Source organism: Emys orbicularis, chromosome 7, assembly GCF_028017835.1.
Source record: "Emys orbicularis isolate rEmyOrb1 chromosome 7, rEmyOrb1.hap1, whole genome shotgun sequence".
NCBI lineage: Eukaryota > Metazoa > Chordata > Testudines > Emydidae > Emys > Emys orbicularis.
In genome coordinates this window covers 5,930,225-7,083,657 of record NC_088689.1, presented here as the reverse complement: position 1 = coordinate 7,083,657, position 1,153,433 = coordinate 5,930,225, and the positions used below count along the sequence as shown (strand labels likewise).

General features: G+C 46.2%; 6 protein-coding genes across 7 annotated transcripts; 2 read left to right on the top strand and 4 right to left on the bottom strand.

The window, feature by feature from the left end:
- Positions 1-225,023: 225,023 nt before the first annotated feature.
- On the bottom strand, positions 225,024-694,359 carry SORCS3 (sortilin related VPS10 domain containing receptor 3). Its single transcript, XM_065407380.1, has 27 exons — positions 693,526-694,359; positions 545,144-545,211; positions 465,627-465,726; positions 415,055-415,213; positions 375,839-375,912; positions 355,385-355,449; positions 339,320-339,438; positions 323,769-323,858; positions 319,824-320,003; positions 316,332-316,478; positions 315,467-315,569; positions 310,428-310,504; positions 310,225-310,316; positions 303,468-303,575; positions 279,329-279,446; positions 276,087-276,220; positions 271,535-271,648; positions 267,850-268,021; positions 258,780-258,966; positions 252,803-252,936; positions 247,780-247,903; positions 244,039-244,151; positions 239,855-239,986; positions 237,960-238,059; positions 233,010-233,115; positions 225,765-225,925; positions 225,024-225,088 (listed from the first exon to the last, which is right to left on the bottom strand). The coding sequence occupies exons 1-27, from the start codon at positions 694,357-694,359 to the stop codon at positions 225,024-225,026; spliced, it is 3,876 nt and encodes a 1,291-aa protein (XP_065263452.1).
- A 162,985-nt stretch (positions 694,360-857,344) lies between these two features.
- On the bottom strand, positions 857,345-969,838 carry CFAP58 (cilia and flagella associated protein 58). The gene is given in 20 exon segments (XM_065407107.1): positions 857,345-857,465; positions 866,148-866,281; positions 872,147-872,266; positions 907,831-907,935; positions 910,154-910,265; positions 912,324-912,415; positions 913,032-913,250; positions 913,619-913,759; positions 917,612-917,758; positions 921,864-922,025; positions 932,118-932,309; positions 934,585-934,667; positions 936,099-936,258; positions 938,367-938,504; positions 940,811-941,005; positions 943,336-943,492; positions 944,447-944,595; positions 950,078-950,359; positions 969,385-969,410; positions 969,413-969,838. Coding segments are annotated over 20 exon segments (2,802 nt in total). The 5' UTR covers positions 969,480-969,838.
- Positions 968,104-998,601, top strand: ITPRIP (inositol 1,4,5-trisphosphate receptor interacting protein). Of its 2 annotated transcripts, none has more exons than XM_065407110.1 (2): positions 968,104-968,617; positions 991,526-998,601. In XM_065407110.1, exon 2 carries the CDS (start codon positions 991,539-991,541, stop codon positions 993,189-993,191), a length of 1,653 nt encoding a protein of 550 aa, XP_065263182.1. In that variant the 5' UTR covers positions 968,104-968,617; positions 991,526-991,538; the 3' UTR covers positions 993,192-998,601. The 2 variants fall into 2 exon arrangements, with proteins under 2 accessions (XP_065263182.1, XP_065263181.1); XM_065407109.1 differs by lacking the exon at positions 968,104-968,617 and adding an exon at positions 986,741-986,780.
- A 26,089-nt stretch (positions 998,602-1,024,690) lies between these two features.
- LOC135880876 (glutathione S-transferase omega-1-like) lies at positions 1,024,691-1,042,041 on the bottom strand. The gene is made up of 6 exons (XM_065407255.1): positions 1,041,918-1,042,041; positions 1,041,227-1,041,335; positions 1,031,106-1,031,328; positions 1,029,657-1,029,758; positions 1,026,416-1,026,522; positions 1,024,691-1,025,212 (listed from the first exon to the last, which is right to left on the bottom strand). The coding sequence occupies exons 1-6, from the start codon at positions 1,041,949-1,041,951 to the stop codon at positions 1,025,059-1,025,061; spliced, it is 729 nt and encodes a 242-aa protein (XP_065263327.1). The 5' UTR covers positions 1,041,952-1,042,041; the 3' UTR covers positions 1,024,691-1,025,058.
- An 8,652-nt stretch (positions 1,042,042-1,050,693) lies between these two features.
- Positions 1,050,694-1,136,786, top strand: CFAP43 (cilia and flagella associated protein 43). Its single transcript, XM_065408052.1, has 39 exons — positions 1,050,694-1,050,770; positions 1,057,080-1,057,333; positions 1,059,160-1,059,256; positions 1,063,289-1,063,456; positions 1,066,638-1,066,788; positions 1,074,608-1,074,767; positions 1,076,243-1,076,305; positions 1,077,048-1,077,124; positions 1,077,928-1,078,059; positions 1,079,218-1,079,334; positions 1,080,572-1,080,652; positions 1,083,712-1,083,860; positions 1,085,351-1,085,454; positions 1,088,427-1,088,567; positions 1,090,682-1,090,851; positions 1,092,020-1,092,172; positions 1,092,698-1,092,828; positions 1,095,726-1,095,888; positions 1,096,570-1,096,680; positions 1,102,552-1,102,629; positions 1,103,641-1,103,766; positions 1,104,325-1,104,429; positions 1,105,899-1,106,015; positions 1,106,367-1,106,579; positions 1,113,505-1,113,711; positions 1,115,429-1,115,518; positions 1,123,799-1,123,876; positions 1,125,078-1,125,203; positions 1,126,564-1,126,683; positions 1,126,765-1,126,872; positions 1,127,963-1,128,049; positions 1,128,519-1,128,607; positions 1,129,069-1,129,276; positions 1,130,093-1,130,205; positions 1,130,878-1,131,040; positions 1,132,903-1,133,067; positions 1,135,482-1,135,562; positions 1,135,666-1,135,819; positions 1,136,379-1,136,786. The coding sequence occupies exons 1-39, from the start codon at positions 1,050,694-1,050,696 to the stop codon at positions 1,136,549-1,136,551; spliced, it is 5,100 nt and encodes a 1,699-aa protein (XP_065264124.1). The 3' UTR covers positions 1,136,552-1,136,786.
- Positions 1,136,787-1,138,771: 1,985 nt separating this feature from the next.
- SFR1 (SWI5 dependent homologous recombination repair protein 1) lies at positions 1,138,772-1,147,758 on the bottom strand. The gene is made up of 5 exons (XM_065408355.1): positions 1,147,734-1,147,758; positions 1,147,129-1,147,197; positions 1,144,640-1,144,755; positions 1,140,724-1,141,116; positions 1,138,772-1,139,497 (listed from the first exon to the last, which is right to left on the bottom strand). Exons 3-5 carry the CDS (start codon positions 1,144,733-1,144,735, stop codon positions 1,139,306-1,139,308), a joined length of 681 nt encoding a protein of 226 aa, XP_065264427.1. The 5' UTR covers positions 1,144,736-1,144,755; positions 1,147,129-1,147,197; positions 1,147,734-1,147,758; the 3' UTR covers positions 1,138,772-1,139,305.
- Positions 1,147,759-1,153,433: the final 5,675 nt, after the last annotated feature.

Genomic DNA, 1,153,433 nt, shown 5'->3' with positions numbered 1-1,153,433 from the left:
GAGCTGAAGAGTCTCTCTCTGCCTTCAGAGAGAGAAGGGCCTGGCTGCAGGGAGCTAGACAGGGTACCTATAGTGGAGCAGGGCTGGGGAAAGGCTGAGGAGCTGGGGAGCTCCAGCTTAGATAGCCCCAGGCTGCAGCCTGGTAATAGGCCAAGGGGTACTGGGGGTTGCAGAGGGCAGCCCAGGGCTAGGTCAAGGCAGCAGGTCCAAACCCAACCTTGCCAATGATGAGTGGCCTATACTGCAGTCTGCCCCAGAGAGTGGGGGCTAGCTGGTGACTGGCAGTGGCCTTATCCTGAGGTGAGGTGGGGTTAGTGGGTGGGGGTTCCCTTGGGAGGGGAGACCTAGCGTGTGTGTGGGTATTGCCAGGGGGCAGCACCCAGGGCAAGTGGCACCAGGGTCCTGGGAGGGACACGGGCCAGAGAAGAGGACAAGGTGGATCACCGGCCTGCAGAGGGCTCTCCAGAGGCTGATGAGCTAATTCCCTGGACGACCAGCAGGAGGCGCCGCTGGGGTGAGTCTGGACCTCTTACAGGGAGAAATAATTGCACTTCAATCCCCAGCTCCAAAACATCTGCTATGTTTTTTCCAAGTTGAATCCCAAACTGGAGAGGGACCATTTTCTTGATCTGATTTGCCATGAGGCCCAAATTGGCTAAAATCTCATGAGAACAGCTGATTTTGTAACACTTCAAGTATTTAAAAATGCCCATTGCAGTCAGTTTCTGACACAAACAGCTGGTGAAGTTGAATTCAGAAGTTGAGGTTGAATCTGAAAACTGAACCCCAGCCTTGATCTAATTGAGATCCAGAAAACTGCCTTTTCAATCTATCTTCATTACAAATATGTTGGGCCCAGGTCAGCCTTGGCTTAGACACAACTGTGTCCCTGGACAGTTATAGAACATTGCATGGATGTCAGTGAGGTAAAGATACGGTGGCACATTTGAAATTTATTTGGAGAATATGTGATCATCAACAAAACAACATTCACATTTCTCAATGAATTAGAAAACCAAGCATTCAACGTGCTCAACTGATGACTCAACTGGCTGAGAATACTGAAGGGCAGAATTTGGAAGGATTTCTAGATGGGCATTTTTTTACGTCAAAAATATATCAGGAATACGTTTTTTATATACTTGTATATTTAACCGATAACCTTTATTTAGATGACATTTCGAGTAAGAACATGCAAGCTGGATTTTGAGGAAATCTCAGCCATATTCCTGAAAAGAACCAATTCCAATCCAGAACATGGAGCTTTTTCCATCACATCAGGAGGGCACAAATATCTTAAAGTTATCTGCTGACCTGGGCTTGCAATGATTTCGTTGGGAGAGATTCAAACACGATTGGGATGGGCAAGATCAGTGTTCTTTTCCCAAATAATTCACCCACACATCATGCATCTCATTGTTTACATCTATATTTGTTCAAGAGCAACAGCGGTGTCTCAGAAACAATGTAGAAAGTGGGGGACAAATTCAGCTATGGTATAAGGGATTCATATTACATGAGAACTGAATTTTACCCACAGACTTTCACATCAAGGAAGTGGATCCAATTTTTTCTCCAGCTGTTATTGACCAAAAATTATTAAACTCTCACTTCAATAAAGCACTTAATCATGTGTTTAAGTGCTTTGCTGAATCAGGACCTATGATCCAATGCCTCTTCAATAATCTGCTTTATTTCGAATGAGTTGCTGGTTCCTAGTGGGAAAGTGTCTATCCCAAAACCACCATCTGGCTTACTGTCCTCTTGGCCACATTGCCTCCCTCTTAAGTATGGAAATTTATTCCACTGGGCTGTCCATCCAGCACCTTTCACCAGTGCTATATTACTTTGCTAAGAAATATCAGCTTGGACATGTAGGTATTTATCAGTGTGGGATACATTGCCATAAATGCCCATGCTTTCCCATATTGCTCTCTCTGACACAGTGGTGGATGGCATGCACACTGCAGAAGCAAATCATTCCCCCAAGGAGATATTCCTTGGTGACTTCCTGCTCCCTATTAACTGTCCCCAGGACAGCGTTGCCCTCTTTTTTTCCCCCCCAGCATGCCTTTCTGAGGCTGAACCTTTAAATATGGCAGATCCGTGAAGCTATAGCCCCCAGAAAGACCACTTCCAAGCTGCATTTCCCTCTCTTCCAGCTAATATGTTTCTCTCATCCTGATGTATTGATTTGTCCAAGCTCCTGCATGGTCTAGTCATATGGTTCCCCTTTCACCTCACCTACAATAACCTAGTCCTACCACCTAATCAATATATAATCTTCTGTATCTTCCCAAGTTCATGTCACCTAACAAAGCCATTCTGTAACTCTGGGATGATGCAACTGAAACCCGCTTCTTTCCCAATGGATGGAGGATATTCCTTTATAAAGCAGCCCAGTGTTTTCCATTTGAAAGTTAGTTGAACACATCGGCCGAATATACATCAATTGCTACATCTTGACACAGATGTGTGACATGCATTGCTAATATGTTCTGCCTACTGCTGAAAGAATAAAACGAAGAGTATCTGAATAGGAGGGGTTAGTTTTTGCACATGCAAAGGTGTGCATTTCCATTAGTGCTGTTGCTGCGTGTATTATGGTAACACTACATTGCAAGAAGAAACCTGCGGCATCGAGTCTCAGTCTGGATCAATTGATGCCTTCTCACAGGGCTTGGGCTGTGGCGCTGAAAATCGCAGTGTAGACATTTGGAGTATGTCTACACTGTAATTAAAAATCCACAGCTGGCCCATGCCAGCGGACTCAGGCTCATGGGGCTGGGGATCAGGGGCTGTTTAGTTGTGGTGTAGACGTTTGGGCTTGGGCTGGAGCCCAGGGTCTAGGTCTCTGCAAGGGGGGAGGGTCCCAAAGCTCAGGTTTCAGCCCAAGCCCGAATGTCTACACGGCAATTAAACCGCCCCTTAGCTCAAGCCCAAGTCAGTTGGCATGGGCCAGCCGCAGGTATCTAATCACAGTGTAGACATACTCTGGGATTTGGACTGAAGCCAGAATGTCTACACTGCTACTTTTAGCCTGTAAGCCTGAGACCCATGAGCCCAAATCAGCTGACCCAGGCCAGCCATGGCTGTGCCATGGATCTTTTATTGCAGTAGAGATATACCTTTAGAGACCCCAAGCAAGATCAGGGCTCCATTCTGCTAGGTACTGTACAAACACACTCTACCCTAGAAAGCTCACAGTTGAAAAGAGACAATAAGTGGGAGGGGAAACAGAGGCAAAAACGAATGGACATGAGTTGCCTGAGGTCCCAGAGCTGGTTTGTGGAAGAGACAGGAACAGAAAACAGTCTCCTGACTCTTAGTCCAGGGCCCTGTCCATTAGACTGCACTGCAGTAGAAAACAATTCCACCCACGAAACAAGCTCCTTTGCACATTCAGAAGGCAGGTGGGTGCACAGCTCCTTGGGCCTTGTGTTCAAAGGACCATTTTCCTGGTGAGTGTTGTTGCAAATGCAACAGGCATCCATTCATTTCCCAACCTCTGCCCCCTTGAAAACTTGGCCCAGCATGTCAGCATTAAGTGTCTGCTTTCGAAGACTCAATTTCACCCTTCGCTGGCGTCAGTCTAAGGAGGGTTGAGTTGTGCTTTCAGAGAAGGATTCGATTGGAGCTCTTGGGTCAGGTCTGGTGCATTTTGATATATTCCACCTAGTAAACAACTCTGTTATGAGAAGCACTGGGCAACGTCTGAGTTAGAGAAATAGAAGCATTTCTACTTAATTAGTCCTTTTAAAACCTTGCTGTTTGGTTGTCAAATAACTCTCAATGCAAGGAGCTTTTAGATACAGCCTCATTGGTTTCAATTCTCCTTTGCCCCTTGGAAGAACTAATTTTAAGAGACTGTTCTCTCTCCTTTTCTGATCTTCACATTGTGACTTGCTTTTGAGGCTCTTTTTGTGCGTATTATTTGGCTGTTTGAAAAGTTGCTCTTTTGCTAAACTGAGATTGCATTCAAGCTCAATAGCTTTGAACTAAAATGAACCTTTCTGCTTTGATGTTGGGGCTAATAGGCTCTGGGTAGGATTTTGAAACCTTTCAGGATGGTTCACCGCAGCATTATAGTGACAGACCCTGTGACATAAGACCTCCTAATCCATCAGGAAGTATATCTCAGAGCCTTTGCATGCCTGGTTGGACAGCTGGTCGGTTTACAGCACTATATCTCTGCTGCAGTCTACTCTTCTTCCCCGTATTCCAACCCCAGTGCCCTCCCCTGAATCATATACAGGTTCCTAATCATCCATGCAAGGAGAGGCAGATATACGTTTTCCTAATGTTCATCCGGACGATCCTCTTCTGATGGATTGGGACATGGATAGTGTCTGCTAAGCACTCAGAAGTCAGGTGTTTAAGGAAAGGAGGCACAGTAATTTATTAATTGCACAGGTATTCAGCTCAGCCTGAGTCTGCTCAGGCTTCTGCAAACATTTCATTCACGCTGGGCATTTTCAGAGGCTTACTGGACATTACCCTTGCAGTTCCCATTATGATGTTACATCCTTGCATTCCCATGTCACTCAGATACTTTTCCTTACAAGATGAGCTTGCCGCATGATATAAGGGTCGCTTCCTTAATCCTGAAAACAAGACAAAGCCAAGGAACTTTGGGCTTTAGTAGATGCTGTGCATACATGTGGGCACCACAATTCGCTTGGCACCTTCCCGTTCTGTCTTTTAAGGAATATCGCTTCTTTGGGGCCTGATCTCCTGTGATTCTGAACTACAAGGAGCCTGTAGGAAACACTTGATCCGATTAAAAGTAGTGTGCTTTCAAGCAGTAATCACACACAGGATCGTCTGTGTGATTTTGTACCTAGGTGGGTGCAGGGCCTTTAAAATTATGCTTTGTCCTGTATTTTCCATCCAGTTGATCTTTATCTTTCATACAGTTTTCTTTTAGGATGGGGTGGCCAACCTGAGCCTGAGAAGGAGCCAGAATTTAACAATGTACATAGCCAAAGAGCCACAGTAATACGTCAGCAGCCTCCCATCAGCTCCCCCGCCCCGGTCCCAGCACCTCCCGCCCACCGGCAGCTCTGCCGATCAGCACCTCCCCATCCCTCCCTGAACCTCCCAATCAACTGTTTTGTGGCATGCAGGAGGCTCTGGGGAGAGGGGGGAGGAGCGAGGGCACGGCAGGCTCAGGGGAGGGGATGGGAAGGGGTGGAGTGGGGGCAGGGCCTGTGGCAGAGCCAGGGGTTGAGCAGTGAGCATCCCCCGGCACATTGGAAAGTTGGCGCCTGTAGCTCCAGCCCCAGAGTTGGTCCCTATACAAGGAGGGATAGCTCAGGGGTTTGAGCATTGGCCTGTTAAACCCAGGGTTGTGAGTTCAATCCTTGAGGGGGCCATTTATGGAACTGGGGTTAAAAACTGTCTCGGGGTTGGACTAGATGATCTCCTGATGTCCCTTCTAACCCTGATATTCTATGATTCTAGCCGCATATTAACCTCTGAAGAGCCGCATGTGGCTCTGGAACCACAGGTTGGCCACCCCTGTTTTAGGATATCTACATAGCACATGGGTCACTGTCATAATCACTGCCCTCTATTGGCAGGAATGTGTCAGTCACAGTCAAGCTGTTTGTAACTGGCTCATCAACTAGGGGGTAGAGGTCTGAAAATGGGACATAAAATCCTATTCTATCAAACAGCGTCATTAAATTTGATACCCTTAAGTCACATTGAATAGCACCTCTCACCGCATAATCCCCATTCATTTGTGGAGTAATGTGCTACTTGATGTGAATAAGGGGACCAGATCCCCGATCCTCTGTTACAGTATGCAGCCCCAGTCACAGCTCACCTTTAGGGAATAGGCAGCTGCTATCAGAAAATGCCATGTGGGGTGAACTGGAGAGAAAATCCTGTCCTTTCCTCATGTTTTATCTGCTATCCAGTGGATTTGCTGTGAAGAAAGTAACCCTACCCTTGCAGAAATACAAGCCCACCTTGCATTCAGCCTGTGCCCATGTAGCACCAGAATAAGGAGCTCCCCCATTTGTATTCCAGTCAGGTTTAGAATGAGTAAAATGGACACCATGACCTCCATTCAGTTTCCAGCCATCTGGGAAGAAAATGTCAAAGTTGCTATGATACGTGTCTCCAATTCAAATACAGTGACCTACCTTTTTGTTCTGGGACCATTCATCGTCCACTCAGGCACTGTAGCTCCCGTGACTGTTGCCATGTTGCCATGTTCCCATTCTGGAGCAACCCAGCCAACAGGAGGCAAGACATTTGGGTGCAGGGGACTGTGAGCACCTATAGCTTTCAAATGGAGTTTTGTGGTGTTTAGCCCAGGGCATCTCAGATTGGGCACCAAAAATTAGGGGACACTTTTGAAAAACCTTAGCATGAGTGACTTGTCCAAGATCACACGGCAAGTCCATAGCAGAGCTGGTACCAGAACCCAGCAGATTTGGCTCACCTCTTCTAACCACTACATAATCTCAATATGCTTTAGAGGCCTGTCCAACATGGTGTCTCCTAGGCTCTCAAACCATACTGTATCCATGAGGGCTGACCTTCTGTTTGTCATTAGACTCCTCTCCCCAGACAAGTTTCAGAGGGGTAGCCGTGTTAGTCTGTTTCAGCAAAAACAACGAGGAGTCTTGTACATACATCTGAAGAAGTGGGTCGTAGCCCATGAAAGCTTATGCTCTTATTTAAATTTGTTGGTCTTTAAGGTGCCACAAGACTCCTTGTTGTTTCTCCCCAGACAGTAGCTTTCACAGACATAAGGAATCCCCTAGTGGCTCTCTGCAATGTTTACTCTCCGCAGAAGCTTTCACTGCATTGTCAGGTTAGGACCCTCATTTGGTAATGCTAGATATCACTTGTCTCTTGGGAGGCTTCTCTGGAGCTGCAAGCCAGAGGAAGCAGAAGGTGCAGCATCCATAAGAAGATTCGCACAGTTCTATGCCCAAAGCAATCAGAACTTTGGTCCAGTTCCCCAGCTGGTGTAAACCAGTATTGTTCCATTCACGTCAATGCAGCCATAGCAATTTATACCAGCTGAGGAGCTGACCCATATCTCTGAGTTTCCAGGTTTTTTCCAGTGGATTATCACAGGGAAAAGAGGGTGTGCTGCTCTTTGAGAGGAAAGATGGCACAGATAGAAACCGCCCCTCTCCCAGTCTTAGGTTATGTCTACACTTCAACTGGAGATGTGATTGCAGCACATGTAGACATACCTGAGCTAGCATAAATTTTTAACAATGAGAGTAAATAAGCACTGGAACAATTTACCAAGGGTCATGGTCAGGGGGTCTCAAAGTCCCGGCCCGCGGGCCATCTGTGGCCCAAGAACCTCCCCACTGCGGCCCGTGGAGGAGAGACGCATGCAAATACGCTGCCGGCAATGACTGCTGCAGGCACCGCCCCCACGCAGCTCCCATTGGCTGGGGGAGAGGGACAGAGATACCATCACTAGTCGCCGGGCAGAGTCAGCCAAGGAGGCAGCATCATTAGTTGCTGGGCAGAGTCAGCCTTGGAGGCAGCATCCCTTTTTTCCACAATGAATATAAACAAGTCAAAATACTGAACACAACTATCTGCTGCACACCTTGCTGCAATCCTGAAGGTTTCAACTGCTCAGCCACTGAGGCCAAACTTCAACAAACTGACAGAACAGGTGTCTGGCAAACACTAAAAACTCTCTGGCAGGCGAAGTTGTATGACAGTTTAATTATTTCTAAGAAATTCGAAATAAAAAATACAAGATACACGTTTTCTTTTCTGAACACCATCTTCAGTGACATTATTGGCCTGCTGGGAGGATTTGAGGACTGGCGCTGGCCCTAAGGTAAATTGACTTTGAGACCCCTGGTCTTGGTGGATTCTCCAACACGGACCATTTTAAAATGTTTTTCTAAAAGATCTGCTCTTGGAATTATTTGGGGGCAATTCTATATCTATATACAAGTGGCCAGATGACCACAGTGGTCCCTTCTGGCCTTGTACTCTGTGACCACCACAGTGGTCCCTTCTGGCTTTGGACTCTATGACTCAAGCTACAGGGTGCGGATAGTAGTGGAGCCTGTGCTGCTGGGATTTCAGTATGGGCCTCCTGGGTAGTTACCCAGCCTCTGGGCAGGTTTGCACAGCCCATGCTTCTGTGGCTTCCCTGCTGGCTGTACTCATGCTAGTCAGATTAAAGCTAGCTCGCGTGCATGTACATATGCTGCAATCACACCTGGGATTGCTGTGTGGACATATCCAGCGTCTGAGCTCCTAAGTCACTGTGCTTCTGTCATCTTGCTCTGTTTTCTCCACATTATAGCAATAGTTTGCACTTTACACGTTGGTGTGACAGGTTGCTGAGAGCAGTGGTTGATAGGAGGAAAATATTCTGCAGGCAGGAGCGAAATTATAACACCTGTGCTATAGAGGGTCCTGTGGCACCTTTAAGACTAACAGAAGTATTGGGAGCATAAGCTTTCGTGGGTAAGAACCTCACTTCTTCAGATGCAAGTAATGGAAATCTCCAGCTTATGCTCCCAATACTTCTGTTAGTCTTAAAGGTGCCATAGGACCCTCTGTTGCTTTTTACAGATTCAGACTAACACGGCTACCCCTCTGATACTTGACACCTGTGCTATAGTTTATAAATAAAAAGTGTCCCAAGTATCCTGCCCCTTTAAGACCCAAATGTAAATACAACAGAGCTTCCATCTGCTAAGTAAAAAAGGTTTTACGTATGACACCCAAAGCCAGCTTCCAGAGCAAAAGAGTCTTCTTTTTTGCACTGCCTTCCCTGTGAGTTTATCTCTCGTCCCCAGAAGCAGATATGAGCTGCCAGCGTCTAATCAGCTCATCAGGATATGTACTGTACATAAAAAGACACATTTGGGGAGCCGGTGCACATGGCAATTGGAGAACAATGGGGACTGGCCGCAGTTGCAGTTTTTGCCCTCTCTGAGTGCAACTGTGACTGACCCACTTGAGTCAGCAACAGCGTTTGAACTTGGAACCTTCAACGCTAAAAGCATGACATTCTGCTGAAGCCAAAGGACTGAAACCAGCAACAGCCTTATAAACCTCTTATGTGGATCAACCACTAGAGGAGAAAAAGACCTTCCCTAACGTGGGTCATACAAGGATTTTTTCCAGCTAGCAACACTGCATCCATCTATGCACACATCCCTACCTGCACTCCAGAAACATAGCCTCTGGGATCAGCTTTTAAACAGTCATAGAATCATAAAATCATAGAAGATCAGGGTTGGAAGGGACCTCAGGAGGTCATCTAGTCCAACCCCCTGCTCAAAGCAGGACCAACCCCAACTAAATCATCCCAGCCAGGGCTTTGTCAAGCCGGGCCTTAAAAACCTCTAAGGAAGGAGATTCCATCATCTCCCTAGGTGCACAGTTAAGAACATGAAACAGAAAGTCAAGATTCTTACCCAGCTAAAACTACAAGGGGACTTTACTGTTGATCAAACAAAATCCAGTTATCTGATTGGGATTTGGCCAGGACACCGCTAATTTCAAAAGCTGAGAAGTAGAAGGGCAAGAATATTTTTGGGGTTTCATGCTTTTCTGGCATCCCATTTACATAGGAGTTAGCCCTCCAGAAGCTCTGAGCCTCCTATGACAAATGTTATTTAATTCTTTTAAGGGGTATGCATTTGGATTTCTACAGCAGGTGTTCTCTCTGCTTCTGAAATAAGGATGCTGGAGCTTTTCCTCTCTTAAGATGTCCCTCAGAATTACTGTCATGCCATCGATCTGATATCAGAAATCTACTAATGCTGATGATCCAATGCTGGAGGAGATTGACTAACACCATGAGCAGATAGATTGTTAGATCTAGAATGTGTTCTGGATTACGTGGATTGTTGGCATTGGTAGGAGGGGCCCCATTGTCAGTAATTCTGATGTCCAGGGGAAACAGGAAGTCCACAAGACAGTATGGTGGCAAGGCAACATGGATGAGGGGCCAGTTATCGGCTTAGCTCTCACAAGACTTGGGTTCTGTTTCCCGATCATCTGCTGGGTGACCTGAGGTACTTCTGTTCTAGAATGTAACTCTTACTATGTGCATAATACTTAACACAACTGGTCCATGATCTAGGGGCTATTCAGTGCTACTATGGTATAAATAAAAAAGTAGGCAGCTTTATTCAGTGATAGGTGAACCAGTAGGTATAGGGCAATTGAGAGCTCAGATGTCTTGAAAAGCTTTTCGGAACTGGAAATATCTTAGCTGTTGGCTTATTCCTGATGCTTCTAATTGGGGAGGAGCCAAATTGCAGAATTTTTTCTTCCATTTCTTCCCCCTAATGTTTCACATTTTCCACAATTTCATTCCACCTGTTTTGGCAGCCCTTGAAATTTGACAGAACAAAATAATTGGGCAGGGCATGGCAGAATGGTATGGGGTTTTTGTTTTTTGTTTTTTTGGTTTTTTTTGAGAAAACTGATGTTGCTGAGAAATAGGCCTTATTCGTTGAAAACGTTCCAATTTCAGGAAAAGTGGGTGAGAGGTGGAGACGATTTCAAATTTGCAACGCAATGTGGAAATGATCAAATTTGGAGACGTTTCAGTTTCCTTGTGAATACTTTGCCCGTTGTTGTTACATGTCTGTTGCCTGCCCAGAACCGGGCCCGATATGGCAAACAGGGGTTCGTCGCCCGGTGTGCTTGGCACCAATAAAGACACCGAGGGGAGAAAGCAAGCCAAGTTTATTTCAGAGCTCTGAAATGGCACTAGGAGACCAGCATGTCTCAAATCCAGTGCAGCACATATAAATAAAATTTTCCCTTTTATATTCCAAGCTGTTTCTGTGTAAGCCTTTGTTCTGTTACTCCCTCTTACCCCTCCCACCCCTTCCTTCTCTAGCAGTTACAATTAGAAAAATTCCCATTCGTCTGCTTATCTTTTGGCCTTGCAAGGCCTGTTTACAGCAGTCTGAGCAAAACAGCAGCTGTATGCTAGAGAAAAGCTGACCCTTACATTTCAGCTTCAACATGTAAGCAGTTAGCATAGAAGTAGGTGAGAGTTCACAAGATGGAGTTTTGTGGTTCAGGTAGGCCCAGAGCAGAAGAGCTTCATAGGCTCTTTTGGCCTTCTACTCCCCTGAGTTACCTGGTAGCTATGCCTAGTGACACCAACATGTCTAAAGGCCCAAACCAAAAAGAGGCACGCATTGGGCCAGGCACTGTGTAGTCATAGAGTGAGAAACAATCCCTGCCCCCCAAAAGTTCACGGTCTATATAAACAAGACAGACAAATGATGGGAGAGGAAACAGAGGCATAGAAAGGTGAAGTGACTTCCCCAAGAACACCCAGCAGGTGAGTGGGAGAGCATGGATAGGAACCCAGGAGTCCTGAATAGAGCTGGGAGGGAAATGGGTTTCCCATCTCACAAATATGTTTTCCCATACTGAATTGGGATGAAATGTCAAAATCTTGAAATATTTGAGGCCCAAAACCCCACAATTTTTTGTTTGTTTGTTTTGGGTTGATCAAAACATTTCTGTAACCCTTGTGCCTAATACGGAGCTCTCTCTTTAAGGGACCAATTGCGGGGAGGTAGGAGTGAGTTGTCTCTGGGTCATTGTTGCTAGGCAGATTTAGCACTCCACATCCAGAAGCTTCTGGAATTGGGTGTGGTAGTGTTGGGTCTGCTCCAATAGGTTCCTTGTTGCTGGGGCAGACTCCATGAGGGCTAGGGGGGCCATGTGCTCTGTGTGAGTTGGGAGAAGCTGAGCCCAGGAGCATTTTGCAGCAGGTTAGTGATATTGTTAACTCTCTACCAGGGAAGCCTGGGTAATGCTAATGATAGCCAGGGGACATTGTGAGGGAAAAATAACCTCTATTTTAATTGTATGCTTTGAATGTGGTTTTGATTTTAGCCAAACTGTTCTAGTTAAATTGTCTCAACTGGTGCAATTCACCAACTTTCCTTTAAATGCAGTAAAGGGGAAAGAATCATTTCTATTTTGCTATTCTCAGTTTTGTATTTTCTTGTAACAGGGTTTTCTTTAAATCTATACACTTGTGACTTAACTGAGTGGTTGGTTAATCAGTCAGCTGACTGGCTAGCAGTCTGCGTGGATTCCAGCTGAAGATTCCTACAAGCAAGTGGAGGGAAGATGTTGTTTTAGACTCACCAGATTGTATAGATTTGCTGATCAAAGACTCTAACTGAGACTTAGGTGAACTCAACCTAAACTGTTGGGAACTCTCAGTTTCTTCTGACTGTATTTCTGTGGGGACTGAACTGTTCAGATTTTAATTTGTTTTCTTTATTTATGGTTTTATATAACTGTGAAGGTAATGTCTGTGGATTATAAAATAGCCATGTAATGCTGTAAAAATTAGATTATGACCTGTTTCTTTATCATAAGATTTTATAAAGTTATTTAATTAAATTCATTTCTTTACTTCCTTTAGTGAGGTTGACCCTGTGCAACCCTTGCTGAAAATCCTTAGAGACTGAAACTCTGAGTCTCCAGCTACTTTTCTATGGGAGTGGGAGTTTTTTTTAAAGCACTGGAGAAGGGTAATGAAGTAAACTCTAGCCCAGCCAAAGATTACATTTCCTTTTGATAAAGTTGGAAATGTTTTGACCTTTTTTCTTTATTTAACCTTTTCTTTCATCTAATCAGCTTATTTAAAAAAACAAAAAAAGTTTCGAACCAGAAATTTTTGTTTAGAAAATATTGAAATGAAACATTTCCACATTTTCTTTTTAATCTCAATATTTTTTCAAGTCGGGAAGTTTGTCCAAACTGACCCTGTTTTGTAAAGTTTCAGTTTTGATGAATCAGCATTTTTTTTAATGAAAAATCCATTTGTTAAAAATTTCCAACCAGCTTGTCCTGACTCCTACTCCAGGGCCCCATGTACTAGACCGTAACGTTTCCTGTTTCTGGCACCTCCTACTCCTCGTGGATGGGTAACGTGGGATCTGTGAGAGTAACATTTCTTGCTATATTCTAAGGGTTCCTCTTCCAATTCCATCCAGCACCAGAAAATAAATAGGCATGTGTCGCAGGAAGGCAGAAAGTTAGGCCACATTTTCAACCTCTAAGAAAGTTTTTGGTTGGAGATTTGGATGAAGGTTCAGGACAGTTCTTATTTTGTTAGAACCGGTTCACCCACCTCTTGTTTTATCCTCATGTTTGAACTGAGATGAGGGATTATCTAGCTACAATAGTTTTCCTTCTCACCCTTTTCTTATTCACTTTGCGTCAGTTAAATTGGCCCCAAACCAGAGTTCCACTACGGTGAACATTCAGAAGACTTGGAATGCTCAGGCATTCAAGTACTTTGGACGGGCTAAATTCTCCTAAGTTCTTCAGATGCTACGCTGACAGTATTTGGCTGGCTGGCTTTTCCCTGTCTGTGTGAATTACTCCATTCACAGTAAGCTACTCCACTGCCCTAGAAAGGGTTGCTTTGGTGTCAGGTGGTCAATTTTGCAGTAATATCATAAACCAAATGTACTCCAAATTTTGCGTATTAACAGTGTTCAGGCAACAACATATAACTTGGCAATGCTCCACAGAGCCACACTTCCCAACAACACTCTATACCAAAACCTGGAACAGCCACACATCCTTGTTTAACCACCTGTCTTCTCACCCTAGTGACTGGATTTTTATAGACATTATAACAGGTGCCCAATGTGTAGAATACCAGCATCCAGTTTGAGATTGGCTGTGTTGTGACAGCTCATTGCTGGCTGCCATTGTACATTCTGTGCAAAGGGACAAAGACGTTGGGACATTTTCCAGGAGCCTTTTTAGGAAAGAGTGTCACTAAATATTTCCAGTAATGACTATTGTTCCCCAGGCCAGGCCAGTAGCAGTAAATCCACGCACTCCTAGAGACTGCTAGTTATAGACAATAATCAGGTAGCAAGAGGATGGCGATTTCCCTTCTTATATTTTGGCGTGCCTGACTCTTCCCTCGCTCACCAGAGTCTACTGCATTCACTTCACTGGAGTTGCTCCTGATCTGTGCCGGTGCATGAGATCAGAACCAGGTGCTATCTCTTAAATGCCTAGTTGAATGCTGCAACCGTGGAAATATGCTACTGGAGACAGATTCGAGAGGCAAGGCAGACCAGGAATATTTCTGAGCATGAGGCAAATCCACAGCCTTCCTAGACACATTACTTCCCATCATGCTGTGTTCCACATGAATGTTACAATTAATATTAAGAGAGTGTTAATTTACATAGACACACCTTTGCAGGATTACAAAAAAGCCAGGGCAAATGGAATTAGTTTAGTTGTAGTCATGGAGGCCCAGGTCCTCCAAGGTATTTAGGCACCCAACTCCCACTGAAATCAATGTGAGTTAGGCATCTAGGTACCTTTGATTACCTGGGCTTGTGTATTAGCAGAATCATAATCACAGTTAACATAAGCACTTGCCATTAGAGCAGCGGCTTTTAGCGGCAGCTTCAGCAGAACCTTCGGGAAATTTCCCGTTTATGTTAAGATTGCGAAAAGTCAAAGGGCAGGACTGTCTAACTCTGTAGAGGAGTCAGGTCTTCAAAGGGTATATCTACACTCGGGGCGGCTCTATGTATTTTGCTGCCCCAAGCACGGCAGTCAGGCGGCTTTCAGCGGCGCGTCTGCGGGAGGTACCCACCGCCGAATTGCCGCTGAACCCGCGGGACCGGCGGACCTCCTGCAGGCATGCTGCCGAAGGCTCCCTGACTGCCGCCCCCACAGCGACCGGCAGGCTGCCCCCTGCGGCTTGCCGCCCCAGGCATGCGCTTGGTGCGCTAGTGCCTGGAGCAGCCCCTATCTACACTGCAAAGAACCCTCCTCTCCCAGAGGCAGTGCGTCTCAGAACCTGGGTCAACTGACTCCGACACATGAGGCTCATGCTAAAAAGCAGTGCAGACATTCCCACGTGAACTGGAGCCCGGGTTCTGAGACCCACCCCTGTTGCCAGCCCAAGTGGAAACGTCCACACTGCTATTCTTGGCTGCATAGTGCAAGCCCCTCAACCCAAGTCAATCGACCCAGGCTCCGAGACTTGCTGTCCTGGTTGTTTTTTGGCAGTGTTGTGTAGATGTACCCACAGATCACAGGTTTCAAGGCCAGAAGGGACTACTGGCTCACCTAACCTGACTTCTTGTTAGCTAGTCTGACCTCCTCAATGGGTTCGTTCGTTGAAGGCTTGCACAACCAGTCCTTTATCACTAGGAAATGGATGTGGACAGTGTATAGGAATAGGGTATTATACCTTTAGCGGCATGAACTGTGTTCTGTATTTCAGATGCAAGCCAGAGCAGCAGCATGTCTATGTAATGAGGCTTTGCATGTCAAGAGTATTCACTAAACTTGGTTATTTGGACCCCTCTGTGCCTATGTAGTCCCTTCATATTATGTTTGTTGTTTAAGGGGGTGGGGGGCGCACATAACAAGCACCAACTCATTTCACATAGAACATCTGTCAGAGAGTAGCTGGCTTTTTAAGAGGAGTTGGACCTAGCCCCATCTGTGACTTATCTGCTGCCTCCCAGCTGATGTTGTGAAGCTAGGGACTACGTGCTAGGGGGGAGGGATAGCTCAGTGGTTTGAGCATTGGTCTGCTAAACCCAGGGTTGTGAGTTCAATCCCTGAGGGGGCTACTTAGGGATCTGGGGCAAAATCAGTACTTGGTCCTGCTAGTGAAGGCAGGGGGCTGGAGTCAATGACCTTTCGGGGTCCCTTCCAGTTCTATGAGATAGGTGATAGCTTGAAGATCACCTGGTCCTCATAAGAGCCAGCAAATAGTTCAGTTGCTTGGGAAACAGCAGGTGTATGTCCCTGGGTCTGGGTAGAGAACCCAGTTTGTATATCATTCTCAGATGGATGGCCTGCAAGAGCAGGTTAGGAAAGAAAAGGGAGTGAAGGGGGTTGCCTTGACTCCCAGGCAGTTGGTGTGTGGAGTGTAATCTTGTACAGAGTACATAGGCCCCTGTAGGAGGGCCAGGCAGAATGGACATGACTGATGGATTGAATGTGAGTTATTTGAAGAAATAAAGCTGATGCCCTAAAGGGAAAGGAACTGTAATCCTGTGTCTGGAGAATTCTTTGGTGCACAGGCCAGTGAGTTAGCCCACTTACTTACACCACTAAACATCAGATGGAGAAATTATTGACCTGAGCTGGAATTCAACCAGCAACCTACACTGCTGCTTGGCGCTCAAATCGCCAGAGGAGAAAAATCTAGTGCATTAGCCCTACTGCGCTAGCAGGGCTCTTGTTCAAACGTTTTTGAATCTTTTATATCTTTAATATTAGGAAGAAAGGGAATTAAAAACAACACACTGCAGCTCTGTTGAACTGAAGGCTCTGTAGAAATCTCCTTTGATGCAGCACTTACTGCTTCTTGGCCAGAATCTTCCATGTGTAAAATGGATCACAAAATGCATTAGGAGATATTATGCCATACACTCCAATTAACATCAGTGCTATCCCGTTTTGGTAGCTGACTGTCCAAAAAATTAATTTTATTGCTTTCAAAACTTTGAACAAACTCAGATGATCTTTCAAGCAGATGTATGAGCCATTAAAAACCACAATTACATTACTTCAAAGCCATAATTAAAAAGTTTGGTACCAGTTCCAGTACTTAGCCATTGATTTCTAAGGGATATACATTTTAGTCGTGATGTAAATCCCAATAAATCACTAGGCTATGAGGGAAAAAATAAGTTTAGCTTTCCCCATAAAAAATATAATGCAGTTTTATTGTGAGGGGGGAAAAAAAAGAAGACTAAATCATTGTAAATTTGTATTGCTTTTTTATAACTGCTTGGATTTGAAGTCAAGTATAATTTGACATTTTATTGATATTTCCCATATTTAAAGCTGACAAGCAGTACATTAAATTTTACCATGTAAATCTGATATGACAATAAAAAGCCTTTCGCACTCTGCATTGGAACTGTTGCAGTAAAATAAAATAAGAAGTGTCATGCGGGAAATGATTTTTTCTTCTTCTGCCCAGTAATCCTTCTGAGCCCTGGATAGCATCTGCTCATACAGCATTCCTGGCCCCCTCTTCTTCATTGATCACTCCATTTATCTGCTATTATCAAAGGAGCATGCCAAAGACACCTCCGAATCTTTTCTTCAATGCTGCTATGACAGGCTTCTACCCTGATCAATAAGGCACTTCAAGGCTCCTATCAGTCTAGAACCTAGACCGTGGCTGTCTGCTCCCAGCTGCCACCCAGCAGCAGCTGTAACCTCCTTTTGCGCCATTTCTCATGACCTCTGTGGACACAGACCATGGGATGTTCCTCCTCAAGGGTTTGACAGAGAGCAGGCCCATGGCTCCTGATTGGCTCTCTGGGGTGGTCCGGGAAGTTTCTAGGCAATAGTATGGATGGTCTGTAGCTGCTATGACTGTTTCTTGCTCTTGAATCCTGGCTAGACCTTGGCTTGATTTGGACTTTGCCTCCTGACTTGGACTCTGACTCTTGCTGTCGACCCTGGCCTGGACCTGACTATGAAATCCTTGGCTACGCCTAGCCTCAGGTTTGCCCCTACTCTGACCCTTGGCCCTGACTGCCCTTATTTGGATCCTGGTGCCTACCTATAATCTCTTATATGCCACTGAGCCATTGCCCACCCGCCTCCATGCCTCCACTACCCCAGCAATGTCAGCCCATAACAACCCATGATATTATCTCCTTTCATGTACTATTACAAACCCCTCCTGAAAATGCACGTCTGCCTACACTATGCTGGACAATGGCTTGGCAGCAGTTAGACTCTGAGTGCTGCTTAGGTAATATTTCACTATTACCTTGTGCTATGCTGGTCCATTTGAGAATCCAGCTGTGTCAGCTTAGACTTATACTGTAACCTATTTGGTTATGTATGTTTGTGCAGCGCCTGGCACAATTGGGCCCCGATTCCTGAGTGAGGCCTCTAGGGGAAACCACAGTACCCCCTTTAGCATCCCTTGACAAAGGTGGTGAGAAAACCAAGGTTTAAAAAGCTCCTAAGCAGCCGGAAGGGCTGAGGAACTGTACAGCAAAGAGGGGATTTTTGCAAGTGAATGCAAGAGGCAGATACACCTAATCAACATACTCTAAATTTAGGCCAATAATCCCCTGCAACAAACAAACAAGAACCCTGCAAGGCTAAACATAATGCAGGCAGAAGGTCAGCAGCAGAGTGGGGGCTATCCAGTTTATTGCACTGAATGCACCATGCCTTGCGGGCACGTGGCGTATGTGTGCATTCAGTGCAAGGCACTCATGGCCCTCGGAGACCCAAGTGCAGGCTCTTGATACCACAGCGGATGAACTGGAGGAACTAAGGGAGATAGATACATAGAGGAGACTTTCAGGGACACAATAGAGCAGTCCCACCCCTAGTATGACAGCCTTTGTTCTGCTGAGGAGGATGAAAGTCTCAGGGAAGGAGAACATCAAGCTGGAGTGGAGGGAAATGATCCCATCGTTGGGACATTCCTTCCTGATGATCTCATGAGGATACCCCTCCGGGAAAGGGGACCCCTGTTGTTAGGAAGAGACAGGAATAGTAATGAGGGTTTTGTTTATTAGAAATATAGATAGTTTGGTTTGTGATGACTGGGAGAACCACATGGAGAATCCTCTTCTGCGTGAGACATCTAAATAGTCTTACGTGCAGTGCTGGAGAGGTGCTGTGGTCATGGTGCATGTAGGTACCAGTGATACAGGGAAATGCAGGAGAGATGTCCTGGAGGCCAAATTTAGGCTGCTGGGTAAAAGATTAAAGTCCAGGAATTCCATGGGATAATTCTCTGAAAAGCTTCCAGTTCCACATACCGTGCCAGTTAGACAGGAAAAACTGAGTCTCAATGTGTGGATGAAAAGATGGTGTTGGGAGGAGGGATTTAGGTTTATTAGCAACTGGGCAACCTTTTGGAAAAAGTGAGGTTTTTTACCCACGAAAGCTTATGCCCAAATAAATCTGTTAGTCTTTAAGGTGCCACCGGACTCCTTGTTGTTTTTGTGGATACAGACTAACACGGCTACCCCCTGATACTTTTGGAAAAGGAGGAGCCTATACAGAAGGATGGTCTCTACCTAAACCAAAATGGAACCAGACTTCTGGCATGTAAAATTAAAAGGTCATTAAACTAAGGGCTGGTAGAAAGTCAACAGGTACAGAGGAGCACAAGGTTTGGACAGAGACATCCCTTACAGGAGAATTTATTAAGGTGGATACTCTATATTCTAGTAAAGAGGAGATGATAGAAGTTGATAAAGTGCAGGTAGGAACTGAACAGAAACAAGTCAAATGAAAAAGAGTCCCATTCAATTACATCACGTGAAGGCAGACAGCTAAATATTGCCTACAAGCATTTGTAAAATTTGTCAAATTCAATAAGTCAAAATTCTAAAATGGGTGAACTAATGTGCCTGGTATTAAATGAGGATATTGATCTAACATACCTCACAGAAACTTGGTGCAACTATGATAATTAATGGTACATGGTAACACCAGGGTAAAAAATATATAGGAATGACAGAGTAGGTCACACTGGCGTGGGGACTCAGGGTGATTAGAGAGATTACAAAACCAGAAAGCCCAATAAATAATGGGGCATTTCAACTATCCCCTTATTGACTGGGTACATGTCAGAAGAGATGCAGAGATATTAATGGTGTCTAAAAATTTTGACTGCCTTTTGGAGCAGCTAGTCCTGAAACCTACGAGGCAAGAGGCAATTCTTGATTTTAGTCCTAAGTGGAGCACAGGATCTGGTTCAAGAGGTGAATATAGCTGCACTGCTTGGTAATAGCGACCATAAATAATGTAATTAAACTTAACATCATTGGGGGTGGGGGATTCCAAAGAATCCCACCACAGTAGTGTTTAACTTCAAAAAGGGGAACTGTAAGGGATCGGTCTCACCCCTCCGGCACCTCCTGCTGGTCGTCTGGGGAATCAGCTCGACCCAGCCTCTGGAGCGCCCTCTGCAGGCTGGTGATCCACCTTGTCCTCAGCTGGCTCCCGTGTCCCTTCCAGGACCCCGGTGCCCCTTGCTCTGGGTGCTGCCCCCTGGCAGTACCCACACACACTGGGTCTCCCCTCCCAGGGGAACCCCCACCCACTAACCCCACCTCGCCTCAGAATAAGGCTACTGCCAGTCACCATCTAGCCCCACTCCCTGGGGCAGACTGTTCCAAACCCCTCAGGGCAGGAGCGGGTGTCCACCCCACTACAGGAACTACAAAATAATGAGGAAGCTCGTTACATAGAAATTAAAAGGAAAAGTCACAAGGATGAAATGTCTGCAAGCTGCATGGAAACTATTAAAAAAACCACCTTAATAGAGGCTTAGACTTAATGTATACCTCAAATTATTAAAAAAAAAAAAACAGTAAGAGGACCAAAAAATGCCATCATGGCTAAACATAGTCCAATGGAGGCCATTAGAGACAAAAAAGCATCCTTTAAAAATTGGAAGTCAAATCCTACTAAGGAAAATAGAAAGGAGCATAAACTCTGGCAAGCCAAGTGTAAAAGTATTTGAAGAACAACTAGAAAGACACAAAAACTAACAGCAATTTTTAAAGTACATCAGAAGCAGGACACCTGCCAACAATCAATAGAGCCACTGGACAAAGGAGCGCTCCAGGAAGGCAAGGCCATTATAGAGAAGCTAAATGAATTCTTTGCATGATCTTCACTGCAAAGGATGTGAGGGAGATTCCCACACCTGCGCCATTCTCTGTAGGTGACAAATCTGAAGAACTGTCCCAGATTGAGATGTCAGGACCAGATGGGATTCACCCAAGAGTTCTGAAGGAACTCAAATGTGAAATTGCAGAACTACTAACTGTGGTAAGTAACCTAGTGCTTATATCAGACTCTGTAGCAGGTGGCTGGAGGTTAGCTAATATGACACCATTTTTTAAAAAGGCTCCAGAGGCAATCCCCACAGTTACAGGCCGGTAAGCATAACTTTAGTACCAGATACATTGGTTGAAACTATAGTAAAGAACAGAATTATCAGACACATAGGTAAACATATGTTGGGGAAGAGTCAACACAGCTTTTGTAAAGGGAAATCATGCCTCATTAATCTATTAGAATTCTTTGAGGGGGGTCAACAAGCATGTGGATAAGGGTGATCCAGCTGATATAGTGTACTTGGATTTTCAGACAGCTTTTGACACGGTCCTTCGCTCTTAAGCAAAGTAAGCTGTCATGGGATAACAGGGAAGGTCCTCTCCTGGATCAGGAACTGGTTAAAAGAGCAAAGAGCAGGAATAAATGGTCAGTTTTCACAACTGAAAGTGATAAATAGTGGGGTCCCCCAAGGATCTGTATTGGGATGCATACTGTTCAACATATTTGTAAATGATATGGAAAAGAGGATAAACAGTGAGGTGGCAAAGTTTGCAGATATACTAAATTACTCAAGATAGTTGAGTCCAAAGATGACTGCAAAGAGTCACTAAACTGCATGACTTGGCAACAAAATGGCAGATTAATTTCAATGTTGATAAATGCAAAGTAAATCACACAGGAAAACATAGGAGTATAGGATTAAAATTCAAACTGATCTGGACAAACTGGAGAAATGGTCTGAAGTAAATAGGTTGAAATTCAATAAGGACAAATGCAAAGTACTCCATTTAGGAAGAAACAATCATTTGCACACATACAAAATGTGAAATGACTGCCTAGGAAGGAGTACTGCAGAAAGGGATCTGGGGGTCATAGTGGACCACAAGCTAAATACAGGTCTGTCGCATCTTACGCGCATTTAACATGCGCGATTTCAGCTTTACGCTGTCAGCAAAAACAAAAAACAAAAACAAAAAAGAGAAAAATAACAATTTTAATACTGTACTTGTAGTGCGGGCGATTCCACCCGCCATTCAACTCAATGTAATTTTGACTATATGCTTTACGCGCTAACCGCGGAACGGAACCCCCGCGTAAGATGAGACTTGCCTGTATGAGTCAACAGTGTAACGCTTTTGCAAAAAAAGCAAACATCATTCTGGGATGTATTAGTAGGCAGACACTTAGGGACATTGCATTGACCTTTATGCAGATAGGGAAAGAGAGGGGTGTAGGACATGAGGGGTCTTCGTCTTTCCCTCAGTATGCAAAGCAATGCCAATCTCAGTCCCTGCCCCACAATTTGGCTCTTCCCAAATACAGAAACAGTGGCCATGAATAGGAGGTGAGAATTAGAAGTCACAAATCATGCACTGAGAGGAACTTCCTATTCCAGTCTCGGAAACACAAGGGAGTGTCAAGAAAGAGATTTGCTCCGATCATTGGGAATTGTCAGAGGCACCTCATCAAAAAGCCATGAGGAAGAACTGCAACTGACCCTAGGGGAGGGCAAAGATGGCACTGCACTAGCTAACCACCTGCCAGCAGCTCAGGAATGGATAAGGAATCACACCCAGTGTGTAGTCTTATCCTGGGTCCATCATGGACACCTGTCTCTTGTTTACACTTTGGCAGGGCTTGTGTAGCTTATCAAGCCAACAAAGTCTCATCGAATGGTACCGAATTGAATCCCAGTCTGAGGTAGTCTCTCCAGCATGGTGGTGAAGCTGTGCTCCTGCCCCCTAAGTAGAGCTGTGTCCTAAGGGGCACAATCTAGCCCCATGAGTGGTCCCATTTCATCCACCTATGCATGAATAAATACTGCCACTGAAATGAAGGGGAATCTTGCCCAGTGCCAAGGCTGAAGTGCGTAACACTTGGCCGTTGGTGCCTATGTTGTTTCAGCCAGTTTTCCAAGATGGTTTTTGCACATTTTGACCTTAGTCACTGTCTTTGTAAGATGGTCACGATATGTGAGAGTTCTATCCAACGTGATGCCTAGATAGACACGGTGTGAATCATGCTTTATTCGCTGACCATTGAGAACTATATTCAGCTTTCTGCCCACTTGTGCATGATGTAAGTGGAAGATATTTGACACACTCTTACTTCCGTTTGGTATCAGGCGGCACCGACAACAATAATCGGCCATAGCCTGCCATATCTGCGTTCAAAACGCTCTCAAGTATGTCAAAGGAGTGTGACTGAGTGCCGAGGCATATGTCGTCTGAATAATCAAACTTGCAAGACCCGGTACATGGTAGGTCATTCAAATATAAGTTGAATAACATTGGAGATAATACTGATCCTTGAGGGAGGCCATTCTTGTGGCTCCAAGCACTTGTTCTATCACCAATATGCACACGGAAATGATTTCTCAAAACCAGAGCCATTGCTCAACCAAACCAACTTGGCACAGTTCTAGACAATTTCACCAAAAGGCCCGTATGCCAGACTGTATCGTATGCCGTGGTCAGGTCAAGAAAATACTGAACCAGTCTTCAGCTTATGTTGGAATGCCTGAAAGCACCTATGTTTCCTTTGCTAAATTCCAGGTATCCCCATGCATGGATTTCTACTTCAGGAAGTTCAAGTGACTCTGATCCTGGGTGCAATGTCATTTTCGTCAGCAGATATGGGGTGGCTTTTTTTTTCTTCAGCGTGATGAATGGAACTGCAATGGGCACTCTTCCCAGCTCTGCCATTCTTTCCTTTGTGTGGCCTCAGGCACATCATTTAACCACTCAGTGCCTCCGTTTCCCCATCTGTAAAGTGAAGATAATGATACACATACCCTCTTTTTATAATGTGCTTTGGGATCGTCAGTATAGTTCCTCCTATTTCACCTCTCCGTGTCTTTAAAAGAAGCTAGTTTCCTGGAGGTATCTACCTTATAAATAGCATGTTTCCTAAGGGTTAAAAGAATAGCTCTGTTGACAACATTTTCCCTGTACTAGGTTTCAAAAAATCATATCTATGAAAATTCAGACAAGTCCTTTAGAAATGAATATCTGATGAAGGAATAAACTTGAAAGGAATCTAAACACCCAGCGGACCAAAAGGTCATATGCAACAGAAAATTGAACTGCTTAAAAGACTAAATCTGTTTAAATGAAGACATTTTCTCTCTAGCGTCATATCAAAATACATTTCATAAAACAGCAGAGCCCTTTTAAATGAAGTCCTGTTAAAGGAAATTGAGAAATAAACCAGGAACAAGTAGTATTGGCATGTCCATGAGAGAGGAAAAATGCTTATCTTAACATCCAATGATCTATCTGGGATAAACCTCCTGAGAGCAGGGTTCACAAGCAGAGATCAGAAAAATGCCCAGGCTTCACCACAGATTGCCTCTGTTCTTAACCCTCAATTCATCTGTGTTATCAGGCTCTTACGGGAATTACACATTGCTGCAACAAGGTAATCTGTTTAGTAGGTTTCCACTGAGTTAGGAAATCTCTGCTCTTTATTAGTTGTGCTGGAAAGCTCCTCAATGGTTGACAAATGCATCACCTCCTCATCTGGCCCATGCTGGAAAGGGACCGTCTTACAAGATCATTTGACTACTTTCACTCTTGGCATCGAGAGCCCAAGGGAAATGTCTGTCCAGAGGTTAGAGCACTAGCCTGGGACTCTGACACCTCTGATTTAGTTCTCTGCTTCATCACAGAGTTCTTCCGTGAGTTTGGGCAAATCACGTAGGCCCAGCTCTTCAAAGGTATTTAGGGTTCTAACTTGCATTGAAATCAATGAACATAAGTAGCCTACATACCTCTGAGAACGTGGGCCCAAGTCTCAGTTCTCCATCTGTACAATAGGGCTAATTGTACTTCACTACCTCCCAGGAGTGTTATGAGGATAAATGCCTTAAGAGTGTGAGGAGCTCAGATGCTATGGTAATGGAGCTCATATAAGTGTCTAATCTTGATGGATAAACAGGATCTTTTCTGGTGCTCAGCAAAGTATGCTGGCAAATATAGGATGACAGCTATGCAGTAGTAGTTGCAAATTTCAGCAGCACATCTGAAGTGCTACTTCCTTGCAACGAGAGCCTTACTGGGCTGGATCAGTACTCATGCTAGGGTGCTTCAGGAGGCAGGGGCAGTGCTGGGGGGAGCTTGCAGGGATGATAGCCACCCCAAAATGTACTTTAGCATCTCACTCTGCCCCTTAGCAGCCACCACTCTCCAGCCACCCAGCTCTGAAGGCAAACCACAGAGAGCAGCAGCGGCTGGCTGGCCAGGTGTCCAGATCTGAAGGCGTCAGCAGCAGCAACGCAGGAGTAAGCCCGGGCGGGGAGTGGGGAGCCTGAGAGCAGCCCCCAGCCCATGTCCCCGCCCACCAGAGCACGCCACCCAGGGCAGGTGGAGGGTCCAGGAGGCTCCCCACAGCTGTCTGGACTCACCCACTCCAGCCTGGGCTCCTGGGCCCCCCACCCACAGTTGCTGCTTCCCGAGGGCTCTGCCGGCCCCAGAGCTTGGGTCCCCCTGCCCTAGAGGCTGATACCAGCTGTGAGCAAAGGGCAGTGGGGAGCTGAGGAGCAGCAGCAACCCCGGCCAGGAGGTGGGGCCTCAGAGGAGGAGGCAGGGCTGGAACTTATCTGAGGTAGAGCAGGGGGCAGGGCCATGGAGAGGGGCGGGGTCTCGTGGTGAGAGGGGGAACAGCACACCCAATTTTCTGTCTAGTTCACCTCAGCCCCCCACCGGGAAGAGGCTGGCGGCACCGCTGGCAGGAGGTGGGACTGGTGACGCAGCAAATAGCAATTTTCCGCTCTCAGCGGAACATTCAGTAGGTGCTGCTGGGAGCTGCACCTTTCTCATGACCCACAAAACCAAAGTCCTGATTCTTAGCAGTAGTTTAAGATCCCATTGAACTGTCTTCGGGACAAGATGCAGTTAGTCCTGGAGTCCAGGCCAGATTCCCTCCCATTTAGATTTCTAAATACAAAGGTTATTTGCTCATTAGAAATTCATAGATAAATTCTCTCTGAAATCTCAACTGGAAAACAGAATTCTTCACTTTCTGTCCTAAACAGTAGTATGTAAGTGTTGCAGTTCATTGTTAAAGAATTATCCCATTCCACCCCAGAGATGGTTGCATTTCACTGGTGGGTGAAGCATATTGCATATTTTTGTCTAAGGGTGAGATTTTCAACTGTGCCCGCAGGAGTTAAGTGCCAAAATCCCATTGATTTTCAAGTCAGTCCCACCCTAAAGCATTTTAGGATCCTTGAGAATAAAAGGTGCTGCATATGTATATATGTAAGTAGCTCGTATTACCATGATTATTAAGCCCAAAACAATGATTGTATGAGGGAAAAAACAAGAACAGGCTTAGACTTGTGGCCATATTGAAGCTATGGAACTCCAAATATCATATCAGTCTTGCATGTAAAGTCAACAAAGGTAAAGCAAGCCTTGGAGAAATTTCAAGACCCAGCACCTTGCAGTATTTGCCTTTAGCTCGATTCAATGGCAGCTACTGGAGGGCATCAATTAGTGGTGCCTAAATGGGTCTGATTTTCAGAGGTTCTGCTCAGCCTGTGTCTGACTTCATCTCAAGTTAGGTTCTCAGCACCTTTGCAAATCAAGCCATCTTGTCTCAAGCTGGGTTCCCAGGAAACTGAGTACCTAAGTACTATGGCATTCATTCATTGAAGGGCTGGTCAAAAAGTTTCAAATGAAACATTTTCCCATTGGAACATGAGATTTTGTCAAAACTGAAATTTTCTGTGGGAAACGCTTGATTTCAGCCAAATTTTTCATTAGAGGAATTGAAACAAATTGAGCTATTTCCACGTTGAAATTTTTCATTCTGTATGAAGTTCAGCTATTCCTGACGAAATGTCAAAATATCAGAATTCCCCTCAGAATCGAAATTCCATTTTGTGTTTGGGTCTAATGAACAGGTTAGCGAAAAGAGACAGTTTTATTTATTGATTGTAGTATAATGAAAAGTGTAAAGTGAATATAAATGAGTGTATAAATCTAGTAAACACTGTCTCAATTGAGTGTCACTGTACTTACAGTACCAATAGAGTATGTGTTTGATTCACTTTTAATTTCCATAGAAGTCTTGTCCTCCAAAAGCAGCTATACATGGGAAAGTGCCTGGATGAAAACTAATTAAAATTTGGTGGTCTAATTAGTCATGCCATAGCCGAGGTCTATAGCCCTTGCTTGATCTCTGCCCTGTAGGGAACACTGCTCTACAGCCAAAATGCTTCTGAAATAAATGTAGTCAAACTTTACTAATTCTGGGTCACTGAGAACGAAAATGATGCTTAAAATTGTTGATTGGCTCTAGTTTTCAAGATATGCTATTGGGTCAGTATATACGACCCTTGACTTGGGAATGGCGGAGGATAAGTGAGTTATAAAGGGAAGGGATCTCAATTTAAACCAGAAATGACTAAAATACATCTTTGACTGGATCTATGAATAAATCTATGACTGGGTTTGGACAGTACTTGCTTTTTAGGCAAAACAATGAATGATGCAATCTGAAGCTGGTATTGCGTCATACATGATATGAATTGCATCATGTTATTCCTAGAAGTCATGGATGATGCAATCATAACGAAGCTTACATCACTCTGCTGAACAAATTGCCCTATATCAGCTCTAGAAATCATACAGTGTCGTGCTCTCTTATTTGTCAGTGTTTGATTTTGTAAAGGGACACATTTCTGTTTAGCCAAAGTGAGCAGAGATGCCTCGTACTTGTGTGACCAGTGCAGATAACTTCTGCTATGTTTGTGGTGAAGTGACTTTTGCATCACAAAAGCGCAGTATAACCACTATGGTTAAGAAAGCCTATCACCTTTATTTTGGCTGCAAAATTGGAGATCAGGACAAGAGGTGGGCCCCACACATATGCTGCAACACTTGTGCAACAAATCTTCGCCAGTGGTTGAACAGGAAAAGGAAATCTATGCCTTTTGCAGTGCCAATGATTTGGAGAGAGCCAACAGATCATACCAGCAATTGTTACTTCTGCATGGTGCCTCCAGTTGGGAAAGGTGTGTCAAAGAAGAAAAAGTGGACTGTGCATTATCCAAATATTCCATCAGCTATACGCCCAGTACCCCACGGAGAAGGACTGCCAGTTCCTGATGCACCAGAATCATTCTCACTTGAGTCAGACGAGGAAGAGGATGAAACTTCTGGTCCTGAACCATCAATGTCACAGGACCCACATTTTCTCCCATCCTCCTCCTCTGAACCACACCTCATAACACAAGGTGAACTGAATGACCTTGTCAGGGATTTGGAACTACCCAAGAGTAAGGCAGAGCTGTTGGGCTCCAGACTACAGCAGTGGAATCTCCTGGTAGGTGATGTTAGGGTTTCCATGTTCCGTGACCGTCAAAAGGATCTTGTCCCATTCTTCTTCATGGAAGGTGATCTTGTAGCCTGCAACAACATCGATGGTGTGATGGCAGCCCTCAACATCGTTCACGATCCAGATGAGTGGAGACTGTTCATTGATTCATCGAAGACGAGTCTTAAAGCTGTTTTACTGCATAATGGCAATGTTTTGCCATCAATTCCAGTTGGTCATGGAGTCCATATGAAGGAAACCTATGACAACATGAAACAACTTTTGAGGTGCATAAACTATGACCAACATCAGTGGCAGCTTTGTGGCGATTTGAAGGTTGTTGCTCTCTTGCTTGGTCTGCAGACTGGATACACAAAGTACTGCTGTTTTCTCTGCGAATGGGATAGTCGTGCAAGAGATTCCCACTACATCAAGAAAGATTGGCCACTCCGACAGTCATTGGAGCCTGGGAGGAAAAGTGTTCAGCATCCACCACTTGTTGAATCAAGGAAGATTTTGTTACCACCCTTACACATCAAGCTGGGTCTGATGAAGAACTTTGTCAAGGCCATTGACAAAACACAAGCAGCTTTCAAGTACCTCCGTGGAAAATTTTCAAGGTTAAGTGAAGCTAAGATAAAGGAAGGTGTCTTTGTTGGTCCTCAGATTCGTGAACTTCTTCGAGATGATGCATTTGACCATGCACTGCGTGGCAAGGAAAAGACGGCCTGGAAAGCCTTCCAGTTAGTGGCAATAAATTTTCTCGGAAACAACAAGGCAGACAACTACAGGTTGTTGGTGGAAAACCTCCTCAAGGCATACAAAAGCCTTGGTTGCAACATGTCACTAAAGATACATTTTTTGCACTCTCATCTAGATTTTTTTCCACCGAACTGCGGAGCAGTGAGCGACGAGCACGGCGAGCGATTTCACCAGGACATTGCAACAATGGAGAAACGCTATCAGGGCAAATAGAGCCCATCAGTGCTTGCAGACTGTTGCTGGACAGTGACAAGAGATGCTCCATTTAATGAATACAAGAGACAAGCCAAGAAGCGCCGAGTAGACACTGAATAGGACTAAACTATGTACATAATAGTTTTTTGCCTTTTGTTTCATAATAAATTTTATTTATATAACCCTTTTGCTGATTTTTAAAGTGTTACATAAACAGGACAGGTGAAATATTATCATGTAAAGCAACCATAAACACATGAAAAGACCTAGGTTTACAATTTATGATTAAAACTCTACTATCTACACAATATACATAGACATAAAATGTAAAAACTTAAATATCTTAGAAACAGTAGCCAATCAGTTGTTTTAATTGTCATATTTGAATTCAGCACATCAAAATACATAATAAATAGCACATTTTATCTCTGAAGCAGACGACTTCTCAAAAATTGTAGACCAGTGGAATTATATAAACAGAGCTTTGTGCTTTTCCATGTATAGTTAGATTTATAAAGTAACATTCACATCAGCTTTGCTAGGGGTGGCTTCTGTTTGATCATGGGCTACTACAACGCTCAGCAAACGGACTGCAAAATCAATTTGGAATGTCCCTCTTTGCTGGTAATGACGTTAGATGGAAAAGCCATCTTCAGATGGGGTAGACAGCAAATCTCCCCCAGATATTAAACAGACCAGACTCAGAAACTGCAGTACTTTTCATTACATGCCTGTTGTCTGTTTGGTTTATATTCAACAAATCAAGTCAAAATCCTACTGAGGCATACATAATGCTCTCGGTAACAGATGCAGACGAGTGCATTAATAAATCATGACCATCATTAGAATTCTTAAACCAATTTTCTGCAGTCAGGCATGCTGTTTATTACCAGCTTTGTATTGTTGGGGAGGGGGGATTATTATTTAGTTAGTTATAAGATTTTTTTTTCTTTTCATATTAAATTAATAAAATGGCAGGAGCAAATTCATTTACAAAGGTCACTAACAACACAATGAAGGTGTGGAGCAGACAGTCGACGCAGTGACATGCCAGATGAGTGTCAGGGCCCTGGAGCTGAAGATGATAAGGGTTACTGGTGAGATGCTGCCCATTGGCAGTTTAGTGTCAAGCGCAAACATAGACGGGGTCTAGGCTGAGATAGCCCTGGGAGGTCTGGCTGAAATGGGTAGGAAGAATGGAATTAGAGGAGAAATTGGTGTGCCTCGAAAGGTGACTTGGCTTCAATGTTCTACATTGAGCAACAGGGGCCAAAGATTTCTGTTCCTCTGCTGGTGTTTCTCCCATCCCTAAGTAGTCCCTCCCTGCTGACACAGGAGTCCTCCCTCCAGCCCAGCCTCCATCATGCAAACTGGCCTGAGGCCACCCTTTGCTGGATAAAATGATGGCAACAAAGGTACCTTGCATTGAGCGGTCACCACTGACCAACACGTGATTGGGGTTAGGAGGTGTAAATGGTGGGCTCCCGGGACTCAAGCCACGTGCGTTGTTGCCTGAGCAATTCTAGCATCCGTCGTTGTCTTGTCTCCTTGCAAGCCCCATTCAATGAGAGGAGGTTGGAAGTAGCCTTCACAGATAAATCACCACCAACAGTGGTCTTGGAAAGGCTTCCATTTGCCTGATCCCCAGCAGCAGAAGAATGGGCTTGAGGCATGGCCCTCATGGTCCAAGCCCATTCAAGTGGTAGAAAAAACAGGCCATCACCTCTCGCAGCTGTAGTAGAAAGAGAACCTGAGACAAGAGGCCTGGTATGAGGCCCTGTTCTTGCCCGGTTCTGTGAGCCTGCAATGAGGCAGAGCCTGGCATCTGCTCACAGCCTGACTTTTGCTAACTTTACTTTATATCAGCAAAACTTGCCCACTACTTTAGCTCAGGCCTCAAGCCTCATACCAGGCCTCTTCTCTCAGGCTCTCTTTCTACTACAACTGCCACCCCTATTAGTGATGGAGACGATGTGGAGGAGACAGCTGCCACTGACAGCACAGAGCATTCTGCCACAGCAAAGTTACAATCTACTATGTTTGAGGTCTATAAAACCATGACTGGTGTAGAGAAAGTAGATAAGGAAGTGTTGTTTACTACTTCTCCTAACACAAGAACTAGGGGTCACCAAATGAAATGAATAGGCAGCAGGTTTAAAACAAATAAAAGGAAGTATTTCTTCACACAACACACAGTCAACCTGTGGAACTCCTTGCCAGAGGATGTTGTGAAGGCCAAGACCATAACAGGGTTAAAAAAATAACTAGATAAATTCATGGAGAATAGGTCCATCAATGATTATTAGCCAGGATGGGCAGGAATAGTGTCCCTAGCCTCTGTTTGCCAGAAGCTGGGAATGAGCAACGGGGAATGGATCACTTGATGATTACCTCTTCTGTACATTCCCTCTGGGCACCTGGCACTGGCCACTGTCGGAAGACAGGATACTGGGCTAGATGTTCTCAGTGGTACCAGATGACAGAACAAGGAGTAATGGTCTCAAGTTGCAGTGGGGGAGGTTTAGGTTGGATATTAGGAAAAACATTTTCACTAGGAGGGTGGTGAAGCACTGGAATGGGTTACCTAGGGAGGTGGTGGAATCTCCTTCCTTAGAGATTTTTAAGGTCACGCTTGACAAAGCCCTGGCTGGGATGATTTAGTTGGGAATTGGTCCTGCTTTGAGCAGGGGGTTGGACTAGATGACCTCCTGAGGTCCCTTCCAACCCTGATATTCTATGATTCTATGAACTGTTGGTCTGACCCAGTAGGGCCATTCTTATGTTCTTATGTACGTAAGAATCAGTCATAGGTCTGCTCATGAGCTTGCACATGGAAGTGAGGGGGCACTGATGGTCAGTATGCCGGGGAAAGAAGCAGCACACCCACACACCCTAAGGGATCATGGTAGTGCCACAATCATACCTTGTTTTATTTACACTTTGATCTTGTATGAAACATGCCTTATAGTGATAGAGCCATCAAGTTTAAGGCCAGAAGGGAAGACCAGCTCATCTAGTCTGACCTCCTGGGTATCACACACCACTAAACATCAGCCAGCCACCCCCCCCCCCCACACACACACACACCAAGCCCAGCAACCAGACTCAAGGAGCTCAGTCTAAGTAGCTTAACAAAGAGAAGGTTCAGGGGAGACAGGGACACAGTCTATAAGTATCTACCTTAGGACCACACATTTGATAATACAGAGCTCTTCAATCTAGCAGACAAGAGTATAGCAAATTCCAATGGCTGGAAGATGACACTAAGCAAATTCAGACTGGAAATAAGGCATACATTTTTAACGGTGAGGGTAATTAACCATCAGAACAATTTATCAAGGGTTGCGGTACACTCCACCTCACTGTCAATTTTTAAATAAGAATAGGTGTTTTTGTAAAAAAAAACTGCTCTTGTTCAAGCAGGAGTTAATTTGGGAAAGTCCTATGGCCTGTGTTATAGAGAAGGTGAGACTAGGTGATCACAATGGTTCCTTCCAGCCTTAAAATCTGTTGAAACTCCACCCAAAGCTCCGAGTGCCTTGCAAATACTGGAACTCAGTAGAAGTTGACCAGCGCAGCCACACTTCTTCTTCCCCCCAACCTGGTAACAAGGCTTGCACCTCCTGGCAACTGTGAAAAGAGGATCGGTATTTCAAGTGCTGGTGTATTATCCCTACAGAAGAAGGCATGCTATAAATGGGCAAAACTAAAACACTTCCTGGAGCTCTCCCTGTTGTGCCTAGACATTGCTGCTGATCTGATCTTTACGGGATGCTGCATGGTAAAGCAGCAGAAGGGACGGGAAGATCCTTTCGCCCCCTGGATTAAGCATATATATGACATATTCCAGCAGTGCTTCCTCCTCATAATGCACATTTCTGAAATTACCTAAATATGCATATATCTGAGTAGGCTGGAAAGGCTCCATCTGGCTGGCGGAGACGCAGCTGAGGATTTCTTAGTAAATGTACATTTTTTTTTAACTGGTGGCCCTTATGGTCTGTCAAATAAATACATATTTTGACCAGCGTTGCAGCATGCATTATTTACTCCACTGACATTAACAGCTTTCTGGAGCTGCTCTGGGAGCTGCAACAAGGCACCAGCGTAATTTAGAGCAGTGGAAAAATTAGCAAATGGATCCTTGACGTGATACCTCATAACAGCTTCCTTGTGTCAACTCATGGTATGGAGTCAGGAGTGCATGGATAATAACGTGGGGATGCACGGAGCACTTGCCCCACTGTTGAAGATGATCAGAAGCTGCTGTTGTGTCGAGACTGAATAGCTAAATGGAGCATGTCCTAGAAATAATTCCTTTTGAAAAGCAAGCCTTGTTTGCTAGATTTTGAAATGCATAAGAGGCCAGATGTTCCAAAGGGCTCAGCACCAATCAGAACAACGCAACACATAAGGAACTGAACGCTTCTAAAAGCCTGACCTTAAATGAACTTAATTACAAGGATGGCTTTCTGAAACCTACGTCTGAGTCCATCAAGAGAGGAGTTCTCTAGCTAGTCTTTCCTGGCCTTTTCCATAGAGTTCAGTTTCTACTTCCAAGCAGCCACCCACTAGAATCCACAACCCATTGTGAGTGCTGAGCACTTCTGAAAACTCTGGCCCAATGCTTTTATTGGACAATACGATACACTATGAACTTCTCTGCACGGTAAAATGGTCCCAGGCTCATCCACAAGGCCCTCTGCTGTGCTGCCTCTGGGGAATCTGTATGTAAAATCCGTTTTGTTGTTTCCCCGTCCCTGACCTCTGTCTGCCTGTCCATCCATTCAATATGAGCTGCTCGAGGCAAGGACTTCTTGGGTGCCACTGCCAATAATAATAAATATAATAGATTGCTGAGGTTGGTGCAGTGTACAAGGTACACACTACACAGCTAAAAGTCCATGTGGTCTAGTGGATCGTCCCAGCCCAGTGCTCTTATGAGAAGTGTGGTTTAGTCCCAGTTCTCCTAGTGGCCTGCTGCGGGACCTTGGGCAAGTCACTTTAACTTCTCTGTGCTCAGTTTCCCCATCTGTAAAATAGGGATAATAATACCGCCCTCCTTTGTAGCGTGCTCTGCAATCTACTGATGACAAGTGCCGCGGAAGGGCTAGGGATTCTTCTCCAGATGTGTGGCAGTGGTCGCTCAGCATCAGGCTGAGCAGCTCCACTTGCAGAGCGATTCCATTGTAAAGGAGTCATCGCTCTGGTTTACTCTGCAAGCGACGCCCGGGGCCTTTGCCTTTTCATGGCATGACCCACAGCCAGGATCATCTGCAGAGCCGGCCGGCGGCTCGTGCTAAGGGGTGTTTCCGCAACCTACAAAGCCACATTTACATTGTAAAAGCGGGAAAAAACTATGCTGATTTTGTGCAGCATCTATTATTTTTAAGGCTAGATTGGCTCTGGCCCTTCAAGGATGGCCAAGAAGGGAGCACAAAAGTGTCCTCCCTTGCCCTTCCAGCAGGCACCACTGCACTCCCCAGAGTACAGACAGTGCTTTTTCCTAACCCGTGGGGGGCAGTAGCCACCTCAGTAGGGTTGAGGGGTAGTAATGAGGACTAGATACACGAGAGAGCACACCCTACTAATGGGTGATGTAGCATGTCAATTTCCAACTCCAAACACTGAAAAATGGTGAGTTGAGCCTCCTACCCAAAAAATCATAAGATTTGGCTTAAAATCTCAAAGGCTTTACAAAAAATAAGATTTAGGGGGGTTGTGGGTTTTTTTGTTTTTGCCATCAGGTATTGTAGCTCCCGGGGGGCGGGGGGTGTCAGATTTTCAAGCTTTTCCCTGAAACCACAAGTGCTAGAAACTTACCTTTAAAACAAAGATGACAGCCGAGAGTCTCATAACATCACATGACTCCAGGAGTTGGGGCTTTAAGAAAAGTAGGAAATATCACAAGACTCCCCATAAACTCGTGAGAGTTGGCATTGCTGATGCTTCCCTGCCTTTGTAAAACTGGACTGGACTAGAAAATACACCGTTAGACAACCCAGTCCTGCTTTGACCCCTCACAGGATGGACAAACTGATGTAACAGCAAAGACCCATTTCTAATGTCCTTGACTTTGTAAAGGAATGATGGCCCAGTAGTCAGCAGCCCTAGTCTAGGACATGGGTCCCTGTGCTAGGATAGACTTTCTGTGATATCTTTAGTTTCTCTGTGCCTCATTTTCTCCATCTATAAAATGGGGATAATAGCACTTCCCTACCCCAGATAGGGGTGTTATGAGGATAAATACATTAAAGATTGTGAGGTGCTTACATACTATGATGATGGAGGTCATACAGGGACCAAAGGTACTGGAAGGTTACATTCACTTAGGAATAAACTTGGCCTATCTACCCACAGGATAAGGAGTAAGAACCCTGCTTATATCCCCATGTGGGCTACCTAGACCTTGAATGCTGAACCATGCACCTGCTTGCTCCCTCAATGGAGAAGATGGGCAGCAATTGGGTGAGAGATAGTGGGGTATTGGCTCCACCCCCTCTCCTTGCTGGCTGGTCTGGGGGGAGTGGTAATTTCTGCGTGTCTGAGGTGGGGCTGCATCTGGAGTGGTGGTGTTTACGTATCATCCTTTGCTGAGGGCTGTGATTAACGTGACAATCAAGCCCTTACCCAGAAATCTGGAAAATGCCAGCGCACAAAGAGGGTTTGTTTCTTCTGCCGTAAATCAACACGACATTTTAGTTTCATTTTATTTAAAAAAAATTTTTTAAATGCTAGGCAAATTTGAACAGAAATGATTTGACTCAGGCTGCTTTAGATCTACCTTCCGTGGGTTCAAGAGAGAATGAATAAACCTTTCGTGTATGGGTGCAGTTGTCTCGTTGAACTGTGAATAATTTCACACAATCCAGTTTTGTCAAGAGCGGGGAGGAAAAAGGGAAGACATTTATATTGGCACCATGACGCCACATTTGTGCATCTCTTTGTACATTACCATATTTATAGCTTTAAAAATACTTAGAAGGCTGGAATTGATACCGATTGCCTTAAATTTCTACTTATTTTTGTGTCTTTATCCCAGCAAATCTCTCTCTCATTCATTTTAAGATTGGATGATGGTCAAAATCAGTGAATGGGGTGAGTTTAAGCTTAGACTGGTGTCACAGGCTGGCTCTTTAGGGGGAGATGGGTTCAGCCCCATGTCTGACATACTTTGCTCACCTGCCCAGGTGGAGAGAATGAGTAGTGTCATGGGACAGGTGGCTAAAATCAGGCCTCTGGAGTGTAGATAAGAGAGACCTCTGGAGAGTCAGGAGAGGTTCCAGGCTGGAAGTCCTGGGCGCTGTTGTTTGCTAGGGAGTGAAAGGGTGGCGTGAACACTTCTATACAAAGAATCATCTTAGACACAAGCGACAGGGCGTGGGGAGTGCAGAGAGCCAACACCTGCTAGAAAGGCAAGAGCGTAGGGAGCTGGTAGGCTGAAGGAAAACCCTCAGCTGGAAGTTTTGGTTTTTTTTCCTTTTGAACTTTACGTTAATACACCAGACCCCAAGCATGGATGTTATTGGACATGGGAAAGTCTTTTGTGAGTTATTGAGGAGCCCAAGAGGTGAAACTGAGGCAGCAGTGAGCTTGGACTCAGACCAGATAAGGCAACATGGTGACAGCTGGTTTGGATCCAAGTCCCACTTTATCTGACCTCCAAATGTTGTTGTTGTTTTTTAATGTGAGTAGGTTATTATTAATGATCTGCATGCCAGTAGTGCCTCCAACAAAAATCAGGGCCACGTTGTGTTAGGTGCTGTACAAACACGTAATAAGGGATAGTCTCTGCTCTGACAAGTTTACAATCTAAATAGACAAGACAGAGTAAAAGGCAGTTTGATTGTCTCCACTTTACATATGGGAAATACAGAAAGAGATAGGTTACATAAACTGCCCATGGTTATGCAGGAAGTCAGTGGCAGACGTGGGAACCGAACGGCAGACACATATGTCCCACTTCAGTGCATTAACCACAATACCACCCTTTTTTGTTAAGAGGAAGGATGGTTCAGTGGTTAGGACACTAATGGAGCCTTGTGAAATGAGGAGGGGGGGTGTCACTTCCTTTATCTGCCACAGACCTCCTGTGTGATCCTGGACAAGTCACTTTGGGCTTGTCTACATCGGGGCTGTGGGGGGTGTTAAACCAGATTGATTCCATGTGCATTATTTAACTTTTGGTACATAACCCTCAGTAACAGCATGCACACTGGATGTTGTTTCTTCTTTCAGTTCTCCTCGTTGTGTACGCATGGCAGCAACTCACTGCATACGAAGAGTGGGGCATTCCTGGAGGGTATCAATCGTCCTTTGCTTCGCTGCTCAGCAGAGTGCATTCTGGGGAAAAAAATTCACTTTGCATTTTGGGATGCACAGCAGAAGCCAGGCAGGGTGATTTTTTTTAAAATCCCATGGTTCCTTCCCAGGCATGCTAGCACCAGAGTCAAATTGTATCAGCCAGTATGGACCCAAGATTGCTGTGAATACGTAGGGGCTGCTTGGGCTGTATTTCAGCACTCAACATTGGAAGTATTCAGGGCGACAAAATATTCAGGATTTAGCTGGAGACAATAAAAGTGGCAATGTCATTTGGGTACTTCTTCCTGGTCCGGTCTGGTCAAGGCCACCGTAAAGGCACATTTGTCTCACTGGATTCTAGGGCGCCAGGGGATGGTGGGGGTGGCATCTGCCATGGTCACCCAGAACAGAAGCTAGCACAGCAGTAGAGCACAATAATAATAATTAGGGCTGTCAATTAATCGCAGTTAACTCGGGCAATTAACTCAAAAAAATTAATCGCGATTAGAAAAATTAATTGTAATTAATTGCACTGTTAAACAATAGAATACCAATTGAAATTTATTACATATTTTTGGATGTTTTTCTACATTTTCAAATATATCGATTTCAATTACAACACAGAATACAAAGTGTACAGTGCTCACTTAATATTATTTTTATTACAAACCTTTGCACTATAAAAATGATAAAAGAAGTAGTATTTTTCAATTCACCTCCTACAAGTACTGTAGTGCAATCTCATTATGATGAAATGCAACTTACAAATGCAGGTTTTTTTGTTACATAACTGCACTCAAAAACAAAACAATGTAAAACTTTAGAGCCTACAAGTCCACTCAGTCCTACTTCTTTTTCAGCCAATTGCTAAGACAAACAAGTTTGTTTACATTTACGGGAGTTAATGCTGCCCACTTTTGAATTACAATGTCATCTGAAAGTGAGAACAGGCGTTTGCATGGCACTTTTGTAGCTGGCATCGCAAGATATTTACGTGCCAGATGCGGTAAAGATTTGTATGCCTCTTCATGCTTCACCCTTCATTCCAGAAGACATGCTTCCATGCTGATGATGCTCATTTAAAAAAAAAAGTGTTAATTAAATTTGTGACTGAACTCCTTGCGGGAGAATTGTATGTCTCCTGCTCTGTTTTACCCGCATTCTGCCATATATTTCATGTTATAGTAATCTCAGATGATTACTCAGCACATGTTTGTTTTAAGAACACTTTCACTGCAAATTTGACAAAATGCAAAGAAGATACCAATGTGAAATTTCTAAAGATAATTACAGCACTTGACCCAAGATTTAAGAATCTGAAGTGCCTTCCAAAATCTGAGAGGGACGAGGTGTGGAGCATGCTTTCAGAAGTCTTAAAAGAGCAACACTAAGATGTGGAAACTACAGAACCCAAACCACCAAAAAAGAAAATCAACTTTCTGCTGATGGCATCTGACTCAGATGATGAAAATGAAAATGCGTCGGTCCACACTGCTTTGGATCATTATCAAGCAGACCCGTCATCAGCATGGACACATATCCTCTGGAATGGTGGTTGAAGCATCAAGGAACATATGAATCTTTAGTGTATCTGGCATGTAAATATCTTGCGATGTCGGCTACAACAATGCCATGCAAACGCCTGTTCTCACTTTCAGGTGACATTGTAAACAAGGAGCAGGCAGCATTATCTTCTGCAAATGTAAACAAACTTGTTTGTCTTAGTGATTGGCTGAACAAGAAGTAGGACTGAGTGGACCTGTAGGCGCTAAAGTTTTAGATTGTTTTATTTTTGAATGCAGAGGTTTTTTTGTAGATAATTCTACATTTGTAAGTTCAACTTTCATGATAAAGAGATTGCACTACAGTACTTGTATGAGGTGAATTGAAAAATACTATTTCTTTTGGTTTTTACAGTGCAAATATTTGTAATAAAAATAAATGTAAAGTGAGCACTGTACACTTTGTATTCTGTATTGTAATTGAAATTGATATATTTGAAAATGTGGAAAACATAAAAACAATATTTAAATAAATGGCATTCTATTATTGTTCAACAGCGCAATTAATCGTGATTAATTTTTTTAATCGCGTGACATCCTAATAATAATACTCAATTGTAAAGATAGATCCTTACATGCCAAAATCCCCTCAAGAGAATCTTCCTCCTCAGTCCCAGCCTGGGTTTCTGGCTGGGAATCAGGCTTGGCTGCTGCGTAGTGGGAATTGGGCTCACCTCCTATCTGGCTTTCTGGGGCCAACTCTTCACTCCTCGCGCTCATCCTCTGATTCTTGCTGGATGTCCTCAGGATTCTGTGAAATTCTGGCCCCATGCCAGTTCTTAAATGGGATAGGAGACATCCGGGCAACTTGACACGAGAGAAGTGGAGGACTCACAGGTAAACAGACAAGTCAGTAATGGTCGTCCACAAAGTAATATGGAATAGTAGCTAGAGGACCGACAAAGTAGCATACAGCCACATTACGAGCACTCGAAAAACAACCGAACTAACTCAGCTTGCAGCAAACTTAGTTCACTCTGAAAGCGGACTCCAGAGTTCACGATTAAATATGGAGTTAGTGCATGACAACAAATTTTGTTGTGTGTACATGAGTGTTTTCAAACCAGTTTCACTTCACTTAAGCTGGTGTAACCCTTCCCCTTCATCCCTGTGTAGACAAACCCTTAGTCTCTCTGTGCCTCAGTTTCCTGCCTGTAAAACGGAGCTAATAGCACTGCCCTACTTCACAGTGGTGTGAGGATGAATACATTAAAGGCTGCAAGGCGCTCAGATCCTATAGTGATGAGGGGGCCAGATCAGTACCTTAGATAGATGGAAGGGGAGTAGTTGGATGAAATGGTCTCACTTTTGGTCAATTTCTAACCCAGCCCTGGAGACCCAAGAACAGTATCTGCAAAGTTCAGCTGCTGTGCAGGCTTCCCTCAAGTTGCTTCCACCTTAGCCTGGAAGGTGAGGGACATGACATTTGAGCCTCCGTCCCAATCGCTGCTTAGATTCTTTACTAAGAATGAGACCTCAATGCAGTGACAAATGATTAACTTTCACTGTATCTTCAGTATTCTGTCCACACATTACAATGTAAGGAAGCACTCCCAGTATCCACAGAAACCTGAAGTGTGGTTAGCAATGATATTTCTGTAAGGCAATGCTTTCTCTGTGATTATGCATTAGATTAGTTCCTGTCCCCTGCTGAGAAAGGGTATTAAGTTTAGCATATGGAGAAACCAAATAGGGGGGCAAGTGCTAGCCTGAGGGTTAGAGGAGCTCTTAATTCCTTCCATTTCTTCCATTCTTATTTATACCCGAGTTGGTTAGGGTGCACATGGGAGAATTGGTATAGGATAAAGGGCGGCCAAAAGAACTGAACTTCTCAATTGCTGGATGGTGCAGTATTTCTATGTTTGTAGTATATTAAGAACAGCTATGCTGGGAGACACCAGTGGTCCTTCTAGCCTTGAATGGTCTATGCCCGCTGGGAAGGGGTTGAAAATGTTCAGCCATAGCATGAGCAGTAGCATGAGTCCTCTCCACGCTGCCCCACCAGCATTCCTCAGCCCTGATATGGAGGCACCATCTCTAGGAGTCAAAGGAAGTTCAATCCCAAAAGTCCATTTAGTCAACGTCCCTGCTACGCCTGCCATTAAGGGGCTGTGTTGCGTTTGGTGGTGCTGGTGACGTGGATGCTCGTACCTTAGCGAGCCCTATTATCTCTTCTTCTGTTACACTGTAACATCTCTTTCTCTCCTGCCCTTGTCTTGTGGCTCTTCCCAGCCTTACAGCTGTTCCACCTTGTGCTGTGATACTGCCAGACTGCAGGATTGGGCTGGGTTGAATAGCTGAATAGGAGACTATAGAAATGCAAAGTATCCTTAGTCCCTTGAATGCTACTTCCTGTTTTACTGAAGACCCTGGTTCAAGAGAGACCTTGTGGTCCAGTGCACAGGGTACTGGACATGGGGACCAGGGTTCTACTCCTGATTCTGCCATTGACCTGCTGCGTGTTGTTGGGTATATGACCTCCCCTCTTTGTGCCTCTGTTTCCTGTCCCACCCTTTGTCTGTTCTGTCCATTTAGGCAGGACAGGAGCTTTCTCTCGCAAGACATGTATTAGAATGCCTAGCGTAATGGAGTCCTCTACCCCTCTGTATTTTGTGTTTTGCAGCCAGACAGGCTTCGCCCGCATTCTAGATTGAAGAAACATAAATGAGGGGGAGCCTCAGATGAATGAGGCAAGTTAGCTTGTTTGCCTGGTTGCTTCAATGATGAAGGGTTGCAGACGGCTCACTACTGAGCCAGGTAATTATAATGCATAAAACAACCCAGCTATAACGCAGCCGGTGCCAAGAAGGAATCGACTTGCGGCTCCTGCGAGTATCTCCGCTGTGTTATTCCAGGCATTTGAGGAGGCGTCAGCTGTCGGGGAGTGTTTCTTAAAATGGTGATTGGAGGATCTTTCCTTTTGCAAATGGCCTCCGAATGCATCAGGACAGCTGCCTGGGATACACCTCATTTAGCTGCAATTGTCTCTGCTATGTTTATGACCCTCCCACTACCGTGCAAGATACAGCCATCACTTATAGTCTCATTTGCCTAACACGGTGTTAAGATGCCCTTCCGATGCTTTGCTGTATTTCCTTCCCCTTCCTCTTTGCTGTGGTTGTCATCATATCTGAGATGCTAAACCTATCTCTGAACAAGCTAAGCACCTGTGTCAAAGATTGCTTGCTGAAGGGTGCTCTGTCTGCTGTTTACCCAGCAGCTTCCCCATCCTATTTAATGACGCTGTTGGGGATACAGGGTGTAGTCTATAATGCCTGATTCATTATATTTAATAGCTGCACATTTTGGACTCTGGAAAACTGGCCAGGCATATGGAGCACATTAATTTGCTAGTGAGATCTGCCCTTCTTAAACCATGAACACCACAGTCTGCTCAGATTAAACCAAGGATCTGCAACCTTTGGCACGCGGCCTGTCAGGGAAATCCACTGTTGGGCCGGGTGCAGAGTCCACAGGTTCAGCCGATCGCGGCTCCCACTGGCCATGGTTCGCCGTTACAGGCCAATGGGGGCTGCAGAAAGCGGCGTGGGCCAAGGAATGTGCTGGCCACCGCTTTCTGCAGCCCCCATTGGTCTGGAACGGCGAACCGCAGCGATCGGCCGAACCGGTGGATGCTGCAGGTAAACAAACCATCGCGGCCTGCCAGCGGCTTTCCCTGATGGGCTGCATGCCAAAGGTTGCCGATCCCTGGATTAAATCATGGGAAGCCAGAGGTGTGTTCAAAGCCCTAATCCGGAGCTTAGTTTAGCAGCTGGGACTATCTCTGTAATGCATGCTGGGAGTCCCATGCCTGTGGTGCATCATGGGAGATGTAGGCTAGACAAGGAGTCCAGCCCCTAGGGGAGAATGGGAGCACAAAGCGCTTGAACTCCAACTCCCATGAGGCACTGCAGCAGCTCAGCTAGGCAGAGATGGATATTGAACAGACCTGAAATGAAATACTTTGATTCAATTTTCCTGTTTGCTCTCTTCATCTCTAATGACATCCACATATGACCACCTTAATGGTTTCAAATGAATTTCTCCTTGAGCCGCTGTGTCTTTGGGGTTCAAATGAACTCACCCTGAAGGGTTAAAAATCGATGTGAAGCAAGGAGACAAATTTTCATTGAGCACTGCAAATGGAGGACTCTGGAATATATATAACTCTAGAAATGGGCTGATCATATATGGGCTTGTCTTCACTACCCGCCGATCCGGCGGGTAGCAATCGGTCTATCGGGGATCGACTTACCGCGTCTAGTGAAGACGCGATAAAATCGATCCCTGATCGCTCTGCCGTCGACTCCAGAAATCCACCACGGCAAGAGGCGGCAGCGGAGTCGGCGGCAGCGCGGCAGCGGTCGACTTTCCCCCGTCCTCACAGCCAGGTAAGCCGACCTAAAATACGCAACTTCAGCTACGGTATTCACGTAGCTGAAGTTGCGTATCTTAGGTCGGACCCCCGCTGTAGTGTAGACCTAGCCTTAATTTCATGGTCTTAAAAGCTGTTTAAAGATTTTATTGTATTGTCATGGTTTGTGTTTTAATGAGTATGTTGATTATGTAGTTAGAGAAATCAGAGCTTTGAAAATAGGTTGGGGGCGCTTGGAGTGGGCCCATAAGCAGTTTTGGGTTGCTTTGCTGAGATCTGTCTGTACATGAATCATAGAATCATAGAATATCAGGGTTGGAAGGGACCTCAGGAGGTCATCTAGTCCAACACCCTGCTCAAAGCAGGACCTAATCCCAACTAAATCATCCCAGCCAGGGCTTTGTCACGCCTGACCTTAAAAACCTCTAAGGAAGGAGATTCCACCACCTCCCTAGGTAACCCATTCCAGTGCTTCACCACCCTCCTAGTGAAAAACTTTTTCCTAATATCCAATCTAAACCTCCCCCACTGCAACTTGAGACCATTACTCCTTGTTCTGTCATCTGGTACCACTGAGAACAGTCTAGATCCATCCTCTTTGGAACCCCCTTTCAAGTAGTTGAAAGCAGCTATCAAATCCCCCCTCATTCTTCTCTTCTGCAGACTAAACAATCCCAGTTCCCTCAGCCTCTCCTCATAAGTCATGTGCTCCAGACCCCTAATCATTTTTGTTGTCCTGCGCTGGACTCTTTCCAATTTTTCCGCATCCTTCTTGTAGTGTGGGGCCCAAAACTGGACACAGTACTCCAGGTGAGGCCTCACCAATGTCGAATAGAGGGGAACGATCACGTCCCTCGATCTGCTGGCAATGCCCCTACTTATACAGCCCAAAATGCCGTTAGCCTTCTTGGCAACAAGGGCACACTGTTGACTCATATCCAGCTTCTCGTCCACCGTAACCCCTAGGTCCTTTTCTGCAGAACTGCTGCCTAGCCACTCGGTCCCTAGTCTGTAACAGTGAATGGGATTCTTCCGTCCTAAGTGCAGGACTCTCCACTTCTCCTTGTTGAACCTCATCAGGTTTCTTTTGGCCCAATCCTCTAATTTGTCTAAGTCCCTCTGTATCTGATCCCTACCCTCCAGCGTATCTACCACTCCTCCCAGTTTAGTGTCATCTGCAAACTTGCTGAGAGTGCAGTCCACGCCATCCTACAGATCATTAATGAAGATATTGAACAAAACCGGCCCCAGGACCGACCCTTGGGGCACTCCGCTTGAAACCGGCTGCCAACTAGATATGGAGCCGTTGATCACTACCCGTTGAGCCCGACGATCTAGCCAGCGTTCTATCCACCTTATAGTCCATTCATCCAGCCCATACTTCTTTAACTTGCTAGCAAGAATACTGCGGGAGACCGTATCAAAAGCTTTGCTAAAGTCAAGGAATAACACATCCACTGCTTTCCCCTCATCCACAGACCCAGTTATCTCCTCATAAAAGGCAATTAGGTTAGTCAGGCATGACTTGCCCTTGGTGAATCCATGCTGACTGTTCCTGATCACTTTCCTCTCCTCTAAGTGCTTCAGAATTGATTCCTTGAGGACCTGCTCCATGATTTTTCCAGGGACTGAGGTGAGGCTGACTGGCCTGTAGTTCCCCGGATCCTCCTTCTTCCCTTTTTTAAAGATGGGCACTATATTAGCCTTTTTCCAGTCATCCGGGACCTCCCCCGATCGCCATGAGTTTTCAAAGATAATGGCCAATGGCTCTGCAATCTCATCCGCCAACTCCTTTAGCACCCTCGGATGCAGCGCATCCGGCCCCATGGACTTGTGCACGTCCAGTTTTTCTAAATAGTCCCGAACCACTTCTTTCTCCACAGAGGGCTGGTCACCTTGTCCCCATACTGTGCTGCCCAGTGCAGCAGTCTGGGAGCTGACCTTGTTTGTGAAGACAGAGGCAAAAAAATCATTGAGTACATTAGCTTTTTCCACATTTTCGGTCACTAGGTTGCCTCCCTCATTCAGTAAGGGGCCCAAACTTTCCTTGACTTTCTTCTTGTTGCTAACATACCTGAAGAAACGCTTCTTGTTACTCTTAACATCCCTTGCTAGCTGCAACTTCAAGTGTGATTTGGCCTTCCTGATTTCACTCCTGCATGCCTGAGCAATATTTTTATACTCCTCCCTGGTCATTTGTCCAATCTTCCACTTCTTGTAAGCTTCTTCTTTGCGTTTAAGATCAGCAAGGATTTCACTGTTTAGCCAAGCTGGTCGCCTGCCATATTTCCTATTCTTTCTACATGGCATTGGGTTCCTGAAAGAAGGGTGCAAACTGAAATGATAGCCCAGTTATCATCCAGGAAATGAAAGCCTGATTAGTGAAGCTGTAACACAGCCTGACACAGCTGAGCACCCCCTACCTCCCCAACCCTGATTTACAAACCCCTGAAAACAGACAGTTCACGTGGAAAGTGATGACAACCCCATCGATCTAGCTGGGAACCCTGCTACTCCTAAACACAAATCTCTTGTGGAAAGAGAAGCCTGCTTTGTTATCACAGAGCACAGCTGATAATTACTTTTAGATCAATAGCTGGTGGACCTGCCCGTAACTTCCACCTAGGCGGACAGACGTCATTCAATCTAGATCCTTTATTGAGGGATTGATGGCAACTATGCAACTAACACTTTTGCTCCTTGCTTTCAGCTACATTCAGCTACTGGCCCCACGCTGTAGGTAACATTTTGTTCCTGGGCAAATACACTTACAATAAATCACATTGTGGTATAGGAAAAGATACACTTGGAGGTTGTTACCTGCTATTTCTTTGTGTGTGTGCGAGAGAGTTTTGGGGTATTTTCATTACTTTGTGGTGCTGACAACAGACTTGAACCCACCCCTAAAGGACTTCAGTAGGATTTAGACACATATGCAGACTGGGCCACCAAGAGGTGCATACCATTCAATGCGTCTAAAGGGGAAGTTACGCTAGGCCCAGCTATACCCAAGAAGCAATCCGTCCAGGGAAGGGGAGCCATTTCTACAGGCTACATTCAGCAGGATTTTCTCAAGAGAAGGCTGCTGATTGCCAAAAGTCAAGCAGGCTCTTTCCAAAGAGGCCAAAGTAGAGCCATTATTTTTAAGTCTAGAGAAAAGGTATTAAAACATAACAATGCTTTTTGGGAGAGTCAGAGTGCACTTAAAGTATTGCACTGAAAGACGCAGGAAATGGAGGAGGAGGGAGGAGGGAGGAGGGAAAAGGAAGATATTAGCCCTTAAAAGGATGAGAAGGCTAAAGGGTAGATTTTCTCTGGTTAAGGAACAGAGAGGGGGCTGTTTAATCTCACAAAGAAGAAAAAGCTATAATCAGAGCCGGCGCCAGGCATAAGCAGACTAGGCAATTTCTTAGGGTCCCAAGCAGCCCCCTATTTGCTTTTTATTATGAGGACTTGCCTGTTTTCGTATTGGGGGAGCAAAAATATTCCTGCTTAGTGCCCCCAATGGGCTCGCACCGGCTCTGGATACTGAGAGAAAAGATGGACATTTTTAATATACACAAATAACTGACGATGAAAGAGTGGGAAGGAAGCAGGGATAGGAATCATAAAATCTGGGGGTTTGGTGAGACTTAGGGGCTAGATCCCCTGGGGTGATGCAGCTGCTCTGCTCTATTCTGCCAGTGTAATCTGGCTACAAACCTGATTTACCTGAACCTGGAGGATTGTCCCAGCGTAGGACTGATTTACCAGTGGTGCGGAACCGTGTAAGGGCTCTTGTACCACACATACTTCTTGCTGCTAGAGGAGCAGGGAAAAGGGGACATGTGTGGGTTTCCCCTGGTCCATGCTGAATATTGACCACAGTTTCAGCCCCTTTGTCCATGCTGAATGTTGACCACAGTTTCAGCCCCTTTGTCCATGCTGAATATTGACCACAGTTTCAGCCCCTTTGTCCATGCTGAATATTGACCACAGTTTCAGCCCCTTTGTCCATGCTGAATGTTGACCACAGTTTCAGCCCCTTTGTCCATGCTGAATGTAGACCACAGTTTCAGCCCCTTTGGGCTCTCCACAGCTGGTATCTATTAGAGCAGCACTCAGGCTGCTCTCTCATGTTATAGGATGGGATACGCCAATTTTACAAGCCTACAGTTTGGTGGGTTTGTCCACCGTAGTGGTGAGTCAGGGATTGGCTGACTTCAGCTGTCGCCCATTCTAAAGCACTAAGCGGTGAGAGCAGGGCTGGTCTTTTTTCTAGTTTTACATCCATCTGACCAACAGTCGTATTTGCCCCAGTGCATCAGCTGAATTTAGGGTGACCAGATAGCAAAGGCAAAAAATCAGGACGGGGGTAATGGGTGCCTAAAAAAGACAAAGCCTCAAATATTGGCACTGTCCTAACAATATCTAGATGTCTGATCACCCTAGCTGAATTATGTTTAACAAATTAATTTCAATTTTTGGATGTTTATCTATCCTGCTCCTGCAAACACTTAGGTACGTTTTGCTCAATGAGGACCAGTCGCATCCATGAAGATGCTCACATGAGTGTTTGCAGGCTCAGAGCCTGGGTTCTCCAAGCAGCACCCATCACCCTAGTATCTGAGCATCTCCTAAGAGTGATGACCATTAAAAGCCATTCAATAAATCGCTGAATAAAGAGATTGCTGTTAATGCCATTTTGCCAAACTCATCTTAGTTTCCTAGGCTTGTATACCCTCGCAATCTCACTTAGCCTTGATTACGACTTGGTAACCTAGAAGTTAGGTGAATCCAGGATTACGAATCCTACACGCATTTTAAAGTAATTTTAAAGAAAAAATAACTTTTTTTAAAAATCTGGGTGTTGTGCTGTGTGGTAATCCCAAAGTGTCACGTGAAGATGGTATCTGAAAGGCTCCCCAAGGCTTGCAATTCAGAATTTCAATGAAGCGGTGCAATCCACTTCATCTAATGGAAATCTTGTGCAAGCGAAAGTTCCCAGTTATCCTGCTTAAAAATGAATCCAATACTCTTAGGAAATTATCTTCCTAGGCAGTTATACATATGAGAGCACTGCTGAGCACAGCAGGGGCTGGTTTGATGGCTAGTACATTATACAGGAGAAAGAAGAGGAGAAGGAAAATAATGTATTTCGTCAATTGCCAGTTGCTGGGATTTCATACCCAGCAACTTAAGGATGCTTCCCTGGTTTCCCTCATTTTTACCTTCAGAACGGGTTCACCGTGCCTTAACAAAAGCCTGGTCAGTATTCAGGAAGCTACAGATTTAAATACACACCTCTGTCTCCAGGACTGATCTGTGCCCTATGAACTCATCTGGTATGAATTATTTATCTTTCAGTTTCAACTTTTCAGCATGACCCAGTGTTGGTTGGCTGTTCTCTTGTTTATCGTTTTTCCAGTTGTTTTTGGCTTGTGGCTGGGATGGCCCAAGCAACTGCACCAGCCTTTATCTTGGTCATCGCCTGAGATTCAACCCAGGATCTCTAGTGATAGGCCATGAGTGAAGGACTAGGAGCTGCAGCAGACGCTCACATCTTCAGTGGGTCAGACATAGGAGGAGAGTGTGCAATACAACCTGAACAGAGGGTTACAGAAGAGTCAGGTCTTCATTTATTGAGATACAAATTGTGACCTGAATAGCTTTAAGATGAACTGCAGATTTTACTGGACTCTCCTGTACAAGGTTTGTGCAGCAGTTAAGACCTCAAAATAGAAATGAAGTGGGGCTTAAGTGGCGGATAAGCCTTGTGCAGATTTTCAATACGTGGGTGAATTTCACCCTTGCCGAATATGGTTTGGGGAATTCCAAGAAATGGGGTGAAGAGAGTAAAATAATGTACCGCTTATCAAAGGTTTGCTGAAAGATGATACAGAGCCTTGATGCTGCAGTGACTTGAACTATATAGATACCTTGACCCTGCAGAGTCACACTTCTTGTAAAAGAAACTCTCTGTAATACAAACTCAACTCACATTGAGTTCAGGACTTGATCTAAAGCTCATTGGAGTCAATGGGAATTTTTCAATGGGCTTTGGATCAAGGTCTTACTGAAGTGCATGTTGTGGCAAAGACACAGTCTGAAACTTCTTGCTATATTACTAGGAGTTATAGTTGATATACCTGGAAAGAATCACTACAGCTCGGCTTAGCCCAGTACCATGAGCAGGTGCTTATATGCCCCCAATTCAGCAAAGCACTTAAGTGCATACTTTAGCATTAAGCATGTAAGTAATCCTATCCCCATTCAGCAAAGCATGTAGCCAAGTCAATGGGACTTAAACACAAGCACTTTGGTGAAGCAGGACTTTTATGAAGAATTTAGGCAACCGACTTCACCTGGTCTCAACTGAGAGGTTGCTACCAGAACCGACTTACGCTGTGGTTCCCACTGCTCCTCACACTGGTTCCATACTGCTGAGTACATACTTTCTTCCTCCCGTGACTATCCCTTTTATTCTTTCCTTCCTTTTCCCTACTCCCTGACCTCACTTCCCAATACCCATTACTCCACCTGTGTCCCATCACCATGCTTAAGAAAAACACCATCCGTGGCACTAAAAGCCACATGCCCTATCCTGCCCCAATCACTGTGTTTGTATGTGCAGCCCGTTCCCCCCTCTTCGGCTGCTTCAGACCATAAGCTCTTCCGGGCGGGGCCTGTGCTTTCCTCCATGCTTGGGAAGTGCACAAGGGGTGACATGATCACACCTGCTTGGGGAACAAATATTTGATAATGGGCACTGCAGTCTAGCAGACAAAGGTCTTAACCAGATCCAGCGGCTGGAAGTTGAAGCTAAATAAATTCAGAGTGGAAATAAGGCACAAACTTTTAATAGTGAGGGTCATTAACCCTTGGAGCCATCTGCCAAGAATCATGGTGGATTCCTCATCACTGAATTTTTAAATCACAATTAGATTGAAAAAATGCTCTAGTTCAAACAGGATTTATCTGGGGGAGGTTCTGTGGCCTGAGTTAAACAGGAGCTCAGACTAGATGATCATAGGGGACCTTCTGGCCTGGGACTCTATTAATCTATTTTGGGCTTTACTTCACTATAGAACAGGTGGGCAAACTTTTTGGCCCGAGGGCCACATCTGGGTGGGGAAATTGTATGCAGGGCCATGAATGTAGGGCTGGGGCGGGGAGTTGGGGTGCAGGAGGGAGTGCGGGGTGTGTGTGTGGGGGGGTGCTCTGTGCAGGAGGAGGCTCAGGGCAGAGGTGCAGGGTGTAGAAGGGGGCTCAGGGCAGGAGGTTGGGGTGCAGGAGGGGTGCAGGGTGTGGGAGGGTCTCAGGACAGGGGGTTGGGATGTATGGGGGTGCAGAGTGTGGGAGTTGGCTCAGGGCAGAGGGTTGAGGTGCAGAAGGGGTGCAGGGTGTGGGAGCGGGCTCAGGACAGGGGGTTGGGATGTATGGGGGTGCAGAGTGTGGGAGTTGGCTCAGGGCAGGGGGTTGAGGTGCAGAAGGGGTGCAGGGTGTGGGAGGGGGCTCAGGACAGGGGGTTGGGATGTATGGGGGTGCAGAGTGTGGGAGTTGGCTCAGGGCAGGGGGTTGAGGTGCAGAAGGGGTGCAGGGTGTGGGAGGGGGCTCAGGACAGGGGGTTGGGATGTATGGGGGTGCAGAGTGTGGGAGTTGGCTCAGGGCAGGGGGTTGAGGTGCAGAAGGGGTGCAGGGTGTGGGAGGGGGCTCAGGACAGGGGGTTGGGATGTATGGGGGTGCAGAGTGTGGGAGTTGGCTCAGGGCAGGGGGTTGAGGTGCAGAAGGGGTGCAGGGTGTGGGAGGGGGCTCAGGACAGGGGGTTGGGATGTATGGGGGTGCAGAGTGTGGGAGTTGGCTCAGGGCAGGGGGTTGAGGTGCAGAAGGGGTGCAGGGGGCTCAGGGCAGGGGTTCAGCATGAGGGCTCCAACCCGGCGCCACTTACCTCGAGCGGCTGCAGTGTGGCAGCAGTGCGCAGGGTGGCTAAGGCAGGCTCCCTGCCTGCCCTGGCCCCAAGCTGCTCCCAGAAGTGGCCAGCATGTCCGGCAGTGGCTCCTGGGGGTAGGGTGGGGCAGGCAGCTCCACCGCGTGCTGCCCTCGCCTGCGGGAACCACCCCCGACGCTCCCATTGGCCGTGGTTCCCCGTTCCCGGGAGCTTCCAGGAGCGGCACGGGGCAGGGCAGGCAGGGAGACTGCCTTAGCCCCGCTTTGCTATGGGCCGTAGTTTGCCCTCCCCTGCTACAGAAAATAATAACTAATAATAAAAGGTTCAGGGCTGGATACTTTTCAGCTTTGGCTAAAGATTCAAGCTGGTCCTTATTACACCCAAGCCAAGTCATCTGTCTCACCTCAAAACCCACCACCTCACCGCCCCCTGTGATCACCAAACAGAGACAGAATTCAAAGGGGGCCTCCCTGAGAATGAACACATGTATCTTTAAGAGCTTTTGCTAGGACAATGGCTCTTCCCCTTATTGGCAAACATCCCAGCCACCTTTTCACTTCTGCACAGACCCCAGGGCCTTTCCTGTCTATCTGCTGCGCCTAATGAGGTGCTTACCTGATGTCAATCATCATAACAGAGTCTTCTCTGTGACAGCTTGGGAGGCAGGCGGTACTGCAGCTACCTAGCAAGCAGCACTGCACACAAAAGCACTCTAAAATCAACGAACCAGGAGTAAAACACGAAACAACTTACAGTCAGACCTGAATGACATTCCTCAGCAAGGAACAATCATGCAGACATTAAACCACAGGCCCACATTGTCATGGTTACTGTTTTACTTTAAATGAGTTGTGGGGGCAAAGGAAAGCTTTAAAAATGTCTGCTGTTGTAATGGTGGGGACAGCAAGAAAGAAGGCTTATTTCGTGGAGGCGGTGAGAGTATTTAAAGAGACGCAGTTTGGTGATGTTAGAGAGCTAACGGGACCACTGGTGCACGCCATCAGCAATCAAGAGAAAAATGTTTTCATGGTCATTTTTGTGAGTCATTCATGAAATATTGACTCTAGAAATGGGGAAAGTCTGATTGAAATAAAATGCTTAAGTCTGTCTGTCTGAGTATGTATGGGTTTTCTATAGTGTCCTTTACTAAGCACATCCCAAGTAGATTAACTATGCATAGGGGGGGTCCCTGATGTGACTTCCTGTAGCTTTTTTTTTTGTCTGCTACTGGTTAGAGGAAGCTGTGCTTTCGGGGGAGAATTATAGTCAGTCAGGAAATGATTTTTATTCCTGCAAAATGTTTTGTTTTCAGGTTATCCTTGAAAAACCCAAACCAAAAATTAATTATTTTTTTTTGGCAACTGAAAACTGAAGTATCTTTGATTTTCAGGTGCGTGTTTGGACAAAAAAACATTCAGTAGTTCCTGCATCAAGCATAAACACTTTTGGTTGAACTAGAGCACATATTTTAGAAAGATGTCCGGTCTTGCTTTAAGGACTCCAAGTGGTGCAAATTTTGCCACCTCCCATGGCAATTAGTTCCAATAGTTAATTATTCCCCTTGTTAAAAATGTGTATCTTATTTCCCATTGGAACTTTTTTATTTCAGGGTCTAGCCATTGGATCTTTAAATGATTGAATATTATGCACATTCACCTGGACAAGTTGCAGGTAAATTTGCCTAGATGTTAGGAAAGGCATGTTTCTGAACACCCATTCACAGTTATCATGGTTCCACAAGCACACTGACTGTAACTGCAGGCCTAAGCAGTCAAAAATCTACCCTGCTAGGTTCTGGCCTGTACCAAGAGGCTATTACATTTTATTTGTAATACACTGACTTAGTGTGTGGGGTCATGTCTTCCTCTACTGACTGGCCTCAGTGACTTTACCAGTCTATTACTTATAGCTAATAAGCGGGGGGGGGGGGGGGGGGAGTTCAGATCAATCATTTGATAGGTGCTTTTAATGAAGGAAATCTTGGGTTTGATGCCTATCAGTGATGATAGTGTCTGTATGTATGAACCCATGGTTCATTACATAAAAAAAAAAGGATCAGAAATTTGCAATTAATTGTTTCTCTGCTTATACTGAAAGAAGATTATTTTTTTACTAGATTTGTTTTCCCATCATATGCATCTGGGGGCGTATAAGAATGTACTGTCTGCAAGGGATTGCCATAATTTCTACTGCACAGGAAGCAGCATTTCAGTTGCAATCTGCTAACTCTCAGCTAAGTATCACATTGTGCATAACAAATTCAACCAGGGCAGAAAAAGGGAAACAACACCATCAGAAATGCTCACCCCAATCTATTCTTCATGTTCAGTTCACTGTGGTACAGATAAATACAGGCTGAGGAGCGTGGCCTTTCCTAGTACATGGATTTGTATGGATAGGGTAGCCGTGGACTCATTCCCAGAGTCCAGGACTTCCCCTGGGTTGTCCCTGCCCCCACCTGCATGCCCCTGTCCCCAACAGTGTGCCCTCACACACACAGGGCGTGCAAGATCATGGTGCACAAAGGATACCATTTTGCAGAGTATGCCACCCTGTTCCCACTGGTATGACCTCACATGCTCCATGCGGGCAAAGTCTAACCGGCGGTGGGAGGGAGGGGGGAGGCAGCATGCTCTGCAAAATGATGTCCTTGGTGCATCCATGACAATACCAGATTAAACCATGTCCAGTTTTACATCAGTACCAGACAGGGACACACCTTACAAAACCAGGACTGCCCATCTTAAAACCAGACGAATGGCACCTAGGTATGGCAGAGCTTAATCTGGAAAAAACATAGACATTTCCTTTCTGGATCAGAACCCCATCTGGTCCAGTATCCTGTTTCTGACAATGGCCATTCCATGGAAAGTATAAACAACCCTACAACAGGCTCAGAGGGAGTTTCTGCCTAAATCCCATCTTAAACCCTGAATTGTGAAAGTTCATATCCCTTCCAAAACTCTTGGCCTAATTTAATACATACTATTGGAACTTTGGCTATTCTTTTTATCCATAGAAAGTTCCCCTCCGGTTTTGAATTCCGCCAAACTCTAAGAACAAAAACAAACATTTTGCTTTTCCCCCCAAACCATTAACAACATATTTTGTTTTTTGCCATTGAAGAAAGATTTTTTTTTTCACATCACTTTACAAGTCATGCAAAATAAAATCCATCAAAGACCACCCACATTTGTACAAAGACTCTGCCATTGCGATGCGTGCAGATCAAGAGCAGACATTTCATGCTGGAAAAAGTGCTTAACAAGTAAACGTGAATAATTCATGAACTGAGGTTAACAACAACAATAAAACTAACAATGCGGGCATCAAATAATGTCTGTTATTGTTCGTTTTATTATTATTTTTAACCCCAGTTCAGTTTCTGGGTTTAGTGTCAGGGTGTCTAGTTGTGTTGGTGGCCTGTGATACACAGGTGAGACTAGATGATCAGGTCTTAAATTCCATGACTCTTCTATGACTCTGTTTGCAGACATAAGTTTCTTCATATCATATCACACGCTAAAGACTGTGTGTCACCATAGTAGCCTGCACCAGGGAGATATTAGCCTTTTGGGCCTGGCCTATAGAACATGGTTAGGAATTTAGCTTTAAGCAGAGATGGATTAGATGTCAGATAATTAGCTCACCTGCCTTCCCAATGGCACCTCTAAAATACTTGCCTTTCTATAGTCACCATACACTGGGTATCTGAGGCTGTAATGTCACAGCTGGAAGTATCACCCTTAATAGTACTAGTTTCTGAGTGAGATGAGGTGGGTGAAGTAATTGAACCAACTTCTGTTGGTGAAAGAGGCAAGCACAGAGCTCTTCTTCGGGCCTGGAAAAGGTACTTGGAGTGTCAAAGCTAAATACAAGGTGGAACAGATTGTTAAGTGTAAGGAATTAACACATGTTGCAAGATACCATTCAAAATGAAGTGGGCAATTAGCACCTATGCAGTCATTGGAAAAAGGAGGGTTAGTGGGTTGCAAGTTGTTATAACGAGACATCAAACCAGTGTCTCTATTGAGCCCATGTTTTTGGTATTAAGGCAAGAGTTATGAATTTAAGCTCCCAGGCTCATCTTTTGAAGGGGTTGTGTGCAGGTTTCCTTTGAGGATGAGGACTGAGAGGTCAGATATAGATTGATACCTGTATGAAAAGTGGTCACCCACTGTTGATATGGTGGTTTTGTCTTTTATCATTTTTCTGTGCGAATTCATTTGAGGGCATAGTGATTGTCTGGTTTCATTCACATTATTGTTGGGACATTTGATGCACTAGATGAGGTACACCACATCTTATAATGATCACGTGTAGAACCGATGGATCTTGAAAAGTGTGTTGTGGGGGTGGGGGTATTGACCAATGTAACAGTGGAGATACATCTGCAGGTTTTGCATGTGTTGGGATGGCACGGTCTGTGCTGCTTTGAGTTGGTGTGTGATGAGTGACATTTATGTGCCTACCAGCAAATATATGGGACTTGTGGCCCCATATTTACAGTTGATTGAACTGCTTCAGTCCAGCTCTGCCATTAAATAGCTCCAGCCATGCCCCACTTCGCTGAAGGTCCAGGGAGTCATTCTTTAACCTTTAAGAGGGAAAGTTCCCACTGACTTCAGTGGAAGTCGGGAGGGGGGTCTATGCTGTTTGCTTTAGAAAATCCCACTCTTAGCCACATCAGCAAGTAGGTAATATCATCATCGCAGACCCAGGGGATCTTCATTTACCATTTCTCCTGGCTAACGATGTCCATCAACATATGTTCAGGTTTCAGATCTCTGCCCTGACAACCCCATCACCCTCCTTCATTAAAAAGAACTGGGGGCATCACCAACGGGGAACTGTTTTTTTCCAGATTGCTTCCATCTAAGGTGTTTCATTGAAACGCTCACCTGCAGAAGTCAATATCAGGACCTGATGACAGTTTATCTTTTAACAATGCATCTGGTAATGCAATCCTAATAATCACAAACACACAAAGAGAGAGATCACTTGCACAACCCCTGAATGATACGGTCTGCAGCAGACTAAGATAAAAGGATTATGCAGAGGTGAACGGACAGCAATATGGTGCAATCAATCCCCCGTAATATGCTTCAGAGATCCTGATGTGTCAAAGCATACCCTGTGTGATTTGTTGTGGCTGGGGCTGCTTTGTCAGAAATCCAGTGCAGAAAAGAAGCAAAGAAACCAAACAAATCGGTACACTTCAGAGAACCAGCATAGCTGGAAACTGGGTTATTTCCAATAGATTTCCTACCATGTGCTTGGTGAGTTCCCATGGTATTAACATTGCCTGTTCACTTACTTGCTACCTTGTGATTTAACAATAAAAATACCCCTCCAAGCTATCCTTTTATCGCTCAAACACAATTAAGAGTGTCCTTATCTAGCTTGTAACACACCACAGTTTCCAGCTTTCTTTATACATCTAGGGCATAGTGAACATGCTGAATCAGCCATGCATGCTGTACTTTCCCAGTCACCTGTTCATAGTCCCAATTCTCTCCCCAAACCAATGCACAACATTGTCAAAAGCTGAACTCCCAGCCTACTGCTCTCAGACACCGATTAATTTTAAAGGGATGCTAGCCAGAGTGATGGGTTCAAACATGCAATGCTGTCCATCACCAGATGTCCTGTTTCTTTTAATGCAAATGCACTTCTCATGGGAAAAGGAGACAATGGAGTATGAAGCTGTGGGTGCTTTAGCTGTGAGTTTCCATACTTGCAACTGTTTGGGTTTTTTGTGTGTTTTTTTTTCCAAGTTAGTCTTCACTCTCAGTTTCCTGGTTTCCTAATGCTGACCCTTTTTAATAGTTACAACATTCTTCCAAGGTTCCTTTTTTATGCTTCTGTTACTAAGATGTGTCCTCATCTTAACAAAGCTTTTTTGGGGGGGGGCAGGGGGATCTGGGAATTTCCTTTGTTTTTTTGTCTGTTTGTTTTTTAAATGTTGGAAATGTTTATGGTCCCAGGGCCCCAGGTGTGGAGCAGAGCAGGGTTTCTTCCCTGCCCTTCGACTCCTGCATGGGACCTGGGGAGCTACAGGATGTGTCAGGGAGAGTGGGGCAATGGGTTTGTAATTCCCAGGGAACCTATTCTCCTCCCACAATGTCAGCAAACCTTCTGGCTACTCAGCTACCCAATGAGCCTAACTAGGAACATCAGCTATTTATGCTCAACCAGCATCTGAGGAGCCCATGAAAAATTGTGTTGGAGGTGAGGGATAAGAAAGGCAGAGTCTCATGGGGATACGCAAGGGAAGTAGGGGAAGGAATCTTCTCTCCCCTGACATCCTCTATAGGGTCTTGGGGAGCAACTAGAAGAGGACAGGATGAGCAGAGAGAGTTTCTCTCACCATTCCCCATCTTCTCCTTCCCTTATGCCCCCCTACCCAGAGTTCCACTCTCCAGTCCCCTTTTCTTTTTCTGCCCCTGCCTCTCCGCAGATTCCCCTCTTTTGTTCCCCCTTGCTCAAACCTTCTGCTCTTCCACAGTGCCCCATCTCCAGTACCACCTCCTCCTCCTTCCACCTCAAGTCCTTCCCTTCAGTCTTCCCCTTCTCCCTATCACGTTCCCACACCCTACCTTCCCACCTCTCCCTCCTGGCGTCCCTTTCTCCAACACTCACTTTCCCCTCCCATCTCCAAGATCACCAAAACATATGCCAAATATCTGCCGGAGGTTTTCCAAATGGATCTGGCACGCATTAGGGCAGAAGTGAGGGAGGTGCTCAGAGGCTGTGGAGATGAGGGCCAGATAAGCACGGAGTTCATCGGATAGAAGTGAGAGATGGAGACACTTCTCCAACTATTGACAGAAAACCTGAAATAAGCAGGGATCCAACGGAGGTTGCTTTATTTGCTTTTTGTGACTGAAAAGGAGTCGTGACGAGATACAAAATATTGGCTGATTTAGAAGCAGTTGAAGCATGCGATAGTGTCTCTAATTCTGTGGTCATACAGACAGTGTCAGATAAGTTGAAAGAGTTGGGAAAATATTATTTACTTCTGTAAGGGCCTTGCGTCCTCTACAAAAAAAAACCTATTTGCTAAGACTTTTGAATCAAGCTAAACCAGGGCTTAAGATACTGCAATTTCCAAATCTGTGGCATTTGCTAGAATTACACTTAATAGTGTCCGTAATGTTCAAACACATGGTTGATTTCAAACATGCACTCATGGGGCATTATTCAAATAAGCAAGCAAATTAAAGCACATGTGCTTTGCTGTTCGCTGGGATCTAAATGAAATTCCAGAAGTGACTCCTACAGTGACTCAAAGTTGGTGGTGCTCAATTATCGAAGCAAATGATGGGTTTTTTTGGCTGTTCAATGCCCCCTTCAATATGTTGTTGCTGCACAAGAAACCTACTGGGGCAAATGGTAATCAGAGCAGAGAAAAAAATAACATGATTTATTCGTATTGCCAGCGGAAATTTATGGTGGATTTTTCTTTTTGGTCATGTTTTATACTAAGGTTCCATTTCTGAATAATCTATAAAGATTTAATAAATGATTAATGATTAATCAATTGTTATAGAGGCCAATATGTCCATAGGTTGCTCATAACCATGGCCTATTGTCATCTATAACACCTTCTACTGATGTGCTTATAACATAATGTGCAATATGCAAGCCTATAACATATCTATAACTAGAGCTAGTTGGAGTTGTGATTTCAGCTGCCTCATGCTACCATTCTTCTTTATAGGCCAGGTTTCCTGGTCAAACTACATGTCCCGTGATGCACCATGATCTCCCATCTTGGAAAGGGGAGAGAATGTATAATGGGAATCCCTGGCCATGGTGCATCAGGGGAGTTGTAGTCAAGGATAGGATCACAGACAATACAGGTGAGTGGAGATATGAGGCAAAGAAACTTCAACTCCCATAAAGCACTCTGGCAGCATATAAAAATCAAAATATTTTGCTTTTCTGGTGTTTGTCTTTTCAATGAAACATCTACATTTTTGTAGAAATTGTTATGAAAAATGTTTGTTGATAACCTGTTTTCCATCATAAAACAGGTTGGATGGAAAATTTACAACCAGGCCTGCTTATAAAAACTATGAATAATCTTTATAAACGGGTTATAAATGGAGCCTTAATATAAAGAGTGACCAAAAATAATCTCAGAAATTGATTAAATTAAATAAAATAAAAGAGTAGGAATCTGAAAAAGATCTGTATCCACCAGCTGATTTTGCCAAATAAGGAATGGACTTGAGCATATGCTTAAATGCTTTGCTTAATCGGGGCCTAGAAGACAAGTAGTAGCAGGCGGGTGAAGCAAACAAACAGATGGGTGATAACAGTAACAGGGGGAGGTTTTAGCATAGACTAGCTATGTGCACAATGTGCAGTCACTCAGAAGCAGCAACAATCACATAACTATCCCTTCCAGATGACGAAGAAGCACTGGTTGGCTTCAAAGGGGTATGCCACGCATATGCGTTTGATCTTCACCCACCGCCCCCTCTCTGCTCTAACTCCATATCCTCTCCTGGGGAGGAGGGGTTCTTTTAACTGCTGCTGTTCAGTGTTTCAGGAAGGAAAAAGTTCAGTTTCTCAAATGGTTTCACTGTTATGAATTTTGTATAAGAGCTAAAAGGGGTGCATTTTCAATAGCGAAAACCCAGAAGGGAGAAGCGGAAGTTTGTATTATGGCTCTGAACTATTTCTTTCTGCTTGGCCAAGAAACAGGCTCAGTGGAGCATGCAGGCTCTAAGTAGGATATTTCAATACTGGCCTCCCAAAGGACAGCTCTAAAATAAACTGTCTCTGGCCCGCACTGACAACAGGCTCTGGAGGGAGTGTTGAACTCTTCAGTCATCTCTGTGGATGGCGCCGGAGATTCTGAAGCCCGTGTTCTGTTGCCTTTCCCGTCAGAGCACTCATGACATGTTCTTTTGCCGGGAGGACGCACATACAAGTGATTGGAAGGAGAGCATGTGCTACAACCGCCATCAGGCCTTCTGTACAACCAGCGGTTTGATCTCAAGAGTGCTCACTGTGTTTTGTTGTGCAAAGTGTTGACACATCGGACAAGTCCGAGAATTGGTTTGAGATATTCAAGGAAATCGCTACGCTACCCGCGTTGCGTTTTTTCCTCATAAATGGTTAGATTCCTCTAGTGATGTTTCCAGGAATTTGCAGGATCTAGCCATTCTGTAAAACGCTCTTCACCCTCTGCTGAGCAGAGCTAAGTCCCAAATAAAAATAAATTCATTAAGCCAACCAAAACCACTGAGCGATTGGTTTGTATTTTTATCCCCATTTTACAGCTGGGGAATCTAGTCACATAGCAGTTAAGTGATTTTATTTGTGGTCGCAAAATAGATCAATGGCAGAACTAGATATAGAACCCAAGAGTCCTGACTTCCATTCATTATTCATGGTGTGTGATTGGTAGAATAATTAGTAGTTATGTTTTAAGTGTTGGATCTCAGCTCTGGTCCAATTGTTGGTTGATTTGTCCAGAGGCAGTTCCTTGACCACTGTGTCTGTGAGGCTTCCTCCCCCTTCTATAGGGCAAGGCTGTTCTTCCTGCTTCTCTTCCAGCAATCAAAATAGACAGGCCTCTGCCACACACACCAATTGTGGGTGCTAAGCACTTGAAAATCTGGCCCTAAATGCACTGCAATTTTTTAAGGTGGAAAAATAATTCTTCTAGAGAATCTTCAAGTTTCCTGGAGTAGGATTTCTCTGCAGATCATGGTTAACTGGTTGCTATTTATTGAGTCCTCGGTGCCTGTTGTGCAGAATCTCCGAGAGTGGCAAAGTCACGTATTAAAAAAAAAGAGAGAGACACACAAATTATGGCTCTCAGCAGATCAAGCAGCCTGGAGAACAGCTTACAGGAGGGCGACTGTCACTGAACGCCCAGCCGGTGTCATATCAATATTTTCCTTCATAGAGACACTGGTGGGAGTGTTTAAGGGGGAAAAAGGCAGTAAACAGGCTGTGCTAGTTTGTGTGGCTGCCCGTGAAGAGCTAAATCGCTCAGATACTGTAGCAGGGTCCCCTTCTTGACACGTGGCCTTTGGCAGCCCATTCAGCCTGTCTGTCTCCCTTCATCTGTCTGCCCGTCTCCTTCTCTGTGTATGGATATCAGGGGTGGCTCTAGCTTTTTTGCCACCCCAAGCACGGCAGGCAGGCTGCCTTTGGCGTGCCTGCGGGAGGTCCCCGGTCCCGCAGATTCGGCGGCATGCCTGCGGGAGGTCCCCGGTCCCGCAGATTCGGCGGCATGCCTGCGGGAGGTCCGCCGGTCCCGTGGCTTCGGCGTACCCGCCGCCGAATCCGCAGGACTGGCGGACCTCCCGCAGGCAAGCCGCTGAAGGCTGCCTGACTGCCGCCCTCACAGGGACCGGCAGGGCGCCCCCCGCAGCTTGCCGCCCCAGGCACGCGCTTGGAGCGCTGGTGCCTGGAGCCGCCGCGGGGATATGATAAGTTTTCATAAATGCAGTATTGCCAAGCGTAAGTGTACCAAAAATATGAGTCAGCCCCCACTTCCAAATCATGTGACTGGCTTAAAAATCATGCAATTTTTTTTTAATGATAACTTTTGAGTTCTTTTTGTCTTCTGTTTCATGACCCTTTAGGGTAGACTTGTTCTAGCTTTTCTCCACAGCCATCAAGGGGGTAAAAACTTACTTTTTTTCCCCAATGAAAGCTGAGAGATTCTCCAGGAACGTGAGACTCATGATACAACTGCAAGAGCTGGCAACACGGGATATGTATTTTATTGTTGAACATCAATAAATGACATCATTGATAGTTATTTGAGTAACAGTCTGCTTTGGAGTTTATTAGCAATCGTAACAGCCTCAGCATTTTGTTCTGTGATAGCAGAACAAAGACGTAAAGCAGCTGTAAAGGCTGCAAAAAGGGATCAAGACCCAATTTATAGATTTTAAAACCAATAGGATGCATTACGATTATCTAGTCTGACCCAATGTCTAACCCAGGCCATATAACTTCACCAGGGCCGGCTCTAACTTTTTTGCCGCCCCAAGCAAAAAAAAAAAGCCCCGCCGTAACAACCCCCCCCAATGCCGCCCTGCCGAAACAAAAACAAAAACAGCCCCTCCCAGCGCCGCCCTGTCGAAACGAAACCCCCCCCCAGCACCGCCCCGCCGAACCAAAAACAAAACAAAAAAACCCCCCAGCACTGCCCTGCCGAACCAAAACCAAAACAAACAAAAAAAACCAGCGCTGCCCCACCAAACCAAAAACAACCCCCCAGCCCCGCCCCACCGAACCAAAAACAAAGCAAAACAAAAAAAACCCAGCGCTGCCCCGCCGAACCAAAAACAACCACCCCTAGCACCGCCCTGCCCCGCTGAACCAAAAACAAACAAAAAAAACCCAGCGCTGCCCCGCCGAACCAAAACAACCCCCCCAAGCGCCGCCCCGCCGAAATGAAAACAAAAACAGCCCCCCCCAGCACTGCCCCGCCGAACCAAAAACAAAACAAAAAAAAAACCCAGCACTGCCCTGCCGAACCAAAACCAAAACAAAAAAAACCAATGCTGCCCCACCGAACCAAAAGCAACCCCCCCAGCGCCGCCCCACCGAACCAAAAACAAAACAAAAAAAACCCAGCGTTGGCCCGCCGAACCAAAAACAAAACAAAACAAAACAAAACCAGCGCCGCCCCGCCGAACCAAAAATAATCCCCCCCCAGCACCGCCCTGCCCCACCGAACCAAAAACAAACAAAAAAAAACGCAGCGCTGCCCCGCCGAACCAAAAATAACCCCCCCGAGCGCCGCCCCACTGAACCAAAAACAACCCCCCTGAGTGCCACCCCACTGAACCAAAAACAACAACAACAACAAAACCCCGAGCGCCGCCCCGCCGAACCAAAAAAAAAAAAAAAACCCCGAGCACCGCCCCGCCACCCCAAGATTGTCCGCCCCTTACAAGGTGCCGCCCCAAGCACATGCTTGGTCGGCTGGTGCCTGGAGCCGGCCCTGAACTTCACTGTGTTTCCTTCATCAAACCCAATGGCTCTTGGTTGAACTAGACCATTTATCTTTCGAGAAATATTTCTTGAGCTTTACTATTGTTAATAATTTGATGTATCAAACTTTTTTTTCCACTTTGCTATTTCTTGGTATTTGAGAAGAAAAACACCTAGTGCAATATGATGGTTAGATGGGTGGATGGAAGGAAAGATATGTATGGTAACAGATAGAATTGCACTTTCATTCTTTAAGGAGGATAAGAAGATAAAATACCACCTAAGGAGGGAAACGCAATCAAACCGAGTATTTCTGTTAATATCAGATTGCACATACTGTGTATTTTATTCCTAAAATTGTACCTGTGAAAAATCTTTCAGCGCCTTCCTCCCAAGGAGAGAACAGGATGTGTAAATGAAGGCAATATTTGCTTTCATTAGGGTTTATTTTACATTAGGCTTTGTTTCACATTATGCTTTTTTTGTCACACAACTTGTTAAAATGACATGGACAGTGTTGGGGTTTTTTTTCCCCTTAGCAGAAAATATTTTTACTGCCTGTGTTTCATAAAACTTGGCAGGGAAATGCAAGGTGCTATTTCTGCACTAATCAGAGTGCAGCTATGAAACTTAAAGTAAATTCCAGTAAGGATGTTTATTTTTCTTGATTTTAACCTATTAATCTAACAGGCATAAACAGGCCATACCAATCAAATCTAGCTCCTAAGCTGAATTACTGTCTGTCATGTGGCAATGGTAAAGTGTCGCTGTCTTCCAACACTGAACGGAGAACTTTATTATTCATTTCCCTAAAATAAGGAAACACTGTTATCCCTAAAGTTACTCTGTCTCTCTGCTTTCACTGCAGTGTCTGATCAGAACTTCCCAGCTCCCAAAATGTTCTCATTAAAAAAATTGTGTTTTTGCTTAATACCCAAAAACTAAGAGAGTCCTGTGCTAGACCAAGGTGAAATGCCATATATTTAAAGGGATCATATTTAAAAATTAAAAATAGGGAAATATTTGGGACATTTTTAGGGTAGAAAAATACACAAAAGATAAAAGTACACTCTTAAACTTCGTGGGTTGATGTTGCTACTGCCAGCTTTTGACTCGACATCAATACATAGATATTTTTCAGAGTGGGAGATTTTTTCCAGTAATTTAGTGTTCTGAATGAGTTTATCATGAAACACTGAACAAGTGCCCTTCGTGTTCATTTTGAGCAAAAAGAACAGCTTTGTTAGCATCAGCTCTGATTCAAATTTTCACTCCAAATGTGGTTCATTTCACTGAACCCTCCTTCTGCTAGAGTTCTTGGTTGTCTTGTTTTTGGTTAGACTGCTCAGAGCAATGGTAATCCACGCAGGGTAGATTAATCTAAACAGACTTTTTATGAACAAGACTTTTCCAGTACACACACTGCTCTCAGCAGCACAACTCAGCACAGAGCCAGAGTGAGGGAGAGAGGGAGACAGAGAGAGTATATCAGAATCACTTCCTCTCTTAAAAGGGCAAGTGCTCCAGCTACATATGTAACCATTCTGCCAGGTGGAGCCAGCACCAACAAGGGCCGGGTTCAGTATCTAGGGGTTCCTTTTCAACAATACAACACAAAACCGGCTCGAGCCCCAACCCAGTGACCTGGGACAATTACACACCACCCCCTGGGCGCCTCTAAGAGGCAATACTTCCCCTCTCGCAAGCACAGAGTCTGAATGTAGCAAACACTTTTAATAAAAGGAAGGAAGTAACTCAGCATTAATTTGGGAAAACACCACAAACAGGGTTCATAAACATAAACCATGAGCAAAAGACCCACCCCCAAGTCAGCTGGGCAGTGTCTTTTCCCCCTCCGGTTCTTAAGTCCAGCAACCCAAAAGTCCCTTTAATGTGCCCATGTCTTCTCTGCACCCCACTCACAGTTGCTGTCCTTGGCCAGTGCAGCCCCAGAGTTCAGAGGTTCATCTGCAGAGTCCACCTCCCACCCTGTGTGGATGGGGGGGTAACAAGGCACCTTACACGCTCCGCTGCTCAGGCACTCGCTTGTCGCCCCACCGGCCAATTGCAGCGCCTCTCTGTGGGGCTCCGCTCTGGCCCTCTCTGCCAGCCGCCCTGCTGGCAACTCACCGCGCCTCTCCGCCAGCCACCCTGCTGGCCACTCACCACACCTCTCTGCCAGCCTCCCTGCTGGCCACTCACCACACCTCTCCGCCAGCCTCCCTGCTGGCCACTCACCGCGCCTCTCCGCCAGCCTCCCTGCTGGCCACTCACCGCGCCTCTCCGCCAGCCGCCCTGCTGGCCACTCACCGCGCCTCTCCGCCAGCCTCCCTGCTGGCCACTCACCGCGCCTCTCCGCCAGCCGCCCTGCTGGCCACTCACCGCGCCTCTCCGCCAGCCGCCCTGCTGGCCACTCACCGCACCTCTCCGCCAGCCGCCCTGCTGGCCACTCACCGCGCCTCTCCGCCAGCCTCCCTGCTGGCCACTCACCACACCTCTCCTCCTGCTGGCCACTCACCGCGCCTCTCCGCCAGCCGCCCTGCTGGCCACTCACCACACCTCTCCGCCAGCCACCCTGCTGGCCACTCACCGCGCCTCTCCGCCAGCCGCCCTGCTGGCCACTCACCGCGCCTCTCCGCCAGCCGCCCTGCTGGCCACTCACCACACCTCTCCTCCTGCTGGCCACTCACCGCGCCTCTCTGCCAGCCTCCCTGCTGGCCACTCACCGCGCCTCTCCGCCAGCCACCCTGCTGGCCACTCACCGCGCCTCTCCGCCAGCCGCCCTGCTGGCCACTCACCACACCTCTCCTCCTGCTGGCCACTCACCGCGCCTCTCCGCCAGCCGCCCTGCTGGCCACTCACCACACCTCTCCTCCTGCTGGCCACTCACCGCGCCTCTCCGCCAGCCGCCCTGCTGGCCACTCACCACACCTCTTCTCCTGCTGGCCACTCACCGCGCCTCTCCGCCAGCCGCCCTGCTGGCCACTCACCACACCTCTCCTCCTGCTGGCCACTCACCGCGCCTCTCCGCCAGCCGCCCTGCTGGCCACTCACCGCGCCTCTCCTCCTGCTGGCCACTCACCACGCCTCTCCGCCAGCCTCCCTGCTGGCCACTCACCGCGCCTCTCCGCCAGCCGCCCTGCTGGCCACTCACCGCGCCTCTCCGCCAGCCGCCCTGCTGGCCACTCACCACACCTCTCCTCCTGCTGGCCACTCACCGCGCCTCTCCGCCAGCCGCCCTGCTGGCCACTCACCACACCTCTCCTCCTGCTGGCCACTCACCACACCTCTCCTCCTGCTGGCCACTCACCGCGCCTCTCCGCCAGCCGCCCTGCTGGCCACTCACCACACCTCTCCTCCTGCTGGCCACTCACCGCGCCTCTCCGCCAGCCGCCCTGCTGGCCACTCACCACACCTCTTCTCCTGCTGGCCACTCACCGCGCCTCTCCGCCAGCCGCCCTGCTGGCCACTCACCACACCTCTCCTCCTGCTGGCCACTCACCGCGCCTCTCCGCCAGCCGCCCTGCTGGCCACTCACCGCGCCTCTCCTCCTGCTGGCCACTCACCACGCCTCTCCGCCAGCCTCCCTGCTGGCCACTCACCGCGCCTCTCCGCCAGCCGCCCTGCTGGCCACTCACCGCGCCTCTCCGCCAGCCGCCCTGCTGGCCACTCACCACACCTCTCCTCCTGCTGGCCACTCACCGCGCCTCTCCGCCAGCCGCCCTGCTGGCCACTCACCACACCTCTCCTCCTGCTGGCCACTCACCACACCTCTCCTCCTGCTGGCCACTCACCGCGCCTCTCCGCCAGCCGCCCTGCTGGCCACTCACCACACCTCTCCTCCTGCTGGCCACTCACCGCGCCTCTCCGCCAGCCTCCCTGCTGGCCACTCACCGCGCCTCTCCTCCTGCTGGCCACTCACCGCACCTCTCTGCCAGCCTCCCTGCTGGCCACTCACCGCGCCTCTCCGCCAGCCGCCCTGCTGGCCACTCACCGTGCCTCTCTGCCAGCCGCCCTGCTGGCCACTCACCGCGCCTCTCCTCCTGCTGGCCACTCACCGCGCCTCTCCGCCAGCCGCCCTGCTGGCCACTCACCACACCTCTCCTCCTGCTGGCCACTCACCGCGCCTCTCCGCCAGCCTCCCTGCTGGCCACTCACCGCGCCTCTCCGCCAGCCGCCCTGCTGGCCACTCACCGCGCCTCTCCTCCTGCTGGCCACTCACCGCGCCTCTCCGCCAGCCGCCCTGCTGGCCACTCACCGCGCCTCTCCGCCAGCCTCCCTGCTGGCCACTCACCGCGCCTCTCCGCCAGCCACCCTGCTGGCCACTCACCGCGCCTCTCCGCCAGCCGCCCTGCTGGCCACTCACCGCGCCTCTCCGCCAGCCGCCCTGCTGGCCACTCACCGCGCCTCTCCGCCAGCCGCCCTGCTGGCCACTCACCACACCTCTCCGCCAGCCACCCTGCTGGCCACTCACCGTGCCTCTCCGCCAGCCGCCCTGCTGGCCACTCACCGCGCCTCTCCGCCAGCCGCCCTGCTGGCCACTCACCGCGCCTCTCCGCCAGCCGCCCTGCTGGCCACTCACCACACCTCTCCTCCTGCTGGCCACTCACCGCGCCTCTCCTCCTGCTGGCCACTCACCGCGCCTCTCCGCCAGCCGCCCTGCTGGCCACTCACCACACCTCTCCGCCAGCCGCCCTGCTGGCCACTCACCGCGCCTCTCCGCCAGCCGCCCTGCTGGCCACTCACCGCGCCTCTCCGCCAGCCGCCCTGCTGGCCACTCACCGCACCTCTCCACCAGCCGCCCTGCTGGCCACTCACCACACCTCTCCTCCTGCTGGCCGCTGGCCTCGCCTCTCCACCAGCCGCCCTGCTGGCCGCTGGCCACGCCTCTCCACCAGCCGCCTGGCTGGCCATTCGCCAAGATGTCTTCAGGGCCCCCCACTTAACCCAGCTCTCAGTGATCTCAGCTCTCAATGATTTCAGTTGTTAGTCGGAGAGCCTCACTGCTGGTGCACACTGGGCAGTCTCTTGCAATAGAGACATTGTCCCAAAGTAGGTCTAATACTTAGACCTAGGTATCAGTGATTTCAGGTCTTCAGCATGTAACAAGATTTTCAATTGAGTCTAAATTAGCTCCTTTATTATACCATGGAGAGAGGAAGGGTCAAATGGGGTCTAGGATCCTTAAACAGGGCCCACACCAGCAGGTGCAAGTACCTGTCCCCACCCTCTCTCAACTCATTGGGATTTGGAACTCATGCCTAGCGAGTGCCATTCAGTTGAAGGTGAGTCCCTCCATTGGGGTCTGGCAGGTACAGTTCTGCTGCCCTCCGTTCACACAACAAGGATAACGACCCTTTATTACTCCTGCCCCAATAACAAGGAGAGTGGGGATCTAACACCAACCACAAGTGATCATTTGGGCAAGCAATTATCTTTGATTAGAACATACAGAGCTGCTCTACCCATATGCTGTGTTATGTTCCTCCATGCACAAAAAGCAACCCCGTTCTTTCCGTCTTCTGTTTTCAATTAAGGGAAACAATAAGTCAAGAAAGGACAAAAGTAAAGTCTGCATGAGACAGCACAGCACGTACGTCTATTCTGTAACATGCTTTGCCTCACAAAATGGCAGCTGCCCCCATGGACAGAAAGCCTCCTTAGAAATTTAAAGATGCATTGCAGAGAAAACAACACCATAACAGTGACCTGGCTGAAGAAAAATGTCGCGGTGTGAAAATATTGCACAAGTAGGTCAATTACGGGGAGTGCCTGGGGCTGGTTATGCCTTCCTTGGAAGCATCTTGCCTGAAGCATTGCCAGAGAAAGGACTAAGTGGATCATTAGTGTGATCCTCTACAGAAATTCCTATGAGAACACAAAGTGAGCATGAGGCCCGCTGTGAACCGAGCTCTCCTTAACATCCAGCAGTGAAAGAGGGAGAGGGGAGGAGAGAGCCCCTAAAAGCAGCGGGGAGATCCCTCTCTCCCTGGCTTGAGAAAGCAGTTGTACCTCACAACCCCCCTCTTACTTGGTGAAGTCTGCCCCCTACTGTTTCCGGCTACTCTAAGCACCATTAACATATACATATGGGATTTGAGGCACATTGTTTTTTTCCAAGCTGGCCTTCCTTTTATGGAGGATTTGGGTCCCTTGGAAAGAACCTGGGGCTGATTCACAGTTATTCTACGAGGGAATGGCCCCCTGAGAATATTCCCCCCACCCATGCAGGAAGCCTCCCTGTAGAATTGCTCTACATTGGCTCTCAGCCCCTCAGCACAGGGCACTCCAGAATGGCTATTCAATGGTTCCCAGGGCCTCAGGCCGGAAACCATATGCTAGATTACACTAGGGGTTGGGTGGCCCTCCTGCACAGCCGCCTATGCAGGAAACAGAATGCTGTCTTAAAGCTACTTTTTACCTTCACCTCCTCCATCCTTGCCCCAAGCACACAAACAGAATAATGGAAAATCTGGCCCTATGAGTCTAATCCTCCTTCTTCCCCCATCCTCCACTCTGACTGGCTGCTCCTGATTATCTGGCTGTGTTTATCTTGCTCATTCATTAACATGGTCTGGGTGTAGCATTCATGTCTTACATTAGTTACTTTGCCTTCACTAGGATCATGGCCAAAGCTTCCTCCATTTTCTAGAGAGAGATACCCCATCTCCTGCATCCCCTTCAAGTGGTACAAAACATGCCCTCCCAAAGGATCACAAAGATTTAGATTCTTCCTCCCCTAGACACATTATTTGCCTTAACGATTCCCCAGAGCAAGCAAACATTTATATATATTTGTTTGCTTAATTTCTAATAACCCTTTCCACTGTGATTTTATTTTGTTAGTCTCTTTTTACATTTTATTTGGCTCTGGCCCAGCTGAAACGCTGCCCTGTTTATGCTTTTCAGCAAGTGGCTCTGGCTTTGAATGCTTAACATTTAATTCATGGTTATTTGTTCTTCCATTTAGTACACATCCAGCTTGTCTGCTGTGTAATTTCCTAATGAGAATATTAGAAATGCTGGGAGGCTCGTTAAATGTTGGGCTTTCCCCCCCCCTCCTCTTTCTCGCATTTGAATTAAAAGATGCATTTTTAATATTTAATATTTCATCCATTTGAGTCAATGAGTTACCCACACACATTATGGCTAATGAACTGCGAATATCTCCTCTCCATTAGGAGCTTGGTATAGGGGCGGAGGGGAGAGGGTGCAGGCTCTCCAAGGTCTGTCATTTTAAATAGAGGACTGGTATCGTCACAGGCACCCCTGGGCCTTTGCCAAGCTCCTCTCCAAAGAAAGGGACTCTACCACTCCAGCTGAGAAGCTGCAGCTCTCCAAGGACAGGATGTGCTGAATTAATTCACAGTGGGCCACAATAAGCTATGGACTTGTTGCAAGAAATGGAGCGACAGTCTATGGCCTATGTTATTCATTAGCTGAAACTAGATGGTCATGAAGGTCCCGTCTGTCGTCAGATTCCATTAATCTATGAAATCTGGCACCCTCGCTAACATGGAGTTGTACATGTCTCCACCAGGAGCTCCATTCAGGGACAACTCCAGGCACCAGCATTCCAAGCAGGTGCTTGGGGCGGCAATCTGCAAGGGGTGGCAGTCCGTGTGTTTTTGCCGCCCCAAGCAGCGCGCCGAATTGCCGCCGCGGACGGAGGGGGCAGTCCGTGTGCCGTTAGGGCAGCACACACGTTTCCTCCGCGACGGCAATTCGGCGGCAGCTTCTATGTTTAGCTGCCCACGGCGGCAATTCGGCGGCTTCTGTCTTCCGGCTGAAGACAGAAGCTGCCGCCGAATTGCCACCGCCGCGGAAACGCGCGTGCTGCCCTAACAGCACACTGACTGCCCCCGCGCTGCTTGGGGCGGCAAAAACAGTAGAGCCGGCCCTGGCTCCATTAGCTTCATTAAGGTACTAACCAACATGAGCAGCAGTGGAAGAACCAAGCCCAAGGTGTCAAGGATTTGATTCTGCTACCCTTTCTCACCGCGAGTAGGACTGTACTCTGAGAACATCCTCATTGTAATAGGAGAACTTGTAGAGTGGGGTGTTACTTGACGTAAGGGTGACAGATACCGGACATTACTTGGGTAATAAAGGAGTTGTTACTGGGGTAATTCAGAGAGTAAAAAATGTCTAACTGCTTTAGTTACCCAGCCCTTCCTTGGGTCAGTGAGGGGAAGATGTGGTAAAGAGCCACGTCTCCGCAGACAAATTGCCACCTAATGCTAAATCCTAGGAGTGCTGCTGAGGATGGTTGTGTATTTTTGTACCGTACGTTCTCAGGGATTAGATATATTAAGATCATCTCTCCCTTTGTATACAGCACTGGTGAGACTAATGCTGAAATACTGTGTACAGTGCTGGTGCCCGGATTTAAAAAGGATGTTAAAAAATTGGAGAGGCTGCCCACAAAAATGGGCTGGAGACAATGCCCTACAGTGAGAGATTTAAGCAGCTCAATCAGGTTCATTTATCAAAAAGTTCAATAGGCGACTTGATCATTCTGTGTAAGTATGAGGAAAAAACACCTGATTGGAGGGAAATGTTTCCTATAGAGCTTAGGAAAAAAACAACAACAGGAAAATAACGTCATAAACTTTCAAAATTGTTTCTATTTCCCAGGGTCCAAAATGGACCCATTTTAGGTGACGTTTCCCATAATATTTTTTACCCAAATGCCTATTGAAACCATTGTCAAAATCAGTATTGAAATGTTTGTTTTATTGAAAACTCAGTTTTTGGAAAGACAAAAATGGTGTCCATGACATGAAAAATTACAAGAAAATTTCCAAAATGATTTCAATAAATTCCTGAGACAGCTTGGTAAGAAACATAGGGGGAAATTTTGCAAAACCCGGAAAATTTCAATAAAGTTGACAATTTGTCAAGACCATTTTTGTTTTTCGAAAAAAGTCATTTTTCACTGAAAAACCTTGCTATGCAAAAGTCCCCTTCTTAGCCACCACCTTCCACACTTCCTCTCCTTCCTTGCTACTTCAAATAGGTGTAGACAGTCACCATTTCCCCTTTCGCCGCCGTGTAGCCAAGCCTCGGGAAACAAGGTCAGCCCTTTGAATCTTCCCTAAGGTCCATCATTCATGCCCCTTAATCATTTGTACTGATCACTTTTGAAGTCCGATATATGGGTCTGATCCTGCAAAAGAAGCAGTGTGGCTGGACGCTTATGCGGGAGGATACGGGGGGGACGTGTGGCAGGACTGGGGAGTACGGTAGCAATGCACTCTAGGATTGAGATGCTCGTTGCACAATACTCTAGGTGAATTCTCATCAGGTCCGTATAGGAAAAGAGGCACCAGCCTTCTGTTCTGTGATAGGATGTAGCTTAGCATGCAGTCCAATACTGCATTTGTCCACTGAGTTTTATCTGCGAGCTGTTGTCATGTCTTTGGAAGCTCTTTCACAGCTTCCTGAAAATCCACCTTGGAGGCACTGAGAAGTCTCCTGCAGTAGTTTTCTGCACTAATAAACCGGAAGGGTGTCTCTATTTTGACAGGAGAATCCATGGTTTTGACTTACTTTGTTAATTGCAAATAAATCAATACAAATATTAATTTTCTTATTGGGTAATCAACATGATGGACAGAGTTCACTAACTGTATCCTGCTGTTAGATCTCATGGTGCCTTTCACAAGAGCTGCTATCTGAGGTTACGTCTACATTTGGGCTGGGAGGTACGATTCCCAGCTCACATAAATATACCCATGCTAGATCTAGAGTACTAAAAACAGGGTATCCAGGGTAACATGGGCAAAGCTGCCTGAGTACCTACCCAGGGGGTCCAGGTGCACATGCTTTGGGCAGCTAGCCTGAGCTATTGCTCATGTTATCCTGGCTACACTGCTGTTTTTAGCACGTTAGTGCAGGTACCTCTATGTGACCTGGAAATCACACCCGCCAGCTCAAATGTAGGGGTACCCTGAGTCCTATTGTTCTGGGTCAATTTCATTTTGGGTAATTTATATTCTGCTTTCTTAAAATCCCTCTGCAATTAGAAATACCTCACTTTCCGTCCTAAACTGTCGTGTCCTGATATCAAAGTTTGCTGTTAACAGCTATCACTTTCCGACTTGTCCGCGGTTGCACTAGAAGTGGTCAGGAAATTGTTGATGAAACATTTTATCATAGAAAAATATCGCTTTGTCAAAACCAAAACTGTTGGCAAAACAGTTAGACAAATCTCCAGACTCCAAAAAATGTAAAAATGTAAAAAAAAAACCCAAGTTTTGAAATTGTAAGAATGTTGTGTTTTGACATTTTCATAACCAAAAAATTTCGGTTTTCTGATTTAAAATGACCTTTCATTTAGAAATGTAAGTTAATTAAAGTAAAAAAAAAGAATAAAAGAAATAAATGAAACATTTTGATGGGCCTATACTAATTTTTTTTTTTTTCAGTTCATGAATATTTTCAAGATTTTGACTTTTCCTCTCAATTTGAGTTGGGGGGAAATTTCAAACTCTTGAAAATAAGTAAGATGGGAAAACCATTTCCTGCACAGCTATAAGTTGCACATAAACAACATCTGAAATTCATTCTGAATCTACAGGCCATGTGAAGATTTTGCATTTGTTGTTTCTGGTTTTTCATAGATTTATAGATTCTAGGGCAGGAAGGGACCTCGAGAGGTCATCGAGTCCAGTCCCCTGCCCGCATGGCAGGACCAAATACTGTCTAGACCATCCCTGATAGACATTTATCTAACCTACTCTTAAATATCTCCAGAGATGGAGATTCCACAACCTCCCTAGGCAATTTATTCCAGTGTTTAACCACCCTGACGGTTAGGAACTTTTTCCTAATGTCCAACCTAAACCTCCCTTGCTGCAGTTTAAGCCCATTGCTTCTTGTTCTATCTTTAGAGACTAAAGTTTTGTAGGTTTCTGGAAACCTAAAGCTTTCATGATGTTGGGGCATATTGCCCTATTAGCTGAAGCAACATTATACAGGAAACAATTGTTTGCAGTGGGCAAATATGAGGACTCCAGGATACATATTGTAACCTAAAAGTCTTTTCCCATCTCAAATGTCTTTGGTCATTTAGAAATGTTGCTGTGAAAAGCAGAAGCTTTGCTCTGGTGTGTGACTTTGAAAGCCTTTTAAAAATTCACTGGAGTTGATTCAGTAGAGATTCCAAACATACCAGGTAATTCCTTTCAGGTCCAGTGGTAGCCACTTCGGTGCACAATGTCTAAACTCATAAAACTCTGGTGCTCCCTGTTCTTCAAACACCCGGTATAGAAACCAAGAGAATGAGCTTCCCATTACTAAACAGAGCTTGTTCCCCAGTTGTGCATTGAACATGCATCTTTTTTGCCCTGGACCCATGACATAGAAACTAAGCAGCAAAGAGGAGGTTTTCTAAAGTGATTGACAAATACATGGCACAATAAAGAGGCATTAAACAAAGATCTACAGGGTGGACATCTGTTTTGACTTGTCCGGCTGGGACCACTGCCCCAAAACAACTCTATATTCAATGCTTGGATGTGGTCTCTGGCCTGCTAATGCTCATGCCCATCTGCTTGGAGGGCAAGGTGCCCACTTGTAAGTTGCTCAGATGGTTGGCATGGCTCTTGGGCAGCTGAAGGTTTGTGAGGGCAGCCTACGCAGCCCAGTTAAATTGCATCTGTTCTGCCAGATGTCCCACCTCTGTTTCTATTGGCTATGCCAGCATGGCTGCCGCATATCTCTTATTTACATCACATCTGCTGACACTAACCTGCCAAGTCAACCCAACAACACTTAGATAGGCTCGGTGCCAGGAGGGGCAAACTAAACTGCAGCGCTGGGGAAGGCATCATGCTGAGTCCCCATGCACTGAGGCAGAGACAAAGACAAACTTGGCCTGCATATAGGGCAAAGGTAGCATGGGGACTCTAGACCTGAGGAAACCCTCCCAACCTCAGCTCAAAGCAGACTCAACCAGCATTGATGCTCATGCGGATTTGTAGGCCCTGCTGTTCTGGAAGGCTTAGGATGTTGGTTTCCAGTTCAAAGTGCTGGCTTTCATCTACAAAGACCTAAATGGTTTAGGACTTGGTTAACTGAGGGATCCTCCCTCTCCATTATATATGATCGAGATTGCAGTAGCACTTACGGGCCTGAACCCTGGACCGGGACCCCATTGGGGTAGGTGCTGTACATGCACAGAAGAAAATGACTGTGTGTTTTGTACCAGGCAGAGATGAGGACAAGGAACTTAAACTTGATGTGGATAAAGACAGAACACCACTGAATGCATTTGAAGAGGAGAGTAATGCAGTGTCAGAAGGGTGACAAAGGAAGATGACTTTGGTAACAGCATTTTGGATAGACTGGATGGAGAGCAAGAGATAGAGGCCCAATAAGAGGACACAGCAATTCCCTCCTGACCTCTGCCAGTGATGTTCTTATGCCCTGAAGCATGAGGATTTGGTAACCCTTGGTGAAAACAAAGCCCGCTAATTAACTTAATAATCATGAATTATCCCAAAATAGAGAAACCAATTAAGAAACAGGGAGAGGAAGAAAAAGACTCGGAACATGGATGAGCGTTGCCATCTAGAGAGATCTGTGACCATTTGCACAGAGAAGAACTCTTTGGAGTGGCTGAGCACACTATGGGGTTCCTCCAGCAGATAAAACACACTCTCTGATCCCTGCACAGATGTCGTGGGCCCCTGAGCCAGTCCCCTGTGTTTCTCGCTAGCAGAGCCATAAACAGATGTCTGAACTACTAAACTAAAAGAGAAGGGGGGAGAATCACAGACTTACCTGCAAAGCAGTTTTTCCCCTCATGTTTTACACCCTGCTGTATTTTCACCTCTGTTATTCTGTCAACCACTTTCCAATGTCTCTTTCCTGTCAACATGGCCAAGATATATTCAGCCTCCCAGCTTCTTATGACAAAACTAGTTTGGTAGTGAAGGAAAAAATAGCTCTTGTTTGTTTGTTTGTTTTGTTTATCCTCCCTCTGAACAATTTATCTTATGGATCTTACTCAAATTAGCCTCTAACTGCAATTTCATTTTCAGTGTTGACTTTGTTAGACAGGCCTTCGATTCCACCCACTGGACCAGGAAATGAAAGCCGGGACTCAGGACTGGAGTTGGCAGGCAGAGTTTGGCACAGACCCATTGCTCCTGCCAAATAGCAGCCATTTGCGAATGCTAAACTTTGCTTATGAGGAAAAGACTCACAACAGTCTAGCCTAAAGAAAATTACAATAAATGAAATAGACTGAAAAGTGTCTGGGGGGAGTTGGGACTTACTTTGCCGAGGTTCTGTCCGACTGTGGAGGGACTGATCTCCCATCATGTTATTGGTGGACACATTTCTTTTTCAGTCTCTTAGCAAGCTGTCTCTGTTGTTATTATCTGTATTAAAGTAGCACATAGAGGCCCACCTGAAATCAGGACATACACAACACACAGTGAGAGATAGTCCCTGACTCGAAGAGCTTACAATCCAAACAGACAAGGCAGCTCCCAGGTGGTGTGTGTACCTATGAATTCTCTAGTGACTGTGTGTCTCTTTGCCTGGAGCCCACTGATTCATTACAGTGATGGACTCTTTATTAATAATTCTCCAGGACATTAAGTCAATGGAGCAGCAGATGACTGGGAAGTTCTAGGCCCTTATTCCACCAGCTTTTACTGTGAATGGTGACATGGAAAGAACTGGAGAAGACCATTGTGGCATATATTAGTGTATCATGTGTAGCGTAGAGCTGGTCAAATTTTTTTGCCACTAATCATTTTTTTTTTGTTGAAAAATGTCAATTCATCAGTGCCCAAACTGTTCATGAAACAGGGTCAGTTGAATAGTCTGACTGGAAAAAAATGTAAATGGAAAAAAAAAAATTCAGATTCTGGAAACATTTCACGGGGACTGTTTCAAAATGAAAATGTTCCAATTTCCCTGTTCAAAATGACTTTGCGTTTTGAAATTTCAGCGAAAAAAATCGGTGAAAACAAGATCTGTGGAAACAAAATGTTTCAACTGAGCTGACCCAAAAAAATGTTTTGGTTTTTCAGTTCACTCAGAGTTTTACTTTTTTGTCTTGATTCAAGACAGGGAAAGAATTCAAACTCTCAAACCTATTTCGAATTTCCTGCCCAGCTCTAGTACTGTGATGGTGAGGTCTCTGGCATAGTAGAGCAAAATCCACTTAGACCCTCACAGCTCCGGCACTGCTTTCCAGAGCACTTACAGCCCACAGAAATGACACATTGAGCCGGAGAATCAGATCTGGGTTGCATGTAAGGCAATACAGAGTACTCTGAAGGCCTTGCTACCCTCAAACCCTTGCTAAAAGAATCCCAGCCAGGTCTAATACAGGGCAGTGGGGAGTACAACACAATCCCAATATAGCTCTTTGGCATTCTTCACAGCTGACCATTGTCTAAAAGTTTGCTTAAGATAGAAATTATAGATCTAGGAACAGCAGATAAAGAGACTGAGCCGACCAGGACCGTTAATAATTAGAGGACTGGGGTTTAAAACTGGATTTGAATGGGACAGTCTTGCTGAGACACCTGCCCAGTTCATAGAATATCAGGGTTGGAAGGGACCTCAGGAGGTATCTAGTCCAACCCCCTGCTCAAAGCAGGACCAATCCCCAACTAAATCCCCAAATGGCCCCCTCAAGGATTGAGCTCACAACCCTGGGTTTAGCAGGCCAATACTCAAACCACTGGTTTCAAAGGCCAGCGATGTCTGAATTGCACCAAGACCCTTTTTCTGCCAGGGAATGGGACTATTGCATTTTTCTGGCACATTTCCCCTGATGGTTAATATTCTGCACCAGAGGCTCCCCAGACATTCAGATTACAGCACCATCGCTTATTTATTTATTTTGTGTTCCATTTCCCTCTTCTCTTCCCCGCCCCTTCTTTGAATAATCTCATAAAGTTTGCACAATGCTCTGGGGGGAGAAAAAGAAATACCCAGAAGCATGCAAGCAACAAACACAGGCAGCATGAAAACAATCCAGACAAAGAGGACTTTTTTTTTTTAATTGTGGGGGAGGGAAATATATTGTATTAAGGTTTCCAGATAGGAATCCAAAAAAACAAGAAGAAATAATAATATTTTAAAAATGCAATTATGTTCTATTTTCCCAGGAACAGAGTAAGCAATTTCAGTCCTGCACAGATTAAATTGTCCCATGGGGTCCGTTAGAAATGTCAGAGATTTAGCTAAGGACACTGCTGGAAAAGTCCATTATAACACAGTGGGTGGCAGAGACTGTCTTTTGCATTTTTGCCCAATTTTTCTAAGGTTATTGTTATTAGATGAGAGGGAGTGTGTGCATAGGTGAAGATCGGAGCTGAGCAAAGGTAATTTATCCAGTGAAAGTTGACTCTTTTACTCTTTGATAATTTTCCACAAAAAGATTGCCGTTTTATTGGATTTATCCATCATTCAAAATTATCTGCCAATTGGTTTCTGTGAATAATTCATGGTCTGTAGATTGATCCCAAGCGGTTCATTGATAATAAGAATATTCAAAACGTGAACTGATTTGATTGGACACGTGAGTCATGTGGTTTGTTTCTGCTCTCTGCCTGGAGAAACATCAGTTCTCTAGAGAAAATACTGATAATAATAAATATGCGATTCTCTTTCTGGAAATATTCTGCAGTGTTTATTTAAAACTGGCTGGTTGGGTGCTCTTTTGAGATAGAAAAAACATTTGATGGAATATTAGCAGAAAGCTGGCACCATCATAAGAAGGACAAAGGGTCTCACAATCAGACCTCTGGCTTGGTGTGCAGGAGCTCTTGGTTTGATTCCCAGCTCTGTCACAAACCTCCTATGGCACTTAAAGTCAGATTTTTTAAATGAATTTAGGCACGCAATTCCCATTGAAATCAATGGCAGTTAGGTACCTAAATACCTTTAAAAATCTGGCCCTTAACTTCTTTGGGCCTCAGTTTTCCCATCTGTGAAATATGGGAAATAAGGTAATGAGTATGCTGTGATGACAACTTCATTATTGTGGGTGAGCTGCTTGTTATGTTAGCAATAGGTGATTTTCTCATGGAAAATTGAAACGTTGCCAAAAGTGACTTTTCCATTGGAAAATTATTCTGACATAAAATTCCCAACCAGCTCTAGTTATAAGACAAGAGGCTGTATTAAACATCCCGAGAGGCCAGTGTTACATGCTGAGGCTTTGCTGTTTGTACATCAGCAGCCAGCTACTGGCTTGCATTCTCGACTGTCTAGTCCTTCACCAATCTGGATCTCTCCTGAAACCTGATCGTCTTTCCATTCATCACACTAGTGATGCGGGGCCAATACAATAGGAGAGCAGACTCCAAGGGATACGAAATGGGAATGTGTGGATCTGTTTTATTTGACTGCTGTATTTACCCAGCTCTGGAGCAGATGAAGTCTCCAGCACTGTGCTTTTCATAATGGGTTTTGACTCTCAGATGTATGGGCTGTCAGGGCGGCAATAAGCAAAATGCTTTGATCATCTGTTTGATAAAACTGAGCAGCTCTAAGGTGCAGTTAAAATCACAAAGAAAGCATTGTCTAAATCACTGACAGTAAACAGAGATAGGCTGAGATTCTTGCTCTGGCCCATCCTCGCATCCTTTGTTTTAAATGAGCAAGTGTGGTAGGGCTTTTGCTGTACAGTTTCCACTCTGCTTGCATTCCCAGCAGCTTGCATTAAGCATTAGTTGGAAAGTGAATGTGGTCTAATGATTAGAGCGAGGCATAGGAGTCTGGATTTCTACAGCCTCTTCCCATTTCTGCTGCTCGCTCACTATCTGACATTGGACAAATTGCCTACCTTCACTGTTCATCAACATTCCCAAATAAAACCCGGCGTCTGACCCTCCCCCCCCAGATTCTGAAGGAGGAGGTTTGACTCAGAGCTGAATTTATTACTTGAGCACACCTGTCATACTGTATTAACCCACGTGAGACACAAGGAAAGCACACGGGATGGGTTGGAGGCAGGAGTGCAAGGGAAAGGGTTTGGGGTGCATCAGACACAGGGATACATGGGACTGTGCATGGGGTGCATCATAGACAGGGGTGTCCAGGAAAGTGCCTAAGGTGCATCGGAAATGGGGGTATGTGTATTATATCAGGCGTAGGAAAGAACATGAGACTTGGAGCCAGAAACCTCTGAGTTCCAAACCTGGCTCTCGTTCCCTCTGTGGCCTGGGGAAAGGCTGAGGGAACTGGGATTGTTTAGTCTGCAGAAGAGAAGAATGAGGGGGGATTTGATAGCAGCCTTCAACTACCTGAAAGGGGGTTCCAAAGAGGATGGATCTAGACTGTTCTCAGTGGTACCTGATGACAGAACAAGGAGTAATGGTTTCATGTTGCAGTGGGGGAGGTTTAGGTTGGATATTAGGAACAACTATTTCACTAGGAGGGTGGTGAAGCACTGGAATGGGTTACCTAGGGAGGTGGTGGAATCTCCTTCCTTAGAGGTTTTTAAGGTCAGACTTGACAAAGCCCTGGGTGGGATGATTTAGTTGGGGATTGGTCCTGCTTTGAGCAGGGGGTTGGACTAGATGACCTTCTGAGGTCCCTCCCAACCCTGAGATTCTATGAAAGCCAAATAACTAAAGATGGACCCGAGCTGTAAAACTTCCCCCAAATTTGTGTGCTGGGGATTGGACCTAAAGTTTTGCTTTGGTTCCAGCTCTACACTTAATCTCCCAGGATCTCAGTGTATGGGGCTAATAGTCTTTACCCACCTCACAGAGATGTTGAGAAGCTTAATGTGTGTAGTGTGCTTTAAAGGTAGAAGGTGCTACGAATTATTATCATTTGAAAGCATCAGGATTAGGATGTTATGGGAGTCTGGATACCATATTAGAAGGGCCATTGATCTTCTGTGACAGGACAGTTCCTCTGCTCCCAGGTACATGAAGATAAAAAACCCCACAAATGCATCCATGTTAGAGATATACCAGTTGACCCATATCTGTGTTGCTCTATGGCAAACTTAATAGCTTGTGAAAATGAGAAAGTGTCACCACCAAATGTTAAATGACGGTTGCTTAAGATATATATATAGGAACACAAAAACACTAATGATGTGTTGCAGGTCTCAAGCTGACTATTCAAATGCCAAGCACAGCTGAGTTAGTGCTGTACATGGAAACAAGACAAACATAACGCTGTATGGTGAGCAAAACAGAATAGCTGGGGGTGTTACTTCAGTGTCAGAGCTCACAATGAGAAATCAAAACCCCAAATGCCCTGTCTCATTATTATTTCCCAGGATGGACTAATGATGGAAGGGATTAGGAAAGCTGGGGGGGCATTCAGATTAGAAGCATTGTCGAAATCAAACTCTGCTTGTTTAAAACAATGCATGACAACTGTGAGTGATTTTTTCCCCACTTACAGGCTGCATGGATTTATTGACTATTTTCCTTTTGAATGTCAAGGCTATATTCAATTTTGCCAACAACAATGTATTGTGATTGGATTGAATTGAATTTTCTTTTCCATTCAAAAATGATTAGATGTGTACTGTAGAGCTGAATAAATAAGCAACTGGCCATAAATGTTACGCTCATGGTTATATTGTATCCTATGCCTTCAAGGTTACTATACATGGAAGATGACATATAAGAAATAAATTGTATTGACCCAAATGGTCATTTCTGATCAGTTGTATCAAATCCTACATCAATTCTGTGCTCCGAGACTAAAATTCCTTTTCTACTCCCTAATAAGAGTTTCTAAAGAGTAGAATGCTACTACTCACATTTGCAAAATGGATTAAGATTACACTGGGATTGGTCCCTGTACTGGGGTAGCTGTCCCACTCTGGCATGAAAGGGGTTAAAGCAAGCCAGAGAGGCTGCACAGAGCCAATCAAGTGGAGGCTTGAAAGCAGCCAGTCAGGGCCAGGCTGGGTCCTATAAGAAGGCTTCAGGCAGAGAGGAGGGCAGTCTCTCCCTGGAGGGTGAAGGGAAAAAAAATTGGCTCTTAGAGAAGCACCCAAAACAGAGCAGTGCTGGGCAGGGTCAGCTATGGTGACCAGATAGCAAGTGTGAAAAATTGGGACGGGGGTGGGGGGTAATAGGAGCCCATATAAACAAAAGCCCCAAATATTGGGACTGTCCCTATAAAATCGGGACATCTGGTCACCCTAGGGTCAGCAGAGGCTGGTAGAGCTCTAGGTTGACAACTGCCAGACTGGGGCCCTGACACAAAGAGGCAGAGAAGGTGCTGGGGCTATGGGGAAGTGGCCCAGGGAAGCAGGCAGTAGAGGAGAGTTGGAGGGCGGGGCCCAGAGTAGTGGTGGGCCTGGGCTCCCCTTTCCCCCCCACTTGCCAATGATGAAAGTGGCGAAGCCAGACTCTTCTTGGAGGAAGGGGCTAGACTGAGGACTGCAGTGAGCCACTGAGGCGAGTGGTAGAATCAGAAGCTGCCGATCCCCCAGAAGTGGGGGAGAGCCAGAAGAGTGGGCGCACCCGGAGGGCAGTGTCCAGAAGTGGACGCCGCGGTCCGGGAGTGACAGGGGTCTGACAGTGAGGACGGTGGAGACCGAGAAAGTAATGGAGGATGAGATACCACTAGCGAAGGGGTGCTGCTGAAAGAGCTAATTCCCTAACCAACCAGCAGGAGGCGCCGCTGTGGTGAGTCCGGCACCGTTACAGTCCCATCCCAATGCTCTAGTTCCCCAGCCCTACAAAGACATGGGTGGACATGTTCAAATGCAGGAGACCAACATTAAGCTCCAAAATCTATAGTTAGGCATGAAGGAACTGATTGGAAACTCGCTGAAGTCAATGGAAGTCTATTTATTGACGTTAGTGGGTTTTAGATTCAGTCCCTAAATGAGTGTCCTGATTTTCAAAGGCAGCAAGCACTTCTCAGCATCAGACCAGTGATTTCGGTGCTGAACTATAGACATCCAAATATGAACATCTTTGCCATAGCTCCCACCCCAGGCAGCCATTAGGGTGTGCCCAAAAAAGCTAGCATAGTCTATTTCTACATTGCTCTAGGACCTTGCAATGTGGGAAGGTCCCTGGAAGTCTACATTAAATTTAAATATCCCCTTAGCCCAAGCCCTGTGAGCCCAAGCCAGCTACTACAGGCCAGCCCCGGGTTCTAATTGCAGCGTAGACATACCCTGAGTTAGAGCCACATGATTGCCAGATGCTGCTGGTCTTCTTCCATCTTGTTATGGTGACAACCTAGCAAGAAGTGAGTATTCAGTGGGTATCTCCTCCTTCTTCAGTTACTGCTCAAGGAGCAGGTGGCCTTCCAGTAGCCATCAGCTGACCTACCTGCCGCTCACTGATTCACTGCTGCATTGTGCACCTCCTCTCAGTGTGAGGTTCTGATCCCAAGGATGTTGGCCTAACCTGCCCCTCACACGTAGAATCTCTCTGTGACCTAGGCACACTTAGGTCTCTGACACTTCTATGAGATTGGGCCCTTAGGTTTGGGTGATGGATGAAATCAGCTGATTTTCCCGTAGTGAACCTTAAATCAGCCATACGTTTTGATGGAGGAAAGTGCAAAATGTTCTATTGGTTCTCAGGGCTTCTGCACAGTTCTAAGGATTTTGGTACCATTCTCATTACAAAAGTGATAAAAAGAACCTAATCCCACTTAGCATGGCCAGAGCATGTTCCCTTAGCTAGCTAGGAGAAGTCAGTGTTTGACACCGATGGACCAGCTCCAGTCATGCATCTGGAACACAGGGACCATCTGCTTAGATCCAGCTGCAGGGTTGGGGCCAAAGTGTGTCACCATCTCTTAAAATGTTAGGATGCTCATCCTGCATCTGTGTGCAACGATGCACGTTCCAGAGCACTGCAAAGATAACCCTATGGAGCAAACCTGGGTCTGTGGGAACCTTTATATTATCATCTCTGGATATTTTGGTGTGTTTGTGCCATTACAGTCTCCACCTTGAAGTTTCATTGACATGATAGGGGGGTTAGGAGCTGCATTGACTGACATTTTACTTGGCTTTTAAAGTCGTAATATAACCCTGAGTCCAGTTAATTTTTTTCCCCGGTTCAAAGTAGTGCAGTAGCTATGCATCCAAGTGGTCTGGATTGGGATTAGGATCCAGAACTCCGCAGTTCTGTTTGCAGCCATGCCCCTGACTTGTTGCATAAGCTCAGGCAACTCACTTCATGTTTGTGCCTCAATTTCCCTGGCTGCAAAATGGGTATAGTAATATTTACTGATGTCACGGGGTGCTGTAAGGACTAATGCACTTAAACTTCTGTGCGCGCCTAAAGGGCTATATACATGCAAAATATTATAGTGCTCCCTAGATGGGAGAGGTTGAAATTCTCCCTAGAAGTGCAGTGAAACAATGTTATTCTTCATTTTGACTCTCCCTGCTGTCAAACTTCCTCTAAATCACCATGTAATCAGCCGGGAGCAGAGAAATACAACGGCCGTAAATCCGAGATGTTTGAAGAGGAAATGAGGCTGTTCACTTTATTATTCTTGATTAACAGCAAATTATTCCCCTAACATTTACTGTTCTTTTCATTTATTTGAAAGTGATTAGACACAACGAGTGGTTAAAAACATTGAGGTTTTTTAATAATAGTTTTATTTATGGTCGTAATTGCTTCTGTAGCTCCTCTGCAGTCAGACACACCTCCTCCTGACGTGCACGCACTTAAACAGACAGCCCCACCCTCTGTCTCACGCACACACTCACACAATACGTCTACATGGAAGCTGGAAAGGCAGACATACCTGCGGCGGCTAAAAATAGCGGTGTAGCCAGAGCGGCATGATCCTGTGCAAGACTCTAGGCCCATATTTGGGTGGCTAGCCTCTCCCACTGCTCGAGCACACTAGCTTGATCAGAATTAGCCAGGGGTATGCCTATATAAGCTGGAAATTACACCTCTGGCTCCAGGATAGTCATAGTCACAGTGTCATTAATATATGGAGATATAGAACTGGAAGGGACCCTGAAAGGTCATTGAGTCCAGCCCCCTGCCTTCACTAGCAGGACCAAGTACTGATTTTGCCTTAGATCCTTAAGTGGCCCCCTCAAAGACTGAACTCACAACTGTGGATTTAGCAGGCTACTGTTCAAACTACTGAGCTATCCCTCCCCTTCAGAAGACATGCTAAAGGGCAGCTCATGGACACACTGAAAGCAAGAGCAAACTACCCATTGACTTCCATAGGATCAGGATTGAACCCCTGACTCCAACTGGTGAGCAGTTACATAAGACTTAAAGTAAATGGGACGAGTCATGTGAGTAACTCAGTGTTCACCAATAGGAGTGGTATTTTTTACTCCACTCAGAGGCCCATTACGCTAGGTGCTGTACAATCATATATCTCTTAAGATCTTAGGGCCAGATTTGTAAAGGGATTTAGATGTTGGCTGAGCAGATCAATGCCTAACCCCGAGGTGACCCACCACCTACGGGGATTTTCAGCCCCGAGTTAGCCAGCTCCCTTCTGCGTAGGCTTCCTATAAAGTGCATAGGAATAACTATGTCTCTAAGGTGCCACAAGTACTTCTGTTCCTTTTGCTTACGCTCAGTCTCTCTCTCAGACTCATCCTGAATTTCCCTGTGCCCCGGACTGGTTTGCTGGGCGCGGTGCTGTGCTGTCCCTGCTCCTATCAGTGGCCTGCATCTGGCCCCATTGCTGTGGACTCTGGCAGGTGTTCGACCTACAAAAAGAGGCTGGATAGTCGTCTGCCTTGGACAGTTTAGACACAACAAATCCTGCCTCTTGCCAGGGGGTTAGACTAGGTCCCCGTGTTCCGTTTTAACCCTATGGTTCTAGGATTGTATACTCAGAGGACTCCTATGGGATTGCGCACTGCTGGTGAGGTAGGGCTTCCCAGAGACCCCGAAATGAAATTTTTGGCTTAAGCTAGGGCTTAGAGCATCTCATTACTAGTGGGGTGGGTGCAGGACTTAGGCAGGTTGGAACATGCTCACTGGTGGAAACTTGAGCATCTGAGGACTCAAGACTTTATGGGGTTAAGTGGCAGGCTTGGAAATGTCCATGGTGCCTGAGATTACATGAAGTGAAATAGATTCAGCAGGAGAGATTGAGCAAGCTGCTCCAGCGCACCCGACAGCCAGTGGTTTGAGGCCTCACCTGTGGGGGAGAATACCTCAGTTTCAGTCTCTGCTCTGAGTCAGGCAGAGTGGGGGCTTGAACCTGAAGTGGCAAAGTGTGCAGACAATACTAAACTGCTCAAGATAGTTAAGACCAAAGCAGACTGTGAAGAACTTCAAAAAGATGTCACAAAACTAAGTGATTGAGCAACAAAATGGCAAATGAAACTTAATGTGGATAAATGTAAAGCAATGCACATTGGAAAAAATAACCCCAGCTATACATACAATATGATGGGGGCTAATTTAGCTACAACTAATCAGGAAAGAGATCTTGGTGTCATCATGGATAGTTGTCTGAAGACGTCCACGCAGTGTGCAGCGGCAGTCAAAAAAGCAAACAGGATTTTAGGAATCATTCAAAAAGGGATAGAGAATAAGATGGAAAATATATTATTGCCCTTATATAAATCCATGGTACGCCCACATCTTGAATACTGTGTACAGATGTGGTTTCCTCATCTCAAAAAAGATATACTGGCATTAGAAAAGGTTCAGAGAAGGGCAACTAAAATGATTAGGGGTTTGGAACGGGTCCCATATGAGGAGAGATTAAAGAGGCCAGGACTTTTCAGCTTGGAAAAGAGGAGACTAAGGGGGGATATGATAGAGGTATATAAAATCATGAGTGATGTGGAGAAAGTAAATAAGGAAAAGTTATTTACTTGTTCCCATAATATAAGAACTAGGGGCACCAAATGAAATTAATGGGCAGCAGGTTTAAAACAAATAAAAGGAAGTTCTTCTTCACACAGCGCACAGTCAACTGGTGGAACTCCTTGCCTGAGGAGGTTGTGAAGGCTAGGACTATAACAGGGTTTAAAGGAGAACTAGATAAATTCATGGAGGTTAATTCCATTAATGGCTATTAGCCAGGATGGGTAAGGAATGGTGTCCCTAGCCTCTGTTTGTCAGAGGGTGGAGATGGATGGCAGGAAAGAGATCACTTGATCATTACCTGTTAGGTTCACTCCCTCTGGGACACCTGGCATTGGTCACTGTTGGTAGACAGGATACTGGGCTGGATGGACCTTTGGTCTAACCCAGTATGGCCGTTCTTATCTTCTTATGATGTCCCAGGCATGGGTGAGCGCTCTTATCGATTGAGCTACTGGGTATAAGGAGGCTACTGCCACCCCCCCCCTCCTTGTTGGCTGTGATTGCGGGGGTGGCAAGCAGGTCAATGTGGTCTTAGGTAGCCTCTGAGAACACCTACCAAATTGGGCCCCATAGGTAAAATAGGCCTAGTTTGAGAATCCTGCATGGGCTTGGGCGTTGAGCGTATCGGCGATGTCAGGACATGGGCAGCTGTGCACATGCCCACTAGCAGAAATGTAGATGCCCAGGGGACTTTACTGACAGAAACTTATGCACCTAGGGATGTATAGGTTCAGGTAGCAGCTGAGCAGGAGTTTTAAAGATCTAAATTTTGGTCTTAAATGCCTAAAGTTGCACATACGCTTCTAAATCCCTTTGCGGATTTTGTCCGAAGTGTCTATTATCTCTCAGATCAAATTTTGTTCCATGTAGAGTTTATTTTCTTCTAACTGCCAGGTCTGCAGATCTCCGGGGATATCAGGGTCTGTTTAGACTAGATAGGCCTCCAACCGAACTTTCCTTTCCTTTGCACAAGCAATGTGCACCCCCACACACACTTTCTCCTATTTATGCTTCTCTGGACATTGCTCAGTGCAAGTTCTCCCAGTTCCTTTCTGATGTAAATCTACATCAGCGGGAGCTTCATCAGCATAGTGGCCAGGTGGACCCCACCCACTTCCAGGGTAACACAACTGATACAAATGGTCCTTTTATTCTGGGAGTCGAACTGAGGATTTTCTGGCTTGTGCATCATTCCCAGAAAGGTTTTTGCAGCTGAAATTCTGCTCTGTGTGCACATCTGTGCAACCTGATGGTCTCCAAAGGTCTAAACTCGTTTAACAGTCCTATTGATGAAAAGGATTGAACTTACAAAGAGCAGTAAAAAGCAATGAAAACATCTTAAGCAAATGGTGGGCCTCTGAGGGTGCCCAGGGAGTAGATGTGTTCAATAAGAAGGTGCTAATTTTACAGTCACTTTCTCGTTTAGAGCCTTACTTTTAAACTAATTTAATTAAAATTCAGATCCAGTTATGGAGAGGTACAGTGCTCCCTTAACAAGCACAGCCTGGCTGGAGGCAGTGAATCTGTCTTTGTTGCTAATGATGTTTGGATTATTTTACTATAACAGATTTAAGAGATTTTGCCATACAGAACCAGACTACACGTTTTTGAAACCACTTCTTGTGGTCAGTTCTCTGCCAGGAATTCCAGCTGGCACGGACGTTTAGGCTATGTGCATTAAGAGTGCTAAAAAAACCATAAAACTTTAGGACAATGAAATCCTCCAGGTAAGGAGTCTGGGGAGTGTAACAAACTAGTCAATTATTTTAATAGCTGGAAAACGCAGTGTTTTACACTTCAGCTGCCGTAACCCAGGTTATTGTAAAAATAATGGTCTCTGGCAACCAGATTGTTAAGTAACCTGCATCTTTTCATTCTAATGAGTGACATACAGAAGGGTTGCTTTACCACACCCTCACTCGAGATATATGACTGTGAATTGCAAAGGTGACTGCAATGCTTTTAAAAGGGAAGGATTCATAAGAAAGGTCGAGATCCAGGCAGAGAGAGAGCACATGCATTGGGAAAACTTCCTCTATATGCAGCTCAAACAGTTCCTCTAAAGCCTTTCTTTTCTTTCAAGTGAATTAAGCCCCTGTCTAATATCCGAGATTAACAGCCTTTATCCACTGACCACTAAGGAGTAGAGACCATGTGAGCTTTTCCCCACAATGCTCTGCCAATAGGTCTCAACCCTGACCTAGGTGGACCATTTCCATAGGCGGCAACTTTCTCTGGCGCCGGTGGGTGCCCGCGCCCCCCGGCCCCTGACCCCGCCCCAACTCCACCCTTTCCCTGCCCCTGGCCCCGCCCCCATTCCAATCCCATTCCCCAAAGTCCCCGCCCTAACTCCGCCCCCTCCCTGCCCCTATTGGACCCCTTCCCCAAATCCCGGCCCCGGCCCCGCCTCTTTCCCCAGTGCGCCGCATTCCCCCTCCTCCCTCTTCCCTCCCTGCCCCGCGAATCAGCTGTTTCACGGCACAAGTGCTGGGAGGGAGGGGGCAGAAGCAGGACGTGGCGGTGCGATCGCAGAGGAGGCAAAGGCGGAGGTGAGCTGAGCAGGGGCGAGGCGGGGAGCTGCCAGTGCAGAGAACCAACAATTTTTTTCCATGGGTGCTCCAGCCCCAGACCACCCACGGAGTCGGCACCTATGACCATTTCTAGGGATGAATGAACCTTTTTGCCACCTATGATGCACACCAGTGAGGTGAGGCGGCTTCTTAGGAGACTATTGTACCTTGTCATTGTGACATAGTACAGGGATATTGCCTAATCAGCTATCCCCATCCTCTTGCCCTCATAATCAGGGGGATGGTTCTAAGGCTACGGCTTCACTACAGGGGGGGGTCGATTTAAGATACGCAAATTCAGCTACGCGAATAGCGTAGCTGAATTCGACGTATCGCAGCCGACTTACCCCGCTGTAGGGACGGTGGCAAAATCGACCTCTGCGGCTTCCTGTCGACGGCGCTTACTCCCACCTTCGCTGGTGGAGTAAGAGCGTCGATTCGGGGATCGATTGTCGCGTCCCAACGGGACGCGATAAATCGATCCCCGAGAGGTCGATTTCTACCCACCGATTCACTCCCAAGAGTGTCTGCTTGGGAGACAGAGTAGGGAGAGGAGGAATCCTAGGACTGGTCTGAACCCTGTGTTGAATGGAGGGCGTTCCACTTGCTTGCTGACTAAGCTTACTTGAGAGAAGGCCAGATTGTAAGCTCCTTACACTGGAGAGCAGCTACCCAAGTAGTCCCACAGGGCAGAACTGGGAATAGAACTCTGAACTCCCAGCTGCCCATGGGAACTTCAGTGGAACGACTTTCATGAGTATGTGCTCCCCGTCTGGCCCATAAACCCCAACCTTTAAGGAAAAGATCTTGCTGACTGAACCTGTGGTGTATTCACTGCTGAATAACTTCATCGGCTTCCTCTAATAAACATCACCATTAGGAAACCGGTCCAGATATCTAGCCTCAAAAGTCAATAGCTAGTGTTCCCAAGGTATCCTTTAGTCCACACCAGTGCTTAATTTGTGCCAGGGCTTGCCAGGCATAGCTCTGGCACCTCTGGGTTTGCCCCATCCATTATGAATGTAAAAAAAATTTGCTTGAGCCCCAGCCCCTCTTTCGTTACAAATTAAGCCGTGATCCACACGTGAATCGAGCCTTGCAGTATCAGTGCCTATGTTGGAAGAAACAATCTCATTTATCTTCAGAGAGGAAATTATTTCATCCTTTTAATCCCAAAGTCAAAATGTCACCATTATCACCTCCAAGACTAATCGCTTCATGTGCTCATGTATTAAAGTTTTGGAGGAATTAGTTTTTTGAAAATAGTGGAGGGGGAGAAAATAATAGGTCATAAGAGAAAAATGGAATTCTTGGCCTTTATACTTTCATTATCTGGCTCAGCCTTCTCGGCAGCTCAACTTCATAATATTTCATGTGTGCACATTTATGAGTTCCTACATAAACGGAGCGATTAATTAAGGTGATTATCTAAAACTTCCAGTACGGATGGGATTGAATTAGGGGATTGAATGGGAAAGAAGTGGAGGCGGGGGCGCTAACTCTTTCACAAGTGACTACTGAATTTGGGTGTCCTCATGGAGTTTGATTGTCAGAAACTGCTGATCACCCGCCCTCTGGAAATCAAGCCCATTTAAGGTGACTCATATTGGCATCCAACATCAGAAATCACAGGTGAAAATTTAAGCCAGAGTATCTGCTCCATTCGAAGGCTCTGAACCTGCAGCTGTGTGTGCACAACAGGCGATGAAGAATCCACCACTTCCCTTGGTAGTTTGTTCCAGGGATAAATCACCCTCGCTGTTAAAAATTTGAGTCTAATTTCCAATTTGAATTTTTCTGGCTACAGCTTCCACCCATTGGTTCCTGGTCTGCCTTTCTCTGCTAGATTAAAGAGCGCTTTAGTACCCGGTATTTTTTCCCTGTGAAGGTACTTAGACACTGTAATCAAGTCACCTCTCAGTCTTGTTTTTGATAAGCTAAACAGATTGAGCTGTGTAGGCCTTTCACTGTGCCATTTTCTCCAGCTCTTGAATCGCTTTTGGAGCTCTTTCTGAGCAATCTTCACTTTTTTAATGTCCTTTTTAAGAAGTGGACACCAGAGCTATACACAGCAATCTAGTAGCCATCCCACCAATACTGCATACAGAGCTTAGCTCGCCTCCAGACTTCACTGCTGCAGCTCGCTGTACTTGAGAATGAATCCACGGACCTATCCGTGTGTGCAAAGTGCTGCAACCCACCTGCAGAGTAAGAGATTTATAAGAGCACCTCACTTCAGAGCATGGATCACTGCACCCGTTAACTAGCCAACAAATACAGGGGCAACTTACTGTAGTGGCTTCGCTCTTCAAAGCTGTCAATGGGATGGGCCCCGCCTCTTTCCAGGGCTACAACTCCCACCACAACCGGAAGCTACTATGGTAGCTGTGGTCCTCAGTAATGAGGGACTTTTCAGTGAAACGAGTAGGAGCTAGAGCTGGAATTCTTTTGGCAGCTGATCCATAGCTGTGGAACGTCCTTCAGTTAAGAATGGCCATAATTTGGCTGGCAACAGGACAAAATGCAAGACCCATGTCTTTGCTACAGCTCCCCCAAACGACTTTCTCCTGCCCTTGGAAAGGAGGCAAGCAGAGAATACCTAAATCCCTGTATAACCCAGTGACTTGGGCCAATGTAAATTGGTAAGGGATTCATACACCGCAGCAGTGAGTGTGTTAGAAATGTCTGAGTCAATAGAGAGACGGACTGAATAATTTCATGACCTTTAGTAGCATTCATCTGGCTATGTCTTGCTGTCTTCTTTCACCAGTGAACTATAGAAGTTGATTCTCTATTGTGTAAAGAAATCTTTTTTGTATTGGTGCCCTCCTTTAAAATGTAGCGGTGAGAGGGGAGGGAATTACTCACAATAAAAACCAGAGGCAATATAGATTTGATAGATGGTCTTCTCTTGTGCTTCATGAAACATTAACTGATGGCGCAGTATGTAGTATTATCCCAGATCCCAGTGAATTTGAATGGCACAAATGCAGCTTTAATAGACAAATCTGATTTACCTTGTGGGAACCATTAGAGGGGTTTTCTGATCTATGCTCTGATTTCCTTTCCCAGCCAAAGGATGGGCTTGCGGTCCGCATGACATGGCTATCTGGATCCCATTCCTGGCTCTGTGTGACTGGCCAGTGTTTCATTAGCAGTAATTGATATGGCAGGCAGAGTTGTAAGAAAAAGATCGTTGTGGAGCATGCTGAGGCGCCAGGGTTACTTGCTGAGTAGAGGGTGTGAGGTAGCAAGCAGGCCCTGGCTTAAATTCCTGAGCCCCTAGTGCCACATCTAAATGGGTCCCTGCTGAAACCTGACCCTCTTTCTCCAGTTCCACTCATCACATGACGGCCAAGTCATTAACTCCGTCAGTAACTCACTTTTCCATCAGCATGACCAGTATAGTAAACTTTATCTACCTCTCAAGGATGGGAGGCTGAATTCATTATAACCCCCCTGTGTGGAAGGTACAATAGAGATGCATTGTATCGCTGGTGACAGATACATGCTGAGGTCTGGTCCCCAGGTTTCTGGTAATAGGTATGTATTAATTGGTTGGGAAGTCTTGCCTGCAGCCGGCCATTTCTCCATCTTTGTGTAGCATTGCTTTTTCCTGCTCTCTTAGGTACTCATATGCCCCCCACTACCGTAATATGCAAGTGCCTCACAGTCATTTGTGCACATGTCCTGTTTAGGGTAACCACCTTTGAAATGCAAAAAAAAAAAACCCCAGCGCACCCCCCACCACACACACACCTACACATAAGGCAAACCTGCTGCAACCCCAACCACAAGGCAACTCCGCAACCCCCCTGCCGCCCCCGAACAGCCACTTACAGTATCTAGAGAGAGAACACACATAGATAAGATTGATAACGTCATTAAAACAAACACCAGTTTGTTATCATCAGCACATTTTTCCAGCCAGTCTTTGTAGTCTCTTTTGTTTAGCCACTTGTCATTGAATGTGCAGTTTCTGATGCAAGCTTCCCCCCACCCCAGCAGTGTAGTAGGATCACTCACACCATCGCCCTGATCTGCCATTATTTAATATGCCACGCACAACTCCTCACTCTTGCATGACTCAAACCTTCTCTCACACACACGCGCGCGTGTGTTGGTGGGCAGACAGCTGCTGTATTTCCAATAGTTTTGATCTGTTATCACTTAAACTGCAGAGGTGGGAACACTGCAGCATCTTTAGCTGGACAGAGAAACTTTTGACATTCGATATCCAAGTGTATTGTGATAATCATGCAAATCTTTAGACCCATGTGGAAAAAAATGGCAGCTTAAATTATTTTTCTGGCAACTGGAAAATCTATAAAAAAAATCTAGCCACACCGGTCAAATACCAGCCAGGTGGTAACTCTAGTCCTGTTTGAAAGTGAAGTGTTCTTAGCCTCATTTAGCAGTTGGGGATTTGAGGCTAAGTGACTTGCCTTAGTTTGTGCAAGAAAATTGTGGCAGAGCAGGGAATCAAACCCAGGTCTTTACCCACAGGATCATGTGTATTGCTAGATGGGGGGGGGTCCACTCTCTGTCATGCCAGATCTGGCACAGTAATTCACTCTCTATTGTAATAGTTACTATATGTATCTTCCCCAAAGGTTTGAGTGCAGGTCACTGAGCAGTGTGTTAATGTAAATCAGCCATTAGACTTGTTCTGGGGCTGGGAGAGGCTCTATGAAGGGAGGGAGAGGTTAGAGGGATAATTTTAGGCTCACTCAGAAAGGAACCACAGCACCTCAGATTGTGGGACTGTCACATCTCATAAGTTAAACTGTTTTTCGTTTGGGGAGGACAGTCCCAAAAGAAAACCCACAGGGAGTGGCGTGCGCTGTTAATGCAATAAACAGCAGTGGTCCCTCTATGCTAGTGATGCAACGGTGCTGTATTTCACATAGGACGTAACCCTTCTGAACTCTTGTCCCTTTCATGTTTCATCCCTAGTGTCAGAGCCAAATTCCCCCTAGAGTAGCTCATTCTACCTATCAAAAATTCCTCTCTCTCTTTCAGCTAAAGCAGGTATCTCTCTTCACTTCCTGTCCTAAACTCTTGAGTTGTTTCTGTGCATTGTTCAACAGCTGCTGTGTTCTACTTCAGAGGCTGTTGCATGTTAGTGATGAGTTGGTGACACTTCTGACCTGAGACTGAGTATTGCCACATCAGGCTATGGAGCGATTGTCTCTCACACTGTTGCTGATGCTAGCTCTGACCTGCTTTGGCAGTCTCTCCTGGGCTGCTGGAGGGACAGACTAGGAGACCATGGTCATGATTATAGCCTTTCAATACCCATTACCAAGTGATGTTGCTGGGGAACGGATTAAGAAAGTGGAGAAAAATTTAAAGCCTTTTTTGCCATGGTCTGCCTGCTTTACCATTGACTTCAGTGGGGGACAAGATCAGGGCCTTCCAGTAGAAGTGATCCAGAAAGCTAGGCATGTGGCCGTCACTCTCTGGAGGAGGTTTGCCACACTCCCAGCCCCCCACAGAGAGCCATGCCCTCTCATGAACTCCAGCAGCAAAGAGCTGAGAGCTGCCATCTGGTAGACCACAGCTTGTGGTCCCCTGATCCCCACTGAGAGGAGGGGTGGCTGGAGCAATTGGTTTTTATTTTGGTTATAAAACCTGTTTTGTTTCATGGCCAGATGACAAAAGACACTTAAAACCTGGGATTTGTTGGGAAATGTTTCTCAGCAGACATGGATCTGCTAGGTTTAGACAATGGGCTGGCCGCCTGCTTGTACTTAACATCCTATAGAAATTAAAGAGCCAGTTCCAACCATCATGACTCTACTTTGGAACCTGAGAACTATGACAAATGGCTAATACGAAAAATGACCCGTGTCTTGTTCCATGAGCTATGCTGCAAGATGTGAGCAAGGAGAAAAGTGTAAAGCAACCCGGGATAAAGGAGCAAAGAAACTACCTGACTCATGAATTCTCCTAGCACTTATCGCACTTGAAACATTTTCCAGTCCATAAAGTTAGTAACAAATATATTACCCAGGAACAGCTTCAGCACTTGAGATAAAACTTCACAGCTTTGGAAAAGAAAAGAGGGAGGGGAAAAATTGGCTCTCACAGACCATTAATGTGTTTTTTGTTGCAATTTAAATAAATTGAACGTAACGAAATTTCTTCGTGTCAGAATCGCGAAGCCATTTGCAGTTCTGCCGCCCTGGGTGTGGGAATAAGGGGTCCCTGGTGCATTCGCAACTATCCCAGATTCTCCTTCCAAACAGGAAGCGTCAAATTGTCCCCCTTTGCTAGTCCTCACTGCAACAGTTAGCTGGAGTTACTCCACTCGAGCTCTGGGGAGAGTGGCCACGCTGCAAAACAACACTCCGGCTACGCAGAGTGATTGGATGAGCAGCCCATGACTTGTAACTTGAGCTGCTGCATCCCCTTGCATTACAAGATTGAGGGGATGTCTCGCTGTAATGACAGGTGTGACTGCAGCTTGAGCTGACGTTCCAGAGCTAGCGTGGGCCCCAGAGCATGAAGCGGCAGCAGCAGGCACTTCTGCATAGGTTAGCGGCTAGTAATTACCCAGGGTTCTAGGCAGGTATGCTGCTGCAGCTTCTCTACTCCAGTACTCAGGGTAGCTGAGGTGTGTCTGCTCCAGCTGCAATCACACACAGTGACTGACGTCTAGACATACCCTAGATGTCAGTAGCACTTGAGCTTCAGTCCCCCACACCCACACAGTGGGCTAGCTAGCTCCAGTTTAAATCACCACTTCAAGCTAGAGACTTTTGTGTGCGGAGGTGGGAGGGGGGGTCAGGTTCGGGGTAACACTTGAGGAGTAGTTTGAGCTCACACTGCAGTGAAGACAAGCCCTGGAGAGGTTTGCAGAGGGGTTTGAAATAACACCCCGAGCAGCTTTGGAGCCACACAGATGCATTCTTGATTTTTGCACAAGCCTGTTGTCTTCAGCGAGGCTCTGTGTAGGTATGGGGGTCCTCCCACAATGCATTCCTGCTCAAGCTGATGGGACGCCGGGTGCGCTCCTTGAGAGCGGGTTGCAGGATTAGAGCCCAGGTCTGGCTGGTCAACTGAGCTGGGCGAATAACAAGAATGATTTTTTTGTGGCTAACTACAAACCAAATTTCCATCCAACTGTGGTCACACCCTTTCATGATCGTCGTGGGGTGAGGTTCCCGCCTTGCGCAGAGAGCCAGCCCAAGCCCCATGCATCACCTGAATGTGATAAAAGAAAAGTCCTTTTAACTCTGATCCCATCCTATGCTATTACAAGTATTCATTCTTGTAGCCGAGGCCTCAAGCAAAACCGGCCTCAAATAAAACAACAAGGTTTAAGATCCAAATCCTCTAATTTTAGCTCCTTCTAAATCCAAAAGCTGCCCCCAATTTCACCCCAAGAAAATCAAAGAACATAGGGTCTTGATGATGCTTTTTATTGCAACTCCTCTGGAAGGAGATCCAATGCGGTGTGAGTAAGGTAACCAAGCACACCGCATAGTTAAAGCGTAGTGAATGCACATCACAAATCTCACTCTCGAACAATCAATGGACTGAAATTGATTTGCACTCAACATTCTTTGAATTATGACTTGCAGATTGATAGCACCCACAAATACTGCTGAGCTGGGTGGTGCACAAACACATGGTCCCTGGTCCAAAGAGCTTAAGAAAAAATGCAGTAAGTTACCGTGACTCAAGAACAGGAAGAGATGATGTTAACAGTAATAAGATCACAGTTACGTAGGATTGCAGTGATAAGAGTACACAGTTACATAGGATAGCAGGGCACATGATTGAAATAGTCTGTTTGGACGTGGTCAGCTATGAAAACTGTTCTGTTATTGTAGGTTCTTTATACTGTGCTGTATACACTAGTTTGCAGCATTGCTAATGAAATTTTTCCTCTTCGAAAAAACAAAAAGGGTGACTTTGTTTAAACAGACACAAATATTTATCTGGAGTTTAACAGATAGAGGATTAAAAAATAGATTAAATTTCCCAACCGACTGTCCCATTTTTTAATTGAATCCATATTGTATAGCTAGACTTTTTAATTACTTTCCCATTATTTAATGAGTGGCTGCAGTCCACAGCGAGCAGAGATTTCAGCTGAGATTGTTCCAGCTTCCCTACTGGTTATACTAGAAAGGCTGGCTCTAGCGTCTAACTCAAAGGCTGAGCATCAAACAACATAAAAGCCTATTCCTGACAATGAAGCTTGCCTTGGTGAAGGATATTCACGGCAGAAGCAAAGGGCTCGTATCATTACAGCTGGGGCTGGCCCAGCGTCACTTCCACAGGCTCAGCCTGCAGTCTGGTCAGAGGAAAAGAAGTCTCAGAGTATGCTGGAACTTCCAGGCCAGTGCTTGGCTGCAGGCTTCCTTCTCCCTGACCAGAGACTGATTCCTGTAAAAGGAAAATATTCTAAAGCTGGTTTGGCCAAGTCGTTCAGATGTGCTGCTTTCTACCCACTTATTGCTGTGACCTCCTTGCTACCAATGATGGCCAATGAGGAGCTTTGATGCTTCTCCCAATGACAAAACACCCGTGGATTTCAGTGGAAGTAGGATTGGGCCTTAAGAAGCCAGAGCCCTGTTTATACTAGGCCTCATCCTGCCAGGTGTGGAGCTTCTTCAAAGCAAATTGGCCTCATTGGGAGCATGATCGGGGTGTGAGATGCCAGAGCCCTTTCCAGGCAGGACCCACTGTGATGCACTCAACATAAGGATCTAGACGGAGATTTCAAACAGCCAGACTGTGTTGGTGGGCAGGGGAGAGGACATGTTCTGATTTAGTGGGTCCCACTAAAAAGATAAAGTCCAGCTGCACAATTCAAATGCTGGTTCAGATTTCAGAAAAGACTGAAATCAGGTTTGCTTGGAGTTTTTTTAATACAGGCTTTTTGTTGGCTCTCATCTCCATAGTATCTGAGCCCATTGCATACATTAATGAATTAACCCTTGGAGGTAGGGAAGGATTGATATCCATTTGATCTAGAGGGAACTGAGGCACAAGGCGATCCCTTGGGCAGAAGGGAAGTCTATGGCAGAGCCAGGAGTAGAACCCCCATCTCGACTCCTGCTCCAGAGCCTTCGTGAGAATCCAATCCAGGCTTTGGCCGGTCTTTTCCTTTGGCTATACACACGCACACGAAACGATGTCTTTAATACTCGACGCTGAGCTTTTGTCTGGAAATCTGACACAGCGGGAGCCCAAGTTTACCACTTGCTTGGTTTCACTTGTCATTTGCAGATGCAGAATATGCTATAACAATTGGCAAACATTGAAATTTCAAGTTTACTTACAGGCTCCATTAAGCTCTTCTTGTCTGTTTCTAGAACGATAAGGTAAAAACTATAAGACTTTTACATTTCTTTATTATGCCAAGATGCTTATTGCTACAGGACAGCCAACAAAATCCCACTTCTGAAATGCTTCTACTTCCGAAAAGCCCTCTGGCCTATTAGTTACATTAGAATTAGCCTGGCCATCTTAACTGTGAACCATTGCCAATTAATTCTTTTTAGCCTGTGTTTAGACAGTGCACCAGCCTTGGGAAATTAAATCCACCAGTAAAATTAAAATCAAAGCTGAGGCATCTGTACTCAGAATGGGAGAACAGAGGAGAAGAGGGGGAAATGAAAGGGGAAGAACTGGGGAGAGAGGTAGCAGCCCAGAAAATGAAAGAACTGTAGAAACCAGGACAAGAGCGAGAGTGCAAGACTAAAAGGCAGAAAGATAAATAAAACATGGAAGGATAAAAACAGAACGAGAGGTGCAGGTGGGAGAGACGGAGAGGAGCTCCGACGAAATATAGACACAAGAAACAACTGGTGGAAATAAGGATGGTAACAGGATGAAGTGTAAATAATGGATTTCAAATTACCCACTGGGCAAAGCAGGATCCTGTGTATTATGAACTCACTCCTGCCTTCCGTACTCAGTCCATTGACCTCAATAGGAGATTTGCTGAAGTGGAGATGAGGGCTCAGTGGTGGCCCTTCAGAGTTGCACCTTCCCAGCCGGAGATCTGAGAACCATTGTGGCTCAGGTAGCACAATGTGGCTCTTGTACTATTCTCAAGGATGCCTCAGTCACACCCTTCTGCCCTGGCCTTCCCTGCCTCCAGTGGGCTGTGAAACACGAGGACTCTGTCCAGCCAATACGCAGGAGGACAATGGATTGGGCAGGTTCCTTGCGTCCTCTAGCCCAGTAATAACCAAGCCCTGATCTAGGCTGCAGCGCCACAAATCACTGACCTTAAGCATGTCCTTCAGTTCCATTGAGGTCAATGGGACTTTAGCACTTCTTTCAAGTTAAGTGTGTGATTAAGTGCTTTCCTGAACCTGGGCCTAGGCGTTTTTATTTATGCCATACACTGGAAATGTTTGATGTCTCCAGAACTAATCAGGAGCCTAGACACAGGGAAAAGATCCAAACCGCTCTTAACCTGGCCACTGCTAAAATGTCAGCGGATATAATTCACGAGGTGGGAGAAATCACAAACTCCGTTGTCACTGGCTAAGGGGAACCTTTTATTAGTAATATTCTTATTTTATTGTTAAAGATGGAAATTTACCCACACAGCAGGAAATTCACTGCTCTAATACAGACACAGCCAGCATCTGAAAATAATCCTATTCCATTTACAATCTCCGCTCCTGCCGCTATTGCTCATATCACTCCATTTAACAAGATTAACAAACTAACAGCCATTTACATTTACTTTCCCCTCTCTTTTTAACATGTATGGAGGGGGCATTTCTCTTTCCTCTCTCTCTCTCCAAATTATGAAAGGGGTTTATGATCCTTTGTGTTTCAGAACCTTCTCTTCCAAAACTGTCTCACCAGGGGCCGCCGTTCTGTGTTCGTGGCATCACCACGACTCTGAGTAATCCTTCTGGAGATATTAGCTCCGATCATGATGTTTAAATCTGGACCCAAACTCCCTCCAGCTTCAGGGATGTGCAAAATCGGGGGGGGAAGGGTTGTTCCCAAGCACTCGATCACGTCAGCAGCAGTTCTCAGCCCGACTGCACCAGCGGCAAAGTTGTGGGTTGGGAGCGCTCCTGCGGTGCCCACAAGAAATGAGCCATCTCCTACTCCCTGCCCCAAGCCTTTCATTTCATGAAGGAAGGTTCATTGGTGCCTCGGCTTCTTGGGCACCATCTAGAGGTTGGGCTGAGGTGAACAGAGAAAACTGGGGTTACATAAGTAATCACGGAATCTTCTTAATGCCGCCTCATCCATCTCTACTGTTTGCTACCCCTGCTACTCCAAAGAGCTTGTAAGCTCTCCAGGACAGTGACCATATTTATGCTAATAAAGCATCCTGCACAATTTGAGGCTCTAATAATAATGTTCAGACATATGGTGCAGCCCAACCCCCCCCCCACCACCACCACCACCACTCCTCTACCCACTCCTAACATGTCTCTCTGGCCCTAGAATCTGATCTCTGCATTCTTAAAGTGCCCATCCCTGCAATTCTCTAGGCTCCAGGGAGCCAGTTTGGAATTGCATTAAAATGGCTGATTTGGGCATCAAAATCAGAGGTTCCAGTGAGCAGGGAGGAGAGTTTATATTTTCTGAACCAATTCAGCTGCATCAACTTTCATGAGCACAATTTTCTCTTCTCACTCAATTGAAATTTGCCAGCAGAAATCCACAATTAAAAAAAAAATCTCTTTTGCGGCGCATCTCTTACTGAGATTTCATTTACAGAACGGAAAGCCACATTTACAGCTTTAATGGGCAAACTCTCCTTCCAGCCATTGCGCCATGCGATCTCCCAGAAACAAAAGCAAGCACTCTTTGCTTCCATCCTTTCCAGAATGAAAAGGACAAGAGAATAAGCTTGAGGGTAGCTGGGCATGTCAGAGGCTGCTCGATTTCAGACAGCATACACTGGTAAGCGCTTCATTAGCTCATCTGTTCTGTTACTCATCAGATCTATACACTGTTTGGAGCAAAGAGCCAGCATTCCTGTCTCTTGGACACCAACATCAGCCTTGCAAATGCAATTAAACCGAGTTTTGACATGGTCTGTGCCATTACTACACTTTTCTGCAGCTGGAGCGTGAACTAAATCTACATCCTCTTGCAACAATTCTGTTTTTGACAACAGAAATCAGCTGTGGCCCATCAATAACAAACATTTAGCATGGGTCTATTCACAAGAGAAAGATGGTCTTCAGGCCAAATCACAGCTCTGCAATTCAGGTACTGTGTGTTCAAACCCTGGCTTTGCCATGGGCACATTCTGTAAGCGGGGACATGTCACTTAATCTTCTTGCCTCTGTTCCACCATCTGTAAAATGGCAACAACAGTCCTTGCCTATTGTCCTTATGTGTTGTGAGGCCGCACTGGTGTTTGCAAAATGCTTAGAGATCCTTGGATGAAAGTTGCTGTAGCTGTGCAAAATAGTGTTACCCTAACCAGAAAGATTTTCAAGATTTTTTTTTTTATTTGTTTAAGGAATAAAGAAAAGTTTAAAACAGAAAGTTGTTTCAAATAGAAAAATCAAAACATTTTGTTTAGAAAGTGACAATGTTTTGATTTTTGTTGTTGTTGCAAAATTGACCCCCAATTCACAAAAAGTTTTGTTTCCATCCAAATCTGCATTTTTAGCAAATCTGCTTAGCAGTCGAGATCTGATGTGTAGGGTGTGAGGAATATCGTCTTTCCAAGACCTCTCTTCTAAGAGGCTCTGCTGTGTTCGAATGGGATCCCTCGGACAGTCGGCTCTCTGAATACTTGACTACACCCACTCTCTCTTGCATGCAAACATTTCTATTTTATTTATTTTTTAGCAAAGGATCAGTGTCTCATTAAGCAGACGGTAATTGCAATTATTCACCAAGTATTGTGAATGGCAAGTGAGGATTGCAAAGTCAATTTGGAAACAATTTGTCTATAAATACACGGATTAGAAAGCCTAATGAAATCCGCCTTGCTTTAGAAACTTCCACCCTTGTTTTCATCAACGGTTCTGTAGCAGTACAAATCTTGATAAATTATCCCTGTCTCTGCAACATGGAGACAAAAGGAGCGCTGTACCATACCTAACAATGTTCCAATATCTGCTGAGGATTTATATTGTTGCTGTGGTGGTGGTGGGGGGGGGGGGGGTGTTATGTCTCCCTCAGTACACAAAACAGCTACCTCCTGCTTTTCTGGCACTTAATAATAAAATAATTTATGGAGATATCCTATCTCCTAGAACTGGAAGGGACCCTCAAAAGGTCATTGAGTCCAGCCCCCTGCCTTCACTAGCAGGACCAAGTACTGATTTTGCCCCAGATCCCTAAGTGGCCCCCTCAAGAATTGAACTCACAACCCTGGGTTTAGGAGGGGGCCAATGCTCAAACCACTGAGCTATCCCTCCCCTCACTTCAGAACTTCTCAGCCTGCATGCTTGATGCTACCATTCAAGTTAGGCTCTGAATGATTAAGAATTGGAGAATGAGCAGAAGAGGAACTGCAGGGGGAGGCATCTGCTAGGAACAAGAGCTTATCTTCCCTGGAAAAGCAAAGGAGTAAATCGTATTGATCCTGGTTTATCTTGCTCTGGTAGGTACGGTTTGGCATCATAGCATCGGATTCCCCTTTAACAGCCTCTTCTGCAGTTGTAACTCCACTGACTTGAACGAAGCTGCTCCTGATTTGCATCCATGTGAGATCAGCATCAGGCTGCTGGGGTCTGAGTCTCCCCTGCTTTGCATTTCATGTAGTCTGGCCCACTGGCGGGAGGGGACGTGGAATTCTGCAGTGGTAACATTTCACACAGGTATATGTGAGGACACCAGGTGCAGGGCAGTGGAGAATCTCACTTAGGCCCACTCAGCAGATCATGTGATTTTCATGGAGTCCTTGATGGGGAATGAACCTTAGAGATTCCATTTGGCTTGTGGGAATCACCCTCGCTAGCAGCAATCCTCCCATCTGTGTAAGGCCAGACCTGGGTATGTGCTGGAGGGGTGACCCAAACCCCATGCACATGCCCTGACAGCACACCCGACTCAACAACACCTACGTCCTCCCCCACCCTTTCTCTGCCCTGCTGGGTCCAACCCCCTGCCTCCCCCAGCCACAAGTACCTCAGTCTAGCCCTCTGTGGTGAATATGAAGCTGCTCTGTTATAACTTGTTAACACTATAGTTTGGCCTCACTCTGGCCTGGTGATTTCTGTATCAATATTTTGGTTTAAGTGTTTATCAGTAGAGGATTGTCTAAGATGGGACCTGTGGGAAAGAGGAGCTGGCTGAAGATGATCACCCATCATAAAACCTAAATCAAGGCTGAAAAATTTGGGCTCTTTTTAATCAAACTTTGAAAACTTTCAAGGAAAGTAGATGCTCTCGGGGGAAAATCTTCATTTTCTCAACAGCCCAATTTTCCGTTTGGGGAAAAAGATGTTTTGATGGAAAATTTTCGACCAGCCCTAGGACTTATTGTAGGTAGGCTGGTAAATGGGATTATTTGCTCGTGAGGGTTCTGTCAGGAGGAAAGGATCTATTCGGCCTACATATATTTGGTTTTTACAGTCAACATAAAGGATGTTTGCAAGCAGCAGCCATCGCCGCCTGGGCTGTCAACATTCATGTTCTTGATGCTACAGGAAACCTGTCTCAGCCTGAGGAGATGGTAGGAGGCAGAGCTTGGGGGGTATGGATCTATTCTGTAATGGCATCTAGCACCAGTACTAGCAGAGCCCATAGACATACAATAAGAACAGTTTTCGGGGGGTGGGGAGGAAAGGAAGAGGAATGGAAGCCCTAGTGTATATCTGAAGTCCATGGATCTACACAATGGGTTTGTGAGAGATGAAGACAAACTGTGGTCTACAAATAAGAATGCTCCATCTAATGATTGGATGATTTAGTTGGGGATTGGTCCTGCTTTGAGCAGGGGGTTGGACTAGATGACCTCCTGAGGTCCCTTCCAACCCTGAGATTCTATGATTCTATGAACGAGGGATGCAGTACATCGGTCCATTTCCTCTTCAGAATCAAACAGATGCTTTAAACTTCATTCTGAGACAGTCACTTGTGAGGGAGGTTAGCTCAGGGCGCTGGTAGTCAGGACTTCTAGGTTGTCTTCTCAGCTCTTCCCCTGCGTTGCTCTGTGAACTTGGGAAAATTGCTCAGCTTCCTTGCGTAGCAGTTTCCTTCTTTGCTCAATGGATGGAATTATATGCATGTGCCTCAATGGGGTGTTGTGAGGGGAGGTTTGCAGAGTGCTTGGAGATCTGTGGGTGCAAGGTGGTATGAAGTGTAAAGTCTTAACAAAAAAGCGAGCTCGTTAAATGGATCTTCAAATGACATTTGGGGGGGGGGATAGCTCACCTCAACTTCATTTAAAGGGATTTTTATGATGCTGGATGTAGGGAGTCTTATTCTTTCAAATGTGTGTGCATTTCTAATGCATAGAAATGAAGTTAAATGTGGTGCACTTTGCAACTGACGAGAAAATATTAAACATAAACTAGTTGCCTTGCGTCGGGAAGGAAAGCAAATCAGTGCTACTAACCGCAGGGTGGAACTGAAACGTGTGGCTCAAGATGCCGTTAATATGCTAGGAAGATGTAAAATATAGAGATGGGAATCAGTATGAGGTAAAAGATGCCATTAAACTATCAGAGAGAAAATGGGGATAGAGAGGCAGTGGAGGGGAAAACTACCTATGTCTCTTTGCTGGAAGTATTAGATGCACAATATCACCATTGAGCTACATGAGAGGATGGTGTTGCAGTGGCTACGGCGCTGAACTAGGAAACAGCAGACTTGGGTTTTAGTCCCTGACCTGCTGTGTGGCCTTGGACATGTCACTCATCTCTCTGACTCTGTTTCCCCTCACAGAATTTGTCTGTCTTCCCTAGTTAGATTATAAACTCCTTTGAGGCGGGGAATGTCTCTTGCCATGTGTCTATAAAGCACCTAGCACACCATGGCCCTAATCTCAGCTGGGACAGCTCTGTGCTACTGGAATCTAAATCATAATGACATAAAAGAACACCAAAATTGCAATCGCAAGCCCTGAACAGGTAGGAAATGCCAGAAGTAAGGTTGCCCCTAGTGCAGGAGCATTATGGTTAGAGTGGGGTGAATAACTGATTTTTTTGTTTGTTTGTTTGGCCAGCAAACCAATAAATCTGAAAAAAATATTTGGTTTGATTCTGAAAATGTTGAGAATTTGTCAGCCAATTAGAAAAGGCCAGATAAAACATTTCATTCTGGTCTGCTTAGGAAAGTGTCTGTCCCTTATAAGGTTGACCCCAGTGGTTAGGCCACTTGCCTGGGACATAGAAGACCAGGTTTGAATCTCCCCTCTGAAACAGGGCCGGAGCATGGATTTCAACTCAGATCCTTCCTAAGGGAGTGCTCTAATCCCCAGCCCATTCTAGGGTGGGTTACCCTCAATCTCTCCTGCTGAAGCCATTCCACTTTGTATAAATATTCAGTAGGCCAAAGAGCATGAAAGCAACTTTATAGCGTGGTGATCACCTGAGAGATAGGAGATGTGATTTCAAACTTTCCCTCTGCCTGATTCAGAGGAGCCTTAAAATTTAATCTGTTCTCATCTAATTCAAACAAAGTAGTAACACGGTCTGCGTGCACTCTGTGTTGTGAAGGCTTCTGTCAAACTTTTGTCTGGCTCATTTCATGGCACTTGTGCCAGGGCTCTGGCTGGAGGTTTAGGGAAACCCCTAATCCTTCTATTTCAAGCAGTTGCCAGTCCACTGCCGTCCAGGTGCATTGAAGACATGTAACTGCAATATATCATTACTATACTCATGGATACAAAGTAACTGCATGTAAAGATGCAGTCCTAGCGGCCAAAGATGCAGTATTGTGTTTCGTTCCATGCTGCTAGGGTCTTGCGAAGGGACTTAAGAGACCCGTTCCCCTTCTTCACTAGGCAATACCAACATCAGTGCAAATGTGTGTGTACAAGTCTCAACCTTGTCCTGGTAGGACCATCTTTAAGGGTATCCTGTCATTTTACTGTTCGTGGTCATCCAGTGCTTGGTCTTTCTGTTGAGACTGTCAGCAAGCGAGCCAATTGTGAAGGTTGGTTTTATGATGTGGATAAATTCAGCTGTGGTGTAAGCATGCATAACTTCATGGATTTGCCCCAGGGCTAGAGATTGGATCTGATGCTCATTCAAGCCAATGGAGAAACTGCTATCAACTTAAGTAGCCTTTGGATCAAGTCCTACGTTTGGTCTTGATGTCCACAAGGAACTGGAGCGAGACATCATCTTTCTCCCTAGGCAGTAGGCACCAGTCGTTATCGGAAGGTAATGGCTTTGGTCACTATGCGGTTCCTGACCCATTACCAATTGTGAGGCAAACCTGCAACCAGACCGGGGCTGTTCCCTCAGCCCCTAAGCCTCACCCCTCCAACAGAGCCTGCAGTGACCCAGCCCTCAGGCCTGCTGCAGCAGCCTGTCCTGTGGGCAGATGAACCCCGGGCACAGGTATTTCACTGACCCTGTCCGAGCTGCAGATTAGTCTGTGCAACAGCACTACGTAGCCAGGAACCCTCCTGCTGCCTAACAGTGTTACCAACTGCCTAGGCTCACAGCCTGCTCTTGATCCAGTTCCTGTTCTTGTCCCTCTTCAGTCTTCTCTGTGCCCTACCCTGACCCTGCTCCAGCTCTGCCACCTCCCTCCTGGGCCCCAGACCCTTGGGCTGACTCCAGCCCTGCTTCAGCCTGCTTCCTGACTCTGACTGCAGTCCTGATCTGGCTCGTCCATGGGCTCTGACCCAGGGCCTGTGTCCAGATCCCGGTTTCAGCGCTGCCCTCAGCCTGGGCCTGACCCTACATCTGGCTTCAATCACCACTCCAACCATCAGGCTTTTAAATTAAAATTAAATTAATGGAGATATCCTATCTCCTAGAACTGGAAAGGACCCTGAAAGATCATTGAGTCCAGCCCCCTGCCTTCACTAGCAGGACCAAGTACTGATTTTGCCCCAGATCACTAAGTGGCCCCCTCAAGGATTGAGCTCACAACCCTGGGTTTAGCTCAAACCACCGACCACCTACAATCCAGTACCTGACCCCAGTCCCCTTCCAATCTTCCAAGCACAGTGTCCTTTGGCAGGTGAATACTGCCAGGAGTGGGCTATCAGTGGGGCATCGGGCAGCGCTTCTGGGTCAGCCGAGAAACCCTCTGTTCATCACACACTGGTAGAATGTTAGAGAATTGCTGAGTTGGAAAATGTTAGCTTCATTTAGTGATTGTTTATAAACTCTCGCTGAGAGAGGAGACGGCTAGTTCACATTCCGGGCCTATTTTGGGAAACAATTAGCGATTAATTGGGCTGGTTTTGCTTTGAGCTCTCAGGGTTTCTCTCTTATGCCAACTGCCTTGGATCACCAAACAAGCAACTGAATCTCACGTGGAATCGCTGAGCCTGGCCTAACAATCTAGTGGTTATATAATGAACGACTGTGCGGGGTTGGGGGAACCTAGGGTCCGTTGTGAACATCCTGGCATGCTCAGCTCAGGCCTTAAGGCCAATTTTTCAAAAATGGCTACTGATTCCGTCTGCTGCTGTGTTTTGGCCTGTCCTGACGTGCTTTGGTCCTGACTTTTCAGAAGTGCTGACCACCCGCCACTCTCACGGAAGTCAGGGGGAGTGGTGGGTGCTCTGCACCTCTCAAAATCAGCCCCAAGATGGCTTAAGTTGGGGACCCCAAAAGCGCCCCTTCCCCAGGCTGACAGGTTGAGTGGCACTGATGGGAAGCTGGCCCCAGCTCTCCTTACCTGAAGGACGGGTTGCCTGAAAGGTGGTTTCCCTATAAATTCCCCAGGCAGCTTCAAAGGAAGAAGTTATTCCCCAGTCCCCCTCCTAAAAGCCCTGTCACATAACCCCAAGCAGGCCTGCAGATTATGATCATCTCTGTTAGGTGCTCAGCTATATTGAGGAGCATCATATAAATGCTTCTAGTTATCTATCAGTACAAAGACTCGAGAGAGGCAGTACTGCTGTTGCAGTCGTGGTTGCATTTTAGTATTGGGTATGTATTCTGATTCCCTGAAATGCTTTTGAATCCATCAGGGATTCAAACTATTAGCAACCAGGATGTCTCTCTCCATTCTGACTCAATATCTTCTCTAGCAGTAGTTCCCAAAGTGGGGTCCCTGCACCTCTGGGGTTTCGCTGTGGAGTACTGCAGTGGGGCCGGAACGCGCCCAAACAACATTCAAGCACTTTTGTGGCATGGAGGATGGCATTTTGTTCTCAAAATGGCCTCTCGTGCAGTGTGCAGGAGAGGTCACGCTGGCGAGGGCATTCCTATGCTGGCAAGAGCATTCCAGTAATTTCCCATCCAGGACTACACCACAGTTGGAGTTAAAGTGAAAATAAGGGTGATGTGATCATTTGTAGTAATTGCAGACTGTTTACTCTGGTTTCTTGGTGAGTCTTCTTTTTTAATAATAAACTAACTTAACTAACAGAATAATAATAACATGAAACGTAATTATAAAAAAATAAAAGGGATCCAGGAAATTTAATGAAATGCCAATGGGGTCCTTGGTGGAAAAAAGTTTGGGAACCAGGGTTCTATGGTATGGGACAGCCAACTATCGAAGGCATTTATATGGCCTCCATCACCATCATAACCGCACACCTCCTTATCTTAATGTATTTATCCTCGCTACACCACCATGAAGTCTGGAAATGCCATTATCCCCATTGAACAGATGGGGGATGGAGAGGCTAAGGACTTACGTAAGGTGACACAAGAAGTCTGTGGAAGAACAGGGAATTGAATCCATGTCTCCCAAGAGCTAGGATAGCCCCTAACCACAGGAGTATCCTTTCTCTCAAACCGTAAAAGAATCCTGCTCCATTCCATGACAAGAAGAACCGTTTTCAGGTTTGCTTAGCCACCCTCTGGTGTGGATAACCTGGCAGCACTGTGGCTGCAACGAATGTTAATTGATGCATGGTCTTCCCAAGTCAATTAAAAAGATAGGTCCTCTTCCCCCCCCCCCCCCCCCCCCAGGACTGTTTAAGTGCCCCAAGTCCTCCTGGAATCGAACTAGCCTCAAGGATACACTTCAACACGTGTGTTAATCTAGCAACCTCTTTTGAGAGAGATCACGTCCGCATTCCTAGCATCGGCTGTCGACTCCCTGATGCTGATTTGGCAGCATTTGGAAGTATCGCTATAAAGCGGGAGCCAGGGTCCACTCTACTGTTCCAGACCTATTCAAGGCTGTGGGAGGCGGAGGTGGCCAATCCTAGCTGGTATGGAATCTGCTTACTGTGACTCAAGTTTCTGACTATAAAAAATATCTTCTGGTTGCCAAAGGGCTTTCCAGAAATGTTTGGCTTCTGTTTTATGTAACTGCTATTGCCACTCACTTTAAGCTTTACCCAGTCTTGGGAACAGGGCTAATAGTGTATAAGGGGAGCAGAAAGCAGAACTCCTCCTCCGCTTTTGTCAAAGGAGTGCTTCCCTGACCTCTCTGGCTTGGATAAATGGCACTCCCCTGCACATCCCCCATCTCCTGGGCTGGTGAGACCTCACATTACTGTTTCAATCTCCTTAAACCACTGATGGAAAGGCTTGTAGTTTGACATGAATTGGAGACACAATTGAGAACACCTGCAGCTATTTTATAATGATGGAATGGCACATCCTATACCCAGTGTCTTTAAAGGAACCCCAGAGCCTCAGTATATTTCCCCCCACGATATCAGCATGTATACAACCACCAGAATTGCCAGGTGTGATCAGAGCATCTTGCCCAATATTCTGTCTATTGTAGTGGCCAGTGTTAGTGGATTCAAAGGAAGGTGTAAAGCCTTCATACTATACCTTATGTTGGGAACCTGGCAGATCTCAGAAGCTACATTCTATCTAAATCTGGATAGAGGAGTGTTGCAGGGTACGTACACCCCGTCATGGGGCATCAGGTCACGTGTGTCAAAAGACAGGGCAGAGGCGGTACCGCAGCCGGTTATGTCCTATCCTGATGCCCCTTACTATAAAAGGTGCACCCCATCACACGAAGTCAGAACAGAATTAGAACATGTAGCAAATTATGAACAGAATCTAGAGCATTGGATGCTGCTACGAGCACTAGACTGCACTTCCTCTGAGTTTTCCTCCCCAACAGAGATAGTGGAGCATTAATACAACCAGAGGACTACAACGAAATGGACCCAGGGGGAGAGGGGGTTCATTTGCCATGTTTTCTGAAAGAAACCTGTTACTTTAATTTCCCCCTACAATCAAGATCTTGGTTCTCCCTTAAAGATGTTTAGAGAGAGCAATCCCTTAGATTTTCCAGGAAAAAAAGTGAACCTTTTCAACAATGAAGTATGTAAATTGGCAACGTAGAAGAGCCTATTTCATAGATTGCTATCTGAAAAGCATCTTCTTGGCTAACAAGCTGAGATGTGTCTCTCTTCTCCCTCCGCCTGCCCCCCCGCCCCCGCTCCCACTACAATAGTGTGAAATATTGCCGTGTAGAAACTGAAAGCTCCCTGATGAGGACTGAAGAGATTTAAGAGCCATTAAATCATTATACTAATGGGTACTGCGAGTGGGTCTAGGGAAACAAATATACGACAAGAGGCAGGAGAACAGGAAAGCCGGCTGAATGAAGTTAGGTTAAAGTAGGAAATGTAGCCCTGGCAGAAATATAAGGTACTGGAAATAACAGGCACTGAGGGATTGTATGGCTCCAGAGAATATGGAGCCTTTCACCTCTAGGGGGCCTGAAGCTGATCTTACTTAATGGCGTAAAACGCAAATAACTGCACTGAGTTAGAACAGATACACCAGCATTTGGGCAGAATAATTGTTCTCAGATTCAGATCCTCAGCTGGTGTAAATCAATGTCGCTGCACTGAAATCAACAGGGTTACACAGATTTATACCAACCGAGGATCTGTCTCTGGATGTGTGTGTTATTTCCTAAAGGGTTTTACAACCTTATGTAGGTTTAGCATTTGTAGAGTGATTTGGTGGGATCAATGAGGTTCCTAGCAGAGAGGTGTCCTGAGGAGGGGGAGGGGGGATTTGTCTTCGCCAGCATGGGGCATGGGACTCGTGCAGGTTTAAGCTAGTGTAAATGGTGGATTCTTTGTAACTTGGCGTTTTTAAACCGTGATTTGAGGACGTCTGTAACTCAGCCAGAGGTCAGGGGTCTATTACAGGAGCGGGTGGGTGAGGTTCTGTGGCCTGCGATGTGCAGGAGTTCAGACTGGATGATCATGATGGTCCATGCTGGCCTTCAAGTCTGAGTCTGAAAGTCTATGAATCATCCTTTTGGTCCCCTTGTTCTCAGATTTATCGGAGATGTCAGTGAGCAGCTGGATTATGGAACTCAAACGTCTTTCTCATTGCTAAAAGAAGGAGGAGTACTTGTGGCACCTTAGAGAAGGTGCCACAAGTACTCCTTGTTCTTTTTGCTGACACAGCCTAACACGGCTACCACTCTGAAACCTTTCTCATTGCTAGGGAATGTTCTTGCATGTCAGAGATGATGCACAGCAGTGGGTTATAGATGGCTTGACCCCTCCCAGGGGGGTCTACCAACTGGCAACTTTCAACAGGAGAACATTCCCTCCAGATCTTAATCCTCATTGTTCACTTAATCTTGCCCATTTTCCCTTCCGGTTTGATACTGCACTGCAGTCATGCTGCCAGTGTTGGGACCATGTAACCATGACACTAGAGACAAGGACAATGACTTCACTACCTCCTCTGAAGCTCATACAGAAATTCCTTACTCTAGACAAGGGCGTAAAGAGTCTGATCATTTCCCACATTAACTGTGTACTTTGCCTACCCACTTCTGTTTTGTTCTCTCAGTCCATCCACACATTGGGTATTGGTGGTTTTTTACCATGTTTATCTGTGACCTGCCCTCAAGTGAAAGGGACCTGTTCCGTGCCCATACACCATTTGGAATTTAGCGAAAACATGAAGTCACACAGGGGAAGCACAGTACAGCTCACATAGTCTCAACACAGTTGGTCTTCATTTTTCTCTCCTGCTACATTTTATTTACATAAATTCTTTTTCCTTTTCCTCCCCCCAATACTTTTTCACCCTGAACCATTTAATGTTTGCCACTCACTTCAGTGGGAGCAGCTTGGGTTGGGATCTTTATTACTCCTAGTTGTTATTTCTCCAAGAAAGTGAAGAATGTTAAAAGCAATAAGATCAATCACACTTTCAGTGTTGCCAATTGTTGTGATTTTATCAGGAGTCTTGTGATATTTTTCTTGGGGTGTTTTTCCCTTAAAGCCCCAGCTCCTGGATTCATGTTATTATGAGAATCTATGCTTTGTAAATAACGTACGTTTCTAGTCCTCATGGTTGCTTGAAAATGTGAACCCTAATGGCTCAAAGCCAAAGATATATAGTGATGGAGCAAGGCCAGATGGCTATAGTAAAGTAGTGAGGAACAGGTATGTTAACCCCAGACTAAACAAATCCCTGGTACCATGGTAACCAAATGGCAGTTGCTCCAGGTTAATCAAGACACCTGGGGCCAATTAAGATCCTTCTAGAAAGCAGTGGGATAGCTAGGTTGATTGGGACACCTGAAGCCAATCAAGGGCTGGCTGGAGCTAGTTAAAAGCCTCCCAGTTAGTCAGTGAGGTGTGGGTATCAGGAGTTGTAGGAGGAAGCTGTGCTGTTGGAGGAACTAAGCAGTACAAATCCATATCAGGCGCAAGGAAGGAGGTCCTGAGGTAATGGTGAAGGAGATATTGAGTGGGGGCTGCTGTGGGGAAGTGGCCCATGTCCTATTTCCAAAAAGTCATCTACCATAGCTGCTACTATTAGGGTCCCTGGGCTGGAGCCTGGAGTAGAGGGTGGGCTTGGGCTCCCCCCGCCCCTCCCCGATTAATCACTGAGACTGGAAGACAACAGAGACTGTGCGAGGGAGGGTTGCTTCTCCTCACCTCCCTTGCTGGCTTATGCTGAAAATGGCTGAGTAAGCTGTGACCCTTGCCACTAGAGAGAGAAGGGCTACGTGGAGGGTCACAGTGAGCCTCTGAGGGTAGCGAAATCTGCCAGTAAACGCAGGACCCACGGAGACAAGGACAGAACTTTGTCACTATATATATATCTCTATATATAGATATAATGGCCAATCTCTTCATTTGGAGGGGTGGGGGTCCTGACTCATGTTTTTTGAGCATTTGGGATTAGCAATATCACTTTCATGTGCCACCAGCCCCCACTGGCAGAAAGCAGGTAGCTATAAAATACCTCTTCTGCCTGGAACTGGTTGAAATGCTCCAGATCTCTGTCAAAGGAGCTGCACAGAGACACTCTAGCATGGTGATAATCCATTTAGCAGGGATTTTATGCAACTTTTAAATATTGATATGAGAAGCCTCCTTACCTCCTTGAGCTAGCTTATGTCAGCAGATACTGAACACCTTGTTAGACATGCGATTACCAATAAGTAATGTGTAATTCCACTGCTCTTGAAAACCCCACAAGGCATGTTACATGACAAAACGGGATTTGATTTAACCCCTTCTCCGCCTCCTGCCCCTCCAATATGTGTAGGCAAACTTGTTTCTTATGCAAATCCCCTTCCTTTTCCTTTGAACTAGTTTCCCAAACTCTAACACATTTTATGGTGTATCACCAAAGAGAGAGAGGATGGCATCAGTATCTAGGAGGAGGAAGGGGTAGTGGGGACAGCTGATTTACGTCATTAGAGAGGTGCAAAGGATGTAGGTAGGATATCTCAGTGGTTTGAGCATTGGCCTGCTAAACCCAGGGTTGTGACTTCAATCCTTGAGGGGGCCATTTAGGGATCTGGGCAGTGCTTCTATATCATGATGCCAACTTTTCCCAACCTAGAGCTAAAAATTTCCCAAATCTGGTGAAAAATTCCCCGATAAAGTTTTTTACAGTGCTTCTATAACCTGGGAAATTTCCCCAAACCTGGGAATTTGTGAATAAAATGTTTCAACTTGGGAAATTGGGAATTTTCATTCAAACATTTTACTCAAAAATTCCCAGATTTGGGGAAATTTCCCAGGATATAGAAGAACTGGATCTGGGGCAACAATCTGACTGGGGATTGGTCCTGCTTTGAGCAGGGGGTTGGACTAGATGACCTCGTGAGGTCCCCTCCAACCCTGATATTCTAGGATTCTATGATAAGGCCTCTTGGCCACATTCACAGTTCATGTCAATGAGCACAACCCCATCAGTTCCAGTGGATCTACACCCAGCGACACCAGCTGAGGATCTTTTCTATTAAGTCAAATAGTCCATACCTCTACCGCAGAGTCAGTCTGTAACTCGCTGATGAATATGTTACAAGTCCCCCTCTGTGTCTGATTGGCAGAGAAGAGGAGTCTGCTACTGTTCTGCTAGGGGTCTTTCATTCAAGCTGGAGCAGCTCATGGTTTTATCGCTGGGGTTACCTGGTGTGTTGGCCAAGATGACCAGACCACCATCATAACTGCAGATATGCACCCATCATAACTACAGATGGTGGCTCATTGGGGTGGGAGAGCCCCTCGTTGAAAGACCTCGGATGATATCCCTCCTTCTGCTCCTGTTCCCTTCCTCTCTGGATGTTGCTAACTCACCCTTGCCAAAGGTGACTTATTAGAGGGCTCATAAAAATACCTCTAGAGAGCTTTTTTTTTTTTTTTTGGCCTTTGAAATGGACCGGAGTGCAAACTCATCCCCTTTGTATATTCCTTTCAGTGTGTCCGCAGCAACCTGATCCTGATTAGAGAGAGGTGCGTCATGTGACAATGCTATTGCAGAAAGAGCTGCTGTCTCCAACACTGACCCAGGAGCTTTATTAGAACGAAGGAGAACCGTATCATCCCTAGAGCGGCTCCATCTTTCTCTCTGCTCCAGTCTGCAATTTCCACTCAGCACCTTCCCCAGCCCTCTTCCTGTCTGGCTTTCTCGGACTAACTTAAAGGAACACCAAACTCCTCTTTAGAAGGTGACTCATTTTGCACAAAAGGGGACAATAGGAAACTCCTGCCACCCTCCAGTCTTTTCCAACATCTGAAGCAGACCTGAACTAAAGTGTTTTGGCAGGTTCAGAAATGTTTTGCTTTACCTTTCTCCTGCAGGATTTTTGTCATTCTGCACTTCCAGGTTTGGGCTGGAAGCACAACTGGTGAAGTACCACAATGAAGGCAGTTCTCAGGAGATTGCAGGATCGTTTGTGGCAACCAAATACAGCTGAGGACGGACTTGAACCCACAATCCTCTGTCCAAGGCGCAACCCACTGAGCGCAAACCTCATGGTCTGGAATTGGTGTCTGTGAAAGTAGGCACTGGTGATATATTATTGTTTTTATTAACTGTTCTCCAGAAGTGCCAAAGAGTCCCAGGTGCAGGTACAAACAAAACAAAAAGACCCCTGCCCCAAAGGCCTTACAATCTAAGTATAAGACTGGAGGCAACTGATGGATACGGACAGAGGGAGCTGTCAAGGCTGTATCCCTACTTTGAACTTTAGGGTACAAATGTAGGGGCCTGCATGAAAACTGCTAAGCTTATCTACCAGCTTAGCTCTGGTCCCGCTGCCACCATTCTCGATGGATTCCCTCCCTGGGAAGCCTTGAGAAACCTTTCACCAATTTCCTGGTGAATACAGATCCAAACTGCTTGGATCTTAAACAAGGAGAGATTGACCCTTCCCCCCTCCTTCCTTTCACCAACTCCTGGTGAATACAGATCCAAACCCCCCTTTGGATCTTAAAACAAGGAGAAATCAATCAGGTTCTTAAAAAGAAGGCTTTTAATTAAAGCAAAAGGTAAAAATCATCTCTGCAAAATCAGTATGGAAAATAACTTTACAGGGTAATCAAACTTAAAGAGCTCAGAGGAATCCCCTCTGTCTTAGGTTCAAAGTATAGCAAACAAGATAAGCACTCTGGTAAAAGGTACATTTACAAGTTGAGAAAACAAAGTAAATCTAAGACGCCTTGCCTGGCTTTTACTTACAATTTTGAAATAAGAGAGACTTGTTTAGAAAGATGGGGAGAACCTGGATTGATGTCTGGTCCCTCTCAGTCCCAAGAGCGAACAACCCCTTAAACAAAGGACACACACAAAAGCCTTTCCCCCCCCAAGATTTGAAAGTATCTTGTCCCCTTATTGGTCCTCTGGGTCAGGTGTCAGCCAGGTTACCCGAGCTTCTTAACCCTTTACAGGTAAAAGGATTTTAGAGTCTCTGACCAGGAGGGACTTTAGTACTGTACACAGTATGGCTGTCACCCTTCCCTTTATAGTTATGACAGGAGCCCAGAGAAACAGTGAGACAGTTCAGATCAGCATGTTGGGTTCTGGTCTCCACACACCAGCAGATTAACCACTGGATATGGGATTATATAAGCATCTGTGAATTAGGATTTCATCCACCTTTCCCTTAGAGTAGGGCAACAAGTGCTCTCTCGCCTGGGGGAACTGCAGGGTTAATGGGCGATGTCGCTGTGGGTCCTGTTTCTTGGATGTGACACGGAGAATGCAACATGTCTCGGCTTGTAACGGGAAAATTAAAATGCTCCGGCATTTTAATAAATACAGCGCACTCCGTGCTGTCAGTTCTCGGTGCAGCGACGAGAGATCTCTCTGGATGCCTTGATTAAAGATTGCACGGGCAGAAGCCCTTAATCAGACCCTGCTGCATGCTGCACTTCATTAACCTGGGCTGTGCAGAGCAGCTGGGAACAAGCAGCAACAAAACGAAAAGGGGAACAGTGTTCTGAATAATATGTTGCCCCACTTGTCCAGCCCTGCCACGTTCCAGGACGCTGTAGAGGCCAGTGGGAGAGACCGCAGTACAAAACAATGAGTATGGAAGTCCAGACTCCAGGCACAGAAAGTTGACAGGAATTAAAATTCTAATACAAACGTCTACTTTGGCACTGGAGGAGTGGGTCGCGAGGGTAAGGGTTTGTTTTCATTAAGTGAATGCAGAGCCAAGCCTCCCAGATGAAAACAACTGTGAGAACAGTGAGGCATCCAGGTTTTTACTTATTTAAGCAATATTGTAATGCAGGCTCTGCGGAATATGCAAGGCTCTGCTCAGGCATACATCTGTGCCTGCTCCAGTCATATTGAATACACATCACTGCCTGCTATTTATGGCAAAGCTCCATCCTCTTCCTCTCTCCTCCGACCAGATTCACAATTATTGTTTTAGGGATTATTTGGTCCTCACTTCAGCCGTGGTTGCTGGGGACACAATAAATTGCCACTTCCCATATTTCACTATTACCACAGCTCTGTCACCATTGCAGTGAGACCAAGAAGACCCAGCATGGAGATATTTTCCTGTGTCTGCAGCCATCAGAAAAGGCTTTTAATTTGCGATTGTGCTAGCCTGTATTGAGAGCTGTCAGTCTCCTAGGTAACTCTGTCCTTGATAAACCAGGGGGACTTACCGTTGCTCAGGAACACTGGAGTATAGAGGAGGCCAAGTTTGTGATATGGCATGCTTTGGGTTGACTAACTGGTTCAGACATGGTTACCTAACTGCTCCCTGACTTCATTCCTAAGGGGAAACTCAGTCCGTAAGATTAAATGAATCCTGGGCTTTGGAAAGGTCAAGCAGTTATACATGCAGCATGGGAGAGCCTTGTATCTAGTCTCTTTGAGTTGAAAACAAAATCTGAGTGAGAAATACATGCCTAACGATGGCTGGAGATTGAGCAAACAATGGAGTTAGAAGGCCTAAAACTTCCCTATGCGCTTAGGAATAGGGATGGTTTTCTCCAAGGAAGTGATTGCAGGAAAGAACACCCATTCTCCTAATCATCAGGTCTAATGCATCATGCTTATGTCCTATCTTTCATTTAAAAATAACAGGAGTACTTGTGGCACCTTAGAGACTAACAAATTTATTAGAGCATAAGCTTTCGTGGGCTACAATCCACTTCTTCGGATGCATATAGAGTGAACCATATATTGAGGAGATATATATACACACACATACAGAGAGCATGAACAGGTGGGAGTTGTCTTACCAACTCTGAGAGGCCAATTAAGTAAGAGGAAAAAAACTTTTGAAGTGATAATCAAGATGGCTCAGTACAGACAGTTTGATAAGAAGCAAGTGTGAAAATACTTACAAGGGGAGATAGATTCAATGTTTGTAATGGCTCAGCCATTCCCAATCCCTATTTAGCCCTGAGTTGATTGTGTCTAGTTTGCATATCAATTCCAGCTCAGCAGTCTCTCGTTGGAGTCTATCACTTCAAAAGTTTTTTTCCTCTTACTTAATTGGCCTCTCAGAGTTGGTAAGACAACTCCCACCTGTTCATGCTCTCTGTATGTGTGTGTATATATATCTCCTCAATATATGGTTCACTCTATATGCATCCGAAGAAGTGGGTTGTAGCCCACGAAAGCTTATGCTCTAATAAATTTGTTAGTCTCTAAGGTGCCACAAGTACTCCTAAAATAACAGGAGTACTTGTGGCACCACAAGTACTCCTGTTATTTTTGCGGATACAGACTAACACGGCTGCTACTCTGAAACAAGTACTCCTGTTATTTTTGCGGATACAGACTAACACGGCTGCTACTCTGAAACCTATCTTTCATTTAGACGACCAATTTCCAAAGGCCTTTATACATTGCAGGTCAGATTTTCAAGAAGTTCTTTGTTATTAAAGTATATTTAATCCTGCTTCAGTACTGGGGGACAGACTAGAAAAACTCTTGAGGTTGCTTCCAGCCCTACATTTCTATGATTCCTTGAGACCAGGATTAGAGCCCCATTGTGCAATGCTGTGGCCAACGGGGCTAATGCAATCCTTGGATGCATAAACAGGGGAATCTCAAGTAGGAATAGAGAGGTTATTTTACTGCTGTATTTGGCACTGGTGCGACCGCTGCTAGAATACTGCGTTCTGGTGTCCACAGTTCAAGAAGGATGTTGATAAATTGGAGAGGGTTCAGAGAAGAGCCCAATGATTCAAGGATTAGAAAACCTGCCTTATAGTGATAGACTCAAGGAGCTTACTCAGTTTAGCTTAACCAAGAGAAGGTTAAGCAGTGGCTATATTGCAGTCTATAAGTACCTACATGGGGAAGAAATATCTAATACTGGGCTCTTTGTTGTAGCAGCAAAAGACACAATCCAGTGGCTGGAAGTTGAAGCAAGACAATTCAGACTGGAAATAAAACGTTTTTAACAGTAATGTTAAATTGAGAGTAATTAGCCATTGGAACAATTTACCCAGGGTTGTGGTGGATTCTCCATCCCTGACCATTTTAAAATCAAGTTGGGATGTTTTTTCTAAAACCTCTGCTCTAGGAATTATTCTGGGGAAGTTCCATGGCCTGGAGGTCCGACTATGATCACAATGGTCCTTTCTGGCCTTCGAATCTATGAATTGATATACTAGGTGCTGTCCAAACACATAGTAAGAATCTCTGCCCCAAGGAGCTTCCAGTGTAGATACACAAAGGGCGGAAGGGGGAACAAGTGAAATGACTTGCCAGAGGTCATGCAGAAGGCCAGTGGTAGATCCAGGAGTAGGGCTAGGGCTGCCCAGAAAACAAGAATTCCGTTTCATGAAAAAATGTCAAGGTTTGGACATGTGTTGCCAGTCCAGTGTGGAACAGCACCAAGACCATTTGAAATTATTCACAAAAACAAAACAAACCATGAGAGAGAGCCCTGTTCGCTCACGGTAGACTGGCCAACAGCTTAGTGGTTATGGCACTGCTGTGGGAAATCCAGTTTCAAGTCCTTGCTCTGGCTAATTCAGAGTCACTCTGGCCCAATGAACTTTAAATTACTTACAGACAGTTGAACATCTCCAGAAGGAGAGATTGCATGATGGATACTGAGTCTATAGCAGGACCGTTAGGGCTCTCGGTGTGCACTCAAGTAGTAAGGAGGATCGTGGTTCCACAATTCATCCAAAGCAATGGCAGAATCTTTCCTAATGCTGTGCTGGCAATAACTCTGAGAGAAGAGCGGTATCACCTGATTCAACAAACCCATTCCTCCAGCTCTTGGGTCAGAGCCTCAGATGATGTGAACCAACATAGCTCCACTGACACCAATGGAGCCATGCTGATTTACACCCGATGGGGAGCTGTCTCCTTGAGTTTTCCTTGGGGACTTCTCTCTGACTGGACCTGATTAACATAGGAAGCATGATACGTCCACAGTCCAAGGTGTCATGGCTACAAGTTCTCCAGTTTGCTAGCACTCTATTATCATGCCATGCATAAATATTTTACTGCTACCTATCAAATTATATGGGTCTTTATCATATGCTTTGTAATAACTAAACTCATGCATGAAAGAGGCATTTAAATTGGTATAACAATATCTACCTCCTATAATCTACTTTATGGCGGCATGTTATGGCTTTATTTGCTAAGAATGTGTTAGCTTTTTTTAACAGGAGGATTTACAGTATAACACTTTAGCAACAGAAGCCACTTCCCAATCGGCTGGCAAACAGTTCTGTGGCAAGACAGTTAAGAACATAAGAACATAAGAAAGGCCGTACTGGGTCAGACCAAAGGTCCATCTAGCCCAGTATCTGTCTACCGACAGTGGCCAATGCCAGGTGCCCCAGAGGGAGTGAAACCTAACAGGCAATGATCAAGTGATCTCTCTCCTGCCATCCATCTCCATCCTCTGACGAACAGAGGCTAGGGACATCATTCTTACCCATCCTGGCTAATAGCCATTTATGGACTTAGCCACCATGAATTTATCCAGTCCCCTTTTAAACATTGTTATAGTCCTAGCCTTCACAACCTCCTCAGGTAAGGAGTTCCACAAGTTGACTGTGCGCTGCGTGAAGAAGAACTTCCTTTTAGGATATCCTGTAGGATATTCATCCCAAGGTCAAATCTTCCATCCAAGGGCAGCTATCAAAAGGAAGGGTGGTAGCCCCATTGGTCTGCAGGGGATTTTTAATGTTCTTTTAAGGAGAACAGCTTGGACCAAACAATAATAGACACTTTTGTGCTCTTTGGACTAAACTGTGCCGTGAAGTGCCTTGGTGGACTGGATGGGAAAGAGGGTGTGGTGTGTTCCTGAGCAGAAACCAAAATCTCTTCTGGAGCTGGATACAAACATTGTCACCTGTGTGCGTGTGCGTGTGTGTGTGTGTGTCTAATCAGGTCCATCTTTTTGTTCTGTGTTTATACAGCACCTAGCGCAATGAAGGCCTAGTCTGGCTAGAGCACCTAGGCACTGCCACAATACAAACACGACATAAAATAATGAATAACATGTTGGCAATGGGTCATATGCTCAGACCCCTACATTGGCTGAAAGCTTGGACAGCTAGAGTGAAGCAGAGAATTGACTGATTGCCCTTCTGGCTAGGGTTGCCAATTTTAGTTGGACGTATTCCTGGAGGTTTCATCAAAAGACATAATCTTTAATGGAATATCATTCTTTAATTCCTGGAGATTCCAGGACAATCCTGGAGGGTTGGTGACCCTGCTCCTGGCTGGTCGCATTGTGTCTTTTCTAAGGCTTCTAACATGCTTAGACACTACAGACAGAGGATCTTCAGAAAGACAGACAGACTGCCTAGTGTACACTGTGCTGCATGCCATTGATACTCAGAACTGCCTGGAGAAAGCAGGGACAGAGCGTAGAGCCTCTTGCTTCAAAACAATAAGCTCCTACCTTTTGAATCTCTGTTAGCAGTACAGGGTCTAAGACCCATAGTTGAGCAGTTCTAAACCTATCCAGCAGTGGGCAGCAGCATATATGTGTAGCTACATGTAGACATGGGATAACATTTTCAAACATACCTAAGTCACTAGGAACCTAAGTAGACTATGGGTACTCCTATGCTTCAAGCTGGGGTGTCTCCCTGCTCGAGGAGCCATACCTGTGCTAGCTCTGATCAAGCTACCAAGCTAGAAATGGAGCTGCCATAGTGTGACCGGCGGAAGCAGCTAGCTACCAAACATCTCAGATGGGATGCCAGGGTGGCTAGGCCCTCCTGATGCTTGCACCACTGTGGCTACACTGCTCTTTTAAGCTAGTGTTGGTATGTCTCCTCAAGCTGGACTTTACACCAAGGCCTGGTCTGCACTGGGGGGGGGGAGGGGATCGATCTAAGATACGCAACTTCAGCTACGAGAGTAGCGTAGCTGAAGTCGACGTATCTTAAATCGACTTAGAATCACTTACTTCGCGTCCTCGCGGTGCGGGATCGACGGCCGCGGCTCCCCCGTCGACTTTGCTTCCGCCTCTTGCCGAGCTGGAGTTCAGCAGTTGACGGGAGAGCGATCGGGGATCGATTTATTGCGTCTACACTACATGCGATAAATCGATCCCCGATAGATCGATCGCTACCCGCCGATCCAGTGGGTAGTGTAGACGTACCCCAAGTGTAGACATACTCTTAGGTTCCTGAGGGACTTAAATGGTGTTGAAAACTTTATCCACACACTCTCCAGTTCATTAGAGCATCTCTAGTCATACAGATATTTTCTTTGAAACTTGCTAAATTAATTTTAGCAGACAATGGAGCTGTGTACAATCAGTATTGAATACTTAGTAAAACACATTTATAAACAGATTTTTAGCTATCAAGTAGCTTTCTCTAGCTTCCCAAGCACACACCCGCAGTCCCATTCAAACATCCTTCACTGTTGGCTTTTCAAAATACTTTTGTTTGTATTTCTTTGAACGGGCCTTTTATTGAGATTAGAAATACTCCTCTGGGTTACTCCCGAAAGGCGGGCCCAGACACCTGAAAGAGTTTGTGTGAAGCCTTCAGTGATAGAAACCCTGACTCTTTTGTTACAGCAGTTTTGATTGTACTCTGCCCAGTTTCCAGAAGCTTTCGGAGAAGGCGCCTGCAGCAGATAAGAATGACAGAGGCACCAAACGCTGCCATGACAATTTCCACAGTTGCACATTGGGAGACGTGCCTTTTGGGTGATTTTTCCAGTGCATGTTTTTGTATGGAATGAAACAACAGTTAGGAAGGAGAGGGGGGAAATATACCAGGCATCATTCTTGCTTTATTAGACCGAAAGCCGGAGCAACACAAATTAATTAACAGTAACAACAACACACATCGGTGATATTCTGCCAACACAAAGGGTTTCCTCCAGGGCCGACGTGAGACATGTGTTTGGGATGATAAAAACGAATGCAAGCAGGTTGGCGCAATGATTGCTCTGTTGGGTTTGTAATTGGAAGTGGCCTTTCCATTCGGCGGGGGGGGGGGGGGAGGCACGTGCTAAATCGGAGCCAAACGAAAAGCATTTGATTTAGGTTTAAGAGGATGACTGTAGGTTAAATGGATGGAATAGGAAAGCAAACGTTTTGAGGCAGAAAGGGAAAGTGGCCCTGATAATACTCCTGGGCCTGATCCTCAACTGGTGTAAATCAGTGTAATTCCATTAACGTAAAGGGAGCTACGCCAGTTTTCAGCAGCTGGGGATCGGTACTTATTTCCCCAGGTGTTTTATTAAACCTGTTGTCATGGTTCAGGACTAACTATACCTCTGTCCTGCCTTCTAGTCCGGCTGAGTGCTCTCCTCCCTCACCCCCCACTTCCAGGTGTTAGGCCTCCTGGCGTCACCAGTCCCGGGGAGGGGAGGGATCCTATGATTCTCCCACTCTCAGCATACCTTTACATGGGAATTAAGGTCTGAGAGTAGTGCGGTTAGACATACCTGCTCTAGCTTTAACTTAATATGTGCCGAGGGATCCTGGCACGCTTGTATAGGGGTAACTAGCTCACGCTGAAGACCACTCAGCCACGTCTTCACTACTACTGTTGCCTGTACTCGCTAGATTAAAGATAGTGCAGGTATTCCTGCCTGTCCATGCCACCATTATACCTTAATTTCTGGTGTAGATTGGATCACCAGGCTACAGCCCCCTGGGTACCAACCATGACTGCTCAGCAGGTCTGCCTGTGATTCTTCCCTTCTCCAGCAGCGAGCACGGTGCCCCCAACCAGCCTTTCCCAAATGAAGCATTGTTCAAATGAACCGTAGAAACTGTACATAACAAATGTATTTGCACACAAGGACTCCTCGTTGTTTTTGCTGATACAAACTAACACGGCTACCACTCTGAAACCTGTACATAACAAGTGAGACGGGATTTTAACACAGAAAAGCTCTACACACCTATTTGTCTTACCTATAGCTCATGTAGGCCTTACTTTTCCTAGCTACCCCCACCTCTGGGGGCTAGGGACCAGTCTATTCCCCCACAGTCATCTCTGCCTCTCCCTCAGACTTCCCCCATTAGGGAGTGTGTTCATTTATAAAACCCACCAATTCCTTTGTCTTCTTCTTTGCCCCTGGAGTGTGTCCCCACAGGGTTGAGGATAGACTTCAAAGCAGCTGGTTTCCTGAATTGTCCCTTAAGTATTGATCTACAGTGTAGTCTAAAGCTGCTGTGTCTTCCTGTGAACCTGCAAATCATCCCCTACGGGAATGAGCCCTCACAGGTAATCATCTAGCAAATACCAACCATCAGGCAAACGGACACAACATGTAAACAGAAAAACTAACAGGCAGCTCCCACACCCTACACATACATGTTCATGTACTAAAACTGATTTCGCAGGCTTTTTGCATTTCCCTGTTGAAAATTAAACTAGAGAGTGCAGATTGTTGGCTGTTTCTAGTCACTTTCACATCCTGTTCTCCTGCCCTTCAGGGCCTGATCAATGGAAGGGGAAGCATCTTGTGTGCTTCCTTGACTCTTTGGCTCATGCCCCTTATGGTGGGAGACTCTTGTTTGCACTGACAACACAATCTGCGCCTGCAGGGTCACAGATTAACATCAGATTGATCCACAACAAAACATTTAGACATTTGCAAACAAACAAACAAAAATGTCAGAAAATCTGTTCTGTGAACAATATGAATCTCTTCGTCCTGGGTTGGGATGAAAAATTTTGGAATGTAGGGATTTCCTGCAGGATGGAAACTCCGACTTCCAACCAGCTCTAGTTTCCATGGACATCTAAGGAAAAATGTTGGAAAATATTTCTGTTCTTCCAAGATAAGGCAGGCCCTGTTTCTCTTTTTATTTATAGAATCTATATATATTTGATATCGGGGTTTTCCAAAACACCTAAGTCCCATTTTCAAAAGTCACTTAGGCACCTAGGTCTCATTGATTTTCAATTGAACTTAAGATCCCAAGTCTCTTAGGTCCAGATCATCAAAGGTATTTAGGCACCTGATTCCCATTGAAATCAATGGGTGTCAGGAACCTAAACATCTTTGAGGATCTGGGCTTTAGGTACTTTTGAAAGTGTTACCCCTAGACAGCTTGTCCCTTGTTATACACTAGCTAATTTGTAGATACCAAACCTCACTAAAGACATGTCTGGTAATTAGGTGCTATTTATTACCAGACGAAGGAGTTGGTCTCAAAAGGTGTGGAGCATTCCCTGATTCAGCAAAGCACTAGAAAATGTGCCTAACCTCAAGCACATCAACACTCCCAATGAAGACAACACTCATGTGCTAAAGTTAAGCATGTATGTCACTGCTGTCCTGCGTCAGAGGCAGAGTACTTTGCAGGACCGAGCTCTAATTTGCTTATGAAATTTTACCCTTTAGATTTAATAGTCCAGTTATTGTAATGCACCAGAATAAATATCTGACAGCTGGTCTTTAATTAGATGGGGCCAGATCGCTCCTTCTAGACCAGCATCTGGAGGGGAGAGACAGTGTTAAGCTTAAGGTCAGGGTGATGAGCATCATGTCCAGGCCACAGGTGGTAAATCTGTTAAAGTTATTCAGTTTCAGGGGGCATTAATCTTGTCACACCTGCAGGCAGGTGCGAGCTCTTGCCCAAGCTGCAGACATTAGCTAAGAACTGACAAACTCACAGCTGGAGACCAGACCAGTTCACTTGTGTGCTAGCGTTGCTCAAAATAGGTATTTGTCTTTGTCACCGTGGCTCAGTGGGTCACAGCGGAGAATGTCAGACTCAGGACAAACTGCTGAGAAATAGAGCAGACTCACCCCTCACTGGTGGTAATTCTGTCATTAGCGTTTACCAAGCCGGTAACAAAAGTAAACTTCTGTCTCGCCACACTGGTTACCAAGAAGTCAAAAATGCCGTCCCCTTAGGCATTCCAGCCCTTATCTCACTCCCAGACACTGGACTCTAGGATGAGTAGTTACTGAAATATAATATTTAGTCCTGCCATGAGTGCAGGGGACTGGACTAGATGACCTCTTGAGGTCCCTTCCAGGCCTATGATTCTATGAAAACCAATTTAATCAAATATAGGGCCCTTTCAATCTCAAGAGATCAGCCACTTAGCCAGGGCAAAATATAACTCAGATCTTACCCAATAATCAAGTTGTTGCCAATCCTTAGTAACTAAAATCTAAAGGTTTATTAATAAAAGAAAAGAAGAAGAGAGTTAAAATGGTTAATAGATCATATACATACAATAATTGCAGTGTCCTTATACCAGGTTTGTAGCGGTAATGTTATAGATGGCTGGCTTGTGGAGTCTCTCTGGTAACTTCCAAAAGATTGGAAGTTCTTCGGTCCATAGCTCAATATGCTCCTTTTAGTTGTAAATCTACAGTCCAGAGAATCAGGACAGGAAAGAGGCAAAATGGAGTCATTCCAGCAGTCTTTTATACCCTTTGCCATGTGCCTGGAAATTTTCTGTTTCAAACAAAGCTCAGAGTCCAGTTGGTTGAAAGTTACTGACCCAAGATGGAGTCCAGGGTCACATGAGCATATCACATGTCCTTACATGGTTTGATTACTCACAGGAGGTCACCATTGGCCCCTTGGAGCCTGAAGCATCCGCCGGAAGAGCTATCTGGGCAGAATGAGTTTATTTTATGGCCCATTGTGACAGCTAACTGTCTTTGATGGGCCATCAAGCTTGAAAAGTCCATACACAATGACTGGCTAGACTGGATATAAACTACCTTGTGGGTGTTACCCCAGGAGCAAACATATCTGAGATACAGAAACATAGCCAATATTCATATATTCACATGCAGTGATGGTACATGGATTTAAACAGGATAATCTTATTTAGCAAATCATAACTTTTCCATTGACACCTACATGACATACCTTGTGAAAGATTTGGTGCAATTGTCTAACAGTGGCAATATCAATAATATACATGGTCATATTTCAGTCATACAGCATCACAGTTTTATTAAAATGTATTTAGTGGTTAAACTATAGAAAGTTTGTAAGGTGCTGCATGCATTAGCCTTATTTGTAATATCTGCATTCCAGGCTATAAGGAAATATGTACATTTTGCTTTATAACTTTGAAAACGTTTGCTCTAAACTTGTGAACTCAGATGGTAAGAGCATTTCCCCCTGCTCATCCAAGAAGACTGTCAAAAATTCAGTGGACCATTATAAGACAAAAGCTTTGTTAATTGCCCCATCCATCCATGGAGAAGTACAGGCAGAAGGCCTCTTCCCATCTGTTTGAATGCTGGAAAAGGGAAATAAAAATAGTGGACATGAAGAGTGGGATCACTGTACAGCCACACTTTACCAACATGGAAAGATCTGCTTTGGCTTCATTTCTTAGCTTCCCGGTCTATGGAGGAGGCCACAGAGTCACACACAGATATGTTTGGGGGTGGCCTGTCAAGGTGAGGACCCCTCATACTTAGGCAGGAGGGGCATGGATGATATGAGTACACGAAGGTGGGCAACTTGGTCATAGGTGGGGAGATAGGATGAAGGGCCCCTGCACACAGTACCTTGCAGATCGTAGCATGCAAGCTCTAGTATCCATCCTGTTAGCACAGGTCTTCTGTGGAGGGAGGTGCAGACCTGTAATGGTTTGGTTTGGATAAGCTCTCGTATGTTCAGCTGCGTAATGTATAGAGTGATAGGGCTGAATTCAGAGGTGTGGGGGAATTAGACTCTATGTTGGATCCTCAGCTGGTGTAAATTGGCCTGGGGCCATTGATGCCAAGTGGGGTGTCACTTTGGGTCAAGTCACCTGGGCCAAACTTTTCAAAAGTGGCCTCTGATAGTGAGGGTCCCCGTTTCTGAGTGCCTAACTTGAGCCAGTCGAGACTCGATTTTCAGAGGTGCTGAGCACCCAGAGTTGCAACTGAAGTCAATGGGAGTTGCAGATGTTCGGCACCTCCAAAAACCCAGGCCCCAGGCATCCCATGTTCAGCACCCAAAACCAGAGGCCATTTCTTAAATGTTGGCTTTAACTTCTCTGAACCTAATTTCCCCATTTGCAAAATGAGGGTAATATTTAATTCAAAGGCTTTTACAAGGATTAATTCATGAATGTTTGCAAAATGTTTTGAGATAGTAAGATGGAAGATGCTCCTGGGTGCATATTATTATTGTATCATAATATTCTCTATGCTCTATGTGTCCACAATAGGCCTTTTCCCCTAAGATTTGTAGCCTTGTGTTCCTTTGGATTCTGCAAGCAAAAGCCTGCCTTGTGCTACTGCATTTCAGCACCTGTGCTTTCACTTTAGCAAGGAACTGCAGTAACGGGTGAAATTTCACAATAACCACACTTCTTTGAGCCTCCATACAGAATGAGAGCCAATTTCTCAGCTGAAGCCACAGAGATATTCACCAGTTTACATCAGCTGCAGATCTGACTCTCAGCAGGCGGATCTAGCTTTGAGTTCAAAGAAAGGCAACAGTTCGTGCATGAAAAACAGGGATGAGGGTGGTTGGTGGTGAGATGATGAGGGAATCTGATATCTTTTAAGCCACTGTGCCAGACTTTCAGCTGGTGGAAATCAGCGTAGCGTAAGGTTCACAAGGGTTCAGATTTTCAGCCAACGGGGCATGCTCCATCTCTGCGTCTCAGTTATTTTATTTCTTTAAGCCAGCCCCATGTATTCACACCAGTTCAAAGCTCAAAGCCTCAACGGGATCCATAGCTCTGAAGCCAAATTTTTGCTTTTAAAAATCCAGCCTTCTGTCTTCTTCCATTGTAGGTTTAAATCTAAGCCACTGGGGCAAAGACACAGAGAAACCCATTAGTTTAAAAAATAATCTACTGGGAAGAAACCAGTCTTCCACCCTCACTTAACCTCCCTTGTTAGACTCCATTATCCTCCCATGCTTTTCTTGACTCCAATCGCCCAGGCCCAAAAAGAGAAGGGGAGACAGCGGTGACCTTGCCATCTATTATAACCATCCGCTCTCGTGGTGGTTTTAATCATCAGCTGTTACTTGATGTCAAGATGAAAGAGATGTGACATGTGATTTTATGGGGTTATGAAGAATCCCTGAACAAAGCATCACCAATTAAACTGCAAATCACAACCCCGGCATGAAGCGTGATGAACTTGTGTTGCTCTCTGTGATCGGATTCGTAGCCATCACAGCTCTTCGGAGTGACTTGATTTGACATCAGTTAGTTGGTGTTCACAAGGGAAAGTCCCTTTTTACAGGTAGCCCACCCTCATCAATGGGATTTTCCTCCTGAAACACGACCAGGAGCACACATCTTGCTGCCTGTGTTGAAACTCATCGCTGTTGGCGTTTAGAATAGGGGGAGTGGTGGGGAGCAGAAAATCTTCACAGGAGAGGGTTGAAGGGCCAAAATTAGGCTTGCAAGCCCCACCTCCCATGCACCATTCTCCCATTTATCAAATTCCAATTGAAGTAATGAGAAATGTGTAAAGTGATTTTACTTCCCAAAAATTAACACTAAAATGAAAAACCCAATCCTGTCCTCCCAGGCTGTGTTGTTTCTCAGTGGGCTTGCCTGCCTTATTGTCATGCTATATGGAGTCAGAGTTCACCTTAAACAGGAGTTGTTCATTGGAAAAAGCAACTATGGGTACAGGCACAAGAAGGGCAGCATCCACAAAGCACAAGTCCCAGCTCTGTCTCCTTTGTTTACCATCCCCTGCCTTGAGTTCCGTACAGCACACAGAACCACCTAGTGGCTGTATAATAAAGTGCAGGTAAACATATCGCATTCAAGTATCAGAGGGGTAGCCGTGTTAGTCTGAATCTGTAAAAAGCAACAGAGGGTCCTGTGGCACCTTTAAGACTAACAGAAGTATTGGGAGCATAAGCTTTCGTGGGTAAGAACCTCACTTCTTCTTGCATCTGAAGAAGTGAGGTTCTTACCCACGAAAGCTTATGCTCCCAATACTTCTGTTAGTCTTAAAGGTGCCACAGGACCCTCTGTTGCTTCATATCGCATTCAAAACATTCTGGCTCAGGACACCAGGGTGATGCACTCCCAAGAAAGCAGACATGTGGGGGCAGATTAAGTCGCGAGGATGCCACCAATTTTGTTGGCCACCATGACATTTCTTGATACCACACACATTGCATCATCTTGTGCTGATAGGATGCAGCAAGGGGAAGAGAAATGTAGCCGAATGGTGAGCTTTCACCATCCCAGGAGTGGGGGAGCAGTGCTCCTGAAGCCAGGGAGAGGAAGGGGAGCTCTCATCCTGTTTTAGTAGAGGAGAATGAGCTGCACTGTCCCTTACCTCTGTTAGCATTGCCAATGATAGAGTGTCGTAGTTACAACAGTGGTCCCTATTTCTTAGCTGCAGCCTTAATAATAACACTTTGCACTCCAGTGGCACTCCCCTCGAGGTGTGTTGATCCACAGCCACCCTATGGCAGTATCATTATCCTCATCGTACGGATGGGTGAAGTGACCTGCCCAAGTCCACACAGCGATTCAGTGGCAGAGCAGGCACTAAGACCCCCGTGGTGATGGGCGCAATCTAAATACCTGGAAAGACTGGAAGAGCTGGGATTAGAAATCACATCTCACATTCAAGCCATTTGGAAAGACACGGGTGTCTAATAAACAAACCCAGGGTTGTTTTGAGGGCTGCTGCTGATGTAGTAATTTTTTTACCTGCAGCCTTCTCTGCAGAACGCTGGGTGCTACTGTATTTTTGACACCTTTCCTATATCCCACCCTCTGCAGCATTGCCTCAGTGATGTCGGAATACCGGCAACCCTAATTAGCTACTGCTTCTTAAAGGAAATACAGCTTGTAGGAGAAATGAAGTGGTTAACTCTGCAAGCCGGAGGTGTGTCCCTTTAGGTCTCTGTAACAGGCCATGTACACCCATGGTACTGCATAATGTACCAGCTCGGGCTGACTGAAGATTTTCCACCAAAGCTGTATTGTGATGGAAAAGCTAGTTTTCATGTGAAGTGTCTTCCTGTGGAAAATTATTATTTTTTCCGTTGAAAAGTGAAATATTTCAATTCTGAAATGCTGTAATGGTACCTCATGGGAATTGTAGTTCGGGTGCCTCTTGTCCAGGGGTTCTCAAACTGGGGGTCGTGACCCCTCAGGGGGTCGTGAGGTTATTATGTGGGGGGTCGTGAGCTGTCAGCCTCCACTCTCAACCCTGCTTCGCCTCCAGCATTTATAATAGTGTTAAATATTTTAAAATGTGGTTTTCATTTATAAGCAGGGCCCGATTTACATCTTACACGCCCGTAGGCACAGCATCTTCAGCACCCTCCCTGCCTACAGCTGACCTTCGTGTTTTCCATAAAAAACAAAACTTTTAACCCACTTTTAACTATTAGGTGCCCCTAGAATGCTGGTGCCCCATGGCACGTGCCTACTTTGCCTAATTGGAAATCCAGCCCTATTTATCAAGGGAGTTGCACTCAGAGATTTGCTGTGTGAAAGGGGTCATCAATACAAAAGTTTGAAAACTACTGCTCTTGCCTATGTGCCAGACTCCCCAGATGGACTGATCTCCTATAGAGCACTATGGTCATATGACTGCCAAGATGCCCCACCTCCCTTTTCTAAGAGGGGAGACCATGGTGCATCATGGGAGATGTAGTCGGACCAGGGAGCTCGGCCTATAGAGGAAAATGAGAACACGAGGCACTGGAACTGCAACTCCCATGAGGTACTGCTGTAACATTTCCAGATCATTTCCAAACATGTTTGTGCCGAAAACTCAAAATTTTCCACAGGATCACCCCACCCTCCCCCCCATTTTCAAACCAGCTATAGTAGCAAGCTGTTATTTTAGCTATTGGAGCAGAGGAGCATAAGTACTGTGATGTGCAATTGATATCTATGATATTGGGATACAGAAGAAAAGGAACTAAAGGATAAGCAGGGGCATTAAAGTAAATGAAATGTTTATGAATGCCATTTTTTTCATGGGGATTTATTCGGGCATTCAAGCTGGATCTTTATATACCGAAAGGGAAGCATTGCAAAGTACCGCCTTCTGGCTATAACATCAGTGTGTCTCATCAGCACCCTCACCCATCAGGAGTGTCTGGGGAACATACATGCAAGCCCCGGGAGGCAGAGAGTAATTTGATTTTGAATCCCTGTCTAGGAACCTGAATGACCCAGCTAAAGACTGCTTTAGGACTCCCTCGCCTTTGGCAATAGCATGCATGTCCACGGCCAATACAGAACATTTTAAATAGAGCTGGCTGGGAATTGTTCTCTGAAATGTTTTATATTTTGGAAAATGCCAATTCGTCCAAACCAAAACTATTCCTGGGAAAAGGTCAGTTTTGCCAATTTTTTTCAGTGTGAAAAACATTTTGAAAAAATATATATATATTTAGCAATAGTGGGACTGTTTCAACGTGCCATGCTTGAAATGGAAAATTCTGTTTTTCTGGCTTGAACCAATGTTTTCTTTAGCAACATAAGCTAATTATAGTACAAAAAGGCCCCATTTAAAATCCAGAAGATCAGAATTGAAATGAAATATTTTGAAATTATCGAAATGAAAGATTTTGATGAAGCTGAACGGAATTATTTTTTTTCAGATTTTTAGTTCACAAACATTTTCAAGAATTTAAATTTTCTTCCTGATTTAGGATGGGAAACATTTTCAGCAACTCAAAAATGGTCACGGGTCGGGAAAATCATTTCCTGCCCATGTCTAGTTTTAAAGGTGGGGAAGGAGAAGGTTACCATCTTGATGATGGACCATTTAATAGGCAAGCCTATTGAAACAAACCAAACCCTATGAGTAAAGGTGCAACCACCTATTGGCCTACCACTAATGGCCAATATGTTCTCAAAATGGTACCCAGGTATGCTCCACAAAGGTAAGAGGAAGCCATTGCTGCCCACGGGGTAGACAATTAATTGATTCTAAGGTCAGAAGGGACCACTCTGAACATCTAGTCTGACAGGCTACATAACATGGGCCCATAGAACATTCCCAGAATAATTCCTGTTGAATTAGAACATATCTACAGTGAGGACAATAGTCATGGGAAGAGGAGTTTGCTGTAGTCCAAGCGACAACTATCCATCCAATAAGATGAGGGTTGGGGCAGCAGGGTGCATATCTCCACCAGTGGGAGGTGTTGCGGCTTCCTGAACACCCAGTTTATCTGGAGAATTGTCCCGGGCAGGAAGATGTTTAATAGTGGCATGTGCCATATGAAGTTCAGATCTGGATCTAAAATTCACAGTGAGTCCCGGCAGCATTTCTATATTTTGGGCTGAGCCAAAGCCCCATCCCTGAACAGCAGGAAAGTTTGGATGAGGATCCGGATCTGAGCTGTCAATCACAGACCTATTTTTCAGCACCACCTGGAAGCAGAAGAGTTTCATGTGGTTGCGGGATCTGTAGTGATGATTTCACGTGTCTCTGTCTAATAGGTCTTTTCCGTCCCTAATGTCTGTGATTGGACTCTGCATATAAGTAATGTGCTAAGCATGTACTAGCAGTTAATAAAAATAGATCTATCGAAGCATTTTGCCTGGTGGTAAAGGTTTGACTGACTGGACAGGCCTGTACTGTGTGATCCCAACCTGGTATTTCTAAAGAGAAATAGCATCTCTTTGCTAATAATAAAGGAGCTGCAATATAAAGTAAATGATTGGAATGAGTTTCTTCTAATAACAGCGATTCAGTGAATGCACAAAAATATCCACTTTATTGTCTAGGCTGTACAGCCAACCCACGTCACACTGATAGGGACTATAGCAACAGAGTTTCTCTTGGTGCAGCGGCATACAGGTAGAATCTCTATATGAAAATGAGCCTGGATTGGATTCAGGTAATGACACACTCCACATACGGCACACTCCTAACCTCGATCAGTCAATTAACACACAGTGCATTGCGTGTAAGGCAATTTGTCAGGAGGCCACTCCATGATCGATAAATAAGGAAAAGATGGTTAATGTAAATTGCATTTCCAAAATCCATTCCGCCAAACGACATGCAGCCAGGCCCTTGAGATTGCAATCTAAAGACTGCAATGACAGCGGGGAAAGTTTGGGCCATTTTCCACTTTTCTTAACATTTTCTTCCTGGAAACACATTCAATGTGTCCTACTTACTCTTCTCGTTACCATTGCCAATGAAAAGCATTGTGGGAATTTGCCCACTGTATTCTGCGCCCACATTATTACTGGTAGATGATTCCCAATGAACCCCCGTAAGTATCCAATTTTGAATGCTGCCATTATAATGTTGCTGCCACCTGAGGTCTCAGCTTTTTCTGGTGATCCTTGGAGGAGTGGCATCGCACGGGTCAGTTTTCTAGTTCTAGAACATAATTCCCAGCTATCCCAATATTAAGAATATTTCCTGGAATCGTCTATCCATCCACCTTTGGGTTTTATACTGGCACTCAGCACCACGGTGTCGAACTTTAGAAGAAGAGCATACAATCTACATTGACCAAATGATATTGTTATTTCCATTTTACAGATGGACAACCAACAGACAGAGAGATTAAGTGATTTGCAGGGTCACACATTAAACCTGTGGCATAGCCCAGAGTCTTAACCACAAAACCATCCCTAGTCAGTTGGATTTTTGATGGGATCCTAACCACGGAGCGGGGGAACAGCAACATCAGCATTAACAAAAAAGGAAATTCAGTAGCAAGTCGTAAACCCTGGTGGTGCACCAGCAATAACATTAGCATGATACAGCTTTACAAGGTAAAAATACTGTCCCATCAAGAGGATAAACGGCCGAGTCTTATGCTTCATCTTGCCCACTCAGGGACTGGATGAGTGCCTTGCCTTAAAACGAAGCCACAGTCCCATCCCTTCAGGGTGGTTGTTGGGTTTTTTTGCCTAATGTAGTCATTCCTCTTAATAAATTCTCATTTATTGCATGTTATATCTGGAGTAGTCCTGGCTGCTTGATACTCTGCATGGTTTGTGGTGTACATCAAACAGGCAGAGGTGCTAAATAAACAAGTTCAGGACCGTCTTCTTCATTACCCCTGAAATTGTCACTGTCCTGACTTCGCTCTTTTTTTAATAGGGTGTTACCACTGGAGATTAATAATGGGCTTGGGACCTTTTACCACTGGCTCGTCTGTTCATGTGCCGCTTGATTGTTTATGACAATGAGCTTTGCCATGTGATGACTCTTTGATGGCCTGTATATTCACAGCCTCCATCCAGTTTCTAGGACCTGATCCAAAGGTCACTGAAGTCAATGGGAGCTTTTCCTCTGTGGGGTCTAGAGGAGGAGCTCAGCAAACAGGTGTATCCATCATCGGTATTGACATTAACTGGCCCCCTGGTGGGCAGTTTGGGCAGCACAGCCATACACAGCTTGAGACTGAGGTCCATCCAGGGCAGCTTTGCGATACGCTGCTTGGACAGTGTCAGGAAACGTTCACTGCCCGTGCTGTTCCTATTTTGGAGCTGTAGGGAGAAAGAGATGGAGCTCCACCAATTTACACCCGCTGAGGATTTGCCTCACAGTCCCACTAGTCCTATAGCAGCTATTAAGTAAAACATTCAAACAAGATAAAATCACTAGAAAACAACGGGGCACTTTTCAAATCTCATTTGCACTGATGTAAATCCAGAGTCACTCCAGTGCAGGCAGGGGCTGTACTGTTAATGTAGGATCAGCTACAACCATCCCCATTCCCTACACTGAAGAGCAGGAAGCCGGGGGCACATAGGAGCCACTACACATCCCTATAAACTTTGTGGATTTCCCTCCCCCGCGAGTGATAAGCATGAGTGGCTCCTGGACATACAGCAAGCAGGGAATGAAAGCCATGGGTCCTGACGCACTCCACAGCTCTGACCATTGGGCCACGCTCCCTCCAATGAAGCAAGCCTACCCTCAGCCCGGATGCTGTCGTTGCCCTCGGAGCTCTGCCTGTGGGAGAATAAAAGAGCCATCACCTTGCGTGTCAATTAAGAAAAGCAAATGAGACGCGCGTGCACTGCATCTCGCTCGACTCTTGCTGAATGTACTTTGGCTCAGGGGAAGCAGTTCCCACTTCAGTCCTCCCCCCTCCTCCGCCTCTTCCCACCCATCCTATTTGAACAGCAGCAGCTGGCTAATAAGAAAAAAGGCTTATTAGACTTTGTTCCTCCCATGTAACCCGTGTCTTGGAAATAATATTGAAGATTACAAGATGCCAACATGCTCTACAAATATTTGCATTTTATAATTGTTTCTCCAAAGAGTGGAGCAGGCAGGACTACCCTGGAGGGACTGTGACTTCCCATGCACCAGCCTGGGAGAGGCGGTGGAATTTTAACAAACATCACTTCCACTCCCTCGGCAGCTAATTTAGTACCTTGCTCTCTTTCTGCGTCTCTCCCAGCACATTGCCTGCTTACAAATAAGTGCTCAGAACACGCACCAGGAAATCACTGGAGGGAGGTGAATGCAAAGACGAGCAACGTAAATGGGAGGTGCACAGAAGGCAGGAGCTGAGAGGGCGAGTCTGCCCGGAGAAGGGGAAGGGTCTATGAATCTTCTCGCTGATGGGCCTGGACCAAAACAATGGATCTGCCCCGACACTTGGGGAAATTCACTTTCCAAGCTGAACTTTGGATCCCACTCAGCTGCACTTGGGGTAGAAGATGAGGGGAACCAATTCTGGAGCCAGCTGGGAACCACAATATAGAGCAACCTTGAGGCTGCTGTAAGCTGCAACAGTCCCCTAGAAATGTTATATCAGACAGGGAATACAGGATTGCAAGGCATTCTGGCCATGCCTGTGCAGTCCCCAGCCAGCCACCAACATGCTGCCTATGCCAGGTATGGGCCAGGAGTGGCTGGAGGAGAGGGAATCCCCAGGTGCCTCCTTAGAAGAACTTTATGGCTGCACTGTGCTGTCTGAGCAGTGCAAAGTAGCAGGAAGGAGGGATGGGGAGAAGAGGATCTGACCTGTCATGTCTCAGATAAACATCTGACCTGACCCACCACCTATAAAATACTATTGGAGGGCAAGTTTCAGGATCTCAGACTTTTCACTTCTCAGTGGCTCCCAGAGCAAAATGGCTCTGCTTTGCAAGCAAAAAGCAGATTGTGTTTCTAACTAACAGTAAAGCTGAAAATCAAGCTTGTTGCTTGTTAGCCTAGCAGTTGATATGTGTGTTGAATTCTCTGCCCAACTCCCTGTGCGACTTTGAGCAAGTCACTTAGCCGTCTTGTGCCTCAGTTTCCCCCAATGTACAATAGGGTTAACAGCACTACCCTGCCTCACAGAGGTGTTGTGAGGATGAAAACACTGAAGATTGTGAGGGGCTCAGGTATCACAGTAATGGGGGCCATATAAGTATCCACGATAGATTTGGTAATTAAACCTTGGCTGCCCACCGTGTTGGTGGCGTGATAGAATCCAGCTCTTTCCCTGAGCTGCGCTGGCTCCTCAGAGCTAACAGGACCCGTAGCATGTTTTCACTCAGTACCATGAGCAGATTTGTCTCCGAGACACACAGGGAGCAGAGTCGTTACGTAATCATTTGCCATTTTCAGACAGAGAATGGCAAGAGTCACATGACTGGGGATCACATGATTCAGCCAGTGATCAAGAGGCAGCAGATCTTAGCCGGAGGGTCTGCTTGGCCGGTTCTTCCACTGAGCGGAGGCATCGGCTGGAGGAACTTGCCAGAGTCTTCTCCATGGAGATGAGGCCTGAAAAGGGCCTGGCTAGAGAGGTCCAAGAGGAGATGGCCTGTGTAGGAAGTGGCCCAGGGAAGAGTGAAGCAGAGTGGGGATTTTAGTGAAAGGGGAAGGTACCTCACAGCTTTAGGGTGTCTGGGGTAGAGCAAGGCTCCTTCTCACCTCAGCTGCCCCTGTTAGAGGAGGGTTAAGCTGCTAATAGTAGCCAAGGGCTACTGAACTGCAGAGGACTGGGAAAGGAGGCGTGAGGCCAGAAAGGGAGCAGGAAGGCTGTTATTTAGTGGTCTGTTTGCCATAGGGGAGGACTCTTACTGATGTTTGGCCCAAGGGTTAACCCTCAAGTCACTGAATACCCATGGAACAGTGCGGAAACTGAGGCAGTGGATGACTTTCCATGATAGGGAGCGGTGAGCTGCTGTTTCAGGATCTCTCAGCACGATTGCACTACAAGATTCCCTGATCTCCAGCCCTGGGCACAGTTCACAGCTGCCCTCCATGAATGGGAGCTCAGAACTTTCATTTTAGACCTCCCTGGCTCAAGCCACCAAATTTGGGTCTGGATGCTGCTGATTGCATCCTACATCCTCTGCATTAATGATTACTCAAGGTGCCGGGCAGTGGAGAATCAAGCCATGAGGCACAAAAGGTGAATACCCAACAATCCTCCAGCTTCTATTTGGATCCCTTGTGCTGGCCTTCCAAAAGTTTTTTTTAAAAGGGTATCTTGGTGTATTTCAGAATTTCCCCCTGCGCTGCAGAAACTACACCTCTACCCCGATATAACAAGACCCAATATAACACAAATTCAGATATAACGCGGTAAAGCAGTGCTCCGGGGGGGGGGGGGGGGCGGGGCTGCGTACTCCAGTGGATCAAAGCAAGTTCGATATAACGTGGTTTCACCTATAATGCGGTAAGATTTTTTGGCTCCCAAGGACAGCATTATATCGAGGTAGAGGTGTTCTTTCCATGGATGGTGGGATCTAGTACACTGAACACAGGCAAATATAGGCTAAACAATATGAGAAATGTCCTCAGAGGGAAGTCTGTTACTATGGTGACAGAAACAACCCGAGCGCCACCCAGTTCTTCCCCTGACTGCTGGAGCTATGGGAATGGGAGTAGCAGGGGTGAGGTGTCATGTCATCTCAGAGGGAGACAGGGATGTAAATGGGCCAATGGAAGGACCTGCAGGGGGAGACCAAGACTCCCAGATCATATGTATGAAGGCTATTTACATAAGGAATTCTGGATTAACCAATCACATTGCTAGTAGGGAGAGCCAATCAGGATCCCTCTGAGGAGTATAAAAAGAGGCCACCACACAAAGATAAAGAATAGTAGCTGTGGAGGAGGGTGGTAATGGGGACTTTGTATTGGTTAGAAGAGAGCTGATGAGTGAGAAGCATCCAGAAGTGGCAAAGGTAGCCAGAGCTGGGCAGTCAGGTACAGCAGTTGCCATCTTGGACTGTTTGTGGGAAGAGTTACGGTAAGTGGTAGAAACTCAGACTTATTGTAGAGCGTTGCTTGGCTCTTGATCAGGGCCGGCTCTAGGCACCAGCAAACCAAGCTGGTGCTTGGGGCGGCACATTTTTAGGGGCGGCATGGCCGGCGCCAGAATGCCGCCCCTAAAAATGTGCCCCGGCCGCCCTAGCTCACCTCCGCTGCTGCTGCCGCTCGCGCGCCGCTACTCGCCCTCCCTCCCAGGCTCTCAAGCCTGGGAGGGAGGGGGAGCAGCGGCGCGTGAATCAGCCGTTTCGCGCGCCGCTGCCACTCGGAGTCTCCCCCTCCCTCCCAGGCTCTCAAACCTGGGAGGGAGGGGGAGATCCCGAGCGGCCGCGGCGCGCGAAACAGTTGTTTCGCGCGCCTCTGCTCCCCCTCCCTCCCAGGCTTGAGAGCCTGGGAGGGAGGGGGAGAAGCGGCGCCCGCGCCGCAGCCACTCGGGATCTCCCCCTCCCTCCCAGGTTTGAGAGCCTGGGGGGAGGAGGCAGGGAAGGGGCGGAGTTGAGGCGGGGCCGGGGGTGGGGTAATTAAAAAACGGGGCGGGGGGGCGGCCAAAATTGTTTTTGCCTTGGGCGGCAAAAATCCTAGAGCCGGCCCTGCTCTTGATTGCAGCTTTAAGTAGGAAACTGGGCCAAAATAGAGCCTGGATCCCTAAGTGGGAGATTCTGAGTCAGGGATAGAAAAATTCCTGTCTATACAACCTTGTGGACCGCAGACAGAGCATCTAAGAGAGCTAACCAACCAGCAGCCCTATGCTTAAAACCTAGATGCTCTCTAGGGAGTTTACAGTTCTCCATATATAGGGCGTTTCTGCACAGTGCTCATTCATTCTGGGCAACAGGTTGCAGCCTAAGGCTAAGAAGGACATTGCTACCAACAGAGATGCTACACCCGCAAGTGCTTTTCAGCATGCAAAGGCGACAGTAGCAACAAGGCGTATCCAGCTAACTGGAAAGCTGCCTCGCCCAGGTGCAGAAGGGAAATTGATTGTTTGGGTATGTCTACACTACAGGATTAATTCGAATTTATATAATTCGAATTTAGGAAACCGATTTTATAAATTCGAATGTATTCGGCCACACTAGGCACCATTAATTCGGTGGTGTGCGTCCAAGCTACCATAGTAGCATCGATTTCCAGAGCGTTGCATTGTGGGTAGCTTTTACATAGCTATCCCATAGTTCCCGCAGTCTCCACCCCCCTTGGAATTCTGGGTTGAGACCCCAGTGCATGATGGGGCAAAAAACATTGTCGCAGGTAGTTCTGGGTACAGCCTCCCCCTCCCTCCCTGAAAGCAACGGCAGACAACCATTTCGCGCCTTTTTTCCTGAGTGAACTCTGCAGACTCCATTCTGCATCAAGCATGGATCCCGTTGTGCTCCAGAACGCAGTCTTGAACATTATAAACACCTCGCGCTTTCTCGTGGAGTTTATGCTTACACAGGACCAGAAACAAGAGGCGAGGAGGAGGAGGAGGCGGCGATTGCAGCGCAGCGACCAGCGTGATGAGGACATGGACACGGACACAGAATTCTCTGAGACCGCGGGCCCCGGTGCTTTGGAGATTATGATGTTAATGGGCCAGGTTATAGGCTTTGAACGCCGATTCTGGGCCCGGGAAACAAGCACAGACTGGTGGGACCGCATAGTGTTGCAGGTGTGGGACGATTCCCAGTGGCTGCGAAACTTTCGCATGCGTAAGGGCACTTTCATGGAACTTTGTGACTTGCTTTCCCCTGCCCTGAAGCGCCAGAATACCAAGATGAGAGCAGCCCTCACAGTTGAGAAGCGAGTGGCGATAGCCCTGTGGAAGCTTGCAACGCCAGACAGCTACCGGTCAGTCGGGAATCAATTTGGAGTGGGCAAATCTACTGTGGGGGCTGCTGTGATGCAAGTAGCCAAAGCAATCACGGAGGTGCTGCTACGAAAGGTAGTGACTCTGGGAAATGTGCAGGTCATAGTGGATGGCTTTGCTGCAATGGGATTCCCTAACTGTGGTGGGGCAATAGATGGAACCCATATTCCTATCTTGGCACCGGAGCACCAGGGTACCCAGTACATAAACCGCAAGGGGTACTTCTCAATGGTGCTGCAAGCACTTGTGGATCACAAGGGACGTTTCACCAACATCCATGTGGGCTGGCCGGGAAGGGTTCATGACGCTCGCGTCTTCAGGAACACCAATCTGTTTAAACGGCTGCAGCAAGGGACTTACTTTCCGGACCAGAAAATAACCGTGGGGGATGTTGAAATGCCAATTGTTATTCTTGGGGACCCAGCCTACCCCTTAATGCCATGGCTCATGAAGCCATACACAGGCAGCCTGGACAGGAGTCAGGAGTTGTTCAACTACAGGCTGAGCAAGTGCAGAATGGTGGTAGAATGTGCATTTGGCCGTTTAAAAGGTCGCTGGCGATCCTTATTGACTCGCTCAGACCTCAGCCAAACCAATATCCCCATTGTTATTACTGCTTGCTGTGTGCTTCACAATCTCTGTGAGAGCAAGGGGGAGACCTTTATGGCAGGGTGGGAGGCTGAGGCAAATCGCCTGGCTGCTGATTACTCGCAGCCAGACACCAGGGCGATTAGAAGAGCACACGATGAAGCGCTGCGCATTAGGGAAGCTTTGAAAACCAGTTTCATGACTGGCCAGGCTACAGTGTGAAATTTATGTTTGTTTATCCTTCCTGAAAACCCGCCCCCTTTATTGACTCATTCTCTGTAAGGAACCCACCCTCCCCCTTCCCCCAGCTTGCTTTCAAAGGAAATAAAGTCACCATTGTTTAAAAATCATTTATTCTTTATGAATTGATTATAAAAAGAGGGAGAGAACCTGAGTGGGGTTTGGGAGGAGGATCAGCGGGAAGGAAAAGCCCAGTAAAAAAAGGTTAAGAAAATGGCAGCCTTTTGCTTGGGCTGTCCACTGGGGTGGAATGGGAGGGTGTACGGAGCCTCCCCCCCCCCGTGTTCTTACACATCTGGGTGTGGAGGCTATGGAAAATGGTGAGGAGGTAGGGGGGTTATACAGGGGCTGTAGCGGCACAGAACCTGAGTGGGGTTTGGGAGGAGGATCTGCGGGAAGGAAAAGCCCAGTAAAAAAAGGTTAAAAAAATGGCAGCCTTTTGCTTGGGCTGTCCACTGGGGTGGAATGGGAGGGTGTACGGAGCCTCCCCCCCCGTGTTCTTACACGTCTGGGTGTGGAGGCTATGGAACATGGTGAGGAGGTAGGGGGGTTATACAGGGGCTGTAGCGGCACTCGGTTCTCCAGCAGCCGTTCCTGAAGCTCCACCAGACGCCGGAGCATGTCTGTTTGCTCACGCAGCAGCCCCAGCGTTGCTTCCCGACTCCTCTGATCTTCCTGCCGCCACCTCTCATCTCGAGCGTCTCTCCTCTCCTCACGTTGGTCCCTCCTGTCCTCACGTTGGTCCCTCATGTCCTCACGTTGGTCCCTCCTGTCCTCACGGTCACTGGCTTCTTTCCTATACTTGCAAACCGTCTCCTTCCACTCATTCAGATGAGCTCTTTCATTCCTGGTGGATTGCATGATTTCGGAAAACATCTCTTCTCTCGTTTTTTTTTTACGACGCCTTATCTGGGATAGCCTTCGGGAAGGAGGAGGGAGGCTTGAAACATTTGCACCTGCTGGAGGGAGTGAAAAAAGGAGAGAATTTTTTTAAAAGATACATTTTTCAGAACAATGCTTATACTCTTTCACGGTGTATACTATTCACATTACATAGCACATGTGATTTCTGTGCAAGGTCGCATTTTGCCTCTTAATATTGAGTGCCTGTGGCTTTGCTGCTAGAGATCACAGACGCAGGTCGGGGAAACAGAATTCACCTTGCATGCTGCCATGGTAAGCCACTGTCTTTAGGCTTCTGCGCCCTGCTTTCCCACATACCAAGCAAAGCCCGTTGTGCTGCAGTTTTCCTGTTAGCTTGTTTTCTGCTGCTGAAGGTTAACACCCCCCCCCCATCCAATTCTCTGGGATGAGTGCTTTATCCCTCCCCCCACCGCCTGGCTGGTATCAGGGAAGATCCCTGCAGGAACCAAACTAACAAACCCCCCCCACCCGCCATGAATTCTCTGGGATGAGTGCTTTATCCCTCCCCCCACCGCGTGGCTGGTATCAGGGAAGATCCGTGCAGGAACCAAACTAACACCCCCCCCCCACCCGCCATGAATTCTCTGGGATGAGTGCTTTATCCCTCCCCCCACCGCGTGGCTGGTATCAGGGAAGATCCGTGCAGGAACCAAACTAACACCCCCCCCCCACCCGCCATGAATTCTCTGGGATGAGTGCTTTATCCCTCCCCCCACCGCCTGGCTGGTATCAGGGAAGATCCCTGCTAGCAAAACGCGAAAAGCTCTGGGCCAATCCTCCCCCCCCCCTTGCACTTGGCTAAATGCAGGGAAGGATTTCTTTTCAGCCACAGGCAAACAGCCCAGTAGGAACGGCCACCTCAGTCCCCTTAATTAAATTCCCTTATTTCAACCAGGTTACCCTAAGCGATATCACTCTCCTGAGGATTACACAGCAAGATAAAGAACGGATGTTGCTTGAATGCCAGCAAACACCGGGACCATACGCTGCCAGGCTCTGTCAGGCAATGATACCAGATTACTTGCTACTAGCATGGCGTGGTCAAGTGTCCTACCATGGAGGACGGAATAAGGCTGCACTGCCCAGAAACCTTGTGGCAAGGCTTTTGGAGTACCTCCAGGAGAGCTTCATGGAGATGTCCCTGGAGGATTTCCGCTCCATCCCCAGACATGTTAACAGACTTTTCCAGTAGCTGTACTGGCTGCGAATGCATCCCAAGTGCTCAGGGCAAATTAATCATTAAAAATGCTTGCTTTTAAACCATGTTTTCTATTTTAAAAGGTAAACTCACCTGAGGTCCCTTCCATGGGGTCATGGTCTTGGGTGCTGGCTTGGGAGGCTTGGGAGGGTACTTCAGTCAGGGTGAGAAACAGTTCCTGGCTGTTGGGGAGAACGGAGAGCTGGGTGCTCTCTGCCAGCTCGTCCTCCTCCTCCTCCTCCTCTTCCCCTTCCGCGGAATCATCAGGTGTCCCTGATGAGATTATCCCCAGCTCGGAATCCACAGTCAGAGGTGGGGTAGTGGTGGCGGCCCCCCCTAGAAATGCATTTAGCTCAGCGTAGAAGCGGCATGTCCGCGGCTCTGACCCGGAGCGACCGTTTGCCTCCTTTGCTTTTTGATAGGCTTGTCTGAGCTCCTTGACTTTCACGCGGCACTGATCTGTGTCCCTATTGTGGCCTCTCTCCATCATGCCCTTGGAAATTTTTTCATAAGTTTTGGCATTTCGTCTTTTCGAACGCAGTTCAGCTAGCACTGAATCCTCTCCCCATATAGAGATCAAATCCAGTACCTCCTGTACGGTCCATGCTGGTGCTCTTTTTCGATTATCAGCCTGCATGGTTACCTGTGCTGATGAGCTCTCTGTGGTCACCTGTGCTCTCCACGCTGTGCAAACAGGAAATGAAATTCAAATGTTCCCGGGGCTTTTCCTGTCCACCTGGCCAGTGCATGCGAGTTCAGATTGCTGGCCAGAGCGGTCACAATGGTGCACTGTGGGATAGCTCCTGGAGGCCAATAACATCGAATTGCGGCCACACTAACGCTAATTCGAATTGACAAATTCGATTTTGGCGCTACTCCGCTCGTCGGGGTGGAGTACAGAAATCGAATTAAAGGGCCCTTTAATTCGAATTAAATGGCTTCGTTGTGTGGACGGTTCCAGAGTTAATTCGAATTAAAGCCACTAAATCCGAATTAAAGGTGTAGTGTAGACCAGGCCTTTGAGAGTAGAATTGTTTTGGTGGTGGTTTAGCTCTTTAAGCAGGCAAAAAGACGACGAACGTTGCTTGGAGGAGTATCCTCAAACCTTTGGCACAAATACCACGAGTCGAGGGATTATCTGCGACGTCCCGTGGCTCTGACAGCAGAATTTGGCCATGTATGTTTTCATCTTTTCATCCCATAGCTTCCAGTTGTAAGTGCACGTTAAGGCCCCTGAAAAGCCTGACAGTGCCGAATGCAGAAGTCTTCTCTACCCACAGAAAAGGCGCAGCATGGGCAGTGACAGTGCAAGCTTCCTCCTTACTGCAAAGTGCATCTGCCCTAACCCAGAGGTAACACAAAGAGTCTGTTCTCTCTGTGGCCATCATGGGCTTGTCTGCACGGTGCGTGCGTTTGTACTACAAGGGTGTGAATTCTAGTGTGCACTAGCGTGTTTTGCACTAACTGGCCCATATGAACCCTGCTGGCGTGCGCTAAAAGTTTCCTAGTGCTCGTTAATGAAGCCCCATTTCAAACAGTACGACTTGAATGCGCGCTAGGGAACTCTGAGGGTGCACCAGCAGGGTCCCCTTGAGCCAGTTAGTGCACAACACACTAGCGTGCATGAGGATTTACACCCCTCTAGTGCAGACCAACATGCTGTGTAGACAAGCCCTCGGTCTCTGTCTTGATGGCAATTGTAGGACCTGAAGCTACTCTTAAACTCACACTCTGAAACTGACCAGTCTTCAGGTTCATGGTGTCCCTCTAAATTGCAGCGTATTTGTTTCATATGGCACCACAAGTAGGCAGGTTGTCTATATGGAATGCTGGAATCTCTCTCTCACACTCCACGTTGCCTCTTCCCTGCTCTAATTCTCTGGGCTGTAGGCTTACAACAAAAAGGAGTATCTTGAACTATGGACCGAGGACCTTCCAATCTTTTGGAAGTTAGTAGAGAGACTTTACAAGCCAGCAGTCTGTAGCATCACTGCTGCAAACCTGATATAAGGACTTTGCAATCATATGTATGTATATGAGCTATTAACCATTTATAACTCCCTTCTTGTCTTTTATTACTAAATCTTTAGTTGGTTTACTAAGGATTGCCTGACAGTGGGATATTTGGGTAAGATCTGAGACTCATATCGAGCTGGGGAAATGTGTCTGATCCTTTGGGATTAGAAAGAACCTCACATATGGTGAAATAGGTTTTCAGTAACCTCTCACTATATTACCCTTGGTTGTCTGGGTGGGAGTCAAGGGCTGGGATGCCTAAGGGGGACAGTGTTTGGTATCTGGTTAACCAGTGTGATACTGCAGAAGCTCTTTTGTTACTGCTTTGGTGGATTTAATTATAGAGTAAACCACCAGCTTTGTGTCTGCCCTATTTCTTGCAGCCTGCCCCGAGTGTGGCATTATCAGTGTGGTCTATCCCAGGCGCCTGGTCACACTGCTGATGTATCTACAAACCTACAAAGTCTCCCTGCCTCAAAGGGACCCAAAAGGTAAAGGATAGCAATAAGGAGGCTGGTTCTGGGTGGAGTGGGAGGATTTGATGTTACAACAGTGGAAGATCTCTAGATGGAAGATTGGGGTGCTCGTGGAAAGATCTTGCCTGTTTTACTCATGGGTAAAACTCACCCCTGTGGAGAAAGACAGCATAAAATGTATGCAGCTATTTAGTCCCTATGGGATTTGAGCTATGCACAAGCCATAAACTGATCCTCTGAACAGAGGTGAATTTCACCCTATGAGAACTGAGCAAATAAGTTGATGAACTTAGTCCCTTTTTCTGTTTGTGGAGATTTCCTCAGACGTATGTGTCATTCCAAACTCAGATGCTTTGGGGAATCGTTTTATGTGGTTGGATGGCAAAGAAATCTTGATGTTTGAGATGAAGTCAGTAGTTGTGATTGGTCGGACAATGTAAGTCACATGGTATAGCATCTGCTCCCTGACTGGATGAATGTGCAAGTGGTTCTGGTGCAAATGTTTGGTTTGTTTGTGTGAAACTTTCCTGCGAGAGAAACTCAAATGTTCATGGCAATTGGCCGAAAGAGGGGCAGGATGTGAATTCATTTAACACTACAGGTAAAGGTTTGCTGAGTTTTTCTTACAGTATTCACCTCGCAGTGCTCATTAATCCAATCTGTTTCCAACACACGTTGTTTCCTCAGACAAGTTTTGTCTTTTTTGCTACAAAGTATCTTTTAATCTGTCAAAAATCCTCATTTGTTACATAGCTCACACCATAAACTGCAGTCTAGTGAGGCAGCTCTGATTGTCCGATATATCAAAGCAACAGGATGATCCCAAAAGGACTTGTTTAGAGTGTGTGCAAAAGAGATTTATAATGAAGGGACGAGTGCAGAGGAGTGCTAGGATTCAGATTCTTCCTTGGGGAATGATGCCCGCAAATGAAATTGACCTTTGCGATGGATTATTAATTGCTGAAGAGCGCATTCTTGAGCATGATGCAGGTTAAATACATCACCTGGATCCATGCACAAATGGAAAGACGTTAGGGATTCGCTTGTAGATCCAGCGTGTTACATATACTGCAAAGGGACCAGAAGTAATTCAGCAGCTTTTCGCATTGTTTGCCTTTGGGATGTGGATTTAAGCCCAGTGCTCTGAGCCGCTCTTAAAGAGAAACAGCAGAACTAAAATTCATTTGCAAATTTAACACCATTAATCTGGGCTTGAATAGGGACTGGGAGTGGCTGGCTCATTACAGAAGCAACTTTGCCTCTCCTGGAATTGACACCTCCTCATCTATTATTGGGAGTGGACTACATCCACCCTGATTGAACTGGCCCTGTCAACACTGGTTCTCCACTTGCGAAGTAACTCCCTGCTCTCCATGTGTCAGTATAGAATGCCTGCATCTGTAACTTTCACTCTATGCATCTGAAGAAGTGAGGGTTTTACCCACGAAAGCTTATGCCCAAATAAATCGGTTAGTCTTTAAGGTGCCACCAGACTCCTTGTTGTTTTTCTTAAAATCCAGGCATGCTTGGACGTCTCAAACATTTCAGCCAGCTTGCCTGGATTTTAATTCTGTTGCAGTGAGAGCTCTAACCATTAGCTGATGCTAGCCCAGCCATCTCCTGAAGCCACCCAGCAAAAGCAGTGCACCATCTGGGCCAGCTGCTTCATCAAAGTGGGTTAAAATGATTTAGCATCAAGATATCATCTTAGTGAAGCTTTGCTCTAAGATTATTACACTGTGAACTGGTTGCTATAGCACTGCATTGAATGCACTAGACGGCTGTTAAGAAGTAAAGACCCTCAGGTTTTCTACCGAACAATAAAGCAACACTGGAAACTGCAAATGGAGCTCCTTTTGTCTTTCATTTGTGCGGGGCCATTCCTTCACTACTGTGGTACATCATATAACCATATCTTACATTTATAATAGAGCAGCTTCAGTCCCTAAGGTGTCTTTCCAAAGTACTTCACATATTCTGAGCCAGATCAAATCACGCAATCCCAGTGATCTTCACTGAAATTGTGAAAGGTATAAATAGAATATGGCACTTCCATGTTTATGGCTCTGTTATTTTCCGTACTATCACCACTGAAGGGCAGCCTAACTTGCGAGGAATATTCACCCCTTTTTACTGGCTCATATCAACACTAAGGAATAGTTTAAGATCAGAGCTGGCTTAAAAACTAGATTGCAATCTCTTTGAAGCAGGCACCACTCTTTGTTCTGTGTTTGTACAGCAGTTACCACCATGGCATTGTGGTCCATGATTTCATAGAATATCAGGGTTGGAAGGGACCTCAGGAGGTCATCTAGTCCAACCCCCTGCTCAAAGCAGGACCAATTCCCAACTAAATCATCCCAGCCAGGGCTTTGTCAAGCCGGGCCTTAAAAACCTCTAAGGAAGGAGACTCCACCACCTCCCTAGGTAACGCATTCCAGTGCTTCACCACCCTCCTAGTGAAATAGTGTTTCCTAATATCCAACCTAGACCTCCCCCACTGCAACTTGAGACCATTGCTCCTTGTTCTGTCATCTGCCGCCACTGAGAACAGCCGAGCTCCATCCTCTTTGGAACCCCCCCTCAGGTAGTTGAAAGCAGCTATCAAATCCCCCCTCATTCTTCTCTTCTGGGACTAAACAATCCCAGTTCCCTTAGCCTCTCCTCATAAGTCATGTGCTCCTAATCATTTTTGTTGCCCTCCGCTGGACTCTTTCCAATTTTTCCATATCCTTCTTGTAGTGTGGGGCCCAAAACTGGACACAGTACTCCAGATGAGGCCTCACCAATGTCGAATAAAGGGGAACGATCACGTTCCTCAATCTGCTGGCAATGCCCCTACTTATACTGCCCAAAATGCCATTAGCCTTCTTGGCAACAAGAGCACACTGTTGACTCATATCCAGCTTCTCGTCCACTGTGACCCCTAGGTCCTTTTCTGCAGAACTGCTACCTAGCCATTCGGTCCCTAGTCTGTAGCAGTGCATGGGATTCTTCCGTCCTAAGTGCAGGACTCTGCACTTGTCCTTGTTGAACCTCATCAGGTTTTTTTTGGCCCAATCCTCTAATTTGTCTAGGTCCCTCTGTATCCGATCCCTACCCTCTAGTGTATCTACCACGCCTCCCAGTTTAGTGTCATCTGCAAACTTGCTGAGAGCGCAGTCCACATAGAGTGACCAGACAGCAATTGTGAAAAATCGGGACAGGGGATGGGGGGTAATAGGAGCCTATATAAGAAAAAGACCCCAAAATTGGGACTGTCCCTATAAAATCGGGACATCTGGTCACCCTAAGTCCACACCATCCTCCAGATCATTAATAAAGATATTAAACAAAACCGGCCCCAGGACCGACCCTTGGGGCACTCCGCTTGAAACCGGCTGCCAACTAGACATGGAGCCATTGATCACTACCCGTTGAGCCCGACGATCTAGCCAGCTTTCTATCCACCTTACAGTCCATTCATCCAGCCCATACTTCTTTAACTTGGCGGCAAGAATACTGCGGGAGACCATATCAAAAGCTTTGCTAAAGTCAAGGAATAACACATCCACTGCTTTCCCCTCATCCACAGACCCAGTTATCTCCTCATAGAAGGCAATTAGGTTAGTCAGGCACGACTTCCCCTTGGTGAATCCATGCTGACTGTTCCTGATCACTTTCCTCTCCTATAAGTGTTTCATAATTGATTCCTTGAGGACCTGCTCCATGATTTTTCCAGGGACTGAGGTGAGGCTGACTGGCCTGTAGTTCCCTGGATCCTCCTTCTTCCCTTTTTTAAAGATGGGCACTACATTAGCCTTTTTCCAGTCATCCAGGAACTCCCCCGATCGCCATGAGTTTTCAAAAATAATGGCTAATGGCTCTGCAATCTCATCCGCCAGCTCCTTTAGCACCCTCGGATGCAGCACATCTGGCCCCATGGACTTGTGCACGTCCAGTTTTTCTAAATAGTCCCGAACCACTTCTTTCTCCACAGAGGGCTGGTCACCTTCTCCCCATACTGTGCTGCCCAATGCAGCAGTCTGGGAGCTGACCTTGTTCGTGAAGACAGAGGCAAAAAAATCATTGAGTACATTAGTTTTTTCCACATCCTCAGTCACTAGGTTGCCTCCCTCATTCAGTAAGGGGCCCACACTTTCCTTGACTTTCTTCTTGTTGCTAACATACCTGAAGAAACCCTTCTTGTTACTTTTAACATCTCTTGCTAGCTGCAACTCCAAGTGTGATTTGGCCTTCCTGATTTCACTCCTGCATGCCTGAGCAATATTTTTATACTCCTCCCTGGTCATTTGTCCAATCTTCCACTTCTTGTAAGCTTCTTTTTTGCATTTAAGATCAGCAAGGATTTCACTGTTTAGCCAAGTTGGTCGCCTGCCATATTTACTATTCTTTCTACACATCGGGATGGTTTGTTCCTGCAACCGCAATAAGGATTCTTTAAAATACAGCCAGCTCTCCTGGACCCCTTTGCCCTTCATGTTATTCTCCCAGGGGATCCTTTCCATCTGTTCCCTGAGGGAGTCAAAGTCTGCTTTTCTGAAGTCCAGGGTCTGTATTCTGCTGCTCTCCTTTCTTCCTTGTGTCAGGATCCTGAAATCGACCATCTCATGGTCACTGCCACCCAGGTTCCCATCCACTTTTGCTTCCCCTACTAATTCTTCCCTGTTTGTGAGCAGCAGGTCAAGAAAAGCTCTGCCCCTAGTTGGTTCCTCCAGCACTTGCACCAGGAAATTGTCCCCTACACTTTCCAAAAACGTCCTGGATTGACTGTGCACCGCTGTATTGCTCTCCCAGCAGATATCAGGGTGATTAAAGTCTCCCATGAGAACCAGGGCCTGTGATCTAGCAACTTCTGCTAGTTGCCAGAAGAAAGCCTCATCCACCTCATCCCCCTGGTCTGGTGGTCTATAGCAGACTCCGACCACGACATCACCCTTGTTGCTCACACTTCTCAACTTTATCCAGAGACTGTCAGGTTTTTCTGCAGTTTCATTCCGGAGCTCTGAGCAGTTTGGGGCATCCAGGCTCCCCTGCACTGCAAAGAAAAGTAATAAAAAGAGAAAATTTAAAAACTGTTTCCGTTTCACCTGGTTTGAAGTAGAACCCCTTCAGTTTTGGGGTTTGAAAACTATTTTTGATAAACATTTGGTTGTTGAAAATAATAAATATTTATCAAAAGCTGAGATTTTGGAAAATGGGAAATTTCACTTTTGATAAAAATGGTGCCCACATCAAAATTTTGAAAAAGTAAACAGTTGGGGGAGGAGGGAGGTGTTGTTCCACAAAGTGTCTTTTTAAAAGGTGGCTTTTCAATAGAAACCACTTCATTTAAAGAACTCTGAGCGGCCCTATTTAAGATGGGAAGAATATCTCTTTCAACTGAAATGACAAGGAGAATTTCAACTCAACCCAGCCTCTGGCATGAGAAATTAAAAATACAGTTGGCCATCGCGAGAGGTGATTTTTTTTTTGGGGGGGGGGGAGTGGGTTGCTTTTGTTTTAACACCATGGTGGGTCTGAGTGGTAACACAATTTAATGTCTCCCACGCTCCTGTGAACAGCATTATTTCCTGATGTTCTGTTAATTGCACGGAAGGACAGTATTGGAGTTGTGGGAATGGATATTTGTGTCTGCTTTTGTCAGGCACACTCAGCAGTACCTTGCTACATTGAAACCAGCAGGGCTTTTGGCAGGACAGGGCACTGCTCGGTGTGAGGCTGGAAGAATCAAGTCCACAATGAGTGAAAACTGTGGAGAGGGTCCTCTTCCCCCAACCCGCACCGAGGATTTTAAAATCCACTCAAGTGCAATGTTGCTAATTTCCAGAGAAATTTTTGCCAGCCTCTCTTTTGGTGGGAGGGAGACAGGAATTCTAGGAAAGCTTAATCCAACTATTTCCTGGGCAACTGTATCAAGTGTCATCAAAAAGTATATGAATTTGCAACAGGGAAAAATAGCGTCTCTCCACGCTGAAAAAACTTGTGATGCTGTTCCACCCCACAATCCCTGGACTCAGGACTCCTATCCCCTTCCTTCCAAAAAGTGGGGAAGAGAGGGGATGCTCCTAGCTGGGAGTCCTTGTGACATTGTGGGGTCCACCCAGACTGGTAGTGGGTTCTGTCACCACCTGCCCTGTAACTTTGGGGGCCTTTGTTCTGTGCAGCTATGGTACATTTCCCTGACACCAGTAGCCTGTCCACAATACGGTCTCCCCCTGGCTCTTACCAGCCTAGTTACACTTTGCAGGATGATGCCAAAGGCCCTTTCATTCCCAGGTCTCCCCAAATACATCTTCCCCAATTTCTGAAATACCAGACACTTGGACTGTTCCTCTCTGGTTCGTCACCCGCAAAGGCACGAAACCAGCTCCCCCTCCCCGTTACCACCTTACGTAGGTATACGCACGTCACAGTTTGCCCACCAGAGACTTGCTTGGGATAATGTTTATGTAATAGGAAAGCCACAGTCAGGGGAAACAAACATATGCAAGTTGCATAGAAAATAACCAAGACGACGCAACCTCAGGCTTTACACTTTCACATTAGCAAAAATCCTTTTTCTAAGAAGAGTTACCTATTGTCTTTTATAACACCTTCCCATCCGCCCCCCCACCCCGACTATGGGGGGATCCAGTGTTCCCAGACAGCCTCTTGTCTCTAGACTGTCTCCCAAGTTTTGAATGATATTCAGTTCAAACCCCTTCCATTTTAAAAGGGTTTGCAGGATATATTCCCCCTTTCAGTCCCCATAGATATTCCAAGTGAGGAAAACTCCCTTCTTTCTTAGTTTTAAAAGACGGGTTTTCTTGTCAGTTTCAAGCTGTTCCCATTTGCTTTGATTCGATTTCCTGGGCTGGATGACGGTTATGTGCCTGAAATCCGGCTCCTCTGATTGGGCAGGTCGCCCCTCCCTGCCTGATTGCTTCACTGCTCTGTTATGAGGTGATGCTGAAGTCAAACCACAGTACAATTCAATTTTCTAAAGCTATACATGCATCCATTTGACCTGTATACAGATCTCATAATAACTCCTGAGTTCAGTGTATTACAAGCTTTCATAATGTGTTGCTGGAAATATTCTTATGGTAAAATAACATAGTATTTAATCTGCTGGTTTAGGGTGTGTGTGTGTGTGTGTGTGTGTGTGTGTGTGTGTGTGTGTGTGTGTGTGTGTGTGTGTTAAACTTTCTGTTCTCCCCTTGGAGTGTCTGGATTCTTGTTGGCACAGTCTTTATGGGAGATCTGCTTCCCTCTGGCTGGAGACTCTTCTCAAGGAGGTGAATTTACAGGCTCCCTTTCCAAAGAGTTGTTCCACTTGTATTTTGCCATGTCAATTGGCATGATAGGCCCATGAAAGCTGAGAGCAATGGTCTTTCCTAACAGCTAGTCCTGTGCCCTGTTCTATCTCTCTGCCCTGCTTTGCAATGGTGGTGGTTCGGTTCCTTCTGAAAGTTAAGGTCTCAAGGGTACAAAGAAAAGGTTTTCCAGAGAAGGCTTTTGGAATCCAGGTCTAGTCACGACCTCCCCCTCTACAAATATTTGAAGGGGACACTCATCAAGAAGGGAGAGGGCTGAGGGTTTGACATCACTGCTGCATGGATCTTGGGGCGTGCTGAGTGTGTTGAACCCTGAGGAAGTATGCTCAGCACCTGTAGAGCAGCCTATGATCCTAAGCCCCTCCACGTACAGGGATCCACCCCAGGCAGCAGAGGATAGGCCCACACAGTGATGTAGCCGAGCAGCACAGGGCTTTTCAACAGTGCAGGGAGGGAGATTATTAGGGTTCACCTCTCACATTGGTTGAGGTGGGGCACCATGGGCTGGTGCCTTAACACGTGCCCCAGCTCCAGCAGGGCTGCCTGTCTTTGGGATCCTGGTGCCGCTGCCAGGTCCCTGAAGTTCATGGTCTGATCCCTGTCTGCAGGTGCACATGCATCGATTGCATCTCCGCAGGGGGTGTAGTGCCATGCCCTCCCTCCACTCCTGGCCCTGGCCTTTCTGCCTTCTGCACACTCCTGCAGAACTGGGTGCACACAGACTTCCTGTGTTATGTGGCACCCATGTCATGTAATAAGACCAGTCAACATTTTGTTGGTGTTGTTGTTGCAACTGTTTTTTTAATGGAAAACTTGGGTTTCCAACCAAACTTTTTTTTAAGTGTCTGTTCCCATGGAAACTGTTCCCTTAAATCTTGAAATTGTATTTGCGAGGGAAGCAACCCCACCACCATCACCACCACTTTCTGACCAGCCTTAATGCATCACTCTGTGTGTCAGCTGCAACCAAAGATCCACACCAGGAGGTTGCCATGATATACACTGTGAATCCTACCTGTGCAATAGTGCTAAACTTCATGCCTCTGGAAAGACACTGCGCTTATCTAAAATGGTGCAAGGAGGCTTAACTACAAGCAGGGCCGGCTCCAGGGTTTTGGCCGCCCCAAGCAGCCAAAAAAAAAAAAAAGCCGCAATCGCGATCTGCGGCGGCAATTCGGCGGGAGGTCCTTCGCTCTGAGTGGGAGTGAGGGACCGTCTGCCGAATTGCCGCCGAATAGCTGGACGTGCCGCCCCTCTCCGGAGCAGCCGCCCCAAGCACCTGCTTGCCAGGCTGATGCCTGGAGCCGGCCCTGACTACAAGAAGGACACTGAAACTTGGTGTCTTTAAATCACAAGGGAGTGCCTTTATGGAAGATATGCTGTAGTCAAGCACAAGTTATGGACTTTAATACTGGAGTAACTAGATGAAAGTTTACGGCCTGTGTTAGACAGGAGGTCAGATTAGAAGATCTAATGGTTCGTTCAGGCCTTAAAACCTGTGGATACAAGATCAGAAAATTAGGCTGAAATGAAGGGAAAGTTTCATAGTATGGACAGTGTGACAGTAGGTCCCAACGGAACTAATGGAGGTTGCAATTCATTAATCATCTATAAGTGGGCAAGTTATAGCCGTGGAGAACTTAGGGAGCAATCTTGCTGTGCTAGCGGGAAGGTCTAAAGTTGGGTTTGGGGGTGTTGTTTTTTCCCCCATCTTTGATTTCTAGAAGTCAGTCAATTCCCATCCACCACCTGTGGTAGGAAATGGACCTTTTTGACAGCTTTTGGTTGGAGAAAGCAACTGGGTACAGAGCTGGCCCGCCCTTTGACGAGTTAACATAACACATTGCATTAGAGTCCTCCACCTTTGCTAAAGCTGTGCTGTGCAAAATAAAAATAAAAAAACCAGAAGCCTGCAATAGAGAGAGCTGGAAACCTGGGGTATTTAAAGAAGGAAGGTATTGCCTTTGACAAAGCTGATTTGTAATGTATCATCCGCTACAGAATACTATTGAATAGAAGCACTTTAATGGGAGGCCAGGACTACTTAAGGCTATTTGCCAAGTCATCACTTGTTTAAAATCAAATGCTTCAATTATTTTGCAGAGAAGAAATAATGTACGTCCCAATGCTGATGAGCAACCCTACAACAGCTGCAGAGGTTCTTTCACCTGGGAACCAATGTCAGGAAGTTGCATGTCGTGCCACTCTTTCAAGTAGCTCTCTACAGCAGAGAACAATTCAATGCAAGCTGTTAATGACTTGCACTCTAATTGCCATCACCTTTTAATTTAAAGAGCTGTTTTAGCCAGTTTCCGAGAAAGTGAGAGAAGGGAGGAGGTACACGTTTCATAGGGTCTTTCTTTCACTTTGGGAAATATGATGATGTTTTGCAAGAATCATTGATCGGTTTGACTTTCTGACACCGTTATCCAGCCGTTTGTCTCTGCTGGTGAGCTGCGCTCGCCATGCCAATGGTTGCAGCTGTCTGGGAAGTGACTGTCTGTTGCTATGCAAAGCAGACAAAGGACATAAGGGTATGTAGACATTTGCTTCCCTTACGTTCCACCAGTGCCTGGGCAAAGCGATACCAAATGGCCAGGTTCTGGTTTGACTTGAGATGAGTGACTCCAGATTTGTGTCACTTTGACTCTAAGCTCTTTGGAGCAGGGACAGTGCTTTCTTTGTATATATGGAAAGTACCGAGCATATTGTAGAGAATACCAGAAATGAATAATCACTGACCTGACTGGGACAAGAGCCTGGCAAGTGGTGTGGTTTCCTCTGCCTACCCCATAAGAGTTAGACTTAACCATTATTTCACACAGTAATGAAATAGGCCAGAGGTAAAACACCTACTGCCCAGCCATGTCATCAATATCACATTTTGGTTCACACACAATGGCCCAGAGCTGGGGAGAGGTGAAAGGACTCGAAACTACCTTTAGTTTCCCACAGTCACTGGTTTTACCATGCCGCATCGCAACTGACTCAGGGGCGTTACTCCTGATTCACATTGATGTCAGTGAGGGCAGAGGAGATAAAAGGGAACCTTTGAAAAGAAAAGAGAAGTTCTTGAACTGTGCTATGGATAGATCTGGCTGGAAAAAAAAAATCTCTGGGTGAATCTTTTACTGAAATTTTGATGGAGGGAGAAGGGGAGGAGGGGTCCTTAAAAAAACAGCTCCCCAGTCAATGCTGCCTCCTCCCAACCCTCATGTTCTAGAGTTGAGCACAGAATCAACAGAAACAGCATCTTACTGCATCCTTAGGGCATTGCTTCTGCAATGGAATGCCCTATGGTGCTTCTCTGCGGCGACCTACTCCTGTATGATGGCGCTTGGCAGCCATCTGCGGAACCACCTATCCCTTTTTCATAACACTTAATGATAAAAACAGAGAGAGGGGGGATAACCTGGGGGTAAGAATCTGGCCTGAGATTCAGGTTACCAGGGTTCAAATCCTGGCTCTGCACAAACTTCCTATGTGACTTTGGACAAATCACATATACTGGGGCTCAGGGAGAATATTGATAAAATGGGGATGAGGCTTTCTTCCTGCCTTTGTCTATCTTGTCAGTTTAGACTGTAAGCTCTTTGAGGCAGGGACTTTCTCACCAGGGCCGGCTCCAGGCACCAGACGAGAGAGCACGTGCCTGGGGCGGCACATTGTAAGGGGCGGCATTCCGGCCAATCTTGGGGCGGCACATTCCGGCCGCCCTGCCGTGGTTCTTTTTTTTTTTTTTTTTTGGCTTAGGCAGCTCGGTCCGCAGCTCCGGAGCCCCCGGCTGGCTCCCCGCGCTCCGCCAGTCCCAGCCCAGCCCTGCAGGGGCACGGACCCCGGCCCAAGGGGGCAGGAACTAGCGTCCCCTCCGCTCACCGTGCCACTGGGCTCCCTGGGATGCGTCACTCCCCGCCGCCTGCACCGGCCTCTGCCTCCCATGCCGCTCTGAGCCTGGCCCGGCCGAGCCACCTTTAAAGGAGTAGCTGAGCCAGCACCTCCTGCAGCCCCCGGGGGCTCCGCCTGCCCGGCCAGGAGAGGCACCCCAAGGCCCGAGGGGGGAGCCCCTCTCACCCGGCTGCGAGCGGGCTGCAGCGCCTGACTGCCCACGGCTGAAGGGAGCAGGCGGGCGCCGCCCTTAACCCCCCTGCGAGCCCCGCCTTGACTGCCCTCCATGCGCTCCCTGCGGCTGCCGTTTTTTTTGTTTGTTTTTTTTTGCTTGGGGCAGCAAAAAAGCTAGAGCCGGCCCTGTTTCTCACTATATGTATCTACAATGCCTAGCACAATGGGGCCTCAACCACAGATGCTACCAAAATATCAGTAATGGTATATGAAGCCATAAGATGGCGCTGTTACAAATAGACTCACAAATTAGTTTTCTAATCCATGTGCAGTCCTTCAAGAAACACTGTCTTGTTTTGTGATGCAATTCCTTTTTCAGGGAGCTGGTGCAAACAGCAAGAATTGCTCCCTGCCTTAAATCTCTAATTAGAGAGTCAGTTCTCAGGGTAGAATTGCTCCCTGGGAACCAAGCATTGGTGTTTGGGTCGAGATTCCTGAAAGAGGAGATTGGCAAATAGGCCATTTGTGAACATCCCTGTTAAAGGATTAATGTAAATAAACAAGTTGCACTTCGAAAACACCCGAACTTCGTGTCATTGATTTTCTCTTTCAATCAGAAAATTACATGCAAGGCCCTGAAATCTGCCTCCATACAGCACTGGGGTGACACTAATTATAGAATGGGATAATGTGGTGGGTTTTTTGCTTTCTAGTTGCCTTTTATTCTGCCTGTATACTCAGCCTGGTAGGCTTTTTGAGAGAAGAAACAGGAATTGTGCCTAGCCATGGCTTCCTTTTCCCATCCACAAGTTCTCTCTGCTCAGATCAATGAAACTCTTGCAACTGACAGTATCGCATTTTCCATCTTTTCTTGTTCCTTTCCACTTCACTGCTTTCCATGGAAATTTCTTGATCCTCTTTTTATTTCCGCTGGGACTAATTCTACATACCAGTTCATTGCTATAATTATTGTAAATTACTACACTGGTTTATCTTTTGGATCCTTTAAATAAAGTACCATTTATTGCCATGGGATAAAACCATCATATCTGTATTTATGGCTGAAATTAATGAGTGTCTTTATTATAGACAGTGATAAAATGAAAGGTGAAAAAGAGGCATAATCCAGTTGGAAAGTGACAAAGGCAAATAAATCGTGGACCATTTAGAAATGTTCAAAGAAGTGTCAGTGGCTAAATGGATTGGGTGGCTCAAATTCCATGGGCTTTATATATAGGAAAAGATTTCCCCACCCACCCACCCAAAAAAAGCCCTCCTCACCCAAATTGCTTAGCACTCATGAAAATTCTAGCAGTCAGGCTTGATTCTTTCCTGTGCGTTAGGCCCTGAAACCAACACCTGGGGTTGAGGTGCGCTACAGGTGCTCAACATCACTGGAAAATCAGGCTCACCAATAATCATGAATTCAGTGAGGGATCAAAAGAAAAGGACAGATTTCTCTGTCTAAACCGACCAGTTTGTTTAGCATTTATTGCATTCTTCGTCAGTAAAGGTTCTTAGTTTAGGTATGTCTTTGGGGGTTTGGCAAGGAAAGGGTGTATGGGGATCTTGTATGTTACTGGCCCACCCCCTGTGGAGTTGCATTTCCTCTCCAGGGTTAAGCCCATATGAAGAATCCGCCCCGGATTCCTTTGTGTTACTCAGCCCCATTACTCAGGGCTGGTCTACACTAGGGGGGGGATCGATCCAAGATACGCAACTTCAGCTACGCGAATAGCGAAGCTAAAGTCCAAGTACCTTGGATCGAATTACCTGGGGTCCAGACAGCGCGGGATCGATGGCCGCGGCTCCCCCGTCGACTGCGCTACCGCCGCTCGCTCTGGTGGAGTTCCGGAGTCGACGGTGAGCGCGTTCGGGGATCAATATATCGTGTCTTAACGAGACGCGATATATCGATCCCGGATAAATCGATTGCTACCCGCCGATACGGCGGGTAGTGAAGACGTACCCTCAGTGTTTAGCTGTTGGGAGGGGTTTACCTGCCCAGGAAATGGCTGTCTCCTCCCCTTCATCAGGTGGTTCATTAGCATTTTCACTGACACCAGCCTGCTTGGAAAACCCCCCACCCTGCCTTAAAGAGACAGAGTTAGTTTTCACAAGTACAGCAGGAAAAACATTTTGCAAAAGTGGGACCAGGATTGGGGTACCCTCGGTCACCCCTCTCTCTGTTCCCAAGAGGTCAGCAGTATGGCTGCTCCCCTCCGGGGGGTCAGTTACACAGTTCCCCCTTAAAACCTGAGCCACGGGGGAGGTGCCTGGGATTACAGATGCAGATCCAGCAAATTTCTCCTGGGCAACCCCCCACCCTTGCCCCCCTGTAATCCGTGAGGAGACATTCCTGTACACCCCCACACACACATTTCTTCTTAACTTCCTTCTCTGGGCTGCCCTCTAGGGCACACATCCCTGTGCTCGCTAGAGTGGAATCTGTCCCCTGTTCAGCTGTGGGCTCACAACTAACAGCCAGACCAGACCCCTCCCTGGTAAGCACTGCCCACTTCTCCATCTTTGAATTGGGTTTGCCTCCAGTTACGCCATGGAATCCACACCCAGCGCAGGGGTCTCTAGGACTCCATCACTTTTCTCTGGGCTTTCCTCTAGGACACATTTTTCTATGCATTTTAGAGCGAGCTCTGTTCCTTGCTTAACTGCAACTTCCTGGCAGCCAGCAACCTGGACAGTCTTCCGACCCTCAGGCAAAACATTCCCCTTCCCCGAGGGAATATCCACCCGAAAGGAGCTGGTTTTACCCACCCCCGTCCCGGTAGCAAACTGCTTTGCAGGGCTGCAGAGGAATTAAAGAGATACTCTCCCATTTCCTGAGCAGTTTATGTACTTTGCTCTTTCCCACTGGGGCTTCAAAAGCAAACAGAAAATAACAAGCCAGTAACCATTTTGTCTGTTCTCTAGCCAATACACTTAAAACTCACTTAAAATCACCACCAGTGTCTCAGAGCAATAAGCTGTGCACATTATCCTGCTCAGCTATGCCACTGTGATGGGTTAGACCCCTCCTTCTGGGATGCTACCTCATGTACTGGGGTTTCACTGAGCTCCTCCTGCTCCACCAGCCTGGATTCCCGTTCCCTGTTTTGCTGAATTAGGTTCTCCGACCTCTTGAAGCACACACACAGGTAGGGCCACACCCAGCTGCAGACAGACTGAAGTCAGCTCTGTGTGAGAGGATTCACCCAGCACTCACGTTCACACACCCTTTGCAGAATAAACTCAAAATAATAATGTCTTGCGCTGTATAGAAAGATCTGCACAGCACACGCTCATAAAAATTCACCGTCTCCCTCAATGTGAAGAGAGATGCATAACTTCTTACCCCCCACATTTAGAAATTGCACAAACTGGGTTTAATAATAAACAAAACAAATTTATGAACTATAAAAGGCAGATTTTAAGTGATTATAACGGATAATAGCAAACAGAACAAAGCATATTACCAGGCAAATAAAACACCCATAATAAGCTTAAGATCTTAAAGAGACTGGTTTCAAGAAATAATTTCTCACCCTAAATGTTATTTTAGGCAAGTTGAGGAGTTTCTGTAGCTTAGAGTTCCAGTTATTTCTTCTTACAGACTGGACCCCTGTCTCAGTCTGGACTCACCCCTGCCTTTCCCCTCAGGTTAGTTCCTTTGTCCCTTCAGGTACTTTCAGCAGCCTTTCTTTTTGGGTAGGCAATGGAGGAGGGTCCAGATTAACCCCATCCGCAGCCTTAAAAAGGATTTACCTAAGGCAGGAAACCTTTGTTTGATCCCCATCCCCCTACAGAGGAAAAGTATCAGTAGGGTCCAAGGTGGTATTTTGTATCAGGTTATCTTATCACCTGACCTTGCAGTGTCAATGCAGCATCCTAGGAAGGTGGAAGATTAGTATATTCAGAGTTCTATTGTCCTTCTCAAATGACTCATTCAGGATGATTGCTTACTGTGTGGTGGGTGTTTCCCCAAGTACACACACAGTTGTAATTCTTACATAGTCAATATACCTAACTTCAGATACCGAAATGATACATGCATACAAATTGAATAATCACATTCAGTAAATCATAACCTTTCCAATGATATCTTACATGAGCCATGTTGCATAAAGTTTATCTTTGTTATGCCATATTAATATCATAACCATATTTCCATGAAGAATATGGGGTGTAACATCACACCTGAGTCATTAGTACTTTGAAGCATCTTTCCTCCCAAACTTCCACATTATTTACAAATGCATCTTTTCTAAACCCTGTCGCACCATTGCAATGGAAGTATTATAACCATGTACAGATTATTGAGACAGAGATGTTAAGTGACTTACCACAGTCACACAACCAGTTCATTTCATGGGTGAAAACAGAACCCAAGACTCTGCTGTCCAATTCCCTTGTTAAAATTCACCCACCCTGACTCAGTGAGTTGGTTTTAGAACATTTTCATAGCATTTAAGACCAGAAGCGCCCATCAGATCATCTAGTCTGACCGATATTTCACAGGTCACTAAATTTCACCCAGTTACCCCTGTATTGAGCTCAATAACTTGTGTTTGGCTAAAGCATCTCTTCCAGAAAGGCAGCCAGTCTTCATATGAGGACTTCAAGAGATGGAGAATCCACCACCTCCCTTGGTCCAATGCCTAGTCACCCTCATTGTTTCAAAACTTGCACCTTTATTTCCAACTTTGAATTTGTCTGGCTTCAACTTCCAGTCACTGATTCTTATTCTGCCTTTCTCAGCTAGATTTAAAGAGACCCTTAATACCTGGCATTTTCTCTCCATGAAGGTACTAATGTACTTTGTCATATGATACTAATGTCTTCAATGAATTCGGCGCCCTGGGCTGGGAGGTGGAGGTAGCTGATCATTAATGAAAACTTCTCTCCTGGAGCTCTGCTTTTGTACATCCAGATCCTTCTCTAGTGTAGTTTGTTCATTATACTCACTTATCATCCTGAGAGTTTCCTTGCAAACACCCTCACCTGAAAATACTACTTCACTTAATTTAAACACTTTCCTTCTTAAATGCACCATCTTTTACACCCTTCAAGGAAGCCTTAATTAATACTAACTTCTGGTCACTCCTAGCTAGAGGCTTTTTACTGAAGATATGGATTTTCCTTTTTAGTAGTCCAAACATAACCTCCTGCCTATTAATCTAGCCTATTCGCCTTGGGTGACATCTGCATCTTTGTTGACATTGCAGCGGATGCAGTGGTGTAAACAGAAAACATTTAGCGCTGGGCAACACATTGATAATTGATCTGAGGAATTTACCCCTCTTTTCTATTTGCAACCAGAGTTAGTTTTCTGAAATTAGTTTTAATTGTTTGATCTACCAACTAGATGCTGTGGATTGAGAGAACATTCTTCCAAGACTCTAGACACCAGCAGTTCTTCAGAATTGTCAAGCAGTACAACACTTTTTTTTTTTAATGAAGGGTCTTTTTGTTTTTGTGTTTTGTTTTTTTACTGCCTAGCTGCACAGGACTGGAACATTCACATACTATCTGCATACAAGTGATACATGTGATTTGCTGCTCACTTGTTCTTCTAGATTCATGGATTCCAAGGCCAAAAGGGACCATTATGATTATCTACTCTGACCTCCTGCATAACACAGAACTTCCCCAGAATAATTCCCAGAGCAGATCTTCTAGAAAAAACACCCAATCTTGATTTTTAAAATCATCAGAGATGGAGAATCCACCATAACCCTTGACAATTTTTTCCAATGGTTTATTACTCCCTGTTAAAAAATGATGCCTTATTTCTAGTCAGAATTTGTCTAGCTTCAACTTCCAGCCGTTGGATTGTGTTAGATCTTTCTCTGTCAGAGGATCCCATTATTAAATATTTGTTCCCCGTGTAGGTACTGAGACTGTGATCAAATCACCCTGAACCTTCTCTTTGTTGAGATAAATAGATTGAGCTCCTTGTGTCTATCACTATAGGGGATGTTGTTAATCCTTTAATTGTTCTCACAGCTCTTCTCTGAACACTCTCCAATTTTTCAACATCCTTCTTGATTTGTGGGCACCAGAACTGGACACAGGATTCCAGCAGTGGTCACACCAGTGCCAAATACAGAGATAAAATAACCTCTCTATTCCTGCTCGAAATTTCCCTGTTCATGCATCCCAGGATCACATTAGCTCTCTTGGCCACAGTGTCGCACTGGGAACTCATGTTCAGTTGACTATTCATCACAAACCTCAAATCTTTTTTTCACAGTGATCTGGACCTGCTGATTTTCAAAATGTCTATCTTCAGTAGCTCCTGTTAGCATGCTCCAGGGATACTAATGGAATGGAAAGAGTGTTTATTGGAAGTCTTGTTTCCCCCTAGGAGATGACAAATAAGAATCAAGTCACTCATTTCCAAAGAATAGAATAGCAGTGGTGAGCACTCCTTTTCATGCAAGAATGCCTTTGTCCCTGTGTGAATACAGACAGAAGCAACGTTACTTATACAGGTATTTGTCATCTGCCCATTTATGGAAAAAAAGTGGTACCAGGGCAGCCAAATGGTCCGATAGGAGTAGGTCCCAGCCAAGTAGGATAGCAGGCATATCTCATTGCTGTTACCTGTGTCTTGGAACAGTAATGAATCTAATGTCACTATGAGACTGAACTGTCTTGGTGAAGGGAGGTAGGCTGCCCATGATGGAAGGTGAGGCTAGTGTCGGTTTGTCTGGGTTTGGCTTGGCTCATCTGCATGGCTATCTCTTCCAAGATCTGCATTGCATTGCGTTGCATTAGTGAGAAGACCGTATCAAGCTGGTGTCATCTCTGCAGTGGTGACAATTGAGTCATGGAGGTTTAGAGCCTCTCCCAATGGCTCAATGTATCTGGAGGAGAAGTGTTGTGTACACATCCCTGAAGCCAGGAACTTTCACTTGTGATTCGATTCTGTTCTATACAGGGTCTGATACCAACTTCACGCTGTAGTATCTGTGTACCTTCCAGTAGGACATTAAACCACATGACCAACATTGGTTACATCTGGCTCTCTCTCATCTCTTCTCCAAGGGGAGAATTGTGTGTGTGTAGTGTAGTGTGATCTACAGCACTGAATGCAACATTTGCCTCCTCCAGGGTTCTCCTATTTCAAATATAGGCAGAAACTTCTCTTCATGCAAGAAAGAGAGATGGTGACCTTTGAAATTCTTACGATCCCCACTGCAGATACATTGCAAGTCTCAAACTGAAAGACACCAACGCATGGTAGCACTTTCAATTGGAGCTCAGATATACATTTCTTCTATGGCAGTTAAGGTGTCCAGGCAGGTGTCTATGCAGCACCCAGCAAGCTGGGGCTCTGATGCTGACTGGGGCCTTTGAATTATTATGATAGTGTCCATTCATAGTTCCTCTCCTCACTATGGGAGAGGAGCTGGTTTTGAGAGGGAAAAACTTTAGGAGTAACCCATTCTGTCATGCCAGTCTCCAAGACGCCCCATCCCCTCCCCAGCTGTGCTTTTCTCAAAGATTCAGGGTGTTGGCTTATTCCTGGTTTTCACCTGCCCATACAATGATGATGGTGTGGGATGCTAGTGATCTTGTTAGTGAAATGGCTTTGGGTTTGCAAGCAGAACTACAGGCTCTTAAACATGCACCTTCAACCACAATGCTGTCTCTTAACATTAATTATAAAGATCTATTATTTACAGAGCTTTGTGGGGTCAAAGAGAGATTCCTTGTGCAGTTACATCTGATCTCAAAAGGTCACTGGGACTGTATGTTTAATGAAGTGGGGCGGCTTTTGTGTCTTGCTGCTCATCAGAACCCTCTGGATGCTTGAAATGGAAACTGTTTCCCTACTGAATTGTATTTCCTCCATTGTGCCTGGAGTGGTTTGCTGTAGGGTTGCTCGCTGGGCCAGATTCCCAGCTGGTGTAAATAGACTCATAGACTCATAGACTTTAAGGTCAGAAGGGATCATTATGATAATCTAGTCTGACCTCCTGCACAACGCAGGCCACAGAATCTCACCCACAGCGGCGGCTCCAGGCACCAGCACTCCAAGCGCGTGCCTGGGGCGGCAAGCCGCGGGGGGCGCCCTGCCGGTCCCTGCGAGGGCGGCAGTGAGGCAGCCTTCGGTGGCATGCCTGCGGGAGGTCCGCCGGTCCCGTGGCTTTGGCTGTAATTCGGCGGCGGGGACGCCGAAGCCGCGGGGCCAGTGGACCTCCCGCAGGCAGGCCGCCAAAGGCAGCCTGCCTGCCGTGCTTGAGGCAGCAAAAAAGCTAGAGCCGCCCCTGCTCACCCACCCACTCCTGTAACAAACTCCTAACCTATGTCTCAGTTATTGAAGTCCTCAAATCATGGTTTAAAGACCTCAAGGTGCTGAGAATCCTCCAGCAAGTGACCCGTGCCCCACGCTGCAGAGGAAGGCGAAAAACCTCCAGGACCTCTGCCAATCTGCCCTGGAGGAAAATTCCTTCCCGACCCCAAATATGGAGATCAGCTAAACCCTGAGCATGTGGGCAAGACTCACCAGCCAGACACCCTGGAAAGAATTCTCTGTAGTAACTCAGATCCCACTCCATCTAACATCCCATCACAGGCCATTGGGCATATTTACCACTAATAATCTAAGATCACTTAATTGCCCAAATTAGGCTATCCCATCATACCATCCCCTCCATAAACTTATCAAGCTTAGTCTTGAAGCCAGATATGTCTTTTGCCCCCACTGCTCCCCTTGGAAGGCTGTTCCAGAACTTCACTCCTCTGATGGTTAGAAACCGTCATCTAATTTCAAGTCTAAACTCATTGTGGCTCCATTATGGAGCCATTCTGATCTCTGCCAGCGGAAAATCTGGCCCACTGCCTCATTGTAAATTTGCTCAGGTGAGGAACACTAGGGAAGTCCGCTCTATGCTGAGTTTTTGAGGAAGCCTCAGTTCCTATTTAAAATCAAAAGGTTTAACAGGTCTAATTGAAGACAGAATTTGGCCAAATTAATCTAATATCTCAGTTATAGATGGCTTCATACTACAAAGTATTTGGAGCTGAGTGTCTCAAAGGTTCTGCGATGTCTGGAAGTCTTGGTTCAGGCCCATCTCTGCTGTTAGTTGAAGGGTAGTGGCTAGGTCCCTTGCACCTAATATTAAATAGTATTCACAGGCTTTGCACATCAGGGACAGCATGCAGAAGCAGAGCAGGCACTTAGGATCTAGCTCTGTACAATCAATGTACGGTGTCAAATAGGCCTGGGCCTGTGAATGCTGGCTTGCGCACCAAGCCCCAGGTGCTTCAATTGCAAATTTTGTTTCTTGTTTTGAATTTATGTCTCCATCATCCCTGAGCTGTTTCATTGGTCGGGTTGCTCCTGTGTGCGTAGCTTGAGTCATGTGCCTGCAGAACTGCAAGCCTAGCTGTGTGTGTGTGTGTGTGTGTGTGTGTGTGTGTGTGTGTGTGTGTGTGTGTGTGTGTGTGTGTGTGTTAAATATCTGGCCCCCATTCTTCTTCTTCTTCAAGCCAATTGCAGGGCTCTTGCATCCCCGTGTGCATCACCACTTCTTCTAAGGCCGTTTATCGCCTGCAATCAGGCTGTTAGGAAACATGGCCACTGCTAGGCCTATCATAGAATAGCAGGGTTGGAAGGGACCTCCCCAAGTCATCTAGTCCAACTAGGGTGACCAGATATCCCAATTTTATAGGGACAGTCCTGATTTTGGGGTCTTTTTCTTATATAGGCTCCTATTAACCCCCACCCTGATTTTTCACACTTGCTGTCTGGTCACCCTAAGTCCAACCCCCTGCTCAAAGCAGGACCAATCCCCAGACAGATTTTTGCCCCAAATGGCCCCCTCAAGGATTGAACTCACAGCCCTGGGTTTAGCAGGCCAATGCTAAACCACTGAGTTATCCCTCCCCGTATATGATGAAATACAGATGTTCTGTCAGCCAACTATCCATATTGCAAGGGGAGGGAGAATACAATAAATAAATACATAAGCTGGGGATTTGTGCAGGGCCTTGTTTGGTGCCATTGAGGTCAATGGGAAGTTTGCTGCTGCCTTTAATAGGAAAAAAAATCCTGGTCCCATTGAAACTGAAAGGAGATTTGATAGTAATCTCAATGGGACCAGGATTTGGCTCTGCGGTGAATCTCACCGAGTAGCATTTAGAGATGCTTGAGCAAAAGATGTCTCTCACATGGCCCCCTTAGAACTCACATCCTAGCTAATATACTCTCAGACACATTTGTATCTGGTCCAGTGGTTAAGAGGGTAGCTTTAGGCTCCGGTGACCCTGGTTCAATTCTCAGCTTCACTAGTGTATATACACTAGTGTGTATAACCATAGGTAAGTCACATGGCCTCTCTGTGCTTTGGTTCTTCATTTGTAGAATGGGGACAATAGCCCTGCCTTATCTCATGGGTGTGTTGTGAGGCTAAGTACATTGACAACTAAAGATTGTGCAGTGTTCAGATAAGGTGGGGGTGTTGTAAGTACCCGCAATAGATATTTGTATCTATGCCTTGCTCAGCTTTCCACTCCCAAAAACATTGTTACAGTGCATGCCTTGCCCTCCTGCCAGCTCCATTGGGAATCTGCTCGCTGAAGGAATGATCCCACAGGTCACTGCATCTTCATTTATGAGGAGAAAAGCATGTCCTGATTTCAGCATCCTATGGCCAAAACATAAACATCAAATGATATAGATCAGAATTTTGCACTCTGGGCCCCATCTCTAATAGACTGATTTATTTTATTGGCCATTGCATCCAGTTCTCTTACACCGTTTAAAAAAAATATTGAAGTCAATTTCATCCAGGAAGTCTTACACTGAAAGAACATTTAAAGTAAAGAATCCTATCAAAACCAAGCCAAGCTTCAAGAGCATCCTCTACCTGCCAGAGAGAGATGCAGGGAGGTCTGTCCATAGATCATGTACACGGTGGGGGCAGCCTGACATTTTGCCTTTGCTCTGGCTGCATGTATTCGGGAGTTGGTGATACTCGTGTCACTCTGATAAACAAGTGAGAGCACCGTCCCTCGAGCGGCAGGAATGCTAACCTTTCTGCGCTGTCAGCTTGTTGCTTCTAGAGAGCCGGCACCACCTCCTTCCTCATCCCTGACCTTTCCTCAGTGTCTCTCCATTTCTTGCCGCTGTCCTTTTTAAAAAGCTCCTTATTGATGTTTTAAAGTAATGGGGGAACATAAACAAGTAATAAAGAAAGGTTAACAATACCGAATCAATACTGCGGAGAGAGATGGCAGCGAGGGGAGTGGGGGATAAAGCAAAAGGCCAAATTGAATCACAGTTCTATTGGCAATCAGATTGCATTTAGACTTTTTTTTTTCTTTTAAAGCAAGTACTAATAAAAGGCCTGTCTGGCATTGGACTGTTTTCTTAAGATGAAGCCTAATACCTGAATGGAAACTCCAGCAAATGTGGTCTCATGTCTTTTTTTAGAAAGAGTGGAATTAGATAGTCCAGATTCCTTTCTCTGAGTGGGGAAGGGAGGAGGTTGATGTTAAAGCAGGGGGATTGGGAGATCTGTCCTTGGATAAATCTCATTTGCACGGACTCACTGTGTCCTTGGGAAGGATGCTGCCTCAGTTTCCCAACCTGTAAAATGAGGATGGTATTTCCTTCCCTCATGGGGGTTTAGTATTTGGAGATCCCTGGCTGGCAGGTGCTGGGGAAGGGCAAAGGGTATTATGAAAGGTTTTAATTCAAAATCTGAGGCCATGATTTTCAAAAGTGACTTTTAATAAGTGTCCCAACTTGAGTCATTTTTAAAGGGTCCTGATTTGTATGTGTGCATGTGTGAGTGCTAGAATGTGACCCCCCTGAAAATCAGATCATTTTAAGACCTCTCAAGTTGGGGACCGAAGAGCTGAGGCTCTTTTTGAAAATCTTAGCCAGAAAAATCTCTCAATGTGGAGTTGGGGCATCTCTGCACCTGAGATTAATGTGGTGTCTGAGGAATCCATGCAGCTCCTTGACCTCAGATGTGTATCTCTCGGGCTTTGTGTGCGGTCCCATAGCGTGTTGTACCCCAGTGAAAGAAATGGGTGCCTAAATGCATTCACATCTGCAGCAAGGTGTTCAAATTGACAGATGGGTACATAAGAACATAAGAATGGCCATACTGGGTTAGACCAAAGGGCCATCTAGCCCAGTATCCTGTCTTCCGACAGTGCCCAATGCCAGGTGCCCCAGAGGGAATTAACAGGACTGGTAATCATCAAGTGATCCATCCTCTGTCAGCCATTCCCAGCTTCTGGCAAACAGAGGCTAGGAACACCATCCCTGCCCAGCCTGGCTAATAACCATGGTGGACCTATCCTCCATGAATTTATCTAGTTCTTTTTTGAATCCTGTTATAGTCTTGGCCTTCACAACATCCTCTGGCAAGTTGTTCCACAGGTTGACTGTGCATTGTGTGAAGAAATACTTCCTTATGTTTGTTTTAAACCTGCTGCCTAATAATTTCATTTGGTGACCCCTAGTTCTTGTGTTATGAGAAGGAGCAAATAACACTTCCTTATCTACTTTCTCCACACCAGTCGTGATTTTATAGACCTCTGTCATATCTCCCCTTAGTCGTCATCTTATTTCCAAGCTGAAAAGTCCCAGTCTTGTTAATTTCTCCTCATATGGCAGCCATTCCATACCCCTAATCATTCTTGTTGCCCTTTTCTGAACTTTTTCCAATTCCAATATATCTTTTTTGAGATGGGGCGATCACATCTGCACACAGTATTCAAGATGTGGGCGTACCATGGATTTATATAGAGGCATTATGATATTTTCTGTCTTATTATCTATTCCTTTCCCCAACATTCTGTTCGCTTTTTTGATTGCCACTGCACATTGAGTGGATGTTTTCAGAGCACTATCCACAATGACTCCAAGATCTTTCATGAGTGGTAACAGCTAATTTAGACCCCGTCATTTTATATGTATAGTTGGGATTATGTTTTCCAATGTGCTTTACTTTACATTTATCAACACTGAATTTCAACTGCCATTTTGTTGCCCAGTCACCCAGTTTTGTGAGATCCTCTTGTAACTCTTCACAGTCTGCTTGGGACTTAACTATCTTGGGTAGTTTTGTATCATCTGCAAATTTTGCCACTTCACTGTTTACCCCTTTTTTCCAGATCATTTATGAATATGTTGAATAGGACTGGTCCCAGAACAGACCCCTTGGGGACACCACTATTTACCTCTCTCCATTCTGAAAACTGGCCATTTATTCCTACCCTTTGTTTGACGAAGGGCTGGTCTATGGGGTGCTTTAGACTGCACCAGGGAGGTGTAAATTCTAATGCACATCAGTTTGTCCTGTGTGTGCGGAGTTTCCTGCTGTGCACTAAACATTCCCTAGTGTGCATTAGCATAGTCCCTTACAACAGTACTGAGTTAAAGTGCACTAAGACCCTTCAGCACGTCAGCAGGATCCACACTGGCTAGTTAGGATGCCACACGCTAGTGTAGACTAAAACTTTCAGCCTTGTGGTGTGGACTAAAGCACCATGTAAACAAACCCTTAAGGTATGTCTACACAACCAGAAAAACCTGTGGCTGCTGGCCTGTGCCAGCCAGATCAGGCTGCAGGGCTGTCTTATTGCTGTGTAACTTGGATGTGAAATTGTCACTCAGGGCATATCTATACAACCAAAAACAACCCCCTCGGCTGGCCCGTGCCAGCTGACTTGGGCTTGCAGGACCATTTCATTGTCAGGTGGGAGGAGCCTGGAAGTCTACAAGGCAATGAAACAGCCCTGCGAGCCCAAGTTAGCTGACATGGGTCAGGCGCAGGCTTTTCTTTGTTGTGAAGACAGACCTTGAGTGACCATTTCACATCCAAGTTGCTTAAGCATATACCTAAGTCTGCTAGTATTACCAACTCCAAGGCTTCCAAAATCATGAGTGAGGTCGCAAGAAATTACAGAATGGCTTAAAAATCATGAAACTTCAATTTGAGGGGTTCATGTTTTCAAGCTTTTCTCCATCGTCATGAGAACTAGACATTTTTATCTAATGAAAGCTGAGATTCTCATATAGTAGGCTGACTGCAGCTGGTGGGATTTCATGGAAAAACCCACCATCATTCACAAGACGTGTAGTAAAATCACGAGAGTTGGCATACCTGTTGTGTTCAATGGGACTAACCATGTGCTTGAAGTTGGGCTGGTGTAGCAATATCTTAATTAATCAGGGCTTAATGGTGGAATTCAGATCTCCTCTGAAAACTGAATGGCTTGAAGAGAAATTAGGGATGAATTTCACGCACGGTGTAAAAACTCCACACGAAACACAGCACGTAACTGGCAATACTTGGGAAGGTTGGCTTGGTCTTTATTCTTTATTTTAAATGTTCTTTCAGTGTAAGACTTCCTGGGTGAAATTTGACTTCATTTGTTTTCTAACAGTGTAAGAGAACTGGGCCTAGAGAGGATACAATGGCCAATAAAATAAATCAGTCTATTAGAGATGGGGCCCACACTGCAGAATTTGGATCTATATCATTTGGTGTTTTGGCCACAGCATTTTGGTTCAGGCCTTCCTCTGTGTCATATACCCATGCACAAATGCAATAAGAATCTTGTGTACTAGGCTGTGTACATAGACTGAAAGTGGGACCCTGGCCTCTTTTTTCATGGAGTAACGATTTGGCAGGCCTCTCTTCACAATGCCTGCTAGTTATATATGCACCATTCCTGTTTAAGGAAACACTGTTTCATACGATGGTTAATGTGACAGAAAATAACCCAAGGGTCACTGATCTCGCTTTCGCTTGTACCTTTCATCCCAAAAGATTCTATTCTACACAGGGCCTTACGCTGCCCTCATCACCAAAGTAGCTGAGTCTTCTAGTTGTGTATTAAGCAGCCCTGAAAAGCGATGAATTATTCTCTGACCACCAAAAGCCAATGCTGGCCTTACGAAATGCAAAGGAGGCATAGAACCACTTTTGAACCTCACCCCTTTGAAATCAGTGGCGTGGTTTTTAATGTCTCAGCTAAAGTGCTCTCTCATAGGAAGATCTTCCTTGGTAATCAATCTTTCCCTTGTCTTAAGAATGAAGAGCTGGGCTGACTGAGATGGGATTTAATCTGGTGGTAGTTTAAACCTATGGTTTAGGAAACAAAGTAATATGATGGTGTTTAAATTCATACCTGATATAGGGAATTTGGCTCTATCTGTACCAGCAGAGGGGATGGGTCTAGCCATCTGGCCGCTGTATCATGAAGTTTTGCCAATTTACACCAGCATATAGATGATACTCAGCTGGTGTAAATTGCCGTAACTTCATTCACCTCATTAGAGCTATGTTGCTTTACATCAGCTGAGAATCTTGTGTGTGTATCTGTAGAGTATTGTTATATCTGACATTTTGCTTCTGTTTTCAGCCATGCACTTGATTCAGGTTTCCAGCCATCCAGTTTAGATTTTGTTATTGTTGAGGGGCAGGGGTTTCTCTTGTTTGATTTTTTTTTATACTTTTTCACTGTCTTTGAAACATTGAGCCTGTTTCTCCTCCATCGTACATTTGTCTAGCTCCATTAAAGGCCATGGAGACACTTCTGACAACACTAATGTAAAGGGCACAATCCTCTACCAATTAAAACCAAAAGGAGTGCTGGCATTGGCTTCAGTGTGTACAGGATTGGGCCTTCAGTGAAAGCAGAATTGGGCCCATATGTCCTGGACTAACAAGATAACTTAGGCCCAGGTAACCTATATACTGCAACAATCCACGGTCTTCATTTCTTTAGCTAATTTTCCTTTCTGAACTGTTCCTTTCAGAACTGTTCCATTTTTATAATTAGATTTGCCCTCAGTTCAAATTTTCCCATGTTCTTTATTATTACCGGACTTAAATCCTTGCAGATACCAATCTCTGGTTCTAAAGGCAAGAGTGCACTGAATATCCTGTCTGTTCTTCTAATTCTTCCTCCTTAGCGTGAATATCTGTAGGGCTATAAATTCTACCTCCTTCCTTTCTACAGGACCAGCATTTGTCCCTTGTGTTAATACCACATTTCAGTAGGTGGCTTGGAGTCCACAAAAACTCTAATTAGAATCTTCTGCTGGTTCCACTTTGGTCTGAGATCAAGGGTAGCTCTTTGGTTACCTTTAGACTGTAGACAGTTGCCTTTTGGGGGGGGGGGGGAGCCAACTGCACACACAGGCCAACTTTCTGAATATTTTACCAATAGCTCGTTTAAAATCTTCTTGTTGTACTTACTTATTGTATTGCCACAATGCCTACGAGGCCTAGTCATGGACCTGGACCCCATGGTGCTAGGCGCTGTATGAAGTCAGACCAAAAAGACAGTCTCTTCCCCAAAGAGTATGCAATCTTCATATAAAAGGCCACACATGGATACAGACAGAGGAGTAAAAGGAAACAATGAGACAATATTGGTCAGCATGGCAGGCAGTGGGCTCGGCCCACCAGCAGTTCACAGTCACTTCCTTGGCCTTTCATTAGTGATTCTAACATGGCATCTGTGTGCAAGTGGGGGCGGGTTTGTTCTTGCTTTTTCCAACCTGCCTCCTTCACTAGTACAATTCAGCACCATGAAACTAGCCATGATACAAACATTCCACCGTCCTGAGTTGTCATGTGGCCCTTCATTCTGAAGTCCTTGGGAGAGTTGCGTTTTATTATCTGTGGGAGGAGAATCATGCCGGTGCACTGGGTTCTATCTAAGACAGCATTGTTGGTGATCACAACCAATTCCATGGTGCTTAATCATGTTGTTAGTCTCACTAAGGTCATGGGAAGCCACATGGAAAGCCACATGTGTGCAAGAACTGGCGTATCCTCTATGTCAGCAAGAATGAGTTGCTGGCAGCGTGTTCCTTTCATGGGTACACAATACCCTTATCCTTTTCTCCACCAGGATTCATTAACCTTTGCAGTATGCCTGGAAGACTCTCTCTCTCTTCTTCTCCAGCTTTTGAGGAGAGGGTGGGCGAAGGGTTGCAGGGCTTGGTGGATATGTTATGCATGGGCTGTGCTTCATGTGCTATTGTGTTGACATTTTAACAAACAGGATTGATGCCCTAGACATAGGTTGGGTTCCCCCAGATATTTGTATGAACCTGAAGAAGAAAGGAAATAATAAAGGAGCCTGTGACGGGTTGGATCACAGAAACCCCCCTGGGAGCTGCCAACTGATGTGCCAAGACTACCCCTGCTTCTGTTTTCCCTACCAGCTCAGGACTCCAGCACCCTGTCTTGCTGAGCCAGACACTCCCGTCTGCTCCAACAAAGACCCAGGGTCTGAATCACTCGCCCCAAAGCTGCAGGTTTACCTGAAAACAGCTCTCAGAAGTGTGCTTGTCTTTAGCACTCAGATGCCCAACTCCCAATGGGGTCTAAACCCAAATAAATCCATTTTACACTGTATAAAGCTTATACAGGGTAAACTCATAAATTGTTCGCCCTCTATAACACTGATAGAGAGATATGCACAGTTGTCTGCTCCCCCAGGTATGAATACATATTCTGAGTTAATTAATAAGTAAAAAGTGATTTTATTAAATACAGAAAGTAGGATTTAAGTGGTTCCAAGTAGTAACAGACAGAACAAAGTAAGTCACCAAGCAAAATAAAATAAAATGCGCAAATCTATGTCTAATCAAACTGAATACAGATAATCTCACCCTCAGAGATGCTTCAGTAAGTTTTTTCTCAGACTGGACACCTTCCAGGCCTGGGCACAATTCTTTCCCCTGGTACAGCTCTTGTTGCAGCTCAGGTGGTAGCTAGGGGATTCTTCATGATGGCTCCTCTCCTCTCTCTCCTTTGTTCTGTTCCACCCCTTTATACATCTTTTGCATAAGGTGGGAACCCTATGTCCCTCTGGTTTTCCAACCCCCCTCACTGGAAAAGCACCAGGTTAAAGATGGATTCCAGATCAGGTGACATGATCACATGTCACTGCAAGACTTCATTACCCACTTGCCAGCACACACGTATAAAGGAAGACTCACAGGTAAACACAGCCATCTGCAGACAATGGTCCTAGTTAATGGGAGTCATCAAGATTCCAAACCACCATTAATGGCCCACACTTTGCATAATTACAATAGGCCCTCAGAGTTATACTTCATATTTCTAGTTTTAGATACAAGAGTGGTACATTTATACAAATAGGATGATCACACTCAGTAGATTATAAGCTTTGTAATGATACCTTACAAGAGACCTTTTGCATGAAGCATATCCCAGTTACATTATATTCACTTATTATCATGTTTTTATAAAACCATATAGACTGCACAACGTCACAGAGCCAGCTTCCCAAAGCTTAACTAATCAAAAAAAGGCCAGTATCCACTAGTATTTGCGCAAAATTGTCCCAAAAAACCAAAGCTGTGCAAAATGGGGAGGGGGGTGGGGTTTGCTGGCTGAACCAAGAACAACAAAAAATTAAAAGAATACTGTTTGACCCAAAATGGGAATTTTTTTCCAGTGTTTTTCGTGGATCAAAAACTGGATAATGGAAGATTTTTATAAAAAGCAAAGGAAACTTGGAAATACCTTTTGTAAAACCACAAAGAAGGACGTGGTACCCCAGCCCTGCTGTACCCTATAGCCCCATGATTATAGTACTCATCCAGGGGATTGGAAAAACCCAGGTTCAAATCCCCACTCTTCTTGATTCAAACAGGGGTTTTAACGTGGGGCTGCCACGTGGCAGGGGAGTGCCCAAATTGTTAGGCTATTCTGAGCTGCATAACCTCTCCTATTAAAGTTGTTCCTTTGTGCATAATACTTAACCTTTCATTGGACCCCAGAGAATGACACAATAGCCTAGTGGTTAGGGGATTCACCTGGGAACTGGGCCACCATCCCAGGTGAATCCCCAAGCCATCGTGATGATCCAGAAACAGCTTCGAATTGGAGGTTATCAAGTTTGTTTTGTGGTGCGGTGCATTTTCCGGAGTTCCGCATGAAAGGCCCTGAATGTAAAAAGAACACTAGAGTCACAAAATATAAAACAAGTCAGATCTGACTTTTTAATAGCAAAACACTCTCTCATGTCTTCAGTCAGCTGGGACTGTCTTTTTAGAAGTGGGGAGAAAATCGCATGAAAATTGATGAGACTCGTTCTCTGGTTGCTGGCAGGGCAAACCAGTGTACAAGATTGTGCGATGTAATTGGACTTCCAGAGACGACCCGTGCCTGAGGAATGAGGGAGGAGGGGGGCAAAGTGAGGGCAGCTGACTTCAGCAGTGTTACTGAGCATGCTCAGTATAAGCCAAGCAGCAAATCGGGGGGGGGGGAGCACAGACCCCACATGCCCCCCCATGCATTGCTTCTGCATCCTGGGTATGTCACAGTGCCACTGCAGAAAGGCTGTTTGCAGGTTCCTTTATAACAGGGGTCGGCAACCTTTCAGAAGTGGTGTGCCGAGTCTTCATTTATTCACTTTAATTTAAGGTTTCGCATGCCGGTAATACATTTTAGAAGGTCTCTCTCTATAAGTCTATATATTATATAACTAAACTACTGTTGTATGTAAAGTAAACAAGGTTTTCAAAATGTTTAAGAAGCTTCATTTAAAATTAAATTAAAATGCTGATCTTACGCCGCCGGCCTGCTCAGCCTGCTGCTGGCCTGGGGTTCCATTCACCTAGGCTGGCAGTGGGCTGAGCGGGGCCTGTGGCTGGGACCCCGGCTGGCAAGGGGCCGGCAGCCAGAACCCCAGGCTGGCAGCGGGCTGAGCGGGGCTGGCGGCCGGGACCCCAGACCAGCAGCGGGCTGAGCGGGGCCAGCGGCGGCCGCAGCGTGCCATTAAAAATCGGCTCGCGTGCCGTCTTTGGCACGCGTGCCATAGGTTGCCGACCCCTGCTTTATAACCTGGCCATATAATTGGAAGGAGACCTCAGAGAACTCAGTACCGAAGTTATCACCTCTTTTAAATCCCTTTTTCTGCTGGTTGAAAAATTTGTATTGAAACTGGTTTTGCTGGAAAATGTCACTTCCACATCTCGAAATTGATTTTGGCAAAAATGTTATCACTTTGACAGAATTGCCTTTAAAGAACATCCCATTTCGATAACTTCAGAATAAAAAAGAAAAATTCTAAAATTTTCCATTTTAAAAGTAGCTTTTCATCTTGAAATGGACTTCATTTTATAGAGAAGGAAGGCTGAAATTGAAACAAAGTATTTTATTGGCAGAATTTCAATTCACAAACATTTTCAGAATTTGGGCTTTGTCTCAAATTGCACTTTTTTTTTCTTTTTAGTCTAGAATTTTTTTCACAGGATGGGACAATTCACTCTCCAGCCAGCTCGGGCTCATTCTGCTGCGGTCACTCAGTGCACTGATGTTACATAGGAATGGATGGAAGGTCAGGATGTGCTTGAAACATTGCCCAAAGCTTCTGACAGCCCTACCTGCTAAATCAGGTAGTGTGCCAGGCTCGTATATGGAGAGCCCTGCAAATCCGCGGGTCTCCGCTTTATATCCGTGGACCATTTTTACAGAGAGTAGCTCAGATGCGGATACAATTTTTGTATCTGGACAGGGCTCTGACCATAACAGACTCACCAGAATGGAGGGCTGCCCCCAGGCTTCTTCCACCTCAGCTCACTGAATTGCACAGTAGCGGGGCTAGCCCGCTGGGCGTTCTGGGAGTTGTAGTCCCCAGCTTGCTTGGACAGAGCGCCATTTTAAAAGAGATGCGGTGGGTCATTTAAAATAGCAGGCAGCAAGGGCCTGCGCTATGAGGGAGAGTAGTTATCACCGCTCTCTGCCTGGGCCGAGTCTCCATGCATTACTGCCCCCGCAGCTGCCTAGGGGTGTCCGAGCTCCTCCCCCTCCCCCCGGGAGGGTGGTGCGGCACTGCACACGTGGGCCCAGGAGTGTAGCCTTTCTACCAGGAGCGGGGAATGAGGTACGGCGGGGGCGGAGCAGGCGGTGGGGCAGGAGCTCTCTGCGGAGAAGTGGGGGGCAGTTGGGGATCAGGGGCTTGGCACAGCCCTGCATCACTGCCAAGGGTGCCAGGCAATTTTTGCGGCTTGTGGCTCGGATGTGGATAGAGCTGTTTGTATCCGCCCAGGGCTCTGTGTATATGGAGCTGTTTAATCCCTTCCCCCACTCTTCATGGCCTTCATTAGCAGCTGCAAAATCTAAGCTCTAATTTAAATAATAATAAAAAAAAAATCAGGTGAAGACTTTCAAAGCTGCCTATCCCGTGTGGATGCCTAACGCTCAATTATAATGGGAGCTTCCTAGTCCTTCTGGTTGTATAGAGACTCTTGCAAAACTGAAACCAAGGTAGAAAGTATTCTAGAGCAGGGATTGTCTCTGTTTGTATAGTACCTAGCAGCGTGGGACCTGCTCCAGGAGTGGGGCCCGTAGGTGCTGTGGTAATACAAATAAATAACAACCCCATGCTTGGCCACAGTCTGAGAGTTGGGTGACTCACATCCTTAGGCCCTTTGTGGTCCCAGCCCCACTGCAACATCCTAAATCAGCTGTTGACTATCCAGCCTCTCCGATGGACTTCGCTTCCTTTTCCTCTTCGCTCTTGAAAACCTGAAGGTTCTTGTAGTTACATCACTTAGGATAAAATTACAAAGGGCATTGATCCCCGCGCTTTAGAGCATAAGGTGATAGCCAGTTGGTTTAGGAAGACTTTTCCCACAGTGCCACCTGGGGGCTCCAGGATGTATAATGAGCGTCATGTATCGGTTACTATCTGAGAAAGGAGACCAGACCACTGGACCTGATGGATCACTGATTCAGAACAGATCACATCACCACTGAGCTTAAGCTAGAACTGAGAGCCGACATACGTTGCCAGTACTTTAGCAAAGCTTGGCTTTATAGGCACCACATTTGAGTCCTGGTGCATGCTACAACCGCTCTATTTCCTACCAGACTTGGGTAATCTACTAGGCATACATAGATCATAAACAAAATGCTACTGCTGTGTCTGATGCTGTTTTATGGCAAAGGAGGTGCTCACATACTCCACTGAGTACCTAGACAGTGGTAGGCAGGAGTGATGGTGGGGGAGGAGGCTCTTATGTTTGATCTGTTTCCAAAGGAAAATGTTCCATTCTCATGACAAGCATCAGCCTTCACCAACTCCTGCCTCTGTTACGGGGTAGCTGTATGCAACTCCTTTAAATATTTAATCACCATAATCCGTGCCATAATGACGCATTATTACTTTTTAACCACCATTAAAGTTTAAAAACGGAATAAAAGCTTTGCTTCGTGCCAGAAGCAATCGTCCTTCAGAGAGAGAAAGAAGAGAGAAACTGTGTATGACTTGTTTAAAAGAACCTTAAAAGAACTTGTTTAAAAGAACCTTAAAGGTTTAAAAGAACCTTTCACTTACTAAAAATAAGGCGAAGGCCCTCTTTGCAGGGTTCACTTTAATTTCAGATCAGGGCTTTTCTTTTAGCTTCGGAAATCTTTTCTCTCGTTTCTGCTGGTGGGTTTGGTTATTGATGGAGGGCTTGGACCAGCTGTCTGTGCAAGGAAGCAAAACTCCGCCCTCCCCCCCGACATACCTGTATGGGCTACTCCGACTCCTTGCCTGCTTGTTTGTGTCCCAGAGCAGGTGGCTGGAGCTCCATCTCCCGGCATGCTAGCCAATATAGCTGATCTGGTATGGTCAAGGGGTGGGGCAATCATTTCTCACTGGTATAGATCGCCAGCACTAAGGAAGAAGCAGGGCAGGTATTCTGACTGAGCAGAGTGTCTCTAAATCACAGTGTCTCCTGGGCCAGTGTTACTCAACACCGTATGATCAGGCCTGAGCCTAATGTCAGAATCTAGCCCTTGGGCTGGGACAGAATGAAGCTGCTTAGCCTGAAGTAGTGTGACTAATAATACAGTGTCTTTAGCTGGTCCTCTCAAGTGATCCCCAAATGCTTTATAAACTGAAAACAGATATGTCACCCGCCACTGCACTGCATCCAGTTCTGGGGTGGATTAAGGCAGATGTTTGTCTTAGAACAGTAACATTGCAAAACAATGTAGGGTAACACGAAGATTAGCATCGCCAAGTGAAACCGCAGGGGAAATGTCTCCAGGCAGAATATTGTTACTGCAGCTTGTTGAAAAGCAAAATAATCCCAACATGATGAAATTAGTTTAATAAATGACAGCACCAGGTTTGTTTTGCTTTGATCATGTTCACGAATATTCTGGGATCTGTAATCGGAGATTCACGAAAACATCTGCAAGTCACAAGATTCACCAACTGAAAGGCATGCTGTTTTGGTGGATAATTCATCCTGTAAATGTGCCGTTTGCTCCTTCTCGTTCTCCTGTGTCACCCAACTAAGGAGCCCCAATAAAGTCATGTGACTGACCACACACCATGAATGGTAAATTGAGAATCGGAAACTGCCAAAGCCAACAGTCCAGAGTGGTACATTACCCACCACTGGGGCTCCAATGCCACAGCTCCTTTCTCTTCAATAGCGCTATGCCAGTTCACACCAGCTGAAGACCTTGCCCGGGATTTGCAATGGACAGTTCAAACTCCTCTAATTACCCAAACAGGAATCTTGCTGGGCTACTGGGAATAAATCCCTTGGTCTTTAATATTCACAGTCTTTGGGTCAGAATCTGGGTTGTCTGGATGACAAAACCCGCAGCGAGCAGTATGTGAAACACACACCACCTCCTGCAGTGTGTGGGTTCTACCCACACAAGTATGTACTAAGCCCTCCTCTAATTTAGCTCATGAAATGGGATGAGATAATGATTCAAGCGCAATAATAAGGTCTTTTCCCCTTCATGTGAAAATTTTAAACGGTTTGAACATTTTTTTCTGAAGTGAAAAATAGAAATCTTGATCAAACTTCACAAACTGAAGAATTTTCTCCTCACACCCCGGCCCCCCAATCCCAGTTCAGGTCAAATGAAACCTTCAAATGAAACGAGAAGCCGGATATGAGTAAACAGTGTGCCCTTGTTGCCAAGAAGGCTAACAGCATTTTGGGCTGTATAAGTAGGGGCATTGCCAGCAGATCAAGGGACGTGATCATTCCCCTCTATTCGACATTGGTGAGGCCTCATCTGGAGTACTGTGTCCAGTTTTGGGCCCCACACAACAAGGATGTGGAAAAATTGGAAAGAGTCCAGCGGAGGGCAACAAAAATGATTAGGGGGCTGGAGCACATGACTTATGAGCAGGGCCGGCTCTGGCTTTTTGGCCACCCCAAGCAAAAAAAAAAAAAACGTGGTGGCCAGAACGGCAAAGCAAAAAAAAAAACCGCGGGTGCAGGGGGACCAGCTAGCGTGGGGGAGGGAGTGGGCGGGAGAGAGAGAGAAGGGGGGCGGCCAGGGGTACAGCGGGGCGCTGCCACGCGGCCCCTCCCGCTGCGCCGCGCCACCTGCCGCCTGCCGGGAGGGCTTCGCTCCGGTCGGCGGGGAGGGAAGGACGAGGACTGCCCTGCCGGGCTTGCTGCAGGGCGCTCCCGTCCTCCGCGCCACTGCCCCCTACAGGGCAGCCGGAGCAGAACAAAACAAAACAAAAAGCGGCCGTGCTGCCCTAGGATTGGGTGCAATGCCGCCTCGTTCAATCTGCTGCCCCAAGCACCAGCTTGCTCGGCTGGTGCCTGGAGCCAGCCCTGCTTATGAGGAGAGGCTGAGGGAACTGTGATTGTTTTGTCTGCAGAAGAGAAGAATGAGGGGGGATTTGATAGCTGCTTTCAACTACCTGAAAGGGGGTTCCAAAGAGGATGGATCTAGACTGTTCTCAGTGGTACCTGATGACAGAACAATGGTCTCAAGTTGCAGCGGGGGAGGTTTAGGTTGGATATTAGGAAAAACTTTTTCACTAGGAGGGTGGTGAAGCACTGGAATGGGTTACCTAGGGAGGTGGTGGAATCTCCTTCCTTAGAGGTTTTTAAGGTCAGGCTTGACAAAGCCCTGGCTGGGATGATTTAGTTGGGGATTGGTCCTGCTTTGAGCAGGAGGTTGGACTAGATGACCTCCTGAGGTCCCTTCCAACCCTGATATTCTATGATTTTATGATTCTGGTTTGATTTTTGACTCTTTTAACTTTTTTTTAGTCTAATGTGCTTAAATTTCTAAACCAAGTTGTTTCATGCAGTTTCAACTTTTTTTAAAATGTTTTTTCCCGTGTCAAAAACAAAACATCTTATAATTTTGAAACTTTTTTCGATACAGTTTTGAGGTGGAAGATTCAGCAAAGCACCCCTGTTTTGCAAACTGTTTTGGGTTTGACAAATGTTTTTGTCAATAGAAAAAATATTTTATCGAAAAATTTCCAACCCGGTCTAAGCATGACCCATAGTAGATAAATGTTGTCTAATAGTTGTCACTGGAGTCGTACTGCCCCAGATGGAGAAGCTCCTGTGGAAGTGGCATCTCCAACTTCATATTCAAAATCATTTGGATTTTGCCTATGCTCAGAGTGGCATTTTGTCTCTCCAGAGCTTTCTGCATTGCATGGTTGTCTCTCCACATCAGTACAAGGAGAGTGATTTCCAATGTGGATTCTGTTTATCTGATACCAACAGTGAAAGTAAGAATGGCTCATTTTAACTCAATTCTATGGAATAAGCTGACAGCGCTTGGCAATGTCACTGGCTAAAATAAACGGATCATTCAAATATGTTGTGGTCATTATCCAGATGTCATTGAGCTAGGGCATGTCTAGGGTTGGGATTTTTGTTTTGCATCATTTAAAAAAGTGTTTTTTTTATTGTAGCTGCCATTAAAATTTGAAACATTGTCCTAGTGTAAAAGAAAAGAAAGCAGCACCCACTAGTCCCAAGGCTAGATGTAATTCAACATGAAGGACCGTTTTACTGATGGCTTTTCACACTTCTGAGCTCCATAAGGTCTTGTGGAGTAGGGGAAAAAATGGAATTTCCCTACATTGAAATTTTGGATTCTTCAAAAAAAAATCTCATCACAGGTTGGAGAAGAGTTGAGCAACCCAGGGAACATGGGAACTTTCATTTCCTGATGGCAAATCAACATTGCCAACAAAATTGGAATTTTCCCACAGAAAATTTTAGTTTTGTGGAAACTTCACTTTTTGTTGTTTCTAATGGAAAACTCCTGATCAGTTCTTGTCTTGAGCAAATATCTAATCAGACACCAATCCAGGCATCATCCTTTGCTAAAGACCTTATTGCTCCTCTTGCTTCCAGTTCTTGGGTTTGTAATTTAACTGCCACAAAATTGTATCCTTTCTGCCCAGAAAATTAATCCTGATCTAATATCTAGCAGTCACTAAAGTCAAACATCTCACCAGGACTGGACCCACCAGGACTGGAAATAGATACTTTGCTAATTAAGGATTTGAGCATCCCCCACACAAGCAAAAGGTTGGCTTCAAATTTAAAAGCACATATTAGTGCATCTCTGGCTTGTGTCTGGATATGATCAAGGAGTCGATGGCCCACGTTCATAAAGGGAGATGGTGTGCTTTGATTGATACTCATTATAGGCATAACGAGTGGGGTTCCGCAGGGGTCTGTTATGGGACCGGCTCTGTTCAATATCTTCATTAACGACTTAGATATTGGCATAGAAAGTACGCTTATTAAGTTTGCGGATGATACCAAACTGGGAGGGATTGCAACTGCTTTGGAGGACAGGGTCATAATTCAAAATGATCTGGACAAATTGGAGAAATGGTCTGAGTTAAACAGGATGAAGTTTAACAAAGACAAATGCAAAGTGCTCCACTTAGGAAGAAAAAATCAGTTTCACACATACAGAATGGAAAGAAGCAACAGAGGGTCCTGTGGCACCTTTAAGAATAACAGAAGTATTGGGAGCATAAGCTTTCGTGGGTAAGAACCTCACTTCTTCAGATGCAAGACATGCATCTGAAGAAGTGAGGTTCTTACCCACGAAAGCTTATGCTCCCAATACTTCTGTTAGTCTTAAAGGTGCCACAGGACCCTCTGTTGCTTTTTACAGATTCAGACTAACACGGCTACCCCTCTGATACTTGACAGAATGGGAAGAGACTGTCTAGGAAGGAGTACGGCAGAAAGGGATCTAGGGGTTATAGTGGACCACAAGCTAAATATGAGTCAACAGTGTGATGCTGTTGCAAAAAAAGCAAACATGATTCTGGGATGTATTAACAGGTGTGTTGTGAGCAAGACACGAGAAGTCATTCTTCCGCTCTACTCTGCTCTGGTTAGGCCTCAGCTGGAGTATTGTGTCCAGTTCTGGGCACCGCATTTCAAGAAAGATGTGGAGAAATTGGAAAGGGTCCAGAGAAGAGCAACAAGAATGATGAAAGGTCTTGAGAACATGACCTATGAAGGAAGGCTGAAAGAATTGGGTTTGTTTAGTTTGGAAAAGAGAAGACTGAGAGGGGACATGATAGCAGTTTTCAGGTATCTAAAAGGGTGTCATAAGGAGGAGGGAGAAAACTTGTTCACCTTAGCCTCTAAGGATAGAACAAGAAGCAATGGGCTTAAACTGCAGCAAGGGAGGTCTAGGTTGGACATTAGGAAAAAGTTCCTAACTGTCAGGGTGGTTAAACACTGGAATAAATTGCCTAGGGAGGTTGTGGAATCTCCATCTCTGGAGATATTTAAGAGTAGGTTAGATAAATGTCTATCAGGGATGGTCTAGACAGTATTTGGTCCTGCCATGCGGGCAGGGGACTGGACTCGATGACCTCTCGAGGTCCCTTCCAGTCCTAGAATCTATGAATCTATGAATCTATACTACACTCAGGCATATCACCATTGCCTTGTCCTCTCCGATTTGTTACTATCCTTCACCTCTTACCTCTTCTCATATGCTTAGGACATCATTTCTTTATATGTGTGTATAACACCTACCACAACAGGGTCCTCATCCCTGAATGGGTCTTCTAGGCGCTGTTACAAAAGTAATAACTGGTATTTGTTTCTAGCTCTGGGGACACGTGCGATATCAGGTTACCCTGATGTAAAGGAATAGCTTGTAGATATCTAGTTTAAGAGGATTTTTAAATTATTCCAATAGTTCTGTCCTCTGAGGCCTCTGTGTATATAGGTTATAAAGGCAGAGCGAGACGGGCTATGAGAAATGGTCACAATAAAACGTTTCTGAAAAATGATCGGAAATAACATTTCTCTATAACACTGCTCTACAGCCAAAATGCTTCTGAAATAAACGTAGTCAAACTTTACTAATTCTGGGTCACTGAGAACGAAAATGATGCTTAAAATTGTTGATTGGCTCTAGTTTTCAAGATATGCTATTGGGTCAGTATATACAACCCTTGACTTGGGAATGGTGGAGGATAAGTGAGTTAAAAAGGGAAGGGATCTCAATTTAAACCAGAAATGACTAAAATACATCTTTGACTGGATCTATGAATAAATCTATGACTGGGTTTGGACAGTACTTGCTTTTTAGGCAAACAATGAATGATGCAATCTGAAGCTGGTGTTGCGTCATACATGATATGAATTGCATCATGTTATTCCTAGAAGTCATGGATGATGCAATCATAATGAAGCTTACATCACTCTGCTGAACAAATTGCCCTATATCAGCTCTAGAAATCATACAGTGTCGTACTCTCTTATTTGTCAGTGTTTGATTTTGCAAAGGGACACATTTCTGTTTCGCCAAAGTGAGCAGAGATGCCTCGTACTTGTGTGAACAGTGCAGATAACTTCTGCTATGTTTGTGGTGAAGTGACATTTGCATCACAAAAGCACAGTATAACCACTATAGTTAAGAAAGCCTATCACCTTTATTTTGGCTGCAAAATTGGAGATCAGGACAAGAGGTGGGCCCCACACATATGCTGCAACACTTGTGCAACAAATCTTCGCCAGTGGTTGAACAGGAAAAGGAAATCTATGCCTTTTGCAGTGCCAATGATTTGGAGAGAGCCAACAGATCATACCAGCAATTGTTACTTCTGCATGGTGCCTCCAGTTGGGAAAGGTGTGTCAAAGAAGAAAAAGTGGACTGTGCATTATCCAAACATTCATAAGAACATAAGAACATAAGAACATAAGAAAGGCCGTACTGGGTCAGACCAAAGGTCCATCTAGCCCAGTATCTGTCTACCGACAGTGGCCAATGCCAGGTGCCCCAGAGGGAGTGAACCTAACAGGCAATGATCAAGTGATCTCTCTCCTGCCATCCATCTCCATCCTCTGACGAACAGAGGCTAGGGACACCAATCTTACCCATCCTGGCTAATAGCCATTTATGGACTTAGCCACCATGAATTTATCCAGTCCCCTTTTAAACATTGTTATAGTCCTAGCCTTCACAACCTCCCCAGGTAAGGAGTTCCACAAGTTGACTGTGCGCTGCGTGAAGAAGAACTTCCTTTTATTTGTTTTAAACCTGCTGCCTATTAATTTCTTTTGGTGACCCCTAGTTCTTGTATTATGGGAATAAGTAAATAACTTTTCCTTATCCACTTTCTCAACATCACTCATGATTTTATATACCTCTATCATGTCCCCCCTTAGTCTTCTCTTTTCCAAACTGAAGAGTCCTAGCCTCTTTAATCTTTCCTCATATGGGACCCTCTCTAAACCCTTAATCATTTTAGTTGCTCTTTTCTGAACCTTTTCTAGTGCTAGAATATCTTTTTTGAGGTGAGGAGACCACATCTGTACACAGTATTCGAGATGTGGGCGAACCATGGATTTATATAAGGGCAATAATATATTCTCAGTCTTATTCTCTATCCCCTTTTTAATGATTCCTAACATCCTGTTTGCTTTTTTGACCGCCTCTGCACACTGCGTGGACATCTTTAGAGAACTATCCACGATGACGCCAAGATCTTTTTCCTGACTCGTTGTAGCTAAATTAGCCCCCATCATGTTGTATGTATAGTTGGGGTTATTTTTTCCAATGTGCATTACTTTACATTTATCCACATTAAATTTCATTTGCCATTTTGTTGCCCAATCACTTAGTTTTGTGAGATCTTTTTGAAGTTCTTCACAATCTGCTTTGGTCTTAACTATCTTGAGTAGTTTAGTATCATCTGCAAACTTTGCCACCTCACTGTTTACCCCTTTCTCCAGATCATTTATGAATAAATTGAATAGGATAGGTCCTAGGACTGACCCTTGGGGAACACCACTAGTTACCCCTCTCCATTCTGAGAATTTACCATTAATTCCTACCCTTTGTTCCCTGTCCTTTAACCAGTTCTCAATCCATGAAAGGACCTTCCCTTTTATCCCATGACAGCTTAATTTACGTAAGAGCCTTTGGTGAGGGACCTTGTCAAAGGCTTTCTGGAAATCTAAGTACACTATGTCCACCGGATCCCCCTTGTCCACATGTTTGTTGACCCCTTCAAAGAACTCTAATAGATTAGTAAGACACGATTTCCCTTTACAGAAACCATGTTGACTATTGCTCAAGAGTTTATGTTTTTCTATGTGTCTGACAATTTTGTTCTTTATTATTGTTTCAACTAATTTGCCCGGTACCGACGTTAGACTTACCGGTCTGTAATTGCCGGGATCACCCCTAGAGCCCTTTTTAAATATTGGCGTTACATTAGCTAACTTCCAGTCATTGGGTACCGAAGCCGATTTAAAGGACAGGTTACAAACCTTAGTTAATAGTTCCGCAACTTCACATTTGAGTTCTTTCAGAACTCTTGGGTGAATGCCATCTGGTCCCGGTGACTTGTTAATGTTGAGTTTATCAATTAATTCCAAAACCTCCTCTAGTGATACTTCAATCTGTGACAGTTCCTCAGATTTGTCACCTACAAAAGCCAGCTCAGGTTTGGGAATCTCCCTAACATCCTCAGCCGTGAAGACTGAAGCAAAGAATCCATTTAGTTTCTCCGCAATGACTTTATCATCTTTAAGCGCTCCTTTTGTATTTTCATCGTCAAGGGGCCCCACTGGTTGTTTAGCAGGCTTCCTGCTTCTGATGTACTTAAAAAACATTTTGTTATTACCTTTGGAGTTTTTGGCTAGCCGTTCTTCAAACTCCTCTTTGGCTTTTCTTATTACACTCTTGCACTTAAGTTGGCAGTGTTTGTGCTCCTTTCTATTTGCCTCACTAGGATTAGACTTCCACTTTTTAAAGGAAGTCTTTTTATCTCTCACTGCTTCTTTTACATGGTTGTTAAGCCACGGTGGCTCTTTTTTAGTTCTTTTACTGTTTTTCTTAATTTGGGGTATACATTGAAGTTGAGCCTCTATTATGGTGTCATTCCATCAGCTATACGCCCAGTACCCCACGGAGAAGGACTGCCGGTTCCTGATGCACCAGAATCATTCTCACTTGAGTCAGACGAGGAAGAGGAAGAGGATGAAACTTCTGGTCCTGAACCATCAATGTCACAGGACCCACATTTTCTCCCATCCTCCTCCTCTGAACCACACCTCATAACACAGGGTGAACTGAATGACCTTGTCAGGGATTTGGAACTACCCAAGAGTAAGGCAGAGCTGTTGGGCTCCAGACTACAGCAGTGGAATCTCCTGGCAGGTGATGTTAGGGTTTCCATGTTCCGTGACCGTCAAAAGGATCTTGTCCCATTCTTCTTCATGGAAGGTGATCTTGTAGCCTGCAACAACATTGATGGTGTGATGGCAGCCCTCAACATCGTTCACGATCCAGATGAGTGGAGACTGTTCATTGATTCATCGAAGACGAGTCTATAAGCTGTTTTACTGCATAATGGCAATGTTTTGCCATCAATTCCAGTTGGTCATGCAGTCCATATGAAGGAAACCTATGACAACATGAAACAACTTTTGAGGTGCATAAACTATGACCAACATCAGTGGCAGCTTTGTGGCGATTTTGAAGGTTGTTGCTTTCTTGCTTGGTCTGCAGACTGGATACACAAAGTACTGCTGTTTTCTCTGCGAATGGGATAGTCGTGCAAGAGATTCCCACTACATCAAGAAAGATTGGCCACTCCGACAGTCATTGGAGCCTGGGAGGAAAAGTATTCAGCATCCACCACTTGTTGAATCAAGGAAGATTTTGTTACCACCCTTACACATCAAGCTGGGTCTGATGAAGAACTTTGTCAAGGCCATTGACAAAACACAAGCAGCTTTCAAGTACCTCCGTGGAAAATTTCCAAGGTTAAGTGAAGCTAAGATAAAGGAAGGTGTCTTTGTTGGTCCTCAGATTCGTGAACTTCTTCGAGATGATGCATTTGACCATGCACTGCATGGCAAGGAAAAGACGGCATGGAAAGCCTTCCAGTTAGTGGCAATAAATTTTCTCGGAAACAACAAGGCAGACAACTACAGGTTGTTGGTGGAAAACCTCCTCAAGGCATACAAAAGCCTTGGTTGCAACATGTCACTAAAGATACATTTTTTGCACTCTCATCTAGATTTTTTTCCACCGAACTGCAGAGCAGTGAGCGGCGAGCGATTTCACCAGGACATTGCAACAATGGAGAAACGCTATCAGGGCAAATGAAGCCCATCAATGCTTGCAGACTATTGCTGGACAGTGACAAGAGATGCTCCATTTAATGAATACAAGAGACAAGCCAAGAAGCGCCGAGTAGACACTGAATAGGACTAAACTATGTACATAATAGTTTTTTGCCTTTTGTTTCATAATAAATTTTATTTATATAACCCTTTTGCTGATTTATAAAGTGTTACATAAACAGGACAGGTGAAATATTATCATGTAAAGCAACCATAAACACATGAAAAGACCTAGGTTTACAATTTATGATTAAAACTCTACTATCTACACAATATACATAGACATAAAATGTAAAAACTTAAATATCTTAGAAACAGTAGCCAATCAGTTGTTTTAATTGTCATATTTGAATTCAGCACATCAAAATACATAATGAATAGCACATTTTATCTCTGAAGCAGACGACTTCTCAAAAATTGTAGACCAGTGTAATGTGGCATCAGGAAAATACATGCTGCTGTGGCATAAAGATTTTATTGGCAGGCGTTTGGGATGAGCCGCATAACTCACTTATTATGTCACTGCCCATGAGTTATGCAACCTTCGCGAACGCCGGCACAGCCCAGCGTCAGAAATCCAAACCTTTCTCCTTGCAAAGGGGAACAGTCTCCTCTATCTTAGGAAAACAAACATGGACGTGTGGAAAAGGCACTGGGCTGGGACTCAGGAGACTGGGGTTTACTTCCCAGCTTGACTACAACCTTGCTATGTGAGTTCAGGCACATCACTTAATCTCTGTGCCTAGAGATTCTGCTAACTGTCTTGTCTATTTAGACTCTAAGCTCTTTGGCATAGGTCTTGTGTCTCACCGGGTGTATAACGTGCCTGGCACAATGGGACTGGATCTCAGCTGTGATACAAATAAACAATACCGGTGGTGCCCATCTGAACACTTCCCAGTGCCTATTCGGTAACCCTACACAGCTCCTCCTCATGCGAGGACTCTGATTATTCAGCACGGGTAAGGTGTATAGAATGTTGCAGGCTCATTTCAAATGTGAGTGATCACTTTTATTCTGCTGTAGCCAATGACAGCCTAGCAGCTTTTATCTTCCTCTACGGGTAATTAACCAGCAAGCAGATTTCCATGCGCTGTCCAAACTCCAATGGAGGATTTATGGTAGTGACGGAATAGGTGTAACAAATACACACTTGCGGTTTCCTATAGCTACTGTGTCAGTGTTAGCAGTATAATGGGAGAGTTGTAATTTCTGCAACAGAAACTTGTTTTCTTAAAACAACAACAACCCATTGTCGTGGAAAAAGTTACCCACGCATCATTTTGATCAGAGACTCAAGCCTGAGGCCTGTTTATTGCAATACATACCAACGCATTGGGGGTAGCAGTTAGAAAACCACTCCCCTGAATTGAGCATACAGAGTTACTTTTATAGTCGAAAACCACAAACATATTACACGTTACACGTCATTTATCAAAATAGGAGAGTTAGGGTCTTTCCGCCCTTCTCGGCACCCCTTGGGCAATTTTCTAGGAATGGGGTGCTAATTGAGTAGAGGGGTTTCGGGTGGTTTCCGATACTGGCATTATCTTGCCTCATTTGGGGTGCCTATTGTGCAAATGTTCCCGTCAGGGTGCAGTTTACGGGAAGGGAGTTCATGCACTTGGAGAAGGGGGGTTTAGGGCAGTCAAATGGAGAGATATGATTAGCTAGTTCAATTAGTTACAGTCTTGCTTATTGCCTCACACAAGCGGTTATTATATTTCGCCAGCCACACAAGCGGTTATTACATTTCACCAAGCGTAAATACACACACTATTATTATTGCTGCTGGGGCTTTTCGCTCTGTTTCTCCTCGGCCTCCCCCTCCCTCCTCTGGTCATAACCCTTGACCGATTCTGGCAGAAACCATGACATTTAGTCTGGTTCAGGCCTGCGGCCTGTAAGGCCCGTCTAGGCCGGAATCCTTCTCAGTGTCTGGTAGGCCCACCAGGCCTATCTTCCCACACCACCAACACAGGCATTCAAGCTGCCATTTGGATTATACACCTGACCTGACACAATACTGATGCTATAATTGTCCTGCAGTACAATAAAAATATGTTTATAGGAAACTGATTCGAATTGCCAGAGTAAATGAGGCTTTTAGAAAAATGGCTGGGACACCATCAGGCTTCAGATGAACAGCTGAGGTTTATTGCTTCTGGGGGCAAGGCAGGGTGGGAAATTGGAGATCACACAGCTTAGAGGAAGGATGTTGATATTTTCTCAGGAAACTAGAGCAGAGATATAGGCAAGGGAAGAGCTGGGCGGAGCTGGGACTATTGGACAGATTTTCAAGAGAGCTAAGCTGTTTAGACACTCAGAGTAAAGGTCTTGTCTGCATAGGCCGGGACTCAAGCACCCACCAGAAAAAAATAGGGGTGCTCAGCACCCACAAGCCACCGGTAGGTGGCAGGAGTATGTACATGGCGCACAGTGAAAGCGGAAGGCAGAAAGCACCCACCCGCAAAAACGCACGTCAGTGCATGTGCTTGTTTGCACGGAGACTTTGTGTGCAGCATGTTTGCGCACTGTGCGTTCGCGGCCTGGATTGCTGCACACGAAGTCGCCGCGTGGACCCTGCTCCTGCGCACTAAATGTTCCACAGAGCCCGTTGATCTGCTGCCGTTTGAAATGGGAGTACGTCGAAGAGCGCTGCGGAACGTCTCGGGCATGTCTTCACTGCATTCGATAACCCGTAGCAGCAAGTCTGAGCCCAGGTCTACAGACTTGGGCTCATAGTGCTCAGAACGGCTGTGTAGCCATTCAGGTTGAAGCCCGGGGCGGAGGGGTGTTCAGAACCCAAGTGACAAGGTCTGTGCTGCTGGTTTTGGTGCCGTAGCACATGCGAGCCCACGGCTGTAGAGCCGGGCTCAGACTTGCTGCTGCGGGTTATAAAGTGCAGCGTAGCCATATCCTTCGTGCGTGGCCATAGGGTCCGTACAGCGACGTTGTGTGCAGCAAGCGAATGCGCTGTCCGTTCACGGCCTGGCTTGCTGTGCACGAAGGCTCCATGTGGTCAAGCCCTCAGGCTGGCTTTTCAAAGGCTCCTGAGGGAGTTAGGCCTCGTGCTGTAAGTCTCTTCTAAAGTGTGTAGCCCAGAACTGCACACAGTACTGCAGCTGAGGCCTCATCAGTGCTGAGTAGAGCAGGCCAGTTACTGACCCTGGCTTCAGTACAACACGTCTGTTAACCAGGGCCGGTGCTACCATTAAGGCAAACTAGGCGGTTGCCTAGGGCGCCAAGATTTGGGGGCGCCAAAAAGCGGTGCCCCCAATTTTTTTTTACAGCGTTCCTACGCCCCCTCCCCAAGCGTGCGGTCGCCGCTCCACTTCTCCTGCCTCCCAGGCTTGCAGCGCCAATCAGCTGGGGCGGCGTACTCGGGGAGGAGGCGGAGCAGAGGTGAGCTGGGGTGGGGAGCTGCCGCATGGCTCCCCGGGGGGGAGAGCTGCCGCGGGGGGGGGGGGGGGGGGGGGAGAATGCCTCAGGGCGGAGGGGGGGGGGGTGGGGAGCTGCCGCAGGGCTGTGGGGGGAGGGGCGCAAGGTGGAAGTTTCGCCTAGGGCACGAAACTTCCTTGCACCGGCCCTGCTGTTAACGCACCCCAGAATGATATTAGCCTCCGTAGCATCTGCATCATTGTTGACCCATATAAGCCAGAGATCTTTTTCAGCAGTTTTCCCACCCAGCCAGTTTTCCCCATGGTATAGTTTGCACGTTTGATTTTTTTCCTTCCCAAATGAAGCACTTTGCACTTGAATTTCATCTTGTTGAATTCAGAGCAGTTCTCCAAAATTTGTCAAGGTCACTTTGACTGCTGATCCTGACCTTCAAAGCGCTTGCAATCCCTCCTGACTTGGTGTCATCTGGAAATGTTATACCCATACACTCCACGCCATTATCCAACTCATTAATGAAAATATTGAATGGCACCAGACCCAGGACTGACCCCTGCAGGACCCCACAAGCTACACCCTGCCAGTTTGACAGCGAACCATTGCTAACTATGCTTTGAGTACGGTCTTTCAACCAGTTGTGCACCCACCTTTTATAGTCATGTCATAGACCATAATTCCCTAGTTGGCTTATGAGAATGTCATGTGGGACTGTGTCACAAGCATGACTAAAATCAAGTTATATTCCATCTACAGTAAAAGCTGTTTTATCCGGCATGCTGCGGGAATGGGGGGTGCTGGTAGGTGAAAAATGCTGGTTAACTAAGACGGAGGGGGTTGCGGGGCGAGGGTGCTGGGAGGGAGTTTGGGTGTGGCAGGGGCTCAGGGTGCGGGAGGAGGTGCGGGGTGCCGGATCTGGGGGCACTCACCTCAGGCTGCTCCCTGCAAGAGGAGGTGCGGCAGGTGGCTCTGCACACTGCTTCCACCTGCAGGTGCCGCCTCCGCAGCTCCCATTGGCCTTGGTTCCCAGCCAATGGGAGCTGCATTGTTACTGCTCGGGGTGGGGGCGGAGGAAGCACGCAGAGCCGCCTGCCATGCCTCCGCCTAGGAGCAGCCGGGACAGGTCGCCACTTGCGGGGAGCCGCCCGAGATGAGTGACCCCCGGATCCAGCACCCCGGACCTCCTCCCACACCCCAAGTCCCCTTCTGCACCCAAACTCCCTCCTAGAGCCTGCGCTCCACACCTCCTCCTGTACCCCACTCCTGCCAGCCCTACGCCAACCAGACTATAAACTGGCATTTCAATGAAGTTCAGAAAGGCCAGTTTATAGAGCTTTCCAGTTGATGAAGTGCTGCATAAAACAGCTTTTACTACTCCTTTCCCCCTATCCATTAGGCCAGTGACCCTGTCAAAGAAGGAAGTTAGGATGGTTTGGCTTGATTTGTTCTTGAGAAAGCCATGCTGGCTATTCTTTATAACCCTATTGTCCTCCAGATGCTTACAAATTCATTGTTTAGTAGTTTGTTCCAGTAGCTTTCCTGGTACAAAAGTTAAGCTGACTGGTCTCTAGTTTCTTGGGTCCCCATTGCTAGGTACTATGGCTGATTAAAATGAAAATCCAGAAGAAATTCATTTAGAGTTGACTTGATCCAATTTTTTTTTTTTTTTTTCATTTTTGGTGGGGGTTGGTTCTGGAATATTTTTCTTTATTTTAACCGAAAAATCCATTATTCGCTCAGTCCTGGGGTGCACATGATGCTATGAATGCCCTCTAAACATGGCACCTAGAGTGCGTCTGTTGGACTAAATTGCCCATAATCCTTAGCACACAACTGGGTGTGCCTGTATATGGAAGGTGCAAAATAAAGCATGGGTAGATTGTCATCATCAGCCTCCGCTTCTCCTTCCAAACCCCAGTAACAGGGCCGTCCTTAGGGTTTATGGGGCCCTATGCAGTAATATTGATCTGGTGGCCCTATGCCCGACGGCTCACATGTGTATTTTAGATAAGGGTGGTCTTTTGAAGGATTTATTTAAAAAACTATACGGCTGACGACCCAAGCATTTAAGGCTAAAGATGACTACTCAGAATGTGCATCTAAAAATCTATGCAAGGATTTTTTAGAGATGTGATTATATAATCTTCAGCAACACACTAATGAAATATTTTTAAAGCAAATTTTAAACTAGGGTCCTGTAGAGTAACATGTTCTGAGTAAATATGACAGTCATGCACAACTGTTTGTGTCAGTAAGTTCAGAAACTGACAGTATATACCTGGGAGTTGGCAAATGCCGTTAAATGGCTTCATTACCCCTTGAATGACTCTTTAACAGTTTCAGTGTTGTGCTAATAGGTCTGGCAGGCTGGAAGCTTTTTCACTTTTAAGTTACTAGATCCCCTCCGGAGCCAGCTGTGGTGGGAGCCTGCAGGAAGGGTCAGAACAGGGCTAGGAACAGGCGGAAGGGTGGACACTAAGACCCAGGGGTGCCCCACATTTTCAGGTGCCCTACGCAGCTGCATATGCCTAAGGACGGTGCTGCCCAGTAACATCTCTTGTTAAAAAGCCAGCTCCTCTGGTATTTCACTTGCAACTATCTCTGCTATTAACACTGAGTACTGTTAGGAGATGCTTAGCCGGGAAGCCATGTGCAACTTTACTGGACAGTGTAACCCTGTGGTCTTTCTATTATCCATCTCCCTGTACAGGCGTGGTTTTCCCCCCCATAGCATTCCCAGAATCTATAAGAACAGGTGAATAGATAAAACAAAACGGAGAGAGAGAAAGCACATAAAGGAAAACAACAAAGCTTCACAGAACAAAATATTACCAGGCTAATGGGATGAAAATGTGGTCGATAATACCTACCTCCATAGACTGTTTCGATCTATTCTTTAATTTTAACATGTGTTTAACACCCAGCTATTAGCTACAGTAGCAAGTGAAGTCAATATTTTTGTCCTTAAAAGGAGCCACGTTGCTATTTAATTGCATGGGATGCTGTGTGCAAGTACCATCTAATTAACATTAGTTGAACAATGCTGCATTTTAAGTAGGTGAACCGGAGTCTAGACACCCAGAACACTTTTCATCAGTAGATTTCAAAGCTCTTTACAAAGGAGATTAATATCATTATCCCCATTTTAAAGACGGGGAAACTGAGGTATAAAGAGGCAGTGACTTGGCCACATACACCTGCAGGTCAGTGGTAGAGGTGGGAATAAATCCCAGGCCTCCTGAGCCACTGACCAGGGCCTGTATCCACTAGGTGACATACACTTGTCATTACAGGAAAGGCTCTCATGTAATGGTTTGTAGGTTACATCCTCACTCACTCCAAAGAGTGCAGTTTGTGGTGATCCGCTTGGCAAGAAAAAGGCCAAGCTCTTCAAATATGCAATGCGAATGCACCAGAGGGAAAAGGAGAAACAGGGGTTCCATTCCCGCTGTAGATCTTCCCATTAAACAGCCATTTCTAAGAACACGCCGCTCATGTGGAACCAGAGTCTCTGCATTCAGAGGGGAATGAGACCACGAGTCAACTTATAAAACAAGGGCAGCTGCTAAAGGACTTGTTCACTGTTGGCCTGGGATAAGTTGCTTTGAGACTCCAGGGGCCAGATTCACAGCTGGAGTAAATCTGTGCAACTCCATTAAAGTCAAAGGAGCTCCTGACTTACACCCGTGGTCGATCTGGCCCCGTTGTTGTAACTCAACAGATGACTTTTGCCACCCTTGGTTGCTGCCAGTGACCTTCCAAAATACATGCCCCCCTGAGTCATCAGGAGGGAAAGACCTAGCCCCATGTGCTGGCTGTTAGCCCCTTACGGCCTTCCATATCTCCTATAAGTTAAGTGGCTTACATTCTGAATTCTCCAGGCATTTACCATACCGTTCAAGGTCCCACTAACGCGCCTGGATTGTGCCTCAACCCCATTGTTGAGGACAGTGGTTCAGAAATTAGATGGACCTCAACCTTATTTACATTGGAGCCCAGGTCTGATAATCATAGAATAATAAAATTGGAAGGGCCCTCGAGAGGTCATCTAGTCCAGTCCCCTGCACTCATGGCAGGACTAAGTATTATCTAGACCAGTGGTCTCCAAACTTTTTTGATCACGCACTCCTACCAGTAAAAAATTTTTGAGCATGCACCCCCAATATATGAGGGAGGGAGTTAGGGTGCGGGAGGGTGCTCAGGGTAGGGGTGCGGGGTCTGGGAGGAAGTTAGGGTGTGGGAGGGCACTCAGGGTGGGGTGTGGGGGCTGGGAGGGAGTTAGGGTGCGGGAGGGCACTCAGGGTGGGGTGTGGGGGCTGGGAGGAAGTTAGGGGGCGGGAGGGCACTCAGGGTGGGGTGTGGGGGCTGGGAGGAAGTTAGGGGGCAGGAGGGCACTCAGGGTGGGGTGCTGGGTCTGGGAGGGAGTTAGGGTGTGGGAGGGCACTCAGGGTGGGGTGTGGGGGCTGGGAGGGAGTTAGGGTGCGGGAGGGTACTCAGGCTGGGGGTGCGAGAGGAGGCTCAGGGCTGGGGCAGGCAGGAGGTGCAGAGCACTTACCTGGGGCAGCTCCTGTTTGGTGCAGGGGGTGTGCAGGTGTCTCTGCGCAGCGTGGCACCGCCCCCATGGCCGCGATTCTGGGAGCCACGATTCTGGGAGCTGCCCCCCCCTCCCCTGGGCAGGCAGGGCCACCCGGAACGCAGGGGCTTTAGGGGCTGCAGGGCTCTGGGCTAAGGGGCCCCCGAGGCCCTGGCCTGCAGCTCTAAAGCCCCTTTCGGAATGCGGCCCTGAGTCCTCCGGCCCGTGGAGGAGCAGGGGCAGCCGCGCAGCCAGCAGCCGGAGAGAAGCGGCACTTTCCCCTTCAAAGCTGGCCAGAGAGAAGCAGCACTTTGAAGGGGAAAGCGCCGCTTCTCTCCGGCCGCTGGCTGCGCGGCTGCCCCTGCTCCTCCTGGGTCCTCCGGCCTGTGCTCGCACGGCCGCATTCCAAAAGGGACATTAGAGCTGCAGGCCAGGGCCCGGGGCCCCCTTAGCCCAGGGCCCTGCAGCCCCTAAAGCCCCCTGTGTTCCGGGTGGCCCTGCCTGCCCTGGGGGGGGGGGGGCAGCTTTCCCTCTCTCCCTCCCTCCCTCCCAGAAAGTCCTAAGCGCCGCCAAACAGCTGCGGGGGAAGCGCTGGGAGGGAGGGGGAGGAGGCGGAGAAGAGGAACTTGTGCAGTGCTCCCTTGTAAAGTCAGCGAAACGACGTTTTAAGGGAGCATTGCACGACTTTAAAGGAGGACGTTAAGTGAGGAGTTACTGTACCTTGCAGGGCCGGCTCCAGGCACCAGCGTAGGAAGCACGTGCCTGGGGCGGCATACTGTAAGGGGTGGCATTCCGGCCAATCTTAGGGCGGTGTTCCTCCGGCCGGCCTTTTTTTTTTTTTTTTCCTCCGGCGGCGCTCCTCCGGGCCGCCCTTTGCTCAGGCGACGCTCCTCCTGCCGTGCCCCCCCAATGGATCTTCTTGCGCACCCCCTGGGGTGCGTGCACCCCAATTTGGAGACCACTGATCTAGACCATCCCTGACAGGTGTTTGTCTAACCAGCTCTTAAAAACCTCCAGTGATGGAGATTCCACAACCTCCCTAGGCAATTTATTCCAGTGCTTACCCACCATGACAGTTAGGAAGTTGGTCTGTTTGCTGGATTCTACCATTTTCCCCCAATTAACTAGTCATCTGTCAGGTTTAGACCCACTGCAAAAATCAATCACAGAGCGACCCATTCCCCCGGCCCCCATGATTCTCACCAGAAAGCTGCCTTTTATGAACGGAGTTGGGGGCATCCAGTGGGCAGAGTGTTGCCGTCACAGAAACCATCATCACAGTTGTCTCCAGTTAACAGCTGAAACAGCCAATGGGGCTGGCTAAGCCAAGGACTGGATAGGCCATGTAGACTGAATTCTCTTTGTATCCTTGCAAGTGGCCCCTCGGGGTCAGAGTAGAGATGCGTTAGTGGGGATGAAAATCACTTTGTTCTTCAGCCGCCAGCTTTCACCAAGCAAACCAGGTCCCTGTTCTCACCATGGACGGGATCCTCTGAGTGTAAGGCACTGGATGTGTATTCTAATGAAGCCGCTACAAAGTGATCATATTAAGTATCCGGTGCACTGGGCAAAAGATCTCGGCTCAATCTGGTGTATGAGAAATCTGTCTTCTTTCCTTCCTGATGTGTGGTTATCTTCCAAAACAACTACCAATAGCTGGGCGCTGAAGCCAGACAAATGCAAATGGGGACTAAGGCTCACATGCTTTTAACAGTGAGGGTGATTAATAGGGTGACCAGATGTCGCGATTTTATAGGGACAGTCCCGATTTGTGGGTCTTTTTCTTATATAGGCTCCTATTACCCCCCACCCCCTGTCCTGATTTTTCACATTTGCTGTCTGGTCACCCTAGTGATTAACCAGTGGAGCACGTTACCGAAGAGAGTGGTGTATTCGCCCTCTCTTCCTGGCTTCAGATCAAAGCTGGATGCCTTTCTGGAAGAGATGCATTAGCCACACAAAAGTTACTGGGCTCCATCCACGCTTAACTGGGTGAAATAGAATGGCTTGTGTTGTACAGAAGGTCAGACCATCTGATCTAGTGGCCCCCTTCTGCCCTTAAACTCTATGAAGCGATAAAAAAAATTGAAAACACATTAGAAAAATCCTGCTGCAAATCTTAATCCAAGACACCATGATGGTAAACTTAACTTTAATATAAATGAAATGCAGGCATAGGTACGATATGCCATGGGTTTATAGCACCTCAGGGTGAAGAACACATCTTTTTTTTTATTGAGTCACTCAGTATCCCCTTGTTACCGATGGAGACCTGAGGCACAAACTTTGGCCCATCTTCTGGGGACGTTGAGAATAAATGCATTAAAAGATTGTGAGGTGCTCACATGGTATAGAAATGGTGGGCCATATAAGTAATAGATAGGTAGGCATATCTCTTCATTGGTCACTTGGTCCATTGGTAAAGCAGGGATAATGCTACCTGCCTTTGCGGTAAGATGTAAACCATTCACAATTTTGATGCCTTCAAACAGAAGGTGCAAAAAGACTGTAATAGTACCATACAACAGTGAGCTGAAAGTGGAAAAGACAGCCACCTCATTTAAAACTACAGGGACAAATTAATCAGGCAGAATATTACCACCAAACTATTGCAAACTACTGCCTCAACATGAGTAAAGAAAAGACTTGCATTGAACCAAAACAGATGACTATCAACAGCAAGAGCTAGTGCCTAAATCAGGTTTCTGCATTGAAGGGATGATTAGCAGCACATAGAAAAAGGGACAGCAAGCAAGGCTGCTGAGCAGTGGGGTGTCTGGCGCAGGACACGTGGAGTAATTTATGGCTGCCCAAACTACTTAAGGGACAACTCGATAAAACCTTGGGAGGACCAGCTCTTCTGCATGGAGCAGAGACATGGGAGCCCAAAGCGAGGCACTTGAGAAGACCTGAATTCATTGATAGATGTTTGAGGGCAGTGAGAGGGGAGACATTGCCAGAACACATGTGGAATGATTTCATCAGACGTGAGATGAAGGTCTGTGGCATCAGAGAGCAGCTGCAAGAGAGGAGGCCGCGGTGGTACGGGCTCGTACAAAGGAGGGAATTCTATTAGGAAGGCATGTGAGACTAGAGTTTGTGCATGGAGGACAAGAAGATGGGCAAGAAAACGGCGGATTGCTTACGGGACGACAGAGGGGATAAGGAGTGAACATTGGACCGACAAGCCCGGAAAAGACTGCTCCAGTGACCCAACTCCAGCTACCTGGAGAAAAGGGGAGGCGAATATTGCTACCCAAATGGGTCTGCACAGGACAACGAGCCATCAGGGTAAGATCGTCGGTTCATTTGAACTTGTATATCTCCATTGATTTCCCTCTTACTCGCTTTAGAGCTTTGAGGCCTGGATTTTAAAGCGCAGTTTCCCTTTTTGGACTTAAAAATAGATACAGGGGCAAATTTGCAGGCACGGTTGATTGTGGGCCTGGTTCTGTAATTCCTCATTTGCATTTGCAAGCATGTAACACAGGGGTCGGCAACGTTTGGCACGCGGCTCGCCAGGGTAAGCACCCTGGCGGGCCGGGCCAGTTTATTTACCTGCTGACGCGGCAGGTTTGGCCAATCGCAGCCCCCACTGGCCATGGTTCGCAATCCCGGGCCAATGGGGGCGGCGGGAAGCGGCGCGGGGGAGCGATGTGCTGGCCGCGGCTCCCAGCCGCCCCCATTGGCCCAGGACAACGAACCACGGCCAGTGGGGGCTGCGATCGGCTGAACCTGCCGCATCAGCAGGTAAATAAACTGGCCCGGCCTGCCAGGGTGCTTGCCCTGGGGAGCCGCGTGCCAAACGTTCCCGACCCCTGATGTAACATATGACTGGGTTAAGGCCCCTTTAAAAAAAACCCTCCAAAACAGAGTCCAATTCAAACAAAAATAACTTCAAATTTTGTTGGTCAGCCGGTGCTAACAAATTTTGTTAGCCAGCATGAATGAGTCTAACCAAGTGGGGTTTTATTCTGAGCACCTTGGGCTCGCCTCATTTCAGATTCATGCCACGTGGCCTTGGCAAGTCGTTGCTCAGCCCTGCTCAAATGTTTACGTCTCTGTTTTCCTATCAAACCCATGTTGCCACAGAGTGATGGACGCTCAGTGCTGACCATCTAACATGTCCCCTGTCCTGGAGTGAAAACCGGGCTGACGGGTGCCCCAAACGCCTGCCGTAATGCTGCGGAGAGCAATGCGCTTGTGGAGGGTTATTAATGACGCTGCTGTGACAACTGGGCGCAAGATACGAGGAAGTGCGCTTGAAAAATGGGTACGTTATAGCATTTGGTTTAAGTGATGTTGAACTAATCTCTATTAATCCCTTTGCACTCACAAAGCAGGCTATATCCATGGAGCTGAATGTACTTTACAAAGCTGGAGGAAAGGTATCCCTCTTGTTCGGAAAAAACAAAACAAAAAATCCCCACAGACTCATGGGCTGAGATGCTCTGCTGGGCCTCTAGGAGGTACAAGACTTGGAACTCAGCTCCTGGCAGCAAGGGCTAACTAAGGTGGCTGCTCCAGATCCCTCAGCATAATTTAGCCCTCAGAGCTTGTCTACATTCAGGCAGGCTCCCCAGAGCTGCCTTGTGGCCCTCAGCATTTCCTGGAATCTCTGCCGTGCCACATGCTGCCATTCCCAGCATCCTGGTAGGACACGGCTGGCAAAAAGGTTGTTGGAAGGTAGCCTTAAAGTGGTCTCTGAACATGCCTGCACTGGAAAAATCCTCCCCTAGTCGTTCTGGGGCTTTTAGGGCCTGTTTATACCAGTCTGGTCCTCTTATGCGTCTTAAAGGGATTGAAGTGGGCATGCAGGGCGGATGCAAGGATGTTTCGCGCCCTAGGCGAAACTTCCACCTTGTGCCCCCCCCGCCCCGAGCCCTATGGCAGCTCTCCGCCCGCCCCTCCGCCTTAAGGCGCCCCCCCGTGGCAGCTCCCCCCCTCCACCCTGAGGCGCCCCCCCCGCAACAGCTCCCCCCTCTGCCCTGAGGCGCTCCCCCCCCTCCCCCCGCGGCAGTTCCCCCGGCCCAGGGAGCCGTGCGGCAGCTCCCCACCCCAGCTCACCTCTGCTCCGCCTCCTCCCCGAGCACACCGTCGCCGCTCCACTTCTCCCGCCTCCCAGTCTTGCGGCGCCAATCAGCTGTTTGGTGCCGCAAGCCTGTGCGGGAGAGAAGCAGAGCGGGGCGGCGTGCTCAGGGGAGGAGGTGGAACAGAGGTGAGCTGCAGGCGGCCCTCCCCGCGTCCCCCTGCCCCAGCTCCCTCCGCATAAATGCTGCCACCGACCGGGGCGACCGAAGATCCGGCCACCGCGGTCCCTGCCGAAGAACCCGAAATGCCACCCCCCAAATGCTAGCGCCCTAGGCAACCGCCTAGGTCGCCTAATGGGTTGCACCGACCCTGTGGGCATGAAGATCTCATCCATGGATTTTAAGGTCAGAAGGGACCATTATGGTCATCTTGTCTGGCCTCCTGCATATCTCAGGCTGGAGTATTCCACCTACTGATTTCTGCACTGAGTCTAGAAATGGGTGGCTGAACTAGAGAAAAACGTCCAGTTTGATTGAGTGCCTAATCCACGTTCGCCCAGCATGCCAATGGAAGAGTCAGGAAGGCACCCCAGTTACAGCTCAGGGCTTCACGGTGCTAGGCGCTGCATGGAGCATTACAAGTGAATTTCTATTGTAGGCGTCAGACAGGAGTTGACAGGTGCAGGACACCGCTAAAGAGGGATTGGGAAGGGCTTGGGGCAGGGGTGGGCAAACCTTTTGGCCCGAGGGCCACATCGGGGTTCCAAGACTGTATAGAGGGCTGGGTAGGGAAGGCTGTGCCCCCCTAAACAGGCTGCCCTCTGCCCCCTATCCGCCCTCTCCCACTTCCCACCCTCCGACTGCCCCCCTCAGAACTCCTGACCCATCCAACCCCCCCACCCCGCTCCTTGTCCCATGACCGCCCCCTCCCGGGACCCCCTGCCCCTAACTGCCCCCCCTGGGACCCCCTTCAGCCCCTTTCGGAATGTGGCCCTGCGAACATGGGCAGAGGACTCAGGAGGAGCAGGGGCAGCCACGCAGCTGGAGAGAAGGGGCGGTTTCCCCTTCAAAGCGCCACTTCTCTCCGGCTGGCTGCACGGCCGCCCGATGCTCCTCCGACTGCATTCCCCTCGCTCCCGCCACCCACACCGCCCCCCTGGTCCCCTGCCCCCGCAGTGCAGCCCCTCCCCCCCCACAGGGGGTGTGCTGGTGCTGCACTGCCTGAGTGCCCGGCCCTGGGGCCCCCTCTTCTTGGGGGGGGGGGGCTGTGCCAGGGCACCCTGTGATCACCCCTGAGCCACACCGCCCGGCCGGAGCCAGCCGTGCTGCCGGCACAGCGAGCTGAGGCTGCGGGGAGGGGGGACAGCAGGGGAGGGACCGGGGCCAGCCAGGAGCTCAAGGGCTGGGCAGGATGGCCCCGCGGGCTGGATGTGGCCCACGGGCCATAGTTTGCCCACCTCTGGCTTGGGGGAATGAGGTAACAATTAAACAGTTTGGAAAAGCGCAAAAGTCTCCATTCCCCACTTGCCTAACCAGTGCCAAATGGGGGTGATGGGTAGCTTTCCTTAGCTGGTAAGCTCTATGAGGCAGGGACCACCTTTTTATTTGTACAGCACCTAGCGCATGGGGCCCCAGGCCATGACTGGGGTCCCCAGGTGCTGTGGTGGTTACATGATCATTTGTGAGCATCCCAGCAGAGCCAGGTTTTACAGAGAGCTTTGAGAAAGGCCAAGGCTCTGGCTTTAGAGCTCTAGCAATAGAAGCCAATTGTCCTGACACCCAATGACTGACTCAGTCCAGACCCGGCCCTATGGCACTGAGGACACCTGGCTTCTGTTTTCTGACATCTTTATTCTTGGCATCAATGAAGTTTCTAGCCATGGGTTGAATCATGGCCCCACTAGTGTGGCAGTGCAGGGCCCCAAGGCATCCCTTATGCCTGGCACCAGCTAAATGCACGAGCTGCAGCACCATTATATTACACGACTAATAGTGTAGTTCTGCACCTCCCCACACGCTCCGTTGCACAGCAGCACCAGTGCATTGTGTAGTGTCCATTGCACCAGGAATAGCCGGGTCATAGTCTACTCCCTCTCTGGAGTAGCAGAGAGATGGAGCGGGAGAGTAGACCTACTTCCTGTCACAAACACCACCACCCCTTGGCATTTACCAGCCCCTGGCATGCCAGGCTGAGCCTAGGGGGTCCTACCCAAGAGACGACAACTGTAATGGCTGCCAAAGCCCCCTGCCACCAGCATGCCTGGAATTAGGCGAGAAGACAGACTGGACTAGAAATGCCTCCTGAGGCCAATATGGAGGCTTCTGCGTGGGATGACCTGCTCAGCCCCGCCATGGGAGAGCACAGCCGGCCAGAGACAAGAGTTTGTTTCAGCTTTGAGTTTGGGAGCTGAGAGAGAAGCAGAGCGGCTCAGGGCGTCTCTGATTAATGACCCCTCCCTGCAATGGAGTCTTTGAACTGCTGTGTGGGGGGGTCTAGTGCATGGGTCAGGCAGTTCCTGCCCTTCAGAGAATGGCCTCCAGCGTTGCGGAGACGCCACCCAGTGCTGGCTACCAAGAGCCAGCCGAGACCGTGGCAGAACTCCAGACCAGGGAGCAGGCAAGCCTGGTAGGCTCCAGGAGAGGACCCTGCCACACCCAGGGGCGAAAGCCCAGTAAGGTGGCCAACATTCGCAGTGGTGCAGGACGCCGCATCCCGCCTGCCTGAAAAGGCGCTGGGGGTTGGGAAGAGTTGTCAGTGGAGAATTCGTTGATTTCTTCCTGTTTAGTCCTTATTAGTTAACCCTTTCCTTCCTCAGCTCCTCCCCCTGCATCCCCGTTATATTGTTGTTCTTGGGTGTCTCAGTCCATTGCTAGGATTTGTGCTGATTTGCTTTGTTTCTGGTGTACTAGGTTTTATACTCCTCACCCGTAGTAGCGTTACACCCTTGCGGCTCCGGCACAGTGAGGAGTCACCTTGGGTGGAGGCACCAGCCATCAGAAAAATAACCGCGGGCCCAAGCCATGCCAGGAGAGGGGAGAAGCTGCTCCAAGTAGGAAGCATCGGGAAGGAGGCATATGCCACACCTTGCGGGAGGAGCTACATTCCCAAGGTGCTGAGGGCAGCACAACACCAACCTGCCCCTTACACCGTGCAGATGTTATGCCTCTAACCTTCAGTCTATGCCTATAATGTGCGATTCGCTTCTCCCACGCAAGGCACTCAGTCACAGGCACTGGGGAAACGTTCTGGTTTTTTTTAGGGAGGAAAAAAGGGCTGCTGGAACTTTCACTCTCAAGTAGGTCTCTTAATCCCCATGGGTAATGTTCTCAAATGACAAAGCTGCTCTCTCTTTTCGGCAAAGGTCTTTTATCAAGTGATACAGCAGCACATTTTCAATCATCTCCATATCACAATGACGAGACAAACCCTGTTAGGGCTGTTCTCTGAAAATCATAAAATGCACTGGTTCAGTACACCTAGGGACAAGACGGGGCTTTGAGCGGCCATGAATCTTAGCAGCAGCGGGAGAAGTGTAATTCAATCTTTTTAACTTGGTGATATATATTCATGTCAGTGGCTTTAAGATAAGGAAAAGACTTTAGCTGAAGAATGAAACTTTTGATGAATAACCCAGAGTCCGATGAATAATGTACAAATATTCCTTTCCTCTCAGTCAAAATGATTTCAGATCCTTTCTCATTCTAATCCCTGTCGTATTCGTATTCTTCATTTTTTTTCCTTAAAGAAAGGAGGGGTAATATATTTATTTATTTATTTATTTATTTATTTTGTGAAGGGTGTTGCAGTCCAAATACAAGAAACCTGTTTTAAAAAAAAACTTCCCCCTAAACTCCTCAACCCTCAAAGACTGGTCTGATAACAACACTGCTAATGAGGGGCTAGCTCACAAAACCCTCAGCCTGTCTGTGTGACTTGTTATAAAGAAAATGAGGGATTCATCTGAGAAGAATTGTTACATTCAGCTGCAAGGCATTCCTCACTAAATACAAAATGAATCTGTATGGGGAGCGTCTATCTCCATCGCAATTTCATTCCTAATTCTGTCCTTGTAAAAGTGATTGGTGTGGGTGCTCGCTAAAGAGAGGCAACAAAAGAAACAGGTGTAAACATCAGGTTGTGTTTGTTTCCCGAGGGAGGGAGAGACAGCCTGAGTTAAATGAGAGCCCCGAAATATTAAAATGCAAGGAGGGTGGGGAGAGGTGTTGCAGAAGCATAGGCAGGAAATTGACATGCTTGATTAAATGATGTGGAGACATGTTTATCAGCCCACTTAGGATGGGGAGAGTCACCTTAAGAGGACAGTGATAGATACTGGTATCATGGATAATGTTAAAGCCAGACAAATTCAAATAAGAAATAAAACACACTGGTTTTTTTTAACAGTGAGGGTGATTGGAACACGCTAAGACAGGAAGTGGTGGGTTCTCCATCTGGTGATGGCTTCAGCTCAAGGCTAGATGCCTTTCTAGACGAAAGGCTTTAGCCAAAACACAAGTTGCAGGGCTCAATGCAGGGGCAACTACATGAAATTCTCTAATTGGAATTAATTAATTTGCAAACTGGACACCAACTAACTTTTAGTGGTAAATATGCCCAATGGCCTGTGATGGGATGTTAGATGGGGTGGGATCTGAGTTACTACAGAGAATTCTTTCCTGGGTGTCTGGCTGGTGAGTCTTGCCCACATGCTCAGGGTTTAGCTGATCGCCATATTTGGGGTCAGGAAGGAATTTTTCTCCAGGGCAGATTGGCAGAGGCCCTGGGGGTTTTTCGCCTTCCTCTGCAGCGTGGGGCACAGATCATTTGCTGAAAGATTCTCTGCATCTTGACAGGTTTCAGAGTAGCAGCCGTGTTAGTCTGTATCCGCAAAAATAACAGGAGTACTTGTGGCACCTTAGAGACTAACAAATTTATTAGAGCATAAGCTTTCGTGGGCTACAACCCACTTCTTAGTGGGTTGTAGCCCACGAAAGCTTATGCTCTAATAAATTTGTTAGTCTCTAAGGTGCCACAAGTACTCCTGTTATTTCTGCATCTTGAAGTCTTTAAACCATGATTTGAGGACTTCAATGGCTCAGACACAGGTTTGATACAGGAGTGGATGGGTGAGATTCTGTGGCCTGCGTTGTGCAGGAGGTCAGACTAGATGATCATAATGGTCCCTTCTGATCTTAAAGTCTATGATTAAATTAGGTTTGAATAAAGACTGGGAGTGGATGGGTCATAACACAAAGTAAAACCTATTTCCCCATGCTAATTTTTCCCCCTACTGTTACTCACCTTCTTGTCAACTGTTGGAAATGGGCCATCCTGATTAGCACTACAAAAGTTTTTTTTCTCCTGCTGATAATAGCCCACCTTAATTGATTACTCTCATTACAGTTGGTATGGCAACACCCATTTTTTCATGTTCTCTGTGTCTATATATTTTCCTACTATATCTTCCACTGCATGCATCTGATGAAGTGGGCTGTAGCCACGAAAGCTTATGCTCAAGTAAATGTGTTAGTCTCTAAGGTGCCACAAGTACTCCTGTTCTTTTTGCTGATACAGACGAACACGGCTACCCCTCTGAAACCTCTAGCCTGTGTTACACAGGAGGTCAGACTGGGGATCTAATGGTCCCTTCTGGCCATAAAATCTCCGAATACTCCGATTCAGTGCTGCTGGGTTACAAAATATGACCCTTCTCTGTGTTCCAGTAACATGTAGTGTCTCCCCTCCCGTCCTGTCAAATCACCAAGGGTGGATTTTATCTCTAGGCTGCAGCCAAACGCAAACACATTCCAGAAATGGAATATAAGAGGTGAATTTCAGCCTAAAAGTGCAACCAAGGGAAGTGGCTGCATTTTCAAGGTACATTGGAATAAATGAAACAGGTAGAAGGCAGAGCCATGGCTTAGGGTGACGGAAGGAAGAAAAGGGTGAGGTGGAGCAAAGGGATTTTTTTTTTTTTTTAGGCTGGAAATCAGGAAAAGCTGAGCTCTGTTACTATGGCAACGTGGCATCAGCCATTTAAAAAAATAATAATGCTAAAATACTGTCCTAGAGAACTCCCCTGAGGAGCGGTGCTTAGGAAAAGTGGTAGAAGGAAGTGCTGGCAGAGATAACACATGTGCCTTCGGCTTGACCTCAACTCAGCCTTCTTCCCCGTGGAGACTCAGGGTAACTGCAGATAGCTCAGTGTTGAGCTCACCGCGTCTTAGGCACAAACCCACCATAGAATCATAGAAGATTAGGGTTGGAAGAGACCTCAGGAGATCATCTAGTCCAATCCCCTGCTCAAAGCAGGACCAACGCCAACTAACTCACCCCAGCCATGAGGTGTCACGCAGCAGCTACACTAGAAAAAGGTTGAGTTTAGGTCTGGCTTAATTAGCACCTTAGCTTAGTGCCATCTAGATGCCAGCACTTTTCCTGGTCAAAACCAAGCCTGCAACATCTGAACCACATTGTTCAGGCCCTGCACTTTCCTAAAGCTCAGGCGTGTTGAATCAAATCCCTCTCTTGCCCGGATAAATCTCCTCTTTCTCTAACTTGGGTGGCTTGGTAGGGCAGCAGGATTATGGGGGCTGATAGATTAAGCAGAAAATGACCACCAGTAGAAGTGGTTACCATTCTGCTCTGGCATTAATGCTTCCACCCGGTGCAGGGCAATGGAGAAGCAGGGTGAAAGCGCATGTCCAAAATGAACTGGAGAGAGACGAGCAACATAGTTCACACAGACTCCGCAAAAGGTTTCAGAGAGTGAGGACATTCGGTCTCAACTGATCTGGGACGCACGCGCAGGTCTGGAGGTAAAAGGTGAATATCATAGAATCATAGGACTGGAAGGGATCTCGAGAGGTCATCTAGTCCAGTCCCCTGCACTCATGGCAGGACTAAGTATTATGCCTCATTGCCAATTGATTAAGCCATCCAATCTCCCTGGGAGGTTTCCAATTTAGCAGCACAATCACAGCAGAGGGAGTTTATCTTGTGATGCACACACTGGCTGGCGTCTCTCTGTTGCTGTCACAGGAGGCCTGGTGAGCAGCGGCTGCGTTCTCCTAAAGCGTGAAGGAGCTGAGGTGGACTGTCCAAAATGAGCAACGTGTCAAACAGAACTTTGCCCCTGACCGAGATCAATTTATTCCCCATCCCGCCCGCCCTTTTAATGAACGGTTCAGGCACAGCAGGGGAGAACCCAACCCATCCATAATAGAGCTGTGAGCGTTAGGAAGGGCACAGTGAGTAGTTAGTGCTTCAGTGAAAGGAGCGGGTGGTGTTTGCTGAGGAATTCACTGATTGTCCAGCTGAGGCAGCTGCAAGACAGGATAATTAGGAAGGAAAACTGGCCCACCACTCAGTGAGCCTCTTATGATCATGCTACATCCGCTCAACAGCGCTACCTGGCCCCAAACACCCTACAGCCACACGCATGTGTGAAGAGCACAGATTACTACTGTTACTGCATAAGGGCTGACAACAAGTTTGGGTATGAAACTAGCTCCTTCGAACTTGCGCACTAGCCGGCTGGGGTCAGGCTCCACAGGTCTCTGTCTGTGGTGCTATTCAGCGGGGTGGGATCGCTCTGGAAACGGGATTGCATAACTAAAAGGAGGTCGCAGGCCCAGCACCAGAGAAGTAGCGGCAGAGAAACTGTTGGTTGGGAGCGGGGACGCCAGAGATAACAGCATTCCACTGGTGCAGGGGGCGTAGCAATTGGCACCTGGCTGGCGATTGCCTTGGGGGGGGGGTGCTTTAGAAATACAGAGAGGGAGACAAGTCAGAGTATTGGGGTTCTCAGTGGCCCCCCAGCACCCCTGAAACTCAGGCCAAGGTTGTCTCTCAAGTTGGGCACCAAATGCAATGGCCAGGCTTGCAACTTTGTACCTTAAGCTCTCTGGGCAAGGTTCTCCTCTCATTTGCACCAGAGGGAGGAAGAGCAGGGCACATACATCGAGGTCTTTTCTAGCTGCTCTACCCCATTAGCACACAGGCTGAAGCAAACTTCTGGTGGGACATGTCCCCAGGAAGATCAGCACTCGAGGATGACAGTGCAACTGACTGAGTCCTTCTATCTCCATCCCGTTCAGGTCTAGGGTTGCCCATTTTGTATTCCTGGAGGTGTCATCCCATGACATCATCTTTCATTCCCAGAGACTCCAGGACAAACCCGGAGGGTTGGCAAGCCCTGTCCGGGTCATCAGGTGAGCAGTGACTGAACAAGCCGGCATCATTTAGGGAGCGGTGTGTGTCTGTTTAAAAGCGAGACAGAACAAGCCAGTCACAATTACATGGCCTTTCCCTTGAGCTCTATTTCATGCCACGCACCAGATAAAAAAGCGCAAGATGAGAAGAGGGTGATTGCGAAGCCTTCTAGCTGCCTGAAAAAGCGAAGCAAAGAGACATGGGTTTTAATTGGCTAATTTACTAGTCCACAATGGTCACGTTCCTCTTAATCGAGACTGAAAGACGAAGTGAGGCGGTGGCAGGGCAACAGAAGGAGTAAACATAAACTAGCAATCCGGGCCCTGTCACGGCACAGACGGTGGCTGAAACAAATGTTGAAATGCAGGAATTCTTTGGTTGCATCCCTAACAGTTCAGCAAAGCCGCATTGCAAGTTAAAGGTGAATGTGAGGGGGTGGGGCTTCTGGGCCAGCTGTGCTGAATACGTTAAAGCAGCATCGACTCCCACCTCTGTCTACACTGCTGAGCATCTTATATGTATAAGTCGATATGAGACCCTGCTATTGCCTCTCTCCCCAAGGGCAGGTCTACACTAACCCCCCAAGTCGAACTAAGGTACGCAACTTCAGCTACGTGAATAACGTAGCTGAAGTTCGAAGTACCTTAGTTCGAACTTACCTCGGTCCACACGCGGCAGGCAGGCTCCCCCGTCGACTCCGCGGTACTCCTCTCGCCAAGCAGGAGTACCGCAGTCGACGGCGAGCACTTCCGGGTTCGACTTATCGCGTCCAGACAAGACACGATAAGTCGAACCCAGAAGTTTGATCGCTCGCCGCCGAACTACCAGGTAAGTGTAGACCTACCCCAAGACTATGGGTCCCTGAAAGTAGATGAAGGGCTCATACAGCTGTGAATGGCTGTTCCAAGCATCTGACTGGGGCATGAGAAAACTTGTGGAGTGACAGGCAGGCCACAACATTCACACCCCTGCCAAAAATACAGCTGTTTCCCCGGGCGGTGGAATTGGAGGCGGGGTCGAAATAAGGAGTTTCTGCGGCTAGAACGATGTTTTTCTCTTTGCCACCAAAACAACAGAGCCATTGGGTTAGGGTAATTGTGACTTTGCACTGAGTAAGGTTAGCGTAGTGCATGCAGGCTCAGAGCAAGGATGAGGGCCCTGGGGTACTAGTGTAACACCGACAGACCCCAGTCATTAGGAAGCAGGATCAAACCTGGGGCCTCTGGAGCTTAATGCATGAGCCTCTACCGCATGAGCCTCATGCCAACTGGCTCTTAGCTACGGCTGTAGAGCAGGGGTGGGCAAACTTTTTGGGCCGAGGGCCACATCTGGGACTAGAACTTGTATGGCGGGCCATGAATACTCACGAAATTGGGGGTTGGGGTGTGGGAGGCAGTGAGGGCTCCGGCTACGGGTGCGGGCTCCAGGGCGGAGCCAGAAATGAGGAGTTCAGGGTACGGGAGGGGGGTATGGGCTGGGGCAGGGGGTTGGAGTGCAGGCTCTGGCTGGGGGTGCAGGCTGTGGGGCTGGGGATGAGAGGTTTGGGGTGTAGGAGGGTGCTCTGGGATGGGACTGAGGGGTTCAGAGGGCACGAGGGGGATCAGGGATGAGGTAGAGGTTTGGGGGGAGGCTCGGGGTGCAGGCTCCGGGTGGCGCTTACCTCAAGCGGCTCCCAGAAGAAGCGGCATGTCCCTTCTCCGGCTCCTATGTGGAGGTGCGGCCAGGTGGCTCTGCATGCTGCCCCATCCACAGGCACCGCCCCTGCAGCTCCCATTGGCCACGGTTCCTGGCCAATGGGAGCTGCGAGGGTGGCGCTTGGGGCGGGAGCAGTGTGCAGAGCAGAGCCCCCTGGCTGCCCCTACATGTAGGAGCTAGAGCGGGGTCATGCCGCTGCTTCCGGGAGCCACTTGTCCCTGCCCCCAAACAGCTGATGTGTTATATGAACAGGCTAGGAGGAGAAACTGAGGCACAGAGCGGTGACTTGCCCAAGTGGCAAAGTCGGGTTCCTGAGGACTCTGCAGTACCGGAAACCTTCCAAGACAACCTGCGTTCTGGCCCAGATGGAGCTGTTCAGATAACTACCCAAACTCCTTGCTGGTGGTTTGACCCAAACCTTTTCGCCTTTTGTTCTTCTTTGCAAGTCACGACTCTGCCCAGCTTTGGAAGGTGAGGGAGCAAGAAACCAATTAAGTGATCTGACTGGCTGACCAGCTGTCAAGCCTTAATAACCATTATAACTGCTGTTTCTGAGCAGTCATTAATTCTGATTAAAAACGAGAGCCAGGATAATACCAGAACGGCTAAGCCAAATCCGAGCCCTGGCTTGGCCTCAGTTCCAAACCCTGTCCTACCTGAAATCTGGCTCCTGGCCCACACACCCTGGCCTCATCCACCTCCATGCAGACGTCAGTGTTACCTTAGGTTCCAGCATGCTAGGATAGAAGTGAAAGGGCTGATGAGAGGTATGTAGGGGGGGAGGTGGCACTGCAATGATCTGAGCCCACAAGCCAGAGTCAGCCACTGACAAGCTGCTCAGGCCCCTACATTGTAATGCTGGCACTTTGGGCAAATCACTTAAGCCCAGCGCCTCAGAGGTATTTAGGCTCCTTACGCCCATTGATTTCAGTAGGAGTTTAGTCCCGATATACCCGTGAGGACCTAGGCTTTAATGGCTGATTCTGACTGCAATTAAAAATCTGCACTGGAGGAGTTAAGCTGTTGCTATACAGAATGTAACACTGTGCGTCAGATGCCCTACCATTAAAACTGGGACTAATACAATTTAGGATTAGTTGTATTATTCCCCAGGGAGTTTACCTTGCCCCCTGTAGGGTGCACAAAGGGTTAATTTGTCCTGTGCAATGTGCACTGAAAAAGATACGGGATAAAGAAGCCCTGAGGCCTGGCCCCTTAAAGGGATTTTGGTGCCTGACTCCCACTGAAATCACCAGGACGTAGCTGGCTAAATACCTTTAAGGATTTGAGCCCAAGTTACAAAAGCAACCTCCACTGATCCTGGCTATGAGCATTTAACTAAACCTCGATCCCAACCCCGTGTCTCAGGAAGCCAATGGGTGAGTAGGGCCAGGGCTGGCTGTAACATGGTGCTAATGAGGTGCCTGGCACTGACCCATTTGGCTCCATGTGCCGCGTTCGCACCCTCTGGCAGGGCAGCGTGTTGCAGTCCCAAATGCAGTGTTTTGCTGCAAGATTTGTGTCACGCCAGCCAACAATGGGGCCCAGTTAGCCACATCCCCCTGCGCGCATGTGATTGTGTAAGTAGCTGGTAGTCATGGGCTACAAAAATGCAAGCGGCACGTTAATGACTCGAAAGGTGGAGGGGGAAGCGGCTCCCCCTCCCCAAGAAATAGAACCACTACATTTTGATAACGGGAGCGTTTTCCACACATCCGCTTCTCAGCCATTGTCAACAGGCATAGGGCCATTGCCGTCAAGGGAGCTGCCCTGATTTATACGAACCGCAGGGCTGGCCCTGTGGCATCTATGTCCTCGGGAGTGAGCCCAGTGACCCCAGTCTGCTGCCTGAGGGAGAAGCCCATCCCCTAGGTAAGAACCAGAAGAAAAGGGAAATCCGCCTCACATGCCAAGGGTAGCATGTACCCACGCCATCATGGGCCTTTTAGTCCTGCCCCACAAGGTGTTCTGAGCCAGGCGACTCGCACCGTGCGCACAGCCCTGCTCTATGCATCAGTGTCTCGACTGGCTTAGTCCCATGCTCTTGCTCACGACTGGGATGTACTGTACGGCGGCAGCCATTTGCAGGGCATGGCACCCACAGGCTACGTGCGCTGTGTATTCATGAGGGCCACGTGCTGGCTTTTTATCTTTTAATGTACAATTTGTATGTGTGCAGCCATTGAGCACGCTCCCAACGCCTGCTAGTCAGTGGTATTATAATACTAATGCGCTCGTTCGCTTTATCCAGCGTGTGTCATCTGTAGAGTGCCAAGCTGGTGAGTAACATTAGTCCCCATTTTACAGATGGGGACACTGAGGCTCAGGGTAGTTCAGTGACTCACCCAGCAGCATAGTAGCAGAGCTAGGAACAGGACCCTCCCGGGTCCCAATCCAGTGCTATATCCACTAGGCCGTACTATGAGAGAAAAAGGAGGATCTCACTGGTGAGACTATGTGGGTTATAATACTGTTGGCACTTTACCAGCTGATCAGGTAACGCCTCATACCCCGGCTCTGCTCGCATGTAATTAAACAAACCCTATGCTTAAAGACAAACGCAGCACCAGCTATGAGCGACCATCCCCAAGTCTGGGGGTCAGCGGGAAAAAGTGCAGTTTCTATTTCATCCAAACCAGTGCACTCGGCCCTAATTGGATTAGTCCCTGTGGTTATTTAACATGTTGCTCACTGAAAGAGCTGCTTGAGATACATTCTCAGCTCCATCCCCACATCTATTAACACTCAGAGACTGACATAAATGCCCAGAATGCCCATTGCCCCTGAACTCATCCCTATGTGCTGCAATGCCTATGGATTTAACCCTGGCTAGCTTTGCGTTCGTGGATTCCAGCGAATATCTCGGGGCAGAGGGAGGTTGCATCCTTTTCATTATTTTTTTTAAATATCGGGACAAATCCTGCATTACACCCCCAAGTGGTGGGCAGGGAGAAGTGATGGTCAGAGCAGGAATTTGGCCCATAGTCAAGGAAGGGAAGCAAAGATGATGAAAGTCCCGCAACATCTTCGAATAGGGTTCAGAGCTGTTGGAACCAGTAGACGGTCAGTTATAGAGACACTATCAAGGTAAAGAATCAGGTAGTTAAAAATTGGCCTCACCTGTATTCCTAGCACTACCCAGGCTCATTGCAAGCGAAGGGAATAGTACTGAGACAGGGAGGCTGGGAAAGGCTCTCCATGCTGTGGGTGAAGTAGCCAGTAAAATGGGGCCCTCAAGGTGAATAATTGCTAATGATAAAGTGCTCGTTTCCTTTTCACCGGGCGTGCGGGGGAGTCACAGCACGTTGTGCCTTTTGCGCCGCATGCACCTGGTCCGGGTCACATTTTGGTTGCAAATCAATTTCGCTTTCTGGTTCCAGGGTGGCCTGAACAGGTTGCCGTTGTGGTTTTTGTGGCCAACACAGATTTATCATGACAGTTTTAAAAGGATGGGACGTGAAAATGTTTCTTGTCTTTTTCATAACCAGCCACCTCTGTCTTTCCCCCTCGCCCTGGTTTTTATTGGATTTAATTTGTTTGGTTACAAACTGCTCTAAATGTTGCCCCTCCAACGCCTTGACATGCCCAACTAGCACTAAAGGGGAGTGAGTCTTGCCTTGAAGTGGGAATGTAAACTACTCACAGGGGCGCTCATGCTGGTGTAAATCAGGGGTCACTTTCCCTGAAGTTGCACAAGTACAAGTGGCATAAGCAAGCAGCGAATCAGATCCTTTTGTATTTACTAAGGGCAACCCCCCCGCCCCCCGCCAACACCCTGCCCCTTCCCCTCTCTGATAGGCTCCTACACACTTTCATTTTCAAAACGTAGCTGGCCCTACACTCAATGAAGCATCTGAAATTGGGCAGGATTGTAATGGACACTGGCAAATCTCAGAGGAGCACTTTCACTGCCTCTCGCACATAAACACTGCACCTATAGTTGTGTGCCAAATAGCAGATGAACAAGCTTGAGTGAAGGGCTAACTCCCTTCCACCCCTACTCACGGGTTTCTGATGGAAACATCGGCAGCCCTGTTAATTATAACACCAGAGCCAACCTCGTACGTAAGCTAGATGTAAAGGCTTTGAAAGCTCAATGGCAGCTCTCCAGTGCTGCCTTCTTTGTGTTCCACCTGCCAAACCAACCTCTCTCCTTAAAGGAAAACTTCACCGCTGCAATCCCTCACTAGAACTTGGGTGCTTGTCAGCTGCCAGTCTGCTGATGTAGTACCATGGTACATGACAGGAGAATAGCACTCAGATGCTGTATTACAATAATATGTCAGCAGTGGAATGGGGCTTTGCTAGTGCTTAATAACTAGAGTCCTTCTGGTTTGAAAGGCAGATGGTGAACTGGATGGCGGGTCTGGGGGTTCCGCCTTTTCCAAATCAATGAGGCGCCTGGAAGTGACCAACACACGGCATTTCTATTACACAGGAACTATTTGGATATTTGGGTTTTGTCCCAAATTGGGATGAAATTTGAAATATCAAAATTTTTCACAAAAATGAAAGTTCTCAACAATTTGAGTTTGGGACTTGCAAAAGATTTACGGTCCACATCAATAGCTCTGTATGAGCAGCCAGGCTGCCTGATGAGAGTTGTATTTCTGGGTCTCTTCCCCCGCCTCCCCGCTATGGGCCCTGTTCTCTAGCCGGACTATCTCCCATGATGCCCTGTGGTCTCAGTTTGTGGCTGAACCACTGTAGTGGCTCATGGGAGTGGAAACCACAACTCCCAGGAGGCACCCATAAGCCAGAGATTAACATTAAGTTGATTTGGGTCACCCCCAAACAAAACATTTCATTTTGCTTTTTCCCCAATGGCCAAGTAGATGAACCGTGGAATCGTAGAAATGGAGGCCTGGAAGGGACCACGATAGGTCATCTAGTCCAGCCCCCTGCACTGAGGCAGAACTCGGTATTAGAAATTAATCTTTCCTCATGGAAAAATGTGATGGTAATACAGCGCTATTTTCCAAAGGGCAAATGTGTCATTTCAGATTTTTCAATCAGCTTTACCAGCGGCACAGACAGGATACCACAAACAGCCTTTGTCGGGGCAGTATGTTGCTTTATGGAGAGTTAGTGGGGTTGTAGCCCACGAAAGCTTATGCTCTAATAAATTTGTTAGTCTCTAAGGTGCCACAAGTACTCCTGTTATTTTTGCTAATGGTATAGCAGCAGCAAATACGGAAGGTAATTAGCAACAGCCAAGATTCAGCACCACTGGGGACGAAAGTTAGCTGCCTGGCCCCCAGCGTGGGCTGTTAAGCAGATCAGTAATTGGCAAGGAGGGCTCTTTTTGGGTGGCGTTCTGATCTGGTTCCTTGCCCCACTGTGGGAAGGATACTTTCTTTTTTTAATTCATATTTTTCCACCCTAACTGATTTAAAGGCCTCTTCTCCCAAGAGGGACACACAGCACTGCTCCCATGTGGCTTTACATGCCACGCTAGTACCCTGCTGATGTTACGGTTAACAAGTCAGATGCATATAAAGGGGCCTCATTCCAGTATGGTGCCATTCAACCAAAAACTAAGACTTGCACCCAACTGGATAGGTGAGAGGGTGCAGCTATGGGCTAGATTTTTTCCTTTGCTTTGGAGTGCAATGACATTTTCAATGCCTCATAACTTGCCCCCTTGCAGGGGTGACGACCGACCCATTTAGAAACTCTGGTCTAGGGCAAGCAAACCCTCCGGAGGCTCAGCAGAGGGATCAGAGCAGAAGCAGCCAGGGCTGCACTGGTGAATGACAAGGACGAGGACGGAAAGAGCAGCCGTGGGTAGCTCTGATGTACAAAAATACATTTATTTTCAACAATTTCAAAACCACGGCCTTTTTTACAGTAGAAATATTCAAATGGAACAAGAAAACCAAGAACAGTATTTATATATATGTATATATATATGACATGCATTTGTATTACCGTGTTTAATAGAAGTATTGCAATTGTCTGCCTCATTTAATCCTTGCAACATAAAAGGAGGGATTTTTTTTTAACTCTTCAAAAGAAACCGGAGTTTCTGACCTTGCTCCTCAAGGGTGATACAGGCAGGCGCCAAAGGGAAGCATGAGGCTTTGTGCCACCTTTGCCCTTCCCCAGTCCCCAGGACTAAGCAATGGCTGGTTGGGCTCCTGGAGCAATTTAGAGCTACCTCAGGGCTGCTTAACTGATGGTGGCTGCAACCAGGGATTACCGGCGTACAAGTGTGCTCTGGCCACACCCCTTACCGCAGCCACACCCCCTTCCGCAGCAGCTGTGAGGGAGGATGATATGGAGCTGCTAGTTTCAGCCAGCATTATGGCCCAGATGGGCCACAGGGCTTCAAATAGCTCAGTGCTCCTTGCCCATTGTTCTTTTATTTTAATAAAAAGCACTTGGGACGGGCTGAACCGAGGGCCCAATCCTGCGAGGGGGGCCAAGCCCCTCTAAGGCTATAACTACACCACAGCTAGGAGGTGAATCCCCAGATGTGCTAGCTCTGCCATCTAGGTGGCCAGCCTGAGCTGCCACGCCACCCTGCTGTGCCCACGCTGCTATATTTAGGAGCTAGCTTGAGCGTGTGCATGTCTATCCAAGCGGAGAACTACACCTCCCAGCGACTGGGTGATGGACGCTAAGAGAGGGACCGCGTGAGCATGCAGTCTCAGGGCCTGATCCAAAGCTCATTGAAGTCCGTGGAGAAACTCCCATTGGTTTCAGGAGGCTCTGGATCAACCCCCCTGGTTCCTACTAAGTCCCACGGAAGCTGAGGTTTGCTCAGGATTAGAGATGCTTGAAACATTCCCTCAACACAAACACGGCTTTGTGACCGATACGGCATTTTTGGTGCCAAATCTTTCATAGATTCATAGATTCTAGGACTGGAAGGGACCTCGAGAGGTCATCGAGTCCAGTCCCCTGCCCGCATGGCAGGACCAAATACTGTCTAGACCATCCCTGATAGACATTTATCTAACCTACTCTTAAATATCTCCAGAGATGGAGATTCCACAACCTCCCTAGGCAATTTATTCCAGTGTTTAACCACCCTGACAGTTAGAAACTTTTTCCTAATGTCCAACCTAGACCTCCCTTGCTGCAGTTTAAGCCCATTGCTTCTTGTTCTATCCTCAGAGGCTAAGGTGAACAAGTTTTCTCCCTCCTCCTTATGACACCTTTTTAGATACCTGAAAACTGCTATCATGTCCCCTCTCAGTCTTCTCTTTTCCAAACTAAACAAACCCAATTCTTTCAGCCTTCCTTCATAGGTCATGTTCTCAAGACCTTTAATCATTCTTGTTGCTCTTCTCTGGACCCTTTCCAATTTCTCCACATCTTTCTTGAAATGCGGTGCCCAGAACTGGACACAATACTCCAGCTGAGGCCTAACCAGAGCAGAGTAGAGTGGAAGAATGACTTCTCGTGTCTTGCTCACAACACACCTGTTAATACATCCCAGAATCACGTTTGCTTTTTTTGCAACAGCATCACACTGTTGACTCATATTTAGCTTGTGGTCCACTATAACCCCTAGATCCCTTTCTGCCGTACTCCTTCCTAGACAGTCTCTTCCCATTCTGTATGTGTGAAACTGATTTTTTCTTCCTAAGTGGAGCACTTTGCATTTGTCTTTGTTAAACTTCATCCTGTTTAACTCAGACCATTTCTCCAATTTGTCCAGATCATTTTGAATTATGACCCTGTCCTCCAAAGCAGTTGCAATCCCTCCCAGTTTGGTATCATCCGCAAACTTCATAAGCGTACTTTCTATGCCAATATCTAAGTCGTTAATGAAGATATTGAACAGAGCCGGTCCCAAAACAGACCCCTGCGGAACCCCACTCGTTTCAGCAGGATTGGGAACCATTAATAACAACTCTCTGAATACGGTTATCCAGCCAGTTATGCACCCACCTTATAGTAGCCCCATCTAAATTGTATTTGTCTAGTTTGTCGATAAGAATATCATGCGAGACCGTATCAAATGCCTTACTAAAGTCTAGGTATACCACATCCACAGCTTCTCCCTTATCCACAAGACTCGTTATCCTATCAAAGAAAGCTATCAGATTGGTTTGACATGATTTGTTCTTTACAAATCCATGCTGGCTGTTCCCTATCACCTTACTACCTTCCAAGTGTTTGCAGATGATTTCCTTAATTACTTGCTCCATTATCTTCCCTGGCACAGAAGTTAAACTAACTGGTCTGTAGTTTCCTGGGTTGTTTTTATTTCCCTTTTTATAGATGGGCACTATATTTGCCCTTTTCCAGTCTTCTGGAATCTCTCCCGTCTCCCATGATTTTCCAAAGATAATAGCTAGAGGCTCAGATACCTCCTCTATTAGCTCCTTGAGTATTCTAGGATGCATTTCATCAGGCCCTTTGTATCATTCAAAAATGGTCCTATTTTCCAGCACTCCCCAATACCAAAACTACTAATTTTTTGTGGGTTCCCCTCCCTTCTCATGATTCCCCGTCACCCCAATGTGCAGGGGGAAAAGGCAGAAAAAGGTGAAGGGGGGGAAAGGAACCCCACATGCATTTTTTTTTGTACTGAATCAATTCCAAATGAAAAATTTCATTTCACTGGGGAAAAAAACCTGTAAAATTCTCTGAAAATGTTCAAAGTGAAAATAATTTGGTACAATGGTTTGCCCATTGTTCTATTTCTCTGCTCAGCCGCTCACAAAAGCTCCGCCAAATGGCACACACACACACACCCTATTTGAAAATAATGGCCCTGCTGTGACAGTATTATCAGCAGATTGGCCCATTACTGTAAAACACTTTGGGGTTTCAGTCGCAAGGATACCGTAACAGAACCAGTGTATGCACATGTGATGGATGGAAACACAAGGTCAGAGAGGAAAGCACAGCCATCAGTCTCCTGTTTGTATCAGGAACTAGAGCAGAAATGACGGGGTGAGGGAAATTATTTTTAAACTGATGGAAAGGACCTCAAGCGTGTTAAGTGGCGGATTAGAATGGGAGCAGCGGTGGTTTGAGGTTGTTTTGCTTTAACGTTTCACACAATGCCATTTCCCTAAATTTGCCTGGTTTGATTGAATCTTGAAATAGCAGCTGCTTTTTTCGTTGCACGAGGCTCTTCCCAGCCTTTCTCCCCATAAAGATCTTTGAACCACCTTTCATCTGATGAGCAGAACCCCAAGCATGTGACGCTAGTAACACTTCCAGCGTGCTTTAAATCTTAGTCTCCTGCTCAGCTCTGCGGGTACGTTGGAGACGAACTGGAACGCTGTATCCAAACACCCCAACTTCAGGGAGGCTTGGAGCTGGAGTTGACTTAGAGCCCGTTTCTGCTTTCTATAATCCTGCAAGAGGCTGAGCATCTCCTAAAGGTGCCCCAGCCAGGCAGTCTCCTCCGCTCCCTTTGGGCCCTGGCAGGACTGGGCTCATTTTTAGCATCTTCCCCATTTCCTCCTGCTCGGAACGCTCTCCCAGTTCGGAACCGGAACCGAAGAGCTCAGAAGGCTCTAAAACCTGCAGAGAACTTCCCATCCTCTGATCCCGTTTTCATGCCGCCTTTCCGCATGCCATGTTTTGACCAGGCAGCACCAACCATCAAAAGTTGTTCATGCAGCATTTCCAGCCAGGCCTGCAAGCAGCTGCCCTGGAAGCCCGGTAAGGAAGCCTCTTTCTAGGCGAACCCCAGCTCAGTTTTGCAGTCTCAAGGGGTTTGGAGAAAATGTAGATTCAGCTTTGCACCAGGCTTGAGCCTGTAACCCTTATTCCCCCAAACAGTCCCTAATTCCACGCAGCATTGCGTCAGGCCACATTCCGATACCTTTACTCTCATGGAAGTGCTCTTTCCTCCGGAGCGTGACTTCAGAGAGACTACTCAAAGGTACTCCTCAGTGCGAATAAGGATATCAGAATCTGGCCCATTGCGAGCAGGGGTTGTAGGATCAGGCCCGGCTTTCGGAAGCCTGTTCAAACCCAACTACTTTGAGGTTTGCCCATCATTGAGATCAAGATCCTTTCTCCTCACTTCCGTCATGTTCTCGACCCAGTGACACCAGATTCTGCACTGGAAGTCTACGGGCAGTGGCTTAGCTCTAGAACTGGGGTGAAAACCCAACGCGCACTGTTAAGGGGTGTTATGAAATCCTCGTTCCCTCCTCTTAAAATCACCCCCCCTAAAAAAAATCCTTCCTGTTATGCAAAAAGAAACACCACCGTGTAACATAGAGAGAGCTGAAAGAGTTAAATACGACAGACAACTGGAATATATTCAGAACCCATGTGTCGTGCAAGAACTCACATGGGGTCCTTGGTGGGCTGGTTGGTGTGTTTGTGTGGGGGTGTGGGGTTTTTTGGAAAACTTTTCTTTTACTAAACATTAAATTATTTCCCAAGAAATAAAAAGTTATTTACACTGGAATTATCTACAGTATGCCATTGGTATCCTCGCTAGTCACATGCACAGGTTAGAGCCTCATTCATAAAGTTGTGCATCCCGCTCGCCAGCTTCAGAGCCCAAAGGGTTAACATCACTCGGTTTGTTTCCCCATCAAAGGACAAGGAGAGTCAACTGAGTGGGCCCGATCCGGCTAAGACCTGCAAGTCACTGGGAGCTGAGGGCACTCCGCATGTTGCAGAGTCAACACCCGTGTCTTAGGCTGTTCATTTACTGTGGGGTGTGGAGGCGGGAAGTGGATCGTTTGCCTGCAACAGTTCAGCTGAGGTGTTCAGATCCACCTAGGAGATTTAGACACATGATTCCCAGTCATTTTAACACAAACCGGGCACTCAAATCCCTTAGCCCTGTAGTCTCGGCCTACAATCGTTATGTTTAACCAATGGGAATTTTCCAAATGCTGAACATCTACCTGCTGTTTATGAATGTGGCCCTGGTAAACAAAACACCTCTCCCCAGCCCCGCCCCCAAATGATGATAATGATGCATCATTTTCTTTTTTTAATAATAATAATTATAACAATAATAATAATAATAATTACAAATAAAAAGCCAGAAATGCTGTAGACCAAGTGGATTCTCGCTATTAAACACTAGTGCAGTTGGGGATTTCCTTTGTGCTTTCGCTGTTAGCAATTGTCGAGATGCTTCCTGCGGAAGACAAGAGGGAGAAAAGGGTCAGGGTAGCTCAGGAAACAGCCCAGTCTGTCGCCTCTTGCCCACGGGCAATGGGTACAGATGAGCCACAGAGCAGCAGGACACAGTCCGAGCCTAGGGAGAGAATTCGGTGGGTGGGAGGGGGGACGTACCCCACACTTCTTGCAATAGTAGGAAACTGATCACATGGGATAAGCCTGCCTGAACCTAACCGGGCTTGCTCTAGGGTTCCCAGCCTTGGGCTGAATCCCCCACCCCAACATCATGGGAGTCAAGATCACACACATGTGGGAGGCTCACAACACCCCTCCCCACCAAGCCATCACACATTGCTAAATGGCAGTGGGGTCCCGGCTAGCTGGGAAGGGGGAATCCCAGTATGGAAAAGGTCGAGAACAGAGGAAAGTGCAACATAACCCAAGCTCCCCGCTCTGGAGGGGAAATTCTTCCTGACCCAAGATGTGGCCATCAGTTCAACTCTGTGCATGTGAATACGGATTCCCCCCACAGCGAGGTGTCCCATCCCATTCACACCCTGAGGTGCCTTTGCTACCCGGGCCATTGTCCATTTGCTTTCCTGAACCCTGGTGACCTGGATTCTGCAAGTATCTCCAGGGCCAGCGTGCTCTCTGGGTTGATCACTGCTCGCCGAGAGGCAGTCGTGCCTTACCTATAACCCGCGTATCCAGTTCTTTCTCCATTAGCTCCTCAGGGTCAGTGAACTCGGTCAGTGCGATCTTGGGGGCACTTTCGCTTTGGCTGACGGAACCGATCATCTCTTGTTCCTTGTCGTGTTGGACTTGAGCGTAGATGTTAACCCACGGGATTTTCCTGGCCGGGAAAGCAAAGCAAGAGGCCTTTTTCAGGCGGTGACCTTTGGCATAGCAGAACTGAGCTCATTAGAGCAATTAAACCTTAAGAACATAAGAACGGCCATACTGGGTCAGTCCAAAGGTCCATCTAGCCCGGTATCCTGTCTTCTGACAGTGGCCAGTGCCAGGTGCCCCAAAGAAAATGAACAGAACAGGGAATCATCAAGTGATCTATCCCCTGTCGCTCATTCCCAGCTTCTGGCAAACAGAGGCTAGGGACACCATCCCTGCCCAAACCAGGAATAGCCCCCACGGCGTGGTAACCAAGACACTGTGGCTACGAACTATTCTATGCATAGGGAAAGTATGCTGGAGTCATGGAGCCTGATCCTTCAAGGTGCCAAGGAAATGCCCACTGATTCCCATAGGAGTTAAATGCACCCAGCACCTCTCAGGGGTGTTTAGCACCTGGCAGGATGTGACGTAGTATGGAGAGTATGTTGGCTCTTTAGTGATTGACCAATGAATTATCATCCTTTGGATTCTGATAGCACGTGGAGGCTTCAACCAAGCTCCATTGCTAGGTGTTGCACATACGTATAGTAAGAAATGGTCCTTGTCCCAAAGAGCTACTAATCAGAATGGATAAGACAGGGAAAAGGCAGAAGAACGGTTTTATTATCCTCCTTTTGCAGGTGAGGAATGGGGAAGCATGGAGAAATAAGTGACCTGCCTGAAAAGTGGATGAGCCCTAGAAGAGCTGGCCATTTCAGAACAATAGGAACAGCGTTTGGATCCCAGAGCTTGTTAGTGGGGTTTGTGTGTAGTTCCCTCCCGGGAGCTGGCTTTTAGACAACCCACCCCTCTGAAACGACCCCATTTGTGCCACTCCAGGCATAAGGCAGAGCAACAGCCGATCGCTTCAAAGGAGGCTCTGTCAAGGGCCACCTCTGGATGTTAACTTCTTTGCTGCCAAATGTGCCAAAACGAGTCAGATCCTCTCGGGTGTAAACTGGCTCGGCCCTATTGACCTCACTAGATCTGTGCTGATTTACATCAGAGATTCTGACTCCAAATCTCCGGTGCTGTCATGTTAACTTGACATTTCTTTGTTATCAACAGACATCAGGATATATTTGTCATGTTCAGGAGAAGTGAAAAGTGTTAATGTTCTCCTCTTGAATTCCCACGCTCTCTCTCTCTCTCAGGGTATGTCTTCACTATGGAGATTTGGCATAGCCCTGCAGAGTAGACACAGCTTACACCAACAGGAGGGTTTCCATTAGTGGTACTCTTCTGTTGACGTAGCTGTGTCTACACTGGGGATCATGGCAGCAGAGCTAGGGCGGTCAGGAGTGTGGCTTTCTCACATGCCTCTAACTTTCAAGTGTTGACCAAGCCCCTCACACACTCTCTTTCCCCATCTCTTTTGGGAGAAAAAGAGCAACCTCTGCTAAGTGCAGCCGCTCTGCTCAGCCTGAGTACGCACTGATAAGGAACAGGGCTCACCGAACACCTGGCAGGGAAAGGTGAGCTTCGGCTCATGAGGCTATCTCTTAAAAATATAAAACGCGTCTCTATTCTACAGCAAAGTCCACACATTGCAGTTCTGTGATTGTTCACTGCATGCCTTGATCAGCAGCAAAAGAGTTAACGGTGCTTACAGGCCAATGCTCATCATGAGGCTTTGGTGTCCACCCCTTGCGGAGATGATTGGGAGGCTCACACCTGTGAGCTATTATTTTAGGCTGTCTGCAGACTCAGGTAAACAGCCCTGCATGGCTTACATTCCATTCGTATTCTGGAGGCTGCTTTCCCAACCAATACAGTCCAGAGATTCCCACCACCGCCACCAGTGACAGCTTCGGGTCTGGAGAATAAAACAACAGCCACCAACTATACCCAAGAATTTTTGCCAATAATAATGGACAAAGAATGTACCAAGCAGGGTAAATGGGCAGGGCAGGGGAAGAATAGAATAGACCCAACCAGGTATAAGGGTGCAAACAAGTCCAGCAAGGGATGAAGGGGAAGAGTACACTAGGAAGATGGTGCAAAACTCTCCAGCAATGGATAAGGGGTAGGAGAAGGCTCTATCCATCGGGTGAAGGGACCCAGACCCTGAAAGGGGCCTGAACAGTCCAATCAAGGTTTGAGAGTGAACAGGAAAACTCCAGTTAGGATCAAAGGGCCCAGATCACTCCAGATAAGCCTGTAGCTCCAGGGAACCTGAGCTCTGTTTTCAAAGGAAGCAGCAGTAGGAAAGTTACTGTCTTAAATCGTGAGCGGGGTGTGTGTGTGTGTGTGTGAAAAAGAGTTCTCGGCTGCCGCGTGCAACAAAGCCTCCAGCTGCCTCTGGGAACCAGGGAGAAAACAAATCCACACACACAAACAACCCCTCTGCATTATCCCATCACACATCTGCCCTCCGAGTCCCCCAAAGGTGCAAATATAGTGCCAATCTATAAGAAAAGGACAACCCAGGGAATCACAGACCAGTCAGCTTAACTTCAGTACCCAGAAAGATAATGGATCAAATAATGAAGCAATCGGTTTGCAAACACCTAGAAGATAATAAGGTGATAAGTAAGAGTCAGCATGGAATTGTCAAGAACAAATCATGTCAAACCAATCCGAGAGCTTTCTTTGTCAGGGAAACAAGCCTTGTGGATGGGAGGAAAGCAGTAGACGTGGTATATCTTGACTTTAGCAAAACTTTTGATACTGTCTCGCATGACCTTCTCATAAATAAACTAGGGAAATGCAACCTAGATGGAGCTACTATAAGGTGGGTGCATAACTGGTTGGAAAACCCTTCCCAGAGAGTAGTTATCAGTGGTTCACAGTCATGCTGGAAGGGCATAACGAGTTGGGTCCCACAGGGAGGGATCAGTTCTGGGTCTGTTCAATATCTTCATTAATGATTTAGATAATGGCATAGAGAGTACCTTTATAAAGTTTGCCGACAATACCAAGCTGGGAGGGTTGCAAGTGCTTTGGAGGATAGATTATAATTCAAAATGATCTGGACAAACTGGAGAAATGGTCTGATGTAAATAGGATGAAATTCAATAAGGACTAATGCAAAGTACTCCACTTAGGAAGGAACAATCAGTTGCACACATACAAAATGCGAAATGACTGCCTAGGAAGGAGTACTGTGGAAAGAGATCTGGGGCTTACCGTGGATCACAAGCTAAATTTGAGTCAACAGTGTAACACTGTTGCAAAAAAAGCAAACATCCTTCTGGGATATATTAGCAGGAGTGTTGTAAGCAAGACACGAGAAGTAATAATTATGCGCTGAAACAGCCTCAACTGGAGTATTGTGTCCAGTTCTGGGTGCCACATTTCAGGAAAGATGTGGACAAATTGGAGAAAGTCCAGAGAAGAGCAACAAAAATGATTAAAGGTCTAGAAAACATGACTTCTGAGGGAAGATTGAAAACATTGGGTTTGTTTAGTCTGGAGAAGAGAAGGCTGAGAGGGGCCATGATAACAGTTTTCACCTACATACAAGATTGTTTCAAGGAGGAGGGAGAAAAATTATTCCCCTTAACCTCTGAGGATAGGACAAGGAGCAATGGGCTTAAATTGCAGCAAGGGTGGTTTAGGTTGGACATTAGGAAAGACTTGCTAACTGTCAGGGGGGTTAAGCACTGGAATAAATTGCCTAGGGAGGTTTGGAATCTCCATCATTGGAAATTTTAAGAGCAGGTTAGACAAACACCTGTCAGGGATGGTCTAGATAATAATTAGTCCTGCCATGAGTGCAGGGGTCTAGACTAGATGATCTCTTGAGGTCCCTTCCAGTCCTATGATTCTCTGATCCCTATAATGGGTGAGCTCCACATACACACACTCCTTTCACAGCCAGGGTTCCAAGCTGGGAGAACAGGTAGCAGCAGGGATCTCTAACGTGTCTGCTGAGCCTATGACTTACGGACTCATAATAAGGAGGCTGCGTGGAAGCCAGCGGCGTGCCAATTCTATACATTTGCAGAATTAAAAATTCATGCTGCCACATGCTCCCCCCTTCTCTAAACAGAAGCTCGGTATTCAGACAGTGATTCTAGCTAATCAGAAAAGTACACACTGCCGACGGACTGACAGCTCGGAGGAAGTGGGAGATGAGCATTTACCTTACGCCCATTTCTCCGTCGACAGCTGCTGCATGCTTTAAATTCTAAGCCAAAGAGGCAACGGGCTTGGGGTTTGAGCGTGTTTTCTGCTCCGTGACCCGGCACTCGGGGTTCCGGATTTCACCCCAACCTTTGTCATTTGCAGTGGCGTGTGTTGGTTTGGACACAGCAGCTAATAACGTAGTCCTAGAACCCGTTTAACAAGCTCTGATTTAACCACCCACTATTTTTTTCCCATGGGTGCTCCAGCCCCCGAGTACTGACTCCTCTTTACTAGCCCGCTCCCCTTTTACAAAGCCCCAGACACAACTCGATCAGAAAGCCTCATGTGGGGCCACAGGCCAGGGAGGAAAGATTTGGGACTTTGCATCACTCCGAGGGGAAGGTTCGACAGAAGTCCAGCCTCTGGTCCCCACATTCCAGGACAGAGGTGTCATCTCACTGGGCCTCCTGTCCCTGGAATAGCATCCCATGCACAGGAGCAGGGCCGGCACTCCATTGGCAAGCTGCATTTCATCACAGCGCGGGAGCAGAGAGGAACAGCGAAGTGGCTTTGTGCTATCAACTTGACAAGCGTAGGAGGCTGAAACGCTGCATCTGAGCAGAGGAAAAACCTGGGCACTAAGGGCTTGATCCTACTCTCCTGAAATCAATGGAAGCTTTCCCACTCACTTCAATGGACGTAGGATCAGAGCACTGGATTCCCATTGACTTCAGTGGGCTTTGGATCAAGCCCTTAGGCAATGGTACCAGCCAATTTCAATTGAAAAAGCTCAGAAACGAGCGGCGTTTCCTTTTTATAAGTACAACGATATTGATTTCAATTTGGAGCGTGTAGTCCAGGCCCCTCTGAGTGACCGCTTTCCACTCTCGAGACCCCAGGCTGTCTACAACCCAATAATGCCTTATAAGGCACAGCCTTTCATGGTGCCGAAGAAGAGTGAGAGAGAAAGGCTCTGGTTTGGGAGTTAGAAGCTTAAAACGTGTTCATGCCTGGAATCAAAAAAATCAGATCTAATCTGTAGTTCCAGTACCGTACAGACAGCTACGGGGCTGGATCTGGGCATGCAGCACATTTAACACGGCAGGAACCTTACTGGGTGCAAAGATTACCCTAAGAAGCTCCAACGCATGTCCTGACTGCTGCTCGGGAACGGGGTGTTTATATTAAAGTCTGTTTCTGGCACCTTCGCACTTAACATGGAAGTATCTGTTCTCTGCGTGTCAGACACAGACAAGCTCCCTGTCGGGTCACGACAGCTGAGGGAGATGGTGGCAGGTTCCACGTTATGTACGGATACCATCCCTATTAGGCAGCCATTCAGCAAACAAATCACACTTGTCCCATAGTTAATAAATTAATTTAATGGAGATATCCCATCTCCTAGAACTGGAAGGGACCTTGAAAGGTCATCGAGTCCAGCCCCCTGCCTTCACTAGCAGGACCAAGTACTGATTTTGCCCCAGATCCCTAAGTGGCCCCCTCAAGGATTGAACTCACAACCCTGGGTTTAGGAGGCCAATGCTCAAACCACTGAGCTATCCCTCCTTTCTTTGATAACTTCAGACAGCAGAGTATAATGGACACAACGCATGTCCTGACTGCTGCTCGGGAACAGGGTGTTTATATTAAAGTCTGTTTCTGGCACCTTCGCACTTAACATGGAAGTATCTGTTCTCTGCATGTCAGACACAGACAAGCTCCCTGTCGGGTCACAACAGCTGTGGGAGATGGTGGCAGGTTCCACGTTATGTACGGATACCGAATGATCCGCTGAATTTGGATTTTGAACAGCCCCGGGCCCTCTACACTGAGGGCTGTTCAAACTCGGGTCCTGGTTCAAGCCCATCTCTAGCGCTGATGCAAGACACAACTTGATTTTTCAGGTCCCAATGAGCATTCACAGTGAGTTACGTGGAAAAAAAAATCATCTGTTGATTTGAGAGCAGGGCAGACGTGATGTGGAAGTAACAGAGGGTGATTAACACTGGCTCCCACAACATCATGTGTACACTGCTCAATGGAGGGCTTCTGCATTCTAATGCTAGCACTCAGCAGGGGAGGGACTACATTGCATTCAGGCTGAATACAGGGATTAACTGTGGTGAGCAACATGTGGAGACAAAGCTCATCTCCTGGGACCAGGCAGCAACAGGAAACAAATATCAAGGGCCTGATTCTCCTGTGCCTCCACCCGTGCAAAGCGGCTGTAAAACGCTACCCCCTTGGGAGATGCTTGCTTTACCCTTGCTTTTTGTAAGTGTGAACGCCAATGCAAAGTGCAAAGCAGTGCAGAACTGAGCTGGCAAAACCTCAGGTTATCCTTTGTCCTTCCACCCCCGTTATGTAAATCATTGTCCATCATCGCTAAGATAAGAAAACGCCACTAGGTCCCAGCTGTCCAATCACAGCAGAACACTGCAGGTCGGCAATCCTAATGGGCGGCCATATTTTGGATGTACTGTATGTGCACCTCGTACCTGGGTAAGTCATTGTCCACTTGGCAGTAGCTTTGACTGCCTGGCCTACTGGAAATGTGGCAGCAAGTCCAGCGTCTGTCACAGCCCTTGCAGACAAGCACATTTCAGCTTTTTGGCGAGGGGAGGGTAATTACATTACTGAGAATCCTAAATCAGTCTAAGCCAAGGGCTAGCTTCTCAGCTGGGGTAAACAGGTGGAGCACCACTGACTGCAGTGGATCACATACTCAGCTGACGTAAATCAGGGTAGCTGCACTGAAGCTAAGAGGCTGGATTTCTAGCTGATGGAAACTGACACAGCTCCACGGAAGACAAGGGAACTATACAGGTCAAAGGAGGTTCTGGCCCCAAATCCCATCTGTCATTCAATCCTAGACCCCCATACCAAGGAGCTCTCCTGCTCTAAACTCTGGATTTTCAGCATCCCTTTGCCAGGCTTCCTTGGAAACAGCTGCCTCCCTGGATAGCGTCTCAACATACCTTTTAAATTTGTAGATTAAAAAAACAGCCAAGCCGACAAAGACCACAGACAACAACATCAACATCGCCGAACTGCTGTGCCCGGTGCTGGAGTCCACGAGAGGCGCTGCAAAGAGAAAGGGCAGACAATTATATTGGGAAGTCATTAACCAGGGGGGTCTGGGCACCTGTGATAAATGAAGGGGGAGGGGTAGCTCCTTTTTATGGACACCGAGCCAGCCAGTTAGCTATGTAATCCCTGTTAGTAGCTGTTCTCTACTTGCTTTACCTGTAAAGGGTTAAACAGTCCACAGGTAAAGGAAGGGAGTGGGCACCTGACCAAAAGAGCCAATGGGAAGGCTAGAACTTTTTAAAACTGGGAAAAAACTTTCCCTTTGTGTCTGTTGTTGTTCTCCGGGGAAGAGGGAACAGGGCAGCAGTTATGTTGTGAGAAGCTGAAGGCCAGGTGTGAAAATCATCAGAATCATACCTAGAGATTGCTTATTTGGAAACCCAGATATGCAAGTAGATTAGAAAATGTGTAGGAAGACGCGATTCGGTTTATTTCTGTTTATTTCTTACGGCTAGTGGACTCCTCTGTGCTAACCCAAATGCTTTTGTTTTGCTTGTAACCTTTAAGCTGGACCTCAAGAAGGTTATTCTCGATATTTAAATTTTTTAAATTTAGTAAAAGTCTAAGAGCCAGATGTATTTTCTTTCTTTTTGTTTTTAATCAAATTTACCTTTTTTAAGAACAGGATTGGATTTTTGGTGTCCTAAGAGGTTTGTGCACATGTTTTTTAATTAGCTGGTGGTAACAGCTGATTTCTTTGTTTTCCTTTCTCAGCTTTTCCCTGGAGGGTGTGTGTGTGAAAGGGCTTGAGGGTACCCCATGTGCGCCTTCCTGAGTTCCAAAGGGTTTTGCATTTGGGTGTGGCAGCATCTACCCAGCCAAGGTCAGAGAAAAGCTGTAACCTTGGGAGTTTAATACAAGCCTGGAGTGGCCAGTATTAATTTTAGTGTCCTTGCGGGTCCCCACCTTCTGCACTCAAAGTGCCAGAATGGGGAATCAGCCTTGACAGCACCAGGCAGCCGAACCTGGTTCTCTCTTTGCAGCACGTGCTTTCCTATCTCTGCTGCGTGGGACATGCTGTTTGAGCAAATCCAGCTGGTATGAGATAAATCAATTCCCCTGCCTTCAAAAGAGAAGCTCCTATTTGAGCTGGCGCTGCCCTGTAACAGCTCCTGATAACAAGGCAGAAGCAGGCTGTGCTCAGACAAACTAACTGCTCCCATGTTAACTCTTCGGGCTGTCACGTTTGAAGCTTTCACTGGGGCTGGAGCAGAGGCATAAAGGTTTTGAAGGGTGATTCTATAAAACTGGTGCTGAGATGTTATTATTTTGTTAGCTTATGCTGGAGATGAGCCCAGAGCAAAACCCCTCCAACCAAACAGTCCCCTGTTGCTTTCCAAATTCCACAGCAGTTTGCAGCGCTGGCCCACCTCTATTGATAGGGTTTGGGCGGTTTATAATAGAGCAGTGCTTCTCAAAGCCGGTCCGCCGCTTGTGCAGGGAAAGCCCCTGGTGGTCCGGGCCGGTTCGTTTACCTGCAGCATCTGCAGGTTCGGCCGATCGTGCCACTTCCATGCGGGAAGTGGCACGGGCCGAGGGACGTGCTGGCCGCCCTTCCCGCAGCCCCCATTGGCCTGGAGCGGCAAACCGCAGCCAGTAGGAGCTGCGATCGGCCAAACCTGCGGATGCGGCAGGTAAATGAACCGGCCCAGACCACCAGGGGCTTTCCCTGAACAAGCGGCGGCCCGACTTTGAGAAACACTGTAATAGAGTGTACGTAGTGCCTTGTGTGGGTAGCTGCTCACACAGCTGGTCTGGGGCAGAATTCTCATGGCCTAGATGTCAGTGCGCAAGACTGGGACTGAGAACTCCTGAGTTTAATCCCAGCACTTAGCTTCTTGCAAATGATTTTAAGTAGCAGATGAACTTTCCTGGACCTGCAAAGAACATTTGATCCGGGTTCATTATTACAACTCTCCATTGCTTATATAGCACCGTAGACATGGAGGAGTCTACACCGACCAAGCCACTCATGATCCCTGCCCTGATTCTTACAATCGAAGGGGCTGATACTGCCGGCATCCTGTTCTCAGAACTCCCACTGACTTTCACGGAAGCACCCAGCCTGCGGAAAGCTCGGCTCAGACTCTCATTCCTGGAAAAGGGCTGGAGCTCCTGAATCTAAACACTGTAGAGGGAGGGATCTGAAGCAAAAGCTCAGACCCAAACAGCCCTAGATTGTGGGAGGCTGGAAGGCTGTCCACAATCTTCACCTGGAGCTGAATTTTTCAGTTGCAGTATTTATAACAAATACTGAATCCTGAACTTGGGGATCTGGGTACAGATTTGACACTTTAATTCTAACCGGCTGTCCACCCCTGACCATCAGGGTCTCCCCCAGAGGGAACAGTCTGAGAGGGGCTTTTTGTTGTTGTGGAGCCTTACGTTTATACCACCGAGAAGGAATTTGCTTCCTAATAAAAGCAATCTCAACGACTTAAATTAACCAGTGTCAGGCTGCCCACTGCCACCTATGGCCTGAGCAAAGGCAGTAGGTGGGAGAGAGGTCACAAGCCATGGTCTAAGCTAGTTCTTGGCTCTCTGAACATTTCATGAATGAGGAATGTGAATCCCATTATTCTATGGGACAAACTCAACGGGAACCAGAAACCCCATTTCCTTTAATGGGATCACTGAGATATTGCACGTCGGACCTGGCCAGGTACTTGCAAGGGATGGTCAGCAAGAGCAAAAGCTAAAAGCTCTCCGGCCTTTCATCTCTGGCTAAGAGCGCCACGGCAGAGTGGGCTGCAGGGCTGCCGAGGATTGGAGGGGACGCATGATGAAGTTGTGTGAAGATGGAGATCGATAACCAGTGCTTAATCTTAATGAGGGCTAATTTGTAGAGATGGGTCACTCTCAGGGCACGTGTTCCTCCGCCAGATGCCGAGATTTCCCTCTCCTGAGTTCCATGCTCACTGAAAGAGCAGCAGCTTCCTGTATAGGACTGTTATAGCGAGAATAGAACCGGCTGGGAATTTTGGGGGGCAATGTTTTCTTGTTGGAAAATGATGATTTATCGAAATCTAAACTTTTCACGTGACTGCATCAGCCTCCATGGAACTTCCATTGGGAAGGGGTCTCAGGTCCAACATGGAATTTCTGGACAAAGCCAAAGAGAGAGACTCCAGCTGTTGGAGCACTCAGCTGGGGCATGGGAGTCCCAGGTTGATGTCCCTGGTCTGAATCAAGCAGAGCAGGGACTGGAACCTGAATCTCTCACACCCTACGCGAATGCCCTTAACCACAGAGGCTATGGGCTATTCTTGAGTGGCTTGGTCTCTCTCCCCCTCCCCAATGCCCCCACGTCTAATTAGCAATAAGGGCTTCATCCTCACCCAGCTCTAATTTGCAATAGGGGCTTGATCCAATGCCCATGGAAGTCAATGTAAATGCTCCCTCTGATTTCCCTGGGCTCGGGATCAGGGCCTTATAAAAGATCTTTCATCTGAGTGTCTCAAAACACTTTACAGATATTAATGCATTAATTAACTAAGCCTCACAATGATGGTATTTTTATAAGTGGGTAAACTGAGGCACGGAGCAACTACCTCTAACATTTTAAAAAGCGGCAGCAGACTTTGCATGTCTCAGATTTTGGGTCCCCACCTGAAGATACTTTGGGGCTGATTTTCAGAAGCACAGAGCACCCCAACTCCCATTGGCTATGATTGAAGTTGTGGGTGTTGAGTGCTTCAGACCCGAAGGGTGTCCAGTTAGGGGTGCAAAAGTTTTGGCCAAGGTGACCTGCCCATGGTCATGCGGAGAGTCTGTGACAGAGCTAAGATTACAGCCCAGGAGGACCCCAGGCCTCTGTTCTATCCATTGGACTACAGTGTTTCCCTGACAGCTGTAAATGGTTCAGATGCTTCAAGAACTGAGGGTAGGCAGATGCTCTGTTGTCAGATTGGAAGGCAAGGGCCCGTGAACCACCTGCAGAAGGTTAAATTCAGGGTCTAACCACGAAGACCAGGGAACCATTCCTAGAGCCCCAGCAGCTTCTTATCACAGTGTGGGGTTTCTTCATGGAATGGAGCAAACGCCTGACCAAGCCATTTGCCTAATGCGAGGTTTAATCAGCTCTTTCTCTTCTTCAGCTGAGCTACCTAGAGTCACGGGAGAGGGTTGGGCTGGTGGAAGCAAGCTCTGAAGCTGATCCGGCACCTCTGAAGAACATCCCCCTTCCAACAGTTTATGCCTCTTCTTTAAACCGTCTCCCCCCTCAAAGGTTATGCGAACGCACTTCCGGCCAAGGAGGGAGAGTTTCGCTGATCTAGCCCCGCCTTGGCTGGGAGGGTATCAGCTTATCGTGGGAAGCTTTGAGGAAGGAAACAAGTTAAAGGAGGGGAAGTTCTTTGGAGGTTCTGATTAGACGTGGGCCTGAACCCGTGATCCCCCATCACAGCACCCCAAACTCTCTGACAATTCGAGTCCCAACCTGGAGCCAAACGGTGTGGATCTGGCCCTTCTCCAGTGCTGACTGGCTAGTGGAGGGTCCCGTGCGGGGAGGGAGAAGGCCAGGTAATGGGGAGCATACCCTTGCATTAGGAAACAGAGAACCTGGCTCAGCCAATCCACGTATCAAGCAGCAGTGCCAATGCCACCCAGTTTTGGTTGGGTTCTTTTGCGCACAGTGGGGGCTCCTCCTTAAATTCTGGGATGGAGCTCGGATGCAATTGCCAGCCTCTGTTCTTCCTCTGCCAGAGCCTGAATGACTGAGAAACTCTCCTCTTTTCCCAATGTCCATCTATTTATATGCCAGTAGCGTGCTGGTCTGTGTCCCTGCTCCTGTGAGAAGTAATGGGGGAAGCACAACTTACGTGGGACTCCACACTTACCTAATGTCAACTGAGTGACGTACGCAATGACTTCGACGCCAGGCTTCAGCTCAAACTGGACCAGGTTCTGGTTGAGAGCATTAAAGAGGAGTTCAACAACCTGGTGAACCAATCAGAGATATGTGGGGTCAAAATGGACAATAGTACCAGCACCACAGAACCTCTTGGGATGCATGCAGTCTCCGAAGGCTAAAACCTAACCCGTCCTGCAGCAGGGAGAGTGGCGGGGGGCATTTTCAGGAACTCAGTATTGTTCCATGTGATTCTCCCAGCAGGAAAGGTGGAATTTTAAGGTCCCAGGAGTGTGCTATGATGTTTTTACTGGAAGGGAAACCAAGAACCATAGAGTCCCAGAGTTTAAGACCAGAAGGGAACTCCAGATCATCTAATCTGCCCTCCTATATATCACAAGAAAGCTAGACTTGGGTAGGAAGAAAATCCTTTGGGATCCCCCTCATTTTCTCCCAATCAACACTCTTGGGGCCTGATCCAGTGCCCAATGGAGTCACTGGGAACCTTCTAATTGAGCTCAATGGAGGTTGGATCAGACCATGGGTCACTAGACCAGTGGGCCAGCCTGGAGCCTCTCCTTTCCCCCCTGTTTCCAGGCCTGCAGCTCCTGTTAAAGTAGGGGTGGGATCTAGTGCTGAAGGCTGTTTAACTCCCAACCCACTCCCTCTGCTCAAATGATGGGGGTCCCGTGGGCGGGCAGTCCAGCATGTGGCGGTGTCACAGCGCACAGATCATTGTGTTGCAATGGAAGCAGAACTCACAGAAACCTGAGATCTCTGCGGCACTGCACGTGGCCCTACCCTCTAGGATAAAATTCAACCGAAGTCAGGAGGATCCCCACACACAGCTTTCCAAACACGCCTTCGTGCATCCCTTAGGCACACTGAGCTACACACTTACGAGACCGACCTTGCTGGCTTTCAGTCGGCTAGTGTCATCTCACGGGGATGACTTTGCTCAGCAGGTAACAAGAGCTTCTAAAGATTCTCTGTGGTCCTCCAAGTTTCTTAATGCCTAGCTGCAGCAGAGCGCGCGAGCTGTGGGATGCCTCCCACGAAGCTTGTGCTGTATATCCCGTACACCAGTGGTGCACCGGAGAACACTAGCCAGAGCCAGGCTGGTTTCTGCTGCAGCATTTCACTCTGTGTGCTTTTGAAGAGCTGATTTAATCACTTAGTAATCCTGGCGTGAAAGCTTTCGCAGCCTGGTGCTGTTTCTAACTCTCCTCTTGCCTGAACATCGCGGTCCCTATTCATCACCGTAATTACCTATTTATCTAAATGGATGGCTATTGTAACTTCCAAATATAGTTGGCATGCGCTGATTGCTATTGCACAATAAAGAGGTCTCATAACAGAGATACGCAAGCAGAAGAGCCTGATTTATTTTTAGTGAGCCGCTCAGTATGTTATCTCATTGCTTTGCCCTCTCTCCTTCCATTACTGTCAGGGGTGTAGGGTATTGTCCTCAGGCCACAATGGAGAGGGTAGGACCCGGTGGGAGGCACTACGGTAACAGGGTCTCGCCACTGGGGGCGCTATGGACCATGGCATGAAAAAGGTTACGCAGCTCAGCTTCCTCTGCATCTCTCAACAAGCCATTGGGAAAGCCTATTTTTTCTTTTTAAAACGGCCTTGCTTAATGAGAAATGTATGGGTCTCCGTGCCCAGTTCCCCAAGCTCGCTCAAAGTGGTTTCCAATGCTGCATAGACTCGCCATCTGGGCGAGGGCCTATCTGAACGTGGGATAGGCTTCACGTCCAATAGCGGGAGCTGAACAGCAGCACTTCTTTTAGAGAAACGTCAAAGCCCCAGGAGTATTCTGCGTGCGGTGCGTGTCCATGCAAGGTGTTCTCTGAGCTTAGCTGCATTCTGTGCTGCTACCTGCTCCAGATCGCCTTCATGGCCTTTCCTCCTCTCCGTCGTGTTTTTGTGGGGGAGTATGAAGAGCTCAGCGGAGGTGGGCAGGCCAGGAAATACCGCCACCAAAATCTGCTCATCGAGGATACCGGTCACCTAGGAAGAAGAGTGAGCAGTGGCATTAGAAGGTCACTCGGTGCCTTTTGGTCCTGCCCTCCGTTCTTTCATCCTGTTTCCTTCAGAAGAGCTAATTAAGTGGGGAACAGCGAGCTCCTACCCATTGTCTGGGGGGCTCAGGTTCTCTTATAGGCGATGTAGCTCTAGTGAGCTGCTATGTCCACTTAGTAGGGCCTGTCACAGAAGCTCTTGTACAGAACCACTCCTCCTCCTTAACCTTTAGAGCTAAGGATGGGCCTGACCGTACCCAGGGATCCAAAGAACCCAACTTCTGCGAGGTTTAAATACAGACCAACAGTATATCAAGATTTTTTGCACATCTCCTATCTTTATAAAAGGCTGACTCAAAAACCCAGATCCAAGCAGCCCTGTTTCAGCACACCCACTGCTGCACACACAACTGATGGTACCTGAAAAGGAGGGTATGAACCCATTATGCACCTACAGATCAGGTTTCTGGTCACCCAGCTGCCTAATTTTCATGCACAGATGGCTGTCTAGTTGTGTCGGCTGGGTGCTCCCTCACGTTTGTAGTTGCATGAGCATAGCTCAGAGGTTGTAGCTGAATATTTGGTCCCAACAGGACACAGAGACAAGTATTCTTAGATTATGTCTATTTTGCTTTGCGCCTTCCGGTGTTTGCAATACCAGAAAAAAATCGGCCGGCCTCTTTTTGCAAAGCGACTCTGAATTTGGTAAAGGGGTAAAATGTTCCTGTTTCGTCAAATGAACCACGTTTTCTCACAGTGTGAAAATTAAATTGCTGAAATTCCATCAACTGCCAATTTTCCATATAGTTTTGCTGCCTGTGAGAAACGGCAAATAGGAATGTTAAAATGTAAAAAAAAAATCACTTTCTGTTTCCAAGAACAGCAGAAAATAAATGTGAAGGAAAAGTACATGACGTTTCTCTTGCTTCGAGCCCATTACAATCAGGAATTTTTGCTTTGATCCATCACCTGATGAGACATATAAACAGAGTCCCTGGCTGCCTGATAGCATTAATTATTCCATGCCACTTCTATTGTTTTTGCAAGAATTCATGTGTGTTCGCTCAGAATGTCCTGGTAAAATCCAAATGAGGGTTAGTTACCCTCTGTCTCAATAAAGTCCCTCCCCATCCTGCTGTCTTAATAGGATGAGATATTCTTCACTTCCTGTCTCAAACAGTTGTGTAGTGTTGATATGTGCTCCACTCCACAGGAGGCTAAATATCAGATGAAAAGACATCTCTCTCATTCCAATACAGATAGATAGATTAGATTAGATCTTCTGACCTAGCACTGATATGCAGCTTCCTATGGAGTGGAACACAACAGCACATAGCAACACTATACAACTGTGTGGGACTTGCTGGGATAGCCGGGCCTACCAATTTACCCTAATCATGAGCTCAGCTGTAAAAGTGAGTGTAAGTTCATAAAGTGTCACAAGAACCTATAACAACAGATGTTATGGGGAACAGGTGCAAAGGCAAGACAGACTGAATTAGTCCGAACTAAAAGGCCTACTCATGTAACCCAAGGATTGTGCTAAGATCATGCTTGGTAAACACGAAAAGTGTTCAGCCAGGAATCAATGAACCAACATTGGTATGTCAGAAATTAGGTCTAATAAGTGGAAAAAATAATGAGGGGATGCGACTATTCCACTCAGCACTTCCCTTTGGTGTCCTCAAAAATTGGCTACTGGAGCAAGCTTTGCCATCATGGCTGCCACCCCCACTGTCCCCTGGGACCGTGGGCCTTCATCATCCTGAGAGACGTCCTAACCAGACCAGGCCAGAGAGAGGGGCCCAGATGATCACCTCCACCTGCTCCAGCTGAATCCTAAACACCACCTAAAATGTGCCCCTACCTCCCCATGTGTCCTTTTCCTTGCCTACCTTATTTCTTCCCTTTCCTATCTCTCTCCTTCTTCCTTCTTGCTAATAAGAGTCTGGTTTAGCCCACCAAGAGTGCATATTTTGCAACACTGCTGTAAGCTTGTGACCAGAAAGAGGCAGCTAAAAGTCATGCCCTAAGCAGCCTGATGCTGGTACAAGTTTGCCAGGTCTCAGAGTGGCTGACAAGACCATGCGCTGGGCTTGTGTTTTTCCAGCAGAGAGCTTGCAAGTAAGAATCAACACCAGGGACAGAAGCTGCGTTTTCTATCTTTGGTAGGGTTACCATACATCCGTTTTTTCCCGGACATGTCCGGCTTTTCAGCAATCAAACCCCCGTCCGGGGGGAATTGCCAAAAAGCGGAACATGTCCGGGAAAAATACCGGCCGGGCACTTCCTCTCCCGCGGCTGCTCTGCTCCTCCCCTGACTCAGACTTCGGCTCTGTTTAAGAGCCAAGCTGCCCGAGCCAGCGCTACCGGCTTCGGGCAGCCCCCGTGCCTCTGGACCCCAGCCGCCGGCCGGGCACTTCTCCTCCCCGGCTCCAGCTGCTCTGCTCCTCCCCTGACTCAGACTTCGGCTCTGTTTAAGAGCCAAGCTGCCCGAGCCAGCGCTACGGGCTTCGGGCAGCCCCCGTGCCTCCGGACCCTGCGCCACCGGAGCAGAGCAGCTGGAGCCCGGGAAGGGAAGTGCCCGGCCGGCGGCTGGGGTCCGGAGGCACGGGGGCTGCCCGAAGCCCGTAGTGCTGGCTCGGGCAGCTTGGCTCTTAAACAGAGCCGAAGTCTGAGTCAGGGGAGGAGCAGAGCAGCTGGAGCCGGGGAGGAGAAGTGCCCGGCCGGCGGCTGGGGTCCGGAGGCACGGGGGCTGCCCGAAGCCCGTAGTGCTGGCTCGGGCAGCTTGGCTCTTAAACAGAGCCGAAGTCTGAGTCAGGGGAGGAGCAGAGCAGCTGGAGCCGGGGAGGAGAAGTGCCCGGCCGGCGGCTGGGGTCCGGAGGCACTGGGGCTGCCCGAAGCCCGAGCGCTACCGGCTTCACAGGTTTTCCGGGCAGCCTCCAGACCCTGCGCCCCCGGCTGGGCACTTCCCCTCCCGGGCTCCAGCTGCGCTGGGGAAGTGCCGGCCGGGGGCGCAGGGTCTGGGGGCTGCCCGGCAAACCGTGAAGCCGGTAGCGCTTGGGCAGCCCTTTTCGCGTGGCTGGGAGGGAGGAGGGGGAGTTAGGGCGGGACTTTGGGGAATGGGCGGGGAATGGGCGGAGTTGGGGCGGGGCTGGGGGTGGGAAAGGGGCGGGGCCAGGGCCCCGTGGAGTATCCTCTTTTTTTATTTTTTAAATATGGTAACCCTAATCTTTGGTGTTCTTTGCTCTCCCACTTTTGTGCGTTTGTCTTGTTTTATCTTCTAGAAACGGGATCGGACATTAACAACAACAGCTTCAGCCCATCTCAACTATCTTCTTTTTTCCTCCACAGGACAGCTACTACCCTCTTTAATACCATCTAAAAGACTGTCAGACATGGGTTTTTTTTCCCTTCTAAAGACTCTCTCCAACTAAAGGGAAAGAGAGCCAGGGACATTGTTAAAATAACAGCCTTATTTAATACTTCACGTTTCAAATGCTTTTAACTGTTTTTCCTTCTTTTCTGTATCTTCAATAAAAGGTGAAAGGGCTTTTTAATGGTGTGTTTGCCAAGCAGCTTGAGAGGTCTCTGTATGAGAAGCCCCAAACCTTGTTTAAAACCGTTTCATGGTGGACAGCGTCTGGGTTATGATAACATCTTTGATTCTTTGGGCCCATATATCCCACCTAAATTAATACAACAGACAGGAAATAAGGAATATCTTATTCTATTAGCCACTTTACAAATATACTGGGTTTGTAAACTGCTTTGGGATACTTAAGGTTGAAAAATGCTATAGAAACGTTAATAGTAGTAATTATGTTGAGTACAAATCCCCTAATGTGTTTTGTTTTACAATTGCTCAGCACATTAACAGGCTGCTGGTGACAACTCCAAAACGATAGCTTCATTATGGCTGTTCTTTCCCATCCTTTTCTCTTTTTTTTTTTTTTTTTTTTTGCTATTCCGCTATGAAACTCTCTGCATTTTAATTGCCTTTCCATTGTTTGGGAAGGAGAATGGGAACCAGGCACTCACCTGCACTAGAGCTCGCTTGATCACTTTGCTAATATCTTGTCTCCACTCGGGGATGTCAGGATTGTGGTAATCCAGATTAGGGGAAAACGACAAGAGCTGAGACTGGAAATACTCTGCGGATATAGAGAGAATAATAATAATACTTGGACAGTACATAGGGCCTGATCCTATGCCCATGGAAGTCAGTAAAAGACCCCCATTGTCATCCTGGCTTTGGATTAGAACCACAGTTCCTTTTGTCAAAGGATCTTAAAGCCAAAGAGACAGACCAACACACTGCAGGACACAGATAAACAGACAAAACAACACACTGCACTTATAAAGGGCCTTTCATTCCAGTAGCATGCCATGGCACTTTACAGAGGAAAGGGAAAAGGAAAGAAAGGAGAAAAGAAAGCAATACGAGAGGGGAGTACATGATCCCTTCATCGTGCTTTGGGTTTGCGGTTTGAACATCTAACCTTCTGGCCTGCCACTTGCAAAGCGGCCGCCTGGTAAGTAAAGCAGGGTCAGGATGAAATTTGGAGCCAGCGCCTCAAAATGGGTTTGTTCACTTGCACTGTGCTCCGCAGAGCAAACGCTGACGGTCAGGAATGCTTTTTTTCCAAAAGCAGCCATTATCTGTTTGTTCTCCTGGAACGTTGTCAGGAATGGTTAATACCCCAGTAAATCAGACACCAATAGTGCTAATGACACACAAATCCAGGGAAGGCTATTCATAAGACGCTCCAAAATTACTTCCTAATTAATTGATAGCTAGGGTGGGGGTGTCCCAGGCTGGTTTCAGTGACAATTTTTTTTTAAAGTACCCAAGCCCAGACAGGTCCTCTAGCCTGCACTGTAACACCCCCTCCGCCCCCGTTGGCACAAGCGCCTGCCTCTGGACCTGCCTCCCCGTATCTCTCTGACTCATCCTCTCTTTTCAAGTCTCATCTAATGTGTATTGCTCCTTCCTGGCCCACAACCCCCTAATGTCTCCCTCACTCTGCTGTCATGTGGCTCTGTAATTCTAATGCAGCACCACAAAGTCTAACAAGATGCAGTGGGATGTCTCAGCCTTTGAGGCCTTGAATTCGGCTTTCCACAGCCAACAGCAGAGCTCCCTCAGTTGCAGAATGTACTGATTCCTTATATGTGTTTGGACTTGGGGCCTTCATCATCACAGCCTAGATGTCTACCACTTGAGCTAAAGGGATAACTCCATTAGGTGGTAGCAGCAGTAGGTTGTTATCCTCTAGAGGACCAGCCACTGCTGGAGGACACAACACAAGCTCTTCCAGTATGTTAGGGAGTCAAATTTCCACCACACCTAGAGCTTGTGTCCGTGAGGGCCAGCGTTGGAGGATCCACTAGCCATGCTGCAAGGCATTCCTCAGTGTGAATTTTGAGTGGGCTATTTTGTTTTCTTTTGAGGTTTTGGTTTCCATGTTGGCTTGTTGACTCTGGGCATTTCAGACCAGAGTTCTTATGGAGGGTGGATGGATTTGAGCCATTATGATGTCTGGAGGTTTCAATAATTAGTATACAGAACCCAGGTGAAGCGCACAACATTAAACATAAACTCTTTCTGGAGCAGGGACTTCTGGGGCATTTTGTGATTCATGTGTGTACTGTGAGAGCACCATGGAGCCCTGAGCTCTGGTCAGCAACTCTAGGAACTGCCACAATACAAATAAATAATGTCAATCATAATTTCCCAGAGTGGTCTTGGGGCTCAGACATGAACTGGGACTTGGAAGACCTGCATTGTATTCCTTGCTCTGCCACTGGACTGCTGGGTGACCTTGGGCAAGTCACATCCCTGTTCTCTGCCTCAGTTTCCCCATTGGTAAAATGGGGACAATTATATTGACCTTCTCTGTAAAATGCTTTGAGATGTACAGATGCAAAGCCTATAAAAGAGCTAGGTATTATAATATGCAGATAAAATTTAACTTGACAATAGCATCAATGAGGAATGCCACAGATGTTGCCATAAAAACCACAGGTCTTGTCATGCTTTTAATGGCAAGTGCTGTCCTTTCTTTTTAGGTGCCGCAGCATTATTAAATAAAACACACACGATAGAAAAACTAAAAGGTAAACAAAGGTCAGGCCTGCACTACAAACCTCGGTATGACTACGTTGCACATGGGCGTGAAAAATCCACACCCCCAAGAGATGCAGTTATACCGACCTAAGCCCTGGTGTAGACAGTGCTCTGCCGACGGGAGGGCATCTCCTACTGACATAGCAGCATCTTCACTAAGGTGCTACAGCTGTGCCACTGCAGCTTTTTAAGTGTAGACCTGCCCAAAGTGAAACCGCCTTTTGTAAAGTGAACTCAACCCAGCCTCCAGTGCTTCACCCTTCACCAGTGCAAATAGTGTAGCATTTCCAACTGTCCATCCAAAACCAGACAGCAGGTGCATATATATCTTCCTCCTTGGCTCACACACCAGGGATCAAACTGGAGATCTCCAGCACTAAACGCATGAGCTAGGACAGCTTGACTTTAAGAGCTCCACTTTGCTAGATACTGCTCTCAAAGACTAAGATCCTTTGTGTCTTGGGCACAGAGGGGCACCTCTAACATTCTCCCCAGTGGGTTGCAGATACTCAGCACATATTCAAGCTCTGTTGGATTCGTCTCCTGAAGAAACTTATTTCCCAGTTCCAAAGACAATGATTTCCCAGAAATTTACAGTGCCTCTGACCACACTTGAAACGAGGCTGATTAAATACAGATTTACTTACATAGGCTAATAGTAACTGTGTGCTATTAAATCATGTTAGCAGATTATTAAAATCCACTGCATTTCCACAGCTCCACAGTTGATAAATACATATTTATCTGGTTGTTAAATCTCAACAGCTAGCTTTCTAGTAGCCACATGAGCATTTATTTAACACGTAATCACTGGAACGAGACAAACATTCAATGCAACCTCTATCATCTGACGTGCACATATTTCAAAACCTTGCTATCGGAGCAGGGCCCTGTTCCTGACGTTAGCTGGGGAGAACTGGATAATGAAAACAGAGGGTGGCACAGGGAGAGAAGGCTGTGATGTCCTGGGGGTATCCCCTCCATATTCCTGACCAGGACTCTGGAATGGCCCCGCTGTGAATCCAGTCCAGGATTTGTATTGTGCCCAGTGCAGGCAGGAACTGCGGAGGTTCATTAAGTGCTGTGTGGATACCCATGCAGTGCAGACATGAGCTATAAAGCTCATAGTTATGTATCTTACTGTGAAGTCCTAGGCCCAGATCCTCAACGGTATTAAGGTGCCTAACTCCCATTGATGTCAAATACCCCCTTGATTACAATGGGAGTTAGAGGATCTGGACCTCAGTGCCTTGATTTTTTGAAGTTCCCAGTAACCTGGGAAATAACAGAGTCCAGGGCGGAATCCCAGACTCAGAGAAAGGGGTACTGCAATTTAACTAAAGAGCTTTGCTAGATGGATTTTGTTAATGTGCTTTAGCCAAATCTCTCCCTCTTGGGATCCTCCCTCAATCAAACCTGCTCTCTGGTCTCCTCTGCAATTGGGGAGCTGGCCAACAGGCCCTGGAGTCAGAGGATCCTCCAAACACATCAAGCCCTGATAATCCGGGACCCTGTCCCTGGGGTAATCAGGCTTGTCCCGTACTGAGATTCAATAGGGAAGCCCCTGCCTGCGTTCTTCTGCTGGACTCTGGAAGGCCCTTGGGTTCCGCTTGCCCCCTGCTTGGGCTTTGCTTGCAGTCGGTGGAGCATACCATGCACGGCGATGTCCTTCGTGTCCTGCAGGAGGGCACTCCCAGCAGAGACCTGCACCGTGATGGTGTTCGTCCCCTCGGTGGCGAAGGTGTAGGAGACGCTGCTTTCTAGGGTGATGAGGGGCTGCAAAAGGCAAACACAAGCAATGATGACAGAACCCTGTTCTAGGACTGGGGTTACAGTATCTTCTCAGACTCACAGAAATGACAATGGAACTGCCCTATGGGGCCATTTTATCCATCCCACCACCAGCTAATACAGCACTGCTCCTCAGGGCTTTCTGCGTTTATACAGGACTCAAGTCACGGCCCTTCCCAAACTTCCCTTATGGAGACTCTCCCGCGGCCAGGTACGTCTCTGACTATTGCAAATGCTTCCTGACATTCAGCCTAAAAGGTTCCTTTTCCTGAACCGCATCCCCTTCCTCCTAGTTATACCCACGTAGAGCACAATGAGCAACTCCACGGTTGGAGTGACAATAGTTGCAGAATGCAGTATTCCTCCCTCCCGCCCCACAGCTCTTGGTTAGCCAAGCTATATACAGACATTGCCTTGAACGAGAGTTTGGAGCCAGGTTGGACCCCCCCCCCAACACCCCAATTTGGATGCCATACCTCCCCCAAAGTGTCCAGACCCAAGCTATGGCAATCATGCCTAACTCAAGCTAGATGTTTAACTCTGCCTATCTATCTCAGTAGCACTGTGGCCTTCGTCGCTGTCGTCTCTGAGGACTTGACATTAACACATGGATCATCACAGCATCCCTGCGAGGGAACCAGGGTGGTGCAGTGGATGGAGTGCGGTAGTGGGGCACAGGAGACCTGCATTCTACTCCCAGCTCTGCTAGTTGGTGACCTTGGGCAGGCTGCTTTGCCTCTGTGCCTCAGTTTCCCCAATCTGTAAAATGGGAATAATGACACTGACTCAGAGACCGAATGAGTGAACTTGTCTGGTCACACTAGCCCTATAGTGCTTATGCCTAGTGAGCTATACACTCACTACATAGATGCAGAAGAACAGGGTGCTTCTAAACCACAGGGAACATTAGCAATTGTCCTACATGTTACCGGCCATGATTCCATCCCAAAATAACAGCCAATGTTGTCTTCAAAACTGCCTTTTTCTTGTGTGTGCCTGTGCTGGATGTTGTATTATTAAGGCTGGTTTCACCTGCATCATGGAGTTTTAACATTCAGTCAATTCCTTCAATTTAATTCAAGCGTCAAGGCCTGGGAACTAACTCTAAATTAAATCAAGTCGTTTTAAGATTCATTTGCGCAACCGTATCAGACAGCCGGACACATTTATGAAACCGAACCTGTGTTAATCCAAGCAAACTGGCCTTTGGTCATAGTGCAAACGCAGCAGACCAGCAATTCACTAGTGTGTGTGTGTGTGGGGGGTGGGGCGCTGCGGAGGCAGAAATGGCTACACCTTCCCCTCTTCTCCGGTGGAAGGAGGCTCGGAATGGCAGGTGGCCCGAGCAGGGAAGGGATGTGTGAGTTCTCAGCTGCCTTTGTGAGCACAGGGGTGTCTCTGGACCTCTGGTGACGTCCAGGCGGAAGCCCTGGGTAGCGCGGCCTGTCCTTCCTTGGCTTTCAGCCCCAGCCCCCACAGGGAGCAGCTGGTATAAGGAGGTATAAATTACCCCCCTCTCTAAGACAGCCGGCGTGTATCCCAGGTGCAGCCCGCAGCTGTCCTTTGAGCCGATTTGTTCCTAAGAAAAGCAGCCTTTTTGCCTTGAATTGGTGGCGGATCCCTGACCCACAACAGTGCACATTAAACGAGGATTGGAGCAGGATCCCACTCGCCCCGTGACATGACTTAGTGTAACCCACACACCTCCTGGGTGTGGTGTTCTGTCCCATCTAGTGGCACCAAGACCACTTACAGAGAGAGAGAGAAAATGAGTCTGCTTAACAGCCAGTTGGCTGTTAGCTCACACAGTAAAAAAAAAATGGAGATATCCTATCTCCTAGAACTGGAAGGGACCCTGAAAGGTCATTGAGTCCAGCCCCCTGCCTTCATTAGCAGGACCAAGTACTGATTTTGCCCCAGATCCTTAAGTGGCCCCCTTAAGGATTGAGCTCACAACCCTGGCTTTAGCAGGCCAATGCTCAAACCACTGAGCTATCCCTCCCCCTGTAGAGGTTCATGCGCTAAGTTCGTGAGGTCCCAGGTTCGAGCCCGCCTGCCGACAACTGGGGTCTGTCGGCGTTACATTAGCATAACCCTGCAGTCAAACAAGCACTAATGAGACAGAGGCTGCAAAGCCTGCAGGCAGGAGGTGTTTTACCCAGAGAGTGCAGCAGGAGCTCGGAGCCAGCACGGCCGTGGTGCTGCAGCAGAGCCGAAGGGCTGCGCCATGCAGCGATTTCCATATCTGGGAGCCATATGGGCTCAGCAATGCAAAATGGCTTGTGCTGCCTTTGGCTGCCTCCCTCTTGGCAGTATCCACGAGAGGATCCAGAGAATGCTGCTCAAGCTTGAATATCCCCGGAGCTAGAAGGGGTTGGTGCTGCAGAGAGGAGCTAAACTCGATGCTCCTCTCCCTCCTGCACCCCTCGCCTGAGAGCCTCTTCCCATGCAAAGGTTGCTAAAGAGGTGGGGATACTGCTACAGAGGGGGCAGATTCCCCCTTCTGAAGAGAGGGGCCCCAAGCTCTGATCCCAGGAAGAAATGGATGGTAATAGGGCCAGCTGCCCCCCAGAACCTCCCGCCAGGAGTCTGTCCTGCTCCATAGGCCTGGTGGCTTCTCCCTGCTGACTCCGGCCCTGCAGGAGTCTTGCACGCCCCCTGCAGTCTCTCTACAATCTCCTGAGCTTCCCCTCTCCATCACATCCTCCTGGGGCTCTTTGTAGGGCCATCGCCCTGATCTCTGCTAGGTGTGCCTCATTCTGTCATCAGAATTGGCTAGCTCCAGCCCCTAATGGCCGAGCCACCCTGGTACAAGGACACAGAGAAAAAAAAATGAGTCATCCTTGTAAAACATTAACCATTTACATAGGAAGAATCAGAAAACGCATGATCCCTGAACGCAAAAATCCACTGTGCAACGATGATCAGTTGTTTGTTCTCCCCAGTAACACCCTATTATTACCTCTGTAGCTGTCCTCGCGCAAGACCTAAACAAACACCCAGGGGCTGTGCGAAGGCTGCAATTATCCGCGTCACCCCCCTGCATTCAGAGTGCCCTGCTAATTTACTATCCCACGCCCGAGTTTGGGAGAGAGAGTGGGTGCCCGTGCCGCATCTCTGTATTCCCTATGCCATCCGTAAGCCAAGTGCTGCGAAGCCACAGAACACATCTCTGGAGCATGGGTGTATTTGTAACACATCCTGCTTCCAGGGCAAGGACGTAGGCAACAACTGGTGCATGGCAATGGATTAAAGTCTACAGACAATTCTGGATCCCTGGGTCGACACAGGTGAAAGTGACACAAAACGACACCTTCTTCAGAAAGCCAACCCCAATGTCGTTAACAGAATCCGATGAGACTAGATAGATGACTAATCACCTTGCTGTATTACTAGCATTAACTATTTTTACTCCATGCATTTCTAACGCATCCCTCACCATGGCATCTATATCGGCCTATACTGTCCATGGGTTCGAGGTTACACTGAACGGCCCAGGATTCCACTGGAAACCAGTCACTTACAGATCTGAGACTCTGCAAACAAATTGCAGAACTGTTAGAGCTGAGAAGAGATCTGCAGCCACTTAACTCCACTTTCCCATCCTTATCTTATTTTTAAAGGCTCAAATGTTCATACCCCATTCTTAACATGACCTCCAGTTTTGCGGGCACAAATGACCGCAGGCACAATTTTCCACCTGCAATTTATACTGCTTTGATGTCTAAGGCTACGTCTTCCCAGCAAAAATAGATGTATTTTTACATCAAGATAGCTAACTTGAGCGCTTGCCTTGATGTAGTTAGTCAAGATCAACCCCAGTTGGGGAGGATAGCTATCTCAAAGTAAAAACCACACCTTTTTTGCTGTGAAAACACAGGCTTAGTTCATAGACTATCAGGGTTGGAGGTCATCTAGTCCAACCCCCTACTCAAAGCAGGACCAATCCCCAGACAGATTTTTGTCCCAGGTCCCTAAATGGCCCCCTCAAGGATTGAGCACACCCTTGGTTTAGCAGGCCTACGTTCAAACCACTGAGCTATCTCCCACCCCCCCACACTTCTTGTGAATTAGGGATGTAGACGTTGAACTGACCAAAAACACCCTCACAAAATTGCAACCACATTACTTCTCTTCGCAATTTACATCTGCGTAAATGGAGGGCAGTGTCTGAAACTGTAGCCCACAGGTCTCTCAAACAATGGAACCTGCATTAAAGAGCATCGCCAGTAGGCAGTCTCCTGACTTATTCCTTTAGAAACATCTCCAAAATCTCCAGTAGAATTCATTTCAACTTTTCATACAGAGATCCTTTGTAGTAGGCAACTGATTTTTGCCAATCCCTTTGCTTAAGAGAGGTTTCACTTTTATCTTTAATATGTGCTCATGGCCCTGAACAATAGGCATGGTCAGGCAGGAACAATTCATTGGGAGCCTTGCTTGAATTTCTAGACAGCGATAGTTATTTGAACACCAGCAGCTTTAAAGTACTGTGTTGGAATTGAGCATTATACACTGTATACTGGTATATAATGGAAACACCAATGGTTACTTGAACACCAGCAGCTGTTAAATGCTGTGTTGAAACCCAGCATTATCCAGTATATAGTGGTATATAATTTTGTTAAGTTGCAAGCAAACTCAGGTAATAACAATGGTCTGCCAAGCACAATAATAAGCAGCGGCAAAAATGTAATGACTCCTGCAACACCGCCACAAGGGGGAAAATAAATCACAATGGGCAAAGTTCAGATAACGAACAAACCTTTTTAGATCCAGGGAAAAAAAACTCAGCAAGAGCAGCGTGTTTTCATTGCTGCTCAAACAATATTCTGCCCTGCCAAGCCACTGAGGTAAGTACAATATGATAAAAAGGGACCGTACCTTGGTGCTGTTACCAAACCACCAGAAGTAGGTAAGGGTGCCCGATTGACTTGGCCATACCACCGCGGTAAGGTTGACTTCCTTATTCCTAATGGCAACGAAGGGTACGTTCAGATGGACATGCTCCACTGGACCTGCGGGAGGTGATCTCATCATTACAGGCATCTCGGTAAGTCCTCCCTGCACAACGTTCTACAATGACGTAAAGCAAAATTCTCTCCTTTTTGAAGTCAATGGAGTTCCACCAGCATGAATTTGGTGCAATGGAGGAGAGAATCAAACCCTTAGAAGTTTACTTAGTGATAGACGATGATACCAGATTAACAGCCCTGGAGACTCCAATTCTTTGTTGAGCTTTTATAGGGTTGCATCATAGGAGGCAGGTGCGCAAGCTTCCCCCATGCAGCCCAATCACTGTATCTCAGACTTGGAGCTGGGATGCACAAGCTGTTAGGGTTTTACAGGGTGATTTAGAGTCTCTGCCCATTCAAACCTTGGCCTGTTGGAACCAGCTGGAATGATGCTTTTTATAACGTGGACATCTGTCTGCTAGGAACCAAACTGAAACCCACCAACTCATTGCACAGGTCACCAAACAGCTCTCAGATAGCTATGGATTTCAATCTCACCAGCTAAGCTGGGTCCTCTAGGTGAAAGGGCCCATAACCCATTACCAACCCTCCAAGCCATGTTGGATGGACAAATTTCCCCCCTTGATTAAACAAACCTACATAGCAGGGATGGGCAAAATCAGTCCCGCTAGGGGTTTATATGGTTGTTCATCATCATTGTATCTGAGCACCAAGACACATCAGAAAGGACCCTCCAGCCACTCTTTAAACTGAAAACAGTCCTCTTTCTTCGTGATTTGAACCCAAAGCCCCAATCGTTTTCAATATTATTAATAATAGTATTCCAGTAGTACCCAATATCCACAGTTATGGTCCAACACCACATTGTGCTAGGCGCTGTACAAACAGAATAGAAAGATGGGCCCACCCCAAAGAGCTTACAATATAATACAAGACAAGAGGTAACAGGTGGCTACAGACAGGAGGACAAGGAAACTATGATACAGTACTGGTCATCGTGATAGGCAGTGGTCAGAGTTTTTTGTGGGCATCACAGCAAAGGATGGTTTTAAGGAGGGATTTGAAGGAAGAGAATGAGGTAGCTTTGCAGAGATCTATGGGGAGCTTTTCCCAAGTGCAAAGGGGCAGAAAGCACAAAGATGCTAATTTGAAAATGTAACTAGTGAGTGATTAATATTCATAATATGTGACAAGCCTCCGAACTTGGTATTAACTGCGTCATGAAGCAGAAATACCAAAACGCTCTAAGAACATTTATGTTTGAGGTATTCATGACCTGATCAAAGCCAGGTACTAATAAGAGTCTTCTGAGAGCACTTGGTCTCATGAGATTTCCAGAGCAAAGAAGTTTGAATAAGTCTGGGCAAGCATCTAAACTTCTTGCTCCTTTCTGATCTAGAGCTATACCTGGGAACTTTTGGGGGTCAGCTGTCAGTAGTAGTATTTTCTTCTCTACTTTTGGTAATTATGAGCCATCTTTATCTTTCTACAGTAAGAGTTCTGAGAAGAAGAGCGAACCGAGAGGTTAAACAGATAACCTCCCTTGCTTCTGGAATGGTCGAAAAGGTGACGATGCGGCAGGAAATCTTGTCGCAGCAGCAAATGGCCAGAAATAACTCTAGTGCTCACTCCCAGTGCATGACAATTGAGAATTCAGTTCCTCGCCACAGAAATAAAAAGAACAAGAGAAAAAAAAAACAGATGGAGAAAACGCTAACATTTTCGGTCGGAACTTCAGCTTTTTCTCCATCTGTTTTTCCCACCCCTCTTGCTTTATTTTATTGTGGGGAACTGAATTTAAATTGGTCATTGAGATGCACTAGGCATGCTAGCGTGTTGCTGATTATGTCTTATCGGTGCTGTTCAGATCTGGTAGTCAGATGGACCACTACTGTTAGAGAGGAAAGGTGGGTTTGTGGATAATGCTTGGCCTGGGGCTAAGTAGAGCCAGGTCTGATGCCCTGTTCTGCCACAGACTCCCTGTGTGACCCTGGGAAAATCACTAAATCTCTCTGCCTCAGTTTCTCCTCTCTACAACGGGAAAGTTAACCCTTCTTCTACCGGACTTGTAAACTCTTTGCAGGGCAGGGACTGACTCCTACTATGTGTATGTACAGCCCCTAACACAATGGGACCCCAGGCTTGGCTGAGGCCTTGGGTGCTGCAGTTATCTCCTTTTGACGGGGACAACAAGGCAGCCAGACACCAGACACGTGCACTAGCTTTCTAGGAGTGAAGGAGTTGCCCCAGTCTCTCAGATGCTCTGAGAACACGGGTTCCAGGCCTCAGTATACCCTGAGTGGGGGTGGAGTGAGGAGGCGAGCGGTGAGGTGAGCAGCAGGTGGGGGGTGAGGAGGCAGGAGGCGAGTGGAAGGTGGGGGAGTGAGGAGGGACACAGGAGGCGGGCGGGGGGTGAGGAGGTGAGTGGCAGGCGCATGGGCAGCGGGTAGAGCCCCCCTTTGGGGAGGCTAGCCCCCAACTCCACCCCTTCTGCCTGCGCTCCCCCACAGGCAGCTGGAGCCCCGAGACCCCCTGACGTATATGATAATAAGTTGAGATCATTAATATACTGACCTATAGGAGAAGGGCACCCGAACATTAGTAGGGTGAAGAAATACAAACGAGGAAGAGGGGAGAAATCGCTATTGAATATGCATTAGACATAGTGGCATCAGCGGAACAAGTTATAAAAAGTTCTATCCCAGCCTGCGGGCAGGAGGAAAGAGAGATTTAATCCTTGGGAGGTGCCAGAATGGTGCCCACTGGTGATGAGAAGGAAGGTGATGGTGATGGAGAAGATAATGGCTAACACTTCAGGTTGTTCTGCATGGGATGGCATGAGTATATGGATGTTCAAATGTACATTCTGTATTGTCTCTACCTACCTTGCGGGGCAAGAGTGTTTGTGACTTTGCTAAAGGTATTAATAAACTATTGTAAGTACAGAAGGGTTCCTAAAGTGTGAGGGTTGCAACTGTGCACATCAGGGTTCCCAATTGAACAGTAATTTTAATAATACTGGGCCTGATCTTGAGACAAGCACCTGTCAAACCTCAAAGTGATAACTGGGAATTCTTAAGTAATCAATATAATTAATACATAATCTTTAGATCAAGCTACAGGTCTAAAGGGACAGTGATGGGGTCTCAGAGGACAAGGGAGAAGAAGACAAAGAGGCTCAACAGGGCCATGTGAGTCCCCAGCTCTAGGATCTCAATATCGAACAGCAAATCCAACAATAAAATTAAATAATCCCTGAGCAATGGGTTGCTATTACTGGCTAACAACTACTTTTGTTAGCTAATGGCCCAAGGTGAAGCCAAGAGCAGTTAATGCTCCAATAACTGGATGTTAAATGCAGTTGTGATTGATTTTGAGGGAAGTACAAGCATGATACAAGATTCCAGGGACATTTTTACTCTTTCACGCACCTAGCTCGGAGTTTAAAACTGATCCTCTCCACTGGCTCTTGCCATTTGGAAACTTTAGACAAGTGTACCCCTCGGGGAGCGCAGCAAATGAAACGCAGAAGGGAGAGGTGGTGTATTTGCAGGCTGAGGGCGAAGATAGTTGAGCTTCATGAACTTCCGTCAGGAATTTGAATTAAAGGGTATAGCAGTGACTGCAACAGGAACTCTCAGACTAGGTGGTCTAATGGTCCAAGCACAGGAGAGAACGCTCTGATCTCCTGCATTCTTATCCTGGGTTCTACACTCATTCACTCTCTTCTGTGGCATTAAGAAAGTCACTTAACTACTCTGGATCTCAGCTTTCCAATGTATAAAATGGGGTTAATGATAGTTACCTCCTTCACTCGCATTTGTGAGGATAAAATAGCTAACGTTTGTCAAATACATTAAATATGAAAAGCACTATATAAGTACTCACATATTATTAATGCCCCAGAAAATGTTCCAGGCCTAACGGCTTTGCGATATTTAATCAGCATTGCCCACCCCAAACATTCAAAAATCACGAGTCACAGACCCCAAAATCAGGATAATAAAAAGGAATAATATATTTGGAGTTTGTTTTATTTTTCTTCTGATTTCTGAGCCTTTAGAATATGCTTGGATCTCATTTTCAAGCTTTTCTTGAAGCCATGAGGCCTAGCAACTTACTTGGTTTCAAAATGAAAGCTGAGATTTTAACATGGTCACATGACCTTAGGAACTGGGGCTTTCAGAAAAGAGGAAATATCAAGAGCAGAGATTCATCGAAATCAGGATTTCTGTCCCACTGAAAAGTCCAATATTTCTATATTCGTTTTTGTCCCATATTGAGACATACTAAAATAGCAAAACTTTTTCTAACATGAAAAGTTCCAAACAATTTTGATTCAGAAATGTTGAAATGTTTTGTTTTGAGTCAGTTCAACTTTAAACTGTATCTGCCTCTGTATCTGTTAAATCAGTTTTTAAACCAGTTCAGTTAAACTGTTGTGAACCCCTGTTAGTTTGGTCTCAGAAGGTATATTTTCACTGAACAGCTAACCCCAGTGATCCGCACCTGGGTGTGAGCAGCCAGGATAGCGTAGCTCAGGTGTGAGCATGCCCACAAGAAAGCCCTACTCATGTTACTGCATCCTCACTGTTTCTACACTCGCCCATGTGTGTCTGGGGGGGGGGGGGGGACACGTATCCCATGGTTCTTTGTGCTGAGAGGCTCTAGGATTTCTTCTCAGTCAACAGTGTCAGTTGTGGGAGAACTTGTGTGCCCTTTGGGAGGAATTGTGGGGAAGGGCATTGGAAGACTATCAGCATTCAATTCATTTTGCCTCATTCTTCCCTCAGTGCCAGGCACCCTGGGTGGACTACATAGCCCATGATGCACCACATGGCTCAATGAAGTGAGACTGAGGTGCATCATGGGAGATGCAGATCAGCCAAGGAGTCCACAGGAGAGAATGGAGGCACAAAGCACCCAAATTACAACTCCCAAAGGCACCACAACAGCTTATGTTGATGCAGTTAAATGTTGAATTGACTTGAAACCAAATGTTTTGGTGCAGTTTAACAAACTGAAAGGTTTCAACTCATGTTGAAGGAACGCATAACAATGTATTTCATTTTGAGTTGCCTGATGGAAATATCGAAAAATGTTGTCCACAGAACATTTTGAGTTTGTGGAAACCACATTTTCTGTCGAAAAATCATTCTGATGGAAAATTTCCAACCAGCTCTAATCATGAGATTTGCAATAAAGTCATGAGAGGTGGTAACATTATTTAATTTTTTCTTGCAGTGTATTTTTATGGATCTGTTTCATAACAGCAATAAGCCAAGCCAAGGCAGTGTGTGTTTCTGGGCATTTATATTGCTCCTCCAGAAGCTTGTCCGCATCTCTTTGGTCTAGAAACTGATGGGAAGACTGGTGAGACCAGGTTCACTTGGGAGCTATGTAGCATTTTCTGCTACGTTGGAGATACTGATGGAATAAACCAATCTTGTGGTGTTTTCTCTTTTTCAGAGCTATCTAGAACCACAAAGTGCGGCAGCACATGAGAATGAAATATAAACATCACAAACAGTAGCTAAAACTACCTGGAGTTTTTCAAACCCTAAGGAAAGGTTTGAGTTGTGTTTTGAGGGATTGATTCATGCGGTCTGAAGTATGTTCATCTATCCCCTGCATACAGAGCTGGCCCTTTAAAATCCCTCATTGCATGTGTGAAAGGAACATCTTCTTTTACGCAGTGAAATTCACCCTGCAGGTCAGGATGCTACTTAAAGGGCCGGGAGTGCATGTGCTCTGAGCCATGTATACAGGCCGGGATGAGACATTTCCTAGGGTGACTGGCCTCACTGAAGTAAATGGGAGTTTTTCCATTGGCCTCAATGAGGCCAGAATTTCATAACTAGAGTTTAGCGCCGACATCTACTTACAGACCACGTGCAGGAAGAGGACGGCAGTGTCGGAGCCCAGGCTGTTTTCCGCGTAGGCCGTCACCTGAAAGATCCCAGCGCTCTTATAAACATGCCTGATGCCCTCCTCTATGGGGCTGAAATTAGCATAGGACATGGCAATACCATCTCCGAAATCCAGCTGGATGTTTGTCCTCTGGAGATCGCCCTGCAACAGAGAGCACTGCGGTCAGGAAGTCGGCTGAGAAGGGTGATTGATGTTACACCCCATCCCGCTGCTCAGCGTCACTTTGTTAGTGCGAAGACAACCCCGGCACATGGCCAAATGCTGCAATGCCCCCAAACACAGCCAGAGCCAGCTCCAGCTCTTATTTTATATCTGTTACATATCAGCAATGCCCAGAACAACCTGGACATTAAGAGGTGTGAGCAGATGTTATCCTCCCACTCCTGATCCAGTGGTTCAAGGGTGCAGAACGCCACTACAGTGCTGCTTACGGGGCACCCGATATGTGTCTATATTGGGGGCAGTTGAGGTGGGAGGAGCTGCGTAGATGGCAGGTTACGTCTCTGCTGAAGGATTAGCTAGGAGCGCCTTCCAGGTGCTGCTGGAGTGCACTGCATACAAGAAGAGGGGGGAGTACAAATGAGTGAACAGCAGCAGACAAGAAATCCCAGAGTCTTAGGCCTTCTCTACTTGCAGAAGCTGCAATGGTTTCATTTAAATCAGTTTTTAAACCAGTTCAGGTAAACTGTTAGTTTGGTCTCAGAGGGTACGTTGTCCCTGAACAGCTAACCCAGGTGATCAGCACCTGGGTCTGAGAAGCCAGGTTAGCTTAACCCAGGCATGAGTGCAGTCACAGCAAAGCCCTTCCCATGTTACTGCATCCTCACTGTTTCTACACTCGCCCGGGTCGGTCTGGGGAGGCATATCCCATGGTTCTTTGTGCTGAGATACTCTAGGATTCTTTCCCAGTCAACTGTGTCAATTGTGGGAGAACTTGTCTGCCCTTTGGGGGGAATTGTGGGGAGGGCATTGGAGGACTGTCAGCACTTGAGTGACCTAGCTGGCATCCTCGCTGCAAAGTGGACAGGTTCCAGCCTCAGTTAAACCAGGGCCCGAGATCTAACCTATGCCCTTAACTGCGTGAGCTAGCCTGAAATTGGAGCACCTACAAACCCAGGTCAAAGGTTTTGCTGTGTGGATGGTAGGGAGGTTTGGGCTAAAACACCAGGTAAGCGCCCGAGTTAACTGCAGTGAAGACAGACCCAAAATGGTTTATTTTTAAATTTGTTTCCAATCGGTTAAATCAAAATAAGCCTGCTTTAAACCAAAATAAAAGCGTCCACATGGCGTTCTTCACCGATTTAACTAAGTCAGTTTAAAATCACCCCTTACATTAAATCTGTGTAGCTCTCTGTGCAGATAAGCATTCACGGCCCGAATCCTTTCTTTAAGGTGAAAAGGATTCCAATCGCATCCAGTTTGGATTGGGAAAGTCGGTAAAAGAGAGAGAATGTTTGAGTACATCCTTGGGATGCTCCACTCCAGAAATCAAACAGATTCTATCTCTATAGCTATTCAGAGAGAGGAGAGAGATTCCAGCTCAAGACCAACCACTGCTCCTGAGTTTAACTTGCTTTCGTGAGCTGCTGTGAACAGCCTGCTCCCACGCAAGTCAACAGCAAAACTCCCACGTGCTATAATGTGCAGGGTCAGGATCAAGGCTAATGATGTAGATCCACTACATGCTGGTCTAATTAGTGGAGGGAAACTATCATGCAGCTCAGACCCAGTTAATGCTTCTCCAACCTGCCTCCCTCCCTCGGACTTCACTGGAATAAACTACCATACTCGCAGGGCTGCATTAAACCCCAAAGAGGCCAGGTGATTAAAAGCACCATTTTGCATTTGCTGTGCAAAACAGGGATAGCTTCCCACAATAACAACCAGATTTAGGGGTAGATTCTCTGCTCTGGTCTGCTCTCTCTGCACAGGTCACGTGGCACGAAGGGAACAGAAGCCTTCCATAATTCCCTGCTTGGGATGCCCCCCAGTGTGATAGCATCCCCAACAGGCTTAAAGCTGAGAGGGCTGGCTCCCTCCCTGCAGCCCTCAGGGTGCATTGGGGGCAGAGAGGAGCATTGGCTGGAGGTGGTAGTGGTCCTTTGGAGACCATAACTACCTGAAGCAAACTAGAGCAGCTGTCAGGATGCGCTAACCTGCACTGAGTCTGGAGCAGAGAATCAGGGAGACAGCCAGTTCCCTAGTCCTCATCCACCAAAAAAGGTTTGATCCCTAACACCCCCTCTCTCCCCCCGATCCACTACAGAGGTCTGCAGAGGGAGCAGCCCGCCTGCCCTTCTGGCCAGATGAAAAGTCATCACAAATTTACAAGCCACAGCCAATCAACTGGAAAGTGGCTTAGGAAACACAACAAAAGGTGGACAAAGCCAATGACACAGCAGCATGACCACTCAGGCTCCTGGGACAAATCTTTCCCTACCGTTACAACGTCCTTCTATGTAGTGACGGTCAGAGCTGGACTGACAGCTGGGGAGTGGAATCTCCTCTTCCACAGCACAGAGAGTGACTGTGTTAGCGTCTTCCCTGCCAATGTAGCTCTGCCTTGAGCCATAGGGATTGTATCACTTAACCGCCAGGACCATTCCATCCATGGCCTCTCTGCTGGGACTAAGAGCCAGGGTGCTGTGCATGCATGTAGCTTTTGCAAGGACTACACTTGAGTGAAATCCTGGCCCCATTGAAATCAAAGGGGAGTTTTGCCATTGACTTCAATGGGGCTCGCATTTCACCTTTGTTCTCTTGGAACATGGAAAAGTCCTATTGAATTTGACAGGGAGGAAGCCAACAGGCTTCTGTAGAAATGTAACTGAGTGCTATAAAACCCAGAGGATTTAGTAGAGGGTGAATAAGACGCTTTTTAACCATCCTATAGAATTCTTTAGCAAGGACAGAATGCTAGGGTGACCAGACAGCAAATGTGAAAAATCAGGATGGGGTGGAGGGTAATAGGAGCCTATATAAGAAAAAGACCCAAAAATTGGGACATCTGGTCACCCTACAGAATGCTCTGTTGTACTCTCCAGGACCGTTCAAAAATTGGATAGAAAGGTTACTAAAGGAAGGTTTTGAATCAAGGTTGGATTTTTTTCTAAACGATCAGCTCTAGGAATTATTCTGGGGAAGTTCTCTGGCCTGTACTATACAGCGGGTCAGACTAGATCAGGGGTGGGCAAACTTTTTGGCCTGAGGGCCTCATTGGGGTCCTGAAACTGTATGGAGGGCTGGGTAGGGAAGGCTGTGCCTCCCCAAACAGCCTGGCCCCCGCCACCTCCTCCTCCCCTCCCCCTTCCCTCCCACTTCCCACCACCTGACTGCCCCTCTCAGAACTCCCGACCCATCCAACCGCCCCTGCTCCTTGTCCCCTGACCGCCCTCTCCTGGGACCCCCACCCCTAACTATGCCCCCCGGATCCCACCCCCTATCCAAACCCCCCTGCTCCCTGTCCCCTGACCCCTATCCACACCCCTGCCCCCGACAGGCGCCCCGGGACTCCCACGCCTATCCAACCGCCCCCTGCTCCCTGTCCCGACTGCCTCCTGGGACCCCCTGCCCCTTATCCAACCCTCCCACTCCCTGCCCTCTGCTCCCCGCCCATGCCGCTCAGAGCACCAGGACTGGCAGCCACACGGCTTGAGCCAGCCACGCTGCCACACTGCCCAGCAGGAGCTCGCAGCCCCGCCGTACAGAGCACTTGCGGCATGGCAAGCTGAGGCTGCGGGGGAGGGGGGACAGCAGGGGAGGGGCCGAGGGCTAATCTCCCTGGCCGGGAACTCAAGGGCCGGACAGGACGGTCCCGCGGGTTGGATGTGGCCCACAGGCCGTAGTTTGCCCACCTCTGACCTAGATGATTGCAGTGTCCCCTTCTGACCTGGGAATCTATGAATTCACTATGGCCCGTTAAATGCTACAGGACATTTCTGTGAGGGCCTGCACTGAGCCCACAAACTCATTTCATAGGGAGGCCACTGAACATATGGTAAAAAACAGAGCTGGTCTGGATTCCGTCCTGGTGACCTCTGGGTGAAAACTCCATCACCCATCTCTGGAGTCCCATGCTCGTCCATGTCATTTTCTTTTTGTTTTCCTCATTGCTTGGAGGCCGGGTTTTTGGTTTGTTTGTTGGTTTTTTCCCCCTCCCCTTCCTACAAAGGGAAAGTTTTGATGTGGAGATTAGGGAACAGATTTCTAATAGCTAAACAGTAGCAGATGATCCTTCCACCCAATTACTGGCCTCGCTCTTTAATGCAGAGCCAGTGATAGCGCTAATCTGCCTTTCCCCATTTCCTTAGCTGCGGACTGGTATTTGGAATATCGAAAGGTGGCCGCTTGCCCCACGTGCAAAGGGTTTATGAATATAAATTAAAGCGGAAATGAAGTGGAGGCATTACAAATGAATAAAAACATTGCTCTCCAGATATATTCAAGAGGCACTTTCTATAGCTTTGGTCCAGTACACAACTCAATGGGAATGTGGTAATGGCCTGCCGGAACACGTGCAACTCGGTCAATGGAATGCAAGGGGCAGCTGACGGGCAGCGGGAATCGGTGGAGATGGGTGTTCCCTATAAGATACCCTTGGCAGCTCTTCCCCATTGGAGCTCAGCTGGGAAAGTTTTCCAAACCGACGGCTGCTCTGGCAATTTGTCAGAAGCCCACAAGGGTGCAGAGAATGGGTGAAATCTTGGCCTCACTGAAATCAATACCAAACTCCCACTAATTTCAACTGGGCCAGGATTTCCACCCATACCTTTACAGATTTACATATTTTTACCAGCTAGGGATAAATATGCAGAGTCCTGAGATTTGCTCAGGCTTGTTCTTGTCTTTTCAGTTCGCTAGCAATAAAAACCTGCAGTTGAGCAGCTTGGTCCTCACCTTGCAGTACCAGAGCGAAGGCTGCAATGTTAGGGAGCTGATGTCAGTGGCGCAGCACCCACCTGGTGCAGAGTGGCAGGGGGAACCAGGGGCTCACTTACTCCATTCCCACCTACTTCAGCAAAACAATAAAGAGACTCAGACCTATGCTTACTTGTGTGTGCCCGGACCCTAGGTCCAGGGAGCTCATGTGGGAGTGTATTCTTATTCCTTCTTACTCCACTGCTTAAGTCACAATCCAGAACTAAATTAATTAAAATAGAACAAAGCTATATATACCTTCAATATATAAAACCCACCACCATGTGCTTATTGTAGGATTACCAGCATGGAGATCTTTTAACACCCCGCTACGCAATAGGGTGAAATCCAAGATCCACCATAAATCTAGGGGAAATTATCTTTCGGAAGAACATGTGGCACAACCTTCAGCTCCTAATGGATGAGCTTAGGTCCAGCCATTCATACTAGCATGTTCAGGACACCCAGAAATAGACACAATAAAAGTCACTGGTAACTGAGCACAGAGCCATTGGATCAGATCGTCGTCCTGTGTTGTCCACCAACTTGAACGGAGCTACACACTAATCCCATCTCAGGATCTGGCACACTGTTATAACACTATGAAGCCAAGCACATAACTAACACACGCACAACCACACACACACTCACACACACAGGTGCATTAGTATTTTTTAAAGCCCTGTCAAACGTACTTCTGGCACAAAAACTAGAGGGAAGCAGGGATTTTACTATATTTCCTCAAGTATTGTAATAATCAGAGCTGAGGAAAATGAAAATGTCTTTGTTTTCTCTGAAATTTTTTTCCTACGGTTTTCAGGTTTGTGTCAAACAAGCACGAAAACTGAATTTTTTTTGTTTAAAACTTTTTGATTTTACCTAAAAAAAAACTCCCACGGAAAATTCTCCATAACAGAATTTTTGTCATGAAAATTTACATTTAATTGAAAATCCATTTTTTATTAGTAAAATGTTTCAATGGATACATTTTGACCACCTCTAGTAACAATAGATAGCTCCAGTGCCCTGTGCCTAAAATGTTATCATCTGATCCCTTTTCAATATCTTAACCCTACCTATCTGTTTATTCACCAGATCCTTCAATCCCTGAAACCTTGTGCCAACACAACTCTTCAACTACCTTGCCTGCAACCTTATTCCTGTCTGTTTATCATTCTTTGTCTGCAGCTGTTCCGCTCGAGTTCCCTAATAAATTACTACTAGAGTCCTAATTTTTAGATTGTCTGTTCTTTTCTGAACTCCCACTCAATAATGTCTCTACAAATCTTTATACCTTGTCAAATCTAAACAGATAAAAGAATCAGCCAGGTAGACAAGAAATTCCCATTGTGCAGAAGCAGGAGGAATATGAATCTATGCAAAGAGACCCTGTCATCTCAGACTGGTTACAATGAACCATTTCATTGCATTATATTTTTTTTAATGAAAAATATGTGGATGCTTAAAAAAACCCATCAGGTTAGAAAAAAGTATTAGAAGACAGCATGATACCATAGCTAGGGCACTGAACTGGGAGACAGGGAAGATGGCTTCTGGTCCCAGATCTCATAGTGACACCATAGAATCATAGAATATCAGGGTTGGAAGGGACCTCAAGAGGTCATCTAGTCCAACCCCCTGCTCAAAGCAGGACCAACCCTCAACTAAATCAGGACCAATCCCCAACTAAACCAGTGACTTTGGGCAAATCATTTCACTTCCCTAATACTGTTTCCCTTCCTATCCCTCCTCTGTCTTTTCTGTGAAGACTGTGAACACTTTGGGGCTGGGGTGGTCTCTTTTTATGTGTTTGTCCAGCTCCTGGCTCAAGGGGTCCTAATCTTGGTTGGGGCGCCTTTAGAAGATACTGTAGTGCACATAATTCATAATCATGGTATTTAGGTTAAAAGACATCAATGACAAAAGTTTTACTTTTAAAAATATTTAAAAACCTAAACACACCTCCATTGAAATAGACCAGAAACAGACAGTGAAGCTGACCAACCTGTTTTTTTTGTCTGAGCTGAGTGAACTGCACAAAGATAAACAAACAGAACACAGAACGCCAAGTAAACCTGATTTCTCAAATTCTCTCTTTCTTTTTACCGAGGATGATTAACACTTATATTCTGATCCCATCTACACAATCTGCCCTGTCATTGTGACACGGGGAAGGCATTTGATAATTGCCCATGTTTCTTTCTTGCGTGCATATTCAATGTCTGCCGGGAGATTTTTAACCAGGAAATTATGTTTTATTAAAGGTATCCACAAAATGGCCGTGTCCAAAATGGATACAAGCTGGGATTTTTAAAGAAGCCTGATGGATTTAGGCCCCCAAATACCATTTCTGTGGGATTTGGGTGCCTAATGTCCTTACACATGCCTTTAAAAATCGTCCTGCGAGCGTGCCATGAATCGGTGACCTGTCAAGGCTTTGTGTCAATCCACTGCCTGGTGGTGAAGTTTTCTGGACAAACGCACCCCAACGAAGGCCTCCTTGCTGAATTCAGAGAGGTATTAGGGGGCAAGCCACAGCAATCGATTATCCCTGGGAGGTTGGCAAAGGGGATCAGAGCAAAGGTCTGTGATTTCCAAGAGATCCTGACAAATCATGTGCCAGAGTCTCATGGCAACATGGTGGTTCCAGATGCCACTCTGAGTGCCCTGGGGAATGGATCGCTCGGGCAGAATCCTCAGCCACATCAAGCTCCCCCTGGGTGCATCTGAATGAGGGAGGTGAAAGTGGTGCGAAGTCGCACATCAAGCTCTCCTGATCCCAAAGGCCAGCCCCTTAGGGGCTGTTATACTGATGGGGACTGGCTACGGGGCAGTGATCTCTGGCCCTGCCCCCTCTTACTCCCAGCCCTCTGCAGTCACGACCCCAAGCCCGGATGTGTTGGGGGCAGACTGGATGGCACACAGCCAGCTGCACTGGCTTTACCCCATACCAGAGCTTTACCCCAGCTGCCCCTGTGTAGCTGCCTGAGCAGTGTAACCACCCAGAAGCAAGGCAGTGAGCTGGCCCCTCTACTTAGCCACAGATCATGAGCAGTGGCAGTGAAACCCACCCAGACACAGATTTCTCCATTGCGTCCTCAACTCTGATCTCCAGGGAGCCCCTCTACGGGAGAGAGAATAGCTGAACCTCTTGTGCTCCATTCAGCCATTGCCCTCTAAGCTGAGACCATCAGATAGGGAACTAGGTAGTTGAAACCACAACGGGGATTTTTGCAACATGGTCAATTATATCTCTAGGATCCTCAATGGAGGCCATCAGGCAAAAGGTCCTTTTATTGCAACTGCTGTCAAGGCCCCAGGAAACGCCCTTATCCAGCGGATGTGGGGTTGGCCACAGAATCCACCACCCGCTGCAGAACTGAGTAGCACGACCTAAGCTAGCATTGTCCATTGCACAGCACCTAGAACCATGGTCCACGACTAAGGCTCCTGGGCACTACCGCAATACAATACATGGCCATCATCACTCCCTATAGTATCAGAGGGGAACAGCCGCTAGCCAGAGGTATACTTCCTTATTCAGGGCTTGTATCAATAGTGCAGGGGTCTAGGAGGGGAGTACCAGCATCACTCGGACCTGGGACTTCCTTATGACCGTGACAGACAGAAGTATTGTCTGGTGCCATCTGTACTAACCTCAAACTGGGCTAGTGTTTCAGAAGAAGGAAGAGAAGGGGAATGGTCTCAGCTGGATTTCTATGCCCATCGGAAACAGATGATGGCTGGATTTTCAAAGAGGTGTACAGAAGTAAGGAGCCCAATTCCCATTGAAAACCAATGAGATTCGGGCATCTCACTGCTCTTTGTGTCTCTGAAAATCTTCCCCTACGATTATGCCCTATCCTGGCGTGTCTTTCTACAGGCTTGGGCTAGACAGCCCCGAGGCTGCTCCAGCCAGCAGACACCTTTTCATGATAACTAGCAGAGCTTTGCAGCCCTCCCTGCATTGGGACGTTCGTCATTCCACCCACCTTCTGTGAAAGGCTTCAAGTTTGGCTACCTGAATGCCATTCTCCTAATGAAGCCAGTAAATGAAAGGAAGGGGGCAGCCCGCACTTCAGTGGTCCAACAAGCCCAGAGACCTACCTCTTCCATAAGGATGATGAAGGTGGTGTTGTGCCCTTGCAGGGCAAGCAGCTTGCCGTCGGTGGTGAGGACGTGCAGCCCACGCGGGGCTTTCCCGGGGCACTGCTTTGCTTTGGCCACGTATTTTTCCCGCAGCCCATCCGTGCAATTGTTAGACACAATCCTCCGATACCTGGGGAACATGGACAATTCAGGTGGGGCTCGGGAGAGTCGGTTTTATTTTTGTAACGTATGCATTTCAAAGAGCTGCCCCAGGCTGACAGCCCACATGCTCCCCTCAAATCAAAGAAACTCAAAGGCTTTATTAATCCGCAGAAGCCAAACAAATCACAATCCAGCCTTCACCGGTGAGAACAGTTTCATATTGTTGAGCCGATTCGCTACATACCACTCTGAAAGCTGGAGAAAGCCTATTCAGCTCCCTGTTCCGTCTCCCTGTCTCCTGCATTATGGCATTTCATTATGCTTTCGTTACACTGTGTCTGCTCCTATTCTGCTCCAAGGCACCCTGAATGATTTGGCAGGAGCTTTGTCCAGCTCAGTTTTAAATGATTCAAGGAGCAGGTTTCTCTTGGCTCCATTCAGAAGCAAAGCAAAGAGATTAGCTGCCTGTGAGGACACTTGGCAATTTGTTGCCTTGTTCCAGGAGATTAACCCTCCTAGTCATTGCGTCGCAGAACTGGGGAAGGTGAGCAGGACTTCAACGGCTCTTCCCCACTCCAGTGCAGCCCTGCTGTCAGGGGCTCCCCCGGCTGCAGCCAGACCACTTTAATGACAATCTTTCACCGTGGAGTGGTTTCCTAAGACCCGTGAACACGGCCTTACAGTAGCCCAACTTTCATTGGCAACCCTTCAGTAAACAGCCAGCATTTGTGAGCAAATTGGTGAGCAGGGCATGGCACTCATGAGCAACCCTACAACAGACCTCCAAGTAGACATCTTCTGAGGCACACAAAGAATGTTAAAATGACAAACCAGTGTCTGCAGCCCACTATTCCGGAGTGACCCTACCAAAACAAACTAGTGTCTGCAGCCCACTATTCCGGAATGACCCTACCAAAACAAACCAGCGTCTGCAGCCCAACGTTCTGGAACAACCCTACCAAAACAAACCAGCGTCTGCAGCCCAACGTTCTGGAACAACCCTACCAAAACAAACCAGCGTCTGCAGCCCAACGTTCCAGAACAACCCTACCAAAACAAACCAGCGTCTGCAGCCCAACGTTCCAGAACAACCCTACCAAAACAAACCAGCGTCTGCAGCCCAGTGTTCTGGAGCGACCCTACCAAAACAAACCAGTGTCTGCAGTACAGTGATCTGGAGTGAGCCTACCAAAACAAACCAGCATCTGCAGCCCAGCGTTCCACAGCAACCGTACCGAAACAAACCAGCCTCTGCAGCCCAGTGTTCTGTAACAACTCTACCAAAGCAAACCGGCGTCTGCAGCCCAACGTTCCAGAACAACCCTACCAAAACAAACCAGTGTCTGCAGCCCACTATTCCGGAGTGACCCTACCAAAACAAACTAGTGTCTGCAGCCCACTATTCCGGAATGACCCTACCAAAACAAACCAGCGTCTGCAGCCCAACGTTCCAGAACAACCCTACCAAAACAAACCAGCATCTGCAGCCCAACGTTCTGGAACAACCCTACCAAAACAAACCATCGTCTGCAGCCCAACGTTCCAGAACAACCCTACCAAAACAAACCAGCGTCTGCAGCCCAACATTCCGGAACAACCCTACCAAAACAAACCAGCGTCTGCAGCCCAGTGTTCTGGAGCGACCCTACCAAAACACACCAGTGTCTGCAGTACAGTGATCTGGAGTGAGCCTACCAAAACAAACCAGCGTCTGCAGCCCAGCGTTCCACAGCAACCCTACCAAAACAAACCAGCCTCTGCAGCCCAGTGTTCTGTAACAACTCTACCAAAACAAACCAGCGTCTGCAGCCCAACGTTCCGGAACAACCCTACCAAAACAAACCAGCGTCTGCAGCCCAACGTTCTGGAACAACCCTACCAAAACAAACCAGCGTCTGCAGCCCAACGTTCCAGAACAACCCTACCAAAACAAACCAGCGTCTGCAGCCCAACGTTCCAGAACAACCCTACCAAAACAAACCAGCGTCTGCAGCCCAGTGTTCTGGAGCGACCCTACCAAAACAAACCAGTGTCTGCAGTACAGTGATCTGGAGTGAGCCTACCAAAACAAACCAGCATCTGCAGCCCAGCGTTCCACAGCAACCCTACCGAAACAAACCAGCCTCTGCAGCCCAGTGTTCTGTAACAACTCTACCAAAGCAAACCGGCGTCTGCAGCCCAACGTTCCAGAACAACCCTACCAAAACAAACCAGTGTCTGCAGCCCACTATTCTGGAGTGACCCTACCAAAACAAACTAGTGTCTGCAGCCCACTATTCCGGAATGACCCTACCAAAACAAACCAGCGTCTGCAGCCCAACGTTCCAGAACAACCCTACCAAAACAAACCAGCATCTGCAGCCCAACGTTCTGGAACAACCCTACCAAAACAAACCATCGTCTGCAGCCCAACGTTCCAGAACAACCCTACCAAAACAAACCAGCGTCTGCAGCCCAACATTCCGGAACAACCCTACCAAAACAAACCAGCGTCTGCAGCCCAGTGTTCTGGAGCGACCCTACCAAAACACACCAGTGTCTGCAGTACAGTGATCTGGAGTGAGCCTACCAAAACAAACCAGCGTCTGCAGCCCAGCGTTCCACAGCAACCCTACCAAAACAAACCAGCCTCTGCAGCCCAGTGTTCTGTAACAACTCTACCAAAACAAACCAGCGTCTGCAGCCCAACGTTCTGGAACAACCCTACCAAAACAAACCAGCATCTGCAGCCCAACGTTCTGGAACAACCCTACCAAAAAAACCAGCATCTGCAGCCCAACGTTCCGGAACAACCCTACCAAAACAAACCAGCGTCTGCAGCCCAACGTTCTGGAACAACCCTACCAAAAAAACCAGCAGCAGCAGCCCAGCATTCCAGAGTAACCCTATCAAAACAAACCAGGGTTTGGAGCCCAACATTCCGGAGCCACCCTATCAAAACGAATCAGTGGGCAGAGCCTGGTACTCATGAGCAACCCTGCGTCAGCCCTCAAAGCACATGCAGCTTAAGAATATGAGGAATGTCACAGTAACAAACCAGTATGTGCAGACCCAGTGCTATGGGAACGCTACAATAACAAACTACTAAATACACAGGGTGAAGGCGGGAAAAACTGGGTAAGGACGCACAGCATAAACCCAAGCTTCCTAAAGAGTTGTTATAAATAAGAACAGTAAGAGAGAAACAAATTATACGAAAAATCACGGAAAATACCCTGAGCGTGTCCGTTTACATGTTCAGCAGCTGCTCAGATGGATATTTTGATTCGTACTTTAATTTTGCAGCAGTGGTGGCATGAAGTGTGGGCTCCCAGGATCATATATCACTTGAGAGCAATGCAATATCTACATGTCACTTATGTTAATGGACTTCTCTCAGTGTCTGAGGAATGAGGCACTAACATATAGACGAGGCTGCAAAAAAGCAACTTGCAAATAAGGCTGGAAACCCGCCAGGCAGAGTAGAGATAACGCTAATGGTCCAGACTTACCGTAAATACCACAAGGTCACCAAAAGCGAGAGCCAGCTGGACTTACTTACCCGGTGCTGTTCAGGTAGCTCTGGCCGAGACTGCAGTCTTTTGGCAAGGAGGACGGGTTGAACCAGAAAGCTGGCATGCACTGGTTGTTACTGTGTCTTTCATAGCCATAGTCACTATGGAAACAGAAAGGTAATGAGGAGCATCAGATCATAATAATTAAGCACTGGAACAGTTTATCTAAAGAGGCTGTGGAATCCCCAATATTGGTGGTTAAGAACAGGTCAGACAAGCACTTGTCCAGGATGGTCCAGGTATACTTAATTGTGCCCTAGTGCATTGGGATGGACTAGATGACCTCTTGAGGTCCCTTCCAGCCCTACAAGTTCTAAGATTCTATGTGCCATGGGTACCCACAATCTTCGGGAATCACCTATTTACTAGAGCTGGCTGGGAAATTTGAGCTAACTTCTTTTTCCTGAAAAATCAAGCTTTATTTTTAATGACGATAGTGGAAGAGAAAATGCAGGGGTTTTGACAAGCCATGCTACTTATGGGGGAAACAGGAGAAGGGCTGTTCTTTCTACTCATCCTGCCTTCTAGTCCATCAATAAGTATCCAAACCTGGACTCTTTGCTCGGATTTCACTGTGTCCATTCTTGATCAAAACTCCCAGGGTATCAGAAGGAGTCTTCACTCACGGCGAAGTAAAACCAGAGTAAATGATTCGGCAAAGCTCTTAAATATATGCTTAACTTTAAATGCATGCGTAAGTCCATCCAAATTCAGCAACACACACGCTTAAGCCCCAGTGACTTTGTTGGGCATTAAGAATATTGGAATGGATTTAAACACATGATTAAGTGCTTTGCTGAACGGGACCCCAGTGAGTGCCCAAATTAGGGAGACTAACACTATGCTAAGCAGCATTGAACACTGAAACTGGAAGGATGGGAGACCCATTCGATGGGCTATGCTACAGAATGGGGAAGAATGCTGCCCCAGAAAGTTTTGCCGAACAGCAAGCATTGCAGAACTTCGGAAGATTTTTTGTTTCATGTGGTGACAAGAGAGGAAGAAAATCTGATTCACTTCTAGCTTAACTAAACCTGGAGCCACTTAATTTTTTGCATTTCCTTTGGTTCCATGAACCAATCCACGTTCCGGGATCTCGCCACATTCGCGACAGGGAAGCGTCGCACAAAACACAAAGTGCCGGGAGCCGATCTTGAATGATTAGCAGAGGAATAAAGATGAACAGCATGCCTGAACAGTGACAGGGCTAACGAGCAAACAAGGACATGACTGATGCCTGTCCAAAAGAGCACTTACAATAAACAGTGGAACTGCCCTAGTAGTCTAATGGTTACACAACAGAAGGTATGTCTTCCCTGCAGCTGGGAGCGTACCACCAGAGCTCAGACTCCGGGGGTCGGGCGAGCTTCAACTCTGGTGACTGGCTTGAGAGCTGCCACATCCACACTGCTATTTTTACCATGCTACCTTGAGCCCTGCTACAGTGAATCTGTCTACCTGGGCTGGGAGGCTCACTCCCAGCTGCAGTGTAGACACACCTTTACTGTCATTTGGGGGAGAGGAATCCAGCTCACTGATCCTTCCCTGAACCTTTAGGGGATGGAAACACACCCAGCTCACACCCAGTTGTCCTCCCAGTGATGAAGTCACAAGGCTGATCAGAAGTGCAAAGAAGTCAACGGGAGTTTTTTCATTAGTTTTGGTGGGATCAAATCCTCTGAGCCTCCCTCTTTGGCTAGCTGGAGCTAACGTGGGGATTTATAGATAAAGAGGAGGAATAAAAAAAATGATCACTAAGTTCATCTCACAACAAGCCAACAAACGCCAACGCTATGGGAACCACAGACGTTACGAAAGCTCCACATGCCCTACGATGCTCTTGGTTTTATCCACGAGCATGCCGGAGTCTGAACGGAAAGCTTCAGAGAAGGGTTTCAGCAAGATGAATTCACTGTGCGGCCTCACTGTTGCCAGTATTCTTTGGAGGACAGAGATTTCCAAGCTGCATAAAAAGGTTCAGAAATTCCCTAATGCTCTTTGTCGCAACGTTCCATTTAATCATTCTCAGAGGGTCAGCCTGGCACAGTAAAGAATGCCTGGCAGTGACTGCGTAATTAAAAATGTTCAGGAGGAGCTGTTCTTTGCCCAAAAGAAGAAAAGAGCTGCATAAATATTTAATAAAATTAAAGACAACATTGCTGTATGCCCCAAAGGCTGTGGGCTCGTTCATTAACTTCTGGTAATTGTATATTAAAATCTCACATGCTGCCCACCATCCCTCTTGCAAGCCCCAGGGTTTGCATAAGTTAGGGAAATAATCAAGTCCAGCTGCTTCTCTGCCTTTCCTTTCTTGACAGAGTAAATAAAGTACGGGGGGGGGGGGGGGGAAATACCAGCACGTATTTTAATAACACTTCTCAGTTCCATTGCTTCTGCACAAGGCAAGAGTTTGATTTTAAAAATGATTATGTCCGAGTGTGTCTGCAAGTGTCGGTAGCCACAACTACGTCCTCATTGTATCTATCCACACGCTTCACACAGGGTTAGCGAACCCATGCGCTTTCATCTATAACTGTGATCTTGCCATGAATAGTGACTAGGTCATAAGGACAAGGTGGAGTTCCATGCGTCTTGCCCCGCAATGACTCCCAAGCAGATCTCTTTAGCTTACATGTAAAATATGGATTGGCCAAGATTTCCAAAACGGACTGGTGACTTTGGGTGCCCAACTTGAGATGTCTGGAAGGGCCATGTTTTTCAGAAAGTGAAAACCATGAAAACCAGGCCCCTTTAAAATATCTCCGGTTGGGCATCCAAAATGGAGGTGCCCCAATCACTAGTCACTGTTGAAACTCTTTGCTTCGTCCGTCCCCCCTCCCCCCCCCCCCCCCCCGGAACTGTCAGCCCTGCAAACTCAACCTAGGATTGGAATTTCAGCTGGTTCTTTCTAGCCCGTGCATCACTATCAATGAAGATTCAGCACTCAGAACCCAGTTAAGGATTCTGTTGAGGGTGAATCCAGCTGTCTCCGCTATAGTTGTGTTGGCTCTGCAGGGCTAACAGGAGAATAAGGCAGTAAAAGCTTATTTTAGTGTGTAAGGTAGGTGGAAATGATACTGAATAGCTACAGGAAGCGGGTCTATTGAGTAAGAAGGTGCCATTTTTACAGTCACTCTCCAAGGTACAACTGCATTTTAAGGCCAGTTAAACTAGAGTAGCTTTGCACTTCAGCCTTAAAAATACACCAGGCTGAACTCTGGAATGAGAAAGCAGGAACGCTTCAAAGCAGTAACCAACCAGACAAACACAAAAGCATCTGTGGAGATCAGTGAGAGGCTGAGCACAGTGGCAGAAGCAAATGATATGGTATGGGTAAACGGTGCAGGGAGGTTTGATGCTTATTGTAAAACGTTAGCTTTTCTCGTTAAGGGTGAGACCAGCATCCAAATGTGCCACAGCTCCTGGGATAATCCAGAAGAGTCTGAGATTTCATTGCTGCTCTAGGAATAAATGAACAATTGGTTCAGCAAAAATGAAAAAAAAATCTACCTGATGTCCCTGAACCTTTGCTCAGACCAACCACCACTGATATTCAGAAAAAAGCAGCTATCTTTCTTCACATTTTTTCTCATTTTGGTTGCACCTGGTGCATGTCCAGGTCCCAGCCAAGGCTGTATCAGGAAGTCTTGAAAAAAAACCTGTGGCTCAGCTCCTCAGCTAGTGTATATTGGCATCGCTCCACAGATGTCATGCAGGAGGCCTCAGTGGAATCCAGCCTAAGAAGGCATCAGTGAATTGAGGTGGATTTTCACCAGCTAAGGATTTGGTCCTGCCTACTTAAATGGAAGCAGGAAATGAAAACATCTTCCCAAGACAACCTCTTCTTGTTGCATTCCCAGCCCAGTTTAGCTGTCCAAGAGGTGCAGGTAGTTCAGGTATTCATCTGAACTGCTGGGTGTTTGTGCATGCCCCCCCCCAAACCTTGTGTGTACCTCCACCCTTTTGAGAATCAGCTGTTGTTAGTCACCCCTTAGCATCCTCCTGCAGAAATCCCAGACACGGACACTTTCCCCAAATGTAAGAGCAGCATCAGGGTTTATTAAAAAACCTCAGAGCAGTTTGGAATTTACGATGCCATTACCTCAAAACATCAGTATTTATGCAAATCAGCCTGTGACTTCTGACAGGCCCACACTGCATGGGGGTGGGGTGGGGGTGAAAGAAGCCGATCTGGCTTTTGCTGGTGACATTTCTTAATAAAGTCTTGCTGAAAAGCAATAACAGTTTCCCAGGCTAAAATGAAAATCATTGCCCTGGTTTGCACGATGCAGCCTCAAGAGGCTACAGAAGTCAAGTGAGGCTGAAATTCCTTCCCTATAGGGGCACCCTTTGGAGGGGAAACTCTCCCTTCAAGGTACAACTCTTGCAGTCCTTTGTTAGAATTAGCTGCAAAAAAAATGTCCCTTAGCCCTGTACAGCCCACCCTTGGAATTCCATATACATCGAGCCAGCTGGTTCGGAACAGGCACAGAACCAACAGCAGCAGGAACACTCGTTATAATGGGCCAGAATACTTACCACTCGAAGTCCCATTCGGCACAGACACAAGGTTCTGATACAACGGTTCTGGAGTAGTCTCGACCCAGGGCACACTGGGCTCCAGGCTTGCGTTTCTTATAGATCTTCCTCTCTCCCATGACGCAAGGCTCACCCTTCGGCAGCGGAACCATCGCGGATTAGAAAGAGGAGAAGAACATGGAGGATTTCTAGTCTTTGCCCAACCACTATTACTATACAGCAGGATATCAAAGCATCTTGGGGGATGATTTCCAAAGGCACAAAGGGCAGTTAAGCGCTCTTTGAAAGTCAGGAGGGGCTAGTGCTTAATTCCCATTTACACCTTTAAAAACCTCCTCTGTACAAACTTCAAATCAAGTCTCCCAGGTTCCTAACTCCCATTTACAGCTTCGTAAACCTCCCCCTACACTAACTTCATCAAACTCTCCCACCAACCGCCCCCTTGTGCCTTGCCCATTATTGAAACAGAACGATTATTTCTGTTTTGCAGATGGCAAAATTCATGCATCATCGAGTGCATCGTCTAAGGTCAAGCACAGAGTCAGCGACAAAGCTCAGGGTAGAACCCAGGAGTCCTGACTCCTCCTCTTCCCACTACCCCTTACTGCCTTGTAGCACTCGGTCATTTTCTTCAAGCGCTGTGTAGGGGATTAATACTGAGGTTTTCTAAAGCACTACAGGAGGAAGTTTGAAGGAAAGTTCGACCAGATACAGATTGTTTAGGTGAATTACCATCAATCGTCTTTTCTCTTAGGTTCTTAGGTTGAAATAATTTGTATGAGCCAAAAAAAAAAAAAAAAAAAACCAACCCCAAAACAAACCAACCCAAACCAAAATGCACAATTACATTCCTTATCTTTCTCATGATTACCGATTGCCAAGATGATCCCATGGTATGAAGAACAAGGGAGTTATATGCATTACTTTTTATACAGATCATGTTTTACCTGTTTGATATTATTCTGCCTGACTGCACAGAGTTAAATTAAAGGAAGCTGTTGCTGGAGATGAGGCTCAGGCAGAAAGATACAGAAACTGCAGCAAGCCAGCCATCTCTCCCAAGTCATGGAACTTACAAGAATTTGCATGGGAAGACTGCAGCGTAGGTCAGACCCACGCACTCTCTCTGGCTTCTCCCTTTGCACTGCATGCTATGTTCCTTTGGGTGAATACATAATGCTTTGTTTTGAAGAAGCTGGGTTTGAGACACTTTGATCAGATGCTGTCACAGGAACCCAGAGGAAAAGGGCTTCCAGGTACCAAACACAGTTGGCCCTGTCATGTTAAGGCGGCTGGTAAGAAGGCAAGGGGATGGGGGGCAGCCCAGAGATGCAGTCTAAGAAAGGTAGGGTGAAGAGAGTGAAACCTGAGGTGCACCTGAGAGGGACTAAAAGGGGTCCAAACAGTTTGCCCAGCTAGACGCTTTCCCCTTGCTTCATTTTACATTAGTTTTATTTGTTCTGTGTCATGGCTCTATCCACCTAATATATTCCAGGTTCCATGACGCTCTTTTCTAATGCATCTTCTCTTGCTGATTTCATTCAGTGACATCACAGTTTCAATGTTTGTAATGTCACTTCATCACCATGGAAAGGACTGTGACATCACAGTGTGGTTGTTTTGCCAAGGGCCCCAACCCTACAAACAACTCCCCGAAGGACAGGACTGCATTAACTCCCATTGGCTTCCCAAGGCCCCAAATGACCCTAATGTGATAATAAGCCAGGTGATTACAGAAGAGAAAGTTTATATACTGTGACAGACCCAGACCAGTGGGGTACAGGAGTCTGGTAGAGGGCAAATATACTGGTCACTGGATGAGTAGTTTTCTGTTCCCTGAGTGACCAGAGCAGGGGCTGCACTAGAGTAATCAGGAACCTGCTAGAACCAGTTAAGGCAGGCAGGCTAATTAGGACACCTGGAGCCAATTAAGAAGAAGCTGCTAGAATCAATTAAGGCAGGCTAATCAGGGCACCTGGGTTTTAAAAAGCAGCTCACTTCAGTTTGTGGTGGGCATGTGAGGAGCTGGGAGCAAGAGGTGCAAGGAGCTGAGAGTGAGAGGGTGTGCTGTGCTGCTGGAGGACTGAGGAGCACAAGCGTTATCAGACACCAGGAGGAAGGTCCTGTGGTGAGACTAAGGAAGGTGTTTGGAAGAGGCCATGGGGAAGTAGCCCAGGGAGTTGTAGCTCTCATGCAGCTGTTACAGGAGGCACTATAGACAGCTGCAGTCCACAGGGCCCTGGGCTGGAACCCGGAGTAGAGGGCGGGCCCGGGTTCCCCCCAAACCTCCCAATTGACCTGGACTGTGGGTTCTTCCAGAGGGGAAGGTCTCTGGGCTGTTCCCCAACCCACATGGTGAATCTCTGAGGCAAGAAAATCCGCCAGTAAGCGCAGGACCCACCGAGATAGAGGAGGAACTTTGTCACAATACATATATTAAAATAATAATTTGGTCTTCTCTGCCCTCTTCAAGCAAAGGGCTCCCGAGAGTTTTCCAAACTTCTGTGCGATAAGTAGATACTTTTATATCCATTTTACAGATGGGGAAACGGAGGCACAGAGACGGGAAATGACTTGCCTGAGTGAGTGGTGGAGCCAGAAATAGACTCCAGAACTCTTATGATTTAACTCCAAGACCTTACTTTAAATCAGCAGTGAGGAACAGCACATGCTAGTGGAATGGAATTTCTAAACACTGTTACACGTTTAAAAGTACACTGGCATGGGGCTGGAGTTCTTTACCCTTTTTCCTGGGTTCACAACTATCAGCTGACAGAATTCCCCTGTTGGTATCTCCCTAGTGACTGATCCAATGATTTTAGGTTAGTTTATCTAACTGGGCCAGATTCCTGTTTACACTAAGTCCCCTTTATACTTCTCTGGCCGTGTAAAGGGGCCTCTTAACATGGGAGTACATTACATTACAGGCCCCGATTATACTGCCGGAGTGGTGGAAAAGGACCTTAGTGCAAATAAGAACTTGGCTCAGTGCGTTTCACTGTGCTCTCCATGCATTCCAAGGCACAAGTTGAGTCTAACCGAGATTTAATGCCATTCTGGAAAAGCAGCAGGAGGAACTATTTAAAATATGTGATATCTATAGGTCAGAACCGCCTCACTGATTTGATGAATGCTAGATCCTTCCCTCTCTAAAGAACGTGATAGGCTCCTACCCACAAACACTCTGAGCTTGAAAGGCAGCGTTGTGCCCCATAAAAGACTGCGTAGGGAGTCAATAGTACCTGATTGTGCAGGTGCCAGGTCTGGTAGTCCTCTTTGTTGCACCTCCTGCTGAAGATGGATTTGTAGTCCACTTTGACCAGCTGCCATTCAGAGCGGAGACTGAAGTGGCCAAAAATTCTGAGCATTGGAAAAGAGAGAAAGGCATACACACAGTCAGCCATGGAAATACGGAGCCTCCATACAAAAGTGAACCAAGGGTGGAAACCAACACAGAATCCCAGAACGTATTACAAGAAAAGAACATAAGAATGGCCATACAGGGTCAGACCAAAGTTCCATCTAGCCCAGTATCCTGTCTTCCGACAGTGGCCAATGCCAGGTGCCCCAGAGGGAATGAACAGAACAAGTAATCATCAAGTGATCCATCCCCTGTCGCTCATTCATAGCTTCTGGCAAACAAAGGCTAGGGACACCATCCCTGCCCATCCTGGTTAATAGCCATTGATGGATCCATCCTCCGTGGATTTATCTAGTTCTTTTTTGAACACTGAGCCTTTACCTTCCTGTGCCTCAGCTTCCAATCACCTGCTTGTACATGGTATCCTGTTCTCTGTCCCTTTGTGTATCCTGCTTTATTAGACTGCAATGGATACACAATGGACATACTCCTGTATGTCTGTATAGCACCTGGCACAATGGGGTCCTGATGTTAGCTGTGGCTTTTAGACACTCCTGTCATACAAATTATTATAGTAAGGAGTAGCCCCATTAAAGCCAGTGGAATTACTCAGGTGAATACAGTTATACATGTATTTATAGGATCGGGTCCTTTCTGAGACGACATGTTCTCACTGGTGTTAAATATTCTGATTGTACAAAAAGGAGAGAGAACCCAAATGTTAAAAAAATCACTATGCAGCAAAGAATGAAATAAAAATAGAGACCAACATGATGGAGGTGCTTAGAACATAAGAAGGGCCATACTGGGTCAGACTAATGGTCCATCCAGCCCAGTATCCTGTCTTCCGACAGTGGCTATTGCCAGATGCTTCAAAGGGAATGAACAGAACAGGGAAAACATCAAGTGATCCATCCCCTGTCGCTCAGTCCCAGCTTCTGGCAGTCGGGCTTGGTAAACAGGATGCAAGATGAGGGCCTGCAAAGACTGCAAACTACCATCTCCTAATTAGTTCAACTTCTCTGGAGCGAGGTCATCTCAGGTGATAATCGTTTTCCACCGCAGGGCAGGAACTTCCTTTTTTGGCAATTCTTTGGAGCAGGCTGATCATTACCAATGATTCAGTGACCCACGTCTATGGCCGATCTGGCCAAGTAAGTACGGAGATGTCTCGTTCATGATGTGCCCCCAAGCTAGTGGACTTGTTGCTTGAGGCCCCAACCAACACTGGGGCCTGTTTGTGCCAGATGCTATGCAGGCCCAGGCACACAGTAGGAGCAGAAGAGCGTGCATTCTAGATAGACAGGACAGACAATGGGATACAGCACAGGATTGGGGACTGAGGCACAGAGACGTAAGAGCTGGGATTGTCAGGCAGGCCAATGAACATTAAACCCCAGACTAAGCGCTTTGCCCAAGGCAATACCAGACGTCTGTGGGCTGGCATCAGTTCAAAGCAGCACCTTCCCCACAGGACCATCCTTCCTCATACCCATTAAATCACGCACATGCCTAAGTGTTTCCAAGTTCAGGGCCAACGTGAGGCCAACCGTCTCGATGCTAAACATTCTGTGCTGCCCTCCTGTGTGATAAACACTAAGAGAGTTTACTTGGCAGAAGCTCACATCTTTTACAAAGAAACAACTCACAACAAAACCGCCTTTAATTAATAAATAACATCAGGTATCTACACAAAAGGCTCCATTCATCTGGAATCATTCAGCTAGCTCCAGGGAACCTGCTTTTCAATCAAGCAACTACTTCTTATTCCTCACGCCAACGGTTCTTTTCTCCATAAGAAGCGGCTTTTCAACCGGCTGGAGCCATATTTCCAACGGGGTGCGTGGTGCAGGGAGACGGGGGCCACAGACATCAGTTGACCACTTTAAAAGCCGTAAACAAAGCTACAGTCTCACAGAGGGGAGGGAAAAGAAAATGAAATAAAGGCGATGGAGCAAATCAACGCATCATCAGAACAAGCCAATACGAGCAGCTTGTTCTCCCCAAAGCTGAGAGTCTCAGATGAAGAAGGAAAAGATCTTAGAACTCAACAAAATAATTCTTTAACTGAGGTTTTTAAATACATATAGATATGATTTGTTAAACCTACATCATTTCCAACATTCAACTAGAAGCAGGTGTCACTGTATCACCTTAGCTAGAGGGTTGATAGGAAGGAGAGGGAAGTATTTTTCTAACACACCACACCCTTCACCAACCTAAAATTCAACCAGGCTATTCATGAGCTTAGGGGGCTTTAAAATTCTTTTATATACAAAAAAGAGGGGGAATTGCAAGATGATTTGCAAGTCTCACAGTGAGAGGGGAAGAAAAACAAAGATCAAGAGAATGCAACCCTCAAGACACAAACATTCCTAACCTATATAGCACTGTAACCTTATGGCTGTAACCCTCATCCCAACCTCTCCAGTGTTTGCCACCATCCCTTGCTCTGCCTCATCTTATCCTAGATTGTAAACTCCTAAAGGCTCATGGCTTTGCCTCTCCTCTGCCTGCAAGGTACTATGCAAGCTTACAGTGCTGTGGAAATGCAAATGTAGGGAGCAGTGGCACGGATGGTGAAGGGCCAGAGAGGGACGGAGACCCCTATTACAGGGAGTGAGGAGCTGCACTGCCCCGGGGGCAGCTTCGGAAGCGACTGCACCATTGGAGTTATACAATCCCTCCCCCAGTACCTCGACACGCAGGGCAAGTGTGTGTGCTGTACCTGCCCTTTGGATGGTGCATTCCTACTCCCACCTGCTCGGTTCTGCAGACTGGTGTGGACTCTCGAGGAACGTGGGGCAATGATCTCCCCTCATTCACATCCACTTTGGTGACGTGTGCTAGAGCCAGGCACAGCCTGAGCCCGAGGCAGGTGGGGGAGCCCCTTGGCTCTGGGGAACTCAAACCTTTCTGAGCTGACTGCTTTTTGGCACCCAGCGGGTTAGTTTTATTTCCCTGACTGGCTGCTGTAAAACCAGCTTCACGCCCATGCATGGCAACATCGGCCGCACACTCAGCAGCTCCGGCAGCAGCAGCTTCATATCCACCGGCTCTGCATTCAGTAACCGCGTTCTGTGTATGGGCTTAGCTAGTGGCTAAGTTATTCTACTGAATCCCTGTGTCGCTTTTCCTCTAAACCTGGTTCCTGCCGGATTCAATACGGGTGATTTAAATGAGGGCAAAGGAGGGTTAGATGATGGAAATGTCACTCCGTTTAGTGAGCCAGCCCCTCAGCTGGTATAACGAGGCCTAGTCCCATTGACTCCCACAAAGCGATGCTGATTTACACCAGCTGAGGGACTGGCCCGGGGTGTCTATTTCATTGAACTGTGCCCCCACCCCCAAAGGAGCTTACCTTGGATCCTGGGTCTCTGTGTGCTAGTAACTCAGGGAGCGGCACGCTGCCCCCAGGAGGAAGGGGGACCAAGGGCAGGCTCGGAGGCAGGGTGACCAGATGTCCCAATTTTATAGGGACAGTCCTGATATTTGGGGCTTTGTCTTATATAGATGCCAATTACCCTCCACCTCCTGTCCCGATTTTTCACCCTTGCTATCTGGTCACCCTACTCAGAGGCTGCTAGGCAACAAATGGGGGGAGAGAGAGGAGAGCCATTATTTCGAGTGCGAGGGCCCCCATAGCTCAGGGGCGTGACAGGAAGATGCCTGCTCAGAGGAGGAGCAGTGTCGGAGGGAAAGGAGGTGGTTAGAGTCAAGTGATTGACAAGCAAAAGCCCGAGAGCACTGTGAGAGGGAAAAAGCCATTCTGAAAAAAACAGGGCTGGAACACTCATGGGAAAAAAATTACTGGGGACTGGACTCAAGGAGATCGGGAGTTAGGATTTTCAGGATAGTTAGTATAATCTGCACCTGATCCCTGCATCTTGTGAAGAGGCGGGGCAGGGATGGTGGAGGAAGGGGTGGAGTGGGCCGGGGATGGGGGTGGAGTGGGGGCGGGAAGAGGCAGGGTGGGCGCAGGGCCTGAGGCAGAGCGGGGTTGAGCACCCCCGGGGGAAAATTAGAAGTCGGCACCTGTGAGGGCTTGCTGGGGGTGAGTCCCAGGCCTGCATGCAGGGTCTCCCTGAGAACTGGCCCCTGGGAACGTGGTAGCAATATCCCTAAACTTCTTCCTTTCCCTCTTCCAGGTAACTCCCAGTTTATAGAGTTTTGTTGGGAAAACTCCGTGCCCAGCCTGGCTGAGTTAGTCTTTCAGCTCCCTTGATAAAATCAGTTGCCACGAGGCATGTACTGCTCGTGCTGCTAGTCCAGGCCTGCCCACCTGCTGCGATTGGATCTGAGCTCTAGGGTAGGAGATCAGGAGTGAGGATTTTCAGAATAGTTAGTATAATCTCCACCTGATCCCTGCATCTTGAGAGGGGAAATCTTGGGAACAGAAGCCGCCTGCTTCCTGTGTGAAGAGGACATCTGCCAACTGCAACTGCCAGCCCCTGTGCAGTTGTGGAGGAGTCTGGATTCATCTCTGAACCTGTGGATCATTCGTGGAGCGGTGAGTGCACCATCTTTTAGTTAGACATTCAGGGAAACTGACTATTCCCTGAACTGTGTCCTCAAGCCAGGGAATAAGGGTTTGGTGATTTTATTACCTACTGCCTATTTAACCTGTAGAGGGACTTACCATCTTATCCAACATGCACGTCTTTTGGGCCGGATTGAACCCAGGCACCTGCTACAGGAGATACATTGTCAGAGGTCATCCAGGGCCACTACGAACCAGTATGACAGGACATTTGTCTCGTGCTAGATCAGGTCACGTGACTGGGGAATGTCATGGGTATTCTCAGCGTGGGCACTGATGACCCTGAACAGAGTGTTTTACCTTGTTCTGTTATATTTATTTACCATTTACTACAATTACTCTCTTGACTATATTGTGTGCTTGTGTTAGTTCTTGGGAGTCGCCAATCATCTGGCCCGTAAGTGGGAGTTGTCCTGTGCTTAGAATTTTCCTTCCAAGCTGCCCTGGTGACCCTGCCAGGAAGGAGCAAGGGAGGGGGAGCCACCGCCAAATAAATTCCTATGGGAAGAAAATAAGGACGTGACATGACACCCTGCTGAACTAGAGGCAGCTTCCAGATGAATCCAGGCCTGTCCCTCACAACCTGTAAGGAGATTGGCATGAAAGGAGGTAGTCGGGTGCATAGGATGCTACAACATCATCAACAGAGCAATAAACACTTGCTTGAACCCAACAGACAACACGGCTAGAGAAACCAAGAAATAGCGATCGGCCAGAACAGGGGCGTAAGAGCTGTCTCAAGATGAGCCACTGGGGTCTCCCTCTGCACTAACATTAGCGGACTACACAGCAGGGAAAGCAGAAGGCTGCGTTGACCTTTCATCAGCAACGAAACTCACCAGAGCCACTTGCTTTTTGAACAAAAAGAAAAACATTGAAATGCTTGCATGGTAATGACAATTAATGGAAAAAACAAGGTTTCCTAAGTGGAAGGGAATATATTAGCATTCCAAAAGCACAAAGCGTTAGCTACTCTTTAATTAAATGATTTCAAAGAAGATCTTTGTATATAATTGCTATAATTTAGAAGGAAACAATACTACACTAAATGTAATTAGAGCAATATGAACGGTAAGGGATGTTTCCCTCTGTGCTGCTGACATGGTTCTGGGTCACCTGATTTTTATAAGAAGTGTTTTGGGTTTTTTTAAGAAAAAGCTTCTTAATGCTGATAAACTATCATGATCCAGCCTTCGATGTGAAGCACTGCAAGTAGGCAAGAAAAGCTGTTGTATCTCCACTCTGGCAATACAGTCACCAATTATATGTCCCACCAAGATACTTATAGCCCTTTTCTGATGTACAAACCCATCAACATCGTGAAGGCTGCATTTCTAGGTACAAGTGGTCCTGCCTCAGCATGGGGGGATGGACTAGTTGACCTCTCGAAGTCCAGTCCAGCCCTACATTTCTGTGATTCATTTGAAGACAGAAGGTATGAACTACTTTTAGAGTAATTCAGGACAAGGAATGGTAGGAGACTATCAAAAGAATACATTCCCAAGGGAAATGGGGAAAGCCCCATCCAAATGGGACGTGTGAAAGTAGGCTCAAGAGAACATTGTAGGGAACTGTCTCTGCCCTGGCAGGGGATGCAGGGGGTGACCACCCCTACTAGATACTCTAGAGCATGAGGTTCTGTAGTGGGTTCATAAAATAGCTCAATTTGGGATCAGAAAGGCTAAGCATTTATTTTAAAGTGTGGTTATGGCCAGGAAAGCAACCACGGCACTGGGACAAGGTTTAAAGGTGCTCTGGTATGTAATGGGTTACCAGGTACCTGTCTATCATGTGGCTGATCTAAGTGGGGTTATGAAAGGAAGGTGGTCAGAGGTGAATGGGAGGTTATCATTAGGGAAGGGGCATGTCCTCTCCTCTCCCAGTTGTCTGACACTGGAAAGGCCCCAGTCGTTGGAATTGATTTGTCATTGTTCTGAGTTTGTATTTTTGGAAATAAAGCAAGGCCTGAGGAAAGGGATATGAAGAGACGTAGCTGGGGGGTTATTTTTCTGTCTCCAGCTTGGGAGTCTGTACACAGAGGGCACGTCTACACTACAAACTTAAGTCAACCTATGTTAGGTCGAATTACAGCCACCGCAGTTACTACGGTGGTTCATGTCCACACTACGCCTCTTTCTGTCAGCGGTGCACGTCCTCACCGAGAGCGTTTCTACCAACTCACGAGGAGCCGTGTGGGGGGCTGAAAGCCCGGGCTCTCAGCTCCACGCGCAGCTCCTGCTGGGAGCCTGGCTGCCCCCCCCAGCTCTCGGCTCCCCGCTGCCCCCTGGGTTCCTGGCAGGGAGTTTCACTGCTGGAGTCTGGGTGGCTGCCAGGTTCCCAGTGAGGAGGCTGGGCAGCAGCCCAGCTCTAGCTGAAGCCCCTACCCCGCTCCCGTCCCGGGATGACAGCCTTAGCTATGAGCCTGGCCTGGGGTTCACAGCAGGAAGCCTACCAGCCTTTCTTGTCAATTTCATGGCTCCAGCAGGGAGCCGTGAAATTGACAAGAATGACAACCAACAGCCAATGTAAGTAACACAGTGTCTACCTGGACATAAGCCCTATGCCTCTCGAGGGGGTGCAGTTATTACGTTGCTGTAGCTGTCCCACCCACTTACATTGGTGGGAGTAAGGCTGTGGTGTAGACACTGACATAATTAGGTTGACATAAGATGCCTTATGTCGTCCTAGTAGACAAGGCCTGAGTTACCTGCACCTTTCCATTCAACAGAGCAGCTCCATGAGTGTGTCTGTCTCGTATCTGGTTACTTTACTCACTAAATTAGGGAATTTGTTTTTTGTTTGTTTTTCCCCCCTAAATATTGCTAACTGTCTAGGGGCAATACAGATAAAGCAGAACAAGGTGAACTCTTCATTCTGTCTCACACATCCCCAATAACATTGTCAATCAGGATGTAACTGCAGCACCTTAATTGCTAGCTGTGCTGGAAGAAGATGAAAGATGAGCGCTTGGTTTTCAAGAGCCTACTTTGGAAAGTCAATATGAAAAGCCATCTTTAGATTTCCCATCTGAGCAGGTCTTATCTGGATGTCATTGAGAAGCAATAAATACGGGAGCCCAGATGGCATTCAGACAGAGGCACTTTTCTGACTAAGTACACTTTAATAAGTATTCTCCACTCTGGGCCATAAAACGATAATTTACTGTCCATAGACATGACAGATTTAGTTTTCCTTCCTCAAAGTAAACAGTTAAAATTCGTGTGGATTCCCAGCGAACACAAGAGGGTCGACTCAACCACCATCATTCTCAGCTCTCAATTAAGCGATTGCTAAGGAACCACAAATCCCATCCCAATCCCTTCTGTTACAGAAATTAGGTTATGCTTTTATTGCGGGGCTGAATGTCATTAATTTGCGAGCAAATTATTAGAAACCTAGAAAACAGTTCTGAAACGCCTGCAGATTTACGATGAAGTCATTTCGGAAAAGGTCAGTGGCAACACTGCTATAATTAAATCTTTCATTAATTTTTTAAATACACAACAACTTACAAATGCAGTATAAATTGACCAGACGACCTTGCAGGAAATTATTACAGCGCTCTTTCATGTTGTACAATAATCTAGCAGTCCGGAGAATTGCATTTCCTCTCCCTCCTTGTTTTAATTGACGATGGAGTTTCATGTGTGTTGCGTAGCAATAATTAGTAGTGGTGGATTGGGCCAGGGATTTGGATGGCTTGGGGGTTATGGAACACCAAGGTTTTGCCCTCCATCGATTCAAAGCCCACCCCAGCTTGGTAAGTGAGAAAAAGTTCTAACAACATCACAGCCAATGAGTTCCCTAGGCAAAAGGACTTAGTGGTAACAGTCTGGGTCCATTGCTGCTGGTGGCTGGGGATGGGACTCTAGCGGGGGAGGGCTCTGAGTTACAAAAGAGAATTCTTTCCCAGGTGTCTGGCTGGTGGGTCTTGCTCACGTGCTCAGGGTCTAACTGACTGCCATATTTGGGGTCGGGAAGGAATTTTCCTCTAGGTTAGACTGGCAGAGACGCTGGGGGGCTTTCGCCTTTCTCTGCAGCATGGGGCATGGGTCACTTGCAGGTTTAAACTAGTGTAAATGGCGAATTCTCTGTAACTTGAAGTCTTTAAACCATGGTTTGAGGACTTCAATAACTCAGCCAGAGGTTAGGGGTCGATTACAGGAGTGGGTGGGTGAGGACTTGTGGCCTGCAACGTGCAGGAGGTCAGATCATGATGGCTCCTTCTGATCTTAGTCTATGAGTTTAAAAAAAGCCAATGGCTACTGTAGCGGGGCGGTCACCCCGCTCTGGCCCGGAAGGGGTTAAAAGCAGCCCTGCAGAGGGCTGTGGCTAGACTGATTGGGGGAAGCAGCAACAGCTGGGGCCACGCCCCAATCAGGCCCCAGCTAGCCCTATAAGAGGGCTGAGGGCCAGAGGCTGAAGGACACACTCTCTCTAGCTCCCTAGAGAGAGAAGGACCTGGCTGCCTGGGAAGGGTATCTAGGGTGCAGCAGTGCTGGGGAAGGGTAGAGGGAGCTGGGGAGCTCCAGCCTGGCAGAGTTAAGGGCCCACAAGCGGGTACCAGGGTTGCAGAAGTGCAGCCCAGGAATAAGCAAAGGCAGCTGGTCCAAACCCCCCTTGCTGATGATGAGGGGTTTATAGACTGCAGTCCACCCCAGTGAGCGGGGGCTGGATAATGACAGGCAGTAGCCACTGAGGCAAGGGAGGGGAGACCCAGACTGAGGGGGTACTGTCAGGGGGCAAAACCCTAATCTAGAAGGGCACCAGGGTCCGGGAGGGACACGGGGGCCAGGGCAGGCGAGACACTGGCCTACAGAGGGCGCTCCAGAGGCCGGAGAGCTAATTCCCTGGACAACCAGCAGGAGGTGCCGCAGCAGTGAGTCGCCGCCTCGCCACAGCTACTCAGGCATGGAAATGCAAGTGCTTCCTCAGTCCTACATCAAGCCTCTTTATATCATGTTTGAAGTAACCTGACCGTGCAATATACAGGGCAAACCTGTGTGGCTGCTGTCTGTATTTGGTTGGACCTGTTCTCTGGATATATAAAGGCCTTTGATCTCCAGAGTTGCCCATTTAACTCATAATGGAAGCTGGAGCATTGGGGCATTTGCAATGCCTCATATTGTCGACTGAGTCTTACAGACCCCTCATTGATAATACAAGGTTTTACGGAGCATGAAGATGCCAAGTGGAAAGGGAGTGCTAAGAACATCGCGCAGAGGCCCTGACCTCCCAGTGACAGCAAGCATCTTCATTCATTCCGCAGATATTAGTACTTTCCTTCCATTGCTAACATCAAGGTTGGTGAGATAACAATTTGGCTCACTTTGTTTCTTGTACAGGCCACAACACAATCCCCTTTGAAGTTAGATGTTGTCAGGATTCGGCCCAATACAATATATGGTTTATTTACAAAATACTTTAAAGGTTTTTTTTTTTTTCCTTTTCTATAAATACATTAACTAATTAATTAAAATCCTAGCAATCTAGCCCCTTTGTAATGTACCCTGTGGCGTGACACTCCATATTCTTCATAGAAATATAGTTATGATATGAATATGGCCTAAGTAAGATATGTATTTATACAAGATGGGCCTTGAAAGGTACCATTGGACAGGTTATAATTTACTAATGTATCATTTCTGTATCTAAAGTAAGGAATATTGACTATGTAACAATTACAACTGGGTGCGTATTTGGGAGACACCCACAAGACAACCGGCCATCACAGCCTTGATGGGCCATTAGGAAGAAACACTAAGACTTTAAAGATACTAATCTCGCTCCTTCCTGAGAGGCGTAACACTACCAGGTCAGGTGGTCCTGTCACCTGGTACTAAGCACCATCTTGGACTTCTAGTAATTTTCCATTAAAAGGAGGGGGAGGTCAAGACTGGGAAACAAAAGATTCCTGCCTTATGTAAATCTTATTTAAAGCTGGGGAGGAAGGCAAACCGGACTTTCCTTCATTGTCTACCCAATAAGAAAGGTTGCTGAAAGTACCTGAAGGGACAAAGGAACTAACCTGGGGAGAAAGGCAGGGGTGAGTCCAGACTGAGACAGGGGTCCAGTCTGTAAGAAGAAAAAACTGGAACTCTAAGCTACAGAAACTCCTCAACTTGCCTAAAATAACATTTAGGGTGAGAAATTATTTCTTGAAACCAGTCTCTTTAAGATCTTAAGCTTATTATGGGTGTTTTATTTGCCTGGTAATATGCTTTGTTCTGTTTGCTATTATCCCTTATAATCACTTAAAATCTGCCTTTTATAGTTAATAAAGTTGTTTTGTTTATTATTAAACCCAATTTGTGCAATTTCTGCGTGGGGGGGAAGAAGTTGTGCATATCTCTTCACATTGAGGGAGAGGGCGAATTTTTATGAGCTTGCGCTGTGCAGATCTTTCTATACAGCGCAAGACATTATTACTTTGGGTTTATTCCGCAAAGGGGGTGTGCACGTGAGTGCTGGGTGAATCCTCTCACACAGAGCTGACTTCAGTCTGTGTCTGCAGCTGGGTGTGGCCCTACCTATGTGTGTGCTGCAAGAGGCTGGAGAGCCTAATTCAGCAAAACAGGGAATGGGAATCCAGGCTAGTGGAGCAGGCGGGCTCAGTGAAACCCCAGTACATCAGATGGCATCCCAGAAGGAGGGTCCAATCCATCACACACCCTACTCAAGCAATGTGAATTTGTCCACACAACACTGTGAGACATTTATCGATACGGGAACCTATTTTACCTTCAGGTTCCAAAGGTGGAAACACGATTATAAACAGCGAATATTAAATACATAAATACATACATAAATAAACAATGGATGAGTGACTCCATCTTAATTTGTAGAGTGGCGTTCACAAAGCCTTAGGCATGTCTCTGAAGCAATGCCTCCTACAACTTGGGTGGCCCAGCCACTGGTATTTAATGGAAGGGTCAGAGAGTATTGGTTTTGCAGCTTTGAAGAAAAACCTAGTGGCATGTGGACACATTCTCCCCTATTAGCAAAGAGTAAGGAGTGTCCTATGTCCTGTCGATCAAAATTCACTGGATGTAAAATCCACTGTAATTGTGTGAACATCAACTCAAATTTGACATAAAATAATAACAACGTTCACTTCTGCAGCATCGATTTCAAAGTTCTTCCTGAGAGTTAATTAAGCACTGCAGCATCCTTGTGAGTTACACAAGTATTATCGTTTCCATTTCCAAGATGGGTGAAATGGGGCAGAGAGGGGAAGAGGGTCAGTGCTACCCCAGGAGTCAGCAGCTTCACACGGGTTGGAACCAAGCAGTCGAAGTGTCTCCCAATCCGGTCTTCTAACAACTGCACTGCCAGTTCCAGCCCTTTCACTAAAGAGGTCTCTGTAGCATAGTCTCAACAGAAATATATGTGGATCCCCACCACCTATGGAAGGAGGTAGGAGATCCTCTGTAATGCGCAGATAGACTTTTAATAGATTTTAAGGCCAGAAGAGACCATTAGGTCACCTAGTCTGACCTCCTGCATAGCACATGCCAGAGAATTTCCCCCAGTTACCCCTGAAACGAGCCCAATGACTTCTGAGCAAATAAATCAAAACACCAACAACCGCACCCAGAATGCAATGTGTGTTCCTGCTACAAAATCTTGACCCGGTGTGCCTAAAAAGGCTGCAGCAAAGGGGCACTGGCTCCCGAACGCAGGCTTAGCATTTAGGGCTCAACACATGGAAGCAACGGCGGAACAATTGCAAACTGAGCCAGTGGGGTTAGCGGCTATGAATGGAGAGTCAAAGCCGAGCCGTTCCCCATGAATTAAACATAAATTATGACTTTGAAGACAAGCAAATGGGCTGTGTAACCTTCTGATTGTTTTTTATTAGGGTTTAGATGGAATTGGGGTGAAAGGAGGTCACCGGTTACATAGAAACTGGATGAAATGAGAGTGAGACAAAAGAACCAGAACCTAATTGAGAGAGACATAGACCAGCAATTAGGGAGAGTGGAAGAGGAGCCTGAGTGATATTATCTAATGATTGGCAAGATGATGCAGGCAGCGAGAGACTGGAAAGGAAATATAAAAGATGAAGGATGACAGTTTAAAGGAAGGCAATCGCCGATGAAAAACACTCTATAATTTTTCTCCAAACAATAAATAGGGTCTTTAAAAGCCACTTTGAAGCTTTTAATTCAGTTCATTTCACCTGACCGTTGGGTCAGAAACGGCTGCTTCAGGGCAACTGGATGACATAAGTCAAGGCTGCCTGCGCTTCTCTCTGCGGGTGGGAAAGGATGAGAAGAAATGGCAATCATCTTTGGGAAGGGGGAGACAAGATCTGGAAGGGGTAAGAAGACAGAAACCATTTTTTACCCAATCAAATATATGGTCCATTCAGAAAGGAATGGGGCCAGATCCTCTGCTGGAGTAGATCAGCACAGCTCCACCAGGTTCAATAAAGCTATCCCGATTTACTCCCGCTGTGGATCTGGCCCATGGTGTCAAGAACAGTCTGACAACTTAAACCCCGTTTTTATGGATATAAAATAGGTTGGTCAGCTCCATCTAATACTTTCTATTAGAGACTGCCCAGTGCCAGCCAATCTGGATTTCAGAACTATACAGATCTAGGGTTTTGGTTTAGCCCATTACAAAGGGTTGGCTACAAAAATCGGGACCTGGGTGCAGCTTCCAAACCCCACAAAACCCAGGGAAGGTGTTTGGATCGCGTTTGAATTTGGGCCCATCACTATACCCACGTGTGCTCTCTCTTAAAATGAGTTATTCAGCAGTTTGTCTTCACCAAAATGCTGTCATAAGCACCAAGCCTGGAATAACAAAGGAGGGAGGCAGAACCTGGGAGAAACTGGTCTCAGCATTATTTTTCCCGCAGTTATTGACACTAGAAGGAAATGAAATTAAAAGAGCACAAAATACCTTGCGATGTCCTTTTTACACAACACACCCACCCTCTGCTTAGACTTTGTAACTCTTCTGGACACAGGTAGTGGCAGCATAAGTTCTGGAATGTCAGTCATTAAAAGCTGTTGGCAAACATTGGGATTCACAGACTATATCACAAATAGACCCTTATTACAACTTGGCTGGGCTTGGGAGTAAGCCACCGGCCTAGCCCTAAGGAGCTCAAAGTTCAAATCTCAGCTCCACCCCAAACTCCCTGTGTCAAGCCACTTAATCCCCCAGTTTCTCACCTGTCAGAAGGGATACTATGCCTTCCTTTGGCTGTCTTATCTGTTTAGTTTGTACACTCGTTGGGGCAGTGACTATCCCTTAATATGTATAATTAGGGCCCTACCAAATTAACAGTCCATTTTGGTCAATTTCGTGGTCAGAGGATTTTAAAAGTCGTAAATTTCATTATTTCAGCTATTCAAATCTGAAATTTCACCATGTTGTAATTGTCGGAGTCCTGACCCAAAAAGGAGTTGTGGAGGCGGGGGGGTTGCAAGGGCATTGTAGTGGGGGCTGCGGTACTACTACTCTTACTTCTGTGCTGCTGCTGGCGAGAGGCTGCCTTCAGAACTGGGCACCTGGACAACAGCCGCCGCTCTCCGGCCGCCCAGCTCGGAAGGCAGCGCAGAAGTAAGGGTGGCAATACCATGATTCCCCTAAAATAACCTTATGACCCCCCTGCAACTCCCTTTTGGGTCCAGCCCCTCAATTTGAGAAACACTGATCTCCCCGGTGAAATCTGTACAGTCTAGGGTAAAAAAGACCAGATTTCACGGTCCGTGATGCGTTTTTCATGGCCGTGAATTTGGTAGGCCCCTATGTATAGTAAAGTCAGGCACTGATATTGGCTGGGGCCTTTAGGATCTGCCATTCCACAAATAACACGATGGCTTCCTTATTGGCAAGCTCCACAGACAGCGCTTGACCAAATGTTCTTGGAGGGGGACGCCACTACCCCTGGAAGTCAGAAGTGGGGTATGGTGGAGGTGATGGAGTGAGAGGGGAAGTCCCACCTTCCAATGCCATAGAGTTTCTGGGATGACAGAGAAGATCCATGCGCCCAATGCTGTCAGTATCTCCCCTTTCACCCATGCTATGGTCTTTAAAAAATAGCCACATATTTACTCATCCAGTGAATGGGCACGTTCTTTACAATGCTGGCATGAGAGCGGGAACCCTGCCAATTATACAGTGAGATGCGATCCTCGAGTTAGCGAGCGACGCCAAGTGCAATGAGCAAGTAATCTGCAGAACACAATGAGGTGGCTCTTCGGCTCAAGCTGGATTTATGGATTAGTCGCGCGGCTCCACATGCGAAAGGGGGGGGGGGGACAAAAAAAATTAAGCGGTATCAAAATACGAGTTTACTGAACAACAAAGCCAGGCTTTTGAAATCCGATTTTTAAAAAAAATATTTCTGATGTTTCCAAACTGCTTTACATGACAATTGCTTCAAAAGAGATCCCAGACACATGAAAGGGAGCGCGAGAAACAGGGAGTGTGAATTTTTAATGCTGGTTTTCAGAAGCACTTTCTTTCTTTTTTCCTTTGTGGCGCTCGTGAAAGGCAGCTGGCCTGACAGCTTTGAAGACCCAAGTCCCCTTTCTTCCCCAGAACAGGTACTGCATATACAGCAGCAGCGGGAGTTTCCCCATGCCACACCACAACTGGGTCTGCAGGCACTGTCCACCGGGGAAAGTAGTGCAACTCAATCTCTTTAGCCCACTCTTCCCTTATTGTCTCTTCAGTGACTCTCTGCCAGTATCATAGAATATCAGGGTTGGAAGGGACCTCAGGAGGTCATCTAGTCCAACCCCCTGCTCAAAGCTGGACCAATCCTCAACTAAATCCCTAAAACCCTAAGTGGCCCCCTCAAGGATTGAACTCACAACCCTGGGTTTAGCAGGCCAATGCTCAAACCACTGAACTATCCCTCCCCACACCTCTTGTGGGGGACGGCACTGGTCTGAGACCCTTCCACTATGCATCTCACACAGGCCATCGAACACGTATAAATCGTTATTATTATTTGTATTGCGGTAGTACCCAGGGGTTCCTATTAGGGATTAGGCCCTCTTCATGCTGCATCCTGTGCAACCTGCAAGAAAAAGATGGTGCCTGCCGCGGAGGGCTTGGGTACTGCCAGGGAGCGCTGCTGGGCAATGGACCGACTGCCAGCTGGCATGCACGGGGTGAACTTGTGCCCTGCAAAGCACTGCTGAGCACACTCCTCAGAGGGGCTCACACCCCACAAACGCTCAGCTGAGAGTTCGGGGCATACTGCACCCAGCGCTGCACAGGGACAGGCCCTGCTGAAGCAGACAGTGGACGCTGGTGGCCAGACCCACCAACTGGGGGGAAGTGAAATCATCCTCCTGACAACGTTCCAGTTCCTTTGCTTTTCTTTAGCCACTTGGAAACAATGATTGAGAACAACACAACTCAGAACTGTCTTTGCCGCCCCCGCAGGGCCTGGGCCTAGCTCCTCTTCACGAGGACTTCACAGCCCTCCTCCACTCAGGCCCCTTCCCCTCAGGCCTTCTTGCTTGACAGGTGCAGTGAGCTCCCCTTCCCTAAACCTCCCCAGTTTAATCCTGTGCCTAACGTGTCAGGAAGCCAAGTGTCTAAACACTAGCCTGGGATTCAGGTAGACCTGCGTTCTATTCCCAGCTCCGCCAGGGGCTGACCTTGGGCAAATCATTTCACAGCTCTGTGCCTCAGTTTCCCCACCTGTAAAATGGGGCTCATGCACCTCACCTCCTTTGTGAAGTGTTTTGAGATCTACCGATGACAAATGCAGTAGAAGAGGTAGGGATTATTATATATGATTTTCCTGCAGGGCACATGACTAGGAACAAACACATGACCTGCAACTACAGCTCCCACCCTTAAAGGGCCAGAACAGGTGCACTGGGACATGCTGCAGGGCCCAGGGCCCTCTGCTAGGGGGTTGTCAAGTTCTCAAGGAACTCGTGTAGGGTCACAGACACCCTCTTTCCTTCTCTCCTTTCCTGAGACACAATCAATAAATGCTTTATGGCTTGAGAATGGTCACTTCAGAAGCAGAGGTTGTGCTCACCTGATTAGCCTATTCAAACGATCTAGAAGGGCAGCATGCACCACTGGCATCATCATAAGAACATAAATAAGAACGGCCGTACTGGGTCAGACCAAAGGTCCATCCAGCCCAGTATCCTGTCTTCCGACAGCAGCCAATGCCAGGTGCCCCAGAGGGAGTGAACCTAACAGGTAATGATCAAGTGATCTCTCTCCTGCCATCCATCCCCACCCTCTGACAAACAGAGGCTAGGGACACCATTCCTTACCCATTGTGGTTAATAGCCATTAATGGACTTAACCTCCATGAATTTATCCAGTTCTCTTTTAAACCCTGTTATAGTCCTAGCCTTCACAACCTCCTCAGGCAAGGAGTTCCACAAGTTGACTGTGCACTATGTGAAGAAGAACTTCCTTTTATTTGTTTTAAACCTGCTGCCTATTAATTTCATTTGGTGACCCCTAGTTCTTGTATTATGGGAATAAGTAAATAACTTTCCCTTATCTACTTTCTCCACATCACTCATAATTTTATATACCTCTATCATATCCCCCCTTAGTCTCCTCTTTTCCAAGCTGAAAAGTCCTAGCCTCTTTAATCTCTCCTCATATGGAACCCTCTCCAAACCCCTAATCATTTTAGTTGCCCTTCTCTGAACCTTTTCTAGTGCCAGTATATCTTTTTTGAGATGAGGAGACCACATCTGTAGGCAGTATTCAAGATGTGGGCGTACCATGGATTTATATAAGGGCAATAATATATTCTCCGTCTTATTCTCTATCCCCTTTTTAATGATTCCTAAGAGTATCAATACAATGCTCTTTCAGTCTAACTAGCTGAATTCACGCAGCAAGCCACAGGCTTAACAATTATACAGCTGCTGGAGGAGAAAAAAGATGGGGGTAAGAAAGGATACTGGTTAAATTAATGACCATTAGTAACATTTGTGATCATGAAAGCTAAGAAAATGATACAGCCAATCAAATGTTATAGTTCCAGGTATAGGCTGACCAGGAACAGGGATAGAATAGGAATCCCCAGACACACACTCATTTTCTAGCATGGCATAAAATTGACAATCAGTATTAGTGGGATATAAGAACATAAGAAAGGCCGTACTGGGTCAGACCAAAGGTCCATCTAGCCCAGTATCTGTCTACCGACAGTGGCCAATGCCAGGTGCCCCAGAGGGAGTGAACCTAACAGGCAATGATCAAGTGATCTCTCTCCTGCCATCCATCTCCATCCTCTGACGAACAGAGGCTAGGGACACCATTCTTACCCATCCTGGCTAATAGCCATTTATGGACTTAGCCACCATGAATTTATCCAGTCCCCTTTTAAACATGCTCATTTTCCACTGAAGCCTCCAGTACAGGCTATTTCCAGAGGTGGTTTGAAACCAGATCAGATGAGCCGGTGGCTTGGCTCACTATGATAAAGGCTAATATCTCAAAAAAATCTTTGCTTCCCTCACTCAATATTCTTATTTTCGGTCTTTGTTCTCCAGCCAAGTTATATAATCTTGATGCAGGATTTTTTGTTTGTTGGTTTGTTTCCCTTTCTTTCATTCCAAGATGACTTCTCTGTTTTCTCGCGGCTCATTTTGATTCCTCATCAGCTAGCTCCAAATAAGATAGGAAGGAAAACTTCATGGCAGGATAAAACTAGTCCAAGGGGAAAAAAACCCAGAGCCGTTTTTGGATAACACCACTAGACAAGTTGGACAAACAAGATTTTGAGACAATCCACCAATCTATACAGTGTATTCTCCCCCCAGAATAATGGCATTTTTATGGGACTTGAGAGCTTATGGCAATCTGCCTGGTGGATCAGCTCTACCCCCACCCCACCCCGGGTGTAATAGCAGAGTTCCGAGTTCCCTAAGCCCGCAAGCCCACACACACATTTCCCCTTCACTAAGTTGTATGCTGGAAGCTGCCAACCTCATTTTCCCTTCTACAGATCTAGGATAGACCTCTAGAACCAGCGCTCCTTTCCCCTGGAGTCCTTCTTCCTTTTTAGTTCTCTCCTCGGCTTACTAGCAGCAATGGCTGAACATCTTCATAAGAGACAGAGCAGGTAGGTGAGGGAATATCTTTTATCGGACCAAAGGCTGTTGGTGAGAGTCATCCAATAAAAGATATTCCCTCACCCACCTGGTCTCTCTAACATCCTGGGACCAACATGGTTACAACACCACTGCCTACGTCTTCATAAAAGGCTTTTTCAGGACGTTGGGCTCAGATTCTCAACGGTATTTAGGCTCCTAACCTCCACTGCAATCAGGGCTGGAGCTCAGGCTCTCAAGCCCACCCGACCTCCTAGGGCCTGAGATGTTCTGCTATTTTTAGCATACTAGCTTGAGTCCCACCAGGATGGGTCGGCCTACCCAGCCTGGGAGGCTGGCTCCCAGCTGCAATGTAGACAGACCCTCGGGGGTATTTCCATCTCCATCACCCATTGAGATCCCATTTCCCATTCTGCAACAAGAGGGCCAATTAGCGTCAGCTGTGCTGGATTTGCGGCTGTGGGTTCTTGTCCACTAGGAAGCAACCAAGAGCAGCTACCCATTTCACATTGCTCACAGGGCAGGAACTATTCAGTATCACCTCCGAGCTTTCAGCCACCTGTGCTGGTTTCAGGTCTGGAAGTAGAGATGGCAGGCACCAATAGCCCCAAGCCATCCAGTACTCCGTGAATGGTCCCTTTATAGGCTTGATCTTCACCTGGGCCTCCATCACACCTTGCCACTGTTCTCTGCTATCTTCTCTCCCTCCATGACATTCTGGGATGTGCTGCTGAGATTTTAACCCGGGGTTCCTGCATAATATGCCTGCGTCACCCCAGATTTTCTGTGTGCGCTTGGAAAAAAAGATGATGGCATGGGATCTGTTCGTTGGTTTTCCCCTGTAAACAGAACCACCTTCTCATATCTCAGAGGGGTAGCCGTGTTAGTCTGAATCTGTAAAAAGCAACAGAGGGTCCTGTGGCACCTTTAAGACTAACAGAAGTATTGGGAGCATAAGCTTTCGTGGGTAAGAAAGCTTATGAAAGCTTGCATCTGAAGAAGTGAGGTTCTTACCCACGAAAGCTTATGCTCCCAATACTTCTGTTAGTCTTAAAGGTGCCACAGGACCCTCTGTTGCTTCTCATATCTGTAGCTAAGCAGGGAGGGAGCAGCAGTGTATTTGCTGGAAATGCTGGTACTTAATGCTCCTACAAAGCATGCTGAAGCCCAGTGCAACAGCATTCAAGAGCTGCAGTTTCAAAGGTGGACTCGGGTGAAGACCGTGTAGGGGCAAGTTTGCAGAATTCTTAGCCCAAGAAGTGAATGAGCAGCAATGACCATCATAATGCTAACAAGAAAAAAAACCTTCTCTGGTCCCGTGTGTGACCACTGTAGATTGGAAGCACTTTGGGGAAGGGACAGTCTTTCCTTTTGTGGACCTTTAAGCACACAAGGGCAAGGGAGGCAGTCTAGTGGAGAGGGACCTGGCTTAGCCCTCAGAAGATGTGGGTTCTATTCCCAGGTATGTGATCTTCAGCAAGTCACTTTATTACTCAGAGCCTCAGTTTCCCCATCTGGCTTATCAATACACAATTTTTGTCCTGCTATAACTATAGATTAGAAATTGATACAACCCTCTAGTGGAGTAGCATGAAGGTGCTTATACTGGTATGGTTTATTCCCATATTGTTATATCAGTATAACTGTGCACACTGGGGGTTTTACTGATTTGAATATATTGCCAGAAAAATCGAAACCCCAAGGAAATAATTAAATCCGTATAAAATCTGTGTATAGACTAGGCTTTACGTTGTAAATTCTCTGGGGGCAAGGACGGTCTACCTACATGTAGGAATTCAGCACAAAGGGGCCCCCAACTCAGAGGAGCCCTCAGGACACGATTGTAATACAAATAAATAATAATCGACAGCATACCAACAAATAATAAATAATGAATTCCCCCGGGAGATTAGGCTAGCAAGTAGCCAAGGCGCCGTGCAATCTGGTGCATTTCAATGGCAACAGGGTTACTTTTCCAAAGTCCTAGGCACTGGCTGTGATCTCTGGCAGGAATATTTTAGCCGTTTCCAGGAAGGGGCGGGGGACTCCAGAAAATCAACTCCACCCTTGTTTCTGTTTCATGGCATTTGAATACTGGGCTCATGGGAGCCCCTCCAGCTTACCACTGCGCCTGCCTGGCAGCCTCAGACTCCCCTGCAGCCCTACGTACCACTCCCGGTCCTGCAAGCTGTTCTTTGTTGGAAGATCCCTGAAATCAGTGGAAGCGCTGCATGGCCACACAGGTCCCACCAGCCTGCAGCACGTTGCAGGATTGAGCCCTAAGCTGGCTCAGATCACAGCCAACAGAGCTGCAGCCTCATGAAGGCATTTAGTTCTTCTGACTCGGAGCCCCCATGAGCCCAGAATGACCCGGCTCTGCCCTTATGGATCAGTTCTCTACAATTCATTTTCCGGGAAATACTTTGAAAAGCTGCATGAGAACCATTTTCTAGCTAGGTTATAAATGAGCCGTTTTACTATTCAGCACCTGGGAAAGTGTGGGTAGGAGTTTCTATGCACATTTCTGGCAAGCAAGGGGCAACATTTCTTTTACAGCTTTTATAAACTCCAATGAACATTATTATACTGGCCTCAATCATTTAAAAAAAAAAGCCTGTAAAGATTTCAAAAGGAAAACAAAGCAGTTCTCAGTAAAGTTGGCATCGAATGGCCAGCAGGCCTGGCTTCCTACATGCTCCATGGAAATACTGGAAGGATAAATAATAATAATCTTAGATTGGAAAGCATGTTTCATCTCAAAGGAAACCACACTGGACCTGGGCCGAATCCTTAGCTAGTGTAAACTGGGTTAGCTCCATTGACTGCAGTGGAGATACCGATGTACTGATTTACACAAGTGGAGGATCTGGCTGTCCATATGGGTTTGAGTGAATGCGACCGCGTCACCCATTACTGTATTTGGGAAACAGCAAATGCATAACAACAGTGCACAATATAACAATGCAGAGAAACCACTATAGTGACCAGGACCCATTGAGGAAAATGTGGTAACCAGAATTGGTTACCCAGAGGGAACAGCTTAGGATTCAGCCTTCACTCAGAGCTGCCAATGTACCGCCGACCCCCCCAAATGACATGTACCCCATCTTCATGAAATGTTAAGTATTTGCCCGCATTACTTCTTATTGCGTTTTACTCTTTTCAGGTAGTATTTGCACATGACAAACCAGCACACATGCACACGCTCCACAAAAGTGGGTTTCCCTGCAAAGATGGCAAAATGTTCCATAGATCAAAATTTCAAATTCTCATGGAAACTCACAAAAATCCCAGTTCTTGCCTATGAAGCAAAAAGCAAAAAAAAAAAAAAAAGGGGGAGTTCAGTGAAGGTGCGTCCTTGTTTCCAGTTGGAACATCACTATTTGATGGACAAACTACGAGACACCATCACCAACAATGTAATTCAGAGATTGAGCGATTATAAAGCTAGACGTGACCATCGTAATAAGCTAAACTGACCTCCTGGGTAACACAAGCCATAGGACTTCCCTGCCTTTATTCCTGTTTGAACGAGAAAAACATGCAACCTTGACTTAAAATAATAAGGAAGCTAAGTGCATTGCTCTCTCTCAAATGTGAAGTAGCCAAACCAGAATAAAGTTTCATGGATTCGCTCTTCTGGGCCAGATTCTGGAGCTGGGTTATGACTCTTTGCCCCAGCTAAGTGGCATGAAGGAGCCATCATCCAATTGCACATGCCTAGAAGAGAATGCCACTTGTGTAGGAGAACATTCTGCTGGTGCAGCTGTACTGTTGCTGGGCCTGGTGCCCCTCCCAGCATAGGGGGCATATGGGGAGGTCTGGCACACAGAGAATCAAGCCCCTTATTGAATACCCTGGGCTAGATCATCTCCTGCAATGAGTTCCCTTTGGCACAGGAGAATTGGAGGAAGGCCTGTCAGGGAGCCAGTGACACCTCCTCATTCTCAAGCTGCCAAGGCCCCAGCCCTGACACACCCCGTATGCCAAGACAGGAGGTGTGGTTGGCATAGAAGCTGGCTCCACTGACTTTCTGCCAGCTGAGAGATTCAGCCCCCTCCCTGGGAATTCTCGACTTGGCAGCTCCAGCTAGATTCCAGCCCCTTGTGTAAGAAATTAATAGGCTCTATGTACTAGAGAGATCTAATTCCTTGGGACCCGTACGGCTACCACAACACTGCATAGGCTCTCTATCCAACACTCTCCCTACAATACGGTTATTTCACTCTGCCTAAGATTGAGGCATCTGCATTATTTTTGGAAGAGGTACCATGGTGAATCACAAAATCCAATTCCAATGAAATCACATCCCAACTCCCAAAGCCCTTATCCGATTCCAAACTTTTCAAGAGATGGGTGGCGTTCCTGTCTAGTATTCCACTCCAGATTGATGATTAATAGTAACGCTACCTGTGAGCTACATGCCCCCCCCCCCTTCCTGAAATACAAGCATACAGGAATGATGGAGACTAGAGCAAAAGATAGTGGGCCCGACCCGCCTCCCTCTTGGAACGGGTGTAAATCAGGATAACCCCACTGCTCAGGGTGCAGTCACACTGGTGTCAAAGGGGCCAGCGACAGCAGAATCAGATCCCTTAGAAAGTGAAATTCGGAACAGCCAGGGCAGCAGGAGGCTTCTATGTTTGCAATGAAGTGTTACTGCAGCATAATCTCCTTCCTGTTGTGATTAATGGAGGGCACTTACTCACATCACAGGAACACTCCTGAAACAGCACTACACAGCTGCATCACAGTAAGTGTAGAGTGTTTGGCTAGTACACTCTTAACTGTACTGCTCTCTGGGAACCTGATCCCTTCCTCAGAGCCGGGCTTTCCTCTTGCGGCACCCAGCCCCCGGAGGAAGAGCAGATAATGAAACGGTCACTGGAAGCCACTACCTCTGTGTCTATGGGCAATTGTAACCCACTGGTGAGTGTGTTTCAAGCCACTCTCTGTGCCTGTCCAGAAGATATAAGTGGTTACAGCCAGCACCTATGAAGGATTGGCTCTTTAGCTCAAGCTGTAGCAATGCCTACATTTAGTTCGGAGGGTCCCTGGTTCAATCCCCAGTGTATCAGCCAAGAGGGTGCATATTGCTAAGTTCTTAACACCAGTAGCTTATTACAACATTCTACAGCCTGTTTATTCTCTAGCTGGTGTTATGCAGAGGGGCTAATGGTCCCTTCTGACCTTAAAATCTACAAATAATCCAAAAGCTCTGTAAATCCTAAAAGGTACCTGAGAACGGTCTGCTGTATTAGAGCTTCTCGGCAGCTCTACAGAGTAACATGTTCACACACAGTGGAGCGGGTCCGACGTTGCACCCGGCAGAGGGCTGAAGTGACTGACATACACCCACAGCGCCGTACGCTCGATCCCGACACAGCTCGTTTGGGACTTACGTCATTAGCTGCGTCTCTATGCCCGGCTCCACAAGGGACCCATCCACAAAAAGTGGTGTCGATGTGAAGGCATATTTACTCCAGGATCTTCCTTCATCGAAACTCACCCTGGAATTGAAATGGACAAAATAAATAAATGTCAACGCGTGGCTCCGTAACTATTACCCAGGCAATTAAACAACGTCTAAGGCTTGTGAGCCACAGCTGCTGGATTTATAAGCAAGCGTCAATCTTGGCCATCTCCCCATGTTATTAATTAATGTTCTCAGAGTGCCCTCAAGAAGCAAAGCAGCAAGTATTATTATCAAAGTCATTAAGGGCCTGCGTTAGGGTTGTCAACCCTCCAGGACTGTCCTGGAGCCTCCAGGAATTAAATATTAATCTTTAATTAAAGATTGTGTCTTGTGAGGAAACATCCAGGAATACAGCCAACTAAAATTGGCAACCCAGGCCTGTGTTTGCTATGTCAATCACCAGGTCAGACCCAAGACTGCAGGCAGTATTGATAACACCTAAGCCAGGACATGTAGTCCCTAGGTGCGTGTCTATGTTCACGACATTAATTTCAGCAGGGGAAAATACACAGCCTCAAATGTGGTGTAGCGCTTAGGGGGACTTGGAGTCAGGAGAGCTGGATTCTTTCCCCAGCTCTGCCACAGACCCATGGTGAGTCATAACCTTTCTGTGCCTCAGTTTCCCCCTCAATAAAATGAGGCTCTGAATACTTATCCCTCTCACGGGGCCTTTGTGGGGTTTAATTCATTAATATTAGCAATGTGCTTTGAGATGGGCAGACGAAGCGGGCTAAATGCTGAACCAAATTCTCTGCTACATCCTCGCAACTCCACTCACGTCCATGGGGCTGCATGGGAGTACCTGAGAGCAGAATCAGACCTTTATCCACTAGAAAATGGAACGTGCCCAACTAATTTCAGCCAACAGCCAGCATGGACAGCAATCACATTCAGTCACTGCTGCCGTGGGACGCTGCAGGTCAGTGGCTCTGTAGCCTATACCAAACTGCCGGAGCCACGGAGTGGCATGGGGTAGTGTGGTGATGTTCGGTTTACAAACAATTCAGGAAACGAGACAGTTTTCCTTTGCTCCTGGAGTCTTTACATAACTGTTCCAGGAGGATGTCTGCTTGGAGAGTTATCCCAGAATCCTGCCTGCAAAGAACAACAAACAGGGGAACACAAGGACTTACTGGCCCCTGAATGATCAGGTCCCGTTCCAGCTGGGGCATTTCAGAGCTCTCTCTTTGTAATTGTGGCAGGGTGCCTGAGCTGTGAAAGCTGACAAATAACCCCCCATGGGCACCGCCAAAGGTACAAATGAGGCACAATTTCTCCTCTGGTCAACAGGAAATGTTTCTCCCTTCAAAAGAGAAGAGAAACGTATTCTCTGGTCAGTGGGGGCTTGGGGCAGGGAGACATTGTTCTGCAGAACTCTGATTCCCGCAGGGCTGAGACAGCAGCATTTTAAGGGGTAAACTGATGCTTCTCAAGACAGGCAGATGTCACCAACTGGTCAGTGTGTGAGATTTGTGTCCCTTGGTGCCCAATCCATAGAGGAGAAGGGTCTCATCGACAGAGCCCGGCTTTTTAAGCTCCTGCTGTACAGACTGGAGCTCTTAGCAGAGGAGGTCACTGGTTTAAACCCCAGCGTCAGCAAAGAGGAGCAGCCATCACACCGATTATTTTGAAGGGGGATATAATATTTGAGATAGAGAAGGGGTGAAATGCTCCGTTTAGGTCTTTCAGTCCATAATGGACAGTGTCAAACCCCGTATTTCCCCGTCAACATCCAGCCAAACTCCCGCTGGAACCAGCGCATGATCTCCAACAGGTGAGGAAGGAGGATATGGACAGCCCCCAGCTCCTGCTCCGCCTGAGTTGCGGGGTTTGGTGGAAGGGGCTCGGCAGGGGTTAGACTCCTCCCCACCGAAGCTGGGAGGAGCAGGACAGATGATTAACGATTTGTACTTCAGTCGCTCCGAGGAGCCCAGTCACAGACCGGGATCCCATCATGGTAGGTGCCGTGCAGCAGCATTGACAGGCAGGACGGCAGTGGACTCAGGCCCAGGGCTGCTGAATCCCACCACATCCCAAATCCCTGCCCTGAAGATGGCCCATTGGGCCTGATCCAAAGGCAATGGGCCTTTCCATTGATTCCAAAAGGCTGGGGATGAGGCCTACAGGCAGCCCAGCCCTCCACCCCTGGGAACCATGCCTCACAGTATGCAGGGCTCCCCTCTTGAGCTCCTCAGCTCCTGCTTCCCATCGTGGAGCACACTGGTCCCAGTGAAACCAGGACCCTATGCAAACGCAGAGGAATGGACTGGATTTACCCCCATGAGGCGCATTACTGAGATCTTCCCCTTAGCACGGTGGCCCCCAAACTGTGGGGCGCAGCCCCATAGGGGAATGCGGAGGAATGTTCAGGGGGGGCATGGTGGACCCAGGACAGCCTCCACAGGAGGCAGGGAGGGAGCACCACCCAGCCCTGCTCCACCTCCCAGCTCTACTCTGGTCCCTCCCGCAGCCACAGCCCTGGCCCCGGTCCTGTCCCCAGCTGCGACTCCCAGCTGGAGCTTTGCTCCTGGCCCCAGCCCCAGCCTCAGCCCCAGACATGGCTCCATTCCCGGCCCCAGCCCCAGCCCTGCCCCCAGCTGCGACCCCAGCCTCAGACCCCTTACCCCTGTCCAAGGGGCATCCGTGTGCCCACTCCCAGCCCTGGCTCCGGGGGGGAGGGGCAGAGGCACGGACAGGAGTAAGGGGCGGGGGGCATGACCCTGAAAAGTTTGGGGACCACTGCCTTAGTGCTACAGATACACAAAACAGCATCTGGCACAGGAGAAAGCGTGCAGACCAAAGAGAAAATGCTGTCGGAGAATCGCATGCAAAGAGTTTATCCTTCAGAAATCTATTTATTTAAATGTATGTATCTCCCCATACCCCTTAGCATTTGTATGCTGTTCGGTCTGCATGCTTATCTAACTAACATTTCAATTTCAGGGGAACAGCAGGCTTCATTAAAGTTCTCTCAGCTTTTCAATTATCAAACCCTCTTTTCTCCGGGATGAAACTTATTGTACGCCATCCCAGCTTGAGAACTAACAGATTTCCACGTATACTTTAATCAAGATGGCTCTGCTCTTGCAGCAGGTGCCTATTGAGTCAAGATGATGCAAGTTCAAAAGCCCTAAAGGTATAATTTGGAAGGACCTGTTAGAGTTTGTCAGCGACAACTCTAAATACCTACGCAATAGAGTGGGCCAGACGTTCACAGGCACTTGCACGAGCGAAACAGCGTGTGCGCCAAACTCCCTTGATGAATCCGTGCACAAATCAAATCTTTGCCCACACACATAGCCATAGGAACGCAGGACTGGAAGGGACTTCCTGGGTCATCAGGTCCTGTCCCCTGCTATGGCATAGCATCCACGTCATGCAGGTATCACACTCCAGCTTAAAATTAGTGAGGTTGTTTCCACCACTCTTCCTGGTGGGAGGCTGTTCCAGAACCTCACTCCTCCAATGGTTAGAAACCGTCTTCTAATTTCCAGACGAAATTTATTCATGGCCAGTTCATCCCCATTTGCTCAGCATTGTCCCTTCGCCTCCACAGCTCTTCTCCCAGGAACCTAGGGCCAGAATCTGATAGCGTCTCTCTCACTGAGCGCTCGTGGAGTGAGGCGCCTTTCAGTTTGAGGGTTATGCTGTCTAGGAAGGGGTTAACGAATTTATAAGGGGTTAACAAATGATTGGCAAAAGCATAGGCTCGGGAACTTGGGCTGTGAGGCCAGGTTTTACATGAGGCTCCGCTCCTGGCCCCCCATGCGGGATCCTGGCTGCTGGACCAGCTCCTGGAGTCCCGGCTGTCGACCTCACACCCGGGGTGCCCACTGCTGGGGTCCCCGCTCCAAACCCCGTGCCAGGGGGCCCGGCTGCCAGCCCAGAATCCGGGACTCTGCTCCTGGCCCTGCCCCCAGCCTCAGCTCCTGGCCACTGCTCTGTTCCCGGCCCCGGACCCAGACCTGCCCCCAGCTTCAGCCCCCTTACCCCTGTCCGGGTCCCTTAGAACCATCTACTGGTGTCCTTAGAACCTTCTAGAACACAGGTTGCTCCTGCCGGTGGCTTGTAACGGCAATCGCTCACTTAGGAATCCTTTATAAACCACCCTTTATGGAAAGTGTGGCCAGTGTGAGCGAGCATGTCAGAATCTGGCCTCTAACTGGCCATGAGCACATGCAAATGCTCCGGCCCAAATCCTGCCATGAGCCCTGCGTCCACGTGGCACTCCACTGCCTTCACAGGGGTTCTGTTCAGGCCTTGCTGGCTGCAACCAGTTTTGTGCTGATGAGGTATTCCAGCCGCTTACAGCGCATTACAAAGGAGGGCGATGTTCAGCGTGCCCATTTCACAAATGGGAAAACCAAGGCACAACCAGGTCTAGTGACTCGCTCGTGGTCACACAATGAATCGGCGGCAAAACCTGGATTAGGACCCGGTTGGGGGGTTGATTTCGGCTTAACCCACAGGACCATCCTACTCCTTATGCTGACAAGATCTTAGAAAAATTCTAGCATCTTCAGAATATTTTGCTTGTTACTAGCCAGAAAGAAGAGAGAAAAAACGGAACTGAATCTGAGCCCATTGCATACTGTCTTCTCTGTGTGGCAGGAATGTAACTTGCTTGTAAAGTGTGTGTTGCATCCATCTCTTGTGGCTAACCCACAGAGACAATAACAGTCTGCTACTGCTGCAAAGCTAATGGAGTTACTCCTTTAATTCAAGCGGTAGAAGTGGGTGCTTTGATGGAGAAGGTTCAAACCCTACTAGAAACTCCTAGTGGAAGTTATTATAGAGCCCTTTGCCTGGTTGTGGCAAGGAAGGATGTAAGGCTTTGAGGTGAAGAGGCAACCATCAATGATCTTAGTAAGGTGCATCCCTGAAACATCATGGTGTGAAGGACAACGGCTTAGCTTGAGCCTTGAATCCCCTGGCTTCTGCCTGGATGTTACTTAACTGAAGGATTCTCTGTATTAATGAATCAAGTGGGAGAGACCTTAGCATCTCATTATTGCGGCCAAACACCGTTACTTTCTTCTTTTATTTGACCGAAAGCTCTATTTCCTCTTCTGCTTGTGCTGCGTCTGGAGACGAGAGTGCTTGTCAGCGATCAGAAGAGAGGGGTCTCATTCACAGAAGAATAGGAACCTCAGCTCTGAAGATAATTTCTGTAACAACTTCAGAAGTTGGGCAGGTCAGTCCATTAGCCATGCTCCGACGTCACCCAAGATACAAGACAGAAGGTGATGCTAATTTAGAAAGCAGCAATTCCACTCGTCTACTGCAGGCACTGAGCCTGCTGCCCCCACACATCCACAGAGCAAGTGCACTCTGTAACGTGTAATGCATGTAATTATTGTATGTTTGTTCAATTAAAAGTTCAGGAGGGCTCCAGCTTCAAAAGGAGACATTCAGGCTCATGGCTTGAAAATACATCAACCCTGACATCTCTTTGTCATGCACATCGCTTGGTTGAAAAATAGGGCGGCTTTAAAGTTCTGAACCATATCCCACTTACCCAAATTCTGGTGGAGGTTCTGCGCTAGGAGTCTGGTTTGCCTCCCTGTAGATTCCATGCACTGAGATGCTGAGCACCTTGAACGCCTGTTAATCTCAGCGGGAGCGGAGGAAGCTCAGCCTATTACAACGTCAAGTCCTGTAGTCATGAGGGCCAACTGTGAAGTTCAGACCTACATCGCAACTCCCCTGAAGTTCAATAGGTGGAGGAGATGGTTTGGGCGGTGTCTCTAGTGCACAGGCTTCTCAAACTTCTTCTGAGGGAGAACTACATCTTGAACAAAGCAATCTTCTCAAAACCCACCCTGAGTTCCCGATCCCATTTATGCTCACCAATCTCTCTCTCTGGCAACTGCAGCGGGATCTTTAATGGGGCTAGTAACATTAGCAAAGTATCTCTGTATTTCTGTCAGTCTTTCATGAGATGAATGTGTTGTCCTTTTTGCATCAAGTCAATCACACTGTCTCCTTCTGTTCTTCACTCCATCTCCTTGTCCCATCTGGTCCCTGCTCCCTTTGCTCCTCCACCATCTGGTAATCCTTCCTTCCCTCCCTTGCTCCCATACACATTTTATCCATCCTCTTGGTCTTCTTTATTATCACCCGCAAACCCCTCTTCCTGGCCCCAGTGCTGACACACACCCACACCAATAAAAAAGTATCCTTTTGAGTAATCCCCTGCAACTGCTGGCCAAATTATACATGGACATTGCAACCAACACCCATTGTAATCAACGAGGCTGTGCAGGATGTCACGCAGGGAAGAATGTTCATAAGAGCTCAGCTCCCTACATGATGTTTGTTTCTTTCTTTTTTTACATCTGGTCACTTACTTTGCTACCTAACGGAGAGCCAAACTTGTCAGAAAATCTGACCCGAAGTGTGTAACTCAGGAGGCCTCAAACTTAAACGCCCGTTGAAAGCAGCTAGTGACAAAATGAAGGACCAGAATCATGTGATTTCCCCAGCCTTCTGTGGGCCACCACAAAGTGCTCTGAGCAAGAGATTATTTGATCTGCTCCTTAGTGTTCTGGGTACCTATACTGCACAACCAGCAGAAGGATCCACTCCAGAACTGAGAGATCTTAATTATATTTTGGACAATTCCAGCTTAGCGCCCCCCCCTCTCCCCCCGAACATTCTCAAAGCAAGGGAAACAGCCTTACCACAAATGCCGGATAGGCATTGACGTGTGCTTCATGGCCACAAGTGCCCCACCCCAGTCGAGATACCACACACTGTATTCTTCCTCGAAGATCTGGAAACAAGGCAGGTATAGTGTGAGCTTTTCAAGCCATTTGAGGCCCAGAGAGCAGCTGGAAAGGTTTGCAAAAGGCACACAGCTCCCTTTCTTCACATATGACTGTACCTGTCTCCATGAGTTTCCGGCATCAGAAGATATGAACGTGCTGATATCGGTATATGAGAGTTCAGAGCCAACGTTGCCTGAAACACAAGTGGATTTCATAAATTCTTGTGTGGCAGGAGCAGGGAAATCACATTTTTGCAGGAAATCAGGGGTAACTGGTTTAACCAAAGTTTTTTGTTGTCTTAATTCCAGGATTATATAACAACACCATGGAAGGGAGGTGGAAGGATTAAGATAGAAGAACATTGCAAACAGTAAAATAGTAAAATGTTTTAAAGTAAATAGCGGAGAAAGACTGCTTCACTGGTTTGCTTTTACTCCAAGTGACACTCTGTGCATTTGCAACAACATGAGATACACATGTCTGGACTGCTCCATGTTGAGGCCTACATTTTCAGGAAAATACAAACACAACCGCATGTCTATTATGTTCCATGGTTGCAATCGTGACAACTGTGTATGCAAATCAGTCATTTTTCTGAAAATTTTGCACCAAAGCATGCCTCTGCATTCTCCTAGTGTTTGCAGTATTTTGACATGGAAACATTTAATTCTTCCCATCACCATTTCTCATGCAAATTCAAGCGAAAAGGCAAATGCACATGACCCAAATTGAATTATTCATACTGCCTTCACCTCATCAGAGCTGGAGTTCAAGGGTGAACTCCTGGTCCCATTGGAGTCAATGGTGAAACTCAGATTGCATCGCAGGATTCTTCCAAAAAACAAAGGGACCAATGTACTGATCTCAGAAGCAGGGCACCTAGCAAACAGCACCTCCTGCTGAGTTCACTAGTGGCTTGTGGTGAACCCTAACAGATGAGGCTTATGTTGAAATTACCAATATCTCCCTGTCAAGGGTTGGCCTGTTTCTGATATGAACTACATCTTGGTGGAGCTAGGGTGTAAAGTACGACCCAGGACCAAATGAGCTGGCAATAAAGATAATAATGATCAGACCACAGCAATGTCTTGGACAACGGTGACTGTTCTTCTTGATCAGAAACTGGGCACATTTTAGTGTGAGCAGAAATGGACAGGTTTTGCCTATGCGCATTTTTATTTTGTTAATTCAGTGCTGATGGAGATTACCACACTGATAGCCCTGGAGACTGAAGTCTTCTGCTTGTCCAAAGTAGCAGTGTGTAAGTTACCCTACTTTCCCATTACTTTGGAGGAGCCATCTTCCAGAATAAACTTTCTGTTCAGACTCCACGCAGTTAACTGGCTTTCCTGCCAAGAAGATTGCTAGTCTGTGCCCGTCGGGTTTCTGTAGCATGGGTGTCTGTACCCTACAAAGTAGACTGAGGGAACTAACTCTGTCACATATACCACTGAAAGGCCCTCAAATGGTAATGACTCACAGACAATATGAACACTGTTGGGGGTTGAACCAATGGATGAAAGACTCCACAGCACATTCCTTATCCACTGATCCATAAAATTCCCTCTCCCTACAGCGAAGATATTTTTAAACTAGGGTATAATTTTCCTGATTTTTTTTTTTCTAAAGGAGCTAATATTTTCCCACTAAAAACAGTAAGAAGGGAAGATTCACTCCTACACATCTGTAGACTCAATAGGAGCACAATAAAAACAGACTAATGAAAATGTTAATTGCGCTCCTGACATTTAATGATGGAACATGAGGAATTAAAGCCCAGATGCATCTTGACAAGCTCCCATCAGCATCAGAGACTATATAACTCGCCAAGTTGTTGTGACACTCCTGTTTCCAAAAATAAAACCTGAGGAACAGGGTTGCGCCCGATACGAGGTGATTCAAGAAAGGTTTTGGTATCAGTATTAGGAACACAGGAATTACGACACTCCCTTAGTCCTTTGGTCCATCTGCTCCAGGCGTTCTCAGACTTCATTGCTCTGTGACCCCCTTCTGACAACAAAAATTACTACACGACCCCAGCAGCGGGGATGGAAGCCAGAGCCCACCCAAGCCTTGCCAAAGCCCAAGCCCCACCACCTCGGGTGAGGGGGCAAAGCCAACGCCCAAGAGCTTCATCTCCAGGTGGGGGGGTCTGTAACCTGAGCCCCATCACCCAGGGTGGAAGCCGTGGGGCTTCGGCTTCAGCCCTGGGCAGTGGGGCTCAGGCTTCAGCTTCCGCCCCAGCAAGTCTAATGCCACCCCTGGTGAGCCCATTAAAACGGTGTCACAACCCAGTTTGAGAACCACTGATCTCCTCCACTGTCCTGTGACCACCAAGTGTGGCCAGTGCTAGCTGCTTCAGCTGAAAGTAGAAGAAACCCTGAAATAGGCAGTTTTGGGTTGACTTGCCCATAGGGAAAGTTTTCTCTTCACCCCCAAGAGTCAGAGGTTGGCTTATGCCCTGAAGCTTGACATTCAGACGCCTTCTTTATAGGAACTGCCATAGTGAATCACGTTTTGCTATTGCCATTTTCGTCTCTAAGCCTCAAGGTCTGGAAACCAACTGTCCAACTGGGGTTTATGGCTGGTAGCAAAGAGAAGCGAGTCCTTGCTTGCTGGAACTCCATCACTACCATTTCCAGATAGTTTTGTCTCTATAGCCCTGATTCATGAATCGCTTCCTTTCTCCCTTTTAGCCTCATTTGGACCACTGAAGTCAACTGAAAGACTTCCATTGATTTCAATACAATTTGGATCAGACCCTTGGTCCTGACAAGCGTGGAACGAGACGCTGATATGTGTCTCTTCTCTGTTAAAGAGTCAGACCAATGATCTTATATCCAGGCTAGCGCCCCCACCATTATTATTACTGGTGGAGCTGCCACACTGGTAGTGAAAGAGTGGGAGCTTTCCCAGGGAAGCAGAGCAAAGACAAGACCTATGAGGCTAAGTTTGTGATGGGTAATCTGGATTGTCTGTGCTGATACAATGCAGCTGTTGACCATGCTTAACAGAAACAGATGTGCCAATTCCCACCAGGTTAAGCCTTTTATTGCACAAGGCAGCAACACAGAAATGATGGCTCTGCCTTTTAAAGGTTAATTGTTATACAAGTGAAGCTTTCATCTCGTGCAGTGACAGCTTGAAAAGAAACTCATTGTCTAGTAATCTAGACCATTGCCTAGGACCTCATTCTCTTGCTGCCTCTGGCATCTTCTCTGCTTCCTAGAGAATTCAGTAGTCAAGAATAAAGGCCACTGTAAGAACTGTATCATGAGCCATGACCGTTTATACACACTCGCTGTGAGCTGCCAGCACCTGACAGTTTAGTTTGGATAAACTTTGCAAAGTTGGGATGTTTAACCCAAATAACCTGAACCTCTTCAATCTGGAACACTGAGCTAGAAATCTTGAGGAGAGGATCTTTTGCAAAACATGCAGTACCTTCCTTGCTAAAAGCCAGGCCATAAATACTGCAAGAGCATGCTCTCTCTCCGGATTTTGGTTCAATTTCCAGTGCTGGCTGGAATATAGAAGCACAGAAGTGCACGAGAATGGAAACAAACCGAAGCAAGAGAAGAAATGGATCTGAACCAGCATCCTGAAACTGAACTTCCTGGAACACTGGGGTGTTTAGATGAAATTCTGATTTTTATAGATTGACCCAATCTAACTAAAGGTCTGTTCAGTTTGAATTTGGACTAATGCTTGAGTACAATAGAGCTCTGATTTTATCCAACAGCTGGTGTACACATCCCTCGTCTGCCCCCAGCTCCCACCAACAGGGGGGTGAAGGGGAAACACCGGGGGTAAAACAAGAGCCCAGACACACTTCCTTGTATTACCATTAATAGGAAAAATATGCCCTTGATAGAAAGAGGTGGGGGCAAATTGTGAAAGCAGCCACCGACCTCCATGGTCTGTAGTGCCGGGGAGGGAGGGAGTAGGACACACTGCTTACCCCAGTGCAAATTCACACTGATGACGTGCTAAAATGAAACAACTGCAAGCTAAAGCTACAATTAACAGCATAAAACCTGCTCAGGGTGAAACAGCCAGAAACAACTAGGACTAAACTACATTATGGACAGAATGTTTAAGCTATTGCAATTCACTGTAGTATGACTGCTATGGGCCTTTACTCACTTACTCATCTGAGTAATCCCATCACAGGCAACAGGACTACTCAAGTGAGTAAGTATTAGCCAGCATGAGGGAGGGTTCCGCTATGGGTCCCTAGGTAAAAAAAAGTACATTAAACTGCTAGCATGTGTGTGAAATTACACAGCAGTTTTTTCTACTGCATTTGCAAGCTCTCCCCAGTGACTGTCATTCCGAAAGCGCTTTGTTACCCCCCAAACAGTTCCCACAGAGCTAAGCATTGTGGGAGCTTCAAGTCTTATGTCCATCCTGATTAGGCCGCCTACTGTGAGCAGGCAAATGAAAACAAAACAGGGCTGCGATGGTTGTCAGATGAATTACAATGGGTCGGCCAGTCTGTGGCATTCAAGATTCCAACAGGCTGTCATGAAAGCCTTGCAATCTGCCAAAGCACCAGCCCAGAGCAACCACACAGAATGCACCGTCCAGGGCCAAGGTGGTTCATTAAGTGCGCGGCACAGCTAGAAGGTCACTGCAAATCTCTAACTTCATAAAAATAGCCTCTCAGTTACACTGGGCCAGATCCTCTGCTGGGGCCAATCATTTATGCCAGCCAAAAATCTGGCCCAGCGTGCGAGCCTGATTCTCCTCTCGCTCACCTGGGCATAAATGAAGAATAACTCCTCTAAAGCCAATGGAGTGGCATCAGTGTAAATCTGGTGCAAATGAGAGACGCCTGAGGCCCGGTGTCATATCTACACACTCACACGAGCACAGATACACACCACACATGGACAGGCATATGCATGTCACATACAGGACGCCCATACCCACCTGAAAAACTTCACAGCTATGTGACAAAATACATTCCTCATGGTTCCTTGTCAGCCTCACCTTCCCTCGGCTCACTAATCCATACCCCCCACCCAGCCAAGATAACCTTTGACATTGCAAACCACTGAACAGCTAAAAGCAGCAGCAGTTTAGTAGCTCTCCTGAAGGAGTCTAGGTAAGGTATGGCTGAACAGGGGGAAAGCACAGACAAAATCGATACCTGTAGCCACCACAAGCCCGGGAGCCGTCTCCTTGCTGGAGATACTTCCTGATGTGTATGGATTCTCTGAGATTTGCAAATGCAGGTGCAAGGAACAAAAAGGCTGCCAAGGGGAGGAAGTGGAGAGAATAATCTTTAATACACAAAAACCAAGATCAGAGAAAGAGTGAGCGATCAGCTTCTGAGTGCTGGCTAGTTATGCCAATATGCTTCTAAAAACGGCCCCCTTAGCCACGAGAGGTCTCAGTCACACAGAAAAGTGTGTATGTTGTGTTATATATTTCCTCCCCCCTCCAAAAAAAATAAAAATGAATTGCATGAAAAAGAGGAACAGTTCTGTTGAATCACGGGAAGGGGAGTTCACGCTTGGGTTTTGTTGTTGTTGTTTTTTAAAATCAATATGGTGGTCTCATGCAGCTCCCTGTCAGATCTTTTCAAATTTCAAATTCTCCAGCCTGTGTGATCCAGAAGGTCAGACAACAGGATAACGATGATCCTGTCTGGCTTTACAATCCATGTATTTATGAGAACAGAAACGGACAACTTCCTCAGTACCCAGTCGTGCAAAACCAGACAGGAAACAAACAGGGAAACATTGGGACCCGATTCCTTTTAAATACGTTGGGCCAGATCCTCAGCTTGTGCAAATCGATGTGGGTTCACTGACCGCAGTGGAGCGACATCAGTTTACACCAGTTGAGGATCCAGCTGATAAACAGGGTTCCATTTCAGAGCATTTGATCCTGCAGTCCTCATGCCGGCCAGAATGCCACTGGCTTCAGTAGGGGCTTTGCCTGCATGGGGGCTAAAGGACGAAGCCCGGAATGGTTTGTCAATTCCACATTGGAAAAGTTCTGCCACTGACCAGCTGGCAGTGTAGAGGACCCCCTCTCAGATTGGTGTCAGGAGCCTGCAGCAAGCGCCAGTCTCTGCCCTTGTTGTAGGTGATGAAAGTCTTTATCTGGTCCTCTATCTTCTTATTAGCCAGGAATATGCCTTTGATCCCTGCTACCTAGGAAAAATGGAGAGAGATGGAAAACCACATCGGGCGAACAGGCAAGAATAAGGCTCCGTCCGGGACCCTCAGGAGGGCGAGCTCTCTGCAAAAAGGTCAGCTCAACCCATGCTACCACTAGAAGAACAGGGGGGAAAAAATCAATTGCGTTATTTCTAATGAGGGCAAGTCTGGAAGGTGTCGACATGGCCGCTAAGGGACTGTTGTAATCTCAGTATGCAACAGGAAGGCGGGGTGAGGGATGCTCAGGAGGTCCACGCCCCTTTCAAGCTGCCCACCTCTGTTGGATCTCCCTGCATGGCAGCAGAGAGGGTGGCACGATGGGCAGGCTACAGAGGAATATGAGCAGGCTTGGGGATCTGTGGATATGTCTGCAGATGTACTGGTGCGAGGGATGGAGCGAGGGGGAATACACCTCCCAGACCACACTACTAATGGCTGGGGGACCCTGCAGGGCCCCTTACACAGGATATGTCTACATGGCAAAAGCTGCACACCAACTAACGTAGCTGAGTTCAGCACATACCCAAGGGCCGTGCTGGGCTTACACTATCCACGCTGAAACCTGCTCTGTGTAGTCTTCACTGCTATTGTTACCAGGGCTAGCTGGAGTCAAGCCACCTTACCTACGCTAGCCCATACAGAGCATTAGGTATGTAGATGTGCCCTGTGAAAGGGGACACAATGGCTATTCCAGCCGCTAGTTCTGTGTCCTGGGAGCTGTCTTCCATTACTTTGCTTGTAAGCCCCTTGGGGGCAGGGACTGTCTTTGTTCTGTGTTTGTACAGCACCTAGCACAATGGGCTCGTGGTCCATTCCTGGGTCTCCTGGGTGCTCTGGCAATACAAATAATACACAAAAACAGCAGCACTCCACCCCCCGCGCACCAGCACCTGGCCAGGCTTTGGAATTCCCCTCCAATATAAAGGAAACAATTCTTCTGATAGACAGGCTTGGGAACGTATGTCCTCTCTGTATTCACAGGCCAGTTACGGCACAGGCAGCAGCGGTGCGAGATTCCCCGCACTGCGCTGCCAACGTGCCTCACAGTGATACTGACCATCGTGAGCAGGGAAAGGATCTTTGAGAGCGAGATTGGGACGTAGGCTCAGCCTTGCACAAGGTGCGGTGCGCAGGCTGCAAACAGGGCAAGGCTGTTTGGGGAGGACTTCTTAGAAAAACCTCTCTCCAGGAACTTTCTGCCAACAGGAATGCGAAGGTAGCCCAGCAATGTAATTTACACTGCAATCAGATGACTGCATTCCTTATAAACAGCCTCTCTTCGGTGAATGAGGAGGAGAAATCTCTCTCTCACAAGGTAAAAGATCTCAATGAAACCTACAAGAGCGACTGCCTGGCAGAGCGGCCGACATCATCTGATGAAAGATAGAGACCTGTTTTGAAAATCCACAGGGGAATTCAATACTATCCTATCAAATCCTATACAAAATTGCTGCTTGAAAGACTCCTCACTGGATTTTTATCTCATCTCCTGAGGAATTCTTCCTCAACAGATGAATGCAGGATCTGTTTTTTTAATGATAGTAATTTAAGAGCCTGAGATTTTGCCATTTTTGCTCATATGAGGTGGTCCCTTTCTCTAGCTCCAATTCAGGAAAGCATCCCTAGTCACAAGGGCGCTTAAGCACATCCTTAACTTTAAGGACATGCTTAAATCCCCTCAAAGTTGCAATGCTCAAATACGTGCTGAAGTGTTTTCCTGCACCATGGCTTCTGTGGGCAGTCCACAGGGATTACTCAAGAGAGTAAAGTTAGGCACATGTGCAAGCGTCTGAAGGATCAAGCCCTTGTCTTGCAGAGGACCAAGGGGAATTATTCTGATTGGAGCCTGTGGGCACCGCTGCAATCCTTTGTCGTGAGGCTTACCAACAACTTGACAATGGCCAGGCAGCTGGTGCATTGAGACACTGCTTAGCGTGCTGGCCAGCACTGCTGCATTGCTGCCTTATTCTCTCATAAGAATATAAGAACGGCCACACTGGGTCCGACCAAAGGTCCATCCAGCCCAATATCCCGTCTACCGACAGTGGCCAATGCCAGGTGCCCCAGAGGGAGTGAACCTAACAGCTACTGATCAAGTGATCTCTCTCCTGCCATCCATCTCCACCCTCTGACAAACAGAGGTTAGGGACACCATTCCTTACCCATCCTGGCTAATAGCCATTAATGGACTTAACCTCCATGGCTTTATCCAGTTCTCTTTTAAACCCTGTTAAACCCTCTGTCCTCTGTCTCTCATCTTCGCAATGCTGCCTTATGCTCTCAGTATCCACCTGCCGTCTCTCATCTTAGACTGCCAGCTTTTGGGGGCAGAGATCACCTTTTTGTTGTGTGTTTATACCTAGCACTAGGAGCAGCGGAAGTGCCCTAAAAGTGTGTGTGTGGGGCACAGGGGCTCGGACTGTGGCCCTGTCCCCGCGCTGCACCGCCCCCGAGGCTCCGCCCCCACCCCGCCCCTTCTCCCTGAGCCCCCGCCCTCACGCCACCCACTCCTCCAGAGGCCCCACCCTCGCACCGCCCCTTCCCCCAAGACCCCACCGCCTCTTCCCTGGAGACTCCACTCCCGTGTTGCCTCTTCCCCCCAAGACCCCGCCTCCCACTCGCTCCTCTCCGCCCCCTCTTCCAGTAAAAAGTGGGAGGGCCCCTGCCTCCTGGTCCCCGCTATTCCAGCGCCCCTGCCTAGCACCTAGCACAATGGGATCCTGGTCACAGACAATGCAGATAATAATAGAAATAACAGCTACAAATAACAATGTGTGATTTGACAAGATTAAAAGAAAAAGTGCCTCTTGCTGCCCAACCTGAGTTAAAGTCAGATTTCAGAACCTCTTGGGCAGGATTTCCCAAAATGCTCAGTGTTGGCCTAACTCTGCTCCCACTGTAGTCAAAGGGAGCTCAAGTTAGGCCAACGCTGAGCGCTTACGAAAATATAGCCTTTCATTTTTCATGATGAATCTGTGCTTGATGGGACAGAGAATCTGGGGGAAATATGAACCTTGTACTTCACATGAATAAACTGTTTTCTTCCTCATTTGCAACATAACATGATTGAGGAAGCAACAAACTCCCAAAATTCCCTGCCCACATCTATCCCAGCATGCATTTCATCTATCCCGGCATGCACTGGTCCAGCATAAAACGCTGAGTTCTTCAGGGACCAGCTCCATTTTAGTGCACAGGGAGGGCAGAACATGTGTTCATTCTGGGGGATATTCCCAAAATTCCTGGAAGGATGCTAAGAGGTTTATACACACATCTGTACTGGCAGATGACTCCTGTCTTATGCAGGGGTGGTCCTACAAGGTGATCTTGACTACATACCTCATAAAGGTCAATGATGATGTTTCCCTCCAGTCCCCGGCTGCTCTTCACATTCTCCAAGGCCAGCGTGAAGTAGACCCCTCGGGTGTCAGATATATAAAGGTTGTATGTATCATTCTGGTTCCACTCCTGCACGGCTGCAAACACCTGATTCTCATCCGTGCTAATAATATGCATGTCCTATTAGAGGAAGACAAAAGGTCTATTACCGTGGATCTCTATATTTCTTTGCCCTTTGGGACACATAGTAATTACTGTGACTTATGAAAGAGTTGAGAAGGAGCATGAGTTATAGAAGACGTTAAACAATTTTCCGTTAGACCAAGCCAATAAATTACCACCAACGTGACTTTGCTGGGGTTTTTTCAATGGCCACAGGGTGGGTTAAGGTTCTCTGCAGTCCTTGTTCTCAGTAGCTTCAAGGAGTTCCATCCAGCTTCATTTTTTATTTATGAATTTGAAAGTCAATTTTATCATGCCTGAAAGATTCATGAGCTGGAGCCTGAAATCCTATCTTTGTCCACTGAATAAGGTATAGCAAGAGTAGCAGCAGTACTAGCTTCCCCCACGCTACAAAAGCCAATAGGCCTGAGTCCTGAGCAGGAGGGGAACCACTTGCAGGAGGATGGAAAGAGATCAAATCTCCACCACGTCTCTCCTGAGACTGCCAACCTAGGTATCGCTTTGTGCTAACGGCCAGGGTGACTTTAGCAACCGGACACTTGTCTGTTGAGAATTGGATTGGGATCCACTAGCTCACTTCATGTGGGCCACCAAACAGCCACCCGTCAACCTGAGCTGGATTCCAGCTGGTGGCCAAGACCTGAACAGCTTCATGGCCCAACACCAATCTCCCTCTTTTAGTTTAATACTAAGAATTTTTCCAAACATCACTGATGTCGCTTAATATTCTCTTGGAGAGGGCTTGTTTCCACATTTCAGAGGGCAGATCAGGCTCTAGGCCCATTTAACCCTTGCCATCGCTGGTAACTCAGCCAAAGTTGGGATCACTCAGGGCTCATCTAAACAAACAGTGTGGGGCAAATCTACAGTGCATTAGTGTGCCATGCACCAATTGTCCCTGTGGACTCAGGTACCATGCACTACATTTTCCTAGTGCACACTGATCTACTCCCATTTCAAAGCAGGCAAATTAAAGTAAACCAGGGAAATTCTAGTGCATGGCAGCTGGGTCCACAGGGACAGATAGGGCATGGCACACTAGTGCGCTATAGGTTTACACCGCAGCTTGCCACAAACTCAACTGGTGGTCTAGACAAACCCTTAGCAGTGACGGTGTTTTTCGTGTTGCCAATGGCATTTTGGCAAAGTGGGGGATCCTAATGTATCTATTTTAAATCCCTGGGAAGTGAATTCCCCAAGATCCCAAGGAACCTCTATTAATTCCCTTTTCTACTTCTGCACCAAGGAACTTTTAATACCGGCTCATCCACAGATATTGTGGGACTTTATCTTTGTCCACAACACACTGTGTTTACCCAATGCCCAAAGAGGAGGGAGAGACTATGAGGTAATTTATCTGAGTGTATGTCTACACTGTAGTCAAATATGTGAGTGCAACGCGGGTCAGCTCACCTGTGCTAGCTTTAATCTAACTAGCACAGCGAAAAAGAGCAGGGAAGACGTAGCAGCATGGGTGTCAGTGAGGGGCTGGACAAATTCACCCGGAGCCCTGCCTATGGATTCACATTGATTTGCTCACACTGAGGACCGTGCTGCTGTATCTTCACTGCTAGCAGAGCTAGCTAGATTAAAACTAGCATGGATTTGCCTACCCACACTGCAATCACACCTGCAGCTGCAGTGTAGACACACCCTGAAAATGGGGTGACTGGGCAACTGAATCTTCTGTGCTATCCTACATGGATCCTTTAGGAAGATTAGATAGGGCTGTTACAGGGTAGCCTCAGGCAGCCCCTCAAGATGACATGAGGGGGGAAGCTTTCAGAGCCTCTGCCCCTAACAGGTCTGAGCTTGCGCCTGTGAAATTGATGGGAGCTTTGCCACTGACCTCAATGTGGGCAAGATCTGAATCAGGATGCCTGGTTCATATCAAACGTTTTAAAGTCCTTGAACCCTAAAAATGTATTAAATTCACTCCGGCAATGGACTGATGAAGCAATGTAAGAATAAAGCAAATCACCCCAGCAACTCAATCTATTTGACCAGTGGCAGTGGAGATGTTGCATTATCCATAACAGTAGCCTAACAAATATCCATCTCTGGCAGGATTCATTAATCAACAGCTGACAGAAGAGTTATTATTGCAAGAGATGATTGTACTGGCGACTAAAGGCAGAGTAAACAAGGCTCCTTTATGCTTCTAAAAAGACTTCGCTTTGACAACTTGCTTAAAAGCAGTTTCCATTTTTAAAATGACAAAAAGCAGTCATGGTTCTATACAGCATATCAGTTCAGAACTAGAGGGCTGCCCCACATCCCTTTCCATAGAGGCCAACAATCCATGATAACATCAGCCAATAAAGGACATTGATAGGGATGCAGCTACTGTCTCACACCTCCTGTCATATCAGCATGGGGCATCTTCTGACGGCAATCCATAAAGTGGCTGCGTAGACGCTGCTTCTCTAGGATATATAGCTGGATGGTTCCCAGTTTTTAATGGGGCATCCCAGTGATGTGACCAGGGGTGGCTCCACGCACCAGCACACCAAGCGTGTGCGTGGGGCAGCAAGCCGCGGGGGGGGGAGGGGGGGGGCTGTCGGTCGCCATGAGGGCGGCAGTCAGGCTGCCTTCGGCGGTATGCCTGCGGGAGGTCCGTCGGTCCCGCGGTTTCAGCGGCAATTCGGCTGCGGGTACGCCGAAGGTGCGGGACCGGCAGACTTCCCGCAGGCATGCCGCCGAAGGCTGCCTCACTGCCGTGCTTGGGGTGGCAAAATACATAGAGCTGCCACTGGATGTGAAAGCTGTTTCCAAAAACTGTTCCAATCTACTGAAGAACAGCCATGAGAAAATATTTTTGCATGGTGATGGTGGCCAAACACAGCGCCCCGTGGTTGGATCTAATGTGGAGTCCAGTGTGGGTTTGTTCCGATTCAGTATGCGGAAGACAAGGAGCTAATCCTCTGCTGCTGCTGAGATGAGGCACGTGCCCCTTCTGCCCCAGGACCAAGAGTGCATTTCCTAATCAGTTAGCCCGTCCCAGCAAATGGTGCACTGAAGAATCCGATTGCACCCTGAGGAGGCTATTCTCCTCTTTGTTGCTTTAGGAAATTTGTCCTAATATCTCACCTAAATCTCCCTTGCTGCAGATCAAGCTGATTACTTCTTGCCATACCTTCAGCGGACATGGAAAACAATTGATCACCATCCTCTTTATAACAACCTGTTACAAGTCTGAAACCTGTTATCCTGCTTCCCCTCAGACTTCTCTTTTCAAGACTAAATATACCCCATTCTCTCAACCTTTCCTCATGGGTCATGCTTTCTAAATGTCTTAGGTATGAAACACAGAGCTTCATAAGGCACGTGCGAGAGGCAAAATCTCCACCTTAGGGAGAACACAGCAAGACCTGTGAGAGGTGTTAGATGCAGGCAGATCAGGTTATAATTGGCTCTAACTTGCACTCACCACTAGCTGTAACATTCTCTGAGTGCAGGTGGGTGAATTCTTCCCTGCCTTTGTAAGTGTCACCGAAAGGCAAGAAAATGTTCCCAACCTGTTTCTTTTTCCCCAAAGCCCCATCGATTAATGTAAGTGAGGGGCAAACACACCAGCATGTACTTTTGGGGGACTAGCTTTTGGGTCGATCCTCAAAACCTGAGTGACCATAGCAAATGCCAATCAGCAGAAGTGGATTCCCTTGTAGCTCTGGTCCATGTCACAAACAAACCACAGCACCTCCGCTGTGCTTTTTAAGATGCTGCACATCTCAAGACTGTGTTGCTAACAGGTTCATTTACCTTTGGTAGTGAGTATTTGGGCAATTTAATTTGAGCGAAGGGTTCCCTTTTGTACGACACATAGTAATTTGCTCTTCCACCAGCCGTCACCTGTATAAAGACAAAAGACAGACACTGAATACGCCTTTGAATACACACCACGCTGATACTCCCCAGCAGGGCTCAGTCACTTGTCTTTCAGCTCAGAAATGCCTACTGGGGCTGCAAACATTGGTATAGCATGTCCAGACCCGGAAGGCCTGAGATCTGACTTATTAAAATCACGTTGTTCCAAATTTCATCTCGTTTCCCCACACTTCAGTTCTGACATGATTCTAACAACGGATATGCTGCCAGCCATGGACGAGGGGCAGGAGAGTTTGGTAGTGAAGGACTGGGCCCAAGGAGATAATCCAGGTTCTCTACCACGGACTCCCTGGGTGACCTTGGGCATATCACTTAATCTCTCTGTGCCTCAGTTCCCCTGGTAAAGTGGAGGTAGTAATACCGCCTGCTCTTGCCTATTTGCACGGTAAGCTCTTTGAGACATGGATTCTCTTCTAAGGCTACATGTACGCTACAAGTGCTACCGTGGTCCAAGTGCATCGAGGCGGCTGCACCAGGGGCGCGCTTCTGGTGAAGACGGTCTAAGTCTCCAGGAGAGAGCTCTCCTCTAGAGTTAATGACTCCACCTCCCATGAGAGGCGGTAGCTATGTCAGCAGGAGAAGCTCTCCCGCCGACATAGCGCTGTCTACACCAGCGTTTAGGTTGGTATAATTTACGTCGCTCAGGGGGGTGGATTATTCACCCCCCTGAGTGACGAAAGTTATACCAAAGTAAGTTCTAGTGTAGACAAGGTCTTATTATAGGCATGCCTACACTGTAATCAGGAGGTGTGATGGCAGCACATGGAGACCTAACTGAGCAAGTTTTAATCTAGGTAGAGCAAGTATGTACCCAGCGTCCTGGACAGGCAGGGCCAGCCCATGCAGCCACCCTCCTGCCACAGCTTCACTGCTCTTGTTACACAAGCTAGCTCAGGTATGTCTACTTGTGCTGTAGTCGCACCTCCAGGCGGCAGTGAAGCCATCCGGTGAGACTGTGCCGTGCCTAGCCGAATAGCTCCATGATCTTGGAGTGATCTGCAGTGCAGCCAGAGGGCACGACTATCATACAAATAATAAACAAGACACATCAATCCTTTTATCATCTGCAAACTGGGTTCAAAGCTCTCGGATGCTTTATATAGTGTGACAAAGTTCCTCCTCTATCTTGCTGGGTCCTGCACTTATTGGCGGATTTTCTTGCCTCAGAGATTCACCATGTGGGTTGGGGAACAGCCCAGAGACCTTCCCCTCTGGAAGAACCCACAATCCAGGTCAATTGGGAGGTTTTGGGGGGAACCAGGGCCCGCCCTCTACTCCGAGTTCCAGCCCAGGGCCCTGTGGACTGCAGCTATCTATAGTGCCTCCTGTAACAGCTGCATGACAGCTACAACTCCCTGGGCTACTTCCCCATGGCCTCCTCCAAACACCTTCCTTATTCTCACCACAGGACCTTCCTCCTGGTGTCTGATAACGCTTGTGCTCCTCAGTCCTCCAGCAGCATACCCTCTCACTCTCAGCTCCTTGCGCCTCTTGCTCCCAGCTCCTCACACTCGCACCACAAACTGAAGTGAGCTCCTTTTAAAACCCAGGTGCCCTGATTAGCCTGCCTTAATTGATTCTAGCAGATTCCTGATTACTCTAGTGCAGCCCCTGCTCTGGTCACTCAGGGAACAGAAAACTACTCATCCAGTGACCTGTATATTTGCCCTCAACCAGACTCCTGTACCCCACTGGTCTGGGTCTGTCACAATAGTTAAAATAGTGGTTTCTCGGAAATAACATTGCCTTTGAGATAAGGCGGTGGGGGGCGGGGGAGAGAGATGAAAGTAATCAGAATGATGTGATCTTATGGACTGAATGCTCACTACCTGTCAAGGCTACGTATAAATGCCATATACTGACGAGAAGCAAGATTCTCAGCTTTCCAATCATATGTTACATTCGTTCCTAGCCCCTGATCATTTGTGAGAGATTGGATTTTATACTGTCATTAATCCCTCAGTCTTCCGGGGAAGGTTCTTTTTGGCACTGGTCCAGGGCTGACGATGCCACATCTCAGAGCGGAGCAATTTCCATTCTCGGATGCTCTGGCAAGCGTACAGATTTTTAGATAATACAATAAACAACACTCCTTTTATTACACAAAACATGATTTACTGGCTTTTTAAGTTTCCAGTAAGCAAACAGAAAGGACATAGATTCTCCCACAAGTAATTTTTCTTCATATCTGGCAGTGATATTTCCGAATGGGCTTATATAGTATATTGCTATAGCATCAATTATAATCTCAGCAATGATATCATCTATAGACGGTGGCATTTTCCCCTAGAGGAGCTGCCACTCAAAGGTCCTGGTAATACTGGTTGCATGCATCATGAATTTGTTATCTGACGAGGACGAGGCTTTTCCATTGACAACTTAAGAGGAGAAAAGAAAAACCATTGGAAATACAGCAAAACACAGCCAAGTAGAATTCTCTCCTTTAAATGTTTGTTGTTATTATTAATAATAGCCTAGTACCTAAAGGCCCTAACCAAGACAAAAGAATGATCACTGTGCAAACACATAGTGAGAGACAAGACACAGACAAGATGGGAGGGTAAACACAGACACAGAGCAGTAAAGTGACGTGGGCATGGGTGCACCTTGATGGCACCTGTTCTCTGCCTCTAGCACTTAATAGTTTAATCTCCTGGGGATACGCTGGTCTAATTCTGGTTGTTGGGTTTGGTATGGGGGTGACTGGCTGGTGTTTAATGGCCTGGGAAATACAGAAGGCCAGACTAGACAGTCTTTGTCCCTTCTGGGTAAACTTTATGAATTCCCCAAGGTCACAAAGTCATTGGTAGATTCAGTAAGAGACACTGGTCATTCAAGATAAACTCAAGAGTGGCCAAGTAACATCTCCAGGCCACAACCTGCTGATGTGATGATGGTGCAAGCGCCATGAGGGTTATTTCAGGAGGACAACCTTGCTGCCTGGCCGTCACCCCATCACAACAAGGGTTACCCTGGAGAAAGCAGGGTGGGTGGCCACTCAACTCTCAATTTGTATTTTAAAACCAAAATTAAGACCTATACTAACTATAAGCTCCTCTTGTATCAACTACATAGAGCCAACCTAATACAGTCATTCTCATTATTCCTCAGGCCACACTAGACTTTCTCCTCCTATCCTTTCTCGTGCTGTTGCCTTCTATTGCATGAGCCAGATCCCCAGCTGGTGTAAATCAGCATAGTCCCACTGAAGTAAATCAAGTTACACCAGCTGAGGGTCTGGCCCAGGATTACACCACCAGCTAGTTACCATGGCGCACAGAACAAAGGGCATGAATGCACTCAAAGACAAGGGGATCACTAGTCAGGATTCCTGAGTTCAATTCCCAGCTCTTCTGAATAGCTGTAACACCATATAAGCAAGTAACTAAGGTGTTTTGAAATGAGGATAACAATATGTATGTACCTCACAGGGAGTTTGTGAGACTCAATCAGTGCTTGTGAGCACTTCAAGGTCTTCAGATCAATGCTATGCAGGTGCAAAATATAAAAATAATTATTGACTAGGGTGTCTGCCACAGTAACTGATGAACAGATGCAAAACTGGGGTTTGAACAACTAGGGTAGTTCCCTCTGCATTAGCTAGACTCCTTTTGAATTTTGTATCTGGTGCTTCACTTTGGCGAAAACTTGAACTAGGGCCTACTGTGGTCTGTAGGTAGCAGCCCTACAAAGCCAGCGAATGGGAAGTCTCCCGCTATCTCCACCAGCAAGAGCTATATAAAGCTTATCTCAGCTGGGACCTGATTTTTGCATGATTTATACCCATGCTAATAGAGTCCCCAAAAATTATCAGCATTCATGAAGTCTGGTAATCGCTGTGGTAGGGAATGAATTTAGGGAGGCCCCTTTTCATAGAATCATAGAATTGGAAGGGACCTTGAGAGGTCGTCTAGTTCAGGCCCCTGCACTTGTGGCAGGACTAAGTATTATCTAGACCATCCCTGACAGGTGTTTGTCCAACCTGTTCTTAAAAATCTCCAATGATAGAGATTCCACAACCTCCCTAGGCAATTTATTCCAGTGCTTAACCACTCTGACAGGAATTTTTTCCTAATGTCCAACCTAAACCTCCCTTGCTTAAGCCCATTGCTTCTTGTCCTATCCTCAGAGGTTAAGAAAAACAAATTGTCTTCCTCCTCCTTGTAACAACCTTTTAAATACTTGAAAACTGTTATTATGTCCCCTCTCAGTCTTCTCTTCTCCAGACTAAACAAACCCAATTTTTTCAATCTTCCCTCAGAGGTCATGTTTTCTAGACCTTTAATCATTTTTGTTGCTCTTCTCAGGACTCTCTCCAATTTCTCCACATCTTTCCTGAAATGTGGTGCCCAGAACTGGACCCATTACTCCAGTTGAGGCCTAATCAGCGCGGAGTAGAGCGGAAGAATTACTTCTCGTGTCTTGCTTACAATACTCCTGCTAATACATCCCAGAATGATGTTCACTTTTTCTGCAACAGCGTTACACTGTGGACTCATATTAAGCTTGTGATCCACTAGGACTCCCAGATCCCTTTCCGCAGTTCTCCTTCCTAGACAGTCATTTCCCATTTTGTATGTGTGCAACTGATTGTTCCTTCCTAAGTGGAGTACTTTGCATTTATCCTTATTGAATTTCATCCTATTTACTTCAGACCATTTCTCCAGTTTGTCCTGATCATTTTGAATTTTTAATCCTATCCTCCAAAGCACTTGCAACCCACCCAGCTTGGTATCGTCCGCAAACTTTATAAGTGTACTCTCTGCCATTATCTAAATCATTGATGAAAATATTGAACAGAACCGGACCCAGAACTGATCCCTGCGGGACTCCACTCGTTATGCCCTTCCAGCATGATTTATTTTAATTTATTTTGGTGAACTTTTCCTTTTCCTAGAAACAAACTTGCTGGCACTGTAAATCCAGGAGATTATTATAGCTGTTCCCGCCAACACTGCTTTTTATGATGAATGTCACCCAGTTATTTGCTCTATGCTCATCAGTCGTGCTCAGCACAGAATTAGCCGGGTTTGTCTTTTTTCCTTCTCCTTTGCTAATGACTGACTCATTAATCTAATTTTCTGGATTTCTATTTTACGGGTTTAATTGTGATGCTGGCCAGTGGAAAGGATTCCTTCGACAAAATGTGTTTGCTATTAAACACCTCAGTCTTTTCTGAGTTGTGTTCTCTCTTCCCCTTTCCAGGGCTGGCTCTAGCTCGTCTTCAAATCTGTTCTCACTTGTGTTTCCAGAGAAGGGTTGGTTTGATCTTGGTTTTATTTATTTTGGTAGCTGCATGAGAACATGGGAAACTTCCATAGAAAGAAGAAATTACATACGCTGGCCCATCACACATCATTACTCACTTGACAGTTCCATAGCCTCTATGACGCCTGGCAGGCTTTCAAGCAAGTAAACAGAATTATGCAATAATTACTGTGGAATCCAATCAGCTCTGAATTTTCTGTGGTGTGAAAAGAACAACGCTCGACTCCTGCACCCGAATGCTACATTGAAGGCAATGGTTTTTCATCTTTTTTTTTTTTTTTTTTTAAGCCTAAGGCAGAAGAAACTTTGCTTAACCAAAAATTACACAGGCCATTTGACAGGAGCAAAGGGACTGGAAAAAAAAATGCAGCTGCCTTTGGTTTTAATATAGAGGCCTGGTAGACAGGTCCCAGTATCCAAAGTTTCACTATGATCCAAGCAGCCAGAAGTGGCCCTCAAAGACTACAGATCCCAGCATGCAGTGCTCTATTTTGTTCTCAACAGCCTTGTTACTGGGAACGGTAGTCTTTAGTAGCCACCCCTCTTTGTGGTCACAAGTGGTGTTTTAGAACAACATGAGGTCCATAGCTCCAAGCTGGCTTGTAATCACTGTCCTAAAGAGGGTCTATCCTCTTCCTGATGCTCAGATAATTTGAAGAAATGCTGAAGGAACACACGTGCTAGTAGCCAAGCAGTGGTTGGAGCTGGGCATAGCACAGGCAAAGGAGAAGTCACACAGCTTTGCTAAGGCTGTTTCCTAAGCTTAGGGCATGTAAGAAGCTGGAGGATTAGATCCCAGGCCTGCAGGGCTCTAAATGACTGACGCTTCCACACGGCCAACCCGCAGCCACCGCAGACCTGCGATCCATCCCCTATAAACCCTGTGGGGGGGACGAAGCACCACAGGAAGCGCCAACCACAGACGATCCGATTGACAGCACCCCCCAAAAACTGTGATTGGCCCCAGCACACTATTTAAGCATGGAGGGAGTTCCAGGAAGCTATCTGGGCAACCTGGAAGTACTTGGCCTGTTACTGCAACAGACCCTGCACTCGTTCCCTGGCTCCGATTCCTGACTTGACTCCGCTTTGACCCGTGGCTTGTTTCCTGATCCCTGACTCGACTCCTGACTCCTACTTTGACCACTAGGCCTGACTCCTGGTCTTATCTGCTAAGCCAGGCCTCCCCCATCCCAGTCATGACAGGGCAGCCCCACTACTCTATACTGTGGCCTCCCCTCTGCACAAATCATGGAGCTGAATGGTTCATGATAATGGGGAAGGGACGTGTCTAGCAGAAAAGCGGGACTGAAGTGACCAACAGATGCTGTGTTCGGAAGGACAGAGAATCTAGTACAAACACGGCATTGGCATTGGCCAGTGGGCTAAGCAGGAGATCCTCAAAGGTATTTAGGATTTCACTGGGAGTTAGGCAATGAAATAGCTTTGAGGATTTGTGTCTAAGGTACTATTCCTCTGACTAAACATAAAACAAAACTACTATTTTACCAGCCAAAATGGGGTAGTTTCCTATGCCCCAACTTTTTCATCTTTCCTTTTTCTTCAGTGCAGTGAATGGGGACAACTACTATATTATAAAACTAAACTCCCAGCTTCCTTCTGTCAGTCATTCTTTGGATAGTAGTTCAGAATAAGGCACTAGACACCTGTTTACCAAGAATTATTGCCTTCAGCGGATCCCCTTGCTTTCTGATAACAGAGAGCCAGCTCTTCCCAGTAATGAAACTACACTATAATGAGAGGGCAGAAGCCCATAGCTCAGAAGCAGTGGGAAAATGCCACAGCATTCTCTGAATTATATTTGGGAATTTAGCATAGTAGGATCATGCCATATTAAGCCTACAGGCTGCTATGTTGACTGCTTTAGTATGGAATTGTGTTTTCATGGTATGTAGGCATTTATATATGCTATACGTTATCTATGTATCTATCTAGGATTTTAAGGCCCGGCTTCACAAAGCCCTGGCTGGGATGTGTTAGTTGGGGTTGGTCCTGCTTTGAGCAGGGGGTTGGACTAAATGACCTCCTGAGGTCTCTTCCAACCCTAATCTTCTATGATTCTATAGTGTAGACACATAAAGGCTTAATGCTGCTAGGTTCTGAGTACCCTCCTACTGAAGTCAGCAGTCAGTCAGGTAACTGAAATAGCACACAGTCATATTTCCCGAGATGCTGTCCTCTCTGCTTTGAATAAAATATACTGTGGTAGCTCAGATACAGCTATGCAGTAGAGAGAGGTGAAATACTTGACTTTTTTAATGACAACTCGTGTAGTAAACGTGCACAGTTACACCTAAGACAACAAACCGACAGCACAGGCAGCGTTACGCCTGGAAACCGTGCAATTTCCCTGCACAGAAACCGACTGGAAACGCACACGATTGTATGCATTAAATCTCCTTTTGAAGGATTTTCAGAGGAAACATTTTTCAGTCTGCCAAGGACTTTACATCTCCTGCTGCAAATGCAGTTGAGGTCTCAGACAACGTGTCGAGGGGAGAAAGAGAGAAATAAAAAACTATGGAATAAAAAGCCCCCTAGAAACAAAATAAAACCAAAAAAAAAAAAGAAAAAGTTAATCAATTTTTACCAACAGCTGTTGAGCTTTGAGTTCCAAATTCAATAATATTTGCCATGGTAAAGATGAAACAGTGCCAGGAACGGGGGAAGTAGACGTGTCAGCAAATAGGAAAGCACCTAACTACTCATTGCTCCTATTCCTTTATGGCACTGCCTTACAAAGGGTTTTAACTAGCACTCTCTCTCGTCTCTCGGGGTATGTCTACACTACCTGCCGGATCGGCGGGCAGCAATCAATCCAGCGGGGGTCGATTTATCGTGTCTAGTCTAGACGCGATAAATTGACCCCCGTGCGCTCTCCCGTCAACTCCTGTACTCCACCGCCGCGAGAGGCGCAGGCAGAGTCGACGGGGGAGCGGCAGCAGTCGACTCACCGCAGTAAAGACACCGCGGTGAGTAGGTCTAAGTACGTCGACTTCAGCTATGTTATTCACGTAGCTGAAGTTGCGTAACTTAGATCAACCACCCCCCCAGTGTAGACCAGGATTCTTGTCTCCCCCCATCAGAGCTTCGTTTTGTATTTTAAATGGGTGTAGCAGAAGATCAGCTCTGGCAAGCATTATTCACCAGTAAAACAGGTGTAATCATGTTCATCATTTAAAAGTCTTCATCCTATTAGTTTCACAATCAGTTTTTAATAATTTCTTCAATAGAAATCTCAAGGACCAGACCTGATAAGTCAAAGAGAACACCACTGTCCCACCAAGCCGCTCTCTCTGCCATTGATTGCGAAGATAAAAATCAATCCCAGCTAAGGAGGGAGAAGTTAAAAATAAATTGCGTGGATTGATTTCTGTTAAGATGTTTTGTCTCCCAGTTAAAAAAAAAATGGAGGAAAAAAGATATCTATTCGAACATGGTGTATTTAACTTCCATGAAAATAGAGAGAATGATCCAAGCTGGGGAAATCAAAAGTTTAACTCCCCACCCCATCTAGTTTCATTGCTGTGAGATTTCATGGTAAAAAAAATCCCTCTCTCTCCTAGGTGGAAGGCAAGTCCTGTTTGTCTTCAAGTGAATTTGTTGCTTGTTGAAGTTGTTACATTGACAGTCCTAGGAGATGACATCAAGTAGCCACATAACAGGTGCAGCCTGTGCCAATTGTACTGTGGGACCAACATCTGCTCACCTGATACCACTGGCTTAGATTCAGAAAAGCATGCCTATTCAGGAGAGTATTAAGCACATGCTTAACTTGAAGCACACGCTTAAGTCCTGTTGAAGTCATGTGATGAAGTGCTTTCCTGAATTGAAGTCACAGCCTGTAAGACACACCATGATATTAATAGGCCATTTTTATTAGTTATTTTTGAGATGTTAAATTTATAGAGCTAGTTGGGAAATAATCATTTTCCCCTCATGAAAAAGTTTCAACGTGCATTCTTTTTGTTTTTGTTGAAAGAGCGTCCACATTTTTTAGGTTTTCATTGTACACCTGACGAACAAAAATGTTTTGGTTTTCAATAGAAACCCCCAAATTTTGGACAAACATTGGAATTTTTCACTAAAATTTCCATTTAGTCAAACAAGCCCTTTTCCAGTGAAAAAACATTTCAACTGAAAGTTTGTGACCAGCTCTATTAATTTGATTCCTATGCTGGTAGTCATTAAAAAGCCAATATTTATGCTAGAAGGAGCTATCAGAGGTCCCACAATGCATGAGCCACATTCATTTGGGGGCAGGAATAATTCCGTGGAATTTCAGCTGTGGAATTTCTAGGGCTAACTGCTCTCACTGATACCAATGGAAGTAACCCCATGTATGTCAATGGAACTGCAACGATGTAAAACTATTTGAAGTGAGTCAGGCCTTTTGCATGCAAAATGAGTTCAGGTCTCAAAGCACTTCACAATCTTTTTTATCGGATTTATGCTTACAGTGCCTCAGAGAGAGACTAAGTGTCTTTCCCAAGGTCACACAGGAAGTATGGGCAGGGATGGTGTCCCTAGCCTGTTTGCCATAAGATGGGAATGGACGACAGGGGATGGATCACTTGATGATTATCTGTTCTGTTCATTCCCTCTGAAGCACCTGACATTGGCCACTCTCAGAAGACTTAGATACTGGGCTAGGTGGACCTTTGGTCTGACCCAGCATAGCTGTTCTTATGTGGCAGCAGCGGCGGCTCCAGGCACCAGCGCTCCAAGCACGTGCCTGGGGCGGCAAGCTACAGGGGGCGGCCTGCCGGTCCCTGCAAGGGTGGCAGTCAGGCCTTCGGCGGCTTGCCTGCGGGAGGTCCGCAGGTCCCGCGGATTCGGCAGCAATTCGGCGGCGGGTACGCCGAAGCCGTGGGACCAGCGGACCTCCCACAGGCATGCCGCTGAATCCACGGGACCAGGGACCTCCCGCAGGCACGCCGCCGAAGGCAGCCTGCCTGCCGTGCTTGGGGCGGCAAAAAAGCTAGAGCTGCCCCTGTATGGCAGAGCAGAGAAATGAACCCAGGTCTCTCAAATCCTAGGCTAGGACCCTAACCACCATCCTTCTAGACAAGTGACTGGTGGTGCAGACAGGGGAGGAGAATTTTGCCCTACATTTCCCACATTCCACCCAGAATCCAGTCCTCCAGAAGAACATCAGTTGACAGAGCAGTTTGCTCTCACAGCACCGTACCTCCAGGCTGCTAATGACAAAGCGACTGCTCCCTGATCGCACGTGATAATACCACAGACACGGTTTGAATCAGGAAGAATGCCAGCCATAGTCAAATTGCCACCCTGCCCCTAACATCTCTGTCTTAACTCCCTTATCATCATCATCTGCAACAAGAGCAGGCAATACAGCAGCGGTTCTCAAGTCGCGCTGCTGTCACAGCAACAGCGATTGATTGGAGGGAGTCGCTGAACACAGGTGCTCAGAGCAGCCACCGATCAGAGAATCACTTGATTTGGGGGAAACCAGAGTCGAGAGAGAAAAGCCCAGTTTTAAAGGTGCCCAGGAAACTGAACACCAAATGGAATGCAATAGAAGGTGGCCAGATATGAGGAGGAATGGCAAGAGAGACAGCGCGATAATATTAACAACGGTTGACTAGCCAGTGTCTGCGCACTTCGGGGCTAGCCACACAGCTCTCATTAGAATTACATCCTACATGCTCCTGAGCAGCTGAATAAATATGCCACATGGGCTGCAGGAGGAAAGGGAGTCTATAGTCCAGCTCTTTAAAAAGGCTGGGATAATGATTATTTATTACTCCCCATCATGTGTCCCTTTGGTTAATGGTGCAGGGAGCTTCCAATTTGAAGTGGAAATGAAGCAGATCCTGAGGCAAATAGCAATCCCTACTGATCGAAGATTGAGGCAGGAGGGTTGCTACCACATTCAGATCCAAGCTCTTCCCGCGGTGGAGGGTGTTCAGCTCCAAAGGGCTGGTTTGGTCCACTGGAGAGAACGGCCACCAGCCACGAAGTTCAAATAAGGAGCCAAGCTTCCCCAAGGTTCAGAGAGGGTTGGATCTGAGGATTTGGTATGGACTCATCTCTAGTTTCTAATCCAGAAAAACACCCACCAATTTCCTTACTCTGCGGCCCTGTAGAACCCTGTCTAAACCAGAGTTCAGACCAGGTTAACCTCCATTGTGTTTGGGGCTATCCAACCCACACCACGCCCTACCATCCTAAAACGACCCAATTAGCATGCAATTGCCTCGCCCCATCTCTGTCCTTCAATGTTCATGTATTATAGTTGGTTCAAAGAGAATGGCCAAGTTCTGGTCCAAAGTTCTAAATAGCCCCGCCCTCCCTCCGGACCCCTGCAGATATTGATAGATGTGGGAGCAGAGGGGTATTAACTAGATGATAAGCTAAACTAGCAGCACATCTGATACGCTAGGAGAACATCGTCAAAGAAAACTAGAATCTTCATGCTACACATCCCAGAGCACTTTATTATTATTGTTTTTATAGCTGGTAGGTAATTTTTCAATGAGGGTTTTTTGGGGGAGGGAGAAGAGGGGGCAAAAATGCCTCTTCAGCCAAGTGGAAATTGTCATGAGAAAAATCTCCATTTTAAAGTCTTTTCGGGCTTTGCTGAAAAAACAAACATGTTTCGGTTTTTGAAAACTTTGGTTCTTGATCACCTGAAAAAGTCTCTGAAAAATTGAGGGGAAAATGAATAGCTACCTTCAAAATGTTTCCCTGGAAAGAAAACACATTTCCAACCAGCTCTGTAATGTGGAAATCCCCAGAGTTCTGAAACAGGGATCAGGGCCCCATTCTGCTAGGCACCATGCACAGGTATAACAAAAAGACTGTCCCCGCCCAAAGAGTTTACAATGTAAGCTTTACCCAGGAGAATAGAGCAGCAGCTCAAGTAATTAACAGCAATCCAAATCTGATAGGCAGCTGTGGATCATCTCCAAGGCTGGATTCAGAAAGTGAAACCATTTTGGTCACAAGTAGACACAGGCAGGATGGGCAGTGCACTACAGCTACAGAGAAAACTATAGGCATTCTCTACTGGATGAAAATGTAGTGGAAAAAACGATTTTAATGGAGATATTGCAGCTGAATGACTCACAGACCCCCTTGAAAGTAGTTATTCGAAAGCATGTTAAAATAATATATTTTGGGGTTATTTTTGCAAATGGCTTTTTTTTTGCAAAGGACAATTTTTAGATGATGTTAGCAGCGATACAATACGAACCCTGTTCCGGCTTTGGCAACAGCACAGTAAACTCATTAATTTAAATGAGATTTGACAGGTGTAACCGAGGGTGGGATTTTGTCTTAAGTATATAACTTATGCATTATTGTCCAAGCTCAGATATGACTACGCTAGGCACCTTAGAAATAACAGATCATTCTGATAGCTATTCAATGTGTGATGAGTTTAATTCATAGAATCATAGGACTGGAAGGGACCTCGAGAGGTTATCTAGTCCAGTCCCCTGCACTCATGGTAGGTTTAAGTATTATGTAGTATTATCATTCATATGAATGACAACTGGAATGTGGCCACTCCTTCTTTAATTGAGTCCATCATAATATATGTTTACTGTGTCCTCTCTTATTCATCTTCTTGCCACGCTAAACAATCCCCATCATTTCAATCTCTCTTCATATTAAAATTTTCCAAACCTCTAATCATTCTCCCTTCTCTGCACCTCTTCTAATTCTGCAATATCTTTTTAAGGTGGTCACTACTGCACGCAGCATTCCAGAGGAGGGCAAGCCACTCATCATAATATTTTCCATATTATGCACCCTAACTTCTTGTTAGCTTTGTTTGGAGGTAAACTGAGCCACACAGCTTTACTCCTGCTGAGGATCTGACCTTGCTAGCCTAATGATGAACTCAGTTACACTGGATATACACTGGTGGATCTCTAGATAGCTGTATACACCAGCTGACATCTATATCTAGATCTCCTGATTCATTCTGGGCATAGAGTGAGATCAGAATCAAGGCCTGCGCACATATCTCTAATGCAGCTGTTAAAGCTCAACACGTTCTTAAATGGTAATTTGTAAGTTATTTAATGTTCAAAATAATATTTAAAAAAATCTGCCAATTAAGTCTAAATGAAATGCAGAGCGAAGTACATTTAAGACACCTCATTTAAAGTGTTGCCAAATATTTTTACTTGGAGTAATTAGTGACTATTAATTTGAGCCCCAAGCGCTCCATTTCCAGTGGTTGCCAATTTAAGGCAGACAAATGCTCACACCACGCAGGGTTCCCCATCACCCATACAAACAGTTCAACATCCCAGGCCTTGTTCTAGTGCGTTTGAGAGCTATGGAATGATAAATTCTTATCAGATGTGCTGTAAGCCCGAAAGGGACACAAGAGCCTGGGAACGCTCTAGACTGCCGAGATAAAAAGCCAGTTTAATGCGGGCTCTCTCAGAGGTCTGGTGTACAGTAGATGTTTACCAAAAGATCTATGGGTGTCTCCAATTGCAGACACATAGGTTATTAAGATTCGCTAGTATATTTTCTAGAGGCAGAAGTGCTAATTACATCAAAGGAGCTCTACCCTGCCCCCGGCACTGAGCTAGTGATCTCCCCAGTTAAACAATCACTTGGAAAAGCTAATTTTTTTTTTCCAATAGAAGAAGTGATTTTGCATAATTTTAAAGAAAACAAAAGAACAAAAAGCCCACCCGCTCTGCAAAAAGAGAGAGCTCTTGAAGGGCCAAGCCTGTTTCTTTGTTATCCTACTCCCATCCCCCCACCCGAAACATCAGCTTCATCTCTGTCAAAACTTGCTTGGATCATCTGGGCCCATCTCTCACGAAATCATTTCTCTGTCATTGCAGGGCTCTTGGGCGCTGGTGCACCTGGGTACCTCCTGTTCTCTGCTTGTGGCACATGATAGTTTAGCCTCCTGAGGGCTGTAGTACTATGGTCTAATTCTGGTTGGTGGTATGGGTGTGGGTGTGGCTGCGTGGCGATGAAGGCCTGCATTATACTAGAGATCAGCCAGATGATCTGGTCGTCCCTTTTGGCTTTGAACTCTGTGACTCTGAGGCTACGTCTTCACTACCCGCCTGAATCGGCGGGGAGAAATCGATCTCTCGGGGATCGAATTATCGCGTCTCGTCGGGATGCGACAATCGATCCCCGAATCGATGCTTGTACTCCACCAGCGCAGGTAGGAGTAAGCGCCGTCGACGGGGGAGCCGCAGAGGTCGATTTGCTGCCGTCCTCACAGCGGGGTAAGTCAGCTCGGATACGTCGAATTCAGCTACGCTAGTAGTGAGGACGTAGCCTAAGATCACCACCATCCTCAAGGTCTTCATTGCTCAATCCTCCCATTCACAAAAACCTGGATCCCGGGCTCCACCTGGATGAAACTTCCTCTGCAGCTGCTCTCTCATAGGGTGGCCATTCTCACACCCCCTCCCCCTTGGTTTGTCCCCAAGGGACATGCTGGGGAGCGGTTGGGCTGTTCCATCCAGCCCCTCGCCGTCTTGGGCAGTCTCCTCCTTCAGGTTCTCCCCTCCCCATCCACAGGGTGGGCATCCACCCCCCACCTCTCCCAACCTTCTTTCCCTTTGAGTCAGCCTTATACCTTCCTCTCTTCCCAAATCCCCCTGCCTTCCTCTCTAGTCACTTTGCCTTCCAAGCTGATCTCCTGTCTGACCCATTAGCTTTCTGCCTCCGTGTTTGACTGTCAAGCCTGGTCAACTCTTCTATTTGCCTCAATGGCTGCTCACTCAACATTGTCTTCACCGGACACTGCTTCTCTGCCCTCTCTATCAAGGCCACGGTTTGCTAACAGGTGCTCCGTGGCATCTTCCAGACAACCATAACAACAGTCTGCACCTTCCATTTGGGGAATTACAATCTGCCCTGTAAGGTGGGTAAGAATCATCGTATCAGATAAGGAAGCTAAAGCACTGAGAGGTCAGTCAACTTACCCAAGGCCATGCAGTAAATCTGTGGCAGTCAGGTATTGTTCCCACGCCTTCTGACTTCCAGTCCCATGCCTTACCTCTAAACCATCCTTCCTCCCTCCAGGAAGAAGAAAACATGCTGTATAGCGCAGGATCTACCTAGCCCCAGCCTGCCACACCACGCACCCACTCCCCTCAGATATTGTGTCAATGTACCTGAATAAAGACATATTCATCCTGGACAACAAGTGAGTTGGTGTCGATGGAGCGCAAAAACGGTCCGCTTCTGGTAGTCTCCGAGCACTCCTGGATCCGACAGGTTATATAGTGGGCGTCTGTAATAGGAGCATAGGCACACATGAGAAATTCCTGCCCAGGAGCTCATGGTCCAAAAACTTAATAAGCAGCTCAAAAGAAGGGCACAGAATGGAAATGTCAGCCTGGGCTACAGTATCCTGGATGTTAAAGTTAAATGTGTTTGCCATCCTCATGCTTCAGGGCATCAGATGATCACCTGATTAGGTCAGGAAAAAATTCCACCCCCCTATGTAAACCACTGCACCCACTTCTATCCAGGGTCTAAACTCTGTGTACTCCTTATAAACACATCAAAAATTCATTAGGCCCCCAAGGCATAGAAAAAGATTTCCCACCCACCCAGACTGCTCTCCTTCTATCCACTACATACGCCTATTCAAACTCACTCATAACCTCTCCCCAAATCATCCGAGCCCTGGGGAGATAGATGAGCCTTGCAGCGTACCCCCAATGTCAGCACATCTGGCCTGTGATGGCCGAGGAAGGAAATCAGTTCCAGGGTCTAGCCTCTCATACGAAATGCGCTGCCACCTTCTGTTCAACCCAGGAAGTCATTAGCTCAAGCCTCTTGGCTGACCCCAGCTTTTGTGGTATCCCACAGAGAGAGAGAAAGCCAGCAGCCAATCGATATCAGGTTTGGTCATGACAAATCTTACAACTTCCTCCAGAAGTTAATCGACAGCTAGCGCAGATCACAGAGCTCATGCAAGCCATGCTCTTGGCACGAAGCACCTTGGTATTCTACTCCAGCTGAAGTGTCCAAGGAGTTTTAAGACACAGCCCCTTGTGCACTGATGGCAGGGTTCTAATGCCAAGAGGACAAAGACATGGGAAACAATAGGACAAAACAAAAGGCTGCAATACCTTTTTGGCAAGGACACCTGATACAAAGCGCTACCTGGACATCCGGGAGTGGCTGGGGGGTCTAAGAAGACCCTCATGCTGCTGAATTCAAGGAGATCAATTAATTAAGTCCTTTGGGTGACTGTGTCCAAAGAACAAATGTATTTATGATTTGGGAAGTGCTGATGATTCATTTAGTGGTATACAGTCCATGCATATAGAGACAGTTCTTCCCCAGAGAGCTTACAGTCTAGAACAGCAGTCTCCAAAGTGGGGTGCACGCACCGCAGGGGGTGCGCAAGATGATCCATTGGGGGGCGTGGCAGGAGGAGTGCCGCCAGACGGGAAAAAAAAGGGGGGCAGCTAGAGGAGGGAGGGAGGGAGCGAGCGGGGAAGCTGCCCCCCACAGCAGGCAAGGCCACCCGGAACGCAGGGGCTTTAGTGTACTGGGAGATTTTGGCAAACCAGTAAAGTGCCTGAAACCCCTATGGCTTAGTGTTAAAGGCGGCCTAGTCAGCAAGCTGTAAATTGGCCATTCAGCAATCTCAGCTTGACCAAGGCAGGCGGGGAGGGGATTTTGGGTACCACAGAAAGGGCAGCTTGACCCCGCGTCCTTCCTGATAAGAATTGTGTTGAAGTTGCTGATACATGCATTTTAAAAGAGTAGGATATGCCCCAGGAATGTCTATTGGGGTCTCAAGGCTGCAAGCTCTGGAAAAACCCACACCTGGTTAATCAATAATCAGAAGGAGCCTCTTGCTTGCCCATTGGAACTGCTTGCTGACAAGTTTTCTTTAAGGGACATGTCATTCTAGTACTAATGTATAAATAAGGGGGGAAAGCTTGAGATAGTGGGACTCCTCTGGGGCACGCTTCGGGACTGGTCTCTCCCTCTGGATGCATCTTGTGTTCCCCACTGGCAGACGGTTGCTGCTGTGCCACTCGAGAGCCACACTCAGCTTTGGTAATTATCAAGGGTTGGGGGTGTTTTACTAATCTTGTTGCGGACGTGTGTAAGTGCTTGAGTCTAAGTAAAGTTTAGCTTTAAGTGAAAGCACTCTTGTGTTGTCCTGTTTGTGCCAGCCATCTATTGGTTGGACGGCCGTGTCTCTCCTGATTTATTTCCTGACACCTCCTCGCACAGAGTAAAAGTTACCAAGAGCTTTGGGTTGAAAGAACCCCGGGTAACAAGGGGCTGCAGGGCCCTGGGCTAAGGGGGCGCCGGGGCCCTGGCCTGCAGCTCTAAAGCCCCTTTCGGAATGCGGCCCTGAGTCCTCCGGCCCGTGGAGGAGCAGGGGCAGCCACGCAGCCAGCGGCCGGAGAGAAGCGGCGCTTTCCCCTTCAAAGTGCTGCTTCTCTCCGGCCGCTGGCTGTGTGGCTGCCCTAAAGCCCCTGCGTTCCGGGTGGCCCTGCCTGCCCGGGGGGGAGGGGGGAGGCAGCTCCCAGAATCGCAGGGTACTGCTATAGGTTGTTGTGCTTCTAGCTATTAGTTATGTGCTATTGTGTTATTATGTATAGTCTAAAAGAGAAATTGCGGCTGGGACAGAATGAGATTCTTCATCTGCGGAAGCATGTGGTTGAGAGGAAGGATGGTCTCATGTTGAAGTCACTAGACTGGGAGATGGGGGTTTTTCTTCAAGATTCTGACACAAGGGTACAGAGAAGGGCAACACATGTGATTAGGGGTATGGAACAACTTCCATACGAGGAGAGATTAAAAAGACTGGGACTGTTAGAAGAGAGATAGTTAAGGGAGGTCTACAAAATCATGAACAGCGTGGAGAAAGTGAAAGTGAGATTAGGGAAAGTGATTAGGGAAGTGTTATTTACCCCTTCACATAACCACAAGAACGAGGGGTCACCCAATGAAATTAATAGGCAGCAGGTTTAAAACAAACATAAGGAAGTCCTTCTCCACACAACACACAGTCAACCTGTGGTAACTCTTGCAATGGGATATTGTGAAGGCCAAAAGTAACACTTCAAAAAAGAACTAGATAAGTTCATGGAGGATAGATCCATCAATGGCTATTAGCAAAGATGGTCATGGATGCAACCCCGTGTCCCTAAACATCCACCTGCCAGAAGCTGGGACTGGACTACAGGGGATGGAGCAATCAGAATTGCCCTGTTCTGTTCATTCCCTCTGAAGCATCTGGCACTGGCCACTGTCAGAAGACAGGATACTGAGCTAGATGGACCATTCGTCTGACCCAGTATGGCTATTCTTATCTTTGTGTCACTTTGGGTAATTCACTTAACCTCTTTTTGCTTCCGTTTCTCAACATGTAAAAAAGTGGCCAAGCAGGGGGAGAGATGAGGCTGAATTCTTTAGTATGCTTTGAGATCCTTGGCTAGAAAGTGTCCTAGAAAGGCACAGTGTTATTTAGGTCATGTGTGTCTAAATGGGCATGTATCGGATAGGACAGAATGTGATTATACACAGCGTCCTTGTACTCGGAGCAGCACAGAGGGTTTTACAAAGCAAAAATTGCAACAACCATGTAAGTAAACTTGACAGTCACGTAGGGGTGCTGCCACACCCCCTGGCTTTACGTAGTAACAACAAACACCAAATACATGGTTTCCATCATCAGCACCCCCACGATAAAAAATAAATTTCAGCACCCCTGCCAGGGACCAAACCGGGAACACTGGCCTTTACACTGCTTTACAAAAATCCCAGTTGAGGGACCAAATGAAAACAGCACTGGGAGGACACCTGCCATGATGGCACATTTCTTCTAGACAGAGGAAGTTTTCTATGTCCTTGAGTGTCAAGTACTTGTAGACTTCTCTACAAAAAGCAAGGACACTTAAAATGGGAGAAAATAGAAAGTTTCCAAGAAGTGAGGTGAACAAGATGCCATGGTTTTGGTTCACACCACGTGAAGCCACTTCACAGCCCTTGAGATTCATTTGGAAAGTCAAGCTGCCTAGAACCCAAAATGGCAAAGGGGAAGCTCATATAAAACCATCACATCGGGTTAAGCTCCAAGTATTGCACATAGGATCTTTTGGCCCTGAAAGCCTGCTGCCAGCCTCGGAGTCTGGGCCTCTCCAGAGTCAGCCAAAGGTTTTGCTCTGTGTTTCGATGGAAGATTCTTGGGACCCCATTCATGTTTCTATTAAACGTAGCTAATTGTGTTTCCATACTTAAGCCCAAGGCTGGCCAGGTTTTGCAAAGTTGCAGGTTCTCTAGCACAGCTCCACTAGGGTGACCAGACAGCAAGTGTGAAAAATCAGGAGGGGGGGGGGAGGGGTAATAGGGGCCTATATAAGAAAAAGCCCCCCAAAATCGGGACATCTGGTCACCCTAGCTCTACTGAAAGCCTCTGGCAGGAAGGAGAGGAGTCCCTGGGAAAGGGAAGGGAGAATATAATGAGGTGTTGCCTACAAAAGATGAGAAATGGGCCCTGAAGTTAGCAGAGACTCCTCTAGTAGAGGTTCGTTCTGGCAAGCATCACTGGAGACTTCAGAGTAAGAGGCTCTAGCATGGGTTTGGGGCAGAGGTACTGAGAATTTCAAGGTGGCCGAGACTACAATGCTGGTTCTGAGCAGTTGTACCGGGAACTTAAGTGCAATGGAAAATGCACTGTTAGTTCTGGGCAGTGCCACTGATAAATAAAGGGTAACAGAAACTACCCCACTCACTCCAGTCCCAGCACTAAGAACTTCACAGTAATAAAGCATACAGCAGTACATTTCCACTCCAGCAATGTGTGCTTCCTCCTGTCTAGATCTGGAAAACTAGCTCTAGCAACATTACAAGCTCCCTTCTTTCAAGGTCCTCCAGATCTTCTTGTATGATGTACCTATCTCATAGAGCTGGAAAGGACCCTGAAAGGTCATCAAGTCCAGCCCCCTGCCTTCACTAGCAGGACCAAGTACTGATGTTGTTCCAGATCCCTAACTGGCCCCCTCAAGGATTGAACTCACAACCCTGGGTTTAGCAGGCCACTGATCAAACCACTGAGCTATCTCTAGTGTCTCTTTTGGTAATGTGCTTGTTTCTGGGTTTACCACAGAAGCCTCTACTCTACTCCCCATGGCTACGTCACCTCCTCTTAGTCTCTTGCTAGACCCCTTAAATCCAGGGCCGGATCTCAGGGCTTACTCTCCCGCTGGACTTCCTTCTTCTCCTTGATGACCTACGTTATCCCTGGTAGTGAGTACAGCCCCCTTTCGGCTTTCCGTCTCTTGGCTTTATAGCCCTTCCCCAGCTGGGCTTCATTCTTAATGAACCCTGGCCCTCCCACTCACAGGTGATGCCTGGTAATCTAAGTGGCCTCTCAGGCCCTCACGAACTCTAGCAGGACTGGAGTAGGGTGCACACCCCAGCACACACCCTCCAGCTCAAGACTGTCCCCCATGTGGGCATAGATGCCTTCCGCCCTGGAGTTGCTGGAGCTGGGCCTTCTCCAGGCTACCCAGCCTGAGCAACAGTCGGCCCTATTCTTCCATACCGACCCGGTTCTTCTCCCTCAGGAACTCTTGATCCTCTGCAGCTGCTCACAAGCCCAGTTCTGCAGCTACTTAGCGTCTCCTGAATTCTTTTTGCTTGCTCCAGCACATCCCACAGCATCCTTTCCATCAGGGTCTGTGCTTGTCCCTGTTTCTGTCTGGTTCTTCTCCCTCCTAATCTTTTAACCCTGTGCAACCCCCTACCAAGTGCGTGGATTCAATGTCTGCAGCGTCCACGGTCACCACCACCACTTCTACTTTGCCTGCCTCCTGCATAATCCAGATACAGGACACACACTCTTTTTCTACATCACTGGGGCCCACGCCTTCCCCTTTGCTACCCTACAATTTCCTGAGAGGGCAGTGTCTTTTTATACGGCCAGCTTCTCAACACCCACAACAAACCCTCACCCTTGCCTTGTCAGTAGGCTATGCTTCTGCATCCTTCTGTCTAGCCCCACCTCTCCCGGGATAACCTTCTCCTCACAGTTCATACAAGGGTATGCTCTTCTTATGTGCCCTTGTTGACCACAGGCAAAACATACCCTAGGTTGTGCCTCTGGTCTCCTGGCCCCTGTATACCTTTTCCTCCCCTGCTTCCTCTGACCCCTGGTGGTTTCCTTTCTCAGGATCTCTATGAGCTACCTCTGTTGCCTCACCAAGATCGCCAGCTGCCTTCTCAGCTCAGCTTGCTCCTCCGTCTGCCTTGATTGGGTCTCCAAACATTGCTGGAGGACTGCCTCCACAGCCTGAAGCTCCCCAGGGAACTCAGGTAACCACATCTGCCCCTCCACATGCCAGCTTGGGAGTATAGACCTGAAGGGTTCCACACACTGTGGTTCCATTTTGTTACCTGAACGACCCCATCTTCCCCTTGTGTCTTGGGGGGGGATAGTCTGCCCGCATTCCCCCACCAATTGTAACAAGGTCCCTGCTCTCTGCATGTGTCTCTTTTCTGGTAACATGCCTGTTTCTGGGTTTACCACAGAAGCCTACTCTACTCCCCATGGCTACTTCTCCCCGGCCTAGGCTCTTGCTAGACTCCTTACTCCAGGGCACAATCTCGGGGCTTACTCTCCCCCTGGACTTCCTCTTTGTCCCTGACAACCGCCCTCACCCCAGGGAACGACTGTAGCCTCCTTCTCCTGAAGCGCCCTTCTTGCTTTCAGCCTCCTGGCTTTATAGTGTTGGCCCAGGCCTTCCCAGCCGGGCTTCACTCTTAATGAACCTGGCCCTCCCTCTTGTAGTTGATGCCAGGTAACCTAATTGGCCTCTCAGGCCCTCGTTAACCCTATCAGGGCTGGTGTGCAGTGCACACCCCAACACAGGTGGATAAAAACAACCTTCTAAGATACATATAGTGTTATGTCACCCACAGATGGCAACATCCCAGCATGCATGGCACGACTCTCTGCAGATCTTTTCTGTACCGAGCACGGGAAGAGCAATGGGAATGCGTCTAGGGTGGTATTTTTAGAAGCCCTTTGCCACAGTACATTCACCCACACAGTCGGTTGGATATTCTTATCCCCCCACACACGGGGTTATTTGCTGATGGTAAGTCACAAAACAGAAGGAAGAGAGGGAGGAAAGCTCTAGTGTTGACATGACAACCAGCTTTCTGCCTACTGGGAAATGTGTCAGTTCGAGTGTGTTACACTAGTAATCAAATTTATACAAAGAAGGGCATCTGCTTAACATTCACAGAAAGGCAGGGTTCCCCCCCCCCCCGCCTATGTTCCGTTTTGTTTCTTATTTAGTTTTATTTAACGCAATGAAGTAGATGAAATAAAACAAATCTTCAAACCTGACAGACTCTGGATACAATAATGAGCTTGTCTCCCTTCCTGGGGCAGACAGTCTATCCCATGGTCTGACAGGAAATGAAAAGATAATTTACTAAATATTGAGGATTAAACATGACTGGCTATACTAAGAAATAGCCCCATTCAAGCAGGAGGTTAAATGATGGAATCCACTGCAATAAGGCAGGAAACAGGTATTTCACAATGCAAAAGGATCAGATTAAAGACACACCTGAATTAAAAGCTCAGATCTGAACATGCGCAGACTTTGGGGAAGTCCAGAATCCAAGAACTCCAAGGCCAGAAAGGACCATTATAATGGTGTAGGCTAACCTCCTGCCTACCACAAGCCAAAGAGTCCGGGAGCAGGACTCCAACCTGGGTATAACACCTAGCAGGGCAGAGCATGAACCACTAAGCTGTTGGGCAAAAGGAGGAGTCGGGAGCTATCTGAGGATGGTTTTGACCCTCTGATCTCTGGGTTTGGGGCCTGGGCACATGCCTGCTTTGCTCACCCCTCTATTTCTGGGGATATTTGCAGACTGGGCTCACCTCTGTATCAGAAAGCGCATGAAATGTAAATACAGTGGGACAGGGTTGGTGGAAGGTCAAATTGTAAACCTGGGGGTGAAAGGGTTCAAAAGGTTTCCAGCAGCTTGGGGACTCGGCGAGTCCCATCTCTAGTCTGAAAGAATACCTCTCCAAACTGACTCCATGCTGCCAGAAGGCCTGTCCATGCAACTGGTTCTCAACCCTCCCTCAAGGCAAGCTTGGGAGGCTTTCTGGGGGCAAGCAGGGAGAAAGGCAGCCTGGAGGGGGCCAGCCCTCCTGCCAGGGAGAAGGAAGGATCGTAAGTCAATGGAAGGTTGAATGGCTTGGGGAAGGTTTGCCACACTTTGCTCTGACACTGTGCTAAATCCTGCTGCCTGCTTGCAGCTGGTGCTTTCGTTGCAACCAGAGAGAGGAGGAGAACTGGCACAGATCACAGAGGTGGGTCCTGATCTGCAAAATCTGGCTCTGGACTTTGTCTAAGGGCATGTCAATACTGCAATCTCGGGGTATGACTGCAACTCGAGTAGATAGACCTGAGCTGGCTTGAATCCTGCTAGCTCAGGTCCCAGAACAGTACAGCCATGGCAACCGGGACGGTACAAGCTCACCTGGAACCCTGGGTAATCACTCGTGGCACTAGTTCCCACTGAAACCCACGCGGCTGCAGCTTCAGTGCTCCGGCACCCGAGCTAGCTCGAGCTGCAATCAGACCCCACACCGGCAGTGCAGACATCCCCTTAGTCTCTGCCGCTGTGGTTTGGATCGAGGCTTATCTCTAGCCGTTCATTTTAAACTAGGTTAATAAACAGGCTTGTGCGAGGGCTGCGACAAGAGCCAGAAAGGACAGTTGAGACACCGAACCTTTTCTTGTCCTGTGCTCTTGCAGCTCATGCAGAGTTGGCCATACAGTCTGGCCAGATGGATGAACACCCACTCGGGTACCAACAGGGCAAGATCATCAGCTGGGGTAAATCAGCATTGTTCTCAATGGAGAAATGCTGATTTACACCCGCTGAGGATCTGGCCCACTGATTACACAGCTTGCAAATCCGATAGAAGGGCTGAGGCCCTGAGAAAGGCTGGAGGTAGGAAATACACAAATCTCAGGAGATTTCCAGTCCAGTTTTGCAAAGCCAAGAGGCTAGGAGATATTTGGACACACATACGGGTGCTTGTGCCCAAACTATATCACAGAACCTTTAAAGATTCGGCCATCATTAGTTGTGATGTGCTTGTGTTAACAGGAGGTTAGCCCCTGGGGTCCGGTTTGGTTACGTTGTTGCTCTAGGGGACACATCTCATTACAAATGGAACACAAGAACTACAGCTGCAAATAACGTTGCAAAAAAATGTTTCACGCAGCCCCAACTGGAAGACTGAGCCAATCAAGGATTTGGGCTGTCTTAAAATGTATGTGGACTTTAGTGCTACTGTCTCAGCTCATTTGTGTGTGAAGCAACGTGGACACCTAGTGGCTTGGAGGGATTGCGACAGCCTTGCATTTTCTATTTTCATGATCTTGTGAAAAAATTCTCCTACCAACTTTCCCTACTTAGGATTCCAGAGGACCCATCCACCTTATGGGTACAGGATAGCAGGACTCCTTGTAAATGCCTGCTAATCATATGTAGCATCTTACAATGGAGGATCTCAAAGCACTTCACAGACATTAATTAACATGGCTTCAAAACACACTTGGGAAATGGGTATGTTTTCACCCCATTTGACAGAAGTGAAGCGATTTCCCCTGAGCCAGTGGCAGAGCTAGGGAAGGAGTCCTGCCTCACCGCTCCTTGCGCTGGCAGCCTAGAAGATGCTTAGAGGCTTGCAAGGGAAATAAACAGGAAGAGAGACACTGCAGATCTTTCTCCAGTAGGTGGGTCCCTCTCTGACGGGAGGGATGAGCAATCGAACCTGTCAATGCACAGAAAACTGAAAAGGTCAGACCCACATGGCAGGTGAACATCAGTCACGAGAGATACTTGACATCAAGGCTCCTAATGACTTCCACTGCAAATCGAAAGGAAAAGGGAAGAGAAGAGTCAGTCTTGCCCTTGCGAGAATAGGAAGTGAGAAAGAAAGCAGAGTCCTTCTCAAAAGGCCCCAGAGCTCCCCTCGGGTAGCTTTAGTTAGACACCCTGACGGCTCTGTTCAGAGACTTGTGAACCCAGTTTATCCCCAGTCCTGACACATTTTGGAAAAGCCCCATCAGCACCTTACTGTCTGCATCTATCTCAGGCCCCCACCCGCGCCAATCACTGTCTGCACCTTACTGGAAGGCAGCAGACTTGCTGCACTAAAGAAGATATTACCAGTCCAAAGCCAGCCCACCAGAAAGGGGAGCCCACAGGGGCAGCACTGAATAGTCTGTGTGGGGTCTACAAAGTGCCACCATGCACTGTACTCCTGCAGCTGGTTAGAAACCCTTATGCTATTGGGACAGCTGACTGGTCCCTGCTTTTTTGAATGTAGGCAATGCACCCACAATACATTTCCCCAGCAGGGCCCCATTGGCTCAGCAGGGCCATTGCCAGAATAATGGGCCAGACCCTGCAAAGCAAGGGCTGGACCCTCTCTCTCTCTCTCTATGCCTCTATTCAGGGGATAACTAGCATCCCAATGAAGATCTGAGTCCCTGCTCCCTCTGAGACTGAGTACTTCCTGAGGGAAGAGAGGGGCCTGGGGAGGTCAAGGATATGGCTCTCCCTAGGAGAGAGAAGACTTGGCTGGACACAGAGGGAAGTATACTGCATCCTCTTCAAGGCTGGTGCAGCAGACCTGCCCTTGTGTGCTGCCCGGTTGCCCCACTCGTGTTAATACACCCAGAATGATATTAGCCTTTTTTGCAACCGTATCATTGTAACAGGGGTCTCACTCTCTGCTAGTGCCCCACCTCGTGTCTAGGTCTGAAACCGTAGCTCTCGCTGCATCGGGTGCCCCTTGCTGCCTATTGCTTGCTCTGTGATATTCTTTCTTCTGGCCCCTTGGCCTCCAGCCAGGTCACCATTTAGCCCCACTGGACAAGCTGTCCGTATGCCATCTCAGGCAATCTTCAGTTCCAACTCCAGGTCCTGTGCCACCTTGCCAGTAGCTGCTAAGGGAACCCAGCCCCACCAGCTACTCCAGGTTCAACCCCAGGGACCCTATGGCCAGCAGCCTAGGTCTGCTCAGTCTCAGACCCTCTTGCTGTTTCTCTGAGCTTCTTCCTACCACACCCCTCTATCTCCTTGCCGATTTCTGGGTTTTACCACTGGAGCATCCTCTGCTCCCTGTGGCTACTTCACCCCTCTCCGCCTTTTGTAAGACTCCCTAGCTCAGGGCAGGACCCCAGGGCCCACTCTCCCCTTAGCTTTCCTCTTTGTCCCCGGCCAACGCTCTTTTTCTCTAGGGACTGACTGCAGACCCGCTCCCTGCAGCCTCTTCCTGCTCTCACTTCCTGTCTTATACTCCTACCCCAATTCTTCCCCCAGCTGGGCTTCATATGCCATTAGTATTTACCAATCCCTGGCTTCCCTCCAGGTGCCGCATATAAGGTTAATTGGCCCCTTCTGGCCCACATAAACCCGGTCAGGGCTTGTGTGGAGTGGACACCCCAGCACAATCGCATTGTTGACTCATATTCAGTTTGTGATCACCCATGCACTGCTACAGACTAGGGACCGAGTGGCTAGGCAGCAGTTCTGCAGAAAAGGACCTAGGGGTTACAGTGGACAAGAAGCTGGATATGAGTCAACAGTGTGCCCTTGTTGCCAAGAAGGCAAACGGCATTTTGGGCCGTATAAGTAGGAGCATTGCCAGCAGATCGAGGGACGTGATCATTCCCCTCTATTCAACATTAGTGAGGCCTCATCTGGAGTACTGTGTCCAGTTTTGGGCCCCACACTACAAGAAGGATGTGGAAAAATTGGAGACAGTCCACCGGAGGGCAACAAAGATGATTAGGGGGCTGGAGCACATCACTTATGAGGAGAGGCTGAGGGAACTGGGATTGTTTAGTCTGCAGAAGAGAAGAATGAGGGGGGATTTGATAGCTGCTTTCAAGTACCTGAAAGGGGGTTCCAAAGAGGATGGATCTAGACTGTTCTCAGTGGTGGCAGATGACAGAACAAGGAGTAATGGTCTCAAGTTGCAGTGGGGGAGGTTTAGGTTGGATATTAGGAAACTACTCTCTGAGCAGGGTCTTTCAACCACATCTGCACCCACCTCACAGTAATTTCATCTAGACCACATTTTCTTAGTTTGCTTATAAGAACGTCATGTGGGACTATGTGAAAAGCCTGAGTGAAATCAAGATATATCAAGTCCACTTCTTCCCCCTACCCACTAGACCAGTAGCTCGTGCCGAAGAAGAAAATTAGGATGCTTTGGCACGATTAGTTCTTGACAATTCCATGTTGGCTCTTATCTATAATCCTATTATCCTCGAGGTGCTTACAAATTGATTGTTTAATAATTTGTTCCAGTATCTTTCCTGGTACAAAGTTAGATGGGCTGGTCTATAATTCCCTGGGTCCTCTTTGTTCCCCCATTTTTAAGGATAGGTACCATGTTTGCCCTTCCCCAGTTCTCTGCGACCTCACCCGTCCTCCATGCTAATTGCTAATGGTTCTGAGATTGTTTCAGCTTGTTCCACACCTACCCTAGCATGAATTTCATCAGGCCCTGATTTCATCAAGGAGTCTGTCTAGCAGAACTGGGGTGCTCTACACAGAAGTACAGCAAGGAGATCTCACCAAAACTCATCCCCCCACCCTGCTTAAGTTTCTTGGGGCAGGCGCCTGGCACAAAGAGATCCTGATCCAGGACTTGGACGCCTGGGTACTATGGTAATACACATAACATCTCCTGTGGGTTTGTCTCTCAGAAGAGGATCCCTGACCCACTCTGCATCTACAAGAAGCTATACAATGTCCTCCCCAGAGAAAGCGTTCTTGCACGGTGCTCTAGAGGTGGAAAGGCTTGGAGTCAACCAGGCCCATCATTCACAGAACCTCATGAACATTTACAGAGACTGGACAATTCCTGTCTCACAGGTCTGACACTTTACATCAGAGGTGGGCAAACTACGGCCCACGGTCCACATCCAGCCCACGGGACTGTCCTGCCCGGCCCCCGAGCTCCTGGCCCGGGAGGCTAGCCCCCGGCCCCTCCCCTGCTTTCCGTGTCCCCTCCCGCCCCCCCCCCCCCCGCAGCCTCTGGGTGACGGGGCTGTGAGATCCTGGGGCAGCGCAGCTGCAGAGCCCGGCCTGACCCGGTGCTCTGTGCTGCGCGGCAGCGGCGTGGCCCGGCTCCAGCTAGGCGGCGTGGCTGTAGCGCCGCCAGCCACCGGTGCTCCAGGCAGCGCGGTAAGGGAGCAGGGAGCAGGGGGGGTTGGCTAGAGGGCAGGGGAGTTCGGGGTGGTGGTCAGGGGGCGGGGGTGCGGATGGTGGTCAGGGGAGAAACAGGGGGTTGAATGGGGGCAGGAGTCCCGGGGGGCAGTCAGGAAGGAGGGGGGGTTGGATGGGGCGGCAGGGGGCAGTCAGGGGCAGGGGATCCGGGGGGGCCATCAGGAATAAGAGGAGGGGTTGGATGGGGCGGCGGGGATCTGGGGGCAGTCAGGGGACAGGGAGCGGGGGTGTGTGGATGGGGCAGGGGTCCCAGAGGGGCTGTCAAGAAACAGGGGGGCTTGGGTGAGGCAGGAGTCCTGAGGGGAGGGGGGGGGCAGATAGGAGGTGGGGGCCGGGCCACGACCCCCACCCCTAACTGGCCCTCCATACAATTTATGAAACCCGATGCGGCCCTCGGGCCAAAAAGTTTGCCTGCCCCTGCTTTACATAGACAAGAGAGACAAAAGGTGGGAGGGGAAAGAGCAGGAAGATGTCTTGACCCAGGTCACACAGCAGATCAGTGGCAGAAACACAGACAGACCCTATATCTCTCATCTCCATCATAACACCGTCCTCAGCAGACGTCCCGTGTCTCATTTCCATGGGCAGAATGCAGGAGATCTTAGCCACGTTCCTAGAACCACTCCCGTCCACATTACACATTTAACCAGGCTGTAGCTGGGTCAGGACACAACTCTATTTTCACTCACTCGGTTGTAGCTCTAGCATCGGATCGGCACCTGGTGCAAATCAGTGTAGCTCCACTGTCTTCGCAGAAGGGAACACTGGGATCACCTAACCTGCCTTCTGCATCCGGCTGGATAGGGAATGCCACCCAGACATTCCAGGATAAGTGGAGCTAAGCCAGCTCACACCAGCAGAGGCTCTGCCATGTACTCCCTGGAGTGCCGTTACTGGGAAGTCAATGGCTATTCAACGCACAAGCGAACATTAAAAATCGCACTTATAACAACACATCTGCCTTTGTAACGGGCTCTGCTGGGGGACAACGCGGCTTTGGATAGCCTTACGCACCATCCCCCACTGGGACCCACGGGAAGAACTCCCATCATAACCCATTATCTCCTGATAACGCCTGCAATCCTTGGGGACTGCTGTTTGCATTTTGCTGGCTCTGCTGTTCAAGCCTGTCTCGCTGGAGAGTATTCGGTACCATCGACGGCCAAGCTCAAAATGCTGAATTTCTACAGTACAAATAAAGCAAGCAAGCAAGACCTGGAGGAAGAGCTCAGTCTACAACACAATGCAACAGAGACACGAGGACACCTACTTCCTCAACACGCGGTGTTCAAATAGCTGGGTGAGCAAGCTTAAAGTGAGTTTGAATCCAGGCTCCATCAGCAGTTTGATCCCCGCCCCAAACACACACTTCTATCTGTGTGTGCAATAGAAAATGCACAAAAGAGAACCTGGCTGCTTCACCAGCCTGCTGCCCCATTTTACTGTATTGTTGATGTGGAGCTTTTATTGCCTGGTGATTTATTCAGAAGGGGATGGTACCGATCTCCCTGCTGAAGGGCAGAGCGACGCCAGCAGAAGGTCTCAGAAGAAGTGGCGCTTAAAGGAAATCACACTGGATTTAAACAGCATGAGGCCCGTAGTGTAGCACATTCAAACGTAACAGGGTCTGCAGCCAACAAAATGTAACCCCCACTTCCCCCCCCAAAAACCTGCCCAAATCGACCACTTCCAGAGGAACCTTCTCTGAGTGAACCTCAGGGGCTGAATTCCGCATCCACCACCCCAGGGTAATTGCTGTAAAAGGTGTGTGCTGTCCCCACGTGCCCCCTTGTGGCTGGGTCACTGCTGGTATATCCATCGTCATTTCCCCAGTTGAGGTGTCAGTAAGTTGACTATAAAAGTATCTGGACCAGAGGAAGCCAAAACCAAACTAACAAAAAGTCTGTCCCCTTTAGCAAAGTGTCAGGAATGGAGCAACGTAACAAGAGTTCATGAAGCCCTCACTCAGGACTCTGATTCAGGGCTCCCAGACTTAAAGTCCACAAACAAAGTCTCGAAGCGTGGTCTGGCTAGTCTCTGGAGCCTGGGATAGCCCATTACAGCCTACACAGTGTCTAGTCCCCAGTCCAGCTTTCTGCTCCAGTTTAAACACGCCAGTCCTAGGGCACCGCATGGAGCCTCTTTGATTAAACCCAAGCTGTTTCGCTTGTGAGCTCCTGGCTGTCCCTAAAAGGGGTAGTACACTCCTTCCTATACAGTCTGCATTTCTATTACCCCCCACACACACCGCCAAAGGGACACAGCATTCTACTGTTGCATAGCATTGCACTGAGCTGTTAAGCAGCTGCCAAGCTCCACCCCAGAGGTGGTTGCATTGCAGCACTGTGATTCCTGTACATGATTTGTAAAGCATTTGGGAGATCCTTACGAAAGAAAAATGCTATGGAAACGGAACCGTACTTGTTTGCAAAACATCCTATCCACCTGGTTAGCAATTAATTCCTCATGAATCCAGTCCACTCCAGAAGTAGCTGGCTGCATTTCAATGACAGGGGTAAGTGATTATTGTTTTCCTATTTAAGTAAGAGTGCCAGCACTGCGCCTGCTGAGGCTGGGAAGGAAGTGCCCACCACCACCATGTACTGCATAAACAGGAAAGATACACTGTGTGTGTGTGTGTGTGTGCGCGCGCGCGTGCGGGGAAAGGGAGGAAGGTTCCTTTGTGAATTTATATGGGGATCCAGTTCTCAAAGACAAGTAGGATTATAAGCAATTTGTAACATGTTGTTATCCCTTATGAGCCAGATTTACCGACGCAGTCCAGCTGCTTTGTGGCACTCTGCAGAGGCAAAGAAGCCATCCAGCATGATGCCGGTGAATTTTCCCCTATGTTATTCATATACCGTAATTGATAATGACACTTATTATCAGCAGAGGGCTCAAGCACTCACGTCCATCAGCTGTCCGGGCTTCCATGTGCACAAGGTCAGGCTCCTTATCCAAACCCGTTACGGACCTGGGGAAGAGAAGGAAAGAGAAGGCGACCAGTGAGATTAAAAGCTGTGGAGAGCGTGGGTAATGCCAAGGCAGCTGCCATCGCCCCATTATAACAGGCCACCTTGGAGCACAAGTAGATTGAACACATGAAGACTCTACATAAGCAGCAAGCTGCAGTAACCACGCTGGGTCTGTCTGCACAGGAGCTGGAAGGCGTCGTTCCCAGCTTACGGAGACTCCCCCGCGCTAGCTCCGACTGAGCTACTCCGCTAAAAACAGAAGTGTAACAGCGATGGCACAAGGGTTGGGAGTCTAAGAAAAGGGTGATTATCTCTCATCCTTTGGAGTGTGCGCTGATCACCACAGAGGTCAGAGAGGACCTTCCTCTGGCATGCAAAGCACTCACAATTGGTTACGTGCCTTACCTTCCTCTGAGGCAGGAGGATGCTGGCTACCGCTGGAGGCCAGGGCACCCACCTGCATGGACCTTCATTCTGACCCATTATATCAAAGCTTATACTTCACACAGGGAAGGGCCCAAGACTCTAACGCCTCTAGACAACGAAGGGCCAGATCCTCAGCTGGTGTAAGGCTTTCGCATCTCCATTTACTTCAGCGGCGCTATGCTGAATTACAGTAGCTGAGGATCTGGCCCCAAGAGCGGACAATTGTGCTATATATCATTCAAGCGGTAATTTCACATCGATTTGCAATAACCTCTCAAATTTTATCTGGGGCATGGAGGTCAAAAGCTCCTGTAGCAGGAGTCAGTGAATGCAGCCCCCCATCACATGGCAGAGGGTAGCAAGCTTCTGTAACCCTTCTCTATGGCATGTCACTATGGCCAGGAAATAGAGATAATGCTCTTCCCAATATACCTGTGCATCACACCTTTACCCAAGGTGTTAGTGATTGTAGAAGCACTTACTTTATCTGGCATCAGGCCCTGCCTCTGTTTCCCCTTAATAATAGATCTTCCTTCAGGCTAACAATCCTTTATCAGAGCTTCTCACCCAACAGCTTCTTGCGCCCTGCGGGTCACTCTCCCTGGCCATCTGCCTGGGAGGTCTGGAGAGCTGTCACCTTCCTGCTTCCCAGCTGGCCTCCTCTCTGAACTCCAGCCTTCTTACCTGGCTGCTGCGTTCTCCAGGCCCTCTGCCTGAGAGCTAAGAACAGAGTCTCTGTTCACAGAGGCCTCCTACTCCTCTGAGACATTCCCTGAGTGAACTCAGGCTGCCCTCCCTTACTCCCAACAGGTTTGGTTCTGAGTCTCCAACTCCCACCACATGACTCATTCCCTTCACCTGGGGAGGTGGGCTAAGCCTGACCCAGGTGCAGCTGAGCCCCACCCCTTTAAAGGGCCAGCTAACCTATGACTCTGATCTCTATACAGAAAACAGAGGACTGATTTCTGCAGGCTCGCTAGAATGTTATGTATTTTAAAAGGATAAAACCTGAATTAGTAGAATCTGATCATTCCTAAAACGTAACACTGATGATACCCACAACAGCTGGGGAGCGCCCCGAGCGGATTGATAATGCACATTACACTTGCGCCGGAGAAGAACAAGTCTTCTGAAACATGCCAGTCTCCCCTGGATTTGCTATTGTATGGGATCTAGTTGTTTCCTTAATTAGCTTTGACATCTCTGATGGTTCTATTCAGAACAACAAAAAAGAGCAGTAGGTACCGCAGCTCCTAATTATGCATCCATTCCTTTAACGCCATGCTTCAAACTCAAACGCTCCCGAAGCAACGTCAGGCAACCCAGAAATTGTGAGACCCCTCCTGCCCAGTGTCTGCAAGAGGGTAACAAAAACTGAATAGGAAAGCCGCGCTCCCGTGGGAAATCCAGGCATACATCATCCTTATCCGCCCACCCCGAACCCAAGTCCTCCTCTTGCCTCAAAACCGCTGATGGCAGCAAAAGTTTACAGTCAATACCATTTCGCTGTTTTCCCTGTGTATGTTCCCAATGGCAAGACAGATGTTACAGCTCTGCAGTGCTGCCAGTTCATGAGTACTCGTATTTCCACAGAATGGACTCCACTCAGTTTTTGGAAAAGCTTTAAGCCAACAATATAACAAATTTGTCACAAACCCATGGACTCTTGAGCTCGGCAGTTGCCACCCATGCTGTGTAGCTTGGACACTCAGAATTCCACGGACACAGCAGGGACAGAACCCACATCCTCCGGCTCTGAAAATACTAGCTCCTGACAAGATGGGAATTGCCACGAGCGGAGAACAACGTAGTACCTATGACATACCACCAAGCAGTTCTAATTCCACCCAGTAGGGAGCAGTAAACTCTCTCTCACACACACACCCCCATACAACCCCCCACAAACACCCCTAGCCAGTTCATCACAACATTTTCCGTTGTTGGCATGTATAAAATGGCTCCCCCACTCCCCTCCCATGCCCTGGTCTGTCTGAAGGAGAGGATTTACTGTCACGGGTCTGGCAATGAAAGAAGTGCCACATCAACAGCATCTGCAAGCAGCTGTTTGTTTCTCTTATCGTCCATTTCTTTTCTCTCTAACTGTCATACTTGGGCTGGTGAACTAGAGCCAAGACAGTCTTGCATATCCCCTGACCTACCGTCTACCCGTGTAGTTCCATGGAACCTGGCATGACCCACAAGGCAGTGTTTCCAATGCTCTTGAGCCAATGGCCTTCTGCCTTTCAGATGTATACAGAGAGGAGGAGGAGGAGTTAATTAAACTCAAAAGCATGCGTCTGGCTTGGAAGAATTATAGTGCATCCCACCTTTGTATTCCTGGCAAGCGTTTCCACATCCTGCTCTAGGCATAGCTCCGGTCCATGCCTTGTGCACACAGAGAATTGGTGCCACAGGTGAAGAACCAGCAATGCCCGCACGCCCTATAACCCCAGAAGGGCACTTCCACCAGGGCCAGTCATCCTACACTGCTTTGCTCATTTATCGCAACCCATCTGAGAAAGAGCTGGGGAAAGAGGCGGCAGCCAGAAGTGATGGTAAAGGTCACATTCCTGAATGCTGCAGACGCAGGCTTCAGAACTGGGAGCCCACAGCTAGTATTGCAGCTGGCTCAGGATTATTAGCCAATTAATAACTCAAACTGACTTAAAATCCCATTAGAAGGGACATGGTGGTTGCTTTTTTTTCTTTTCAGCCCTGACAGCTCTTGGCTCTCCAGCGTCTTCACTCGCCTGCAGTTTCCTTTGGGTAATGAATTAAGTGTTCTTGACGGCTGAAGGACTGATAGTACCCAAAGCCATCTCCCTATCTGTATCTAGAGGGCAGAGCACTGTGCTTGGATGCACATTTACTAGGTTATTTGCTAACATTTCAACCCTGACCTGAAGGGACAGGGAGCGAGGGTGGGCCACGGCCATTAAACCTCTTCGTTTCACACTTTTCTCTAAACTTCTGCTCCCAAGAAGCTTCCAAATGAACCGTGCTCAGAGCACGTACAACATGGCTGAGACCAGAATGGGAAACGAGTCATACAGATGACACACGGAACAAAGAAACAGAGGACCAAATCCTCAACTGTGCCTGAGGAGAACTTGCCTTCTTGGCCTATATCTATTTAAAAGGCCACATGCCCATCAAGCAAAATGCCATGAAAGTGATTAATGTGGTATGTATCATTATACCCATTTTACAGACGTGAGGCACATGAGGGCTAAGGGACCTATCTAGAGTGATACAAGGAGTCAGAGTCAAGAACAGAACCCAAGACTCGTCAATTTCCAGTGCTACAGTGCAGCTGCTATATCGCTGGCCGTACTAATAAGATTTGGAGACATTTCGTTGAGCAACCACGCGCATAGCTAATACCTTCTGGACTCCAGAAAAGGACAGCATCTGCTAATAGTGGAGAATGAAGCAGGTGGGAAATCCAGTTCCTCATTGGTCTCCTACAGTTGCAGCACACAGAACACTGTTAGGTAGTCGGTGGGGTTGGGCTAGCCAGTCAGGTGAGCACACGACCACATTCTGAACCCAAAACTTTTCAAAGTTATTATTCTGCAGATGTGTCATGTCACAAAATGCCATGAGAGGGCCTTGTACGCAGGTGATCCACAGCACTCAGAGATGCTAAAGGATTTGTCACTAGCTGGCAAACTTTGGGTTTAGAAGCTCAAGGTGAATTTCTTTAAGGTCAACCTCCCATCGTCTTTATTTTGCCTGCTAGCTAACTGAAAAGGGTCACATCAGAGAATGTTTTCTCAGGTAGGAAGCCACAGAGGCAGCTAAAAGGTAGGTCACGCAGACAAATGGAAGGAGGAGGAAGAGAGATTGGAATGATGCCCTTTCCACTTTTGAATCCACAAGGAAAGATCTAACACAGAGCAGCACAAATTTCTCCACTTTCACTGGGCAGGGGTTTGCGTGAATATTTCCTCTGGCTGCAGTCTCTGGGAGTCCGCTCTGCCCTTAAGTTTCATTGGTATCTCAGGGTCAGCAGAAACTCATCAGGAGTCAAAAACAAACTTCACCTCGGTTTGCATCAGTTCCATAAATCAGGCCATGAGCGCTTGGAACTGGGGCCCTAGCCAGCAAACCTCAGTGACCCACCTGCTTAGGAATCAGGTGCCAGATGAGAGTTTTGCCAGTTCCCTTCCTGGTATCCGAACCATCGGGGTTCCTTGGCACAGCACTAGTCTAAAAAGAAATAAATTGTGAAAATGGGAATGAGACTTCAACAAGAGGCAGCCTTAGAAACCCAGCCATTGTAGGCTGAGATGTCAGAGTGGAGGAACTAATCACCGATAACACTGGTCTACAATTTTTGAGAAGTCGTCTGCTTCAGAGATAAAATGTGCTATTTATTATGTATTTTGATGTGCTGAATTCAAATATGACAATTAAAACAACTGATTGGCTACTGTTTCTAAGATATTTAAGTTTTTACATTTTATGTCTATGTATATTGTGTAGATAGTAGAGTTTTAATCATAAATTGTAAACCGAGGTCTTTTCATGTGTTTATGGTTGCTTTACATGATAATATTTCACCTGTCCTGTGTATGTAACACTTTAAAAATCAGCAAAAGGGTTATATAAATAAAATTGATTATGAAACAAAAGGCAAAAAACTATTATGTACATAGTTTAGTCCTATTCAGTGTCTACTCGGCGCTTCTTGGCTTGTCTCTTGTATTCATTAAATGGAGCATCTCTTGTCACTGCCAAGCAATAGTCTGCAAGCATTGATGGGCTCCATTTGCCCTGATAGTGTTTCTCCATTGTTGCAATGTCCTGGTGAAATCGCTCGCCGTGCTCGTCGCTCACTGCTCCGCAGTTTGGTGGAAAAAAATCTAGATGAGAGTGCAAAAAATGTATCTTTAGTGACATGTTGCAACCAAGGCTTTTGTATGCCTTGAGGAGGTTTTCCACCAACAACCTGTAGTTGTCTGCCTTGTTGTTTCCGAGAAAATTTATTGCCACTAACTGGAAGGCTTTCCATGCCGTCTTTTCCTTGCCACGCAGTGCATGGTCAAATGCATCATCTCGAAGAAGTTCACGAATCTGAGGACCAACAAAGACACCTTCCTTTATCTTAGCTTCACTTAACCTTGGAAATTTTCCACGAAGGTATTTGAAAGCTGCTTGTGTTTTGTCAATGGCCTTGACAAAGTTCTTCATCAGACCCAGCTTGATGTGTAAGGATGGTAACAAAATCTTCCTTGATTCAACAAGTGGTGGATGCTGAACACTTTTCCTCCCAGGCTCCAATGACTGTCGGAGTGGCCAATCTTTCTTGATGTAGTGGGAATCTCTTGTACGACTATCCCATTCACAGAGAAAACAGCAGTACTTTGTGTATCCAGTCTGCAGACCAAGCAAGAGAGCAACAACCTTCAAATGGCCACAAAGCTGCCACTGATGTTGGTCATAGTTTATGCACCTCAAAAGTTGTTTCATGTTGTCATAGGTTTCCAATTTGTTCAGCAGAGTGATGTAAGCTTCGTTATGATTGCATCATCCATGACCTCTAGGAATAACATGATGCAATTCATATCATGTATGACGCAATACCAGCTTCAGATTGCATCATTCATTGTTTTGCCTAAAAAGCAAGTACTGTCCAAACCCAGTCAAAGATGTCTTTTAGTCATTTCTGGTTTAAATTGAGATCCCTTCCCTTTATAACTCACTTATCCTCCGCCATTCCCAAGTCAAGGGTCGTATATACTGACCCAATAGCATATCTTGAAAACTAGAGCCAATCAACAATGTTAAGCATCATTTTCGTTCTCAGTGACCCAGAATTAGTAACGTTTGACGACATTTATTTCAGAAGCATTTTGGCTGTAGAGCAGTGTAATGGAAAGGGCCAGGAGGAATGGATGTGGACTACTCAGAAGGATGTTTTGCAGTAGATTAGGACTAGAAAGAAAAAGAAGAACGCACATTTATAGTGCAATAATGTGCAGGGGGGAGGGGAGAAACACATCCCATTTTTTTAGTCAATCCCAATCAAATTAATGGATGTTGGCAATTAGTTTGCTGAAATTTTAATAATATCCTGCCCCAGAAGTGAGTAAACACTCAGGTCTTTACAGGTGGTACAAGGCAGACAGCGTGTGTGTCTAATCCGACCAAGTTACGGACCAGACACACGGACACAGTCAGACATGGGGGAAGCAGCTCAGCACGCTGATCCGAACACTTCCTGCTATGTTAGACTAGACGGATCTTACTGCTGGCCAGCTGGTGAACTATCCATCCAACCCTAACGCAAACTGGGCCTCTTTCTCCACACCACCTTGTGTCGCCATTCACACATCTGCACAGTGGATGTACGGTGCCACCATTTTGATTTAGTAGCATGTTTTGCATAAGTGCAAATAACTTCATACGTGGCAAGGCAATGGCAAATTGGACCCTCTGTATGTTTTACTAGTATTAACTTCAGTCAGATCCATAACAGGATCTAGGCTATAGAAAATAGGACATTGCCTTCTGGGGCTGAATAACAGGAGACATTCTCTTAACAGTGTGAGACTGTGGTATGGTCTCCCAAAGGATATGGCAGAAGCCCCATTACTTGGCGCATTTCAAATCAAGCTTGAAAAAAAGCATAGGGGAACATGCTGTAAGGAACTATCTTGCATTCGTCTCCAGGGAATGGATTTATAGTTTTCTTCAAGCTCTAATTTCTAAGACTCTACAATTCTGGACATCTGCAGGAGTTATCACTAGGACGGTAAATCTGCAAGATAAGGCAGGAAGTTGTCAGGTGTCTACACTCAGCTAATTTTTTCACTTCTGAACAGATCCAACACAAGCTCGCTTGTTTAAAGCGTCTGAGGAATCTGGGTTTTTCTCTCCCCATAGCATTAATGAAAAAGGCACTGTACTTCACAGGAACTAAACAGCAATTTAAAGGACTGGAGACGATTCGAAGAAATCAGTGAGAAGTGTTCTTACCAAACAAATCTGCTGATGTGTTTTTCCTCAGTTTCCTAATTCGTTATTATTAGGGGACTAAGAAACCGCATGAAAATATTCATAATGATTTATCTGCTCCTGCTGCTTATTTCCCAACTGCAGTCATTGGGATAGATTACAGTCTTCACCCTTTCAAATTCCTCCTGCCCTACATTGCATTTATATTTCTTAACCTGCTGGGTGAATTTTGATGGATATCACTGAATTCTTGTAAAAAAGGAAGTGGAAAAATCCCTTCCTCCAACACAGGAAGTATTTTAAAGGACCAGGTTTGTAGATGTAGCCTCAGTTTCCCAGCTGTAGTACTGACTGAGATGATTGCAGGTGAGGAGTAAGAACTGCAAACACATGAGCATTTTAAAACTATGATGAGAGCTAATAAAAAGTCCACTAGGGACTTCGCTATTGCACTTCAATTTTGCATGGAAACCGCTAAGTCCAGATCCTCGAAGGCACCCGACTCCAATTGCTTTCATGGGGAGTTAGAAGCTTAAATACGTTTGAGGGCCTGGGCCTCTGACATTACAGTGATGGATGATAGTCACAGATAGATCAAGATTTTTGTGAAAAAACTGTCACTTTTTCCTTGAAAAAATTCTAAAAATCAAAGTTTTCTGACCACCTCTATATTTGGCCAAAAAATGGGCAATTTTTAACAAAGCTTTTTGTGAAAAATGTGACCCTTTTTGTCAAAAATGTTCATTTTTCAATGAGCTCTAGTGCTAAGGGAACATGGCAAACTCTTAATGGACAGATCTGCTTCCTGTGTGAATTCAGAATACTGCCGCTTACTTTATGGACAAGCTGATCTGTTCTTTCACTCCCATTTGGTCTGCTGCTCCTAGCTGTTGAGGGAGCGGTTGGACGGGGGTCATTTAAAAGCCAACCCAGATGGATTTATCCACTAGAACGAGGAAGCCTTAGACAGTTAGGGGGGAGGGCTAGCTCAGTGTTTTGAACATTGGCCTGTTAAACCCAGGGTTGTGAGTTCAATCCTTGAGGGGGCCACTTAGGGATCTGGGGCAAAATCAGTACTTGGTCCTGCTAGTGAAGGCAGGAGGCTGGACTCAATGACCTTTCAGGGTCCCTTCCAGTTCTAGGAGATAGGATATCTCCATTAATTTAATTGAAGGTATATCTACACTGCAATTAAAAACCCACGGCTGGCTCAGGCTAAGAGGATGTTTACATGGGGTGGAGACATTCAGGCTCAGGCTGGAGGAAGAAAAGGGGAATTTTTCAAGGAAATTTTTGTTTCCTTCTAAATTTTCAAGACATAAAAATGTTGGTTTCAGTTCAAGTTTTGAACAATGAAAATGAATGCTTTTCACTCTTCATTTCTCCTCCAGCCCCTTTTCTCTCCCTTTGGGGGAAAAACCCCAAACAACATAAACTGAGGGGGGGGGTTGGATTGCTGGAAACCAAAATGAAACAGACAAACAAACTAAACCATTTCAAAATTGAACAAAAATGTGTTTTATTTCATAGAAAAACTGGACATTTCCATGGAAAATTTCAAAGAAAACAGAAATATTTCATTTTTTTGGGGGGGGGAGAAAATACCATTTTTCAACCAACTTTACCTTGCAGTCACCAGCAGAGCTCCAGCCCAGATTTTTTGGATCTATTACCAGCCACAGCATGGATTTATTGAGGGACTGTAGCTGTAGGCCACCTCTCTGTGGCTCAGCTGGTCCATCACTAAAACGAGGATAATGCTTAATGTACTGTTATGAGGCCCAGTTAGTTAATGACTGTAAAGCTCTTGGGAATCCTCATTTGTAGAAATGGAATTGCTGTAGCATTACTACCCTGGCTATTCGGGAACCATAAGCAACCCTTGTTTCAGAACAGTTTAGAACACTGCAGCAAATGTTGTGTGCTCTAAGTACATAACTATAATTCCATCCGTCCTCACTCTACATTCAGGGATTCAACTCAGCCTCTAGTTTCTCTCCATGTAGGGTGACCAGACAGCAAGTGTGAAAATCGGGATGGGGGTGGGGGGTAATAGGAACCTATATAAGAAAAAGACCCAAAAATCAAGACTGTCCCTATAAAATCAGGACATCTGGTCACCCTATCTCCATGCAAAGGAATATTTGGAAAGCTCATTAACTACAACAGGGTTTGTAGCTTGGCCCGAAGCATTCCAAATTGGATCCACTGCACTTTAGACTACAGTCATCTAAAGATGCTCCCTTGCCTGTGTGTTTAATTCCCTTCATTTGTAGGAACATTTTCTGATTGCAAATAGGACATGGCTGATACGCTAAGGCTCAATGATCCAGCTACTAACAGAATCCAAGACAGAGCGGGGTGTCTCTGAAAAGCTTTAGAGTGGGAACATCATTTAATAAATTAGTGCCGTGGTATAGGAATAAAAATAAAGCTTAAATTGTCCAAAGAGGGGATGCCAGCATGCCACTTGGCACAGATGGAATGTATAGGATACGTTGCAAGATGAGCCGATAAAGCGTTGTACATTGTATTAATTAAGGAAGGAAGGCTTGCCACATTCCCTGGTGCAGAATATCACAAAGAATCACCCTGGGACAATGTCTAACTAGCTGGAAATTAATTCGCACTTCAATTTATGCATTTCAGAGCGAGGCAATGTGAAGCCAGATTTGTGACTCATCTCTTCTGGTGGCTGTTTCTTTGAGCTTCAGCCACTAACCTGAATTGAACAATAGATTATTTCATTGTTTAGACCTTTAACCAGCAACCAAGCGAAAGAGAGAGACTAAACTACTCTGCTGCAAGATGGGCCAGAAAGTGTAAATGCATCAATGTGTCTCCTTGCCCCAAATCACGCTCAATTACCAGTTTATGCCAAGTTAAGAGTGAGACACTCATTTGTCCTGACAGTCTTAAGAGGAAAGGCAAAGGAGTAGTAAACAAACAAAAAGGATTCTGGCAGTGAAGAGGGAGCAGCACAGACAGGGTCTCTTCCTAAGAACAGCTAATCAGTGCATCAGTGATGGGTAAAAGTAAATGTTACTAGAGGGAGTTGCAAAACATCACACATCCTACAGCAAGAAGGTTGATCAGTCAAGGCAGGAGATGAACCCCCAAATATCAGTGATGGACCTGGGATGGAAATATGCACAACCTCCCGTGAGCTATCTCTTCCTGAGATGGACAATGATGGGAGCAAGGAGCTTGCTGGAGGAGAGACGCAAGGCATAAATGCACCTGTGTACGTAGTTGCTGTGCAAGCGAGCGGTGAAAACGATATTGATTTAGGCTGTGTGAGGGGCCAGCTGGGAAGTCCAGCAGTCGGCAACCCACCATGCCCGAGGATCTGAGATCAAAGACACACTCCCCAGTTCTCCATGGCTGGCAGAGGCCGGCATTCTTTGGAGGCCAGCAGCTGCTTGGACAGAGAGCAGAGGGAAATCACCTGTCAGCATTCAGTAGTAACCTCACCTGCAGACTAGTTCAGGAGAAGTGTTACTAAGCCTACAAGCAAGCTTCATCCAGTGCGCCTCAAGCCAAGAGGGAGGACATCGCACTACAGCCTGGGTAGGTGTAAGGAGAGTAACAGATGACACACACCGGATTTGTGGGGCTGCAGAGCACCCTGGGCGGAGAGAGAAGCAGACTGGGGCTATGTCTACACTGCAATTAGACACCCGCCACTTGCCCGTGCCAGCTGACTCAGGGTTGTTTAACTGTGGAGTAGATATTTGGGCTCCAGCCTGAGCTCTGGGACCCTCCCAAGGGACTAGAGTCCAGGCTCTAGCCTGAATATGAATGTCTATACTGCAGTTAAACAGCCCCTTGGCCCAAACCCAGCTGGCATGGCCAGATGTGGGTTTTTAATTACAGTGTAGACTGTCCATTCTATCTAGGAGCTTACATGGCCCTCCTTAATGTAGGATCTCACAACCATTAACCGACTTTATCAACACAACACCCATGTGAAGTATTATCCCAGTCACATACAAATGGGGAACGGAAGCACAGCATAGATGAAAGGTCCGCTAAAGTCTAGGGGAGTTTTACCTTGCCCAAGGTCATACAAGGAGTCTACAGTTAAGCTAAGAGTTGAACCCAGGTCTGCTAGAGTCCTAGGCTAGTACCCTATCCACTAAGCCATCCTTCCCACCTCAGCAAGCCCCTGGCGTGTGAGTTGGGGAGCTCAGTGCCATGATTACAGCTTATCCAAACTGCCTACAAGCCTAGGCCATGAACCTTGTCAGAAGCAGGTCTTTGGTTCCATGCTACAGATTCCCTTAAACGCAGTTACACGCATTCAGCTTCACCTCTGAACATAACCCAAGCCATCCAGGGCACATGTCTGCCTACTGCCTATAAACCCATGGCTCATTATCTCCTACCCATACTACAGCTTCTATGGTATAATTAAATAGCTCTGATGATCCACCATCTGCTAATCCAATTACTGCTGTACAATCATGCAGGCACAATAGCAAAAGCCACTGGCTTCCCCACCTTGTTCTAAATAACAACCTGCTAAGGGGAATAATTGAAGGAAACTCATCTAACCTACATTACTTAAAGGAACCTGCAGTGTAGCTAATAGGATACTCCTTCCTCATCTTAAGTTTTCATGTAGTTTCATGCAGGCTACACTTAACGATGGCGGGATTAAACTAAGCTCATTCTATAGAGGAGGCTCTGGGGAATACCAAGGGAACGAAAGGATGGGAGTTTCAATTTCTTCTCTTGCAGAGAATGAATTCTGCCACATATCGCTTCTGATGAATTGTCATTTTAGAGAGTTTGTTAATTTCCAACGGGCAGAATTCATAAAGAAGGATCTCCTTATCTTTCATGGCTGTTACTGAGTGACACAAATGGATCACATCTAAATGAGTTTAGGAACATCTTGTCTGTTTGGCCCTGATAAGAGACTGCTTACTACACAGCATGGGTCTGACTCGGTCTGTTAAATAGAAGAACTGTTGTCTAACTTAGTGATGGGCAAACTTCCAAAGGCTTCAGTAAGTTCAGAAAAGCTAATCAAAATCTATCTGAACCTTCTTGGTCTAGAAATCTCACACGGGAAATGTCTCTCGTGATATTCTGGCTACTTCCTAGTTGTAGTCAAACTGGAAACACCGCAAGAAGAGCCATGGCTTGTGGTTATGACCGAGGCTTTCAACCTAAAATCACCTCTGGGAGTATTTACATATTCTGCTTATTAAGGGCCGATTCTCCATCGCCTTGCTTCTTGTGTAGTCATTTACACCAATGCAAAATGAGTGTAACAAAGCTATCAGGCCAGAACTTCTGCAAGGAAAAGAATTGCCAGGAGCACACCGAGAAGGGAATTTGTTTACAAATCTAAGCACATGTTCTGGGATGGGGTTGGCGGCGGCAATGTTTGCCCAGTTCCAGTGAAAAGTAAGCCAAGATTTCCAAAAACAGGAGCCTACCATTAGAACTCTAAATCCTTATTTTATGTTGGATGTTCAAAAGTTCTCGATAGCGGCCTAGATCTGCTCCCATTGAAATCGAGAGTTTTACCAATGGGGACAGTTGGAGCAACACTGGTCACTTATGAAAATTCTACCCCTAAAACAAATGAAAAGAGTTGAGCAGCCAGGAACTCCCCCAGAAGTCAACTGAAAGCTACAGGGTGTTCACCACTCATGAAAATCGGCCCACTCAGGGCTTGTCTACACAGTGCGTTTGTCTGCACTAGAGAGATTAAATTCTAGTGCTCGCCAGCACGTTGCATACTGACTCATGTGGACCTTGCTGGCGTGAATTAAAAGTTCCCCGGTGCGTGCTAATGGAGAACTGTTTGAAATGGGACTACATTAATATGCACTAGAGAACTTTTAATGTGCATCAGCAAGGTCTACATGCACCAGCTAGTGCACAACACACTACTGTGCACTAAAATCTACTCCCTTCTAGTGCAAAGGCACCGTGTAGACAAGCCCTTATTTAGGAGCTTAAAGGGGCATTTAGGAGACTCTCTTTAGACTCCATTTTTGAAAATCTTGGCCGTAAACCTACCACACAATGACACGTATGAGAAACACACCAAAGCCACTGCTTTGGGCCTGGTCTCCGTGGGGCCAGCTGGCCTGTGTGTTTCTAGATTGCCTCATGTCTCCTGCTCAGAATCCATGCTCCCAGGCGGCAGCTGATGTGTGTCCCCCTTTGCCTGTGCAGAGCCAAGCTCAATGAGGTCGTCCATCAAACAAGAGTAGTGGGATAAGCTTGGACCACTTGGACTCAGAAACAGAGCAATTAACGGAGTGCGGTGCAGAGTAAAGAAAAGCTAAATCAGACAAAACAAGGAATAAGCCTAGATCTTGCCACCCAATGGCAGGTGTGGACTCTGCTGCTGTAGACACTCCGTCAGAACGGCCTTTGGTTTGCTCTGTCAAGCTCTGATGATCCCCATCTGCCTGAGGCAGATGCATTAATCAATGTATTAATTAAAGAGGGTTGGCTCTCCATGCCGCCTACTACAAATATCACCAAAGATCACCCTGGGACCCTCCACAGCCAAATCGCTGTCTCTCATGTACAAGCTGCCTCCATGCCAATATTTACCTCTGACCCCACACTCTGTGGTCTACAGAGCTACCTAGGGGAAAGGATGGCAGGGGGAGGGGCATACATCAGCCTCCCACTGCTCCCGCATGGCTCCGGGCAGAAAGGCTCCCTCTAGGGCAGTGAGCTGCCTCTCCCCGTGCGGCAGCTGCAGACAGGAGAGTCCCTGGGGCTATTGGGCCTGCACTGCCTGATCTCTCCCAAGGAGAACCCCTTGGAGATTTCCTCCCCAGGATCTTCCCACAGGACAGGCTCATCAGGCCTTCTGTTTTCAGACACATGGGTGTCCACACAGAGAGGATCTTCTGTGGGTGAGCAGAGTTACTCTAGATTACCCCGGGGGTGAATCGGAGCAGAACCTGGCCCCAGGAGCATGAAGTCCCTTAACAGATATCAGAAGGTAGTGCATTTCTGGGACCGTAATTCTTAGCCAGGGTAGAACTTGGGTCCTTCAACTGAAGGCAGCAAATTTAAAACCAATAAAAGGAAATATTTCCCATCCCCACCCACCACACTGCAGACTATCAGCCTGTGGAACTCAATGCCATGATATACCTCAACCAAGAGTTTAGCCAAATTATAAACCAAGGATTGGATATCTATATGGATGAGACCATCCAGAGTTATGTTAGTATTGATTTAATAGAAGGGATATAAACGCTCATGCTTCAAGATATACGGGAGGATTTAGGAAGGAAATTTCCTTATAGGGAAGTTATTCCAAAATTGCCCACTTCAAGTTTTCTTGCATCTTCCTCTAAAGTAGCTGGCACTAGCCATTTTTGGAGACAGGATATTGGAGGAAATGGACCACAGGGCTGATACCATATTGTCATCCCTGTGTTCCTTTTAGGAATTACATATGATTTGTACCATGGAGACTTATTTAAATGTATTTCCCCTAGCAATCACACTTGTTTCTTGTGGCCATTCTGCTTTCTTTGATAAAACAGCTTTAAAACAAGAAACCTATAGTACTTCTGAAAACAGCGTGGAGTACATGAGACTTTGTGAAAAAAAGATCTAAATGGGATTTAAAACACACAATATTTATCCCAGAGACCTGGCATAATGCATTTAAGAAGAACATCATAAAACTACATATTCATGCAACAAAAGTCTTTAAGTACTTTTTCAGTGCATCAGCTGCTACTGAGAGCTTGAACTGTTAGCGACTAACTCACATACCAAATTCCTTTTATTCTTAGGTTCTTATGTTACTTTTATAAATTGAAGCTGTTATTCATCTGAGAGGATAAAAATGCACCAGAAACCAGCAAGCATCTTTGTTTTTGGCCCTTACATAAACTGCAAACAACTTTGGTGTATTATCCAACCAGTGTTGTTGAGTTGTTGTGGGTTGGTGGTTGGTTTTTGGTTTGTTTTGGGTGGAGGGAGGGAGGGAGGTTTTTTTGTTTTGTTTTGTTTTTTTGCAGGCTTCCCAGATGAAACTATTTCTGCCAAGATTCTGCCCTGGGCCAAATTGGTTATAAAACCCTGGATCACATTTGCAAAATGGGAAATGTAGCAAAGACATAATCTTAACTGAAACTGACAACTTGATGTTCATTTCCAAGCGGTCTCTCCATAGCAGCCCCTGGATGGTTTCTCAGACACAAAAAGTGAAGTTGTTTCCTTTTCAGAGAAGCTTCGAATTCTCCTGGGTGCTTTCTCCCTCAAGTGCTGATTCATCATTACAGCAGTCACATGCCCCGACAGTCTAGACCCTACGTAAACAGAAGGCAGCTCCTCAGCTGGTATAAACAGGCATAGCTGCATTGATGGAGCAATGCCAATTTACACCTTCTGGAGGATCTGCCCTATGGCTTCTACCCCATCCCAAGCTTTCCTAGAAAGAGTCTCTCTCTTCCTATGTTTGGCTATATGGCAGATGATTAATGCGGGCACGCCTCCCACCAATAAACGCAGATGTCCACCAATTCCCAGCATGCTCACATCGGACTCGGTAATATCAATGTTTGTAATCCTATCACACTTTACCACGAACAACCCTTACAAGTCGGGGGAGGGAGGGAGCAGGAGGAGGAAAATGTCAAGTCTGTGAAAAAATGTGTATGGCCAAAAGGAAATAGAAAATAAATCTCCCTCCAAGGTTACTCTTAATATGCCAGGCACCATCATAAACATCTGACCACAATAATGCAAGAGTATTGGCTATGCTGTCTATACTGTATATCATATAAACTAGAGACTGGGAGGCAAAGTTTGCTCTGTGATGACTACAGCAGAGCAAGAGAATTAACAGTCAGGATACATTGGTTTGATTCCCCGCCCCCCATCCTGAAGCAGGATTAAGTATACCTAGACCAGGAGTGGCCAACCTGTGGCTCCGGAGCCACATGCAGCTCTTCAGAGGTTAATATGCGGCTCCTTGCACAGGCACTGACTCCGGGGCTGGAGCTACAGACACCAACTTTCCAATGTGCCGGGGGGTGCTCACTGCTCAACCCCCGGCTCTGCCCCAAGCCCTGCCCCCACTCCACCCCTTCCCCCAATGCCTCCGTCCCTTCCCCCGAATGTGCTGTGCCCTCCTTCCTCCCCCCTACCCTCCCAGAGCCTCCTGCACATGCAAAACAGCTGATCACGGCAGGCGGCAGGCATGGGGGGAAGAAGGAGGTGCTGGGGGCTGGATGGGGGGAGCTGACGTATTACGGTGGCTCTTCGGCAATGTACATTGGTAAATTCTGGCTCCTTCTCAGGCTGGCCACCCCTGACCTAGACCATCCCTCTCAGTACATGCCAGGTGCTGTTAAGGAAACATCACAATAAATGCAGGGATGGAATTATTCCTTTTATCATGTAGCATGAGGACAAAGTTATTTTAACTCAGAAATTTCTAATGCAGGGTTATTTAATAGTCAATTGACATTTCTAAAACTATGTTTTCTTAACGCTAGAATTGGCTGTAAAAACTCAAGTGATGTTTTCCCAGCACTATATAATGACACCATCTGGTAGTTAGCGATTAGTGGGTTTGCAAGAGATACACAATTTTTAAATGATCATTTTATTGCTGGCTAACGGATCAGGCATGCCAAGTAAAGCTCACCTTTGGTATGTCCAATAGGCCCTCATTGGACGATAAAACTGACACAGTCCCAGGGCTGTCCTCATTGGAGCTGGGGCATTTCCACTCCCCATTGGCCACTACAGAGAGAACTGAGAAGTGATCCACAGACATTTGCTTATTTCTAGATCTGAACCCAGATCATAAATTTTAGAAGCATTCGCCCCGCTCAAGTTATCTTCCTTATTCATACAACTCAGTCAGCATCTTCCTGATGGACCCGGGATAGAAGCTCAGAAGTACGGCCAAAAGGGCCCTTGCCACTGTTTCTGCCTCACCACAAGCAAAACAAGGACTGAAAATCTCACAATAAAGCCAGTTCTCATGAGACCATCGGACAAGCATCCACACTCTTGGGCGTTTGTCTCAAACAACCATGAACTCCCAATCTCAGGTACCTCTGCACAGCCGCTGGCCAACCACAATTCACCACTTCTCACTCCCAAAGGCCATGTTAACACCACAGTGAACTGGCCTGTGTATTTGGGCACTTCTGCCCTCTGCTGGATGGGCTCAGAACTGCTCATCTGTGTGTCACAGACCCTACACTGCCCAGAGATTCTCCTTTAGCTCAAGTGGCAGGGGCCAGTTTCACCCCTGCTGTGGAGTTAAAAATGACTGTGGGGTGGGGTGTGTGAGCGACAACCACAAAGTTCCAAGGTGGCTAGTGATTTGTTTTAGTGCCACAGAAAGAAGAGAAAGTAAAATCTGACAGAGGGAGAATGAGCAAAACAGCTGGTGCCTTTAGCACCATTTGTTATAAATTCAATATCGTTTCCCCTACTGCTTGTTAAAAACAAAGCAAAATCTAAGATAAGGGAGATCTGAAACGTTGCTCTGCAAAGAGAGACGCGTGTCCTATTTTCCTCCTATCCCTCCCCCACTTCCCTGCTGGCGTTTTCCATTCAGCTCCTTTGTAATTAGTGTACACTTCAGTGTCCTTTACAGACTGGGCGCATTCCAGGTATTGACTTTCTCAGTGCTTCAAATCTCCCTGTATCCATCGGAAACGCTGCACATGCTAAATCCAATGCTAAATCCCCCCCCCCCCCTTTCTGGCTGTTCCTGGTTCCAATTTGACAGTTTCGCCCAAATTATTTGATGGCATCTCTTAAGACCGCACAACAGAGGGGGGGTGGCAAATGACTAAATATGACAGGTGAAAGGGGGGGAAGGGGATCCCCATCAACTGCCTCCTATTCCTTGCTGCTCCCCAAGGTGGACAGTGGTAGAAACAAATGGCTCCACAGGGGAAGCGAATGCTGGGGCAGTGCCGAGAAAGTTTGCTACTTCTGACATAGACTGTGCCTTCCGCAAAGAGCATTTATTGCTGTGTGTGTGCTCTGAAAACACAAACAGGCCCTCCAGAGACAGGTGGATGGGAAAACAATATGTAGCTGTTCAGCTGACCAGCCAGTAAATGCAGGATACCTTAAGGAATTCCCTCTTTTAGGGATTTACTTGCCAACAGGATGAAGGAATTTATAATCCACTGAAACTTCTCTTAACCCTTTACTGACTGGTTTGTTTTTAGTCTCTCTGATGTCCCAGTATGGCCCCATTATTGTAGTGTTTGAGCACCACATAACCTTTAATGAATTTTTATCTCGCAAAACCCCTGTGAGTCAGGGCAGAGCTGTTGGCCCCATTGTGCAGATGGAAAACGGAGGCCCAGAGAGGCTAAGTGACTTGCCCGAGGTCACACGGGAAGGCTGTGGTCATGCACAGACTTGAAGCCAGGTCTCCCAAGTCCTAGGCTAGTGGACAACCACTGGACAATCTGCCCTCGCCCCCTTTTTGGTACCAAGGCCCTAATTCAACATAGCACTTAAGCAGGCACTTGCTTTTAAGCACAGGTTTAAGTCCCATTGACTTGAAGTGCTTAGCTGATTAGGGATGGGATTACTTAGTACTGTATAAATCACATGTTTTACTGAAGAAACTATTTCCCCGACATTTTACAGTGTACAAAACATGATGTGGGAATGGTTTTTTTGTATCCCTCCACCTGGAAAGGCAGGTGCCTTCGTTACCATGAATTCAACTGAACAAGGCTTAGAAGAAGCCATGACAACTTATAAAACTGAACTCAAATAGTCTCTCTTTACCTAAAAGTGCCACAGATTTAAAGGTGATTATCTCGGGCTGCTCCAGGGATACGGCCACAATGGAATATGGGGAACTCTGCTTCCCATTGCTACCAGCTCCCATTTTTAGCCCCATTGGGGTCCTGAGACATTAAAGACTTTAAAGCCATAAGGACATATGGAGGTCATATGTGGATACCTTTCCTCATGCTGAGGACCACCTTCCTTCCCAAGTTGTGCTAATCAATTCAATGAGACAACACGTATGATAAATTGCTATTACATAAGTAAGGGTATCAAAATCTAGTCCTTTATAACGCAATAGGCCAGACTCTCTGGGTTAGGGTGATTCATTCTACAAAACGGCAGGTTATAGTACTGCAAATGTGCGGTGGCTCTGGACAGTTGAAAGTGCTGCTACAAGTCAAGTGGTATCTTGACAAAGCTGCTGAAGATTTCACCATTTGATGCAAGAGGCTTATCCGAGCCATTAATAAAAGATTCGGAGGAGCCCAAATTCGCAACTCCTTCTAAGGACTAATGTAGGCATCTCTTTGTTGCTGTTACTTCACGTCTCCTGGAAGCTTCAAGTAACACAATCTGATGACTCAGCTTTTTACGCCACGGTGGAACACAAAGAGCAGCAGCGTATGTTCCTCTGAAATTTACAAGATCCTATATATTCGTGTTCTACCCACTCCACGTAGTAATAAAAAAAAACCCGCAAGCTCCCCAAGTTTCAGTGTGTTCCTTTCATTTTTTTTCTTCCCCACACACAGCTTACAAGCTCAGAACAACAATCACAGCTTGCAGCATAATAAAAAAGAACTCCAACAGCCAAGAGGAGTTATTATATTGCAGGGTTTCAATATCCCTGACCCTGGCATTACAATAAGGTGGCTCAAATCTTGCCCACTGTGCGAACAACCTAATTTGTTCTCTTGGAAAGTTTATCATCACTGGGATACTGCTGCCTCTGAGTGGAAAAAAAGCTTTCTTGCCACTCTTTCCTTCCCCCATGCAAAGGCTATGAATTAAAAACTCCAAACTTTTTTTAAAGAAACTCCTAAATCAATCTCAGGATTTTGGGGACCAAACTCATGAATTTTGAGTACCTGGGTTTGGCAGAACAGCAATAATTCTAGATTCTGGGCCCCTCAGAGCCTTCTTTGGTGTGTGATGAACATAAACATGCCATATTGTCTGCACAACACAAGAGGAGCTTGATGGACCACTCACCAGTAAAACCTGTTTGGAGTGATCCGCTCATGCATTAGCTGCCAGCGTCTTCCAAAATCCATAGAGCTATACATCTGAAAGACAAAAAGAAATGAACAAGAGTATAAATAGCAGGAAAAGGGGAGTGACTGTTGCCCCAACAGGGATTAAAATCATCTCCGGGCTCCCCGAGGTCACAGTATAGCTAGATTGATAATGCAGGGCTACATCATTAACTAAGGAGTATTGCAGAAAAGGATCTGGGGTTTACAGTGGATCACAAACTAAATATGAGTCAACAATGTAATACAGTTGCAAACAAAAGAGAACATCATTCTGGGATGTATTAGCAGGAGCGTTGTTAGCAAGATACAAGATGTAATTCTTCCACTCTACTCAGTACTGATAAGGCCTCAACTGCAGTACTGTGTCCAGTCCTGGGCACCACACTTCAAGAAAGTGGACAAATTGGAGAGCAACAAAAATGATTGACGGTTTAGAAAACATGATCTACGAGAAAATATTGAAAAAAACGGTGTTTGTTTAGTCTGGAGAAGAGAAGCCTGATGGGAGACATGATAACAGTCTTCAAGTGCACAAAAGATTGTTATAAAAAGGAGGGTGATAAATTGTTCTCCTTAACCGCTGAGGACAGGACAAGAAGTAATGGGCTTAAATTGCAGCAAAGGCGATTTAGGTTAAACATTAGGAAAAACATCCTGACTGTCAGGGTAGTTAAGCCCTGGAACAAATTACCTAGGGAGGTTGCAGTTGTTGAAGGTTTCTCAGAGGGTCAGGCGGCGACCCGGAAGTATAAAAGCTCGCCCTCACAGCTCAGTCAGGCCCCAGCCACCGGAGAGACCAGACGTCTCCAGCATAGCTCGTGACTGGGAAGACCCCACAGCCCAAGGCAGCCGCCAGGACTGGCCGGGCCTGCCCTGCGCCCGCTATCCGGGGGAGCCGCCGGGCCTGCCCCCGCTATCCGGGGGAGCCGCCGGGCCTGCCCTGCGCCCGCTATCCGGGGGAGCCGCCGGGCCTGCCCTGCGCCCGCTATCCGGGGGAGCCGCCGGGCCTGCCCTGCGCCCGCTATCCGGGGGAGCCGCCGGGCCTGCCCTTGCGCCCGCTATCCGGGGGAGCCGCCGGGCCTGCCCTTGCGCCCGCTATCCAGGGGAGCCGCCGGGCCTGCCCTTGCGCCCGCTATCCAGGGGAGCCGCCGGGCCTGCCCTGCGCCCGCTATCCAGGGGAGCCGCCGGGCCTGCCCTGCGCCCGCTATCCAGGGGAGCCGCCGGGCCTGCCCTGCGCCCGCTATCCAGGGGAGCCGCCGGGCCTGCCCTTGCGCCCGCTATCCGGGGGAGCCGCCGGGCCGGCTGATCAATCCCTGCCCTGACGAACCCATGGTCTTGGATCCCCCAGAGACCGACACCAGGACCTAGGTAGGCCCCAAGGGGGAGTGTGGAAGTAGCCCGGTGGCAGTCGACCCCAGTCTGGCTGCAGCACTGCCAGAGCCTATGTCAGTGTGTTGCGGCCAGGATCCCCACTGACTAAGCAGCGGGCCTTCTGCCGCTGCTAGGGCCCCGGGCTGGGACGCAGTGGAGTGGGAGGGCCTGCGTCCCCCCTGCCCCCCAACCCGTGGGTGGCAATCTCCCCCTCCCCAGGCCTGTTGAGGCTTGGGGCCTACTATTGTTGCTCAGCCCTGACTGAGGGCCTGAGCTCCTGACTCAGCGTTTGTTGCCCCGCCCTGACCTAGGGCCTGGGCTAAACACTCTTGCTTGTGGCTCAGCCCTGACTGAGGGCCTGAGCTCCTGACACAGTCTTATTGCCCGCCCTGAGCAGGGCCGGGCTTACCGTGTTCTTCTAGCTACAGCAAGAGCTGCTGAGGGAGACCCACGGCCGGACAAGTTTCCCCAACTCACCGGTGTGTAGTGAGCCGGTGTGGCGCCCCGCCACCCCGGAGAGGGCCGAGCCCCGGCAAACTCTTGTACAGAGCAATATACTTTTTTTTTATACAGTCCGAAATACTATGGTGACTGATTACATATACATTCCTAAAATTAAATTAGATTAAAAATAGATTAGATAGCTCAACTATGGAGGCATAGGTAGCAACTATAGCTGAAGTCACATTGTGAGCTGCATATAGGTAGGAATTAAATCCTTTCCTTATGTATGCAATACAATGTGTAATAGCCCCATATCTACAACTCTTAGGGCAAGGCCTACATCTTCAGAAAAACTAGAAGTCAATCTATTCAGTAAAAAGCAACAGAGGGTCCTGTGGCACCTTTAAGACTAACAGAAGTATTGGGAGCATAAGCTTTCGTGGGTAAGAACCTCACTTCTTCAGATGGTTGTTACCCACGAAAGCTTATGCTCCCAATACTTCTGTTAGTCTTAAAGGTGCCACAGGACCCTCTGTTGCTTTTTACAGATTCAGACTAACACGGCTACCCCTCTGATACTTGAATCTATTCAGTAGTATAGGCAGCTAACAATGGATCCTTTTTTAAATTTAAACTTGCAGTCTAATGTTTCATAGAATATCAAGGTTGGAAGGGACATCAAAAGGTCATCTAGTCCAACCCCCTGCTCAAAGCAGGACCAATCCCTGACAGATTTTTGCCCCAGATCCCTAAGTAGCCCCCTCAAGGATTGAACTCACAACCCTGGGTTTAGTAGGCCAATGCTCAATCAACTGAGCTATCCTTCCCTTTAGTTCCCCCTAGCTAATAAATGGGGGAGTTGTAGTAAGTCCAAAGTTTCCATCTAGCTCTAGACTAAATGCCAGATGTAGGCTAGTTTTATAAATATCCTATCCATCATCACAATCTATTCCCTTTCTATACAAGTCTACAACCACCCACCATCCAATTACTTAAAACTTACAGAACACAGGCAAGCTTTACTCCAGCCTTAAATCACTCAGGTTTGTAGGAAATACATCTGATTTTAAGAACTATCTATTAGCTTTAGTGTAAAGTAGACACGTAAGAAATAGCAGACTGTTTTGAACAGGGAGAAAATAATAAATTCTGTTTGACTAGAACACAATTATGTTGAACTTTGATTATAGAGAATGTGTGCATGGATAAGAAGTGTTAGTGAACTGTTTGTATGACAGGCAGAAGAGGGAGATATTACAGAGATAGAGAGACTATATATTGGTAATTTGAAAATTGTAGATCCTTAATGGAAAAATTTTATGGTTAGAGTTAAGGTTTTGTTTGAGCTCTGTTTTTGAGTAATTGGATTTGTGGACCAGAGGCAGGTCCAGTGGAAGGAATTACATCCTGGTGATGCGTAGGACAGAATTGTTGATATGCATTGTTATGTATGACTGTGAAGATAAGTAATATGCAGGAGCGGCAGAAGGTCCCTAAAAGTGTGGGGGGGAGGCATTGGGGTGGGAAGAGGCAGGGTGGAGCAAGGGGGGGTTGAGGGAAGGCGTCGAGTGGGGACAGAGCCTGGGGCGGAATGTGAGTCGAGCACCGCCCAGGAACTCAGGAAGTTGGCACCTCTGGAGATTTGGAAAATGCATTGATTTCCTTGGAGTCTCTATTTTCCTTTTTGTCCACAAGCACTTCTTTTCTTTCACAGGTCCACAACAGCATGGCTATGGACAGCACAGTGGCAATAAGCACCTCTCATTTGAACTACTCATCTGCCCTACAGTGACTCATTCAAAGAGCTTCTTTCTGTCTATCAAGTCAAGAGCCACAGACCAGCTGCTGTGTACTTTTTTTCTCTCCTTTGAATTAGATCTCAGATTGACTGATGGTAGAAGGATTAAATTGAATTTGTAGCCTTTAGGCAGCTTCAGATAAGAGATAAGAAGGATACTATTCATTTGGGGCTCTTTGGTTTATTTATTTCTCTCTTTATGTTTAGGGTCCACCATGAATGTTAACCAAGAGTAAATCATTGAGACGAGGGACTGTCTAGTAGTGGAAGAGACACAGCAAGCCACCGAAAGGTCTCTTTGGCCCACTTCGCTTCCTCACAGCTTGTGTGCCATTATTTATTGACACAAATATAAAGGTTAATGTTGAATTACTGAATAAAACGCAATAAAATAAAGGTTTTTGCAAGCCTAAAAAAAATCATGCAGGCCTGTGTCTTCTGTTCACCTTGTTTTGGGAGATCAGAGGTGCACTTTAGAAGCGATGACAAATTAAGTGGCGACTACAATAGAGAATAATTTGCCCTGAGGTTTTATACAGGGTAAAGAAAGAAAATCAGGTCTGTTTGGTGCAAACTTATATATATATATATATATATATATATATAAATTCTCCCACATCCCTTTAACAACTAATATAGTTGGCACTTACACCTCCCCTTTCATCCAAAGAGCTCGGGTCATTTTACAGACAATGATTAAACCTCAAAGCATCGTGGCCCAGATGCCCAAAGCTATTTAGGCACCTACCTGCCACTGAGCCTCCATGCATCCAACCCTGTTCAAGCCCATGCTGAAATTTAAGTGCTTTGTTGAATAGGGATAGACTTGAGCACATGTCTACCTGGTTCTCTGAACTGGACCTTTGTGAGGTAGGGCAGTATCATTCTCCCAGTTTTACATACTGGTTTTGATCACCTGACACGGGTTCAGAGAGGTTAAATGACTTGACCAAGGTCCCACAGTGACTCAGGATGAGACCCTGAAACAGAAGGCAGGAGTCCTGACTCCCAGTCATGTGATCTAAGGCCCAGATTTTAAAAACAAACCAACTCAGCACCGAGCAGCCACCACTGGGGAACCTAAATGAAGTAGCCACATTTTCAGAGCAACTCAGCAGATCCCATTGAGAACAACAGGGGCTGAAGGGTGCTGAACACATTGGAAAAATCTGACCATTTCCTTTAGGTGCCTAAAATGGGAGCTGAATGTTAAAAAAATAAATAAATAAATAAAAATTGTTCCTCAACTCACAGTGTAGTCACACCTAGCAGGACCACACTTCACACTCAGAAATCCCAATACTGGACACGTCACACCTACGGACCCCGACTGTATGGTGCTGCATTTCATAAACAGCAGAGCAACCCAGCGTAGAATGCGACAAAGACTCCTGTGGCACCTTATAGACTAACAGACATATTGGAGCATAAGCTTTCGTGGGTGAATACTCACTTCATCAGCGAAGAATGAATCATAGAATATCAGGGTTGGAAGGGACCTCAGGAGGTCATCTAGTCCAACCCCCTGCTCAAAGCAGGACCAATGCCCAACTAAATCATCCCAGCAATTCTGTGCTAAATGTTCTGTGTCAAACAATGTGTCCCCTCAGCGGGCCACCTCCTCAGCTGGTGTCAATTTTACTCATCCGGTACCAATTCTGCTCAAGTAAGTATATTTGGTATACCAACAATTAGAGAGGTATTCTGCTCCCTGGGAAGAGGGAGGTTTGGCTGGCATACCCAGAGAAGGGGGAGAGCCAGAAAGGTAGGAAAGACTCAGGAGAAAAGCAGCAAGGGATAAGATAGGGCAGACCTTGGCTGCTGTGTAGAGGGTCCCTGAGCTGGAACCCAAGTAGAAGGTGGGCCCTGGTTCCCCTACCAGCCACTGGGGAAGTGGCACAGACCAGGCAGTGGAGAGCAGACTGCCCGGGACAGTTTGCCCTGAGAGACTATGATACCATGGAAAGGGAGGACCATAGTGGCCTGGTCGAAAGGCCAAGTCACAAAAAAGGAAGCTGAAACTCCTGGAGCAAGTGGGGCCGCAGGGCGAGACAGGACAGGTGAAGAGGCCACAAGAGGAGGGTGCAGGGGATAATTCCCAGAGCGGCCAGGAGGTGGCTTCACCTGCGGTGAGTGAACCCCACGACAAGGGGGCTTTATCCTCTGTGTTTTGGAGCACACGGTGCACGCTGGCAGTGCTCTGTAAATAACCATGTCAGCCGTTTCAAAGGAAGGAGGGATTGTTGTTTTCCTCCAGCCAAATTCCACATGAAAAATGTCACCATCACAATTTAACAAAGCAGAGTTTCAGGGCCCAAGTCGTTTCCTTTTTGTTTTGTCTCCCCCCCCTCCCCCATTAAATCATGCAAAATTACGAGAAGCTGATTTTGTTCATAATGTGCCCACCCGCTTCAGAGCGGAAGTGGGATGCTCAGACACTTTTGAAATTCTTCTCCTGGAGAGAGGGTGGGAGAGTGAATGATGAGAAGAAAAAAAAACGTTTACCTGCATACGTGCCTCCTTCCCATATAGACACATATGTTCTTTGTGTGCCGGGAGGAGGAGCAGGGCAGAATAGCAAAATGGAGGCTGCAGATGTAACTGAAGATGGAGGAAAGAAAAGCAAAGCAGCCATGGCTTGGATGCATTTTACCTTGTTTATCACAGTAAGAGGTGCATTGGAAATGCATGGATAGGAGTGGAGTTTTCAGCATCGTACTAAATACACAGGATGTGGGAATAAAGATCGCTATGGTATATGTAGGCATTCTTGCCCAAACACAAGGGTAGAATCAGGGCCAGAAACCCTAAGCAGGCGGGAAGAATACATTTCCAAATAAAATCAGATGTTCTTTCTTAGTAGGAAACCAGGTGATGAAGTGGCCAGCGCAAACATCTGGAGAGAATCCATTCAAAAGAGTTCTGACCAGCTGCCAACCCTGGAGCACAATCAGATCTGGCAAAGCCTGATATCAGATAAAGCATGCAAGAACAGCAGGACTACGTGCACTTAAAGTAATAATTTATGTATTATACACATAATTAGGCTTCCCACTAGATGTAAATACAATCAGCTGATTGCAGAAAGCTGAGTTCATATCAGTCCAGTGGGCTCTTTCTAGAAGGTGTCGGCTTTACAAATAACATCAGAGCAAGGGAAAGAGTAACGGAGGCTGGGGATAAAGATAGAAGAGGGGCACCTCTTTGCTGATAATGAAAAGACTGGAACAATTTTTTGCTGCTACTATTTTTGAACCTTATGCTGCTGTGGTGTTCCTACTGCAAGTGATGGTGCAGCGGGTCCCATTAAGATGCGGGTTTGAGTTCTCTAGCTTTGCTCGTGATAGCATTAGGGGCTGCCACTTTTCTGACTCTGTCCACCTCTGTCAAAGTAATTATGCCATAATGCGATGCCATTGGTATCATGATACTGAGACGGTGTAAAACAAATTTTGGACCATGTTTTAATAACTGAGGCCTAGAAGGCCTACTTTAATTGTTAGCCTAACTGGTAACAAAATGGGTAAAGGTTCATGGATTGTCACAAGGGTTTGTTATATAAAACTGCTTAAGAGAGGATATGAGGCGAGACAGAAAGACTGAATTAATTTGAATAGAAAGGTCATGAGCAGTAAATAAGAGAAGTAAAGAATCAGAAACCAAGTGAGCCGAAATTGGTATGTCAGAAATTAGGGCTAATTGGCAGACAAAATAACAGGAGGATGCATCCCATCAATAGCTCAGTGGTTTGAGCATTGGCCTGCTAAACCCAGGGTTGTGAGTTCAATCCTTGAGGGGGCCACTTAGGGATCTAGGGCAAAATCAGTACTTGGTCCTGCTAGTGAAGGCAGGGGGCTGGACTTGATGACCTTTCAAGGTCCCTTCCAGTTCTAGGAGATGGGATATCTCCAAGGGCTGGTCCACATTACCCGCCCAATTCGGCGGGTAGAGATCAATCTTCTGGGATCGATTTATCACGTCTCATCTGGACGCGATAGATCGATCCCAGAAGCGCTCCCCCGTTGACTGCGGAACTCCTGCTCGCCGAGAGGAGGAAGCGCTGTCGACGGGGGAGCCTGCCTGCGCCGTGTGGACCCGAAGTAAGTAAATTTAGTTCGATATAGGAAATGTCGACTTCAGCTACGCTATTCTCGTAGCTGAAGTTGCATTTCCTATATCGATGACCTGCCCCAAGTTAACCTTTTTGGGCCCCTTAAAAAAGAGACTTTGAAAAGAAAAAAAAAAAGTTTACCAGCACTGCGAGTGCAACAGAAGGATTGTTGCCGTGACACCAGAGTTTGATGCTCCAGTAGAGATGTAACCCACACACCGCCTGAGTGTGGTGTTTTGTCCCCTCAAGTGGCACTGAGACCACTGAGAGGGAGAGAGAGATATTAATGAGTTTGCTCTAACGCCTTAGCTAAGGGCCATATGGCTTTTAGCTCCTGCAGCAGAGGCTCATGCATTTAGCTCCAAAAGTCCCAGGTTTGATCCCGCTCACGGACCACCAGGGTCTGTCGCTGTTACAGAGACACTTGACCATCATCACTGCACCAGCAAGGACCCCAACATGACACCGGTGAAATCTTGCTCAGTCTTCCCTGCTATTCTCCTTCTCTCTCTCTCAGCTCTTCACCTAATCCTGAAATCAACTGTACTGCACATGGTGAGATGAGATGGCCCATCCAGCTCTGGCTAGCCTCAGAAGAATCAGTGAAGGAGAAGGAACCTGACCAGACCAACCAGATGATGTCTCTGGACCAGCGAGGTGAGCCAGGGTCCAGAGCAGCAGCTAGCGTGGCTGACTAGTCAGCACAAAGCATCCATCTGTGACTGACCAGTCACCCTTTGCCCGTGTCCTGAGAACATCAACAAAAGCCATATTTCCCCCATCTTTATTACCTCTCTTCTGTGCCTGTCTGTTTTGTCTAAAGCAGGAAAGTGACTATCATTCCCGATTCAGAATTGAACACCAGAACTAACCCTTTCCTCCCCACCGAGAAGGACTGTTTCACTGAATAAGAGACGTTAACCAATATTCACTGCATCCAAAAAGGGACTTTGATAACGCTTATTTTGCACAATCAATTTCAGTTTCAATGCTCTTTGCCTCATTTTGATTCTTTTCCTTTAATGTGTTTCAATCAATACATTTCTAACCTTTGGCATGAATTTTATAGTGTGTTTACCATGGTACTAAGCAGGCTGAGGACTCTGTATACCAGATCCCACACCTTGTTTAACACTGTTTCATGCTGGACAGTGACTGGGTTATGTTAACACCTTTAGCACATATATTCCATCTAAATTAATACAACTATACTTAATTTTCCTACAAATTAGGAGGTGAGACAGAGCAATGGAAAACAAGAGCCATAAATATGGAGTCATCTTAGATAGGGCGTACCAAGGGAGAATCCCTTGAGATTGATGCCTGGAGATGCACTTCTACAGTTCCCTTTCAACCAAATAGCATGAGATGAAGAGCGTCCCCAGCAAAGGACAACAGAGGCCAAAGTTCAGCATTTAGCAGTACTTTGCACTTCTATTCCATGTTCTATCCAAGAACTCTTAGTCCCCTACAGGGAACAGTACTACTATCCCCATTTACAGATAGTAATTATATGATTTCCCAAGTCTACATAATAATTCTGCGGATCTCACCAGTGTAGCATTCCGCCTCTTGATCGCCTAATGTCTCTTTTCAACAGACAAACACTGAAATTCAAGGAAATCTAGGCAAGTGAAAATACTTGTTTTCCACTGCAAATCTCCCCCATAATATCTGCATCAACCCAGGGGGTGCTGTCTGGATATAGTGGAGAAAATCTCAGAATAACACAAAAACAAACTAACTCATTCGTAGCCAGAACTGGTGGTGGTGGGGGGGAAATCAAAATGTAGGGGTTTGGTGTGGTTTTAGGTCAACATTTCCTTGGAGCTTTCCCTTGCCTTTCCTTGGAAACTTGCAAAAGTTTCACCTGTTTCTGTGTTAATAGCTAAAAGGATGAAGTTAGGAAAGGGGAGGGACTGAGGCTGTCTGCTAATGCACTGTAAAGTCCATCCCTGGAGAGCAGCTGAAAACCCAACTTTAATGAGAATCAAAAAATCACAAACACTTTTTAAGTGTGAGAACACAGAGTACAGACATCTGTGTAATGTAACTGCAGGAGGCAACATGGCGTCGGGGGAGGGAAAGGAGCATCGCATGATAAATTCAAATCGCAATGAAAAGGGTTCAGTAGATGACAGAGAGGAGCTTCCGCGAAAGGCAGATGTACCTGTTGGATACCACAACAGAAGCATTTTGCAGTGTCTTAGAACTCTATTCTAAATGGAAGTTCCCTGCTCTATCCACTGCAAAGGCAGAGTGATTTTTTTCCTCATAAAAACTAGACATAGAAAAGCTCTATTAAAGTCTCCATTAGGCAAGAAATTTAGGACTGGGTAAAACATAGCAAAATATACTGCAGGAAATAACTGTGCTCTAGTAGGTGAATGGATGTAATGAACCAACTGGGTTTCTTTTTCCATCTTTGATTTCTACCATGTGGTTATAACATAATATCTATCTCATCCCCTGCCAATGCAGGATTGCTTCCTAGAGACTGGTTTTCCTGTTCCCTGCAATTCCCCAGCCACTGAATCCACTGCTAGTTTACCATCCTTGTCAGCTTCCAAAGAAATCCTTTTCTCTCTTTCCTGCATTTCCGATACCAGCAGTGCTCCCCTCCCAGACAGAAGCTCCTGTGACCCAGGGACAGAAAGGACTAAGCAGAGAAGGGAAGAGGGAAGGAATTGAAACCCTGCTGCTCAGGGAGAGATCTGCTCGCACCTGAGAGGGCCAAGCGAGCTGTTTCTCTCTCACTGGGTCTTAATAAACTAGACCCTTAAGAGAGGGAATGTTACCCAAAGCACATGTATGTGTACATTCATTGGCGAGTCAGAAGGGACACTGAGGCCTGGATAGCATAGACCAACCTTCTTCCAAGCAGTAGCAGCTGATTATTGTCTCACAGACGAGCATATTGTCCAGGCCTGTTCCTTCCAGTCCCACTCATGGAAATATTTGTTCACGCTACCCTGCCTTGTTGATTCTAGATCTGAAATTTTAACATGCCTCCTGACCCGGTGAGGAGCAAGATGAAAGCTCCCAGCTTCGCTAATATCTTCTCTAGCCTCGTTGGCACTGGAAATTACTGTTTAGATAGAGCTTCTTCGACTGGCTTCCCTGCTTTAACAATAAACAAAGCCCATAAATAATCCTCCTTCCAAAGAATCCAAGCCAAGGGATTCTTGTGACAGCAGCTGGCAGAGCTGAGAGTTGAGAAAAAGCAAATCTACAGGTGTCCTACTTATGGTCTTTGTTTACATGGAATGATTAAAAAAAACTAGTAACTGTGATGAAAACAAGTGGACCAATTTCTCGCTCCACTTTGAATTGTTTTTCAGTTGATTAAGGACAATGTCAAGAGCCTTTGTTATAGCCAAAGTTCTCTCCCCTTATCACAGAGCAGCCAGCTTGCCTTAGGAAGGGACTTTCAAAGGAGAGAGAAGGTTTGTACAGACTAAATCATGTTGAATTGCCACCTACTTCCTGGGTTTGTTACATGCTTGAGAGTCAGAGTCTCTTTGTTGAAAAGGGTTTTACAAACTTTCTGAGCAGAGATAGGCACAGATGGAACAAGTGGATGAAATTCTATGTCCTGTGTTATACAGGAGGTCAGGCCTGATGATCTAATGGTCTCTTCTTGCCTTAAAAAGCAATGATTTGAATATCCCTAACTTGGGGGAGGACGTTTTGATCTAAATCCAGCTCAGAACTCAACAGCTCAGGCCCAATCTCTGTTAAAGCCTGAAGCCTTAGAACATCCCTGACACCCTGACCAGAACTTATGGGGAGTTTGTTCCATATTTAAACTGCAGGGATCAAACCCAGGTCGACTTTACAGGGAAAAGGGATTGGTTTAAGGTTATGCATTGAAGTCAAGTTTCTCTTGGGAGTTTTGGTTTGAAACAGGTGTGTGTGTGTGTGTGTGTGTGGTTGGTTTTGCTTTAGATTTGGAGTTTGTTTGAACCTGAAAATTCAAAGCAACACCTGGTCAGGAGGCAGGGGCAGGAAGAATGGATGGTGAACCTCATGTGGATTCAGGCTGGAGAGAAATGTTCATACAAATGCCTGCACACCTCAATATCTCCTAACACTAACTGGGACTGAGTATTACACCCAGCCAGAAATCTGCTGTGTTTCTCCTGACTCGATTGTAATGTCTTTGTCTTTCTACAAATGGATCCATTTTTGTTGGAATAAGAGATCTAGCCTCACCAAGCCCCTCGCTCTGTCTACAGTGATGTGTGCTATAGAAAATCCTATGTGGAGATGGATGGATAAACAGAGCATTCCCCCAGGTGACCCTTCGCAGTCTTTCCTTACACCAGCAGATTGGCCCAGGAACCTTCCATATAGCTGCTGTGTTCCATGCAGCCTTTCCCTACACCATCAGCTCTCACTGGACCCCTCACTGCCGCCCCCGAGGCTGAGAGTGTCATGAACAGGCCCAAGAGGTTGCAGGTGCAACCATTCTCCCTTGCGTTATAGCTGGACAGGAGTGGGGGTCCTGAACCTTTTTTTCTGGTGTAACATGGGGTGGGTAAGAATATGGAAAAGGTCAAGAACCACTGCAGCCCAGTTTAGCAGGGGTAGGTGTTTGCTCTGAAGCAATCACAAATTTAAGGGCGATACCGTCGTGTCCAATCGCATGAAAACCCGTATTTAACATCTCACCATCCCAATGAAAGTCAGGCTCTCCTGATTCCACAAGTCCGATCAATGTAAGTGCATTTGAGAGGGTCCTTCAGCTTCAGCAGACACGTTGTTATCCCCCTGCGGTACAGCACCGAAGGTGTATTCTGCAAGAATCAGACGGCCGCATAGCCTTCCACAAAGATTGGGGCTGCTGCTCCCATTCCCAAAGCAAAAAAACCCCAAAACTCTTTGTCGGATTCAGGGCACGTCTACACTGCAATCAGAGGTGGGACTGCAGCACATGTCACTAGAGCTAGCCACTCACGTACATACCCAGTGTCCCAGGAAGGCTTGTACAGTCTGTGCTGCTGCTGTTTCACTGCTACTGTTATAGATCAAAGCTAGTTCTTGTACATCTACAGGTGCTGTAGTCCCACCTCTGATTGCAGTGTAGACATTCCACTGACTCCCATCCAGGGAGAATTCACCATCAGCACCATCGCTGTGTGACAGAAAAGGATGATGTGTATCACATACGTACCCACACATACACACACTCACATAGGGTCAACAAAACTAGTCAAGGGAGAACCTTAAATATTTCAGTCGTTCTGTTCAGATGACAATCCAAACATCTGGACACTTCTCCAAAGCTTATCTGAGCCTTTTGGCATTGAAATTTGGACTGGAAATCGCTCAGGGTTTCCGGTATTTCTTGGTCCTGATCAAAGGGAGTTTACTAAAGAAAGGCAGAATGGTTCAGTGGTTAGGGCACTAGCATGGTACTCAGGCGATCTGGGTTCAACTCCGTGCTCTACTGCAAGTTTTCCATGTGATCTTGGGCAAGTCATTTAGCCTCTCTTGTGGCTTGGTTCCTCATCAATAAAGTGGATAATAGCAGTGCTCCCCCTCACAGGGGTGTTGTGACAATAAATACCTTAACAATTGAGGCGCTGTGGTAAAAGGGGCCACGTATATACCATTGAGAGAGACCACAAAACTAGCCTCTCTCAATGATATTTTGCTGCTTTTATTTCTGTTTGAAACCAGAGATTGCATGGAAACAAAACAACAACAAAGAACCCAGACCCATCAACAACCAAACGAATGTAGTTGAATTTTTAAGTTGTCATTATAAAAGCTTTGGGCCATTTTGAGTTGTGGGGAAAGCTTTAAATTAGACGCTGCTCCTACTTTACCATAATTGATATGCCCATACCTCACTGGCACTAACTGGTGCAAGACATTTCATACCACACACAAAACTTGTGCCTCTATATTTCTCCAGAATGACTCCCAGTCAATATAGCAGATTGCAGCATGGGAGATGGGTATGTTCATCCCATCTCATTCTTCAGGTCTTCAGTGACAGAAAGTACCAAATCCTTTACCTCCTCCAGCATCTGGAGACAACTGGATGCTGGGTATTCATAGCAGGATCATTACTGCATGACAATGTCTATAGAGGAAAAAGTGAACACATTTCAGCAGATGTTTATGGAGGCCCTGCCCCAGTTTCCAGGACAGGGTTGTTTGAGAGAGAAAAGAGCCTCACAAATTCCCTGATGACGGTGGCAAGACAAGGCCAACAAAGAACAAGAAAAGGTAAAGCAAGGTGATTTCCATGGCTGACGTGAGCAAAGCCCAGCAACACGGAGTAATTCCAGCTGCAGGCAACACCACACAGAGCTTCTCACATCCAGAACAGGTGTCAAACCAGCAAAGAGCTTCTGAGATCCAGAATCTAGAACAGAATGTCAGGGATTGAGAACAGTGAGGGGGCAGTGCACAGAACGTCAGGGATCCAGAATACAGAGAGAGATAGCAGGACGTGGAGCTTTCCAGATCAAGGATCCAGGAGAAAGGGAAGTAAAAACAATTGCTAGTAAAACTTCACCCTTTGACAGGCCAGAACTCCTGGAACAACACATCCAGTTACACCTAGCAAAGGGCTGTGTAATGCTGCTATCTCCCACAGCAACTGCTTCAGTTTCTCTTTCTCCATAATCAGCACGTCTTTGAAGGCTGCCAATTCTTCTCTCCCCAACCAGCTCTTCCCAGTTTAAACGATCAGCAGGCAGAGTTTGGGACAAGGGCTATGATAATCAGTTCCAGTGACTCAGAGGGTGTATCCGAATGGGCCACGCTGTTCATCAGCCTGCCAAAAAAACGCAAGCTCTCCAAGCCAGGCAGAAGGGCCCTAATATTTCCCTTTGGGATCTGCCCCCTCGCCTCCCTCCATTGCCCTCTCCTGTTTAAACATCCCAAAGTTTAACAAAGACAGGAAAGAAATAGAAACTATATATCTAATGGTAAGATTTTTCCATTTAAATGTGCTTTATTGTATGATGTATTCCTTTAATTAAAGTGTGAGCATCTGGGTGCATTGGTTACCATTATAGAGCCATTCCTCATGTTTATTGAGAGTAGGTCTGGATGGAGCAGAGCAGGGTGAGCTCACGCATTAGCCGGAGTGGGATGTAAAGCTACAGCAGCGTTGCTTGGGAATACCACACCATTTTTCACTCCGCTGGTGGGATCAGCAGCAGGGTAACCGCTGCTGGGCTGAGGTTCGCCTGGCCTGAACCGGCCCATGCGGACTGGAAAATGTAGGGGGGGGGGGGTGTTGTAGGGGCTCAAAGCCGTCAAAACCTCCCCTCTGCCAAGAAGCCTCCTTTGTGAGCAGCACAGCATGGAGACTGTGTATTGCTGGCCTGCAAGGGGTTGTGACCAAGGCCACCAGAGATTCCACATGTCCACTCCACAACGTCCATGGTGGGGATGCTATGGAGGGGTGTTCGGGTTCTAAGATGGGTTATTTAGGTGATGAACTGATCCAACTTAGCATGTGTATTGCACACTGGCAGAAGATGCAGCAGGGTCTGCCCTGCAGTTGGAGAAGCATCTTGCTTAAGAGGAGAATTTGGTTGGGATTGTATCAGACTTAGCTCTTGTCACCTCTTGAGTATGAGTGAGCAAGCAAAGGCATCCTCTTAGCAGGCTGTCTGAGAATGGGCTGCACCTTATACACAGGTGCACCGGTGAATTTGTACATTCCACGTACTTGCTGCTGTTTTGGGGAGCTTTGAGTACACATCGCATCCCCAACATACCCTGCTCCATACCCCGCCCCTCCCTGCATACACACACACACGCCTTTCTTGGTAGAAGAGACCTTTTCCATCTCTCATCATACACAGTACCAGAGAAAGCCATGAAAAACCTCCAGGACTTGGCTTTGCTCGGAGATGTTAGCAGGTCGTAGGCTGAGAGGTTTGAGAGCAAAAATGCATTCAGGAAAGGGTGACTGTAGCGATGCGGCGACTCACCGGCACGGCGCCTCCTGCTGGACGTCCAGGGAATTAGCTCGCCAGCCTCCAGAGCGCTCTCTGTCGGCCGGTGTCTCGCCTGTCGCTGGCCCCCGTGTCCCTCCTGGACCCCGGTGCCCCTTTTCCTTGGGAGCTGTCCCGTGGCCGTACCCCCCCAGTCTCTGGGTCTCCCCTCCCAGGGGAACCCCCAACCCCCTATCCCCACCTCGCCTCAGTATATGGCTACTGCCAGTCACTGTCTAGCCCCCACTCACTGGGGCAGACTGCAGTGTACACGCCATTCATCACTGGCAAAGGGGTGGTTGGGCCTGCTGCCTTTGCCTACCCTTGGCTACCCCTCTGTAGCCCCAGTACCTGTTCTGGCCTTGATCAAGGCCTTCAGCCTGGGGGTTCTCCAGGCTGGAGCTCCCCAGCTCCTCTAGCCTTTCCCCAGCCCTGCTCCACTCTAGGTACCTTTGTCAGCTCCCAAGCAGCCAGGCCCTTCTCCCTCAAGAGCTAGAGAGAGAGTCCTTCAGCTCCTGGCTTCCCTGGCCTTTATAAGGCCAGCTACAGTCCGATTGGGGCGTGGCCGCAGCTGTGACTGTTTCCCAAATCAGCCAAGGCTTGCTGCTTTCCCCAGCAGCAGCCCTCTCGCAGCCTCAGCTCTCTCCCAGGGCTGATTTCAAGCCCTTCAGGGCAGGAGCGGGTGACCACCCCGCTACAGTGACATTCCTCTTTCATTTGCACGGTTGACACTCAGTGGCAAGGGGAGGATGCGCACGTCTGTCAGGAATTCAGCTGCCTCCTGGCTCAGATGCCTTGCAAGCCAATGAGCTCAGCTGGGCCCAATACACCTGCACTATGTGACCGTGCTCCCTGGCTGGACAGACGGGCCAACTGATCACCTTGTCAGCCCTGTAGCCACAGGGGCTGCTCCATGCATTCCATGCCCGCTGCTGTGCCAGACCTGCTTCCTGTCCATCGCTTGCTCCACCCTTTACCTGCTCCGCTCCAGCCCTAGTCCCTGCCTGCCTCTGAGTCCTAACTCCTGCCTGTAACCACTGGCTTGTCTCCTGACCCCGACTCCGGCTCAAGCTCTGCTCTTCCGTTCTCTTCAAGCTCCTGCCCCCGACTCCAGCACCACCCTGGGGTTCTGTTCTGGCTCCTGACTCCTGGCCCTAACCCTTGGTTTGCCTCCTGACCAAGCCTCTGGTTCTTCCCTCTGATTCGACTCTAACCACTAGTGCAGACTCTTGCTCCCACCACCAGGTCACACTGCCTACCTTTGGGTGTCTGACAATGCCTAGAATGCAGTGCTGAGTTCTGGGCATCTCGGTGCCAGAGAGATTATGCCAATTTGGAGGCAATTCATAGAGACAATAAAAATGACCCAGGAAGAGAGAGTCTAAGTGCTGAATATCTAGCACTTGGCCCTGGAGAATTACAGGGAGCTACACGTCTCCAAGTATGTGACAGGTATAAACACCAAGGGAGGGGAAGAAGTGTTTAAGGTGCACAATTAGACGTAATGGGATACAATTAAGAGGAAGAAACTTTTTTGGCAAACACCAGGAAAATAATCCAAATGGTAAAATCTATTAGACTGCAGAGTCGTCTCCCCTGCCCGATTTTTGGAGCCAATTTAAACTGCCATTGACAACGCAGTGGAGACTGTGCCCCACAGAACAACGTTGCGCTGGTGAGAAAGTAGGGGCAAAGGGCCTTTCCCATCTCTACTTTCAATGACTGTTCAAGACTATCCAGGATAGGTGCGATTTTCATACGCATTTTGCAATTTCTCCATGATGTGCTCCCTGGGGACAAAAAGACAAATTCTCAGCTGTGCCTTCTAAGAGGTGCAATACAAAAGGAGCAACCCAGAAGGAGGGAGGGCAACGGCAGCTCTTGGCCACATTTAAATCACTCTGAATCTGCCTGCTGGGTAGATACACTTACTTATGGCAGCAGCTGCTTACGAGCCGTAACACTTAGTACTATGGCCAAACCCCCTCATACGTCTAACATCCCCTACACTGGGGGCTGATGGGGTGAGGGAGCAGCAGGGCCGGTGCTACCGTTAAGGCGAACTAGGCGGTTGCCTAGGGCGCCAAGTTTTGGGGGCGCCAAAAAGCAGTGCCCCCTAATTTTTTTTTTACAGCGTTCCTCCCTGAGCGCGCGGTCGCTGCTTCACTTCTCCCGCCTCCCAGGCTTGCGGCGCAAATCAGCTGTTTGACGCCACAAGCCTGGGAGGAGAATTAGAGGGGGCGGCGTGCTCAGGGAGGAGGCGGAGCAGAGGTGAGCTGGAGTGGGGAGGTGCCGCATGGCTCCCCGGGCCGGGGGGGTGGGGAGCTGCCGCGGGGGTGCCTCAGGGCGGGGGGGGGAGCTGCTGTGGAGGGGGCGCAAGGTGGAAGTTTCACCTAGGGCGCGAAACTTCCTTGCACCGGCCCTGGGGAGCAGTGTGAAGACATGTCCGCTGCACATCTCTTGCATTGGAAGGAATTCTTCTTGGGCTATTGTGACCCCTTATGGTTCCTGTTCGCAATCAGAATGGTGATTAGCATCTGAGGCAGAGGCCAGGAACTGAATCAGCAGTTTTAAGGACCAGATCCAAGGCCCCTTGATGTTAATGGGAGTCTTGTGCTAGCCAAGATAGACCAGGCGGATTTGCCAGGATGCAGTTTGTGCTAGTGAAATAACTTCGTTTGTACTTAGTGAAGATAGTAAAAAAAGGAATTAAGACCTTGGCTAATTAATCAACTATTTGGCTTCCCATGAAACTGATGAAAATGGGTCTTTATATCAGCTGCAGTGATCGTCTCTGAAAAAATAGCCCTGGCACCATCTTCTAAAATGCATTCCTTTAGCCTTTTATCTTAACCTTGCTACGACATCAGAGACGCTAAAGATTAGAGAGACCCCCTTTCCTCCCCAAAATCTGGATTCAATGGACAGGTCCACTCTCCAAAGCAAGCTGGCTTGTTCAGCTCAAATTCTCCCTTTGTCCCAGGATGAGTCCGGTCTCCAGCAGGGACTGTACAAACTGAAAGAGAGGTTCTCCAAAGCTCTCCTTATTACAGTCCTTATTTACCCTCCTAAGGGGGCAATTCAATCAGTAAACTCAGCCAAATATCCCCTTGGCAATCCATGCATTGATGATAGATGCCGACGGAAGGCAAACGCTCTTGTCTACATATAGTCTCTCATGCACACACACGTGCAAAGCCAGGCCAGAGCTCACATTTAGGATGGATATGCAGCTCTGGGAAAGCTAATGAAGATGTCGTTTCCTAAGCCCTGCCCACTGACTAGTATCCCGGAGAGCAAGAGTTGGTGTTATCCTCATACGTGTCGCACATTTTTATAACGATTCCGACTACCAGATACCAACTATGCACCGGAGATTGACACCGCCACCCCACCCCTTGTAAGCGGTGTTTACACAAGGAACCCAAATGAGCAGTGGAAGGCTGCAAGGGCCAGACACTATCAGAAACAATTTAGGTTGACAGCTGGAGCCGGAACTGTCACTGCACGGAGGCATCATCGCCAGAAAAATCACCAGCTGAGAAACTAGCTTCTTTCCAGGATCCCCTTGGGCTACCTCTATACACCATTTACACTGTCATCTTGGATTCATCCATCAGCAGTTCTCTGCGACCAAACAATGGGATGTCACACCTTCAAAGTCAATCTCGAACATGCAGATCGTGCAAGAAAAATGAGGTTCCTATCTAAGCTCGCACTGCGTCCCTCCAGGCATTTATTCTGTGCGCGTGACTGGGGTGTCTAAATTTAAACTGGTCTGCTCCATCAAATTCAATTTCTAACCCCAAACCCTACACAACGTCTATGGCAAGGACTATTATAGACTATGTCACCCAACCCAATATAATGTAACCCTCGCTGGCTAAAGTTAATCAGTGTCCATGTCGCTGCTATAGTATGTAGGTGTTAAAAGAGAAGGCAGCACAGAGAGAATAAGTAGGTCTGGTCATACTGCCAGGAGAGATCTTGTCTATTATGTTTCACAGGGAGTGCTGGGGCTAATTTGGGAGTGGTCAGTCTTTCAGGCTTGCCAAATTCTGCCTTTACATAGATATGTGCAACTCCCATGGACTTACGCATATATCTGAGCTATGGAACTGGTCCCATGCCAATGCCCTATTATGCCAGTTCAGAGGGAATTGAGAGAAAGACAAAAATGACTGAAAAAGAAAGATTCTAAGAGTTGAATGTATGTAGGACCAGAGTCCTGATCGTCTATAGAAACTTCTTGTGACACTGCTGTGATTCCACCAACTGGGAGAAGAGAGACATACTGGATGCAGTGTTACTAGAGGAGACCAGTGTTAGGATTCTTTACTGATGGTTGTCATCTATGCCTGTGCCCAGTATGTGTAAATACTACCAGATCAGGATAGGGCGGGATAGTCCTGAAATTTACATTTCAAGTTCCGGTCCCGGGGCTAATGACTCCAGGACAGCATTTGTCCCGGATTCCCTGCAGTACTGTTCTGCTCCTGCCTGAGGCTCAGGGTTGGTGCCAGCCTCTTCCCGGTGGGGGGCAGAAGTGGACCTTCCCCCCCCACCACCATGAGGCCCTGCCCCCTGTTCCTCTTCATCCCCCCAAGGCCCCACCCCTGTCCAGGCCAGAAGCCGGGCAGTAGTAAGAGCCACCAGGGAGCCTGGGCCACTGTGGAGTGCCCGGGCTGCTGTGGGGAGCCCCCAAGTCCTGGACCCTCCACCTGCCCTGGGCAGTACACCCTGGGAAGCAAGGACAAGGGACAGGGTCTGCTCTTGGGCACCCTGCTTCCCACCCAGGGCAGGTGTGGGGGTCCAGGGCTTCCCACAACAGCCCGAGTTCCCTGGGCAGCTCTTTCCACTGCCCAACTCTGGCTTCCAGCCTGGCCAGGGGGCAGGGCCTCAGGGAGAAGAGGAGGAGCAAGGGGCAGGGCCACAGAGGTGGGCGGGGCTGCTGCATGTGTCCTGTTTTTGCATTTTGAAAAGGTGCTCACCCTAGATCAGGATGGTGACATATTGTGCCCACCTTGTACAGCTGGAAATGACTGCACAAGGTACAGGACAGTGGAGAATCAGCTCCCCCAAAAGTCCCTCCCTTTGCTATAAAAAAAACATACGGATTTTACCGAGCACTCAAAGGAAGTTCTTAGCGATTTTTGAAAGTTGTCCCTGTTGTAAATAAGCTCTTCCCTCAGAATCACTGTGGCTTCTGCAGCTTCTCCTTTTCTGCATGCCCACGACCGTTCAGATGTGCTGAACGCTTACTACACCATGCCCTAACGTTCATCTTACAACTGTCCACAGTCCTATAAAAATCAGCTGAATGCAAACCCAGAGAATGTTATTGCACTGGAAGAACGTCTTTGATCTGCCACAAAAGTATTAACTGAGCTTTTACTCTGAACGACTGCATGGGAAATTTGGTGGCTTTAGGGCTGTAAACTCAGATGTCGTGTAACCCTCTGATTTACACACATCTTTCTTGGATGGGTAAATGTTTCCGTCACCCCAGCAGCAGGGTGCCTGGTGTAGGCAGCAGAGTGCTGCTTTATCAGGCCCTAATCCTACAAACAGGTGTATTAGCCCTGCCGAAGTAGAGCTAGTCAGGAATTATTCAACCAAACACGTTTTCATTGGAAAATGCTGATACATGAAAATCCTTTGGGGAGGAGGGGGAAGGGTTGGTTTTGACAAATTTTTCACTTGAATTTATTTAAAAAAAAAAAGATTCGAAGTCGTTATGTGTTGACATTTTCAAAACAAAAGATTGTGAAGTTCAGGTTTAAAATGACCTTTCATTTAGTATTTTAATTATACTGTTAACAAAATGAAAAAGACAGGTGGTCGGTCAAAACTGGAACAAAACATGCTGAGATTATCAAAACATAATATTCTGATGATCCCAAACTGATTTTTTTTTTCCAGATTTTTGGTTCACAAAAATTGTCAAGATTTCACCTTTTCATCCTGATTTTTAGACAGGAAAAATTATTGATATCTCAAAAAATTTCCACAGGAAGGGAAAACCATTTCCTGCTCTGCTCTAGCTCCATGTGCATTCCTATGGAAGAGATGAATCGGAATTAAAGCAGGATGGAGATTAATTTACATACAGTCTCATATAAAGGGGCAGGGTTCCATACAGATGCTGATATTAACATTCGTTTTCTGCAAGATGAAGCTACACCAATTTATACCAGCTGGACATCTGGCACCATGTGTCTTTTGTATATTAGCTTGGGTGTGCTGTTAGATTAGAACAAGGTTTATTGGGCTGCCATAACTTCCTTCATGGGAGCAAGGACCATTGGACATAGGAATTACCTGAATAGAACCCAAAAGAGCAAAAATAGACCTATTTGCATGCAAAGGTGGATTTGCAACACAAACACGCCAAATACCGGTTTTCAATGAAAAAATTCCATTTCACAAAATAACAAGATCTTGCAGCCACCTGCAACAAAAGTCACAGGAATTTCACAATGTTCCACATCCCTACAATATACACACATTGCGATTTTCTAACTGCAATATTCATCAATAGAACATATTCTGCATTAGAACCACAAGTGCAATTTCCATTGACCCCGGTGGAAGTTCCTTAAGCTGAACATACGAGATTGACAGAGTAGATGGCAAAGAAGTTTACTTGTGGCTGAAGATCCTGCAATATGGTGTGCACAAATGGACTTCTCGAAGGCAATATGGCCTAGTGGTTAGGAAACTATACTAGGAGTCTAGATATCTGAGTAAAATCCCAGGTTCTGCCAATAGCCTACTGTGCGACTTTGAGCAAATTATTTCTCCCCTCTGGGCCTCTATTTCCCTTATAGTTTCATAGGTTCCAATGCCAGAAGAGACCACTGTGGTTATCTAGTCTGACCTCCTGTATAACACAGGCCATGGAACTTCCCCTAGATCATATCTTTTAGAAAAAGTCCAAACTTGATTTAAAAATTGCCTGTGGTGTACAATTCACTACACCCCTTGGTAAATTGTCCCAGTGGTTAATTACTCTCACTCCTATCACACCCTTTGTTTGTCTTGTCTATTTAGACTGTAAGTTCTTTGGGGCATGGACTATGTATCATAGAAATAAAAAATGTAGGACTGAAAGGAACCTTCACAGGTCATCTAGTCCAGTCCCCTGCACTAAGGCAGGACTAAGTATTAGCTAGACCATCCCTGACAGGTGTTTGTCCAACCTGCTCTTAAAAACTTCCAATGACAGAGATTCCAAAACCTCCCTAGGCTATTTATTCCAATGCTTAACTTCCCTGACAGGAAGTTTTTCCTAATGTCTAACCTAACTCTTCCTTGCTGAAATATAAGCCCATTATTTCTTGTCCAGTCTTCAATGGATAAGGAGAACAATTTATCACACTCCTCTTTATAACATCCTTTTGCGTACTTGTAGACTGTTATCATGTTCCCTCTCAGTCTTCTCTTCACCAGATTAAACAAACCCAATTTTTTGGATCTTTCCTTGTAGGTCATGTTTTCTAGACCTTTCATCATTTTTGTTGCTCTCCTCTGGACTTTCTGCAATTTGTCCACATCTTTCCCAAAGTTTGGTGCCCAGAACTGGACACAGTACTCCAGTTGAGGCCTTATCAATGCTGAGTTGAGTGGAAGAATTGCTTCCCGTGTCTTGCTTACAACACTCCTGCTAACACATACCAGAATGATGTTCACTTTTTTTGCAACAGTATTACACTGTTGACTCATCTTTAATTTGTGATCCATTATAATCCCCAGATTCTTTTCTGCAGTACTCCTTCCTAGGCACTCATTTCCCATTTGTGCAGTTGATTATTCATGCCTAAGTGTAGTACTTTGCACTTATACTGCTCCTACCACAACTGGGCCTCTAGATGCTACTCGAATGATAATTGAGCCTCGCTGAAATCCATTTGCCTCCACATGGGCACAGGAGGTGGCCCATATGGATCCGATTGCAGGATTGTGGCAAAAGTCTGTAAAGTGCTTTGGCAGTCTTTGGGGTGGAAGAGTTATAGAAATGGTTATATGGAAACTACATATATTTAAAGATCTTTGCCATTTGTATTGCTGAATAGGCTTCATCTGACCCCTGGAAAATGCATTCTCTTAAGAAATATTTCTGCTCTACTGGATCTTGGGTGCTCAAGTGTGTTCCAGGTGTGCAAGTCATCCCTGCTAGCATTTTAATTTTTTTAAGGTGTTTGATTAACCACAAAACAATATAGCTAGGAAACTGCTTGGCTTCTTGTGGTTTAATGTGAGTGTGTGTGCGTGATATCTTTTCTCATTAATCTCTTTCAGGTGACGGTCTACCTTCCAGAAATGCCTGCATCAAAGCCACCGGTCTTCTATTCAATCATCTTTGATGGGATTAAGGCATTGCTGTATAGAACGGGCCTGCTGCCATATGCAGAATAAACGTGCAGTGCTCCTATACAGTAGGGTTTTAGATTTACAAAGTGAGCTGCAAATGTTAATTAACACCAGCCATTATTATTCAGGAAAGGTTGTCCCCATGGGGCAGATCTTCACAAGAGCTCAGCCCCCAGCAGCCCCCATCTGAATGATGCTGGCGGCTATGCCCTTTTGAAAACCTGGCCCTATGTGTTAGCAAAGCACAAGGCAATTTCTCAGCTGCATCCCTCCAAAAAGCTCTCTTGGACCAATTGAATTAAATGGGGCCTCCCTCTATTCCTGTATGTCCTTGGTTATAGCTTTCAGATGTCAGGGGGTACTTCTTCCCGCTGGCTGTGCCTAAAGCCTGATGCTTCAGAGAAAGAATCAAAAAAGCCTCCTATGGAACTCTCTAAAGCCCCAATCCTGAAAACTGTTCTGCACATGCTTTTCTCCCATTACACATGTGAGTAACGTGTTTGCAGGAGCAGGGCCTGGCAGTGGAATACTGTGAGTGGAGAGAGGAGGAAGAGGATAGGAGGGGAGGTTCTTTTCTGTCGTTTTTGTCCGTATTTGATCACTTTGCACCCTGAAGCACAGGACTGGATCCGTTTAATGCCCTGATTCAGCAGAGCACTTAAATTTGGGCTTAAAATTAAGCCTGTGCTTAACTGGTTAGCTGAATCAAGAGCAGGATTATCCCACCGATAGTGAATATTGTATTGTATAGGCAGGGCAATTTGATGACAAGTTTCTATGACAATGAATATGATTTTTAGTTACACATTTACTGTAACACTCTCCCTTTCTCCTGCCCCGGCCCTGCAGTGGCTGGTAAATTTGCAGGATTAATCCTGTTCTTTGTTCCATTTGGGCCAGTGATGATCAATCAGCAGATTTCTAAACCCTAACACCGAGTCAAGTCCGTTGAATGCCAGCAGCAAGGGCAAAAGCCTCTGAAACGCCGAGTGGTCAGCATCGATAGGCACCACAGAGCGGAGTCAGCAGCTGAACTGTGCTCTTCCTCACTGCAGTGAAGGTGACCGTGTGTGTAACATTGCACGGCGGGTTTCAGAGGACACAGTCAATGGTGCAATCAGACCAAGCAAGACTTAGTACAGAGCTTGGAATCCAATGAGCCGGCCAATGAAAAAGAAAATAAAACAAGAGGGGGCAGCAGACATTTGGGATTCATTTTGTAACCTGGAAGCAGCCTGGAAACTGACCCATCTGCTTAGGGGATGAATTCTGTTGGGGATTATAAACGTTCGTCTAACTCAGCAGAATCCTGCTTGCAAGGAACAAACAGACCATTACGGTAGTTGGAAAACATCACCGGGATGAGACATTTAACCCCGGTGATATTTATTCACACACAGCGGTTGAGCTGTTCACTAGAGTCGGGGATGGCTATCCCTCCAGGGCACTCTGACAGCAACCTGGGGCCTTTTGCGCCGTCTGTGTTGCGCTGATCACATTAGGACCAGCGCCCAGACGATCTGTTTTCCACAGCTCCAGACATCTGGGAACACTCCTGGAGCTCATCCCTTCCCTCCTTCTGTTGCTTTCTATCGTACTTGTAATATGCCCATCACCATCACATCTGGGCACCAAATAAACCAGCCACTGGGAATCATTTATTCCAGTCCATGAATAAACTGGTATCTCCACTCCAACCACTGGTGGAAAAGAACTTCGTGGAACATGTTTAACTAACTAATTAACTGTTAGTTAGTGGCTGAGGGTGATTAAGTCTTAAATGAGTTACACTGGATATACCTCTACGTTGCCCTTTACAGAACAAAAACCTGCTGATCAAGGTGCTACATTAATAAGCAGTAGGAAAGAAAGTATCTTCTATCTAATTCAAGTTTCACAGTCAGCTACTTTAGTTTTCAATCACAAACTATCACCCAGCCTGAACCTCACTATTTGCCAGGGCAAAATGCATCAGGGCACTTCTAAAGTTGAGTCAGTGTTGTGTAATTTAATTTCTCATCTCCTATTTGCACTGCCACCCTAACCGTAATCAGAAAGATAAATGCAGAGTCATCATTCTTCTTCCCAACATTAATATCCATCAGTGCTTCAAATGCAAACCATTGTGACATTCGACTTGATAAAAATTACCAGTGCACCAACTCTGTTTAATTAAACTATTTAAAAGTTGCTTTTGTTACACATAATGAATGATATATTAAACTGCAATGAAACATGCGGCAAGACAAATACTCCACAATGCTAACAATTAAGACTCACTTCACTTATGGCAATTGACAACACAAGTGCCTCACGCTTCATTCAGCTTGTGCATTCTAAATGAACTGGTTAGTGAGAAGGGTGCTTCTTTCCTAATGAGTTTTGTAATCAAGGCATCTATTTTAATTTCAAATTGGCTAGATTGGGGAAAATTGCTAGAGTAAATGACTGGTGCTAATTAGGATTATAAAAATATTCATCATGCCACAAAAGAAATGTAGGGTCTTGATTTCCCTATATTTGCATATGGCTTTAGTTTAAAGGGGGGGGACTCTTGATAAATTGTCTCCTTTTTAATGAATTGAACAAACACTATATATGTTTTACTCGTCCTTTCATTTAAAGGGCCTGATAGATATTCATGATTTGTAAATGAAGTTAGGTGATTTCAAATCCTCACTTGATTACTGTATTGAAGAAGAGGCTTTGGTAAATTGCCTTTAAATATTCTGGATCTCTGGGGTTTCTTCTTACACAACTAACAGTTTGGTTTGTCTGTTTTATTAACTCCGTGGGCTAAGCCCCGGAAGAGCTGTGGCAAGTAGCATGTGCAGTCAAGGACACACATTGTTGTCATAGAACATGATGTTCTCAGAAGAGTACAACGCATAGAGAGGAAGGATAGTCTTGCAGTTAAGGCAGAGGAATTCAACTCCTATCTGGGATCAATTCCTGGATTTAACACAGCTTTCCCCTGCAGCCTTGGGTAGATCACTTAATGTCTCTGTGCTTCCACACCTCATTTGTACTGCGGGGATGATACTTCTTTTTGTCCGTTTCGACTGTAAGCTCTCTGGGACCAGGGCTACTTCTTACTAGGTACAGCACCTAGAACAATGGGGCCCTGATCCTGGCTGGGGTCTCGAGGTGTTGTCATTTAAACCTCGAGCAGTTCTTACTGTTCCTCTTAGCAGTGAAATGTGCATATGTTATTTTACTCTAGACAGGATGGGGACTACAGGATTGATTAAGGAGGCTAAAAGTCAATACATCTCCTCCATTTTCCCCCTTGACAGCTAAAAATCTACTTTTCCCCCCTCATACATAAACGTAGAAACTCTAGCAGTGAGTTGTGTTTTCTCCCCTTACCCGACACACTCTTCCATACCATTTTCTTCATCTGCCAGACTTCCCAGAGGCCTGCAGAACTTTACAGATGACATGATTCTAATCCACTTCCCTACCTATCCGGGTGTTCTCCAAACACAAGCATCCAGCTGTGATGATCCTGTTTAAATACAAACCATCTGTCGCTGCCCACATTTTGTGAAGACCCCCCCTGGATAATCCGAGATAGGGCTGCACTCTTAAATTTCTCGTAAACTCATTAACTTTCCCTTTTAAGATGCCTTTAACTTAACTATGCCTTCCTATTGACATCAATGGGAGTTGGACTGGGCCCTAAATTTAGACACAAGGTATACCGTGTAGCAACATAGGGGAAAGCCACAAAAACAGGCGCAGAGAGAGAGGAGGAGATTGTCAACTTCCAGGGAAGCAATGGGTATGTAGCACCTTTAAAATTAGGCCATTTTTATATGGTTTTAAGTGCCTAATTCTAGGTACCCACATCTAAAAAATATTGGCCTTCAAGTGTTTAAAATGAAAGTTCGCAGACTGACACTGCAAAATATAATGGGGGCACCAGAGCAGGGCTGATAGTGCTCATTGGGCTGGCCTGACTCAATCTGACCCCGAATGGCTCTTTGTCTGAATGAAAGTGGTCACCATCAAAAGAAGCATGTGCTCCGTCCCTTCTGATGCCAGAGTTCTGGAGACAACTGATAGCCAAGGATTTAAAATAGAATCGACGGGGCCAGATCTTCAGCTGGAATAAACTGACTTAGCTCTGTGGAAGTAAGCGGAACTACACTGACTTGCACCAGTATTTCCTTCTCCGGAGGGAATGAAACACCAACCGCTTCCATTGACCCAACTGCCAAATGGCTCCAGCAATCGTTCACGAGGAAGGTACTACTGACAATGGATGCTACTGCCATCCTTGAGATTGGGAAGGGTGAGAAGAGTGCAGAGGATGTGGTTTATTTGTCTTCTCTGGATGGTGCTCAGATGCTATGGGTGATGGGTGTAGTATAAACCTTGGACTAGGCTAGACTAGACTATTTATCTGTAAGGCCAGGAAGCAAGAGTACAATGGTCCTGTGGATGTCAACGAACTATGATTAAAACGAGCCCGGGTGCATACCATCTCTCCACACACTACTTCCCACGGGACTCCAACATTATCGAGATGAATGACAAAAGAATCAACACTTGTTTCCCCATGAGTTCGCTCACCCCACCATACAATCAATGATTCCGCTGTTGGGATCCAGGCAGAGGCAGAGAGAGCTTCTTATCTTTCTCATTAACTAAACAACACGCACAACTAATTATGATGAAATGAGTTTGACTTCAGCTGCTACTTTGCCCCACAGGGCAGCCTTCTGTCTGTCTCCTGAACACCCCCAGGGCTGCACTGCTGACGTAAGGGGCTGGGGGGGGGGTCTTGTTCACACTCAGGTGACTTTGTGTGTAGCTTATTAAAAGTATTGCACTGTACCGCTGTCCTTTTAAATGAATTCAGCCCGGTCAGGAGCCAAGATCCTGACATACGCTGCATTAGACTTGTGGATCGTAGGTCCCTACTGCTCTGAGGTTATGGGGAACTCCTAACTGAGTTTGATATTGACTGCCAGGTGCATCTTGATGACACGGCAGTGTATTAGCTTGATCATCTAATTGAGCTGCTCGTACGTGATGATATGAAGATACCCACTTTGTTGTTTTGCTTCATGATGAAGATTAAGGCCTGTGGAAGCAGCAGCCCTTGATTACAGAGCTCTTTATTTATAGAATTCTCTCACATTAATAATGTGGTAGCAGGTGAATTTGAGATGGGCTGTTATTGAACCATTCTAACTACCTATTTATCATCTGCTTCTCCCTCCAGCTTTTCCTGTCAGGCTCATCACTGGGGTATGTGAGGACCTTCTATGTTTACAGTTTTGTTTTCTAACAATTATGATTTTAAATATTTTAAGTGTCTCTCCCTGCTTCCTTACAGGGCCGTGGGGAGAGGTTGGGGCTGCAAGCTCAGTGCTTCCCCCTCTCCACACAGGGGACATACATAGGGTCTTCCTACACTGTAGCTGGAGGTGTATTTTCCAGCATGCGGAACTTTGATCCAGTTAGCAAGCTAAAAACAGCGGTGTAGCCACAGCAGCCTAGGCTGGCTGCCAGCGTACAATCCCGTCTAAGCTAGTACTCAGTTGGCTAGCCCGTTCTGCCGCAGCTACCCTGCTATTTTCAGCGCTCTGCTCAATCCAAGCTAGCGCGTGGACGTCCCCCCACGCTGGACGTTACCCCTCCAGCTGCAGTGTCTATGTACTCTTAGACTGTACATTCTTTGGTGCCGGACTGTTTTTCTAGTCTGTGTTTGTACAGCGCCTTGTACCCTGGTGACCTCGGTGCTACAATAGAACAAAGAATTAATAAACACTAAATAGTAACGGTAGGTGCCTTGACTCAGCCCCACGTACTGCATTAGTCAGCACAGCTGAACCAGTGTGGCAGAGGGTAGCAATTGGCTATAGGTAGGGGCCAGTGGCAAACTGCAATGCCTTGGGAGCAAGCGGTGGGAGGGGGGGGGGTGGAAAGGAACCGTGCCTTCTTAAAGACACAATTACTTCCCTGGGCTCCTTGTACACTGCCCCTTACTCTGGGCTAGAAGGGATAATATAGCCCACAGACGGCTGGGGCCATTGGCCCAGTTCCTCAGATGTATTTAGATACCTATCTCATAGAACTGGAAGAGACCTTGAAAGGTCATCGAGTCCAGTCCCCTGCCTTCACAGCAGGACCAAGTACCATCCCTGACAGATTTTTGCCCCAGATCCCTAAATGGCCCCCTCAAGAATTCAACTCACAACCCTGGGTTTAGCAGGCCAATGCTCAAACCACTGAGCTATCCCTTCCCCCTATGTGTTAGCCAATACATATATGCTAGCCATAATATTAATATAAGTATTGGGAAGTTATGTTAACTGAATATACTATACTCTCCTGACAATTGTGTCCACCCATGTCAAATAGCTGAAGTAAGCTTTGGCTTAAGTAGTTAGGAAATCTGTTGAGATCAGGACATATGACTGCTTTACCATAGCAGTAGGTAGGGAGTTACTCTCACAGACTAATACTGGAATGTTCCAAAGGAAAAGGACAAGATATTTGAATGTTCTATCCTGGTACAAGCCTAGGCCCGACATGCCCCTTGGTACCTGGACTGCATGTGTTCAGACCAAAGATGAGAAGCACACCATGGTACCAGATAAGATAGAAAGCAGATTGGTTAAATCTAGTTTCAACTGACATGCACAGTACCTGGTGAACAGGTAGGGTGCAAAAAGATGGTTTTAGAGGTGTGACTTTGGGAACACACATTCTGCGTAAGGTGAACGTAACAATGCTGCATAAGATGGCTTCCCGGAGACTGGTATCATAGAACTGGAAGGGTCCTTGAGAGGTCATCTAGTCCACTCCCCTGCACTCAAGGCAGGACTAAGTATTATCTAGACCATTCCTGACAGGTGTTTGTCCAACCTGCTCTTAAAAATCTCCAATGATGGAGATTCCACAACCTCCCTGGGCAATTTATTCCAGTGCTTACCCACCCTGACAGTTAGGAACTTTTTCCTAATGTCCAACCTAAACCGCCCTTGCTGCAATTTAAGCCCATTGCTTCTTGTCCTATCCTCAGAGGTTAAGAAGAACCATTTTTCTCCCTCCTCCTTGTAACAACCTTTTATGTACTTGAAAACTGTTATCCTGTCCCCTCTCAGTCTTCTCTTCTCCAGACTAAACAAACCCAATTTTTTCAATCTTCCCTCAGAGGTCATGTTTTCTAGACCTTTAATCAATTTTGTTGCTCTTCTCTGGAGTTTCTCCAATTTGTCCACATCCTTCCTGAAATGTGGCACCCAGAACTGGACACAATACTCCAGTTGAGGCCTAATCAGCACAGTAGAGCGGAAGAATTACTTCTCGTGTCTTGCTTACAACTCTCCTGCTAATACATCCCAGAATGATGTTTGCTTTTTTTGCAACCGCGTTACACTGTTGACTCATAGCTTGTGATCCACTATGACCCCCAGATCCCTTTCCTCAGTACTCCTTCCTAGGCAGTCATTTCCCATTTTGTATGTATGTAGCTGATTGTTCCTTCCTAAGTGGAGTACTTTTTATTTGTCCTTATTGAATTTCATCCTATTTACTTCAGACCATTTCTCCAGTTTGTCCAGATCATTTTGAATTTTAATCCTATCCTCCAAAGCACTGACAACCCCTCCCAGCTTGGTATCATCTGCAAACTTTATCGTATTGAACCTTTTTCCTGAACTATATTATTATTGCCTTTTAGCAATAAACCTGACTGATATTGGTTATTAGGTTTCTTTCATAACAAACCAAAGAGTAGTCAGGCAACTGCATATACAATTTATCAACACGTGCTTAACTCCCATTGAAATCAAATCCCTTTGAAGACCTGGGTCACGATGCCTGTTGTTTCATCTGGTCCTTGGAGGGGGACTGAGATACAGACTGTCCTAAGGGGGTGTTAATATTGGATTGAAACTTCTGCTTGGTAGAGGGCTTAGATGATTGTACTACATTTTTGGATTTGTCACGGACTCATTTTCAGGGTTATAGAATCATAGACTTTAAGGTCAGAAGGGACCATTATGATCGTCTAGTCTGACCTCCTGCACAACGCAGGCCAAAGAATCTCACCCACCCACTCCTGTAACAAACCCCTAACCTATGTCTGAGCCATTGAAGTCCTCAAATGATGGTTTAAAGACTTCAAGGTGCAGAGAATCCTCCAGCAAGTGACCCGTGCCCCACACTGCAGAGGAAAGCGAAAACCCCCCAGGGCCTCTGCCAATCTGCCCTAGGGGAAAATTCCTTCCTGACCCCAAATATGGCCATCAGCTAAACCCTGAGCATGTGGGCAAGACTCACCAGCCAGCACCCTGGAAAGAATTCTCTGTAGTAACTCAGATCCCACCCCATCTAACATCCCATCACAGGCCATTGGGCATATTTACCACTAATAGTCAAAGATTCTCAGAGCCAGCGTCCAGCAGCTTGTTCTTATGCGAAGCCGAAAGAAAATTAATAAAATAAAATATTAATTTGAATGGGGTTTAAAAAAATCACAGTTGAAATGGAATTTGCAGACTCATTTACATGTGCCCAGTTCTAAGCGGTTGGATTAAATCTCCCCTTTCAGCTCCTGCTGCTGGGAGTCGGATTGCATGTATTGGGTTTGTTTTCCAATGACCATCTAATGCATCTTTAATCTGCCATTGATACGCAGTCATTGCAAATAAATCTGCAAAGGTCAAACACGCTTTGACAGCCTAGAGAGAGGGTTGAGGATTAAGGACTCAGACTGAGAGTGTAGGTTCCCCTGCCCCCCTTCATGTGCAACAGGCCACCCACTTCTTATCTGTGTCTTCCTTGTTTTATTAGCTACAGATGAATATTCACAGGAGGATGCATGTTAACAACAAGCTCACCAGTCCACCAGCCCTCATGCCTTTAAAGCAAAGGGCCCCTGGATAACTGTAAGAGATGAGCAACCAGAACAAAGGCCAGATGTTCAATACAGAACAAGCTCACCCAGGATCAGGTTGCGTATTTGAACCTGATAAACTGGTTTGTGATCATAGAATCATACAATCATAGAAGATTAGGGTTGGAAGAGATCTCAGGAGGTCATCTACTCCAACCCCCTGCTCAAAGCAGGACCAACACCAACTAAATCATCCCAGCCAGGGCTTTGTCAAGCCGGGCCTTAAAAACCTCTAAGGATGGAGATTTCACCACCGCCCCAGGTAACTCATTCCAATGCTTCACCACCCTCCTAGTGAAACAGTGTTTCCTAATATCCAACCTAAACCTCCCCCACAGCAACTTGAGACCATTACTCCTTGTTCTGTCATCTGCCACCACTGAGAACAGCCGAGCTCCATCCTCTATGGAACTACCCTTCAGGTACTTGACGGCTGCTATCAGACTGATCCTGCAGCACCCAGATGGAGGCCTTCGGGAAGGCACAAACCTCCTCACTTTCCTCACACACAGGAGGTGTTTGCAACTTGCACCCTCACTTGGCTACTCCCCAATGCATGCCTGGGCCACAAACCGGGCTAGTGCAGTGGGTCTGGTTAGCCATCGTCCCACCTCCTCCCTGGCTCTCTCAATGCAATTTACACCATGGGGGTGTAAGGAAGAGGCAGGGACTGAGTCCAGGCACTGTGATTGTTCCTGGTTATTGCATGGGATTTGCACTTAGAATCATAGAAACGAAGGGCTGGAAGGGATTTTGAGAGGTCATTTAGTCCATTCACCTGCGCTGAGGTAGGACCAAGTAAACCTAGACCATCTCTGGCTGGTGTTAGTCTAACCTGTTCTTAAAAATGGGGATTCCACAGCCTCCCTAAAGTAACCTGTTCCAGAGCTTCCCTATCCTGAGCATTAGAAAGTTGTTCCTAATACCCAACCTAAATCTCCCTTGCTCCAAACTAAGCCAATTCCTTCTTCTCCTATTCTCAGTGGACACAGAGAACAATTGATTACTATCCTCTTTATAACAACTTTTTACACATTTGAAGACCGTTAATATGTCCCTCCCCCAGCCTTCTCTTCTCTAGCCTAAAGGTGCCCTGTTCTTCCAACCTTTCCTCGTGGGCGGGAGGCTCCTTGCCCCCAGCACCTCCACACAAAGGTGTGGCAAAATCTGGCCCTAAAGAAGTCCAGATTCCTTGCCACCTGATTTGGGGCCCAGTCCTATTCCCGTTGCAGTCAACAGCTGAACGCCAATTTCCTTTCATTCTTTGGAAGATTTAGTGGGAAGCTTTCCCCACTTTGTTTCCAAAGCTGCTTGGAATGAGCCTCAGATATTTGTTGTTGTTTTATTTGTTGGGGCGGAGGAGGTTCCTTCCATCTTGGGGTTTTCCATAGCGTGCATCCCCATAGTATCCCATCAGTGTCTGTCCATTTGTATCGTCAATGATGTCAGCACTGGACACAGGTGTCTACACTGCAGTTAGACACCCGCAGCTGGCCCATGCCAGACGATTCAGTCTCAGGCTAAGGGTATGTCTTCACTACCGGCCAGATCGACGGGCAGTGATTGATCCAGGGGGGATCGATTTATCGTGTCTAGTCTAGACACGATAAATCGATCCCCAAGCGCTCTCCCGTCGACTCCTGTACTCCAGCTCGGCGAGAGGCGCAGGCAGAGTCGATGGGGGAGCGGCAGCAGTCGACTCACTGTAGTGAAGACACCGCGGTGAGTAGGTCTAAGTACGTCGTCATCTAATTGAGCTGCTCGTACGTGATGATATGAAGATACCCACTTTGTTGTTTTGCTTCATGATGAAGATTAAGGCCTGTGGAAGCAGCAGCCCTTGATCACGTAGCTGAAGTTGCATAACTTAGATCAATCCCCACCCCCTAGTGTAGACCAGGCCTAAGAGGCTGTTTAATTGCAATGTAGACATATGGGCAAGGGCTGCAGCCCGGGGTCTAGGACCCTGCAGGATGGGAGGGTCCCAGAACTTGGGCTGCAGGCTGAGTCTGAACATCTACACCGCAGTTAAACAACCTCTTAGCCCAAGATCCTCGAGCCCAAGTCAGCTGGCATGGGCCAGCCACAGGCGTCTACTTGCAGTATAGACATACCCTCAGAGTACGATCTGACTGTTTGCTGCTGCTGCACTGATGCCAGGGAGAGCACTGGAGAACTTGATGTTATTTTTCCCTATCGCTACCCAATTTGGGGCTCTTTTTAAATGTTTTTAAAACCAAGATGTGGTAGATTTCATAGTTACTGGAATATACGTGTTAAGAAATAAAGACATCTTAACTATTTCTCTCAAATAATCGGGGGAAAATTTCCCCAGCGGATAGTAATATATTTTAGGATAATCAAATCTCTGATTTTTAGTAACTTGAGAAATTCCCTTTAAATATCATAACAATGGGACCATCTGCAAATGCCCTTTGTTTTTAAGATTGCCATACGTCTATTTCATATACAGTGTGTGCTGTACATTCCATGAAAAGTAATCTTTGTTTCTCCCTGGGTGGTTAACTCCTCTCTTGGATTATATAACTGTATTTTCACTAAAGATGGGCCTGGACCAAATTCATAGAACCAAAATCATTAGTCTCAACCAAATGCATGATCCCACTCCCACAGCCCCCACTGCATGCAGAAATTAGAGGAAGTTCACATCCAAGGGATCGGATTCCGCCCCAAGTCTATGGCAGCTTCTGCCGATTTAGGGCCAATGCATTCAATCAGGGTCTTTCCACTGACTGTAACCGGAGTTGGATCAGGCCCACAGAGATTCGCAGCAGAAAAGCTGCTGCAGAGAGGTGGAGGCAGCAGACAGCAAGCGCAACCTCCCATCCACGGTGGAGCCCGTAAGAGGCAACCCTGGCCAAAATTTCAGGCATTGCTGGCCAGGAAGAAGGCAGGGCCAGGGCTGATGGGGAATGCACTGAGCAGAATCTGCCAGCCAGGCTCCCCTGGTGTCCTGACTGCAATTTAAAGCTACCTTTCCCCAGAAGAAAATTCTTATGCAGCAATACCAACCTGAGTCAACCATGGCCTAGGATGCAGGGGACCAAACTGGCTCAAGGAGGAGTAATGCACATGTCCCTGTGCCAACTTGGGAGAATCTGGCTTATGAAGTTTGCCAAGTCTACTTTGATCCACTTTCATTTTTCCTTAAAGAAAGGTAGTGCATGTTTGCTGGGTCAGCTCTTCAGCAGGTGTAAACTGGCACAGCTCCCCTGCTTTATCTGGCCCTCAGTCTTTACTCTGATTCCAACTATACAACCATCAACTGCCCAGATGAGTCTTGCATTTCAAACCTCGAACTGTATATATATATTGTTCTGTGCAAGTCAATCTTTACATATAAAGAGGTGAAAATGGTGCACATGGTAGCTGAAAATTCAGTTCTGGCCATTAGCAGCCTCCTTGGCGAGATGCCCGTACAAGGCTTAGTAGATTTGACAACTCTCCATCACCAGGCTAGTTTATGCCAAGTTGTCAACAAGAAAGAGCGCCGGGGAACAGTGCCTCCTCCAAAGATCTGCTTTCTGATTAAGAAAAGCCCTCGGTGCTCAGTGCTATAATTCCTATTGCTTTACACTAAGCAAAATGCCCCCAAGTGGAGCAGTATGCGGCGTATATCTTGCATATACACAGAGCCTGATTCTCAGTTACGCCTCTCCTGAATTTGGGGCAAGCTGGGAGGTCGGGGATGGAGGGAAGTGGCATTTAGTCAGCTTTACACTACTTGTATTCTGGGGCTGTGCAGAGATCTGCTCAGCCCCTGGGGTAAATTAGAGCAACCTCAGGAATGCTCTAACCCACATTCAGCTTCCAGTGGCTCCCGGTGGGGCCGTGGGAAGCAGAGAAAACTGTGGAGCTGTACACTCTGACCACACCACTTAAGGGAGGCGGTGAGAGCCGAGATGCCCGTATGCCAGTTCTACACCAGCTGGAAAAGCCCCATGCACAGAGCATATTCTAGGGGGCCTTTTTCACCTACTTTGAGCCCCTTTACCCTGCTAGTGCAGCACAAAGGGGCCCCCTGTGTGAACCAAGCAGCAAATGTTTCCCTGGTGTCATAGTTGAGCCTCCTTGAAGACACACGCCTGACACATTAAATTCAGTTTATCCCATCCCGCGTACCTCATCAGCTGTCTCTTTCTTACAGGGCTGTGTCTGTGCCAAAAAGAAGCGCCGTTTAAAAACCTTTACCTCCAGCTTAAAAGCGGCATCAAACCATTCAGCGACATCAAACGAGTCTATTGGTCTTTCAATCCAACTTCGACGTTTCTGGTTACGTTGAACATCTGAGCTCACAAGATATTTGACATTTGGCTAAGTCTACCAGACAATAACCCCCTGGTACGATGAAAGAAGTCTGTTTACAATGGCTTTGAGCCTGTAAATGTCACTCAGGCCAGTCACAAGAGTAACAACATACAACCTGGCAACTGCCATAGCATTCTGCTAACAGGGGGATATAAAGGTTATGTTCTAGTTACTGTTTGAAGGTGCTGCTGTGGTAGCGTATGTGACTTATTACAGGGTATACTAAATAGCTCCCAGGGCAAGCTGACCGGGAGGAAGAGACTAGAAAAAGCTGACGCACCAGTATTTGAAAAGAAGTGCTGCCGAATAGCTTGGGCCCAGTATCTAGGTAGTATTGCCCCATAACACAGGAACCCAGGACCTGACACAAACCAGCATAGTGAACTGCACAGCAGATGAGTGGATGGTAAAAATGAAACGCCATAAGGAGGGGAAAATAAAGTGGATCTTTAAAGTTCTTTCCATTTCAACAATCTCTCGTTAGACATTGACGGTAGCACAGGTAAAGGTTTTGTTTTCATTGTAGTTCCACTCTGAACACTGACTGTAAGAACGGCATAATGGGGTTTCAAGTGTGTTGCTGCTGAGTGATTGCCAGATCAAATGTGTTCGGTTTCCAAACAGAAAGAATCCCCCCCCCCAAAAAAAAAACAGCCCTTGCAAACGCAATTTGGGCTCCAAGTGCCAGATTTTCAGGAGAGCTCAGGAACCATTTAGGCCCCTAAATAAGTGGCTAGATCTTTAGCCCATCATATCAAATCTGGCTCTAGGATTCCTTCCATCTCTCTTATCGGCACCATTCATAAAGCTTCCACATGCCAAATTATGTTCTCAATAAGAACAGAGCAACACTGCTGCCTTTGCTGGGTTTGCATAGGAGTAACTGGCTGGAATTTAGCAAGCGATTCAGTTGCGGATGCCCGAGAAGGAACAGAATCCAACTTTGCTGCCTTTCTTTTGGCTCTGAAAGGCTAACGCAACAAAAACTGAACAATGTCACTGAAGTCAGCAGATCTGTCTCCGAATCAACCCAGAAAGCAGGTCTGCTGAGTTTAATGGTGCCACATAGTCACTGTAGCATAGCGAAGACTCACCGGTGCGGCGCCTCCTGCTGGTTATCCGGGGAATTAGCTCTTGTCCAGCCCGGAGCACCCTTGGCAGTCCAGTGCCTCGCCTGCCTTAGGGCCCCCGCGTCCCTCCCGGACCCCGGTGCCCCTTTTCCTCTGGGTTCTGCCCCCAGCAGTAACCCACAGTGTGGGTCTCCCCTCCCAGGGGAGCCCCCAACCCTCTCACCCATCTTGCCTCAGTGGCTACTGCCAGTCATCATCTAGCCCCCGCTCACTGGAGCAAACTGCAGTCCGTAAAAGGCCACTCATCATTGGCAAGGGGGTCGGACCAGCTGCCTCTGCCTAACCCTGGGCTGCACCTCTGCAACCCCAGTACCTGTTTTGGCCTTTTAGCAAGGCCCGCAGCCTGGGGATTTACCAGGCTGGAGCTCCCCAGCTCCTCTTGCCTTTCCCCAGCCCTGCTCCGTTCCCTGTACCCTGAGCTCCCAGGCAGCCAGGTCCTTCTCTCTCCACAGCAAGAGAGAGACTCTTCCTTCTCCTGGCTCGCAGCCCTTTTATAGGGCCAGCTGTGGCCTGATTGGGGCGTGGCCTCAGCTGTGGCTGCTTCCCCAATCAGCCTAGCCTATTGGCCCCCCGGGGCAGCCCTTTCCCAGGGCTGTTTTAACCCCTTCAGGGCCAGAGCGGGGTGACCGCCCCGCTACAGTCACTTTCTAAATATGTGGTTGTTCTTCTTGACAATGTCTCTGTCACCGGACTCTGGGAAATAATCACTTGAATCTGAAATGAGTTGGTCACCTTTTGATCGAGACTGTATGCCAGAATCCAGTCCTCCTGCTTGGGGTGGAACAGCAGGCTCTGGATGTAAAAGTTCAGCCGGTACTTTTGATACGTGGCCCCTTCGTCAGAGCTGATCAATATGCTGCTCTCAATCTCCGGGTCGCCCAGGAGCATTATCTAAAAGGACAATTGAGAGAGAGGGAGAAGGAAACAGAACAGAGTTAATGGGAAAGTCAGAATCCATGTCACCTGAAACATATTTATATAAGAATGAACTGGCAGCACTGCCTTAAATAAGATGAAATCAGTAACTGCTCAGCATTTCATTATCAGCCTTAGACTGCAAACAGCTCATCAAGATTCCCTAGGGTTTTTGTTAAAAAAAAAAAAATGGAAAATTTTGACCAAAATGAACATTTTTGTTTTGATCCAAAAGCCAATGTTGGTTGAATTTTTTTTCCCCAATGAAAATTTTTTGACCAGCTGTAGTTAATGTAACATATATGGCATATACAGAATATCTAATACTGAGATGGGCTATAAAAGATTCACTGGCACTCACTGGCGATGATCTGTATAGCTTACTTATAGCTTCATCACCTAGGACGACTCTGGTCATTTCAAACTCCAGCTGACAAGACCATTATACCACACACACACACACACACACACACACACACACACCAGGTATATAGAGAAAATAGAATAAATCACAGAACCATGGGACATATATAGTCTATAACAGTTTTGAAGTTTATCGTGGACTATTGACTCCCTCACCTGCTCTTTGCCCACTAATCCATCTCTAGAGGACTACTTCCAATATCCCAAACCTCTGAGTCGCTTCAAACAGCCACCAGGTTTATTTGTTTCCAACTTGCCAGAGAAGTGTCCCCCACTTTCTCCCCAAATGTCAAATTATCTCTTCAAATGTACAGTCTCAAGATACAAGATGGGCAGCATTTGGATCTAAGCGGTGAACAGCAGAGGCTAACAGAGGGAGTTTGCCTGGGAGCTGTCCGAGAGGAGGTACGCTAAGTGCTGCATTAGGGGGGCTGTGTTGGTGAGTATCTGAGTGTCTGTTGCTGGGACAGTTTGTCAGTTTGACCGTGTGCTTGATTGCTTGCTCGTTTGTTTGAAAAGTGTGAATTGGGAGTGCTTTGTTCCAGGTGGGCCTTGAGTGGGCCTGACTGGTATATAAGGGCAGTCAGCAGCGAACCAGCTGAGTGGCGAACAGCAGAGGCTAACAGAGGGAGTTTGCCTGGAGAGAGCTCACTGAGGCTTTCATCTGCAGGTTTCTCTGAGTAGTTCTTGCAACAGCAAGAAGAGGAAGCTCTTAAGAGGAAGGTGATATGGAAGGTGAGCGATCAGCTGTTGTAACCTGCACAGGTTGTGCCATGTTTGTCTTTCTTCCACAGGACAGAAGCGACTTTGTCTGTACAAAGTGCAAGCTGGTCTCCATACTGGAAGAGAAGATTCGAGGTCTGGAGAAACGAGTATCGACTCTGCGTTGCATAAGGGAAAATGAAGATTTCCTGGACAGACATCAGGAGATGCTTCTACGGCCACAATGTTCTGAAGATTCAGAGCAGGCGCAGCAGGGACAGACGGATGATGAAGAAGTTTGGCAGCATGTGACCTCCAGAAGGAGAAAGAGGAGCGTCCATGTACCAGCAATGGAGATACAGGTGAGCAATCGTTTCCATGTTCTCTCTACAGGTACTAATGCGGAGAGTGGAGTAGATGACCCATCTGAAGGAAGGGAGCAGAAGGAGACTCCACCGATTGGAAGGCAAAAGATGCACTGTCCTAGGGATGGGGTTCCACGACCACCACTCCCAAGAGGAGGAGGAGGGTGGTGGTGGTCGGGGACTCCCTCCTCAGGGGGACTGAGTCATCTATCTGCCGCCCCGACCGGGAAAACCGAGAGGTCTGCTGCTTGCCAGGAGCTAGGATACACGATGTGACGGAGAGACTGCCGAGACTCATCAAGCCCTCGGATCGCTACTCCTTCCTGCTTCTCCACGTGGGCACCAATGATACTGCCAAGAATGACCTTGAGCGGATCACTGCAGACTACGTGGCTCTGGGAAGAAGGATAAAGGAGTTTGAGGCGCAAGTGGTGTTCTCCTCCATCCTCCCTGTGCAAGGAAAAGGCCTGGGTAGAGACCGTCGAATCGTGGAAGTCAACGAATGGCTACGCAGGTGGTGTCGGAGAGAAGGCTTTGGATTCTTCGACCATGGGATGGTGTTCCAAGAAGGAGGAGAGCTGGGCAGGGACGGGCTCCACCTAACGAAGAGAGGGAAGAGCATCTTCGCCAGCAGGCTGGCTAACCTAGTGAGGAGGGCTTTAAACTAGGTTCACCGGGGGAAGGAGACCAAAGCCCTGAGGTAAGTGGGGAAATGGGATCCTGGGAGGAAGCACAAGCAGGAGAGCACAAGAGGGGAGGACTCCTGTCTCATACTGAGAAAGAGGGACGATCAGTGAGTTATCTTAAGTGCCTATACACAAATGCAAGAAGCCTGGGAAACAAGCAGGGAGAACTGGAAGTCCTGGCACAGTCAGGGAACTATGATGCGATTGGAATAACAGAGACTTGGTGGGATAACTCACATGACTGGAGTACTATCATGGATGGATATAAACTGTTCAGGAAGGACAGGCAGGGCAGAAAAGGTGGGGGAGTTGCGTTGTATGTAAGAGAGGAGTATGACTGCTCAGAGCTCCGGTATGAAACTGCAGAAAAACCTGAGTGTCTCTGGATAAAGTTGAGAAGTGTGAGCAACAAGGGTGATGTCGTGGTCGGAGTCTGCTATAGACCACCAGACCAGGGGGATGAGGTGGACGAGGCTTTCTTCTGGCAACTAGCAGAAGTTGCTAGATCGCAGGCCCTGGTTCTCATGGGAGACTTTAATCACCCTGATATCTGCTGGGAGAGCAATACAGCGGTGCACAGACAATTCAGGAAGTTTTTGGAAAGTGTAGGGGACAATTTCCTGGTGCAAGTGCTGGAGGAACCAACTAGGGGCAGAGCTTTTCTTGACCTGCTGCTCACAAACAGGGAAGAATTAGTAGGGGAAGCAAAAGTGGATGGGAACCTGGGAGGCAGTGACCATGAGATGGTCGAGTTCAGGATCCTGACACAAGGAAGAAAGGAGAGCAGCAGAATACGGACCCTGGACTTCAGAAAAGCAGACTTTGACTCCCTCAGGGAACAGATGGGCAGGATCCCCTGGGAGAATAACATGAAGGGCAAAGGGGTCCAGGAGAGCTGGCTGTATTTTAAAGAATCCTTATTGCGGTTGCAGGAACAAACCATCCCGATGTGTAGAAAGAATAGTAAATATGGCAGGCGACCAGCTTGGTTAAACTGTGAAATCCTTGCTGATCTTAAATGCAAAGAAGAAGCTTACAAGAAGTGGAAGATTGGACAAATGACCAGGGAGGAGTATAAAAATATTGCTCAGGCATGCAGGAGTGAAATCAGGAAGGCCAAATCACACTTGGAGTTGCAGCTAGCAAGAAATGTTAAGAGTAACAAGAAGGATTTCTTCAGGTATGTTAGCAACAAGAAGAAAGTCAAGGAAAGTGTGGGCCCCTTACTGAATGAGGGAGGTAACCTAGTGACTGAGGATGTGGAAAAAGCTAATGTACTCAATGATTTTTTTGCCTCTGTCTTCACAAACAAGGTCAGCTCCCAGACTGCTGCACTGGGCAGCACAATATGGGGAGAAGGTGACCAGCCCTCTGTGGAGAAAGAAGTGGTTCGGGACTATTTAGAAAAACTGGACGTGCACAAGTCCATGGGGCCGGATGCGCTGCATCCGAGGGTGCTAAAGGAGTTGGCGGATGAGATTGCAGAGCCATTAGCCATTATTTTTGAAAACTCATGGCGATCGGGGGAGGTCCCGGATGACTGGAAAAAGGCTAATGTAGTGCCCATCTTTAAAAAAGGGAAGAAGGAGGATCCGGGGAACTACAGGCCAGTCAGCCTCACCTCAGTCCCTGGAAAAATCATGGAGCAGGTCCTCAAGGAATCAATTATGAAACACTTAGAGGAGAAGAAAGTGATCAGGAACAGTCAGCATGGATTCACCAAGGGGAAGTCGTGCCTGACTAACCCAATTGCCTTCTATGATGAGATAACTGGCTCTGTGGATGAGGGGAAAGCAGTGGATGTGTTATTCCTTGACTTTAGCAAAGCTTTTGATACGGTCTCCCACAGTATTCTTGCTGCCAAGTTAAAGAAGTATGGGCTGGATGAATGGACTGTAAGGTGGATAGAAAGCTGGCTAGATCGTCGGGGTCAACGGGTAGTGATCAATGGCTCCATGTCTAGTTGGCAGCCAGTTTCAAGCGGAGTGCCCCAAGGGTCGGTCCTGGGGCCGGTTTTGTTTAATATCTTTATTAATGATCTGGAGGATGATGTGGACTGCACTCTCAGCAAGTTTGCCGATGACACTAAACTAGGAGGTGTGGTAGATACACTAGAGGGTAGGGATCGGATACAGAGGGACCTAGACAAATTAGAGGATTGGGCCAAAAGAAACCTGATGAGGTTCAACAAGGACAAGTGCAGAGTCCTGCACTTAGGACGGAAGAATCCCATGCACAGCTACAGACTAGGGACCGAATGGCTAGGTAGCAGTTCTGCAGAAAAGGACCTAGGGGTCACAGTGGACGAGAAGCTGGATATGAGTCAACAGTGTGCTCTTGTTGCCAAGAAGGCTAACGGCATTTTGGGCTGTATAAGTAGAGGCTTTGCCAGCAGATCGAGGGACGTGATCGTTCCCCTTTATTCGACATTGGTGAGGCCTCATCTGGAGTACTGTGTCCAGTTTTGGGCCCCACACTACAAGAAGGATGTGGAAAAATTGGAAAGAGTCCAGCGGAGGGCAACAAAAATGATTAGGGGTCTGGAGCGCATGACTTATGAGGAGAGGCTGAGGGAACTGGGATTGTTTAGTCTCCAGAAGAGAAGAATGAGGGGGGATTTGATAGCAGCCTTCAACTACCTGAAGGGGGGTTCCAAAGAGGATGGAACTCGGCTGTTCTCAATGGTGGCAGATGACAGAACAAGGAGCAATGGTCTCAAGTTGCAGTGGGGGAGGTCTAGGTTGGATATCAGGAAACACTATTTCACTAGGAGGGTGGTGAAGCACTGGAATGCGTTACCTAGGGAGGTGGTGGAGTCTCCTTCCTTGGAGGTTTTTAAGGCCCGGCTTGACAAAGCCCTGGCTGGGATGATTTCGTTGGGAATTGGTCCTGCTTTGAGCGGGGGGTTGGACTAGATGATCTCCTGAGGTCCCTTCCAACCCTGATATTCTATGATTCTATGATTCTATGATTAAGGTCTCATATCTTGCTACCTTGCTGAGCTAGAAGTGGAAGTTTTATGCCATTGGAAAGGGGAGATTTCCCAGCCTGGCTGTCTGTGTCAGCCGTGCGGTCAGAATTTAGGCACCAGTTTGTGCATGCGTCATACTTACCATCCATACTGCAGTGATTGGTCACATAACATTTAATGGAACCATTTTCCCCCAGTGCACGAAAATGAAATTGTTTAATTTTTGCAAGTAGGGAGATAATTCATGCCTCTGATTTTAATTAGAAAGTAAGACCAGTATCATAAAATGTCTTTCTTTTATATTATCTTTTACCATTCCCTATGTCAAAGTTACCAAGAAAACTCATTGGAAAACCTTAACTCAGCTTGCCATCTTATTAACATCTTGAGAAAAACAAATCACATTACAGCAAATGTCAATACAATGAAATAAAACAAACAGTAGGGACTTAAACTACAGATATGCTAAACATAGCAGGTTGTTGATACAGTAGCTGATTCAAACGAACACTACTTGCTTTTCCATTGGAAATAAAATTTAGGATCCACCTCTTAGCTGCAGACCTGAGATTCAATACAACTTTGTTCTGTATAAAAACAACAAGGAGTCTGGTGGCACCTTAAAGACTAACAGATTTATTTGGGCATAAGCTTTTGTGGGTAAAAACCACACTTCTTCAGATGCATGGAGTGAAAATTACAGATGCAGGCATTATATAATGGTCACTGTCACCAGTCACTATATATATATATAGTGGTCACTATATAATGCCTGCATCTGTAATTTTCACTCCATGCATCTGAAGAAGTGAGGTTTTTTACCCACAAAAGCTTATGCCCAAATAAATCTGTTAGTCTTTAAGGTGCCACCGGACTCCTTGTTGTTTTTGTGGATACAGACTAACACGGCTACCTCCTGATACTTGTTCTGTATAGTGTCTCCATATAAACATTGCTCTAGAAAGCTTTCCCAAGTTAAACAATACAAGACAATTTAGGGGCACAGACGAACACCTAACCAGCTACCATTTAATCATACAAGTTCCATTAGAAAGAATGGCAAGAATCCGCATTAGGCCCCAATCAAGCATAGAACTTGAGCAGGCCTTTAATTTTAAATACGCAATAAATCCCACCTGAAACATGAAGTGAAACTGACTCGAACTCAGAAGTGTAATTGCATAGCGTGCCTTTCCCTTGCACAGAGCTCAGTGAGATGCAGAAAGGGGGCCATCGGGAAAAATGATTACAATTAAACTATTTTTTAAAATTCATTCTGATTTAATTAACCAATTCTGATTAACAGAGGAAAGGACTTTTCTGTGGAAGGGTGATGGTTGTTTTTAAATAAGTATATGATTTTTAATCTGAAAGTTTCTATTTTAAAGGCAATTTTTAAATCCATCATCAACCAGCTTGAAGGGAAAACAAGTTCTCTGCAGAAAAGTCCCTTACCAAGCTCAGAAATCCACTATCCTGAGATGCTGTTGACCATTCATGGCACGTCTCTTTTGGTATCCACAGAAGAATATTCTACTTGCACAACATCATAAAGCAATCTTTACCTACTGGTACTTTGCTGGCAACAGAAGGGTATTTAGTACAGTAATCTGCTTGCCACCATGGGCAGCTGGCTAACAGAAGACATCAGTAAATTGGTAATGGAAGCTCAAGAACCTGAGGCCACCAACCAGGAAAAGGAACAGGTCAGACTCTTAATCTTGGATTTTTCCCCTTTCTAATCAAATTAAAACATATGCCTCATTTCCTCTGGACAAGAAAGGCTTTGTGTTTATTTCCCATTTTAAAAAAAGCTTTCGCTATCATGTATAGCTTCAGCTGGGAAGTTCTGTGCTCCCAGCTATATCTATTTGCATTCAAAGGGTATTGCATGTGTAAGAAAGACATTTGTAGTGTGCATTAGTAACATTTGCTTGCATCTGCAGAATGGTAAGAGAGTAAGATACTCCAGGTGGACCTTACATTTAAAGGCAGGATACTTGGGGAATAAAGAGATTTTCCACAATGATGTCACTAAAGGTTACCAAGCTAACAAAGCCATATATTAAAAGTTTACTAGCAAAGTCTTGTCCTGAGCTCTCTAGATAGAAAGCTCAGGGCAGCTAGATATTGTCCGGACCAGCTTTTTCAACATGGTAGACATGCAGCAGGATGCACAGGGGTCCTGATCCTGTTACTTATGTGTGCAGTCACAGTGATGTCAATGGGGCTATTCACGGGGGCCAGGGCTGCAGAACGGTATAATTTTGCATTTGATTTGCATGTGCCTTTGCCATGACTGCACATATAGCAACATTATCATAATGGCATAACCAGAATAGCCAAAGCCACAATGGAGATATTAAGACGGGCTTTGCCGTAGCATAAACCCCAAAGTTCTAGGGAGATCAGTGGGACTCTTTCTCCTGATATCAATGGACTTTGGATCAGGAAAACAGAATGTGGGAGGAACAAGGAAAAGAATTCTGTGCATCCACAAGCAACACCCCCGTCCTTCAAATTCACCCTCGGCTCAAGTCCTAGTTCCACTCTTTCCATTCCCGGCAGTTCGTAGGTAGCACCTGAACGCTGGGAACATACTGAAGGATTATTTGTGGCCTGTGTATTCCTTGCACCCCCTTTTCCCTACCCCATTGTGGAGTGTCTCAGGAGTGGTAACTCTACCCCTGGCTCACTGTGCTGGCTTGAGCAAGCTCCTTCATCTCCCTGCCACATCGAAGATAAAAATGAGACCATTGTCACTCATTGGCAGGTGACAAGATGACATTCCTTCCTTCCTTCCTCACAAAAACACCAGTGTTTGAGATTTTGTCTGGAGACAAATCAAATGCTGTCTCAAAACATGCACAATCTCAAACGCTCCTGTGTTTTCATGCAAACCACGTCATCTTAGAAAAAGGAAAATGTCTGGAGTGCAAAATGGCCCAGCACAAAATTACAAACCATGTCTCCCTAAGCACAGATGCTCTATAGTCATCAGGGGGGTTTAAACCTTGGACCTTCAATACAAAACACATAGCCTCCTACCACTTAAGCTGAAGGAGGCATGTTCAGTATGGGTAAGTACGGTCACTGGGACAGGTACTAGGGGAGACAAGATCATATCCACTACCCCACTGGGTCACACACCAAAAGCCCTCCTTATCCAATGCTTCACCAATCCAATGCCCACTGAAGTCAAAGACTCTTATCTTCAGTTTGTTTGGATGAGATCCCAAATCGCCACTGTCTCCACATTCCCATCCCATCTGAAGTCTCACTTCCTCCCACGAGAAGTGAACTATACACATAAACCATCCAAAGACTCTTCTCCTCTTCTGGGCTTCCCAGTGCACCCTGCCTACCCAGAGCCTCCTCCACTCCAAGCTCTTTGGGTCAGAGACCATCTCCATTTGTACAGCCCCAAGCACATTGCCAGCACTTAGTAGTCAGCAGGGGAGCAGAGACGGTTTGCTTACATTGAAGGGGGCACAAACCAATGCTCTGAGCACCCCGTGTCTTGCAACAGGGGCCGTTGTGTCAAATAACAAAGCCGCCCAAGTGTGGAAACTTAACCGGCAACCTTAGTGAGAAAGAGGAGGAAAATAAGAGCTGCAAGAGAGACTGCTGACAGCTGGCCTTGCTAAGGGCCGCTTTCTCCCCTCCTTCACCCTCCTGCTCCTGCAAAAGACGAGATCATCCTTTCTATCAAAAAGGGGTGGGGATCGCATGGAAGTATCAATATTACTACCCAGGGTATCGGCATTATAATCCATCATTCCGCGCAACACTGGCCGCAAACAGAGCAGCTCAGAAGACATAGGAAGTGTGAGAATGGTAGGAAATAAAAGGCCATTCTGTGTTTTTGCAGCTGGGGCCAGTTCAGTTTGGTGGTGCTTTAACTGGGGACGGGGGGCTGATAAGGAGGAAACAGCCAGTGGGTGATTTGGGGTTTATTTTATTACTATTTTTCCACTGCAAAAAAAAACCAAAAACCACCAAATAAAAACACTTTTGTTAGAGGGAAATCGCAGCACATTTGTCAAAGGGCAAAACTGCCACTTCTCATTATGGGGTCCTGACAAAGGATCCGCCCCACTAGCGATTTAGATTAATCGCTTTTCATTAAGAGCCAATAAACAAACTCCAGCCAGAAACGAGCGCCTCTGCCAGTTCCTGGGGTTGCCATTTATAATTGCGAGAAGGAACCGCCAAGGAGCACCAGCGAGTTGTCAAATGTAATTTATAGGTTTTTAAGATCTAATCATTTTCTCTAATACTAGATTAAATGGCAGCCTTTATTAAAGAGGAAATTACATTTCACCTTGCTGCATTCTGGAGTATATATTTGTGTGCCTTCTGTGGTTTGGAAATGGGACTGGATGGGGGGAGTTGATTACTGCGAAGGGGAAGTCCTTGAAAACGTACTTGAGCCGAGGACGGCTACGACATGGCATTCCTCCCGATGCTGCAGCTCCGAAGCTCATCTACGCCTGAACGGCGAAGACCTGGTCTAAACAGAAACCTGAATGAAGCTTGGGGCTGCAGCAGGAAGGCAGATGCAATAAGCATAGAGGTTATCGGTATGGAGGGTGTCCTCTCTTGTGAACCCCATCAGCTGGATGATCCTATATGGGTGAAATTCAAGACCCCACAGCATGCGAGTCCCATTCAGGGGTTAAGCCGGGCTTCAGATACTGTACAGGGTCCTGTGCTGGCCCTGGGCCCAGTGTGAATTTCACCCACGTAACACTCCGACAGATCTGGAAGACAGTCAAGTCCTAACTGCCTGGCTCATTTTGCATGGCAGTGCTTGTTTACAAGCCTGGAGAGCTCGTGAATAAAGCCAGCCAAAGCTGGAGCTGTGGGTGGGTGTGATTATTCTGTTCAGAGCATCTCTGCATAAACACCGGATGAGAAAGGCTGGGGCATTCAGAGCAGGAACCAGAGAACGGGGAGTCTCATCCGGGTCCACAGGATCCCTTCCAAGGGCAATGTTGGGCTCATGCCCCTGGGCTGAGATTTTCAGAGCCCATCAGGAGAGTTAGCCGCACCACTTCTACAGAAGTTAATGGGAGTCGTAGGGCTAAATCCTCAGGTCGGCAACAAAAACCCAACCCAGGGGCTATATTGTTGAAAGTAACCGCTGGCTTGGGTGGGAAGCAGGGAGGCACTCCACACCTGGCCTGGAGGATGGAGCAGGGCCAAATGCCTCCATGGGCAATGGGGGAAGCTACAGCTGCTGCACCTTTTAAAAGGGCGAGCCCGGGAATCTCCCTCCTGAGCCAGCGTGGGCTTGGAAGTGGGAAGCAGTCACATCATGTTACCAGGGCCACTGAAATATATTGAATGCCACTGATGACGCTAATGTAACAATACCCCTAGGCGGGACTGGAACCTACGGAGCTGAGGGTCTGAAAGCACGAGCCCCTAACACTTGAGCTAAAAGCCTCGCTGCAGTGGGAGACTCAAACTTCTTTACAAGCGCTACCCACTAGAGGGGGACAAAGTGTCACCCGGCATTAGTGCGGCTTTCACTAATACTCCACTACACCAAAGGAGTCCCCTTTGGCTGCCATCACCTTCCATGGTGCAGGATGGAACCCTCAGCGCATGGAAGCGCCAAACTGTGGCTCCCTTTCACCTGCCCTGCACATCAATCCAGCTCCGTATCTCTCTTAAACTGTATTATCTGTGTCACTAATCGCACAGCAGAGCATTCCAACGGAAAGCTTTATCATCCCTTCCTCACCTGGCTCTTCTTCCCCAGTAGAAGGCAATGAGTCTGCTTTGAACCTAGTGGAATCTTTGATTAAAATGGCTTTTGTCTGAAATTGAAACAACCTACCATAAAAGGCATTTTTATTAATATCAGGTTTCGTGAAACCCTTTTATTTTATTTCCCATCCAAACATACATTTTGATTGTAAATTACCAGACCACGTCTCTTTAAATGGGCACAGAGAAGTTTTACAGGTGCAATATCTCCAGCAATAGCACCACATTAGCAGGAAGCATCCTAGTAAATGAATAAAGAAGACATGCTCAAAATAAATGCCTTTTGTTCCCAGAAATAAATACATGGCGCTAAACTCTTATTGACAGCCTTCTGATTTTCCTGTTCACTTGTAATATGCTTTTCATGAACTGTGTCTATTTCAGAATCTCCAGCCTCACTTTTATTTCCCAACATAAAGTGTTGTTGAAAAAAAAAAAAAAAAAAAAAAAACTCAACAACCCTTCCAAACCTGCTGAGCTAAAGAAGAGCTCTGTTCCTTGGCATAATGTCAGTAACGTCATCATTAGCAGTACATTGCACTGGTTTGAGATTAAAAACGAGGTTTGTCTTGAGAAGTGACTGTAAAAATGGCACCCTGTTTATTGCCTCTGATATTTCCATATCAGATATGCTCATCTTACTAGTGAAAAGATGATTTTCTACCTGCTAGACCTTCAGGCTCAAAGTCAAGCCTGGCTCTTTCTGGAGTTGCTGGAATTTTTCATGCAGACAGTTTTCCTTCTGGAAAAAAAAAACGGTTTTATCTAAGGTGAAAATGGGGAAATGTCCATTCCAATTGAAAGTTTTGTTTAATTTTGGCTTAAAATGCAGTTTTGTTTCAGCTTCTCAGTTTAAAAAAAACAAGATCAAATGATGTTCGCGGGGCTTTTCCTGACTACCTGGACAGTGCATCTGAGTTGAGAGTGCTGTCCAGAGTGGTCACAATGGAGCACTCTGGGATAGCTCCCGGAGGCCAATACCGTCAAATTGCGTCCACACTACCCCAAATTTGACCCAGCAAGGTCGATTTCAGCGCTAATCCTCTCGTCGGGGAGGAGTACAGAAATCAATTTTAAGAGCCCTTTAAGTCGACAAAAATGGCTTCGTGTGGACGGGTGCAGGGTTAAATCGAACTAACGCTGCTAAATTCGACCTAAACTCGTAGTGTAGACCAGGGCTTAGTGTCAACACATTAATTCAAATCAAAGATTAGTTTCGTTGCAACATTAAAGATAATTTACGTTTATAGAAACCAAAACAAACCAGAATGAAACAACATTTTAAGTCAAAGCAATACAAAAAAATGTTGTTTTTCTTTCAAAATGTTGATTCAAACCAAAATTTGTAAGTTCTCATCACTTCAAAACCTCCCACAGGAAAACCAATATTTTTTAACCAAAACATTTCAAATGACGATTATTCTATTAAAAATGTTGGTTTTCCGACCAGTTCTTCCCTTCCTTTTCCTCCATCATCATCCATTCAGTTATACCGTAGCAACCTTACTGTCTTTGGATCATGTGATACCTCTGCAGCCCTACTGCCTTCAATAGGGTTTGCACAGATGTAACACATTGCAGCTAAGGTCGTATCTGTCCAAAATTTTTGAATCAGTTCTACTTAAAAACCAATTTGGTTAAAACATGTCTGTAAATGTACCAACACAAGCTACATCAATAGAAACCAGCTTTTTAAATTGAACTGAGAAAATCCACACAGGCTTTTTGCACCATTTAAAAGCACACCTTCACTCAAGCTGGTGCAACTTCCGTGTTGAGACCAGCCCTTAGTTAAAACATCTATTGAAGATATCCAAGAAGAAATAGACTCCTGCAGGAGTAATGGGAGAATAAAGGAGCAAAAGCTCACTTTCATCCCTAAAATCAGCAGATCTGATGCTGAATACACACAGTAAGAAAGCACCGTAGTGACAAGATCACTTTCCAAAGAAGACCCGCACGGTGCTTGTGAAAAAGGCTGCATTGCACCAAAGTGCTGTTTATCCCAGGTCAGGTAAAGGGCCAGTAAACCTTCTCTTGTACCCCTGGCAGTGTATCCCAATCCTGACTAGGAAAGGGTGAGAAGGTATTTTGGAAAATTCTGTTTCTATGTCCATTCAGTCTTTGCCTCTTCCCTGAGGAGAACAACCATAGCGATGTGTTCTGTGATGTGGACCCCTGTCTTCTGGGAAGTATACTGAGGCTCTCAAACCGATTTGACATAGGCCATCAACTAGGACAGCCTTCAGCTAGTAACAGCTACTAACCTGGGCTGGATTCCAAGCAGCAATCTAGAGGTAATAGAGTGGGGATTTTGCAAGTCGGAAGGGTAAACACCAGGGAGGGAGAAGAGCTAAAGCTAAAGGACTATGTTGGCACCGGAACAAATGAATATAAATTGGTTGTGAATAAATTTAGGCTGGAAATTAGGAGGTTTCTAACCATCGGAGGAATGAGGTTCTGGAGCAGCCTCCCAGCAGGAATAGTGGAGGCAAACAACCTAAATCATTGGAAGACGGAGCCTGATACATTTATGGATGGGATTATATGATGAGGTGGCCTTCAATAGTTTGGCACTAAACTCAGCGATCCAGGAAGTCTTTTCCAGTCCTATGTTCCTAGATGAAGCATTATTGAAATTTGTGATGCTATTTTCTTTAGCATGAGACAGCCCCAGCCCAATTTCTCGGGCTCAATATCCTCCTTAAAGTTGAGACAGGGATTTCCCCCAACAACTTGTGGACATCAATCTCCTGGTACAGATCTCCTGAGGTTTCCTGAGAGCTAATGATTCTGGACCTACGCTAGTCTAGCTTCTTAACTTCACTTCTTATGGCTTGAAAATTACCATTAATAACAGATTTAATTAATGAGAATAGCATCAGATCACTAGCTCTGAGAACTAGAACACTGTAACCTGAAAGGATGAAGTGCACTGCACTCACTTTATAAGGTTTTATGGAGCATGTGTTATAAAAGTACCTCAACCGTAAGGCTTTTATACCTTGGCACTCACTTCGATACAATCCCATAAAATCCAAGCAATCTTTAAGTGTTAAAGGTGACTTTCACCACTGTATTTATTACTGAATAATGAAAAATGGGACAGACACACGTACAAATTGAGCAATGAAACACAGTGTAACCAGTTTCCGATGCTTCAGCGAGGGGTCCACGCTATACGAACCATGAAGAAACAACCAAACAAGCCTCTCAAAACCCATTTGGGACTCCAGACGAACCTCTCACCAGAACCTCCTTTCCATGCAGACTTTTTGTTTTAATTACACACCAGCATATAAACCAGCAAACTCTGCAGGATCACACAGCTCTGGGGCTCAGTGCCCTACCCGAAGTGTATCTGCCCCAATGGGTCTCACACCACAGCCTAAGCTTGAAGCCCTTCACAATCGGGGGGCTTCAATAAGGGGCTTCGGGCAGAGCGCACGGCTCTCCTCCTATGCTAACGGCAAAAGGGAGCCGTACACACACCCACTCTCCTTTCCTTGGCTTGGGTAAGCAGTTCTATCCTGGGGGGAGTGGTGAGAGCAACCCCTGCTGTTCACACTCCTGGGGCAACTTCCTATTATCCGGTCTCCACATCTTCCCTGTGGCAATTAAGGTGCTTCAACATATGAGAGAGGGGAACACTGGCACAGTGCGATAGCCGTTGTGTGTCCGCCCCAGACCTCCCTGGTAAATGGGCATGCCTACCCTATAGGCACACCCTTGGTGCCAAACATGGCTCTGCAGAGACCTATCTCGGTTTCCCCTTCTCTCCCGGCACCCACACAGGCTTTCTCCAGGTTAACGCCACTTCATGCCCAGGGCTGGCTGAATAACAAACAGTTCAAAACAATCCTCAAAAGTCCCAAAGTAAATTCTGTCACCAAAGCATCCAAGTTCATACTCAGCTCTGGCATCCTCAGCCAGTCCTGGAGCACTTCTGTCCAGTCCGCTCTTTGCCCAACAGGCGCTCAGCCTCCTTCAGCTCTCTTGCTCTCGCTCTTGATGCAAACAAATCCCTTCTGCTGCTCTCCTAGCCCTGCTCCGGTTACTCAGGGACTCCTGCTCTCTGCAGCCTCTGCCACTGCTCCCACTACCAGCACCCTTACCTCCCTGAGTTGAGAGAGGTCAGTGGGTAGCCTTCCTTCCCCAGCGGCTGTCTCCCCCTTTATAAGGCCCAGGTGCCTTCCCTTAAGCCCAAGTGGGCACCGGGTAATCAATCACAGAAGCACTGGACTCTGCTCCCTCTTAAAGGGGCCAGTCACCCTGTGACACCCCCATTTGTCCTAAGGCCATAAACCTCTTATAAGGCCCAACCACTGGATAGGGACAAAGACCCATGTTCTCCTAGCATGTGTTACCCAGAGTTGGGTCGCATCTGAGACCATGGTAGCTCACTTTTCATTTGTTTTGTGCAGATATTCAATAGGATGGAGGAGTGGGCAGAGCCTTTTGGGATTCCATGGGTGAAAGGTTTGCTGGCAAAAGAGCCATCGCCCATCACTCTTCTGTGGGAACGGTTTCAGGAGAAGGAGTGATACCATCTCAATGCTTTCCCCCCTAATCCTGTTACTTGTCTGAGGAGAACTCAATCAAGGCTAGTCAAACAAAGATGGCTGCCTTCCCGTTATCCATGGCTAGGAGGCCATCCATCAGCACAACCATTGTTCCCATTCACATGTTGAATTAAGCCTTGCAATACCCCTGTAAAGTAGGTCACCATGGTGATCTCCATTTTCTTTCTGGTTATTTGTTTAGATGTGTACAGAACCAATAGGGCCTGTCTGAGGCGCCAGGCGCCCGTACCATAAATTAAAAAACGAATCAAAATTAAGCAGCCCACACAACACAAACCTCACACACCCAGCAGATCGAACACCTGGCAAAACCCCATTAAACCCAACCCTCTGCAGCAGCACAGGCACACAGATGCACCGTGTGGCATGCCCTGAAGATCAGCAAATCAAAGCTAGTTTGGACCAAGTGAGAAAGCTGGCCCCTCATGGAAGGCATGATACCTCCTTTATGCTGATGGGGAAACTGAGGCATTAGATTCAGTGGTTTATGTGAGATCGGAGGCAGGAATACACCCGAGGGATTCCAGGTCCCTCTTCCAACCTTTCCATGAAGCCAAATTCCACACTAGATCTAAATTGTACAATATAAACAATTGGAGAAAGGAGTCAAACTAGACATGCTGCAAACCAGAAACCTTTGGTATTGTTTTATTGTTAGGCAGGTCAGAACGACATGTCTCCCTGCTTTATCTTGTCTTCTTGGCACTGGACACGTGTACTTTTCCTGTTTAATTACAAGGCACAGCAAGCATTTGCTTGTTAAATTTCAGGTGCCGGTGGGGATGGAAGTCATCCAAGAAGCATGTATCTGACCTGGCAAAGAGTGACTTATTGGAGCCGGGCACGTGATTGGTTGTAAAACCTTTTTACTGCTAGCCACATAACAGATCCTACCCAACATGAATTGCTCTCATTTGATATTAATTAAAATTCCTTTCTATGATGTTCTATGAAAACATGGGGGAAATTCCTATTTGTCACTATTCATTTTCAGGTGGAGGGATGAAAATGAATAGTGACAAATAGGAATTTTCTCCATGTGTTCATAGAACATCATAGAAAGGAACTTTCATGCTACAACTTGATCTTTCTTCTCTTTTTTCTCCGACCATTAGTGGTCATACTGTTCTGGGGTGCTTAGAAATGGGAATCCTCCTTCTCCACAGACAAAGTCCCTTTTTACAATCCAGAAAGGCTGTACATGGTGACTGATTGTATTAGGCAGGTCCTCTCTAGAAACTGGTGCACTGGTTGCTGGGGATGACGGCCTGTTGCTGTAATGCAGGGGTAGGCAACCTATGGCACTCATGCCGAAGGCGGCATATGAGCTGATTTTCAGTGGCACTCACACTGCCCGGGTCCTGGCCACCGGTCTGGGGGGCTCTGCATTTTAAATGAAGCTTCTTAATCATATTAAAAACCTTATTTACTTTATATAAAGCAATAGTTTAGCTCTATATTATAGACTTATAGAAAGAGACCTTCTAAAAACGTTAAAATGTATTACTGCCATGCGCAACCTTAAATTAGAGTGAATAAATGAAGACTCGGCACACCACTTCAGAAAGGTTGCCGACCCCTGCTGTAGTGTATCTCAACAGCCCCTTCCATGACTGTGCTGAGGCCCGGTCAGGATATAGAGGGACACCCTGTGTGATGACATTATGCAGCACAGGTTATGTTTGGATGTGGGAGCTAGAGAGCCAGAGAGAATCACAGGGTCTGTTTGTGTCCAGCAGCCTCACTAAAGAATCCCTGAGTCCAGTTTCTTCTCCACTATAGCATGACCCAAAAGTTCAGAAATCCCTTCTGAGTGCAGAGTGAGAGACTGACTGGAAAGTGCAGATGTCAGAACTCAAAGATGTTCAGAGATTCCATTTAAATGAGCAACCTAACATCCCTAGCCCTCTAGTGTGTATGAAACTGGGCTGGAATTTCATGACATTAGCATCAGCCTCCAAATACCACACATACAGTCTAGATTATGGTATTTCAGCACTTCTGGTCTTTGCTGAACTAGGAAGAGCAGAGAAAATGAAAATCAATTCATCCAAAAGAAAAGAAAGAAAAGATTTAGTTCAAGTTTTGGGCAGACTTTGATGCTTGTTGTCTCCAAGCCGGGCCAGCTCTTGCATACAAATTAGCATGTGCACACCCTCATTCCTGCTCAGAGACCCCTTCTAATCAATGGGAAGCAGCCGTTAAGACAGACGGGGAGAGCTGAAAATCTAGAAAGAGCAATGCTAGACCGTTCTTTTTACTTTTCCATTTAGCATCAAATCATTTAGCGCTGAACTAGTGATACAGTAAAACCACTGCAGGAAGCGCTGTATAAAGACATACATTTACATTTACATTTTCCAAAAGTGGTTTCCAGGTGACACGTCTCCCCTGGTCCCAGCTCAGAGGATGAGCTTTTTCAAAAGCACTGTCATCCAGCCTATTCTTTTAGTTGCGAGATGTCTTGTGTCATTGAATGTGTCTCCTCTGAAAGCCCTGTGGATGACAGGTTTCCCCTGATCTTGACATTGAGATGCCCAGGAATGGCTAACGGAATGGGCTTGCGCTTTCGCAAGTGAGTGATACTTAAACAACCACGTGTGTTTACGTGTAACTGGGCACTAGCCAAAAGAAGAGGTTTGTAATGTTTCTCATCCATGTTTTGCCTTGATCTGTAGACTGGTGCTTTGCGCAAGCTAGATCAGCGGGGTTCTTTTGTCACTCTCTGTGCTTTTACGTGCAGAAGCCTTAATTGCTGTAAAATCCCAAATATGGTTTTGCATAATGCAGAATCACCAGCCTTCTATAACAGTAGCATTGTTTCCATGCTGTGTGTATAAGGGAATAGGTAGCATTTGTAGTTATAACATATATATTATTTGAATCAATGCACATTTGTGCTATTCTCCATAGAACACGAGAGCAATTGTTGCAGTAACTTACCAAGGTAAGCAGAGAAGATTGTAGAAAATAGTGCTATGGGGTAAGCAAAGCCTACGTGCACTAAAATTCACGGATGGGAAGGTACATTGAAAACACCATTTATATAACAAAACTTCTGTGGTTATAGGTCTGGATCTTGCAAACACTTACGCATGTGAATAACTTTACTCATGCTAGTTGCTCCATTAAAGTCAAAGCTATTTGTGTGAATAAAACTACTCCTGGGTGTAAGTGTCTGTAAGATGGGGCTCATATACAGTAGAGTATTTCATTTGAGGATTGCATAATGTTTCACAACCATTACATTGATATATTTTAAGATAATAAAAATTGCATTACGGGTCATCCCAGAGACTATTAAACCTGAATAAAGCTGTAAATACCTTCATGCTTTTCACTGTTTATTTCCTTTTTGCATTTTATTCCGTTTGGAGAGGGAACATAAACAGTAGTAAGAGACATCTATGGTCACCGATTATTAGAACCCATCTATCCTCGGGCACGTCTCCCAATACGGGCAGAGACACACGCTCATTCTGCTCAGGCTAAGAAGCGATAGAGTGACAAGGTCACAAAAAGAGTCAATGACCGCATTGGGAATAGGACATAAGAGACCTAACTTCGAGTCCATTACTGTAATCCCACCACATCTCTACCATATTCCAGTGTATTAACAAATTATATATTGGCTAGAGTCCAAAATCTACTGATTTTGGATGTGAAACCTTGAAAGCCAACCAGATACAATTCTGCCTATATGAATACATCACATGTTTTCTGTTTCTCCAATTCTTGCATTGTTTAATTAATAAGGGACACATGCACAGAAACAGAATTTTTGGATTTTGATAATGTTCCCTTTCCTCCATTAGTCACACCATTGTGGTGTCTTTATGTTTATTCTTCAACACTGAAGTAGGGGCTATGTTATAGAGCAACTTGGAAAATTATTTCATAAACATTTTCAAAACAGATTAGATTTCGCTAGACACACATTCCATTTTTTGTCAAATTTTGGGTGATAATTTGTAGTCACATTTTAATGGACATTGTTTCCCAATTGTTTTGTTTATTGAAAAGCAAATTTTCTTGCTGAAATTGGATTTTTGGTAAAGGAAAAATTTAGAAAAAGTGATTTAGACAAATTTCATTTTAAAAAGCATGGGAGAAAATTTCACAAACAAAGGAAAACTTAAATAGTGTCCACAATTTTTCACAAGAAGTTTTATTTCTGGCAAAAATACCTTTTTTTAAACCAAAAAACATCTTTTTCATGTGAAAATATTGACCAGTTCTGCCATGTTGTTATGACATACTCTTAGTGTTCCACATTTTCAGTTTTTACCGATTTTCACCGATAAATTACCAGTTTTTTTTTAAATTAAAGGAGTTCGATTTTTACTAATTTACACCCATTTACCAATCTACTCAATATTTTTTCAGGTACTTATTTTTGTTAAACTCAACACTTTACGCAATTGTTGTGTCCTGAAGCTCTGAGATTGAAGCAGTTGCATAGTGTAAAACACAGAACACACACCCGGCAGAGGTCAGAAAATCAAACAACATTAATATCTCACTATGATTGGCTCACAATGAGACGCTGCCCACCTATTTCTTTGCGTCTGTTTAGTGCTGTGCTGAAGTGAAACGATCAGTCCTCCATAGATAAAGATAAGGCAAACATGGGGCGAAAACGCAAATCTATGCCTGAATACCAGCAAGAAAATCAGTGCTTAGAAATTCTGAAGTAAAGTAAAGACGGGAGTGAAGAGGATGCATTGTGCTGCAAGTACTGCAGCATTGAGGTCAGCGCTCGCGCTGACAGAATAAAGGAGCATGTTGAAAGCAAATGACACAAGGAGCTTAAAGAAGAAAGTGAGCTTCAGGATATACAGTCAATATCAGGAGCTTTCACCAGGGCTTTAACCACAGAGATGACACAGTACAACCGTGTCAATGAATTTGTGTGTGCTCTTTGTTTCGCCGGACAATTGCTGTTAATTGCAGAGGGGCCTACTCGTGACTTTGTGCGACAATCCCGTCCAGCAGCAAAACCCCTTCCTAATTCAGACAGCCTCACTCGTAAGTATCTGGAAGTAAATGACGATGCTTTAGTATCTAAACTGACGGAACAAATTGATGGAAATGTGTTGTCTAGTCTGATTTTTGACAAGTCTTCTACTGCTTTGGACTGTCTGCTTCTTTTTCGTTTTTCAATTTTTGATTTCAAAGCAAATAAACCCGCATTGTTTTGTGCTGATGTGACATTCATCCCCTCTGCTGACAGCCCTTTCGTCGACGCAGCAATAACCGACATGTTTGAGATGTACCAACTCGCTTGGGAAGAGGTGGCCACAACTAACACAGATTCTGCTTCCTACTTGGCTAAGTTTGCACGGGAGAATCAGAAACTGGAGCGGCTACGTATTGCCTGTCCTGCTCATCTGATTAACATTGCACTGTCAGCAGCGACTGCTACGGAAGAAATGAAAGACGTGAAATCTTGCATCATTGGATTTGGGGCCGTTTTCAAGCATGCGAACAAGTTGCAGGCTTTGTCTCACACCGTGCAAAACAAGTGCAGAGCCGACTGCTGATTACCTAGCCCTGTCGTGCCACGTCGGTGGATAAGCTTGTACTCTGCTGCCTGTCATGTAAATCAGTGGTTCTCAACCAGGGATCCGCAGCCCCCTGGGGGTCTGCAAGCCCTTTCAGGGGGGCCATGGAGCCCTGCAGCTGAAACTCGGAGCCCCCAGCCTCCCCGCAGGGCTGAAGCTGGGAGTCCCAAGCCCTGGCGTCCCCCCACTCCCCGCTGAAGCCGAGAGCAGCGGTGCTGAAGCCCCAACACAGGCAGAAGCCCTGAGCCCATGAGCAGAGTTGAGGGGGAACAAGGGTGTTTCCCCCACAACTGCAGTGCCTTACCCAGAGTGGGGCAGCCATGGAGGCAGCTCCACCCCCACCTCCTCCTCTCCCCCAGCCCCCTCAGGCCCCACCCTTTGGCCAGGTCATAGACGAAGGGGAAGCCGGATCCAGGCAGTGCGGGGCAGCTGCTCCTCTGGCTGGTAATGCCATGGAGTGGGCAGCCGTGGCATTCCCCGTCTGCTGCTGGTGCCCGGGGTTGCAGCTGCTCCTCAGCTCCCAGCCCCCTTCGACAGCTCACGTAGCCAGTCTGAGCTGCCCGGCCAGGGACCCGGCTTTGGGGCCGGCAGAGCCCTCGGGGAGCAGCCACCGGAGGGAGAGCAGCCACCATAGGGAGAGCCCTCCCGACACACTGCCGCTAGCTACCCCTTTCCCTGCACCTTGAGCTCCCTCCTGCTCGGACACAGCCCCTAGTTACCCCCTCCCTGCACCCTGAGCAGTTTTCAGAATCCTCCCTTTCAGTTATATTTTCTGGTTGTCCCCCCGCACAACCCAGACAGGCTGGGTGGCCTGTTGAGGTCAGTCAGGGAGTGGACGTGGTGCTTCCTCTATGGACCCCGCCAGCCCTTGGCCCCCCAAAATAGAAGTCAAACTACACCTATGCCCAAGGGTCCCACCCCTGGCCCAGAGCCCCAAGTCCCTCCTCCCTGCCAGGCCCTAGAATGTGGAGAGGAGATCTCAGAAAGAAAAAAGTTGAGAACCCCCGATGTAAATAATGTGTGGACTGTGCTAATGCATCTCCGGGTTTGTTGGTTCTAAAGCAGAAACTCTCAAGAGACTGGCAAATAACCCAAATAACCGCCTGATTCTGCGCACCAAGGAAATGTCCATTGTTGAAAACTTGGAGTCACTGTGTGACCCACAGAAAACACTGGAGTTTTCTCCAGCTGCTGCCAACACGTTTGCCTATAGAGATGTTTACTGGACCCTGACACCCAAAATCTCTGCTGAACAGAGCACAAAAGCTGCAGGAGAAACATGTGGTGAGAAAACCCAGCTGTTTCCAAAAATCCTTCCGACCCCGGAACACGAGAGAATCAAAAGAGCATTCAAAACTTTCATCACAATGCTCAGCGAGGAATAGGAGACTACTGTGGCCTGTAATCGGAATCTCAAAATGTTTGGTGCCGAAGATTCTTTTTGGAATGTCATCCAGGCATGGCACCCTTCCTCAAGGTGATTGTTTCAGCAGACTACGACTGTTATGCCAGATTGTTTCAACCATTTGCCAGTAAAAATGAAATTTCAGATCCGAAAGGGGGATTTGCTATTTACATGAACACGCTTAACCCTGACAATTAGAGCCCTGCATGGATATAAATGTATATCCGCGGATGCGGATATCTATGGATAGAAATCTGTATCCATTGAACCACAGGGCTCTCCCGGGAACCACAGCAGCGAAAGGAGCAGAACGTGAGCCTGCCGCTCCAGGAGCCTGCGCCCCGTGCCGGCAGCTCCTCCCATGCGGCTGTACCGCCCTCAGCCCTCAGGGCCACCCAGAGGGGGGGGGGCAAGTGGGGCAATTTGCCCCAGGCCCCGGGCCCTGCAGGGGCCCCCATGAGAATATAGTATTCTATAGTATTGCAACTTTTTTTATGGAAGGGGCCCCCGAAATTGCTTTGCTAGGGTTACCATATTTCAGCAAGCAAAAAAGAGGACGGGAGGAGCCCCGCCCCCGTCCTGCCCTGGCCCCGCCCCATCCTGCCCTAGCCCCGCCCCTGCCCCTCCCACTTCCCCCCCTCAGAACCCCCAACCCTCCCCCCGCTCCTTGTCCCCTGACTGCCCCCTCCTGGGACCCCTGCCCCTAACTGCCCCCCAGGACTCCACCCCCTACCTAAGCCTCCCTGCCTCTTGTCCCCTGACTTCCCCCTCCTAAGACCCCCCCCCTAAATGCCCCCCAGGACCGTACCCCCTACCTGTACCCTGACTGCCCAAAACCTTCTCCACCCCCCCTCCAGAAAGCCCCCCCCGAACTCCCGACCTCCCCCCTCCAGAACCTCCCTGCCCCTTCTCCGACCCCCTGGCCCCCTTGTTGTTGGCCTTTGCCTAATGTCTCTGTGAACTTGCTCAGGAATGACCTGAGCCGTTTGTCCCGGCACGCTGGGCAGCAGTGGGGGAGGAGCTCCAGACTGCCGGAGGCGATCTGCGAATGCAGGGAGGGAGGGAGGGAGGGAGTGATCTCAGCTGCAGGGGAGAGGAGGAGGGGCTCTCTCTGGCTGTCGGAGCCCCATGTAAGTGGCACCATCCGGCCGGCTGCCCTGTTAGCCGCGCGCGCTCTGCATGGCGGGGGAAGTCCGGACATTTACAAATTCCCCCCGGACGCTATTTTTAGCTCAAAAAGCCGGACATGTCCGGGGGAATCCGGACGAATGGTAACCCTAGCTTTGCCCCAGGCCCCCTGAATCCTCTGTGCGGCCCTGCCAGCCCTGCCCCGGTTGCTCGTTATTGAAGATATCAGTGTTGAAAATGAGGGGCGTGGCCACGAGAAGGCTAGCTTGCATCAATGCTCTCGGCTTCTGAATTGGCTACAACCTGGCCCAATTCACACACCACAACCCCAGGGAGGCAACCAGCACTGTTTTACTTGCTGACTCTTCATGTAGTCATGCCACATGGAGTGGAAAATAAGTAGCTTTGCACTGACAAAAACCCAAGCCAACCATAAGATTGATGCCTTTCTTCATTTTATTTTTCTTTCACGGGGAAATGTGGCAGCCCCCAACTCCTGCTGTTTAACTGGAAATCCTATTTAGTAATTATTTACGTTACAGTAATGCCTAATATTCCCCAGTCAAGGATCAGGGCCCCATTATGGTAGGCCCTGTACACACAAGTAACATGAACAGGAGTACTTGTGGCACCTTAGAGACTAACAAATTTATTTGAGCATAAGCTTTCGTGGGCTACAGCCCACTTCATCGGATGCAACACGGATGCTATAGCCCACAAAAGCTTATGCTCAAATAAATTTGTTAGTTTCTAAGGTGCCACAAGTACTCCTGTTCCTTTTGCTGCTACTCTGAAACAAGTAACATGCCATCCCTAAGGCTAGGTCTACACTACAGCGGGGGTCCGACCTAAGATACGCAACTTCAGCTACGTGAATACCGTAGCTGAAGTTGCGTATTTTAGGTCGGCTTACCTGGCGGTGAGGACGCGGGAAAGTCGACCGCTGCCGCCGACTCCGCTGCCGCCTCTTGCCGAGGTGGATTTCCGGAGTCGACGGCAGAGCGATCAGGGATCGATTTTACCGCGTCTTCACTAGACGCGGTAAGTCGATCCCCGATAGACCGATTGCTACCCGCCGGATCGGCGGGTAGTGAAGACATAGCCTTAGTCAGAGAGCTCACGGTCTAAGCAGATAGAACTGATCAATGGGGTAGGGATGGATTAGCAGGAGAAGGTAACGACAGCAATAAAACAAAGAGAGGTTGGCAGAAAAGCAGACGTCCTAGGTCACCACTTGCCTGCCCGGAGCCGGAGGAGAGTGATCTGGAGGGATGACAGTAGAGAGAGGTCTGAAGGGAGGTGGTGTTTCCCCCCATGCAGAGGTGTAGCGGGGTGGTCACCCCGCTCCAGTCCAGAGGGGTTCAAAACAGCCCTGGAGGGGGCTGTGGCTGGAGAAAGCAGCTTTTTGGCTGGGCTGATGGGGGGAAGGGGCTGCAGCGGGGGCCACGCCCCAAACAGACTCAGCTGGCCCGATAAAGGCAGGGAAGCCAGGGGCAGACAGACAGTCTCCCTCTGCTTGTTGAGGGAGAAGGGCCTGGCTGCCTGGGAGCTGACAAAGGTACCTAGAGTGGAGCAGGGCTGGGGAAAGGCTAGAGGAGCTGGGGAGCTCCAGCCTGGAGAACCCCCAGGCTGAAGGCCTTGATAAAGGCCAGGACAGGTACTGGGGCTACAGAGGGGTAGCCAAGGGTAGGCCAAGGCAGCAGGTCCAAACCCAACCTTGCCAGTGATGAGTAGGCTGCTACTGCAGTCTGCCCCCGGGCGCGGGGCTAGACGATGACTGGCAGTAGCCTTATACTGAGGTGAGGTGGGGATAGTGGGTGGGGTTTCCCCGGGGAGGGGAGACCCTAAGACTGAGGGGTTACTGCCAGGGGGCAGCACCCCAGATAACGGGCACCAGGTCCGTGAGGGACACGGGGGGCCAAGTGGCAGGTGGATCACCGGCCTGCAGAGGGCGCTCCAGGCTGGAAATCGAGCTAATTCCCTGAGAGACCAGCAGGAGGCACCGCAGGGGTGAGTCCGACGCCCTACAAGAGGGGATGGCCTGGGGAAAGTGCCATGATGGTGGAAGGAGGACAAGACAGGCACAAAAACGGGACTGGCACTAGAACGGGTCAGGAAATATTTCCCGCCCTGTGAAAAATGTTGACGAAAATGAAAATGTCTTTGTTTTCCTCCATGTGAAAATCTCCATTTCGATGGAAAGCATCTGACCAGCTTTTGCTGGCCTCATTGGCAGAGTGAAGGGGAGGGGAGGGGAGTTAGATAGCTCGGTGGGTTAGCAGATCTGAGAGCCAGGTTAGGCAAAATGGTGAAGGCCTTCTAGGCAAAGACAAAAATGTGGTGGAGGAAGGAGAGCCTCTGGAGGCACATAAAGGGGCCAGGAGGGTCATGGGGTCAGAGTCCCTTAGCTCCCTCCATAAACACAACCCATTTCTGGAGATATTCCTCCCAGCTACTCCCAAGGGAACTGAGCCCACCTACCCTACCTGGTGTAGGGGCAGATTAGGGGTAGTGGGTCGGAAGGAGGGGGTCACAATGGATCCTGTAAAGCCTCAGTCCCAAGTGAATGGTTTTGCAGGAGGTCCCAGATGTGTGCGAACCAAGCCCTGGTGTGACATTCCCCTCTGCTGTTATCTGGACCGGTGATCTGCTAGGTCACTCCAATCCTTGAGTCTGGGAGCCAGCGTTACCCTGCTCTGCTGTGAGAACCCCCACTCCCGGGCTGTTCACGCACAGCCTCTGGCATGTAAGCTGCTCCTTGGATTGTGCAACCGAATGACACTAGCCAACATCTCCGGTCCCAGACACAACCCTAGGAACCTCCATCTTGCAGTGTCCAGTTATGCCCGCTGGACGCTGCAAGCTTATATCAGTCCGTCAATTTAACAAAGACATTGATATGTACCAGGCTTGTTCTCCCAAGGGGAATCTTTGACATGCTTCAAAACAAATGCACTGTTTCAGGTAGAATAAACAAATAAAATATATCTTTATAATTAATAAATCTAAGTGATTATAAGTCAAAGCATAAGTCAGATTTGGTCAAATGAAATAAAAGCAAAACGCATTTTAAGCTGAACTTACCACTTTCAATGCCCTTATAAACTTAGATGCTTCTCACCACAGGCTGGCTGGTTGCTCTTCAGCCAGGCTCTCCCCTTTGATCAGCACTTCAGTCACTTGGTATGGTGTCTGTAGATGTAGGTGGGAGAGAGAGAGAGAGCATGGCATACGTCTCTCCCTTTTATCGTGTCCTTTCTTCCCTCTTGGCTTTGCGGGCCCCCCCCCCACTTTCAGAGTCAGGTGAGCATTACCTCATCGCAGTCCCAAACTGACCAAGGGAAGGGGGGTGACTCCCTTGAGAATCCAACAGATTCTTTTGTTGCTGCCTAAGCCAGTGTCCTTTGTTCCTCTGAGGCTGGGCAAGGTTTGTCCCACACATGCCCTGATGAGGTGTGAACTGTCTCTCTGCTCTTAGAGAGTTTTTGCGAAGGCTTATTTTAAGCCAGGAGGATACATTTTCGGCCTCATAACTACATACATGAAATTATAACCTACAACATTACTATAACATCACTGTAACAACAATGCTCAAGGCAGCATGAGCCTTCCGAAGACACCTGACATGACAAACTTTGCGTTGGATACCACACCATCATTTCACAAGGATGAACATGGGGGTGCTGGGTGTTCCCCCGAGATACAGAGCGTCACACCTGGCCATTGCACTCTCTTCCGCCACTAATGAAGAACCCCAGCGGTATGTCTATGTTGCGGCATGGGCTGCAGCACAGGCTAGCCACCCACGTACAAGCCCACCCAAGGCACTGGTCCCCAAACTTTTCAGGGTCACGCCCACTCTTACCCCTGTCCACACACCCCTCCCGGGAGCCAGGGCTGGGAGTGGGGCCACTGATCCTAGGTGTGGGGGGGCATGGACAGAGGTAAGGAGACACAGCTGGGGGCGGGTCTGGGGACAGGGACGGGAACAGAACTGCGGCCAGGGGCCAAGGCTGGGGGTGGGCATGGGGCTGGGAGCTGGGGCAGAGCAAGGCTGGGAGGCGCTCCCTCCTGACCCCTCGTGGAGGCTGGCCTGGGCCCACCATACTCGCCCCCCCACACACAGAGGGGTGCTTGCCCCACTGCTTGGGGGCCACTGGTCTAGACACCCTGTAGCGTGTGCGTCTTTTTTGTTGTTTCCCCCAAACAAGGGCTCTTGCAAATGGAAGTGACGCTGCCTGTGCATCGTAAACACAAAGCTAGTGAGCTACCTGAACCTTTCAACCCCCTCCCAAATCCCCAGCTCTTCACCTCTCCTCATCCCCTCATTGTTTCCATCCATTCTTCAACTCCCACCACGCCAGCTCTCCGCGCTCAACTGCGTTGTCAGTTTGGGTGCCCTGCTTCGGCTGTTTCTCGGGTTCCCATTGGATGATCGCGGCCAGTGTCAGTAGCAGGAGCCAAAAATGGTTAGATACATTTTTTTTTGTCATAAAGGGGACAACTGAATCTGTGACGGTAACCATGACCGGGGTGTGAAACCCAGTGCAAATGGCAGCACCAATCTCCGCTCCGCCAGGGAGGAGCATGAAAGCTGGCAATAACGCTAATGCTACGGTTCAATCAGAAAATCAGAGCCACGTTTCTCCTGGCTTTATCCACGCATCGCTTGTAAACTAATCTTTATCCTCCTCTGGATGCAGTAATGTCTGTTTGTGTACAGAGGAGCGGGGCATTTCAAGATGGATGGTGCTCACGGAGCTCTGACAAGTGCAAAAAGAAACTGTGCAGGTTTCTAAGTCCTGGAAAGGTTCTTTTCTGAGATTCAAACCAGGACTTTGGAACAAAATCAAATAGAGCCTGCCCCCAACACATCCATCTCAGGTTTTCCAGGAGACCCTGTGCATGCTGGGACAGAGCATTTTCTAACATTAAAGGGCTGATAATAGCCGTGCTGATGTAAAAGGACTGCAGCTGCATCTTAAAAAGGTGGCAGGCGCACAGGTGAGGTGGTAGGGGAATAGCTTGTCAAGTGTGCATAAATTGCTCAGTGACAGCTCTTTAAGACACACTGCCCCTTTATTAATATTGCTCTTGCTAACAATTTAACTCTGAGAGGACCCTGCTGAGATCCAGGACCCACTGTGCTTGACTCTGTTTATACAAATAGTAAGAAACATTCCCTGCCCCGACATACAAAGCTCTGCCTGCATTTTAAAGAGGGGGAACTGAGGCACAGATAATAAGCAAATTGCTCAAATTCACACAGGAAGCCTGTGTCAGAGATGGGGGACATAGTCCAGACCTCCTGAATCCCAGCCCAATGCCTTATCCTCCCAGGCCATTCTCCTCCCTTATGCTGCAGTCTTTGCTACACTAAGCACTTTTAGTTACTTCAACAAGGACATCTAGCAAGAGTGAATGTGTTTCATTAAAGATGAGAATTTTCCATATGAACAGTGCTGAGTTTCTTTGGTTTATTGCATTGTTTCTGAAAAAGAATTAAATGGAAAGATAGTTTGGGGTTGGGTTTTTTTAAGAAACATAATTGTGCCCTAGTGTATTAATTTCAATCTCCAGAAATCTAGGGCACAACCGTGCTCAAATCCCCCAAGGACCGACATCCCTGTTCCTAGAGCCGCTCTCCATCCCGTCTATTATTTTTTTCCTCCTTTTTAATAACAGAACATGCTGACTCGTTATTATTGATTGATTATTCTGCTGACTGCAAAGCACCGCTTCCCCTCCTGGTTAATTCAAAACTACCTCATTTTTCATACTTCATAAATTAATATAGTATTGGAGCTGAAGCAGTAAAGGAGAAAGCTGCATTTCAGGGGGAAACAGGAGGGCTGGGGGAAGGAAATCTTCTAAACCTGCCTTGCATTAAGAATTTGCCTCTGAGTTAGACCCCACTGATGGGCTGGGTAATAAAGCACAGCCACACTGATATTTACTGGCATTTCAGCTTTGTCAATGTAACCATGATAACTCTTAAGCCTCAATCAAGGCAGCGCTGGCCCACCCCAAGCATCAAAGCAAGGGCCAGACTAAGCATCAAGTTGCTGCTTTCCTGATGCATGCAATGAATGTGGGAAGTTTCTCCAAGAGTTTTATGAACAATATGCCTCTGCCCATCACACTTTGTATTGTTATGCACCAGAGGCAGAGGGGTTAAAGTGTTTCTCCTGGAATAGAGCAGGAGCCATTAGGTGTGTATGGGTCAGGTAGCCATCTGGGGTGTGTTAATGAGACATCAAAAGCTGGGCTGGAATCAACACATTTGAATGGAAAACCCTACAGAGACAATGGGAACCCCAATGAACGAAGATTAACACCTAGGTGCAGATGGGAAAGAGAGCTCTGTGTGGCTTGAAAGCTTCTCTCTCTCCCTCACAGAAATGGTTCAATAAAAGATATCACCTCACCCGCCTTGTCTCTCTACCTAGCTGCAGAGGCAGCGGAACGGGTGGACGCAGCAAGGCTGCGCCTGGACAACAAGGATGGAAGATGTCGGGGGCTGCGTTAAGAACTGGACTCCCAGAACAGTCACTTGGGGCTCAGAGGCAAAGGGACAGAAAAAGAGAGAGCCAAGGATGGATTCTAGAGCAGACCAGCTTGGAGGAGTTCTGGCTTCGGCCACAATGAATGGTCTTAACCTTTGCTTCGCAGCGCTAAGGGCTTTCCAGTTGCCTATTGGTTTTTGGAAAGGCTGCTTGGTATCACTGCAGATATTTACTGACGAGCTCTGCACCTTGAAGGAGGGAAAAGGTCTCTTGAAAGAGTCTGGCTTGGCTGGACTAGCTGCAGGGAACCATGGACAGAGACAGGGCTGCTGAAGCCCAAAGGCCCAGTTTTGGAGTGGTGGAGGCCAGGGGTCTACCTTGCAGAACAGTGGGAATCCTTGGGGTCTAGCACAATGGGGTACTCCCTGGAGACTGGTAAAAGGCCGGGGCATAAACCAGACCAAGTCAATTGACCTAGGCTCTGAGAATATGCCAGGAATATGCAGTGCAATTGCCCCAGGCCCAATGGCTGCAACAGCTCCAAAATAAGAGAGAGAAACCCAGCGGACACAGGGCCCAGCGCAGCTCCGACGGCCAGTCCTGCATGGCAGCATGAAGGTGGGGGTCCTGAGGCCAGAGTGCAAGCCTTGCAGCCATCTTGGTCTGACCCGTCCATCTGGCCCTTCTGGGGGTTGGCCACTCCCAAGACTCCACCTGCTGCGACTACCACTGGCACGCTTGCCAGCGCAGGCTGCTTCCCAGCCCAGCTCTCGGCCTTTCAGTCCCAGCTGCCAAGCCTTTTCTCCACAGCCAGCTCTGAGCCAGGGGCCCTCTGATCTTTAGCAGTTCTTCTCTTGCCTGAGCTGGAGGGATTCTGGTGCCTTCGACTGGCTGGTAACACAGTGCTCAGCAACAAGCCGACGATTTGCTAACAATAAATACCTACCTCACAGGCGTGTTGAGAGGACGAAAATCCATGAATGACTATGAAGTGCTCCAATGCGACAGTCACAAATGCTGTATCATTGGCTATCTAGAACACAACAGCAAGAACCATCACACTCCTCTGCCTCTCCAACCGGGGGTGACCCATTTGTGGTTGGCTATCAAGAGTTGTCCCACTGACGTCAAGTTACTCAGGTGTGTAAGTGGTTGCAGGATTGGGCCCTAAACCAGGCCCCTCTGCGCTTGGGGCGAAATCCACCCCTGTGCACCACTCACACCCTCAAAATAGCTCATCAGGTATTTAATTTTTGCCGCTAAACTGGTGATTCTTTTGCAGCAAGAGCTCCTGGTGCGTTTCAGTGTCGCCTGCAACTTTGCCAATCTCTAGCACTTCCAAGATTTATTAAAAATGAATATCAGTAGGCCAGAAAAGTCCTCAGCCAGCTCTTTTAGGACCCTTGGTGCAAGTTATTTAGGCCTACTGATTTTAAAATGTTTATACATACCAGATTGTTTAACATCCTGCATGGTTACTATTGGACTGGAAAGTACTTCAACATTCTCATGTAATACAACCACATTATCCTACTCTTTTCCAAATATAAAACAGAAATATTTACTGAACACTTCTGCCTTTTCTGCATCGTTATTAAAAATTTTTACCATTTCCATCTAATAATGGGACTATACCTTTTCTAGAATTTCTTTTGCTTCTCATATACTTAAACTCCTCATTGTCCTTAGTCCTGCCAGCCATGGCGTTTTCCCTAAAGTCTTTAGCTTCCCTTATCAATTTTGTACACATCAAAGTCAGGGCTGTCTAGTAAATGTGGCTGCCTGTAGGATCCCCCGCCTCACTTGTTGCAGAAGTTTGAAAGCACATAGTGACTAAGACAGAGGATGGCAGGAAGAGAAAGGATGGTCTCCTGGTTAATGTAGTTGAATGCTACCCTGTGAAACTGGATTCTACCCCTGCCTTTGCCACAGAGTTCCCATGTGATTCTGGGCAAGTCACTTATACCAGGCTTTTCAGAGGTGGTTATTAATTTTGTGTTCCTCATTTTCTGGGTACCAAACTTGAACCTGCAGGACTCAGCACTCACAGCTGCAACTAGTCTGTTGTTGTGCAGCTGTGCTTTGAACCCAAAGTGGCATAAAATGCTACGTACTCCAAAAATTTAAACCAGGTCCTAGACACCTCAACTTGGGCACCCAAGATTAGAGGACACTTTTGAACAGAATCTCTCTGGGCATTTGTTCCTCATCTGTACAATGTGGATCATATCGTCTCATCTCAAAGGAGTGTTACACAAGTAACATCATTAAGGTCAGTAAAGCATTTGGATGCTAAAATAATGAATTCCACAGAAGTGCCTATGAAGAAATTAATAATTCTGTCTTCACAGCAGGGTTTGGGCTAGTGGGGCCACTGGATGATCGAGGTGCTAAAGGAGCACTCAAGGAAGATAACGCCATTGCAGAGAAACTAAATGAATTCTTTCTTTGCTTCAGTCTTCACTGCAGAGGATGGGAGGGAGATTCTCACACCTGAGACATTCTTTTTAGGTGAAAAATCTGATGAACTGTCCAAGACTGAGGTGTCATTGTAGGAGGTTTTGGAACAAATTGATAAATTAAACACTAATAAATTACCAGGAGCAGATGGGATTCACCCAAGAGTATTGAAGGAACTCACATGTGAAATTGCAGAACTACTAACTGTGGTATGTAACCTATCATTTAAATCAGCTTCTATACCAGATGATGGGAGGATAGCTAATATGACACCAATTTTTTAAAAAGGCTTCAGAGGTTATCCTGATAATTACAGGCCAGTAAGCATAACTTCAGTACCATGCAAATTGGTTGAAATTATAATAAAGAACAAAATTATCAGGCACATAGACAAACATGATTTGTTGAGGAAGAGTCAACATTTTTTTAAAGGGAAATCATGCCTCACCAATCTACTACAATTCTTTAAGGGGTCAACAAACATGTGGACAAGGGTGATCCAGTAGACATAATGTACTTAGACTTTCAGAAAGCCTTTGACAAGGTCCCTCATCAAAGTCTCTTGAGCAAAGTAAGCTATCATGGGATAAGAGGGAAGGTCCTCTCATGGGTCAGTAACTGGTTAAAAGACAAGAAACAAAGGGTAGGAATAAATGGTCAGTGTTTAGAATGGAGAGAGGTAAATAGTCCCCCAGTTATCTTTACTGGAACCAGAGTTGTTCAACATATCCAGAAATGATCTGGAAAAAAGGGTAAACAGTGAAGTGGCAACATTTGCAGACAATACAAAATTACTCAAGATAGTGAAGTCCGAAGCAGACTGTGAAGAGTTACAAAGGGATCTCACAAAACTAGGTGACTGGGCAAAAAAATGTCAGATGAAATTCAATGTTGATAAATGCAAAGCAGTGCACATTGGAAAACATAATCCCAACTATACATTCAAAATTATGGAGTCTAAATTAGCTGTTACCATTCAAGAAAGAGATCTTGGAGTCATTGTGGAGAGTTCTCTGAAAACATCCACTCAATGTGCAGCAGCAGTCAAAAAAGCGAACAGTGTTAGGAACCATTAGGAAAGGGATAGATAACAAGGGAGAAAGTATCATAATGCCTCTATATAAATCCATGGTACGGCCACTTCTTGAATACTGTGTGCCGATCTGGTCGCCCCATCTCAAAAAAAAGATATATTGGAATTGGAAAAGGTTCAGAAAAGGGAAACTAAAATGAGTAGGAGTATGGAACAGCTTCTATACGAGGACAGATTAAAAAGACTGAGATTTTTCATCGTGGAAAAGAAACAACTAAAAGGGGATGTGATAGAGGTCTATAAAATCATGACTGGTGTAGAGAAAGTGAATAAAGAAATATTTACTCCTTCACACAGGAACTAGGGGTCATCAAATGAAATTAATAGACAGCAGGTTTAAAACAAATAAAAGGAAATATTTCTTCACACAATGCACAGTCAACCTGTGGAACTCTTTGCCAAGGGATGTTGTGAAGGCCAAAACTATAACAGGGTTCAAAAAAGAACTAGATAAGTTCATGGAGGATAGGACCATCAATGGCTATTAGCCAGGATGGGCAAGGGTGCAACACCATGTGGACACATGTGGACTGAGGGCTTGTCTCCACTACCAGGGAGATCCAGCAGGGATCGATTTAGCGGGTCTAGTGAAGACCCACTAGATCGATGGCATAGCGCTCTCTGGTCGACCCCGGTACTCCAGCTCTCCAAGAAGAGTAAGGGAAGTCGACTGGAGAGCGTCTCCCATTGACTCAGCGTTGTGAAGACGCCGGGGTAAGTTGCCCATCCTAAGCTACATTGATTCCAGCTAAGTTATTCACATAGCTGGAGTAGAGTAACTTAGGTCGACTTATCGTGGTAATGAAAACAAGCCCTGAGTGTGCCTAGCATCTGTTTGCCAGAAGCTGGGAATGAGCGACAAGGGATGGATCACTTGATGATTGTCTGTTCTGTTCATTCCCTCTGAAGCACCTGGCATTGCCCACTGTCATCAGACAGGATACTGGGCTAAATGGACCATTGGTCTGACCCAGTATGGCCGTTCTTATGTTCTTGAATAGTGTACAGTAAATAAGGTCTGGAGCTAGGGTGACCAGATGTCCTGATTTTATAGGGACAGTCCCGATTTTTGGGTCTTTTTCTTATATAGGCTCCTATTACACCCCACCCACTGTCCAGATTTTTCACACTTGCTGTCTGGTCACCCTATCAGGGGCACACATTGAACAAAGTGGATAAGAAAAAAATATTGAATTGCTGCTCATTCAGTGAGCACCCCCATCCTGTGCACTGAATGAGGCAGGGGTCCTGTGGAAAAATAGTATGTGATCATGTAATTAAAGATTATCATAATGCACAAGGAGGCTGAATTAAGGTTGTACCAACAACCTTATTTCTGGCTTTTCCTAACTACTGAGGGCTTCACTTTGCAACCATAAAGTTCTTTTAATGTAATTCTGTGTATGTACCTGCAAACACACACTTCTTCTCTCTCTCTCTCTCTCTCTAAATACAAAATCTCTTGCTATATATATAGAGAGAGAGACAAAGTGTGTGTGTGTGTGTATATATACATACACACACACACACACACACACGGCACCATGTAAAAGAGGGAGCTGAAAAAGCATATATATATCTGCTTTTTCAACTCCCCCTTTTACAGGGTGCCATATGTGAGAGTTTTGTTAATTATGTTTAAAAATAAATACAAAAGAGATAAGTGACTGACTTTTTAAATATTGTTTGTTCTTTCAAAGTAAGATGCTACAAGAATCTGTGTTTTTCCATGTTTAACGTACTCCAAATAATACCTCACTCCAGCACCACTCACAGCTCTGGGGTTACAATGTGTCATTAGAAGAAGTTTTGGAACAAATTGATAAACTAAACAGTAATAAATCTCCAGGACCTGATGGTATTCACCCAAGAGTTCTGAAGGAACTCAAATGTGAAATTGCAGGACTACTAATTGCAGGTCATCTGTAACCTATGATTTAAATCAGCTTCTGTACCAAATGACTGGAGGATAGCTAATGTGACGCCAATTTTTAAAAAGGCTCTAGAGGTGACCCTGGCAACTACAGGACAGTAAGCCTCACTTCAGTACCAGGCAAACTGGTTGAAACTATCGTAAAGAACAAAATTGTCAGACACATAGATGAACATAATTTGTTGGGAAATAGTCAACATGGTTTTTGTAAAGGGAAATCATGCCTCACCAATCTACTAGAATTCTTTGAGGGGGTCAACAAGCTTGCGGACAAAGGAGATCCAGTGGATATAGTGTATTTAGATTTTCAGAAAGCCTTTGACAAGGTCCCTCACCAAAGGCTCTTAAGCAAAGTAAGCAGTCATGGGATAAGAGGGAAGATCCTCTCATGGACTGGTAACGGGTTAAAAGATAGGAAACAAAGGGTAGGAATAAGTGGTCAGTTTTCAGAATGGAGAGAGGTAAATAGTGGTGTCCCCAAGGGGTCTGTACTGGGACCAGTCCTATTTAACATATTCATAAACGATCTGGAAAAAGGAGTAAACAGTGAGGTGGCAAAATTTGCAGAGGATACAAAACTACTCAAGATAGTTAAGTCCCAGGAAGACTGTGAAGAGCTACAAAAGGATCTCACAAAACTGGGAGACCTGGCAACAAAATGGCAGATGAAATTTAATGTTGATAAATGCAAAGTAATGCACATTGGAAAACATAATCCTAATTATACATATACAATGATGGGGTCTAAATTAGCTGTTACCACTCAAGAAAAAGATCTTGGAGTCATTGTGGAGAGTTCTCTGAAATCATCTACTCAATGTGCAGCGGCAGTCAAAAAAGCGAACAGAATGTTGGGAATAATCAAGAAAGGAATAGATAATAAGACAGAAAATATCATATTGCCTCTACATAAATCCACGGTACGCCCACACCTTGAATACTGCGTGCAGATGTGGTCGCCCCATCTCAAAAAAGATATATTGGAGTTGGAAAAGGTTCAGAAACGGTTCAAAAATTATTAGGGGTATAGAACGGCTTCCGTATGAGGAGAGATTAATAAGACTGGGACTTTTCAGCTTGGAAAAGAGGTGACTAAGGGGGATAGGATAGAGGTCTATAAAATCATGAGTGGTATAGAGAAAGTAAATTAGGAAGTGTTATTTACTCCTTCTCATAATACAAGAACAAGAGGCCACCAAATGAAATTAATAGGTAGCAGGTTTAAAACAAACACAAGAAAGTATTTTTTCACGCAACGCACTGTCAACCTCTGGAACTCCTTACCAGAGGGTGTTGTGAAGGCCAATACTAGAACGGGGTTCAAAAGGGAGCTAGATAGATTCATGAAGGATAGGTCCATCAATGGTCAGTATGGGCAGGAATGGTGTCCCTAGCCTCAGTGTACCAGAAGCTGGGATTGGGTGACAGGGCATGGGTCACTTGATGATTCCCTGTTCTATTCATTCCCTTTGGGGTACCTGACATTGGCCACTGTCAGAGGACAGGATACTGGGCTTGATGGACCTTTGGTCCGACCCAATATGGCCGTTCTTATGTTCTTAATGACCAGTTTGGGGAGGATGGAAATTTGGGGTTAAGGTGTCACATTGACTTGGGTCCCAATCCTGCACTGAGAGCTGTGTGAATAGTGCCCAGGCGGGTGTATAGGATGATTGAAGCCAACGGGAGACCTCTCAGGGGCAGGGATCCACCTTCACAGTGCTCAGTGCAGGATAGGGAGTAAATGGCAACAAAATTAAAATCTGCCTTAGAGAGAGAAAGGATGCCAGAGACCACGAATTAAGAAGGTGCCCAGAAACCACAGTGATGGAATAAAATAGAACAGATGAGACAATAGAAAAACAGATGTTCTTTCAATAATAATAAACAATGCTTAGCATTTCTAAAATATTATTAGTACTTTTTTATTGGTTGTGTATGCCTTCCAGCCAAGGATCTCAAAAGAGCTTTACAACCATTAATGAATTTAATCTCCAAGGCTTAATTTACTATATATATATATATATATGATTAAAGCATTCATTAATATAACATAATAACAAAAACAAAGCGATTTAAGGCGTACTAAAAATATGTCCATATTTTAAGAGAGTTCTAATAAGGACTGCTTTGTCTTTACACAGCAGCTTGCATATGAGGATCTCAATGCATTTTACAAACTCTGAAGAATTAAGGCTACCAACATCCCGGTCAGAAAGAGACGTTATAGCTCCTGTTTCTAGAGGGTCAAACTGAGGCAGAGAGAGTGATGGCCCAGATCCAAAAGGGATTTAGGCACCTAACTTCCCTGTGAGGATCTGGGCTGAAAGTGACTTGCCCAAGCTCACAAAGCAAGAGGCTGAGACGAGAACTCAGGAGTCCTGGATTCCTTCCAGTTCCTTGCTCCAGCTACTACTTTACAATGACATTGCCAAAGAGCCTCAGGGCCTCGTTCCTCAAGCATATAAGACCAGGTTTACACTAAATCATTAGGTGAACTCAGCTACATCACTCAATGGTATGAAAAATCCACACCCCTGAGCGACATAGTTAAGCCAACCTTACCCCGGTGGACACAGTGCTAGGTTGCTGGAAAATTTTTTCCATCGACCTACCTAACGCCTCTCAGTTACATAGCCTATGTAACTCTTGTTAGGAAAGTAATTTCAAAGGGACCTACTCAGTAAAGCGAGTCGTATGCTTAAGTGTTTGCAGGGTTGGACCTTAAGAGACCAACACTTGAAGAAAGAAGGATGTTCTTGTGGTTAAGGCTCAACACACCTGAGTTTAATTCCCAGCTCTGCCACAGACTCCTTATGTGACCTGTGGCACGTCACTTCGTTTCTCTTTCCTCAGTTCCCCATCTATAAAGGGAGGGTAACACCGCTTCCTTCCTTCCCAACCTTGGGGCTTGTCTTAACAAAGAATTAGTGCGAGGCAAGCTGGGGTGTAAAACTACCTTGCACCAGCCTGTCATGCACTACCCGGCCAGGTGGACCTTGCTGCCGCGTATCAAAGCTTCCATGGTGTACTTTGATCCAACCTGCGTTGAGACGGGAGCAGGGCAATACGTACTGGGGAACTTTTAGTGCACGGCAACAGGGTCCATTCAGACAATGCACAAGGGGGCCCTGATCACAGTCAGGGCTTCTAGGAGCCAACATTATAACGATAAAGGAAGGTGTTGCACTCAGCTGACCGTATTAAAGCTACGATTTCAATCCTACAACCAAGGACAGACTCTCCCCATTGGAGGATCTTACTGGATACGCACTTTTTTCAGAGCACGGCCTCACAAAGGAACGTTCCAAGGAGAGTAATGGGTGCAGCGAACGAGTGCACAGAGGGAGGGCGACAACTCAATTTGGATCCCAGGTAATGTCACCTCCCTTCCGTGGTGGCTGCACAGCCACAGGCCATTCAGTAAATAGATTTCACTGAGCCAAAGGAAAAGATTAGAAATAAAAGACAGTGAAAGAAATGGTTCTATTATTCCTTCCCTGTGGCTCTAACTTACCCATTGCCTTGCTGTTATAAATACGTTCTCTTCAAGATCACAACAGCGCGTGTCAGTTCACGGCACACACAGGTTTATCACAGTGTCGATATAATAAGGAAAAAGGGTCCAAAGAAACCTTCCATCCGCCAAATGGCTTTAGGACTCTGCAGAGCTCAGCTCCCCACCAACTGCTCGGGAGGCAAATGTCAGAAAAACGAACAGATCATAAATGACTAACGGGCGCGCTGGCAAGGGATGGCAGCAAACTGCGGGTTGGGTTAGCGAGCACAGAGCCCGCGTTTGGAACCGCAGCCTTGGCATCCTAGGACGCTGGGGGCGGGGGGAGAGGAAATAAGGCAGCCCATGGAATTTCCATTGGGGACAGAGTGGGAGACCAAAGCCAAGATTCAGAAGCAAAAGTGTGATGTTATTGTTTATTATTTGTATGGCAGTCACACCTAGATGCTCCAGTCAGCGATCCGGAACCCCGCTGTGCTAGGGGCTGTACATGCACCAACAGAAAGACGGGGCCTGCTCCAAAGAGCTTATGATGTAAGAATGTAATGAGCAATAAAACTGAGGTCCAACTCTCTGTCATTTAAGGTCTCCTGCCATTGCTGAAAGAGGAGAGTTGTTAGCCCTGGACAAATCCCAGTTGGGTACCCATTTATTCCACCTCCTTAAATTTTTTTCTGAAGTTTTCATCACATACAGTAACAGTATTCTGCCTCACTGATTACCCTAAACTGCTGTGTGCTAGCTATTAAAAAACATACCTTATTCCACCCGAGAGGCTGCATTTCAGAGATGGGTTAAAAAAAATAGCCTACGGGCTTTTAGCCAGTGATAACTTTCTGGGCTTATGTCTTCCTAAATACAAATGAACATTTCGGGGTCTGATCGGATGCGGCTGTGGGACCCGACATTTACAGGGGCAGGAGAGAGGTTCTCTTTTCCTCTACTGCTCCAGTGCTGTGGGTTACTTTGCTAGATGGGCTTAATATCACTCTCTCTCACACTGGAGTTCTGTTATAAGGATCACTTTGGGACAACCCTCATTTTGATCTTCGCAGCTGAATAATTTCTGCAGGTGAAATTTCCCAGGGTGCAGAGTGCTGTGCAAGGCCCATGTGCCACTTCAATCCTCAGGACAAAGCCAAGAGCAACACTATGCAACAACTTCAGACAAGAGCTGTGTCCAATTGAAACTGCAAGGAGGCAGTGGAATCCAGCCAGAACACTAGGATTATCACTCCCACTTTTAGTAGGGTGCAGTGGAATATTAAATGGCCCCGAGTAATCAGGACCTCAGGTTTATTCACTTTTTATCTGAACAATATTTATGGTTGGTTTGTTTTTTACTTTTTCATTTCTCCCTCTATCCGATCTCAGCTGAAGTCCAAGGGTCACCGCTGGTGGAAAGTTTTCCACCTCAGCTTTTTCAGTGGAAAACTGGGTTTTCAACTAAGGGAAATCTCTCAGAACGGTCTGCTTTCCAGGGGAAATCGTATTTTGTTGAAAAAAGGAAAACTTGAAAACCCAAAGTATTTTGATTCAAAATGGCACCAGGGTGCCTTATGGGAGTTGTAGTTCAGGTACCCTAGGCTCCCACTCTCCCCTGTGTGCTGGGTTTTCTGGACAGACTATCTCCCATAATGCACCACAATGAGGAACTCCTCTGATGCACCCCAAGAGGGGCGAAATCCAAGAGCTGAATGATCGCTTCAGTGCCAATCAGTAAGGATGCCTATTAGGAGTTAAATTTCCACACAGCCCGGGGGATTCCCTAGCTACAACCCAAGCAATTTGTTGAAATGTTCCTTGCCATCCATCCCTCCTTCTATGCCCATCCACATAACAATGGAGTTTGAATCCCTCCATTCCTTCTTTGTGCGTGTTCTCGCTTACACATAAATGCGTCTCAATACTCAGCCTTACGACAGTCTCTAACACTAGCTGTAGATCCGCACACAAGGAAAATCCCTGCAAGCTGCCAAAAATGCCTGGCTAAAAAAAAAAAAAAAAAAAAAAAAAAAAGTCGAATTTTTACTTGGAAACATATCATTGAATTCTAAACTCCACAACAATTCTGCCCCAGCACAGACCAATTCATCTTGCTCCTCCCCATTCATTTCTACTTTCCAACAACAACTGCCCCAACCACAAACCCCCTGCACCCCAGCCCTTGATTCTGCCACACACATCCATGCACATAAAAGAGCGGCTGGCATCAGAGCTATTCCAGTTTACTCCAGTTAAGGGTCTGGCCCTGTCTCTGGCTCAGATGCAACAGCTGTAACACAACTAGCAATGCACAGGGAAAAAATTGTATTCAAAAGAGCAAACAACTGCAACTCCTGTTCCCACACTGCAGTAAGTATCAGCCTATAATAATGTGTAACTACAGCCCAGAATGCATCACACACAAAAAAGATCAACAGAAAACTGGCATTCCTGCTGTCCATCAGAGAATACCTGCAGAGCACCCAGCAACCTTTTGCCATATCCCTATGGATGGATCCATGGAACAGAAAATCCAAGGAAGGCAATGCCTATTTGAAGGAAAACCTTTGCTTTTTCACAGTGCTAGCCTGTTTTTCCTTTGAATCATATTCATCTGCAGCAAAGGCTTCTGTAAGATGATTCTCGAGTCTCTCGGAAAATTATCAGAGAGTCATAAGGCCCATTTCAACCTGTATGTAATTGATGCTGAGCCAGATGCCCCCTATTGTGGGCTCTCATGCAAATAACTGGGTGGGTGTATGTATTGGAGTGAAGGATGCGTCCTAGAATACGCTCTGCTAATTACAGCCTCTTAACGGGGGTGGAAATCTCACAGCAACAGGCACTTTGGCTTCCCATCATGATTGGAAATAATAATTATGTAAGAAAACCATAGCTACTGAGGACTTCATAGCTGTCCATGGGCCGCGCATCACGACCACCTGGAATTCCATGGTGACAAAAGGAACAGATCTCATTGCAAATGCACAGAACCCGACCACTTGAGCAAACGGAGAAATCGCCTGAGTTCCTACCATTGCAGGGACTATAATACAACAGTCAAGCAGTTCTGACTCCAGCCAGGAGAGGGCAGCGGTGCAGGCAGACCAGCCAATTGTTGATATCATTTCTCAGCTTCAAAGCACGATGAAAACATGTATCAATCCATCCCCACAACTCCTCTCTAAGCAGGATAAGTAGCAGTATTCCCACTTCATCAGTGAGGCAAAGAGAGCGTCATTGCTCAAGGTGGGATTAGAATTCAGTAGCTCCTGGCTTCCAGGCCTGTGCCCAGACCACTACCTCTATGCTCTCGTTTTATTTAACATGTGCTGCCTGCCCGTCTGTGACGTTACTAAGCAATCATAGGGTGTATTTTCCAAATACCCATTTCAGTTTCTAGAAAACGTCCCCCCAAAACACTGCCACATCCCACTCCTTTGAAGTATGAGACATAGCAGCAAGCAGCACTGTGGTCTAGTAGACAGAGCAGGGGACTCATGGATTCTAACCTGATTGCCAATGACTGAGTGTAGAGACTTGAGCAAGTCACTTAACCCCTCTGGTGCCTTCGATTACCGATCTGTAAAACAAGACTGTCCTAAATTTACAGATTGGAAAACTGAGGCAGTGTCTAATGTACACTTACCTGAGTGCGGCCAAGATCACACACTCAGGTGAGTGTACAATAGACAATGCTGTAAGGTGGCAGTGGATCCAGGGCCTTGGGAAAGCCACTTAACCTCTCTGTGCCTACGTTTAGGCATCTGTGAATACAATTTAGGTATACAACTGCAGAAGGCACCATTTAGAGATTAACAGCAACAGACAAATGAATATAGAGTATCTTCCTCTACTTAGAAACACCCTGATACAGCAATCACTGGAGAGCAGCAAATGTGGAGTGTTTAAACAGTTACGGACCATTGAGCAAACACCAGTAAGTTAATTCCCACACTCCTCCAGTAAATTAGGTACAGTAAGGATCACTATTCACCACTTTACCAATGAGGAAAACTGAGGAAGAGAAGCCAAGTCCTAATTCACAGTGACACCAGGAATTATTTATCACATTCTGAGCCAAGGGCTACTAGCCATTTAGTTGCTACATTTTGAGTCAATGACAGAGCCAGGAATAGGACTCAAGTGTTCTAAGATACATAACTGCTTGATCATTCTTCCTTCCACACTAGCTCCTGCTGGCACCATCTGTTGTACATTTAGGTGTCTAAATACCTTTGAGGATCATAGCCTAACTCCCACTGAAATCAATGGGAGTCAGATACCTTAATAGCTTTGAGGAATTGGGCCTTACCCACTTGTGACCTTGGGCAAGTCATTTCCCCTCTCTGTGCCTCAGTTTCCCTACCTAAAAAAGGGAAGAAGGAGGATCCGGGGAACTACAGGCCAGTCAGCCTCACCTCAGTCCCTGGAAAAATCATGGAGCAGGTCCTCAAGGAATCAATTATGAAACACTTAGAGGAGAGGAAAGTGATCAGGAACAGTCAGCATGGATTCACCAAGGGGAAGTCGTGCCTGACTAACCTAATTGCCTTCTATGATGAGATAACTGGCTCTGTGGATGAGGGGAAAGCAGTGGATGTGTTATTCCTTGACTTTAGCAAAGCTTTTGATACGGTCTCCCACAGTATTCTTGCTGCCAAGTTAAAGAAGTATGGGCTGGATGAATGGACTGTAAGGTGGATAGAAAGCTGGCTAGATCGTCGGGCTCAACGGGTAGTGATCAATGGCTCCATGTCTAGTTGGCAGCCAGTTTCAAGCGGAGTGCCCCAAGGGTCGGTCCTGGGGCCGGTTTTGTTTAATATCTTTATTAATGATCTGGAGGATAGAGTGGACTGCACTCTCAGCAAGTTCGCCGATGACACTAAACTAGGAGGCGTGGTAGATACACTAGAGGGTAGGGATCGGATACAGAGGGACCTAGACAAATTAGAGGATTGGGCCAAAAGAAACCTGATGAGGTTCAACAAGGACAAGTGCAGAGTCCTGCACTTAGGACGGAAGAATCCCATGCACAGCTACAGACTAGGGACCGAATGGCTAGGTAGCAGTTCTGTAGAAAAGGACCTAGGGGTCACAGTGGACGAGAAGCTGGATATGAGTCAACAGTGTGCTCTTGTTGCCAAGAAGGCTAACGGCATTTTGGGCTGTATAAGTAGGGGCTTTGCCAGCAGATCGAGGGACGTGATCGTTCCCCTTTATTCGACATTGGTGAGGCCTCATCTGGAGTACTGTGTCCAGTTTTGGGCCCCACACTACAAGAAGGATGTGGAAAAATTGGAAAGAGTCCAGCGGAGGGCAATAAAAATGATTAGGGGTCTGGAGCGCATGACTTATGAGGAGAGGCTGAGGGAACTGGGATTGTTTAGTCTCCAGAAGAGAAGAATGAGGGGGGATTTGATAGCAGCCTTCAACTACCTGAAGGGGGGTTCCAAAGAGGATGGAACTCGGCTGTTCTCAATGGTGGCAGATGACAGAACAAGGAGCAATGGTCTCAAGTTGCAGTGGGGGAGGTCTAGGTTGGATATTAGGAAACACTACTTCACTAGGAGGGTGGTGAAGCACTGGAATGCGTTACCTAGGGAGGTGGTGGAGTCTCCTTCCTTGGAGGTTTTTAAGTCCCGGCTTGACAAAGCCCTGGCTGGGATGATTTAGTTGGGAATTGGTCCTGCTTTGAGCAGGGGGTTGGACTAGATGACCTCCTGAAGTCCCTTCCAACCCTGATATTCTATGATTCTTATGATTCTATGATTCTACCTGCAAAATGGAGATAACGATATTTATATACCTTTGAGCTTTACGGATGAAAAATGCTACATGGCTGCAAAGCAGAGTTGGCTGAAATTATCTGAGAATTTGAAATTTCTATACACTTTTTTTTTTTTGTGGTGAAAAATATTCGCAATGGTTCAACCAGTTCTAGAAGAAAATGTTATTCTTGGACAATGCAGGTCGCAAAGCAGGTAAGAGCTTGAGACGAAGCATTCTCAGTCAGGGATCTCCCTATGGTATGAACTTGCAAAGGACAAGAGGCGAATCCAGAGTCTGACTGTCTTTAGGAAATACTGCAAAACCTTCCTCTTCAGAAAGGCCTTTCCAGCACAAGAATGATGCTCGCAACTTTGGCACTCCCCTCCACCCCAAAAAACCCAGTCAACCGAAAGCCCCTGAAATGAATCAATCTAAACAAAAGGAAATTAATAAATATATAAATAATTAAAAATTAAAACCAAAAATTCCTACCCCAAGCAGATGTTTTAGAAAAGGTTCAGAGAAGGGCAACTAAAATGATTAGGGGGTTGGAATGGGTCCCATATGAGGAGAGATTAAAGAGGCTAGGACTTTTCAGCTTGGAAAAGAGGAGACTAAGGGGGGTTATGATAGAGGTATATAAAATCATGAGTGATGTGAAGAAAGTAAATAAGGAAAAGTTATTTACTTGGTACCATAATATAAGAACTAGGGGCCACCAAATGAAATTAATGGGCAGCAGGTTTAAAACAAATAAAAGGAAGTTCTTCTTCACACAGCGCACAGTCAACTTGTGGAACTCCTTGCCTGAGGAGGTTGTGAAGGCTAGGACTATAACAGGGTTTAAAAGAGAACTGGATAAAGTCATGGAGGTTAAGTCCATTAATGGCTATTAGCCAGGATGGGTAAGGGATGGTGTCCCTAACCTCTGTTTGTCAGAGGGTGGAGATGGATGGCAGGAGAGAGATCACTTGATCATTACCTGTTGGGTTCACTCCCTTTGGGGCACCTGGCATTGCCACTGTCGGAAGACAGGATACTGGGCTGGATGGACCTTTGGTCTGACCCAGTATGGCCATTCTTATGTTCTTTACCCTGAAAGGAGAGAAGTGCCAAGGACTCCATGAAGTTCATTAGGGACTTTGCAATTGGTTTTACGTGGAAGGCGCTGAGATGTTATGGTGACGGGTGGCAGGATAAAATCCTAGGATAGATAGATAGATTTTTAAGGGCAGGAAAGACCGTTGCACCATCTGGTCTGATCGCCTGGATAGCACAGGCCAGAGAGTTCCATCCAAATACTCCCGTACTGAGCCCCATAACTTGTGTTTGACTAACGAAATGTTTCCCCACTCCACCCCAAAAAGGCATCCAATCCTAATGGATGGATGGATAGATAGAAAGCATAATTCATTATTGCATGTAAAACTCTGGGAGGTTAAAAGGTGCCATGTAGTTGCAAAGTATTGATAATATTAATCATTATTATGGGAGACAGGGGGCAGCCTGATATTAGGAGACCAGCACCTCCTAATGACCTGTCAACATAACAGCTCTAGACACTATGGAAGAATGCAACTGAATTCAATAACTTGCCATAATGCTCCCCAAAACTGGGGACAAGAGCTCTGCTTTAAAATAAAAAGGGGGGGGGGGTCAATCTTCTTGCCTTGTACTTTAGTTAAGCCCAGGGATACGTTGCCGATTCAGGTAAATGATGTTTATACACCTGGCATTCAGCTGAGTGCATAATTCCTATTTAGCCATTGAACAGAAGTATTTTTAGGCTTCAAAGGAATCTGACAGGTAATTCCCACTCCAGTTCTACAGGGCAGCTGAGAAGTGATTATCCTTCTCCCTAGTAAATCAATTAGGAATGGATGTATGTAGCAGGGTTCTCCTCCTCCAAGTAACTGTTAATCGTCTAAGCACTAATGAGTAGACAGCGTTAGCAGCAGTGTGCAAGCTAATCAATCGACAGAAAGTGTGAGCATCTCTGAGTCTGACCGACAACCTGGGAGGTTCAAGCTCAGGGAGAAACTGATACACACTGTAAAAACATTTCACCTGGGAATGGAGAGAGAGAGAGAGTTCATGTTGCCCTCTTGTGACAGGTAAACAAAGAGGTTGTAAGACTTACATCCAATGCACATGGGAAGTCACTGCCTATAGCTCAAATGGTTAAGGTTGTGTTTTCATATTGCAGTAGTGCCTAGTGGCTCCAGTCAGAGACAAGTTCGCCATTGTGCTAGGTATCGTATGAACATTTAACAACAGAAATGCTCCCTGCCCAGAAAAGTTTACAGTCTAAGTACGTGGGACCGCTTCCTGTAACATGCATTCATCTCTCTCTCATCCTTAGACAATGCAAAGGGGAGGGTGGCTCACGGTGACGTGATCCTGGGAAATGACAAATCCAAGACAGCAACGGAGATGCTCAAAGCACTTTACAAATTCTGCACATAGAAATCACTTTGTCTTCCACTGATGTGGAGCCAATTTGGGGTTGACACAACGCAGCGTTTAACCGTGTGCAGCAACAATGCGCGACCATTTAGGACTGGCTGCAGTTGAAGCGGCAAGGAGTGAGTACACATATTGGATGGTGGGGTAGAACTACCAGGGGTGGCCAACCCGTGGCTCCGGAGCTGCATGCGGCTCTTCAGAAGTTAGTATGCAGCTCTTTGTATAGGTGCTGACTCCAAAGTGGAGCTACAGATGCCAACTTTCCAATGTGCTGTGGGGTGCTCACTGCTCAACCCCCTGCTCTGCCCCAGGTCCTGCCACCGCTCCACCCCTTCCCCCAAGGCCCCTGCTCCTTCCCCTGAGCTTGCCATGCCCTTGCTTCTCCCCCTCCCCACCAGAGTCTCCTGCACACTGCAAAACAGCTGATTGTGGTGGGCGGAGGCATGGGGAGGGAGGGAGGGGGAGGCGCTGATTGGTGGGGCTGCCGATGGGCGGGAGGCACTGGGGGCCGGAGGGGGGTAGCGGATGGGGGGCTGCTGACATATTACTGTGGCTCTTTGGTAATGTTCATTGGTAAATTCTGGCTCCTTCTCAGGCTGGCCACTCCTGGACTAAGCTGTAAATCCAGAAGGGTTTCCGAAGTTGTTAGGAAACGGTGTATCCCAAGGCTGTGATTAGCCAAGGAGATAACTCTGATGATGTAATACAGTAGATTCTGCTTAATAGCAACCCCAGTATTAACAACTTTTGCTTACTAGCAACATTTTGCCGGCAAATGATCCTGTCCCATGGACTTTGATATTAATGGGATGTGGATCTTGGCAACAGGCACGCCAGGCTGCCTGTTAACTTTATTAGAAGACAGGTCCTACCTGTAATCAATTTGCTGGCTCCGAACCTGTGCCGACAAGTACTTCTGTGGCACATCGTGGCTTTCAAAAATGTTGAGCATCTCTCGCGGACAAAACTAGGGCTCTGGAGGCCCTACATGGACCAGGAGCTAAGCAAACGCGAGTAGCTGAGAAGTGGGGTGTCTCAAGATCCGTTGTTTGGTGCATTAAGAACAGTGTGACCGCTTCACAGGATCACGCGATCAGCACAACCCGGGACGACAAGCAGCAATGTGACGGCCAGGATGGCTTTTTATATACAAACACTATCGTCAAATTGTGCGCTGCTGCACTCCGTGTCCCACAGGCGGAGCGTCCACTCTAAGGACATACAGCACAGCAGGCTAAGATCTACATTTGCTCTGCTTGTTACAGTGCAACAATTATGGCACGTTTTGATCGTGCCTTTTTTTCATTTTATTTTTCAACATTGTATCAAGCAGAAATTGAATAAACAGTAGCTCAGCTTCTACAATTATCGTTGCTTTGTACGAGTACATGTATGCATGAACCTGAAAACAAAGCCATCGCTTCCTGGAAACTGCCAGATAATGGCACCATTTTGCTGGGAAACAAGTGGTTGCTAATAAGCAAAGTGTACTGTATCTGCAACCTGATATCTTGCTTCAGATCTTAGGTGGGTGAAGTTGCTCTGGAAACAGAATGAACTGGAATCAGCTCTCCAGCTTGCTTCATACAGCCATAGCTTTTAAGGCCAGAAGAGATCATTGTGATCCTCTAATCTGAGCTGCTGTATGGCACAAGCCAGAGAACTTCATCCAGCACCAAGAGACTGTCTCCATATCAATCCTGTGCACTAGATCTCACCAACCAGTTTTGAATCAACCCTATCTGATGCTTGTGTGGTTTCAATTACACTCAGTTGAATAAAGTCTCTTAATGAGGCCAGTTGTCATCTTTCTGACTTGCCTTTGGACTCTCAAAAAACCACTCCTCCGAGGACAACAGCTGGGACCTTGTGGGGGCAAGCAGTGACAAAATCTGTACAGCAAAATGCAAACAACTTTGTCCCATTTCACTCAGAACATTGACCAGGTGAAGACAATTTTCACGAGAATTCAGCCTCTGCTTTGAAAAAAATAAAAAAGCTGCCATATACATATGGGTACGGGTAGTTCTGGCTGATTGCTATAGAAATGTGCCCGCCATAAAGATTGCAGACAGAGAAATAAACATCAGTCCTGAAACCTCTGTGGCCTGACCGGTGATGGAAAAACAATAGTAAATAATAATAGCAGCAAAATACAACTCTGGAAAGCTATCTAGAGAGACATGAGATAGGCAGTTTGAAAATGATCAAACGTAACAGTCTCCGAGCCTGCCTAACGTGCAGTACTGATACAAGCATTTAGCTAGAGCAATCTTGGTCTGACTTCCAGGGGCAGCTGAAAGTGCCAGGGCTCTGCTAGGTCCTTGAACCACCACAATGATGACTTCAAATCAAAAAGCACTCAGTTGTCACGCTCGGTCTGTGTTCTGTGAGTCAGCTGCAGCTCTAATTGCATCATGTGGGAAGCCTGGGCAGAAGGCTTGAAAGCTATGACATCATGTTCTCTCCCACAAGTTCCACTCAAAGCTTGGGTCCCGGCCCACAGCTCCACACGCATGCATATCAGCCCTCTGACGTGAGGTAACCAGCCACAGGGGTCAGCTACAGCTTTTCCTCCAACTCTTTTGCTAAATTAAGGAAACATAAAAGGAAACAACGTCGAATGCAAGGAAGGGATGTCTTTTACCTGGTGTTTCCAATACTAAGTGGCTGATAATAAGGCAAGGAAAGGTGGATTAGTTGAAATCAGCAGAGGCAAGCGTCTCACAAACATTTGTGTGAATTCAGCTTATTTGGAGGTAGAACAGTCAGCAACAAGTCAATTTACCTCCCTCATTTCTCTAACAACAAACTAGACACTTTCTGTGTAAGATTAAGGGCTTGATTCTGATCTGTATTACTGCTGTGTGAATCAAGAGTAATTCCACTGAACTTCACGGAGTTACGCCAGTGTAAATTAGGCCACATTCACATCCTTGAGTGCCTCATGATTTACTGCTGGAGTTTGCATTCGGATCAGAATTCTTTTTTAAAATGAAGCGAGAATGGTAATTTTGTTTCTATGGCTACCAGATCAATGGCTCTCCCTTACCTTCCTCTTGTTCGTAGGACTGACATAAAGGTAACTCAGCACAGTCTTCAGTCCCACTTTGTCATTTAGCTTTTCATAGGTAGTGCCATAGTCCGTTGACCTGCAGGGAAGAAGAGACAAAAAGAAAATAGAAGGTTATTCAAACGTTGGGGAGGAAAATTAGCATATGAACAGATGCCTGAGGCTGCACATTCTTGTTCCTAAACCTGAGGTTTCATTCCAGGGAGAGGATGGAAAGGGGAGGAGAAAGACCTTGAGCCCTTTGGGACAGAGACTGTGTCTACATCTACTGCTCCCCATTCTGCACTGAGAATCACACGGGCAAACCCCTGTGCCCAGGCAGAGCCCCACTGATTCCAGGTGCACCCAGGTGGTTTTCAATGGAGGATCAGGGCTGTTTGTAGGCACCTAAGAATGATCCCTTGATCCCACGCAGCACCCCAGGCACTCCTGTATGACGTGTATTTAAAACAAATAGAACAGATGAGTCCACAACAAAAACCTTGAACACATTCCCCCCCGCACCCCACCCCACCCCACCCCAAGAGATCGGGATCAAAGTCCATATCCACATCGTAGCAACTGAGTTCATGTCTAAATCAAATGTTTCCATACTGCCATCTCTAAAACTCTGTCGCCCCCGTGCAGATCTGTGCCAGGGGTTTTATTTTTCTGCGTTAGGTAGAGAGATTCAGGCAGATCCCACAAGAGACAGCAGATGATCTGGGGGCGACGCTGCCCATTCATGACTGGCAAAAAGCACTGCTTCTGTCACAAAGGGGTTTCTGCAGCTTTCTCCTCCTCCTCTCTGGGGGCATTTAGAATCCGTTCCCCTTGTTTGTTGCTTCTCTGTGTTTTCACCCCTCCCCCCCCCCACACACAAAACTAATGTCCATGTAGTCTGCTATCCTGTCTTCAACAGTGGCCAATGCCAGATGCTTCAGGGGAGGATGTAAAATCCTCACTATGCACCTAACTGTGCAAAATTAATGGCCTGGGAAGAAATTGCTTCCTGACCCTTTATGGTCATCACTGCTCAGTTTATGCCCTGAAGCATGAGGATTGGTGGCCTTGGGATGTTCTCCTGTCCCTTTCCTCCCCCCTCTTTCCCTTCATCCTCCTCCTTATATATTTGAATAGAAAATATTTAGGAACGCAATGCACTTGCTAGATGTACGCTCCCTCTGATACCAGCTGTAGCACAGGTGTTCGTTATCATGATTTCAGTGTCACTGGTTCTGAAGTGTCAGGGGGTGCTGTGATCAGTACTCTGATCCCTACGCATCTGCTGCAGGAATGGGCCATGCACCTCTCCCAGTGCCAAAGTGAATAGCATTGCTCCCCTAAAGAGTATAATAGAGCTGCTACAGATCCCCTGCCAATTGACTGTAGAGTCTGATTGATTCCACAGTCTGTCCTCAGCCTGCCTTTTTTACTGCTTCTGTGTGGATAATGCTCCCCAGCATCACACTGAAAGAGTCCAATGTTGGTGTTGTCCACTGCAAAGCATCAAAACAAGATGTCTGGGGCCAGGCTCCAGAGCAAATCATTGGTGGAATCCATAAGGTGGGAAGCCCAGTTATTGTTACCAATGGGGCTAGGACATCTCATCATGCCTTTGTTCCCAATTTTTGTAGTTGGTCCCATCTTAAAATGAGCTAAACCAACCCCCATAACTTGAACACCCACAGATCATGAGATGTTTGGAAGCTTAATCAGATTCCAGTTTGTATGGCTTGAACTTATCTGTACTAAATCTATCTAGGTATCAATACCCAGATCATCACTGAAGTAGCTGGCTGACTTCTCCCTCTCAGAAAATGTTGAAACTAAAGTAGCCTGATGGATAAAACTGAATAATCCAAGAGCAATTAGCTCAGCTGTATGGGGCACCCAGTACATGCACATTCACTGGGGAAGGAATCTTCAACCTATGCTAAATGCTTTGTAATGGAAATAGAATGAACACTGATGTATCTCTTTGGTCTAGCCCCCACCGGCAGTGCTGAAGCTCTGAACAAGTCAGATCCATGATTATACAAGGGAAAGTCATGTATATCATGTAGTGAAAACCTGACAATGGAAGAAATCACTAATTTCAATCAGTGTTCAAATCAGTTTCAATCAGTGTTCAAATAGAATACAAATAGTAGTTTAATATTCCCACAGGGCCAGTTTGGTTTTGTTCCCATCATCACTTGCAGATCTCCCAAAACACTTTGCACTTGTAAAGATGTCCTAATGACCCTTTCTCATTAGCCCACTATCAGTCACTTGACTTGGCCTGTCAAAGAATAGGTAGAGAGGAAGTATGATCATTATTTCTTTAGCTTTCCTTGGGCTCTCTGTATTTCAGTGATGGCCAACAACGGCTTTGCAGAAAGTCTCAAAGGACATCACAGTAATACTCTGAACTTCCGTAACATCTTCTGTCAAGAGATCCTGAAGCATTTGACCAGAATTAATCCATTCAGACTCACAAAGTCCCAGTGGCTGCATCGGGAAACATTATCCCCATTTTACAGATGAAGAAACTGAGGCATTGGAGCGGTGAAGGCCAAATGTTTCAAACTAGGGTGTCTAAAGTTACACATCTAAATGCGTATCTAGCCACCTGAATAGGAGGCCTATATTGAGAGGTGCTGAATCCCTATAGCTACCAGCCTCCTTTCCTGGAAACCAACCCACTTATTTAGGGGACTAGAACGAGTAAGATGTCTAACGTTGGGCACCCAAGTCTAAACATTTTGGCCCAAATAACTCGCCCAAGATCACACAGCAAATGGTGAAGCTGGGAACAAAAGGAGAGCGCTGACTCCACCTTTAACCACTAGGCTGTACTCTCACAGTCACCTGTGCAGCCCCAGACTCCATAAGCAATTTAATGGGATTGCATGTGCTTATGCTCACTCAGGGTTAGCTTCACCAAGGAGGCCGATGAGCTGCTCACTCAGCATCGCAGTGAACGGATTTTATGAGCCCAGTGCCCTTGTAAAATTCACAGCCCTGAATTAGGCCCCCAGGCAACACATGGGAAAAGTTAGCAGCAGGAAACTGCCTTAATAACCCTTAATCCAGCCAGGGAACCCCCCTGGCATGTGGGAGAACCAGGTTCAATTCCCCACCCCCGATAGGGAGAAGGGATTTGAACTTGTACCTCCCAGGAGACTGCCCTAACCACTGCATTGAGGTGAAGTTTATCCAGAGGGCCAGCTCTTCCTTTTCCATGCAGGGTAGGTGTGCTCTGAGCATGCCTACCAGATCAGGAACCAAAGGCTACATAGGCACCTCCAGGGCTAAGACGCCTCAGTCCCTTCATGAATCTAGCCCTCAGTGGCTATACTATAATACCTCCATTTCCAACTTCCACGGTTCAAAGACCATCCAGTGCCCAGAGGTCCACATCCAGAGGTGCTTTTACTGTATACACGTCACAAGGAATAGCTGAGCTAATGACCAAAGACAGTCAAAATGGGATACATTCCATTGACTTCATTAATGCGTTGCCTTTAAAGGGCCACATGGCCGTTGATTTTGTTTACTCCAATTGTAGAAACAGGAGGTGGAGGAGATGGTGAATCTAGTGGCTCAAGCACAAGCTACTGAGAGTCAGGCTTCTTGGGTTCTCAACTCCTGTGACTCAGTTTACCGATCTGCAAATTGACTATAGCCACAACTAATAGCAATAATACTTAAATATTAGCAATAGCTACTTAAATATTATTGCATACGACCAAGAATTATATTCAGGATTAATTAGTTGATATGTGAACATAACTGTACTGCCATTGTGATAAAATAAATATGATGAATAACAATGATATGATTAGCAATGGTGGAAGTTGTGACGATGAGAGGAAAGACAGAGGCTTTCAGTAAAAGGTCAAAAAGCTCATTCTCCTGTACATTACCGCTCACTAATCTCACAACTAGAGCCGTGGGGAAAATTTCACACACTACTTTTTTTTTTTCCTGAGAAAAATTCTGATTCAGTGACATGGGAACGTTCAACAGATGTGTACATTTTGACACATTTTTCATTTTGAAAATAAAAAATGTCAAAAAAAATCAAAACAGACAGTTTCAACATTTTCAAAAGAAAATATTTTGATCTTTTTTTTGTTTGAATTGACTTTTTGTTTCAAAATTGCCTTTAATTTTATTTAAAAAAAAAAAAGAGTAAAAAGCTCCAAATCTAAAAGAAACATTTTGATTTCATCATAACAAAAGATTTGGTTTGACCTGAAATGCAATTTTTTTCAAATTTTCAATGTGATTAATTAAAAAAAAATCATTTTCATTTCAACCCAAAATTATTTTTGTTAGTAATTGTAAAATTGCCAAAGCCAGCTCTCCTCAGATCACAGTTTCCAACTTTCACGTGGTAAATAAGCACCCCGGCTTTCACAATAAGCCAAAACTCAAATGAATCCCATTTCAAAACAAGCCAAAACAAGCCAATCCCTGTGAACCCCAACACTCTATGTGACTAGATCCCCCCTGCAAGCAGTCTGGGACTGTGGTGGGCCCACTGTGCACCCCGACTCTCTCCCCCCCTTTACCCCCTTGACCGGAGCTGATAAAAAAAAGAAGCAACAAGCTACAAGCCCAACAAGCTACAACAGGGCCGTAGCAACAAAGAACGTGGCCCCCTCCGAACGGTGGCCCCCTCCGAACATATGTCCGGGCGGGGCCCCTTACAATGCAGAAACTGGAATGCGGTATTTATTTTGCCACTTTTAGGGGCCCCCTTCCTTGCGGGGCCCCCTCCGGTCGGAGGGTACGGAGGGCACTCGCTACGCCTCTGAGCTATGAACCAAAAACTAGCCAACGAACAACTCACAAGCTAATTAAGCCCAAAACAAACCCAATTTCTGCATTTTTTTCGCAGGTTTGGCATGTCTGCTCAGAACACCTCATCATCAGTTTGCTCCGCAGTGGCCAGTTTATCCTCTCTCAACACAAAGCTTTTGGGAGATCACCAGCGAAAAGCAAAACGGTGCACCAGGTAAGAGAGAAGAAAGATAAACAGGCCCTCGCACATCTGCATGCTACAGTTCTGGTTGGGATATGCTACCAAAGCAGAGCTTTATATAACCTCCAAAGAGGGAAAGGCCAGGGGGTCTCCATGGAGTCCATTAGGCTCTCATTAACCTATTTTATATGGAAGACACTCAGATACTACGATGACAAGCAGCAATACAAAACCCTAAGACAGACAGACTGTTCTGTGTGGAGTAGCTGTCATTGTCATATAAGGATGGGGAGAGGGGCCTGACGAGATCAAAGGTCAGCCTCCATTTTGGAAGATGGGGTCTGGCGTGCAGGGGGCAGCTCCAACAGACTCTCATTGCTGTATTATGGAAAGCCTATGTAACCCACACACCTTCTGGGTGTGGTGTTCTGTCCCATCTAGACCACTTAAAAGCGAGACAGATAAAATATGTCTGCTCTACAGCCTTCACTAAAAGCTAGTTGGCTTTTAGCTCAGGCGGTAGAGGTTCATGTACTAAGCTCCAGAAGTCCCAAGTTCGATTCTGCCTGCTGACTACCGGGGTCTGTTGGCGTTACACCTACATAAAAATAATTGACTTGTTCAATACAAACCCTTGTGTTGCTTTAATGCAAAGTACAATGTGTCCATTCACTAGGGTTACCATATTTGAACACTGAAAAAAGAGGACACTCCACAGGGGCCCCCAACTCCGCCCCCATGCCAACCCCTTCCCTGCCCCCACATTCCATCCCCTTCCCCAAATCCCCATCCCGGCCCCGCCTCCTCCCCTGAGTGCGCCACATTCCCCCTCCCTCCCAGCCACCCGAAGCAGCCGCCTCCTCCCTGGGCTCCAACTTTCCCGGCTCCCACCGCTCTCCAGCGCGTGCGCCCCCAGCCAGGCGCTTCCCCTGTGCAGCCGGAGCCGGGGGGGGGGGGGCGGGAAGTTGCTTCGGGCTCCGGGCCTGCCCCTGAGCTGGGCATCCCAGCCCCAACGCGCTCCCACCTGCGAGGCTGCATCCCAGCCGCAGGCTCCCTCTCTGGCCAGGCTAGAGCAGAGAAGTGCTGCAGCAGCTCAGGCCAGGCGGCTGTGGGAGGCGCTGCCGCGCACCGAGAAACTTTCCCCTGCGCTGGGACCCCCCCTGGGCAGCGGCTCAGCAGGGGAGGGGGAGGCAGGCCCAGCTGCACAGACCACTGACGGGGGGGCTCCTTGCACGGCCGGGGCGGAGTGGGGAGATTGAAGCTCTGCCAGAGCCACGGGGGATGCTTGGAGGAGGGGGAAGTGGCCGCGGGTCCCCCCCACCCGCAGCTGGCTGCAGAAACGTCACCGCTCCTAGCCGTGGGGTTGCAGCAGCACTGTGGGGGAGGGCGGGTTGCAATCCGCAGGCTGCAGCGAGCTGACACCCCAAGAGGAGAGAGAGGCAGTGGGTAGGGTTATCATATGTCCGTATTTTCCGGACATTTTTATATATTTAAAAAGTCCTCCCAGACAGCGATTAACAACTAAAAAGCTAGACATGTCCGGGAAAATACGGACATTTGGTAACCCTACATTCACCCTTGTATACACCATGCCCAATGCCACCTGTATAGCCGAAACAAATTACATTGAAGGAAGAATATCGACTGGTTTCTAGGGACAACGATTGCATCGATCCAGTCCAAGGGAGACATATGAGCCCTCTATTCAAATCAATCAACTTTCCTTGAAGCTACAATGGCACTGAAACCTGTTTACTCCCCCTGGAAAAAGCAGATTTATAAGGTAAGTCACTTATTTGGAGCTTGTGGATTCTCCTGTAACCCATATGGTAGTCAAAATGCAGGAGAGAAAATTACCTGCTTGATTCAACTGCCCTGACAAGCTATTAAGCATTTAAACCATGATGCACCTGCTCCCAAACTGTATTAGAGCAGGGCTTGTGGACCTAATATGGAGTGAGAAAGTTCCCTCTGGCAAGCCCAGTCGTAACTCAATGTAACGAGCACCTAAGGAAATCAATCCAATTCCCACATTTCTATGAGCGTGGGCTTCCTCACAAACCCTACAGACAAATGGGCCTGAGCCAGCACCTTCTAATATTGCAATAACAAGCACTCATCCTGGGGAAATGAAACGGAGGTGGCAAGAGAGAGCGGGAGAGCGAGGGAGAGAATATTGGAGCAGACAACGACCCACCTGGGACAGCCAGGAAGGAGCCTATCTTCAGAAAGGACAAGGTTACGCCAGTTGACTCTTGTCAGCAGAGCTGTCCCGTCAGCCCAGTCTCCCACCCTGCCCCGCCCATGCTCTGGCAGGGAGAGAAAAGGAAAATGGAGGGGTTTTGTTTGTTTGCATCTTGAACCATTTGGCTGAGGAAACAGGCAATAAAATATGGATCAGGCCCTTGGGGATGGAATTCCTGCAAACACTGCGACTTGTTTAGCTGGGAGTGTGTGTGTGTCTGAGTCTCCCTGTAAGCAGAGGTCTTCTCTCTCCCGCGGGGTGAGTCACAGTGCACGTGTGCATTTTCTGTCTCCCCTTCGCTTACTGTCCCCTCTGAATGTGCCTCTGTTTCTGTCGGAGATGAAAGAATGTCTGGGGACGTGGTGAAATGTGCGGCGATCCCTGCAGAGCTGGACACCGACACTCAGGGATAGCCCCAGTTCACCCATCAGTGGCCCTGCAATCCCTGTAGCTACACCACCATGGCCCCCTAAGCACGGAGAAGAGCAGGAGCAATGCAAACCCTGCTGTCTCTTGTCTGTACGCAGGGATCAGCAATGGTTTGCACCCATTGCTGGTCTTCAGTGGCTGAATCGGGGTTATACCAGAGCGTAGGCCAGGCCTTAATTTCAGAGAGCACGAGGGATGGAAACGCTTGCTCCAGATTTACAAGTCATAGAAACCCTCTGTGAGAGTCACCAGCTTCCCGCCCAGCTGGGGAGGCTGAGACGCGGAGGGCTGCATGTAACTGGCACTCATACCTGTGCATTTAAAATGAAGAGTAAACGCACAGAACCTGGCGCGTTAGACAGCTGACCCACTGCCCCATTTCACAATGCTGTTGTGTTCCCACCACCCCCTGTATGTCCCTCCTGCTCTCTCTCACAGCTTATTCCCACAGCGGCTGTGGGCTATTGGCACTCTATTTGTCCTACCCTGGTGATATTTCCCCCTGCCCTTGGGATCTGAGAGGTGCACATTCCTTGTGCTGCTTCACTGCCCAGAGGTGAATTTCACCCTCCACAATTCGGATATTGCACAGTTACCAGTGCTCAAGCCCTCTGGGTCACTGTTACTGCAGGGGAGAGAATTTGTTCAAAGTCCCAATCAATGCTCTGTGACTTGGCAGTCAACAGGACCCAGGCCACTCTGGGTTGCGGAGTGCAATGGTTCACTCCGCTTTGTCCTTGATGCCCCTTGTTTTGTTCCTCTGATGTTCCAATGTGTCCAGTGATGTGCTGCTGAGCATCCCTATGCAGGTTACACACAAATTGGGGGAGTGGTAAATAATCAAGAGAACATGTCACTGATTCAGGGCAGTCTGGATCGTTAGGGAAACTGGGCACAAGCAAACCCTTTTAATACAGCTAATTGTAAACGTATATATCTAGGAACAAAGAATGCAGGCCATACTTATGGGATGGAGGACTCTATCCTGGGAAGCAGTGATTTGGGGCTGTGGTGGATAATCAGCTGAACATGAGCTCCCAATGTGGCCAAAAGAGTTAATGCCATCCTAGGATGAACAAACAGGGGAATCTCAAGTATGAAAAGAGAGGTTATTTTACCTCTGTATTTGGCACTCGTCTGACCGCTGCTGGAATCCTGTGTCCAGTTCTGATGCCCACAATTCAAGAAGGATGTTGATAAATTGGAGAGGGGTCAGAGAAGAACCACAAGAATGATTAAAGCATTAGAAAACATGCCTTGCTGTCATAGATTCAAAGAGCTCAATCTATTTACCTTAACAAAGAGAAGGCACAGTCTACCCGTATCTCCAAGGGGAACAAACATTTAATAACGGGCTCTTCAATCTAGCAGAAAAAGATAAAACACGATCCAATGGCTGGAAGTTGAAGCTAGACAATTTCAGACTGGAAATAAGGTGTAAACTTTTAACAGCGAGAGTAATTAACTATTGGAACAGTTTACCTAGGGCTGTGGTGGATTCTCCATCACTGACAATTTTAAAATCAAGATTGGGTGGTTTTCTAAAAGCTCTGCTCTAGGAATTATCTTAGGGAAGTTCTATGGCCTGTGGTATGCAGGAGGTCAGAGTAGATGATCCCAATGGTCCCTTCTGGCCTTGGAACCTATGAATCCCCTGCACCCACTGGAGCCTGGGAGTTCTTTTCCCCACTTCAAAATATCAAGGATGCCACATGTTGCCTCTCCTCCTTCTGTTGGATGACTTCTTGGATGACCCAGTCATGTGTAATGGGAGCTTTTTCAGCTCTTAGCTGCAGCAGGTACATGGAGCCAACTCCCTAGCAGGGAGAGCTTTCCCCCAAAGCATTTTAGCTAAATAGGTGTTATCCGAAAAAAGTCAGCGAGTCTAACTGTCTGAATAAAACCAATTTCCCTCTCGATTCATCCGGTCTCACTTCCTTGGTATCTCGGATATCACAATTCTACCAGATCTCATAATACTTTCCAGGGTGGGCAAGACCTGAATTTCTAATGTCAAAAAACAAATAGGTCACCTTTAAGTCTTTTGGTGAGCTCTTATTTGTCCTCAATTCCGTTGATTTAATTTTTTCCACTTTAATGTGTATGGTCTCCAAACAAAACCCTGCAAAAGTTCCTCCTAAGGAACCGGCTCATGATACCAAAGCAATTTTTTCCCCTTAATGACAGCTTCAATCACCAAAGGTTTGCAAGACTTAAAGATGACCTGTGCTGATAAGCTTCAATTTATACAGCGCAGCGGAGATGGGCAAGGCAAAACTGGCTGTCATTGTGTATTAGTCATTATGATTCATAGTTCAAACTGAAGAAGATATGAGCCGTCTGGGAGCACTGGGTTTTTGTTTTGTTCTGGGGTTTGGTTTTTTTTGACAGCAAAGGTATCCTCTGTGCTCCTTCAGTCTGAATCTTTGCAAGGAGACTAGATGGCTCATGGGATTGGCAATAGGAACAGAGCCTTCTACCACTAGGCTAATGATTAAAGCCCTACCACAAACTAGCAGTGACCAACATTTGTTCTGTTTGATGGTTCTTCGGGGTCGGTTGTGACAACTGGGCCGACAAATGTACCCGAACTGCAAACTCAACTGTAAAAAGTATGTAAAAGTTCCAAAAAATGGCATAATAACCTATAACAACAAATGTTGATGGGAAAAGGTACAAAAGGGAGGTGGAATAACTCTAAATTAGTCTAAACAAAAAGGCCAAATATTTGATTCAAGGACTCTGTTGAAATTATGCTTGTTAAAAAACAGGATATGTGGAGCTGGAATTTAATGAGCCAAGATTGGTATGTCAGATATTAAGTCTAACTGATGGACAATTATTCAACCCATGTCTCCCTCTTTGGGTCCTGAAAGAATGAGATTTTGTGGGGAAATGAAAGAACAAAAAAGAAGAGCAGACAGAGGCTACTGGAGTGCTCTTCACCATCATGGCTGCCAGCCCCGCTCTTTGCTAGGACCCCGGCCTGCATTATCCCGATGCTGAGAGGTGACCTGATCAGAATGGGGCAGAGAGAGAAACCCAGATAACCTCACCACCACCATCCCCCACCACCTCTACCGGCTCCAGCTCCATCTGGAATGACAGTTATTACTGTCTTTGGTACCATCTAAGAGACTATCAAACAACTGGGCTTTTCCTAATAAGACTGGACTTTAAGACTGGACAATGTTCCCTCTCATTTTTTACATCCATGTGCGGAATGAATTTTGTTATGTGCACCAATATGGAGGTGCTTTGTGGCGGGGGTGGGGCCAAGGGATTCGGAGTGTGGGAGGGGGCTCAGGGTTGGGGCAGAGGGTTAGGGCGCAGGGGGGGGGGGTGAGGGCTCTGGCGGGGGTGTGGGCTCCGGGGTGGGGCCAGGGATGAGTGTTTTGGGGTGTGGAAGGGGGGCTCAGGGTTGGGGAAGAGGGTTGGGGTGCGGGAGGGGGTGAGGCCTCTGGCTCGGGGTGCAGGCTCTGGGGTGGGGCTGGGGATGAGGGGTTTGGGGTGTGGGAGGGGGCTCAGGGCTAGCACAGAGGGTTGGGATGTGGCCGGGGATGAGTGTTTTGGGGTGTGGGAGGGGAGCTCAGGGTTGGGGTGCGGGAGGGGGTGAGGGCTCTGGCTCGGGGAGCAGGCGCTGGGGATGAGGAGTTTGGGGTGTGGGAGGGGGCTCAGGGCTAGCGCAGAGGGTTGGGATGTGGCCGGGGATGAGGGGTTTGGGATGTGGGAGGGGGGCTCAGGGTTGGGGAAGAGGGTTGAGGTGCGGGAGGGGGTGAGGGCTCTGGCTCGGGGTGCAGGCTCTGGGGTGGGGCTGGGGATGAGGAGTTTGGGGTGTGGGAGGGGGCTCAGGGCTAGTGCAGAGGGTTGGGATGTGGCCGGGGATGAGGGGCTTGGGGTGTAGGAGGGGGCTCAGGGCTGGGGAAGAGGGTTGGGGGTGCAGGCTGCCCCGGGGTTGTGGCAGAGAGAGAAAGAGAGAGAGAGAAAACAGACTCCCTCCAGCCCTCTCTCGCCGCAGCAGCCCGGGGCTGGGGGAGAGGCGCTTCTCCCCGCCGCAGCCCTGCATGCCCCCTACCTCTCCCCTCTCCAGTCCAGGCCCCTGCGGCTGCGTGCCTGCGCGGCCCTTGATAGCCTGCTGTGCGGCCATGCAGCTTAGAGGGAACTTAGGACTTTAACAGCAGCAACGACATCTCCAGCCCATCATAACTAACTTATTCTCTTCTCCAAAAGGCCAGTTGTTATCATCTTTGATACCCTCTAAGAGACTGTCAAACAACGGGGGGGGAGGGGGGGGTTCCTTCTCAAAACTCTCTCTAGCTAAAGGGAAAGGGGATGAAGGATGTTGTTAAAATGGAAGCCTTACTTAATATTTTACATTTCAAATGCTTTAACTATTTTCCTTCTTTTCTGTATCTTTAATAGAAGGTTAAAAGGATTTTTAATGGTGTGTTTGCCCTGGTGCTAAGCAGTCTGACGTCTCTGCATACCAAGCCCCAGACCCTGTTAAACATTGGTTAATGCTGGACAGTGACAGTGGTATGTTAACACCTTTAGCCCATTTATTTCCCCTAAATTAATACAACAGGTCTCTGTGGTCACAATTCTGTTCCCTTTAGACAGCTGTCCACATCACAGCGGGCACTAATTGGCAACCTTCATTTGATCAACTTGGCAAGGAGTCTGACCCTGAGAAGCGGTCTCTACAGGCCAGGGTTGAGCAGTGTCGCTTGTACCAGCCCGTCTCTACTTGTCCTCTGGGAAAATAGGGGACCCTCTGGATAAATCCAGTGATTTGATTATTCAGAAGGTCCCTCAGCAATGGGCAGCCTGAATGGCTTTGGACCCACCCCCTGTAAGTGGCTCAGAAGCTGCGCTCAGCTATGTCCCAGAAAAGGAACTGCCACATTTCCCTCGTCCCATCTGAAGCGGAGATGGGCATGAACTGAAACGCCAGCTCTAAACGCATCCGATCTTGAGGAAAGTTTGAATCCGGACCTGGGTCTGAGCTGTGAAGCTTCAGCCTGGCTCCAGTAGTAAGTGTGGTTTAAACTTTTACAGAAGCTGTTGCTGATGCTTAAGAGCAAACCGTGACCACCTGGAGTCTGTGTATATCCTGCCAGAAGAATATCTCCAGGCTTTCATTCATCTGCAGTAAGCCAACATCTGGAAAATGACCCAAGCCGGAGGCAGCGAAGAATACAGGTGACGCTCTAGCTCTTCCTAAGAGTGTGATGCTGTTCACTGGTTGTGACCAAAGCAGGAGCTAGCGGAGACGTTTCTCTCCATTACACTCAGGTTTATCTCTGTGCCACCTACGGTCTACAGAACAGAGATAGGGATGTCAGAGAGGTCCATAGGAACGGAGTGGTGCCAGCTTTCCAAGTGATCTTTTTGGTAGAATTTTGCATGAAGGTATTTTTCTGATGTCACGGTTTTGCTCTATATATGCTACTTTGAGAAAATAAAGTCATGACAGTAAATACATACCCTTCCCATCCAAGGTTATCAATCCACTCTACAAACATAAATTAATTAAGCCTCATACCACCCCTGAGAGGTAGGTGATGGTATACACTCATTTTACACATGGGGAAACTGAGGCACGGAAAGATTAAGGGCTGGATTTAAAAAGATATTTAGGAGCCTAAGGTGAAAGATGGGTGCCTTGTGAGGTTTTGAAAATGCCTAGGTATGTAACTCCCATTGATCTCAATGCAGGTTAAGCAACTTTCTTCATCTTTAGGTGTGTAAATGCCTTTAAAAATCTGGCTCTAAGTGACTTACCCAAGGTTGCGCTGTGGTAAAGCGAGGCAGAGAAACTCAGGTCCCCTGACTCCCAGTGCTGAGTGTTAACACAAGATCGTCCTTCCTTGGAATTTCCTGATGCTCTAACGTCGGTAAATATGTTACACTTAAAATTGGTCTCCATGCCAAGCAATGTCCTGGAAGTGTGCTTGAATGCAAGAGATAAAGATGATCCCAATGCATTATTGTAGCATCTAGAGGCCACAACAGAGATCAGGACTCCATTGTGCTAGGCGCTGTACGCACACATGGTGAGAGACGGTCCTTACCCCCAAAGAGTTTAGGTGTAATCAAAGGCAGACAGAAGCGAAGTGATTCTCCTAGTGTCACACAACCGGTTAGTGACAGAATTTGGATTAGAGCTAAGGTCTCCAGACTCTCAATCCATCGCCATATCCACTAGGCCACACTGCCTCTCAGTACAGCGTACACATGAGATAGCCTGGGTTCTAAGCTCCTTTGACCTTCCACCCCTACGAAAGACTTCAACAGGAGGCACATGAAGTAACCAAGGTTGGGGTCGGGGGGGGGAATCAGTATGTCCCAGGAAAAACACCTCCAGCCAAGATGGCTACTAAAGAGAGAGCAACTTATTTTCCCTGCATTGTTCAGTAAACAGCGAGAGAACCCGCCAGGTTATAAAACTGAATTGATCTGACAGTGCTGAGAGTGTAAAACAAACCGGAAGGAAAGCTGGAGGTGGGGGATGGAAGGTAGAGTGCACAGAGGTTCATGGCAAACACCATGGAAATGGCTCGGTGCGTAAGCAGCAGGAGTAATTAAAAGAAGGAGACAATGGGGCCTTGAAGAGACGGCAAAGGAAATTTATTACTGGGGAGGGAGGCACCACAAAGGGATGAAATAAATTTGTCACCTTGATATGTTCACAGAGAAGAGGATAGAGAGCAGATGCTGAGGAGAGAGAGAAATTTCCCCAAGATTGAAGGGGGGCAGAAGAGGAGAAAATATGGGAAGAAAATCTGAGGCTCACACTCCAACACAGGCGAGTAGGAAACTAGAGCATTTCGGACAAGGACAGGGGCAGTGCTAGCTTCCCTCACTCTTCTCCTCCCAATGGACAATCAGAGCAGTACGAGCAACACGGTGCCCAATGTTAGAGCACAAGAGATTTGGCTTTGGCTTCTCTGCTGAGCCTGCCAGCGAGTGCTGGGTAGCACCATTTGGCACCATTAGGCTGTTCGATTAGGAGTTGGACTGAGACCTTATCCTCACTGGGCATTTGCCCCACGACAGCCATTGGTGACCAGCTGCAAATCCCTAGTGTGGCCAAGCAAGGCTGCCCCATGCATCAGTGGAGCTTACACCCTGCCTGAATCCTCTGCATGCCGCAGCTGTGCTCTCTCACAGCAGTCTGCTCTGACTACTCTAGGGCTTTGAGCCTGTGCAGCCCCATGGATAAGAACATAAGAATGGCCACACTGGGTCAGACCAATGGTCCATCTAGCCCAGTATCCTGTCTTCCAACAGTGGAGAATGCCAGGTGTTTCAGAGGGAATGAACAGAACAGGGAATCATGAAATGATCCATCCCTGGATGGCTGTAATCAGTGCAAATTCTCACTCAGACAACACCGGAGATATCTGCTCATTTCCCACTGGCCACAGAAACACTGCTAGATGGTAATGACTGTCATTCTCTTTAGACCGGTGGCATGGGGCATTTGAACCAAAAACCTAGAGCTAGGAAGTTCCAGATCCTATTGCTATTATGGTAGGATCCTCTCCTCCATTTTTTCTGGCCACTATTGTTATTACTCAGATATGAACGACAACAGTTCGTCATTACTCACTCCCTGTCTATTTGGTTTTAAAGGTTTGATATGTTTATGCTCCTTGCAATTTGGATGTGTTTTAATTTTTGAGGGCATGTGTCTACGCATCCTTGGCAGACAGCGTTAGTGACTTGATTCCAAACACACTATTGATTTCAGCACATAGGTGACCGGATGGCACACTCAGGATATTTGTTCTAGAGGATGCTTTATAATCGAATAACCCTGAAGGATAAAAGGAAATTTTCATGACAACCCTCTATTAATCAATCAGATATTAATTAGGTTATTAATTAGAAACAGTGTCCCTCCAAGGGCTTTTCCCCCCTCTTTTTATTACTATTTTTGAAAATGCTGCCCTAACGATTCCCTTAGCCAATTTACCATTTACATCTGAAATATTTTGGTGTGAGAGAATTGCTTTAAATGTGGTCATGGAAGGAGAATCTTTTGTAGCACTAATGAAAGGCCATCAGATAAAAGGTATCTAAATCCAAACTCCCTTAAAATGGGGCTGAGAAAGGAGTGATAGGGGCATAGCAGTAGGCATAACCTCGGGCATTCTGGAGGTTCAGAGCTGAGAAATAGCCAGACAAGGAAGTTTAGTGCTGGTGAAACATGATACAATCACCACCCTGGAAGGTAGAGACCTCCATTTATCCCCAGGACAGGTAGAGCCCAAGCAACAGCAGTGCAAGGTGCCCTGACAATGTGCTACAGACCTGAAGAGATCACCAGCTGGAGAAGATAGTTCATTCAAACCTTGGCTTCCGGGCTGAGGCTGCTAATGGGTGTCAATTAGTGTCCATGGCGGAAGTAGCTTTGATGAGGAGGATGCTAGAGACTTGTACCATGTGACTGTGGCTCATTGGGCATACAGCTTGGACCTGAGTTTCTTCTAGATGCTGTTGAGCTGCCTCTGCTGAACTGAATACCATGGAGATAGGAACATTAGAAATATCTGACATTAGATCAGGTTAGGTATTAGGGCCAGGTCCCAGGATGAGGGAAGGATGAGGTATTCTGTCACCCAAGTTTTTGATGCTCATCAGGAGACTGACACGGACATACGTATCACAGACTTTGGGCGAGTCTTTTCATCTCTCTGTACCTCAGTTCCCCATCTGTAAAATGGGGATCATAATCTATTTAGATTATTAGCTTTCTGGGGCAGGAACCCTCTTTTACTCCATTTATGTACATCTCCTAGCACAACTAGGCCCTGATCTCAGTTGAGGCCTCTATGATACAACTAACAATAAAGACCCAGCTCTCCAGTTGATTTAAGTCAGCGTAGCTCCACCGAATTCAAGGGACTGGCATCAGTGAAGCTATTGCAATTCAGGCCAGCTGAGTTTCTGTCCCATTACCCCTGGGGCAACACGAGTTTGCAGAGAGTCCTACATGCACAAGGGACAGTCAGGACTTTGTGAACGTTTTGAAAAACATATAAGACATTGCAGAAGTTTAAGCCGGCAAGTGAAGGGGGAGGCCCAACTTTTGAATCTGGAGCTGTGAACACCCATGGATACATCCCAGGCCAGGGGTAGTCCCGAGAAGGGTGCAATTCATCAATTTTTCACACAACGTTTTCCCAGTGAAACAGAGTCTCTGGCAAAAGACCTGTCTTGGTACGAAAAAACATATGTATAAAATTGGCCCATCTCTGAATCCCTCAGAGTCACCAGTTGCAATTACCGCTGAACAGCATGTGTCCATCTATCCTGTCATGGAAGCTTGGGGCCCAGTGTGTCTATCTACCCCGTCATGGGAGCTTGAGGCAGAGCTATCTTAGACTGAATTTCCCTCTTGTAAAGCTTTCCCTGTCATCTTTCACGCACAGCACTCGGAGACTCATCAAACACAAAATGCCTCAGCCGGGAGAATAAACCTGTTGGATTTTTTTCCCCCAGACAGAAGATCAATAAGCGGGAACAGCTTGAAAAGTCAGTCAGGCTTAGGAGGGTCCCCAAGGAGATAGCTGGAGACGTGTCATTGTAATGAAGGAATCACAAGAGGCACATAAGGATGTGTAGAGCCTATCCCTGCTCATTAGGGAGGGAAGCCGAGGCTTAGGGTACGTCTATACTTACCCGCTGGTTCGGCGGCAAGCAATCAATCTTCTGGGATCGATTTATCGCCTCTTGTCTAGACGTGATAAATCGATCCCGGAAGTGCTCGCCGTCGACGCTGGTACTCCTGCTCCGCGAGAGGAGTACGCGCAGTCAACGGGGGAGCCTGCCTGCCGCGTGTGGACCCGCGGTAACTACCTTGTATTTCGAACTAAGATACTTCGTTATTCACATAGCTGAAGTTGCGTATCTTAGTTCGAACTGGGAGGTTAGTGTGGACCAGCCCTTAGTAGCACCAGGACAGGAAATGCTAGACTGGAACAGCCTGATATCCTGTCTCCAGCAGTGGTCAATCCTGGGTACCGGAGGGGATGGTTTAAAACTCCCAGAATTGAGTTAACGACAATGATACACTATGGGGAGAAATGACTCCCTGTCACTCCCTGAAGCACGAGGGCTGATAACCCGGGAATTTTTTAGGCTAGCTAGTGTAACTACAAACAATTCCTCTTCTTAGTCATGCCCCAGCTCAGCAGAAGCTGGATCAATCTTCTTGAGGACACTCAGCACAAAATTGAGATGCCAAGAACAAAATTAATCAAGGAACCAAAAGGACTTGAAAAGAAGAAATTCTTTAACTGCCTATACACAAAGCTAGGAGCGTGGGTAAGAAACAAGAGGAGCTGGAATTGCTCATTATGAGCATAAATTTGATCAAGCTGGTATTACTGAAACCTGGGACGACATGACTCCCATGACTGGAATTTTAAAATCAATGGTGATAACCCATTTAAGAAGGCTCAAGTGGGTAAAAGAGGTAGCACTCTGTGTCAAAAATGCTATTACCTTTTTCTGAGCCTCAGACAATGCAGAAGAAAGTGATCTGGAATGCTTACAGATCAATGTCCTAACAGATAAAGCACAAGGTGGGGTATTAGTTGGGGTCTGCTATAGACCACCAACACCAGGGAAAAACCACAATCCCACAACCGAGAAAAAAGGCCATATTGGTTACAAAAAACTTTACCTGGTTTAGAGGGGAAGTGAAGGCAGCTACAAAAAACAAATAAATGGAAGAAAAGGGAAGTTGATAGTAATGTCTATATATCAAAAGCTTGTGATTGAAGAAAATTGATAAGTGAAGCAAAGGGACACAAGGAAAAATCTATGGCCAGCAGAGGTAAGGAAAAGAAGAATTTTTTTAAAGTATATTAGGAACAAAAAGATTCCATTACTAGATGGAAACCATAGCATTATCAATAATAATGCAGAAAAGGTAGAAATGTTTAATAAATATTTCTGTTCTGTATTTGGGAAAAACAGATGATAACATTTTTTCCATTTTAGCTTAGGATGATGTTAAACAGAATTCAAACTTTTTAAATGAGCAGGTCCAGATAACCTGCATCCAAAAGTTTTAAAAGAGTAGGCTGTAGAGCTCGCTGTACTATTAATGGTGAGTTTCAATAAGTCTTGGAACACGGAAGTTCCAGAAGACTGGAAGAAAACTAATGTAGTGCCAATATTTAAAAAGAGTAAACGGGATGACATAGATCCCAGGCAAGATAATGGAGTAACTAATATGGGACTTGATTAATAAAGAATTAAAGGAGTGTAATATAATCAATGCCAGTCAATATGGGTTTATGGAAAATAAATCCTAGCAAACTAACTTGATATCTTTTTTGACGATATGACAAGTTGGTTGATAAAGGTCATAGTGTTGATGTAATAGACTTCTGTAAGGCATTTGACTTGGTATTGCAAGACATTTTGATTAAAAAACTAGAAACATAAAATTAACATGGCACACCTTAAATGGGTTAAAAGGTGGCTAACTGATAGGTCTCAGAATTTAACTGTCAATAGGGAACCATCATGACAGGTGGGTTTCCAGTGGGGTCCACCGGGATCTGATCTTATCCCTACGCTATTGATCAATGACCTGGAAAAAACAAAGCCATCACTGATGAAATTGGCTGATGACACAAACATTGGGGGAGGAGTAAATAATGAAGAACACAGGTCACGGATTCATAGCTATCTGGATTGCTTGGTAAGCTGGACTCAAGCAAACAATATGTGTGGTAATACAGCTAAATGTAAATCTCTTACACAATGGGGGATGCTATGATTCTGAAATAGATTTTGGGGGGTGATGGATAATCAATCTGAACATGAGCTCCCAGTGTGGTGCTGTGGCTAAAAAGGCTAATGTGATCCTTTAATAATAGGGGAATCTCAAGTAGGAGTAGAGAGGTTATTTTATCTCTGTATTTGTCACTGGGGCGACCGTTGCTGGAATCCTGTATCCAGTTCTGGTGTCCACAATTCAAGAAGGATGTTGATAAATTGAAGAACAGAAGAGTCAGAGAAGAGTCACAAGAATGATTAAAGGATTAGAAGACCTGATGTATAGTGATAAGCTAAATAGACTGAGCTCTTTGAGTCTAACAAAGAGAAGATAGGTGGGTTACTTGAGTACAGTATATAAGGGTACGTCTACACTTACCTCTGGGTCCGACGGCAGGCAATCGATGTTCTGGGATCGATCCCGGAAGTGCTCGCCGTCGACGCCGGTACTCCAGCTCGGCGAGAGGAGTACGCGGCATCGACGGGGGAGCCTGCCTGCAGCGTCTGGACCCGCGGTAAGTTCGGACTAAGGTACTTCGAATTCAGCTACGTTATTAACGTAGCTGAATTTGCGTACCTTAGTCCGAAGTGGGGGGGTAGTGTGGACCAGGCCTAAGTATCTACATGGGAAACAAATATTCAATAATGGGCTCTTCAATCTTGCCGACAAAGGTATAACACTATCCAATGACTGCAAGCTGAAGCTAGACAGATTTAGACTAGAAATAAGGTGTAATTTTTTAGAGTGAGTGTAATTAATCATTGGAACAACTTACCAGAGGTCATGGTGGATTCTCCATCACTGACAATTTAAAATCAAGATTGGAAGTTTTTCGAAAAGATCTGCTGTAGGAATTATTTTGGAAATTCTATGGCCTCTGTCACAGAGGTCAGACTAGATGACCACAATGGTCCCTTCTGGAAATAGTATGAATCTATGAATGTGTAATACTATATGGAGTTTCCAGAAATCAATACCTGTGAGAAGCATATAGAGTCCATATTTACCTCTTCTTTAGGGAAGGGCAGTGTAGGGACAGTGGTTGGAACAGGTTGACTGTGATCCAAAATATCAGGGTATTCTTCCTAACTCTGCCACTGACTCCCTTTGTGATCTTGAACTAGTTATTCCATGCCTCAATTTACTCTCCTGTAAAACGTACCTTCCTCAACATGGCGATGGGGAGGGTTATTGAGAAAAGGAATGGTCTTGTATTTAAAATACGGGACCCAGGGACCTGGGTTAAATCCCTGGCTTTGCCACAGACTTCCTGTGTGTGACCTCTGGCAAATCCCTTAATCTACTTTATGCCTCAATTCCCCACCTGTACAATGGATGTAATCATTCTCCACTGCTCCAACCCTTTAGCCCCAGTGCTGCAAAGATTTACACATGTGCTTAATTTTCAGCATGTGAGTAGTACCATTCAGGCCAACAAGACTACTCAGGACTCTAGCTCAACCCTGAGGTATGGACAGGAATCCCTAGGGGAGATTCTCTGGCCACTTTTATGTTGGAGGTCAGACTACATGGTTATAATAGTCTTTTCCAGTCTTAAAACCTGAGAATCTTTGCACAAGTCGAGCCTTTGTCCACGTGGTCTCTTTAGATTGTAAGGCTTTTGGTGGAGGGTCTCTCTTACTAGGAGTGTGTACAACACCTAACTTAATCTCGCTTGGGACATCTGGGTGCTATTGAAATAGAATAATTAATAGTATCATTTGGTTGTGGCAGCACCCTCACTGGATAGCAAGTTTAAAAATTAGTACCTTTCCTGAAATAGCTGTTTAATCTTATTTCAACCCAGCATGATTCGGTCACAGCCTCTTGACAGGTTTAACACAGAGACAAGTCAAGTTCCCCCACTGATTTTACTCTGCGTGGAAAAAGAAGGAACATTTTAATTTACCCCACCCAGCCCAGTCCATCGTAAGCAATCAAGACGAGGAGACTGTATGAAGCGTCTTGCTACGCTCCCGCAGGGCGCCATTAAGAACCATGGAGTAGTGCCTGCATCAGGAGGTCGACCGACCGTCCCTTTGCAAGCGGGATAGCAATGGCCTTTGATTCATTAGGAAAAAGTGACAGCTCATCCATTTCCTTCTCCTCTTTACCTGCCTTACCAGAAGGTACGAGTCTCATTTTTTAAGTGAGCTTTCAAATGCAGGGAATGACTTTTCCTTCTTCTTCTGCAGGCTGGATTGCAGTGCAAGTAGATGAGCCTTGTGCCATGGCCTGGCGCCCTCTCTGTCACTCAATGCAAGGCGTGGTGCTGCAGGTTGCCTTGCTTTTCATGTGTTCACCCCGTGGGCTGGGTTGAGGACCGGGGAGAAAATGAAGGGCCGACATGCCAGAAGAGGGAAGGAATTGCACACTGCAATGCCTTCTAAGGAACCTACCTAGAGATGGAGGTGTTACTGATCAGAGGTAAGAGGAAGAGCGCGAGATGGGGGAAACTTTCTCAGCCCAATCCCACACCCACTCAGTGGATGTAGTAGGGACAAAAGATGCACAGGGAGGTCAACGCAATATAGACCACCTAGAGAGGGAGCATTGGGTTTCCATGGCTCAGCGCGGAGGGGGAGGGGAAAGCAGGGCTGCCCAATGGGTCCATGCACACAGCAGATCTACTGGCCCACAAATGGTGGGGGAGAGGGTGCAACAGGCAATGCATGTTCCTCTTCCTGGGTGGCTGGAACAGTGGCTGTAGGGCAGCTGCGTGGGCACCCAGAGGGTGAGGATCCCTGCATACTGGCCCTTTAAACCTGTGTTCTGTCCGCTATGCACTGCCCATGGCTTGTTCACACACCGTACTCCAGGAAGCCGATTTCACCTCCCTGAACCAGCAGGGTAACTGCACCAGCAGGCACATTGACCCTAAATGAAGGGCAGGCATCGCTCCCCTCCCCCAGGGGTTCTGCCACAGAAAAGCAGTGAGCCTCCCCTCCCCCTGCTGGTGACGTGGTGACAGCTGTGTTTCTGTATAGCTTCACAGAGAGCCCACCATTGCCCTGGCCCTTTTCTGGCTCCCAGATGACACTGCAAACTCTGGTCTAATTTGCTGCCTGCTACCAGCCCTAGGTCCATTCTCAAAGCCGAAGTCTTGTCTTCAGAAACTGCGGTGTCCTTTTTGCAGCCTGCACCCCAGTAAGGAAAGATTTCAGTTGCTTCTTTGAGCAACATATGGTATTTCTTCAGGTCGCTGGTCATCTAACGTTATTTCCGCCTGACAGCTGTCCGGTGGCTTTCACAAGACAAAGCATCCGTCTCAGTCCAGCGCCGTGTGGCCGTGTATCCACATCACAATAGCCAGCACAGCCCTGAGCCTTATTGTCAGCCTCTCCAGAGAAGCCCATGACTGAATGAGCCACGAAAAACACCATTCACCTCCTCAAAAACGCTGGCAGAGAGGTCTGGGTGGAGGAATCCTGATGCGCTCCCTGGAGAAAGCTTACATGGCTGCTGCTACCTTTGGGCCAGTTTGGTGGAATAACTGAGGCCTTCAAGGCTGCCAGTCGAGTACTAACGTCACTTTAGCTCCAGTTATTCAGGAAAAGCAAACAAAGCACAAGCAGTTTTGGTCACTGGGCTAGATCTTCAGCTTGTGTAAATCGGTGACACAAAAGAGCTCCATTAACTTAAACCAGCTGAGGTACCAACCCATGAAAATTGTAGAGAGTCTGTTGACAGTGTGACCTCTCAGCTTTTATAAATAAATAAAAGTTAATGGAGATATCCTATCTCCTAGAACTGGAAGGGACCCTGAAAGGTCATTGAGTCCAGCCCCCTGCCTTCACTAGCAGGACCAAGTATTGATTTTGCCCCCAATCCCTAAGTGGCCCCCTCAAGGATTGAACTCACAACCCTGGGTTTAGCAGGCCAATGCTCAAACTACTAAGCTATCCCTCCCCCTGATGGTCCCACTTCACCCTCCACCTCCAGCCCCTCTGGATTTCGTCTCTGTGGCTGATTTTAATCACCAAGTTAAATTTTCCACCGGGTCAATCAAACATCAGCCTTCCTATCACAAACTAGAGCTCCGTGCAATCAAAAGCGTCTTTCCCAGGAATGCTTTAAAAAGGTCCCTCTCCCGGAGGTGCGAGATTCAGACATCAAGGGGCACTTGCATATTAATGCGCTACAATTATTGATCAATAAAATAGGTATTGCAATCGAACTGCTGTGTGTACAGACAAAGAGAAAGGAGAAGAGATATTACGAAATGTTTACATGTATATTACACAGCCGCTAAACTTCAAACAACGTGTTTGTACTAATCAGCGTGGTGAAATAACAGCTGTCTTCTTAAGCGCACACTAAATGCGTGCTAGAGTGTTATCTGAAAAAGTTATTTCTTCTCTTGGGCTTGACTGCATAACTGACGTTGAAGACGGAGCAAATAAATAATGATGGGTTTTCATTACAAGTCATTCTTTTGCAGCGATTACACATTAATAACTCGAGCACACGGTATTTTCAAGAATTTCACGTATTAATCTCCCTTCCCCTCTTCCCCCCTGCATGAGGGCAAATGATAAACATGTTGCTTTTGTAATCCCATTGTGCCACCACTTATCGGCATCCCTGCAGCCAAAAAAAAAAAAAAAAAATGGATTGCTGGAAATGGGATCTCAACCTTAATGACACCATCAATAATTGCTGTCACTGCCTAATATCCATGTTGCAACCTTACAGGGAAGATAAAGAGGCAGAGTTCTCCATAATGTGGCTGCCAGACAGTCCCCCAAAGTGATTCCTTAACGTGCTCTTAAAGACTACCTGCATATCCCATTGATGGGGAGTGACTAAAAGCCATGAGAGCAGGCAAGGATCACTGGGCTGTGATTTCCCCCTGACCATCACAGGTAAACAGTGTCAGACGCAGACACCAGAATAGAAAGCTATAAATAAGAGAGCTCCCTGCAGCAGCTTACTCCGTTGGAATATTTCATTGAGCTACTGGGTTAGCCCAGATTGCTGCAGCTTCATGCATCAAATGGATCGAGTTATTCCCCTGACTCATCGATGCAAAACGTCCTGAGGTGTCTTTGGCCTTTCCCACGCCGAGGGTGTATTCTAAAACACCGCAGAATAGTTACCGTACATCTGAGACGGTCTAAACATTGTTAGCAGAATTTATACCTACAGCGTCTTCTAAAAAGAGTCCATGCTATGCATCTCCTTGGTCCTGACCCAATTTGTACCTGTGCCTGGATAATAATTCAGGATTTATAGTCCCCAAAACATAGTTGCATATTGTCTGGCAGGCTGGATGTGGCCAGGATCCTGGAAGAACTTGCTCCCATATTAATGAAGTGAAGTAACCTGTTGGACTCCAAGGTCCTGGGAACTTTTGACTGATCCCCTAAAAGCCAACTTAGCACCATCGGTATGTATTTGTACAAGACCAGCGGCGTGTTCAGAACTGTATAGCCAAGGCCCCTGCCCGTAAGAACTTCCAACCCAGACGAGTTCTGCCCTCATCTGTGCAGTGGGAGCAATGCCAGTCACAGTGGGTTCACTGAATGCATCCGCTCCTGGCATCTCATCACTAAAATGAACAAAAACTGCTCAAGTATTGTGTCTTACCATTTGTATTACAGCAAAGCCGACGGCTATGTCTCCACAGCCCAGAGCAACTAGCCTCCCAGCTCGGTCAACAGACTTGGGCTAGCACTGTAAAAATCACTGAGTAGACCAGGGGTCGGCAACCTTTCAGAAGTGGTGTGCCAAGTCTTCATTTATTCACTCTAATTTAAGGTTTCGCGTGCCAGTCATACATTTGAACGTTTTTAGAAGGTCTCTTTCTATAAGTCTATAATATATAACTAAACTATTGTTGTATGTAAAGTAAATAAGGTTTTTAAAATGTTTAAGAAGCTTCATTTAAAATTACATTAAAATGCAGAGCCCCCCGGACCGATGGCCAGGACCCGGGCAGCGTGAGTGCCACTGAAAATCAGCTCGCGTGCCGCCTTCAGCACGCGTGCCATAGGTTGCCTACCCCTGGTGTAGACAATGCTTTAAAGTTGTGGCTGGGACTCTGAAACCCACCCCCCACCCTAGGCTTCAGAGCCTGAGCTCCAGCCCGAGGTGCAGCTCCTAAGTGCTGTCTACAGAGTTATTTTCTGAGATCTAGCGTCTGTCGACCTGGGCTGCGAGGCTCACTGCTACAGGCTCTGTAGAATATACCTCCTCGGGCCTGGTCGAGATCGGAGCCCCACTGCACTGGGTGCTGGAAGTACGCAGAATAAGAGACCATCTCTGCCTGGAGGAAGCGAGGCGAAGGTGGAGGAAAGGAAGTATTATTAGCCCCATTTATTACAGGTAAGAAGTTGAGGCACAGAAAGGCTAAGGCCCAGATTTGGAAATGTATTTAGACATTGCTGTGTTCAGCGTCTCAAGGCCTATCTGATCTAGGAGCCTTAGTTTAATTTCCAAAAGGGATTAATCCTAAATCCCACTGACTATCAATAGGAGATAGGCGCCTAAGTGCCTAAATCTCTTTGGAAAAGGAGACTTCGGCTCCTGTCAAGGCTCCTTCCCCACTCTGAACTTTAGGGTACAGATGTGGGGGCCTGCATGAAAACTTCTAAGCTTAACTACCAGCTTAGATCTGGTCCGCTGCCACCACTCCCAATGTGCTAATTCCCTTCCCTGGGTAGCCTTGAGAGACTCTTCACCAATTCCCTGGTGAATACAGATCCAAACCCCTTGGATCTTAAAACAAGGAGAAATTAACCATCCCCCTCCTCTCTCCCACCAACTCCTGGTGGATCAAGATCCAACCCCCTTGGATCTAAAAAACAGGGAAAATCAATCAGGTTCTTAAGAAGAAGGCTTTTAATTAAAGAAAAAGGTAAAAATCATCTCTGTAAAATCAGGATGGAAAATAACATTACAGGGTAATCAAACTTAAAGAGCCCAGAGGACCCCCCTCTAGCCTTAGGTCCAAAGTTACAGCAAACAGAGGTAAACACCCTAGTAAAAGGTACATTTACAAGTTGAGAAAACAAAGATAAAACTACCACGCCTTGCCTGGCTGTACTCACAAGTTTGAAATATGAGAGACTTGTTCAGAAAGATTTGGAGAGCCTGGATTGATGTCTGGTCCCTCTTAGTCCCAAGAGCGAACAACCACCAAAACAAAGAGCACAAACAAAAGCCTTCCCCCCACCAAGATTTGAAAGTATCTTATCCCCTTATTGGTCCTTTGGGTCAGGTGTCCGCCAGGTTACCTGAGCTTCTTAACCCTTTACAGGTAAAAGGATTTTGGAGTCTCTGGCCAGGAGGGATTTTATAGTATTGTACACAGGAGGGCTGTTACCCTTCCCTTTATAGTTATGACAGCTCCTAAATCAGGTGTTGCTGCACTCAGCCTTGAAATAGCACTTCTGAATCAGGCACTGCAACACTGAGCACAGCAACACCTTAAACACCTTTAACAACCTGGGCCTAGATGACTTGCCCCGGGTCATACAGGGAGCCTATGGCGGACCTGGGAAATGAGCCCAGACCTCCTGAATGCCAGGCCAGTGCCCCACCCCTAAGACCATCCTCCTTCTCCAACCTGTAAGACAACGTTGAGGAGCAGTTGTATTGATTCCAAACTGCTGTCCCGTCCGTCTATGGACATAACCGCAAATGGGCTTTTGTTTGTATAGATGTTTAGAAAGCAGCTGCTCTTCCTACCACCCCCCGTATCCTCCTGAGAGCAAGCCGCTTTGCACACCAACCACAGAACCCACCAGTCACTATCCTCCTATTTAATGAGCATCGGCCCTGCCATCAGAGAGCAGAAACAACAGCAACTGCTAACATGTCTAGGGCTCTCGGGTGACAGCTCCATTGCCAGCTATTTCACAGGATCAGTACCTTGAGTTGTATTGAAGGCAACCAAGCAGCCTAGGGTAACTGACCACCCAATACTTCACTCAGATAAAGTAAAGGGTGTAAACTGTTCTCCTTTAATTTCGCATGTTCATGTTTCCAGAAAACAAATGTCTGAAAGGGAGGAAGTTCCCTGTTAAATTTCCTATACCAGCCTCTCACTTACCAAGCCCCTTTCCTGAAAGGAGCTGAAAGCACCTTACAGACATTAATTCACTAAGACTCCCAATCTGCCCGGGAGAGAGGCAAATATTATTACAGCTGGGAACAGAAGCCAGAAATCCTGACTCCCCGTGCCCTCCTCTAACCATTAGACCGCACCATCTCCTTCCACACACACTCTTGATTTTGCACCAGCACTGGATAAACTCTTGGGTGGGATAGCATGAAATGAGAGACCCTTTCTCAGAGCTGCAGATTGAGGCCTGGTCTACCCTGAAAAATTAGATCGACCTAGCTACATCGCTCAGGTCTGTGAAAAATTTGCACCCTGAATGCTGCGGTTAGGTAAACCTAACCCCCAGTGTAGGTACGGTTAGGTCAATGCAAGAATTCCTCCATTAACCTAGCTACCACCTCTCAGAGAGATGGCTTAACGACATCAACAGAAAACCCATTTCCGTCATTGTAGGAAGCATCTATATACTATGACGCTACAGCAGCTGTGCCACTGTGTCATCTGTAATGTAGACGTGCCCTCAAGAGTCACTCCTTTGGCGAATTGAGGTCTGAGGGTCCTGATGTGTCACCATGCACAGTTGTCACCGGTATCGCCCCATTCATCCAGATCACACTCAGCAAACACATTGCACCCTCAATGCACTGTCCTCTCCTGAGCCGCATGAGCAAGACCCATCTTCCCACTTACACAGGAAAAAGGGGAGGGGAAAAAAGCAGTCCAGATAAGCACGGCACACTTTCAAGGATTCCTTTGCTCGTGTACACACAAGGTAAAGCTTCCTACACAGTGTTAACCCCACCACGGCTGCGAATTTCTAATGCAAATCAGCCATCGAGCAATATTTGTATTACAATTACAACTTGGAAGAACTTGTTTCATATCAGAAGACTTAGTGAAGCAGATGAATAGCTTCAACACGATATCCATGGGATAGAAATTCAATTAAAAACTGCAAGCGGCACAGGAGTGGTAGTTATTGTTCAACAGATACCACGGGGCCTTTGCTGAAATACCGCCATTAGCGGCGCTGGTTGAAAAATTCTGTTTTCCTTTATGGCAATCTGTTAGCTTGTATAAAAGTTCAATTAATAAAAACACAGAGCTGTTCTCGCACTCAGGGAACATAATGAAGCCAAGGGCTAGTTGCATATTTTATAATTATGGATTGAGTGCGTGGTGCAGCGGAAATTAGAGAGATGCCACAATCATCATAAAAATGAAAGATCGCTCTTTGGTAAACGCTGAGGGCGCAACTACTGCATCCAAAACGCAGTGCCTGGACCACGCCTAGCCCTCATCACTGCTCTATGGGACGTTTAAAACTATTCTGAATGCTGTGAGCTAAATCCACCGGTGTAAGCCTTTGCTAGAGATGCACTGGCATGGAAAGGACACCAGGGGAAGAGGTTGCAGCAGCACGAAGCAGTCGTGACCTCTCTCTACGGCCATGGAGGTTGGTGCTGACCCAAGGGGGAAGGGGCCTGTCAGGGAGTGTGGGCGGGAGTGGAATAGGTTGATTTCATCACACCCGCCCTCAGCAGCTTCTGGAACTTTCCCTGGTGGAATCTCCCCAGAAGAAGCCCCAAGGGAGCATAGGCTTTTTGCACTGCCTGAACCTCCACCACCACCTACAGGACACAGGGCCAGAACCGGTTAATCTGGCCCTGTGTTTAGGTCTAATGGTGCATCAGGGATGCAGCAAAGCAGGATGAAATTTGCATATAGCTTGGGCCACCACTCAATGCCCTCCACCTCCCCAAGCACACACCACAGTTGCTAACACCAGTGGGAGCCAGTCAATCAGAGAGGTCCAGCTGCATGTGGACAAAAGGCTTGATGGCAAAGCAAAAATAAATAACCCTGCCAGCACATGGAGGCATATGCCAGCCTTCACCTCTGGCCTTCTCCCCATGGCACTGTTATTAACTGCTCCCTGGCCTTAGAGGGTATTTGCCAAATCGATCACCTGCAGGGGTCAGGAAGGCATTTGAATAAGTCACAGAAGCAAAAAGATGTCTGCCTTGGAAGAACCGGTGCTTCCCAGCCCCACACGTAGCCCTGGGCTCCATAGTTCTTTTCGGGATTTCTGGAGATCCCCAGGGATTTGGGATTGCTCCTGCTGCTGGGACTCAATTCACTGCTAGTAAGAGGAAGTTGAAATGGGGGTCAGTAGTGGGACAGAGCCTATTTGACTGCTCCTGGAGGTTGACAGTTCACATCCAGGCCAGAATAGTAGTGAACCAAAGCTTGTTCCCAGATAATGACTTTTGGTGGACAGTGGGAAACGAGCGGCTGGAACTTTGTCAAGTGGGACCTGGGCTTCGACAGAGTAGTTGTAGCCGTGTTGGTCCCAGGATATTAGACCCGAAGAAGAGCTCTGTGTGGCTCAAAAGCTCATCTCTCTCCCCAACAGAAGTTGGTCGAATAAAATAAAGACGAGCTTTCGAGCCAGACAGAGCTCTTCTTCAGGTCTAATATCCTGGGACCGACACAACTACAACTACTCTGTCTGCTCGGACCTGAGTGTTCTCCCATTGCATAGGCAGCCATCACAACCACCGCAATTCTCAGCCATGAGAAGCGTTGTCAATACTGTGGCACAGATGCCGAGAAAGCAGAACATCGTGATCCCCGCCAGCTACAGGAGAGAGTCTCTGGGATCTATTTGCCTTTTTAATTTCTAGTAGGCAGCAGGGGAACAGAGGAAATGTCAGAGTCTCTGGAGTAAACTTCAAACCGCAGGAAGTTACGACGTTTCCTCAGTCTTTATCAGCACCATTTCTGAAGTTTTTCAGAAGGACGATTTGGGTTTTTGTTTGTTTTACCTTAAGTATAAATGAGTGAAGTCGCCCATTTGGCAGTCTTATAACCAGAATCCATCAGATCCTTCTGCTTCAAGGACTGCCTGCAACTCCACCCCAGACAGAACCACAGTCTAAAGCACAACATTAGCCCAGAGGGGTTTTGCTGTACCTGTGGTGGGGACCCTAGATAAGAGATATGGACCCACTAGGTTGCCTTTTATACCTAGGACCACAAGCAAGTCATGGACTCTTTAGGGCTGAGTTTTTCTGAAAGAGGATTGATTGTTTTCAAATTTTTCAGGAAAGTTTGAGGAACGCCTTAATGTACCCACATCTATATAAATTAGCCCCCATTACCTGAGCACCTCACGCTCCTTTAATGTGTTTAGCTGCACATTACACTGTGAAACAAGGAAGAGCAGATAGCCATGAAACTGAGACACATAGATGCTAAGGATTTGCCCAGAGAGTCTGAGCAAGGAATTGAACTAGGGTCTTCAATATGCCAGGCTCGTACCCTAACCACCAGACCAGCCATACCTTGCTGCCATAGAGCAGCTGCCCCCCCCCCAGCTGCCCCAACCCACACCACAAGACCCCTCCTCAGTGGATGTCAGACCCATTCACTCCTCACCCTCTGTGCCGAGACTACCAGCAAGGGAAAATTGGCATTTAGGGCCAATTGCACTAGAGGTTTTTTGGGACAGGGACATCTTGGGAGTGGCAACTTGACGGAGATCCACCAACCCATCTCACATGTTGGGACAACACCTCGTCAGAGAGGCGAGGCTTGGCGCTTGGCTGGCTTCTCAGTGGGGCCCCATGTCAACTGTCACCATTTTGTAATGATCTGTATTTGTTCCTCTGTGCAGGGGTAGTGCAGACTGCAGGGAGTCCTGCACTGCTCAGTGCTGAGAATCGGTGCTCCATGAGGGACCCGTCTACCCCAGGGACTTAATGGTCAATATCTGTGCAGGGACAGGGGTGCGGCTAATGCAGGAATTACTACAGCTTTCCAAGGCTGGAGGGGAGGATTCCTCCACCATCATCACCCCAAGCTTCCCGTGCAGAGGCCATTCACATTTACTCAGGCCACACACATTTAACTCAACCGAGATTGAAGTGAACTGATGAGAGGTGCCCAGCTCACTACTCTGAGCCCCTCACCCCACCCCACCGCACCCCCACTCCCACCCCCCGACTCAACATAGCATAGGCAGCAGCAGTGGAAAAACTTTCCCACCCCATCCCACCATCGTGTCTTGGCCTTGTTCTGAATGGGGCCATCTCCATTTCAGTCTCTAGGACTTGGGGGAGGGATAGCTCAATGGTTTGAGCATTGGCCTGCTAAACCCAGGTTTGTGAATTCAATTCTTGAGGGGGACATTTAGGGCTCCGGGGGGGGGGACAGTACATGGTCCTGCTATGAAGGTAGGGGACTGGACTCAATGACCTTTCAAGGTCCCTTCCAGCTCTATGAGATAGGTATATCTCAATATTATTAAGTTTGGAATCTATGCAGAAGCTACTAGTACATGGAGGGTTTCATGAGATAGATCTCCCCAGGTCAAAGATAACATGACCTCCTTTTGAGCTCTGCCCCGCCAATGGCAAAACTCCCAATGGCAGCAAAATCACGCATTTTTACTCAATCCTTCCAATGTTGCATTGTGCTATGGATATCTACTAGGCCAACAGTCTCTCCCCTATGTTCCTGGCTTCATGACCATCCTCCTCCATCATGTCCAGCAAAGTTCAGGGGCAGATCTGCATCTTCCTTTCCTTTGCAGCTCAGAAAGCATCAACTGTTAATCTCCCTCTTTTCTTCACATAGTTGTGTGTGTGTGTGTGTGTGTGTGTGTGTGTGTGTGTGTGTGTGTGTGTGTGTGTGTGTGTGTGTGTGAGAGAGAGAGAGAGAGAGAGAGAGAGAGAGAGAGAGAGAGAGAGTTCAATTACGAAATTTCCGTCTGCAAATGGAATATAAGCCCTGGCAGCCATAACTTTTCATAGAATCATAGAACTGGAAGGGACCTCAAGAGGTCATCTAGTCCAGTCCCTGCACTCATGGCAGGACTAAGTATTATCTAGACCATTCCTGACAGGTGTTTGTCCAACCTGCTCTTAAAAATCTCCAATCATGGAGATTCCACAACCTCCCTAGGCAATTCATTCCAGTGCTTAACCACCCTGACAGTTAGAAAGTTTTTCCTAATGTCCAACCTAAATCTCCCTTGCTACAATTTAAGCCCATTGCTTCTTGTCCTACTCTCAGAGAACAATTCTTCTCCCTCCTCCTTGTAACAACCTTTTACATACTTGAAAACTGTTATGTCCCCTCTCAGTCTTCTCTTCTCCAGACTAAACAAACCCAATTTTTTCAATCTTCCCTCAGAGGTCATGTTTTCTAGAGCTTTAATTATTTTTGTTGCTCTTCTCTTTCCTGAAATGTGGCGCCCAGAACTGGACACAATACTCCAGTTGAGGCCTAATCAGCACGGAGTAGAGCGGAAGAATTACTTCTCGTGTCTTGCTTACAATACTCCTGCTAATACATCCCAGAACGATGTTCGCTATTTTTGCAACAGCGTTACACTGTTGACTCATATTCAGCTTGTGGTCCACTATGATCCCCAGATCCCTTTCCGCAGTACTCCTTCCTAGGCAGTCATTTCCCATTTTGTATGTGTCACGGATGGCAAAGAACCATCACAACACAATTTTCTCCCTGCCACATGTTGGGCATATTATGCCTCAAGGAAAAAATAAAAAAAATCTTCTCTGACCACCTTTGCAATATCATGTGGCAAGAATGACTGCCACCAACCTGGCCAGCAACAGAGACTGAACCTGGGACCTCCAGAGCTAAGCACATGAGTCTTTACAATGTAAGCTCACAGGCTGAGAGATATAACTGACTCTCACCTTCTGTGGATAAGTCTCCTCTTATTTTCTGAGCGGAGACAGTCTATGTCTACACTACAGTCTAGGGTTGTGTATATGTTCTCACACTAGTTTTCATCAAGCTAGCATGAGTATAAACAGCAATGAAAGCACAGTAGCACTGGCAGCAGCTGGGTAAACACCAGGGAGGAAGAAGAGCTATTTAAGCCAAAGGACACTGTAGGTACTAGAACAAATGGGGATAAACTGGTCATGAGTAAGGAGGTCCCTTCCAGTCCTCTGCTTTTAACTATCACACACTGACCAATGGGTCACCTGAATACAGGCAGCAGAAAATGATCAGCAGCTCTTCCTCTCGCATCAGCTCTGATCTTTAGGAGCCAGCTGCACTTGCAGATTATAATTGTTTGTTTTTTCTTCTTTGTTTTTTTCCCCACATTCAGCCTAGAAACTTGTCCAGATCGTGCCCAGGATCATGAAGTAGACAAGGAAGTGATAGGCCTTCTTCTCATAGGAGCAGCTGGAAATGAGTTCCCCCAGCACCCGGAGCGCTGGAGTCTAGTGCGGCTACTGCTGCTAGACTGCCCAGAGGGAGTAGCGAGGGGACACCCACCTGCCCTTCCAAGCAGACCAGCAGAGCTGACCCCACACCAAAGGGCGAGGGGGAAGTATATTGTTACAGGAGTGCTCTACAAAACAGATGTCTGTATCTCGTTAGTTAATAAACAGCGGGCCAGAAAATGGTGCTCAAGAACATGTAGCACAGCGCATAGGCAATGGAGGACCTATAAAGGTCATGGTGGTTGTGCCCTGCAAATGGCTCCGTTCATGCACACTGAGCCCAACCCCACAACGTTGTAGCAACTAAATGAACTCCCCTCCTCCTGCTTAGGTAGGTATTGTCCCTGGCTGGTGCTCTCGCCAGGGCTGGGCAGCAATTTCACCCTCAGCCTCTCCACTTCAGTCTCCCCATGTAACAAGAGGAGAGGACCTTCTTTGCAGAAACTGCTATACAGAATGATTCATATTTAATAAGATTCCCTTCTGGAGCAAAAGATAGGACAGAAATGTGTGTGTGGGGGGGGGAAGCACAAGAGACAGAGATGTGCAACTCAAGCGATTTCCCAAGACCGGGTCTCTACATGGAGCTTTGGTTGACATTCTCCCAGCTTCCAACGCTAGCAAGAGTGAGAGCGCGAGCCGAGATCAGCTGCCGACATTTTCACCCCCGTGTTGGCTAGACATGCTCAAGAGCAATGTGAATAAAGAATGATATCGTAACTGCTCTTGTCATCCTCTCCACTCACCAGCCACCCACACCCCTGAAGCCCTCCACGCAGGCTTGACAGCATCCTAACGGGGGGGGGGGAAAACAAAAAACCTTGAGCTCTGTTTCAATCGCCGGCCCATCTCTCCTTCAATCCCCAAACATTGATAGAAAGGATTAAAGAAAGGGTTGCTAAAATAAAATGAATCTAGGATTCAAAACCAATTACCAAAGCATAATCTTGCTCAGATGGGCATGCTAAGAATAATTACTATCCACAAGATGAATGCCTATTCTACACACATTACAGAAGACTGCATAATTAAATATAGCAACTGATCCTCATTTATCTCCCAAGCAATTCACATTTAAAGGTTCACCTGCATGGGCTGGCAAGACACAGCATTTGTGCAAAGCCACATGGGAATTTGGAGGCAGTGCAAAGTTTGTGCAATAGCAAAAAAAAAAAAAAAAAAAAAAAAATCAGCCTGTCGCTAGTGAAGGGGAAAAACACTGTTTTGAGCATTGTGTGTCCTTTAAAATAGTAATGTTCTTGAGAGAGGCAGAACGTGGCTTCAATGACAGCTTACACTTTGTCCAAATAAGGATTATTTCAAGGAAGAAAAACTGATGCTGAAGCAAAAAGGGATGCCTTGCCAGATCTGTCCGTGGAAATCTGCCATCCGCAGCGTCCAAAGTCAGGATGAAAACAGCTGTCGGGGGAAAAATTGGACCGGCGATTGCCACACGTCAGCGCCCCTTATTCCCTCTTAACAGCGTCGCCATATGGGCTTGACTGATCGTTGGCTGATACAGCGAGGACAATGAGACACCTTTGTTTCTGTGCACCTCCCTGCTAAACTCCTGAGAGCACCGCCTGTTTGCAGATATGGCAGCTATTTTGTTGTCAGAGGCTGTGCACACTGCCCTTTCTCATGGAGGCATTACTTTTGTTCTTTCTTCTTGTACTCTTCCTTAATCTAAATGTCCCATTGAAAATACCCGGGTGGCTTTTGTGACTGGAAAAGCATGACATGCAAACCCAGGCCACACATACCTACAGATTAGAGAGGCCGCCTGGATTTCAAGAAAACAAAAGACTACTCTGGCTTCTACATGCTACTCTGACAACACAAAGCATCCACAGAGCCAATTTAACCAGATCCCTGGAGAATCCCCGCATAGAAATCCCCTCTGTGGTAGCAGGTATGTAGCAGGTCCTATGTCTCCCCGTCCCCCTCTCCCCAGCTGGTAGCGGAGGAGCTGGCATGTCCAGCTGTGTATTGGCTGCTGGCACGGACCCATTGGTGCTATGGCAGCCAGCACATCATAGACCTCTAAGGGACACCAGCCAGGCAGCCCCACGACGGAGGAAGAGTAAAGCCAATCTTTGTGCCTTCCACACCTCGCAGAAGAGCTGGAGCTGAAGATTTGGACCATACATTTTATCTGAGCCAGTGCTACTCAGTAGCTCCATTTTGGGTGGGGCATTATATGCCAAATAAGGGACATCTCTTAAAATACAGGATAGGTGGTCACTCTGCCACAGGTCAAAGCATTTGCAACATGGCACGTCTATATGCCTGGCAAATACTGAAGGAGTTTTAGCAAGAGCAATTCTTGCCCTAATCCTTGAAGTCAATCAAGTTTTACAGAAGGGCGATCCCTCATCAGAGGTCTGGAGCCAAATGAATAGTGACAGAAATGATTTGCGAACATGCTTGTGAAATCCTTTGTTTCTGTTTTCTCCGGTGAGGCCCGTTCCAGTTGCCTTTCCGCAGACAGTTGTGAGACATTAGCGTGAACGTCTGCTTAGGAGCCTACATTTATGAGAACACAGATGTCTTGGTTTGCAAATGAGAATATTAGTGGGACAAGGGCTCACCTGGCCTCCTGTTATGTACACACAATTACAGGTGTGAATATGACAAGGGGAAATTGACTGCAAAATCTGCTAGATAGCCAATAACCCTGGTTTATATCTGTCTCTCTCAGTCAAGAAGGAACCCAGTTATTGTTTAATTTGGAGTCTATGTGTGTAGCTAAGTATAAAGCTCTTTCTTGTGCTAAAGAGGAAAGAAAAAGATTTAAAGGTTGAGATTTTCAAAGCCACCTAAGTAATTTGGATGCCCAATTAAATTTAATGGGAAGCAGGTCTCCAGCCTCCCTTCAGCTTTGAAAAAAATGCAATCAAACTGTCCTCAGATTTCCTACGCTTGTTTATCTCCTGAAACATCTCTCTTCTTAAAATGCACCTCCCCCACTCCAGGAGCGATTCAATGCCCCAACAGCACCTTTAAGCACGCCTCTTGAGCACTGAGGTTGTCCAAAAGCACACCATGTGACTAAAGTGACCGATCGTGCAGCTTGAGGGCAAATTCTGACTATCAATCACATTCAAAGGAGCACTCGCCATTGACAGTGCTGAAAAATCCCCAGGCTCTTTTGTGAAAACTCTTTGTTGTGCAATTGTATATTAAAAACAAAAACAAAACAAGTAGAAATCATGATCGGTTTGCGGACAATTCACAAATAGAATGAAGGCCTAGCCCAATTAATGAATTATTTGCAACAAAGACTTTTGACCAGCTCAATGTTTAAAGACTCTATCCAGAAAAACACGAGCACGGAGAAGTCTTGCTAATAACAGAGCTTTGATGCTTGAAGTAATAATATAGTACTTTGGCACTTACATAATACTTTGCGTATTATGATCAAACAGAGCTTTGCAAAGGCAAGTGAACATTATGATTGCTACGTTATCAATGAGAAAACCAAAGTATAGAAATCCTGGCTTGTATTTCTGGCTGTGCCGGTGACCTGCAAAGGCAAACAGCATATTTCTACTATAATGTGTGGACATTTAGGCTCAAATTTTAAAATGTCCACTCATTTTAGGTGCTTCAGACTTGATTGTCCAACTTTATAGATAGATGGAGACACCAAAATTTAAAGCAACCCAGAATTAGTGGAAAATTTTCAGAATCTGGGTCTTAACTTCTTTGGGTCTCAGTTTCCCAACCATATATAGAATAGAGGAAGAAACACGTATCTACCTCATGGGGTTAATTCAAAAGTGTGCATACAGGGCATCTGAGATCCATTGATGAATTGCCCTACGGAGACGCAGACTATTTTCATGATGGGCTTGCTCTTACAATCAATGGCAGACTCCACACCATTGGATCTTCAAACAGAAGCAGGATCTGGACTATTATAATATCACACAGAAATCAGTGACAGAGAAAAAGCACAGATCAGTGGGAACGTAGTCTACAGTTTCATAGATTTAAAAGGCCAGAAGGGACCACTGTGATAATCTAATCTGACCCCCTGTATAGCACAGGCCAGAGAATGTCCCCAAAATAATTCCTAGAGCACATCTTTTAGAAAAACATCCCATCTTGATTTAAAAATAGTCAATGATGGAGAATCCACCATGACCCTTGGTAAGTTGTTCCAATGGTTACTTACTCTTGTCGTGGAAAGAATCACCCACGCAGTGATTTTAGTTCACAGACTCAGAGCCTGAGGCCTTTATTGCAATACATACCAACGCGTTGGGGTGCAGTTTTTAAACTTGCACACCGGGCAACAGCTCGCAGGCTGCCTTTATTCCATTAAACCACAAGCAGGGTACAAACAATACGTCATGAATTAAATCATTGGGGGCAAATTACAAGCTGAGCAAGGGTTGAGCACGAGCTTTGGGGACAAATCACAAGCTGGGCAAGGGTTGAGCACGAGCTGATCACGAGCTAGGAAGCAGGGGTTGGGGTCAATCTTTTCACCCCCCTCCCTACCCTCTGATTTAATTTCCGAGGAGTGGGTGTTTGTTTGGGTAGAAGGGCGCTTGGTGGTTTCCGCAGGGGTGGTGCTCGGCCCTAGCTTGGGTACATTTCTCAAGACTTGGACTATGTCATTTTTCGGGGGATTTCAGCAAAGGCTTAAGGGGGGGGGGTTTCCAGGGGACGCTTAAAGGAGAGCTATTATTGGTTAAATTGCAAATAGCTGGACTTGAAAAATATTGCAAACAGTTATAGCAGCAAGAATAATTAACTCTCGGCAAAACAATTTACAAATCACAAGCATTTTACGTTATTTCCGTAGCTTCTTACGTTATTTCCGTAGCTTGCGGTTATTATATTTCATCAGTTATAAACATATTTCATTAGTACTGCTGCGGGGGGGGGGGGGGCTTATTCTCCCATTCCCTCCTCTGGACATGACCCTTGACCGAGTTTGGCAAAAAACTGTGCAGTTTAGTCTAGTTTAAGCTTTAGGCCTGCCCTACTCTGTGCAAAGGCCATCAGCATAACAGATCTCTGTTAGAGGGTTTATTTTGGGGCCCACAAATTCAAAGCTCTGGCTATCAAAAAGAAAGCCCCCCTCCTCTATTTCCCCACACTCTCACTGTAAAAATGTATGCCTTATTTCCAGTCTGAATTTGTCTAGCTTCAACTTCCAGCCAGTGGATTGTGTTATACCTTTCTCTGATAGATGGAAGAGCCCATTATTAAGTATTTGTTCCCCATGTAGGTACTGAATCTATCACCAATAGGCATGTTTTCTAATCCTTTAGTCATTCTCATGGCTCTTCTCTGAACCTTTTCCAATTTAGCAACTTCTTTCTTGAGTTGTAGGCACGAGAACTGGACACAGGATTCCAGCAGTGGTGACACCAGTGCCAAATACAGAGGTAAAATAATCTCTCTACTCCTACTTGAGATTCCCCTGTTTATGCTTCCCAGGATTGCATTAGCTGCAACGTCACACTGGGAGCTCATGTTCAGCTGATTACCCACCATGACCCCCAAATCTTATTCAGAGTCACTATTTCCAGTATAGAGTCCCCCTCCATCCTATAAGTATGGCCTACATTCATTGTTCCTGAATGTTTCAATAGACTGGTGGTAATATTTGGCAGGACACCTGTATCCTAACTAAAAAAATGAAATCAGAAGGGAGAAAAGCATGCTGGCAACTCAAATCTCCATTTAACCTTCTTTAAATACATTGTCAGAAACCATACAAGAACTGCTAATAGAATTACTTCTTTTCATGATGGATACAACCTCTCTTTGTGATGTAAGGTAGCAGAGGTCACCTACTTCCACAAGAGGCCCCCTCAAGATCTAGGTTATCAATTTTTTAGCACAAAGTAAATTGAAAACATTTAAGCCAGAATTTGTACCTTGGAAGTCTCTGCCACTCTACCCTTCGCTTAACAGGCAAGTTCTTAAGCAAGTAAATCTTAAAAGCAAATTGTATTTATATTTTATAGAGAGCCTCTTTAGTCGGCACTAGTGAAATCACATCTAGAAGACTGACTCTGATTCTGATCTTAGTTACATCAGGTTAGCAATCTGAAGTGACTTCAGTAGAGTTATTCCCAATTTACAGAGGGCCACCATGTTTAGTTCTCGGTACCTCTGTACCAGGAAGGTGTCAACAAGTTAGAGGGAAATTAAAGAACAGCACCAAAAATGATTATGCATTGGGAAGGAAGGGGGAATTTGTGTGGAAAAAGTAAAAGAACTGAGTGCATATTTGGCAAAAACAATGAGTAAAGAGATGGAATAATAGCCTACAGGTATATGAAAGGTCTAAGGTCTAGGGGTGTGATTCACTCCTACTGAGATCAGAAAGGCTCCGATTGGCCTCCACAGGAGATAAATCCAGGTACTGGAAAGTTTGATTGAACGTTGTGTCCACTTTAATACCTTGGAGGATTATTAGTAGAGCTGGTCAGAAAATGTCTGTCAAAATATTTTTTCCAATGGAAAATGTAGTTCCTACTAAATCACAAATTTCAACAAGAAAATTTAGATTTTAATGAATTATTTTTTTTATTTTCCATTGGGAAAATATATAAGAACATAAGAATGGCCCTACTGGGTCAGACCAAGGGTCCATCTAGCCCAGTATCCTGTCTTCTGACAGTGGCCAATGCCAGGTGCCCCAGAGGGAATGAACAGAACAGGTAATCATCAAGTGATCCATACCCTGTCGCTCATTCCCAGCTTCTGGCAAACAGAGGCTAGGGACACCACTCCTGCCCATCCTGGCTAATAGCCACTGATGGACCTATCCTCTATGAATTTATCTAGTTCTTTTTTGATCCCTGTTATTATCTTGGCCTTCACAACATCCTCTGGCAAGGAGTTCCACAGGTTGACTGTGCGTTGTGTGAAGAAATACTTCTTTTTGTAAGTTTTAAACCTGCTGCCTATTAATTTCATTTGGTGACCCCTAGTTCTTGTGTTATGAGAAGTAGTAAACGCTTCCTTATCTACTTTCTCTACACCAGTCATGATTTTATAGACCTCAATCATATCTCCCCTTATTTCATTTCAGGTCAGTGTGTCCCAAAGAGAAGATATTTTGGTTTGTCAAACTAAAACTAAACATTTCAGTTTGGATCAGTCTGACATTAATCCAGTTGAACTGCCACAATGACTCATGGGAGATAAGTTACTGTGCCTCAGGCCCCCATCCTTCTCTACCGGATGGGCTCCCTGGCTGGACTACATCTCCCAGGATGCATAGTGGTCTCCCCTCTGGTTGAACTATCATAATGTAAAATTATTTGAGGGTGTCAACAAATGTGGCCAAAGGTGATCCAGTGAATATAGTGTATTTGAACTTTCCCTCATCAAAGGCTGTTAAGCAAAGTAAGCAGTCACGGGATAAGAGGGAAGGTCCTTTCATGGATCAGTAACTGATTAAAAGATAGGAAGCAAAGTGTAGCAGTAAATGGTCAGTTTTCAGAATGGAGAGAGATAAATGGCTGGGTCCCCCACAGATCCGTACTGGGACCAATGCTGTTCAACGTATTCCTCAATGATCCGGAAAAAGGGGTAAACAGTGAGACGGCAAAGTTTGTAGATGATTCAAAATTACTCAAAATAGTTAAGTCCAAAGCAGACTGCAAGGAGTTACAAAAGGATCTTATAAAACTGGATGACTGGGCAAAAAAAAAAAAAAAAAAGGCAGATAAAATTCAGTGCTGATAAATACAAAGTAATGCACATTGGAAAACAAACCCAACTATACATACAAAATGATGGGGTCTAAATTAACTGTTACCACTCAAGAAAGAGACCTTGGAGTCATTGTGCACAGTTTTCTGAAAACATCTGCTCAATGTGCAGCAGCAGTCAAAAAAAGCTATCAGAAAGTTAGGAATCATTAGGAAAGGGATAGATAAGAAGACAGAAAATATCATAATGCCACTATATAGATCCACGGTACACCCACGCCTGCCCTGTTCTGGTCACTCCCTCTGAAGCAGCTGGCACTGGTCACTGTCAGGATTCTGGGGTAGATGGACCACTGGTCTGACCCAGTATGGCTGTTCTTACGTTCTTATCATGTCAGTTGTAGTCCAGCCAGGAAGCCCAATGACAGAGGAGAATGGGAGCAGGAGGCACCAAACCACAGCTCCCATGAGGCACTGCAAGAGCTCAGGGGGACACAAATTGATGTTGCATAGACCCAAAATGAAACTTTTAGATCCACCAATGTGAAAACAAAACATTCCAATTAAAGACACGGAACATTTCAACACTTCCAAAGCAAAACATTTTGAGAACGTTCCCTATTGTGAAAAAATTGTGGTATTTCAACTTGTTGTCATCATTCGGGATGAAAACGAGTTTTGAAATATCAGAATTTCCTGCAAGATGGAAATTCTGATTTTCAACTCACTCTGATGATTAGACCGTGGAATTCTCTCCCACGGGATGTGGTGGAAGCCCAATTACTTGAGTGAACCAGAACTGGACAAGACAAATTTGACTTTTTTTAGCACAAAGAGAGCAGGCATATGCAGGGAAAAGGCTATATTTATGTAGTAACTTGTCAAATTATAACCGTCTCTGGAACATCCCCTGATGTGCAACCTAGAGATGCTAACCCACAACATCAAAGCTAGCTCATGCGGCAGGAGCACTAACATACACTCATAATACCATAATTTCACCATTATTTCAATGAACTAAATGGAAATCAGTGGGTCAACAGTGTGCCCTTGTTGCCAAGAAGGCTAACGGCATTTTGAGCTGTATAAGTAGGAGCATTGACAACAGATCGAGGGATGTGATCATTCCCCTCTATTCAGCATTGGTGAGGCCTCATCTAGAGTACTGTGTCCAGTTTTGGGCTCCACACTACAAGAAGGATGTTGAAAAATTGGAAAGAGTCCAGCGCAAGGCAACAAAAATGATTAGGGGGCTGGAGCACATGACTTATGAGGAGAGGCTGAGGGAACTGGGATTGTTTAGTCTGCAGAAGAGAAGAATGAGGGGGGATTTGATAGCTGCTTTCAACTACCTGAAGGGGGGTTCCAAAGAGGATGGAGCTCGGCTGTTCTCAGTGGTGGCAGATGACAGAACAGGGAGCAATGGTCTCAAGTTGCAGTGGGGGAGGTCTAGGTTGGATATTAGGAAACACTATTTCACTAGGAGGGTGGTGAAGCACTGGAATGCGTTACCTAGGGAGGTGGTGGAATCTCCTTCCTTGGAGGTTTTTAAGGCCCGGCTTGACAAAGCCCTGGCTGGGATGATTTAGTTGGAGATTGGTCCTGCTTTGAGCAGGGGGTTGGACTAGATGACCTCCTGAGGTTCTTTCCAACCCTGATATTCTACGACCTCTTACATTTACTTAATAAAAAAGGCTTGTGCAGAATAGAGGTGTTTGCAGAATATAAACATATTTCATAGCACTAAGTCTTTCTTTTTATCACGTTGGGTAGCTTTTCCGTTCTAAAGGGAACTCTGAGGAAGGAGAACTAAAAGTTGCAAGAGTTACTACAGCTTTGGGTTTATGACAGCAGACCATTTTTTTAAACTACTTGCAGCAAAATGTTGCTAGGCAGACAGAAGCCAATAAAAACACTTGTAAATGCCCTACTGAGAGACCGAGACAGAAGGAGAGAGAGAGAGTCTGGTACTGGAAGTAATATATGGGAGTTGGATTTTAAAATCCCAAAAATGACATAACCAGTTTTTAACAGCGGTGAAGTAAAGGTGGTCTTTTCATCTTAATGCTTTGGGGCGGGGGGTTTACAATTCAGTACAAATACAATCCAAATACCTTATTGTGTATCGTGGGCAGCATTTTAGGGTACCAGCTGTACCCTAAAATGCATTACAGAAGCAAAATAAAACAGTTACAAAACTAAAATAAAATATAATACCTGGGAAAAAGACATTAAGACCTACAGACAAAGGGAGAAGAGAGCAGTTTTCAGAACTAATCAATAAGGTCAGGATACACATGCAGGCTGTTCCAGACAGTAGGAACAGCAAAGAAGGGTCTTGTGCCAAAAGCGGCAAGATTGGCCTTGAGCATGCATTTAAAATGTGGTATTTTGGTTCTTGGCTTATGCAGCTGCCTGGTCACTGCACAACAACTGTCTCCCATGTAAATCTATTGCTCTCAGCCGTTTGCAGACTCCCCGTTCACCCAAGGGTTGAGGGGCAAACACAAGAGGTTTGTGAATGTTGATTCTGCTCCCACTAAAGACAATGGGATTTTTTCCCATTAACATCACTGGGCCAGGATTAGGCAATGAAGGATGATTGTGGGCCATTCTGGTCACTGGATTTTAATGAACACTGCAGCGCCCCTAGGCCAGATCCTACCCCGCTGAAGTCAGTCGGAGATTTGCCATCCATTTCACCAGCAGCAAAAAAGCACCTTCTCATTGCTGCACTCATGCAACTCGCTGAGGATCTGGTTCTCGAGGTGATGAATTCCCTCAACTTCAGCAGACATCGACAGGAGCTGAGAGCACACAGCACAACTTCTGATTTCATAATAGCTCGCTCTTTCCTTGTGCCTGCCATAGGAGTGCTTTATAGACATTAAGGAATCATGTGTGGGGAAGCCACTGTGAAGTTGGTCAGTGTTGTTATCTACGATTTACAGATGGGGAAACAGATACAGAGCGGTTAAGTGTCTTCTATTGGTACTACTGGGACCTCAGATCCTCTTAAATACATAGACATGCAGACTAATGTCAGCCAAGAAATTTGTGGCAGAGGGAAGAAGAGGGATGGGGCCTCCTGATTCTCAGTCCTGTTGGACAATTTTGTGGGGTCCTTTAGAGAGGGAGAGAAGCCCAGAAAAAGAGACCCAGTCAAGATTTATTCCATCCCTCAACTCTGTGCTATCAGCTCCTTCCTTGACATTCTTTATGCAAATGTTTTTAATGCCATTGAGGGGAAAGAGATAAAATGGAGAGAGAAGAGAGTCTAGGCTTCCTTTTACAATCAGCTGAATTGCAGCTGCAATGAGAGACTTAGTGGGTGTTAGGGATTGTCTTGCAAGTTATCATGCACAGCTAGCGAACAGGGGCGTTTGGGAGGGAGTTGTAATATAGTCACTGTGATTAGGAAGGGGTGCATCGCCAGTGCCAGCGCTGCTTCTTTCTCCTCCACCTGCGCCTGTGTCCAGAGAGACAGCCTAACCATGGATGCCTCTGCCCAGATCCTGGTGTGGATTTGCAGGGACTGTGGCCTGCATTTCGCACTCACAGAAAGCCAGGCTGGGGGGGACCATCCAGTGTGAGAGGTGCCTGCTGGTGGAATCTCTCAGGAAGCAGGTGGGAGAGCTACAGGAGGAGGTAGCAAGGCTGAGGAGCATCCGTGCACATGAGGAATTCCTAGAGTATTCACATGGAGACATCCAAGGCTGAGGACGCTATCCAGCTACAGAGGACTGCTGTCTCACCACCGGGGGAGGAGGATCTGGCTCTGTCCCAGGGAGGACACTGGCTGCTGGTTACTTCTGGCAGCAGGCAGTGCTCCACCCCTACTAATACGCATGACTGAAATATTGGTATAGAAGGGTACAGCTTGTTGAGGAAGGATAGGCAGGGGGGAAAGGGAGGAGGTGTTGCCTTATATATTAAAAATGTATCCACTTGGACTGAGGTTGAGATGGAAATAGGAGACAGACTTGTTGAAACTCTCTGGGTAAGGATGAAAGGGGTAAAAAACAGGGGTGATGTCATGGTAGGGGTCTACTACAGACCACCTAACCAGGAAGAAGAGGTGGATGAGGCTTTTTTTAAACAGCTAACAAAATCATCCAAAGCACAGGACTTGGTGGTGATGGGGGACTTCAACTACACCAACATCTTTGGGGAAAATAACACAGCAGGGCACAGATTATCCAATAAATTCTTGGAATGTATTGGAGACAATTTTTTTATTTCAGAAGTTGGAGACGACTACTAGGGGAGAGGCTGTTCTAGATTTGATTTTGACAAATAGGGATGAACTGGTTGAGAATCTGAAAGTGGAAGGCAGCTTGGATGAAAGTGATCATGAAATGAGAGAGTTCATGATTCTAAGGAATGGTAGGAGGGAGAACAGCACAATAAAGACAATGGATTTCAAGAAGGCAGACTTTAGCAAACTCAGGGAGTTGGTAGGTAAGATCCCATGGGAAGGAAGTCTAAGGGGAAAAACAATAGAAGACAGTTGGCAGTTTTTCAAAGAGACATTATTAAGGGCACAAGAGCAAATTATCCCACTGCATAGGAAAGATAGGAAGTATGGCAAGAGACCACCCTGGCTCAACCAGGAAACCTTCAATGATCTAAAAATCAAAAAAGAGTCCTACAAAAAGTGGAAACTAGGTCAAATTACAAAGGATGACTATAAACAAATAATACAAATATGTAGGGAAAGGCCAAGGCACAAAACGAGATCAAACTAGCTAGAGACATAAAGAGTAACAAGAAAATATTCTACAAATACATTCGAAGTAAGAGGAAGACCAAGGACAGAGTAGGCCCATTACTCAATGATGGTGGGGAGAGAAATAATAACAGAAAATGTGGAAATGGCAGAAGTGCTTAATGACTTCTTTGTTTCTGTTTTCACCAAGAAGGTTGGTGGTGATCAGACATCTAACATAGTGAATGCCAGTAAAAATGAGGTAGGATCAGAAGAGGCTAAAATACGGAAAGAACAAGTTAAAAATTACTTGGACAAATTAGATGTCTTCAAGTCACCAGGGCCTGATGAAATGCATCCTAGAATACTCAAGGAGCTGACTGAGGAGATATCTGAGCCATTTGCGATTATCTTTGAGAAGTCATGGAAGACAGGAGAGATTCCAGAAGACTGGGAAAGGGCAAATATAGTGCCAATCTATAAAAAGGGAAATAAGGACAATCCAGGGAATTACAGACCAATCAGCTTAACTTCTGTACCTGGAAAGATAATGGAGCAAATAATTAAGCAATCAATTTGCAAACATCTAGAAGATAATAAGGTGATAAGTAACAGTCAGCATGGATTTGTCAAAAACAAATCGTGCCGAACCAACCTGATAGCTTTCTTTGACAGGGTAACCAGCCTTGTGGGTAGGGGGACAGGACGTGGTATATCTTGACTTCAGTAAAGCTTTTGATACTGTCTCATATGACCTTCTCATAAACAAACTAGGAAAATGCAACCTAGATGAAGCTACTATAAGGTGGGTGCAAAACTGGTTGGAAAACCGTTCCCAGAGAGTAGTTATCAGTGGTTAACAATCATGCTGGAAGGGCATAATGAGCGAGGTCCCGCAGGAATCAGTTCTGGGTCTGGTCCTGTTCAATATATTCATCAATGATTTAGATAATGGCATACAGAGTACACTTATAAAGTTTGCAGACGATACCAAGATGGGAGGGTTGCAAGTGCTTTGGAGGATAGGATTAAAATTCAAAATCATCTGGACAAAGTGGAGAAATGGTCTGAAGTAAATAGGATGAAATTCAATAAAGACTAATGCAAAGTACTCCACTTAGGAAGAAATGATCAGTTGCACACATACAAAATGGGAAATGACTGCCTAGGAAGGAACAGTGTGAAAAGGGATCTGGGGCTCATAGTGGATCACAAGCTAAATATGAGTCAACAGTGTAACGCTGTTTCAAAAAAAGCAAACATCCTTCTGGGATGTATTAGCAGGAGTGTTGTAAGCAAGACATGAGAAGTAATTTTTCCGCTCTACTCTGTGCTGATTAGGCCCCAACTGAAGTACTGTGTCCAGTTCTGGGCACCACATTTCAGGAAAGATATGGACAAATTGGAGAGAGTCCAGAGAAGAGCAACAAAAATGATTAAAGGTCTAGAAAACAGGACCTATGAGGGAAGATTGAAAAAAAATTCGGTTTGTTTAGTCTGGAGAAGAGAAGACTGAGAGGGGACATGATAACACTTTTCAAGTACATAAAAGGTTGTTACCAAGAGGATGGAGAAAAATTGTTCTTCTTACGCTCTGAGGATAGGACAAGAAGCAATGGGCTTTAAGTTGCAGAAAGGGAGGTTTAGATTGGACATTAGGAAAAACTTCCTAACTGTCAGGGTGGTTAAGTACTGGAATAAATTGCCTAGGGAGGTTGTAGAATCTCCATCATTGGAGATTTTTAAGAGCAAGTTAAACAAACACCAGTCAGGGATGGTCTGATAATACTTAGTCCTGCCTTGAGTGCAGGGGACTGGACTAGATGACCTTGTGAGGTCCCTTCCAGTCCTATGATTCTAGAGTACAAACCTGCTTGTACTCTAGCAATGTCGTATTCGGCTAATCCAGCCAAGAATTCCTCTGGTACATGGGTGATTTGAAAGATGAGTCAATTCTAGCAAAAATTGCTGACATTACCATCACTTGCACTCTTTAAGTCAGGATGGGATATCTTTATAAATGATATGCAGTAGTTCAAACAGATGTTCTGTGCTTGATGCAGAAATTACTGAGTGAGGCTCTCTGGTCTATGTTACATAGGAGGTCAGACTAGATGATCACAATGGTCCCTTCTGGCCTTTAAACAGGATGTTTAGAGGATTTAAACCTCTGTTCCTCTATTGCAAACAGGAACACAGGAATTGCCATTGTGGGATCAGTTCATTATTATTCAATGGCTCATCTACAGTTGCTTCTTGAACCAAATCCCGTGTGTTAACTAGGATTAAACTGAGAGTAGCCTCACTTCTTGGATTCTCTAAACCAGCTGTTCCAAAAAGCATTCCTGCAACAGGTGTCAAGAAACTGCTTCTCTAAACCTTGTCCCATTGTGGCATTTGCCTAGTTTACATGCAAGTACCTAAAGCCACACACATTTACCATTTTATTAGACTTAGTGGTTATAGACGTATTATATTCTAGTCAACCAGGACACCCCAAGTTTTCCCATTGCAGCATAACCCCTCCACCTCCCAACAACGTGGGCTAATTAAAACCACATTCTGGCCCCACACCATCCCCTCCCTTTTTCCATTCTGTTTATGCTTCACTGTCAAATATTTCATGGTCTATTGTTTCCATAAAAACACAGAGTTTTGGTTGGAGTTCTGATCTTAGCAGAGCTTTTTGCTTCCCAAAGAAACTAAACCCCAGAACGCCGAACTGCTCTGGACTGGCTAAGTTTCATACTCACCCTTGTTATCCCCAAGAGTGGCTCAGTTAACATGATGCTGGCCTTAAATCAGCAGCTCTGACATCAGCATGTTTCTTGCACTGTTCTGACATCAGCTGGCTTACTTCTGCCCTATGCAGTATCATAGTTAGCCCGGAAATAGGTCAGAAATGTCAGATGACCATATTTCACACGCTCAAGCCATTAGACTCATCCATTCTATCAAATGGAAAGCGCATTTCTGCAATACCAGATGTTTGCTGATGGGCTCTAAATGGAGCTAATACACTCTAGAGATTACATGAACCCAGTCTCAGGTTAACACTTGTTATGCTGCTGCACGCAGCACAATCAGTTACCAAGTTGGCTTCTACATCTCATTTGCATAATGTACTAACATGCATATACCAAAAAGATGTAAGACAGGGCCTCAACCAGCAAGGTAATGAGTATCCTCAATAGAGAGTATTCATTAACTCTCAGGAGGTGCTCAACTTCCACAATCAGCTTCAAACATGGAGACAGCTGTGCTGTCCCATCTTCAGCGTTCGGCTGGCCTGCTAGATGATAGGTAGGGCCCTTCGTTTTCAGTTTTTATTTCATTTAATTTTTCTCGGGAATTTATCAGTGTTTACTACTGCAACAACAAAAAGAGATGAAAATCCGTGCAAAACACTATTAATTTTTCTGGGTAAATATCAGGGTTTATTTTGGTGGCCGGAAAGACGTGGAAAAAAGTATTCAGTAAATTAATGGAATTCAATGAGGTTTGCTGCAGAACTAAATCAGAACTCAAAACACAATGCCACCTGGGTTTAAAATTATATATATATATAATATAAAACTTTTCATTTGAATAAACAGTTTACTGTTGTAGACTCAGAACTATTAGCCTATAAATATTTACATTTAATAGTAATTGCCAGCTATGGCCCATATGAGATGTCTCCAAGAAAATCACCCCCATCACCACATTTGGCCAGACCTCCTCAGACTCGTATACAACTCAATGGCATCCTCTCTCTCTTCTCCCTTCCAGGTTGCAACAATTTGCTGTGTGCGAGTCCCGTCAAGATCCTCTAAATAGCTTTGTTTGCCATGTCGAGCTCAGCTGTACCTTATCCAGCCTGCTCATTGGTGGGCATCAGATACTAGGGCATTAACCTTACAATATTCACCCAAGGGCCTGATCCAAAGCTCATGGAAGTCAACAAAAAGATTCTTTGGCTCAGCCCGCTGATGAACACGTACGAAAACGTGCACAATAGAGATCTGCAGTTCCAAAGGGATTAACATGAAAAATACATGCAGCCCTGTCTGCATTCCCACCACGCACCAGGAGGCTACATTGCTCAGAGTCGGGGTGTCCATTTGCAGCATCATGGGGCCTGGCTGCATGTGCTTTCACAGCTAAATTCCAGGGGAGCAGAGGAAAAAACTTCGGGCTTGTGCCTAAGCCTGGATCCCAGTGCATATAAGCTGCTCCTGTAGCCAGCTGCATTAGGGACAGGGAATGAAGGCAAGTACCTCTTTTAATGGAAACAGATCTACTGGCCCAAAGTTTTGCAAGGAGTTGGGGCCAAAGTTGACCTTATAACATTTCTTTTTCCTGGGATCCTCTCTGCTTGCAGATTCCAGCCAACAGCAGAGGTACAAACACGTGGACAGAAATACTATCAATGTATTTCTAGCTGCAGTCGGCAGAAAAAGTCTGCTCTCCATTGCACACAGGCAAAGACGCATTTGGAAGCATCCAGGTTTTGGGCTCCTTATCTGACCATTTTCAGCATAATACCCCCATCAGTAATTCGCTCCCAAAAATAAGCAGCAGGAAGGAAAACGAGATTTAAAAAAAGTAACAAAATAATCATGGTGCTTCATTCATCCTCATACTTGATGGTTGGAGACAGCAGGCCAAATTCTATAGGGATCTAAGAGGGGGCAATTCACAGTCTTCGGGTCCCTCCAATGGGTATAAACACAGACTTCCTTAGACTTTCTCACAGTCGTGTGGGCTGATGCTCACTTTTCAATGTGCAAGTGAAAACATTCCCATTCTCTCTCTCACACACACACACACACACACTCCTAACATATCATCTCTGAATTTGATTTTAAAGGAATTTATGGAGGCATGAACCGTTAACAGGCTAGAGGAGAGGACTGCAGCAGGAAAAGCAACTACCAGGCACGTGTAAGGTGTAAGTTACAATAGCCCCCACATTACACTAATTTACACCTTCTACCAGCTCCCAGATTCGTTAGCTATCCCAGCTCAGTCTCATTTTGAAAAGCAGGCATCAGTGGGTTTAAGGGCGTTCACTTGAGCATAAGAGACTCTAATCCTGATTCTCCGTTGAATCATAGAACATTAGGGTTGGAAGAGACCTCGAGAGGTCATCTAGTCCAACCCCCTGCTCAAAGCAGGACCAGCACCAACTAAGTAGCTTTGTGCCATCGTTGAAACAGCTGCAAAGGAAAATGCAGAGCAAACCAAAAGTTCCCCATCAGGAATAACAGGGATTTACACCCACTTTGCACTGCTGGGAATGTCCAAGGTTCAAGGCAGTGGAGAGTGATTGTATGAGATTCTAAAGTTAGTGGAAGCTACTCCATCACCACCACCTCCAGCGGTAACCCTCCATATCCATGACTTGCTTGTGGCTTGCTTACATTGTGAGTTGTTGATCTCTGATTCTATGCAAGGAATGAAAAATAAAATAAAATAAATGCCTACCCCTGCAGCTGTCCATTGGGAAGTATCAAACTGCCATATTAACTGGGATTCAATGGGGCCATTAAGTTAACGTGCTTCCCAAAGCCAGTCTTTGCCTTAGACGTTTCCTCATGTTTCAGTGACTGAGTGTGTCAATAAAACACCACAGAAGCTCGTTGTCAGATGAATTACAGCTGTGCGCCTGGGAGGAGCTATTCGTTCTGAAAAGGGGGACAGGGCTTTCAGTCAAGACCAATTTAAGTCCCTGCTTCAACAGCAATTTTGTAGCATCACATGTAGCATCCCTCCATTGTGATCAAGAGCTGGACTCTGGCTCCTGGAAACAATGGCCACCATTGTCTTCTCAAGCCTACCCTTGCAAAGGCACCTTATGCTAACTTTAGAGCAGCACTTTCTGAGCTCAGTGGTAATTGGCTGATTAAGTACGCCTAATGCTGCCAGAGTGTGAGCTGATTGCATAATGGGGCTAATTAGTAACTGCCAGAGCTCATTCCAGTTATCAGCCTTTATGAATGTCATTTATAAAGGTAAGAGGCCCCACCACTCCTTGCTGCAGTATTAGTAATGGCTTCCGTCACCCAGAGCAAGAAGCAACCAGCCTCCCACTAAGGCTGTGCAAAGGGTAGCACGAAGGAAGCCCCCAGTGGCAGAGACTTTTTCATCTTTCACTCCCTGCGCTGGTACAATGTCTCAGCTGGGGAGTGGTGTTGCTCACCGTGAGAGCTGAGTTATGCAGTGAGATTGCACCTAGTAATTCTGGAAGAGAAAGGAGCTCCAATAGCCCTTTCCGCCAATGCTGAAATGAAAGTGAGTATGTACCTCCAGCTGGGGGTCCTCTCACAATATACGCCCCCCCTCAGCCAGGCTCTGGAGCGGAACAGAGAAGAGGTCGACATATTCCAGACGGCTGAAGCATGGCATTGGGTAGCAGAGGGAGAGCGAAGTGCCCAATGTCCACTCTGACTCGGGCCTATTGTCACCTCAGTGACACGATGCATTTTTCAGACATATTCTCGCTCTTCTGAAGTTTACGATGGGGTGCACTGTTGCAGTACTTTGAGTCCAATCTGGCTATGTTTTCCATGCATGGCTCATTTGCACATAGCTGACACTGTGCATGCGGCGTGCACGAATGTGTGCAAGGCTGGCTTTGCTGTGTTAACTTTAGTTTGTATTCCCCGTAGGCATTACTTTTCATTTGCTGGCTATAGCCGATAGAACCAATAGTACAGGGGTGGCCAACCTGAGCCTGAGAAGGAGCCAGAATTTACCAATGTACATTGCCAAAGAGCCACAGTAATACGTCAGCAGCTCCCCCCTCCCCCATTAGCTTCCCCTCCCCAGCGCCTCCCGCCCACCGGCAGCCCCGCCGATCAGGGCCTCCCCTTCCCTCCCCACACCTCCCGATCAGCTGTTTCGTGGCATGCAGGAGGCCCTGGGGGGAGAGGGGGAGCAAGGGCATGGCAGGCTCAGGGGAGGGGGCAGGAAGGGGTGGAGTAGGGGGCAGGGCCTGTGGCAGAGCCAGGGGTTGAGCAGTGAGCACCCCCCATCACATTGGAAAGTTGGTGCCTGTAACTCCAGCCCCGGCGTCGGTGCCTGTACAAGGAGCCGCATATTAACTCCGGAGCCACACGTAGAGATACCACATTCAAAAAAGAGGACACTCCACGGGGGTTGGGGGGAACCTTCGCTGTTGCAGCTGCCCTCCTGGACGTTTTTAGATATTTAAATAGGGTTACCATACGTCTGTATTTTCCCGGGAGGAATTTTTAAAATTTAAAAATTTTAAATTTAAAAATTCCTCCCAGATGGCGATTTAAGAACCAAAAAGCCTGACATGTCCAGGAAAATACGGACGTATGTTAACCCTACCTAAAGTTCTTTTTTAAAAAGATGGGCCTGAACTAGAAATGAGCTCCGTTTCACATGTGTGGGTCCCAGCTGCTCCCTGCCCCCGTCATTGAAGCAGGTGTGCCAGGTTACTGCCCTGGGAACTGCAGGGCACCAGTGTGGACGTGGGGCTGGCTGCAGACAGGGGCATGGAGCAGGGCTAGCTGGAGGCAGGGGGTGCGGGGCTGGCTGAAGGCAGGGGGCATGGCAGGGGCTGGCTGAAGGCAGGGGCTGGCTGCGGGCAGGGGGTGTGGGACTGGCTGGAGGCAGGGGGTGCGGGACTGGCTGGAGGCAGGGCAGGGGGTGTGGGCATAGGCGCCGACTCCGTGGGTGCTCCAGAGCACCCACAGGGAAAAATTGGTGGGTGGAGAGCACCCACCAGCAGCTCCCCGCTGCGCCCTCCCCCACCCCAGCTCACCTCTGCTCTGCCTCCGCCTCCACCGCTGAGCGCACCGCCGCCACTCCGCTTCTCCCCCCTCCCTCCCAGGCTTGCCGCGGAAACAGCTGATTCGCGGCAAGCCTGGGAGGGAGGGGGATGGAGGGGAAATGCGGCACGCCTGGGGAAGGCGGCGGGGCCGGGGATTTGGGGAAGGGGTTGGAATGGGGGCGGGGCCGGAGACCGGGGGCGGGGGGCTTGAGCACCCACCGGCTAGGCTTACCATGCCTCCCTATTTTCCCCAGACACGTTCGGCTTTTTGGAAATTCCTCCCGGTCGGGGATTTGAGAACCAAAAAGCCGGACATGTCCGGGAAAATACGGACGTATGGTAACCCTAGCCACAGATTGGCCACCCCTGCGATAGTACGTTAATGTTTCCTGGGACATTTATTCTCTAGGCTACTGGAGGCATGCTGGATGATGTAACCTGGTCCACTGTAGCTTACTGTGTAGCTTTAACTACTGTATGGCAATAAACCATTGTAGCTTAAACATTACATTTCACTGGTAGAGCCTGTCTCACCTTAGCCATCCTGCAGCTGGAAGTATATGGAGGGAAAGACAACAAGCGCCAGTGCACGGTCCTCGCAGTGTACTATACAAGGCATTCTGGAAGTGTAGTGCTTGTAGAAAGAGAGCAGACTAGCATTTCTGAAATATTTGCTTGATGCCCATGTCACAGTTACCAGGCTAACTACACCTTCCTGGTCCCAAACCATCACCTTTCTTGGGGTGGAATCATGTGATTCTCCCACAGCAGACCCTCAGCTACAATCCCCTATATACCAACTGTGATCATATCAGCAGGCCTGCCTTAGGTTCAGTACCTTCTGGTCTCTTCCTTTTGGGAGCAAGGAGTCTCCAGAGACCAGATCATAGAATATCAGGGTAGGAAGGGACCTCAGGAGGTTATCTAGTCCAACCCCCTGCTCAAAGCAGGACCAATCCCCAGACAGATTTTTGCCCCAGATCCCTAAGTGGCCCCCTCAAGGATTGAACTCACAACCCTAGGTTTAGCAGGCCAATGCTCAAACCACTGAGCTATCCCTCCCCCAGCTTCATAGTCTTCATCAAGTAAACTTGCTTATTTAGAACTAAGGCATTTCCAAGAAAATGATCTTCAAACAATAAAACAGTCTATACACATTCAAATCTTTACCCTGAGACCTGGGGAAGGCCCTAACTGTTTAGACCTTTTCACACGACCCGTATCTGTGCCCCGCGTCAGTCTGGTCTTCCCCCAACCACCCCTGAGAGTTTTGGAACCATTCAGTGTCCCTTTGCTCTCCGGGTTCCTGGCCGTGGCTAAACAGCTGTCTGACTTCAGGCTGGAGCCTGGAAGTAGCATCCTCACCGGTAGCAGCTCGGCCACTATCTTGTAATCATCCCACATTTGGCGGGCTGTTTACCTAGAATCATTGTGTTGCCTTTCTCCTTGTTCTTCCAACAGTCCCGTATCAAGCTAGATAGTCATACGGAAAGTCTAATAACCCAGTACAGCTATATAGTGACTATCTCCCCAACCACAGAACATGCAGTATTCATACAATTATTCTAATTCCTTATTCTTCCGTTATTACTTAGCAGCTTTATATCTACGACTGCCCAATCCTGTAGGGTACGCAGGACTCTCAACTTCTGCTGGAATCACTCGGCAGCATTCAGGCCCGAGGGCTGTAAACATCAGGAATGTTTGGGTGATAATAACTGTTCACATATACAGACGCTGTTCTGCAAAGTAATTGGTCATCAAAGGCCCAGAAACAAGCTGTGATAGCCTGCCTTTAAAAGAGCTGCTCTAATCTTTACAATCTTTATACACAAGCAGGCATCCTGAACGTAAAAATGTATTATCCTCCTATTATCTGGGCATTTTATGAGAGGTAGCTTGCTTCTTTTTTTCCCCTCTTAGTTAGGAACACACTCAAAAAGGACAGCCCGCCGTATTTTGCAGAGGGGAATATCTGGCAGATAAATAAATCAAGGGCTACCTTCAAAGCTGGGGGAATACAAGCTGTCTGTAAATATTATTTGGAGAAGTGACCATTTGAAGTTCTTCAGTTATTAACTTCATTAGGAGCGCTAATGAACGTACTGCAGAGAAAATGACAGAGAGACCAGGATGAGAGAAAGATGGAAGGATTTTAAAAAATTTCTCCATTCTCCATATTATTTATGGCCATTATAAAATGGCAGTGCACTTCAGGAAAAAAATAACCACAACGTAATAAAACACAAATGTAAGCAGACATAATCCATGTTAAAGCCCTAGATTCTACTGAACAAAGCAACAAAGTTTTACAATTTCAGGCCCAGCCTAATTGGGAGGGAGGAGGGGAAAAAAAGGATTGTCTCTCTCTCAAAAAAAATAATCATATAGTCTATGAGCCATAGTCCTGGTCAGGGCCCCTGGTTATTCTATGGAATTTTCCATAGAATTCCCCTGTTGTCACAGAATTGTGCACCAGAATCTCCACTTTGACTCATTTTTAAAAATACCTTTCTAAATCTTATGGCAGTGTAAACCAATAAGGGGCTGAGTGCCTGAATCTGCAGACAGCCCGAAATAATAGCACACCATTCATCTCAATTAGCCCCTCCCTTAGATGGCTGTAGAATAGGGCATTTTTCTGCAGCTCAGTGTGGAATTTTGTTTTCAGCATCCTACACTGTAAAGTCAATATCAGGAGACTGAAGGACCAGGGAGTGGAGCCAGCCCATCCAGACAGCAAAACAAAAAAACAAAAAAACAAAAATCCTCAAAAATTAATGGATTTATAGATTATAGAGCCAGAAGGGACCATTCTGATAATCTAGTCTGACCCCCTGTACAACACAGGCCATAGGACTTCGTATTAATTCCTGTTTGAACTAGAGAATATATTTCAGAAAAACATCTAATCTTGATTTTAAAGTGTCCAGTGATGTAGAATCTACCACACTCCTTGTCAAATTGTTCCAGTGGTTAATTACACTGACATTTAAAAATGTGGACCTTATTTCCAGTCTGAATTTGTCTAGCTTCAACTTCCAGCCATTGGATCAGGTTGCACCTTTGTCTGCTGGATTGAAGAGCCCTCTATTATCAAATTTCTGTTCCCCCATGTAGGTACTTTTAGACTCTGACCAACTCCTTCCTTACCCTTCTCTTTGATAAGCTAAATAGATTGAGCTTCTTGCGTCTCTGCTCTGAGGCATTCCAATCCTTTAATCATTCTCATGGCTCTTTTCTGTATCCCACCCCAATTTATCTTTCTTGAATTGCAGATATCAGAACTGGACACAGTATTTCAGCAATGGTCACACCAGTGTCAAAAACAGAGGTAAAATAACCGCTCTACTCCTACCTGAGATTCCCCAGTTTACACATCGGAGAATCCTATTAGCCCTTTAGGCCACAGTGTTACACTATAAGCTCATGTTCAGCTGATTAATCACCATGACCCCCAACTCATGTTCAGGGTCACTGTTTCCCAGCATAGAGCCCCCCAGCCTGTAAGTATGGCCTTCATCTTTTTGCCTATAACTTTACATTTGGCTGTATTAAAATCACATATTGTTTGCTTGCAACCAGTCATCAAAGATCTGTCCTCTTCATTATTTAACACTCCCCCAACATTTGTATGATCCACATATTGAATCAGTAATGATTTTATGTTTTCTTCCAGGTCATTGATAAAAATATTAAATAGCGTAAGGCCAAGACTCAAACCCTTAAGGACCTCACTAGAAACACTCACTCGATGGAGATTCCCCTTTTAACAATTACATTTTGAGACCTATCAGTTAGCCAGTTTTGAATCCATAAAAAGTGTCACATCGATTTTTATAATTCTAGCCTCTTAATCAAAATGTAGTGTGGTACAAAGTCAAATGCCTTACAAATCCCTATGTTCCTGTTTGTAATATGGGAACAGATATCTAAATATTTTCATAGGCGCACCTCACTGAAAGTTCATAGACTCATAGATCTGAAGAACAGAATAAACCACCATGGTCATAGAATTATAGGATCAGAAGGCACCGCAAGGGTCATCTGGTTCCACTCCTTGCCAAGATGCAGGATTTGTTGTGTCTAAACCATCCAAGACAGATGGCTATCCAACCTCCTTTTGAAAACCTCCAGTGAAGAAGCTTTCACAACCTCCCTAGGCAGTCTGTTCCATTGTCCTACTATTCTTACAGTTAAGAAGTTTTTCTTAAGATTTAATCTAAATCTGCTATGCTGCAGTTTGAACCCATTGCCTCTTGTCCTGCCCTCTGTGGCAAAAGAGAACAACTTTTTTCCATCTTTTTATACCAGTCTTTCAAGTATCTGAAGACTACTATCATATCCTCCCCCTTTAGTCTCCCCTTTTCCAAACTAAACATACCCAGTTTCTTCAGCCTTTGCTCATACGGCTTGCATTCCATCCCTTTGGTCAGCTTTGTAGCTCACCTCTGGATCCTTTCCAGTTTTTCTACATCCTTTCTATACATTGGTGACCAAAATTGGACACAGTACTCCAATTGAGGCCTAACCAGCTCTGAGTAGAGCAATACTATCATCTCCTCTGACCAGCATGGCATGCCTCTGTTAACGCAACCTAAAATTGCATTTGCTCTTTTTGCAACAGCAGCACATTGCTGACTCATGTTGAGGCTGTGGTACACCACAACTCCCAGTTTTCCCCCCATTCTGTATTTGTGCATATGGTTTTTCTTCCCTAAATTTAATACCTTAAATTTGTCTTTGCTGAATTTCATTTTGTTGTCTATAACCCAGTTCTCCAATTTATCAAAAGCCCTCTGAATTTTAGCTCTATCCTCTAAAGTATTGGCAACCCCCTTAGCTTTGTGTCATCTGCAAACTTGATCAGTAGGCTCTCTCTACCTTCATCCAGGTCATTAATAAAGATGTTAAACACCATAGGAACCAGAACAGATCCCTGTGGAACTCCACTTGAGACCTCCCTCCAATCTGACATCATTACATTAATAGTTATTCTTTGTTTAGGCTTGTTTAACCAATTATGGTAGTTCCACCGAGCCGGCATTTCTCCAGCTTATCAGAATGTCATGTGGGACTGTGTCAAAAGCCTTGCTGAAGTCCAGGTATATTCTGTTAAAATTCCCCATTAATACTAGCTCATGTGTGTTAGCTAATCTTGTTACCTACCTGTAGAATGACTCATCCACTTCCTTTTCCTGATTTGGATTTGCTGATTTCCCTCGCCATAACATTGCTATTGTTCTTTTCCTTTGGTATCCTCACCCAGAAACTCTCAGTAGGTCTGTTGCTCACTTCCTCTTGGACCTCGGAGCAAGTGTATACACTCTTGATATACATACAGCCCAACACCTCCTCCTTTTTCCCCAAACCTATCCTTTCAGAACAAGCTATATCCCTCAATGCTGGTACTCCAATCATGGCAGTTGTCCCACCAAGTCTCTATGTTGCCAATTAAGTCATAATTTTCTTCATCTACCATGACTTCCAGTTCATCCTGCTTGTTTCCCATATTCCTTGCATTTGTATACAGGCATGGAAGATATTTTGCAGACTGCCCCATTGCTTTTCTTCTTGCCTTTTTAATGAAGTTGTGATTTCTAGACCCTTCTCAAGAAATGAGCCCCTTTTCCCTTGCCTTCGTTATTTGAGCCTAGATGCGCATTGGCCAGATTTTTGTCACCATCCCCCACAGGACCTACTTTAAAACTCTCCTTATCAGGTTAGCCAGACTATGTCCAAAGATGCTCTGCCCAATATTTGGTAGATGGAGCCCATCCCAGCACAGTAATCCTCTTTCCTGGAACATCAGCTCATTGTTGAAGATGCCAAAGCCCTCTCACTGATACCACCTGCACAGAGTTGCATTTACTTCCATGACTTGATGATCCCTGTCCGGACCATTTCCTTCAACAGGGAGGATGGACGAGAACCCCACTGGCACCCCAAACTCTTTTATCCTTCTTCCCAGAGACACCATCTGCAGTGATCCGCTCAAGTTCATTCTTGACAGTATCGTTGGTGCCCATGTGGATAAGTAGGGAGGGGTAGTGCTCTGAGAGCTTGATGAGTCTTGACAGACTCTCAGTCATGTCTTGAATTCTAGCTCCAGGCAAGCACACTTCTTGGGATTTCCAGTCTGGATGGCAGATGTATGACTCTGCCTCCTCAGAGGTAGTCCCCGACCACCACCACCCTTCTCCTTCTCTTGGGACTGGTGGTCGAGGTACCCCCATCCCTAGGACAATGCATGCCATGCTTTCCGGTCAATGGGGTCTCCTTCTGATCCCTTCCCTCAGATGACCCTTCCAAGGTATTCTCAGCAGTAGTACTTGTGCAGAGAGCCTGAAAGTGGTTGCTTGCCTCCATCTGTGTTGGGGGTATATTGGTTCTCCTCCTCCTCGAGGAGGCATGCTGCCAAATTTCTTCCGTGTTTTCAGTCCCCCCTGCACTTCCCTCTCCAATTCTTAGGCATGCTGTGCCCTCAGTACCAAATCCTGACTTCTATCCAGGAAGTCTTCATTTTCTCTGATGCAATGCAGGGTTGTTACTTGGGGCTCTAGTCCTTTAACCTTTTCTTCCAGTATAGAGACCAGCTTGCACTTGGTACAGAAAAAGTTGCTTCTATCCTCTGGGAGAAAGACAAACATGGCACATCCTATGTAGGTCACAACAGATGATCCTTCACTATCTATATGCACTATCCATATTATCCCTCACTATCATCTATCTGACCTCTTGCATAACATAGGCCAGAGAACCTCATTTAGTTTTTGCATCAAGCCCATAAAATCTGTGTGAGCTATTTCACAGCTTTTAGGAAGATATCCAGTCTTGACCACAAGTGATGGTAATGTCAGCACATGTGTGTCACCCCTAGAACCAACTCACCTTTCCCCTTGCTCATGTAGCAAACAGAGGGATTCTTGGCTGGATTGCCCAAATACGACATTGCTAGAGTACAGGCAGGTTTGCTGCCTGCATGATAACTTACAAGGCAATCCCCAACACCCATTAAGCCTCTAATTGTAGCTGCAATTCAGCTGATTACAAAAGGAAACTTAGAATCTCTTCTCTCTCTTTCCCCTCAATGGCATTAAAAGGATTTGCATAAAGACTGTCAAGGAAGGAGTTGATAGCACAGAGTTGAGCAATGGAATAAATCTTGACTGAATCACCAGTGTGTGTGTGTGTCTCTCTCTCTCTCAAGGACTCTATAAGAGAGGGAGAACTGTCCAAAAGGACAGAGAATCAGGTGGCCTCGTCTCTCTTCTTAACTCTGCTGACCTTAATCTGACTACCTATGTACTTGGCTGACCTTAATCTGACTGCCTATGTACTTAAATTGGCCTCCATCATCACCATAGTATCCGAGAACCTCCGTAGCATCTTACAGAAGATACTTAACCCCTCTGTGTCTGTTTCCCCTTCTGTAAAATCAGAGATAACACTGACCAACTCCACAGTGGCTTCCCCACACACAGGTTCATTAATGCCTGTAAAGCACTCCAATGGAAAGCACTAGGGAAGAGCGCGCTATGACACAGTCAGGAGCCGCGTTGAGTGCTCTCAGCTCCTCTCGATGCCAGCTGCAGTTGAGGGCCCTTAGCACCTTGAGGACCAGGTCCTCAGCAAATTGCACGAGCGCAGCAAAGAAAATATCCAATCTTGCCGCTTCTGAAATGGATGGCAAATCTCCAGCTGACTTCAACAGGGCAAGATCAGATCCAAAATAAGGAGCCACAGCGCTCATGAAAATCCAGTGACCAAAACATCCTGCCTCCCGTCTTCATTGCCTAATCCTGCCCCACTGAAGTTAATGGCAAAAATTCTATTGTCTTCAGTGGGAATAGGATCAAAAGTCGCAAACCTCATGTGTTTGCCCCTCAACATTTGCGTGAACGGGGAGTCTGAAAGCTGCTGAGAGTAATAGATTTATATAGGAGTCGGTTGTTTTTTCTGGGAGTGCAGGGACCTGGCAAGAGGAAAGTGAGCAGCTTTATAAGCCAAGAACCAAAATGCCGCATTTTAAATGCATGCTTAAGGCCAATTTTTGGCATAAGATCCTTCTCCTCTGCTCCCCCTATTGTCTGGAACATTGTGCTTGGATCTCCCCACCATACTGATTAGTTCTGAAAACGGCTCCCTTTTCCCTTTGCCTGTACGTCTTAATGTCTCTTCCACTGCTATTATATTTTATTTTAGCTTTGTAACTGTTTTATTTACTTCTGTAATACATTTTAGGGTGCCCACTATACACAATAAGGCCTTGAATTGTATTTGTACTGGATTTCAGAGCCCCATGCATTAACATTAAAAGATCTTCTTAGATTCCCCGCTATTAAAATCTAGCTATGTCATTTCTAGGTGGTTAAAATCCTAACAGGCAGTTTTTAATTTATATAATATTTAATTTATTTAATATGTGGCATGCTGAATTTATATATGTCTAGTTTCTTAAGCAATATGTTGTGTGATACCAAGTCAAATGTGTTTAGGGTGACCAGACATCCCGATAAAATCGGGACCGTCCCGATATTTAGGCATTTGTCCCGCGTCCCGATCGATCTTCGGTCGGGACGCTGCACTCCGCTTTTTTTTTTTTTCTTTCTTTTTTCTCCGCCGGCAGCACTCGGCTGTTCTCGGCTTTTTTTTTTTTTTTTATTTGTCTCCTCTGACTGCCGGCAGCACTCAGCTGTTCTCGGTTGGTTTTTTTCCCCCCCTCTCCTGAAAACCAGAGGCTGAAGGTATGCATAGCTAAGGGAGGGTGCATAATCTCCTCTGACTGCCCGCAGCACTGGGCTGTTCTCGGCTTCCCCCTCCCCCCCCAACCCCCCGACTGCCGGCAGCACTGGGTCACAGTAGGGAATTGGGAGAGGGAGCTGTTTGTGTCGTTACACCGGCAGCACTCGGTTTTTGGGTTTTTTTGCTCCGCCGGTGACCCCCCCCCTTGTGTCCCGATATTTTCTTCCTGTCATTTGGTCACCCTAAATGCGTTACAGAAGTTGAGGTATATCATATTGAGACCAGATTTGGGGTTAGGGAGGAATTTTCCCCAGGTCAGATTAGCAGGACCCTCCTCCTTCCTCTGCAGTATGGGGTGTAGATGGCCTTCTGGGACCATCCAGACATATCTAATCAATTACCTACCATTGCAGGGGCTCCAGACTCTGATCATCTCAGTCTCTCCCATTATCTGCCTGTGGCACATAAAAGTTTAGACTCCTGAAGATTGAACTGCTTTAATTTATCTCAATACAGAGGTAGCTGGGTGAAATTTAATGGCCTGTGTTATACTAGATGATCTAATGGTTCCTTCTCTCCCTAAACTCTATGAAACTATGAAGCAGTTTATCAACGAGGCTTGTAATCTCATTAAAAAAATAGATATCAAGGAGGTTGACAAGATCCATTTTTCATAACCCCCTGTTGATTGGCATTAATTTTATTACCCTAATCCTGGTTCATGAATTTTATGTCAATTCTCATTTCCAGCAACAAGCCATATAGGTATGTGTTTGTGAGGGGATAGAAGGATGAGAAAGAAGGCTATTTTATAAGTGAGTGAAGATAATTAACCACTGGAACAGAGTACCACGGGACACAGGAAATTCTCTATCATTCAGTCTTTAAATCACGATTGGACGTCTTCCTAACTGACACCATAAGTTGAACAGTTTGATGCGGCTGGCAGTGGCTCTCAACCTTTCCAGACTACTGTCCCCCTTTCAGGAGTCTGATTTGTCTTGCGTACCCCCAACTTTCACCTCACTTAACTTATTGCTTACAAAATCAGACATAAAAATTTTAAAAAGTGTCACAGCGCACTATTACTGAAAAATTGCTGACTTTCTCACGGTTACCATAGAATTATAAAATAAATCAATTGGAATATAATATTGTACTTACGTTTCAGTGTATAGTATATAGAGCAGTATAAACAAGTCATTGTCTGTATGAAATTTTAGCTTGCACTGACTTCGCTAGTGCTTATGATGTAGCCTTTTGTAAAATTAGGCCAACATCTAGAGGAGTTGATGTACCTCCTGGAAGACTTCTGTGTACAGTGACGCATTCGGTCCTTAAAATGGACACCGTAGAATTAAGTTTAACACTGCCATGGAATTTCGTGCTTGTTGCCATGGTATTTGGTGCCCTAGGTAGTATATAGAGTCTTGGTCTATCTGCACATACAGTCTGGTGATGGGTGTCAGAAGAAAACCCTGCCCAGATAGAGTAACCAAACCAGACAAATAAGAAGCCACATGAGGAAATGCAATAACATGTTTTTAAAGAGCAGTGTTATTTACAAATCTGTCTCCAGTATACTGGCTTAGCATGTGTGGTCTATTCTAGGCTATAGAACTTTGTGTACCACCCTCATTACCATAGCATCTGAGAGGCTCCCAGTTGTACACTGAGCAACGTGACTGATCTCGGTCATGTGTGGCTAATTCTCTGCCTTTGAGCCTTTTTCCCAGGGGAAGCAGTGTGTTCTCAGTAGCGTTTCGTTTTGGTAAGGGTTTGTTCATGTACACAGTGTATATCTCATTAGAGAAGGAAGAGTCAGGAAGTGCACTTTGAGCGGAAGGTACTGGGTTTTGTGATGACTCCTGAGTTCCTGAGGGAGTTTGTTCCACAGTCTCAGCCCAGCCCCAGAGAAAGCTGTCTCCTGCACAGACGAGCTTTAGCCTTCCAGTAAACAGCTCCATTATGCCTGAGGAGCAGAACTGTTGATCACAGTCCTCACAACAGTCCTTTAGACTCCTTTAAGATACCATTAGTGCAGACTATTGAGCCCCTTGAAGATAAGGACAGAGGCCTTTTCCATGACTCAATATCCTATGGGAAGCCAGTGGTGGGAGTAGACAACAGGTAGGATGTGTTGCCAGTAGCCTGTGCTGCTGAGGAGAAATGCTAGTGTTGTGTACTAACTAGAGTTTCCCCAAGAGCTGATGGCTTCATGGCCATGTATGCTGCATTGTTATAAGCCAAATGGGAGGTTACCAAAATATGTATAACCAAGACCAGGTCATCATCCATGAGGATGGGATGGAGTCGCCTGTCTGACCAGAGATGGCAGAAAGTGTTATTTGCAGATGCTGCTATGTGAGAGCTTACAGCCAGTGAGAAATTCAGGAACACTCCTCAAGTACGGACTGAATTGACCAAGTGTGGGTGTGTACCTCAAACCGAAGGACAGGGCACCGTAGATGCAAACTCTTCAAAGTACTTTCCCCTGCCCATCAGCATAACCTATATTTTTCCAGTGACTGAGCCAAGTGAGGATAAGAACCTGCTACTTACACACACCTAATGGAGTTACTGCCATAGCTCCATTACATGTGACACTCCTGTATTCAGACAACTATGGTATCTGTACATATGTAACCACAATTTGTGATGCATTTATACACAACAGTTCTACCAGTCCATGCATAAATGCTTTCTGAGAACATGTATTTATTCTGCCTCTCTAAATTCCTCTTGCTGTTTCAGTTGGATACAATAGTTTTCCTCCTAGGAATTCTTTACTCCCCATTCTAAGTTGCACAGCATTGCTGTGTGCTGTTAAGAAGTCACTTTCCACCCCAGATGTGGCTCCAGTAACTAAAGATTCACTGATCAAGCTGTCTTTAGTTGGGATTGTTCAGATAAGTCACATATTATTTACACTCTGCATGCACTCCCTTCCTGGACATTTGTGTATGTGAATTTAACATGGGGTTTGCATAACTACTTGTACATACACCTTTGCCATGCACTCTCTGCAAACACTAATGCTGGTGAAACTCCACTGCACACAAAGGACATCAGCATGGTCAAAACAAATTCATCTTAAAATGTGTCTATTTGCAGAAAGTTTTGCAGTCTCTATTCAGCTCTAATTATCGTGTAAGATGAGACAACTCGAAGCAGAGCGCTCTAAAGGCAGCAATGGAATTACCGTTCCAAAGGATTAAAAAAAAAAAGAGATGGGCTAGCCAATTCCTGTGAACAGATGCAGCTCTGCTGAAACAGCAACAGTAGCAACACCCAAAGGATCTGCAACAGCAGGTTCTTGGCTGCAAATTCCCTTCTGAATGCCATCTTGCTGCTTCTTTTCAGAAACAAGCAGACAAAGCACTACACACATGCTGTACCTGAGATATCTGGCAAGGGAAATTCAGAGGGGATGGGATGCCTCAAAATACACCATCTTTTACCAAAATGTTGGGAAGTTCTGGGGACCAAGTCGCAATTTAGATATCCACAAGGGGCTCTCAGTGACCTCTTTGGGAGTTGTGAAGTTATAACCAAGAGCACCTATGCTAGAGTCGATTAACAAATACAGAACACTGCATTAAATATAGCACATTTCATAGCATGATTTAAAAGCTCTGGCCTTCCGCTTTCCTAGCAGTAAAACAGGGATAACAATGCCATTCTGGACCTTTAAAATAGAGCTTAGTGAATAACTGATTTTCCAGTTCAGCCCCCAACTCACTACATCTGGGGGGGAAATTGATTAGTTTCAAACCAAACTGATTTTTTTTCCAGTTTTTTTTCCTCCAAATGAATAATAAAAAAACAAATTAATTTAGGATCCAAATAATCCCAAAATGAAAGGGAAAAAAATCAAAACAAAGATGAACTGTTTCAGGCTTTTGTTTCATTTCACTTTGGGGTGTATTTTGATGCAAAGTGAATTTTTTCCATTTTTTGGTTTCATTTGTGGGTGTTTTGAACCTTTTAAAATAAATATAGCTGAATTTCTAAATTGCTACATGTGTGTTACTGAAATATGTTGTGAAGTTGGAAACACCCACAACAAGCATTTGAGGTACAACAATGGAGAGGCCAGACAGTGTTGATGGCCCATTAAGGGGAATATACACACTCACAAGGATCACCCCAGGATAGGGTTACCATACGTCCGGTTTTTCCCGGACATGTCCGGCTTTTCGGCAATCAAACCCCCGTCCGGGGGGAATTTCCAAAAAGCCGAACATGTCCGGGAAAAATACCGTCCGGGCACGTCCCCTCCCGCGGCTGCTCTGCTCCTCCCCTCTCAGACTTCGGCTCTGTTTAAGAGCCAAGCTGCCCGAGCCAGCGCTACCAGCTTCGGGCAGCCCCCCTTGCCTCCGGACCCCAGCCGCCGGCCGGGCACTTCTCCTCCCCGGCTCCAGCTGCCTCTGTTCCTCCCCTCTCAGACTTCGGCTCTGTTTAAGAGCCAAGCTGCCCGAGCCAGCGCTACCAGCTTCGGGCAGCCCCCCTTGCCTCCGGACCCCAGCCGCCGGCCAGGCATTTCTCCTCCCCGGCTCCAGCTGCTCTGCTCCGGCGGCTGGGGTCCGGAAGCAAGGGGGGCTGCCCGAAGCTGGTAGCGCTGGCTCGGGCAGCTTGGCTCTTAAACAGAGCCGAAGTCTGAGAGGGGAGGAACAGAGGCAGCTGGAGCCGGGGAGGAGAAGTGCCCGGCCGGCGGCTGGGGTCCGGAGGCAAGGGGGGCTGCCCGAAGCCAGTAGCGCTGGCTCGGGCAGCTTGGCTCTTAAACAGAGCCGAAGTCTGAGTCAGGGGAGGAGCAGAGGCAGCTGGAGCCTGGGAGGGGAAGTGCCCGGCCGGCGGCTGGGGTCCGGAGGCATGGGGGCTGCCCGAAGCCTGAGCGCTACCGGCTTCACAGGTTTGCCGGGCAGCCTCCAGACCCTGCGCCCCCGGCTGGGCGCTTCCCCTCCCGGGCTCCAGCTGCGCTGGGGAAGCACTGGCTGGGGGCACAGGGTCTGGGGGCTGCCCGGCAAACCGTGAAGCCGGTAGCGCTTGGGCAGCCCTTTTCGCGTGGCTGGGAGGGAGGAGGGGGAGTTAGGGCGGGGACTTTGGGGAATGGGCGGAGTTGGGGCGGGGGTGGGAAAGGGGCGGGGCCAGGGCCCCGTGGAGTGTCCTCTTTTTTTATTTTTTAAATATGGTAACCCTACCCCAGGAACCGTGTACAATGGAAACCTCTCAGAGAGAGCACATGCACAATGGAGACTGTTTGACTCACATCACAGCAAAAGATCTTTCTAGCAAGCTGGAAGAAGCTATTGAAGAGGGAAGTGACATCATCATTTGGCCTCACTCCCTTCACAACTCAACACCTGGAAGCACGTTCGGAGGACAAAGACTGAACTGGGGAGGTGGTCCCTGGCGGAAGGGATTTCTAGCTTATGTATGGAAGATCTGGGACCTGCCTGTATTGTCTAGCAGGGGGAGACGCCGCTTAATCCACATCCTGTCTAGTCTGTGGAACTCAGATTGCGATTTTACTTTTTATTTCTTAGGTAACCAACTTTGATCTGTACGCTTACTACTTATAATCACTTAAAATCTATCTTTCTGCAGTTAATAAATCTGTTATATATTTTTTAACCTAAAACAATGTGTTGCTTGAAGTACAAGGGACATCTGCTCAGGAACAAGGGGTGGTGCATGTGCTCTCCACACTGAGGGAGGGTTGGACTGGGTGATAAACTTACTCTGGTGAGGGTTCTGACCAGAGCAAGACGGAACAGCTCTGGCGTTCTAGGCTGGGGAAGTGGGGGGAATTGCTGCAGCCTCTCTATCGTTGGTTCATGCGTGGCTGGCGAAAGCATTCATGTAATCAGCTGGGTGTGTCCCTGTCTGTGGATGGCTGTGTGAGCGCAGGACCCGGAGGGGTTTGCAGCTTGTCACAGCATCACAGTGTGAGAGGGAGCCCGGGTTAATATGTCAGCGGTATCCCAGTTCCAGGTTGCACCCCGGGGAACCCACCACACATACCCTTACTATATTGAGATTCTGATGCAGAACTTGCTTTCAGCCCAGACCCACCAGAGACTAACAGATACGAAAAAAAGCAGAGTGAATAGGAGCGGAAAGCTTTTAATTAACAGCCTAGCTAAAATGCCATTACAATACGCAGTTTTGTTTTTATTAATTCGCTTGGATTCAGCAGGAATTCCACCAAGGAATAGAGATGAGCAGATGCAAAGGGAAGCACATTAATAAATCATGAGTGTCATTAAAATTTGTAAACTAATATCTTCTGGGAAGTCTCGGCAATTAGTCTCGGGGCTTTCTTGGCAAACAAAACATTAATAAATCCAAAAGGTCCATGTTTTATAAAACCCCCATCCTGTGGAAAGGTCATTGATCGAACAATTAGGCGACAAAACAAATGGACCAGCCGGCCGCCTGACTTGTGGAAGACAAACGAGTTTCCTGGAACAGGACGGCTGAGGCAGCCTAAGAGAGGAAGGCGGCCAGTGCTGGAATGCGGGTCTGTGCGCCAGCCTTTTACAACATGCAGATAGGAATGAGCTAATTAGCATGTCCACTGGGTCACCTTTTCTTGAGTGATAAAACAACTGCTGAGTTTGCACTGTGTCATGGTGCCCCTCCATCCAGCCATGACACAACATTAGCCTTATTGCTTGCTGAAAGAAGGAAGCTCCAGAGAGGATCGGGTATGAGCCTGCCTGTTCCCTTACAGAATGTCATAGGGCGGGAACCAATAGAATTCCATAGACATCTTTCTTAATCTTAGAGAATACAACCGAAAATGCAATTTTTATTATTATTACTTGTATTTCAGTATCATCTAGAGCAGTGCTTCGCAAAGCCGGTCCGCTGCTTGTTCAGGGAAAGCCCCTGGCGGGCCGGGCCGCTTTGTTTACCTGCCGCGTCTGCAGGTTCGGCCGATCGCGGCGCCCATTGGTCGCGGTTCGCCGCTCCAGGCCAATGGGGGTTGCGGGAAGGGCGGCCAGCAAATCCCTCGGCCCGCGCCGCTTCCCACAGCCCCCATTGGCCTGTAACGGTGAACCATGGCCAGTGGGAGCCGCGATTGGCTGAACCTGCGGACGCGGCAGGTAAACAAACCAGCCCGGCCCGCCAAGGGCTTTCCCTGCACAAGCGGCAGACCGGCTTTGAGAAGCATTGCTCTAGAGGCCCCAACACAAAATTGGGCCCCCTTGTGCTAGATGCTGTACGCACAAATAGTCTGAGCTGGGCCCTGCCCCCAAAAGTATGCAAACTAAATAGGCAAGACAGACGAACGGTGAGAGGGAAACAGAGGCATGCAGGAAGAAACTGACTTTCCCAAGTGACAGCAGTGGCAGAGCTGGGAATAGAATCCAGCTTTCCTGGCTCCTAGCTGAATGAATGATCTATCCACTAGCCCATGCTACTTTTCTATAGACATTTTTAACCATCCTTTAGAATTTTACAGTAGCAATAGAATTCCCTATTACATTTAATAGGATGGTTCCAAAAACCCATAGAAAGGTTTCCTATTAAATTTGGTCACACTTTATATTAAGGTTCCATTTATACACAGCATACAAAGGGTTAATACATGATTCATAGATAATATAAGCATGTTATAGGCAGGACTGGTATATGTTATGGATAGTTATAAGCAACCTATTGACCTGTTGGACTCTATAATAATCGATTAACCATTTAGTAAAATATCTATTCATCACTTATTAACCCTTTATAAACAGAACCTTAATATAAAGCATGACTTTATGTATGATAGGATTTTTCCATAGCATTGACTTACAAGGAAACAGCAAAAGAGCTAAATACATGCAGCATGGGTAGAAGATGGGGATACAAAGTGGGGTATGAGTACATCCTTCAAAGCTTCCCAGGATGTTAACACCAAGGAGGTAGAGGAAATATTTGGCATGGCACATAACAGGGGGTATGTTGTAAGTAGGAGTAATAGTACAAAATGGAGAAAATAAATATTGAGGCTGAATGCCAGGAGAGTGGGATGTGCTATGTAGCCTGTGGCATAGTCTGCCTAGAAAAGTGGTAGAACTTCCATCTCTTGAGACAAACTAGACTGGCGAAAGCATGAGAAATTGTCTTGTAGAGAACCATCCTGCCCTGACAAGGAGATGGATTGGGTGGTCTAATAGATCTTTGCTCTGGCATAAGCCTGTGAACTCATAAGACATAGCACTAGACTTCTTGGGTCAATAGCTCTCAGCCAAAGATTGCCAGTCAGATGAGGAAAGAGAGATCTCAGAAGAAGCTGAGAGTCAAATTACTTTACAAGTATGCAATCTTTACCCAGATGTGAGAGGTTAGCACTACGGTTTAGAAAGGTGATGGGGGCTTTGAAGGGAGACAGCAGTGATCAAGTCCTCACAGTCCTCCAAATGCCCATCCTCTTGGTTAGAGCTTTCACCCAGCTGGTCTGTTCCCTAGTGTGATACTCAGCACCCATCTCTCCAATCTTTGCTGGTGCAGCTGGCCCCTTCCGCTCCATCTTCTTGACGAGGAATCAAATTTCTGATGCATACTGTAACAAATCCATGGTCGAATAAACACAGATGCTAACGGTCATCACCTAAAAACTGCCCACACGTAGCATGGGGAATAGAACTTGACGCTTTGTTCCAAAACCAGGTTTTGAACTACTAGAACTACAAGAGGACCCCAGTTGGCTAGTAGCAGTATTAGAACTCTTTGATGAACTGGCTGCCAGAAGGCAACTCATAGACTTTAAAACCAGAAGGGACCATCATGATCATCTAGTCTGACCTCCTGCACATTGCAGGCCATAGACCCTCACTCTTGTACTAGGCCCCTAACTTCTGGCTGAGTTACTAAAGTCCTCAAATCTTGATTTAAAACTGCAAGTTACAGAGAATCCACCATTTACTCTAATTCAAACCAGCAAGTGACCCATGCCCCATGCTGCAGAGGAAGGCAAAAAAATTCTAGGGTCCCTGCCAGTCTGACCTGGGGAAAATTACTTCTGATCCCAAATATGGCGATGAGTTAGACCCTGAGCATGTGGATGACACCCACCAGCCAGACGCCATGGAAAGAATTCTCTGAAGTCACTCAAAACCCTCTCCATCTAGTTTTCCATCTCCGGCTGTTGGAGATATTTGATAACAGAGTCACGGATGGGCCATATGCCATTGTAGAAAATTTCATCATACCATCCCCTCCATAAACTAATCAAGCTCAGTCTTAAAACAGGTTAGGTTTTTTGCCCCCACTACTCCCTTTGGAGCGCTGTTCCACAACTTCGTTCCTCTGATTGTTAATTTAATTTCAAGCCTAGATGTATCGATGGCTGATTTATATCCATTTGCTCTGGTGCCAACATTGACCCTTAACTTAAATATCTCTTCTCCCTTCCTGGTATTTATCCCACTGAAGTATTTATAGAGAGAAACCATATCTCCCCTCATCCATGGTTCTGTTAGGCTAAACAAGCCAAGCTCCTTAAGTCTCCTCTTGTGCGGTAGGCTCTCCAGTCCGCTGATCATCCTAGTGGCGCTTTTCTGCATCTGTTCCAGTCTGAGTTCATCGTTCTTAAACATGGATGAAGCCGCATTATTTGATGCATGAATATAATCCTCTGGAAAACAGTGTGTGTTGGAAAGTGACAACGTAATATACATTATGAGTTTGATAATAAAAAAGTATAACACATTACATCCCCTGGCGTTATTATAATCTTGTCATGACTGCAGTCCACAAGTTTCATTTCAATACAGCAAATTAAAGCAAAACTGAAATATTGTAGTCAGAAATATGTACGCTTTATGTGCTATACTTCATAGCCCAAAAGAGGGAGAGAGATTAAGATCCATCTTTTTCTGCAGTTTATATTAAGGCCCAATTCTGCCATCGTTACACGAGCTACGTAGCACCTTACTGCCACAAGGACAGCTGGCCCTTTAAGGGAGTTGGGGGCTCAGCCTCACCTGGGTCAAGTTTAATCTACCTCTCAGATAATAGGGATGAAAATCCAGGGATTAGGTGGCAATCACGTGATCAGCCTCCCGATCCCTGGACTCTTATTCCCAATGTGCCAGCTCGCTTTAGGACCCCTTGCAATCAGTCCTACCGAAATCAAGCTGTGTGTTTACTGTACTTATTAATGATCTGGAAAAGGGTGTGAGCAGTGAGGTGGCAACATTTGCAGAAGAAACAAAATTACTCTTATTCTGAAAGGACCTAATGGCTGCCATTCACAGGGAGGCCCCTGTGAGTCAAAGGCAATCACAGATCTTGCTAAAAACCAATGAATGTGCCATGCACTCTCTTTTAGACTCAATGGAAGGAACAGTTAAGCCTAGGGTGACCAGATGAGAGGAAGAAAATATCGGGACACATGGGGGGGGGGGTGACACTACCATGGCTACACTAGTATTTATATTCATGCTAGCTCAAGGAGAGCCAGGGCGAGTATGTATACACAGGCAGGGGAATCACACCCCTAGCTCATGGCCTGTAAGTGATAGAAACCCCCAGGCTTCAGGACATCAGCCAACCACTAACTTAGTGGTTGGCCACACTTGAAATCATAGGCGCCAACTCCGTGGGTGCTCTGGGGCTGGAGCACCCATGGGGGAAAAAAATGGTGGGTGCTCAGCCCCTCATCAGCTCCCCCCCAACACCCCAGCGCCTCCCATCCACCGGCGGGCCCCACCAATCAACGCCTCCCTCTCCCTTCCCACGCCTCCCGCCTGCCGCAATCAGCTGTTTCGCGGCGTGCAGGAGGTTGGAAGGGAGGGGAGAGGAGCGAGGACGCGGCGTGCTCAGGGGAGGGGTGGGAAGAGGCGGGGCGGGGGTGGAGTCGGGGAAGGAAGAGGCAGGGCAGGGGTGGGGCCTTGGAGGAAGGGGTGAAGTGGGGGCAGAGTTGGCAGTCAAGCACCCCCCAGCACTTTAGAAAGTCCGCGCCTGTGCTTGAAACGCTGCTGTCGTGTTTCAGTGTGGACACTACCTATGCCAATGGGAGGGGTTCTCAACGTAAGTTATCCACCTCTCCAAGAGGCAGTGGCTATGTCAAAGGAAGAATTCTCCTATCAACCTAGCCTATCTACATGGGGACTTCGCTGGCTTAACGGTGTTCCTCAGGGGGTGGATTTTTCACACCCTTCAGCAACATTGCTGCGTCGATCTAATTTTCTAATGTAGACCAGTCCTGAAAGGGTTAGGGTTCATGGTGGTGTTTTCTTGTACCTTCCTCTGAAGTAACTGGTACTGGCCAAAGAACCAGATATCGGAGTAGGGGACCCCTAGACCAATCTGTTACAAGCAAGGCCAAGAGCCCTGTGTTTTTCACAAATACAATATAATACACCGTAAAACCAGAAACAACATATAAAACAACATTTTAAAAAACCCTCACCTTGCAGCAGCAGCGCCGGTGGCTTCTGTCCCACGCGGCTAGGCCCGGCTCCTCACTCTGGGTGGTACAGCCTAGCACACAGGGGCACCGTGTTGCTCAGGTTTGGCCATCTCTCCGTCATGATGTGGGGAGGGGGTAGGAATGACCAGGCCAAATCTGAGTTAGTGGCATTGTAAACTGGCATACAGGGTAGGATTACCATATGTCCGGATTTTCCCGGACATGTCCGGCTTTTTGGGCTCCAAATCCCCATCCGGGGGGAAATCCCAAAAAGCCGGACATGTCCGGGAAAATCGGGACATGCAGGGCCGGCGGTGCTGGGCCGGGGGCCGGGCCGGGGGCCGGCGGTGCCGAGCCGGGGCCGGGGGCCGGCGGTGCCGAGCCGGGGACCGGGCCGGCGGCGCGGTGCCGGGCTGGGGGCCGGGCCGGCAGTGCTGAGCTGGGGGCCGGGCCGGCGATGCCGAGCTGGGGGCCGGGCCGGGGACCGGGCCGGCGGTGCCGAGCCGGGGGCCGGGGCCGGGGGCTGCTGAGCCGGGGGCCGGGCCGGGGACCGGCAGTGCTGGGCGGGCCGGGGGTGCTCGGCCGGGGACCCGGGGGCCGGGCCAGGGACCGGCAGTGCTGGGCGGGCCGGGGGTGCTCGGCCGGGGACTGGCCCGGGGCCGGCACCCCAGAGCCCGAGCCGACCCAGGCTGGAGACGCCGGGGGGGCCAGACTGGGCCGCGCCTCCTCCCCCCACACTCCCCTTACCTGCTTCAGGCTTCCCGCGAATCAAATGTTCGCGGGAAGCAGGGGAGGGGGCGGAGTTGGGGCGGGGACTTTGGGGAAGGGGCGGAGTTGGGGCGGGGCTGGGGGCGGGGCCGGGGGCCGTGGAGTGTCCTCCTTTTGGAGGCTCAAAATATGGTAACCCTAATACAGGGTCACAGTACCACTCACTCAAATTTGGCCTCGCGCCCATATGTCATCATGATGGGGAAGCAGCCAGGCCAAAGCTCAGTGGTGCTGCAACCCCACGTGCTAGATCACAACAACTAGAGCAGGGGCCTGGGCCCAGGCCTGGCCTCGTGGGACAGGATCAGCCATTGCAGGGTGAATGAGGAGCATCACACCACCCCCAGCACAGTCCTCCAAGGACCTGACCTGACCCCTTTCATCTCCCTTTTCCATTGCTAAAATGGATAAAACTTAACAAGAAAAAAAAAAAGCCACACCACCATATTCCCAAAATAAAATGAAAAATTATATATAAAAATAAAAACATTTACAAGGCTTCAGCAATGCCTCTATTCCTTCATTTGAATGCTGAGTAGCATTTGCTCTGACTTAACTGACATCAGACAGTTAGCAGAGCAGCATCCAAATGGACTGTTAATTCTTTCTTCTTTTTTTTTAATTACACTCAGGACATTTTCCTATTGATTTACTTGTCTTTGTATTTAGATTCAGGGTTTAGAATAGCTTTTCTATTGCAGTGCAGTTTTTCCCTTAAAAGCAGCCTCTCGTTTTAGATTCCCAAGGACCAAGAGGGAATTCGGTGGCAGTTTCTGATGCATGAAGGATGAAGCCCATATTGGGAGACAATATTGCATGGCTTCCTATTCTCACCTCCTCTGAAGCTTTAGTACATGGTCTACTGCTGTCTGCCATAAGAGTCCTTCTGGAAACCGACCTGTTTGCTGACTATTCAGAGCCAGGATCAAGAAGTGCTATTGTTTAGGAGAGCAGAACTATTGTGTAGTTGCAAGAACATGCCTTAACCCCAGAAAACAGAAAAAAACAGGAGTCCCTGTACATTCTTGTGATGATTATTTTAAACTCGTAGGAGTTCAGATGTCATGATGTATGAGAGTATTTCTCAGCTTATTCTTACTATTGAATATGCAATTATTAATAAAGATTATGCATTTCTGTAACACCTTCCATGAGAGGAACTCAAAACACTTTACAAGCCTTAATGAAACCTTTTTATTCTGCATTTTTCAGATGAGAAAACTGAGGCACAGGGGCTTACCCAAGATCATCAGGCAAATCAACTGGGATTAGAATCCAGGAGTCTTGACTCCGTCCCCTGCTCTAACCACTAGAGTTCACTCCTGACCAGAACTTGGAACAGAACCCAGGAGTCCTGACTCCTAATCCCTTGATCTAGCCCAGGGATGGGCAAACTATGGCCTGCAGGCCACATCCGGCCCGCCAGCCAATTTAATCTGCCCCTCGAGCTGAGTGGGGTCGGGGGCCACACCCGCTCTGCACGCGAGTGCCACAGCTCCCGGAAGCAGCAGTATGTCCCCCCACCAACTCCAATGTTTAGGAACAACCAGGGGCTCAGCGCGCTGCCCCTGCCCCAAGCGCCTCCCCCACAGCTCCCATTGGCTGGGAACTGTGGCCAATGGGAGCTCCAGGGTGGCGCCTGCAGATGGGGCAGCGTGCAGAACCACCTGGCCGCACCTCCGTGTAGGAGCCGGAGGGGGGGACATGCCGCTGCTTCCAGAAGCTGCTTGAGGTAAGCGCCGCCTGGCACCTGCACTCCTGACCCCATCCTGTGCCCCAACCCCCTGCCCCATCCCTGATCCCCCTACTGCCCTCTGAACCCCTCGGTCCCAGACTTGAGCACCCTCTTACACCCCAAATCCCTCATCACCAGCCCCACCCCAGAGCCCGCACCTCCAGCCGGAACCCTCACCCCCCTCCGCCCCCTGCACCCCAACCCCCAGACTGGAGCCCCCTACCACACCTTGAACTCCTCATTTCTGGCCCCACCCTAGAGCCTGCACCCCCAGACAGAGCCCTCACCCCCCTTCTTCACTCCAACCCCAATTTTGTGAGCATTCATGGCTCGTCATATAATTTCCATACCCAGATGTGGCCCTCGGGCCAAAAAGTTTGCCCAACCCTGATCTAGCCACAAGAACCCACTCCATGTCATAATTTAACCACTCTGTAATCTCTGCCACAAACTAGACGGACTGTCCAGGACAATACTAAAATGGGTTTCACAAAGCAGTCTACGTTGTTAGCATATCTTCTTTATGAGCTGTAAGACCTACTTGGAAACATTTAGTTTGAGCTGATGGCTAATCCCCACCTTCCTCTCTGAAAAAAACAAAATCAAAAACAAAAAAACCCGCCAAGAGGAATGTCACTATCACCTTTTCACACAGCTCCAAGGCGGCTGCAATTGCTTGGCATTAAGACAGGATTTGCTGCCTCGTTACATTATTTATGCAGAGCAGATTGCGTGGTAATTATGCTTAAAGTATAATTACTGTGTCATTTGTACTTGTTAGGTGCAAGGCAAAAGTTTTCAAGGCTTAAAGACCCTGAAAAGTACGAGGTAAGTGAAAACGGCTGTGTTCCCTCTTAGTTTCATGATTATTTATATATCTGCAGATTACCATGGTATAGTGCAATTAGGCTTTAGAGTGCCAGGCAAGTCAAGAAGTTTCAAGAGCTATTATGAACAATTAACTCCTAATGCATTAACTGACTCTGCCGCACGGTTAGCCCCCATCCGGTAATGCTCCTGAAACCGTCTTGCAAAAGTGACTTTAAAGTTAATAGGAGAACAAAGACGTCAAAAAGGCTGGGTGGAAAGAAGGGCAACAGAGCCTGCGCAGAAGTGACACATCCAGTAACAGAGAGTTACCATGGACTGACTGGTAGCGTTACTAATAATTCTTGTTGCAAGTTAACAATAAACGCACTAAACTAGGTATAACAGTGAAGTATAGTCCCGGCCCTTGAAAATTTATTTTGCCCTGTATGGTGCATACCATTGAAAAACCACTTAGCTCGGTTTAAAACTCTTCCATTCTGCAGGACAGGTGGAAATACAAAGGTCAAGATCCCCAGCTGGTGTAAATTGTCTTGAATTGAGCTAAGCTAATTTACACAAGCTAAGGATACGGCCCACGTATTTATATGCTGTCTGTAAGCCTGTGTGTGTGTGTGTATATATATATATATATATATATATATATTATTAACACACACTTATAATTGTGTGTGACACATACACACCCACCCACCCACCCCGATTTGTACATGGCATATATATAAAACATCCAAGTTGTAGTTCCATGAGCCGAAATATATTGTGTGCCTATTTAAATCCCCCTGTAATTTCGTAGCAGGATTGTAGCCCAGTCTCTGCAATTTGAATCTGTTGAGAAAAGAGAATTCAAATGCTTGCATAAAACACGGTCATTAAATGGCCATAGAAGAAACAAAGCACAACCAAAGGCAGTAAACTCACTGTATATTGGCTAATGTATCCAAGTCAGTAATGGAACAACACATGGGAGGTGTGAGCTGAGCCTGGAACTCCTGATTCGAATTCCGGTTCGGATACCGATTCCCGTGTGTGACTTCAGACACACCTCTGCTCACCTCCACCTATGTGCCGAATTGTGATACCACCTACCTGCCTGGCAGAGGGGCTCAAAGGTGGAAGAGAGGATTGGTTGGGATGGTTAGTTAGCGGTTTGTACTGTAAACATGCTTTGCAAATAAAAGTTCTCCAGCTGTAACAAGTATTCCTGAGCCAAATCCTAGTCCTGATGGACTCAATGGAAGTTTTGCTGTAAGTATCCGTGGGTCCAGGATTTGGGCCACTATATGAGAAATACAGGATAGGATTGGATGCAAGGGGAAAGCTCGTTGGGTCAGGGACCACCTTTTCGTTTTGTGTCTGTACAGTTCCTAGCACAGTGCGGCCCGGATCCATGTCTAGGGCTCCTATGGTAAGACAAATAATAATACAACAGCTGTATGCAGGAGTTAGGTGGGGTCTCTCACTTAGCCAAGACCAGTCTGCCTGCCATCAAATTTTTAATAGTCTGAGTTGGGTTTTCTTTTTTTTTTTTTTTTTTTTTTTTAAATGTCATTCCCCAATGTCCTCTCTCTAACAGACTTTTCTTCTGGGCATCTTTATTATTTGCATTACAGCAGTGCCTAGAGTTCCTAGCTCAGATCAGCCCCCATTGTGCTAGGCACTGTACACACGGAGTAAGAGACAATCCCTGCCCTGAAGAGTTAGTGATCTAAATAAGGTAACGCAGCCAAAAAAAGGGGGGGGGATTATTGTCCCCATTTAACAGATGGGTAACTGAGGTTCAGCCACGTGTGTGAAGGCCCCTGGTGAACGTATGGCAGAGGTAGGACCGACATCCAGATCTCTTAGGTCCCAGTCAGGTATCTTAACCGGAACACCACCTGTCCATCCACCTCTTACTGGCGTAGAATTAGTGAGCTCACAAACAGACTGTTTTACCAGAGCAGCTCACAAGCTTATTCTGATTTCTCCCACCTTTCCCAGATCAACCAGTTCAGGTTCAACATGAGGCCTAGCAAACCGCTCCCTGCCATTCACTGTGATTTCTATAATCCACTTACCTCCACAGCGAGCTTTCAGTAACGCTCCCCAAGTTGAAGTCATAGAGCTTTGTTAGAATGAGAATCACCTGCAGGGAAGAAAGAAAGAAAAGAATCTTCCTTTAAGATTTTGTAACTATGTATATAATGCATCTGAAATCACCCAAAGGAGAGCTTAGCATTTATCCATTAAAGTTGGGGTATTATAGGATCAAGTAGGTAAAAAGAAAATCATTAGCTCAATGTATCCATGTAACTAGTAACATTTATTTTAATCCTTGGGATGTTGTTCATTTGAAATAAAACATGCCAACAGGAATTCCTTTAACATTGTTAGCTGGCTTCTCTACAGCTGTAGTTATTCAAGGTCAGGGATGGAACGAGATGGGCCTTGTTATCTAAGTAGCCCAACCAGAAACCACACTCAACTATTCCTCTCTTTATTCCCCAAAGTACTTGACAATGAAAGTCCTCAGACTCAGCGAAGATAAATGGAGAGAGGATTCATGCCCAGGCCCTGAACCAGTCTGCGCACCCATGCTGAGCTCCATTATTTTTTATGAGACTTTCCCAAGGCGTAAGAGTTCACACTCCCAACTAGGATCAGACTGCTGGACTGGGGTCAAAATTTGCCTTGCTCGCATACAAAGGGCTTCACAATCAATGATGGGCAAAACTTCAGCGTTTCAGGTAAAGAAACGTTACCTGAACCATTCATAAAAGAAACATAGCCAAAGCTTTATTCCAACCATTGGGAAAATGGGACGGCCATAACCCCGAGCAATTTCCAGGACTATTTACCTTTAGCAGACATGTGTTCAAAGCACAAAATGCAGATTCAGATTTTGAACATGCCAAAATTCAAGCTAAGATTTTGTTTCACTCCCTTTTATAGTCAGTACGCAAGTCCCATTAAAGTCAATGGGACTTGCATAGAATCATAGGACTGGAAGGGACCTTGAGAGGTCATCTAGTCCAGTCCCCTGCACTCATGGCAGGACTAAGTATTATCCAACCATCCCTGACAGGTGTTTGTCTAACCTGCTCTTAAAAATCTCCGGTGATGGAGATTCCACAACCTTCCTAGGCAATTTATTCCAGTGACAGATAGAAAGTTTTTCCTAATGTCCAACCTAAACCTCCCTTGCTGCAATTTAAGCCCATTGCTTCTTGTCCTATCCTCAGAGGTTAAGAACAACAATTTTTCTCCCCCCTCCTTGTAACAACCTTTTACGTACTTGAGAACTGTTATCATGTCCCCTCTCAATCTTCTCTTCTCCAGACTGAACAAACCCAATTTTTTCAATCTTCCCTCATAGGTCATGTTTTCTAGACCTTTAATCATTTTTGTTGCTCTTCTCTAGAAGAGAAGCATGCTTAAAGTTAAGCACATGCTTAAGTACCTGGCTGAATCATGGCCTTGGTCAGCTGTGCTGGAAGTTAAAAGGTATAACGGGGTTGCTGGTGAGCTCAAACCCCTTAGCACACCTAGAGATATTATGCCAGGTGTACCCGCGCCCCTCCCATAAGACCTCCACATAACATTACTCACAGAGTGCCAATAACTACTCTTTCTCCCACTTCTTTCCCTCCACACGTAGCTCTACAGATAGGACACTTCTGCCAACACTAGATTATGAAAGGTATCTAGGCATTGCTTGGATCACCATGGCAACACTTAACTAATTTAAAAGGCAACGCTGTATAGTCCAGGTAGAGATGGTAGCCATGTTGACAGAAGAATTTTTCCGCCAACCAGAGGCTTCTACCCTGGAGTTTACGCTGGCTTAACTACGTCTCAGGAGGGTGATATGTTCACATCCCTGGGTGACATAGCTATGCCGTCCTAAGTTTTAGGTGTAGACCGAGTCTTAGGCTCCTAAGTCTTGTAGGTGTTAAAGCTGAGCAGAGCAATGCCTAAATACCTTTACAAATCTAGGCTTTGCGGCCTAACACAGTGGTTACCATGGGATTCATCCAACTGAAGTTAATGGGACCCCTCAGGGGCAAGTCTACAGTACAGAGCTACATCGGCGCAGCTGTCCCGCTGTAGCGCAGCTGGTAAAGACGCTCTGTGCCGACAGGAGAGCGTGCTCCCATCGGCATAATTACTCCACCTTAATGAGAGGTGGAAGCTATGTCAGCGGGAGAGCATCTCCCACCGATAAAGTGCCCATGTGGATTGCCCAAAATGTGCGTCGCTTAGGGGAGGGGGCTTTTTCACTCCCCTGAGCGACATAAGTCAGATTGACTGAAGTGACAGTGTAGACCCTACTGATTTTTTTTTTTTTCCAATTTTGCAAAATTTTGAAATCTCACCCTTGTTTCCACATTTTCCAGGGCTCAAAATAGGCCCTTTTCCAAATAGTTTTGGCAATTTTTTAAAAAATGAAAATATTTAGGTTTCTGGCAAATGAAAAAAAATTTCTAGATAAAATGTCGAGCAAAATTCAGAGAAACGGTCAACCTATTGCATTTTCATTTTCAAAAGAGAGACCATTTTTTCCCTAATAAAAAGGCTTTTCATTGGAAAAATGTTGCCCAGCTCTGCTCACAGTAGCAAGCACTACACTCCATGGCATTTGCAGGGCCAGGCCCTTAATTTGGCCTTACCCTGCTTAACAGCCACCTGGGGCAAGGAGTTGAAGGCTGAAGAGAAAAGTGCAAATGTGTTAATCACTGTCACAAACCCCAGGTTGCAGTACCGTCTTATTGACAGCATATCACAGGGAAGAGATCTATGGGAACTATAAAAGACCCTGGGGCACATGCTTCTGCCTAGGTTAATGGATGGGATGTCTGTTTCAAGCATTCATTCATCTTTATACCGTGGTTACTGTTCTCTCTCTTGCTCTTGTTTGGCTCCATTATTTCCTCCAGGGTAGAACTCAAGGGGTGGGGGGGGGAGACAGAAGTTAAGCAGCTTCTAGCGGGGAATGTGAAGGAGCAGTTGCTGGACAGATTTGAGTCAGGTTAGGTCACTCCATAAATCAATGTGACGCAGTAGGGAAATAAGAAAAATACCTTCATGCTATAAATTAAAAGCTTCTACACAGCTTTCCGCACAAGGTGAGGAACTATCAGCAAGAAATGGCGACCCCGTCACCTGGCTGCTGCACAAGTTTGCCTTTCCTGATTAACATCCCACTATCCATCATTACATGCTGGGTGATGGATGCAACGGGGTTGGATTCCCACTTTCTCAAGGATACCCTGGTTTGAGTGGCTTATTTTTATAATGCTTCCTATTGTTCTGGGGCAATGCTCTTGTCAGATCTGAGAAGCAGCACCTCAGGTACTTAGATGAGAGCCCTTAAAGGGTAGTGCCATTAGTCACACAGGAGATGGCGCTCTTCCCTCTGACTCCTGAATCAATGCCCCACACAGAGCTAGGGGGCACTGTGGTACTGGAAGGGCGATCTTTCTCCTGGGACGTAAAGCCACTCGAAGGTTTGATTTTTCTTATAGTGACATGGTACTTGTTTTCCAATTTAGGAACCCAATCCAGCTTCCACTGAAGTCAATGGGAGCTGGATCAGATCTTAGATGTATGAGATATATTGAGCCCCAGCATCCTGGACAGATTCCAACAGGGTAATTACATTCTGCCCATTTAATTTCCCCTGTAATTTCAAATGGATGCTGTGTTCATACTCTCTCTGTAAGGACTCGGTTCCTTACCCAGCTCTTGCTGGGTTTTATGCTTATTGTAATTGTACCTTACAGTATGTAATTTATCATTAGCAAAACTTGCAAATACTAGGCCAATGCTGGCTATGCACTAATGGGCTAAATCCAGCTCTGCCATCCTGGTTTAAATCTGGAGTAAAGCCATCAACTTTGGTGGAGCTATTCTGGATTGACACCAGCGTAACAAAGCAGAATCCAGCCCTACTACTGCCGTTACTGTCTGGAAACCATACTGAAAATGAGAGCAAAGCAGAAATGTAAGCATCCCTTAGCAGTTAAACCTCACATAGGGTCCTAGAAAATAACAGGAGTTGCTTGAGGCATTAGTGATATACAACAGAGTCCCTACGACATATCACACATACAAATCACAAACGCGCGCACTCACAATGCTGGAGGCACGCTCGTATTACAACCGCAAACGGAGTGGCTTCTGCCAGCACAAAATGCAGCTCTCGCTTATGAAACAAGCCATTTCAGAGTCAATATGTGTAACACGTACAATAGGTTGGGGAGTTTAAAAACCAGGGAGGATCGCAGGGAGTCTTAACATACAAACCATTGTGAATAAAGCTGTGAAAGTCCCTTTCTTCATGACACTGCCTTGTGATACTAAGGGAGCAAATGTAACTACCAAAGCAATGTCATATATACAGCCAAGACATACATCACAGACTGAAAGAAACAGTCAAGGTACAAGTTTGTTTTCAGACAGGCTTTTAAACGGCATGGTACTTAGCAGTTATCTACAAGAGACTTCAGGGCCAGTTTAAGACTTTGCACAGCCACCACCCTCCTAGGCAAAGAGGGTTGGACAACACATTTCTGAAATTACTCGTCTGCCAGGAAAGTTACCATAAGAACAGCCATACTGGGTCAGACCAAAGGTCCATCTAGCCCAGTATCCTGTCTTCTGACAGTGGCCACTACCAGGTGCCCCAGAGGGAATTTACAGAACAGGTAATCACCAAGTGATCCAGCCCCTGTCGCCCATTCCCAGCTTCTGGCAAACAGAGGCTAGGGACACCATCCCTGCCAATAGCCATTGATGGACCTATCCTCCATGAACTTACCTAGTGCTTTTTTTGAACGCTGTTATAGGCTTGGCCTTCACAACATCCTCTGGCAAGGAGTTCCACAGGTTGACTGTGCATTATGTGAAAAAATACTTCCTTTTGTTTGTTTTAAACCTGATGCCTGTTAATTTCATTTGGTGACCCCCTAGTTCTTGTGTTAGGAGAAGGAGTAAATAATACTTCCTTATTTACTTTCTCGATATCAAGCATGATTTTAGAGACCTCTATCACATCCCCCCTTAGTCATCGCTTTTCCAAGCTGAAAAGTTACCGTTTGGCAACAAGGCATTTCCAACCCTGCTTTGGGAGGGATTCCATGTACTACCCCAACACCAGGCTCAACAGTCCCCAACAACCTGAGAAGCAGAAGGCAACGGAGCGAATTTCCACCAGGGTCTCCAGCACAGTGGTGCAGCCCACAGTTACCAGGCTGCCTCCATCCTTCCCCATCTGAAGAGCACAGTGACCAAAGGATGTTTGGTGCCCTATGCAAGATGGAGTTGGCACACTCAATCCATTCGCTACTGGGTAAGTGTTGGAGCTGAGCGAAAATGGGAATTTCCATCCTGCGCAAAGTGTTGATATTGAAATTATTATTTTTTTGGATGAAAAGTTGAAATAGCAAAATGGTTCACCAAACACAATTCTCCAAGTATTATTGGGTCGGAAATGGTGAGACGTTTCATTCTGGCATTTTCAATCAAAATGAAAAATTTTTATATGCCTGAATTGAAAGGTTTCATTTCTGTTTATTGAACTGGGTGTTGCGGATCATTTACTTGATGCCCCTATTCTCCCCTGGGGGATGAGCTCTGTGGCCAAAGTAATTTCCCATGATGCCCCCTAGTCATGTGACTCCCATGAGGCACCATGCAGCTCATTCAGAGGGGAGACCACACTGCATCATAGGAGATTGTAGTCCAGCCAGGGAGCCCAGCCTATAGGACAGAACAGGGACACGAGACAGCCAAACTACAATTCCCATGAGGCAATGCAACCTCATGTGAAAATGCTGTTTAGCGTTGAATTGACTCAAAATTAAATGATCTGAAGTGAAATAGTTCATTTTGGTGTTCCTAATGGAAAAATTGAAAAAAATCCAGCAAAATCAATTTTTTCCCAGAAACTGCATTATCTGTTGAAAAATCATTTTTGAAGAAAAATTCCCAGCCTGCTCTAGCAACCACCCACATCACAAAAACCTCCTACCACTATTGTTAATTATCTGTAGTACAGTAGCATCTAGTAGCCCCAGCCATGGACCAGGACCCCATTGTGCAAACCCAGAACAAAAGGACAGTTCCTGATCCGAAGAGTTTTTCCATCAATGCAGTTAATCTACCTCTCTGAGAGGTGATAGCTTGGTTGACGGAAGAATTCTTCCATCAACCTAGCTGCATCTCCAGTAGGGATTATGTCGACCTAACTACAGAGCTCAGGTCACAAAATTTTTCACAGCCCTGGGAGACATAGCTAGGTCAACCTAACTTTTAAGTGTAGACCAGGCCTAAGAATCAGCCCCCTCTGTTGACAGTCCCAACAGACAAGCCAAGCAATAGGGACTGAAATCCTCTTTTGTTCACTAGAGGTGGCTCCTCTGGGTCAGGGTGAAAGCATGAGGACAGCAGGGACAGCATGAGGAAGCTTGCACTGCTGCATACATGGCAAGCATAATGTACCTTCTCCTCAAGATAGAGGCTTTCAGTCTCCAAGACTAGTCGATCTGGTAGCTTTTACTTTGACCAAAAAGGAAAAGAACCCAGAGAGAAAGAACCTGGAAATGGACCTAGATCTGCCACAGCTGCCTCAGTTTTGGTCCATATGGAAAACACCAAGCACAGGGGAATTCCTATTGTATGGAAGAAATATTAGGAATCCTTGAAAACATATTACGGAAGGGCTCACGAGCCCCTGAGCACCTTCAGGGGCGTAAGAACCTCTCCTGGCCATCAAATTTTACTATGAAGGAAAATTACTTTAGTTCATTAAACCTTCCACCAGATCTTGCCACCTCTAAATTGCTGAAGTGCTTTGCATATACCCCCACATAGATGCTCTTTGGTTCCAACGAATTACAGTGTAAATGCATTTGATTCCTACAGCGGCTTGATAAAGAACTTCAGAACAACTGAGAAGTGTCAAGTCAAAGGCAGTTACTCTCATGTATCAAGGAGACATCCTCATTAGAGAGATGTGTGATCACTTTAGGTAAAGAAGCTGAGAAGTCAGCCTTGATCCGCAGCATGCAATTCATCCCTATCCTCAGCAATCGGCTTTATCAGCAGAGAGATTAACATAGCTCATCAGTAGCCCTGTCCACATATTTGCAGAGTGTAATTAATAAGGAGCAAAGGAAGGCGTGTTGTGCAGGCAATGCCTTGTTCTAAAAAAAGAGAGAGCAGGGATAGCTTTAGCTATGAAAAATGAGAGCTCTCCCTCTCACACTCTTAAATGCTGGGGTACATTTTTTTCATTTCCAAGCTAAATACTCGTTTTCCATAACATTTGTAACCTTTACCCTCAATGCTAGGCAAGGAAAGCTTGTCCACTATTGTAATTTGCATTTCCCGGACTCTGATGAAAGCAGCTGCACTGATGGGTAAGCACAAGGGGCTGATGAAAACATGGGCCAACAGGCAGTGCTCTCCGTCGATCTTCTGCAATTGAGGGGAGACCAGTGCTGGTGTTTCTGAGAGCTAACGAAAATGGACCGATGCAGTCCCAGGCTGTTTGATTGCTTGCACTATAGTCTTAAATTAAAAAAAAAAAAGCCAAGCCAATGTATCCACTGACTTCAATGTAGTTTCAGTGGGGATTAATTTGGTCATTAAGTCAGTCTCTACCATCAATAGAAAGCTGCACGGTATATCCTATCTCCTAGAACTGGAAGGGACCTTGAAAGGTCACTGAGTCCAGCCCCCTGCCTTCACTAGCAGGACCAACTACTCATTTTGCCCCGCATCCCTAAGTGGCCCCCTCAAGGATTGAATTCACAACCCTGGGTTTAGCAGGCCAATGCTCAAACCACTGAGCTATCGCTCCACCCCTTGAGCCACAGACTGATCTAGCAAGACACATAAACATCTGCTTAACTTTAGTCCCATTGATGTCAATTACTTCAATGGGACTCCTCACACATTCAAAGTTAAGGTTGTGCATACATTTTGCTAGATCAAAGCCCTAGCATGGAGAAAAGCACTCAGAGTCCAACCCCACACCACATAAATTTCATCCATTGTTGGGTCACGTAACAGACTCCAAATTAAGGGCTGGGGAGCTTTGAAATGAATTTGGTCTCATTTTATGAGTTTGCATCACAATCAGGGGATGGAGGGGGCCGGGTTATGCAAAAACAGCTGAAATGGGGAGGCTCCTGCTGAGGTTTGATTTGCGATTATTTTTTCTTCCTTCCTCAAAAATAATGTTCACACAACCCCCTCTAGACAGGACCCGTGACATTCCTCCTAACCCCACACATATCCCCAGTCATAGACACCTGCCATATGCAATGACACTGCACTCGCTTATCCTGGCTGCTTGGGTGTAGTGGTTAACATCTGCACAATACAATTTCCTCCTGGGAAGAGAGGACAGAGGTGCTAAGTATTCTGATGGAACCTTCCATCTGAGGAATTCAAAACACTCTGCACAGACATTAATTGAGGCATAGCCAGTACCACCACTGTAAGACAGACAAGAAATAGCCTTGTTTTACTGATGAGGAAAACTGAGGCGAAGAAAGATTAAGTCACAATTTGCTCCGCAGGCCGAGTGATATGGAGGAGCTTTCTCATGGTACTCTTCTGTCTAGGAGAAATTGAAAGGGTTTATGCTCTTTAGCAGCAAGATATTAGTAGCAGAAAAAGACCCCCAAATGGTTGCATAGCTTCCACAAACCTAGCCATGGTATCGGAACCGGAGTAAACAGGAAAGCCAGAGACATCTTGCTAAGGAGGCAACAAAGCCAGCTATCACGCTCTGCTCATGCTGTAATGAACCAGATACTGTGCACCTCTAGTCTGGGCTAGGGAGAATCACAGCGGTTTTCACTGTGTGAATGACTCCGTGTACTGCTAACAGAGTAACATAAGGGACCTGTGCTTCTGAAGCAGGAGAATCTGACTTCTCTGCCCATACTGTGGTGAATTTCTAAGGGCCTATGACATCCAGCCATCAGGACCACTGTCAGGTCCCCAAGGCGTGAGTAATGGTTTCATAATTATTATTATTTAACATTTTATATTGCATTAGAGCCTAAAGGCCACAACCAGGTCATGGCCCACTTGTGCTAGGCATGGGACAGACACCTAATAAATGACGGTCCCAAAGAGCATACAGAATGAAAGGCGACAGAGCATTTCACCTCTGGGTCACCAGCCCTGGTCAAAAGTGACTGCAGTTATGACTATTGGGGTGTTTAGCCTATAGGACAAGAGCAAATAGGTCAGTGAAGTGGAGACGGTCCACATCAGAGTTGCGCTAGCTAATACCTTTGTTGTCCGCATACAGGGCCTGGATGGATGGGCCTGGATGGATAGGCCTGACAAATGCCCTCTGGTGCCCTAGAGGTGGGAATAGATGTGTGAAAACCTTGCTGTGCACCTCTATCTAATAAGGTTTTTAAAATGTTTAAGAAGCTTCATTTAAAATTAAATTAAAATGCAGAGCCCCCCAGACCGGTGGCCAGGACCCGGGCAGTGAGAGTGCCACTGAAAATCAGCTTGCGTGCCATAGGTTGCCTACCCCTGTTCTAGTCATTAAAGGGTCCATAGCATTATTTGCGAGAAGAATTAATTAATTAATCCTGGTATCCTGATCAAATTTCAGAAGTATATCCTGCCTACCGCCCTGTAGCTTCAAATCGCTGCTGTTGCCCACCATTAATGAGCTGCTGCGTTAATACCCCAGAGGCTGGGCTGGATCCCTGAGCATAGCTGGTAGGTTGGTTTGTAAAGCATTTTGGCGTCCCTCTTGATGAAAAGCACTCCATAAAAGCTAAATATTATTCTAATTGTTGGGCATGAGTCAGGATAAGCTTGGCTTTGGGGAAGACACAGTGTATTAATCAGTCTTTTAAAGCTAGCGGCAAAACATGGGGGACAGTTGAGAAGGATCCCAAGCCAATATAAACAAACACACTGGGGGGGGAAGAAAACACAACAGCTCACAAGTAGCACAAATCACAGAAGTCAGAGATGGAAAAGACCTATTAGGTTATCTAAGCCATTCCTCTGACAAGGCATGATTTTTCCCCATAGTATCTTCACTTCTAGATGGCCCTACTGCGAGCAAACAAGCATTCCCACAAGAAAAGACATCCAGACGGCTTAAAATAACCGAAGCCCGCACTTTATCTTTGTGTAACTCAGTTAAACATAAATACATTCTCTACTGCCGGGTGGAGATATGATTTAAGGGTCCTCTGTCATGTATTATAGGAGGCGATGGCAAAGAACTCATAATTTATTTTTATTGATTCAACAACCCACACTGGATCATATCTCCCAATCCTTCCCCTCTGCTAAGATATTATGGCCAAAGTCTTGAGCAACTTAATTCTTTTTTTTTTTTTTTTTTTTACTTCTTTTTCTTCTTCCTAAAGCTGTGATATGTATCTCACTCCCTAAGTTCAAGCAGGAAACCTGACAGGAAAAGAAAAAGGGCCCTCATTCCAATTATCTTTCAATACCCTCTGCGAGCAGGCAGAGCTTGTGCCGCAGTTTAACTCTGTGGAACCACATCCCAGCTCGAAGGGTAATTTAACGGTTCCCAGCGCTAGGACCTGAGCCGGGAGACGTGCTGAACTCAAAGTTTGGGGGCATAAGCTTCAGAGTAGTGCTCTCATTAAAAAGAAAATTGGTTGATACAAGGCAAGAGAGTGAGCGGCACTTGAGATGTACATGCATCCGACAAAAGCTTATGCTCCAATACATCTGTTAGTCTTAAAGGTGCCACAGGACTCTCTGTTGCTTTTTACAGATCCAGACTAACACGGCTACCCCTCTGATACGTGAGAGGTGATGAACTGCCAGGGCAAGTAAGTGTCTGAAGACCAGCCTCATTTCAGAGCAGTAACTAAAACTTGTTGGGAATTTTCCATCTAAGTGATTTTTCGATGAAAATATGCAGTTTCTGCTAAATTGATTTTTCAAAAAATTGCTTTCTGGCAGGAAAATCTAAGCAAAATATTTTGTTCTGGATAGTTTAGAACTGAATTGAAATATTTCATTATGTTCAACTAAACAAAGATTTTGTTTCAAATCAGTTCAACATTAAATAGTATTTGCCTATGGTGCCACAATGCTTCATGGAAATTGTAGTTTGAATGTTTCATACCCCCATCCTCTCCATGGGCGGGCTCCTTAATTGGACTACATCTCCCATGATCCACTGTGGTCTCCCCTTTGACTGAGCTACATGATACATCATGGGAGATGTAGTCTGGTCAGGGAGCCTGTCCCATACAGAGGAATGAGGGCATGAGCAGCTGAACTAAAATTCCCAGGAGGTACCATGGCATCATAAATATATGCAGTGCAATGTGAAACTAATTCAAAGCAAAATGTTTCAATTCACTTCAGCGAATCAAAACAAAAAGTGTTTTGACATTGCTGAATAGAAATTTTTTCTGAACTTTTCATGATGCAAAAATGATTTGGTGTTTCAACTTTTCATCCCAATTCGAGATGAAAACAAATGTCTAAATATCAGAACTTCCAGTGAGATAGAAATACTGAGTTTGGCTCAGCTCTAGCAGTAAGTCCTAATTGTCCTGATCTGATTTAAGTCAGTTTAGGTCTTTTAAAAAAAGAAGAAAAAAATCTGCTTCACTAGAACCACCAAGGAAGCCAGTGCCCTCTTCCTAGCTGAGTTGTTGAGTTTATACTCCATCCTCTTCCTCTCCTGTGCCTTCCATCACCCACTAGTCATTCTCCCTTCTTCAACATCTTCTTCCTCCGATGGTTTTCTTTCTGTCTTTTTGGCTGCTCTTTCAGCATTTCCCTCAATAGTTCTTTCTGCGGCCTTTGCTATCTGCAGGAATCTCACAGAGCTCAGTCCTTGGTCTCCTCTTCCATCTTTGCATTAGAGCTGGTCAGGCAATGCTTTTGGTTCCCATGAAAAATACATATGAAAACAGAAAAGTTGGGTGTCGTCAAAAAAGAAAACCCTTCCCCCCCCCCTCATATTTTTGGCAACTGAGAACCTAAACATTTCAGCCAAACACAGAACATGTTTTTCATTTGTTCAATGGATGAAAACCCAAATTTCTTTTTCTCAAAATTGGACATGGCCCATGGAAATCTCCATTTTGAGGCAAAAGCCATTTTTTGTCAAAAAATGTTTTAAATGAAAAATTTACACTAGCTCTATACTTTCTCTTTGGTGGCCTCATGCATTTTTGTGGCTTCAGTTACCATCTCTGCACTGACTACTCAAAACTCAAGTACTTCTCCACACCCGGCCTATTGTATTTCTGACAGCTCTTTTTGAGTGCCTCACAATCAACTCAAGCTCAACATGCTCAAAACTTTCAACTACCCCTGTCCTTCACCGTCATCATATTCCCTGTCATCCATACTCTCAACCCAAGAGTCATCCTTGTATTCCTCTCTCTTTGGGTTCTCACATCCAGAGACTTATCAGATTTTATGGTCCCCTCCTCCTCAACATCTCCAAAATGTGGCCTTTCCTCAGAAAGAGTGAGTGAAAGAGAAAGGGGAAAGAATGGGGCTCTCTGTTTTTCACAACAGCATCACTTCGAACCTGTTCTGTCCCCACACACTGAAGTATGGAACCAAATCCTGGCATCCTTACTCAGACAAAATTCTCGTCAATTTAAATGGGAATGTAACAGATTGTTAGGTGCTAGGACCCTGCATAAAATTTACACATTCTTGCACTTATTCATGCCAGCAGCCAGAACAGACATGCTCTGTTAACTCCAGTTCAGTACTTGAATGGGTTTGAGTGTTTCCATCTGGAGCAGAAGGAACTAGGGGCAGGATCAGAGGGTTCCTGCACACAGCAGCAACCCAAAAACAGGCAAACTCTGGCAGCAAGTTGATGTTTGTTGTTGTTTAAGTTAACAATAAAGGAAACCCCAGGAAGGGGACAAGTTTGGATCCCTACTTTGGGTGGGTGGGTGGCAGGACTCTGTTAGGAGCAACATTGGATGCCACCTGCTCACGGGGAGGTTAGCCAGAGTAAGGACTACTTCAAGCTCCAGTTTTGAATAATGTGGCAGCTTTGTTCAAATGTCCCAGTGTTTATCCCCTGATCTGTCCCAAACACCTTGGGGGAAACAGGCCCCGTGTATTTCTAAGCAGCTCTTTACCTCAACAGCAAAACTCATCTGTGGAAAAGCTGGGATCAGCACAGAAAACACATACTTCATGCAATTTGAGGGTGAAGTATCTGGATTAGGGGCCTATTTACAGCTCTCTGGAGGCTCAAATTAACATCAGCCACAGTCTGCAGGCACCAGCTGTGCTGCACAATGCCATTCAGTTTTATTTTTTCATAACATCTATTATAAAGAAGTCTCCCAAAATGCTTTTACAATGTTACTATAAATAACACAATTACCGAGTTAAATAATGAACAGCAGCAGAGAGAGGTAGAGGCGGCAGAAAGAAAGGCCGTTCTCAGATGAGATTGGACGTGAAATGGAGAGCTGATGAGGCAGAGACACACAAGAAGGCTCCTGAAGCCTCGGACTGCCAGGCGCTGGGACCAGACAACAGGAGATGGATCACTTGATAATTGCCCTGTTCTGTTCATTCCCTTTGAAGCATCTGGCACCAGCCACTGATGGAAGACAGGATACGGAGCTAGATGGACCATTGGTCTGATCCAGTGTGACCCTTCTTATGTTCAGAGAATATTCTGCCACTTACAGTGACTGCACTGTGTGAAGCCACGGAGAAGAGACCAGTGCTAGGTAAGCAGAGGTAGTGGAAGCAGAAGGAAAGGTCAGATGTGTGATGTAGGCTGGAGCAAGTCCATGGAGGGACTGAAAACCAAAGAGGGCAATTTGGAAACATATTCTGAGATATGGCTGATGAGATTGGGCAACTTACCCCCATATGGGTCATCAGCCTGGTGGGAAACCTGGGTCTTTAGCACTAAAGGGCCTGACTCCAAGTCCACTGAAGTCAATGCAAAGACTTCCATTGATTTGACTGGGTATTGGTTCAGACCCTACAAGCAGGGGCATTTACAGATTGAACTAAAAAAACAAAGTCTGGATTTTCAAAGATATTTAGATGCCTAAAGATGCAGATAGACATCTAGTGGGGATTTATAAATGCATCTAAGCAGGCCAAGCATTTCTCTCCCACTGACTGATTGATTTTGTAAATTCCACTGAATGCCTGTCCACATCTCTAGGAGCCTAACAACCTTTAAAAATCTGCACCTAACACTATTAGCAACTAGCAGTAGTAGGTTGTTATCCTCTAATTGATCGGCCACTAGAGCAGGACAACACACAATTTTCCAGGATGTTATATATTGCCCCTGTTAGAAGGTGCTCATTCTGAGTGCCCGAGTTCTAATGTTATGTTGGGTGCCACTTTTACAATGACCTCCTGCAAGGGTTATCAGCAAGGTTTGAGCCCAGGACCTTCAGCTCTGAAAGCACTTGAGCTATAAGGAGCAACTCCATTAGCTGACAGCAAAAGTAGGCTATTACCTAATAGGCCAGCCACTAGAGGGGGACACTACACACACTTTGTCAGTTGTACTTCTCTATACATGAGAGAGATGCAGAGAGTCTGATTGGGCACATTCTAGCACTTTGACAGCTGGGACTTGAAGCCACAAAGAAAGATGTTGCAATACTCAACTCACACATCTCTATCAAATTGGATGGAGATAGCCATTGGGCCACTGGTGTACAACTGACATCATAACTCAGATTTTAAAAGAAGACCTCTGTATTACATAACAGAGAATGGCCATATTGGGTCAGACCAATGTGTCGGTCCCAAGGGGGGGGGGGGGGGCTTGGATACACTCAGTGAAGCCACACCAGGTGCATAAGTATTTCTTGCCAAAGTATAATAAGCCTCCAAGCCTTCATGCATTACTAAATACATACTCTCCAGCAACCAACCAACCAGGCAAGCAAGAATCAATGTATGCCCCTTCTGCTACGGACAGTCCCGGACCCTCCTGCCTTGTCCTTGAGGGCTCATAGCAGGCGCTGCTCCAGCATGGGGAATTCCTGGGCATCCACAAGGCCAGGGTCCGCAGGTGAGACTGTTCGTCTAAAGCAATTCTCATGGCGGCTTTTAATCATCACCTCCTTCTAAGGGGGGGGCATATTCACCCACAAGCAGGCTCTGGCAGGAAACACGGCTGTTTTCTATCCCCATACTTCACAGTCTCAGGCCTTACTTATCTCTTCACTTGTTTATCCAGCCAAGTGGCTACAAGCCAGCTCGGCCGGTCAAAGCCAGTTCACTACTAGCTCCCCCAAAACCATTCAGTAACATCAGCCCAAGGTAACTTGTGGTCAGCCCCAACACAATGGTCCATCTAGTCCAGGATCCTATCTTCAGACAGTGGCCAGTGCCAGATGCTTCAGAAGGAATGAACAGTGATCAATTTTCAAGTGATCCATCCCCCGTCATCCAGTCCCAGCAACTGGTAGTCAGAGTCTTAGGGACACCCAGAGCATGGGGTTGCATTTCTGACCATCTTGACTAAAAGCCATTGATGGACCTGTCATCCAGGAACTTATCTAATTCTTTTTTAGAATTTATCTAATTCGGTTATATTTTTGGCCTTCACAACATCCCATGGCGACGAGTTTCACAGGTTGACAGTGTATTGTGTGTAGAAGTACTTCCTTATGTTTGTATTAAACCCGCTGCCTATTAATTTAATTGGGTGACCCTGGGTTCTTGTGTTCCATGAAGGGGTAAATAACACTTTCCTATTCACTTTCTCCACACCAGTCATGATTTTATAGATCTCTATCATTACCCTTCCCCGCCTTAGTGGTCTCTTTTCTACGTTGACCAGTCCCAATCATTTTAATCTCTCCTCATATGAAAGTTGTTCCATATCCTTAATAATTTTTGCTGTCCTTCTCAGTACTTTGTATGGTTGCTAGCATCTGAGCAGATCTCAGTTAGATATCACAACTGAGGAGAGCTGTTTAATTTAAAAGAACTGTTCCTACTCACCACTGAATCATCTCCAGCAGTAGGACCAAATGAGAGGCAGGGATAGGACAGTAATAATTTTAGGCCTGATTCATTTAAGTAACTTCGGTGACTCAGCCAACGCCAAAGTCTTTGGACCAAAAAAACATCCTGCTACAAAAAAATCAAGTACCACATATATGATTTCAGCTGCTTTTTGCTTGGTTGCTCCCTTGCCTCATCCAACAGAAAAGGTGCTTACACAATCGGGGGTTAAATTAAACAGCGAATGCCTCGGGTACTCCCACACCAACTCCAAGCGATGACGATCGTCACAGACGAAAATGTGAATGTAACCTGAAAGCCAGAGATTGAAATCCAGCTCTCAGGGGGGTTTGTTAATGCTCCAGTCACTGTCAAGCATGAAATGAGAAGCCTATTTATATTTTAAAAAGTCATTGTGCTTCTCCAGTCGCTCTCTGGTTAACTGCTCAAGCCAGTGGCAGTGAGTAGAGCGTGTACAAATGGCGTCCCCGCATTGTCCGGGGCTTCGCTTTGTCCAGGTAGCACTGTATCACTGCTACCCCGATAGGACAGAGCAGAATAACTGCATTGTAATTCATCATCCAAAAAGACGTGAAACTCATCTTTATTATCCTCCCCCGAAAGCAGAGTCCTGCATTTAATGGCAAGAAGTGCAATGTGAGATATGGAGGAGTCACATTTTTCAGAAAAGCAATCTGGGTAAACGTCTGACAACTAGAGTAGAGGCGTGGGAATTGGGGCTCCTGGCTTCTATTACCTGCTGTGACACAGACTCACTGTGTGCCTCAGTTTACACACCCACAGGGATATTAATTCATGTTTGTGAAGACCTATAAAAGCAAAATGTTATTCTAAGGAAGTATCATTATCCCTCCGCCAGAGCCAGTCAGAGTTGGGAATTCAGAGGTTATGAAGAAAGAAGAGATGTACCTGTTGGAAATAAGCAGTTGCTTTGACTGCCTGGTTAAACATATCTCAGTTTCCACTCTCAGTGGTATCTATACGGCCCCATTGCCATAGTATTGAGTGCCTTAGTCTTTAATGTATTTTTCCTCACAACACACCATTGTGAAGTAGGCATTATCTCCCTTTTACAGATGGGGATCTAAGGCACAGAAAGACTAAGGCCATGTCTACACTTGGAGCCGGGGGTGCGATTCTCAACTCGAGTGACATACTAGCACATTCAAGCAAATGTGCTAAAAAAAGTAGAATCATAGAATATCAGGGTTGGAAGAGTCCAACCCCCTGCTCAAAGCAGGGCCAACACCAACTAAATCATCCCAACCAGGGCTTTGTCAAGCTGGCCCTTAAAAACCTCTAAGGAAGGAGATTCCACCACCTCCCTAGGTAACCCATTCCAGTGCTTTACCACCCTCCTACTGAAAGTGTTTCCTAATATCCAACCTAAACCTTCCCCACTGCAACTTGAGACCATTGCTCCTTGTTCTGTCATCTGCCACCACTGAGAACAGCCGAGCTCCATCCTCTTTGGAACCCCCCTTCAGGTAGTTGAAGGCTGCTATCAAATCCCCCCTCCCGATTCTCTTCTGCAGACTAAATAACCCCAGTTCCCTCAGCCTCTCCTCATAAGTCATATGCTCCAGCCCCCTAATCATTTTTGTTGCCCTCTGCTGGACTCTCTCCAATTTGTTCACATCCCTTCTGTAGTCAGGGGACCAAAACTGGATGCAATACTCCAGGTGTGGCCTCACCAGTGCCAAATAGAGGGGAATAATCACTTCCCTCGATCTCCTGGGAATGCTCCTACTAATACAGCCCAATATGCTGTTGGCCTTCTTGGCAACAAGGGCACACTGCTGACTCATATCCAGCTTCTTGTCCACTGTAATCCCCAGGTCCTTTTCTGCAGAACTGCTGCTTAGCCAGTCGGTCCCCAGCCTGTAGCAGTGCATGGGATTCTTCCTTCCTAAGTGCAGAACTCTGCACTTGTCCTGTTGAACCTCATCAGATTTCTTTTGGCCCAATCCTCCAATTTGTCTAGGTCACTCTGGACCCTATCCCTACCCTCCATCATATCTACCTCTACCCCCAGCTTAGTGTCATCTGCAAACTTGCTGAGGGTGCAATCAATCCCATCATCCAGATCATTAATAAAGATGTTGAACAAAACCGGCCCCAAGGCTGACCCCTGGGGCACTCCGCTTGATACCGGCTGCCAACTAGACATCGAGACATTGATTGCTACCCACTGAGCCTGACAATCTAGCCAGCTTTCTATCCACCTTACAGTCCATTCATCCAATCCATACTTTTTTAACTTGCTGGCAAGGATACTGTGAGAGACCGTATCAAAAGCTTTGCTAAAGTCAAGATAAATTACATCCACTGCTTTCCCCATATCCAGAGCCAGTTATCTCATCATAGAAGGCAATCAGGTTGGTCAGGCATGATTTGCCCTTGGTGAATCCATGTTGACTGTTCCTGATCACTGTCCTCTCCTCCAAGTGCTTCAAAATGGATTCCTTGAGGACCTGCACCATGCTTTTGCCAGGGACTGAAGTGAGGCTGACCAGTCTGTAGTTCCCCGGGTTCTCTTTTATCCCTTTTTTAGTATGGGTACTATATTTGCCTTTTTTTCCAATCGTCCAGGACCTCCCCCAATCGCCACAAATTTTCAAAGATGATGGCCAATGGCTCTGCAATCACATCAGCCAACTCCCTCAGCACCCTTGGATGCATTAGATCTGGACCCATGGACTTGTGCATGTCCAGCTTTTCTAAATAGTCGTTAACATGTTCTTTCACCACTGAGGGCTGCTCACCTACTCCCCATGCTGTGTTGCCCAGCTCAGCAGTCTGGGAGCTGCTCTTGTCTGTGAAGACCGAGGCAAAAAAAAGCATTGAGTACTTCTGCTTTTTCCACATCATCTGTCCCTATGTTGCATCCCCCAGTCAGTAAGGGTCCCACGCTTTCCCTGACCACCTTCTTGTTGCTAACATACATGCAGAAACCCTTCTTGTTACCCTTCACATCTCTTGCTAGCTGCAACTCCAATTGTGCCTTGGCCTTCCTGATTACACCCCTGCATGTTCTAGCAATATTTTTATACTCCTCCCTAGTCATCTGTCCAAATTTCCACTTTTTGTAAGCTTCCTTTTTGAGTTTAAGCTCAAAGATTTCACTGTTAAGCCAAGCTGGTCACCGGCCATATTTGCTATTCTTTCTGCACATCAGGATGGTTTGTTCCTGTGCCCTAAATAAGCCTTCTTTAAAATACAGCCAGCTCTCCTGGACTCCTTGCCCCCTCATAGTTTAGCTACGGTAGCACAGGCAGTGGCAGTTCAGGCTAGTTGCCCCGAGTATATTCCCACGGGATCCAGAGAATTTGTACTCACGGCAGCTAGCTCATGACGCTGATCTCCATTGCCCATGCCACCATGACTACACTACTCACTGAGCTAGTGTAAGCCACATACCTCCTAGGTGTGGTGCTCTGTCCCAGCTAGTGGCACTGAGATCACTTAAAGAGAGATGAAGGAGTCTGCGACAGCCTTAGCTAATGGCCATATGACTTTTAGCTCATGCAGTAGAGGCTCATGCATTTAGCTCCAGAAGTCCCAGGTTTGATCCCGCCCGCCGACGACCGGGGTCGGTTGGTGTTACACCAGCTCCAAGTGTCGACATTACCCAAGTGACTTGACCAGAGTCTCAGTGGTTGACCACAGAACTGAATGTGGGTCTCCTCAAGTGCCAGACTAGCATCCAAACTAGTACCCCATCTTTCCTCTCCTCTCTAAAGCATCCAATTACCAGTTCCTCAGGGGACAAGCAAGCGGTGCTTATGGAAGAAGGACAGAGACAGTACAGTTTACTGGCAGAGGTTCCGGCTGGATGTTGTCTGCCAGAAATTACTAGACACTGTACAGAACGACCAATTTTTTACTTGAGTACTTGCTAAAGGAAAGGGAGGGGGGGAAAAAGATACTTGCATAACTACATGCAAATCTGACCTTGCGTGAAAGACATGCTTTCATAAATTTGTCCTCAAAAGGAAATACACCATTTTCTCAGGAAAAATGACATTTTTTTTGCAACAAAACGATAGATTTTGGTCTCAGCCCAAAGTTGCATTTTGGGTGGGGAGGGGGTAAATTTGAGCAAAATTCATTCATCAGTTTCTAAGCTCAGTAAGAAGAAACATACATTTTTCCCCACTTTGAAAATATCTTGTGTTAATGTCTATGCCGGGAGATGTGGAGCAGCACAGTTAAAGCTGTCAAGGGCAATTTTTCTTACAGACTTAAGTATGCTGTTACTTAAAAAAAAATGGTGAGAAAAACAGAGGCAGTTGGATTCCAATCTGCATTAATGCAACATTATGGCTGAGACTTTCAAAGTCGTAAAAGTCAGGAAATTCAGAAGTACAGGCTCCCACGCTACGCACGCGGATTACAGAAAGGGACACTGGAGAAGCAACATCACTGGATAAAGTCAAATGACGGGGGGCCAGATTCACCGCTGTCCTACAGCCTTATAGTCCCAGCTAGGCTGGTTCAAAGGAGCAGTAGGGTCATAGGAACATAGGAGTGGATGGGACCTCCTGAATCATTGAGACCAGTCCCTGGGTGCAACATGCAAACACATCGTATAATTCCATTCATAAACTTAACAAGCTCCATCTTCGAACTAGTTAGATTGTTTGCCCCCCCATTATGCCTGTTGGGAGGCTGTGCCAGAACCTCACTCCTCTGATGGTTAGAAGCCTTCTTCTAGTTTCCAGCCTGATTTCATTCATCACCAGTTTATCCCTATTCGATCTTATGTCAACATTGTTCTTCAGCTTAAATAGCTCTTCTCCCTCCCTGGTGTTTACCTCCCCCTCCCAGGAGCAATCAGATCCCCTCTCAATGCTCATTTTACTAAGCTAACCAAGCCAAGCTCTTTTAGTCTCCTCTCTAGGGTAGGCTCTCTGTTTCCCTGATCACCCCAGTAGCCCTTTTCAGCACCTGCTCCAGGTTGAATTAATTTTTATCCTTTCCCAGTTATAAACGAAGCCCTCGCCCCATTATTGCAGACCTGCTCAAGCCTGAAAGCACCAGAGACAGGTGTGAAAGTCAGACAGTACGTGCCGGTACGGCATACCAGTAAGAAGCCAGTACCGGTCCATACGCAGCCAACGTTAAAGCGCTGCAGCAGCGCTTTAACATCACTGCCCCTTTTGCACCACCCCCCGTCGGCAGCCCTGCTGGTAGGGTCACCGACAGGGGAGGCAGTGGGGGGAAGAGGGCAGCTTCCACAGGGCCAGCGATTTAAAAGAACCCGGGGTTGCCGGCCGCCACCGTTGTGCCACAGCAGCGGCCGGAGCCCCGGGCCCTTTTAAATTGCCACCGGAGCCCCAGCAAGCACTGGCCAGACAGCCCAGATGGGCTGGCTGGGGGAGGCTGACCGCCAGCCCCGCCCCTTCCGCCCGAGGCCCTGCCCCTTCTGGGGTCCCGGAGTCGGGCCCCCACACCGGTAAGTGTTTAATATTACTTTCACCCAGACCTAATAGACCCTGAACTTGCAAAGCAATTAATTGGTGCAATTCAGCAAAGAGCATAAGCACAGGCTTAACTTTAAGCAAGTGCCTAAGTCCATCCTCATTCAGCAAAGCACTCAAGCATGTACTTAACTTTAAGAATGGGCCTAAGTCCCACTGGGACTCAAACACATGCTGAACCTAAAAGCAGGTGCTGAATAAAGATGGGCGTAGGCACCTGCTGAAGTGTTTTGCTGTGCCAGGACCTACGTGGATGGCCTCTTTCATCCACTGGCATGGACAGGACTCCACACAGATGTAAGGATTTGGCCATACAGTTCACACTGCAAGAGAAAGTCCAATGGTCTGGATGAGCCAATTGGCATGGAGTGGTCTGGGGGAAGATGATGCCTGCTCTCCGGAGAAGGGCAGGTTTTCAGTCCCCAGGGATGGCAAGCTGGCTCCACTGAACAATCCCACTTAGAAAATAGGCTAGTACCTTTCACCATAACCAAACTGCCTTTAAAAAAATAGAGTCATGGGTTTAAGGCCAGGAGGTACCGTTAGCTCATCTATTCTGCCCACTTGTATAACACAGGCCATAGAATTTCACCCAATGACCCTTGTACTGAGCCTGGCAGCTTGTCCCGCACTGAAGCATATCTTCCAGGCAGGCATCCAGGCTGGATTTGAAGACTAAGGTCACGAAGTGAGGCACTGAGACGAAGATCACATGAACTCCTTGATCTCCGGTGCTGCAGGACCACTGCCCACTCCCCAGGTGATAGGATTTGCAGATCCTCAGGGATGACCAGATTCCACGGGACATTTAAAAAACACGAATGTTTATATTTTAGAGACAAGAACCCATTATCTCCTAGAAGTACTTGACACTTGCGTAGTCTTCCATCCACACATTCTATAGAACTTTATGAAATGAGGGAACTGTCATCACCCCCAGTTTACAGAGTAGAAGATGAAGGAAGAGAGCAAATCACCAGCAGGCAGGACTAGAACCCAGGTCTCCTCATTAGCAAGCCTCAGCTTAACCCACTAGAGCCCAGCTAGCCCTCCCTGAAAGCCAGCTGTTAGGATGCATCTGAAATTTGCTAGCAATTAGCAGCTCAGTTCTCCATGGTAAACATACAGTAGTGAGGGCAGACACAGGGCACTGTCTTGTCTCATTATCTCGAATGGAAACCTGCACTGACAGCTAAATCAGCAAACTCCATGCATACCAACAACGCTTTTTGCATCGAAAAGGGAGAGGATGGCCAGCTCAGAGCTGTCAGGGGTCCAGAATCAAAGCAGCTACTCTCCAGGCAGACAGGTGGAAGCTGTCTATAAAGTGAACAATCCATCTCCCCTTTAACCCTTTTACTGCCGGCCCTCCCTCACGTCTGCTCCAACGCCGTTGCCATCGCCTAGGCACAAGGCGGCGAAATGATGAATGGTGGTGGTGTCTGTGGGCCCTTCGGCAGCAAGGAAGGAGCACGTTTCCTGGACATACCTGGAACACTCAATGGTGCAGCAGCACCTAGTACATTCGCAGGACTGCAGGTACGTACCACACGGGCTGAGCAGCAGCGGCAAAGACAGAAAGCCCAAAAGGCATCTGACGTACTTTGAGGAAATGGCCAGCAGCCTGCAGCCATAGGTGAAATGACCTGGGCAGTGAAAAGGGACCTGCAGAATTGCTTTCGCACCCGGTGGATCTCGCCTTTGTCCTTCAAAAAGCAAAGGCAGTAGCCCCCTTATGCATGGGGCCACCTAGACGCTCACCTGTCCATGTTACGCTATGGAACAGCAATGTGTTGTTGGCAAAGGAGGTAGTGTAGTCTAGGGGTTAAAGAGCGTGGTGGGGATTCAGGACTCCTGGGTTCCATTTCTGGCTCTACCAGTAGACCAGCTGCCTGACTTTCACCTCTCTGCTTCCCAAGCTGTAACACTGGGATACCACCTACCTCCTGGATTCAATCAAGGCTTATAAAGTTCTTGAGGATGAAAGGCCCTTGTGATGTGCAAAACCCAGTCCAGTCCCTGCTTCAGCCTCACAGTGTCCCTTCCTAGAGAAATAAACGAGCTAGCTCCCACCATTTAAACTTTTACCCCAAGTGTAGGGTGACCATACATCCCATTTTGGCCAGGACAGTCCCTTTTTTAAGCCCTGTCCTGGCCATGCCAACTTTTTTGGCAAAAGTGGGTATTTGTCCCATTTGGTCCTGCCAATTTGATTAGATGGCAAGAACAAAGGGGACAAATGCCCACTTTTGTCAAAGAAGTGGGGTGCGGTACAGAGGGGGCGAGCTGCAGTGCTAGCCTCTTGCAGAGAGGGAGGCAAGGCTCAGGCAGGGGGCAGGCAGGGATCCAGAGACCAGCGACCCCAGCCTCACAGTGGAGTGGGGACTCGGGCGAGTGGCCCTGTGCAGGGGTGCGGGAGGACTCAGGCCAGCCCCACATGGTGTCCCGTTTTCCCTTTCGAAATACGGTCACCCAGAGTACCATCTGGATCACTCACCATGGGGCCTTTTCTCCTTCCCTCCCATGCCTACCCTCAGATAACCCCACCATGGCCTTGGGCACACTAGCCTTCAAACATGAAGCGCGGGTGGAGTTGGTTAAGTCCTGGCACCATATGGATTCCCCAGCTCCAGGAGCTTCTCCATCACAGCTGTGAGATACACACCGGTGCCATTAACAGGAGACCTGCCAAGGGGGTGCCAGATTTGAAGCAAGAAATCAGCCAGGGCACATCAGAGACCCTGGAGATGCACTAGACAAACGATTCGCTATCAAAGGTGCGTAAACCCGGATGGGACAGGGTTGTCGGTGAGGGGGTCTGGCTGGGAATAAGTCACACGGTTTTATTTAAGGGCCTAATTTTGGCACTTTGGATGCACAATCTGGCAGGGGAACTCATTCCCACAATGTACCTCTGAGGCCAAGGTCTTAGCCAGACGCCAAACAAGTGTGCGCATTTAGATGATCAATGAGACTATCCAGAGTTCTAATAGCAAAAAAACAAACAAAAGCCTTTGGAAGCAATATAAACCCTCAGGCCTCAGGGCTTAAACCAACCTCTAACTATTGGGAGACCCCCTTAGAAGGGCATATTAGCCCACATCTGCCTGCAGTGTGGTTTCTTGCATCTTCCTCTAAAGCATTTGATGCTGTTTGCTGCTGGAGACGGGATACAGGATGAGATTGACCACGTTGACCCGCTCCGGCAACTCTTATGTTCCAGACAGAATCCCCCAAACCATTAGCTTTCTCTAGATAGCACACAAGGGAATGGATGTGCAGCAAGACGTGCTGCGGGGAAGCATACTGGCTAAGCAGAGTCTTACCTGCTTCCTATTAAAACTGATAGAAGCCCTCATAGCTTCACCCGTCTCCTGCCCATTAGCAGCGTGGGTAATGAACAGTGGGCACAAGGGATGCTGCTAATAGCCATAAGTTGCAGTTCACAGGCAGGCGTCTTGGAGACACCGACATAAAAAGGCAGCAACCTCCCTGACCAGGATAACAATGCTGATGAAGTATCAGAGGGGTCGCCGTGTTAGTCTGAATCTGTAAAAAGCAATGCTCCCAATACTTCTGTTAGTCTTAAAGGTGCCACAGGACCCTCTGTTGCTTAATGCTGATGAAAATAGCTGTGAGAGCGAGAGGCAGGAATCAAACTCAGAGGAGGCTACGGGCATTTGTTATGGATGGCTGTAAGCACCGTTTCCAAGCCATGGATATATCCATATACCTTGCCCAGATCTGTAGATAAAGTTGCAATCAAAAGACAACATCCCCTCACTATTGTAGCTCACCTAATCTGGCATTTCTAAGGCACCATACAGGCTCGCACAAAGGGTTACTGCAATTGTTGTTCTAGATTCCAGTGGAAATAGCGAGCAGCGGGCGAAGGGTCTAAGGGAGGGTGTGTCTGAGGCCTATAAAATCACAAATGGTGTGGAATAAAGTATTATTTACCCTTCCACACAATGCAAAAAACAGGGGTTACCCAATGAAATGAATAGGCAGCAGGTTAATACAAACAAAAGGGAGTACTTGTTCATAGACACACAATTAGCTGTGGAACTCATTGCCCTGGGATGGTCAAAAGTATAACTGGGTTCAAACAAGAATTGGATAAGCTCTTGGAAGATAGATCCATCAATGGCTATTAGCCAAGAGGGTCAGGGATGCCACCCTATGCTTGGGGCAACCCTAAACCTCTGACTGCCAGGAGTCAGGACTGGCGTAGCCAGGTTTTAAGAGCAGGGGGAGCAAACATAAAAAAAGGCGCCCCCCTTGGCTCCTCCTCTGGCCACGCCCCCCTTGGCTCCTCCTCCGGCTGCTCCGCGCCCACCCAGCTCCTCTCGCACGCCCCCCCCCCATCTCATCCCTCCTGCCATTGTCCCTGGCCAGCCCTTCCCCCGCCCCTCTGCTGCCGGTGCCCGGTGCCCGCCGGGCCGGGGCTCGCAGCTCGGCAGCTGAGCAGCAAGCGGCCACCCGCCTGCCCGAGCCCGGCTGCGTGCCTCGCCCCAGCTCCGGCAGCCGGACTGTTACCACACTGAGCCCAGCCAAACGGAGCCTTTCCCTCAAGGCTGCTGCCAAGGCACCCAGCCTCCTCCCCCCTCGCCGCTTCTCCCGCCAGCCCGGCCCCCCTATTGCCGGGCGGCACGCACCCAGCCCAGCCCAGCCCCGCTGCCGCACATGCTCCCCCCGGCCCAGCCCGAGCGCTCCGGACCCGAACGGGCCCAGCAGCGCAGCGTGTCCCCGCTTCTCCCCCCGGCCGCCGGCCCCCCTATTTCCGGGCGGCACGTGCCCAGCCCAGCCCCGCCGCCGCACATGCTCCCCCCGGCCCGAGCGCTCCGGACCCAAACGGGCCCAGCAGTGCAGCCCGTCCCCTGCTCTCTACCTGGCCGCCTGGCGTGCTCCTCTGGACGCGCCCGTCGCCCCCCCCCCCCATGGCTCCTCCGGCCATGCTGCCCTTCAGAGAGGAGCAGGCCCTACCCGCTGGTGCCATATAAGGTAACCCCTAAGGCGCCGCTTTTCAAAAATGTGCTGGGGGAAGCGGCTGCTTCCCCTGCACCCCACTAGCTACGCTACGGGTCAGGAGTGGATCACTCCATAATTGCCATTCTGTACATGCTCCCTAAAGCTCTGGTACACTGTCAAAGACAGGATAAACCACAATAAACCACTGTCTGATCCCATATGGCAACTCTCACGTTCTTATTTCTAATACGGAGCATCTTGAAGCACAACCCTTTCCCCAGACCAAACAGATTCTTTCTTTGGCTGAATTTCACCCTCCCACCAACTTTTTGATAAAACAACCACAGGCTAGTCACTGCTCCAGGTTCTCTATAGGACCCAAACTAGTTTATCACCCTACGCCTTACACTAAAGGGGTGAGTAGTCTACAAGGCTGAGTTTGCAAAGGGAACCCTGCGGTCTGTTTTCTGAAGGGCTTGTGATGGACACAAACTTCCAAGGATGAAATCTCCTTTCCCCAATCACCAGCCACCACAGCAGGGCTCTCCATCCACTTCAGCCACCACCAGCAAGTCTCTGGAGCAGGTACTTTATTGCCTAATATAATCCAGTGCAATACAGACTTCCTAGCTTCTGGGAGTTCTCCATCAAAGCTGCACAATGCACGGTGAGGTGTCATGAGTGGGGAAGCATAAGGGTGGCACTGGATTTGAAATGAAAATCTAGTCTGTGTATCTGCTGGGTCTGCAATTCTTGTTCAAAGGCGCCTGGACTGGATAGAAAGAGTGGTTATCTCCAGGTCAGTCCAGATGGCTGTAGGAACAGACCTAGGTTACAAGACTTGTCTGGCAATGAGGGTTCAATACAACTTCTCACATCACGTCGTGTGAGCAGAAAAATTCCAGGTGCTTAAGCAGAGAACCAGAAAACGGTCTCCTAGTGGGAAGTTCCTTGCTTTACTAAGGCCATGTCTACACACCCCTAAGCGACATAAATTTCCCCAGCATAAGTGCTAGCATGCCCAGCGCTATGTCGGTGTGAGAGCTACCACTGCTCCTTGGGTGCGGTTTAATTACGTCAATTAATTATGTCCCATTGGCATAGAGCGACTACATGGCAGATTGTTCAGCGGCACAGCTGCATCAGGACAGCTATGGTGCTGTGAGGTCTCTAGTGTAGACATAGCCTTAGTTCCTCCTACAGCATATCTCGGTGCCCTCTGGGAACTGAACGACCAAGAAGGCTGAGTTCCAACTCAACTCCACCAGGGGCCATTCAGTCTACAAGTTGGAGTTTATTGAACCGCCAAAGCTTTTGATGTCTGGCTATCAGTAGGAATAACCCCGCCTCTCATGAAAGCTCCCAGGAGATCGGTCTCTTATTGTGTCGGAGGGATTTTTTAAGTGTAACGACAGCTTCCGCAAGAGCCACCTGTGACTAGAGAAAGCTTTTCCAAATGTCAGTGTCTCAGTTTCCAGTAGCGAAGGCCTCATCAAAAGAAGAACATCTCTCTGGCCTGTATTTGCACTGAAGCATCAGGATGTGGTTGATCAACTAAACTCCACCTAGATGCACATGTATTTGTGACTCCCTGTCTCATAAATGCGGTACCGTGGTCAGTCTGGTCCACACTGAGCCGCTGGATATAAATGGAGAGATCCATCTCAGCCAGAGTTAAGTGGAGCCAAAAATTAAAAGTCAACTCTGGATATAACATACTCCTGCTCTAAGAGGGAACCCTGCTTTCTTGGTACCTTTGTTTCCAGGGAGCAAATCAGGAAGGGCCAAACAGGTGAGTTTGGAGGTGGTTACTAGGCAGAGAAGACCACAGCTGGGCTAGGCTTTGAGTAAGCCTATAACTTCAGTGAGCCCCCAACAACTCCATGACAGATAAGAGTCTCCCTTTGAATGCAGTGCTTACACAACACCTGAATCTTAGGAGAGTAAGGTGTCCAAGAAACCCAATCAACACTGAATCTGCAAGTAGCCAATAGTTTGTCTCTCTCATCTGAGGTATCAGCTATTCATCACAGGCAGAATGGAAAGGTTGGCAAGGCGTAGAAGGGGAGTTGAGGCCCGTGGGAGTGGAGGATCTGTCCCATTGATTGGTGCCACAATGGGACCATTACACATTTTATATTGTTTTGTGCTTTAAAAATAAAACAGTCGGGTCAGTCTTTTAAATGCCATCATAGAGCTAAATGTACCCAAATGGCCCAAAAAGAACAGAACCGTCCCTAACGAAGCAGAGATGCCAGGGTGTGTCAGAGAAGCCAGCAATGAAAAACTGCTCCGTTCCCACAGACCCTTTGAAACTGAAGCATTAAGATGCAGCTCGTGGAAGCAGGCTGATTCCGCGCTCATTGACTTTCATTCGGCTCGAGACAGAGACAAACAGAACTAGAGGCAATGAGCAGTAATACATTTAGCCTTTGTTTCTATGGCATCCCACAGTGACACCATCCCGAGCGTGCCCCCCAGGGACAATGTTTCCAAGCCCAGCCTATGTTGTTAAACACCCTTGATACACAGCATGCCAGACACAGCTTGGGATGCCAAGCTATGTTTAGTTTGTTTATTAAAACTCCACTCGCTGCATTAGCCCCTTGGAGCTGCTGAAATCAGCTTGCGTGCAAGGAGAGCTCATATATGTGTGCAGAGGGAGGAAAGGGACTGGGAGATTTGCAGGCACGTGCCAGACACATATAGAGGGAAACAATGAAACCCACAATAAGAGCAAGATTCCAGGACAGGTGTATGTACAGCTCCTAGCACAATGGGGCCCAGTTCTCTAGGTGCTGTCCCTTGGTGCTACCGCTGTAAATAATAATCAGAAGAACAATAGCTTCCTCTTGTGCCATGCTTTTCATCACTAGATCTCTAACTGCTTTACAAACAAGATCAGTATGATCGTCTTCATTTCACAGATGTGGAAACTGAGGCACAGAGAGGGGAAGTGACTTATCAGGCTAGTGACAGAGCCAGGAATGGAACACATCTCCTGAGTCCCAGTCCAGTGCACTATCCAGTAAGCAATTACAACTGTTTATAGCAGCTATATTGGCAACCTTTAGCACTCAGAGGAATGCCACAAATGTTAGCTAATACATCTGTAGCACATACCTATTGGGTCAGTAAATAGGGTTACCCACATTTTATAAGTGGGGAAACAGAGGCAGGGAGAGGTAAAGCAACTTCTTAAAACGCCACACATCCAGTGAGTTAGACCTGGGATTAGAACTCAGGAAAGCCCGGCTGCCAGACCTAACCACCAAACAACACCCTCTTGCCAGTTGCGAATGGATCCTGATTTCTACTAATGTCTCCAACATGCGTAAGTATTTGCCAAATAGTTACGTGAACAGACTTTCAGACAATCATTTACTGACATACTGCTCACTTCAGCTATGCATTATTCAGAGTGTGTGAGAAAAATCATATGGTATTGTTTCTGTTCCGTGGCTAGACGGGATTTTTTTTTAAATAGGAGAAAGAATGCTAAACACATTTTCTAATATGAATTTTCATGCTATAGTCTGAAAATTTGGGATTTTGTGAACTTTTTCATGTATAAGCTACAGGCATCCAAATACACACAACAAATAAGGAGACCCTGTGAACAACAGCCAAACTAACTGTGCTCCACCCCAGAAGTGACTTCACTTCCAGGATGCTACTCTATCCAGTATGGGTCTATAAGATTCCCTTTGGAAGAAAAATTACTATATAGAAGTGAGAGATTATTTTGCTACTAGAAAGACCATGAAGAAAGTTCTTTTTGACCTGACTCCTTTCCTTCTGGGAAAGACGAACCACCAATAAACTACGGAGGAAATTCTTTGGGGGCAGTAGCAGGAAAAGACATTAGAGATGACAACTGCCATGTCAGGGGCACTACACTGCAGGGAAAAGGAAGAATGGCCAGATAATGAAATTACAGAGCATTGAAAATGTCAAAGAATGACAGCACACGGCCATCATTCACCGATTATATGAGGCATTAACATGCTGATATCCCATTCCAATGACAAAGATGGCAACAAGAACAGTAAATAGTCCAAAATGAATCTGTGCCTGAGACCAGGAGCTTAATGAAACTGGCAGAAAATTAACCCCCCTCACTGTGCAAGCTTAAAACCGAAAACTGCTGGGCCCTTTGCAGGGATACAAATTGCTTAGGTTCTTTATTTCACCTCCCTTTGCGGTGATATGCTACAGATATGTCCTGTAATGGCAAAAGGCCATTTTGAGCATAGCCATCATTATGTAATCTCATAACCACCACCAAGGAGCACATTTTTCATCCAGCAACAAAGGGGCGAGAATAATGACTAATGGCAAAGCCACACAAGGGATAAAGCTGATCATAACATGATCCACTTGACCTGTTTCTCCCTTGACAGGTGTTTGTCCAACCAGCCTATTCCCGAGCTTAACCACCCTAAGAGAGAGAAAGTTTCTCATAATACCTAACCTAAGTCTGCCTTGCTGAAGATTTAGCCCTCTTCTTGTTCTACCATCAGTGGACATGGAGAACAATTGGCCAACACTTTAAACTCCACATGGAGACCAATGGGCAGGCAGTGCAGATCCTGAAGCTCCTCTTTGTTCCCAAAGCCCCACCACCTTGGTAGAATGAATCGATGATAGACAGCTGGTCTGAAGCCGCAGCCCATGTTCCCAATTAAGTCTGAGGGGCTTCCTTTGTCAGGATCAGAGAGGGGCCGAGATTGTGCTTCCCTACCAAAACACACACATTAACTGGCACACAGGCTCGACACCTCAGTGCAATTACATGTTTAAAATATCTCCCCCCCTCTACCACAGACCGGGGAACTGCCTCTGTCTCTAGAAACAGAACACACTGATTTGTGTGCGTGTTGTTTTTGCAGAGGACATGGACAGATTAACCTGACTGAATAATGCATGGGGAACAGGATCTTCATCAGGGTGGAATAAACTAAATTACTTAGCTTTCGAGAGCCAAATCAAGCCCATTCCATCAGTCTGTATGTAAATAATCAGAGCTGCACAGTGCTTAGCTGCCCCTCTTGCTCTGGTGCGGTCTCTTTGGGAATGCAACATCTGGCACTGAAGAGCTTGCAGTTTTCAAATGTTTGCATAAAAAGAAGGGAATGGAATAGAGGGTGGCCATTCATGTAGCTCACACAGCTCCAACATTACAAGTGGGGGCACGAAGTCAGCTGTGCCACAAGACCCAACCCGAGCTCCCAATACGATGGGCATGCCATGCGGGATCGCCTTTGAAGTGGAAAGGTGGGGTATTAACAGGGCTCTTCTGTTAACTCACACTGTTAGTAGATGCAAGAATCCTGAACAAAGCTGCTGACTACATTTGGTTGACTTGTGTCAGGTGCGGCTTGTTAACACGGTTTCCATTCTATTCATATTTCAGGAGGATGTTAAAAAGCAGCCACTAAAGGTAGGTATTGTTAAATCTGCAGGTCTGGATAACTTGTATCCAAGAGTTTTAAAAGAGCAGGCTGACCATTAATGTTGATTTTCAGTAAGTCTTGGAACACTGGGGAAGTTCCAGAAGACTGGAAGAAAGCTAATATTGTGCCAATATTTTAAAAGGGCAAATGTAATGACCCAAGTAATTATAGGCCTGTCAGTCTAACATCAATCCCAGGCAAGATAATGGAGTGGCTGATATGGAACTTTATTAATAAAGGAGGGTACTATTATTAATGTCAATCAACATGGGTTTATGGAAAATGGATACCATCTCTAACCGTGCCTCCATGGGCCATTACTGAGAATGCCAAACTCAGGACAAACTGCTGAGAAACAGGGCAAACACAACCCAAAACTGGTGGTTATTCTTCCATAAGAGATACCAAACCAGCAACAAAAGTAATCTTCTGTTTCACCACACTGCCTAACAAAAAAAGTCATAAAAACTGTTTCCTTGTGGGCATTACCCCAGGAGCAAACATTTGAAAGCCAGGTACAGAGCCATTATTCATAACTTCAAATACCAAATATGATATATGCATACAGATAGCATAATCATAACCAATCATAACCTTTTCATAGACATCTTACATGCCACATTTTGTACAAGATTTGTTGCAAATATATAACAGGGGTTGCAACAATGATCTATATGGTCATATTTTAATCAGATAACGTCACACCATCATACTAACTTGACATCTTTTTTCATGAGATTACAAGTTTGGTTAGTAAAGGTAATAGTGTTGATGTAATATATGGAGACTTCTGTAAGGCATTGAATTGGTACCGCATGACATTTTGATTAGAAATTTACAACAGTACAAAATTAACATGGCCCACATAAAATGAATTAAAAGGCTGATAGGTCTCAATCTAATTGTAAATGGGGAATCATCAAACAGATGTTTCTAGTGGGTCCCACAGGGATTGATTCTACGCTATTTAACATTTTTCTCAATGACCTGGAAGAAAACATATAATTATCACTGATTGTTTTCATATTACACAAAAATTGGGGAAGTGGTAAATAATTAAGACAGGTCACTGATTCATAGCAATGTGGATTGCTTGGTAAACTGGGCACGAGCAAACAATATGTGTTTTAATATAGCTAAAGGTAAACATATACATCTAGGAACAAAGAATGCAGGCCATACTTATAGGATGGGGGATCTACCCTGGGAAGCAGTGACTCTGAAAAAGATTTGGGGGTCGTGGTGGATAATCAGCTGAACATGGCAATGCTGTGGCCAAAAGGGTGAATGCAATCCTTGTAGACATAAATAGGGGTATCTTGAGTAGGAGTAGAGAGGTTATTTTACCTCTGTATTTGGCATTGATGCAACTGATGCTGGAATACCGTGTCCAGTTCTGGTGTCCCCAATTCAAGAAAGATGCTGATACATTGGAGAGGGTTCAGAGAAGAGCCAAGAGAATAATTAAAAGGATTAGAAAATGTGCCTTATAGTGATAAGCTAAATAAATTGAGCTCCTTCAGTTTAACAAAGAAGGTAAAGGGGTGACTTGAGCACTGTCTACAAGTACCTACATGGGAAACAAATATTTGATAATGGAGAGCTCTTCAATCTAGCAAAGAAAGGTATAAATGGTTGGAAGTTGAAGCTAGACAAATTCAAACTGGAAATAAGGCGTACATTTTTCACAGTGAGTGTAATTAGCCATTGGAATCATTTACCATGGGTTGTGGTAGATTCTCCATCACGGATAATTTTTAAATCAAGATTGGATGTTTTTCTCAAAGTTATATTCTAGGAATTATTCTGGGGAAGTTCTCTGGCCTGCATTATATAGGAGGTCAGACCAGATGATCACAATGGCCCCTTCTGGCCTTGGAATCTATGAACCTCACCAGGATATAAGGGAGATGGGAACTAGGGTCTAGAATAGAGAGGGCTTTTCAGGGAAACCTTGGGAACACCAGTCTGGGCAGAAAGCTGAGGCTATTAGATTGTGTTATTGTTATTTCAACTTCCGCTAAAACTAAACCCCAGAAGAGAGCTACGGCCCAGATCCCTGACAGTATTAGGCACCTGACTCCCACTGATTTCAATAGACGGCAGGTGCCTACATACCTTTGAGGATCTGGGCCTAAATTTGGACTGTACGCTGACTGAGCATATTGTGGCGAGAGCAGGGTGGGAACCCCAGCTGCTCACCTTTGGGGTTATAGGAATTATCCTGCTCCAAAAGGAACTAACCACCAGTACAGCGAGGTTGCTGTGTGAGATATCACAATCCCATCTGGCCTCATCCCTCAGATCTCTGCTCAGAGCGAGTGTTGTGGTCCGTTTATTGTCACTGAACAACCGGCTTCCCCTTGGGCTCTGCTCCACAGCTCAGCCCTGCCCATCAGAAATAAAGGGAGCTCTTCCATTTCTGCACGCTGGTGTAGCCTTACCCTGCAGCCTTACACAATAGCGATTCCTGGCTCCCCACGCCCTTGGAGAAGGGACCCTTGTTCCAATTTGCACTGCTGCTCTCCCTGCTCAGCCCACCTGAGCCTGTTTTCCTCCTCATTCTTCCCAGAGTTTGAAGTACAGATGTAATCACTGTCATCTCTGTTATCCTCTAGAAATTAACTTTGTCATGGAAAGAAGTGTAAAAAATACAATCATCAACGTTAGCGACACTGATTTAGAGGTGCCCAGTCGCGAAAGAGATTTGTATATTCCGGGGAAAGGCTGAGAACATGCACCTATAAATATGTATGGCTCTGTGAAAGCGGCGGGGTTGTTACTTAAAGAAAAGCCGTGAAATGGAGAGCAGCGCTTATCTGCCAGAACTATACGGCACGTCTGTCTCTAAAGCCTACATGCCTGTGTGTCAGAAATAAGTCACAAATGACCACACAGACTCCTGTTACTTGATCAAGCGTGAAGGGAAGGATTGAAGGAATCATGAGCTGACACCCACATGCGTAGTGCCGCAAATCGGGATGCCACTGGCATATTTGAGCAAATGCACCTGGCATTGGAAAAAAACCCATGATTAGTGCAACCAGCAATGGGTGAACATCAACAGGTTTGGAGGTTCATCTTGGTTTGGAATAGGCCCCTGGGGATTTGCTTGTCTGAAGCCCTCTGCACCTACAAAACCCATCGTCCCCAATGCACAAGGGAGGTTATTAAGAAAGAGCAGGGACGTGCTGAAGGACAGCGCAATGGGAGTGAAAGAGGAAATTTCTGGAGCAGAGATTCATTAAGAGTTAGTGCACAGAGCTCTTCCTGGAGGTCTGCACAACACAACACAGGGGTTTTGCGGTGCTGGGAAACAAGGTGGTTCCCTGAAAGGATCTCTTACAATGTGGTTCCTAGAGTGAATGTGTGGGGAGGGGGCGCAGAGAACCTCTGAGTTAAGACAAAAGAATACACCACTGGAGTCAGGGGCAGAAAAAGAAAAATCCACCTCAAACGGGAAGTGAGCACCACGGTAGCTCACTGAACTGGGCCCAATTCTGCTGTAAGTTACACAGGTGTCAATCAGGAATAACTCCACCAGCTGCATCCCATATGAAGCTGCTATAAGGAAGGGGGAAATTAAGCCCACTGAGACTATAATGCAGAGGGGCCAAGCCACACGTTACAGTGCAGGTGCCAAACTTCCCTCGTGCTCAGGGCTCTTAGGATCGGAGGTTCTGCTTCTGACCCATCCCTAATACAGAGAGGCTGGACTGATGCCGGTCCTGAGTTTAATCCAAAGAAATGAGCCACAGTCTGTTCTCAGTTTTTTAAATCCAGAGCAACACCACTCAATGGAGGGCTGTTACTACTGGGTTTGCATTGGGGTGGCTGAGAGCAGAGCTGAGCCCCACATTTCTCCCCTCACCTCTGCCCAGGAGCATATTCTTGTCCTCAAGACAGTAATTAGCTAGATCTTAGTGAGCAGTAAATAGGTTTGTGGGTGACATGAACTGGGCATTCTGATAGTGTGGGGTGGAGGGTGGGAATCACAGCTACCAGTGTCGGATGCTCTTACAGAGCAGAAGAGAGGACAATGCAAGGGGACCAGCAGCAGGAGACAAAAGGTTGAAAGTTGGCCAAAAAACACCCCTGTAAGAATGGGGCTGGGGCCCACGAGAGGGTGAGCAAGGCAATGAACAGAGAAGAAAGTGAAACTGTGGTCCAATGAGCCATGTCCGCTTCACATCTAGGATTGGGTTGAGGCAATTCTGTCATTAGCAGAGAAGTCAGGGCTTTCTGATATACAGCACCTAACAAATTGGTGGGGAATAAATGCAATTTATGGGGATCATAATATAGTCAATTTATCCCCATAAATGAAGGAGACACAGTAACTCACCAGACAGGTTCTGGTTCTTACTGTCATTTGCCATGATAAATTCAATGATATAGCACAAGTTCCTGTACATGACTTTTCATTTCTGGGTAGCTTAGGCTAGTCAGACGCAAGCTACAATGCAAAAGTCTCCTTGGTGATCCAGAAATGACACATCTCCAACCACTTCTATTTTTATTGCTGCTATTCTTCATTTTTCTGTGTTTGTACGTGGAGCACATGAAAAGTAAACGGCTGACAACCATAGAGATTGAACCGTCTGGTTGCCATCAGAACACATGCACGCAACGCGTGGGCAACTTACCTCAACATCCGGCCCTGCCAATATGCATCATCCCAGCCTAGAGGGACCTATCACCAGGGGGTAGAGCATAATTCACTCGTGCCAACTATGGGGATGTGTTCTGCCATATGTATACCTATCCTCTGGGAAATGATCTAAGACCATCCAACTCAACTGCTCTAAGGTTGCCTCAAATTTGGTTTTCCACAAAAACTCTCCTGTAGAGCTGGCATTTGCTCCTCCTGCGTGGGGGCTCTCTGTCACACCTTAGGCCCAATGGTTGGGATAATCCAAGGCACACGAGGGAGGTAGGCACCCAACTCCTATTTTATTTCAATGACATTTGGACATCTAGCTCCCTTAGGCTCATTTGAAAAACCCAACCTACTTATCTTGGAATTCTGGATGCCTCTTTTGGGCACGGTCCAGCTCCCGCGGAGGTTGGAAGAAATGCACGCAGTGACTTGAATGAAAACTTGATCCTTCCTGCCCTGTCCAGTTTCTATTGCTCCCCCTATGTCTGGGGCATCTCTTCTCAACTCCCACCTGCCAAACCTCCTCCCTCAAGTACCTTATTCATAATGAAGTTACCCGAGAAAATGCTTTGGCATTATCAAAACCCAGGTGGCTTAGCAAATAAATTCAAATAAAACGAACAAGAAAACCAGGTTTTGTTCCCGTGCAGACATATGTATTAGCCTCCCTTCAACTTTGCTTCCCTGTGTGCCATGTCCCCTTGTTGTCTCTGCAGTCCCTAAATAATCAAAACTCCCTCTGACTTCCAAAGGGCCTGATTCCATGCCCACCAAAGCCATGAGGTGACATCCTAACCCCACCGAAGCCAACGGGTGCCTTGTCATTGACGTCAGTGGGGCCAGGATTTTATTCAATGGAGTGTCTTTCCCTGGACTCCAGTGGGCACGGAATCAGACCCTTGGACTCTAAGTATCTGCCTTTGGGGAAGACAATCCAGTGTAATCAGGCACTTTAGGATTCATCTGTATGGAAGAAGCTGCATCACAACAGTTGCATTGTGTTGCATTTTCTGGACTAGCTATCCATTCGCACACGCCCCTGGGCTGACAAGCCCTGGCCATGGAGAGGAAAGTCATGCTGATGGAATTACAGAATCTGCGAGAAGGGGGCAGAAAAAAAATTAAGACGTCAAAAGGAGTAGTTTGCAGTTATCTTTTTCCAGGATACGGGTGGCATTAAAGTCTTGACAAAAGGTACTACTTTTCACGAAAAAGGTTATAATGAACCTAGGAAATGGCATCATATAAATCAATAATTGTGACAAACCTGAAAAAAATGCAACCTGTTCTCATTACATATGCAAGAGTAATTCTGTGATTTCTCTCTCTTTTTCTTCCTTGTGTTGTATCTTCCCCAGAGGCACAGGATGGAGGAAGAGATGGTCTAGCAACCACTTCTGCCTCTGATCAGCCAGCTTGCTTTTACCTTGTACAGAGTCCTTTTTAAAGTTAAAGACGGACCTTATCAGAGCTGAAAACACAGGCAAGATCCTCAGCTAGCACAAATCAAATGCACTGTTATCTATCACTTGTATTACATCTAAAGGACCCAATTGAGATGGGGAGCCCATTGTGTTAAGAGCTGTATGCACAAGCAGTGAAAGACAGTCCGTGCCTCCCATCTAAATAGATAAGACTGACAAAAGCTGAGAAGATAAACAATTTGCCCAAGTTTATATTGGTGGTCAGAGCTCAGAAGAGAACCCACATCTCCTGATTCCCAGTCCAATGCCCATTTCATTAAACCACACATTTTCCATTGGGCTCCATGGACCACATGTATTTATACCAGCTGAAGATCTCATCCATGTTATATAAAGGTGAACGGGGACAGGAGATAAGGCAAGAAATAGAAGATGTGGATGGGTTAGTGAAGTGGGTCATTTAAGACGATAAGGTAAGTGAAGTAATATCTTTTATTACACCAACTTCTGTTGGTGGAAGGGACACCAAAAGAAGTTGGTCCAATAAAAACTATTACCTTATCTAACCGGTCTGTCTCATATCCTGGGACAAAACACGTCTACACCACTACAAACATTTACAATAGACTCTTTACTTATCGACTCTTCCTTTTCCTTCATAGATAAAGGGCTACATTCTGCTCTCTGATACATCAGAGTAAATCTGAAGGAACTCCACTGCTTTCATTTAAGTCTTTCCAAGAATGGAGGCTTAAATCTTTACTCCCATTAGACCTTGATAGCCATAGAAAACCAAGATAGCCATAGAAAAGCAAACTGGATCCTATTCTCCTTTGTGCATCATCAACAGAATTTGTTTCGTTGCAGAATCTTTATTCCTGGGGATGATGTAAAGTAATGGGCAGGAAGAACACAACTTTCTGATCAGATCAAAGATTGATTTTGTAGTCCTGACTACTAGGGAGAAAATGTTTGGTTTAGTGCATCAGATTGGATGTGTCAAATTTAATGGATGTCACTAAGTAACTGCTTGTTTAGTTTGTGGTAGTGCTCCTTGTCTGTATGTGAAACACCTAGCACACAAGAAGGGACAACCCTTGTCCTAGGGAGATTGCAATCTAAGGACGGGTGGAGGTTGGGAGAGATGTAGAACATACAAGGCGGTACTTGGCCATACATTGACCAGATAAGATCATCTACATTCACAAAGTCAGCACAGCAAAAGAGGGTCTTGGGGAAAGGGTACAGGTTTTGTGGATGAGCTCAGGGAGGTCATAGCATGCTGCAGGGATAGCACAGAACCATGGAGACAATCATGGGAGAAGCTGACCACTGGATGGATGTGGCTGGTAGTATTAATGGAGTCAGTGAGGTGGCAGGCAAGACCAGGACAAGACAAGTATGGCGATGCAGAGCTATGTAGGGCATTGAAAGTAGTGAAAAGCAGCATGAATGTGATGCCATAGGAGAGCCAGTGGATCATTTCAGAGCGATGGCGAGATGATTGGAGTGATAGGCAAGGAGAATAGTGTTCGTACAGACTGGAGCAGGATGGAGGGAGATGATGTGAGGCCAGGAAGAGGAAGTTGCAGCAGCTGAGCCAGGCACCAATGAGGGATGGAAAGAAAACAGACAGCTGCTAGATGTTGTGCAGGAAGAAATGGCAAAACTTGGACACGGTTTGAGTGCGTGAGTCAAGGGCAAGGAAGGAGTCTAGGTTAACCCCAGATCACAGTCCAGAGTGAGGAAGGATGACAGCATTGTCAGCTGCAATAGGGAAAGGCGGGAAAGGAGAAGGCTGGGGAGGGAAAATAAGAAGTTGGGTTTTGGCTACGCTAACTTAAGTTGATGGTGGGTCCAGAGAGATGGGTGTCTGGTAGAGAGATGACAAGCAGGATGGGATTTTTACAGTCACATTCGAGAATGCAGCCACTCTTTATAACAGACACACAGACGGAGTGAGAATAGGTGAGGCTGCCACATTTTCCTTCCTTGCTGGATAGTTTGACAGGAAAAGCACAGCTGAATCTTTCGCATGTAACAAAAGACCTGACATTCTCCAATTTCATTTACTGCAAGAGTCCATGGGGAAGTGTAGACTAGTGGATCGGCCAGTAGAAATGGGAGTCAGAGACCTGGGGTTATTTGCCCAGTTCTGCCACTGACCCACTACGTGACCTTGGGCAAATCACTTTCTATGCCTCTGGAAAATTGAGATGATGATATATCGTCTGTCTTTTCTATTTAGACTGTAAGCTCTTCAAAGCAAGGATGGTCTCTCACTATGTGTCTGTGCAGCTCCTAGGACTGGGGCCCAGAGCAACAATAAACACAAATAACTGGAACTAGCGCTGAGCAAATAATGGATTTTTTCGCTTCGCTGCCAATTCTGGAAAAACAATAAATACAATTGTTTCAGGTCAAACCAAAACACACATGTTTTGGCAAATCAAAAAGAAAAAAATAATTTGGGGTTGACAAACTTTTGTTTCGGGTTGAACACAAACATGCTGGTTTGATTTTGAGTGCTTTTAATCTTAAAAAAAATTGATGGACATTTCAAAAGGAAAAGTTGTTTCGAATTGGAAAAACAAAATGTTTCATTCTGAAAATGTTGAAATAAAAACCATTTCAATTTTTTCAGATTTTTTTTTTCCTGCAAGCAAAACAAAATGGCAAAAAATGACAGGTATCCATAAAATGCTTCTGTATGCAGAATCTGCATTTTTTGCCAGGAAAAGTTTCAGTCAAAAAATTTTGCCCAGTTTTAGTAACTACTACAAATCTAATATGTAAGGCATGGTGTGTCGGTAGCCACTTGGATTTGTACTTAGTCTAAATGACAGTAATCAAGTCTCAGCCCAGGTGGGGGCTGAGGGTGCATTGGACTGTATTAGTAAATACAGGCCCCAAGACATCAATATTTTGATATCACGTGAATGTGCTAAATTCAATGTGTGAGACACTGCTTCGCTGTCCTGGCTGATTGGAAAAAGCTTGTAACAGAAAAGGAGCTCCTCTGAATCCTTCCTGGTTTATAAACGTCTTTGCTTAATAGGCAGCAGGTTTAAAACAAACAAAAGGCAGTACTTCTTCACACAACGCACAGTCAACCCGTGGAACTCATCGCCACAGGATGTTGTGAAGGCCAAAGAATAACTGGGTTCAAAAAGAATTAGATAAGTTCATGGAGGATGGGTCCATCAATGGCTATTAGCAAAGATGGTCAGGGATGCAACCCCATGCTCTGGGTGACCCCACAGAGTATGTCTACACTGCAATTAAAAATCCATAGCTGGCCTGTGCCAACTGACTTGGGCTCACAGGGCTCAGACTGCGGGGCTTTTTAGCTGCAATGTAGGTGGCCGGGCTTGGGCTCGAGCTTGGGCTCTAGGCTGCAAAGCGGGAGGGTCCCAGAGCTTGGGCTAAAGCCTGAGCCTGAACATTTACACCAGCGATTCTCAACCTGTGGTCTGTAGACCCCTGGGGGCCTGCAGACTGTGTCTAAGGGGCCTGCGAAAGGTGGTTGTTCCCATAGTAGAGTGGTTGGTGGACCCCTAGGGGAAGACTTCCAAAAGGGCCACACCTCCATTCAAAATTCTTTAAAGGTCCATAAATGAAAAAGAGGTTAAGAACCACTGATCTACACCACAATTAAACAGCCCCACAGCCCAGGCAAACACAAGCCAACCACAGATGTCTAACTGCAGTGTAGACATATCCAATCCCAGCTTCTGGCAGTCAGAGGATTAGGGTGACAGGGGATGGATCACTTGATAATTGCTCTGTTCTGTTCATTCCCTCTGAAGTACCTGACACTGGTCACTGTTGGAAGACAGACCAGTGGCCCGTCTAGCCCAGTAGCCTAACCCAGTATGGCCGTTCTTAAGTTCTTGCTTCACTTTATGGAAAGGGAGAAATCACAATGAGTTTAAGAACCAGAGTCCCTGGGAAAGCGCCTGGCTTTTGACAGCAAGAGCAGTTTTTGGAGCAGAGCCGTGGCTGGCAGGGTATACCACAATGCCTGTGCAGCAGGAATACCAGGCAGTAGGTTCAAGAAATAAATCAAGGTGGCTTCTCTGCATGCCATCCTTAACTCTTGCCCCCTCTCCCGTCACGAGGTCTGTCCTGCCAACCCTCTTCCCTGGCTTGCCCCCAACATCCACACCCCTCCTCTCACTCCACCGTCTCAGGCTGATTCCCTCCACTACAAATTTGTTCTCTCCTCCTTCCGTTCTGCCAGCTTCCTTCCCCCATTTAATGAATCCCAAGCCCACAAATCCCAGCTGTCTTTTCAGCACTTCTGATTCACTTCTCAAAGCCCCTCCCTGCACCTGCTTCCACTGTGCCCTGTCTTCACAGGATCTTGCTAATTTCTTCCAAAAGAAAAAAAAATGACAGACCACAACGGGACTTTCTGCAGCCACTCAGCTTGGGTTCCCTTTCCTCTCTGTAACTCCCGCCTCCTTCTCCCCAGCCATAGACAGAAGGTTCTCGTCTCCTCTCCTCCTCTTACCCCTCCATTTGCCCCGGTGGCCCTGTCCCATCTCCTCGTCTGCCTCCTGTCCATTCTCATGCCCCTCCATTACTCTTCTCCTTAACCACTCGCTCTCCTCTGGCTCTTTTCCCTCATGATAAAAGCATGCTCTGATCTGAAACAATCCATGCTTCCCTCTCCAGCTACTGCGCCATCTCCCCTCCCATTTTCCTAGCCCGTCATTTCGACCTCTCTCTTTGCATCCCTCCACTGGCCCCCACCTCTGCACTGCATCAAATATAAGCTGCTTGCCTTCACTTTCAAGGCCCTGCCTGGCCTCTCTTTCATTCACTGATCACTATCAAAACGTCAACTCCCACCTCTGATCAGCCAATCACTCCAGTCTCCAACCGCCCACTCGTTACATTTTCAGACAAGCGCCTTCACACTGTCTCCCATTCTGTCCCTCACACTTAGGAGGCGCTCCCCATAAATAGCCACAAAACCAACTAATTGCTCTACTTCAAATCCTACCTTAAAACTCCCCTTTGCCATGATCCCTACCAAAAAACTGAGAACAATTAAACCGCTGGTGCACCGAGATCACTGCCTGTCATGTTGACCAGTATTATTTCTTTGTTTCCTTATACTCCCCTGTCTGTCTGAGTCTATTTGCTGTCTTGTCTTACACGGAGATCGTAAGCTCTTTGAGGCAGGAACCATCTTTTTGTTCTGTGTCTGTACAGTGCCTAGCACAGTGGGATCCTAGGTGCGATGGGAATACAAATAATATACAAGTCATATCCATCACAGGACTCTAGAACCCATGTGATGACAAAACAGGGAGAAGCTGATGAGGAACCAATTGCTACAATAAATCTCAGGGCTTTTTCTTTGAAGGGGAAGCTCGTTGTTAGCCAAATGGGTGCATTACTGAGATTGAGCCTAACGGGGCAGATAGCCCGTTGCCTCTGAGTGGTTTATATGCTGCACCTTCACTTAGAATCATAGAATATCAGGGTTGGAAGGAACCTCAGGAGGTCATCTACTCCAACCCTCTGCTCAAAGCAGAACCAATCCCCAACTAAATCAGAAACTTAGGGAACTTTAGAACCATCGGCCCATGACAATCATACCACCTCTCACATAGGGCTTTCTGTCCATACATCAAAAAGTGCCTTGCAAAGGAACTCAGCATCATCCCCATTTCACAGGTGAGGAAACTGAGACACAGGGAGGTGAGGTAACCTGCCCAAGGTCACAGAGTCCTCACCACCACTTTGAAGCTACTTTAGGCAGGTAGCGACCATTAACCTAGCAATCCAAGCAATGGCAGATTCCCCTTCTACAGGAAACGTTGGGGCCAACTTCTTCCCAGTCCCCAGCACAGTGATATGGCCAGAGAGCCATTGCATAGACAAAAGCAAGCCACCCAGACCTTTGCAACAACACTGTTAACTCCTGGTTCTGTTGGAGTCCATGGCAAATCTCCCACGGACTTAAATGGGGCCAGGATTTCACCAGGAGTGTGTACAATTAGCACACTGCGTGCGACACTCCTCAGCAGCCAGGACAGTGATGACAAAGGATCGTAACAGAAAATGAGCTCATCTGAAACCTTCCTGATTTATGAGCATCTGCGCATGCTTCACTTTATGGAGAGAAAGAAAGAATAAGAAGTTTAAGAACCAGGTTGCCCAGGAAAGCTCCTGGCTTTTCACAGCAAGAGAGTTTGTGCAACTCCAGGGCTGGCAAGGTAACAAGCAGAATTGTGGCAATGCCTGCTCGTGAAGAATACAGTGCAGTAGATTAAGGAAATAAAGGCAGATTTTCTGCCTATTATGGAATTTAACCAGCATCGGAATCTTCAGATCCAGATTATGAAATGGAGAAATGTCAATGGTTCAAAGGGCTACTGGCCCCAGCTGTCCTACAGCCTCCTGACTGGAATTGCACTGAGAGTGGAGGTGCAGGGACTGAATGCTGAGGACTCTGCCACGGTCTTCACAATTAGCTGGATTCTGAAGGCATTTCTGAGGCTCAGCTCTTACTTCTGGGTTGGTTTGTTTTCCCCCCTAGATAAAGTGGGGGCTCCTGGTTAACAGGTGTGTCAGTCTTCATCTCACTGTCCTTCCCTCTGTCTCTTAAAGCAGAAAGGAAAAATAAAGCCCTTTTCTTCCAGACGGCTGCCTCTACTAGACTAACTCCCCTCCATTCCTCTGTAAAGGATACATATAATATATTCCACCTTAATACGTTTCAGGGATTTGGAGAGCATTAGTTTCCTTGACTGAAGTGTTCAGCCGTACTCAAGACATCTGATTGTCTTGGGTCAGCAGTTTAAAATTTGCCCAGAATGAGGAAAGATTTTCTGGCGAGTCCTACTCAGACTCTAGGGCTCCCATTTGTTTCTAGCATTAGTGATCTGTATTACAGTCCTTCCATTTGTTAAACATGTCTCTTTCCCTTTCCGTATTCCTCACACACTCAGCATCTTGGCAACTCAACATTCCTTCTAGCAGTTAAAATAATCCATCTTTGGAAAAGCTTTAGGCTTTACTGGCATTGGTACATGAACATGGATTTACAGTGCTGCCAACTCTTGAAATTTTATCAGGGGTGTTGTAATATCTGGGGAGGGGGTAGCAAAGCCCCAGCTCCTGGACTCATGTGATCATGTAAGAATTGGGGGGGGGGTTGTTTTTTTGTTTTATTTTTTATTAAAAGGAGGTTTCCAGACTTCATGGCTGCAAAGAAGAACCCAGGAGGTTAAAAATCCAGCAAGTAAATAAAGAGAACCCCATATTTATAAGTATTTTTAAAATCTCATTACTTAAGCCAATCTTATTATTTTTGAATGCTCCAGGTTGGCAATATTAGATCCAGGAGAGATCAGACATGCAGATTATTTAAAGCAACAGCACACTTTGCAAGCAAGAACCCCCATATATTCTGGAGCAAGATAGACCAAATTCTATGGCGAGGCCCCTGGATTCTGTGGCAGCTTCATTTAATTATATATGTAACTGAGCAATACAATCCATGCAGTAGAAACCCATGTGATATTTATTTTGATTGCACATTACATTTGTTTTACTCTTCAGCCACATTTTCTAGTTTCCATATCCTACAGATTTTTGTATTGATGTAGAGGTTGATGGGAGAAGCTGGAACTTTGGGTAGCTGGGAAGGCATGAGAGGCAGTTTGGGATAAGCAAATTAGTGGGGCATTTCCACAAAAACAATCAGCAGTGAAACAGTTAACCTTGTTGATGTTTAAATCGTCATCTATAGGTTTCAGGGTTAACAGCTTATTGAAATGAATGGAGCAGATCAGACATCTTGTAACTAATATTTCAGGCTGCCTGTATTCTCAGACAGAGTTTATTCTCAGTTCACATTCTGAAGTTAAATTATAGCCCTTATTCATGGTGAAGGTATTTTATTTTATTTTATTTTATTTTTAAAGAGACGAAGCTTGGATTCTGGAACACCAATTCTGTGGCAAGGGATTCTGTGGATCCAGTGGAATGGATAGATACATGAGGCCTTGATTATTACGTCAACTTTGTACCTAGGGCAAAGCATTTCTTGTCCATCATTCCCCCTAAATAAAGTCTACCACCACCCTGACGCATGCCCTATAGAAGTACCTGCTGTTACTACAAAGGCCATACACAACACACAGGGGACCCGATTGTTGTGCTCCAGTCATTCTGCCAAGTGCCTTCGGAGAGCCTCATACTGAATACGTTCTGCAAGACACACGCACGCACACACACACAGACACCAGCCATTCCGATGCCAGCCTCCCCGAATGGATGACAAGGGCAGCGTTGTATTGTCAATCTGTACCATGTAGCGACTCTAGCATTTCCTCTTCCATGTGCAGAAAGCCTGACCAGATCATGTTCAGCCCAGGCCTGCAGCATTAACCAGTCCACTGCACTTCTGGGTCTGATCGGAAGTTCTTCAGGCACCTCCTGTTGCTGTTGTATGGAAGTGCATAGTATGGATTTTTCCCATCCTTCTTCCCCTCCTCCAGGTTTTTTATTCCCTTTTGCAGTTGAGCTTCTTGGGAAAAGCCAGTTCCCATCTCTCCCAGAGAACGTCACCACCTTCAAAGCAGACAGCCGCCACAAACCATCAGGGATGATCAAGGAGGTTGGTCAGGATGTTATATCTCAAAGGAAAAGGGGCTTGCTGGTTCCTGACAGAGGCCCCTTTGGAAACGGGAGGAGGAATGAAATAGTTCCATTCCAACGTTAGAGACGACGGCAGAAAGATCATACTGTCATCAGGAGGGATACTACTTAAAAGGCTTTTCTTCTGGAGACAGAACATCCACGCTCACCCGCTCTACAGACAAGAGGAAGGATGGTCCAGTGAGTAAGGCAGCAGGGGTGGGTCAATACCCAGCTCTGCCACTTGTGACCTTGGGCAAGTCACTCGGGACCAGATGTTCACAAGGTATTCAGGCGCCTGAATTCAAGATGTCTACTGGGATTTGTTTCAAAATCACCGAATACCCACTGATTTCAATTGCAGCTAGGTACCTAACCCACAGAGACTGGTGTCCAAACCCCCTAGGGCCCAGATCCCCAAAGGTATTTAGGCACCTAACTTTCTAAATACCTTTGAGGCTCTGGGCCTAGGTGCCTGTAGGCACCTAAATACCTTTAAAAATCTGGGCTTTCATCCTCGCTGTGCCTTAGTTCCCCATCTGTACAATGGGGATAATAGCACTGGCCTGCCTCACAGCGGTGCTGCAGATAAATCTATTAAGGACCGTGAGGTACCCAGACACTATGGTGATGGGGGCCATATAAAGAGATGTCTAGAAAAGAAAAGCATTTACGTGACACAATGAGACCAGGGTAAACCCCAATGCTGACCGTCCCCACTGGTGGCCTGCAGTGCTTATGAAAAGGCACCTTGTTCCAAAGCCTTTATCCTCATGGTGGGGATGGGGATGGTGGATTCATAGCACATCTTATGTCCATTCAGCAGGACTCCTCAACGAGGTTGCACGCACTAAGTAATAAGAGCCTGGATTGTTCAGCAATGCTGAGCCATGCAGCTCTTGTCGACTTCAAGCTCATGTTGATGGCTGCTCAGCTCCTCTAGAAATCAGACCTTGGTATTTATCATAAGAACCACCCCCCAGCCAAACTGCACATCGGAGGCAGATGTCTAATAATTAGACAGAGACCAAACACTCCATGGTTGGAGCTCTGCATTTACGACAGTCATAACCAGGTTTGTTTGGAGAAGAAAATGTAGTTCTAGTGAAGTAAAGGGCAGGGTGGGGAGAGAGGTATCTAATTTATCATCCTCCTACCTTGCTTCTCCTTCCTTCCTCTTTCTGCTTCTGTAGATCTCGGGACACCCTCTGAAAACTGAGACTGTTTCAGGAACATTTGTAACAATAAACAGGCTTGCTCACAAATCCTCCGGATGCCCTTCCTCTGCCTTCTTGGTTCAGCATGCGTGCCACTCATCCTACAATTACTCCAGTGCCAAGTTCTCCTGTGCTGCTCCTAGCTTTGTTCAGTTCCAAGCCTGTTTTCCCTAAGCAAAGCCCGTCAATTCCCCGATCGCTTGCCTCTGTCCCCAAGCCTTCCTCCACCCGGCAGCAAACAGCAGCATGACTGAGGTTAACACTCCCGTCAAACTCGACCGTGATGAATGACATGTTAATGATGTGCCTGTCTTTTTAAATCATTCATAATTCTAATAGTGATGTGCCTCAGCGCTTGCCCTAACTGCATTAGCCAGCACGGAGAGAACTCGGCATTCCTGGAGTCACTCTTGTATAGGTCACACTCGCTCTAATCAGATGCCAAAAGAGAAGAGGAGCTTAGACCCAGCCAGTGCTAAGAAAGTAAAGAAGATGGCTGAGCTCTGGCTCTTTCCACGCTTGGGCTGCGATCAGACGAGGTGTACTGAGGCTGTTGTTCCCTCAAGAGAGATCAGGGAGTCACGTTACTGGGATCTCGCGCACGTGTGAAAACGAGACCTCAGGCTGATAGGCATCACCTCAAATGTTGGGCCAGATCCTCAGCCGGCGTGAATCAGCACAGCTCCTCCACTGACTCCAAAGGAGACGCACTGAGTTACGCCCACTGCAGACCAGTTCCTACTACAGTTCCAAAGACATTCGGCACGAAGGAGCAAGCTAGCATCCCACATCCCGGAAGGTCTAAATATTCTTCACTTCTGGGTGGGGACCTAACTAGCTGCTTCTCCCTCCGACCCATAGCGTGCTCAGCTCCGGGAGAAGCACCTCTGTGGAGATGGCTGCTTCCCCCACAGCTGTGGCAGTCATTTGAATTTATTTGATGGCTGTTTCGTGCCACCCAATTTCAGCCTCCGTGCTGCTCACGAACTGCAGGTTGTGAATATTCAAACAACATGCAGGGTCTCCTCAAGCCATATGGTGGTGTTTCTATTTCCTGACTGGATGACTGCGAATGTTATAAACCGGGTGATGGCCCAGACAAGTCACTGTGCTTAGATTTGCTCTAGGAGATCAGTATGTGCTGGGAATTTTATACCTTATCTTTCCACAAGGGCATTATATTCTGGCTCCATGCGTGGACTCCTACGGCCTCCTACCACAGTCACTTATACATTCCTCTCTCTCTAAGTTACGTGTGTAACTTTAGCGCCCTCGTGGCAAAGATGGAGTCTGCTCTGCAGGCAGCTCTGGCCAAGAGAAGGCGCGCACAGGAACGCAGCAGGAAAAATCCCTTCCACCCCAGGGGCACCTGTTCCAAACCCCACAGAGTGAACACCCACACCCACAGGAGATGTACAATGGATATAAGAAAGGGAAATATTTATTTACAGAGGGATGAGAGGAGAAATACAACAAGGGGAAATATAGGGGGAGCAGTAAAACTGGGTTGCATCCAAACCAACGCCCCACAGGCCCAGTGGTAGCACTGTCTGGAAGGGCAGACACTGAGCAATGTGTCTGCACACAGAGTTCAGGAGTCCTGAGCAAAGTTCCAGGCCAGTGGTGAGTCTTGGGTGCTCCTGGTCGTCTTCAGCGCCAGTGAACTTTCCCCAACAAACCCCTCTGGGGCCCTCTTCTGCCGCTCTCTGCAAAGCCACACAGAGCGACCACCTCCCCACTTAACTAGCCACAGCCTCCCTCCTTGTTCCCAGTGCAAAGTCACTAGCCCCAGTACTCACAGCCCCATGCAGCTCTGGGCAGCCGTGATACTGGGTCCAGCTCCGGCCTGTCCTTCTGGGGCAATTCCTCCCTGGCACAGTGCTCCTCCTGGCTCCTGTCCTGGGGTGTCCCCGATCGGCCCTGTCTGTCTCAGGCCTCGGGCAGGTTCTCTGCTGCTTCACTTTGTGAGGGCCTGCGGGCTGCAGCCCTTCTCCCTGGTTCTCCAGAGCCACACCCTCCTTTCTCACTGCTCCCCCTCCCCGCTTAGGAAAGAGAATTAAAGGGGCCATGCTCTCTAAACCCCAAAGGGGTTACACGTGCATGGACACCATTGCCATCGTATCTGAGCATCTCACAATCTTTAGTGTATTCATCCTCACAACACCCCTGTGAGGCAGGGCAGTGCTGTTATCCCCATTGTAAAGATGGGGAACTATGGCACAGAAGGGCTAAGTGACTTGCCCGGGAAAGTCTGTGGCAGAACAGGGAATGGAACCCACATCTCCGAGGTCACAAGCTTTGTCCTAACCACTCAAGGAGAGGACTTTAACATAACTTCATAAGCACTTCTTTTAGCACTAAAACAGGTCTCAGTGTAAACAGGAGCTTCCCCCCACCCTGAACATCCATGTGAACAAAACCTCAATGACATGAAAGGTCACTGACAGGAGTTTCACCCAGTTCAATCAGATTTGATACAGAATTCAATGCAATTCCCTCTGAACTCATTTTCCCACCACTCTTCACCCAACTCACCTCAGTCTCTAGCAACCACTACGTACTGCACAAGGCTGCTAAAAACCCTTCCCCTTGGGGCAGGAGTGAGGGAGGCATCTGCGGATGCCAACTAAAACTCAGGCAGGTCATGAAGCTGATCCATCCAGGTATTTCTAATGAAGCTTCACGTTGGCGTCTGAGCACCTGTCCCCAGCAGGAGGATGTTTTCTGGAAGATCAGCATAGGTCCTTCTTGGGTGGAACATATTATGATGGAGGACCAAGGAACTATGAAGCGCGTCTACCAAGGAATGCCACTGCAGTCAGTGTTCACATGGGCACCAAAAACTTAAGTGGCACAATAAGACTGCCAGTGATGGACACAGGCTAAACATCCAGCCAGACCACCTTAAGGCCCCAGCTAGATATCAGTCACTCACTCAATCTGCAAGGAGACTACATCCCTTTGGGATTTGCCTTGACAATGATAAAGATGATTGGCCTCACCTGACCAAAGGAAACTCATAAGTTCATCGGGGGCTTCCAAATGGAACCCGCTGGGGTAGTGTTGGCAGGATGGGAAAAATATATATATATATTTTTCAGGCTCTTCTAAACCATCGTTGGCTCCTTTCACATTGAGACGCAGATCAGGAATGCCCTCATTATCCGTTTCTACTTAGGAAGAAGTCTGGGTTTACTCCTACTTGGACCCCACCATAATGACTAGCCTTCAGTTGTATCAGGACACGGATGAAAAGTTATCCTTCAGAACGGTCACGTTTCTCTGCTGCAATCAAAGCAAGCCTATCAGGCCAAAGGGCACAGTGCTTGTGAGCTCTGAAGTTGTTTGCTCCCATTGCAAGGGAGCTCTCGGGTCTTGATTTCGCGGTGTCGCAAAGGCCCTAAAACGGTTTTCACCATGGATTTATGACATGAGTTATTATGGTGGCGGGTTTCAGAAGGTTTACATTGCTGCCTTACAGGGATTGCGGCAAATGGAACAACAGCAATGCATGTAAGTGCTCGGGGAATGGCATTATTGATTCAGTGTGGCAACAGTAGATAGGCAGATCTGACAGACAGAAACAGGGGCCTTTCAAAGCTATTCTGTTATCATGGCCCTTCACAATCCTATTTTATACTGCCATATCCTGCAGTACGTTCTAGGATCTGACTCATTCTGAAACAAATAAAGTTAGCTTTGTTCCATTAATTGGTGCAATGAATCCTCTCAGCAGACAGTCAACAGTTTTTAGACATTAACCATTATTGACCACTTAGCCCATAGCTGCTAAATACACCATCCTGATTCCTGTTTATGGTCCTCTAGCCAGAGAATATGCAGCATCAGTGCAACCTGTCTTTCTGCCTCAATGTATCTCAACCCTGACCTGGAGGCAACATATCTAGACCTAGATCCCTTATCAGTTCATAGATGGTAGTTCAATTTCCACAGTCCCTGCGTTCTGCTGAGAGTGGCATCAAGGGTGCCAATTACATGACATGGTGCTGATGATTTGGGTGTTATGGATGCCTAGGAACATGAGAGGTTCAACCACCTGTTCTCTACATCCCGAACATTCCACCCATAGACACATTTTGCCCTAGAGTTTGAAGCCTGCTGTTTAATGCTGCCGTGTAACAGCTGTCACATTCCACCCTAGAGACCGCTGCATTTTAAAAAGTTGTGCTAATGCAGCAACTCCCCTCCCAAGGGACGAATCAAACTCAGACCCTAGCAGAGATGGTCTCCAAAGGTCAAAAAGTAATAACGACTTCATTACTAATTCATAAAGATAAGAGTCACATTGCAGTGGAAGTGAGAGGCATCCGTTAAAGTCCTTGCTTTGCACAGGGGAGCTGGGTCAGAACTGGTTGCTAGCACCGCCTTCTCTGCATGAAGTCGCTAAAGCATTTTTTCAGATCCAGCTGGAAGGATCATCCTCCCACCCTCACTCAGCCCTGTGCAGAGAGCCAGTACAAGGTCTCAGTCCCACTTAAGTCCTAAAGATAGGGCTTAAGCCGCGTGTCAGGCCTTGGGGCTAGCCATCTGCACTCGGAGGACTTTCACCCAAGAGTAGTTGAACTGATTTCAGTAGAACACCTTGCAGGAGTAATTGCAATGGCCACCATCTAAGCGGATGCCTCAGAGATTGAGCCAGGGACCTCCAGAGCCAATGGCATTAGCTGCTACAGCATGAGCTAAACCTCTAGGAGAACGCTGCAACAAGTCCTATCCCCGAGGAATCAAGCACACAGAGGAGTGCCACTAAGGGTATGTCTACACTACCCGCCGGATTGGCGGGCAACAATCGATCCAGCGGGGATTGATTTATCGTGTCTAGTTTAGACGCGATAAATTGACCCCCCGAGCGCTCTCCCGTCGACTCCTGTACTCCAGCGCCGCGAGAGGCGCAGGCAGAGTCGACGGGGGAGCGGCAGCAGTCGACTCACCGCGGTGAAGAGACCACGGTAAGTCAATCTAAGTACGTCGACGTCAGCTACGTTATTCACATAGCTGAAGCTGCGTAACTTCTACTCTATGTAACCTGCTGAGCAGGGACGGCTCCAGCATTTTTGCCGCCCCAAGCAGCGGGAAAAAAATAATAATAAAAAAAAAAAAAAAAAGCTGCGATCAGAGGCACTTCGGCTCTACAGCCGCCGCTTCATTCTTCGGCGGCAATTCGGCAGCAGGTCCTTCCCTCTGAGAGGGACTGAGGGACCTGCCGCCGAATTGCCGCCGAACAGCCGGATGTGCCACCCCTTTCCGTTGGCCGCCCCAAGCACCTACTTGCTGCGCTGGTGCCTGGAGCCGCCCCTGCTGCTGAGTGTGAGCAGGATTTAGTTCTAAATTTACTACTCCATTCGGAATACTAAATGATTTGGTTCAGAGCAAAAACAAAGATCATTTTTTTTTATTTATTTATTTTAAAGTGAGCATCTCCCCAAGCTCCCCTGGCAAACTCCACCCTCCCAAATCAGGGGCAGCAGCAGCCAAGCGACTGGCATGTTTGTGATATACCGAGCCGGGTCCTCATGTGCCGTGAGCTACGTAAGAGTTGCTTTTTCATGTAACCTTACAAGGAAGAACCAGGAGAAGGGTTGAGTGCTGAATAAAGAAGATAAAAAAAGAACCACTGCCTTCATTTCAAGGCTCATCCAGAAAGGTTTCTCCAGCCCTGAGTCATGAGGATATTGAGATCACCTCCTACACTACAAGTTTTGAGAGATGACCTTGCAGGTGATTCAGCCCTCCCCCACTTTGCCAGCATAAGGACAGTGAGGGGGTCGTGTAGGCAAAGGTGCCTGTTCATGTGGGCTTTTAAAAGCAATTCTTAGTAACTTGGCAAGCAAGTAAACTGAGCTGACGACAAATGCAGGAAGCACCAAGCTCCAGTTTAATGTCACATGAAACTGACTATTGTGAATTATATGGCAAGAATGTCAAGCAAAACCCGGGGGGGGGGGGAAATCACGTGATTTTCAGGCTTGTGATGCTGAAATCTTTATTGACACTATGGGTCATGATGTCAAAAATTGGCACCTACCCTGGCGTCCATAATACACATGCTTGTGCAAAAAAGTAACTGGGCAAGCCAGTACTTTGTTCGCACGCATGTGCAATTCCGTTTGTGCATGAACATGCTTCACGGGGGGCTGGTTATCACACACTCATGGCTGAGAAAGTGCAGCTATTTCCAAGTATAGGATGACGGTGTGATCTCTCAGATAGTATCTATCGAGGCACGTGTCCCATCCCCATTCACCATCACCTCTGACCCCTGCCACGTTTGTATGCACTTATCCTCACAAGAGCCCTGGGAAGTATTAGAGTCCCTGTTTTACAGATAGTCCTTCTGTGCTTCAGTTTCCCACCACCGGCATTATCAAAGGAGCCTATGGGGTTTAGGTGCCCAACTCCTTCTGAATGTTGATTGCATGAGTGCCTAGCTCCCTTAGGCCCCTTTGAACATCCTGGCCAAGTGAATTTTCCAAGGAGACCCAGGAAGTCAGTGGCAGAGCAGGGAGGCCTTTGGGCCCTGGTCCCACTGAGCGGTAACGGTTGGTAAATGCTTTTTTAAACATGGCGGCCACTAACTCAGGTGCTACTTTCTGGAATTAGTTAGACAGCCAGGTATGTCAGTCCATTTCCAGTCCGGACACTTCGCGGCACCATCACCTGACGGACCTCGCCTCATTATGCCGCACTGAACAACGGACATCACTGGGCCCGGCGCCCGTAGCAGTGCAGAACGTCAGGCCCTTGTGAGCAAGGCAAGAGAAACGTTTTAGGTCGGAGCTCGTTCAATCTCCCCCTCTGTGGAGGGTCCAAGCCTGCAAGATGCCCAGGCAGTAGATGGAAGTTGGGGAATGCTCAGCCCCGAACCACCAACCGAATCCATGTTGCTTCATGTGCTGCATTCCCAGGAACTCAAATGTGAAGTTGCGGAACTATTAACTAAGGTTTGTAACCTGTCCTTTAAATCGGCTTCGGTACCCAATGACTGGAAGTTAGCTAATGTAACGCCAATATTTAAAAAGGGCTCTAGGGGTGATCCCGGCAATTACAGACCGGTAAGTCTAACGTCGGTACCGGGCAAATTAGTTGAAACAATAGTAAAGAACAAAATTGTCAGACACATAGAAAAACATAAACTCTTGAGCAATAGTCAACATGGTTTCTGTAAAGGGAAATCGTGTCTTACTAATCTATTAGAGTTCTTTGAAGGGGTCAACAAACATGTGGACAAGGGGGATCCGGTGGACATAGTGTACTTAGATTTCCAGAAAGCCTTTGACAAGGTCCCTCACCAAAGGCTCTTACGTAAATTAAGCTGTCATGGGATAAAAGGGAAGGTCCTTTCATGGATTGAGAACTGGTTAAAGGACAGGGAACAAAGGGTAGGAATTAATGGTAAATTCTCAGAATGGAGAGGGGTAACTAGTGGTGTTCCCCAAGGGTCAGTCCTAGGACCTATCCTATTCAATTTATTCATAAATGATCTGGAGAAAGGGGTAAACAGTGAGGTGGCAAAGTTTGCAGATGATACTAAACTACTCAAGATAGTTAAGACCAAAGCAGATTGTGAAGAACTTCAAAAAGATCTCACAAAACTAAGTGATTGGGCAACAAAATGGCAAATGAAATTTAATGTGGATAAATGTAAAGTAATGCACATTGGAAAAAATAACCCCAACTATACATACAACATGATGGGGGCTAATTTAGCTACAACGAGTCAGGAAAAAGATCTTGGCGTCATCGTGGATAGTTCTCTAAAGATGTCCACGCAGTGTGCAGAGGCGGTCAAAAAAGCAAACAGGATGTTAGGAATCATTAAAAAGGGGATAGAGAATAAGACTGAGAATATATTATTGCCCTTATATAAATCCATGGTTCGCCCACATCTCGAATACTGTGTACAGATGTCTCCTCACCTCAAAAAAGATATTCTAGCACTAGAAAAGGTTCAGAAAAGAGCAACTAAAATGATTAAGGGTTTAGAGAGGGTCCCATATGAGGAAAGATTAAAGAGGCTAGGACTCTTCAGTTTGGAAAAGAGAAGACTAAGGGGGGACATGATAGAGGTATATAAAATCATGAGTGATGTTGAGAAAGTGGATAAGGAAAAGTTATTTACTTATTCCCATAATACAAGAACTAGGGGTCACCAAAAGAAATTAATAGGCAGCAGGTTTAAAACAAATAAAAGGAAGTTCTTCTTCACGCAGCGCACAGTCAACTTGTGGAACTCCTTACCTGAGGAGGTTGTGAAGGCTAGGACTATAACAATGTTTAAAAGGGGACTGGATAAATTCATGGTGGCTAAGTCCATAAATGGCTATTAGCCAGGATGGGTAAGAATGGTGTCCCTAGCCTCTGTTCGTCAGAGGATGGAGATGGATGGCAGGAGAGAGATCACTTGATCATTGCCTGTTAGGTTCACTCCCTCTGGGGCACCTGGCATTGGCCACTGTCAGTAGACAGATACTGGGCTAGATGGACCTTTGGTCTGACCCAGTACGGCCTTTCTTATGTTCTTATGTTCTTAACCTTACTCCGTAAGAGTCGGCAGCTTGCAGGTCCTTGCACAGCATTGCAAATGCAGCTCTTGCTTCCTGCTAGCAAAGAAAGACCCAGAGTTGAAGACTGTGAGCCTCAGTTGCTATTTGGTCTCCAGTGCTGGCTTTAATTGAGTCCGGTAAGCCATCCCCTCAGAAAGCACAATGCAAGGAAAAACACGTTGCCAGTATTGGCAGATCAATTGCACAATTTTTGCAGAGGAGCAATAGATAGGTAGCTGCGAGGGATTCTCAGAAACTTTAATTTTCTTCCTGTTCCCTTTTGGATATTAAGTTGAAAAGACGCTTGTGGTTTCTGGGCCTTTTTATTTGCACAATTTTTTTTTTTAAACAAACACCGGCCTTAACTAGAGAAAGCCCGTGTACGGTCGCTCTGCTATACACTGGGAAGGACTAGAGCACGTTCTTGTTATTGCCCCTTCAGTGGCTCGGACTGACCCCTATTGCTACAGCCCAGCAGTTAGAGCAGGGACGCTGGAGTTTATTGTTATTATTTGCCTTGTTGCAATAGCAGCTCAAGGCCTCAGCCAAGTTCAAGACCTCCCTGGGCTAGGTCCTATAGAAACACATAGCAAGACCCTGCCCTGAAGAGCTTACAATGTAAACAGAAAAGATAAGACAACGGGAGCTTCGTTATTCCCATTTGGGAGGTGGGATTTTAAGGCACAGAAAGAGACTGAGGAGAAATTGACCAGCATAGCTATTCTGGAATAACTCCCGATGTGGACACTTGTATTCTGCGATAGCTCTAGCACTTTAAATCCACACCCTATCTTATTCCAGAGTAACTTCCCCATGTAGACATGCCCTAAGGGACTAGCCCACAGTTACACGGGAAGTCTGTAGCAGGGCCAGAAACTGAACTCAGATCTCTCATAACCCAGTCCAGTGCCTTAACCAAAAGACCCTTCTTCTCTGTGGCTTGCATTTGCATTTCCTTGCTAAATCTTTACACTGGAATCCAGGCCTGGACAGTTTGCATCCCCCATGGATGTGCAAAGCAACCCTTGACTGAAAAGAAAGTTAATTAACTTTTGGTAACAATGTGATATCGACATATCTTTCATCCTGAGCATTTTATAAACTCAAATTGATGCGCAAACGATACACGGGGGTTCAATTCATCCACCACTGAAACGCAGCCATCTCTAGGGTGAAATGTGGCAGCTGTATAACAGAGCACAGCATTCCTACAAAACAGTTTAAAACAGGGAGTGAAAAATACTACACCCAATTGAGACTGTAGAGGCAATTTAGACAGGCCCATGTTGGAATCTGGCCAGAACACCAGCGCTAAGAGCCCCACTAGTCAATGCCAGAGTCTCTTTAATGATCGCCTGTCTAGCTAGGTTTTCATGCAGCACTCTTCACATTTGCACCTGGGTGCCCCTAAGGAAAACACACAAAGATTTATTCAGCTTTCTCTTCCCTAGAGTCAGCAGGGTCTGGACCTTGTTTATTTCTTAGTTCCTTCAGTTTTTCTGTGATGGGAAGGCGTGACTGAAGAATGGATTTTACACAAGTGGTCAGGGCCTCAGTTTAAAGTCAAACCCAAAAGATGCAGGCCAGCAGCACCCTTCACTGCTGACTCAGAAAGGTATCTGTGTGACGGACCAACAATATCCTATACAGGGCTTTTGGGATTAAGATGAACATTGTGGAGTTACCTTTCGTGTCTTTGGGGTCCATTGTATTAAAAATGCAACTGGATGGGTTTTGTGGAAGTGTTTGCATGTACCTTCTCTAGGAGACTGACTGACCTGCCATTTTGGGATGGTCAATTAACTTTTTGGAGCAATACCTGTGAAATGGATGTCCTAGGTCAGGGGTCGGCAACTTTTCAGAAGTGGTGTGCCGAGTTTTCATTTATTCACTCTAATATAAGGTTTTGCATGCCAGTAATATATTTTAACATTGTTAGAAGGTCTCTTTCTATAGATCTATAATATATAACTAAACTATTGTTGTATGTAAAGTAAATAAGGTTTATAAAATGTTTAAGAAGCTTCATTTAAAATTAAATTAAAATGCAGAGCCCCCCCCAGACCAGTGGCCAGGACCCGGGCAGTGTGAGTGCCACTGAAAATCAGCTCGTGTGCTGCCTTCGGCACGCGTGCCATAGGTTACCTACCCCTGTCCTAGGTAGTACCTGGGGAATGCAAATGACCCACTTGGAATCCACCCTTTCAAAGCTATGCTCTGGGGAGGAAAACCTATTGTCTACCAATTACTTGCTCCTGGAAACTCCAGATCAAAGACCCCTGAACTGTATAAAGGATGGACTAAAACATGGTGCTTGTTGTGAACTGAAGCTGTGATGAATGTGTGACCACAAGGAACCCCCCCTTGGGTGAGGATTTGAAGGACTGCTCCTGCCAGCGCCCATGAGGGAGAGGGGTTAATTCTGGCAAGCTTCTTAGCGTGTGTGTAGGTTCTTTGATTGTTTTTAATAGGCTCTCTCTCTCTCTCATGCTTTTTACCTTAGGAACAAACTAAGTTTGCACAGGAAGCGCACCAGGGTACCTTATAACCATTGACAATCACTCTTATCAGTCTCTGAAGAGAAAACTAGCAGGAGTCTTTGGGCAACCTGGCTGTGCTGGGAAAGGCAGGGACCAGTGCAGCCTGGAAATAATCCACTCAGCACAAGTCTGAGGGGAATATGGATGCAGCTGCCCTGAACTATGACAGTCCCACCTACTAAAACACCAGCACCTCTTCCTATCACACCCTTGGATTTCCTCAGTATCCTCCCATGCAAGAATTAGCCTGACCCTCCTTAATTGGTGGAATCCACTGGTAACTGATTTCCAGAAGGCTGTTGCTCCAACTGGTGAGAGATTTGAAGGGCCTGATTTTCAAAGCTGCGTGCACGTGTGTGCTTAATTTGTGCATGCCATGACTATGGCTTCGTGCACAAGCAAGGCAACTGCATGTGAAAATGGCTAGGTAGGCATCTAACTGGTCCTTTGTGCATACAAGTGCCCACTTTTGCACACACAACCATGGCAACTGCTCATGCAGCTTAGGTGCTCAGTAGTGCAAAGTTTTGAAATTCAAACTCAGCTTGCTATCACAAGCATAGATTTGCTACTGAACATTCTAATGGCAATAGAACAGTCCCTCCTTTTGATGGGGTCATGGAACAAAATGACCCCATGAAATTAATGGCTGGTAAATTTATAACAAGAGGAGGCTTTAAAAAGAGCTGGTTAATTTTATTGCCAATAAATATTTGCAGTTGCTAAGATAAGGGTAATCAAATCTCATGCTTCAGGGTGTGAGCTAATTTCCACAAGAGGCAGAAAAGTCTCTACCCCTTCCCACCAGGAACAGCACTACACAACCAGTAAAGGGGATTACTGGGTTAAAGTTACACCATCTCGGTTGATCAGTGCCACAGGCAGGATACTGGATTTCAAGGACCAGTATAATGAACTAGTATAGCTAATGCTCTGTCCCTAGCCCTTTTTTTTAATGTATTTCCATTATTTCTTTCTCCCCCACTTCCTTATAGCCTGATTTTGCTCCTCAGAAGGTCAAGTTTTGTTTTCCTAGCTGTAATCCAACAAAGTTGCACTGAATTACCTAAGGGCACTTCAAACACACTTTGATAATTTTGCTTTTAATTAGCCTGGCTATCTATTATCAATGCTAATGCTGAGAGACTATTGAAAGCTACAGCTAAAATGTTGATTTAGCTGCTATACAGGCCCTTAATTCCCTAGGAATAGCCAGGAGAGCAGAAATTTCCTTTAAACCCAACCTCCCCGCTGTGCCCTGAAGCAACAGTGGAGCCAGGCAAGGGGAAATTAAGCAATTAATTGGCTCTTTTTAAAAAATAAAATTGTGAGTAAATTATTTAATCCATGTGCAAATTAATCACCCCAACTAGAGACCAGCAGAGGGTACGCGGTGTCTGCTTCTTCATGCAGCTCTCTAGCGCTCCCTGCTGTTCCACTCCAGGGCTGCCCATACCGCTTCAGATTTCTGTCCCCATCCTGTTTTAGTCCAGAGCCCCCCCCCACACACACATTGGTCTTCCATAGTAGCGCAGTCCTGACTCTTGACATCAACTCCCCCATTGGGAGCACCGGATTACCAGTCTTGCTGAAACTGGCCAGTGTTTTTGTCAGGTTTGCATTATGTGCTCAAAAAGAAAAAAGAAAAAACACCAAACTCTTGGACACGTAGGAACTTAGCCAGGTTTGAGCTCCTGACATAAGAGGTTTCCTCTGAAATTAATGCCCAAAGGAGGAAGGATGGGCCACTGGTTAGGATGCTAGTTTCGGACTCAGGAGACCTGAGCTGACAGCAAGTGACCAGACTTAATGACCTAGGTGATCCCATCCCGTTGTATGTTCTTATACCCTTAATTCCTTGCTCTGTCACAGGCTCTCTGTGAATATGGACAAGTCATCCAGCCTCTCCGGGTACGTCTACACTGCAAAATACCTCACGTCAGCGAGGCTCAGAGCCAGGTCTATAGACTCGAGTTTGCAGGGCTCATGCTATGGCACTGAAAATAGCTCTGTAGAACTTCCCATTCGGGCTGGAGCTGGGACTTTGAAACCAATTCCCCTTCCCAGGCTTCAGTGCCCGAGCATCTACATAGCAATTTTTAGCTCCATAGCATGAGCCCAAGTCTGTAAACCCAGGCTCTGAGACTCGCTGCTGTGGGGGAGGCGGGGGGGGTTTCGCCACGTAGACAATCTCTGTGCCTCAGTTCCCCCATCTGTACAATGGGGCTAAGAGCACTGCCCTGCCTCATAGGGGCATTGTGGTGATAAATTCGTTAAAGATTACGCGGTGCTAGGATACAATAGGGTCTATATACAGGACCTAAGAGATATAAACTCTGCCCCACTTCATATCCAGAAATCAGGGATGTGATAATCCCACTCTGTATTGGGCAGATGCCAAATACTAACGACATTTTCCCTTTGGATACAGAGTCAGTGAAGTCCTGGTGTCAGATTAGCCAGTAACGGCAGAGCATAAAGTCTCCTTCCAGCCACAGAGGTGTCAGAGTACAGGGGTCAACTCAACCAGCTGGATGGCCCCTAGCATCTCCAAGACTCTCCCGGGCCTTAGAATGGCAGAGGTAGAACGCTCCGCCCCATTTGAACACATTAAACCAATGCTGAACATTACTACACTATCAGCTCCGCTCTGCTATTGCGGGGCAGCTTGCTCTGCCCAGACCAATAGACCAGGCTGAGTGATCTGGGATCTACTTCCATTCTGCCACTGACCCACTGGGCATCTGTTAACTGCTCTGCTCCCAGGGGCAGCTCCAGGCACCAGCGCAGCAAGCACGTGCCTGGGGCGGCAAGCCCCGGGGGGCGGCCTGCCGGTCACTGTGAGGGCGGCAGACAGGCGGCTTTCGGCGGCGTGCCTGCGGGAGGTCCGCCGGTCCCGCGGTTTCGGCGTCAATTCGGCGGCGGGGACGCCGATGGCGCGGCACTGGCAGACCTCCCACAGGCACGCCGCCGAATCCGCGTGACCAGCGGACCGCCCGCAGGTGTGCTGCCAAAAGCCGCCTGCCTGCCGTGCTTGGGGCGGCAAGAAAACATAGAGCCGCCCCTGTCTGCTCCACAGCTTTCCCAGCTGTAATATGGGCAGAACGACCTAGGCCAGCTCTTGTCAAGAGCTTTGAGATCTACGGATGGAAGGCGCTAGATGAGAGAATTGCTACTATGGTAATAGTGTGAGCGGCTGCAGTTTTCCCTGGCCGGGCCAGAGGCAGGAGGAAGGTTGGTAGGGGATAGGACACTGGCCTTGTGAGTCATGAGAGACCAGTGTTCAGTGGCAGCTCAGGTTCCGTGTGACCTGAAGCAAGTTGCTTACATTACCCTGTCCCTAGGGCCCCCACCTATAAAATGGGGATAGTACATGCTGGCCTCAGAGGTGTTGTGAGGGTAAAACCCATTCATGATGGACTGTGGTGATGTGGGCGCCATCTAGAGACAGAACAAGATTGAACAGATATTAACAGGTGTGTTGTGAGCAAGACACGAGAAGTCATTCTTCCGCTCTACTCTGCTCTGGTTAGGCCTCAGCTGGAGTATTGTGTCCAGTTCTGGGCACCGCATTTCAAGAAAGATGTGGAGAAATTGGAAAGGGTCCAGAGAAGAGCAACAAGAATGATTAAAGGTCTTGAGAACATGACCTATGAAGGAAGGCTGAAAGAATTGGGTTTGTTTAGTTTGGAAAAGAGAAGACTGAGAGGGGACATGATAGCAGTTTTCAGGTATCTAAAAGGGTGTCATAAGGAGGAGGGAGAAAACTTGTTCACCTTAGCCTCTGAGGATGGAACAAGAAGCAATGGGCTTAAACTGCAGCAAGGGAGGTCTAGGTTGGACATTAGGAAAAAGTTCCTAACTGTCAGGGTGGTTAAACACTAGAATAAATTGCCTAGGGAGGTTGTGGAATGTCCATCTCTGGAGATATTTAAGAGTAGGTTAGATAAATGTCTATCAGGGATGGTCTAGAGAGTATTTGGTCCTGCCATGCGGGCAGGGGACTGGACTCGATGACCTCTCGAGGTCCCTTCCAGTCCTAGAATCTAATCTATGAAATTCAAGTCCATAGAGAGCTCATGAGGCTGCAAGCCAAACATGCCAAGCTAAGAACCTGACCGTGGAGAGCATTCTCCAGCCCTATCTAAAGGAGTATCCAAGCCAGCAAGCTGGCTAACCTCTGGTTTCATACACCATTAACTCAACAGACTGAGCTCCAATTGCAAATACTACCCACCTCCACCAAGACAGCCAGGTCAGGATCTCTTGCTGGATGCCGGCTCTCACTCCCTGCTAAGAGTGTAGGCAGTAATAAAAAATGTTAGGGAGGGGAAGAGAATGAAGAAATCAAACTAGCTGTCATGATTTACCCTGAAAGATGGCACAGCAAGACTGCTCTCACCTTATTAAATCACTCCGGATTCTGTTTGCACAGTCGCTAAAACCATCACCTACCCACATTACGTGGCATGACCTTCCCCGAGCAGCACGCACCCACCCTCCCACAAACTGTGTACGCCTTCCCAGGTTGGATCGGCTAGAGAGCCAATTATAACGCTGAGTGTTTCCAGTTAGACAAAGACAACAGACCCCTTTTGCACTCCAATTCCTCTTGGAAGAGGCCGAGGCACATACTTGAATTACGGTCGACTCCAACATTTCTTATGAATGGCAAATTCCTTTCACCTCCTGGAATGTACTTGAATGGATAAGAAGGGGATGGAGGAACAACTAGCTTCTTACCCTCTCCATTAGAATTTAACTCATCAGCCACAGAAAGAAGGTTCTTAGGGCTTTACAGAAGCTCTCCAATTCAGGCTGCCAGAACCTATGTGGATGGGCTGGAACCGGACTCCTAGTGAAGGGTACATGTGTGTGTGGGGGGGGGTGTCACGAAATTGGGAGGCAGTTAAAGATTGCAACACTTTCTCAGATCTCTGCTGGGAAATCTAATTCTCCTCTAGAGAAGGAGAGATCGTCAGCTAGGGCTCCCTAGCTTCTATTCCTGGCCACTGGCTTCCTATGGGAGGACCTTGGCCAAAAAAATTTAAAAGTGAGAGCCTGATGCTAGGCTCTTGGATCCATATTTATACGCCTTTGCCTGATTTTTCAGAAGTGCCGAGCACCCAGGAGATCCCACTGGAGCCAACGCTTGGAAGATAGGGGCTACAGAACAAGACTTTTGTTTTAAATCTGCACACGCTCCTTACGGTGTACACAAGTTTCCCCAACTCTCGGTTCTGCCAATGCCCATTAGTCTTGGCCTGCTGCGGCTCCTGCTGCGCCAGTTGGTGATGTGCGATATAGGAAGATGCCCATCTGGAGGGATGAGAACATCAGATTCATTCACCCTCTTGGCCTCTCGTCAAGCTTGGCACCAAGGCGGTGGGAGAGGACTGCTCTAATCCCATCACAGGTTTTCCCCTGGGCACTCGCAATGGGACTGCGGGAATGCTACAAGCCACTTCTCCCACCACTGGAGTCGATGCTTTGTGGCTGAGATGACGCACGGCATGCCAGAGGCAAGCTCTGGTGGCAGGAGCGAATTCTTCCTCCAGTCACTGCTGCAGACGGCTCATCCACGTCACCCACCCACCCAGAGTAATGTTAATGTTCTGAACAACAGAAGTGCAACTTTGAATGCATCCTCTTGCAGCTTGTTAATTCTTAAAACAGAACCAGATCCCTTCTAAAAAAATAAAGGGCACTGACTCCGCTCAGCGACTTCTGACATGATCTGCTCGGCATCTCTGTCGCTGCTTTATTGCTGGACCTAGAGTCAGCCTGGTGTGATTTACTGCCCTGCTTTCCTTTGTACAATGCGCTTGTCTGCGCCCCATCACCCACCCCCACGATTGCCCACCAACAAGGAAAGTGATCACTGTAATTACACACACTTAACCAAACTTCAGACCTGTCAGGCACAATCCTAATGAACTGTGCTCATCACAAAGGAATACTATTTAAGCTAATGAAAAGTGAGCTCCCTCCCCCCCGTGCCTCCTTCACACTACTATGAAAATCACTAACAGGCAATGGTTTACTTTGAAACATGAGTAACAGCACGCAGAGTGCAAAAACACACATTCCGAGGGATGGCAATCTTGTCAGAGGATTAATGACTCATGTCTGGATAATCAGATTCTGTAACAATAAAGCACCAGAGAGTCTTCAATACAAGCAAAATAGCCGCTACTTCTGATTCACGCAGTCAATCGCTGCATTCAGTTACTTTGCTTTTTCCTGGAGCGGAACCATGCATGAAATTAAAGAAACCACCAGAAATTGAGAGAGTGTGAGGAATGCATTCCTTGAAAGTTACAATTCATCCCCCCACCCCGTTGCTCTATAGTATGTCAAATTCTGCTGTTAGTAAATCCATTGCAAATCTTGAATAGTTCTATCAACTTCAGTCAAATTACTCTGGTTTAATATCAGTGGTCCTCACAGCAGAATTTGGTCAGGTGGGTTCAAACACAGAGAACTGTGTCTGTTGGGAGTTCAAGTCCTAGGGTGACCAGATGGCTTAGAAGATGAATTATGGAGTCATTGACTAGGTCACTAAATAAAAGACCTGGTAAAAAAAAAAAATCCAATGTGATTGCTGCAAAAAATATTTGATTAAAAGAATTCCGTTTGAAATTTCACAGAAAAAATTATTAAAGTTTCTAAAAAAAAATTTTTTGCAGAGTTGTAGCCATGTTGGCCCCTGGCTCTGAGACACATAAGGTGGGTGAAGTAGTATCTTTTATTGGACCAACTTCACTTGGTGGAAGAGAAGTTATCTAGCTATACAGAGCTCTTCTTCAGGTCTGGAAAAAACCCTGAAAAAGAGCTGTGTAGCTCAAATACTTGTCTCTTCCACCAAACAGAAGTTGATTAAATAAGTTTTCATTTGAAAACCAAACACAAAAAAAACCCTTTCTTTACATTTCATTTCAAATGGAAATTTGTGTTTCAAATATTTTTCATTGGGAAAAAAAATCAAAGTCAAGTTGTCTTTGAGAAACATTTAATGTTTGCTGAAACTGCATTTTTCTACTAAAAGAATTTCAGATGAACAATTTCAACCAGCTCACCTGGTAGAAGTCTGGGATGGAAGAGACCGAATACTGTAGATAGGGCCCTACATTCACTGTCCATTTTGGTCAATTTCACGGTCATAGGATTTTTTAAAAATTGTAAATTTCATGATTTCAGCTATTTAAATCTGAAATTTCACAGTCTTGTAATTGTAGGGGTCCTGAGTCATAAAGGAGTTGTGTCGTGGTTGCAAGGTTATTGTAACAGGGGTTGTGATACTGCTACTCTTACTTCTGCGCTACTGCTAGCGGCGGTGATGCCTTCAGAGCTGGGCAGCTGGAGAGCGGTGGCTGCTGGCCAGGAACCCAGCTCTGAAAGCAGAGCTGGCAGCAGCAGCGCAGAAGTAAGGGTGGCATGGTATGGTATTGCCACCCTTACTTCTGTGCTGCTGCTGGCGGGGCGCTGCCTTCAGAGCTGGGTGCCTGGCCAACATCTGCCGCTTTCCAGCTGCCCAGACCTGAAGGCAGCACAAAAGTAAGGGTGGCAATCCCACAACCCCCCTAAAATAACCTTGTGACCTCCCTCCCCCCACAACTCCCTGTGAAATCTGTATAGTATTAGTTAGTATAGTATAGGGTAAAAGCACACAAAAGACCAAATTTCACGGGGGGAGACCAGATTTCACAGTCCTTGATGCATTTTTCATGGCCGTGAATTTGGTAGGGCCCTACTAATAGATGATATAGGAATCACACTGTATTGTCAAGTGCTTTTTCCTGTTCCGTTTTAATGACTCCAATGATGAGGCATCTACAAGTCCATCGTTAGTGCTCCAATCACTATGGCATCTGAGCTCTGTATGGCTCCTTTCGGAAGCTATCCCACTGTCTAATAGGATTCTCACCATTCCTAATACTCAGCCTCAATATCCCTTTGTTTAAATCTCCACCCACTGCTCCTAGTTATGCACCGCCTGGGGCACCCTAAACAGTTTCACCCCCTTATTAACAGTGCTTCTTCCAATGCGTGGAGAGACACAGACCAGCTGGAGACTGGGTTTCATATGCAGGACAGAGGGATATTGCTTCTGCACTGTGATCCTCTTTTGCCAGTACAGACCGGCTCTGTCCAAGCTGCTGCACTGCCAACACTCTGCAAATGCCAGAGGTGGGATGGTAGTCGAGAGTGGGCACACGCACCAAGATCAATCACAGTGACAGAGATTAATAAGAGATGTGGGACTATATAGCACCAGAACTGCTGAGAGTGTGAATCCTAAGGAGAATTTGCAAACCACTGCAAGTGAGATTTCCCCCCTAGAATATTCATAAGCAGCAGCAGCAACACGAAAAATGTCAGCAGTGAGACCAAAGGTGTAACTCTTTATTAGATGCATTAAAATTAATTAGCTGCATTGGCCTTCCGCAGCGCCTTTCCACACTCAGGAACACGGCAATGGTTGGATTCCATCTGATGCTCATTCCCTTCCTCCCCCACACACTTTGCTCGATTCTTTGTTTCTCCTGAGGTAGTTCAGGTTTACTAGCCTTTACTTGACCCCGGATAAGGCAGGGTGGGAGACTGAGCCGGCGCCTTTCTGAGAATGTTGCCATTGCAAGAAAGGCACTAAAAAAGGGATCCCTAGACTTTCCCCATTTCTTAAGGTTCTTATGATGAAATCTAGAGGCAAAAAAAAAAAAAAAGGATGCAAAGAGAAAACAAGGGTGGAGGTGGAAGGACATGATGGAAAAAAATGAGATGTAGAAAAATCAAAGCTGGTAGAGCGATGGCTCAAAGGACAGGTAAGGGAATTTGGAGCTTTTCACCTCCTAGTTGGTAGTGACCAAAAGCTCTCACCCTCTGGAGGCCATTTGGTGGCCAGAGTGGAATGAAGCAGTGGGGATCAGTCTGTTTTTTACTGGACAGATGAACACATCACTGGGAGTCCACCAAAACTGGTCCCTGCCTTAGCAGGGCCAGCAGAAAAGCCAAGAAGTGAATAGGCCACGGGGGCTAAATTCCCATCTCACCCCATGCTGACCTGGAGCCATCACCTATTGGATTCACAATGGCCGCATTGCCAAGTGCTGCATCCACTCAATGGTCAGAGCAGGGACTTCAGCCTCCAGGGCTGTCAAGCTGGTAGGTTTCACCAGCATTAGCGGCTTTGAACATGCAATAGCTGCTAATGCATCTTATTATCCTGCAGGAGATCCAGCATGATAAACCACCTTTGGCCTCTCACTCCCAGGAAGGGGACAATCAGTTATATCATGGAGGTGCCTTGCTTAACATCTAGGACATGTGGTGCCACCAACAATGCCACATCCCCTATTGACTTACCTATGGAATGGCACATACTTGTACTTACATATCCTACCACACAGCACAAAGCATCCCCATTTGAGGCTTGTAGTTTAGAGGAATTGTGTGGTATCCCTATGAACAGCTTGTGCGCCCTCTGGTGGCCCTCATTATTCATACTAGGTTTGTTGTGTAAAGAGCAAAATGCACAAGATGGCCTACAAACCGAGACACAACCACCGGAGCTAGAGAGTAGCCCGCAACATGCAGGACACGGAACACTCGGGCTCTCTGGTTCCAAAGACAAAAGGCTCTACTTCGTTCCAGTGAGCTAGTTAAACACAGCCAGGAGAGGGAAACTTGAACATCTGACATCCCATCCAGTAGAGAACAGTGGAGCAAATATTAGACATACAGTAACCAGCTCACATTGCAATACTAAGATGCTAATTTAGCATCCTGTGCAGCCTTCATTCCCCATTTATGCAAGCTAAACATGTCTGGCCAAATTCTGCTCTCAGTTACTCTTGGGCAACCGGAATAAGTCCTACCCTGAAAAGTGACGGTTAAAACAGGATTTTAAGGTCCCATGTTTATTGACTCCCAGCGAGTCTCTGATCTGCTCAGTTCAGCTCACAAGTAAAAGGGTGGGAAGTTTTCCAGTTGCCAGGTCTGCAAATTGCACTTGGGATTGGAGAGTCAAACTGGTTTCTTTCCTTCTCACGTATCATCATTAATGAAGGGTATGAAGGCCAAATTCTGCCCTTGCTTGCACCTGTGTAACCCCATTGTCCACACATACCCTCAGGGGAAACCATGCAGCCCTGGTGTGTTCAGGGGGCTTCCACAGGTGAAGCTGACTGGAATTTAATAAACTATTCTGATGATTATGATGATGATGATGATGATGATGATGATGATACACAGGAAGGTCCAGAATCCCAGTTCATTGCCTGAGCTGGGTCAGCCCTGCAGGGCTAATAGGTGCATACTGAATAGTCACCTGTCATCGACTCAGAAGGGATCATCATGATCATCTAGTCTGACCCCCTGCACATCACAGGCCACAGAACCTCATCCATTCCTGTAATAGAGCCATAACCTATAGCTGAGTTACTGAAGTCCTCAAATCTTGAATTAAAGACTGCAAGTTACAGAGAATCCATCATTTATTCACGTTCAGACTAGCATGTGACCTATACCCCAGGCTGCAGAGGAAGGTGAAACCCCTCCAGGGTCTCTGTCTATCTGACTAGCGGAAAATAACCTTCACAACTCCAAATACGGTGATCACTTAGACCCTGAACATGTGGGTGACACCCACCAGCCAGACACCGGAGAAAGAATTCCATAGCAACTCAGAGCCCTCCCCCGTTTGTGTCCCACCACCAGCCGTTGGAGATATTTGCTAACAGCGGTCACAGATGGGCCACATGCCATTATACGCAATCTCCTCATACCATCCCCTCCATAAATTTACAAGCTCAGTTTAAAACAAATTAGGCTTTTTGCCCCCACGGCTCCCCTTGGAAGGCTGTTCCAGAACTTCACTTCTCTAATGGTCAGGAACGTTTTTCTAATTTCAAGCCTAAACTTATTGATGGCCAGTTTATAGCCATTTGTCCTTGTGCCACTATTGGCTCTTAACTTAAATGGAGGAACTATTTATCCCTCTGATGTACTTAGAGAGCAATTGTCTCTCCCCTCAGCCTTCGTTTGCTTAGGCTAAACAAGCCAAGCCCTTTGAGACTCCTCTCCTAAGGCCGGGTCTTCTTTCCTCTGATCATCCTATTAGCCCTTCTCTGCACCTGTTTCCATTTGAATTCATCCTTCTTAAATACAGGAGACCAGAGTTTCACACAGTATTCCAGCTGAGGTCCCACCAGTGCCTTGTATAATGGTAACAACACTTCCTTCTCTCTCTATTGGAAATAACCGGCCTGAGGCATCCTAGGATTGCATTAGCCTTTTTCACAGCCCTATCACATTGGCAGCTCATAGTTGTCCTGTCATTGACCAGTACACCCAGACCTCTCATCTTCTGTTGCTTCCAACTGATATGTCCCCATCTTACAGCAAAAACTGTTGTTGTTAGTCACTAAGCGTATGTCTTTGCACTATTAATTTTCATCCCATTTATATTAGTCCAGTATTCAAGGTCATCCAAATCATCTTATATGATATTTCAGTCCTCCTCCCTATTGGCAGTACCTCCCAATTGTGTGTCATCTGCAAATTTGATTAGCATACTCCCACTTTTTGTGCCAAGCTCATTAATGAAAGTGTTAAATAAGATTCATCCCAAGACTCTGAGCCTTGAGGAACTCCAGTAGTAACTTCCCTCCAGCCTGACAGTTCAGCTTTCAGCATGACCCACTGTAGTCTCCCCTTTAACTAGTTTCTTATCCACTTTTCAATTCTCACAATAATCCCCATCGTCTCCAATTTAACTAATAATTTCCCATGTGGAACGGTATCAAATGTTTTACTGAAATCCAGGTAGATTAGATCTACTATATTTCCTTTGTCTAAAAAAAAAAAAAAAAAAAAAAATCTGTTATATTCTCAAAGAACTAGATCAGGTTGGTCTGGCACGATCTCCCTTTTGTAAAACCATATTGTATTTTATCCCAATTACTGTCTAGCATTATGTCTTTAATTACTCTCTAAATATGTTTTAGGACCTTGCATACAAATAAGGTCAAATTAACTGGCCTGTAGTTTCCTGGATCATTTCCCCCCCCCTTTCTTAAATAGAGGTACCATATTTTAAATCCTCCAGTCAGAATACCGCCTCCAAGTTTATGGATTCATAAAAAGTCCTTGCTGTTGTTCTTGCAATTTCCTTTAATATTCTTGGATGGAGATTACCTGGGCCCCCTGTTTTGGTCCCACTAAGCTGTTTGAGTTTGGCTTCAACCTCGGATGTAGTAATTTCTACTTCCATATCCTTGTTCCCATTAGCCACCCCGACCCAAACTCCTCATTGCCCTTATTAATAACTGGGCAAAGTAATCCTTTAGGTGTTGGGCCAGATTTAGATTATGTTTAATCTCCACCCCATTATCAGTGTTTAATGGATCCACCTCGTTCCTTGTTTTTCCCCCTTTCTTATTTATATGGCTAAAGAACCTATTACTATTGGTTTTAATTCCCCGTGCAAGACTTCCTCTGATGACAACATCCTGATCTGTTCTGATATGTTTGAACTTAACATATGGATGGCCAAATACTGCTGGCTTGCAGCAGCAGGTGCATCTTGTTAATAACCGCCAGGGGCTGGGACAGAGGAGGTCCTGCAGGAAAAACTGTGGGAAGAAAAGTTAGGGACACAAGCTGGTTGAGGTAATCTCTTTTAATGGACCAACTTCTATTGGCAAGAGAGACAAGCTTTCAAGCTTATACAGAGCTCTAGAAGATCAAACACCTGAGATCAGGATGACTTCTAGGGCTCTGTGTAAGCTCGAAAGCTTGTCTTGCGTGCCAACAGAAATGGGTGCATAAAAAAAAAAAAAAGATTACCTCACCCACCTTCTCTCTAATATCTTGGATTAGCATGGCTACAATACCACTGCATACAACAGGAAGAAAAATTAGGCAGAGATATATGGGCTTTGTGTTGTTTTGAGTTATCAATCCCCCAGAAGGGAGTAAGCGTGGGTTATGTACAATGAGTCTATATTGTTTTCCAAGAAGGATGGAAGCTCTTCCTGTTTAGAAGTCAATGGGGCTGCAAAGGAATTTAGAATCTGGTCTTTGATATATTCAGTTCCAAGGACTCCAGAGTTGCAATACTCATTTCTACCTACGGTCTCCTGGGCGCTTAGGGAGAAGCGCAGCAAACCTCAGCCTTTCCTGCAACTTTGGTGGGGTGGAAGGAAGAGACTTTACATCAAAGACTCACTCTGCATTCAGATTAGGAGGATGCGCTGCGCACTGTTACTGTTTGAGACCTAGGCAACAGCCTCTGCAGACACAGGATCTAACGCTGACCAGGAAAACAAGACTTTAAAAATAATAATAATAAATAATAATAATAATAATAAAAAGGATAAAAAGGAAAGAAGGAATATCTTGTTTCTCTCTCCAAAAAAAAAAACAAAACAAAACAAAAAAGTCAAAGTTAACCCCACCAGCAAAGCTGTAGGTGCCATTTCCATATGCTTCATGTAGCCTGAGGACCAGCTACGGAAGCTTTCAACCATTTGTATGAGAGAGAATTCATGAATATTTCATGTGTTGCCTGAGCTTACTTGCAAGTTTCTTGGAGACTATTAAAGTGCAAGCATAATATTGTCATTGTTCACTTGTCATCTTCCACCTGGCTGGCTGGGAAAAGAAGGAAAAAGACTATCTAAGCTCCAATCCCACAGTTGGAAGAAACCCTCTGTCCATTGTTTTAAGAAAGAAATCGAGAGATGTTGCACCAGAGTTGGGCATTTATTTTATCAGTGTCCGGACAGACTTTCTCCCCAGATTTCATTCTTCGTTTCCAAGGAGTTTTTCTGCTCCTCACAGCCTACTGCAGAAGAGAGAGTTTTGTGCCATCAACAAACATTGCTCTGCATGGGCGGAAAGGCAGGGCCTCCTCAGCTCAGAGCTGCTCCTTCACCAGTGAGGGGGTCTATACACCACGTCCCACCTAGGATAGAATTTCTGATCTGGGGAGAGACTCCAGTGACTTCAATGGGGGTTGCACTGGGCCCAGACTGAAGTCAATAGCCCAGCTCCCCTTGATTTCAACAGGATCATACTTGATAGACTGCTACTTAAAGTGGCTCAACCACATTTACTCCCTGCATTACTTACAATTAAACCTCGGATCTTTTCAAGGGGCTGAGCACCTTTAACTCCATGGCAGCAAGAGGGTACAGCAACTCAGGAGGTGCTTTGCACTTTACAAAATCAATCCAGGTTAGCCTGCCCTCTAGTACCCCCCAGAGCCAGTTTTCCCAAGAAGCAGTCGCTGATGATACAGAGAAACTGTTTCTCCAAACTATACCGTCATACAACAATTCTAACTTCAGATGCTCCAACTGCTGCAGGAATAAATGAGAACCACAGCCAAGCAGCTGAAATAAAGAGCTAATATAACCTGTAAGTTCACTCCATCTCTATAGTGCAGACACCAACATCAATATTCAACAAGAAGAATTCAAGAGATGGAGGAATCAGACACACAACAGAGATTTGATTCAAGAGTCAGACTTCTCTCGCAGCAAATTATTACACTGACTTCACACCGACATCATTTAAGACTGAGAGACCTCCTTAGAAATCAGAGAGACTGAAAATAAAATACACTCCCAACCCTAGGTCCCCAAAACAGGAGGGAAAGAAGAGAGCCAACCGAGAATCAGGATTAAAAAGAAAAAAAAAATCGATTCCGCTGACGATAGAGCTTCAAGTCCACATCAGAGAAGTTCAGCATAAACAACAACAACAACAAAACCCAAGAGATTTTATCTCAAACTCAAACTAGTATTTGTTTGACAAGGGCCATGAGGAGTCTTAAGAGACAGAGTCAAACTGTGCTGGGCCCATGATCAAACCCTTTTCTTAGTCTCCGCTGATACTGACTTGCTGGCTACTTGCAAAGGAGGTGGCTATTGGCAGCGGTGCTGGAACACTTAATAGTGGGGGTGCTGAAAGCCACCCCCTTACCCCTGTCTGCACCTCACCCCCAGAGCGGAGGTCAGGAGCAGGGCCGTGTCTCTGGGAGAGGAGGACCAGACAAGAGAAAGAGGACCGAGGCCGGGGCCACAGCTGGGGGTGGGGCAAGGAGCTGAGCCCCGGGGTCCACATGCAGGGCCAAGACCAGAGCCCTGCGTAAAATCTGGGGGTGCTGCAGCACCCCCCACACTCCTAGTTCCTGCAGCTATGGCTGTTGGAGCTACTTCACCCAGCTGATTGGGAAGAGGGAGAGTAGTTCTTATTAGAGAGGGGGAAAACAAACATTCTTGCAGCACGAGTGAATTCAACTCTTGCCAGGTGAGCGATGATCACAACCAGTCTGCAAACGCTAATTTAGCAGAGGCCTTGTCGGCACAGAGACCTAGTGCGTGGCAAGCCACCATGGGAACATGCAGTTCACTAACTTGGTACATAGACCCTGCGGCCATGTGATAAAAGTTGTGTTGTGCGCTTTAGCACAGGGCAACAGGCTCCACACAGCAATTGTGGTAGGCTAGTGCGGTAAAGACTTCTACCCCAGCTTCCGTGCACTAAGTCATCATATAGACGAGCCCTGAGGCACCGATATGGCCTCATTACGGACGTGTCTGAGCATCTCAATACTACAGGGAGGTAGAGGAATGCTATTAGCCTCCTGTTTTACAGATGGGCAACAGAGAGCCAAAGGGCTAGATTTTTAAAGGGAGTTAGGCACCTAAATGACTTGCCCAAGGTCACGCAAACGGGGGAACGGAACCCTGGACCATCAGCCCTGCAGATGCTACTTCTCGCCCTCCTTGGTGTTTACGCACGTCAATAAGAAATTTAATACTTTGCACTTCTACGCACCTTCACACGATCCCAAACATTAAGTCAGGCCCACATCAGCCCTGCCCAGTAGTTATGTGCTGTTATATCCATTGCACAAGCCGGTAAATAAAGGCCCGGAAAGGGTAAATAAGACATCCAAAAAGTTTCACATCAAGGCAGTAGCAAAACCAGGAATCCTGTCTCCTGCTCTAACTATTACAGGGTTAGAAGCACCCTTCTGTTCCCAGTTGGGACCAAGGCCCCATTGGGCTAGGGAGCGGACATACACCGCCCCTTCCATGAATTTACAATCTGATAAAACAGGAAAGGGAAACAATCTGCCTAAGGCCACTGAGAAGACCAGTAAGAGAGATGGGGCTAGAATCCAAGTCTCCTGAGTCCCAGCTAAACAGCCCACACACCAGACCAAGCTGCCTCTGTAGGCAGCGTCCCTCATTTTACGTAACTGGGGTATCTACATAACGATCTATGGCACTGCAGGTCTTACAAAGCCTCTATTTGTTTTCCAGCTGTTCTAGATGGATAGACACAGACACACACACGTGTGCCTTTATTCTCATCTCTCGTCCCTTTCCAGACGACAGCAGTAAATTAAACTGGGTGAGCATTAAGCACTGATCTCATCCACAAGACAGCTACAGCTTCCCAGCACACCTTCTGTAATTTAACAGTTGTTCTGCACTTCCCCACACCGCCCCCATCACACACACACTGCTCCTGTTCTCCACCTGGATTATTTCAGCGTGTGGGAAAGATAAACATTAAGACCACAGTTGGCAAGGCTGGAGGGAAATGCCAGGTCTGAATTCGCCTCATTTAAAAGGGAAGGAATAAATCTTCATTAATGTTAATAAACACAATGCTAACGCTTGCGGATCAAGTTACTTTGTGCTGCTGTGGCAGGGTGAGCAAAGGGAGAAGGATTTCTAGAATCAGGTCCAATGCCCAATGCAATTTCACAAGGAAATTTCCATCCACTGATACAGAAGGGGAGGAAGAGATGCCACAGCCCTGGACAAGGTTAGAGGGCTATCTCCAAAGGGGCTGAGGCTATGCCCCAGTTATGGCTGCCCCTGCATAGTGCACCAGAGAGTAGGTAGGGCATAGCAAACAGACATAATTTGGCATCACGGAATGGTATCTGGCCAGCATTGCTTGACGGGTGGGCAAGACCATAGGGGCCACAGCTCCACCCACTCCTCCGCACATCAAAAATGGAACCGATTAGCAATTACCCACAGAAACGTTTGCTTCAATGGAAAATGGCTTTTGGCCTAAAGGGAAATGTTTCTGAAAATCATCAGTTTACATCAAAAATAATAATAATAATTAATGGAGATATCCCATCTCCTAGAACTGGAAGGGACCTTGAAAGGTCATCGAGTCCAGCCCCCTGCCTTCACTAGCAGGACCAAGTACTGATTTTCCCCAGATCCCCAAGTGGCCCCCTCAAGGATTGAACTCACAACCCTGGGTTTAGCAGGCCAATGCTCAAACCACTGAGCTATAACAAAAACAGATTCATCAGACTTTGGCAAGTGACAGTCAAAGATATTTAGGGTTTGGGTTTTCAGCTTTTGGACTAAAAACTTGAAAAATGTCAACAAGATATTTTTCATAGGGGCAGGGAGGGAAAAAAATCCCGTTTCCTGACCAGGTCTAGCAGCTCAGACAGGGCTGGGCAAGGGCAGTTTCCCAGGGCCCTCCATGAATGGTCAGCAGAGGAGCCATGCCTTCTAACCCTCAGGCAACACTGCTCATGGGGTTGTTACTGGGTTGTCATAAGGTCCAGGAGCCTTGGCATGGAGCAGGACCCATGCTCAGGGCCGCCCAGAGGGGGGGGGCGGCAAGTGAGGCAATTTGCCCCAGGCCCCAGAGGGGCCCCCACGGGAGTTTTTCGGGGCCCCTGGAGCGGGGTCCTTCACTTGCTCCGGGGGCCCCGGAAAACTCTCGTGGGGCCTGGGCCCCCGGAGCTTCTTCCGCTCCAGGTCTTCGGCGGTAATTTGGCGGCAGGGGGTCCTACCGCCCTGGGACCCGCCGCCACAGCGCCGGGTCTTCGGCGGCAATTTGGCGACGGGGGCCCCCCGCCGCCGAAGACCCCAGACCCCCTGAATCCTCTGGGCGGCCCTGCCCATACTACCAGGCACTGGACAAAAAACAGAACAAAAAAGTACCTGCCCCCCTAAAGAGTTTACAATCCAAATCAAGACTGAACTGTTCCCATAGGGTAGCACTACACTGCACACTAAGCCCGGCTCGGACTCAGCTTTGAACCCAAGCCCCACTTCTGTCCACGTACAAATCAGACAGACTTGGGTCAGCAAGCACTCAGGTCCTACAACCCAGCTGGGGTCGGGAGGTGGGCGTTAAAGCCTGACTCCCACTGTAACCCGGGTGCAAGCCTTGTCATCTTGCAGTATAAACGCAGCTCAAGCCAAGTCAGAAAGTCGGCGTAGTGCAGTATGGACATGTTAGCAAGGCTGTAAGACCAGGGTCCAGCAATTGTAAAACCCAGGTTTACATTACAATGCAGTGTGGATGCTCAAGCACCCCCTTGGAGTCCACAAGTCCAGGTCCCACCAATCTGGATTTACAGTGTAGTGTAGACATACCCTAAGAGGAATCATTTTGCCATTGGTTTTCTGGAGGTAGGCAAGAATAAGCCATTCTGAATTCTGAAGGGAGAAAAATTTCTCACATATTAGCACTGCAGGGTTTAGAAGCCTAGAGGATTTGGGTTGGAAGGGACCTCAGGAAATCATCTAATCCAGCCCCCTGCTCAAAGCAGGACCAACCCCAACTAAATCATCCCAGCCAGGGCTTTCTTACAGGAGTGAAAACTGTATTTCCTCAGCAAAGGAAAAGGGCTAGAGGTCACATATGGGGAGCATAGGTGTTGAATAAGAAGGCGCAGTTTACACAGTCAGTTAGCAGGCTAGAGCCAAAACTAAACTATATGAGAAAGCTAGAATGCCCATGGAATGGGCATTGGGTAGGGAATCAGGAGACTTGGGTTTAATTCCCAGCTCCGACACGGATGTGCTGTGTAAACTCAGACAAGTCACTTTACCTTTCTCTGCTGCTATTTTCTTTCCCACCCTTTGTCTCGTCTGTCTAGATTGTAAACTCTCCAGGGCAGGGGATGGTCTCTTACTATGCAGTAATACAGTGTAGCTAGAACAATGGGGCCCTAATCTAGTAATGCAAATACCACCATTGTACAAATAACTTGAAACAGGGTCCTCTGAATACTTTGCAATATAAGAAGAGGTAAGATGAACAGAGTCGACATGGATGCCCACAGCCAGATCAATCATGCCTCTAAAAAGAAAGAGCCAGAAACAATCTCAAGAGGGAAAAAAAGCCAAACACATCTGGAGTGATTTCTCTGGAGTGACCTGAGCCCATGCCTGATTAGTAAACAAGATCTGTCCAGGTGCTGCACCTAATTAGAAGCAGCCCAGTCGATGAAAGCAGCAGATACACTTTGGTACAATTGTCTAATTACTGCAGAGAGAGTTTAATGAAGTTTCAAAAGGCCTAACCTCTTGTTCCTATTAATTAGACAGGTCCGTTACATGCTCACGTTATTCAATTAGGGGAACTGCTGACACAGTTATTTTTTGTGGCACCTTAATTCACTGAGGAACAACCCAGGCTATTTGCATCTTAGACATAAAATGACCTTCAGCTATTAATAAGAAAGTGTTGTATTAGTCCCAAATGCTGCCACAGCACTATTACTGCCGTATCATCTGGGCACAGATCTGTAGATTGCTGCGGCATGGTTTTAGACGGGAAAGCTCATGTTCTATGTTGTATCGCTTTCTTTCCTTTTAAAAAACAAGTTTAAATGAATTTAGTGCTGGTGGAAGGAGACTGGTTTCTAGAGCGGTCAATCTCTGACCTCAACCCACTGACCAGTGAAACCAGGTCTCTCTCATGCAATCTGGTCTTTTGTGTACTTTTACCCCGTACTATCCAGATTTTACGGGGCAGAGCCAGCCCCTCTCAAACTGGGGGTCCTGACCCAAAGAGGGTCTCAGAGGGGTCACAAGGTTATTGTGGGGCGGGAGGGTGTGGTATTGCCACCCTTACTTCCGCGCTGCCTTCCGAGCTGGGTGCCCGAAGAGTGGTGGCTGCTGGCTGAGGGCCCAGCTCTGCAGGCAGCAGCGTAGAAGTAAGGGTGGCAATACCATGCCATGCCATTCTTCCTTCTGTGCTGCTGCTGGCAGCAGCTCGGCCTTCGGAGCTGGGCTTCCAGCCAGCAGCCGCTGCTCTCCAGACCCATACAATGACAACACTGAAATTTGAGATGTAAATATCTGAAATTAATGATTTTTAAAATCCTACGACCATGAAATTGACCAAAATGGACCATGAATTTGGTAGGGCCCTAATTATAGCATTAGCAGCAGCATCAGACCCTGTCAATGTGCCTCAAGCCAGACCTAGAGGGACGATCTTTAAGGGTAAGAGGGTTGCTCAATACATTGAGCATCTTCCCACCCCCACCTCTGAGGAGGTTTGCATTTGACTCAGACTCCTTTCCCTCCCACTTCCTTTTCCACGGAGATGAAATATTCAAATCAATGCATAATCTGTCTTTCACCCACACAAACGCACACCGGAAGCCACACTCATGTAATTATAGCAGCTCCCCTTAGCCTCGTAAGAGAGAAGAATCCAGTCAGTGTTTCCATTGTAAGGCCCTATTCCTCCCCATCCCCAAGATTTTATACTGGAGTCAAATAATTTGCTTTGGCAGAAACTTGGTTTCACAAGCTTTCAGCCCAGCAATGAAAAATGTGTTTTTTTAAAGTTGATTTAAATCAGTTCAGTCCCATCAGCTTAGGTTCTGATGCATTCATTTACATTTCTATAACTCAGACTCAGCTCCCATTATAAAGAGAACTAGGCACTTAGTTCACAATCCAGACGGATGCTTTTGGCAACTGACAAAAAAAAACAAAAACAAACAAAATATCAAAGTGAAGCCAAATAATTTTCTGCATTTTAAATCTCTTCAGCATGTAGAACTAGCATATGTAGATCGTATAGGGCACTGATCATTAAATACAAAGTTTCAGTTCACATTATACGCTGTTTTGATCCCACTTACAGCCCAACATATTAAAGTTCTAGGAGTCCTGGATACATTAAAAGTTCTAGGATCCAGAAATGTCTGGCACATTTCCTTTGTGAACTGAAAAAAATAAATATTCCATTTTTTTCCTTTGATCCTGAAGTTACCCACATTTTACTTGCTGTGCAGCTACTTCTGGGATAGAACAAGGAAGCTGTTTAACCACACACAGCAACAATACACAAACAATGGAACAAGGGGAAGGAAAAAAAATGAACTTTTTCCATATAGAATACAACAAAACTTAGTAGGGAAAGAAATGTTCTTCAAGCCCTCACCAGCCTATTACAGAGAGCAAGAAAGAAATTAAAAGCAATAAATAAGTAGCTGACAATGTCCATTTAAACCTTAAAAAGCAGGTTTCATATATCCAACGTGAACATTAACTACTGCTGCATTATCTGGGCTGCTATAAAACAACTGGCCCCAGTGAGCCTGCCTATCAAGCTTTATTAGCCTTATGACAAAAAGCTGTTACAGAGCTGAGGTTACCCACCAGGGCATTAACAAAAGTCTGGCAGAAGCAGATCAGACACAATTCCAGGTTCCCGCCTGGAAAATTATGAATCATGCAAGATGCCATTATTAGTTCCAAGATGGAAACTATAAGCCACAAAGCAGTTTTTGCTGGGAGCCCTTGTCACCCAGTGATTGGGCCCAGGACTGGGAGTTGGGAGAGACAGAGATCTTGCATTAAGCAGCTATGTTCTTTTTATTTAGATTTTACACAGCACAGCAATGGGACCCTGTTGCAAGCTGCAGCCAGCCCTGTGTGCTCCCCTCTCCAATGCAAGCCCCACCATCTAAAACAAAGGGTGAGCTTTGCCACATCCTCCCACCATGACGACACATCGGTTCTGTTCCTGACTCTGCCGCTGACCAGCTGTGTGACACCGAGCTAATCAATGCCCCATGCCTCAGTGTCCCTCTCTGTAAAATGGGGATCCCTTCCTTTGTAAAGCACTTTGAGATCTATAGATGAAAGGGGCGACAGCAGCGGTATTGCTGGCCTCTTTTCTCATTTCTCAGCCGTAAGGGCTGAGGCCTGGGCTCCTCTGTTGCACCTCCATTTTTGCAATCACAATAGGAGTCACAAGTGCAATCCGGAGTAGTTGCTGTGACAGTTCTCAGGGTACCCAGGACTGAGAGTCTCTGTGTTACACCCTTCCTCCAGCAAGAGAGTGTCTTGACCATAAGAATGGCCCTACTGAGTCAGACCAAAGGTCCATCTAGCCCAGTATCCTGTCTTCCGACAGTGGACAGTACCACATGCCCCAGAGAGAACAGAACAGGTAATCAAGTGAGCCACCCCCTATCGCTCATTCCCAGCTTCTGGCAAACAGAGGCTAGGGACACCATTCCTGCCCATCCTGGCTAATAGCCATTGATAGACCTATCCTCCATGAATTTATCTAGTTCTTTTTTGAACCCTGTTATGGTCTTGGCCTTCACAACATCCTCTGGCAAGGAGTTCCACAGGTTGACTATGTGTTATGTGAAAAAATACTTCCTTTTATTTGTTTTAAACCTGCTGCCTATTAATTTCATTTGGTGACCCCTAGTTCTTGTGTTATGAGAAGTAGTAAACAACACTTCCTTATCTACTTTCCCTACACCAGTCATGATTTTATAGACCTCAATCATATCTCCCCTTAGCCATCTCTTTTCCAAGCTGAAAAGTCCCAGTTTTATTAATCTTTCCTCATACAGAAGCCTGTGGTAGCTGGCTGTTAGCACCTATCAGCCATTCAAGCACTCTCCTCCGGGCTAGAAATCACCCCGAGGCAGCATGCTCCAGCCACGCCCCCTGCTTTCCCAGCATTCCCTGGGTGGTGGTAGAAAGACAGCTATGCCCACTAACTACCACTGCCTCCTAAACCCAGGGAATCCCTAGTTTAGTTGGGGCAGCTTTAATGCTGTTTTGCACTGATGGATTAGGACTAAACAGTGGGACCCCTGGATGGTGGGTTGAGTGGGTCTCAGTTCCACCCAGAAAGCCAACAGTTAAAGGATACCATGCGTCTCAGTGCTGAGCTGGGAGAACAGCCCTTCACTGGGGAAGGAAAATGTCTTGATATGCAAATCATCTGAAAAATGGAGGAAGATTAACGTGAGAACGAGGATTTCGAATATTCACTGTTTTGCCACAGCAGAATATGGTCATTCACGCTTGGAGTCCCAGCACATTTAACAAGCTATTCGTAATCAATCTCCCATTACGTGCAAGTACCTTCCATCGTTAGAAAACCCACCCCGTTCAGCAAGTCCGTCGTGTTCACCACCGAGCTGGATGTGTACTTTGCTCTGTTCGCAACGCATATTTGCAACATGCGAGCTCGCAGCAAGATCCAAGGTGTATCCCAGGGACAGAGACACTACTGTGAGATCAGGAAAACACCAACCTCTCTTGAAGCCACTGCAAAATTACTGCGTTTTTAACCAAATAGCCCAACACTACTGGGTTGGATGCATGCAGGAATTGCTGGGTGAGATTCTATGACTTGCGTGTGCAGGAAATCACAAGAGACAATCACCATGGTTTGAAATCAACCTACTGTAGATCCAGGGTATTTTTGTCCATTTCCCTCCCTCCCCCCACTGTTTTCAATGGACAGCAGAGGAAAGGAGAGCATGGTGTAAGCACACCTAACATGAGCGCTGACTGAAATGACAACTTCAGGGGGCTTTCCTTCTTACACGTTAACATCATCATCCTGGGCTAAATGAACTGTGGGCTTGGAAATCATCAGGAGCTGATTAGCCCAGGGTACAGTTATTACTGATTTCACAAGGTTCACTCAAGTTATTCAGTACTCTATTTTTTCATCCTGTCTGCTAAATAAAACCCTTCTCCTCCTCCTCCTTACTACCAGCTAGGAAATCCATGAACAGGGGCACTTGGGGATGCATTGGCGACCGTTTTTGGAAATGCACCGGGAGAGGTCTTTGGAAGGACAGAGTGGAAAACGGACAGCTGCCTTGCTAAATAACAGGGACCAGCTGCTATCTGGAGAACTCTCCATGCACATGGGGAAACATGCACACGCGTGCACTCCAGTGCAAATCTTTCCTCTACAGCCTCACTGCTTCTCCTTGTCCCTTGAGCAAGGTTTGGTCTATGCACACAATTGTACCTAGCAGCTAGCGCACTAGCCTGGGACGCAGGAGACCCGGGTTCTATTACTGGCTCAGCCACTGGCCTTCTGTGTAACTTTGGGCAAGTCACTTCACTATACTGGGCCTCAGTTTCCCCCATCTGTAAAATGGGGATAATGGTACTAACCTCCTTTGTGTAGTGCTTTGAGACTTACTGATGAAAAGAGCTATGTGGTGTTGTAGCAGTGTTGGGCCCAGGATATTGGTGAGTGAAGCAATATCTTTTATTGCACCAACTTCTTTTGAGCTCTGTGCAAGCTCAAAAGCTGGTCTCTTCCATGGTCTGTCCAGTGTATTTGTAGCGGAGTCAGTCCCAGGATATTACCTCACCCACCTTGTCTCATGCCTGGCTATTACAATCCTGTTGGTCAGGGGCTGAGTTTTCCCCTCTGTGTAGTTACACACCTAGTGCAGAAGCAGTTACACCAGTATAAAGGCGATTATAAGTGCCTCGACCCTCGGAGGGTTCTATTAACTCTACTGGCCCAGTTAAAGCCGTACAGTTTGCTGGCAGAGGCAATCCGAAGGCTCAGTTTCCTCTACCTGCCCAATAGAGAGCAATGACTTTTTTCATTACATTACAGATTAGTCCCAGCAGAGAGGATGTGGCGGCAGAGCTGCTGAGGCAGCCACATAGGCCAGACAGACCAATCTATCAAGCGGCTGGGATCTCCTCTCACTATGTGTTCGTGCAGCATCTAGCACACGGGAGGCCCTCAACCTACTTCAGGCCTGTAGGTGCTACTGCGATACAAATATCTGCCCTGGGGAAGCAAACCTCTGAATCAAAGCATGAGCCTCTACTGCCTGAGCTAAGACGAGCCTCCGCCGCTAGCCATTGCTGCAGCAGGCTCATGTACCTCTACAGGTGGCCCAGCCACCATCAGAGGGGGACAGAGTGCTATATTGAGTGTCCGTAGGCTACATGGAGGGGAGGGATAGCTCAGTGGTTTGAGCATTGGCCTGCTTAAACCCAGGGTTGTGAGTTCAATCCTTGAGCAGGCCACTTAGGGATCTGGGGCAAAAATCAGTACTTGGTCCTGCTAGTGAAGGCAGGGGCTGGACTCCATGACCTTCCAGTTCTAGGAGATAGGATATCTATCTATTTACATAAATAGCAAGCCCCTTCTACATCAACAATTGCTGTGGTAGTGAGAGCGGTTATCCGATCACCAATGGGAGACAATCTCGCTATTCAGCTGCGGTCCGAGCTAGGAAAAAGTTGAGGAACCCCTGCTCTGGAGGAAATATTCAGTGGGCTGCTAATGCCAAGCACCTCAAACCCCCATCGCTCCCTAACATTTTGATTTTTTAATTTTGAGCTGAACTTTTTAAACAAACTGTAACAGAGCCTAATTGAGGTTAATCATTTCCTGATGCCTTTGGCATTCATTGTAATAGCACTAATTACAATAAACACATTTGAAATTAATGTGCATGTCATATGCATATATCAATTCCATTCTAATTTACCACTGATTAATGTCCACAGACTGAACGTGTTTTCAATAATAAAATGCGCCTACATGGCTTACCCACCTTTGCGGGCAAGGCTGTTCCCACTGAAGGGTGGAAAGATTAGCTAGATGAAGACAGTTATGGAGGAAAACCAAGCAAACAATCACCACCCAGGGTTGGAAGATGAAAGCACTATCAGAGACTGGAGCATGTTCTAGTGATGAAAGACAGGGCATCCCATCTATATTCCGGTTTCTATAGTATTCATCACAAGTGCTTAGCATAATAATACTGTGCAAACTGATTTGAGAGCCTCAAATGGAAAAATGCCATAGAAGTGTAGACAGGAATGCTCCAAGCTTCACAATTAGATCTGAACAAATCTCTACTAATTTTGTGAAGGGCTGTTAAAAATAATCTGAAGACCAGGCTCCCTCTGCTAGTGTATATTTCACCAGCTGAAAATATGGCCCTGAATTTGCTTGGTGTATTTGTTCACCTTTGAGTTCCCTTTCTGCAAATATTCCAGCAAACCAGTTTAGTGGCAGGAAGTTAACAAACAGCACATTTCAAGAGAGTATTAGAGAATATTCATGAAAAAAGGTCATTTGAATTTAATTTGAGGAGCTGGATTCTAAAGAACTATAATCATCCAATCAGGGAACAAGGAACAAAAAGCCTTGTGATTTATGCATCCAATCAAAATTAACCAGCATGGCTCCTCTATTGAATGGCTCAAAAATCATTTGCAGACCAAGAATTGTCCTTAGAAATTATTCTGAGAATAATTTTAAAGAACGAGTGAATCCGAGAAAATCCCAAGCTGCTAATGAACAAGATGCGAGTTGAAAGGCAGGCTAAATTTGTAGAATAAATTGATTGCTATGAACTAGTTGCTCAGCTCTATCCACAAACACCTTATGTGTGGTAGGTAGCGGTTACGATACCCATTTTACAGATGGGCAAACTGAGTCAGAGAGCCTAAAGGTTCTTCTGACCTTAGTGATCTGTGCAGGCAATTTGTAGCAATAAATTTGCTTAGCCAGCACAGCAGAACCCCAGGAGATAGAGCCCATAGCATCAAAGATTAAGCTACGCAGGTTATGCTACATCAGACTCTTCTGTACAAAAGATCATTTCATCCTGAGCAACTTGCCACAGCCAAACAAAATCAACAGCAGAGCCTAAAACAGGACCAAATGAGTCCTGCTTCCCAGATTCTCCTCTCTAACCACCAACTCTTTGACCACAGGAAGAGACTAAGAGCAACAGGGCCACTACCGTGTATGTAAGACAGTCTCAGTTCCTCCATCAGATGGGCTGAATTAGAAACCCTCAGATCCTAACATCTCCGGGAAATTCTGATCCAGATTCAAACTTTGCTGCTCCTTCCCATTTCTGCTTTCAACATGTGGTGGGGTGGACTAGGCCCAGAGGCCCCCTGTTGGAGGCTTCAAGGTGCTGCTACACCCCATTCCAGAGAAGAGCAGAAGAGAAGTCCTCCAAGCGACCTAGAGTGGCTTCAGGGAAAAACAGCCAATCAGAAGGGCTGCGGGAGCAGCCAGTCAGGGGCTAGGAGGGCCATATAAAAAGGAGCCACAGCGATAAAGTCAGTCAGTTGCTTTCTGAAGCTGGAAGAGAGAACGGTGTTCCTGGATGGCTGAAAGAGCAGCAGGACCACAGACAGCTGAATGTTGGCAGGGACTGGGGGAGCTAAGGAAGAGATCCTGGCTGGCTGCTGGGACTGAGTAAGGATTGAGCCCAGGGAGGGCTCCAGGAAGACTGTCTGTAGGGAGGAAGCCCTGGGGATACGGTCCCATACCAGGGCTGGGTGAAGGTAAAGACTGTATACCCCCGGGAGGGGTTAGTTCTGTTCTACCTACAGACAGTGTCTGAGACTTGGCCAGAGGGCTGAGTCACTTAAGACCCGCTGAAGAAACCATCAGCTGGGGGGAGTGCTCATGAGAGGCAGGTGCCGACCCCGTTACACAACACAAAAACCAGGTGAAACTGGGAATCAGATTCACTGAGGTTTGGGATATGTTCCTCGGAGAAAGGTGCACATCCAGTTGACATGCAAACCTCAGGAGCTCATGAGAACCGATAGCCAGCAAGTTCCATACAAGATCCAGCTTCAGAGATGCCTCTCTGTTCCGTTCGCCTCCATCTAGCAGGACCACTCCTACATACTGGCCTGCATAATACTGGATGTCTTTTGAAATTTAATTGGGTGATGTGACTTATATACAAACCAGATAAAGATATTCTCCGTATTTCCCAGCAGGGAACTCCTAGAGATTTGATTTTATATACCAATATTTTTTTTTCTATTCACACACAGTGTGTGTGTGAAAGAGAAAAAAAATTGATGGTAGAGTAGTGGCTGCGATAATGCAGCTGCTGCATTCAAGCCACCAGTATCCTCTGGGAGCATCGCTTTGTACTCATCAACACCCAGAAGATGCACAAGGCACTGTAATAATCCCACAAAGCGGGCATAACGTGCCATCAAACCCAGACTCAGTGTGTGGAGAAGAGAACTGAACTGTCACTGCTACCATCAGCCTTGGCTGCCCTGAGGGCATTAGTGCTAAGACTGGCTGCTCCCATTCAGTCATGGGGGGGGGGGGTCTATTATTAATGGTATTTTCCCCTTCATTAAGATTTCTACTTCAGCAGGAAGGGAAAGCCTTTTAGAAAGACCATAAATTACACTGTCCTCGAAGGCTCTACGCTAGCTCCAGTAAAGGAACAGAAGAGGTTTTCTGGGCAGATGACTATGAGAGCCTAGGAAGAACCAAGGAGAGTGTATATGAAAACTGATCTTTATCTTAAAAAAAAGGTTAAATAGATAAAAGACCAGGGAAACTTGTACCTTAAAACCACAATGGAATCCAGGTTCCAGCCTATTCCTATCTTACCTTCAGCAGTGCCCGAGTGCTACTGAACTACCCTGGCTGTTCAGCTCCACCCTCTTTATACAAAGAGATTACCCACAATTCCCCTCCACCTGCCGGAACTAAAGTCTTCCTCTGCATTTTTAAGAAACCCCTAATTAACGGTCATGTGACTCAACCAGCCACCGCCATCTTGTAATGCAACAAATGATTCTTAAATCACATCACAAAGGAACAAGTCCGCCACTCGAATCCTGAAGGAGATTTCCCAGAATGCCCCAAGACTAATGTCACAGCTCATCCCGCCTTAGGTAGCAAACACCCTGACATGCCTCGAACAGAAGTTTGTAAGTACATAGAGGGGAAATCAACTAACAGCATCCCACTGGCATCCTGTTGTATAAGCACACACCCACACCAGTTCACAACAAAATAAGGTATATTTTAAACAATCAGCACATATCTGTAAATTATCTCCTCCTGGGAAGATGCTAAGAAGTCTGGGATACGGGTAGTTAGACTCAGGCCACAGACACTGATGGCCCAGGTTGGGATCCAGGGTTCAACCATTCCTAACCTAGGGTTACAAATGAGCATAGATGCTCAATCCCTAGGTTAACAAACCCGGGGTATAACTCGAGTTCTACTAACCCTGCACTTTCATTGCAGTGTAGATGCACACAGTCTTTAAACATCCCTGTTACTCCCCAATATAAATCCTGTTAGAGGAAAATGCATATTTCATGGATTACTGCACATCTCGAAGCAAAAGAAAAAGAAAAAAAAATCTGTCCAGGAAATGAAAGAAATAAAACCACTCACGCTAACACCTTCACACACGGCAGCAGTGACCTATGTTTCCTGTATAATTCATCTACCCCACCCATTATTGGGCACAATATTTATATCAAGCTTTTAAATCCCAGGTGAATACCAAGCCGAATAGCTAAAGGTTCCCATAATTCACAAGTACAAAATGTAGTCTGCAGCCAAATATACTACATCTACGAACCAGCATAATAATAGGTTATGCAAAATGGATCCAATTTCATGGGGCTATTTTAATGCAAGCATTTAACTAATCAGTACAGTCAGGCCTATGCTGCATACCCCAGCCCCAAGGACCTTCTTACGGCCAGCAGGAAAAGAACTTGATTGTTCCTGAGCCAGCTGCCCAGGTCCCCTACCATTTGAAGTAAAGCAGACTCTTTAGGCTGTTGGTTGCCATGTTGTTGTGGGTGTGTCAGTCCCAGCATATGAGAGAGACAAGGTGGGTGAGGTAATTTCTTTCACTGGACCAACTTCTGTTGGTGAGAGGGACAAGCTTTCGAACTTCACAGAGCTCTTCCTCAAGTCTGGAGAAGGTAACCAGAGAGTCTAGGTAGGTGTGCTATGTGGGACAGATTTTAAGCATAAGGGGTTCACATGTCGTAGGAGACCACTTAACAGAGTGGGCAATTTTAGCTGTTGGCAGTGCAAAGGCCCATGACACATCATTCTGAGCCAGCCAGTACCGTGGTAGTCAGCCAGCTGGACAGCAGTCTGAAGTGGGTCATGAGGGGGCATGTGGTGCATTGCTGTGAAAGCAAAATCCCTGGGTCACCAGGAACCAATGGGAGCTAAGGCAGGGGAAAGAGCCGCTCACTCCCCCTCCATCGAAGGAGACAAAAGAGCAGACTCAACAAACAAATTACCCTAGTGTCAATGCAGGCTAACTCTATTGGAGTCAAGGGAGCTACGCCACATTTGTAATGGACGTTGGAATCTGGCCCATAGACTGCAAGCTTAGAACAACTCCTACTGTAAGTAAACGTAGGCCCAAGGGAAAGCCAGTCCTACAATGGAACAGACGATTAGAATTCTGAGGCTCGTTTAACAGCCATTCACAAATGCCACCTACGGTGCCCTGAATCCCAAGGAATAACTTCTAGACTCTCTGTAAACCAATTTTCACTAGTGCCAAACACTTGGCGTAAATGCCTGTGACCATACAACAGCATCGCTTCTGATGGAGAACCCAGCTCCTACCAGCCACCCCCCAGAACTGCATGAGTTGAAAGCAGTGGGAAAACCCCCTTTTTGTTTAGTGCTTTAGATCCTAGCAGCTCTTGATCAGTTCTGAATTTGCCTGTTGATGACTCAAACAGTTAGACCTCAAGAGAAAAAAAAAAAAAAAGTTTTTCCCTTCAATTGATGTTTTATAACAGGCAACTGTGGTGCCGAGAAGAAGTCGAATCTCAGCATATCCCCAGTTGCTGGGAATTACGGTAAAATTACAGAATGCACCAGCTAAGCAGTTTGATGGGATGATCAGTGTGAAAATAAGCTTGACTTTCCTTTTTAAAAAATTCTTTCCCCTTATGGAATCTTGTATCACTGCATGGTTTGCCAAGAACATCACAGAATGCATCACTAAGATTGCAGTATTATTAGCCACACGCAACGAGTAGGAGTAGAGATGATCCCAGACCAAAACTCAGGATTCGCAATCTCCCCAAGTTTTGTTGAAAGCTCAGGACTGGGTAAGAACTTCGTGGCTTGAGTTCATCTCCAAATGCAATGGGGTGTGATGATGCAAAACAATTTATTCTGTGGTCATGTCCTTCACGCAGTGCTTTGTGGACATAACCCAAGACAAGAGGTTTTAAACAGGGAATTTCAAAAAGGACGCAGTGGCTTTACATTGCAAGATACACAGGCGTGATCAACTTGGATAAAGCACAAGCAATCCACAACAGTGAAGAGTCATATAGCAGGAAGCTCTTAGAACTACCAAGGTGCTTAAATATTAGAGCTCGTCAAAAGATTTTCATCCAGCCCTTTAAATTTCCTCCTGTTTTGCAGGATAAGCATTTTTTTCTCCCATACATTTTTAAGATCAGGAACTCAGTGGAATTCACCCAGCAAGGCAGAAAATCGGCTGCAGGACAGGACAAACAGTGACGAATCAGGGGCTATAGCATCACAAGTGTAACATGATACAATCAAAGTTTCCCCATCGAGGACTTTGTGCCTCTTGAAATGATATGCCAGGATCACTCCTGGTTGATTGTACGGATGCTGTTCAAACACACAGTTCTTCCTACCAGCTGGCTGACATGATCCTTTTTATTTCTTCCTTTGCAAAGGGGAAGCTGGGTGGAAGGAGAAGACTTGCTCTTTGTTGCAACGTGTGCACTGAAGACCAAGGTTTCCCAGCCGTGCAACGGTGATATGCAAAACAAATGAATCTCCTCAAGCATTAAAGAACTAGCTCAGGTCCCTAGCTGCTGCCATTCCAGGTCAGTGCATGCTGTTGAGACTATGCAGAGCGTAGCTATGTAAACATCCGTTCCCCAGGAGCTTCGTACACAGCGTCCTCCTGCCATCAAGTAGAGTTCACATGATTGTCTCCTCAAATGAGTATCTGGGGCATGCTACACAGCCGGCTTCTCTGCTCCATACGGAATAGTACAAATTTGTACAACAGCCTTATCGCTCTGACTGCACATGGTTTGTTCAAAATGTGATATTTGAGCTGGGACCAAACCAATCTGCAGGTGATAATACCCATGGTTGAGAGCCCCTTTTCTAGCCTACTAGTTCTGGCAAGAGATCAGCATTCCCATCTCCACCCCCATCTCATAGATAACGGAGTCACTTCCCTTCAGGTTTTTCATTTTCCTCAAGACTCTCCCCTCCCCACTGTGCACTGAGAAGCTGGGATTGTCGTGTCCTCTAATAGACAACCATTAAGTCATGGAGTGCAATCTCAGTGATCTCATTTTTCTGCCATCACTCCATGGGACAGGGATGATTTAGCCCCGCAGCCTTACCTCCCTGATAAAGGATATAACTCAGCTGTGTAAATGAAGAGCCAGGGTAATGAAGAGTGATCAATTCTAGTCCCAAACTGGCACGTGCCCAAGAATACACTGAGAAGGTCATTGGTATTCTCAACAACTATCTAGTATGGAGACCCAAAACAGAGAATCCAGTCTCTCTTTAAACCCATGCTTAGTATAGTGGGAGGGAAGCTGTAAATCATACGGTGCCATTAAGGTGTGGGGGTTATTCATCCCATTAAGGAGTATGGACTGTATTTGAAAGAGACACAGTAGTATGACCCCAAAGTGGCATCTTCTAGAGGAAAGCGGTGTGATTTGGTACATGAAAGCCAGCATTTTCAAATGCAGACAACTAAAGTTAGGCACCTAAGTCCCTATTTAACCACCTACCTAGCTGAAAGCGACGTCCATCTCAAGAGATCTAGGTTCAAAGGCTGCTTAGAGCACAGGAGAAAGGAGTGTGGTGACCTCATTCTGGTCCCCGGTGTTCAGATCTGTCTGAATCAGAGTCCCCGTCCCCCCGCCAATCAGGCAGTCTCGGCTTATGGGAGAGCTAGCCCAGGAATGGCAAAAGGGGTCATTGCAGTATGCCCAGCTCAAACCTGGGCTTTCAACCTCGCATTCTAAGGAACATCAAATTTGCCCTGGGGGGGGGGGGGAAGAGAGAGAGAGAGAGAGACCTCCCAACACTGCATGGACCTGACTGTAAAGTGTGTATGTGGAGAATAAAGGGAGATCAAAAAATAAAAAGAGGAGAGGAGAAGAGAAGGGATCTGAGTAAAACATCATGTTCTTTTTCCCAGCGAAACCAAAATGAGAGATAATCACAAAAGCCAAGAACATTCAGCTCCGAGAAGCTGAGGCAAAAGTCTTTTCACCACCATTGCAGTCACTTGGCAGAGACTGCAAGAGTTTGAAAACCCAAGCTCAGCTTGCACTGCCCCACGCGGTCTTCCCCTCCTGGTACAACGTTCGGAACCAGGAAGTCTATGCTGCCTGAATAGTATACTTGGTCTTCAGTCCTGGAATCATACAGGTCCAAAAGTCTGAAGCCTGGTTCTCAATTGCCCTGCAGCTTGTGCACCCAAGCAAAGCAAATGCAAAGGTTGGAGGAGAGGGGGACTTTGGGTATGTGGAGCAGGAGTGAGGGTAGAATTTGCAAAATCCCAGGCAATCTACATGGGTCACAAAGAATAAGCATCTCATTATGGTTTTAAGAAATCACTCATCCTATTGAAAGACACGGCTAACAAAGCTCCTGTCAATACCAGTCGTTTGGCAAACAGGAGCTCAACAGTCATAGCAAATTTACCAAGATCAGCAATCTCAAAACATGCTTGGGAAAACCTGTGCTCCTATTGGAATGCCTGCCTGCTTTCCTGTTCCTTCCCCTGGGTAGCCCTAGCGCAGAAGGTATTACAATACATTTTAACTACATCACTTGGGGGCAGGGGGGGGCGCGCTACAGTCCCAATCCGCAGCCCATTGACATGAATGGAAAGATTTCCATTGACTTCAGGCAGCTTTGGATCAGACCCTGCACGAGAGACCATTTGTTGCAGATTCTTCCACCCATATTTTAAATTAAATGCTTCTCATCAGCTCAGACAGAGTGACCTAATGAGCTGCTCATGGGACGTGCAGCCAGAACTCACGCATTCTAATTCCAGCTCTGCCACTCACACGCTGGGCAAGTCCCAGATGCCTTCCGTGACTCCGTTTCACCAGCTGCAAAGTGGGGATCTGATCTCCCAACCTCACCTGGATGTTGGAGGTAGGGTGACCAGATAGCAAGTGTGAAAAATCGGGACGGGGGTGGGGGGCAATAGGAGCCCATATAAAAAAAAAGCCCCAAATATCAGGACTGTCCCTATAAAATCGGGACATCTGGTCACCCTAGTCTGAGGGGTGTGGACCTGGCTGAAAGCCTGCTGAAGTTAATGGACAGTGCTGGGTCTAACATTTCTATAGCACTTTGAAGCTATCAAGATCAGGGCTCAACTCCCTGTCCCCACCTGTCACCCCAGACTCCATGTGTGACCTGGACAAGTCACTTGCCTCTATGTGCTTCAGCTCCCCATCTGTAAAATGGGAACAATACCAGTGCCCTTCTTCACAGATGAATACATTAAAGACCAAAGTGTTCAGATACTCCAGTGATGGAGGCCATATTACAAGTACCTCAGATAAACAGGAAGTTCTCAATAAGGACTAATTATTATTATTACATTGATCTTCCAGCTCTTTGTGCAACTGGGATAAACAGCAACATCATAAGGGGTTTCATAACACTTCCCAGGGAAAAAAAATCCCCCTCATTTTTGCCCTCCCCACCATTTTTTTATTAAAGGAATGATCGTCATGCTTGTGAAATGTGTCACAACTGAGAGCCTTGGAGTCTCAGCTGTCTTCAGCATGGTTACACCAAGGATGCTGTTGGTCCTCTGGGGAGTAAGGAAGAGCTGAATCTCCTAAGTAACAAGGGAGCCCATTCTCATGCACATGTCCTCAGTAACTAAAGAAGATATTAAAAGAAAGTGTCTTTCGCCAACAGAAGTTGATCCAATAAAACATGCTCCCTCAGCCACCTTGTCTCTCTCCGTAAGAGAAACACAGAGCATTTCTGAGACAGCAGAAGCATTGTTCCTAAAATGAAGTTCTTCCAGCATTCTTCACCCTCTCCAGGCAGTTAGTTTAACAGTAAGACATGTAGATATATAATCCGGCTTTTGGAATTCCAGGCCAAAAGGCTCTCTGGGAGAGATCTTCTGCAGCTTTAATTGTGAACCTGTTTGGTTCCATAGCCTCCAGGAGAAGTTTCAGCAGACTGCAGGTCTATCACATCCTAAAGGCGAAGAGGAATCACTGTTTTGCTAAGGACAGCTTCTTCCCATGCCTACTCAGCCAGTTAATGTCTGATCTCAGCTAAAGTCTTCCCAGCTCTCTGCTTTATCTTCACTAGGATTTTACCCTGAGTTAGCTAACTCAAGTTAGGAACACATCTCTTTTCCTAATGAAGATAAAGCCTCAATCTCCCAGATTTAGACAAATTCTTTGCCTATCTGGAACTAAGGCCTGGTCTACACTGGGGGTGGGAAATCGATCTAAGATATGCAACTTCAGCTATGAGAATAGTGTAGCTGAAGTCGACGTATCTTTGATTGACTTACTTCGCATCCTCGCGGCGCGGGATCGATGGCCGCCGCTCCCCCATCGACTCCGGAACTCCACCAGGGCGAGAGGCGGAAGCGGAGTCGACGGGAGCGCATTCGGGGATTGATGTATTGCATCTAGATGAGACGCAATACATCAGTCCCCAATAGTTTGATCACTACCCACCGATCCGGCGGGTAGTGTAGACATACCCTAAGCAAGTTATCTCATCCCTGGGAAACTATTAGAATAATCTGGCTAGGATGTATGTGTGTCACTGCCCTCCACTAGATGGAATCAGAACCACTCCGGTGGGGAGACAGGGTTGTTTCTAGGGTTGCCAATTTTGATTGGATGTATTCCTCGAGGTTTCATCACATGACATAATCTTTAACTCCTGGAGACTCCAGGACAATCCTGGAGGGTTGGCAACCCTAGCTGTTACATGGACTCCAGCGATCTTTCATTAGTTCAAGCAGCAGGCACCTCTCCTTTTTACAGCCATTTGATCCCTGTGGTTGCAATGGAGTCACAGCGGTGCATGATGTAACGACAATCATAGATGGCCACCGATTTGTTACAGCGTTAACAACATGTACGACTCGTTACCTGCAAGAAGATGAAAAAAAAAAAAAAGAAAGAAAAAGAAAAAAAAAATACAGCTGCATTCTGCAAATTTTGCTATTTTTAATTGCAGCAGCAACAGGGTCACATGGTCAGGCTGCCACTAGCCTTTAGGAGAGTGATAGAACCTGGCTTGACAGCAACGCCTTAAATAGAGCAATTAAGGAACATTTTGAAAAACCAGGAAAATAAGCTTAGTGCCTCGGAGAATCAATCTTCAAACTGCAGCGAGACAGATACATCAGAATAATGAACTGACATCACAGCCCTGTATATCAAAGGCATCCTGCAACAGGGACTAAATCGCACAGGCAGACAAGGGTTTAGATCATTCACACACACACACACACACACACACACACACACACACACACACAGGCTGGGGGAGGGGAGGGGAGTGGCCACCCCAGCAAGAGCCATGGAACGGGCTGGCGTAGGAGAAGAGAACCTACCAAACTCTCCCCCTGGAATGGACGTCTGAGCCCTGGGTGAGGCCTCTCAGCATTTAGCGCATTTTCTTTCATCTCAGAGAAGCAGGCCAATGCTACGGTGATGTGGGCCATACAAATATTTAGATGGGGGGGTTGGATAGGAAGGATGGACGCTGGGCTCTGCTGAAACAACCCCTGCATGACCAGCTCTGCAGTCCAGCGCACAAAAACGGACCCTACCTACGACATTATAATGGTGCCCATCCCCATAGTACCTGACTTTTGGACGGCTGTCTCTTCCTTTCAGTGCCGACACAGGGCAGTGGGCCTTTATAACAAGATACGGGGCACCTAGATATAAACTGGATCAGGCCAGAGCTACAGTAGTGTAGTTATTCTACAATGGGAAAGCATTTCTCCAAGGGCCGGGAGTGGGACTGAACAGCCTTATTCTGTTCCCACCTCTCAGTTTGTCACAGGGGCAATGGGGTGCCTTACAAGGAAAGGCAAGTAAAAATAATTCCTGTCCTAGCCACTGTGCATAAAAATAACCCCTGGGCAGCAAATGCAGTGTGCACCACTGACAGCTTTCAGTGACCAGCACAAAACAGGCTGGGAATACAACTATGGAGAGAATCACAAAACTCCCTTTCCTAGAAAGCCAGCGCACTAGCCTATAGCACCCAGAATCCACCTCCCCTTCCCCGTAAGGACAATTCCTAGGTTTGTCCCACTTTGCCATGCTAACCACATTATAGCCTATTCTTTTGCACACCTTCACTTTGTACACTGTTCATAAGGTGGATGGGATGCTCATATCCCAAGAAAGCCATTTCCTAGGCCACACCATTCACACAGTGCTTTAGCCTGGCAAGTTACCCAGGAGGCAGAGCCGTGAGAAGCTAGCCATCCCAGACCCAGTTCTGTGCCACATTTATGGCTTGGACTTGATCCTGCCTGTCAAACAGGTTCAGCCACATTTCATCTCTCCATAAAAACACTCAAGAGTTGCAACAAAATTAATTTGTTCATCACAGGGGAAATTAAGATGCTTGTTGGACTACGTTCTACCTGCAGCTCCGCTGGAGCTGGGAAACAAAGCAGATGCTGCCAGCAGGAGAACTCTGAGTGGGAAGAGGTAGGTAAATTTCACAAACAGCTTGGAGAAGGGGAAGGCATTGGGTTTTTTCCTTCAGGAAAAAAGCATTTGATCAAACTAGCCATGCTGCTTTAAATACTGAGGTCTACAGCCCCGGAGAATGAAGGCCTCTATGCACAGAGCGACAAGACAAGCTGTGTCTTCCTCCTCCCCCACCCCCCATCCCCTGCAGAGGATCACCCCATGTGTCTCACCAGTGGTGGTTCTTCCAAAGCAGGTCTGATGGGGTAGGCAGTTCAGTCCCTCACAGTCCAGTCAGTCCTTCAATTCTCTGCCCACCATCAAGAGGTATGTTTTGGTGGTACGCACTAGAAAGTGGAACGAGACCATTCGATATGGTAGTAGTCCACATTTTCAATTTTTTTTTTTTTTTTAATCAGTGTTTATTTTCCATACATTAAAACCAGAATGAAAAAAAAAAAAAATCAGGTTAAAAAATTGGGGAAAAAACAAATAGTTTCATAATATACACATTATATTACAGTACAATTATAACTTTATGTACAAAGGTATTTTTTGTCTCTCTCTCTCCGAGAGTAATTTTTCCCGAAATCCTGCTTTGCGGACACTCGCATAATTTTCTTCAAAGTATCCTCACTCCGATTGAGCCTCTTGCTATCTTGGAGCTAGTCCAACTTTGAAAATAAGCGTTCTGCATCAATAGATCCAGGGGATACACTCAAAAGCTCACCACGCCGCTGTGCTCAAGTTCGGAAGTGTGTCTTGAGGACTGTTCCAAAAAGCCGGCACATTCAGTTTCACATTGTCAGGGTTAGGCATGTTCATGTAAATAGTAAATTCCCCTTTCAGATTTGGAATTTCATTTTTAGTGGCAAATGGTTGAAACACTCCGGCATAACGGTCGGAGTCTGCTGCAAAATTCACCTTGAGGAAAGGGTGCAACTCCTGGATGAGATGCCAAAAAGAATCTTCGGCACCAAACACTTTGGGGTTCAGATTATGGGCCACAGTAGTCTCCTATTTCTCGCATGGTGTTAAGGATTTTGAATTTTTTTTGGGGGGGGGGGGGGGGTTCTCTCGTGTTCTGGGGTCGGAAAGATTTCCGGAAACAACTGGGTTTTCTTGCCGTATGTTTCTACTGCAGCTTGTGTGTTCAATTCAGCTGAGATTTTGGTTGTCAGGACCCAGTAAACATCTCTATTGACAAATGTGTTGGCAGCAGCTGGAGAAAACTCCAGTGTTTTCTGTGTCATACAGTGACTCCAAGTTTTCAACAATGAACATTACCTTGGCGCGTGGAATCAGGCGGTCATTTGGGTTATTTGCCAGTCTCTTCAGAGTTTCTGCTTTAGAACCAGTGAACTCAGGATGATCTAGGAGGCGCATTAGCACACTCCACATGTTATTTACGTGACAGGAAGCGAAGTATAAGCTCATCCACTGATGTGGCACAACCGGGCTAGGTAATCAGCAGCCAGATCTGCACTTGTCTGGCACTGTGCAAAACAAAGACTTCAACTTGTTTGCATGCTTGAAAACGGCGCCGAATCCAATGAAGCAAGATTTCACAGCTTTAAGATGAGCAGGACAGGCAATACGTAGCCGCTCCAGTTTCTGATTCTCCCGTGCAAACTTAGCCACGTAGGAAGCAGAATCTGGGTTAGTTGTGGCCACATCTTGCCAAGCGAGTTCGTACATCTCAAAAATGTCGGTTATTGCTGCGTCGACGAAAGGGCTGTCAGCAGAGGGGATGAATGTCACATCAGCACAAAACAAAGCGGGTTTATTAGCTTGGAAATCAAAAAACAAAAAGGCCAAGAATCAGACGGTCCAAAGCATCAGGAGGCTCATCAAAAAAAACCAAACTAAACACCACATTTCCATCAGTTTAGATACTAAAGCATTGTCATTTTCTTTCAGATACTTACGAGTGAGGCTGTCTGAATTAGGAAGGGGTTTTGCTGCTGGACGGGATTGTCGCACAAAGTCACGAGTAGGCCCCTCTGCAATTAACAGCAATTGTCTGGCGAAACAAAGAGCACACACAAATTCATGACACAGTTGTGCTGTGTCATCTCTGTGGTTAAAGCCCTGGTGAAAGCTCCCAATATTGACTGTTTATCCTGAAGCTCACTTTCTTCTTTAAGCTTCTTGTGTCATTTGCTTTCGACATGCTCCTTTATTCTGTCAGCGCGAGCGCTGACCTCAATGCTGCAGTACTTGCAGCACAATGCATCCTCTTCACTCCTGTCTTTACTTCAAAATTTCTAAGCACTGATTTTCTTGTTGGTATTCAGGCATAGATTTGTGTTTTCACCCCATGTTTGCCTTGTCTACCTTCATCTGTGGAGGACACATTCTTTCAACTAGATAGACGCTAAATAGGTGGGCAGCATCTCCTTGTGAGCCAATCATAGGGCGATATTAATGTTGTTTGGTTTTCCGACCTCCACCGTATTTGTGAGTTCTGTGTTTTACACTATGCAACTGCTTCAATCTCAGAGCTTCAGGACACAATCACGTACGCATTAGTGTTGACTCAATATTTTTTCGGGTACTTATTTTTGTTCAATTGATAAATGGGTGTAAATTAGTAAAAACCAAACCCCTTTGATTAAAAAACAAAAAACAAAAAACAAAAAAAACTGGTAGTTTATTGGTGAAATTGGTAAAAGCTGACAACGTGGAACACTAGATACGAGGCAGCTAATGGATCCCATGTTAGGGACTATTTTCAGTCACTAGAGATTTAGGCTAGATTTGAACTAGCGACTCCAAGATGAAAGACTTTGGCTCCCGTTTTTGATTCCTTAGGCCGGCCAGAGAAAGATGCTTCTCAAGTAATGAGGCACGTTGAGTGAGGCAATATCTTGTATTGAACCAACTTCTGCTGGTGAAAGAGAGAAGCTTTTGAGCTACACAGAGCTCTTCTTTGGGTCTCAAGTAAAGAAATTAAGATGAAGGGGGCCTAAAACCATCAATGTTTCAGGTGCGCTCTCCAATTCTAGAGTCTTCCTCACAGTCCAGCTCTCAGGCCCATTAGTTCCTGGCCTTCTGCTCCACCATCCTTCTCCCAATGGCAGCAGCCCCACCCACCCAGCAGGAAGCTATCCCACAGCAATCAGCACTTTTGCTGCAGCCTGCCTTTGACTCACTACTCCAAACAGACCCATCTGATGGCCAAGCCCAGAGCCCACGGATCCTGCACTCAGAGTAAGGCTGAGAGAAGCAATTCATAGAACACTAGGAACCAATCATAACCAAAAGAGGTTTGGTTTTTTGAGAACGAGAACAAGTCAGTTAAACTTTGCAAGTCTCTATTTGCAGCTGGGATCAGATATACCATGAGATTCTCCAACTCTGTGCACAGGCACCAGTCCTCCGCTATAATAATAAAAATAATAATAATAATGTATGGAGCTATACCTATCTCATAGAGCTGGAAGGGACCCTGAAAAGTCACTGAGTCCAGCCCCCTGCCTTCACTAGCAGGACCAAGTACTGTTTTTGCCCCAGAGCCCTAAGCAGCCCCCTCAAGGATTGAACTTACAACCATGGGTTTAGCAGGCCAATGCTCAAACCACTAAGCTATCCCTCCCCCCATTTTTTAAAGCTGATTTATGTTAGCCTATCTCCACCGACTTCAATGAAGCGATGCAGATTTACCCCAACTGAGAATCTGGCCTTATGTTTTTCCATCAGGGCAAGAGTTCTCCGAGCATGTTAGGATGCCATTTACCTTTTAACATCCAGCTGGATTTCTGGGACCACAGCTGCTTAAAGAAGCATCCAAACTTTTGGATCTAGCTCTGCCAAATCATACTGGATCCTGTGAATGTGCGGAGGTTCACCCATCACTGGTTCAGAGAACACCCAGCCCTCAGAAACAGAACCAACTTGATGCTCACTAGAAAGTGGAATTTTGCTATTTGCTTAAAGAAGACCGTTTTCCTTATCTGCTGCAGAAAACAACAACAAAAAAGGATGAAGAGATACCCGTAATTATTCCTTCCCCTGGTGATCAAACCTGGAGAAAGCTTGAAAGTGCATTTTTCTCAGAGTAAATGTATGGCTCTTCCAAGCTTGATGTCAGATGAGGCTTACAGCCTATACTGCTTCCAGCAAACTACCTCAAAAGGATTTCATAATGTGGGGGAAAATGAACATAACAGCACAATGCATGGTTTCAAGACTAGAGTAACTAGAAGGGCGCATGCTGAAACATAGCAGGAAATCATGGAATTTCAGCACACCTTGGACTGTTAATCCCAATGGGGGAAACGCATCAAGTGTGATATGGGAAATAGAATCCCATATAGAATCCAATCACCAAGTAACTTTCATCCATTGACCTGCTCCAGTCCGGTTGTGATGCAGGCTGGAGAAGGAAGAGCAGAGAAGCACACGTGGTGGGAACACAGACTTAAATTCTTGAAGGTGATGCAGTTAGTCTGCACTACTGCTGGATACAGGGAGACCTAGAGGATTAACTCTTAAAGCGCCTTCCCCTGCACACTTCCTGTTCCAGCTTCATGCATAGTCCAGGGTGTTAAAAGCTATTTAAACAAACAGAGCAGCAGCAGACAAGTGACATCAGTTAATGTCTTTGATCTCTGACCTATAAGGGTATGTCTACACTGGAATAACAGACCCGGGGATGGCCCAGGTCAGCTGACTCAGGCTTATGAGGCTAAAAATTGCTGTGTAGATGTTCAGGCTCGGGCTGGAGCCCCACCAGCAATTTTACAGCCCTGCAGCCCAATCCGGAGTCAGCTGACCTGGGCCAGCCACAGGTGTTTAATTGCTATGGAGACATACCTTCAGGGGTGCTGCTTTAGAGAGCCAAATTCTGCCCTGACTTACGCCAATGCAACCCAACTGATGTCAGCTCTGAACTTTTACTGCAGGACAACAGCTGAAGAGTTAAAGTCATGCCACAATAAAAAAAAAAAAAAAAAATATGCAAGTGCTGCTTCTGTGCAGTCTAGACCACAAGGTGACAGGCCATCAGCTATGCTACAGACAGAGACATTTCCAGGATTTTGTTTAATGCTCAGTGGGCATTTCCGCAGGAAGTCACTGAATGTTTTCAGACCCACGGTCTGTGCACTGCAGCTGTTCATCCTCTGCTCTAATAGTCAGATAATGGGGGGGAGGGGGCACGTTATTTCAGTGCTAATAGCAGCAAGGGATTGATAAACTCTATTTGGACACAGGCTTATGCCCCGATCCTGAATGCTGCTCAACTGATTGACTTGCCAGGGGTTCAGCACCTTTCAGAATCAGGCCCCTGCTGCAGACAAGTCCTGAGCTAAGGTGCCTCTGTGGCCTCCCATCACTGCATTCTCTGAGCACTTCACCGTCTTTAAGGGATTTGTCCTCACAACAGCCCTGTGTGGCAGGGCAGAGCTATTAGCCCCATTGCACAGATGGGGAACTGAGGCACAGAGAGGCTATGTGACTTGCCCAAGCTCACAAAGGAAAGCAAGGACTTGGACCCAAGTCCTAGGCTAGTGCCCCAACCACCAAGACATCCTTCTTCCACTCACCGTCATGTTCTTCCAGGACATATGGGACTCCCCCCACAAGGTACTGAACGCTCCTCCAAAGCTCCGAGTGCCCTCAAAGCCCATTGCAGTCAGTGGGAATTGGAGGCGCTCAGCACCCACAAGACAGAGCTCTTAAACCTAACGTGCACTATTCCCTGCCCATTTAAGGCAAACGGAGACCCAGATCCACCAACATTCTGCCCTTCCATCCCCCGACAGACCCTTCCTCACAACCTGGCAGTCTCCTGTCCCAACCAACACCCTTCACTCCACCTGAACACTGTTCAGCGTGTGCTGCATGTCCCCTCGCTAGTGGCAGGTCCACAGAAGATAACGGACTACTACTACTAGCAGCAAGATGAATTAGCCCTTCAGCTCATGTGCCAGAGAGAATCACATTTTAGCACTGGAGGTCCCAGGCTCTATCCCCGGCAATGACCCATGAATGCAGTCATGACCACGACATGCTTCTCTTCATCCCCTGGTACTTTGGATTCACCATTAAATTTGATTACTGGCCCTTGCTCTTCCTGACAAGGAAATCTGGATCAGATTGTTTAATGGCTTTGTCCCTCTGGACAAACTTCTCTCCATAACGGCAGTAGGATGAACAACCACCAAACTCAGTTTTACTTACAACCGTTGCACTGGAATTTCAGCTGAGTTAGTCTCCGCAGAGGTGGAAGGCTAGAAAGCACTAACCCTGCTGAGCCAACCAATTGCCGAGAGGTAGTTAATTTCACCAACAAAAGGGAAGAAAGAAAAAAGAAAAAAGAAAAATAAATAAAAGGGTGCTCACTCAAAAGTGTTGAAATATACATGGACTGCATAATGTTGCTTTGATAAAATCCCACTTCTCTCTCCTGGTTCTGTACCCAAATGCCTTAGTTAGGCAAACACAGGGGCAAAGGCAGATCTGTCTTCATTTGTCATCTCCTACCAAGATGTACAATGGAGAAGTCAGAATTCAGATGGAATTGGCAATCACTGAACCTGGACCACAGCTGACTATCCCCCCTTTCTCTGAGCTGTACTATCAAATCACTCCCCTCCTGCCCCTGGTGAGTTTTGGGGTGGGGGGGGGGGAGGAAAAAAAAAAAAAAAAGGTTCCATGTTCTGTGGCCAGATTCTGAGCGGTGTGACATTGGCACCTCCAGTGGAGTGACTCTGGATTTATGCTGGTGTCACTGCCTTCAGAATCTGGCCCACAACACTTCCAAGTTCAGTTGATTTCCAGGGCAGAATCAATGCATTCCAGTAAAAGCAATTGGGGGTTCAGGCTCCTGGAAGCCTAGTGACTGACTGCACCGTGACACGGATCAAAAGGCAAGAATGACCGTATCTGCTAAGGACAAGGTTTGGCGGTTTCCAAAGTGATGAGTGACAGGTATAAAAAATGAAATGAAGCTCCTGGGTATAAACAAGCAGTAGGGACTGGAGAAGACAGGAGCCAGGAGCTCTGGGAGCCCGGCCTCGGACAAGGGGTGAGGCGATGGCTCTGCAGCGTGCCAGGGGGCCAGTGTCCTGGTGCTAGAATGAACCGCTCTGCTGGAAGTGCAGAAATAAGAGCAATGCTGGAAGGGGTCAGTTAGTGGTTTAGGCACCAGTTCATCCAGGTACTTAAGCACGTCAATAGCCCCAGGGAAGTCAATAGGATTTCTCACATGCTTAACACCAGGCATGTACCTAAACACCTTTCTGAATGAGGGCTGTAAGCATTTGGTTAGAAACACCCAGGCTCCTTGGGCCCCCGTTTTGCCACTCAGATCCCCATGGAGACGGGAACCCTCTGCTCATGGCTCTCTCCTTACCCCTTCAGAAAGGGATGGTTCATCTTTGCTGACTTATCCTGCAGGGCCAGGGATCCATATAAGGACAGGGTGGGGGAAGCAGGTAGCGCTGGGTGTGCTATACACAATCTGAACAAAGTGGGGAATCCACTGGAAAAAAAAAAAAAAAAGGAAAAAAAAAAATCAGTGGACCTCTGGAAGGCAGAAATCCCAGTTAGCAAGAATTCTAGGGCCAGCAAAAGGTAGGCGAGCCCCTGGCACCACGGTGAGACTAGAGGAGAGAACCATAGGGCGGTGCACCAGAGCCAGTGACTTAGCTCTGAAAATAGGTTTCATGGATTATCCCAAAGCCCCTTCCAAGAAATAAGCAAAAAACACCCAAGGCCTCCTGCTGAGCTCCCAAGTCCCCAAGGAGTTCCCCAGCATTGCCAGTGTGCATGTGGATAAATCAAAGTTACTATTTTCTCTCTGCCTGCGTAAGACAGCATCTCAACTTGCATCCTCCTACACAGCTATTTTTGCCTGCTACTAATCAACATGTTCTCCAACACCCAGGGGCTCAGAGACGAAGGGTTCAATTGCTTGTGAACATGGCCCACTACGGCAGGAATAAACTATGCTGTCTAACGTCTTCACGGCAGCCCTCCCCATGCATCCGCCTTGGCACACAGTGACCTCTGACTGCGGTGGGAATGGCTCCAGAGGGCTCTCTGCTCCAGAGGATATTTGCAGGGTGTCTTATTGCTCACGTGGTATAGAAGTCAACTGTCAGCTCTTTGGGGCAGGGACCATCTGTTCATTGTGTATTTGTACAGAGCCTAGCGCAACAGAATCCTGGGTCCATGACTGGGGCTCCTATGTGCTACCACAAGATTATTAATAAAGAGTGCAGCAACCACTGGGGAACTGGCAGAGCTGGCCAATGTTTTTCCATTAAAAAAAAAATTGTTTTCCCTGATGAAAAGCGCCATTTTGTCAAAAACAAGTTTCCATGGGAAGTGTCCAATTTCAATGTTTTGGGTTTGTGTTAAAAGAAAAAAAGTTGCTGAAAATTGGGGGGGAAACAGTTTATTTGATAAAAAACTTTGGAAGAAAAATGTTGATGAGAACATAAGTGTAATTGCTTTCACTGAGCTTTTTCCCCACGGGAATGAAAAACATGACCCCCACTAACTAATCTACAGCTTCCTTTGAATGCCCATCCAGTCACCAGTGCTCAAATGCCACTGCTCTTCTTGTTTACTCTCTGCATCTCAGGGCACAAAGCTGGTTCTGAACCAGGATCTTCATTTCCATCTACTTGTATTAAGGTAGCACTGCAATTGAGATCAGTGCCCCACGGTGCTAGGCATTGTACATACACATAGTAAGAGATGTTCCCTGTCCTGAAGAGTTTATGATCCTATCAGACAAAACAGCCAAAGGGAGGAGACCAGCAGCATTATTAGTTCCATTTTACAAATGGAAAACACAATCTCTCTGCCTAAGTGACTTGCCCCAATTCATACATGCAGTTTGTGGCACCAATCCGACTACTTCAGTACAAAATCATCCTTCTCTTCCTCTAGCATCTTCCTCTCTCAGTTCCAGGATTGGAGTGTACAGAATCAGCATGTCCAATTCCAGCTCATCCCTACTGAGGGCTCTTTTCTCTGGCTCTACAAGTATGGGCACAATCAGTGGTCAGGATTCTGCAGCCTGGGTTTGACATTAATAGATTCAAGGTTTTACTCTGCGAGTACATTTTTGTTGTATTTAAGAGGGTGACTGAGGTCCAAATGACTGCCTGCCTGCTCTGTGCTGTTCTTCCCACAGACTGGATTCCCTGCAAACAGGCCCTAGAGATTTCAACCATGCACGTGCGTAGGAGTCTGTTGGAAATTTGTGTTGACAAGAGCAGCAAAAAAGTCTGCTGGAAGTCTGTGTTGACAACACTCCCCCCTGCCGCCCCCCCCCCCAAATATATTAAAAACCTCCAAATGGCTAAAGAGCTGGAATTTGCATTTACTTTCCATAACTTGCAAAGCCACAAGGCTGCCCCTCACTAGGAGCATATCCAGCACCTGTCCCAGTAGCACACCAGTCTTGATTTGAATGTCAGGGTGCTCCATTAATAGTTACACAATACTTAAAGTCACACCTGAATCTTTACAGGATATTCATGCAATAAAGTCACTCAAGTGCCCCTACTGTCAAACACGGCTGATTTCAGGATTATAAATCTGGAGAAAAATGCCTCAGCATCCTGAACTTTAATTTAAAGAGTTAAATCAATAGAAGCAGAATATCGCTACCTCAAAAGAAAGCTTCCATGAGCTGGAAAAGGCTCTAGATCAGGGATCTCAAACTCCTGGCCTGCGGGCCACCTGTGACTTGCGAACCTCCCCCAATGTGGCCTGTGGGGCTCCAGCAGTTTTGGGGCCGGGTCTCTCCCTTGGCCCCACCTGCTGCCCCTGGGCACTCCCCTCCCCACCAGGTGATTTACAATGGCCTGGAGCCCTGGCAGCACAGCGGAGCTGAGCGGCATCTGCCTGCTTGCTCCATGCGTCTGCCGGCCCCTCCCTGTGGACCCGGGGCGAGGCTGTGCCTCCGCACGCTGCCCCCGCCCCAAGTGCCCCTGCGGCCAATGGGAAGCCGCAGGGGCGGTGGTTGGGGGCAGCAGGGCGTGGAGGCCTGCCCCGCCTTGGAGCCCCAGGTAAGCGCCTCACCCCCCGATCCCCTCCCATAGTCTGCACCCCACCCCCTCCCCACACAGCCCCTCCTGCCCCCAAACTCCCTCCCAGAGCTTTAGGCAGGCAGGTGGGAGGGTGGGGGAGTTTTGGGGGGCATGAGTGACATTGGCCTGCTAGGAGGATTTGAGGACTGGCGCTGGCCCTAAGGTAAATTGAGTTTGAGACCCCTGCTCTAGATCTTGTGAAGGGATTAGATTTTACAGTGAGAGGATGTTAAATCCTGCTCCAAGTATAGTTAGCGGCCAAACTCTCACTGACTTCTATGGGATTCTTCTCACAGCCACAATCCTTTCGGTTCACCTGTGCACCCAAATCAACTGTCCAATCGTTATTTATACTGGTGCCACCATTTTGAAATGCCATAACCTGCTGGAACCAATGTCTATGTGTCCTATGCCTTTGTATCCATGTCGTCAGATTTTTAAAGCCAGAAGGGACCATTAGTCTGACCTTTTCTAGAACACATGCCATTAATTTCACCCCACCCCTACTTAGACCCCAATGACTTGAGTTGGACTAAAACTTTTCAGTCCTCAGGAAACTAAACAGTTGCATGCTTTGGGTAGAGACCAGTGGGAGATCAACATGCCACCAATACCAAAGACCTCTGCAATTGCAAGGTATTAACTGGGGGATATATTCCAAATAAAGTTTTGCATCCTGCAATAACACTTCCAAGATATGCCCTAGTTCAACCATGAGTTACCAAGACGGATAGTGTTCTCTTTTTCCACACAGAAGGTTAATTCCTGCCACTACAGAATCCACTGGATGAGATTCTCTGGCCTGTGCTATGTAGGAGCTCAGATAAGATGAGCACAATGGTCCCTTCAAAAAACAATGTAAGATGATAGAACCCAAGAAAAACATGGACACTGGGCCAAATTCATCAATGGGGTTCCACATGGCCCATAGGATGCAGAAGAACAGGACAGTCCTTTGGGGGAAAACAGTAAGTTGGCCATGAATAAAGAATATCCTACACTAGTCTGAAAGTAGATGCAGAGCTATAATTAATAAATAAAGCTACGATTTTGGTAGAGAGGTCGGGGTAATTGTGAATTTGAATGATGTCCACAGACTCTGGGGGAGGGATAGCTCAGTGGTTTGAGCATTGGCCTGCTAAACCCAGGGTTGTGAGTTCAATCCTTGAGGGGGCCATTGGGTAATCCTTGGGGTTGGACTAGATGACCTCCTGAGGTCCCTTCCAACCCTGACATTCTATGACTGCAGCAGCTCTTGCCCTGCAGGTCTGGGCCTCGCTTCCTATTCCAGGTGTTGTGACCTGGCCCACGTGGTTACAATGCCACTCAGGTCTGGCACATCCACCCCACTGGAGATAGAGGGCCAACTCTTTATCTGTGGAGCAGTGGATGTGCCAAACCCGAGTGGTACTGCAACCACGTGGGCCAGGTCACAACGCCTGGAGTCAGGGCCGGCTCCAGGCACCAGCCTACCAAGCATGTGCTTGGGGCGGCACCTGGAGGGGGGCGGCGCTCCGGCCTGCCAGGGAGAGTGGGGCTGCAGCTGGGCTCGCCGCCCTCCCCCCGGCGCTCCAGCCGGTCAGGGAGAGCGGGGCCACGGCTGGGCTCGGCGCCCTCCCCTGCCGCACTCGGGGGGGGGGGGGGGGGGGGGGCGCGGCGGGAGGCTTTTTTGCCTAGGGTGGCAAAAAAGCCAGAGCCGGCCCTGCCTGGAATAGAAGCCAGGCCCAGCCCTGCAGAACAGCTGCCGTTACTGGGCAGGTGGCTTGCTCTCCCACCCATCCTCCTTTGAGCCCCCCACTTCTCCCCTTTCAGTCACTTCTTTTTTCCCCTTGCACCTCTGCCAGGAGCTTTTTTAATAAAAGTGTCTGACAAAATTGTAGTTTGGAGGTGTGTTTTGCCAGGAATATTAAACCTCATGCTTCAGGTCTTAAGAATCTCTATGAGAGATCAGGAGGAGACCTGATTTGGGGGAGGGGGGCACATTATCCTATGGTGGGGTTGTTACACCTTCCTCTGAAGACTCTGGTGCTGGCTATTCCTAGAGCCTAGACAAGATGGACATTAGGTCTGATCCAGTCTGGCTGTGTCATCGGTGTCAGCTGGATCAGTCTGAGCCCATATGCTTTGCCTTGGGAAAGTTTCTCATTGCAAGCCCAGCATGCTACGTTAGCTTGTGCTGGTCACATGGAACCCCACATGGCCCTGAACAGTTTGCTTTTATCTTTCAGATCAGAGACAGAGATATGCACCGCTGGGGTCGCCGTTCCCTGCATTTACCATTGTTTCCCCCCTGCCTTCACTAATATTTTTATCATGCAGTTTTGGTTAAAGGTCAGATTTTCAGACACATTCTCTCAGGAAACTGATGATCAAAGGCGTTTTAATGGCTCTCAAAAGGAAGTGCGCCAACAGAAAGACTTGAAAGCAGTGCTAAGGAGATAGCAGTTATCAAGCGGAGTCAGACTGCAGCTCTCTCTAGGCTGGTATGAACGCTTCTGGGAGTGTTGAGAGGCTCCATTGTCCTAGGCACTGTAGCTACACATAGCAAGAGATGGTTGCTGACCCAAAGAGCTCACAGTGTAAACAGACCAGACAAGGTCATGAGGCTGTTCATAACCATCTCACTGTTCTCTTGTGCGCCAGCTGTTTGGGGGCCCCAGGCACAAATGTTGGGAGAAAAAAATTTCCACTTTACAGATGGGAAATTGAGGCACAAAAAGATCAAGTGACTTGCACAAGGCCACCACAGGGAGTCCATGGCAGAGCTGGGTATCAAACCCAAAAACACCCAGGTCCCAGTCTAGAGCCTTAACTGTAAAACCATTCACCTTCCTTTCCCTCCTACAGCAGTCACCGTATGTCTACGCTGCATATTAAGCCTGGGCTCTGAGTCAGGTTTGAGCCCAAGCCCCCCTTCCATTCACACAGTCAGACAGACTCAGGTCAGCAAGCACTCAGGGCATGGGTCCGAGGATCCTGATTTGGGGTGGGTCAGAACCTGAATCCTGCTGCAACTCAGATCCTGATATTAAAACCCCAGATTTACAATGCAGTGTGGACACTCAAGGATGTGCTGAGAAACACCAACTCCACAAACCAGGGCTTAGTGTGCCGTGTAGACATGCCCCATTGACTAGGGCAAAATCCTTCCATGTTGTCTCTAGCCAATTCTGTAGTATTACACAGGCATCAGATGTTGGGGGTGACTGAAAGTGTGAAAGTTCTTTCCTGATCCTCAGAGGCGATCATCTTGTACCTTGAAACAGGAGGTTTAGTTACACTTAAAACTACTTGCTTTGCTTAAAAAGCATTTTCCTCTCTCTCACTGGTATAAGTCAAAAGACTTTAAACCACAGTTACTGGCCTAAAGCCCGTGTGAGATGACAGGCCCAGCAACATTAATATTTTCAAAATATCTATTTAATGACAATCTCTACCACCAACAATGTAGGAGACGCTGCTAACTAGAATGGAGCAAATTTGCAACAAATAATGTATCGGATAAGTGTGGCCTCTGTCTCAGCTTCCTCTATTATATTTACAATTTGAACGTGTGACACTTTAAAAATTAACTGCATTGCAAATGATTCACTGCAAACATTCAATACCTGGTACTTGAAATTAAAATTCTTGCTTAGCTGTGAATGGCCGTATTTATTTAAAAGTGGAGCTGGTTCGGAAATGATTATTTCCCTCCATGAAAAATTTCCACTAATATTTCTTTTTCCATTTGCATCAACATTTTTCATTGAATTTTGGGGGGGAAGGTTCACTGAAATGCCACAAAAAAAAAAAAACCACTACAGAATTTTCTTTGGTTTTCAGCAACCCGAAATCAAAGCAATTCGTTTTTGTTTTTCAAAAAATTGGTTTGAAACATAAGTCATTTTTGACAAAATCTGAGTTTCACTAGGGTTTCCATTTTGTTGAAAAAGTGATTTTACACCAAAAAAAGGTTCCAAATTTTTTTTCAACCAACTGTACATACAAGTTCCATGGCATTGTTTCTATTCCTTAACTGGAGAAGCATTACAGTTGGTCAAAATTTTTGAAATAATTTTTTTGTCCAAAGATGCCCATTTTCCCACATCATTTCCCCCCCCCAAAAGTTTCCATGATGTTTTTATAAAAAATTATAATTTCAACATATTATTTTGATTTGTATTAAAAACACCATGTAAATAAGTAGACCCAAAAATTCATTTTCAAACATGTATTTTGTAAAGAATTAAAAAGAAAATATTTCCATAAAAAAGGTCTTATTTTTCTTCTTTCCCCACCAACTCTAATGAAGCAATCTGGGTGAAAATACTTGTGGGTATGGATTTAAAAATTGATTTCCCAATGAAATATTTGCACTCCTGATTGAAATTTGTTCTCTATGAATGATTAAGCCAGTGACAATCTTAAAAATGAAACACAAAAGGGGCATAAGCACAGCCCAGGCAAACTCATTTCAGTAAATACTCATAAAAGTCATTTTGCAGGATTCGCCCAGCTCAGAGATTGAACGTTGGCCTTAGTCAAAGGAGCCCTGCCTTTATACAAGTGACTTTTCTGCATGAGCTCACATTTTCCTGCACCGAAGTGCACGTGTATTTAGAGATCCCTTTGCAATGCTATTAAATTACCTTCGGCATAACTCATAGCAGGTTGACATCATTGAAACTGGATACTTCATTTCCCTAGCACAATAGATCAGATGCGGGGTGTCACTCCCTGATCCTTGGTCATATTTTCAGATTTACTGTTCACATTGAACCCTTCTCCAACCTCTGTGTTTACACATTTGGAGCCTAGGTTCCTAAACACTGACTAACGAGTACCATTTGTTCGTTAATCCATTCGTGCCCCATGTGTATTTTTAAATATATATATGAAATGTACATGCAAGCACACACAAATGAGCTGTTCTTTAGAAACTGCAAATGAACTCAGTGATGCCTCTATCAATCAGCTGGTAAACGCATGGCTCCTAAGTCTACTATGAGAATGTGGGCGGGGGGGGGGGGGGGAAGAGAGAGACTGACCTGTCACCCTTATTTATATTTTTAATAAACAGGGATTTAGGACAAGCTTTCCGCTGGCTCCAGTTACATCTGAGCCTCTTGCACGGATAAGAACAATCCATTTCCCAGCAAATGGAAAAAGGGTGTCAGGATCTGACAGTAAAAAAAAAAATATATATATATATATATATATATATATATATATAAATAAATAAATAAATAAATAAATAAATATATAAATAAATAAAACGAACAAGTACCAGATAAGCATCACAAAACCATCACCAAGCTTCAGGGGAGGGGCAATTAGAAGTGACCAGAGAAGATGCATTTCCTCTACATCTTTCCTCCAAACAGAAGCCTTTGATTTTAGTCCAGATTTGTTAATTGGATTTAAAGAAAAACACTTCACAGTACAAAGCAGTACAAGTATATGCTATATTGTGATAGTAAAAAGGGTGAAGTTGATCTAGATACAGTGCCCCTCTCTCAAAGAGTGTGCCCCGATCCATCTGCATGCATCCGCACAGTTTTGCATTAGTGTGTTGTTTCATTGTAATTGCATGTTTCCATTTGGTGATTCAAACTGTGGGGTCTCTTGGCAGCAAGGATAAGATTAACCACCCAGATGGGTTTACAGATGAAGGCTGCTGGATGGGATTCCCAGCCGCGGCGTGTTTCGGAGATGGACAAAGACGCCATTCCCCAAGGATTAATCAGCACTTCACCTTCCGTACTGTTGGCTGGGTGGAAATTCTCGAACTCAGTGCCACGGTCACTGGTCTTCATGGCACAGCAGCTTGCCTGGAAAGACAGCTCTATCTTGGACATGGAATTAGGACCAGGTAGGACACATCAAGTCCCAGTAGCAGGTGCACATTGGCGACAGTCAGGGTTACTGTTACTCCACCTTTCATCTGCTTTCAAGTTAGAAGAGGGCATCATTTTGTTAGTGGAATGAAACTGGCACAGAGGGCTGTTCACAGGTTTTCTGGGTTCTCCACTAAACAAAGTTTTTTGTGATCAGTTGAAGTTTTATGCAGAGTGCAGACACTTCTCAATCAAAAATCTGAATATTTGAAACATTTCTGGGTTTTGGACAATACAAGTATCCTGTTCAGAAACGTCACTGCAGTGTCCCATGGGAGTTGTAGTTCAGCTGCCTCGTACTCCCACTCTCCTCTATGGGCCAGACTCATCAGCTGGATTTCTCCCAGGATGCACTACAGCCTGGGGACAGTCATGAGGCACTGCTTCCCGTAACTGAAAGGGGAGACTGTGGTGCATTGTGGGAGATGTAACCCGACTAGGAAGCCCGGGCTATAGAGAAGAATGGGAGCATAAGGTAACTAAACTACGATGCTCACAAGCCACTGGGGCAGCATTTCAAAGTTAAACTATTTCAATATTTTGCTGAAAACTCAGTTGCAATTCTTTGCCATAGAACTGATGCCTCTGACAATTCCCCCCCCCCCCCCTTGCCAATAACAGATGTCCTGTAGATCCAACTTTCAGGGAATTGAGAGCATGACCTACCCTGCCCATGAGCAGAACTGCAGAGGCGGGCCGACTAGTTTGAGAGGAAAACTTACAACCCAACTTCTCCATGTGCAGCAGAGAAGGCGCTGGTTGAGCTTTGGGATGGATTCACCGCGAAGACTTGGGCTGGGTTTGTTTCAGCCAAGAGAGGGCGCCGTTTGAATGCTACAGAAAGGCCGAGCAGGAGCTGCACAGAGGACATGGGATCCAGCCAGTCCCTCAGCTCCTGTCAGGGTACAGCCAGTAACTAAGCTTCTCAACCTTAATACACCACCTTCCCAAGAGTTCCCAGATAGGAAGGCAAGGATGCCTGTGCCTGAAGCCAGAGTGGGTGGGGGAGGGTAGCTTTCAGATCCTGAGCACTGCACTTACCGGAATAGCAAGGTCCATCTTGCTTTTAATAAATAGTTAATATGATGATCACTGTATTTATAAAGCCCTCCCCCTCAGCCCCAGAATGGGACCTCCTACAACATAATCACAGGTTAGAGCATAAGACTGGCAATCAGGAGAATCCCACTCCGCCACCGACTTGCTGTGTGACCTTGGGCAAATCATTTTCATCTCAGTGCCTCCACCCATGTAGAGTTAATGGGTCAAATTCAAGTGTCCTTTCTTAGTGCTCCCTCTAGCCAACTCCAAGCTGACAGGGGTACCTTTGAGTAGGAACTAGAGTATGAATTGCAGGATTCGTTCGTTATTGATAGTAAAGCAAAGCAAGCTCCCAGGCTCTGTGGTAATGCTCGCTTAGAGATGTCTATTAGACAGGTCAGAGAGACAGATAAAAGCACCGTGAAAACACCAGCCCCTTCAGCAAATGAGTGGCTCCAACTCACAAAGGGGAGAGGGAAAGAAATACTCTGATCATCATTGTTTATATTGCGGTAGCGCCTAGAGCCCCCAAAACCAAGGTTGTGTCCCTATTGTGTCAGGTGCTGTACAAACATACAAGGTCACAACCATTCAGCTGCTGCTGCATCATGTTCCTTGATGCATCTTTTTCAGCCCTAGGAGCACGGCATGCTGCCCATTCATCCTGATACTCCCTGTTGGCCAGAGACAGATAAAGTCCTCTATAAAAAGGATTCAAACAGCTCATTCTGCAATGCTGCTCCTTGCACTCTGCTGGGAAACACACACACACACACACACACACACACACACCATTGCTGTATTCTCCAGTTGGCTATGAAAGCCATTTCTCCCAGCACAGAGAGCCTGGCATCCTCTCCACGACTTGAGTGCAGCTGGGTAGCCAGTGAGCAAATGCCACCTACTCCTTCAATTTCAGTTTTTCAAAGCAACCCTGCAATTATTGCTCCTTTGCAAATGGTCAAAAGCACAGGGGCTTTGCCAGAACTGAGGTATCATGCAACAGATAGCCCCCGTCTGAAAGCCAGCCTCCAAAAAGGAGCCAGGCTCCACTTCCCATAAGCCCCTAGCAGCCATTGCTAAGGAGTGGGTAATGTCCTACAGCTGTGCCAATAATGGATATTTCAGTTCACCGTCCGTTTCGGGGGGAAAAATGGAAAAAAGGCATCTCAGATTGAACCAAAAGTGCAACTTTTTGGCAAATCAAAAAGTTAAATAAAATCTTTTTGGGTCAAACAAAACGTTGTTTTGACAAAAATCAAAGCCTTTTCATTTCAGTTTTGACCACTTTTTTTCCCCCCTTTTAAATGAAGTTAGACATTTGGAAACAAAAAGCTGCCTCAACCCGAAAAAAGAAATCAAAGCATTTCATTTTGAAAGTGTCAGAATGTTTTTTAGTTTTTTTTCCAGCCAAATCAATTTGGCAGAACAGATACGAATTCACAAAATGCAAATCCACAGTTTTCACTTTAAAAAGATCCAGGAGGGGAGTGGGGGGAACAAAACTTTGCCCAGGTCTAACATGGTCTATTCAAGAGCTCTGCATCCAGGTTGGATAGCAAGTTGCACTTTTTCCCCTCCATCTGCCCATTTTCCTGTGTATTTCTCCATGCACTCCAGCTACTCTTATATGTGAATGCCTCAATATCTTTCATCGACCTGTGAGGCATGGAAGAATTATTCCCATGAGGAACTGAGGCACAGAGAAGCTAAGTGACTAGCCCAAGTTCACAGAAGGGGTATGTGGCAGAGCCAGGAGTTAAACCCATTTCTCCTAACGTCCAAGCTAACTCCCTAACCATTATACCATCCTTCCAGTTTGGTCACACGCTCCTGCCGGGCAGTGGATACTTGGTCATGGGGGTGAGGGCAGCAGATTAATTGTATGAAGGGCTTTAGAGACCCAGCTAGTGAGCCTCAGAGCCTCTAAGAAGGAATAATAAACCTAAGGGAACTATGTAGCCCCTGCAGCTGGATTTGAACCAGCAATCTAGAGTTAAACCTAGAGGTTTTTAAGACCCGGCTTGACAAAGCGCTGGCTGGGATGATTTAGTGGGGGTTGGTCCTGCTTTGAGCAGGGGGTTGGACTAGATGACCTCCTGAGGTCCCTTCCAACCCTGAGATTCTAGGATTCTAAATGACTAATCCCACCATCCCTCAGAAATCCTCCTTCCAAACAGACTGACACAAGCCACCGCATGAGTCCCCAGGTGGCAGCAGCTGCACCTGCCCCAGAAAGGACTACACAGTATCTAGCAGGTGGGATGATAGCTGGGGTTTATTCCCATCAGCTCTTTAAGTAAACCTGAACCCTTGCAATCTGCTGCACTTGGATCCTTTGCCGCCTACTCCCCTCACCTCCAGCTGCAGCTTTCAGACAGCCTCGTTCCCTTTGACTGGAACCCGGCAGGCAGAGGAAGAGAAGTGGACAGTGAGCGGACACAAACTGCATTTCCAAACAATTCAAGATTCCCCTCAGCGGCTCATCCAAGAGGAGATAAAGCCGTTTTCCCTTTGTGCTTTCACTACAAGAGCGGGGCTGTCTAAGCCGAGACCTAAAGGTTAAATAAAAGATTCGATTTTCTTCAAGCGATTTTCTTCAATGGAACGGGTCTCATTCCATACTGTTCCCCCCTCCCCCTTGCTCCATCTGGGAGTGGAGACAGGCACAGCTCAAAATGTAAAGCAAGAATTTCCAGCCAGTTCCCATTTCTTTGGCAAGGCCAAGCACCCTGCTGTCCCGCAGACCCACAGGTCTCAGGGACACCATGTAAATCAGGAGCAACACAGTTGATATCCGGGGGTTTACTCCAGATTTCCAGCAGCATAGCTAGCATTACACTTTTTCCCAGGAGGCAAGTAAAACACAGGTGGGATTTTCATCACCGACAATAAAAAAAAGTTTATAGTTCCTGATTGTGCGGGGCCATTTGCACAGAAGCTACTACACCAGAAGCTGTGGAATCACTCACTTAGAAAAGAAATGCCATGCTGTTTCATAATCCTTTACTTTCCAATAGCCAGAGAAAAGCATGACTCAGACTTGGGCAATGGCAGTGGTAGAGTGTCTAGGTTCTTATCCTGTGCCCATCACTGTGGTGTAGGAGCACAGCCAACAGGGCCGTGAAATGTGTGTAATGAAATCCCAAAGCCTCAAAAAAAAAAAAGGGGGGGGGGGGGGAGATTTCTGCATTTCATTTTAATTTCCTCAGACTGGCCCAGGTTCACTCAAAACCACGACCCATTTGGGATTGAAAACACAGCCGTTCCATTCAAAGTTTGGCCTTGTCTCAGGGGACTCCCGGGCTTTATTGAAACTCAAAATTCTGTGGTGGCAGAGATCACTTTGCACCATGAAATGGAACGTTCCAAACTGTCCCTCGCCTGTCTGTGAAAAGCACAATTCTGGAGAAACCAGAGAGCTCTGAAGGAAGCTAGAAATATTTTTTCCATGAAATTTCATGGAAAACATTCCCTATTTCTGCACAGCCCTAACTGTTCATTTCATTTCATGGTAGCAAGTCTGCCAAAGTACTACCCCGACATAGCACTTGTGATCATGTCGCCCTCTCAGGGTTGATCCCAGTGACTACAACAGTCTACTGCTAATTAACAACTAGTGGAGCTGCTCTGTTGGTTAAGGAGCTGAAGGCTGCCAGTTCAAACCCTATCAACAGCTGTGGTCTGCGTGTAGTAGCCACCAGGATACGATACACACACAGCAATGTACAAGAGAGGGCAAACTTTAATCTCTATGCATTTGGGATTCAGGTTCCATTCTTGCAGGCTCCATTTATCATTAGCACGTTTCTTTCAAGCTGCTGGTGGCGGGGGAGATATTAAGGTGCTTCATTCCCATGAAGTGCAAGTAACTCCAGCTGCATTCTCTGGGAACCACAACACTGGGATTTGCCTGTAACTGAGAAATCTGTCCCAGGTGGAAGGTGCTAACTAATGAACTAGTGAGGAAGTCAGGCCTGGAATAACCTCAGCCTCCGAATTCATCTGGAAAGGGGTCAAAGTAGCAAGCCTGCAACAACAAATTGCTCTCTGACCAACCCTGCCATCCCCAACAGGCTCTGGGGTTGCCCCAGAGTGCTCCTGAATTCTGTACGCTTCCCAAGCTAAGGAAGCCAGCTAACGCTCCTGGGGACTGTGTGCAGTTCACGTGTCAGACACGCAAGCACGGTCTCAATTTCCCACTGGGCCTGTGGCTCAGAAATGGTAAGAGCTTCTGGGAGCCCAATGGTCTCAGAAAACGTATCAATTTGGGATGAAATTGTATGCAACACACAGCCCATACGAAAGAGCAAGCAGAGGGCCAATTGCCTGCTGGGGAAACACTTACCTGGATTCTCATTGTTAAGCACAAGAGGTTGCAGGTTCAACTCTGGAAACTCGGTCTCTTGAAAGCTGTAGAGTGGAAAACCTTTGGAAAAGTCCTGATTCAGGGCTCAACATCACAGGCCCTTCTCTGTCCTGCTCAGTCTCCCAGTGACACCACAATTTAGTCTCACCAGCATCACCAGAATTGGATGAAGCTATCATTGCTTGACTAAGACAAGTCATGTGCAGGCTCATCAGGAAGGGGAAGGCTCCTGCATACATAAGCCTAACATAGGACCGCAGGCTTTGCTCAGGCAAAACTCCCACTACAGTAATTAGGAGTTGCAGCTCCTAGTTAAGCTAACCTTAGGCACGCAGATTTGAAAATGTTGGGCTTAACCTTTGTCACAGCTTCCCTGCCTGCAAATGGGGACTGTAATAATGTGCTTAATTGCAATGTGTTATTTAGCCACTAGAGGTCTCTGTATGCTGTCCACAGTTCCAGAGCATGGCCCTTGGTAAACAAAGTAGAGTGAGCTGGAACTCAAGCTATGTGGAAGCCTCATTGTTTGTGTCTGTAGCTGTGTTTCTTTACAAGTGCCTCCTGTTTCAGAAGACCTGTGATTCCACAGACCATGACAGGGTCAATACAATGCCCTCCCAGAGGAGCTGAATAAATGAATGCTTGTATAGTGCTCTAAGTATGCAATTTCATCTTTCCAGCACAATGTATGGGACATACAAATAGCAAGGCACGTCTTGGGGCTGGCACAGGAAACAATACCCTTTTAAGCCTCCTTTTCCAGACTATCAAACCTTAGCTCTCTGTAGATTAGCTCTATTTCCTGCTGAATTTTGGACAGGGGACAAGGTAGTTTGGGTTTAATGAGGAGGATCGGGCCAAGGATTTATTTTCATCCAGATTACATGGAATAAGGTGTTATCTGCAGGGGAAGGAGGAGGAAGACTGAGGAGTCATTCCCACCTGAACAGGTTTCAACTGTAGCTTTACTATAATTATTATTGCTATAGCTGGGTACAGATACAGGCCCATTCCAAAGCTAGTCTAAAACTGGCTCCATACCAGTTTAGGATCTATATGCCGGAAGGTCAGGAGAAGGAATGTTATTGCTTTCCTTTTTCAAACCTGAAATGAAGGGAAAGGAATTAGCGATCATTATCCTTTCCCAAGATTTATTCACACACTGCGAAGATCCGATTCGGTCCTCGCCCACCCTAGTGTCACCCCAGTGTAACTCCATTGCTTTCAACAGTTACTCCTGATTTACATCTAGAGTACAGGGGATCAGAATGAGGCCCACTCACCCGGTTATCTAGATGGTTTTGTGATTGCATTAGGGACTTCACCCCCCCCCCCCCAAAAAAAAAGATCAATTGCATTCGCTCCCAGTTAAATCCTTCCCATTCTGAGACCGTCCACTAGAAGCCTGTTTAGAGATTTTTAGCCCTTGTCCAAGACACTCGGATGATGCTTTTTCCTTCCTACGGAGTCATCCTTATAGGGATCTTAATTGATCAGGCAGCATGAGTGTGCATCCAAACATTTCCCGCATCCTAGTGCCCCTCTCAAACACCAGGGGAAAAAAAGAAAAAAAAAATCAGAAGAGACTCTTTAGTTTAATTTTAAAATTGAGACGATCAACCCAAAGTAGGAAAGGAGCAGGCAGAAGAAAACAAAAACACACTGGTTGCTAATAACAAATATGCACGCCGAGCAATCCTTTCCCAGTTGCCTGGCAACTCAGAGAAGGTCTACTAGAAAGCAAGGGGGTAATTGGACAAGTGAATTAATTGGGGGCTTCAGAGCAAGGTCATTAGATGACTAGGGTGACCAGATGTCCCGATTTTATAGGGACAGCCCCGATATTTGGGAATTTTTCTTATATAGGCTCCTATTGCCCCCCACCCCCGTCCCCATTTTTCATCTGGTCACCCTATTAGATGACTGAGGGGAGAGTCAATAGCTCACCCACTGCCACCATCCTGTACTGAGATGACAAATCAAGAATAAGGGGGCGAGGGGGCTTCTCGTAAGCTTACTACTTCATTTGAAAGGGTTGGGGGGGAAAGGAATCACTGGAATCAAAAGATACTTTTTCCCCTTAGTGTTGCTTTATTTCTGCATTAGCCATTCACATGGGTGGGCTTGTTGGGAGGGTGCAGACCTGGGCATCAGGAGAGCTGGTTCTCATGCGCCCTAGGGAACGCCTTAGATCAAGGCTCTGAGATGCGACAGCAAGAGAAGTAGCTGAGCTTTACTGATCTCACATACGCATTGCATGAACATTTGCCTAGTCCCGCCTAAGCGCCTAACGTCCCATCCCAGTATGCATGGGGCTCCATGTAAAATTGGAGATGGATTCTCTAGGGACAGGCCCTTTGGGCATTCCAAAACCCTGGTCTGGTGACCGAGGTGATGTCCCCATGAGATTGCAGGTTCTAGCTCCCCTCTGCCCCAGCTTCCTGGACAAGCTACTTAGGCCAAAATTGGCCACTGACTTTGGGTGACTTTTTTATTAATTATTATTATTAAGGTGCCCAATTTGAGACACTTAGGGTCCCACAACTCCAGCCCAAGGCAATGAGAGTCACGGGGGCTCAGGAGAATTAGTTCAAGTTGAGCACCCAAAAGTTGTAGCTGCCCAAATCACTGGCTACTTTGGAAAACGTAGCTGCAGAGTCTCTCGTGCCTCAGTTTCCCTTTCTGTAAAAAGAGAGGGAGACTACCACCAGCCTAGCTCCGAGCAGTGCGGTGAGGCTCCATGGACAGCTCTGTAGAATTATTTAGAATGAACAAAGATCACAGGGTCTTGACTGAGTCCATAGGAGACTGTAGCATGCAATTTTGGGGGTCATGTTTTAATTGTTTTTTAAATATTGTTATTTTCCTTACTCCTGCGTAGGGAAAGTGTCAGAGCCACCTCCTGATGGGCACACTCACCGGCTGCAAAAGTAGCATTTCTCTGTGCCGGCATCCTCCCCAGCCAGAAGCAGAAAATCTGCATTGCGGGTCTGGCTCAGAGCTCGGACACAACCCCACCCTCATCTCTAGATTTCCCCTATGGCAGCACCTCTCTCACATAGGGCTTGTAGCCTGGGTTTCAAGGGGACGAGAACAGGATGCACCTGTCAGAATTTGGCTGACAATCTCTACCTGCTGCATTTATTATTTAGGTGGGTGGTGTTTCGGTACAATTATAGAGCGTATTCAGGTACAATGTAAGGGCACAATAATGAATTAATAGAAAGCAAAAACCAGACATCACCCACCCCAAAACCCCAGCTAATCTCAGCCACCAGGATGGGGCACAGGAGACTGGCAGCCTCTGAGGTTACCAGGAGCTAATGCCCCTCAAATCCAACCCCTGGGATTGAACCTGGGGACCAGCTGGAAGCTAGTGCAGGCTGCAGAGTACAGGTGCAACAGGCTCCAGGAGGGAAACACCACAGAGTAGGTGGGCGGCTCTGTTCTTCACTGAGCCCAGCCACACTAACTCAGCAAGGCTCTGGGGGGCGGAGCAAAAGCAAGGCAGTGAGTTGCCCTCCCTCCCGGTCCACAGAGCTGGAGCTAAGCTTCTCTACAGCTGCTGCTCCAGCCTGTCTGGGTTTCCCCTGGCAACCCTCACCACAGCATCTAACCCTTAGGCCTGGAGTAAACCTTATGGCCCAAGTACCTGCACCCAGGTATGTGTAGTGGGGGAGCCTCCAGCCCCACCCCCTGTCTGTACCACCTTCCATAGAGCTGCACCCCACTGCTCCACCAAGAGCAGAGTTTTACCAGGCACAAGGGATCTCCCCCAATACAGCAGAACCCTGCTGGTTCCTGTGGGTTGGGACCAACCCCAGTCGTGGAAGGCAGCGGGGGGAGGGGGCATAATTGGGAACTAAGGGCCTGATCCTGAGAGAGGATGAGAAACTCACTACAACTCCCACTGCCTTTAGGGACAGACCAAAGGAGAAAATTCCACCCCACAGGACACGCTCTGCCCTAGCTCGTTGCTCATACTCCCTGAAAGGTCATCCACCCACTGCTCTGCACACCACAGGGCAATTCATTGAGATGCCATCATACCATGAGGCCTCGCCCCACCTTACGGTTTTGCTCTGGCACCAGTCTTGGTTACATCTGAGCATCTTTCCCCACTCAGGCTGGCAATGTCGGGCTCCTAGTGGATTTGGGTGACCTAGCACAGAACGAGCAGGTTAAATCCTAAGAAACAAATGGTAGAATATAGGGAAGGGACTACAAGAAGTCATCTAGTCCTTCCCTCCTGTGCTGGGGGAGTCTGGACTAGGGAAAAACCTAGAAACAGAAGTTGCCACCAGCAAAGATGGGATGTAGGGCCAAAAATCTCCCAGCTGCCCCTGTGAAATCCAGCTAAGATCAATGGAGTCATTCCAAATTTTCACCAGTGCAAATCAGAGCAAGAGTTGGCCCATCTTGACCCCCCAAGTGGTTCAGAGTTTTGAGGTCTCAGCTGCCTTTTGAGGCCACTGCATCCCTCTTATTACTTCTTTCCTGCTAAAAGGGAGGCACGTCACCACACCTGCCTTTTCCCGAAACTTACACACCTGCGTTATGCAGCCGTGAATGGGGGAGGAGGAGGCAGTGCTGTTGTAAGCCCCCTGGGGCAGGGACCATCTTTTTGTTCTGTGTTTATACAGCACCGAGCACAATTGAGTCCTGGTCCACCACTGGGCCTGTAGGTGCTCCAGGAATACAAAAAAAATCAATAAATAATAATAATGTTCCTCCTGAGGATGTGACTGAGTTTTAATACTGGAATCACAGGGCCAGATTTGGATACCTTTTGCTCATGGTGAATAGCACCTTACTCCACAAGTGGTCCCATCAAATTCAGTCAGACCTCTCAGAGTAAGGTACTTTCATGGTGAGTAATAGCATCAGAATCACAGATTCTGAGATTCCCAGGCCAGAAGGCACTGTTGTGATCATCTGGTCTTACCTCCTGTATAACACAGGCCAAAGGACTTCCCCCAAATAATTCCTAGAGAAGATCTTGTAAACAACCAGTCTAGGTTTAGAAGTTGTCAGCGATGGACAATCCACCACAAACCTCGATAAATTGTTCCACTGGTTAATTACTTTCGCTGTTAAAAGCTCATGCATTATTTCCAGTCTGAATTAGTCTAGCCATTGGCCAGTGTTATACCCATCTCTGCTAGATTGAGGAATGCATTATTAAATATTTATCCTCCATGTAGATACTAGTAGACTGTAACCAAGTCATCCCTTGACCTCTTCTTTGTCAATAGATTGAGCTTCCTGAGTCTATCACTCTAAGGCAGGTATTCTAATCCTTTAATCATTCTTGTGGCTCTTCTCGGAGCCCACTCCAGTTTACGAACATCCAAGTTCCAGCTCATAGAATTAAGGCAACCTTGCCCTTTCCCACAAAGAGTTCAGAATTGTTCCTACAATATAGCTGGTGTCTATCTCTAAATGACCCGAGTGATGGGACTTCTGCTCCCAGTAGCAACCAAGGGTTCCCAATCAGGGGTCAGGGTCCCATTAGGTTTCACACGGGTCAAAAAAAAGTAGTAAAAAGACAGTCCTTCTCCCAGAAAGCCCCAAATCTATTTTGCTGACAGGAAGCCACAGGGAAGGTCAGCTGCAGGAGCACAAGGTAACAAAACAAGCATTGTTTTGTTTAATTCGTTGTAGTCTCTGCTCACCTATACTGTACCATTACGCTACTACATCACAGAATGGAGCGTGCACACAGCAGCACAGAAAATACACACGACCTCTTTATAACATAGCAGCAGCCTCACCACTGAGCAAGGAAGATAGAGGATTGTGGGGGCGGGAGGGAGGGTTGCCAGTTTTGGCTGGATGTTTTCCTGGATGTTGCATCATATGACTCTTTAGACTCCAGGACAATCCAGGAGGGTTGGCAACCCTAGTGGGGGGGGGACTGCTCCATCAGAGTATTAACTATTCTTGTTTTGCAATCAGATTTAGCTGCAGTAGAGGAAGAGGAATAGTATTGAGGCAAGCAGCCCCTTTTAACTGTTTCTTAGGCATATTTGGGGGGCAGGGGGAAAGAAGGCAGGTGAAAAAAACCAACATCAGGTTGCCTGCACTTATTTTGTCCTTGCTTTAAAAAACAAAAACCACCCACACAAGAAACCCCGAATCCTGAAAGAACGCCACGTTCCCTTCCCAAAACAAAAAGCAATTTTGAAATCTGTCACCTATGTACTCCTGCAGGCACAGCGCCTATTAATAATTCATCACAATATTACAATTATTACTATATTCTGCAATAGCACAACACACTTCTGCAGAACTCCCTGCAAATCTCCTTGCAAAGCCATTAATAAATAAAATGCAATTCACCATATATTCAATTTGTTGTTTAAAGGCTAAATATTTCATCAGAACTAATTCATTTTAAATAACCAGAGAGGACCCCCCCCCTCCAAAAAAAATCCCCAGTCCTGCACTTTGCCCATGTTTGAGATTAAATTACACTTTAAATATTGTATCAGAAATTGAGTTCTCACTGTAATGTTTATGTAGCAGCTATTGGACCATAAAATCCCTGTGGACTGACTGAGTAGCCACCGGCTGGCGACATTCAGAATTTTGTTATGCTGCGTAGACAAGACCTGGGGAAAGATTAGGAATGTAGGATCGAAGAACAGATCACAGCATTGCCTGCTTCCAACAGGGGCCAACTCCTGATTCGCCACAGAAGGATGACAAAGAAAAAGCATCTTAGTACAACATGTAACATCAACACCTACTTCTTATAGAGTGTTTTCCCATCAGGAGGTAACCAGCATTATCCCCAGATAAAGGTGTGCATACTATCCCAGCGAGGTCCTTCTTGGAAGTTCTCCTGCTCTGTTTCTCAGGGGCTCTTTCCCTGAGAAGCCTCTTCTCTCTAGGAGCATTCTCCCCTGAGCTCTGGGAACCTTTTATTGGACCCAGGTGTTCTTTAATTAGTTACCTGCCAAACAGCCACCTAGGCAGTTAATTACTTACAGGTGGGCCAAGATGGGTTCATTCTCCTTAAAGAAGCTCATCATGTGTAGATGGGGCCCTGACTCACCTTACAGGTGGGCCAACTGCACCATGACACCCCATTTTACAGATAGGGAAACGGAGGCATAAGGAGGTCAAGTGACTTGCCCTAGGTCACCCAGCAAGTCACTCACCAAGGCAGAAATAGAACCCAGATCTCCTGTAGCCCAGGCCAGTGTTCTATCCATTATGCCACACTGCCTCCTCTGTACATACCAGGCCAAGCACAGTGATCCAATGCCCGTTGAAGACAATGGTAGGACTCCCCCAGATTTCAAAGGACCTTCCAGCCCCATTTTAGCAAGGTTATTTAACACAACTGGTTGACAGTTTTTCACTGAAACTTATTTTGGGGTGAAAAATGGCTTTGAGCAAAATATAACAGAATTTGTTTTAATCAAAATTTTCCAATTTCAAAGTGAAAAACTGAATTTTGCTAAAAAATAGTCTGTTTACATTTTTTAAAATTTCACTTTTCAAACCCTGAACAGAAAAAAATTTTTTTACAGAAAAAAAAAAAATTAAACTGAAAACCATTTTTGAAAACCCAAGTACTTTTCAATGTTTAGTTTTGGCTTTTCATAAAAACCGAAACATTTTCAAAATTTCTTGCAAAAAAAATAATTTGGCAATTTTTGCCCTGGTCTAGAACTTAAGTACATGCCTAATTTTAAGTGTATAAACAGATCCATTGATGTCAATGAGAACTCACGTACTTAATGCTAAGCATGCATGATATTGCTAATTTGGGGCCTGCATCAGGCCCTATATATTGCTTTCTTCCCACAGATCTCAGTGCCCTGAAATAAGAGTATGTAAACATTTTCATCCCCATTATACAGACAAGGAAACTGAGGCACAGAGTGATGAATGGACTCATTCGCTGTCACACAGGGAAGTCTATGGTAGAGATAAGGAATAGATTCCCTGTCCATTCCCCCAGCTCTTGAGTACCTAGCCAAATATGCATTTCAAGTGCCCCACCACCACCATCAACAGTAGAAAAATAATATTTCCTGACACCCCCACCACCACCACCTACTGATCAGCGTAGACTCTGAAGCACGAGACTTGATAACAGACTCATTTGGGTGCAAGGCCATCATCATGTAGTGATGTACTCTGTTGTGTGTTTTATTGTGCAGTCTGCATTTGCATGTGTACTTCCTATATTACACTATATACCTGTGATAGAATAAATTATAATTAAACTATATGGGCCTGGATCCAAAACTCACTGAAGTCAATGTAAAGACTCCCATAGATTTAACTGGACTTTGGATCAGGCCCTATATGACAAGCAGTAGCAAAAAGTAGGGCTACTTAAACAGGAAAGAGAAGAATTAAGAGGGATTCACAATAATACACCCACCTTAACAGCACCCTCTAGCCAGGGATCTCCGTGTACTGCACTCACCCTAACTCATTCCCACTCAGTAGCTAAGGATCCTAAATCCAGTCAGGATCAAAGCCCATGGAACTCAATGGAGAAACTCCCATTGAATTCCATGGGCTTTGGTCAGCATTCACAGAGGCGCAGCGGGAGCAGGATTTGCTGCTCAGGGAAGCAAGCAGATGGGTAGTTGGGCTGGGGTTGGGAAAGGCGTGTCCTACCAGCCCAGCTATGACCAGATGCCAGGATTAGCATAGCCAGAGACAGACAGTGCTGCAGTCAAACCCCAGCAAACAAGATGTTGTTCAGAGCCAAGGAAGCCACTTGACAGCACCAGTCAGCATCATAGACTCAGACCATCATAGAGATGCAGGGCTGCAAGGGACCTCAAGAGGTCATCTACTCCATCCCCCTGCAGTGAGGCAGGACCAAGTAAACCTAAACCATCCCTGACAGGTGTTTGTCTAACCTGTTCTTTAAAAACTTCAGTGACAGAGATTCCACCACCTCCCTAGGTAACCTGATCCCACCTTTAACTATCCTTATAGTTAGAAAGTTTTTTTCGTAATACCTAACCTAGCTCTCCCTTGCTGCAGATTAAGCCGATTACTTCTTGTCCTACCTTCAGTGGACATGGCTCTTTATAACAGCCCTTAACATGTTTGAAGATTTGTTTCCCCCACACCCACACCACTCAGGTTTCTTTTCTCAAGACTAAACATGCCCAGTTTTTTTAAGCTTTCCCCATAGGTCAGGTTTTGAGGACAGCATAAAGTGAGGCCCAAGAGCCATTTTTGCCTTCCACGCTGTCTGGACACTGCCCAGTTCTCAGAACTCTGAATGCTGTTTAAATAATTGCTGTCTCCTTGGGTTGCCAAGTCCCTTTCAGGAGACAGTTTTCTGATGCATCAGGCACCTCAGTAGACTGTGATGTTTATTCTGGTTAATTTAAAGTGACCAGATGTCCTGATATTAGGGGCTTTGTCTTATATAGGCAATTACCCCCTGCCAGTCCCGATTGTTCACACTTGCTATCTGGTCACCCTAGGTTAATTACCAATGTCTTTTTTCTGACTCTTGCCAACTTTTAGAGCGGTTTGAAAAAAAATTGTCAAAACAGTTTCATATGAAAATGCCATTCTGACAAAATGAATTTTTTTTCCCATAAAACCATATCAATTTTGACTACATTCTGTTTGAAAGACATCTGGAAAGAGGCTTTTGATTTTCCATTTCGAAACAACTTTTCATTTCAAATTTTTTATCTACAAAGTTTAACAAAGAAAGGGTCAAAAAATCAGAATGAAATGTTCTGAATTAGTTTTGTTTTGGAATTTCATCTCACAAAAGAAACCTTTCAAATTTAGGTATTTTGGATCAATTTTAGGTTGATTTAAAAAAATCTCAATTTTTTGTGGGATGAAAAATGGTTTTCTAATCAGCTCTACCTACTATGAAACACAGATTCAACCAGCAACCTAACCCTGGGGAGCATCTCATTCATCCCCAGCCTGCCTGAGCCATGTAGCATGCTTGAAAAAGACTCTAGGGTCTGAGTTTGATCTCACCAGCTTTTCATTGTCACTGACTGGAGGAATTTATTCCGGGTTTACCCTGGAGTCAGCAAGATCACAACCAAGCTCCTGGATCTTGGCTTCATCAAATTATGGCTCTGTCTACGCAAATTTTCTAGGACAACACTGAGGAGATAGCAGAGGTGCTGCAGTTTCATAATGAAGAACGAACTCCAAATAATTTGCAAGGCAAGCCCTGGCCCATCAGCACCTTTAGCGCTTCAGAACAATTATCCCAATGTATAGAACAGTGAGGGTGCTGAACAGAAATCCTGAGACAGCGCTTTCCCCATCCTCTGCTCCAAGAAATCCACCATTAGCAATAGTGTATCTGTGTTAGTTAACAACCTCAGCTCAAGGCCAACATGAATGATTTGCTACAGTAAACTGCCTGCTTTTTTTAGAACCCCGGGAATAATACTCTGATTTCCTATTAGGCACCTGGTGAGCGAAGAAGGCATCCTCAAGAACACTGCCCTGTGAACCTAGGAGTGTCTGGAGCAGGGCCAGCTCCAGGCACCAGAGAAGGAAGCAGGTGCCTGGGGCAGCCAATAGAAAGGGGCGGCACTCCATCCGGTATTGGGGTGGCACGTCTGGGTCTCCAGCGGCGGGTCCTTCACTCCCCTTCTTCTTCGGCGGTAGCTCAATCGGGTTTTCCTGTTTCCCCCCCCCCCCCCCCTTCACCGCTAGGGGCGGCAAAAAAGCTGGAGCCGGCCCTGGTCTGGAGGCCCTTGACCGGCACTGTGAGCAGGAGGAAATGTTGCCTGTCTTCACACAGAGCGCTGACCTATGTGGTGACTTTGAGGCAGCTTTTCAACATTTAGGTTTTGCTTTAACGAAGGAACGGTTTTGACACAACCCACCAGGAAGAGACGTCTGGCAACAAAGCAGCTCCCAAACCATGGTGCCTGGAGAGCTGAATGGTCATCGGGGGCTGACCGTGCTTGTTTTCAGCAGAACCCCTCGGCAGGGAGAAGTGCAATGGAGATAGGGTGACCAGACAGTAAGTGTGACAAATCGGGACTGGGGTGGGGGTAATAGGCGCCTATATAAGACAACACCCCAAATATCGGGACTGTCCCTTTAAAGTCGGGACATCTGGTCACCCTAAATGGAGAGCAACCCTGCATAGCACAGTTGCTATTTATCAATGGGATAAAAAACACTTATTAAACACAATTACATATACATGAGCTGCTTGCCTAATCTGACTTGGCCACGAAAGCAATGGCCGTAGCTGTCAATGGGGTGTTATTCTATTGTGGATGGGGGGGGGTCCACACCACAATCTCATTCTCATTTTATAGCTCGACACTATACAAAGTTTGACAACCGCAAGCAGACTCAGATGAGCTCAGGTTTAGGAGCCAGGAACTTCTGAAGTTTAAGGCCAGCTCGGACAATAACTGGCTGCATGGCTAGGGACAAATTGCTCAGGCCTCTGTTCTGCAACGCATTTAAGCACATATTTATTTCCCCTAATAAAGCAAAGCACATGCTTAAGTCCCATTAAAGCCAATGGACTAAAACTTGGCCTTAAATGCTTGGCTGAATCAGTGCCTTAAACCTATTGGCGCTTCAATTTCCCATGTGTAAAATGGAGGCAACGCTCACTTACGTTATAGCCACGTGTACAGCATAATCCAATAGGATTTAGAGTGCAGCACAATATTTGTACTTCAACAATATAGAGAAACGGGCAATGTTCTAAATGTGACACTAGCAGTCCAGCTCACCTGTGGGTTGGTATAGTTAAAATACATATTAGTGTTAAGAATAGATCTAGTGTTTAGCCCCTATGGAATGCTTGTAGGAATGGCACACCCACGCTGCCGAGTGCAGGGGACTGGACTAGATGACCTCTCGAGGTCCCTTCCAGTCCTATGTATTAATACTACTTGTACTATCTGTATCCCATGCTAGAAAGGTAATACTTAAGTGTTTGCTCTGTAGCTGTAAAATGTTTGTTCTGAATCTATTTGACTCAAACAGGAGGGAAAAAAACCAAAACTTCAGCTAATGCAAGATGCTGGATGCTACAGAAGATATTCTCTCCTGCCCATCAGGAAGGGCTATTGAATTCAAATGTGGAACACAGACTTTGTCAGTTGCTCCCCACACCCACCCACAAAGAAGTTACATGCAGAAGGCTTGCCCCATCGGCTTGGACTCTAGGGAGGTGAGGATAAAAATCCCTGATGAGAAGGATTTGGGGTCTTTTTATGCTGTTTGGACTCTGAGGCAAACATTCCTAAACAGAAGCAGGAGAATAGAGCTGGTATATTTCAGAAGCTTTATCACCATCTGAAACGTAAGACTGCAACTCATTTGGGGGTGTATGTTTATCTGTTTTAACCTTGTAAATAACAGCTTTTTCCTGGTTAATAAGCCTTTACTTCGTTTATTACAGCATTGACTTTATGTGTGGTCTTTGGTGAGAGACCTAAGGTGCAAATTGACCTGTGACAACACTTTAAAAAAAAAAATGTTTATTAGACATTTTTGAGGAATGGCGCTGAACAGCAGAGGAGAGCAGAATAGACGCCTTCCTTCTCTGGTTTTAAGTTGAACCCAACCACAGTAGCATTCTGCTAGTGGACGCAACGTGGCAGTGAAATGGACCGGTCTAGTTGCAGTGTCCAAGGCTCATTATTAGTGAAATGCAAAAAGAAACAAAACAAAACAACAACAAAAAGCCCTAAATAGTATGAACAGTGCAAAGTAAAAAGGGCTTTTAAAATATGATCACTCTTGCAAACCTAATGTGCTATTAGTGGCAAGGAGGGGAAATTATTTTGATCACATATGATGAGTCATTAGGATGCCACTTACACCAGTGTGAATCGGGACCCAGTGGAGCAACACCAGGGCAAAACCATTACAAGAGACAATGGATTCTGGCCCGTGAGTCTCAGCCTGACAGCATCCCTTTAAAGGGAAATGCAGATGTGCTGGCATCCATTTCCCCTCTCTCTTCAGTTCATGGCAGGATCGATTACTTAACCAGCGGTCTAAAGCTTTACTTAATCCGGCAGGAATTTATGCGGCCTGGCAGGTACAGATGACCCGTTCAACTCCATTGATCTAAATAAGTAGGATAGAATTCTCCGAACAATACCACCATGTGAGTGCTCTCCTGAACGGAGCATGCCCCAGACTCCAGCACTGCTCACCCCACAGTCACATCCCTCCCCCTCGGCTCCTGGCTGGGATTCGACTCCAGCTGCTCAAGCAACCGATGTGAAATGTTACCTAGGAACAAGGACATTGGATTTTCTGGTGGTTGTCGCCACCTTGATTTGGGGTTGGGATTTGTTTGTTTTCAAATTTCTCTGATTAGATACATTCATCATTTCCTACCTAGTCCCTTCCCCACCCCCGGCCGGAGCTGGCAAAGCCCAAGTGCTCAAGGAAAATGAACCAGCACAAGTCACGCTCAAGCATCACCCTGGAGGGAGACTGTTTAAATAAATAATTAACCTGAAATCTCCATGGGCTTCCTCACAGCCACCACTGCCTGTCCGTGAGAATTCCCAATCCACCGAGAGCTTGCGGGAGGGAAACTGCCACCGGTCCTGTGCCCACCAAGGAGAAAATGAGCAAACTTGACTGGCATCCTGCCCAGCGGAGACTCAGGCACACCCCGATATCAGAGAAACAGAAAATACCAGAGGGGAAGTGTGACGCTGCACCCCATATTCTTCATACAAATATTGTTATAATAGGGGATTATAGCATGACTAGGATATGTTTTGTGCAAGATGAGGCATGTGAGATATCCCTGGAAAAGTACTGATTTGCTGAATATGATTATCCTATTTCTATGCATGTATCTTTTAGTATGTAAAGTTAGGAATATTGACTATACATCTGTATTACAAAATGTGTTTGCACATGGGGAATACCCACCAGACAGAACGCAATCAGTCTGGCTGGCTAGCTGGGGACAAGTCAAGACCATTAGAGAGAACAATAGGTCTTTGAAGATGCTAATCTCCCACTTTCCTGGGATGCTACAAATGGCCTTTGACTCATGGCTGCTTTGACACTGCAGGATCATGTGATAGAATACCAGTATTTTTCCACTTGGGGGGGAGGAACCACACTGGAAAACAAAGGATTCCCGCCATACGTAAAGCCTATTTAAGGCAGGGAAGTGGCATAATGAGCGGTCGTTCTTCACTTAATCCCCACCCAGGCTGACTGCTAGGAACATCTAAGAAGCAAAGACAAAGTGGGGCGGGCGGGGGGAGGACTGAATCTAGGCTGGGAAGGTGTCTGGCCTGTGAAAGAAATACCTGGAGTTTTCAGCTGCAAGCAAGAGCAGCTTGCCTTCAAGAACCTCTGCAATCTGCCTAAAACAACATTTAGAGTAAGAAATTACTAGTTATGATAACCACTTCTTTAGTAGATTAAGCTTAGCTTACGAGTTTGTTTCATTTGCTAGGTAATCTGTTTGCTATCCCTTATATTCACTTAAAATCTGTCCCTTGTAGCTAATAAACTTGGTTCTCTCTAAAACCAGTTTCTTGAATTCATAACTGGGGGGCAAAAAGCTGTGCGTATCTTCCTCCACATTGAGGGAGGGAGCGAATTTCATGAGCTTACGCTGCACAGTTCTCTGTGCAGCACAAGACAAGACAATTTGGGGGTTGCACTTCGGGGGAGGGGGGGGAGGTGCACTCGAGTACTGGGTAGTTCCTTAGCTGAGTCTTCCCATGAAGAGCTGATTTCAGTGTCTGTGTGTTTCTGCAGTTGGGTGTGTCCTTACCTGTGTGTGCTGGAGGAGGTTTGAGGGCCTGGCTCAGCAGGACAGCATTGGGGAGTCCAGGCTCATGGAACAGGCGGGCTCAGTGGTACCCCCTATATCAGGTGGCACCCCAGAGTGGGGGGTAACCCATCACAGGAAGGATCCCAGCTATCTGAGCCTAACAGATCTCTCTGATCTTTGGTCCGTGAGAGAGTGGTGGGGGGAACTACGCAGTGTCGCTGGTAATGTGCTGCTTCCATTCTCAATGCATGTGAACAAGAATCTCCACAGTTACATGGGGATTAATATTTGCAGAGCCGGTGCTAGGTGTATGCACAGCCATTGCTTAGGGCTCCAAGCAGCTCAAGGGGGCCCCCTATTCACTTTTTATTATGTGTGCGGGGAATGTTCCTCCTGGGGCCCGCAATGGGCTAGCACTGCCTCGGATTATTTGTAATTCAGTAGCATTTAAGATTTCCCCATATAAAGAAAATGACAATCCCTGCCCCAAAGAGCTTACAGTTCGTTATTTCCTTCTACTTATAGCCCTAAATGCCAATGCTGTCCAGAGACCTGATCCCACTGGCCATCCCCAGGCAATGCCTTTGGCTCACATGAGCAAGGGCTGTGGCATCAGACCCCAGCTAACCACCAATTATTTTGCACTTCTCTACCCTCTTTGCTCCCTCTCCTCCCCTCATTTCTGTCATCTTCCTTGGTTCACCTGCATATTGTATTCCATTGGCTGAAATTTAAATGAGTTAGCCAAGGAGCTAGAAGCAAGAGGAGCCAGAGAGACATAAGGACCAGATTCTTCTCAGCTGCATGGGTATAACTAGGGGTAAAATTTAGCCCACTAGCCATCGCTATTATATAGCCTAGATCCAGCCATATATTTTATAATGGATTTCTACACATCTTTAAAATACACATACACCACTGGCCATCACATACAGCCCCCAGCTAAAACCTCTCCAGCGCATTATCCACGATCTACAATCTATCCTGGAAAATGATCCTTCACTCTCACAGACCTTGGGAGGCAGGCCAGTCCTCGCTTACAGACAACCCCCCAACCTGAAGCAAATACTCACCAGCAACTACACACCACACCACAGAAACACCAACCCAGGAACCAATCCCTGTAGCAAACCTCGTTGCCTACTCTGTCCCCATATCTACTCTGGCGACACCATCAGAGGACCCAACCACATCAGCCACACCATCAAGGGCTCATTCACCTGCACATCCACTAATGTTATATATGCCATCATGTGCCAGCAATGCCCCTCTGCCATGTACATTGGCCAAACGGGACAGTCCCTCCGCAAAAGAATAAATGGACACAAATCGGACATCAGGAATGGTAACATACATAAGCCAGTAAGTGAACACTTCAATCTCCCTGTCATTCTATTACAGATTTAAAAGTCACTATCATTGAACAAAAAAACTTCAGAAACAGACTTCAAAGAGAAACAGCAGAACTAAAATTCATTTGCAAATTTAACACCATTAATCTGGGCTTGAATAGGGACTGGGAGTGGCTGGCTCATTACAGAAGCAGCTTTTCCTCTCCTGGTATTGACACCTCCTCATCTATTATTGGGAGTGGACTACATCCACCCTGATTGAACTGGCCCTGTCAACACTGGTTCTCCACTTGCGAAGTAACTCCCTGCTCTCCATGTGTCAGTATAGAATGCCTGCATCTGTAACTTTCACTCTATGCATCTGAAGAAGTGAGGATTTTACCCACGAAAGCTTATGCCCAAATAAATCTGTTAGTCTTTAAGGTGCCACCGGACTCCTTGTTGTTTTTGTAGATACAGACTAACACGGCTACCCCCTGATACTTGACATACACACACAGTGACTTTATTGCTGATAACCTGCTTAACTTCTAATGGCAACGTGTGCTACAGAAAACCTTAAAACAGGTGGGAACGTGCAGCCTTGGAGATGGCGGGTGTCAGTTAATCCATGGAGCAGGTACAGCAGAGGCAACAAGCCGTGCAAGCTACACACACACACACACACTTACACACTTCACCTCACCTCTACCTCCTCAGCCCTGCCACAGAGTAACTACCGCTGCCAATGGGAGCGTAGGTAAGTCTCCACAACTCACACAGGCTCCCGCCTCTCTGCGGAGACTGCCAACAACAGCGCCAATTAGCCACCATGTGCAGTGGTGGCTACTTCCACATCAACCCTTATCGCTGAAGAAAATAACTAAGATCTCCCAACTCATCTTACAAGAGGCCCAAATAGCCATCCAATGGCAAAAGATTTCACCCACGGTCTAGGATGTGAGGTAGCATTTCTCAAGGCTTTATTCATCCTCGCATCCCCCCCTTTCCTGTGAAGTTTAATTAATATGCTGTTCCTCACACCTGATTTTTGTATTTTTCCCTCTGGCCTTCAGGAAACATGAAGTTAAATCAAGTACAGAGGGAAGAGTCACCAAAACATCACCCTCCGCACCACCTGAAAAGGCAGGTTTCTCCACTTGTGTCAACACAAGAACGAACAACAAGGACAATCTTCAATTAATTAAGATGGACCAGAGTAAATCTGGGGCCCGGAACAAAGAGCTCCATGGTCCATGAAAATTGAAAGTGTGACATTGGCAGCTATAGTGACTTGATTAAAGCAGCAGAGTGGTCAATGAAGGCTGATGAAAATACAGCATTGAAAACAATCAAGTCAACTGGGTCCTGCTCCATGCTGGTCTTTTAAATTGTGTTTATTTATTTTAATCCTTCGGAGGCTGGGTGGACGTTCTGTGGGGAGCAGGGCCGGCTCCAGGCACCAGGCAACCAAGCTGGTGCTTGGGGCGGCACCTGGAGGGGGGCGGCGCGGCGCTCGGGCCGCCGGGGAGAGCGGGGCCACAGCCGGGCTCGCCGCCCTCCCCCCGGCGCTCTGGCCGCCCTCCCCCCGCGCCCTCCCCCCGGCTGCCGGGGCTCGCTGCCCTGCGCTCTGGCCGCCGGGGGGGGGGGGGGGAGAGCCGAGCCCCAGCCGGGGCTCGCCGCCCTCTCGCCGCCCTGCCCCCGGCGCTCTGGCCGCCGGGGGGAGAGCCGAGCCCCCGCCGGGGCTCGCCGCCCTGCCCCCGCCGGGGCTCGCCGCCCTGCCCCCGCCGGGGCTCGCCGCCCTCCGCTCCGGCGCTCTGGCCGCCCTCCGCTCCGGCGCCCTCCCCCCGGCCGCCGGGGGGAGAGCGGAGCCCCCGCCGGGGCTCGCCACCCTCGCCCCGGGGCTCCGGCCGCCCCCCCCCCGGCTCCGCCCCCCCCCGCGGGGGGCGGGGGGGGCGGCCGGAGGCTTTTTTGCCTGGGGCGGCAAAAAAGCCAGAGCCGGCCCTGGTGGGGAGAGAGTTTCAGAACAGCTCAGCAGCTCCTACCGTGACACTTCTGGCCACACTTTTACAAGAGTTGAACACCCAACGTCTGAGCTCTTCTGAAACTATGGACTTATCTACCCAGGAAAGTTTTACCAGTTAGACTGATATAATTATACTGGTATCGTTAAGCTGTTCTAGTTATACTGGTATAACTCCATGTGTGAACACTTATTTCAGAACCAGAGTGGCTTAAACCCCTTCAAAAGTGACTTAAGTTAATCAGAATAAGAGTGTCCACATGGGGAGTGTCACCGGCATGGGTGGTGAGTATAACAGGGCAGGGGAGGTTAAGCCTCCCCAAACCTGGACCGTGGCCCCATCCACACTCCACCCGAAGGCCCCACGCTCGCTTCCCTTCTCCCCCAAAGCCAGCAGAGGCTCAGCTTGGGCCAGTAGCCTGGAGCTGGCAGCTTGGGCAGCTAGCATGGGCAGGCCGGTGCTTTGGACAGCAGGCACAGGCTCCTCCAGCCGCAGGGGGGGCCTCAGGGCTCCAGCAGGCAAAGGGGGAGGCAGAAGAAGCAGGGCTCGGGGCTAGCCTTGCCGAAGGGGGAGGAGGGTTCATGCATCACCCATGGTCACAGGGTGCTTTACTCACCACTGGGTGGCACCACCTTCTGGCCACATTTAGGAATTAGCGCTGCCAGGCAAACAGCTCTTCCTGTGGTTGAACTCCGTCACTCTCTCCGAACTCAACCGCTCCTGCTTCGTGCCTTGGCCCTCCAGTCAGGTCCTGTATTCCTCCCCTTCCGGGGTATCAAAGTTTTTCTTTACCAGTGGTCTCAGGCAGTCTTCTCATTCACTGCCACAATGGTGCAACTTCACCAGCAGCTGGTAGGGGAACCCAGGTGGGACCTCTACTCCAGGTTCCAGCTCAGGAACCCTCTAATCAGGAGCCAAGATCTGCACCATCCTAAACCTTATTGCTGTATCCCTGGGCTACTTTGTCTTCGCTCATCCTGAGAATGACTGCAGCCTCATTCTCTGAAGCCCTTAGCTACTCTCAGCTACTGACCTTTATACAAACCTCTCCTGTTCCTGTCCAGCTACGCCTCATCTCTAATTAGTCCTTGCTCCCTGGCTCATCCTCCAGGTGCAGTCCAGGCAGCTAATTGGCCCACCTGGCCACCTTAACCCCTTCAGGCCTTGGGTGGGGTGCACAATCCATCGCAGAAAATTGCACCCATTTAACAAACTTGATTTGAAAAGTGGTTTAGTTGAAAGGATACCAGCCTCTGACGCAGATGGACTTAAATCAGTTTTAAGTCAGGGGTTTGCACCAATTTAAGTAGATCAATCTTTAAGTTATTTTAGTTGAAGCAGTGCAACTTTCTAGTACAGTCTTATTCTGCCCACTCTTGGTTCCACCTTTCATCCTAGTTTTCCCCTCCTTCCTTCTCCCTTTTTCACGCAATCTCTTGTAAGTGGAACACAAGCTCAACACTTGAGTGAGTTTGAAACTGTATTAGAATAAACTATATATATTTTAGGAAGTAGTGAGGGCCAGTGGGTAAGGAACTGGTGTGGGAGACCTGGGTTCTGTTGCTGGCTCTGCCATTGGCCCGCTAGGTGAGGCTCGGGCAAGTCACTTTGCCACTGTGTGACTCAGTTTCCCCATCTGTAAAATGGGGGAAATGCTACTGGCTTTCGTCTGTAAAGAGTTTTGAGATCTGAGGATGAAAAGGGCCATACAAGAGCTAAATTTTATTACTACAGTATTTTACATCACCTCTAAAGTGCTGGACTGGCAGCCAAGACCAACCAGGCACTGGTTCAAAGGGACCTCACCCCTGCAATAGAAGCACCCTTTGTGAAGGGTTCCTTTGCGTTCAAGGAGCCCCATAAAAACCCCTTTGGTGCATGTGGCAAGGATGGGTGCAAATGACGACGGCTCCTCAGTGCTTTCGCTCTTGCTTAAAGCCCTGCTGGATCCTGCCTTCAGACACAGCTCATGTCAAGTGGTCAGTTCCACCCATCGCTTTCTTTTCCCTTAGGCCAAGAGATGTTCCAAGGGCTCCACCGTTTAGGAGCATTAGTGATCGTGCCGCACTGTTTCCAAGAGTAACACAAAAATGCTTTAGATTCATACAGCCCCTTCCAGCTGACACGCTCACGTTGCTTTACAAACAATATGAAACGAATTCATTTCAGTCTGATAACAGCCCTGTAAGGGAGGGAATTTTCATCATTTTACAGAGGGGGAGCTGAGCCACCAAGAGATTAGAATTGAAGCCAGATCTCCCAATGCCCCCACCAGGGTTTTAACCACAAGGCCAGCCTGAGTTAGTGGCATTATTCCCCTGGTTGAATTACAATGGGGTAATGAGCTTCTGCCTACCTGGATTCCCTCTGCAGTTTTAAGTGGATGTGATTAACTCCAGTCTTACATCCCATCCCAACCCCCACCCTGGCCTTGTCTACACTGGCAATGGCATGTAGGGGATGTGTAGCTACATGCCACAGCAAAAGGCCGGCTGTGTCCACACTGCTGCGGGTAATTGCACGTGGCAGGGAAAGACAGCAGGGAAAGGTTCTGGCAGCAGGAGCAGCTGGGGTCTCTCCCCATGGTGGTGAAAGGCTCCGGCAGCAGGACGTTACACCGCTAAAAATAGCGGTGTGGCTGGGAGATGCACCGCTTGGGTGCATAGAGAGCCGGGTAAGGTACTGTGACAAAGTTCCTCCTTTATCTTGGTGGGTCCTGAGCTTACTGGCGGATTTTCTTGCCTCAGAGATTCACCATGTGGGTTGGGGAACAGCCCAGAGACCTTCCCCTCTGGGAGAACCCACAGTCCAGGTCAATTGGGAGGTTTGGGGGGAACCCGGGCCTGCCCTCTACTCCGGGTTCCAGCCCAGGGCCCTGTGGACTGCAGCTGTCTATAGTGCCTCCTGTAACAGCTGCATGACAGCTACAACTCCCTGGGCTACTTCCCCATGGCCTCCTCCAAACACCTTCCTTAGTCTCACCACAGGACCTTCCTCCTGGTGTCTGATAACGCTTGTGCTCCTCAGTCCTCCAGCAGCACACCCTCTCACTCTCAGCTCCTTGCACCTCTTGCTCCCAGCTCCTCACACTCCCCCCACAAACTGAAGTGAGCTCCTTTTAAAACCCAGGTGCCCTGATTAGCCTGCCTTAATTGATTCTAGAAGCTTCTTCTTAATTGGCTCCAGGTGTCCTAATTAGCCTGCCTGCCTTAACTGGTTCTAGCAGGTTCCTGATTACTCTAGTGCAGCCCCTGCTCTGGTCACTCAGGGAACAGAAAACTACTCATCCAGTGACCAGTATATTTGCCCTCTACCAGACTCCTGTACCCCACTGGTCTGGGTCTGTCACAGTACATATCCTATGAACCTACGCAGTGCCTCACCATCTACGCTGCTATTTCTACCCGTGCTGGGGGGGCGGGCAGCATCCGTCCTCGACATGCCGCTGCCAGCGTCGACCTGCCTCAGAGGGAAGGGGAGGAGAGAGGGAGCGGATGCTACAGACAGGAGAGAGGCTTGTGTGACAACCCCATCTTGGCCAGCACACTGGGGATTGAACCAGAGTCCTCCAGAGCTAAACACATGAGGAGCTACAGCGTGAGCTGAAGTCCCCTGACTCCTAGGCTGTGTGGACCAGGCACAGAGGCTGACCTATAACACACACTCACCAGTGGGTCACACTTGCACAGAAGAGGGGCTAGACCAGGAGTGATGATGGGAAGTGAAGAGGAAGTGGCCAGCAGTGACACTCTGCAAAGAAGCAAGGGTGAAGGTTAAGTATCTTTCTGCCTGCGGGAAGAGACAAAGGAGTACATTTCGGGGAGCCAGGAGAGTATGTGGGTCTGAGGGTCCTCACTTGATTGATAGCAGGGGGAGGAGGGTTACAGGCTGGCATGAAAGGACTAAGGCGTGACGATGAGCTGTCTTCACTGCCCCAGTCTAGGACTGGAGATTTGCCTCCAGTGCTCCAAGAGTTAACCGCATCCCTTTTCCAATCCAATCACAGGCAGCTGCTGTGGAGATGCTAAGGATTTTGCAGGCAGAGGGTTCAGGCTGGAGGTGAGGGTTGTGGTCAGCAGCAGCAGATGAGCCTCCCAAGCAACCAAGATCCTATCTTCAGGCACTGGCAGTAATTAAAGAGAAACCAAAGGGGAAAAGAGAGCAGAAGCAACAGCAAAACAGGTCCGAGATGGGAGCACAAAGCATTCGATTATGGCGTGTGCTAAGACTATTCACCTCCCTGTGTAAAGGAAACCTCTTACAGCTGGAGTTGCACTGAGTCAACGATGCCAAGTGAATTTCCACTATTAATATTTTAGCAACATCCATCGTCCATAATGTATTTTACAGCCCCCTATGTCCCCCTCCCCATTTGTGCAGCATTTCACTGTATTTTATTAAACGTCCACACTCCCTCTAGTGTTAGACTCTGCACTGGATGTGCTTTCAATCTGCAGAACCCGAGAGCTCTCATTTCCAAAGCTTTTGCCCCGAGGTTATATGGGGTCATGTCAGAGCTAATTAAGAGCACTGCTATTTTGGGCAACGAGGTCCCGTGATGCTTTTCAGATCTGTCCGGCTGGTGTTTCTGTTTCATATCAAGGGATAAAGGAGAAAACACCCACAACAATCTTTGGATGTTACTGACCGGGATCATGCTCCCATTGATTTCAATGGGAGAAGTATCATGTCCTCAGCCGTTTTAGAATAAACAATTACAATGCTGCAATTATTTAACTTCCGCCTTTCTTGATTTCCTTTGTATTCTGGCAGTTTGTCGGCCTATTAAACTGGGAATTGCCCCTAACTGTAGTGTGAACTATTCATCATAATGATATTTAGCACCCACAGCGCCCTTTGGACCTGTGTTACAAACATTAGCCAATTAATTAATCCTCACATTATCCCTGAATGTAATATTAATATCCCCTTTTTCTAGATGGGGAAACTGAAGCAGAAAAAAAGGCTGGGATTTTCAAAAGAACCTAAGGGAGTTAGGATTTGGGTACTTATATCCCTGGAATAGTTTAGAAAATCCCAGATTCAAAGTCAGTGCCTGCATTGGATCCCAGCTAGACCTGGTTCCCAGTTCTCTGATCAAGCCACTATAATTTCATTATTCCCTAGTAGACTAGTGCTTTAAGGTAAAGTGTGGTTCAGTATTTTATTAAAGGGACGCTATCAAACCTTTAAACTCAAATGTTAAAACAGGGCCCTGACATGCTATGATCCCACCCACGACCCCATTGTGACACTGCAGGAGAACCAGAAAGTGAAAGGGACTATAAACTAAAAGTGAGACTGACCAGGCTAGTTTTAACATCCAAGCTGAAAAAGTAAACAATCAGATAAAATCATGACAAGTAAAATAGTATAGGGTACTGTTATAACATGGACAAGGATTATTTTAAAATCACATTTATATAATCATATCCTCTTTGTACAGGTTCTTTGTATGTGTTTTTCTTCTCAATTGCACTGTTTGGTTTTGCAAGACTAAAGCCATAAAGCAAAACAAAATCTAACTACTGTGAGGGGATTTTCTTTTTATTAAAATCATCTCTCTGAGGCATCCAATTGTTATTTGGTTGATCTGTGTCAGCGACAGGGAAGCTATGCCAGATGATGCTGAGCCAGCTGTCAATTTTGGACCTCGAGTGGCGATTTGGACTTTGTGAAAGTCAGAGTCAGCTCTGGTGGGATGGGGACATATTGGAAGAGAGATCCTGGGCAGGGAAGAGGAGTAAAACGGGAGAATGCCATACACCCTTATGGTGCTGTACGTCAGCTGGTTACCTGACATGGGAGTTGAGCACACTCAGCACTCGCAGGATCGGGGCTCTAAGGAATTAATAACGTAGGGCCAAATTCTCATCTCTCAAGCAAAGCTAAAGTTAAAGGCAAGTGCTGTGCTTGGAAGGGAATCGAATCTTTCCCCACCCCCAATATAGAGCACAGAACACCGGTACAATTTGACTGCAGCTACTACTACTGATACATCCTCTTGCATTCAACCCATCTGTGGAGTTGCAATCCAGTAGATCTGGAAAGTTCACAAACCCACTGGCCATGTGTCCCCTTTCCCTGCCCACCCAGGAACCCCTGCAGAGAAAGCCGCTGCAGAACTCGGCTCCATGGCACGCAGGAGCTGCATAGCCTTCAATGATCCTCAGGTTCCCTCCCTCACCTTCAGCTCCACTGCTATGAAATATCCCAGGCCAGATCCTCAGCCGGTGTAAATTGACCTAGCTCCAACGACTTCAATGGAGCCGCATCTGCCACACTGTGGATCTTCTACGGTCACGGGATTTGACCCATACTGCTTTCCAACTCACAAATCACTGCGAGTTAACTAATCCTGACAACTCAGGGCAGGCCTAACCTGGATCCTTAAACCCAAACCCGATTAATTTTAAACCTGACCAGAGCCCAACCTGCCCCTACAACTTGGGCTTAGATCTAAAACCAGAACTGGCCTGGTATCGGTTTAAGATCCTTACACACTTTCTTGTCATCTTACCATCCCCATACCAGAATCCAAACTCTAGCTTGGCCTCAAACCCAAACCTAATCCAGATCTACCTCCCTTTACGACAGACACTTCTATCCCCCATTTTACAGATGAGTCAGCTGAGGCACAAAGAGCTTACATGGCCTGATCCTGCAAATCTCCCACTGACTGGCAGATTGGGTCCCATGTAATTTACTCAAAGTCACACAATAAGTAACTGGGTAGAGTCAGGATTAGAACTCAGGATCCTTTGCTCCTAATGCTGCATTCTAAGCATTAGACTTCAACACTTCCCAGATGTTACTGCTGTATTATTACCCAAAATCTCTACCTACTAATCCATTTATAATCCTGGTCACTTGATCTGGTTTATTTTCCTGTTGCCTAGAATACAGGACATACCTATCTCCACCTCACTGGCTTGAGAGAACTCCCCTGCCTACCATCCATTCTCTACCCAATTTAAACCAACTTCCAAGTCATCTTTTCTTGCAAGTAGATGACTCTTCTCCTTAAACACACAGTTGGTTTGGTTTCCATTTAAATCACTGCAAAATCTTGGGTACAAACCATAGTCCCCATCCTACATTCCTTGTGCACCCAAAACTTTTGGGCTATACCCTGAAACTGACTGCAACCAGAAAACTGAAAATGACCGGTTCACTCTTCAATCACGGGCGGTGATAGCAGCTGTGGCCTGTGACTTTAAGCAGGGTTGTGGGGCAAGAGTATCTGCAGTCTTGAACAGGTTTAGAGGCAGCACATAAGGCATGCAGCAGCAAACCTCTTAAAGTTTCTTTCCATGAGATATCAATCCAATTTTTCAATGAAACCAGCCTGGAGATCAGTAATTGGAAGGAAGTATCCTCAGGCTCTTTTCTCATGCCCTGGCAACACAACACAAACCTCAAAAACCTCACCGTGTCAGCATTCCATTTTTATTTCTCCCCCCCCCCCCCAAATATTAATTGAAAACTTATTTTTTTCTGGCAACGTCCCAGAGAATGATTTTAGTGCCAGACTTCATGATTAGGCATGGTAGAGAAGGGAAATGCATTAAGATATTGTGACACGGAAGCTGATTCCAGTGGTGATGAGACTACCATCTATAGCCAAAAACTATTTGGAAAACAAGTCTGGTTAGCACAGCAATTAAAATATCTCCCAAGTGCAATACAATTAATCTGGTCACTCCGTCACTATCTTGCATGTTAGAAGTAAATATTTTAGAATGGAGCACTCCAGCAGTCATGCATGCTTGCCAGCCAACGCCTGCGTTTCCTGACTAAAAATCCTTTCTCAACAGAGCTATCCATTTGGAATTATAAATAATTCCCTCTCGTGTTCTCCCCACCACATAATGCATTGTTAGGCACCTTAATTAAAAGCCACCTGGCACATATTACAGCTCCCCCGCTTGTAATTCACCATTGTGAAGGTGAGCAATATCTCGATGACAAACAATTTGTATGTTAGCAGCTTGGCGATCTCATCAGATTATTGCCAAAGGCATTTGTTAGAGTCACTCCCGACTAAGGGCTGACAGCAATGCAAGTTCTTATACCACTTTCCATTCGCTGGGGTCATTTATCAGCCCATTGAGCAAGAGGCCTCATTTGCACAAGGAGAGGGAAAGAATTCTGGTGCTTCTGTGTATCCACATGATCCAAAGGGGTCTGTTCTCCCCCTGCCTCCAGATCTTTGTGTGGAACTTGCCTCTACATGAGCCAGAGAAGATAAAGAATTAAAAGGACTTCTGGACCATTTACTCCAATCCCTTGCAGTAGTTTCCGCTACACTAACCCCCAAAACAGGGCCTGCTACCAGTAAGCACAGCTATATTTTGTGCTATAGCATGAAGTCTGGGTCTCTCTATGGATAATTGATATTTGTAATGTTTTCTGAAAAAAAAATACTTTAAAATATTAAGTTTCCAATTCTTCTGTTTATGAAGAAAACCCCTTCTGAACATGAACCACTGCAGTGCAGTCTTTGTCAGTCTGCAAACAGAATGAAAGAGTAACTCTAAAGGAGGTGTAAACTGCCACATTCATCTCAAAGTAGGCGTTAACTCTGAAACCTAGTGGGGGAAGTCCCAGCAACTATTTCAATTGTGATAATTTAAGGAGAGACATCCACTGAGGTTTATTTTATCCAGCATGGCTGGTTGGATTCATCTGAAAGGCTCTTCTATAGAACCAAGGTGGCAAGGTTTAAAGACTCAAATCATCAAACTTTCTATGGAATAGTTTAGCTCCCCAGGATAGAACTCTGGGTGGGGCAAGGAAAGTTAGAAAAATCCAGCAGATAAAGTGATTTCCACAGGTAGGAGGAAGTTTGTGGGCAGTGGAAACTGTCTGGAGCAATGAAAACTCTCAGGCAGATGTAGAATAGTTAAAAAAAAAAGAGAGAGAAAAGATTGGGTGACATAACAAGTTTAAAGGATACAAATACTCAACTAACAGCATATTTGTGTCCTGTGCATGTTCCCAGCGGATTTGCTTTAAAATAAAAAGCCTGTGGATTTTCCAAAAACGATCCCAACAGATTTTAGCAAAATTTCTCCTGAGTTTCCAAAAGCCTTTCCAATGAGCCTTTTCTTCTGGTCTACAGCTGCATTATTCATCCCTACAGTGAGGCAGCCTCAGTAACCTCTCTCAATAAATTGTTCTCTAGGGTAACCCAATTTACCGATAGAAACGTCTGCCTTATGTCCAATGTAAAATCCTCCCTTTTTCAAGTTCAGTCGCTTATGTCACGCCAAGCCACTCTGAATGGATGTGCATAGAGAGTCTGCAACCCCCCCTTGCATCAATAATATTTTGCATTTCCACAGCAATTGCCATCAGAGGATCTCTGTGTTTGATAAACAGAAATGAATTCTGCTCCACAACACCCTTTTGTGGGGAGGTAAGTAGCATGACCCGGGAAGATGAGTCAGAGAAAGGTTAATAATCCCGTCTAAGGTCACACGAGGCAGGGGCAAGAACAAAACCCAGCTCTCCTGACTCCCAGCCCTTTGCTTCTATCTCAAGGCCACCCTTCCTATGCGTAAACACAGACAGCAAAAGTTTGACTCTTGGGAGTTTGATTTTTTTCAGTGAAACTGAAATTCTCTCTCTTTTTTTTTTAAATATGAAGTGGATTATCAAAATCCTGAGTAACACAATGCATTGAATGGGCAGGTCTCTCTTTTGAGAAGGGGATTGAGATTCATTTATATTCCCAACCAACATCCTGATCTTTTTTATTACAGTCTTTTCTTTTTTCCTCTGAAAATCAATCAGGGTTTTAAGAACCTCCCACCACAAGTGTTTGCTTGGAAATTTGCTGTTTCACTAAACAAATATTTACTGATAGTTTAAAAAAAGCCCACTATCCTAGGCAAGAGAGATCAGACTTTCAATCAATGCAAAGGAGAACAAGATGGGGGAAGTATATCCCACTTCCCTACTCATTGCTTTGGTAGACTGAGAACTGAATCATACAGATATGCCCTCCTCACTGCCCCAAGACTTCCAGTATAATGCCGGGACATGAGTTAATATCCTCCATGTATTTCTAATTTCCTTTCCTGCAGCTCTACTTCTACTGCCAGTTAAGAAAATACGTGATTCCCGGTTTTAGGTTAGGCAGCATTGTAGTCTTGGTGGTCAGAGATATCATAACCCTTAGCCCTAATCTCAGCCAAACCACTGGTTCATTGTGTGACCGTGGGCAAATTGCTTGACCTCCTTGTACCAGATTCAACCCAACTGGAAAATTGGGTAAACGCAGGACTGCATCTGCCTCTCCCTGATAATACATGAAAGTACCTCCATACAGCGTCAAGTTCAAGCATTTAACTTTCCCCATAGACTCGCACAATACACTGCCTTAAAAAACAAATAATAATGAATGACAAACTACAGTGTGTATTCTCCAAAAGGGACAGTAAAGAAAACTGAGTCTCTAAGTACCAAACCTCCCATTTGACAAACCATGGAGCGAGAACACTATTATTTATTAGCATGTTTGCTTGTCACTCCCACAAAGACCACTCAGTTACTCCCTTCAGTAAATACAGCCACAAAAGTAGCCAAAAGGTTTCCATGTGCAGTGTCATGACAGAGGCAAAACCTTAGTGAAAAGCCCTGAACAATCTGACAGTCTTTAATTTATTAGCCTTGTCGGTGACCTGAAGTTAAAACATAAATAAAGCTGCTTATTTAAATGACACATTTCTACAAAAGAAAGATCTAAGCAAAGGAGATTTTTAAAATCCCTTTCTGAAATGCACCTTGAAAAAACCTTTATTTCCAAAGTGCCTGGAGAATGAGTCCCCTTTGCTAGTTTAATACGAATTACAAATAACTATTAGGAATCCATACGCTAGCTCCTTTTGCCGAGCCTCCTTCATTCAGCACTGAAATGAAAACAAGAAACGGGGCTTATAGGCTGGTTTTTTTCACTACATTCCTCCTTACATTTTTAAAGAAACCTACAGACAATGTAATGCTAAAATATACCATATGCAGCTTTCAATGAATGTTCATTTTCATCTTAAGTGCTTGTGGAATTCATGTCTAGCAAACACAGCTACCTTTAAAAACGGAATAAATCTAGGTAACATCTAGATAGCTGTCAGCATGATTAGGTCAGTAAAAATAAATAACAATGAGATAAAACTTCCATTCAGAAAAGCATAGAGAGATGGCTGAATTGTACACTGCCTAGATAGGCAGGCCCCATATGATCATTCAACCCCAGGTGTAATATCATTTTCAGATCTGGACATTCCACTTTATACTTCTAATTGCCTTGTGCACATTTCCAATATAGGCAAAACAGTAAAAGAGGTATTTTCAAGGTAGTGACTAGCTGTAATAATCAGAATAATGGGCACATTGTCACCCTATATAAGGGTTTCTTGAACCCTTTAAATTATGCCTGCTTTCAGGCTTTATGGCGCAGTGGAAATAGTATGTCTTATATCAGGTTAAAATAAAATTGAAATTCCCTTATGGCTGTCCTGGGAGTATTATAAAGCATGGAGCTAGATAGGGTAGCAGTTGCTAACATAACAATGTTCCTTTCACCGCTCTCTTCAGCAGACAGACGCTGGACACAAATGCTTTTCAAGAGCGCCCCCTTTTGACACAAACCGGGCCCAGCAAGTCTCCAGCACAAACTTTCACTGGTGTGATGCCTCCACTAATTTTTAAATTGGTCATTTATTGACTTAGGGGGAAAGGCATTATATGCAATTGATTTTTTTTATTGCGCTTCACCTTCTTTGCTCCTCTTTCAAACCCATTAAGCAGCGTGTGTTTTTACTGCGGAATGAATGAATACGAGCGGCTTTGCCTCTCACAGGCAGAGCACACAACCTCAAAGGCTTTTTCTTTTTTCCCCCCTGCCCATCATTCATTTTCCAGCACAGACCCACTGAAGCATTCCCAGGTACATATTATATATATATAAAGAGAAACAGCAGAAGTAGAATCAATTGGACAGATGCAGGGGAAGCCAAGCAAGGAGGCGTCTCTCTCTCCTCCCTATGGAGAGGGGAGGGAAATTGGGTTCAAACAAACCCTCCGGTCTAACTTCCCAGAGCTCAGATTCGGTGTTCTTCGTGCTGTCTATACAGGACGAACACTGGGTTTCTCTCTTTTCTCCCCACCCTCTTGTGCGAAAGAGGCAGCAGCCTTATTAGACAAACTCCCCGGAACGCGCCCGAACCCCGGTAACCGGAGCAAAGCCGGATTATCCGAGCGCTGTGCACACGCACCCATTCCCCTCCCCAGCACCGCCTCGCTCCCGAGGCCACCAGTACTCACGCTGCTGTTGTGCCCGGACCAGTGCACCATGGCTTGGTTGTGGGCCGAGTCCCCGGTCAGGGCGAAAGTGGTGCTGGTCAGTTTCAGCTCCTCGCCTCCGCGCATCTTGGTCACTTTCCCTTCCTCTTTGGAGCCTTTGGCTTGAGTCCGGGTCACTTTCTGTCCGTCCGTCCAAGGGCTGCCCCCTCCTGCCTGGCCCTGGCCAGGGGCCCCGCTGCTCCTCCTCGCCCTGGGCAGCAGGGGGTGGGAGCTAGTCACTTTGCCCACCGAGCCGCCTGCCTCCTGGGCATCTCCGGGCGGCAGCAGCATCTCCTCCAGGCCATGGGCGGCTGCTGCTCCGCTCCCCTTCGCCATCCCCAAGCGCTGTCTAGACGGAGACTTCCCGTGCGCCTCCCCAGCCCAGCCATCCCCCTTCGCCCCGCTCCTGTGAGCTTCCCCAGCGCCCCACGTCCCCTCCACCGCTCCCGCAGCCGGCTGGACCCTTCCCCAGCCCCGATCCTCTTCCAGCACCACAACCAGCGCCTCCTCCTCTTCGTCCTCGTCCCCGACGCCCCATCCTCCGCCGGGCTTCTCCTCCTGCAGGGCTTCTTCCCTGGCGAATCCCACGTCCCTGCTCCCCGGCCAGCGCAAGAGTCCCCGAGGCTGCGGCGGCGGCGGCGGCGGCTCCTGCTGCTGTTTCGCCCGCGAGGAGGGCGAAGAAGGCGCAGATGATGAAGATGAGCAGGATCTGCAAGTTATTTCAGCGCTGGTGAAACACCAAGGGGAGAGCAAAAGCCATGTCCAGGCGAGCAGAGCGATGGAGCAGGCTGGGTACCAGCCAGTCCCCCTCTCCATGCCTGGCCGACGGAGTTGGGGAGTTTGGGGGGGTTTCTTAAGGGGAGGGGGGCTGGGTTAGCAGCAGTAGTATTTGTAAAGGCTCCTCTCTTTCCCCTTCTCAGCCTCGGAGACGGTGACCAGGAGGAAGAAAAAAAAAACCCCAACTCTCTCCCCGGTAGTTGGATCTGTTCTTTACTGTTGGTGGGATTTTTTTTTTTTTTTTTTTTTTTTTTTTTTTGAAAAGTGCTTTTCAGTGAAACTGTTCACGTTCAAGGATTTGATCAAGTGAGAGGGTTACACCACACGGGGGAGGAGCCGAGGCGCCCTCACCAAGTGCCGCGGCTGAAATATACAAGCAATTCACCAACCACGCTGCTGCGTTTCCACTGGAATGGGGGCGGGGGGGGACCCAGAATATTGGTGGGACGCCTGGAATAAAATAGCTAGAGAAGGATCGCCTAGCAGTTCTCCTGACGCGCGTGTGTGTGTGTGTGTGTGTGTGACAGACACACATACACTCACAGGTCAGGAGAAATGCTGGGATTTCCTTCCTTGGCTATTTTGTATGTACACACACATATACACCCAACAATGTTATAGAAGGATCACCCAATACATCTCCGCAGACAGACATAGGGACACAGGGGCAGACAGAGAGCGAAGCGGATCTATGTACCAGCACAACACAAAATAGCTATAGAACGATCAATCCATATTTCTCCTGACGCATGTCAATCTCTATACCATCGATACACACAAAATAGTTACAGAAAGATCACCCAGTATTTTTTCCATAGAGAGACCGTGTGTGTGTGTGTGTGTGTGTGTGTGTGTCAGACACACACACACACACACACACACAGAGTCAGTCAGTCTACCTATGGAGAACTATACAGCAGAATGCCTTGGGGGCATAACGCAACACATCTGCCGGAGGATCACCCCAGTTAAGTATTTCTCCAAACCTCTGTGTGTGTGTAAGAAAAAGCCACAGGAAAATCAACCCAAGTATTTCTCCTGACATACAATCGAGTGTGAAACAAAATATCTGTGTCTGCGTGTGCCCAGGGGTGCGTACCAAAACACCTCTGTGTGGACACGAAGCTCACCCTCCCAGTATCTCTTCTGAGGTGTCAGTGGGAGAGCGAGCCGGTATTTCTTAAGAAACAAACGTAGGGACGTGTCTGTGTAAATCAAAAATAGCTTTGGGAAGATAAGCCAGCGTTACTGCTGAAATACTGGGGCGGCAGGGAAGGGAATTATCTTGTTCAGAGAGAAAAAGAGCAACAGAAAGCCCATAGTCGCATTTCCCTAGACTTGTGTCGGGGGGGGCGGGGGTAGGGGGGACAAAATCTCCCCGTAGCCAGGACACCCCCACTTTCTGTGTCTCCCTCCTGAAATTCAAAGCGATGGTTTGCGGCAGCAGCCTCGCAAACTGGGCAACGTGTGAGTCATTGGGGGGGTTGGTTTTCGTTTCCCCATCCCCAAGTCAGCTCAGGTTGCAGGGTTGGGTGGGCCAGGCTGGTCTGCTGCGTGAGTGTGGTGGGAAGGGAAGCCGAGGGAGGGATTTCTCAGTTGGCCACACGCATTTGAGGGTCACTATTGTCACATTCCCATGTCTCCAGGACGGAAGCCAGGTCCGCTTGGAGCAATTAAGAAAACGATGGACTCCAAAGACAGGTGGACACTTTCCATCCGGATTTCTTCCCGGATCCCCTCTTTTCTCTTTATTTACAAGGACGGTGTCAATCCGTTTTGTGGTAAGCAATCACTGCATCCCGCTGCAGCTCGGAGCCTTCATGTGGCCACCCCTCTTCGCTTTTAATCCTGGGCTAGATTATTCCTCATTCCGCCGCTGTCTGCCTACGTACACCGGGCAGGGGCGCGCCCGGCAGCCGCTGTCCCGCCGCATGGAGGAGAACTCAACAGTTTTCTTCTGATGATCTGCCATCTGGAGTCAACCAGGAGCGTGGAAGGGGCTGAGAGGAAAGGAGGGGAATGGGGGGAGGGTGAATCTGGGGAGGAAGAAGGATCTGGGGAGGTGGATTTGGGGGTCCCCAGGAAAGGGACATGGATGGAAGCCAAGCAACTGGTCTGGACGCTGCGGTGCCCAGCCACCGGTGTCTAATTGCAGTGTAGACAAACCCTCAGGCTTTGAAGCTGGGGGTGGCGGGGGTCGCTTTCCCCTCTTGGTTTGCAATTTCCAGGAGAACTACTCCGGCCTGCGGGGGGATGGTGGAGGGAGAGAACCATCAACTTTTGCAATAGAAAAAGAGACACATTAAGGTCTGGCTCCTGCCCCTGGGGCTGCAGGACTGTGCCACCCGCGGGCAAGGAAGGGGAAAGGGACGTGAGAAGGGTTTGCTGGACTGCAGTGCAAGTCATGTTAAAATATTATATATAATAGTATAGCCTCCCTGCCAAGGAAACCAAGCGTGGTGCATTAATAGAGAGCTCACCACAGAGAGAGACACACCCCGACCCCAGACCTCCCCACACACCCACACACCTACACAAACACCATGAGAATCTGCCCAGTGCCTCTGCTGGTTAAAATCACACGACACGACTCCCTAATTCTCCTAGCAGTTGTGTAACACAGCGACTCCTCTTGGACAGGGTAGCAAAATGCCTCTACTGGGAGCAAGGAAGGAAAGGCTCCGTGACTGAGGATTTCCCTGTTTGCAGTGTTGTTGGAGCCACCTCGTCTCTCTGAATACAATACTTCCTCTGCCGGAGCCATGTAACTTGAGGACGAAGAGGAAACCTGGCAACTCTAATGAGATTATTTCACTGTTGCCACTCTCTAGCTTCTGGAACTGGCCACCGGGGTGAAGAGAGAAACTCAGGAGGGATGGGTGAAATTGACAGTTGTATCCACTGCCTATTAAGACTTCCTGCTGTCAGCCAGAGCACTTGGAAACAACAACTCGCCAAACATATATATATTGAAGGACATAAATCCACACCATGTAGAGGTCAAGCATAGGAGTTTATTAGACACAGCGCTGGCGGAGTGTCACCTTGCTTATTAGGCTCAGAAACACTGTCAGTCAATTGATTACAATAGAATATATAGATTTTCCATGGGCGGGGGAAAGGGATGGGGTAGGCAGTTCCACACCCCGGGATAGGTTTTGCGGCAAGACAAGATAGCACATTAGCCAATGGTTAACAGGTTACATAATGTCTCCGCCCATGGTCTCAAGTTAGCAAGTTCACATTTAATTAATACTTTGATAAAATGTTATTAGCATAAAATATATATATGTTGAATTCTGATTTGGGGTCCATAGGAATGGAGCAACTCCTTTGATTGTCCAACAGGTACATTCCTAGGGGTTAAAGCAAAGAAACAGTGAAGGGATATGATAATACAGATTGTCTTCTGTGTGTCTCAAGGCAGGGTATTGGTCCCTGGGAAGGGAGGTGGAAGGATGCCATATCTTATACTGACATGTGCCAATTTTTCATAAACTCAAGGTTGGATATGTGGGAAGACTGTTTCCCTACAGGAGAAACACAATAGGAACAGGGATTCTTTGTTCAGTTTGAAACATTGGATGAAACATAATTATTCAGTTATTGCTTCAACATCTGGCATTTCTACTGACCAAGCATATCTTAGCAAAGGCAATGTTATCTTGTTTATTCTGCTTTTCTCTTAGCTAATCACTATCTGCTAGGCCTCTGGTCTCCTGACCAACTCTGGACTTTGGGTCTGGAAAAGAGCTGGCACAATCCATATACCAGGTTGTTATATAAAATGCACATGGATTTTAACCCTTCATATGTTATTTTTCGTTTGGGTTCTATTAGGTTTGAAAGCTCAGTGCCAAAATGTTTAGGGGCTGACATTTTATGTGAGGGGGAGCAGAGAGATACCAAAGCGATAGGTGCCTTAGATGGAATTTATATATAAGCACACAGGACATTGTAATTGTGGGATCACATATCTATACACTCTCTACACACAGAGAAATGTGATATCTCAAAAGATGCTACAGCAGGAGAAGGAGTTCTTAAAAAAAAATCAATCGATCATTTCCAGATGCAGTGGGTGAGTAGTATATCAGCAGCCTATTCCTTGTGGTACACACAGTTGTGTGAATTTTCCTGTTCTCCACAGTACCATTCCTCCCATTTCTGGTAGAAAATAACTGTGTCACTCATATTAGCTCCAAACAGAAAAGGAAGAATGCAGGGAACCATCACCACCGCAAAGGGAAATGGGGCTAACACCCTGAAATAGGGACACAGATCAGGCATTTTGCAAATTCCTTTGGGCCAATGGTTGCTTCTTCCTCTCTGCTTCCTAAGCATTCTGCACTAAATTAAGTACCTCTGTCAACATAAACATCTTCCTCCCAGAGACTACGAACAGAACATTCAGAAGCCACCATTAGAGCTTGGTTAGCTGCTTACAGCACAGAGATCATCCCTTTTACCCCGTTCGAGAATTATCCAGGAACGGATTCTGATTTAATTTATTACACACTTGCTCATCATTTCAAATTGTTAAACAAAATAGTCATGAAATCTATTCCTTATTCATGTCGTGACTGGTCTGACATGGGCCCATGACTTAGTCACATAGGCCCAGATGCTCAAAGGTATTGAGGCACCTAATTCCCATAGAAATGAATGGGCGTTGGGTGCCTAAATACCTTTGAAGATCTGGGCCCAGCTGCTCCCTAACTTGATGACAAGCGTTCATAAACAGGAGGGAAAGGTGTTCAGAACCTGAGACAGGTAGATGATTCTGATACAAAACCTTGTGAAAAGGCATTTCCTCAAGTATCCAAGAGATCTTCACCGTCTAGGAGCATCCTTGCAGATTAAAATGTTCCTTGTACAAATGTTGTGAGACATGAATTAAATGGGATGTGAACACTGTCAAGGTGAATCTGTGGTTTTCATTCAAATAAATGCTCAAATCCCTTTTTTTTTTTTTTTGCATATTCTCCCAGCTCTGGTAACCATTCTCAGTTACCGCTCAAGCCCCAGTGAGGTTCATTAAATAGAAGACACAGCTCACATAAGACTAGATTTTCAGAGCTCAGAGCCTGATTTTTCAAGTGGTCAGCACTCACCAGGGTAGAGTTTCAAGAGCGCTCAACTCCCATTTAGGCACCCAGATAAGGGCCAGACTTTCACAAGAAAATCTGGTCGCTAGTGTCTCTTCTGCCATTGTTAAATCACACACATTGACACAGGGATGCTCTGTTGAGGACCTTGTGATTATACAGAACCTCTTTGTCAACTCCCTAATCCCTTAACTCTGAAGAAGAGCATAATAATAACAACTCCATCGTGAGAGTGAAAGAAAAAGTAGCGCATGAACAAGGGAGGATTTGATAGCTGCTTTCAACTACCTGAAAGGGGGTTCCAAAGAGGATGGATCTAGACTGTTCTCAGTGGTACCTGATGACAGAACAAGGAGTAGTGGTCTCAAGTTGCAGTTGGGGAGGTTTAGGTTGGATATTAGGAAAAACTTTTTCACTCGGAGGGTGGTGAAGCACTGGAATGGGTTACCTAGGGAGGTGGTGGAATCTCCTTCCTTAGAGGTTTTTAAGGTCAGGCTTGACAAAGCCCTGGCTGGGATGATTTAGTTGGGAATTGGTCCTGCTTTGAGCAGGGGGTTGGACTAGATGACTTCCTGAGGTCCCTTCCAACCCTGATATTCTGTGATTCTATGATTCTATGAGTGTATGTGTGTGACATTGCCCTCTACTGGATTGATTGAGAATTGCTTAATTTTGTACTTCCGTACTACTAAGTGCTAAGAAAGAGTCTCTGTTAGCGCAAGTGGCAGACCTTTGCTTTAGGAGCAATGGATTCTAACCCTGCTGCTGTTTGAAGTTCTGAATGGCCATAGTGCATAAGCGTTGCAACTATGAAGTGCTTAGACAGCCATAGATTTGTCCTAATATATTTCCAAGAATAGAAACTGAATAAACCTACCCAATATCCATTACAATCTGATTTAATCCCTGGACTAATCCATTATAATATGGTTTAATCCCTAACCGGCTGCAAATATCCATTCAAAGAAGCAGGAGCTGGTGCTAAGATTCTGTTAGACCATGTTGATTTTTAATTGATCGCTTAGTGTTGTAAGGCTTCCAGATGCTGTGGCAACAGGCACCGACACAGATTTCTAAGTGTGTGTGTGTTCTGGAAGGCAATTCATGACAGTGGAACATGCCTATACACAAGTGGCATCTGGGTTCCATTAAGGAAATCCTGAAAAAAGTTGCAGGTTTTTGTTTTCTGGGGAGGGGAATTTCAGGAGAGGAAAGGAAGGTTCGAATGATGCCTCCCGGTTTAAAGTAAGTAATAAATAAAGAGACACCTACGCTGCTTCATGACCTAGCCCTAATCAAGCATATTCTGTGACTGCCCTGTATTGCTTGTGTCTGAAGTAGGGTCATTCTACTCCAGTAAGGCCATTAAAAGTTTTGCCATTTCTTCAATAGAAGCAGCCACATATATTTGTACTGTAAGATGTCTGGAGAAAGGATTATATCTGCCCCTCTACTTCACAGAGCACAGCCCATGCTCAAAGGCCAGATATTTTCAAATATTCATCCCCAACAATTGGGGCCAGATTATTTGTTTGTTTGTTTTTGTTTATTAGAAAGAAAACTCAGCTCCTAGTTAGGAACCCAAAGCAAGGGGTCAAATTTTCAAGCCCTCACCATGTTTTTGTAAACTTAGCCCTGAGGGTCACCAAGGGAGCTGCTGGGTTCTGAGTGTTCGAAGATCCAGGCCGTATTTAGGTTCCTAAATGGGAGCAGAGCTCCTTTGAAAAGTTGGCACCAACTGTGCCAGGTATAATGGAGAGAGACGTAATCATGGCTTAAAATTTATAATATCCAGGAACATGACAAGTAATGAAATGCTCCCTCTGGAGAAAAATCAGATTGCATAAACAGGAAAGTCTGACTCATACGGGCAGGGTCATTCATTCAAAGTAGTAAATGATTCTAATTCCCCCAAGGTGCTACTGCAGTCTTCGGGTTTGGACTGCCCTCTCCACAGAGCTGAAAGTGTGTAAAGCTCGTACTTTTGAACTGTGCATATCTAGTATGGATTTTCATTTAACGCTGGGAGTGAAGCACTTCTGTAGTATTTAGGTTGACTGTATCATTTTATGGATAATTTAACGTTAAAAGCGGGACATTCAAGGGATCCACTCATAGCTGACTGTGGGAATGAGACTGAGTGGTTTAGTAAATGCGTCGTGTTCTATTAAATCACCTTCATGTTTCTGATCACTTAAAGCCAGATTCTGCTACTCTGACATCGGGCCAGCAGTACCGTACTATGCAGGAAGTTCTAGTGAATCCGAGCTCGTGAAACCAGTGCTCCACTCATTACACGGCTTCCCCATAGAACAGAGAGTCACATTCAAGGTTTCAGTCCTCATCTTCAAGGTGCTCAATGGTAGGAGCCAAAGCGTACCTAAAAGATCACTCGACCCTCAGGAAAAGGATTGTGGCACAGCCCATCTCCAGGGTAAAATTCATCGGGGCAGGAGATAGAACTTTCTCGGGAGCCGGTCCCAGACTGTGGAACGAACTCCCCTAGGAGCTGAGGACCATCCAAAACCTCAGCACCTTCAATGCTAAGTGCACTTCTTCGACCTGCCTTCAGTCATAAAAGAACACAGACAATCTTAAATATTTTTTAAAGGAACAAACCTCACAATTTATTCCTCTGGGGAGAAAGAGAGAACCACGTGTGACATATGCCAGGAATGTGCTCAGATGCAATGGTGATAGACCCACCCAATTAAAGAGTCTGAATAGAAGATTACTCAGCACGGCAGAATCAGGTCTTAAGTACGTACCAGACCGTGGCAGTCACTAAACACATCAGTCTCTGAGAAACAGTTAGCATACGTGATTGGCACAAGGGGGGATATATTTTGCTATGCCCATCTAAGACAACTTTAATGGAGAATGGGAAAAAAAAGGGAGATGGGAGAGATTTTCATTTGACATCTGAACGGCCAGGAAGCCCTGTACCTTCAGAGTGAAATGAAGAACCTGCCTCTCCAAACTCACCTTCTCTCAGCAGCTCTAGCAAACAATATCGATTCTCACCCATAGGCAGCGCCCTGTGTTCACTTCATCACTTGAAGTCCTTATATCAAGACTGGATGTCTCTGTCTAAAAAAGATACTCTAACTCAACCAGAAGTTATGGGCTTGATACAGAATTCACTAGGTGAGGTTTAATGGCCTGTGTTATGCAGAAGATCAGAGTAGATGATCATATTAGCCCCTTCTGGCTTGAAAAATCTATGTATCCGGGGTGGCCTTAAATGTTTTCATAATGTGGACCACATTTTCATGGATAGTCTCAGAGGTCCACCTCCCCTCCCATTCACAATCACACAACAGCTCTGAGGCAAGCACAGTCAGTGCTTATATGGCAAAGTCCTAGGAGGAAGGTAATGTCATTTTAGCTGTCTTTTAATGCAACTTCACAGCTACCGACAAGATATTATAACAATAACAGAAACACGGTGGAATAGTAGTCATGACTGGAGTACAGTATTGAAGGGTATGTACGGTTCAGGAAAGACAGAATAAAGACAAAGGTGGTGGAGTAGCTTTGTATATCAATGATGTGGTAGACTGTAAAGAAATTAGAAGTGACGGAATGGATAAGACAGTCTTTTTGGGCCAAAATCACTTTGGGGAAGAAAGCTACTAGAGGTTTCCCCGGGATAGTGCATGGAGTGTGCTACAGACTACCAGGATCCAATTTGGCTATGGATAGAGATCTCTTTAATGTTTTAAAAGAAATAAATACTACTGGGAATTGTGTAATTATGGGAGACTTTAACCTCCCAGAAATGGATTGGAGGACAAGTGCTACTAATAATAGTAGTGCCCAGATTTTCCTGGATGGGATAGTTGACAGATTTCTTCACCAAAATAGTTGCTGAAGCAACAAGAGGTGATGCCATTTTAGATTTGGTATCACTGAGTAGTGAGAACCTCATAAAAGAACTGGTTGTAGAGGACAACCTTGGTTCGAGTGATCATGAGCTATTTCAGTTTAAACTAAATGGAAGGATAAACAAAACTAGATCTGAAACCAGGATCCTTGATTTCAAAAGCGCGAACTTAAAAAAATTAAGGGCATTAGTTAGGGACGTGGACTGGACTGAAGAACTCAAAGATCTGAATGTGGAGGAGGCTTGGAGTTACTTAAAGTCAAAGTTGCAATCCCAAGCAAGGGGGGGGAAATTCATAGGGAAGGGTTGCAGACCAAGCTGGATAAGCAACATCTCAAACAGGTGATTAATAGAAAGCAGAAAGCCTACAAGGGATAAAGTGAGAACTGCCAAAAGCCAAGCCGAGTTGGACCTTGCAAAGGGAATTACAACCAATAGTAAAAGGTTCTCTAGCCATATAAATATGGAGAAAACAAAGAAAGAAGAAGTGGGACTCCTAAACACTGAGGATGGGGTGGAGATTAAAGATTATCGAGGCATGGCCCAATACCTAAACAAATACTTTGCCTCCGTTTTAAATGAGGCTAATGAAGAGCTTAGGGGTAGTGGCAGGGTGGCTAATGGAAACAAGGATATGGAGACAGAAATTACCACATCTGAGTTGGAAGTCGTATGTGGTACCACAGTTGAGTTGGAAGTCAGATGTGGTACCACAGTTGAGTTGGAAGTCAAACTCAAATATCTTAACAGGACTAAATCGGGCGGCCCAGATAATCTCCATCCAAGAATATTAAAGGAAATAGCACATCCAAATAGCAAGGATTTTGAATGAAGCTGTAAACTCAGGGGTCGTACCCTATGATTGGAGAATTGCTAAAATAGTTCCTATTTTTAAAAAAAGAGAGAAAACATGATCTGGGAAACTATAGGCCTGTTAGTTTGACCTCAATTGTATGCAAGCTCTTGGAACAAATTTTGAAAGAGAAAGTAGTTAAGGACATAGAGGTGAATGGTAATTGGGATAAGATACAACATGGTTTTACAAAAGGTAGATCATGCCAGACCAATCTGATCTCCTTCTTTGAGAAGGTAACTGATTTTTTTAGACAAAGGAAATGCAGTAGATCTAATCTACCTGGACTTCAGTAAGGTATTTTATACAGTTCCACATGGGAAAGTATTAGTTAAATTGGAGACGGTGGGGATTGATAAGAGAATTGAAAGGTGGATAAGGAACTGGTTAAAGGGGAGACTACAACAGGTCATACTGAGAGGTAAACTGTCAGGCTGGAGGGAGGTTACTAGTGGAGTTCCTCAGGGATCGGTCTTGGGGTCAATCTTATTTAACATTTTTATTACTGACCTTGGCACAAAAAGTAGGAGTGTGCTAATAAAATCTGTGGATGACACAAAGTTGGGAAGTATTGCCAATACGGAGGAAGACAGGAATATCATACGAGAAGATCTGGGTGACCTTGTAAACTGGAGTAATAGAAATTGGATGAAATTTAATAGTGCAAAGTACAAGGTCATGCATTAAGGGACTAACAACAAGAATTTTTGCTATAAGCTGGGGATTTATCTGTTGGAGTGACAGAGGAGGAGAAAGCCCTCACTGTATTGGTTGATCACAGAATGATTATGAGCCATCAATGTGATGCAGCCGTGAAAAAAGGCTAATGCAATCCTAGGATGCATCAGACCAATTATTTCCAGTAGAGACAGGGAAGTGTTAGTACCATTATGCAGGGCACTGGTGAGACCTCGGCTGGAATACTGTGTGCAGTTCTGCTCTCCCATGTTTAAGAAGGATGAATTCAAACTGGAACAGATGCAGAGAAGGGCTACTAGGATGATGTGAGGAATGGAAAACCTACCTTATGAGAGGAGAATCAAAGAGCTTGGCTTGTTTAGCCTAACCAAAAGAAGGCTGAGTGGAGATATGATTGCTCTCTATAAATATATCAGAGGTATAAATACCCAGGAGGGAGAGGAGTTATTTAAGTTAAGCGCCTATGTGGACACAAGAACAAATGGATATAAACTGGTCATCAACAAGTTTAGGCTTGAAATTAGGCAAAGGTTTCTAGCCATCCAAGGAGTGAAGCTCTGGAGCAGCCTTCCAAGGGGATCAGTGGGGGCAAAAAACTTAACTGGCTTCAAGATGAGCTTAATACATTTATGGAGGGGATGGTATGATGGGACTGCCTATGACGGTACGTGGCCCATCGGTGACTGCCAGTAGCAAAATTCCCCAATGGCCGGTGATGGGACACTAGATGGGACTCTGAGTTACTACAAAGAATTCTTTCCCAGGTATCTGCCTAGTGGGTCAGATACCCACTAGGCAGATACCTGGGAACCCTTAAAGTGGAACGCTGGTGACCCACAGATCACAGAGAACCTCTCCTCTGATCCATCTGCAAGGCAACGAGACACCACCGTAGACAGAGAGAAAAGAAGCCAAAGACAGGAAAGGAAGGAAAAAACCCTATGAGCTGCAGTTTTCCAGCCCACAGCCCCCGTGCACAACCAGAGAGGTGGTTTTGAGAGGATGGAGCTGCTGTGGCCAATGAAGCACCTCAATACAGGCGAGTAAAGGATTTACGCTGCTCCAAATCCTCATCCACTTTCCCCACCTCATTATCCCCACCGAAGAAAGTCTTTCCCTTGCCCCCACACAACCTAAGGTGGGCCTAAAAGGGAAACAACACGCTGTTTTGTTTCCTAGTCTCCGGTGTAGCTAAACTCAAAGCAACGTTTCTCTGTGAAAGCAGAATTTCTTAGTAAATTAGAAAGAAACACATCCAGCTGGGACCCCTGCCTGTGATGGTGGAGTTTGCCAAGAGACCGCACTCAGCTTGCCTCTGCTCTGTGCTGTTTTGTCTCATACAGTAAACACAGCCTTTTAAGACTTTCACCTCAAGTTCTTTCTTTTCTGGATGTTAGGAATAGCCCCATAGAAAAGACACGTTGCACTCCAGCAGGTCAGGACTTTGTAGCTGTCAGTTAGAGCAGAGGGGAGCATGTTTACTGGGGAGAAAGAAAAGAAAAAGAATTAATTAAAAAAACCTAGCAACAGGCTGCTGACCGGAGGCAGGAGACATGTGCCCTGCCCAACCCTGATAATCCCCATTGCTCCTGGGGTCAGATTCGATGGCAACAAAACCAATAAAGTCTCAGACATGCTCCTCACTGGGGTCTGGTTTAATTAAAGCCGAAACACAAATGGTTTTCAAACAATTCTAGAGGAAACTCTTCCCACCCCAACTACCTAGTAGAGCGGGTCGGGAATTTTTTGACACAACTTTTTTGTGGCGACAAGGACACCGGAAAGCGCTGCTACCAAGGTGGATGCAGATTGCTTGAGTTCTGGAGAGGCCCATGGGGAAACCTCAAACATTGTCCCATAAACCCCACCATCCAACACCAAGAAATATTGCAGCTGATTACTGAACACCCTCCCCCCCCCCCGTTGCCCTCTAGCTCACAATTTATTCTCCAAATCCGAAACCATCAATAAAACAGAGAAGATCTGCCTCCCCCACCTACAACAAAATGGTGCTTGAGCCTGATGGAACACAGCTGATGGCTGTACTACATCAGGTGGTCATAGATACTGTTGAAATTAAATCTACAGTTCCCATCCTACAGACCACCATGATTGAGATTCAGAGCTCACTACAAGCTCTACCCTGATGGCCGGGTGAAGCAGAACACAGAATTTCTGAGTCGGAAGACGATTTCAAAGAAAACAAAGTACAGGTTATGAAGAACTGTAATGATATCAAGACTATTAAGACCAAGCTAATTGATCTAGAAAGCCACTCATGATGATAAGGACCCAGACAGTCTGTTTTTTTGGCTTCTGTGACCGGGTGCCATTTAGGCTTGCCAGGTGCCTGGTTTTTGACCGGAAAGTCTGGTTGAAAAGGGGACCTGGCAACCCTAAATGATATCCAAACCAAAAGTCCAGTTACCACTGGGTGAGAGGAGGCATCGGGTCATTAACCTGTGCCAGCACCAATTCAGCCGGGGCCACCTCCTACCTGCAGGCAGGCTCCTTGAGACAATGCAGCAAGTGACAGAGGGAGAAGGGGAGAGGAGTGAGTGATGGGGCGGGGCCTTGGGGGAAAGATATGGAGAAGGGGCGGGGCCTCAAGGCAAGAGGTAGAGCAGGGGTGGGGCCTTGGGGGGGAAGAGGCAGGGCAGGGGGTGGGGCCTTGAGGGAAGACGTGGGGCAGGGGTGGAGCTTTGGGGTCCAGTTACTAGCAATTAGAAAGGTGGCCACCTTGAGAATGTAACATTGGGATTGTGGGTATCCCTGAGGGAATAGAGAATGGGAAACCCTCTGAATTTGTCCCTAAACTGCTACATTGTTGGATCTGCCAGTAGATTTTTGTTTTGATATAGAACGGGCACCCCAGGCCCTTGCCCCCACACCCAGCTGCAGGAGTTCGGCCTAGAGAGCCTTGATTGTGAAGTTTACCACCTAAGGAGCTTATTCTGCAGAAGTCCAGAGAGAAAGAAGGAGCAGTTATGGGGAGACCCAGCTATTAAAATACTGCTTTTAAGATTATGCCTGTGATGTGGTTGCAATGAGGTTGCAACCAAGCAAAGCAATTGGCCAGGAAGATAGACTTGGAGTATTTTATTAAATACCCAGCAACGCTTCATATTAAGAATGGTCAGAAGATATTATCATTCAGTTCCCTGCCAGGGGCAGAAACATACCTCAAAAATCTGTAAACTCCTCCCTTGCAAGAGGACACACTTATGGAATGATCCAACCATATGGCTTTTATGTAATGCTCTCTAAGATCTGACATGGCTGCTCTAAACAAGTTGATGGGTGCTAGCTGATCATGATATGTTAGTTCCTTTTGTTTTTGTTTGTTTCCCTCTCTCTCTCTCTCTCTCTCATTGGGATTGATACATAAAAAGTTGAACGTGAATATTCTGAGCACAAGGTCTGACAGGGCAGATTTATTGTCTTCAAGGCTGAAACTGGCAATGCTATAATCATCTTTGCCAACCTCTTCAGGACAAATCAGAATGATCCCAAATTTGTAATGAGTGTAAATGACATGGGCCACCACCCTATGGCTGGAGACTTTAAGAAATCTCTAGACCCTGTCCTTGATCAAGCTTCTCCTCCATACACACACGGCTGATCTAGATTTACAAGATGCGTGAAGACTGGGTAATCCTATGCCCAGAGACTATAGGGTTTTTTTCTGCAGCTCATTCAATATATTTAAGATTTGACCAGGGGTGCTGAAACAATTTGTAGAGCAGGGGTGCTGAGAGCTATTGTACCAAACTATAAACCCAGTATATAATGGAATCCACTTCAAGCCAGGGGGTGCGGAAGCACCTCCAGCACCCCTAGATCGGACTATTTCTTAGTGTCACAACACTTGATCAGTTCTGTCAGTGATTGTAATATTGATACTATTGTTATCTCTGACCATGCACCTATACATATATTTTTAGGCCCACAGGGTATGCACCCCCAACTAAAATGTGGAGATTAAATACTTCTCTGCTGTTTGGTACATCATTATTAACTCTATCCAGCAGGAGTTAGGATTTTGTTAAAGAACAAATGCCCCCACTGCTTCATCAGCTGCCACACTTTGAGAATCCTTTAAAGCCTTCATCAGAGGCCGTATCATCTCTTACGCCAGCTTTACAAAGAAATTGAGAGAACCTAGAATTGATACCCTTGTGAAAGAATTGAAGACCTTGGAGGTAGACTATGCTTCTGTCCCCTCCCCAGAGAAACTCAGAACTCTCATCAATCTCAGATATGAAATCAACAAACTTCTGTCCCAAAAGGCTGAGTGTGCTTCAAACAGAATAAAGTAAAATGACTGGGAATCTGGCGAGAGAGTTGGCAAGCTATTGGCACAGAGACTTAAGCAAAAGGCTAACAGAAATAAGATTGCTGCTGTGTGTCATAGAAGCAATAAAGTATATACAACACAGTCGGATATTAATAAACAATGGCAACAGCTTTATTCAAAATCTATCTTTAGCTGAAGAAGGAATCAGTAAAGATGGCCTAGATAACTTTTTTCGTGGATTGTCTCTACCATAGATCTCTGACTCTCAGAAGGCACTTTTAGATGCCCCTTTAGAAATCGCAGAACTGACTCAGGCTATAAAAGATATGAAGGTTGGCAAGACGCCTGGCGCAGATGGATTCCCAACTGAATTTTAAAAATAGTTCTCTGAAACTTTAATACTAGATTACCAAATATGTGGCCAAGAATGAGCAAACTCCCACCTATTCTAAGAGAAGCTATCAGAGCCCCACACTGACAGTTCAATCGGTGCAAGGATGCGCACCACCAACACGAACATAGCGTGGACACACAAAACCGATTTAATTACTGCAGTGGCTGTACGCTGACGTAACTTAAGTCGACTTAATTTTGTAGTGTAGATTTGACCTTAGTTGTATTTTGTTAAATTTTTGTGTTTCTAAATCTCTCTTCCTGCTTTATTCCAGCTCTCTGGATTCCAGCTCAGTGCTGTGTATGTAGGAACATAATATGGTGTGTTTGAATTTAATAACTATTTGAGATTGTCAAATAGAATTATTTAATCAAAGATTATCAATCAGAGATTAGTACAGCACTACATGGAGTACAAAAAGAATAAATGCATTGCCATCCTTGGTATAAGGTAAAGAGCTGGCCGCTGTCTCTTTCTTTTCTGTAGCCTGTGTGACGCCAGCAGTTTGCACTCCCGATCTAATTCCCAAAACCTCTGTCTTTTTATGGGATATGAGACCAAAAAAACCCCTTCTTGGAAGGAAAAATACTTCTGCACGATTAATTTCACTGTATGTCCTGTTTTGACATTTTCCTTTTACCTCATTACTGATGGAATTTCTTTTATGGTATCTTTAGTTTACATGATCAATAAGCTAAAGGGAATTTTAATCCGGTCATTATTATTTGTTTCATTCCTTACAGAACCATCTGCACTAACAATTACCCCTAATCGACCACCCAGTCCATTACAGAAAACATCTGTCATAGCACATATTCCTTATCAATCACCCAGCTTTGTTTATACTTTTACTAGTTTGAAGGTTCTTTTCCCTGGACAGCTACACTCCCACAGACTTGAAGGCACCAGCCATAATGAAGTAAGTTCAATATTTGAATTACATAAAGTTTCTGAACACAGGTCACTCACAGGTTAAAACCCAACGCTCTGGGCCTTAGAATTCAAACACACCCTTTGCTAATACCATGAAGATTTGGGGAGAACAGTTCATTTGTAAATAAGTTTAATATACAAGAAAATTGAAAGGGTTAATATTTCCTAACAGGTACTAGCAATAAGAACGGCCATATTGGCTCAGACCAATGGTCCATCTAACCCATTATCCTGTTTTCTGACAGCAGCCAGCTGCTTCAGAGGGAATGAACAGAACAGGGCAATTTCAAGTGGTACATCCTCTGTCGTCCAGTCCCAGCTTCTGGCAGTTGATGGTTTAGGGCCACATTGTGCATGGAGTTGTGTCCCTGACCATCTTGGGCTAACAGCCATTGCTATACCTATCCCCCATGAACTTAGCTAAATCTATTTTGAACCCAGTTATACTTTCGGCCTTCACAACATCCTCTGGCAACGAGTTCCACAGTTTGACTGTGCGTTGTACTTCCTTATGTTTTTTTAAACCTGCTGCCTATTAATCTCATTGGGTGACCCCTAGTTCTTGTGTATTGTAAAGGGGCAAATAACATTTTCCTATTCACTTTCTCCACGCCATTCATGATTTGTCATTTCTTTTCTAAGCTCTTTTCATTTTCTTTTATAGATCAATCAGGCTCATCATCATTTTACTTCTACTAGGTGGCCTGATGACAGTCCCAAAGGGTTAAAATAAGGGAAAGTGAAATCTAAAACACATAATACGCCTACTATGTAAAAATCCTTGAGCTTTTAAAGCATTCAGCAATGGCTGAACATTCTTCCTGTACTGTACTCGGTTACTGTAATACAGTTTGCATTGATTAACCACAAGGTACATGTACTACATCCGCAAGCTAAGAGGGAAAATGAAGGAGGATCTCTCTTTGAAAGGCCACAATTGCTTAATTGTCTAAGGAAACTGCCACACACGTTTACCAGTGTGTAGAGGGGACAGGGCTGACCCACCTATTTCCATAGTTCAAACAGACCAACATTCCTGGACTACATTACATTAATGCAAAGCAGGTTCCCCCACTTGGTTGTTATTAATTACCCTGGCTCCTTGCACCAGGGCTTAGAGGCACTGATGTTCTACGGCACCCGCAGCTACCCTCACCATTAATAAATTATTTGGACGGGACATGCCTGCTGCAGGAGAAAACAAAGGGAAACCACTCAGCCTCTGTAAATAGACGGCAGCTCTTCAAAGGGGCTGCAGTTCCGTGCGGAGTCAAACCGAACAAAACGTCGGCGTTACTGCAGAGTAAATGGAGATCTAGAGCAGGGGTGGGCAAACTAGGCCCGCGGGGCCGTCCTGCCCGGCCCCATAGCTCCCGGCCGGCCCCGGCCCCTCCCCTGCTGTCCCGCCTCCCCCGCAGCCTCAGCTCGCACCTGTGGACTCAGGAGGAGCACCGGGCGGCCGCGCAGCAGGCCGGAGAGAAGCGGCACTTTGAAGGGGAAACCGCCGCTTCTCTCCGGCTGTGCCTGCTCCTCCTGAGTCCTCCACCCATGTTCGCAGGGCCGCATTCTGAAAGGGGCGGATGGGGATAAATAGGGGGTGGAATCCCAGGAGGGCCGTTAGGGGCAGGGGGTCCCGGGAGGGGGTGGTCAGGGGACAGGGAGGGGGGATTGGATAGGGGATGGGGTCCCGGGGGGCGGTTGAGTCCCGGGAGAAAGCGGTCAGGGGACAAGGAGCAGGGGGGTTGGATGGGTCAGGGGTTCTGAGGGGGGCAGTCGGGGGTGGGAAGTGGGAGGTGGTGGTGGGGACAGGCTGTTTGGGGAGGCACAGCCTTCCCTGCCCGGCCTTCCATACCATTTCGCAACCCCGATGTGGCCCTCGGGCCAAAAAGTTTGTCCACCCCGATCTAGAGCAATAAACTGATGGCTGCCAAAACACAGCATGTAGGAAAGGAAAAAAGATAAAATCAGACAAACAAGGTAAAGGGGACAAAAACAACAAGGAGTCTGGTGGCACCTTAAAGACTAACAGATTTATTTGGGCATAAGCTTTCGTGAGTAAAAACCTCACTGTAAAGGGGAGCATATGGCTCAGGGGATCAGTAATGGAAGACAGGGCCTTTCCCCCTCAGATCAGTGGGTCAAATCCAGATCAGGTTGATAATAGCCAAAGGAGGTTAGTATGACCAGGTGATGACTGGCTGTGGTCTGAACATAGCACTGGGACGCAACAACTCTACAGGTCTAATCCCAGCTCTGAAAATTCCCGCTGTAACTTTGAGCAAACCACTTCACATCTTCCTTGGCGCTGCCACAGACTTCCCATGTGAAGTGGGGCAAGTCACTGAGCCACTCTACGACTCAGTTCCTCATCTGTAAAATGGGGACAATGCTACTTAACTACCTCACAGGTGTACTGTGCAATGTTTGTAAAGAACGTTAGCTGTTCCCATTTTATAAGCCCCCTTTGTATGATCATGTACTTCACAGTAAAAGTCCAATCCACTACTCCTTACAGCAGTCATAGCTCGACTATTACTATGAAATGCGCTCTCATTTTTCCTTTGTAGGGAAGTGCTAAGTGTTATTGTGCCTGATCCCAGCCCAGTTCATAGTGGTCAAGTGACCAGGCCCACAAACAGACAGCCCTAACTTGCATTGTGCATGGCACGCCCAGCAGAGGTGCCAAGCATGCGGGGGGGCGAGGAACACATAGGGGCCAATTCCTGGGATGCTCTGGGGCTGGAGCACCCACGGGGGAAAAATGGTGGGTGCTGAGCCCTCCGTCAGCCCTCCTATCAGCTCTCCCCCCGTCCTCCCAAGGCCTCCCGCCCACCGGCGGGCCCTGCAGATCAGCGCCTCCCCCTCCCTCCCAGTGCCTCCTGCCTGCTGTGATCAGCTGTTTTGCAGCACGCAGGCAGGAAGTTCTGGGGGCAGGGGGGCGGAGCAAGGATGCAGCACGCTCAGGGGATGGGGCAGAACTGGGTGGGAAGAGGTGGGGCGGGGGTGGAGTGGGGGAGGAAGAGGCGGGGCGGGGGTGGGGCCTTGGGGGTAGGGGTGGAGTGGGGGCAGGGCCTGGGGCAGAGCTGGGAGTTGAGCACCCCCCGGCACTTTGGAAAGTTGGTGCCTGTGGGTGAACAGTTTTGGGGGGGGGAACCATGGAAGCCCTTTTTGCTCTGAAATGCAACCATTTTTGATTTTCTGAAATTTTTCAAAAAACTTGTCTTGAAAAATTTCCAACTGAACAAAATTGAACATTTTAATGTTGGAGGGGGAGAGGTGTTTGTTGTTCCCCTTTTCCTTCCTCTTCTCTCTCTCTCTCTCTCTCTCTCTCACCCCCCACTCCACCCCTCACACATTTTCTATCATTTTTGCCATTCATCTGAATGCTGCCCAGGGTTTTGCTACACCAAGCCTATTTAAAACTTCCCCATCTTTTGCAATGGGAAGCCACAGCAAAAGTGACAATGAAAAAAGGCTGGAGGGAGGGCAGAAATGTGGCTCTCAGTCATTCTACTGTAGCAGCTGCAGAAAGATTAAAGAAAATAAATAGCGAGAAAGGGCTTAAAAACAGAAGTTTGGTATTCTGAAAAACTAAAATCTCTAGGTTGGGTGAAAAACTGGAAAATTCCCCAAAACGGGCGCTTTGTCACAACAATCTCTCCTTGCACAATTTTTTCTTACTTTTAAAAAATTTCATCAGAAAAAAATGTCAAGCTAAAAATGTTGACCAGCCGTGGAGAACTAACTCCTTCTATTCGACAGATTCCAAGGCAGAAGAGACAATTGTGATCATCTTCCAACCTCCTGTGTAACGCAGACCATAGAACTTCCCCAAAGTAACTTCTAGAGCAGATCTTTTAGAAAAAAATCCAATCTTGATTTAAAAATTGTCAATGATGGAGACTCCAAGTTGTTCCAGTCGTTAATTACTCTATTAAAAATTTACTTTTTATTTCCAGTCTGAATTTGTCTAGCTTCAATTTCCAGCCATCGGAATATGTTGTATCTTTCTCTGCTAAATTGAAGAGCCGATTATTGAATAGTTGTTCCCCATGTAGGTACTTACAGCCTGTGATCAAATCACTCTGTAACTGTCTCTTTGTTGAGCTAAATCGATTGAGCTCTTTGAGTATCACTATGAGGCAGACTTTCTAATCCTGCAATCAGTCTTGTGGCTCTTCTCTGAACCCTCTGCATTTATCAACATCCTTCTTGAATCGGGGGCACCCGAACTAGATGAAAAGAACCGGCAGAGAATACAGTCCTGCAGCTCCTGTGGGTCCCAACCACCTGCTGCCATAATAGAAGAAGCGGAACAAATATTCTACAAACAATGTGGGAGCAGGGGAGAGTGGGTATTGCGGGGTGGGATAGGAATGGGATTAAACAAATTTTAAAAGTAGTCCCACGCAGGGCTCTAGTAAAGGGCACAAATATACTTGCTTACCCCAAGGACTAAAATGCCATGTTACGGCACTGGCATCTAGTAAAATGTTCTTAAACTAAACCCAATTATCATTCACATTTTTCTATTACATTTTTCCTCCCAGCTGATCTGGCTCATAATTGTTTTCAGCTTTGTGAAATTGACCCTTTTAAAACATCAACTATATGTAGTACTGGTTTGGGCTTTGTTCTTTTGCACATTATAAATGTGATCACGTCATGATCACTTGTACCTACGTTACCATTAATTTTTCATTCTGTGATCAGTTTCTCTCTATCTGTCAAGGCAAGGTCTGATATAGAATTCCCCTGGTTGGTTGCTACACTTTTTGAGTTAGCAAATTGTCATCTATAATATTTAGAAATTCTAAGGATGTTTTAATATGAGATCACAGCATGAGACCACCAGCATAAGTCACTCTAACTGAAGTCCCACACGATCATGGCAGATGTTTTTCCTCATTACATGTAGGTGTGTAAGGAGCCAGTCCTCCTTGTTAGGAGTATGTACTGTGCCTTTAAGAGCAGAGAACATATTAAAGAGAAGGGGATTGGTCTAGGAAGAGCCAGCTGGAAGCAGTCCAGAGTCAGCTTCGCCAGTTGCACTGCCAGGAGCACATAAGAACATAAGAACGGCCATAGTGGGTCAGACCAAAGGTCCATCTAGCCCAGTATCTGGTCTTCCAGCAGTGACCAATGCCAGGTGCCCCAGAGGGAATGAACAGAACAGGGAATCATCAAGTGATCCATCACCTGTTGCCTATTCCCAGCTTCTGGCAAACAGAAGCTAGGGACACCATCCCTGCCCATCCTGGCTAGCAGCCATTGATGGACCTATCCTCCATGGCTCGCCTTTGTCTTATGTAACTCTCTTTTAGTTCTACTACAGCCTTACTGCTAAGAGTCTTGACTGTGCCTCCTCCTTATCAATCCACAAGACAACACATGGTATCAGAGTGAGGTAGAAGTGAGGACAGAGCAAAGAGGACTGTGGTGAAGGAGTAGAGGAGTCATCTTGGAGATGGAGCAACTAAAAGCCCCCAAACAGTCGAAACTCTCAGGTAATGCAGCAGACCAGAGGCACCAAAACACAGAGGGGGGGGGGGGCAGGAGGCCATGGCCCCATCGCTTTTGAAAGTGGGAAGGCTATGCCCTGCAGCTTTTTACTGGCCGTAAGGGTAAGCAACAAGGGGGTATTGGGGATGGAAAGGAGCGAATGGGAGGTGGGGTTTTGGAGAGGAAGAGGCAGCATGGGAGCGGGACCTCAGGGGAAGAGGTGGCACGAGGGCAGGGTCTCGGGGGGAAGGGGCAGGGCAGGGCCATGATTCAGGCGCTCATGGCTCCCCCCACACACACTTTTAGGAAGCTTCGTCACTCCTCCAGCAAACTCCTGGAAGAGTTTCAAACAGAGTTTTGATAGATTCGATAGATAGATTAGATAGATATGCAAGCAGCTGGCTTTGGTGAGAAAGACCAGCAGAAAATAGCAATCTTCTTAAACATTGCAGGACTTGAGGCAGTGGATATCTGTAATAGCATGCAGCTAAATCAGGTAGAAAGAGCAAGTTATGATACAATTTTGCAGAAATTTGGAGGGTACTGCACACCTAAGAAGAGTGAAACGTTTGAGAGGTATAATTTTCACCTTAGAAGACAAAAGGAAGGCAAGTCCTTTGAAGAATTCCTAACATAGCTGACGCTAATGAGCCAAACCTGCAGCTAAGGGCAGTTAACATATTCAGTTCTAAGCAATCAAATTGTAACTGGAGTCAGAGATCCAAAGCTGCAAAAAAAGATGATCGGAAAACATGGATTTCACTTTGGATAAAGCAGTAAGTGTGTGGCAGGCAGCAGAAAACACTCTGAACAGAATACAAATAATGGAAGGAAAACAGGACACTGCCACTCTGGATAGAGCAGTGGTCCCCAAACGTTTTTGTTCATGTTCCCCCTTACTGGGTCCGAGCGTCCCCGGGAGCCATAATCGGGAGCCGGGGCTGTGAGCAAGGCCACGGTTGGGGCCAGAGTCCGTGGTCGGGAGTGGAGCCAGCGGTGCAGCTGGGGCTGCAGCTGGGCGTGGGGCCACGGTCAGAGCTGGGAGCCGGGGGCTGTGGCAGGCAGTGGAGCTGTGGCCAGGAGCCGGGCCGAGAGCAAGGGGCTGAGGCTGGAGCCGGAGCGGCAGCTGGGGCCCTTGGTGAGGCCGGAGTGGAGACAGTCAAGATGGCCACCCACCAGTCCAGAAGGAGGAAGCTGGATGGATGGGCAGCGAGAAGGGATTCTCTGAAACTTTGTGACTTTTTTCTGTTCCTTTGTCCATGCATGTATGTGGCACAGAGTATCTCTAGACGGCATCCACTGACTTCTGGGACTCCTACTCAAAGCAGTAGGAATTATCCAGGGTTCTCTAGTTTCCTATCCCTCTCTGATTCTCTCAATTTGACCCTATACTGAAGGGTGGCTCTATGTTTTTTGCCGCCCCAAGCAAAGCAGGCAGGCGGCTTTCAGCAGTGCGCATGCGGGCGGTCCGCTGGTCATGCGGATTCGGCGGCATGCCTGTGGGAGGTCCACCGTGCTGCGCCATCGGCGTCCCCGCCGCCGAATTGCCGCCGAAGCTGCGGGACCGGTGGACCTCCCGCAGGCACGCCGCCGAAAGCCGCCTACCTGCCGCCCTCACAGTGACCGGCAGGCCGCCCCCCACGGCTTGCCGCCCCAGGCACACGCTTGCTGCGCTGGTGCCTGGAGCCGCCCCTGCCTATCTCTCCACACCAATCCCAATCCAATAGAATAGGACCTTTCGCAAGCAGTAACTTCTCCCGTCACTTTCACCCCTTAAAGATGGCTTTGAAACCTGCAAAATGACAAGGGCTGCATTTGTTGATCTGTTGGTTGCTTACACCGCGGTGAACCATAATGCACTTCTACTGAAATTGGCAAGAATTTTGAGAAATAGAAAGATGGTCCAGGTTATCTCCTCCCTGCTCGAGAATCAACATTTCTTTGTTGAGATGGATGGTCAGAAAAGGCACTGGCACATCCAACAGAATGGATTGCCCCAAGGGTCAGTGCTATCGCTCTTGCTGTTTAATATCTGCATGAATGATCATCCAGGATTTCCCAATGTGCAGATTCATTTATGCAGATGATCTTTACATTGCCACTCAGTCAGAAAGATTTGAGGACACCGAGCGCGTTTTAACTGGCTCCCGCGTGTACTTGGAAAATACTATCACACATGGTTCCTGAATGCCAATTCTAGGAAGACACAAGTGTGCACCTTCCACCTCAAACACCATCAGGCCAAGCAAAAACTCCACGTATCGTGGGATGGCACACTCCTTGAGCACTCTAAACATCTGGTGCACCTTGGGTCACATTAGAACAAATGCTGACATTCAAAGAGCACATCAAGAAGCTGAAAAAGGAATGGAACTCCAGGAAATGTGTACTCCAGAAGTTGGTCTACACAAAATGGGGAGCTGGGCCCCAAAAAACAAGCCTCGCCCTGTGTTACTCAACTGCAGAGTACTGTGTCCCAGTATGGGCATGCTTAAACCAGGTACACAAAATTGATATCGAACTCAATCAGTCTTGTAGGATCATCACAGGGACTTTGAAACTGACTCCCCCGCTGTCACTATAGTGTCTCAGGGGACTGCAGCACCATCTGTGAGGCTGGATGCCTTCCATAAAAAGGAGAGACAAAAACAGGTGCATGATCTAAGACATCCACTGCATAGACTCATTCCACCACCTAAGAGGCTGAAGTCCATAAAGGGTTTTGCCTCTGAAAATCCCTTACCTCACAATATCAATGCCAGGCTACAGAATAACAAAATGGTGGGAAATGCCGATGACCTTGGAGAACCTGGTTCCTTGAGAATAACTCCCTCCGGTCACTGACCTCAAATGAAAACACAGGGATACTCTAAGTCAAGTGAGAGCGGGGGTAGCAAAGACTGGTGACAGTATGACCAAGTGGAAGCTGGAGATGTGGACGTGGAGAGTGTAGGCAAACACCTGAACATTTCATGCAGAGCCCATGCCAACTTCCTGAACTCCCGAGGAACTATTTGAGAGTCATAACACCAGGTCTTGGCTGCAGTTCTGGAGCGACATGCTTTGAGGACCTCTCAAAGGGGGGTCACATCTGAACCTTATACATTCATCCAAGTTTACTATGATTGTTAAGACTAATGCAGATCAATGCTCTATTCACAGACCATCAAGGTGCACTAATGATTCTTAGGAACATGACATGGAATGGGATACAGTTTAGAATTAAATTGTGATCATATGTTGGAAGAGGTTTCTCCTCAGTAATGCCTCAATATCCCATGGAAAATAGAGGCACCAATTCTTAGAATCAACGTTATTCAGAACAGCGTTCAAGCAAGTGCTTAACTTTAAGTACTGAAACCAGTAAACCTTAAGCACACATGTAAGTTAAGCATTTTCATAAGTGCTTTGCTGAACTGGGGCCAGAGAGAGCAGCTCCCTGTACTCATAAAGATACAGTAAGTAAAACTGAGGGAGGCTTGTAATCTGAACCACAAGGTCAGGGTTTTTTTCCCCAATGCTGTTCATTAAACTTGGATGGATGAAACAAAAGGGATTTGACTGGAATGGTTGGCAAGAGCTCTTAGGGGCAGGGACAGTCATTTGTTATGTTTGTACAGCCCCTAGCACAACGGGGCCCAACCTGCTTGTGACCTTTCAGCACTATTCCAACTTAAATACTAAATAACAAGAGAGCTCGGGGTGTGCTTTGAATTTTCAGCAGAAGCTTGTGTCCCGCAGGAAGACTTAATTAAACACAATGAAGATTTCAGTCTGTCAAGTCTCCTCTTTCCTGTTCTAATTTCCAGTGCACACGACTGGCATATGAATGCATTTATTAGTGGCCATCTTCCAGAGCAGCACCAAGATGCCTGGATGTCCTTTTTCCTATGAAGTCCATAGAGGAACCTCAGACTGGTGCAATATCTTGCAAACTGAATATCATTTGCATTGAGGCTGGTGAATTTAACCTTTACTTGAGAGTTTAAAATCTGGTTCTTTAATCTGTTTTGTATTTATTTATTAAGATCATTTCTACCAGTAGCCGTCACTCATCAAATTTAGCTGCCCGAGTTACAGCCTTGGAGACTGACTTTTTAAAAAAAATTACCCACAAAACAGACACAACATATGCCTCCGGTTTGCAGATTTCTCACACAGGAAGCCCACTACTTTGCTTTATTCCTGATCCCCAACAGAGGGTAGGTCAGTCTCCATGATCATTCAGTCCCTGGTTTCTCAGCTGAAGCAGTCAACATGGGAGCTAGTTGCCCTCCATTGCCCTCATGCCTTCCAGGGGATCTCAAAGTGCTTCACAAGCATGAATGAATGAAAACCCATCACTCCAAATGGTGATTTTGGAGAAGGGTTAACTGAGGCACAGATAGATTAGGCTGAGCTATGGGAGCTCAGTTAGTCAGTGGCAGACTCAAGAATATAAACCAAGGCCTGGTCTACACTAACCCCCAAATTCGAACTAAGGTACGCAACTTCAGCTACGTGAATAACGTAGCTGAAGTCGACATACCTTAGTTCGAACTTACCGCGGTTCAGACGCGGTCCACACGCGGCAGGCAGGCTCCCCGTCAACTCCGCGGTACTCCTCTCGCCGAGCTGGAGTACCGCAGTCGACGGCGAGCGCTTCCGGGATCGATATATCGCGTCCAGACCAGACGCGATAAATCGAACCCGGAAGTTCGATTGCCAGCTGTCGAACTACCGCGGTAGTGTAGACCTGGCCCAAGAGTCCTGACCCTCAAAGCTCCAGCTACTGAAGACCCGCCCATGCATCTGTGTGATTATTTTTTGTGATGCTGACACCCATCCACCGCACGAAGACCCACCAACTCCTTCCATTCATTACACCAAACAGCTATCAGATGTTCAGGACTTTTCATCCACTACCACCCAGGACTGCATTTGAACTAGGTATTCAAGGGTGAGTGGCTCCTTATCAACCTATTCTACTCCCCATTTCAGAAGAGGCGCCTGCAAGCTTCCAAAGGTGGGCAAAGGCCACTCGTTCATTCTTGGTCCCGCATCTTCATTCCTTTGAATTCACCCAGTAAAATTAATAGGCAGCAGGTTTAAACCAAACACTAGAAAATACATCTTCACACAATGCACAGTCAACCCCTGGAACTCATTGCCAGGAGATGTGAAGGCCAAAAGTATAACCGGGTTAAAAATTAAATGAGGTAAGATCATGGAGGATAGGTCCATCAGTGGCTATTAGCCAAGATGGTCAGGGATGCAACCCTATTCTCTGGGTGTCCCTAAACCTCTGACTGCTGGAAGCTGGGTCTGGATGACAAAGTGGATCACTTGATAAAGTGCGCTGTTCTGTTCACTCCCTCGGAAGCATCTGGCACCAGCCACTGTCGGAAGACAGGAAACTGGGCTAGATGAACCATTGCTCTGACCTAGTATGGCCATTCTTACGTTCTTAGTCTTCCACAACCTGTCTCATCTCGCCTGGTGCATTGAGCTCTTTCTTGCCAGAACTGCAGGACACAAAGTTCTCCAGGACTAGCATTAATGTAGTTCTGAATATCAACCCATTACAGGGGCTGCTCAGGAGGATACATAATCAATAGCCTCCTCATCAGCACCTCCCTAAAGCAGCCGTGGAAATGGCTCCTGTTTTACTAGCAAGCTACTGGGGGCCCTCCTTTAAAGGGCTTGGCACCATCAACTCCCATTGAAATCAACAAGAGTGACCACAGGGCCAGATTTCCTGATTCCCCATTTATCCTGTTCATTGTCAATTTATTTATGCTCCTGCAAAGTGGATACAAAATGCCACCATTCTGGCTGGGTAGCATTTCACACTCACTGTGCTGTGGCATAAATGACTGCACAAGGAGCAGGGCAACAAAGAATCAGGCCTCCTACCTTCCTCAGGAGTGTGGAATTACAGACAGAAAGAGCGACCGGTGGGAGAATTGCCATAATAGGGCAGGCTCCCTCTAATCTAATGTCCTGACACCAGTAGCAGCCCATTCACGATGCTGCAGAGGAACCTCCATCAAGCAGTTATGCCCTGATCCAAGAGTACTTGCTCAGGCAAAACTGCCATTGGCTTCCTCCCGAGTCCACCTCCTAGGAGAGTGGATTTGATGCACGGACATCAATACACTCAGTCTCAGCGTGAGTACCAGGAGGAAAGATTATGTATTTCAGATTCAATTTCACACAAACTCCACCGCAACAGGCTCCCATTCACAGCTCCAGGTGCCCTTGACACACATTTAGAGACACAAGCACACAGGAGACACAGAGTAAAAGTCCAGCAAAGCAGCAGCACCTCTTCCTGCCATCTTACCACCCCGCATTTATCACACGGACATTACACCAAACCAACCCCGCCCTCATCTGCCTCAGCCCTTTGCCAAGGCTCACTCCCAGACCAACTTTGCAGCATGCATAAAAGGGACAAGAAATTCAGGCTGTTTCAGACCTCGGGGATGTGGAGTTAGAGCTGTCCAGAGGAAAGGAGCCTTCCAAGAGAACGCTTTGCCAAGAGTAATTTCAAACGCAAATTCAGCTAGAAAAGATTTACCCCAGACACCTTCACCCTGGGAAGAGAAAGGAAAATCAAACAGCTTCATCTGTAGGACGCACCAAGCTCTCGGACAGGAAAGAAACCGTTGTGGGCAACAGTAAGGAGGAATTCTGGCTGACCAGACCAGCTTTCTTGGGGACCTGTGCTGCTGCTGGCACGAACATGGGACAGCAGCTCTGATGCCCCAGGTTGTGACTGCCCCACAAGGAAGTGAATTGTCCTTGCATCCTCTTCCCCACCCATTATAACTCGAGCAGAGACAGACACAATTCATTTCCCCAGTGTAAGTTCAGTGAGGTCCCTGCATTTGCTTATATATTATTAGGTGTTTGCATATCACCATCAAAGCTTAACAGGATCACAGTGGCTGGCATCTCATCTTTACAGCTAATCACAGCTTATCTCCTGCCTTGGGCTTGACTGGTTTCTGCTTGTGGGGTGCGGGTGATGTGAAGGGGCTCCAGGATTGTGGGGGGTGGAAAGAGAAGTTTTACAGCTTGCTTTGTCTTGTCATTTTGCATTTGGTTATGCAGGCCAGTTGCACCTTCATCACATTGGTAACTAGGCCTGGTCCAAAAGTGAGCGATCAAAACTTTTACCTCCTGTGACCAAATGCATCCCTGCATTCAGACCCTCCACACTAGGGTAATAAGGTGACGCCTCCCCAACAGAAAGTCAGGTTTTGGACCAAATAAAAATGTGCACAGAAGGTATCTGCTTTCCTCAATTTTCCCTTTTTTTTTGGTTGGAAAACTAAAACATCTTAAAACTGAAAAATGTAGTCAAAATAATGAGCATTTTTCAAGTTTTGGACAAAAAGAAAAAGTTCTCAACAAAAGTCGAGATTTTCCATTGGTGGAGGGAGGAGCGACATTTTCTGACCAGCTGTTTGCGACACAGGTGAAAGGCCTTCATGGCAAGTCAGCACACTAAGTCTGTAACTGCATCAGAGACTTAAAGGGTACAAATTTAAGATCTAATCCTAAAGCCCTTAACATGAGCAGGCCAAATAATGGTCTCCATTAAAGGCCAAATAAATGTAAATCGTTCATAGGTTTATACTAGTCATCAATGTAAGCAAATCAATCCAGAAGACATATTAAGCCAAGTTCCGCTCTCAGAGACAACAGGGTACAGTCACAGTAATTCTCCAGGAGTCAAAGGAGCTGCATCTAAGTTACACCAGTCACTGAGAAAACAATGAGTAAGAAGGTGCCATTTTTACACACCAATTTCTCTGACTGTAATATCATACACCTCTACCCCAATGTAACGCGACCCAATATAACACAAATTCGGATATAACGCGGTAAAGCAGTGCTCCAGGGGGGCGGGGCTGCGCACTCCAGTGGATCAAAGCAAGTTTGATATAACGCAGTTTCACCTATAACACGGTAAGATTTTTTGGCTCCCGAGGACAGCATTATATCGAGGTAGAGGTATATTTTAAAGACAAAAGCAGGATACCCCCTCTACCCCTTCACCCACCTTCTCATGAGGGCAATTGATATGGCTGGAATATCTCTTCATTAGCTGCTGGGGCTTAAACAAAATGCTTCTTGAACCAACTCCATCTGAATGTTGCATTTTGTAATCCCTGCATCTCAGTGATGTGTCCACGCAAACACACCCCGGCAATGATTGATCGATTCTCAATATTCCATCACTTATGATATTTCCAAGGTAAACAACTTCCTTCTCCATTGGGAAATAATATCCACGCTAAATCAAATTGCAGGGTACTAAAGTCAGAACCAAGAAAGTTCGCCTCCCCTGTATTAATCTTAAACTGTTTATGATAGATCGAGATATTGATTCTCTGAATCTAATGAGACTAGTGTGGTCTGAAATAACTTTAATTGATAAGGGAGGAGATAAAAGAACCAGCCCCTCAGAGATTTGTATTTATAAAGGAACAAAATACGCAGCAGTAACGCATTTCAAACCCATGCTGGGGTGGAGGAAATCTTGGCTCATGCCCTGGATGTTAAGGAGCATATTTGGGGGCTCTGCCAAGATAAGCAGCTGGGTTTTAAAAACAAAAACCCACCACCTCTGCATGGGACTATTTAGAAAAGCTGGACATGCACAAATCCATGAGTCCAGATCTAATGCATCCAAGGGTGCTGAGGGAGTTGGCTGATGTGATTGCAGAGCCATTGGCCATTATCTTTGAAAATTTGTGGCGATCAGGGGACAACCCGGACGATTGGAAAAAGGCAAATATAGTGCCCATCTTTAAAAAAGGGAAGAAAGAGAACCCGGGGAACTACAGACCGGTCAGCCTCACTTCAGTCCCTGGCAAAATCATGGAGCAGGTTCTCAAGGAATCCATTTTGAAGCATTTGGAGGAGAGGAAGGTGATCAGGAACAGTCAACATGGATTCACCAAAGGCAAGTCATGCCTGACCAACCAGATTGCCTTCTATGATGAGATAACTGGCTCTGTGGATATGGGGAAAGCAGTGGACGTGATATATCTTGACTTTAGCAAAGCTTTTGATACGGTCTCCCACAGTATTCTTGTCAGCAAGTTAAAAAAGTATGGATTGGATGAATGGACTATAAGGTGGATAGAAAGCTGGCTAGATTGTCGGGTTCAACGAGTAGTGATTAATGGCTCAATGTCTAGTTGGCAGCTGGTATCAAGCGCAGTGCCCCAGGGGTTGGTCCTGTGGCCGGTTTTGTTCAACATCTTTATTAATGATCTGGAAGATGGGATTAATGGCACCCGCAGCAAGTTCGCAGATGACACTAAACTGGGGGGAGAGGTAGATATGATGGAGGGTAGGGATAGGGTCCAGAGTGACCTAGACAAATTGGAGGATTGGGCCAAAAGAAATCTGATGAGGTTCAACAAGGACAAGTGCAGAGTCCCGCACTTAGGAAGGAAGAATCCTATGCATGGCAACAGGCTGGGGACCGACTGGCTAAGCAGCAGTTCTGCAGAAAAGGAGCTGGGGATTACAGTGGATGAAAAGCTGGATATGAGTCAGCAGTGTGCCCTTGTTGCCAAGAAGGCCAAAGGCATATTGGGCTGTATTAGTAGGAGCATTGCCAGCAGATCCAGGGAAGTGATTATTCCCCTCTATTCACCACTGGTGAGGCCAGACCTGGAGTACTGCATCCAGTTTTCATCCCCCCACTACAGAAGGGATGTGGACAAATTGGAGAGAGTCCAGCAGACAGCAACAAAAATTATTAGGGGGCTGGGGCACATGACTTATGAGGAGAGGCTGAGGGAACTGGGGTTATTTAGTCTACAGAAGAGAAGAGTGAGGGGGGATTTGATAGCAGCCTTCAACTACCTGAAGGGGGGTTCCAAAGAGGATGGAGCTCGGCTGTTCTCAGTGGCGGCAGATGACAGAAAAAGAAGCAATGGTCTCAAGTTGCAGTGGGGGAGGTCTAGGTTGGATATTAGGAAACAATATTTCACTAGGAGGGTGGTGAAGCACTGGAATGGGTTACTTAAGGAGGTGGTGGAATCTCCTTCCTTAGAGGTTTTTAAGGCCCGGCTTGACAAAGCCCTGGCTGGGATGATTTAGTTGGGGATTGGTCCTGCTTTGAGCAGAGGGTTGGACTAGATGACCTCCTGAGGTCTCTTCCAACCCTGATATTCTATGATTCTATGACTGAGAGCATTGTGGAAAGCCCAGCCATGGATGAGATGCAATGGGAGATGTTGAGTCTGATTCACATTACACTAAAACCACTCTGGCCATATAAAGGGGCCCTAATGGGGAGTGAGTTCCGGTTACACTGTAACTGCCAGAACAGTCTATAGGGACCCCAGTGTAAATGAGAACCAGGCCTGTTGGTGCTCAGCTCTTTTGAAACTCTGACATTTAGAAACAATAAAGAGGTGATAGGCCCAAGAACTGGATGGCTCAGGGAACTGGTAATGGAGCTACACAGCCACTCAGTCTAGGATACAAGAATGAATACAGCCCAGATCAATGGGACCATAAGTTGTAATCTATTTGTTGACCTGCCTGAAGCAAGTTTATAGCCTCCTTCCAGTTTCCAGTGGATGGTGGCCCACACCAAAGAGGCATTGACCAGTCCCTTCTCAGCATCCTCAGCTGGAGGTCAAGGAACAAATGGAGTTGGAGATCCGCTCCTCCTAAATGTGACCCGTGCAGATCAGGGTTGGAGCCCTGCACGGCTGCTGCCTGCACTTTGCACAAGGGAATGATTTCCAGCCTCCTCCAGGGCTGTCACTTTGGAAACCACTGCTAACATGCAATTTGTCGGGGACCAATTCCTCCTTTAGGTGTGAGGGCGAGGTGCACTCTCCACGCATCTGCTTCAATTCCTCCTCCCTCCAAGGCTCTGTGCTGTAGAATGATGAGTGGAACTAGAAACAGGTTTCAGAAGAGACCTAGCTTGGTGGGACATTACAGGCTCAGAAATGCAAATTGGGGCCAAGGGTTTCTGTCACACAAACTCTAGAGCCTGAACATGTAACCCTAGCCTCTCAGCATGCTCCATAAGGATCTACCTCCTGCAATTCTACCTGCTATGGCACTCACAGCTCAGAAACACGTACCGCGGCCACCATACCTCCAACCTGAGGGAAGTCTCACCTGAGCCCATCCTAAAGTGGGCGGCAGGACAGAGGAGCGGTTTGCTTCTTCCGCATTCCCATCCCATCCCCATGCCGTGAGCAGGAAAGCAGGGCTGGGAATTCAGTTCTCCAAGATACTAGACTACATGGTCAATTTCTGTCCCTGCTTGGACACGGTCTAGCTGACTCCACAAACCTTGCATCTCTACTCCACTCCACTCCCTTCACTTTAGCACTCTCCATTTAAAACCACATTTGAAAACTCCTCTCTCTGCCTTGCCAATATTGCAATTTCCCTCCCCCTTATTTGTCCCAATCCTGCATCAGTGAATGGCAATGTTCCCTTTGACTTAACCTCAAGCAGCATAGAATCTAGTGCCCTATGGATTTTCAAGAATTTCAAAGGCCAAATTCTGCTCCCACTGAAGTCAGTGGTAAAACTCCCATAGACATCCGTTGTATGTAGTATTGTTATATCCATATGGGTCCCGGGACATGAGAGAGACAAGGTGGGTGAGGTAATATCTTTGATCCAATAAAAGATATTACCTCACCCACCTTGTCTCTTTAATATCCTGGGACCAACATACCTACAACACTTCATACAACAATGGACGATATCGAACTTTGCCACCTGAAATGGAAACTCCATAACATGAAGAAAAAGGAATCAAAACTTAACAGCGACATCGACTTCCGAAGCAAATTCAAGAAACAAAACATCATCCCCAGATGTCTCACCATCTATAGTCCTCTGACCACTAAATAGAACTCCAAACATGCTGAACAACTCTTCAAAAATACTGAGGAACCACTTACTGCACCTAAGATAAGAACATAAGAATGGCCATACTGGGTCAGACCAAAGATCCATCTAGCCTAGTCTCCTGTCTTCCGACACTGGTCAATGCCAGGTGCCCCAGAGGGAATGAACAGAACAGGCAATCACCAATGATCCATCCCCTGTCCCCCATTCCTAGTTTCTGGCAAACAGAGGCTAGGGACACCTGGCTAATAGCCATTGATGGACCTATCCTCCATGAATTTATCTTTTTTGAACCCTTGGTACTCCAGGTATTCCAGAAGGGACCATCTCATCAAGAAATTGACAATGTTCCCGCACACTGGAAGAAAAAAAAAAACCTACCTGGAAATCATGCAAGAAACCCAAAACAACTGTCAAAGTAGAAGTTGGTCCAATAAAATATATTACCTCACCCACCTTGCCCACCCACACATAGACATCAGTGAGAGCTGAGTTAGATTAAGACCAAAGTGCTTTAGAATATCCCAGCCTGAGTCTTTAATTGCATTATTTCACCCTGCATTGCTTTTCTCAATGCTATTGGCAGAAAAGATGCTACGCGGATTATTAGTCATAGCAAGGCATGAGTTCCAAAAACCCCTTTGAAAAAACCAAGACAGTTGAATTATATGGAAGACATTAATTCACCTAGAAAGAACAGTGATGCTTTTTTGACTAGCTATGGCTTGCACATGAACTCTGATTAACTCCTGTCCTTTTAAGTCACATTCTTCTAAATCTGCCCCCTATTTCCTTCCTCCATCCCTCAACCACACACAAAATTGTTTCTCAAGGGGATTTGGATTTTTTTTTTTTAAAACAAGATCAGTGAGGAAAAACTGTTTCTCAGTGTTTGGGGAAAAGGCGCATGTTTCGTTGGAGACAGAGAGATGACAAGATTCTCATAAAGTTTGCTGACCTGAAAAGAAAACACTGCATTTACAGTAGTGTGAAGGGAATCTGTTCAACTAATTCGTTTACATTTTATTCCCCTGTAATGTTAAGAATATACCCCTTTATGTCTCCCAGATCAGATGACATTCCACATCAGAGACATGCCGAGGCACAAAGGGCACTGTCACGCCCCATTAAGTATTAGTGGACTTTTCTCAACCAATTCAAGTATTTAAAAACTCCCTAGAAAACACATTAATCAAGCAGATCCTCAGTTGTGTAAAACGATGACATTTTTAAATGTACCATATTTAATATGAAATGGGCTGTCAAGCAGCCCGGACATACTAGATTGGCATAGTCCATTGAACTTCTAGCCTTATGAATAATAGCTGAAAGCACTGACTTTTATGTGAGTGTGTATGTATATATATATATATATATATATATATATATATATATATATATATACATATACATATACACACACACACACACATTCCTGTTTCTATAAAAAAATTAAAAGATAAGACTTAAATATAGCACCGATTGCTAAATACAGCATAGATTGTAATCCGAGCAGCCTCATAAAGCCTGTTTCAGAGCAGAATAAGACTGATTTGCCTATGTGAGAAAGCCAATATATATATTTACACGCTTCGTAAAATTTATGGTGCATATTTTAAAATAGATGTGACAAAGGCATTTGCAATTTACAAAGGGGCCACTTTTCATGATCTTGCAAAGATATAAGCGGCAAGAGGTATTCCAATCATGAATTAAATAGCACAGATCCACTAGCGGATGGGAATGGGGAATGATTCGCTTTGAACGTTGGGTCCACACGGATAATGTCAAACCACACAGTGCCACAAACCTCTTTCAAGTGTATATAAGTAATCAGGATTGAGGTGGAAGGCATTAGGTGCAAATTAATGACTAGCCTGAAACTTAACTGTCATTTTCTGTGTCGCGCTCCATCATCCTCTCCCTGCTGGTCATAAATCCCTACAGAAGCTCCCTTCTCTTCCTTGATCGCTATTGCTGGAATCTAATATGGAAATCAGTCATTTCTGGACTATCCTCAGTGTTTGTTAGATATATGCACACATCAGGCAACCGGAGAACCACCCCGTGTCTGATCTCCTCAGAGCTCAGATGGGAAACACAGATAGGAAACCAGTAAGGAAAATCCTGAAGCTGCACAAAGTGGTGCTGTTTTTTTCATAGGCGGTACTCTCCCTTCCAAGTTAGGACCTCAGCATGTGTATGTAAGAGACATACCACACAAGGTCAGATTCTGATCTCAGTTATACAGGTGTAAATCCAATGGAATTACTCCACATTTACACCCACGTAACAAAGGAGAATTTGGCCCAGCCTCTGCCCATGGAAGTTCTAAAGCTAATGATATTCCATTCCAGTTTATGACTCACCCACGCCAGTGTAACAGGTAACTCCCTGGGGGGCATCAATGGAGTTACCCCTGCAAAAAGTCTCCCCACTGAAATCAAGGCAATTATCCCAGATGTACACCAGCGTGAGTTCAGAATCTGGATCCAGCAAGACAAGGCTAGCTTGTATGCTAGGCTAGGAAGGAGTGAGTTTAGCAGAGGGGAAGGTAAATATGGAAAAGTCATCAACTGGAGGGTTCAAGATAAAGCAGCCCCTCAAGCTTATCTGACCCCTCCCACCTCAATGGTGGGCACATTAAGCTCCTTTTGCACACCAGCTGAAAGTGACGCCACTTTCCATGTCCATCCACTGTTATACCAGCTTCCATCCAACAGCGATCTCGTGCGCCACCACTGCTGTGCAACACATTTCACAAAACCAACATGTGAAACCAGCATTTCTTTTCATGGGGCTTGCAGGCCCTTCAGTGCTTCAAATTCCTCGGGGTGCTCTCATTGTAAAGCTATAGAATAGACGCTGACTGCTAGGGAGCTTGTCTGGCGAGTCCAATTTGCTGCAAAGATAAAATACATGTAGGCTTTCAGGAAAGTAGTGCCACTTTAAGACAGCTCAGGGATGGAGGGAACATGATGGAATATCTACTCTTCTCTCCCTTCACTAGAGCAGAATACCGGAACAGCCTGAGGCCCAGCTACCAGCCTGGCCAGCACATCCCAGACGAAGAGATCTTGCAGAAGCAGGCAGCTATTAAGAGCAGTAGATGAAACACATGGGTACTGTACCAGAGCAGTAGCTCAGTGAAGGCCCCTCGGGCGTGAGAGACATCGCTTGATGGATTGACGAGCTGGGCAGAGACAGAAAGAACGTTCGGATGCTACCAGGGTCTGGGTCTCTCCTCATTGGCATCACAGGAGCATGGGATTTGCCATGTGCAATCAGACAGTTGGGCCATCAACGTCACTACCTTGCCCCTAGTAATGGCCAATGCCAGATGCGTTAGAAGATGATGAGCCCCCTCTCATAATGCAGCAAATCAGTTGTGCAATGTTGTATATGGAAGAGAATATTTCTTCATGTCTCCGTGACAATCAGCTAACACCAGATTCCCCCTGTGTTAGCCTGCCTGATTATAAATACCCTGGGTTGTAGAAGGGTGCAACCATTTGAAGTCCAGCCGCAGTGTTACCCCCACCCCCAATGTCCCGCCCCAGTGAATTCTGCAAGCTGAGAACACACCCTCTCGTCTCACAGACGGTGGTGAAGATCAGGAGTGATGCCTGTGAAATCAAGGGAGCTACACTGGTGTAGAACTCAGGGACTGATTCTCTCTTGCTCTGCACCTTGTGTATTCATTGACCCCAGTGCAAAGTAAGTGTGACAGGCCACTCTTCTGATCGAGTAGCGTTTTCCACTCAGTGGTATAAATGACTGCACGACCGGCGAACCATTCCCCACGTGGATAGAAGAGGAGAATTAGGCCATGGTCGGAAGGAGAAGTGATTTGCCTATAGTCTCACTGGATGATACTTATTCTATTCTGGGCCAAAGTCAACAGGAGAAAAAACGAAGAGATCATCCTCTCTGAGCAGACCACAGCCTCCCAAAAAGCCAACCCCCATGAAATCAAACCAGGCTCCAGCCTGATTTTTATTTCTGTTTAAAAAAAAAACAAAAAACAGCCTAGTTGTGACCACATCCTGGTGCCTCTCCCTACTACAAAAGATCTTCAGTCACTGCTGTCCCAGCTCATCCGGCTGCTATCCTTCAGGCTAAATCACGGGACTCTGCTCTTTCACGGTGGGGAGGAGAGGAGATTGTTTGATTTAGAAAATTGGGCCCCTTACTCAAATTGCGGGGGCTACATGCTCGATTTTCTTATTGGCTGTGGGAAAGAAGAAGTCAAATTAAAGAGAGAGAGAGAGAGAGAGACTCCTTCCAGTACAGATATAGTCACCGCGCCAATAGGCAAATGATTATTACTGTTAGTATTTCAGTAGCATCTGGAAATCACAATGGGGGCCCCACTGTGCCAGGTGCTGTGCAAACACATAGTGAGAGACAGTCCTGCCCCGAAAAGCTTACAAATGAAACAGAGACGACAAAGGGTAAGAGGCGAAACAAAGGTGGAATGACTTGCCCAAGGTTACACCGCAGGTCAGTGGTAAGCCAAGGAACAGAACCCAGGTGCTCTGTGTTAGTATATAGGTCTGTTTGTTAGCCCGGGATAGAATTTTGGGGTTGACTTTTTGATACTCTTATGTGTAAATGTGTAAACAAGGGACAAAGACACTGTGATGTTGCTACTGACTAGTCAGCTGGATTTGTTAGTACAATGGGAAAAGATAAGAGCAGATAAAGTGTTACTCGAGAGCACACTTTAAGGTTGCCTCAATCCCAAAGTCAAGCAACCAGTCGGGAGGGGCAAAGGGGTTTGGGGGTGGAGGTATAAAACACAAAGACCAAAGAAATGCCCATCCCTGACCGCAGCACAACCTCACTCCTTACGCCTCCCATGGAGTACAAAAGGGGTGGGATGAAGACCCCAGACCCAAAATGGAACACGACCCTAAGTTGTAAGGGCTGGAACTGTGGGCGGGCATTGCAGGTATATTTGGGCCTGCTAAGGAGGAGGAGGAGGTGTGAATAGGGAGAATGGGGAATAGGGAACAGGGACACAGGCCAGGCTCTGCGGCATCAGAGCCGGGAAGGGGGACGCGGAGTACAGGCTCTGTGGCGTCAGAGCCGGGAAGGGGGACGCGGAGTACAGGCTCTGCGGCGTCAGAGCCGGGAAGGGGGGCGCAGAGTACAGGCTCTGCAGGGTCAGAGCCGGGATGGGGGACGCGGGGTAAAGGCTCTGCGGCGTCAGAGCCGGGAAGGGGGACGCGGGGTAAAGGCTCTGCGGCGTCAGAGCCGGGAAGGGGGACGCGGGGTAAAGGCTCTGCGGCTTCACAGCCGGGAAGGGGGACGCGGGGTAAAGGCTCTGCGGCTTCACAGCCGGGAAGGGGGACGCGGGGTAAAGGCTCTGCGGCTTCACAGCCGGGAAGGGGGACGCGGGGTAAAGGCTCTGCGGCTTCACAGCCGGGAAGGGGGACGCGGGGTAAAGGCTCTGCGGCGTCAGAGCCGGGAAGGGGGACGCGGAGTACAGGCTCTGCGGCGTCAGAGCCGGGAAGGGAGACGCGGAGTACAGGCTCTGCGGCGTCAGAGCCGGGAAGGGAGACGCGGAGTACAGGCTCTGCGGCGTCAGAGCCGGGAAGGGAGACGCGGAGTACAGGCTCTGCGGGGTCAGAGCCGGGAAGGGGGACGCGGAGTACAGGCTCTGCGGGGTCAGAGCCGGGAAGGGGGACGCGGAGTACAGGCTCTGCGGGGTCAGAGCCGGGAAGGGGGACGCGGAGTACAGGCTCTGCGGGGTCAGAGCCGGGAAGGGGGACGCGGAGTACAGGCTCTGCGGGGTCAGAGCCGGGAAGGGGGACGCGGAGTACAGGCTCTGCGGGGTCAGAGCCGGGAAGGGGGACGCGGAGTACAGGCTCTGCGGGGTCAGAGCCGGGAAGGGGGACGCGGAGTAAAGGCTCTGCGGCGTCAGAGCCGGGAAGGGGGACGCGGAGTAAAGGCTCTGCGGCGTCAGAGCCGGGAAGGGGGACGCGGAGTACAGGCTCTGCGGGGTCAGAGCCGGGAAGGGGGACGCGGAGTACAGGCTCTGCGGGGTCAGAGCCGGGAAGGGGGACGCGGAGTACAGGCTCTGCGACGTCAGAGCCGGGAAGGGGGACGCGGAGTACAGGCTCTGCGGCGTCAGAGCCGGGAAGGGGGACGCTGAGTAAAGGCTCTGCGGCGTCAGAGCCGGGAAGGGGGACGCGGAGTACAGGCTCTGCGGCGTCAGAGCCGGGAAGGGAACACCGGGAAACAGACTCTGCCAGCGTGTAGAGCTATGGATATACTTGTTTGGAACGAACCCCAATAAACATCGATTGCCTCCAGTTCTGACTTCTGGTCTTCTGCTTTCTGTCTGTGTGACAAGAACCAGAGGAGAGGGTGAAGGAAAAGCCCTCTACCACTCCGAGTCCCCCATCCAGCACCCTTTCTACCAGACCATACTGCTGACTGTGGAAAATACAGAACTTGTACCATCCCCTGTTTTGTCAGTCCAGGAAGGGATGTATACTCTACAATGGCCGGCCACCCCTCCCCTGCTGTTTAAATCCACACACTGTATCAGGTCCCAAACCAGGCCAGCATCTCTGAGCACACAACAATTCTATTTACTTCCTCTTTGTATACATAGTGGCAGCAGTGGGGGGGATAGTTAGCAGCCAAATGGCAGAGAAGCTAGGAGCCTTCTTCCACCACAGCAATTGTTCCTATAACAGCAGAGTGTCCCTGAAGCTTTAGAAGCTCTGTGTGTATCCTGCAAAGATGTTCCACCTCCTCAGGAATAAGGGAAACTAAAGGGACAATAATAGAAAGTAACAAAACTTACCAGCTGGGATGCATGGAAGTGCAGCCCGCAGCAGTCAGATGCAAAATGGCCCTATAAGGCTAAAGCTACTTCCCTTTCCCAGGTTTAAAGGGCAATCAACCCGAAGAGCATGCTGAAGACGAGCCAACAGCAGCTAGAGAGTGAAGGAGTGACCAGCTAATCTTAAAGAAAGCATGGTTTCTAGCATGGTTTCTAGGGAAGGGGTTTAATTGCCTTTCTTCTTTCTTGAGGTCAGGGATCTGGATTGAATTCCTCCTAGGGATTTTACAGCAGCTACAGCTTGGTGGGTAAAATTTTCAAAAGCACTTAAGGGACGTAGGAACCTAAACGCATTTTCAAAAGCCAGCTAGGTACTTAGGAGCCTGGGCCTGGAACCACAAAGGGACTCAGGCGTAGTAATGCCCAATTATCATGAGACTTGAAAACAGCTGGAATTCACAGAGCCTGAATTAGGCACCTAGGCTGCCTATGCAATGAATGGAGAGAGAGGCACCGGAGAATGGGATCCACAGAAGCCAACACACTAGGCAAAGAGCCAACAAAGTTGGCTAATGGGAGATGCTGACAAGAGGAGTATGTCCTAGCCCCACCCCGGTCAGGGCTGGAGGGAGGGGCCTATCTCTGCTTGAGATCCCCACCCAGGAGACTTCTCCTGGAGTCAGGTGATGGTAGAGGCCTCCCTTATAACCTTTTTGCCGAGTGGTTAAAACACTCACCTGGGATGTGGGAGAGCCCGGTTCAGTTCTTCCCCCCAGCTGATAAGCGATTTGAAGAGGGGCTTCCTACTACTCAGGTGAATGCCCTCACCACAGGACAACAGAGTCAGTCCCACACTGCCATTGACCCAATTAATAGTTCATTAAAGTGGAACGGCTTCAACAAGGGAGATTGAGAAAGCGACCTGTCAGAATACAGCATGGTCCGATGGTTAGGGCACATTCCCTCCACTACAGGTTATGTCAGTATAACTTACGTCACCCACGGGAGCGACGTAAGTTACAGTGACGTAAGCGCCAGTGTGGACGGCGCTGTGTCGGCGGGAGAGTTTCTCCCGCCAACACAGCTATGGCCTCTCACAGACGTGGTGTTATTATGCCGACGGGAGAGCACTCAACCAGAGTGTGTCTTCACCAGATGTGCTACTGCAACAAAGCTGTGTCGGTGCAGCAGTGCTTCTAGTGTAGACTAGCACTAAATCTTCCTCTGATGCAGGTTAGACCCCACATCGCATCCCTCCCCAAATCCCTTTGGTAGTAGCTTGTCTCCTTCCACACCAAGTTCAAGCTCTCTGCCACTGCCTTCCAACAAACTCCACCGTTTCACTCCTGTCTACATCTCCCCGCAGCCATCCCTTCCTCTTTTTGCTTCATGCTGTCCTCTCTCCATAAAACAGCCTCTCAAAGCTGATCCATCACATATGCTGCTCTGTCCTCCTCCTAAGAATTCACTCCTTTGATAAAGCCTAGCATTATTCAGCCACCAGCGTGTGTGTGACTTGTTTATCTGCATATTCCATTTGCCCACCCAGATAGACCATAAGCTCCTGCAACCAGAGACCCTGTGTGTGTGTTTGGAAAGCATTGTGTACACTTACAGCATCCCACAGATAATACAGGATTAGCTGAGGGCTTAAACACATGGCAAGAGGTAATCAGTAAATCATGGGTCCAGTTGTGGTTATTCAGTATGTTAACTCATTCCTGTTCAGGACATTTCAAGAGTCCTGACAATTTGTGTGTGTTGGAGCCTTCCACCTGTATGGTGTGAATTTTATCATGAGCTGAGAACAACCATTCTTAAGAAAAAAGGTCCATCCGTTTCTTCCAGCAGTAGGGACGTGCATGAAGGTAGAACAGATCTATGGCTTTGCTAAGGAAACTCTGGTAAGTTGTATAAAGTAAGTAAACAGCCACCCCAGTGAGCATCCAAGTAGCTTTGTTATTGCTAGACCACAAAGCCCTTTACCAAGGACGGAAGTAATTTATCCCCATTTTACACATGGGGAAACTGAGGCACAGAGCAGTGACTTGCTCAAACTCACCCAGCAGCAGAGCCAGGAACAGAACCTAGGACTCCTGTGGCTAAGACCAGTGTGTTATCCACTACGCCTAGCTGCCTCCCCAGCTGTAGGGTGGACTGTTTTACTTACATAGTGGAGGAGAATAATTCCTTCCCCTAGTGAAAGTCTACTCAGGAGGTCTGAGTAGTTGATCATACCAATCCCTTCTGTTCTTAGAAAAACTATTTCCCCTTTGAGGTTTGACTTCTGCACTTTGGGGTTCAGGCTAGACGAGCCAAACCACTGTAAGAAACATCAAGGGAAGAGGGGAAGGCAGTGGCCCGTGGCTTCAGAAGGCAAAGTGAGGAGTGATGGGATGCAAAGAGGAAATGCCTAACCTGGAGGTTTGCAAATCTAGAATAGCCTTCCAGATAAATCATCCAGGAGACGTGGCTCTGCCACTTCCAGAGTAGATGCCACAAAACATTTGGTCGATCATGTAGGGGACAATCCTGCAGTGGACAGAGAAAGGAGCTAATAGCTCATTTACTGCTCCAGGTTCTACAATCGGCTAATGGTGCTGTTGGCCCTGCAGGCAGAGTTCTGCACTCATCTCCGAGCAGTGACGTGTGACCTCCTAGTATCATTCTCTGGCTTGAGGGGCCATCCTCATCCCTCGCCCCTGGGAAAAGGACTTGAATGGTGGTCGAGGGAATGTATCAAGACAACCCTGCAATTTCCCTTAAAGGAAGCCAATAGCTGAGCTAGCGGGTGCCCTATACATGGGCTCCTCTGGGGCTCGCACCACTTCCGCCCATGGATGTTGCAAGAGCATCACAGCTTTCAGCTGCATGATTCACCAGTGAAGTGTGAACCTCCGGGCAGAATTTTCCATCTGGTTGGCATTTGTCAAGCTACTGTGTGGTGTGACAAATGGAGCCAGATGGGCAATCTTCCACAGGCAAGCCATTCCTAGTGGGTGACACACACACGGATAAATTAGGAGGATGAGCTGTCTGCAAATGTAAGGAGCCAAATTAGTGATGCTGGCAGCGTCTAACGTTTTCTTCCAGGTGTCTGCGACTGATTCTGTGGAATTCAACTGCTGGGTACTTAGAAAATTAGAGCTCCTTATTTTTTGAATCCACTGGCGGCAGGGAAATCAGAGGGGATACAGTCTGAGTCTCTCTTTCGCCAAGCCCCGCCATGCAGAAAACAAGCCAAAGTTGCAGCCTCAATCCAGTCTCTTTTTAAAACAAACCCTACTACTACCATGGTTTAATACCATACGTAAATGTTAATGAGAATGGATTAAAAATAATTTAAACCTACCTCAGTGCTTTAGTGCAGGGGAGTCAGACAGAGAGAGGTAATCAACGGACGTGAGATTGACCAGTCGAGGCCCTGAATCTGCAAACACTCCCACAAGTGAGTAACTTTACCCATCCGTGTAGTCCTGTGGAACTCCTTGGGACTGCTCATCTGAGTAAGCGTTTGCTGAGTCACGGCCATCCTTTGAACAGCTAAGCCAGTGTTTTCCTAATGTTGAAAGTTGAGGGTCGTCCCCCCCACCCCCGCCCCCGCCCCACCAACCTGGAAGAAGAAACCAACCCCATACTCCAGCAACATCCACCATGTGTTGTTAAAGGCCTATCCAGAATGATTAGTCACTCAGAATCCATTGTGCAGACCTTCATGATATGTCCTCTCCTTTGTTACATGCTTGGATGAGCAGTGCAAGAGTTAACCACGTTGCAATTTAAAGTATCACCATTGGTATTTTTATGGCATGCACTGAAAGGAATGAGTCAAGTCAGTTCACACCTCAGTGCTATTGTTTCAGACTCTCTGCAAACTCAGACACACAACACTGCATCAGCGACACTTTAATCACATTTTTAAGTTTTTCTTTGCAACCACAACAACTAGAGACTTAGGCCTTGTCTACACACAGGTTTGGTCCATATAACTATTTTGGTTAAGAGTGTGATTTTTCTACTGAAATAGTTAAATTGGTACAACCCCAAGTGTGGATGCAGTTATTTATTCATAGATTATAAGGCCAGAAGGGACCATTGTGATCACCCAGTCTGACCTCCTACTCTGACTTCTAGGAATTGTTTTGGAGAAGTTCTATGGCCTGTGTTATACAGGAAGTCAGACTAGATGATCACAATGGTCCCTTCTGGCCTTGGAGTCTATGATGGGCTATAGGGCTTACTTGAATTAATTCCTGTTTGAACAAGAGTGTATCTTTTAGAAAAACATCCAATCTTCTTTAAAAATCCCAGGGATGAAGATGCCACCACAACTCCTGGTAAAATTGTTCAATGGTTAATTACCCTTTCTGTTAAAAATGTGTGCCTTATTTCTAACCTGAATTTGTCCAGCTTCAATTTCCAGACATTGGATCTTTTTATACCTTTGTCTGCTAGACTGAAGAGCCCATTGTTAAATATTGGTTCCCCATTATTATCTGTGATCAAGTCACCCCTTAACCTGGTCTTTGTTAAATTAGGCTGCATGAGCTCTTTTAGCCTTTCATTATAATGCATGTCTTCCAATCCTTTAATCATTCTCCTGTCTTCTCTCCATGTTATCTCCATGTCTACACAGTATTTGGTCCTGCCATGAGGGCAGGGGACTGGACTTGATGACCTCTCGAGGTCCCTTCCAGTCCTAGAGTCTATGAATCTATGAACATCCTTCTTGAATTGTGGGCACAAGACCAGGACACAGTATTCCAGCAGCAGTTGCACTAGTGCCAAATACAGAGGTAATATAACCTACTTATTCAAGATTCTCCAAGGATCACATTAGCCCTTTTGACCACAGCATTACACTGGAGGTCATGTTCAGCTGATTATCCACCTCAACCCCCATGTCCCTTTCAGAGTCACTGCTTCCCAGGATAGAGTTCCCTGTCCTGTAAGTATGGCCTGCAGTCTTTGCTTCTAGATGTATGACTTTACATTTGGCCATTTAAAAACGCCTGTTTGCTTGTGCACAACTTGCCAAGAGATCCAGATCCCTATCTATAAGTGACCTGTCCTCTTCATTATTTACCACGCCCCCAATCTTTGTATCATCTGCCAACTTCATAAGTAATAATTTTATGATGTCTTCCAGGTAATTGATAAAAATGTTAAATCGTGTCGGGCCAAGAACTGGTCCCTGTGGGATCCCACTAGAAACACTCACGCAGTGATGATTCTCAGTTTACAATTACATTTTGAGACCTATCAGCCGTTTTTTAATCCATTTAATGGATGCCATGTTGATTTTGTATCATTCTAGTTTCTTAATCAAAACGGCATGCAGTACCAAGTCAAATGCCTTATAGAAGTGTATTACATCAATAACCTTTATCAACCAAACTTGTAATCGCGTCAAAAAAGATATCAAGTTAGTTTGACAAGATCTATTTTCCATAAACCCACACTGATTGGCATTAATTATATTTCCCTCCTTTAATTCTTTATTAATCAAGTCCCATGTCAGCCATTCCACTGTGCTAAGGATTGATGTCAGGCTGACAGGCCTATAATTACCCAGGTCATCCTGTTTACCCTTTTAAAATGTTGACACACCATTAACTTTCTTCCAGTCCTCTGGAACTTCCCCAGTTTTCCCTGACTTCCTGGAAGTCAATATTAACAGTCCAGTGAGGTCTTTACCAAGCTTCTTCACAACACTTGGATGCAAGCTATCTAGACTGCCTTACACCAGTACAGTTTATTCGCCTTCCCTACTGGTATATAAACCACCTTTTTTACCAGCATAACTGCATCCACACTGCAGGGCTGTACCTCTTTAACTATACTGCTATTGTTAAAAGCTGTACAATTTTTGGGTGCAGATAAAGCCTTACAATTTTTATTTTTTTAAATGAAAGCTGAATCTCTGAAGAATGATTGGGAAGTCTGTCCAGGCATCCTCCCACTAAGGGGTCAGACCCCACACTTCAAGACAAGCTGATCTAAGCACAGTTGCCAACTTTCTTTGACTTTCACAATAAGCCAAAAATCAAGCGAATCCCATTTCAAAACAAGGCCATAACAAGCCAATCCCTAAGAACCCCAACGCTCTATATGACTAGATCCCCGCAGCGTGCAGTCTAGGACTGTGGTGGGCCCGCAGTGCACCCCTGACTCTCCCCCTCCCTTGCCCCCCTTATCCCTGCTTGCTGGGAGCCGATGGAAAAAAAGAAGCAACAAGCTACAAGCCAAAAACTAGCCAACAAGCAACTCACAAGGCAATTAAGCAAAAAACAAGCCCAATTTCTGCATTTTTTTTCCCCACGGGTTTGACATGTCTGGATCTAAGCTGAGAAACCCAGAAGGGAACCAGCATCAGTGGCACAAAGGAAGGGGTTCTTTTAAGGTTCATTTTTAAATGAACTCAGGTGTTATTAGTAACACAGGTAAGGCCATTTTGAAGATCATTTTCCAAACAGTGGTTTTATTTATGAAGTAAATTCCTCCCTGTCACCTGGGGACACAGGACAAGTTACAGATCCATTAAGGTAACATCAAGACAGAATTCTGCTTTTATGTTCTATTCCTTTTCCCCCGGTTTGTCCTAGCTATTTAGATGGTAAGCTCTTCAAGGCAGGGCCTGTCTATTGGCCTGTCTGTGCAGTGCCTTGCACACTGGGAGTTCAATCCCAACTGGTCTCTAGGCACTACTGTAATTATTTTGAAAGTCCCTATAAATAAAAAAAACTTTACACAGCCAACACTAAAGCTGGTTGAGTACAACACCTTTCTTCCCCTCAGTCATGAGTGGACTGATATTTGCTAATGTCTTCACTATTTGTAGCTTTTCAAGGAGTTCATGCAGAGACAATTTCAGCCTCTGGGTTGTTCATGAATTGTTTGCTTAGACTATTTGCAATCTATGGGGCTTGACTGGTCATCTAAGTCACTTTCGGGTGGATGGATCTTCCTTTAGGTCTACTCTGACCCAAAGAGACTGTTACAGCCCTTAGCTCCGGCACTTGCTCTTTAGCGCCAGCGCTAGCAACTCATGCTTTTTGCTCTGAAGGTTCCTGGTTCAACCCCTGGTGTGTTAACCAAGATGGTAGCCATCACACAAACATGATCAAACCAAATACCCATCGAGAATTCAAATGAGTTTGGACCCAGACTGTTAGACCAAATAGAGATGATTCTCAGTGGAGAATCAGGCCCCTAGTCTGCTGACGTCCAGGTTCCCCCTGGTCTAATGCTGAACTAACAGGGGGAGGGATAGCTCAGTGGTTTGAGCATTGGCCTGCTATACCCAGCGTTATGAGCTCAATCCTTGAGGGGGCCATGTAGGGATCTGGGGCAAAATTGGTACTTGGTCCTGCTAGTGAAGGCAGCGGGCTGGACTCGATGACCTTTCAAGGTACCTTCCAGTTCTATGAAATAGATATATCTCCATATATTATTATTAACAGAGTATAACCCTTTAACACAGAAATTGGGAAGGACTGAGGTTCCCCATTTCCTGTCCCTGGCCTGCACCCACGGCAAACGGAGTGTGTTGGGGGGGGGGGAGCACCACCCTTTCTTTCCTAGAGCAAAATGAAACAGAAAGAACTTCTCACAACAAGCAGGAAGTCAGGGGAAGTTTACGAGAAATCAAGACTCTACAGTGATCCTGGTACATTGCCGCAGGGAAACTCAATACATTTTTCCTTACGTTCATGAATTTAGACAGCTCATCTCTCTCCTCAAATATTTATCTCCACCTCGACCTTTCTTGGCCCATAAAGGCCCTCTCTGGCACTAATGGAGTTGACATTCTTCTGAAAAATGTCTCCCGCTATTGTTATGCTGGAGCTGGCATTAGCAGGAGGCGGTAGGAGCTGCAAGGCTCTGCCCTTGAAGCATCACCGTCACTGAACAGACTGCTCTGTTCTGGTGCAGAATCTCCCAGCTTCCCATTCATTTTTGCCTACTGATGTAGCTAGGTCTGTGCAAACTCCTCCTCAGACTTTTTATGCCTGTGCAAAGTATCTTCAGCAGGGCTTTGCATTGGTGCACACCCAACGATATAGCTAAACCCATGGCTAAAACCCCAGTATAAATATGTGTCAAAGCTGTGCCCATTTCATGCAACTCCAGTCCAGGAAGTATCAAAAGGAGGTGCCTTTCCCCTAAGCGACTGCATAATTCAAACTCGTTTCCCGTGTCTCTGCACTAGTTTGAAATGCATGTTCAGGAATGCTATTCCTGTGATGTTCAGCATTGTTATCTATTCATTAAGCACCAAATATACGCTTAGTGTTGTACCAAAGGAAGACCATCCTTCGCTCTATCTAAATAGAAAGCCCTTTATTCTTTTATATAAGCCTCCTTCGTCCAAAAGGATCCCAACGCACTTAACCATACCAAAAAAGTTTATCAGTCAGACATGCAGCTGCCTGTGGGGTAGAATGCAACAGCTGTTTAGAATATACCCCCTACTGAAACTGTGGGGGGGGAACTTTACACTACTCCAGGGAGTGGAATTTGACCAGGCCAACAGTACTAACCCTCTTACTAATACCATCATGAGATTATGACTGCCCAGCCTCACATAGGGCATCTACAGCAAAGCAGATAATTGAACTTGGGTCTCTCAAGTCACAGACTAGCACCCTAACCACTGGACCATGCTTCCTTTTATGACAAAAAGATTGGTCCTGGAATATATTGCAATGTATGGCCCAATATGGCATCACCACTGCATTTCCCTAATTCATTTCTTTAACTTTAAGGAAGGATTCAGTGCTGGAAAATTCACTCCACCCCCTCCTTTTCTCTCTCTCTTTCTCTCCTTCCCCTATATCCTCCCCCTCTCCTCACCTGCCCCCCATTCCCATCTTGTCTTCAAAACCCCACGGCTTTGCACTCAAAAATGTCATAATTCATGGGTGACACATCCCAGCCTGAGTTATGGCATCTGAGTCATCTCGCAGCTATGTGTGAGGTGCTATGGTGACAGGCACCTTAGAACTGCAATCTCCTTTTTTTGGCCACAGCAGCATGTTATCTGTGTTCTATAGAAAGGCAGGGGTGGGAGGGAAGGGGCAGGGTGGAAGGAGGGTGGTGAACATTGAAGAGATTGACAGGGAACACAGGTGGCCTCAGAGACTAAATTACATCTGAAAATGCTGTCAAGCACTCAAGATACCTGGAGAGCCATAAATGCAGCTTGGGGTGGGGGGGTGAGGGGGAGACAAGGGACATGATGAGCCAGATCCTCACTTGCTGTAAATCAGTTGATGCCAGTGGAGCTCTGCTGAATTATTCCAGCTGAAGATCTGGCCCAGTAGTTCCCCACAGGTACCGACCCTCTTGCTTATTGAGAAGAAGGTAAAATCAGGCACTACTGTCGAATCTACCATGTGGCGCAATCACGCAGACAGAGGCATAAGCACTGAATAGTTGTAGTAAGTGTTGTAAGCAAGACACGAGAAGTAATTCTTCCGCTCTACTCCGCGCTGATTAAGCCTCAACTGGAGTATTGTGTCCTGTTCTGGGCGCCACATTTCAGGAAAGATCTGGACAAATTGGAGGAGGTCCAGAGAAGAGCAACAAAAATGATTAAAGGTCTGGAAGACATGACCTGTGAGGGAAGATTGAAAAATTTGGGTTTGTTTAGTCTGGAGAAGAGAAGGCTGAGAGGGGACATGGTAACAGTTTTCAAGTACATAAAAGGTTGTTACAAGGAGGAGGGAGAAAAATTGTTCTAGTTAAGCTCTGAGGATAGGAAAAGAAGCAATGGGCTTAAATTTCAGCAAGGTCAGTTTAGGTTGGACATTAGGAAAAACTTCCTAACTGTCAGGGTTGTTAAGCACTGGAATGAATTGCCTAGGGAGGTTGTGGAATCTCCATCACTGGAGATTTTTAAGAGCAGATTAGACAGACACCTGTCAGGAATGGTCTAGATAATACTTAGTCCTGCCATGAGTGCAGGGGACTGGACTAGATGACCTCTCGAGGTCCCTTCCAGTTCTATGATTCTACAATTCTAATATCAGTGCAGTTGAGGCCATGTAACGTGGAAGGACAGCTAAGGTATGTGACTGCAGCACATGTACATATACCCATAGAGTCCAATGGAACCTATGATATTGGGGACAGAGTTCAATGGTATTTATGATCAAAGCTATTTCTTCCAGAGACCAGCTAGCGATGGGCGAAGTTCATGTGGTGAAGGTTCATTTGGGATAAGCACCCAAAATTCACAAACTCTTGTGCCTGCAAAACAGGGAGGGAAATATCACAAGATAAGGCTGGCCCATCAGCTCCCTAGTATGTCCTACTTCTTTTCAGAGCACGACAGCGGCCTCTGATGGAATCTTCACCCTTCTTCTTCCAGCCCAAGCTGTGACCCAGAAGTTCAGAGGCTTTTCAAAGAAAGACAATGAAAAATGAAGCAGTTACCTGGAATTTTCTAACCCTCCCAAACAGTGTGGGCCTAACTGGAAAGGGTAATTCCTTACTACACAGATAGTCCCACTGCATCCAAGATTTCCACCCTCAGCTAGGGATTACTGAATATCAGGACCATGGAATCAGGCTCTCTGTATTAAGCCAGACTCCGAGAGTGGGTGGAAGGTGGAGGAATGTTCATCTTACCCAAACTGGTTTGTTCATGCCTACTGTTTCCATCCCCCCGCCCCCCACCCCTTCTGCTTTTTTGCAGACACAAGCACTTTTGAACTTTGGGTGCTTATCTGAAACAAACCTCCAACACATCCGCTTCACCCATCTCTATTAAGTCTCTTTGCAAGAAATTGCTTTCATCATAAACATACGCTTCCGGGTCCCACTGCACTCCAGCCCCTTTCACGTCTGTGGGGACTCAAAATAGGTGCATCTGCACTGGGGGAATGTCATTCCCACCCTAGGCCTCCCTCTCCCCTTCCTTTGGGGACCGCAGAAGTTCCTCTGCTACCATGCCAAGGGTCCAGGGTTCTGCTGGTAATTGGTGAATGAAGCCAAGGGCACGAATCTGAGGAGCAGTCACTCTCTGCACAGCCCTCCCCTCCAGACTGCACAGATACCCAACAGCTTCCCCCTGGGGTGCACAGTAGCAATGCTGCCACAGGGAAGGAGAGGGTGGGGACATTTCACCTCCATCGATCTTAGGGGATACCCAGTGTCTTAGAGGGATGACTCCCCGCGCTGTACCAGGGGCAGGGGAGGACAAACCTCACCTCCTTTCCAAAGGGAACCCCATTGTCATGCTTGGGTGGTCAGTCCCAGTGGTCAGGACCACTGCCAGAGTCGAGGGGCCTCGGTCAGGAGTCAGAACTGGGGCTGGAGCCTATGAGCAGTAGCCTGAATTCAGGACCAGGGTCAGAGTCCTGGTACTGATGCCAGGATGCAGGAATGGAGCCAGGGGTCGGGGCCAAGCCAGGGTCCCCAGTCAGAGACAGAGTCCCAATATCAAAGTCAGGGATCAAAGCCGATGCCAGAGATGAAGCCGGGGGTTGGAAACGGGAGTCCAAGTTCAACGATGGAAAATGAGGGTCCAAGCCAGGGTCGGGAGTCCAAAAGCCAGCCAAGACACAGGTCTATCACTACAGCTATCAGGGGAGGCCACCTCATTGGACAGACACTTCCTAGAACAGCTCCTGCGCTTCAATAGGGTGCCTGGACCAATCAAGGGCAGTTGTCTGTCCAGCCTTCTGTGGTAATAGTTCCTGGGATGTTTATCTCGGGGAGCAGCATGGAGGCGTCAGCCATCCCACAGATCTGCGTTCGAGTCTTGGCCCTGCAGAACCTCACACCTGTGCCCAGACACTCCATTTCCTGCCTCCTGTGGGAAGTTTCCACACACAGGGGAGACTTCCCTGTCCCCAGCCTCAGAATGAATACAAAAAGAACAGGAGTACTTGTGGCACCTTAGAGACTAACAAATTAGTCTCTAAGGTGCCACAAGTACTCCTGTTCTTTTTGCGGATACAGACTAACACGGCTGCTACTTTGAAACCTGTCAGAATGAATACAGCTATCATTCAGTTCACAAACTGGAATGAGCAGGGGCGGAGGGCAAGTGGCTCAAGGCGATGGGCCATAGCCTGTATTTTTGCTGGAAATGTTGCTGCCTGAGCACACAAACAAATAGCAAAGCGATGGAGGAAGCTGCCAGAAGCAGCTTACACCAGAAGCTTGATTATTCATCTGAAGGTCTCCCGGCCAAGAGCGGTCTCACATGAAACGGGTACGTCTACACTGCAGTTGGGAGGCGTCACTGCAGCACGGGGAGAAAATCCAAGCTGCCTTTGATCTAGGTAGTTACACAGGCTGGCCACTCACCGGCAATCACACATCCCGACTGCAGTGCTGACACTTCCAAGCCCTGTCTCTCCCCAAACGTCCTCAATTAGCAAACGACATCAGACCTGCTGGTGCGAGCTTTGCTGCTGAGTGTCTATTACCTGCGCTAATATCCTGCGCTGCTGCTCCTGCGTGACATTCCCGCAGGCCTGGAATAGGAAAGGCCCCGCCGCATGGCTGTTTACTCATTAGCTCCTTCTTTTGCTTGAGAGGCTGCCAATTACCTCATTGATCAACTCTGATTGAGAAGCTCAGTGACAAGCCTCTCGTCGGAGCAGGTGAGGCGAGGATTAAATCTGCTACCCAGCCACTTCGCTGGTGCTTTCACATACCTGGGCCTGCGAGGACTGATGCAATTTCAAGGCATATGCAGCAAAGCATAGGATTGCTTCTATCCCCTCCATTGCAATAACCCCTGGGCTCGATTCGTCATTGCATTTGCACCTGTGTAAAGGGGATGGAAAACATCCTCATTCTGACTTGGTAGCGTTTTGCACTCTCTTTGCCCAGGTGTAAATGAGTGTGCAACGAGAAGGGCGATGAGAAAACAACCCTGTGCATGTAACTTGCAGGCCGCTCATTTAATGAGGAGCCACTGGCTAGTATAACCCCCACACCTCTTCCATGCGGCACCTCTAGGGGTGGTTGGGTCACATATAGAGGTTCATGGGCCTGCTCAGCCTCACGTAACAGACCTGGGCCTTCTGGCTCAGGCAATATCGGCTCGTGTTGAGGCCCGAAGTTTAATCCCTGCTGCTCTCAACCCATGTGATGGCATTACACTGCAGGAAGCTCATTTAACAAAGAGCCGTTGTGTTTCTATGATGTTTGGATTCAATGTACGAACCACATCATACCTGACTTTCAGATATCACAGCTATGGGCATGTTAGAAATACACCGATAGATTTGCCCCATTGTTCCCTTACATGTGAAACCTATTAACCTATTCTGTTAATAACCAAGGGAATTAGCATGTCCAACTTCTGTCCTAACACCATGAACAGAAACATTCAGCTAGATCATTTTCAAGAGTTGGCCTAAGCACAAAGTGCAACCAGTTATTACTCCCTCCTCCTTCTTAATTCCATAATTACCGTTTTGCAATGTTTAGAATTCTAGCAGCTAGGCTTCCTGGTGATTTTAATGGTTTACATGGAGTATATTATTCAGCCACTAGATGGCTCTGTTTTCCAGGCTGGTTAACAAAGGAGACACAGCTGGAACTAAAACTGTGTGGAAACCTGTTTGTGCATATAGTTGTAGCTTTTTCCCTTTAAATAAGGATGCACTTAGGGAGAACAATTACTCCTATATAGATAGTATCATGACCAGTCCCAAGATATCTGTGCTCTGAACACTGCTGGGTTTTCTTAGGGCAGATGTACACTTAAAACCCTGCATCGGCGCAGCTGCACCAGTGAGTGGTGCTGCTGTAGGGCGTTAATAAAGATGCCCTATGCCAACGCACAAGAGTTCTCCCATCAGCGTAGTTAATCCATCTCTGCAAGAGGCAGTAGCTACATCAGTGGGAGAAGCTCTCCTACTGCCATAGCACTGTCTACACCCGCACAGAGATCAATATAACTATGTCACTCGGGGGTGTGGATTATTCCCACCTCTGAGTGACATAGTTCTACCACAGTAATTCTCTAGTGCAGACTAGGGCTTAGCCTATGCATTGAAAGATGTATTTCTCCCCCACCCCTGACCACAGTGCTGCACTCACCGAGTGACCTGCACGTTTTTGAATCTCATAGCAACAACTGCCTAATGGACAGAGGGACCACTAGCAAGTCTAGTGCCGCTCAAAGAGACATGACACAAAAAGCCCAGAAGTTCTTTAGCATTTACTATTTAATTACAAGTAATTTACCATGCCATGATGGTCAGAAAAATCACTCACCATGAGAAACTAAACGCATGATTATTTCAGTCTTCTTCACCATGGTGCCAGTTAGCTAGGAATCAATTCTGCACACTTCAAGAGATAAATTCTCCATGTGGATCAGATTGTTGCTCTGGAGATTAGAGCAGTTGCTTAGCACTTCTGGTAGACAAATCTTACTCCACAGCCTATTCTAATGTATGCATGACCTACCTGGCCCATATGCACCCTCTCTCTTCTACCGCATGCATTAGGTGAAAAATGAACAGGATAGAGAGTGTTTAGGCTTCAATGCCTCCATCTAGAAGTGCCGTGACTGCATACAAAGTAAGTCATCCTTGAAAGAGATCCCATTTCCAGGCCAGTCTACCTTCCAGTGGCATAAGAAGAGCTGATGTATCATCATTCATACACCACATTGCCTTCCACACCTCTGGCTGATGGCATGAGGAAGTGCTCAGTGAGAAATATAAAGCCTGAAGAGCTAGACGAGTATTCCTACAAGGCTAAAAGTTACACTGTATTCATATTAAAATGTCTCCTAAGCCTCGATAAATTTTAAGAATGGGTCAATACAGATAGCCGCAGAGTGATAGCTGGAGGGCCCTTGAACATCAGAACCAGGAAGACGGATTGGCAGGACACTAAGTACAGTGATACAATGCCAGGTAAGTGAGAAAAAAAAACTATGCCAAGGTAATTGCCTCTCTGAAGCTCACTGCCAGCCACACGGCTGCCTACTCTGCAGTTTGTACTGCTCTAAGCTGGCTTTAATAGGGGTCTGCCCCTTTAAGGGCCAGGGAGCCAGGCAGCAGCCAGCCCTGTTCTGGAGCAGAGCCCAGTGGCTGGTTCTGGGAATCACGTGATCCAGCTGGATAGCACCTAGGACAGGAGTGGCCAATCTGAGCCTGAGAAGGAGGCAGAATTTACAAATGTATCACTTCCCCCTCTCCCCCAGCTCCTAGCGCCTCCCGCCCACTGGCAGCCCCACCGATCAGCGCCTCCCCCTCCCTACCCACACCTCCCGATAAGCTGTTTTGTGGCGTGCAGGAGGCTCTGGGGGGAAGGAGTGAGGCACTGCAGGTTCAGGGGAGGGGGCGGGAAGGGGTGGAGTGGGGGGCAGGGCCTGTGGCAGAGCCAGGGTTGAGCAGTGAGCACCCCCCAGCACATTGGAAAGTTGGTGCCTGTAGCTCCAGCCTTGGAGTCGGGGCCTGTACAAGGAGCCGCATATTAACTTCTGAAGAGCCGCATGTGGCTCCGGAGCCACAGGTTGGCCACCCCTGAACTAGTGACTGGGCCTGAAAACTCCCAGATAGGGGGATATCAAGGAGGGCCTCAGCATGTGTGTAAGAATAAACAGAGCCCACTGAGGAAAGGGCTACAAACTGAACTGGGTGTGTCCATCTTTTTGTCCCAGCCTGGTTATCAGGTCCACCAGTCTGCACTGCCTAAAGCAGCCGCTTTATTTTGCATGGATCAGTGTATGTGGCCTCCCTCAGGACAGGATGGGCTGGGATGCTTTGGGGGAGCTGCAGTTCTAGCAGCCACGTTCCCAGGAAGGCAGTTTTGCGGTACTGGAGTCTTGCCCGGGTGTTGCTGCACCGTATGTGTTGCTTAAGCAAATTAGTCCAGCGATGCATAACAAAATATACAACAGCGTGCCCCAATGAATACTCATGAGTTACACGCTAACACCAATGAAGCTTCACCGTGACCGCTGCCATCACCAAATCACCATAATAAGATGTAGCAGCCACAGTGACGTCAACCTATGTGACACACCAATGTCACATGTACTGACTGTGGCAGGAGCTGAAGAGGTGGATTCATCTTAGTCCAATGCAGGGGTCCAACTCAAACCCATAAGTGCCTACAGCATTGCCATGTGTGCTATCATGTCATACTCACATGTCTCTGCAAATTAAGGGCTGTGAAGCTCACACCTGCCTTGATGCTCCTCCAGAATGGGATCTGACCACGGGAATGTGGCCAGCCGCTGGGCGCTGCTACATGGAGCAGCCATTTGAAGCCAGCCTTTAAATCCCAGGTAAAGAATATCAAGCTAGCAAGTGCACTAGAGAATCGCACCGTTGCAGCACGTCCACACGAGTTAGCCAGTGCACTGCACGACCACGCAGCACCACCTGCAGGAACTGTGGATTGTTGCACTTCCCCCACAATGCAATGCAGTAGGTAGTGGAGTATAGTATACCATCCAGGCCTTAGCATCCGGACGTGTACTTTAAGAGGCAGAGGCTGAACCCTGCAACGTCCTTGCACTGACTGATGTCACGGAAGAGAGTCACCAACCTCCACCACACCAGCTGCCAGACTGACTGTGGGCCTGGAGTCATTGCAATGTAGGTAGCCCTGCTCCCAGAGATAAAAGAGATGGAGTTCAGGATTTTCATTCATTTGTCTTTAAGGGTTTGGTTTCGGTAGGTTTCCCGATCTTCTTTTATAGCAGGACTCTGATTATTACAACCCTCTTGACTTTTTTGTGAGGCTTTTACGGCCCACACAGGGGTTTCCCTCCCCTCCTCCCCCCCCCCCCCCAATGCTGAATTTTTGAAAGACAAAGTTTTCCTCTCTATAGATCTGACCCTCTGCCATTGCACTCAATGGGATTTTTGCTACTGACACCACGGGAAACAGGATCAGGCCCCGAGAAAGTTCCCTGGCTAATCTCACAGAAAAGGTGAAACAGTCACAGTCCTAAGCAACTGATAAGCAGTTTTGGCACACGAGGGCTACACTTGGCTGTGTGACCAAGCACCAGAAATATGTAAATACTTGTGGTTTGGGGTGGCTCTTTCACTCTGCAGAGTTCCATAGCTGCCTAGGCTTCCGTCTGTGCCATTGTGGAAGCAGACCGTGCGGTTAAGGGAGGGATTAAAACATTACTCCTGTTTCCATTCTTTAATCCCTGTCCCTGCTTCTTGCACAGACATTACATGTGGAAATCTAGTATCGAGGCAGTATTAGCATTATACTCTTCATAGAGTCTGGACCAGATCCTCTATTGCTGTAAAGCGATTAAATCAGTGGAACGATCCCCATTTACACCAGCTGAGGAGCCCGTGCGGTTTTCAGGGCTTTGCCCCTTCTGTAGACGGTTACCCCTGAGAAAAGGAGGTGTAGCGTGGCAGTGACTGACATGCCTTTTGCTGAGGGGTAAATGCCTACAGAAGGGGCAAAGCAGTAAAGAATTACATTTTGAAGGCCAGGTCCTCAGCTGTTACAAATCAGGCAGTGGAAAACGAAGTCCAGGGAGCCTATTCACTAACCTGAGTTTGAAACGTAAACCGTTCTAGCATACCCAAGCGTCCTGCTTTCATAAACTGGAATGTGTACGGACACAGCGATGTGTTGTGCTGAACATGTTATTAGTGTGTATGTGCACTACCGCCCTCTATTGGATGGAATGATCATGGCTCTAGGCTTTCTGCTAGTTCTCCTTGTGTTCAAGTGAGAGCAGGCTGGGGCCTTCGGAGCAGAGAGAACTGATTTCCTACTCTATTGTTGCTAGGATGTTTTAAGAGGCCTTGGTGTGCAGCGTGAATGACAAGCATGACATTTAACATGGCTACAGATTTGCTACTGACATTACATCAGCCTTGCAGGTGTAACCATCTGCAGCAAGGGCTTGGTCACAAAGGACTTGCTAGTTAAAAAAAAGCCTTGTTGACATAAGGGGCAGTGTAGTAACAAAGAACAATATTAATATAGGTGCACCACTCCAAAGCCCTCAGATGTCTGTACGAAAACAACCAGATACCAAGGCTCCATTTACCAAACATGACACACAGAGTCTTAAAGCTGATCTGAAATGGGGAGCAGGGAGGAGGAAATGGTCTGGAGCCCTTTTCTTCTTATTTATGATGGATAAACAAAGCCTATGAACTGGCAGATACTAGTCATATCACTTAATGCTCTCCCGATACTATGCTGATGAGGGCAGTATAACAACCTATGTAGAACAAAGTAACATTTTCCCCTGCTTTAAAAAAAAAAAAATACATTAGAAGTTAGATCTTGTCTACCCTGGATGATTCTATGATCACTAAAGATCTAAGGAAATGACATCACAAGAGTGAAAGCTGAGCAACTGAGACGGGGCAGATTTGTTTTCAAGTCACAATTTGTAAAATGGGCTCCAGAGGTGACCCCGGCAATTACAGGCCGGTAAGCCTGACTTCAGTACCGGGGAAACCGGTTGAAACTATAGTAAAAGAACAAAATGGTCAGACACATAGATGACTATAATTTGTTGGGGAATAGTCAGCATGGTTTTTGTAAAGGGAAATCATGCCTCACCCAATCTACTAGAATTCTTTGAGGGGGTCAACAAGCATGTAAACAAGGGCGATCCAGTGGATATAGTGTATTTAGATTTTCAGAAAGCCTTTGACAAGGTCTCTTATCAAAGGCTCTTAAGCAAAGTAAGCAGTCATGGGATAAGAGGGAAGGTTCTCTCATGGATTGGTAACTGGTTAAAAGATAGGAAACAAAGGGTAGGAATAAATGGTCAGTTTTCAGAATGGAGAGAGGTAAATAGTGGTGTTCCCCAGGGGTCTGTACTGGGACCAGTACTATTCAACATATTCATAAATGATCTGGAAAAAGGGGTAAACAGTTAGGTGGGAAAATGTGCAGATGATACAAAATTACTAAAGATAGTTAAGACCCAGGCAGACTGCGAAGCGCTCCAAGAGGATTTCTCAAAACTGGGTGACGGCAACAAAATGGCAGATGAAATTCAATGTTGATAAATGCAAAGTAATGCACATTGGAAAACATAATGCCAACTATACATATAAAATGATGGGATCTAAATTAACTGTTACCACTCAAGAAAGATCTTGGAGTCATTGTGGATAGTTCTCTGAAAACATCCACTCAATGTGCAGCGGCAGTCAAAAAAGCGAACAGAATGTTGGGCATCATTAAGAACAGGATAGATAATAAGACAGAAAATATCATATTGCCTCTATATAAATCCATGGTACGCCCACATCTTGAATACTGCGTGCAGATGTGGTCGCCTCATCTCAAAAAAGATACATTAGAATTGGAAAAGGTTCAGAAAAGGGCAACAAAAATGATTGGGGTACGGAAAGGCTGCGAAGAGATTAGATACGACTGGGACTTTTCAGCTAGGAAAAGAGACGACTAAGTGGGGATAAGATAGAGGTCTATAAAATCATGACTGGTGCGGAGAAAGTAAATAAGGAAGTGTTATTTACTCCTTCTCATAACACAAGAACTAGGGGCCACCAAATGAAATTAATAGGCAGCAGGTTTAAAACAAACAAAAGGAAGTATTTTTTCACACAACGCACAGTTAACCTGTGGAACTCCTTGCCAGAGGATGTTGTGAAGGCCAAGACTATAATAGGGTTCAAAAAAGAAGTAGATAAATTCATGGAGGATAGGTCCATCAATGGCTATTAGCCAGGATGGGCAGGGATGGTGTCCCTACCCTCTGTTTGCCAGAAGCTGGGAATGGGCGGCAGGGATGGATCACTTGATGATTCCCTGTTCTGTTCATTCCCTCTGGGGCACCTGGCATTGGTCACTGTCGGAAGACAGGATACTGGGCTGGATGGACCTTTGGTCTGACCCAGTATGGCCGTTCTTATGTTCACATTGCATACAACTATTTGTTTTGGTCAGTGTTAGCTAGGTACTTATATGGCCCACTATCAACTGAGCCCTTCATAACAATTAATGAACTTATACTCATTAATGAACTTATACTCCCCTATTTTGCTCCAATGACTAATTGACATTTTGGCTAAATGAAGTCTTTGCTAAAAATTTTAAGCCCCTCTCCCTTCAAGTAGTGGGTGAGCACTCCCAATGCACTTTCTCCAATACACCCAAATGGTCTCTTCAGCAAAACCAGGACATCCAGACTTGATATTCCTGATATTTCTAAGGTAAAAGTGAAGCAAAAAGAGCCAACCACCCGCTTTTACTAAAGAAAGAGAACCCTTCCCCTTCTGCTCCACCTGACATATTTCAGACCCTCTTTATCCAGCCTAAAGAAGGGTACATGCCCAGTTTTTAGAAGCCACTTGTAAAGCACAAAGACTTGGAAACAAGCGAGGGGATTGCTTCATATGCCTGTCCCTAGATCAGTTCAGCTGGCTAGTGGCAGGAGAAGTTTTCACCGACACTTTTAAAGGTGTCTCAGTTTAGTTTCCATGGTGGAGTGTTACAAACTATCTGCAGGCCACATTTAAGAGCATGACGAACGCCACCCAGCTTGCTCCCTCCAGTGTTCCAGTAGCACCGGACACCTTGCTCTCTCCTTTCCTCCCTGTCCATTTTAGAGGCCCAGTTCTCTCGCTCACACAAACAGAGTCATGCCTGACTTTGGGCCTGAACCAAAGCAGAGACTCCTATTGATGGCAAAGCAATGGGCTTTGAATCAGGCTTTCACGGCAGGTGGGCGTGAGGTCAGAGTCAGGCCGGGGCTTCCAAGAGCAGGAGTTGCGTAGAAGTGAAACAATGGACTTTGATAATCTAACTCAGCACTTCTATTCTCCACTCAGACACAAGGGCTGCTTTTGGACTGGCGTTTGGTTTGCTCTTGTTGCTGCTTCAGGCTCACCAGTCACTGATCAACTTTACGTATTTTTTTTTCTCTTCAAAGTAATAGGAAACTCTTTGGTGCTCCCTTGTGTTCGTGTTTAGTTAGCACGCTGGGAAGGAGAGGAAAAGAAGTGAGAAAGAGCCAGTCACCTCACGAGAAGCTACTGCAAGTGGTTTTCAGGAAGGCGTCACATAAAGGCACACACATCACACTCCGAGGTAGCAGCAACAAGATCAGGGAAGGAGAAGAATGAACGGTGGAATGAGGGAAGGGTGAGAAGAGGCTCCACCAGAAGCAGAGCTAAAGTCCGGTGCTGGTAGGTACAGAAATCCACTCCAGGTTATTTTTCCTCATTCCATTTGATTTCCTGGGCCAAGGCAATCTTCGTTTTCATCCAGCATACGGTTATGATGTAAAGGGGGACAGTTGAAAGGATGATCATATCCTAAAAAAATATTTTCTTTTCCTCTGTGGCTTATTTAAAACAAAAAATCGTGTTTGTAAAAATGGAATGGTCTTTGCCCCCCATTTGTGCTGGTCATTTTCCTGTTGCTCTTCACTCAGCTTGTGTAGCCCATGGATGAGCATGTGTTACAGGTTCCATTTCATGCCCGAGCCACAGAGAATATGAATGTGTCACCACAGCAGCTAAAGAATCTTGGTTCCAGTGGTGGCAGCTCATGAGTTAAGCTCTGCAAGTCCCCAGTTCAGTCTCTGGTGTGTCATTCAAAATGGCGGCTGTCACACTTGGAGAGTGGAACTGGATGGGTTTCCTGTCCAAGATCAGAGGCATTGCACTGGAGAGCGCTAGCTCTAGACATCATTAGGAGGGTGCAAGTTACACACAGAGTGGACAGCAGTAATAATAAAGCAAGACCACAAAACCCCTTCATCTTAAATCCTCATGTTGGCTGCATTTCCCATTACAAACCCTCCTTCCCAACCGGTTGGTGGGCGATTTACACCCACTTACCAGTGGGCAGGTTAATAAGTTGTAGCTAATCTAGATTTCGATTTCCAGTCTGTTTCGCTTTGGATTTGATGCACTAGCACAATGCTGTTTGTAATTCCGGTACTGTAGGCAAATGTTTAAATATTTAAACAAAAGAAACCCTGTTGACAATGAATTTTTAACTCAAATGAAACATTTCCATTTCTGTTTGTTTTGAAGAGTTTTATATATAAAAAAAAATCCTAAATTTGGCTCTTTAATTCCACTAGACACAGGGGGATCCACAACTGGATACCTGTGGTCAAGAGATTCTGGCTACAGCAAAATCACTCGATTGAAAACAGTTGGCCATTACACTGACACTTTACTAGCTGGTTTCACAGACTTGTTTCTACCTCAGATCTGAACCACCTGAGAGGGCTAGGCAATGTGTGTGTTAACAGGATGTCTTGCAGGGAAGCCTTGTGTGGAAGGCTCTCTTCTCATCAGACCTCAGATCCCGGAGTATGAGATTTCCCAACATGCAGCTATTGGAGTATTAGTTTTCCTAATATGCATGTACCAGTTAATGACAAATGAAACGCTAGATTGGGGATGAGGAATAAACTCTAGAAATTGGATGAAGCTGCAGGTTTCTCCTTCTGTATGAACCAGAATTGCTCCTAAAGCCTTTTGAAGTAAATGAACAGACTCCCACTGATGACAGGCCCCTAGGTCTTTCCTAGCTTCACTCTTAGCCTCTTCCCCTAACTCCTTACCAGAGAGGATCCGATGCGCGAGTCAGCATCAAGATCAGGGAGGCATTTTCTGTAGGCATTGTGCATCCATTTTCACAGACACACCAAGACATTAGCTTGCTGCAAAACTCTACCACTGCTGCCGAAATCACTGCTGCCTTAGAAAACCAAGTTTGCGAAGGGCAATTTCGATGATTTTTTGTTGGTGTTGTTTTGCGCATCCCTGCAAAAGCTGCAATCGATCACATCTAGAAACCATCACATTGTAATGCGAAAGGATTATTGAACAGCACGTCATTAGTGGATCAATACTGGTTGATTGGGCCATGGGCGTGTCAATGTTGCATTGATTTCTTAAATGCTGTATTGGTGAAAGTGACCTGCTTAGCAGCCTTCTCGTCAGATCCATCTATGAAGGTTTCCAGTGACTTTTCCATTCTACTTTTGACAACAGCTTTATGTCCAAGTCTCATATGTGCGCCTCTCCCCCCTCCACACACACACTCTCCACATCTTGTTGATCTCCATCCACTGTAGAGGAAATAGGGCTGGTAAGAGGGTAGAGGAAGGCAGATGTTTGCTGATCTGGTTCAAGATTTCTCAGTACTTCCCCAAAGGCAGGCAAAAATGCTAGGATTTATTCTAATATTAAGTAGAGCCAAAAAGGTTCAAGTGATGACAAGGGTGGGGAAAAGAGGGAAAGCAGTGATCAGATGTGAGCTCATTAGTAGCACTGAGTGAACCTCTGTGGCAAGAATCCCACGGCTTTCAACTGGAGCAAGATCTGAACTGCCGTTTGAAGGACTGGTTTGAGCAGGCAACAGAACATTTGAGTGTTTATTCAAACATCTTGTGTCTGCAAAACTATGTTGGAAGAATCACAAGAAAATGCTTTACTGAGAACAAGTGGAGAAATATCATCCTACAAGAGCCGCTTGTAGGTATTTAAGCACTTACAAATTCTGTTCTGAATAGCACCTAGAAGAAGAGAGGCATAGGGGACAGTGAATTACAGCAGAATAAAAGTTACTGAGCAGTTGTCAGAAGTTTCATTTGAGCTAAGTTCCAGCTTGTTATTTTACCCCAAATGGTTTACCCATTCCTATGGGGTAGCCAGACATGGGACCATGATGACCCTAAGATAATTTGGGTATATTTAGCACATTTCATACTCAACGTATCTTGTAGCGCAATGTATTAGATGCTTGCAGTGAGTATGTACCGCGGACTAATAACAGCCACGATACATCCAACACAAACATCAGAAACTAAGTCAGATGCTTATTTCCAGTCATCCCTGGGAAGCTTCTGCTTCCACTGAGAAAGCTTATAGAGATGCACAAAAGGAGATCTTGCTCAACATCTCTGAAGGATGGCACCCTACCCAGTATACTGCAAGTCCCAGTATAGGAGTGAGACTATTACTATTAGGAGTAGGACGGAGGGTCTAGTGGATCAGATACTGGTCTGGGACTCAGTTGAGTTGTTGGAATTTTTCACAACCAGCTCTATTGATGAAGGCCTTATAAGTGCCGAGCTCATTGGAAGCTTTCCAGAGCTATTGCTTCCCCTCTCCATACTCCCCACTACTCCACCCACCTACCAAAAATGCAGTTTCTGGAAATTTTTCATTGAAAAGTTTCAATTTACTGAACGTTTTTTTAATTTTGTATTGGGAAAACTAAAACAAGGTATTTTCTTTCAGGTCAGGTCTGCATTAATCTGTGTTCCCCTGAGTTGCTGCAGTGCTCCAACGAAGTTGTAGGTTGAATGCCTTATGCCACCATTCTCCTCTCTCGGCCAGGGTCTCTTGCTGGACTATATCTCTCATGATATGTCACGGTCTCCTCACTCGCTGAACTGATGCAGTGCATCATGGGAGTCACATGGCCATGGTGCATCACAGTAAAATATGAATTAGGGATGGCTAGAGTAGCAAAACAGGCACTGAAGGAAGCCACCAGGTGACTGATAGAAGCAAACAGTCCGGGGCACAGTCAGGAGCTGGGAGAGCAGAAAGTTAGAGATGGGGGAGGTAAACTGAGTTTTTCAGTCTAATAAGAAGCTGCAGAAAGTAATATTTGGCCACCTGGGCAGGTGGCTTCCCTTTCTCTGTGGGATATTATTGCTGACTCCACTTGCTTCTCTCCAACTCGGTAGTTTAGTTTAGCCACCCGGCCAAACCAAAACAGCTCTACCCCTTCCAGGGTAACCCCTCCCACACAAAGTGGAAATCCAAGCTTCCATCCACTCTCCCCCATCTGGGTCACAGTCCTCCCTCCAGGGGCTGTGCAGCCTCCTGCCCTTGGTTTCAACGGGTCCCCCCTCTTGACATCAGGGTTATAATCACACTCGCCTCTAGCTGAGCTGTAAGGGAGCTCACCGCCCTCCCTCCACCACAAGACCGACCCCTGCATCGCAAGAACGTGAAGCAGCCAGCCTCTCCCAACCATGCCTACTTTGCTTTTCCCCTAGGACTAGTTCCTACACCTGGCTGCCCACCTCTCAGGCCTCCCCTCCACAGCCTCTCACCAGCTGTCCTCTGCCTGGCCCTACTGAGTTCCTGGCCCCTCCCACCCTGAGAAAGGACTGCATCTTATACCCTGCTTTCCACTTCCCATCAGGCCTTGCTTTCAGCCTACAGTTCCCATCAATCCTGCTTGGAACGACAACCCCCAGAATGCAACAGTCTGGGCTTGATCTGCCTGCAGTAGCCTGCCTTAAAGGGCCAGCATACCCAGATCTCAAAGTGTTGGGTTTTAGCTATGCAGCCACCAGAACTATCAATGGGACTCAATCTATCCAGCTCCAGTAAAGTCAGTCGAAAGACTCCCATTGACTTCACTGCATTGGATCAGCAACCATTGGGCTGCAGGGTACTTTGATGGAGGAGCTGTAGCAAGTCTTGACTAAGAGCCTTGCCCAGGTTGCTGCCTGCTTGCGCCTCTGTCCCTGTCAGGAGCTGTTTGGGTCTGCCTGCACCACCACCGATCTCTATTATAAACTGTGTCGGACTAGCTGCTTCAGTAGCTGTAGGTTCCCTCTGTTGGCTGGACTAGCAAAGCTGCTGAGATACCTTTTAGGCCTTGTCTTCACTTGGGGCTGTGTGTAGGATACACGTCGCTACAGGCTGTGGTGAACACCGGGCTGCAGCCACACTGCGGTGCATAGCTACACATGGCAGGGAAAAGCTCCAGCAGCAGGGAGGCAATGAGACACTACCCTGCTAAAAACAGCAGTGTAGACATGGGAAGCACTGCTTGGGCGTGTAGAGAGCTGTGTAGCGTATATATCCTTGGGCTGTAGGCATGTAAGGGTACTCTACTGTACTCTATCCACCTAAGCCGAGCCTCACCATGTACACTGCTAGTTATACCTGGGCTAGCTAGGCATGCAGTGTTTTTCCTCTACACGTCACCATGAGTGTAGACATACCCTTAGAGGCCGGTATTTCTGAAAGAGCAAGAAGCTGGCCGGTGACCACCATGCCCACTCATACATGGAGCCATTGAGTATTGCAGCCCCAGGACACAACCATAATGGTTTGCCACCGAGAGGGATTGTTAATTCTCTGTTGTGTCCATGTTGGGCCACAATATAAAGGTCCAGGACCAATCAGATGTGGTTGGAGCTGCTCATCACTGGGATTAAATCCATTTTATTTTCCACCAAGGCAAGATTAAAGGAGCTTTTCCATTGAACCCTTTGCAGTATGCAGCTCGTAAAATGAACCAAAGAAGGAAAAACAAAACAATAGCACAGCAGATATTTCTATGCAGAATAATAAGGAGAGAGTCTAGTATATAAACAGATCTGGCTATTAAGATGCAGCAGGCAGATAGGGAGCATGGCAGCAAAAACCAGCCATGGCAAGGTCCAGAAATAAGGGCCATATCATGCAGAAAAGTCATGTCACCAGCTCACGAGTGGCATCGGATATTCCAGTGTATCACTTCAAATTGGACCCCTGGGTCATATCAGAGTGCTTAGCAGGAGTGGTATTGTTGTTTCTAGGCAGAGCATGGGCCTGTGGCAGGCAGGAGAACCATAAGTGCCAGGAAAGCAAAACCAGCTTGCCAACTCTCTCTGCTCTACAAGGAGGATCGTGTTGCCATTCTGCTGCTTGGATTTTTTTTTTTTTTTAAACACAAATACCATCCCTAATCCTCAGAGCAGCTAATAATAGAACCTAAAAGAAAAGAGCAATTGCACTTGTAGGTAAAAAAGCAGCAGAAGTTGGATGAGTGGAAATCCTGCTGGATGGGAGGAATCCCAGATAAATGAATTTTACCTCACCAAACTCATGATCCAGGATATCATAGGTAAACTGGTTCATTTCTCCCCGCTCCTCCAACTAAACCTTTCATTAAGCACTGTATCAATATAAGGCTAGGCTGATGAGCTATCAGCCATAAGCACTACACAGTACAATGAAACCCCATGAGTGGATCTTGTCCAAGCACGGAGCCATCTTGGTGGTAGTGGTCTGGTTGCACGTGGTGAAGGAGAAGGTTTTTATAATGCTGCCCATCACTGTAACGTGAGCACCTCCCAAAGGTTCAAGCAAGAATACTTACCTGGACAAAAACAACAAGGAGTCTGGTGGCACCTTAAAGACTAACAGATTTATTTGGGCATAAGCTTTCGTGGGTAAAAACCTCACTTCTTCGGATGCACCGCACTCAGAAAGCAATGCAGATATTCTTCAGATCTCACTTAAAGTCACGTTCTTGCTATACACACTTGAACTCAGTGGTATCAGCCCATCGGTCATGTTCTGTGCTGCCCAGATGTGAAACTTCATCCCACTGACATTGATACCCTCTGCAGACTCCCCCAGACCTTGGACAAGCGAATGGCATTTCCTACACAGAAGCTTTGCAGATGAAGGGAGTAGAGAATGCAAAAGCCCAGCCCGTATCTGTCCAGTTAATTAAGGTTGGGAAAGGTGAAATGTCACCATAAGGGCAAAGAAAACAAGCTTTGCAACTAGTTGGGAAATCAACAAGGGATCAATATATTGCGTTTCACTAAGGAGAGATTTCTTAGTGCAATGGGACGGCAGGCGCATCGCAGCTGGTGGAACCAGCAACAAACCCAGGGTCCATGAGAACATTAAACTAAAAGCAAGAATGAGGCGGAGCATTGGCCTTCAGGAGAAAATACAGCGCGAGAAGGGTTCAGTGTCACAGCCCACACTGTTGGAGTGTTGCTTCCCCACTCGCAAATCATCAATAAACCTTCTCGCATCCAAAGGGAAGATTCTGAGACTAGCTCTCGGGCATATCAAACACATTGCCTCACGTTCCCCACCCTCCTTTACCTGCAACTTTGTTTTCAGAACAGAACCAGTTGCCGTCTGGTGCGATTGCTGCTGGGATAAAAAGGATCATCATGGTACAATAATGAGGAACCCGTGGGAGTCTGGTTGCTGGAGAGCACAATGTAAAAAATGGTACTGTCAAGGCTGGTGGGCCCTACCATTAACCTGCTTTGATAGCTGTCGCATTTTTTAGCTCTTACCTTAAAGCGCCACCACCATGAGTTTTGTTTTGCTAAACGGAGCTATTCTTCAGTGCTGAATTCAAAATCAACTCACCACCCAGAGAAACCCACCTGCATACTCACCTACCTGTACCACAACCAGTGCTGACTTTCATGTCATCACATCATACGTGTGCATATGGGGTTTCAGTTTAAAAAAATACTGTAACACATCTGTAGCATGCACATTGCAGCCACTTATGCCTTCACAGTGACCACAGAGAGTAGACTCTGACAGCCTTGCTGTACAAGTGCAGCACTCAAGCTAAAGGAGAATCTTTTCTTGTTTTTAGTAGTATAGGGTCTATGACATAGTTGAGCAGTTCTCATTCCATCCAGTAGAGGGCAGTGGTATCTGTACATACCCACTAGCTAGTTCGTTTAAAAAATGCAAGGAATGTATTTTGTAAAGGTAAGAATGCTTGGGGCAGGGAAGTGTTCAAAGATGCCTCAAGCTGGTCTCTGAGCTCCTGATCGGGACCTGGATTTCCAGCTCCAATTTGACATGCACAGTAATGTGCACAACTTGAATGTTAATGTCAAACTGCCTGATTAGTGAGTCAAAAAATAGACAGACAGACATCACACTCTTATTGTTTCTGATAGTGTTTGCAGAATTGCAGGCATGAATTTACAGCCTGGTTTTCAAAATGTTGCCCTCAAAATAGGGCAGCTGTCAGGGTAGATCAGCCGAACAATTTGTAGTGTCTCTTGACAGTGGTTAAAGGAGAGGGCTGGGTGTAATGCAGACAGATAGGTAGACATGTAATATGCTCACAACAAGCAGCTGTTCACACATCCTACTACATGCAACTAACCAGGAAAGGTAATACCTACGCTGAGAAGCTTCCACTGACTAGTCTCAGTGCTTGTAGGGTGTCATATCAGCTCTGCCACCGACTTTCTGTGTGATCTTGGGCAAATCACTTTGCCGCTGTGTGCTCAGTTTCTCCTAGCTGCAAAATGGGGATAAGAAGCCAATATTAATTGTTGGCACAAGTACCAAAGGGCATTAGAGAGGAGGGAAGATCCAGTGATTAGGGCACTACCATAGGACTTGGGAGATCTGGTCCCTGCTCTGTCACAGTGTTCCTAAGCATGTCACTTAGTTTCTGTGTGCCTCAGCTCCCCATCTGTGCAGTGGGGATAATACCCTGCCTCCCAGGGCTGTTGTGAGCATAAACGTATTACTGCAGTAAGGGGGGGCACATATACATAAGTTAGGCCCATGAAATAAATATTGAAAAAGGAACATTTACATAAAGGCATAATACTGTGGTCACTGAAATCGTTTCATGTATTGCTGCATGCACACCAAAATTTCTTCATTAGGAAAACCTCAGACTCTCTCCTCTGTGGCCAGCAATTTCACAACTGTTAGTTTCCCTTTGAACTAGGATTAAAGGTAATAATGTTGTACAGAATTTACTCTAAAGAACCTCAAATGATCAAATATCAAGGCTCCATGTATAAGTAGTCTATAAAGAGTTAATAAATGATTAATGGATGTTATAAGCACATTACAGACATGTGTGTTAGGTGTTATAGATGGGTACCGTATAAATACATCAATAGAAGGTATGAAACATGGCTATAAGCATGGTTATAGACTATTGATCTGACAGACGCTAACAATTTGATAACCATTTTACTAAAACAAATATGATTTATGAACTGTTTATCAGTAGAATCTCAACATAAAGTGTGACTGAATGTAACAGAGAATGAAATCCTCTCTCTCGAATTCTGGAGCAGAGATACAGTTTTACAGTAAATTCTACAGGATAGTAAAAAAAAATTTAAAAATGCAATAGGGATAATTTCATTCTCTATTAAATCCCATGGGTATTTAGAATTGATTATTTCCATGGCACCCTATTGTTTTAAGCCCTATTAGGATTTGTTAGAACTTTTTGATTAAGGAGTTGGACTAAAATTACAAAAAACTATTTCTGTAGTCTTCTGGGAGCATTCCTAGGATGCACTCGTTTGTAAAATGCCATTTCATAATTCAAAATGATCTGGACAAATTGGAGAAATGGTCTGAGTTAAACAGGATGAAGTTTAACAAAGACAAATGCAAAGTGCTCCACTTAGGAAGAAAAAATCAGTTTCACACATACAGAATGGGAAGAGACTGTCTAGGAAGGAGTACGGCAGAAAGGGATCTAGGGGTTATAGTGGACCACAAGCTAAATATGAGTCAACAGTGTGATGCTGTTGCAAAAAAAGCAAACATGATTCTGGGATGTATTAACAGGTGTGTTGTGAGCAAGACACGAGAAGTCATTCTTCCGCTCTACTCTGCGCTGGTTAGGCCTCAGCTGGAGTATTGTGTCCAGTTTTGGGCACCGCATTTCAAGAAAGATGTGGAGAAATTGGAAAGGGTCCAGAGAAGAGCAACAAGAATGATTAAAGGTCTTGAGAACATGACCTATGAAGGAAGGCTGAAAGAATTGGGTTTGTTTAGTTTGGAAAAGAGAAGACTGAGAGGGGACATGATAGCAGTTTTCTGGTATCTAAAAGGGTGTCATAAGGAGGAGGGAGAAAACTTGTTCACCTTAGCCTCTAAGGATAGAACAAGAAGCAATGGGCTTAAACTGCAGCAAGGGAGGTCTAGGTTGGACATTAGGAAAAAGTTCCTAACTGTCAGGGTGGTTAAACACTGGAATAAATTGCCTAGGGAGGTTGTGGAATCTCCATCTCTGGAGATATTTAAGAGTAGGTTAGATAAATGTCTATCAGGGATGGTCTAGACAGTATTTGGTCCTGCCATGCGGGCAGGGGACTGGACTCGATGACCTCTCGAGGTCCCTTCCAGTCCTAGAATCTATGAATCTATGAATTTCACTGGTTAATGTCATTTAATTGGTTCCTGGCCTCTGATGAGGTCAACGATCAAAACCAGATGACTATATAGGCATGATAGTTTTCAGACAATTCAGGATTTTTGTCCTGTACACGACAACATTTATGTACCTCACAGGGCTGGGAGAGGCAATTAATGGGTGTAAAGTGCATTGAGAAATGGAAAGTTAAATCCAGTAAGTCATGAATTAAAACAGTTCCATCGCTTAGCTACTTAGCCACAAAGCAAGTGAGAAGCAGAAGCTACATAAGAATAGCGTCCAGGAGATGCTCTGCTCTAGACTCTATTCCTTCTAAGATGAGCAGGATCCGCAACTAAAAGACCACACTCCCCCTTCTCTATAACGGAAAGTGAGCTATTAACTAGTGAGCACCGATCACTTCCCACTGAAGTCAATGGCAAGTGAAGGCGCTCATTTATAATGCAAGAGGTGTTTATTTTCTCCCAGGATTAGGCCCTACGCTGTTGGGGATGTGACAGATACAGACACCTGTCCAGTGTCCAATATCCTTTCATTAACCTCAGTCAGTATCACGGCTGCTTTCAGTCACTTTAGACAGGTTGGCCTTTCTTTCTTAGCAATACCAGCTGAGTGGAAACAACAAGGCACTGGATTTCCCTGTGCCCTTGCCACTTACTTATTTATCACAGATCTTCTCAAGTAGACCAAATATTTCATTGCTGACGCATAGAATATTCATCAAACTTCCATCGTCTCTTTGAAGCCTTTCTATCACTGCCATTAAAAAAAAAATCCCCATGTGAAGAATTTAGTATTAGAGGAAAAAAGTCCACTTTAACTCCTAACAACAGCAAGCCTGTTAATAATTGAAGGATTTCCAATATGATACTCTCTCATTGCTCCAGAGCTACTTGATTTACTGTCTTCTGAAGGTGGCCGGGAATTTGCTGCAGTAAGATCTCCTTGTGGCCCAGAGGGTTGCTCTCGCACATGCTCAGATGAGAAAAGGTGAAACCTTCCTCAAGGGAAGGTCACGCACACCTTGAAATAGGCCCATTATGCTGCAGAGAGTTGTCTCCTTTGGAGAGGGGCTGAATGGAACGTCCTGAGAGCAGAAGGGTGGTTCCTTATATTGGCGCCGTCATCATAAGACGTGCAGGGTTTCTTCTTAATTGGGTTATGTAACCTGGAGATCACTAGGAAACCAGCTTGGGGGCTTTTGTGGGGAGTTCCCATGTTATAAATGCTTCCTGGGCACTACTGTCCCTGCAGACACATTTGGGCTAGATCCTCAGCTGGTGTAAATCACCATAGCGCCATTGATTTCCATGGAGCTACACCAGCTGAGGACACAGTTCAAAGAAGTCTGTGAGCAGTTAAGTCCTCCATATTCTTCACCACGCTACAATGCTGCTATGAACTTCCCAACAGCAGTAAGGACAGAATTCAGATCCTCCCTTTCCAAAAGCACTAACCCCTAGCATTTGAGGTGTGAGGGAATCTCCTTTATATGAGACACAGTCAAGCAGTTCTAACACTATCCAGTAGAGGGCAGTGGTAAACACACACTAGCCGGTTCCTTATGTTAAAACTGCAAGCCCCTTCCTTTTTAGAAGGTTGTCTTCCACCAGCTCTAGGAGGATTGTCCATTTAAAGAAGAGGGGAAGGGAGGTGAGAAGAGTTTTAATATGTCCAAATAAGTTTATTACTTTCCTGAGCAAACTGCCAGAAATCAGCCAAACAGTTCCCTATGTCTCTGGCCCTCACTGTATAATTTACTCTCAGGAATCCTTGGCGGTTCGTATGACAACAAAGCTCTGCCTTTCTTGCATTCCGCTGGGGACCATGTATTATTCAGTGCATTTCTATAAGAGAGAGGAATACAGTGAAAATGGAAGAGACAAACTATATTCTTAGTTGGGGGTGGGGGAGAAGAAGTACTTTTGATTTAGTACCTAAATAAAACTTTCAGAAACAGCTACACTTTCTAAATGCCAGGGCCCAAATATATATAATTATTGATTGGTTGGGTGGCCCCAAGAAAGCTTGTCTGTGATCTGTGGGCAATCATACCACTTCGTTGAAGCTGTTGGGTATGCTAGCCATCTTCCATTCAGGCTAAATGAGGGAACAATTAAGTGCCTGTGTTTAGTGATAGCTGAAACAATGGAAGCCACAGCCCAAAGACTATAGATTGGGCATTAATTTTTTTATTTTAGTGTGTGAGAGAGAGACAGAATGCCTAAGCCAGCTAAAGAGCAGACAGTGAAAGAAGCAAAAAGCCAAGGAGACAGCAAGAGAAACACCGGTGACGTGGCTCTGATAGACAGGCAAGAGAGCACTTTTTGGGCAGAATGGTGGCTGGAAAGAGGCTTCGAATTGTGAGTAAAGAAACTGCCTCCTGTCTTTTGATTTCTATTGCATTCAGGGAAGCAGGACTTAGTGTGAATTCTTCGTACATAAACAGGATTGTATCAAAGAAACAACTGACTATCATCAATTTCTCCTAACAGAAACAACCCGCAAGATTGCAAACATTAATTGGCTGACTGCTAAGGCCAAGAAGAGGTAACACTATATGTAGGCCAATACGAAACATACAAACAACTAAAAAATAAGCATAAAATATGCCTCCTCCCATACAAAATATTCTGTCTGGGTCTCCCTATATATCTGCATTTTCATGCCAAGAGTAATAAAAGAAACAAAGTAATTTTATAAATGAAGTTCTATCACTCAAGGAAGATATTTAATTAAGTCACTGGTGGTCAAGTCTCCTTTGTGTGCAAGTTACACACACATTTCATTTCTATCTGATGGAGTCTGGTTTATTTAAAAGAATGGGGAACACATTAGAGAATGATAGAAATGGCCTATTAGGTCATGTAGGCTGGGATTTTCAAAGGAGCCTAAGGTATTTAGGTGCCTAAAATCATGGGAGTTGGGCAGTTTTGGACTATTTTGAAGATTCCAGCTAGAAACAACCTATTAGGTCATCTAGTCATTACCTCTGATAATTCAGGACTGTTCTCTGTAGTATTGTAATGAACTGACTAGTTCATGAAGTGCCAGGCAATTCACAGGGACTATTCATGTGAGTAACTGCTCACCAATGGGAGTTAGGGATTCATAATCTGGCTCTTTGGTTGGCAGGCATTAGCCCCATTTTACAGTTAAGTAAACTGAGGCACAATGTGGTTGGGCCAAGATCACCTGGCAAGACAGTGACACCTGGCAGCCTAGACGCTGAGTCCTGGGCTTTAACCAGGCTCTCTCTGTCAGCAGCAACACAAAGCACCAAACACTTGATTATTCCATTTTAAATTTTTAGTTCAAACTCCAAACTCCTTAGATGCAGAGAAAATTCAGGGGCCCATCCAGGGCCGGCTCTGGCTTTTTTGCCGCCCGGGGGGGGGGCGGAGCCGGGGGGGGGGCGGCCGCGGGGGGGGGGCGGCCGGAGCCCCGGGGCGAGGGTGGCGAGCCCCGGCGGGGGCTCCGCTCTCCCCCCGGCGGCCGGGGGGAGGGCGCCGGAGCGGAGGGCGGCCAGAGCGCCGGAGCGGAGGGCGGCGAGCCCCGGCGGGGGCAGGGCGGCGAGCCCCGGCGGGGGCTCGGCTCTCCCCCCGGCGGCCAGAGCGCCGGGGGCAGGGCGGCGAGAGGGCGGCGAGCCCCGGCTGGGGCTCGGCTCTCCCCCCCCGGCGGCCAGAGCGCAGGGCAGCGAGCCCCGGCAGCCGGGGGGAGGGCGCAGGGGGAGGGCGGCCAGAGCGCCGGGGGGAGGGCGGCGAGCCCGGCTGTGGCCCCGCTCTCCCCGGCGGCCCGAGCGCCGCGCCACCCCCCTCCAGGTGCCGCCCCAAGCACCAGCTTGGTTGCCTGGTGCCTGGAGCCGGCCCTGGGCCCATCTTCCCCCACAACAGCCTGCACCATAGCCACAGGGGAGGAACCACATCACTGAAGGTGACTGAGAATAAGCCACCTGTTGGCAAGAGGGACATCTGCAAAGTGTCAAAACCAAGAGATTTTTGTTTTGTTTTACTTCATTTGAAGTCTGGGATTTGATGTCAGTGCTTTGAAAAATGTCTCTTCTCCCCCAGCAGCTAGTGCCAGTTTTGTATGGGTCTCATCAGCTAAGAAAGTCTAGACATAGTTCACTGGCTAAGATACTCTGAAAGAGGAGGGGAAGGAAAGGGAGTTTTAAAGGATGCTCTGTGGAAGCAGTAAGTAACTGGAAGAAAAACAAAAGTTCTGTGTATGAATAACTGACTTTAGACTGGTCTGGTCTGTGTTTTGTGAGCATCGTCCAGCCCTTTAAATGTCAAAATAAACATGCCGCACTATTAGAATAGAAACATACCACATGGACCATTATTAATTGAGTGAATCAATACACAGAGCAGGCCATGGGGATATTAAATTTTCTTTTAAATGTAGAAACGGCTGGTTCCAAGTCACTAGAAAAAAACCTGCCTGTCTTTTATGCTTTAATTCAGACAACCCCAAAGACCCAGGGCAAAGACCTTTACCACCAATTTTCCACTCCCCCACTCTTCTGCTCACTGGCTATTTCATAGGTCAAAGTCTCACCACCCACTGACAAGGGTCACAGCAAAGTTGCGTAATGGAGCTGCTTGAAGATTTTCAGTCAAAGCTTTTTGGATGGGGAGGGGGGGGTAGCCCTTACCAGCTTGAGGCACCGGAGATGCAGCTCCCCCAGGAAGCATCACTCAAGCAAAGATGGTAACTACCCCCGAGACCGCCTTCCTGCCTGTTCTTGAGGGACATACCCAGGAACTTGACTGACATGCTGGGCTGGCTCCTGAGGGGCTCCATCAATGGAACCACCGGGCCAGGGAGACAGCGCCTGAGGGGAAGGAGGTTGAGGGGTTGCTCTCCTCAGCAGCAAAGGAGCCATCTTTGGCTCTCCAGACTATAGGGCCTGAGACTGACCTAGACCCCACTGGTTCTAAGGGAGGTTGAAGAACAGGGTTGCCAGGCGTCTGGTTTTCGACCGGAATGCCCAGTCGAAAAGGGACCCTGGTGCTGACCAGGCCGTTAAAAGTCGGGTTGGCAGTGCAACGGGGCTAGGGCAGGCTCCCCGCCTGCCCTGGTTCCGCGTGGTTCCCGTAAGTGGCTGGCACCTCCCTGCGGCCCAGAGGCACAGGAGCAGCCAGGGATGCCCCATGCGTTGTCCCTGCCTCATGCGCTGGCTCTGCAGCTCCCATTGGCTGGGAATGGCAGCCAGTGGGAGCTGCAGGGACAGTGCCGGCAGGCACGGGCAGTGCGTGGAGCCTCCTTGGCTGCCCCTGTCCCTAGGGTCCACAGGGAGATGTCGCTGCTTCCGGGAGTCGCCTGAGGTAAGCACTGCCTAGAGCCCGCACCCCCTCCTGCACTCCAAATCCCTCATCCCCAGCCCCACCCCAGAGCCCGCACCCCCAGCCGGAGCCCTCACCCCCTCCCACACCTCAACCCTCTACCCCAGCCCTCAGCTACCTCCTGCACCCAAACTCCCTCCCAGAGCCTGCACCCCCTCCTGCACTCCAAATCCCTCATCCCCAGCCCCACCCCAGAGCCTGCACCCCCAGCTGGAGTCCTCACCCCCTCCCACACCCCAACCCTCTACCCGAGCCCTCAGCTACCTCCTGCACCCAAACTCTCTCCCAGAGCCTGCACCCCCTCCTGCACTCCAAATCCCTCATCCCCAGCCCCACCCCAGAGCCTGCACCCCCAGCTGGAGTCCTCACCCCCTCCCACAGCCCAACCCTCTACCCGAGCCCTCAGCTACCTCCTGCACCCAAACTCTCTCCCAGAGCCTGCACCCCCTCCTGCACTCCAAATCCCTCATCCCCAGCCCCACCCCAGAGCCTGCACCCCCAACTGGAGTCCTCACCCCCTCCCACAGTCCAACCCTCTACCCGAGCCCTCAGCTACCTCCTGCACCCAAACTCTCTCCCAGAGCCTGCACCCCCAGCTGGAGTCCTCACCCCCTCCCACAGTCCAACCCTCTACCCCAGCCCTCAGCTACCTCCTGCACCCAAACTCCCACCCAGAACCCACACCCCGCACCCCCTCCTGCACTCCAAATCCCTCATCCCCAGTCCCACCCCAGTGCCCGCACCCCCTCTCACACCCCAACCCTTTACCTGAGCCCTCAGCTACCTCCTGCACCCAAACTCCCACCCAGAGCCCACACCCCGCACCCCCTCCTGCATTTCAAATCCCTCATCCCCAGCCCCACCCCCAGCCAGAGCCCGCATCCCCAGCCAGAGCCCGCACCCCCTCCCACACCCCAACCCCCTGCCCCAGCCTGTTGAAAATGAGTGAGTGACGGAGGGAGGAGGGATGGAGTGAGCGAGGGGCAGGGCCTCAGGGTAGGGTGGGGTAGGGCCTCGGGGAAGGGATGGGGCAGGGCAAGGATGTTTGGTTTTCTGCAATCAGAAAGTTGGCAACCCTATTGGAGAGTCCCTCAGGGGGGAAGAACAAGGGATTTTGTTTGATTTGATTTGATTTGATTTAGTTGGGGATTGGTCCTGCTTTGAGCAGGGGGTTGGACTAGATACCTCCTGAGGTCCCTTCCAACCCTGATATTCTATGATTCTATGACTTCATCCACTCTTGGGATTGGGGTGCCCCAGGAGGGGGCTACATAAAAAACTGGGTTTTTGACTAAATGAACAGTTTCACAGCAAACAAGTGATTTCCTCCACACAAAAAAACCATCGTTTTTTGTTACAGAAAAAAATGACTATTTCAGTTTTCAGCCAAAATTTTTTCCTTTTTCAAACATTTTTCATTGTCAACAAACACTGTTTTTTCAACCCATTTCTGACTAGCTCTGTTATGTAATTCTATGGCCCAATAATGTGTGCGTGCAACTACAACAAAAAGTGTTCCCAGTCATTTTTAAAGCTGTGTCTCCGCCCCACAAAGGAAACATTTCCAAGATGGCCCCCGTCCCGCTTCTGCAGTCAAATGACTGGCAAGTGCAGGATTTCAGGCCGAACTGGCTCACAACGATCTTTCTTGGTGCCAATACATAGGTAGGAAATCACCTGGGAAGAAACAACTAAAACCTTGCAGGGAAGTATATAAAAAAGTTTAAATTTAATTATTTTTGCAAGCTGCCAGTCTTGAGGCAACTTAGCTCAGCTCTTTCCCAGGGCTTTTCTTGTAGTGCAAATGCCATTCTGTTGCAATGCCGAAATGAGAAAGTTCCTACTTCAGCTTGCATCTTCTGTTGCGTAGCTCTTGATGCAGTGCATACATGCCCAGTTTGTGCCTCTCAGGAGGTCAGGCAGTGAAGACCCTTATCAGTAAAATGCTGGGTTAGCAAACAGCAGAGCCTACAGACATGATGCATTGCATGATCTGTTGCTAGTTCCTCCATAGGAACGTGTACAAAGATTCATATTCCGTGACCGAGGCATTGGATTAGATTAATCAAACACCTCAGAGCTCTCAGCTTGCTCTCCTCGGGGGGCCTCATTTTAAAAGACAGCCTAGTTTGGGCTGACAGGAAATCATTCTGGTTTTATGAGGACTTTAATCCTCACAGGTGATCTTTCACTTACTGCTGGCACCGAGATCCCAGAGCTGGGGTAGGAGGGGAAGGAGTTATAAGGGGAATTAATTATGGCAACTGCAGACCAAGCTCAGATAAAGTTTCCCTGCATGACTCTATATCCAGACAGAGAAGGGAGTGGGAAACAAAGAAGCGCAACTGGATTTTCTTCCAGTAAGAAAATGAGCTGCAGCGGCACAGAGCCTATGAAGTACACTGTATCACACACTCAAACACATGCTGTAGAAACCAGCCAAGCAGAGGCAACAATGGGAAGAAATCCTCCCTCTCTCTCAGTCTGCACAGACAGCAGTCTGCAAAAGGCCAGGCCTTTGGGACCCAATTCTGATCTCATAAATAAGTAGTTACTCCACTGAAATCAATGGAGTTACACCAGCATAATAGAGACCGGAATCAGCCCCTGATCAGAATGCTCAGCCAGGCCTGTCCTAGCTACTTCAGACATGCTGCACTCTTCAGTGCCCTGACATTTCTCTCCAGGCAGTTTATATTTCCATCCAGATTCCTCCTACAGTGCCATCGGCTTCCACACGCTCCTGACCCTTTTCAGGACACACAGCCTCATCCTCTCCACGTGCGCCGAGAGGCTATTTTTTCCAATCAAACTCTTAAGGTTTTCTCTTAACAATAAAGAATGGAGTGAATCTAGTATTTGATCCAGGGAGATAAAATTGGAGGCTTCAGGAGCGGCGCCAGGGTTTTTGCCGCCCTAGGCGGCAGCGCTCCTCCTCAGAGCATTCGGCGGTGGGGGTCCTTCTGCCCCGCGTCTTCGGGGCGCTTCGGCGGCGGGTCCCGGAGCGAGTGAAGGACCCGCCACCGAAGCGCCCCGAAGACGCGGAGCGGAAGGAACCCTGCCGCCGAATTGCCACCAAGGACGGCAAAATGCTGCCCCCCAAATCCTGCCGCCCTAGGCGACCGCCTAGGGTCGCCTAGTGGAAGCGCTGGCCCTGGGAGGCTTCCTCTTTCATCTCTCCTCCACCCCATCACTCTGCCCATGGCTTCACAATCAGGACAAATTCAGACTGGAAATAAGGTGTAAATTTTTAACGGTGAGCCTAATTAACCATTGGAACGACTTACCAAGGATTCTCCCGTACCAGCACTTTTAAATCAAGACTGGATGTTCTTCTAAAAGCTCTGCTCTAGGAATTATTCTGGGGAAGTTCTATGTCCTGTGTTATACAGGAGGTCAGACCATATGATCACAGCAGTCCCCTCTGGCCTTGAAATCTATGAATGACTTATAACAATACACTCATCTACTCCATCAAGGTTTGATCCTTCACGTTTGAAGACAAGTGGAGTTTTGTTACCGACTCAAATGCGATCAGAGTTCTTACAAGGCCTTTGTTGACCGAGATAAGTTACTCTGTGGTTTTGTGCTATTCACAAATAGAAAGTAGGGTAATAAACTCTGTGGTCCTGATTCTCCTCTCACATTAGCATAACTCTGACTGAAGGGGAATGACATGAGTGTATCAGGAGCACAATCAGCTGGATAGCACTTTCCACCTCAAGGATCAAAGCACTTTGCCAACATTGATGACCTCCATTTTCCAAATGGGGAAAAACAGACAGAGAGGTTAAGTGATGTGACAAACTTCACGTAGGGAAAGTCACTAGCAAAGTCACTTAAACTCATTTTCATCTACACGAGGGCTTGACCCACACTGACTCACTGAGATGCATAATATCCAGACTTTTGAGTGTCTTCTTAAGCAGCTTTTTACCAGTCTTCATTTCCTTCACTGTTACATTGCTTATGGTTTGACTTGACATCATAGTCCCAGAATGAAGTCCTTGAAGGTCCATAGTTTTATTTAACACAAGTAAAAATAACATAAGAACAGCCATACTGGGTCAGACCAAAGGTCTATCCAGCCCAGTATCCTGTCTTCGACAGTGGCCGATGCCAGGTGCCCCAGAGGGAATGAACAGAACAGGTCATCAAGTGATCCATCCCCTGTCGTCCATTCCCAGCTTCTGGCAACCAGAGGCTAGGGACAGGGCCGCCCAGAGGATTCAGGGGGCCTGGGGCAAAGCAATTTCGGGGGCCCCTTCCATAAAAAAAGTTGCAATACTATAGAATACTATATTCTTGTGGGGGCCCCTGTGGGGCCCGGGGCAAATTGCCCCACTTGCCCCCCCCGGGCAGCCCTGGCTAGGGACACCATCCCTGCCCATCCTAGCTAATAACCATTGATGGACCTATCCTCCATGAACTTATCTAGTTCTTTTTTGAACCCTGTTATAGTCTTGGCCTTCACAACATCCTCTGGCAAAGAGTTCCACAGACTGACTGTGTGTTGTGTAAAGAAATACTTCCTTTTGTTTGTTTTAAACCTGCTGCCTATTAATTTCATTTGGTGACCCCTAGTTCTTGTGTTATGAGGAGCAAATAACACTTCCTTATTTACTTTCTCCACACCAGTCATGATTTCATAGACATCTATCATATCCCCCCTTAGTCGTCTCTTTTCCAAGCTGAAAAGTCCCAATCTGATTAATCTCTCTTCATACGGAAGCCGTTCCATACCGCTAATCATTTTTCTTGCCCTTTTCTGAACCTTTTCCAATTTTAATATATCTTTTTTGAGATGGGGCGACCACATCTGCACGAAGTATTCAAGATGTGGGCGTACCATGGATTTATATAGGGGCAATATGATATTTTCTGTCTTATTATCTATTCCTTTCCTAATGATTCCCAACATTCTGTTCACTTTTTTGCCTGCCGCTGCACATTGACTGGATGTTTTCAGAAAACTATCCACAATGACTCCAAGATCTCTTTCTTGAATGCTAACAGCAAATTTAGACCCTATCATTTTATATGTATAGTTGGGATTATGTTTATCAATGTGCATTACTTTGCATTTATCAACATTGAATTTCATCTGCCATTTTGTTGCCCAGTCAGCCAGGTTTGTGAGATTCTTTTGTAACAATTTGCAGCCTGCTTTGGACTTAACTATGTTGAGTAGTTTTGTACCATCTGCAAATTTTGCCACCTGTTTACCCCTTTTTTCCAGATCATTTATGAATACGTTGAATAGTACTGGTCCCAGTACAGATCCCTGGGGGACACCACTATTTACCTCTCTCCATTCTGAAAACTGACCATTTATTCCTACCCTCTGTTTCCTATCTTTTAACCAGTTACCAATTCATGAGAGGACCTTCCCTCTTATCCCATGACAGAAATAGAAGTAATTGCTTGATTTTCTCTATATTAAAATAGTCCCATGTTAATGGGTCTTCTCCCCAGGAGTCAGAATTGGTTCCCTGGTGGTAGAAGACTCCACAAGTGAATCCAGAATAGACTGCTAGTGGGTTAGAGATGCTGTAATCAAAATGGTTGGAAGGAAAGAAACCTAGCTGCAAATGGAAGCCAGAGTTAAAAGTGCATTGAGCTCTTAGCTATTCTTAAATGTGCTAACACATGCATACATTCTCAGCCATGCTCAAGTAGCCTAGAGGTGCCATCCCGTGTCTCTTTAGATCACCATATATTTTAACATATTCTAAGTGGGTCAATTTAAAGCTTAGGATTCAACTCATCCAGTGTCATGCATGTTAGCACTTGGTCTGCACTAGACTTTTAGATCTAGTTAGGCAACATCTTCCAACAGCATACCTTTAAATACTAATCCAGACACAGCTTCTGTGATGAGCATCACTCTAGCAGGGTCCTATTTTAGCAGGGCTTCTCTATGAACAGTGTGGGGAGGGGGTCGCATAGGTGTTATTTAGAGGGCTGCCAAATGTTGATGCAAACTCCAAGACATTGACAGTGCAATGGTGCGAGACCAAGCCCTGATTTCATTTCCTGTATCAGGGCTCAGCCTCCACTGTGCCTGGATCTGGATGAGATTGGACTAAGGAGATGCCACTGACAGGGTTCACTTCTTTGTGCCATGATAGGACAGGAGCAGCAATGCAATAAGTACATAGCTACAACACTGGAAAGGTTCATTACTCTATAAACAATCCCACTAAAAATCAGTGAGATTACTGATGGAGCAAGATACTACTCAATGTGAGTGGGACCCCGTATTCACACCCTACACACTACTGCAATAACATTTGTACAAAATATGCCTTGTGAGGTATCAGATGAAAGCTAATAACACACTGGTAATCAATATCATTGCAGAATGCCTGTGTTAACCTTATACGTGAAGTTATGAAGTCCCTCTTTAAGATGTTATTAGAACGTGTTTAAGACCAGACAGGCTAGCCTAGGTAAAGGTGACAAATAGGTCTGTCCTAGACAAAGTAATATAGGTTTACTTCCATTTACATCTTATCAGTAAACAAAACTATTGCGTTAAGCCCGTGGGGGCTATCCTGATCTGAACTCGAGAGACGGAGAATTAGCATGGTTTCTGCACTCCAGAGAGAGACAGGGGACTGAATCCTTGTCAGACAAAGTCATCCCTTTGGGGATATAAGGAATGGAGAGAGACTACATTCACCTTAGGAGACAAAGAAAACAAGCGATCTGATCTCTGTGATGGGTCCTGGCCAGGCCAGCCAGTAAAGTCTGGAAAGGAGGCTGTGGGTGAGAGAAACCGTCTTGAACAAAGACTGTATCTTGCTAGATTAAGTTTTAGACTCTCAGATGCGTGTTTTCATTTTTCTTTACTTGTAAACATCTCTGCCTTTATCCTTTTACTTGGTATCACTTAATCCCTGCTCTTTTGTTAATAAACCTGTTTTACTTTCATTCGAGATCTCCAGTGCTGTGTAAGTTTAGTAAAAGTGTGCTTCAAGACAGATGACAGTGGAGTGTTTGACTGCCTCTGTAAAGTCAGCCAACCTAACACTTTCTCTGAGAGGGTCCAGGGAGAGGGACTGGTTCCTGCAGCAGGACAATTTGGGGAAAATTTAGGGTTGGAATAGTACCAAGGTTAGCCTACAAGCACAGCCACAAGACACCCAGGATTACAAGGCAGACAGTGATCTTACCTCTTACTGGCCTGAGTGAACCCCAAAACGTCTCAGTGAGTAAGGGTGGTAGAATCAGGTCTTTCATGATAAGCAAACCTGGAATGGTTCAGTTCAGACGAACCCCAAAAGGTTAGGTCCTCCCCCACAGCTCTTGGAGCTGCCAAGCTGGAACCCCAGGAGTGCTGGCTGTCTGGGGAGAGTCCTAGCACATCCCACTTCCAAAGGAGTCAAGCGTCTTGAGCTAACAACCTCCACCGTAACCAGGAACCAGCATTCCTGAGTTCTGTTCCCAGCTTGGCCACTTACTTGCTCTGTGACCTTGAGCAAGTAACCTTCCTGATGCCGCACTTTCTTTTTTTTTCACCCAATCTGTAAAATAAGCCCTATAGCTCAGAGATTTTGGGGAGCGCTGATTGATGTTTGTCAAGCGCTTTGCAAACCTCATATGAAAGGATATAAGAGCAAATTATTACTAACTCCATTATCCCAGTGCATTTCTCCTTGTTTCTTCAGTGAGGCCCATGCTGGTACCTTTTTTTAAGCCATCTCTACTACCCCATGCTCTTCTTACCCAGATGAACAGAGCTCACCTGCCCTGCAAGGCTTTCCCAGAAGAGATAATACCCTCAAGAGCTCTGTTGCCTTTTCCACTCCCCCACCCTGAGGTCAGCTGTGGCAAGAGAAGTCCCTGGTAGCACGGCTCCATTGGAGCCATGATACCATAGGGTGACCAGATAGCAAGTGTGAAAAATCGGGACACTTTTGCCTATATGAGACAAAGCCCCTAATATTGGGACGGTCCCGATAATATCAGGACATCAGGTCACCCTATGCTACCAGGACCAAGGTGCCAATTAGAGGCACAGAGCTTCCATATGGAGTCTCCTGGCCTCTCACAGACCTCCGTGGATCTTCCAGCTTCAGAGATAATGTCCTCGCAGCTTGTTCCACCTGGTAGACATTCACCTCCTGAATCAACAAGGGGAGAGGTGCTCCAGGAGGGATTCTATATGGAAACTAGCTACTCCTCCCCTGCCCCACCCATGAGGTTTTTCCCTGGAAGGTGAGATCACTGCACACACAATGGTGCTTTTATAGCATACGGTCTACCATTTGCTGAAGCAAGCAATCAGGCAAGGTTCTGATGAAAGAGGTGGCGTTGGGTTCTTACAACAGGACCCAGGAAGTAGGTAGAGCAGCGGGAAATGGTAGAAAACAACGTGAGCAACACAGCCAAGCCTGAGTAATTCATAGCCAGGGAAGGACTCTGTCATTTCTTTACGGGATATCGAGAAGCTGAATTTGCAGGAGCAGCCACTGTCAGAGGCTCCAGGTCCTTGAGATGCTCTGTGTCTTTGGGCTTCTACATATTGTTCCTGTCTTGTTTTTTCACTGGAACACCAGTAAACCCTGTCAAATATTTTTACACCAGCTGCTGAAGAATGATTCATCCAATCTGCGCGTCCAACTTGCTGGGTGATGCACTGCACAGAGCCCTCTCACGCTCTCCTAATGGCAAAGCTTCCTCTCTCTGCTTTCGCTCAGCAAATGGCATCGTAGCTGCACTATGTGCTTAGCACTGTGGTTCACACTTCTTTCTATGGCATCCGTAGATGTCCATGGAGCTGGGACACATGCCGTGGTGGTAACCGAGCTGTGCATTGGCAACGCAGAGACACATGGCGCTGTTGACCTACTCCCCGAGTTTGTAGCTCCGTATGACTGTGCTAGAGACCATTGCAGGGCTGATAGTTTTCAAGAAGCTGCCCAGTGCCTGACTCACAGCAGAAGTGTGGAGTCAGAACGGATCCAGGATTGTGCAGCTTTCCCAACCCTTTTCCTTTGCTCCTCTCCGCTGCCCTGGCCACAACTGCCCATCCTGTGCAAGTCCAGGGAAGCATGATCTTCCCAAATGGAAAATATTGGGATTGTAGAAGCAATTTAAAACTAATCACTCAGTGTGTACTGCGGAGAAGCCAGGGTGCCTGCATCATCTCCAGAATTTGCCATCTCATTTTGATTCTCCTCCTTTCAGATGTTTAACAAACATCAGCCCTATCAGATCCTTGGTGCATCCATTGGTGGAAGAACCACTGGAGGAAGGATGGTACAGTGGTTCGGGCACTAGGTTAGGCTGCTGGATTCAAGAATCTGCTCCTCCACAAATCAGTGGTCATCTACGAGGTGGAGATACAACTAAAAATGGGACCAGTGCTGCAAAATGCAGATACAGATCCAAAACATCCTTAAGGTTTGAGGCGTATTCAGATCCCAGAGTTTTCATTTGGCCTCACAACGAGTTATAGCAGCCACAAAGTTTGGACCCAGATATACATGCAACAACCTTTCCCAAAAGTCCAGGGATGGCTGGGTATGGGGGTAGGCTTCAGCCCCATAAATCTAGGTTCATCTGTACAAATATTTACTATTGAAGTCTGTTCTTGTTGACACAAGTTGTGCGTTTATATCCTAGTCTGGGGACTTTCCGATTACCACCAAGTGGCCAATGCAGCATTGAGTATTTGGACTCCCCTGGTTGAGAGACACAAGGTAGCACAAAATAAAGCTATTGACTAACATGCAAACTAGAGCTGGTTGAAAATTCCCAACAATTGTTTAAAGCTTTCTGTGGAACACGTCAATTTTGACAATTTCATTTCAGGAAAAAAATCAGAATTTTCCCTTTCAAATGTTAGCGGAATTGAGCGTTTCAATTTTCTGTTCTGAAACTCCTTTGCCTTTTTAATGGTTTTCTATAAAGTCAAAATGGATAAACATTTTGATTTTAATCAAAACAGAACATTCTGATCATTCTGAAACTCCCCCTCCCTCCCCCCCAAAAAATCTATTTCACAGGGAAAAAAAACTTTTTGGTTCTGATTTGGAAAGAAAACAAATTTAGAAATCTCAAAGTTTTTCACTGAATGGAAATTCCAGTTTTTGCACAGCTCCGGTACAAGCCTTTACTGTAGTAACACTTCTAGGATGCTCTGTGCCACCCTGAATAATGCACACTTCAGAAGCCAGTTTCTCTGCCTGGGATGGCACCTTTATGCAGAAGGCTAAAGAAGTTACTGAACTACTTAGCGTACGAGTGCTTTGCTAGATCAGAGTCTAAATGATTCCACCTTGCATGCCAATTCAACTGAACTGCATTGATTCTAATATGCAGGTAAGGGCCCTTGTTCTCCTCTCACACTTGAGACAACCAGGAGTAGCCCCAATAAACCAGTGCAGTCACACCAGCATAAATGAGAGGGGAACCAGGCCCATCAGATGTACAGCACAGACAACTTTTAATCACAAGTGTCACAATATTTCGTGTTTTTCTTACAGCCACAGTGGGAATCGTGTTATTACTTGAGAACATCAGCTTTCATTTCCAAACCCAAATCAGTTTCTAGCTCTCATGGTTGCAGAGAACATCTTGAAACAGATGTCAAAATAATCCCCAATTTTTTTTTTCAGTATCTTGTGATTTTTTTTTTTAAGCCAATCTCATGGACTTTTAAAATTCTTGGCGTTGGCAAGTCCAGATGTATGCAGTGCAGTGGCTTTAATTCCAGTAACCTTGACAATCCATGCATTACTGGGACCTCCTGCCCAGTGATCTCTTAACCCTGGTTGATGTGAATCCTCTAAGAGTGAGACATAGAGAGGAGGGGAAGGGTGTGAGGAAATGCACTAAAATGGGCTTTGGAGAACTGGAACCGAACCTGGCGTTCATTGGTGTAGCTCCGTTGAAGCAGAGACAGTTCAGGTAATTTGTACCATCTGTGGATCTGATCCCCAGATTGGCCATCTCTGCAATGGACAATAACCTTCTTTCCACATCCATAGCCTTAGGGAGCCCAACTGCTTCTTCTCCCACACTGAGTACTAGTGCTTTAGTTACAGGTGAATAAAACAGAGCATTTTCTCTGTCTTAATTGGGCACACTCCAAAAGTTGCAGATGGTTTTGCAATAGAGATTTCTGCTGTAACTCATCTCCCATAACAGTGAATTCAGATTTCCCCCCCTTTTTTTCCCCCTGCGGTAATGATACGTGAAGCAAGATAGAGCCTGGATAGAAAGTTTGGGGGCAGCGGGTTCTTTATGCAAAGAATGTTGTGCCCAAGTACTGCAAGAGCCTCAAACGCCAGTCGAGAGATGGCACCCTGAGGACAAAGGCTAGTTATGAACCATGTGATGTTTTACATATGAAAATATTCCAGGCAGCATACAGAGAAGACATTGAATTTCATTTTACTGTATTTTATAGGCTTTAAAGTGTGCCTGCCAGGGAGCGTATTATGTTCACAGCAATGTTGGCTTGTGCTGTGATCCGGTCACATCTTACAAGCAGGATCAGAACTATATCCAGTGGTGCCAGTGATTCAGGATGAGACGTTTGTCTCTGAACCAATACCCCAGCATTTTGTAGGGAGCATTAATTCCACTGAAGGTTCTGTCCATCAAATAATATGTAAACCTAAAATCATGATCACTGATGGTCATCAAAGACCTCATAGTATTTTTTGCAAGAGTAGGAGTGTTTGATTGGAATTCGGCCAGAATATTGAGTCTAAGTAACTACAAACTTCCCCTGCAGTTTCAATTGTATATAGTATTTTTCATTTCCTGTCCTAACCCAATGTGTAACACTGTTGTACAAAAGCTGCCGTCTTCCACACAACCGTGTTTGTATTAGAGCTGGTTGAAATTTTTTCCCCAAAAGATATTTTGACAAAGAGTGGCTTTTCAATCCAAATCAAATTTTTCACAGAAAGTTTCTCATTTTGGTTGAAAGTTTGTTTTTTAGACAAATAAAACGAAACGGAAAAGTGCAAAATATTTCATTTTCTAAAACTGCTTTTAGTGAAGTTTCTCATGTTTTTGAAAACTGAAAATTTTTACTGAAAACTGTTTTCAAAAACTGAATATTTCTCAGTTCTCACTGTGCTAATGTTTTTTTGTTTTTCAAAGTTCTGGATTTTAAAAAAAAATTTCTGGGGGAAATAATTGGCATTTTTAGACCAGCTCTAGTTTGTACATTTCAGTTTGTACAATGCTGTGGGATTCTTTGAAATAAGAAGCACTGTGGATATGAAGTAAATAATTATGCACATACCTACTAGAGAGGCAAATTCTAAACTCACTGGCAGCACATCTCAACGCTATCTCCTACAGACAAGTTATAAGTTAGCCTAATGGTATGAACGATCAGTGCTGTTCTGTGTTCATGAATCACAGAGTGTATATTCCAACTTTTAAAACATACATTACTTAACTTGAAGTGTTATTTTTAGATTTTAATTATAAGTTTAAAAAATTAACCAGAGTCAGTGAGGAATGGGTGAACTGGTTTGGAAAATCTAAGCATCTCCTCTTATTACCACCGCCTCCTCATTAACTGTCATGATATATGGAATCATAGAACTTCTTTAAAAAATCATTTAAAACCACCAGCTACAGAGCATACAAAGAGGCTTCTGCAAAGCTTGAGTTCTAGCTTCCTTGTTTACCAGGCAGTGACTAAATAATATACTGCAAGCAAATAGATCATTACATTAACCACCTACCAAAAGAGGACCTCTAAACATTTGCAGCACCAAACTTACACCAAATAGTTTATTAAGGATCTGAAATATTCAGGTACATTAATACTTTTCTACTGTTGGTGCCTGACCTAAACACTCCTGAACTTCAGGGTTATTTGGAGCCAGATCTGAATCTGGAGGCTTGGGATCTTTTCTATTTTGTTTCATTCCTATATTTCAAGTGGATTCAGAACCGCTGAATTGCATCACTTCACTGAACTCAATAGAGCAGCATCAATTTACACCAGCTGAGGATCAACATCCAACCTTTAGGTCACCTAACTGAACTCTAATTTTGTGGATATTCACACGCCACTAGTGCCAATTCCCCCTTTATCAAATCACGTGTGTGCCATGTCTCCAGAGTGGTGGAAAATGCCTGACTTTTGATTCATGCGCCTAGGAACCCAAGTGTGGGAATATGACCCAGGCAATGCGAAATAACAAAAATTTACAACAGATGTCGATCTGCTCAGAGACACGAAGCTCATCGGCTGGTGTGTAAAGCAGGGAACCCCAAGGCCAGAGGTGAAACTCAGACACTCATCACTGCATCCAAAACAGAACAACCGGAATCTCAATCAGATGCACCATTTACACAATACTCTTCCCAAAGAGGAGAGGAAACACTGAGCAAAACTAACATCTCCCCTTCCACTGAGTCTTTCATGTGCTGGGTAATTATTCATTTTTAGTTTATCAGCCAATTATACATGTGACTTGGCATTTGAAGAAGTAGGATCACTTCTTTTTTTCCCCCCCCATGACTAGTAATTATACTGGCCTCTTCTGATCCCTCTGCTTTAACATGAGGGCTCGTTGTTTAGGCCAGCATGCCATCATCTCTAGAGGTTAAATAGCATTGGATTATTGGTTGTTATCTTGTTTAACACAGAGGGCAGGCATCTGTAGCCATGACAATACAGGGCTTTCTAGTAACTAGAGCTGGCCAAATACTACAGACTATTTTCCTAAATGTTAAATATTTAAATCAATTTGCTTTGAGCATGTGCACGGTTCTTGTGCATTGACTTCCTGGGTGAAATTCACCCCAGTGCGTCAAGGACTATAAGAAGGCCGATGCACCACTTGCATCCCACTGGATGTCAAAGGGAAATAAATGGGTGCATAATCCTTGCACTTAATTTCACCGTCTACTGGTGGAGTTTACTGGCAGGAACAAATATTGAGAAATTGCTTCTTGGTTCAGCTATTTACAACAGCTTTTAACACCAGGGTGCAAAACAGAGCTGTGTGAAGGACAGAAGTTCTGTTTCATTCCAAATCAGAATGAAAACGGAAAATTTTTAAAATTCAACATTTGTTTCATATCAAAGGGTTTCATTTTGATTTTGACTTTATTTTCTATATTATATTACAACATTTTAAAAATTTCAAACTGAAAAGTTGTTCCAAAATGAAAAAATTAAATCTGCACATTTTGTTCAAAAATGTCAAAATGGGACTCTGACAGTGTGAGAACATTTGGTTGTTTTTGGTTTTTCTTCAGAACAAAATTTTTGCAAATCAACCCAATTTTGAAAATCATTTCAATTTCAACAGAACCACAGACTTGTCGGAATATGGTTCCATTAAGTTCTCTCTGATCAGCTGCAGTTCATACCGTACTGAGGACCTGTAATGCGTGTTGTTATATAAATCATTTTTTCTCCCTTGGTCTCCTTCTTTCCACTTCCACACACACAGCAAACTTCTGCTCTTTAACCCCACTATGGCACCTGCCTTAACATGAGACCAGTCAAACATGCAAATATGCCCTCATTGGGAATGAGAGACTCACTGGCTCCGTTCTCATGGAAAGTCAAAAATAATGTCAGCAGCAGGAGCGGGGAGAGAGCAGACAAATGAGAATTGATGAAGTCTGGATTCCTGGAGTTATCAGACCAGGCTGCTGTGCTATGGAGGTGCGAGTTTCCACAGAAGCCTCAAACTGCATATTAAATCTATCCCTTGGTGCTGTGTGTTAGGAAGGGGAGGGAGAAGAGAGTGTTTTAAAGTAAAGCTGTAATAGGTCTGCAATAAAAGTTTACCAGCTTTTATATCAGTTCCCAATAATGAGTAGAGATGTTTCAGTAGCTCAAAGCTCACCGTGATGGGAAAAGCAATTTCTGGGAATAGGTTATTAAGGGTCCTATTCTGCCTTCACTTACATGGCTCGTAACTCTGAATCCTTTCTGTACTTAAAACGATGCTGTCAAGACGGAGCTCGTCTATTAAATATTAACACACACACAAAATGCCATGCATAGCAAATCCCTTCCATTATTAAAAATGAAAGAGCTTAAGGAAATCTGGTTTACTTTACACCATTTATGAGGCTTATCCAAGATGAGTGAAGTTCAGAGAGTAAATACTTAATCAAGACCGGTCAGTTTCATTTTCTTTTACCAGTCCATTTCATTTTCTGTTACTAGTACATTTCACTTGCTGGCTCTCACTCACTCACCTGAGGATATTGGTTCAACATTCCCACTGCTGCAGTATAATGTTGATCTCAACCAAAACTGTTTGCATTGATTTCTCTCTTTTTTTTTTTTTAAGGCAAGAAAACATTTCTAGTCCGATTTGATTTTTTTATAACCATCCTCCTCCCCGCTCCTTCTTTTGGCTTGTTCTTAATAGCCAGCTGTGGCCTGACCTCAGGAGCGGGACAGTCGTGCTAATGGCAGCTATAGAGGACGCTAGAGGGAAAAGGGTCCGTTTTTATCCTGTTGACTTTGACAGCACTGCTGAGAGCCGTTTTTCTAACTCAGGGCCAAACCTTGACGATTTTAATCAGGTGGAGCGAGAAATTCTGAAGCAAGGCCCACAGCAGGGACCCTGAATACCAGTGTTACAATTATGGCAGGTGTGACCCACCAAAGAAACAATCCAACGAGGTACCTATGATTGCTATAGTATCTGAGCACCTCACAATCTTTAGTGCATTTATCCACACAACAGCCCTGGGAGGTAGGGCAGTGCTATTATCCCATTGCAGCTAGTAGCGTGCCGCCCAGTCCAGGTATGGAAACCCTAGAAACCCCTGTGTGTGGACGTTACAGCACAGACCAGCCACGTGAGTACGGACCCAGCGGGGCAGGCAGGCTTGTGCTTGGGCGGCTAGCCTGTGCTGAAATAGCCACACTACTATTTTTAGCACGCTAGCTCAAACAGAGCTAGCACACGTCTGTCTCCTCTGGATGGGAGGCACGCTCCCAGTTGCAGTGTAGACATACCCTAAGGGACTGGCCCATGGATTGAACCCCCAAGTCCCAGGCTACCCAAGCAACTCTCTCTGTAAAACTTTCATTTCCCTTCCCCCTCCCCAAACACACACTTAAGGGGCTCCCCAGCATTCATGCAACTGTGGTACATTTTGTACACACTTCCGTGGGCTTTGCGGCTGGGGGAACAATTCATGTGCTACCCAATTGCTGGTGGAACTGGAAGAGCAGTCAAAATGGTGTCCATGGGGTCAATCACCTCTCGCCAGAAGGAAAGGGAGACAATTCTGTCACGGATCCACAAGATCTGTGCTGCGATCCCAGCTTTGGGCCAGTCTCTAGGAGGAGCCCCTCAGCGAGCCAGATCCCCTAGGGGTCTCTCTCTTCCTCCAGGGCAAGCCATGTGGCTTCTCCGCCTCCTTAAGCTGGACATCTGGTCCTTCAGCACCCCTGCTACACACCGTGAGCTCCGTTCAGCGAGTTCAGCTGAAGCAGGGTCCTGAGGGAGACATGTACAATCTTAGGGAGTGGTGCACCTCCTCTGTTAGCAACTGCAGGGACACTCAGCCAGCGCTGTCAAACAGAAGAGTTTGTTAGTCGACTGGAACACGGCATAGGAAGTCCTTGGTTAGCCTAGAGACCCCACCACTTCTTTGTTCTCCATCTGGGGAGATGTGGCTCAGGGTTGCTAGGTAGCAATATCCCGGTGATTGGATTTGCCATTGTCTTTTCAGAGGCCGCAGCAATATGGGGACCAAGACCCACTTAGTCTGAGACATCCAGGAGCCATTCACACCTGCATCTCTGAGCCTCTGCAGACAGCCAAAAGACTCCCACACACACACACTTTGTAACTATGCAGCATACAGGGGAAACTGAGGCACACACAAGCATCACAAAAATATTACAGAAAATTCCCACTTTGTCACAAGTTCTACTTGGCAAGGGTTTCTGGATGCCAACAATGCTGCCACTACAAAGGGGTTCAGCACATGTAGCACACATCTTGGATTTGCATAGGCCACTGTATAACTAACTGCTTGGTTTGAATTGGAACAGAAGCTTTGGAGACATGAGAAGCCACCAGGGGGACTGGTGAGTGAATCCAAGATGGGGTACGGATTTGGCAGATGCTAAAGGACTCTGGAAAATGCATCTAAGTTTGTTCTGTGGGTCCATTAGATAGCACTATCCATGTACGTTTTACACAGGCACATTCTTCTTTCTTGATACCGGGCTGCCTTCCATCACCTCCACTTTGCCTTCCAGTTGCCATGCAGAGATCAGGGTAAGCATTTCGACACAGATGGGCATTGCAGGTATTGCCTTAATATCTTCATGAACAACTGTCTCAGCCCATTAGGCACATGTGAGCTCCCGTGATCAGAACAGAACCTCAGCTCATGATGGGTCATTGGGACGAGGTGCATTACAGAGACAATGCCCTCAATGGGGTGGGAGGTGGATGCACGCCAGCAGCCAGCTCATTCTTAGAACCTGTTCCTCTCTCTACCCGCTTGTCTAGAATGTGACACTGAAAGCAGTCCCAGTGAGTCAGAAAACAGCTGGAGCTCACCAGTCCCGCTGGCCCCTAGGACTCCAAGTTTTATCTGTCTCCCATTAATGATACAGTTTCTTCTCTCCGCTACACAAAGTGACCCCAAAGCATTTTCTGGTAAGGGAAATTATAGCTCGACATCTGTTCTTTTCCCTGCCAGAATCAGATTGCTCATCTTGTTATATCTTACAAAATTGCTCAAGACCAGCAAGGAGAAAATTGATTTTCAATATGGCCTTTTCTTTTTAATAGGCACTCTTACGTTCGTGAGAAGCTATAATTCCTGTTCCACGCACCCTAGCTATTGCAAGAACATTTGGAGTAAGGTTGGTATACCCCTAAGTACAGACCTATAGATGCTAACATTGGAGATCTGCTAGAATTTCTTCCCCATTATCCTTCCAGTTTTCTACACTATGTTGTCCAGTCTCAGTTCAACTGAGAACATTTCCACTACCTACTTGGAGAGGAGCATGGCTGATTAGGTCAACTTATCATGACCAGCCCAGTACGTACCACCCCTCAAAGCCAGACGAGTTTCCAGCACAGTGAGGACACACATTCAGACCAGGAAGTATTTACAGGCAGATGTAGCCAATAGGTTTCTGATCCCATGCTCCTGAGATCTAGCCTGTGGGCCCACCCCGAAAAGCAATTCAGAAATCCAGGGGTGCCTGGGCTCAGAAGAAGAGGCCTTCGCTGTACGGCATGGAAACTAGCTTCCCCGTCCCCATTTATTTTGTATCTATGGTGTTTAATTTGTTTTTAAGACAGACTCCAATTGAAGGAGGGCAAAGACACACAATCTGGAACCAGACGGCAAATCTGAATTAGGACAAGTCATGCATATTTTATTTCCCTCCTTCAAATGCAAATGCATGTCTAATGTATTTAAAGTTTCATCTATTGCCGTGCTGTTTTGCCAGCAGAGGTACAGAGGGAAAGGGACAGCGGAAGGCTACGACGATACAGCCGCCCCAGCACGTGGGACCCTGGATAAAGCAGAATCGTAACTGCATGTATGCTGTTGGCATCCCAGATGGTATAGAAAGGGGGGCCAGAAGGGGGGAGGGGAAACAAACACTGCTTCATCATCATTACTGGACAAAAATCAAAAAAAGTCATAGGGCCAGATTCTCTGGTCCTGTCTGAAACCAAAACCAGATTTGGGGCAAAAGTGGCTTTAAGCGTCCCCAATTCTGGGTCTCGTCTGGTGTCTCTGGTACGCTTTGAACAGCCGGAAGGCTCCTCTAATGAATGCCAGCTTCCCACAGTGACAAGGAGGCTTTTCCAACAGCTACGGATTGGACAGGGCGCCTTGTCCCCTTCCCCACACCATGCCGCTTGAACCAGGTGAGTGCAGGAGGGGGTTGCTGGTAGAGCCATAGCAGAGGAGCCACTCAATGCTGCCTATGCAGGGAGAATCCTGACAGGGCCAGATGCACAAGTTTCATGGCCGCTTTGCAGCATCAGGGGGACATAAGCGGATAGAGCAGGGCCCAGGACCTGACATCAGAGTGGTTGTTTTGTGCCTCCTGCCGTGCAAAGCATTGAGCGAGGGGACATTAGAGCTGCTGGAACCTGCCAATGTCTGCAACTAGTGGTGAAAGAATGGAACTGCAGCCAAGTAAAGCCCCGCTGTGCTGTGTGGCTTGGAATCATGGCTCCCAGATTTGCACGTCGTGACAGAACCCTGGATGGAAAACAATCCTTTGCACAGAATCTTGTGGAAATTAGAACGGGAAGAGACCTTGCCCATTGCAGGGCTCCAGACCAGGGCCACGCAAGCCCAGCTGCCATTCTGCACTGGTGCTTTCCCCTTCATTGGGGCTCACAAGAACTAGATGGCTAACTTGGGCAGATCAGTGCCATGCTAATGAGAGTTTCTGCTATGGTTTTTCCTTCATCTTAGCTGCATCCCGGATGACAAAAAGCTGCTGCTGTCAGAACCATAGGCAGTCGCGAGTAAGAGGACCTATTAGACCATTCATCCTTCGCTTGCCAGAAATACACTCTAAAAGTGTATTTTCTACTCACTCGTCCAGTATTCTTTTAAACAACTTAAGCAATGGAGCTTCTGCCACTTCCCTGGGGAGATTATTCCAATTTAGTAAAGATCACACTCCCAGGAAGAATTCAAGTCTCTTCCGCCTACGTTTTCCCCTCTTAATTTTATCCTTTCCTTCTTCATTATAACCCTACATTTGGCATGCTCTCTTGATGGTTACCGTGCTGCCCACTCTACACACACAGTCCTCGTCTTCTCTGGGCTATAGTTAGTTCTTTCATCCTTTATCTTTCTATCCCATCAGTTATTTTGGGGGCTCTTCTCTGAACTTCCCTCCAATTTGTCTACCCATTTTGCCGCTCTCCTTTACATGAAAGCAGCCCGCCGACTAGGGCACTGATCTACCGAAAGGAAAAGAATAAAGTGACACATCGGACTCTTGAAAGATATAAATTGCTTCAAATTTCCCCTCTGGGATGAATTCAGGTTTGCCCTTCTTTGAACAAGTTTCACAAGATTTTCTCTCTCTCCTCTGCAACGGCTGCCCTCGGCGTGCACCTTCACAAGCTCACCAAGTGGTGAGGGGAGGAGGGTTGGAATAACCTCGGATAAAGAAAGAGAAGATGAATGTGCTGCTGATTGCTACTGCATGTAGCAAAGAAAAGCGCTTCTAGACATTTCTCCAGGCGGCATATTCTGCTCCACCCCAAGAGTCAGGGTTTTTCTCGGAACATCCAAACACAATTCCAGGCAGCGGGCCAAATTCTGATCCATCACACCAGTATAAACCCAGAGTGACTGTATTGTTAATTTGTTCTGCAGTAGCCCCTGGAGGCAGCAGTCACGGATCAAGGCCTCCTGGTGCTAAACGTTGTACAAGCATAACAAAAAGACAATCCCAGCCCTCGAGAGTTTGCTGTCCAAGATGTCAACGGAATTACTCTGGATTAACTGCTCACACTCCAATCCAGAGGGTGGGGCTAGGGGAGATTGGCAAGGTAACACATGATAATAATACTTAGCATTTACATAGTGCTTTTCATCGGATGATCTCAAAGGCCTTCACAATATTTAATGTATTTATCCTCACAAAATCTCTGTGAAGTGCTATGATTCCCATTGTACAGATGGGAAACTGAAGCCCAGAGAGGCTAAGTGACTTGCCCAAAGACACCCAGGAAGTCTGTGCCGGAGCAGGGAACTGAACCCAAGTGTACAAAGTCCTAGAATAGCACCCTACATGCTGCAGAGGAAGGTGAAAAAAACCCTAAAATGGGGAGTTTTATTTCTCATTAATACATCTTTAAAATGGTCTCTTTATGGTCACTTTGACTGGCACACCCTTTTGATCTTCACCTGCCCCTCTAATTAAAGGAGAAGGAATGTGGGTGACTAGACAGTAGTCATAGACGTTGACTCTGGAAGTTCATAGAGTCTCAAATCCTGAAGTTCTTACCCAGGCAGATCCACCTCAAACTTCAAAGGGAGTCATTTGCTTAAGGGCCAGATCCTCAGCTGGACTAAACGCAAATACAGCCTCATTGAAGTCAGTGAAGCTACACTGACTTACACCAGCTGAGGGTCTGGCCCAAGGATTCCCAACTGTGCAGCCTTTCACTCACCTGGTCGAGCACGTACCGTTGCAGTTCCGTTGACTTCACTCAGTGCTCAGTCAGGTGAGCAAAGGACTGCACAGCAAATGCACAACTGAAATTAAGTTCCCGTGTCTGTCCGCTGGAGGCAAGTTTGTTCAACTGAAAAAAACCCCTCCAAGCAGCTGGAAGCACATTTATCGGGAGAGAGATCCTGCGGCTTTCCAAAAGCAGGAGTCCAGATGTGGCCCCATCTCAGGTGCTGTGCACAGCTTGCGCTTTTTTGCGGAGGGAATTGGAAGTAGAGTAACTGCTGCCTCATCTCTGCACTAGTTGGATGGAGTTTGTGATGATCGGGGGCAGGAAAACCCTTCCCCACACTACTCTCTGTCTCTGCGAGGGCTGGAAAAAAACTTCATCATTAACGCATTATTTCCACACTGCACCATCTTAATCTCTCTTGACTTTCAACTGCTTTCAGCTACAGCCGCACACCTTGAAGAGCCACACTTTTTGCATGCATGATAAACTCAACTTTAAACTGATTATTAAAATATACAAGCTGTTAATCTAATGACTGCCAGCTGAAGCCACATTCTCTCCACTGTTTAATCTTCACTTACAATGTCAGAATTCATTTGTTCTTTCCCACTGCACTCATTGCTCCCTATTGTGTGCTCCCGAGACCTCTCACACGCTACACACACACACACACACACACTCCAATTCATACATATCTGAAAACAGATCATTCTGGGAAGGGCTTCTTGAAGGTTTGTTTCAGACAATAAGCCACAGCAACCAAAAGGAACAGCTCAATCACTATGAACTTAAGGACAAAAAGGCAACACATATTCACTCTATATTAGGTACTTTCTGTGGATTGGAATAAGGATTTTCCAGCGAACGAAGAAGACTCTTGCATTTCCTGCTCTCAAATGTTGAGTAACATTGCTATGCGGTGTCAATTAGCTGCTGCGTTCCACCTCAGAGGTGGTTGCGTTGTAATGGTGGGTTGTGACACAGGAGTCGATATGGAGAGGGTAATTATCACACAGCTAGAAGATACAAGGTATGTAGGCTAGCTAACAGAGTCCAATCCCCTCTACAGTCAAACAAACCAGCTTTCCCAGCTCACCACAGCCTGTAGTTCCAAGCAACAAGTGGCTTACCTCAACTGAGATCCCAGGGAGAGACCGAGTGCTTCTAAGATCTCAGTCATGCCAGGGGTGCAAAGAAATGTTCAGCTCCCTTCAGGCAAGCTCTTAAGGAAAGCAAATGAAGAAACACTCCTACCAGGCAGCCTCGTGGTTTCATGCTCAGCCCACCTGAGAGCACTAGGACCTGTTCTAATTCAGATCCCCCAATCGAGGAGCACCCCTCGCTCCCCTCCCTCCCCCCACAACTTCCTCCTAAGGTGCAAAGAGAAGGGTCTTTCCGTCTCCGTGGTTGTCTCTGCCCTCTCCTGGGTAGCCTTTCACTGCAGGCAGGTAGGAAAGAGAGGTAATTGCTGCTACTCAAGGAATAAGGTCCAGCTCCCTCTATCACACAAGCGAAGCTATTCTCCTGTGTATGTGACATTTGGATCATGCTTTGGAAGTGACCAATGTAAATACTGGGCTAGAAATGGATTAGCTACATTAATGTCAATGGAGCTACATCACTTTCCACCAGCTGATGACCTAGCCTCATTTTATATGAGTAATTAATAATAATTAGAGTTGAGAGCCAGAGACATGAAGCAACTTGCCCAAGGTTATGCAGGGCATCTGTGGCATTGAAGCCAGCTCTTCCGAGTGCATATCCAGTATCTTAACCACAAGACCATCCTTCTGCTCACGCATCAAAGATCTCCCTTAAAAAAGCCATTTAAGGTATTTTCTGATATTATGCTGTCATTGCAATAGCTGGAAAATTGGCCAACCCGTTAGACCATGTGTGAGATCTTTGCAAATGGGTCAGATGTGACCTCAGGGCACAGAACAGGATGTTCAGCAAAGGCCAAATGCCACTTTCAGATAAGCATGTGGTGCAAGCATTGAGGCCAACAGGAACTGTGAAGGCAGATGCCCCCCAAGGCAGAATTTGGCCAAAGTTGCCTCTTTCCTACTTTGCTTTCACTGCTCCAACGGAACAGTTAACAATAGATTTCCAAGATCATACTCTTTTCCCATACAAAGTGCTGTGCCTGTCGTCCTACGTTATTTTCTGCAGCATTAAACATTTAGGTCCTGATCTGCAACCCTCACGTACGTGAGTAGCTTATTGAACAGAGTGGGACTACTCCCATGGGAGTTGCGGATTGGACCCTATATCTGTAGTGTGACACTACAGACTGTAAAGGAGAATGAATGGGGAAAATGAATACATTTTAAAACAAAAAGGGACCTGGATTATCCAGTCTGCCTTCTTGCATAACACTAGCCAAAGAACTTCACCCAGTGATGCCTGCAGTGAGCCCATCACCTTATGGCTGAATGACGACATATATTTTGGGATGAATTCCACGCTTGATTTAAAGACCACAAGTAAACGAGAATTTGGCACGTCCCCGGGTAATTTGTTCCAATGGTTAAATTATCTTCACTGTTAAAAACTTCCAATGTAACTCCAATTTCTAGCCATTGTATCTTTTTATGTCTTTGTTTGCTAGATTAAAAAGCCCTCTAGTGTCTGATATTTCCTTTTATAGACTGCGAACAAGAAGCCTAAACAGTTTTCCCTTTATTAACAAATATCCCAGTAATCCCCCGATACCCTGCAGGATCACTAGTGCAAGCTGGAGCATGGTGGGGCAATGAATGTAGAACACACCAATCCTTTTCAGCTAAGAGTTTCCATGTGGGTTTCTGTTCAGTGACTCCATTGCCTGGTTTAACGGCCTGCCAGCACTTTTCAAAAGCTCTGCCCTCCTCATCAATGATTCACACAGACTCTTAGAACTGTGCAGAGATTAAAGAGGCCGCTGCGCCCCATCTCGCTTCAAACCAAAGCGTTTTTAAATATTTCATCTCACCGCAGAACTGTTCTGCACACATCTTGAGGGCCTTCGGAACAGATCTCGCTGGGGCTGAGCGGACATGGTGTTGCTGCCGGGGCAGCTGATGTTACAAGCCCAGCCTGGCTGTATTTACTTTATTTAATGAGTTCAGCACTAGCCACCTACTGTGAGGTCAAGAGTCGCTGAAGCCCCCTCTAACGAGAGAAGTCGTAACTGCACCGAGAGGATGAAGTTGAGAGTGTTCATAAGGGGCAGCCTACAAGGAGTAACAACCTGATCCAAAGCCCATTGAGGGTTTTGACTAGGGGGGCAGTGTTGTCTAGTAGGAAGTACACTAGGCTGGGACTCAGGAGAGCTGGGTTCAAGTCCTACTCGGTGATGTTGGGCAAGTCACTTCCCTCCCTGTCCCTCAGTTTCCCAATCTGTCAAATGACCTCCTTTGGAAAACACTAAGATCTACTGATGAAGAGTGCTGTACAAGTGCCAGGTATTATTCCTGATCCTTGTTCATGCCCTAAATGACAAACATTGCAGGGAAACAGAAAGAACGTTGAAATGCAGCTGTTGACTTCAATGGGATTTGTAGGTGCTCGGCACTCCTGAAAATTAGGCCAGGAATTCACACTTCCTAGGAAAGACCAGGAAAGACCAGGTGCCTTCAACTTTCCTGGGTGCCCATCTCCTCTGGGACACACAAAATAAAGTCTCTGTAAAGTTGAACTGATCGGTGACAGCACATGAAGGCTCTTGTAGGAACACGTTTCTGGTCCCATATGGAAAGATCTCACAGAGTCACAGAAAATGGAGATGGAAGAACCAATCATGGAATCTATTATCCCCAGCGAAGGCAGGATTGTGACCCGTGGTGCAGTCTAGACTGTTTTGTACAGTTCCATTATAAATACTTGCAGAGGAGAGTGACCCAATGGACTGGGCCCCAGCCTGTAAGTCTAGAAACCTTGGTTCTGTCCCCAACGTGGCCACTGCGGTAAATCACTTAACCTTGGTGTGCCTCAGTTTCTCCATCTGTGAAACAGGAATAATAATTCTTACCTGTCTGTGCAAAGCACTTTGAAATCTACAAGTCTATAAGGGCTGAGTACTATTATTAAAAAGCACATGACTATTTCGTCTACATCTCCACACATGATCCATCTGAAGAAGGATTAGCGTTAGAACTACCACTAGAGAGCGTGCAAAACACTGTGGGACAAAACTTTTCACTCTGTTCTTGATGCAACTTCCACTGAAGCTAGTTGGGACATATTCCTGCATTTTTTTAAATTGAAATTGCCCCTGCCATCCCCTCCCCTCATCAAATGTAAGGGGGGAAGGGGAGGGGAAAAACCAGAAGAACAGAAAGATAAAGGAAAGGAAGATGAGGGAAAGGAAAGGAGAGTGAAATCTCAGTTTCCACCTGCTAGGAATGAATCCAAGTTTTCTAAAAAGTTATAGCCTGCATTCTAATCTAAGTTCTTCCTAATAGATCATTTTACATGTCTGGTAGCTTGGCTTTCTATTTTAGAGAAAACAAAATGGAACTGAAAAAACCCAACACAATATGTTGATCAGAGAAATTTAATACAGAGCCATTTTTACCACCGCAGACTCCAAGGCGATACAGCTCACTAAAAAACCGGAGGGCTAGACCTAGCTCCTTGCGTGGTACAGCTACAAAGTACAGGATCAGATTCCGAGTGTGTTATTGTCTCTTGCACTAGCCTTTCTGTTCACTATCCTCACTACTATAGCTGGCCAGCTGATATTTACAAGTACTGTACTCAAACTCCCATCAACAGGTGACTAATTCACTGATTAATCTATTTTCCAGCGATTTGGCCAGTACTACTGGCAGTCGAACAACATTCTTCCGATAAGCAATGATTTTTGTCCCCTCTGAGCCACAATTTTTTTTTCAGCTGATTGACCTGCTCTGAACATAGAGATAAAGACACACGCAAAGAAACAGAGACACACTGAGAGTTTTCTTTGCAGCTGATGTAGCTTTTAAACCCTTTGCAAAGATGGATTTCACCCTCCTGGGTTTTGTTTTTTTTTCCCTCTTACGTTTCTTTTGTCCTGTATTTGTAGAGTTACCCACCGGGCTGCCTTGGAACAGGTGGGGAACACAAGCAGGTCGCAGCCACTTGAACACGTGTGCCTTCGCTTCCCTTTAGCGAGGAGTCATTTGATTTCGCAGCCTGTAGGAAGTGGCAGACAGCCAACATTTCCCAGCTTTCTACAAAGTGAATTTACTGCTGGCGAAAGGTGCCAAGAGAAACGCTAGGAATCGAAGCCCTCGAACACAGCCCAGGCAAGGCCCAGGCAGCAGCTAGGCAAGCTTAGCCCATGCTGCCCCTCAACTCTGACCTGGAGACAAGCCTCAACTCCCATGGCCCCGTCCTTCCCAGACCGCTCTGCCAAGAGCACCAGCCAGGGAGCCCATTAGTGGGTTGTAGACACTCACCACAAGGATTTGCACTGAGGCCACACTGGCAGCACAACCCCCGTTGGACCATTCTGATTTTCGGTCCCTAACAACCCAGACTAGATACGAACCAGCGATCCAAGGGGTCTGTAGCTCATTGCTGACCTGCGGCATCCATTGTCCCATCATGTCTTCACTACACAGCAGCTCCCAGTCTTCAGCTTGTGCGGCAGCATTTATCCCACTCGTGGTACTCAGACACAGTACGTGCACCAGGCTGAGTGTTGGCCTTTGGCTTCTGCTGCTCCTATAGTTACATAGGGCCCCGATCATTCAAAGAGTCTAGTGCAGACACACCCCCACGCACCAGGGCAGATTCTGTGCAGTGACAGGCACCTCCTTTTGCACCACTCTGATTCCGGGCTGCTGCAGGGGCTGCAACTGCCCCTGGTGTAAGTTAGAGCAGCCCCAGGACTGATCTACCTTACAGGCCCTCCCCATGACTGCCCATTAACTATTGTCTGGCCCAGAATATCCATAGCACTGAGCACTAAGGTACGCACTCCTCCTGCCGCGATCCACTCTAAACCCTGCCTCCAGCATGCCCCTACACTGGGACTGATGTGGAGGTGCAGTATCAGGATGCTTACATCAACCCTACACTGCCCCCGAGCCAGGGGAATTCTCTGTCAGCCCTTGCGGCTAGTTACAGCTATAGCTGTCTGGAAATTCTCCAGCTGAATAGTTTTCCAGTGAAGAATGCCTATTCTTTGAGAGCCAAATATTTCAGAGAGACAGTTCAGTTTTGACTACGTTGTCAAAACCTACCTGGTTTCCTGCTGGCTTACCTGCCTAGCTCCCTGGCAGTTCGCCAGACAGACTGATGGGGAGCCAAGTACCTGGAAGCACTGGGGACTCCAGTTCACATGCTCCTCAGCTCCCAGGCTCCTCGGTGGCTCACCTGGTGGGCTTCCCTGGAATGGAGCTCCCCGGGCTTCCAGCTCTTCATCAGCTCACCTGGCAGGAAGCTTGGAAGCCATGAATCCCCAATTGATGATGGCTCCTGAGCTGAGGACCCCAGGGCTTCCAGGCTGCACAGATCCAGGAATGCCCACCAGACAGCCTGCCTCAGTCAGAGACCACAGACCACCCTTTGCTCCAGGGTGGCCTGCCCCATGGACTGGCTGGGACCCCCTGGCTTCTGGGCTCCGCAGGTAGGGGGCTGCCCATCAGGCAGACTGTCCTGGGGCTGGGGCTCAGTTCCCTTCCACGGAGAATTTTGAAATGTTTGAGTTTTGTTCCGAATTAGAATGAACCCAATTTTCAAAACAGCAAAGTCCTCCATGAAGCAGCATTACCTTCCTCCACTCAGCTCTGCTTACAGCCCTCGTACAGAGCCTTGTATAGGAGCCAGGCCAGGGACTAAAATCCTCTCCCTAGGTCCCCAGTGACAATGAAACTACTAGCACATTGTCACCCCTACCTGTTCTCTTCTCTTCCCCCCACGGCGGAGGTCAGCAGAGGCCATCATCGCCTCTAGCAGGGGAGGGGAGGGGCTGCTACAGGCCAAGACAGATGTCCTCACATTTTATTTTTGTTTGTTTGTTTTAATAAAGCCTGAGATTTTCCTTTGCATTTCAAACTCTCCTAAATCAGAAGGAGCAGAAGCCAGAGCGAAGAGCTCTGTGGGCCTGCAAAGGCTGGTTCTACCTGGGGGAGTCTTCAGAGATTGCTTTAGTTAGTGCAAAATCAAATAAAGAGCAAGCAATAAAGCAGTACAAAAAATGAGCAGGCAAATACCTACATTTTATCCTCAGTCAATACCTTTTCAGCATGGCTGATAGCTGCAATCTGATTTAATGTTGTACTATAGAACATCGAGGGGAAAATCCAGACACCTTGGAGTGGCTGCATGTCATGCACCGTATTCCTGAGCGTAGACCTTCAGATCATCTGCCCAGGCAACCTGTAATGTGCCCATCATCATGGTAGCTGGGCAAGATTAAATAAAAGCATAATTAGTCTTTAGAGGATAGCTAGGCTCCACCAACCTGTTTTACCTGCTATCGCCCCTGTTATTTCCCAGGATTTGCTTTGTTCCATGACATCTGTCACCATTCTATTTCCATTCATCAATAAAAAGAGGCTGCACGTTAAAAAAGTCTTGCACTGCACCCCACAGACTCATCCCGATGTGACTCATCGTCATCCCTCAGGCTTATCCTGCTCTCTTGCCAGAATGAGAAGGTCCATATTAGAGGGCCCTTTGCCAAAGCCACCCCACCAGCCATAGAGAGTTTCCCCTGCAGGACAAAGCTGTCGGAATGGGTTGGAGAAGGAGGGGTCACCTCTAGCTTAAATGCTAAAAAATGTGAAGCAGGACTTTGAGGTGGATCCAGAAATCAAATGGTGAGACAATGAAACATCCACAGCACTGAGGTAAGGTGCGCTCGCACGGCAGTCTTCCTGGCCCGTGATGCTATGGTTCAAGGCATTCGAGAATAATCCAAACAGTTCAGTGCAGCTCAGCTTCCACAGACAATATTCTTGAGCTTCCCCCTTTCGCTTGTCCCGAAGACACATGTGCCAAGAGGTAATAATTATAATAATTTACTTGTAGAGTATACAGCGCCATTTATACAGCAGGTTCCAAACGCACTTTAGAAGCAAGCGTGGGTACACACACAAGCAATTGTGTAGTTGCTCAGGGACATGATGGGACTGTGAATGGGATGGAAAGTGGGTCCATGAGAACCCTATGTTAAAATGGGATAAGCACCGTAAGAAAATTTGAGAACCCCATCTTTAAAGACACATGGTAAGTCAGCCTGGCCTTTGTACTTTGCAAGGGGGGAGTAACTACCCTGTTTTCTTATTGTACTTCACAATGCCATGGCAATGACCCCTTCAGGAATGCCATGCAGCCCACTCGGACCTAGTAAAACTCTCTGTGATGGAACAGAATGAAAACATGCAAATTTGCTATACTGCCTCATAGTGTGCACCTTGCAGTTTGAAAGTGAGTGAAACCCCTCTATTTCCTCTGTGGGCGGAGGGAGGGGACATCTTCACTGGAAGAGGTGGGGTCCCGCTGCATGACCAGGATTGTGCAACAATGATGCTGGAGTGGACAGATGTGGGGAAATAGCAATGTCTTCTCAAATGATTAACCAGAAGTCCTCACTCAAGAACTGCAGCGGCAGATGTCCTTGTTAATGCCCGAGGAAATACATGGTTACTAAAATCTTAAACACACAGTGTATTTGATTCCTATGAGTTTATCTGTTGGCAAACATGGAGAAACAGACAAATCCCTGGTGTGACTGCATTGATTTCAGAGAAGTTTCCCCAGGGAAGAATTTGGGTGGATGCGTTTAAAATCAATGTGAAAGCATCATCCATTAGATAGGATAGTGTCGTGCTACCTCTTAGTTAATTACATTTACAAATTAAAGTCAGTAGCACAGATTCTGGGCTGGTGTAAATCACTCTAGCCTCGCTGGGGCCAGAGCTAGCTACACTGGTTTACATCAATTGAGTCGCTGGCCCAGGAACTTAGGGGACAACTATAAAAAGAATCACATTTATAAGCAGCAAAACCACAATTTCCCCTAGCCGAGGTAGATCTTCATTTACAAGTGTGGATTTCTCCATGGATTTTCATGCTTAGAGGTGCTGTACTGGCTGATAGAATCATAAAGTTTAAGGCCAGAATGGACCACCCGATCATCTAGTGGGACCTCCTTTATATCCCAGGCCACCAACATCACCAGCACCTGCACGCTAAACCCAGCAACCAAAATTAGACCAAATCATTACAGTCCACAGGAGACTGGACTGTTATGTGCCACAAGCAGAGAATAGGAGGGACCGAGGTGCACCAGTGCCCAAGGCCCCTGCAATAGCTGGGAACTGATTGAGATATACCAGATATTCCTGGTAAGTAACCCACACTCAGACTCTACAGAGGAAGGTGAAAACCCCCCAAAGTCTTTGCCAATCTGACCTGAAGAAAAATTCCTTCCTGATATGGCAATTAGTTAGACCCTGAGCATGTGAGCAAGAACCAGCCAGCCAAGCATCTCAGAGACAGAATGCTCGGTGCCACCTCAGAGCCCTGGTCCTTGTCACCCAATGTCCCATCTCCAGCCATGGCCATCCCAGATGCTTCAGAGGAAGGAGACAAAAAACTGCTCAGAATACGTTGTGTGCGTGGACAGGGAGAGTCCCTTCCTGACCCCTACAGGCGGCCGGCTGAAACCCTGAAGCATGAGCTTTAGGAAAATAAGATATAAACCAAGCGTGAGCCCCAGGGCTGCTGAGCCCTGCCCCCTACCAACACAACCAATCCTGTCATACATACATACCCCATCGGATGAGAAGCATAGACCATCAAGAGACAGCGAAACAAGGGCGCTAGAAGATATATTCTAGTGGGCAGTTCCCCCACTTTAGCTGCCCCACTAGGGTACACCAAACACAATCTAAATACAGATGGACCCAGAGCCCTTTGTTTACGCCTTTTTTCTCATATGAAAAGCAGCATGGTCTAGGGGCTACAGCACTGGATGGCTTGATCCTTGGGTTAATCACAGCCACTCTTGGGCAAGGCATTTAATCTCTGTGTGCCTTGGTTCCCTAGCTGTAAAATGGGGACAACAATCTTTATTCCCCCTCCCGCCATCCTGTATCTGAATTAACTATTTAAATTATCAGCTCTTTGGGCAGAGATGGATTCCTACTCTGTGTTTGTACAGTGCCTAGCACAGAGGTCCCCAAACTGTGGTGCATGGCCTCCTAGGGGGGCATGGAGGAATGTCCAGGGGGGCATGGAGGGGCCCGGAGCAGCCCCCACAAGGGGGGAGGGAGCATCACCCAGCCCCTCCCTGCCCCCAGCTCTACTCGGGTCCTACCCCCAGTCCTGTCCCCGGCTCCTGGCTCCACAGCTGTCCCTGTCCCCTGCCTCGGCGTGACTCCACTCCTGGCCCTGTGCCAGCCCCAGCCCCCAGCGTCGGCTCCACTCCTGGCCTGGGGACGAGGCCGGGAGCAGAGCCACACCTAGTGGTGGGGGCCCAGCTGACGGCCCCCACCACAGCCCAGCTGCAGCTCCATACCCACTCCCACACCCCGCCTCGGCCCCTGGCTGCAGCCCCACCCCCAGCTGCGGCCTCAGCCCCCGTACTCCTGCCTGCATCCCACCCCCCGTGAGCCACATCCCTGCTCCAGGCCCCGGCTCCGGGGGACCTGGGGGGCATGAACAGGGGTAAGGGGGGGTGACCCTCAAAAGTTTGGGGACCACTGGCCTAGCGCAATGAGGCCCTGGTCTTTGTCAGCGCCACTAGATGCTACTGGAATGCGAATAACAGAGCGACTTTTTCCCAAATGAATTTTCCTAAAGCCCCGGCGTACTATCCATTAGCCCACAGCCCTAGCCAGGGATGGACTGTTCCCTATAGCACATTCCCTAGTGCATTCTCCAGCTCACTTTTAAACAATTCAAGCTATTGGGTCTTCCCCCACTTCCCTGGGGCTACCCTTGCACTTTGCAACGAAGCTCACCATTAGGGTTTCAATCTTGCACCAAGCTGGGATACTTGGATGGACCCGCCTCACATTGCTGGGCTGTTACTTTCTGCTGCTGATCTGATCTGCATATTAATGCAATCACCCTTCACAATTAAATAAGACCGGGGGGGGGGGGGGGGGAATAAGACAAAGCCCTCTGCAGATGTTGCCTTTTCCATATGGCCACCATATGGCCGTGCCTCACTGCTGCTCCGGTTTACAGGAGCTTTCTCTCCTCACATGGCAACTCCAGCCCCTTCTGTACCACAGCCAAGTGACTGATTAGGAAACAGGTCATTTTGCAAGGTGCTCGGTCATTGCTGATAGAAATTCTGAGCAGCCATTGGTAAATTACAGCTATCAGTCTCCCAGGCTATGCATAGACACGGTCATTATTTCTTTACTTCTCCAAACAGACAATACTTCCCGTTTTCTCCGCACACGCTGTGGGGATCGCTAAACCAGCCTGGCATCTTTGCGACTGTTTTCATGTCTTTATTACTCGGCTGTCATCTTTCTATTTCTAATAACCTCTGCGGGGAGGCAATCCTGCTACTTAGTGCTTACAGTCTATTGGGCTTTTCATCCTCCCAAATTAGTTCATTTACCCTCAAATCTCCCTGGGAGGTTGGGCTGTATTATCCCCATTTTCTAGTGGGGGACCCATGGCACCGAGGAGTGGCGGCATGATTTGCGAATGAGAACGTAGATAGCCAGTGGCAGGGGGAGGAGCATATAGATTCCATGGTGATGGGCGCCATAGAAACCCCTAAGGTAGATAGAACTCGGGCCTGCGTGCAGACACTGTGGGCCTGAACCAAAGCCATTTAAGTCAACAAGAGTCGTGGGCTTTGGATCAGGCCCAGAAAGTGGTACCTGGGGTTGCTCTCCCCCCACGTTTGGAGTTTACTGGGGGAGGATCCAGAGAGGGGGGGAATTGTACCTGGAGAGGATGAATCTGTTAATGCTGTACGGTGCCCTAAAGAAGTAATGTGTGGTGTGCTAATTACGAATATAATAAAGAAGAATAAGAACAAATAATAAACAATAAATGAACCTGAGCCACCTGCCTCCAGAGGGGATCTGAATAGGTACAGAAAACCCCTCCGTGGGGGTTCTGGCCACTCAAACACTCGTTAGGTTACCTGGGGCTCTGTGGCCACCAGTTAAATGAAAGAAGACTGGCCAGTTCAGGGGATTTCCCATAAAAACGCTTCCTGTATGGTCCAAGATCCTGGTTGAAAAGTACCTAGAGATGTGACCTTACACTGGCAAGACAGATGCTTTTTTCTATTTATCCACTTCTCCAGGCAGAATGGAATGGGCAGTTTACAATAACATTTTCCTTTTATGTCCCAATTCCACTTCATTATACCAATAAGATCTTCTATCTCCAGGGTGTACTTCTCGGGTGATTAAAGACAAGAGCCTTGGCCCTTGTGCCTTATCAGCACTGCCCCAGACACACCATAACCACCCAGATACGCTCTGTCTGTCGTCTCTTATTACTTAAGAAACTTGCCAGCAGACTTACTGCAACAGAATTATGAAGCAAAATGATTGCATTCAGTTCAGTAAATCTAGGGGCAAAGTCTGTTAAAAAAAAAATCTAATTGCAGAAACACAGAGTGTTATGAAGAGATCCTGTCAGTTCAGCCAGAGTTTATAACCCGCGGGGGCTCGCCGGTTCCAACCTCAAGTGGAGTGAGCTAGGGTCAGAGCACTATGGGAAGGAATGTAAGGCTAGGGAGGAGGGGGCGAGAGGGGTTTTTGGGTTCATTCTGAACACATATACCGCCTCAGGAATTCTGCGGGGTCAGTTGAGGTGGGTGTGAACAGCACAGCAGCTGGCATTAGGCATTCAGCGGGATGCTTTCGCTCAGGATTCAGGTGAACCGGCAGAGCAGTATGGATGAAGCTAGCCCAGCACTTGTCTATGTTATGCCAGGCAATAGCCAGCTCTCTCAGCCCCTGGCTTTCCAGAGCTTTAGACTTGCTCAGAGAAAGAAAAGCCGTACCCAGCAGTCACTGAGGATGGATGATTATTTATTCGGCACTAGCGCCCATAATGGGCTAGGTGTTTCCCAGGCACGCAGGAGAACACAGTCCTTCCAGGCCAGGCAAGAGCCACAAGTGACAGGTGGAGTCGGGTGGGGGTACGGTCTTCCAGTGCATCGCTGTTAGGGTCTTGTGAACACCCACGTTCCCCCCGCCTCGAGCTGTACAAAACTCCCCCCAGCACTATAAACCCCTTCTAGGGCACAGCACTTCTTTACCTGACACCCCCCTTCCTCACTAGGCAACCTCCCCCAGATTTCCCAGCCTTCTTCCCCCCCCCCCCCCCCCCAGCCAATGCCCTGGCTCAACATTATCCAGTCTTGTATCTCTCCCTTCATCCTCCCTCCTCATGCAGCCACCCACCATCCTCATTCTGCACGGCAACCCCAGGCGACTCATGCTGTGAACACTCCACCCTTCCTTCTGACAAGCAGCTTCCTCCAAATCACTCCAGCCCCGCCACCCACCCACCTGCATCAAGCTGCCTTCCTGAACAGACCCCTGGCTAGGTGTCTCAGGCAGAGCCAGTCCACAGGGGACAGCAGGGGACGCCAGCGGGCTGCCTCTGCTGCTTGACCCAGCCCCTGAGGAGGTCATGAAAGGCTGGCCAAGCATCAGGTGCCAGGGACATCACAGGGAACCAGAGGTTCCAGCAGAGCCACTCTCCCCACTGCTGCGGCAGTCGTGGCCGCTGGTGGAACAGCATCTGGCTCCCCGGAGGCTGGCCCACCACTGAGAAGTTCTGGCTGCCTCAGCCCACGTGGCTGGAGGAAGACAGAGGCCCTTGTGCCCCGGGGGAAATCTTCTCCCAAATCCTCAAAGCATCCCCCAAACAGACATGGAACTAGGAGAAGAGGTTCCACCAGGGAGAGAGCAGCTGACAGTGTTTTCAGAGTCCCAAGACTGCTGTGATTTGCATCAGAGCTAGAGATTACAACAGGTGGCACCTTCAAAAAGAGGCTCTTGGTTTGGTTTGGAAATTCTCCCATTTACCATCTCCAAACTCCTCCTTTGCCCCAGAAGGCACTGGTGGTGTTGCTCTGATCCTGCTCTCAGGCCTTGCTGTAATGGGAAGACACCCCAGTTCCAGCCACTGGTGGCCCAACCACTGTGCAAACCCCCGTACCATAGACAGACTGAACCAGTATAACCAGTAATTTGTTCAATTCATTCAATTCACTCCGGTTTCCTGCAGAGGTTAGCTCCACTGATGCATATTATGTCTACACTAGGGGTCTGCATTGGGGCACATACGCCAGTGGCTATAACTGGAGCAAACACTCAGTGGAGACAAGGACTCCATGACACTGGCCTGAGTAAGGAATTACCTTAGTATAGTCAATGGAGTCACTCTGGATTTAGACTGTATAAAAGGGGGATCATAGTCTGGTCTTGGATCTCTGTAGAGAGTTTATTCCACTGCATGTGTGTCTGTCGAAGCATCTGCAAACCAACTTCAACCAGTGTTTAAGTCATCCTAAAGATTACATACGGTTAAAGCAAGCACTGGCACGCAACCAGCAATATCTGAATCATGGGGAAAGGTCTCCCTCTCTTTGTTTAATGCCTGCTCCCTCTCTCCTTTCCGCATTCAGCTTGAGAATGGTTTGTTTCTCCTTTAAGAAAATAACTTCGGCTCCTCCACATTTGTGGTTTACATGAGCAGGGAACAGAAGAGGATTGCCATGGTTACAGGCCTCATTCAAGGACTTGGGGGACATGGAGGCAAGCGCAGAGCCAAAGCTCAAAAGCTCCTTGTATACATCAGGCAGCAGTAATCAGAAAAGTATTTACATCGGAAAGGAACAAATGCTTCTCCAACAGCCAGGAAAAAAATACAAGGTTTGGTCAGATAGAAACACAGATCTTGGGGATTCAAGGTTGCATTAAATCAGGAATTTTGAGAAAACAGAACCAAAATTTCTCCTGGAAATGGTGCAGAGTGGCCCTGAACTAGAGTGGACAAAAGGTTGCTATCTATAAAACTTTCTCCTTCGGGTCAAAGGGAGCTCATTCTTTTATAAGCGCAAGCTCCTTCAGGAAAATGACTTCCTCCTTTTTTTTGTACAGAACCAAGCACTGCGCTTATGCCAGGCAGTCATGCAATAGTAAAACACAATGTAGAAACACTTCAGTCATGACATCTTGGCTCACTGAAATCCAAAGGTAGCCACAAGCAGAATCCATGATACAACGAAGATAGGCCAGCCCCAGAAGCATTTCAGCCAATTTTCTTTCACTGTCCTATATCCTGCAAGCGTGGAAGAGCACCATCGTTATGGCAGGTTGGATATGCTCAGTGTCCTCATCATGGGTTTAGCAACAAGAGGCACCATGGTCCAATGTGCAGGGTATGGGCCTAGGAGATAGGAAGTCAGGGTTCTGCTTTCAGCTGTGCCATTGGCTCACCGTGTTACCTGTGGCAAGACAATTCCTTTCTCTGGGCACCATTCGTTATTGCCTTGTACCTTGCGTAGTCATTTACACCAGTGCAAACTCACATGTGTCTGAGGGCCAAATTCAGCTTACAGTCCCATTTCCACTAGTGACTATACAAGGTGTGAAGGCAACAATAAATTAGGCCCTCTATGACTCAGCTACATTTGTAACCTACCCACAGTTTGAGAGCCACAGTGAAAAAGCACTAGATAAGTGTAACACTGAGCCTCAGGCATGTCTATCGCAGTAGGGATTGAACCTGTAGCCTTTAAAGCATAAGGTCCTACTACATGAGCAACAAGACCCACCTCTGTTAACTAATGATGTAGCAAGCGCCTCAGCCTCTATGTGGCCTACCACCCACCAGTAGCTAGGGAGAGAGCATCATGCTGATCAGGTGTTGATTACATAAGCCCTTCTTTTTTAAAAGACTTATATGGATCAGTTTTTAATTTGTTAAAAAAAAAAATAGCTTCCTCCCAACTCTGACATGTCTGAGACTCTAAGTTAGAAGTTGAGATGGGCAGGAAACAGTTTTCCCATCCTGGAAAAAATTTTGAGATTGAAAAATGTTCAAGAGTCAAAATCTCAAAACAAAACAAAAACAAAAAACAAAAAAAACCCATGCACTGAAAAATCTGGAAAAAAAAATCAATCCAAGTCAATTGAAATGTTCAATTTCAATAATTTTGAAATGCTTTGCTTTGATTTCAACCATTATTTTTACAAAGTTTTGTAACTGTAATTAAATTTCAAAATGAAAAATCATTTTGAATTAGAGCAGCAGATTTTTTTTATTTTGAGATCAAAACACAATGTTACAGCAATTTAAAAACTTTTTCTTCAGTTTTTTTTTTAGTAAAAAAATTTGTCAAAACTCAGCCTTTCCTGCAAAAAGTTTCCATTTCAATGAATCAGTAATTTTTGACAAAAAAAAGTTTAATCAAAAAATTCCTAACCAGCTCTGGTTAGAAGCCTCTAGGTTCCCAATCATAATAAGATCACACAAGTTAAAAACAAGGGAATGATTTTACTGAATAACACTGTAACTTACCAAGTGTCTTGCCACTGGAGACCTGTACAATTACTAACTCTTCTAGAGGCTGCAACATGTGACCGTTTATCCCTCCTGCTTCCTAAAATACAGGATGGAAAGAAAAAAAAAAAAAAGAGGGTCCCTTCCTTATGTCTCAATAGGAGACAAACAAGTCTAAATACATGTGACCCAAATCATCATACAGTGTAAATTGGCATAGCTCTGTCAAAGTCAGTGGTCCAGCTCCTCAGCAGATGTAATTCAGTATATTTCCATTGAAGTCAATGGATCAGATCTTTAGCTGGTATAAGTCAGCATAGCTCCTTTGACTTTAATTCTTAGGATCTTGGCTGAACTGTGGATCTGGCCCAAGACACAAATGATGCTAATGGTATAACAACCTAGATGCTCATCGCCAGGTCTTCAGCTGGTGTCAATTGGTGTAGCTCCATTGAAGTCAATGGATTTACAGTGCTCATCTATACCTGCTCAGGATCTGGCCCCAGGACCATACTGCTATAAGAATATTGGTGTTATCATAACACGGCACAGTTAGTGGGAAAACATTTTTATAGCAATTATCTGAATCCATTAAAAACCGCTTATGGCCTTGAGCAAACGAGCACAAAATTGAATTGATGCTCCCTTGCTCAAGACAGGGAAATCACAAAATGGATTTACCCATTTTGCAATACATTTTATATATTTATATCCATTCTGTACAACCAGCCATAACATTCCCAAGCTGGCCCCTTGCACGGAACTTACTGGGCACTTACATCTCCTGAGCAACTGGGGGCTATAATTTACACCAATGCAATGGCCAAACCCCATTGAAGTCAATGGGAGTGTCCCCATGGACTTCAGTGGATGCTGGATCAGGCCCTGAACGCTGAATAACTCCACTGAAGTCAATGGAGTTACTGCAGATTGACACTGGTGTTTCTGAGTGCAGAATCTGGCCATAGGGGTTTACGTAACCCGCACGCTTAAACGTTACATTTACACAAGCAGCGTCGACACATAAGAGTGACAGACTGACCTCTCTCACCAATGAGGTGCACTATTGGATTTTGAATGTCCCCGTGTCACGCTGAGAGCAAGCGTCATAGTACAGAAGAGGTCACATAACCTGCTCCAGGGCTATACCTTGGTCTAGAGAATTCCAACCTCATTCCTCTCTCTCCCCCAAGCACTCCAAAGTCCACCTTGCATTTCCTTCCACACCCCCACCCCTCTACTTCTCTTCCTCTTAATTAGGCCACAGAGGCTTGTTTTCAAAACTGTCTGGATCCCAACAGAAGCTTTTAAGTCTCAGACATCAAATGGCAGGCATTTTACTATGGTTAATTATGGTAATTCTTGCTTAGTAGTATCCAGTCCCCAAAGAGTTGAAGCTATTTAGAAAAAGCCCCAGCCCTGGGCATGAATTTCTGAGAACGTATTTCTTGTGATTTATTATTTCTCAGAGTTAAGTAGTAGAATAAAAATAAAACCCAGAAGAAAAAGCTGCCCGTTCTGTTCCGAGATGATGCGTCATCAGGCCTCGTCCTTGACTTACGCAAACTGCTGAGAAACAGCCACTGCTCTGCTGAGAAACATTGCGAGAGGCGCCCAACCACTTTGGAGTGACAGAACTGTGGCTTACCCTGCCCCATGGCCCAGAACCACAGCCTGAAGATGCTTGAACTCACGCCAGGAGGCGAGCAAGCCTACCTTAAAGCCACCTTGCCCAAGCACACCTTGGGACAAATGGAGAATCTAATGTAGAAGGTGTCTATTTATATACCTCTCCAGCCAGCACTAGTCTGGTGTTTAATCTTATTTTGGGGGTCTGGTTTCCTTTGGCTGAGAGACACTGTATAACGCAACAGGTTAACACCTTAGTCCCTAGATTCAGGCTTCAAGGGAGTGCAGCAGGTCAGGCTGAAAGCCAGCCGGCCTAGTGGCCAGGCAGTTCTCTTCAGCCTGCTCATTCTGGAGAGGGCCCTGCCTTGTCATACTTGGTGGGCCTTAGTCCCTCGCCTGTATCCCTTCTACTCCCCTCAGGGCTCTGTCACAACAGAGGACTTGGGAGCAGCCCTCCCACTCCAAAGGGTCCAGACCCAGGGCCCTACGCAAACCTTCCACCCAAGCTGCAGCACTGCATGGGTCAACACGCTGGGCAAGTCACAACAGACATCTCAGTTTGGGTACTTCCAAAAATGATTTTGCTTCTAAGGTAGGGAGGGATGCATGCATGCGTGCGTGGGAACAAACATCTTGCACAGCGAAAAGAGAGCAGGTATGTACTTAGGTCTTAATGAAATGACAAGCTTAGTGAAGGTGGAGTTAAATGAAGGAGCAAGAACTACTCCCCCTGATTCTGAGGGTTATGTTCTTAGCTCTGCCACCAAGTAACTTCTTTAGACTTGGGCAAGACACTTAGCCTGCCTTTGTCTCTGTTACTTTGGCTATACAAACAGGGGTATTAATATTTACCTGCTTCACAGGCTTCCATTCCACTAAGTGCTGCCAATCTTGTAATGAGAGGCTGCCACAAAAATACTTCCCTTTAGCCCGAGATGAGCCCAGCATCCCAGAGGTGTGTGGGATACAGGGGGGAAATGAGTTTTGCCATTGATTTCATTGGCTGCAGAATCAGCCCAGATGATCTCGGCTTTAATATACTCTCACAGGTAGAGTCTTAGCTCTGAAGAGTCTGAGAATGTGGTGTTTTTTATGAATTATTGCAATATTTAATGTTCAGTCCGTCTTCGCTGCTGCAGAGCTCATTTAATCTTCAGGGCTCCTCTTTTCTTAGGCAATTTAGTGATTCGCCTGGGAATCTATAAACCATTTGGAGCAGTTTGAATAAAACTTTAAAATATTCATTACAAGGTGGGTTCAGAGGTGAGCATGAGAATCTGAAAGGCAACTTCAAAGCCTCCCACATTCCACCATCTCGAAGCTGGAAGAAGAAGAAAAAATTCCGTATTTCCAATTGAATCGAAGACAAGCATCTAAATCCTTTCCAGAAGCTCTCATACTCGGGCTGATGTAGCTGTTTGGTTGCAGAGTAGTTTGAACAACTTACAAGCATTGTTTTGTGTAAAAGAAAATAATTGATTTTTGAAAGTTGGCAAAAACCATCCAGGTGGGATATTTCAGTGTTGAGAAAGCCACCTGCATTTGTGAGAACGCCTACTTTAAATGCCGTTTACTTACCTCCGGCTAAATAGTTTTATGTCTTTGGACCCTTGCTTGGCTCTCAAGTGTTATATTTCCTCTACCCAACTTTTAGCAGGGTTGTCTACACACAAGAGCGTGTCGATACAAGTGCTGAGGGCAGCTGTTAATACAAGGAAATGGGGGTTAGGGGAAAAAAAGAGTAGTATTTGGCTACTCCAAAGGAGTTTGAAGGCCAGCAAAAGAGTGAAAGGCACAAATTGGTGTTGAGGCACTGATCCAGCAATGCACTGAAGCACATGAGTAACTTGAAGTGCATGGGTAGTCGCAATGAATCACATGCATAACTTTGAGCAGTCACTGAAGTCAGTGGGATTGCTTATGTGCTAAAAGTTACGCATCTGCCTAAATGCTTTGCTGAATCAGGGCCATAGAGCAGAGGCAAAAAAGGTTGCTGACAAGCTGAAAACAAATAATTATTCAATTACCCACAGGCGGTTTCATTGATTTTAAGGCCACATGGGACCATTAGATCATCTAGTCTGGCCTCCTGTATATCACAGGCCAGAGAATTTCACTCTGTTACTCAGTATTGAGCCCAGTAAAGCATATGATTAAAGCATATCATATGGCTTTGGAGCAAAACACATTTCAGTATGTGTTTGAACAGTGCCTAGAACCACAGGGCCTGACTGTTGACTGGGGCCCCTAGTCACTTCCACAATGTGGAGGACGACGGACCAGCAAGAGGGTATTTTGGCCACAATCATTCAAAGTAGGGTGCTGCTGACCAGCAAACATGTCCTGCTGGCGACGAGCCTGATTCCATGTCTATTGAAGTCAATGAAAGGACATCGTGGGCATCGATTCAGTCCCGATATCCACCAAGAACGGCATGCTCACTGTGACCTCGTCCTTTACTGAGTGAAAGACCATGGAGCATCAACGGAGGTTTGCACTGAGTTTCTAAAGGTACAAGGCTCAAGCTGTAACTGATCTGCAGAAGCAGGGCCATTCCATAGCTAGGGGATGTCCACTGAAAGTCTCCTGCTTCCGGGGGTTGCACCTTGGATTCTCTCAGTCACAATGTACCTGTTGATCGTAGCATTTTTGGTGGAGTGCAGAGATGAAGGTGGGGGGAACCCCTGAGGCAGCTAAGCCCTAGTCTATTAGAGGCTTTGAAGATGAGGATCAGAACTGGAGGGGCGGGGCGTGAGGAGCACAGAACAAAGATGCAAGCTTTTGTTATGCCATGCCCCTGGGTGCAGAGATCGAGCTGGGATCTCTGGATCTAAATGCATGAGCCTCTACTGCTTGAGCTAAAATACCTAGCTCTGTTAGCTGCAGCTGTAGCAGGCTCCTCAGCCTATCTGTGGCCCAATCACCACTAAAGGGCGACAGAGCTCCTCACTGAGGGGCTGTAGGTTACACTTGCATCAACCTGTCCCCCTAAGAAGGCAAGATGTTGCCTGTTGGAACAATATTAATAGCAGTGATGTCAGTTTACCCAGAGCCATAATGACTGCTTCCCCCGACTGCAGTCCCACACAGAGCAATGCTCAAGCCTGTAATCAGTTTATGCCTGGATTGTATTTTCAATACAGCGTAAGCAGAGCCCTGAGAGGACGGCCATCTGAACTCCTTCGGATGTCACACCATTCCGCTGCAGCTTTTGCTGTTCTGACAACATTTTATTCAGGTTCACTGGGAAGCACATTGAGCAAAATGGCAAGTAAAAGAAAACCAGTTTATAGCAGAGTGGCCCAGAGTGAGAGAGAAAGAGAGTGTGTGTGTGCGTGCGTGTACACATACATACAAACACACACTTAGGGCAGTAATACATTTCAGAATGCCTGTGCCTATCTCTGCCTGCGGTTATCTTATGTAAGCAAGCTAAGCCAAGGATAAAAGCTGTATCAGCTAAACAATCATATCTGCAGGTGCCAGGAGGCCATGATGCATCAGCTGGAGATATTCACTAAACACCATCTTCCCACTTTATTACTCACCTCGTAATTCTCTTAGAAATTCAGGCAACACTTACCTGATTAAATGAGCCCAAGCGTAAATGATCCCCTGGAAATGTGATAAACTTGTATTGCATGAAGTAGATTCTTTTTGTGAAGAGACCAGAACAAAAGTCAGTCTGATGACATACCACCACCAATTCTAGGACTGCCCATTTCCCACCTGCACAAGTGGAATTGTTACAGCAACTATGTGTCCAAGACCCAGGGCAGCAATTCGAAATGTTGGAGCTAAATGCCACAACTCATGCCACTCCCTGCATCAGCAACCATTGTTCAAGGACATCATGGCCAGAAGCAAAGCTCTCAGCTACCCCATGGCAGATCATCTTGGACGTTACAGCATTCCTATGTCCCACAATGGAATCCAGTGGTTTTGCACAGATATCTTTGGAATGGAATAATTCACACCAGGTGTCCTCAGCAAGTTAATAAAGCCACATGGCGAAGCTTGTGTGTATAAGTACAGCTGAGAGCATCAGTGAAAGATTAGATACTAACCACAGTCCTATGATAACCAGTGATGGGGGAACCTTGGAAGGCCTGTAAGTTCACTCCAGGATAAACATCTTCAAGTCCATACATCTTCTGAACCTCCTGGGCTTGCAGAACAGGGCTCTAATTCCTGCAATACAGCCTCTCTCTTGGTTTTTCAAACCTTCCACTTCAGGGCTAGAATATCAAGGTGGGCAAAAATGACTTAAATGAAACAACAACTCCACTTTGGATGGTCCTCATAGTCAGCAGACAAATCTCTGAGTACTACAGCCAGATTCTTACTCTATTGGGTGCAGCTCTCCCATGTTCAGTTCATGTTCCAATTTCCAGTTCCCAGGGGTTCAGCAGCCAATGTTTAAGAGTGGCTGGGTCAGGATCAAATGACGGACACTGCATGCAAAAGGCCTGAGTTTAACTTTCTGTAGAATCTACCCCAGAGCCCAAAAAGGCTTCATGACCAAAATACACAAAGAATGACATGAGTTAGGCCTCTTCTTCTGGGGTGGCATCAACAGCCTCTCTCTCTACCTGACCATAGTCTGGGCTTCCCTCTGTGTCACAGCCAAGTGGAGCAAACCACCAATATATTATGATGAAACAGAGAACATTCTTCACTCCCACGTATCAGCCCAATCTAAAGGGACTCATCTCCATCCTGCAGCTGAGACAACACCCAGCCAAGAAAGGGAAAAGTTTCTCTTCCCATGAGTTCAACACAGGATATTTCCCTCCTTTTGGGCAAGTGCTGCCCCACATGCCCCTTGTGACAAAGTAGAAAGGACCTCCACAAGCCCTAGCATATGAGGGGTTAACCTGTCACATGGGTGATAGGGGATGGGGTTATAAAGGGATAACTAGGAGAAAGGATATCCCCCTTTCCCTTCCACCTGGCAAGGTCTCTGCCAATCGGAATTTACTCCTCTGAGGGGTCTGGAAACCTTGGTTCATAAATCACTAAAAGCCCTGCGGAAAGGGACTGAAGTTCTGCTGCTGGTGAGAATGTTATTCATCTTCTAGTCATTCTGCACCTGGCCTACCGCTGCTCGCAGTCCTGTGCAATATTCAGAGATCTGGTGGTAGTGCAGGATGACCATTAGTTAGGAACACATAACATCCGTTTTCTCCTGCTCCTCCCCCGCACCAGCAGGTCCAGCAGCAGCTGAAAACTCTCCTTATATTGAGTCTTGGAATGATAAATGACAACCAGGCAATTGCTAAACGTATTCACACCTCCTAGTCTCGGGGGGGGGGGGAGGGAGAATCATAGTGTTACTATGGGAAATTCTATTAGCTTGCCAAACTCCAATGAATTATAGCCATTGATTTCACCATCAATTTTAGTATTACTGCCTTTATATCAGTCTCCGTAACTATTTTCAGCATTGCATTCTTTATTTTTTCTTGCAGGCAGGCAGTAATAAGCTAGCTTTTATGCCCAGAGCTGAGTGACTGTAGTTCATGAGAAGTGTTTGTATACCAAACCGTAGGCCATTTGAGTCAATTGACAGCACTTACGCTAATGCTGTGCCCTCCTTCAGCTTGTTAAGAGCTTGAGTTAGGAAGAGCTCCCAACTGCCAAGAATTCAACTGGAGTAGGCAATGGATGTAGAAAACACCAAAGGGATAGACTTCTGATAGAACATTGTTAAGTCAGGGTAGGGGCCCTTGGAGCTGCTGCCCCATTGTAACAGGGTAACTCAGAGCTGGTGGGAAAATTTCTGTTCTACGGGAAACTCCGATATTTCGAAATTTGTTTTTGTTCTGAACTGGAAATGAACCAGAGTTTAGTATATAAAATGTCCTAGGGTTTGGTATATGAACAACAATCACTCACCTATGGACATAATATAATGGCAAAAATATTAGAATATAAAAGTTGAAGCAAAATAAAATGAAATGATAAAAAACGTTTTGCCTTGACTTTATCTGACTGAAAGGTTTCAGCGTTATCAAAACAAAACAATGGTTTCCCGAAAGCCTGATCAGCAGGCAGGCTTCCCACCCCAGACATTTTCATAACATCTCATTCCTCAGAAAAGTTCACATATCCAACTTCTCAGTCCAATTCAGAACAGTGAAAAAAACCCTCAGAAATGCAAACATTTCCATGGGGTAGAAATTCCAGTTCCCTCACAGCTCTAGTTCTAACCCCAGTTCTGCCGCCAACTTGCTGTACAAGATCAGTTAAGTCTCTTGACCTCTCTGTACCTCAATTAACAATCTGTCAGATGAGGATAATATCTTGCTGGGTTGCAGTGAGGCTTAATTAATTATTCCAAAGCACTTGAGGATTCTTGCAAGGAAAGGTGTTATATATGTGTGTGCGCAAAACATTAATATTTCAGTGGGTGTTAGGTTTGAGAATGAGCATGTGTAGGAGCCTTTGCAGTGGACAGGTGGTTAGCAAGTAGTAAAATACCAGAACTATTAGTGGACAGATGGCAAATCCCCATCTTCACGGGTACCCTCCCTCTATTTTGGAAGTAGTTTGCCCATCTTTAATCAGTAACCGTCTGGCCTACAAGTGAAAGCTTATTTTGTCAACGCCAAAAGATAGTGCTCCTGCACAATATAAATTAACCAATTACGCTGTTGCAACAACATATTCCCTTTTATGTGCATCTCTAAATGATTATTGCTGCTGTATGCAGAATGGGTTCTAGTTAAATGGGATTTCTATTTAGCGTGTGTTTGGTCGGAATGCTTGTCCATGAAGAAAATGCAGAAAGCTCTAGGTAGTTGTTATTGTCAAAAATACAGTTTGTAAGGAGAAAGGTATTTGCAGCTGGGGAAAGAAGGCTAATTTGAATAACAAAAAAAGTGTTTTTTGTTATGAGCTATTTATTCATTCCCTGGGGGAAAGGGGGGGAAAAGAAGAATTTGTCAGTTAAACCTATTTTGAACAGATGATAATATCGATGAGAAAAATTCCATTTTAGCAAGGTACAATGAGAAGCACATCAGGCAATTTCTGGCTAGGAAATTGTAAAAGACAATTTAATGAGGCATAAAAATATGGTGAAAAAATGGTTTGTAATTTTTTTTGTAAATAAAAGTTACATTTCAACCCGCTTCCAACATTAACATAAAACCCTTTGACTTTATTCAGCCAAACACGGGTAGCTGTTAGAAAGAAGAAAGATTTGGAAAATTAAATACTGTTTACCCACTTCTAACAAGGCCTGGTCTACACTTAAAGCTCATACTGGCATAGCAAGGTTGGCTAGGGGGTGATTATTTTTTACCAACACAGCTATGTCGGTGTAAGCCCTAGCATAGGTGCATTTATACTTGTATAACAGTGCTATTGTCAGTATAGCTTGTGTCTCGGGGAACTGGTGTAAGATATGCCGGCAGCAGCACGTTTATGTTGTGTCTCCATGTTTATGTTGTGTTTATGTTTGTGTAGACAAAATTTAAGAATTGCAGGGAATTCAAGTCCTAATCTGGCAAACATGCTTCACTTTAAGTATGGGAGGAGCTCCATTGAAATCAGTGGGTCTTATTCTCATTTCCACTGATTATTGTTGAACTGGAGTAGAGCCTACATGGCAGGGTCCCATTGTGCAAGGTGCTGTATAAACATATAACAAAGAGATGGTTCCTGCCCTAGAGAGTTTAAAGCACAAATATAAGGTAAGAGACAATGGGTTGGTACAACAAACAGAGGAGGGGAACACAAAGAAACAATTGGTCAGCAGGCTAAGCGGTGTCACAGCACACCAGCTGCCTTTACACTACACTGGCCGTGTAAAGGCACCTTAGAGCGGCTGTACCTGAAATGTATTTCCATTTTAAGGCCCCTTTACATTGCCAAAGCAGCAGAAAGAGATCAGGGTAAATGAGAATAAGGCTGATAGATCTCAATGACAAGGAGACGGAGTTCTATCCCTAGCTCTCCCACAGATCCATGTGCCCTTATCACTAAATCGCTCTGTGCCTCAGTTTCCTATCTCTGGGGGTAATACTTCCCTACCTGACAGGGATACTGTGAGGATAAATTCAATCATGTTTATGAGGTGCTCAGATATTACATGATTGGGTTCCATGGAAAGAGATAGGCAGAGATCACTGAAAAGTATGAATCCTGTGAGCAGACATTACAGTCTTGCGCATTTCAGCCTGGGTTCCATTTTGTTGATCCAATTAAAGACAGCTCATATAAATTACAACAGCTGAACAGTCTTGACTGCCATCTACTATAAATTTTGAGTTAAAAATAAAAAGGCAACTTTTTTCATAAAGAAAAAACACCCACCAGAAGGTAATTTATTTGCAAATGACTGTATGTTATAAACAAATCAATGTTTTTTCCCCAAAATTGAAATCATCTGTAATTATCAACATGCTAATCCCTTACAAAGCCTGCTGCATTCAACAGCAAGATGTTAAGTCATCTACCTTTGCAATTTCTCTTAGCTGATAAAGACAGCGTCAGGACTGGGAAGCTGGGACGACAAACAGCCTGCCCTGTCTTTATTGCAAACTATCAAATCTTTGCTGCAGTCATCTTCCCTGGCCATCTCTCTCACCAGATTACCTGTCTCTTTGGATCACTCCACTGGCTTTCTCCACATCAGGCTTCATCTTATCTTCACTTTCAAGGCCCTTCCCAGCTCTGCACGCCACACCCCACCCCACCCACCACTTATTGTGTCTGTTGCTTTTTACTCCTGGGGGAATTCTGTGCCACTGCACACACGCATAATTAATGAGACATGCATATTTGTAATTTTTTGTGCAGAAAAAAGCTTCAGCTGGAAAGTTGCTGCAGTTCTGCCTTTTGCCCATCAGAGGATGCTGTGGCACTAGAACAGAGCAGCAGCTCTGGGCCAGCTAGAGAAGAGAAAGAGCCTGCCTTCTTCACAGTGCCTGCTGGGACAGGTCAGGAGACAAGGGCTTAGGGGAGACAGACAGCATGGGACTGCTGGGGGGCCAGACAGGGGCTCATAAGGGCTAGTGTGGAAGGATAGACTGGAGCAGGGTCTGAATGGGAGTGGAGGTGCAGGGTCATAGGGGGTAGGGGTGCAGGGCCACATAGGGACAAGGTGTGGCTGAGTGGGGTCACAGATACATGGGGACGGGGGAGAGGGGTGCAGGGCCACATGGGGATGGGGGAGTGTCCCTCCACCCCCACTTGTGGACAGGGCATGCAAGGACAGATGGGGATGCAGGGACACATGGGTACGGGGCAGATATGCTGACTAAATGGGAGAGGCTAGAGGTCAGCCAGGATCTGCATGGGGGAAGCTTCCTAACAATCCCTCCCCACCCCCCAAAAAAATCCTGTTCCATACTTTTTCCACCCATACCCAACAACCCTTCAAGTTCACACCTGGCTCCTTCCCAGCAATTACTTCCCTCTCCCTCAGCTCCTCCATTACCCCTGACTCCCCCAAGCTTTTGCACTGCTTCTGAAGGCTGCAAATATGGTTCTGTATTGTAGTTTAAATGAATTATTACTCAGACTTCTGTATTAATATGCCTAGTAAGGAATCTATTTGTCAAAAAAGATTTCCTGAATCTTTTTTGTTGTCTGTATTGTTACAGACGTACTTGCTGACAGTTATTTTGAAATAAATGGCCAAAAATAATTGAAACTGGTATGATTATATTGTGTTATTTTGACAAATAAAATATGCAGAATTTGAAAATATTGTGCGCAGAATTTTTAATTTTTTGTGGCAGAATTTTAATTTTTTTGGTGCAGAATTCCCTCAGGAGAAGCTCTTTTATACAATGATGATAATCATTCAGTTGCACTCCAAGTAACCATGTTTACTAACTGTCCACAAACATGTGAGACCTTGCTATATACATCTAGCTGCTTTGGTTGGTTACTGGTGGCTTCTAAAACACAAGATAAAGTGAGCACCACTAGATGGCTCACAAACTAATTAAAGGTTTCAGAGTAGCAGCCGTGTTAGTCTGTATCCGCAAAAAGAACAGGAGTACTTGTGGCACCTTAGAGACTAACAAATTTATTAGAGCATAAGCTTTCGTGGGCTACAACCCAAGGGACCACTACACCACTCATCTCTTATGTTGTCCCACCTCCACTCCACCACCAGTAATTGCATCCTCAGCAGTTTGTTTGTCACAATTATCCTTGTGCTTTCTTCCATGCTGCCCATTGTGCATGGGATGACATCCTTGAATTGTTCTTCCCTCTCCTTCAAATCCCTCCTCAAGATCCACTTCTACCCTGATGCCTACAGGAAATTAGCCAACTAACAATTACTGGGTAGAGGGGCAACTAGAGAGAGTGAATACTTATTTAATTGTTGTGCATGTATTAGAGCTGGTAGAAAAACTTAAGTATTTTACATGAAACATTTTAAAATTGATTTTATTAACTTATTTTCACGGAAGTTTCCAATGACCTGAAACTAAAAAATTCAATTTGTTTCAGTTTTCAAAAGCCAATACATCTTCCCTTTTCAATTATTGATTTTCTTCCCCCCCCCCCCCCATTTCTTTCCCTTTTTTCTTCTTCCCGTGGGAAAGGGGGAGATTAAAAAGAACCTGCAAAACTGAAAACCAAAAATATTTGGTTGGTTGGTTTTTTTTGTTTTGTTTTTGAAAACTGAAAGGAAACATGTTTCCTATTTGAAAATATTTTGAATCATTTTGGGGGGGGGGTCAGAAAATTTCACTGGAAACAAAAGTATGTTGTGAACATTTTCATTCTCTTCTTAAAGACTTCATCAAAAATATTTTAAGAGAAAAAAGTTTTGACCACATCTAGTTTGTGTTTTTCCCCCCCTACTCCCCCATCCTTCATCTGTTGCTGGTCTTCTGAGGTTTTGAGCTCACTGGAGCAGGAACTGCATCTTCCTTTCTGTGTGCAAAACACCAAGATCATTGCAGGCACTACTGTAACCTGTATAATAACAACAACATAAAAGTAGGGTTCTTAAGAGATCCCCATAGTCCCGGACTGGCTACATCAATTTGTATGTGGAGCAGTTGCTGCAGTTATGTAATGATGTGGAGTGTGGCTACAAAACCATCCTCCATTTATTATTATTTTTGTATAATTGTAGGGCCTAAAAATCCCAAGCACAGAACAAAAAAGACAGTCCCTGCTCCAAAGAACTCACAAGACTTCTTAGAAGGCAGGACTCTATCAATCTAGGTTATACAGATAGCCCCCAGTACCAGAGCACCTCACAATCTTTAATACCCCTATGAGGTAGGGATGCACTATTATCCCCATTTTTCAGATCAGGAACTGAGGCACAAAGAGGCTAAGTGACATGCCCAAGGTCACACAGGAAGTCCCTGGGATACAGCAGGAATTTGAACCCATGTCTCCCAAATCATAGGCTATTGCCTTAATCCCCTCCTTCCTCTCCAGCGGCAGATCAAGGAGTGGCAAGCAACAGCTTACATCAGGCTCTCATGTGTTATGTAATGCTGGAATAAAAACAGTATCCATGTTAAATACAAGCTTTCATTGTTTTAGTGCTCCGAACAGCACATCTTGTGCTCCATTCTCAATGCCCGAGGTCAAAGAAGACTGGGGAAGGAAGAGGTTTAAAGTGATAAGGTTGAACTCAAGGAACTGGCACAGAACGTGACAATCCAGCAATGCCGGGACTTTAAGAGATAAAGAATAAACTAGCGAGGTGTCAATCAGACTCTGTGCCCACTTAATCAAAAAGCAATATAAAGCCTTCGCTCATCCGTCTTGCTGTTTTATATAAAGACTCCAGAGTTATAATTAGAACACGGATGAAAAGTTAAGAAAAATTTCTAGACTCAAACTTCCACAGTGACCTCTCTCCCCTCCAGAACACGTTCCCTGCCACAAGGAAAGGCTATCTTGTGGTTAATGCCCCAGACTGGGACTCAGGAGCAGGGCCGGTGCTACCCTTAAGGCAAACTAGGCGGTTGCCTAGGGTGCCAAGATTTGGGGGCACCAAAAAGCAGTGCCCCCCAATTTTTTTTACAGCGTTCCTGGGCTGGGCTGCCGGCGGCATGCTGACACGTGCGGCTCAGACTCCCTCTCCCAGTGCAGCGGCCGCTCCACTTCTCCCGTCTCCCAGGCTTGCGGTGCCAATCAGCTGTTTGGCACCGCAAGCCTGGGAGGGGAGGAGAATTAGAGCAGGGGCGGCGTGCTCGGGGAGGAGGCGGAGCAGAGGTGAGCTGGGGTGGGGAGCTGCCGCACGGCTCCCCGGGCCGTTGGGTTGGGGAGCTGCCTCAGGGCTGGGGGGGGCCCCAAGGTGGAAGTTTCGCCTAGGGCGCGAAACTTCCTTGCACCGGCCCTGCTCAGGAGGACGGGGGGAGGGATAGCTCAGTGGTTTGAGCATTGGCCTGCTAAACCCAGCATTGTGAGCTCAATCCTTGAGGGGGCCACTTAGGGATCTGGGGCAAAAATCTGTCTGGGGATTGGTCCTGCTTTGAGCAGGGGGTTGGACTACATGACCTCCTGAGGTCCCTTCCAATTCTGTGATTTTTTTGACTGAAACCTTTTTGGGGTGAAAAATGCAGGTTCAGGTCAACCAAAAAATTTTGTAAGTTGGTGTTGATTTCAGCAAATTGTTTCAGTAAAAAAAAAAAAAAAAAAAAAAAAAAAAAAACTAATTTCCAAAAAAGTCAATATATTTCATGACATTTTTTAAACAAAAACTGTTTTTTAGAAATGTCCTTGATTTTATTAAACAAAGAGGAAATCATAATGAGAATGCTCAAAATATAAACAAAACATTTCTTTTGGGATCGCACAACATGTTTTGTTCAACCCAAAATGAATTCTTATTCAACTCTTCAATTCCCCAACGTTTTTTTAAACATTTATTTTTGGGTCAACCCGAGGTGATTTTTTTTTTTGTTGGGGAAGGTGGGGAGGGGAGAATTGCCAGCAAACCAAACAACCTATTATTCACCAGCTGGGTTCAGGAGAGCTAGCTCCGTTTCCAGTTCTGACACAAGCCTACTATGTGATTTGGGGCCAATCAACTCATCTTTCTAGCCCCAACTCAGCAAAACTTTAAGCACACACTTAAACCCATGCCTATTTAGCACAACCTTCAACCAGGTGCTTAACTTTAGGTACACCGAAGATAATGGGGCCTGAACATGGACTTAAGTACTCTGCTGAATACGGAGGGAGTGCAGCATCGGGAAACTGAGGTACACAGCCTCTATCTGTACAATCAGGACAATACTACTACCTGACAGGGATGTTGTGAGGAGAAACGCATTAATGATTGTGAGGTACTCAGATACTAGCATGATGAGCGCCACGTAAGTACCAAGAGAGGTACCTAAGTCAGTAGTATCTTGTCTACACAGGACGTTAGTGCCTGGCAAGCCAGGGTGCGAATCTACAGCGCACTAGCTTCCCGCACACTAAACATCCCATGTGGAACACCGCTGCCCGGCAATCTAGCATGCTGTGTGTAGATTCACACCCTGGCTTGCCGTGGACCAACGTCCTGTGTAAGGAAGCCCTAAAATATGTGGGGTGTAATCCTAGTGCGATTGAAGTCATTGGGAGTTTTGCCATTGACATAATTAGGGTCAGGATTTCACCCAAGGTATTGTTTGTTTATCAGCTAAAGAGACTTTAATATTTGATCTCTGGGGCAAGGACAATCTTGTTGTTACATGTTTATATAATGCACAGCACAATGGGACCCTGACCCATGGCTGGGGCTCCTAAGCCAGGTAATAAACAATCATTTCTGTAGCTGTTCTCTACCCTGGTGTGCTTGTTTTGTTCTCCCCCAATAACACACACTATTGCAATAGCAACAGCTGGTGTATGTCACCAAGAGGATTAAATAAACTTCATTTAGAAACTACATGACATATTCCATCTCATTACCTGAAAGGGGCCTGTGCATCCAGTCCTCTGGTTTATACCAGCTCTGCTTTTGCACGTGATTGTAAATATGGAGCAATCTGGAAACAGATCAGATCACTGCTCATCACAAAATGTTACAGCTCCTACATTATGAACATTAAAAATGAGGTGTCCTGATGCTGATCATTTCAGGAGGTGGGGGGTAAGGATGGGGGTTAAGAAGAAAGCCGTATGCCATTATAGGTTATTTTTATCTGACATTTCCTTGCAGCTGTCATTGATGACACAGCCTGTTAATATTATGTCTGTCTTCAATATTTATAGCTCGCCAATTACCGTGGTATCAAGGCACTACTAACAAGCTCCTATAGGATGAAGCTGGGCTCTGAGGGCAAGATCCTTAACTGGTGTGAATACATGCAAGTCCACTGAAGTTAACAGTTGCATCGTTTTATGCCAGCCCAGGATCTGCCCACAAGCTCGCAACTTTACCAGCAATGAAGCCTGATGCCCCAGTTCATCATACTCTGGATGCAACAAGAGGATGAAGAAAATAAAACAATCAATCTGCAATGCAACTTCAGCTAGTTTTCTGTCCGCGATGTTTCTATTGTGCCCATCATTATTACGATCTAAAGCCAAGATTCCAATACCCTTAGTCATGTGGGACAGTACAAATACCCCCGCTGAAGGCACTAGGGGAAATCCTGGCCCTGCTGAAATCAATACACGTTTTGCCATTTGGGGGCAGGATTTCACCCTATGAGACTCCGCATGCAGCACAGGTGAATCGAAGCAGAAGGGCCCTGGCCCTAATTACAGATTCCTTGTCTGAAACAGGAGAGGAATTTCCTTATCCTCCTGGCAATGCACAGAGGAAATGTTCGGGATCTATCTACAGCAGCCGCTGCCTTTCTTTAAAGTGGGGGGAATTCAAAAGCAGGTGGCCCCAACCCATCTAGTTTTTTGCTAGATGTGCTCCCATAGCGCCTCCCATCCCAGGGATGTCGAAATGCTTTGCAAGCCGTAGAGATTGCTTTGAATTGCATTGTTACCATGTTTGTACCCTTCTGCCTACAAGGCCAGCTACCTCAGCACTACAAGTCCAACCCTCCTGGGCTTTGAGGGTGAGGAAGGAACATAGCACAGGCATTTTTTTCATAAACTTAACTGTGACCTGAGACAGCTTTAGTGTTGACAATCTCACTGCTTTGACGCAATGGAACTCTCCGCAACAAGGGTCAAGCTCATCTGTCCAGGAGACAACTTTTCAGGGGGCTGGTCCCAGACTGTGAAATGAACTCCAGGAACTAAGGACCATCACAAACTCACCGCGTTCTGCTCCAAGTGCCGGGTGCATTTGCCTTCTCCAACATAACTACATAGCAACAGGTACGTTTACAAAAGCCCAAACAAAAGAAGACTCTCAACTGCACACATTTCTCACCCTAGGGAGAGGATGAGAGAACAAATCACACATGGCAGATGTGTAGTCGTGTTGCTGCTTAACGCACTACTGGAAAGCGCTCAGATACCTTGGGGATGAGCATGGTATAAGAACCTGTATGGAACAGAAAAGAATAGCTTTAATATACAGCCCCCTCAGCATGCTCTGGTGCTCTGTGTTGCATTGGAAGCTGGGGATCTAGAGAGGATTAAAAAGTCTCTCTCACCCTTTGGCCTGAGAAGAGATTCTCGAAAACACAAACCCGTCACTAGGGTTGAAAGGAAAAAGCAGGAAAGCTTTATCTGCCTTATTTAAGAACTGATCCCTGTAAAGAAAAGCTTGTGGACAAAGATCTAGGGCCCATCTCCCCTCCTTTTTCTGATTTTCCTCCTCCTTAGAAGCATCACAACAAAGACATCTGGGAAAAGAATCTCTTGCCACAGAGTTGAAGCTAGCACATGAAGATAGGGATTAAATACAAAAGGTCCAACTTCATTTCCACTCCCAGCAATGGCATTTCACTGCCTAGAAGGCGTTATGTATTAAGAGGAAATATTTTCCCACCATTCTTAAAGTTGAATCCTAGACTGAGCCAGCGCCCTGGTGCACTGTATCAGCTCCCCTCTGCAGGCTGTGTCCATTCCTGCAGAGGCGTCTGGGAGAGAAGGTCTCATGGTGAACGTGACCCGGTGTAGCACTGAGTTATTCTGCCTGGGTGCAAAGGGAAGACCCAAGAATTTCTGAAATGGGTGTCTAGAGTTAGGGTGCGGAGATAGCCTATCCAGTCTCTGTGAGAACATCCCTACAGGCGTTTGGCCTCTTGCCCTGACCTGTCTCAGAGTCGAATCTAACCATTCTCCTACTCTTAAGCCAGGGACAGAGTACGCCATCCTGTGTATCAACTGCTTATCACCCAGGCACCTGGTCCACAGCAGGTAGCCTGATAGGCCGCATGGCCGAACCAAGGACAGGAAGTCCAAGATCCTTAGCAGCCCACCAGGCAGGGCCCATGATCTGATCAAACCCAAACCATTTCCATGAAATGTTTCTGATTCTATGAACTGGCATTTTCATGGGGGGGGGGAGGTGTCTCCAACCAGCTCTGCCACAGACTTCCTCTGTGACCTTGGGCCAGTCCCTTAGGGCATGTCCCTCTCTGCAGAGTTGACTTGGGTGAGCAGCCACCCTGCAAAGTCCTATCCAAACTACCGTGCCTCACTGGTGCCGCACTATCCTGCGTGTCTCGCTCGGATTGCTAGGGGCCTAGCCCAGGGTTTTTAGCTTTGCAGAAAACTGAGCCACTCTAAGATTCTTTCCCAGTGAATAGCGGGAGAATTTCGCTGTCCTTCTGGGCACGTGCAGGGGGATTATGGGAAGACACTGGTGGACGATCAGCACTCAGGTGGGTTAGGCTGCATTCTCACGGAAAAGTGGGCGGGTTACCAGCCTGAGTGAAAGCCGCGTTTGGGCTCTAAAACTCACCCCCCCAAACAGGCCACCTGGCCTGAGCTTAAACGCAGGAGAGAGGGTTTGTGTGCGGATAGAAAGGACTTGGGGACAACACCTGAGTTAACGCTGCAGTAAAGACATAACCTTAGGAACGGAGTTTTCTGGAAATCTGTCCCCAACTGCGGGTGCTGAGCACTTTTGAAAATCTAGCCATGTCTCTGCACTTTAGTCCTCTATCTGGGAACCATAATAATCCCTGTACCCCACCCTTGTCTATCTAGATTATAAACTTTTTGGAGAGGGGACTATTTCTTAGTATGTGTCTGTACGGCATCTAGTTCAATGGGGCCCTGAGCTCATCAGAGGCACGTCCGTGCCACTGGAATACAAACAATAACGAATAGCCTACCACCCCTATTTCATGCAGCACCGGTTAGCGATAGAGGCTACAATACTGATGTGCCAGTAAACACCCAGGGCATCTGAATGTCAAGTGAACGGATGACGATGATGGATCTGTGCCATACAACTCAGGCTAGACTTAGGTTAGAGCCTATCACTCCTGAGCCATGGTCCCAGCCAAAACCTACGCGCATCTGCATGCTAATTTCTCCCTCCCTCCCTCCCCTTTGCCACCGAGTCAGAATAGTGATTGCAAGTGCCCAACATCAGCTCATCCCTAGGTTTCCTAATGACTCTGTGTTCCAAAAAGACAGACTTTTGTTATATGGATTCTGATCCTTTGGTCAACTTCAACTCCCGTTGAGGAACCCACTGTCTATGGGAGTTGAGGGTGCTCATCGTCTGGGTCTCTCAGAACCTAGCCGGATCAGGCCTCTGGAGAAGAAGCATCTACTCCCACCTGATCTTGGTGCTGTTGAACAGGCTGGGTCATCTATAAATAAAAGGGCAATTTTCCACTAAACGGAGCAGATGGCCATGTATTTCATTCCTGCTTTTGCTGTGTAAACCTAAGAAAAAAGGGAATCACTGGAGAACACTTGAACTTTTGTGGTAGAGGTTAAATGCTCTATAATGTTAACAAATCAAAAAACATTACTTACCGGGCAGCAAATGCCAGGCCATTTACTTTAGCCATGCTTAGATTCCTGCTGTGATTAGTGTGTAATTGTCCACAAGCAAAGAACAATCTCTCAAAATTAGTGCGTGTCACAGAGCTCCAAACTGCCTAAAGTAGCACTTACCAGGGCTGAGAGTGGTGATGGATTGAAATCCACTACTGACCCAAATCAAAGGATGGCCTTTCTGGCTGGATGCTCTCCCTTGCTGTTCCCACACCCTTCTTCCACAAATGGACTCATTTTGGCCTTCAGAGTTATAGAAGCTGGAAAATTACACTGCCACTAGCAATGTATCTGCTGTGTGTCGTCCCCCCGCAAGCCCTAGGTTCCAGGATGATGTAATATTACCCTAGGACAGGAATAGTATGGAATAAATAGAAAGCACCAGCCAGGATTGAAGATCAATTCAGTTTTCTGTGGAAAATTTTTACATTTGTATAGTGTTTTAGTTAGTTAGAATGTGACCACTAAGAATTCATTTGCATCCAGACAGCAATTTTTCATCAGCGGCTTCTAGGCCAGAAAAACAATAGCCTAAATTTTAAAAAGGTAGAGGAAGACTTTTGAAGTCACAACGTAGAAGCCTCTGGGGGGTGGGGAGAAAGCCAGCACAGCTGACTCTTGCACAGACACAAGTGCAATTTGTTGGTTCTTCCAGACAATCTGTTTAAAGAAACACAATACACACGCACACACACCACAACTGGGCTGCCCCAAAAAAAGAATATTTAACATTAGGGAAATGTTGGCCTTCTTTGGACCCTTCTTTGGTTGTGACCCTTTGGGGGGGGGGGGTCACAAGGTTATTACATGGAGGGTTGCGAGTTGTCAGCCTCCACCTCCAAACCCCACTTCGCCTCCAGCATTTATAATAGTGTTAAATATTTTAAAAGTGTTTTAAATCATTAGGGGTGGGGTGGAAATCACACTCAGAGGCTTGCTGTGTGAACGGGGTCACCAGTACAAAAGTTTGAGAACCACTGCTTTAGGCTGAGTAAGGTGCAGGCGTGATCAAAGGGGAGTTTGTAATGCTACGTCTCGGGAGAGCAAACTGGGAAATAACTCCAGAGGCAGACGGGTAGTGGGGACAACAGCTGTTGTAGGGAGGAGAGAGACTACTTTGCTTCCTTACCCATGTGACTCACCTCAAAAATCACACAGCTGAAATGCGGATGTAGCCTTGACCCGCCCACCATTATGAATTCTGTCACACATTTAACATGAAAAGGACTACAGAGGACTTGGATCTCAAGGAGCAGGGAGATTGATACTGGTCTTGAGCCTAGAGGCAGTTGGTTGCATTCTCCATGGCCTTGTTGTAGTTATTTATACCATTCCAAGGTCAGTATGAACTGGAGTAAAATAGAGCAGCCTCAAGGTTGCTCTAACTTGCATCTTGCTGCCTGTGGCCCTAAGGGGGTTGTTGCATTAAGTGTGTGTCTACACTGCAGTTAAACACCCACAGCTGGCCAGCTTCAGCTAAGTCAGGCTCATGGGGCTCAGGATACAGGCCTATTAAATTGCCATGTAGATGTTTGGGCTTGAGCTGGAGCCCGGACTCTGGGACCCTCCCCCGTCATGGGATCGCAGAGCCCAGGCTCCAACCCGAGCCCAAATGTCTACACCACAAATAAACAGCCCCCCAGAACCTGAGCCCCAGAAACCCGAGTCAGCTGACATCCACCCAGAACTGTGAGGCTGGGAAAGTGAGGAGGAGGATGCAGAGGGAATTCTCCAAGGGCCAGATCTGTTGGGTTTATGGTCTCTTGGCAGTGGCAGGGATGGAACAAAGGCATCGCCTGTATTCAGGTGTAAATTATTCACAGATTTTTTTAAGGATCATCTGGTCTGACCTCCTGCATACCAAAGCCAAAGAACCTCGGCCAGTAGTTTCTGCATCAAGCCCACAACTTCGTTGGAGTGATAGCATCTCTTTTACAAAGAGTCACTCAGCCTTGATTGAGAGATTAAATGTGATTTACTACCCAAGATGCCAGGCAATGGAGGATCAAGCCCTGTGGCTGACAGACTGCCCAAGGTCAGAAGAAAAGGGAGAGAGATAAGGGGAAGCGGGGAGGGGAAATGTAAGATAATTGTTTCCTTAGTGACAGGGATTGCAGAGATCTGGATTGGCTTTCACAGTCTGTCAGACTAGATATGTACCGAGAAGCATCTCTTTTGTCAGATTTCACCTCCTCACAGTTCATTCCCTTTTCCAGATCACGAATAAGTATCTCAAATAAACCCAGTCCTAATATGGATCCTCAGAGCAGCCCACGATTAACTACATTCCATGTTGCAAGATGAGCATTTACCCCTGCTCTGTGTTTTCTATCTCTGATCCATGACAGTTCTTTGGGGTTCCCCATGATTACTTGCATTGATTAAAACAGATCTTCCAGAAGGGCATCCAGTCTTGATTTCAAGACATTAGGAGACGAGGAATCCACCACTGGCCTTGGTAGTTTGTTCTGATGGTTAAGCAGCCTCACCGTTAAAATGTAGGCTTTATTTCTAGCTTGAATTTGTCTGATTAACTGGTTCTTGTTATGCTTTTCTCCACTAAAAAGAACAGCCCTTTAGTACCCCGCATTTTCTTCCTGTGAAGATGCTTATACACCATAATCCTATTACTGCATGATCTTTTTGATAAGAATCTAATGGAGCTCCTTACGTTTCTCACTGTAAGACGCTTTCTCCAGCCTTTGAATCATTTTTGTGGCTCTTCTCGGCACCTTCTCCAATTTTTTGAACATCCTTTTTAAAATGTGGACACCAGTCCTGGACGTAGTATTCTAGTATCAGTCTCACCAATGCCATAAACTCTTACTCACTATCCCCTCTTTATACATCCAAGGGCTGTGCAGATCTCAATAGACCTTCAAAAGCCTTGAGCCTTTGCCTTACTTTTTTTACTTGACCTTGGTTTCCATGACACACATCTTTGGCCCATATCTGCGAGGCTACACTGGAATCAGCTCGGCCAGATCTGAGAGCGAGGGCTATTGTCCTTATGACTTTAACAGGGGGTCCTTTATCAGAGCAGACCTCAGCAGTGTCATTCTGCGAAGTCTTCGGCCTAGTAGTAAAAAAAAGCTGTGCACATACGTTACACCTCCTCCCTACACACACGACCTGTGTGGGTGAAATAATTACTTTCATCATTCGTGCCTTTTTTATCTCAGGGGTAAAAAAAAAAATAGGTTGGAAGTTAACTGAGATATACTAGAAGCTGGAACCTTGGTTATGAACAGGATTCTTATCAATAGCATCACACTGGTTAGCAAATCTGCCACTGGAATCAGCGGAGAAATCATTAAGAGGGACAGTGAGAAAAAAGAAGGGAAGACTTCAAGGTGAAGCAGTTTAACCCAGCACAGAAGAAAGTTTCCTTTGGGGAAGCCTCGGATAAAAGTAAAAGGAGCCAGGGCTTGTATCTCGAGGGGCTGAACATCTGCAGCTGGTGTTCACCTCAGTGGAATTGTGGGTGCTTCGCCCCCCTGGAAATCAAGCCTTCTGTGTTTAAAGTAAAAATCATGTGACTTTCAGTGTTGCTGAAAGATGCTGGTTGGAGTAATTTCTATTCACCTCCCACGGGTGGAATTCTCCTTGGGCCTGATCCAAAGCCCACTGAGGTCAACAGAAGTCCGGTGGGCGTTAGGGTTGATCTTTCTCAAGCTAGACACAACCTCTAGAGCTCAGAGCGGAGCCAGGAACACTCAGACCTTGGTCTCTCTCCTGAGACTGCGAACAAGGGAGGGGCGAGGGGTGTTAACGTCAGTGGGGTGGTGAAGTGAACGCCTGTGTTATGGGGGCTAGGCGAGGCCCTCGCAGCTCATCTCACACAGGCTAACAAAGAATGCAAACGACTTTCGGTGAGAACCGAGCTGGGTTAGAGTCACACTAGTGACCTAGAGGTATGCAACTCCATTACCAACTCCCTGAACCATCCAGGCCCCAAGAAGAGCGGTTTCCCTTTGATGTATAGTACTTTAATGTATAGCATTTTTCAAGAGTTGTGTAACTTAAAAGGAATGTGAAGTAAAGGAAAAAGCGAGGACAGGGTCAGTAGAGTGGTGAGGCTGTCTCAGAGTTCATTAAACTAAGACATTGAATTAGCAGCCCAGGATGCTCTATGCATAGACAGTATAAATGCTACATGCATGTGAATGGACAATCTAGAGTCCCATCTAAGTTGTCCATCTGATGGCACAAGCCCCTATCCTGCAATCAGATCTGTGCACTGGGACGCATACACGCCTGCGCCTGCCAGCACCCATTGCATTGCAGGACCGGGGCTACAATGTGTAGCGACCAAGTGAGCTAGCTGTGTCTACAGAACCAAGCAGCAGGCTGAGAGCCAGGAGACTGTGGTCGTATCACCAGCTCTGCCACAGACTCCCTCTGCTACCTTGGGCAAGTCACCTCACCTTTCTCCATGCCTCAGTTTCCCCATCTATAAAATTATGACACCAAGACCTGACTAATCCTCCTTATCTCCAGTTTGGATAGTGAGGGATAGAAAGCACTATAAAAGCAAAGTGTTGCAGATTTCTTTCTGCTGTGAGCATGGAGTGGGAAGAAACAAGGCTACTTTCTAGCCCTGCTTAAATGATTTTGTCTCCTCATCACTCCTTAAATCCTTCTCACCCCACTTCCCCTTTCATCTTCATTCCCTCTCCTTCACCCCTGCTGCTTCCCCCCTTCCTGTTCTCCCTTTTCCCCATCTTATCCCCCACTCCTCTCTGTCCCACCCCCTGAATCTTTCCTCCCTGGCTGGTGCCTTTGCAGCAACTCTAACACAGCTAACCATGCGTTATTGTACATTAAAAAACGCAGAGCAGTCCGAGTATGCAGCGCTGAGCCCTGCTCCGAAATGAAGGAATAAAAGCAACCTCTCTCTAATAAAGGGAAAGCAGACAGACCGTGCATAATGCTGACAGTGATGCTTTCCCTCTGAGTTACGCGGTGTAATATCGTGAACGCTATATTATTGACTAAAAGCTGCTCGATGTTTATTATTAGAAGGAGTGGTCACTACTGCAGGCCAAGTTTGGCTCATCACAAATCAGATGTTAATAACAGCACAGCAGCTATATGCATGGATCCATAGACACCCAGCATCTGTCAAGATAATGGCACTTGAGCACCGGCACGGAGATCCCGCTGTCTGACCTCTGGCTGCGGGGTCATAAACAGAGCTTTAGGCCTTTGCCCTAATAGAAATCTATTCTCGATGAGCAACAGAAAGTGACCCAGGCAATGCTAAAATGTCATTAGAAAACCAGACCTGAGTTGGCTGCTAAAGCTTTCTTTCACTCAAAATCAAGGGGCTGGTTTTCTGGGGAGGGAGAGGTGAAAATAGCAGGTCTGCAGTGACGCAAGCCGGCTGGCACAATTCAATTATGTCTTCGCTGGGGATCAGAAAAGTACAGAGAGGTTAAGCAACCACTTGCTGTGGGAATCCCAAATTTAGCTTTTTGCAGCTGAAGTGACTCGGTTCAGGACCAACACAAGTTTTTACATGGGAGGGACCAGGTATGAGAACATTCAACTCATCTCACACAGTAACACATCATGGAATGCCAGGGACCTCAGGAGATCATCTAGTCCAACCCCCTGCTCAAAGCAGGACCTAATCCCCAGACCCTTAAATGGCCCCCTCAAGGACTGAATTTACAACCGTGGGTTTAGCAGGCCAATGCTCAAACATCATCATCTGAGTACCTCCTCCAGGAGGCTGGATTTCCTCCTGATCACTTCTCCTCATAATCTTTGAAGATCTCCATATTCTATACTGTCGTGCTCAGGCTGCTGCTTTGTCCTATTGCGTGAGGGGGTGGCTGTCCTGCCAGCGATGGCATGGGGAGGTAAAGGGGATTATAACACACTTTCCCTGGCAGACAGATGCTGCCACTTTCAGCAAGTCACCGCCCCAGATACGTGCAGTAGCCACGCGATCTTCCTACAGCATGGAATGAATGAGGGAGACGGATGAATGAGTGGATGGAGGAATACACAGGAGGAGGGAGATTAAAGAATAAAATGGAAGAGGTTTTGCTCATGTGTTTTAAATTTGAACTCTGGCATTTGTACCACACATGGGCAACGGGGGGAAAATGACAGGGGACATTGGAACAAACCTGCACAATGAGGATCCTGGTTCTGTACCTCTTTGTTGCCTAGTCCTAGCTCAGTGTTTCTCAAGGACCGGTCCATGGACCAGCGCCAGTCCCAGAGATCTCCCTGACACAGCAAGCTGGTCCCTGGTATCAAAAAAGTTGAGAAACACGGTGGCTGATTTGCTAACTGTGCACAATGTATTGCAACAAACTGGCCCATTTTTAACCCTGTTCTCAAACAGACTGTGAGCTTTATTATTTTGTTCATTATTCTTACTGGGTGTTTGTACAGCGCCTAGCACAACGGGGCCCTGACTGGGAGAGGGCCTCTCTGTGCTACTATGATAGAAATGTTACATAAATAATCAAAATATTCACAACTTTTCAACAAACATGTACTTCAGCTTGGGGGTTACTGGCCAGCTGTTCGTTCATGGATTCATTCAATAGCTTCTCTTCAATCTGTGTGATCCAAGACATGGGGTAGTTTTTCTGCTCACTGACTGGAACTCACAGTTGCAAATATGGGGCTTCTCATGAAGACTCTCATTTGTTTGCCAGCAAATATGTCTGCCCGTAAGAGCTCCCCCTGACTTTGAATGAACAAAACCTGGCGTATGCCAATGATCACAAACAGTGAACAAAATGGACTCACTAATTCACTGGTTTTTATATGCACAGATGTGCTTGGACAATTCTGCAGCATTTGCCTAGCTCTATGCCCGAGTTTTAGCACTTGGATTTAAGGAGCTTTCCATTACATGGGACAAAACCTGCATAAATGCACAGCTTCTGATGCCACTCAGCATGATTTAGGGTACCTTACTCCATTGACTTCACTAGAAGTACTTGTGGAGTAAGGGACTATTCAGTGTGAAGCAAAATAATCAGAATCTGGCCCTAGGGCCCTGTTCCAAAGGCTATTAGCAACAACAGGCTTTGGATCAGGCCCCTATGGAGCTAAATATGGGCTCATAGAGGCCCCCGCTCTGCAGACATTTGAGCACATACCTCAGTCCACGCCTATTTAGAAAAGCACTTAATAATAATATATGGAGATATACCTATCTCCTAGAACTGGAAGGGACCCTGAAAGGTCATCGAGTCCAGCTCCCTACCTTCACTAGCAGGACCAAGTACTGATTTTGCCCCAGATCCTTAAATGGCCCCCTTAAGGACTGAACTCACAACGCTGCGTTTAGCAGGCCAATGCTCAAACCACTGAGCTATCCCTCCCCCTGCATGCTGCATATGTTTAAGTCCCCATGAAAAGTAATTGACAAGAAGGAGGATGGTCCTGTGGTTAGGGCCCTCATCTAGAAGTTAAGAAAGCTAGAAGTTCAAGTCCTAGCTCCACCAAACTTCCCATGTGTCTGTGGGTAAATCCAAGTGTCTCTGTGCCTCAATTCCATCACTGTCAAAATAAGAGACTAGCACAGCCCTGCTCTACAGGAGGCAAACAGATCCCAGGGTGATGGGGGACCCATAAGTACCATTGTGATGTAAAACCCATTGATTTCAATGGGACTGACATACACACATTTTGCTGAATAGGGATGCATTACTGAACTGGGGCCAGAACATCAATATGCTCTACCCTTGACATGTTTCATCAGTAGGTCCTTATATACAGAAAATCTTGGCTGCAGTGTATGACTCCCCTTTCAATACTATAGGTGCCTCTTAAATATGTACCACACATACCCGTGCTGTACGTCCATCATAAATGGCATAAGTATTTAAAAGTTAATCACTTATGCCATTTGCTGCAGTCCTCAAAAATAAATCAAACTGCAGTATCAGCATCAAATCATAAGGGAAGATAGTTTTATATGGTAAAGCAGCACTTGGAAATTGCTTATGCCGGCAGTATTTAAAAGAAAAAACCTACGCAGTATTTCAAAATAGTCATGTGTTTGCTTTTAAAAATGAATTGGATAGTAAACAAAAAATATAGAGCCCCTGAGGGGATAATTGCAAAACGTAGCAAAATAAAAATATATTTTTTTAAAGTGCAACTCCAGCTTCATAATTCTGGGGGTATTTCCCATTCTGAACATGAAACAATGCTGACAAGCCATTTGCCTTGAACAGCTGTGCTATTTTTCTTAGCTTCTTAATGCCGCTTTTGGCTTAATGAAAGAGAATGACATCCGGAGTAAATGGCATTCTTCACACCTGTGTGAGATCCCGGGATGGGGATCCCCTTAGTTGGTAAAGATGAGAAGTGATGTAATAATGAAACAAGTCTTCAGGTACCATGTAACCCCCACTGAGAACATATAAGGGGGGAGACTAGAACTTGTCACTTTCTGCTCCCAAGGTACAGGCCCCTGCCACCTGAACTAAAGGTATGTTGCTAGTAAGGCTGATGCTATTCTTCCTTCCCCAAACAGTAGACAAGTAGCTTTTATGTTCCCCTAACCTATCATCTGATTTATCCAGAGTCCTACTCTGGAGTGTCAGGCAACCTGTAGGGGGAAATCCTGGACTACCATGCAAACAAGGAGAATCCCCTCATGCTGCTAGCATTCTGGGGTATATGAAACACAGTGGAGCAGTTCTGATTCCATCCATTAGGGAGCAGTACTTCACGTGCAACGCCCACGGCCCGGGTACAGAGGGCTTATCACAGCTAAGTGTGTGGGGAGGGGGGAAAGGATGCTCTTGTGACAGCCCATCACTGTGTGAGGGAGATCCACGTCTGTTTAATAGGCACCTAGAGCTCAGGCTTCACACACCAGGGGACCTTTCCTGGGGCAGGAGCGTTTCGTTTCTGGCTCTGGGGCCAGAGCCCTTTCGCTCCAGGGGAGAAGTGCTCCTCTTTGGCCAGCTGTCCGGCAGCCAAGCCAGCCCCTTGGCACAGTGAGCCAAGGACACAGAAGAGAGGCTTGGAGGTGGCAGCCAGCATCTCGGGAGACAGGCCCCTTTTGTTCTCACTCAGGAACACCAGTGCCCGTGTGAATGAGACTGAGCTCCTGTTTGAAACGGCCCACTCCGCGCAGTTCTGTGAGGGCTGCACGGAGCCCATGCGGCAGCAGGCGAGGTGCAAACTGCTCCCCGGGTGCGGCCCAGCGCTTCCCAGCAGCACCAGCTCCATCTGCGCCTGCTGGGCTCCCAGCAGCACATCCTTAGTATTTGTGCAAGCGCCTGGCTCGCAGCTGCCCTTCCGTTCTTTGTCCTGCCGGGGAGAAACACGAGGCTGTTGAATCAACAGAGCGGGGGGGACGGGGAGGAACCCATCCTCATCACTGGGTACTAACAAGGAAGCTTTAAACGCACTGCTGGAAATCTGTCCCTCCCTTGGGCCTGTGGAGCTGGCTACCACGGGTGACCTGGATGGGAGATGCTCCAGGGCTGGGGATAGAGTTCACATCTGCTTTTACCCTTCATAGCTCCCCAGCCAGCGCCCCCGTAAAGTCCTTGGCATTTAGCCCAGCGGCACTTGTCAGCTTGTGCGGCTTCCCCCTGCTTCCATGCCCTGTGACTAGTATAGATGCCGCGTAGCCATGTTCATGGGACGGGGGACTAGCAACTGAACTGCCCCTACAGGAATCTCCTCTCCATCCAGTTGGACCAGAACCCTCACCATAGCATCTGAGAGTCATCCGTGTATTTTCTCCTCGCATAGGGTGACCAGATGTCCCGATTTTATAGGGACAGTCCCGATTTTTGGATCTTTTTCTTATATAGGCTCCTATTACCTCCCACCCCCCGTCCCGATTTTTCACACTTGCTATCTGGTCACCCTATCCTCGCATCGCCCCCAGGAGCTAGGCAGGTATTATTCCTATTCTACAGATGGGTACTGAGGGACATAGTAGATGAAGTGACACACAGGGAATCCCAGTTGACAGCCCTATCCACTAGGCAGGCATGCGTGCGTGCACGCACACGCGCACACAAATATCTAATGCCGTTTACAAGGTGTTGTTGAATCCTGATCTACCATTGGAGCCTCTGGTATAACAATTCCATCAGTTCTGCAGACCAGCCACTACAGGGAAAAGGTAACTCACACTGGGCAGTATGTTACACCCTTCCCCTACTTGGGGAAGCTCGTCCTGCGTTTCTGAGGCCCACACCAGCTCAAATCCGAGAGAAGTCCCTGCCTGTAACAAACTACATCATGGCTCGGCACTGGGCTGAAACTAGATTTAATTGATGCATAGGCTGCCCGCTGGCCTTCTGCACAGGGGTGAAAACGCCACATTCTGCAGACACAGGCAGACAGGAATAAATGGCGCAGTAACTGGCTGAAGTTGGAGGTTTGTTCTGAAGAAGAGCAGAAATAGATGCATTACGTTAACAAGCCTGCACCTGCAATTGACTCTAGCTTGTGTCCCAAGGTAAAGCTGTGTCAGGCTCAGCACTTCAGCCCACGGCACCAGCTTTCTGCGGCACTTCAACAGTCTGATTCCCCAAGAGTGCTGCGAACCAGAGCCGTAGCAATTAGCAGCAGCGAGTGACCCAGGCACACCCCACTGGATCAATGGCTGTGCTGGCTGGATGGCTACAATCATGCCATGATTGCACTAGACCTGGAAAGGCAGCAGAAAGCAGCCGATTCCCTTATATAAGCCTGGTGTTACTGCACTATGGGAATGCTTACAAAGGAAACTGCACACATGGGATGGGGGTGGGGGAAGTGTTGTGATTTATTTCAGTGTTTAGAGAAAGGAATCTGAGAAGGTTTTAAGAGGGAGACTATGGCGATTCGGGCAGAAGGAAGATGTTAAGATTATGCAAAACACTGCAAGCGAGTCTCCCAAGAGCCCCTGGTTTTGCATCCCAACTCTTCCTCTAACGAGGTCCTCCTCATTAGTATGGCTCTAGCCTCTCTCTCAACAAGCAAACCTAGATGTCATCTTACGTTCTGAGGCTGAGCCACCCCACGGAGAAAAAAGCAGGTTCCTGTCTCTCAGCACAAGCAGCTCACTCTCTCCCTGCCAGTGAGACTGATTGCAGATTCGCCCTTCTCACTTCCTAGTTTAGTTTCCCTTCTTTGCATTGTTTGATGGGTTTTCTGATTCCCATTGGTACTTCTCAAATGTGCACGAGCCGAGTCCTCACCACAAATTCTACTAGCCGGTACTCTGGGTTAGTACTCACCACACACTGAATGAGTACTTGTACCAAAGATATGCTGGACAGTACTCTGAAGAAATCCTCCTCACAAAAACCTGCTGGACAACTTTCCAGACAAGTACTCGCTAGAAAAAGCTTGCTGGACAGTACTCTGAGGGCCACATCCTGCTCCCAGAGATGCCAATGGCAAGATGCCCTGTCATGGCGATGCTCTACTCACCAACGGTCTGGTGCCTCCTGCTGGTCACCCTGGGGATTAGCTCCTGAGTTGGACGCTCCCGTCCACTGTCCGCACACCGTCGCTCCAACTCTGGTCTGCGGCTCCTCTCGCTCCAGAACCCCCAGCATCTCCTTCGTGACTTAGTCCTCCAGTAAGGTCACTCAGCGTTCCCCGTTCCGGGGTACAGTCCCTCAGCAGGCCTGGGCAGTCTGCCCATTTGCTCAGTTCTACACCACGCCCTCAGTGGCTGGTAGGGGAACCCAGGTCGCCCTCTTCTCTGGGCTCCAGCCTACAGACCCTCAGCTCAGAGCTTCCTCTCTCTGCCCTCACTGCTCCTTCCCTAGATTGCTTCCTGCTCTCTGGTTCCCCTTCTCTCTCTGGGTGTACCAGCTCCAAGAACCCTCTTCCCAGGGAGTGACTGCTGCCTGCCTTCCTGCAGCCTTTCCCAGCAGCCCCCAAACACTCCTGCCTCTTTCCAAGGAGTGACTGTCCTTTCTCAGCAGCAGCCAGGGCCTGCTTCATAGGGCCTGCCTGTTCCTGCACAGCTGAACTTGTTCGTAATCAATCTCCTGCTCCCTGGCTCCTGCTCCAGGTGCAGCCTGTGGAGTTAATTGACCTACCCGGCCACCTTAACCCCTCATTCCTGTGTGGGGTGAACACCCCATCACACTCCTATTGACTTCAATGGACTAGGATTTGGCCCTGAATGAGTAATCATCACCACACAAACACATGCTGGACAGTACTCCAGATTAGTACTCACCACACAAATACATACTGGACAGTACTCCAGATTAGTACTCCCCACACAAAAACATACTGGACATTACCCAAGATTAGTACTCACCACACAAAAACATAGTGGACATTACCCCTGATTAGTACTCACCACACAAAAACATACCGGATGAATCTAAATCACAGAGACATGAGTATTTCTAAATATTCCACCTTCCCACTCCCTTCCTTTGTTCCATACCAAACCCCCAGTCACTGAATCCCAAGTACCTGGGACCAGGTCATGGCCCATCGCTGGACAGCAGATGAGAACACAAACAAACTGCCCCCTACTCTCCCCCAGGCCTTGGCCAGCCCATGGCAGGGCCTGTGTATGCCTGGGCAGAATTTTGCCCCTGGTCTTCCATTTTTTCATGTCTTCTTCATTCCCCCTTTTTCTCTCGTATCACTTTCCTTCTGCTAGCCTCCCTGTGGCTCTCTCCCCCCTCCAACTAACTTCCTGCCCCCTTTCTCTCCCTCCCTCCAACCCACATGGCATGCTTGGCCCCCTCCCTCTTTCCCCCATTTGGATCCCAATTCTCTTTTCCCCTTCTCCCTCCCAGCTCACCAAGCCCTCTTCTCCCTCTCTCCTCCCATCCCAAGAGCTCGGGGAAGGGGGGCGCAGGCAGGAGGGGAGCTGGGCAGGATGACCAGAACTGAGAACCAAGGAGGGAGAACTTCCCCCCGCCCACTGTGAGTGAGCTGGGGGAAGGCTAGAGCTGTTCACAGTGGAGGTCTTGTGCCTCCTGTTCTCTATGTTCTGGCTCCAATGCACACACACCCCCTGCCAGCCCCACAATCACACAGGGCTGCTCCCTGTGCTCTCTGCAGGGCTCCACATTGCACAGGGGGCACGAGGGCCCCTAGCTCACAGCAAGCTGCAGTAGTCCATTGCAGGGCTGGTGGGTGTTGGCAACACACTGGATCCTGGCATGGCCATAGATGGGACCCGAATTCCTCATGCAGGTTGGGAGAGGGGCACCAGAGCCTCCTGCTCTGCACTTAGCAACCTTCTTCCACCCTCTCCCTGTGAGAGGCAAGAGCTCCCACACCTGCCACTGACATGTGGGACCACAGGTGCCTTAATGTTCTCATTACCCTGTATAAATCAAGCCTACAGTGCTCCCCCTGAGGCATTGCTCTTCGAAACAAAGATCATAGAGGGGAGCAGCAGAGTAGCTGTGACATATGCCCAGTAAAGGAATACAATTTCAGAAAGGGCTCAGGACATGCCAATAACATCATTACTATCAAGGGAATACACAATATCCTATTAACAGGCAGGACACAAAGGCATTAGGCACTAAAGAGAGTGTCATAAACACAGAGTTCACAAATTTAGGGTTTACCTGTATTGTTATCTGTATTAAGGTAGAACCTAGAGAGGCCCCAGACAGGATCAAGACCCCATTCTGCTAGCCACTGTACAGACATATAGTAAGAGACAGTCCTTACCCGAAAGAGCTCACAATCTAGATAGACAACACGGGGGAGAGGTGGGTGTAACCTACCAGCAGAGTTCCCAGGGATATGAGTGACACTTGCAAGCAGTTATTAACAAGACACAATCACAATGCGTTCTGCTTTGAGTAGGTACAAGAGCCCGTGTTCCATGAGTGGGCTACACTATCCCATTCCCTAGGAAGTAGCCTCTTTGGAGGTAAGGTTCTTTTCTTTTCTTTTCTTTTCTAAACTTGGAAATTTTATGAAGTTCCAATATTTGTTCGAGTTCCCAGCGTTACATTCCTTCCACGCTACTCTTGTCTGAACTGGATTTCAGGCCTTATCACTTTAAAGATGATTCAAGAGAAATTACAGGGGAATTACACTCTATCTGGCTCTGGAAATGGTCTTTGTGCTCATCTTATTTGCCCACAACACTCCATCTCCACAATTACCATTGCTGTCTGGAACACGGAAGGGGAAGCAGCAGTCAGTGATTTTATTTACGTGATTTGTTCAACTTAAACACATGTACACGTCTAGGGTACGTCTACACTGCCTGGGCCCACAGACTTCTATTAGCAGGGCTCATGCTAGCATGCTATAAAAAGCTGCGTAGATGTCCCAGCTCGGACTGGAGCGCAGGCTCCAAAGTCTGGGGGCAGGGCAGGAGAGCCCAAGCTCCAGCCCATCGCAATGTCAAAGCACTGTCTACGCCAGGGGTGGGCAAAATTTTTGGCCCGAGGACCACATCTGGGAATAGAAATTGTATGGCGGGCCATGAATACTCACAAAATTGAGGTTGGGGTGCGGGAGGGGTTGAGGGCTCTGGTTGGGGATGTGGACTCTGGGGTGGGGCTGGGGATGAGGAGTTTGGGGTGCAGGGAGGTGCTCCGGGCTGAGATCGAGGGGTTTGGAGGGTGGGAGGGGGATCAGGGCTGGGGCAGGGGGTTGTGGCGCAGGGGGAGGCTCAGGGGTGCAGGCTCTGGGCGGCGCTTACCTCAAGCGGTTGCCGGAAGCAGTGGCATGTCCCTTCTCCGGCTCCTATGTGGAGGTGCGGCCTGGCTGCTCTGCATGCTGCCCCATTCGAAGGCACCACCCCTGCAGCTCCCATTGGCTGCAGAGCGGCCCCCAACCCTGCTCCCCAGCGGGAGCTCGAGGGCCGGATTAAAATGGCTGGTGGGCCGGATCCAGCCTGTGGGCCGTAGTTTGCCCACTCCTGGTCTACGCAGATGCAGTGTAGACATACCCCTAGAGTCCAATAAACAGCGCAAAGCCACCAGCCCATCAATGCGTCTGCTTGACTCCAAGCCCTACGGAGAGGTTCTATTGCAAGGAAGGACAACCTAGTAGCCTCATATCAGGGTGTCTGAAAATAGGATACAATAAATGGATCAAATGTATATTACACAAGCAGTGCTTTGCTGTGGTAACACCACAGAAAATCAAGGATTTTAAAACCTTCTTGGTGCATTTGCAATAACTATTGTAACATTCTAATCCAGTTGGGGATCATCTGGTATTCCGAGAGAGGACCGTTTCATGTTTCCTTTTATGGGCAAATCTGGAATTGTCCCTAGGATGGGTTCTGTTCCTGAACCTGCCACAGCCTTTTTCCATGATCTAAGACAAAATAAATCACGTTGTGCCTCAGTTTCCCCCATCTGTAACATGGGGATAATGATCCTGACCTCCCTAGTAGGGCTGTTATGAAGCCTCATTCATTAACGTTTACAAAGCACTTTGGATGGAAGGCGCTGGAGAAAGTCAGAAATATCAACATCATCATCATCATCATCTCCTTGGCAATGTGCAGTATACAGCTTGGAGCCATGTGGCTAGAGAAGGTTTATTAAAGGCACCGCTTGATGCAATCGGACTAAGTCTACTCACAGCACTGCAAGCTGGGAACTTGCTGCTTTATTCACCTGCAGCGCAAGGCGGGGACTCCCATTGACCCAACATGAAGTAAAGGAAGGGGGTGGGGGTGGAGCACAGTTCCATCCCATAATACTCTGGGTAACCCAGTGAACCCAATCATGACCACGTGACTGCAGAAGGGCTTTGGGGCCAGATTTTTAAAGATATTTAGTTGTGTCAAAATGCAGGTCGGCACCTAGTGGAAATTTGCCCATTGGGAGTTAGGCCCCTACATGCTTTAGCCTACTGCGTGCCTAGCTGCATCTTTAGGCAGATAAACACTTTACCTTGGTGAGCACGGCCTGCACTATTTGTGGAAGGCATTTTTTTCACTTCCCCGCATCTGACAGAGTCATTCACCCCCCTGCAAAGTGAGTACTATAGGTTGTTGAATCAGAATCTCGTCTCACACTGGTGGTGGCGTCTGTGCCCACTTTGTACCAGGGTAAGTGCCAGGTGTGGGATGGGGAGTCCCAGCGTTCTATTCCTGGTGCTGCCGACTGCTGCAGATTGGCTGCGTGACCTTCCGCATGTGGCTTCCCCTCTCGGTGCTTCATTTTCCTCTTCTGTGAAATAGAGGAGAACGAGACTCGCCCAACTCACAGGCCTGGCACAAGTTTCAATTCACTAGTGTTTGTAAAGTGCTTTGAGGTTGTCCCAAGTGCAAAGTATTGTCATTCCATGGAGTGTCCACTTTGTTCACTGGCGAGCATTTCATTTGGTCGGGGCAGGTCAAAGCAAGCCTCTTCCCAGCTTGCTGATGTCTCCCTCTTCAGATGCGGCTGCACCAAGAGCCTTTCCTGACACGAGAGAGCTGCAGGCTAGGTTTACAGAGGTGCCATCTACCTCCCAGAGCTATGGAAAAGCTCAGAGGGTTTAATACTAATACCTAGCTGTTACATAGCGCTGTTCATCTTAGATCTCAAAGCACTTCACAGTCTTTAATGTATTTTAGCCCCACAACACCCCTTTGAGGTAGGGCACTGCTATTATCCCCACTCTACAGATTGGAAACTGAGGCACAGAGAGGCTGACTGACTTGCCAAAGGTCATACAGGGAAGTCTCTGGTGGAGCAAGAAATTCAATAGAGGTCTCTCAAGTGAAGTAGCTGGAATTTCTCTGACAAATCTGGCTGTGTGGGAATGTGTGGGATCCTAGGAAAAGCGCTGTCATTTCACACAGATGAGGCGTTTAATCAGACAAGCAAATCCCCACATTCAGGGGATGTCAGCAGGGCCGGCTCTGGCTTTTTTGCCGCCCCTGGCAAAAAAGCCTCCCGCCGCCCCCGGCGGGGAGCGCAGCAGGGGAGGGCGGCGAGCCCGGCCGCGGCCCCGCTCTCCCCGGCCGGCCGGAGTGCCGGGGGGAGGGCGGAGAGTCCGGCCGGGGCCCCGCTCTCCCCAACCGGCCGGAGCGCCGGGAGGAGGGCGGAGAGTCCGGCCGCGGCCCCGCTCTGTCCGGCCGGCCGGAGCGCCGGGGGAGGGCGGCGAGCCTGGCCACAGCCCCGCTCTCCCCGGCCGGCCGGAGCGCTGCCCCCCTCCAGGTGCCGCCCCAAGCACATGCTTGGTAGGCTGGTGCCTGGAGCCGGCCCTGGATGTCAGGGATGGTCAGATAATATTTAGTCCTGCCATGAGTGCAGGGGACTGGACTAGACGACTTCTCGAAGTCCCTTTCAGTCCTATGATTCTATGATCCTTTCTCCTCTAACCCTTTGAAGACTCCAATGTAAAAGGAAAAACCATCCCCACTTTGATCTGCAGTCTGAATGCTCTGACACTATATGGTAGTGCCCCTTGGCGTTTAGCTGACTTGGATACTGCAGGAGGAATGTATTGCAGACCCTGTAAGCTAATAGCAACATTTTGCTCTTATATCTAACTGGTGGATCTAAAGCCCCAGCACTTGGTGGATCACTCTCAAGCAGTGTTTTGCACTCAATGCTATTGCCACGCAGACTGTGGTTTAAATGCCAACGTCTCCTAGTGGGAATATTGTTCAGTAATCCATCCCTGCTGTTATTCCAAAAATCACATAAACCCATGGAGTTTTTCTGGGATTTCAGACTCCCCTAAGGCTAATTTTGCTGAAAGCCACATTAAACTAATAGCCCCATGAAAGGCCCATTGTGAGATGTAATTGGATTGCAGGACTTCCCTATACAAAATAATAAAAAGACTGCCAAAGGCAGTTTCCTAAGGTCAATTATCTTTGTGTTGCTGGAGCCTGAGTGGAAGCTGGCCCTGGCGTTCCATTTTACAGGCCAGTTAATCAAAACCCAGAGGCTTTCCTATGAATCTGACCTCCTCAGCAGCTAGAAGGGGGAGGCAGAGACCAGCTTTAATTCTCCAGGCAATGAGCAAAGGCTACCTCGCAGTCACCTCACGAGGGAACTGGTCGGTAAACAAAGCTGGTGGGGAAAAGAAAAAGCCGGGTTACAGCCTCCAAGGAGAACAGGGAGAATGCGAATTCAACCACTCGACTCTCTTTGCTGCCTGAAGGAGGTGCTGTGATGTCCGGGCTTGGTGTGTATAGCACTGCCTTGGAGCAGCGCCCTTGCACCCCGGAGGGGAGAAGGGACTGTGCTAGCGTAGATCTACTTTAGCTCAAGTTACAGAAGTCATTTAGAAATGAAGCACTGGGGTCTAGCCCAAACTCCCCTTCTGCATGCATGATCTGTGTAATAGCGCCACCTGACTGGTGTGGTGTGTGGAGTTGTTACATCACCAAAAGCAGCACTGAAAATCCCACCCCGCCCGGGCATTTGTTCCCCGACTCTTATTTTAACTCTCAGTAATGCCAGGGGTTGGGGGTCGGCCCGTCGCATCGAGACAGCGCCATCTGCTTCGCTGGCTGGTCAAATGCTTCTGCTGAGAGTAGGGTTGCCAACCCTCCAGGATTGCCCTGGAGTCTCCAAGAATGAAAGATTCATCTTTAATTAAAGAGTACGTCATGCGATGAAACCTCCAGGAATATGTCCAACCAGAATTGGCAACCCTAGTTGAGACGGTCGCAGGCAGGGATAGCAAACCATGGTTCTAGCAGCAGGTGCTGCTTTAGGGACTCCTGATGGGAGCCTGGGAGCCGAAAAGGGTCAGGAAAATAAGGAAGGGGCTGCAGAACTCGGCGCAATGCTGTTGCGAGTTGTTGAAGCTCAGCAGAAATCAAGAGGCCGCAGGAAGAGGGAGAGGCATGTAGCGTTCGGCACAGGGCTTGCTTAGCTTGCTGCCAGCTGATGATAAAGGCTGACAGAAAACCAGTTATCCCTCAGCTCTGAAGTAAATTACAAGACACATCCCCGGAGAGCGCAAGGTGAAGCCCTTGATCAGACAAGCGAAGCTGGCGCGTATTCCCCTTGATATTGCCTGATTTGAATGTGAGTGCTCGTGAAGGGTGCGGGATTGACAGCTCTGGAATCTGCAGAGAGCAAGCAGAGCATGCAGGCCCTGCCAGTGCCCGCTTCCCCCAACCTGGCCCCACCAGTGCCACATCTCAGCTGTCTCATGAAGGAGCTATGCTGGGGGAGAGGGTTGAACGGCACATCTGGCACTTGGGTTCTCTGCTGCGTGGACAACACAGTGGTCAGTTGGTGCCAGCCGTACTGGTGGGTTTTGTGGGCGTGGGCACCTGTCAGTTAAAGAGACAGAGAATGATAGTGTCACATGGGCCACTGAATCTCTTGAAGTTTACAGATCACATTAACCTGAAGCTCGTTTGACAGTGTAAAAAAACTACGACTGTCAAACATTTTCTTCACCTAAAAGTTCTGTCTTGAAAAGTCTCAGCCAGAGAGATACAAGGGAAGGGTAGGACCTAATGAATGGGGAATCTGTGATCTGTGCCTTCTCTGCACAGACCAGAAATTATTATCACCTGTTTATATTATATGCCGTGTTGTTGTAGCCTTGTTAGTCCAAGGCTATCAGAGAGACAAGGTAGGGGAGGTAATATCTTCTATTGGACCAACTTCTGTTGGCAAGAAAGAGAAGCTTTTGAGCTTACGCAGAGCCCTTCATCAGGTCTGGGAAAGGCACCTAAATACAAGGTGGAACAGAGTTAACATAAGGAGTTAACATATTTCAAGGGAAAGTTCAAGGTGAAGCGGCTGCAGCACCCAAAGGCTTTGACCACTGTCAGGGCCCCATTGTGCTACATACTGCACTAATACCCAGGGAGACACAAGGCCAAACCCTCAGCTGGAGTAAATGGATGGGGCTCCATTGATGTCAATGGAGGGTAACTGACACCAGCTGTGGGGCTGACCCCATCATTGCCCCTACCCCATACAGTCACTTCCATCTGAGCAGCTTGAAATACTTTCCAAGCATTAACTCAACTGGCTGGGGCTGGGACGCGGATCTCCTGACTCCCACCACTCACCAAAGCCCATTTTCTTTCCTAAGATCTGATGTTGCTATTTCATTTTTTTACCCTATTGACATGGCTCCCGCTATCAGTGCTCACCGTATTTGCACAGCCAAAGAAGGGGTAACATTTTCAAAAATGCCTGCGCGACTTAGGAGCCTACCTCACATTTTCAAAAGTGACTTAGACGCCTATTAGCCTCAGTCCCATTGAGACATAAATTCCCGGGTCACTTTTGAAAATAGGACACAGGGTCAAAAAACACTTGTGTGCTTCTGAAAATGTTACCATGGTCCCCATCCCAAAGACAGTAACTAATATCTAGCTTGCATAATGAGACAATGGCTTGAAACGCCAAGGTGAGAGAAAGACAGCTGAAGTTTATGTATCACAATTGTTTTTGATATTAACAATGAAGATGACCCACCGGAAATGGCAAATTTGAACTAACATCCAGGGTACAGACACCGTATTAGGAACAAATTTGGAATGCCATCTAATTAGATGCAACAGAGAGTCCTGTGGCACCTTTAAGACTAACAGATGTATTGGAGCATAAGCTTTCGTGGGTGAATGCCCACTTCGTCAGACGCAGAAAGCTTATGCTCCAATACATCTGTTAGTCTTAAAGGTGCCACAGGACTCTCTGTTGCTTTTTACAGATCCAGACTAACACGGCTACCCCTCTGATATCTAATTAGATGTCAACACTATAGACCTGGTCCTCAGCTGATGTAAATTGGAACAGCTGTGTTGGACATAGATCGATGGACATCACCAGAGCTGTGCGTGTGGAGACCAGCTGAGGATCTAGCCCCATACATATGTATTCAGAATGTGCATGCTGCATTGCCTACAGATTGAAATACTCCACTTCAAAACAATGTACAACACAATCGGTAGACAGGTTGTTTCAAAGAATTTTGGAGGTCAGTTTTAGGCAGTGAAATATTATGCTGTTGATACTGAGCCAGTTTCAGGCCTGGTACAAATGTGGATTTATCCAAGAGCTCTCAACTAAACCAATAAAGGAATGCAGCCCCAGTCCAGAAGGGGGGAATTAAATGCATTTCAAGTTTCTCTCTCTTTCCTCCACTGCACTGCAAGCAGAAGGGAGTTGGTCATTTCTGGAAGCCTCCTGCATTATCAGTTTAAATAAAAACTCCAATGATGAGATTTCCTAAGCTGTCAAGAGGGAATACGTCCCGTTACTAACTCTGAAATATCAGGGGATGGGGTAGGATGGAACAGACCAAATGGTGACAGGGAAACCATAACTGTTATTAATGCACTTTGCTGTGACAGTCCAACAAGTCTCGCATCTAGGTGCACGTGTATTGGAAAGAGTCTGAGAAAAGATTCAGTGTAATTTTTAAAGAATGAACATGGGCAACGCAGCTAAATCCCTCTAGTGTACTGAGGCCTGATCACTGGAGCTGGTCAAAAAAAAATTATCAAAACTTTCTTTTGACAAAATGTTAATTTTTGCCAAAACAAAACATTTCAGGGTTTTTTAGTTTTGTTGGCAAACAGCCAATATTTTTCCTGGGGGAGGAGGGGGGTGAGAGACATAATCTCCCAAGCAATGGAACTTGCTACTTCCTTTCTATTCTTTGTATTACCCTAGCAACTAGAAGCTGCAACCAAGATCACGCCTTCATTGTGCTAGGCACTGTACAAACGCATAGGGTATGTCTACACTGCAATTGGTGGTAGTGCTCTGATCCAGCTAGAGCAGCTAACGTAGCAGTGAAGAGATGGCAGCATGGACCCTGACATGGGCTAGCAGTGCTGGGACGTAACCAAGGTCCCAGACAGGCTCGCACAGCCCATGCTGAAGCCCATGGCTGTTGCACCTTTCCTGCTGTTTTTAGCTGCACTAGCTACGCTAAAGCATGCTGCAATCACACCTCTGACTGTAGCATAGACAGAAATAATCCTTGTCCTGAAGAGTGGGCACTCCAAATAGCCAAGACCAGCAAAGGAACTGTTCTTATGCCCATATCACAGATAGCAAGATGAGGCACAGGGAGATTATACCGACCTGTCTGAGGTCACACAGAGTCTGTTGCAAGGGCAGGACTTGAACTCAGAGTGGCTGAGATGAGCCAGGCCAGCATTTCCACACAAGACCATCCTGCCTCCCAAAACGGTTTCTTAGGTCAATGTAATACTGTACAATGTTCTTTTTTCCCCCCCAGACATTAGCTAAACTGGCTTTATTTCACCCCTTGTCCAGGCTGCAAAAAATGAAAATTGCAGGTTTGTTTTTTAACAGAAACTAGATGGGATCACACACACGGTTTGGGGCACATGATCGGGTTACTCAGGATTAAAAGGCAGGAGATTCTAACTGACCAGCTCTGACCAGGTCAATCAGCCACTGTCACAGAAGACCCTATCCTGTGACTAGCTGGCACTGTTGACTTCACTGGGAGTTGAAGTCGCTCATTACCTTGCCGAAGACACTCAGCATATTGCAGGAGCGAGGCCCCAAATTGGGTGCACAGAAAACCTGCATATGTGCCCTGGTTTGGCAAAGCCCTTAGGCCAGATCCTCAAAGGTATTTAGGTGCCTAACTCTAATTGAAATCAATAGGAGTCAGGCACCTAATTACCTTTGAGGATCTGGGCTGTAAACACTTGACTTGTCAATGGGACTACTCATGTGCTTCAAGTTAAGCACTTACTTAAGTGCTTTACAGGTCTGGGGCCCGGATGATGCTGCCGCCATGCAATGCGATCCGTTAACTAGTCTGGGATCAGGAAAGTGGTTTGAGATTTTGCCTGGGCGCACGGTCTCTCATAAAAGACACAGGTGAGACTCATGCTAGCTGATGGATGATCAGATTCCACACCTCCCAGCCTCAGTCTAGGAAGCTAGAGAGCCGCTGGGGTAAGCAATCAACCAAATAGAGAATATGATAATGCAATGTTATCACTAGGGCTACCTTTTGAAGCAAGAGAGCCTTTCGCAAAGGTACATGTGTGAGAGTGTCCGATTTGTCGTTAACTCACCCAGATCAGGATTTTGCAGCATGCCCAGTTTTGGGCACAGGGCCAGAGGCTGTTTTGGAAAAGGTGAACCTAAAGGACCAACAACTTCAAAGCCACAACAACAAAGGCAAAGGCTGCACCTTGTCTTCACAGTGCAGCAACTAGCTTTGGCAGCACAGAAGATAAGCTCTCTCCAGCGAAGACTCTGGCACAGGAAGAGTTCAGCTTCGTCTTTCTTTTCAGATTGCAGAGCTCCACACTTGAACTGTTCCATAAGTAACAGCCCTCCTCCCCACCCGGAAAAAGCACCCCCACCCCCGGGAATCCTGTTTGGGGTCAATCACTACCCCATTAACTCACAGTCAAGGAGCCCACCTGCCCCGGCAACATCCTTAGATCACTGGCAAATAGCTTTTAACCCCCCTAGGGGCGCCCACGTTCTGACAAGCACTCGACATCTGGAGCCCGCTACTCGACCAAATCACGCCAGGGTGAGCTAAGGACAGGATTTCAGCTCCATCTCTAAATGGGTCTGTTTCTGTGGCTGTAAGGATGTGATCATGTGTGGTGCAGAGAGCCTCTTGGGATGTGACTCAGCACTAGGCTGATCAGATAGCAAGTGTCAAAAATCGGGACAGGAGGTGGGGAATAATAGGTGCCTATGTGAGAAAAAGACCCAAAAATCAGGACTGTCCCTATAAAATCGGGCCATCTGGTCACCCTACTCAGCACTTTGAACGCCACTGAAGTTACTGTTTGCCTAGGGAGCATTGTTAGACGCTCAGCACATTGCAGGTGGCTCAGTTTCACACACATGGTCAGTCTCTGTGATGCCCTTGCTCATGCCGGATAGTACTTTACTGCATGAGTAGTCCTGCTGAAGCCAATGGGACTGCCTGTGGAATGAGATGCTACTGAGAGTGAGAAAAGGTATCAAAATCTGACCCAGAGAGTCCAATGCGCCACTTCAGATTTGAATAGGAGGGGGTACGTTTCCACAGGAGTCCAGGGGCCACTTAGGCCCCTGAAAGTTCTTGGATTTACGGAGGATAAAATGTAAAAATCAGTCTATTTCAGGAGCATGTGTTGTGATTATTTCCTTTACTTCTAATAACAATTCACATAGGTTTACTACAACAAAATTACCAGCACCACGCCCCCTCGGCTGGGTTGTCAGTAGGATTTGAAGCTGGGACCATCAGAGCTAAAACCACTCATGTTTTATGGCTTGAGCGAAAGGAGCAGCTCCTCTAACAAGTAGCTTTAGTAGGTTTTTATCCTCTCATGTGGAGCAGCTGCTAGAGGGGGAACAGAATCATACTGAGCTAGACAGGGGCAAAGACACTGTGCTTAGTGGGTTAGTAGATTGAGAAGTGCCTCATTTTTAGCAACAACCCATGAGCCTAGCAATGGGAGCCCAGGTATATCCCATGGTCCCACTGACACCCATTCACTGCCTCTCCTGAGAATGCTAAAAGAGGAGGTGTAAACATAGTTTCTTCCCCCTCAAAGGTGCTGAGCCCTGATGACCCATCCTCTCCCCCTCTCCAGGCCGAAGCACAAGCTGCAGGCGCACGTATACGACTGCATCCAGCCAACCCTGCGGGGAAGAAGAGACTGGTTGCCGTGGAGATGCGCCATGAGCTCACCTTCCCCAGCTGAAGCAAGAGTTGGGACAGATTTGTGCTTTATGGGCCACGACAATGAACCAAGAACCCCTGTGGCTCCCAGCGGCCGAGCAGGGTGGGAGAGGCCTGCTTTCTCCAACCCCCAGACCTGCCACTCCAAGGATGTGGAAACAACTCCCACCCGCCCACCGCACCCTTCCTAAGTGTCTCCGCTGGCAGCAACATGCTCAGCACCTCCTGAGGGGTTCTAAGCAACCACAATTCCCATTGACTTCAAGGGGAGTTGAGGGTCCTCAGCCCTTCAAACGATCTGGACTCTAAACTGCTCCTAAATTGCATCCACCAAATGCACTTGCACATGTCAACGGTCAATTGCACCTGATTAAAATATGCAGCTGTCTGTGCATTTTTAACAGGCACAACTTAGGCACGGCTTTTTGAAGACAGGACCCTTAACCCCAGCTCCTGGGCCAAGCATCTGTCACCCTTACACACCCCTTATTCCACAAAGAGCCCCGTTGACTTGAATGGGACCATTCATAGAGGAAAGACCTATTCGATGGAAAAACTTCACAATCTCTCCCGATAGTTTCTGGAAACAAACTAAAAACATCCTCCCGTGGAATGGGTGACCCATCAGCGACGTCACCCACTGGGTAACTAGTACTCATTTATTAAAGTCCCTAAATACAAATTAACCTAATCTGGAGCCTCCGCTCCTAGAGAGTAAATGCTGAGCCTGATGGGCTTAGTGTGGGCCAGTGAATAGGGAACCAGGCTAGAAACCACAATTCCTGCCTCATGTTCCAGACTCTGCCACTGACTCACCCTCCTGTAACTTAGGATTTAAAATAAAACATTCAAAGAGATCCTTTTCACCCTGCCGCCTCTCTCCAAATTTGCTTGTGGCGTAGTTAATTCAGCCCTGGCGTAAGAGGGGGCGTGACTCCACAGCCAACCATGGAATACTGCTCAGTTTGGCTCAGTGATTTGAGAACTGGCACACTGCACACCAGCCCGGAGGGAAATTTGTACGGCTAAATTATAAAGCTCTGATAATAGTGTTTACAGTGCAAATGTTGGCAGACCTACCTGACAGCCAGTGTATCCAGAGGGAGGGTGTCTCTGTAGTGATGCTTTGTTGATAGCCCGCAGTGATGTCTCATTTCTTCTTCCCCAGGCTGCTAACACCTTGGTTAGCTTTCCTGTAAACTACTGCAGCCTCTTCCTTGATGGCCACACTGTGTCTCGCCTCTCACTCTTCTAGGCCATTTAGAACATATTGCTAAAACCATATTCCTCTCCTGCTGCTCCCGCCACAGCTCCCTCCATGCACACATCACGCCTTCTTCAGTGACACTTGGAAAAGCACCTATTCGTGAGCACCTCCATCCCCATCTCCCCACAGGTGGGTCCTGGTTGTGATCTGCCTTACACCAGTGAAACCCCGTGGACTTCCGGGGAGTTATTCCTGATTTACACTGGTAGGAGATGACAATCAGGCACATGGTGTGTGCTGCTATCTATTATTCACACTCCAGTAGTGTCTACAGGTCCCATTTACGGATCCGGGCCGCCTGGTGCTAGGGACTCTGTACACGTGTAGCAAACAGATAGTCCCTCCCCCTAGAGAGCTCACGCTTCTGTCGCTGAATTTGTTATATCATGTATGTTGTCTGAGTGAGGCCCAGCTCCTGCAATGTGATGCGGACAGACCCCTCTGCACCAATTGACCTCAGCTTAAAGAGTCGGGGTCTTAGATAGTAAGCTTCTTCAGGGAAGCTACCTTGTCTTTAAAGTAGTGTGTGTCCCTCTCCGGAGCTCTGAAATCAAACACTGATAAAGTATTACACCCACCATAAGAGAAGTTCCTTAGAATCCATGATACACTCATTAGGCAGACTGCTATGGACCTAATCCAACACCTGTTGCAGTGAGTGGAAAGGTTCCCATTTACTTCAGTGGGCATGGATCGAACCCTCCATCTTTTCACAAGCTTTTATAGCAACCGAGAGGTGAAGTGTGCCTCTACCTTCTGGTTTACATCTCGCCCAGTATTGGATTCAATTATCATTATTCAGCGACGGGACCTAAATGAGCACTTCAGAAATGCCGCCTACAACGCAGGGCTAAGTGAACAAATGATGCTACCATTAAAGTTCTGTCGTTTCCTGCTGTGTACGTCAAATCTCCGAGCATTAAAGGCACCTCGGCACCATGCAGATTCACAGACAGTGACAATGATTTTCAAGTTCTCTGGCTTTTATCGTCTCGGGAGTTTTGTTCTGTTTCTGGTGTGCTTTAGTCAATTTTAATGCCTGAACCTACATAAGGTTCAGGACTCTCTGAGGCTGTAAATTAGGCAGGCTGTACTTGCTTACTTCCTGGCAATGATAAAAATTATTAGCAACAATTCTTAATTTTTCAAATTCCCGAGCAAGTTGAGTTCTCCTGAAAGTGGTAAGTTAATGCAATGAGCTGGGGCAGGGCTAGTGGCCAATGTATTCAAACTTCGGGTGCCTAACATTAGTCTCCTAGCATTTTATTGCTATCTGCTGCACTTGGCAAGTGGGCTCAGACCCATTACTCATCCCTTCGGAGTAGAAAGCATACTTGCTGTCACAAATCGTACATAGTACTTTGCATTCCTATTGTGCTCTTCATCTAAGGAGCTTAAAGTGCTTTTCAAACATGAATGAATGAATCCTCATAACTCTCCACTCAAGTATTATTATACCCATTTTACAGATAGGTAAACTGAGACAGTGAGATATTTAAGGTCAGATTCTGCCTCCCTTACTCAACACTGAATAGTACCTTATTCCATTCGTAGTCCCCTTTATTTTGATACTAGATACTACACAGTGCAAGTAATGGTGGAAGAATCTGTCTGTTAGGGACTTGCCCAAGGTCACATAAGCAGAAAGAGGCAGAGCAGGGAATCATCCTGGTGCCTACTCCCCCACCCCGCGCCCCCTGCCTTAACCATTAGATCACACTCACTCTCCTAGATCCTAATCTGAATTAATGGAAAGACATCCACTGACTTGAATGAACTTTGAATTTGGCCCCTATATTGTACAGTTAAGATATGGAGTAATAAACAAATGACTTATCCATAATGGGCTGGGCTTCTGGGGTTCTCTGAGCCCAATTTTCCATTGTTACCCATATGAAGTAATGGTTTACTCTGGGAGTAGTTTAATTTATTTCAATACGACTACTCCTAGAGTACATTACTACTCAGTCTGAGTAAACGGGGAAGAATCTGGCTTTATAGTAACTACTGGAAATTCAGCTCCTTTCTAAAGAATGGCCTAGACCCTATTTGGGATGTCTTCATACTCATATCCAGGTCAGCCATCTTGACTTCACTGTGATTGGATTATTGTGGTTATACTGAAATGTGTCACACACACAAGACAAGATTCAGACAATAAGACTCCTCTAAAATGATACTGTGGTGTAAATACACTTGACAGAGAGAGAAAAAATACAATAGATCTGATGACTCGGTGTTCTGGTCTCTGATGTAACAGCAAAGTAGATCCCTGTTGTATTTAACTTGATTCCCCTGAATTAAACACTTCCATTAAAAGTTTCCCACAGTAGCTTTAATATTTAATTATGTATTCCAACAAAGCAAAGATCAAAATCTCTGCAAAGGGTTTTTTTTGTATTAAATATTTATCAGCATATCTCTTTGGACTAGTTTTTCATCCCCGAGGAGAGAGCATTCCATATAGAAATCAGTTTCAAAACATTTTATTTTATAGCTTGAGAGTTTTCTCTACTTCAGCTCCTCTCGCAGTGATTTTGTCATATCACTTGGTAATTAATGGTAATTAAATCTCTTTTGGCCGAAAAGGTTGGAGGGCTCACGCTGCGTTGCAAAAACAATTTTTTAAAGTTACAAAAATGTTCCAGGATCTTTCTCCTAATAGAAATTAAAGTGCAAAGTTTGCCATGTTTTGAGTTCAGATTCACAAGAAACAATTTATAGAGGATTGTAGGTTCCAGACAGAGTTGATAGACTGCCTATTTGAACAGACATAATTATGTCACTTAGTATCCACATCCAGTATGCAGAATTGCATTCCTTAACAATGGACAGTGGGTAGGTCTACTGTGGCCAGAAACTCCCTTGATCTTAATAATGGCTGTAGCAAATATTGAATAAACCAAATGATATTACTCATGCACAAAAAACTGTCTCACGTGAACATCTGAGCAAAGAGTTGTCAACTCTGTATTTGCTTAAAATAGAACATGGAGCTTCTTTTTATTCCTTTTTCCTTCTTTTCTGTTTTTCTCCTTCCTATTGGTAGATTTAAATTGATGGATAAATGGAATATGTGCTTGGGATGGAGGTAGATAGAGGGTATATAGTTGTGCATATTGAAGTATTTTGGGTGTTACAATTCTAAATAAAAAGTCACAGTAATAAGGAAGAAATATCAGCATATGTCCCAGCTATGCAGCTCCATGGACATGTGGTAATGCTGGTGCCATCAAGGGTGGAATTTAGCCCATAGTGTGTAAATTACAGCACTGGCTGCTCTAGAATAAGCTTCTTTTATGATAACAATGCAGTGATAGCAAAGAGAACATTTGATATGAGTTACTCTAAAACCATTCTCTGAAACACCCAAGAATGAATTTAGTTCAGCAGGAAAAGTGGGACATGATGAGATGACTCCAGTTTAGGCCATAACCTTGGGCGGCTGCTTGGTGAGAGCAAAGCCTCCCCCAGTGAAACGAGGAACGTCCATTCTCTGCGTTGGATACTCCTGCTCCATGTTAGCCAACACTCGCTCCTTATCCCTTTAGAGGAAACAAAGAGGGAAAGGAAAGGAAAGAAATGTTTTTCACTTTAACTATGCAACAGTGTTTTCAAACTAAGCAAGTCTGTGTCCTCCAAAGTGTCTGTGATGCAACCACTCTACCAAGAGATCATTAAAAATATGTTGATTAAAGCCTGTTAGGCTAAACAGCCAAGACTAGGTGTCTGTTTGGATCTAATTAAGCGACTACTGATGCTTTTCAGAATTATTAAAAATTAGAACTAAATGAGTTCTAATGTTAGCTGCCCAAAGTCGGTCAGAGAATCTCATTAGAACTAGAATAAGCGTGAGCTTTGTGACTTTGGGTTTCTAATCATCGCCCCGTTCTACCAAGTCCTCATTTGTTTTCAAACAAACAGCTAGATTCATCAAAGGCAGGATGGGGAGATATTTTTCCTTTGTTGAATTTTAATGAATAAATAGTGTTATCTGTCTTCAAATTTTAACAAAGTTCCAGTTATAATTACCCAGCCTGTTGTATTTGCAGAAAACCAACACTATATCTGTGGGGCATCTATAGCCTCAGGAACTTGCTCCATCTGAGGATCCAGAGCTTGAATGTGGTGGCCTTAAGAGAATGGAGCAATGTTTAGATGTTCACTCTTCAATAGGTCTCGGGGAGGGAGAGGGGCGCAGGTATCCAGAGTAGAATAAATATAAAGGGGCAGCATTTTCAATTTTCTGAGATACACCTCAAGGATTCAGAGACAGGTGTCAGAAATCACAGAATCATAGATTCATAGGGTTAGAAGGGACCGCAAGCGTCATCTAGTCTAACCCCCTGCCAAGATGCAGGATTTGTTGTGTCTAAACCATCCAAGACAGATGGCTATCCAACCTCCTTTTGAAAACCTCCAGTGAAGGAGCTTCCACAACCTTCCTAGGCGTCTGTGCCATTGTCCTATCGTTCTACAGTTAGGAAGTTTTTCCTGAGATTTAATCTAAATCTGCTCTGCTGTAGTTTGAACCCATTGCCTCTTGTCCTGCCCTCTGTGGCAAGAGAGAACAACTTTTCTCCATCTTTTTTGGCAGCCTTTCAAGTATCTGAAGACCATTATCATACCCCCCTTAATCTCCTCTTTTCCAAACTAAACATACCTAGTTCCTTCAGCCTTTGCTCACATGGCTTGCATTCCATCCCTTTGATCATCTTTGTCACTCACCTCTGGATCCTTTCCAGTTTCTCTACATCCTTTCTATACATTGGTGACCTGGACACAGTACTCCAGCTGAGGCCTAACCAGCACCAAGTAGAGCGGTACTATTGCATCCCATGACTTGCATCCTATGCCTCTGTTAATGCCACCTAAAATTGCATTTGCTTCTTTTGCAATGGCATTGCATTGCTGACTCATGTTGAAGCTGTGATCCACCACAACTCCCAGAAGCCAGTTTCCCCCCATTCTGTATTTGTGCTTTTGGTTTTTCTTCCCTAAGTGTAGCATCTTACGTTTGTCTTTGTTGCATTTCATTTTGTTGTCCATAGCCCTGTTCCCCAAATTGACAAGATCCCTCTGAATTTTAGCTCTATGCACTATTGGCAACACCTCCTAGCTTTCTGTCAGCTGCAAACTTGATCAGTATGCTCTTCTACACCTATAGCCAGGTCATTCATAAAGATGTTAAACAACACTGGACCCAGAACAGATCCCTGTGGAACTCCACTTGAGACCTCCCTCCAATCTGACATCACTCCATTAATCTTTTCTAATATTTAAAATAAATCAAGCAAGATTTTATGAAATCCTAGTTTACTATAATAACCATGGATCTTTAAGCACTTTACAAAAGAGGTCAGGATACCCCCATTTTACAGATGGGGAACCTGAGGCACAGAAAGGAGAAGCGACTTGGTCAAGGATAACCAGCATGCTAGTGGCACAACTGGGAATAGATTCCAGGCCTCCTAAATCACAGTCCAATTTGTCAACTAGGCCAAAATTGACTAGCCCTGCTTAGTTAAGATTAAACAAACAGTTACTATAAAGGAACACAATTTCCTTGTATTTTTTGTCATTTTGCTTTAACAGCTAATATTTGGCCTTTGCTGATTCCCGCCCAGTCTCCTTGGCTCCTGGATTCATCTCCCAGTGAAACAAATGGCTTCCTACAGTTAGTAATATTGGGGGACCAAGGGACAAATGCTATCTGAAAAAAAAGAAAAATCCAAGAGAAACCCCATATGGAGGCCAGCGATGGTTTCTTGTTCCACATGTCATTTGTGTGGAAGCATGTGATTAACCACAGGTTGGGTTAGATGCACACAAATAAACCAAACCACTTGTAAATGTTTTTAACAAAGTCAATGTAGTGCTGAGGGAAGGTGCCAGGCTTACAGCCCTGGGGCCTGAGGTGCCCCATCGTGACAGGTATTTCCACCCTGGAGTGAGAAGGTTGGCCCAGCTCCATGTCCTTTCAAACTGTGGGCCCTCACTGAGGCTGTCAGCAAGGGTGCCAACTGCAGTGTTGCTGATTCTTGTGCACCAGGTACTGTTTCACACAGCATCATTGTTCAAGCTGTCAGGTGGTAATGACTTTCTGGTTACCACCTGTAGTCAATGCAGCTATTCACACAGGAAAGGGCTAATGGATCAGGTCTCTGATCTGGATTCAAGCTAGCGACATAGAGGCGACTAAAGGCTCCATATCCCATACCAATCCTCGGAGATCAAACCAATACCAAGGTGTTTGAGGCAACCAGCAGAGGTAATGGAGAAGAAAAGCAACAAATAGTGGTAGGGGAGAACAGGGAGGAAGAAAGAATGTCAGAGGGAGCTGGTGATTCTGTCAGGGAGGGCCAGGGAACAGAAAAAGAGGACTAAACGTTTACAGTCCCAAACACAAGATTTCCAGCTTGAAGCCAAATCCAAAGCTAAGGTCCTGTGCAAGTCCATCAATCATTACAGCCATGGGAAGCTGCATCATGGAAAATCATGGGAGACGGGAGAGATTCCAGAAGACTGGAAAAGGGCAAATATAGTGCCCATCTATAAAAAGGGAAATAAAAACAACCCAGGAAACTACAGACCAGTTAGTTTAACTTCTGTGCCAGGGAAGATAATGGAGCAAGTAATTAAGGAAATCATCTGCAAACACTTGGAAGATGGTAAGGTGATAGGGAACAGCCAGCATGGATTTGTAAAGAACAAATCGTGTCAAACCAATCTGATAGCTTTCTTTGATAGGATAACGAGTCTTGTGGATAAGGGAGAAGCTGTGGATGTGGTATACCTAGACTTTAGTAAGGCATTTGATACGGTCTCACATGATATTCTTATCAATAAACTAGGCAAATACAATTTAGATGGGGCTACTATAAGGTGGGTGCATAACTGGCTGGATAACCGTACTCAGAGAGTTGTTATTAGTGGTTCCCAATCCTGCTGGAAAGGCATAACGAGTGGGGTTCCGCAGGGGTCTGTTTTGGGACCGGCTCTGTTCAATATCTTCATTAACAACTTCGATATTGGCATAGAAAGTACGCTTATTAAGTTTGCGGATGATACCAAACTGGGAGGGATTGCCACTGCTTTGGAGGACAGGGTCATAATTCAAAATGATCTGGACAAATTGGAGAAAGTTTAACAAAGACAAATGCAAAGTGCTCCACTTAGGAAGAAAAAATCAGTTTCACACATACAGAATGGGAAGAGACTGTCTAGGAAGGAGTACGGCAGAAAGGGATCTAGGGGTTATAGTGGACGGGACCACAAGCTAAATATGAGTCAACAGTGTGATGCTGTTGCAAAAAAAGCAAACATGATTCTGGGATGCATTAACAGGTGTGTTGTGAGCAAGACACGAGAAGTCATTCTTCCGCTCAACTCTGCTCTGGTTAGGCCTCAGCTGGAGTATTGTGTCCAGTTCTGGGCACCGCATTTCAAGAAAGATGTGGAGAAATTGGAAAGGGTCCAGAGAAGAGCAACAAGAATGATTAAAGGTCTTGAGAACATGACCTATGAAGGAAGGCTGAAAGAATTGGGTTTGTTTAGTTTGGAAAAGAGAAGACTGAGAGGGGACATGATAGCAGTTTTCAGGTATCTAAAAGGGTGTCATAAGGAGGAGGGAGAAAACTTGTTCACCTTAGCCTCTAAGGATAGAACAAGAAGCAATGGGCTTAAACTGCAGCAAGGGAGGTCTAGGTTGGACATTAGGAAAAAGTTCCTAACTGTCAGGGTGGTTAAACACTGGAATAAATTGCCTAGGGAGGTTGTGGAATCTCCATCTCTGGAGATATTTAAGAGTAGGTTAGATAAATGTCTATCAGGGATGATCTAGACAGTATTTGGTCCTGCCATGTGGGCAGGGGACTGGACTCGATGACCTCTCGAGGTACCTTCCAGTCCTAGAATCTATGAATCTATGAATCTATGAATCACTTCAAGAAGCAAGACTTTAAATCACAAAAGAGGGCAGTCTGGTGCAAATCAATAAAGGCCTTTAGATTACACCTTTATATGGTGCTATCTATGAGCATTAACTCAGCCGCATACCAGCGTAGTCAGTAATGCTGCCAATGCTGTTGCACCAACGGGATTCTCTTTTTATCAGCAAAGGCAGCCACAAGTAGAGCAGACCGGCTGTCGCCGTTTGCCACTGTTACAACGATCAAGTCAAAAAAAGGCTTAGTTTTGGGTTGCACTGAATATGAAATGTCAACAAAATTTCAAGTTGGGTCAAATGAAGGCGGAGGAGCAGTGGTGGCTAGGGCACTCTTCTAGTATGTGGAAGCCCCAAATTCAATTCCTGCCTCTAGCTGATCTGGAGAAGGAATTTGGACTTGGGTTTTGCAGGTCACCCTAACCACTGAGCTATGGGGCTTTCTCAGTCTCTTCTGTTGAAGCTTTCCTACTTTTTATAAATAAATCATTGGAACAGGGATCAATATCAAATAGTTTCAGTCAACCTGAAACTGCATTTTTTGGGCAAATAAACTATTCACCAAAAGAATTTCACTCAGCTCTAACGATCTCCCAGAGGAGGAGTGAGAGTCAGGGCTGGGAACCAAAACAATACTGTCAACCTCTGAAACAGGTGTGGGGGGACATAAATCGCTGAGGTCCTGGACAAATCTCAGCATTGGCACTTGGATGAATTCCCAGAACACACATAGGGTGTGGCTAGCAGGGAACAAACAGCCATGCTCGAAGGATGGCCATTGTGCCTAGCCCTTGCAGCGGGCTGCCAGGGAGAGATGGCCTGCTGAGTTGAACTACAGGCAGAATTTAATCCTTAACTTTTAAACAGAATGATGGGACTGGCATAAACTGACCAGCAACAGGAACCTCTTTATCACTATGTGTGACTGACAGATTCAAACATAACCGTCCCTTGCAAGGTAAAAAAAGTCATGTCCTGAGTAATGTGATTCTCAATATAATTCTAACAGGACATCAATTCTAGCTACAGACATACAGCAAAACAGGAGCGTATTTCTTCTCTTCTAACGCACAAAAGCAAATGTGAAACCAAGGTCCAAACTGTAAACATTAGAAGTGTTTTCAAGAGGACACTTAACTGTTGGAAATGGATTGTTAGACATTATGGGAGCCTCATGTATTGATCCTAAAACTCCAGGAAAGCCATTAGCGGTGAACAATTGTTGATAATTCCAACATCAAGGCAGCCTTATACAATTTGCAGATGAACAAAGGTCACTTGTTATCACTGACTATTTTGCTAATTCTACCATCAGTACTGCTTGCTCTCTAAAATACAGTTAAGGCAAAGACAAATGCAGGTAGCTTTGAATCACAGTCAATGAAAATGGAAAAATAGAGTTTGGAGTGTCTGAGGGGGCAGGCTGGGGGAGAAAATGCGTGGAAGGAAAACTGGTTCATGCAAAAAAACATTACTGCAAATCAAGCCATCCAACTGCAAAATGGCATCATCCCCTAGAAACCTCTCCTTGGGGAAAATATCTGCATTTCCAAACATGACTAGTGAGTTTGGGTTCAACTTGAGGCACCATAATGGAGCCTGATTTTCAGACCGTGCCAAGCACCCAGCCCCTGCAAATTAGGCCCCTTTAAGACATCACAAGTGGAACACCCAAAAAACACTAGTCACTTCTGAAAATTGAAAGCAGCCGGTTTGAATACACAACTGTGCTCTGTGACTGTAGAGGGAAATTACCTACCATCAAACTAAAACACTGACCATTGGCTAAAACACTAGTGACTAACTAGATACAAAAAGATTCAGACACAGCCTGAGGTAGAAAGGGGTGAGAAGTCTGGCAAAGAAAGACTGTAGGCGCAGCTGAGGTTCCTCCATTTGCAGCTAAGGAGAAGAAAGAAGTGCTTGGGCATTGCTCCTCCCTTCTAAAGCTGTGGGCAATGAATGTCTGTAGCCACAAGGGAGCACTTGTGCAGCCCGAATGAGCGTGGTTTTTCTCCAAGGCTCTGTGGCACCAGGGATACTTTATCACAACACTAGGAATATGCACTCAGAAGAAGAACTACCTCCCCCACCAGGGTGCTGTGCAGTTTTAATATTTGTAAAATCTCTTGAGATCCACAGTCCAGTCAGTGCTTGAGAAGCCTTCAGTAGATGCACCTGAGCTGCCCAGTTACCACCTTGAATCCAAACTCCTATTTCTGAGTGAGATAATAAACTGGCAAAGGGCCTCCTCCAACTATACCTGATCAGCACCAATACCTGGACCATCCTAAGTTGACTTCAGACTGGGACTAGACACAGAGACGCTGTTGCTGCAAAATAGTCTCCTGACCATGGGCCATGGCAGCTGGCTGAAGCTCAACCCAGCCATGACCAAAGTGATGTTGGTAAGTGAGGGGATACACTTAGAAGTGGCACACACCACTACATCACCCTCAACCAAGTATGTCCTCACACCAATGATAAGGATAGTTTACAGTCTAAGGCCCTTAGCAATAATGGTAATGAATGTTTTTTCTCATCTATAGCAGGCTAGGAGGTCCACCCCATCCTGGTGGATGCAGATCTGGGCACACTGATCCAGACATGCATGACTTCCAGGATTGCAAAGACCCTGCCTAGGTGTAGGCCTGAGACCTGATCAGTCTCTTCCCCCCCCCCCCCCCCCCCCCCCCGACACACACACACACACCATATTAAACCAGCCTTGGGTGAAACTCAGGGAGTTCACCACTAAAATTGAAAAAAAATGTTGGGCTGCTGATAAAGCACCCCCACCTCAAGAATGTCCCTAATGAGAATTATAACCACCAAGGTTGTAAGGTAGAGACACCCAGGCACTGGGAAATTAGGGAGGATACAGAAAGAGACTCAATAAATGGTAAAATAAGCTCTGACCAGCGTTTTTATGCTGACCAACTGCATAAACAGAGGAGGTGACAACTAAGTTACAATTTAGGCATGAAAGATACAAATGTAAAAAACTTGGGCAGGAAGGAGGACACACAGGTGCCAGTGTGTAATTGGTTACAATTTTTTGTTATCTAGGAGTGTGGGATAATGTGATACGTTTGTAGGGGGTAGCTCGTTTTAACTATATAATGAAATTGAAAAACAATGCTCTTTGGGAACCATTTCCGGACCACAGTTCAACATCAGGCTGCTGGAACTCTGATCCCTCTGCACGACCGTGACATGCAGAGGCACTGCCAGGAACCCCCAGATGAGTGGATCCTGACTGGCCATCGGGAGAAATTTCTCTGTGTATTGGGAGGGGTGAGCATAAGAGATTTGCTTGTTATACATATTCTGTGTGTGTTGCTACTAAATAGATGTTTAAAGCACAGCTGTGTAAGGCTCGTTCACTGGGAAAAGGTCACACAGATCTGTAGAGCCCGGAGCCCCGTGGGAGAGGGCAGGTTCGTAAATTGACCAAGTTTCTCCTGGGGCCCCGTGGGAAAGAGTAGGTGTCTTACACCCCAAGCCCTCAGTAGGGAGAGGGTGGTGGTGCCTAAATTGACCGGGTTACGCCTTGAGCCCTCAGTAGGGTATAAGTAGGGTGCCCTAGATTGTGTGGGTAACATAGGAATTAATATGACAGCCTTAAAAATAGCTCCAGCTGGTGTAACATGCTGCTTTGCATCTGCTGAGAGATTCAGACCAAAGCAAACATATCACCCCAATGCTCCACGCAATACAGTTTGCTCCCTTCCCAATATCAGATCAAATTCACAGGCCTTGCAGTGATCTCCAGATAGCTCAGTAGGATGGCCCTAGGCTCTCTCAGAAGTCACCACAATTATGACAGGTGATCTTTGTGAACCATGGAATTGTTCAGTTGTGTTAGTGGGGGGACAGTGCTTTCTTAATGCCTGACCCATGATTACGAATCCCATCCCAATGCAATAGCATTCACACAGTAACATCCATCCCTGAAGCAGCAAATATACTATAAGTGTTGCCATAAAAAGGAGACTAGAGAATGGAAGAACAGGACAGAGAAAGGAAGAGGAAGTTGGAAGCCATACGAGAAGATGGGAGAAAAGGAAGGGAGGAAGAGGAACATGAGAAAGAAAAACATTTAAAGATTTTTTTACAAAACTTCTAGACCTGCTCGAGGAGAAGAGGGAAGAACTCAGAGTACCCAAACTTTTCTGCATTTACATCTTTGTAAGGCACTCAGATGCAACTGAGGTGTGCCGGGCCTAAGGATGAGGGTTAGCTGGAGAGACGGATCGCGAGAATTAACATTATTCCTTACTTGGTCTGCTGTTCCTTGCGTTTCTGGGTTAGGTATTTCTTCTTCACATTCAGGAGCTCATTGCCCAGTCTCTCTATTTCATACTTGTACTCTTGACTCTGTGACTCATACATGTTCAGTTCTGAAGACAAAACCTAACCAACCAAAAGCAAAAAGTGAGCGTCACAGCTTCACAGGTTAGGTCTGTCACACACTCCCTTCTCCCCAGCAGATAAAATCTCTGCCCACCTGAAGGCAGTTTACAGAGTTAAAGCTACACCGCGTACCTCACCAAGCATCTTTTGAATGACACTAACAACATTTACTGTAGTTCTCTACCTTCCTGGACCCAAATGTGAACCAAAGACCCAAAACAAGGAGCATAGACAAATAATTAAGCAGGGAGTTTTAAAATGGCATAGGATCCACCTCTTTACCAAAAGTTATATTTTCCTAGCATTTCAGTGTCTTGATTATTCATTTCTGATGTAAATAATTTACAGCAGTGAAAGTAAGGCAAAGGCATATTTGGGGGGGTTGGAGAAAACTGTGGCTCTTAAAATGAAAGTTGTCCAGTTTAATGAGGGAGAGCTGAGGGATATAATGTGAGCCGGACATTTCAAAATGCCTTTCAATGCTTGCAGCTAGAGTTGTGCTTTCTATCTTTACTAATCAGGAGAGAGCTGGCCGGGGTCTAGATTTCCAGGGAGTAGAACAAATGTTACTCTGGAATCTTTCTGCCATCTGCCTGTACCATTACGTCATTAATGTTTCTAACTGAAGGACGATTTTAGACAGTTGAAAAGTCATCCTCTTCTACTAGCATTAATGTCCTTCTGTTGTGCACCCTTTCAAGACATTCATAAATACCTGTTTCATGCAGACATTACAAGACCTGCCTCATCAAAAGCGAATAGGAACTTTAATATTGCATTTTTGTTCAAGAGGGCCCACTGTATTATAGAATATAATTAACTCCACATAAGCAATATGGCATCATGCAATACAATGATTGGCATGATCCTGATCCCATTTAAATCAATTAATTTGGAAATAGGGTCATGCCAAATGCACTTTGCTGCTGCAGGAAGAAGAATATTGAGACTAGTCAAAGTTTGGAGAGAGTCAGGTATTTTCTATGATGCAACTTTGTTTATTTACAAGAAACATATAAAGTCCTGCTTCTCCAAATGCAGGAGGAACCAAGAACAATAGGAGCAGTTTCTTAGCTTATAACTAAGGCTACGATTTAGTCATGGAGGTCACAGCAGTCACGGATTCCGTGACTTTACCGGACCTCTGTGACTTCTTCCACCTTTAGCTGTCAGCAGCTAAAGCAGGGGCTGGAGGTTGCCCTGCTGCAACAGCTTACAACTGCAAACTGGAGAGCTGGAATCAGGACCCTGCAGCCCCTGCCCTGTGGTTTGCAAGGGGTGGGGGGACTGCAGCCTGGCTGTGTGCCCCAGCCCCGCATTTTCTGCCGGGAGCTGCAGCCGGCGTCACGCGCCCCAGCCCCGTGGTGGGAGCTGCATCGGGGGCTGTGCGCCCCTGCCCCGCAGCATCCCTGGGCCATGTCCCCCCTCTTGGCTGCGCCCCCTGCTGCGGCCGCTGGAGCTGGGGGTCTTGGCCTGTCAGTCCCCCCCTCACCCATCGGACTCCATTCCTCCCCCTATTTAGCCCTGTCCCCAGTTATTTTTAGTAAGTCACGGACAGGTCACAGGCTCCATGAATTTTTATTTATTGCCCGTGACCTGTCTGTGACTTTTACTAAAAATAACAGTGACCAAATATTTGCCTTACTTATAACCCCAAGCCTCCTTAGTCCGCAGACCCAAACATTCTCTCTCTCATTTTTTCCAGGGTCACCCTGTGCTCATCAGCTACTGCTTGGCTTTCTTGTTTTTTGCCTCTGCCTCGCTCACTTTCTGTCCCCAGTCTCTCCCAGTTGTTTGATTGTTCTTCACACACACATACACGGACACACCCCTACCCAAAACAACACTCAGCAAAAGCCCGTGGCTGGGTTCACATACTCCTTTTGTCTTAAGTGGGGGCTAATCCTTACAATAATAACAACCACAGTACGCTTCGACAGCAGAGGACCATAGCGCCGAGTGTCCATGAGCACTCTGTACAGCTTTATTCCAGGCATCTAAGAGTTCCACAGGGTTATTAATGATCTGGTGCAGCCAGGTTAAACAAAGGCGACCACGTGGCCGCCACCAGTCCATGACCAGGCAGCATCCCCGCCTCATCTTCAGGCCAATCTTCAGAGTTTGATGTGCAGGGACTTTGTCTCAAAGGTGGGCAACATGACCAAAAAGGGCCAGTCAGCAGTGGCCAATGATGACTTCAGTCCTCTCTGGGCCAGTACTCAATGATACATCCCTATTACTGATAAAGTCAAACCATCTTATACCCAGTAGTCATTGCTGACAATGCATATGAAATACCGCCAACTTCCTGATGTTTTGTGTAAGCAACGTCCATGTTTCAGATCCATCTAAGAGAATCTGAAGTGTGCAGGCTTCATAAATCCATATTTTTGTATATAGTTTCAACTTTTGTTCGCTCCAGGCCCTATGCAGGTCCTTTATGGCTGAGGCTGCTAAACCAATTCTCCTTAGGATGTCTGGTGGGCTGTGTCTTTTTGAAGACAGTTTACTGCCTAGGTAGATGAAGTTATCCACTACTTCCATGGGTTTGTCCAGAAGCAGAGATGTCTTGTACTGCAACTTTTGTGCCGACACTCTGGATTTTTGCTTTTGCCCAAGAAATCCTTGGCCCAAGAGCAGGTGCCTCATGCTGGAAGCTCTCTAGTGTAGCGTTAAGATTGTTTGCATCCTGACCAAAGAGGACAACATCGTCCGTATAATCCAGGTTGGTAAAAGAAGTTAAATTGACAGTTATACCAATATTTGTGGAGATATGTTCAAGGAAGCAATCTATTGTGCAGCAGAACAGGGCTGCGGCCAGGACATATCCCTACTTCACCCCAGATCTAGTGTGAATTCTGTGAGACCTGTGGGTCCCTCAATGCACCCATGCCTCTGAGTCATTATGTAGGTCTTGAATTAGCCTCAGGAGGATGTCAGGGACACTGATGCCTCGCAGGTTCTTCCACAAGGCAGCTCTAGCCTTACAGTTACATAAACCTAAGGAAAAAGAACAGGAGTACTTGTGGCACCTTACAGACTAACAAATTTATTTGAGCATAAGCTTTCGTGGGCTAAAACCCCACTTCATCGGATGCATGCAGTGGAAAATACAGTAGGAAGATATATATACACAGAGGCCATGAAAAAATGGATGTTGCCATACTAACTATAACGAGAGTAATCAATTAAGGTTATAGTTAGTATGGCAACACCCATTTTTTCATGTCCTCTGTGTATATATATCTTCCTACTGTATTTTCCACTGCATGCATCCGATGAAGTGGGGTTTTAGCCCACGAAAGCTTATGCTCAAATAAATTTGTTAGTCTCTAAGGTGCCACAAGTACCCCTCGTTCTTTTTGCTGATACAGACTAACACGGCTACCACTCTGAAACCAATAAACCTAAGGGTGAGTTCACAGCTATCAGTCTCAGTGAAGTTTTTACTCAACCCATAACCAGATTTCACTCAGCTCATAAGTATATGTTGACTTGCACAGGAGAATAGCATGTATGCCTGTTTGCTAATACAATATATTGTGTGAGGAAGTAAAAATGTACGCAGCCGCAATTTAATGCATTAAAGACCAATGAGAACTCTAAGGAAAGTTTTGAATCACATTCATCTTTGCTAAATTCCTGCTTCTATTTTACATTTTCTGCATTTCTTTTCTCTTCTTCCGGATAACTAAGATTTACATAAAAACAGGCTTCTTGTTTATTGAGGGTCCATCTGCTCCTGGAGGATTTTCCCAATGGTTGATGTAGAGTTGATTACGATGCAGCAAATAGAAGATGATGACTTCAACAGGGAAAGGAGCTGTAGGAGCTCTCTTTTGGGGAGAAGGCTCTTGCTTTCATATAGTCAAGAACAAGGGAAGAGCCCTACATTACATATAAGTAGAATTGCTTCTCATTATCACACCTTCAAAAAGTTTTCCATGAGGCAGCTCTTCAGAATCAGGAAATCCTGATTTCTAGCGACAAGGGGTTAAGATAGATTACTCTTGTCAGCCCTGTAATAAGACGTGAGACTAATGTACACGTAATGCACTGTGAGAGAAATAACAAGGATTTAGGAACAGTTTCCACTAGCATGTTAAAAGGAGTGTGAAAATGTTTTTGACTCACTTATTAGAAGATCTCACTCATTTAAGAAAAAATGAAATTAAGCTTCATGTATCTATAGTATCTAAAAATGTCTATGTGGATGAGTGTTTAGACGTAATATGCTGTACATTAATATTCTAATTGCACTTTCATTTCTTCTTTGTTTAATGAAACAAATAAACATAATATTACTAAATTCTATTCTCAGAATGCTTAGGAAGCTTACACATTAGTAAAACTACCTCCATTTGTTTTCCCCAGCAGAGAGGCTATGAATATTATTATGGACTTTCACACAGAAAGCACAGTTAACAGGTAGCACTGGCATTACACAACACTGTATTGTAGATTGGAGAAATGTCATGTAAGTGCTCGTCAATGTACCTACAATAACATGTACAGTTCTGTCCACCTCAGAACCAAAACACCATTGGAACAAAACCAAGGGAAGTGGTGGATTCTGCATCTGTTCAAGTCTTCAAATCAAGACAGGATCCCTTTCTGGAAGATAAGCTTTAGTGAGACATAGGTTACTCAGCTCAATACAGGGATAACTGGATGAAATTCTCTGCCCTGTGCTAGACAGGAAGTCAGACTAGATGATCCAATGGTCTCTTCTGGCCTTAAAAATCTATGAATCTATGAAAAAGAAGTCAATTTCTGAAATGTAACTGTTTCCATTAGCCACTGAGGGCAGACCAATAAACAGGCCCTATATCTTGTCCAAGTAAACCTGTTGAGTTAGTAATATTTACACAGCAAGCTATTCCTGGACTGAAATACAAGGTGTTCTTTCACAGATTTATTTGGATGAAATGGAGGATCTACTTATTGATCTGCCCTCAACGGCTAATGGAAATGGTTAGGTTTCAGACGATTCTTAGAAAGGATGCTTCTCAACTGATGGGCCAGTCTTTGCTTGTAGTGACATTTTATAGCAATTCTTCATCTTTGACTCTCGATATAGTGGGTCCTCTTAGACTTGTATCTATTGACTAATCAAGCTGAGCATACCCAGTTATTTTAATCTTTCCTAGTAAATCAATATTTTCAGCCTTTTGTCATTATTGCTATTCCCCTCTGAACTCCTTTCTTCATCCTGATGTCTTTTTGGCACTGAGGTGGGCAGATCTGTGACTATCAGGCTAGTGTTTCATGGAGAATGTAGGGAAATGCTGAATTAACCTTTTATGACAAACATCGGAAATATTTGTTTAGGACAAGACAAGCCTCGCAAATGAAGAAAACTATGCCCATTCCTCACAGTTAAAAGGTCTTTGGCATCACAGCTTAGTGTGGAATATGGATGCATAAAAAGCTGAGAGGAAACGGCTGAACTGCTAAATAACTGTATAGCCAAGTAACATCACAGGAAAACGAAGGTGTCTTTTGATACGCTGCTATAGTTTAGGAAGTGTCCTATTTTAAAGAGTTTGTTCCATTTTCCCTGACATTCTTTCTTATCTTTTCTCACTTGCTATCCACCTTACTGCACTGCAGTATTATTGTCCATGCTGCACAAAAGCAGTGAAAGCACTATGAAGAATTACAGTATTCTGAAAAACCCCTGACAGTGAAACATTTTTAACTTCTTGCCCCCCCTTCCCAGAGATGGAGGCTCAGTTTCTCGGCACCAAAAGACTCCTTGGGAAGACAGACTTCCCTGTGCAAAGCACTGATATAGTCCTACAAGCATAGCAGCCCTTCAGATGGACTTCCTTTCTGATTAATCCCATGAAGGGCATCTCTTACTTTCAGTTGCTTGGTCTTCTCTCGGAGGGTGTGTCGGTAGAGCTGCAACTGTTCTGCTGCTTCGGGCCCAGGCTGCCGGGCCAAGATGTGCTTCAGCTCTACATACAGCTTTTCCTTTTCCTAAGAGACAAGATAAGCAGAACAACAACAGTTCATAAGTGCTCTTATTTGCCGCCACAGTAGCAACAGGACAACCTGTATTTATATCAACGCAGCTGAAAGATGCAAGTAAATCTAGCAGCTATTTGCAGAAACAAATCTGCCTGTGTGTCAGTCTCTGCCTTGCTAGCCATAAGGTATTTAAAGTTGTTGTGATAGCAGTGGGATAGCTCATTAAGAGAAACACCCAGCTAGTTCATACCAAGAATTAAATATTCTTAAACACTGTCATCAGCAAACCTGCTTTGGCACAGAGAGTATAAAACAGAGTCACCAGAAATGTAGTCAAGGAGAAAATTACTTACCAGTAATTGTGTTTATTGTGGTCCCCTTCTCCCACCCCCATCACATTACATTAAGGGATATAGCTCCACCCACCTGGAAGTAAGGAGTCAACAAAACTGTCAATCACGGCCTATATAAAAGAACCAGCCCACCCACTTTCTTCTCCAAATAGAATCCTGCAGAGCAAATAAATATATAAGAAAACCAAACAACACACACCACTAACTGAGAGAGCCCCCAAGGGGATGTGGGAGGAAAGGAAAATTAGGGATGACTATGACAAACACAATTACCAGTGAACAATTTTTCCTTGTCATATGTCTCCTCTTCCCACACATTACAACAGAACCTATGCGGTACATGGATGTAACAAGCCATAAGTTCCCAGAGGAGCTCCATGGCCACTTGTGGCTTTCAATGCTGAAACGCTGCTTCCAAATATGGTTTAAGGTCTAATTTATTTTACCTGAGTTAATACATGTATTAGGTGAAGTCCATATCATGGTTTTGCACATTTCAATGTGGCTAATGCTTCACCACTCTCAGTGATGGGGCCACCTGTCCAGGTTTTCCCAAGATCATCCCTTTTTTGAAGAGGCTGTCCTGGGAAATTTGTAAGTGTGCTCAGTGCACGCTACCAGCTGTTCAGTTTTATGGGCATGGGATCATCCTGGATGTCCTGTTTCTTTGTACCTCAGAGATGGCAACCCGACCACTCAGACTGAGATAATTATTATTATTTAATATAATCATCCTCCTAGAAAAAAGACATAGCAGGCATCTAAGTTTGTTAGATAATGAGAAAGAATGATCCCCCTTCTGTATGCTGTGAGTGTAGAAATGTTCTTTTACCAGTGTTGCCACTTCTCTCAATACTTGGTGTTTTTCTGGGTGCCCTGCTCCTGCAGTAAGGTGATTACGAGAATTTCAGCTATTATTTAAAAAACAAGTTTCTAGCCCTTGTGGTTGAAGAGAAAAGATGGAAAATGTGTACATCTAAAAGGCTCAAAAACAAAACGCAAATAAAAAACTTTTTTAAAAAAATATCATTTTTAAGCCAATCTCGTGATGATTTGGGGGGGCCTGACTCACAATTTTAACACTTGAGGTTAGCAATACTGCTTATCAAATGAAGGCTGGGAATTGGGGCTATCAATTAATTGCAATTAACTCACGCCATTAAATAAAAAAAAATAATCGCGATTAATCGTAGTTTTAATCGCACTGTTAAACAATAGACTCCCAATTGAAATTTATTAAATATTTTTGGATGTTTTTCTACATTTTCAAATATATTAACTTAAATTACAACACAGAATACAAAGTGTACAGTGCTCACTTTATATTATTATTTTTATTACAAATATTTGCACTGTAAAAATGATAAAAGAAATAGTATTTTTCAATTCACCTCATACAAGTATTGTAGTGCAGTCTCTTTATCGTGAAAGTGCAACTTACAAATGTAGATTTTTTTTGGTTACATAACTGCACTCAAAACCAAAACCGTGTAAAACTTCAGAGCCTAAAAGTCCACTCAGTCCTACTTCTTATTCAGCCAACCGCTAAGACAAACAAGTTTGTTTACATTTGCAGAAGATAATGCTGCCCGCTTCTTATTTACAATGTCACCTGAAAGTGAGAACAGGCGTTCGCATGGGACTTTTGTAACCGGCATTGCAAGGTATTTACGTGCCAGATATGCTAAATATTCGTATGCCCCTTCATGCTTTGGACACCATTCCAGAGGACATACTTCCATGCTGATGGCTCCCATTAAAAATATAATGCATTAATTAATTTTGTGACTGAACTCCTTGGGAGAGAATTGTATGCCTCCTGCTGTGTTTTACCCGCATTCTGCCATATATTTCATGTTACAGCAGTCTCGGATGATGACCCAGTACATGTTGTTCATTTTAAGAACACTTTCACTGCAGATTTGACAAAACACAAAGAAGATACCAATGTGAGATTTCTAGGGATAGATACAGCACTTGACCCAAGGTTTAAGAATCTGAAGTGCCTTCCAAAATCTGAGAGGGATGAGGTGTGGAGCATGCTTTCAAATGTCTTAAAAGAGCAACACTCCGATGCGGAAACTACAGAACCCAAACCACCAAAAAAGAAAAACAACCTTCTGCTGGTGGCATCTGACTCAGATGATGAAAATGAACATGCGTCGGTCTGCACTGTTTTGGATTGTTATACAGCAGAACCCGTCATCAGCATGGACGCATGTCCCCTGGAATGGTGGTTGAAGCATGAAGGGACATATGAATCTTTAGCTCATCTGGCACGTAAATATCTTGCGACGCCGGCTATGACAGTGCCATGCGAATGCCTGTTCTCACTTTCAGGTGACATTGTAAACAAGAAGCGGGCAGCATTATCTCCTGCAAATGTAAACAAACTTGTTTGTCTGAGCGATTGGCTGAACAAGAAGTAGGACTGAGTGGCCTTGTAGGCTCTAAAGTTTTACATTGCATTCAAAAATAAAACAGGGGTTTTTGTACATAATTCTACATTTGTAAGTTCAACTTTCATGATAAAGCGATTGCACTACAGTACTTGTAATGGGGGAATTGAAAAATACTATTTCTTTTGTTTTTTTACAGTGCAAATATTTGTAATAAAAAAAAAATATAAAGTGAGCACTGTACATTTTGTATTCTGTGTTGTAATTGAAATCAATATATTTGAAAATGTAGAAAACATCCCAAAACATTTAAATAAATGGTATTCTATTATTGTTTAACAGCGCAATTAATCGCACGATTAATTTTTTTAATTGTGTGATTAATCACGATTAATTTTTTTAATCACTTGACAGCCTACTTGGAACCCTTGAAGTGCCTTTGGAAGGAAATGAAGGACAGAGGAAAGACAAGCAGTGACAAAATGCCATATTGATTGGCCCATCGGTAATGTCAGAGGCAGTTAAGGTGTCATGTGGGGAAGGTGATCCAGGAAGTGACTGTCAGGACCAAGACATTCATCTTGGACATAGCTAAGATCCTGTTAGACACAGGACAAGAAAGAGTGTCAGTATCTTCATAATGCTTCTCCCACATGGCCACGTTCCCCCAAAAAGCAGAAATGCACAAAGGAGCAGGAATTGTCCCAAGAAGGTCCATCAAAGCCAACCATCTTGTTTTACTTCAGACTGGTTGTGACACGTTGGGTCACAGAAACTCTCTTGGGACTGCCACCTGATGTGCCTAGACTACCTATGAGCCTGTTTTCCCTGCCAGCTTGGGACTTCAGTGCCTTGCCTTGTTTGAGCCAGACACACAGATCCAAGTCTGAACCACGTCCCCCACAAGCTGCAGGCTTAACTGAAAACTGCTTAAGAAGTGCTCCTGTCTCCAGCACTCAGATACTCAACTCCCAATGGGGTCCAAACCCCAAATAAATCCATTTTACCCTATATAAAGCTTATACAGGGTAAACTCATAAATTGTTCTCCCTCTATAACACTGATAGAGAGATATGCACAGCTGTTTGCCCCCCCCCCCCCGGTATTAATACATACTCTGGGTTAATTAATAAGTAAAAAGTGATTTTATTGAATACAAAAAGTAGGATTTAAGTGGTTCCAAGTAATAACAGACAGAACAAAGTGAATTACCAAGCAAAATAAAATAAAATACGCAAGTCTAAGCCTAATACAGTAAGAAAACTGAATACAGGTAAATCTCACCCTCAGCGATGTTTCAATAGGCTTTTTTCACAGACTGGATGCCTTCCTAGTCTGGGCCCAATCCTTTCCCCTGGTACAGTCCTTGTTCCAGCTCAAGTGGTAGCTAGGGGATTTCTCATGACTGCAGCCCCCTTTGTTCTATTCCACCCCCTTATATATCTTTTGCACAAGGCAGGAATCCTTTGTCCCTCTCTGGGTTCCCACACCTCCTTCTAAATGGAAAAGGTTAAAGATGGATTCCAGTTCAGGTGACATGATCACATGTCACTGTAAGACTTCATTACCCATTTGCCAGCACACACATATACAGGAACACTTTCAAGTAAACAGAGCCATCTACAGTCAATTGTGCTAGTTGATGGGAGCCATCAAGATTCCAAACCCACCATTAATGGCCCACACTTTCCATAATTACAATAGGACATCAGAGTTATATTTCATATTTCTAGTTTCAGATACAAGAGTGGTACATTCATACAAATAGGATGACCACGCTTAGTAGATTATAAGCTTTGTAATGATACCTTACAAGAGACCTTTTGCATGAAACATATTCCAGTTACCTTATATTCACACTCATTAGCATATTTTCATAAAATCATATAGAGTGCAACGTCACACTGGTATCTTCTACACCCAGTGACATAGTTATGAGGGATTTCCATTCCTGTGGTAAAGGAGGGACCTCTGTCTGGTTCATAATCTGTGTGTGCGCGTGTCCAGATCTACCCCTTCCTCCAAGGTTTCCTGTTCTTCCTCAACTCTAAAGTGCTTAGGGAAGAACTCAGTAGGAGTATGGATTTTCTGGTTAGAAGGTCAATTGTACTGGAGAAAGTTGGCAGAAGGAAGTAGGGATCTTCTTTAGCAGTTGTTGAGGAAGACAAGGGCCAATGAAAGTTAGGGTAGGGCCAATGAATGATGCAATCCTGACACAAAGAGCAAAGGAAAAGAGAGCATGGACAGAACATTCCCAGTTGCTTATCTGATCTGGAGAGGGAGCACTAGCGTGCTGATAGGGTCCAGAAAGGAGAGGAATTCAGGAGATACTGAACTCAGCTAATCCTCAGAACACCTGAAAGGCTAAAAAACATGGATGGAAAGTAAATAGGAAGAGTAGAAAGAGGGTTGGTCTGGTAAAAAAAAACAGGGCCCTGGATATCATGACATCACACGGTGAGTCTGGAGCCTGACAGATAGAAGAAGCTGTAGTGTTATATTGGGACTCCATGAGGCAGATTAGGAGACTGTGGGGCCAGTGAACTTCTGGACATTTTTTGTAGAAGATGCTGAGCCTGGTCAAGTCTAGAGTCCAAGCACAAGGGAGCAAGCATTAGGAAGGCTGCCTGCAGTAGGCCTGGTGCCCTCATTTACCAACAAGTCGTTTCATATTTGGGGCTCATTTACTGTATCTCTCTCTGTGTTTTTTATCCTTTTTACTCACTTTTTAATTTAAAAAACCCATCTTCTATCTTATCCTTCTCTGCTCCCAGGAGAGCTGGAAGGGGAAAAGAAGCATGTTTGAACAGAAACAGAACGAGAAGACAAAGAATGAGTAAATTCATAGATTCATAGATTCTAAGACTGGAAGGGACCTCGAGAGGTCATCGAGTCCAGTCCCCTGCCCGCATGGCAGGACCAAATACTGTCTAGACCATCCCTGATAGACATTTATCTAACCTACTCTTAAATATCTCCAGAGATGGAGATTCCACAACCTCCCTAGGCAATTTATTCCAGTGTTTAACCACCCTGACAGTTAGGAACTTTTTCCTAATGTCCAACCTAGACCTCCCTTGCTGCAGTTTAAGCCCATTGCTTCTTGTTCTATCCTTAGAGGCTAAGGTGAACAAGTTTTCTCCCTCCTCCTTATGACACCCTTTTAGATACCTGAAAACTGCTATCATGTCCCCTCTCAGTCTTCTCTTTTCCAAACTAAACAAACCCAATTCTTTCAGCCTTCCTTCATAGGTCATGTTCTCAAGACCTTTAATCATTCTTGTTGCTCTTCTCTGGACCCTTTCCAATTTCTCCACATCTTTCTTGAAATGCGGTGCCCAGAACTGGACGCAATACTCCAGCTGAGGCCTAACCAGAGCAGAGTAGAGCAGAAGAATGACTTCTCTTGGCTTGCTCACAACACACCTGTTAATACATCCCAGAATCATGTTTGCTTTTTTTGCAACAGCATCACACTATTGACTCATATTTAGCTTGTGGTCCACTATAACCCCTAGATCCCTTTCTGCCGTACTCCTTCCTAGACAGTCTCTTCCCATTCTGTATGTGTGAAACTGATTTTTTCTTCCTAAGTGGAGCACTTTGCATTTGTCTTTGTTAAACTTAATCCTGTTTACCTCAGACCATTTCTCCAATTTGTCCAGATCATTTTGAATTATGACCCTGTCCTCCAAAGCAGTTGCAATCCCTCCCAGTTTGGTATCATCCGCAAACTTAATAAGCGTACTTTCTATGCCAATATCTAAGTTGTTAATGAAGATATTGAACAGAGCCGGTCCCAAAACAGACCCCTGCGGAACCCCACTCATTATGCCTTTCCAGCAGGATTGGGAACCATTAATAACAACTCTCTGAGTATGGTTATCCAGCCAGTTATGCACCCACCTTATAGTAGCCCCATCTAAATTGTATTTGCCTAGTTTATCGATAAGAATATCATGCGAGACCGTATCAAATGCCTTACTAAAGTCTAGGTATACCACATCCACAGCTTCTCCCTTATCCACAAGACTCGTTATCCTATCGAAGAAAGCTATCAGATTGGTTTGACATGATTTGTTCTTTACAAATCCATGCTGGCTATTCCCTATCACTTTACCACCTTCCAAGTGTTTGCAGATGATTTCCTTAATTACTTGCTCCATTATCTTCCCTGGCACAGAAGTTAAACTAACTGGTCTGTAGTTTCCTGGGTTGTTTTTATTTCCCTTTTTATAGATGGGCACTATATTTGCCCTTTTCCAGTCTTCTGGAATCTCTCCCGTCTCCCATGATTTTCCAAAGATAATAGCTAGAGGCTCAGATACCTCCTCTATTAGCTCCTTGAGTATTCTAGGATGCATTTCATCAGGCCCTGGTGACTTGCAGGCATCTAACTTTTCTAAGTGATTTTTAACTTGTTTTTTTTTTATTTTATCTGCTAAACCTACCCCCTTCCCATTAGCATTCACTATGTTAGGCATTCCTTCAGACTTCTCGGTGAAGACCGAAACAAAGAAGTCATTAAGCATCTCTGCCATTTCCAAGTTTCCTGTTACTGTTTCTCCCTCTTCACTAAACAGTGGGCCTACCCTGTCTTTGGTCTTCCTCTTGCTTCTAATGTATTGATAAAAAGTCTTCTTGTTTCCCTTTATTCCCGTAACTAGTTTGAGCTCATTTTGTGCCTTTGCCTTTCTAATCTTGCCCCTGCATTCCTGTGTTGTTTGCCTATATTCATCCTTTGTAATCTGTCCTAGTTTCCATTTTTTATATGACTCCTTTTTATTTTTTAGATCATGCAAGATCTCGTGGTTAAGCCAAGGTGGTCTTTTGCCACATTTTCTATCCTTCCTAACCAGCGGAATAGCTTGCTTTTGGGCCCTTAATAGTGTCCCTTTGAAAAACTGCCAACTCTCCTCAGTTGTTTTTCCCCTCAGTCTTGATTCCCATGGGACCTTACCTATCAGCTCTCTGAGCTTACCAAAATCTGCCTTCCTGAAATCCATTGTCTCTATTTTGCTCTTCTCCCTTCTACCCTTCCTTAGAATTGCAAACTCTATGATTTCATGATCACTTTCACCCAAGCTTCCTTCTACTTTCAAATTCTCAACGAGTTCCTCCCTATTTGTTAAAATCAAGTCTAGAACAGCTTCCCCCCAGTAGCTTTTTCAACCTTCTGAAATAAAAAGTTGTCTGCAATGCAGTCCAAGAATTTGTTGGATAGTCTGTGCCCTGCTGTGTTATTTTCCCAACATATATCCGGATAGTTGAAGTCCCCCATCACCACCAAATCTTGGGCTTTGGATGATTTTATAAAGGGACCTAGACTTCCAGGTTGAAGAAGACAAAAAGACTGAGTAGGAAGTAGGTAGGCTTGGTCATTTAGACTGGCTTTGATGAACATCCTTTTCACCTACTTGCTTCATGGAAGGTGGAGCTGTCCTTAGTCAGGATTCTTTTGTGGGTGTGAAAAAAGGAGACCCACTACAGTGTGTAATTGCTGGGCATGACATATATTCATCGTTCAACTTTGTATGGTACCTGGGCCAAGATTTTCAAAAGTGACTCATGATTTGGGGTCCCTCAACTTTTGGATGCCCAACCTGAACATCTTCATGGGGCCTGGTTTTCAGCACTTTCGGAAAATCAGGACCTTTTAAAGCGTCTCTAGTTAAGCATCCAAAATCACAAGTTGCTTTTGAAAATCCTGGTCTTAAATTATGATAATTTATTCAGAGGCACCCCTTATAAGTTTTTATCAATGCCTGGCAGAAAATACAAAATCATCACTGATAAAGTTTGCAGATGACAAAGTTTGGGGGAATGGTAAATAATGAAGAGGACAGGTCACTGATACAGAGTGATCTGGTTTGCTTGGTAAGATGGGCACAAGCAAACAATATGCATTGTAATATGGCCAAATGTAAAATTATACATCTAGGAACACAAAATGTAGGCCGCACTTACAGGATGGGGGAATCTATCCTGGGAAGCAGTGACTCTGAAAGAGGTTTAGGGGGCATGGTGGATAATCAGCTGAACATGAACTTCCAGTGGGATGCTGTGGCCAAAAGAAGTAACACAGTCCTTGGTTGTATAAAAAGGGAAATATCAAATAGAAGTAAGGAGGTTATATTACTTCTGTATTTGGCACTGGTGAAAATGCTACTCGAATACTGTGTCCAGTTCTGGTGCCCACAGTTCAAGAAATATGATGATAAATTGTAGAGGGTTAAGAGAAAAGAAAGAAGAATGATTCAAGGATTGGAAAACATTCCTGATAGTGATAAATTCAAGGAGCTCAATCCATTTATTTTAACAAAGAAAAGATTAAGGGATGACTCGATTACAATCTGTAAGTACATACATGGGGAACAAATAGTTGATAGTGGTCTCTTCAGTCTAACAGACAAAGATCTAACAAGATCCAATCGCTGAAAGCTGAAACTAGAGAAATTCAGACTGAAAATAAGGGTACGTCTATACTTACCTCCGGGTCCAGCGGTAAGCAATCGATCTTCTGGGATCGATTTATCGCGTCTTGTCTAGACGCGATAAATCGATCCCGGATCGATCCCGGAAGTGCTCGCCGTCGACGCCAGTACTCCTGCTCCGCGAAAGGAGTACGCGGAGTCGACGGGGGAGCCTGCCTGCCGCGTCTGGACCCGCGGTAAGTTCGAACTAAGGTACTTCGACTTCAGCTACGTTATTAACGTAGCTGAAGTTGCGTATCTTAGTTCGAAGTGGGGGGTTAGTGTGGACCAGGCCTAAGGCATACATTTTTAACAGGGAACATAAGTAACTACTGGAACAACTTACCAAGGATTGTGGTGGATTCTCCACTGATGGCAATTTTTTAATCAAGATTGGAAGTTTTTCTAAAAGATATGCTGTAGTTCAGAGAGGAATTGATTTAGGGAAGTCCTCTGGCCTGTGCTAAACAGGAAGGCAGACTAGACGATCACAGTGGGCCCTTCTGGTCTTAGAATCTATGCAGTGCTGTGATTTTTTCACAGAACAACTCCTCTGTAATCAGGCAGCTCACTGTACCATGAACTACAATTTGCACATGCAAAGCATTACATGGAACTTTCATTCTGCTGCACAGAGTTTCACTATGTCTCTAAAAGTGACTTCTACCATTTTTTGTTACTTTGGGTTCAAGCTTTTTGTACAGTTAAAAAGCAACAGCAAATGAAAAAATGATCTTGTGAAAACCACGCTGCTCTGTATTAACATTCCATCCCTGCATGTATCACAGATTTGTATTTTGGGAAAGTGTACTGGTAATCTGGATAAATATGGAGCGGTTGATGGATTGAAGGTCTTATGTGCAATTGTTTTCCAATTTATTTCTCTCCTAACCCACTACAAGGGCCAACCAAGCTCTTCAAACATTGTGCAACGGGGTGTATAATAACCCCATTTAGAGACAAAGCGTGCAATTCTATTATAAAGAGAATCTATCTTATGCAACAGAGACTCATTAGCTGTCCAATGTGTATTGTCTCCATAATCCAGCAGTGGCAGAACCAGCTGTCTTGTAATGCATATCCTGTCCTTCCTCGCTAAGCACTGTCCATCTCTTTTATATCTAGTCAATTAATTTGTCACTGGGTTAGAAGCACCATATGTCAGGGAAACATCAAAAGAAAATCCTGTATACTTAATTCTTTCCTCATCAGCAAAAGTTTGTATTCACAGGTTGACGCTTCTAAATATTCTAACATTTTAGCCAAGGAGGTAACAAAATGTGACTTGTGTATCACATGTTATGGTGTTTACCTTTCAAATTACTTTAAAAATACATACAGCTGGAATAAATTTAAGTCAGTATACAAAGTATATCTGATACTATCAGCAAAAGTGGTGCAGTTATCCCCACACGTACAAATTTGGGAATGCCTGGAAAAATAAAGCAGCATAAAATAACTGAGAAAGAACCTTGCATTTCACAATGCCCAGTCGGGGCGGGGGGATGGATGAGCTGAGGAATATGCAGTGTAAACTACACATGGGTATCTCCTAGGGCCAGTGCAGTCTGACACATCAGTAAGTGGTATTCAAAGGAAGGCTGCTTTCAGTTGTGATATTTCCTGTACTGCAACCACTGAAGATGGCTCCCTGCTGCTGTTTGGACAGTGGCTGAAATTTACCCCTCCTCGCTCCCTCTTTAGTCTTCAGGGGTGAACCAAGTGGAGATGGGGCAGACAGAAATCAACCCTCCACCTAGAGGAAGGCCACAGTGCTGCACGCAGATGGCGTAAACACCTGGAGTAGAAGTTAAGACCCCTCACACCCATTATGCATGGGTAAGGCTACAATTTAGTCACGGGTATTTTTAGTAAAAGTCATGGACAGGTCACGAACAATAAACAAAAATTCACAGCCCACGACCCGTCCATGACTTATACTATAAGCATCCCTAGCTAAATCTTGGGGGGGTGGAGGGCCGTTGGTGGGGGGGGTGCCCTGGAGGAACCTCTGCTGGGGGGTGCTCTGGGGGGGTGCTGCTGAGGGGGGACGGGACCAGCAGCTCCTGCTGCCAGGGGCTGCTTAGCAGCGGCTGCTCCAGCCACCCTGGGACTGCTGGCGGGGGCCACCGACAGCAGCTGCTCCTGGGGACTACTGCCGGGGGCCTCTGGCAGCCCCATGTAGCCTATAGCAGGAGGTCTCAACCTTTTTCTTGCTGAGGCCCCCCTCAACATGCTATAAAAATGCCAAGACCTGGGTGGGGGGCGGGAACTTGGGGCTCCGGGCCGGGGCATAGGCATAGTTTTACTTCTATTTGGGGGGGGCAAGAGCTGGCAGGGCTCGAGCCAACTCTGCACAATGGGGTCCAGGGAGGGAACACCACCTCCACCCCCGACTCACTCAGGAGGCCAACCAGCCTGTCTGGGCTGTAGGAGGATGCAACCAAAAAAATATAACTCAATGGAGGGCTCAGTTCAAAAAGTTTGAATACCGCTCAGGGTGGAGGCAGGGGGTAGCTAGGGGCTGTGTGCGGGCGGGGGGGAGCTCAGGGTGCAGGGAGGGGGGTAGCTAATGGCTGTGTGCAGGCGGGGGGGTAGCTCCTGGTGCAGGGAGGGGGTAGCTAGGGGCTGTGTGCAGGCAGGGGGTAGCTCAGGGTGCAGGGAGGGGGTAGCTAGGGGCTGTGTGTGGGTGGGGGGGGAGCTCAGGGTGCAGGGAGGGGGGTAGCTAATGGCTGTGTGCGGGCGGGGGGTAGCTCAGGGTGCAGGGAGGGGGGTAGCTAATGGCTGTGTGCAGGCAGGGGGTAGCTCAGGGTGCAGGGAAGGGGTAGCTAGGGGCTGTGTGCGGGCGGGGGGGAGCTCAGGGTGCAGGGAGGGGGGTAGCTAGGGGCTGTGTGCGGGCGGGGGGGAGCTCAGGGTGCAGGGAGGGGGTAGCTAGGGGCTGTGTGCGGGCGGGGGGGAGCTCAGGGTGCAGGGAGGGGGTAGCTAGGGGCTGTGTGCAAGCAGGGGGTAGGTCAGGGTGCAGGGAGGGGGTAGCTAGGGGCTGTGTGCGGGCGGGGGGGAGCTCAGGGTGCAGGGAGGGGGTAGCTAGGGGCTATGTGCGGGCGGGGGGGAGCTCAGGTGCAGGGAGGGGGGTAGCTAATGGCTGTGTGCAGGCAGGGAGTGGCTAGGGGCTGTGTACGGGTGGCGGGGTGCTCCCAGTGCAGTTCCCAGCTTCAGCGGGGGGGGGGGGAACAGGGCTCCCAGCTTCAGCCCTGCACCACTCCCGGCTTCCGGGCGGGTGGGTGGGATACGCCGACTTCAGCCCCGCGCCGCTCCCAGCTTCAGCGCTGGAGCTCAGGACAACGGGTTTCAGCTGTGGGACTCCGCAGCCGCCCTGAATGGGCTCGCAGACCCACAGGGGTCCGCAGACCCTCGGTTGAGAACTGCTGGCCTATAGGGCTAGCCTGCTTGCTTGCCTATGTATATCTTTTCTTATGGACATCTTATTTTCTGATGGGTTTGATTATTTGTTTTATTATCACAGATTTATAGATTTATATTAAAGCATTTTGGCTGTAACGCAAGGGACCTACAGGCCACATCCTGTATGCTGAGCTAAGGCAAAGTTAGCAGACATATGTCTGGGACCTTTCACCCAGGATGCAAAGTTAGCAGGCACATGTTCGGGACTTTTCACCTAGATAGGTGGTGATGAGCTAAAGCGAAAGGTCCATCTATGGCTGCGATCTTTAACATAGATAGATAAAGGATGCTTGAAGCAGGGTGGCATAGGGGGATTCCTAAGTTCATAGCCTCTTTAAATTTAACAGGTAAACCACAAGGAAAGAACCAAAATAACTAGGTAGGACGGAAATAACAAATGTGAGAATGAGCTCATGTCATTAATATGTATGTATATGTCAAACAGTCCAGCCTATGGAGTAAGTGTCCCCTGACATTTTGTGGGTGAGGAAACTAAGTTTGAATATAGAAGGAGGGCTCAAGTACTCAACCTCTGTAAGAGAGGTGACCCACCATGCCAAGAACGTTTTTTTCTAAGGTTCCTAATTTCTAAGCTTATGGGTTCCTAAGTTTCGAGTTTCAAGGCTCCTTTGTTTATTAGGGCTGGTCTACACTGGGGAGGGATCGATCTAAGATAGGCAACTTCAGCTACGAGACTAGCGTAGCTGAAGTCGACGTATCTTAAATCGATTTACCTCGCGTCCTCACGGCGCGGGATCGACGGCCGCGGCTCCCCCGTCGACTCTGCTTCCGCCTCTTGCTCTGGTGGAGTTCCAGAGTCAATGGGGAGCGCGTTCGGGGATCGATTTATCGCGTCTAGAGGAGACGCGATAAATCGATCCCCAATAGATCGATTACTACCCGCCGATCCGGCGGGTAGTGAAGACATACCCCTAGTCTATTAGTCTGTTAGTTCTTAATTGTAAGTTTAAGTCAGTTAGTTAATAAAACTCTAAGTTAGCTTCAAAAGCTCTTAGCTCTGTAGCTTCTCCTAAGCTTTGCACCTCCCACTCAAGAATTGAGGAACTTGGACCTGAACTCTCTTGGCATGCCAGAGGCGAGGCTGGTCCTTTGTCTCTCACCACCAGGTTATCCAGGAAGGGTGTAAGTATATTAATCAAAAGCTTTATCATATATTATATCACATGTATCTCTAAAACAACATTACTGCATTTGTAACTCTAATTATTTTACCATTTAATTACTATTTAATTATTATTCCATTTATCTCAATAAACGTCTTTAAGTCTACATTTGTCTCAGTGTAAGTGCCCTGTCATACATCCCGAGAGTCCTTGCAAACTCTGTGTAGCCTGATTCTTGGACAAGAACCTTACTATCTTCTGATCAGATTAATTGGCGAGCCTATAACCCATATTATCCAAATTAATAATATTAACTTCCTAAAATCAAGCACACTGGTCTCCGGGACCAGCCGCACCAGCCACTGCTCAGGCAGTCCTCGGGGCCAGCTGCGTGGGCAGCCCTGGGGTCAGCCACACTGGCTGCCGCACAAGTCATGGAGGTCGCGGAAAGTCACGGAATCCGTGACTTTCCGTGACCTCCGTGACAAACACGGAGCCCTATGCCTGGGTCTTGGGACACGTGATCCATGAAAGTGCAGACCCAGTAAACCCTTCCTTGTCCCATGACAAACTACCCCTCCGTGCCAGGCTGCAACTATAACACACAGCTGGACAGGTGGGCAGATTTGGAGTTTCCCCACAGGAGCTGTAAGCAGCCGGCAAGCACAGGTACTTGCTTGCCATAAGTGGCAATACCCCTGCCTATTGAGGAGGTGAGAGTAAGATCCACCAGACTTCCCATTAATTCACAGAGTTATTGCTGCTTGGCTTTCATGGCTAGGAGGAATGTAAGTTCCTCTAGCTCAGAGCGAGGCCCCAAAAACTGAAGTCTTTATACAGTCCTTTGTGGGCAAAATTCCCACCAAAGTCAGTAGGAGGCTAGAGCTTTGTTCCAGGATTGGGCTCATTGTTACAAGTGGCTCTGTACCGTTAGTGACACAAGCGAATACACAGCTACGGCAAAGTGATGAGCCCACATTCATTGTGCGTAAGCAGTGCACATTGGGAGTCTCAGATTAGGGGTTGGAGTCAGTCTCCAGGAGTTCCGAAGAGGATTTCAGTCCCTCTTTGGTAGCTGCTGTATAATTTGTGTAAATAAAAGTCTTATCAGTCTGAGATTTGTTTTCCAGGAGAGCTCAGAGGAGCCCACAGATCTGCCTTTAGGCTGTACTCTGACAATATGTTTCTGTGTCTCCAAGTCTCTCTCCCATTTACTCTCCTGCTTTTTATTTCCTTCCTCTGAATATGAACTAGCTGCTGCATTCCCCTGGCCAGCTTACTCTACAGTTGCTGAGTGAGAGGAAATTACTTCTTCTGTAGAGGTCTGACTAGGTATTTGGCAAGTTCCAAGGGACTGATTCTTCAGACTCCCATGGTCATCAATTTACGCACTCTGTGGTCAGGCAGAAGCACCTTACCAAGCACTAAAGATATGTCTAGATCCGAGCTGGAGGTATAATTTCCAGCTCAAGGAGACATACCCAAGCTAGCTCTGATTCAACAAATGCACTAGAATGTGGCCATGGGTAGTGCGAGCAGTGGCAGGGGCTAACCTCCCCGAATACGAGCCCAGGGTCTTGGATGGGACTGTATTCAGGGGATCTAGGCCCTCCCACCACTTATGCTGCCACATCTCCACTTCTGTTTTTAGGCACTAGTTTGATGAGAGCTAGCGCGGGTACGTCTACTGGAGCTGGAAATTACACCCTCCAGCTCAAATGCAGATGCCCTCTAAGGGCTTGTCTACACTTACAGCGCTGCAGCTGTGCCGCTGTAGCACTTAGTGAAGGCACTACCTACACTGATGGGAGAGCTTTTCCCATCGCCACAGTTAATCCACCTGCCCAAGAGGTAGAGAAGCCCTCCAGTCAACATAGCACCGTCTACACTGGGGGTTAGGTTGCTATAACTGTGTTGCTGAGGGTGTGGATTTTCCATACCCCGGAGTGATGTAGTTTTACCGACATAAGCTGGTAGTGTAGAGGAAGGCTACGTCTGCTTCACACAGTAGAAATTACAGCTGTCGAAAACTGCTCACTGTGCTCGCTCTTCTCATGGAGAAAAGACTATCAGTGACTGATACCTCAGCCCTTGTATTCCCAGAGCGCCACTCAGCCATTACTTCAGTCACAACCGAATTCCTCCTGGAGGTGGTAGTTTGCAGCACAGAAACCAGTAACTGGGAGCAAAGTGCTGTGTTCACTTAGATGGCCTTTTCTTACCCACTCAGGATGCTGGCAAACTCCTGAAATGACCCCAATCGTTAGTTAGCCCAGTGTATGATTTTGAACTAGAGGTGATCAATGATCTGACATCTAATGAAGATGAGGGGAGGGATAGCTCAGTGATTTGAGCATTGGCCTGCTAAACCCAGGGTTGTGAGTTTAATCCTCAAGGGGGCCACTTAGGGATCTGGGGCAGAATCAGTACTTGGTCCTACTAGTGAAGGCAGGGGACTGGACTCAATGACCAGTCAGTTCTAGGAGATAGGATATCTCCCTTAATTTATTTTATTTTATGTATCTGCAGCAGAAATACACCAGAAAACCCCAGTTCTCTCATAGTAGCAGTGTGGCCTTCTGGTTAGATATTTCAACAAATGTGACTACTACGGCTGCTACACATCAACAGCCTTCTCAACCAGCTCTGCAAAAACCCTATTACGCACCCAGCACTCTCCCTCACGCTAAAAACAACATTTCAATCTGAGTAAATTTCCTTTGTGTTTGTTCCTGTCTCTAGCAACAGGAGCGCCACAGCCGTCAGCAAAAAGAAAATAAAGGAAGACTGAGCTGTAAAGCAAAAATATGTCATTTACTGTACCTTACCATCTCCCAAAACACTTAACCAAACTGGAAATCCTTATTTTAATTAGTAAGGGGTGAAAAACAGCACAGCAGCTCTGCAAGCATACTGCAGTAGGACATGGCTTTGCTGAAGAAAACACTTAGTCAACATGCCACGGGGGGTTTCTTGTTTATTGGCATTATAACCAAAATGTCAGAGCTAGGCTGAACTCTAGAACCATTTTGTTTATGATGTCATGGAGTAGCACAGCCTCTTAGACAGGATGAAATCCCCTCTGTGAGATATTAAATAGGTGGCTAGAATCTGGTTTAAAATAAGACTATATATCGTCATAGTCATTTTCCCTTTATAAGCAAGGTACTTTTTTTATATAACACAGTAGTTCTTGGCTCAGGATGTCTATGATTAGGAGTTTTATGAGGCATATGAGAAATTAGCATACGGTAACCTTCACGGTTTTTGTAACAATAGAAGAAATTTGCCTCTAGCACTTCGAGCTATGTGCAATATGAACTTTCTCAATAAACACTTTTCAAAGGCTCTTGCTCTTTCTCCTTGTCTATTTTAAATATGTCAAACACCTTTGCAATTGGCAGCTGTCTAGAATAGCCTGCATTTATATCATCCGGTAGACCCTCTTTTAGCAGTCTTGGGCAAGCTTTTCACAAACTAAAACTAAATCAGGCTTGAAACATAACACTGAAGTCCCTCCACAACGCTCACCCAGATGTCCTGCAAGGGGCTGCAGGGAGCTCCTCGTTAAAGGGTGCAACCAAATCGAAGGGAAGATTGGCATGATTTCCCTGCCTTTGCTGGAATTTGCACCACTCAGGACAGTGCTAAATTATCCCTGCCTGAGATGATTTATCCCTCCGGCTCATAAAAATGCTTCTGAAGAGCAAATTTGTTTCCCTTGGAGTGGAGCAGATTGCACCAAAATGACTGGCATTTTCAAAACAACTTAATGAGGGGAAAAAATACCTTGGAGCCTCTTATAAGGTCTTCAACCTCAACCCTTTCTCCCAATGACACAAGTTGAACACTACATTATCACTGTCTTTCAGGAACAAAGTATAAACATTTCCAGCAAAAGTGCTATTGCTTCCTATACATTTATTTTTGCCAGGTGGTGTTACCTGTTTCTTTGGGTGTGGGTGAAAAAGCTGTTTTGTTCAAATGGGAAAACAAATGTGAGATTCTCTCTGTTCCTCTACCTGAGAGCTCAAAGGTCTGTGACACCAGGTTTATAACAGGCTAAGGGAGGGAGGAAATTACATAGGAGCCCCTTACTAAAATATTGACAGCATTTCTCTGATTGCCAGATTGTCAGGGAGTATAAATCTGTGTAGCTCTGTTGATGTCAATGTTTACCCTTGTCATGGCAAAAAATGAAGGATTAATAATCACTTGTTCTTTTCTATATGTTCACAAGGACAAAAAAAATTAAGATTTGGTGAGCTGTTCCTTGAAACTGAGAATTATAGTGAAAAGACATGGACTTATTTAAATGTTCTAGCTGACTTCAAGGTCCTCGCAACTTACCCAAGCTTTGGTTGAACAGAGTTCTAAACAAACTTCTGTTTCATCTTCTCCTAGGGATTTGTTTTAAAATATTTTGTAGGATGGCTAGAAAAGGTTGGTGTAGATCCCATCAACAAGGAGTCTAAATATTCTAAATGAATAAATCAGAAAGGTAGACAGTGTGATACCTTTCACTGGGCTAATAATTATTATACACAAGCTTTCAGGACACAAAAAGTCCCCTCAAGTGAATATATGAATAGCTTGGCTCGAAAGCTATTGCACTACAACTTTGGTTTAATGATGCAATGGCTCTTATCTAGCTGACTGCAGTCTAAATAGTCACACTAGCAGACAGACTTAGCAAGGTTCTGGTATGAATGAAAGCTTAGTCCTGTTGGCTCGCGGCTCAAGCAGCAGAGTAGAACTTGAGAGACCTGGGTTCTAAGTCTACCACTAACCTGCTAGATAATATCAATGGGAGTTAAGCACTTAACATGCTTAGTTGCTTTTGGGAAATCCCACTAGGTAACTTTAGGCATCCAAACAGTTTTGCCAATATGTTCCTTAATAGCCTGAGTCCCATTGCCTTTCTATGAGACTTAGCCTAAACCTCACAGAAAACCAATGGGACTTAGGCTTCTAAGTGCCTCAGTCACTTTTGAAAATATTGCTTCTTGAATATGTATTTTATAATTCCAGTTGGGATGAAAGTAACTTAAAGGATTTACCGGTACTCTGGAGTCCTTAGGAGGGGCGGGGCCTCAACCAGAAGAGGCGTGGCCTCTACCCGAAGAGGCGGGGCCTTTAAATCCCCGGGCGCTTTAAATCAGGGGTGTACCGGCTTACTTTCACCTCTGATTCCGGTCCTCTCTTAAGCCTACAAAATACCTGTCTAACAAGTAGCAAAAACTCCTTGCCTATGCCAACTATCTTACTGAATGAAGAGCTGTCCCCTACAAGTCTGTGGAACCACTGAAAGGCAACACCACACCAAGGTATGCACGTGGCAATTCTGAGATTATTGATTTATAAAAAAGAGCTTCCCCTTCAGTAGCTGTAACTTGAACTAAAATCTGATGTGCACTAACAGCTCTTAGCTTTCCCGGTGTGTTTACGAAGAATGCGGAGGAATACTACTAAAGAGAGGGAAAACAATGTGGTCCTTATTGTCAAGTAGAAGCAACTGCTGTGCCCACAGAATATAGGCTCGGTTATGTTATGTTTTTAAACTATGACCTCCCATGTGTCCAATTTTAAAGACATCAGGCCATAAGAGATTTTATTAACAGTGATACCTACCTCCTCCTCAAAATGATCTAGTTGTTGTTGCATATCTTGCCATCTATGTTCCTCCAACACTGACACTATTCAGATTCTTCTGGGTATGAAACTGAGAGGATTTAAAAAAAAAAAACCCACTTTGCCTGTCACTGTGGTATGTCATTTTTTAAATGACACACACAATAATCCTCCATCACTGAAGGTGTTGTCATGGATTTTACATGTCCTGCCACTCGGGACTGTTGAATATATTCGCCCTGTGGGAAAAATGCCTGCCAAGTGGTACCTGAATAATGGGGATTTTCAGCAAGCTTTGGATGGGTGCTATAATGTGGATTTGTGAATGCATTGCTATACTGCTACCGCACTCCTCCAGTATTTTAATTTCTCTAACTGGGTCTGGATGGCTGACAGTCTATACTGCATTGCTAACACCACAGCAAACTTTGCGCATAGCAATGTATTTATTCAGCAGAACGAGTAATATACCTTTCCTTAACAAGATAATTATTTGATTAATATACTTCACCCTGGGGTGCACAGCAGATTTATTTCCTTCCCAGATATATGCTTGAATCCAGGGATGAGGAGTAAATATTCTTTAGTCAATTCATTTGTTACTTACTGGACCAAATCCTGAAGTCTCCATTCATACTTTATTCGTGCAAAACTCCAACTGAAGCCAATTGCAGTTTTGCCTGATTCAGAACTTCAGAAGTTGACCTATTACATGTAGTGTTTGCCGTTTAATAGTACTTTGGGTGAATGCTCGGGATTCACAGGTTCAGATTTGGTGCAAGGCACCAGCAAGAGGAATTTGGTGGCCTCTGTGACTTCTGCTTTTCTGCTAAATTAGGGTTACCATACGTTCGGTTTTTCCCCGACATGTCCGGCTTTTTGGTAATCAAACCCCCGTCCAGGGGGAATTTCCAAAAAGCCGAACATGTCCGGGAAAAATACTCCCTGGCTTACCTTAGAACGGGCACCGGGGGCTGCTGTGCTCCCTGACTCCTGGGCTCTGTAAGAGCCGAGCTGCCCGAGCGCTACCGGCTTCGGGCAGCCCCCCTGCCTCTGGACCCTGCGCCGCCAGCCGGGCACTTCCCCTCCCGGGCTCTGGGGGTGCAGGGTCCGGAGGTCCGGGGGCTGCCCGAAGCCGGTAGCGCTCGGGCAGCTCGGCGCTTACAGAGCCCAGGAGTTCAGGGAGCACAGCAGCCGCCGGAGCCCGGGAGGGGAAGTGCCCGGCCGGGGGCGCAGGGTCCGGAGGCATAGGGGCTGCCCGAAGCCCGAGCGCTACTGGCTTCACGGTTTGCCGGGCAGCCTCCAGACCCTGCACCCCCAGCTGGGCGCTTCCCCTCCCGGGCTCCAGCTGCGCTGGGGAAGCGCCGGCCGGGGGCGCAGGGTCTGGGGGCTGCCCGGCAAACCGTGAAGCCGGTAGCGCTTGGGCAGCCATTTTCGCGTGGCTGGGAGGGAGGAGGGGGAATGCGGGTGCTCAGGAGAAGGGGCGGAGTTGGGGCGGGGAAGGGGCGGAGTTGGGGCAGGGCCGGGGGTGGGAAAGGGGCGGGGCCGGGGCCCCATGGAGTGTCCTCTTTTTTTATTTTTTAAATATGGTAACCCTAGCTAAATTGTAAAAAGAACAGGAGTACTTGTGGCACCTTAGAGACTAACAAATTTGTGTACTCCTGTTCTTTTTGCGGATACAGACTAACACGTCTGCTACTCTGAAACCTAGCTAAATTGTGTGCATTTATCTCATCCTCTCAACCCACTCTCTGCCCTTAGTCCTTTTGCATCCTGTCTTTCATGTAGACTGTGAAGTCTCTGGGATGCCTGTACATGTACATGCCTGTACCGCACTTACAACATTGAGGCTCTGATCCTTGATTAGGGTTCCTGGGCGCTACCAGAACACAAGTAAATGGCCTCCATCAGGTATCTGAATGCCTTCCACCTTTAACATATTCATCCTCACCATACCCCTGTGAGGCAAGGCCGTGCTATTAACCTCATTTTAAAGATGGGGGAAATGTGGTACAGAGAGGCTGACTTGCCCAAGGTCACAAAACATCTATGAGGGAGCAAAGAATCCCAGGTTTCCCAAGTCCCAGGCTAGTACCCTGACCATTACGCAAACACATTTGGTCCTTGATTTGAGGGAACACTAGAACTAGGTTAGTGCTGCACATCAGGTGTGTAGATGTAAGCAGGATCTGAATGAATGCTTCCCTGAGATCTAGCTGGGAGGGGGAGAGACTTTGGGTGTGTTATGTAAATACAGTTTGCTCCTGCACTGCTTAGATATTCAGCAGATAGAGCAGTGTCAAAGTAATCCAATTTGGCTGGTGTTGGGTTACAAATCACTTTAGTACTGAATGGAGGGGTAGTGAAATATGGTTACCAATTTGTAATTATTGGAGGAAAGCAGGACTGTGCTTAACCTGTCCCAAATAAGGGGGTCAGGTTGAAAGAACCTTGTTAAGCCAGGGGCTCGAATGCCAGAGCCCTGTGAAAGTAAGAGGGGTGGGACCAAGTGTCCCAGCCAGGAGGCTGTGACCCCTCCCCAATGGTTCTTCCTGGACTAGTTAAACCTGTTCCTCCCCACTGTTCAAAGAAAGAGCTAAATAGGCTTCATTACGAGCTTCTTTTGTTATTTTAAATGCTCAATCACTGAGATCTGCAATAACTTGAGATCATAGAATATCAGGGTTGGAAGGGACCTCAGGAGGTCATCTAGTCCAAGCCCCTGCTCAAAGCAGGACCAATTCCCCAACTAAATCATCCCAGTCAGGGCTTTGTCAAGCCTGACCCTAAAAACCTCTAAGGAAGGAGATTCCACCACCTCCCTAAGTAACCCATTCCAGTGCTTCACCCTCCTAGTGAAAAACTTGAGACCATACTCCTTGTTCTGTCATCTGCTACCACTGAGAACAGTCTAGATCCATCCTCTTTGGTACTCCCTTTCAGGTAGTTGAAAGCAGCTATCAAATCCCCCCTCATTCTTCTCTTCTGCAGACTAAATAACCCCAGTTCCCTCAGCCTCTCCTCATAAGTCATGTGCTCCAGACCCCTAATCACTTTTGTTACCCTCCGCTGGACTCTTTCCAATTTTTCCACATCCTTCTTGTAGTGTGGGGCCCAAAACTGGACACAGTACTCCAGATGAGGCCTCACCAATGTCAAATAGTGGGGAATGATCATGTCCCTCGATCTACTGGCAGTGCTCCTACTTCCCTCCCTTTATTAAAAGTTTCTTTTCTACACTCAGGCTCTGTGTTTGTGAGTGGGGAAGTATTGCCTCTCAAAAGCACCCAGGGGTGGTGTGTAATTTTCCCAGATTACTAGGTGGGGGCTCGAGCCGGTTCTGTGTTGTATCGATGGAAAGGAACCCCTAGATATTGAACCCGGCCCTGGTTGCTGCTGGCTCTGCCTGGCAGAAGGGTTACATAGGGAACATCTCTATAGTGTATTCCAATATATCTATTGCTATCAATCTCTCACCTGCATACTGAAGTTCATGTATTGGGAGTATGTGCATTAAAACACAGGATGCCAAGGATGGCTTAGGTGTAATTAAAGTAATCCTGCATGATGCAGAAGGATGGAATCTGAAGACCCGCTAGAGGTCCCTTTCAACTCAAATTAATCCACAAATTCCCCTAAAAACATTAAAAATGGATTAAGTAGGTTTCCTGTCTATAAGCCCAAATGAATTTCTGCCCAACAGCAATGTCCTCCTCCTTATAAATGGCATCTTTATACCTGAAATATTACTGGTCAAAACACCATCAGAGCAGCTAAAAATGGCAAGGACTTCCCTAAATTGTTATTGGGATCCATTTTCTTCTAATTTCTCAAATAAATTCGCATCTTGCTGCTGTCCAAAAACATTTATCACAGGAAATCTGTTTTATTCTGGAGGGGGGCAGGGAGTGTAATGTAATTGCACAAAGGCTCAATAAGAACTAAACTGTTCCACTGAAAAAATTCTTCATCAAAAATGTTTTGTTTGGGTGCTAAGTAATCTGCTCTGCTTTCCATCTCCCAGTGCCAGACATATTATCACTATTTGTTTTTATTGGAAAACAATTTTCCTAGTGTTAAACACAGCTGATTATCTTCACCTGATGCAGTTAAACTCATCACTACCATTCCTGCCTTGTTTTTAAAAGTGCAATTTAAACAGACATCCCCTAAACAAAAACAAAAAGGGTTGTTTTCTAGTGAAGACTTTATTCTCATCTGTTTGATTGCAGTAGACAAGGCGGGTGGGGGAGGGTAGCGGGGAGGGCAGAAAATAATATAAATGTCAACATGTTTTTAAAAGCAGTTTATCATGCAGCATGTTTCCAGAGCACATAACTGTTCTAATTCTAGATGGATTTAGATTAGAAAGACTAAAATAAACTAATGTACCTTGAGATACGTTCTGAATACATAAGAGTCAAATTTGCATTGTGAAATTCACCCCTGTGCAGAGAGCAAGCACATAGCCTAAGCCTCTATTTTTTATAGAGAATTTAAGAGGTGCGTGCATAGACTATACTATCCTTCTGCACAGGTGAACTTTACTCTCCGGGCCTAAGAAATATGCCAATTTATGACATCACAGCTGCCTTGTTTATAAAAGGAGTTAAGCCTACAGCAAACTTGGGCACTAATCCTGCAATCTGCTCCATGTAGGATGGACACACAGAGCCCCACTGACTTCATGATCAGCACTTATAGTTGTGTAAGGAAAGGGAATAAAAGATTAATCAAAAAGGGGATGTGTCAGTGATAAAATAAAAGGCATTAAAGAAATGGTAATTGTTCAGAAATATAATCATACCATGCAAAGGATCTGAAAAAAGAATCAAATCCTTTAACATAACACAAGATACCAGAATGCAAAACATTTCCACCTACAGGCACAAGTAAAGTGCCTGAACAAAGGCCAAGTTCAGTGGCAAGCACAAAGAAAGGAAAATAAAAAGGATGTCACAAGAAGGAAAGAACCTGAAAAAATGCTCCTGAAGGATGAGTCAATATCTGAAGTACCTACATATTTCAATTAATATACTGCATTGGAGACCTCTATTCAAGTCAGATCCAAGGAACTAGGTGAAATACATTTGACCGCAATAGCTCAATAGGCGGCTATGCATCAAAACGTACGTATCAGTAATTAGACATTTGCAGTTGGTCTTTGGCTAGAAGTGTTCCAGAGCCGGAGTTCATGGGAAGTTATTCTTCATATTAAAAAAGAATGGTGCCCTCTTTTGAATCCAAATCTAGCTTACTGGAACCTTGGCTACGGCAATTCTGAATGTGTCTTTCAGTACGCTGGCTGCTATGTGTATAGCGGGGGCAGGGGGGATTTCTTTGCTGCCAGGGCCAGCTCTAACTTTTTTGTCGCCCCAGGCAAAAAAGAAGAGAGCCGCCCTGCTGTACCCCGCCCCCGCGAGCGCCGCTGAAATCCCTGCCCACCCAGCACCACGCCCCCCCGAAGCCCCACCCCCACAGCGCCGCGCTGCCCGAAGCCCCGCCCCCCTCCAAGCGCCGCCTGAAGCCCCCGCCCCCCCTCCGAGCGCTGCACCGCGCCAGCCCCCGCCCCCCCAAGACCCCGCCCCTCCGAGCACCACGCCGCCCGAAGCCCCGCCCCCCCAAGCACCACGCCGCCCGAAGCCCCTGCCCCCCCTCCGAGCACCACGCCGCCCGAAGCCCCGCCCCCCCGAGCACCGCCCGCAGCCCCTGCCTCCCTCCGAGCACCGCGCCGCCCGAAACCACGCCGCCCGAAGCCCCCGCCCCTCCTCCGAGCACCGCGCCGCCCGAAGCCCTGCCCCCTCCGAGCACCACGCCGCCCGAAGCCCCGCCCCCCCGAGCACTGCCCGAAGCCCCCGCCCCCCCTCCGAGCACCGCGCCGCCCGAAGCCCCGCCCCCCCGCACCACGCCGCCCGAAGCCCCGCCCCCCCAGCACCACGCCGCCCGAAGCCCTGCCCCCCCGAACACTGCCCGAAGCCCCCGCCCCCCCTCCGAGCACCGCGCCGCCCGAAGCCCCGCCCCCCCAGCACCACGCCGCCCGAAGCCCCGCCCCCCCAGCACCACGCCGCCCGAAGCCCCGCCCCCGCTCCGAGCAGCACGCCGCCCGAAGCCCCCGCCCCCGCTCTGAGCGCCGCGCCGCCGAATCCAAAAAAAAAAAAAAATTAAAAATCGAGCGCCGCCCTGCCCCAAGGTGCCGCCCCAAGCACGTGCTTGGTCGGCTGGTGCCTGGAGCCAGCCCTGTTTGCTGCTACTAGCTCCCAATTACAAAGGCAAAAGACAAACAATGTGTCTGACACGCCACTGTATTACTCCAGCTGTATGTCAGTGTAACTCCACTGACATCTGCACAACTGGCTCAGAGCTGGAATCATGCAGTTGAAAATCAGACCCCACGTGCTCATTCTTTTTCCTGGCTCCTCATGTTGCATAAAGACAGCTTCAATGTTCTGCTTTCTTCAAAGGGGAGGGGGGAGTATTTTTCAGCTTGTTTTTCATATTAGAAACATTTGGTCAACCCGAAGGCCTTGTCTACACTTCAAGTTTTGCCAGCATAGTGATGTCAGATAGGGGTATGATTTTTTTGCCAACATAGCTACGCTGTCAGAAGCCATAGTGTAGATGCAATTATACTGGCAAAAAAAAGTCCCTTTGCCAGCATAGCTTATTTAGCTCGGGGAACAGGTATACGATATTCAGAGAAAAGGAATGTGTCAGAGATCCATTTGCCAATATAAACTTCACTAGGAGGATTTGCTGGTACAGCTATACCAGTATAGCTATACTGGCAAACCTTTTAAGTGTAGACAAGGCCTAAGGGTATGTCTACATTGCAAATGAAGGTGTGATTGTAGCATGGCGAGGCATACCTGTACTAGCTTTAACCTACCATGGGTAACAATAGCAGTGAAGATGCAGTGGCACAGACTTCAGGGTGGGCTAGCAACCCAAATACATAGCTAGGGTCTCCAGCAAGCTTGTAATAGGGCAGCTAACCTGTGCTGAAGCTCATTCTGCTACCCACACTCGCTAAATTAAAGCTTGCATGGGTATGCCTACCTGTGCTTCAGTTAATGTACAGTGTAGACATACCCCCAGACTCAACATGCCATCCCCTTAATTGGGGGCTGCAAGAGCTGCTCAATGGGCTTCAACCTCCAGATCTGATGTTACAGTCCTCTTCTCCAGATCAGAGGATGTCAAAGTCCCCCAGGAAACAGAGGTAGACTAGGACCTGACATATAAAAATCTATGTAAAAAATCTCTCCTTTTTATTTTTGGATGGGAAAATCTCCTTAGGAGGGCGTCATAAAGGAGCAGTACAAGGTAAGGATAATTTTTCAGGTGGAAGGGGGTTGCAGTCCCACTGATGCACAGATGGAGTAATACAGTGATGTATCAGGCACATTGTTTATCTTTTGGCTTTGCAATTGGGAGCTAGTAGTGGGGAAGAAATTTGCTCCCCCTGTTGTACACACAGCAGCCAGCGTATTGAAAGACACATTCAGAATTGCCTTAGCCAAGGTCCCAGTGATCTAGAAAGCAAGCACCATTCTTTCTTAAAATGAAAAATAACAGCCCATGAACTCCAGCTCTGGAACACTTCCAGCCAAAGACCAACAGCAAATGTCTAATTACCGATATGGAAGTTTTGATGCATAGCAGCCTGCTGGGCTATTGCGGTCAAATTAATTTCACCTGTTGCCATAGATCTGACTTGAACTGGGGTCTCTAATGCAGTATATAAAGTAATGTATAGATATTGACTCATCCTTCAGGAGCATTTTTTCAGGTTCTTTCCTTCTTGTGACATCCCTTTTATTTTCCTTTCTTTGTGCGTGGCACATTGGTAGCTGAAGTGGGCCTGTAAGTTTCAAAACACTGGTCCAAGCTACACTAAAGACTCTCTGCAGGCAAGGAGATAGAGAGATGGTGATCTGCAAGTCATCAAAAGTCAGAGGTGGTGATATGCAGGTAGAAAAAAGTATAACATGATTCAGTTGCTGGAAGGTGAAGTTAGACAAATTCAGACTGGAAATAAGGTGTAAATTATTAACAATGAGGGTAATTAGCCATTGGAACAATATACCCAGGGTCATGGTGGATTGTCCATCACTGGCAATTTTAAAATCAAGATTGGATGTTTTTATAAAAGATCTGCTCTAGGAATTATTTTGCGGGGAGCACTTTGGCCCATATTATGCAGAAGGTCAGACTAGATCACAGTGGTCCCTTCTGGCTTTGGAATCTAGGAAGACTGCTTACTGTGGGTTAAAAGAAATTATTAGGGATTCCATAATGAATAATTTCCTGAAGTGAATTACGGGTATTTTTACCTAAACAGATTATCTTCTGTCAAAAAATCCCCAGCTACACCTATCTACGCTCCATGTAACATGTACGTTCACAAATGAAGTTGTTTCTAACAAATATAAGCAGCCCTCAACTTTACAACATTCGACTTACAACGAACGGCACTTACAATGTTTCTGAATTGACACCCTGATTCGACATTGGTTTCGACTTTATGACACTCGGTCCCGCAATGGAGTGGATTGCGGTTCCGAGTTACGAAGTTTTGACTTACGACGCAATTTTAAGGAGACAGTTGTGTCGTAAGTCAGAGGACTGCCTTTATACAAATAAGGAAGCCACTGAAAGCCAACCAAAGCATACATATGCCAGTTCTGAGAGCACAAAATAAATCTTGGCCACTATGAATGTGTACAGATTGTCACCTAAAGTGAAGCTGAACCAGACCTTAAGAAAACCAAAATAAAGACAAACAAACACACACCCCTAACATGACAGAATAGGTGTTCACTAGCAGGCCCTTCTGATGAGCAGCTCCTTTTTTCTGAGTGACTGACGAGACTCTTCCAGGTCATGTTCAAAACAATGCAATATATATTAAGCACCGCCACAGCAATGAAGGACCTAGCGGAAGCAGGCTCCAGGACAGGCTGGTGGGAGAAGTGGTTTTTGAGAGGACTAGACTCCCATGAACCATGCTGAAAAAAATGGCTGGGATTTTTAAAATAAGTGGATCAAGACCATTTTATAATAAACAGCCTGGCCGACAATTTCACATCGTACATAGAACTAAATGCTGAAGCTCCTAGACATTTTTACTCAGTCCTTACTCAGTCAAAACTTGCATTGACTTCATTGGGATTTCTGCCTGTGTAAAAACATGAGTCTGGCCATGTCTACACTGTGAGCGAGGGGTGTGATTCTCCTGCATTAGGCCTCATCAAGCTAGCGTGGGTGTAAACAGCAGAATTGCCGTGGTCGCATGGTAGCAGCAGCAGAGGCAAGGAGCTGAGTATATAACCACCAGTTTCAGGTGGGTTTTTACTCAACACAGCTCAGCCGTGTCTCCGCTGCTTCTACTCCTGCTTCCGCGGCTACCCAGCTATTTATACTCACACGAACTTGAGGAGAGCTAGCATTCGTATGGGTACATAAGCAGCAGAATTACACCCCTAGCTCGTAATGTAGGTGTAGCCTAGCATTAGTTTCCTGTTACAACTTAAACACACATTGTACCATATAGTCCCAAACCATTATGTTCTGTGGACCAGCATTAGCACTGATTTCAACACACCTCTGAGGAACAGTTTGTTAGATCCCTACTCAGATACCACAGGGATGAGCATGGTGTAAGAATCCAAAATTAAACGGAACAGAACTACTGTCAACTACAGAGAGAATACACAACATCTATTTCCAGTACTTATATGGCCCCCGTTACTATAGTATCTGAGCACCTCACAATCGTTAATGTATTTATCCTCACTACATCCCCATGATGTATGCTATAATTCCATTGGAAAACTGAGGCACAGAAAAACGAAGTGACTTGCCCAAGGTCACACAGAAAGTCTGTAGTAGGGGAACAGGGAATTAAAACCCAGCTTTTCAAGTTCCAGGTTACCAACCAAGCCAGCCATCTTTTCCCAAGTAACGACTTCAACAGAACTATGCTGATTTGTACCAGCTGAGGATTTGGGCCAATATGATGCAGTCCAAGCCAGCAAGGTGTGGGAGTCCAGGGTGCTCCCAATCTTGCAGATCCTAATTCCCCAGTCCTGGTCTTCAGTTGTTGCTGAACATTAAAAAAAAATCCAATAAAAATGTAGCAGAATGGTACCGTCACTACGATATGCTAAGTTTAAATGAGACTAAATGGTAGGATTTTATTTTTGTTACCAGGAGGCAATCAAGCATCCTTTCAACTCTTGGTTGAAAATGTCCCTATGCTGCATATGCCCCCTTATGCTTATGACCAATCTTTAGAGAATATAACTGACAACTGAGACATAATGTGAACCTTCCCACTGTAATAAACTCAGAGGCCTGTAGTAAAATAAACCAGACTTTTAGCCAGTCAGACATAAAATCAAATTAAAGAACGAGTTCACTTTGAAGAGACAGAACTAGATTTTGAACAAATACAGCAGCACGTAATTCACTTTTAATGGGACTTTTTCCTAAAGCCACACTAATCATAATCCCAACAAGGCAATTTGGTTACTTTGTGCATTTACGACACATCACTGTTCATTATGTAATTAAGTGCCATACATGTGAAGAACTCACCTCATAAACACAAAATGGGCAAATACTTTTTTAATCATTATTTATGATTCACTCTCCGGAGCATCTCTGATGCAATAATAAGATCTTATAGCTAGAAAGCACCTTTTGCCCTGAAGGATCCAAAGCATTTTATATACTACAGTACATATGTTCACAAAGACTTTCACCCACCACTGAAATCTCTGGGGTGACATGCAGCAGCATTTTTCACAGAGCACAGCAATACTATAAATGGTAGTTTAAGACACAACTGAAGAATAATGTCTTGTTGAAACTGCAAGAGGACTGTAGGTGAATAGAAGGTAATGATTCAAAAGTGGAAGCCAGCCGGCTAAACCTCAGATAACAGATCTTATTCATGGTGAAAGTGGCATGGGATCTTTAAGTGGTCAGGACCTTGATTTTGTATCTGATTTTAAGACAGTGTTCATCAGCACAGCAGCCCTAGCTGGAGCACTGAGTCACAAGGAGAAATACCACCTACTGAATCACCAATGTTATTTCCAGCAACACTTGTGTTTTCTTTAAAAGTCTACCATCCAAGACCTCATGCAGCTCCTCCCAGCCTGGCATGTGAGATCTGATGAATTACAGCCCAAGGTGAGGTGGCTGCAGGTTATGTGGAAGACGAAAAGTGGAAAGGAGTTAATAATTTAACACACATGGAGGCATTTTTCTATTTGTCACTTAAAGTGTAATTTCTTCTGTGAAAAATGGCTCTAAAAATGGCAATGTGGTGCTTCATATTTATTATCTCTCAGTGGTTGATTTACAGAGCAAATCTACGCAAGTTAAAAAGGGTGGTTTTGTTTACTGATAGTCTGGAATCTGAGAGTCAAGCTGGTTTCTTCCTGGCTCACATATCACCAGCAAGAAAGAGTCTCCATTTGAAACGTAGTTCATTTTTTCTGTTGATGATGTGTAAGCCAGAATGGAATGTAGCACACTCTCTCATAGCTGCATTGTTTCTGCAGATCTAACAGGAGTAAAAAGTAATGAAAATAAATTTTAGAGGCTAAAGTAAGTGGATATGACCAAATACATGTAGGAGCAAATCTGATGAGTATGTAGCGTAGCTTTCTACATGGATCTATATTCAGTGTTTTTTAATCAAGAATATTCCGATCAATATGCCCATCTGATCCCCACTCAGTGCTTTGTGTGATTTTTTAAATAGTATCCACACACACAAAAAAGATTGGAGTCATGGATGGAAGGCAGAGCTGGAGTATGTATGATACAGGTAGCATTTATTTTTCTTGTGCAAATGTTATGGTTCTGCTGTGAGAATGTGGTAAAATGAACACTCTCCAAACCTTGCATGTAACTGAGAGTAGAGGGCCCAACCAGTTCCAGAAAAAAGGGATGTTTCCAAATACCAATTTCTTGCACTGTGCTCAATGCCCAGTCCACAAAGCTCCCTCCATACCAGGTGTAACTCCATTTTTGTTCATATGCGTTGATTTGTGTGTGTAGTCCATCGGCTCAACGATGACGTTTTCATGCTCTCTCTTTTTGTGGATTCTGGAGTGATTCTGAAGTGCAAAGCATGACGCGCATTCTCATGAGCATATTGGGCAGACAAAGTCATTGGTGAGCATCTTGGTAGCTATAGCAGGGGTATGATGCTTTTCCCTGGCAGCTAACAATCGATTATTTCTGTCTTCTTCAAAGGCTTGGAAAGCTCTGAGTGCTGTGTGCTGCCCTGCTGATCTATTTAACGCAGCCTTCTCAAGATCATCTGGTTTTACTGCACCAAAGTGTGTGCTCTTCTTGATGCTGTCCTTGTAGCGCTTTCTGGGGTGGCCTTGATTCTGGTGTCCTTGTGCCAATTCGCCATAGAAAATGTTTCTGGGAAGTCGATATTCAGGCATCCTAATGACGTGTCCAACCCAGCATAGTTGGGCTTTTATCAGCATAGCCTGGATGCTTGTGGCATTTGACTTTTGGAGAACCTCCAGGTTGGTAATTTTGTCCTGCCAGTGGATCCCCATAATGGCACGCAGAGACCGCATATGGAAGGCCTCTAGTTGTTTGATATGCCATTTGTATGGTGCCCAGGTCTCTCAGCCGCAGAGGAGAGATGTGAGCACAAAAGCATGATAAAGTTTTGTTTTTGTTGAGAGGGCTATTGTTGTGGGATTTCAGGACTTTGTTACGTAGCTTTCCTAATGACCGAGAAGCTTTCTGTATCCTGTTTGTGATCTCTTTATCAAGAGACCCATTATTAGAGATATTGCTGCCGAGATAGGTAAAACTGTCAACTTGCTTTAGTTGGATTCCACTAATGGATATGCTAGGGGATATGACATGGAGTGATGAAAATGATTGATGCAACACCACCATTTTCTCTAGGTTGATTGTAAGCCCAAACAATTTTGATGCTTCAGCGAAGCGATCTACGATGCACTGGAGATCTCCCTCTGTGTGTGCTAGCAGGGCACAATCATCTGCAAAGAGTGCTTCTCTTATTAGTAGTTCTGTTACTTTTGTTTTTGCTTTAAGCCTCATAAGATTGAAGACTGAGCTATTGTGTCTGTATCTGATGTATATGCCTCTGTTGAGCCTAGTTGTAGCATGGTTGAGAATTTGGGTGAAGAAGAGGTTGAACAGTACATGGGAAAGGACACAGTCTTGTTTGACTCCATTTGAAATGGGAAAGGAATCAATGAAATCTCCATTAAAAAGTACCTGACCTTGCATCCCGTCATGAAATAAACGAATGATCTTTACCAGTTTTGGTGGGCAACCAAGTTTGCTGAGGATTGTCCATGATCCTTCTCTATTGATTGTATCAAATGCTTTTGTCAAATCAATGAAGACACTAAACAGATCCATGTTTTGTTCGATACATTTTTCTTGTATTTGCCTGATACTAAAAATCATGTCTATAGTGCTATGACCAGGTGTAGAGGAGCGGACTCACCCTGTGGCGCCTCCTGCTGGTCTCTTCTGGGAATTAACTCATCGACCCAGGAGCGCCCTCTGCAGGCCGGTGATCCGCCTGTCCTCTGGCCCCCATGTCCCTCCCTGGACCCCGGTGTCCTTGTACCTGGGGTGCTGCCCCTTAGCAGTAAACCCTCAGTCTTAGGGTCTCCCCTCCCCGGGGAACCCCCACCCACTATTCCCACCTCGCCTCAGTATAAGGCTACTGCCAGTCATCGTCTAGCCCCACGCCCTGGGGCAGACTGTAGTATCAGCCTACTCATCACTGGCAAGGTTGGGTTTGGACCTGCTGCCTTGGCCTACCCCTAGGCTGCCCTGTGCAACCCCCAGTACCCCTTGGCCTTCTGCTAGGCCGCAGCCTGGGGTTTTCCAGGCTGGAGCTCCCCAGCTCCTCAGCCTTTCCCCAGCCCTGCTCCACTCAGGTACTCTGTCTCTAGCTCCCTGCAGCCAGGCCCATCTCCCTCTACAAACAGAGAGAGACTGAGTCCTTGCTCCTGGCTCCCAGCCTTTATAGGGCCAGCTGGGCCCTGATTGGGGCGTGGCCCAGCTGCGGCTGCTTCCCCAATCAGCCCAGCATTCAGAGCTGCAGCCCTCTTTAAGGGCTGATTTCAAGCTCTTCAGGGCAGGAGCAGGTGACCACCCCGCTACACCAGGTCTGAATCCACACTGAGTCTCAGCTAGATTGGCTTCTGAGACAGATGAAATCAGTCGGTTCAGGAGGACACAAGCAAAGATTTTTCCAGCAACAGATAGGAGAGCTATCCCACGGTAGTTATCACAGACCATTTTGCTGCCTTTATTTTTTTTTAAAGGAATAATTGTGGTATCTTTGAAGTCTTGTGGCATTTCTTCGTTGTCCCAGGGATCTTCTGGAATGCTGTTACCACCTTTGACCCGCAGATTTATATATTTCTGCCGGTATTCCATCTCTGCCTGAGGATTGTTGTGTTGATTTAAACACATCCAAAGCACCCAGCATGCAAACCCAGAAATCTGAGAACATTCACAAAACTCACTGTGTTCAACATATCGCTAGTACACAAAAAGCAGTGTGGTTCTTTGAACCAGCAACATAGCTCCACCAATTTACTACTGTCTCCGGTATAGAGCATTCCAGAGATTAATAGCAAAACATCAAAACATCAAGAATTCTCACTTTCCCCCAAGGGCCCAGAAAAGACCTGACCTGCATGCAACAAAAGACCCATAAAAAAAAATCACCTCTGTTTGGAAGTGGCGAGTCTGCCCATAGCGTTTACAGCTCTAGCATAAAGGGACCCATTTATTTCCGTGTTATCACCTTCCACCCACAGTAGCATTAAAAAAAAGATTCTGTTGGTGACAGGAATCAACAAAAGCTTCATTTCTTCCTGCAATAGCAGAGCAGTTCCAGGGAGACCAGGGCAGTTTGGAACAATAACGAAAGGTGGAAAAATGTCAAATATCTTTAAACACAAGGGGCTTTATTCAGATTGAAACATGTACGGTAGCACCTTGTGGGATAGGTGTGTTCTGTACTCTGGCTGCATACCTCAGCTGCAGAGCAAACTCAATAAGCAAGGCCAAGGGGAGAGAAGAAAAAGGCTCCACAGTAAGGAACTTAGTTGCTGCTTGTTTCCTACAGTCTTAAACCTCAGCCAGGGTCTGGTCCCTGTCTTTATCCCCAATAGGGGTGCTCTATTTGCAAAGGTGTATGAACGCTGGTAAAGTAACCCCTTCATATGCAGCTCCATCAGGAAAGTAATATAACAGCCTCTTCTTCTTGATCCCTTTGGTTGGGGGTTGGAGGATCTCCTGCCCCATGTCAACTGAGTCAGAGGGAGATTCTCCATCTATGTTGGCAGGAAGAACCAATATTGAAAGGGGACTTACCCCATGTTCCCCTCTAGCACCATTTCAGTCTTTGTGTATGGTTCGGTGACGTTGTGGTAATTTAGTAAGGGGTTCTGCTATTGGGATGATGACTGCCTATAAATCAATAGATCAGCTTTCAAGTAAACATAATTTCCTTGGTCAGGCATTTCTTAGTCCTTTTGATCATGCCTGTCATTACCAGGACGCTGAAGAAAATACCTGTTTGATTTCATTTTTATTTAGTTTGGTTTTTGGTGGCCAAATAAAATAAATCAAACCTTTTTTTTTATTTTTCAGAGTCATCCAGATATCAGTGACTGGGGCATGAAAATCAACTAATCAGGTGATATTTGTTCTCTGTGTGTAAGTGCTGCCATCTACCACTAGCTAAGGGAAATGCAGGAGAACAAGCAAACTCCACAATTCAGAAAAACAACAAGGAGTCCGGTGGCACCTTAAAGACTAACAGATTTATTTGGGCATAAGCAAGTGAAGTGAGGTTTTTTACCCATGAAAGCTTATGCCAAATAAATCTGTTAGTCTTTAAGGTGCCACCAGACTCCTTGTTGTTTTTGTGGATACAGACTAACACAGCTACCCCCTGATACTCCACAATTCAGAGGAAAGGCATCCTAATAACAATATTGGGAGCATACCTATGGAGGCTGCATACGCAGGGTACAACAAATATGCTATGCTGAGATACTGAAGACAGAGGTGATGCTACAGTACCTGAAGAAGCAATTCTTTCTCAACCACTTCTTCTGTCTTACTGATGAGCCGTTTCTGTAGTGTGTGTATCTTCTGTATCAATTCATAGGTACTCGGGTCACTGGCCTATTAAAGAAGAACATTATTTTTTAAAGTACAGCTGTACAGCCTATACCTAGCAGTCTATGCCTCGTGTCCTTGTTGTGTACCAATATGACTGAATGAAATCTGAGTGTCTGGGTTCCCAGTGGCAGCATGAACTGGTTGAAAAGAGCATACATACAAGCAATCCTTCTGAAAGTAAGCCTCTCAGTATGGGAGATCTGCCATGGTAGGCCAATGTTTATGACCTGGAGAGTCCCTTTCAAACCAAACATTGTGATGGGGCATCCCAGCAGCCTAATCCCAAACAGGCAAGGCTGGGATATCTGCACATGCAGCTTGTCCTGGGGCTGGAGGGGAGGAAGGAGGAGGATGAGATTAATACTTCATTTTTTAGCAGAAGCCATTACTGACATACATGGAGCAGCACAGGCATTCAGAAACCAATGCTGATGCTTATATGCATCTTATATGGATGCATATAAGAACCCAGACAAAAAGGAGCTCCTGAGGGAGCGGATTCTGTCCTCTTGAATCAGAGGGAGGGACACTACAACATTGTCTTTGGGAGTGGTGGAGGAGATCCTGGAGGATGTTCCCCTTATATAATTATTCTGAGTCTTTAAAACTCCCCTATGCATGGCATCCCATTTTTAAAATGAATCTAGTGCTTATAAAGGGGGCAGACTGCAGCCACTATACTGGAGTTCTCTAGCCACTGAATGTGTGCAGCACAGGAAAAAGCAGAACAAGCTTTGTCCACATTTTTCCCTTCTCCTTGCACTCATGTGTCTACGCCCAGTTGCAGAGTGTCCCTACACTCTGTTTGCCAGAAGCTAGGAGTGAATGACAGGGGATGGATCATCTGATGATTGCTTATTCTGTTCATTCCCTCTGAAGCACCTGGCACTAGCCTCTGTTGGAAGACAGGATACGGGGCTAGATGGACCATTGGTCTGACCCAGTCTGGCCATTCTTAAGATCAGTTTTTAAGGAATAATAAAGGGAGTTCAGGCCCCAGGACACACTCAGTCGTTGGCCCTTCTTAGACCACTGCCAAACTGGGTGCTAATTCATGACAACTGTATTGGTATCTTTTGTCATGGGGGATGTTTGTTCATAAGGAATTGGACCGAGACCCCATCAAAATCATTTCATATGGTTGTTAACAACTGCTGACCTTTCAGTGATCCAGATCCAAACCAGTGACCTAGAATTGAAAGACTTCATCTCCCATTATCAGTCCCCTGAAATATCCAGTCTCCTACCATCTGATTTTTTGAATGGCATGATTTCCCATTTTTATCTGGAGCTGCTGGAGATTGTGCTTAGATCTCCTCAGTACACTTCAGCATCCTGTATTTTATCTCCATTCCAGAAGAAAAGGTCAGCACACTGTGTAGCTTTAAACTCAGCACTGAAAGATCAGAAATTAACTATCATATTAGTCAGCACAGCCAAAATCTTCAGATGCACTTCTTTGGGGGATAGCATGTTATCACTCATTTACTAGGGCAGCTAAGCAACCCTTGGCATCAGATCAGAGACTAGCCATATGCAAAAGAGATCTCAGCTGGCTCTGAGGCAATCTAAGAAATATCCAATGGTGTCAATTGAGCTCATATATTTCGTTTGTGCTTAACAGGTTGGGGTTTTTTTTGTCTTCATTTGGTAGGGTTGGATACTGTGAAAATTTGGACTTGCTGCATACATAAACATTTACATCATGTTAACCACAGTGGTTTGCATTGGAAACTCACCATTATTGATTTGGTTGCCTGTTCTTCCCCTCACTGACTGCTTACCTCTCTGACCTCAGATCGACCCACTCCCTGTTCCACTACTCTTATCCTAGCCCCTCTCATTTCTGTCCCACACAACTTTCCATGCTGAGTGAAGAGAGGGTCACACCTTCACTAGGGACTTGTCTTCTCTTCTTTGAACAATCTCTTCCTTCTAATCAATCATTTCCCTTTGAATCTCAACTCAAGATCTCCCTATCCTCTTTAGCAAAGCCTTTTACAATTGTACATTATGGAAGCAACACAAAAATAACACTGATTGCATTGTGTGAAGAAGCCATTCAGCAGTTAACCACCATTGGGACTATGGAAATTTCACTCTGCCTGCCCCTCTAAATGCCAATTTGCATAACATTAAACAAAATATGACTTGCGCTATGCTGTCGATTTGGAAATATGGCCTTTTTGGTGCTTGTGATAATGTTATGCTAAAATGTTACCTCCAATTTTCTCCATCTGTGAACATTCATGGGGTTCTCCAGCTCCTCCTCTAGGGCTCTGCAACGAGTTCGTTCCTTCAGTAGCTCCTTCTGCATGTGATAAACCTCCTGCCTAAAGTTCAGGACAAAAAAAACAACAACCATGAACTTTCACAAAGAAATCAAACGTCTGCATTAGCATTAACTCTTCATTCCCTTACATGCAGGATCATTAGCAATGGAAGAGACTCATGTGGTCAGCCAATCATCCTTCCCATCCCACTGCACAGTTGTACCCCCACGATATATTTTCTGTTGCTTCATCTATCTTAATGACTCAAGTGAGGGCTTTTCACCACTTCCCACTATTTCTCAATTTAATAGAGCTCACTGCCTGGAATTTTTCTAGCTATTTCATAGATTTGAGGCTAGAAAGGATCATTAGATCCTCTAGTCTGACTTCCTGCTTAACACAGGCCATAGAATTTTACCCAGTTACCCCTGCACTGAGCCTAATAACTTGACTCTGACTACAGCATTTCATCCCACAGGGATCACACATGGTCCACGGTATTCACTAAAGGCCACACTTCAGACTGTTTTGAGGAATGAATTATGAGAGGGAGCATCTCAGTTCAGTTAAGAAAACAGATAATTATGGTCCAGCCTAGTGGTCACTACACTACAGGAAATCCAAGTTTGGTTCTTGGTTATAGTCTCTCACTACATGTCCTTGAAGGGCTCAGAACATAGTGACACTGTTACACACACACATACGCTAGAATAAACATGTCCCTGGTACTCCCACAACACAGAACTCTGTAAGTATACAGGGCAGCTGTAAGCAGGCCAGGCAGTTTGTCACCCCAATTCCAAACTGCCTGTGGGGTAGACATCAAGTCATTCACCACTAGTTTCAAACTGCATTCTAGCCCAGCGCTTGGGAGCAGGAGTGAAGTGGAGGGTAAAAGTCTGGTGGGCCTGTACAGTGGACATGTTATTATCACCTATCCCCTTCTATCGCATGCAATAGTAAAGCCTCCTTGACTTTAATATCTTCATTTAAAACTAATCATATAATTTCTCCTCCTAACAAAGGTGCAGTTGTAGCCTTTATTGTGTGATTCTCACTTCACAGAACAGTTTAATACACATCGGGCCAGATTCAGCCGTAGCTGGCATGGGGAGGTGTAAAAGACAGTTACTTACCCATACTGCAGCTGTTGTCCTTTGAGATGTGTTGCACACGTCTAAGTGGAACAGACATGTGCAATCACAAGAAGAGTTTACACTTCCCCGTTCTGACCTCACCCACATGCTCCAGAAGTCATTCACCACTAAGCAGGGGCTGATTTAATATTCACTGGGCACTCCCCTAAGAACCTTGGCAATCAAGGCTGTTGTGGGCACATGCTGAATCAGCACATTCTCCAGCAGCTCTGCCTAGACCACATCCTTGGTCGGAGCCATTGCTGTGTTGGGCACCTGCAACTCCCCGCCACCCAGCAAAGGGGAAGTAATGGCTGTTTTGCCTTCCCACTTCGCCCTCCCACAGCGGATTTCCACCTCTGAAGCTGCCAAAATCCTCGGCTGAATTTGGCTGGCTGTTTGGAAAATCCTGATGCTGCAGGGTCCAGTGTGTAGGTTTGGATGGAGTGAGGGAAAGGGAAAAGGGCATCTCCCATTGGCAAGCCAAAAACGCTTATAGTGAAACTGGGTTAAATCTAATTAGTTGTACAAATGATAAAAGGACTCCTTCAGCTGGCAGTTTTAGTAATGGTTTGGGAGTTCATTAAAGTGTAGGCTTGCTGCTGTAGTTAGCAAGAATTGATCCACCCATGATGGCAGGCATCACCCTATACTTCAATACATTCCTTGCATTTCAATACAGGAACAGTCTTCCAGTCCAATGCATTTGAGCAGCAGGCTCAAACCCTGCCTTTGTTTGCAGTCAGTGAATGTGAGCCACAGTTGTTAAAATCCTGGGCCTGTTTCTCCAAAACTGGCATAACTCGACTGCAGTCAATGGGCCAGCACCTCAGCTGGGGTAAATCAGTGTAGCCCCACAGAAATCAATAGAAGTAGACCTTATTTCCCCAGCTGAGAATCTCACCCAAAAGTGTTATACCAAAATTAGTGTGAATGCGGGCAGTACCATACCCTCCATCTCCAGGCTTTGGGATATAGTTACCTGCTGGAAACACAGCTCTGTTTCTTTAGAAGTCCCCCAGTGATTGTACAGCAAATGACAATGTTTTCCCACCAGGAAAGAATATGCCGCAAGTATAGTAAGGTTAAAAAGAGAAGGAAAACATTAAGTCAAAGTAGGAGAAGATAAATCAGTCTGGGCTATAAAACTGCGCTTTTAAAGAAACACAACCTTCAATGAAAATTTAACTAAATCTTTCTCACCAGTCAGACTCACATATAAATCTAGCAGGATGGAACGCTGAAAACATATGGGAGTTTGTTATAAATATGTCAAATGTTCTCCTTCCTCTACGGATTGCCTAATAAAAAGCAGTTCCACTAATGTGGGCCCTGGACACCACTAAGTAGCTCACTGGACTGTGAACACCTTTTCTCCTGCTGTCTGTCAAACTTGTAATGTCACCAGTAGCTCACAAGTCCACGGTGAATTTTGGATATGGCTTCTTTTGGGTCCTGGCAACTTTTTTTTTTTTCTTTCTCCCTATTTTTTCTAATTACTGATCAATTGGTTTATGAATTTAAACTAGTTAGTGTTTGAGGTCAGATAAAGCAAACCCTCCTTCGGAGTACCTTGTTTGTCATTACAAATCTTTACCATGTGTGAAAACAAGCTTTCTCGTGTGTCTCAAATGTAATGTCATGGTTGCAGCCGCTAGTGAAATGTATTCATTCTGCCTTTCTACCTGAGTTCCTCCACATTAGCCACGCTCTTGCAAAGTATTCCCTTCTCCCGCCGAAGTTTCTTGATCTCCAGCTTGAGGAGTCGAATGTCTTCCATTCTCTGCCGGTACTGAGTCTCCCCCTTGTTTAGGATGGACTGCTGGATTTTGATCTTTTCATAAAGCAGAGCTAATTCGTCATTGCGCCGAACAAGCTGCGACCCCAGGATGTCTCTCTCGCTGATAACCTAGGGATGCAGAACAAGGCAAGATATTAAGCTATAAAGCTGTCAGTCATAAAACATCAAGGCCTGTATCTTCATCAGTCAAGAGCAGTTCAATCAAAATGTTATTTCATTATCAGTGAATGAAAGCTTGTTAAGTACCTATATCTCCCCCCAGTGTAGGGTCAGACCCTGGGTGATGTAAATTGAAGTCGTTCCGTTGACATCAATACAGTAACAGGTTGATTTCAATGGAGCACCATCAATTTACCCCAGCTGAAGGTCCATTCCTTAAAAAGCGGGTGGGGGGAAGAAATGGAACAAAGGATTGTTTCTGTGGGTTGGAATGGCAATCAAGAAGGAGAGGCTCCTTCTCAATTAGACCTTCTTACCTGGTCTAATTCCTTCTTCTGCCTCAGCCTCTCGGCATCAGCCTCAGCAATAATTTTCAGGAGTTTTCTCTCTTCTGCCTCCTGTTTTTCAATAAAGTGTTTGGTCTCCAGGGCTTGTTGTTTCATTTTAAGCAGCTCAGCCTGACAAAAGCAAAGAATATAGATAAACTGTACTTAGCAACAACTTCCCACTACATAAACCTGGGAATTTAGGGTTAGGGTTTAGAGATAGCCTTGTACTTTCATTTAGTTTCCTGTGTTGTGCACGTGTTGCTGGTTCTCAAGAGCAAATAAGAAATACAAGCGAACACACAAAGAGCCGGAAAGAAATGGTGTGAACAACATGTCAGACATATTTGTATTGAATGTTATACTCTGGAGAAATTTGGAAAGATTTCTCTATATTTATGGTAAGGTCTCGATGTGTATTCGGGGGCACTTCATATAATGCAAATAAAGAACAAATGTTGGGGATGGCAGGGGTCAGTTGCTGTCTGCTGTTACAACACAGCAGAGTTGGATTCAAAGCTAGCTTAGGTTGCAAGTAAACATAAGTTTGAGGATCTCATCCTAGTGCCTAAAAGAGGTTAACAAATTTATTAGAGCATAAGCTTTCGTGGGCTACAACCCACTTCTTCGGATGCATATAGAGTGCACTCTATATGCATCCGAAGAAGTGGGTTGTAGCCCACGAAAGCTTATGCTCTAATAAATTTGTTAGTCTCTAAGGTGCCACAAGTACTCCTGTTATTTTTGCGGATACAGACTAACACGGCTGCTACTCTGAAACCTAAAAGAGGTTAATCCATCTTGCAAAACTTGGTACAATTCAGAAGAGTTGTGAGATTAGCTATGAAGAGGGCCAGGACTGGAATAACAAGGGTTGTTGTAGGTCAGGATTAAGGCTCATGGGCAAAAATATGTCGCAGCCAGACGTGGAATAGCAGAAGGCTCTGAAAGTCAAAATTAAGGTGCTTTAGCAGATTTGAGAGCGAGGCGGAGAAGGCTGGAATAGCAGGGTCGCCACTGATCAGGAGTGATACGCCGTTGCAAAACTGTGTGGAGACAGCTTGAAAACTATCTACCTGTGCTACAGATGGGATTTGACCAACATCTATATCTCATTGTCATGAGTACTAAAATTTAACATATTTATCCACAGAAAGAGTAATAAGGTCTTGCTGGATTACTAAACAGGTATCTAGCACTGTTAGGCAATTAGCTGTAGTCAAGATGGCACTATCTTAATGAGGTCTGTTTGTACAGGTTCAAAAGCTTTTAAGCCTGTACACAAATAAAAGAAATGCTTTAGCTAGGATCTGATTACAAGGTGCTTCTTGAGAAAAAGCATCATACAAAAGTGAGAGAATCAGAATGTGATGAAGGGTGTGCCTGAAACAGCAATAATTTAAGAGGACAGAAACTACAATTCCATCATCATAATAAAATATCTTGTTCCGCTCTTGTTTTCTTTAATAAAACTTTTATTTTCCCATATCTGCAACATTCATATCTCTCATACTCAGTGTTGGATGCTGATCAGAATCCATCACCAGAACACAAATGTAAGCCACTTTACATTAAAATGCAATCAACAGTGTGTAAAAGCTGTCTACAAATGTAAAATTGCTCATGCATTTGGCAATGCTCTGTAATATTTTTTTAATATATCAAAATTCAGCATTCTCCTTATGCCACAGAAAACACAAGTTGTAAACAAGATGTGGCATTAGATGTTGGCAGGAAACTCTGACATAAACAAATCCCTCAGAGGAATGCATTAAGTACATATAAATCTGGGCTGGCGGGTACAGTAAAGAATCTAACCACTGCTAGTCACTCCATGGCCCTACAAACTCAAGCAGAAGTCTGGTGGGATTAGTGGTTTCAATAGCTACAGTATTGGGGTCTTATATACAGAAGGTAAGAGAAACAAGACTAGGTTACATACATAGTTACATTATATGCAGATAAAAGGTCAGTTCCTCAACTGGTGCAAATCAGTGCTGCTCCTTTGAAGCCAGCTGAGGATCTGACCCAGAGTCTTATTAGAAACAGGAGAACTCATTTTGGGAAAAAATGAGAATACCTTTGAATCTTTGCCAACATCTAGAACCAAGTTCAAACCAGATAGTTGTTTAGATTCTGAAATGTTCAGGGAAGAGGGCCTTTTAACCTTCAATCTCCAGCCAGGGCTGGAACCAGGAATGCTGCAACCCCATGAGAAAGCTGTTCCCAAGGGCTTTCTGCCTGTGATTGGAACCACAAGTGCTAGAAATTGCAGTAGTGGCTATTTGTGTGGAATCTCCAACTCGATTCTGCAGGGTCAAGATTCCGATAGGTTTCAGATACATCCGGATGCTTAACCAAACCACTTAGAACCACAGGCCGGATCCAAAACCTACCTAAATCAATGGAAAGACTCCTGTTGTCTCCAATGGGCTTTGGATCAGGCTTCATGTAAAGTTCGCTCATCATGCATATATGTAACACATCCCTGTAAGCTACTGCATTAAGCATAAACCTCATATTTGCAGAAAAGTACCTGTGTGAATCTTACTCCTACATGTTACACAATTTCACTTAGCTGATTTTTCAGTCAAAGCCTGCTTTCTTCACATCAGTGCAAACAGGACAAATTGAAGCCTTCATGCCAGAAGAATAATTGGGCTCTTTTGTGCCTATGTCAGTTATTCCTCTCACAGTTCTCTACCTTTGCATTCAGCAGACACACGTAGGTGAAAAAAGCCACAATGCCCCGAAGCCAGTCACTAACATGATGCTAGCCCATGGACATACTTGTGAGTGAATAACTGAGTAGGTAAAACAGTGTAACAATCAAATTGCTGTCAAACTGATGGTGGATGATTCTGAGGTGACAAGACAGGCCTGAGAACTGGTTAAGGCAGAATCCTGCCCGCAGAATATTAGGTGCTGTTTGGCTTCTCTGTAACTGATATAACAACTCTGAGACAGAACCAATAGAGGAATCACCTTTTTATACAGTTCTATTGACATCCTGTCATAACTGTAATGTGCTGACAGTGGCTGAAAACCTAAGGAGTCATTGGACCATAGTGAGACATTGACAAAAAGAAAGCACTGTGGAAAATGGCAAGGGATTTTTTATGGGACTAAGTGAAGAGAAAAATGACCTGCTATGGATACTGTTTCTCTAACTCTCAGACTTGGGAAACAGGAGCAAATTGGGTTGAGCTGTCAACACACACGTAATAATATATCCAAGGAGGGGTTACAGAGAATGCTGAGAAAAAGAACAAGAGATCGCTGGGCCACCTTCCTTTGATTTAACACAGATACACACAATAGTGACGTTTCTTTCTGAGCAGAGGGAGCTACTGTAAGATACTACCTGATTCTCTGAAGGCTTGTGCTTGCTAGTTACACAGCAATACAGGACTGAGAACTGTGGTAGTACTGTGTTAGCACTTAAAACTACAGACACAAAAATTAAAGGAAACAAAACTTGTAATCACAGGGTCAGATTCCAAGCCCAGAAGGGACCACTGTGATTATTTAGCCTTATCCTCTTGTATAACACAGGCCAGAGAACTTCCCCAAATAATTCATAATTCTAGGATAATAATAATTCTATAATAATAATTCCTATTCTAAGGGCCAACTCTACAGAGAATGATGTAATCAGCACACCCACAAAACCCTATATTTGTGAGCACAGTTTGGGGTTTTGAAAGAGAGGGAGAATTTAAGCTTTCAACAGGTAATCTAGGAATCTGACGACTACAATTTTAGGTGCAGAGAAACAAAAGGATCTATTCTTCCATCACATACATGGAAGACTCATACACATAATACCTGTAAAGGCCATTGAGAGTTATACTGCAATTACAGAATAGTTCTTAAAGAGTTCATCAAAGTACTATGGGCCAGGGAATATGAAAGAACCTTTGAAACCATGTCCTTTCCTTCCTAATGAGTCCTGGCAAATACCGCACAACTAAGGTGCCTTACCTTCAGAGCTTCCTTTTCCTTTTCTATTCGTTGATGTTCCATATGTACTTTCACAAGAGCTGCCTCTTTGGCTGTGATCTCTTCTTTAAGCTGATCAACCTGATGTGTCATGATCTTCAGTTTTTTCTTCATTTCAGTGATCTCGTCCTAATGGGACAAAACAGATGTTCACCAAACATCTGTCGGGGTGAGATAGGTATACTTAATCCTGCATCGGCACAGGGGGATGACTAGGTAACCTCTCGAGGGGCCTGGCAGCCCCACATTTCTATGATTCTAAAAAGGGATAAAAGAGAATTCAAGTATTTTGTGCCTGGAAGTTCAAGATATATTGACACTTGACATTAAACCACAGCACCTGAAGACTCCCAACCAAATCCTTATCCTACTAAGCTGCGCATAGAAGACATTACTTTTAACGTTAGCAAAGAAAAACAATTCCATTACACGGTCATTTGATGTTTATGCTGGCATGATATTGCAGTAATCAGACTGTTAAAAGGCCATTGACAACAACAATAAAACTGTAAGCCACCTTATTTAGAGTGCTGGACACATCATAGGACCTAGCAGTGGATATAAGTGAATAATGCAACTGTGATCCTATCCGTTTTCATGACTTTATTGGCTTGCTCTTCAACAAACACTTGTACAACTGTGCTTTGTTTGCACAAATGTTGGGAGGGAGCTATTATTTTTCCAAATGAAAGTACTCATGTGCCCAGGCATGTCTCTGTATGCAAATGAGCATAATCCTTCACAAATACCCATATACACATCCGAAGTGGTCAGCCAGCCAACTCTTATATGCAGGCTTTGATTGTGTGGGTCTGAGGGCGTTAGGGGGTAGAAAAGTCCCTTGGCTGAAGACATTTTTTACATGTTCCAGCCCCAGAACATACAGCAAGGTGTTTGAAGTCAAGTTAGATAGCATGGCAGAGAGATCAGTGACCGTGGATAATTAACCTATGGAACCACTTGTATATGGTCCTATATCCAGAGAGTCACCTGCTAGTACAACATTGGGAGGCTGCTTTTGTTCGTGACTGATAGTGACTGTGAAGAATGGTGACAGAAAATTGGAGGACAGTACATTCAATACGTGCAGATTCCCCACTTGGTAGATAAGTGAAATATTTTTGCATAAGACACTTAACACAGCAGTTCTCCAACTCCAAGCCTCTGGCCAGAGTACTGACACTGACAAAGTTAATCAAATGAGACTGACGATGGGTCACGGCACTTTTCACAAATAACACTGAGACACATACAGTAGATTTATGATTGCAGTGACCGGTTGGTGACAGTGTGACATGAAAAGAAGATCAGTGGATTCAACACGTGTTTGGCAGATGCATGAAATAGTGTGCAGTAAGGGATTTGGGAATACACTGCAGTTCCATAAACACTGCTGACCAATGCTCTTGTACTAAGTCAATTAAATGACCCTGACAATGATGTAACCTTTGCCACTAGAACTGCCCATGTGCATATACACACAATTACTCATGTAAATGTAACAGGAGAAAATTAAATTCAAAAGTCTGCTAGACAGCCGCCTATAAATCTCTCCCACACTCTGGAAGCAGACCAGATATTTTAAAATCTGAAGCACAGATACATACCCAAATACACTGCTATCTTTGTATGTGGAAGGGGACATGAAGGGTCCTGTGATTTTTGCAAAGAACAGGATTAGTTTAATTTAAATAAAGGAATAAATGTGTTCCCAATGTCGGAAAGAACCCCAAAGCTGAAAGCATGCTTTCAAACCCAGCCAAGGAGTCCCTTGCCAAGAGATTTTACTGAGTTGGAGATTAGGATGTCCTGGAGAGCAGAAGCAACATGAGCTGGTTAATGGAGAGCCTTTCGTTATTAAACAATCCAAAAATATCTACAGCTAGCTTTCTTCTATCTAAATAACCTTTTGCCAATTTATATTACTTCCCAAGAGGAATTACTATTTTGCATAGTTTTTAAGCCAAGCCATTTTTTCTCCATGGCTGGCTGGCTTGTTACTGAACTATGAATTACTGTTTTTTTTATTGCCACATACAGTACAGTGTGATTATAACCAAAAGGATGTTTTACCCTCAGCAGTCTTCTGACACACAGAGCTGTCAGCTAGCACAAATTATAAATCAAATAATCCATTAAAGGGTAAATTAATGGCCTCTGTAGTAGGTAGTATTCTGCACAGATCTTTGTGTGGGCTGTATATATACATACACCATGCCAGGGCCTCCAACTGAGATGTCCTTAGTTAGCTAAAGAGTTTAATGTGTTAGCCTAACTCAGAGTGTATCTGCCAATTCTGTAGGGGGGTGCAAGAAGTTTGTGTTCTAAAGTGATACTGTATCTTTAACGATTATAAAAGGAAAGTAAGTTAGTGTTCTCTACATGCTTCACCTGGTTTTGGTGCCTTTCTTGGTATGAACATGTATTAGGATGGAGGACCAATGAATTATGAAGCATGTGAATTTCAGGCACTGTCATTCCAAGAAATGCCGCTGCCCAGCTGGCAATCACGAGGTTGCCAAAGCTTCAGTGGCACAACAAGATTGCCAGGGATGGACAAAATCTGAATGTCCAGCCAGACCACCTTAAGGACCGAGCTAGAATCAATCCACTTGATCTGCCAGGAGGCCACATCCCTTTGGGATCTGCCACAATGACGATGACATGCTTGACCCTTATTTCTGCTGATGCTTCACACACGCAAACATTCACAGGAACGTTAGCTACTCATCCTCAATTACTCCGTGTTATGTTGTCACAGCCCTTACCTGGCCACAGAGAGGAAGTACAGGAGAGCAGCCCCCTCCCATTACTCTCCTGACCAGCTCTGCTCAGATAGTGACTCCAGCTGCAGTGGGGAGAGCAGGGGCTATTTGTCTGAAACGTCTGGCTGTGAGCAAGGGTCGGAGAGAGCTTGGGAGTCACAGGAGTCTTGGATACACCTCTGCTCATTGGTGGCCAGAGTTGCTGGTAGGATGCACAGAGGGAGCAAGTAAGCTGCTCCACGCTAAGGGGTGAAGTAACTTACTCCTCCCCAGACTTGGGGAAGTTCTACACTGAAACCATGGGCCATGGTAGCAGGTCATGTAGACATACCTGAGCTAGCTTTAATCTAGCTAGTTTGAGTATCAATAGCACCGAAGCCATGGTGGTACAGGCTTCAGCGTGGGCCGTACAAGCCCACCCAAAACCCTGGGTAATTACTCGGGCAGCTAGTCTGCACTGAAGCCGGCGCTGCCAGAGCTTCACCGCTCTGGTACCTTAGCTAGCTAGATCAAAGCTAGCTCAGGTATGTCTACACAACCTGCAGTGGCACCCCCTGATTATAGTGCAGACATCCCCATAGTGGGGAACAAGTAGGAACAGTAACTCTCTGGCACTGCTCTTTCTCTGGTCTGCTCCTAGAGCAATGCAGCTACATGCCACCCCTTACTCAGGGCAGATTATAAATGTTCAGTGTGGTCTATATGTTTATCTTATATTTCCTTGTTCTCTCAAATACCCCAAGGCTCTGAACCACAGTCATCCACATCCCAGACTCTGCAGTTTACTATACGATTTCTGTAGTGTTTAGGCCATTACTGTTGAATAATGCAGTATATTTTTATACAAGTGATCTTTACCTTTCCTCCAGTATTGCTGGAGGGATTCACAGGGAAAAGGTGGAGGATTGTAATCTGAGGGGAATGACAGTGCCTGAAATTCACAAGCCAGGTGGAAACATTTAGTTATGTGGGAAAATGCTACCTCACCTGACAAGTGTTTCTTCCATTGCAGCTTTCTTATACATGAGTCACAGCAGCGAGAGTGTGTGTGTGGGGGGGTTCATTTTCACATATGTCATGTCTGCCATATGCTTATACCAAACCTAACAGAGAGCAGAGAAGAGGGGAGGGAAGGAAGGAAAGAAAGGGAAAAATTTCTCTATATGATATGAATATCTCTCTCCAAAGTGCCAGGGTCTTCACGCAAAGCAGGGAGCAGTCTGACATTGCGCACGAGGATTGCAAATTTTACTTCTCAGTCCAAATGCAAACTGTCCAGATTAGCAGATGACCTAAAAAATTAATGCCCAACACACACACACACATATATATACACACACATATCACCTGTGCAGATTTTATTTATCTGTCTTTCCTTTCCAAAAGTATAAATGAGAATGATTTTCTTAAAAAAACAAAAACAAAAACAAACAAGCAAAAATCACAGAGTAAAAAATGTATTCTTGTACCTGAGCTTCAATCAGATTTTTACTGTATAGGTTCCTGTCTGATCTCACAGCTTCATACAGATTCTGTTGCTGTTTTAATTTAGTCTCAGCCTCTGCTATCTTCTTCTTGTAGTCAAAGATCTGCATTTCCCGCACTTTGATATCTTCCATGTGCTGGAGGACCTGGAGCGGAAAATAGGAAATGAACATGATTAAACCATCTTCCCATGATTCTCAGGATGGGACAAAACTTTGTGATTTTTATCTAAGGTGGCAGCTGCAAATCCCTGTAATAAGAATCTGTGCCTACAGCCACGATTAGTTTGGTCCAAGTGGGAAATTTAACCTTTCTGAGTTGCTGATTTGGGGGAACATTTTATTTTTACCTGATGCCTAGGCTTTGGCTCAGACACAAAGGCAGAATACAGACACACTTTAAGGTCAGATCAACACAAAGCAGCATTCATAGGAAAAGCATTAGGTTTTTTAGAAAGCCAGGGCCAGATTTCAGATGTTTACCAGCTACTCATTAGGGAGAGAGACAGAAAGAGAATATGTATAATATATTCCAACAGGTTACAATTGCAAATAGATCACTGTGAAGGACAAGAGGTTTCAGTCTCTCTTCCTTCCTTACAGTTAAATGTTGTTTGAACTAATATCTGATCCCAAATGTTTGATGGATAATTACAATAATAAGGGAGTTAATCAATTATATTTACAACTAAACAGCCAGGTAAGAAGCTACCATAGTAGCATTCACGAGGGGCTGGGAATGGTGAAGTACGGAGACGGATGGTGATGGATGGATTTTGATAAGGAACATTTTGCCCATGGACGATCACATTTATTGCCAATGGGGATGGAGAATTGCGAGGGAGATCCTTGTTAAAGTGTTGGTGGCGTATCACTTCAAGGGGAATGACAAGTACTATGTTAAAGAAGAAACAACAAAAATGGTTTGCCTGCTCATTTTGCTGGACTTTTTAGTGATGCTCTATCAAAAATAAGCCCCCTCAACCTGCTGGCGCAGACTTCATAACAGATGAGCATAAACAAGCAGCATTGTATGGATATTCAACCAGAATGCACCAAATATTGCACAGAAAGAAAATTAAAAACAGGCAGGGGCACAAATTGAGGACTATCTGGTTTTGGTTTCATCGTGCAGGTGGGGATAAGAATTCCACCCTTAAAATGAGCAGAAATATCACGAGGTATAAAAACAAATGAGCAAAACAGTTTTATGCATAGACACACAGGAAGAATAAACTCTGAATTACAATTGCAATTCATACCCAAGTGTCTCATCTCCATTCTTGAAGGTAATGGTTCAAGTACCAGTAGAATTTATATTCATATACATTCACAGGAAGAAATATAAAAATGTTTGGAACAGACACGCAATAACAGCAAAGTTAGCAGTTAGCATAGTTGTCCCCTTCTGTGAATGTGATAGCAGAGCCGATGTACTGTAAGGTCTTTAGGGGGCTGGCTATGGGGCAAGAGCTTAATTAATTGATGACTCTACTAGACAACTTCACCCAACTCTGGAGACTGAGAGTATCTAAATATAGAAAGTTTTATCCCAGCAATGGGGATGGAGTTCCAGCACATTTGTAGCTGACTGCAGAGGAGCCCAGAAACTGCTTGCAATGCAATATGAAAGCAGAGTCCCAGTTTATAATCTACTCCTGCCTTTTCTTTTTGTGTTAAAACAATCTGCCAATAGTAATAAGAGTGAGAGAAAATCAATAAAGAGTGTTTAAAATCTGCAGCGTAGCCTAGTGACTATATAAGCTGAAGCAGGATTTGAAAGTAGGTCACTGCATTTGTAACTCTTTAACTTGTATTTGATGCAACAGAAGTGTAATAAACTTCTGGACTAAGTTTTCCAAGTTGGTACTCATGGTTTTTACGCTGACTATGCCTTTTCTGAAGTGATGAAACTTAAACAATTCCCCTTTACAAATACAAAAAAGGCATGTATGATGTGACCCAGGGACTGATCCTGTGGGGGGCTGAGTGCCCTCAAATCTAATAGGGTTGAAGGCACCCAGCAACTTTCAGGGGGAGTTCACAAGCCTATTCATTTACATACCATCGAAGCTAGAGTGACCATATTTCTCTATGCTGAATACGGGACACCCGGTAAAATTACGCGTATTCAAGCAAGTTCAACAGCAATCAATCAAAACTATGCAGTACAAACATTCAAATTAACATCAAGTTGACTGAGCCCCTGTTAAAAAGAAATACTGAATAGTTGGATTCTTTTGATTTACCTTCTTATGTTTAAGGCTTTAGGGTTCACACGGGGAGGGGTGACACACACACACTCTCATACACCTCTCCCACAGAGGGGGGGTGACCGACTGACCCACCCAACCCTCCCTGCCCAGCGCTCTCCACCCTCCATGCCTGGCTGGGCCCCCAGGATGGACCTGCCTCTCCTGGTACCCGGCGCCTCATCTTCCCGACGCAACACGTAAGGGGCACACAGGCTCACACCCCCCCTCTCCCCAGATTTCTGCCAGGGTTCACACCATGATGTGGCCAGCAGCCACCTTTCTGCACTGTGCGGGAGGGAAGGGAAGGGAGCTCTTCCATCTTTGCGGGGGGGGAGGGATGACCTGGCCCGTGTCTTTGCAGAGCTCATCTCTTTCCCTTCCCTCCTCCCCTCCCCATCCCCTGAGGCTGGAAGCAGCTTGTCCCTTCCTGCCCTCACAGTGTCAAAAGGCAGCTAACACCTTGCAGCTGCTGCTGGCCACTGACATAATCCAGCCGCCCACTGACATAATAACCCAGCTGCCTCCTGTCCCCCAGCTACAGCGCGGGCAGGAAGGGGTTAAGCCCTAAGGACGCATTGCCCACTAGGGCCCAGGGAAGCTGACTGCAGGGGCCTCAGTGAACCCGGCCAGAGAGGTGGCTCAGCAGGGGAGGATTCCTAGGGGACGGAGCAGCCCCGTGCTTCCTGGGGGCAGGACCCAGGGCCAGGGCGGGGGGTGGGGAGCAAAACCCAGGGAGGGTGTTAAGCCCCTGCCCCGGGGGCTGCTGTGGAGCCTGCAGGTTTGGGGCGTGAACAGGCTGGAAATTGTTGAGAAAGACAGTTAGGCATTTGCCTTTAAGTCATAACATGCGCAATTATACTGATGCAATTTTGCATCTTGTGCCACACCCCGTTTTGTGGGGCATGACATTAAACAAGACTACAGTATAAAGACTGAGCAAGATCCTTGGCTGTGGGCAAGAAGTGCATGGTGCACGTCAGAATGGGGGTGCCAAGGTGGCCTTGGTACACCCCTGATCTTGAGCTGGCTGCATGCCAGTCAGTCTTTGGGCATGTTAGAGCAACCAGAAGATTCTTCTACATTGCACTGCCTGCCAACAGCCTCCAGGGGACAATGTGGCAGCCAGAGATCAGCCAGGTGTGAGAATCTTGGCCACACCCCCTTCTCCTCAGCCACGCCCCTTACACTGGTGGCATAGGATTCACTAGTAAGGAACTTTACACTGGTGGAGGGACACAGTGTGCCCTCAGCTTAGCAAGGAAAATCAGCCATTATTTCGAGGCAGCTTTCCACTGTAGCCTCGGACCTCTTATGTGTATATTTGGCTATTATTTACTTCTTCACCATTCAGTTCAGTGAACCTGCCCAAGAACTCAATATTGGATCCGCGCTTATTTGCTTCACTTTATTTAACCGCTATGAGATCTTGAGAAGTTCTGCCTATGTCTTAAATGTCCTGGTATAGCATTAAGCTTTCTATAGATGAAGCGTATTAAAAAAGAAATAGGTTTCTGGATTTTCTTGGGTACGACATTAACCTTGTAATGGGCTTTTGGAGATACAACACTGCTTCGTAACCTCTAGTTAACCATGGCCAGGGAACAATGACAGGTGAGACTGAAGGGTTTATTCAACTGTTTGCTGTCCAACAGATTCTGAATGGGGAGTCTGAAGCTGCAAGAGGGAGCAGAGATTTTACCACCAACTCGGCATTTCAGGTGAAAACAGCCGCCTTTCTAAAGAGAGAAATGTCCCACTGATACTTGTAGTGAGTTAATACAGACCACATAGGAAAGATCTTCCTCTCATTTATATTGGTGTAAATCAGGAGTCACACCGCTGAAGTCAATGGAGTTACACCAATGTAAAAGTGGTGTAGGTGGGCAGAGAATCAGGCACAATGAATAGAAGGGTGAATCTAGCACGACTTCTCACCATAAAATCCTTTGCCATCCTGCCTGTAACTTTAAACTACGGGCTATTCATCAGATGCCTGAAAGAAGAGTATTGTAGCTCGAAAGGCTCAGTCCTGCTTTGAACTTACATACCTGTGCTAGGGTCAGTGTGGCATGGCAAAAAGAACAGGAGTACTTGTGGCACCTTAGAGACTAACAAATTTATTTGAGCATAAGCTTTCGTGGGCTACATCCCACTTCTTCATCCAAAGAAGTTGGATGTAGCCCACGAAAGCTTATGCTCAAATAAATTTGTTAGTCTCTAAGGTGCCACAAGTACTCCCGTTCTTTTTGTGGATACAGACTAACACGGCTGCTACTCTGAAATGTGGCATTGCAGGCCCCAGCAGGAGCTCTGGAAGGCGCGGGGCATCAGACAGGCATTCCTAGAGTCCCTCAGGAGCACAGCAGTCATGTGCCCCTGGGAGTCTGGCTAGCTCTACTGATTGGTGCAGAGCCCTGGCTGTCACCGGGGAGAGCCTCTGGGAAGAGAATCTTCCCCCAAGTTGACATAAGGCTCCTCTATTGCAGTATAAGGGCTGCCACTACCCCACAGGTTACTGTGCAAGGGGGAATGGTTAGCAGAGAGATTTGCATAATCACAGATCCACCAGCCTCACCCAGAGGCCTGCCCTCAGAAAGGAAAGAGCAGCTGAGCGCAGGGAGCCTCTGAGGAGCACACACAGGGTGTGACACTGCGCTGGTCCCAGCATCTTGCTCTGCTTGCCAGTCCTGATGTGATCAGGGATCTCTGCAGCTGCAAGGTGAGTCTAGATTTGCCCCTTAGTGAATCAAATAAGCATAAAAATCCCCTGTAAATGGGTAAACACAATACAGGCACCATTACACAAACAGCCCTAGCGCCCGATTTCCTGAGGCTCTGCAACAGTGAGGCCAATATTCCATTGACCACACTTTGCCATGGTTTGTTGTCTGACAGGCTCTGAGAGCACTTGAATGGGTGTTTTAGGAGTGGCCTACACCTGCAAGGACTTCACCTCCCACCACATTGCATCAGGTGCACAGGTGTTAGGGTAAAAGGGTTATGGAACTTTCGGATTAAATGCCAAAAATGTTGCACCCGAAGTGGAAAAGTCAGAAAACCCTCAAGCATTCATCCCTTTGCACCTTAGGTACAAAAAAATGTGCATAGCCCTAATCAGAAATGCATAGTTCTACAGCAAGACCCTTGCCGTTCTGATTTCTGTGATTTACAGCTTGACCGTACTTTATAATGATCCTAACTCATAGCTACATGATTAGATGCAGTGGGTGGGGGGGAGGGGAATGTAAAATGTGACTTTGGAATAAAGAGAAATCTCACTTAAATGGAATATTATTCCAAACAAATGATATGAAGTAAGCCAGACAAGAGGGTATGTATCATTCAAAGATGATTTAAAAGCCACTGATCACATGAATTTGTAAGAGGCAATTATAAAGTAAGAAGGTAGCAAATAACTTGTGAGTTGAAACAGCTTGAAGGCTAGCTTCCCAGTAAATCAATGAGCTTCTTGGAGAGCTCTCCAATGTGATCTTCAGCAATTAATGGAACATGTCATCATCATGTTCCTCAGCACACCATATGAAATAAAGCGATACAGAAGGATAAAGCTTGCTCAGGAAGGACAGGCAGGGAAAAAAGGGAGGAGGTATTGCCTTATATATTTAAAAAGTACACACTTGGACTGAGGTTGAGATGGAAATAGGAGACAGACTTGTTGAAAGTCTCTGGATAAATATAAAAGGGGTAAAAAACAAGGGTGATGTCATGGTAGGGGGTCTACTACAGACCACCTAACCAGGAAGAAGAGGTGGATGAGGCTTTTTTTAAACAACTAACAAAATCATCCAAAGCACAGGACTTGGTGGTGATGGGGGACTTCAACTACCCCGACATCTGTTGGGAAAATAACACAGCAGGGCACAGATTATCCAACAAGTTTTTGGAACGTATTGGAGACAATTTTTTATTTCAGAAGGTGGAGAAAGTTACTAGGGGAGAGGCTGTTCTAGATTTGATTTTGATTTTGGAGGAACTGGTTGAGAATTTGAAAGAGGATGGCAGCTTGGGTGAAAGTGATCATGAAATGAGAGAGTTCATGATTCTAAGGAATGGTAGGAGGGAGAACAGCAAAATAAAGACAATGGATTTCCAGAAGGCAGACGTTAACAAACTCAGGGAGTTGGTAGGTAAGAGCCCATGGGAAGCAAGTCTAAGGAGAAAAACAATTGAAGACAGTTGGCAGTTTTTCAGAGAGACATTATTAAGGGCACAAAATCAAACTATCCCACTGCATAGGAAAGATAGGAAGTATGGCAAGAGAACACCCTGGCTTAACCAGGAAATCTTCAATGATCTAAAACAGCAGTTCTCAAACTGTGAAACAGCAGTTCTAAAACTGTGGGTCGGGACCCCAAAGTGGGTTGCAACCCCATTTTAATGGGGTCATCAGGGTTGGCTTAGACTTGCTGGAATCTGGGACCGAAGCCCAAGCCCCCTGCTCAGGGCTGAAGCTGAAGCCCAAGGCCTTCACCCTGAGTGTTGGTGCTCAGGTTACAGTCTCCCTTAGGCCTCCCCCGCCCACCCAGGGCAGCGGGGCTTAGTCAGGCTCAGGCTTTGGTCCCCCTCCTGGGGTCATGTAGTAATTTTTGCTATCAGAAGGGGGTCGCTGTGCAATGAAGTTTGAGAACCCTGATCTAAAAATCAAAAAAAGAGTCCTGCAAAAAGTGGAAACTGGGTCAAATTACAAAGGATGAATATGAACAAATAACACAAGTATGTAGGGAAGAAATTAGAAAGGCTAAAGCACAAAACAAGATCAAACTAGCTAGAGACATAAAGGGAAACAAGAAAACATTCTAAAAATACATTAGAAGCAAGAGGAAGACCAAAGACAGGGTAGGCCCATTACTCAATTAGAGGAGAAAAACAATAACAGAAAATGTGGAAATGGCAGAGTTGCTTAACGACTTCTTTGTTTCGGTTTTCACCAAGAAGGTTGGTGGTGATTGGACGTCTAACATAGTGAATGCCAGTGAAAATGAGGTATGATCAGAAGAGGCTAAAATAGGGAAAGAAGAACAAGTTAAAAATTACTTAGACAAGTTAGATGTCTTCAAGTCCCCAGGGCCTCATGAAATGCATCCTAGAATACTCAAGGAGCTGACTGAGGAGATAGCTGAGCCATTAGCGATTATCTTTGAAAAGTCACGGAAGACAGGAGAGACTCCAGAAGACTGGAAAAGGGCAAATATAGTGCCAATCTATAAAAAGGGAAATACGGACAACCCAGGGAATTAGACCAGTCAGCTTAACTTCTGTACCTGGAAAGATAATGGAGCAAATAATTAAGCAATCAATTTGCAAACATCTAGAAGATAAGGTGATACATAACAGTCAGCAAGGATTTGTCAAGAACAAATCATGTCAAACCAACCCGATAGCTTTCTTTCACAGGGTAACAAGCCTCGTGGATGGGGGGAAGCAGTAGACGTGGTATTTCTTGACTTTAGTAAGGCTTTTGATACTGTCTAGCATGACCTTCTCATAAACAAACTAGGGAAATGTAGCCTAGATGGAGCTACTATAAGGTGGGTGCATAACTGTTTGGAAAATCATTCCCAGAGAGTAGTTATCAGTGGTTCACAGTCATGCTGGAAGGGCATATCGAGTGGGGACCCACAGGGATCAGTTCTGGGTCCAGTACTGTTCAATATCTTCATCAATGATTTAGATAATGGCATAGAGAGTACATTTATAAAGTTTGCGGATGATACCAAGCTGGGAGGGTTGCAAGTGCTTTGGAGGATAGATTATAATTCAAAATGATGTGGACAAACTGGAGAAACGGTCTGAAGTAAATAGGATGAAATTCAATAAGGATAAATGCAAAGTACTCCACTTAGGAAGGAACAATCAGTTGCACACATACAAAATGGGAAATGACTGCCTAAGAAGGAGTACTGCTGAAAGGGATCTGGGGGTCATAGTGGACCACAAGCTAAATATGAGTCAACAGTGTAACACCGTTGAAAAAAAGTGAACATGATTCTGGGATGTATTAGCAGGAGTGTTGTAAGCAAGACACAAGAAATAATTCTTCCATTCTACTCTGCGCTGATTAGGCCTCAACTGGGGTATTGTGTCCAGTTCTGGGAGTCACATTTCAGGAAAGATGTGGACAAATTGAAGAAAATCCAGAGAACAGCAACAAAAATGATTAAAGGTCTAGAAAACATGACCTATGAGAGAAGATTGAAAAAATTCGGTTTGTTTAGTCTGGAAAAGAGAAGACTGAGAGGAGACATGAGAACAGTTTTCAAGTACATAAAAGGTTGTTACAAGAAGGAGGGAGAAAAATTGTTCTTAACCTCTGAGGATTGAATAAGAAGCAATGGGCTTAAATTGCAGCAAGGGCGGTTTAGGTTGGACATTAGGAAAAACTTCCTGTCAGGGTGGTTAAGCACTGGAATGAATTGCCTAGGGAAGTTGTGGAATCTCCATCATTGGAGATTTTTAAGAGCAGGTTAGACAAACACCTGTCAGGGATGGTCTAAATAATACTTAGTCCTGCTATGAGTGCAGGGGACTGGACTAGATGATCTCTCGAGGTCCCTTCCAGTCCTATGATTCTATAATAGGAGGCAATGGACACAACACAAAGCTTTTGCAGAGATTCTCCGAGTGGCCCATGTATCACAGACTGGATTGAATTAGTATGTTCAGAGGTAATAGGGAATTTTACAAATCCCAATCCTGTGAGGTGCTGAGCTCTTCTTGCAGAGTGCTGAGCATCTTCAACTCCTACTGCCTTCAGCGGAATTTGAGGGCACTCGGCAGCTTGAAGGATCAGCTTTGCAGCTTAAATAGGGCTGAGAGAGTAAGACATAAATGAATACAGAATACATCTCTTTCTCAGAAGTAACATGCAGGAGACCTAGGTTTGAATCTCAGACTATTTCTCAGTCCCGGAGCAGAGTGGTTGGGAGAAAAGCAATGGCAGCACACTCAGGGTACATCTACACAGCAAAAAAAAGACCTACAGCAGCAAGTCTCAGAGCCCAGGTCAGCCGATTTGGGCTCATAGGGTGCGTGCTGCGGGGCTAAAGATAGTAGTGTAGATATTTGGGCTTGGGCTGGAGCCCAAGCTCTGAGACCCTCCACAAGCCCAAGTCTGTTGACCCAGGCTCTGAGACTTGCGTTGCGAGGGTTTGTTTGTTTGTTTTTTGCTGTGTAGACATACCCACAGATCCCAGTGGCCTTGCCTGGCGTATCACTGCAACCTTGCATACCTGGCCTTGAGAATCACTATGGACACATTCACTGGACCTCCCAGACAGAGCAGAAACACAGTAATGTGTCTTCATACACTGAGAAAGAGAAGTGACTTAAGCAGGAAAAAGGAAGGTCTTGATGAAGGAGCAACTTTGATTTGAACCTAGGCCCCTGAAGATAGTAACCTGTAAGTAATTAATCACTGAAACAATTTACCAAGGGTCACGGTGGATTCTCCATCACTGACAAATTTTAAATTGAGATTGGATGTTTTTCTAAATTATTTTGGAGAAGTTCTCTGGTCTGTTGTTATATAGGAGATCGGACTAAATGATCACAGTGGTCCCTTCTCACCTTGGAATCTATAAATCTATGATCAGTTTGTAAAGATCACCATCTGGGGCAATACCAAGGCAGCAGAGCCAAAGAGAAGTTGGTTAAAACGTCAGGAAAATCTGGCAGAGGATGGACATGGCCAAAATTATTTTTAAACACATGGAAGATAGGGGAGAAAAAAAATATGCTAGCCTAGAACGGTGTACAAATGTACAAGACAGTCCTGTGTGTAATGATCTGCCTAAAACCCACCAGCTTTATTAAAACCTTTGTAAACTCTCTGCAGACCATTGATCAATCCTACCTATCAGCTAAATCTAAAATGTCAGGAACGGAATCTGCTCTCCCTCCAATTTTGAGAGGGAGAGAGAGAGAGAGATGGATGAATCTTGTGTGTACACAAATCATCTCATACCTTCTGGGTGAGTTCACTAGCTTCATTGATATAACGGTCTCTCTCTTTTTCCAGCTGGTAGATGATCTTCCTCTGCTTCTGAGCCTCATCCTTATAGTTCTGAATTTCTTCTTCCAAGTTCCTCTTGGACTGTTCATGGAGCTTCACCAGGTTCAGCTGCTTTTGAGTGACACTGGCAGCCTTAAGCAAGTTCTGCAAAAAGAATCCCGAAACAATTACCATCCATGTCTGTAACTCAGAATGCTGCACTGTACACGCTATGTTAAACACTAGCTTCTGTCTGAGTGGGTTAGGGATGCCCTAGAGTCGTTACACCTTATCAGATTCGCTAAATTACAGACACTCGGTCTCCAAATATGACCATGAAAATGTCTCCATGAGTCTAAAGCAGTGGTCCCCCAACTTTTTATGGCATGCCCACCCTTACCCGTAATATAATCTGTCCGTGCCCCCCCGGAAGCCAGGGCCAGGAACAGGACCATGGTCGGGGCCAGGGACCAAGGCCTGAGCAGGGGCTGTGGTTGGGGCCGCGGCTGGGAATGGAGCCACTGTTGAGGCCAGGAGTGGGGCCGAAGCCAGGAGCTGGGATAAGGCTGAAGGCCAAGGCCGGGAGCGGAGCTGCGGCTGGGCCATGGTGGGAGGCGCGGGCTGAGGCTGGGGGTGGGGCTGGGCCACAGCCAGGATCTGGAGCAGAGCCACAGCTAGGATGAAGTTGGTGCTGACAGCTGGGGCCGTGGTCAGTAGCGGAGGTGTGGCCGGGAGCCATGGGCTCAGGTCAGGGTCAGGGCAGGGGCCAGGGCTGGGGCTGGGGTCAGAAGTGGAGCTGGGGCCTGAGGCTGAGGCCAGGGCCAGGAGCAGAGCCGGAGCTGGAGCTGGGAGCCAGAGCCGTGTCTGGAGGCAAGGCCGGAGTGAAGCTGGGGGCAAAGCGGGGCTGCTTAGCACTCCCTCCCCACCCCCAATGGGGGTTGGCCCAAGCTCTGCTGCACCCCGCCCCGAAAGTTCCTCTGCATGCCCCTAGGGACACCCCACAGTTTGGAGACCACTGCACTAAAGAATGAGGCAGAGCCCTGTATTGGACTATTTTTTTAATCCTGCTCCCATCCCACCCTGCAATACCCACTCCCGCGTTGTTTCTTGCATTTTTATCCCGCTCCCACCCAAAACTTAGATCCCACAAATGCCGCAAGAGACAGATTCCCCATGCTACTTAAAAAACAACAAAACAAAAAGCAAAAAAACAACCCTCAGTTAATATATAATATACATAAAGGGAATTCGGACACAATTTTTACCACTCAAAGAATAAAACAAATCTCGCTTAAACCATGTAAAAAATACTTTAACTCCTGTTATAATAGACACTAAATTTCTTTCTATTCCTCACTTAAATTTAAGTATTAAAACCTTTATTTTAAAAAAAAAAAGAAAAACTTGCTTTACATTGCGGGAATTCTACTTATGATAAACTGACCAGAGATTTAGTTTTTTCCCGCAAATTACTGCAGTTTGGGGTTTTTTGCCCACACAGTATTGGCCTCAACAAACTACATTTTACCCGCTCCCACTATTATAGCAGCAGGTCCTGCAGGACCCGTGAGCTCCCAGTCCTGCTAGAGGGCCCTAGAATGAGGCCGTATTTTTGAATTGGAAGCTGGGATACTGATGTTTGCATTACAGAAGGAATGGAGAGGGTTATTCAGGAGGGGGGATAATGAAGGCAGTGGGGAACACCTTCCAGTCTCATTTTCTAGTAACCAGGTTGAACTTGTAAACTGAGCAAGGTTGGCCTACAAGTCACAGAAGGAGAATAAACAGGACACCAAGATCTCAGTTTAATCAAGTTACTTTTCTAACCTCACTTTAAAAAATCCTTCAAAACTAAAGAATCAGTTTTTCACCTTCTTCAAAAGGTGACCCCGTAATAGACTCATTCAGGATGCAGAACAATGTTTGATTCTCAACCAAGTGAGGAACCTAAAGAATCACATTATAGAGTCAAATCTACCAAACTCAGTTTCGGAAATACCAATAAGCACAAGATATTATTGCCTGGTATAAGAACCCTGGACACATGAAAAATGGTCAGCATGAGAAATGAATCTAAATGGTGGCAGGAGAGATCAGGGTTAAAAACAGACAAGGCTGTGATGCAGACAGATGGTGTGTTTTTTATTAGCACAGCCCTAATTTGACTAGATTAACATTAAACTCAATATGTTGTAGATACTACAAGCAGAGGAGTAATCAACTGCTTAGAATATCAAATAACACGTTTGCAATAAAGGCAAATGCACATAACACTTACAGCTCCCTGCTGTTTTATATGCTAATACTAAAAAGTCCCTTTTGTGTTCACAGGTATAATGTTGTTTCAATTCATAGAAAGTGGGGGAGCATGGTTTAAGCTACAGACATCTCATATTCAAGGCAAGATATTTGTTTACCAGTGTTAGCAAAACAAGCTCACCTTGTTTAATATGTCCCTTTCTCTCACCAGCTCATCTATGGCTTTCTTATCAATTTCTACCTGTCTTTTAGCAATCTCCAACTCTAAAAGCAAGAAAAAGATTATTAAACTCTGGGTTCAAATTGCGTAGCTGGGAAAAACAAAGGTCTGTGGACTTTTTAAAAAGCTTTATTAATATTATATAAATGGAGATATAATTTATGACCTCGATTTGCAAATTCAGGTGCCTACATTTAGGGAAATTAATCCATATTTAGGCACTAGCGGAGCATTAGGCCAAGATTTTCAAAAGGGACTAGTGATTTTGGATGCCTCTGATTTTAACTTGAGACACCGTAAAGGAGCTGGATTTTCAGAAAATGCTGTGCACTCTGAAAATCAGGTCATTTAAAGACATCTCAAGCTTGGCATCCAAATGGTGAGTCTCTTGAAATCACTAGTTCCTTTTGAACATATTGGATTTAGATTTATAGAGTTGTTTTAATCCCTCTTGGTCAAATCCAGGCCTGGCATAAAAGGGCATAACTCCATTGGCTTCACTGGAGCTGCTCCCACTTAAGGCAATCTAGATTTGGCCCTTCATCCAAATACACAGAAGAATAAATCACTACCAAAAGAAGTAAGAGGAAATAGGCGTCTGAAGGAGAAACTGACATGCTGATATCGGGAAGGCTGAGCTGCAGGCAACACAATGCACTGGAATGCATGAGAACAATCAAAGTTGCCAGGAGGGGCGTTATCTGTTGCCTTTCTCACCCAGTCAAAGACAGAGCTGCATTTCCTGTGTCTTCCCTTTCACTCCAGCATGAGGCCGGATCTGATGAAGCCACAGCAGAATGGCTGTTCTCTTCGAGAGAGACCCTTACCTTTCCCAGTTATGGAGATATGAATATGAAAGACAGCATGTCCCATACATAAAGTTATATAAAATACTTCATGTCCCATATGTGCAGTCAGTTCAGTATACAACCTACAGACGAGGCAGAGCACAGGGAAGCTTTTACTGAGGCAACATGTCCACACTAGGTATATAGCAGAATGGGGCTTTCTATTTCAGCACTTCGTTATAATTCAGTCTATTAATACATTGTGCTAGAGTCATCTCTGTACTGGTATCATTGTAGGGGCACAAAACTGCTGGGGCAAAAGAATGCCCTGCTTGTGCCTTCTTCCAATCATCCCTCTGCATCAGGGGCTGGTGCACCGGCAATACAGACTGGCACAGAGACACACACCGTGAGGGTATTTCCTGGGGTGGGAAGGGTTACACCTGCCACACAAAGGGGCTGCAGATCAGGCCCTTTATATTTTCACCCAGCACATGCTGCACTGTGTGAAAATTCCAAAGACCTAGGAGAGGCATTACAGCCATAGTGCCATGCAGGTCCCTTTCATATGGTCCCATACGGGGCACCGAAGAGGCATGAGCATACACTAAATGAACATTATAACAAACAACACAACAGTGCCAACACAACACAACAGTGGCAACACAACAGTGCTTTGATTCCTACCTCTCTCTAGTCCAGAGATTTGGTTTTTTAGGGTATCCCTCTGGTATTCTGCTTCAACTTTTTGTTCCTCTGCAACACGCAGTTTTCTCTGGATAACTTCTCTTACCTTGGAGAGTTTTGAAATTTCATGACGCATCTGAGTCACCTCATCCTCCCTCATCTGTGTAGAAACAGAAGGGAGAGCGGGTGAGAAGGACAATCCATTTAGAATCAACAAAAGGAAATGCTTCTTTGCTTAGCATATAGTTTCTTTACAGGACTCCGTGGCACAGGAGGCCACTAAGATGAATGCTGTGGCTGGATTTAGAAAAAGACTGGAGAATGGCACCACTATTAAAATAATTTAAACAAAGCCAGCTGAGGCAAGGAGAAAGGTAATCAAATCTCATGCTTCAGGGCATAAGAGAGATCAATAAAGAATTCCCAGCTGCAGTCCATGCACAGCACTGCACAACTGATTCAATGGATTAGGTCTGAGTAGCCTTGCCTTTCAGTGAAACATCAGCTACTGGTGACTGATGGTCTGATCTGATTCTACATCCCTAAAAGCAGGAAGCTGTTAATCTACAACTTTAAAAACCAAATCTTTGAGTCCACATCACATTATGGAATCAGGAAATGAAACTATTGATCCAAGACACTGCACTAAAATGTTGCCAGTAGTGATCACTGCACTAGTGACTGCAGCCAATCAATACATCAGAAATAATCCCCACACCTACTAAGAAACAAATATACAATTGCCCTGCAGTTGCAGCAACACCATCACATTTTAAGCCTTCCACATCACAGTGTGCACTGCCCCATTCACAGAATCAGTCACTACTAGGGACCTAATCCTGTGAGGTGCAAATACCTCCTGTGAGGAACTGTCAGCAGGACTTGGGCACACTCAAACACTGGACTTCAAGAAATTTGCAAACATTTCCATCACTCGGTGCTAGAGGTGCTTAGTACAATGCCAGAGGTGTCTGCACACTGCAGGATCAGGCCCCACCTACAGCACCTACCATAATGGGGTCATGGCCCATGACTAAGGCACCCACAAGCTACCGCAATACAAATAAATAATAACTGGACAGCAACTTAACAATGAATTTTCAGAAATCTGTGCTCATAATCCGATGAAGTGTTGAGCTCCAACTTCCACTGAACTGAGGATCGGGCCCTTACACGGCTAATATCTGCCTTCGCACCCACCTTGAATCTTGTACTCAGTTCCCATTTGAACACATTGTTTGTTAAATTTTATGCAAAGATGATACTGCTGGGAATAACAATTATGCTAGCTAACCGGGCAGAGTAATCTGGTTTTTCAATAGGTAATAAAAGTGCCCTTCCAGTGTGCACAGCAATACAACAGAAAAACAAACTCCTACAGTGAAATCTCACTGGGGTTCCGGAACAGGGTCTTTATGTTACATTAGCTCTGGACAGATCTTCTAACATGTCTGTTGTCGTTTGTTTTCATTGTTTTAACCAATAGTGCCCACTGCAAGAAAGCTTCCTATCAGCAACTGACTTCTTTTAATTAGCTGAATCAGTTGTACTTTACTAAAGTTTGATCACCTATTCCTTTTCTGTCCTGTTTTCTAATATAGCCAGTGTTGTAACTGCAGCCATGCTCTTGGCTGGGGGAGGTCAGATTCAGCAAACATATAGTAATAAGATCTACAGTGCCTTTCATTCCCAAAAGCTCTTTAAATGCTTTAAAAACCGTATGTAGCAGTCACTTTACCCACTGATGAAATGCAGCTACCTCTGGAGTGGTGCAAAACAGCTTTTTAACAGTGCACAGCAACACAAGATAACGGTTTAGGTCAGCAAGCAAACAACAACATACTGATTTGTATTTAACTTCCCCAATTGATGCCAAAGAGGAAATTTAAGAAGGCAGGATGTAGTTACCTACACTGGAAGTTGGCTGGGGCAGTTATTATTCCTATATATTATTGGCTTCCAGCAGCACTCACAATATGCTAATCACTATACAAACATAAAGGAAGGCACAGCCTCTCCCCCAAAGGGCTTACAATCTAAAAAAAGCCTTTGCCTTTGTGAAAAATATCATGAGGTCTTTAATGATCACAAGTCAGGACCTCAGTTTTATGTGTCATCTGAAACAGCACAGTATGATCTGATACTAGACTGGGATGCTGGTATAGTACTGACTCAGAGGGAAGAATGTCATCTACTGAATCACCAGCATCAAATTCCCGACAGCAGAGGGATATGTCTGATGCCATGCAAATATGAGCTGGTACTTACTTTCAGCTCCACTGTTTTCTGCTGGTTCTCCTGTGTTATTTGTTCAAAGGCCATGCTGTGCTGCTCGTTCTCTTGCTGGAGTTTAGAGTTTCTCGTCTGAAATTGCTCAAGTTCTTTGGCAGCTCTTTCATTCAGGATCTGTTAGATTATGAAACAATCCAGATAATTCTTTTAAATCTAATTCTAATGTATCTACATAGACAGACTGGCAGCACCTTGAGTCGCCCTGGGGGATCAGAGCTACTAAAGATTTTTCTCTTGATAGAAATTGTTCTTTATCCCTGATGAAATTATTAATGTGCCCAGAAATATGATAAATGTTCAACGGCTGGGAAAAATGACAACGTAGCCAGCATCATTTTCTCTGGGAGCTTTGCAAGTCTCCCTCACAGGTGGTGGATAAATATTTTAATGCCTCTTTGCCATTTGGCAGGCATCACATACCCAGCAACTCGCTACAATCATTGCAAATGAGTATGAGATTCAAATAATTTTAATCATCTGAGGGGCAGGGGAGCTCTATTTTAGCAAGCAAATCCTACATTAATATGCCTATAACACTTCCTGGAGTGCGCAGTTTGCTGACATCAGGGCACAGCTATTTTCCCCCTTTAATCTGTCTTCAATCAAAAGCCCAGAACAGCAGTTTCATGGTTTATACGGAGAATATATATTTCGATATTGGAGCGGCCAGACTTTTCTTCTGCTTGATGGGACTTCCCCTGGCAGACATTACTTTATAAGTGAGGAAAGAACTATCATCATATTTTTCGGTTCAAGCATCTATGTGTGGCAGATCAATATGTACCGTGCTGTTTAAAAAAAAGGGTGTGGGGGGGATTTCCCACCCCCATTGCGTGCTGGGAGCACAGAGAGATATGGGAGGTGAGCATAGTGACTTCTGCAGCATAGAAGAGCCAGGACTCAGTTGTAATGACTATGAAAGGGATTCTTTATTGGAGCTGCTGTGGTTCTCTGACATAGGGTCATAGAATCACAGAAGATTAGGGTTGGAAGAGACCTCAGGAGGTCATCTAGTCCAACCCCCTGCTCTCCCTAAATCCTGGGCTAAGAAGCCATGGACAGAGTACGGAAGTGATGAGAAAGCATTAGAGAAGGGTATGACAGAGCAGGTTGCAGTTGCTGTGTGTAATAAGGGCCTCTTGGGGATATCCGAGCTAATAAACCTTGGACTGGGTTTGGTGGATCCTGGAACTGTTCTCCAGGGCTGCACCAGACCCAATCCTGTTCTGAGAAATAATCGAGTTTTCCCTTCAACTATTCATGTGAATTGTGTTTTATTTAGACTTTATACTGAATTAACAAAAACATTGACAAAGGCTTCTACCCACACTGACTCTTAGACCTGAGGGGACGATAGAACCATAAATCTGACACACACAACTCCTCCAAAACTTTCCCTTGAGGAAACATTGCTTTATAATTATTAGATCTCTTATGCTATTTACTGAAATTGCTTCTGTGGGCGCTTCTCAGAATCATGGGAAATAGATGAACGATACAAACTAGTAGCAAAACACTGCTTTAGGACTTTGCCAGAAAACCGGTTTGAAAACAGTACTTGGTTAAAAAAATTAAAAGACTTAAGACAATACTTCACACTTCTCTAGAGACTTTTATAATGTTTATACAAACATTCATTAGCTAAACTTCACAGTAAATTTGAGCCGTAGGTAAGTGTAATTTTTCCCAGTTTTCCGATGAGGAAACCAAAGCACAGAGGTTTCCCAACACAACACAGCAAGTCTTTTGCAGAACTCGGAATATAATCTGAGTCCAGACTGCCAGTCTGCTCTGACCACTAAATCACACCAGCTTTGGGATATTTGGTCCCAATCACTGTGGTCTTTGCAAGAAGAGTCCTAAAAATCGTCATCAACCAGGTGGAAAACCAAACGCCTTTAAGAGTGAAAAAAATAACTTGTCCATAAGAAAAGGATAATACTGGACTGTCATGAATTACTATTTTAATTAGGATTTAAAAATCAAGACTGATATTTTCAACACAGCCAAGGGATTTAGGCACTCTAATTCCAGTGAATTTTGTTTGCATTTGGGCACCTAAATCCTTTAGGTTCCAATGTAAATACCAGCCTAACATACTAACATGACTGAAACAGAACATATCTGCATTCTGGCCAGAGTATAGAAAGTCTCCTTTTACCATACATAATGATCCTGAGGCCATTTCTTGCCACAAATCTTTAGGCACTACTCCTTGTTGATTTCAATGGGGGCTTCTGTTTAGTATGATATAGCCCCTCCAGTGACAGAGAGATCATCTTGATGATCTAATGGGTCTTCTCCATCCCTCCTTCTATTATGAAAATGCTAAAAGAGCAATCTAATTTCCTCTGTGTCTGACATCTGACCCTGATACTATTACTAGTTTGTGTTGGAGATAACAGAATCACCTACTGTACCTTCTGTTCCTTGAGCTGCTGTTCCAGTTTTAGGAGCTCCTCTTTGTTCTTCAGCACATGCTGCTGCAGCGCCTTTATTTCACTCTGCTTGTTGTCCATTTCCACTTGAATGTGTTTAAGCTCCTTCTCCAGTTTGTCCTTCTTTCGAGACTCCCGGGATGCCTCATTCTGACGCATCTGGATTTCCTGCTGGAACTGCCATCACACAGTGACAGAGGAAAGAAAGAAGTTAGGGCCTTGCCTGTCTTTTATTCAAACAAATCAGGTACAGTTTCCCTTTATTCTTATTGTGCTTACCTTTGAGACCCAGTGGCTTTTGTTTAATACTGCCTTCCACTGGATGGAATATGGAAGAACTGCTCAGAGGTAAACAGGCTCCCCTCTTAGGAGAGCTATGTTTTTGGAACCCCAGATGATGGGCTCAAATGATTAATTACAAGGATTTCTTAGTCATCAATCACCATACCCTAAAAGAATCCAGCCAGAAGGCTCTGATGGATTCAACAGAGCTGAGGATACCTACCCCAGCTGAGAGTACCTGCCACCCAAACGCCATGGTTTTGACCCTGAGGACTAACAGCAAGAACATTCCAGTAGGGATCCAATGGGGCTTTTCAGATGTTTTCATTTGTAAGTTACCCCATCTGATCCTTGGTTTACAGTCACAACAATAACTTGGGCTCCAAGCTATGTTGCCAGGGCAATGGTTTTGCTTATTGTACCTCACCAAACAAGCCATTTTTATAAACATTTATTACACACAAGTAAACAGTAAAGAAGGAGGGGGAAGCCAGATCACCAAGGCAACATTCATTGCAACATCTGCTCTTACTCCCTGCCTCTCTATAGAATCTTTTAAAAGGAAAAGCCCCTCACTTAACAGACTATAATGGTGTCAACTATCTTCTGCCTCCCTGGCCCAGCACCCCTCAGAGCCAGCAGGGGACGGGGAAGAGTCAGGATGGGCTGGTCCACCACGGACCATTCTAACCAGCACAGAATAGAGCAGTCCTGTCCAGCTCCACCTGAGCCAAGGCCACCACTGCCTGCCCCTTCAGCTGTGCCAACCACGAGCTAAGGATGGAGCCCTCTGTCTCAGGGTTGTAGCTCAGTTTCTGGAAGGGCCAAAGCACGCTCCACGGCACACAACCTATCAGTGATGACGGCCAATGAGCAAAAAGTTTGGCTCTCTGGTTCTGTTAAGCATCCTAGCTTTTTAAAGCTCCTTCCACTGATTCTCCCCTCCCTCTCTGTGGCCCTTCCCTAGTCCTCCAATGTTTCCCTCCCTTCGATAAGCTCACAGACCACTCCCTCCTAATAGCCTTCAACAGACCTGGGTTCTCTCCCTGCTTAAGGTAGACAACAGTAGACAACAGCTCCTCTTCCCAATGACCACTGCCATCCCATGAAGATCTCATCATGCGACCTAGTAGATCCGATGGTCTACTTGTTGAGCCACGGCTACTCTAATTTCAGATTTCATGGCTCTGTGCCTCAGAGGCAATGCGTGGCCCAGGAACACATGATTTGGACTTGCTAGAGTCTAGATAAAAGGTTGCCAGAAGTGATGGGCTTCTGGGACCCACTTCCTTTGGATGATCCCACTGAAGGGCCCCAGGGCAGGTTGCAGAGAGTGGACTGTGACTATGGTGAGAGCAGAGAAACAATGGGATCTGATTCCATGAAGAGTAAAACATACCTGTAAGTCTAAGGGCTGGGGAAGGTCTTCCCCAGTAAATGTCTGAAAATGTTTTCCCCTGCTTGATATCATCTACTCTCTGCTCAGGAAGTGAGAAACCAGGACTTGATATGGAACCCAGGTGTCCCACATGGCAGTGCAGAGCATGACCCCAGGCCTGCTTTACTGTTTATGCCTGACAAGAAGCCCTGGTGCTAGCTAGAAGGATATATCCACCTCTCTTTGTTTTTCCACTCTTGATTTCAGGTCTCTCCTTCTTGCCTCCTCTTCCTTCTGCTGTCTCTTTCTCCCCTCCAAAACACACTCTCATTATTTTCTTTCACCTCTCCTTCCCCTATTGAATTTCTCCTTTCTGCGTATGGGAGCCTCCCACTATCCCCTGGCCTCTTGCTCTCTCCCCCTTTACATGTCCCCTTACATATTTTCAGCCTTCTACACCTCCAGCAGGCTTCTGTAGTAAGAGGAACATATTCACAGTATGATAACCCTCAAGGATAGGAAACCTCCTGCAGACACGGAAGCTTCAAATGCAGGAGGGGACAGCCTCAAAGCGAAAGGAAACTATGACTTAGATATCTCCTTCAAATGCAGGAGATTTGGCAACTCTGGAAGGAGTCAATAGTTGACAAACTGCTTTGCAAAGAAAATAGCAGAGAAATAAGGCAAAGGATATAAAGCACTCATGATGAACTCCTCACTGAGCCTCCTGAAAAGGTCTGGGATGTGAATGGCCGGTAGCAGCATAGTAGTTAATGGAGATCAATTACAAAGGTGGGGAATGGTTCAGGACAAAGACGACTACTGCAACCTGGTGAGCTGCACAGACCTGAGCAATGCTTTGTTCCGCCTCATTTTTTGCCCTCTCTGTTTCTTGCTGTTGCTCTGTAGCTTGGATTAGACTTTCACGTAACTTCACAACCTCTGACAAGAGCTGGTCTCGCTCCTTTGTTACTTCTTCCTTAAACCTCAGCAAATCCCGGATACTGGAAGAAAGGAAATAATAGTCAAGCAATGTCGCTGTCTCCTTTGGGCTCTCTCTGATACCAGAACAAGCTGTTTTGTGATGATTGGGAGTTTAAAAGTCACTTATTTCATTTTGAACAGATTTTGAATTAGTCCACTGCAGCTGCCAATCAAATATATGAGCTACCTACTATATTCATTAAAGAGTCATGATCAAGGCAGATAGACCCAAAATTTCACCTACCACTCCATAAATAATACTGTCTTTATTTTCACTGCCCTCTTGGGTCTAAAAAACTGAGCCAGTTGTGGCTGTGTCCAGATGCCCCCTGGAGTGTGCTGCGGAGCGGCACGGTAAGGGAGCCAGGGGGTTGGAGAAGGGACAGGGGGGTTCTGGAGGGGGCACTCAAGGGACAGGGAGTAGGGGGGGTTGGATGGGTTGGAGGTTCTGGGGGGGCCTGTCAGGGGGCAGGGGTGTGGAGAGTGGTCGGAGCAGTCAGGGGACAGGGAGCAGGGGGGATAGATGGGTTGGGGGTTCTGGGGGGGGCAGTCAGGGCACCGGGAGTGGTTGGATGGGCGTGGGAGTCCCGGGGGTCTGTCTGGGGGCGGGGGTGTGGATAAGGGTCGGGGCAGTCAGGGGACAGGTAGGGGGTAAGGTCCTAGGGCGGCAGTTAGGGTGGGGGGGTCTCAGGAGGGGGCAGTCAGGGGACAAGGAGCAGGGAGGCTTAGGTAGGGGGTGGGGTCCTGGGGGGCAGTTAGGGGCAGGGGTCCCAGGAGGGGGCAGTCAGGGGACAAGGAATGGGGGGGTTGGGGATTCTGAGGGGGGCAGTCAGGGGGCGGGAAGTGGGAGGGAGTGGATGGGGGCAGGGTGGGGCTCCCCCCCCCCCGTGTCCTCTTTTTTGATTGTTGAAATATGGTAACCCTATTCAATGGGCATTGGATCAGGCTCTCTCTCCTTCGTGGAGATAACTTACTTGTGCTCTTGACCCAGTGATAATCCAGATCCTTGCTCCACTAATTTAGTCAGGTTCATAATTTCCTCTTTCAGTGAGAGAATGGTTTCCTTTGCTTTCTGCTCCTTGTCATAGGCTGCATCCACCATTTTCCAGGCCTTTTCAATCTCCTGGGGAAATCATGGGAAAACAGTTTAGCAAATTAAATTGGATAGAAGTGAGGTTTTTACCCACGAAAGCTTATGCCCAAATAAATCTGTTAGTCTTTAAGGTGCCACCAGACTCCTTGTTGTTTTTTAAAATGAAAACTAATTATGTTTTGTCTTGGTTAATTAATAATACAGGTTTTGGTGGACTATTCGCTGTGGTCAGTGCATATTATACTAGGTCAGTCAAGCGCTATCCATTTATACTCAATTGAGGATCTGGTCCATTTTCTCTAATAGACACACTGGCCTTTACATTTGCAAAGTCTTGTTGTAAGATTTTGGTTGCATGACTCCCACTGAAGCCAATGGGAGTTTTATAGCCAAAAACTCACTCAACTCTGACGCTACGTCTTCACTATGGGGGGGGGTCGATTTAAGATACGCAAATTCAGCTACGCAAGTAGCGTAGCTGAATTCGAAGTATCCGAGTCGACTTACCCCACTGTGAGGACGGCAGCAAATCGACCTCCGCGGCTCCCTGTCGACGGCGCTTACTCCTACCTGCGCTGGTGGAGTACAAGCATCGATTCAGGGATCGATTGTCGCGTCCCGACGAGACACGATAATTCGATCCCCGAGAGATCGATTTCTACCCTCCGATTCAGGCGGGTAGTGAAGATGTAGCCTGAGACTTCATGTCTTAAGGGATATTAAAAAAAGTCACAAATCTGTCTTAAAATGTTTCATCTACTCTAGTTACAAGTAACACCTAAAATCATTATAACAGATTAGAGTAGGGGAAAAAAGACTTTTTTCCAGTTTACTTTGTGCATTTGTTGATGGGACTGTCACAGTTCAGTGCAACTGCACCTGTATTCCCTCTCCATGGTCCCTCAAGGCCATCCAATACCTGTCACAGAGACTATTTCCACAAAATCACTTCAGTTGTTTCCCGTGCAGAGTTAGTGCGGCCCTGCTTCAGCAAAGCACTTGAGCATGTGCCTAACTTTAAGCCCGTATATAGTCCTATTGACTTCACATGTCTTAGTTTAAGCAGTACACCTCTACCCCGATATAACATGAATTCAGATAAACGCGCTAAAGCAGTGCTCCGGGGGGGCGGGGCTGTGCACTCCGGCGGATCAAAGCAAGTTCGATATAACGCGGTTTCACCTATAACGCAGTAAGATTTTTTGGCTCCCGAGGACAGCGTTATATTGGGGTACAGGTGTACTTAAAGCTGTAATGGAACTACTCTGTGCTTACATTTAGGCAGATGTTTACATATTTTGCAGAATCGGAGTCCTAGTCAGCCTCCTTTGGTTGTAGGTGGGTTTTTGTTGTTGTTGTTTTTTGGAGGGAGAGCTGGGGGGTGTCTGGAGAGAGGAAAACTTTTTGTAATAGGAAAATGTGGTTGTGACACCACAAAAATTGCCAGATGACTAAGGCACAGTTGCAGTATCTGAAGCTGCTTTTAACTTTTTTTTTTGAAATTTACTAGATTCCATGTTAAGAGTGTCCCTTTAATATCTTATGAAGGTTGTGTAACAAACAGATGGAAGTAAGGAAGTTAACAGTCAAGGCTGGTAATTGTCTCTTACTCTCAGTATTGTGGGAGAAGACAAGAAAGGCAAGCCAAAAGTACTAAATAAGAATCAAATGCCAGACTTCCTAGGAGTTTGGAGACTTGTCTCAGATTTAGACCCCAAACCTTTCAATGCAACTCTGTATAGACATTAGGGTCTGCGCTAGTAGATCCCGATATCAGGGCTCCCATCCAACTCCCACTAAAGTCATGGGGAATATTTTTATTAACTTCATTTGAAACTTGCAACTTTACTCAGGTGAGTTTTCTCACAGAAGTCAATGGGGCTACTCAGGTAAGTAATGATTGCTCACCTGAAAGTAAAGGTTACAGGGTTTGGCCTGTAGATCCTTATGCTCACTATGACAAAAATTCAGTTTGCATACACACTGATCTAGGGCAATATGTAAACAGGAGCCATCCTGAATGGGATTTTGCAATTTACTTTAGCTGGAACAGGACCAAGCCTAATGTCACCTAATTGTAGTAATCTGTTTCTAACTTCAGGTGGAGGAATGGGAGGTTGCTTCTTTTACATTCAAGATTAAAAGAAAGGAAATTTCTGATGATGGAAACCTCTGTTTTTAAAAAATCACATATTACTCATTGGAAAGATAGGACTTGGAAAATACAGAGCATGTCATAATCTTTTAGATAATCAGATTATAATTAGTAATTTAAAAATGCATTGCAGTTTATTGCATAATTAACGCCAGAGACTGAGCTATACTTGATGTTTGTACTAACCGTCGTTCAGAAAATGTGTGGAAAAGATTTCTGGTAATTTTGAAGCAGCTAGTTCATAAGCTGTAACTGCTTCACTGTATTGGTGTTTAAGTAACAAACGTGATTGCACCAATTTAAATTTTTAAAGACTGAGGGCTTGCCTACACATTCAGTGTTGCAGTAGTGCTTAGTGAAGACACTACCTGCAGGGATGGGAGAGCTTCTCCCATTAGCATAATTAATCCACATCCCTGAGTGGTATCTATGTCAACGGGAGAAGCCCTCCCATTGACACAGCGTTGTTTACACCAAGAGTTCGGTCAGTATAACTGCATTGCTCAGGAGTGTGGATTTGCCACATCCCTGACTGATATAGTTATACCGACATAAGTCTGTAGTGTAGACCAAGCCTGAAAATGAGTAGTGCTGGTTAACAGCCCTGGAGAATGAAGTCCTGTTAGCCAGAGCAAGGGCAGTGCAGGCTTCTGAACACTGCTCTGATGATGTCCCGCCATCCTAACCTGGTGGGACATCTCTAGAGGCAAGTGTGAAATTCATTCTCTGTGGTTCAATTCAGTACTTAGCTCTTTGTTGACAGTCACATCAGAGAAGCTATTATTTGAAGTGTACATAAGAAAATGGATTGAAACCATAAAACACAGCGCTGAGCAGCCTCAAATGGTAACAACTATTGATCACTATTGACCTGGGCCACTTTCCTGCAATCTGATCTAAAGAGTCAGGCCTCTGCACCTGAACACTTCAACAGGACTTCACAAGGTGCCTGGGTCTGCTTCTGCTGTTCAGACTGCAGGACTAGGGCCTTCTTTTGGATTTGACCTAGTGATCTAGAAGGAAAAGGCTCTGCACCCATTACCTCCATGATCCAGCCACTCACCAACATTTAGGTCTTCACTTTTATTGTTTTTACAGGAACAGCCCCAAGAGAATTCTCCTTTCTCTAGCACACACTGTGACAAAAGACCCAGGGCATGGCCACAGCTGGCCCAAGTAAGCTTACTCAGGCTTGCGGGGTTCAGACACTGTGGCTATAAAACTGCAGTGTAGACATTCAGGCTAGGGCTAGAACCCTGTTTCTGAGACCCTGCAAGGATAGGAGGGGTCTCAGAGCACAACTCCAGCTCAAGCCCAAGTGTCTACACTGCAATTTTTAGCCCTGCAGCCTGAGCCCCGCAAGCCCAAGTCCGCTGACCTGGGCTCTGAGACTCGGCGCTGCAGGTTTTTCATTGCAGTATAGACATACCCACTGAACCATCAGAATGGATTGCTGATTTTGTTTTAATTTAGTAAAGGAAATATGCCTCAAAGTTCTATTGGGATTTGAATCTACTTGATCATTTGCATTATGCACATCTGACGATCTTTTCAAAGTAACTAGCTAGTGAAATGACAGTGAAGTACAGTGAAATTAGGATTAGTCATAGGATTCCTTTTCAGACAGCAAAACAGCATGCAATTGTGAGGGTACGCTGAAAAAAATCAATAGCAACTAAAGAGTTTCTCAAAGACATGATAAGAACATTTTTGTAACAATGTCATAGTGATACCTGAATATTAGCCCAAAGATTAAGCCTGTTAGCCAAGCTGAACAATACCTGTGCTCTATGCTCCCACATCAGCACATCCCTGTGCTTTAAAAGGATAAGTTATGAGCTGCTTATTGTGCACTGTCTCTCTAACTGTAACGTATTGTCAAGCACCCTTCCCACGCCAGTCTCTCGGCTGCTACAATGGTGTGTGCTGTTACCCTGTACATCCCTTCAGCCTCATGGGTGCTGAGATTAGCAGAGATAATATCCTTCCCACTCTACCCCTCTTCAGCTTTATGGCATTTGTGAGAGGGTTTCTCTGCTACTCTATCACCCTCCCCAGCTTCCACTTTTTGAGTCTACTTCCCCATGAACAGTTCCAGTGCCTGCTTCCACTCCTGCTGAGAGATTGCCCAGATAGGAGCAGAGTGAAATTGACATGATTCACATCAGTTTCACAACTGTCTACAAGGATCTGATTAGCAACAGGAAAAACCTGCAAGATTCTAGACCGTTTTCATTCTGCCGCAACTTGGGAAAGCCCTGAGCAGTAGCACAGGCACAATAACATCTCCTGGGTGTGGTGTTCTGTCCCATCTAGTGACACTGAGACCACTTAGGGTACGTCTACACTTACCTCCGGGTCCGACGGCAGGCAATCGGTGTTCTGGGATCGATTTATCGCGTCTTGTCTAGACGCGATAAATCGATCCCGGATCGATCCCGGAAGTGCTCGCCGTCGACGCCGGTACTCCAGCTCAGCGAGAGGAGTACGCGGCATCGACGGGGGAGCCTGCCTGCAGCGTCTGGACCCGCGGTAAGTTCGGACTAAGGTACTTCGAATTCAGCTACGTTATTAACGTAGCTGAATTTGCGTACCTTAGTCCGAAGTGGGGGGGTAGTGTGGACCAGGCCTTAGAGAGCTATTAATGAGTCTACTCTACAGCCTTAGCTAAGAGGCATAGGGCTTTTAGCTCATGCAGTAGAGGCTCATGCACTGAGGTCCCATGTTCGATCCTGCCTGCCAATGACCAGGGTCTGTCGGTGTTACATCTGCAGACTTGGGATGACAGCACTCCCAAGAATTTACACTCAGATCACATATGGAAGGTTGTCTTCTCAAACATAAGGACAAAAAGCTTAGTATTTTTAATGAAAATTTACAAAAGTTAATGACACTCCCCTGGGGAAAAATCCTACTTGCAATAGGCAGGTGAATTTTTCATGTCTTGCCAATATTTAAAATGTATATAGCATTTCAGAAACATCAACTAAATAATCTCAAAATGCCCTTGTGAAGTATTTAATATTACTCCCATTTTACAGATAAATCAGCTTAGGCACAGAATTAGTAACTCCTTTGAAGCCAACAGAGTAAGAGTGGATTGTGTAAATAAGCACAAAATTAGACTGATAGATGTTAAGAGACATGCCCAATGCAACTCAGCAAGTCAGTAGCAGAGCAGAGGTTAGACAGACGTGTTCAGCTCCCAACTCTATACTCAGTCCACTAGCTCACATCACTTCTCTATTGCAGAACTACATCTTCAAGACATTGAACTGATGAAAATTTTCCCTCAGCTTACTTCTGTGTCCTCCATTAAATATTTTCTGCTCATATTTAATTCTATTTAAATTTTACCCTCTTCAGTGATGTTATCGTCGTCTGATCATCTTGAGAGAGCTTCAGGGCTGCAGCCACTTTAGCCGAATTCACCACAATCTCAGCATTCAGCTCCCTGCATTTTGACATGAGACGCCTTTCATTTTCGTAGGATTTCTTCATAACCGTGTGGAGCTTCTCATATTCTATCCGGAATTTCTCCAGACTTTTATCTCCCATAAGTTCACTGATGACTTCTTGGAAGTCTTTTTCCAGTGCTTCGAAGGCATTTTCTTCTACACACAGTCTGTCATACCTTTCCTGTATTAAATAAGGTGGATAATCAATTAGCAAGAGGAGTTCAAAAATCTCAGTTTTTCCAGCAGATGACCACAAGAGATAACAGCAATATATTAATGACAGCTCATTGGTAACTAACCATGATGTAAACCTTCTGTGTAGCAGCTCCCTCCCATATGAAATTCACATTCCATTCTATTTTTTAAATAGATATCCATTAATTCTACTGAAATAACTTGATCTTCAAACAGTTGGAGCTCCTGAAATTGAGCATGACTACTCTAAAACTAGGTCTAAAAAGAAGCCACTGTTGCTATAACCTTTAAACTTGCATCAGCTACTTACTTAGCTGAGCATTTTAACCCCAATTCTTCTGTGTACCCCACATCCTCCAGTCAGATATATGCTCTCTGCAAAGATATTTCCAGCACATCATTGTCTCTCAGCCAAGTTTGGCTCTGCCACTGACAGTATCATCCCATTATCAGGAAGTTCTACAATTGGCCCTTTCACCCAGGGAGTTTTGATTAATCTCAGCTATGTGGACAAATTTTGCCAGCCTGGGGTCTGGAGACCCAACTCAACAGTTATTGATAGCATTTTCCTATTTTCATGGTAGTGAGAATTCCATGCTAGTCTGAGAAAACTACCCCCTCAAACCTTGCCCCCTCCCCCCCCCAAAAAACCCCTATAGATATAGGTTACCAAGTCAGCACACTCAGGGCCACATTCTGCTCTCCTTACTCACACAAGTAGTCCCACTGATTCATAGGGGGAAACTTGGTGAATAAGAATAGCAGGATTTATTCCTCCCAATTACTTGGGATTACATGGAGTCGAGTTTCTCAGGATATGTGGATAACCAGGATATGTGGACACCAGATCCTCACCCACCCATCCACCCACCAAAATTTAGGTAAATTCAGATCTAGATTTAAACCCTGTGATTCAGCCTTTTCTCTATGCCAAACTGAACTAGGACACGGAGTCCAAATCCTCCATATCTCTGCAGAGGTTCTGACTGGGATTTGATTCCAGATTCAAACCAGAGGTCCATCTTTATTTGAAATTCTGTAGGAATCATAGGATGAAACGGAGCAAAGGAAATGTAAGCTGAATATCAGAAAAAGAAAAGAGTTCCCAACAGTGTGGAATAATGGGAGCCGCAATCGGCCAAACCTGCAGCAGGCAAACAAACTGGCCCGGCCTGCCAGGGTGCTTACCCTGGCGGGCCGCGGGCCAAAGATTGCGGATCCCTGATTTAGAGATTAATGAGACTGCTACAGCATTAGTTAAGGGCCATGGGGCTTTTATCTCATGCAGTAGAGGCTCATACACTAAGCTCCAGCGATCTCAGGTTTGAGATCCCATCCTGCAACAACTAGGACTGGGACTTGTCAGTGTTACCTCAGCCCACTGCACTGCTCTCATAGGGAGGAGGACGGGAGTGGGTCGCAAGGGGTGCCAGACCCAGCAAAGGAATGCCTTTATTAATTGGGTTGCTGAAGGGCACACTTTCAGCACGATCTTACCAAAGTTGCTGCTCCCAGATTATGACAGACATCCCTGTCTTTTCTCAGAGTACTTTAAACACCATGGTTAGGCACTTGGGGACACTTACATTGGTGACACTTACACAGGAGCGCCAAGCCACAGGGCTGAGATGGGCTGAGATGCTAATGAAGGAAGGGGCAGGACAGAGAGGGGGGAGAAGAGAAGGGGATAGGGAGGAGAGGGCAATGGGGGTAGCGAGGGGGGGTGCTCAGGGAGGGGGAGGGGATGGGGAGGAGGAGGAGGAGAGAAGGGGGGAAAGAGGGCGATGGGAAGAGGGGAGGGGAAGGGGAAAGGGGGAGGGGAGAAGAGGGGACAGAGAAGGCGATAGGGAGGAGAGGGCAATGGGGGTGGCGAGGGGGATGCTCAGGGAGGGGGAGGGGAGGAGGAGGAGAGAAGAGAGGGGAAGGGAAGGCGAGAGAGGGGTGCAGAGGAAGATGGGAAGAGCAGGCGGCTGGGAAAGGGAAGAGGGCTGGGCAGGAGGGCTGGGGAAGGGAAGAGGGGTGGGCAAGGAAGCTGGGAAAGGGAAGAGGGATGGGCAGTAGGGATGGGGAAGGGAAGAGGGGTGGGCAGGAGGGCTGGGAAAGGGAAGAGGGGTGGGCAGGAGGGATGGGGAAGGGAAGAGGGGTGGGCAGGGGAGCTGGGAAGGGAAGAGGGGTGGGCTGGGAAGGGAAGAGGGATGGGCAGGAGGGATGGGAAAGGGAAGAGGGGTGGGCAAGGAAGCTGGGAAAGGGAAGAGGGATGGGCAGTAGGGATGGGGAAGGGAAGAGGGGTGGGCAGGAGGGCTGGGAAAGGGAAGAGGGGTGGGCAGGAGGGATGGGGAAGGGAAGAGGGGTGGGCAGGAGGGCTGGGAAAGGGAAGAGGGGTGGGCAGGAGGGCTGGGGAAGGGAAGAGGGGTGGGCAGGAGGGATGGGGAAGGGAAGAGGGGTGGGCAGGAGGGCTGGGAAAGGGAAGAGGGGTGGGCAGGAGGGATGGGGAAGGGAAGAGGGGTGGGCAGGAGGGCTGGGAAAGGGAAGAGGGGTGGGCAGGAGGGCTGGGGAAGGGAAGAGGGGTGGGCAGGAGGGCTGGGAAAGGGAAGAGGGGTGGGCAGGAGGGCTGGGAAAGGGAAGAGGGGTGGGCAGGAGGGATGGGGAAGGGAAGAGGGGTGGGCAGGAGGGATGGGGAAGGGAAGAGGGGTGGGCAGGAGGGCTGGGAAAGGGAAGAGGGGTGGGCAGGAGGGATGGGGAAGGGAAGAGGGGTGGGCAGGGGAGCTGGGAAGGGAAGAGGGGTGGGCTGGGAAGGGAAGAGGGATGGGCAGGAGGGATGGGAAAGGGAAGAGGGGTGGGCAGGAGGGATGGGGAAGGGAAGAGGGGTGGGCAGGAGGGCTGGGGAAGGGAAGAGGGGTGGGCAGGAGGGCTGGGAAAGGGAAGAGGGGTGGGCAGGAGGGCTGGGAAAGGGAAGAGGGGTGGGCAGGAGGGCTGGGGAAGGGAAGAGGGGTGGGCAGGAGGGATGGGGAAGGGAAGAGGGGTGGGCAGGAGGGCTGGGAAAGGGAAGAGGGGTGGGCAGGAGGGATGGGGAAGGGAAGAGGGGTGGGCAGGAGGGATGGGGAAGGGAAGAGGGGTGGGCAGGAGGGCTGGGAAAGGGAAGAGGGGTGGGCAGGAGGGATGGGGAAGGGAAGAGGGGTGGGCAGGGGAGCTGGGAAGGGAAGAGGGGTGGGCTGGGAAGGGAAGAGGGATGGGCAGGAGGGATGGGAAAGGGAAGAGGGGTGGGCAGGAGGGATGGGGAAGGGAAGAGGGGTGGGCAGGAGGGCTGGGGAAGGGAAGAGGGGTGGGCAGGGGAGCTGGGAAGGGAAGAGGGGCGCATGGGGAGAGCAGGGGTGCGGACGGGAGAAGAAGGGGAGGGGTAGCGTGGGGGCGAGGGCGCGGGAGGGGTTCTCACCTCGCTCATCTTGCCGCGGGGCAGAGGCCGCAGCCGGGGGCTGGGGGGCGGCGGGTCCCCTCGCGGAGGGCCGGAGGGGGCGGGTTTCGGCGGCTCCGCCGGGTCTGGCTCCCGGGAAGCGGCTGTGTACACGGGCCGCCTCTCCGTCTCCTAGCAACCGGCTCCCCCGCCCCCTTTGCTCTCTGCAGGGAGGGGGAGGCTGGGGCAGGGGGTGTGGGGATGGAGCAGGGCAGAGGTGAGGTGCACAGCGGGGGGATCACTACGGCACGGGGTGTGGGGACGGAGTAGGGCGGGGGATGAGGTGGGGCAGCGAGGGGGTCATTAGGGCAGGGCATGTGGAGATGGAGCAGGGCGGGAGATGAGGTGCACAGCAGGGGGGTCACTAGGGCAGGGGTGTGGGGACAGATCAGGGATGGGGGATGAGATGGGGGAATGGGGGTCACTAGGGAAGGGGTGTGGGGACGGAGCAGGGGCAGTGGATGAGGTGGGGGCAGCCAGGAGGTTGGTTGGGCGGGCGGGGAGGGAGGTTGGGGTGAGGAATTAGATGTGATGAGGGGGACCATTAGGGCAGGAGGTGGGGGAGATAGGGGGTGGTCACAGGCGGTGAGGAAACAGGAGGAGGCACACCGACTGGGCAGTAACATGTTAGATAGGGCAGGACGTGACATCCTCATTGCCCTTGCTCCAGGGACCATGCTGCCCTGCTCTGAGCCAGGGTCCCCACACTCAGCCGATTCCCCTCACCTCCTAACCCACCTGCATAGAGGATAGTCTCCTGGCTGCTGCCTTCCCAGCTCCTCAGGTGTAAATCGAGGAAACAACATCTCCTCCCCTTAGATGGCTTTGGATAATGGTGGCACTGCATGGTTGCAGCATTTGTCAAACCCAGAGCATTGGCACCGAGGGCCTAAAAGATTCCCCCAACTTGGGGAAAGGCAGCTTTGATCATCTCCCACTCCATCCCATCCCTCTTCCTTCACATCTCTTTCTAGTACAGCGTTTCCAGCAAAGGATCCCGGAACATTATTACAAGCTACATACTGTGCCACTGAAATGCAGCCACTGGAGCGGGGCTAACCATCCAGCATATAACCCAACAGTGCAGCCAAGGGGTACGCTGAGACAAACTCCTACTCGTACACAAAATGCCTGGGGATCATTAGAGAGACAAGATGGATGAGGTAATGTCTTTTATTAATATTATTAAACATCTTCCCAGAGTAGACAGATCAACAGGTTTTAAGTTCTCATCTGGAAGAGCCACACACATCTACCATCTACCTCAGAAGGATGATGGGCTAGATTGAGCCTGCAGAGAACTGAACTTTTGGCTCCAGGGAATTCAAGTATTTCACAGCAGAATTAAAGAAGATGCAGATGCTCAGCACCTTTAAAAAACTGGCAACTTAATTCAGGGCCTTAATATAGATTTTGATGCCTACCTTTCCGGCTCCACGTTTAAAAAAATTGGCCCTAATCTCTCTGAGCCTCCGTTTTCCCAACTGTAAAATGGGGCTAACAATACTTGCCTACATCATAGATCTGTTGTGAGTGGTGCTGGTTGGGAATTGTCCAACTAAATGGCTTTTCATCAGAAAATGCTCTTTCATTGAAACCAAAATGTTTTGCAGGTGGGATTCCTATAGAAACCTGGCATCATAGAATACCAAGGTTGGAAGGGAGGTTATCTAAGCCAACCCCCTGCTCAAAGCAAGACCAATCCCCAAATGGCCCCCTCAAGAATTGAGCTCACAATCCTGAGTTTAGCAATTCAGTGCTCAAGCCACCGAGCTATCCTACCAACTCACCTAACAGACTGTCAGGGAGCCCAAGTTTCCAGGGCCTGCTTCTCTGGGACCACTAGGGCTTCCAGACTCCCTGCCATAGAGCTAGGAGCCTGGAAGCCCTTGTTTTCCAGCCCAGGTGTATTGAGACTGTAAGGTCTTTGGGGCTGAGACTGGGCCTTACTATGTTTTTTCACAGTGTCTAGCACAAGGGTGCCCTGATCTTGACTGGGGCTTCTAAGTCCTTCTGTGATACAAACAAAAAATAAATTATAAACTTTTCTTTCAAAGGAGGGCTGAAAGACCAGTACCTTGTTTTACCAATTAGATGGGGAAATGGAGAATTTCAGGCCTAATTTTATCATTGTGGCTAAGGGGTAGCCATGCATTTTAAACTGTATTCTGCAGGTAAATGACTCATGTATAAAACTGCTATCATGCTGACTGTTTCCAACCCAAGGGCAGACTGATGAAAAAAAATCCATCTAGTCTTGTTTTTCCTTATTGTTTATTATTTCTCTAGCAAGATATGAGTGCATGGCAACAAACGAAGAAGCCAAAGTCTCTGCTCCAAAGACCTTACGACCTAAGGAGCCAATCCTCCAACCCTTTTTCACCAAAGAAGTTTCTTATTTGAGGAAGGGTTGAGGGGCCCGCTTCTAAATTTGACAGGCAATCAAAAATAAATGATAGGGATGGAGGGAAGAGAGCAACATAAAAGAAAAACTGATGCAGCTTCAAATTTCCTTCTTACATACAATCACAAAAATGTACTGCTGGAAAGAACCTCAAGAGGTCATCTAATCCATCCCCCACACCAAGGCAGGATGAAGTACACCTACACCATCCCTAACAGATGTTTGTCTAACCGATTCTTGAAAGCCACCAATCATAGGCACCGAGTTTCTAATCTGCTGGGGGGGTGCTCCCCCCGGCTCTGGCCAGGCCTCACCCCCACTTCACCCCTTCCCCCAAGGCCCCACCCCTGCCCTGCTTCTTCCCACCCCTGCTCCGCCCCACCCAGTTCCGCCCCCTCCCCCAGCACGCTGCGCTCTTGCTCCTCCCCTCTCCCCCCCAGCACCTCCTGACGCCACAAAACAGATGATCCACGGCAGGCAGTAGGCGCTGGGAGAGATGGGGAGGTGCTGATGTGTGGGGCCTGCTGGAGGGCAAGAGGCACTGGGGTGAGGGGGAGGTTCTGGTAGAGGGGCTGCCGGTGGGTGCTCAGCACCCACCATTTTTTTCCCGTGGGTGCTCCAGCCCTGGAGCACCCATGGAGTCAGTGCCACCAATGATGGGGATTCCACAACCTCCCTAGGTAATGTGCTGCAGCCCTTAAATATCCTTTAGATAGAAAGGTTTTCCTAATATCTAACCTAAACCCTCCTTGCTGCAAACTAAACCAATTACTTCTTGGCCTACCCTTTAGGAGCATGGAAAACAATTGCTCATTGTCCTCTTTATAACAGTTTTCAAATATGTAGATTATCAGGTACTCCTTCAGTCTTCTTTTCTCAAGATTAAACATGCCAAAATTTTTAACCTGTCCTCATAGGTCCGGATTTCTAAAACTTTTATTATTTTTGTTGCTCTCCTCTGGAGTCTCACCAGTTTGTCCACATTTTTCTTAAAGTGTGGTACCCAAGCCTGGACACAGTACTCCAGCTGGGACATACAACCCTTACATACAACCCTCCTGTTAATACACCCTGGAATTATATTAGTCTTTTTCATATATATTCATGTCTGTTGTTGATGTTTGTCTTGCTCTTTGCTATGATGGCTGAAAAGGAGAGCCTTTAGGGCTGAAGTGGAAACTGGTAATGGAAGGCAATATTGTCCCCAGGCTTATCTTTGTGTGTTTGTACATTTATATGTAGAGAAGGAACCCTACAGAGGTAATTGTGTTAAAAGAGGATCCCCACATATTGAGGGATTCCAGGGAACCTGCAGGTGCCCATACTGACCAAGTTCTTGATGATTTGCAACCCACTGAAGTTAGCAATATAAGCTATGTCTTCACTGCAGAGTCAGCGGGAGTTATCTCCTCTTGCACGAGCCTAGCACAGGTCAGAGTGGCCTCACTCGATCTGCACAGAATGACTGTTTGCAGGTGATGAGTCATGCTAACTAACGACTCAGGGGGTAACCTATACCCCCTGACAGGTCAGCCAATTCTAGTTAAAAGAGCCACCACACTTGGAGTAAGGGGTTTTGTGTGTGGACAGGACTTACGTTGGGGGAAACACAGGAGTTACAGATCATGTTAATTCTTCCATGAAGATAAGCCCATAAAAAGGAATTGGGCTGGCAGTCAAGACATCTGGGCTCGATTCCTGGCTCTGTATCAGACTTCCTGTGACCTTGGACAAATCACGTAACAATATCTCTATGCCTCGCTTCCATATTTGTACAATAGAGATAACAAGACTTCTCTCTCTCCCAGCGGTGTTAGGACAGTAAATTCATTAACATTTATGAGGTGCTCAGATACTATAGTGATGGGGGCCAGACAAGAACCTAGAGAGAATTTCGCCATGAAGTAGAATCCCTTTGTCAAGCTGTCTAATGAGCCATGAGTGCCAATCTCAGGGCAAACTGTTAAGAAACGGCACAAACCCCAAACTGGTTGTGTGCTCTATAATTAGATTTCATCCACCAAGTAACAAGTGTGAACTCTTCAAGCATTATAACAGCCTTAACTTGGAGTCACAGACAGTCCCCTTGGGCACTCTGATCTATCTTGCCACCCAGGCAAACCTGTCTTGGTGATAGAGGGTCACTTGCACCAAAAATCACAATAATGTCCAAGTTACTTCCAGTCCCAATGAACTAGTCGCGTACACTGGGTCAATTGTACTCTAGATATCTCACCAAAGACAATGCTTGTAGCCAATCCTGTAATAAACTAAGTAAAGATTTATTAACTAGGAAAAAGAAATGAGAGTTATTTACAAGGTTAAAGCAGGTAAACATACACACACAACTGAGTTACAGTCTTAGCTTTCAAAAGGTAATAGAAGCTGCTGTGGTATGCAAGCTTTCTATGTCCTTTTGAGCTAACCCAAGCTAAGCAGATTGGGGATCCCTTGCTTATGCTTGGAAATATTGCCCTCGCCAAATTCCAAGCAGCATAGAGTTACAGTTTCTTCTGGTCAGGGATTTTTATTACCTTCCCCCAGAGTTCAAACTGATGAAACAAGTGTCCGTGCCTGTCTCCCCTTCACGGATGTGTGTGGAAGGGAGGGGAAGGCAATCAACAAAGTCTTTTTGTCCTTTGATGTTTCACAGTGGCTCATTTGGTTTCATTGGGTCTTCTTGTGTGCATGCCCAGCACTTTACATTAATTAATGGTTCTTTCCTGTTTGGTGAGCTACACAATTACAGAGGTTTACAATGCAAACCCTCAATATAACCTTATACCATGGGCTACAGCTGCTATAAGTGACATCAATACATGCAGCATCTTACAAGCATTTCATCATGTCTAAACATTGAACACATTCTTATCAACTTAACATCAATTTTAACAATGCTAACACACAGGTGAGTCAGACTGGTTTCCAGTTATGCATTTGTCAGTGTTCACTGAGACCACTGGGCAAGAGCTCGCACCTGGTCTACCAGCATCACACCCCTCTCAATCTAGTTTTTAAACTGAGCTATTATTAGTTTCCTCCATTTATGTCCCTCTGAAATTACAGATGATGGTGAGAGCCAAAATTATCTGGACCATGCAAACACAAATATAAGATGCCAGGTGCAAATATGGTGGGATTCTTGAACTTGATTCAAGATGTTTTATTTCATTTAAGGTGTTCTTATTTGTGTCCTCTTGTAACAATGCTGGTTTGGCTCCGTTGACATTAATAGTTTATAGTCAGGTGGCAGAATCAGCTATTTCAACTAGCTTAAAAGAGAAATTTAGGACCGTGATCTCCATGTGTGTGTGCACGCGATGGTTGGTGACTAGAATAGAAATATTTGCTTAGTGACTTATTTGAGGTCACAGCTCTAAGGCAATAATTTAATGTGTACTTTAAATTGTAGTGACATAAAAGTGATAAGCCATTATTCAGTGCGGGAAGGATTTATGGGCCTCTGCAGAGATATAAAGATGCAGTAAAATCTCATCATAACATCACCCAGGAGATTGTAAACTCTTTGGGGCAGGGACCATGACTTTATGTCTTTTGTGTAAAGGGCATATCACCCCTTTGGGTGTGATAAAATAAATAAGGATAAGAAGAAGAAATAACAGAAAACGGAGGGATAGGTTTTTATGTCTTCTTTTACACCTTTGCATTGTAGGAAAGAAAATCACTAGGTGGCGCTGTACTACCACAATGATGTGGTGGCTACCATCGTAATAGTAATTAATAATACTCAGCCCTTACAGCCTTTTACATTTCCAGAGCATATTACAAAAATTAATTAATCAATATTTAAGATATATAATAGTCTAATTAATATGCAAGTGTGATTGAGGTTCCATATTCTACTGTCTTTACTCTTACAAATAGATTGACAGGGAATTAACAGGATGATTTATGTGAGTTAAAAGAGCAGCATTTGGCCTGATATTTACTAAAACTACAAATCAAAACCTGGCACTGAAAATTCCCCTGGGATGTGGAAATCCAGCTGTGTTCCATCAGCCTCATACACCATCACCAGTACTAATAAGGATTCTGTCAGTAGAATTTGACTGAAATTGGTTTATTCATAGATTCCAAGGCCAGAAAGGACCATTGTGATCATCTAGTCTGACTTCCTGTATAACACAGGCCAGAGAACTTCCCCCAAAATAATTCGTAGAGTAGATCTTTTAGAAAAACATCCAGTAAATCCACCATGATCCTTGGTAAATTGTTCTGATGGTTAGTCACCCTCACTATGAAATATTTACACCTTATTTACAGTTTGAATTTGTCTAGCTTCAGCTTCCAACCAATGGATTGTATTATAAATTTCTCTTCTAGATTGTAGATCTCATTATTAAATATCTGTTCCCCATGTGGATACTTATAGACTGTGATCAAGCCACCCCTTAACCTTCTCTGCACAGGGCAGAATAGAATCCTGCTGGCTCTCCCATAATTGTGTCAGTTTTGCAGTGCTAAAAGGAGCAGAATGTTGTCAGTAAAAAGCAACAGAGGGTCCTGTGGCACCTTTAAGACTAACAGAAGTATTGGGAGCATAAGCTTTCGTGGGTAAGAACCTCACTTCTTCAGATGCAAGTAATGGAAATCTCCAGCTTATGCTCCCAATACTTCTGTTAGTCTTAAAGGTGCCATAGGACCCTCTGTTGCTTTTTACAGATTCAGACTAACACGGCTACCCCTCTGATACTTGTCAGTAAAAGTAAGTCTGATTTGTGTCTAGTCATTGGTAAATGTGGGTTCTTTGATTGGCTTGATTATTTGTAGACATGGCAGAATTTTATTTTTATTCTTGTTATTATTTTGACAGATAAAATCAATGTTCATTGTGAAGAATGTTTTGAATTTTGATCTATTTAAATTTTAGCACCTGTGGGAAATTATGCAGGTGTCAGACAATAACTTAACGACACTGAGATTCAAAAAGTTAAAGTTTATAACTGTTCAACTGTTAACATCACATGTCAAAATACACAAAGTAAATATCTTTAAATCAAACTCTAATAAGTTCCCAAGCAGCAATTTTCTTACTTTGTCTATTTGTAAATTTTGATTATTATTGATGGAAATGTTTTTTCATCCATTTATCAGTGTACAGTGATATCAACATTTACTGACATTTACCAATTAAAATCTAGTCTTACTGAGCCTAATTATCTATGATATATTTCTTGTTGTGTTTGATTTTTTTATGTCAATTCTATTTGTTATTCCCAAATTAAATGGTGATATGAGCACATGTCCATTAGAAATTGGACCGAACCTTCCTACTCACTGCACACAAGACACAGAACAGATATCAAATAACAACCTTTGATCACTTTTGTCTTGGATTGGAATTGAGCCAGTAACCTAGAGATGAGAAGAGATACCATATCCCATTACCATTTTCATACAGTCAAATCACAAACTAGCTAGTAGATCTGCCAGTCGGTGTCCCTCTTATAATAAAAATTCCCCAATAAAGGTTTTGGTGAGCTAGTAGCGAAGTGCTATTCTAAGCTACGTATATAATTATCTTTTTTTTTAAAGCCATTTAAATAACTATGAAAATCATGTCCTAAGGTTAAATCTACAATCTTGACGCCAAACTTAACCTAGCATTTATTAGCATCCCCCCAATAGACTGCAAGATTCTGCCTGTGGAGCAACAAAGCATCCTTGACTTTGTCCCTGTAGCAGTGCTAGCCTCTGAGATTTCCCTTCCTTTGTTCCATTTGTACCTAGGGCCAGAACTTCAAAACTCTTTGTCACAAATCCGATCAAGCACCCCCTTCTGGGCCACTCACCAGATTGCTGTGAGGGAAATCTCATGTTAACATGCAGACACCTGCTTTACTTTATTTTTCGCTGTATTCCAGTATCTTGATTAGCTCATCAAGCCACCCATTTTGATTCCCCCTACGTCCTCCTGTCACTGCTTTTGTTCCCTGATTGGTCTCCCAGTTCAAGAACATTTGGGGGTATCTAAGATGAGTTGGTTTCAATTATTTCTAGTTTTACCAGGCTCGGACCAATGAAAATAATTTGCCCCCACTTCTCCCCATAGCGACCCTTCTCTACCAGCAGCAGGAGCCATTGCCATAGGCTCTGACTTCCATGCATCATTTACTCCTTTGCCTCATAACTCACTCCCACCAAATCCTTTGGTAGCTGTAAGATAGCCTGACATGTTTCACTGCTTGACACTTGAGTCTCCTGGGGGCCCTATAAAAAATAACCCTCCTCTTTTAATACCCAAGGAAGGGCATAGAACTGCAAAGTTCTAAGATGATTAGAAGGTCAGGTGTGAGGGGGAAGATGAGGACACCATATGGCCAGCTTGAAGCCAGAAGGTGACTCTCTCTCTGCAGGTTGCTTTGCCTGTAGTTGTGAAAGATTCACTGGTTGATGGAACTCCCCTTTTCATTCCCCCCCTTCTCTTTGTGCTGCTGTCCTCTGAACAACTCATTGCTGAGTGGGAGCCAGAGGAACAGTGAGTGATGCAACAAAGGAGATTGTGATACTAGAGGTAAGTGGGTGATGCAGGATGCTTGGGGGGCACACATACATGGGGCAAAGGCATAGGATATTTGACGTGCACTTTCAGGTCACTCTGGGTTGCTTCTGTGAAAATGCCATCCTGCTGCACCCTGTTCTGTCCTTTCCCAGCCAGATGCACGAGGCCTGGATCTAGCAGGATTATCGCTCCTGCGTGCTTTGTTGTTAATCTGAATCCCTGTTTGTGCACCAGAAAGGCAACCATATGTTTCATACTCTTTGTGAGTCAGATAGCTAGGGGGCAACCACAGGATCTATTCCACTGACACATGGCCTGACATTTGACTTCCCTATTGTGTCCCTATTTTCTGTTTTCAAAGCCTGTGTAATTATTTATATGTGCTTTTGTTGTTGTTTGTTTTGTTTGGAATTGCTTACAGAAACATAGTGCAATGTTCATTTTACAAAGGATTAGAAGCAGTGGCGGGCATAATAAAAAGGAATCCCTCCACCTTCTAAGGTGATTGAAAGCAAATGGAAAACCGGTCCAACATTCCAATCCTGGGGCAGATTCTGCTACCCTTACTCAATTATTATTGCTTGTATTGCAGTAGCATCTAGGCACCCCCGTCAGGGACTAGGACGCCGCTGTGCTAGGTGCTGCAGTCCTATTGACTTCAGCAGGGCTGTTCACAGAGTAGGCTACTATCCTCGTGAGTAAGGATGGCGGAATTTGGTCCTTTGTGAAATAAATTATGCTGAATTGCATAAAAAGACAGATCCAAATAAATTAAATACTTTCCTAATATGACTTTCCCCTAGAAAACCTCTTCCACCACAATTGGCAGAGATGGAGGATCATGAATGAGATGGAAGGTGGGTCCAAGTGATAATCTACTGCACTGTTGGTCTTGCTCTGAAAAAGTTTGAGAGCTAATATGTTGTTAGATTAATATGATTTTATTCTTAACAGAATTTTGCAGATGCCTTTAATTCATAATTACTGTAACTTGTATTGATTCTTTTATTTACAGAGAGAGCGAGAGGGCATAATCTCCATGTCCTCCACTGCTCTGTATTGGATAGAATCAGAACTGATCAACTGCTTGTCATAGGCTCCATGCTACTGACAGCTAATGATAGGTGATAGATACCAGTGTTTGTGGAGCAGGACGATCTGGGTCCTATCTCTGCTGTTGCCATGAAGTTCCCAGTGGCTCCAGTGTGCAGCATGGTGACAACTATAGAGCTCTAAGTGAGCACTGATTTGTTGCAATATTTGATTTTAGTACTGGTGAAGGATGCTGCAAGCTGCCCAAATTAAAAAACATAGTAAGAGGACACAAAAAGTGCCACCGTTGCTAAACAACAAAGTAAATAAGCAGTTAGAGGCAAAAAGGCATCCTTTAAAAAGTAGAAGATAAATCCTATTGTGGAAAATAGAAAAGAGCATAAACTCTGGCAAGTGAAGTGTAAATATATAATTAAGAAGGCCAAAAAAGAATTTGAAGAACAGCTAGCTAAAGACTCAAAAAGTAACAGCAAAAAAATTTTTAAGTACATCAGAAGCAGGAAGCCTGCTAAACAACCAGTGGGGCCACTAGACAATCGAGATTCTAAAGGAGCACTCAAGGGGGATAAGGCCATTGCAGAGAAACTAAATGAATGCTCTGCATCGGTCTTCATGGCTGAGGATGTGAGGGAGATTCTCCATCCTGAGCCATTCTTCTTAGGTGACAAATCTGAGCAACTGTCGCAGGTTGAGGTGTCATTAGAGGAGGTTTTGGAACAAATTAATAAATTAAACAGTAATAAGTCACCAGGACCAGATGGTATTCACCCAAGAGTTCTGAAGAAATTAAAATGTGAAATTGCAAAACTACTAACTGTGGTATGTAACCTATCATTTAAATCAGCTTCTGTACCACATGACTGGAGGATAGCTAATGTGACACCAATTTTTAAAAAAGGCTCCAGAAGTGATCCCACAGTACCAGGCAAATTGACTGAAACTATAGTAAAGAACAGAATTATCAGACACATAGATGAACACGATTTGTTGGAGAAGAGTCAACATGGTTTTTGTAAAGGGAAATCATGCCTCACCAATCTACTAGAAATCTTTGAGGTGGTCAACAAGCATGTGGACAAGGGTGATCAGGTGGATATAGTGTACTTAGATTTTCAGAAAGCCTTTGACAAGGTCCCTCACCAAAGGCTTTTAACCAAAGTAAGCTGTCATGGGATAAGAGGGAAGGTCCTCTTGTGGATCAGTAACTGGTTAAAAGATAGGAAACAGAGGGTAGGAATAAATGGTCAATTTTCAGAATGAAGAGAGGTAAATAGTGGTGTCCCCCAGGAGTCTATACTGGGACCAATACTGTTTAATATACACCTCTACCTCGATATAACGCTGTCTTCAGGAGCCAAAAAATCTTACCGCATTATATTGAACTTGCTTTGATCCACTGGAGTGCACAGCCCCGCCCCGCCGGAGCACTGCTTTATCGCGTTATATCCGAATTCCTGTTATATCGGGTGGCGTTATATCGAGGTAGCGGTGTATTCATAAATGATTTGGAAAAAGGGGTAAACAGTGAGGTGGTAAAATTTGCAGATGATCTAAAGCTACTCAAGATAGTTAAGTCCAAAGCACACTGCGAAGAGTTACAAAGGGATCTCACAAAACTGGTGACTAGACACCAAAATGGCAGATGAAATTCAAAGTTGATAAATGCAAAGTAATGCACATTGGAAAAAATAATCCCAACTATACATAAAAATGATGGCTGTTGCCATTCAAGAAAGAGATCTTGGAGTCATTGTTGATAGTTCTCTGAAAACCAGTGCTTCTATATCCTGGGAAATTTCCCAAAATCTGGGAATTTTTGAGTAAAATGTTTGAATGAAAATTCCCAATTTCCCAAGTTGAAGCATTTTACTCACAAATTCCCAGGTTTGGGGAAATTTCCCAGGATATAGAAGCACTGTAAAAAACTTTATCTGGGAATTTTTCACCAGATTTGGGAAATTTTTAGTGCTAGGTTGGGAAAAGTTGGCATCACGATATAGAAGCACTGCTGAAAACATCCACTCAATGTGCAGCGGCAGTCAAAAAAGCTTATAGAATGTTGGGAATCATTAGGGAAGGGATAGATAATAAGTCAGAAAATATCATGTTGCCTTTATATAAATCCATGGTACGCCCACATCTTGAATACTGTGTGCAGATGTGGTCACCCCATCTCAAAAAAGCTATATTGGAATTGGAAAAGGTACAGAAAAGGGCAACATAAATGATTAGGGGGATGGAACAGGTTCCATATGAAGAGAGATTAATAAGACTGGGAAAAGACACAACTAAGGAGGAATATGATAGAGATCTATAATATCATGACTGGGTGTGGAGAAAGTAAATAAGGAAGTGTTATTTACTTCTTCTCCTAACACAAGAACTAGGGGTCACCAAATGAAATTAATAGGCAGCAGGTTTACAACAAACAAAAGGAAGTATTTCTTCACACAATGCAAGTCAACCTGTGGAACTCTTTGCCAGCAGATGTTGTGAAGGCCAAGACTATAACAGGGTTCAAAAAAGAACTAGATAAATTCATGAAGGATAGGTCCATCAATGGCTTTTAGCCAGGATGGGCAGGGACGGTGTCCCTAGCCTCTGTTTGCCAAAAGCAGGAAATGGGTGACAGGGAATGGATCACTTGATGATTACCTGTTCTGTTCATTCCCTCTGAAACACCTGGCATTGGCCACTGTCGGAAGGATACTGGGCTAATTGGACATTTGATCTGTATGGCTGTTCTTATGTTCTCGTCAGAGAAGAACTGTCATTTTTCAATTGTCTCTAGGGTGACTTGTACCCCTCTGTGGCAGTATAAAAACAAATATAAAAAAGGGTCAGCTCAGACCCAAGTAAAATAGCCATCAACTGGGTGTATGGAGATTTGAAGAAATCAGCTGAAAACTAGGAAGAAAAAGAAATGGGGAGAGAGTAACTTGCTCCTTAACAAAACGTGACAAAAGACAATTTGACAGGACTCAGAGAAATAAAGGATGCACTAAAGCAGGCTGAATGTTGCAAAGTAGCAGTGGTAACATTACAATGTCTGTTGTTACAAATAAATAATTGTCACAGATTACCATATAATAAGAAAGGAATGTAGGAACAACACACAAGTTGCCAATAAGCCCCAACAGAGTCAGACACCCACATACACAAAGCCTGTCAGTAAGGTTAATGTGGTTACCTAATCTAACAAAAGTCGGGCAATTTAAATAACAGATTGACACTTCATCCCAAATCAACACTTATCAAATAGAAGGCTTCAAGACAAAGGTGTCCTATCACATTTGTACTCTTTTTTGACATTGCATAGGTCTGGTCTCTGGTGCAATACCACATGTGGGTGATAAACAAGTTTCAAACCTGGGACCATCCACACTACTGAATAGGCCGTGACCACATGAGCTGAAAAGGCAATTCTAGGAGCAGTAGTAGGCAGTTCTATGTGTAGACAAGCCCCCCCCCCCCGAAAGAGTAACAGGATGCTTTGCCAGTGGGTTATCGTATTACAATGCAATTATCACCACCTTGTGACAAGATGACATTGCACTGACCCCAAAGGGATTTCAGCCCTGCTTTAAATGTCCTGCTGGCCCATCAGAATCAGAAACAAGGCAACCCTGCTTGTCCCACTGAGTTCAGATGTTATGCAGCTCCAGAAAATTACATGTTTTTCTTGTGTTTCATTTGGGAGGTGATAGCTGTGTAGCTTGTAATTGTTAATTGTCAATTAGATCTTTAATTGGGAAGCAGCATTTTAACTGTGGAAGGAGCACAGGGTTGGGAGCCAACAATATTTTAATTCTAATCCCAGCTCTGCCACTGATTTCCTCTATGTAACTGTGAACAAGTCACTTAAACTCCTGTACAGCGAGGATACTACTACTTCTCTCCCTGATAGGGGCTTGTGGAGAATTAATGAGCTGATGTTTGTGCAGCCTTTCCCGGGGGGGAAGCTAAGCGTCAATTAGATTGTTTTATCGTCAGGTTTTAACTTTGTTTTTAGTCCTCAGCTGTTCAAACCCCACTGCCCCAGCTACAAGAGTACACATGTGAAAAGTAAAACAAATGCGCCTCCTTGCCTTTGTGGTAGGAAAAAGCCCCTCATTGCAAAGCCCTGTGCAGGACCCAATGGGGGAAGGTTACTAATAACATTGCACGTTCCCCGCGTGTGCAGAGACGGGCCGGGGGTTGCATCGGGCCACTTCTGGATGACTGAAGTGGCTAGAATTGGGAAGCCCCTTGGATGGAAATCTCACTTCATCACAACAAGCTGCAAGCAACAAACCCGGGAAAGTTGCTGCTTATCCCTGTAATCGTGTACTGCGCAACAGGCAGGGTTTAAGGGGGAACTTCCCTAATCCCTCCTCCCGGGAAACTCCGGATTTTGTGCTGCAGCAAAGCGGCTCGCGTTTACACGGCTCACAAAGGCATGGAGCCGTCTGGAGGACACCTAGGAGCTGCCTTATGAGGCTTCTCCCCCACCCCCCTTTTTCTGACCGGCCTCCTTAATAAGGTCCCAGGAGGCAGAAAGCGGAGCCCGGTGTTTTGTTCTTATAGGGAGGGAAAAGTTTCGCAGAGTAACGCTGACATCCAGGAAATGAGTAAGACAGAAAGCGACCAAAGCAGGCACCGCTAGCGGTGAGAAAAGTGAGCATGGGGCTAAGAAGAAAGGAAGAGATCCCGGGAAGCCTTTGCCCATCGCATCGGCCGGTGGCTCCGTGAGCCCGTGTGTGGACGTTTACAAAGGCGAGTGAGAGGGGGCTGCTGTTTGCAACTGCAAAGAAGTGGCTGGCGACAAGGCGCAGTAAGTCAGGAGTCCGCCTCCCTCTCTCCGCTTCTCTAACCTCAGTGGGGGCCACGGGCACAAAAACCTGCTTTCCTGGCTGGCAGGGGGCTGCAGCTCCCAAAACGGGGGGTCGCTTGCCGCAGCCGCGGGGCTGGTGTTCTGCTTCACAGTGGAGGCAATCTGCGGGGGGGGAGGGGTCCCTCTGATCCTCCATCTTTGGGGCTGTGAAGTGAGTTGATTTCCTTTTAACGCTTATTCCGCCCTCGAGCTCGCCTGGTCCGGGCCAGCAAACAACCCCCTTCCCAGCATCCGAGCTTCAGGGGTGCAATCGGGCTCTAGTGGGTTAAGTGTGTGTGCGCGTAGCCCCTGCAGAGTAGGGGGTTTTGGAGCATGTGCTGTGGACAGAGAGTGAGGAAGTTGGCCGAGCTGGCTTGCTTGAAACGGTTTGTGCCCCTTGCGAGAGCAGAAGTACCACGGTTTTAACAGGTTTCAGAGTAGCAGCCGTGTTAGTCTGTATCCTCAAAAATAACAGGAGTACTTGTGGCACCTTAGAGACTAACAAATTTATTAGAGCATAAGCTTTCGTGGGCTACAATCCACTTCTTCGGATGCATATCCGAAGAAGTGGGTTGTAGCCCACGAAAGCTCACGGTTTTAAGGCCATTTAAAACGCTGATTAGGTACTGCACAACCCCTGTCGTCAAAATCAATGTTGTTCTATTTACTAGCGCGATCTCGAGCTGTTCTTTCACGTGGGATAACCAGGCCATCAAATGATCACTTACATTGCAATTAATCACTGGCACATCCGTACGTTGTAACCGAAGTTTTCAACACCAGCCTGTGTTTGCATAGATTTTCCTTCCGCATGTGTTGACATGCCTGCCTTGTGTCATTCTCCTTTAAAGCAAGGAGTGAATTACGTCCGCGGTGGGGACAGAGAATAAGAATAAGATGGGGGAGAAACTCTAGCTTAGTTGAGACTTTCTTCTTTTAAAAAAGAACGCCAGTTTCTGCACAACATTTCTTAATCCTCAGCTACTCCATGGATGGCCTACACACTGCAAAATATTTGCTGGTGTAGTTCTGGTGGTACAGCTCTAATGGCAAACCCCCTATGCAGGTACAGTTTGTGCTGGCAAAAAGGTACTTTTGCCAGTACAGTTTATTAGTTTCCTGAGCAAAATAATCTATACTAGCAAAAGCACTTTTATGCCAATATGACTTGTTCACACTAGGGCTTTTGCCACTGCTGAAACGTCTTTAAAAAGAAAATCACATCTCTAACAACAAAAGTTTCCAGTGTAGCCTGGCCTGGGGGTCCTTTCTCCTTTGAGCCATGGGACCCAATTCTGCAAACACGGTGTGTCAAGTTAAGCAGGCATGTGAGTACTCCCACCCACTGATATCACCTGGACGGACTCACAGTGCATAAAGTGAAGCACTCGTGTAAGTTTTTGCATGATCAAGGCCCCAGCATAGAAAACCTAATCATCTGCCCTTCTTCTTCTGCACCAAACATACAAGGGATCCCTAGCTTACAGATGTTGTTAGTGAATAACCAATGTGGAATGCATGTTACACAAGCTTCATCTCTGGCTTAAAATGACACATCTGCCTTGGGTTTTAATGATAACACAGCCAAGCTGAGTCTAACGTAAATGTTGACAAGTGAGGGCTGCATTTTTATAAAAACGTTACTATTTCTCTTGTATATGTGTTTTATCTCTTCCTAAAATAGCCTGGCCGCCCGATTTGCCTCTCATACCAGTGCAAATCAGGAACAGCTCTGCTGGAAGTCACTAGTGGTAAAACCAGTGACAAGGGAGAGTCAGGACTCCAGTGGACTTTCCTACACTAGAACTGGGGCTGGAATCTTCCACTGGGTGTTGCTTCCCTGGTGATAGTAATTGTGAAAGTTCTAGTGTAAATAGGACTCTGTTATTTGGACTCTTGTGGATAAGGGAGAAGCTGTGGATGTGGTATACCTAGACTTTAGTAAGGCATTTGATACGGTCTCGCATGATATTCTTATCGACAAACTAGGCAAATACAATTTAGATGGGGCTACTATAAGGTGGGTGCATAACTGGCTGGATAACCGTACTCAGGCTAGGTCTACACTACAGCGGGGGTCCGACCTAAGATACGCAACTTCAGCTACGTGAATACCGTAGCTGAAGTTGCGTATTTTAGGTCGGCTTACCTAGCGGTGAGGACGCGGGAAAGTCGACCGCTGCCGCGCTGCCGCCGACTCCGCTGCCGCCTCCTGCCGAGGTGGATTTCCGGAGTCGACGGCAGAGCGATCAGGGATCGATTTTACCGCGTCTTCACTAGACGCGGTAAGCCGATCCCCGATAAACCGATTGCTACCCGCCGGATCGGCGGGTAGTGAAGACAAAGCCTCAGAGAGTTGTTATTAATGGTTCCCAATCCTGCTGGAAAGGCATAACGAGTGGGGTTCCGCAGGGGTCTGTTTTTGGGACCGACTCTGTTCAATATCTTCATTAACAACTTAGATATTGGCATAGAAAGTACGCTTATTAAGTTTGCGGATGATACCAAACTGGGAAGGATTGCAACTGCTTTGGAGGACAGGGTCATAATTCAAAATGATCTGGACAAATTGGAGAAATGGTCTGAGTTAAACAGGATGAAGTTTAACAAAGACAAATGCAAAGTGCTCCACTTAGGAAGAAAAAATCAGTTTCACACATACAGAATGGGAAGAGACTGTCTAGGAAGGAGTACGGCAGAAAGGGATCTAGGGGTTATAGTGGACCACAAGCTAAATATGAGTCAACAGTGTGATGCTGTTGCAAAAAAAGCAAACGTGATTCTGGGATGTATTAACAGGTGTGTTGTGAGCAAGACACGAGAAGTCATTCTTCCGCTCTACTCTGCTCTGGTTAGGCCTCAGCTGGAGTATTGTGTCCAGTTCTGGGCACCGCATTTCAAGAAAGATGTGGAGAAATTGGAAAGGGTCCAGAGAAGAGCAACAAGAATGATTAAAGGTCTTGAGAACATGACCTATGAAGGAAGGCTGAAAGAATTGGGTTTGTTTAGTTTGGAAAAGAGAAGACTGAGAGGGGACATGATAGCAGTTTTCAGGTATCTAAAAGGGTGTCATAAGGAGGAGGGAGAAAACTTGTTCACCTTAGCCTCTGAGGATAGAACACGAAGCAATGGGCTTAAACTGCAGCAAGGGAGGTCTAGGTTGGACATTAGGAAAAAGTTCCTAATTGTCAGGGTGGTTAAACACTGGAATAAATTGCCTAGGGAGGTTGTGGAATCTCCATCTCTGGAGATATTTAAGAGTAGGTTAGATAAATGTCTATCAGGGATGGTCTAGACAGTATTTGGTCCTGCCATGCGGGCAGGGGACTGGACTCGATGACCTCTCGAGGTCCCTTCCAGTCCTAGAATCTATGAATCTATGAATTTACTGGCATTCTTAATACTAGGCCATCTGCATTAACTCTGAGATCTGTTAGCCTGTGGTAAAAATGCTAGTGCTGTCTCTACACTAGTGCAATAAAAGTAATGCCGACAGAAACTATCTGGAGTGTCTTCTTCAACCACTCTGTCATGACAGCTGTTTGCACTGACTTATTGAGAGCATGAAGGTAAACACAGGACCATTGATATATCAGGAGTGGCAGCACTTTGTATGTGCAGCCCAGCCACCACAGCTTGTTTTGAATGATCTTGGGACTGTTTTAATGTCAGATGCCAGTGCAGCATTGCATTATTGTAGCTGTTACTACAGAAACACTGTCCACTGGTATGGACTCTTTGATTTAAAAACGACTGGTCCGGATTTTCCTTTAGCTCCTTGACATGTTTGAGAGAGTCTTCGCTTGCCATGTTTGAGAACAGCTTCTCCAGTCCTTGACTGAAAACAGGTCATGAAAACAAAAACTCAACCTTCTTTAACACATGGGACTTAGTGTGTTTCATCTTCAAAGCACTTAACTAACCCTCACAATATTCCCAGGTGGGAGATAAACCTCAATAACTCTGAGCACCACAGACACAGAGAGGTGAATGATTTGTCGAAGGTCAGAGAGTGAGTCAGTGTGAGCATTGGGATCAGCCACTGGGGATTCCTGGCTCCTCGTCTTGTGCTCTTGCCACCAGATCACACCTAAGTGCTTTAGTAACACTTGTAAACAGGGATTTAATTGGGGGAGAAGGAAGAAATCAGTGGTATTATTCCAAGGTGTGCTCACAAAACAAGCTCTGCCCCCTTAGCAATATTCCTGTAGGTAGATCTTCCTCATATAACTGTCTCTGGACTTTCTTCCATGCTTTGAGTGGCAATGAAGTAGTTAACAATTTGACATTTTAATCTGTCATCACTAGAACTCAGAGTTAGCAATCCCTTATCATAGAATATTAGGGTTGGAAGAGACCTCGAACAAGGGCAGTTTGCACGTTCCTGAGCTGTTGTTTCAGGCTGTCTGCACACTCAGGCAGACATCACTGTGTTTTACATTTTTGATTCATATTTTGAAGGCTCTTTTCACAGCTGTAGGGTCTAGGGCATGCTGCCTCTTGTGACGCTAGCTAAATTGCAACAGAGGAAAAACTAAACACAAGAGATTTAGGCCCAGATCCTCAAAGATACTTAGGCCAGGTCTACACTCCAAACCTATGTCAGTATAACTGTGTTGCTCAGGAGTGTGAAAAATCCACACCCCTGAGCGATATAGTTATACAGACCTAACCCCCTGTGTAGACAGCACTATGTGGATGAGAGAGCTTCTCCCATCGACATAGCTACCGCCTCTCGGGGAGGTGGATTAACTATACCGATGGGAGAAGCTGTCCTGTAGGCATAGGAGTGACTTCACTTAAGCACTACAGCGGCACAACTGCACCAGTGTCTCTGCACCGCTATAGTGCTGTACGTGAAGACGAGCCCTTAGGCACCTAAGTCCTACTGATTAAAGTACCTAAATGCCTTAGAGGATCTGGGCCTTAAGACCTGGCTTTCAAAGCTGCTGAGAATTTTCAGTTCCAAACGAAGTCAACAGCAGGGGTGGATGCTCAGCAGCTCTGACAATCAGGATCTTAATTTGGGTTTTAAAGGAAAGCTTAGATTCTGCAACACAAGACAGCAGCTGCCGTAAAGTGGGACTAGTTTGCTAAGCTGCTGTGAAACCAGCCCCTCTGTTTGTAGCTCCTGTATCCCATCCCAAAAGGACATCGCTCATGAGAGGAATGTCCATGGGGAAGAGGTGCTGGTTTAACAGGTAGGTGACCTCCACCCCATCAATACTAATACTTCCAGTGATATAGCTTCCTGTCCTGCACTCCCTACTGCTCACGACTGGCTCAGCTGAGTAAGCACTGCAGGATTTGAACCTGCATAACGCATAAGGAGGAATATTTTGGGGCAAGCGGCTCATTCACAAAAACACACCCCTTAAAATGGCTTATTTGGGGGGCCAGCCTGTTGCCTTTATTATTCCAGCATTCTGCTCTCCGTGTGTCCCTTTAAATCATACAGCTTTCCCTGCTTTGGGTCACAGCTCTCCGTAGGCACCAGCACAGCACTAGAGATCAACAGATGCGCGTGTACAGTCCCTAGACTTGAATGTCTGTAGGCTGGATGCTCTCAGGAGAGAGCCCTCGCCTCTGGCACTTCCTTCCCCTATTGGTCCAACAGAGCCTGTGTATCCATTGGCCTTCAGGAGGCTGCGTAAAAGCCATTTGCTTTGCTGAGTCCTTTGCCTCGAGAGGGTGATTTCAGGGCAGGTTTGTGTTCGCAGCTCAGGGTCTGTTCTAGTTCGTCTGGCAGTGGCTTAGCTAATTTAGTGTTGCGCCCGGAACTCTAAAATGTCTGCATCAAAAAATAAATCGCTCTCCCAGCTGTACCTCTGTGCTGGCTCTCTCTCTCTCTCTCTGCATGTTGCCCTATTCTTGGCTACCTGCCTCCCATCCTGTTTCCTCCGCTGGAGGAATGAGTGGGCAGAAGATTTGCTTACACAGCTGAGCTGGCACCTCCGGCGTTGGGCGCAGCAGCAGCATCCCCACCCAAACCACACCCAGGGCGCTCTCACTCCCTACCTTCAGCTCCCTAAACTGGAATCATCACCTTCCTGCACCACCCAGCAATTAAAAGCTAAATGGGAAAGCATGGCTGCTTGGCAACCATCTCCTGGCTGTACTCTTCAAAGGGACACATGGAGAGCGCAGCCTCCAAACAAACCATTGGGGGATGGTGGGGGTGGGATTTGTGCACCTGCAGCTTGCCCCAAATTGTTTTTAAGAGGCCAGGTACTGGCACAGTAGCCCACTGCACCACTGACTCTCTAGCCCTCTCTGCGAGTCAGTGCAGTGCCTCTCCAGCATCTTGCAGAGGGGACATCGGCTTTGGAGCAGCTTGCTGTACCTAAATAGTCCTTCAGGCTTCAAAGGGTCGAGTTTACAAGCCTCTGACTGTTGCCAGGGGTCTATGGGCTCATTGCTGTGACAATCCAGCCCTTCTAGATGTGGGGCCTGATTCTTGGTGCCTTACATCTGTGCAAATCAGGTGTAAAATGCGTCCAGGCCAGAAATGCTGATCTGGCAGCGCCCGTTGCACCTTGTGCAAGGGTGTGAAGAATCCGGCCTAGTGAGGCCTCTTCTCAGTTAATGAGGAAGTGCCCCGCTTTCAAAAACTGCTGACTTTGCACATGACCTGTCAATGGGCATTGGGGACCAAAGAAGTAGGGGAGCTTTGGCCCAGATCCGCAAAGATACTGCGGCCTTTATGTCCAAGTTTTGGCTCTGCTGCAATCCACGGGACTCCTGCCAAACCTGGTAGGTGCCTAAATTTACTCCGCACCTAGATTTTCAAGTTCCCTACATGCCTGTGGTTCTGCTTCTGGGTGTGTACATTGCTGCTTTCCTCTAGGCATCTGGGCGTCTTATCTCCCACCCCAGCCCCATAGCGGTTAACGAACCAGGGGAAGATAGGCATGGCATTTGGCTGCCTACATTGTGCTGAGCCAGACCCAGTAGGTGTGCTCAGAGGGGAGTAGGTCCCATTCAGTGCAAAATCATTCTCTCTCTCTGGCCCAATGTGGATAAATACTTAACTAGTCATTGAGCTACAGAGAGATGCTGTAGACCAGTGGTCTGGACATCCACCTGGGAGTTGGGAGACCCTCAGTCCAGTTCCCTTGCTCCAAATCACTCTTTCATTATTTATCCACACTGGAACAGCTTCCACAGGAGAGGGTGAGGGAGACCCACATCAGAATAGCCCAGTCATGGGAGCACTCCCCTGAGAGGTGTAGGAGAACTCCTCTTTAAATCTTTCTCCCCCTCTGGTAGACAGGGGGGAGTTGAACCTGGGTCGCCTACATCCCAGCTAAGTGCTCCAACTACTGGGATAGGAGTTATAAGCCAGCCCCCTCGCCACCCCCCGACTGTTTTGTATGGGGTGAGGCAGTCCACTAACTCGTTCCTGCAAGAAACACCTGAGGCATCTAAGCCATCGGACTCCAGGCAGCTGGTTCCCGTGCACGGATCCACAAGCAGAGAGAGGCACCTCCCTGAAGCCAGGAGCTTAGGACACACCCCTCTCCTCCGTATCTCCCAGTGGCTAGTGTAGGCAGCTCCCTGCCTGGCGTGCTGGCTTTTGTGGATCTCGGTCGGAGGTGCCTCTCTCTCTCCCCATTCGCTGCATAGGGAGCCAAGGCGCCCAGCTCAGGCTTTGTGGATCCCTGTGTTGTTCCTGTGCTTTCCCCCCCCCCCAGATACCTAAAAGTTGACGCCATGATGCTCAGCACTGCCCCATCGACTCTCTTTGTGGCCCCCATCCCTAGCGATCGTTGTCGAATAGTAAAGAGAGGCTCTTCACTCTCGCACTCCTGTGCTTTCTCATTGGGATCCGGTGCCCGGCAGGCTCTTCTAAATTCATGTCTCTCCTCCTTACCGTCTCCCCCTGCAATTACTGCCAGATTAAAGTGAGGGTGACCCCTGTAACTACAGAAAAGAAGGGGACACGGTGATCTAATATTTAGCCCTGGAAGGGCCTGATCCAAGGCCCATAGGAGGGCTCCCGTTGACTGACTTAGGCTTTGGATCGCAAGACCTCCTAGCCTGAGCACAGTGCTTATTATTTGGTTTGAGAAATAGCTATGCCACTGCCTTCCCCTCCCCCGGGGCCCGGCACAGAATGGAACAGCTGAGCACTGTTTGAATGACCCATACTTAACTAATGGACATGGCCAATCACCTGTCTACATCATTTCTCTGAACTGTAACTTCCTAAGTATCTGACGTCAAAAAAGTCCAGCCAGAGCATCCCTCTCTTCCTCCCTATAAAAGCTCATGGTGGATCCTTTCCTGCGTTGTTGCTCAGTATCCATTCATGCTTTCTGCTCCCCTTACCTCTGATCTCTACCTTTTCCTGCTACTTGCTGAAATCAACCAATCCCCCCTACTAAGCTTTTCTAGCTCGTGTAAGCTCTTTAGGGCAGGTAGGTGCCTTTGGTGAAACAACTAGCATGCACTGGCAATGGTATAAAATCATCCACCCCTCTTAGACCTCTGTCTCTCTGGGTGCTAATTTGGCTCTATTCATAAGCATTAAACTTCTTTAAAAGTGGGGGATGATCAATGAGAGGGATTTCCCTCACCTGCATGTGCGTTTGTGACTGCAACAAACCTGTGATCGGATTTGGGTGGCCAGTCAAAGGAGCTGGGATTTTCCCACTGCTGTGGACTTCCCTTCAAAGCTGATTATAACTGGTCACTATAGGTCCAGAGCCACAACGGTATTTCCTAACTTCCATTGAATACCTCTGTGGCTCTGGACCTGTGGATCGTATGCTGCACGACTCTTTGTAACAACCTGTGCCCTGACTAATTTCCAACTATGATAACTGCATTGTGCCTATCTAACTTCCCCCTCTTAACTTGCAGTTCTTCTTCTTCAGTTCTCTTTATATTATGCAGAATTCCATGCCATAGCTAGCTGCATTTCTGGGGGCAGTGAGGTGCGGGGGAGGAGAGGGAAATGTCTCTCTTCTCTACAGCACAGAGGTAATAATATGAAGTTTAGTGAATGTATGTAAAGCACCTTGAGATCTTTAGCTGGTAAGTGCTTCAGGCAAAGTATTCGTTTCCAGAGGTGATCTGGAAATAAAAAATGCTGCTTCCACAGGGAGGGTGGGGGAGGGATAGCTCAGTGGTTTGAGCATTGGCCTGCTAAACCCAGGGTTGTGAGCTCAATCCTTGAGGGAGGGGAGGCCATTTAGGGATCTGGAGCAAAAATGTGTCTGGGGATTGGTCCTGCTTTGAGCAGGGGGTTGGACTAGATGACCTCCTGAGGTCCCGTCCAACCCTGACATTCTATGATGATACTAGAAGGGCTTTCACTTTGGAGCTGTCACACTTGACAGTAAGTAAATCTCCTTTAAAATACTAATGAGCAATGCTGTAGGAAAAACATTATGGGTTGCTTTTTTGGTAATGATGTTTTGTTATTTTTAAATGGAAATCTGGACTCTTGGGTTGTCTGCTAATACCACCAGGAGATTAACTGAATCAGCAAAACCCACCTGGAAAAGCAATAACAAGATGATTTTATATAGGACCTTAATTTGGAAACGGTCTTGGCTTGTGTGTGCAGAAAAGGGGAGGTTGTTAATGTTTGGCACTCAGTCTGGAATTACTCTTGGCTGGCTGCTGATACCATGTTGTCTCATGTGGTTTTTTGGATCCAGTCTTGTGAGAGGGGGGTCCCCCCTCCCGGTCTTTGGTTGGAATGGCTGTTCTGATGCCAGCAAAGCAGTTTTCCAAAAGCATTCCTGGGCACACTCTTCCCATCTGCCAAGATCAAAGCTCTGAGAGTTAGCGCACTTGCCTTCTTGCCTGTAGCCGCTTCCTGCACATAAATGGGCTCTCCCGTTTTTCATTATTACCCCTTTTTGGAGGTCACTTTTCTGGTTGAACCAGCACATTACTCATATCAATGAGATTTTTACCTGGGGCAAAGATGCTCTTTCAATATATGCAGTGAGAGAACATTTTGTGCACCGCATTGCCACATGCACAGCTTGGAAAAAATCCACTCCCCTTTGGTGAGTGGAACGCTTGCTTTAGGGAGAACAAGAGCCAAAGACACCTGTTTCTGCAGAATTTTAGCTCTTTTAAAATGCATTTTCTAGCCCATGTGATTGTGATGATCACGTTGCAAAGGCAAATGAAGTGTAGCCTTCCTGAGCCTGCAAGAATAGGGTTGGGGTTCCTTTACCCAAGCAGAAACAGGGAGTGGTCAAGCCCTACATTTTCAGGTAAGCTAGCTCTGTAGTTAACTACCTCCTGCCCTGAATTGCACCAAGGAATGGTAGTGCTTCTAGCCTAAAATATTTGATACATCGCTTCAGACAAGCAATGAAAATTAAATCCCAAAGGGCCAGACCCACCCTGACTCCCACTGAGCAGTTAACTCACTTGTGTAGTCCCACTGAATTCATCAGGACCATGGCTTAGGTGAGTAACTGCTTAGCAGTGGGGAATGAGGTTTCACAGACTGGCCCATAGAGACTAAAGAAGTTATCATTGTAAAGAGTAAATTAGTAAAGACCCACTGGTCCATTATGAGAAGGAAATAGAACATAGATGCTGTGTGAATATGTTGGAATGTAGACGAAATTGGATGATATTCTCTCTTGAGAAACAGCGGTCATGTAAAGAATGTGATTCATAGACCTGAGGGACAGAATTAAGGGTACTTGGGCGATCTTAAATTGGCATTATTGCCTACCTTGAGTGCTAACTTGTGCAACTTAATGTTCTTAATATAGCTTTTTCTATGGAGGGATGTGTGTAGACATACATACACATTAAGGGTAAAAAAATTTCAAAAGTAGACTTTGGCCATTTTGAAATTTTATCCGTCTAACACAAGGCATCACTGAAATGCAGCCACTTCTGGAGTTACAGACTGGGGTGGGAAGGGAAGAATTTGACCTCGGTCCTTGCATGAATAGCTGTGAGCTCTATATATCTAGGGCACATGGGATCAATCAGCTGATCTTTAGCTGGTGTAAGAAGGCAATGATGTTATGTGTATTTACATCAGCTGAAAATTCATCCCTCTCTCTTTTAAGGCCTTCCGTAAAAGACCCTTGCATAATAAACCTGCCTGGTACTAAAGCAACGTCAGAAGGTTTTACCAGGATTTTAACCTGGGAGTCCGGTATGTGCAGCCTGATGGTTAAAGCGCTAAAGCCAGGCTTCTGTTTGATGCTGGAGTTAAAAGAGTTCTAAAGACACTCTCTACTGAGGTTGGCTGACCTGCATTCCAGCTTCTTATTGATAAGCTGCTGCTTCAGACACTCAGAAGTTGGTGGTTGTGGTGTCTAACTCAGAAGCAGCTACTGGAGAAAATGTAAAATACTAGGGACTTGATTGGAATCATACAGACCTTTGGAATGTGGATTTCTGGCTCAGTCCTGCATGCACTCCTAGTCCTGGAAACTGTTGAATTCTGGTCTCCCACCTGGAGTGGTAGCTTTTACTCTGTACTCTTAAACCGAGCTCAGAGGCCGCCCTGGCAATGCGGATTTTGGGCCCACTAGCGAGGACCCTGAAGTAATGACGCATCATTCCCATGGTGCTGTAAATTAGCCTTTAAACTACAGCGGGGGCGTATCCTTGGGCTTCTGAACAAAGCCCTCCTTTCATGCACTCCTATTTATAAAGGAAGCGAGTGTTCATATTCACCACAGACATGTCCCTAACAAGAAACACGTGGCCTAATAACCCAAATGCTAGCACGCCCTTGTATTCAGTGTTTTCACCATGGCAATGCGTGTCACATCTCTTCTCTCCTGCGAACGATTCCTTGCACAGCTTCCTTTTCCAACATTTATTTTATGAAACACTCAGGGAAGGAGAAAGTGAAAGGATTTGTGGTGGTGGGAATGCAAAGGAGGAAATTGTCCAAGTTTTCCAGATAACTCCTGGCACCTTTTGCAATAGGTGTGCCCCTGTGCCACTCCACCATGTGAAATTGACTAGGAGCTGATGGCTCAAGGTGCAGAAGCTGAATGAAATTGTGTGGGGAAGGGTTATCTTGTTTACTTGCAAGCTTGCTTATTTTATCTTCTCGTTCTTACTGATTAAACTATTCTTTAGCCAACATATTTGTCTGTTTTCTGGGTTTATGATCACTGATCCGGGATGAGAATTTGGAAAAGATTACTGCTCCTGAAAGCGTTGGCACTGTTCCTCCAATAGGTTAGCAGGGCACTAGGCAATACGATATCAGGGCCTGATTTTACACACACACTTCTACTGGGAAACCACTCCACTGAAGTCAATGCAGTTACACTGGTGTGTAATCCGTGAGAGAGGAAATTAGCCCATCAGATCTTAAAATCTCATCTCTCCTATTTACTAGCTTGCTTACCCCTTCATGTCAGCTGCAGCAGGACTCTAACAATCAGATTCTGACTAGTTATTTTAGCAGGTATATAATGCTTGAAGAGGAGTTGAGATTTTTTTATACCATTTTGTAAGCTGGGATTCCAGTTCTCCTTTCAGTATAAAGCATTGGTTTCCCGTTGTAATGGTTCTTGCCACAGTGGTCAGTGTAAGTTGGAATTCAAATGATTGAGGAGAAACAACTGCAAATGGTTATTGAGATAATGTGACCTTTAAAAAGTTCCATATCTTGCAAAGCACCCGTGCCAGCCTTCATTTTGAGCACTGTTTATTAGCAAGGTATTGGACCCTTAAAATTATTGCAGGGCCCCTGATCTAAGTGTACTATCTTGTCCTGTTTCAGGACTCAATATGATGCAGAAGGTCTTGGGCCCGTGTAATTCTCAGTCCCTGCCTCTGGGCTCTGATCCAAACAGCAGTGATGACAATGGGCATCTTTCTAATGGCTTCACTAGGCTTTGGATCAGGCCCTTAATGCAGAGATTCACACCACCACCTTAAAAATCCATAGTCAATGCAGGATCGTCCTACTTCTAGCTAGTATAAAAATAGGAGGTGGTGACAGGGATGGAAGAAATAGGAGCTCTAAATCTTCCATATTGCCAGTACCTATAGACATGGGTGGGAAAGTTCTGGATGCTGGGGGAGCCGGCGTAACAGTTAACACTTGTTTAACTTTTATGGCAGGGTTGACTTTTTTCCTTGTTAAGAATTGCAGGAGCGGGGAGAGATTCTATGTAGAAGCTTTGGGCAATTGGGCCCTCTCTATGTATTCCTAATGCAGGCTGTGTTTCCCTTCCCCTGCCATGAGACTACCCTGCATGCCGGATATCAGCTGTTGCTGCCTACAGGGTGGAGTAGGGCAGAAGAGGGAGATCGGGGAGAAATGCCCTTAATGGGTCCCAATGTGGACATCAAGCTGGAGACAGGGAGCATGTGTGCAATGGCATTGCCCTTTCCATGCAGCTACTGTTACGGGGCCAGCCAATAAAACAGCAGAGAGTTGCTGTAACTTGCTACCATCTGTGCTGATGAAAGATTGCATGAGGTGAGGATGACTGACTGGCTGTTGTGATCACTTCTGTCCAATTCAGTGAACTAAAGGGGGAGCTGTCCAGGCCAGTGGGTCAAAAGTTTTTGGCCTAATTGTAAAAGTTCAAATTGTTCTAGATCAACAGCACGAATTTATGTGACTTAAAAAGCTAAGCCAAGATGTTCTCTGGCAGTGACTCTACAACAACAGAATACGTTGTTGGGATGGGTGGGAGCGGCACACGACTTCCTGCCCCACTGTCTGTGTTTGTCGCGTAGAGGATGTAGACACGCAGCACAGTGAAATGCTATAAAAATCATCCTGAGCGCTTTCTGGGGAGCTGAGGCTTCTTGCAACATGTGTCTCTGCTAGCCTGCTCCGTTCTGGTTAGCAGGCCACAGTCGAAAAACCAGCAACTCAACAGTGGTTAAACAGCTGGTGTGCTAAGACCACTGCCTGTTACACTGACTAATATTGTGTCCTTGTACTCTCCCATCTGTCTTTATCCACCTATGGCAGAGGTGGGCAAACTTTTTGGTCCGAGGACCACATCTGGGTGGGAAATTGTTTGCAGGGCAGGGGGTTGGGGTGCGGGAGGGAGTGCAGGGTGTGGGAGGGGGTGTGGGCTCAGGGCAAGGGATTGGGGCAGAGGAGGGGTGTGGGGTGCATGAGGGGGCTTGGAAGAGGGTTGGGGTGCAGGAGAGGTGCAGAGTGCAGGAGGGGGCTCAGGGCAGGGGTGTGGACTGTGAGAGGGAGTTCAGGGCAGGGGGTTGGGGTGCAGGAGGGGTGCAGACTGCAGGAGGGGGCTCAGGGCAGGGGATTGGGGTGCAGGCGGAGTGCGGGGTGCGGCAGGGGGCTTGGGTGGAGGAGGGGTGTGTGGTGCAGGCAGGGGGCTCAGGGCAGGGTGTTGGGGGGTGGGGTGCAGGAGGGGTTCGGGCTCCGGGGTGGTAGTGGCGCACACCGGGGCCAGGGCAGGCTCCCTGCATGCCTGCCCTGGCCCCACGCCGCACCGCTCCAGGAAGCGGCCGGTCCCTGTGCGGCCCCTGGGGGAGGGGGGCACCGGGCTCCGCGCACTGCCCTTGCCACGCCTCCAGGAACCGCCCCCGAAGCTCCCATTGGCCACGGTTCCCCGTTCCCGGCCAATGGGAGCTGCGGGGGGCGGTGCCTGGAGACAAGGGCAAGGCACGGAGCCCTCTGCCCCCTCCCGCCCCTGGGTCGCAGGGACATGGTGCTGACCGCTTCTGAGAGCGGTGCGGGGCCCGCGGGACCACAGGGGGCGCGGGCCGGATCTGGCCTGCGGGCCGTAGTTTGCCCACCCCTGACCTATGGTCTCTGGTCTTATACTTGGATTGTAAACTCTTTGGGGCAGGGACTGTCTTTTTCTTCTGTCTGTACAGTGCCTAGCATAATACGGTCTTGGTCCTTGACTAGGGCTCCTGGGAGCTACCTCAGTACAAATAATTAATACTTGCACAGGAGGGCATAGTGGCACTTCCGCTGGTGCAAATGGTGCCTAGATGCCATGGTGAGTTGGAAATACCTCGATAGATTGCGCATTTGATGGTGAGATTGTGTATTGGATCGAAAATCCAACAGGTAGCACGGTTCTCTGGGGTTTGGCCACGTGCTCCTGAGTGAGTGGGTGTTCTCTGCTTGACTCAAAAGAAATCAGCTGTCTCGTCTATGGGTTTTATTCTTGTAATGGAAGCTATTAAAATGTATGTATCTATAGATAAAATACTGGGACTGTTCTCTTTTGAAAGGGTGACTTCTTGGAGCTGCCTGGGATCTGTTAGAGCAAATAGCAGAGCCGGATTAGCATCTGAGTCAGTCTGTTTAGGGGAAGGAGGGGCTGCCTTGTCCTGCATCCAGGATGAACATCAACATTTCCATGAAAATATCGGATTGTGCTACTGGGGGAGAAAAACATCACTTCCGAACTGTCTACAGCAGGCCGCTGGGCAGGACGCCCAACTCTGGCCGTGCGACTGACCCCTTTGGCACTCGGAGTCTGCCCCAGGCAGGATGTTCATAGACCTCCTGAAGGCAACAGGGCTGTCAATCAAATGGCAAAACAATAGTTACCAGGCAAGTATCCTTGGCAGACAAAGTTATCCCATGGCTGAGCATCTAATTGGGGGTGGGGTTTCCAAGGCAACGTTCTGGCCTCCTGTGGGGGGGAGGAAGGGGTGTTGAGAAGGGGTCGTCTTTTTCTCTCCTTTCTCCCCCTTAAATATTGTGCTGGGGGGAGTGTTGGAATAAGAGGGGTGGGCCTGGAGACAAGAAAGATGGTCCAGGGATTAGGGCATTAGTGTGGCACTCAGAAGACTCTGGTTCAATTCCCTGCTCTGCCATAGTCTTCCTGTGTGACCTTGGACAAGTCGCTTAGCCTCTCTGTGGATCAATTCCCCATCTGTGCAATGGGGATAACTCTCAGGGGTATTGTGAAGCAATCAGTGTATTTATTCTCATAGTCTTTAGATACAACAGTAATGGGGGCCTTATAAGTACACCTGCAACCCGATATAACACAAATTCGGATATAACACGGTAAAGCAGTGGTCTGGGGGGGCAGGGCTGCACTCTCCGACAGATCAAAGCAAGTTCGACATAATGCAGTTTCACCTATAACCCGGTAAGATTTTTTTGGCTGCCAAGGACAGCGTTATATCAGGGTAGAGGTGTACCAAAGATCTGGATAGATAGGGCAGGGATGATTTTTATGAAATATATATATATATATATATATATATATTTTTTTTTAAGAAAATCTTTACCCTACAGTGATCCAGCTACTAGTGTTTCTTTTCTTGCTTGGTTGTGGTGGGTTTATTTTTGAGATGTTAAAAATCAGAACTACTGAACCAGGGTAGTAGCTGACTACTGAGCAGCAGAGGTGCACAAGTGAATATCTGAGGGCAGGCGTAGGCCTTCAGCTTCATGTTTCGCGAGGCAGTGCATCATGGAAGGAGGCACTGAGCAAGGGACTGGATAAAAAGCATTCTTGGGATCTATTTCTGGCTGCGCTACTGACCTGCTGTGTCCCCTCTGGCAAGTCCATTTATCATTCTGGTCATTTGCTTCCCCAGCTGTGAAATGGGGGTGACAGGATTCTGCAAAGAGTGGGTGAGATTTAATATTCGTGAAGCGGGGTGGAAGTTCTGATGGTTGTAGTGATGTTAATTTTAGCAGGTGTAATACAAATTTAATATTGGTTCTGTGTTAAATGGACTCAGAGTTGACTGGTCTCTTAAAACTAACCTACCATGAAAGTTGTCCCATGCAGCAGGGCTTAACTTGAGGCTTTCCAAAGTATCTTGTTTTAAGAATAGCCATCCAAGGGGCACTGGATGTCTCTGCCTGGCACCGGTAGTGGGATATAGAGCTCTTCTCTGGGTCACCAGTATAGCTCAGTGGTGCCTCTTCGGCAATCTATGCAAAAAGAGCTGGCAGGTGATAGCTGGGCCAGTGCACAGAAGTCCACATCACAGACCAATGGCACTAATTGGTCCTTCTTCATTGGCAGCCTTGTTAGAGAAGCCAAAGACTGACTGAGCCATGGAGATAGATCCCTTCCACTCCCTCCCCTGCCACCACCCATGATGTACTTGTTCTGTGGATAAAGAGAAGGATGGGGAGGATTGTGCTGGGAACTGAAATCCGGCAACTTTCTCCAGCGCTAACTGAACATAATGTGAGCAAAAGCAAACCGGAGCACATGCATTAGCTGTAGTATCCCCTCTTCTATCAAGTGCTAGTAGCCGACAGGACTGGTGTACAGCATGCTTCCCAGAAGAGTTCATTCCCAGGAGCCACAAGAACAGAACAAACTATCGCCGGTTTAACCGAGAGTTCCTCACAGCGTGTTATCCCTTTCCCAGGTCATTAGCCCTGTTTATTCTCTGGTTTGGCAGTATTCAGGATGGCAGTGCCTATGTTGCTGTGTAAGTACCAGCTGGTAGCAGAGTGGGAAGTCCTCCCAGATCTCCATTGCTCAGTACAATTCTGGCACTTCTCACTTCAGCACTGGCAGAACGATCAGTGATGGAGGTTTTATCGCCCTGAGTGATAGAATCTAGATAAACATCCCCCCTTCCCCCACCCAGGGTCTGTGCTAGGAGCTACCCTCAAGCAAACCGGAACGCACTACACAGGTGCTCCTGCTGTGTTATAACTGACGCACTTCGCCAGCTGACAAGCGTGGGTAGGGTGGGAATGCATTTATAAATATTAGAGTTCTCTGTGTGTTTCAGCACTTGGGTTTTGGCGGTTGCATCTAATCTATCCCAGGCCAAAAGAGCAGCCGCACCCTCCCCAGAGCACAGTACAGCGCCAGCGTGACCTGCCATGGCACTGCCCCGCCTCATGAAATGGAGAGTCTCTTTTGATGAACCTTGAGGCTTGTCTCACCCCGCTTTTGATGTGCAGCAGCTTCTGTGAGACGCCAACTTGGGACCTGGTGCTGCAAGCTGACTCCAGTCTGATAATGATACTCGGAGCTTGGAAGAATGTACTGGGCATTTACTAGGTGGGGGACTTAAACCTACCAGCTCAGAGGTAGAGACAAAAGAGGGGAGGTTCCAACAGGAAAGCCCAACGGTGACACCCTTGGAAGAAGTCCCAACTACCCTGCCACCAGCGGCTGGGAAGAGGACATGCTGGCATGTTTACCAGGGTACTGACCCTAGGCATTGTGTAAGTGGGATCTTTATCTTCTGTATCAGTCTCTAGCCAATAAGGGTCTAAGTTTGAAGTGCTAGCTGTTGGAAAGGAGAAAGAACTCTCTGTCTCTTCTCTCCACTCCAGAACTGCAAGGGTAGTTGGAGGACAAAGAGGTCTCTGGTATTGAGGTATTCCATCCCCCCATCCCCAACCTTGACCTCTTCTGCCCTGCCCTTCCAGCCTGCCCCTGTCATTTCCCTGGCCCCTTGCCCAGCCGCATTCTCCTTGCCTGCCCAATGCCAGTCTCTACTCCTCATGCTTCTCATCCAGTCTCCCACAAGTTCACCCCTCCGCAGCTCCTTGTCCAATCTTTTACCCCCATTGGGTCCCAGTCCTAGTCTCCCCCCCCCTTGTCCTGCCTCCCACCCGGGCTCCTTGTTGCAGGCTTTTTGCCCACCCAGTGCCCATCCTGCTCACAGACTCTAGCTCCTTGTCAGATCTGGCTTTCCTTTCTCCCTCCTCCACCTTTGTTTCTAGTCCCAGTTCCCCTCCCTTCCCAGACTCCTTGTCGGACCATGCTCAGTTACTCTGGGAGGCTGGCACATGCAGAGTCTGTTCATACTGGGAGCCGAAAGAGACTTGAGCATGCTCAGTGAGGACAAAACTTTTGGAAATTTTAGCTGTTAAGCTCTAAAAAGCCTCTACTCTGCAAACTCCCAGGGGAGGTGTTTTTTCCCCCCAAAGGCTTATAACTTGACCAAATTTGGGCAGATTTTCACATCCCTGGCTCAAAGCGCCCACTGCTAAATGTCAAGTCCCTGCTACAAAGCATGGGAGCACTAGAGCTGGTTTTAAAAAAAAAAAAAAAAAAAAGTCACCAGATTTTTTCTTTTTTTTTTAACCATGGACAAAACAACGTATTTTTCCCTAGTCTCGTTCTCAGCAATGGCTGAACTGTTTTAGCTGAAACTCTCTCAAAAAATAAAACAGCCTGGGTCAGACACTCGTTAGGAAATGTCAGCCCAAACAGTTAACACTTGGCAAAGGGATAAGCAACTGAAAACAGGGTCTTGTAATGAGAAGTCAGGCTGGGCAAACTTAAAAGGCAGTCCTACTGGGCCAGCCCCATGTGTGTTATTTCTCTCTCTCTCTCTCTCTCTCTCTCTCTCTCTCAGAAGCGGCATCGGGTGAGATATGGGAATGGAATGTTCCTAGTAGCCGGTATTAGAGCTGGTCCCCTCTCCACCTCAGTCTGGAGTAACTGAAACCCGGCTAAGCCCTCACTACAGTAGAAAGTTTCCCTGTTTTAATTATGCTGGTATAGGTAAAGCAGTACAATTCCCCCCTAGTGTGGATGCAGTATAAGGTATAAAGGTGTTTTGCACTGGTTTAGCTATTTCTGGTATAAGGCACCTTTTATACGGGTAGAATTCTACCCATGCTGGTAGAACTGAATCTATACTAGGCTTGTACTGGTATAGCAATGTCAGTTTAAAAAAAAAAACACTCTTCCAACCCACATAGTTATACTGGTACATTTCTTAAGTGTAGACCAGTCCCTACTCAGGATCTGAAGGCAGCAGCATGGCCTCTGGCACCCTGCCATGTTTTTTGGGGGTTTTTTTATCTCTAAATGTACACACCGTTCTGCAAAAGCACAGCGCCGAGGAAAGGAACTTGGCAGCATTTCCTGCCTTTCCCTTGCAAACTGATAAAAAGCCTTTGAGACACGGGGGGTGACCCAGCTTATTTTTAAACCGCACCAGGGCGTGAGTCTCATGATGTAACTGCGCCTCCCGGACTTGCAGCTGTTTTACAAAATGATGAGTTAATGGTCGATGCGAAAAAGGAGAAATAATTGGGATTTCCAGTCTTCTCTAGATGAAATGTGTCTGTGTGTGTGGAGTGGGAGGGGTGGCTGAAAAACACTGGGAATGAATGTAATGGTTGTGAAAGGGAGGGACTCTTAGCATTGTCTTGAGCATTGTGTGAGCTTCCCTTGTACAGTTCTGCCAATGCCCCTCTGTCCTGATTTGCTCTCCCTTCCCTTGCTATTCCTGTCCCAGCCCTCTCTTGAGCAGAGGCTGCCACTTACGGATAAATATACACCATCCAGTGTTATTTCCACCACACCGGTGCTCTGGAAATACACAGAGGCAAGGTGCTTACAGTCTAAGTTAGTCACTAATTATGTGGTGCCCTGGGGAAATACATGGAAAGTAGAACAAGAAACCACTGAACACATTTTCCGTGCCTTTTCTGTTAAGGCAATATATGGTCTTGAGAGGGGTAAGGGTAGTGTGCACTACCCCAATATAGCAGCTAGCTCCACATGTCATGATGCCTAAATTAGTGGTGGTCTCAGTGGGAGCCAGGATAGAGTATTGACAGCTGACAATATTGGAACAGTGCCTTCATAGTAAAAGATGGTATCCTCTTAGTATGTACAGTATTCTCATGTGGAAGGGCAAGGGGTTACCTCTTATGGTGACACCATATTGCCTCATGACTTGTTGTGCTGTAATGAACTGGCTGGTATGTCTATGAACTTCTGTTCCCTACTGGTGGAAATGCTCAGCTGTGTGTCATATGCACCATACTGCTAACCTAATGGTGAGTCTCCTTCAGTTCAAATGTTGGCCTGTGTTTCTGGAGGAGGAGGATTGGAGTTCTAGTCTCTCTGCTATCATAAAGCACTGAGTAGTAAGGGGGGCAGCACAGCCACACAACTGTGAATTCCTAGGTGGCATGGATTTGTTACAATATGACCTGAGAAAACCATGAAGATTGTCAGCTTGTGAATTTGTACCACAGACAAGACAGCCTCTCATACCATGTAACATGCTACCATTATTGCCCAGAAGCTACAGCAATGGGCTCACTTTAATATCTACTTAGGATCCACCCCACCCAATAGTATACATTAGTTAGTTATGAGGTTCTGATTGGCTTTCATTGTATTGTATTAATGTACTTTTATTCTCCTAGCAGAGTCCCTTCTGTCTCACATGTGCACACATAGTATGGATCTGTTGCATCCAAATGTTCCACCAGAAATTAAAAAACACCGTACTCTTCCCTGTTGTGTTAAAGTGCAGGGGTAGTACTTGGCAAACGAGGAGACCTTTAGAGCTAGTAAAAACAACAAGGAGTCTGGTGGCACCTTAAAGGCTAACAGATTTATTTGGGCATAAGCTTTCGTGGGTAAAAACCTCACTTCTTCGGATGCATCAGACTCCTTGTTGTTTTTGTAGATACAGACTAACACGGCTACCCCCTGATACTTTAGAGCTAGTGACTTCCCAGCACCATGGAGAGAAGAGAGAGATCAATCTCCAATCAAAGGAAATGCCACCCCTAAATACCCAAAGAACTCATACTAGTTCATGCTGCCCAGGACTCTGGGAGTTTCATTCAGTGTGTTGGGTAGATGCCCAGGCAATAGGATTGTGCCCAGCAAAGCTGGGAGTTAATTTCTTTAATATCAAGTCTCAGTGTATTAATTCATCATGCTCCCAGTAACCCCTGGGGCGCTAAACTCTCATTAGTTTGCAAACCCAGGGCATTATGGTAGCCGGTACAAATGAAACCACACAAAACACTGTGAAGCTGTCACCCAAGCCAAGACTGGGTGAAGAGGGTGTCATGTGGCAGCTGTTGCTGGCACAACACTGCATGTAAACAGAGTGGCACATGTTTGGCAGCATGCCCCAGGACCCTTCAGAATAGAGACAGTTGACTGGGACTGCAGCTTTGACGGAGAAGTGTTGATGTTTGTTCAGACCTGGCAGGGATGTTTTCCAATGTATCCCTCAGTAATAGATCAGCAGGTGCCAAAATTAAACCGCATGATGTATTTAACACCATCCCCCTCTGGGTGTGAGCTCCCCACCCCCGAGCTGCAGACTCACCCACCCTGCTTTCTTCTAAATGCTACCGTGTCGTGGCAGCCACTACACTGGGCCAGACGTGCCCCAGCACGATCTCGGCTGTGCTGTGACGCCGTGGTACTTTGAAGGAGCAGGAAGTGACTTGGGATGTGCCTCTCGCCCAGAGGCACAAAACAGTGCAACCATGTTCCCACCCCACGTGTGAATGAGAAGTGGAGATAGTAGGGTTGGATTTAGGCAATGTGGGGCTCTAGGCATGCCCCGCACAAAGGGTACCATGGGCCCCACCTATACCATGACCATTCCCCTTCCCTGTGGTCCCAGCCCCTGCGCGTGCCTCTACCCTCTCTTAGGGTGGCAGTGGTCAACTGTACAAGATGGGGGGGGGGTGGAGGAGGGAGAGCTTTCTAGCCCTCCTTTCAGCCTGCCCACTGTTCCCTGCCTTCAGGTGGGCCAGGGTATGTTCAGAGGAGAGGAAGACTCTGCCTCCGCCCACCCGTGGGGGAGGGGGGAGCAGGGAGAGCTTTCCAACAGAATCACAATGCAGTGATAGCAGTGAAAGAGTCCTCCTCTGGCTCCGAAGGGTAGCAGAGCTGTGGACAACTCTGGGAATCCACATACGCTTACCCACCTTTACCGGACAGAGACGGCCTCCTTTCTAAGCCTCTGTCTGGGAGTTCACGAACAAGAGCCTGTGTCTAAGAGGTCCCTGCCAGGGTGTCCCAGAGACCCTGTGTCAGATATTTAGCTGGAGCGAGGAGAAAGGGTTTGACCACGTTAGACAAAATGGTTTTTATCAGTGACCTTATTTCACTACTCCTCTGACCATGTGTGGAGGCTGAAATGTCTGACACTGACCATGGGTTTTTCTGCCCCTCTCTCTTGCAGGGAAGGAATCGCCATGCCAGCAGGCATCTTCCGGGTGTGTCTGGTGGTGATTACGGCCATCGTCAACCACCCACTCCTCTTCCCCAAAGAGAATGCCACCGTTCCTGAGTACGCTGAGGACATCATCCAGAAGATGAAGGCACATGAGGAGAACCTCCGGCTGGAGCAGCTGCGTTTGGAGCAAGAGATTGCCGGACAGGAGGCCGCGCTAAAGGCTTTGGAAAAGGCCATAGAGACGGAGGAGCAGAACATCAAGGAACCCCTCCCCTGGGACTTGTGGAGCGCCATGTCCATGGTCATCTTCCTGCTGATCGAGCTCTGGAGGCAGGATTACCAAGATGGGAACTGGCAGGAATCAGCCTGTGAGGAAGACGACATGGCCGTTCTAGGGAAAGCATTCAAGGGCGTGGCCCTCCCAGACAAGGCCGCGTTGGCCAACTTCTACGAGAGGTGTATCCTGGGTGCCACTGGTGACATGGCTAGGAAGCGAGAGTTGGTGGAAGGCTTTGCGGATGACTTGCTGGAGGCCCTGAGGAGCGTGTGTAACCGGGACGCCGACATGGAAGTGGAGGAGTCCATAGGGGTGGGGAGCATGTACGAAAATTGGAGGGTGAACAAGCCTTTGGTTTGCGACTTGATCGTCCCTTTCACGCCGCCAGAGCCATACTGTTTCCGATCCCAGACCTGGTGCTCAAGGGAGTCAGTCCAACCAGACAAACAAGGCTACGGCACCATAAAAGTCTGCAGGGCGGATGAGGATGCAGCAGGTTGCATCTGTGGCAAGACTAAGCTGGGGGAAGACATGTTGTGCCTCCTCCATAGCCAAACCAACCAGACCAGGCCCAGCGGTGAGATGGAGGATCTGCTGTGCTTCAAGAACACCCAGTATCTGGATGCCGACCAGGTTATGAAGTGGTTCCAGATCGCGATCACCAAGTCTTGGAACAAAATCTCCCACAAATATGAATTCGACGTCACCTTCAACCTCTTGGACGCACCGGGAGCCCTGAAGATAAAATTCAGGTCTGGGAAGTCCATTGCCTTTAATCTCACCCCTGTGGTACAGTGTGAAGACTCAGATGCCTATTTCATCTCCCATTTCCCCCGCAGCGGCCTGACGGCTGATCCTGCCTCCAGTACTGACTGGTTTGTTACTTTTGCAGTGTACGAGAGGAGGTTCATCCACTCCATCTCCAAAAAGCTGCCTGCCAATGCCTGCCACCTTAGCTGCCTTCAGATCCTCTCCTTCCTTCATGGAAAGCAGTGCAGCTTAACAGGTCCAAGCAGCCTCACCAACTACCACCTGAAGACAGTGATGCTGCATTTACTGCAGACCCGGCCCTATCAGGACTGGGCCTCTGAGAACCTGGAGGCCAGGCTGCAAGACATGCTGAAGTTCCTGGAGAAAAGCCTGCAGGAAAAGAAGCTCTGCCACTTTTTCATTGGAAACCAGAAGGTGCCAGAGGTGCTGAACTTCCCAGTAGTGTTCCAGAAGGCAGAACCACTCAACCTTTTCCGTCCATTTGTTCTGCACAGGGACGCTTACAGAAAGACGGTGGACACGTTTCATGAGATGCTGAGGAACACATCCGCACTGATAAACGAGTACACAGTGCACATTCCCTCTGTGGGACACACAAATATGCTCCACAAAGAATCCCTTTAGCAGGACCAGTGGAGAAAAGCTCTTCCACCAAGCACAAGTTCCTGGGGCATCGCAGAAACCTCTTGTAGGCAGTTGACTTCAGCAGGAGAGACTCTCTCCTTTCATGGAAACCAGTGCAGGCCCTGGTTTCTTCAGAGTGGGAGCAGAAGAAAGAAGGGGAGAAACTGAAAGATCTATGCTGTCAAAGTGTCCCTCCACTCCACCAATGGGTTGGCTGGTTTGTTTTTTCACATTGTACACCAGTCCCTCTGGTGGTGACAAGCAACAGACAGGACTAATCTATTCAGGTGTTGCAATGCAAATATTGGGGGTTATTCAGAATCTCTAATCAAATATTTAGTTTGTTTTTAAAGGAGGAGGAAGGGAAGGGGATGAGAGGGAAACTAAGATGGCTCCCACAAAAAAATAATGTTGCAAATGAGACCTCCTACTTGTAAAAAGCAACAGCCCTGTGACTGCAGCTTGAAAGTTTAGTAACAGCTGATTTTTCTGTGTTTGGGGGTGGAGGGAGTTAAAACCCAGACTCTGCAGATGAATTTCAATCCCCCACATAGCAGCAGAGAAAGCGGCATTGAAATCAACCATCGTTTTTTAAACTAATGGGAATTCAAGTTGCAAAAGTGCCCACTTAGTAGGACTTTCAGCTGCAGCAAAACAACCTCTTCCCCTTTCCTCCCCCACCCAAATACATACTTCCTGTACCTTGCAAAATCCTTCTCCCTTGGGAAGCATACCGGAGACAGGGGGCAGGATGCATTTGTGATACAATTATAATTAGTCTCTTTCGTTATCATCCTGGTAAAGGGCAGGGGAGTAGACTTTGTGCCTGGATGAGCATATGGTCAGGACAGTGTCCCATTGCTGTTCTGAATGACACAATCGAGCATTCTTTTGATGTTCGTATCCTTTGAGCAGCAAGACAGACACAAACAGAGCAGGTTCCTAAGGGACAAACTGTGTTTTCCACTTAAGCAGCTGATATGTGTGTAGAGGAACCCACTGATGCCGCTGTGAAATGAGCCCAGATATAACAGTCTCCTAGTAGGGTAGGTATTAACCTCGCCACCTGGTATGTGTAATCTAGTACATTTTTTATCCTACCAAAGCAGGCAGGCAGAACTGCTATGACTAAGGAAAAGAGAGGTGCACAAGGGCAACTGACAAACAGGAGCTTTAAAGCTGGATGTGGCAAACTCTTAGTCTCCACAGTAAAACTGCTATCCTGTCTCTCCTCCTAAACACCCCCCTGGAAGGTCTCCATCTGCATCCAGACAAGACTGCCTCCAGGCTTCAGAAATGCTGCTGCTTTGATCAGTTGCTTTTAGGAGTCTCAGCTAGAGTGAGGCGAGGCCCCCAGCCCTCTGGGACCAAAGCATGGTGCATTTACAGCCCCTCCCAAGCTTCAAGCAACCGCAGGAGAGCGAGAGTCTGAGGATCAAGTCTTGGCTTCCAAATCTGGAAGGCTTTAAACAATTTTGTATTTTGAGGTTAGGGCTCTTGTCTTAGCTGTACACATCACGTGGCTCTCTTTTTAGAAGAGGGGGATACTGTCCTTGAGGGCTGCATAGACAGCACTGGTGATGCCACCTTACAGCAGGGTGCTCTAACCCACTCAACCTAGTTACGGCACTTCTGGAAAGTAGATTTGATCCCATCTCATTGATAGTGACACCCTCTGGCAATAGATGAATTATCCAGCCTGCTGCTGAGAGTGAACCTTCAAGAGAAGGTTCCCCTTTCCAGGAGGACCCATTATCCCACCCTTCTTGAATGGATGCCCAAATCCACCCTTCCAGTGGAAAGGGGTCCTTATACACAAAGGCAGAGGGCATGAACTGAGAACTCAGGGGGGTTGTAAATTTTGCTTCTGCCACGAGCTTGCAGCCAGCCTCGGGTGATACAAATTGAGCCATACCCTAGAGCAGGGGTTGAGGGTTGTTAGGTGATCACCGGTTTTATCTCTAACCTTACCTATGACATTAAAAGTGTTTTGGATCAGAAAGTGACTTCTGCATTGTTCAGAAAGGGGGGGGGGGAGGAAGAAGGTCTATTGGTTAATGGCTGCGGGTAAAGTCTCTGAGCCACTTGAGAAGTGAAGTTGATGGTCTCAATGCCACATTCTGGAAGCCATCTGTCTGCATCCCCAAACCACCACATACCATTGGTGGTCATTTTTTTCAGCAGAAGAACAAGACTGGAGTGACAGGGCATGTCTGGCTGCTGTAGGTCGGGCATGAGGTAGCAAGTACTATTGGGCTTTGGCTTTTATCAGCACAAACCATTAAACAACGATGGGTAACCAAAGACAGTCACAAGGGACTAACGGGCAATTTGGATACAATGAGCAAAAATATATGGAAGGGTTTAGAGAGCTATGGGGACTTGTAGATACATCAGACGCTCTGTGGAACAATTTAAAATGAAAGTAATGTGCCTCTGGGCAGCGGCTGAGCTCACAGTGCATTGTACAGTGTGCTCACCAGCCCTATTTTTACACAGCCCTATCACGTGCAGGGTCTGGGGAGGCAGCTGTGGCTTAGGCCCCTCCTCAGTGGATTATTATTACAGCTAGAGAGAAGTGAAAATCAGTTTGACGTTTCCTGTGAGGAGTCTGAACTTAGCATATCAGAAGCACAGAAAGAAATCCATGACCCTGGTGACACAGGAAATGACATGCCATGGACTGAAAAAAAAAAAATTTGATAAAAACGGGGGTAGGGATAAGGGAGAGGACAAGGCCATTTTTAAACATCTCTTATTTCCCTTGTGTAAAGTGTCGGAGCAAACCCATTTTAAAGCCAGCCTAGATGTCTCAGCTGTAATTCAGCTCTTGGTGGTTTTCGGGAGGGCATTTAAAGTTGAGTTTGCAACCATATGCAGGCAATGGGGAAGCAGAACTTTAGAAACTACCCTATATTAGCTACATGTGAAGCAACAGTAGGGACTTTCTGGATCTGATTGCTTTGCTATGGCTGCTTAAACATGAGGCGCTTCCTTTACAGAGTGAGCATCTCAAAGATGTTTACTGCAAATCCAGGCTGGGAAGGACCATGCAGATGCACCTCCCCGTGGGGGAAGCACTCTGTATTCACACAGCATGTTTTGGCAAACCTTGTGGAAGCGATCTCCTTCATAAGCTGTATGGCTGCAGTTCTGAGGACCCGAACCACTGGAGGATGAGGGTACTTTGAGTCTCAGGTGATCAGACCTTAAATGTGGTAGCAAGAAGAGGTAGAAGGGGCAGGCTGGACATCATCCTGCAGAGATCCCCTTCTCATGCTGGGGTATTGCTGTTGCTATTTATTTGCAGGGGGAACTTTGTCACAAGGGGCTAGGGTTCGTTCCACTGGAGTCTAAAGCAATAACTCTGGGCTGGTGGAGGTGGTTAATCTTTTACTACAGACTCTATCAAGGTGGGGGAACTGATACGGCCGTGGACCCAAAGTGCAGCCTCAGGGGCCATTCACCTGCAGGAAATGCCTTGTGCTGAAGCCATTATTGCTATTCAAGAGCTGAATGTCTTTTAAGAGAGTCTCTTCCATCTTGTGGGGATGGGAGGGGTTTCACTCTTCAACATGTGCCAACCATGGGACGTGGCATCCGTGTCTCAGTTCCACGTGCAGCTCTTCTATTTCGTAAAGAGAACTGAACACTTGGTCCATCATTCAAGCAGGGTGTGATGGTTGTTGCAGTTGGGCTTTTCTAATGTATTTTAATGTACAATCTACACGACTTCCTGTAAGTGACGGCGAGGAAACAGCAGCGCTTACCCTGATCTTACCGGCGTGGCTGCTGATCGTTGACTGCTTGGTGCTTCTCGTGGGACCATACGTGGTCAACAGCCTTATTTATTACTTGCCTTTTTGGATACCCTTTTGTAACCTTGCTAGCTTGGAAGGGAGACTGTCCTGTCCTGTATTGTGGAGGGCTAACCTGGGAAGATGGGGAACAGTACCAAAAATCTTGCAGCCCAAGCTCCCCCTTCCTTGGGGTTTTTTTTGTTTTTTGTTTTGTTTTTTAGAACGTCCATATCCTATTCCTTTTAAAGGATACACCAGGAAAACTTTCTGTATTAAAGTGCTGCTTCTAAAGCAGCAGGTTGTTGAATTTTGTATATATTTCTCATGCAGCTTTATTTATAATAAAAGAAGTACTAGAAGTCTTGTATGAAGTCTTAAAGAAGAGAAGTCTGTGTCTGTGTGTTTCCTAGTCTCCTATAGGCTTGCACAGTTCCCAGAGGGAGCAGCAGGTTCGAGTTTGGATGCTGTGGGTGGAATCCCCAACCCCAATGAATAAACTGCAAAATTTGTGTTGACTTCAACACAGGTAGGAATTCACCCAATGGGTCTAAAGTCAGTTCTGATGTAAGTGGGTGTCACCCTTCTCCACTTCAGTGAAGTTGCAGCCATTTACATGAGGATTCAACCTGAGCTCCTGAATTTCCAGTTCTGCTGGAGGAATTCCATTCACTTTCCTGTCCGACAGGTACCTAGACAGCTCCAAACAAAGCCTCTATCTACTGCATACTTTGCTCAGCTCCTTCCCTTACATTTCAGGCGAAATGGCACTTAACTCGGAAACTAACTGTGTGGTTCTGTCTCTGAAAGGAAAGTGCTAAACAAAAGCTGTCAACCAGGCTGTTTTAAATCAATATAAAGCTACATATAATAACAATTCTTAACAGTTCTCTAGTGACTCCCATCCTGGACTCTCCATGTTCTTCACAAGCCCATAATTAAGCCTTGCACCACCCAGTGAAGTAAGAGTTATGACGGTGTTCTGCACTGAGCAGGTCTGGGGGCAGGATAGCCCTAGTCTGTGACCAGGGCTCTTAGGTGCTGTGGCAGTACAGATAATAATAAGTTACTTACCCAAAGTCACAGAGCCAAGCGGCGCAGTCAAGAGTTGCGTGTTGTCCTTTCCCAGCTCTCACCAATGGAAAACACTAGAGGAAGAACAGGAGTGTTGTGGCTTGGGTGCTGGATTTGGGTGTTGACGAAACATCCTGTGCCTCCTGTACTCTGCCACTACACGTTCTTTCAACAGTCGGTTTCATGGACCACAGAAGAGGCTTTTCTATTATTGCTCCTGTGCCTGAGATCTAAAGGATGGTGGCAAAATCAGCAAAAAGAGCCCTTGTGGGGAAGACTGAAAGCCCCGGGGTTGATTTCTGTTCCTAGCTCTGTCACAGCAAAGTTAGGTTTGGGGTCAAACCCATCTCTACTCTCGTTCCTCTGAGAGGTAGGTGTTGGTTTCCCCCATTTCATTGATGAGGAAACACAGCTAGAGATGGTAAGTGATTTGCCAAAGACCCTAAAGTAGTGGTCTCCAAACTTTTTTGATCGCGCACCCCTATCAGTACAAAATTTTTGAGCACGCACCCCCTGCCGCGCCGGCTCTACCGTTTTTGCCAAAGCAAAAAAAAAAAAAAAACGCTCGGACTCCCGCCCGAACTGCCGAAGCAAAAAAATATATATATATATATACAGTATTTGTGATGGACCCTCTGAGGTACCCAGCAATCTTGCTATGTTAGCTGACTTAAGTTCCTCTGGGGCTGAAGAGCTGAGCTCAGGGTTTCTCTCAGACAATTAAGCTACAGCAAACTGAGACCACTTTACTTCTGGATGAGAGCATCCACATGGGGTGGGGGGTTAATGCACTTAAACTTATGTGCATTAACTTGACACCTTTAGCTGATTCATCTTAACTTTCCTGAATGCCCCCATGTAGACATGACCTCAGTGCAAATATCAAAACTTCATTGGAATGGTTTCCTTCCAGGCACCGTCCTCTTTCCTGTAAAGTTAATGATTTCTCTATTTTAAGTTCCAAGCCTGTCCTCTCCTCCTCACATGTCCTCTGCCCAACTTCTTGCAAAATAGAAACTGCAGTGAAGAAACATATAAAACAACCAATTCTGACTTTGTTTTTAAAAGTAATTTGAATGGAAAAATCCCCATATCTTCCAGTTAGCAGTATCTCCTTTTTTTGTTCTGCCTTAGGATTCATCTCTCCTCTCTGAGATAATTTTAACTTCTGTGGTATAAAATACTTTGAAATGTTCATAGCATTAGGGATAGAGTTGAGACCTTTGACAGGTACAGGAAGAAGGCAGAGCCAGCCAGATGCTTTTGAAACCTGTAGGGGTGGTACTGATGTTATCTAGTTTCTAGGGGGAGACCAGATTAAAGTGACTTAAGCTTAAACATTGAATAAGTTCCAGACACACTCATTACTAATTGAATTTAGTTCACATAAGTCTAGATGCTAAAGATCCAGACCCTCTGCCCTTGATACCCAGCTGGAGTTCGAATTTCTCAGGTAGGATGTGGAAAACATGAAGATGGTTCAGCAATTACAACAAAGGTCTTGGACATTCACAGCTTCTCAGATGGGGCCAGAGTTTAACTTTTACCTCCTTCTCCTCTTATGGCCAATAAAATTCTATCAGGGACATAAAAAGTTTCACACTAAGCCTTGTCATTCTCCCTCATCAAACTGTCAACTGCAGCCATTTTGGCCTTAGAAATAATGCCATGCGTGCCATTTACAGCTTGAACTCTCAATCGTTTAGCCTGGCTAAATAATTTTTACACGGACAGTAGAAGTGTATAAGGTTAGTGTTTGATTAATCTTATTAAATGTAATAACACTCAGGGTATGTCTACACTGCCCACGTTACAGCTGCAGCCGTGCTATGACATGGGCAGTGTAGTCACACGTTATCGCCAGGGGGGAGCGGTGGTAGCTCCCGGCAATAAAGCGCTGTCTATACTGGCGCTTTTCAGCGCTAAATCTTTTGTCGCTCAGGGGTGTGTTTTTTCACACCCCTGAACAACTGAAATTTTAGCACTGAAAGTGGCAGTGTAGACACAGCCTTTCCCTCACTCCTTGGCTGCCTTCTGAAAGCTCAAGTACCTTTAACAGCCAGGCAAAGAAAACATTCCTTGCCCCATCAACTATAAGGAGCTAGTTATCTTTAGCCTGATTATATTGTCTAACTCCTAATTGCCAGCCTGCTGGGCCCTAGCGTTTGTAGCAAGTTATGTCCCTCTGCTCTCTTGTATATTCTCCTTCCTCTGCAAGCTCCTCAGATCCAGATTGACAGGTACTTGCTACATAACACAGCACTACAGCGAGAAAGGAGAACCAGAGCGGTCGCTGGCTGGGTCGGCCCCAGGACATAAGAGACAGGGTGGGAGAGGTAATATCTTTTATTGAACCAACTTCTGTTGGTGAGAGAGAGAAGCTTTCAAGCTCCACAGAGCTCTTCTTCAGGTCACTGGCAGGGCAGAGAAGGCCGGCTCGCTCTGCAGAATGCTCCTAGGCCCCGGACTAGGTGGTTTTAGAATGGAGTGTTTATATTTAGTAATACAAATGGGAGCTGCCCTTTTTAAAATAGGGTGGTGGCAGTCGACGTGGACCTGTGGCAGAGGCCTGGGAGCAGCACGTGGTGCTATGTGAGGCCTGCTGTGGAGGCCGCAGCCCACCAGGGAACCCAGGGAGGTTAGACTACACACAGTTCTCCTGCAGGAACCAAGCTGCCGCGCTGAGGCTGCAAGCTTGGCAGCAGAGCAGCTGCTCGAGGCGGCTGCAGGAAGTAGGCAGAGCTCTCCCCTCAGGAGCCCAGGCGGGTCTTCCAGGGGAGAGAGGAGGGAGCAGAAAGAGGCCAGAAGCTCAGGGCAGTTCTGGTCCCTTCTCCCCTCCTCTGAACAATGGGATGGTTCCTCTGCTCCCCTGACCTTGGAGAGGCAGGTAATGCGCCCCAGGAGGAGCAGAACTGATGGGGTCTGCAGGGGGCAGAATTGATTTGGGGTCAGAATTAATAGCGTAGGGCACGAGGGAAGGCAGAGGTGGAGCAATGAGACACCGCCCCCTCACCCCCCCCACCCCCACACACAAACACACTTCAAACCACTGGGAAGGAGAAACATGGGGCCCAGCTAGGGCCACTCTTTTCCTCCATCCAAAACTGTGCAAGGGTGACCCCTCACCCAGGTACTAGGATTCAAGCAGTGTCCTGGCTTCCAAGCCAGGCCTGGGAAAGAAAAACCACAGCGAGGAGCAAGCTAGACTCTCAAGGACCCACAGGAGCAGACTTACTGGCTAGAAGCCTCAGCAGGGACCAGGGGACACCTCATCTCAGACTGCTTTCTACAGGTTTGGGCCATTCTGCCGCCTGTGGTGTTTGACTGTTTGTTCCAATCCCTTCGCTTCAAGGACCCTTTACCTTATTCTCACTCCACACCTCCTCCTCCTTTGGCCCGTCCCCTCCCCATCCCCCATATCCCTCTGTTTAGCTAAATCCCCTCCCATCAGAGTCCCACCCAAATAGCTGGTATTTAAAAATCAGGATACTAACTTTGCCCTGCTCAGCCAGCCCCATGTTTGTAGCCCTTTACCCTTTGGCTGTCAGGTCGAATTAGTTCCATGCCCTGGAGAGCTTAGGGTTGCCAGGCATCCGGTTTCCGACCGGAACGTCTGGTCGAAAATGGACCCTGGCGGCTTCGGTCAGCACCACCGATCGGGCCGTTAAAAGTCCGGTCGGCGGTGCTGTGGGTCTAAGGCAGGCTAGTCCCTACCTGTCCTGGCACCGTGCTGCGCCCCAGAAGTGGCCAGCAGGTCTGGCTCCTAGGCAGGGGGGCCATGGGGCTCTGCATGCTGCTCTCACCCCGAGCACTGGCTCCACACTCCCATTGGCTGAGTATCGCGACCAATGGAAGCTGGGGGGCGGTGCCTGCAGTGCCTGCCCCCCCGCCTAGGAGCCGGACCTGCTGCTGGCCGCTTCTGGGGCACAGCGCAGAGCCAGGAAAGACAGAGAGCCTGCCTTAGTCCTGCTGACCGGGAGCCACCCAAGATAAGCCCACACCCCAATCCCCTGCCCCAACTCCTTGCCTCAGCTCTGAGCCCCCCCCCAAACCCAGAGCCTCCTCCTGCACCCCAAGTCCCTCATCCTTGGCCCCACCCCAGAGCCTGCACCCCAGTCCAGAGCCTGTACCCCCTCCTGCACCACCAACCCCCTGCCTCAACCTGCAGCCCCCTCCCACACTCCAAATCCTTCAACCCCACCACCCCAGCCTGGAGACCCCTCCTGGCCTCACCCCAGAGCCCGCACCCCCAGCTGGAACCCTCACCCCCTCCCGCACCCCAACTCCCTGCCCCAGCCCAGAGCCCCCTGCCACATCCTGAACCCCTCATTTCTGGCCCCACCCCAGAGCCTGCACCCCCAGTTAGAGCCCTCACCCCCTCCCTCACCCCAACTCCCTGTCCCAGTCCAGTGAAAATGAGTGAAGATGGGGGAGAGCGAGCCACCGATGGAGGGAGAATGTAGTGAGCAGGGGGTGGGGCCTCAGGGAAGGGGCAGGGCTATGGTGTTCGGTTTTGTGTGATTAGAAAGTTGGCAACCCTAACATATCTGAGAGATTTTTTTGCCTCTGAGGCAGTGAACTAGACTCACACTTAAACCAATTGGGTTTAACCAAATATTTCAGCTATTTGAAGGGAATATAGTATCTTGATCAGGTTTCAGAGTAGCAGCCGTGTTAGTCTGTATCCGCAAAAAGAACAGGAGTACTTGTGGCCCCTTAGAGACTTAGATGCATCCGAAGAAGTGGGCTGTAGCCCACGAAAGCTTATGCTCTAATAAATTTGTTAGTCTCTAAGGTGCCACAAGTACTCCTGTTCTTTTTATCTTGATCAGATAATTTGTCCTTTCTGCATCAGAGGACTTAAGTGACTGTTTTGAATTGGTGTATAGCATCGGGAAATAGGTCCAGCTTTTGGCTAGAAGCCAACCTCTAACTATCTTAGGCCTTGTCTACACTACGAGAGTACTTCGATTTTAGTTAATTCGACTATGTGGAATCGATATTACTAAGTCGAACGTGTGTGTCCACACTAAGGACAGTAATTCGACTTTGTGAGACTTTGTGAGTCCACACTAACGGGGCAAGCGTCGACATTGGAAGCGGTGCACTGTGGGCAGCTATCCCACAGTTCCCGCAGTCCCCCCTGCCCATTGGAATTCTGGGTCGAGCCCCAAATGCCTTCTGGGTAAAAAAATGTGTCGAGGGTGCTTTTGGGCGCCTGTCGTCATCCGTCCGTCACTCAAGCCCTCCCTCCCTCCCTCCCTCCCTCCCTGAAAGCGCCGGCGGGAAATAATTTCGCGCGCTTTTCTGATTACTGACAGCGCGGACGCCACAGCAGTGCGAGCATGGATCCCGCTGCGACCATCGCTGCAGTTGTGGCAGTTCTCAACGCCTCGCAGCTTCTCCTCCACCTGTACCAGAGGCAGCTGCAGATCAATCATGAGAGGAGGCTACGGCACTACCGTGACGGCATGAAGTCGGACACTAGCTCCGACCTCTCTGAGAACATGAGACCCAGCGCCCGTGACATCTCGCTGTCACTGGGTCTTGTTGATACTGTTGAACGGCGATTCTGGGCCCGTGAAACCAGCACGGAATGGTGGGACCGCATAGTGCTGCAGGTCTGGGATGAATCCCAGTGGCTGCGCAACTTTCGCATGCGGAAGGGGACTTTCCTCGAACTGTGTGAGTTGCTGTCCCCTGCCCTGAAGCGAAAGGACACCCGGATGCGGGCAGCCCTGACTGTCCAGAAGCGAGTGGCCATAGCCCTCTGGAAGCTCGCAACGCCAGACAGCTACCGGTCCGTCGCTAACCAGTTTGGCGTGGGCAAGTCTACCGTGGGGGTTGCTGTTATGCAAGTAGCCAGGGCAATCGTCAAGCTACTGCTATCTAAGGTAGTGACCCTGGGAAACGTTGAGCTCATCAGAGATGGCTTTGCCGAGATGGGATTCCCAAACTGCGGTGGGGCTATAGATGGGACTCACATCCCTATCCTGGGACCGGACCACCAGGCCAGCCAGTACATAAACAGAAAGGGATACTTTTCCATGGTGCTGCAAGCACTGGTGGACCATCGGGGACGTTTTACCAATATCTACGTTGGATGGCCTGGCAAGGTTCATGACGCTAGGGTGTTCAGGAACTCTGGTCTGTGTAGACGGCTGCAGGAAGGTATTTACTTCCCGGACCACAAAGTAACTGTTGGGGATGTGGAGATGCCTACAGTCATCCTCGGGGACCCTGCATACCCGCTAATGCCCTGGCTCATGAAGCCCTACACTGGCGCACTGGACTCAGGGAAAGAACTCTTCAACTACCGGCTGAGCAAGTGCAGAATGGTGGTGGAGTGTGCTTTTGGCCGTCTCAAGGGCAGATGGAGAAGCCTACTCACTCGCTGTGATCTCAGCGAGACCAATATCCCCATTGTGATAGCTGCTTGCTGTGTGCTCCACAATTTGTGTGAGAGCAAGGGGGAGACCTATATGTCAGGGTGGGAGGTTGAGGCAAATAGCCTGGCTTCTGATTACGTCCAGCCAGACAGCAGGGCGATTAGAAGATCACAGCGGGACGCACTGTGCATCAGGGAGGCTTTGAAAGCCAGGTTCCTGACTGAACAGGGTCTACAGTGACTTTTTACTTTGTGGACACAGATGCTGAACCTGCCCCCGTTTCTTTACCCAGTTACTGTTGACTATCCTTCCAAGTTACATACCCCCTTCCCCACCTTCCCAACAAATAAAATCTGTTCTGTTCTGTTAATGAACAAGGTTCCCTTTTCTACTGTTTTCGCGGGAATGTTTTAAACCGGGGACGCAGACTGTGGCGGGGGGCGGGCTTACTGTTTTGATGCAAATGATGCTTCTAAAGTCCGGGAATGACAGGCTCCGCAGTGCTGCGTTGGTTGTTTCAACGCAGCCTGCCAGCAGTCCTGGGCGGGACTGGATGTATGTGTCGGCCAAGTGACTTTCTGGCAGGGGGTGGAGGGTAACAGATCCCCTGCTGCGTGGCTCTGTGATCCAGGATAAGGACCGCGGCATAGGATCTCTAACTGCCCTCCCCCGACACAAAGTCACAGATCAACCCCCTCGCACCCCAGAACAAGAAACCCGCCTCCCAGACTGACCAGGGTAACTGGTGACTGTGCTGTGTATGTGTCCTGATGCTGGACCTGCCCCCGCCTCTGTAGCCTGCTACAGGTGACTGTCCTGTCCAAGTAACAAACCCCTTCCCCCCCTTCAGACAGAATCCCCTCCAAAAGACACTCTCGGAAACAGTACTTAACAGAAACAGATGTTTTATTACGAACCGCACATGAAAAGGGGGGGGGAAGGAAACTTGGACATGGGCTAGTGTGAGATGGGTAGGAAAGGACTTTTCAAAGTTTGGAACGAGAGCCTTCCATTGCTGCAGCAGTGTGCAGTGGCCGACTGACAGTTTTAACGGCCCTTGCCGCCCCTCCTTCTTTGTACTTTTGGTGAGGGGGGTGTGGGACTTGGTGGCGGGGGAGGGCGGTTAGAGATAGACAGCAGCAGTGCTCTGTCCTCCTGCCTCCGGTCTTGCAGAACATCCACTAGGCGCCGGAGCGTCTCCGTTTGCTCCCTCATTAGTCCAAGCAGGGTTTGAGTAGCCTGCTGGTCCTCCTGGCGCCACCTCTCCTCCCGTTCCATGACTGCTCTGTGCATTTGTGACAAGTTCTCCCTCCACTGTGTCGTCTGGGCTGCCTGCTCTCGTGAGCAGTCCATAAGTTCATAAAACATGTCTTCACGAGTTTTTCTCTTCCTTCTTCTAATCTGCGCTAGCCTCTGGGAGTGTGATGCCAGGCTGGGTTGGGAGACAGTCGCAGATGTGTCTGTGGGAATGGGAAAAAGGGAGTAAATTCCTGAGCCAGATAAATGAAGTTGCTAACAAAGAGCATAGTCTTTCTCTGTGAACAACACCATGCACTGCACCTTTCACATGCGCACTCAGGACAAGGTCGAATTTTCGGCCCTCGCCTTATGTGTCTGGGGTCCTGCAGTTGCGATCAGAGAAGCATTGCAGGACACCTCTACTTCTGCTGCGGGCAAACATGGTAAGCCGTAGACTTGTGGCAGCTTAAACATGTAATAGTAGCACTGGGCTCCTTTCGCACTGAATGCAAGGCCACTCTCTGCTGGCAGCAATCAGGGAAGCATGAGCTCTGCCCCTGTCCCACCACCTCGCGGCTGTCCCCGGGAAAGATCCCTGTATGCTGCCCCTCTGCCGCCTCCACCGCGTGGCTGTAAAGCAGTCCAAATACTAACATTCCCCTCCCTAATTTAAAGCAGGGCGTCATGTGTGACATAACCCTCATGAGGATCTCGGAGACCGAGAGGGGAAGGATGCTGCGTGAATGCATGCAGAGGCCTGGGCCATATGCCGCCATGCTGTGCCGCGCACTGATCCCCGACTACCTCATGGACTCATGGCGTGGGAACGTGTGCTACCACGGGGGACCAAACAAGATTGCCCTGCCGTTGAACCTCGTGCGCATGCTGGAGCGGTACCTCCAGGAGAGCTATGCGGAGCTATCCCAGGAGGACTGTCTGTCCATTCCCGGGCACATTGACCGCCTTTTCCTTTAAGTTGAGCATAACGGACTACAGAGTGGAGGGGCCGTGTTGTGGACTAATCATGAATATCCGGACAGTACTTGATTTTCTATACATAGTTAGTAGTAAAAAGTTTACTAAGCCAAATAAATCATGAACAACAAATTACTGAAATAGTTATTATTCCTGTTTTGTTATAAATAAAAGTTTCTATGTTTAACTGAGTGACTGAAAAGCCCATTCTTAACAATATAAATATTCCACTTATGTTAAAATGAAATGTTTAGATGTTTAAAGCACTCACTGCTTGATCCTTCCCCTGATTCGGTGTCCGGGGTAAGGGCTGTGGACGGTTGGTAGGGGATCTCGGTAAGGGTGATGAAGAGCTCCTGGCTGTCGTTGAAATCAGCGGTGCAAGCGCTGTCGACTGCCTCGTCCTCCTCATCTCCTTCCTCATCTTCCCCGTCACCTAACATTTCCGAGGAGGAACCGGTCGTGGACAATATCCCATCCTCGGAGTCCACGGTCACTGGTGGGGTAGTGGTGGCGGCCGCACCTAGGATGGAATGCAGTGCCTCGTAGAAACGTGATGTGTGGGGCTGGGATCCGGAGCGTCGGTTTGCCTCTTTGGTTTTTTGGTAGCCTTGTCTCAGCTCCTTGATTTTCACGCGGCACTGCGTTGCATCCCGGCTGTATCCTCTCTCTGCCATGGCTTTAGAGATCTTCTCATAGATCTTTGCATTCCTTCTTTTGGAGCGCAGCTCTGAAAGCACGGACTCATCGCCCCAGACAGCGATGAGATCCAACACCTCCCGCTCAGTCCATGCTGGGGCCCTCTTTCTATTAGATTGCACGGCCAACTCTGCTGGAGAGCTCTGCATCGTTGCTAGTGCTGCTGAGCTCTCCACGCTGTCCAAACAGAAAATGAGATTCAAACTGGCCAGACAGGAAAAGGAATTCAAATTTTCCCGGGGCTTTTCCTGTGTGGCTGGTCAGAGCATCCGAGCTCGAAGTGCTGTCCAGAGCGTCAACAGAGTGGTGCACTGTGGGATAGCTCCCGGAGCTATTACCGTCGATTTCCATCCACACCTAGCCTAATTCGATATTGCCATTTCGAATTTAGCGCTACTCCTCTCGTTTTCGAGGATTACAGAAGTCGAATTTAAAAGAGCTCTATTTCGAACTAAGTAGCTTCGTGGTGTGGACGGGTGCAGGGTTAATTCGATGTAACGGCGCTAAATTCGATATAAGCTCCTAGTGTAGACCAGGCCTTAGAAGCAAACTTAGTTTTCCCTCAAACAGCTGGTCCTGACCACTTTTGGAAACAGGATACTGAACTAAATGAACCTCTGCTTTGAGCAGTATGGCAATTCCTACATTCCTAATAACAGTTAGCCCTCAAGGTCTGAGTGTTTACATAAAGGATTTAAAACCACTGTCCCCAGAGGTGATGCTCTGAGGAAGTGCTGTCTGTTTTCGGTGTGTCCGTGAGCAGTAGTATGAATCTGGAATTCATAATTTGTTTCCATTATTCTGTTTACAGTTTGACCATATGGAGTTGCTCTAACATGGAATACTGACAACATTTGAAATACTCAAGTGTGTTAAATGTTGGTAATTTGGATGCTTGTAAAATATAGGGATGTGGTAATGGCCATTTAAAAATGGAACATAAATATGAGGATTTTTATGAAGTTTTAAAAGTCCTATTTTGGAATTTTTAGTCTGAAGAAAATAAAGCTCCTTAGTTTTCTGAAATCCTCACCAAGCGATCTCCCCAACATTCATTCTAGCTATTTGGTATTCACACTTGCTTGGAATAGCTTCCTTCTAATCACCTTCTGCTTTGCAGCAGAATTAATGGCTTCTGTATTTAACTTTTAATGATCATTCTCTTATGTCAATTAGAATAACTGCAGTGTAATTGTCCCCAGGTTACAGATGGGGAATTGAGGCACAGAGTGACTAAGGGTGAGATCCACAAAAGGTACTAAGGTGCCTAAATCTTGGGTTTAAGCACCTAAATTCCAGTTTTAGGCTCCACTGCAATCCACAAAACTCCTGCTGAACTCTGTAGATGCCTGAACTCATTCGGCACCTACGTTCTGCCTCGGAGAAGGTGAACTGTTGCCTTACTTTAGCTGCCCGAGTGCCTATCTCCTGCCTGAGCCCTAGAGTGAACTACAAGCCAGGGAAGATGAGCATTCAGCTGCCTAAATTGTGTGCTGGGCCCAATCCTGTAGGCTAGTGGTTAGGGACAAATCCCTTATTCTCATCAGGTGGGGCAGGGGTGGGGAGAGACTTAAACCAGAAGTTTCCCACATCCTGAGTACCCTAGCTACTGGGCTACAAGTCATAAGGGAGGTCCTTCTTTGCCTTCCGTCGGGCTGTTTTGTGTGAACTCCCTGCGGGGTCCAGTCTGGTAGGCAGTCTCTGAGCATGCCTACTTGATTGGGCCCGCACATGACTTCGGCGGTTGAATGCCTATCTTCCCCCCATTCATGAACCACAAGCAGAGTTAAGTACCTCTCTACTGCCCAGACTTAGGTACCAAAAGATTGGAAAGGATCTGGGTTTAAGACAACCCTGTCTCGTTGGCATCTGCCATTGGCTAGCTTGGGCAGCTCCCCGGCTCATGTGCTGGCTTTGTGTATCACAGTCTAAGGTACCTTTCTCTACCTGTTCATTGTATAGGAGTTTAGGCACCTAACTCAGGCTTTGTGGATCACAATCTTGTTCTTGGTTAAAAGTTAGCATCAGAATACCTAAGTGCCTTTGTGGATCCCACGCCAGGTGACTTACCCAAGGACATATAGAACACCTGTGGGAGAGCAAAAAGTTGAATCCAGATCTCCTACCTCTTCAGTTAATTGCCTAACCAATGGGGCATCCTCCTTCTCAGTCTTCGCCTCAGCTCCCAGGTCTGCACCAGGATTTCCTTAGCAAGTGGTGCTGCTTCCGCTAAGAAACAGCACTGACCACCCATTGGTAGACCCTATCTTCGCCCCCGGGCAGCAACTGTGCACAAAACTCCTTGATATAATCATTCTTTGGGGTGTGCTGCAGCCCAGCAATCTCCTTGAAAAGCTGAATGTGTTTGCTGACTCCAGCTGCTCAGGCATGGTCTCGGTCTTCGCTCCAGCAAACTCCCCTCACATGTCCTGGAGTCAGCTTGTTGTATCATGACTCCCAGGAGGAGATTTATAAAATAAGAAAGCCTGAAGTTCCAAATTGGTTAAGTAACTAAATGTTTGAACTAAAAAATACTGCTGACTGGAAGAAATGAGTAGCGCAGCTTTTTTTTTTTTTTTTTAAACCACCTTAGAACAATTTCCCTGGGAAGAGACAAATCCTAACTTTTGCTGTACAAAATACTCTGAATTTTTTTTCAGAGCACTAGGAATAGACAGTTGTGAACTTTGCAAGATGCAGGAAGAAATTGGAAACAGCCAGATGCTTTTGAAACCTGCACTGGATCCCTACTTCTGAGGTGGTCAAGTGTGCATGGGAGGTAAGATTGAAATTTATTTCACAGGAGCACAACCGGAACTAAAGCACCCAACTCCCACTCAGTTTCGGTAGGATTGGGGCAACTAATTTCCAGAGGATTCTTTGAAATTCTGACCTTAATATACAAACTTGAGCCCCTCATGCACATACCTGACACTTACTTAGTTTAGTCAAAGTTTGGACGCTAAATGTGAAATCCTGCCCCCCACTGAAGTCAGTGGCAATTGGGCTTGTCTTCACTGCAAGGTTAACTCAAGTGTTGCCCCTAACTCACATCCTGTCCGCACGCAAAAGCCCTTAACTCGATTGCATTGGTGCTTTTAACTTGAGTTGGCTGGCCCGTCAGAAGGTATAGGCTACAGCTGGAGTTAGTTCAACTCAGCAGCAGCTGCTAACACACATGGCCATTCTGCAATGTAGACTCAGGTTAGCGCTACTCAACGGCTGTTAGGCCTCTGCTGCCTTCCCATAATTCCCCCTACCTGCCCCCCCGTCCCCATTGTGCCAAGAGAGAACAGGCAAGTTCTCCCACAACTCACAGTGAAGACACTCTTAGTGCAACTTAGCTTACTGTGGTGCAAATACCATAGAATACGCCCCCAGAGGCCTTAGTGCCACACAGCAGTGAGTGCAGTGCCAGGATGGACACAGCAGCTCAAGTACAGATTTGCAGTATGGTTATTCTCATTCAAGTGAGGCTAACTCGAGAGAAATAACAAAGTGCAGGTAACCTGAGTTACTTCTCCAGTGAAGCAGCCCCTATGCCTTTGGTAACCATCCAGGCTTTGGATCATTCAGGTGGTTGGATGTTGTGAAGGCCAAGACTATAACGGTTTGAAAAAGAACTAGGGAAGTTCTTGGAGGATAGGTCCATCAATGGCTATTAGCCAGGATGGGCAGGGATGGTGTCCCTAGCCTCTGTTTGCCAGAAGCTGGGAATGGACGACAGGGGATGGATCACTTGATGATTACCTGTTCTGTTCATTCCCTCTGGGGCACCTGGCATTTGCCACTGTCAGAAGACAGGATACTGGGCTAGATGGACCTTTGGTCTGACCCAGTATGGTCGTTCTTATGGATATGGGGAGCATAAAGAGGAGTCAGCCATTACACCAGTTCACGTGCTGAAATAACATAGAAACTTTGATGGCAGATAAAACTTCCATCAGGGACATCAAAAATTTCACCTTGAGCCTTAACATTCTCACTCACCATACAATCAACTGAAGTCATCTTGGCCTGCAGTAGCGTGTAGTTCAAGTCACTTACAGTTTGAACACCATCAGTTATTTAGTCTCCCTAAATACCTTTGGAGAGTATGTAAGAATGTTTTTTCGGTTATTTTTAACAATTCAGTCTTGCACCCCAACCCTCTTCCAAAAGCTCAAGCAACTTTATTTTTCACAGCTGCTAGAGGAAAATATTCTTGGCCCCAAACAGCTGATACAGAAAGTTTTAATGGCTATTTAACATCATGTAACTCCCAGTTGCCAACCTGACATGCATTGGGCAGGGCAGCTCTGAGATTGTTCCTATGCCCCTGAGGGGGCATGATACATTGGCAGCTGCCCATGATCCCTGCTATTATTCCCATGGGAGAGAGCTTTTATGTGGTGCCAGTCAGACATTCCCAGCATCTAAACTCACCTTCATTGAAGAGTTACCACATCATCTCAGGCTGATGTAACGTTCCGATGCTCACGTTGTAAGGGCCTCCCTATGCACAGCAGAGAATTTAGGACTTTGAATGGGTCGTGCAATTCATGTACAAATGGACCCTGATCTTGTGTTCCAAGGTATCAACCCACTGACTTATTAAGGGATCCAGGTTGGGTATGGTTCTGATTATAAGAGTTTGAACCACTATGAAAACATGTCTGTGCAGTTTGACCAAGCTACGTGAGCCCTATGAAGGGTAATTTACTATCCCCAAGCCTTGTGGTTATGCAGGCATGGTGTATAACAGGGGTCGGCAACCTTTCAGAAGTGGTGTGCCGAGTCTTCATTTATTCACTCTAATTTAAGGTTTCGCGTGCCAGTAATACATTTTAACCTTTTTAGAAGGTCTCTTTCTATAAGTCTATAATATATAACTAAACTATTGTTGTATGTAAAGTAAATAAGGTTTCAAAATGTTTAAGAAGCTTACTTTAAAATTACATTAAAATGCAGAGCCCCCCGGACTGGTGGCCAGGACCCAGGCAGTGTGAGTGCCACTAAAAATCAGCTTGCGTGCCGCCTTTGGCACACATGCCATACGTTGCCTACCCCTGGTGTATAATCACAGCTGTCTCCCTACAGCTTGCAGTGGCTAAATAATCCCTCTGCTTTAGCAGTTATGGGTAAGAAGCGAGAGCCAGTGCACCCCAAAGGGTTTAAAATCTAAATAGAAATGGGAAAAGACTACAACAAAATCAGTAAGTGACCAGTGAAGTTGAGACATGCATCGTACCAGTGCCCCTGGTTTGTTTTAGGGTAGGGATGGACCATATTCTTATTGACAGCACTTTTCTGGTGGGGAGGATTAGGGTGCAGGTTTAGAGTAGAGTAAGGAAGAAAGGGCAGAAGCATCACTAAGGGTTTGTCTACACTTTGATCTAGGGGTGCAATTTCCAGCTCAAGGAGATGTACTCGTCAGAGCCAGATTAACCTTTTGTGGGCCTGGCACCCAACCAGGGCTGCCCAGAGGATTCAGGGGGCCTGGGGCAAATTGCCCCACTTGCCCCCCCCGGGTGGCCCTGCACCCAACATATTTGTGGGCCCCCCTGGGGGCAATGGAGCATGGTGCGGGGGGGTTGGTCCCTGGAGCGAGCGGCTGGCCAGGGGCATGGCATGGCATGGCATGGCATGGCATGGCAGGGGTGGCCCTACTCTGCCCAGCCCAGTGTGATGGCACTATTTACAAACCGACAATTACCAGACGCACAGTGGCCCGCCCAGCCCTGTGCTGCCAGCGTGCCCCTTCCCCTTGGGAGTGGGCCCATGCCACTCCACAGAGCCCCCATTCCCCCCAACACTGGAACAGCCCTCCAATTCCCTATGGTCAGAGCCCTCCCAGACCCACTATGCCCAGCGCCCCCGCAGACCCTGCCACAAATGTACAGCACCCTGCACCACATCACCCCTGCCCAGCGCCCCCCTGCCCACAGCCCCACCAGAATTACCCAGCACCCCACACAGAACCCCCACTCCCTAGTGCCCCAGCACACACATCTTCCCTGCCCCCTCACAGCCCAGCACCCCCCCCCCCCCCGGCCCTCCAGACACCCACTCCCCCATGCCCTGCCTCCCGGCCGCACTCACCAGCCCTGCTGGGAGGCAACTGTCTGCCAAGCTGAGCCGGCAGCGCAGCCAGGGCTGGTCCCGAGGCGGGGAATTGCTCCGGCCCCTCGGGAGTGGTGCGATCAGCCAGGCCAGGGCCTGCCCCAGCCGGGCTCCCTCAGGACCCACTTGCCTGGAGGGGCCCAGTCAAGCCCCCCACACTATCCCCCCGCCAACTGGCCGAGACTGGCCAGGCTTCTGCACCAGTCCCAGGCGGCTCAGCTCCAAGGAGACAGGTGGGGCCCCACAGGGGTGGGAAGCAGAGACTGCCCGGAGCCGGAGGTGCACTGGGGTCTGGCCAAGGGGCAGAGAGAAGCCGGCGGGTGGGGCCAGGGGGTGAAGAGGAGCCCTCAGCAGGCAGGCCAAGAGGAGCAAATCGTGCGTGGGGTGGGGGGAGCCAGCAGGGTCTCAGGGCGCAGTGCAAGCAGAGCAGGCCGAGGCCCCTTCTGAGCATGGGCCCGGTGCCATTGGTGCCATTGTAAACCTGGCACTGGTACTCGTAGTAGCGCTCATTGAGCTAGCAGCACCAGTGGTGGGTCAGGGTAACTACACCAAGTAGGTACTTGTCCCAGACCCTAGGTGTGTACTCGGGGTGGCTAGCCTGTCCCAGAGCACGTGCTGCGGTGGCTACACTCTAGATCGCTCAGAGCTAGCGCGAGTATGTCTCCTTGAGCTGGGAATCACACCTCCAGCTCCTTAGAGCCTGGCAAACCAGGGTGTGAAACTACAGTGTGTTTCATAGATGGGGAGCTGCAAGATGGTTTTAAGAAGTGATGCCTTAACCATCAGTCCTTCCTTTCAGCTATTTTTGGATGGCTTCACTCTTTTTGCCTCCCTCCCCCCATCTCATGGCTGAGCTCTGACCACAGCAGAGATGACTAAAGAGACCGCCTGTTCAAACGCTTTGTTAGCCACAGATTCCAGGAAATGCTGCCTCCTCCGCACTCAGCTGGGGTGCATGCTTTTCCCCCCTGGGATCGTTCCCTGTTTCCATGAATGGATGGTGTTTTCCCCCAGCCTCATTCGAAGTGGGGGAGCTACAAGACAATAGGACCTTGTGTTACTATGTGAGTGCCTGTGGACCAGATTATACCTTGAGCTCTTGCATCAGAAAATAAGTGACTACGAATGGCACAGGGGGAACTCAGTATTTCAGGTGTGCACATGCAGTATGTGTTTTCATTTCATGTCCTGAACTGTTGGGTAGTGTTGCCCTGTTAAATAGCTGTCATGTTCCACCCCAGTGGTGGCTGCATCTCACTAGGTGACCAATTAAATGATTCCTATATATAAGGTTAGTAAAGTGCTGCAGGAGGGAAAATGCTACCTAATTGTATTACGTTAATAAGCCATTTAGAAGAACCAGCAGCAGCTGCCAACCCACTTGTTTATAGTACCCCATCACAGCTGCAGATTGGCAGTAGGGAAAGAAGCAGTTACATCTCGGTATATAAACAATGAGGCGGGGGGGGGGGAGTGGGCAAAACGTACATCAACCCAAGTTACCCTAGGATTGTGGAACGATTAAGTCTCCCCAGCCTCTCCCCAGCGAAGCCATGACTCAGCCCGCCTGAATTATTTCACCACTTTGGTTCTGCCTAATGGGAAAGGTACAGCAGGTCAAAAGCAGCTGCGATGCCAGCTGATTAAGTGGAACATTTATATAGGATGCCACAACAGCACAGAGATGGGAGGGGTAGGACCAGCTGTTAAAATACCACTGTTCATACATGTCTCTGTTCATATCATGTCACACTCAGCCTGGGCATGTTTGATTAGCAGGTATGGACACCATCAGACCTCCTAGCACAGTGGTTCTCACACTTTTGTACTGGTGACCTCTTTCGCATAGCAAGCCTCTGAGTGCGACCCCCCTAAGAAATTAAAAATACTTTTTTATATATTTAACACCATTATAAATGTTGGAGGCAAAGCGGGGTTTGGGATGGAGGCTGACAGCTCATGACCCCCCATGTAATAACCTCACGATCCCCTGAGGGGTCCCGACCCCCAGTTTGAGAACCCCTGTCCTAGCAGTTAAGGGCATCAAAGGGGGATCCGTACTAACCACATGCATTAAGCAGACAGAGCAGGAGATGGTGATGTTTTTTTTCCCCTTTTGCTTTTGAATTTACCCTATATGGTGTAGTAATACCCCAGGGCCAGCCCCGTTGGGTATTTGTCTGGAGTTCTCCTTAATGATGCTTATGTGACCCCTTAACGGTAGGCCCAGCTACTTTGTGTTTCTTCTCAAGGCACAAGGAGGACACGTTCTTGTAAAGCCCTTTCAAAAGGGCTTTTGTAAATGATTCCTAAAAGGAAAGGGGTTTTGCTGCAGCCCCGGGAAGATGTTGGCATTCTGCTGATCTACACATTAATATATCCAAAGGTAAAGACAGTCTCCCTGAATTGATCTCCCAGTGCTGCCACCCATTACTTACCCTACCATGCCTCACCCCTCGCTTCATTACAATGGGCCTTAAAATAAAACAAGAGTTTGGCCCTGAACTCTATGGGCCAAATTCTGCTCTGTTGCACCAGTGCAGCTCCAATGGCTTCACTGGAGTGGTATGGATGTAATGGGAACTGAGAGCAGAACCTGGCCCTATGGTACTTGTCTTGCTAACTTTCTGTACCCATCCTGCCCTAAGCTTTCCATGACTCCTACCATGTTGTGCACAAAACAGTCTGTCCTTTTGCCTGCATCTTTCTGCCTCTATCAAGAGCAATCCCATGCTCTGGCTGCTTGAGTTGAACTACTGTAAATTGGAGGGAAACTAAGGCTTGGTCTATACTTTAAAATTTGGTTGAAATAGCTGTGTCGGTCCGGGGTGTGAGTACACCACAACCTGAACCAACATAATTGTGCTGCCCTAACCTCCAGTGTAGATACAGCTGTGTCAACCGTTTGATGTAACTAACTTTGTTTGCGGGGGTGGTGTTCCTACACCAATGGAAAAACCCTTTCCATCCTTGTAGGGCGATGTCAGCACTATTGAGTTATGCCAACATAGCTACACTGATATAGCTATGCCAGTATGGCCTCCAGAATGTAGACACAGCCTAAGACTAAGGCCTGGTCTCCACTGAAAATTTAGATCGGCATAGCTACACCCAGCTATGCTGACCTAACCCCTGCTGTAGATGTGGCTAGGCTGATGGAAGAAAACACCCTTCTGTCGCTGTAGGGTATGTCTACACTATGAGGCTACAGCGGCATAGCTGTGATGCCACTGCTATGCCGCTGTAGTGCCCATAATGTAGATAAGGTCTAAGTGACAGAGGTGCTAATCCTCTTGGTTATATACCCCACCCTGCCTTCCCCGGTTGACTACAGCTCTTTAAACTTCCCTTTGGTAAGGAGTTTGCATTCTCCGCTGCCAATTTCAGCCAACCTGGAGCCAGGCATCCTTTGTGCCACTCGAGTGAAGAGAGAGGCTCAGTCTCTTCCATATTACTGTTTCTTTCCTTTAGAAGTCTCAGCCACGTCTCTTGGTCACCACTGACATTCAGCAGTCTCTGCCTAAGGCCGCAATTCCTCTGCCAGCCATAATGGGTTCAGGACCCTAGCTGTCTGCCTGTGGATTTAGAGCAATGGCTGATGTTTAATAGTAAATTATAGGGCAGTATATTTCATTTATTTTTTATTGAACCAGCATATTTATAATGGTACATCACAGAGCCAGGAAACTAAAATGCAGAGAGTGTCTCTCTGTTCAAATAACACAACTCAACCTCTTAGTTACTGGTATCTGGCCTTAATCACTTGAATTTTTGCATACTGGTCTCTGGTAGAGCCCTTAATCCACTGGGATAGCTTCCTGATGCAGCACCTAATATTATTATTTCCCAGCAGCGGGCTAGAAGCAGTCACGTCACATTCCCAGTACGCTTATGTCAGTGCAAACCTGTTCCCAACCTGCTTTAATAATAGTTTTAAGAAGCCTGAAGGCTCATACTTGAACAACATTGAATATTAAAAAATTAAATAGTTTTTCCTTCACTTAAACTATTCCTAAAGCCAGCTGGAAACTCTCCACCGGGCTTTCCCCAGGCCCCGCTCACCAATGGACTTGTGCATTGGCAAGATGGATACTGGCTGTACCAGCCTCCAAACACCACTTGCCTGTAATCAAAAAGTATGGATCTATTTTCTTATGTGACTATAAACGTGGCAGCTTTGTACTCACTCAGTCCGTTCCCTCTCTGTGTATGCAGTCCTAGCTGCTTACTGTAGTAACTACAATAAAGCTCCAATCCTGCTATGACATGATGATTATTTGGGCACCATAGTGCCTCACTGCCCTAGTCATGGAGCAAGACCCCACCGTGCTGGTGTCCTCACAGCACCCCCCTCGAGCCAATGGTGCAAAAACTGGCACCTACATTTTATGCCTATTACGCTGGTGGCGCTAATGCAGCTCTGGGAGAGGAAGCTGGATTCTGTTCAGGCTTGCCCATTGCCGACAGAATTGTTACATAGGTTCCAGCTGCAGAGGCTATCATTGGTAATGTTTTAACCCAGCTTGACTCTCAGAGCCCAAGCCACATACAAAAATAATTCAGTTGTATACCTAACCACGGCTGCAGGGCCGGCGCAATCCACTAGGCGACCTAGGCGGTCGCCTAGGGCACTACAATTTGGGGGGCGGCGACCGCGGCGGTATTTCGGCAGCGGGACCTTCCGCCGCCTCTGTGGGGGGCGGCATTTCGGGGCGGGACCTTCTGCCGCCTAGGGCAGCAGAAAAGCTGGTGGCGCTCCTGCACGGCTGCCAGTTTTCAGAACAGAACTGCACTCCCAGTAAAATGGATGGTGCTGTTTGTTCACAATGAAAAGAACTTGCCCTGTGAGCTTTTCATGCTGCCATTCTCAGCAAAAAGCCGAGCACCCTACACTTTTACCCTAGCAGGGAGAGGCTAGATCCGTAACTGGATGGAAAGCTTCTGACAAATTAATCAATGCAACAGGAAGTGGCAGGGGTAATTTAAGCTGTGGCATGCTTCCTTCTGAATCAGCACTGAACCAAAGCCCCAGCATAGCATAGGGGGCAATTTGCTCTTACAGATACAGTTGCTCAGGTGAGACATAATAGGGATCTGGGGTACTTGTGGTCATTCAAGATGACATTATCTCATTTTTAAGAGTGTTAACCCTAATGGGCAGGCTGCTCAAACTCCCAACTCATGTAATGACATTCTGTTTCTCTAATTGCCCCCTGCAGTTGGAGAGGGTATTCTCTAATTCCTTCCCTAAACTGTAACATGTAGTGTTTCTTGGTTCTATGAAACAGCTTTGTTCCCTACATTATATTTCATGAGGGCTTTGCCTGCTTTTAAGTGACTCAAGAAATGGGCTTTCCGATGCACTAGGTCTGTCTTTGCTAGGACAAAGCATCCACGAAGTCATACTAAAGCCCAGTGAGAGTCCCTTACAAGTTCAAACTACAACACAGAAAAGATTAAAGTTGTTGCACCTCAGCACCTTTATATTCCTACTATAGACATACACACACAAACAGCGAAGAGGGTGGAGTGGGGAAGAAAAAAGGGAAAGTGATGTTTTACTCAAGGTCCTTTTGTAATCCAAGAACTGATGGATTGTCAGCTAAAAGGATCAGCAGCGATGTTGTTCACACTGACACTTAAGATGCCATTGTTAAGTTTCAGGGTTAACATCACAATGAAAGAAACGAGGCCATTCACAACGCTCTTTTCAGACTGTAAGATAGCCCTCTGTCTGCTTCTCTTTGCAAACACAGGAACTGAAATACAGATTCAAGTGCCCAAATCACTAGCCTGATTTTCAGAGGTGCAGTGCTGCATCTCTCATGGACTTAACATATTAAGAATACAATGACTTCAGTGGGAGCTGCAGCTACTCAGCACCTCTGAAAAAAGTCAGGCCACTAAAATGCCTAAATATGTATTTAGGTGCCTAACTTGAGGCACCCAAGTTGGAAAATTTTGGTCTGCACAAATTCTGCATTAATGATCTGGATGATGGGATTAATTGCACCCTCAGCAAGTTCATAGATGACACTAAACTGGGGGGAGAGGTAGATATGCTGGAGGTTAGGGATAGGGTCCAGAGTCACCTAGACAAATTGGAGGATTGGGCCAAAAGAAATCTGATGAGGTTCAACAAGGACAAGTGCAGAGTCCTGCACTTCGGATGGAAGAATCCCATGCACCGCTACAGGCTGGGGACCGACTGGCTAAGCGGCAGTTCTGCAGGAAAAGGACCTGGGGATTACAGTGGATGAGAAGCTGGATATGAGTCAACAGTGTGCCCTTGTTGCCAAGAAGGCTAATGGCATATTGGGCTGCATTAGTAAGAGCATTGCCAGCAGATCGAGGGAAGTGATTATTCCCCTCTATTCGGCACTGGTGAGGCCACATCTGGAGTATTGCGTCCAGTTTTGGGCCCCCCCCTAAAGAAAGGATTTGGACAAATTGGAGAGAGTCCAGCAGACGGCAACGAAAATGATTAGGGGGCTGGGGCACATGACTTATGAGGAGAGGCTGAGGGAACTGGGCTTATTTAGTCTGCAGAAGAAAAGAGTGAGGGGGGGATTTGATAGCAGCCTTCAACTACCTGAAGCGGGGTTCCAAAGAGGATGGAGCTTTCACTAGGAGATGGTGAAGCACTGGAATGGGTTACCTAGGGCGGTGGTGGAATCTCCTTCCTTAGAGGTTTTTAAGGCCCGGCTTGACAAAGTCCTGCCTGGGATGATTTGGTTGGGGTTGGTCCTGCTTTGAGCAGGGGGTTGGACTAGATGACCTCCTGAGGTCTCTTCCAACCCTAATCTTCTATGATTCTATGAATCCCTGGGGCCACCAGCAAAGGGCTAGACAGGCATATGAGCCAAGTGTGAGTTCAATCAGATCCCTGCATAGTTCAGCGATGTATTCCATTTTGTCTTCCCCAGGCTGGATTCTTGTGCTTTATTTCTTCCCAAGAACCTTTAACAAGTTGTCCCGAGAACAGCAGCAGCAGATCCGGGGCTTGTCTTCACTGCAGTTAGCTCAAGTCCCATCCACACACAAAAGCCCTGGAGTGGGGTGGTGCTTTTAGACACAGCCACAGACTCCAGTGTGTGCTAAGGAGCTATGGCTTAGCATGCTCTCTCTAGCATATGCTCAACCCTTCTGACAACTTCCTAGGACAGGAGACAAAGGAGATTTTACAGGGCTAAAGAAACCCAACCCTGCAATTAACAGTTAGGCTAAATTCAAGGCCTTTCGTTTGCAAGACTTAAGAATTAAGTCTGAGAATACCCTGACCAGTTTTTAACAGGAGTGGGTGTTTGAGAGGTGGGGGGAAGTTATTTGGACAACTAGCCTGGCTGAGATGCTCCACGTTTGGCACCAAGCTACTTGAGGTCAGACGCAGAGGAGCAGGCATGGCCTGTTCCCAGAAGGGCTGCAGCCATCAGTTTCTTGGATGTCATGCTTACTCTGGAAACCCAGCATTTTCCACTTACAGTCACCAGTGTGGGAGTTGAGAAGTTCTGTGTAAGCAGAAAGCTGCCCTGAACAGAAACGAAAATGGGGCTCTAATTGCTGGGCTTGCTAAGTGTCTATTTCACGTGGGGGGCAGGGATAGCTCAGTAGTTTGAGCATTGGCCTGTTAAAGCCAGGGTTGTGAGTTCAATCCTTGAGGGGGACACTTAGGAATCTGGAGCAAAAATTAGTACTTGGTCCTGCTAGTGAAGGCAGGGGGGCTGGACTCAATGACCTTGCAAGGTCCCTTCCAGTTCTAGGAGATAGGATATCTCCATTCATTTATTTATTCATTAGGACTGTGAGCTCTCATAAAAGCTGTTACAGAGGGGACCATACAGTGGATTAGGCAGCACTTTTTTCAAGGCACCACAAGCTGTGTTTAAAAAACATGCAGATTAAAAGAGAAAAAGAAGAAGAAAAAACCACCCCATATTTCTGATCTAGCTAAGAGTGGATAGTGGCATAAACAACCCCATGCAATGTATGTACACAGCAGTACGGTCATACGTCTGCCAAACTCTGAGGGGACAGAGATTCATGGGAGAGAGAGAGTGTGTGTGTGTGTGTTTTTTGTTTTTTTTTTTGCAGGAAACTACTTACAGAAGGGCCTATGGCTCGCTACTCCCACCACACCCTTCTGCACAGCACATCCACTTACCACCCTGTCACTTTTCCCATCACCTCTTGCTCTGGCCCAAAAGGTGAAAAGTTGCTCTACGTCACGGTAGAGTACACTAGGAAAAAGCAGTAAGACTTCTTCCCTGAAGCAGCCCTGAGACATCCTGTGTGGGATTCCAGCACAACAGTGATTCACTTTAAACACCAGAACAGTTCACAGCTGTGTGGTGGTCCCATAGAAACTGTCCTACACCTCTGACTGATTGTCTCACTGCTTTTGGATCTCCCAAAATTTGATATGCTGCTTTTTTTTGGCTTAATCACTCTAGTTTGTTTTATGTAACTCAGTTTGGAGTTTGCATGGGTAAAGCTGATCTTGCAAAGAAGATGTATTTTACCAACACCAGCTGAAGGGGGTGTAGTTTGGAGGAAGGACTGTTGCAATGTAGAGGATCACAGAAGCTGGAGATAGGAGATCTGCCCCATTATAATTTATTTCACTGTAAGTACAGCATATAGCTTCCCTCCTAGAAGACATCTGCTGCTAGTTATGCCTGCAGAGGGCCCTTCTGGGAACCTCTCTAGGGTAGAAGAGCTAACACCGTTTGTGTTTAACCTTCAGGAGTTTGAGCTTTGGTGAGGAGATGGAAATACACCTCTACCGTGATATAACGTGAATTTGGATACAACGCAGTAAAGCAGCGCTCGGGGGGGTGGGGGGGGAGCTGCACGCTCCAGTGGATCAAAGCAAGTTCGATATAATGCGGTTTCACCTATAATGCAGTAAGATTTTTTGGCTCCCGAGGACAGCGTTATATCGGGGTAGAGGTGTAGTATTGGTTTTCTACCTACTTATTTGTAAGGGCACTAGATTTGGGTCCCAAGAGGGCCAGAATTCTAATCAGCCCTGTCCTTGGACTACCAGTCATTTAGTTCTCAGCACCTCCGTTTCCTCTAGCTGAGAAATAGGGATAACTTGCCTCTCCCACCTATGGTGGAAATTACAGTCATCAAGGTCTTTGCAGATGCAAAACTCTACAGGTGTCAGTGCAATATAACGCACAACAGCAGCTGCGCTGGATCCAGTGGCTAGGACTTGTCTGGTTACAAGCAAGTCACTGCAGTAAAGAAGTTGAGTTGCTTGGAAATCTAGGACTGGTTCCTCTCCAACAAACACCTCTGAAATGTGATTAATTATTTTTGATTACAAACTTCACTAGGGAACGTCAAAGCAGACTGCCAGGGAGCTTGGGCAACTGGTGCAATTCCCCTCCAGCCGCACAAAGTGACAAAGGGATCAGGGCCTAAAGGTAGCAACTTAGCTGGTAGTCTAAAGGAACAGCTCCCTGCAATTCATTCATTCATCCAGCTTTTCTGAAAGTAATGGTAAAAATCCAGGTTAGTGGAGCAGAAGAGGGCAGTTAAGAAAGTGTCTTTGGTCTCTCCTGGGCACTGGGCTGTTTTCTCCAAATGAAAGCCTACTGGTATTGGCACCCTGCTAGTAGGCCTAGTCCAGAGTCTGGGGATACCCTGAAGGTGGGTTTAAAATGGTACCTGTATTGTGAAGCACTCTTCTATTTAAACTAGCAGCAGGGAAGGTCAGCTCATATTCACTCCTTCCATACGGATAGGAAGTTAGAATGAAGCAGAGTGCCACAGGCAGAAGCAGCCCTGCTCAGTTCACTGGACTTCACCTCCAGCCTGATCGGTGAATGTGCACTTTTGAACTCGAGCCAAAACCAGACCACATCCTGGGCACAGTGTGGGCTGTGGCACTGCTACCATTGCCTGCGCCAGGCCTACCTGGCTGTTGAGGTTAAGAGGCCTAAAACAAAGTGAAAGAACATTGCAAAACAACATGGAGCAAGGGTTAGAGCCCTGGGGGGTCTAGACATTGTTAAGATATATTCAGGCCTGTCTACAAAGGCCTATACTTTAAGAATTCAGGTGTATTCTTATCACTAAGCTAGTTATAGAAGTATAAAAGAAAGAATCAAAATCACTCTCTGTATGTGTAAGAGCCTTCTCTCACTGTGACAGTCTGAGGCCTGGTTCTTAGGTTAAGGCCTTCGGCTAAGCAGCAGAGGCCAGCCATAAACTGGGAAATGTATGGTCACAGCCTCACATTCCAGACTAGTCACATTGAAATAAGGTGCTATTGGGCTGTTAGGAATATCAGGACAGGATTGTATTCCTATCACCTCCAGAGAAAGGGAAGAGCCTAGAAGATGTAAAAGGAAACTTAGTTTGATAGCATCCTGTCTGGCAAGAACTCACTTATCAATAGCTGGAATGTGAAATCCTCATTTCTGTGTTGTTTTATCACTGTAGTCTTCACTTCCCTATTGTTTGTCTGTATAATCTCGGTCTGGTTCTGTGATTGTTTCTGTCTGCTGTATAATTAATTTTGTTGGGTGTAAACCAATTAAGAAGGTGGGATATAATTGGTTAGTTAAATTTCAGTAAAATGATTGGTTAAGGTATAGCTAAGCAGAACTCAAGTTTTACTATATAGTCTGCAGGCAATCAGGAAGTAAGAGGGAGGAATGGGGGTGGGGGAATTGGAATCATGTTTTGCTAAGGGGGAAATGGGAACAGGGATGGCTCTGTGGTGTCAGAGCTGGGAAGGGGGACACTGAGGAAGGAAACTGGAATCATGCTTACTGGAAGTTAATTCAATGTTTATTGGGGTGGTTTGCACCTTTGGACTTCGGGTATTGCTGCTCTCTGTTCATGCGAGAAGGACCGGGGAAGTGAGAGGGTGAAGGAATAAGCCCCCAACAGACATCCCAAGACAGTGTTACCCAAATTAAAAAGTGTAGCTGTATTTTCTCTTCCACTATTATCTTCTTGAGGGTGGATTCATAAACTTCAAAACACTCACAAATACTCCTCTGTGATACTTGGACTATGAAACCTTGTAGCCTTTAGACCTGGACACCTGCATCTTGACTGCAAACTGCAGTGTCAATAGAGAGCAACTTGCTTTGGACAGTTGATCCCAAGTCATTCCCTGATATGGAAGAGGGGCTTCAGGGAACAGACACCTGAAGCTCTGATGTCATGCCGATCTAGTTCTGAGGGTGCAGCATTCAGCCAAAGCGAGATTTCTTCCTTTATTGTTCAAATACCAGAATCACAAAAATCAAACCATAAAGCAACCAAACAGGCATCACTCTCTACAAACGAAGAGAACAGAGATAGTAAAGGGTTACATCTTTGTGCCGTATCGACTGATGCATATACAACTTCGAGTGACCTCCCATCTCCTGCCTGAGGCCAGCACTCCCTCTTCCCACCAGGAAGGACGGGACTTCACAGGAGGTTTCTCATCCTTTCCTACACAGATTTATTCCCATTTTAAAATGCAAGCACAGAACTGCACAATCCCAGGCAAATGCAGCACACATGTTGCAGGTGCCCAGAGGAAACAGAAGTGACAGTTGTGACAGGTAGATGCCCACCCTCATCTCACAGCCCATAGTCGCATGCCTCAGGACTGTTCTTTGTATACAGCTCAAAAAAGCCTTTGAGCGTTTGCACGTCAGTCATCGTAGCCTTGACGGCAGGATCCTTCTTCATGGCTTCCACCCATTGCCTGAGCTTTGGGGTATGCTGCAGACAGCTATGGGAACAGGAAAGAAACTTTGTATGAACAGAGGGGAAATTGGGAGGACATCAAGAAAGCTGAACCTTTAATGAGGTTCTGCGTTCCTGTTTGTTTTGCCTTCTCCCTCCCACAAGGTTAAATTCAAAACAGATAGAAGAAATAAAGTTTCAGGCCACAGAGCAGAGAGCTAGAGATGCCCTTCTATGTCTACACTGCATTTCAACTCTCACAGCATTGAGTTTCCAAGCCTGGGTCTACAGATGTGGGCTTGTGCTCTGGCGCTAAAAACAATTGTGTACATGTCCAGGCTGGATCTCAGGTTCTGAAACCCACTCCCATCCCCGGGCTTCAGAGCCTGAGCCCCACCCTGAGCCCCAACGTCGACACAGATGTTTTTAGTGCCATAGCACAGACTCAACTTTGTAGACCCCTGCTCCGAGGCTTGCTGCCATGAATTTAAAATGCAGAGTAGACATGCCCTGTAAGGCTATCAAGTCTTCTTTATATAGCCAAGAGTGAACAGCCACTGCTTGTGGAAGCTCCAACTCTAAGAGATAAGCATATAATCCTTGTGTGATGTACCTACCATCCTTTAGAAGTCTGATTACACCCTCGTCCCTCCACAGAGAGCAGGTGATCCCCCACTGACTGCAACATTTGTTTTGCTGGAGTGGAAGATATTCACATTGTGTGTGTGTGTGTGTGTGTGTGTGTGTGTGTGTGTGTGTGTGTGTGTGGGAGGGGGGGAAGGGGAGGGGAGAGAGTGTGTGTGTGTGTGTGTGTATTTAAAAAAAAAAAAAAAAAAAAAAAAAAAAGTTGTGAGGTGCTCAGATACTGTGGTAATGGGTGCCCTACAAACACCTAAGATAGAGGCAGGTTCTCTTTGTGAGGCTAATTCCATCACTAGCAGGTCTTAACTTTGGGAGAGCTCGTTTCAATAGGGCAAGGTGCCTTCTGGGACTATTTTTATTCAGTCTGTACAGTGCTACACAATGGAGTCCTGGTCCATTACAAGGGCTGTTCCGTGGTACTGAAATACAGCTAACCTCCCCAAGCATAACCCATTACCCTGCCCTGTTCGTGTCTGGAGAATGTATTTACACATTCCATTCACACTCTAAGCAGGAGGGTTCCTGGCTGGGGTAATTTAGAGTTAATTAGAAGCTGTAATGCACCACTCGAAAATGTGCAAGATCCATAAAACATTCAAGCACTTACTCAGGCAATTGGAAGAATTCCAGACGTTCAAACCAAGGCCAGACCATGTAGTCAATCATGGACACAGAGTCCCCACCATAGAACACAGTCTTGCGACCGGCTAAAATCTGTGGAGGACAGGATGCAGCATTTCATATTAAAATGAAGTTACATGGAAAAGTCCTACAAAAAAACGCTATACTGCAAAGCAGGAGCCAGGGAGGAGATGGACAGGAGAGTGATTGCAGAAATGGCACCTCCTTACCTAAATTAAACATTTTTAGTGGGCCAGTCAGTCACTAACACAGCTCCAATATCAGTTTGGATACTTCACATGCCGAGAGCTGGATTCTAGTCTAGCTCAAATGCAAGAAGAGGTGCACAACATGGACTGGCAATTACACACGAGCCATGAATAACAATCTTCTCAGGATCCAGGTGGCAATGCTGGCAGTTAGAGACCTTTTTAACTTGTAAGCTGGCAATTCTGTCGTGGAGGCACCAAGACAGATATGGCAACCCAGCTGTGGTTGGAAACTTTTTTTTTTTGTTAAATAAACATTTCAGCTACACCATAAGACTGGTCAAACTAGGGCATAAAGATTTCAGCTGCATTTCTTTTTTTACTGTATCCCCAAGTTGAGGCAGCTTTGTGAATGCAATTCTACCATGTCATTGTCATGCTAAGACCTGTGCCAGATTCCATCCTCAGACACAAGAGCAGAGTCCTCCAGCTCAGAAGAGATGGGAGATGAACTCTTCCTATGGCAAAACTGATCCACACTGTATAGACTTCTAAAAACAAGTGCCGTGTAAACAGATTGGAATGTGCCTCTGTTGCTGCACCTGTAAACTGGCGACAATCCCCAATTTCAGATGTGAGAGAAGAGGCTAACCTAGATGTTTGGCAAGCACTTTGCCATTATGCAGGGCCTACCGTGGTAGGATCTTGAAGTATTTGACCTGCATTTGCAGTAAGGTCCCCTAACCCACCTATACTTTATCCATATACAGATTGTACGTGCAACATTCTTATGAGTTTGGTTGAATGAGGAGTGGACAAAGCTCTTTGTTTCTACGGTGCCTAGCATAACAGGGTCCTGCTCCATGACTAGAACTCCTACACGCTATGGTAGTAGGAGTCATCAGAATCAGAGCCTATTCGGCCTTCCTCCTGAGATAGCACTCGGAGGGGCTTTTTCAGACACCTTAAAATGCCAGCTTCTCGTCCATGTAAAGCAGACATTAAGAGTCACGCTGGCATTTCCCCTCCTCCTCCCCACCACAGATAAGTGATCTATTAAAAGCCTCAAACCATCAATCAGCAAAGATCTGAGGAGCTGCTTCAGTCACCAGGTGCCTGACAGAAAATAACCAGATGTTAATAGTTTCATAAAGATGTGACCATGGCTCCCTCTGGTGGGCAGCAGTGAATAGGACACAGGACATTTCAATACATTTCATGCTTCTCTGGCCGACAGCTCTTGGAACAGGCTGAACGGATTTTGCATGGCTGGATCCTCGTTATCTTCTCTAGCTCAGACTGGGATTTAAGCCACTGCAACAGAGAGAGCGGCTCCACATGACCTGCGAGTCCATATACATCTAGAAAATCCCTCAGGATCTCTCAAAGTCTTTTGTAGCAAGCAGCAGGTATCTTGCAGCAGGATTGCAAATGGGAGGGAAAAGGGAAGCTTAGTTCTTTATTTCTCAGTGCATTTCTCTTGCAAGAAGTCCCCTAGGAAGCAGTTGCCCACAAGAACCAGACAACGTCATCTGCCAGTACTTTAGCTCTCGACTCTGATCAGCTACACAAAGATGAAAGGCTTTAATTCGAGAGGAACTCAGTGTTTGAAGCATTTGCTAGTGGGGTGTTAGTGTAGCGAACATGACAAGTTAGACAGAGGTATCAGAGGGACAGGGATACTCGAGTGTCAGCCACGCCAAAGTAACTGGCTGAAGTTAAAGCCATCAGCAAAGGGAAGGAGGAGATGACTGTAGCCAGAGCTATGAGAGGTTCCTAACAGGGGAGAAGTGTGCTGAATGCTGCTTCTTGCTCAAGGAGGACAGAATATGATTTTTTGTTCTTGAACAGACAGTCATTTCTTTGCCTCCTGATCAGATGACCAGGTAGCTTTTTGGTTGCTTTATTTCTAGAAGATAATGGCCCTCTGGCCAAAGAGGCAAAGGAGTTTGTTCATTCAAACAACTATATTTTAAGGAGTCACACCGCAGATGGAGGGAAAGCATCAGCACATCTTATTCAAACAATGACTTGGCAGCCGTTTGGGTTAACAAAAAACAGCACCTGAAGTAAAACTGAATTTAAATCTCTAATATAGATCCAAAACCACCTGTTGCAGCTCCCTGGATGTTGACGGAGGTACACGATTGTACTAGAACATGGCCCATAGCTGGATTTTTGCAGTCAGAGTCCCCGCAAGCCAATGGCTCAACGGGGTGATGTGGTGAAGACAGTGTCACAGCCAGCAGTACGCAAAGGAGCGATGTGGCCAGCATCACATCCAGCCACCTTTGACTGCCCTAACTTGATGAATCAGGTACCTGTTTTGCAGCTAGGTGAACTGGAGTGAGAGATCAAGGGAGATTTAGACTCACCAGCTTCAGGATTCGAGTGCCTGAAATCCTTCCCCTGTAGGTGTGGTGGTTATATTCCACGGGAATGAGCAGGGAGGCAGGATAATAGCTAGTAGTAGGACAGAGGGGCCAGACACTTAAGTAGTAAACTAAGGGTCAACAACTTCACCCCCAACATTGTTGTACTGATCTCAGTAACAGCAAAGAAACAACATTGTCAGTCAGATGGGCGTGGTGGTGGACATGCTAACATACCAGAGAAGGTTATAACAACCCAGTCTGAATGCTCTTAGACCTTGCTGCAAGATCTCCTTCTGTCCTAGGAGGGCAGGGGTGGACATAAAACAGCAGAGGTGGCTAGCACTTGAGAAGGGTGTGGAGCAAAATCCTCTATGAAGTCCACTATGGAGCTCACAATTCAGCTCTTGTTTAAACTGTGCCATGCTTAGATGTTGGGGTTTTCTATGCCACCCATCAGTGTGAGGGGAGTAAACAGGACCACTCATTTTTCATAGTTAGAACTTCTGAAATAAGTCCTGCCTCCTCCCTTTCTCAAGGCTTTCCAAGTGAGACAATCAGCCGAGTGCATGCGAGCAGAAGAGGACTCCCCTTTACCATAGGTTTGGTGGTTTTGTTCAATCCCCGAGAGGGCTCAGTTTCTTACCTCCTCAAATTCGCCAAGCTTCTCACCGAACTCTGCTTTCGGCGCTGAACTGTCCTCCCCATTTTTAACTGCCAGGAGATGTTTGAAGGCTAGAGGTGGTAACTGAACAAACCAAACAAGACGTTACTGAGAGCTTGACCTCCTTGCAGAAGGGAGGTTTTCTCTCATTACAGGGATAGTCACAAGTCACTTCAGCCCAGATCCTTAAAAGGTATCTGAAATCAATGGAAGTTAGGTGCCTAAATGCCTTTCAGGATCTGGGCTTTAGCGGTTAAATTTTAACACAAACACACACTACACCAAGCCTAATAGCAACAGAAGTGCTCTCTTTATGTTTCAGAGAAAATACAGCTTGCAAAGGAGAATTAAAATGCTAATACTGAAGGATAATAGTGCAGGAGAATCAGAAGAGGGAAACTCACTAGTCTTTCCATTGTTCAAGCTGCCTACAGTGCCAAAAAAAGCGCCAGCAATAAAAATGGTGAAATGCAAATTTTGACATTCTAAGGACGCTTTTGAAATTCCAATAAATGTTAATAGGAAAGGATATTAAGGGACAGTCAGATTTTAACTTTTGTTTAAATAAATGTCTGACAGTCTAGGCCATTGATTTTATCTCTCCAAGAACTTTGTAGTTTGCACACCTGCCAGAGAAGTTAGGGGATTGGTGTGAGTTACAATAAAATAACTTCATAACCTTGGCTAATATTTGTAAAGCTTCCTTTTAGCTTTCAACAGTTTACAGACCCCATGCTTTGAAGAATTATCCTAGAGTTAAGGATTTGAGAATGGCACTCATGCATGCATTCACCCAGTTTGCCTTATTTGCTTAGGACTTGTCTATAATGGTACGGCAAAGCACACCACAGAGGTGTCATTTATAGAGCACGCCAATTGCCTCACGTAGACCCTGCTGGTGCATTCCAAAAGGTACTTCATTAATGTAATTTGAAACAGGACTATATTAATGCCTAGTTTGCATGCCAGCAGGGTTTACATGGGGCAGTTAGAACATAGCACATTAGAGCTCTCAGGGGGGAGGGGGGGGGAAAAAACACACACACACAAAAAACCAAAACAAAAAAACCAAACCACACCTCTCTGGCACACTTAGGTCTTGTCTACATGGCATGGCAAAGGCTGATCTGCTAACCCCCTTAAACTGAATGCCAGTTTCCTCATTCTGCACCCATAGACATAAACGAGCTTAAAATCTGCTTTCACGTCACATGTCCCTTTTTTCGGTCTTTCAAATGCTGACAGAGATGCAGACAGCTTAGCAGAATTTTGAATTAGTGAATGGTAAGTGGTTCTATGATATTTAAAAGAGTGATTTTACTAGGAGACAAGATCCATCCTTAAAAGTGGAAGGAAAGGTCTACAGTGCTGTGCACAATACTAGTGCTGCACTGAAGGAGGTTACACGGCCCCCTCCTGATCACACTGTACCTTGGAGAATCTTTCCAAGAGCATCTTTTGATATGCTCGCTCATAAGGGTCAGCGGGTAGAAGCTTCTTCCCAGGATATGCTTCATCCAAATACTCGCATGTGATTGGAGACTCATAGATCAGCTGACCCTTGCTGGTCTCCAGAATAGGCACCAAACCAAAGGGATTTTTCTCAAAGAGCCAGTCAGGTTTATTTTTCAAATTGACGTTGATGATTTCATGCCTGAAGAGTTTAAGACAGAGCAAGATCAGTTTTGTCAGCCTACTCCAGTAACTTCAAAGAAAGCAATAGTGTTTACCCCTAGCTAACCTACAGGAGGATATTGAGGCAAGGGGGGGGGGGGGGGGAAAAGAGCCAGGAAAACATTCCCATTGATTTACCACCTGTCTCCTTTCTTGAAGTCCTGTGGTACCATCAGGACTTCACTTTCCAGGGCTTCTAATATGGCATTTTGTACACTAGGAATTGAGAGTCCAGCATGGAAAGAGGAAAATAAGAGCTTCCTTTGAGTAGGGCTCAGCTTATTTTCTTTATCAAATACAAGGATAAAGCAGATACCGACCCACCAAGCCCATCCCCGGCACAGCCCGACAAACAAGAGAATGAAGCCAATTTGCCTTTGACCACAGCAACAGCGGGCAGGCATGCCAGAAATGCAAGAAGTTAGGACAGTAGCACAAAGAATGGAATTATACTTGTTTAACAAGTCTTTCAGGACATACTATCACCCCTTCCCGGGCACCCACTTTGGACTGCTGGGAGGGGAATTCAAGTCTCTGCCAGGCTGAACCCAGAGGTCTTTCAAACTCCTGAAGCCTGAATGGAGTCCAGACACAGTCTTATCTCAGGGTCCCTAGGCACATTCTCAGGGCACAGATCTATCTGGTACCCCACTCCAAGTGGGGGGAAACCAGCTGTCCAACGGCCTAGCCCTCCTGGGCGCAGCGTTGACACTTCAGAAGTACAGATTATACAAAAACATCATAACATCCTAAGGCTGTCTAAATTGCAGTTTCATCACCAAAAAAGTTATGCCATTTAAACTAAACTGCTTTAATTAAGCTGCTGTCGCATGTCCACACAATGCTCCTTGTGTCTGCGGAGTGCATCCACACTAGCAGCTCCTGCATTGACAGAGAGCAGTGCACTGTGGGTAGCTATCCCAGTGTGCAACTGGCTGCAGGGTGCTTTGGGAAGGGTTTGCAATGCCTCATGGGGCACGTACAGCATCACATGATGCAGGTTTGTCAATCCCATTGTTTCATGAGCCTTCTATTAGAACGCCACCAACAGGGATCAGCAACTTTTGGCAAGCGGCCCATCAGGGAAATCCCCTGGCGGGCCAGGCCAGTTGGTTTACCTACAGCGTCTGCCAGTTTGGTCCATCGCAACTCCCACTGGCCGCGGTTCGCCGTCCTAGGCCAATGCGGGCTGCGGGAAGGGCGGCCAGCACATTCCTTGGCCCGCACCACTTCCTGCAGCCCCCATTGGCCTGGGACGGCGAACCGCGGCCAGTGGGAGCTGCAATTGGCTGAACCTGCGGACACTGCAAGTAAACAAACCGGCCCGGCTCACCAGCATCTTTCCCCGGTGGGCTGCGTGCCAAAGGTTGCCGATCCCTGGCCAACAACTTTTCAACTGAAGTGTGGGGCAGGGGGCGAAGTGTGTGTGTCGGCACCCGGTCTTGTAAGTTCAGATGGCCACTGGAAGCAACCAGTCCCGAGGCAGGGTGATGCCCCCAACATCAGCCCCCATCTCCCTCTCTGGCTCTGCACAGCAGTCTCTCACACATACACACATCTGTCCCTGCCTGTCTACCTCTGTGTTCCTGGTGTGGGACAGCAGGAGCATTCCCGTTAATGATTTGCTCTTTGTTGTCCCAGCAGAGCAGCACCCGCTCAGCTGCCAGAACGGAGCTTTGAAAGGGGAAGGGTGCATGCCTTCCGGGCTGCGGAGTTCAAAACAGTGAGCAGAATGGTCATGGGGGGGCATTGTGGGATACCTGGGGAGGCCAGTTCTGGCAACATAACGAACGGCAGTGTCTACACTGACCCTTTTTGTTTTAACTGTGCCACAAAAAGCTTTATGCCTCTCACCGAGGTGGTTTTATTTTGTCGTTGAAACTGAAGAATTTTGTCGCCAAAAGTGGCTTTGCAGTGCGTACACCTCCACTGTTCTGCCGCCAAAAGCTGCCTTTTGGCGAAAAAAAACTTGGCAGCATAGACAAGCCCTAAATGCAACATCCATCATTAGCTCACTCTTCCTTTGGGAGTCCTTGGAGGATCATCTATGTTCTGTCAGGCAGGATCCTCCACCTACTCTGCCCCTGCAGCAACCTCCCTCATCTTAACCTGGTGCAAAATGGCTCTCTTTCGTCTCCTACCAGCCCCCATGAGTCCTTTTAAAGACTTCAGCTGGGGTCACCTGCTTCTTTTGTGCTGCCCTGGTAACTTTCCTTTACATTCCACCACCACCCCCTCCTGGCCTTCATTCACATAAGAGGAAGAAGTGTCTTCTCCCAGCTATAGCAGATCCATCCTGCAAGGTGTATTACTTTGAATAGGCCACTGAGTGTGGATCACTCACTGGCCTGGTCTTTACTTGGGGGGGGGGGGAAATCGATCTAAGATACACAACTTCAGCTACGTAGCTGAAGTTGACATATCTTAGATCGACTTACCTCCCTTCCTCACGGCGCGGGATCGACGGCCGCGGCTCCCCCGTCAACTCCGCTTACGCCTCTCACCCTGGTGGAGTTCTGGAGTCGACGGGAAGCGCGTGCGGGGATCGATTTATCATGTCTAGACGAGATGTGATAAATCAATCCCCAATAGATAGATCGCTACCCGCCGATCCTGTGGCTAGTGTGGACGTACCCACCATTGTCTCCGCTAGGCTGGAGACATGACACAAGCCTGCTCACTCAGGGTGGAGCAGCATACATACAGGCTTTGCATGACACAGCAATTTCATGGTATGATTTTATAAAATCATCTACAGTTCACACGTGGCACAGGCAGAGCCCCATATTTATCACAGCCACATAAGCAGCAGCCATTTTAAAGGCAGTTAAGCCCAGCCACAATACAGTTTCACTTCCGATTGAAAGTGCATGTGCTCTTGCAACACACAAGTTTAGGAAGTTCACAGGAGGCGTGACTCGCATTCTGGAGTAACAACCTGCAACAGAATTTTACTCTGACCTTACACTGAACAGAAGGGAAATGGTCTTAGCCACAGGTTGGGAAGAGGAATAGGTAGTCTAAGAGGCAATATGATAAGGCTAAAATACCAAAGCCAAGCAGACAATGTTGGGGTTTTTTGGTTTGTTTTTTTTAAACACACACACACAGGATTTGCATATCCTTGAGGTTTTTTGGAAGTCAGTTTAATTGCTTGAGTTTATTAACATACTTGTAATGGGAACAAACATGTGTTGAGTGGCCATACTACCAAATACCTGTCTCCTGGAACAAACTTGTGTGGAGTTTCCAATTAAGCATGCCAGCTAACAAGTTAAATGACAACACTGCAATAAACAGATTTCCCACTTTAGCATTTATTTAAATTGGTTATCTGATGCCAGTATCCCCCCCCCCCCCACAACTCCTTTGGCAGCCTTGTATCTGAATGATCATGCAGTACCTGATCCTGCAAACTGTTCTGGTGCAGGGGTTTGTCTGTCAATGCAGAGCCCCACACAGGATGCCTGCACACAGCAGTGTACCGGACCACAACCTTAGATTGTAAAGTCTGTGCTGCAAAGAGCTCTCTTCTTTCATGGCTGTAGAGTTATCTAATGCCCAAAAGAGCATCAGAAATTACATATACAAAGCTACAAGTGTGACTTAACTGCCAAAAAGAAACTACACCTCTACCCCGATAGAACGCTGTCCTCGGGAGCCAAAAAAAAAAAAAAAAAAAAATCTTACCGCATTATAGGTGAAACCACGTTATATCGAACTTGCTTTGATCCGCCGGAGCACGCAGCCCCGCCCCCCTGGAGCGCTGCTTTACCGCGTTATAGCCGAATTCGTGTTATATCGGGTCGCATTATATCGGGGTAGATGTGTATTAGAGAGACCAGGTGGGTGAGGTAATATTTTTCGTTGGACCAACTTCTGTTGGAAACAAGCTTTTGAGCCACACAGAGCTCTTCTTAGGTCTGGGAAAGAGTTCTGTGTAGCTCAAAAGCTTCTCTCCCCAACAGAAGTTGGTCCAATGAAAGCTATTACCTTACCCACCCTGTCTCTCTAATATGCTGGGACTGACACGTCTACAACTACACTGCCTACAACAAAGAAACTATTGACTAATAATCTGTTATAGAAAAGGTTCCCAACCACAGATTCAGATATCAGATCACAAGGATTGCACATGCCTAGGGACACCAGTGACTCTTTCCACTCAACATAGCTGGACTCCAATCAAAGGACAGTCATGTCCTGTTATGCAAGAAGCAACCACCACCACATGGTTAGCAGCGAACAGGGGCTGCTAACAGGGAGTTTCGCAAGGGAGTTCTCCAGGTGAAGGAGGAGCTAATACAGCATCTGTGGGGGACCGTGTGCTCTGGCTGGCAGTTGGAGGCAGGTTTGAAAGCTCGAAGTCTCTGGTAATTGGCTGAGCCTTAATCAGTGGGCGGGGCATTCACTCAGGCCAGGGCTTTATAAAGCCGCGCACAAGCGACCAGGGAGCTTTGCGAACAGAGGCTGCTAACAGGGAGTTTCGCAAGGGAGTTTAGAAGGGGAGTGGGAAGGGAGTGGGAGTCCCTCGCCAGCCGTAACCCCATCCCCGTGGCCCCCCCCTAAAACCTATAAACCAAACCACATTCCAAAACTCCCTTCTGTAAACCGCCCTTTCACTAACTAGGATACAATGCAGGCAGAAGCCCAGCAGCAGAGTGGGGGCTATCCAGTTTATTGCACCGACTGTTGCATGTATGATTACCTGCCCTGTGGGCGGGTGGCGTATGTGTGCAGTCGGTGCAAGGAGCTCCTGGCCCTCAGAGACCATGTACGGACTTTGGAGGCCAGGGTGGCGGAACTGGAGGAGCTGAGAGAGGCATGTTGATGAGGCTTTCCGGGACACTGTAGAATTGTCCCACCTCCGCTTAGACAGCACCTGTGCTGTTAAGGAGGAAGAAGGGCCCAGGGAAGTAGAGCAGTCAATGGGAGCAGAGGGAAACTTTCCCGTAGTTGGGACCCTCCTTCCAGATGGTTCTGGGGTTGCCTCTCGCACTGAGGTTACCTCTCCGGGGGAGGGAACTCCAGTTTCTAGGAAAAGGCAGGTGTTAGTAATGGGAGATTCGATTATTAGAAACGTAGATAGCTGGGTCTGTGATGACCGGGAGAACCGCATGGTGACTTGCCTGCCTGGTGCGAAGGTTGCGGATCTCTCGAGGCATCTAGATAGACGTATGTGTAGTGCTGGGGAGGAGCCGGTGGTCGTGGTACATGTAGGTTCCAATGACATAGGGAAGGGTAGGAGAGACGTCCTGGAAGCCAAATTTAGGCTGCTAGGGAAGAGACTGAAATCCAGGACCTCTATGGTGGCATTTTCAGAAATGCTCCCAGTTCCACGCGCAGGGCCAGGTAGGCAGGCAGAGCTTCAGAGTCTCAATGCGTGGATGAGACGATGGTGTTTAGAGAGGAGGGGTTCACGTTCATTAGGAACTGGGGAAACTTCTGGGATGGGAGGAGCCTATACAGGAGAGATGGGCTCCACCTAAACCAAAGTGGAACCAGACTGCTGGCACTAAACATTAAAAAGGTTGTAGAGCAGTTTTTAAACTAGGAGATGGGGGAAAGCCGACTGCTGCAGAGGAGCGTGTGGATCGGACACAGACTTCTCTTAGGGGAGAGTCTGATGATAGAGAATCTCCAGGTTATAGTCAGGAGCAGAGGACTGAAAAGTATAATGTAAGGGCCGGATCAGATGATAAACAGTCACATAAAAAAGAATCTGGCACATCAGAAAAAGGCAGGCTAATAAACAGGGACAAGTTTTTAAAGTGCTTGTACACAAATGCCAGAAGTCTAAATAATAAGATGGGTGAACTAGAGTGCCTTGTGATAAAGGAGGATATAGATATAATAGGCATCACAGAAACCTGGTGGACAGAGCAATCAATGGGACACAATCATTCCGGGGTACAAAATATATCGGAAGGACAGAACAGGCCGTGCAGGGGGAGGAGTGGCACTATATGTTAAAGAAAGTGTAGATTCAAATGAAGTAAAAATCTTAAGCGAATCCACAGGTTCCATAGAGTCTCTATGGATAGAAATTTCATGCTCTAGTAAAAATATAACATTAGGGATCTATTATCGACCACCTGACCAGGACAGTAATAGTGATGATGATGAAATGCTAAGGGAAATTAGAGAGGCTATCAAAATTAAGAACCCAATAATAGTGGGGGATTTCAATTATCCCCATATTGACTGGGAACATTTCACTTCAGGACGAAATGCAGAGATAAAATTTCTCGATACTTTAAATGACTGCTTCATGGAGCAGCTGGTACCGGAACCCACAAGGGGAGAGGCGACTCTAGATTTAATCCTGAGTGGAGCGCAGGAGCTGGTCCAAGAGGTAACTATAGCGGGACCGCTTGGAAATAGTGACCATAATACAATAGCATTCAACATCCCTGTGGTGGGAAGAACACCTCAACTGCCCAACACTGTGGCCTTTAATTTCAAAAAGGGGGAACTATACAAAAATGAGGGGGTTAGTTAGACAAAAGTTAAAAGGTACAGTGACTAAAGTGAAATCCCTGCAAGTTGCGTGGGCCCTTTTTAAAGACACCATAATAGAGGCTCAACTTCAATGTATACCCCAAATTAAGAAAAACAGTAAAAGAACTAAAAAAGAGCCACCATGGCTTAACAACCATGTAAAAGAAGCAGTGAGAGATAAAAAGACTTCCTTTAAAAAGTGGAAGTCAAATCCTAGTGAGGCAAATAGAAAGGAGCACAAACACTGCCAACTTAAGTGCAAGAGTGTAATAAGAAAAGCCAAAGAGGAGTTTGAAGAACGGCTAGCCAAAAACTCCAAAGGTAATAACAAAATGTTTTTTAAGTACATCAGAAGCAGGAAGCCTGCTAAACAACCAGTGGGGCCCCTTGACGATGAAAATACAAAAGGAGCGCTTAAAGATGATAAAGTCATTGCGGAGAAACTAAATGGATTCTTTGCTTCAGTCTTCACGGCTGAGGATGTTAGGGAGATTCCCAAACCTGAGCTGGCTTTTGTAGGTGACAAATCTGAGGAACTGTCACAGATTGAAGTATCACTAGAGGAGGTTTTGGAATTAATTGATAAACTCAACATTAACAAGTCACCGGGACCAGATGGCATTCACCCAAGAGTTCTGAAAGAACTCAAATGTGAAGTTGCAGAACTATTAACTAAGGTTTGTAACCTGTCCTTTAAATCGGCTTCGGTACCCAATGACTGGAAGTTAGCTAATGTAACGCCAATATTTAAAAAGGGTTCTAGGGGTGATCCCGGCAATTACAGACCGGTAAGTCTAACGTCGGTACCGGGCAAATTAGTTGAAACAATAGTAAAGAACAAAATTGTCAGACACATAGAAAAACAAACTCTTGAGCAATAGTCAACATGGTTTCTGTAAAGGGAAATCGTGTCTTACTAATCTATTAGAGTTCTTTGAAGGGGTCAACAAACATGTGGACAAGGGGGATCCGGTGGACATAGTGTACTTAGATTTCCAGAAAGCCTTTGACAAGGTCCCTCACCAAAGGCTCTTACGTAAATTAAGCTGTCATGGGATAAAAGGGAAGGTCCTTTCATGGATTGAGAACTGGTTAAAGGACAGGGAACAAAGGGTAGGAATTAATGGTAAATTCTCAGAATGGAGAGGGGTACCTAGTGGTGTTCCCCAAGGGTCAGTCCTAGGACCAATCCTATTCAATTTATTCATAAATGATCTGGAGAAAGGGGTAAACAGTGAGGTGGCAAAGTTTGCAGATGATACTAAACTACTCAAGATAGTTAAGACCAAAGCAGATTGTGAAGAACTTCAAAAAGATCTCACAAAACTAAGTGATTGGGCAGCAAAATGGCAAATGAAATTTAATGTGGATAAATGTAAAGTAATGCACATTGGAAAAAATAACCCCAACTATACATACAACATGATGGGGGCTAATTTAGCTACAACGAGTCAGGAAAAAGATCTTGGCGTCATCGTGGATAGTTCTCTAAAGATGTCCACGCAGTGTGCAGAGGCGGTCAAAAAAGCAAACAGGATGTTAGGAATCATTAAAAAGGGGATAGAGAATAAGACTGACAATCTATTATTGCCCTTATATAAATCCATGGTACGCCCACATCTCGAATACTGTGTACAGATGTGGTCTCCTCACCTCAAAAAAGATATTCTAGCACTAGAAAAGGTTCAGAAAAGAGCAACTAAAATGATTAAGGGTTTAGAGAGGGTCCCATATGAGGAAAGATTAAAGAGGCTAGGACTCTTCAGTTTGGAAAAGAGAAGACTAAGGGGGGACATGATAGAGGTATATAAAATCATGAGTGATGTTGAGAAAGTGGATAAGGAAAAGTTATTTACTTATTCCCATAATACAAGAACTAGGGGTCACCAAATGAAAATAATAGGCAGCAGGTTTAAAACAAATAAAAGGAAGTTCTTCTTCACGCAGCACACAGTCAACTTGTGGAACTCCTTACCTGAGGAGGTTGTGAAGGCTAGGACTATAACAATGTTTAAAAGGGGACTGGATAAATTCATGGTGGCTAAGTCCATAAATGGCTATTAGCCAGGATGGGTAAGAATGGTGTCCCTAGCCTCTGTTCGTCAGAGGATGGAGATGGATGGCAGGAGAGAGATCACTTGATCATTGCCTGTTAGGTTCACTCCCTCTGGGGCACCTGGCATTGGCCACTGTTGGTAGACAGATACTGGGCTAGATGGACCTTTGGTCTGACCCAGTACGGCCTTTCTTATGTTCACATTTAAAACAATATAAGGGGGGGGGGGGGGGAAATCAGAAGACCAAGTTACTTGGGTTGCCTTATGTATAGGAAAATAGGCAGATGGATTGATGTGGAGCTTTACTACATTTGGTTCCCTGAAAGAGTCAGGGAAAGACTGCAATGTGATTGATGTGTGCTTGACCAATAAGAATTTGGAGTCCAATGTTGACCTATATGGTGTGGTTAGACATCGGAAGCTGGAGTGAATCAGCGATCAAGTAGGTGTCATACTACTTACTAACTGCAAGCTTAGTCATGTTACTTAACCACTTGTAAACATGGAACAAATACTTCCCTATTTGAAAAGGCACTATTGTTGATAAAGTTCCTTCAGCAAAGGATCTAGGGGAAGCTATAGAAATGGAACATCTTTTTAAAAGAGAAATCATGAACACACATGTACATTTACCATAGAAACCACTAACATGCTATTGTAGGCTATATTTGAATGAGCTGTAAGCCAGAGAAAATATACATGGAGCGTTCATGCTGAGGGTTACGTTTTCCAGGATTTTTGCTGCTCAATTTCCATTAAGATATTAAAAAAGATGAAATTCACACTATTGAGATAAGGTTTCTCTGCCATTGCTACAAAGACCACCCAACATTACTACAATAGAAAAAACCCCAAGCAACATTTTTTCTTTTTCAAATTAGCTTACTTCGTACCTTTTATACGGTTAGTTTCCTCAGTGCCCCATTTGTTTGGACAGGCCTTTCCCACAGCAGCAGGAGATGTGAAAACATTCTTCTCAATAAAAATCAGAGATTTGAATGTAGCCCCACAACAACTGGTTAGGGAACAGATTTAAAAGTAGTTTTGTGTACTGACGATACTTTCACCCCACCTTAAAAAATAAATAAAGATTTCCTGGATGTTGTGTTTGTGTCTCTTTAAATAGGTATGGGTAGCAAGCGTGACAGCTATTTGATTCATCCTGTTAAGCTTGCTAAACTATGGAAGACCACCATACTTAAGTCAAAGTGGCTTTACCAAAAAAAGTCACAGCAGAGTTACATGAAAGCAGTAGAAAAGGCTTCAGTCCCTAGCATTTAGATACCAAGGAGACAGCCACCTTAGAGCACATAATCTTACTTAATTCCTTTGGCTTTCAAGACAAGGCGTGTTCTCTCTGCAAAGGGACAGAAGTGCATGCTGTAGACACGGATCAGTCCCTCGGGCACAGGGCCTGGAGCAGCACTTCCTACAAGAGAGACGTTACACTGGTTTATTCTACGCTCACACCTGCAAAATTACAGCTTAACAAGAGGTTGAAAAAAAAGTGGCCTGGGGAAGGAAAGAAAACGGGATTCTGAAAGTAGCAGTTGCTCTTTGCAGAGCTTAGAGCACTTAATTCTGCCCTGGTAACAGTGCTTCTCCTGCACTGGTAATAACCCCTCATTCCCTGAGGGGACTCCTGGAGAGACTAGGACTGTATTACTTTGGTGAAGGCCCTGGGGTGAATCAGATCTCCAGTGCAGTACAACAATAGACATTGTGCATTTAGAGCTGCTGAGTCGGATGGTCTCCTGGCGGAAGGAGAGGGGGGGATCCGGGGCCCCAGCCATACAGGCAGGGCTGGAGGGTGCCATGCAATCCCCCCACCCCCGGAGGAACCCCAGGCGGGAGACCCCCCGCTGCACACACACAGCCCAGGGGCTGCACGCGGTGCTCCAGGGAGCCGGCTTGCAGCGCGCCCCCAGGCCCGGAGACTGGCCCCGCTCCTGGCCGATGCAGGCGGGGAGCCCGGCCAGGACGCGCGCGCAGCCCCCGGGCCAGCACCCACCTTTCCCCAAGCTGCGAGCGCGCTCCCCAGCCATGGCTACCGCGGCGGTCTCAGGGGAGGCTCCGTCACCCGGGGCCCCACATGCCGCCGCACGCCTGCTGGGCTGCTTAAGAGACAGGGCTCCTGCCTCTCGATCCCTCCCCCTGGTGCACAGCGGGCCAGTTAAAGGGGAAGGAGCTGCAGAGACTACCCCCTTTCCCCACCCCAACCAGGTAAGGGGGCGGGGAAGCAGCCGATTCATCCCTCCCTAACCCCCTCCAATCGCTAGGCAAGGGGGGAGCAGATTCACACACACACCCCCAACCACCAAGTAAAGGGGGAAGGAGGGGGAAAGAAATATCCAAGGTAACGGCAGAGGGGCAGCAACCCCCAGGCACACAAAGAGCAGAGGTTTGCCTTGTTCACAGAGGAACTGGTGCCAGTCAGTACTGGTACTGGAGACAGCAAGAGAAACAGGTGGGGATTGGTCCTGCTTTGAGCAGGGGGTTGGACTAGATGACCTCCTGAGGTCCCTTCCAAACCCTGATATTCTATGATCATTAAGGGAGGCATGGGCCTGAAGGGGGAGGCTGGTTTAAGGCCCAGCTTGACAAAGCCCTGGCTGCAGGAGCGGCGCCAGGGTTTTTGGCGCCCTAGGCGGGGGTCCTTCCGCGCTCCTGGTCGTCGTCAGCAATTCTGCAGCGGGGGGGGGGGGGGTCCTTTCGCGCTCCCGGTCTTCGGGGCACTTCGGCGGCGGGTCCCGGAGCGAGTGAAGGACCCACCGCAGAATTGCCGCCGAAGACCCGGAGCGCAGAAGGACCCCCCGCCGCCAAATTGCCACCAAGGGCGGCAAAATGCCGCCCCCCCAAATCCTGGTGCCCTAGGCGACCGCCTAGCTTGCCTAAATGGAAGCACCCGCCCTGCCTGGCTGGGATGATTTAGTTGGGGATTGGACCTGCTTTGAGCAGGGGGTTGGACTAGATGACCTCCTGAGGTCTCTTTCAACCCTAATCTTCTATGAATCTATTATTCTAGCCCTGGCTCATGCGTTAATTTGCTGCATGACCTTAGGCAAGTCACTTTGCCTCTCCTTGACTTAACTTCCCCATCAATAAATCAGGGCTATTAATACTGATCATGTTTGTAATGTGCTGTGAGATCTTTAGCTGAAAGGTGCTTCCTAAAAGTCAATGCCATTGGTCTGTATTTATTAAGGAAGGTAGCTGAAGCACCAGTACGGCTGGGATATTCAAGACAAGCTTGGCTCAGGCTTTAGTGGCAGTGAATAGTTCCATCCAGATGCAGGAGGTCAGAATGGATAACCGAATGCACACCTCCCATCTAATATAAATCTATTCCATACCCTGCTGATACTGACCCAGTCACTAAGGCCTGGTCTACACTTACCCCCAAATTCGAACTAAGGTACGCAACTTCAGCTACGTGAATAACGTAGCTGAAGTCGACATACCTTAGTTCGAACTTACCGCGGTTCAGACGCGGTCCACACGCGGCAGGCAGGCTCCTGCTCCTCTCGCCGAGCTGGAGTACCGCAGTCGACGGCGAGCGCTTCCGGGATCGATTTATCGCGTCCAGACCAGACGCGATAAATCGAACCCGGAACCCGTCGAACTACCGCGGTAGTGTAGACCTGGCCTAAGAGACACTGGTAAACTGTTTTTAATTTCCTTTATCTTGTTCTGTCCATGACAAGGGAAATCAGCACCAGCTGACTTTTCAAGTTAAATGGGGAACCCAAGGCAAAATTCCTGTATTGGTTACATCACTGCAATGGAATAGATGCACTGGCTTTCTGGATGTGAAGCGCCACTGATGCTTCCAGCTGCCTGTGATGCAGATGAAAATAAAAGAGGGAGATAAATAATCTAATAAAGGAGGGGGCACAATGGATGCTGGGCTTCACATGATTGCTGTCTTGACAAATGCCTCACGGGAACTCACCAGCCTTTGTAGGAGCTGTTGCTGCACCTGGGCCAGCTCCTTGATGAACTCCTGGAACTTGTTTAATGCATGGTTATGGTGAGTCCACCTGACACAAATATAAGGCAAAGCAGGCCTTGAATGTGCACAAACTATGGCGGGGGGGGGGGGGGAGAGAAAGACAAGGCAGCGTCACATGATGCCAGTTCCCCAGCAGAACACAGAAGTATTCACATTTTCCCTACCCTGTCAGGGTAAAGACATTTGCAGCCAGAGTGTGCCTGCCCCTTATGTGGGTGCAAAATAAAGTTGAAGGAGGGAGTAAAGAGCCTTCCCCGCCATGTTCCTCAGGCAAGGGCCAGCCAGAAATGCATTCCCTCTGGTAAAATGAGGCACAGGTGAAATCCCTCCTCCTGGGGCACTGTGACCCTGCCCTCAGGTCAGAGGTATGCTGATTTGACACAGTCCAGTTCTTAGTATGCACAATGGGACTATCAAAACTCTTGTTTTGCCATTGACCCTAGATTTGCCCCTCAGTCCTTGCATGATGATCAATATCTCATCTCTCCTGGCCAGAGCATGAGAGACAGTCAGTAGTGAGGTGATCAATGTCTGCTAACAGCATGAATTGATACCTTATCAGCCTACTGCTGTCAGTAGTTTGAACCCTTCAGTTGGCATTGAACCAATTGCCTGAATTTTTGCTAAGTCATTGTTGCTGTCTAGTTATCTAACTTTACTCCAAAGAGTGGTATGTACAATCAGGGAGTGGCGGGTACTGCCCAGGCGTGTGGTGCACAGGACAAACACAACCCATGCACCTCCTGTTTCTTGCCAACAGTAGAGGCAAGAAACCTCTACAGTACTTACCCTGGAGATTCTCAAACACCTAATGCCCCAGCTATCAAATTTAATTTCTTCTTAGGGGATGTTTCTGTTTCCCTCTGAGTGCCCTTCTTTACCACATCTACCTCTGACAGGGCAAGGGTTAAATAGGGATCTCTCATTATCCCCTTTGGTTACGGAAGTAGTGACTCATTTGAATAATCTGGTGGAGCGAGATGCAAGGAGGAGGGGTTCAGTAAGCGAGGAGGACACAGGCAGTCTGGTGAACCATAGCTGGTAAGCCAAAAGGAGGACAGGTAGGATCCTTATACACAATGCAACGCCAATAAATCTGCACATAATATCCTCTGTCCACATGCGTTGATGACCGCACCCAACACTGGCACCCCAGAGAATTTAGTATGGTATGTGAAAGATCTCATAACCTGCAGGCTAGCTGAGCCATTTTAGCCTCAGGTCTGAACACTAAAACAACTCCCTGGAACCTGATCATGAATTCTCAATAGAGTGAGCACAGCTCCTTGTCCTGCCCAGGTATTATACAATTTACTGAGTGATCTGTATGGACAGTATCATGGCACTATTGGCAAGGTACAATTTTGCCCTACTGTCCTTGGTTAGAATTTCCACTCTCTCTCCGCCCCTGTTGTGCAGTGTCCTCTGGGCTCTTCCTTGGTGCCCTCGACCAAAGACCACTCCATTTCAGTGGTGTTCGGCATAAAGTTTTAACACACTGTAGGATGAAAAGGCCCATTGTGTCATAGATAAAGGGTTCACCTACATACAGAGCAGAAGGACAACCTAGTGAAGAATTTGTCTACAAGGCAGGAGCAGTCTGAGTCCATGCCAAGTGCAGGGACAGAATTCAGGCCAAATGCCCAATATGGATGTAAAAATATTAAGCGGTTGGCATTAGTCTTACCAGTTAACCTGCCTTAACTGTTAAACCCCTGGGCCGGCTGGCTCCGGCCCCAGATGCTCCAGCCCCCGCCAGAGCGGCCCTGGCCCCAGCCGCGCCAGCCCCAGCCCCAACCCCAACCCCAACCCCCAGCTGCGCCAGCCCCGGCCCTTTAATCGATTAACCATTTAAACAAAATATTTTTAATTGTTTAAACTGTTAACTTTTTAAATGGTATTTACATCCCTAATGCCCGATCTGGATAATGATTAATTCCAGGGTTTGGACAGTACACGTATAAAATGTATAGCTCAGCATGACATTGCAATAACCATCAGTTCATGTTCGTTTTCACTGTGGATGGCAAAGGAATGTTTCTGGCGACTAATCTGACTCATATCTAGGAATGAGGTCACACACACCGAAATAGTTCCATCTGGTACATAATGCAATAACTCCTCTGCTTAGCAACACTTATCACATCACCCCAGTGCTCTGCTCTCTGCTCCCACTGAATAAAATCCAATCTGGGGTCTCTGTCCTGATATTCAGAGCGGTCCATGGGATTGGTCACTGTTATCCTCTGTAGCCACAGAGGCAATGACCTCCCAGGACACCCACTGTTTCATAGAAAAAAATTAAACTGTTGACCAATAGCAGGAGGCTTCTCAGACACGTGACAGAACTTTCACAGGAGCTGGACCTAGACCAGTGGTTCTCAAACTTTTGTACTGGTGACCCCTTTCACACTGCAAGCCTCTGAGTGCGACCCCCCCCTTATAAATTAAAAACACTTTTAAAGATGTTTAACACTATTATAAATGCTGCAGGTGAAGCGGGGTTTAGGGTGGAGGCTGACAGCTCGCAACCCCCCACGTAATAACCTCACGACCCCCTGAGGGGTCACGGACAGCCCCCCAGTTTGAGAACCCCGACCTAGACAGTGGGATGCTCTTAAGAATGGCCACAGGGCACACCACTTCAGAACTAAATAAAAAACTCATTTTGATCTAACAATAAATCTCCTCAAGAAGCTCTTCACATACACAGAGGCACAACACACTGTTCATGATTTATCATTATCTCTTGTTCACTTGCTATATTTTAAAACAAAACTTATGAAGCGAATACATGCAATCTCATGATTCCAGCATGGTCATCCTCATCTTTCCACCATGTTCTTCCACTATCAGCCACCCCTTGTTCCTATTTGGATTGTAAGTTCTTTGGGACATGGAACTTATGCTGTTCACTGAGCATTCTGAGTGCCAGTCACACAGCACTGTAGGCAAGGTAGAGATTTGACCTGCTGTCAATGGCCAGAATTTGCACTCTTTCCACCACTACTGTACAGTGTCCTGTGTGCACCTCCTACAGTAGGCCCTCAATCTTGTTTGGGGTGCCTCAGTGCAGGCACAGCACAGATCATTAATAATAATACACACAAACATCAAAAACCCTCTAAACTAACCACTCTACTTCTGCTTCTGTGAAAGAAAAAGAGATACTTCTGTCAAAATACTTGGGAGGTGCTCAAGATGCTACAATGATGAAAGCCACATAAATATGTAGATAAAGATTGCAAATCTGTCTATCCATCTAGTGGTTCATTTTTTCAGCAGCTCTCTTTGTTTGAAACATTAGAATCACCACCACATTTTTCCAAACAAAATTCCCCTAGATAAAGTATCTCACGAAAGGAGAATGTTTTAAGAGAACTGATGTAATTATCTATCTAGATGAAAGGCACGCTAAATACTTCTCTGAATCAGAAAGGAAGCAGCAAGTGTGCATGTGCCTGCTTGGAACAATAATCAACAGTGCTGGAGGAGAAAAAGCCACTTCTGCACACTGGAGCTATCCTGTTTCTGGAGGAAGCAAGAAAATATTAGCAGTGGGTAATAATTAATTAGCCAGGTTATAATGCAGGTGGATGGTGCAATGTGGATTACAAAGATACTTCCTTCAAACTGCAGTGAATGCTGCCTGAGTAAGGACTGCAGGATCAGCCTCAAAGTCACTTTTTGATTGATTTATTGCTAAAGTTCTGGGAAGGGTCCCCCCTCCCCACAATTGCTAACCTAGTACATGGGTCTCGCTGTATAGTCAGCAAGGAAATAGGGAAAGAAATATGGTTATATCTTTGGGCCAAATCATTATGTATCACATTCATGACACATAACTGACTGCTAGTCATCACTGAGCTCCAGCATGAAAAAAAATGCATCACCCTCAGTACACAGGAGGGCTGGAGGAAAGGGGGGGCTGATGAAGGTGGGGGAAGGACAGGGGTAGAGGAGTTTGATACCAGACAGGAGTGAGGGCAGAGGTAGGCTGGGGTTGATACTAGATGGGCATTGAGGTGGGGGTTGATTGATACCAGTGATGTTGAGGTGGTATAGGTGGGTGGCTTTGCTATCAGGTTGTTGCTGAGGAGGGGATAGCTGATGGCTGGTAAAGGTGAGTGCCAGTGGGGTTGCTATCAGATGGGTGGTAAGGTGGGTGGTAGAGATTGGGGGGGGGGGTTTGATATTACAGCCCACAGGAGACCAGATTATTACATATCACAGGGAAAGAATAGGAGGGACCAAAGTGCACCATTGTTCAAGGCCCTTGCAACAGCCAGAAAATGAGTAAGTGAGATATAGCTAGATAATTCTGGCAAAAAGACCTGCACCCACACACAGAGCTGGATTAACTCTCCTGTGGGCCCAGGGCTATTAGATTTTGTGGGGCTCCTGGGGGTTTGGAGTGGGGGAGTGGGCTCAGGGCTGGGGTGCGGGAGGGAGTGCAGATCCAGCTGGGGGGGGGGCAGGGATGGGACAGGGGGCTGGGGTGACCTCTGGCAGCTCCTGGTTGGTGGGGCAGCGGGGCTAAGGCAGGATCCCTGCCTACCTGCTCCCCGAGGTGGCCGCCATATCCCGCCCCTAGGCAGGGGGGCCAGACCACTCTGCGCGGTGCATGCTGCCCGTGTCCGCAGGCGCCGCCCCCCGCAGCTCCCATTGGCCATGGTACCTGACCAATGGGAGCTGTGGAAGTGCGCAGAGATTCCCTGAACGCCCCTCGCCTAGCAGCCGCTGGGGCACATCAACAAGCCGGCGCTCACAGCTCCAGTCCTCCGGAGGGGGCACTGAGGCTCGGGGACCAGTGTCCAGCCCGTGGCATGGAGACTTGCCACGGGCCAGATGAAAAGAAGCAGCAGGCCACATCCGGCGCACAGGCCTGCAGGGCCCCTCTTAGCCCGAGGCCCAGGGCTGCAGCCCCTAAAGCCCCTGCATTAATCCGGCCCTGCCCACATGCTGCAGAGGAAGGCCAAAAGCCTCCAAGCTCACTGCCAGTCTGACTTGGGGGGAAAATTCCTTCCCAACCCAACATATGGTGATGAATTAGACTCAGAGCACGTGAGCAAGAACCAGCCAGCCAAACAACCAAGAGACAGAATGCTCGGTACCACCTCAGAGCACTGGCCCACCCCCTTCCATGAACCATCTCCAGCTACCACCATCTCTGATGCTTCAAAGGAAAGAGATATAAAAACAACCCACCACAACCCAGAATACACTTAGGAATGGGGGGAATCCCTTCCTTATCCTTGCAGGTGGCTGGTAGTAGCCCTGAAGCATGAGCTTTTAGGAAGATATAAACTAGAAGTGAGCCCCAGCACTGCTAAGCCCTGCCCCCTCCCATCACAAGCAATCATACAATTGCATTCATACTTTTGTCCAGCTTGCTCTTAAAACTAATTTAAGTTGTTTGCCCTCACAACTTCTATTGGGAGGCTGATCCTGAACCTCACTCCTCTGAAGGTTAGAGGATTTACTGAGGCACGTGGGGCAAAGTATTCATTTAGATGTTAAGCCATACCTATATTTATCTTTAATCTCCTTCCCCAGTTGGACTCCATAGCAGCCCAAACATCCTTCCTTATTTGCTTTTTATTTATATAACTAACAAACCATTTTATTATTCAGTTTCCTTAGCAACAGCTGATTCAGCTTGACTTTTAGCAATTCTAACTTTATTCGTACATTTTCTAACCTCCAAGATGTAGCTTTCTTTGCTGTTTCATTTAATTCCCTATAGGCTCTTCCTCATTCCCAGTAGGATCTCTGGTTACTCCTACTAACCTTTTTGAGGTGGTTATTCATCCAGCTGGATCTCATGCCTTTCCCAACAAGTTTTTTTCCTTGCTTGGGTTGCAAATTTCCATTTTTCTATAGTTGATTTGAAGACATTCCAAGCCTCCTATGTATTTATTTTCTTGAGCTCTTCATCATGGTTGACATCTTTAATTAATTCCCTTGGTTTCCCAAAGGCTGCCCTTTTCAAATAAAAAAAACACAGAAAATCAAGTTTTGATTATTCTTCCATTTAATATAAATTGAATCAACTCATGATCACTTAATCCAAGATTATTTCCTATAAACAGATCTTTTATGATGGCCTCACTACTCACCGACACCAGGTCTAACTTGCATCATTTCTTGTTGATTTGGCAATGATTTGAAGAAAACTTATCACATCCAGCAATCACAGGGCCCTACCACTATAATTTGCTGTGAAGTTAAAGTCTCCCATTATGGCACAATTCCCCTAGTATTCATTGCTCTAATATTATTATCGCATTCTCTAGCCATACCCAAGTGGGATCCTGGGGGTCTATGGCAGACCTCGATCCCCATAGACCCTCTTTTACAATCGAAAGTGATTTTGACCCAAACTGGTTCTGTTTTGTCCACACTATCAGCTCCTTATTTCTCAGCTCTGCTGCTATGCAAAGCTACCCTGCCCCCATAGGAGTGGCTGGTAGAGAAGAGGGCAGATGTTGGGATCAAGTGCCAGGCAGGGAATAAAGGACAAAGACCCAGGGCTCTAAGCCCCACAATAGAAAGCCCCAACAGCCTCCCTCCCAATACTGCACTGGCCCTTTAAATGCCAACCCATCGCTCATTGGCTAAACTCTCACTGCCGGCGGCAACCAATCAGCTGCATGTTCGGAGGCCGGCGTGCGGGGGAAGCACCGCAATAGCCAATGGCAGAGGCTGTTCTTGTTCCTAGGACACCGATGTAAACGGTGCGGCCGCGGAGCCGCTGCTGCCGGGGTTGGGGGCGATGGAGTCTGTCGCGGAGAATGGGGAGGAGTCGGACAACGGCCGCCGCCGCGCCAGGGGAGCCGACCTGGAAATGAGGTGGGGGGAGGCCGCTCATAGCCCGCCCTGACAGCTCCCGTAGCCGCCTGTGCCCCGCCCCCCCTTCACTCTCATGTGCCTCCCTGAGCCGCCTGTGCCCCGCCCCTTAACCCCATTGCCCCGCCCCCAGTCCCCCCTTAACCCCATGTACCTCCCTGAGCCGCCTGTGCCCCGCCCCTTAACCCCAGTGCCCCGCCCCCAGTCCCCCCTTAACCCCATGTGCCTCCCTGAGCCGCCTGTGCCCCGCCCCCTTAATCCCATTGCCCCGCCCCCAGTCTCCCTTAGCCCCATGTGCCTCCCTGAGCCGCCTGTGCCCCACCCCCTTAACCCCATGTGCCCCGCCCAGCCCCCCCTTAACCCCATGTGCCTCCCTGAGCCGCCTGTGCCCTGCCCCTTAACCCCATTGCCCCGCCCCCAGTCCCCCCTTAACCCCATGTACCTCCCTGAGCCGCCTGTGCCCCGCCCCCTTAATCCCATTGCCCCGCCCCCAGTCTCCCTTAGCCCCATGTGCCTCCCTGAGCCGCCTGTGCCCCGCCCCTTAACCCCATTGCCCCGCCCCCAGTCCCCCCTTAACCCCATGTACCTCCCTGAGCCGCCTGTGCCCCGCCCCCTTAACCCCATTGCCCCGCCCAGCCCCCCCTTAACCCCATGTGCCTCCCTGAGCCGCCTGTGCCCTGCCCCCTTAACCCCATTGCCCTGCCCCCAGTCCCCCCTTAACCCCATGTACCTCCCTGAGCCGCCTGTGCCCCGCCCCCTTAACCCCATTGCCCCGCCCAGCCCCCCCTTAACCCCATGTGCCTCCCTGAGCCGCCTGTGCCCCGCCCCCTTAACCCCATTGCCCCGCCCAGCCCCCCCTTAACCCCATGTGCCTCCCTGAGCCGCCTGTGCCCCACCCCCTTAACCCCATTGCCCCGCCCAGCCCCCCCTTAACCCCATGTGCCTCCCTGAGCCGCCTGTGCCCCTCCCCTTAACCCCATGTGCCCTGCCCCAGTCCCCCCTTAACCCCATGTACCTCCCTGAGCTGCCTGTGCCCCGCCCCCTTAACCCCATTGCCCCGCCCAGCCCCCCCTTAACCCCATGTGCCTCCCTGAGCCGCCTGTGCCCTGCCCCCTTAACCCCATTGCCCTGCCCCCAGTCCCCCCTTAACCCCATGTACCTCCCTGAGCCGCCTGTGCCCCGCCCCCTTAACCCCATTGCCCCGCCCAGCCCCCCCTTAACCCCATGTGCCTCCCTGAGCCGCCTGTGCCCCGCCCCCTTAACCCCATTGCCCCGCCCAGCCCCCCCTTAACCCCATGTGCCTCCCTGAGCCGCCTGTGCCCCACCCCCTTAACCCCATTGCCCCGCCCAGCCCCCCCTTAACCCCATGTGCCTCCCTGAGCCGCCTGTGCCCCTCCCCTTAACCCCATGTGCCCTGCCCCAGTCCCCCCTTAACCCCATGTACCTCCCTGAGCTGCCTGTGCCCCGCCCCCTTAACCCCATTGCCCCGCCCAGCCCCCCCTTAACCCCATGTGCCTCCCTGAGCCGCCTGTGCCCTGCCCCTTAACCCCATTGCCCTGCCCCCAGTCCCCCCTTAACCCCATGTACCTCCCTGAGCCGCCTGTGCCCCGCCCCCTTAACCCCATTGCCCCACCCAGCCCCCCCTTAACCCCATGTGCCTCCCTGAGCCGCCTGTGCCCCGCCCCTTAACCCCATGTGCCCTGCCCCAGTCCCCCCTTAACCCCATGTACCTCCCTGAGCTGCCTGTGCCCCGCCCCCTTAACCCCATTGCCCCACCCAGCCCCCCCTTAACCCCATGTGCCTCCCTGAGCCGCCTGTGCCCTGCCCCTTAACCCCATTGCCCCGCCCCCAGTCCCCCCTTAACCGCATGTACCTCCCTGAGCTGCCTGTGCCCCGCCCCCTTAACCCCATTGCCCAGCCCCCCCTTAACCCCATGTGCCTCCCTGAGCCGCCTGTGCCCTGCTCCCAGTTCCCCCTTCACTCTCATGTGCTTCCCTGAGCTGCCTGTGCCCCGCCCCCTTAATCCCATTGCTCTGCCCCCAGCCCCCCCTTAACCCCATGTACCTCCCTGAGCTGCCTGTGCCCTGCCCCTTAATCCCATGTGCCCTGCCCAGCCCCCCCTTAACTCCATGTACCTATCTGAGCCTCCTGTGCCCCACCCCTTTAGCCCCGTGTATCCTGCCCTCAGCTCCCCCAACCTCCATGTGCCCTGCTCCCAGCCCCCATTCACTCTCATGTGCCCCAGCCCCCTTTAACTCTCATGTGCCTCCCTGAGCTGCCTGTGCTCTGTCCCCAGCCTCCCCTTAACTCCCATGTGCCCCATCCCCAGCTACACTATTAACCTCCATGTGCCCTACTCTCGGTACCCCCAACCTCCATGTGCCCTCACCCCCAGTCCCCATTCATGCCTATGTGCTCCACCCTAAGTCCCTCAGCACCCCCATTCACCCCATGTGCCCTGTCCCTGGGCCCCTCAGCCCGCTATTAGCCCTGTCTTCAGCCCCACCCATTAACCCTGTGTGCCCCACACCTGTATTAACTCCTAGGTGTTCTGCCCTCAGCCCCCATTGACCTCCATGTGCCCAGCCCCCCATTAGCCCACATGTACCATGCCTCCCGAGTTCCCCATTAATCCCCATGTAGCCTGCCCCCATGTGACAGTCCCACAACATCCTTTTTGGCCTTGTGCAAAAATGAGTTAGTCAAATTAATTTATTGCACGTGTATATTGGTTGAGATTTCCAAGGGATTTACACACATTTTTCTGTTTCATTTAATGGAAAATAAGTGTTTAAAACCCCTTTCCTGTTTTGAGAATCTCAGCCATTGTGTCTACCACTACTGATATTTGGAAGCAGAGCCTGCAGTTAGCTGCAGCACTTATTGGAGGAGATAATCATTTAACCCTTTATCATCTTCTCTCTCAAAAGCCTCACATTGCAGCCACAAGCCTTCTGATCCTCAAATAGTAATATTCCTCTGTCTCTGAAGCTGGCCAGTGCTGTTCCCATCTTCAGTCTGAGGAGATCACTCAAGAGACTTGAGGTGACCTCTAGAGCTGGGTGGGAATGGGATTTTCCAATTCACGGAGAAGTCTGTGATTCTGAATTTTTTCCTATTCTGAACTGGAATGAAAACAAAAAAAATTGAAAATTTCTATGAAACAAGGTTTAAATAAAATTGAAATAGTTTGCTCCAATTTTGACTTGTTTTATATTATATAATATATTTTATTATATAAAATAAAAAAATCAAATGAGAAGTAGTTTTGAAATGGAACATCAAAATATTCAGTCCTGAAAAGGTCAAAATGGAAAAATCTTATCTGAACCCTCCATTCCATTTTTTTTTTTTTTTTTCAAAAATAAAGCTTTTTGGAAAACAGCATGTTGCCATGAAACGTTTCGCTTTTGCTGAATCTGCATTTTCTGACAGAAAACCATTTCATCAGAAAATTTCTGACCAGCTCTGTCACCTCCCTCCACTGAAATTGAGCTTGTTTGCAGATTGTGACCGGAATTTGGCAATTTGAAGACTGGTCTGATTGTGAAACGGCTTATGTTACTTGTAGGTTCTGTAAGAATAACTTGCACTGCCATCATAGTGACTTCGTGCCTGCATATATGTTTGAGACTTTCTATTTCTGTGCACAGACATCAAGATGTTCTTTTTGATCACTGGTCCAGAACCAGTGCTGGGTAAAAGTGAATTACTGGTCCTCTGAGCATTCATACAGGTCATCCCTGGCTGGCCATAAATCTGGTGCATCTGTAGAGGGCTAAGGAAAAAGCTTGCCAGTTTAACTTCTCTTCTCTGATGCCATGGTGCTCAGCTGATCTGTGAGCATCTGTTGACCCCCCAGGGAAGCACAAATGAACACCCCCAAGCTTCTCAAGGAGCAGGTAGCCCTCTGGTGAGTGAGACAGAGAGTAAGAGAAAGCCATCAGGCGGGGAAGGGGAGGAGAGCCCTCCGCCCAAAAGAAAACAGAAAGTAGAAAAATTCACAGACGTGATAAGAGCAAAGACCATGGCCTTGTCTACACTACAAAATTAAGTCAACCTATGTTAGGTTGACGTACAGCCACCACAGTAATTACTGCAGTAATTAATGTCAACGCTATGCCCCCTCTGTTGGTGGTGCTCGTCCTCATCAGGAGTGCTTCCACTGACTTAACTGTGTGGGGCGTAGTGAGGCACTGACAACTGGAGCCTCCCAACCCACCCTGGTGCCGACAGCCGGAGCTGTGAGCCCCATGCAGTGAGTTTCGCAGCCAACAGGCGATGTAAGTAATGCAGTGGACACTGCATTGCCCGAACTACATGGACCTAAGTGCTACATCTCTTGTGGAGGTGGAGTTATTAGGTCAGTGTAGTGGGCAATTTATGTCGGTGGGAGCAATGTTGTGGTGTAGACTCCTACAGTTAGATCAGCATAAGCTGCCTTACGTTGACCTAACCCTGTAGTGTAGAAGTCTTAGAAAAGGACAGAAGAGAGGGAGAGATTAGGGACAGAAGAAAGAAGAGAAGGTGCTAACTGTGGAAGGTACAACACAAAGGGTTAATGGACAGTGAGGGACCCCTTCTGCCAACCTATCACAAAACCTTGTGACAAAACAAGGTTGAAGATCACAAGTATAAGGTGTGTATTTCTAGCTTTGGTACAGCACTACCCAAACTTTTAAAAGTTTTAAAGCACACACCCTTCAAAAAAATGAAACCAATTCTATCCTCCTTGTAAACCTAACCTGCTGCTAAAGGTCTACCTGTCTTAATGTATGCATCTTCCCTGCCTCCACCCTGTGAAATACTTTAAATGTCTACACAGTTAACTATAGTTGGCATTTGAGTTAGCATGCATTGAAATCACTGGGGCAGTAGAGCTATTGTCTCAAGTTGTCTGTAAACTCAGGCAGATATTGCTGCATCAGTACACTTGGATCAAATTTTGAAGGTTTTCTTTCTTATTGTAAGAGCTAAAGACTAAGGCCTTGTCTGCATTCAAAAGTCGAATCACTTCAACAATGCCAGTATAGTTGAAGCGGTATGGCCACCCTAATGTGAACACAGTTATACTGGGATGAAGGTGCTTTTTACCTTATAACTGACTCTTATGGGTGTAAGAGCTAGTCTAACTGTATAGCTGTAAGAGCAAGTCCTCTAGTGGAGATGCAGCTGATACCAGTAAAAGGAGTCCTGACTTTCCCTGCAGGAGCAGTCCTAGCCATTTTGCTGGCCACAGCAGGAAACATTTTTGCCCCAAGAGGCCAAGCCAAAACAGCCCCCAAAGCTGAGTGGCACAGCAGTATGGTGCCACCTGGAAGTTGGCACTCAGGGAGACTGCCCTGGTCGCCTGTCCCTAGACTTGGTTCTGCCTCTCTGGGTGACATAAACTATATCAGGAAAGTGACTCCTGTCAGTAGTTGTGCCTACGCAAGGGGGGTTGCTAGCATAGCTATGTCAGTTGTGGTGTGATTATTTTCCCCCTCACATTCCTATCCCACGTAGTCATGCTGGCAAAATTTGCAGTGTAGAGTGGGTCTTAAGTTATATTATTTTGGCGCCTTTATACTGGCATAACTGCATCTACACTGGGGGCTGTACCAGTATAACTATTTCAGTGAAAAATCACACCCTTAATAGAAATGGTTACAAAAGCTGTGTGTGGACCAGGCAGATTTTTTAAGTGAAATCTGAAACTAGTGAAAAATGTAGACATCTGTCCCAGCTACTCTTGCTAGTCATTTGTGCCTCCCCAAATGGGGCATGCCTCATGCTTTGAGAAGTGCTGCTCTGATGATTCATGATTATGAATCTTGAAACTGTCTCTGGCCCCCCTAGTGGTGGTTTTTTGACATGGGTTCAGGACTGAATATAGCAAGTCCCAGGCCTCGGATCAGTATAATTTCCATTTGCTGCCATCCTATTGTTTCATAAAAAGAACAGGAGTACTTGTGGCACCTTAGAGACTAACAAATTTATTAGAGCATAAGCTTTCGTGGGCTACAGCCCACTTCTTTGGATGCATATAGAGTGAAACATATATTGAGGAGATATATATACACACATACAGAAAGCATGAACAGGTGGGAGTTGTCTTACCAACTCTGAGAGGCCAATTAAGTAAGAGAAAAAAAAACTTTTGATAATCAAGATAGCTCAGTACAGACAGTTTGATAAGAAGCAAGTGTGAGAATACTTATAAGGGAAGATAGAGACTAACACGGCTGCTACTCTGAATCTTGTTTCATATTGTTTTTTAAAATAAAATGTATTTATGTCCAGTGTTTAATGCTCACTTGTTTTTCCCCAAAGATGGGTTCAGGGATTCACAAACAGGAATGTTGGTTTTGTCAATAACAAGACTATCTGCTACCCCTGTGGCAACTACATCCTTTTTGTTGACATTGAAACAAAGAAGACGACAGTGCTGAAGTGTAAGAATGGCCACGTTGGAGCCTTTGCAGTGAATGGGAACAGTCAAGTGGTGGCTTTTTCAGACCAGAAGCTAAATCCTGTCATCTATATCTACACTTTTCCAGGACTTGTTAAACGGTCAGAAATAAAAGGTAGTGATGGGGGTTTCCCTTCCTGGTTCCTATTCCATTAAAATAAATACTAAATAACCATCTTGTGAAGGACATTTTGGTAAGAATAGAAACCTCTTAAAATAGCATGGCAGAAAGGTATCTAATGACAGGAGAGATGCAGGGAGTACTATAAAGATCCCTGGACTGCTTTCAAATAAAGATCCAGATCTGCAGCCCTTCGATCCACTAGAATCCCATTGAATTTGTAAGCATGGCTAAGAGCTGAATGAGAGGGCAATATTAAGGGCTAATGCTGCATCCGTGGAAGTCAGTGAGATCTTTGCAATGGATTTCAGTGGGAACAGGGACTGATCCTGAGTCAGCAGTGCTGGCAGCTTGATTAAAATACCTTGTATTAATATTTGATCTTTTCCTTCTGAATAAGGCAATTAAAGAAACACACACAAGGATTTTCTCAGTAGGCAAAGAAGTTCTCATTGTATTTGGGTTTTTTAGGGCATCTGCTTCTGAAGAAGTTGGTTTTGAATGTCCTATCTTGATTAGGAAGATTCCATATTTCTTACTCCATAGAAAGAAAGATTGGTTTTGCCACTTCTTACCCTGTTTTATTACTGGGTATATTACTCTGGAGTACCATACCTCATGGGCTGAGTTAATCACTTGAAGAATGATGTCTGCCTCTCTGTCCTCACAGTGGATTCTTTCAAACTATAGAAATATGAATGGGTCAGCTAAATTCTTTAAAATGCAAACATAGCAGGCAAAGGGCAGCCTTTCTCTAGTTAGAGGAGTGTATTTTGCTTAAACCTTAAGACTAAGAGCCTAAAGACTCTTCCTTAAATTTGGTATGCCAGGCACAGACTCAACGAGGTGATAATCATTTAGGAGTAAAAAACACATATATGTATAGCTTGGTTAACAACAACTAAAGGGGAATATGGCAGTAAACATTTAAGGAGTGTGAACAGCAAAGCAGGAGTGGAGGATTTTAATGGGATGAAATTAATTAAAAGAAAACATAGGCTGAAGAATGGGAAAAATTTCCTACCAATGAGATTTATTAAACTGGACAGTCTCCCAAGGAAAGTGGTGGAAATCCTGTTGTTTGAGACAGCTCAGTGGATGGTCTTGTGGCTAAAGGATTGGAAGTTAGGAAATTTGGTTTATATTATTGCCCATTCCACAGTCTTCCTGTGTGATCTTGAGCAAGTCACCTAACCCTCTGTCCCTCTGTTTCCAAATCTGTTGAATGGGGATCTTAATACTTCCCTACTGCAGGGGGTAGCTGGTGAATAAATTAATGTTTGTAAAGCACTTTGAGATCCTTGGAGGGAAAGCACCATAAAAGCACAAAATATTAATAAAACTAGATGGAAAAGCCCAGGAGAATGTTACATAGGGGGCAGTTGTGTTGGCTTGGATTGCAGGGGTGAGTGGAGATATACCTATCTCATAGAACTGGAAGAAACCCTGAAAGGTCATTGAATCCAGCCCCCTGCCTTCACTAACAGGACCAAGTACTGATTTTGCCCCAGATCCCTAAGTGGCCCCCTCAAAGATTGAACTCACAACCCTGGGTTTAGCAGGCCAATGCACAAACCACTGAGCTATCTCTTCCCCCTTGCCCCCTAATATATGTGAGGACTATTCCATTTCTAGAATAGAACGATACAAGCAGTTTTATATCCTATTTTTGTTTTTTTCCCTTAAAAACTGTAATGAAAATTCTTTGTATAATCAAATCAAACTGAATAATCATGGATGGAGCAAAGCATCAAGCTTGTGGTTGTCCAAAGTGTAGCCTAAGGCTAATTAAAATCCTTGCTATTAATTTTATATTTTAGGGCAGGCACAGCTGGACTACTCTTTACTTGCATTCAGTTACATGGGTCCTTATCTGGCCAGTTACTCTTCAGTCCCAGAATTTGCTCTTTCAATATGGTAAGTATCAGACATGTTCCTTTAATACTGGGTACTTTAGATGAAGGTTTTTGTATGAGCACTCCTTGAGCAGAGCTTCAATTCACTGACTTGCCAAGAGAAACCAGTAAGGCCAAATGATGCCTTAGCTTCCTCCTTCCTCTCTGATCTGCCACTGTCTGCAAACATTCTCTGCCTGAATTGACTTGCATTGAGTAGTGTGGAAAACTTCATATAAGATTTATTGTTATTTTGCCATAGTTAATTTCCAGACTGTTTTCTTCAAGATTTTACATTTTGATATATTTATAACAGGAAAATAAGCCTTTCCACCACTTAATTATGTGAACAGTCCTGGAAGCTGACTGCAGCGGTAATTGTGAGAGAAAGTTGCCTGCTAGCCAGAGCACAGGACTGGTAGCCAGAAATTGTTGAGTTCTAATGCTGATGCTGACTCTCTCAATGGTCCTAGGCAAGCCATTTAACAACCCTGCTGAGCTACTCCCTCTGTAAAATGGGGATAATGAATCTTAATTACTTCATGGGGCTTATATGAGGATTAATTAGTTAAAGTTTGTAAAGCAGATTGGGGATATAAAATGCTTTGTAAATGCTATGTACACCTCTACCCCGATATAACGCTGTCCTCGGGAGCCAAAAAATCTTACCGCGTTATAGGTGAAACCGTGTTATATCGAACTTGCTTTGATCCGCTGGAGCGCGCAGCCCCCCCCCCCCCCCCCCGGAGTGCTGCTTTACCGCGTTATATCCGAATTCGTGTTATATCGGGTCGCGTTATATCAGGGTAGAGGTGTATTTGTTTTCCCATAAAAAGCCTCAGCACTCCAATCAAATCCTTGAGAATTCTCAGTTTCTTTCTCTCTTAAAACACCACCACCCTTGTCACAACTTCCAGCTGAGAACAGGAAAGGGGCTTTAAAGCCCCCACCACTCTTTCATTGTCCTGAGGGTCACAAGTATCCATGCAATCACCTCAGCAGGATCAACTTTCACAGCACTTCCAGCTTTAGAATGAAGAAACCTGGACTAGCACTTGAAGCCAGGCATCTTTCATAGCTGTGCCAAACAGCACTACATGAGGTGCTTGAGCCACTTGGTCGGATTGTTTGCAGCTTCAGTGCCATGAAAAGACATATGGTGAGATTGGTTGAGGATAATGAAAATAGAACTCATGGAACCTGCACAGCACAGGGAGGGAAGATCCTGGGGCGGGCAGGCAGGCATGCACAAGGAGTGTCTATCCTGTGTACACCTCAGCTCCAAGAGACCCTTGCCTATACAGGGGCATGTGAGGGGTGAGAAGGCGACTGCCACCTTGAGTGATTGGTCCATCAGCCCTCACAGAGAGAGCGCCGATCACAACACATCATTTGTGGTGTTCTAGCCAGTCCTTCAGCCACATGCTGGCCAGGCTGCCAGTGGCACTGGATACCTGATTGGCATAGAGCATCGCACCCCAGAACCTCTGAGCAATCCGCCAGCCTCAGCCTCCCAAGTGGCTGGGATTACAGGCACACACCACCTCACCCAACCCGCAGCAGTAATAATAAATAATAATAATAATGATTCCTCTTCTCAGTCCCCAATGGAGAAGAATAACATTCATCACATACTCTAGCTGTGTGATTCAGCTCAGGATTTAGGCCGAAACATGCTTTACAACAGATAAAGCACGCCAACCAGACAACTGACTCTCTGTCTTGAAGAGCTTACAGTCTAAAAGGCATGAACAATGACCATTCAGAACTGAATTAACATGGTTGGCCCAGTTTATGCCTTGTGTACTCTTTAAAAGTTCCACCAGTTTGAAAGATTCTGCCAGTCCAGTAAGATAGGAAATTCCACTGGAAATGGTGGAACCTTTCAAAGTAATGGAACTTTCTAAGGCCATCTGCTTTAAGTTTATTTAATCAGCAAAGTGACCCCAGAATGAATTTGACCCCCAGCAGCTAGTTGTCTCAAAGGAATGACCCACAATTCAAATCTGACACAATTTAATAAAAAAAACCAGGATGTTGTTATAATACTAGGCTTTGGTCCTGCTATGAGCTCCACTCAGTGCACCTGTGTGGAGTTCATTGCAGAGTCAGGGCCTTCATCTATGCAGTCTGCACACTGTTGGGTAATCATTCTTCCTACTTTGGGTACACAGAAATAATATTTTACGGGGTAAAATAGAGCAGAATAGGTTTAGTATTGTTTTGTGATTTCAATATGATGTTTGTGCAATGTCTATCTGTATTGTAATCCTCAAATTGTTTGCTATGCACAGATAAAAGAGATTTTTTTTTAAAGTTAGCTTGGGCTTGAAGTATAGGAAGCTTGTGGATAATGAAAAGCTGCTTTTCATGGGAGACATTTTATCCCTAGATCTTTCTTCTGTTCAAAGCAATGGCTCAGTGCCAGATGCTTTTTCAGACACATGCACCATATCACATCATATCTTAGTAAATTAGCTACTACAAAAGAAGCTTGGCACAGCTTGCTATGTATCAGAACACACTGACAGATCTTTAGGGAGAGAGCTACACTACCATCCTTTTATGCCAGAATTTCACCTTCTAACTTCCTTTAATATTAATGGAAATTACTGAACATGTGTTAATACTAGTGTATCAAGATAAAATACACCCCTTAAATCATGTTTTGTTTCCCAACACCCATTTTTTTCAGTGTGATATTAATGTTAATAATTTTCTTGCATCCTGATCAATATCTATAAATGAATTTGTCACAAGCTAAACCAGCAGGATTATACTAAACTCCTATACCAGGGATCGGCAACCTTTGGCCCACAGCCCGCCAGGGTAAGCACCCTGGCAGGCCGGTTTGTTTACCTGCCGCGTCCGCAGGTTTGGCCGATCGCGGCTCCCACTGGCTGCGGTTCGCTGCTCCAAGCCAATGGGGGCTGTGGGAAGCGGTGTGGACCGAGGGATGTGCTGGCCACTGCTTCCCGCCACCCACATTGGCCTGGGATGACAAACCATGGCTAGTGGGAGCTGTGATCGGCCGAACCTGCAGACGTGGCAGGTAAACAAAACAGCCCGGCCAGCCAGGGTACTTACCCTGCCGAGCTACATGCCAAAGGTTGCTGATCCCTGTCCTATACAGTAGCATCTCCATCCTTAGAGGTTTTTAAGGCCTGGCTTGACAAAGCCCTGGCTGGGATAATTTAGTCTGTGTTGGTCCTGCTTTGAGCCGGGGGTTGGACTAGATGACCTCCTGAGGTCTCTTCCAACCCTAATCTTCTATGATTCTATGTACATGCTAGAGTTCTTCTTCACTTCAACCTTAGTCGTACATAAAAAAGCTGAAATTCCAACTCCAAGTTCAAGTGAAATGCTTTATCAATATATTTTTAAATTGCAAATGTTAACAAGAAGTTAGTGTCAAATATGTTGTTCAGGAAATGGTGACAGTTCTCCTCCAATGATGCTAAGCAATTCTGAGGATAGCATGTGAAAACACAAATGTTTACCTTTTTACCTATAATAATTATAGGATTTTTTTTATCCATACATCTTAAAGCTCTTTTACAAATGCCTGTAAGGATTATGGTCCCTGTTCTATAGATAGGAAGACTGAGGCACAGAGGTGGGTGGAGGGAAGTGACTTGTCCAGGATTACACAAAGAATAAATGACAGAGCTAGGGATAGAACCCAGGTCGCCTGACTCCCAGCCTAATGCCCTGTCCACAAAACATAGCTGCCCATGATGCACAGCAGCACTTGTTGACATGTTTGTTTTGCATATTCTTACAATGTTTTCTCTTAGTTAGTAGCAATGTCGGTCCTAAACTATATTCATTTTACATATGACTGACTATCCAGCTTCTTTTGTCATTCCCACCAAGAGGAATTAACTTGATTGACAGTTTTTGTCTGTGACAAGGTGCCAGATTCCTGAGAGGAGCAGAGCATCCGCTACTGCCATGGATGTCAATTGGCACTTCTCAGGATCGAGCCTAAATGGTCATTCTGAATTTTGTGACTTATTTGATACATTTTTTTTTAAAATTCTCCTTTTTGAAGGGACTGGCAAGAAAATATCCTTTTGTGCAGTAAATCTCAACCAGGTGTGAAAGTGACCTCGATGAGCTTTAACCCCATGAGCTGGCACCAGCTTTGTTTGTCCAATGAAAACTCCCTTACTGTCTGGAATATTGAAAGGAACGATCAAGAACATCATCTCAAGTCAAAGTAAGTAACACACCTTCCAGGCTAAAAGAAAACTATAGAGTTAACTTTATTTTAGTGCCTAGGATCACTGACATATATCAGTTTACAAAGACTATGGATCCAATTAAGATTAACTGACAACCCTTTAAATCACAACCAATAAGAACTTTAACTGTCTGTCTCTTGAGTTGTGTGCAGGGCCGGCTCTAGCTTTTTTGCTGCCCCCAGCAGCAAAAAAAAGCGCCGCCCCCGAGCCCCCCCCCAGCCGAGCGGCCGCGCCGCCCCCCCCCCGCCGAGCGCCGCCGGAACCCCCCCCCCCCCAGAGCGCTGCCCCCCCGCGCCGCCCCCCCGCCGAGCGCCGCGCCGCTGGAGCCCGCCCCCGCCCACTGCCGAGCGCCGCCGGAACCCCCCTTCCAGCGCCGCGCCTGCGCCGCCCCCCCCCCGCCGAGCGCCGCGTGCCGGAGCCCGCTCCCGCCGACTGCCGCGCGCCGGAGCCCGCCCCCCCCCCCGCCGAGCGCCGCTGGAACCCCCCCCACCAGCGCGAGCCCCGCGCTGCCCCCCCCGCCGAGCGCCGCCCCCCGGAGCCCGCCCCCGCCGAGCGCCGCCGGAGCGCCCCCCCCGTGGAATGCCGAGCCGCGCTCCTCCCGCCGCCCCTTACCAGGTGCCGCCCCAAGCACGTGCTTGGGTGCCTGGTGCCTGGAGCCGGCCCTGGTTGTGTGTGTTGAATTTGTGATACCGTTTCCTAGTGCTCAGGTCTCCAGATTACAGCCATCACTATAGTTGATATGAACAGTCAGGTTTGTCAGCAGTCTTTGGTAAGACATCCAGGATTGAATGCACACGGAGACTGGACTGTCTTCCCACTCCTGCAGGTGGCTCTGCCCTGTCAGTATTCCTCAGTCCTGTTACGGCAATGTAGGAGAGCTTGCACCTCTGCTCTTGCATGTGATTACCATGTTTGGACAGAGTTTCTTGCCTGCAAAGATCATTTAGTAAAGTGGAATGTGTGTATTTTAAAGTAGAAGATGTGGTCACAGACTGGTCTGCAAAAAACAAACAAACCATGTTGGGTCCAATGCTTGTTCTCCATGTGACTGCCATATCCTGTGTGGTGAGTTTACAAATCCAAAGGTGATTTTTCTAATGCTCAGTGTAATTTGCCCAGCACTGCAGACTCAGGGCTTGTCTACACTTACGTGTTTTGCTGCTTTAACCATACTGGTTGTGTGTGTGTGTGTGTGTGTGTGAACAGCAAACCATGTCTAGCGTGGATGTATAAAAGTGCTTATACTAGTATAGTTTATTCCAGTTGAAAACTTAAATAAGCTATACTGATATAAGGTACCATTATATCATTATAACAGTCTACACTAGGGCTTTTACCAGGATGACTATGTCAGCAAAACATGACACCCCCCCACAGACACAGTTATGCTGGTAAAATGTGTAAGTGTAGACCAGCCTTTAATGTGGGATCTGAAAATTAAGCTGGATTCTTTTTGCTTTTTATCACTATAAAGTTTACTCAGGAAGATATATTTATTTTTCTCTCTCTTCACTCCAGTCAGCAGGAACTGAAATTTGGTTGAAGGATTATTATTTATTTATACCTTTTTACATAAAATTTCATTGTCATAAATCAGCATATTCCCCAAACTACTGCATACTCGCCCTCCCTTATACATTTTAATAGGTACTCTGCTATCTGATTGGTGATCATACACAAAAGACACTTTCTGAATGCCATTCAGAATGCAACAGGAGAATAATATTTAGAGCATTTTTCATCTTTAAAGCACTTTTCAAACATTAGCAATGAATCTTCACAACTCCCTGCTAGGAGGGTAATTATTAAACCCAATGCACAGATGGGGGAAACTGACACCCAGGGTATGACTATACTGAAATAAAAAACCTGCAGCAGCAAGTCTCAGGGCCCAGTTCAGCTGACAGTGGGACTAATATAGCAGTGTAGATGCTCGGGCTGAAGCCCAGGCTCTCAGACCCTCCCCACTCACAGGATTTCAAAGCCCGGCTCTAGCCTGTGTCCAGACTTCTGCACTGCTATTTTTATCCCTGCAGCCCAAGCCCTGTGACCCTGAGTCAGTTGACCTGGGCTCTGAGACTTGGGGCTTGTCTACACTGCGAAGTTGTCAACAAAACTTTTGTCTTTCACGGGTACTTAAAAAAGCCCCACAGTGAAAGACAAAAGTTTTGCCAACGCAAGTGGCAGTGTGAATGCGGCTTTGTCGGCAGGAGCGCTCTCCTGCCGACAAAGCTAACGCCACTCGCGGGGCTGGAAGTGCCGACAAAGAACCGAAAAAGAGCATTCACACACGCTGACTTTTAGCGACAAGGCTGTGTCGACACAGCCTTGTCGCTAAAAGCTGCATGGTGCAGACAAGCCCTTGCTGTCTCTGGTCTTTCATTGCAGTGTAGACATATCTCCAGAGTGGGTAAGTTACTTGCCCAAGACAAAAAGGAATCAGTGTCAGAAGCAGACATTGGGATAGAATGCAGAAGTTCATCGCTGCCAGTTCTATGCTCAGACCTTACTTCTCCTGAAGTAAAAAGACTATGTATATGTCTACATTATGGAGACTATACTGGCATAGCTATATTGGCACAGTTATGTCCACATAGCCCCATAGCGTAGACTCAACCTACACTGCCAGAAGGAGTCACTGTAGGAACACTGCCTCCCTGAACGAAGTTAGCTATATTGACGAAAGCCCTCTTCTATCTACATAGCTGCACCTACGCTAGGGATTTTGCCGTGATAGCTAAAGTGCTCAGTGTGGGTGTTTTTTTCCATGCCCCTGACCAACATAGCTATGCTGGTGTAACTTTTCAGTGTAGACCAAGCCTATTATTCTTTATTGCAACAGTATCTGCCATGTAAACTGCTTGTTTAAATCAGTCTTTCATTATTATAATAGAGGTAAAGTCTTTGTATTAGAATGTCAACAAAGGGTCAGAGTCTCCAGGTTTTGAAAACGTACTTCCCAATAAAAAGCAACAGAGGGTCCTGTGGCACCTTTAAGACCCAATACTTCTGTTAGTCTTAAAGGTGCCACAGGACCCTCTGTTGCTTTTTACAGATTCAGACTAACACGGCTACCCCTCTGATACTCGTACTTCCCAGTGTTTATTTTCTGTAAATGCTTCCTCAGCTCATGTGCTATTTCCTTCCTTTTTGCAGGCCTGTCAGACTCCCTGCCGAAGATGGGTCTCTGATGTGTAAACAGGATGTCTTTTTTTCACATCCTGATATCCAAGACCTCTACTATGGTCCTGTGCTGCCAATTTCAGCCATTGCTGGGCTGGCAGGGGATGAAGCAGAGACATTTAGGGTAACTACAACTCTGCATCTAACTGCTAATATAAAATGTTATGATTGTAATGATACTGACAGATATGAACAAAATTCATAATTGAAAGCCTATTAAACTTGCCCAGTTTAGGAAAGGGGTATATTCTCTCAGCAATGTTTGTGAAACCCATATTAGCATTAGAATTATAATCACGGGGATGGCTCTCTATTTTATGCGTCAGGTTTGAAAATGCCTAGATTCCCAGATAAATCACATCAGGGCTGGCATAATCCAATTTAACTTTCCAAGGTAAATATAACAAAGTACCTTGTAGTTCTTCTTCAAGTGGCCTCTGTGTATTCCTATTTGAGGGATATAGTGCCTCTGGTGTCAAGCTACCGAATTTTTCTAGCAAGCTGTGCCCATTGGGGCCATTCACCCCACTCTTGCAGAAGATTTCAAGGGTATAAAAGGGGAATGGGGGGGGGGGGGTCTCCACACACTTCAATTCCATTGTGACCACAGAAGGTGCAGAGCGGTGGAATCACACACACTGTCCTCAACGCTTTCCTCATTGATTTCTTGTAATTTTGCCCTTTGGGGCTATTTTCTTTCTAGTTAGTTAAATTAGCAAATTGTTAGCAAAGGCTGCCTTCAGTCGGAAGAATAAAGAAGAAACGGTGCCTGTTGGGCACTGGTATCCTCCGGAAATGCTGCAAGCGTGGGAGGGTCTCACATACACCTACTGATGGGGAAAAAGAACAGGAGTACTTGTGGCACCTTAGAGACCAACAAATTTATTAGAGCATAAGCTTTCGTGGGCTACAGCCCACTTCTTCGGATGCATATAGAGTGGAACATATATTGAGGAGATACATATACACACATACAGAGAGCATGAACAGGTGGGAGTTGTCTTACCAACTCTGAGAGGCCAATTAAGTAAGAGAAAAAAACTTTTGAAGTGATAATCAAGATAGCTCAGTACAGACAGTTTGATAAGAAGTGTGAGAATACTTACAAGGGGAGATAGATTCAATGTTTGTAATGGCTCAGCCATTCCCAGTCCTTATTCAATCCTGAGTTGATTGTATCTAGTTTGCATATCAATTCCAGCTCAGCAGTCTCTCGTTGGAGTCTGTTTTTGAAGTTTTTCTGTTGTAAGATAGCCACCCACAGGTCTGTCATTGAATGGCCAGACAGGTTAAAGTGTTCTCCCACTGGTTTTTGGGTATTATGATTCCTGATGTCAGATTTGTGTCTATTAATTCTTTTGCGTAGAGACTGTCCGGTTTGGCCAATGTACATGGCAGACGGGCATTGCTGGCACATGATGGCATCTATCACATTTGTAGATGTGCAGGTGAACGAGCCCCTGATGGCGTGGCTGATGTGATTAGGTCCTATGATGGTGTCCCTTGAATAGATATGTGGACAGAGTTGGCAATGGGCTTTGTTACAAGGATAGGTTCCTGGGTCAGTGTTTTTGTTCAGTGATGTGTGGTTGCTGGTGAGTATTTGCTTTAGGTTAGGGGGTTGTCTGTAAGCGAGGACAGGTCTGTCTCCCAAGATCTGTGAGAGTAAAGGATCATCTTTCAGGATAGGTTGTAGATCTCTGATGATGCGCTGGAGAGGTTTTAGTTGGGGGCTGAAGGTGACAGCTAGTGGTGTTCTGTTATTTTCTTTGTTGGGCCTGTCTTGTAGGAGGTGACTTCTGGGTACTCGTCTGGCTCTGTCAATCTGTTTTTTCACTTCAGCAGGTGGGTATTGTAGTTTTAAGAATGCTTGATAGAGATCTTGTAGGTGCTTGTCTCTATCTGAGGGATTGGAGCAAATGCGGTTATATCTTAGAGCTTGGCTGTAGACAATGGATCGTGTGGTGTGTCCTGGATGGAAGCTGGAGGCATGTAGGTAAGTGTAGCGGTCAGTAGGTTTCCGGTATAGGGTGGTATTTATGTGACCATCGCTTATTAGCACAGTAGAGTCCAGGAAATGGACCGCTTGTGTGGATTGATCTAGGCTGAGGTTGATGGTGGGATGGAAATTATTGAAATCATGGTGGAATTCCTCAAGGGCTTCTTTTCCATGGGTCCAGATGATGAAGATGTCATCAATGTAGCGCAAGTAGAGTAGGGGCATTAGGGGACGAGAGCTAAGGAAGCATTGTTCTAAGTCAGCCATAAAAATGTTGGCATACTGTGGGGCCATGTGGGTACCCATAGCAGTGCCGCTGACTTGAAGGTATATATTCTATGACAAGGTATATATTGTCATAGAATCATAGAATATCAGGGTTGGAAGGGACCTCAGGAGGTCATCTAGTCCACCCCCCTGCTCAAAGCAAATTCAAATTGTCCCCAAATGTGAAATAGTTGTGGGTGAGGACAAAGTCACAAAGTTCAGCCACCAGGTTAGCTGTGACATTATCGGGGATACTGTTCCTGATAGCTTGTAGTCCATCTTTGTGTGGAATATTGGTGTAGAGGGCTTCTACGTCCATAGTGGCCAGGATGGTGTTTTCTGGAAGATCACTGATGGATTGTAGTTTCCTCAGGAAGTCAGTGGTGTCTCGAAGATAGCTGGGAGTGCTGGTAGCATAGGGTCTGAGGAGAGAGTCCACATAACCAGACAAGCCTGATGTTAGGGTGCCAATGCCTGAGATGATGGGGCGTCCAGGATTTCCAGGTTTATGGATCTTGGGTAGCAAATAGAATACCCCTGGTCGGGGTTCTAGGCATGTGTCTGTACAGATTTGTTCCTGTGCTTTGTCAGGGAGTTTTTTTAGCAGATGGTGTAGTTTCTTTAGGTAATCCTCAGTGGGATCAGAGGATAATGACCTGTAGAATGTGGTGTTAGAGAGCTGTCTAGCAGCCTCTTGGTCATATTCCAATTTATTCATGATGACGACAGCACCTCCTTTGTCAGCCTTTTTGATAATGATGTCAGGGTTGTTTCTGAGGCTGTAGATGGCGTTGTGATAAGCATGGCTGAGGTTATGGGGCAAGTGATGTTGCTTTTCCACAATTTCAGCCTTTGCACGTTGACGGAAGCAATCTATGTAGAAATCCAGTCTGTTGTTTCGACCGTCCGGAGGAGTCCACGCAGAATCCTTTTTTTTGTAGTGCTGGTAGGGGGGATTCTGTGGGTTAGTATGCTGTTCAGAGTTATGTTGGAAATATTCTTTTGAGTCGGAGACGTCGAAAGTAGGATTCTAGGTCACCGCAGAGCTGTATCATGTTCGTGGGTCTGGAGGGACAAAAGGAGAGGCCCTGAGATAGGACAGACTCTTCTGCTGGGCTAAGAGTATAGCTGGAAAGATTAACAATATTGCTGGGTGGGTTAAGGGAACTACTGTTGTGGCTCCTTGTGGCATGTAGCAGTTTAGATAGTTTAGTGTCCTTTTTCCTTTGTAGAGAGGCAAAGTTTGTCTTGTAAATGGCTTGTCTAGTTTTTGTAAAGTCTATCCATGAGGAAGTTTGTGTGGAAGGTTGGTTTTTTATGCGAGTATCCAGTTTTGAGAGCTCATTCTTAATCTTTCCCTGTTTGCTGTATAGGATGCTGATCAGGTGGTTTCGCAGTTTCTTTGAGAGCGTGTGACACAGTCTCTCAGCATAGTCTGTGTGATATGTAGATTGTAATGGATTTTTTACCTTTAGTCCTTTTGGTATGATGTCCATCTGCTTGCATTTGGAAAGGAAGATGATGTCTGTCTGTATCTGTACGAGTTTTTTCATGAAGTTGATGGATTTCCACTCCATACGGCTAAATGCAGTGCCGGAGGCTCCTCAGGCCAAGTCAGTTACATCTGTTAATGTGTAAGTCCAGCATTGACTTGGACATCCGCTAGCCTATGGCTCTGTGCAAAAGATTTGTGCTTGCCAAGGAATTCCCTTCTCCCCTCCCTTACCATCTACAGTAATATTTACCGATGGTGGACTGCAGTGGTCACCTTGTTCTCCAGCCTTTTGGGGTCTCCGGGCTCTGCTGGAGATAAAAGCTTCCACATAGACTTCTGGAGTAGAAAGTGATTTGTCTAGCCTGTAAGATTTTCTCCCATTGATCAAGACCAGAAATTCATCTGCAGAAAAGTGCAAATGTCTCACTTTGACAAATACTAAGGAATTTTTTCGGAATTTGTCGGAGAAAAACACTGTTCTCACTCTCTTTTTGGGTGCAGCAAAGTCAGATACTTTATTATCTCTAGCAATTGTGTGGAGGGAGAGAGTGCACTAGGACACAGGGTTTCCCCCTCCTAGGCAGGTCTCTCTACAGGTAAACAATTACAGCACGCATTTATACCTTTTGTTACATACAATAATAAGCAACAGCTGCATTTTGTTTATACATAGGTCATCCTAATATCTTATTTTTCTCACTTATTTAGACTCTAGTCTACATTCCATATTTATCTACACAAGATTGCAACAACTTCTCACACAGTTCTTTCCCACTCGCCTCACATAATCCTCGCTTCTACAAATCTCACGTTATTAGGGTTACATCTAGCCTGACTCTTGCTCACAGAAGAGACTGTTTGCATTGAAATCCCCTTCAAATCCCTGTCAGTTCTTGCTCTACTTCCACACTCTCTGCTACCTCATATGATCATTCAATCAATAAGGACATGTTCCGCCTCTAATTTAAGTCTGTGTGAAGCCAGTCCAGTCCGGCACAGTGTACTGGCTCTTGCTGGTACACCGTACTGGACCGGACCGGCTTACTTTCACCTCTGCCTGTATCACAGTCTGTGTGAGGTATTTCAGTTGAATTCAAAGGGAGCAGGAACATACCCTCAAGGAAACATTCAACAGACAGGATTCAACAGAAAGGAAGATTTATGTCCTTTGTCAGTAGGTCTGAATCAGATGAAAGGACGGTCTTAATATTTATATTTATGGACAACCACTTGCTCCAACTATGCTTCAAAATATGTTGTTGTGGCTGGAGTTGTAACCAAGTGTTGCCAAAAAGGGGCAGCCGCATGAAGTTTTTAACCCTCTCTCTTCTTGCACAAGGAGATATTTTCTGTTTCAGTATTTCTTATAGCTAAGCCCTGAGTTTTCTGCAGTTGCTCAGACTTTGTATCCAAACATGACCCCTCTTTGTCACCATGCCCTGTTAGATGCCATCAGCTTTCCACAAAACATTTCATGTCCAGGGTTCTGGGCTTTTCCTCTAGAGAGTGCTATTTAAAGGAACAAAGCTTTAGGAAGCTTATGAATGATTGTACAATTTCAGAACACAAACAGCAAATGGGAGTGCTTCCTGTGACTTCCTTGTCCTGGGTATACATGGCGATGGTCCCAGTCTGGAATTAGAACTCTGTGCCTATTATGTATGTTGAGTCATGACAATGATTAGAAATGGACTTGATAACAGATGCCGACCTGGACTTGCATAGGAAGCCTCCGAGTTAGAGTAACTCAACTACTATCTCGCAAAAAAAGATGTGTGGAGATAAAATCTCATAAAATATGTAAAAATACCTGTCTGAAATCTATGTTGGGATGATATAATGACCATTTCATTATAGAATCTCTAGCATACTACTAGAGTTTATTATTCTTATTTGATTTATAAAATAAATGAGTCCATTTCTTAAAACCTCCTTCCTTGGAGGTTTTTAAGGCCCGGCTTGACAAAGCCCTGGCTGGGATGATTTAGTTGGGAATTGGTCCTGCTTTGAGCAGGGGGTTGGACTAGATGACCTCCTGAGGTCCCTTCCAACCCTGATAATCTATGATTCTATGATTGTATTTCTGAAACATCTTTCCTCAAAATGCTTCATAGAGAATAATGGATTGACTGACAACACACCTCTGAGGTAGATAAATATCCCATTTTAGAGAGAGAGAGAGAGACTTAACCAAAATCACATAGTGAGTCTCTGGCAGATCTTAGAAATAAAACCTAGATACTTCTGACTCTCAGTCCTGTATTGCCAGCAAAAGAGCATCCATCTTTCCTCTTCCTGTACCTTTTGCAAGACTTTAGGTGTTTTGTAGAATTACAAACTATGCACATTCCTTCATCCCCCACTAAAATGAAGCTACTTTTGGAGTGGGATGTGATTGCTATTATGGTCTCACAGCAATTCTACATCAGAGTTTTGGACAAGAAGTGAAGAGTGATACCTTTCTACTGTTGAAACAACATTTGAATTTAGCTAGGCAGGTAATCATTGACCAGTGTGGAATTAGGCAAAGACCCCAGGATTAACACTTCCTACTCTCCACTGACTCTAGAGATGAAAAAGATCTCTTAGATCATCCTGTCCATCTCTCTGCCAACATAGGATTTTTCTCTATTTTACATTTGCTAGTGTTTTGTGAAGATCAGCTTTTCAAGTGCCAAGCAATAGGGTTTTTGCAACTTCTTTGGAGGGTTTAATCTCACAGATAATATATGTCACTGTCAGGAAGCTTCTTCTACTATTCACTTTAAATTTGCTTTCTTTATTTGTCCCACTACAATTAGCTATAATCCGTTTTATTCTATTAAATACTTTCCCTCCCTTCATGCTTACACGTTTCAAATTCTTGTAGACTTATTGGGTCCGATTCTCCATTGCATTACCTGGACTGCAGGATTCAAGTTACTATCCCTCATTTAATCACCACTTAGCCAAGCTATTAATATTTAATTATTTTAATATTTCCTCTTAAATCAGTCCACCTAATGGTCTTTGTTACGTTTCACTGAATTCACTTCAACTTAGCAATACCCATTCTTGTGTGGCCCCACTAACAAAGATTCTGAGGCACTCACATACTATAACACTCTTCTAATGTAGGGAAGTACTATTATCCCCATTTTATAGATCGGGAGCTTAGGCATAGAGAAGCTAGGTGACTTGCCCAAGCTCACACTGGAAATCTGTCAGAGATGTGCCCAGAACTGATTTGCAGATGACACAAAGACTGGCAAAATGGTAAAAAGTGATGAGCACAGGGCAGTCTAACAGAGCGGTCTGGATGGCTTGGTGAACTGTGCCCATGAAAACAAAATACATATTAATACTGCCAAGTACAAGAACATACGTATAGGTATAAAAATGTAGGCTGTACTTACAGAATGTAGGACTGTATCCTGGAAAGCAGTGACTCTGAAGAGGATTCTAGGCGTCATAGTGGACAAACAACTCGACATGAGCACCCAGGGCAATGGTGTGGCTAAAAGGGCTATGCAGTCCTTAGATGTGTAAACAGGATAGTAATGAGTAGGGGTAGAAAGGTGATTTTAGTTCCATAGACAGCATTGGTGAGGCTGATACAAGAATACTGCATTCTGTTCTGGTGTCCACATTTTAAAAAGGGTGTTGAAAAATTGGAGAGGATGTAGAAAAGAGCCACAAAAATGCCTTATAGTGAGATACTTACTAGCAAAGTCAGGTTAGTTTATCAAAAAGAAGACTGAGGGGTGACTTGAGTACAGAGTATAAATACCTTCACAGGGAGAAGATACCAGATACTAAAGGACTCTTCATTCTAATGGAGAAGGGCATAACAAGAACCAACAAGTGGAAATTAAAGCCAGACAAATTCAAATAAGGGATAATGTTTTAACAGTGAGGGTGATTAACCATTGGAACAAGCTACCAAGGGAAGTGGTGGATTCTCCCTCTCTTGATGTCTTAAAATCTAGACGGGACCCTTTCTGGAAGATATGCTTTAGTCAAATGCAAGTTAATGGGCTCAACGAAGAAGTCAGTGGGTGAAATTCTCTGGCCTGCATTATACAGGATGTCACACTAGATGATCTAATGGTACCTTCTGGCCTTAAAATCTCAGAATCTCCATATTTATGTATACAAACATTTGCTACTTTTAACTGAAGCTTGGTGATTTTTATATTGAAGCCTAAAGATGACATCCAGCCTTCAGTCCACCCTACCGTCCACTGCTGGACTGCAACGTCTGACCTGTATATGGGCTGTGAAGAGGGACATTTTTTGGCAATTAATGTTGAGACACTCAAAGCTTCTCTTCTCTATTACAAACCTTCACCAGACGCTAAAGGTAACAAAGAGCTGCACTGAGGGTTTTTATAGAAATTCCATGAATCTCTTGGTATGTGGTTTCTTTCCTTTTCCATTGGCCACAATATCTTTTTCCTCTGGCAAAAATATACAAATGCTTCAATGTTGTTTGGTCTTAAAAATGAACAATAATGCTGGTATTGCAGATCTCATTAACAACCCCGCAGAACTGATGTAAAAGCATTAGTAGGCCAGACATATACAGCCTTATATTATTATTGTTTATTAATGTATTGAGCACCAGCAACATGTTTGATGTTGCCCAAAACCTAGGTCGTGCCTTCACTAGAAAATTGGGTTGTGTTAGAACATGCCCTTGAGGAGTCATGCTAACTAACATGATACTTAACACTACTTTGCAGTCAGTGTAGATAGGGAAGGCTGTGTTTAATGTCATGCCAACTGTTCATGTTAACCCTGTAGTTACAGACATGGAAAACGTGTCAGTCATTGTCTACACATACTGCTGAGTTGTGTTTAGCATTATGTTAGCTAACATGATTCTTCAAGGTCCTGTTCTAATGCTGCACTGAGTATTCCTAGCTTCCCAAAGTATTGTACCTCACTTAAAGTGTGGTGATTAATCCAGATATGGAGGGTTATCGTTTTGGGCTTTTTTTAACAAGAAGTGTTGTGTTAATCCCTTGGCTGTGATCTGATTATTTATTGTCACAAGTCAAGCCAGGTAAGTATTTGGAGTTCTCCAAGAAAAGTTTGGGATTTGTCAATTCAGTAGGTTGCACCTTTCGGTGTTTCAGTTGGCCACAGTGTTCTTCTTTGCTTCCTGTTCTAAACTATTGTGCAGTGGTGTTGTATGCTCTTAGGCCCCAATTCACAAAGTACTTAAGAACATGCTTAACTTAAAGTATGTGATTAAGACCTTTTCTCCTTAGCAAAGCACTCAATTACATGCTTAAGTCCCGTTGAATAAAAAAACCCATTAAGCACGTGTTGAATCAATCCCTTTAACAGCTGCCCCATTTCACCTGAACATTTTTGGAGTAGATGAAGTTCCTCTATCATAGATTAATCAAGTTAGAGAACCTAAGTAAATAATAATAACACTTCGCATTAGCATATATACTGATTTCCATCTATAGATCTCAAAATGTTAGGCAGAGACCTGTCAGGCATGGTCTAGGCTCTAGATAATACTTAGTCCTGCCTCCCTAAAGGGACTGGACTAGATGACCTGTCGAGGTCTCTTCCAATCATATATATCTATGATTGTTATTCCCATTTTACTGATGGGGTAACTGAGCCACAGAAACATTGTGACTTGCCCACAGGCACACAGATGAATTAATTGGCAGAGACAGGAAAAGAACCCAGGTCTCCTGATGCCTAGCTCTGTGTTCAGTAGACTAGACTACAGCTAGCCCTTAGTGCAACATTCATGTATTAGGTACATGTACTATAGTTCACACTTCAATTTGTTTCTTTTTCTTTATGCAGAACGAAGGCGAACAAAATTTCGTTCCTTACCACTTCTTTCTGGCGATAGTTTGAAAAAGGAAGGTATTCACTTGTTTTGTTTTTTTAAGGCCACACCAGTGGCTGCTAGGAGTCATAATACATGTCAATACAACTCCATCCTAGGTAGAGCATTGGCTAGAAGGATACTGATGTTCAGTGGCCTGTGAGAGACAATTTAATGGCATGAGGTCAGGTATCTAAATCACAAAAATTATCAACACGATTGGTACTAATGGAAAGCCATTTTGACAGCCTCAACAGAGACAATGAAACTGGACTTATTTGTTTTGTGTTAATTCTAAATTACACTGATGTAAAATCAGATTCAGGCCCCTACATTTTGTTTAGAACCACTGGAAATGATTTGTTGTTTATATAGCACTAACTTTGTACGAGGCACTCTTTCTCAATTACTATTGGGAAACTTAAAAAAAAATCTGTTTTGTCTTGGTGACTGTTTAGTGGCCTATGCAAAATAAATTAATAATCTCAGTTTGTAGTGGACATATGTCCACATCACAAAGCCACAACTACAGTTGACACTAATTGGCCTTCTCCTTGCTAGACTGAGCTACTTCCTCACCCATAAATGTAATCCCTCTCAAATCAAGGTTGAGGCACATCGCTGGGGAGTGTGGAGGTAACTAGCCCTGTGACTACCTGTGCTAGTTTTTTCAGCCTCCCAGGTTGTCAGTCTGTCATATTTCCCAAGCAGTACGTTCAATGAGATATTTAAGAGCTAAGCCATTTTCAAAAACATTATTTTATGTTTTTGCTTTTGCAGAAGACAAACGGAAAACACAAAAACCTGTTCTGCTTGCCATGGCATATCATAAGGATGGACTATATGCAGCTGGAAGTGTAAGGCATCCCTCATTCCTTGAACCAGGCCTATTGTGTGAAATGCGCTCACAGAACCCCTAGCAGGGGCAGAAGTGAGAAGAAGCAAAGAGCTGTAGAACTAGGAAATGTCTCTCTAGTGTTGTACATACTTTGCTGTTTAAGATTTGGGACAACAAATCTGGAGGGGAAGAATCCTTTTTTTCATAGTCTAACAAGCAAGTAGTGAGTAAGCTTCAAGTGTTTAACAATGATAGGCAGCAAACAAAGAGCTTTTCATTGGAGAATTCGTAAAGGGTTGTAAAGAGATAGGAGAGAATTAGAATGGACGTAGAATGGAAGAGGAGAAAGAGAATTTCCAAGATAACTGCCCAGTTGTGTTGTGCCCAGAAGTCCACTCTACCTTTATGTATGATATAACTTAACAATACATGTCTTGGTTATTCTTTAACAAAAACCCAGTAGGCCAAATTCAGCTTGTGTTACTCCTGTGTGATCATAGTGAAATCAAATGGGGATACGTAGTATAACTGATAACAGAATCTGAGCCATTGCAATTAAACTTGAATTATTTTTAAGTCTAGATTTTTAAGAAACGTTTTAGTTTCTCTTCATGTCTGGCATCATGCAGTATATCAGTCGAGGTGGCCCATACACAGGGACAAGATAAAGGTTAATAAGACCAACAATGACAGGAATCAGTGGAATCATCTTGGCTGTTCCCACAGGGTTTCTTAGGTATTTACACAGTGCAGTTTTGCTGTAACTGGTTAGGATAAGTGGTCTAGATCTGATTTGCATTTGCATTTATCTTTTCTGTTTAGGATGGTATTGTGCACTTTTACCAAATCAAAGGCACACACTATCAGATGGATGATTGCTTTGATGTATCAGAACCCATAACCAGCCTCGTTTTCTCCCCTGACTACAACACATTACTAGTAGAAACAGACAAGGTACAGTATTATGTAATGAGGTGCCCATGTCAGGTTACATCTGCTAATGCATGATACTTTTAGTATCACTGGGCTAAATTCATCCCTAGAGTAACCCCACTAAAGTCAGTGGCATTACACCAGAGGTGAATTTGGCCCAGTGTGTGTGGTGTGTGCGTGCGTGTGAGAAGCATAAACCAATTGACTTCTGAAGATGGTGGATTGTACCGTATAATTTTTACCTGACTCTAATGTATGATTCTGTGACTTACTGGTCAGCATGGAAGTATTGAAGCCAATGGGACCACTTGAACCATGTGCAGAATTGAGGCCTAAGGGAATAATTCAATTCCCTCAGAAAATTTAAGTTCTCTCTTATCATAGAATATCAGGGTTGGAAGGGACTTCAGGAGGTCATTTAGTCCAACCCCCTGCTCAAAGCAGGACCAATCCCCAGACAGATTTTTGCCGCAGATCCCTAAATGGCCCCCTCAAGGATTGAACTTGCAACCCTGGGTTTAGTACGCCAATGCTCAAACCACTGAGCTATCCCTCACCCCCTAGAAGTCATATTTTCCAGTCCTGGTATCATTTTAGTTGGCTTTTTTTAATTCTACAAAAGTTTTAATATTTTCAATGTGAAAACTATAATAGTACAGGAGAGAGAAAAAATAATATCCTGGGTAAGAGGATGGAGCAAGAGATTGGAAGTCAGGATTTCTGGGTTCTGTTCTTAGCACTGGCACAGTGACCATGATCATTCACTCATCCTCTCTATGCCTGAGTTTCCCCTTCTGTAAAATGAATGAATATTGCACCCCTATCTCACAGAGGTAATGTGAGGATTAATTAATAAATGTTTCCCAAATGCCTTGAGCTATTCAGATATAAACCTTTTTGAGGGCATATTATTTTGTTTTAAAATATTTTATTGGTTCTTGAAATAAATTAAAAAATAGAGTTTGCTTTAATTTTATTTCAGTCATTTTCTGAAATTGTCCGCTAACTTTGGGGGAACTACATTGATTTACATCAGCTGAGTCTTTCCCCTCAATTCAGAGACATCTGTAAAAGTTTAAAGAGCAAAGTTCAGAAAGATGGGTGGTTTTGTTGGGGTGGTTGAGGACTTTTACTGAATGCTTTATAGCCAAATGATGAATTATCATTTGTATCTGTCAGGGATCAGTCTATGTCTATAAACTTTCTCAGAATGAGGAAGTCATCAAACTCTTGGATGCATGCAATGATCATTTCCTGTCAGCTGATTTTCTTACTCCAGGGAACAAGTATTGTGTGGTAAGGAACTCTCTCCTTTGTTATGCATAATAGTGGTTATCCTCAACTAGGAATAATAGGTAACCAAAATATTGCTATGGTAACCTACATAGCATAGAAGCAGATGTGCTGCAGAGACCAGGGCTCGTATTCTGATATCAGTTACATTAGTGTAGATCCAGAGTAACTCCGTTAAAGTGAATGGCGTTATTCCAGGTCTAGGTTAGTGTAACTGAGAACAGACTCTTGCCTTGCGTTCTTTGAAGAAACATGGTTAAGCCACAGATTGCTCAATTCTAATATGGACTCTCCTATTGATTCACTATGTGGCCTTGGAAAAGTCACTCTGTATGAGCCAAGTTCATAACACTGCTGGAGATGGGCTCAATACAGAGAATGGAAGTTGAAGGAGGTGGCTTTCTAGCATCCTAGCCACCACACCTGTGCTGGGACTCCCACTGGCCTCTTCAGCCCTCAGTGCAAGTTAGAGCAGCCTGAGAGACTGTCTATCCACAGCCCCCATGGGCCTTTTCCACAGCTAGGGCATAGCAGTGCCATGACCATGCCTCGCTCATCATGAAAACACCCTGACATTCCCCATGTGCCAGGGACTTTTCCAGGAGATAGTGTACAGCCAGCTACACTGATTCTTTACCTGCCAGGGAAGTCCCCAGAGAGCCAGAATAAAGGAGCCTTGAGGTGCTGATGAATCAGTTGTGTAAGTCTCCTCATTTTTAGCAGAGAGATGATAATCCTTACCTGCCTCATAGGGGAATTATGAGAGGTAATTAATTCATATTTGTACAGTACTCTGAAGATTTAAATCATTAGATTCAAGGTGCTGAGCACTTTTATGACATAAATCTCTTCTTTTCCAAAGACCAAGTCCTCTTTTTCAGGCACGTTTACCGGGGGAAATTGTGAGCATTTTTTTACACTGCTGGCTGAATGGTGGAGGTGGAAGTGCTAGTGTAGATCAGGCACATATGTTACCAGTGTATCATCTAATCCTGCTCAGAGCACCATCACTGGAGCTGCACTGGTGCAAAAATGCTTACAAATTTTCCCAGTATAGCTGCACCCCTAAAGGAACGTGACTAATAGCACTGTGTGTGACACTGCTTTGATCGTTCAGAACTAAACTAGCATCTTTTTACCTGCTATGCCCAGTCATCGGCCTGGTTAATTTTCCATAGAAAGCTACTGCCCACTTCCTGTCCATTTTTTCTGCTCTAATCAGTCTCTTCTTCTTCAACAGTCTGTAGCAATTTCAGGGGAAGTGCATGTTTGGCTGCTGGAGGACGGAACTTTCATAAGCAAGCTCTGCCTGAATACACAGGTACAGATTATTGGAAATTTAGGTTTAAACTTTTTTTTAGTCATCAAATAAAAAAAATGAGAATAGGTTTTTGCAAAATATACCAAAATATGCCTTAGATTAACCATTTTAATAGTGGTGAAAACTTGTTTCTGAAAAGCCCAGTGGATCATAAAGATCTCCTGGATACGGGGATCTCATACCCAGGTCCCACAACTACAAAGATGGCTAAATTTTATATATGATTTAAAGAAAATAATTTCTAAAACATTGGTTGTGGTGGTACCTCAATACCTTTCAGTCACTTCACCCAATTCAGCTCTGTGCTATCTCCCAGGATCCTCCATAGCAAAAAACCTGAAGTCCCTTCAGGTTTAGTTTAGTCTAATGCATAGAGTACTAGACTGAAATTCAGGAGATTTTGGTTCTATTTCTTGCTCTGCCACTGTCCTGCTGGATGACCTTGCCCAAGTCACTTCACCACAATTTCCCTATCTGTAAAATATGGGGACTTTATGGACTGTGCTGACTTACACCAGCAGAGGAACGGCTAGTGCATTTCACTTGACTCCAGCTGGATGTTTTACAAAATATCTGAAAACTGAAAACCATTCATCAGCAGTATTCTAGCCTTGTCCACGATTCAGCTGAACTGTTCCATGATAGTCTTTACCAAGAAGGCCACTGGAAAGAAAATAATAACATTTTTCTTATTTTAATTAAGATAATCCCGAAAGGCTATTAGTAATAAAGGCTTCATATTTGCTTTGAGACAAAAGCCTTTGCACATGGTCTTTATTGATCAGGATTTACTTTCTATGCATGAAGAAAAACACTTTCTATGCATGAAGAAACCTCTGTGGATTTCATGACACTTTAAAAGGAGTTTTTGTTAACCAAAAGAAATGCTGTTCTTTGCAAAGAATAACCAAAATTCTCATTGATAACCAAAGAATGATAGCATTTAGTGTTGAATTCAGACCTTTGTTTCATGCTTGATGTTATGCTTTCTGGCAGAGAGTCCAAAAATTTCCAGTCCCACTTTATTAGAATCTCAAGATTGTAATTGCCTCTAACTTTATTAAGAACATAAGAACATAAGAAAGGCCGTACTGGGTCAGACCAAAGGTCCATCTAGCCCAGTATCTGTCTACCGACAGTGGCCAATGCCAGGTGCCCCAGAGGGAGTGAACCTAACAGGCAATGATCAAGTGATCTCTCTCCTGTCTTGTATTAAAATACAAGACAGTGATAATTGCATTTTAACAATGGTTATTTTGATTCTTTTGAAACCTTACAAAAGTGTTTTGGTATTTAAAAAAACCAAACCAGCCAACCAACTTTACCATTCATCTTTAATTTAAAAATGTTGAATAAACTAATTTGATCCAAAGACCCTTTAGGTAGGGACCCTGCCTTCATTTTCAGTCTGGGAAGCATATATACAGTGTGGGTGCTACTGAAAATAAGTTCACTATCACTAATAATAACAATTAATTAATTAATGTTCTTGTAGAGATGCCAAAATCTAATAGTGGTCTATTAGAAACATGCCCAAAACATCCCTTACTGACAAGATCCATGGACCCTACACATGCCTATCACAACACGTGATGTACCTCATCCAGTGCAATAAATGGCTCGATAACAATTATCCGGGTGAAACCAGATATTCTCTATGCTCTCAAATGAACTCACACAGGAAAAAGATAAAAGACAAGAACACCACATCACCTGTGGGTGACCACTTTTCACAAAGCGATCACTCTATATCTGACTTCTGAGTCCTCATCCTCAAAGGAAACCTGCATAATACTTTCAAAAGCTGGGCCTGGGAGCTTAAATTCATTACTGTGCTAGACACCAGGAATAGAACCTAGAAGTCCCATGTTCTAGACATTGGAAAACATTTCCTTTCCTTTAAACACAACTGTGTATGTTACATTTGTTCTGAATTTGTTTTTGAATAATTCCATTTTACATTGCTCTTTTTAAAGACTGATATATAGCACCATAATTTTGCATGGGTCTCGGGTTAAAAATATCAGAAGAGTCAGATAGGCTGCAAATCATATAAGTTCATGTATAAAGTTTATCATACAACATAATACTGTGACAGTGTAATCAACCAGTCCAACTTTTCTTTTTGATAGCTATGTTTATTATTTTTACTTGTGTAGTTCTCTCCTGATATTTAATTTAAACTAAGCCTGTAGCATCTTTGCCCGAACAGTCCTTGACTTTTGCAAAGGGTCTGATGGTTTGATTGTACTCGGAAACTCCTTGCACAAACTGTTTGTTTACCCATTTACAGGAACTGCTCCAAGGAAAGTGTTACTTAACCCATTACAAAAATAAACAAATTAATTTACTCACTGGGCAGAATATTAAGTTCTTTGCCTTCATTGTGGGTCCCTACTTACTCTATCTGGTCACTACTAATGGTGCACCAACGACCACATACTGAACTACAATTTTGATTTTAAAATGTTTCCTATTTTACAACTGTGTTTTTGCTTTTTGCATTAAAAGGATCTTCAAATACCAATTAAATTGTTGCATATTCTTGCATCGGCCTAGTACTAATGTGTTGGACCTCTATTCAGGGCGCTCAGGTTTGAGTCCCAGTCACTTGCTTTCCTGGACTGGAAGTGCTGGGCAAGTTGCACATTGTGCCCCGGCGGTTCTGATTTCGCATGAATTTTTTTATTTTGAAATTTCAAAATTTTTCATGGGATGGTAAAAAAATTTCTGACCAGCTCTACTCATTAGCCAACCTCTCTGATCCATTTAGAAGAACACTGACTGATTGCGGATATGATGCAGGGCCTTGAGGATGGGAGTGTATAAACCTTGGGATGGGAATGGGGATAATCTTTACGGATCTAGTAGTGCATTCATGGGGGAAAAGGGGCATAATGTTTTTTATGGACCTTTTTTTGTGACCCTGATTATGTCAACATTTTCTTTACATCGATCACTTATTGCTATTTTTCAGATGTGAGGGAACTTTGCATAATAGAGCAAGTTGCATAGTAAGATGTTGCGACAAAATTAAGTGTATTTTACTGTTTAACTAGGCAACTGCTATGGTTTGCTGCCCCTCCTCATATAGTGTTGCTGTGGGGACCAAAGTGGGTCATGTCTATTTCATTGATGTTACCAAAGTTGAAATGCCACGTGTGGTTCACAGAGTTCTTCTTTCCAACTTACCTGTGCACCATCTGCAGTAAGTATGTAGTAGCAGAGGGCAGGGGTATTGTCAGCAGGTAGCCTAAATAATGTGTGTGTTAAGAAATCTATGTGCACTTTTTTGCATGTTCCTCAAGAGAGTTGTGCATGTCAGATGAGACACTGTGGACTAGATTTATGAAAAGAATAGTGGATGACAATATAACATGCTATGGTGCTCATCCTCCTGTACGATCCAAAAGTGGCTTACAACTACAGACATGTAGTAATCACTTCATTGTTGAATGAAGCCACCTCTGCCAGAGTTGAGTACAACAAGCAGGTGGACAGCTGGTCCAGACACACTACACAATAGTAGGTGGTGCGGGACTTTGGTTGAGGGCAGTGAAATAAACCCATGTTCTTATGAAAAAATGCCACAAAAAGCAGGAAATATATTAATATATAAGGTCCTGTCTGACAGAGCCACCACACCAGGGCCGGCTCCAGGCACCAGCCTGACAAGCAGGTGCTTGGGGCGGCTGCTCCGGAGAGGGGCGGCACATCCAGGTATTCGGCGGCAATTCGGCAGACGGTCCCTCACTCCCGCTCGAAGTGAAGGACCTCCCGCCGAATTGCTGCCGCAGATCGCGATCGCGGCTTTTTTTTTTTTTTTTGGCTGCTTGGGGCGGCCAAAACCCTGGAGCCGGCCCTGCGCCACACACTGAGTTCCATGTAATTATGTATCTAATTTGGGAGGATGAATGGGTGAATCAGTTCTGCAGTGATTCAGACTTGTGGTTCCAGGAAATGGAGACATCTCAAATCTGATGCTTAAAGCTCTGAGCTGTCCCTTCTCACATGATGGATGTTTTTATTACTGTTTATTATTATTTTGTTAACATTTAACAAATGTAATTATGCCTATACAATTAGCACTAGGGATCTTATATTGTTGGATTTCAAAAAATGTCAATATTTAATAGTGATCAGTAGAGATAATCATTAATCTACTTTAACATTTTAATAAATAGGGTTGATATTGAATTTGTTAAACATTAAAAAAACTATTATTTGAGGGATCAGATGTGACATCTCTTCATTATTATCTCTAAAGTAAAACATTAACAATTCATATATTGAGTAAATTATTTTAAAGGTGTATCTATACATATAGAGACAGAGAGCATATAGTATATAAAGTCTGGTTAGACGTCTGAAAAAGAAGTGGATTAAAAGGAACGAAAGATTTTATAATGTAACTAAAATAAACTATTTTGTAATATTACTAGGTTTACATCAAACGCCCACTGAAGTAAATAGAAACGGCTCCCATTGACTTTAATGGGCTTTGGATCAGGCCCAAGCCAAGTAAACCCTACAGGCTAAATCTCTGTTACAGTATGGACCCCACAGATACCAGTAGGGTTACATGAGTGTAACTTAGAGCAGAACTTGGCCTTTTGTGTTGAATTGTATCAAGTGAAATACTGTGAGTACACTGTGATGGACAAAAACTGTATTTAAGTGGAATTCTGCTTTGTCTAGATATGATCAGAGTGGTCAGTACCTCATAACTGGAGCTGCAGAAGGACATATCTTTATTTTAGATGCTCGGCCCTCAAAATTATTCCAGGTTCTTGGATACTTAGGTAATATATGTAACAGAATATAATATCTAATATTCTAATATATGATATTCATTGCATTGTATTTTCACTAGGTGCCTTTAGTAATAGTTTTGAATAGTGGCAATATTGATTTCTAAAACTTTTCTTTAACAGATGCTCTTATTTAGAAACTAAAGTTTTTAATACAAGGATGGAATTGGGGTGAAGGATTGCAGTGCAGGTGACTTTACTACTTTATATGGCGCTCTGTATTTTTCCCCGATAAATGCCACTTTGTTGTATTGGTTTTTTTTTTTTTTTCTGATGATTTTCTACAACAATCTCTGATGTGCAGTAGTCCTTTGTTTGGCACCTTATCAAACTATAACACTCTTCTGAACTAATGCACTTTACAAAATACAGTTAAACTACAGAGTTTGTTGCAGTTTTAAATCCTGTATTTTGAGAGCTCCTCCATAACCCAGACACCTTTGCCTCAGGGTGCACATGTACTGCACTTGCAACTTCAGATACAGTAACTCCTCACTTAACGTTGTCGTGATGTTCCTGAAAAATGCGACTTTAAGCAAAACGATGTTAAGCGAATCCAATTTCCCCATAAGAATTAATGTAAATAGCGGGGATTAGGTTCCAGAGAAATTTTTTTCACCAGACAAAAGACTATATATATATAATATACACACAGTATAAGTTTTAAACAAACAATTTAATACTGTACACAGCAATGATGATTGTGAAGCTTGGTTGAAGTGGTGAAGTCAGAGAGTGGGATATGTCCCAGGGAATGCCTTACTGCTAAATGATGAACTAGCACTTGGCTGAGCACTCAAGGGTTAACACGTTGTTAATGTAGCCTCACACTCTACAAGGCAGCACAAATGGAGGGAGGGGAGACAGCATGTCAGACAGAAACAGAGACACACACTGTGTGTGTGTGTGAGAGAGAGAGAGATGTGCATTGCCCCTTTAAGTATGCTGACCCCACTCTAAGTACATTGCCTTTTTAAGGAGATCAGCAAGTTGAGACAGCAGCTGCTGCCGGCAAGCTCCCTCCGTCCTGAGCCCTGTCGTGTCCTCCCCCCCCCCCCATTCTATAGAGATGGGGTAAGTGGGGGGCAGGAGCAGGGGGGAGGGGGACACCCTGACATTAGCCCCCTTCTTTCCCCCCCCCTCCTCCACAGCAAGCAGGAGGCTCCCGGGAGCAGCTCCAAGGCAGAGGGCAGGAGCAGCACATGGCAGTGGGGGGAGGGACAGCTGAACTGCCAGCAGTTGATAGCCTGCTGGGCGGCTGTGCACAGGGAACTTAGGGGAGCGGGGAACTGATAGGGGGGCTGCCGGTCAACCCTGGTTCCAAGCCCCCACCAGCTAGCTGCAATGGGCTGCTCTTTCTGCAAGCAGTGGACAAAGCAGGCGGCTGCCAAACATTATAAGGGAGCATTGTGCAACTTTAAACGAGCATGTTCTCTAATTGATCAGCAACGTAACAACGAAACAACGTTAACCGGGACGACTTTAAGTGAGGAGTTACTGTATAAGCCATTCTGTATGAAAGAATTCTGTATGAAAGTTGTGTTCCCACCTAGTTTGGCATGCATGCTCCACACCTCGTCCATCTCAAATTTTGAAAGGCAAGTCAAGTGCTGTAGCTATCTTTAGAAATCTCACATTGGCACTTTCTTTGCATTTTGTCAAATCTGCAGTGAAAGTGTTCTTAAAACGAACAACGTGTGCTGAGTCATCATCCGAGACTACGATAACATGAAATATATGGCAAAATGCGCGTAAAACAGCCAGAGAAATGCAATTCTTCCCCAAGGAGTTCAGTCACAAATTTAATAAACACCTTATTTTTTTAATGAACGTCGTCAGCATGGAAGCATGTCCTCTGGAATGGTGGCCGAAGCATGAAGGGACATACAAATGTTTAGCATATCTGGCACATAAATACCTTGCAATGCCAGCTACAAAAGTCCCATGCGAACCCCTGTTCTCACTTTCTGGTGACATTGTAAATAAGAAGTGGGTAGCATTATCTTCTGTAAATGTAAACAAACTTGTTTGTCTTAGCAATTGGCTGAACAAGAAGTAGGACTGAGTGGACTTGTAGGCTCTAAAGTTTTACATTGTTTTATTTTTGAATGCAGTTATGTAACAAAAAAACTACATTGTAAGTTGCACTTTCACGATAAAAAGATTGCATTATATTACTTGTATGAGGCGAATTGAAAAATACTATTTGTTTATCATTTTTATAGTGAAAATATTTGTAATGAAAAATAATAATAGAAAGTGAGCAGTGTACATTTTGTATTCTGTGTTGTAACTGAAATCAATATATTTGAAAATGTAGAAAAACATCCAAAAATATTTAATAAATTTCAATTAGTATTCTATTGTTTAACAGTGAGATTAAAACTGTGATAAATTGCGATTAATTTTTTTTAGTTAATCGAGTGAGTTAACTGGGATTAATCAACAGCCTTAATATAAAGTTTCATTGATTGTGACATCCCTGAGAATTAGATTTGGTTTAAAATGGTATCCCCCGGAATAATATCAAAATTTGCATAATCACAGTCCAAATATGGATGGCTGACCTTTTCCATGCCTTGTCACATTTCACCCAGTGATTATCAGCATCATCTCTCCAGAATTGTTAAAATTTGCTCAAATTTCAGGTCGCTTAACCTCTCAGATCAGCTGAAGTCTCAAAATTTCCTGTGGGATGAAAAGCCTAATTTTTTCACAGGTGCTGAGCATCTGCAGCGATTGACTTCAGTTGGAATCGTGGGTATTTGGTATTTTTGAAAATCAGTTCCCAGCTGTGCTGATTTTCTCAATTTAAATAGTCACTTAAGTGCAAGAGCAATAGGATTATGTTATGACATGTTCTGAATCATCGTTCCCCAATGGGCTTCGCATGGGATCCCAGCAGGAACAAATACAACTTGATGCAATAACTGGCTTAAGTGTTGGTCTCCATCTGCTTTCAGTGATGAGTAGTGAAGTCCTAGGCCTTTCTGCAATATATGATGTGGAGAGTGAATTAGTTGAGGTGATGGCACTTCTTTGTCCACCAGACATCAGAAGAGCAAGACTGGAAATCTTTTGTCTGCCTTCAGCAATCACAATAGGTAAAAATGAAATATATTCCTTGTGTGACATTCCTTGAGACACGTGTACACTTATGTTGTCCCTTGCACAAAGCACTACTGCTCTAATCTGTTTTATCTATCTACTCTATACACCTTCCCAGTGTATCATTTCTAGTATGATTGTGTGTAGGCTTCCCTTAATCAGCTGATTCATTTAACAAAATAGTACTGCAGTATGCAAATAAATTGAGGAGTGCGGGAGGCAAGAAAGAAGCGAGGGAATGGTGATTTACCTCTGGTATCACATTGCCACCACCCAACAATGAGATGTCCATAGGGCAGCAGAAGGAGAGGAAGGTGGAAGAGAAAAGTTAATCTCACCAGTCCTTCAGTGAATTACTATGGGTTCAAGATGGCTTAATAGTGAAAATGTCCGAGGTTAATACATTAATAAATAATGACTGTCTTTCCCATAGCACCACTAGATAAAAGTTCATAGCAAAAAACCCAACCATTTTAAAAAAATCTTAACTTGTATCCTAATTTAAGAATATTACAAAGAAACATGGTGTAAAACAAAAGAACAGCATTGAGGGCAGGAGGAACTAGGACTTACTTTATAGGCAGACTTTAGGATTCTCAGCCATTGTAAATCAGCATAGCTCCATTCACCAGCTGAAGATCTGGCCCTAGATCTCTGCAGTCATAGATTTTCAGCAGAGCGCATATTGGGGCATCACATTGAAAGGGAAACTGGTGATTTGTGGGATGGAGGAGGTTAGGCCTTCAGTAAACTGAACAACCATCCAAAAAGAGTTCTCAAAATATACCCCAGCCTTATTTTATCTATGTGAGCATTTATAAAATGCTCAGCACTGGAATACGAGTGATTTTTTTTTTTTTTTTTTTTTTTTTTTTTTGGTAGCTTTGGTCATAAATTTATAGGGGTTTTTTTTGTGGCCAGAAGGGACCATTGAAATCATCAGTCTGACTTCTTGCACAACACAGGCCATAGGAGTTTCATGTATTTGTTTGTGGAATTCAGCATACTATCCTTGAAGTTACATTTTTTAAGCAGGTTTCAGAGTAGCAGCCGTGTTAGTCTGTATCCGCAAAAATAACAGGAGTACTTGTGGCACCTTAGAGACTAACAAATTTATTAGAGCATAAGCTTTCGTGGGCTACAACCCACTTCTTCGGATGCATATAGCAGGTCACTTCTTTCAAGTACCACAGACTCCAAGAATTGGATGCAGAATGACAAGACTAATCATTGAGTCTTTGATTGAATGTACATGTGAATTAAAAGATATAGACAATGTTCTAGACAAATGCACATTCTTCATCACATTTTTCTTAAAAATTGAAAATTAATTGAATGGGCATGAAAGGGTTTTAGTGGATTAGCTTAAGCAAACCACATTGCAGGCTGGTGCTTTATCAAGCATCCTCCACACCCCAGGAGTACATCACAGTCCTGATATGCAGTCACAGTCAAAATGGAGCTTTGTGCCACGATGCTGTCATTCGATTTATGTCTATGTATGAATTGTTAGCAAAACCTTTTTTGGAGAAGGCTTTATTATGTAAAGTTGTAAGAAAATATGGTGCAAGACTTTCTTATCACTTAAATCTAAATTCTAAAAGGAACTTGTTAATACTACACTTTACATAGTTACTTTCACTGAGGCACAGATACTGAGGCCAATATTTTCTTTAAATGTCCACTGACATTGGGTGTCTCCAGTTGTGAGTGCCCAATTTTAAACACTTAAAATAGGGCCTGATTTTCAGAGGTGCTGGCCACCTGCGACTTCCATTGGCTGCAGCTGGAGTTGTGGGTGCTCAGACCCTTTGAAAATCAAGCCCTATTATAGGTGTCTCATGTTGGGCCGTCAAAAAATGGAGCTGCCCTGGTGAAAAGTTGGACTTGCGTAACTTATTCAAGGTCATATAGAGGCAGTGGTAAAGCTGAGACTCCTGACTCCCAGTCCCCTGCTCAAAACATTAGACCACCCACCCTCCCTGCTGAGATTAGCTGGTACATAAAAATTTGCTTCTGTTTTTCACAACTACCGTTTTATTTTTAAAGGTGAAATATCTGCTCTAGCATCAGTGATCTCTCTTCCATCTTGTCTCTTTCAATCTTGTAGACAATGATGAGTGTATTGATGAAAGAGGGATGCTAAAGAACCGTGTCATTCAGAAGCGCCAGTATGAACTAGATTACCCCCTGTCCTCAGCAGTCAGACAGAAAGATGACACCGTGTATGGCTACTGCAACCACGCACCTTTCATCTGTAAATACCATCTTGCCAAAAAGGTATTTCTCTGATGCTGCTTTTTGGGTGGAGGTAAAATATTGTAATCTTGCCAACACAAGAAATGACGGGCATGAGCACAGCGGCGAGTAAGCAAAATCTCTTCTATCTATCCCTGACACCTATCAAATTGCATCATTCTCCAGTAGCTTAAGGTAAAATAGGTCAACCCTATTTGGTACCTACATGGTGCTCACTGCAGTGCTCAACCTCAGAAGTGTGTATCACAGGCATTAGATCAGCACGCCAGGGCAATGACCACAATGTGGCAGCATTCTTAAAATGGTACAAACCTGCAGAATGGCTGACACCTGTACTTCAAATATCAATTCTTTCTCAAGAGCTAGAACTAGACATTAGGCCTCTGAATCCATGGATGTCTAGGAAATGTGCTGCTCACTACACTTCCTTTCTGAGCCAATCTGCATAATTTCTGTCTGGCTCAGTCTCGGGTAGTTCTGAATTACTCAATTTCAGATTTTGCAATATTTATTTGGATCTATAGGACACATGAAAAGGTGCATGTCCAGGTCTCTAGGTGACTTTTCACATACGTTTAAACATACAAAAAGCTCCCCCAACCCAGAAAATAATCATCCAAAAGTGAAAATTTCAACCTCCTCCTCCACAAAAATACCCTACTCCACCCACAAACACCAACCTTCTGCACTTCCCGACCAACCCAAAACCCTGGGGAAAGAGATGGACTCTTTTATCGAATATGCCCTGAGCGTCAACAGATTTGTGCTACTTCAGACTAAGTGGGAGAGAGAATCCTCATGGAGAAAGCCTTGTTGGCAGGCTCTTCACTTTTAAGCTGAGGGGTTCCAGCTCAGGCACCTCCATTGATTGCAGCTCCTAAAACATCTACTATATCCCCTTCTGCAACTAGAGAGGGTGAGATAACGTATTATCAGCATAGCCATGATACACCCCCCCCCCCCCCCCCCAGGCCCATAACTCTTATAAATGGCAACATATGTAAAATGGTTTCAGAGTAGCAGCCGTGTTAGTCTGTATCCGCAAAAATAACAGGAGTACTTGTGTTATATGTAAAAGATAATCCAACAAGCTATTTGTACCTGCCAGCATTATCACTCAGTTTTATATGGCCAGCTGTTGATACTTCCATCATCTCAATTGCTGTTTTGTATTTTGTTTGGTTTACAGAAAACCTGGAAAGATGCGTCAGTTACTTTATCAGAGAAGAAGATTCCAAGCAACCAGTTTGCACCAGGGTTCCTCCATTTTTCACCTAACAGCCAGCTGTTGGCATCAGTGGCTAAGGATGGAGTATTGTTTATCCATGATGCTGTTACTTTGGTAGGCATCAGTGCACAGGTCTCATTAAACCTATGTTGATCAGAGCAGTCGGGAGTTACTGTATGGATCAGTGTAATGAAAGCAAATATATAAATTGCTACAGAAAAAGACTTGCTACACTTGAAGAGAAAAGGAAATTGTATTATACAATTGACTAGTCTGATGTTTATTTTTATGATGGATGCTTTTATTTTCAGAGGTTGTGTGTGTGTGTGTGATCATTTGCTGCTTATTTTCTTCTACAGTAAATCTGGTAGATAATTTTGCAATGTGTCACAGACATCTGAGATAATGGCTCAGCCCTAGGAGCTTATTCCAAGGCCTGAGTCAAAACTTGGCCCACCTTTTAAAACCACACATTCTAGTGTTTTTTTAAACTCCTTAATGACATTTTAGATAAAGTTTTATCCTAATACAAAGGAGTATTTTAAACAAGGGAGCCTATTAACAGAATTTAGTGACATATTCCTGTAGAAAACCATATTTGCTCCTGACCGTCTGATATTGTTTCTGTAACTCTTTCAGGAAACAGTTGCTCGGGAGCATTGCCATTCTTACCAAGGACAGGGAATTGGATCCTTGGCATTTTCATTGGATGGCCAGTTCATACTTGTCAATGGCGTGGATGATGGTACCCTTGTATGCCTGAAATGGAAGTATGTATAAGATTAACTGATTATATTGATGCTATGAATACTGGTGCCCAAACACACTAATTTCTGCATGCTTTAGGCAATCTGTTTTATTATGTGGAAGTTAGTTTTATTGTCTTCTGTACAGACAGATAGTATACAACCTTACAGCAGCAGTCCGTGATTACCAAACCTGGGCAGTTAATCAGCTGAAATCACTTGACTAAGCTGATCAGTCCAGCTATGGCTTTAGTTCAAGCTTAGGACTATCTTCAGGACTTAGTTATATAGAGCACCTTAAGGCTAAAATAAAAAACTCAGGGAAGATAGACTTTGATGAATAAAAGTAATTAAAAAGACAAAATAAAGGAAAACGTCCCCTTTTAGGAAATTACTGGCTTTAGGCCATTTTTAGACTATTCTGGGGTAAGTATTAGAAAAGTGGTTTCTTTCCCATGGTGGAAACTGCAAACAGATATTGTTGTTTCACAGAAACATTTTGATGCTCCTCCTTGTCAGTCATACCAGAGCGGCCAAGGATTGAATGGGCTTTGCATATTGACTTCCCTTCCTCTCACCCTAGAGGTTGTCCCATCAGATCATTAAGAATATTAAATCATTACGATTAGGTACATACACATAGTGACCAGTTCCTCTACATCTTGGGCATCCGCATCCCCTAGTGCATATTGTCTGTCCTTTGTTTTCTAGACTACAAGATCTCTGGGCAGGAACTGTTGTAATATTTCTGTCTTGTACAGCCCTGAATATACTGTTAGAGAATCCTATCTAGCCATGCCATATCCATTCTGAGAACTTCATTCTCCAGTGCTGTAAATCTGACCCCTTTATCAGCCTTAAAACAAATACAAATTTAAAGACAGAATAATATAGTTCATTGGTCCTTGGCCTTTCCCATAGTGTGACCCCATATCGCAACAGAAAAAAGCTTTGGCATCCCCATTCCATCTAGTTATAAAGAAAGGAAATGTAGTTGTAACTCATAAAAAAACTTGATCCCCCCCTGCTTGAGAACTTGTGATATCGTTGTGTTTACTTAGCTGTTTGCAATAATATGTGGTTGTAACTAAGCTTTAGAAGGAGGCATGCAGAAGCGTTGAAAGGTTACAATGGAAAAGTTACTGGCCTAGTCAATAGGGGGATAGCTGTAGACCTGAAATATGCTGATTTATGTTCTATGTTGATAGTAAGACATTTGACATAGTCCCACATGACATTCTCATAAACAAACTAGGGAAATCTGTTTTAGATGAAATTACTATAAGGTGGGTACACACCTGGTTAAAAGACCATACTCAAAGCCTAGTTCGCTGTCAAACTGAGAAGACTTATCTAGTGGTATGCTGCAGGAGTCTGTCCTGGGCCTGGCACTAGTCAACATTTTCATTAATGTCTTGAATAAGGGAGTGGGGTGTATGCTTATAAAACTTGCAGATGACACCAAGCTGGGAGGAGCTGCAAGCACTTTGGAGGACAGGATTAGAATTCAAAATGGCCTAAATAAATTGGAGAATTGGTCTGAAATCAACAAGATGAAATTCAGTAAAGACAAGTGCAAAGTACTACACTTCAGAAGGAAAAATCAAAGGAATAAATACAAGATGGGGAATAATTGGCTAGGTGGTAGTACTGCTGAAAAGGATCTGGGGGTTATAGTGGCTAACAAATTGAATACAAGTCCACAGTGTGATGCAATTGCGAAATAGGTTAATATCATTCTGGGGCATATTAACAGGAGTATTGTATGAAAGACCTGGGAAATAATTGTCCCGCTCTACTCAGCACTGGTGAAGCCTCAGCTGGAGTATTGTGTCCAGTTTCGGGTACCACACTTTAAGAAAGCTGTGGATAAATTATAGAAAGTCCAGCAGAGAGCAAAAAAAGATAAAAGGTTTAGAAAACTTGACCTATACGGAAAGGTTAATAAAACCGTGTATGTTTAGTCTTGAGAAAAGACTACAGAGGGAGGACCTGGTAACAGTCTTCAAATATATAAAGTGCTGTTATAAAGAGGACAGTGATCAATTGTTCTCCGTGTCCACTGAAGCTAGGACAAGAAGAAATGGGCTTAATCTGCAGCAAGGTAGATATTAGGGAAAACTTTCTAACTATAAGGATAAGGTTAAGCATTGAAATAGGCTTCCAAGTGAGGTTGTAGAATCCCCATCAGTGGAGGGTTTTAAGAAAAGGTTAAACAAACACCTGTCAGGAATGGTGTAGGTATAATTGGTCCTGCTTCAGCACAGATGACTGGCCTACATGTTCTCTGAAGGTCCCTTCCAGCCCTACATTTCTATGATTCTATGATTAAAGATTTAGCTTGAAATTCAACCCAACACAGAGAACCTGCTCCGTTCACCCAATGGATACACTTAAGACTTGTGTAGGGAGTGGCAGGTATAGTAGGGATCTCTTTATGCCACTGAATACCATACATGTGGGCTCCCTGCCAGCCAGCCCCAAATAGGCCATTTGGAAGAGGCTCACTGGATCCATACTTACATGAACTCACGTAAGTCTCATGTAGCACCGCAGAGGCTCAGCCACAGGGACAGACCACCATATATCATGGGAGGTGAAGTCCAGCTGGGGAGCAGAACCCATAGTGTGGAATGGAGTTACGAGGGACCTGGAACTAAAACTCCCATAAGGCACCACAGAGGCATGTTTTGACATTTCCAAATCAGAATTTTTTAGAATTTTTCATGCTGTGAAAAATTTCAGTACTTTGACCTTTAGTCCCACTTCGGGGTAAAAACACTGAAATGCCTGTACTGGAATTTCCTGTGGGACAGAAACTCCATATTTCAATCAGTTTAATATATTGTAATGGTTTTAAATTCTTCAGCCTTTTCCATAATACACAGAAAAACATGTCAGTTCCCCCTTTTTACCAGCAGGACTGGAGACGATGAAATTAAGGAAGCTACTGATTATTGGCGACTCATTCTCGCCGTTCTGAACAACTCCATTTACAATGAAAATACTGTTTTAAAGTCCATGGCGGAATGGAACATTGCTACAGAGTCCCTATTGGAATCATCCTTGGAAAAGGAATCTCAGGTCTGAAACTTTTTAAAAATTTGAAACAAAAAATTCTTATCTTTAAAGGGGTGGAAAAGATTTTGATAATTCTTGAGATGAAATTTGATCCACCATTACAAATGTATAAAGTTTATTGTATCCTGACACAGTGCTCTGCCCCTAGGAGAGTTTCTAGGCGAAAGGGGGAAAACCCCAGAGATTAAATGGTCTTTGTTTAATTATTTTACTTCTGGAATAGAAATCTCATGAAAATGAAAATAGTTTTAGGGACCAAGGTGTTCACATGTCCTCAGATTTCACTAGATCTATTCAAATCTGCCACAGACAATTGGATTTATTAATGTCAGACTTATTTTTTATTGTGATGATGCAAAACAGTTTTTCCAGGTTTAATCCGGACTATAGTACATATGCATGGTAGCAAGGGTTTGCAGGTTCAGACTCTAACACAGCAGTTACCAAAGAGATGAGAAGAACGTTGTAATACATCTTCTGATGAAGGACTCCTGAGGAATTTACCTGAATTTTTCAGTCTGCTATTTTAAATTTTCTCTTGTTTTCTCTGAATATTCATATTTGAGGCAGCTTTTATAAAAGGTGTGAAGTATGAATAAAGGATTGAGTGGAATATATATTGTCTGAACTAGGCATTATGGAAACAGGTCTGTATAAATGCCTGTCTTAAAATTTTAATGTCAGGAAATGCTCCAGAAGAAACCAAGTGTGGAGGTGACGGATGAAGATAGCTACCACAACCTGAACATACTCAGTACTGATGAAATGACATGGCTCAACCAGAAAGTTCAGAAGGTATTTTTATAGAACAGGCACCAACCAGGGCCAAAATATTCAAAAATGACTAGGGATTTTGGATGCCTCACCTTTGGAGACCTAATTTTCAGAGAGTGGATACTCAGCACTTTCTGGAAATCAGGCCCCTTAAAGGTGTTCAAAGTTGGGTACCCAAAATCACTAATCATTTTTTAAAATCTTGGCCCAGGATTATAAGCACTTTGGGGCAGGAACTGTTCCTTTGTTATATGTTATAGTGGTATCACAATGGGGCCTCTACACATTACTGCAGTAAAAATAATAAAAAAATAAGACTCTATGACAACTGGAGCCATTGAGCAGCAGGCTAATTATACTGAAGCCCAGAAAGATTTTCTAAAAATATGAGTCAGAAACTTGCACAAATGGATCAGCATCAGAAACCAAGCAAATGTGCTTCCTTCTTCCATGAGCCATCATACCGAATTTCACTGCATTGTTAAATCAATACTTAGGATTGTTAGCTACATCTGAAAGACCTTGGGGTTGTTCCATGCCAATGTTGGAGTAACACTCTTTGCAAAGAAAGGACCATATTTTAAAAAGACAGAAACGCCTCGTAGGGCTAAGGGTGGGAAGAGAGGAGATGTAGAGCTTTGTGACCTTGACAACTGCTGATTTTATTGTTAGTATATATAGTTTTCAAACACACAAATATGTGGCTGGTGAATGGTCCTCATGTAAGCTAGAGCTCTATGTATCATCTGTGCTTTCAGGGGAGGGTTGTAAACAAAGGAAATGCCTGACAGATATCATTGTCTTCCTGAGTGATCTCAGGAAAGAGCACTGTTCCTCATAGGGCTGACTGAGGGCTTTCAGATTATGGAGTCCGTCTCACATCAGGATCACGCCCACCCAGTTGCCATTAATGGCAATCGGGCTGTGTAAAGTTGTGAATCCACTTTGGAGAAGAGGAAGGAGGGAGCAAATTCCAGAGTCACTGAGGTGCAGAGGAATTGTAAAATTTCCCCTAAGTGATCAATCTGCAAAACTGTAGAACCCAACAGGCCACCATAGCTTCCAGAATGGGTATGATCTGTTAATTCACTTCACATTAGTCCAGAGGAAATGTTTGTTTCCTTTAGAATCCACTAGTATAAGGCTAGGTTACGCTAAAAGGACTTGTTTCTAAAACCTTTGATTATTAGATCAGATTAGATGCTCCTGTGCTTTCTGACACCTGAGGCAGCCCAGTGTTTCCGCCTCTGTATGTCAATTCCCAGTTTCTTGCTGCATCATAATCTGTTTCCATGGTATTGGCATCTTTCTCAATAGTTTTCTCATGTCATCTGTTGTCTTCCTTTTTTCCATCTTCTAACAGGTAGTATCCAGACAAGGGCTTGTCTAGGAATATGTTTTTTTGACATCTGTACAACATCTCCAAACCACCTCAGTCTTCTTTCTCAAATCAGTTTCTCTACAGTCTGTTGACCAGTCCTTTGTAACACATCAGTGCTGGTTATTTTATCTTGCCAGCAGACACCAAGTATTCTCCACAGATATCTCTGATGGAATGTGTTAAGTTTCCTATTGTGAGCTTCTAGCATTTGCCAAGTTTCAGAAGCATACAACAATGTGAGTATCACAAATGACATTGTAAAAAGCAACAGAGGGTCCTGTGGCACCTTTAAGACTAACAGAAGTATTGGGAGCATAAGCTTTCGTGGGTAAGAACCTCACTTCTTCAGATGCATCTGAAGAAGTGAGGTTCTTACCCACGAAAGCTTATGCTCCCAATACTTCTGTTAGTCTTAAAGGTGCCACAGGACCCTCTGTTGCTTTTTACAGATTCAGACTAACACGGCTACCCCTCTGATACAAATGACATTATATAACTTGATCTTGGTTCTTGTGTGAATCTCCTTATTTTTCCAGATATTTGCCAATCATGAAAAGCTCCTCTTGCCTTTCCACTTCTTGCTTCTACCTCCTTATGGAGTTGCCCACCAGCACTGAATGTGCCTCCAAGATATACATGCTTGTTAACCATGTCGTACTTTTCACTATCAGTCACATGCCCACCATCATTGCCGACTCCTCATTCAGCGATCATGAGTTTAATTTTCTTTTGGCGGAGTCTTAATCCTACTTTGGCAGACTCGCATTTGACATTGATGGTAGTCTTTTTCATGGCACCATCACCTGTGTCCAACAGAACAATGTCATCTGCAAAGTTTAGATCTTGAAGTTTTACTCTATTCCACATAATTCCTTTATCGTCCTTTGATGTTGCTCATTTTATCACATAATCTATAACAATGCAGAAAAGAAGGGGTGATAAAATGCAATGCTGCTGTACTTCAATGACCATATCAAACCGATTGGTCTCTCCACCTTCTGTCCTTACACAGTATTTTGAACCTTCATACAGCATTGTGATTGGTGACACTATCTTTCTAGGATACCGATATTGTCTCAAGATCTTCCATAGTGACTCTCTGTGAATGCAGTCAAAAACTTTGGTGAAATCTATAAAATTCAAGACTAATCTTTTCTGATAAGCAAGCCCTTTCTCAATCAGTCATCTCAGGATAGAGAGGTGCTCTATACATGATCTTTTGATTTGAAGCCTGCTTGCTCATTTTGCAATTTTTCATCTATATCCAGTTTGATTCTGGTCAATAGCACATGACAGAACACTTTCCCACATACTGAAAGTAGTGTTATTCCTCACCCATTATCTCACACCATTTGTTGGCAATTTACAGATCACACCTTTCTTCCAATCCTCTGGATAGAATTATTTTCTCCCAAACTGTATTAGAAAGTTTATGCATTTCATGTAGTACCACATCCTCCCTAGCTTTAAGCATTTCAGCAGTTGTCTTATCTTGACCAGCTGCTTTGCTATTTTTCAGCTGCCTAATTGCTTCCTTTATTTCTGCTTCTGAAATTTCTAGCAGTGACATATTTAATCCTTTACCTTCTTTGCATCTATCGATTAGTATTGTTGGTTCTGGCTGGTTAAGTATTTCATTAAAATGTTCTCACCATCATTTATTTTGTTTTACTTTCATTGTTAACAATCTTTCATCTTTTGATGTTATAATACCACTGTGTCTCTGCAATCGTAATGACAAATTGCCTACATCTGAAATAGTTTCTTAGGCCTGGTCTACACTGGGGGAGGGGGGTCGATCTAAGATATGCAACTTCAGCTACGAGAATAGCATAGCTGAAGTCGACGTATCTTAGATCGACTTAGAATCACTTACTTCGCATCCTCGCGGCACGGGATCGACGGCCGCAGCTCCCCCGTCAACTCCGTTTCCACCTCTCGCCATCGTGGAGTTCCGGAGTCGACGGCAGAGCGATAGGGGATCGATTTATCACGTCTACACTAGACGCGATAAATCAATCCCTGATAGATCGATCCCTACCCCTAAACCTGGTTTAGCACGTCTTGCAACTTGTTGTAGAATATCTGTTACTTGTCCATCAGGATCCTGGTAGGTGTGTAACACTGGATGATAGTTGTTTTAGCGTGTTTGTAATACAACATGCCCTTATAATTTGTGAATTGACTGGTGTAAACGTGTTGCCTTTTTGTCGAGGAGTATTTGTACTCTATGTCAATGTCATCTTGCCTTAAACAGAGTACTGTGATGCCCTCTGAATGGAGTCTTCCACAATCTGCCCATCTCATTTTGCTCCACTTCAGGAATACTAGTATTAAACTGAGTCATTTCTCTGACTACCTGACTCAATTTGCCACTGTCTTACATGGTTCTTACATTCCAGCACCCAATTCTAGTTTTAATTTTAACTGCTTACATCTCTTGTTTCAAGTGATGAAGTCTCTCACAGGTTTGGTCCACCGCCTTCATTCTTCCATTCAGACTCATTCATTGTCAATTTGATTCCAAAAAGCCAATCTGATTCCATAATCTCCTCCAAATTGACTAGTTCAAACAGATTTTTGTAGCTGGATTGTTTCAATAACTAGTGATTTTTTTACGTGGAGCGGTAGTTAACCCGACTCACAACTGTAGGTCCCATGGCTACTAACTCAGTATATTCTGAACAGCCCATCCTGTGGATGAGGTTCCCTCTTCCACCACCTGAGAGACGAGTCTGGTAGCTTGGAATGCCCCAGGTAAAAAAAATCTTTGCTGCCATGAGCACTCCTCTTAATTTCAAGGGGAGTTCTCCTGTGAGTTAGGATTATTCCTGTGAATAAGGACTACAGAATTGGGTCCAACAAGATGTTTGGGTGTTGTTTGTTGTTTGCAATCAATAATCCCATGGGGCGGGGGGGGTGTGATTGGGTGCCTGGATGGGCCACACTGAGGATGGCATACTCGGGGCACACTGCAAGGAATAGGGCAGCCAATCCCCAAAACTGGTGGCTTATTCTATAATTAGATTCACCAAGCCAGTAACAAAACAGCCTCTGTAATACCACACTGGTCACCAGGAAGCCAAATCCAGTCCCCTTTAAGCATTCCAGCCCTTAACTTCCATCCAGACAACCAAATCTAATATAGTGAGTGGTTACTGAAAACCTGGTTCACCAGTCCCAAAAGATCAGACATGGATCCCCCAGTCAATATGAGTCTCGGATCTTACCCAATAATCACACTGATGCCAATCCTTTAGTAACTAAAACTAAAGGTTTTAATAATAAAAGGAAAAGAAAGAAAAGAGTTGCAAACGGTTAAAAGACTAATATACATACAAATATGGGTAAAGTCCTTAGGTCAATTTCATAGCAGAGACGGTGTGGCTGCTGATGTTTAAAAGTCTTTCTGGAATCAATTTAAAAGGTTATAGTCCAATAGGTGGTCCAGGAGTATCGTCTGTTCAAGTTCTTCCATGAGAATTCCAGGGTAAACCTGGAGACCAAATTCTATGGGTTTTTCTAGACCATCCCTGTTAAAATTTAAGCAGACCTGAAATGACGGGATCAAGCCTATGGCTATCCTTTATAGCTCCCTAGCAAGCTGACAAGCCTCTTGTCACAGCAGGATTATTGCTTTGAAGCTAATCATCTGCTTACTATGCATACACTGGTAAATTAGTTGCATTCATTCACATAATGCAATTAGCTGGTACTTCATTATAACATTAAGCTGAAGACAATGTAAATAATATTATTAGTTTCTTGCAGTGTTTTACTTCTTTGATCTTAAGGTTAACTGAACCATCTGCGTGCATAATATAATGCAATTAAGCCGTGAAAGGGAATTAGCATCTACAAACTAATTTGCTTACATTGTTAAACTTCTAACAAGATATAGGTAAACACAGACAAATACACTTAGCATCTATCCTTCTCTAACAATACAGGCAAACATTAAAAATTCTACAAAAACAACAAGGAGTCTGGTGGCATCTTAAAGACTAACAGATTTATTTGGGCATAAGCTTTCGTGGGTAAAAACCTCACTTCTTCGGATGCATAGAGTGAAAGTTACAGAACTTTACTCACTCTATGCATCCGAAGAAGTGAGGTTTTTACCCACAAAAGCTTATGCCCAAATAAATCTGTTAGTCTTTAAGCTGCCACCAGACTCCTTGTTGTTTTTGTAGATACAGACTAACAGGGCTACCCCCTGATACTTGACACCATTAAAAATTCTAGTCTGCTTAACATGCCTTTGCAGTACTCCTGTTCTTTTTATCTGTAAGGAATGGTTCTGTTTACCATTGCAATACCCATTTGATAGCTCCTTAAGAGTTGCTTACAGGTCACCTAGCTTGCTGGTTGTTAATCCTTCACTGGTTCAGTGTTATTGGGGGGAAGGACGTTACATGATTTATTTCCTCAATAGATAATATTCTGTTTAGTCATTTCATTTCTTTTCTTGTTCTACTTTCTTCCTTCAATCATATATTTATTGCACCTAGGCCATCAAAGAAGAGATCAAGAAGTTTGCTGACAAGAGGAAAGAACTGAAAAAAGGAATTAAAAAGCTCCGTAAAACTGTGAGTGTTTGAGACTGTTCACAAATTGCTTCCACGGAAATTGGTTCCACCTGCCACCTTTAGTTTGCTTCCACGGATGCTTTAATAATACCTACCAGCTCTAGGCTCCATTTGCCACAAGCCCTGAGCAAGGCATAGCACATAGGTGCGCTGCGCTCGGAGCATACCAGGAACCAGACTTGAGTTCCCCTTTTACTTCAAAAGGGGAGTAATTTGTGTCAGCCCTATATCTTGTGCAATGTCTCTTTAAAAATGCCTGCTGTCAAATAAAAGAAATAGATATTTATTAGTACTAATATTTATAAAGTGATTTTCACTTTACTCAAAATAAATACATTTTCTTTAGAAAGTTGGCAAACTCATGCTCATGTTATGAAAGGTATTCAAGTTACATGAATTAAGACAACCATACAAAAATGCAAATTAGCTATTTCTTTTAAGTGCTCATAGCCAGAATACTGAGCGTGCTGTACAATAAATAATCATTCTTAAAAGGAACACAGACACTAATTTCAAATGTCACGTCTAAACCAGCATAAAGAAAGAGGAACAAAAATATTTATGTATATATAAACCCCCATGTATATACAAACCTCTTCAGCTGAGATTGTGAAATCTACATGAGGGTAGTTAAAAGTTTGGTAATTTATAGAACAGCTCTTATCTGAGGGTACATCTACACTGGAAACTTCAATCCGCTGCCGCGGGAATGCTTTGAAGTGCGAGTGTGGTCGCGCATGAGCGCTGGGAGAGAGTTCTTGTAATCCACCTCCACGAGGGGCTCCCAGCGCTCGGAGCCTGTCTACACTAGCACTTTAAAGCGTTCAGACTTGCTGCGCTCAGGGGGGTGATTTTTCACCCCCCTGAGCCAGCAAGTTAGAGCACTCTAAAATGTAAGTGTAGAAAAGCCCTTGATACACAGTTCTAATAATGTGCTAGAAAATAGTATTCCTTCTATTCATGTACAGCTGAATTCACTTTTGCTCCTTGTACTTTTTTAATAAAATTCAGATTCAGGAAATGATGTATGAAAATGAACAGGTGCCTGATATTGAAAGACTGGACCAGCAGGAATTCAACCTGGACATCGAAGAACAGGAAAGGCTGCAGGCGGAGAGTGAACAAGAAGTGGCCAGGGTATGGTAGAATGGCGTGAAAATGTATTAAATGATAGGAATGGAAGGGAGAGAGGATTAGGTAGGAACAAAGAGCGAGAGAGCACGAAAGGAGCAAATCCATGCAGAAAAGTTTGTAAGGTGTTAAATTAAGTAGCAGCCTAAATGTGATTGCCCCACTATCATTAAATAAATACATACATTAGCATTACAAAAGATCTCCTTGAAATGAATGGATCGGGTTGGTTATTGAACCGATCTTGCAGTCAAAAAACAAATTTGTGTCTTGGTCTGTGCCAAGAACTACTGAGTTCTAACCCCTGACTTTCCCACAGTGACCTTGGGCACATCACTTAACCTCTCTGCCTTTTTCTGCTGTAAAATGTTTAATATTTGTGGTGTGGTTTGAAGATGCGAAGTACTACAGTGTTTTTAGTGCCGAGTACTAGTAATGCAGAATGTCTGCAATGTTTACTTGAGGGACCCATTGAAAATTGCTTTATTTTGCATCCTATACTTCTTTCTCTCTCCGCCCTCTCCTCTCCCCCTCGCCCCCCACTCCCTCCCAAAATCCCAAAAGGTAAGGAAGGAGATTGAGATGGAGAATCTAGCCAAATGCTATCTGCGTGACATCATCAAAAAGGAATGCTGGGACTCCATGTCCATAAAAGGTCGTGCAATTAAGGTAACTTCTACTGTCACTTTATTTCATACCTTTCCCCTGTAGTTTGGGACTCATAAAGGTATTGAGGCTAAGTATGCAGGAAGCTTACCACAATTTGGGCTTGCAGAGCATATGGGAAAGAACTTGCTGCTTCCCAAAACACATACAACTAGAGCTGGGTGACTATTTTCAGGTCAGCCAGAAAACCAAAAGATCGGGAAAAATACCCAGTTTGGTTTTGAAAATGTTTGGAATTTGTCAGCAAAGTCTGTTCTGAGCCAGCTTCAGATAACATGTATGCATACATTCCCCCTTTGAACCTTTAGCACAGTAGCTAGAGCACCTGGCCGGGATGTGGGAGACCCAGGTTTGAATCCCCATTCTGGAGCAGGAACTTGAACTCAAAGCTCTCTCCTGCCAGGTGAGTGGGTTATACTGGGATGGGTTGCTCTCAATCTCTCCTGTTGAACCTGTTCCACTTTCTATGAATGCATAAATATTCATTGGGCCAAAGAAAGATGCCCTGAGAATGACTGTATAGTCTAGTGATTACACATCTGTGAGGTAGGAGATGTGGATTCAAATTGAATCTAGTTATACAGTTCTAATAATGTGCTAGAAAATAGTATTTCATCTATTCATATATAGAAACATTTACTTTTGCTCCTTGTTCTGTTTTTAATTTGTATTATGTGAATCGACTGTAATCTATTCACTCATTTTTTCTAAAGGTTGCTCTCAAAAAAATTTTCTCAGCCAAAATTATCAGGTACAATTTGCAAATAGTTTTGAGTCAACCAAAACTGCATTTTTCAGTAAATAACTATTCATGTGAAAAATTTTACCCAGCTCTACATACAAACCTTTCGATATCCCCCCCTCCTCCCCGAGTTTGGAGAACTGCGCAGCTCTGAGTTGGAGGAGCATTGGGTGTTGATTTGCAAACAAGCAACCCTGAAATTCCACTTTGTTACAGAATTCCTTTATGCAGCTTGCTAGAACAAGGAGCTTCTGAAGTAGATTAGCATTTACCAAAGCTAACTGCTATTATATTTGTATTATTTGTTAAGTGCTGCTAGAAACACAAAGAAAGGCAACTCCCACCCCAGCTGAGCCTATAAATTAAATAGAAGAACAATGATTGGACAAATAAAAAGAAGATCTCAGACGATCCCAAAGATAGGGCAAACCTAAGCCTCAATCCTGCACTCTAATTCCAGTAAAACTCCCTGAGTAAGGAGCGCAGGGTCAGGTTCTTGAGTGTTGGTTTTTTTTTGTTTTTTTTTTTAATTTTGAAGACATTTAAATCAACTTTATTTTAACTTCTCAAGACCCTCCAATATTTTGTATTCCTTATGATTACTCCTCAATTTTATTCATAGCAATAAAGCCGAGTCACTGTAGCTGTTTACCAATTTGTTGGAGAACAGCTGAACTGAATGGTTTAACTGGGGAAATTTTATTCTAGTCTTTTTTTCTCATTTTACAAGTGCTTCCATGCAGCCTATAAGGTGACGAATTACCCAATGAAAGAACGTAGTAAAGAAGAGTTGGAAGCCTTGGAAAGGGTACTGCAGTTAAAGAAGATTGAGTCAGCTGATCTTAAGGTACAATCTCACTCCTCCCAACTCCCCAAAAAAGTAGGAAAATATGTTAACTCTGGGCCTTCTTCAAGAACATCTTAGCTATGCTTAAACAGGTAGGCGTTTGTTTCTAAACTCCATTAGTAGCCCAAATAAAAGGCATTGTTTATGTTAGTACAAAAATATATTTCATTTTAAGCATTTCGTCTACATCCTAGAATTAGGGGTTAATTGTAGAATTGTACCTCTTGAACTGATTACTTTTAGGAATCCTATTAGCTATAAATGGAAGGACTAAGAGGCCTTTTCTACACAAATGATTCTGAGATAATAATGTATACAGTTGATCAACCTGCTGTGTTTTTGGATATTCAGATTCGGAAGGAGATTGTTGAGTTTCAGTCTCAGGCTGTACCACCTAAGGAGGAAGGGGAGAAGGTGGAAGAAGAAGCTGTGACTGATGAGAGCACCTCCAATTCCCTGATCGGGAGCCTGAGTGCTCAGTTTGGGGGAGACACATCCATCTTATACCACCAAATGGACCTGCACACCAGGGAGGAGAAGATTAATCAGATCATATTACTGCAGGTGACCTCTTCATACCTTCGTGTTACTGCATTGATACTATCACATGTACAGGTTCTCAGCCAATCAGAGTTGCTGTTAGATTCTCTCTCAGCAATATACTTTTCTGCTGAATGAAAGTTTTCCTTTTCCTCCCAGCTCATTACTCCACCCTTGTTTAAATCCCTAGATATCTCTATTATTTAAGAACTCCTTACTAGATGCCTAAAAAGCCACAATCCCACAACTGAGGAAGAAAGCTTTGCTGGTTAAAAAAAACTATATGGTTTAGAGGGGAAGTGAAGGTAGCTATACAAAATTAAAATATAATATATAGCAAATGGAAGAAAGGGGAAGTTGATAGAAATGAATATAAATTATATGCTAGGAATTGTAGAACATTGATATGGGGAAACAAAGGGACACAAGGAGAAATCTATGGCCAGCAGAGTTAAGGACAATGAGAAGGAGTTTTTTAAATATATTTGGAACAAAAAGATCCTGACAATGATATTGTTCCCTTACTAGATGGAAGTGGTCAAATTATCAATAACAATGCAATAACAATGTGGCCAAAAGAGCTAATGTGATCCTGGGATGCATAAACGGGAATCTCAAGTAGGAGTAGAGAGGTTATTTTATCTGTTTGTGGCACCGGTGCAACTGCTGCTAGAATAGTGTGTCCAGTTCTGGTGCCCTTAATTCAAGAAGGATGTTGATAAATTGGAGAGGATTCAGAGAAGAGCCATGACCCGACCCCCCTCAGTTCCTTCTCAACTATCTCGGCCTGAGAGGAGGTCCCAGCAGTGTGATAGCTGATATCTTTATTTACTGTGTAGAATAGTTAGATTAATTGTTTGTTTGCTAGTTAGATTTACTTACCCTTTTTCTTCCTCTATTATTTTTCTATAAATTTTTTTTTCATGTATTTCTTACCCTTACCATAGTTCATGTTCACACTCAGGGCTGACCTGCCATAGTTCAAGCCATGCCTGGTTCACCGGGCTTCAAGTGCTGCCTTTCCTGCCAGGAAGCGATCCTGGTATCGGACGGTCCCTTTCTATGCGTGCGATGCTTAGGTGAGACACACATCCCACAAAAGTGTTCTCACTGCAGCAACTTAAAGGCTCGCCAGGAAGGACAGAGACCTGCATCTAAAATTTATCCTTATGGCAAAGTCTCTGCACCCGGCATCTGATCCCAGCCAGCAGATCCCCTCTGGACAGCGTTCTCCAGAGGCTTCACCCTCCTCTCAGAGGAAGGCTCATTCCTCAAAAAAAGTAACGAGGAAAAGAGCAGCAACTTCTCCTTCTAAAGAGCCACCGGAAAAGAAGCAGTCTCTGGTTCATTCCTTATCCTCTGTACCCACCGCACCACGGCTGAGTACACATGGAGCACTGGGACCCTCCGGCACTGCCCATGCCGTGACATCTGCCAAACCCAAGCAGGCAGACTCTGAACCGAGAGGCAAACAAAAGCCCATCTCCTCCGTGGCGGTACTGATGGAACTGCCCGAAAGACACAGCACGGAGACTCTCCCCACGGACTATGGGACCATCACCTGCTCCGACAATGCAGAGCACACAGGTGTCGGCACCAACTTCTGCAGCTGCAAACAGCACCGTCGGCACCGACCACTCCGGCGTCAAAACCATCAGCACCATGCCACTTTCCGCAACACAAGGACTTGCTTGTGTCATCAGCACCTGAATCCCAGCTCTTTGGCACCGACATATCCCTAGTACGCACGGTACCAAACCAACCTGCTTCACCACTGGCCCCTCCATTTTCCTGCAAGGAGGAGGATAATGAGCAGCAGAGTGTTTTCTTATCGCACCACTCCTCTCCTCTCTAATCTACTGCAATAGGATCACCTGTATGGCCGACACCTCATCCTTGACCTGATACCCAGACCTGGTATGGCTACCCATGGATCCCTCCACCTATGCCATTACCAATACAGTGGCCTTATTGGGACCCCTTGGCTGCATACAGGAGGCAATATCCCAAGCCCCCAAGTCCCTACAGGAAAAGGATTTGATCTCCTCCACCATCCTCTGTGGGTGCACCATCAGAGCCCATTGAGGGAAAGCTTTGAGGAACAAGAGGAAGCCCTGGAATAGGACAGGACACCACCTGACAGTATTTCTTCTTCTTCCCCAGATGAGGCCATAATGCCTCCACCACCCACAGGCGCGGACGATTTCAAACACTTTCAAGAACTCTTCAGGAGAGTTGCAGACGGCCTAGAGATCCCTCTAGAGGAGGTCCCAGAGTCCCATAAGTTGCTAGACATCCTGCAAACCTTGTTGGCTTCAAAACTAGCGCTTCTAATAAACGATGCGCTCATGGAACTAGCCAAAACCATATGACACACCCTGGCAACAATGCCGCTTACCTGCAAGAGAGACGATAAAAAGTATTATGTCCCCTCAAAAGAGATGGACTTTTTATTTTCCCACCTAGCACCAAACTCTTCAGCTGTCGACCACTCAACCAGCAAAAACAATATAGATCCACCCCATATGACAAAGAGTGGAAATGACTAGACCTTTTTGGCCGCAAGGCCTACTTATCAGCAGCCCTGCAATTTCAAATTGCCAGTTACTCAGCATTGATGGCAAAGTACAACCATGTAAACTACTCCAAACTTGCAGAATTTATTAATGAGATCCCAGAAGAGAAAAGGGACCAATTCAAATCCATCTTAACTGAGGGTCAACTGTCCAGAACCGTCCAGAAGCGTTGTGGCTTCACCTATCCTGTTTGCCCAAGTAAGTACAGTCCACCGTGGAGAATCTCCCCTTTGATGGCCAGAAACTGTTCACCTCGAAGACAGATGACGCCCTCCACACCCTGAAGGACTCTCAGGCATCTCTCTGCATCTTGGGGATATACACACCTGCAACCAAAAGAAAACAGGGTAGATATTATCCCTACCAGAGCACACGATCTGCCCCATATACTCAACAACAGAGACACTACAGGACACAGCGACAGAGGCAGAGACCTTCGAGGTGTCGACCACATCTACCTCAATCATCTGCTTCTCAACCATCCTCTGCTAAACAACAATTTTTGAGGGTTTGGTCAAGAGTCCAAGCAACGTCCTCCACCCACAAGTGCTGACGCCATCGTCCATCCCCCATTTTGGTCACCGTTTGACCCCTTTCTATTTGGTATGGACTTCCATCACCACAGACAAATGGGTCCTAGAAATAATCCATGCAGGCTATGTGATACCGTTCATCTCCATCCCCCCTACCCACCCTTCCTCCTCAGTCCCTCTTTAGGGACCCCTCTCACAGACAACTTCTACGGCAGGAAGTAAACCACCTATTACATCTGGGCACCATAGAACCAGTACTATCTCAACACAGAGAGAAGGGCTTTTATTCCCAGTACTACTTAACCCAGAAAAAGAACAGAGGATGGAGGCCTACTCTACACCTCAGAAAACTCAACAGATTTGTAAAGGTCCAGCGGTTCCAGATGGTCACACTAGCAACAATAATACCAGCACTGGAACAGGGAGACTGGTTTTCGGCCCTCGACCTCCAAGACGCCTATTTCCATGTTACCATACACCCCGCGCACAAGAGGTTTCTCAGGTTTACTCTGAGAAGCTTATTTCCCTGCTGCCACTAGTCTGGCAATAGCTTGTCTCTCTCTCTCTCCCTGCTTGTTTCTGCCCAGAGGAGGGGTTTTTAAAGGCCTCAGGCAGCCCTTAATTGGATTCAGGTGTCCCTAATTGATCTGAGGTAACCCCTTCTCAGCTTGTAGGAAAAAGGGCCTTTAACATTCTAGGGCTAACATATCGGCCTTCCAGAACCCTTTTGCAGCTGTACGGCCTGACTTTGTCACAGTACAGACAACATTGCCTGCATGTTTTATATAAACCAACAGGGAGGGGTGCATTCACACTCCCTATGCACCGAAGCTATGAAACTATTGTTTATCCGGCACAATGTCAGAATCTCAGCCTCGACTTTCCAGGTCGTCAAAATACTACTGCAGATACACTGAGCAGAGAATTTTCCTGGGATCATGAATGGGAACTAAACAATATGGTCCTACAGAACATATTCTTCAAACACTGGGGTCACCCATCCATCGACCTTGTCACAACATCTCAGAACTACAAATGCCCACAATTCTGCTTGAGAGCAGGTTTGGGGCCCCAATCCCTGAGTGATGCCTTCCTCCTCAGCACTCCTGTGATACGTATTCCCCCGATCCCTCTGTTATCGAGGGTGATACACAAAATATGTACCAATAAGGCCAAAGTCATATTGATAGCCCCAATGTGGCCCAGACAGACTTGGTACTTGTACCTATTGCAGATGATGGTATGCACACCATACACCCTTCCACCTCTGCCAGACCTTCTCTCACAGGATGCCGGACAGGTTCACCACCCATGCCTGGAGAGACTTCATCTCAGAGCATGGCTCCTATATGGTTCCATCATGATGAACTAGCATGTTCGGAACAAGTTAAAGACATATTACTAAACAGTAGAAGGACAACCATGCACAATATTTACCTTCACAAATGGAAGAGGTTCTACATATGGTGCCAGAACAAACAAATTAGTGCCATTTCTGCACCCCTACCCTTGGTATTGGACTATATTTTAAGACTAAAGACATCTGGACACTCCATTAGCTCGATCAAGATACATCTCGCGGGCTATTCATGTTTTCACCACAAGTTCGACAAGATATTGATATTTGCCCATCTGATCATCGAACATTTCCTTGCGGGTATCAAGAATTTTACCCTGAAGTGTGTGTACCTACTCCACCTTTGGACTTGAACTTAGTGTTCTGCTGCCTCACCGGACCCCCATTCAAACCTTTAGCAACATGCTCTCTGATGCATCTATTGATGAAGGTGGTGTTCTTAGTGGCTATCACATCAGCCCACCCAGTGGGCGAATTAGGGGCCCTCATGGCACACCCACCTTACACCATCTTTTTCAAGGACAAGGTCACACTAAGACCCCACCCAAAATTTCTACCTAAAGTATCTTCCTTCTTCTACATAAATCAACCAGTCCATCTTCCCTCATTCTTCTCCAAACCACACGGGAACGCGCAGGACTCAGTACTACATACTCTAGACATTGGGTGCGCACTAACATTCTACCTCAACAGAACTAAGCTTTTCAGAAAATCTCCGAGGCTTTCCATTTCCACGTTCTAAAGGCTCCGCTATCTCTACACAGAGACTATCTAAATGGATCTCTGGGTGCATCCACCTCTGTAATCAACAAAAGAATCTGCAATCCCCATCAGAGATCAGAACTCACTCTACCAGATCACTTTCAACCTCAGTGACCTTTCTAAACAATGTACCAATCAAAGACACATTTAATAGCAGCCACTTGGGCTTCCGCACACATGTTGGCGTAGTGTTTTGTAATCGACCAGAGTTCAAGATCGGATGCATTCCTAGGTCTTACAGTGTTATCATCGCTTACACAGGCAACTCTGAAGCCCCTTCCATCCAGTGTGGGGCACTGCTTGATAGTCACCTGAAGTGGAGCACCCACAGGGACGTTCCTCGAAGAAGAAGAGAAGGTTACTCACCTTGTTCAGTAACTGAAGTTCTTCAAGATGGATGTCCATGACCCTGTGAGTGCTCCACTACCTCCCCTCCTCTTCTCTACTTTGGAGTTCAATTTCCAGACTCTACAGTAGAAAAGGAACCAAGGCGGGTTGGTTAGCGCACGCTAGATAGGCACCGACAGTGGTGTGAGATGGGGAGTCATAGAATATCAGGGTTGGAAGGGACCTCAGGAGGTCATCTAGTCCAACCCCCTGCTCAAAGCAGGACCAATCCCCAGACAGATTTTTACCCCAGTTCCCTAAATGGCCCCCTCAAGGATTGAACTCACAACCCTGGGTTTAGCAGGTCAATGCTCAAACCACTGAGCATGTGCGACCCGGACAGACACTGCTGCTGAAATTCTCTGATCAAAGGCACAGGGACGCACCAACACCTGAAGTGGAGCACCCACAGAGACCCCATCTCAAAGAACCTCAGTTACTGCACAGGGTGAGTAACCTTCTCTTTCTGCTGAATTGTATCTCATCTGCCATACAGCTTTATTACTGATTATGCCAGAAATAGGTTAGACAATCATGAACAAAAATATTTATCATTACACACAAATTGTATGTGGCTAGTTATCTTGAAACATGCATTTTGAATAGCCTAATTCAACCACTGATTATGTTTCATTCTAGTATAATAGGCATAATAAGAAAGATGCATATTTTTCTTCTTAATAATCCAGTTCTCTTCATTGAGATAAATTATATAGACTGAAGAAAGACTTTATCCACTTAGAATACAGGCTTTTAAAAATCATGATTTGGCCTCTGCTTTGTTTCACACACTTGAAACACTTGCTAATTTCATTGGTACTTTATGTGCATAAATATGTAATATATAATGCTGTTCCATTCAGAAGCAATTTTAATTTTGCAGACTACAGCACTCAAAAGCAGGAAATAAAATTAAGATTGCCCACACAACCTAAACTCTGCTGCCTTGTGTATATGTCTTGTCTTATAGTCTCTAATCATGTATTCACAGGTTAGAAACCAATGTTTGCCTAATTTTTTTAATCTATTTTTGACAGTGTTATTTACAACAGGAGCTTTGCCAGCTGGTATGACGTATCAGAAAAGGCATGGAATAGTTCTAAGAAATCAGAAGAAATAAGCTTTAGCTCCGCCTGTCATTTTCCCCATCTCAGTTAGCATTCACATGCTTAATAAAACTAGAATGTTGCATTTAGGGCTATTATGAAGGAGGTGTGGTAGTTTACACACACAGGCACACTTGGTTTTCTGTCTTCTGACTTGTTGGTGAGTGGTGTCCAGTCAAGAAGGATGTGACCCTTTCAGTGTTGCCATTTCCTTGTGTGGTATTTCAGGACATCATTTACAAAGTGAAAACTGCCTTTAATAAGGAGTTTGACACCGTTGCTCGACAGAAGGAGCAGGAGATTGCACGTGTAAAGGAAAGGAACCTGAGGATCCAAGAAATCGTAGAACAGCTCGAACTCCAGGAGGTGGTCTGGGAGCCAGCTCTGACAGATGATGAGATACCAGAGCACGCTCTCACTGTCCAGGATTCAGAGGTAACTGAAAAATAAATCGTTCCCTTTTATCCACTTGTGCAAACTTAGTTCTCTGGTTCTCCATCATTTCAAGCCATTATGTCAGTATAAAGAAAGTAGCCATAAAACTGATGTGTCCATGTACACATTCACCCTTTTTTGTACTCTGCATTACCTTGGATGTTCCAGGTTTTGGTGGAAGATTCTGAATAATTCTGTCTGTAGAGTGGAAAGAAATTTGTAAAAAATCTCTGTAAAAAAGTTAAATTTTGTGCTTGTGAAGATGCTAGACTAACATCTCTGGAAAACAAAGCCTTCTGTTTATCCATAGAACATGTACAGCATGGCATGGACAGTAGACTCAGTTACCGTGCCCGGACAACATGCCCCAACCCTGACCTGGAGGGACCACCTCTGTGGCAGAGAGAGCATGGTTTAGTTTCTCTGTTCATCTCTGAGTCCCATACAGTAGTTACCAGTAAGGGTGTTAATTGTGAAGTGGATACCTAGCCACTAGAAACCGGACTGAGATCACTACTTTGTTTCATATACGTCATTGAACAGCCATCAGATGGTAACAATTTTGTTGCTGCAAACCTATGATGGATTGTGATGGGACTTAGAGTGAAAGTCTCTTATGTTGTTTCACACATTTGTTTTTTCAATGTGATGTCTTCATAGGCAATCATCTGCCTTCAGTACAGTGTCTGAATATATCCCAAATCGGCAGTTTTTGCAGATGCTAGTATCTGTCACTTTGGTGTCAAAGCATAGATAGCATAGTACCTCTAAATTCAATTAGCAAGTTATGAATCATCACAGAATTCCTGGCACACACTACTCTATTCATCTGATCTACACTTTTTCTCTCTGTCTTCTCTCCCAAAATGAGATTTGGTTGCAGGATCCTCTTTCATTTCAGGTTCGTGCATTCCTCTACATCATGTTAGTCCTGGAAACCCACATGACATCACCTTGTTTTGTGTGACATACACACTAGTGGTGGTATTTTTGCCAAATGTAGAATGTACTCAGAGTCCATGGGTTCTAGATCTAGAACAGAACTTGAGCCTTTTAATGTTTGACTTAAGTGTTGCACTATAACTGGAGGCAGAGTGATACAAAACCGTGAAGGTGAGGACACAGGGAGCTTGAATCTACAGCAGATACAGGAGTCAGTGATGGGATACAAGGAAGGGAGTAATGTTAGTAGTGTGGTTTTAGATTAGATGAGGGAGATGTTCCAGTCCCCTCCATTCCAATACACCTCTACCTCGATATAACGCTGTCCTCGGGAGCCAAAAAATCTTACCGCATTATAGGTGAAACCGCGTTATATCGAACTTGCTTTAATCCACCGGAGTGCACAGCCCCGCCCACCCGGAGCACTGCTTTACCGCGTTATATCCAAATTTGTGTTATATCGGGTTGCGTTATACGGGGTAGAGGTGTACCACAAAACCCAGATGCATAACATACAAAACACAATCTGCAGGAGAAAAAATGGAAAGAGCTTATGTTTTATTAGTGTAGAGCATGACTTTTGGACTATGCACAGAGAAATCTGTACTGTATATTCACAAGAGAGTGAACATTTTGAGGAGTATTACTTAGAGCAGCGATACAAAGAAATAAGCATGCTAGCCCATATTATTATGTTTTTCTAAAAATTCATTGTCAGTTCTGTGAAAGAACCTACCCAGAGGAAAACCTGAGCTGATTCTCTTTGTCTTCACAGATTAAAGTTGAAAAATACCTTACCCCACAGCAGAGAGCGAAAGCGGAGATGATGGCTAAGATTGAAATGGAAAGACGTCTTGCTGCTCTGGTACTTTTGCTGAAGCAGTATTTTACTTGCTAAATATTCCATTATCTTCCATTTTGTTTAATAATGTTAATTTTGTATCGGTACATTCCACTCACTTAGCATTAGGGAATTATTGCAATTATAGTTAAATATATTACAGTCCAGTTCCTTCACCATCCTTTACAATCAGAACTAAATAGAGACCATAGAATCATAAAATATCAGGGTTGGAAGGGACCTCAGGAGGTCATCTAGTCCAACCCCCTGCTCAAAGCAGGACCAGTCCCCAACTAAATCAGATCTTATGGAGGAAGGAAGGGTTTAAGTTAGGGGTGCTATTTAAAAAAATATTTAGTGTTGGTGAAAGGTGTCAGCTTGACAGATTTTAAGACTGGATAGTGTTCTAAAAGATATGCTCTAGCTCAATCAAAAGTTATGGGCTTGATGCAGAAATTTTTGGGTGAGGCTTTTTGGCCTGCGTTTTGCAGGATTCAGACTAGATGATCACAATAGTCCCTTCTGGCTTTAAAAAGTATGTATCTGCGCCAGCCTTGAAGGAATATCTGGCCACAGAATAGGTATAACATAGGCAGTGATAATGGAACTTCCCTCACACTAACCTGCCAACACCTTGACCACCTAATAAGAGTAAGTAGATCATGCCTGTGCATCCATTGACAAAACAGTTCCTAACCTTTCTGTAACTCTTGTTCTTTGAGATGTATTGCTCATGTCCATTCCACATTAGGTGTGTGCACACCGCGTTCCTAGTTGCCGGAGTGGTATCTGTCAGGCTGGCTCTAATACCCTCTAGTGCTGTGTGCTCATGGGCCAGTATAAGGAGCCCAGCCAGCCCCACACCTTCTCAGTTCCTCCTTGCCAGCTAACTCCAACTGAGGGGAAGGAGGATGGGTCGTGGAATGGACATGAGCAACACATCTCAAAGAGAAATGATGGAAAGTAGCCGTTTTTTCTTCTTCGAGTGCTTGCTCATGTCCGTTCCATGTTAAGTGACTCCCAAGTGGTACCCAAGGAGGTAGGTTCAGAGTTCATGGACATGTGGTTTGCAACACTGCCCTACCAAATCTGGCATCATCTGTAGCCTGCTGGGTGATGGCATGGTGGGAGGAGAAGGTATGTATTGATGACCAGGTCGCTACCCTGAAAATGTCCTACATTAGGACCTGGGCCAGAAACTCCGCTGATGAAGCCTGAGCTCTCATCAAATGAGCAGTCAAGATGGCAGGTGATGAGACATCCACCTACTCATAGCACGTGCAAATGCAGGAAGTGATCCAGGATGAAATTCTCTGGGCTGAAACTAATTGGCACAAAATGCTGCGTGGATTTATGGAATGGCATGGTCCTTTCTATGTAGAAGGCCAGATGTGAAGATGCTCCTCCTCCACATTCTTATGCAGTTCAGGGAAGAAAACTGGCAGAAAAATAGCCTGATTACTATGAAATTGCAAAACCACCTTCGGGAGGAATGCGGAGTGGGGGCAAATTTGTACCTTGTCCTTAAAGAACACCATATACAGGGGTTCGGATGTAAGGGCCCTGATCTCTGAGACCCTCCTGGCTGAGGTAATCGCTACCAAGAAGCCGGCCTTCCATGATTGATATGACAAAGGGCATGATGGCAGCAACTCAAAGGGAGGGCCCATGAGCCTTGACAGGACCAGGTTTAGGTCCCACGGGGGAATGAGTTCATGAATTTTTGAGGGTAAAGTCTCTCTGAGCCCTTGAGGAAGCATATGGACATTTCATGCATTTCATGAAAAGACTGACCTACCATCCACCAGAGGGTGGAAGGTGGAAATGGCTGCTAGGTGTACCTTAATCGACGAAGTGGTTAGGCCCTGTTGATTCAGATGAAGCAGATACTCCAGCATGGACTGGAGAGGTGACCTAGCGGGTGAGAGGCCTCGTTGGGATGACCACATGGAAAAACGCTTCCACTTGGCAAGGTAAGTCATTCTAGTATAGGGGTTGGCAACCTATGGCACGCGTGCCAATTTTTCGTGGCATGGGCTGAGCCGCTCAGCCCGCCCCGCTCTGGAGTTCCCGCTGCCGGCTCCTGCCAGCCGGGGTCCAGCCACTGGTCCCACTCAGCACCCTCTGCCGGCCTGGGTGAAGGAACCCCAGGCTGGCAGCGGGCGGAGACCTCAGCTGGCAGGAGCTGGGGGCAGAAACCCCAGAGTGGCGGCGGGCTGAGCCAGTTGCTGCTCTGGGGTTCTGGCTGCTGGCCCCTCGCCAGCAGGGGTCCCCACCACGCAGCTCCACTCACCTTGCTTCCGGTTGGAGGCTCCCTTGCAGACAGGGTCCAGGCCTCCAGCCCTGCTCAGGCCTACCAGCCACCTACTCCACTCACCTCAGCTGCCAATCTTGGTTTCCAGCTGCTGTTCAGCCTGCTTTCCGGCCTGGAGTCCCAGCAGGCCACCCTGGGCTCTGCTCCTGGCCTTGGATCAGTCCTCTTCATCCTCCCCACTGTGGCCCACTGTCCCCAGCCTGGGACAGTGAGGGTTGCACACCAGGCAAGAGGGGGTGCAGCTCAGCGCCCCCATCTTAAAATTGCTTATCTTAGACCACACTGCGTTTGACCTTGTGCCTGCCTTCTATCGCCATTTTTTTCCCCACTGAGAGTTGAAGGGAACATTTGACAAAATGGCAGCTCCTAAGAAAGCGAAGCTAGAGGTCCGATCATTTCAGCCTGCTTGGACAGACGCATTTGGATTTATTGAAAAGAAGGACCGTGCTATTTGTGCTTTCTGTTATGAAAGTGTTGTTTGTCGCACATCAAGTGTTCGACGACATTTTGAAATGAAGCACGAGAAAACCTTTCTTGACGAAGCAGACAAGACTGAATCAATCAAAAAGGCAGTAGCAGCCTATGAGAAGCAAAGCAGAGTTTTTAAAAGCTTAAGTGTAAGTAAAAATCAAGCTACAGAAGGAACTTACAAGATTGCACAGTGAATTGCAAAAAACGGAAAGCCATTTACAGATGGGGAATATATAAAAGAAGTTTTTCTCAGCAGTTCAGAGATTTTGTTCAATGATTTGCCAAATAAAGATACAATCATATCTAGAATAAAAGAACTGCCTGTCTCTGCCAGAACAGTTGAGAGACGGATAAGTGAAATGGCAGAAAACATTAAGGAAAAGCAGACGACTGCATTGAAAGACACAGCAGTGTTTAGTGTTGCAGTTGATGAGAGCGTGGATATAAACGACGCTCCACGTTTGGCAATTGTTGCAAGATATTGTGCTTCCGATGAAATCCAAGAGGAACTTTGTTGCCTCAAACCCCTGCATGGCACAACAAAGGGGGGAAGATATACTGGAAAGTTTTGTAAAACATTTTGAAGAACGAGGAGTTGACATCAGAAAAATATTTTGTGTGACAACAGATGGTGCTCCTCCCATGGTTGGAAAACAGAAGGGATTTGTAAAGTTACTTGAAGATCAAATTGGCCATCCGACAGTCAAATTTCACTGTATCATCCATCAAGAAAACCTGTGTGCAAAAATTTCTAATTCAGAGCTTAATAATGTGATGAATACAGTGGTGCGAATTGTGAATTTCCTTGTTGCTCGATCTGCTTTGACTCACAGACAATTTCAAGCACTGCTAGAAGAGATGGACAGTGCTTATAATGACATCCCACTTCACAGCAACATTCGGTGGCTAAGTCGTGGCAAGGTTTTGGTGCGCTTTGTAAACTGTTTTGAGGCAATCAAGGCCTTTTTGTCAGAAAAAGAACAAAACTACCCCGAACTGGATGATGACAAATGGCTGTGTAAGCTCATGTTTCTAACTGATATCACTGCTCACCTAAACGAATCAACCTTTGTCTCCAGGGTGCAGGGCAAACAGTTCTGGATCTTTATGAAGCCTGGAAAGCATTTGTTGTGAAACTAGCAGTTTTTTCCAGGGATATTCAAACTTCTACTTTCCGCTACTTCCAACACATAAAAGAGCTATCGACACGTTGCACTGTCAGTGTCAATGAGATTGGAAAGTACATGCAAGACCTGGAATCAGAATTTTCTGACAGATTTCAAGATTTCCAGCGATTTGGCCCAATGCTTTCTTTTCTAATTAAACCTGAAAAGTTCAACGAAAGCGACTTGGATTTGTCTGTATTTCAGTGGATGGGTGTTGAAGATTTTGAAATGCAACTTATTCAGCTAAAAAGCTCAGAATTGTGGACATCAAAGTTTGTGGATCTGCGGAGCGCACTTGAAGCTACCGAGAGAGATCATGGGGCCTCTATTCTGACCTGCTGGACGTCCGTGCCAGTGAAATTTAACTGTTTGAAGAAAATTGCATTTGCAATGCTTTCAGCATTTGGATCCACATACCTGTGTGAACAGGTATTTTCACACATGAAATCTGTCCTCTGTCCCTCTCGGACCCAGTTAACAACTGATCACTCAGAAGCCTGTGTGCAGCTTAAAGTATCCAAATATGTGCCAGACATTGGAAAACTCAGCAAGGAAAAGCAAGGACAAGGATCACACTAAACTGATAAGATCTGCATTTTAATTTAATTTTAAATAAAGCTTCTGAAACATTTTGAAAACCTTGTTTACTTTACATATAACAGTAGTTTGGTTATGTATTATAGACTTATAGAGAGACCTTCTAAAAAGCGTTAAAATGTATTACCGGCACGCGAAGCCTTAAATTAGAGTGTATAATGAAGACTCGGCACACCACTTCTGAAAGGTTGCCGACACCTGTTCTAGTAGATGGTTTCCTACTACCTAGCAATACCTGGTGGACATGCTCCGACCAGCCAGCTCAACCATGGAGCTTCCACATGGTCAGGTGGAGGGCCTTGAGGTTCGGGTGGAGCAATTGGCCGTGATCTTGTGAGATCAGGTCTGGGAGGGGAGGGCATGGCAATGGGGTCACTACTGACATGTCCAATAACGTGCTGAACCGGGGCTTGTGTGGCCACGCTGGGGCTATGAGAGTAACCTTTGCTCTGTCCCGCTTGACTTTGAGTAAGACTTTATGCATGAGAGGAATGGGAGGAAATGCACAGAACAGATGCTTTGTCCAAGGAGGCAGGAAGGCATCTGTGAGTGAGCCTGGGCTGCACAGAGCAAAACTGTTGTCTCTTTCTGTTTTGCTTGATTGTGAACATGTCTATGAGGGGAGTCCCTCACGAATGGAAGATGATCCTGGCTATGTCAGGGCAAAGGAACCACTCGTGGTGAGAGGAGAAAGATCTGCTGAGGTGATTTTCCAGATTGTTCTGGGCTCCCAGAAGGTGAGACGCTTCAAGCTGGATTGAGTGCTTCACACAGAATTCTCACAAGCGAATAACCTCTTAACAGAGTGGGGAAGAGCGTGCACCTCCCTGCCTGGTGTTGTAAAACATGGCTGCCATGTTGTCCATAAGAACTTGCACAATCTTGCCTGCAATCTGGGGTAAAAACACCTGGCATGCTAGGTAGACCACTCTGAGCTCTCTGACATTTATGTGCCAGGAGAGCGCCTCCTGGGACCACAGACCTTGAGTCCTGAGGTGCTCAAGGTGAGCCCCTCAACCTAGCTCAGATGCATTCGAGATTCGGGATACTGAGTTTTGGAGACTGATGAAGGGAATGCCCAAGCCTACCGACCAGGGATCCCGTCACCAGTCGAGGGAGGCGAGGACTGGGGCAGGAACTGTAAGCACCAAGTCCAAATGGTGATGGCTCAGTGAGTATACCGAGGACAGCCAAGCTAGAAGGGGTCTGAGGTGTGGTCTCGCGTGCTGCACCATGTATGTGCATGTGGCCATGTGACCTAAAAGCTTGAGGCAGAAATGAGCTGTCGTGACGGGGTGGGCCTTGACCTGCTATATCAGAGATGACATTGTCTGAAAGCGAGCCTCTGGGAGGAAGGCTCTGCCCCAGGTGGAATCGAGCACTGCACCAATAAACTCTATCCTCTGGATGGGAACAAGAGGTGACTTCTGCTCATTTATCAATAGCCCCAGGGCTCAGAAGGTAGCTTGGATCAGGCAGATGCTGGCTCTCACGTAGGCCTTGGACCAGCACTTGATCAGCCAGTCATCGAAGAAAGGGCAGATACGTACCCCTCACCTCTGAGGAAGCCTCCACCACTGCCATGCATTTTGTGAAAACCTGAGGGGCTGCTGACAGGCCGAAGCAGAGGACGGTGAATTAGTAGTGGGTCAGGTTCACAATGAACCTGAGGAACCTTCTGTGGCCCCGAAAAATGAAGATGTGGAAATAGGCATCTTTCAAGTCGAGGGCAGAGTACCAGTCCCCTGAATCTAGGGAGGGAATAATGGAGACCAGGGAGACCATGCAGAACTTCAGTTTCTTTAGATAATTGTTGAAGCAATGCAGGTCTAGGATGGATCAGAGACCCCCTTTGGCCTTCAGGATTAGAAAATAATGGGAGAAAACCCTTTCCCTCTCAAGTTCTGAGGCACCTCCTCCACGGCCCCTAGGAGGGCTTGCACCTCCTGGACTAGAAGTTGCTCATGAGGAGGGTCCCTGAAGAGGGACAGGGATGGTGGGAGGGTGGAAGAAAACTGAAGGGTGTAACCTTCCTCCACTATACTCAGCACCCAATGGTCCAAGATGATGAGGGACCATGCTGGGCTGAAGTAGGAGAGTCAGTGTGAAAACAAAGGGGAGGCAGGATCTGGTATGTGAAGTGACATAACGCCCTCGGGCGCCCCTTCAGAAGTTGTGCTTGGAGTCTCCTGGATATCTGTGAGGGCCCAGTAGAGAGGCTGAAGCGGATGGGGGCGGTTGCCTGTGTTTATAATCCCTGCTTCATTTCTTAAACAGGTCCTGACGTGGTGGCGGAGACGAGAAGCTGACTGGTTGCTGAGGTCTGAAGTGCTTCCTCAAAGGTGTTGGATCACAAAGGCACAAAATCTTGAGGGTGGCCCTAGAGTCCTTCAGGCCGTGGAGCTTTGCGTCTGCCTGTTCAGAGAACAGGGAAGTTACCTCAAACGGGAGGTCCTGAATGGACAGCTGAATGTCCGGTGGTAGATCCAAGGATTAGAGCCAAGAGCACCTTCGCATGACTACTGCCGATGCCATAGTTCTGCCAGCCATGTCAGCTGTGTTTAGGGCCACCTGGAGGGGAGGGCTGGCTATAAGCCCTCTCTTCCTCCACAAGACCGCAGAAGTCCTGTCTGGACTCCTGGGGCAGTGAATCCTTGAATTTTGACAGGGAGTCCCAGACATTATAGTTGTACCTTCCTAGCAATGTCTGCAGGTTGGAAATGCAGAGCTGTAACCCCCCAGTAGGATAAATCTTTCTACCAAACAGGTCCAGCTTCTTTGAATCCTTCGCCTTGGGGGCTGCACCCGGCAGCCGTTGCCTGTCTCTGTCGTTGGCTGCTACAACCACAAGGGATCCGTGAAGGGGAAGGGAATATAGGTACCCATACCCTTTGGCAGCAACAAAGTACTTTTTCTCTGCTCTTTTTGAAGTGGGGGGCAGAGAGGATGGGGTCTGCCATTGGTTTCTGACTGGACCCATAACAGTCTTGTTGAGGGGTAGGGCCACTGCGGCCAAGATGTCTCCGGCTCTGGAAGGATTCTTTAAGCACCTCCACTTCCAGCCCTAGGTTCAGAGCCACCCTTTACAATAGCTCTTGGGGAGCTCTGAAGTTGCCCTGAGGCGTCAAGCCACTCAACCCCAACTGCTTCATTTGGGGAGAAAGAGGTCTGCACTGGTGAGGGCCTTCCCCCTCTTCTTCTGCACTGACCACATCATGTAGTCCAAGTCCTGAATATTGGTACTGGGCTCGGTACCGAAGTCTCGGTCGGGTGCTGGTCAGTGTGACAGAGGAGCCCTTCTCTCAGACACCACTGAGTATGAGCATCTGAAAAGCAGACCCGGTACTGAGGGGAAAACCCCATGGATTCCAAAAAGGCCATTGAACCTGCATAGCCCACTGTCCACTGGGCCAAGCGCCAGGAGGGACGCCTTCACCAGGATCTGTTGGATGCCACTGAGGAAAAAAATCTCCAGCGACTGTGCACGCCTGACACGGAATGGAAATGAGCAAACAATCTAAGAAGAACATCCCTTCTGAAAAAACTAGGGTGCCCATTGTAGTGATAGTTGCTTGATAAATGGGCATCTGTCCACCAAAAAATCAGACTGAGATTGCTAGTGTATTTCACATAGGTCAGCATTTCATTCACTGGCGACATATCACAGATTCTCATTGGCACCGTAGAGGTGAAAGGCTTATGTCATCCAAGTACCCTGTTCTGCAGCATTTTCATTTCATTTGTTATCTTTTCCAGAACAGTGCAAGACAACGTGCCCTTTATGACATGATGGGTGGGGTCCTAGAAATCAAAAAGGAAGACATCTTGAAGATAGTGAGTTGTTTCTCTCATTTGATTTAAAGTAACAGTTGTTGTGATTAGAACTGAATAAAATTCACCATTTTTGAATTCTAACTGGAATTCCCAAGTATTTTAAAAGGAGAGAAATGGTGAAAATTTGCCTTAAGCACCACTCCTGAGAAAATGTTTTGTCATAAGAATAGTGTTGAAAGAGAAAACCTTTGATCTTTTTGTATAAATATGAATTTTCACTAGCAGTGCAAATATTTCTAAAGGAGTTAAGCAATGGAACAAGATAACCCAAGAGGTTGTGGAACTCTTATAATTGGAGCTATTCCAGGTGAGACTACATCTTGCTAACAGGGATGATTTAGGGACATTGAATCAGTCCTTCCACTGTACAGGAGAATGGATGGGAAGATCAATCCACTATTGTTCCCTTTCAAATCAGATGATTCTAGGAGACCCAGATTAAGCAGTGACCATAGGAATTTAGTGTGTCGGCTTCATTTGCTTCAGAGGTGACGTGCTAGTGCTGTAGAGTGAGTAGCAAGTATAGATACCTGACTTGGTATTACTTCTTTAATGGCTATTTCCTAAACGGGTTTTGGCCTTGATCTTAGGAGAGGCTGCTTCGCTCTACCTTCTACAGCAAAGGAAGCCTGATGCAATGATAGAGGGAGAAAACATCTGCTGTCAAAGTAAAATGGTGCTCTAGAGTGAAAAGGTAAACGAGACCCAAGTACTCTGTCTAAAGCTGATGTGTTTTCAGGAAATGAAAGTTCATCTTGGCTTAGGAGTTAATTAAGGGATTTGTAATGGAAAAACTGATCTTTTAGCAATAATAGTAGTACTGAGCTTGCCGTAAAATTTCACTTGTATTTTATTGTATCTGACGATTTTTTGAGAGAGAATGAAAGCAAAAATGGCCATGTTACTCACACCATAACCATTGGTGCTGCTAGGAGGTGTAGTTAGTGCTCCATCCCATGCAGATGCTGCAGGTTCAACACTGGTGTTACTCCAGGAAGTCAAGGAACATAAAATAGGGCCGAAGCAGAGATATACAATCTTTGGGCCCAAGGCTTGTGTAGTTCTTCCAGCTGCTACTAAGATGAAGCTCAGAATAAACTTTGGGAGGTTTATTACTGGTGCTGTAGGTTCTTTTCCTTGGTGATCTTTAATGGAGAATTGATGTTGCTCATGAATTGTATGGCTGTTTTGATATCTTCAGGAGATTCCCTCACCTCCTTTTGTTTCTAAACCTGATGCCCTTTGGAATGAAGAAGAAAAGAAAGTATTCAAGGAATATGAGAAAAAAGTTAAGGAGCTGAATGAAGAAAGGGAAAAATACAGAAAGGTAAAATAAAATGAGACGGGGTGATTTTGTTCAGGGTCCTTAAACACAGTTTCTTATTTTTCTCGGGATTTATTGATATGACCTCTTGGTTTCTTAAGGGAGGAAAAACCAGATTTATTTGAATAAAAATGCCAATAAGTGTTAAAAATTAACAAAGTTACCTGTGAAGCCCCAACTTAAAGCAGAAAAGACGAGGTTTACCTGTGATAACTAGCACATTCCAAGTCTGATTAAACTGCTTTATTGCTTTCCATCACAAATGTACAAATATTTCCAGAAAGATGTTTGGAATTCCATTAACAGAGCTGCAGGGCATGTGGATATCAGATGCACAGAATTTCACAATTTTTATTCTTCAAAGAGGAATTTGGGCAGCAGAACAGTCAGCCTTGCCACACCCTCATTCCAAATGTGTCATTTGTTGGGCCCTTTTGGCTGAAAGATCCTTTCTTTTTCTACTATCTTATAACATTGTCTCTGATACTTTTTACTCAAATACAACTTTTATGTGGTGGTGGAAATAAAGGGCTTGATCCTATGAAGCGCTGCACACTCCAATACCCATCATGCCTGGTTTAAACAAATCTGGGCTCCTTCTGTCTGTAATACTATCAATAATGTAATGACTCCCCAGAATTTAGCTGAATTTGATGGTTCAAAATAGAACCTAGCTAATTCTGAAACAGCTTTCTCAGCTCAGTAGTGCTAACTGGAATAAAAACTAATCTTTGGGTTATATTTTCAAGTGCCTAAGTGATGTAGGCTCCTGAGTCCCATTTTTAGGCTCCTCAGTTTCATTGCAAGTCAATGGTCAAAGGTATTTTACGTAATCTCTTTTTAAACAATAAAATAAAAAACCTATAGCCACACACTTTAAAGTTTTGATTTAAATAACTAGGTTTGGGTCTGATTCTCAGCTCCCATTAACTTCAGCAGGAGTAGAAGGAACTCAGCACCTCACAAGACGGTCCCTATATTGTCAGACCAGCATGACTAAAATTTGTTTTTTTGTAAACCTTGGATTTCCACCTGAGCAGAAGATAGTCAAGCTGGCATTCATGGCTTCTGAAGGGGAATGGTCTAATGATGTACATAAATGAGCCATTGTCAATTTTTATTGTCTGTTTTCTAGATATGTCATCACTGTATTATATTATTTATTTATTTACTTTATTTATTTGTATTGTGGTAGAACCTAGGAGCACCAGTCACGGACCAGAGTGGCACTGTACAAACATAGAACACAAAGACGGTCCCTACCCAAGTGCTCACTAGCTGTGCATCTCTCCACCCCTCACACATTTAAAAGTATGCACATTCTTTTAGCTTTAATACTCCTCCTTCCCCTTCCCCCCCCCAGACACTAGAAACTGAATTGAAGAAACTTCAAACCTCCATTCAGGAAACAACACAAACTTTTGATGACACCGTAAGCAAGCTCTTTGAGCGGAAAGTTAAATCAGAGATGGTCATATACCAGGTAAGGCAGAGATCTTGGATTTCTTATCTCCATCTCCAAGCCGCAAGAGTGTTGATCTTTCTCCTTACAATCTTTCCACAGGAGGAACTCAAAATAAACAACCTCCTTTACTCTTTGCTGTTGGATGAAGAGCTGAGCACAAGAGAAGCCGGACTGAATCACTTCCTTGACAAGAAGCGGAAGGAGAAGGTGAGTCCAGTACTTGGACTGTAAGACTCCAACCATTTTCATATGGAACCTGCTCTTTACAAATAAAAATGTTGCCCAAGCTGCTACAAATAATTTCCCCCATGATTTACACAGCCCTTGATCTATTTTTTTTTATAAGGGTGGCAGAAGACTCCTGTAATAAAGACACATCTTCTTGGGTATACAGTTCTCCCAGCTTGTCTGGAATTACATGTGTAAATTTCCATACCCTGAGGAAAGCATGCCACTATCTGTCAAATACACAATTTTAGTATCCTGTGGCAGTCTATAATCTGTCTGGTAGCACTGATAATGCCTTTGCTACAAGAACCTTGCACAAAAGGATATCTAATGTTGCCGTCTTTCTTAAAGAAGAAAGTGGTAAATTTGGAGAAATTTGAATTAATTTCCTGGAACTGAAGTTGTCGGGGTTTGCCCACCACTGACGAGCCATGCATAAGCCAACATAGTGACTGGAGTTCAAAACAAACGGGTTTCTGCACTTATACACAAGTATATTCAGGACTACAAATGTTCTAGAATGAAAATTCTGACGGCTTTGTCCTGGAAGCTCACCTATTAATTTGTTGTTGGACCAGTTCTACAGACGTGCAAACCTAGGGACCTCTTGCACTAGTTGATCTCACCTGTCATGCTATTCAGGGAGAGAGGCAGACTCTCAGGTAGCTAGGGACCACTATCAACACATTACATTGCACCCTGAATTGCATAGTAAGCCATTGCAGTCTATAGAGCACTTGAATCATGTGCTTCTTATGACCAACCTCATTAAGCAGTTGGGTAGCTAAATTTTGCACCTGCTGACCCTTCTGTGTGGTCTTTATAGGTAGCCCCATATCGAAAGCCTCGCAGGAATCCAATTTAGAGATCAGACAGGCACATGACATATTGAGTGCTGTCTGTGTTGTCTGCTTAGGAGCATGTTCCACCAGAGGTGAATTTAACCCAATTGTTGTATTGTAAGCTGAGAAAAGACGTCTCTTCAGCATGTGTAATATGTTTGAATAGCATTCCAACAGCTGTGTTTACTTTCAGTTCTGTTACTGAAATCCATCTGGTTTTGTTACAGCTCAGGACTGCAGAGGAGGTCCAGGTTGTACGAGCACAAGTTGATGCTTACAGAGAGACCTATGACAACTTAGCAGCTGAAGACAAAGTAAGAGTCCTAGTCATATGTTCAAGCAGATGCAATTGCAGAAAAAATAAAAAGAGGTTCAGTGCTACACCTCCTCCAGAATATACAGTATTTAGGCCCCAGTTCAGTAGCACACTTAAGCACGTGAGTAGTTCCATACGGATTGATGAAACACTGAAGTCAATGGGAATACTCAGATGCTTAAGTTCTTGGCTAAATCAGGATCAGGCCTTAGTAAGTTTCTTGGGCAAGGACTGTATCTCTTGCAAAGTGCCAAGTCCACTGTCTATGCTTAACTTGCTAGTCTCACTTTTTGTAGACACGTCTCTGTGTTTTAAAAAGCACAGCAGACATGGTAAATTGTCATCTCTGAGAGAGGCAATCTATGAAATAGCCCGACTCCACCTAGCACCTTTTAGCATGCCTCATCATTAGTCTGTATTTCTAGGATAGTGCATGCGGATGTTTTGCTGTGTTTTTTTCCTGCTAGATTCTGGAACGTGGCTTTAAAAAGGAATTTTCTGATGTTCCGATGCATCACATTGATCATCTTTTCAAACTTTACAAACGCCGACCAAGGTAAAATTCCCCTTTGACTCAAACCATTTTCTACATGTTATTATTTTTATCTTTATGATGGGAGGGGAGATTCTATTTTCTAAGCTCTGTGAAGTATTTTAGTTAGCAGTAGGCCATTGATTACTAACCTGTTTTTAAAACTGCACCTCCGTAATGACGATGGTCATTAACCATTATTGATGATCAGCTATCATATGGATGACTGACAGACATTTTAAAGCAATCTTCTCCTCTACCCACATTACATATGCTATTTAAAATGTGATTATAATAATTAATAAATAACCACCCAAAACATGTCTTTTTATGTGTTTTAAATAATATTTCCTGGTTGCATGCTGCAAGAGATTAAGAGAGTGATGTGAAGTGTTTTTAGTACTACAAGACCTTGTTCTATGTAGCAAGTAAGAAGAAAGATAAAATATTTATTTTACTATGTATGCCATGGTTGATGACACCAGAGCCCAGAAGATCAAGATGCACCTTGACACTGCTAACCCTTATGGAGATCGGCCAGGCTCAGCCAGAGCTTACAAAGAGGCACTTGCCCATTTAATGAAAGCCATAGATGAAATGGATGACCCTGAAAACATGCCTGAGGGATTAGACCTGCCTGTCTGGGAACGTTTCTGTTTGGCTAGACGAACAAAAGTGGAAGGCGAACAGCTGGTACGTCAAGTGATTTCCATCAGGTTTATTTTGCTGTTGATTTACTGTTTGGAATATACTCTTTGATGCTTTGGGATCTTAACCCAGTGCATCAAGTTCTGAGGACTAAGCAAGTGGCAGCACAGTGTAGGTGATCTGAGAGTCCCTAGCTCACTTCCAGAGTGTAGTCATCACTCTTTAGCAAAGCTCCCTCTTCCAGCAGATACAGAGCAGTATGAATGGCTTCCGAGGAAGCCACATCCTGCTCTCCTCTAAAGAAAGTAAGTGGGAAGTAGGAGCTGTCTCAAAGGATCCCTTCTCATTCTTCTTCCCCATCCCCACCAAAACAAAAGCAAATCATCAAGGTATTTTATACCATTCTGCATCTGTAATCTACATGTACATCTGCTGCATTTGTTTACCCTGATGAACGCTTCTTCCTTCCTAAAGCATCAAGAGCAAATCCTAATAACATGTTGATAGAAAGCCCTGTTTCCCTATTAATTGAGGTTAATGTCACCAAGATGTAAACCTTAAATATCCAAAGATGTAGCTAAGATCCATTTTGCTTTGCTGAAGTGAGAAGGAAATGAGACCTTCCTTTCAAAGGAACAAAATATGCATCAGTAAAGGGTAAACTTTCAAAGTGCAGGTAAGGACTAAAACTGTGGACTTGCATGGACTTTAATGGGAGTCAGGAAGGTAGCTTGCTCCCTCATCCAGCTCTTAAAAATCTGTTCTTGTGAAGAATGAGCAAAAGTCTGTCTACCATTAAAGGTTTTCTTCTACATTTGCAAAGTTCAGTGTGTTCAAGTAGTTATGATGTTGTTTGCTTAGGTGAAACGGAAAGCCCTGACGCTAGCGGAGATGCAGGCCTTTCTCCAGAAAAGGATGGATGATGATGAGAAGATAAGGATGGACACTGAAAAAATTTTAAATGAACTCAATATGTAATTTTGCTTATTATTCTTACATTCACATTCATCTACACTTTAGCACTCTGCTGACACAGAATTAAAAGTCTAGTGAGAAGTGTACAGTTCTGTACTGTATCACACTTTTCTCTAAAACTCATCTAAGAGACATAGAGCCCAATTCTGAAAGAGCGTTGACTTCAATGAGAGGTTCAAATGCGTAACGCTGTATTTTTCTTATTCTATCAGCTACTACTACACCATCTGGTTTTCATCACCTTTTAGATGAGAGTGTTATTTGGGAACAAACTCCAAGAAGATAGTTTATACAAAAAGAAATGTACTTGACTAGGGTGGGGGAGGTTTCTGTGATTCCTTTACAATTATTGATAAAGTTTTTGTTTGTTCAGTAGGGGCTTTCTCCCTTTTAAATTCTGCTTGACCTGGCAGGGAAGACAAAACACAGTCTATATGGAAAGAAGCACTCACTGTAGGAGCAAATAAGAGAAAACAGGGTGTGAGGGAGAAAACCCTTGCTGAAACATGCATTTGGTCATTAGCAAACACAAAGAATTATGAAAATTGGAGTGACCCTTTTTGGTTTTCAGATGATTTCCTAATCTTTCTGTTACCCTCTGATCATAGAGATTTAAAATACAAGCATTTTATCAATCACTAAAAACTGCTATTGGTTCTCTGCAATTTCAGGCTACGAGAGGAGAAGATGAGGTTTCAACTGGATTTGACTATCCAATTTCTGCTTAAACAAGGACAGGTGGAATTGGAGAGTGCTGCTGAGCTAATACCAGATTATACTGACGCTATTCTCCTTCACAAGAGTGTTATTGAAGAATTGAATTGCACAATCCGGGTAATTTACATTTTCTGGAGGAAATTAAGGGCTTTAAATGAATGGATTTTCCTTTGGAGACAGCAGCTTTTATCTAGTTTGACATTGCTGTAATACATGATTTAATCTCTTTTAATGCACTACCATATACCAATGGGCTCAACTGTCATCTTCGGTTTGGAATGTCCTTGAAGCTATTATGAGTTCTGTAACATCTCTAATATAAAGGCTACTATCCTGAGCACTGATCAATGACATCCTGATCAGTGGAAAGGCAGCATCTTTAAGCACTATGTCCATTCTGTACATGGTGTATATAGAGAATTAACATCCTATACACCACTCCTACATTCCCCAGTTGTGCGGTCATGTCAGGTAACTGAATGTTGGGTTACAGTGAAACTTCCAAAAATTAAGTGATTCTCCTTTAATATAAAGGTGAAATTGTGGGATCATACATGGCACATTTCATTTTTCATACTCACAGTAAAGGTTATTTTCTTGCCATCCCAGCTGCATAAAAATTTGCTTTTTATTTCTACCGCATACAACCTTCAGTGGTAACTGCAAAATACCTGACGCTGGGAGAAGTTCAAATATTGTAGAGGGAAGATGCTTAGGCCCACGTTTTTAAAGGTATTTAAGCATTGCTATGCTCACCATTGCAATGCCTACCTGATTTAGGAGCCTCAATGTCATTTCCAAAAAGGATTTAGGCACTTAGGAGCTAAAATTCCATTGACAGTTGATGGGATTTAGGTGCCCAAATCACCTTTGAGACTGACAGGCTCCTAAATTAGTTAGGTGTATTCCAAGGCTGCACTCAGCAATGCCTAAATACCTTTAAAACCCTGGGCCGTAGCACTTGTATAAGGTGGGAGAACAGACAGGTATTGACTGCAGTTTGTTTCACCCTCATCTGGGATACAAGGCTTAAGCAGTAGCGTTAATTTAAGGTGTCAGCAAAAGGCAACAAGTGCCATAAAAAAGAACATAAGAATGGCCGTACTGGGTCAGACCAATGGTCCATCTAGCCCAGTATCCTCTCTTCTGACTTCTGGCCAAAGCCACATGCTTCAGAGGGAATGAACAGAACAAGGCACTCATCAAGTGATCCGTCCCATCATCAACTCCCAGTTTCTGGCACTCAGAGGCTAGGGACACCCAGAGTATAGGGTTGCATCCCTGACCATCTTGGCTAATAGCCATTGATGGACCTATCCTCCAGGAACATATCTAATTCTTTTTTTAACCCAGTTATGAGTTTTGGCCTCCACAACATCCCCTGGCAATGAGTTCCACAGGTTGACTGTGCATTGTGTGAAGAAGTACTTCCTTTTTTTTGTTTTAAATCTGCTGCCTATTAATTTCATTGGGGAACCCCGGTTCTTGTAGTATATGATGGACAAATATCACTTCCTTATTCATTTCCTCCACAGCATTCATGATATTACAGACCTCGATCATATCCCCCCTTATTCATCTCTTTTCCAAGCTGAAAAGTGCCAGACTTTTTAATCTCTCCTCATACGAAGCTGTTCTATACCCTTAGTCGTTGTTCCCCTTCTCTGTACCTTTTCTAATTCTAGTATGTTTTTGAGATGGAGCAACGAGAACTGCATGTAGTATTCAAGGTGTGGGCATACCAGGGATTTATATAGTAGCATTATGATATTTTCTGTCTTATCTAACCCTTTCCTGATGGTTCCTAACATTGTTAGCTTTTTTGACATGAAGTCTGTCTGGACACCAGCCTCTGAAAAGGATTGCAATGTGGCACATTAAAATTACTGAAATTAGAAATTGGGAGTCCTGTCCATCCTGTTACAGCAAAAAATTATTCCATAATCCATAAATTATGCTAAAATTAATCTCTTTTTCAGGCTCAAGGAGAAAAGAAAATTGCTAGCATGGTGGAAAGTAAAGACTTCTCTAAAGGGATATTTCAGCTGGAATGGGAACATAAAAAAATGAAGATGCTGATGGACGATCTAACCCAGAGGGCTCGGGATATTCAAAATCTGCATGTTTCAAGAGATCGCCAGCTAGTAAGTAACTCTGAAATTGAGATTTTTATCTGGAGAAAAGCTGCTGTCCATGTTTGTACCATTATTTGTATTCTTCAATTGTCCTACATCTACAGGGAAACCTAGCCCAAGCTAGGACAGCAATTTAACCTTAAGGACTAAATTTTGCTTTGACATTTGTGTAACTTTGAAGTCTTCGGAGTTGTACAGGTGTAACTAGGCTTCGGAAGATACGATTAAAATCATTAGTCAGTGGAAAATGTCAATTTCACCTGACACTCAGAAAGAGAACCCCCGCTCTCAAAAAAAAATCCATCAATAACAGTCGGCAAGTGCAGACTCCCCTGGACCTCGCTCTCACAGGGTTCTGCGGTCTTTGGCCCCGTGGCCATGCAGGGAGCCCTCTGCAGCTGTGCTGTCACAGGCCCACTCAATTACTCAGCAGTGGAGTTAGGGTGACCAGATGTCCCGATTTTATAGGGACAGTCCCGATTTTTGAGTCTTTTTCTTATATAGGCTCCTATTACCCCCCCAGTCCCTGTGCAGATTTTTCACACTTGCTGTCTGGTCACCCTAAGTGGAGTATGCAGGACTGTCCCCTGGACCTGGCTGGGGGTCTCTGTTCTGCTGGACCGGGACCACAGCCTCCCCTTCACTTGGGTGTCTTGGGCCCCTCAGCCATGCAAGGAGCCTCTTGCAGCACTGCTATCAGTGCTACCCTAACCCCCCACTTAATTTCCTAAGAATATAAGAGCAGCCATACTGGGTCAGACCAAAGGTCCATCTAGCCCAGTATCCTGTCTTTGACAGTGGCCAATGCCAGGTGCCCCAGAGAGAATGAACAGAACAGGCAATCATCAAGTGATCCATCACCTGTTGCCTATTTCCAGCTTCTTGCAGAGGCTAGGGACACCATCTCAGCAAATAGATATTGATAGTCAACATTATTTATATAAAAAAAAAAATTCTGTCAAGCCTAGGTGTAACTGAGGGCAGAATTGGTTCTAAACTCCCGCGTATCAATATTAGCACTTAAAGCAAGGAATCAGGATTTTACATCCTTACATAATTCATTTTTAAATAAAACACATTCTTGATCTTAAATGAAAGTTCTGAAGTGCCTCCATTTGGTATCTCACAGAAAATCACATTATTAGTGTGCTTAAAAAAAAAAAAGAAAAAGAAAGGCAGCCACTTTTGAATTTTCTGATTTCAGAAGTGCAAAAAGAGGACTTTTAGGACTGATGCCAATAAAAGAACCAACAGGTACCCAAAAGGTGACTGTATGCTGGAAAGTTCCTGCAGCAAAATCACCAACAGAGCGTTGCTATTTGTTTGGGTGATCCCAAAAAGGCTTACCTGACCCAGGAAATGGACAAGTCATCTACAAACATCTGATTGCTATTAGTCATGAGTTATTTAAGACTATTTTATGTTTCCCACCTGACAACAAGATCCTTGCAAACAATATGCTACCTATTGGGTCTCCAAGAGAAAGATTTTAATAAATTATCTAGAAAAAATACTGTGAAAGTAAAGTAACAAAATTCAGAACTATAAGGGGGTCACTTCATAAAGAAAAAGCATACCTTCTCAAAAGGTACCATCTGTTAGAACCATGCTTATGGGCTCTGTGGGACATCAGTCTCTGTCTAGCTAGATTAGGCAGAAACATTTTGCATTCTCCCCCATGAACATGGCTTGGGGAGTATATCACATCTAATTAATACAATGTAAATGGACTTAGCCAGCCTGGTTCTGTCATTGGGAGAAGGGATGGTAAAAGTGTGCCTTTGCTATGTAGAGCATAACCTCCAGAGCCTTAGTCACCAAAACCATTGGACTTTCTTTTAAGACCTCTACTCTTAAGCGTGTCTGTTGTTAGAAGCTGTAATCTCTTAAGACACTGAGGGCAGGTCTACACTAACCCCCCAATTCGAACTAAGGTACGCAACTTCAGCTACGTGAATAACGTAGCTGAAGTTCGAAGTACCTTAGTTCGAACTTACCTCCGTCCAGACGCGGCAGGCAGGCTCCCCCGTCGACTTCGCGTACTCCTCTCGTCGAGCTGGAGTACCGCAGTCGACGGCGAGCACTTCCGGGTTCGACTTATCGCGTCCACACAAGACACGATAAGTCGAACCCAGAAGTTCGATTTGCTTGCCGCCGAACTACTGGGTAAGTGTAGACCTACCCTGAGTGTACTAGAGTTAACAATGCTAATAAATGAATACTTGAATAGAATGTTCTCAAGTACTCAAGTAGCATCTAAGAAATGTTCATTTTATGGTTTATAGAAATGCTTTGTGCTATGCAAGATTAAAACAAATGTTCTTTCTAAGTTTTATATAGCTTGATTGCCAACCTAGGATATTGGAATGGTTGAAACACACTCAGATACCTAGTAGTCTGATTTCTCTCTTTTTATTCTGCAGTTCCTGCGCATACTAAACTATGACAGCCGCATCACCCAACAGGTTTCAGTAATGGAGCAGACGCTTGGTGTGATGGATAAGGTAAATCCTAAATGTGCTGTACCTATTGAGTTCTTGGGGGTGGGCGGGCACAAGCAGCTTTAATAAAGTCGCATATTTGCTTTATTCAACTGGAAATGGACAGCTGCACAAGAAGAATGTGAAGAACCATCAGAAAGCATTTAAAGATCTGGAGAAGCGCATCTGTCTAAAGGAACAAGCAAACTACAAACTCAGCCAGGAGCTGCAAGAAATGCTTGTGTCTGTTTCAGAAAGGCGGCATATCTTTGAAGCAGCTGGTGAGTCACATTCTGTAGCACGCTTTAGGTCACAAGTAAAAGACATTCATAAAATACATCTCCAAAGCTGGTCAGTTCTTCTTTCCATCAGCAGCACTACAGGCACAAAACACTGCCAGCAGCAGATTTTTGTTACGTTACATATACACAGATGGTATTGCCCTGCCTAAGAGAGCAATTTCAATATCCATCAGACACTAAGGATATGTCTAGACTTGAGATTTTTGCTCCTGTTGTAACCCAAGTTAATTAACTGTTGCTAGTATAAGTTAGTGAAACTCCATTAAAGTCATAAAACTATTCCCATTTGCATCAGCAGAGACTTTGGTACAATGCCTTTGTCCTCTCTAAAAAATAAATTCACCCCTCCTCCTCTCACCATTTGTGCCTGGGCAAAACAGAAGTAGCCATACGTTGCAAGAGCAAAAATTTGTCCCCAAGTGTGAGCTCTTTTGAAAGTCTAGCCTTGTCACTGAAATAAGATACGCCCTGGGGCAGGGCCTACAACAATAGATATTTTCTCTGATATGAACTATTTCTGATATTTTGCTTTGCACAGACACACAGCTGGTTTCTGAAAAAGCCGCAAAGGAGCATTACCAGGATATTGTGCAGCGACGACAGCTAGTGGATCTTGCAAAAGAACAGGCCCAAGAGATTTCAGTTCTTCAGGCAGAAGTTGAAAGGCTGAGAATGAGAACATTTCCCGCCCTTTTTGAAATGGAATATTAGCAGAAGGATACTTCCACCAACATAGACGCATACGAGTTCATCATTGCTTATCTCCTTTGCTTACCGTAGATACATCTCTCTACAAAAGAATTGATTTCTTCATTTACTCTTCTAAAATATTTTACTAGACTGAGTATGAAAGCTATTTTGTACCGTTTCTACCCAATTTTGGTGTGCCTGTTGTAAAACTGCAATTTATGATTTCATAGCTTAATGACAGACGCGTGTTTATTACTATAGAAATAGATATTTTGAACAACACAGTCACCTTGTGTATTCTGTGGTCTGCAATGCACGTTCCTATGATGCCGAAGAATGGAAGCAATTCAGAAAACGCTGAATTGTATTTACTTAGGAAAAAAATTGCCAAGTAATATAACTAAAAATAGTTTTGTTAAAAATCAATTACTAGTATGTGTGTTAAATGAAACCACAAATATACTGATTTAAAATAAAACAGTTCATCATCATTGCTTCATGATACCATGATGACAGCAGCATTAGGTGCCCTTTACCTTGATTATATAATTTAAAAAAAAAAAAAAAAAAAAAACCACAACGCTCCTGCTTCATTTAACTCCCAAGTCTTGAGTTCAGGATCCCATATTTTACCTCATTAGTTGATGCCATCGTACACTGAACAGATCAACATCGGTTAATATCACAGGAAAATGCTCTCAGCACTGTTTTTACGTGTCTGTTTGTTTTTTCAATTGCTCTAATTGACATGATACACAATTTTGAACTTGGAAGGCTTGGTAAGTGAAGTATGAACTGGTATTCAAAACGGTTTTAAATTCTGGAAGATACAATTTAAGTCTATACCCACTCTTAATAATTTTGAATCCTAAAGAGTTGAACAACTTTTCATTTTTAAATCATTATTAGTTTCATCTTATTTCTGCTCTTAAATTTTATTCCACTTCACTGTATTTAAAAAAAAATCTAACAGTCCTTAGATTAAATAAACCTTATTAGAGCTACCCTACTGGACTCGTCTTAAACAGTTCCTACTATATGCCCCACTAGTGGAGTCCAACTTCAGATGCGTTAGCATAAGATTTCTTCTCATACCACTTCTCTCCCGAAAGAGATGGGAAGCGGATAAAGAAAAGAGGAACCTTCAGTAAATTCTACCATGTGGTCTAAGATGGACCTGCACAGGAATTTCCTGCCATTACAATTTCCCCCGCACCTGTTCTAAATTGTTTCTTCTTTCATCTTTCCTAGGAAATATGCCTCAAGTCAGAGCCCCATTCCAAGGTGACATCACTAACAGCATTAATACTTTTGTTTAGCAAATACTACAGTTATCAAAACTTCTTGATTGCTGTTATTGCCTCCTTCTAGATTTGACTTCTGTTTATTGCTTTATCATTTTAACTATGATTCATAATTAGTCTAATTACCCCTCCATAGTTCTTCCCAGATTTCTTACCTCATACCAAATCCTCATCAGGAGGCAGGGGTTGAATTCCAATCTAGCAGAACCGAAGAGCCCTGGGAGGGCAGCTACTCCCTTCTGGATGCCCCATCTTCTTACCCAAGCCACTGTATCAGCCCCTTCTTCATCTTAGTAACCACACAGATTATCAAAATGATTTAATAATCAACATTTCTTATATAAATTCCTAGTTAGCAGTAAAATTCACCCTATACCGTCCACCCAAGAGGGCTTTGCTGCAGAATTTAGGTCTCGTGTCACCTGATAGACAGGAGCGTGGTAATCTGGAACAGTAAAACGAAAATATACTACTTCTAAACTCAGATTTTTCCTGATTTCCCTGCAGGTACATCAGAAGTGTCTTAGTGTTGAGGAAGGGAGTATAAATTGTCACATGTACAATAAAACAAAGTTACAGCAGATTAGGAATCTGTACGTGTACAATGAATTGGTGCATTCTGGAGGTGTGTGGGGCAGTTGGGGTTCTTATAAATTTAAAATTAGATGAAGCGTGTTTCAAAGTAAAAAATAAGAAATTCAGTGAGGAAAGAAGCAGCTAAAATAAATGGATGGTCAAGGAGGAGATAGTCAACAGGGAATCAACTTCTCTCCCACAATCTCTAATTAACATAATAAAATACCACATAAATTAGAACTAAAACGTAAGACGTAAAAAGGGGAAAATGGCTTTGGGATTTAAGAAGAATAATTGCAGAACGGTAAATTAAATGCAGCCATTTAAATACATTAGACACAGTTCTGTTTTTGTTAAGCACCATAGAATATGTATTGCTTCTAGTATCACAAGAAATAAAGCCATGTACAAAAACTCAATATTGCTTCAGTAATTGAGAATATGCAATGTGTTTACACTTGAACTTAATCCTTAGAAAGCTCACATCAATTGACTGGCAAATTGAAGAAACTTTCAGAATATGTATGTGTTGAATTCCTCAACATCTTAGTATAACTAGAAAAAACAGTTCTCTTGTTTGATATAATGGGATCAAGTTAATGTACAATGTAAAACTGATCAGAGAAGATGCAGCTCACTGTTTAAGTACAATATTACTAGATTTCATTTTCACATCCACTAATGGCAATTTTCTCAATGAGTAAGTTTCTGCCTAAGAGATAATCCTTTCCAGAAAATAACTGCCTCTTACAGCATATACATAAGCACAGTCTATTACAACAATCCACTACTGAAACAAACTATCATGATGGTTTAATAGTTATGATGCAATCAGTTTATATTTAATCTTTTCCGAAGACTATTTTTTTATAACCGAAAACTTTGTCATTGTAAATTACATATCTGTAAAGTCTTCTTCTGTTCTGCTGTAGTGTAGTAACTTGTCTTCTAATCCAAAATTGTCTATCAACAGAGTGAGGCTCAGTTTATTGCCATCTGTAGACAAAGCTGACTGGAGTTCATAAAGCATCAACTGGGTGCTGCATCTCCATTTCGTTATCAAAGATTGCAATTCTGATGGGTTATTCTGAAATGGGGAGGGGGGAGGGAGAAAGGTTACTTACGGAGTTGCAGAAATTATAGAAAAACAATGTTTGGAACTTTACAGATATTTATAGAACTTAATTAACTGAAAGAGCCCCAAAACAATTACAATAAAAAACTATATGCAGAGAGAATTTCTGCCTCCTCTGGGGTGGAATGCAACAATTACTTCTGTAGTGGTGCTGTCCAGGACAGGAAGTGGGAAAAACAGCCCATCCACTTAAAACTACAGTGGAAGCTTAGGTATGAAGAATGCAATTGAATTAGAATTTGACTCCTCATCTTCTACAAAAAGTTGCATGGATCTTTATCATCTACATATAGGATCTCTGCACTTTCAGCAGTACAACATCCACTAACAATGATGGGAAATTAAGTTGTAATCAAACAGAGAAGTGCTGTCTCATGAATCAACACTGTTTTCAGCAATACCTAGGGCTGCATCAACATTGGCAGCATTCAGACCCAAGAACTTAACATGATGAAAAAGAGGCCTGTGTCTTGTCTACACTACAGCTTCTGTGGTTGTTTCTTTTAGTAGAGCTGTACTGTTGGCAAATTATACATCCGATTTTGTCTAGTGTAGACAAGACATAAGCATTGGTAGTCTCCCAGTCAAGTGCAAACACTTTCCACAATAAAAGACAGAGGTCAAGAACAGTTAAAGATGTATTTGAAATACACATCCAGTTTAAAAGTCATTTTTAAAGAGCTACATTATTATGCATTATTTTTTATTGCATTTCTTTTAGTTTGGATGATGAAAACAAAATAGTCTTTCATTTTGGTTTCTCATCAGTTTCAATTTCAGGTTCTCATATATTAGCCCAATGCTGCAATCTTTAGGCTTGAAACATTACCAAGGAATATTTTTGTTTTAAAAAATATTTCTCCAATAGAATTTAAAAACACACAGAAACATTTCTATTAGAGTTGGTCACATTTTTTTGAATTTTGAAATTAAATTTAAAACAGGAAAACAAAAATAAATAAACCAACCAACTTTCTTCCCTGCTTTTTGACTAGCTCTAATTTCTACTGGTTTTAGGAGTTTATAAAAATGTACCAAATTTTTGAATAAAAATGTACCAAATTACCAAAATTTGCCCTGAAATTAGGTCCCCCCTGCCTGGTCCCCATTTCAAAAAACATTAAAAGAGAAAAGATTTAGAGCTGAGATAGCGTGGCCTATTCAGAAACTGTTCTCACCTTGGATCTGTACATCTTGACCAGTTTGAGTCTTCGAAGCAGCTCTTTCTTCTCTTGGACCTGCTTCAACAATCTTAATTTTTCCTCAAGTAGTTCTTGTTGACTAAGGTCAGCCCCAAACACCACAGAGTGTGGGGAATTCTGAACAAGTCTGCAGCAATGTCTCTCCTGTACAGGACTACTTAAACTTGTATTTGCAGCACAGTTCTTCTCCAGGATTTCACAGCTATTTTGTAATCTGGAACAGGATTCTTTTGCCAACAGAGCCCCTTCTTCAGAAGTACTGTAATCTTTTTCTTCAATATCTACTTTAAGGCGTTTTGCCACAGTGAAACTGGAATTAAATGAACGTCTTGCTTTCTTTAATCGCTCCTTAAGTGTTGTGCTCATTGGCTAAATAAAATGACAAAGGAACAAAACAAAACAAAAAAGTCAAACAATATTTTTGCTAATATAAACTATTTGGGAGAAGTAAGAACAGAAGTGACCTTAATATAAGTAGTAAGTTTACCAGTTCAATTTTTACAGTATATGTAAACCCCACTATGATGTAAATTTTCACAATTACCCCTACAGAGTTCACAAATGTGACTGAGCAGTTATCTTCCTCCTCTCACATGTATACCTACACACACTCACTCAGCAGCTAGTCGTAAGAAAAAGTTGTGGCTCCAACCTTCCTGACTTCATCTCTCAGGACCTGCTGTCCTTATTCAATGACTCCAGGAGAATTTTCTTTAAGAAAGGAAGTACAACTATCCTAATTGTCAAAATTTAGAAACTGTTACAGGTCAGTATGTTATCATCTCTGTAAAAAAATCTCAGCATGGAAATCTACTGCTGGAGACTTCAAAACTAGAGGGAACTCAAGATACCTACTGGATCAATAGCACAGCCTTTTCCCCTCGTTTTAGTTTCACATATTGCTCACAATATGCGATGTACTTTCCATAATTCAAGCCTAGCATGAATTCCCAAATGTAGGGAAATTAATAGTTAAAGGAAAACTACAGTGTAATATATTAGATAGTACTATCACTATAAATATAATTATAAAGAAGTAAATCAATAAGTTTCTGGAAGTAAAAACCAATAATTTTTTTTTTTTTTTTTTTTTTTTTAAACCTCTGCCTTCATGACCAGTTCATGATGCAAAGTAGGACTGAAGGAATCCTTTCCTCCACTGGACAGCACTGCAAGTCAAGCATTTCGAAGTTATGTGTAAGGCAGATCCCCTATTTTTTTTGTTTAAGGGAAAAAAACACAAATCTGTAAGTACTAAAAAAAAATTAAATGAGAATTTGGCTTCTAGTAGCTTTGAAACGGTTTTCAAGTGTTTTCTACTAGGAACATTTTTGCGCGTCTATTCTGCAGGAAAGAAAGCTGCCTCACTGACTGAATGTAAACACAGGTATGTCTAAACACTACTTTAAAAATCAATTCAACATATATTCTTATTATGAGCCTGATTTTGCCACCCTGACTCAAGTTGAGTAGCACTCAAAATCCAAATGGGACTACTTGCACAGTAAGGTACTACTCAACATGTGTACGATAGCAGAATTGGACCATACTAAATTAATTTAAATTGACGTAATTTAAGTTGACTAATGCAAACATAATATACTCCTGGGGGAATTCTGCGCCACTGTGCAAGCACAGAGTTAAGGTCCCCTGAAGATTTTTCCCCCTCCTGCAGAATAATTGATTCTGATGGGGAGGCAAAGGGAACCGCGAGAGGGGTCATGCTGCAATTACACCTTTCACCCAACAGGGGCTGATGTGGTGCCAGAAAAGAGGGCGGCTGGCTCACAGGCTGGAGCAGCCAACCGTGGAGAGGAAGGGGGCAGAGGCTGCCTTCCTCACAGCACCCTGCCCACAAGGCCAGGTGAGGAGACACGGATTATGGGGGAGACAGAGTGGTGCTGCTGGGGAGGGGTTTATACAGACTGGGGTTCAGAAGGGCTAGTGGGGTGATAACACTGAGCCAGGGGCTGAATGAGAGTGGGGGTGCAGAGCCATATGGGGCTGGGAGGAGTGGGGGTGGCTGAGTGGGTTTGCAAGGGTACATGGGGACATGTGCAGATATGCCCAGCTGAAAGGGAGAGGGTAGGGGTCAGCCAGGGTCTGCACAGGGGAGGCTCCCCAACTCCGTAACAGTCCCTCCCCTGTTGTTGTGTTATTTTGACAAATAAAATATGCTGAATTTTTAAAATATTGTGCACAGAATGTTTAACTTTTTGGCCCAACGCTTTTAATTTTTTGGCCCGACATTCCCCCAGAAATAATAGGCATCCTCCTCTCTGTTGCAGTTCTCCAGCTGTAATGATTATTCCAGGTAGCCAGTCCTCAGATTTCTGTTCTATCTGAAACAAGCAGTACCACTATTTCTACTACATCAATCATTGAACATCACTGGACCTCATAGATGGTCATCAGAAGAATCAAATAAGTGTCAGGCCTGAGGCCAAGAGCTGTTTCTATACCAAACTGCTTTTTAAAGTCCAAGGCCACCATTTTAGAGTGGTTATGGTTTTGAGTGTCTCAGTGTTAGAGTAACCAATCTGAGGCACATTACAGGGCTTAATTTCAGAAGGTGGGTGCTCAGCACTTTCTGAAAACCCAAAGTCACTGAATTCAAAAATCACTAGTCATCCTTAAAGATCTTTGCCTAATATTTTATATCCTTATAAAATATTTAAATTTTGAGAAAACCCAAACAATATAGTTAAAAGACACTTATCACAATCTGACCCTATGCTGGCCAGGCCCCTGTTTTAATGTGTGCCATGGTCAATTTAACATCACCAAACGGTGCATGCAGGGGCATTACATCAGAGAAGGAATAGGCAATGTAGAACTGAACATCATAAGACCTAATACATTGCATTTCCATTTTGTATAGAGTTTTCCATACAAGCTGTGCTCCAAACTTAGAGTTAAATACCACCAATTTGATTTCAGGTGTGATTTGAAAACAGATGGGAAAGTCAGCAAGGAAAGCTGTCAGATGCAGCGAAGGATAATGCTGTTATAACTGTGGTAAGACTGTGACGTGACAGACTAAGCTAGTGCTAAGTGAGCAAAGGGGGGCAAGGTCAGGGAAGAGTGGGCTGGAGCAAGGGCGATGTGATTGCATTATTCTGTATGTGTCAAAGTACACCTCTACCCAGATATAACACGAATTCGGATATAACGCGGTAAAGCAGTGATCTGGGGGGGCAGGGCTGCGCACTCCGGCGGATCAAAGCAAGTTCGATATAACGCGGTTTCACCTATAACACGGTAAGGTAAGATTTTTTGGCTCCCGAGGACAGCGTTATATCAGGGTAGAGGTGTATAGGCAGAAGCAGCAGCAACATTCTGCATATGCTGGAGCCTAGAGAGCTGAGACTTGGAGCCTTTTGTACAGATGGAAGGAAGGATTAAAAAAAGTAAGTTTAAATAATGTCCTGAAATATCTTTATAAAGGTTTCTCTCACTTCTTAGCTCAGCATTCAGGGTGTTCCGCACTTAATGCATGTCAGAATCAAAGCACACATACACCTCTACCCCGATATAACGCGACCCGATATAACACGAATTCTGATATAACGCGGTAAAGCAGTGCTCCAGAGGGGTGGGGCTGTGCACTCCGTCGGATCAAAGCAAGTTCGATATAACGCGGTTTCACCTATAACGTGGTAAGACTTTTTGGCTCCCGAGGACAACATTATATTGAGGTAGAGGTGTTCTTAGAGAACATTACCCATTAATTTTAATTCTGAGCATAAACTATCTGTTCCCACATATATTCTGCCAAAGTATTTCATGGACTGCCAAACATCAAGTAAAGTTTGCTTACCATTGGTGTTGCAATACCTAGCTACAATGGGAAAACTTCACTAATAGAATGGCATATAAAAGGTTTTCATACCTTTTTCCCTGAGCCAGTGCTCTGAGGAGCTAGTGTCCCACGGTCCTTTGGAGTACTGCACAGTGATGTTGATTTGTCTAACAATGGTGTTTCCATCTTGAGAACAAGTTAATATACTGTAGAAATAATACAGAAACATATTAATATGCAGAATAGACATCTGACTTGTCAAGTCAGATCCTTTTCCCTCTGCTTAAGGTTAGAATGTGATGAAATAGGACCACCAAGTGGCCAGGGAAACAAATTAAAAGCAACGTTAAGAAAATACCAACACTAGGCTATTTTCCAGTTGTTCAGTTTACAAAGTCATCTGTTTATATAGAGCCTTATTCTGCCAACCTCATTTCCACGGAATTGTACACTGCTCTGTGAATAGCCCTCTTGATTACAATAGGACAAATGGCAGTACTACTCAGTATAAGGTTGGCAAAACCTGGCCTTTATTGTTAAGTTTTGTCTATTTATTTGTCGCTTTGGTGTTCATGTAGGATTAGAAATAATGTACTGTGTAGAAAGAAGAAAAATAAGAATATAAAATTAATATGGTTTCCAGTCTCCATCATCAGCCTCCATCATTTGCACCAACACTGGTGGGCGCCCTCAAACTCTCCAGAGGCAGTGGCATGTATTTATAAAGAAACGGAATCCATTATCATATGCTCGGAAAAGGCTAGATCCTGCCATATCTTACTCATATGCATAATCCTCACTGCAAACAGACACCCCATCAACTTCAAAATTTGAGCAATTCTTACTACTTGTCTGAGTAAGGATTACTCCTATGAGTAAGGCCTTGAAGAATCAGTCCCTCGGTTTGGCTATTTCTCAATTAGACATAAAAGGTTGCTAAGAGACACAGGATTTTTATTGTTCAACTGTACAAGCAATTAAGATTTTTTTTTTAAATAAAACAATAATTATATATACAGGGTCTCTGAAAATAATCTAGTATCTTATTTGAAGTGTGATCCTTTTAGGCATGCCCCATGGAGAAATATATTACTCATGCAAGTAGAATTTTTAGATTAAAATGAAGCTGCCCCAATTTGCTCAACAAAGCACACTGATTAACATGGTAAGAAGTACTTCTCCGCACATACCAACTTTACATTGATTTGACAACATTTAATTTAGTTTATGCAGTGTAGTGTAGCTGTGTTGGAGGATATTAGAGAGACATGATGAGTGAGGTAATATCTTTTATTGGACCAACTTCTTCTGAAGTTTTCTTCTTCTGAAGAACAACAGAAGTTGGTCCAATAAAAAAAAATAACTCACCCACCTTGTCTCTTTAATTTAGTTTGGCATTTTTGAACCACCTGCTAATGCCTAACATGCAGCTGGAAAGTTGTCAGTTATGCCTTCCAATGCCTGGAGACTGATATTTGTTTAGAAACAGACTAGAGAAGTCTTTTAAAGTTAAGGGTATTTAAACAAGTTACATGAGTACTGTAGTGTAAGATTACGTAAGGTACCATCTCCCCACAGGCTGAGGGCACCAAAGCTGCAGCTCTCCAAACCCTTACTGTCTTAGGGCAGGTCCACACTGGGGCGGGGGATCGATCTAGGAAACGCAACTTCAGCTACGAGAATAGCGTAGCTGAAGTCGACGTTTCCTAGATCGAACTAAATTTACTTACTGCGGGTCCACGCGGCGCAGGCAGGCTCCCCCGTCGACAGCGCTTCCTCCTCTCGGCGAGCAGGAGTTCCGCAGTCGACGGGGGAGCGCTTCTGGGATCGATCTATCGTGTCCAGATGAGACGCGATAAATCGATCCCAGAAGATCGATCTCTACCCGCCGAATTGGGCGGGTAGAGTGGACCTACCCTTAAAGAACGAGCTACAAGGGAATCCAGTTCAGGTCTGCGTGGCTGCATAGACAAGGTATTAGCCCTTATTTGTCTTACTGTTAAATCAAATCCATGTTACCTTGTCATTCAAGATTCAGCACATAGTATTCTATTTTAAGAAATTTTTTTTAAAAGGCTGTAAATCATGTGTCTTAGCAAATGGGTAGCATTTGCTGAATGTAACAGTGGTAAGTTATTTTCAAAGCACAGCAGTAAGTTACTTCATAGTTTAAGCAAGAGGCTAGGAAAAATTCGCATCATACCTATACAATATTTCACAGGTAAGTAATAAGTCTCTCCCTACTAAGCAACAGAACATTTTAAAACCTGAAAACAGCCTTCAACAGAGCTCTCAGTGTCTTTCTGAAATCCAATGGCCCACTGTTAGCCTTTACACAGGTTACTTTTCTTCAAGAAATCATTTATTCTACTAACAAAAAGTTTCCAAGGGTGCCATGGGGTCAGCATGCATCTGTAATTCCACTTCTCCATAGGTCTCTGCAACTCTGCCCTGCACAGTGAGAATCCTCCCCTTATTATTCAGGATCAATTTTTTTCCCCATGCAAAAACACCATTTAACATATAAAAACAGCATCTTCCACTGTAAATGGAACCACTGGGAAGAAGGAGAGCGGTACCTTTTCCTCAGCTCTGCCACTGACTCGCAGTGAGGCCTTGGGCAAGTCCCTTCCGTGCCTCAGTTTCCCCTAATGCACAACGGAGATAATGCTGTTTACTTTGCGAACAGCTTTGAGATATAGCGGACAAACATATTATAAGAGCTAGTATTAACATCATTTCATGAAGAGTGAGCTTTGCACCCTGATTAACCAATGCAGAGCTACGTGGTAGCCCATAGGCAGGGTCAGTGCTCTCAGCAGTTCGTCTGACATGGGGTAACCCACCCCATGCTGCCATCCCCTGCAGGGCACAGCCCCCTCCCAGGCAATACCGGTGCTGGCGGGGGGAGGGGAGAAGAATCACCCCATTAACACGGGGTAACCCCCCCCCATGCTGCCATCCCCTGCAGGGCACAGCCCCTCCCAGGCAACACCGGTGCTGGAGGGGGGGAAATCACCCCATTAACACGGGGCCGGGCCCCTCCCACCACGTACACGGAGAGGTGGGACTCGAAGGGGCTGGACTAGCCCCCGGGATCTGGGGCCTGACCCCCAGGTAATGGGGGAGGGGTGGCTGAGGTGACCCCCACCGCTGCGGGGGGGAGGGGCTTTCCCCTCGGTACCTCACGCTCCTCAGCGGGCCGCGCGCGCGCCCGCCCGACTCTGCGGCCCGACGCTCGCTCGGTCGGGTTAAAATGGCTCCAATCCAATCTCCCGCTCCCGCTCGAGGGGAGGAGCCGAGTTTGAGGCGGGCGCGGACGCGGAGAGGAAGGAGCGGTCGGGCGCGTGAAGGAAAGAGAAACTCCGAGCCCGCCCGCCCGCTCCCCAGGGGGAGATACACGGCGTGCGGTCGGGCGCGCGAAGAGAAACTCACGTCTCGCTCTGCGGAGTGGGCACCGGATGGGCGTGGCCAGAAGGGAGAAAGACTCCACTCTCGGGCGGGCGAGAATGAAGAGAGGCGTGTGCACACACAGGGGAGGGAGGAGGGTTGTGGAGCTGCCTGGCCCAGGCTGATTGGGGAGACAGGGAGGGGATTTCAAAATACCTAGAGGGGGAATGTAGGGGCTTAATTTCTAGCCCCCCAGCATCATGCAGTGCCCCCAAAACCAATGGGGACACCCCACGCCCCCTTCCCTCCAAGCCAGGTAGCTGGTTATTCCATGACATAATGGCAGTATCAAGTCATACAGATGGGTGAATAATTATACCCCTGTTCCCACTGGACAACTAGTGGTGCACTCACTCAGCTTCTCAGTTGGTCTATTGCCCGCCCCAAATGCCAGCAGGGTTCTGGATGTTTCATTGACAAAACTGGCCCAGGGCATCTCACTGAAAGTTGGTGAGCTTCTCCCTCAAACAAGGGAAAATTTTATTAAGATGATGTTAGAAAAAAAAAGGGAACAGAGTTTGAGCATAGAAGTTTCTGGTTATCAGGGAATAACGTACAGATTATCGAGGGTGCAAAGTTTGGTTTAAGATCAAGTGGCATAAGGAATACATAATCTGCAATATCCCCGATTGGGAGTAAAAGGTTGATGGGTCAAAGTACAGGCATTGAGATATGAGGGTATGAAGTTCATAGAGTGGCTATGTTCGGGTGTGGAGTATAACGAGTGGATATGATGATGAGGATGGATTGACCGCCTGAAAACGAGTCCCAATGGGAAACCATCTCTGCTCCTTCGGCCTGAGGGCCGATTCTTGGGGCAGACCTGACAGAACAGACAAGAGATAGTGCTACCACCCCCTACGCACATAGTGAGTCTAAAAAATATCCCATGGAAAGGAGGAAAGAAGAAGTTCAAAAGAAACAAAAGTGTAAAGACAGGAGCAATCAGTTTTTCCTAAAGTCAAAGCTAAATGAAATCACTCCCATGCATCCGAAGAAGTGGGTATTCACCCACGAAAGCTCATGCTTCTATAAATCCGTTAGTCTATAAGGTGCCACAGGACTCTTTGCTGCTTTTACAGATCCAGACTAACACGGCTACCCCTTTGATACTTGAAATCATATGCCGAGTAAAGAAAAGAGAATATGAAAAAAACTGAAAATAAAGCAGCATGATTGGAAAAAAGGGCTTTGAGAGGCAGAAAATATGGATAGTTAGGCCGTAAAGGGAAAATCAGAGGACCAAATAATTTTTAAAAGGAAGTAAGTGAGAGATGGACACACATCTATTCCTCACACCAAAAATTGATCGCAATATTGAAGTGGTCTTCTGTTGAAGAGCAAACAGCCCAAAACAGAATTCCACTTGCCAAGTTTAAAATTAGATTTAAGAATGGCTATGCATCTAGTTGGTAGCATCTAATGGCAGAACTAGCCACTAAACTGTGCATACTTTTTATATCACTGCACCCTGCATAAAGTTCTCTCAGTTCCGTGCTCTGGTATTCTGCTCTCCCCCTTTGGGTGTAGATCTCTCAATGACATCAGAGCAGAATCTTGTATCCCATCAAATAAAAAAAGTTCAAGTGGAATGTTATTCTTCAACCACATGAATTTTTACTTATCATTTGAAGGGATCTTGCCACATCTGGTAAGCCCAAAATGTGACCTATGCCTCTTGTATCTGCAATAAAAATCATCTAATCATTTTTGAAAATATGTTAAAATCTGTCTCTTTAGATCTACAATGAAAGTTGTGTGTCATGTTTTAGCAAAACTCCTAATACAATTGCACTTTTCAAGTGGGTGGAAATTCAAACGTACAGTAACCATATAGTATGTCTCAAAGTTCTCAAGAAGTCTTCTTCCGCCTTAGTGATGATAACTTTTTTAGATTACTCACTCTTTGTTGTGCAGACATCCTGATATTTCAGTTGCACAAGATGAACAGAGTTTTAGATTTTAGATATTCTTAACTGCTAAGATTCCATTAAGATTTTACAAGAACCTAATGTGAAACATGTAAATACGCAGCAGAAGCATTATATACTTTATTATTATTACAGTAGTGTAGCACGTAGTAACTTCAACTGAAATCAGGATTCCGTTGTGCTAGGTGCCTACGCATGTAGAAAGTAAGACACAGCTGCATGTCCAGAAGAATTTACAATCTAAATAGACTAGACAAAGGATCTGAGAAAAGAAATATTATCCCTATTCACAGACAGGGAGCACAGCTTGGTACTTAAGAACATGCTTAGTTCCCCTGAAGTCAATTGACTTGCCCAGGGTCACACAGGAAGTCTGTGGTAAAGCTGGGAACTGAACTGCAATCTTTGTGCATCCCTGTCCAGGGCCTTAATCATAAAACCACCTGTCCTAATGGCTAGTATGGCTATTCAGTACTTCAGGGTAGCAAGAGGGATAAAACCAAAATCTTCCTGCTTGAAAAGAACATGTTCCTATTACTTGAGTTAGAGGAGACTCTTCATGATCTCTTACCAGTATTATAGGGTTTATGGCACATTGTAGAGCACTTCTAGTTGCATCCAGTAGAGGCACTGCAACATATACAAAACTAGCCATCTTATTACAATATGCTAAATTATGAATTAATAGTGGCTATTGTTTAATTTTATTTTTTATTTCATAAGCAGAATGATTTTGTTTAAGCAAAACAAGAGAGAGGAATGAAGTGAATTTGCAGGACATTCTTCACCAGATTATAACAATTTTGAGGTCTAATTGCAGAATATGATATTGTCCCTTGAACCTCTTCAGGGATGCTTTGTTGCCTAAAGAACAAAGGACCATATGTACCTCCAATTTAGTTTCCTCTGTTCCTTGGCACTTTAATACATTAAGTGCCATCTGACTCTTCTCTCTCCAATGTATACCAGTTTACCCCAGAATCTGACTGTACATGTTCAGAGCACTGTATGACATGATCGCTCGTTAATCTTACATTCCTAAGAAAGCACTAACATTCAAACACTGGCACTGATTGCACAAGAGCATCACCATAAGAGCTTACATAGTCCATAGTAGCAAAACAGTTAATGTTTGTGAGATATGTAGGGCATAAATAATAAATAATCTAGACCCAGGATTTAGAGGACCCAGATTGAATGTCATGGATTCTGCATTCTAAAAGTTCCTGCATCATTACAAAGCCTATTTTGAAACCAGTTGCAAGGCAGAAAAGCTAGGATCTTCCCCATAAGTCTTGTTGATGGGTGATGCTGATGTTATTCAACATACTGAGCAGCAAGTCCAAATCTTTGCATAGGTTAACCCCTGTTCTAATTTTCTGAGATCAGTAGGTCTTATGGAAAGCCATATGATTTATCCTGACACATAAAGCACACTGCACACTCTGCATATTTTCTATAGCTGGAGGCAGTAAGGTGGAGTGTTTTTATGTGCTCAACCACTAGCTGCTGCAGAAATTTCCAAAGTTCTTCCCATTACAGTGTCAGCCTAAGGCTGTGTTTTCACTGGCTGCACAGGTCTGAATAATATTTTCTCCTTGAAAAGTGTTCTGACTTGTTTATACCCATACGAGTGTATTAAAAGATGACTTTATAGGCCACATTCATGGAGTTGTACAAGCTGATACCAGGTCTAAACTTGACTAAGTGGGTCAGAGTCTGCTCTCACAATGGTGTAAATGGGTAGCAATTCCACAGAGATCAATGGAACGACAGTGTAGGACTAACACAAGAGCAGAATCCCACGTTCTCTGTTTTGGGTTTGAAGTTTGTTTGGGGCTTCTTTAAAATACTCTTCAATTTCATAAGAGATCCTTCCTGGAAAGAAAAACAAGTGTAATTTACTATAGCTGTGAGGCATTGCAACTCCTGATTAGAAAGGATAATCTAAATGCCAGCTAAAATGGACTTCCTGATTCCTATTACTGCTTTACCTCAGAATACCTAAGTGGGTGATGCCAGGTGGTAATAACAGGGAGTAGCAGCAGACTATGCCTTCTCTTTCTGTGTCTGTGGGATTTTCTCTGGCGTGGACATGAAAAAAATTATGAACATGTTTGAAGTCTTTACAAGATTTTAAAAGAAGAGACAGGGAAGGGAAACAATAAACAGACCTCCAGTGTTTCTGTGCTTGGCAGGGAACTGACTGAGCATCATTTTAGGAAAATTCAAACCTCTCACATTTTAACTTCAACCCTTTGCCCAAACTAGGCACCAAGCTACAAATGTTGACACTTGTGATGGTCTAAGCATGTTCTTGTTATGTTAAAGATATTTGGTAGATGTTGGTTTGATTAAGAAAGGTTCAGCTTTTGCATTTTTATTCACAGCCCAGGAAAATGTTAAATCTTAGTTTTGCATTCTGCTTTCAAAACTTACTCAAAAACAAAAAGTGGCATTTCTGGGGGATGACCCAATGGATATTCCCTGGGGTAACTATGTGAGAAACAAAGCTTTGGCTTTCAAGCTTGACCCTTGCTTCTTTACTTCCTTGATCATAGATTTCAAGGCCAGAAGGGACCATTATGATCATCTAGTTCAGCAGTTCTCAAACTGTGGGTCAGGACCCCAAAGTGGGTCACAACCCCATTTTAATGGGGTTGCCAGGGCCGGTGTTAGACTTGCTGGGGCCCAGGGCCAAAGCCTGAGAAGCCCACCACCCGGGACCGAAGCCGAAGCCTAAGAGCTTCAGCCCTGGGTGGCAGGGCCCAGGGTTACAGGCCTCCCGCTTAGGGCTGAAGCCCTTGGGCTTCAGCTTTTGCCCACCCGCCCAGAGTGGTGGGGCTCAGGCTTTGGCTCCGCCTCCCCCACCCCCAACCGGGGCAGCTGGGCTTGGGCAGGATCAGGCTTTGATCCCCCATCCTGGGGTCATGTAATTTTTGTTGTCCGAAGGGGGTCACGGTGCAATGAAGTTTGAGAACACCTGATCTAGTCTGACTTTCTATATATGCTCAAAAAAATTTGTTAGTCTCTAAGGTGCCACAAGTACTCCTGTTCTTTTTACGGATACAGACTAACACGGCTGCTACTCTGAAATATATGACACAGGTCACAGAACACCCCAAAAATAATTCCTTTTGAACTAGAGCACATCTTTTAAAAAGACATCTAATCTTGATTTTGAAATTGACAGTGATGGAGAATCCGTGACCTTTGGTAAATTGTTCCAATGGTTAGCTAGTCTCATTGCTAAAAATTTACTCTTTATTTCCAGTCTGAATGTGTCTAGTGTCTACTTCCAGCCTTTGGCTTGTGTTATACCTTTCTCTGCTAGATTGAAGAGCCCATTATCAAATATTTGTTCCCCATGTAGATACTTTTAGGCTGTGATCAAGTCACCCCTTAACCTTCTCTTTATTATGTTAAGTAGATTGAGCTCATTGAGTCTGTCCCTATAAAACAGGTTTTCTAATCCTTTAATCATTCTCATAGCTCTTCTCTGA

Bases quoted from the DNA above. Each gene is read 5' to 3' on its own strand.
- SORCS3 (XM_065407380.1), bottom strand. From the start codon at position 694,359: ATGGAGAGGGGGACTGGCTGGTACCCAGCCTGCTCCATCGCTCTGCTC. The intron at 465,727-545,143 runs GTAAGTGGATTA...TCTTCCCTGCAG, and splicing joins ACTGAAAGCTCGCTGTGGAG to GTCAACGGACTATGGCACTA. The intron at 310,505-315,466 runs GTATCGATTTTG...CTTGTGTTTCAG, and splicing joins CGGGCTTGTGGTGGCTACAG to GCAACGTTGGCTCTGAACTC.
- ITPRIP (XM_065407109.1), top strand. From the start codon at position 986,749: ATGTTTACCAGGGTACTGACCCTAGGCATTGT. The intron at 986,781-991,525 runs GTAAGTGGGATC...TCTCTCTTGCAG, and splicing joins GTACTGACCCTAGGCATTGT to GGAAGGAATCGCCATGCCAG.
- LOC135880876 (XM_065407255.1), bottom strand. From the start codon at position 1,041,951: ATGGCTGGGGAGCGCGCTCGCAGCTTGGGGAAAG. The intron at 1,031,329-1,041,226 runs GTAAGATTATGT...TAAACTCTTCAG, and splicing joins TTGAAAGCCAAAGGAATTAA to GCATGAAATCATCAACGTCA. The intron at 1,026,523-1,029,656 runs GTAAGAAACTGA...TGTCCTCCACAG, and splicing joins AGCTTGGCGAATTTGAGGAG to ATTTTAGCCGGTCGCAAGAC.
- CFAP43 (XM_065408052.1), top strand. From the start codon at position 1,050,694: ATGGAGTCTGTCGCGGAGAATGGGGAGGAGTCGGACAACGGCCGCCGC. The intron at 1,059,257-1,063,288 runs GTAAGTATCAGA...TCCTTTTTGAAG, and splicing joins GAATTTGCTCTTTCAATATG to GGACTGGCAAGAAAATATCC. The intron at 1,128,050-1,128,518 runs GTAAGAGTCCTA...TTTTCCTGCTAG, and splicing joins ACTTAGCAGCTGAAGACAAA to ATTCTGGAACGTGGCTTTAA.
- SFR1 (XM_065408355.1), bottom strand. From the start codon at position 1,144,735: ATGGAAACACCATTGTTAGACAAATCAACATCACTGTGCAGTACTCCA. The intron at 1,141,117-1,144,639 runs GTATGAAAACCT...CATTTTATTTAG, and splicing joins GCACTGGCTCAGGGAAAAAG to CCAATGAGCACAACACTTAA. The intron at 1,139,498-1,140,723 runs GTGAGAACAGTT...TCCCCATTTCAG, and splicing joins TCAAGATGTACAGATCCAAG to AATAACCCATCAGAATTGCA.